Source organism: Elephas maximus, chromosome 22, assembly GCF_024166365.1.
Source record: "Elephas maximus indicus isolate mEleMax1 chromosome 22, mEleMax1 primary haplotype, whole genome shotgun sequence".
Taxonomy (NCBI): Eukaryota; Metazoa; Chordata; class Mammalia; order Proboscidea; family Elephantidae; genus Elephas; species Elephas maximus.
Window position 1 is genome coordinate 55,852,873 of NC_064840.1, and position 955,558 is coordinate 56,808,430.

The 955,558-nt window shown below is 40.6% G+C and overlaps 2 protein-coding genes, 1 non-coding gene and 1 pseudogene across 19 annotated transcripts; 3 read left to right on the forward strand and 1 right to left on the reverse strand.

The window, feature by feature from the left end:
• Nucleotides 1-75,337: 75,337 nt before the first annotated feature.
• Nucleotides 75,338-814,584, reverse strand: PSD3 (pleckstrin and Sec7 domain containing 3). 14 transcript variants are annotated; one of them, XM_049866068.1, is made up of 23 exons: nucleotides 814,438-814,584; nucleotides 809,189-809,458; nucleotides 787,952-788,106; nucleotides 784,739-787,804; nucleotides 777,899-777,959; nucleotides 757,944-758,166; nucleotides 684,205-684,479; nucleotides 657,718-658,601; nucleotides 490,365-490,473; nucleotides 426,067-427,165; nucleotides 423,368-423,763; nucleotides 350,281-350,475; nucleotides 350,093-350,173; nucleotides 348,138-348,250; nucleotides 344,164-344,222; nucleotides 309,573-309,662; nucleotides 199,352-199,395; nucleotides 178,165-178,358; nucleotides 139,504-139,574; nucleotides 120,865-121,022; nucleotides 115,704-115,848; nucleotides 102,312-102,455; nucleotides 75,338-80,237 (listed from the first exon to the last, which is right to left on the reverse strand). In XM_049866068.1, the coding sequence occupies exons 8-23, from the start codon at nucleotides 658,480-658,482 to the stop codon at nucleotides 80,022-80,024; spliced, it is 3,879 nt and encodes a 1,292-aa protein (XP_049722025.1). In that variant the 5' UTR covers nucleotides 658,483-658,601; nucleotides 684,205-684,479; nucleotides 757,944-758,166; nucleotides 777,899-777,959; nucleotides 784,739-787,804; nucleotides 787,952-788,106; nucleotides 809,189-809,458; nucleotides 814,438-814,584; the 3' UTR covers nucleotides 75,338-80,021. The 14 variants fall into 14 exon arrangements, with proteins under 14 accessions (XP_049722025.1, XP_049722023.1, XP_049722026.1 ...); XM_049866066.1 differs by lacking the exon at nucleotides 777,899-777,959; XM_049866069.1 differs by lacking the exon at nucleotides 757,944-758,166.
• On the forward strand, nucleotides 100,325-101,442 carry LOC126066054 (protein-L-histidine N-pros-methyltransferase-like; annotated as a pseudogene).
• Nucleotides 193,926-194,033, forward strand: LOC126066167 (U6 spliceosomal RNA). Its single transcript, XR_007515022.1, has one exon. It is a non-coding gene; the product is annotated as a U6 spliceosomal RNA (small nuclear RNA).
• Nucleotides 814,585-864,732: 50,148 nt separating the features above from the next.
• SH2D4A (SH2 domain containing 4A) lies at nucleotides 864,733-949,873 on the forward strand. 4 transcript variants are annotated; one of them, XM_049866032.1, is made up of 10 exons: nucleotides 864,733-865,153; nucleotides 874,263-874,651; nucleotides 883,543-883,702; nucleotides 885,340-885,511; nucleotides 915,005-915,085; nucleotides 920,572-920,683; nucleotides 928,269-928,479; nucleotides 931,565-931,695; nucleotides 946,015-946,235; nucleotides 946,733-949,873. In XM_049866032.1, the coding sequence occupies exons 2-10, from the start codon at nucleotides 874,474-874,476 to the stop codon at nucleotides 946,823-946,825; spliced, it is 1,359 nt and encodes a 452-aa protein (XP_049721989.1). In that variant the 5' UTR covers nucleotides 864,733-865,153; nucleotides 874,263-874,473; the 3' UTR covers nucleotides 946,826-949,873. The 4 variants fall into 4 exon arrangements, with proteins under 4 accessions (XP_049721989.1, XP_049721987.1, XP_049721990.1 ...); XM_049866030.1 differs by lacking the exon at nucleotides 864,733-865,153 and adding an exon at nucleotides 865,324-865,492; XM_049866031.1 differs by lacking the exon at nucleotides 864,733-865,153 and adding an exon at nucleotides 865,717-865,803.
• The last annotated feature ends 5,685 nt before the right edge of the window (nucleotides 949,874-955,558 follow it).

A 955,558-nucleotide genomic window follows, 5' to 3' on the forward strand; every position in this document is an offset into this window, starting at 1 on the left:
GTGGACTCTATCCCAAGAGTGAGGTGACACCCAAAACTTCCAGGAGGGGAGTAACATGATCCAATTTGTGTTTAAGATCACTCTGGCTACTGTGGAGAGAATGACTGAAGGGGCATGTCCCATTAGAAGGTAACTATGGTAAGAGACTGCAGAGGCCTGGATGAGGATAGAGACCAGAGCAATGAAGGGACATGACCAGATGTGAGACATATTTAGGAGGTTAACTTAACAGGACTTACCTGAGTATCTACATTGCCTAGGTGCCTTTCACTAACATAAGGAATATAGATGGACAAATAGGTTAATGGCTTCTGTTTTGGACACATCTAAATTTTTTTTTTTTTTTTTAATATTGAGAGTACCTGGAGGGAATTCATAAGAAGTATATGACTTCTGCAACTGAGGATGTCGTGGGTGGAAGCAGAAGCAGAAAGTAACTATAGCAATAAGAAGTCATTTATACAAAAGATTAACTTACACAGCTGCTAATGGAAAGGTTCAAGTCAAACCAGAGATGCATTTAAAGAAAGACCTGGTGATCTAATAAAAAAAAAAAAAAATCAGCCACTGAAAGCCCTGTGGAGCATAGTTCTAGTCTGACACATATGGGGTCACCTTGAGTTGGAATTGACTCCACGGTAACTGTTTTTTCTTTGTTTTAATAGAATAAGAAGAGAAAAGTGCTAAAGATAATAATAAAAACTTTTAAGAAATGGAAAAATAGAGTTGCTTACAAAAAACTGAACAGGGAGAGAGGTGGGAAGAAAAGTATCACTGAAGGAGGGAATGGGCCACGGTGTCCAGTTCTACTGAGAAATAATGATTGAGAATTGGTAGTCAGTTTAGAGACAAGAAGGTCACTGGTGGCCTCACTGAGAGTATTTTCACAAATTGGAGGGGGTGGGATCCATTTTACACTCATCTGAAGAGTGAACATGGGGTGAGGAAATGGGAAATAACAAGTTAAAATGTTTCTTTCCAAATGTTTCTTCCTGTGAAAGGAAGCAGGGGGTAGATGAAGGCAGACTCAGATTTGAAGGGGAGTTCTTTTTTAAAGATAAATGTTAAGGGTGTTTAAAAGTTAACAGGAAGGAGCCAGTACAAAGGGGGAGTTTGAATTTATAAGAGAAAAAGGAGACAATCAATTGATAAGATCCCTAAGTAGAGGGTCGAATGGGATCCAGAGCATAGGTAGAGGACTAACCTGGAGCAGGAGATAGGCCATCTCCTCTGTTATAGAAAGAGGGAAAGAGGAAAAAAATGAGTAGGGAAGGAAATGAGTTTGTGATTTGGGGGCAGGAGGTTGAGGACATCTGACGTCTTCTATTTTCTCTGTAAAAATGGAGGCAAACTTGTCTGCTAAGAGTGAAAGGTGATGGATTGGAAGATTTGAGGCACGGTGGAAATGGCCTGAAATCATCTCTGTGCAAAAAGAGCAAGAACTGAGCAGGGAAACATAGAAGGGGCCGAGTTGAGGGTTCCATTGATGTTAGGACTGTGATTTGTCGAGATGCACACAAGCCTTAAGTTTTGTAATTTTCACCAACAGCCCTCTCCAGCTTGTGTGCAAGTGTGGAGAAAACAGAGTATGTTTCTGCTTTTTTTAGATTTTCTACTTTTTGTCAATGCAATCATTTACATTTTTCTAAAAATTCAATCATTCATCTCAGGGAGATTTTTTAACCTAATTAGCATATAATTCTCCATACTTATTCTTAGGAATCCATAATGTTATCTTTTGCAGCATTTTCATTTTCTTTTTCTAATTTTCCTTGACTAACATTCCTGACTACTGAGATACCCTATGTATTAATTTGCCATTGCTCCCATAACAAATTCCCTCAACTTTGTGGCTTCAAACAAGACACAGTCATTCTCTTACAGTTCCGGAGATCAGAAGTCTGAAATCAGTTCCAAAGGACCAAAATCAAGATGTCGGCAGGGCCTCACTCCCTCCAGAGGCTCTAGGGAAGAATCTGTTTCCTTATCTTTTCCAGTTTCTAAAGCTACAGGGTAGCATCTTGCTTGAGTAATCACATGGCCTTCTTCTGTCAAATCTTCTGGCCCCTCTTAGAAGAGCACTTGTGATTACATTTAAGGCCCACCTGGATATTCCAGGATATTCTCTCCATCTCAAGATCCTTAATTACATCTGCAAAGCTCTTTTGCTGCATTAGTATAATATTCATGAGTTCTAGGAATTGGGACCTGAATGCCTTTGGAGCCCACTATTCAGCCTACCCCCTCCTGTTTTCTCTGTTGGAATCACCTATCTTTCATAGCACTCAAGGATATTTGGAAATGCTAGAGGCCAGAGGAGACAGTACTGACGTCAATGCCTCTCTCTGACGTTCATGTGCAGGTCTCGAGGGGCAGTTCAGTCAGACTAGAATGCAGACTCTGAGAGACTAGGTATAAAGCTGGACTCTCATAACTCAGTTTGAGACAGTGAACAGAAATTACGATGTATCATGTACAGGTCGGAGATTAAGCTTGAGAGACTGAGACACAAGAAAATAGTCACCTACATCCAGTACGAAAACTATAACCTAGCATTCTACTCTCAGGTACCTCTAAACACAGTCATGGTTTATCTGCCCTGTACTTACGGAGGCTTTGCTCATTACTATCTCAAGCATGCTTAAGGGCCTCATTAACTTTAACAAAAAAAAAAAAAGATTTTTGTCTTTCTCTCAAGAAACTAGCAATTTTCTGGGACAAAGACGTTCCTTGACCAGCATTACCACACAGTGCCTCTAAACCAGTTTCTGCTTCTCTTTCATGTCACAGTGCCCTTAATGTTTCCCGGTTCAGTTCTGTGTAGTAGTCATCACGGGGCACCATGACAGTGCAGCACAAGCCCACGGCATTACAAGAAAGCCATTCTGGGCCCCGGAAGGATGGGAAATGAACATTATTTTGATTTAGGAATTGTGAAATCATACTTGTAAAAGTATCTGCTTTCCAGAAAATGATTTATGCAGCAGAAAAGATTGGAGAATTACGAAGATTGGTAATTCTCCCTATTGTTCCCATTCCTTGACACAAGAGACTCCAATATCTTGAGTTTTTGTCCAAAAATTTAGATGGAATAATCCAGGGGCATCATTGTAAATAAAAAAACTTTCTTACCTCACTTAGTAGTTTTCCAGTAAATTATGAATATCATATTCTTATCATCTTAGTTTCCAAGGGCTTCCATAACGAAATACCACAGAGTGGGTGGCTTTAAAGAAAAGAAATTTATTGTCTCACAGTATGGGAAGCTGAAAGTCCAAATTAGGGTCTCAGCTGTGTCACTTTCTTCTGAAGGTTTGAGAGGGGAACTGTTCCATACTTCCAACTTTGTTTCTGGTAGCTGCTGTCAATCTATGGTGTTCCTTTGCTACTTGTAGATATATCTTCACGTGGTGTCTTCCCCCTGGGTGTTGCTCTGTTTCTATGTCTGTTATCTCCTTTTACAAAACACCACTGAGAAGGGATTAGGGCTAGGACCCACCCTGCTCCAGTATGACTTAACTGATATATCTTCAAAGAAAGACCCTATTTCCCCAAACAAGGTTACAGTCACAGGTACGGGGTTTAGGGTTTCAATATGTCTTTTTAGGTACACAATTTAGTCTACAACACTTTTGTTTTTATATAAACATAAATGAATAATGATATAGATATTGACATAGGAGCCAGGAGACCTGGGTTCTAGCCTGATTCTTGCCCTGGCCCTAGCACTCTACTTGCAATTTTGATTAACTTACTTTCTCCACCAGGACTTCACTTCTCTCTGCTGTAAAATGAATGAGTTGCACTAAATGATTTCAGTTGTTCTTCTCTCATAGCCCAGTATTGTATGATCTTATTCACATTGCAAAAGGCATTAGATTAAGGATAGTGTCTTAGCTATCTACTGCTGGTATAACAGAAATATCACAAGTGGATGGCTTTTTATTCTCTCACAGTCTAAGAGACTAGAAGTCTGAATTCAGGGTGCCAGTTCCAGGTGAAGCCTTTCTCTCTCTATCAGCTCTGAGGGAAGGTCCTTGTCATCAATCTTCTCCTGGTCTAGGACCTTCTCAGCACAGGGAACGTGGGTCCAAAGGACACACTTTCAGTCCTGGCTCTTCTTGCTTAGTGGTAATGAGGTCCTTATCTCTTTGCTAGCTTCTCTCTCCTTTTATCTCTTTGCAAGATAAAAGATGATGCAGGCCACACCCCAGGGAAACTCCCCCTACGTTGGATCAGGGATGTGACCTGAGTAAGGATGTTGCCTCCCACTCTAGTCCTCCTTAACATAACCTAATCTTTCCTCATTAACCACAGGTAGGGATTAGGATTTATACCACATAGGAAAATTACATCAAATCACAAAAATGGAGTACACCACACAACACAGGGAATCAGGACCCAGCCAAGTCAACACATATTTTAGGGGTTCACGGTTCAATCCATGATAGATAGTTATTTAAGGGCCTATAAAATTTATAACTGGAATTATCATAGAAAAGATAACTATCACTCAGATACCTCTACAGAGACATCTAATACACTTATTTAATTTGCATTAGTCAATTTGAGCAAAATGATCATTCTGGGGGCTCTGCAGTGGTAACCTAAGGATATTCCTCTTTTACATGCACTTTTATGTTGCAAGTTTCTAATTCTTTACTAGGTTTACTACCCAGGGTGTTTATATGTGAGACCACACCCTTTTGAAAATGCTTAAAACATAGGGTAACAACCTGTTAAAGTAAAGGCAACGTTGTTTCTATAAAAGAAAATGTCATCTCTTTAGAATTTTAATAGTTATCTTGAGGACAATGGCAAAGAGTATGCATAATATATTTAGCCTTGAAAAATATCTTACAAGATTTCATGCCAAAGGCTATTTAAACTTTTAAATTATGACAGGATTTGCAAGTTTGGCCAAGGATAAGGAGATAGCTAAAATCAGAGGTTGGAAACTGCAGGTCAGATCTGCTAGGGTTATTTTAGTTTAACCTACATAGAATCTTAAATTTTTTTTTTAATTTCACACGTGCATACACACACATACATACACACACATGCACACAAATCTGAATTGGGGTTGTTCTTCAAAGATGGGAAGATTAGGACACGAATGACTTGTTTTCCCACTTACATCAATCAGTGGAATCTTGGTATCAGGAGTCCCCTTCGTTAGCTGCAGGCCAGAGCCAGATTCCACAGTCCCCACCACTCCCTATTGCTCACCCAGTACATTTCTTTCATTCACATTACTGCCTGCCTTTGTAAGCTTTTAAGTTTGCTATTCATGGTGTGAACAGATGAACAAAGAATATAAATAAGCACTTAATTTTTGTGATATAGAGTAGCAAATACAATCAGAACACAGTAATTTCTCTTCTTCACCACTATGGCTAGCTCTTTTATTACAAAAAGTGACAGAGACGAACTTTAGCAAAACCTCCCAGCAGCGTAAGTAGGAAGGGAAATGCAGAAGGGCGTCAGTGTAGGCAAGTGTAAAGCACTACATTTAAGAGAAAGGCTTCTCACCAGGATCATAACATGCATTATAATTCAGCAGTGAGTCTCATTCCTTTGACTGTCTCCAGTTATAAGGGGCCATGCTTGTGATGAAGCATATTGATATCAGTTCCTCTTTCTTGAAAACTATTCAGGTGTGTGCTACACGGTCTACAAAGTAGGTCTGGGAAAGGCTACCATTCTTAAGTAGAGGTTAAAATAATTCTCGAAAGATAGACTCTCATGTGTCTGAAAATACATAGTTTAAAATGAGATTTGCCCAAAATGCAAATGCAAGTGCAAGGACAAATTACATTTACACATTTTCCTTATAACTTTGGCTCCTCTTGGCATAGATATTTTCATCTTGTGAATAGGTAATACATTCACATGATTCAAACATCAGAAAGTATAAAAATAGGTACAGTGATATCTCCCTACCACTCTCCGACATACGCCCCAACTCCCTCCTGCCTCCAACACACACGCTGAGGTTCCTGCTTTTGTTATTGTTGCTCTTTCAGATAAACTTTATGCACATAGGAGCAAACAGAGGCATAGATATTCTTTCTTCTTCCTCCTTTTTAAAATGGTGCCATACGCCTCACATCCTCCTGTACCATCAATACAAAAAGATCCTACTTATGCCATTTTACAATATAAAGTAAGCCATTATATAAACCTAACCTAACCCGTTGCTGTTGAGTCAATTCTGGCTCATAGTGACCCTATAGGAAAGAGTAGAACTGCCCTATAGGGTTTCCAAGGAGAGCCTGGTAGATTCGAACTGCTGACCTTCTGGTTAGCAGCTCTTAACCACTGTACTACCAAGCCATTGTATAGATATACCATAGTTTATTTAACCTGTCTCTACTGATGGACATTAAGGTTGCTTCCGACCTTACACTACTACAAACAACGCTGCAGCGAAAAGCAATGAACACACGTCATTTCACATACCGACAAGTATTACTGTAGAATGAATTTCTGGAATTGGAATTGTTGAAGGACTGCATATACACATTTGTAACTTTGATAGCACTGCCAGATGATCCTCCATGTCCACGCTGTAACTACCAGAAACTCTGAGGTGGCCTTATTTGGAAAAAGGGTCTTTGCAGATGTAAGTGAGCTAAGGATCTCAAGATAAGATTATTCTACGCTTTTTTTTTTTTTTATCCAGGGGGGACCTGAATTGAATGACAAATGTCCTTATAAAAGACACACAGAGGAGAGACAAAGAGGAGAAGGACATGTGAAAATGGAGGCAGAGACTGGCATTATGCAGCCACAAGCCAAGGAACACTTGGATTCATCAGAAACTGGAAGAGGCAAGGAAAAATCCTCCCCTAGACCTTCAGAGGGACTGTAGTCCTGCCAACACCTTGATTTTGGACTCCTGGCCTCCAGAACTGTGGGAGAATACATTTTTGTTGTTTTAAGCCACCCAGTTTGTGGTAATTTGTTTCAATGCCCACAATAAAGGAATATGCCCTCAAGATCATAAAGTTACCAAATTGTAGAACTGGGGACTAGAACCCCAAAATCTCCCTTTCAGTGCCCTTCTCACTAAATCACTTTGGAATCCTACACCTCAGCCCCCGTGGGACTATGCTCATACATATTTAAGTAAGCTATAGAATGTGTTTTCCCTGGAGACTCCTTACAGCCCAAGTTTATTATCAGTCAAGAAGCTGTATCTTGTTGGAATTTCAACAGAAGAAAGTAAAGATGGCAGAATGAGTGCACTGAATATAGAATTTTTTTTAAACCAGTTATTCTTTGAAATAAATCCAGGATTCATCCAAGAGACTTACATGATGGGCTACCCAAAATTAGAAAATGAAGAGAAGCTCAGAAAGCACTGACTTGAAAATGGTACTATTATGAAGCCATTCTCTTTGAAAAGAAACACGAGAACTCTTTCTATTACATTGGTTTAAGCATATGAATGTATAGCTAATTTAATAAACAACTAACTATAAATTATGGTTTAAAAAAATTCCATCCCCAGGGAATCCTCAAGAAGATGAAGACAATGGTTAGTGTTATTGCTCTCAGCATCACTAGAAAATAATGAATCTGCATAAAGGTCTTAATGTAGGTTTGGGAGGGGAAAAAGACCTTCTGGGAAAAAGGATGCTTTCTAATTAAATTCAGTTTAAAAAAAAAAATTTGTCTTGGCCTAGCGCAAAGCACTCTGTTGGCACTGAAGGGATTAGAAAGATGAATGAATTATGCTTTCTGGCCTCAAAGAGCTTGCAGTTTATAGAGAAGAAGGGCATGGATCTGACTAACTTTAATAAATGGCAGACCATGCTAAGTGCAAAGCACTGTGGGAGTGTGAGAAGGGACAGATGGAGCCCTAATGGGAGTTCAGGGGGACACTGAACAGGAGGAGATAGCATCTGAACTGGGCACTAAAGAAAGGTTTTTTTTTTTAGACAGTTAGATATGAAAAGGAGAAAAAAAAACACCATTGCCGTCGAGTGGATTCCGATTCATAGTGACCCTATAGGACAGGGTAGAACTGCCCAACAGAGCTTCCAAGGAGCTCTTGGTGGAGTCGAACTGCCGACCTTTTGGTTAGGAGCCGTAGCACTTAACCACTACAACACCAGGGTTTCCATGAGAAGGAGGGATCATTCCAAACGGAATTAACATTAAAAAACATCCATCACCACTATAAACACCACCACCGCCGCTTACAAGGGACAAATTACTCAGTTTGGCAGCAGTGCGGGGAGTAACCGACATAGTAGTGGTAGAATAAGCTGAACACTTACCGTAGAAAAGCCTGAAGGCAATGCTAAGACATTTGGATTTTATTCTGAAGACAATGGGGACCACTGACAATAACTTGGTGCTTTTTTTCTCATTATAAAGATAATACATGTTCATTATTTAAATTAATCGGCCATAATCTCATCACCTCTAGAAAACCATTGTTAACATTTTGGTCTTAGTCATTTTCATAAATAGATGCATGTATGTATTTGTGTGTGTATTTGGACCCAACAGTAGCTATCTCTCTAGTTTGGTTTCACTGACACTACTTCCTCATGCATTTATTAATTATACATGTGGTTTTTTGAAATATAGATGATAAAAAATGAAAGAAAAACACCCATAACCTCACCACGTAGAGATACCCCTTGGGCAGCCTTTTGATTTAATTATAATTATTTCAGGCCTTCCATATAATTTCAAATATTTTAGATCATAATGTACACACAATTTTATTGGCCTTATCAATCCCTGAGCATGCTCAACGTAAGAGTCTTTTATATGATAAACTAGCCTCTGTCTCACCTTGCTCCCACCCAACACACACAGGCACAAACACATGCAGTAATATATAATAACATCCCGCACATCACAACCAACTCGTTGCTTCAGTCTTGATGATGAGCAGGCCTAGTCCTGAAGACAGATGCATGCTGATCCCTGGAGTGTTTTGACTCCACTGTGGATGCAAAATATTAGCAGTCAGTGCACCATCCCAGTGGCTGTCTCGCCCCAGCTGCTCTCTTTTTCTTTTTTTTCTTGCTTTAAGTGAAAGTTTCTAATTCAAGTCAGTTTCTCATACAAAAACTTATACACACATTGTTATGTGACCCTAGTTGCTCTCCCTACAAATACAGGGTGAAGAGAAAGTGAGACAGCGCACACTTTCTCTTCACCCTGTATTTCCAGTGTCCATTCAACCATCTCCTGTCCTCCTCTGCCTTCTCATCTCGCCTCCAGACAGGAGCTGCCCACATAGTCTCATGTGTCTACTTGAGCTAAGAAGCACATTCCTTTCCAGTATTATTTTATGTCTTCTAGTCCAGTCTAATCTTTGTCTGAAGAATTGGCTTTGGGAATGGTTTCAGTTTTGGGTTAACAGAGAGTCCGGGAGCCATGACTTCTGGGGTCCCTCCAGGCTCAGTCAGACCATTAAGTCTGATCTTTTTACTAGAATTTGAGGTCTGCATCCCACTTTTCTCCTGCTCCATCAGGGGTTCTTTGTTGTGTTCCCTGTCAGGGCAGTCATTGGTGGTAGCCAGACACCATCTAGTTCTTCCGGCCTCAGGCCGATGGAGTCTCTGGCTCACGTGGCCCTTTCTGCTGTCTTTTTCTTAGCCCAACGTTGTCAGCTCTTGGTATACGCCTCTGCTGGTCTCCTTCTTTCTCTTTTTCCCTTCCCTCACAGTTGAACAAAAAGAATAAAAATAAAGTAAGCTGGCTGAAAAAAAAAAGTAGACAAAAAAGTATACCGATTGATAAATCCATCATTGTAAAATGTAAAAGAAAAAAAACCGATGCCAGTGAATTTCAGTAAGCAAAAAAAAAATGAATTAAAAATATTGGGATACTGATTGTGATACATAAAAAATGTGCTAAATACTTCAGTGGTTTAATGGAGTTTGTTTCAGAGAACACTTCATTGATCAAAATTTATCAATACTACTAGTAATAAAAGAAAAAAATTTTTTTTTTCTTTTTTACTAGTAATAGTATTTATGTTTTGGTATTCAAAGCAATCTCAGGGTTAAAAAGTGGGGACAAAGAATTCACCAAGTAAAAATTATGGGGTCAAAACAGGGAACTACACCCTGATTACCAAAAAAAAAAAAACCAAACCCATTGCCATCATGTCGATTCTGACTCATAGCGACCCTGTAGAATGGAGTAGAACTGCCCCGCAGGAGTTCCAAGGAGCAGCTGGTGGATTCGAACTGCCGACCTTTTGGTTAGCAGCTGAGTTCTTAACCACTACACCACCAGGGCCCCCACACCCTTTCTAGAATAGCTAAAACAAATAAGACTGACTATAATAAATATTGTCAAGGAGTGGAAGAACTGGAACTCTCATACAGTGCCAGTGGGAATGTCAAATGGTACAAACACTTTGGAAGAGGTTTAAAAACTTAAACATGTGCCTACTATATGGCCTGGTTATTCCACTCCTAGGTACTTATTTTTTTTTAAATGAAAGTATATGTCCATATAAAGATTTGTATATGAATGTCCAGAGCTACTTAATTTGTAATAGCCAAAAAAAAAAAAAAATTAAACAACCCAAATATCCATCAAGAGGTAAGTAGAGAAGCAAACTCTTGCTGTATCGCATACAATGGAACATTATTCAACAATAAAAAGAAATGAACTCTTGATATATGCAACCATATAGATGAATCTCAAAATAAATTTGCTGAGTGAAAGAAGTCAGAAAATAGCACTGTCATGGGTTGAATTGTGTCCTCCAAAAATATGTGTATCAATTTGGCTATGCCATGATTCCCACTATTGTGTGATTGTCCTCCATTCTGTGATTGTAATTTTCCTAGGTGTTGTAAATCCTAAACTCTGCCTGTGGTTAATGAGGCAAGATTAGATTATGTTAAAGAGGATTAGAGTGGGATTGTAACACCCTTACTCAGGTCACAACCTTGATTCAATGTAAAGGGAGTTTCCCCAGGTGTGGCCTGCACCGCCTTTGATCTTACAAGAGACCAAAGGAAAGGTAAGTGAGTAGAGAGTAGGGGACCTCGTACCACCAAGAAAGCCGCACTAGGAGCAGAGCAAGTCCTTTTGGCCTGAGGTTGCTGCTCAGAGAAGCTCTTAGGCCACAGGAGATTAATGATAAGGACCTCCTTCCAGAACTGACAAAGAAGGAAAGCCTTCCCTTGGAGCTGAATGCCCTGAATTTGGACTTTTAGACCTCTAGACTGTGAGAAAATAAATTTCTCTTTGTTAAAGCCATCCACTTGTGATATTCCTGTTATAGCAGCTCTAGATAACTAAGACAAGTATGTAATGTTTGATTCCATTTGCTTAAAATTCCAGAAAATGTAAACTATTAAGTTGTGACCAAAAGTGATCTGTGGTTAGTATAAGAACTGGAGAAACAGTTTAAACAGAGAAGAAAATATTCTTTGATGGTTACCAGAGGGGGGCGAGAGGGAGGGAGGGAGAAAAAGAGGGAGGGAGGGAAAGAGGGAGGGAAAGGAGTATTGACTAATTAGGTAGTAGATAAGTTTTATTTTAGGTGAAGGGAAAGACAATTCACAATACAGGAGAGGTCAACACAACTGATCTAAACCAAAAGCAAAGTAGTTTCCTGAATAAACTGAATGCTTCAAAGGCCATCATAGTAGGGACGGGGGTTTGAAGACCATGGTTTCAGGGGACATCTAAGTCAATTGGTATAATAAAATCTATTAAGAAGACATTCTGCATCCCACTTTGGAGAGTGGCGTCTGGGGTCTTAAATGCTAGCAAGTGGCCATCTAAGATGCATCAGTTGGTCTCAACCCACCTGGAGCAAGGAAGAATGAAGAACACCAAAGACACGAGGTAATTATGAGCCTAAGAGACAGAAAAGACCACATAAACCAGAGACTACATCAGCCTGAGACCAGAAGAGCTAGACGGTGCCCAGCTACAACCGATGACTGCCCTGACAGGGAACTCAACAGAAAAACCCTGAGGGAGCAGGAGAGGAGTGGGATGCAGACCCCAAATTCTCATAAAAAGGCCAGACTTAACAGTCTGACTGGGACTGGAGGGACCCTGGAGGCCATGCCCCCAGACCTTCTGTTAGCCCAGGACAGGAACCATTCCCAAAGCCAACTCTTCAGACAGAGATTAGACTGGAATAGGGGATGGAAAATGATACTGGTGAAGAACGACCTTCGTGGATCAAGTAGACACATGAGACTATGTTGGCATCTCCTGTCTGGAGGGGGGATGAGAAGGCAGAGGGGGCTAGAAGCTACCCGAATGGACATGAGGAGAGAGAGTGGAAGGAAGAACTGTGCTGTCTCATTGGAGGAAGAGCAATTAGGAACGTATGGCAAGGTGTATGTAAATTTTTGTACGAGAGACTGACCTGATTTATAAACTTTCACTTAAAGCACAATAAAAATTAATTAAAAAAAAAAGTGATCTGTGGTTGACTGTCCATGAGATGGAGATGGGAAACCGAAGAATGAGAAGGAGTGATTACAAAGGTGCACAAAGAAACTTTTGGAGGTGATGAAAATGTTCATTATCTTGAATGTGGTGATGTTTTCAAATTGTATAGTTTAAATATGTACAGTTTATTTCATGTAAATTACACCTCAATAAATCTGTAGAAAAAAAGTAAAACATTTAATTTTTTTTTTTAATTACAGAAGGCATTCTTTTGGGGGAAAAAAAAAAAAGAACATTACAATTCCGATACACACAGTGGTAATGGGTTTATCAATGGATATGTACCCCAATCCAGCATGGTCAGAATCAGGCCTGGAACTTTTGATGGTATCACTGAGAAGGAGGCTCTGTAAGTCCCCTGGGATGGATAAACTAGTAGAATAAAAGCCTGATGTTGCTGGTGGATATTTTGTCACTAGTTGGTATAAGGATGCCAGGGAGAAAATCAGAGTTACAAAGTGGAGAGAGCAATATTCCTGATAACATCATTTGAGCACCTGGTTCTACCTGTGTCTGAAGTCAGTGTACACCTAGCCTTGTTAGTTACACGAGCCAGCAAATCCATTTCTTTTTTGCTTGACCTATTAATCTTGGTTTCTGTCATTTGTTAGGAATCCTGACGTTTATATGCAGGGAAAGAATGGCTTTCTCCACATAAGGAGGGTAATCCCAGGGTACAAGGAGCTAGTCTTACTGGCAACGCCTACTTCATGCTGTTTTTTGTTTTTGTTTTTGTTTTTTTGTTCCTTACAGTCTGAGCCTTCTCTTCGTGCACTTTAGGGTAAAAATCTAGGTGGTTGTTTCAGGCTTCAAAAAAAAAAAAACCAGTTGCCATCAAGTCAATTTCAATTCATAACGACTCTATAGGATAGAGTAGAACTGCCCCATAGGGTTTCCAAGGAGCAGATGGGAGATCCAAACTGCCAACCTTTTGTTTAGCAGCCAAATTCATATTCCAAGAGCGTATCACTACAGCTATTGGCACCAGGTATTAACATTTGAGAAGTGGAAAACGAAGCCGATGAGGAAGGTATGAGAAGACGTGAAAATAGGAAGCCAGGATAAATAAGGAGTAGGGGAAAAGCCCCACTGTATTGATGATTACGAGAGTGTTTGGAAACTTTGAGGGAATATTTTCACCAAAGTGGTATGTAGTCTTTAGCAAGAAGCAAGGGGTGAAGAAGGAAACCATGGATGAGGAAAAGTGGTTTTGCTTCAGAGAGTTTGTAGACTGAAGGAATAAGGATGGGAGAGCTAGGATAATGGACGGACCAAGGTCCACCATTAGGTGAGGTCCAGGAAAAGAGTGAAAGGGGTCTCCTCAGACAAGTGTTCTCAACCCTGGCTGCACATAGAATCATCAGGGGAGGTTGAAAGAAATATTAATGTCCAACCTCATTGTAGCCAACATAATCAGACTGTCTGTTGGGGTGGAAGCCAGGCATTGGGACATTTTCATGTGTAGCCAGGGCTAAGAACCACTGCCTTAGACAGACTCGTTGTTAGCTGGATCAATAGGAATGGGTGAAGCTGGAGGCATTTAGAAACAAGGAGATTTCAAGACGGATGGCATTGATCTCCTCAATAAAGAAGATAAGGTCATCTGTTAAGAACAAGTGGGGTGATGGCCAGCATGGGGCCAAAAAAGAAAGTGCAAAAGGTTTAGAACAGCCATTAGGTTAAAAACAAATGTCCAAGAAAACAAATGTCTCTGTGGTGTTTCTGCTTTTGTGTGATTAGGTCATGTGATACACAGTGCCTGAAATGAAATAAAGCTGCTGCAATTGGAAAACAATGCAATAACTCATCAAGCCTGCAAATTTCAAAACTTAAAAGCAAGAAAAGGAAAATGGTTAAAACAACTTTGGAAAATAAATTACACAGAGGGTGACATCGTGAGTATTAAACAGCAGGAACATGTAATGTCTGCTTAAGTGGTCATTTAGATATAATGCCTTTTGTTTTTTTTCTTTTAAGGAGCTAGGTGAATGAAACTACATTTCTGTGTTACAACCTAATGAGAAGGCTTTAATGATATCTCTTTTTCCTTTTATGAAGAGGCTTGGAGTGAGGTGATAAGTGCAGAAAATATTTGTCCAGGCTCAAAAGAAATAAAGACATAATTCTATAAATGCAATTCAAAAATTTTCAGGGCTTAGAATAAAAGAGATGGAGAGGCGGAAGAGTTAAAGAAGGAGAAGGAAGGGGAAGAGATGGAGGAGGAGATGGAGAAGGAATAGGAAGAGGAGATGGAAGAGGAAGAAGAGTTGAAGAAGGACAAGGAAGAGGAGGAGATGGAGAGGGAAGAGGAAGAGAAGGAGAGTTGAAGAGGAGGAAGAGTTGAAGAAGGAGAAGGAAGAGGGAGAGGAGATGGAGATGGATAAGGAAGAGATGGAGGAGGAGAGAAGAAGGCAGCGCAGCCCCTGAGCATAAAAACATTTAATCTGGTGGAGGATTTAAGATGTAATTACAGGACACGAAGAAAACTACGAAACAGATAAAAAAATCTATGAAAACACAAAAACAAACAAAAAAACTCAAAAGATAGTGTATGTATCTACCTGGCTTATCACAGAAAAATTCATGTGAATGATGATAATTAAGCTGGGCCTTGGGTAAGCATTCATAAAGAGATTTTAGGGAAGATGAGGAGTGTGGGTGGAGGAGGAAGAGGGAGATAAGATTACAAAGTATTTCATTGTGGGGTCAATTTAAAAAGGAAGTACAATGCCATGCCAAGGACTCCATGAGCAACGGGGAGTCACTGAAGACAGATTTGAAGTGAAGCAATGAGATCAGAATTGCACCTCACAAAGCTGACTCTTACGGGAATACTAATCAATGCAATGCAAAATACTAATATTGCAAATATATTGCAATGTTTGGGTGAGAGGTAAAGAAGAGCTAAATCAGAGCAGTGGAGTGGGAATGGAATTCTTGCAGAGGACTGAAGATGTAGAATAACTGGATAGAATGATTGAATTAGAATGAAAAAGAAAGTGGACTCATGGGTGACTCTGTTGTTTGGAATGGTGGTTTATTTTTTTTTTAATTTTTACTTTTGAAGTAGTATTTTCTCACTTTAGAAAAGTTGGAAAATATAGGAAAGTACATTTAAAAACAAAGAAAAGAAAAATCAACCAGAATCCTATTATCCAGAGATAGCCACCATAGTTATTTTGGTATATTTTCTTAGTATTTTTTTTTGACTTACTTGTAAAATTTATTAGCTTTTTTATTGAAGTATGATTGATATGCACAAATCATAAGTGAAGAGATCAATGAATTATCAGAATAAACACTCCTGTATAGCTATATCAGATTAAAAAATAGAATTATTAACAGCATTATAGAAGTTGCTCCAACACCCTCAAAGCACTCCGCCAATCAGTACACCCTTTTTGTCCTATCTGAGCTTCTAATACTGTAGATTAGTTTTGCCTGTGTTTGAACTTTATATAAATGGAATCATAGAATGTTATTCTTAAGTGTTTGGCTTTTTTCACCCAATACTATTAATATGAAATTTATCAATGGTTTTGTGCGTAATTGTAGTTTCTTCATTTTTCTCGCTACATAGTATTCTATTATATGACTACCACACAATTTACTTCTCCATTCTATTGTTGATGCACATTTGAGTTGCTTCCAATCTTTGGCTATTACAAAAACCAGAAACCAAACACGAAACCCATTGCCATCAAGTCAATTCTGACTCATAGTGACCCTATAGCACAGAGTAAAAAGTTCTTGATTTTAAATGCTGCCCAATGTATTGATCTTTTTCTTTATGCTAGCACTCTTTGGGTCCTCTTTAAGAAAACTTTGCCTTTCTCCAAGGTCACAGAAGGTCCATAGACACATGCAAACTTCCTGAAGGACTGAATTACTGGGCTGAGGGCTGTAGGGACCATGGTCTTCAGGAACATCTAGCTCAATTGGCATAACATAGTTTATAAAGAAAATGTTCTACATTCTACTTTGGTGAGTAGTGCCTGGGATCTTAAAATCTTGTGAGTGGCCATCTAAGATACTCCACTGGTCTCACTTCATCTGGAGCAAGGGAGAATGAAGAAAACCAAGGACACAAGGAAAAGATTATTCCAAAGGACTAATGGACCACAACTACCACAGCCTCCACCAGACTGAGTCCAGTACAGCTAGATGGTACCTGGCTCCCACCAACTGCTCTGACATGGATCACAATAGAGGTTCCCAGACAGAGCTGGAGAAAAATGTAGATCAAAATTCTAACTTACACACACAAAAAAGAAAAGACCAGACTTACTAATTCCTAGATTATGGCCCCTGGACACCCTTTTAGCTCAGTAATGGTCTCTTCTGAGGTTCACTCTTTAGCCAAAGATTAGACAGGCCCATAAAACAAAACAAGACTAAAGAGGCACACCAGCCCAAGGGCAAGGACTAGAAGGCAGAAGGGGACTGGAAAGCTGGTAATAGGGAACCTAAGGTCTCAAAGGGAAGAGTGCTGACATGTTAAGGGGTTGGTAACAAATGTCACAAAACAATATGTGTACTAATTGTTTAATGAGAAGCTAGTTTGTTCTGTAAACCTTCATCTAAAGTACAATAGTGAAAAAAAAAAAAAGAAGAAATCTTTGCCTACCTCAAGGTTATGAAGACATTCTCTTATCTTTTAAGGGCTTTAATGTTTTACCTGTTGCATTTAGAATTACAAACCACCTGGAAGTGATTTTTGTGGATAATGTGAGGTAAGGATTAAATTTCTTTTTCTATTATTTTTTCTTGATGGATATCTAATTGACCCACCACTATTTATTTAAAAGACAGTCTCTCTTTCAGATTCTTGCATGTTCTCCTTTGCCATAAATCAGTTCTCCATGTGTGTATGCATGGGTCTGTTTCTACACAGATTTTTGAAGTTTTGATCTTATTTTACAATAAATTCTCCCACTTTGATGTTCATCAAGATTGTTTGACTATTATTTCTCCTCTGTATTTTCTAAAATAAATTTTATAATCAGCTTGTCACTTTTCACAAAATTGAGATTCTGATGGGCATTTTGATGAATGTATAGATCAATTTGAATAGAACTAATATTCCTGCAATTTTGATTCTCCTCATAAATGGATGTAGTATATCTCACCACTTATTTAGCTCTTTAATTTCTCTTAATAATATTTTATAATTCATTTTATAGAGGCTTTGCTTATCTTTAGTTATGTTTACACTGGGTTTTTTTTTTAATAAAATAACACAAAATGTCATGAAATAACATTTTAAAATTCTCCTTTCTTTCACCTTGTTGAGGATATCTCTAAATAGACTTCATTTTTATATACTGAAATTATATTAAATAAAAGCTCCTTTAAGTAATTCTAATATTATTTATCTGTAGAATTGCTAACTTTTCCATGCAAATCTTAGAACAACAATAGTAGAGGGGGCTTATGTGTAAAATAATTTACGTGCTTATATGTAATAAAATCTCTGTATCACAGTTTAATACTAATTCTTGCCTAAGACCTTGCAACTGAATAAACTTCTTTAACATATTTTATTTAATTGCATCTTCAACAAGTCTGTGATATAGATACTTGCATTAGAATTTGACGAATAAGAGAACAAGCTAAAGAAAATGTGATTTTCTCAAGATCACATAGCCAGCAAGTCATAGAATCAGGATTCAGATCCATCTCTTGAGACTTCCCAAAACCTATCCTTTCTCAGATGATGCTGATATTGCTTTATAGATAATATTTGAAAAATTTATTTTAATAAAAAGGGTTTATTTCTGAAGATAACAACTGGGAGGAAAGCCAGGTAGTTCAGGTCCTGGCCCATAGTCAAGGCACCTCCTGGTGGCAGTTTCTCAACGGTAGTCCCAGTACCATAGGGCTGTCATTGGCTGATTTTTGGAAGCAGATTGCCAATCCTTTCTTCCTAATCTGTCAGTCTGGGAGCTCAGCTGAAACCAGACAGCACTCCCTTCTATTGTGCATTGGGTCTATTGTGCATTGGATCAATTGTGCATTGCATCACCATGAGTCAGGGCCAACTCAAATGACAGCTAACAATAAAGTCCCAGGGCCAGCGAGGCAGCTCCCAGGGCACCACCAGTCCTGCGAATGCAAATATCACAAAAACACTAACTGCTGTCATGGAAATCAACCATCTAAATGGATTAAGTTAAGACATTATGTTAATAAAACATGCTCACCTTCCACCCCTAACACAATCTCCCAAAAGATCTGATCAAGAAGAACTAAAATAGAGAGCAAAGGGATTTACAGTCCTGGAGACGATGCTTGCCAGAAATGGTGAGAAGGCAGGAAGATAAGGCTCGCTATTTCCTAACAGTCCTCATGGATTCTGCCCAGAGGCCTTGCACTTGCTGTCTCTGTCTCCATTCCAGGCTCCTTGGAAATGCTCCCTCAAAGTGCTCCCAAACCAGGCAAACCCGAGGCACCTGGGTAAGCGGGTGCACCAATGACAGCAATCCTCTCATTACGCAGTAGTCCTGGCCCAGCTGGTCCCTTGCTGAGCTTCTTCTCATGCCTTCTTTACCATCTTCCCCAGCCACTTCCTGCCTTTCTGATTTGGAAAGCAAAGTGCTGAGTGGTGGAAAAAAATAATGAAATTGATTATAAGAAATAATAACCACTTACATTTGTACAGTGCTTCGCAGTTTACAAATTGCTTTTCATACACTTAGAGGACATAGGTAAGTTCCTTTGGACATTTAAAAAAAAAAACTGCAATGGAAAATTGCATCTTTAGAAAAAATGTCAGTCTTTGACAGTGGTCAAATATTTCTGGAAACAAACAAAAAAGACACCTCCTTAGCCCTAACCTTGTCAATCCCAGAGCTGTTTGTACAGCACTTATCTACCTTCCCAGGAGACAAAGTTTGCTTTTAACAACAACAATCAATTAAAAAAAAAAAAAAAAAGCTGAGATGATTATTTGAAAATCCTTCTGGCACAAAGCCTAGAAGATGAAAAAGCTTAATTTACACCTGAATTTTCTTTCTTTTTTTTTCTAGAGGCCCGATATGTATTTGTTGGGGAAATCTGCAATATTCTGCTTACCCTCATAGGATACACTTTTTGGCATGAACTGATTTCTGAAATGGAAATACCCAAAAATTAATCAGATCTCCCTTTCGCACATATTAAAAAAAAAAATCCAAAGGATCACAATGTCTAAAGTGATGCTTGTCTTCCCATTGGATACAAACTCTTCATTTCTATAGTCATTGGCAGCATTAAAATTTTTTGAGGTTAGTTTTACCATATCACAAATAGAACAGAATATTTAATGTATGTCATTACTGGTAAACACAGTAAAAATATTGGGGTGATGAAAATTATCAGTACTCCATGCTTACAAGGAACTATATTGCCAATTTCTATGCTACTGATAGGAGACCTGGTGCTACAGCGGTTAAAGCACTCGACTGCTAACAGAAAAGCCAGCAGTTCAAAACCACCAGTGGCTCCATGGGAGAAACATCTGCTGTCTGCTTCCATAAAGATTTACAGCCTTGGAAGCCCTGTGGAGTCGTTATGAGTGGAAAGTGACTCCTGGCAGTGAGTTTGGGGTTTTTTTAGTTTATGCTTCTGATTATTTTTCTGTAAATTCGTGTCCAGCTGACTCCCAATCTCCCCTATCCCTTATGCATGAAAAGCATCTGATACCATGTTGAAAGATTTGTAGCTTCCCACATGTTCAAATGGTTGTATATGAAAACAGGACCTTTACACCAGGTGGGGTAGCAACAAATGCCCTCTGATTCCGTTTGAAACTAATTTCCACCAACAGAATTTCAAGGCATAAATGGGTTGGTTCTGACGTCATAGTAGAAGTTTCGTTTCCAGGCAGCATGGCGGCTGGCCATATTATTTCAAACACAGTCACAGCAGTAATGGTGTGGAGCATGGGGAGCCTGGCTGAGGGAGATGGTCACTCACTAGAGGTGGCTGTAAAGGGGGTTTAAGCACTGGCAAGGGGTTGGACTAGCCAACATCTATAACTTACAGTTCTGAAATTGTACGATACCAAAGATTGGCAAAGTTTAACTGCCCCTACTACGTATAGGGTGCATCCTGGCTTCATTAGCCCTATATACTGCCCTTCTTTCCTCTCAGGAGTTCCCTGGAATTGAAGTAGAGGATGCAGGTGGAGAGCTGAGCACACCTTAGTGCTTTGTCTGGGCTTCTCGCTGGGCAGAGGTTAGAACAAAATAGGATTTCCATCTGTGTTTCTGTAGTGTGGCATCCCTGGGTTGTACAAACAACACGCTTGGCTGCTAACTAAAAGGCTGGAGGTTGGAGTCCACCTAGAGGCACCTCAGAAAAAAGGCATGGTGATCTGCTTCCAAAAAAATCAGCCATTGAAAACACTATGGAGCACAGTTCTATTTTTTGCATGGGGTCACCTGGAGTCAACTTGACAGCAACTGGGTTTTCTATAGGATATTGAATATATCATGGACTGTCAAAAGAATGAACAAATCTGCCTTGGAAGAGGTACGGCCAGAATACTCCTTAGAAGCGAAGAGGATGGTGAGACTTTGTCTCACAAAAGTCTCACATACTTTGGACATGTTATCAGGAGACATCAGTCCCTGGAGGACATCATGCCTGATAAAGTAGAGGGTCAGTGAAAGAGAGGAAGACCCTCAACAAGGTGGATTGACACAGTGGCTGCAACAATGGGCTCAAGCACAATGATTGTGAGGACGGTGCAGGACTGGGCATTATTTTGTTTTGTTGTACACGGGGCTGCTATGAGTCGGAACTGACTCAACGCCACCTAATGACAACATTGATGTCTCTCTAGAGTGCTGAGACCCCCGAGCAGTTTGTTCCCTTGGAACAGGCACAGGAGAATGAGTGGTGGGGCAGATCGGGAAATTGTGAAGTGGAAAAGTGAAGAACTGGGTCTTATACAATAAGAAACCAAAATCACGTGAAACAGAAGCATTTTATGTCTCTGGGAGCATCTCGCAGGCATTGTTACCAAGTGCGGTGCTATCCCTTTACTAGATCCCTGCGTGGTGCAAATAGTTAAGCACTTGACTACTAGCCGAAAGGTTGGCAATCTGAACCCACCCAGAGGTGCCTCAGAAGAAAGGCCTGGCAATCTGCCTCTGAAAGGTTACAGCCTTGAAAACCCCATGGAGCACAGATCTACTCTGCACACTTGGGGTCACCACGAGTTGGAATCCACTCACTTGACTAATCCCTTCCCATTACGATTTCAGTGTTCCTCACAATAACCATAAATAATGCTATGTCACTTGCCCGAGGTCACACAGGAAGTGGTGGAGCAGGAATTTAAGCACAAGCGTGTGTAATTCCAGAGCCAGTGCTCTTATAAGCACTGGCTGTACTCAGTCACGCTTGTCCTTGTCCTGGGTAATGCCCTTCCGTCAGTCCTAGGTTACATGCTAGCCCTTCCTGCAGCTCATGCAGGACAGAGCTGTCCCTTATACGCTGGCCCACAGCACTGAACACATACTTCTCTCATGGCATGTACCACACTTACTAGAGCACTGGCTGTCTTCTCAGTCACCTCTGTATCCCCTCTGACAAGACAAGCCCAAGAAGTGCTCAGTAAATATGTGCACTGAGTTCAATAGAGAGGAGGAGTCAATAGAGCCTGGAAGAGGCCAGAATTAGGGCATAGAACGGAGAGGAAAGAATAGACTTCAGAAGGAGGAAGCAAGGCCCCTAAACATATGAACAAGCAAGTAAATTCAGTGATTAAAAAAAAAATAAAACAAGGTCTCACAACAGACTGAAGCAAACAAACAAAAAATCTTGTTACCAAAGAAGGGACATTGTCTCCTCTGCACCCTGCATATCCATTTCTCAGAGAGCCACTTTGGAAGATCATATTCACAGCTGCACATGCTTATTCAAGGATATCCTCATTAACAGCACATTTCAAGGTCTCTTGCAAATTGATATTGGAATTGCATAGTTCTAAAAGACAGATTAGTAATAAGATTAATTTTAAATCTGCCCAGCTGTTTAAGATTCTCCAATATCTTGGAAGGCAAAAAAAACTACCTCTTACTAACAGTGATAGTGACAATCATTGACTGCCAGTATATCTCTCTAACTTTGCATCCAGGATCATGGTGTTTTTGCTTTGACAATTTTCCAATATCTCTCTTGTAAAAGCTACATGTTCTTGGGTGAGTTATTTAATTACTCTAAGCTTCATTGAAGGAGCTCTGGTGGCCCAATGGTTAAGCATTCAGCTGCTAGCCAATAGGTTGGCTGTTCAAACCCACTCAGTGACTCTACAAGGGAAAGACTTGCAATCTGCCTCTGTAAAGATTACAGCCAAGAAAACCCTATAGGGCAGTTCTTCTCTGTCACACGCGATTGCTATGAGTTGGAATCGACTCAACAGCACCCAACAAAAACAAGTTTTATTATCCACTATTTATAATTGCAGAAAATATAGTACTCACATCATGGGGTTGTCGGAGAGATTAAACATAATAATATATGTAAAAGCATCTAGCACAAAGCTTTTACAAATAAATTTTAATCAAAATTAGTGTTAGAACTTTTTACCGTGGAATAGCCCTAGATAAAATTGCCTTATCACAATAGCTTTCGGAATGTAAGCAAGAAACAAAAACCCTTTAATGGATACAAGATTGATTCCCCCTGTTCTTGATTTTACTGATAGCACCATAACGAGATTTCCAGTTTAAAGTGGTACCTGGCTAGCATGAAATACCCCTAACATGTATGTGCAGGAAAAAAGAAACATTGCAACACTGAAAATTAAGATTCTAGAAAGAGATTCTACTAATTATAAATTAGCTAGAGATTGGAAATTTCCCACAGGGTTTGCATCATAGAATATTGGTTGCTGGGTGGGGGAGAGGGTATAGCTGGGAGAGCAGGAAGTAAACAAAGTTAACTGTCTCTCTACCACTTGGTGGGGGGGTGGGGTCCCTAGGTGGTACAAATGGTTAACCCACTCTGCTGCTAACCACAAGGTTGGAAGTTTGAGTCCACCCAGAGGTGCCTCGGAAAAAAGGCCTGGTGATCTGCTTCTGAAAAATCAGCCATTGAAAACCCTATGGGGCATAATTTTACTGTGACACGTATGGGGTCTCCATGAGTCGGAACAGACTCAACAGCAACGGGTAAAACTACTTGGGCGCTACTTTCTGAGGCAGCGAAAACACGGTACCCCATGCCGCGCCCAACTCCATCTAGATCTTACAGATAGACGTAGAGACTCCAAAAACGCATTGGGGTGAGAAGAGAGGGAATGGGTAGCAACATACTGTGTCCTCAGAAGTTTGGTCCCAATGAACAAGGAGCCGCAGACCTGGAGAGGCAGGAAGAGCAGAGTGGAGGGGCCTGCAGGAAACTGGTGTCAGAGAAGCAAACAGACGGACGGGGAGAATGGCCAGCATTGGCACAGCAGTGTCCAAGATGAGTGCCACTGGAAAGGAGGACATCACAGGCATTTATGAAAGACAATTGATATAAAACCATCACTTTGATTTGGGAAGGACAAAATACATTTACATATTCAAAATCTTCAGAAACATTGCTGTGTTATCAGAGGTGGCAAAGCTGTTGGAACAGAAGCATTTGGCTAGCAGACAATCTCACCACATAGTAGCTGAAACATTTGGTCTACTAACACCAAAACTCAAGGACTGAAAGGTGGTCTAAGGTTATAAATGTGTAGAGCATAAAACAGTATAAATTGGTAAAAGAAAAACAGTATGCAATATGATGACTTCCTGTGCATTTCTTGAAAATATAATTCGAACGCATGTGCCAACCAATGAAAAGATGAAGCAAAACGAATGAACGAATCATGCTATGAACACACTGGTCGTGAGAATTGATGGGGCAGTAGTGGTTCAGTGGGAGAATTCCCACCTCCCATGCTAGGTATCCAGGTTCCATTCCCAGCCAATTCACCTCAAGCATAGCCAATCATCCATATGTCAGTGGAAGCTTATGTGTTGCTATGATGCTGAAGAGATTTCCACAGAACTTCCAGACTGTGATAGACTAGGAAGAAAGGCCTGGCAATCTACTTCCAAAGATCAGTCTAAGAAAACCCAGTGGTTCAATTCTGTTATGCATGACATTATGAGTCAGAGGCCTACCTGACAGCAGCTAACAACAACAGTGAGAACTGACAGCAATTGTTTATGGAATTGTTTAAATAATTACAAGGAATATGAAAAGAAATGTCAAAAAAGGTCCTTTGAATGAGTGATATAAATGTATAAAATTTATTGTTAATATCTGGGACTTTAATCCCACAGTCAAGGAATTAATGATAAGGGCTGCTGAGCTCCACATTTTTAAAAAGGGTGACTAAATATGTTTCAGTCTTTACTTGGCTAATTACAGAAATACGTTTTAAATGAACTTGAAAGTAGAGGTATCCTCTGAAAACAACTTTTAACCAGGATTCATACTTTCCAAAACCCTGGAGAAAAGAAAACATTAGCTATTCAAAGTGGAGAAAGACAGAGAGAGAAGAGACGAACAAATCAGCAAGGAAAATTAATCATAACAAATCAATAAGATGACCTAAGTAAGAGCACCCAGGACAATCTTAGAATTGGATGAAATGTCTCTATTAAAAAGACAAAGACCCTCTGATTGGGAGAAAAACAAATTCCAAGAACCACTATAAACCACAGTGCTGCAGATTAAACATAAAAGCATTGACAAATACAAACTGAATAAGACCAAGAAGAAAGCAGAAGTGCAACATGCATTAATGAATTCATTTGTTCAGAAATATTTACTGTGAGCTTACTATGTGCTCAAGGTGCTGAAGATACAGAATTCCACCTCTGGACGGTACATGTAAACATATTAATAATACAATCTCAAATAGAGACTAGCATTACAAAGAAAATACTTGATGTGGGATTCAAGGAAAATATCAGCTAGGAAAGGTCATTTTATATTGACTTTAAAAATACCATACATTCTTACGAATACCTATGTACCAAATGATATTACATTGCAATATTTAAAGAAAGACCTGTTATAAAAATATATATACATATTTTTTATATATGAAAATTATTATAATTTGGAGAGTAAGTGGACAAAAAATATATAGAATATGTTAACGATAAAACTAATAATTTAAATAAAAAATATGTAATGAAGTTTGAACCTTACAAACTGAAAATATATCTGCTTTTTGAATGCCTGGAATATTTAAATTGTTAATGGGTCAGACCACAAGAAAATCTCTAAGAGTCTTAGAAAGCAGAAATGGTACAGGTCATATTCCCAGACCATGATGCTATTGAAAAAAAAGAAAAACCCTACATGATGCTATAAAACTCCAAATTTCTAATGAAAGCTTAAATCATAAAATCCCAACAATTTTTAATTTTATAACACTGTTTGACATGATATTAATTTTTTTAAAAGAATAATAAGGAATAAGGAAGACCAAAGAAAAATTGATGCCTTTGAGTTGTAGTGTTGGCAAAGAATATTGAATATATCATGGGCTGCCAAAAGAGCAAATAGATTTGTCTTGGAAGAAGTACAGGCAGAATGCTCCTTAGAAGCGAGGATGACGACACTCTGTCTCATGTACTTCAGACATGTTACCAGGAGCGACCAATCCTTAGAGAAAGACATCATGCTTGGTAACGCGGAGGGTCAGTGAAAAAGAGGAAGACCCTTAACAGATGGATTGGCACAGTGGTTGCAACAATGGACTCAAGCATAACAACAATCATGAGGATGGCGCAGGACTAGGCAGTGTTTCGTTCTGTTGTACATAGTGTCACTGTGAGTTGGAACTGAGTCAACAACACCTAACAACAACAGCAATTCCATGTAGACTTATTTCGAAAATGTCAATCATGATACTGTATAACAAAGCATAAGGCATGTGTTTAAAGTTATACACATGAAGCAAATTAATAATATTAAAAATGAAAATAAACTATTAACTCATACTTTGCTGGTTGGAAGGAAAAATAGTATAGTCACTTTGGAAAACAGTTTGGCAGCTTCTTTTGTTAAAGTTAAAGACACACTTACCATAAAAAAAAAATATGACCTAGCAATTTCAATCCAAGGTACACGAATACCTGTGTTCACACAAAACCTGTACACAAAAGTTCATAGCAGCTTTATTCACAATAGCTCAAAATGAAAAACAACCCAAATACCCATCAACTGGTAAATGGGTAAACAAATTGTGGTACGTCCCTACAACGGAATACTATTCGGCCATAGAAAGGAATAACGTGCTGATACAGACAGCAACATGAATGAACCTCAAAAGCCTGATGGTAATTGAAAGGAGCCCGACTCGAAGGCTTATACTGTACAGGTCCATTTATACGGTGTTCTGGAAAAGAAAATTCTATAGGAACAGAAATTAGAAGAGTTGCTTGCCAGGACCAGGGGAACTTTATACGACACTGGAAATATTTTATCTTAATCACAGTGGTAGTTACATAGTTGAACATACATTTTTTTGTGTGTATGTGGTAAAAGTATAACAAAATATTTGTCAATTCAACAATTTTTACATGTATAAATTGGTGACATTGATTACCTTCATCATCTTGTGCAACCATTGTCCTTTTCCCAATTAGTCCACCACCATTAACATAAACTTGGCCCCTTAAGCAATAACTCCCCTTACCATCTCCCTCTACCCACCTGCAACTACAATAAGCTTTGGTTTCTACACTTTTGCTTATTTCGTATAAATGACATCATACAGCATTTTTTCTTTCATGACTTATTTCACTCAGCATAGTGTTTTCAAGATTCATCCATGTTGTGGTGTGTTTCAGGATTTCATTTCTCTTTATGGCTGAGTATGACTGAATACCTTTTTAAGAGCTCATAGACCTTCCCGCCAAAAAGGGGGACCTTTAATAAACCTTAATTAAAAATAATTTTAAAAAATTTGAAAAATAAATTACCTGAATAAAACTAAAAAGACTGAGAATGAACAAAATAATATGAATGCAGGAGAAAGGACTAATGATAAAACGGACATTGTTCATCTTCATCTTTCTTGACACGTAGCAGCAGTCGGCAGGCTGGAATCACCTTTCTCTTGTGACCCACTTCTCTTAGCTTAAGCAATGCTGGCTTCTCCTGGCCTCTGCTCCATGGCAGCGCTTACCGTCCTGCCCCAGGATACATCCAGCAGGGGTGCTTGGGTAGGGCCTGGGAGTTCAGGCTTTGCATGTCACGTGTTTCCCCCCATGGTATTTTCCACTTTCTTGCCATTGAGCGTACAAAGCTTATCTTGGCCAGAGAATTGGCCTTTCCAGTTCCAGAAGGTACATGATTGACACTAAGAAGAAATAGATAGTTGGCTTCATGTGTAAAAGTTCTCTCCCTAAACCCTCGATCCAGCTTTGCTTTTACAGTCTTCTTTTGCTAAATCTACTGAATCTAGAAATTACCAGTATGGCTTATATGTCTCCCCATCGCTTTCTTCAACAAGAGATTTTTATATTTTAAGAGGGAAGAAAAACATAAGCTAAAAGAGTAGAAAACTGGCCATAAATTATTATATGTCACTTAGCAGTGAAAGGGAAGAACCAGTGTCGTGAGAGCCTCCCCATGCCACCCCATTTGGGTAACAGCAGAGGTGATACCCAAAATATATACAGGCACTTTGTGGACACCAACAAACCAGAACAAGTGCGGCTCATAAACCCTGGGGCAGCCATATCAGCGCCTACATGTGCTGGCTCCATACACCCTCCAGACAGCTAAGCTCAGGCAGGTTACAGCAGCACCACACCGTCTGCTCACTCTTACCGCAAGTGCTCTGCTCTCAGTAACGGGTTAAGGCTGATAATATAGCATCCCACTTTTAAAACCACAAGCAAAAGACTCCAAAATTTACAAGTTGTCAGCTCCCTCAAATCACAAAAACCAAATTTCATCACATTTTTCTATCCAAAGTCTAAGATGCTCTAGGAAGAAGCACAGAGCATAAAGGGGCCCAAGTGGCTACAAGCTGCCATGTTGTTATCCACCCATGACGGCAGAGAGGAGATCACAGGGGGTAGAGTGTGAATACTTCCGTAGACGGGAGGGGCTGGGTGTACAAGGGGAGGCAAGGTCAGACCACTTCACGACTCAGAGCAGAGGGGTTGAAAGGCACCCTTGATTGTATGACCTCTGCACGGCAGGAAGGGGGTAAAAGGGAGAGGACCCCAGACCCGCAAGCATATTTCTCATCCCTATCGAAGCCCAAGAAAAAGGAAAATGCCAGCTCATAGTGCGAAAGCCATCACGGTTCACTGTGCTCCCAGGCAAAGACGAAGGTCTGTGTGAGCAAAGCAGTTTAATTAGCCCTATTTTTTTTTTAATAAGCTCTGATGAAGTTTACTGACATTCTGGGAGTAGCAATTTAAACTATCTCTAATTACAGAGCATGGAAACAGTAATGATGCTGCTGAGAATATTGCCTGCACAGCCATCTGGGATGGTTTCCTCCAGACCTCAGAGGGTCAGGGCGCAAGCTGGGACCCAGTCGGGCTCTGGTGAAGTAGCAAAGTTATAAGGGCTGAGGTCCAAAGGGCAGAACTGTGGCCTTGTCACCAGGCAGGCGGGTTGGAGTTGGGATCCCACGGCTGGGATATTAGCTCAGAAGTCAGGGTGATTAGAGGGGCTGTGAGCCAAAATCAAAGGCGGGGCTTATGGGCTTGGGGGAAATTCAGAGGTTACAAGACCAGCAGCAAGAGGTGTGACTGAAGACACTGGGTAGGCAGTGGGGGCACAGTTAAGGCTGCTGAGAGGAGGAGGCTATGGAAGGAAATACGTGAGGACAGGGAGACCCGTTAGGAGTTACTAGAAGATCCTAAGTAAAAAAATGCCTCAAAGAAGGGGTGTCAGTAAAGAAAGTAAAGAAAGAATGTGTTTGAGAGATTTTAGAAAGTAGAATTGACAGGACTATGAGTGGGAATTGACTCGACAGCAGTGGGTTTGGTTTTTTTTTTTTTTTTGAATGTGGTAGGGAGTGGAAGAGAAAGAAAAATTGAAAAAGACTCAAAATTTCCATCCTGGATGAATTACTGCTACTACTCAGTAATAAAAGAGAATGAACCACCGATACGACATGGAGAAATCTCAGGTGCACTATGTTATGTGACAGACTCCAGATTCCAAGGGCTAAATAGTCCGCCATTTCATTTTTACGGCATTCTGGAGAGGACAAAACTGTTGTTGTTGTTAGGTGCCGTTGAGTCAATTCCGACTTATAGTGACCCTATAGGATAGAGTGGAACTGCCCCATAGGATGTCCAAGGATTGGTTGGTGGATTTGAACTGCTAACCTTTTGGTTAGTAGCCTGAGTTCTTAACCACTGTGCCACCAGGGCTCCAGGATAAAACTCTAGGGACAGAAACAGGTTAGTGTTTGCCAGAGTGGGGGATTGGGAGGGTGAGGGGGTTTGGCTATAAACGGGTTTGAGGGGAGCTTCCGGAGTGAGTGATGGAGCTGTTCTGCAGTTGATCATAACAGTGATTACATGACAGTTAGCTTGTATCAAAAAAAAAAAAGAAAAAAAACTAAAACTGTGTTAAAAAGGTGAATTTTACTGTACAGAAATTATACCTCAACAAATCTGACCTACAAATAAATTTCTGCCTTAAGCATCTGGGTGGAAAATGAGGTCATCCACTGAGGTAGAGAACACCGTGGGATAAGCAGGTTCAGCTGTGCATGGGGACTTCTCTGTGGACATGTTGAAACCCAGAGAAGGGTCCAGTAAACAGCAGGACACATGAGTGAGAAAGGGCTTGTGAGAAGGTCAGGAGCCCAAACACAGCGTGGGCAGCCACCGTCTCACTGGCAGTAGGTAGAGCTGTGAGACTGGAAGAGTTGGCCCTAGAAAAGGGTGGTGCTTGGGTAGACTGGGTGGCTCTGCAAGCCTTGGTTTTAGGGGTTTTCTCTCCAATTTCTTCCTCCAAATGCCTCCATGCAATGCCTGTGTATCTTTAAAATGATCGAACTTTAATTTGTCCATTAGCATCTTCAAAAACTAATATGCCTGGGAGAGGTAACACAATGAAACAAGAAAAGCTGAGTTATAAATGGTTGAGGCTGGATCCTCGTTTTGAGAGCTGAGTTGGAATTCAGGGTGGTACTCTTAAACAGTTCAAAACGTAGAGCCTATTTCTCAGATGTGCCCATACTGCTAACACAGTATTTATCATGATATATTATCTTTATTCAACATATTTGCAGTTAGATCCCTTTTCCTCCATAAAATATCTATTAGCCTTCTATGGGGGTCTCTTCCAAACAGTAGCTTGGATTTCTTTTTTTCATTAACTCAAAGGATAAGAATTGTGACTTGAGAACATTCCCAGTGGAAGAAATGAGTACTGTGAAAAGTAAGAAAACACCTAGGACCTGGAGGCCCTTCCTGCTGCCTCTCAAACTGCCTCTAACAGAACAAGGTTGCAAAGTGGAGAGGAGAACCATCCTTCTACCAAGGCCTGGGCTTAGGCTCTGACGGAAGAGGACACAGCTTTCCCAGGCAATCCCAGCTCAGCCACATTCTAACCAATAGGTTAGTTAACCTTGACCACTGACTCTGGAATTCAAGCACCAACATCAAAAGACTACGGTGAAAATTAAATAAAGTAGCAAAAGAGAAAGTGCCCACAGTTTCCTTTCCTCCTTTCTTAGTGGACAAAGCTGGTGGATGTTGGTATGAAAAAGTGGTCACGGTGCCAATCAAGCAATTTGAAAAAGTGAGGAAGCCTGCACATACTTAATCATAATTGTATGAAATAAAAATTAACAATGCCAGTTGTTTTTACTTTGTCTTTCAAAATAATTGTAGACTCACAAGAAGTTGCAAAAGTATAAGAAAGGTCCTGGGTGCCCTTCACCCAGCTTCCCCCAATGGTAACATCTTATCCAACTATCGTACAAGATCGAGACCAGGAAATTGATACCAGCAGAACACTGGGAACAAGACCAGGCCTTGCTCAGCTTTCACCAGTTTTTGTATGTACTCATTTGTATGTGTGTGCACAATTTTATCACATGTGTAGATTGTGTAACCACCGCCTCAATCAAGATATAAAACTATTCCATCACCACACAGGAACTCCTTCCTACTACTCCTTTACAGCTGCATCCTGTCCCCATCCCTACCCCCTAGCCATTACTTACACCAGTTGTTCTTAAAAAATATAAATTTAATAATAATCTTCAACATTTGGATTTTGGGGATTTTTCTCCCCAAGAATTAGTGTCAAAAGAAACTAAGTCAATAATAAAATTAATCTATTAGATGAAGTTTATTTGGGCAGAAGTTTCACTAATTGGGTAGTGCCAAACCACAGGTAGAAAGGCACTCCACCAAGTATCAGTAGTGACTGCCTTTTCATTGAAAAAGAAAAGAAAAAAACACAGAAGAAAAGAAGCTTATTTCAATTCACGGTTGAAACATTGTCAGAATCTCACTGGTCAGTGAGGATGGCCTGATTTACAGGAAAGCTGTGCTTAAGTTTGGGAAAAGACAAGTCTTAAGGGCATTGTCCACTAGACTACCGACGCCATTTTGTCAACTACACAACTCTATTTTTATTTCATTTAATGCTAGTATTCAGAAAAATACAGTTGAAGTAGAATGGCCTGGCTAGGTCTGTCTAAGAAGGTGTTCCTCTTTAAAACCCCGTGTTGTACAGACTCTTTGCTGAACTAGGAAAAGCACAGGTAATTGTCTTCTATCTCTGCTTCCCAGAAAACTGCTCTTTCTTGCTCTCCTCCCTTCTTTACTCAACAGCAGTGCCCCCAATGCTCTGCATCAGCCTGGGACTCAGTCTTGGCCTTGCAGGCAATCTGAGAGACAAGTTGGCAATGAGGGTGTCTCAGGCTGGGTTCTCTAGAGAAGCAAAACCAGTGCAGTGTATAAATAAACATGGAGAGATTTGTATCAAGGAAATGGCTCTCATGGTTGTAAAGCCTGGAAAGTCTCAAGTCCATGGGTCAGGCTGGAGCCTTCTTCTGACTCATGTAGTCACAGGGTCTGGCAAATCTAAGATTGGAAGGTCAGACAGCAGGCCTCTGGCTCACAGGCTGAAGAGGTCAACAAATCCCAAGATCGGCAAGTAAGCTGCTAGCTCAAGTCCCAAGAACTGGAGGTCAGATGAACAGGAGCCAGCTGCAGGACCCAGAGTGAAGAAAAGCCAGCAAGCTTTGCCAGAAAGTCCACCTATTTTGGATGTAGGCCATGTCCCCAAGGAAATTCTCTTTCAACTGAATGCTGCTCATAACAGATCTCATCATGGAGGTGATTGCATTATATTGTTTCGCCGTTTGGAGGTGATTACATCATTACGTAGCTGCCAAACTATATCATAACTGCCAAACCACTGAGAATTCATGCCCAGCCAAGTTGACACACAACCTTAACCATCACAGAAGGGCAGCACAATTTCCCCAACACATCCTTGCCTAGTGTTATGGATTGAACTGTATCCCCCCCTAAATATGTGTTAGAATCTAACCCTTATACCTGTAGATATAATCCCATCTGGGAATACGGTTCTCTTTCTTATGTTGACAAGACCATATCAGTGTCGGGTGTATCCTAAACCTACTCACTTGTGAGCTATAACAAGAGCAGATTAGGCACATAGAAGCAAGCACAAAAGGGAGAAAGATAGATGCCAAAGAGATTGCCAAGGAATCAGGGAATGCCGGGCCTGCAGAAACTGAAAGAGATCCTCCTCCAGAGCCAAAGAAGAGTGAGCCTTCTGCTAGAGTCAGTGCCCTGAATGTGGGCTTATAGCCTCCTGACCTCAGAGAAAATAAATTTCTGTTCTTTAAAACCATCCACTTGTGGTATTTCTGTTATAGCAGCACTAAGAAACTAAGACACCTCCATATTTTAGTACCAGTTTTAAGAAGAGGCAAAATCTCAAAACCATCAAGGGAAGATTTAGTCAAACTGACTGCAGGATATCAGGGGAGAGGTTTGAGGAAGGGAAGGGCTTCAAGTTATAACCCATGATGGTAAGATCTTTCTGCTACACCCCTGCTGCATCTGGGAATTAAATATATATAAAAACTAACTCAGTGCCATAGATACATATTTCTTAAATATTATTATGAATTGTCCACCATCTATTTAATGACCATATACTAAGTGCAAGGAACTTAACATATTTTATTTCTAACCCCTACAAATAACCCTGTAAGGTAAGTATGGGGTAGTTATCTCCATTTTACAGAAAACTATAATTAGAGAGGACTCTGGGTGGCTCAAACGGTTTGTGCTCATCTAATAATGTAAAGATTGATGGTTCAAACCCACTCAGTGGCACTGTGGAAGAAAGGCCTGGTGATCTTCTGTAAAGACTACAGCCAAGAAAACCCCAAGGAATAGTTCTACTCTGTAACACATGGGGTTGCCATGACTCGGAACTAACTTGACAGCAGCAGGTTTCTATAGTTAGGGAAGTATTTTATGTTGGACCATCCAATTAGAGATTGAAAAAGCTGGGATTCTATCCCAGGCCTGCAGCTCCCCTCTCCCCCAGGCTGTATCTCTGGCATAGAGGGGGAAGTCTTTCCTGGTACCCAGTCATGGTCTGGCTCCTGCTCCCCTTGCTCCTCTTATCTGTGGGCTTTCGGTGCTTGGAGTCCAGTAGCTAAATATTCTCTCCATTCCTCAACTCAAGAATCAGCGGGAGCAAAGACATCATGTGGTCAGAGTCCTAGGGACCCTTCTTTTCCAAAATAAAGTTAGAAAAAGCCAAGGCCTAATCCAGGGCACCAGATGCCCTCCTCAGAGGCCAAGGGCTAACCAGTGCACTGGCACCTTTAAAGGGAGTGAAATGCCCTTTGGGGGCAAGGGTGATGAAGAAGGCAAATGTTACCAGGGGTTCCCCTTGCCCTCTGGTGAATTCTGCCACCACAAAGCCCTAACCTCCTATCTCTAGCTGAGGTGTAAGAGGATCTTGGGGCACACTAAACCTTATGTGTTGCATGTTGCATCATCTTAAAACATTGATTTCACTTGGAAATCTTGACAGAGTGTAGTTGAGTAATAAAAACGCCTATTTTATATTAAAGCATTTTTTTTTATATATTATAACAAATAGCTAGATTATTTGATAGATGCTAGTTTTTTTTTTTTTAATAAATTCAGATTATCAGGGGTGCAGATTCACTCCTATTATTGAGATGCTTCAGTGGACTCAAAAGGGACCAATCGTAACCTGCAGGAATTGTCGGAGACCGATTAAAAAAATAAAAATAAGGTATTTTTTATTTAGTACAGGGTGGTTCTAGAAGAGATGTTGCCTCCTGGGTTATTTACCAAAGGATGTGTTTTGGTAATAGTTTAGGGTCTGAGTTATTTTTATTACCTACATCTGAGCAGCCACCCATAAAGGGAAACTGGAGTTATTCTTGTTTCAATTTGTTTTGTTTTGTTATGCTTACTCTTTAGGAAAATGCACATCAGGGACTACAGGTAAAATGCCAGGGCAGAGATACTAAATGGCATTGCTTCCTAAATTCTAGTCTCGCGTACATTCTGTCTTGGGGACAGAAGCCAGCAAAGCCCAACCCACACTCAGCTCCAGCCTCATTTGTATCTAAATGCCTTTGAAAGGTTCAGAGTTTTCCTGAGACAGAACGAGGCTAATTGTGATGATTCAGATGGTTGAGATAATTGTGATGAGTGGGCTTTTAAGGAGGCTTCCTTGTGTGTGCGGAGGTGTGAAAGACTGAAGGCCAAATGTCTCCACTCTTCATCCTTCCCTGAATCATGCCCTTTGCAATGTGGCTTAACAGCTTCTCCCATCAAGGGGTGGAGTAGGCTTCCCCACCTCTTGAATCTGAGTTGGTCCTGTGAATGCGGCAGAACTGACCATGTGCCAGCCAGTTCTGAGCCTAGACCTCAAGAGGCCTTACAAGTTTTGCTCTTTCTCTCGAATCCCTGTGAGGCCATGTGAAAAAACCCAGGCCAGCCTACTGGAGAGGAGACCCTGTGGAGCAGAGCTGGAGAGGAGACCCTGTGGAGCAGAGCTGCTAGTTTTTTTTTTTTTTTTTTTTAAATAAATTCAGATTGTCAGGGGTGCAGATAGGCCACCTGTCTTAGTTATCCAGTGTTGCTAAAACAGAAATACCACAAATATGTTTAACAAACAGAAATTTATTCTCTCACAGTCTAGGAGGCTAGAAGTCTGAATTCAGGGCACCAGCTTTAGGGGCAGGCTTTCTTCCTCTGTCAGCTCTAGAGGAGGGTCTTTGTCATGAATCTTTCCCTGGTCTAGGAATGTCTCAGCACAGGGACCCTGGGTCCAAAGAAGGCACTCTGCTCCTGGAGCTACTTTTTTGGTGGTATGAGGTCCTCCTATCTCTGCTCGCTTCTCTCTTTTATATTGCAAAAGAGATGGACTCAAGATACAGTGTAATCTTGTAGGTTGAGTCCTGCCTCATTTGCATAAGTGCCCCTAATCCTGCTTCATTAACGTCATAGAGGTAGGCTTTACAACACATAGGAAAATCACGTCAGATGACAAAATGGTAGACAATCACACAATACTGGAAATTCTAGCCTTGCCAAGTTGATACACATTTTGGGGGGACACAATTCAATCCATAACATCACCCTAATGGAGCCCTGGGTGGCACAAACAGGTAAGCCTTTGACTACTAGCCAAAAGTTGGTAGTTCAAACCCACCCAGTGGCACCTTGGAAGACAAGCCTGGCAATCTGTTTCTGAAAGTTTACAACCTTGAAAACCCTATGGCGCAGTACTACTCTGATACATGGAGCCTCCTTGAGTTGGAATCCACTCAGCAGCAGCTAAGAATGACCGACCACCCTGGATGACCCAGCCCCCAGCTGATCTGCCAGGTGGTTGCAGGTGTAGGGGTGAGCCCAACTAAAACCAGCCAAGCCCAGCCCAGAAAAGAAGCACTCAGCCAACCCACAGATTCCTCAGCTAAACAAATGCACTTTGTTGTAAGTCACTTAGTCTGTGGTCATTTGCTATGCCACATTATTGAGTGGGTCATAGAAAGGTCCAGAAGAGAGAAGAAGGAGCTTTTAGCTAAGACCTGGAGTAGTAGGTCATTCTCTAGGGTTCAGTCAACTCAGAGCAGCAAATCAGTTGTCAACTAAATGTGTTCTGCAGATTGGAAGCCAGAAAGGAGGGGGAGGACCCTATAGAGTGTTGGCTGTTTTCTCCAGGAAGGAAATAAAGTTCCATTCAGGGTCTTTTACACTTATCTGAGAGCCAAGAAGAAAAGAGCGAGGAGGAGAGTGCTAAACTGTGAGCATGGTGAAGTTACACAGACACTTAGGCTAGAGAAGTTTTCCTAGGATAGGGGGATTTGGAGCCTAGAACCAGTAAAGCTCTTTACCGTCCCTGTTTTGTTGCTACCTTCATTCATTCAATCACAAATATTTGCTGAATCTCACTTGTGTCCCTTGTAGTCACCATTGTATCCTCCACAGCTGGTATAGTGTCTGACAAACAATTCCTGCCAGTGGAACTTACAGTCTAGCAAGGGGTCCCCAGAAGTGCAAAAGAGGAGTCAGCCCGGGGGTGAGGCCACAGGAGGGGAGAATGCAAAGAAGAGGCAGAGCCCTTGATCATGCTGTTTGGAGTTTCATCCTCTGACTAGTGATGTTTAGGTGCCAGCTGAACAGAGGAAGCAAAATGTCCTATCCTCACGGTCATGCTGATCATTATGTCAATATTGGTATTAGTTGCCATCGAGTGGATTTTGACTCATGGGGTTGTTTGTGTCAATATAATATCTCCAAACATTTGTAAAAAGGCAAAGCTTCTGTAGAATGAGTCAGATAGAGGGACTGGTATGTCCCCCAGCTCAGGACACCTTGTGGGAAAGGCAAGCAATTCAATACTGACATGGATCCATAAACACAGTTGGGAGAATGCTTCCAAGGGAAAGTAAAGTTGCTCCAAGCAATATAGCAGCAGAAGGACCTGGTCAGGTGAAGCTTCCATGTAGAACTGGCATTTGAACAAATGTCTGGAGACAGAGAAACTCAATGATGAGAGGGGAATCTCTAAGAAGGGTGTCTGGAGGGCAGAGAGTGAGCAAGATTGAGAGGCAGGAGGGTTTCAAAACCTGAGGGCAGGTTTTGAAAGTATACAAGGACTGTGAGACATGAGACTGGACAGCAGGCCAGAGGAATCGTGGTGGGCTGAGTCAAGAATTTGGGTCTTTCTTTATTCTAAGTGCGGTGGGAAGCCATTCAAGGGGAATCATCGTATTAGATTGAACCATACGAAACTGCCAATTTTGTAGGTCAAAAGACAGGCAAGTTTTGGCAATTTCATGTAGTACAAACTAATACATCAAAAGGAATCTTTAACCTGAACTTTTCAAGTTTGACTATTTGTTATGTGTCTTTTAATTTCAAGGTGATTTCCTCTTCCAGGCAAACAAGAGTTATGTCTGTGCCAAAGCCCTTATAGACAGCTGTGTGCTTGGGCCCAGAGAGTGAGAATGTGGGGGCCGAGGCCAGATGAGATCAGCATCCCAATTTCTGGAGCAACGGCATCGCTGTCATCTTGCTCACCTTCCTTCACAGCCTTCAAAGCACTGGGTGGAGGTGTGGGGTCATCAGGGAAAACAGCCGCTTCAGACCAGCTACTCCTGCCCTAGGTGTCCGGGGGTATAGACCAGGGTTGGGAGTATAGCGCCGGGGGGAGCTTTCTTCCTGCCTGGAGGCGATAAGTTCACAGGGAAGATGACCAGACTCCTGAGATTCTCACAGAATGGACTCAAGTAACAGACAATCCCCTCAGCCCAGCCATCTGCAACCTTTCACCCTCAGCTGTTAGATGCCTCTGTGTATGAGAGCCCAGAATCCAGGCCACAACTTAACTGGACACTGCTGCACTGGGATTTCTCATTTTGCCAGTACACTTCGAACTGTTAAAAGGCAAGTCACAGGAAGATCATATAAACCAAATCCAGCCATTTGGAGATAGCCAGACTTATGTTATACACGTCTGATAAGGAAAACCAGTATTTCACAAAGCACCCTTTAATGGAGATTTTTAGAAACACTGGAGATGGCAGCTGTCCAACCCCACAGGGCTCTCAGGCTTAGGGGGCCGGATAGCTCTCTACCCTCCTTACGTGGCCCAGACCCTGGGTAGATGATGGTAGTGTCTAGGCATACTCCTCTTTGACCTCAATAACCCAGGGCACTTTGTACTTCCTGATCACATGATGGGAAAGGCAGTTTAACTTAACTGGATGGGCAGAAGAGGGACATGGTTGACCTTGGCCCACCTTGAAGTCATACCTACAACCAAACCATTTCCCTCCCAAAGGTGTCCAACTCTACCACACATTAGTCATGAAAAAGAAACTAAAGATTTGTTTAGAAAGCATTGAGTTTCTGTTTACGGCGATGGAAAAATTGGCAACAGGTATTGGTGATGGTCGCACAACATGATTAACGTAATTAGTGTCACCAAATTGTACATGTAAAAAATCTTGAGTTGAAAACTGTTGCATTTTATATAGACCTTTATAACAGTAATAAATATATGTATATATATATTCAAAGAGACATATACTGTTGCCTGAAATGTTGTTGTTAGTTGCCATTAAGTCTATTCTGACTCATGGTGACCCCATGTGTGCAGGGTAGAACTGTTTTCAAGGCTGTGATCTTTCAGAAGTAGATCACCTGGTGTGTCTTTTGAGGAGCCTCTGGGTGAGTTTGAACCGCCAACCTTTTGGCTTGTAGCTAAGCACTTAACTGTTTGCACCACCTGGGGACTCCTTTGCCTAAAGCAGCCCCTGAAAACAAAAATTCAAGGGGAAATCAGGATGAGGTTCACATCATACACCATACACAAAAATCTCACACAATTTTCCTTCCAACATCTCTCTTTGTACCCCAAAGACCCTTTTACTCAAAACCCACCCCGTCTCTTTTCCTCTCTCCTCCACCTAGTTTCTCAGGTCAGTTCTATTGCCCCAAAGCAGCACAGCTCTTCCTAGGACTGACATACCTTATTTAGCAGAGCAAAAGCCAAGCATTTGTCTTGCCTAACTCCCATCTGCCTCCTTGGAAGGCCCTGGTGAGGAATCAAAAGGAATGGAGTGCGGGAGAGAGTTCTCTTATCAAGTATTCACTCAACAAAATCCGTTTCTTCCCACAGAAGAAAATAAACCTTCCTCACATTACGTTATTGATATTATCCCAAAGAGAGCAGAATCAGGGAGACAAAGCTACTATATCAGTAACAAAAATCAAGGTGTGCAAACAGAATCATCTGACAATCATGTGGGAATTATTCAAGGCTCAGGGTGACTTTGAGAATGGCCTCTTCAATGATTGAGGGAGATGAAGTTATCACGAAAGCATAGCGTGTCTCAGACCAATACTCTGTGTCTGTTGAATTTTAATATGTTCAGCACAAGGAAAATTGAATTTTTAAAGATGAAAAGAAGCCAAAGGACAAACAGAAGAGAAATAAAATTAAAGGCTCTGAAAGTGAAGGGACGGGGGGTGAAGGGCTGCATTGGGACCCCCAGCCTCATGCCCGCTTTTGGGTAATGAATATGCTCAGAAGAGAGAACTACTCTCAATCACCCTTGGCCTGAATGAGGCTTATACCTTTGAAAAATGACAAAGCTAAGGGGAAAGAAAATACAGAGGTGAGGAAGTTTTCCTTAACTATCCAGGAGCTAATGCTGATGGCCAAACTCGTGAATTATTTAGACTGTGTTTTCCTCCTCGTTCTTCTGTATTTTCCTGAATTCGTTTCTCATGAGCACTTTATCCTGAGAGTAAACAACCCTGCCCAGAGCACATCAGTCAAATTATTGCAGTTGTTGTTATCTACCATTGAGTTGGCCCCGGAACAAAACGATGCCCAGTACTGTGCCATTTTCATGGTTGGTAGTGAACTAAGCCATGTAATCCGTAGGGTTTTCATTGGCTGATTTTCAGAAGTAGATCAACAGGCCTTTCTTCCTAGTCTGCCTGTAAGTTCCAGCGAAACCAGTTCAGCATCATAGCAAAGCACAAGATGGGTGGTAGCTATGCTTGAGGTGCATTGGCCAGGAATTGAACCCAGGTCTCCCACATGAAAGTTACGAATTCTACCACTGAACCACCACTGCCCCCATGTCAGATCATTAGCATCTTTGATTAAAGTTTTAGAGAGCTGGCGAAGAGGGTTTACGTTTTTAACCTACGTATCAATTTTGATAGTTTCGTGAATTGTTTCCTTGTGGAGTAAGTGTGTTGTTCCCTAGAACCCGCACAGCAAGAGTTGAACATCTGCAAAGCAGCTATTTAATTCTGCTTTAATGACTTCTACTCATCAACATGGAAGACGGTGTCCAGAGAAATGAGGGAAGAGAAGGAATCAGAATTGTGTCAACAGTGATGGGGAAAATGCAGGTAACATTTAACTCAGTGTAGAAGCCCTTCCTCCCAATGCTACACCAGATTCCCCAATACCCAAAGAAAAAGATTATATTAGAATAAAACACAAAAGTCAGCAGTGCATATACACACGTGATCCTACCAAAAGGGACAGATACTAAAGTGGCTAAATGTTTTCCCTCTTAGGGTGGAGAGCACAATTGAAACAGCTAATCAGACTAGGTGCTGAGCACCTAATCTCTGACCTATATAGATGTATGGTTGACAAAAAAGGAGTGTGTGGGAGTTCTGTTTGCCCCACATCTTCGTAGTACTTGATGTATATATATTTTTTTCCACTTTAACCATTCTGGTGAATGTGTAATGATACGACATATGGTTTCAAATTTAATTTCCCTGGTTGCAATGGTTTTTATACATGGATGAGACATGACAGTCCTCAAAGAGTTTATAATATCATCATAGACTGTAGAAAAGACAAACACCCAGGTAATAAAGCGTAGCCTATTCAAGTAAGATCTTGGGAGTTAAATTATTTGGTCTAAATTGTAAGTGCTGTAGTTCAGGAAAAGAGGTGGTCTATGAGGGCTTTGGAGCTCTGGTGATGCAGCGGTTAGGTATTTGGCTGCTAACCAAAAGGTCGGCAGTTCAAATCCACCAGCCACTCTTTGGAAACCCTGTAGGGCAGTTCTACTTGGTCCTATAGGGTCGCTATGAGTCAGAATTCCCTCGACAAAATGGGTTTTTTGGTTTATGAGGGCTTTAGACTCAATAAAGAAGTGAGACTTGAGCTCAGCTTTGACAGGTAAACAGAACTGGGGCAGGCCAAGAAAAGAAAGGAGGTAATTTAAAGGAGGACAAAACAACTGAGTAGATGCTGAGGTAGGTAATATAGCTTCTCTACTTCCAGACAACAACACCATAGCTTGAATGAATCAACTCTTCTTTTGTCTTCCTTTTTTGATGACTGGTAAAGTAGAGGGTCAGCAAAAACTAGGGAAACCTTCAGTGAGATGGTTTGACACTATAGCTGCAAAAAAGGACTCAAACATACCAACAATCATGAAGGTGGCACAGGACGAGGCAATGTTTTGTTCTGTTGTACATAAGGCCACTGTGAGCCACAGCTGACTTGATGGCAACTAACAACAACTTTTAGACAAAGAGTCATTACAGAGTAAGGGGAAGTTGATGCTTTTCTCATGAACACACACAAATTAAATGTTCAAATGACAGTCACCCTTCAGAGCATTCTTCTTGGAAACTGAGGTGGAAAGTGAAAAAAGGAAGGACTGTTCTTTCTTTTATGGCCTATCCAAGAAAAACAACCTCAGTACTTTAGGATTTCTCTTAGAAATACTGGTTTCCAGTTTATTCATTCATCTTCCAATGAGAATTTAGAACACAGTTCTGAGCAATGGCAGCCTTACTGGAATGATAAAGAATTCCTGTTGTTGAACATTTCCCTCCAGGTATTTATGATGCTATAACCTGCTACATAGGGTTATGGAGAGGACTCAAGGAAGTAATTTCTCTGAGTTTCATTTCTTCCTCTGCAAATTGAGGAAGAATGTCAGATAACTTATATGATGCCACATAACAGGAAACTCTTATGGATGAAAGTTAAATGATAGGTTCTTGTCTTTCCAAAGAGGTAGAAAATACATTTCTAATTCTTTCAATTAGGAGCTGACTATGTCCGTCCAAAGAACTCTCCTGGATAAGAAGCTTTAGAGGGAAGCTGCCTTGTAGTCCACCACCTGTCAGTTTGTCGTACTGTGATGGCTTACATGTTGTTATGATGTTGAAAGCTATGTCACCAGTATTTCAAATACCAGCAGGGTCACCCATACTGCACAGGTTTCAGTGGGGATTTCAGACTAAGACAGACTACGAAGAAAGTTTTGGCAATCTACTTCTAAAAATTAGCCAGTGAAAGCCCTATGGATCACAGCCGAATATTGTCTGATACAGCACTGGAAGATGAGCCAAGCCCCATAGGTTGCAAAGCATTTGAAATACACACTGGCCACAACAATAGACTCAAGTACACCAATGATTGTGAAGATGGTGCAGGACCACACAGTGTTTTGTTCTCTTGTACATGGGATTGCCATGAGTCAAAACTGATGATGGCAACTAAAAACAGTACTGTAGCAGCCAATTCCTTTCTGAAATATGTCTTCTGGTCTTGAATCCTGTCTTCCATGGGCCTGCTGCCCCTATCGAAGGGATGGTGGCTGATCATGAAGGATTTTAAGATTCAGGGGCTATAGGAGGTGTGTTAGGTTCCTAGAGTAGGAGTGGGTATAAGTTTCCCTCCAACCACAGCCTAAGCCTTGCTGGCCAGCCCCTGCACTCACCTGAGACTTCCTACGTGAGCAGTCCCCACACAGAGAACAGGCAAGTGGCAGACTTCCATGGCTGCCTCTCTGGGGTTCTGTAGGACCCCTTATAGCACTGAGTTGTAGACTTACAAGACCCAATTCTTTCAACTTCATTCATCACCAGGGAAGTTAAAATTATAACCACAATGTGATATCATTACACATCCACCAGAATGGTTAAAATGAAAAAGATAGAAAATACCAAGTGCTAATGAGGATGTGGAGTGAACAGAACTCTCACACACTGCTTCTGGGAGTGTAAATTAAATTGGTACAACCACCCTGGAAAACTGTTAGGTGATTTCAACTAAAACTGAATATGCCCAGACCAAACGGCCCAGAAATTCCACTTTTAGGTGTTTAGTCAACAGAAACGTATACATATGTTCACCAAAGTCATGTGTAAGAATGTTCACAGGAGCACTATTCATAACCCCAAATTGGGAATGCCCATCAATCTTAAAACTGATAAATACGTTGTGGTATATTTACACAAAGGACTATTAGAAAGCAAAAAAAATGAACAATCCACAACCACACACAATATAGCTGAGTCTGATAAATATAATATTGAGCAAAAGAAACCAGACATAAAAGAGTACATATTGTATGATTTCCTATTACAAAGTTCAAAAACAGACAAAAATACTCTGTGGCACTTGACTTCAGGACCAAAACACAAAAAAACCAAACCCATTGCCATTGAGTTGATTTCAACTCTTAGAGACCCCATAGGACAGACAGCAGTCACCAGTGGGGGTGAGAAACTGGAAGAAAAGATGACGGGGCATCAGAGATACCTATAATGTCCTGTTTCTTGATCTGGGTGTTGGTTATATGTGTGTGTTCAGTTTACAAAAATTCATTGAGCTGTACTCTTGTGATGTGTGCACTTTTTGTATGTAGAATAAACTTTAAAGAGTGTAAAAACAAGAGTTCAGGGAAGTGGGGAGAGACAACCCTGCTTTAGTTTGGCAGAAAAAGGCTGCGGTGGGGTAGAGAGTAAGGGTAGGATGGAGGGTAAAGGGAAAGTAATGAGTCAAAAATGGAATTAAGGGGAGGCATACATTTGGGATGCTTAGGACATGTTTTAAGAGCCCTGGTGGTACAACGGTTAAACGCTCAGCTTACCCAAAGATCAGCAATTTGAGCCCATCAGTGGCTCCATGGGGAAAAAATCTGGCAATCTGCTCCTGTAAAGATTAAATTACAACCTAAAAAATCCTGTCAAGAAGTTCTATTCTGTCACATGAGTTCACTACTAGTCAGAGTAGACTCTTCGGCACCCAACAACAATAACAACAGTACGTGTATTAGTTTCTCAGGGCAGCCATAACTAAGTACCAAAAACTGGTGGCTTAAAACGACAGAAATTTATTCTCTAACAGTTAGCTAGGCTGGAAGTCTGAAATCAAGGTGTCGGCAGAGTGTCCTAAGGCACTAGGGAAAAATCCTTTCTTGCCTATTCAAGCTTCTGTGGTTACTGACAATCCTTATTCCCTGTGTATCTCTCCATGTCCAAATTTCCCTCTTCTTATAAGGACGATAGTCATACTGAATTTAGAGCCCATCCTAATACAGTATGACCTCATCTTAGTTTGATTACAACTGCAAAGACCCTATTTCCAAATATAAGGTCACCTTCACAGGTTCCAGGTGAACATGAATTATTTTCAGGACACAATCCAATCCGGTACAGTGAACAATCCAATAAAGGATGGTTGGGCAAAATTGAGATCCTCCTTTACTACACAGCAGTATGTGAAGACACACAGGTGGGCTGCTTACCACCACCCCACCTACTAATGGTTTGGCAGTGGTCTTTCTACCAGTAAACCAGCTGCCTTTGAGTCATCTCTGACTCATGGCGACCCTACACGTATCAGGGTAGAACTGTGCCCCATAAGGTTTTCAATGCCTGATTTTTAAAAAGTAGATTGCCGGGTCTTTCTCCCAAGGTGCCTCTGGGTAGACTTGAACCTTCAACCTTTCAGTTAGTAGGTGAGCGGGCTAATTGTTTGAACCACCCAGGAACTCTGTGGCCTCTGTAATCGCTGTTATTTATACTCTTCTCTGTTTTCCAACAACAGAGGGGCAAAGTGTTTCTCTGGAACACCATCTGCAGAGAAAAGTAAGAAAATCAACCTGATTGGCTGGTAGATTACGTGTCTCAGAGCTTCAAGGAATAAAGCTTGACATGTAGGTCAAGGGCACGGTTATAGATGGATTGTAAATCCAAGCAGAGGCTTCTAGACTTAACCAGGTGGGAAATTGGCTGCTATATAAAGATTTGATCTAAGAATATTAAGATGGAAGTGGTAGAACCAGACAAATCAGCTACTCTCAGGTGAATGGTCTCTCCAAGAATAGGGAAAATACCTAGTGGACATGCTGGGAGATTATTAAAAGCCACCAAACATAAATGAAGGTTTTTAGGTTTTTGAAAAAATCCCTAAATGCCCCAGCTCATGACTTCATATCATACTACAAAAGTTTCTAAGGTTGATGGAGAAATTCTGTTTCAAAAATACTTTATCTGAAGGAAAAGAAAAAATAGAGCTTTTTATAAACTAAGCCATAAAATAATCTTTTGAGGTAAGCTTTTGGAAGGCTTGGCAGGATTAGAAAAGGAGGCCAGATTTCCTATGGCTCAGGTCAGCAGAAGTCTATGACAAGGTCGAAAGTCACAAAGTTGAGCCTTACACATACACACTTGCAGGAAAAGTTTCAGTTGGGAACTCTAGAAATTTTCACTTTCTAAAAAAGAATTTATGTACATAGAATTCTATAAATATAAATGAATTTATGTATTTATAGAATTTATGTTCACATAACACATACACATTATGAACAACTAGAACTAAGAGTCAAATTTACAGCAGCAATTATCTTTATTGATGATGCTTTGATGGCCATTTAGATATACAAGAAGTCCCAGGAAAAGGTTTTTAAGAAGACCCTTGAGTTATAGACAGAAATGGGAAAACAACGTCTTTATTGGTATTTACCTAAAGATATTATCAGTTACATTAACTTGAGCTCATACTGGAGTAAGGTGGGCGCTAATCCAGTATGAATGATATAAAAGAGGAGAAGAGACACAGAGGAAAGATGGCCATGTGAAGATGGAGGTAGAGGTTGGAGTGATCTACAAGACAAGGAAAGCCAAAGATCTTTGGCCATCATTAGAAGCTAGGAGAGAGGCATGGCACCAATCCCCTCTTAGAGCCCTCAGAAGGAATCAACGCAACTGATACCTGATTTTGGATTCCCATCCTCCAGAACTGTGAGGCAATAAATATCTGTTCATATAAGCTATCCAGTTTGTGGTACTTAGTTTGCCACCCATAGGAAATTACTACAACCCGCATACCAGGAATATCATCCCTAATATTCTTTGATTTGGACTCGGATTTGAGATCAGTCCTTGTGTTTCTGTAGCTTCCTTCCAGTGCCATAAAAGCAACATCATAACTCAGTAAACCAAAAACCTATTACCTGTTTCGACTCAGGGTGATCTCATGTGTTACAGAGTAGAACTGCTCCATATGGTTTTCTTGGTGGTAATCTTTATGGAAGTCGGCTGCCAGGCCTTTCTTCTGCAGCACAGCTGGGTAGATTCGAACTGCCAATCTTTAGGTTAGTAGATGAGTGCAAACCATTTGAGTCACCGGCCATCCATAATTCAGTGTGGGGAAGTAAAAAGAGTTTTGGGCTGGAAGTCAGGAGATATGGGTCTTATAAGGAGATTATATGTCTCAGTCTTCCTGGGACAAATCTGTTCTCTTGATGTAATTCTTATAAGCATCCCTTTTTACTCTGAAAAGTGTCCCAGTTTAAAATGTAGATTATATGAAATACTTTGCAAAAATAACCACTCCTCCCTATACCCACATCCTTTACAATGTGACTTTGCAGCTCCTTCACAGAGAGGTGGAATCTTTTTCTCTCTCCTTGAATCTGGACTCATCTATGACTTGCTTTGGCCAATAAAACACAGTGGAATTGGCGTTCCAGTTCCAAGTCCAGGTGTGTTAGTCATCTAGTGCTGCTATAACAGAAATACCACAAGTAGATGATTTTAACAAGAAATTTATTTCTTCACAGTAAAGCAGGCTAAAAGCCCAAATTCAAGGTGTCAGCTCCAGGAGAGGGCTTTCTCTCTCTGTTGGCCTTCTCATCAATCTTCCCCCGGACTAGCTTCTCTGCGCAGGAACCCTGGGTCCAAAGAACACACTCTGCTTCTGGCACTGCTTTTTTGGTGGTATGGGGTCCCCCTGTCTCTCTGTTTGCTTCTTTCTTTTATACCTCAAGAGACTGCCTCAAGATACAACCCAATCTTGTAGGCTGAGTCCTGCCTCACTAACATTAATGTCACCCATCCTCCCTCATTAATATCATAAAGACAGGATTTACAACATATGGGAAAATCACACAATACCGAGAGTCATGGTCCAGGCCAATCGATACACACATTTTGGGGGGGACATAATTCAATCCATGACACCAGACTTCAATGTACCTTGCATGTTTGCACTCTTTCTTTGGAACTGTGCCCAGCTGCTGTATGAACATGCCTGAGCTAGGCTGCTGGAGGCTGAAAGATCAGGTGGAGCTGAGACAACCCCTACCAGCTGAGACCATCACAGACCAGCCAGCCCCCAAATGACCTGGAAGCTGCCTGCAGGTGATGGATGAGCTCAGTCAATACCAGAAAAATCACCAAGTTGGGCCTAGCCTAAATCTATGACCTGCAAAATTGTTAGTTAAATAAATGCTTGTTGTTTTAAACCACTAAGTTTTGGGTTATTTGTTAAGCCTCAAAAGCTAACTGACACATAGTTACCCCAGTTCTAATCGACGTTTTGCCTATAACCAACCCTGTGTACTTGGACTCTGTTGGACCCAAGCTAAGTAATGAGTAAATAAATTTTGTAAAGAGGAAACTAACAAAGCCTGACTTAGTTTCCTATTGCTGCTATAACAAATTACCACAAAATTAGTGGCTTAAGACAACACAAATTTATTATTTTACAATTCTGGAAGCCACAAGTGCCAGATCAGTTCCAATGGGCTAAAGTCATGGTACTAGCAGGGCTGGTTCCTTCTGGAGGCTCTAGGAGATGATCTGCCACTGACTTTTCCTTCTTCTGGAGGCCACCTGCATTCCTTGGTTTGTGACTCCTTCCTCACATCACTACCATCTCTTGCTTCTCTCATCACATTTCCTACTTTCTTTCTGATCTCCTGCCTCCTTCTTATAAGGACCCCTGTGATTACACCGGGTCCTCCTGGATAATACAGGGTTATATCTTCATCTCAAGATTCTTCATCACATAAGCCAAGTTCCTTTTGACAAATTAGGTAACATTCACAGTTCCAGGGATTAGGACCTGGATGTCTTTGGGGGTCATTTTTCAGCCTACCACATTGCCCAAGAACTATACATGTTAGGAACTCTCTTGAGCACTGGGGAAATAGAGATGACAAAGAACAATTCCTCTTCTAAAGTCAGGGGGTTGGACTGGAGTGATATTCATGGATTCTTAAGCAGTAATATTTGCATATTCTCTATTTCTGTGCTGCCATAATTGCCCTTTAGGTAGTATATGTCATTGCGTTGGGGGTGATAGAAGCACCAGCATGTTCATTAAAGGCTTGGAGTCCAAAAAGAAACTTCTTCCCGAGTGTGTTGTTTAGCCAGAATGCATTACCTTTTACATAGGGTATACCTGAGACAACTATGGTTTAGTAAGGAGAGTTGGAAAAAGAAGTGGAAGTTGAATAAGAAGACATATGTTAATTCTAACCTGGGAGTTCTAAATGGAAGCTATCAGTTCAAGTGACACATTGTAGAGAAAACCCATTTGTGGTCTAGGTTGCAAGAGAGGGAAGAGGGTAACAAAAGGAAGAGAGGGAGCAAAAAAAGGATGAAGAGTTAGGAGAAGGGAAGAATGGAAGAAAGGAGAAGCAGCACAGTTCAGAAGAGTATATCTCATAAAAGACCAAACGGCACAGTGGCTACTTGCAGGCAGCTGAGGCTGAGTGAGAGGTGGAGCCACCATCCCAACCCTCCTGCTGGAACTCTCCAGGCATCTGTGTCCATTACCACGGGATCTGCTTTTAAGATTAATTGACGTTGAAGAAGCAATCATCTTCAGTGAAAAACTATCAGAATATATTTTTTAAAAGATTTCTAGAAATTGTAAGAATGACTGCCTGTCAAACTCAAATTAAATTGGAAAGGAAAACAGAGATAGTACATATGTTACCTAGAGAGAATCTAGAACTAATACTCAGATCAGGGGCAGATTATCCAATAGACAAGGTAAGCACAGTGCTTACCTTGCTTACCAGACCATCTGCAGTGAAATTGTTCACTACAGATTAGTAAGCACAAGCAAGTCTGTGCTTACCTTGTTTTCTGGGTTGTCTGCCCCGTCAGGGACTGTAAATTGGAAAAGAAGCTTTGAATCTATAAGAAATTCCTGTGGGGTTGGGAGAAAGACAGATGCCAGCCATACCTAGAAGCAGAGTCTTTGACGTGGTGAAAAAATGTGAAATTGTTCACTATAGGTGATAATCCACCCTTGACTCAGATTCTCCCTCCCTGGGGATTCTTGATACATGAGGATCCTGTGACAACATCCAACGTAGGGAAGATTCACAATGTGAGTCAGAATAACAACAACAACAATAAATACTAAAATTAGTTGAGCATTTAATATGTGCTAGGCACTGCAGTGGAAAGCCTGGTGGCATAGCGGTTAAAAGCTACGGCTGCTGACTAAAAGGTCGGCAGTTCAAATCCACCAGGCGCTTCTTGGAAACTGTATGGGGCAGTTCTACTCTGTCCTATAGAGTTGCTATGAGTCGGAATCAACCTGACGGCAACAGGTAGACACTGTGCTAGGAGTTCTGTACACATTATCTCTTTTAATCCTGAAAATAAAATTGGGAGGTAGGTTATATACATTTTTCTTATAGACAAAGGAAATGAGGCACAGAGACTTCCTCATTCTCATAGGATAATGGCAGCAGTCTAAATTAGAAATCTCTACACATCCTACAAAAACCATGCAAGTCACTAAGGAATGCAAGCAAAACTACCCTTAGAACATACCTATGACTTAACTAAGAGAAAAAGAGTACTAAAACTTTAATTAGCATATACATGGAATAATAAACATCTGAAACAAGCAGAAACAGCTCTAGATTCTATGCAAGAACAGAGAATCAGAGAGAAACTACACAGAAAAGAAGAAAGGATAGTGGGGGACTAGTTGTGGAAGAACACAGACAAAATTATCCCCAGAGATATGGAGTCCCAACCTGAATGAATAAATACTGAGAATAGGTCTGAGACCTGATGGAGCAGATCACTGACTAATGGGAACCTTGAAGGAAAGGACGTGAAAATGCTCTGAATTTGAAATAGCAATTTTGGGAAAGCACAATTTCCGAGGGAGGGGGAGGCAACTTGTAACTGAAAGGTGTGGTTGTGAAGGGAAAGCAGGGAGCAAGTAGTATAATTAAGGTCCTACGGAAACAAAAGTAAATCACAAAATCATATAACATCCCTATTCCCCAGAAGATACCATTTATTAAAGAAATTGTACCATACTATATCAAGAGAAGAAAGTATATAACGCATTTTAAAATGAACAGAAAATGGCTATAGACACACATACATAACATATAAAGTTATTACAAGAGCAAAGCAGAGCAAGAGAACAGAAACATTTCATCTAATGAAAAGTGTCTAGTCACTTTCACTGCCCCTCTGTAAAGAAAAAAAAAAAGGAAAACTCAACTTCTCAATCAATATTAAATATCATAAATATCCTTGAACAGACATTTTCAGATATTAAAAATACCTCAAATAATAAATGCATAATTTCACAAATAAAAACAGACAAATAACAGGAAGATGTGAAATAAGAGCTGACCAAACTCAGGAAAAAAATTGAAAATCATTTCAAAAATTAAGATTAAATTACAAGGAACATAAGGGAAAAGGTTGGTTGAAAATATATTATGGAGTACTGGACTAAATACAAACAAAACAATAAAAATGAAATAAAGAAGAAGAAAAGGGGGTCAGACAGAAAGTGAGAGACAGAAGGTAGACTGTGAAGACCCAACATACATATAATTTAAGTCCCTGAAAAATGGAAAAAAGGAAACAGCACTAATATTTAAAACTATAATCCAAAGAAACCTTTTTGAAATATTTATATCAGAAGGGCTCACTGTGTGCCTGGAAATATTGAACCAGAATAGACAACTCTGAGACATATCCTAGTACAATGATCAAACTTTAATGATAAAGGAAAAAATCCTTTAGCTCTCAAGGCTAAAGATCAAGCTGTTTAAAAAGGATAGGACATTCAGCTTGACATTAGAATTCTTGCCAGCAGCATACAAAGCAAACAAAAGTGAAGCAGTATTTTAAAATGGTCAAAGTGTGAGCCAAGGATTTTTATATTCAGCCAAAATGCCCTTCAAATGTCAAATGTACAGTAGTCCTCAACTTACAGTGGGGTTCCATTCCAAGGATGCCACAGTAAGTTGGTAAGTCGGATACCTCTTTTTCTTTTTTTTAAGTTTTCATTATTACCGCCTTTTATTAACAGTATCTTTATAAATCTGATCTTTTTTATCTTTGGGGTTGGAAACATTACACATAAACTTACAGATATATTTTAATAGATACACACATAAAAAATACACAAACCATAGAAGTTTACTCCAACAATGAAGAAGAGCTGAATGACATCAGCATTTTGTCAGTTTCGATGATAAGTCCACTTGTGGAAGGTTCTGGATCATCTGGATTATCCCTGGAAATGAGGATGGTATTTCTATTCAGAAAATTAGTGGGAATTTGCTGTATGATCCTTTTCTTTTTTCCTTCATGTATTTTATGGTAACATCTCACTGCTTCCCAAATCTACCTATTGACTTTAGCAAAGCGATCAGCATTTGGGTCCACATTTTCAAGCAGTTGGAGCCCTTAATTTCATTTAGAAAAACCTTCAGCTAATACTGTCATTGTAAAATTTTTTGACAACTTCTCTCCTCCCTCTTCCTCATTATTTCTTTCTTCTTCAGCATTTCTTTCCTCTTCAAAAATCCATTAAATACTGATCTGTCAATTCCCCTTTTTGTGATCTATGAACTGTTCCATATCAGTGATATCAAGTTCTGAATTCAGCTTTCTTGCCATATGGATGATATTTTCACAGATCTCTTCCATCGTATTATCGTTATCAAACATTTGGAGCATGTTCACATAACAGCAATTTTTTCCCAATCTCATGCCTGCCATATTCCTGACACTTCTTCCCAGAAAGATGCAATGTTCCACATACACTGAAGAATATTATAATTCTTCCAGAAATCACGTAATGTTACCATTCCTCCGTCTGCTGTAGCTATTGCCTGAGCAAACGTAGTCCGTAGGTAGTCTGCCTTGAAAGTGGCGACGGCACCTTGATCCATAGGCTGAATCATAGCTGTCATATTGGGAGACAGACGTATCACTTTCACATCTTGATTTAGATCATCTACGTGAGGAGGGTGTCCTGGGGCAGCATCAGGTAGCAGCAGAACCTTGTAAGGAATGTTGTTTTCAAGGCAGTAGGTGCACACTTATGGACTGAAACAATTTAAAAAAACAGTCTCGGAATTAAAAAAAAAAATGGTCATAAGTGTGGTTCATTGTAACCCACAGAAACCTGGCACAAAATCTGGGTGAGCAACAAATTTATTTATAGTCAAAGACTAAGACAAACTTGAGGACAAGGGTGGAGGAATAACATGAGATATATATTCTGTCATGGTAAAAATAACGAGTCTGAGAAGAGGGAGAGAGCAAAGGAAATGTAAAATGAGTTTAGTAATTGCCACACAGGTAACGGAATAAAAAGCTACCACACGAAACTGACAAATCAAATAGAATATGCCCAAGTAAGGAAAGGAAAAGGAAAGAGGATTAAAGGCATTATTAACAACAAAAAAAGTTTTTATAAAGGAAACTGTTAGAATAAAACGTGTTGTTGTTAGTCGCTGTCGAGTTGATTCTGACTCATGGGGATCTCATGTGTCACAGAGTAGAGCTGATCCATAGGGCTTTCTTGACTGTAATCCTAACGGAAGCAGATTGTCAGTCCTTTTCTTCCACTGTGCTGATGGATGGGTTTGAACCCCCGATCTTTAGGTTAGCAGTTGAGTGCAAACCGTTTGCCCGACCTAGGGATCTTAGAATAAAATATAAAACATTATAAATTTATTAGAAACAGTAAATACATAACATCAAACACACAGTAAATAGAACATAAAATAATATGACAGAGTTGAAATCATAGATAACAGTTGAAATATAGATACCAATCACATCAATAAATATAAATGGAATTGGATCACCTGTTAAAAGAAAAAAAGTATTGAGTGGCTTAGAAAACAAATCCAATTCTGTGCTTCATATAAGAGACATATCTACAACAAAGTGATTTAGAAAGGTTAAAAATAAAGGTGTAGGCAAAGATATACCAGGCAAATGCAAGCAAGAAGGAAGTAGCAGTTATGATTTCAAAAGACAGTGAATTCATAGAAAAACTATTAAAAACTGAAAAATGCTAATGTAGATTTAGTGGCTATTAACTTTTATACACCAATTAAAATAGTAACTACCTTCATAAAGTAGAAACTACATTAAAAACAAAGACGCACACAAATAAAAGAAGATTTTAACATGCTACTCAGAGTCCTGGAACCTTGTTTTTCACAAAAACAAACACAAGAAAGGACCTCAGGAAGTGACAGAATATCAATTGAGATGCTTCAACAAATGGATGAAACGCTGGATGTGCTTAGTCATCTATGTCAAGTAATCTGGAAAAGAGCTACCTGGCCAACTGACTAGAAGAGATACCTGTGCCCATTCCAAAGAAAGATAACGAAATGGAATGTGGAAATTATCAAACAATATCATTACTATCTGCCAGCAAAATTTTGCTGAAGATAATTCAAAAATGACTGCAACTGTCAGGGAGGTGCCAGAAGTTCAAACTGGATTCAGAAGAGGGCATGGGTCAAGGGGTATCATTTGCTGTTGTCAAATGGATTTTGGCCAAAGCAGAGAATACCAGAAAGACGTTTACCTGCGTTTTATCTACTATGCAAAGGCATTCCACTATGTAGAACACAACAAAATTTTGATAACATTACAAAGCATGGGAATTCCAGAACACTTAATTGTGCTCATGCAGAATCTGTACTTGAATCAAGAGGCAGTTAGATAACAACAAAGGAATACTGTGTGGTTCAAAATTGGCCCAGTCATGTTGGCGGGGTTGTATCCTTTCACATTATTTATTCAATCTGTGTGCTATACAAATGATTCAAGAAGCCGGACTATATGAGAAGAATGTGCATCAGGAATGGAGGAAGACTCATTCACAACCTGTGGTATGCAGAAGAAGCCCTGGTAGCATGGTGGTTAAAGTGCTCAGATGCTAACCAAAAGATCGGCGGCTCGAACCCACCAGCCACTCTGCAGGAGAAAGATGTGATAGTCTGCTTCCAAAGATCTAAGCCTTGGAAACTCTAGAGGGCAGTTCTACTCTGTCCTATAGGGTCACTAAGAGTCAGAATTGACTCAAAAGCAATGGGTTTGATTGAGTTTGGTGGGTATGCAGATGACACAACTTGCTTGTTCAAAATGAAGACAACTTGCAGCACTTACTGATGAAGGTAAAAGACTGCAGCTTTTGGTATGGGTTACACTTGAATGTGAAGAAAATGAAAATCCTTGCAACTAGACCATAAACAACATCGCTATAAATGGAGAAAAAACTGAAGTTATCAACAATTTCATTCTATTTCAATCAATCAATACCCATGGAAGCAGCGGTTAAGAAAACAAATGATATATTACATTGGGCAAATCTGCTGCAAAAGACCTTTTAAAGTTATAAAAAGCAAAGTTGTCATTTTGATGACTAAGGTGCATCTGACCCAATTCACGATCTTTTCAGTAACCTCATATGCATGTGGAGATTCGACAGTGAAAAGGGAGAGAGAAGAATTGATGCATGTGTTGCTGAAAAACACTGAATATACCATGACCTGCCCAAAGGATGAACAAATCAGTCTTACAAGAAATATAACCAGGATCCTTAGAAGCGAGGATGGTGAGACTTTGTCATGCTTGCTTTGGACACATCACATCAGGAAAGACCAGTCGCTAAAAAAAGAACACAGTGTTTGGTGAAATAGAGGGTCAGAAAAAATGAGGACAAAAACCCTCGATGAGATGGATGAACACAATAGCCTCAACAATATTATATCAAACATATCAAAGATAATAGAGATGGCACAGGACTGGCCAACACTTCATTCTGTTATACGTAAGGTCTCCATGAGTTGTATCCTACTTGATGGCAACTAACAACAACAAAAATTTTCAGTCCAAGATTGGTTAAATGAGTGGAAAATACCTAAAGGTTTAGAAGATCTAAAACAAAACAAAACCCACAATCAATATGGTAGAATATATGGGTATAGATCAGACTTTAAACTCTGGTAACATAGAACATACCTTCTTCTGAGAAGCACACAAATCATTCATAAAAATTGTTCATGCTATGTTACAAAGGAAAACCCATAAAAAAAAGCTTCAGTAACTCGTGAAATAGATATAATATGAACAACATTCTCTGATCACAATGCAATCAAATCAGACAAGAATAACAACATTTTAAAAATACCCTTCAATGTGGAAATTAAAAATTATCTCTAATAAAGGAGTCTTGGGTGAAAACAGAAGCAAAAATCTTAATTACAACTTTTCTTTAAAATTGTGTAATGAAAACACTGTATTTCATGATTAAAGTGGTAATCAAAGGAAAAATGATAATATTAAATCCTTAATAAGACTATACCTGAGAATAAAAGTAAAGGAATTAAATTCCCATCCCAAAAAACTAGAAAAAGAAAAATCTATTAATAAAGGGAAAGCAGAAGGAATAAAATAATGAAAATAAAAGCAAAAGTTAATAAACAGAAGAACATATCAAAATACAAATCCTTTAGGGGGAAAAAAAAAAAACACACATCAATGGGCTATACAAACCAGTAGCTAACCTAAACAAGGAAAAGTAGGAAAAACACAAATACAGAAAATAATAAATGACAAGGGGCTAACAACCACCGAAGCATAAGAACTTATTTTACACAGGCTTACACAAATACATTTCAAAACAACAGTGAAATATATAATTTCCTACCACACTACACTATATCAAAATTGACCCCAGCAGACACGGAAGAGCAATTAGGCCAATTTTCATGTAAGAAATAGAGCAAGCTATCAAGATCTACTTCACAAGGAAGAGCTGGATGCAGTAGTTCCATGAGGGACTTCTTCAAAGTCCAGATACTTCTAACTTTCTAAAGTATAGAAAAATAAGAACCTTCTGAATTTCTCTTATGAAGCATGGATAATACTCATGAATAAACACAAAATAAAGATTCAAGCCTGTTTTGGTCATGAATATTGATGCAAAAATCCTTAAAATATTAGCCAGCAGAATCTCACAGTGTATTTCAAATTAGTACATCAAGACCAAGCAGGTTATTTATTCTAGGTTTGACCTAGGCTAGGGATATATAAGGGGTTAAAAATTAGGAATTCATCTATATGATAGACCATATAAAGCTAAGGAGAAAAATAATATGATTATCTTCGTAGATGTATAATGCAGGCTTTTACAGAATTTAATAGCTCTTTATTGATTAAAAAAACACTCAATAAAATTAATTCCTCATAAAATAGGAATTGCAGGTACATTTTTAATATGACAAAAAGTATACATATCTGTCTTAAAGCCAGTATCTAAGTTAACGTGGAAACACTGAAGGCATTGCATCCAAGTCAAGAAAAAGGCAAAGATGGCCACTATTCCACTGGTATGTAATATTTTATTGAAGGTATTAGTAGGTTGCCAGATAAAATATAAGCCCCCCACTCCAGACCTTCTGTTGGCCCAGGACAGGAACCATTCCCGAAGCCAACTCTTCAGACATGGACTGGAGTGGACAATAGGTTGGAGAGGGATGCTGGTGAGGAGTGAGCTTCTTGGAGCAGGTGGACACTTGAGACTGTGTTGGCCATCTCCTTCCTGGAGGGGAGATGAGAGGGTAGGGGGGTTAGAAGCTGGCAAAATGGACACGAAAAGAGAGAGTGGAGGGAGAGAGTGGGCTGTCTCATTAGGGGGAGAGTAATTGGGAGTGTGTAGCAAGGTGTATATAAGTTTTCATGTGAGAGACTGACTTGATTTGTGAACTTTTACTTAAAGCACAATAAAAATTATTAAAAAAAAAAAAAGCCCCCCAGTTAAATCTGCATTTCCCAAATATTGCCTGGGACATACTGAAAAACTATTTGTTGTTTTATCTGAAACTCAAACTTAACTGGGCATCCTTTTTTTTTTTTTCCTTTCTTTTTTTAATAATCTTCAGTGCTAGGTATTAATCAATGAAATAAGGCAAAAGAAAACCAATTTGAAGAATGTAATTGGAGAAGTAAGTTTGTGGGTCATATGCTAGTATACTAAAAAAAAAAAAAAAAACCAAGAGAATTAGTGATAAGAATTATATAATTCAGTCAAGTAGCAAGATATGAAATTTAGAATATAAAATTATCATGTAAAAATCAACAAGCTTTTAGACTTTTGGCTTCTGCTTGGGATGTAGGAATTTGGAAAAAGCATTGCTCCCATCATCACAATAAGAAAAGCCAGACAATCTGCAGATTCGCAGTTTTTCTTGAATCCATCAGAGAGCTGAGGTTGCATGGCAACCACCTAACCTGAAAATCTAAGAAAAGACAAATGCCTTCAAGGTGGGCCAGGCAGGAGTGCTCACTACCATGGTAGATGCTGCAGGACACTGGTTCGGAGCATTTGGATAACACTGTCCAATGTTTAAATATAGCAAATTTGAATTCGTTAAATCAGAATTTAATGAATTGGTGAAGGCTGTGTGTAGGCTACTGAGAGAATAAAGAACTCCTGGGGGCTGCAAATAAAAGTGGAATTTGCAACATTTGCAGGCTTCTCTCCACAGACCCCACTGGGCCCTGAAAAAAAGAAAGAAAAAGATTAAAATGTCTTAGCAAAGTGCCTGGCACATAAGTGCTCAAAAAGTATTTTTAATAATAATATCATTTATCATCATTATAAGGAGCCCTGGTGGTGCAGTGGTTAAGCACTGGGCTGCTAACCAAAAGATCAGCAGTTCAAACCCACCAGCCTCTCTGTGGGAGAAAGATGTGGCAGTCTGCTCCTGTAAAGATTTACAGCCTTGGAAACTGTATAGGGCAGTTCTACTTTGTCCTATAGAGTTGCTATGAGTCTATGGGTGAGTCTATGAGTCTATGGGCGAGTTACCATCATTGTGACACATCTAACGGCCCACCTGATGCCTCATTTGCTTCACAGAACTCCCAGCTCGTGGTGCCCAGGGTGCCTCTGAGTGCTTCTGTTACCGGAGAAATGGCCTCGGTTCTTGTCTTTGGTGTAGGAAAGAATTCACACTTAGACAAATAGTGCCAAGGGAGCAGCGGTTTATTAGGAAGCAGAAGGTTAGTAGTAAAAGTACACCTGACTAGGAAGCGTCAAGCAGGCTACTCAGGTAGAGAAAGAATCTGAGTGCCCCGATGGTTGTTTTTTTAGGGTTTTATACCCTTTTTGTCTCTTTATCTGTCTCTGTTAACATTTAAAAGCCAGGACAAGACCCTCCTATGAAGACTATTTCCTTGGCTTAAGGTTTAATTACCAAGTTAGGGATCTTACCAAGTTAGGGACTTTATCAAGTTGAGGACCTTATCAAATCAAAGACCCCTGTCAAGATCATTTCCTTGGCTTAAAGTCTAACTATATAGGGATCATCTTATTGAGGAATGTCACCACCCCCTGCCTCTTCCTCTTCCTGAGTGCAAGCTCTCCCCCTCCCCCTTATATCTGTCCCCCCTCAAGTACCATTCTCCCAAATCTTTGGGGTTGTTGAAGAGGGGTGGTCTTTCTTCTGTAGCTACTTCTTGCTGTCATTGGGGCGTAGAGCCAGCCCTAGGAGAGGCACTTGTTCCCTAATGGGGGGTTTGCTTGACTCCAGGAGCCGAGGATGGAAGCACTGGGCAGCTTGATCCAAAGGGCTTTCAGGGTTTGTGTTGTCTGACGATGTCTGGATTACAGCCATTCGTAATTGAAACTTTTGTAATCTGGAGGATACAAAACGAGTTAGTATTTTAAGGAGGCAGGGTCCAAACAGTAAAAGAAGAATCACAGACATTAAGGGGCCAAGGAACGGTATTAGCCAAGACCCTCATGACCAGACGGATGACCAAGAGTTCCATCCTTGTTCAGCTTGTGTTTGGAGTTGTCTGGCCTTATGTTCTTGGACTTGGCCAGTTTGGTTCACCCAAAAACAGCATTGTTCACCTAGCATGGCACATATACCCCCATGGCTAGCCACCAACGTGTCTAACCCTCTTCGATTTTGAAGTACTATAGCTGCCAAAGAATTTATTTGGGTTTGTAGAGTAGCTACAGAGGCTGCTACCTGGGTATTGAGCTGGGCTAGTTCAAGTTCAAGTGTAAGGTTTCCATAAACCTGAGCAGTTCCAAGTGCCCTGGTGGTTCTGGCTGCGAGGCCAGCTGTTCCTATAAGACTGCTAAGTCTTATGAATATGGGAATTAGGGGCCCTGCTCTTTTTGTCACCTCATGAGTGGTGCTTAAAGGTAAAGGGATAGGAGCTCCTGCTTCAGCTAAAGACACAGGAGGGAAGACATATCCTACTGGGCATAATCCCATCAAATTTGTGGGTAGGTATATATAAGCTGCAGTTCCACACACATAATATAAGCCTGAAGATACTGGAAGATAACCTGAGACATGGTATACACCTGATGAAATGTAATTGTATGGAGTTGGTTTTTTGAAGGTGGAGGTATATTTCCAATTGTACGTGGCAGCTAGGGCAGCCGCTGTTAGTGGACTAACGCAGGGGGTAATGTTATGGCTGGCATTGTTTTCTAGGTTTTCCCAGAAAATCATTCTGTGGGTAGATTCTATGAAAACCTTTTCTTTGGCAGTTTCATGTACCAAGGTGCAATTATTTCTATTGTTATCGGATATCCATGTGGAAGTGGCCAGAAGGGCCAAATGGTTGCAACCCAGTGGTCTCCCCTGGCAAAACCCTCCAGTGTAGTCTAACTGTGTGTCTGAGGAATTTTTGGAAGGGAAGGTTATCCAGCTAGATGAGGGTGGAGGATCAGGGAGAGATGTAGTTAGGTTTCTGACAATTACACTGCAGCAGGAGCAGCTTAGAGACCCTACCTGATAAGAGTATCTTTGGGGGCCCGGTGAGTAGATGCACAACGGGCTTTGCCCCCATCTTATTTGTACTCCTCGGTACACAGCCCCCCTGATAGGGTGTACAGTTTGGTTATTGTGACTTTTGAATACCCCCTGTGCTCCGGTAGAGAGGGTATAGTGAAGAAACCTGACATTTGAGCCTAGACCCGCCAAGAGGCGGGCCAGCCTTCTGCAGACGGCCCCCAAGTCTGTAGACAAATCCATTTGTATTTGGTATGTGTAAGTGCCTTTATGACTCCCTGCAATGGTTTAATAAAGGGGGAGATAGGCTTGGGCTGTGTTAGTTGGACAAGTGAAAGTGTTATGGCACAGAAAAGGACACAATGCATTTTGACTTATCTGTTGTTATTGTCTTGTTTTCTTTTGAACAGATACTTCAAGTCTTCTATGGGTTCACTCAACCACTCTTGATGTTGGTTCGGGGTTTCTTCAAATGTGTCTTTAGTGTGGTAGAGTTTCACCCTGGAATAATGTATCCAGCTAGAAATTCCGGTCACCTTTACAGCTGTGGGGGTATAAAGCATAACAGTAAACGGTCCCTTGGCTAAAATTCTTTTTAGTGTCTGATTTGCTTTTTCTACCTTTCCTGAGGATTGAGGCCTCCAGGCCAAGTGTTAAGTTCCACTTGATTCCAAGTGCTGTACCTACTCTTTGACTTATGGTTGAAATGAATGCTGGGCCATTATCACTCTGTAGAGACCTAGGAAGTCCATACCTGGGGATGATTTCTTTTAGTAGTTTATTTACAACTTCTTGGGCTCATTCTGTTTTTGTGGGAAATGTCTCTATCCATCCTGTGAAGGTGTCTATGAAGACTAATAAATATTTGTAGCCTATGCATTTTGGTACCTGGGTGAAATCTAAATGCCAATCTTCTCCTGGATATGACCCAGTTCTTTGGACAGGTTTTACTAGCACAGGTGGTGGGTGGGCACCTTGAGGGGTGTTTATTGTACAAAGGGGGCACCCTTGGATAATTTGTTTAATAGTTTTCTGAAGCCCTTTACCTGAAAACAGGAGGGAGCAAAGCTGAGTTGTTTCATCTCAGCCAAGGTGGCATGAATCCTGCAGACCTTTTAGGACTTTCCATTGAATATTTTGGGGCAGATGAATGACTCCTTCTCTATAATACCACCCATCTTTATCTTGGGAATACCCGTTTTTCTTGGTCCACTGGTTTTCTTCTTTGCTGTACTGTGGTGTAAGGCATTTTAAGTTGGCTGAAGGAAGTAGGGCACCAATTAATGGGTCCTTATTTTTTTTTAGATACTGCAGCTGTCTTTGCTGCCTGATCAGCTAGTTGGTTACCTAGGGCTGTTTTATTATCTCCTTTTTGTGTCCTTTGCAATGTATTATGGCTACTTGTAGAGGCAGGTGGACTGCTTCCAGGAGCCGTAAAATATGGGGCCCAAATTTTATGGGACTATTCTTAGTGTTTAGATACCCTCTTTCTTTCCATAAGGCTGCAAGGGCATGAAGTATAAGGAAGGCATATTTAGAATCCGTAAAAATGTTTACCTTCTTTTTCTTTCCCAGCTCAAGGGCCCAGGTCAATGCAATTAGTTCTGCCAACTGTGCTGAGGTTACTGTGGGTAAAGATTTAGCCTCTATTACCTGGTGTGGAGATACGATCACATACCCTGCATGTCGTTTCCCTTCTTTGACAAAACTGCTGCCATCAGTAAACCATTCCTCACCAGGGTTTATGAGAAGTTGGTCAGTAAGATCTTGTCGACTGGCATAGATCTGACTATTGACTTCACAGCAGTTGTGAAGGTTTGGGTCCTTAGGATTGGGGGTAGGTAACAGGGAAGTGGGGTTTAGAGTGGAGCATTCTTTTACTGTGACTTGTGGATTTTCTATTAAAACTACTTGGTATCTTAGGATTTTGGTATTTGTTAGCCATTGAGGGCCCTTGTTGTTTAACAAGGGGCTGATTTGGTGTGGAGTATATAAATCAATTTTCTGCCCTAGAGTTAATTTTAGAGCCTCTTTTCTACAAGAGCTGCGGTGGCTGCCATCACTCGGAGACAGTGAGGCCACCCCTGAGCCACTGTATCAAGTTCTTTAGATAGATAACCTACTGGTCTCTTATTGGGCCCTAAGGTTTGAGTGAGGATTCCTAGGGTTGCTCCTTTTCTCTCTGTTACACATAGTTGGAAGGGTTTTTCTGGGTTGGGTAATCCCAAGGCAGGAGCTTGTAGGAGGGCCTTTTTAAGGTTTGTGAAGGCATGTTTCTGCTCTTCAGTCCACATTAACTCATTAGTTCCCTGTTGGTTGTTTATTTTGAGGGCATTATATAGTGGCCTGGCTTTTTCACCATATCCAAGAATCCATAGCCTGCAAAAGCCTATTAAACCTAAGAATGATCTGAGTTGTTTTGTCGTGGTGGGCTCAGGGCTGTTGCTATGGCTAAAATTCATTGAAGAGATAATCATTTTTCTCCTGGGGCCAGCCTTAGTCCTAGATATTCTACTTCTTGTTGTAGAAGTTGGGCTTTTTCCTTTGAGACTTTGTACCCCTTTTCAGCCAGGTGATTTAGAGTTTGAATAACATGTTGGCATCCCAATTGTTCTGTGGGGGAGCAGATGAACAGGTCATCAACATATTGAACAACTTGCCCGCTCCCTTCAAGTATCAGGTCTTCTAAGTCCTGTGCCAAAGTTTGGCCAAAAAGGTGGGGGCTGTCCCTGAACCCTTGGGGTAAAGCTATCTATGCAAACTGTTGTTTGTGACCAGCAGGGTCATACCATTCGAAGGCAAAAAGAAACTGACAAACTAGGTCTAAAAAAAAAAGGGATGCAAAAAAAAATGCATCCTTCAAGTCTAAAACAGAAAACTGTTGGGTGTTAGGTGGCATTTCTCCCAAGATGGTGTAAGGGTTAGGGACCACAGGGTGGAGAGGAATTACAGCCTCATTAATGATCCTAAGGTCTTGAACTAGCCTATATTTCCCATCTTTCTTTTTAACAGGGAGAATTGGGGTATTGCAGGGGAAGTTGCAGGGAATTAATATTCCGTGTTTTAAAAAGGTAATAATTATGTTTTGCAATCGCTGTCTAGCTTCTAAGTTAATGGGGTATTGTTTTTTTCTTGGAAATTTGTTGGGGTCTTTTAACCTTACCATTACCGGGGTGGCATTATGTGCCCGTCCTGGTATCTCAGTAGCCCATTCCTGGGGGTTTAACTCTTGTTGTTCATCTACATCTATGTAAGTTCCATTTTGGTCAGTTTGTAAGGTCATTTTTTGGTTAAGAGTTAGATCTTCTGTTGAGAAGATCACTTGAGTTTTTACCTTACTTAATATGTCCCTCCTTAGAAGTGGGACAGGACATTCTGGGAGGATTAAAAATTGGTGTGAGAAGCTTGTTGCACTCCACAGACAGTGTAATGATGGAGTAAAATATTTTACTGTGGGGTTTCCCTTCTACTCCCTGAACCGTGCTTTTGTTAGAAGAAAGGGGTCCTCAATAGGAAGTTAGTACGGAACAGGTGGCTCCCGTGTCCAAAAGTTACTGACCTTTCCGCTACATCTAGGGTGACCCTTGGCTCCTCTGCACTGATGTTGATGCTCTCAGTGTTCTTGCCGGGAGCCTTTTGGAGCCCAGGGTCCCCTCAGCTTAAGGCCATTTCCATTGAGGGATCGGGCCTGGGAGTCCTTTGACCCTCAGAGCCGTCTCACCTCCAATGGCTGTGCTGTTGGCAACTGGGACAGGGCTTCTGGGGCAGTTTGTTCCGGGGGCAATCCCTTTTCCAGTGGCCAAGTTGACCACATTTGTGACATGCACCGGCTGGAGTATCCTTGAGTCTTCCTGCCTGCAGCAAGTGGCTCCTACCCTGTAGGGTGGCTAGGAGATGGGCTTGTCTCTTCTCATCCCTTTTCTCCTTTTCTCAGAGCCTTTCTTCTTCTTACTGGTCTCTATTATAGAAGACTGAGGAAGAGAACTTTAACAGCTCATTTAAGGGAGTTTGAGGTCCTAGCACTTGTTTTTGAAGTTTACGCCTAACGTCTGGAGCAGTTTGAGTTAGAAACCCATCTTTTAAGACTAGTTCTCCTTCTGGTGATTCTGGGTCTAAACTAGTATATTTTAAGAGGACTTCTTTTAGTCTTTCTAGGAAGGCCACGGGGTTTTCTTGGGCCCTTGGTCTATGGTGGCCAGTTTATTAAAATTGGTAGGTTTTATCCCACGAGCTTTCATTCCCTCAACCAGGCACACTAACATGTGGTCTCTTGCCTGTCTCCTTCTTTGGGTATTATAATCCCATCCCAGGTCTATGCCTGGGACTGTGGCAGTGCCCGTGGGGTAGGGCTGTTGGTTTTGTATATATAGCCCATCTGCAAATCGTCTGGCTGCCTCGGTGAGGTTTAATCTTTCTCCCTGGGTGAGTGTTTGGTTGCAGATTATCATTCTGTCTTTCCAACCCAAATCAAAGGCGAGTGTTGACTTCTTAAATTTTTCCATATAATTGTTAGGGTCATCAGAGAAACCTCCTAGCTCTGTTTTTAGTTTTCCTAAATCCTGCATTGAAAAGGGAACCTGTACCCTGACAGGACCATTAGGGCCAGCCACCTCTTGAAGGGGGCACAGGTAAGATGGTGAAGGTGGTGTGGGCCAGGAGTTGGAGTAGGGAGGAGTAGGAGGGACAGACATTTCTTTAGTATTTAAGGATGGGGTTGTAGGGTTGGTAGGGTTTGGGTCTAAGGTGTCTATTTTTTGGTTTGTATCGATGGCGAGAACTGTGGGGTCTACCTTACACTTTTTACACAATTCCGGATTTTCCCTTAAGGCCATAAAAACCTGGACATAAGGGACCTCTGTCCATTTGCCTTGTGTCTGGCAAAACAGATCTAGCTGAAGGACTGTGTGATAATTCAAACTTCCCTGTTGTGGCCAAATCTGTCCATTCCCAATTTATATTGAGGCCACGTGGTGTTACAACAGAAGACTAATCTCTTTCTCTTCAGGGTTTGAGGGTCAAACCTGTCCCATTTTTTGAGGATACATCCCAGAGGTAAGGCTGGTGGTACTGAGTTTTGGTTTCCCACCTGGAAAGGAACAGAGTGAGTCATAGCGGGTAGGACGTCTCCTGTGCCCCCTATGTTAAATCCCTGCCCGGAGAAGGCATCCCTTCTCAGGCCTGGGCTTCCAGAATTAACTAGTGCCCCGCACCTGAAGTTTCTTGCCTAGAAACTTCCTATTGCCTCTGTCTCAGGGGTCCTTGTTCTTGTCTATGTCTGCAGTCTTGGTGGGACATGAACCTGTATATTTGTTGATGTCCTTGTTCTGCCAAGAAACTAATTATCGCATACCCCACTGGCCATTTTAGGATGGAGGTCCTTTGTGCCTCTGTCTGGGAAGCCTTCATTTTATTGGCAAACTTTACTATCCATTGGAGCTGACACCTTGATTGCCTCGCCCCCTGACACACCGCATAATCTTGGGGGTCCCTTGGAATTGGGCATAGGAGATGATTTAGCATTTGTGGGAGCCCCTCTTCTATCCATACCCAAGAGAGGGGTAATCTTATTATTTTCTGGGCCCCTCCCTTCCTTTTCTCTGCGGAACCAGCAAACCTGTTCCTCATGTCTGCCCCTCTCTGTACTTTATGAATTGTTCCTGTACACTGAAGGAGGGAATAAGGGTGCGGAGGGCTGTCATAAAGTAGACTCCTGTAGCCCACTTCTTTGTATACTCTCGGACATTCAAATTCTTTGTAAGGGGGGTAACATATAACTTTAGTTACTCTAATGAATAACCTTAAGATTCTTGATTCAGTGAGGCAGACCAGAGTGTCCCTATTCATTCTTTTGCAGGATGAAAGCACGAGGAGCTGATCAAGGAAAGGCTGCCTGTGTTTAGCTTCACAATGGTGGTATAAACAGGAAAGGGAGAGAGGTCCTTCGCCAGAACAGTTATCCCTTTAAAAAAAAAAAAATTTTTTTTTTTTTTAGCTTGTCACAAATACAGCACTGATCCATTTGCAAAGCCTACACAGAGGATATAGATGTAAGTAGGTTAGCCAGAAATTGGATGGGGCTGAGAGGTGCAAAAGGTAAATGGGTGACTGGTCCCTTAAAGAGACTTACCGACTTGGCATGACTATTGCTGAGGTTAGCGGGGGGGGGGGGAGGCGGTGTCAGGTGTTCTGGGTGGAAAATGTGCTGCTTTGTGAGTGGGACTCCTAGAGGGTGTGACCCCTCCGGTTGGCTGGTGCTTCTTACTTGTCTCGGTTTCTCTCCTGACTGAGACAGTCGGGGGGTCAGAGCACTGGATGACCAATCCTGATCTGTGCTCCCCAGACGAGCCTGACTGTTAATTAAGTGAAGGTGGAAGTCCCTATGAGGCGTCTGCACGTCTGGAGTTTGACCCAGACACCTCCGCAAAGCCGGGGGAGGAAGTGCCTCTTCTCTCTGGAGTCTGAAAGAATCAGATACTCATTATTCTAGGTCACTATATCCTTATGAGGCCCCTGCACGTCTCGGGATTGACCCAGACACCTCCGCAAAGCGGAGGGAGGAAGTGCCTCTTTTCTTCGGAGTCTGAAAGAATCAGACACTCGTTGTTACCGTATGCTTGTTAATAGTCAGACCAAGTACATACAAATCTTTCTAGCACCTCTCAGATCTCTCTCTCAAGAAGAAACAAAATACACACAGACACACACACACAGACGCACACACGCACAGACACACACACAGACACACACACAGACACACACAGACACACACAGACACACACAGACACACACACACACACAGGTAGGGATACCTCGGAGCTGGAGTGGAAATAAAGAGAGCCCGCTCTGAGCTGGGCTCACCACTTTCCAGACAAAGGAGGAGGAAGCTTGTTATCTGAGTCACGGCACCAGAATATGTTACCGGCGAATGGCCTCGGTTCTTGTCTTTGGTGTAGGAAAGAATTCAAACACTGAAACAAATAGTGCCAAGCGAGCAGAGTTTTATTAGCAAGCAGAGGGTGAGTAGTAAAAGTACACTGGACTAGGAAGCGTCAAGCAGGCTACTCAGGTGGAGAAAGAATCTTTATCTGTCTCTGTTAACATTTAAAAGCCTGGACAAGACCCTCCTTTGAAGGCTATTTCCTTGGCTTAAGGTTTAATTACCAAGTTAGGGATCTTATTAAGTTAGGGACTTTATCAAGTTAAGGACTTTATCAAATCAAAGACCCCTGTAAAGATCATTTCCTTGGTTTAAAGTTTAATTATGTAGGGACCATCTTATTGAGGAATGTCACCACCCCCTGCCTCTTCCTCTTCCGGAGTGCAAGTTCTCCCCCTCGCACTTACACTTCCACTGGCAAGGATGTTGCCATTGTGGGCAGCTTTGAAATTTGGAGAACTCTCACCCTTCTATTGAGCTGTGGTCTTCGTATAGCTTCCAATAACCAATCCTAGCTAAACTCTTTAGATCTCTATGGGACAGAGGAGCATTTAAATGTTTAGAACCAGTCTTTCCTAGTCCTGTCAGGGGCTAAACTTCCCCCAGTGCATGCATTCCCCATAGTCCTCTCACTTCTTTGTTTACGTGTTTTTGCATCCTGGCTACTGCTATTGGTTTGCCTCCATCCCAATTCTCAGGGCAGTGTCTTCAGGGCAGTCTCGGCAGTATACAGAGCAATGAGGTGCACCCTTCCTGGTTTTAGCAACTATACTTACATTAACATAGCTTGAGGTGGCCCCCAAATTTTTGATGGCTGCATCACCCCATTAACTTCATTGAGTTTGCTGCAGATTAAAGTTGGAGACCTTTTTTCCTACATCCTTATTATCCTATGCAACACAAGGTCCTATCTTTTTTTTTTTTTTTGCTGAGCAGAAATCCTTCCAGTTTGTATTCTTTTTCTTTCTTGTACACACATTGTTGTATGACATTATTTAACAACCCCATGACATGTCAGCACTCTCCCTTCTTGACCCTGGCTTCCCTATTATCAGCTCTCCTGTTCCCTCCTACTTTCCAGTCCCTGCCCCAGGGCTGGTGCGCCCCTTTAGTCTTTTTGTTCCATGGGCCTGTTCAATCTTTGGCTGAAGGGTGAACTTCAGGAGTGGCCTCATTCCTGAACGGAAAGGGTGTCCAGGGCCCATACTCCCGGGGTTTCTCCAGTCTCTGTCAGGCCAGCAAGTCTGGTCTCTCTTTTTAAGTTAGAATATTGTTCTACATTTTTCTCCAGCTCTGTCCAGGACCCTCTATTGTGATCCCTGTCAGAGCAGTCAGTGGTGGTAGCCGGGAACCATCTAGTTGTACTGGACTCAGTATGGTGGAGGCCGTGGTAGATGTGGTCCATTAGTCCTTTGGGCTAATCTTTCCCCACAAGGTCCTATCCTGAGCTTGTAAGATCTTTTTTTTTTCTTTTGAGCTTAAGTCTAAGATTTGAGTAACCCTCTTACATTTCACATTGTTAATATGCCGCCTTTCTCCTCTTGATGAGATTGGTTTGAATCCTCATTCTGTCATTTAGCATAATCATTCTCTCCCAGCTTCATGACATACCTGTTTTTCATAAACTCACCTTCTGTAGCTTCAGCCAAGTTATTAATTGGAATGTTGAACAGATGGGGCCAAAAGGCACACTCTGCAGCAGGACACTAGAAGTGCTTTTCCAGGTTGATATCTATCCATTAATTAGCACCATTCAAGTGGTTACGCCTCCACCAGCTGTACTACCATCCAGACAGATCATGTTTCTCCATTTTGCCCAGACACATATAATTAAAAAAAATTAAAGAACATTTAAATTCCTTGTTACGGCCCAGATATTGTCTGCTGCATTTTCCTAATCTACCAGTTAGTTAGTCTTATAAAATAGGAAATGAAAGTAGTCTGAAATGGTTTGTTCTTACCTACCCATGCTGGAGGAAACCCTTGTGGTGTAGTGGTTAAGTGCTATGGCTGCTAACCAAAAGGTTGGCAGTTCAAATCCACCAGGCGCTCCTTGGAAACTCTATGGGGCAGTTCTACCCTGTCTTACAGGGTCGCTATGAGTCGGAATCGACTCGACAGCACTGGGTTTGGTTTGGTTTTCTGGTACCCATGCTGGTTTCTACTTATTGCTGCTTCCCTTCCTACTCACTCTACAAATATGCCCAGAATTAACATCAAGTTCACTGGTCTACAGCATACACAACTCACACTCTTCTCTAATGTTAGAATGATATATGCCTGTCTCCAATACTTCCTGTTGCTTACAATTTTTCATTCCAAGCTGGCAGTAATTCAGCAGTCTCATTGGTAAAGCCTCATAGTGGTCTGGAACAGAATCCATCAAGAGGTGAGGCATTACTTAAAGAGTTGCTAGCTGCTCCCTTATCTAAATTTGCCCTGGGTTGTAGTGTCCTCTGGTGAGTGTTCGTCCTTTAAAAACAATTTCTGTAGCCTCCTTGGTTCTAATATTATTAATTGTGCAGCACAGAAAATATGACAAGATACTTGAAACTCCTAGATCCTGAGATCAGGCAACTGGGCAATGAGGGATTCCCGTTTGAAATTCATGTTCCAAATAGAGAGTGTTAGTGGAAGCCAAGGTGTGCTGAAGGTCCCAGCTCCTTGCCTCCTGCCAACCCCCAAAGCCATTTCTTTCTTTGAGATCCACGCATCGTAGATTTAGTCTCCTCCACGCAGCAGTTTCATTTATGTTTAAGAGGATGCAATTAATGACCTTGGCTTCAAAAAGCCCAAATCTAAAACATGATAAATCCTCTCTTCAATATCCAGAAGTGACTTGGATGGGATTTTATTTTTTATTTTCCAGGCCAACAGATCTTATTTTTAACATTAGGTTTCATTATGAGAACACAAATGTATACACGAGGTACAATAAAGCCATGATTTGGAGGTTAGCATTTGCATTTTAGTTCAAGAATTAACTCCATGGCCCCTCTGCCCTGAGAAGTGTTAAGAGTAAATGGAATTTCTTGAAATTCCTTCAAAAAGTTCACTTGCTCCAACTACTGCTCAAAGCCGCAGATGAAGCCAATAGGCCTCTCAAGTCTTTAATAGTGTCTAGGCATGGATCAGTAACATGAAACTTGCCTCTAAAAATGGACAGCACCAAGAGACTGAGAATAGTCAGGCAATTCCAGGGTGGTGTTTATTAGGGAGACTTACATATGAGGCAGTCATGGGTGACTGCAGGGCCAAGACAGGTCTCTGCATCCCACAGTGGGAGGGCAGAGATTTTATAGAGGTAGTGGACAATAGTGGCTACATGTCAGAGACATAACGATGACTTAGCAGCCTGCAGTGAACTAGTGGACCCCGTGAGGATGCCCATGTTTGGCCTTGCAAAGCCTGTTTCCCCTTCAGGCCACCCCTCGAGGCCAGCTCTTACCATCTGGTACACTTCTCCTCTTGTGCCATGGTACAAGAGACCCCATACCCTCCCTGCCAGGAAGACAGAAGTGGATTGGCCAGGTGCCATATGGTGCCCGTGCAAGAGACAAAGTTACTGTGTTCCCAGAACAGGGGGAAGGCTTCTCCGATAAGAAGGAACTGGGGGAAGGTGACCCAATTCCCAGCCTCTTTATCGGAGAATGTTCTGGGACCCAGGCCTTTACTTAGGCAGCCTGAATGGGAGACGTAGAGGCAGACCATTCCCCCAACAAACAGTATCCATTTTTACACAAACATGCATTTTCAAAATCAATGGAGGTGAATTAGTATTTACAATTTGACCTTCTCACCACCACCTCAATTAACTATCCGGGCCAAATCTCTCATGGAAGGGCCTTTTTTTTTTTTTTTTTTAATGGAGTGCAGGTGTAGGGGGTTGAATTGTGTCCCCCCAAAACTATGTTCAAGTCTTAAGCCTTGGCACCTGTGAATGTGACCTTATTTGAGAAATAGGGTCTTTACAGATGGAATCAGGTCTTTGTAAGAAAACGAGAGGGGGGTGTGAATACAGAGATACAGGGCCCTGTGACGATGAAGGCAGAGATTGGAGTTATATTGCCACATGTCAAAGCGCTACAGGAGCCACCAGAACCTCAAAGAGTCAAGGAAAATCTCTTCCCGAGAGCCTTTAAAGGGAGTGTAGCTCTGCTGAAACCTCGATGTTGGACGTTCAGCCTCCAGAGCTGCGAGAGAATAAATTTCTGTTGCTTTGAGCCAGTTAGTCTGAGGTACTTTGATAGCCCCAGTAAACGAATATAGAGGGTTGTGTTACTTGTTCTGATTTTTAAATGTTATTATTCTAGTTGCTTAAATAATAAAAAATTGCTTAAAATAAGCAAATAAAAACAGTCCCCCAAATGACTGAAATTGGTTGGATTTATTTCTTTCTGAAGTTTGTACATTTACATATATCATATACATATTTTAAATCCTTCACTATTTTGCATGACTTCTATGCCATAAAAACCATTTGAATGCAATAAAGTTTGTTGTTGTAAAACAACAAATTATCCCCAACTTATAAAAACACAGGAACAGTTATATTCGTGAACATTTACACAATAGAGAAATGTACTATATATACCACAGCTTCTATACATACCAGGTGACTCACTGGTCTACAAGGCTTAGGTTTACTTTAACAACAGTGAACTCGAGGGTAGTATTTATATACAACTTTTTTAATAAAAATAAAGCAACTGTAAAATGTAAACTGAATTTTCAAAAGTCTTTAAACACTTTAACAATATCCACATAAATTACTGTTCCGTTCAAGAGACAACCACCATAAATGCCACGCTCTTCTAGGAGATGGCATCTCTTGAGTCTGGTGGGTAATAACGAGGAACAGGTTTCCAGTACATGATATGGTACCACTAGCTTACCCAAGTCTGCTAATGCTGACAGTTTGGCCACCGAAAAGAGTAGGCTGCTATTTTGTCACTAATTACTTTCACAATTTGCAGGGGAAATATGGTACCAGGACTGCAATGAAACTGAAATGATTGGCGGAGAGAAGTCTGAAGGTAAAGGAATGTCTCAGGCTGCCAATTCATTTCAGCCACAGTGAATATAACCTAGTTAATAGGTTGGAAAAGTCAGAAGTTCGTCTTATATTAAAAGATATAAACTACTGCCTTCTTGCTTGGTCTAATCAAGGCTGACAATATGGGTTCTCCTCGTGTGTTCACTTCTGTTCTAGAAATGGGCTCCTAACACTCAAGGTAGAAGAGAATGCAGGCAGGCATTTAGACCTTTACCCAACAGCTCTCATTTGGACTGAGCAGAACTGCTAAGCAATTAATTGTTTAGCATTCTTTGACCCTTCCCACAGAAATGAAATTTTATCTGTTTCTGGAAAAAGGCAAAGATATCACCCATCTCTGGTTAGAGTTCAATGTGCCAGTTTTTTTTTCTTGCACAGGTAAAATATGTGGTCTTGGCTTCAGTCAGAAGATATTTTCATTACTACTGTCATGTGCCACCCTCAGTGATCAGTCACTCTGAGTTGATATCTTGCCTCAGTAGGGTCAACCCATTGGAACAGCTGGATTTCAAAAGCAGAAGTAGCATTTGAAACCCAGGATATGGTTGCTGCTCAGTGTAGAAGCCTGAGTGGAGTGGAAGGACAGGAGAGGAGGCTACATTATCTTCCTCTGCTAGACCCCGGTATTCATGGGCTGAAGCCAAGAGCATATGCTCTGTTCTTAACCGAGGCTTGTGGCTAGAGCTCTCCTGGGTGTATCTGAAGACTCACCTATGTAGGTTGATGGGACAAATATTTAAGTAGATCTTCAAAATTCTCTCCATTAACCAACATTTTCAGGAATTGAAGTAAAGGTGTTTATTTTTTATCACTATTAGTGAGTGCTTAGTTTGACCCTGCAAAGAGAAATGCATCTTAGCTAGATTCCTTCCCTCTTCCATCTTCACTGTTGTTGCTGATGGACAAGTGTTGTCAGCACTGCTCAATCTGAGCTCTCTCACTAGTACCGCTCAGAGGGGAGCGTGGCCAATTCATATCAGTCCTCCGTAGTAAGTGCTATGTTGCTTACTCCATCTGCACTGCCTTCTCAAAGGAAAGATGAGGTGTGAAAACGGTGCACACCAGCCTTCTGGAACTTCCCCAGGCTACTGTGGGATGTTGGAGAGCAGCAACACAGCAAGGAGGCCTTCAGTGTGGTGGTCCACCGGAAAGGATGTAATATGTATCCCCCTTGGTCACTTGTTAAAAATGCAATGCATCTCAAAGTTAGACACTAGAGTTCAAATTGCTCCCTGGCCCTTGGAAAACCATCTCTGTGGTGTAGTTCCCACCTCCATTGTTCATCACCTCGTCAGAACACCACAGCCATTTGTGCCTTCTTTGCCTAACTTAAAATACTCACTACATGTGGAAGTGTGTGAGCATGTGGACACATGTGAGAGGCCTCTGACCTGTGAACCTTTCCTCTCACACACCCGAGGGGACAGAAAACTGGCTCTCAATCTCTTGGGAGCAGAGGGCTGACCACGTGCATGGTGACCCCAATGGAAGGCACCCGGCTCACCTCCCCACCATCCTTGGCTGTTCAATTTGGTCTAATTACTCTTGTTCCTATAGCTTAAAAAATTATCCTAACTGCACTAAAAATCAATGTGCATATATAATCTCTTTATAGTTGATATTATTATACACGCCAAGTGGTTACCTGGCTTTGTAACCTTCATGGCTTTATATTAAAGTCATAACATTTCAAGGATTAAGGTCCAAAATGAAACTTATTTCTGTTACTCCTTTTCTCTATAATTTCTGAATCAAAGGGATTTTTTTTTTTTTTTTTTTGTAAATCATTACAATTCTGAGAAGGAAACACATTCTTGCAGAACCAAGACTCTGCTGATCAGTCACAGAGCCAGTCCACTGCACGTCAAGAACAAATTAAGAAATACAATATATTTGCAAAAATAGTTTGAGACTGTAAATTAAAAAATAAAATAATTAAAAACAAAACAAAACACCTCAAGTGTAACTACCAACACACTACTACAGCCTGGAGTGGAGAGATCAGTCTTCCACCCCTCAAACCTCCAATCCTCTGAATCAGATACAAAGACCACCAGGCACTGGGTTTACACAAGACAGTACATTCAACCACTCACTCACACACACTCAGTCGCTGCTTTAAATACACCAAACATGCTGGTTAACAAAATTTTAGTCCTAGTTATCTATTTACACACTGTAAGATAAGCAGGAAGCTCAAACAACTAAGGCCAGTGGCTCTTCTTTGGGGAAAGGCAGGAAAAAAGAGACCTAACTATAAAAATATTAAATAAAGTTTTGATCTGGTCCATAGCCTGTCCTAAAATTCTTTTATCTGTGACACTAGCTGTTGATTTGTGCAACTGTGAACCTAAGAATACGGTACCCAATCTTGGGATGCCCTGATATACTTGAGTATTTGTGGTATTTTTTAAATGCCAAAGGGTAAGGAATTGACACTAGGAGCATGGTTTGATCTACTGTTAAACATACACGGATATTTAAATTATATGACGGGTATTTATTTAATTCTTCTGAAAGCTGTATTTTTCCTGGACGAATTACAACAATAAAGAACGTGCACTTTGAAGCAACACATTTTGTAATAAGCCCAAAAACGTCAGTTTTACCTTATATTTAAGTGCTCTTTTATTAAGACTGCACAGGCTGCCCTTTTTTTTTTTCTCCTTTTTCTGTTTTTTGTCTTTTTTTCTGTATTTCCTAAATTACAATGAGCTATACACCCTTGGTACCGGTAGATAGTACACTGCAATAGTTTCACAAAGTTAGTTCAAAGTCATTTTTTTGCCCTGGTGATCCAAAACTCAAAGACTGAATTTTTGATGGTAAAATCTTATTAAAAAGAACCTTAATCAAAATATCATCTGGATTTAAGTTTAATAAAACAATACCATTATATATATATCTCATTAACTCTCATAAAACTGCATTAAGAATCAGTCCTATGAGGTTTTTACTTGCTTTTCATATCACACTGGTTATTAAAGACAAAAATAATTTTGAGGTACATGTACCATATACTGATATACAATCTACACACGGATGCATCTACATACATACAACTATAAATACCCACAAATACGACATTGACAGGTGACAGAAAGCATTTTCCTTATATCTGACATACCACCTGCATGAACACTCTCCAAGAGCCTGCACTACTACAAATATACACAGAAATTACAAACGGTACGTCAAAGAGACTTTAGGAAACCTACTGTATATACAATTACTTGCAATATTTTCTTGCTGCTGCATTCAAGTCAACAAACTGTCATGCAGATTCAAGTATTTACTGACATTCTCTCTATGAAGACACTTTCTCTGCATGCAATGGGCCAATTATTGTCCTAAGCAGAAGGCTGCCCACTTGGGTTTTGGATATTTGTAGGTACAAAAGGAGATTGACCTTGGACTTTAGTTTTCCTTTTAGAGTGAGAGAATAAAAAGGAATCTGAGGAGAAGCAGTAACAAAGCACCTCTCTGTCCTTTGTCAGGGATTATTTTGTGGTAAACCATTGGTCTCTAAAGTCCTCTGGATGACTTGATGATGTAAGTTGTTAAAAGGCCGGTGGAAAGACATCTGCTGACCTGGGGCAGATCAGCAGTCTGGTCTTGGAGAAGAGATGGCCAGAAAGCTTTGGAGCAAGGTAGGCCCAGAGCCTCATCTGTCTACCTTGCTGACTCACCTCTGTCTGCCAGAGTCACTTTAGAATGCTCTGTAAGAAAAGCTGATGCTATTAAACCCAACATAGCACTATTATTCATAAGCTAGACTACACTTTTAACAAGTTCTAGAACTCCACTTTGTGCTAGTTTTACAACTGGAAAAAAATTCTGGCATTTAAAAAGGGGTTAGCTCCGTGCTAAAGTTAAGGTTGCCTACCAACTTGTTGAAAACTCAACTGGTTCACAATAGCAAAATCACAGAGATTTGGACTACATGGTTAAGAAATTTCCTGTGAATTCAGACTGAAAAAAGCTTACCTGATGACTCTAAGGAAAAATGCCAAAGAAATTCAAATTCCACCAGCAACTAACCAAACCCAAGAAGGTCTTGACGATAAGACAACGGAGAAACTTTGTTAAGGTCAATTTTCTTCCAATTGTCTGACAAGGTACATAGGCAGAGAAAAGGTGTAGCCAAAGCGGGCCCTGCCTTACCTAGAACATCTTGCCCAGCTGTTTATGTGACAAAGGGGCAATGGGCAAAGGCAGCAGAAAACTGTGTTCATTGTGCTTAGGCAGCAAAGGGTGAATGGAAATTCTTCCCCAACCTCAGAAGTTCTGTGGTTTGGTCACAAAGTAAAACACAAACCTAAGAGACTAGCCCTAGCTTGGCCTTAGAAAGTAGCCAGATTTTCCTCATCCAGAATTAGTTCTCTAATGCCACTTCTGACTAGGAAACAGTCCTTATCTTCTGCGTTAGAATAACAGTCTGAGAAGCACAGAAGGTCTGGCAAATGGCCCAGCTGCTTTCCAGCCTCTCTACCTAAGAGCAACAGAAAAGATTACATATAACCTAGGAACTACATTTATACCAGAGAACTCTCTCATATGTTGGGGTTTTACTGAGATTACTTAAAAGAGATTAATTCAAATATACAGAAATATTGCTTCATTTAATTAGCAAAACGATGTTTAAAAAAAAACAAAAAAAAGCCCACCTGAAATAATGCCTATGACCTAGCAATAAAATAAGGACCGTGAACACTAGCAAGGAAGCTTGATAGCTAACAAGGCATTCCTGACACCTCTGTAAAAGGCAGCATGCGAGGTAGGGGAACACATTCTAGAACATTCAAACATTTTATATACGGGCCACTTCTATGGTCAATTTTGCAAAAAGACTACTGCCAAGGTAATGTGATGAATATCAAGATTTCTATAATAAAAATTAAGTGTATTTATGTCAAGAGGAATAACGTTTTACCACATGGCGAGAAATCCCAAGGCTCCTGGGCACTGAGGTAGGGGTGAGGAATGGCTCAGGGGTAAAGGGTTTGTGGGGTGGAGTACTTTCAGAAGGAAAGGAGGAGGAGAACTCCCCTGTACTGTGGATTAGGCAGCAGGCTTGGAGCAGCTGTGAGTGGAAATGTCTTCAGTTTCTCCGACTAGATACTACAGAAAAGAAATTGTCACAGAAGAAAATGTGGCTGGCTATGGGCCAGACTCTCAGAATCTAGTCAAATGAGAGAAGGCCATTTCCTCACATAGGATAAACTCGTGGCTGCCAAGTGCACTAACATTAGACAGTAACCTTCCAGAGGCATCATGGGAAAACCGATCTTAGCCCAAGCCCTAAAGGTAAAACAACATCATGCCAGGGCGATCTGGGATCCTGACTCACTAAAAAACCTTTGAAGTTGTTTTTAAAGATAAACTATGCCAACAAAGTTTACAACAGCTTCAAAAGTGCCTTTCTCTTCAAATTATCTATTAGCATATCCAGAAGTTCATGGAGATTACGTTAGTGAGTAATATGACAGGAACAACGCTGTAGTGCAGCTGATGCTAACCAAGTATTTCAGGATTATTCTAAATGTCAGAAATACTGTAGCAAAGTACCGTTTAATGTATATTATATACTATAAGTGAAATGTACATAAATATTCTATATACAGAGACACACGCACACATTATGGGCAAATACATTCAAGCCAGTCAAGGATGGATATAACTATATATATATATTTTGTCAATTATTGAAGCTCATAGATGACATAGCCTAGGTACCTCTCTCCCCTCTGCTTAGGATAAATATGTAGGCAGAAAACAAACAGGCTGATAATTCAGATTCTAGGAAGAAAGATGACTTTCTATGGAAACTGTAGACAGAACCTTCTGACCTTAGTCAGAAGTTATAAAAATGAATCAGGTACTTGGGACATACTGGTAACAACCTTGTTTGTTTCCTGGTTTTGAAACATGAGTTTACTCATTGCCTCTACCTAAATAAGACAGAGGGCTAGAGTGGATTTTTCAAAGTTCTGGCAAAATGCCTATCGCAAAGCAAGCAGCTACAACCTTCTTGAGAAGAGTTACTCTTCTCTGGGCACCAAGCAAACAGGGGCATATCTATACGTGAAGGAAGTAAATATTAATAAATAATCCTATAACTAATTGCTGCTACATCCTAACAATATACTCTACCACTTTAGCAACTACCATGGTTTTACAGCAAATCTTCTCTAATTCACTGGGAACCATGCTATTCATGAAGAGCAGCTGATTCTTTGGTCAGAGTAACTCCCACTAAGAAACTGATTAGAATTGGAGCAAATTTCTGTAGGAGGGGAAAGAATATTCGCAGTGATTCCATTAGTTCTGAAGTTGTACCATTTTGGAGATGACAGCTTTAGGATCATAGAATTTCAAGGTTTGAATATCAGGAAATTCTAAGTCACAGTGGGCTGATACTCTCACTCCCTTCTTTTCCAGGATGGAAGGGTATGGAGGAGAGAGATGATTCCAGATTTCTAGTTTCGACACCGTGGGAACGAGGTAACAATTTCCTGTAAACCATACACGTGCCTACTGCTGCAGGTCCCTAACTGCCGACTATTGCCACGGTCCTTGAGAAAACAAAAGTAACTTGGTGCCAATCTCTCCTCAACTTTCAGTGGCAAAATGACTCCACTTCCTCTTTCCCTTGCTTGGCCAAAATGGAATCCGCGCTTCAAGCAAGCTACTGACCTTTCCCAAGTTCTCCAGCCCTGCAATCTTCACGCCCCTTTCCCTCCTTCCAGCAGGGTCAGAACTAGATGGTAAGTGCTAAGATGCACCCACAGCCGCGTCACACTGGGAAATCTTGGTTCCCAGGCTTTTAATTCTTAGTTGAACTTCTGTGAGTGCTCAATTCCACGTCTGTGACTGGGCACGATGTCACACACAAAGGCTTATATTAACTCTGGCTAGAATTTACTATGCTACAAAATTTGTCCAGTTATGTCTTCCACAATGGATTAAATTTTTTTACTTAAAAAAAAAAAAAGTGTAACAGCTGATTTGAGAACACGTAAAACAACTGAGCAGAGTGCAAACAAAAGAAAACCAAAGGAGAAGGAATAAGGAATTCATTCTGAAACCATGAATGCCCTCCACCTCACAAAAAGGTGCATTAGTTATCAAGTAGCAAAAATCATCAAAGCAAGGAAATCAAGAGCAGAGAGAGACAATCTGTACAGAAACTAACAGAAATATACAATAGAAAATGTTGCTAATGCACCATTTAGTCACAGACTTTTTTTTTAAATGTATCCACAGATTACCAGAAAGATCTTGAAAAACCCTATTTTGCTCCATGACCAGCACTTCCTGGCCTCAGGTAGATTCTAAGTAACTTTCTGCTTAATGCTTGGTGTTTCCGGTCGGTGATCCTTCCTCTCTGACACGTTACGCTTGATCTTGGCAGTAACTGGCGATGAATCCGGGTTCAGCGAAGGACTCGAATGCGACTTCTTCAGTCCAGCTCCCTCACTTTCACTGTTACTCAGGAGCTCCTGGCCTCCTTCTTTTAGGATGCTAACATAAATATCGTAACGAGTTTTCTGGAGAGAGAAAGAGAAGAATGGGAGTCAATGAGGCTTCATAAATGCAAGCTTGTAACATACCTCCTTGTGTTAACAACCTGGAGAGTGTGATGGGCTGCTGAAGATTCAACTTCATTCCCCAAAGTGACAAATTACTTGGGTGCTTGCTGAGCACATGAGAGGTAAGAGCTACGAGAGATTGACTGGTTTACTGATTAAGCCATTCACTTAAATAAGCAATTATGTTAGAATTTAATTCTCATTTATTCTGCATTCCAAAGGAATATCAACAAGGAGTTATTGGCCAAGAAGGGCCTAAACTGGAGGAGCTGTAATCCCTGGTTTTGGGCATCTGGATGGCTCCTTTGGCTCTCCTACTTCATCTAGACCTCACTTGAGCCCGGCTAGGATATTATTTACTCTTTTCTCCCCCTGTAGCTTTACAAAGTCTTAGTTTGAGAGATAGTTCCATGATGAAATTACTCTCCAGTCCTCTACAAGACCACAACACATCCTAGAAACTGCCCTGGGTTTCTCTCCATCGTTTTTCTGCTAGGATTGCCGAGTTCTCAAGCTGCTTACTGCAGTTTCTTACAGAAACTCAAATTAGTTTCCAATGCCTTTCTCATTCAACAAAGTCAGTTTCATCATCAAATATTTACTGAACACTTACTGTGTTTCAAACATCTCCTTGATTCTCTGTCTCTTGTTGTGTCTGGGTATCTTTTTATAAGAATAACTGAGAAGAATACTGCAGAGGTTTTTTTTCCCTCTCTAGCCCTAATTGGTGCTGGTTGATTTTCTTAGTTCATATCACTTAAAGTCAATATATAGAACCATTGTATACATATGGAAAATTACAGAAGGATGTCAGGTTCTTGATAGATTCTAGTAAAAAAAAATCTTTCACTATACTGTCTCAACACATGAAGGATTTATAGAAGGTCTAAAGTGTTTTATTTCTAAACAAAAGAACATGTCAGTTATAAACAATCCCAATAAATGCAGGCAGATTTTGTTATGGCTATAAATCTATTAAGGATTTTTCTAGTCAGACTGGAGTTCTGTATATCTCAGTTTTAAGTCAGTAATTGTGAAGTGCTACTCTTTCAAGTTGTTTTGTTCGAAACAGGAAAAAAAAAATCATTAAGTTGGTTCTGGGTTTGGTCAGTATTAAAGTGGGGGTGCCAGGCTTTGGTTGTTGATAACATTGTCATTTACTTAGTGTCCACAGGCTTGCTCCAGGTAAATTCTTACAACAATAATATGCAATTGGTACCTATTATGCTTGGTTTACAGTTAAGGAAATAGAAGCAGAGAGAAGTTCAAAGTCAGAGAATTAGCAAGAAGTAAAGCTCGAATCTGAACCCAGGCAATCTGACTCAAGAACCCATGCCCTTAAACTATATTTCTAGATATGAAAAAATAAATATATTTCTATATTTTCTCTCTCTATAATTTTTCTCTATATATGAAAATACAGACATATGAATGAACATATATTTTATGATACCTACAATGGCAATAAACAACACAAATTCTCACAGACACTGATGGGTGGCACCCAGAAACTATTGTCAACCCCCCCTTCTCCTATGTCACCTCCTACCACAAAGGCTGATAAAACCCCAGACCTTTTCTTTCCCAATCCCTCTTGCAGCTAGGATGGGTCATGTGACGTTCTGGCCTGTCTTCTTGGGGGCTTCTTGGATACAGAATGTGCTTTCTATCAAAAGGGACAGATTTTAGAGGGAGATCATTGGTGTTAGCCCCTCACTCTTATTCCTCCCTTGACATGGGTGTTATGCCTAAAGCTGCCATCCTGTGACAAGGAGCAGCGAACATGAACACAAAAGGACAATATGGTAGACTTGAGGAAAAGACAATATGGCAAGACAGAAAGAGCCTAGGTCTTGGATAACACAATGAGCTGGACCCATCCCTAAGACTCCCCATAAAAAATAAATATCCATACCAGTCAAGCCACTGTTCATCAGGTACTGTTATTTGCAACTTAAAGTATTACAATGTATTAGAAACAATACATTTTAATTGATAAAAATTCCAAGTTTAATAAAGAAGTAACAAAGTAAAGCAAAGAACAGCATGCTCAACATTATCTCAGAAAGCTATGTAAGGGTCCAACAAGGACATTTACTAATAAAAAATATATGGTCAGTATTACACATTGGTTTACGAATCAGTGAAACCAGGGGATTCAACTAGAAGATATGCGAACGGCATGCTGGTTCTTGTCTTACTCATTCTAGGAGTTTATTACTTATTCTGTCTCTAAACTGGTGGCAAGATTAAGTCCGATGAAGGAAAGAACTACTCGTCACAGGAACATGGCTTAGTAAAATGATCTAAAGACAATTTAAAAACAGATTCACAAAGTTGAGGCATTCATACAATGAAGGGGTTTGGGAGACAATTTTTTGGGGGGCGGGGGGAGAAATGACCTAAAAAGAGACAGAAGTAGGGAAGGTAATAGGGCCAGCCTTCTCCCAGTCTTTGAAGAAACTGATTGTCACCGGGGGAACTCACCTGAAAAATACATGGAGGAAATCATCTTAACCACTCAGTTCTATAGCTCCAGCTGCAAAGCTGTTGCCTCAAATAAATTACATCAATGTGTCAATCATTAAACAAAAGGCAGAGCACAGAAGAGTAGCAAGGCATGAGTCATCGGATTAGAAGCAAAGACAAAGCAAGAAAAGGGAGGAAGGGGGGCCAGAAAACAAGGTTGTTGTAAAGAGGAAGAAGGAAACGGAAGCATGTGAGTTTGTGAACTTCCAAATGGCTATATTCCACTTCTGAATTACAAAGGTACAGGGACAGAGGCCTCAGAAGGCACTAATACAGCTTTTCCCAATCTCTGAGTCCAGCTGTCACTGAATCCAAACCAAATGCCTCTTTAAAATGTCTTAGGAAAAGCTATCTTTAGTCTTCTCAGGACTATGCAGAGGGTTTGGCTCATTAATGTCCTTCACAGGATTAGAGATTCAGCCGTATCCAAAGGCCAGGAAAGACTGCCCTGAATGATGCTGTGAAGATCAACAGGAATGAATGTCATTTGAAAAGTCCCCTCTCATTGATTCCTCCTTGTCTTCTCCTTTTTGGGGGATGGGGAGGAGATAAGAGTGAAAATTTCATATTCTTCCCAACTATCTACCATGTGATATCTTTGGGAGTATCTTTCCTTTTTTCCTTTCAGAGTGTCCATGAGTTTTATTTTTTCCAAGACCAATAGTAAAGTTTAGGTTTTAAGTTAAAGCTGGTATAAAAGGAAAGGTAAAGAGGAAGCTGGAGGTGGATATGTAAATCACTTTTTAAAGATCTGAGGTACCAGCTCAGAGAGCAACAACCTGATGACCAATGTCAAGTGGCCAACCTCAACCAAAGAAGGCCGTATGATATTATGGCAGTTGCTGTTTGCTGCTTCCCTAACAGTCTCTTCATTCATGATAATGGAATTGACTTTTACTGAGGATGTCAATGTGCCCACCCTCAGGTGAGGAATCATTATTGGTTTAAACCAAACATGACTGGTTGGTTTCTCTTTACCAGCCTCCCTTGGGATGGCCATGTGGCCTAGATTTGGCCAATGGCATGTAAGAAGAAATCGGCTAGGGTACTTTTAGGAAAGCAGCTTTTGCTATTCTGATAAAAGGTGGTAGATCAAATATCTGGGGTTATGGCAGCCATTTTGAGACCATGAAACAATAAGCATGAAAACAAAAAAGCCAATGTACTAAGGGTTGCAGATTAGAAATATAGAAAGATTGTAGGCCCTTGATGGTAACATTAAGCAGCCAGTAACTACCCACTTCCAGTCTTAAGTGAGATAATGTTTATACTGTTTTCAACAGTCAAGTTTTTGTTATTTGTAGTCAAAATCTTTCTTAACTGATAAAATGATCAGCACCCAGCCTGATTAATCACAGTTGGGTTGAACATGCACCTCCTGTCTTAATTTTATTTAAAAAGGTACTTGATTAATCAGCTTTGGTATAATGTAGCTTTGCTAGGGTTCTCTCTCAATAGTCATCAAATTATTGATGGACATTACCCCACTATAAGCCACACTGTGGTCACATAATAAATACTAAGTCAATGGCTATTTTATTATTTCCATTGGTAGTTTTATATCATTAGCTTAATCTCAGTGGGCACTGGAGACCATTCTCTCAGTCCTTCCAGTTACATGATTTCCTTCCCCATATGCCTATAACATGCAGGATCTTCTTTTCTAACAGTTAAACACAATGTTGAGTTTTATACCAGTTTCCACTTGCAGGCAGTAACAGGTATTCTAGTATACAGGGAACAAAAATAAATAAATAAATATATATATTTTTAAAAACTAAAAGATAATTCTTAAATCTTGAAGAAGGAAATTTGACAATGAACACTTGGCTCCTTGACTCTTCCCTTTCTCTAATATCCTATGTCCATTCTGTCAGCAACTCCTGTGCCTCTATTTTCAAAACATATTCAGAATCGGACCATTTCTCACTGCCTACACCACTTCCAGTCTGGACCAAGCAGCATCATCTTGTGCCTGGACTATTACAGTGGCCTCCTAACTGATACCTCTGCTTCCCTCTTTGCCCCCCACTCAAACTCCACTCTCAAAACAGGGTGATCTGTTAAAACGAAGTCACAGCATGTCACCTCTGCTTAAAATGCTCCAATGGCTTCTCATCCTTAACAGTCTTTCTCAACCCTAAATCCTTAAAATGGCCCTACACAACCTGTGCTACCATCCCCCTCTCCTCACTTTTCTGGTCTAACCTTTTAAAGCCCTCCCCCCAGGTCACTGAACCACCAGCTCGGCTTCCTGGCTGTCCTTGGGCACTTAGGCACACTCTTCCCCTAGGACCTTTGTGACTCACTGTTGCCTCTACCTGAAACACTGTTACCCCATAATCCACATGGCTTACTCCCTCCTCTCTTTAGGACTGTACTCTAATGTCACATTCTCACGGAGGACTTCCCTTCCCTTCTGTCTAAAATGGTAACCACCTCCATTCCCCCTTTACTGCTTTATTTTTCTCCTTAGCACATCTCACCGTCTAACAGGCTTATATTTTACTTTTTGAAAAGTCTTTTTTATGACCCCACGTCGCATACTAGAAGAAACTGCATGGTGGTGAGGACATTGTTCTTGTTCACTGATGTATTTCAAGGACCTAGAACGGCGCCTCACCCATAGCACAAACTGAACGTGTGTTGAATGTATGAATGAAAACAAAAAAGAAGTACAATTTCACATATCCAGTAGCAAAGTTACTCATATTTTGAATTCTCAGTATGGCAAATTCTAGGAAAATAAAAATATCATGGAGATAGCTGTGGACAGTAGATGCCTGATGAGTTCCCAACGACACACTTTAATCTCTGTCATTCCACCATTTTCATGTTTTTCCCACAAAATGACACTAAGGCCTGACCCTGTGTGGTTCACCGAGGCTCATGAGCTACCACTTAGCAAAGGCTGGTCCACATCGACTGATAGCAACTGTCCAGACTCTACATAAGGCAAACCCTGCACAATCCACTTTGACGCAGGCTGCCTTGCTTAGGTCTGAGACTCTGCTTCTACAGAGGAAAAACATGTAGTTCATGCCATATTTTTGAGGTTCAAAACCAGAGACTTCTATTTCTGGGCATCTCTTATGTCTCAGTAAAGGAAGACCAGTTTTTATTACCCACTCCGAGCTTAAAAATAAAGTGAGACATTGGGGGACCACGATGTGTGGACTCTGGTGCCTCCTCATTTGAATAGTTAATAGGTCTCATTGTGACATGGGGCACTGCCTTCAAATTTATCTTCCAACAAAAAGAAAAAAAAAAAACCATCCATTAAAAAGATAAGGACTTATTAAGTTTTATTTATATTTGGAATCCAGGGTTACCTAATCATTCTTACATTTAATTTAAACAAAATGTATGGGGACCACAACTACCCTTGGTTAAACACCAGACTTGAAGCTCCCTGGGTCAGAGAACATTAGCTTCATCAATATTAACAAAGGAGGGAATCTGTTGGCACTAAACACATAAATAATAACAATGATACTGAAAATTATTGGCAATAATTTTCAAAACCAGATGGTAAGAAGGGAGGAAGAAACAACAATGCAAGAGATATATTAATATAATTTCATGTCCCAAAGTAATTTCTATGCAAGAATAAACACAGTACTATAAAAAAGCACCTTAAAAATGAAATAGGATGTTAGAAAACGAGTCGGTGAAAAGCAGCGTGGCAATAAAAGAACAGTCTTGGGGTCAGGTCACCAGGTGTTGGCACTGCCACTAAATGCAGACTTAATCCATTCTCCCAAACCATTCCTCAGTCTCCATCTAGCCCTTTCAGATATGTGTCTTTTATTAAGAAAAGCAAAGAGAGTTTGAGCAAAAAGGTGTATCTCAGGGGCAGCTTTACTACTTTGGGTCATTTAATAAAAGGCACTATTTGGAATATAATTTTGTCTTAGTCTCTGCTGATTCATTCTTAGATCAGTTCTATATAATTCCAGAGCTGTATGCTCAGCTTCCTTCCTTAGGAACTCTCCACCACTGTGAACAGATTTCTAGGAGTGTAACTACATATCATGCCACTATCAGAAAAACAACTCAGAATGGGATTTTACCAAATCCAAGTTCAGTGGCTACTCTTTACAGACAATTATTTGAGTATTGTTTGCCTGGATTTTGTCCATTTAGCAAGCTGTCTGCCTTAATTGCCTTATGTCTATTATTTTTATGAAGGCTTCTATGACCATCAAGAGCCAAAGACAGCTCAAATGCTTAACAGCTTCTCTTTCTACTAAAATAAAGTTTGTCCTTCAGTCTGTTAACCCCATGCCACATACTCTGCTATATTTATTAAGTTGGTTTTCAATTTCCTGTAGAAATACTTCTCAAATCTGTAGGAAAAATATCCCTTTTCACTAGGAGCAATACTACCGGGGATGAATGAAAAAATGCTATGTCTAAGGCCACGTAAGCTGCTGCTTGTGTTGAATGTGAACTGCCTGCTGAAAGAACCCCACTGATGACTGATACTCTTTGCAAAGAAGTTAAATCAGATCCGCCTATACATTTACGTGCATCTGACTGAGCAGCTTCTTTCCTCCTGAGCCCTGCACACCATTTTTTATTTCACTTAATGGAATACTATCTCCTTTTCACCTCTGATACATGAGCACGATAGCAACAACCTGAATGAAAAGAAAACTGAGCTGGCAATTTACATTTACTACTCCATCTGCATTCAGACCTCACTCCACCAGCAATCAAACCTGAATATATTTCCCTCTGACATTTTGCTTTCTCAGGCAGGCAAGGTAAAAGGCCACCTTAAAATAAAATGAGAATGTCAATAATGTCATGGAGAGCAAAACACTTTTTGCTCCTAGGTATTTCCACTGGAAAACAAAGAAGCAGACCAAAACAACAATCCCCCGCCTCAGAAAAAAAAAACCAAACCAGCAGCTTTTGAAGTGACCGCTTATTTAAGTAAAGACCATGTTCATCTCCATTTTACATTCTACGGGATGATGCGGCGGAATTGACTGGGGAGCCCTTCTCTTTGACTGGATGGTTTACTGCTACTGCTAACTTAAGAAAGCAACTCTCCCCAAAACAGAACTTTCGATGAAGTTCTTATCTGGAAACTATGCTGGGACTTACATTTAAAAAAATTTTGAGGGGGAAGTTATTTTCCCTACACTACTTTTTTTACTCCCTTCTCAGGGTTCAGTACCCAGTAGTAACCCTCTGCCTCAATACAGCAAACACCACACATTTTCAGTTTGAATAGTTTGCATGCGTGGCTCCCTAGGAAAAACCTAAAAAAGTACAGATTCCTCTCTTTTGATTCTGTCTCTCTTTCTGCTCTATTGCTCTCTAAGTAAAACTTGTGACTTCGATCACAACAAAAATTTTTTAAAAAGTTTACTTTTATATAATAGCAGCAGAAGAGGTCAAAAGCTAGACGTTAATACAGACAAAACGGACTGGATGTGTAGAAAGTGTTTCTTCATTTGTCTCTGCCCTGGTGACCCTGCCTCCCACCTGGGGTGCTCCTATGGCATCCTGCCTTGGGCTCTTTGCAGACTGAGCCCCACTTCACAGGCCCTAAGAGCCCTCCCATGCAGGCCTGTCAGACAGGAACAGAGAGCTGATGGCCCTCAGTGGACCCTCCCCCACCTTACAGCCCTGCTACTGGTTGCCATGACTACAAGAAGCAGGCAAATCTCTGGGTGGTGCCTCCGCCTGTGTGTAACACCATCCTCATCTCTGTGGACAAGCAGAATGAGACTTGGGTTGTTAACGTGAATATTCTGAAGCCTACTGAGAGCTAATTTTTAAAACACTGCTGTTTCTTGCATTCTTTACACTTTGTTTATTTCTCTGGCTCTCCAAACCCTTTCTATAAATCTAGTATGTATTAGTATCCAGCTTTTCACCTCTTTTAAAAAATTAAACTCAAAATTCTTAATGTAAAAATCCACAAAATTCATTTAGACAATATTAGCCATTTTGTTTTCTAGGCAGAACACCCAAGAAATGAATTGTCCACTTCCAACCCACAAACGGGGCAACCCTACACAACCTGTCATCCACAAGGCTCTGGTTCTGGGCTGCTGGTTATGCCTATTCCCAATGGCTCCACCAAGCTCAGCCTTGTCTGAGGATTTTGGCAATCGCTGAGTATATAATTAACTAAAAAAGAAAGCCCACCCTGATTGGGTTAATAGGGGAAAAAAAAAAACTGTCCTCTGAAACACAGGGATATGAAGTTAAACGTGTACTTACCCAAGGCAGGAAATATGAGCTACAGAAAAACATAAGAGGCCAAACTTGGCTCTTGTGGGATCAAGGTTTACCTCTCGCTAAATCTTTATGTAGCTGACATCCTCTAAAACAAAATTTAGCTTGCTATGACAACGTTTCTAATTAAACAGCACATGGTCTTAATCTTTTGGTTTATATTTCAATTATGTTTCTGACTGTATTGGAATCACCTAAGTTCATAAAAGGTATTTCTCAGAAGCTTGTTTCTGGAGTTCTTCACTACAGCTTGTCCTGTCACAGTTCCAAAAAGGTTAATGCCAGTCATAAAGGGATAGGGTCGGTTCTTGCTAGAAAATCTTTGAAACAGGATTTGAAGAAGCTTGGAAGGCTTTGCTTTAACTACATGACCTTCCCCACTGCTGTCCCATGACATTTCACCTCGAAGATTTATTTACTGCTTTGTGGCTTAAAGCTGTTTTGGACCTTCTGAATTCCTGGTGCAAATGTCCCTTTAAGTGGGAAGCACTAGACGGTACCATCGTACCAGCTCTGTGTCCAGTTTTGAGCCTCTCTTGGTAAAGAAGCTTCCAACCCATGGAGTCAGGAACACTGAACAACAAGACCTTAGCTAAATCCCTGGCTCGTTCTAGGTCTCAGGTTCCACAGGGGTCAGATGAGGGGGTGGGGATGCCTTCCAGCTTTAAACCTTCCAGCGTTTCTCTAAGTGAGAGCTACTCAGGAGTAAGATATTTCAAAGAGGGCACAATACTGATCCCTGGGAGGGAAATGTGAACCAGAATGTAGGGAAAAGGGCACTGAAAGGAAATGGGGACACCAGCCATAATGCATTTCACTTATTTCACAATTTTGACCAAGGCCAGGGAGGAAACGTACTCTGAGAGTATGCTCAGTATTCTTTAAAAGACTGGGAACCTAGTGTGAAAGAGCACTCTAAAACTGAGACGCAGGACATAACTAAAATGGCTGACACAGGCCTGAGTTGGACTCCATTTTGTCCTTGGCCGCCTCTCTGCTTTTTGAGTATGTGACCCACAATAACACTCTTGACTAAGATAACTTGAGTTGGCCCACCCAGATTGTTGTAGGAACCAGCTCTGGAGTGCAGGAAACTGAGGCCAAGGTTGAGTACCCCAGCCAACAGAAACTCTTGGTAAATAAGTCTTACAGAGCATGCTGAATACTAACTAATCAAATGTACTCCTGTACTCATTCCCAACTCTGTATACAGAATTCTGCAAAACGTTTAGAAAGGGCCACGTAAACCAGAGAATGCCTCAGCCCGAGACCAGAAGAACTCGGTGGTGCCCGGCTACCACCGATGACTGCCCTGACAGGGAACACAACAGAGAATCCCTGATGGAGCAGGGACACCATTTCGAACTTTGATTTTAGTGCTTCCCAATTTGCAAATCTTTGTATTTGAATAAAACTGTTATTTTACAGAAACTCTGTTTTGATTTTAACACTAGCCTCAAGGAGAATACCACATCTGTGCTGTTGAAGGTTCCTAGGGAAAGTCTATGACGGGGTGAAGCCAATTTCTAGCCTTATAACGAATGCTGTACTAAGAGTTCTTAGAGTAAAACAACTCTTGGCTTGCTTATGTGTTTCTTTCTCTCTTTTTCCATAATATTTCTAGAAAAAAAATTTTTTTTGAAAATATCTTATACTTCTGTTACAATTCTGTTCAGTAATTTTGGACGAGATACACATAATTATAGAGAACCTCAATATCCTGCTGCCAAAAAAGAGTCTGCATCTCAGATCAAGTTCTTAAGCAAACAGATTTTTAAAACCCTCACATCAAAAGCATATAGATTGGTCTAGAAAATAATAGGAAGGAAGCTAATGTAGTAGACAAAGAAAGTACTCTAGGTAAAAACAAACAAAAAAAGAAGAAATGCTCCTTCCATTTATTTGATTCCAGAGTTAGCCCAGGAAAGGATTCAGTCAGCTAACTTGCCGATGGTGGAGGGTTATTTACCAAAAAGTCTCAGGGAACAACGATGGGGGCAATTCAGTTTTTAAATTTTTTAAACAATTTTTTGTGTTTTAAGTGAAAGTTTATAATTCAAGTCAGTCTCTCATACAAAACTTACAGATACCTTGCTATGTTAACCTTAGCTGCTCTCCCCAGTATGCTCTCCCCAGCCTATATTCCCCGTGTCCACTCAACTAGCTCCTATCCCCCTCTTCCTTCTCATCTTACCTCCAGACAGGAGTTTCCCACATAGTCTCATGTGTCTACTTGAGCCAAGAAGCTCACTCCTCACCAGTATCATTTTCTGTCTTATAGTCCAGTCCAATCCCTGTCTGAAGAGTTGGCTTCAGGAATGGTTCCAGTCTTGGGCTATCAGAGGGTCCTGGGGCCATGACCTCTGGGGTCCCTCCAGTCTCAGACCACTAAGTCTGGTCTTTTTATGAGAATTTGAGGTCTGCATCCCACTGTTTTCCTGCTCCATCAGGGATTCTCTGTTGTGTTCCCTGCCAGGGCAGTCATTGGTGGTAGCCAGGCACCACCAAGTTCTTCTGGTCTCAGACTGAGGCATTCTCTGGTTTACGTGGCCCTTTCTGCCTCTTGGGCTCATATTTACCCTGTGTCTTTGGTGTTCTTCAATTGACAGTTTTTTGATGAAAACTTTCTTCTTGAGGGAAACACATGTGGCTGGCTCCTAGCTCACAAGTTATTGATATTAAAAAACACACTATAGGACTCTAGTAGACACTACTCCAACTAGGTGGGCCTTTTCTTTATTGCTTCCCCACAGAGGTAATAATCAAAATATTAAACAAGTCATACACTATAGGCACAGATCAATCAGAATGAACACCATCTGTAAACCAGCAGAGTCCTATCATTGGACAACAGCTGCATCCATCTCTTGAAATACAAAACCTGTACCAAGCCCTCTTCTCAGGCCACTCAATCCTTGCCTGATTCTTAAGTAGATCGTATGGTCTATACCTGCACTGTCCAACATAGCAGCCACTAGCCACATGCAGCAATGGATCATGTGAAATGCGGCTGGTCTGAATCGAGATGTTCCATAAGTCTAAAATACACACCAGATTTGGAAGACTTAATCAACTTGGTGGCAATGGGTTTTAGTTTGGGGTTTAGCATGAAAAAAAGAACGCATACTATCTTATTCATATATATATATTTTAATGTTATTGGTTACATGTTTGAAATGATAGTATTTTGGATGTCTTGGGTTACATATAATAATATTTTTACAATTAATTTCACCTATTTCTCTTAAAATTTTAAATGTAGCTGATACAAAATTTAAATTACCTATGTGGCTCACATTGTCTTTCTACTGAACAGTGCTGATCTAAAAAAAAAAAAAAAAAATTTTTTTTTTTTTTGAGATCTCCAAAACAAAAATATTCTTGTTCTGTGTTTGACACCCTTCAGATCTTGGTAAAGATCTTGGTAGAAGTGAGTTATTCTAAAAAACTAATTGGTGTTAATGTGTCATTCTCCTCAAATATAGAGTTGGAAAGGGCTTTATAGGTTATTTCACCCAATTCCATTTCAACTTTAAAGCCAGGAAACTGAGGCCCAGAGAGAATAACTGTGTGTCACCAAGTAGTCTAAGACTAAAAAAGCCTCTTTGCTCACAGTACTTCTTATTTTACTATTTTGTCTCTCTGAGCCTATGTGCCATTTTTCTACAGATAATTCCTTAACCTAAAAGAAGGACCTTCACCAGGGCAGGCATTTCAGGCATATGGTAATTAACTGATGAAGGAGGGCTTTAGGGATAGGAAGCCATTTCATGTCACATGATTGGGTGTCTATTCTGCCTCCTCAGGTATGGCCCTGCTTCTTTTTAATTATCATTTTAAAATGTGGTTCAAAGAATCCTGTTGTTAGGCTTTTCTTCCCTTCAAAAGCACATGCCATCATTCACAGACTAAAATTCAGAGCTTCTTAGCCCTCTTTCAACATGTAATACAAAATGCAATTCCAAATGACAATGGGAGAACTATGTGTCTCTATTATTAGCTGGACTTGAGTACCCAGACAACTGCTGATCTTGGGTCTTTATCTTTTGACTCATAATTATGGCACTTAGCATCCTATTAAAAACAAACAACAAACTAACAAAAACCTCCAAAGTTTCCCCTAAGAATTCTATTAACCTGCAACATCTCAACTCCTCAGACCCAGACGTATAATCACCTTTGCGACATCTTCTGAAAGGACAGGGCGTTGGAGTCTAGGCTTGACTTGGTTACTAAAACATTCTTGCTACCACTCCTTTTTAAACAGGTTAATGGAATTTCTCCTTTGCTTTCACTAGAGGAAAAGGGAATCACTAGAGGAAAAGGGAAACATCTGCTATCATCGTACTTTTATAATCAAGGCCACTTCTAACTTAATAGCTAAATAATTTTGCTTCAGAAGGTGGGTCTGCTTCGTGACAGCTGGCATTTTATTCACATGTACCCCTATACTACTCCTGTAAGAGGAAACAAATGCTCTGTGATATGGTCCCTACTGTGCAAATTAGTTTTTCTAGGTTGACAAAAGATGAGCAGCCTGAGGAAATAGGGCTAGGATCACAACCAAACAGAGAATTTGTTCAAAATGAAATATACCCACCCACTACCCAGCAACAACCTAATGATAAAACTGGAGTTTGAAACGGAACAATAGTTCAGCTTGGCTAGTAAGGAATGTCTGCCTTGAGCGCATGCTCCTTTAAGAACTACCTATGTGGGATCAAATTGGTAACAGCAACTCAAAAGATTAGATAGGAACCTTAGGGGGCAGTGAGCTTATGTTATTGTGGGAGGAACAACTCAGAAAAGGAGGGTGAGAATGGCTGCGCAACTGGAGACGGTAATCAATGTCACTAAATTATACACATAAAAAAGAAACCATTGAATTGGGGTATGTTTTGTTGTGCATATTAACAACAACAACAGATCAAATAAAATTTAGGAGAAAAAAAGATAGAAGGAATGCATTACATCATAATTTATCACAAAACAAATTGCATTTGAATAGCACCCTTCATTATTCCCCCAAATATAATCTTATTATGGATGGAGGTAAATCCTTAGCTACAGATGAGTACCTAAGGGACAAAAAAGGCATAAGTGACTTGTGCAAAGTCACAGTATGCTTGTAGTGAATAAGATCCCAGGTTGCCAGAGTGCTGGCCTGGGGTCTTTTCCAAGGGAGCCTGGGGCACACTAAGCCCTGAGCACAGTGATGGCTACAGTCCTGCCTGAAGCACTTGGCACTGGGGCTGAGCACACAAGTGGATTTAATTCAACATATTCCAAGGTAATGATATGTTTGCATTTAGTATTTTCTTCCTTCCAGGTTTATTTACTGGTTCAAAGATAACGTAATGATTCCTACTTTATTATAAATGGAGCACATTGGAGTCAATTCTACCTGTAGTCACCATCCTTGGGAAACTTATCTTTGTGGCCATTTTTTCAGGAAACTGTGAACCTTCTGCATATGAAAAACAAAAAACAAAAAAACTGAGGATTTACAAATCAAAGTTTATATTATGCATGCTTCTAGATATGAGCTGTGTGGGGTTTCCCTTTGACTCTGTATGGAACGTACTCTTATTCTCAAATTCAATTTCAAAAAGAATCATGCCATTTTATGTGCCACCAAAACTTGGAAATGTAGATAAAGATGCTTCGTGCGTCAAGAAAGTCCCAGATTTTTTAGATTTAAAATATTCTGTCCCAAGCAATATATGTGTATTGTTACAGTGGGTATTTGCCGTTTCTAAAATGTCATTTCCTAGCCATATGGTTGGGTAGGACAGTAAGCATACCCTATTCCAGATCATATTTTAGGAGTGGGCACTTGGCTTAAGTCAAGCCATTAAGTCAAGGGGACTTTATTCTTAGTCCTTGGTTTGAGTCATCAGGCTGGTGGGCTTTTCTTTTATTCCTGCTGGGTTTCAACCTGGTAATACACGGACCTAAGAGTATCTGTCTTCAACCATGAAGAAAGAGTCAATTCCAAAGCCCTTGCTCAAAGATCTAATACCCAAAACATGCACAACAGGCTAGTCTCCACATTAGGGATTGCGATCTCAAATGCCTTTAGGGGCCAAGCCAATAACACAAACGGGAAAAGCTACCAGATAGGATATAAGAAGGAATGGTAGGAAGAAGACTGCTGTCTTTTCTGAATGCATTCAAATTATAATGAAAACAAGAACAACACTACGCTGGCTAAAGAAAACATGTGGACTTCAGGTCTGCTGGCCACATGAAATTCAGAGCATTATAAGGCTGGCCACCAGTTTTCTACCTGTTCTACAATGAACCTCAGAAACCTCTATTAACCTGATCCTCAGTAATCCTTCAGTAAATCTTTCACAACTCTGTCATGATTTTAGTAGGTTTGGGCTTCTCCCTCTCCTTAACCCTTGGCTGTCGAGTCAATTTCGACTCATAGCGACCCTATAGGACAGAGTAGAACTGCTCCATATGGTTTCCAAGGAGCGCCTGGTGGATTCGAACTGCAGACCTTTTGGTTAGCAGCCGTAGCTCTTAACCACTATGCTACCAGGGTTTCCTCCCTCTCCTTAGTCAGGTCTAACTCATACTAGCAAACATTTAAAAGCTGCATGAAATACATCCTGTAGCAAAATGCATCTTCACTTTCTAACCACTATTGTTTTTAAAGCTGAAGAAGCATAAAGCCAAAGTTAGGGGGGCCAGCCATAGGGCTGTCAAGCGAGTATCTGTAATGGGGCTTTTTCTTAGAGGGCCCAGGTACCTGCACGTACCATGATTTAATGGGCCGTAGCCTTATTTCTACACAAACCTCCCTCTGTCCCAGAAAGTGATAAATTTCTGGATGTACCAGAAGCCTGGGGATCACATAGAACACTTTTAAGTAAAATGGGAACTGAATAAAGTAGAAACAAGTCAATTTGTAAGGAAGCGAGGCTCTTTCTAGTATTTCTTTTATGAAATAGAGAAATGATGGTGAGTCTCTGAATGTAATAGTCTTGTGATGTCTAACAACCCTTTCAGAAGATTAGATTCCGAGTGGAATCAATTTAAAAAATAATGGCCACAGCTTGGGAGTATTAAAAACGAAACAAACCACCTGGCATTATTAACAGTCAATGAAGACAGAGTCATTAGTTTAGACAATAACAGCCCATTAGGAGTAATGTTTGGGGCTTTAAATAAAAATGATTCTTTTCCTACAGACTAAGATGGAAGTTTCCTTGTTCTCTGTAGCTTTTTTTTTTTTTTTTTGGTTTGCTTTTGCTTTTGCAACCCTGAATCTACTTATTTACCAGAATTTCTACTTCTCTTTTGTCAGTCAGGGTTTGGAGACTTTCTAAGGCAGAGAAAGAGCTGTGAATTTGGTTTTGTACTCAAAGTAGTTTGGGATATAAACAACTGAAATGTGTAATGTTAGGGACACCCCTGGGATTATTACTAAGAGCTTAATATTCTGCCAAATTAAAGCCTTTTTCCTTCCTTATCAAGACTTGAGAAAATGATAAGAACTGCTCTGAAACCACAGGGAAGCCCTCTTTTTGACAGCCAAATAGAGGAAGAGACAAGAGAGCTAATTCAGGCCTGTGATTCTTCCTTGATGACAAGAACACAGACAGGATTACAGCTCTCCTTCCTGCCACTGCCCATCAGAGGTCTCCCTCTGAACTCAGACACTGCTGTCAGCTCTCACTTGCCTGTCAGATCTGTTTGCAAGGCAGTTGCTGGCTCTGTAAAAAGAATACAATTTAGCTTTCTGGAGAAGCACCTCCTCTGATGTTATCTTTTATATACAATAGTAATATTTCATCTATTCATTCATTCAACAAATGATTTATCGAGTGAGCACTCAGTGAATAGAAGGGAGGAATAGGGCACTAAACAAAATATACTAAATGGTCAATAGCTTCTACTCAGAGAATTAAGTGGTTTGCTTAGGGAATGTTGCTTATAAAGCAAAGTAGTTAATTCTGTGCAAAGGATTCTACACACATACACAAGTTCTGGTGGATGAAATAATAGCAAAGTAAACTCTCGAAGATACGCTACTTCAAATTTAAGAGAGTGAATAACAGTGATTCACTTTTCAAAAACACTGTTGTTCGGTGCCATCGAGTCAGTTCTGATTCTTATATACCTACATACAACAGAACAAAACACTGCCTGGTCCTGCGTCATCCTCAGAGTCATTGCTATGCTTCAGCCCATTATTGCTGCCATTGTGTCAAACCATCTCGTTGAGGGTCTTCCTCTTTTTTGCTCACCCTCCACTTTACCAAGCATGATGTCCTTCTCCACGGACTGGTCCCTCCTCATAACATGTCCAAAGTGCATGAGATGAAGTCTCACCACCCTCGCTTCCAAGGAGTGTTCTGGCTGTTCTTCCAGGACAGATTTGTTCGTTCTTCTGATAGTCCGCGGTATATTCAATATTTTTCACCAACACCATAATTCAAGGGTGTCAATTCTTCTTTGGTCTTCCTTATTCATTGTCCAGCTTTCACATGCATAGAAGGCGATTGAAAATACCATGGCTTGGGTCAGGTGCACCTTAGGTCTCAAAGTGACATCTTTGCTTTTTTACACTTTAAAGAGGTCTTTTGCAACAGATTTGCCTAATGTAATATGTCATTTGACTTCCTGACTGCTGCTCCCATGGGTGTTGATTGTGGATCCAAGTAAAATGAAATCCTTGACAACTTCAATATTTTCTATCTACCATGATGTTGCTTATTAGTCCAGTTGTGAAGATTTTTGTTTTCTTCATGTTGAAGTGCAATCCGTACTGAAGGCTGTAGTCTCTGATCTTTATCAATAAGTGCTTCAAGTCCTCTTCACTTTCAGCAAACAAGGTGGTGTCATTTGCATATCATGGGTTGTTCACGAGTCTTCCTCCCATCCTGATGCCTCATTCTTCTTTATATAGTCTAGCTCCTTGGATTATTTGCTCAGCATACAGATACCAACAACAAAAAAAACCTTTTTAGATGACATCTACACAAAGTAAGGTACCTTTCTACTTTACTGGCAGACACAGGTTAATGCAGTGTGACAGCTAATTCACCATGCTTGACATATTAGCATATGAGGCTGATTTTAATGAGTCCAGGGTCCTGGAATGCAATCTTCATGTTCCTTGAGGTGAAAATTTGATGAAAGCAAGGTGTAATGCCAATAATTTGGTCTAAGTTCATGTCAGGAAATGAAAATGCTGGCACTTGCTGGGTTACATTTCAGAGAAGGAGCACCAGAATAGATTCAAAAGCAGGGAACACTTCTGGCAGTGGCAACCCTTCTGTGGTCTTGCAGCCACCCCCGGGGGACAGGCTCTTAGCCTTCAGAGTCAATGGCTCAATACAAGGTGCTGAGTACTGAAAGCAGGGGACTGAGGTGTTGGGAAATTTAATTAGCATGTGTGAAACCAAACGGGTCTATGGCTGAAAGCCACTCCAAAAGTGTGAAGAATTCTGATTGCTTTTTGAGAACTCCCATATGCCCAAATGAACAAGCCTGGGGAAGGATGAACTACTTTATACGCATACACACACAAAGGCACACACACTTTTTTTTTTTTTTTTTTTCTCCAAGTCTTTTGCTGGTCAGGCAGAGTTTTCTCTAACAAACTTTTACCTTTCCCAAAAGTAAGATTTCTCTTGGTACAGTCATCAGTCCATCTACCACGGATCTAGGTGACCATGAAGAAAGCCAGTATATGGATCTGCAATGGAAGCATCATCTTTTTGACCAAATGCCACATTTTATAACAGAAAGACACTTTCTGAAGCTTCCAAAAAAATCTTGCTTACTTCAACAGGCATGTGTAGAGCAAAGGTTAGAACTGAGCTCAGTGAAGAGCCTGCCCTCCGAGGGCTCACAATCTTGTTTGGGGAGGGATGCTATAGAATCTACTAAAGGTTCAAAGACATACTGAAATAATTTTAACCTAAAGCACATTGTGGCAAGTACTGTAACAGGGTAATCCCAGCCAACAGGTTTACAGCAAGCTTTCATGGCTGCACCTTGAAATATGAATAGGATTTTCAGAAATGAAGATGAGGGGAAAAGCATTTGAAGCAGAACAATGAAGATGGGCAAAGGTGTAAAAGTGTGCTTGGGAAGAGTGAGCAGAAACGTGACTGAAGTACATGGAGATTGGCTAGAAAGACAGATGAAAGCCAGGTGCTCTTAGATTAAGGACTGGGACTTTATTCTGAAGGTAGACGGAGGGGCTCGGGGGCGGGAGGCAGGAGAAAACCAAGGATAGCTCTTGAACAGAGAAATGCCACAATCTGGGTTGAGCTTTAGAAAAATAATAGGCAGATTTCTGTAGGGTGGTTTGAAGAAAGGAGGGACAGTTAGGAGCCAACTGCCAGGTTCAGGTGAGAGGTGAGATCAGGACTCAGCAGAGAAGTGGCAAAAGGAATGCCCGCGGTAAGGAAGGGACAGGCCTGAGACACACTGCAGAGGCCCATGGCTGGGATTTGGCCTGCAATTAGATCTTGGGGAACAAGTATCTCAGATGATTCTCAGTTGTGAAGCCTGAGGAAGAAACAGGATGGTAAGATGGGAATAAAGGAGAAGAATAACGGGAAGTAAAAAGGACTAGAGCTACGATGAGAAAGAACAGCAAAGAATGGATTCCACATGCCCATCAGAAAGAGAAATTATGTGAAAAATTAACAAATAATTCCTTCAGCTTTGGGCTACATGCTGCCTATTTAAAAAAAAAAGACTTTGAATGCTTGAAAGGGGGAAGAATCAGAGGATCCTGCACCACGCTGATGGCGTCTATTTGGGAGAAAACATAGCCCGAAGTAACGTTTGTTTTTATTAGTTGCCATCAGGTTGGTTCCCACTCATGGGGACCCTACGTGTACAGAGTTGAACTCCTCCACAGGGTTTTCAAGTCTATGACCTTTGGGAAGCAGGTCGCCAGGCCTGTCTCCCGAAGCACCTCTGGGTGAGTTCGAACCACCACCTCTCAGGTAGTAGTAGAGCGTTTAACTGCTGGCATCATGAAGGGACTCTTACTAGATATATAATTTTCAACTTGCTTTTAAATTTTCTACCTTTCTATGCCAGAACTATAGATCCTCTTCAGTATTTTAAGCAGCCACACTTTCTGTAGTATATGGACGTGGCACAATTTTTCAATCCCCTTCCGATGGGCACCAGCGGTCGAGAATGCATCACTGTCACCTAACAGCAAGAATGCTCAGAACAAAGCTGATGCTTGGGGGCTGGATGGCAAGTTGGGCACGATGGCTCAAGCCCCGGTGACACCTCCTTCTAGACCCACTGGTGATCGGAGCCAGGGGCCACGGCCCCCGTTGAGACGCTCCGCGTGCTGGCTGTGCCTGAGTCTGGCATCTGTGTGGCTGGCGCGGAGAGCGTGGATGCTGTTCGCCCGTTCCCTGTACATGAACACGGTGAGCGGCCCAGGTGGCCCGCGATGGCTGTGGGTGGCAGGAAGGAGAACCACCAGTGGTACGTGTGCAACAGGGAGAAGTGATGTGAATCGCTCCAGGCCGTCACGGAACACAGGTCTTAAACAACAACACTGAGAAGCTGGGCCGGGTATTTATTCATGTACACCATCCTCTCGTCTCATCCGTTTTTGGCGTGTTTACGTCTAGAACATCTATCAGTGGGTTGCTAGGCAGTGAATCAATGTCTCTGTTTTCACCAGATCAATTTCAGAGACTGCTTAAAATTAATCCATAGACTTCTTGATTTAGGCGCTGGAGACGTCTCACTTTGAAGAATTTATGCCACTGAGCTGTACAGAACTATGATGTGGCAGCTTCAGAAAAGGCAACGCAGAGTTCTTGGTAAAACCGAATGGCAGGATACAGGGTATCAGTATGATGTCATCAAAACCTTTTGCCATCAAGTTGATTCCTACTCATAGCAACCCTATACGACAGAGGAGAACTGCCCCACAGGGTTTCCAAGAGGCAGCTGGTGGATTTGAACTGCCAGTCTTTAGGTTAGCAGCCATAGCTCTTAACCACTGTGCCACCAGGGCTCCATGATGTCATCAGCTGCCTGAATTTGCTGGACTGCTGTGATCAGCCCCTGACTTTGTTAAAAGACACAGAAGCATCTTGGTGCCAACTACAGGCAGAGTCATCCTTGCCCTGGTCCTGCCTTTTCCTCCCTAGGTAGAAAACATAGGTGGCAAGTGGAAGAAACCATCAGAAATTTTGGAAACCAAGAGACAGAACTGGGAAAAACAAGTGAATAATCTGTCGAAAGTTTTCAGAAAAGCTGGCTTTGTTACAAAGCTTTCACTAGACTGCTGCACCTGTGTGAAGGTGACGTGTATGACGACTACTATGTTCTGGATGGTGCTGTCTTTGTTCTCAAACGAGTATAAACATATGGAATTTAAGGTCTTCAGAATCCACCCCAAGAATGCACCCTCCAGAAGGTGGTCTGTGTTCACAATTATGTGAAGGGAGGGCCTCTGGGGACTGCCATTCTAAGTTATCACGTAGGACTTTAAAAATCTAGAATATTAACTATTTCTTTGCAGTGTGTAAAAGGAATGTTTTTAAAAAAAAACAAAAACCCAGGTCTTTGAGGTTCCACTCCAAATTATGACGGAAGATATTTTTTATTGTTAATTGCAGTACAGGGACTCATTCCCAGACAAAGCAATAGTCATGACTTCACATGGAACCAATACGTGAACTGTTTTCAATAAAACGAAGACTGGCAATAAAGCTGTCCATTCAGTTCCAAACGCTGGTGATGAGGTATTACCACTGATAGTCTTCCATGTTTGGAAATTCTTTCTCTCTGTTATTATTCAAGAAAATGTTTTTAATCATGCTAATAAACTTTTTTTTGAGATTAAAAAAAAGTCGATGCTTCACAATCACTTTACAGCTAATTTCTTCCTGGAAAGGGGACACAAGGACATAGAAAGTAGTTGCCCAATCTCATATGTCCCTCTAGCCCCACCAAGCCCCAGCAAACATATACTCTTCCTACCAGGCAAAGTATGTGCTACTAAGTCCATAAAGTGACAGGTACTTTTTGATGCTTGTTTGGCACTTCAGTAGAAGTATGAACATGATGGGCCACCATGGTCTAGACATGCTAGGAGTTCCCAAGTTACAGCCGGGGCCAAGACCTGCTTTCCAGTTACCGTAACCACAGTAAATAAATAAAAATAAAGACTGCCTCATGGGCAAAGCATAATTCAGTTCTAGGCATTTATCACTATTCGGCTCAACATACCTCAAACTCCAGATAGTGGTCTTTCAGTTTGTATTCATCGATCTCCTTGGCTTTAACTTTCTTGTCAGGGGGATATGAGCGATGCTCAGCCAGCTCGGTGGTGATCTGCTTCAGCTTGCTTTCATGGGATTTCAGCTGTTCCTCCTACAAGAAATTGTTAAGCCATTTAATGTCTGGGAAATAAATCAATAAAAAAATGTAGAGTACTTAAAAAAAATCCCTTATGATGAATGACTTTAATTCATCCAAATAGCCCACTGTGCTTATGGTGCCACATCTTATCAACTTTCTCATTCCAGCATTCACAAATTTCTTCCCAGGATAGCAATCAAGGTCAGCCTCCCTACCGGACCCCTTTTCATAATACCAAATGCCTTCAGAGTCTTTTTTCAGGTGGAACTGTCACCAAGCTTGGGACCGACCTCCTAAGAGGTACCCTAACAGGGAAGGCACCAGATGAATAGTTAAGCTCCTCGCTTAAGAACCATATAACCTGGGTTCTCCATTTCATGTCCACCCAGAAATACTAGCGCTTTCCCCCGTTCCATCACAACAAACGCAGAATCTATTTGTCTATTTGTTCTTTTTGAGACAAGCAATGCTACTAAGAAATAATTCTTCTCTGAAACCCATCAGATAATACTCTTAAAAAATGAGTGTATCCTTGCTTTCCCCCTCCAAAGTAGCAGAGGTTCTTACTTCCTTCAGCTTTATTGACCCAAAGCAGTTATTCAGTTAAAATATACCACAAAATCCAAAACCAAACCCATTGCTGTCGAGTTGATTCCAACTCATAGCAACCCCATAGAACAAGGCAGAAGCCCTCCCCCAGAGGGTTTTGAAGGCTGTAATCTTTACGGAAGCAAGCTGCCATATCTTTCTCCCACAGAATGACTGGTGGTTCCAACCATCGACTTTTCAATTAGCAATCAAGTGTTTTAACCACTGTGCCACCAGAGCTCCTCCAGTTAAAATATACCGAGTGACTGTTGCCTGAGCAGAGTTATCAGCCATGGTGCACCAATGGAACGTGGTTGATTCTATGTCAAAGGGTTACCATTATGGTGGTACCATAGTAATCAGTTACCTAAACAGATACATAATCAAACCTCCTGGCAGCTTTCTTAAAACATTCTTGAAACAAAGAAATTAGAATTCTCTTGCATTCCTATAATTATATGACTGCTTACTATTCTGCTTTCACATGCAAATTATCCCCATTTTAACTGACCATGAATTTTATACATACAATAAGAAATAAATGGAGGGAAGGCAAATGAAGATGAACTTATTAAACCAGGTGAGCTACACGTTTTGTATAACACCAATGTAATTTCAGAATACAAAAATTATACTGTAGAGTGAGAGGAAGAGTTAAAAAGACAACCAGAAAATAAATAATTATGGACACTAAATTAAGATTATATAACATCAGCCCCAGTGGTTCAGTAGTTCAGTGGTTAAGAGCTCTGCTGCTAACCAAAAGGTCAGCAGTTCGAATCCACCCAGTGTTCCCTGGAAACCTTATGGGGCAGTTCTACTCTGTCCTATGGGGTTGTTGTGAGTTCAAACTGACTCGACGGTAATGAGTTTGGTTTGGTTTGATTTTTAACATCAGCTTAATCAAAAACAAGATACCCAGAAATCATGAGTAACATAAGCTATCTTAGGGACTTCTGCTATAACTCACACATCTTAAAAGTTAAACAAGGAAAAAGAAACTCTAAGTTTAAAGCCATCAAAATAGAAGAGAACAATGAACAGTACAAAGCATAGTATAAAAAAAAAATATATGAGTCGAAAAATGAACAAGAGGTAGAAGGAACATCTGGAATGAATGAATGATAGGATTTTTTTAAAAATATCAACTAACTAAAGCAAAACAAAACAAAAACCCAAAGAACTCCCAGAAAAAGTATGGAAAAAAAATGAAAATTATTTTGAGATTTTAGAAAGGGGTCTACATCTCTAAGCATCTTCGTACACTAATAATCTGAAACTCAATGAAAAATGCTTCCTGTAGCTTTTATTTACAACTTCTTATTCATATTTCTGTTCCCTTCCCCCCTGACAAGGAGCCTATAGATTATCCCAGTAGTTTTTATGCCTTTCAAAGTAATTTTCCTTTGTGTTTTTACTGGAACTTTAGGCATGTTGGGGTATTTTTGGGAGAAGATGTATGGTGACTAGACAATTTGGAAAAACATAAACATGGGTAATTTTTTTTTTAAATAAAACGTTTCAGGTATCCAAAATAAGTTACACTGAATGACATATAAAACACTCATACACCAAAGTGTTTAAGAAATGTCATAAATAACCACGCGTACACACTAAATCTCATTCCTTTTCTGTTATCCCCATACAAATATATGTATCCATAAAACTATAGAGCATGTTCTGTAGGTTTTTATATCTTATATTAAAACTGTACAACTATAGGTTTTCTATTGTAACTTGTTTTTCCACTCAACATGTTTGTAAGATTTATCCACAAATATCCTCTAGTTCCTTCCTTTTAACCATATGATAGCATCCCATTATTGGACACGCTACAATTCTAGTGAAGAATATTTAGGTCATTTCCAGGTTTTTTTGGCTGTTAAAAATGATGCTGCAAAGAACATTCCTATTCAGGTCTCTTAGTGAATATGCACAAACATTTTTCTACAGTACCTTATCTAGAAGTGGAATTTCTGTGTTTAAGAATATGCACATTTTTTAAAAACGATACTAAATTATTTTCCAAAGTGGTTGTAAACCCAGTGCTTTCGAGTCGATTCCGACTCATAGCGACCCTATAGGACAGACTAGAACTGCCCCATAGAGTTTCCAAGGAGCGCCTGGCGGATTCAAACGGCTGACCCTTTGGTTAGCAGCCGTAGCACTTAACCACTACGCCACCAGGGTTTCCAAAGTGGTTGTACCAGTTAACAATTCCATAGGAGGTTTGAAAGTTCTCCTTGTTCTACACCCTTGCTGAAATTTAGTATTATCACACCTGTATATTTTTGCTAATTTCATGAGTATGAATTGATATACCACAGTGATTTCAATTTGGATTTCCACAATTATGAGTGAGGATGAGTGCATTATTTTCACATTTACTGAGCTTCCTCATCTGTGAATTGGGTGTTGAAAATACTGGACCCATATTTCTCTTGGGTTGTTTGTCTTTTTAAAATAGATTTGTAGCAGTTACTCATGTGCATTTTAAGGAACTGAATTTTCTTTTGTAGTTAATAAAATGATTATAATAGAAATGTGACCTTTTTTCTAATATGATTTTAGATAATTTGGTTACAGAAATTACGAATGTCTCTGAGGTCTTGACTTTGGCTTTGTGTAAATCTTCTTTTAGGCTTTTGCTTATTTCAAAAGCTTTAGATTTAGGCTTTCCAAACTTGAATATTTAAATGTCATTTTATTTTTTAAACAAATTCCAACTTCTATTTATTTTAATGAGAAAAACAGACCAGAACAACAATATAAACAGCATATTGTATTTGTGGCTTTCCTCCCAATATAGAAATGTATATTATTATGTTATACACTCTACCAGCATTTACTCGGTGTTATTAGACTATGTTTTATAAGCCTATTTCTATAGTAGCATTGAGGGTTAGTCATTTAGGTTATATTTTTATGAAGAAACCAGTCAAAGAAGTGCTGTGGCTCAATGTGCGATGCTTCATTTCTATTCCACTGCCTTCATGAAGCAAGGATTAAGGAAGTAAACTCAAAGTAAAAGCATTTTTACATCACATCTTCTAAAATCTGTCCATTTTAGCTAGCAAAATAAAAATGACACCAGGTGGCTCTTATGGGCACAGATAAGGAGAGCACAAATTATTACAATGCAAGAATCCCAGGGTAAAGGAAATACACAGACTTTCCTGGCACAAACTGATGGCAAAAATGGAGCCAGAGAGGCAGCTGCCATGGAGACATGTGGCATTCTCAAATCAGGACAATTAAATTTGTGGTAGGCATAATAAAGAACGTCAAAGTAGGAATCCTGCTGTTTTTCTCCTTTTTATCTTTGCTCTGACAACTCTTTAGAGGAAGCATACATACTGCTCTTACGAGACAATAGTAACATAAGGGATTCAGAGAAGGCAGAGAAATACATCTGACAATGTTTACAGAAAGAAAGGAAACAAAGGTAGGGAGTGGTATAAATTCATTAAAGCTGTTATAAGTTAGGAAGTGACAATTTAAAAAGAGGCATTAAAATATGAGGTGCAAGAAAAATTGTGGTCGTATGTCAACAGATGTACGTTGGTAAAACCTTTGATAATGTGTACAATGAAATTTAATTTTAAAAGCAAGCTGTAGATGCCACTGAAGATTTAAGCTGCTAACCATAAGGTCTACAGTTCAAATCCACCAGCCATTCCTTAGAAACCCTATGGGGTAGAGTTCTACGCTGTCCTACAGAGTTGCTGTGAGTTGGAATCAACTCAACAACAGATTTGGTTTGGTTTGTACTATACTTCAACTTGGAGGAAAATTTCATATTTTCCTTTAAAATACCAAATCCTAATGTCCTAAGAAGAAAGTTTACCTAACTGATGAGGCAATGAGAACAGGCAACTTGGTTGACCAAGATCTTGCAGTGCACCAAGAGTGAGCTAGAATTCAAGCTTCCCACCCTGGCGCAGAGTCCACTGCCTCAGCCACTGCCAGTGTCCAGAAATCAGCTCTTTAGCCTTTTATATCAAGCATAAAAGTTAGTTATTACTTAAAGGGAGAGAAGGATGAAAGAAAAACTTTTGGAAATAAATGAGGATGAACACACAGAAAAGCAGAAATCTGAGAGAGGGAAAGGAGGAAAAGCAAAGCCTAGAGAAAGATGGCAGAAAACCAGGGGGAGGGCATATCCTTCCATCCACAGACCCTCATTGAGCACCTACTTTGCATCAGGCACTCTGTTGGGTGCTGGGAACACAGACACGGAAAGCCCTGGTTCCTGCCAAATATCTCTCCTTTTTAACTTTGGAACATAGAATCCTAGGAATTCTAAGGTGAAAGAGAATCTAAATCACTCCTAGCCTCTTCATTTAAAGGGAATGAAGATGCAGAAAGTTCAAGTGACTTGCTCTAAGCCACAGAGATAAAGATGGAGTGGGGCAAAATAATAAACGTTGGAGAGGTTGTGGAGAGACTGGAACACTTATGCACTGCTGGTGGGAACATAAAACGGTATAACCACTTTGGAAAATGATTTGGCACTTCCTTAAAATGCTAGAAATAGAGGTACCATAACGATCCACCAATCCCACTCCTTGGAATATATCCTAGAGAAATAACAGCTGTCACACAAATAGATACATGCACAGCCATGTTCACTGCAGCACTGTTCAGAAGAGCAAAAAGATGGAAACAACCTAGGAGTCCATCAACAGATGAATGAATAAACATATATTATGTACGTACACAATGGAATACTACACAACGATAAAGAACAGTGATGAATCCAAGAAACATCTCACAACATGGATGAATCTGGAAGGCATTATGCTGAGTGAAACTAGTCAGTCTCAAAGCGACAAATATTGTATGAGGCCACTACTGTAAGAACTCCAGAAAAGGTTTAAGCACAGAAGAAAAGATTCTTTGATGGTTACAAAGGTGGGGAGGGAGGGATAGGGGAATTCACTAACTAGATAGTAGACAAGAAACATCTTAGGTGAAGGGAAGGACAACACACAATATAGACAGAGTCAGCACAACTGGACCAAAGCAAAAGCTAAGAAGTTTCCTGAACACAACCAAACCCTTCGAGGAACAGAATAGCTGGGGCTGGGGCCTGGGGACCATGGTTTCCGGGGACATCTAGGTCAACTGGCATAACAAAGTTTATTAAGAAAATGTTCTGCATCCCACTTTGGTGAGTGGCGTCTGGGGTCTTAAAAGCTGGCGAGTGGCCATCTAAGATGCATCAATTGGTCCCAACCCACTTGGAGCAAAGGAGAATGAAGAACACAAAAGACACAGGAAAATATTAGCCCAAGAGACAAAAGGGCCAAATAAACCAGAGACTCCATCAGCCTGAGACCAGAAGAACTAGGTGGTGCCCAGCTACCACCAATGACTGCCCTGACAGGGAATGCAACAGAGAGTTCTGGACAGAGAGGGAGAAAAGCATGGAGCAGAACTTAAATTCACGTAAAAAGACCAGACTTAATGGTCTGACTGACATTGTAGGAACTCCTGAAGCCATGGCCCCCGGACACTCTGTTAACCCAGAACTAAAACCATTCCCAAAGCCCACTCTTCAGACAAAGATTGGACTGGACTATAAAATGTAAAGTGGTGCTCATGAAGAGTGTGCTTCAATCAGATACATGAGACCAGGTGGGCGGCTCCTGTCAGGAGGCAGGATGAGAAGACAGGAAGGGACAGGAATTGGCTGACAGCTGGGGTGGAAGTGGGGAGTGTGCTGTCACATTGTAGGGATTGCAACTAATGTCACATAACAAGGTGTGTATAAATTTTTGTATGAGAAATTAACTTGAGCTGTAAACTTCCACCTAAAGCACAATTTAAAAAAAAAAAAAAAGACGAAGTGGGGCAACAACCTTATACTCCCAACTCCTAGTCATAAACTCAAGGACAACCTTCTCAAGACCAAGGGATCACTGAAAAAATAAGCTTGAAAACATTCTATTTATTAATGTATAAGTGCTGAAGTCAGCTTTCAAAGCTCTTCCTAAACTGGGTATATCCATCCTAACATACCTTAGCTCCCATAGCTCTCAAACATGCAGGCTTACTCCAAATCCCATTTACATCCAACGTTACTCCAAGTCTCACAATCTCGTTCTCTTCTGCAACACTGCAGCAACTACGTGTCTACACAACACAATTACTACAAAGTACATTGTCTTGTGTGGGAATTTTACTTTTTTCACTAGATTATAAGCTTTTTGAAGGCAAAAATGTCTCATCTCTACCCCCAAAATCATTCAGTGTCTGGTACAGTGCTGAGGAGAGAGGACAGCATGAGGCATGGTAGTTCATGGTTTGTAGACATGACCTACTGATAAGGTGAGCGATCATGAAAGTTAGGAGACCAGTCATCTAGGTAAAACCCAAAAAAGATAGTAAAAACCTGAATCAAGAAGTGTGTGTAGAATATAAAGGATATTCAGGAGGTAAAAATGACAAGATTTTGTGACTGCAAGTGTGCGATCGGTGGGTTGAGAAGGTGTGGTTCTGGCTAGTGAGGGAGGCAACTACAAGAATGACTTCCTCCTCTGGAACCCCACGGCTCCAAATGTCTGACCCCCATCTGGCCCTTAGCAGTACTGCTTTTTGGTCACATCTCAGGATCAAGTGTGAAGAAGGGGTTACTTCTATGTGAGAAGCAGGCACAGGACTTTCCTTTGTTTCAGATCAGTGTCTATCACAAGGCCTGGCCCTTAATACTTAGCATTTAGTGCTTACCCATTGAGTGAAACTTTTACAAGAGAATGGCTGGGATCAAAGAAGGGGGCAGGACTAGATATTAGGAAATGGTGACATCCCTCAGGTGCAGGTCTTCAGAGAGGTGGTGAAATACCTAAGGGAGGTTGCTGTTGTCAGCTGCTGTTCAGTCAGTTCTGACTCACGGTGACCTTGTGTGTGAAGAGTAGAACTGTGCTCCACGGGGATTTCAAGGCTGTGGCCTTGGAGGAGCAGATCACCAAGCCTTTCCTCTGAGGCACCTGTGACTGGGTTTGAACTCCCAATCTTTTGGCTAGCAGTTGAGTGCTTAACTGTTTGCACCACCCAGGGATTCCATTCCAGGGAGGTAGACTGTTCAAGTAGAGTATCTCCAGGTCGGATCTGCTACCATCTGCATGCCAGTCACCTAGGTGTATCAGGAACGTATATTCCTGAGCCCCCGCCTGGACCGGATCCACCTGCTGGGGCTGCAAAATGTGTACTTTTCCCCAGATGGTTTTTGTATACATCAAAGTATGAAAATGGCTACATTGGGTTAGAAAGGAAGGTCCTGCATAGATCTTGAAGGGGACCAAATGTGAAATTGCTAGAAATTTCCTTCTAGGGTACTTAGTCACACTAGAAGGAAAAACAAAACTTTTATTTTCAAACTAGCCTCTCCACTGCCAACAGAAGGAAAAAATGTGCTCTGGCAACACTGCCGGGGAAAACAACCCAGGAAGGTCACTCCTACACAGCAGAGTTGTTCAGAAAAAAACCCTCTGCACTGACAATAATCAACTTTAATAATTCAGGCTAATATGTTTTGCATAGAAGACAAGAACAAATTAAAGGTAGCAAAATGACAGTGATGAAAAATGTGTTTTTAAAAGTACCCAACAGTCTTTTAATTGAAAGTTTAATTTTTTACCTAACATTGTTTAACTTTTTTTCCAGCAGGGCACTTGCATTGTTATACAGTTATTTTGTAAACTGAAATTATCCATGTGGCTCTGGCCTTCAGGGGAGTCATAGCCAGGTTTTAGGGCTATAGAGGAAGGAAAATTGGTGAGTCTCAGAGATTCAGAAACACTGTGATAAAATGGTTGAGCATTCGACTACTAACTGAAACGTAGGCGGTTCAAACCTACCCACAGACGCCTTGGAAGTAAGGCCTGGCAATCTGGTTCCAAAAGGTCATGACCTTGAAAACCCTATGAAGCAGTTCTCCTCTGCACACATGGGGTCATCTTGAGTCAGAATCCACTTGACAACAACCAGCAATAATAATTTCAAAAGGAGGGGGCTGGATTTTGATCCTAGAGGACATCTGACAATGTCTGCAGATATCAGGTAACTGGTGGGCTGTTACTGGCACCTAACGGATAGAAGCTGGAGATGATGCTACACATCCAACAATTCACAGGACAGCCTCACACAACAAAGAATTAAAAAAACAAACAAACAAAAAAAAAAACCCAGTGCCGTCGAATCGATTCTGACTCATAGTGACCCTATAGGACAGAGTAGAACTGCCCCCATAGAGTTTCCAAGGAGCACCTGGCGGATTCAAACCGCTGTCCCTTTGGTTAGCAGCCGTAGCACTTAACTACTACGCCACCAGGGTTTCCAACAAAGAATTATCCAGCCCAAAATGTCAATAGTGCCGAGGCTGAGAAATCCTGGGCTAAATAATTAGGACTAGTCTGTGAGGTATGGAGAACTCATGGGCAAATTCAGACACATAGTCCAGGCTTCACAAGAGATGCACTATGATTCCAGCATAGACCCCCCTCAACCCCATACAAGAGTCTCTGTATGAAGGAGGTGGTACCACAAATATCTGCACCAGGCTGTATGAACCAGCTCTCTCCTCCCTCTTCTTAACCATCCTTTATCATATATGCTTGAGTTGACATGTTTGCTCCTGAATTCTCACTATTACTCTCAAAGACAAAACATCCTTTTCATTTTTAGTAAACAAACGTGAAGATTATGACCTGGGCAAAGAAACAGTACAGAGTTAGTGCTAGAAAGAAGCTTAAAGACATTCTAAATGATCTTCTTATTCTCCAGATGGAAAACTGAGACTCACAAAAGCTAGATGACTTTTTTGAAGAGTTCTTCTTATGCCTTTGCAAAGAAATTAAATTCCTGAAAGAGCTTGGCCATCTTGTCTTCTGTGTCACTTGAGGATGCTTCTTTTTGGTTACTGCTTTCTTAGTTAAAATCTTGAATTCATCACTTTGATCGCGCTACATATGCAGTTTTTGGATTTCTATGGATTTATGTCCAAGATGAGGAAAAAATGCAAGCATTCTGTTTTTGGTTCCAGTTTAAGACATTTGTTTATAATAAAAGCTTCTGTCTCGATATAAGTGCTTGCCTGCCTGGCCTCCTAGCAAATGCACACATAGAGATGTACACATTCATGTTCATGTGCTAATGACTTATTAGTTCATTAGTTCATTACAGCACACATAAATACATCAGCAGTATACTTTTTAAATCAGAAGGTAAATAGAACTATAAATCCTATAGTGAGGGAAGGACAAGAAAAAACTCTTATGTTGCCCTAAGCCACATAAAGCTTTCAAGAATGTTCCTCTTAGCTTCAGCTTATCTTCTCTCCTGGTCAGAGGGGTGACTGTGAGGAAGGCTAATCTAGTGAGAAATAACAACGGGAAAACTAATGAAACTAATAGGGGGAAAAAGCTACGGAAAGGTAATTTCTGTCTCCATTTATTTTCCCCCCTTACTTTATGTAATATGGTTTACTGTTTATGTTAAGTACCCAAATTTAAAACAGGGAAATGCATCTGTTTAAGAATTCATATTTAATTGAGTAGATGGAGAAGTCTGCCAAAATATTTTCTGGTCATCAAAAAAAAAAAAGGTAAAGCCTTCCCTTGTGCTTAGAATATTTATAATCCTTGAGAATCAATGCCATTTTGCCCTGGAAATTGAGCTAGCCTGGTCCTTTCTATTTTACGACTATATAGCAATAGTATATGAACTACATAGCAGTAGTAATGCTTATATAGTAAGCATTCAATACGTTGTTGTTAGGTGCCGTTGAGTAGGCTCTGACTCATAGTGACACTATGTAAAACAGAACGAAACACGGCCCGGTCCTGTGCCATCCTCATGACCATTGTTATGCTTGACCCCACTGTTGAAGCCACGGTGTCAGTCCATCTCATTGAGGATCCCCTCTTTTTCGCTGACCCTCTACTTTACCAAGCATGATGTTCTTCTCCAGGGATTCATCCCTTCTGATAACATGTCCATCCTCGTTTCCAAGGAGCATTTTGGCTGTACTTCTTCCAAGCCAGATTTGTTCCTTCTTCTTGGTCCATGGTATATTCAATACTCTTCACCAACACCTAATTCAAAGGCATCAACTCTTCAGTTTTCCCTATTCACTGTCGTTTTCACATGCATATGAGGCCATTGAAAACACCACAGCTTAAGTCAGTGCATCTTTGTTTCTGAACACTTTAAAGAGGTCTTCTGCAGCAGATCTGCCCAATGTGATGTGTCCTCTGATTTCCTGACTGCTGCTTCTATAGGAATGGCTTGTGGACCCAAGTAAAATGAAATCCTTGACAACTTCAATCTTTTCTCCATTTATCATGAGGTTGTTTATTGGTCCAGTTGTGCGCGTTTTTGTTTTCTTTATGATGAGGTGTAATCCGTACTGAAGGTTGTAGTATTCGATTTTCATCAGTTTAAGTGCTTCAAGTCCTCTTCACTTTCACTATTTTTAATAATAATTAAAACTTAAATCTTTCCTCATACCATGTCTCCTCCTGTCTAACTACTAGTCTTTCTCTTTTTTATAAACTCATGGCAGGAGTTGTCCACATTTCCTTCCTCCACTTCCTCACAACCTTTCTTTCCTTTACTTGGCAAAGAAGCCCAACATGTCTTCTGCTCCTAACACTCCATCAAAACTGCTCTCACCAAGGCTACTTAATGGCCTTCCTGCTACTTCAAATGACAGATTTTTTTTTTTTTTTTGGTCAGAATTTTACCTGAATTTTCTGCCCTCTTCTTGGCACAATGTTCTCCCTGTTTTTGTTTTTTTCCCTTACCTAACTAATTTTTTTAAATGAGTGTTTCAAATGTTAGTGTTTCTCAGATGTCTGTCTTGGTTCTCTTCTGAGCCCTGGATACTGCAACATTTTGAGGGGGAAAAGAGGAAAAGGACCCAGGAAAGGATTCTAAGAAGAAGCAGTAGGAGAGAAACCAAGAGGCAATGAGGTCCTAAAAGCTGGATCAGAGAGCACGGTCCCCAGCTGCCCAATCCTTGAAGACACCCCTAATTCTTCCACTTCAATCAGCTACTAAAACTATTCATTCTATACCCTCAAGATCTCTCAAATACTGCCACTTCTATCCACTTCTAAAACTAACTTAGTTGTTTCTCCTCTGGATTACTAAAAGAGCCTCTAAAATTGGCCCTTCCGCTTCTTGTGTTACCCTCTTCCAATACTTTCTTCTCATTTCACCGAAACTAATTTTTAAAGCCCAAACTTGATCACATTACGTTCCTGATTAAACTATATCCTAAGAATGCTGGGGAACAATGAAGCATGACAAGCACACTTTTCCTGATTTGGCACTTGCTTACCTCCACACGGGAACATTTTTTGGCTTTTCTCAACACTTTGAGCTCAAGTCACATCAGATACCTCTGGGTGGTTCCTGCATACCCGTGCTCCCTCCTCTGGGCCTTTGTTCCTCTGCTAGTTCCTTCTAGTCTCTCTTCCCACACCTCACCTAATCCTGTTCCTCCTTTAAGTTTCACACTAGATATCACGATTCCTCCTGCACCTCCAAGACCAGGTTAGACGGCCCTTCCCTGTACCCCCACACCATTCAGAACTTATCCTTTCTATATCTCTAATCAAATTGCATTACGGTTACTTGCTTATTTGCATTTGACACTCCTTCAGGTGAGTGTCTGGGTTCCACTTGCCTTTGTATCCCCGGAACTTAAAATAGTCTCTGATGCACAGCAGGAAGACAATGCATATTTGTCATATACATGTGTCACTAATAATCATGATACCAGAGATGTGTAGAGGGGCCAGTTAATACCAAGACCTGGTTATCACTGTCAGATGATCTATTTTCATTGTTGCATCAATAAGAAATTCAAACAGTAAAGTAGCTTCCAAAATACTTGAGCTAGTCAATGGCAATAGAGGCACTGAGGCAGGTTTAAACCTGCCTGTGTGTCATGTTATGGACTCTGGCCCCTCCAGACATTCTAATGTCCTCAGAATAGAGTTTTAAGTAGGACAGGGACGTGGAATTTGGGCTTTGGAACAATCAAACATGGAACATCAGGAGAGAAGCTGGACAAAGTTCTGGTATACTTTGTCTTGATTAGCTTAGAAAACCCCAATGGTCCACTTGGCTCTACACTGAGGGGTGGGGAAGACTCTTTCCCACTGCACTGTCAGCAGTGGATACCTGGGGATATATTTATATTCCCAGCACCAAATATAGCCTGGGGCATAGTAAATGTTCAATAAAACAAATAAATGAATGAATGAATAGCTTGTAACCAAGCCAGGATTTCTCCCTAACATTAGGCAGTCATTTAAAAATATGAGCTGATAGTAAAAAAAAAAAAAAAAAGAATCAGGTAACTATGACTAATTGATTAGTAAACTGATGAAACTTTTAGAAAGCAAATCCAGTGAATGTCAATGAATGTGCCCTACCACTCCTGAGTCAGCTACCACGTCCTACCAATCCTGCCAGCTTCCCATAAGAATTGTAAAACTCAGTGCACAGCATTTTGCTCCATTTAGCCAACACGCCCAACCAGGGTAGGGTTTCTCTCTGCTCTAAATGTAGGAAGTATTATTCAAATATGTATCTTAGTAACAAGATTATTTTATAAAGCACTTTTTCTGAGGTCAAAGCACTGACACAACGACTTACCTGAGACAATTTTGTCGTAGTGGCAGGTAGAAGTGGGCGGCTAAACTTCTTCTGAGAGCCAATGGCTGCTGGGAATGGTGGCGCAGAAAATACAGCTGCTACGCAATTAATTTTGTTTATCCATCCTTGCATCTCCTCCGGACTCCTAGGAAAAACAGACATATTTCTGTTAGGCTATTTCTACATCTCAGTACATCACACCTTGCTTATTTCTCATTACTGATTAAAAATGGCACATAAAAACTTTGTGTGTGTGTGTTGGGGACAACTGATCCCTGATGAAACTTCAACTGAGATTAACATCCTAAATAGCTATTGCCATGGTAGTGAAAGGCACCATGATCACTATCCTGGAACTATGATCATTATAACGTTGGGATTCTCCCTCTATGACACAGAAGGAAAAAAGAGAATTCACCTGACAATAAATATTTATTAGATACCTACTTTCTGTTTGATACCAGGCTGTTGTTGTTATTAGGTGCTGTTGAGTTGATTCTGGCTCATACAGAACTGCCCCACAGGGTTTCCTAGGCTGTAATCTTTATAGGAGCAGATCACCAGGTCCTCCTCCTGCAGAGCTACTGGAGGGGTTCGAACTACCAACCTTTCAGTTAGCAGCCGACTGCTTAAATGTTGTGCTACCAGGGCTCCTTTTGATACTAGGCTAGGTAAAAAATTAACTCATCTCTTCTAATCACATAATTTGATTTTAAAATCCAACACTGGCATCCATTGCTGGAAGTTATGTAAAAGAATACACCCGTTTTGGAAAATGGTCTGTCAGTTTCTTAAAAAGTTAACTATAAATTTACCAAAGAAGCCAACAATTCTGCTCCAAGGTATCTACTGAAGAGAAATGAAAACATATGTCCACTCAAAGATTTGAATATGAATGGTCACAGAGGTTTTCTTCATAATAGCCAAAAAGGGTAAACACTTCAAACATCCATCAGATAGTGACTGGGTAAACAAAATGTGGCAGAGCCATACAATGGGATAGTCTTCACCAATAAGGTATGGACTACTGATAACATGCTACGTTACGGATGAATTCCAGAAACGCTAAGTGAAAGGAGCCACGTGTATGTATGTTTCCATTTATGCGAAATGCCCACAAATGACAAATTTATAGACACAGAAGATAAGCAGTTGTCTGGTGCTGTGGATGAGAATGGGGAGTGACTGATAATGGGCACGAGGGATCTGTTTGGAGTGACAGAAGTGTTCTAAAACTGGATTATGCTGATGGTTGTACAACCCTGTAAGTTTACTAAAAATCACTGAATTGTACACTCAAAACAGGTGCATCCTATGGTATGTAAAACATGCCTCATTAACTCAAAAACCCTGGCGCCATTGAGTCGATCCCAATTCATAGTGACCCTGTTGGACGGAACAGAATTGCCTCATAGGGTTTCCAAGGCTATAATCTTCATGGAAGCAGAAAGCCACATCTTTCTCCCTTGGAACAATTGGTGAGTTTAAACCACCAACCTTTCAGTTTGAAGCTGAGCACTTTAACCACTGCACCACCAGGGCTCGCTTATACCTCAATAAAGCTGTTTAAAAAAATTCACCTGAAAGGAGGGGGAAATCACCTGATGTTGTGATCATACTTTTATATGCCATTGGATTCAAGAGTCCAACACTGAGAGCACTTAATACGTGTTTGTGAATTCATGAACGAATGCTAGAAACCGTCGTACCCACCAAGCATACAATCAGTAAAAAGATGGCAAAATGTCAGCCAAATCTAAAATCATTTTCATTTCCACTCACTCTGAGGGAAACCTAACTAACCTGAGAGCCACACTAGATATCAACCCATTACACCCCCATGTTGTTGCTGTTAGGTGTTGTTGAGTAGATTCCCACTCATAGTGACCCTATGCACAAAAGAATGAAGCACTGCCCAGTCCTGTGCCATTCTCACAATTGTTGCTATGTTTGAGCCCACTGTTGCATCCACTGTGACAGTCCATCTCATTGAAGGTCTTCCTCTTTTTTGCTGACCCTCTACTTTATCAAGCATGGTGTCCTTCTCCAGGGACTGGTCCCTCCTGATAACGTGTCTGAGGTACGTGAGACAAAGTCTCACTATCTTCACTTCTAAGAAGCATCTGGCTGTACTTCCAAGACAGATTTGTTCATTCTTCTGGCAGTCCAAGCTATATTCAACATTCTTGGCCAACAGCATAATTTAAACGCGTCAATTCTTCTTCGGTCTTCCTTATTCACAGTCCAGCTTTCCCATGCATGTGAGGTGACTGAATATATCATGGTGGTGCAGTGGTTGAGAGCTATGGCTGCTAGCCAAAAGGTCAGTAGTTTGAATCTACCAGCGCTCCTTGAAAACCCCATGGGGCAGTTCTACTCTATCCTATGGGATGGCTATAAGTTGGAATCGACTCGACAGCAATGGGTTTAGTTTTTGGTTTAGGGTCAGGTACACCTCAGTCTTCAAGATGACATCTTTTAAACATTTTAAAGAGGTCTTTGGCAGCAGATTTGTCAAATGCAATACCTCATTTGATTTCTTGACTGTTGCTTCCATAGGTATGGATTGTGGACCCAAGTAAAATGAAATCCTTGACAACTTTGATATTTTCTTTGTATATCATGATGTTGCTCATTGGTCTAGCTGTGGGGATTTTTGTTTTCTTTACGTTAGGGTGTAATCGATACTGAAGGCTGTAGTCTTTGCTCTTCATCAGTAGGTGCTTCAAGTCCTCTTCACATTAAGCAAGCAAGGTTGTGTCATTTTCATATTGCAGGTTGTTAATGAGTCTTTCTGCAATCCTGATGCTGCATTCTTCGTATAGGCCAGTTTTTCGGATTATTTGCTCAGCATAGATTGAACAGGGGTGGTGAAAGGATACAACCCTGATGTACACCTTGCCTGATTTTAAACCATGCAGTATCCCCTTGTTCTGTTCAAATGTCTGCCTCATGGTCTGTGTACACGTTCCACATGAGCACAATTAAGAGTTCTGGAATTGCCATTCTTTGCAATGCAATCCATAATTTGTTATAATCCACACAGTGGAATGCCTTTGCATATTCAGTAAAACAGCTTTCTGGTATTCTCTGCTTTCAGCCAAGATACATCTGACATCAGCAATGAGATCCCTTGTTCCATGTCTTCTTCAGAATCTGACTTGAAATTCCAGCAGTTCCCTGTTGATGTACTGCTGCAACAATTTTTGAATTATTTTCAGCATAATTTTACTTGCATGTGATATTATTAATACTGTTAGGTAATTCCTGCATTCTGCTGGATCACCTTTCTTTGAAATGGCCACCAATTTGTGCCCATTTGTACACCCCTATATGGAAACCCTGAAGGCATAGTGGTTAAGAGCTATGGCTGCTAACCAAAAGGCTGGCAGTTTGAATCCACCAGGCGCTCCTTGGAAACCCTATGGGGCAGTTCTACTCTGTTGTATAGGCTCTCTATGAGTTGGAATCGACTCGACAGTAATGGTTTTTTTGTTTTGTTTTGTTCTGGTATATGTCTCTCTAAAGGAGCCCTGCTGGCACTGAGGTTAAGCACTTGGATGCTAGCCAAAAGGCTAGTGGTTAGAACCCACCAGCCACTCCATTTAAAACTTCTATAAAGATTTATAGCCTTGGAGACCCAATGGGGCAGTTCTACTCTGTCCTACAGGGTTACCATGAGTCGGAATCGACTTGATGGCAATGCGTTTGGTTTTTTTTGGTTATGCCTCTCTAATCTGATTCCTCTAGCTCCATTATTTCAATCGACTGATTTCTGTACCACTTCTATCTGAAGTAATTATATCACCTTAGTTATATCCAGTCTGTTGGATTAAAAAAAAAAAGAAAAAGCTGGGAAATAGAATAATTTGAAGGACTTTGATGCCTAATAGTTGTCATTATACATCTGACTATGGCTCCGTTTATGGCGTTAAAACCGTGCTACTCCTGCACACATAAAATTCTATTTAACTGGTTTTCTTATGACTCTCTCCTTGCCTGATGTCAGCAATTTTATACCTTTGCTAGTTCAAATTCCACAAATCACCAGAGTACCTTCTCTTTTTTGATCCTACAATCGCTCTGATCAAGAAGTGTGCAGATACGTGTGTTCATTACCTTGATTTCAAATAATTTTAACTCCAATGTCAACTGAGGTCAGTTGGTAGTGCTGTGTTGAGGATGATTTTGAAGTCAAGTGCATGCTAGTGAAAAGCCATGCCATGAATGATTAACACTGTCTGCCAAGGGCACCAGTGCTATGCCTGCCCCTTATTTATTAGCCCTGTTCTAGGGGCTCAGTTCTGAAAAGCCAAAGTTTCTCCCAGAATTCTCCACATGGAATGTTGCACTAGCAGCTTATAGTGTGTCACTGAATCCCCTGCTAAACTGGCAATTCATGCCATTTCTTTGGCTACAGTATGGTTTATCTTTTCCTTCTAGTATTATGGGCTATTAGAGCCTAAAAGGAGAGGAAAAAGAGAGTAAGATGAAAATTTACATTTAGTGGTGATCTTTTATTACGTACCAGACACTGTGTGAGGTACTTCATATACTATCTCATTTAATCCGTACAAGAACCCTATGAGGTAAACATCATTATCTACACTAGTGACAAGGTGAGGTTCAAAGAGGTTAAACTACATCCTAGGACAAAGGGTTAGGAAATGGTAATCTGAATCGAGGCCTATTTTAGTCATTGTGTGATAGAATTTGTCTATTAAAGCCCTTATGTTTTATTGATGAGGATATCGAGATCTTCAGATTGCGCTTGGCTAACTAAAAGCTACAGGGCTATTTTTTTAATAGACAAAAAATTAGACCCTAAAGTTCATATGTCTTATTCCAGCCTTCTTGGGCACTTGTCTCAAATGTAACTCATTAGCAATTTTGACTCCAGCTCAAAAATTTCCCCTGCAGAGCCTAATTCTGTTGCTTGGAATATGGTGGTGTTATATAAACTAAGGAAACCCTGGTGGCGTAGTGGTTAAATGCTATGGCTGCTGACCAAAAGGTCGGCAGTTCGAATCCTCTAGGCGTTCCTTGGAAACTCTATGGGGCAGTTCTACTCTGTCCTATAGAGTAGCTATGAGTTGGAATCGATTCGACGGCAGTCGGTTTTTTGTTAGTCAGTTATATAAACTAAAAAAAGAAAACATACTGGGCTTGAAAAAGCAGGACCCTCCAGTCAGCAGTTTTGAGTTTGAGCACATTCGGCTTCTTCTCGTAGTCTGTAGCTTTGGATGCCAGTGCGTGGTGTACGCTGACAGCGTTTTTCAAGTCCTCCTCAGACAGGGCCTTTTCCGGTTTATATTCATCCTATAGACAGATACAACAAAAACAAAGATAAGATCATGTTCATATTTCAACTTCTCTTTTTACATCTTAAAAGTACAAGAAAAAAAAATTTAAATCTGTGAAGATGCATGAAAAAGGCAAAATGAATGGTAGAAATAACTCTTCGCTCCTTCAGGAATGTCACAGAACATTCTGTTGTTTGGAAAAATTGCTGAGAACGAGAAAACACACCCACTTCAAGGAAATTTTTTTAAAAAGCTGATATACAAAACTTAAGGTAAATTGCTAAGGAAGGCCAAAGACAAAAATACCTATTTGATACTTTTTACAGTGATTTAAAATGAAACTAGGTCCGACGGAATAATTTGGTTTCAAGATTAAATAGATGAATGCCAAAGTGTCCAGATATCCATCAACAGAATCACACTGATGGTGAAAACAATGCCGTCATGGTCTTTGCTCTAAAGAGCTAACATTTTCCTGCTACTTCCCTTTTAGGCTACCATTATCAAAAGAAAAATGAACAGTCAAATAAAATGATTTTGCCAGCTCTTCTGCTGAAAGAGGGAAAAAAAAATCAGTTTAATAATCACGAGAAAGCTCAGCGCTATTATAAATTTGAAAAATAGGCAAAATTACTTAAAAAAGGTGCCATGTATAGATGCAATTTTATCTTTGGACATCATCTACACAATTCAGAGAGTTCAGAAATGTTCTTCTGTATGGCAACCCTCCAAAGAGAATTAAACCCCCCCCCCCCTTTTTTTTAACAAGTAGAATTTAAAGCAAGTTTGATTCTATTATTCCTAGTAGTTTCTGGGTCCGTTAGACTCCAAAAGGCCTCAAAACCAATATAAATATAATAGGCACATGCTACAAATTGTTATAGAAGATGTTATCTAATATTTATCTTATATTTTACCGAAACCAGAAAGACGGAACCCCATTGCCATAGATTCAATTCTGATTCATAGGGACCCTATTAGGACAAGGTAGAACTGCTCCATAGGGTTTCCAGGGCTGAAATCTTTACGGAACCTGACTGCCAACTTCTCGGTTTGCAGCCAAGCGCTTAACCACTGTGCCTCCTCACCAAACACACACCCTTTTGATTAATTAGTAGCAAAAGCCTAAACTGTATACGCTCTTATCATAATTTAGTTCTACAAAATTCCAAAAGAAAAATTACAATCCCACTGTCTCCTCTTCCTTCCTTCCACAAATCAAATAATTCAAATGTACTACTGCCACCAATACAAACTGTCAGGAAGGGAAAAAAAAACAACAAAAACCAAAACAGGAGGCTGTTGATTCTTAATGACCACTGTCCTGCAAATGCTGAGAGGCAAAGGTTTTCCCTCTAAAATAGGCAATAAATAACAACAGAAACTCAAAGATTACTCAAACATAAATGATAAAATATCCACCTTGGGGTTGTAACCAGGAGTCTTATTTTTTATTAAGACTCAGAAGCTAAGAACTGATATTGACAACAACGGTTTTCTAGTGAGGTATGATGAATAAGGGGGGAGAATGGAAAGAAAATCTTAAAGTAAATACAATATATTAATACATATCTGTTCTTCTATAATACCTATTAATGCATAAAACTATAATCTACTTATGTTTTGGGGGTCTTACCGTTTTTTAATGAGATTTTTCTCAGTCATTTAGCATTCAAAAGATTCAGATTTCCCTCCAGGGACATTTTTATTAGAGCATGAGTTTCAACTGGACTAGCATGACTACAAAATTCCCCAGAGCCTTAGGCTATCTGTAACCGAACCAAGCATATCCAATTTAACCACTTAGTTTGCAGAATGGAATTTGAGCTAGAAGAGAATAAATGAAGTAGATGGGAATATTTAATAATAAATAAAATGAGGTAGATGGAAATAAATGAACAGGGCCAAAATTACCTCCAAGGAATGTATATGCTACCTCCATTTCCACATATAAAACCCAGACAGCCCATTGCCATCAAGTCGATTCTGACTCACAGCAACCCTATAGGATAGAGTAAGACTGTCCCATAGGGTTTCTAGGGCTGTAATCTTTATGGAAGCGGGCTGCTGCAACTTTCTCCTACAGAGTGACTGGTTGGCTCAAATCGCTGACCGTTCAGTTAGCTGCCGAGCACTTAACCACTGTGCCACTAGGGTTCCTATTTCCACATAATGATCCCTAACACATCTGATACTTGAACTTGCATAGAGACTAGACTAGAAATTTGCAGTGTTTTTCTTTTTTTTTTTATTTGCTAGGTCTGTGATTTTGGCTTTTATCTTAATTCCTTCTCCCTAGTTTATTTCATAAAGAAAACAAAAATCCTCACAATTGGACCGATAAGCAACCTCATGATAAATGGAGAAAAGACTGAAGTTGTCAAGGATTTTATTTTACTTGGATCCACAATTAACACCCATGGAAGCAGCAGCCAAGAAATCAAATGATGTATCGCATTGGGCAAATCTGCTGCAAAAGGCCTCTTTAAAATAATGAAAAGCAAGGATGTCACTTTGAAGACTAAGGTGCACCTGGCCCAAGCCATGGTATTTTCAGTTGCCTCATATGCATGCGAAAGCTAGACTATCAATAAGGAAGCCCAAAGAAGAACTGATGTCTTTGAATTATGGTGTTGGTGAAGAATATTGAATATACCATGGACTGCAAGAAGAATGAACAAGTCTGTCTTGGAAGAAGTACAGTCAAGAGTGCTCCTTGGATGCCAGGATGGTGAGACTTCTGTCTCAGGAACCTTGGACATGTTATCATGAGGGACCAATCCCTGGAGAAGGACATCATGCTTGGTAAAGTAGAGGGCCATCAAAAAAAAAAAAAGAGGAACCTCAATGAGATAGACTGACACAGTGGCTACAACAACGGGCTCAAACACAGCAGCAACTGTGAGGATGGCACAGGACTGGGTAGTGCTCGTTCTGTTGAACACAGGTCGCTATGAGTCAGAACCAATTTGATGGCACCTAACAACAACATGTTTCTCCCACTTTTGTTTGTTTCTCCTATATTTCTAACTCTTCCCTATCTACTGGCTTCTTCCCCAAAGTCTATAAAATACAATCGAGGTCTCTCTTTTAAGTCCTTCCTGAATATTGCCTTCTCCACTAGCTGTCACCTCTCTCTTTTCTTTCACATCCATTGAATTAATAGTCTACATTAGCTGCTTTTACTTCGGATTTACTCTTTGTCCCACTGCTGGAGCCCATTTCCACACATCATTAAAACTGCTCTGACAAAGGTCATTAATGACCTCTCAACTGCAAAATTCATTCGATTCTTTTTAGTTTTGTGGCACCTGAAGAAGTTGAAAATATTCCTCCTGAAATTCTTTGGCTTCTTGTTACTTACTCCCCTGATTTCTCTCCACCTCTCTGACCATTACTTGGCTACCACCTCTTCAGCCTGCCCTTCAAACATGAGTTCTGTTCTTGGCCTTCTTCCTTTTTCATTCCACAAGTATCCCTTGGGAATAATCACGACTACTCCTACAGTTTCGACTCCCACCTATATCATGTCTAACAAACTACTATAGGTGAATAAGAAACACAAGGCCAACTCGCAGCTATTAATACCAGAAAACTTAGACCTTCGCACTTGGAGCCTTTATAAATATTCCTGATGCATATTCTCACTGCTGATGTTTTGGTTTAAAACCAAACTTTAATGTTGACATTCTTAGACCAACCTAAAAGTACAGAGAATTTTAAAATACAGTAATTATAGCCCTAAGTGAAAGCTAACAAGAGTCACTTGGGATAACTGCATCAGTTTTCAGAAGAGAAGTCTCGCCCAAGGCAGCTTCCAAAACTTGAAGGCGCACTGTTAGTTTAACTTACACTGGAAAGAAAATACTCTTAGGGCAGAAACAGAAAAAAAGCAGGGTCTATTTTACGAGAACTAAAGTCTAGAAATTTTAAGTCTAATAAGCCTCCTGTTTTCTAGTTGATGGTGAGACCATTTTACCGTTAAATAAAGGGGTAAAATAAAAACTTTAAAATACTGTCAGCATTCTGAACTCCTACTGGAAACTGAAGTTCTAAGTCCACAAAAATGAGCAAAGCCAAGGGGAGAATGGAAACACTAGGACTGCAAACTGAATAAAAAGAATTGACTTTATCCTTTGGAGGTTATCCTGACATCTTTATTTCTTCACTACTGATGGTAGAAGACGATACTTACGTGGTAGAATTGGGGAAAAAGAAATAAGGGATCAATTATCGTAATCAAATCATTTCAGACCTCAGACTATATGCGGTAGCAAGCTAAATACAAAACAGAGCAAGACGAATTCGACCTAGGCATTTTCCTTAAGAAAATACTCCACGACATCTAATTACTACCCATTTTCTCAAACAAATGAAGGGTGCAAATGACACCTAAAAAATGTTACTCTTTCCTATGTCCACTGTAACCTACATCTTTTACCTAGTATGATTCATTAGAGCACTCTGCTACCCTTACAAGCACCAAGCGTGATTTACAATGCTATTTATCTTAAATTCAGTTACACCATGAAATGAAAAGCTTTCTCTTATTTTTAATAAGCTTGCTAATTAAACCTCTCCACTATGAAGTTGAATCGTAATGCACTAGTACAAAAATCACCTACATATGCATATATAATCGAGAATTTGTACTCACAGGTGAATACCAAGTATGTTTGGAAAGAGACCAAATCTCAAAGTTCATCAACATCATTTATAAACATACTCATATTCCAGCTTTCAAAGTGTTTGACTTCATGTCTTACTGAAGAGGTAAAACTGTTATATCTCATCAAAATAATTTAAAACAAATAGGAAATGGTCTTAATTTTCTCTGAAAGAATACAGATAGAATGGAGAACGGAAGGCAGGCTCTTGCTTGCAGCTATAAGGATGTTAATAAAAATGTCAGCAATTAGAGTACACTGGGTTCGAAACTGTCTATGATTATGTCTTAAATGTCCCTTACAAAACGGTCACATTTCTTTGATGGGCTCAGACAGTCATCTAAATTGCAACTAGTGAAAACCTGGGTGTGACCAACATTCTCCCAAGGGAACACTTGCTTTTCCCTTTTTTTTTAAAAATAATTTTTACTGTGCTTTAAGTGAAAGTTTACAAATCAAGTCAGTCGGTCACATATAAGCTTATATACACCTTACTACATACTCCCATTTACTCTCCCCCTAATGAGACAGCCCGCTCCCCCCTTCCAGTCTCTCCTTTCGTGAGTGTTTTGCCAGTTTCTAACCCTCTCTACCCTCCTATCTCCCCTCCAGACAGGAGATGCCAACACAGTCTCAAGTGTCCACCTGATACAAGTAGCTCACTCTTCATCACCATCTCTCCCCAACCCATTGTCCAGTCCCTTCCATGTCTGATGAGTTGTCTTCGGGAATGGTTCCTGTCCTGGGCCAACTGAAGGTTTGGGGACCATGACCGCCAGGATTCCTCTAGTATCAGTCAGACCATTAATATGGTCTTTTTATGAAAATTTGGGGTCTGCATCCCACTGATCTGCTCCCTCAGGGGTTCTCTGTTGTGCTCCCTGTCAGGGCAGTCGTCGGTTGTGGCCGGGCACCATCTAGTTCTTCTGGTCTCAGGATGATGTAAGTCTCCAGTTCATGTGGCCCTTTCTGTCTCTTGGGCTCATAGTTATCGTGTGACCTTGGTGTTCATTCTCCTTTGATCCAGGTGGGTTGAGACCAATTGATGCATCTTAGATGACCGCTTGTTAGCATTTAAGACCCCAGACGCCACACTTCAAAGTGGGATGCAGCATGTTTTCTTAATAGAATTTATTTTGCCAATTGACTTAGATGTCCCCTGAAGCCATAGTCCCCAAACCCCTGCCCTTGCTCTGCTGACCTTTAAAGCTTTCAGGTTATCCCGGAAACTTCTTTGCTTTTGGTCCAGTCCAGTTGAGCTGACCTTCCCTGTATTGAGTATTGTCCTTCCCCTCACCTAAAGTAGTTCTTACCTACTATCTAATCAGTAAATAATCCTCTCCCACCCTCCCTCCCTCCCTCCCCGCTCTCGTAACCACAAAAGAATGTGTTCTCAGTTTATATTATTTCTCAAGATCTTATAATAGTGGTCTTATACAATATTTGTCCTTTTGCATCTGACTAATTTCACTCAGCATAATGCCTTCCAGGTTCCTCCATGTTATGAAATGTTTCACAGGTTTGTCACTGTTCTTTATCGATGCGTAGTATTCCATTGTGTGAATATACCATAATTTATTTAACCATTCATCCATTGATGGACACCTTGGTTGCTTCTAGCTTTTTGCTATTGTAAACAGGGCTGCAATAAACATGGGTGTGCATATATCTGTTCGTGTAAAGGCTCTTATTTCTCTAGGGTATATTCTGAGGAGTGGGATTTCTGGGTTGTATGGTAGTTCTATTTCTAACTTTTTAAGAAAACGCCAGATAGATTTGTACCATTTTACATTCCCACCAGCAGTGTATAAGAGTTCCAATCTCTCCACAGCCTCTCCAATATTTATCATTTTGTGTTTTTTGGATTAATGCCAGCCTTGTTGAAGTGAGATGGAATCTCATCGTAGTTTTAATTTGCATTTCACTAATAGCTAATGATCGAGAGCATTTTCTCATGTATCTGTTAGCTGCCTGAATGTCTTCTTTAGTGAAGTGCGTGTTCATATCCTTTGCCCACTTCTTGATTGGGTTGTTTGTCTTTTTGTGGTTGAGTTTTAACAGAATCATATAGATTTTAGAGATCAGGCGCTGGTTGGAGATGTCATAGCTGCAAATTCTTTCCCAATCTGTAGGTGGTCTTTTTACTGTCTTGGTGAAGTCTTTAGATGAGCATAGGTGTTTGATTTTTAGGAGCTCCCAGTTATCTGGTTCCTCTTCGTCATTTTTAGTAATGTTTTGTATTCTGTTTATGCCTTGTATTAGGGCTCCAAGGGAACACTTTTAAGCATTTTCTGTTTTTTAATAGAATGACATGAGAGGGTCCACATGGCTTTTCAAAGTGTGAAAGGGCACAGAGGGAAGCACGCACGACTCCTGACGCCTGTGGCACCTCTCTCTCCCCCTCTGTTTTCTTCCTACCTCTGTCACTGCTCAGCCTCCTCTTTTCAGGGCACATATGAAGTGTCTGCATCCCACTCTTCTACCCTCCAGCTTCTCCCCAATCTGCAAACTTTCTCTACGTGACATCACCTACTTAAATTATCAACTGTTTTGATGACTCTCCAGATCTGTATTTCTAGACTCTCTGCCGCGCCAGATCTGATTATCTAATTGCCTACTGGATGTTTCCCTGAATTGTTCCCTAGACACCTTGAACTCAACACTTCAAACAGTACTCTCCCTCCCTGCTGCCTGTCCCCTAGAGCAAGCCCATCTGGTTTCTCTGCCTCCAACCTTTCCTCCCTCCAATCCATTCTTATCCTGCAGCCAGACTGATCTTTGTAAAATCTGATCACGTCACTCTCCAGTTTAAAACCCTTCAACAGTTCCACACTGCTCTAAGTTCCAACTCCTTAACATGGCTTTCAAGGCTCTTCATAACCTGCCTCGGATACCCTTCCTGCTCCACCAACCCTACGCTACCTGGATGTGCTTTACTTTCTCACATCTAGGCATCCAAGCATGTTTCTCACTCTCTGAATCCTCCATTATGACTAACTTCAATTTGTCTTTTAAGTCTAGGCTTCGATATCAGTTTCTTCATCACTTTCCACCATCTTGCCTCCTCTTTCTGAGGCTCAGTGAGGTTCCCGTTCGAATGTACTCCTTTAGCATGCTTTGTAACATTTATCAAATGCATGGAAACGGTTTTTCATCTGGTGATCTCTTCAGATAGATACAGGGACTACACATTGCTCACAATCACATCCATGGTGTAGAGCATTCTGAAAAACTGGCAGAGTTCTAATCTTACAGGTACGTTCATGACTGATTTGCTTCCTACCTAAAATTAGGGTCCCCTGTATCAGGATGGTAGTTTGTTTCCTGCCAGAAACATGGATGGTAACCAATCCTTTGGAACAGAAAGGAGTAGCCAGTGCTCAGCTGGTAAAGGATGCTTGGATCACTTCAGGGTGGCAATCTGGGAGCCAGAAAATGGTTGGGATATTGACATTTCTATGATATTTCATGATTTCTGAGAATAAGGAAGAATACCTGAGAATAGGCCTGTGTTAGAAAAATCTCAGGTTACTTACTGTGATTATAGGAGATGACTAGAGACACTGCCACTTTCCAATAAAAGAGTGTGTGAAGTCAGCAAAGTATGATGAGACAAGAGATAGTGCCCATCCATCCTTATTAAAGCAGGAGGTTGAAGTAAAGGAGTAAGTTATTGCACTCTTGCTATGTATTAACCTGGTTGATGAGGTAAAAGTTAGTGAAATCCTCTATCCTCAAAATAGCTTGTTTTAAAACTTCTAGTAATTGTAAAGGTTACACACTACAGCATTAGTATTTATCCAAGAATAACCTAATGTAAAAAATGCTAGCTTGCCCACACTACCTTTGCAATCCTACGTAGGTTAACCAATCGCCACGCCTTAGCTTCTCAACTAAAAAAAAAAAACGTGTACAGTATCATCCTATGATGTTGTGAGGACCCTAAAACTTAGATACTAACACACAATCTCATTTCTAGCTGAATGATCACTAAAGCGGGGTGGCCCAGGGAGTCTGGCAACCCATTTCCTACATCTGCAATGTGTAATGCTCTGATCTGGGAATTTAAAATTATTCTTTTACATATTAGATATATAACAATGCTGAGCAGGATTTGTGGGCTTTTTTTTTTTTTAAAATACAAGAATACTGCTTTTAAATTTCCCTTCAACAGGGTGACTCCTATTACTTTTTTTTTGGTTATGTGGAATGAGTGTGTAAATTTTACAACTTGTATAGAATTCTATACAAGTTCTATAACAGAGAGAATTCAGGTCAGGGTTATCGCTAAATCTCCATGGTTAAGAGGAACTGGGCAAGTAAGAAGAGGCATGGGTCTGGTCTCTGGTCAAATATCTGTAAATGGAAGCCAATTATGGAAACTAACATAAACTATATTTATAATAAAATGTGCAAAGACCTAGAGTAAGAAAACTAAAAGAGAAAGGTATGTGTGGCATTTCTCAAGCTGCAAGAATTGAAGAGAAAATTCAAGCCTCAAATTGCAATACTGAAGGATTCTATGGGAAAAATACTAAACGATGCAGGAAGCATCAAAAGAAGATGGAAGGAATACAGAGTCAGTGTAGCAAAAAGAATTAGTTGACATTCAACCATTTCAGGAGTTAGCATATGATCAAGAACCGATCATGCTGAAGGAAAAAGTCCAAGCTGCACTGAAGGCACTGGTGAAAAAAAAGGGTCTAGGGATTGATGGCATACCAACTGAAACGTTTCAACAAACATGAAGTGCTCGTTCGTCCATGTCAAGAAACTTGGAAGACAGCTACTTGGCCAACCAACTGGAAGAGATCCATATTTGTGCCCATTTCAAAGAAAAGTGGCCCAATAGATTGTGGAAATTATTGAACAATATATTTAATATTATACACAAGCAAAATTTTGCTGAAGATCATTCAAAAGTGGTTACAGCAGTGCATTGACAGGGGACTGCCAGAAATTCAAGTCTGATTCAGAAGAGGTTGTGGAATGAGGAATATCATTGCTGATGTCAGATGGATCCTGGCTAAAGCAGAGAATACCAGAAAGATGTTTACCTGTGTAGTACTGACTATGCAAAGGCATTTGACTGTGTGGATCATACCAAATTATGGATAGCATTATGAAGAATGGGAATTCCAGAACACTTAATTGTGCTCATGTGGAACCTATACATAGACCACGAGATCAGTCCTTCGAATAGAACAAGGGGATACCGTGTGGTTTAAAGTTAGGAAAGGTGTGTGTCAGGGTTGTATCATTTTACCATACTTATTTAATCTGTATGCTGCGCAAATAACCTGAGAAGCTGGACTATATGAAGTAGAACAGGGCATCAGGATTAGAAGAAGACTCATTAACAACCTGTGATATGCAGATGACCCAACTTTGCTTGCTGAAAGTGAAGAGGACTTGAAGCACTTACTGATGAAGATCAAAGACTACAGCATTCAGTGTGGATTACGTCTTAACATAAAGAAAACAAAAATCCTCACAACTGGACTGATAAGCAACATTATGATAAACAGAGAAAAGACAGAAGTTGTTAAGGATTTCATTTTACTTGGATCCACAATCAACACCCATGGAAGCAGCAGCCAAGAAATTGAAGGTTGCACTGCACTGAACAAATCTGTTGCAAAAGATCTCTTTGAAGTGTTAAAAAGCAAAGATGTCACTTTAAAGACTAAGGTGTGCCTGACCCTGGGTCAGGCCATGGTGTTTTCAATGGCCTCATAAGCACGTGGAAGCTGGACAATGAATAAGTAAGATGGAAGAATTGATGCCTTTGGATTATGCTGCTGGTGAAGAATACTAAATATACCACAGACTGCCAGAATAATGAACAAACCTGTCTTGGAAAAAGTACAGCCAAGAGTGCTCCTTGGAAGTGAGGATGGCGAGACTTTGTCTTACTTCTGGACATGTTATCAGGAGGGATGAGTCCCTGGAGGATATCATGCTTGATAAGGTAGAAGGCCAGTGTCATGGATTCAATTGTGTCCCCTCCAAATATGTGTCAACTTGGTTAGACCATAATTCCCAGTACTGTGTGGCTGTCCTCCATTTTGTGACTGTAATTTTATGTTGAAGTAGATTAGAGTGGGATTGTAACACCATTACTAAGGTCACATCCCCGATTCAATGCAAAGGGAGTTTCCCTGGGATGTGGCCTGCACCACCTTTTATCTTACAAGAGATAAAAGGAAAGGGACTCTAGAAGAGAGTTGAGGGACCTCAGACCACCAAGAAAGGAGCACTGGGAGCAGAGCGCCTCCTTTGGACCTGGGGTTCCTGTGTGGAGCTCCTAGTCCAGTGGAAAACTGATGACAAGGACCTTCCTCCAGAGCCGACAGAGAAAGCCTTCCCCTGGAGCTGACACCCTGAATTTGGACTTCTAGCCTACTAGACTGTGAGGAAATAAATTTCTCTTTGTTAAAGCCATCTACTTGTATTTCTGGTATAGCAGCACTAGATGACTAAGACAGCCAGTGAAAAAGACGACGACCCTCAATGAGACAGACTGACACAATGGCTTCAACAATGGGCTCAAGCGTAACAACTGTGAGGATGGCACAGGACCAGGCAGTGTTTCATTCTGCTGTACATAAGGTCGATATGAATCAGAACCGACTCGACAGTACCTAACAACAACGTCATATATGTAACTAATGTCTACGGGAGTGAGAACTAGGGTTGTGGCAGTGTCTGTAGTTAGTGACTATGTCATATCAGTAACTTGAGAACTTGAAGCTCTGTGCCTTGCCTATTACTCCTTAAACCAGTCCTCAGAGGGCTTATTGGGACATTTGACTGTTTCAAATCTGAAGTGGAGGGAAAGGGTGAAAAGAATCATTAATTCTTCATTAAAGTTATCAGGGAAGGAAAGGGGCTGTATTTGGATGGTTGAGGTGACTGACTTACTCTCAATCATTTTATTCCATACACTGCTGTTGTAGGATTGTAAAAAGTTAGGAAAAAGTCTGCCTGAGCCGTTAGCTTTATTTCTCACAAGACTGGTAAGAATCAGGAAATGACCAAAAGGGAAAAAACTCTCCCATCTTAATAAGTCATCAGAAAAGGAACCAATATTCACTATTTACCTACTGTATGCCAAGTGCTTTTTCATATATTTAAAAAAATCTTTACATTAACCACACAAGTTTGACACGATTTCCCCCCATTTTAGAGATGAACAAGCTGAGGCTTGAGAAGATAATCAACTGCTCCAAATCAGAAAATCAGTTAAGTGATAGAGTTTGACTAGGTGTGTCTACTTTTAAGTCCTACACTTTTAATGTTCTTCCAAGGGGCATATTTTCCTGGGAGGATCTAGGGAAGCAGAAGAGAAAGATTCCCAATTTAACAAAGCTCTCTCTGTGACATCTAAGAAGCTGTTGGAATGGTGTGCATTTGGGGATGTGGTAGAGTAGACATTAAACAGAGAGGGCTATAAACACATAGGGAGTGTTATAACCTTGAGAGGCATGAGAAATTTATTAACTCAAGTTCCTACAGGAGTGGCCAAAGGCCTTTGTGACAAACCTCGCTGGCTGGTTGTGATTGGGGTAGGGAAGGAGGTTGACTGGATGGAGATTAAAAGGGCTGAGAGCTCTTTTCCAGTGTAACTTCAGCTATGCCTGGTTTTCCTTCTGAGAACTAAGTGGTTCTCTTTAGGGAGAGAGGGCCTTTTACTTTTACCCTTTACTTTTAATGAGGAAATACAGACTGAATTGTTCTATGTGGGTAAAAAACATTAGGCTATTTCATAGCTGAAAAGCCTTGACGAAAGGTTTAAGAGTAATTGATGAGCAACTGATAATGGAATGAGGACCCAGCTAGATTCTATTCCAGTGGGGCGCAGGTTTTGTGTATTGTGTGTGGTGTGTATGTGTTTACAGTCATGGGAAGGCGGGCTTTGAAGGAGTTACCAGCCATTATAACCACTTTAGAAGTCCTACTTAATTCATTCCGTCAAGGGGGAGGGGGCACTGCCTCCTTCCATCTTGGGCAATACTATCCCGCTATTCCACTTTTTAAGGAGCCAGCACACTGGGGGCTGTGGCAGTGTGGAGAGCACCTGCCGTCTGGGTAGAAAGGAGGGGATTCGGGAGGGACAGGTTACTTAGGAGACTTCACATGGGAATTTTTGATGCTGGGGAAGTTATAGGGGGTAGAAAGGCACGAGAAAAACCAGAATGGCTGCAGAACTGGGTGTGCCAGCTAGATCCTAAAGGGCAGGTGCTAGGTCCTGTAGGTTATGTTACCTTCATACCTCACACCTGGCACAGATGATCACAGCATAGGGCTGAATAAGCAAGTCTTCGAGAAACTGAATTAGTCTTGGCGACTAGGGGAAAGATGGACCCTTATTCATTACCAATCATCCAAATGACAGAGAGTGGGCTGAAGGAGGGCAGAAGGAGGGATGACTACTTGTCTTCTCAGCCTTAACTGAACCCCAGCAGCATTAATACTGGCATTCTAGGAGCACAAGGGGAAAACCAGAGAGGGATCTGTCATTTCTAGGGCACATGCCCTACCCAGCAGGTCCTGTCAGACAGGCTGCCTGGCATGCCATCTACATCCTTTTGAAATAGATAGGGTTAACTGTGCTGGCAAAACAAAAGAGCTGGTAAAAGATTACCATCTAGGAGCTGGGAAGCAGGAACCACACCCTGTCAACATGAGGTAAGACTGAAACAATCCGTGAATTACTATCTCCTTCTTAGTGTTTTTCTAGTTCCTTTCCCCTTTACGGGCTCCCGCATGCACAGAAGAACAAAGCGTGACTGCTGTTTAGCCTGCCTTAGCCCTCTGAAGATGTAGTGATGTAGTGCCAAAGATCAGTGTGCCTGCACTGTATCCCATAATAAGTGATGCCAAGGGCTGCTGAGAGGACTCCATCTTGAATATTGGCAGGTTCCATCTTGGATTCCAGATGCGGTGCGCAACTAATTAACATACACCGCCATTCTGAGAAGCAGCACCTGCCTTTTGAAAGAAGCCCACTAAATATTCATTGCTCTATTGTCTCCACCGAACCCATATAAGCCCTAGCCCTGCTTCCCTTTTTGAATCAGTCTTTTGGACAGGCTTAGATCCCTGACTCCTTTTGCTTGACTCAACCAAAATAAAGCTTGCTGAAGATAAAGTTTGTCTTTTGTGTGTGTTCTTACTCGGGAAAAGACAAGGACCCTTTGTGTCAGATTAGCAACTGGTAACATCTGGAGCACCTGGATGTTGGTGGGAACAGCAGTGAACTCAAGAGTTTGAAAATCCTCTGAGAAAAGAAAACTGCTTCCTTTGTAGTACGGGATAGTTTGTGACATTGTGACGCCACCTCATTTTCCTGTGATACATTTCATTGTTTGAAACATTGTAATTTTTCATCATCTTTCTATTGCTTGCTAACCCCAGCCATTCTTTGAGCAGTCACATTCTCTCAAATTGTTCACTCACCACCTTCCTACCCCCTGGGCTAAAACACCATTTCTTGCCCTTGGCTTCCTGGCAAATGCCTGCTCATCCTTCAGTTGAAGGTGTGTTAATTCCTCAGGAACGCACTCTCTGATCTTCGCAGGCTGCCCTCTTCAGTATGCCTTTTCTTTGCCCCTGTAAGTAATACTATGGTCCAGTGAATTCGCAATTTACCTGCTTCTCCCCTTAGTTTGTGGGCTCTTTTTTTTTTTTTATGTAAGCAGGGACTGTCCTAGTCATTTCAGGAAGCCCAGTATTTGTATTTAGTATAGTAGCTAACATGGGATGGACTCTAAATAACTATGTGAGGATATAAATCCTAAACTGTAAAAGTATCACCTTGCAATCATGTAACTTGCTTTTTGTAGTGTTTGTCATCATGTACTGGTAAATGAGGACTCCGAAGTGGTTAAGGACTAGCAGCACTGGGATATTAGTTGGACATCGGGATACATCTATCACCAGTACTGAGCCTCCAACATACTCTGTGTTGTTGTTAACTGCTGTTGAGTTGGCCCCTGACTCATGGGGATACCATACACAATGGAAGAAAACGCTGCCCAGTCCTGCACCACTGCCATGGCTGGTTACAGATCTGTTAACTGAAACCATAGGGTTTTCACTGGCTGATTGCAGGAAGTAGGTTGCCAGGCCTTTTTTCCTAGTCCATCTTAATCTGGAAGCTCTGCAGAAACCTATTCATTGCCATAGCAACACGCAAGCCTCCACCGACAGTCAGGTGGCAGCTGCACTTGATGTACATTGGCCAGAAACTGAACGGGGGTCTCCTGCATGGAAGGCAAGAACTCCAGTAGTGAATCTCCAGTGCCTCTGCTGATGTAACCTGGACGTAATCCAAGAAGGAAGAAGGCTAAATACCTATTCCTGCTGTTTTGGGGCAGCACAATATTCCAGAGGTCATTCTGAAGGCCTCTTAGTAGCTGCAGCAGACGGCACCACTGTTAACTCACTTGACAGTGCTTGGGATTTTCAGAGGGAGATGCCTGTAACTTTGCTGACCTGTTGCCCTCGAGTAGATTCTGACCCGTAGCAATCCTACAGGACAGGGTAGTACTGCCCCATAGGGTTTCCAGAGCTGTAATCTTTATGGAGGCAGGTCATCAATCTCCCGCAGAGCAGCTGGTGGGTTTAAACTGCTGAGTTTTCAGTTGGCAGCCGAGCACTTAACCACTGCACCACCAGGGCTCCTCAGACGCCCATTGGGTGTTTATATTTGTATGGTCTATCAGTCTTTTAAATATTTTTTTTCACAGATCAGGAGGAAACTAATTAAACAATTGGCATAGATACATTCATAATGAGGCTGGTGAACTGAGATAAAGCTTCCACCTCACTTGCCCCTGGAGGTGGAAGCTCCAAGGACCACCTTTCAAAGGGTTAGAACCTATAAACTGGATCTTAAACTAAAAGGAGCTAGTCTCACGCATCTGTGTGAGGCTTCTGTGAACAGAGAGTGGTTGATACCATGTTGAGATTTTATGCATTTGTCACATTCTTTCAGCCTCTTTCTAACTTAAGAGCATTACCAACTGTAAGAACAGACAATACATATGTTACAAAAACATGGCGGCCTCTTCCTGGTTTATGCTCATCCTAAGCAGATACTTTGCAGCCATGCTGGCATCTTTATTGACTTAAATATCAACCTGATATATAACCTACAGCTCTACTTTGCACTCTCCCACTCAAATGCATAATTTCCTCAGTGCCAGGTTTTTCTCTTTAAAGGAGGAATTTCACTCAGCTTTTCCCGAAGTGCACATTTGCCATGCTCCAGAGGTACTACAAATCCGGAGATGTAATCTAATTTTGGAGCTCCAATCCAAATGGATGCTGATGCTTCGAACTGTACAAAGACATTATCTTGTCAATGTTTAGTCCCTTCTCTTCTGTATCTGGTTAAGTCAAACTCACACCAGTACACCCATGTGAGTGAGAGAACAATGAGACAGACAAAGCTGCTGACTTGGAAACAGCATCTCCCTTTGCATTCACTATCAAATATTGAAAGCAAGAGCATTTTTCTTCTCTTCCCAGGCCCACCCTGGGATGGAGTGGGTGGAAATCCTGTGGTTAGGTATTCAGTGCTTTTGCCAAAGACAGCTGCACCCCTTAGAGAGATTTCAGAGAAAATGAAAAAGCTAAGAGAATGGGGTTTATGCTGGGAAAACCACTGTGCTAGGTGAAGTTTAATTTCAAAGAGTTGTTCCCGGCAGAGACAAAGCTAGCTGAAAGGACCGGTGTGGGCCCAGCATGGCCACACATGCTGCTTTAATGGGGGCCAATGCAGCTGACTTATCAGTTAGAAGCTGGGCTGACTCCAAAGGCAAATAAAGTCAATACAAGATATCTGATCACCTAGAAGCACGAAGAGTCTCCAAATAGCAACAGTCTCCATTTCCCCCTTTGTCTTTAAAAAGTAATGTGCAAGTTTTAGAAGAATATCATGAATCATCTTCTTTGGGCTCTCTTGGTTTCAGTCAAATCTAGAATTCTCTCTGTGAAGGCTATTTACCCATATAAGACAGCTCTGGCCCAAGATGAAGTGTCCCATGTTCTAATATTCCTTGCCTGATCTATTACAAAAGGGCGACAACAAAAGGATCTTGTATTAGATATGGTTTTCCCCAGTCTAGACAGCTGAAAAAAGTTCTGATAAAGAATTCTCGCAAAAGGCCAGACTTAATGGTCTGACTAAGACTAGAAGGACCCCAGAGGTCATGGTCCCTACACCTTCTGTTAGCCCAAGACTGGAACCATTCCCAAAGCCAACTCTTCAGACAGGGATTGGACTGGACTACAAAAAAATGATACTGGTGAGCTTCTTGACTCAAGTAGACACATGAGACTATGCGGGCAGCTCCTGTCTGAAGGTGAAGTGAGAAGGCAGAAGGGGACAGAGGCTGGCTGAATGGACACGGAGAATATAGGGTGGAGAGAAGGACTGTGCTGTCTCATTGCGGGAAGCAACTAGGAGTACATAGCTGAGCGTATATAAATTTTTGTATGAGAGACTGACTGCATTTGTAAACTTTCACTTAAAGCATAATAAAATAAAGTTCTAATAAAGGGAAAAAAGAATTATAAAAATATTACTTACAAATCTTCCTTAAATTCCCCTACATGGGTAATTAAAATGTGAGGAGAAGTTGTGGTGAGAAAAATATAATCACCAAAAGGTTGTAGGGAATGAAAACTGGTATGAAGTTTCTAAAAGCAATTTAGAAATATGCTTCAAGAATTTTAGTCAGTTGCTACTCAGTAACCGATGACACTCCCAGAAATTTATCTTAAGGAGATAAAAAGAAATGTGCACAAATATGTAAGTACTGTTATTTGTAACTGTGAATAGCCAGAAAGAGAATATGTCTAAAAATGATGAAAAGGTTATAGTAAATCTACTTAATGGAATGTACTCCAAGCATTTAATACTAATGCTTTTATAAATTTTATAAGGCAATAAGAAGAAATAAAACATAATGTCATACCATTTTAGTGTGTGACCAGACACCAGACTGACACACACAAAAAAACCTTCTGAAAAATTTTTTATTTATATGAGAAAGTATTTACGATAATAAGCAGAGTGAAAAGAGTAAGATGCCAAAACTTTATTACAGAATGATTCCAAATATATTAAAAAATCATTTCCTATTAGTCACTACTGAGGACGATGTTACATTATCAGCCCAAATTCCGTGCCCTTCCTTCATAGCGGGAGCTAGAATTCTGCTGGGCTCTGCAAAGTAGTATACTTCGTTCTAGTCACGAAAGCTCCAGATACCACCTCTCAAAGGGTCCGAACTTACGAACTGGATCCTAAACAGATTTCCAGGTTCTAGGATTGGAAGAAAGTCTCCTGACAGGGAACGATCTGGTCAAAACCTTATTTAGGTAACTCAGAATTAATTTATATTTTTAAGTACAAACACTTTAGAACTTGAATGAAAACACATGAGTCTAGTTTTAGGTAAGACTTAATGAAAACAGGTAAGTAATATAAATGAAGAATATAACTAACTTATACAAGATCAACTGAAAGCAGGAATTGCCACAGGTCTGTATCTGTACAAACCACACAATGTCTAACTCGCCAATTTACATTCAACATTCAACCTAATTAGAACAAAACCGTTTCTCTGATCATATACACCCGAAGATAATTTTTTTCACCAAAGAAGAAAAAAAATCTAAAAAACAATTTAAACATCAATAAAACAGTCCCTTGGGTGTTTGATGTAGCCTCTGTATATAATAAATGCTTCTCTGGGTACCTTGTTTAATTATTGTTTCATAAAGTTCTGTGGGTTTTATTTTTATTTATTTTACCTTTTGCAAGTAAAGAACTGTTCCCTTCAGCACGGCATAAAAGGTTTTCCACCCTCGCTTTCCTCTTGGAGCTAGAAAGGGGGAAAAAAAAAAGGAAAATTTTATTTGAGAGCAATTAGTATTTTAGAAAGAGAATCTACATGTCTGACATAGTGGTTGTGTTTCAATGTGCCTGGTTTATTAGACACCAAAACTAACAATTATAACTACTTTTTGAGAGCTTTAGTGTGTGCCAGACGGTATTCTAAAATGTTTTCCATGTATTATCTCATTTAATCCTCACGATAGTTCTGTGAGGTAGAAGCTACTACCTCCTTTTTGTATAAAACAGAAGCACAGAGAAGTTAAGTATCCTGCTTATGGTCACAAAACTAGTAAGAGGAAAAGCTGGGATTGTGCCCAGATAACATGACTCTAGACCCTGCTCTCTAGAAGAGATGACTTAATGACTAGGAAAGCAAAAAGGTATACTGAAAATACATAGTGATTCCAGAGAAAGCTTAAGAGGCTCATGTACCAGAGTCGAGAAATGATAAAAAGTCTCAGGATATGAAAGGATTTCACCTTAATAGTTCATCTGACCACTTGCAGCCATTTCTCCCACAATCCCCCCCAAACAGATTCTACCTGTAATTACCATCACTTCCGTGGAAACCTGTGCACACCTCTGGTGCAGATCTTGCTGCATTGTAATGTTATTTTTTTTTTTTTTTGGTTTAAATGCCTCTTTCACTAGACTGTGAATCACCTGAGGGCACGTATCTCTCACCTTTCTACTTCACAGAACCTAGCAGTCAAGGCACACAATAGGCACTTTCATAAAAACTCTTTCAATAAATTAATTCTTTCAGAAGCCCTAATATTCTCCTTCAGTATAAAGTAGAATTTTTCCATTGATTTATATAAGCTTTTACAGATTGTCCTAAACCACAAGCACAGATTAAGAAAACAGTTTATTATTTATTCTTACTCTGTGAACAAATTTAAAATCTGTAATTGGAATACGTGACTTCCTGAATGCAATTTTTCTAAACATGTTTACCCAAATAGCTAGGGAGGGCTATACATTTTTATTCCGTTATCAAAAATTTGGCTGTTTTTAACTTGGGCACCTGGTTAAATTAGGAAGTATATTATTCTTAAGCGAATTCTTTAAATCTCCTTTGACTAAAGACAACAATAACTCCTGGGCTTGGGAAACTCTGTAAATATCCACCTTAGGGAACACAGGTGCTCCTGCCAACATCATACTGAGATATTCACCTGGCCAAAAACAAACAAACAAAAAAAGATTTAAAACATCCGCTCTGCAGGTTTTCAGGCACATAAAAAAATCAGCCCTTCTGTCTCTCCTAGGTAAAGTTTAAAAGTGTGTACTCAAAAATAAATGACCAAAAGTGTATACCATAGTCCCCTTTATTAAAAAAAAAAAAAAAAAAAAGATTAACATAGGTAACCACATATAAGATATATAATAAAAGTTCACTGGATTGTTCCATAGATGCCGAATTACGACACGTTCCTCATGAGAACCATCACACTGAAAGTGACTGATGCCCAGGCTGTCCAGAGCTGTTGCAGACCAGGATCAGAAGCAGGGTGGTGTGGTACAGCCTCACCGAAAAGCACACCAGCTGGTTTCTAGCCCCTTCTAGATCATGCCTTGTCTCAAAAACATCCTCTCATCCACTGGCCCCTAACTGGGTAAAAAAAAAACTGGGTAATTCCTGAAAATTCATTCGACCTCTCAGGACTTCAGCTGCTTCACTTTACAATCTGGATAATCTACATAACTTTCAGGAAAGGAAAAAGAACTCATTGCCGTTGAGTTGATTCTGACTCATAGCGATCCTATAGGACAGAGTAGAACTGCCCCACAGGGTTTCCAAGGAGTGACTGGTGAATTCGAACTGTGGACCTTCTAGCTAGCAGCCAAGCTCCTAACCAGTATGCCACCAGGGCTCCACTTTAAAGCTGGAAGGGAACTTACAAAACCTCTTTTGCTTTAACAAAGGCCCTGGAGTTTAAAAACATTCCTAAAGCTACTTTAGTGGCATCCTGAGATCCCTTCAGTTTGAAGAACTGCAAATCTATTTTTCCAATTTTGAAGGTTCTCATTACCTATGGATTCATGTGGTTGCTCACAACTTTTTAAAATAGTTCTTGATCATTACCACACCAAGCCTAGTAGAAACAGATTCCAAACATCTGCCCACCTGAACTGTGATCTTCAAAGTCACCTATTCTCCCTAAGTGAATGAGAATTAACCTATCACACAGTCGACTTTTCTAACTCCCACAGAAGCGTAAAACTTAATCTTGCCTTTGGGTTGAATACAATTTAGTTGGTTGAGACTTGAATGGAACAACCTGTAATCCAAGTGCTAAGCAGTATACAGCTAGTGCGCTATAAAGTGCTGCTCCAAGTGCTTGTACATGTATTAACATATTTAATCTGTACATAATGCCAAAAGTAAGGTACTATTATTATCTCCATTTTCCAGGTGAGACAGTGTGGGTACAAACAAATGGAATCCAGGGAAGAACAGGAGCACTGTGGACTAGAGTAGGCTGGAAAGGCTCTACTGAGGCAAGCTTCAACAGCGCTAATTCTAAAACCACACACACACACACAGTGCAGTGAGGCTCACTGCGTGAACCACAATGGGCTAAACACCAACTACCGAAGTGCATTATTCTTCATAATGATGACTGTAGAATGAGTTAAAACTGGTACCATAGCTCAGGTGTTACTAAGTACCTTAATACTGAGGAAAGAGTCGCAATGGCAGTTATATAAAGAATACGACGTGAAGGAATGAGTGAAAAGATTTTTGGTTAGAAATTCAATGTATCCAAATGAAAGGTTTTAGTTACAATACCAAATCAAGCCCAGTGCCGTCGAGTCGATTCCAACTCATAGCGACCCTACAGGACAGGGTGGAACTGCCCCACACAGTTTCCAAGGAGCACCTGACAGATTCAAACTGCCTACTCTCTGGTTAGCAGCTGTAGCACTTAACCACTATGCCACCAGGGTTTCCTTAGTTACAATAGTGATAGGGAAATGGTGGGCAGATGTACCTTAACAAATATATAGGTATTTACTGTAAGAATATGTTTACTGAACTCAACCAAAAGGTATTTTATATGCTAGATCATGCTTTCATGGCAGGTTTTAACATGCATACTGAAAATCCAAAGATAATCAATAGCTTTCACTTTTTTTTTTTTTTTTAAAAATACAAGGACCTCGGAATGTTTTAAAATCAATCATCTGCCTCTAACCTTATATGACATTGGTGTCTGTTGCTTTAGCTTTCCTTTCTACTGCTGAGATTAAAACACATCAGTATTTTTCTAAAAGCCATTATTGTCTGTTAAGATTTCCCCTCATATTTATTATCACCTTTATTTGTCACTTCTTCTTCTACCTCAGATCATTCCTTGGGGGCCATTTTCAACTACTTCTTGAAGTCCATCCTGAGAAGTTCCTTTAATGCAGGTTTTTTAGTGGTAAATCTTTTTCTATTCTTCTTTATATAAAAATATTTCATTTCATAAAATAACTATAGGTTGATAACTACTTTTCTCTGAAACTATTACAGGTAGTCCCTGACTTACACTGGGGTTCCATTTCAAAGATGCCATCGTTTAAGTCAGTTCTGACGTAAGTTAAATACTTTTTTTTTCCATTACTATTGCCTTTTATTATCAGTATCTTTATAAATCTGATCTTTGTCTTTGGAGGCTGGAAACATTACATATAAACTTACAGATATATTTTAATACATACATACATGCATATTACTAACGATAAGATGTACACACGCACACAAAAAGATGATCATAAGTATAGTTCGTGGTAACCTGAATACGTCATGAACCGAGGACTATCTGTATTTCCTCATCATTTTGGCTTCCAGTGTTGTTGGGATGTCTACCCTCAGTCTAAATGTTATGTCTAAGTGTGGGTTTCTTTTGATTTAACCAGCCTGGTTTTCTCTGGGCTGTGTATCCTTTCTAAAAACTCAGCCATTATGTCTTTGAATACTGTCTTTTCTCTATCATCTCCACTATTATAATCTTCCGGCACTCCTTTCTGACTTCCCACATACACCTTAACCTCTTCACGATGTCCATCTCTTTGTCCTTCTGTGCTAAAAGCGATGGAATTTTATCTCCAGTACTCCTTGGACACCCAGACCCAGTGATTCCCTGAGGGTCTGGCAGTCACAGGGTTAGCTTAACCAGAGGTCCCTGAGCAGACCCTGACTTACGGCAACCCCACGTGTGTCAGTGTAGAGCTGTGCCCCGCCCACGTGTGTCGGTGCAGGGCTGTGCCCCGCCCCCGTGTGTCGGTGCAGGGCTGTGCCCCGCCCCCGTGTGTCGGTGTAGGGCTGTGCCCCGCCCTCGTGTGTCGGTGTAGGGCTGTGCCCCGCCCACGTGTGTCGGTGTAGAGCTGTGCTCCAAGGGTTCTCAATGGCCAACTCTCCAGAAGCAGGTCACCAGGACTTTCCTCTGCGGTGCCTCTGGGTGGACTAGAATCTCTGACCTTTCTGTTAGCAGCAAATACATCAACTGTTTGCACCACCTGGGGACTCCAAGGTTAGCTTTCCTCCCTAGATTTGTAGTCATGCTTTATTTTTGGCCTCACATAATTTCTCTTTTATTTTTACAGGCTCAACCAGTCACTAACAGGTGTTTAAAAATATTTTATCTATCATTTTTAGATGTTTTATAATGCGAGAGTTTCAGAATCTGTAGCCTATCAAACCGCCAAAAATAGACTCTGTAGCTGTCTTTTTTTTTTTTTGTAAGTAATATATCCACGAGCTTTGTAATCTAGGAAGAATTCATTTGGAGCAGGATACAGGAAATACTGGGGGTGCGGCAGGGAGAGAAACTGGAACAAGGGCAACCAGAAAGAAGGCAATTACAATAGCCCAGATGAGAGAAAAAAAGCCAGTACAAAGATAAGAGTGAACAAGAAAGAAACAGAACGGAAACTAAGACATAACTATTAGACTCTTCCTGTCTGGAGCAAAGGAGAATGAGGGAAGCCAAATTAGTCCACAGGACTAATGGTCCACATGAACCACTGCTTCTTCTAGCCTGAGATCAGAACAGCTAGATGGTACCCAGCTACCACTACTGACTGTTCTGACCAGGGACACAAAAGAAGGTCCCAGTTAGAATGGGAGAAAAGTATCGAACAAAACTCAAATTCCTAAAAAAGACCAGACTTAACTGGACTGATAGAGATTAGAGCAACCCTGGAGACTACCGCCCTAAGGTATCTTTTTAACCTGGAACTCAAGCTACTCCAGGAGGTCACTTTTCAGCCAAATAATAGATTGGCCTATAAAATAAACAGTAACATCCGTTAGGAGTGTGCTCCTTTAAACTATCAACTACACAAGACCAAAGGTCAACATTTACACAAAAGCAAAGACGAGAAGGCAAGGAGGGGCAGGGAAACTGGATGGACGGAAATGGGCAGGCAGGGTGGAGACCCTGAGAGTGTTGACACATTATGGGGATTATAACCAATGTTACAGAACAATCTGTATATGAATTGAATGGGAATCTAATTTGCTGTGTAAACTTTCACTGATAACACAATCAAATATTCCAAAGATAAAAGAAGGAAATAGAAGGGGCAGGAAAAGACAGTAACATTAACTGTACACCCATGCTACAGAGTATTGGATTAGCACTATAGGTTCTCTGTGATCTAAACAACCCTTTTGGGTATGACTGCCTCTATTTCACGTTAATGTCTCCATTATTAATTACATTTGCAGTTCTGAGAGGTAAACAGCTCAAGAGCTACTCAATGAAGGGTTTCGAAACTTCCGTACAGGGCCATTCAGATGAGAAAACACGTTCTCAGGGTACTACGAGGAGGGGAAACTGTCCAGGTGACAACCTTTGCAATGGTCAGTTCTGCTACTCGAGTAAGGTGAGAATGGGGCAGAGGGGTAAAGAAAGGAGGAGATGAGACAGGAGGAGAATACAAGTCAGGTACTTTCTCTAATCTTACTTAACTCTAGGCATCTCTGCTCACAGCTACAGATCTCAGTCAGTGCTCTCAAGTGCTGCTAACCCAGCATTTCTGCAGAATAATAGGCATTTAATAATAATAATAACAGCAGTAGCTAACATTTACTGAGCACATACTGTTTTAAGCACTGTCCCAAGGCTTGGCACCTATTAACTGAAGACCCTCAGCTCCATATGATTATGTCCATTTTACAGATAAGAAAACTGAGACACCCACTTGACCTGTAGCACTCAATTTCCCATAGTATTGGCCACTTGTACTCTGGTTTGTACACACGGAAAGGTGGCCAGTTAAACAACACTCAGGATATAATGTCTTGGATAACTCTCAGATAGCATGGGATCTGAACTACCTAGAAAAAGCGCTGACCAAAGCACAGGGGACACAGTTGTAAACAATCTGTACCTGCTGGACCAGCTCGCTTGCTGAATATCAGTCCTGGTTCTGGGGTTGCTTCATACCTACTGTAGGTTAAAATAAATGAAAAGGCCCACAAGCCTCTGTGATTGTTATTCTACCTTAAATATTATCTAAGCACCCCTTTTCCTACCAGGTTAAAAGTTTCCATGATTGCAAATAAACTCTGCTTTCAGGCTTAGAACATGTAAACGCACAAAATATACATTTCCACAAAACTGGCAATTGCTCCAAAGATGGGTGATATCTGAACTACCGCTAAACCTTCACTGTTAAAAGCCAGGTGTTATTTTGTCATTCCACCTTTATTACACATTTGAAGAAAGCTATTTAGAAATATTATATAGCATGATATACAATATTTTGGAAACCCTGGTGGCATAGTGGTTAAGTACTACAGCTGCTAACCAAAGGGTTGGTAGTTCAAATCCACCAGGTGCTCCTTGGAAACTCTATGGGGCAGCTCTACTCTGGCCTATAGGGTCACTATGAGTTGGAATTGACTCGACAGCATTGGGCTTATACAATATTTTGGCTTCGGCTATTACCACTGATAGTTATAATGCAGACCTGGGAATAAAAAGACACGTTGCCTCCCTTCTTTTATAAAGGGGAAGGTAAAAAATATTTCTAAGCAATAAAGTATTCAGTCAAGAGCAATGGTAAGAACTACTTTAGGTGAAGGGAAGGACAATACTCAATACAGGGAAGGTCAGCTCAACTGGATTAGACCAAAAGCAAAGAAGTTTCCAGGATAAACTGAAAGCTTTAAAGGTCAGCAGAGCAAGGGCGGGGGTTTGGGAACTATGGCTTAAGGGGACTTCTAAGTCAATTGGCAAAATAATTCTATTATGAAAACATTCTGCATCCCACTTTGAAACGTGGCGTCTGTGGTCTTAAATGCTAACAAGGAGCCATCTAAGATGCATCAATTGGTCTCAACCCACCTGGATCAAAGGAGAATGAAGAATACCAAGGTCACACGATAACTATGAGCCCAAGAGACAGAAAGGGCCACACGAACCAGAGACTTACATCATCCTGAGACCAGAAGAACTAGATGGTGCCTGGCCACAACTGATGACTGCCCTGACAGGGAGCACAACAGAGAACCCCTGAGGGAGCAGGAGATCAGTGGGATGCAGATCCCAAATTCTCATAAACTATAAGACCAGACTTAATGGTCTGACTGAGACTAGAGGAATCCTGGTGGTCATGGTCCCCAAACCTTCTGTTGGCCCAGGACAGGAACCATTCCCGAAGACAACTCATCAGACATGGAAGGGACTGGACAGTGGGTTGGAGAGAGATGCTGACGAAGAGTGAGCTACTTGTATCAGGGGGACACTTGAGACTGTGTTGGCATCTCCTGTCTGGAGGGGAGATAGGAGGGTAGAGAGGGTTAGAAACTGGCAAAATTGTCACGAAAGGAGAGACTGGAAGGAGGGAGCGGGCTGACTCATTAGGGGGAGAGTAAGTGGGAGTATGTAGTAAGGTGTATATAAGCTTATATGTGACCGACTGACTTGATTTGTAAACTTTCACTTAAAGCACAATAAAAATTATTAAAAAAAAGAGTAATGGTAGGTCTATGCCGGAAAATAAGGTTATTTTTTAATCCACACACACACAAAAATACATGCTTCATGTAAAAGTCTGTATTTGCATTCTATACTCTGCAACTTGATTTCTTTTCAACTGAACAGGAAACAGACTGTGTTTAAGATCTTAGTCTCCTAATGTTTCTATTTTCTTCAAAGAGCAGAGTGCTTTTTCTACAGGGAAAATCCCATTTCTGACTACTCCTTACCCTAGGTTCTCTGATCATCTACTTTTCCCTTTCTCCAAGTCTAAGATCAGAAAGATGTAGTAACAGAAAGACAGAGAGGGCACACTGCCCATTTCTTTTTTTTTTAATTTATTTAATATATTAACCTTTCTTTCCTGTGTGTTGGTTTGAAAACATTCTTTTACTGCCCCATGTAAAATGACAAAAATATCGCCTTTCCCCCGAGAGTGGAGAAATGGCAGTAAGCCACATCCTCAGGGAAGCATCTAATGAGAAAGAATTCTTACGTCATGGCCTGAAGGCTAACGAGCCAGGTTCTGCCAGGCCAAGAAACTTAGCAAAACATGGAGATGTGATAGTTCTATGCAAAGCATCTTCAATTTCCTTCTACTAATGGAGAAAGATATTTAAAATATAAGGTAGTTCTGACGAGGGCATTCCAGAATAAACCCAACACCTTGCTGAACTTGGAAACAAAGATGTGCTAAGCCAAAGCTATTCTGTACTAGCATATTTGGGACACATCTATATTAGATTTGTAAAATGCATTAGACATTTTAAACACTGACTTATTTCGCAGGTGACAGTACCTCAACACTGGGAAAAATCCTGAAACATCTATCCTGCAATATGTAAAGATAGGCTACCTTGGTAAGAAGCAAGCCTACATTATCAAGGCCATTGTAGATACAATGCAGGCAGGGGAGTTTGCTTTCTGTTATTGGTTTGAAATTATCTAGATAAATTCATCCCACAGGCTATTAAGTGAAATTAAGGGTACTCCTGGTATATTTATCCCTAACTTTCTTTCACAAAATATCCTCAGGCATCGCCATAAGAAATACTATAAAATCTTAATTAATATAGCAGCTTAAGCACTTTTAGATTACTATTGCAGCAACAGAGTCCAAGCTGTGCGTACCAGAAGTTACCATGGGAGATGAGTCACACAATACCGAGCAGCTGATGGCATCAATTAGCTCCAACTTCATAACAGGTGGCAGAAATAAAATAGTATTGTTACTATCCCACATCTCTTAATCATTCATCTTTGAAACACTTAAGGTAATTTACACATTACAAGAACAGTTAATCCTTACAATATTTCGCTTTAAGACAGAGAGAGCTGTTAAATATTGTCAGCTCTGTTTTAGAAAAGGAAAAGCAGTACAGTAGCCTTAAAGGTACCAGGAGTACAACCTACACCCACTGTTGTTTTCCCAGAAGAACATGTCCTTCCTTGATATGACAGGAATTACTGTTGTTAACTGCCTCCTGACTAATAACTGACCTATGGTGACCCCAAGCGTGCCAAGTAGAAACTGTGCTCCATAAGGTTTTCATGACTGACCTTTCAGAAATGGATCACCAGACTTGTCTTCCAGGGCACCTCTGGGTGAGTTACCTTTCAGAAATGGATCACCAGACTTGTCTTCCAGGGCACCTCTGGGTGAGTTACCTTTCAGAAATGGATCACCAGACTTGTCTTCCAGGGCACCTCTGGGTGAGTTTGAGTCACCAACCTTTCAGCTAGTAGTTGAGCACTTAACTGTCTGCGCCACCCAGGGACCATGAAAAGAATAAACCAAAAACCAAACCAGTTGCTGTGGAGTCGATTCGGACTCACAGCGACCCTCCAGGACAGAGCAGAACTGCCCCATAGGGCTTCCAAGGAGCGCCTCGTGGACTAAAACTACCGACCTTTTGGTTAGCAGCTGTAGCTCTTAACCACTATGCCACCACGGTTTCCATAATAGGAATAGGTTTATACTACTGACAAGGAATAGAAGATTAAACAAAATAGAGAACTGGAAGAATAACCTATCCAGTGTCCCTTGGAGGACTCAGGCTCACTCTGGATATGGCTCTATTCCTTTATGTTGTCTTTAAGATGCTCAACCTAAAACAATCTTCCCGGAATGGTAAAGAAGAGCCCTAGACAAAGAGCCAGGCAACTTGGATTTTATTCATGCCCTATTGCTCTCTGTTCCCCTGATTTGAGGATAAGTCATCTGACCTCCCTGGTTGCAAATCTGTAAATTGAAAATGCCACAAGCCAATATTTCAGTGATATTCAGTTATCTAGGCACATACAAGAGTGTTAGGACACAGATCGTATGCCCATCATGTTCTCACATAGAGACAGTCACATTAACAATGAAACATGTTAAGTGCTATACTACCTCCGTACACCAAATGGAAGCGTGACACCAACTTAAGACAATCACAACGTCATTGTAAGAAAGCAAAGAAGGAGGAAGTGACTAAATCTGCTAATGGGTAGGATTTAGAAGTTGGAAAAGACTCTAAGTGAAAATTTAGTTTTAAGCATAACTTGAAGGGGGAAAAAAAAAACCTTTACTTTGACCTTTACTTTCTCTACCGTATATTGGACTAACACACTGAATAAAAACGTGGATTCTAATTACGGACATCTCATACATCGGGAATTACCATCACCCTTAACCAAGACTATTTGTGGACAAAAGTCAACGTAGTTTTTTGTTCTTTTTAAGTGCATACACTTTGGAGCAAACAAGCCTGGTTTTAAGAGTCCATAGGCAAATTAAATTACTTAAGCCTCTCCTGCTTCAATCTCTTCCTCTGTAAAATGGGAATAATAGAGTTCCTGTACCTTATAGGGTTATATTGAAAGTTGGATGTGAAATCTTTAGAATTTTGTTTAAAGGATACAGTGTCTGCTAAACGAAAATACATCCAACTTCCATGCTAAAACACAGACATTTTTTCATTCCATTCATGTATTCAGAATTTTTTTAAGTCAATTATTTTAAGAGGAAAAAAGCCCAGACATTATTGATGCATTTTTAAAAGGGGGTACTTAGCACACACCATTTACCCTTAATTTAATTGAGTGGTAGAGTGCAGCACATTTATTAACTTACATATTTTTTCCACTTTATCCCAGGCCGTTTGACACTGGCGACATCAAACATGAACTCAAACAATTAAACAATGACAGAAGGGACAAAACGGATAAGCTACAAAGAAAGATCTTTGCCTTAGTTATCTAGTGCTGCTCTAACAGAAATACCACAAGTGGATAGCTTTAACAAACAGAAATTTATTCTCTCACAGTCTAGGAGGCTAGAAGTCAGAATTCAGGGGGCCAGCTCCACGGGAAGGCTTTCTCTCTCTGTCGGCTCTGGATGAAGCTCCTTGTTATCAATCTTTCCTGGTCAAGGAGCTTCTCAGCGCAAGGACCCCAGGTTCAAAGGATGCGCTCTTCTCCTGGCTTTTGTTTCTTGGTGGTATGAGGTCCTCGTGTCTCTCTTCTTGCTTCTCTCTTTTACATCTCAAAAGAGATTGGCTTAAAACACAACCTAATCTTGCAGATTGAGTCCTTCCTCTTTATCATAACTGCCTCTCATCCTGTCTCATTAACATCACACAGGTACAATTTACAACATACAGGAAAATCACATCAGAGGACAAAATGGTGGACAATCACTCAATACTGAGAATCATGGCCTAGCGAACTTGACATACATTTTAGGGGGACACAATCCAATCCACAGCAATACTCAAATCTCACAAACGTATTTTTCTCCACTGAGCTGGGAAATTAGCTTCACTGGTAGCCATTACTAGAAGCACAAGATTTTAAATGGCTTGTGCTAAGGCTGGAAAGAGGACAGAATTTAAGAATGTGCATCATTAGCTAAGGGTAACAGACAAGGTGTACAGGCAACAACAAATAAAAATGACTCTGAACATGTTAATTACTATTTTTAGGAAAAACGCAAAAATTAGAGTCATTATGTAATTTTTTTCCTTTAATCTCAATAAATGAACTATACCTATCTTAGTCATCTAGTGCTGCTGTAACAGAAATACCATAAGCAGATGGCTTCACCAAAGAGTAATTTATTTTCTCCCCCCCCACCCCATGTCTGTCAGTTTGTCATACTGTGGGGGCTTGCGTGTTGCTGTGATGCTGGAAGCTATGCCACCGGTATTCAGATACCAGCAGAGTCACCCATGGAGGACAGGTTTCAGCTGAGCTTCCAGACTAAGGAAGACTAGGAAGAAGGACCTGGCAGTCTACTTCTGAAAAGCATTAGCCAGTGAAAACCTTATGAATAGCAGCAGAACATTGTCTGATATAGTGCTGGAAGATGAGCCCCCCAGGTGAGAAGGCACTCAAAAGATGACTGGGGAAGAGCTGCCTCCTCAAAGTAGAGTCGACCTTAGTGACATGGATGGAGTAAAGCTTTTGGGACCTTCATTTGCTGATGTGGTACAACTCAAAATGAGAAGAAACAGCTGCAAACATCCATTAATAATCAGAACCTGGAATGTATGAAGTATGAACCTAGGAAAATTGGAAATAGTCAAAAGTGAAATGGAACGCGTAAACATCGATATCCTAGGCATTAGTGAGCTAAAATGGACTGGTATTGGCCATTTTGAATTTGACAATCATAGTCTACTATGCTAGGAATGACAACTTGAAGAGGAATGGTGTTGCATTCATTGTCAAAAAGAACGTTTCAAGATCTATCCTGAAGTACAACACTGTCAGTGACAGGACAATATCCGTACGCCTACAAGGAAGACCAGTTGATACGACTATTATTCAAATTTACGCACCAACCACTAGGGTCAAAGATGAAGAAATAGAAGATTTTCATCAGCTGCTGCAGTCTGAAATTGATCGAACATGCAATCAAGATGCATTGATAGTTACTGGAGGTTGGAATGCGAAAGTTGGAAACAAAGAAGAAAGATCAGTAGTTGGAAAACATGGCCTTGGTGATAGATACAATGCCGGAAATTGAATGATAGAATTTTGCAAGACCTATGACTTCTTCATTGCAAATACCTTCTTTCACCAACATAAATGGCGACTATGCACATGGACCTCGCCAGATGGAACACACAGAAATCAAACTGACTACACCTGTGGAAAGAGACGATGGAAAAGCTCAATATCATCGGTCAGAACAAGGCCAGGGGCCGACTGTGGAACAGACCATCAACTGCTTATACACAAGTTCAAGCTGAAACTTAAGAAAATCAGAGCAGGCCCACGAGAGCCAAAATATGATCTTGAGTACATCCCACCTGAATTTAGAGACCATTTGAAGAATAGATTTGACGTATTGAACACTAGTGACTGAAGACCAGATGAGTTGTGGAATGACATCAAGGACATCATCCATGAAGAAAGCAAGAGATCACTGAAAAGATAGGAAAGAAAGAAAAGACCAAGATGGATGTCAGAGGAGACTCTGAAACTTGCTCTCGAATGTCGAGCAGCTGAAGCAAAAGGAAGAATTGATGAAGTAAAAGAACTGAACAGAAGATTTCAAAGGGCGTCTCGAGAAGACAAAGTAAAGTATTATAATGACATATGCAAAGAGCTGGAGATGGAAAACCAAAAGGGAAGAACACGCTCAGCGTTTCTCATGCTCAAAGAACTGAAGGTAAAATTCAAGCCTCGAGTTGCAACAGCGAAGGATTCTATGGGGAAAATACTAAATGACGCAGGAAGCATCAAAAGAAGATGGAAGGTATATGCAGAGTCATTATACCAAAAAGAATTAGTCGATGTTCAACCATTTCAAGAGGTGGCATATGATCAGGAACCGATGGTACTGAAGGAAGAAGTCCAAGCTGCTCTGAAGGCATTGGTGAAAAACGAGGCTCCAGAAATTGATGGAATATCAATTGAGATGTTTCAACAAACAGATGCAGTGCTGGAGGTGCTCACTCATCTAGGCCAAGAAATATGGAAGACAGCTTCCTGGCCAACTGACTGGAAGAGATCCATATTTATGCCTATTCCCAAGAAAGGTGATCCAACCGAATTTGGAAATTATAGAACAATATCATTAATATCACACGCAAGCAAAATTTTGCTGAAGATCATTGAAAAATGGCTGCAGCAGTATATTGACAGGGAACTGCCAGAAATTCAGGCCAGTTTCAGAAGAGGATGTAAAACCAGGGATATTACTGCTGATGTCAGATGGATCCTGGCTGAAAGCAGAGAATACCAGAAGGATGTTTACCTGTGTTTTATTGACTATGCAAAGGCATTCGACTCTGTGGATCATAACAAATTATGGATAACACTGAGAAGAATGAGAATTCCAGAACGCTTAATTGTGCTCATGAGGAACCTTTACATAGATCAAGAGGCAGTTGTTTAGACAGAACAAGGGGATACTGATTGCTTTAAAGTGAGGAAAGGTGTGCATCAGGGTTGTATTCTTTCACCATACCTATTCAAATCTATATGCTGAGCAAATAATATGAGAAGTTCAACTATATGAAGAAGAACGGGGCATCAGGATTGGAGGAAGACTCATTAACAACCTGCGTTACGCAGATGACACAACCTTGCTTGCTGAAAGTGAAGAGGACTTGAGGCACTTACTGATGAAGATCAAAGACCAGTCTTCAGTATAGATTACACCTTAACATAAAGAAACCAAAAATCCTCACAACTGGACCAATGAGCAACATCCTGATAAACAGAGAAAAGATTGAAGTTGTCAAGGATTTCATTTTACTTGGATCCACAATCAACAGCCATGGAAGCAGCAGTCAAGAAATCAAAAGACGCATTGCATTGGGTAAATCTGCTGCAAAGGACCTCTTTAAAGTGTTGAAGAACAAAGATGTCACCTTGAAGACTAAGGTGCGCCTGACCCAAGCCATGATATTTTCAATTGCATCATATGCATGTGAAAGCTGGACAATGAATAAGAAAGTCCAAAGAAGAACTCACGCCTTTGAATTGTGGTGCTGTGAAGAATATTGAATATACCACGGACTACCAAAAACACGAACAAATGTGTCTTAGAAGTACAACTAGAATGCTTCTTAAAAGCAAGGATGGCGAGACTGTGTCTTACATACTTTGGACAAGTTGTCAGGAAGGATCAATCCCTGGAGAAGGACATCATGCTTGGCAGAGTACAGGGTCAGCGGAAAAGAGGAAGACCCTCAACGAGGTGGATTGACACAGTGGCTGCAACAATGGGTTCAAGCATAACAACGATTGTAAGGATGGCTCAGGACTGGGCAGTGTTTTGTTCTGTTCTGCACAGGGTCACTATGAGTCAGAACTGACTTGACGGCACCTAACAGCAACAACAATTAATTTTCTCACAGTCTAGAAGGCTAGAAGTCCAAATTCAGGGTGTCAGCTCCAAAGGAAGGTTTTCTCTCTGCTGACTCTAGAGGAAGGTCCTTGTCATCAATCTTCCCCTAGAGTAGGAGCTTCTCTATGCAGGAACCCCGGATCCAAAGGACACACTTTTCTCCTGGCTCTGCTTTCTTGGTAGTATGAGATCCCCAACTCTCTGCTTGATTCTCTTTCCTTTTATTTCTTCTAAGATAAAAGGTGGTACAGGCCACACCCCAGGAAAAGTCCCGTTACACTGGATCAGGGATGTGACCTTATTAAGGGTGTTGCAATCCCAGCGTAACCCTCTTTAACATAAAATTACAATCACAAAATGAAGGACAACCACACAATACTGGGAATCAAAGCCTAACCAAATTAACACATATTTTGGGGGGACACAATTCAATCCATAGCAATACCTCATATCTTCTTCAGCTAAAACTAAACCAAAAAAAATCCCCAACCTGCTGCCATCGAATTGATTCTAACTCATGGTGACCCTGTGCTAACGGCCCCCCAAAAATGACTGAAAGAAGTCAGATGTCTTAAAAAGATGTGTAGACAATACATGGGAAGTCAGCACAAATGTACTAAACCAAAAGCTAAGAAGTTTCCTGAACATGAGCAAACACTTTGAGGGACAGAGTACTGGGGGCGGGGGTATGGGGACCATGGTTTCAGGGGAAATCTAGGTCAACTGACATAACAAAGTTTAAGAATATGTTCTGCATCCCACTTTGGTGAGTGGAGTCTGGAGTCTTAAAAGGTTTCAAGTAGCCATCTAAGATGCATCAACCGGTCTCAACCCACCTGGAGCAAAGAAGAATGAAGAACACCAAAAAACACAAGGAAAATATTAGCCCAAGAGACAAAAGGGCCATATAAACCAGAGATTCCATCAGCCCGAGACTAGAACTAGATGGTGCCCGGCTACCACGAATGACTACCCTGACAGGGAACACAACTGAGAGTCCCTGACGGAGCAAAAAGTGGGGTGCAGAACTCAAATTCAAGTAAAAAGACCAGACTTAATGGTCTGGTTGAGACTAGAGGAACCCCAGAAGACATGGCCCCTGGACTCTCTGATAACCCAGAATTTAAACCATTCCCCAAGCCAGCTTTTCAGACAAAGATTAGACTACACTATAAAATATAAAATAATACTCATGAAGAGTATGCTTCTTAGTTCAGGTAGATACATGAGTCTAAATGGGCAGCTCCTAACCAGAGGTAGGATGAGAAGGCAGAATGGGACAGGAGCTGGTTGAACGGACATGGGAAACCTGAGGTGGAAAGGAGGAGTGTGCTGTCATATACAGAGAGGGCAACTAGGGTCACATAACAATGTGTGTACAAATTTTTGTATGACAGATTAACTTGAGCTGCAAACTTTCACCTAAAGCACAATTAAAAAAAAAAAGATGTATAGATGAAGTGACATAAAAAACATTAAAGAGAATTCTTAAAAAGTGGGTTGTTTGAAGAGAAAAGCGGAAAAGCAGGATACAATTTTGGTAGAAATCATTGCATTAAGATGTTGGATAGGAAAATAATATATTAGTAAACACCCAGGCTTACAAGGAAAAAATATAACTTGACAAATTACTATGGGCTTCCAGGGGTTAATGAAACAATGAATAACCGGTGTTAAGTGGCTTCAAAATTCTAAGATCTAACTGAAGGAAGATGCTGGAGAAGTTGCTGTTTTTTAACAACCAACTTAAAAAGCTGGCCATAGCAAAGGTTGCTAAAGTTCAGTAACTTCATCGTACGTAAAAGGTATGAATGCTGAACTCCAAGAAAATCAAGCATAGTAGCTCAAGTTAAGGAGAAATCTCTATTTAAAACATGCAATGAATTCTGACGATGTTTTCATAATTTCTTGAGCAATTTATAAAGAGCTCTTTATTAAACTTATAAAGAACAATGTGCTAAAAAAATAAATACTAAGGTTAAGTAATTTCAGTCTATCTGAGAAGTGCAAGTAACTGCTGAATCAGACAAACTGGCTAATCAAGTGAGACCGAATCAGGTTTCTTGAACTTTATGAGCACCATATGACTGAGGCCACATCAGAGTCAAAGACCCTGCTGAGCACACATTTCTACAAATAGCAATTCAAATAAGCTATTGTAATTGTAAAACAGCCCGAGGCCCACTGGCACCTATAAAATGCCCCTGAGCAAAAGCTGCTACAGTCAATAAAAATAATTCAGAGCAGCAAGGATGAGCAGCCCCGGACAGACTCTGTCCTCCAGCGAATACGGCAGACAGCCTGACTGCACCCGACCTTTCTGGAATTCAGGAGCTCCAGCAGAGACTTCTAGCATCTCCTGGAAGGTGGTTATTTCCTGAAACAGGGTCACTGACCCTCCCTATACAGCCAGGGTTCTGCCCTGCTGATCACACCTACGCCCTAGAAAACAGCTGTGCTGCCCTGGACTGCATCATAAGTGGTAACGCTTGTTTAACCCCTAGCTTTTTCCACCTCAGGTCAAACACGCTCCATTTATTAGCTGTCCAGTGCTTTCCACCTTTTCACAAAAGGCAGCCAAAAGTGCACCTTCCAACAGCATTCCTTTCCACAAATGACTAAGTGCTGCTAAAACAACATAAAACCGTGTTTGTCAACTAACCCAGCTACCCCCTCCCTAATTTATTGTAAGAATAGTATTACAACTACCATTAATGGAATTTTTTACAGAAAGAAAAAATACCCACAATCTTACTGTATGTTATGATTGTTTTTGTATCGGTAATCATGCTATGATAAATGCTTACACTTGTTAATTTGTAAATATAATTTCTGTATTTCTAGACTTAATTCTATTTCATGAATGCCTTAAAATATTCCACTGTATCAATGTTAGTACCATATTTTAAATGACATAAAATATTGACTTTTCCCGATAATATAACTTGCATGTGTGTCCAATGACAATGGTAAAAATATATAATAATAATAATAAAACCCGAAAGAAAACACAAACAAAAATGGAAACCCATCAATCTAACCACCAGAGACAATCGCGATCAACACTTTTTCTAATCGTTTTACTATGTATCCATACAAATCTGGATATTGTATTTGTTGCTTTAAAACTTTCCTACTTATTGTATCAAGGGTATAAATAGATATTTCGCAGTTTTAAAAAATGACTGTAAAGAATGACACTGTATTGCTCTACTCCTATTTCATTTAAGGAATCTTTTAGTGGCCTTTAACCTGTTTCGCAGATGATGATGATGACATGCAGAAGATACAGTAACACTTGGATTTCTTCTCTGTGCCAGGCACCTCACGGGCAGTAGCCTCATTTGATTATTTATTCTCATGCTAAGACTCTTCTACATGAGCTGCTCGCTATGCTGAGATACTGTTTATCCATGGTCTTTGTGTCTAAAGGTTTGGTGAACTTCCTTTTGCAATTCAGCTCTCAGCTTAAATGACACCAACTCAGGCCTATCTACTCCCTTCCACTCCCCCACAACCAGGAGTGAGAGCACTGCCACAATGTCGTTGTTTGAAAATACTTTTAAAAATGAATCAACCACCTATTTAATTTCAAAGCCCAAATTCTTAAGCCTGAACTATCCAGTGATAAAGGAGCCCTGGTGCTGTACCTGCTAACTACTTGGCTGCTAACCTAAAGGTTGGCAGTTAGAACCCACCAAGGGGTTCCACTGGAGAAAGACCTGGCCATCTGCTTCCATGCAGATGACAGCCAAGAAAACCCTATGGGGCAGTTCTACTCTGTCACATGGGGTTGCCATGAGTTGGAATTGACTTGACAGCACCTGGCAACAATTCAGTGATAAAATTTTTATAGATACATTGCCATAATCCTGATTGTTTCCTTTAGGTAACTTCCTAGAATCAGTACTGTATTTTAAATTTTCATCAGATTACTAGAGAAGAATTGAATACACTGTATCAAATTACCATAAAAGAGGTACCAAAATTATTTTATTCTTTCTCCTAAATGTTAACTAAATCTAAAATGTAAACTGACTGGATCAACAGCACAAAAGGAATACTTTCTAAAAAAAAAAAAAAACAAACCAAACCCATTGCCGTGGAGTCAATTCTGAGTTTTAGCAACCCTATAGGATGGAGTAGAACTGCCCCACAGGGCTTCCAAGGAGCACCTGGTGGATTCGAACTGCCGATCTTTTGGTTAGCAGCCGAGCTCTTAACCATTACACCACCAGGGTTTCCTTTTAAAAATCAGTTACAGTGAAAATGTGCATTTTTATCTCACAAAGAAGTCAGTCAGAGATCCTGAGCACAGATTTTTTTAGATGTTAAAAGATTGAGAGTTTATATTCTATGGTTCCTTGTCAAAACTACTGCTTCTGAGGAGAATGGTGGGCGGCCTCTTTTAACCAACTTTATTCCACTGTGGGAATGGTTAGATTTTAAAGTCACATGAACCAACTTAAGTAGAATTTAAAATCTAAAACTTATTCCTTTAGTCTAAATGTCAAATTATGAAGGTGCATTCTTTACCTAAAACAGATAAAGTGACACCAAACTAGACTATCATGTCACAAACTACTACTTGAGGACTCCAATGGCTCTTTGACCTTGCATTAACAGCTCAAACTGCTTCACTATATACATCACTGCCACAGAACTGCAAGGTGGAAGCGGGGAGGGCCTCAGCCTAGTTTTAAAATAATTGCTTTGCCTCCACTTAAAGAGTCTTTCTGTAACAGAAGGAGACAACTGTCTTGTGGGGAAAAAAAGTTCTGCTTTATTATCTCTTAATTATAGTGTCGCAGTTCCCAATGTCACACAATAGCAAAGAATTCTGCCTGCACTGCCATTATAAACTCTATTTTCAGTATGTGTGACTCAGAATAACATCTACTCTCTCAAATTTGACAAGTGGGGCTAAATTTTCAAAACTTTCTATGGCAGACAAGTGTGTAAAACCTTCTAAGGTGAGTGAACCTTCATAATCAGCTTAAGATGCCACCAAGTCTTCCTATTCAAACTCAAGTGTATTTAAAAGGAAATTGAAAATACAAACTAAGTAAGATTTTTACATCCCTAAAAAGCAATGACTACTTCAATATTTCAAACTGGAAATGAACCTCAGGTGGGTAAAATGACTGCTGAACCTATACTGGAAATTCAATAATGTGATTAAAAAATAAAAAAATTCCTGAAGTGACATGTCCATACCATTAACCTCTTAGACTCACCCCTCTCCAACTCCTCCAGGCCCATTCTCCAAAGAAACCACTTTTTACTGTTTGAGTTGTTCTTTCTGGTAGTTAATTACCATCATATGCCTAAATCATGAGCTTCTAACCACTACATCTAAGGTCCCTGGTGGTGCAAATGGTTTGCTTTTGGCTACTAACTGAAAGGCTGGCAGTTCGAACCCACCCAACAGCAAAAAAAAAAAAAAAAAGACTTGGCAATATGCTTCTGTAAAGATTATAGCCAAGAAAACCCTATGAAGCAGTTCTACTCTGTAACACATGGAGTCGCCATGAGTCGGAATTCAGTTGATGCCCATGGGTTTCCTTTTTTCGACCACTGTCTTAATAGGAGCCCTTGTGGCATACTGGTTAAGAGCTTGGCTGCTAACTAAAAGGCCGGCAGTTTGAATCCACTGGCTGCTCCTTGGAAACCCTACGGGGCAGTTCTACTCCATCCTATAGGGTTGCTACGAGTCACAATCGACTTGATGGCAAGAGGTTTTTTTTTTTTTTTTTTTAATGTTTTAATAGGAACCCTGGTGGTGAAGTGGTTAATAGCTTGGCTGCTAACCAAAAGGATGGCAGTTTGAATCTACCAGCCGCTCCTTAGAAGCCCTATGGGCCAGTTCTACTCTGTCCTATAGGGTCCCTATGAGTTGGAATCAACTTGATGGCAATGGGTTTGTTTTTCTGGTTTCGTATGTCTTAATAGGAGCTCTGCTGGCACAGCGGATTGTAAGTATTATCTACTCATTTTTGCTGCAATAGGTGAGGTTTTGGCAAACTTAACTACCCCATTCCATCTTCTCAGTATATTCATTTGGCTTTTTACTTGTATCTCTATTGGCCGCCTCTGTAATTTTAAAAAGCAAGCTGACAGCATTGTTTTTTGTCCCTTCAGTACAGCAGTATCTTTTGACTTTCTCTTTGTAAGAGGAGCACAGTGCCTCCCCCTGCTTCCCTTGAGCTCTCCACTTTTACCTCCCAACTTCTGTGATCTGAACTCTGTCAGAGTCAAGTTAGACAATATTTACATCGTTCTGTGCAACCATACTTAAGTGAATAAGGAAGACCAAAGAAGAACTGATGCCTTTGAATTACAGTGTTGGCGAAAAATATTGAATATACCATGAACTGGCAAAAGAACGAACAAATCTGTCTTAGAAGAAGTACAGCCAAAATACTCCTTAGAAGCAAGGTTGGCAAGACTTTGTCTCACATACTTTGGACTAGTTATCAGGCGGGACCAGTCCCTGGAGAAGAACATTATGCTTGGTAAAGTAGAGGGTCAGCGAGAAAAAAGAAGACCCTCAATGAGATGGACTGACAAGTGGCCGCAACAATAGGATCAAGCATAACAAGGATTGTGAGAATGGTGTAGGACTGGGCAGTGTTTCATCCTGTTATACCGAAGGCTGCTATGAGTAGGAACTGACTCAAGCACCTGGACAACAACAATGTGAAAAACAATAAACCACAATCCTATTTATTGCGGTAAGGTTTTTAAATATTACATTGTAGTGATGGTGAGCACAAAGACATTTTTGTTCCTGGTACTAATTTTTCTTTTTCAGGTTTTCTAATTGTTATTTTTTTCTTGCACAATTAAAAAAAAAAAAATCCCCAAATGTTTCTAAATTTTCCCATCAGGAATTCTATCGAGTTTAAAATTTTTTATTATGAAACACTAAGATACTAAAAGGTTATAAAGAGTAATACAGCTAGCATACACTTACCACCACCTAGCTTAAAATAAGTTACTAACATGGTTGAACCCAGTAATTCTTCACTGATTACATGTTCTTCTGCCTGCCAGAAATAGCCACCATCCCATAGTTATGATTTCTACATATAAACGTATCCGTACTAAAAACCACAGTTTCGCATTTAGAAACACACACACACACACACATGCCATTATACTACATGTCCTTCTATAAGTTGTTTTTTTTTTCATTCAACATTACTTTTGTGAAATTCATCCATGTTGATACATGAACCTCCAGTTCCTTGCTTTTCGCTATTTTATAAGAATATACAAAACCCATCCAAATTTTATTCTGAGCTATTACAATGTTACTATGGACATGCCTCTTAAAAACCTGCAGGAGTTTCTCCAGGTGTACGTCCATGACTGGATATACGGAGACATGGGTGTAACCACCTTCAACTTCACTAAGTGTTGCAGACTATTTTCCAAAGTGGTCGTTTCCACTGATACCCAAATACACAGAGTATAAGAGTGCTCCTTGTTCTACATCCTTGTCAACATTTGATATTATCATTCTTTCAAATTTTGGCCAATGTGACTTACGTGAAATATTTCATGGTACAGTTTACTTAAACATCCTTGATTACTGGTGAGGTTGAGAATCTTCATTTTTTCATCATCTGATTTTCCTTTCCTGTGAATGGCCTGTTCATATTTTCTGTCTTTCTATTGGGCTGTCTTCATTTAATTTAAGATTTACTTATAAATTATAGATATTAAGAAGCTCTGGAGGAGCCTTGGTGGCACAGAGGTTAGGCACTTGGCTGCTAACCAAAAGGTGGGCAGTTTGAACCCACAGCCACTCCACGGGAGAAAGATGTGGCAGTATGCTTCCATAAAAATTACAGCCTTGGAAACCCCATGGGGCAGTTTTACTCTGTACTACAGGGTCACTGTGAGTTGAAACCAACTCCATTGCAACAGGCTAAGGGGCCCTGGTGGCACAATAGTAAGTGCTTGGTTTATAACCGAAAGGTCAGCGGTTCGAATCCAGCAGCCAACTCCTTGGGAGAAAAGACCTGGCATTCAGCTCCTGTAAAGACTGCCGCCTATGAAAATCTATGGGGCAGTTCTACTGTTTCCTACAGGGTCACTATGAGTCAAAATTGACTTGATGGCACACAACAATAACAAAAATCTTTTATTAGTAATATGCTACAAGTATCTTCTCCCAATCTGTAGAATGATTTTTTTTTTTAAAGAGCCTTCTGATGCCAGAAGTCTTTACTTTTAATGTAATCATATGCATCAATATTTTACTGTTTATGTTTTTACAAATCTCAAGAAATCAATCCCTAACCAAAGGTCACAAAGATACTGTTCCATGTTTTCTTCCAAACATTTTAGAGTTTTTTAAATTGAATTTTAGATGAAGGTTTACAGAACAAACTAGATTCTCATCCAACAGTACACACATTGTTGTATGACATTGGTTAACAACCCCACGACATGTCAACACTCTCCCTTCTCAACCCTGGGTTCCCTATTACCGGCTGTCTTGTTCCCTCCTACCTTCCAGTCCCTGCCCCAGGGCTGGTGTGCCCCTTTAGTCTTGTTTTGTTCCATGGGACTGTTCAATCTCTGGCTGAAGGGTGAACCTCAGGAGGGGCCTCATTACTGAGCTGAAAGGGTGTCTGGCGTCCATTCTCTCAGGGTTTTTCCAGTCTCTGACAGGCCAGCAAGTCTGGTCTTTCTTTTTGAGTTACAATTTTGTTCTATATTTTTCTCCAGCTCTGTCTGGGACCCTCTATTGTGATCCCAGTCAGAGCAGTCCGTGGTAGTAGCCAGGCACCATCTGGTTTTACTGGACTCAGTCTGGAGGCCGTGGTAGATGTAGTCCACTAGTCCTTTGGGCTAATCTCTCCCTTGTGTCTTTAGTTTTCTTCATCCTTCCTTGCTCCCGAAGGGGTGAAACCAGAGGAGTATCCTAGATGGCTGCTCACAGGCTTTTAAGACCCCAGACGCTACTCACCAAAGTAGAATGTAGAACATAATCTTTATAAACTCTGTATGCCAACAGCTAGAGGTTGCCTGAGACTATGTTCCCCACAGCTCTCAGCCCAGCAATTCTGTCCCTCAGCTACCATGGACTTGCTTTGTACAGGTTGTGCTGGCTTCCCCAGTATTGTGTACTGTCTTACCCTTCACCAAAGTTACCACTTATCTATTGCCTATTGTTTTTCCATCCCCACCCCTCTCCTCCTTCGTAGTCATCAAATAGTTTCTTTTTGTATGTAAACATTTTCATAAGTTTTTACAGTAGTGGTCTCGTACAATATTTGTCCTTTTGTGATTGACTTATTTCACTAATTTCGCTCAGCATAACGTCCTCCAGATGCATCCATGTTATGAGATGCTTCACAGATTCATTGTGGTTCTTTAGCGATGCGTAATACTCCACTGTGTGCACGCACCACAGTTTATCCACTCCTCTGTTGATGGGCATCTAGGTTGTTTCCATCTTTTTGCTATTGTGAATAATGTTGCAATGAACATGGGTATACATATATCTATTCGTGTGATGACTCTTCTCTAGGATATATTTCTAGGAATGGGATTGCTGGATCAAATGGTTTTTCTATTTCTAGCTTTCTAAGGAAGCGTCACATCATTTTCCAAAAAGGTTGTATCATTTTGCATTCCCACCAGCAGTGCATAAGAGTTCCGATCTCCCTGCAGCCTCTCCAACGTTTTTTTCTGTTTTACTGATTTGTGCCAGTAATGCTGAGGTGAGATGGTATATCATTGTGGTTTTGATTTGTATTTCTCTGACGGCTAGAGATTGTGAGCATCCTCCTCCTGTGTCTCTTAGCTGCTTGAATGTCTTCTTTGGTGAAGTGTCTGTTCATTTCCTTTACCCATTTTTTAATTGGATTATTTGTATTTTTGTTGTGGAGGTGGTGGACTTTCTTGTAGATTTTAGAGATTAGACCTTTGTCTGATTTGTAATAGCCAATTTTTTTTTCCCCAGTCTGTAGGTTCTCCTTTTACTCTTTTGGTGAAGTCTTTTCACGAGCATAGGTGTTTAATTTTTAGAAGACCCCAGTTATCTAGCTTATCCTCTGGAGCTTGTGTGTTGTCGGTTGTGATTCATATCCTAACGCTGTGTATTAGGGCCTCTAGTGTTGATCCTATTTTTTCTTCTAGGAACTTCGTGGTTTTTGGTTTTATATTTAGGTCTTTGATCCACTTCGAGTTAGTTTTTGTATATGGTGTGAGGTATGGGTCCTGTTTCTTTTATTTGCAGATGGAAATCGAGTTTTGGCAGCACCGTTTGCTAAAAAGACTGTCTTTTCCCCATTTGATGGACTTTGGGCCCTTGTCAAATATCAGCTGACCATTGGTGGAAGGATTTACATCTGGGTTTTCAATTCTGTTTCGCTGGTCAATGTATCTGTTGTTGTACCAGTACCAGGCTGTTCTAACTACCATAGATGTATAGTAGGTTCTGAGGTCAGGTAGTGTGAGTCCTCATACTTTATTCTTCTTCAGTATAGTGCTTTACTTACCTGGGACTTCTTCCCTTTCCATATAAAGTTAATGATAAGTTTTTCCATCTCTTTAAAGAATGTTGTTGGTATTTGGATTGGGATTGCACTGTATTTGTAAATTGCTTTGGGTAGAATTGTCATTTTCACAATGTTGAGTCTACCTATCCATGAATATGGTATGTTTTTCCATTAACATAGATCTCTTTTGGTTTCTTGCAGTAGTGTTTTGCAGTTTTCTTTGTATAGGTCTTTTACATCCCTAGTTAGATTTATTCCCAAGTATTTATTTTATTTTTTTAGGGGGTATTATAAATGGTATTGTTTTCCTGATTTCCTTTTAATTATTCTCTTTATTGGTATATATGAATCCTACTGATTTTTGTATGTTTATCTTGTATCCTGCAACTCTGCTGAATGTTTCTATTAGTTCCAGTAGCTTTCTTATGAAGTCTTTTGGATTTTCTTAGTATCACATCATTTGCAAATAGGAACAGTTTAACTTCTTCATTACTGATTTGCATGCCTTTTATTTCCGTTTCTTGCCTTACTGCTCTAGCCAAGACTTCCAACACAATGTTAAATAGGAGTGGTGATAAAGGGCATCCTTGCCTTGTTTCTGTTCTCAAGGGGAATGTTTTCAGCACCTCTCCATTGAGAATGATGTTGGCTGTTGGTTTTGCATAGATGCCCCTTATTATGTTGAGAAATTTCCCTTCTATATCTATGTTATTGAGAGTTTTTATCAGGAATGGGTGTTGGGCTTTGTTGAATGCCTTTTTCTGCATCGTTTAAGATGATCATGTGATTCTTTTATTTATGTGGTGGATGACATTCATTGATTTTCTCATGTTGAACCATCCTTGCGTACCTGGTATGAATCCTACTTGGTCGTGGTGTATTATTTTTTTGATATGATGCTGAATTCTATCGGCTAGAATTTTTGCATCTATACTCATGAGAGATATTGTTCTGTAATTTCCTTTTTCTGTGCTGTCTTTGCCTGGTTTTGGTATCAGTGTTATACTGACTTTACAGAATGAATTTGGAAGTATCGTCTCCTTTTCTATGTTCTAAAATAGTTTAAGCAGTACTGGTGTAAGCTGTTCTCTGAATGTTTGGTAGAATTCTCCAGTGAAGCCATCTGGGTCAGGGCTATTTTTTGTTGGTTTTTTTTTTTTTTTTTTACCTTGTCAATCTCTTCTCTCGTTATGGGTCTGTTCAGATTTTCTGCATCATTTTATGTTAGTTTGGGTAGGTCATGTGTCTCTGAAAATTTGTCCATTTCCTCTGTGTTTTCAAATTTGTTGGAGTATAGTTTTTCATAATATTGTTATGATCCTTTATATTTCAGTTGGGTCTGTTGTAATGTCTCCCATTTCATTTCTTATTTGGGTTATTTGTGTTCTCTCCTGTTTTTCTGTTGTCATTTTGGCCAGTGGTTTGTCGAATTTGTTGATCCTTTCAAAGAACCAACTTTTGGTTTTGTTGATTCTTTGTATTGTTTTTCTATTCTCTATTTCATTTATTTCTCCTCTGATCTTTTATTTCCTTTCTTCTGGTGGCTGTGGGCTTCTTTTGCTGTTCTCTTTGTTCAAGTTGTATAACTAAAGTTTTGATTCTGTCCCTTTCTTCTTTTTTTATGTGTGCATCTAGTGCTGTAATTTGACCTCTCAGCACTGCCTTTGCTGTGTCCCAAAGATTTTGGTATGATGTGTTTTCATTCTCATTTGATTCTAGGAGCTTTTTGATTCCATCTTTGATTTCTTCTATTACCCAGTGGTTTTTTAAAAAAAGTGGTTTTTAAGCAGGGTGTTATTCAGTTTCCATGTAACTGGTATTTTTCCTTACTCTTCCTGTTGTTAATTTCTACTTTGATGGCACTGTGGTCAGAGAAGATACTCTGTATTATCTCAATGTTTTGGATTTTGTTGAGGGTTGCTCTGTGGCCTAAGATGTGGTCTATTCTGGAGAATTTTCCATGTGTGTTGGAAAAGACTGTGTACTTTGCAGCTGTTGGGTGGAGTGTTCTGTATACGTCTATGAGATCAAGTTGGCTGACTGTACTCTTTAGCTCTTCTGTATCTTTGTTCAGTTTCTTTCTAGATGTTCTGTCCTTTACTGAGAGTGGTGTGTTGAAAAAAAAAAAAGAAGTCTCCTACTATTACTGTGGAACTGTCAATTTCTGTTTTCAGTGCTGTTAGAGTTTGTTTTCTGTATTTTGGAGCCCTTTCACTGGGTGTGTAGATGTTTATTATGGTTAAGTCTTCATGATGGATCATCCCTTTAATCATTATATAGTCCCTTCTTTGTCTTTTATGGTGGATTTTGTTTTAAAGTCTATTTTATCTGAGATTAGTATTGCCACTCCTGCTCTTATCCAGTAGTTATTTGCTTATTTTTTTCCCATCCTTTTGATTTTTAATAAATTTACATCTTTGTTTCTAAAATATATCTCTTGTAGACAGCATATTGATGGATCCTGTTTTTTTAAATCCATTCTGTCTCTCTGTGTCTCTTTATGGGTGCATTTAGGCCATTTACATTCAGCTTAATTATTGATAGGTGTGAGTTTACTGCTGTCATTTTGTAAGTTTTTTTGTGTGTGTGCTGCTAGCATTCTCTGTGTTCCTCTTACTTTCCTGTTCTGAGTTTCTTTTGTTTGTGGATTTCTTTTGTTTTTGTAGATTTTGTTTTTATTGGGACTTTATGTTTTTCTTGTATATTTTGATGAGTACATTTGTTAACTTTCTTTGTGGTCACCTTAAAATTTACCCTTATCTTCCTACATTTGAACCAGTCTATTATTACTTGGTATCGCCTTGCCTTCCTCTCCATTAGAAAGTTCTATACCTGCACCATTTATTCCCTCTTTTATTGTTCTGATGTTGCTGTCACTTACAGATTAATCTCTCTGGTTCCCTGTGCAATTGTTTTGGTTTTGAACAATCCTTGGGAGTTCATTTCGTAGGTTGGTATCTGGCTAGTACAATCTTATGTCCTAGATTCAGGCTGTGGTCTGATGTTGTTTGTTCTCAGACCAAAGGTCTCCCTCCCTTTCATAATTTTTATAAGTTTGGTTTGGTTTTTACATATTCCCTTAATTTCTGTTTATCTGGAAATGTCCTCATTTCACCATCATATTTGAACAAAAGTTTTGCGGGGTATATTATTCTTGGTTGGCAATTTTTTTCTTTCAAGGTTTTACATATGCCATCCTACTGCATGGTTTCTGCCGAATAATCAGAGCTTAGTCTCATTGTTTCTCCTCTGTATGTGACTTTTTGTTTTTCTTGAGCTGCTTGCAGGATTTTTTCTTTGTCGTTGGTTTTAGCAAGTGTGGTTATGCTATGCCTTGGTGCTTTTCTTTTGGGGTCTATCCTACATGGAGCTTCTTGGATGGTCAGCTTTTCATCATTCATGATACTAGGGAAGTTTCTGTCAGCAATTCTTCAATGATCTTCTCTGTGTTTTTCGTTTTCTCTCCCTGTTCTGGAACTTTGATCACTCACAAATTTTTGCTTTTGATCGTATCCACACATAATTCTCAGGGTTTCTTAATTTTTCTTTGTTCTTTTTTTCTGATTTTTCCTCAGAGTTGTATCCAAGTGTTTGTCTTCAATTTCACTGATTCTGTCTTCCATCATTTCAAACTTGCTCCTCAGCCCTTCTATGACATTTCCGAAATCTTGTTGTTTATCTTTTGGATTGCTAATTGTTGTTTTTGAATGATTTCTAGTTGTGAGTTTATTTTGGCACTTTGTTCCTGTATTATTTTCCTGAATTGTTTCAGTTTTTTGTCAATATTTTCCATGAATTTGTCTGCCTTTTCCATAAATTTGTCTATTTTTCCCTCATTTTTGTCTTTTTGCTTCAATTCTTGGATTGCTCTGAATATTAGAGATTTGAATTCCCTGTCAGGTAGTTCTAGTGCTTTTTCTTCTACCAGAAAGTCATCTGCTATTTTTTTTTTTAGATGCCTACTGGAGCCATACTTCCTGTTTTTTAATATGTTTTAATATTGTCTGCTGTCTTTGGGACATTCAGTAGTTATTTTCCTCATTTCTTGATTGTAGACTTGTTTGTTTCATCCTGCTTGTTTCATTTCGTTATGTCTGAGCAGGCAGGCTGTGCGTTCTTTGTTGTTAGCTCAATTGTAGTCACAGTACTTTGCACCTGCTTGTCCAGTGGGCATGGCCAGTCATTCACCTATGGTGCAGCAGGGCAGATCCTGCTGAAAGGGAGGAGCTGGATGGGTTATTTGTGGTACATACTGGGGCCAACAGGGAGGGCCAGGAATCAGTGCTGGGCAGGTTCCAGTAGGCTGTGCCTGTGCTTCTTGGGGGTGTGATGCTCAGTGCATGGTGCAGGTAGGCAAGAAAGAGGGGGGATGTTGCGATGTGTGGAGCTAATGGCGATATGGGAAAGAGAACAGGAGAAACAGGAGCCAAAAACAAAGAAGGAAAAAAGTAAAGGAAAAAAAAAAATACTAAGGGACCTTGCTGTCAGAGTGAATAAATGAGAAACCAAAAAATGGAGAAAAGTAAAAAAAGAAAAAGGGAAAAAGAAAGAAAAAATAACTAGATAAAAATTTAAAAAAAGAGAAAAGACAAACCCCCAGTAGTCCCAGAGTCCCACCGGGCGTGGGGGCTGTTAAGACTGGGGACATTGCTCTCAGGCTGTGCAGTACACCCTGGCTGTATGTCACACAGCACCAGGTATTTCAGGAGACAGGAAAAGAAATGTAGAGAGACAAGAACTGAGAAATGGAGAAAGACAGAAGGGGAAAGAGAGAGAAAAAAGAAAGAGAAAAAAAATAAACGCCCCCAGGGATCCTACCTACACGGCTGCGCAGATTGAGGGAGTGTCTCCTAAGCCGTGTAGCACATCCCGGCTAGAAGGGGCTCCCAAGAGGCAAAAAGAAAAACAAAGCAAAACAAAACAGAACAAAGCAAAACAAGGGGGGAAAAAAGCCCCAGGGCTCCCACTGGCATGGTCTCCTTGGCCAGCGGAGTGGTTCCGCAGTTGAGCGTGACTTCACAGCCCTTCAAGAAGAAGCAAAGATGGCACACAGAGTCAGGTGTTCCAGAGAAAGGAGGGGTAGGTGGTAGGAGGCACAGAAGAAACCAAAAGAGACGGAAAAAACCAATACCAGCTTAGGGGCCCAGCCAGTGTGGGCAGGGCGAATCCAAGCAGCCTGAGGCCAAAGCAGTTGCCAAGAGACTGTAGTTGGTGGGAAGCAGAGGAGGTGGGCGGGGGTGGGGGAAGCGGGGTAGTAAGGGCGGGTTAGGAAAGCGTATATCGCTCATTACCAGGTGGTCTGTCTCCTGCTAGGAACTTTGGGAAGCTGCTTTCTCATACTCCCTGTCTGGTGATCTCCGACGTGGGTGGGACAAATCCAAATGGCACAGATACCACACTTCCCAGCTGGCAGAGCCACTGCAGCCAGGAAGCTCTGAGATAGGGCAGCAGGGAGAGAATGGGGGGTGGGAAAGCGTGTATCGCTGGTTACTGGGTGCTCTGTCTCCTGTTGGGAATTCTGCGAAGCTGCTTTCCTGTGCTCCCTGTCTTCTAATCTGCGTTAGCTGATGGGGCCTCCGGCACGTATCTCTCTTTGCTCTCTGTCCTCTGTCAGTTTCTTATTCCATTTGGTGCTTGGCTGAGTTCTTTATCTCTTCATTTGACACTTCAGGTTCCAGGAATGATGTTTGTCTTACTTAGTTTTTTGGGTCTTTGCTGTGGAGGGACGGCGTGGTGCTTCTGTCTGTGGCGCCATGTTGGCCAGAAGTCCCCAAACATTTGAGTTTTGCTTCTCAAATGTTTACCTTTGATATACCTGAAACTGATTTTTGTGTTAGGACTCAGGTGGAGAACACACACACACACACACACACACACAAACCCTCACCACCATTTACTGAAGCATTTTTGTTGTAATTATTTGCATTACTTCCTATGTCATATTATAAAGTTTAATAAACACCGGCGACTGCTGCTTCTGTGCCATCTCTTCCATTCTCCTGTCCTATCTATTTGTGTCTTGTTATCTGGGAGAATGTTAGCATGACCCTAATTGCACCTCTTCAGCTCAGTAGGGAACATTTCATTTTATGTGAAGCCTTGGCTTATAGTATATGTACTTAAAAATCTGTACTGTGAATTCTAAATTGTAATCACTCTGTACATAACACTTACACCTAACATGTAAGTTCCTTGGAAAAAGAGGTTATGTTTAATTAAATCTTTGCACACAGGGAGTCTTAGGTACTTGAGGAGTGCTTAATCCACGTAGAAAAAATATTCATTACTTGGACCTCTGCTTATGTAGGCTGTGGTAATAAAAAATAAACAGTCACTTTATTTCTTGCCACATTGCTACCATTCAAATACAAATACAGCAGTATATATGTCCTGCCTCTTGCATACCATACCAATCAAAACGGCAGGTCATGATCTCAAATGACTCTGGGGCCAGACAAGTAACAATTATGCGTGAGGGGGCCTGGCATGAGATGATAGGGAACGGTGGAAACTAGGGTCAACTAGAAAATGAGTAACCAAATTCATGCAAATTTAGTTTTTCAAAACCCTTGTGATGGCTATGTAAAAGAAACGCTAGCATCCCATTGCTCCTAAATTGAGATATCTTCTCATCTAAATACATGTTACACAGTGGTAGAATGCCCAAGGCCACCAAAAAAAAAGAACGTAAGGGTTCCCTAACCATATTTTCTCGCGGGCAGTGCTTTTCACAACGGGCTACAATGAGTTCACTATAATTAGATTTTAATCCCACCAGATGTACTGTTATACTACAACTTGGCTAAAATGCTTAAGATCAGTTTCCTCATCTGTAAAATGGGGATGACAATAATCATACACACATACTTCACAGGGTGAAGTTCAATGACTGAAGGCACAAAAACACTAAAGATGAAAACTTCATATACAGAGATCATTTAATGGCCACCAATATTACTATCATTTAGAACATTCATATTCTGAGTAGATTATTTCTAGTCATTGCCTTGATTTCCACAAGTGTTTTACATAGGCCTGATAAAACTATATTGATTTTGTTTTTCATTCTACCTGACAAAATCCAACAAGATATATTCTGTTTTCCATATTTGACATTTTAAAGGTTTTCCTTAATGTCAGATTTAATGGGTCTGGTAAACATGTATACTTCTATGGGAGATACAACATTTGCTTTTGCTTTTAGTCATGATTTGTCTCTTAGAGGTAGAATTTCTGAGCTAGGAATGTCTTCAAAAGGCAAAGCAAGCAAGCAAGCAAGCCTCCAAGGTCTACTAAAACGTTTATGTGAACAATTAGGGATGCAATCTGATAAACTGAAACCTTGGAGTTAATTAAAAACCATGAAAGATGCCAAAGTTTTAGTCAGACGAGTGGTCCCTTAGATAAGCTAATCAGGGCTTTATGAAAAAAGAATCTCTCCACAGAGCTGTGATCCAAATCTTCATTTATGATTAGTAATTTTTAGTAATACCTGTCACCAGAGCACCTGGCTCTGTTTACACGTATGTACAAATGCAGTATAGCTCTAGCTATAGTGAATATGACAAATCCAAATAAATCTCTACGGACTTAGCAGGGTAAATATGAAACATGTGCTTCTCCAATATTATTTGGAATTACTACATAAAAAGTAAAGTTCCTATTCCAGGACAGCACCACTGCTTTTGATTTCTTTTTAAGGTACCAGAAATGAAAAGTAACATATTATACACAATGCTAAACATGAGTACTGAATATAAAACCATCTTAAAATTAGGTTATAGTGGCTACTTCTCCAAAGAGAAAGGCAGAAGGAAGCATTTAGATAGGGTTCAGGGACTCCAGTGCATTTTCGAGAAGCTGTAGCACCCTGAAACTTAGACAAACCAGTTAAATTCAGATATGACTGAATGCCCAAAAAATGGGGGGCGGGGGGAAGAGAATTAGAGGGAAAGAAAACAAACCTCTTTCTGGATCTGCAAATGGATACCTAAACAGTTAGCTTGTACTCAAATGTTCAACGTTTCTTATTATGTTTATAGTTCAGTAAGTCTTCAGGTGTGAGGCAATTAGAGAGAATGTGCTTAACAAAAGACACTGACTGGCATTTGGTTAGGTTCTGTTTACTCCGGGATGGATCAGTTGCTTTTTTGTTGTTGTTAAATGTCTCCATTGCTTAAACCTGTGGTTCCCAATCTTAGAAGCAGCTGCGGAGATTTAAAAAATGCCCACACCCAGGCTACACCCCATACCAACTAAATCAGAATTTCTGAGGATGGGATGCAGGCATTGGTGGTTTTTAAATCTCCCCAGGTGATTTTCTTTTTTTTTTTTTTTGCAGCACAAACCATATGGCTTGCAAAGCATAAAATAATGTACTATCTGGCCCCTTACAAAATAAATAAATAAATAAATCTGGCTTCTGGTCTAGGCTATCTTCAGATTATGCTGTAATGGAAAGAAGAGAGTTACTAGAGTCCTGTGGCATCGTCACTTTTCCTGTGAACTCATATCACTATCATGAAAACCAGAGAGATAATAATCTTAGATAATCGCTCTCTGACCCTAGTTTTCTTCCAGTCCTCTCATTTCTTTACATTTACTCAGCCTACTCTTATTTATTTTTTTATTATTGTACTCCAGATGAAGGTTTACAGAACAAACTAGCTTCAAGAAGAAAACCTTTTTGATCTTAGATTAGGCAAAAATTTCCCACATAAGGGGAAAAAAAAAAGCAAGGGCCATAAAGAAAAATATTGATACATTGGCCTATATCATAACTAAAAACATTTTCCTTTGACACAAACTACTAATACAAAGGCAAGTCACACATTAGGAGAGACATTTGTAAATGTATATCTGATAGAAGACATAAAAGAATGTGCAAAGAATTCTTTCAATTCAATCACAAAAAGCTTTTTTTTTTTTTAAATGAGCGACAGTTTGAACAGGCACTTCACCAGAGATGAAGTGTCTATTCAAAGCACACACGGAAAGCTGTACATCATTAGTTCAGGGAAAATGCAAATTAAAACCACAGTGAGATACCCAGGTAAGACAGCTAATATCAAAAAAGACTGATAATACTAAACGATGGTAAGGACGTGGAGTAACCGACATTCTCATACATTGTTAGCAAGGACGCAAAATGGTACAGATACTTTGCAAAACAATTTGGAAGCTTCCTATAAAGTCAAACATATCATTAGCATACATCCAAGCAATCTCATTACTAGGGCGACTTCTGAAGGGACACGAAAACATACACCTAAACAAAACATATGTGAACGTCTATAGCAGCTTTATGTATAATAGCCAAAAATTGTAACCAACTCAAACGCCCACTTGCTGAACAGATAAACTATGGAATATCCAAACAAGAATACTATCCAGCAATAAAAACAACCAAATTGCTAATGCACACAGCAACACTGATGAATGTGCAAAGGAAAATACTAAGTGAAAAAAGCCAGGCACAAAACAGTACATATGATTCTATTTATTGAAATTCTAGAAAAGGCAAAAAGCATAGTGCCAGAACACAGATCAGTGGTTGCCATGGACTGGGATTGGAAGAAAGGGATTAATTACAAAAGATATTATGAAACTTTTTCAGGTAATGGAAATGTTATGTATCTTGATTGAAAGTGGTTATACAACCGTATACCTTTATCCACCAAATTTAAAATTGATGAATTTTAGTGTGTGTAAATATTATCAGAAAGTCATATGCTTTCTGTATTGGAAAAGTTAAATTATCTAAACACACTAAACCAATAAAAAAAAAAACAACAACCCATTGCTGTCGAATCAATTCCAACTCATAGTGACCCTACAGTGCAGAGCAGAACTGCCCCATAGTTTCCAAAGAGCAGCTGGTGGATTCGAACTGCTGACCTTTTGGTTAGCAGCTGTAGCACTTAACCAGTATACCACCAGGGTTTCCACCCACACTAAAGTGATCTGAAAACCATGAAATGCATAAGAAATCCTATAATTTGAAATGCATAGAAAATTGGGGTGGGATATTCAGGAAGAGCCTGATGAATTAAAGAAGGCTAAAAGCTCCCAAGAAGCTCCCTTAAAGGAGAGGTGAAAATGTGCTAAATGATAAAGCAATTGAGAGGAATGAAGCCTGGGGATTGGAGCCAAATTGGTCTGCCTTATCCCATTCATCTATTTTTTACCTCTATTCTGACGCAGTCGCAGAGACAGAGGCAAGTTCCTTTGGAATACAGGCAGAACTTCTTAAGTTGCTAAAAAGACAGAACACTCAGGATTTTTAAAATAATCCTAGCTAAACAGAAGTTCTCAAAGTAGTTAACTTTAAAGGAGTTATACTGGCAGGAAACCTTCTAGGCTGGTAAAAGGGGTCTGTGCTGTCTCAACTGCTAAGAAATCCTCAGGTTTTATACCTATACTCATAGCAGTGGGCTGCTAAAGAAGTGAAGCTTCCAGCAGGGGACTCCTCTGCAATGATTCTCAGAGGTGACTCAGGAAAACAACGGACAAAAATATCCCATGAGTAGGCAGAACCTCGGGACCTCAAATAAGTGAACGAAGCAAGTCAATCCAATGCTACAGGAGCGAAATCAATTAAGAGATGCTCAAGTGGGTTAACTTTACCGTCCTTGTCCAGTAGGATGTAGAACATATTTTGAATCAATGGCAGCTACTTTTGCTTCCTTTTTTTTTTTTTAAGCTGATCTTTTATGGCACTTTATATGCAGTATGCCAAGTATTTTTATATTTTTCATTTAAGCTATACATTGAAGCTACATTCACACCTGACTTAGGGGAACTGACATCACCAACGTAACTTAGTTTGGAGGTGGAAGCAGCAGCTAGACATGACATCTTGGAGAGAGATGAGTTTATTTTTGGCAGCAGAAGTAAAACCATATTATGTTCAGCAAAAGCATTTTTTGAACGAAATGTATAAAGGGTGTGTGTGTTTGCAGTAACAACAAGAGAGACGGATAGTTATCGTTTGTCTGTCCAGAACAACTCTGAGAACTGCATCTTATTCCTTTTTTAGGGGAATTTACTGCAACCAAGTGGGTTCTGTCAATCACAGTATTCCATCCCCCAGTCATACAACTGAGAGTCCTGCGCTAGGGTATACTAAACTTGAAGTTAGGGAAGAAGGAGAACCTCTCTGGCAGCAAAATTGAAAACATGATTTGTAGTGCTAATAAACATGCCTTCAGTCATTTAAAAGGTTCTTGTTTGAAAGGACAAAACTGACTTGCAAAATAATATAGAGACAGAAGCAAAGAGTATTCCGGCGGTAATTAATCCGCCGTTCTCAGGTGTGCCCTTTTTCCCCAAGCTAGTTTGACTTGCTATCACTTGCACCCACAAAAGTCTTGACACAATGCTGTTAGAAAATTATACGTTTAGTGCATAGGTTGCACAGAAAACATGGTGAGAGGACGTCTAAAGAACTTGGAAAGATTAAGAAACATGCTCACAGTCACGAGTGCCAAAGCCACTTCACTACAATGCTTCTCTTGACTATAATCTAAGTAAAATAGGTTAACACATTAAAAAAAATGTTCAGCCACACAAACAGCGGTATTGTCCACAGTACCACGGTGTGTCTGTAGGTGGGTGGGGACACCCTAGACATACAGCCTACTGATTCTGAGCACACATATCAGCTTTTCTTAGCCTGTCCCACTATATGAAATTGAAATTGTTATTTAATCCTTTGCAAAGATTATTCTACATATATTCTACTCCTTTCAAATGTCAAACACCACTGTCTCTCACAGATAATCATGTCTCACACTTCAGAGAAGTTCCAAGTTATCAGATGGGACTCCTTCAGTTTTCCAACACTAGCTATGCCATCTTCTCCTGTATCTCACCTCTCTATCTTCCTACAAAAGGCCAATACTTTCCCATGTGCTTTGGATCTGTTTCCCCCCACTCCCAACACTCTAGAATATTACACTATTTATTATTCTCTTTAGTACACCACTTACTAGCAATGTAAACTGCACAGAGACAGGAAGCTTGTCCATCTTATTCACTGTTCTACTTCTTGTTTCTAGCATATAAGTGTTGTTACGTGCCGTGTAGTTGGTTCCAACTCATAGAGACCCCATTTGACAGAGTAAAACTGCCCCACACAGTTTCCAAGGAGTGGCTGGTAGATTTGAACTGCTGATCTTTTGGTTAGCAGTGGAGCTCTTAACCACTATACCAGCAGGGCTCCTCTAGCACATAACAAAAAAATAGGAGCCCTATATTATTTTTGAATGAATAAATAAACGAAGAAAAGGCTGGTAACTAAAAGATGTCTTCCTTTTCTAAAATTCTGTAATCCTACTTGAGGAAGATCAGGTGCCACCATGGATTTATACTTCAGAGTTACAGGCAGAGGTGGATTAACCAGTAAGCAAGGTATGAATGGCTTACTGTGTGTACTTACTAATCTGTAGCAAACAATTTCACATGGGTTTCACCACATCTGTGAAATGGTGAAAAAGAGGTGAAATTATTCACTGCAGATTAGTAAAGATGCACAAATAAACCTGAGCATGTCTTGCTTACTGGGTAATCCTGCTCTGGTTAGAGACTTCGTCAAACTTTAGAATACTTCTCTAACTAAACATTTATCATTTCTCTTCATCCTTGACTCCACTTAAAATAAATTCACTTTAAATTTTGGGTCTAAAGATGAAATAAAACAGAAAATGACAAAAAAAAAAAAAAGATCCTTACTCTTCTTTCCATCCATGTCTGCGTGGATTTTCCGAGCCAAGAACCCGCTTTTATACACAGTAGCATTTGGGTCGTGAGGAATGTCCAAGAATGGATTGGTAGTACTCCCAATGCGACTGAGGGTCTTTGGGTGTGTTCCATTAGCCTTCTCGTCAGTACCTTCTGAGGGAGATTTTTTTTTTTCTTCATCGTCTCTAAAAAAGGGAGAAACCAAGAAATTGAGCCAAGTACCCACCACAATGTTATGAACAAAGTCATTTAGCATGACAAACTACCTTGTTTTCTAATGGTCTATTAGTATGGGCTCATACAGTGGGTTTTTGGCTATCAGTATGGCGAACCACCACGTTTACTAAATGTGCCAGGTATTGATTTTGATAACAATCTTAAAAGACTGGCATTAGTATCCTCTATTACAGGCAAAGACACCGATTCAGAGAGTTTAAATACATACCCAAGGTCACAGAGATAATAAATAATGGAAGAGATAATGAGGATATAACAACAAAATCTATCATATACTAAAGTCTCTGCTTTTCCTCCCACTGCAATGCCTTTATATTTGTCTTTTTTCAAACAAGTGGGAATTTTTAGGCAGTGAACATGATTTTGATTTTTGTTATTTCTGCAGGGCCTGGCACTGGGCAAGGCACACAGAAAATAAATAATTACAGATTGGTTCAATGAATGGAATTCGACTATATTTGCCAAACAGCCAGGTTAATCCCTAATGTCAGGATCCCAGGTAAAGCTCCCAATGGATTAGGATGATGGCGCCACAAGATGCTCTGGTATCTTATAGTTGCTATTTTCTATCGCCATAGAAGTGTGGGCAACCTATCAGGCACTGAGAAAGCCCCTACTTGTCCAGCTGCCTTTTCTTCAACCCCTGTTGTTTCAGGCAGGGCAAATCTAACTCAGGTCATAATGTACGGTTAATATGGAGGAGGCACAAAATGGATGGTCTCTTTTAGTTAATAAAGACAAACCTAACGTTAATAAGCTCCAATATATTGCTAGAAAGCGTAACACTATAATAAGAAGAGTGGTCTAGGCTCAGCTGTTTGATTATGGAACCTTTTAATTAGAACTTCAACCAAAATAACCACCATTAAAATATATTTCAAATAAGTCACAAAATTAACAATCATCAAAAATGTTTCTTTGGTCAGCAGAGAAAAGCAGCCTTTTTCTTCCGTAAGTACTTTGTAAGTAATTGCAAGATATATGACAATAACACTGGACTCTTAGACATCTGTTTTACTTTTAACTTTATTTTACAATATTTTTGGACTCATACTACAGACCTTATTCAAATTTCACCAGTTGTTTTTCATTACTGTTGTTTTTCTATTCTAGGATTTCCATACTTCGTTTAGTTGTTACGTCTCCTTGTTTTCCTCCAATATGACATAACTCCTCAGTGTTCTCTTGGCTTTTAAGTCCTTGACATTTCTTAAGAGTACTGTTCGGTTATTCTTTAGAATATTCTTCAACTTAGGTTTACCTGATGTTTTCTCATGTCTACACTGAAGTTACGCATTTGGGGGAAGGATATCACATAGCTAGTGCACTCTTCTCAGTGCATCAGATCAGGAGTACATAATGTCAATGTATTTTATTACTGGTGATATGAACCTCTATCCCTTGCTTAGGGTGGTGTCTGGCAGATTTCTTTGCTTACTACACAGACACTATTTTGTGACTATGTAAATATGCTGTGTCTTCCTAAACTTCCGTGCACTAATTTGAGCATACATCAGTGGATCTTGCTTACCATAGTTATTATTGTGTTGCTTTAGTAGTGATTTTCTATTTCTCTCACTTCTTTTACACTTATTAATTGGAATTCTTCTGTAAGTATGGACCTATGGATATTTATTTTATTCTTTGGGTTATAATCAAATACTGTTGTTATTTAATTTGTTGCTCAAATTGTTCCATCTTTGGCCATTGGGGTTCTTTCGGGTAGGCTCCTGTATCCTTTCAACATGTTCATATATATATATATATATTTTTTTTTTTTTAAACGCATCACAAGATGTCTCAAGCTTATCTTGTATTTTCCCTCTCCCAACCCTGGAATCAACCACTTCTCCAAGGCGCCAAGGTTGCTTTTATCAGTGAATGGTATTTAGAAACCAAATCTGGGTACTACGGGTGTTCACTGCTACCGGAATGTCAATGTTTCTAGATGCTCTCAGTGGATAATGCTAAGGAAATATATGTATGTATGCTGACCCATATACGTATACACATTCTATATTTATTTCTGTATCCATCCATTCATCCATCACCATGAGGTCATACTGAGACCTCCCAACTCAATCCAGCATCACGGGGTACATTCTAGCCTTTCCCCTTTGCTTATGTGGACTTCTTCAACTGTGAGAAACCTGAATCTCATTATCTACAATATACTATTTGTTCAACTCTGGTAAACATAAAGTTTCAGAACTCCTACCCATAATTCTGTGAGAAACAAATTTATCTACAAGAATACAGTTGTTTGTGCACAGTTCTTCTGACTTTAGCCCTTACAGTATTCAGTTAAAACACTGTTTTCCAAAGTTACTTGGCTTCTTTCTTCTTCACCCTCTTCACTATGGTATGTCATTCACTTATAATAGAGTTAGGTTCACTTGTCAGTGTCTAAATTTCATCTTGCATTCCTCCATTTGCTGATTATTTAAAGTTCTGCATACAGAAACATGTATTCCTTGTGGTACAGAGTTCTGTGGGTTTAGATAAACACGTAGTAATGTATTCACCATCACATTACCAGACAAATGCTCCATCACCTCCAAATTTCCCTTAGGCTGCCCTCTTTTAGTAATCTTCTGTTCCCTCCCAATCTCTGCCAGCTACTGATCTGTTTTTTTTTTTCTATCCTTATAGGTTTCCCTTTTCCAAAATGGCATATGAAAGGTCTGGCTTCTTTCACTGGGCAGATTGCATCTAGGATTAATCTATATTGTTGTGTGAATCAACAGTTTTCTTTTATTGCTGAATACTGTCTCATTTTATGGACATATCAGATTGTTTATCTAATAACCAACTGAAAGACACCCAGGCTGTTGCCAGTTTCAACATTTTAGTTTTATAACGAACCACCACCATAATGATACAAAAATACTGTAGCATGGATTTTTCACAGACTAGAATCAATCCAGAAGGAAATTTTGTCTTTCAAAGAGATTACTCTACTGTTATCATTAAGATTCAGTACTACAACGACAAAAATCCGGATTTATTTGAAAAATAAAAAATTCCTTGCATTAAAAAAATGAATCGCAGGCCAACCTTTTGGTTAGCAGCCATAGCTCTTAACTACTGCACCACCAGAGCTCTGCAGGTTCACATTTAAATATTGTTTACATCATTTTTTATATCTGGGAAATTAGTTATATAAAGTAACTTTTGATACGAGGAACCTAAAATTTATTTCTCTCTGAATAATTGTAACACCTCCTTAAATTCACTTACTGTATTTCTACGCAAATAACCCATGCCTTCTACATTTGTTTGCCAACTGCTCCCTCCTACCTCGAGGTATTTTTGTATTGCTGTTAAAAAAAATGAGCATAGCATGCTTATAAAAATATTTCATATTTTAATATATAGATTTATTGTAATAGTTTTTATTATTATACTTGATATTCATAAGAAATGTATATTTTGACAATCTTTTAATTTAATCAAATATTTTTATGTGAATGAGCTACATTTCTCAAAGAGGGCACTGAAATGCATGGTTGTTTCTAAAATAATTCTGATCGCTTTAAAATTAGTAAGTCTAGAGCAAAAATAATTCTAAATCTCATGAATTAAAAAAAAAAATTTCCGTACATTGGTATTTTAAGACAATCACACTAAAATGATTATTTCCTATTTTGAAGGAGAAAACAGGACACAGATCAAACAAGAGTTAAGTAACTGTGAAGTGCTCGGCTTCAAGACTTACTCATCTCATGGGGAGGGGGTTGAGTTGTAAGTGAAAACTAGAACGATTATTCTGGGTATCAGGTTAATTGTTTTAGGCATCAGGAGTCAAAAGAAATTATTACTATAGTCATACTTTTAAGCAGATTATCCTATTTCTTTGCAAATAATGCATGTGATATACATTTTTTTGCCAACCATGCGACCCCCCAGCGTTATTTTTTTAAGCATGCTATGCCAATTTTTTTACACATGGCTGACATCAATTGACACTAAGGATACGTGTTAAACTACGAAATAAGTAGACCTAATATAACCTAACAGTTTCAATTAAGATGATCTGATCAGCTTTTTGCTTTCAGTTGTTGAGCTAATGTGTTAAAATTATCAACTTTAACAGACATAAACACAGTTTATTTTCTCATTACCAGAGGACTACCAAACTTGATGGTCCCTGACTTCTTGTTGACCATGGCTTAGTACTTTATTATACAATTATGATCAAAAGATGATGAAGCATAGCTTTGTTTTATAAATTCTTAGTGATATTTATTTCTTATAAAGCATATGAATTAGAGGAAACAATTTTTATAAACACACAACTTAGAAATCATTCACTATACAGAACAGGGATACCCTCATCATCCTGTTTATTTTGTATTTTGGATGGTTACACACTGTCTTAGTCATCCAGTGCTGCTATAACAGAAGCACCACAAGTGGATAGCTTTAACAAAGAAAAATTTATTTCTTCAAGGTAAGTAGGCTAAAAGTCCAAATTCAGGGTGTTAGCTCCATGGAAAGGCTTTCTCTCTGTCAGCCTTCTCATCAGTCTTCCCCGGACTAGGAGCTTCTCTGCGCAGACTCTGGGTCCAAAGGATGCGCTCTGCTCCTGGCACTGCTTTCTAGGTGGTATGAGGTCCCCGTCTATCTGTTCCCTTCTCTCTTTTATATCTCAAGAGATTGCCTTAAGACACAATCCAATTTCCTAGACTGTGTTCTGCCTCACTACCACGACTCCCTCATTAACATCATAAGAGCAGGATTTACAACATATAGGAAAATCACACAATACTGGGAATCATGGCCAAGCCAAACTGATACACACATTCTTGGGGGAACATAATTCAATCCATGACACACAGTGTTGTGGAAAATACTGATTCATACAAAAAAGTAGCTGCCAATGATAAAAATTTTTGTGTTTGTATGTTTGTTTTAAATAACACACTTTGTAAACTCAGGTACTTTTCAATAGAAAAGTGGGATGGCAGGGGAAACTATTCTGAGGTCTATATCAAAAATACATGCAAGTGTCTCCAATGTGTAAAAAATTAGTATATGTAACATATTAAAAATTTTGGTTCAAAAAGTTTAAAACACATATGCCAAAATGAAGGAAGAATCAAATGTCTATAAAATCCTGAAGCACTATGAACTCTAGGATTCCAGAAAACACAAACACAATTTGAAAAGCACTTGGCATCAGAGGCTTTTCCCACTTAGTGAGAGTAATCTACGTTACATGGTAAAAACCCAACAGGGAACTATTTCATGGTTATGTTAAAGGGGGAAAATATGTTACACTGTATTACATCAACCCCAACTCATTTCCTACAAAATAGCTAACACACAGTAAAAATGTCTATACACAAATGATAGCCACATAAGATATAAAATGCTTCAGATATTGCTTCCTTATCCCCAAATAATTATCGTGGTTTTTAACAAATGCTTTGTATGCAATAACAAAGCCTCTCCATGCATCAGCAACATCTTAGTCCGACAACATTCTCTATCGACACAAGGCAAGCTTTTCAAAACGATACGTGTGACTGACATCCTACCAATTGTATTTACAGTATCTCCAATGACACTCCCCATACACTGTTTTGTTTAAAACGTTGCACAGGGTTTAGGAGATGAAAATATAAAATTTCTCTATATAAACATCAGCCAAAAGAAGTATATAGAATTGTATTTTCCAAAATGGTAGCCACTAGCCCCATTTAGGAGCCCTGGTGGTGCAGTGGTTGTGATCTATGACTGCTAACCAAAAGGTCAGCAGTTCACATCCACCAGCTGCTCCTTGGAAACGCTATAGGGCAGTTCTACCCTGTCGTATGGGGTCTCTATGAGTCAGAATTGACTCGATGGCAACAGGTAGCCACGTGTGGCTATTGAACACTTGAAATGTGGCTAGTCTGAATTTAGATGTGCTGCAAGTGAAAAATATACATCATTTTTCAAGACAGCATGAAGAAAACGTAAAATATCTCCATAATTTTTATACTGATTACTTATAGAAATGATATTTTGGATACAATAGGTTAAACAAATAAAATACATTAAAATTAATTTTTCCTGTTTCCTTTTACTCTTATAATGGGGTTATCATAAAATTTAAAATCACATATGTGGCAGGCATTACACTTCTCTTGGACAGGGCTGTTTTTAGAGAAGCATGTATGTTCCACGACATGTTTAAGTATTAAAAGCCAAAAAACACATTCTACTGGGAAAATAATTGAAGAGATATTCAACACAGTATGCCTCAGTGAAATCATGAAAGTAAGAGCCCAAAATAGTCTAGCTTACAAAATAAGTATTCTTGTTACTGAGAGGTTAATAAAATGACCTTGTCAGGCTCTGAGACCAAAAATCTATACCGGTCTCAGATGCAAGGTGGCGCCACCTGGTGGTAGTCGTCCATTCGGGCTTAAATATAGATGGCTCTGTGCTCTCTGGGACCACACCAAGACAGAAGTGATACCAGAAATAACACTGGAGATGTGAGGACCTAACCTGTATGATTCCTGCTCTTCTTCCCACAATATCTCCCTAACTCCCTGAAGATTAGAACTTGCACTAGCCCTCATTTGAGATTAACCTTTTTTCTGTATTCATGCTGTGTACCTTATTGCATTATCACAAAATACAGGATTTTATTGTTTTTATAAACAAAAAAAAATCATAAATGCAGTACCTCTGCACAAGGGGGCTGGTTCAACTTTATACAGGAGCAGACATAAAGTGAATAGAGTACTGATAGACTGTTAAACCAAAGGGGGGAAAAATAAACAAACCCAAACTCGTTTCTGTGGAGTTGATTTCGACTCATAGCGACCCTATAGGACAGAGTACAACTGCCCCACAGGGTTTCCAAGGAGCTGCTTATGGATTCAAACTGCCGACCTTTTGGTTAGCAGCTGAGTTCTTAACCACGGTGCTGCCAGGGCTCCAGATTGTTAAAAGAACTCTGTAAGTACAGTGAACTCATTTCTACAGACTGACAGCTAACTTAAGGCTTTTGTGAGTTCTCTGAAACCACTCAGGCATTTTCAGGACGATGAGACAAATGATTTGGTTAAACTAAAATGGTGGAGACATGATAGGGCTCTCTGCCTTGACTGGGAAAGAATGGTTCATACATGAGTACTCTCTACACATTATTAAAGAATTCCTAGGAGAGAATTTTCTACTGAGATTTCAGTCATCTTAACACCTTACAATCTACAGAATTTCCCCAGAACATTCTTCACACCCACCTCTTCTATCAGCAGTGAAGTGTATGATTCAGCGGACACTCTAGCCCATGACTACTCAGTGATGCTTCTCTTCAAGTATGATACAATCTCAAGTGTTGGCAGCTGATAGCCCTTTTACTTTTCTGTTCCTTTTAAAGGGCAACCGTACACTGCAAATTTCCTAAGTTCTGCACTACTTATGACAGGTGCTTTTATATTTAAACAGAAAAATCAAGAAAGAGACCAAACAAATCTACTGGCATCTTACTTTTCATTGGAATCCCGCAAAGAATGAAAAGCAGCGTCTCCGTCAAAGTTACTAATCGGAACACTTCTAAAGTGGCCCAGCAACTGAGCACAGTTCCCACAGACTGCGTTTTGCTAAGTCTCATCATAGTGGGTGTTGGGCTCTTCACAGGTTGTTACGCTCACACTATACTCAAAAGATTCCTCTTGAATGGCCTCAGTTATTTGGAATTGAAATACTGAAATTACAAATACTATAATTTGTGGGGCTTTTTTTTTTGGGGGGGGGATATGGTTAAAAAGTAAACAAAATATTTCCCAGAACAGAATGGGGGTATCACCCAACCTGCACTCAATATGAAATCATCAGTGAGAATGTGACACGTGACATCAGTGTTGGACGACAAAGCGTAACCTGAAGTTCACCAGGCTTAAGAGGGAAGGAGGGCGTTTCCAGCACTGCGTTTATCCGTGCATTGCCCTTCTTCCATCCCAGCCTTTCCCAGAGGCTGCTACTTCACCACTGCTTCTCACTGATTTGGTCGTTTGTGCAGGTGGCTGTGGCCTAGAGCAGAGAAACCTGGGATCAAGACACGTGGGTCTGAGTACCTGCCTTTCCACAAACTCCAATGTGGCCCTAGGCGAGATGCCACAGCTCTCTGGGCCTCACTATTCCCACCTACAAAATTCGAGGCTTGCTCTAGGTCAGCAGATATAAACCACACAAAACCTTTCAGGGGAATGGGAGCCGAAAATTAGCAGAAAGGTCTCTGGAGCCCAACTCAGTTCACCAAAACTGCTCTCATTCATCTGTTTTACATACAGAGCTTTAGAAGGTTTTCATTTGAAGAACATGCTCTGTAACACTAAAAAAAAAAAAACTTGGTAACTGGTCTTTTGGATCCATCGTAGCTCTAGTATTCCATGATTGCTCTGTAGATATAGATGAGGGCATAAATACTAGGTTTCCCAGGTTTCACACACATCCATAGCATTTGACCCTAAATGGAACACCACACACACACACACACGCGCACACACACACACACACACACACACACAGCTCTTCCCTCTGATACCGGGTACCAATCCTAAGGCTTACCACATGCCAGTTCTCCTCAACAACAAAACTAACTATATTTTTAAGATTGGATGAAGGGCTGGAGTAGCTCCTCCCTACATAGGGAGTAGAAGTCATCAATCCCTCTGACCAGCCTTTGAGTGGCTCAAAAGCAAGGTGAACCTACCCTTGCTCCCACTTCTTTGCCAGCATCCAGAAAGGACCGTCTCCCCTCTGCTTCATCATGTGGCAAACTCAAAGGGCAGGGCTCACGTCTGCTTCTTTAGTCCCAGTTAGGTGGCCTGGGCTTGTAACAGGCCTAGCAGGCTCTCAGGTCCCCAACACATTCTCCAATCTAGCTTACCTTGGGCACCTTGCACTTTGGGTTACAGAGCTGATGCCTGACTTCTCAGTACTTTGTGTATATACTCCTCTAGCCAGAGTATCAAAGAAGGTAGTGGGGTATGAATCAGTACCAAACCCTACCATGAACTTCCAATCGTTACTTGAGAATGTCGTTTAACTTCATTTCTTCACCTCAGAACCACTTTAAAAGCCAGATATTATCATCCTAGTGAAAAACCAAGGTTCAGGGAGGTGAAAGAACCCACTGAGGTAGAACCCAAGATAAGTGGCTACTTACCATCCTCCTTGGCGGGGGGCGGGGGGGGCTCCCTGATTCATGATTTGAGAGGCACTGCATCACCCGCTAGGAGGCCTGGGGAGCACAGCAGGCAGCAACCAGCTAAGCCCCTGCCCTCCTCCAGGAGGAAAATGCCTGGAAAATAATGCCCCTCAGTGGGTCAGTACCAGTTCATTATTAGTTGTTAGGAGCCATTAGTTGCCAGGCAGTTGCTAGGCACCTGGGATAAAAAAATGAGTAAGACCCCGTGGGGGACTCACAGTCCGGCAGGGGAAACAGACACACATAATAATGGGCAATACATTTTTCATAAAATAAATTACTGTAATACATGCCCAGATGAAGTTGTGCACCAGGCAGTGTGAAGTCAGAGAGAAGAAAGAATCTATACCAAAAATGCTAAATTACGACCACAAGAAATCTTTTTGGGGTGACAGAAATGGGGTAAAGATTTATGGTGATTGCTACAAAACTCTCAATTTGCTAGAAATTATTACATTTTATACTTAAATGGGGGCAGTTGAGGGTATGTAAATTCTACATCAATGAAGTTGCTAAAAAAAAAAATGAACAAACTCTGATGTCTGAATGTTGGAACTGAAAATTAACTTGAAAACCACCCCAATATGGTGACTGGATCATTTGTTATAAAACAGTGAAGGATACAATTTCAAAAAAAATGTGCTGACGTGTCATGGGGTTTTCTACGATACCATGTCATATTATGTCACAAGGCAGGATGAGTTTAAAATGGATCTGTGTTTGTCATTTACCAAAAATAAAAATTAAAAGAGCATGTAGTTAAATTTAAAATTCTGCTGAAATAGGAAATACATTTTATTCTCTTGAAATAAGTTGTTGCGATGCAGAGTCTTAACTGTAAAAAAAAAGGAAAATTAAGATTGGCTGCGAGCCCTTTGAGACCAGGAAGACTGTTGCCAGACATGAGGGGGAGGCAGGCTGGTACACTGGCTTTATGAAACAAAGGATTCAGCTGGATGACAGGGGCTGTAGGATGCTTTCCAAACTAAGAAAAACTAACTGTGGATGTTAAGATGGTTAAAAAAAAGTTGCTGGAACTAGGCTGGGTCAAGCCAGATGTAAGGATGTTACTCAAAGATCTACTGAGGACATTTTAATGGGTCACTATCGATTTCCCAGGTGCCCTTGAGTCGATTCTGACTCATGGTGATCCCCTGTGTGCCACAGTAACACTGTGTTTCCATAGAGTTTTCAGTGGCTGGTTTTTTGGAAGCAGATCATCAGGCCTGTCTTCTAAGAAGCCTCTGGGTGGACTTGAACCCCTAATGTTGCAATCAGCAGCTGAGCATGTTAACCATTTGTGCCACCCAGGGACTCCACTATTGATGTGGTTGGTTGATTTTTTTCTCACCTCAAAATGGATGTATGGGTATGTATCACAAGGTACATGTACACAAATGCTCGATGAAACCCAAATAAATATTGCCTAAAATATGCAAGGCACTAGATTGAACAATGCATGTCCACTGTGTACCTTGTATTTCCTTCTTGCATTATCCTTTAAAACAATCAAAGGTTTAGCAATTGATATAAAATTCTAAGTGATCAGCATATTAGGAAAGACATTTTCCTTATATCCCAACCCCCATAATTCTCTTTACCTCAGTGATTCTAAAATTACTTTAGAACAAGTAGGCTACTAACAATCACATTCCATCTGCTCACCAACCTGCCTGCTCCACATATTCTGAAGCTAATGATAGCGTGAAGCAAAGATAACAATATTTGTAAATGACGTCACTGTCAGCATCATCATTACAGATAAACCCGGTGACATCGAGTCCATTCCGACTCACAGCGACCCTATAGGACAGAGTGGAACTGCCCCACAGAGTTTCCAAGGAGCGCCTGGCGGATTTCAACTGCTGACCCTTTGGTTAGCAGCCGAAGCACTCAGCCACTACGCCACAGGGTTTCCCTGAAACTTCTGAGTATCCACTTCAATCTCAGCATCAGGAGAGATGCCATTGTCCCCATAAAGCAGACAACTTGTCAAGTTACAAAAACAAACAAACAAAAAAAACCCTGCTCTTTTAAGGCTAAGAGCTGGATGGCTAATCTTTGGAGATTTCTAAACTCCTGAGTTCAGCATGCTGGATGTGACTGAGAACAGGTGCTTACGGATTAAATATTAAATGTGAGCTACGGTTCAGGTTCTTAATAAAATTAGATTTTACACAGTATGTGAGAGACTTCCTTAACCTCAAACCCTGAAAATCTTTCTCCCTTTATACCACCAAAACCTGGGAGACCAATCCATGTTCAATGTTAGTTTTAGCTGATTTTTAAATGCCGTCTACAGGTTATCGATTCTTCAGTTTAAAATCTCCTTCAAGTTAATAGAAAATTTTAATATCTATGGCATTTTTTTTTCCTTTTGTTATAGTCAATGTACCTTTACTGAGTTTTTGGATAGAACAATCAAACAATATTCTTTATGCAACCCCTGAATATATAGATTTAAACCTTGTTAGTTCTTCATATAGATTACTAAATTTGTGATGGCAATGTTAACATTAGAATGATTTTACCAAGAGTCTAGCATGACGTAGCATTCTCCACGTTAGGGACATGAGCGTAATTTTCCAACAGACGGTGGGAAAGTTAAATCCTATTCTAGCACTTCAAAGAGGCACAATACATACCTAGAAAGTATGTTTAATGGTATCAACAACCTAAATGGGGAACTGGATTTTACTCCTTCTTTATAGTCAAATAACTCATCACAGTTTTATTAATTTTCCCACGGTAGTTCTCGCTACCAACAACTCCTAATTGCCAACCCCCCTACCTCTCCCTACACCTTCAAATTACTTTTTGATTTATATAAATATTGTATCTCTAACATCCACAAACATCATCTAATTTATAGCAACTTCTATTTATGTTAGTTTTCTCATCAGTAATTATTACCAATCTACAGGTGGCTGTTCTGAAGTTTCAAATGATAATTGCTTTTGGACGTCTTAGATTCAAGTGTCTACATAAATACACGGTCTTGACCCAAAATAACCTGTGTGAGCAAGACAGCTGTCCTTCCTTTACCTGTATCTACTGCTAAAAACACTACTCTGATTAACAATCTCCCCTATCTAGATTCCCTGGGCATTAAGATAATAAACATAATGAGGCATTTAGCAGAAAAACTTACCACTAAAATGAATTAGCATGAAATAAATAAAAAATAATTTAACCTCCAGGAAAAATACCGTTTCCTGGAGGTAAAATTACTCATTACTTATTAAAATAAGGCTAGGAGGCACCCTTTTCTTTAAGATACAAATTCAAATCTAAAAAGTAAACACAGGGAATTTCAATTTTTCTCCCTGGGGGGTTCTAATGTTAGCAAATAAAAAGATCAGGGAGTATCATGACAAACGGAGAAAATGATAAAACTTAAGTGCAAGTCAATTACATTTAGAAAGTGAAGGTGAGGCTCACTCAAATCTGTGTAAATTAAAAGATAATCTCTCTTGGGTAAAAAGTAAACTATTTGTCCTTTTGAGATGGTCATTTCCTACAGAGGAACGATTGAGACCACATTTTAAATAATGTGTTATTAACTAAAATATAATTAGAATCAACACTGACAAGTAAAATATGAAAAGAGAACCAAGTGATGAAAATAAAACAGTTCTAGAACAGCTGTTATCAGGGGGAAAAAAAGGACTTTTCAGAGACCACACAGCAAAAAGACTGTGGAAGGAGTTGCTAATTTCAGGTTTAGGTCCTTGGACTGGATAAAGAAAGCGTCCTCATAAAAGACCTAGTAATAGTTATCCCATTGCCTCTCTCTCTCATTCCCCCACAAGACACAGAGATGCAAATACAGGCACACTCACGTTCACAGACAGCATTACGTAAGAACGGTAAAGAAAAGGGAGGAAACCTCTGGAGAGCCTTGTCTCCTTGCCTAATTCAGCAAATCACCCAGTAAACTGGCAGCACCGGTTTCCTGTAAAGACCAACCTTGACTATAGTTCATCAAACAAGAAATGCCAGTGCTTAAAGTCACGCTTTTTATATATGATCAGAACACATGATCTGCGAGGCAGGAAGAGTCCAATGTACCCCCTCCCACCCCCGCAGACCAGACAATGTGATATTGGAGGGCAGACAGAAAACAATTTAATTTAGAAGCAAAGATAAGACAGGTTTTAAACTGCACTTGTTGTAAAACGAGCTACATGGCAATACGAAATAGCAAAGATTATTCCATGATGCAGGGTTGTACAAATGCTTATTCATATTTAAAAAAAAAAAAAACCCAGGACAAAATGAGATGGTAGTCTAATGCTGCTGCAACCCAGACATGGAAAAGAAGGGGGAGCAGAATAGAGAACTCAGTAGTACACTATTTAAAACTATTTTTACTGTGTCTTAATTAAAGTGAGCCTGGGCACGAAATTGAAAAAGAAAAATTTTTTTTTTTTGAAACCACAGTAAGGGAGAATTCTTTTTATCTTGAGTTTATATATCTTTTTTTAATTGAACTTTAGATGAAGGTTTACGGAACAAACTAGTTTCTCATCAAACAGTACACACATTGCTGTATGACGCTGGTTAACAACCCCATGACATGTCAACACTCTCCCTTCTCAACACTGGGTTCCCTATTACCAGCTGTCCTGTTCCCTCCTGCCTTCCAGTCCCTGCCCCAGGGCTGGTATGCCCCTTTAATCTTGTTTTGTTGCATGGTACTCTTCAATCTTCGGCTGAAGGGTAAGCCCCAGGAGTGACCTCATTACTGGGCCAAAAGGGTGTCCGGGGTCCATACTCTCAGGGTTTCTCCAGTCTCTGTCAGACCAGCAAGTCTGGTCTTGCTGAGTTAGAATTTTGTTCTACGTTCTTCTCCAGGTGTATCACGGACACTCTGTTGTGATCCCTGTCAGAGCAGGGGGGTTAGCCAGGCACCATCTGGTTGTACTGGACTCAGTCTGGTGGAGGCTGTGGTAGATGTGGTCCATTAGTCCTTTAGACTAATCTTTAAGGGCGAATTCTTGCAATTCTTAATAACTACTGTTGTACAATGACAGCAATAAACACATAAGTGAAAAGGTAAAAAGATGATGAATTTTTCTAATGTATATTTTTAACAAATAATTATTGTACTTTATTTTCCCATTGCTGTTAATTACTGTATTCTTTGAAGGTCCCTGTGTAGCTAAAGTTTAAACGACTCTAAATAAGTTAAAAAGAGTCCCTGTGTGGCACATACGGTTAAGGGCTCAACTACTAGCTGAAAAGTTGGTGACTGGAACTCACTCAGAGGTGCCTCTGAAGACAGGCCTGGCAATCTGTTTCCGAAAAGTCACAGCCTAGGAAACCCTGAGGAGCACAGTTTTACTCTGCACACACGGGTCGCCATGAGTTAGAATGGGCTGGATGGCAACAAACAACAATATAAGTTATAAGCTCCCTTATCGGCTTCAACTCCCCTTACCTCATCCCATCTCAGACAGAGTAACTACTCCTCAGCTTTTTATCATTTCTATTAGACAGCAAAGTTTCTTAAGACTGGGGAAAATGCCATGATGCCTCATTTGTTTTTGAACTCCCCATATTCTCAGCATACTTAATGCCTAGCACAAAGGAGTTCAATAAATAGATGCTTTATAAAATAATGAACCATTGAGGAAATGAAATGGGGAAGAAAATGGTAGCTGTCCTGTGTGACAGAGCCAGGCCTTCCACAAGATGGCTTTGGCCCATTGTACTCTTAACTATGTATACTTTTATTATTTTTATCTTTGTGCAGCCTTCCCGCTCCCCTGCTTACTTGTGTTCTCATTAGGCACATGTGTCTTATTCATGTTCATATCTAGTGCACAGCACTGGGCCAGGCACAGAAGAGGCTGCTTAGAGACTGTCTGTGTGATAGATGAATGAATGATCTAGCTACTGAACTTGCTTGGGGCAAAAACACTAATTCTATGAACATTTAACGAGACTATAAATTCAGTATAAACCTTTGTTATCAGAGGTTGTAGAGAGACATTCAGACATGATCTGTGCCCTCCAAAGACTTCACGATGACTATCGTACTACGTCACTACAGGGAAGAGAGGCAGCAAGGTGCTGTCACAGGAGCCTAGACACCAGGAAACAAATCCTGGTGGATGCTACACTAGTTGTGTGACTTTACATTTGTAATAAATGACTATTGCATTTTCTTCACACGACAGGATTGGGCTGGATCACTAATTTTCCAAAAAAAAGAAATTCTTTTTTTAAGAACAGATACCTGAAAATAATATTAAGTGGAACTCCAAATACTTATCTAAAAAAGGTTAACAGAGGAGCGCTTGCTTGGGCAGCACATATATTAAAAACTGGACTGATACAGAGAAGATCAGCATGGCCCCTGAGCAAGGATGACACAAAAATTGGTGAAGTGTTCCATATTTTTTGGAACTAACTTGAGCTGTGAACTTCACCTAAAGCACAACTTAAAAAAAAAAAAAAAAGGTAATAGTGGAGCTGCTTTCATTAGTCTGAAATAGGCATGAGGCTTTGGGAGATAGAACTTGGCCCCCACCATCCTCCCTTTTGCCTCTCCTCACTCACACCACTTAGGGAGGCTCCTGAGATATCTCCCTGGAACCCTAGGACTCCATGGAGCGCAATTAGAAAGCCAGTGAATTAAAACTTGTAAGTCCCTTCCGGAAACCCTGGCGGCACAGTGGTTAAGTGCTGTGGCTGCTAACCAAAATGTCAGCAGTTCGAATCAACCATATGCTCCTTGGAAACTCTATAGGGTAGTTCTACTCTGTCCTATAGGGTTGCTATGAGTCGGAATCGACTTGACGGCAACGGGTTTGGTTTGGTTTCGAAGGTCCCTTCCAGTCATAACATTTCATGATTCTATAACCTGACTTCTAAGGTTCAATGAGATACCTCTTATGCACGTATGCATTATCCCACAAATTCTGCAGCATCAACATCTTTCCTATAACTGTTTTCTAAACTACACAATTGTAGACTAGATCTTTGGAGAAACGTGATTCCTTGTACTATCGTGATTATTCTTTGTACAGCCTCTTACGGAGTCTTCATAACACTATGCTCGGCAAAGGCAGAGATAAAGGGGCATATCCAGATGTGTATTATTTCCTCAAAGAGCTTCTGACCTAACGGTGCATTCTTGCGTGTAACTACGGCAAGGAGGGGAAACTGATGGTATCATCAGATACAGTAAAACAGAGGTTTAAGAGCTGAGATTATTTCTGGTTGGTTAAGATCAGGAAAGACGATGGGATAGGTGTAATCTGAGTTGGGCTTTAAAGGAGAGTTAAGCTTTGGACACAAAGGAATGGTGGGGACATATATTCCAAGCAGAGGTCACTTCATAGACACTGACAAAAAGGCAGGAAGCCATGGGGCATGCGCACAGAACTGTCCACAGTGGCAGCCTGGTGGAAATGGAGGCTATGTGAAGACAAATAACAAAGAACAAAACAGATTACTGGCAGAAAATGCAGAGCCTAACTGAAAAACATCAGAGCTGTACGTTTCTATCTGGAAGCATCTTTTACAGAGGTAGCAGTTGAAAGCTTTAAGAATGAATAAGACTGCTAAGAGAGAGACTACAGTGGAAAAAGGCAATTCGAAGTGTTGATTTTGGGGAGGTACCAACATTAATGAGATCACAGGAATCAGCAAAAGGCTGGTAAGGGGCGCACACCATCACATGGAATAATACACACAGATCTGCATATTTACCAAGAACAAAGCTTAGTCCCTGACCTGCCAGATCACATAAAGATGATACATGGCAGTGTCTCCTAAAGTGTGTTCCAGAGAACACTAGTTTCAGTTAATGTTGAAAGGTGCTTTATGATCAAAAAAGGATGCATTGATTAAGAAAGTTTGGGATACTGGCCCTTTATCTTCCACAGAAATTCAAAACGTACATTCGATTTTTAAAAGATTACAATCCTGCAGTAGAATAGAGGAATCTATTTAAACTTTGTTTCACCAGAATTTATTCAAAAACTCATCCAACCCATAAACCCTTTTTGTTTAACAGACTTTGGATACAGTGGTGGTTTTTCCACAGGAAGTCAGCTTGAGCAAACACTGATATACAGTAAAATTCAGACACTGAGTACATTTAGACTAGAAAGGATATTAGGTGATCATGTCATCCACTCTTCGATATTTTATAGGTGAAAAAAGTAAGTTAATTGTATGATAAGCTATCATAGCACCTTATCCTTGGTAGGTGATGAGGAGTAAATGTAGATATGTAAGCATATAAATGAGAGGGAAATAAAAAGGAAAAAGACAAGTAGGGTATTAATTAGAGCTTTAAAAGCTGCCATCAGGGATAACCGGCTTTATGCTAAGTGTTTTAGAACACTTCACAGTGTTATGTGAGGCTTAATAATTGATCTCCTACAGAAGAGGAAAACGTGGCCCTGAGACTAATTTTGCCCTAGTGAACCTGCTAGGAAATGGCAGAGTTGGAATTCAAACCCAAATCTGTATGACTCTAGAGTTGGGCTCCTAAGCACCATGCTCCCTTAACTTGGCAAGAATCTGCTTCTTGTGTAAACTCCCACAGCCCACCTCTAGACAAGGACCCAAATAAAGCTTTCTTGCACAAATTCTCACTACACAATGATTATAAAGGAAACCTACTGTACGAATCCAACGCATCAAAAATTTAGATTTACAAAACAGGTTCTCAGGAATGTATTTATGTCCTTTGTAAAATAACTTTTCCTCGAAAGTTCCTCTCCCCTAGTGTGAATGTTTATAATTATTTCATTTTTATTAATTTTCTCTAGAATGCATAGTCTGCAAAGATCAGGCTATGCCTTTAATATTTCAGCAAGACTCTATATCATTTACAAAATTTTTCCAGGACATTCACATTTATTCATGAGAGATGAATCCAAAGAAAAATTATTACTTTGGAATTTAAACCAAGAATTCTCAATAATATCATGAGTTTTCTTTGAAATGGTGCTTTGTCTTTAAATGTCTCATCATGTCTACACAAAGACATACAAGGTACCCATGCCCCCTCCCCCCGCAAAAAAAACAAAACCCCAATCCAGACCCTCTGCTATGGAGTTGATTTTGACTCACAGTGACCCTATGGGACATAGCAGAACTGCCCCCATAGGGCTTCCAAGGCTGTAAATTTTTATGGAAGCAGATTGCCACATCTTCCTCCTGTGGAGTGGCTAATGGGTTCAAACTGCCAACTTTTCGGTTAGCAGCTGAGTGCTTAACCACCACACCATCAGGGCTTCTTAAGGTACTATGTTTTATGCAAATAACATGATCTTCTATGTTCGTTTGCCAGCCATGCCTTACCAACACCATGTAATAAGAAAACTAGCACAGCAGAGCTTACAAAAATACCCTGTGAGGGGAGGGTGCTTTCGGCAAACAAATGTAGAAGGCCTGCCTTATAGGCATAGAAACACGGTGCTACATATGCACACAAATATCAAAGGCTTAATTCAAAACTGTGAATCCCTAATTTAAAACAGTACCATATGCCCATACAATAAATGAAAACAATTCAAGTAGTATTGGTATTTTTCATTCATTGCAGCATATTATATGTGAAAAGTAGTTAATTGTTGAGCTACTTTTTCCCAACTCGCATATGAAAGAACAAGATAGGTCTCAGCTTATGACTCTGTAAACCTTAGTTCATTACAGGTTGCTATGTTAGATCACATGGTAGAGAAATATCATGAGTCCTTAATATCAGTGAAAATCATAAATAAAACTCAGATGCAGTTCTAACATGCATTTTAATCTAGTTCCTTGACAACTTGATTTAAAATGTAATAAAGATTCTTACCTAACAACAAGAACAAAAAATTAAATCCTTAACTTCTAAGCTTATTAGCTAAAATTTAACAAGGATGGTATCGTTGGTTTATCAAAACCAAAATTCAAACCCGTCGCCGTTTCTGACTCATACTGATCCTCTAGGGCAGAGCAGAACTGCTCCACAGGGTTTCCAAGGAGTGGCTGGTGGATTCAAAGGGCCGACCTTTTTGTTAGCAGCTGAGTTCTTAACCACTGTGCCACCGGGGCTTCTTTATCTGCGATAAAGGGACTTGACATGAGCAAGGCTTCTAGCTCGGTACTGGGCCTGACTCCATTTTGCAGGTTTATTTCTCAGAAGTTACTTCTACTTTACAATTGTCAGAAAGGTTGCTAACTAGGTCAAGGGTTGCTAACACATCTTGGTTGCTCAGGTGTCCCAGGAAACATGTGACTTTAGCGGTTAAGCCGATTATCAGAAAAATGTTTTAATTACCCCGCACTTTTCCATGGAAACTCTGGTGGCGTAGTGGTTAAGAGCACCGGCTGCTAACCAAAAGGTCAGCAGTTTGAATCCACCAGGTGCTCCTTGGATACACTATGGGGCAGTTCTACTCTGCCCTATAGGGTTGCTATGAGTCGGAATCAACTTGACAGCAACAGGTTTCGGTTTAGTTTGCACTTTTCCATAGCTTTGTATACAAAGTAGAGCACCTACTTAAAAAATTATTTTCTTTTTGTTTACGGTTTTTCCAGTAACTGCCTAGGAAATCCTGGTGGTGCAGTGGTTAAGTGCTACAGCTGCTAACTAAAAGGTCGGCAGTTCAAATGTACCAGGTGTTCCTTGGAAACTCTATGGGGTGGTTCTACTCTGTCCGATAGGGTTGCTATGAGTCGGAATCGACTTGACGACAACAGGTTTTTGGCCTAGCCACCAGCCTCACCTGTATACCCTCCTTAAGCCTTGTATGCAACCCAGTTAATGTCAACCAAACAAAAGTGTTTTATTGCTGTGGTTGTGGTTTTTGCATTTATAAGCGCTTGTCAGAGTGAGCGATGCTAAACTCTGTGGGTATCACTTTGTGCTTCCCAGTTCAAGCTGTCTCCAGTCCTCAATAAAGCTCTTTACTTTTTAAAAATTTCAACAGAGGCCAAGTTTTACTCTTTCACATCTATAACAGTATTTCCCAAAGTATTTACCTTAAAACACTACATTCTACTATCAAATAGGTTCAGAAAAAATTTACAAACTCTATTCCTCTTTTGGAGATTGATGATATACGCTGGCATTGTTTATACAAGTTCCTGGAAGTTCTGCAGTTAAAAAGAATTTTTTTTTTTAACTTTATTTAATCAATAATTTCTCAAAGCTTATCTTCCACAACCACCCCCCTTTTTGCATAATATCTACCAATATCCTTGCATGGCTAGTGTTACAGGAAATAGGATCAGAAAGTAATCTATGCAGATGGGAAGGAAAAGCAAAAAACCCAGTGCCATCGAGTCGATTCCGACTCATAGCGACTCTATAGGACAGAGTAGAACTGCCCAATAGAGTTTCCAAGGAGCACCTGGCAGATTCAAACTGCTGACCCTATGGGAAGGAGATAATTAAAATAAAGAGTGCCAAAATCATTAGTTTTGGATTTGGGAATATTATGGAATTTTATCAGCAAATTTTCTTTTAGGATGCTTTTTTTTTTTAAGGATACATTAAAAAAGATAACTGTTTATAACGTAACGATCAGATTAAAAGCAGAGAAGGAGCATACTGGGTACCAAAGAAAAGACACAGGCTACTCAGGAATAAAGACATATTTTAGGTTTTATACAAGGTAGGTAAGAATCTCTAAGATCACTCCCAAGGCATAAAGACTATGAGAAAAGACCAAGTAGTTCATTTTTTAAAAAGCTGGCATTCAGCATACTTACGCTGCCCATTCAAGCTTCTCGTTCTTGATTGAGTTGTACAGAGCCTGCAAAGAAAGAAAATAAGATGGAATTATTCTTTCCATTCTGTTCCACATTTTGAATTCAGCCAATGACCACAGCCAAATGGCTCGAGTGAGTCAGCAAGCAACTCCTCCACAATCTGCCCATCTAGCCAGAGTGAGCAGGAGGCTCCTTTTCAGGCGTCCTGTTGGCTCTGCAGAAGTGAGGAAATATAGGTGAGGCAAAATGATTGTAGGGTAAGCAGTGTTTTATGAAACTAAGAGACTTAACACAAAGTTAAAAATGTCTGTCATAAATAAGACACATGACACTGTATTACATTAAAATCTCAGGATATGATTAAAATTAGACCATGCACTCTATTTCCTTAAACAAAATCTGATCCTATAGTTAGACTAGTTTGGGCATCGGGGAATTAAAAACTTTTTCGTTAACGTGGTAAATATAACTTCATGGCAACTTAAAGAGCAAGATACACGGAAGGGAGATATTATGGACTTAATTGTGTTCCTCGAAAAGATACCACTGAAGTCCAAACATTCCGCACCTGTGAATTGACCTCATTTGGAAATAGGGTCTTTGCAGAAGTTAAGATGAGGTCATTTGGGTGGGCACTAATTCATTATAACTGGTGTCCTTAAAAGAAGAGAACAGACAGATACTGACACGCGGGGAGACCACCATCTGACGACAGGGGCCGTCTCCAAGCTAAGGAACACCAAGGACTGCTGCCAACATTAGAAGCCAAGAGGAAAGGCATGGGACGGATTCTCCCCTAAAGCCTTCAGAAAGAGCATAGCCCTAAGGACATCTTGATTTTGAACCGCAAGCCTCCAGAACTGAGAGAAAATAAATTTCCTTTGTTTTAAGCCACCAAGTTTGTGGTAATTTGTTATGGCAGCCACAGGGAACTAATACAGGAGACAGAGACTGAAGCCAGATACAGAAAACAATCTTAGAATAGAGATTCTATGCCAATCGAGTTAAGCCTGTATCATTATACCCTTATAATTCTACTTTATAATTAAGTGTTACACTGGTGTTTGTGTGGTGGTGGCGGTAGGGGAGACAGACTGCTTCTTTAGAACCTTGGTAACAAAACTGACACAGTGGCGTCAGCATGAGGCTGGCTCCCTGGTCCCTCCCAGCTCTGGCATCATTACCTACAAGCTCCTTGTAATCAGCTTTCTCCTCTGTAACAATTACCCAATAAAATGCTACTCTGCAGCTCTAATTTTGAGTCAAATGTTATAAAGAAAACACAAATGCATCTCTAAGATATAAAACCCCAAAAGCCAATTATACTGAAGAACGGGATAACTATGTGCACAATAATACAGTGACGATTTTGGACCACTTTTTTTCAAAAAAGTGCTTGGACCTATTAGAACTCAAAGGCTTACTTTGAGAGAAGAAAAAAGACAGTCAGATGATATGTCCAACCCTTGATACTACAAATAAAGAAACGGTGGGTCCAGAATGTTGCCCAAGTACCACAACAGAACAAAGGTAGAAAGACTACCTCTCCTACCTCGTACTCCTTTCTTGTCCACACGTATTCATGTGTGTGAACAGTAAGGCTGCACACCAACTGTGAATTTCCTTTTTCAACCAAACGCTTCCAAATTCAGTAAGACATATTTGAGTCACAGATTTATATTACTTAAGATTTCATATCCTTAGCCAGTATCTTCACAAACTCAATGGAAGTTCTCCATGTGACTATAACAGTTAATTTAACTATTGAATGATTATGGCAGCTAATAAAAATTAAGGCACGTTTTATCACCGTCAGGATGGTAAAGCATGCGTCCCCAAATACGAAAATTAGGAAACATTAAATTAAAATAAAAATAGAGGATAAATCCAGGCACAAAGTCTATGCTGTAAATTGGGTATCCTTTTTTAAAAAACTCAAATTTACTGAAGAACTCTAACAACCTATGATTTAGCTAACATCTGATGAAGTTCAACACTTATAAGAGTGCAAAGAGAGTGAAAATCTTAACTCAAGCCTCAGGAGACTCCTGCTGGATAAAAGACTTTTAAATGGATTCTATTACTTGTCTGAGCCATTTTGAACCCACAAGTAATAGTGGGCTGAGAAACTGCAATTGAAAAGAGGCAGATCATTAAAGGTTCTTTATATACTATAATACTCAATACTATCTAGAGTAATTTAACAATATGGTAAAGATTAAAAAAAATCATAAAGGTAGACAGTTGAAAATGAAATCTGAGTATCAAATTTTTCTAATACATTCAATTCTGCCATAGAACAAAATTTTGTCACACTTTATTTTTTGCCCTTGAGAATATTTTGCTTAAAGAGATGCTGAGTTCTAAACTAGAAAATTCTTGCTACTCAATAGGCCAGTACTATCGTACCACCAAAATCCTTAAAGTAAAATTCATTAGGCTTGCCACAGAGGTCAACTCCTTTCTCTGTATATATGATATATAATAGGTCTTTTATTCTAACATGAAAAACCTAGATATTTTTTAGTGCTTTATGATGAGCCATTATTTTTCTTAATAAGATGAAGATGCTTTGCAAATACACCCAACATTCACAACATCCTTTTTATCTACTTAGCCCAGTTAAGAACTGAATTCTCTTGATTCCTCATTATTTCTAGCCCAACAGTCATTACTTCCTTTCTTTCCAGGCCTAGGCCCCATGGTCCATCATTTCAACCAGTCTTGTCAATGTCTTCAACTTCTTTGTTCCACTGCCTTTCTGGTGTAACTGATGAGAAATTATGTAACTCCTGACCAAGCCTACTCTCTGACTTCTCCACACTTATATTCCATATATCAGTTAAGGTTTCCTAGTTTCATACCTCAAACACTCAACTACAAAGAGGGGCAGATTTATTGGTTCATGGAACCACATCATTAAAAAAAAAAGATATGGATAGAGCTGGCCTCGGGGACAACTGGATATAGGGATTCACAACTCTCCCTGTCTCTTCTCAACTCTTTTCTTTCCATTCCCAGACATCTCCATCCTTGCTTCTCTCTAATGTGGGCCTTCTCTGCTACAAAAAACACGTCCACAGCAAGTAACACTTACGCACATTCTGTATCTCTCAACAAGAGGAAAAAGCCAACAGTTCTTCCACCCAGCTCCACAGGTTGTTAGAAATATTTCAACTGTCAGTCCCTACCCTTAGTGGTCTCAACTGAAGGAATGGGGGTATACACCAGAATCAGTCAAGAATTAAAAAAAAAAAAAAATGATTCTTGGGCCTTATCCCACATTACTGAATCAGAATCCCTGGATGAGGAAGCGATACGTGAATATTTTCCAAATGCTCTGCAGATGACTCTGATAGGAATCCTTGGTTAAAAGTCACCACTTTGCAAGTTTTCTCTAATTAAAGTTCCTGCAAATTGACCCAGGATCTACATAACAATCAAATACTTCCATTGAGACTAAGCAGGAGTGAATGATTCTTCAAATCTGAAGTTCATTTTTAAGAATGAGAAAGCAAATTGCTGAAATTACAGAAATCAAGGTATCTTAGTCTAAATTTACTTTTAAGCCTTTGTTCCTCACTTTTAATTGCTTCTCATCTAGATGATGAAATGCAATTTTATTCAAGGTTTAGCATTCTCATTGACAGCCCACACACAGTTCTCTGAAGTTTTTCCCCATTACCATTTATTGTATAACCATGAATATCTCTCGCCAGGAGCACATTGTGCACAGTCTATGAAATTTGTATATTTAGGTCAATCATCTCTAACCTCCAAAGAATTTTTTCCCCTCTGTGCTCCTTGAATCATCATGAAGAATTTGGAGGATAACATACACAGTTTCCACCTTCCCTTAGTAAAACCGACAGCGACCACAGTGAAGTTATACCCAGGAAGGGTTCTGACACCAACACCACCATGGCTGTCTTTTTCAAATGCAAGGCTGGTTCATGCAGAATTTTAAGTATAGAATTAAATATGCACCACTCTGCCATGTTATCAGAGAAACACTGTTTGAAGATGACACTGGTTAAAAGTAATGATAAAACTAGTTATCAAATGAGTTTCAAATCAGTTAGGAAAACTCAAAATACCAAACATTAGCAGTCATCAACTTTCATTTCCTTCTTTATGCCCTATGATACTGAAAAACTACATTGTTGTTGCTGTAGGGAGCCATGGAGTCTGTTCCTACTCACAGTGACACTATGTACAATGGAATGAAACACTACCCCATCCTGTGCCATCCTCACAATCATTGCTATGCGTGAGCCTATCACTGCAGCCACTGAGTCAATTCATCTTGTTAAGGGTCTTCCTCTTTTTCACTGACCCTCTACTCTACCAAGCACGATGTCCTTTTCCAGGGACTGGTCCCTCCTGATAACATGTCCAAAGTATGCGAGATGAAGTCTCGCCATCCTCACTTCTCATTAGCACTCTGGCTGTACTTCTTCCAAGAAGAATCTGTTTGTTCTTCTGGCGGTCCATGATATATTCAATATTCCTCATCAACACCACAATTCCATAGCATCAATTCTTCTTTGGTCTTCTTTTTATTCATTGTCCAACTTTTGCGTACATATGAGGCGAAGGAAAATATCATGGCTTGGATTATGCATGTCTTAGTCCTTAAAGTCACATTTTTGCTTTTTAACACTTTAAAGAGATCTTTTCCAGTAGATTTGCCCAATGACATGCGTCGTTTGATTTCTCGACTGCCACTTCCATGGGCATAGAAAAACTACATTATCCCTCATTAAATAAGGCTTCCCCCAAACCCAAATATTTTAAATTGACTCTGATTATCTCCTCCTCCAACCCATGAAGGTTTTTACAACTGTGCAACGTACCAAGTTGGGTTATGAATAAGGGGTATGCCTTTCTTTTGTAAAGTGACAAAAAGCAACAACGCAATGCTTTGACCACAACGGTATTCACACTTTAGGAAGAAGTACCCGCTAAAGTGGAGTTTCTGGAAATTGATTCCTTTTAAGCTGCCTGTGCTCCCATACCCCCTGGAAGCTTTTCACGTACCCAGTTTGAAGACCACCAAGTTTAAGAATATGTATGCATAAACAACCTCATAGACATGCTTATCTCTAATTCAGGGTGCCAATCAAACTCAGTATAAAGTAACCTATTTTGAATTTGGTTTGTTTCTTTTCTACATCTAGATAATGTAACCCTGGTGGGACAGTAGTTAAAGAATTCGGCTGCTAACCCAAGGGTCAGCAGTTCGAATCCACCAGCTGCTCCTTGGAAACCCTATGGGGCCATTCTACTCAATCCTATAGGGTTGACTATGAGTCAAATTGAGTTTACAGCAACTTTTTTTTTTTTTTTTTTATAGTTGGATATATTAGTTTTTTGGATCCAGCCATCATGTAAATGGAGTCAAGATCTATGTTCTGGACAATGAACCTTGTGTTGTGGTGCGGAAACCCTGGTGATGTAGTGGTTAAGTGCAACAGCTGCTAACCAAAAGGTCAGCAGTTCGAATCCACCAGGAGCTCCTTGGAAACTCTATGGGGCAGTTCTACACTGTCCTATAGGGTTGCTATGAGTCAGAATCAACTTGTTGGCAATGGATTGTGTTGTGGTGCACTTACAAACTCAGCAAGTGATTGCAAAAACATCTAACCATTAAGTAAATGTTTGACTCAACTGAGTGGAAGTCTGAACTTCAAATCGGTTTGCTCTGGTTGGAACCTCTGCTGAGAATCTGCATTTCTAACAAGTCCCAGGAAGTCATACATAAGAATCACCTGAGGATCTTGTTAAACTATAGATTCTGATTCAGTGTATTTGGGGTGGAAATGCAAATTTCTCAACAGGAAACTTGTTGGAAATGCAAATGCTCAGCAGAGCTTCTAACCTGAATGAATACGAAGCCCTGGTAGATGAACATAAACAAATCCACTATGGACACTAGAAAATTCATTTAAAAGCTCTTACCCTCACTGAAGGAGACCTGGTGGTACAGTGGTTAAGAGCTATGGCTGCTAACCAAAGATCAGCAGTTCAAATCCACCGGCCACTCCTTGGAAACCCTATGGGGCAGTTCCACACTGTTCTATCCTATAGAGTCATTGTGAGTTGGTATCAACTCAGTGGCAATGTTTTTTTTCCTTATTGAAAGGGAATCTGAAGTATAGTATGTATTATTCATTCATGTAATATACATGTGGAGCACATTCTGTAGACTAGGGCGGCATTATGCTAGGTGCAGGTGAATCTCCTTCAGAGGCCTCTTACTTAATGGAGACAAAATGTGCTGTTCACCCTGACTGAACTTTACCTAGTACAGAATTAGTCAGCAGAATCATATTTTTTACTCTTTTTTTGGGTAGTTACAAAGTGGAAACCCTGGTGGTGTGTGGTTAAGGGCTACGGCTGCTAACCAAAAGGCTGGCAGTTCAAATCTATCAGCCACTCCTTGGAAACTCTATGGGGCAGTTCTACTCTGTTCTATAGAGTTGTTATGAGTTGGAATCAACTCCACTGCAAGAGATTTGGTTTCATTTTGGTTTTAGTTACAATGTGCAATATACTTTTCTGCCTGGTATCTAATATGTTAGATATTTTCTCTAGAGACAAATTAAACAGAGAAGAGAACAGATCCAATCTTAAGACTGAAGAATTTGTGGGAGGCAAGGGGGGGTGTACCTGGCTCTGTCACTAAATTGTCAATTGAAGACAAATCATTTCACTTAGTTGGCTTCATTTTCTTCATAGGTAATATGAAAAGGTTCCATAAGGTTATTTTCTGCACCCCCCCCCCCCTCCGCCCCATCTACCATTCTATGAGTCTACTTGAAAAGACCTTAGAAACCACTGGGCCAAACTTCCAAACTATTTCTTTTCCTTGTCCCTGTTCTTTATCCTCCACACTAAATTTTCTGCGAAGGCGATTCATTCACAGTATTGTTCCCTGCTTCCAAATCCCAAGCATGGCTCTTATAAGTGAATGAATGAATTCATATTTTTAAACTGAGTATAAACAAGCATGTGAGAGAGAGAGAGAGAGGGAAAAGCAGGGGAAGGGGAGCAGATGAGGGAGAGAGAGAGATTGATTCTCCTGGGGGGAAAAGGTTTTGGGCTTGCCTGATTTCTTTTGGTCACATGTACTTTTGTGAGCTGAAATAGCCTGAATCACCATTTCTTTATTAGTATTGCAAAAAAAAAAAAAAGGCCCTAACACTAGAAAATAATGGGTAACAGTTAAGACAATACTGAATAAGCACAACTCCCAAAGGATTTGGTAAGCAGCTCTGGGGGCACACTGAACCAAACTTGAAAGTGAATAAAAACTAACTGCTAATTACCATTTCCACTAACTCAGTACTCCAAGCCTTTATATTCCTCTCCTGAAACCTTAAAGCATACTTTTCAGTGTGTTTTTGGTTTTGGGGTGACTTGGTCCATAAGGTCATGAACATTTGTACAGAACATGTTCCTAGTGCCTTTCTTCACCTTAAAATTGTCTTCTATTTGATTGGCTGCTAGGCCTTAAGGAAAGTTTCTTAAATGTACAGGAACGAATTACACTATTCCAAATGTAAACAATTTTTTAAATACGAAGATAAATAGAAAATAATTTTCTCCTTGTCAAAACTATAAACATCGAATGAATCACCTTGAATATCAAGTCCAAATGCTGGTCCAACAACAAAAAATAGGACACGGGTCATAAACTCAAATGTCTAGAGGAGCAGGTAGATACCAGAAATACGTCAGCCGAAGAGAGACTCCAGGCTGTCGGAGAATGCCCCATCTTTGGGGCAGCTAATACTCAGCTGTAGCCTGATTTCAGCCAGGAGGAAAGGGTAAATTCACTACTGCCAGGTCTTCTTGTTTTTTAGAAGTTGCTAGAAGTACAAAGCTGGCAAGTTTTCAAGTCTGGCAACAAAACAACAAAATCCACCATGGCCAGACAAAACACATCTGTTGTCCAACAGCACACCAGTTCTGGGCCTCTGACTAGACTGATGTGACTAAAAAAGCTGCAAAAAAGCAGTAAGAAACACTAAATAGATACAATAAAACTCCTTCGCGGTTTATGATTCAGAGATTTCTACTTCTGAATATTTGATGTTTCACCTGATGGGATTTCTATGACCTCGGGATGATGCAGCCATTCATCAGCGGAACCAGAGAATATTCCATACGATCATAGCATAGCTATTAAGGAGGCTCCACTATTTTTTTTTTTTTACTATGTGAGGCATTAAGTGTTTTACTTTCATTTAATGTCATTTAACCAACACGGCAACTATAAGATAGAGGTATAGTATCCCCACTTTAGCAACGACATAATTAACACTCATAAAGGCTAATAACCTGCCAAAGGTCATACAGCTAAACAAGCACACGGCTGAGGCATACGGATGTAGATCCATCTGATGCCATGGTCTGTGCTTTCAAACGCACAAATCACAACACAGTGCTGACTGTAACTATATGTACACACATAAGCACACACACATATATATTTATTTTAAATTAATATAAAGATTGTCAGTGATAAATTTTACAACTTCGATAAAAGTGGCTTAAGAAAAAACTATTACAGAAAATTAGAGTTTCAGAAGTCAAGAACAAATAACAGTGTTATTCATATTCTGCCTTCATTTCTTAGCTTTTTACTTTCTGTTATATCAGCTCAGGACCTGTTATTTAGTTTAATTAAAAACAATGTTTTCATAGGAAAATATATTCATAACCCTAAGTTCATAGCTAAGAAAACTTGAATTGATCAATTCAAATTCTCCCTTAATACATTACTCAGTCTTTATGTCTGCTCCAACTGTCTGCATAGCATACCTTACTTAATTCCCCTTTATTGTATTTCTCCACTGTACAAATACTTTATTGTAACACATTTTGATACATCAGAGATAAATATTTTTATAACTATGAAATAATGATCAGAAAGCACATTTTTCATATAATGTTGTTGTTAGGTGTTGTCAAGTCAGTTCTGACTCATAGTGACCCCATACAGCAGAGCAGAACTGCCCTGTTGGCTTCTATATTGTAATCTTTATGGGAGCAGATCGCCAGGTCTTTCTCCCTCAGAGTCTCTGGGTGAGTTAGAACTGCCAGCTTTTGGTTAGCAGCCAAGCACTTAACAATTGCATCATCAGGGCTCTGTTTTTTTTTATAATAGCTATTTTTTTCTTATTACAATATAGTATAAATAAAGTATATCATACTATAACTCTTTATACGGTATAGTATAAAATATTTTTTATTAACTACCCCCCCCCCCAAAAAAAACCCCATTGCCGTTGAGTCAATTCTGGCTCAAAACGAACCTATAGGACAGAGCAGAACTGCGCCCATAGACTTTCCAAGGTTGTAAACCTTTAGAAAAGCAGACTGCTACATCCTTCTCCCATGAAGCGGCTGGTGGGTTCAAAGTGCTGACCTTTTTGGTTAGCAGCCAAGCACTTAACCACTGTGCCACAATGGCTTCCTTTTTATAACTACTAAAAAAAAAAAAAAAAAGTGACAATAATTCACTTTTTTTTTCTTGTTGTCGTTAGGTGCCGTTGAGTCGGTCCCGACTCATAGCGACCCTATGCACAACAGAACGAAACACTGCCTGGTCCTGAGCCATCCTCAAAACCGTTGCTATGCCCGAGCCCACCGTTGCAGCCACTGTGTCAATCCACCTCGTTGAGGGTCTTCCTCTTTTCCGCTGACCAGGTACTCTGCCAAGCATGATGTCCTTCTCCAGGGACTGATCCCTTCTGACAACATGTCCAAAGTATGTAAGATGCAGTCTCGCCACCCTTGCTTCTAAGGAACATTCTGGTTGTACTTCTTCTAAGACAGATTTGTTCATTCTTTTGGCAGCCCGTGGTATATTTAATATTCTTCGCCAACACCACAATTCAAAGGTGTAAACTCTTCTTCTGTCTTCCTTATTCATTGTCCAGCTTTCACACACGTATGAGGCGATTGAAAATACCATGGCTTGGGTCAGGCGTACCTTAGCTTTCAAGGTGACATCTTTGCTCTTCAACACTTTGAAGAGGTCCTTTGCAGCAGATTTGCCCAATGCAAGGTGTCTTTTGATTTCTTGAGTGCTGTTACCATGGCTGTTGATTGTGGATCCAAGGAAAATGAAATCCTTGACAACTTCAATCTCTTCTCCATTTATCATAATGTTGCTCATTGGTCCATTTGTGAGGGTTTTTGTTTTCTTTATGTTGAGGTGCAATCCACACTGAAGGCTGCGGTCTTTGATCTTCATTAGTAAGTGCTTCAAGTCCTTTTACTTTCAGCAAGCAAGGCTGTGTCATCTGTATAACGCAGGTTGTTAATGAGTCTTCCTCCAATCCTGATGCCCCTTCTTCTTCATATAGTCCAGCTTCTCGTATTATTTGCTCAGCATACAGATTGAATAGGTATGATGAAAGCCTACAACCCTGATGCACACCTTTCCTGACTTTGTAACAGTATAATATAAACAAATCTTCCCTTAAAGCCATTCATTTTATTCATTCATACATTCAGCCAAAGAACACTTACTGAGTCCCTACTACCTGATAGGTATTATTACAGACACTGGAAATCCAGTGTTGGATATACCCAAGCCAAAGAAAGCCGAACCCACTGCCATCAAGTCCATGCCAACTCATAGCAACCCTATAGGACAGAGTAGAACTTCTCCATAGGGTTTCCAAGGAGCAGCTGGTGGATTCGAACTGCTGCAGCAGAGCTCTTAACCACTATGCCACTAGGGCTCCCTTGAATACACAGACATAGAATTTAGATTTTAGTGAGGTGGAAACAGGCAAGAAATGAATAAAAATAAAAAGATAATGCCAAATTCTATCATTATCTGGCAGAATAACAGACTATTATAAGGTAATTAAAATAATTCAGAAGAGTAGCCTTAGACTGGATGGTGAGAGAGAGCCGCTGAGAAGACATATGAAGACAAGGAAGACAAGTAGTCAGCCTCAAAAATTTAGGGGAGGAAGCACTGAGTAGCTCCTAGGTAAGAATGAGGTTGGTGCCACCTGAGAAACAGCAACAAGGCCAGCAAGACTGGAGTACGATGGGCACAGGGGTGTGGTGTGCAAGAAAGTCAACTACGTACACAGACCACAGACAGCTTTTGGACTAGAAAACAGGATCTTATTCATATGTGTTGAGCAACCACTGCAGGATTCTAAGCAGGAGAGAGAACTGCTCTGATTCAGGTTTTTAAAGGCTGCCCTGCCTTCTGTGTGGAGAAAAGACCAGAAGAGAGCAAGAGCAAGAGAAGCCGTCATAAGACTGGTGGAATGGAAGTGAGAGAGGACATGGCTTGGACTGGGTGACGGCAGAGGGTTTGGGTTTGGAATGTACCAGGCAATCTTTCTAAATTACGGGAGAAAGGTGGCCCATTTTCACACACTTCAAGCACAAAGAAAAAAACTGGGTTAAAATAGTTTCAACAACAGCAGCAGGAATATATTGCTACACATCAACATTTAAAGTCATTTAAGCTGAGAATGAGGTAGATATGTTAGGATATATTGTTAAAGAAAAAAAATAAGATGCAGAAAAGAGTATGTATGCTCCCGTTTGTGGAAAAAATGTACAGTGCACATATTATATATATAACATACATATTATATATGTACACATACACATTTATATGCATACATATATAACATGTATGTGATTATGCATAGAACATTTCTGAAAGGATACACATTGACAGTGATTGCCTCTGGTGAGGGCAACTGTACTGTTTGAATGTTTAAACCACATCATGCATGCATTTCTCTTCCAAATAAACAAGTCACTTTACTTCATGACACTAGATTTTAAACTCCGTGAAGATGTGATCAAGGCATATGCCTCTCTTTAGTGCCCAAAATGCCTTCTATCTTGACTACAGCAAATGTTTAAAAATAAAAAAAAAAAAAGAAGATAAAGGTCCCAACGATAATGATGCTAAACACCACGACTGTGATGGGAGGGATCCCACAGAGAGAAAAAGAAAACTGGAGTAGAAATTTAGAAATTAGCTGATCTGGATTCAAATCCTGCCTCTTTATCAGCTGTGTGACTTTAGACTACTGGTCCAGGTCTAAACCTGTTGCCGTTGAGTCAATTCCAACTCACAGAGACCCTATATAACAGAGTAGAACTGCCCCATAGGGTTTCCAAGGAGTGGCTGGTAGATTCAAACTGCCCGTCTTTTTGGTTAGCAGCCAGAGTTCTTAACCACAGTCAAGGTCTAAGCTTCGATTTCTTCATCCATAAAGACAGGATAACAACACCTACCTCACAGAATTATGAAGAAGAAATGAAACAACTGACTTGAAAACATTTATATTCTGTAAAATGACACATAAATAAAAAATACCATTGTTATAAGTGAATGATACCTGTCCTCCTTAGACTTTACGGAATGCTTGAATTCTCCATGTTTCAATTCATCCATTCCACTCTCCTCAGCCAATCAATACGCAATGTACGACATATGCTGGGGGTGGTGGAGAATCACTACTTTGAATTAAATTGGCTGTCTGGCATCATGGGCAAAATTATGGTGCCAAGAACAACAAACAACTACTACTACTATTAACATTTACTGACTACTACTGGTTAAGAGCTTGGCTGCTAACGAAAAGGGGAGCAGTTCAAATCCACCAGCTGCTCCTTGGAAACCCTATGGAGCACTTCTACTCTGTCTTACAGGGTTGCTGTAGGTTGGAATTGACTTGGTGGCAACGGGTTTTTTGGGGGGTTTTGATCATGTGCCAGGAGTTCACATCAGTTGTTTCATCTTCACAATTTTGTGAGGTAGGTGTTGTGCATGCATTACCTCACTTACTCTTTACCACTGCCCGTGAGGTATTATTCCCATTTTACAGACGAGGAAAATGAAGTGCAAAGAGGTTAACTTGCTATTAAGTGGCAGATCTGGAAAAGGAACACTAGGCAGTCTGATTCCAAAGCCTTTTTTCAATTTTGGTGGTGACTTTTTTTTTCCCCATTAAAAAAATCCAGGCTTTCTTTAGGCTCTGACTTACTGCTTCTCCTTCTGACACATGAGCTTACCACTGATATAAAATTCTCCCTTTAAAAACCCAAGGAGAAGCGAACACATTCTCTGAACACAGCAGACCAGTCTACTGTCCTCTCAGGGATCCCAGAATTTGGCTCAGAACTCTAATCCAAATGTGGTAACAATCATTCCTTCTCTAACACTGTTCAGAGTTAGGGTTCTTTCTACCTTAGAGGCTGCTGCCATTACCTGGAATAAGTACAGCAAGGGCCGGATTAAGGAATGTGAGGGCCCTACACACTGATAATCTGTGGTGGCCCCTCCTCTGCTTACTCATGCATTTGAATGGGATATGTGAGTTATGGATGCATGTATATGCATATGTGTGTGTGTGTGTCTTAGCTATCCATGATGTAACTTCTTGTCAAATGTGACGATCGATAATATTAGTGATGGAATGCAGAAGTCACATATTTCAGCAGAATGGGAGGAACTGGACTTTAAGATCTTAATAGGGTACTAAGATTTTTACTATATACCACATTTTCTACAAAAAGAACATTCCACATATTCTACAACAAAGAAAATGAGTCAGTAAATTTGGTTGTTGCAACAATTTATGCAAAATTTTGTTGATCTCCCACAATGAAAAACTGACTTTCAACAATTTTGCTTTAAATGGTTCATACTTCAATTCTGATGATATTTCATAATAAGTGCTATAATTATAAATGTACATATGGAACGATGTCGTAAAATAGAATTTAATCATCAGAAAACAAATATTACAAGCTACTGTTTTATTTTTAGACAGATTTTTCATCTCTAACACATTATGATTAAAAATCTTCCTTTCTATTCTTTTCTCTTACAAATTCTTTAGTGATTTCATCACAATTAATCTGCCAAATAATATCTACTTCAATACACGGTAAGGATAATGAATCGAGACTTTCTTGAGCCATTACTGCATGCTTAGCGTTTCTGAATCTCTCTAGAGACAAAAATGAGCATTCTGTTGCATACTCTGTGATTATTAAAGTTAGAAATATGCATAAGCAATTTCAACGTCGGGAAATATGTGCTATATTTTATCTTCTATTATGGAATTATACATGTCTACATGAATAAAGTTTGTCTTTCATGAATCTGTAAACTGAGTTCTCATGTAAGAATGACACTGTTGCATCTCTCTATAAAGATGAGTATTTAAATCAGCAGGAGAAGCCTGCACTAATTTCTTGGATGCTTTCATGCAAAAAAAAAAAAAAAAAAATTTTTTTTTTTTCTTCATGTAGTCTTCATCAGGTATATTCACACTGTTTAAGAAGGAAAATCTATTTGAAAGAGCTGCATACACTTTTGCCTTTCTTTTCACACAAGATCAAGTGTGTCAATGATGGTGTAATATTTCATTATGCAAAACTGATATCTAGCACTTAACGATACTTCTGGAGCACTTCTGTCATTTACTTGTTTCTTTTTAATGCTCTGTGATGGTGAACTGCTTGATAATCAGTATTTGGCAATATCTGTTTTGTTATGTTTTCAAAATCTCTTAAATTATATAAACACCTTGTTAATAACTGGTAGAGATCTGTGCATGTTTCTAGTTTTACTTCTGAATCTTGGAGAACTTGATTTGTCTGATAAAAATGCTACATTATTCCAAATAACCAACAAATACATACTCTAGTGTTTGCATTTTGCTGGTGATGTTTTCAGCTTCTCTTTTGGATCTCCTTTCTGTGACTGGTCTTCAGCAATATTTTCTAAGACATCTAGAATCTGTACGACTCCAGGATTATACTTGTTGCTACAGCATGTGCTTCCCAACGTGTATTAGGAAAGGCATTTTAATACTAGATCATTGCCTAAACATGTTTTAGGAATTGCCCATTGGTGAGTATGCTGTTATTAAGTGCCACTGAGTCAGTTGGGACTCATAGCGATCCTATGCACAACAGAATGAAGCACTGTCTGATCCTGCGCCATCCTCACAACTGTCGTTATGCTTGAACCCATTCTTGCAGCCAACGTGTCAATCTATCTCACTGAGTGTCTTCCTCTTTTTTGCTGACCCTATACTTTTTTTTTTTTTTTAGGAAACCCTGGTGGCGTAGTGGTTAAGTGCTATGGCTGCTAACTAAAGGGTAAGCAGTTCGAATCTGCCAGGCGCTCCTTGGAAACTCTATGGGGCAAGTTCTACTCTGTCCTGTAGGGTCACTTTGAGTCGGAATTGACTCGACGGCACTGGGTTTTATACTTTACCAAGGATGATGCCCTTCTTCAGGGACTGATTGCTCTTGATAACATGTCCAAAGTTTGTGAGACGAAGTCTCACCCTCCTCGCTTTTAAGGAGCATTCTGGCTGTACTTCCAAGATAGATTTTGTTCCTTCTTCTAGCAGTCTATGATATATTCAACATTCTCCACCAACACCATAATTCAAACGCTTCAATTCTTCGGTCTTAATTCATTGTCCAGCTTTTGCATGCATATAAGGCAACTGAAAATACCCATGGACTGGGTCAGGTGTCCTTAAAGTGACATCTTTGCTTCTTAACACTTTTAAAGAGGTCTTCTGCAGCAGATGTGCCCAATGCAATGCATTGTTTGAATTTTTGACTGCTGCTTCCATAGGCGTTGGTTGTGGGTCCAAGTAAAATGACATCTCTAACCACTTCAATATTTTCTCCATTTATCATGACATTGCTTATTGGTTCAGTTGTGAGGGTTTCTGTTTTGTTAGGATGCAATCCATACTGAAGGCTATAGTCTTTGATCTTCATCAATAAGTGCTTCAAGTCCTTTTCACTTTTAGCAAGCAAGGTTGTGTAGGTAGCAAAAAAAAATGTATAGAGTAACTGAATAGTAGAAAAAATAATCAACTGCTCCTGGATCACAATCTACTGTGCTACATCCTACAAGTGAATGTACAGCACATGGTGTGAAAATGGCATTTCATTAAGTTCTAAAATTTTCTGTGGCACGCCTTTAAAATGCCCTGACACATGGGCAGCATTGTCATAGGGCTGGCCTCTGCACTTAGAAAAATCAACTTTGCAAACTTCACATAAATAGTGAAATACTTGATTTGCAGTTTCTTCACCAGTATGACTTTTTAAGCTAGTAAATGTGATAAGCTGTTCGAGAAGTTTTCCATCTGTTGGAGATGTGTATCTTAAAACTTCTGAGGAAGATTAGGAGTGGAATCTATAGACAAACTGAAATACCAAGCTATATTTATTTTACTGAAAAGGGTTGATCGAACTTTATAAAGTTTATTAATTCTTCACATGTAGTTTTAGGCATCGCGATGGGTTGCCCTTTCCTGTATTACCATATTTTGAGATGTGGCCTCCTAAAAATGGATCAAACTAAGCAACAAGTTCAAGTAAATCAAAAAAATTTCCACAAAATAGAACTTGGTTTCTTCCTCGAAAAGGTGGTCCACATTTAGCAATTGTTATAATGACAGCAATAGCAATAAGGTGTTGCAAAACGGCTTTCCAATATGGACATTTTTCATTAATTTGTGTTTCCAGTTCCAAGAATAAGCCAAAACCATGTCTTCGGTTTAAACATGACAACATACAATCTCTGTGAATTGAACTGTTTTCGTGTTTATCATATATTCGAGTTGTGCCAACAGCTAAAGCCATCTGTAGCAAATTGAGAATTAAATGATTTAGGACAACCGTTTGCAAACAATATACAGAGCTGCCTGATGAAGAAAACAGTAGCCACTCCCTCTTATAATTTTCACCATTAGTTTTGTACCCTAGAAATATATTCTGGCTATAGAACCTTGATTGTTTACCATCTAGAAATTTTCGGTACAAATTTTCAAATGACCCACTGTGATGCTGACAATCAATCGGCCCTCTTTTGTTTCAATAATTTACGTCATTAGAAAAAAATTATTCCTCAAAGCTGGATTTGTATTTGTTATTCATGGGGTCTGCACATGTGACAATTTCAGATTCTAAAACAGTTTCACTTCCTACACCAAAATTAATTTTTTTCTTTTACTATATAGCAAGGAATGGATGCAGAATTTGGAACTAGTTGTTATATTTGTATTGCTATTAGTAATTTGGCACTAGCGGTATTAGTACAACGATCTGCACCCATTAAACTGGAGCATTCAATGAGCAATGTCTCTTCTGATTCATTACATTTTAAAAAGGAAGTTAATTTTGGGTTGTCTTTAGGGATTCGCCAATCCTTTTCTTTTTATCTACTTCAAGCTTTCATTTTTGTGTTCCACTTAGCTGCTGTTTCATTTTACTTGGATATAAAATTACATCACTTTTTAAATTTGGTTCTACTGAGCAAATAAATTTGAATAATTGAAAGTAAAATTTGTAAAACAAGTAAAATTTATAAAATAAATTTACATTCAAATTTGGACATTAACACAAAAATTTATATTTGGACCTCAGCAGGTAAAAAAAATGGGTTTGGAACATGTAATTTTGATCTTCAGATCTGAGAGACTCAAAAGAAATAGTACTTAGAAGAAAGCTGAAAATAATTTTATTTGTTGTACGATGTTTGTTGGCAGGCCCTTCACAGAGTGTTTTTCGCTTGAAATAAGACTTAAAAACTTGCGTGCTCACTTTCTGTCTTTTGATGCTGCCTCTTCAGAGTTTATTGGACTACTGCTGATACCCAACAGGGGCGAGAGTGATTGCTAAGAGCATGACAGAAACACACGAGTATGATCAATTTCAAAACATGTTTTGGTTCTCTCTGAGCAGGCCAGACACGTCACAAGTCACGTGATTATAGCGCCAATGGCATGTTCTATGTGGTTGACGAGACAGAGCTGAATGTGAGGTTATGCACGTTTAGTTCAAAATGAAAAGGAAAGTATAATTGTTATCATACACAAAATTTATTAGGTACCAATTTCTGTTAGTGCCCTGCCAGCTCCCTGGCACCGCACCGGTGTTTTTTCCTTGTGTCCTGTCTGCTTGGCATCTTTGCGTTTTTGCTTTAGACAACTGGTGCCCCTGTTTTGTTGATGCACTAAGCACGTGCTTACCTTGCCTATTGGGTAGTCTGTCCCTGAATGTAGCCAAATGTGTATGCTAGAAAGATCATTTAAACTCTGAGACTACTTTCCCCTCCTTAAAAAAGAGAAGTCTAACTTCAAAAGCTCTGTGGGCTGGAGAAGAGTGGGAAAAGGTTTGCAGGCTTTCAGTTCTCTGATGAAAATTTTTTTCATTTGTGTAACAGCCTGCTCTATCATCCTTTATCAACTTCTTTTTTTGTCCCTAATATAATCACTGCAATTTCTGTCTCTAATGCTTTTACTCATAGCGACCTTACAGGACAGAGTAGAACTGCCCCATAGGGTTTCCAAGGGGTAGCCGGTAGATTTGAACTGCCAACCTTTGGCTTAGCAGCCGAGTTCTTAAACATTGTACCACCAGGGTTTCCATGAGTCAAAGTTGACTCAACAGCAATGGGTTTGGTTTGGTTTTTTGGTTTTAATGCTTTCACTGAGCTTTTTTTTTATTCCATGAGGCTAGGCTAGATGCATAAGGTCCCTGTGAGGTGGAGCCAACTCAGCAGCAACTGACCACAAGGCTAGACATCTGGCAAGTGTGTGAACACTTTTTACATAGCTGACATTTATTGAGTGTGTGCTACTACATGTCAAACTCTGAACGAACATTTACATGTCTTATTTCATTTGATCCTCACAGCCATCTATGAAGTTACTATAATTACTCCTGACAAAATCATTTTGATTCTCCTGGAATCCAGATTTCTGGGTTCATGGAATTGGGGTGACCCACCCAGTCCAACTGCCCTTAAGTGTCCTTTTGAACCTTAAAGGAATGGGTTCCCTGAAGTCATCTTCAGGTCAAACAATAACTTTGTAAGCAGCTTAGTGGAGAGCGTTTGGCACTGGGTTCTTTTGGAAAATCATTTGTGCAGCCAGCTTCTAGAACACAGGAACTTTAGGGTTTGACTAGAAGCTGTGTTTTAGGATGTATGGCGTGTCCTTGGAGACTGTTTCTGTCACTGGATGGGCCCTGAAACCCTGCTTGTGCTTGGACAGTCTCTTCTTAGTAATTAACATAACAATGATCTATATAACATGCTTTTACCGTGTCCCCTCTTCCTGACGTGTTCAGCTGACGCTGCCTGATTCTAATCGTGTCCACTCACAATAAATACATTCCATTACTCTTATTTTTGGTGTTTCTCTAGGCAATTTAGATTTTTGACACTCCACTTTACTGATCTGGAAACTGGGGGTTAGGCAGATGGTTACTTGTCATGGTTGTATGTTACCACATGAAATACACCAATGTGAACTTGAGATAAACAATAAATAACTTTTGTAGTATATGCCAAATATTTCATGAGATAAATGAGAATATTACATGTTGTTTACCTAAGATTCAAATTTAACTTGGTATCCTCTATTTTTATTTGCTCAATCTGGCAATCGTATCCAGGCAAAAGAGTAAGTGGCAGGACTATGTGACCCCAGAGCCCATATTTTCATCTACTACTTTACACAGTCTTCGTAATTAAAACCTTCCCAAATGAACCTACCATTACTCTGTCAAAACTCTTCCTGGAAGAGTATATGTATCCCAGATATAAGAGGTAGTTTTACTGAAGTATAGCAGGAAAGACAGCAATATATAATCTGAAAAGGTTCTTTTCTTTAACCCAAAGTAGACTTTAAAAACAAGTATAAAAAAATACATTGTAGATGTGGTTTAATATAGCAATTCTTAGAGCCTGGTAGCTTGGAAAAATTGATGCAATTATAATCTTAGTGAATCACCTTCTTCCATACGTGAATATATGAGTTAAGGTTAACTTCCAAACTACCTCTCAGCATAGAGTTACTATTCCCTGACCTATGTAAATACCGTGATTCCTGTGTGGGACAAAGAACTTGGTTTGGTCCTTGTCTCTGGCTGCTAAAGAGAGTCCTTGGAATTCTCCAGCAAACAAGGTACCTTTGTTTTCTAAAACAGCCAGGCAACACTTAAACTTGAGTAGGGGCTACACAGGTCCCACCCTGCAGAAAACCTCAGGAAGGAAGCGGACATGATGCAGTTAATCATGCATATTCATTAGCTATACATATGTCTTGAAGACCCAATGACTAGGGGATCCTGGACCTTGGAGTTTCTGGATTGGTGAGAACATCCGTACACAGGAGAGTGTGGCATATCTCTGGGGACAATGCAGGCCCAGTGCTGGGCACTCTCCTAGACCTTGCTTGATGCGTCTCTTTGACCGTATTCTTCCTGATGATGATAAATGGGTAACTGTGACAGTCTGCGTGAATTTCATGAGCCATTTTAGAGAGTTAAGGAACTTACAAGGAATAATGAGTCTCTGACTTAGCTTAGAATGGCTAATTCAGAGGAAAGATCACAGACAGTCATATGGACAGAGTCCTATCTCAGGAGGAACCAGCTTTGGGTAGCTAGTGCACAGAAGACGGCTCTACAGGCAGTCAATTTGTGGAGAGCCAACTCTGGGTAGCTGGGTGACACAGAAAGGCTGCATGGTCAGTCAGTGAAGAAGGACTTCTGGCTTGTGTCCTATCCCCAGGTGGCTGGAGGCAGGTGGGAGTAGGGCTGGTCTGAAGGACAAGGAGTTGTGCAGACTCCTGACTCTATTGTTGGTCCCAATGACCTAGCTCCAGGTAGCTGAAGAAAAAGTCTGACCTAACACTGGGTAGTTAGGGTTAAGAGAGGAGATGCCATGACAAGTGACTGGCAATGAGAAATGGAAATGTGTGAAGGTGAAGCCTGGGTCTCCTTCCAGATGGCAACTGGGTTCATGGTGATTCTTACCTCAAAATGAGCAGTGAATGTAGAGTCTTGCCCACTTTGCCTTTTTTTGTAGTGCAGTTAGTAGCACTGCAATTCCCAAATTTATTAAGTTCATAGTCACCTTCTGATTTTGTTTTTAATTCTTATACTCTGATCTGATCCTGTAGAACTGTGATTTATTTATCAAAACCTTGTGTGGATTTGGATAGTTGAGCTGCATCTTTGAAAAATATAACCACAACCAGTATTTTCAAAGACTCTGGATTGTACTTGCTATAATCTGTTAGGTCCCTCTTGTTGGTTAAGATTTGATTGCTGGGAAGCAGCCGGCATACCATAATAAAGAATGCTTCATAATTTCAGAACATATGGAAAAGATAATTCTAAGTAGCCTCATAAAATACATGCAGTACTTTTTAAATATCTGAGAAAAATGGTCAATTATATTTAATGATTGTGGACCTGACAATGAAGTTAATGTACAGAGCTAAAACACGACCCGGTAACACGTGGAGTCGTTTTTATAAGTGGCTTGTAAAAAGCGATCACTGGGGGAACTTTGACATTTACAGAGAACACCAGGCATGGTATTTGTTCTCGTTCATTTCCATGCATTAGACAAAGCGATGAAGACAAACCAAATGGAAATGGATTTTATCCAAAACAATCAATACAGCCAAACTGAATAATCTCATGCAATGCCATCAGGCTTTTGGATGTTATGAACAAGAAATCTTTCAAAAGAAGTTTGGAGGACTCACAAAGAACTGTTTTTCATTTTGCCAAGTGAGGAAATAAGTGAAAACAAAAACAAAACACCATTATCACCAGGAATCCATAAAAAATAAGCAGCAAAGACCATCTCAGAATAAAGAACTGTGTTTCCCTAGAAGGGGCCAGACAGTCTTTCACTAACATTTTCACTGAAGAAACCAAAAAACCCAAACCCATTGCCGACAAGTCGATTCAACTCATAGTGACCATACAGGACAGAGCAGAAGGGTCCCAAAGGGTTTCCAAGAAGCAGCTGGTAGACTTGAACCGCCAACTTTTTGGTTAGCAGCTGGGCTCTTAACCACTGAGCCACCTAGGGCTCCTCATTTTCACTACAGGCAGAAAATTTTGACAGCAACCAGCAGCATGGTTTAGTCCTATACTGCTAAGATAATGAAGTTTTAGAAAAGATATAATTTTTTTAACAAGTTTTTTTCTTTTTTTTAGTATTTGCTAAACAAAAAGTAAATGAAGATACACAAACCATTCTCGTCACTGGAGGAAGTAGCCCAGACTCCATTTTTGCTGTTTACTGTTCATTCTGAGCTGACTCTCAAAACTCAGCTAGCCAGAATACCTCATCAAGCCTTCGAGCTCCTCTCCCTTCCCTTCCTCTCACAGCATGCTCCCAGGAAGGACAGTCACTTAGTCTAGTCCCCCAAATATCCACAGGTTAACAAGATATTAACTGAGTCAAAATTTAGGATTAGCAAAACAACATTTAAGGGATCTCATGATTGTCTTGTGTCTGTTAAAGCATGAATTTTTAAATGTCAAAGAATCAGAAACTTTTTCTTGTAAGTTTCTGGATTTTCTGTAAACTCTAAAAAAATTCCTTTCATGGGAGCGATTTTGTGAATGCTTGCAAAGTGCTACCCAACCCAGATCACTCTATTCCTTCAATAAAACTCTTTGTTTTAATTTCAACAGAGACTCGAGTTCACTTTTCGCCAGCCATAAATGGATCCATCCTCCTGTTTTGACCCACTGCCATCAGAGGTGCCCACCCCTCCAATTCCTGAGCCCTTCCTGTGTACTCTGGGGCAAATCTGCCTGCTTCTTTCTTTGGCTCCCTGGTCTGCAGGCACTTAGTTTTAGCTTTCTCTGCTATGCTAAATTAACCAGTCTCTATGCTTTCCTATCTTTTAAATTTTGTTGACATCTTGAGAGTACTGTTGAATAGCAAAATTAATAACAGACATCTTACTTTGATTTTAAGGTTTTTCTTATCCATGTAACCAAATATTAACCATAAAAAGCCTGACCCAAATTGCATAAGCCTACCAGAAACTGCTCTACAGCAACGTAAATTTGTCTTATCCTGATAGAAAAGGGTAGTTGTCAAACCATTACCTCCTAATTTAAATCTCAAGAAGCCTCACGGCTGCAGGTAGGTGGAGGGCCAAAGCATTAGCTGCCAGATAAGAAGTAACCATTTATCAGTTAATCTTAGGAACGGGAGGAGGGCAGGGTTCCATCAAACACATTAAGATCAGCCAACGGTTGATCTACACTTCTCCCTCCTCTTCTTTTTATAAGCCTCATTGTACCTAGCTTCTTTGAGTCATGTGTTGTTTCTGGAATCAAAATGGTCTCCCTATATGCATACAGAGTAAATCCTCAGAATAAACCTTACGTTCAAATTTCAGTGAGTTTTGATTATTTTTAACAATCGTCATCGCCTCTCTTGTTCCCTGTGTCCTTGAAGATCTATGAGTTTTACTGTCATTTTAGTGCGGTTTATGTGGGAGTAAAGAAAAAAGCATATGGCTACCTTAAACTTCATTTTAAAAGGTTTTGCAACATATAAAAAAAAAAAATCACTTAATCATGGCCTCAGAGATCATAGCAGGGGGTTGATAAGGCATTAAAAAAAAAAAAAACAAACCTCAAAACACTTCCCAATCATCAGAAAAGTATTCTGGAGAGCCTTTCTTTCTATTTTACCTGTTTTTAAGGAAGTGTTCTAAGGAAGAGAACTGTCATAAATCAGCATGCTGCTGGGATTTTATCCGACCTGCTAAATGGTATTAAAGAGCTTTTCCTCTCAAAGCACCTTCCTGTATCTTTATGCCTACTGTTATTGCTGCTGGTGATGTTATTGGCTGCCATCAGGTTGGCCCTGGATTCATGGTCACCCCATGCAAAACAAAACAAAGCGCCACCTGGTCCTGCGCCATGCCCACGATCAGTTGCTTACTGGACCGTTGTAGACCTAGCCTGTACAGTTTTCACTGGCTGATTTCTGGAAGCAGATCATCAGGCCTTTTCTCCTTGCCTGTCTTAGTCTGGAAGCTCTGCTGGAACCTGTTCAGCATCATAGCAACACATAAGCCCCCACTGACAGGAGGTGGGGGTGGCTGCATATTAAAAAAAACAGTTGCCATTGAGTACATTCTGACTCGTGGTGACCCATGTGTGTCGGTGTAGAATGGTGCTCCATGAGGTTCTCATGGCTGATTTTTTGGAAGTAGACCTTCAGGCTTTCTTCTGAGGCTCTTCTGCATGGACTCAAACCTCCATCCTTTGGGTTGGCAGCCAAACATGTTAACCGTTTGTGCCACCCAAGGACTCTTTTAGGTCTAGTAAAATAGAATCCCAACTGTTTGAGTTTACTTATGTTGGGAACTCTTAGAAGAAGACTTAGTGGGAATCAATTCCCTTGTCAAGAGATGAAGCTATGGGGTCTAGAAAAAGTCCCACTGCTTGCTAGAAACATCTTGGCATGCCCCAGTGGATTTCTAGTTGTAGAATTGCAGCTGGTCTCACTAAACTGCATCTGAATGCGAGAAGAAAATTAGACTGCCTGAGACCTCTGTATAATCTTATACTTGACTTACTGGAATCAAACAAAAACTTGGCTCACCAAATTTGAACCTGGTGATAATGAATATACTAATGCCTCCAGCAGTCCTTGGTGGTGTTTTACATCCTAGCACTTAACTGCAGGCTATAGTCAGCTTCATGGCATGAGAGGCGATAATCACAAAGGTATTGTAGAGAAAAACTTGAATGCTGTTTCAAGTTAAAACAGAGAGGTTCATTAAGGGTTTAAAACTATTGCAACTGGGAAACTACACAGCCCATTGAAAATGGGGCCATTTGTCCCGGGGCAGTTTCGTTATACAAGTATTCTTATGGGGTAAAAAGAGGAACCAAACCACAGGGACGGCAATTACAGGAAAATCACGGAATACTGTAATAATCACACTCTGATTGGTTATACAGACAGTTTCAAGTCATGGTCACAAGATGCTTACATGTAATTTCTTTATCTATCTTGCAGAAATATCTTGTTGGCAGCAGCACCAAGTCAGCACTCTTCCTGAGTATGTGTATTTTGAGGATGTAGATGGTCACTTGCGTAAAACCCCCCTGGGGCATATGGTTTCACATCCTGGTTTTGAAGACTGAGGGAAAACATGTTTTTCTCAAAAAAAAAAAAAAAATAGCTTTTAGTCTAGAAATCCAGGTTAAAACTAGATAGCATGGTCAGCATGTTATGCCTGGGTCCCATTGACTGCACTGAAACCTGTCTTTGCCTGAAACAAAGGAAAGGCCTAAGCCATTACTTTCATAAAAAATTTAACATAAAGCAGTCCAAAGAATCTACCGAGAAAAAACACGTTTCACTGATATCAGATGATCTGTGTGTACAAATGGGTACACTACACGTTGTACCATCAACACGGTAGATGAGATTTTTAAAAAGTAATGAAAAAGTGACCTGCTTGAAGGGTAAGGCAAGGTTCAAAGATCTGAATTAAAATCACAGATAGAAGAATAACTCCCATGATAACTTACTGAAAAGGAAGTCACCTTCCTCAACTACTCGTGTTTCTGTATCACTATGAATAAGTAAAAAACAACATTCTCTAAGTCTCCTATTAGACCCTAAGATGAATGCAATCCCTGAAGCTAAACCAGATATGAGCCAACACCAGGATACAATAAAGTAAAGGCATCATACTGGAAAACCAAACCACCTGGTTACCATACATATTACCGTATTTGCACAGGAGCCTGATGGTTAATCAATAAACCAAACAAACCATCTGCCATTGAGTCAATACATAGTGGCCCTATAGGATGGGGCAGAACTACCTCATAGCATTGCCAAGGCTGTCACCTTTATGGACGCAGACTGCCATACCTTTCTCCCACAGAGCAGCTGGAGAGTTCAAATCACCGACCTCTCCGTTAGCAGCCAAGCACTTAACCACTGTGCCACCAGGGCTCCTCTTCCTGATGGTTAGCTTCAGGTTATATGGCACTATTAGTTTCCCTGGTCTTCAAAAACTATCTTTAAAATTCAAATTTTTTTTCCCTCTCTTTTATCTTTTCAGTATTTCACAGATGTTTCCTTTTTCCCTTCCCTTGATTCCAACAAGAATATTATATCCTAGCTTGCCAGGAATAACAGTTTGGACCAGCATTTTCTTTATAATGTCCAACCACTGCATAAAGTTCTAAAACTCCTGCTTTGGGCCATGATTACCAGAAGAATGCTTTCAACTAGAAAACAGTGTACTCATCAGTCTAGCAGAGCAAAACTGCAGTATGACGTTGGGAGTTGTTTTAGAGATACTCAAACCAAGCACACCCTTTGCTCAAGGGAAAATGGGTGAAGGGTGTGAACGTAAAGATCTGCTTTTAATTACATCTAAGGGTTGAGTTTTACATCGGGAGCATAGTTTGTTTAGCACTTTCTCTTAAATAACAATTTGTATATCCTAAAAAAGGCATTGATTTACATGAAAGTCTCCAGAGCCGTGAGAAATTCACAACAAGCTACTAGGAGTGAGGGGGGAGCCCAAGCAAAAGGACCAACAACAAAATCCACATTACTTTGCCAGCTTTTATAACTTAAAAAAAAAAAAACCAATGGTAGTGAAAACCTGTATTTCACAAAGGCCGACTCCAGTCTTAAGTGGATCAACAGCTATAGATAATAATATGACCTGCGGTATTACCTTCCAGAAAGGGCCAGACAGTTTCCTAAGGCCTTCTCTGGGTAAGGATCACATTAAAATATCAGGAAGTGTTAGATCAGAGTCACACCTGAGGGGAAAGCAGTTTCCTGGAACACAAGAAATGGAACGGGAAGATAGTAGAGCCAATATTTATAAAAAAAAAAAAGGCTCTGCAGATAAAACGTTTTTATCTTTGCACTACCAGGTTTACTTTGTGAAAGGCAACCCCTCCCTGGCTCTCTCATGTGCCATGGATTACAACCAGTGCATGGAGATGTTCTCGATACTAGTTTAAGCTTACTGTCACTCTCAAAGGAAACCCTGGAGGCGTACTGGTAAAGTGCTACGGTTGCTAACCAAAAGGTCAGCAGTTTGAATCCACCAGGCACGGGCTCATTGGAAACTCTATGGGGCAGTTCTACCCTGTCCTATAGGGTTGCTATGAGTCGGAACATACTTGACGGCAATGGGTTACGGGTCACTCTGAAAAGATCCAGCTATAATTAAGAACCAGGGCAGAAGTGATCACTTTAACCTCTTTTATGGGGTTAAAAGATGTTCTGATTCAATTTAAGGATAAAAAAATATATAGACATTTCAAGGAAAATTTTCAAATTATGACTAGGATTTTCCCCATATGGTATGAGATAGAACATGTACTATGAAAAAGCAGAAATGAATGACCCATTAAGCCAGGATCCCCCTCCTGGGTTCTAGCCTTAATCCAATGAACAAAAATGATCTAGTAAAGAAAGACAACAATCTGTAAAAATCTGTAAACCTTCCAATAAAACTTCAGGTTGCAAGAAGACATTGTAATGATTTTTTCAGGCTCCTTTTGTACTTCGATTTGACTCACAGAGGGAGAAATGATTAACATTTACCTAACAATGCTAAAGAAACAGTAAGCAAATCCTATACAGAATGGAGAGAACAGAGCTGATAATACCTTTCAACATCCTTGCAACATGCTTTACAAAGCAACGAATTAGGAACTCCCAAAGCAGTGTTCTGGAGCAAAGCACTTCCATTTTTTCTTTAACATGTTTATGGTTAGCATCTTCCAGTACTGGAACAGGTTTATTCAAAAGACACATAAAACTCACCTTACCTGAACCTAGCTCAGGCTTTAGGTTCCTTTTATAGAGGAAATAACCCCCACCAACCCCCGCGAGACTTCTAAAATTAACACTGCTCAGAACAAAGATACTGTACCCAATCCCTGCACTCTGCGGATCACTCCCAGGGAAGAGAAGTGACTTGTCTAGGTGCATTTTCCTAATTAGTAAGCAAAGCCCACTGGTACGCAGCACCCTGGCCGAGACAGCAAATGGCCAATACTGCCACTAAGCTCCATCCTACATACCAGGGCTTTACTGGAGGTTCCTGAAATTTCACTGCCAGGGAAATTTATTTCTTTGCCATATTTCTGTATAAGAGCTTTAAGCAGTTCTTTTGAATCCACACTATTATGAACTATAAAACTCTTGGTTTAATCTCCAGCCACATAAAATTAAGAAACAAAAACAAAAAAACCCTCAGGATTCAACCACGCTTTAAGCACATCACAATCATCCACAACAACATAAACAAACAAAAGCGCTGGGCTAGGATTTCCCCCCATCTGAATGCCTGACGTAGTCTGGCAAGAGATGGGAAAGAAAAAAAAAATGATATGATTAACAAGAACTTTTACAGATTTATGTTTTAAGCCTACAGTTGACTGACTCAGAGTTAAAAACTACAAAATGCCAAAATAATTTATATTTGAGGTATAACTAGATTCAGAGAAGGAATGTGGAAATGTTTGGCAGAAGTGAGGCTTAATCAACATCTTATACTGCACACTTCAAATTCGGGAGTATATTCCCTTTCAAGAAATTAAATATAAAATGTTACTTATGCTAAAGGAGAGCTACCAGTGGGGCCTGATGGCAGGAAGGCCTGCACTGCCCCCTCCTGGCCAGGAGACTCGCTGGTAAGTGCTCCAGGATCAGACACAACTCATCAAACCAACTCAGTCAGACTTAATATATGTGAATAATAATGCCTTTCTCTACAAAAGGCATAATTAGTCTTCCAAAATGCATTCACATGTGTGTCCTTCCATTTTTTCTGCTTCAGAATTTGATGTGAGCACTGTTATCTGGAAGAGGACAAAGCTACATTCTTAACTAGAAGAGAAGTATTTGAGATCACCTTAAAAAGAAAAAATAGTCCACAAAGAGGACTGAGTTTTAAAGAAAACGACTCACAGAAGTTGTGTCTTAGTAGGCTAAATAGTATTCTTCAAACTCAACCAATATGAAGCACAAAGATCAGAAAATTCAATTTTCTCAATTTAAAATGGTTCGATCAAGGAGAGTTTTAAAAATATCTCACTAAAATTGAAGGCAAGAATATTTAATTCTTTCAGAAGTCCTTTAGCACTTGCTCAGGTGAAGAAAAAATGAGTAAACCAGCAAAAAAGGGATGACTACCAATGACTTGATATTTAAATAAACTATTATGTATTAAGTGGCCAACAAAAAAGAAGCTAGCATAGTCAGAAATGAAAGTTTTCAAGGAACACAAACCATGTTTTGACTCCAACTGTCTGAGAAGGGAGGAAACTATTATCACATCTATTCTAGAGTTTCAGAGATATAAAATATATGCTCCTAGGATTTTCTGACCTTTTTTGTTATGAGTTGGAACCCATCCTAGGAGCATATAATGAATTAATGGTACTTTATCTTTTTTTGGAAATGGGGAGGTTAGAGAGGTAGAATTCCTTCCAATTATCAGATTAGACATCCTGCTCTTTGGATGAAGAACGAGATGATCAAAATGTGTTGTTTACATAAATAGCAGGAAGAAACCCTGATCTGATTTTAAGTGCTAAAAAACTACTACTAGATATAATGTGAATGAGATTTCTGATTATGACACCTGGAGTAAAAACATATGCACTGTGGCTAAGAATATATGTTGACAGGTATTTACAGAAGTCTATAGTTTAATTCAGTTTACTTCATGGAGGGAACAAGAACGGCCAGAAAAATGTTCAATCTGTCTCATTTCTCATTCTAATGATTTTCTATTAGCTACTTCTGGTGTTCAATTTAAAAAGACTGGATAATCCTATAAAAATATCTCTGGTGAGATATTGGGAGTTTGGATATATTCTTGAATATGTTATACAATCCAGAACTTAAGAGACCACATGTTTCAAAAAATATAAATAAATAATTGAGTATAATCTCCAAGAGTATCATGCGATGGCCTGATTACAATTTTATAAGGGGCTTTTTAAACTGTTCACCCCTTGGAATATTTGCAGTAGTCCAAAGGAGAGTTGTTTGGCCTTCTCTTGCATAGATATGTATCAGATAAAAGCACCTGTACTATGTAAAAAACAGAGAAGGTAGCAGGTAGCCTTTTATTTGGCAGCTGTGCTAGATTTCACCATTACAGCATACAACCATGCTTCTGGGTGAACACACTAATATCACAATGCTTAAGTCATCACCGGGATAGGGGCAAAGCTAACGATGACGATCAGTTAATTTCCCATAGCCTTTCGCTGCGTACTGTGCGTATAATCCACATTCAAAAGATATAAAACAAAAATCCTTAGTACTTCTTAGTACTCCTTATAGAAGCGAATTTTAATAGCCATTTTGAAAAATACATATATGCCTACATACATTTATTTAACAATATTATAAGCCATGCGGGTATATCTCAGCAGGAGATAGAAATCATCACACCACAGGGGGTCTCATAACAGTTTCACTAGAAAGAGAGACATCCCCATCCAGGTCACAGTACAGGGCTGTGAAGACACACGTTTCTCCCGAAAGCCACAGTTTTTCAAAAATACTGAGGAGGAAAGAGACACATTTGAAAACGTACTCTAGCTAGACAATCTGCTAATGACTGATGGGGTCAGACCCCGCTATGACATAATCTAGGGAGATGGGTAACTTCCCTGAAGGCCAACATGTTCCTTAAAGTCACACTAAATTTGTTTGCTTTATTTCCCCCCTGCCCTGTCATTTCTTGAGGGAAACATGTTATTACCAAAGTTTCTCCGTAATGTAAATGTCATATAAGGGGACTGCGAGGGAGGGGCAGGGGGCGGGAGCCTAACGTCATTCTCTGTGGGTCTGGATATACAGCCCCTGAGGAGGCTGAAATAACACGGAGACCCACCTCCTGAAGCTTTTCCTGCACATTATCAAGCCTCTGAGTCTCCACCATAATCATCCACATCTCCAGCCCTGGAGTTCTGTGATCCTATGATGCCATTATTCCATTTTTAAACCTGTGGAGTGGGAGTACTTCTGAGTGCCCTGCTCACACAGATGGTGGTGGGAAGACTCTCAAGAATATGTTGCATGTAGTAAATGCCCATTTCACTACGTAATCACACCCTTCACATTCCACAGGAGTAGAGATTATATCATCCTAAAGGCAGTCACAGAAAAGACAAGCGGTTTAATAGCAGCACAGCACAGAACATACATGTACAGGAAACATGGAAGAGGGAATGTCTCCTAATTAAATATATCTGGGGCTAATGCCTCTGAACCCAGCAAGAATGTAATATAACAGAAACAGGTCACCCACTGTACATCAACTCCACGTTTTGATGTGGGGAAAGGATGGAGGGGAAGGCAAGAGGAACCAACTGGAAGATAAAATCAGACACAGTATCTCTATATTCCTGATGTTCTAAAAATACATTGCACTGAAAAATCATTTGTCAAGGCAACCTTTCTGAGACTAAAACCCAGATCAATGTGCCAACCAACAGTTTCCCACAATCATCTCCTCTTGAGCATGGCTTCACCCTTCTCATCCACAAACTAGCTCTTTACAAAACTGACCCATGCCACAGCAAGGGCTGTATCTGGAGTTCAGGTAGCATCCCTTTTACCTGTTCTCACCTGATTTTCTTAGAGCCATTTTATACATCTTGTTACTTTCTCACGGTCTGTCATTGCACGTGAGGCACTGGCAAAGACTACCAATTTTTTTTTTTAATCCTACCATACAATTGTCAATAGGTTTAACACAGTATTTATTTACCTTGGTCTCCTTAGCAGAAAACTCTGAGGAGTTGGAAATTTTCATAGACTTTGACCGGTGGGACTGCCTCCGGATAGAATCCTCTCGGGAGTATTTCACGGAACCTGAGGTCCTCACCCGTACCTTGCTGGTACTCTGAACGCTATTCACGCCAATCATTTCGAGGGTCAACTGGGGAAGGGGTTTGGAGAAATAAAAAGGCACTTTCCAACCGCTGCAAGGCTCTAATGCTGGAGGAACTCTGCAGGGTTGTGCCTGAGCAGCTCCGGAGCGCCGGTGAATTAGCTTTCGCTTAAGAAGCACCAGGCTGCCTCCCCCAGCATCTTTAACTACCCCGTTTGCAGCGAGTCTGATTGTTCCAGGCACAGCTCACGTCACCGGCTGCAAAGAGGGGAAAAAAATGCAATCCCACCCCTGCCACTCGTCTCTCTTTTACACACACACACACACACACACACACACAATATTCACGCGCTGAAACAAATGGCAATTGGCCAGGCAAGCAATTCATTAACATTCCAAATTGCAACACTATTTCTCTTGTGATATCGTGCAGCCAGCTCATTAATGTCACCAACAAAATAGAGACACCACAAATGAAAGTCTCGAGTAATCTGCAAGGCACCATATGGGGTGGGAACTGAACTAAATTTCCAAAAGGGGGGGGTGGAAAGAGACCCAGAAAAACAAACAACTGATGGGCATGAAAGGTTCAATCACGTACAGGCTAGTGAAAGGATGGGTAGGCACAAAGGCATCTCAGTGACTGTTTATTTTCCGCTCTTTCTTCTTCCAAACCATACACTGCCTACTAACAGCAATTCAAATTGTTTGGTCATTCTGAAAATTAAATGTTTATGACCTTCGACTGCTGAAACCAGAGAGTTAAACAGGAACTGTGTCAGCTATATGGCAAACCCAGAATGAAGATGTTTGGTTATCTCCCTGTCACACTGAAAAGTTAAAAAAAAAAAAAAAAAAAACTGGTGGTTTTTAGTTCAGGTTAACTTTAAGTACAGCTTAGAGTGGGACCAATAAAGCCAACTCAGATCAATAAGGAGCAAGAAGTTTTTCCAAGACCTATAAATGCTATGTCAGGGTATAAAGGAATAAGCAACCTCCTGTATTAAAATTACAAATTGGTGATTACTAGAAGACAAGATAATTTCGGTTCCTGTTACATGAAGTTGGCAGCAGAATTCTCAAGACTGCACTGCCTCACTTATCTGGCATTCCAGGCATAGAGGGTCAACCACATACACATATTTTCCAGATAAAGGGAGTTTTAGTCATCATATAAATAAGAAAACTTAAAAAGAGTTTGTAAAAACCAATCTAGGAGGAAAGTGCTGCCTCATCCCACACACACCCCAAATCTGAACTTTTCCTTGATGACTGAGGATCACAGATTTTGTATAGTACATGATATGGCCAGGTACCCATGTTCCTGAGCACTATTCAGGTATGGAGGCTATTCTCCTTTACCGTCAAGAGACCCAGCCGGACAGGATTTCTGTTTTTAACTGTGCTTTAGGTGAAAGTGTACACAGGAAATTAGTTCCTCATTACACAATTAATATACGTATTGTTTTCAACATTGGTTGTCAACCCAGCAACCTGTCAACATCCTCCCCTTCTTGACCTTGGGTTTCCCATTTCCATTCGTCCAGCTTTCCTATCCCCTCCTGTCTTTTCATCCCTGCCCCTGGGCTGGTGTGTCCATCTATTCTTGTATACACGACTCAGCTATGCGTGTTGTATAGGCCTGGCCAACAGAATTTTTGAGTTTTGTGGGTTTTGTTTCCATCCCATGTTATGTACTCTCTGGCTCCCTCTGCCAGGTGCCTTCATGTTGCATCTCCTATCCTTGAAGCACCTGGTGCTTCAACTCTGCCATAAGCAAGACAAGAGACATTAATTCTGGTAGAGTTCTGCCTGAAATAATAATGGATCATAGTTTTTGGAAGATCGTGGGGCTCTCCCTTCCTTTAAGAATGCATGGAGATTAGAGTCTATGACATTGTTTTTGGCTACTTTGAGGTAAATTGTTTTCTTTTCCCAGGTAATTGAAAATATGGAAAAAGTGTCCTTTAGAATGATAATAATAATAAATGGAAGTTGGTAGTGACTTTATACTTTACAAAGCATGTTCTAAAGACATAAAAATGATGGCACTATAACAATATGATAAAGCTGATCATTTAAAATATACATAATTCTAACTTAAGCTTATCATGATCCTAAAGGCAAATATTATCTCCATATGATACAAGTAAGCCTGAGGTGGAACCCATAAAGGAACTCACAGCAGAGCCAAGATAAAAAATTCAAAAGATACAGTATAAAACACACAAAACCGTATCTCAGTAAGGTTTTAAATACAGAGCACTGCTTTAAAAGAAACGCATCTTTTGGCTATTTGCCAGTCACTAAAATGAGGAGTTTGACTATGTCTCCTGATGAACTTAATTTTCTTTTCTCCACTAGGAAAGTAAAATAAAAGAGAATGGAAACCATGTGCTAGCATATACAGAAATGGAATCTGTTATACAACTTCATTTCTGGAGGTTTAGCAGAAATATGCTGTTAAAAGCTTTTATCTTCACCCAAAGACTGTCCAACTGGCATTATTACTCCTGTGCCGTCACTAGTAATAACAACTTTCATCTGTTTAGTGCCTTTTACTTTACAGTAGTAACATACATTATCTCATTTTGATTCTCAACTTGACGATTCTGTGAGGTGGGTTGTGAGGTGTTATTACAATCCCCACTTTACAGAGGAGAAAAGTCAGCTCAGCAGCACATGACAGAGCCAGCATTCAAATTCTCATTTTAAACCATACAACCAACCACACTGCCTCTCGCATTCTACAACCAAAGACCAAACCTGTTCTTGCCAAGTTGATTCCAACTCATGGTGACCCCGCATGACAGTTTAGAACTGCGTAATAGGGTTTTCTAGGCTGTAATACTTACAGGAGCAGATTGCCAGGTCTTTCTCTTACAAGCAACTGGGTGGGTTTGAACTGCCAACCTTTAGGTTAGCAGCTGAGCACTATTGCGCTACCAGGGCTCCTCATGGCAAGTAGGCCAAAAAAACACCAAACCCACTGCCGTCAAGTTGACTCTGAGGCCTCTTTATTCCATGTAAGTGCAGTAGGCTGTCGCTTCTCCTTATCACACATGTAGGACATGAGCTTGCCTCCTTTCTGAAGCTTTCCTGCATTATGCCTCATTTGCTGTCCTTCCGCCTGGAACTCTGCTGTCCCCACCCCAGACATACACATTTCCCCCACTAAACTTAGACATGGCTGGTTTCTCGTCATTCACGGTTTGGCTTAAAAGCTACCTTTCTAAAGAGATCTTTTCTGACCACTAAAATAGCCTCCACATCCCAGTCGCTCTCCATCATAACCCCTATCTCCTCATTGTCACGGCACTTTTCGCTGTCTGAAACCATCTGCATCTCAGAGCATACAATAGTACCTGGTAGACAAGAGTTCAATGATAACTTGTCCAGTAAACTACTTAAATACACAGTAAGTTCCTCTTCTCTACTGTGTTTCATGTCAGTAAACTTTCCCTTAAAAGAAAATTTAGCATAATTTCTATGAAAAATGAATACAGTAAATACATACATAATTTCTTTTCTAACTGTACAAAAAAAAAATGCAATGAAATTTACATTTGCCTCCTACAACAGTGGTCCAGCCCATCTGCCCAGAAATAAGCACTGATCCTCCCAGAGGTAAATCAACCACATACACTGTGTGTGTGTGTGTGTGTGTGTGTGTGTGTGTGTGTGTGTGTGTGTGTGTGCGCTCCTTTTATCATGAGCTACAAATGAAGGCATGATATACATTCCTTCTGTTTCTGATTTTTTCCTTAATAATATATCAGAAAAGATTCTACATCAGCACACATAAAGTCACCTCACTCTTGTTCACTGCTGCATAAGATTCCAGTGAATGGATAGATCATATTTTGTTAAGGTCTTATTATTACATGGAGTCCCTGAGTGGCACAAACAGTTCTCAGTTGCTAATCGAAAGGCTGGCAGTTCGAGTTCACCCAGAGGCACATGAGAAGAAAGGTCTGGCTATCTACTTCTGAAAAAGCAGCCATTGAAATCTTATGGACTCACCCTTGAGGTCATCTTTTAGCTAAATAGCACATTGGTTCACAAAATAAAAGAAAAAACACCCATGAGTACTCTGCTCCTTTAAAATATCATCTATATGAGACTAAAGGGTCAACAATTAAAGCAAAGGTAAGACTGTAAGGTGGGGGGATGGCTAGATTAATGGTAACAAAGCAATCAGAGCGGAAATATTGAGAATGTTCACAAATTATGAAGAATGTTACCGATGTCACTGAAAAATGTGTGTAGAAGTTGTTGAACGGGGACCTAAACTGCTGTGTAAGCCTTCACTGAAAACAAAATAAAATATTTAAAGAAAAGAAATCCTATGGAGCACACTCCTACTCTGACACATGGAGTTGCCATGAGTGGGAATTACCTTGATGGCAACTGGTTTGTTTTTATCCTACCCATTTACCTTGTTTACTCTCTTTTGCCATGACAAATGATGCAGTAAATACACCTGTAATATATCATACTTTAAACGACATTTAAACAACATGGTTTTCCAATGTTTTCTGAAGAAGCCTTATTTTCCTCCTACATTATTTCATATCGCCCACAGTCGTAGTGTTAGGTACACATGGGTTCACAACTAGATTCGATCTGCAATGTTCACTTCACAGACATATTGGAGGGCCACGTCCCACCCCATCCTGCTCTGAGGCCTTGACCATTTTCAGACGTCAGCCAGCCTGTGCCTACAGAGCCTGCTTGCTATGAAACAAAAGCAGGCCTCCTGGAGAGCAGCAGCTGTTTAAAAAGTACAAAATAACTTTCCATAAAAGCTTTAACAGAAAATGAAAGCAACTTCCATATCAAATGGAAATTGTAGGAGAAATTTAAACTAGGCAAAGTAATTAACTGGAAGGCTGGGAATCTGAACTTCATCTTCTAATATTTCCTCTGACTGAGAACGGTATTGAGTGCATAACCCTAAAAGGCTTCTAGAAAGTGTTCCAGGTAATAGTCAACAGAAATGGTCTCTTAACCTCTTTAAGAGGTACCTTTTAAGAGAACTTAACTCAATTTAATAAATCTGTATTTTCTGCCCACCAGGTAGCAGGTGCTGAGGAAAACGACACTGATAAGATAGGGCCCCTAACCTTGAGCAGCTCACCATTCAGTTTGAGGGGGTGTGGTATGAAGAGAACAGGGAATTCTGTTGCCACAATTATAATGATATCAATGATATGAAAGACTTGCAGACCCCAAATGAGATAGACAGGAGAATATCAATGGTGCCCAGGCAGATGCTTCCTTCCTCTCTAATAAACTACCATGAAACCATTAGCAGAAAAAGCTCAATATTGAGTTATGGACTCTGGAGAGAAGCCAAAGAAGTAATGAATTACAAATACGACTTGTCCAGAGGTAGAATTAACACAATACATAGAATGTCTGGGGGAAGACGGGGTAGAGGGATGATGTGGTGAGAGAAACCCATCTTCCATTTATTTTCAGAACACTACAATGGTATTAACCTTCACTTTATTTAAAAGAATTGCAAGTCTTCACACCTCAGTTCCTTAGATTACATTTGCTTGTACGGAAATGTGTAACATAATAGAATGCCAAACTAGGAACTGGAAGCTAGGTGCTCCTGAGGCTTTCTGGCTGTGACTGTCACATGGCCCCAAATTTTCAAGACTGGTGTCATAAAGGTGCTAACGAATGGTTTCTTTTCTAGTCCATTCGGTTGAATTTAACCTCCTTGATAGAGCTGGAAGGGGCTTGAGAAACATTCGCCTTCAATCTCATATTACAAAGACTCTTGAGGCCCAGAGACATGAAGTGACTTGTCTAGGATCTTATAACTAATAAGTGACAGAACTGAGAACTGTGCTGAGGTTTCCTAATTTCTATCCAAAGTTGTTTGTTTGTCTCCAGTCCCATGCTATTTGCTTCTTCTTGAATGCTGAACACTCAATAGTCCCACATCTTTTCAAACGATGTTTTGCTTACAATGGTTAGCTTGAAAAGGAAAATTAAAAAACGATACCGAAAACCAAAACCCATTGCTGTCGAGTTGATTCTGACTCATAGTGACCCTACAGGACAGAGTAGAACTGCCCCCATAGGGTGTCCAAGGAGTGCCTGGTGAATTTGAACCGCTGACCTTTTGGTTAGCAGCTGAGCTCTTAACCGCTGTGCCACCAGGGCTCCGCAAAAACAATGCAGACAGACAAACTCTAGAAGTGAAATGGAGGCCAGCCACTCATAGGAACTGCAGAAGAGAGACTGGAAGAACCCCCTCTTCCAATAGTTTAGGAACTAGTCCACAAAAATATGTGACAGTTTCCTGTGCCCGATGTGGCAGGAGTGAGTTATGTATCCATCCTTCCGCTCTCTAGAGTGCTATTCCTTTCCATACAATAACATGACAGCAATACACCCTAAAGTTAATAGTTAACCTTCTAGAGAACAATATCTACTTTACTACAGTCATTGAGAATAGACGGCTACGAGAAATTTTAAGTAAGAAAAACAGGTACAATGGATAAAGATCTACCCTCTGCTTATTTTCCGTGTCTTCACGGTTTGCACAGTTGTTACTTCTCTAGTCTGGGGATTGATTTTGCATCCCAGCACACGGTTGCAGCCTAACTTCTAGCCATGCAGGATCCTGATCCCTGGGTGGTCCAGCCACAGAGGGTCTGATGCAAACTCCTCTGCCTGACACGTGTGCTAAGAGACTCTGAACTGCATTCCCATGCTGCCACGTGCCACCCATCTGCCACTTTGATGGATTGGACACTCTTCCATAGTACTTTCCAAAACAGGTCTAATTTCTCCCAAATTAGATACTGGCTATAGTACCCGAGAAGCCCTGGTGGCATAGTGGTTAAGAGCTCAGGCTACTAACCAAAAAGCCGGCAGTTCAAATCCACCAGCCACTCCTTGGAAACCCTATGGGGCAGTTCTACTCTCTCCTATAGGGTCGCTATGAGTTGGAACCGACTCAACAGCAATGGGTTTTGGGCTTATAGTACTACCTTTCACCTGCTATTTGGTCCCTTATCCTTCAATACCAACCTACTGAACAAGTTTCACACCTCTTGCCTTTGTCTTCTGAGCCCTGGTAATGCTGCTAATGGTAGTGCTGTCTTTCCCATCTCTGTCAGACACAAAAGTGGAAGGTTTTTCCTAGCTGTGAAGCTATAGATTTTCTTGGCTCGTAAGTCACCGTCTAGAATGTACACTAGGTCCAACGTTAAGGAGCAATCACCATCTTTAGTAATCTGCAGTTGGAAGTAAAAAAACCTATGACTTGTTGAACCTATGAAGACACATCTCCTCACTCTAGCAGCCCTCAATCCTGCTTGTAGCATCACTTGCTTTTAGTTCCATCTGTTCCTCAAACATACAAAGCAACAGAATTGGGGGGGGGGATCGTAAAATAGAACCTTCTTATGTATAAAAGTAAATAACAATCTTGATGGGGGAAAACACCCTTGGTAAGCATGAAATAGTTCCAAAACCTGAAAAAAGATATTTCTTTCATGAACCACACTAGTAGAGTAAGATGTTTTAGACAAAGGTCACATATTAGATTTGCTATTTGAAAGTACATGAAAATACAGGAGGAAGGCTGCATCTGTGTGTTCATAACACACATCTCTGCGTAACTGACACTGTCAGTTTCAGCTCAGACCTTTTTAGGCTATTACATGGAGAAGAAACACAAAACCTGGTCTTGAAGCTAAGCAAAATCTGGTCTGGAGAAATAGAAAACCTAGCACAGATACTAAAGTCTTCTTTCTGCACCGTAAGGCAGTACTCAACTTTTTACTCCTAATACAACCATGCAAATACAGGAACGGTATAAGTAAAGAGCCCCAAAAGCTGTTGTTCCAGATGAGTAAACCAATAATCATACAGTGAAATTTGAGAAAGATGGAGCCTGTGTAAGGCGGAAACCCGGGAAAGAAGGAAAACCCAAACATCTTCCACTCACAGAGCGCGACAGAAAAGTGTTAAGATTGTACCATGTCAAAGGCGGGAAACTGCAAGACCTGGAAAAACAAGGCAGTCCCACTGAGTTTCAGCTCTCACAAGTTTCACTGTGTATAAGATGGTTAAGTGCTGCGAAAAGTATTCTGCTCCTAACACTAAACCAATAAGCCCATTCATAATAATCTTTATAGCCACTTAGTGTCAATTCAACAAATATTCACTAAGTGCCTACTACATGCCAGGCATTGTTCTAAGAACACCAGTATAGCAGGTAGTAAAACAGTTAAAGATTTCCAGAGCAGCAGAGCTTCATACAAAACAAACTATTCTCCAGGTAAGAAACAACGCCTCCCAAAGTACATGATTCTACTTGCATTTTTTCCTGCCCAAAAATGACTTGTACAGAGAGAGCTAATTCTTGCTGCCTCTATTTCATTTATCAGTTCATCTGAGAATCCTCTCAAACTACCAACGTTTTATAATTTTCATTTCTTTGATTGATTAGTTCATCTGGTACTTTGGGTCACTTATTTGTCAGTTTCTACCCACCAAACAAACCCACTGCCATGAAGTTGATTCCAACTCACAGTGACCCTATCGGACACAGTAGAACTGCCCCATAGGGTTTCCAAGGCTGTGAATCTTTACGGAAGCAGACGGCTACATCTTTCTTCTTAGAAGCAGCTGGTGGGTTGGAACCTTCCAGATAGCAGCCAAGTGCTTTAACCACCACACACCAGGGCTCTTCAGTTTCTGTGAGCTCTTAATAATTTCAAACCATATATTTAATTTCATTCAAATGGTCACCATTTGATAATACAGAATAGTAACCGTAAGTTCTGGCGTGCAAATGACAAAACACCTGTTTAATTCTGTTCAAAGTTTTGATTTCCCTCATTCACTCTGCCAGGCACTAGAATTTGAATTTTAAGCAAAACAGTTTCCTGCTCCTAGTAAATTTATAGATACTAATCAAATAATCATTAATTAATTACATAATCAAATAATTCCAAAAGGAAATGTAAAACAGCAACTGTACTACTATGACAGAGAGTTTGGTGAAATGAGTTGTCTTCTATGTGTCCTTTCCGGCCCTAGGTTTGTAATTCTCCCTAAAACGACTGGTCAGGCTGCAATCTGCTAAAGGACTGGTTGATTTGCTATTCATATCAATCTGAATCCACCCCACGGTAACAGGTTTGGTGTTTTTTTCTTTGTTTTACATGGACTGGCTGGGAGGCTCCTGCCCAGTCTGACCTTCACCAGGATTGGCTCCACTTATCCAGTAATGGATAAAAATCCTAGAATAAGGAGGCTCACTGGGGCTTCCTGATCAACGAGAGCCAGGAGGGGAGCTCGTCTTTTGGACATGGGGCCCTGCACTGAGAACCTCCTAGAAGATCTGTAATATAGGTCAAGGGCTGTAACACCAAGCTGATAACACTCACTGAGCAGATAAAATAGAAGACTGAGAGAAGTATGGCAGAGAAATGGAATGGCAGCAGCAGTGCTGCCAGTGGTAACCATGAGACCAGGAAATTGCAGAGGTGGAAAGAGTTGGCCCATGGAGAAGATGGTGGTGGTGGATGAGCTGGCTGACAAAGCGCAGGTGGGCACTTCCTGGCAGGAGGTTGCAGAAAAAGCTGGGTACCTTCAGGCAGGAGGTCACTGACACTGCCTGGCACCTCTGGGTAGGAGGTCGCTAATGGAGAAGAGGCTCGGTCATACACCGTACACAGGCTGCCTGCAGAAGTTTTGCCTCAAGAGACAGCTGCCGTAATACTGGCCTAAGCCTGGCACTGGCCCAAGGCTGTCCGAAAGCTGCTGGTTGAGAGCTGGGTCAGCATGTACAGGGGCCCAAACCCAGCCAAGAAAAGCCATGGAGAAAGACATAGAAAGAGAAAGCAAACACAGCCAGGTACCTGATTTCAGGCACACTTGCTGTGTGAGAGAGAGAGAGAGAGAGACCTGCTGATACCTACCTGTTTCACAGCATGCCTGCCCAGTGACACAGAAATGGGTATGTATAATTTGGGAAGGGTGAGTGGGTCCCCTTTTAGACATAAGTAAGTTTCTTCCCTACGATGCTAAGTGGGGTACTTGTAGGGTGGAGGTGACAGGTTCACCTCAAATCAGTTCCTGTTGTTTACTGTTTGCTTTCTATAAATAATCTGCTCTAGTTGTTTATTGTTTCCCTTCTATAAATAATAATAACGCCTTTCATCTGCCAACACTATGTAAGTCTCTTGTGTGTATGACCCAATCAGATAGAATAGTAGAGTCCTCATCTCAGCAGTCCTACAGCTGCTGGTAATTTCAAGGCAACTGGCATGTGTTTATGCACACAGTTCAGGGAGGTGACCTGGCATTAAAGAAGTCTGGGAAGGCTTCCCTGAGGAAACTGGGAAATAATGCTTGAGATGTGAACAGAAAGATAAAGAGGAGGAGAGAAGGAACAACAGTATATGCAAAGGCCCTGTAGGTGAAGCGGGAGCAGAAAGAAGACCAGTGAGGCTGAACGGGGAAAGGGGCCATGAGATACAAGCTTTATTAAGGACAATGAGAAGCCATTAAAGGGATCTAAGCACCAACACAATCCATTTTGATTTTTGCAGATTATAAATTTTTCCTCCCAATAATTGATGTTGATTGGTATACCACAATAATAGTCTTTCTTCAATGTACTATAACATTGCTGCTAATACAATATAGCTAAATGAAAAGCTAAAATGGTGTAACACTGATCTACCATTAAGGTTAGGGTTAACTTATTATGGCTAGCTAACTAGCGGCAATACCTACAGCAGGAAGTAGTTATAGAAGTAGTTATCAGTGGCAGCAGGTGTATAAATCACAAAACCCAAACCAAACCAAACCCATTGCTGTCTAGTCCATTCCGACTCATATAAGACAGAGTAGAACTATGAACACAGTAGAACTGCCCCAGAGGGTTTCCAAGGAGCAGTTGGTATATTTGAACTGCTGACCGTTTGGTTAGCAGAAGTCACAAAAGGAGCTGCAAACATTAAGTTAATACAGGGGCATTTTCTGTATCCAAACTTGTGCTTCCTCCTCAAAAGGACAGCAATCCAAACTGCCTATACTTCGTAGGTTTTATTTTAGCTTCTCAAGCAGTAAGGTCTACCAAAAATTCCAGTCAAAAAAAGATGGGGAACAGAAAGTTAAAGAACAATTTAAATCCCTGCAATACCAACGCTTTGTTCTGGAGCTTCAAAAGTTCATTTCCAGGGGTAGAAAGGGACTTCAGACTGGTACCAATTCACCCTCAAGTAAATTACTAAAGGGTTTAGAAAAATCATAAGCAAAATTCTGGAAGTCTAGTCCATTCTGAAATATGAGAAGGCCATCTCGTATATATTATAGGTCATCAAGTACTAGATGATCAACATCTCAAACTGAGCCAGACTTTCAGAAGACACAGAGTTACTGCAAACACATCCCTCTAACCTGCTCGTTATGTTATTGCTATCCCCCAGGTGAGTTCCCGCCAAGTTACTGCAAACACATCCCTCTAACCTGCTCCTTATGTTATTGCTATCCCCCAGGTGAGTTCCCACCAAGTTACTGCAAACACATCCCTCTAACCTGCTCGTTATGTTATCGCTATCCCCCAGGTGGGTTCCCACCAAGTTACTGCAAACACATCGCTCTAACCTGCTCGTTATGTTATTGCTATCCCCCAGGTGAGTTCACACCAAGTTACTGCAAACACATTCCTCTAACCTGCTCGTTATGTTATTGCTATCCCCCAGGTGAGTTCCGGCCAAGTTACTGCAAACACATCCCTCTAACCTACTCGTTATGTTATTGCTATCCCCCAGGTGAGTTCACACCAAGTTACTGCAAACACATCCCTCTAACCTGCTCGTTATGTTATTGCTATCCCCCAGGTGAGTTCACACCAAGTTACTGCAAACACATCCCTCTAACCTGCTCGTTATGTTATTGCTATCCCCCAGGTGGGTTCCCACCAAGTTACTGCAAACACATCCCTCTAACCTGCTCGTTATGTTATTGCTATCCCCCAGGTGAGTTCACACCAAGTTACTGCAAACACATCCCTCTAACCTGCTCGTTATGTTATTGCTATCCCCCAGGTGGGTCCCCACCAAGTTACTGCAAACACATCCCTCTAACCTGCTCGTTATGTTATTGCTATCCCCCAGGTGAGTTCACACCAACATTTAAACAATGCTTACGAGCTGCGGAGTCCCTGAGTGGTACAAATAGTTACCTCACTCAGCTGCTAACCCACAGGTTGGAGGTTCAATCCCACCTAGAGATGGCTGACAAGAAAGGCCTGGTGATCTACTGCTGACGAACCAGTCACTGAAAACCCTGTGGGACACGGCTCTACTCCGCACATGGGGTCATCGCGAGTCACAGCTGACGCAACAGCCACTGGGTTTTTGTTTTTGTTTTTTAATTTTATTTTGTTGTTGTTGGGGATATACACAGCAAAACAAACACCAACGCAACCATTTCTACACGTACAATTCAATGACACTGATTATATCTTCGAGCTGTGCGACCATTCTCACTGTCCTTTTCTGAGTTGTTCCTCCCCCGTGAACACAAACTCACTGCCCCCCTAAGGTTTCTATCTAATCTTGTGAGTTGCTGTTGTCACTCGGATTCCATAAAAAAAGGTCTTGAAAGAGCACAATGCTCAAGGCAGAGACAGTTTTTACTAGTTAAGCTAAATGACTGTCTGGTTTTAAGAGGACTTCAGGGGATATTTTTGGTTTAAGATTTTGTTTTGTTTTGTTTTTGTTTTTATGAGCCAAACAGGCTCAAGTTCAAATCTTGACCTTGTCATTGACTGGTTGTATGACTTTGGTAAGTTCTTACATTCTCTGAATGTCACTGGAAAACGAGAGGAAACGTGTTGCAGTGGACATTTGTTGCCATTAGGCTACTTACCGAGACCGACGCTCTACTTTAGGGGAAGCCACTGTGAGTCAGAGGTGAGCTGGAAGCTGGCAGCAAAGGTGAAGGCATGTGACCTATGCTTGGCCACGTGATGCTCCCGAGTGAGTGACAAAGACACAGTGACACAGCACTCCTGTTACAGCCGTGGTGGCAGCTACAAGAGCCTAATGACACCTTTCCTTCGGAAGGAACTTAGCTTTTTTCTCTGCTGAGAGCCTTTCTTGGTTGAGCCTCTTTCCAAGTACGATTCTCAACAGCCTTCCTTGTCATTTTGTGAGCTACCTGATGACCGTCCAATAAATTGCTTTATTTCTTTTCCACTTAAATAATCAAAGTGTCATTTTTCATTGTTTGTAGCCAAGAACCCTGGCTATTAAGAATGACATCATCGGACGGTGGAGTAGAAACACTGACGAAGGAAGCCCTTAGCATAGCATCTGATATGTAAGTGGGATAGCTGTGACAGGTGGGCAGTAACACTGGACCCTGATGCTCTGAACGGTTTGTAAATTTCAGATCTGAAACTACCACTGTCAAAGTTACATGAGCCAATAAAGTACGCACCAGGGTTCATTCAAGTAACAAAGATTAAAAAGATGGTAAAAAGCCAAAGCCAAATCCATTGTCATCAAGTCGATTTTGGCTCATAGTGACCCTATAAGGCAGAATAGAACTGCTGCATAGGGTTTCCAAGGAGTGGCTGGTGAATACAAACTGCTGGCCTTTTTGATTAGCAGCTGAGCTCTTAACCACTGTGCCACCAGGGCTCCGAAGATGACAGTGGTACCCTCCAAATACTGAATCATCATCGATGAAACTTTCCTGCTTCTGTGCCTGAAACACCTATCTCCCTGCCCCTACCCCATCCCCACTAACCAACTGTCCTCATCTGTTACCACCACAACGCCACCAAAACCCAAACTCACTACCATCGTGTCGATTCTGACTCATTGTGACGCTAGAGGACAGAGTATAACCACCCCATGGGTTTCCAATGCTGTAAACCTTTATGGAAGCAGACTGCCACATCTTTCTCCTGTGGAGTGGCTGGTGGGTACAAACCACCAAAGTTGTGGTTAGCATCTGAGTGCTTTAACCACTGCACCACCAGGGCGCCCTACCTTCACCACAGAATTCCCTTCCCTAAGTCTTTGGAGAAAACACTCTACAGAATTCAAAATAAATAATAAAAACAGGTTATTACTTCAGATGAAAGTTTCTTTCACTTTTTACCTTGATAAAAAATGAAAAGTATTCCGAAAAATGAAATGGCTTTTAAGTAGCTATGTCCATTCAAGGGATCCTTGTAGTTGGCCACCATGTGTGTGGAAATTTATAGCATCCAAAAAACACAACACTTTTAGATAGGGGTCCCTAGGTGGTGAACAACTAAGCACTCAACTACTAGCCAAAAGACTGCTGGTTCAAACCCACCCAGTGGCACCTCAGAAGTCAGGCTTGGCAATCTGCTTCTGGAAGGTCACAGCCTTGAAAACCATATGGAGCAGTTCTACTCTGATACGCGTGGGGTCACCGTGAGTTGAAATCGACTCAATGGCAACTCAAAACAACAGTAACTTTTAGATATTAAACAAACAAAAAAACCCAATACAACATTTAAAAAAAAAGTAGAAATGAATACACAGAAAGGAAAAGCACAGAACATAAGATAAATAGTATTAAATAGAGAACAGGGGTAGGCTGTGCAATTCTCAAGTTCTATAGTTTTAAAACAAGCCCTAAGAAGACTAAAGATCTCTAGCACAAGGAAAAAGCTTCTTCACAAAGAACAGCAAGAACAAAAGGCTGATGAGAGCTACTATTACCGTGATATTGAGATCTCAACTCGGGCTGACAAGGTGAAGGTTGACAATCTGAATTAAATTTTAATATCTCTTGGAAGAAGCTACACACATAACCGTCATTGATACCTGACAGCCCAAAATGAGCACAAGCATGAGGTAAAAAGAGTAACAAGATAACAACATCTTTCTTGTCTTCTGTCATGTGTTATAAACAAAACGGGGTAATAGATCAAAGTACCTTAGAAACAATTAGGCCTCTTTCACATACTTGAGAAGACCCCTGAGAGATTCCACAGGCTGCTAACCAAAAGAGTTGATAGTGGGAACCCACCAGCTGCTCCGTGGGATAAAGCGTGGCAGTATGCTTCCATAAAGATTTATAGCCTTGGAAACCCTATGGGGCGGTTCTATTCTGTCCTACAGGGTTGCTATGAGTGGGAATTGACTCAATGGCAAGGGAGATAGATAATTTTTATCTATTTCCTTTTAGAGGCATTCTTAGTATACAATAACTGATACACATAGAATAATAAATGGCATGCTTATGTAAGCTATTAAACATAACCATAAAATGAAGATCTTACAACTTCTCCCACCCAATATGTGAAGCAGATCATAACCATCACTATTGAAACCGCCTAGGGTCAAATCCCAATTGCCATTATCTTTCCTATCTGTAAATCAAGCTTTGTAAGAAGTAATAAGCATTTCTGGGGTGAAACACTGTGCTGGGCTTCCTAGGTGCTCCTTCAGAAAGGAAGGGCACCCTCTACCCCCAGGGTAGCGCTGCTGGCTGATAGCTCTCAACTGTCAGCCCTCTGTGAGAATTGTCCTGAGCTGAAGAGAGCTGCCTGGTTTAAGTGCCCTGCCCCCCTGGGAGTGATGCCTGCATCCAATGACCAGTCAATGACAGCCTGCCCACCCTCCCAAATCAGGACAATTCTGAGGGACCACCCCAGCTTCAGAGGCCCACGAGGGATCAGCTGAGGCCTCTGTTGAGCCTGCATCATACTCCAACTTCTCTCTCTGCCCAACCCTGCGCCCTTCCTTTGAATCCTCATCCAGTTTTGTTCCTGAGACTATTCTCTAATGAACTTCATACAAGCTAATTTTTAACTCAGAGTCTGCTTCTCAGAGACCTTACATATGCCAGGAACTCTACTAACATTATTTCATTAATCCTTATGACAAACTCTACTAACATTATTTCATTAATCCTTATGACAAACTCTATTATTAGGTAGATATTATTAATCCCATTTTACGAATGAGTTTCAGAGAAGTTATCTAACTCGCCTAAAGTCATTTCAGCTGAAATAGGGATTCAAAATTCAATCTACTAGGATCCTAAAGGCTATGCTCTTTCTATTACACTGTGTGGCCTAGTTTACTAAGCAACATTTCGATTAACCCTCCAAAAACGATTTTGGTTAGCTTGGGTTAATATACATTCCTCGAAGCAGATAAAAGTACACTTCCTTTAAAATATTCTTTAGTTCAGATATTATATATTTTAATTTTTTGTGTGAGGATTATCAAGCCTTCACTATATTACAATTATCACAATCACTCATCAAGTCAAAATGAGCTTATTAACTTGTGACTACAATTTTAAATAAGAAATACTTAATTTTTATTGAGTTAGTTACAAGACATCTGGTTACACCGCTTTCATTCATTCTCACTAGGATGAGGGAGAGGTAGTGAGCCTCAAAAAGACCATCAGTAGTTTGGGGACATGGTTTAGGACAGCGCTGTCCAATAGAAATATAAGGAAAGCCACATGGGTATTTTAAAATTTTCTAATAGTTTCTAAATCCAATACATACAAAACATTACCATTTCAACATGAAATCAATATGAAAAATTATTAAAGAGATATTTTACAGCCTGTCTTCTGTAGTCTTTCAAATCCAGTGTCTATTTTGCACTCCCAGCACATCTCAATTAAGACTCACCACATTTCAAGTGGTCAATAGTCACATGGGGCCAGTGGCTACCAGATGGCAAAGCACAGGCAAAGAAGGAAGAGACAGAAACAAATGGCTAAGAAAGAGGTTTTCCAGCATTTCTACCATCCATTCTCTCTCTAAAACCCAGTGCCATCGAGTCGATTCTCTCTCTAGGCAATATTAAAAATATTTGGCAATTGATAAAAAGTCATCACAACACAATTTCTCTCCAATATGGAGCCTATTTCCTTGATATTCTATTTGAACAAGAGCAGCTTGCATAACACTGCAGTGTTTTGTTGTTTTTTCTTCCTCCTTTTTAATAGTTAATTGAGATATGAAGTCCATGATGGTCCATAATAACAAAAACATTATTTCTTTGCTATCAAGACTAGGCTTGGGAACATTTTATCTTCTAGAGTATTAGTATAATTAAAAAGAAAAGGCTTTTATAGTGTTCTTAAGGAACAAAGTACCTTCTCTCCTCCTTTGTCTTAGAATTCCCAGGAGGCCACAAAGCTCTGAAACTGCCTAGCTGAGTGACCTCAGTCTCTCAACTTTCGAGGGGCCTTGGTTTCTTCATCTATAAAAGGTGAGGGCTGAACAGAGATCATCTCTATGGTTCCTTTCCAGGATCAACATTTTTTAACTATGTGACAGAGTCTGACCAGCAAATGGTAAAAAGTAACTAAAATTCTCATTTCATTGCCACACTGTGTTTTCCCTGAGAAAGTTTGCTGAGTTTGACTATTGAGGTAAACTGAATAACACCCCTCCCCCCACGAAAAAAAAAAAAAAGATTTCTACCTCCTAATCTCCCAAACCTATGAATATGTTACCTGGAAAAGGGGGCTTTGCAGATGTGATTAAGGCTTGAGGTGGGGAGATAATCCTGGATTACACAGGTGGGTCCAATGTAAAGGTCCTTTTTAGAACAAGGCAGGAGGGTCAGAGTCAGAGGAGGAGACATGATGACAGAAACAGATGTCAGACAGATGAGAGAGACAGAGACAGCGTCAGAGACAGAAACATGGACTGATCTGAAGATATTACATTGCTGGCCCTGGTGGCGTAGTGGTTAAGTGCTACGGCTGCTAACCAAAGGGTTGGCAGTTTGAATCTGCCAGGTGCTCCTTGGAAACTCTGTGGGGCAGTTCTACTCTGTCCTATAAGGTCGCTATGAGTCGGAATCAACTCAACGGCACTGGGTTACTGGGTGGGCATTAAAAATGGAGTAAGGGGCCGTGGACCAAGAATGCAGGTGGCCTCAAGAAGCTACAAAAGGTAAGGAAGCATATTCTTTCCTAGAGCTTCCCAAAGTAACATAGCTCTGCCAAGCCATTTTGGACTTACGACTTCCAGGACTGTAAGAGAACGCATTTGTATTGTTTTAAGCCATTAAATATGTGGTAATTTGTTACAGCAACAACAGGAAAGTAGTATGCCTCCATATCATACAAATGTCACCTAAGATGCTTACGTCGTCTATATGGCTTCTTTATCAGATGTAAATGTACTAATTTCCAACTAACCACATGAGTTTCAATAAAAAGTAGCATTCACTTTTTCTAGAAAATATGTCCATATATTGAAATTTTTAATTAATTAATAAGGAATGGCAAGTCTACATTAAAATCAATATATCTGGAAGCAACTGAAGACTCAAGGAAGAAATCCCACTCAACCAAGGCTCAAGGCAATGGATGGAAAGATTACCTGGTAGGGAAAGACAACCGTGTGCCAACCAAAATTCATTCTCTGTTTCAATGGCATATGGTTGTTGCTGAGAACATTCAGAGACTATGATTCCTATAGCCCTTTTGCAGCTAAGTTCCTGCCAATGGAATGCGAGTAGAGGAATGTGTGCCACCTCCTGCCAACCTTTTTAAGAAGCAGGTGTTTTCCGTCGAAACTCTTTCCTCTTTCACAGGTTAGATACAGAGAAACTAAGAAGTCCTAGGGGATGGTGAAGCCAAAAAATGGAAAGAAGCTGCTATGTTTCTGCAAGGAGGAAAGCAGCCTGCCCACCAGAAGAAGTGGGTATTCAAGAACTAAACCCTAGCTGTGTTTGAGCCATTAAACAATTGGGGATCCAGTTACTGTAGCAGTTTAGCCTACCCAGATGATGTACCTAGCTACAATTTGTAAAGAGAACTCAACATCGGGTTCTTGAGTTTACTTTTGTGATGACAATATAAGCAAGGTAGTAAAAACTGCAGATTTATTATTTCACGACTTGACTAATCCTCTACTCCCTTGTTCAAATACCCCAGATTAAAGAGAGTTTCATCAGAAAATGTTTCTGGACATTTTGGTAAAGATTTTGGGTAGCTTAAGGACTGCTAAACAAAACAGAATATGAAAAAATAAAAGGAATTCAGATGGTATAAAAAATCAATCAGAAGAAATGTTTGGATAAGCATGCTGGGATGTGGAATGGTTAGGGGGTAAGGCTGGGAAAAGAGCAATGTGTAGTGTTTTAATTATTTCCATTTTTAAACCAATGGTTCTTCCTAATACCACTAATGGTTCTTCCTAGTACTACCTTGGAGCCCTGGTGGTGAAGTGGTTAAGACCTCAGGCTGCCAATCAAAGGTCACCAGCCACTCCTTGGAAACCCTATGGGACAGTTCTACCCTGTCCCGTAGGGTTGCTGTGAGTCGGAATCAACTCGACAGCACACAACAGTACCACACTGCACAAATCACAATGAGGCCCCTAAAAAAAAAATCAAGTCATAGATTGTGCTTTTATTTCTTCCTTTCTTATTAAGCCCAGGATGCACTGGCAAATGGTTAACTTTTTTTTTTTTTTACTTATTCCCAACAATAAAATTTTTCCCACAGGCAGTTAAGCATGAAAAAATTCCTAGAAAAATCTGGTAACATGAGGCTTCCTCATTTGCAAAGGCATTTGAAAGAACCTTATTTCAGTCAGAGCTTGTATCATTTCCCTAGGCCAAGAATTAGGGAAATGGGACTTGAAATTAGCAATCATCTTTTGAGGTTTTTAAATTAACATTTAATGTAATATACCTCTTAAAAACCAAAATCAGACAATAATGCAGCAACTCTCACTGTTTCCCTTTAAAAATGGATTTCTTAATTTAATAATTTCATTAGACATAGTTCACAAGGTATATAAAGTCCAATAATTTATTATATAGGTTACAATGACATGTGAATATTTATAGATTCTCAAGCATGAGTCATCAAAAGAGTATGTATTTCTATTAATAATAGGAAATATGATATACTTTCTAGAATATAGTTGCCTTCTTTTGGACCAAGTTCTTAAAGAAGGTACAAAACACTTCATCAGTGTGAACACTGGTTAGAGGCTATATTCCATGCCTATCACCTTAAACCTTTCTGCTACACATCTAATAACCTGAAAACTATGTTTGAGAAAAAAGAACAATTTGCTTTGGGAGCTAAGGGTAAGCAGATGCACACCTTGGTCATTTGGCACGCCCCGTACAGGTGCCTGAATTTTATCATGAAAGAGAATTACCTACTTAAGAATCAGATGAACTCTAGAGAAAAAGACTTAAAGAAACTTCGGTTTCTAAAATAAGAACATTTAAAAGGCCCCTCCGCCTCCCAAAACAAAACAAAAAACCCAAGTCAGATACATAAAACAATGCAGAAAAGGCAATTTTGTTTTTATTTCAAAGAAAAATAAGGCAAAAAAGTTAAGTAATTTGCCCAGAGCCTCCAAGTAAGATAAAGGCAAAACCAGGAGCAGAGGTCAAGCCTTTAGTCTGGCTCCAAGATCAACGTGTTTTCACATCGCACTCTTGTTTTCCTCTGGCATTTCCTTTCTTAGCTCTAAGAAAACCGTAGAACAGAAAAGGTGCTGGAAGGCTCAGAACACCGAAGTCAAGCTGAAGTGATGACATCACCCGGCTACACAACCTTGGAAAAGTCACTTAACATCTCTAGGCCTCAGTGTACTCATCTGTACAAAAAGTATGATCTCTAAGATCCCTGTAGAATTAAAATTCTAAAATTTCATAAAATATTTTTCTCTTAAAAGCTATACCAAAATTTTTTTGGGGTCACAGGAAATTATACATATTTTGAATTGGCATAAATGATTTCATTTAAAAAACACCTTGTTCAGCCTGCTACAAATTTTAAACTCATATACAGTAGCCTATTTTAACAAGCCCTTTGTGAAGCCCGCACAATTTAAAACCTAGCATGAACAAGTAACCTCTTATACAAAATGAAAGAATGATTAACAGAGTATAGTTGATTATTTACATCACTTACATTACAGCCCAGTTAAATCTAATGTATGTGTACTAATCTCATCCTTTGTTGTAGAAACAAACAAAAAATAGCTTCCAAGTAGCTCACAACAAACATATTATCCTAAGATACTGAGAAAGGGCATTCCAAAACTAAGGCTCTCGACATGACTAGGACTTCTGACTAAGGTCTAGGCCAACTCCCTCCTTGTCATAAGTGACTCCGTGTTGTATTTTTAAAGACAACTTCTGTCACACAATCAGACTGCCACTGCTGTAAAAAAAAATCCACTGTACCTTTGACCTAGATACAAGTAGTTCCACAGGAAAATCCAGTTTTACCTACCCTACTCTGCTGAAGAAAGAGCCTGAGGTTGGAAATAGCTGATGTTAAGAAGAGATTATTACAGGTGTTTAGAGGTAGTGTTAAACATGTGACTTAACTAATTAAGCCATCCCCTTAAACCCCCTAAAGAAAAAAATTTTTTTTTTCCTAACCCCTTTTCAATGTTCTGTATAACTATATTTTAAATATCTCAGGAAACCTATGGTCAGCCAAATTCTTTCATCTGCAGCCACCCTTGCAAAGGAGGCCAACTCCTGCAAAGGTTGTCAACCAAGACCCTGGCACCTACAACTTTGTGAACATTAACCAATCAGAAATGCCCCAGCTGTACCCCCCCCTACTTTTTCCTTCATAAACTTTTTTAAAGTTATATAAAGATGCTTACAGACTTTTATGAAGTTGGAAAAAAATTTTTACCTAAATTCTTCCAAGTATTTGGACTCTGAGGGGGAGCAAGCTTTTACTTTTCAAAGAAAAGTTTAAGTCAAACTTCAAAGAACACAAGTAAAATGTTGTCATTTTTGTTGGTATACATTATCACCCACAGAAAAAAAACAGAACCCCCCCCCGCCAAGAATTCTCTTGAAGTAGAATCCTTAGTTAAAATAAAAAATACACAACTGACTTCCACAGAAGACTGGGTGATGACAGCAATGGATGCTATTTCCACATGGGCAGTTGCTTTTCTAAGTAAAACAACATCAGTGTGTTTCGAATCAGACTACATAACACTCAGAAGCCTGAAAATCAGTTAGGAAATCTGGCATTTAAAAATTGTGAATAGAAATGAATGCAGCTGGATCTCAAAGCAATCATTTTCAAAATTTGGCCTGAAGTATATTGACAACTGCTTTCACGTTAATCAGAGTGGTTTTTTTTAACCCTGAAAAGACTGCAACGTCACTGATTTGCTCTAAAAACTGTGGCACTGATTTTAAAAAAAGAGCTGACTCAACAAAAAGAAAAAAGAAACTTCCTGGCAGATAAAAGCTTAAAATATAAAATAAGGTGCCAAAAAGATGAAAAAGCAAAAAAAAAAAAAAAACAAAGCAAAGCATAGTGTACCAAATGTTGCTTCCTAATTAAAAGCAGATGAATTTTTCTCTTCAAACATTAGTGCTTCTGAGACTGATAGCTAGAAAGTAAGAAAAAAGTAGCACAGTTTCACAGAACACGTGCTTTACTGCCGCTGATATAAAGATTCTCTGCTTTATTCTGGACATTTAATTCTCTAACAACAATTTCCCTTTACCTCAAAAGGGCCAGTGCTGGAAAGATGAATTTGGATAAAGGGAGAACCTTACGCAGGCAGTGTAAAGAAGAATAAGGAACCCTCAGTGCTTCCTCTTCCTTCTTTGAATTTCTCGGTCCTGTCTGGTTACTGAGAAACCTCCTATCTAGTCCGATTGCTTCCATTCTCTTCATTGTACACCACACAACTAAAATATCTTTGTACAACATACTAGTCATAACGTCTCTGTCTTGCTTAGAATTTAAAAACTGAAAGTAAAAATATACCATACATAAAATCAAAAGATAAACTAGAAGGAATACAAGCAGCATATATGGTAGACAAAGGTAAAATTTCTTTAAAAATATAAATTTTAGAGATCAATTAGAAAAAAAAATAGCATCTCAATTTTTAAAAACTGGGAAGTAGTAGTAAAAAGGCAATTAAAAAATGAAGAAATACCAATGTCCAATAAATATGAAAAAAGTCCATTAAAAATGCAAAATGAGACAATGAGATACTATTTTCATCTGTCAGACTAGCTCAGAAATAGTAAAGAATAAATAGCCTTTTGGGGGGCAATTTTGTAATACAAATAAAAAAACAGTAAAAACATGCATCCATTTTTTGATTCAGTACTCCCTCTAGAAATTTATCCTACGGAAATAACTAAAGAAATGGCAAAACATTTAGTTTATTACACAGCTGTTGAAAATTACCAAAAAGGTGAAACAATGTAAGCATCTAGAAATAGTGGACTAGTTAAATAAATTATAGTGTATATGATAAAACAGAGTATAAGCATTAAAATTATGTTGAAATACATATTGATATATAAAGATGTTTTTAAATATCTTAAGAGAAAAAGAAAGTACAAACATTTAAATATGTGTGTATCCACATTTACACTGAAAACATCTTAAATGTCTGGATGACCTTCTTTGAGAAGGGATGAGTATATCTTGCCTGTGGACGGAAATGACAACGTGGTCACTCTATTACTGTACGTAAGTGTAATCTGTGTGTGGAGAAAGGGAACGAATACTTGTGATCACGATTCATAGACAGTAGAATTTTTCACAAATATCCATCACCATCCCTACACCCGAGATTTTCCAGGGAAATCGTTCTACTCCACCATGTTGACCACTGACACGCAACTTGCTTTGGCCAATGGAATGTAAGAGGATACAACCCACACTACATTCCAGCATTTCAGTGAAAGGTTTAGATGCATTATATGATCTGGCCCAGCCTCTCCTGTTTTTCCCCTCCGCCATGAATGAGCCTGTCCCCCAGAGGACTACTCCTTGAGGCTGAATGAATGAGAAGCTGCCTGGAGCAGAGCACAGCTCTAACCACCACAGCCACCAACATGTAATGGGAGAAAGAAATAAATACTTGTCTTAAGCCACTGAGATCTTTGGGGTTGTATATTATACAACAGACCTTTTCAATAAATATTTACAACATAATGCTATTCTGTATAATGTCATTATGGAAGACAGTTTTTCTCATTTTTCTTATCTACATTTCCGAATTTTTCTACTTCAACCCTGTATTATATAAACACAAACTGGTTCAACATAACAAACAGGGTAGGCTCCACAAGCCAGAAGAAAATGACTTTTAACTTGACTGAAAATGTTACTATATTCCAAGGAACAGTCGTCGTCAGCCATTTTTCAGCCAAGGAAGAAGAGCAAAAGAGTCATACAGAAGAGCACTGGCAGTGTCCAACCACGCACAGTCCAGGGAAAAAGGGCTTTAGTTAATGGGCTTTGATGTATTTGTGGTCCAACTGGCAATTTCCTGGTGTGGAGATGGATACAGAAGCTGTAGCTGAAGAACTCAGATACGTGGTCCACTGGTAAACTCCTAGAAGCCCTAGTGGTGCAGTGGTTACAGCACCACTAATAGGCTGGCGGTTCAAACTCACCAGCCGCTCCATGGTAGAAGATGTGACAGTCTGCTTCTGTAAAGATTACAGCCTTGGAAGCCCTATGGGGCAGTTTTACTCTTTCCTGTAGGGTCCCTATGAGTCAGAATCAATGGGATGGCAGCAGGTTTGGTGTTTTTGGGGGGGCAAACTCCTCCCCGTTAGAAATAGCTACATCAAGCTGCCTTATCTCAGTGACGTTAACTATTCAATTCACCTAACTCCCTCTGTTCTGATGCCATGCCAGCTGAGTAACCTTTTGAATATTATGCAATTTCTTATGGTTTTACCTATTGGGAAAGATAGTGCTGGTTAAAGGAGCTTAGATAAAATTTACTTAAGTTAATAAATTGACATCTAGATTTTATTTTTAGAAGGGACAGAGGGAAACAAGAATGTACAAGATTCCTGACTGATTTTAAGTCCCAAGTTCTTATTCAGGAATTCAGTATTTTCCATGTTGCATTCTATCCAGCCCAATCTTTGACTATCCTCATTTTCAATTCTATACTCCAGTTATGCTTATCTTCTTTTAGTTGTCATTCCACACGAATGTACACATCACATATTCAGTTTTTCATTTTGCTGCTATTTTACCCCTATATTCTCTGCTTATCCAAATCCTATCCCATCATTCAAAATGAACCTCAAAGTTCACCCTCCTTACCCTTCCAAGAGCCCAGTCTTCCTTTCTAATTTACTATTTAAAAAAACAAACAAACAAACCCATTGCCATCCAGTTGATTCCGACTCATAGCAACCTTATAGGACAGAGTAGAACTTCCCCAGAGGGTTTCCAAGGAGTGCCTGGTGCATTCGAACTGCCGACCGTTTGGTTAGCAGCCTGAGCTCTTAGCCACTGTGCCACTTGGGCTACAACTCACTGTAGTACCATACATTTATATTACTTCGCTTATCTCTCAAGAAGTCCCTCGGTGGCACAAACGGTTAGGGGCTTGGCTACTAACTGAAAGGTGGGCTGTCCAAATTCATCCAGAGATGCCTCAGAAGAAAGTCCTGGCAATCTGCTTCCAAAAGATCACAGCCATTAAACAGCCTATGAAGCCGAGTTATAGTCTGAAACACATGGGGTTGCCATGAGTCAGAATCGACTGGATGGCAACTGGTTTGGTTTGGTTCTCATTTCAAGTGTGTGTGACTCTTCCCCTCCAAATGAATACACGCTCCTTAAAGGCTTCTATATTCCCCGCAACAACAGGTGGGTAATAAATCCTCAAAAAATATTTTTTTGGAATTGATCTGACCAAATATGGCAGTTTTAGGGCAGGGTTCATCCCTGCTTATCTCGACAGACTGAAGGTTTAGGATTTATAGTTGGCAAGACAGCAGCAAACATACTACTACTGCTAGGTAGAGTGCAGAGCAGGTTTTATAAATTATCTCATGAAAACAAAAAGTACAAAATTATGAGATAAAAAGCTATTATCACCTTCACATTCCAGATGAGAAAACAAGGTTCAGGAGATTAAAAACACTGCCATGGTTATAAGAGCTGGGATCCAGAGCTCATGTACTTAAAATCCACTGCCACTGAGTCGATTCCGACTCATAGCGACCCTGCAGGACAGAGTAGAACTGCCCTATAGAGTTTCCAAGGAGCGCCTGGGGGATCTGAGCTGCCAACCTCTTGGTTAACAGCTGTAGCACTTAACCACTAAAGCCACCAGGGTTTCCTCATGTACTTAGTGTTATGCTATTGCGTCCTGTTAATTTTGTTTCGTTAAACTAATGTAAGACTCACTGGGAATGTAATAAGATAGGGAAAAATTATACTCCTCACTGAAAAAGTACTGCATGAAATTGGAGAGTTTGAGACGGAAAATAAGAGACCCTAAAAAGGTATGTTTGAACAAAATCAGGTAGATACCAACCTGTCTTCTAAGGAGGGTCACAGTGACGGCAGTTTTGTTTGGTCAAGTAGGACATGAAAGGTTGGGGCCGGAGCTAAATTGCTCAGGACAACAAAGGGAACACTGGGCATTAACACCTACGTTCTCTTTAACTACTCTTGTCCCAAGGAGTGAACAACTTTTCTTCTAAAGAAATGCTGGGCAAATACGTAAAGAATATTTACATTTTTATTAGTTTGGCAGGTTGTCCAGCATGGGTCTGGAGGCAGCGTGAAAGTGGAAAGAGAGAGCCAAAAACTCGTCACTGTCAAGTCAATCCGACTCATAGCGACCCTGTAGGACAGAGGAGAACTGCCACATTGGGTTTCCAAGGAGCTCCTGGTGGATTCAAACCGGCGACCTTTTGGTTAGCAGCCATAGCTCTTAACCATTACGCCACCAGGGTTTCCAGAGTCAGAGCAAGTGTGTCTAATTTACAGTTTGGATGGGACTCACTTTAATCCTCAGGTTTATTTTTCCTTCCTTCTCTGCATGTAAGGCAAACAGAAAAGAACATATAGGACATATTTAGTAAAACCCTTTTTTTTCCTATTTGTAAAATAGGGATGGTAATATCCTTAACATTGTACTGAAAGGCTTAAATAGGAGACTGCAATAAAGCAGCTAGCATAAGCTCAATACAAGAGTGACCCATTTCTCTGTCCCCACCTTCTACCTCCGTGGGTATGGAGCATGTCTTCAGATGTCAGATCCAAGCCCAGGGCTTTAAAAACTAATATAAGTTTCTCTACAGATACATTTCTAACATTTGCTCTTAGAACCATCTATGGGCGGAGCCATTACTGATGAGTCATATACCATCCAGTTATTCTCCATGTTTTTCAGTAAGTTTTAACCTCAACCTTCAGTAATAAAATTTTCACCATGATCCAAGACATAAAAAAGATAAACACATATATATGAAACAAAAGTTTCTATGTATCATATACTCTATTTTCTATTCTACTTAGATAAATAAATGCTAATCACATAGCACTAGATTAATTTCATGATCCATTAATGGGTCACATTCTGAAATCTGAAAAACACTGGATTAGATTTCCAAAACCCACTGGATTAGCAGATCTAAAAAAGCCAATTCTAGAACATTTTATTAATGTATTTACATATATATTTGTTTATTCTTCATCTGCAAATTCTTACATTTACAGGACAAGCAATATTTTGCTATTCTTTGAACTACCCCAATTCAGATATTCAAGAAAGGTAAACGCTCTACAAACTCTAAACTACCTGGCTATAAACTGACAGCATTTTGAAAATGTAATTTACTTTTAGAGACCATAACTGTTTAAAGGTAGTCTCACAGGGTAAATATAATTTTTTTTTTTTTTCCTTAAAGACAATCACTTGATAGTGTCCTCCAAGCACAGATACCAAAGGTCTGCCTCGGTTGTTATGACCTATGGCAGGCATGGCTACTCCAGAGCCCTTGGCAAATACCACTCATTAATCATACACTGCTCTTTCACTGGGCCCCATTACTGTCTTCCATTTTCTTCTTATCTCAACCCTCCAATTAGCTATCAAAAAACTAGAATTAGAGCATAAGTTCATTCAATAAACTTCTCCTGAGACCTTACTATGTGCCAGGCATTGTTCTAGGTAGGAATGGTCACAACAGTGAGCCTGCAAAGCATCCACCTTCATACAGCATACACTTTAGTGAGGAGGCAACCAATGAATGAAGAAACAAATGTGTTCATTGTTGTGGGCTGGCTTAAGGGCTATGATGAACATGAAATAAAGACAAAGCGTAATGGAGTGGGTGGGTAAGTGCTGTTTTAGAGGGTAGGCACGGCAGGAGTATTGGTCAGGTTGCAAGTGCAGAGAAGCTACTACAGCTAGTCTAAGAACATGATTTATTAGGTATTAAATAGTTTACAGATACTGGAAAGGCTGAAGAAAAAGTCGAGTTTCCAGGAAATACCCCCAAATCTTACTGTAGAACTGGACTGCCCTTACCTAGGACGTTGCTGTACCAGAACCGCCTTGCCTCTAACATAATTGGCACCAGCAAGTTAGATACCCTACATTTTGTCTCTGGATATCCATAAAAGCTAGAGAACAGACATTTGGACTCCTGCCACAGAAGCCTAGAGAAGATTAAATGCCTCCACATTACTTGCCAGTAGTAACACCAGTGTTACTACAAGCAAAGTTTCTGCCTCTTGACCGTCACCTTATAAATGTCACATGATGGTGGAATTTAAATTATAATTGGAACCCTAGCAGCAAGAGAATATGCAAAATATAGTTTTTACCTTTCTAGCCTCTGCAATGGAATAGATGCCTCTAGTGAGAATGTAATATTTAAGAAAAAGTTAACCAGGCATGTGTAACAACAAAAGGCCGAAAGTGGGCATGAGCTGATATATTCACACAGGAGCAAGCAGGCCAGTGTGGCTAAAGCTTGGACAGCAAAGTGGAAACAGTTAAGCAATGAGGCCAGAGCGGATGTCAGAAACCAGATCATGTGAGCCCTGTAGGCCTTGATAAGGAGTCTAAATTTATTTTTCTAGGTACCAAGGAAAGTTATAGGATGAAGAGTTTTAAGCAAGGGACTAACAGGATCTGTTTAACATTTTTCATAGACCATTCTAGTGATATAACGTATTCTTTGTGCCTCATGTAAGTCAATGACTTAAAAATATGGACACAGTTTTAAAATCGCAGTTTAAATCTGATCTTGTACAGAATGAGATTATTTTTTAAGAAATTAAAAGGAAGGTCTACAGGATAAGAATCTGTCTGTCACAGAGACAGAGTGTGTGTGAGCAAGACTGTCTCCACCTTCCCTAGGACCAAGAGGGCTCGCACAATGGCGGCCGGCCCAACTCTGCACTGAACAAGGACGCAACTTTTTCTTTTAAAAGTTCAGATCCTTGGACTTAAAAAAACTGAGATTCTCCAAATGTAAAAAAAAAAAAAAAATTATTAGTTAGAAATATAATTTCACCAGCAGGCCCTGCAATCAACCATTTGAAAGGATTTACAGTATCAAGGAAGGTATTTTGTTTCTTTTCCCAATATATAATTCAGAACCAAGACAATAAGATAGTGCAAAAATAAACGAATCACCAAAGTAAACTACGTCTCTCCTTCCATTCTTCCTTCCACCCTCCTTCCCCTCCCTTCCTTAGTAACCATTTCACCTTGAGCATTCCATTTGCAATGGGCCTACTTTTTTGTTAGGAGTGAAGTCATTTAAAAGAAACTATCAATTTAAAAATTGTTCCAGGGTTGGGGTGAGGGGAACTTGCCATAAGTATATGGCTGGTTTAGCAACTGCCATGTTTCTGCCAGGAGTATCTATTATTGCTTTGAGGTTTCCATTAAAATTGTGGTCTGAATGTTCTAATTTGCTTTCTCTTTTACAGTAGTAGTATTTTAGGCTATTGAGCCTAAACATCATTTACTCCATTTTTAAAAGAAAACATGAAGTAATGCTGCAGAAAAAGAATTTGTTTTCAATGCATTTGTTATATTATCTATCTTATATATCTGTACACTAGTAACATATTTATATAGCTTCTTTTACCCTTTTCTCCAAAGCAGCCACAATACTGGCTTTGATGAAGAGTCAAAATAAAAACCCTTGAGTTAATCCTGACAGAGCAAGAAAGATTTTAAAAACCATTATTTCCTTTGCACTGTCTCCACAGAGTATGCTTTGGAGCTTTTTTTCTCACACATACATTAAATCTAAGCCAATCATTCCCTTTCCATTTCACAAACTTTCACCTGCTCCAGCTCCCCCATGTATATTAAATTCGATGAGATGAGACCTGGTAAATCAAAAGGACACAAAAGATGTTCTACCAGGTCAGGTTACATGCTTTTAAGTGTTCCTGGTAGTCAGCCTCCAAGATGGCCCCCAGTGAGCCCTGCCTCTGAGATACACACTCCTGTGTATTCCTCTCCCTTCTGTACCAGGGTTTAACATACCCACTACCCATTGCCATCGAGTCGATTCCGGCTCATAGCGACTCTACAGGGCAGAGCAGAACTGCCCCACGGGGTTTCCAAGGCTGTAAATCTTTAAAAAAAACTGACTGCCACATCTTTTTCCTGTGGAGCAGCTGGTGGGTTCAAACAGTAGACCTTTTTAGTCAGCAGCCAACCACTGTGCCACCAGGGCTCCTTGAGGTTTAACATACTTTCTTCAAATACATTTGGTAGAAAAGGGATTTGCTTCACAACTGCCCCAGTAGGCCCTTGATGCGAGTTCCCTTCTTTATTGTGAGCTGGTTTTGACTGTATCTTGTCTCCTGCTGCTCTTTGCTGGACACAGCCTCTACCAGGTCCATCTCCTAAAACAACACCCTCACAAGGCTACGTTATATGTAACAGTTTTTTACACTCATGTTCTTTATTTTAATCATTCATTCATTCTTTTCTCTATTCACTCATGTTCCTTTTTCCAGAATCACTCTGTAGCAATATTTACCTCCTTACCACGTTACCCATTACATGCTCCTATTACCTTTTCCCCCTCTGTGGGAATTAAGAAAGATTCCTAGCTTTAGCATACTGTTTGTGTGTGTGTTTTGTTTTTTGCTTGTTTTTGTGAAGGAGTGAGCAGAGTCAAGAATTAAGAAGAGGCTAGATCACTTAACTTCATAAATATATGCAGATAAAAAAGACTAGAAGGCAATCCTCAAAAACATTATTTTGGGCTACAGAAATACTGATACTTGCTTTAATACTTTAAAAGTTTTCTATGACAAATGTAAAATAAATTTTATGATAAGAAATATGAACATAAAGCAAGTATGATTAGCTGTGTTCTTGAATATACGCTCCTCCAAGATGTCGAATGTATACAATCTGAAGGAAAATTTTAAAAGCCCTAAGGAAATGGAATATAGGTAAGAGAAAAACAGGAAATGCTGGCAGAAGCAAGTGGGTAATCAGAGAAATTTTCTTAATTACGGATATTGAGAGTTTAAAAGTAGAGGGGTTTGGTACAGAACAACAGAATTCACCACCACCACGACAAAAACTGCAACAGGAGAAGTAAGTTTTAAAAAAGGGGGGTGGGGAGGGAGTGCGGAGATTAGAGATTAGCACTAACGCCTCGACAATGCATAAAAACAGACATCATAGAGCTTCAGATTCCACCCAGTTGTCACAAATGTCTGTAAAACCGTCAGACAGTTAATGTTGAGATCTTGCAAGAAAAAAGGACTAAAGAATGTAAGTGGTAACAGGGTTATCCTAGGTGGAGAAAAGAGGCTAAGAGCTGAAGACAGAAATTGAAAATTAGGTGCCTGTAACCTCAGAAAGTCAAGCAGCCTGCTTCAGAAGCAACCCCCACCCCCCGTTCTAGCTGATAAACGAGTTTCTAGAAGACACCTTGTAAGAGGGATAAAAGTGGATTCCACTGAGTCTGTCAAACTAAAAATTTGACATGCAAAATGTATGAGGTGAAACTCAAAGTTCCTCTTATCCAGACTGTATTGTGATACTTGTTAAAAGACAAAATCCTCACAAAATTTAAAAAATCTGAAATTGAGTTTCTGACTTGCAGGAACTACCAAACCCAGGTTTTTTGCTTTATTCCATGTATTATAGGGCTCTAGAGAAAACAATTTTCTTAAGACACAGAAGGAACACTGGCAGAAAAGAAAGACTGGCTAAGTCATTTTCTTTATCATGTGATACTAGTTGTCTTATTTTAAAACAATATTTATATCCATATAAAGTTATAATAAAATACATACCATAGACTCTCAGTTGGGCAAGACTTTAAAAGTCATTTAGCCCAAGTATTCTTTTAGCTGAACCCCCTCCCCCTGTTCAGTATCTGCACTGATTAGCTGCCCAATCTATGGTTGAACATCTTCAAGTCAAGGAACCCACTATTTACCAAGGTACTGTATTATATCTATGGTCACCTTCAACTCTGAGAAAGCCTGACATGCTTGTCCAACTATTTTAGGATCATGTAATTTCACTCTATTCAAGTAGCTTTTTAGGGACTCGGCATACACGTATACAGCAAAACTGCTTTGCAAAAGAATTTAGAGATACAGGTAAGCAATTATTTTCGTATACTATATATGGTGCTCTGGCGGTGCAGTGGTTAAGAGCTTGGCTGCTAACCAAAAGGTCAGCAGTTTGAATCCACCAGCTTGCTCCTTGGAAACCCAATGGAGCAGTACTACTCTGTCCTACAGGGTCATTATGAATTGGAATTGACTTGACAGCAACGGGTTTGGTTTGCTTTTTTTTTTTTTTAAAATAAACTATATACTAAGATAGAGGCTTAAATAATACAAATATCTAGTGTGTTTGTCAGTGATATACGTATTATATTTCTCTCATGGAAACACAGCAAAGTAAAAATGTGTAAATTTCTTGTCCTCAACACCCGGAAGTGCAAATTAGAAACATACAGGCAATTCTGACTGCCCTATTCTGACCTACACAATTAGGAACTACTGCCATTCCCAATACACGGAGAACTCATATACGCAGAGAACAACATGCAGAAATAATCCCTGCAAAGAGAAGGGTAGGCTGGGAAGCTGAATAAACCTCGAAACTCACATGTAACGATGTTTTGTTGAACTGGGCATTAGAGCACATAGCACATTCCAATCACTCACACCTAAGTGAACCACCAGATGTTCAGTGGATCGTGCATTTCAGCACAACTGTATTCTGTGAGCCTCCAAGAAGACCCTTTGGATCGACAATATATCTTAACAAAACAACTGGGAAAAGAGCATAATTCGGTTGAATAAAGGACAATATAGGAAATAAAAAAAAGAGAACAAACAGAAACAAAAAACCTTTTATCCATTTTCTCACCATGTGCCACTGAGTCAATTCTGGCTCACAGCTACCCTATATGACAGAATAGAACTGCCTCAAGGGTTTTCTAGGCTGAAATATCTACGGGAGCAGATCGCCAGGTCTTTTCTCCCACTGACGGGCTGGGGGGTTTGCACCACTGACCTTTCGGTTAGCAGTCAAGCACTTAACCATTGCACCACCAGGGCTCTTTTCCATATCCTCAAAACCCAAATCAACTCAAACCCATCGCCAGAAAGTTGTTCCCGACTCAAACTGACCCCACAGGACAGAGCAGAACTGTCCCATCGAGCTTCCAAGGCTGTAATCTTTATGGAAGCAGACCGCCACGTCTTTCTTCTGCAGAACATCTGGTGGTTCCGAACCACTGAACTTTTGGTTAACAGCTGGGCTCTTAACCACTGTGCCACCAGGTCCCCTTCCATATTCTCAAGCCACCTGGAATTATATGTTTAGGGTGCTAGTGGCACAACAGTTAAGCACTCAACTGCTAACAGAAAGGTCGGCAGTTTGAACCTAACCAGTGGCTCCTTGGGAGAAAGACCTGGCGTCATGGACTGAACTGTGCCCCCCAAGAACACGTGTTGTCAGTTTGGCTGGGCCATGGTCTCCAGCGGTGTGGGACTACCCACCGTTGGCATCTGACGCAATCTTCCTGGGTGTTATAAATCCCACCTCTATGATGCTAATGAGGGGGGATAAAAAAAAACCCAGGGCTGTCAAGTTGATTTCGATAGGCAGCAGTTATGTTGGTGAGGCAAGACTCAATCTACAAGACTGGATTGTGTCTGGAGCTAATCTCTTTTGACATATAAAAGATAGAAGTGAGCAGAGAGACAGGAGGACCTCACACCACCAAGAACGCAGCGCTGGGAGCGGAGTGTGTCCTTGGACCGGAGGTTCCTGTGCTGAGAAGGCCCCAGACTTCCTCCAGAGCCAACACAAAAAGTCTTCCCTTGGAGCTGACACCCTGAATTTGAACTTTTAGCCTACTAGACTGTGAGAGAATAAACTTCAGTTTGTTAAAGCCATCTCCGTGTGGCATTTCTGTTACAGCAACACTAGATGACTAAGACACCTGGCAATCTGCTCCCATGAAAATGACAACCTAGAAAACCCTATGAGGCAGTTCTACTCTGTCACGTAATGGACTCAGTGGCACCTGACCTAGGGCAGTTTACATTTGGAGGAAAAAAAAGAAAAACAGCAAGAATAAGAAGATCTCGATTCCACTGGGATAGAAATATAAAATATCTACGCAAAATGACCTAAAAATAAAATGAAAAGTGAAAGATTCTTAAAGAAGTACATCCTGCATCTGCCAGTAAAGTTAAAAGAAAAACCCAGTCTTTAGTACAAAATCCTCCTTGCTGCCTGGCCAGCCTCACAGAGCTCTGCAGACGGCAGACAATACCCATACGTGTGCTCTCCTAACACATTTAAAACACACATGTAATTACAACCATCCAAGTCTTCAAGAAAAAATGAGGTTAAAAGGTAACATTCAAAAACAGTGATTTATTATTAGTGGTGATGTTTTAAACGCTTTAGTTTTTCCTATTCTACATCTCTCTTCCCCAGATACCAGAATTTTAGGAAGTGAAACTAAGCCTTTATTTAAAAAGACTGCATGAAGACAGACATATTCACACTGAGGTAAAAGCTTCATCAGCCAAGGTGAACAAGGAGTGTAAATTACGAACGTGCTACTGGTTTTCTTGCGGGGGAAGAAGCCTTGGTAGGAGAGCCTACCGTCCACGTCCCACTGGGAGAAAATGCCCTCTGACACACAGGATGTCTCCTCAAAACTCTTACTTCAGGCTAGCAAAGGAAGGTGTATGCATTTTCTGACATGGTTACATCAAGTAATCTTAACAAATTCTCTTTAAGGATCAATTAATTCTGAAGAAAAGCTGACAACACTGTAATAGAGGCTCCAAAGGGGACAGGGAGGAGGCATTGGGGTTATTTAAAATTCATTTTTTGAGAATGCCTGCAAATGTCTATCTGATTGATCCACTGTGCACTAAGTAACTAGGATCAAGTACTTCATAAGCCACTTGAGAGCTGGGGCCGCCATATTTATGTTTTGAATTGCCCCAGGGTTCTGTGGGACAACAGAAATTTCAGCAAATTTAGAAACACTGAATCCTAGTGAGATGATAATGTCATGTCTCACGTTACACAGGAGGAGAGCGAAGCTGTGCAAAGCCGGGTGCCTTGCCCAAGGCCAATGAGCTGTTTACTAGCAGGACCAGGGAAAGCCTGAGTCTCTTCTTAACTTTTGCTCCTGTAATCTATCCTTCTCATTTTACCCTTTCCACAGAAGAGTCACTCTGCATAAACAGTTGATCACTCAGGAAATGTGTCCTTATTACAAAGCAAGAGAGAACCCTTTAAATTACTATAACAAAAATTTACTAAAAGATTCCTTAGACAAAGACTCACACTGCTCCACCCAATAAGATCTAGGCCCTCAGCCTGTCATTTATTTAACCTGCTGATGTTCAAAATATGGCTGCAATGAAGACAGCTTTAAAAACAAGCCCACAAGTCAACCAATGGCTGCAAGACATATTGTTCCCACTGAAGGGACAACCATTTTAAAGTAGGTCACAAATAGTAACACTCTGTAATTTAAAGTGTGATGACTAACAACACAGTCTAAAACGGAACCCAATTTATTGTTATAATTTCTAAACTAGTGCAGACATCAAGACTGCAGTTGTGAGGTCTTGGGTTTGTTTTTTTTTTAAACAGTATACAGTGTATTTCAATTCTCCTTTCTCCCAGCTGTGGTATTGAACTTAAATGTCTACTAGATCAGTGGGTGGAAGATTAAAGAACATTTTTAAAATTTTAACTTTACTACCCACAAGGGTGTGGGAGTAATATGTCAGTGGGACGAAAATGTATGTGACAGAGCCTTAGAGATTCCCTAACTCAACGAGGAGTAAGTTGTTGCCTCTTTTAAAGAAGCAGCAATCACCCTCCCTTTGCTGGCTCTACTTCATAGAGTGGACAAATACAATAAAAGAGTTAAATTAGAATCTAAAAATGAACATGTTCTGTTTCCAGCACAGTGGAAATCACTAATTGCAGCTGATAATCTGAGATTTCTCTTACCTAGATGGCCTCGGAAGATTCCCCTTGAGCTGGGTAGTACATGATCAACACTTAAAAGGATACACTTGTTCTTTAAAAAAAAAAAAAAGGACAAATAATAACTATTTTTCTCTCTACATTTCTTCCCCCTTCAGTCATACCCCAAGGGAGGATAGATGTGAATACACGTTTCTAAATATAATTAGGAACGTTAAATGCCAATCTCATTTCCACAGGCTGGAAGCCAAGAAGGAAGAAGAGGAAAGCAATGATGGATGATGGGGCAAGGTAAGCACACTGACCTCCTGAGTCCCAGGGGTTGCTCTTACACTGTCTCAGAGCAGTGCCACCTCCTCTGAGTAACCAGCATACTTGTGCAACCTGAACTCAGGTCTGCCATTTTTACTACCATCGATCACTAAGACCATACTTCCCACCTACCTCCCAATTCCTGCTGTCCTCTAAACCTAGAAAATGCCCTGTCCTCCTCGTCACAAGCACCTCTTCCATCTGTCTAAATCCCATTTATCTGGAAAGCTCATTTCAAGTTCCATCACCCCCACAGAACCTTCCTGGATGACTATCTGCCCACCGAGCTCTCATTTTCTAAACTCTTGCAGCACTTATTATATAAACCCCATAATTAGCACCAATCACAGAATGGCTTGTCTTTGTCTTAGCTTTGTTTCCTTGTTTCAACAGTAAGATTAAGGTCAGGAGCCAAAACTTATAATTTAAAAATATTTCCCAAAGCACTATTATGGTGATGGACAAATAGGTGCTTGGGGAAAAACATTCTGCTGCACTGAACTAAGAAAAGTCAGACTTATGCCTCTCAGGAATGACCTACAGTATTTCTTCCTTTGGCTGTTGATTGTGCATGAACTTGGACAACAGGTATAGGGCCGTAAATCATACCGGTGCTCCTGCTCCTGAAAGAACACTAGCTATTACCGTTGCTGTTAACTCATCTTTACAAAAAGCAAAATGCTACAAGGATCACTTCGACATGAGCTATCATGCAAATTCCTCAAATTCCTTTGCGCATATGTGAATGTAATTTTTCTTTCATTTTTGGATTTCATCATCCAATGTACTTTCTTATTTTAAAAGCAAGTCATTAAAATGATCCTTCAGTCAGCTACTTTAATGCAGTCCAAGTTGGTTCCACAGCCATTTCTCTACTAAGATCTACCAAATGCTCAACACTGAGCAACATCCTGAGAGCAATACTAAAACAATTACATGACAGAGTTCCGTTTCTATTTTGTTAAGTCTCAAAAACAAATGTAAAAATACCAAGCGCGCGCGCGCACACACGCACGCACGCACTCCACCACTGAAGAAAGGGATAAAACCCTGTTCCTTCTGCATTTCCAACACCATCTCTCCAGTACTGGGCATAAGGTAGCACCTCAAAAAAATGAGCCAGTGGCAATGAATTGTTTATGAAATAATGAAATTTGTAAGTATAACCAAAGCAAAAAGTGAAGTGGCCCTTTGTAAGTTTAATCTTATGAAAATCAATGACATAAAAATAAATGTATCTTAAGAACACATCTGCTTTGGATTGTGAGTTTCTAGAGAAAACTGAATTTCCCCCATATGCTGTCATTGAACAACCATTTATTGACTTGAAATTTCCTCTTATCTTCTCTGAGGCAGAAATACAGTTTGAAAGACAACTTATACATTTATTTAAAAAAGCAAACAGAAACAAAAAACCAAACCCACTGCTGTTGAGTCGATTCTGACTCATAGTGACCCTATAGGACAGAGTAGAATGGCTCCACAGGATTTCTAAGGCTGTAAATCTTAACAGAAGCAGACCGCCACATCTTCGTCCCGCAGAGCAGATGGTGGGTATGAATCACTGACCTTTCAGTTAGCAGCCGAGCACTTTAACCAGTGCCCCACCAGGGATTCATTCTGATGTATAAATATTTATACACATCAGAATAACTATGGAAGCCCACTATCACAACCATGTAAGCATAAGTAAAACCGAACCATTGCTGCCAAGTCAATTCTGACTCATGGCGACTTCGTGTGTTACAGAGTAGAACTGCTCCATAGGGTTTTCTTGGCTGTAATCTTAATGGAAGCCAATCACCAGGTCTTTCTTCCCCAGTACTGCAGGGTGAGTTCCAACCACCAACCTTCAGGTTATCAATCGAGGGCAAAACTGTTTGCGCCACCTAGGGACCTAAGTAAAGAACTCTAAATTTACATGTACAAAGAAAGTTACGCAAAAAGTATTCTTTTGAGAGTTCATAATAATAGACATAAAACGAATGGATATACTGAAAAGAAGATAAAAATATGAACCTAGTGGCAGGTGAGGGTTGAAGCATCATGTGGAGTAGAGACTTTGGTACCAGGACAAGCAGACAGGTCATGCCTATGACCAAGGCCTACTTCAGGGGCCTATTACCAAAAGAAGAAAAACAAGGCAAAAGCGTATTGGGTAGTCAGAACATTAACAATAAGTTAAAGCTAGAAATCTTTTTATAACCCTTTATTTTTTTTTATAGGGAAAGAATGTGGGGGCATGTAATGGTTAACATGATCAAGCTGCTAAATATTGCTCAACAAATAATTTCAGAATAAATTCACATATAAGCAAACGAATGCATAGATGAAAGAAATAAACAAGCAGAGGATAACTGATTAGTAACAGGAGCCCCTGGTCACAAGGGGCAGTAAATGAAGAGGACAATCCTATCAACTAGACAGGAATACCAGGATATCCGGGGCAGGCAGGCAGGACCTAGGCAAAGTTATCAATCAGTTCAGGAAAAGAAAACTCATGTAAGTAAATAAGAGACATAGATAAACGGAACTGAATTGGACCACCCTGGATATCAATCAGAGAAGCCCCGCTGGCGCAGTGACTAAAATGCTCAGCTGCTAACCAAAAGGTTGGCGGTTCAAACCCACTCACTGCTCCTTGGGAGAAGGTGGGGCAGTCTGCTTCTGTGAAGATTTACAGCATTGGAAACTCTATGGGGCAGTTCTACTCTGTCCTACAGGGTCACTATGAGTTGGAATCAACTCGACGGCAGTGGGTTTGGGTTGGAGAAAAAGGGGGAAATCCTAGTTTCCTACTTCTGTTCTGCCAAATAATTTTCCACTAAGCTTTCACTGCAGCAAGCTTATTCTATTTATTATCTTTCAATCATGATATTTACATTCTTGCTTTGTGATCCATGCCTGTAAAACCTCCTTCTGCCTCAAATTCTGTTCTTCAAGGTCTAACTCAACACAAGCTTAAAAAACTCTTTCTTCTTCAGGAAACTCAGGTGATAGTGACCTTTCTTTCTCTTACAGTCAGTTTTGAGAAGAGGGGCTACAAACAGAAACGGGCAGAAATGTATAAAGGAGGAGGTTTAAGTGGGATCAGAGCTTTCAAGAAACTGATATTACAGGTTTCCTTGGCAGGGGTCAGAAAAAAGATGAGGTCTTTCACTCATGTTTTGTCCTTGTTGCATACCACTGCATTGGTTCTGACTCATAGCCACCCTGTGTTATAGAGTAGAACTGCCCCATAGGGTTTTCTAGGCTGGAAGTCTTTATGGGAGCAGACTGCCAGGTCTTTTTCCTGTGGAGCCACGGGGTGTGTTCAAACCACCAACTTTTTGCTTAGCAGCTGCACGCTTAACCACTGTACCAACAAGGCTCCTCAAGAGGACAAAATCCCTATACTTTCTTCAAGGAGGCTAATTTTGATTTCCGGAATCACTGAAGGCAATGGAGTTAGTACCCTTTTCCATCATCCTCCTACCTCATGTTCTGATTCCGCCTCCTGCTTGGGGAGTAGGGTATCCTATGTGTATTCATTCAACAAATGTCCCAAACTAAAAGACAACCAGAGACAGAGTGGAAGTAGAAGATCCACTGAGACTTCTTTTCTTCTTTTAACTAATTCTTCTGGCACTAACTCTGTACGATGGGTTAGATAACCTCTCTAAGGTTCTTGCCCAAGCCCGCTGCCACAATTCCAATGAAAATGTAATGCTGAGACACCGAGCCACTCCTAAAGAAACAAGTTACAAAAGGGGGGAGGGAGAAAGTAAAATTAGTGGCACCAGCGGCAATGACGCAAAGAAAAAGAAAAAAGAAAGAAATGCCAAGCTGTAGCCAGGCAATGCAGCCTGAACCATTGCTTCATGTCCCGCCCACTTCCACACCCACTGAAAGTGCTGTTCTTGGGGACGAAAAAACAGCTTGAGATAGCAACAGAAGAATCGATGCCAAGTCATCCTTATCTCTGAGCCCAGATGCTAACCTGACAGTTCATGGCCAATACTGAAAGACAGAAACAAAGACAATAATCAGGAGAAGTTAGGATTTTGGGTCTCTCCTTACTTGTCTTCCACTTCCCTAGACACAGGAGAGGGGCTCGTGTGCCAAATTCTGTGTAAAAATCATCTAACTCACTGGCCTCTATGTCTTCGGTGCACTTGCTGGAGACCAGCCTACTGTGACATCGATGGGCGAGTGAGACAGTGCCAAGCGAGAGGAGACGGTAAGTTACTGAACTTTAATAAAATGACAGCTTAAAATTTAAAGACAAAGGAAAGTCTTTTTTCTTCCACACATGGAAAAGGGTACTGCTGGTTAAAAAGGTCACTGAAATTTCATGATTTTACCTCTTATCTCTTTATTTTGATATCAACTGCTATCCAGATGATTATAATATCATAACCTTTTTGTAACAAACCTTAGATATAAAAATTTAAATGAACTACAGGATTGTCAGCCTAGATCTAGGCCAAAACCCCCACTGAATCCATGACTTCAATTAATGCTTGTCACAGAAGACTTTCAAGCAGTCTTTCATCTGGGTCTCAATTAGATTGTAAAAACCGAATGACAGCAGAGACTTCATGTGTCTTGGGCACCTTTCTAACCGCCCCCCAGATCCTAATACAGAAAAAAAAAAAAAAAAACCACTGCCGTCAAGTCGATTCCGATGCATAGCAACCCTATTGGGTGGGTGGGGGGGAGCTTAATAAACATCAACTGGATTCAATCTAGGTAAAACGTCCTCATTTCATCCATGTCAAACTACTGCCTTGGACTTTGTTAGTGTTCCCACTGCTCTCCTGAGCTCTAAAAGTTGGTAGTGTTGATTCATCTCCTTCGTCTTTTCTCTCTAGCCTTTGCATACCAAGGACAGACTAAACACTCTTGCTCAAAAGCTGTTTGTACTTCCCCATCACCCACCTAGTCTGCTCCCGAAGTAAAATTATGCTCTTAAGGTGAATCGTGAAAAGGCTGACTTTTAACACCCCTCTACCCACAAAGTTCACCTCCTCACTGCCCCACTAGCCTGTTAAGCTAATTTCTATATTCATATCTAACCGACTTTTATTTATTTCATTAGAATGAAAGTTCCATGAGAACAGGGGCTTTCTTACTGCTGCATAGTTAGTATTTAGAACAATGTCTGATAGATATTAGGCCCTCAAAAAATATCTGCTGGATGGATGAATGAATGAACAAATGAGAAAAACAGAAGTAAAGGAGGAAGGGAAGTAGGAGAAAGTATCAAAGAAGCTTATCTTTCAGGTTCAAGCCAAGTTCCTGCTTTCACTAACTGCTCTTATCCTAACTGACTTCCTTCTTCCTCTGATTTTCTCTGGCATTTCAATTAAGCACTTAAATACTCATTTCAAGTATTTGACTGTTATTTCGAGCCTTTTATGTGCTAGGCTCTGTGTTAGGTGCTGGTGATACATCAATGAACAAAACAGTCTTTGTCTTCTCCAAACAGACAGCAGTCAAGTACAAACTAGATGCTACAGATGCACATACAAAGGACACTTAACTTGAACTTTGACAACTAGAAGCTTCTCAGAAGAAGGGACACCAAAGGGAGGAACTGAAGGAACTGATGAAGGGGAGAGATCAATCAATTCATTATGAATCAGCCAGATAAACATTAGAGAGGAGTACTCTAGGCACAGGGAACAGCACGAATGAAGATGCAGAGGCAAGGGAGAGCAGGAAAGTGCTTAAAACTAAAACCCACTGCCGTCGAGTCGATTCCGTCTCATAGCGACCCTATAGGACAGAGTAGAACTGCCCTGTAGAATTTCCAAGGAGCACCTGGAGGATTCAAACTGCTGACCTTTTTGGTTAGCAGCTGTAGCACTTAACCACTATGCCACCAGGGTTTCCGGAAAGTGCTTAGGAACTGAAAAAAGTTTAGTAGGTCTGGAGTTCAGAACGCAAAGAGGTCACAAAAGAGTTGAAGCTGCTGGGGTTGGCAGGGACTGTGGGAGTTTGAAGGACTTTGAAATCCCTTTAAGAAGCTTGAACTATTAAAATGAATATGAAAAGGGAACTGGAAAGGGGCAAAGGAAAGGGAAGGGAGCCTAGGACTTACATGTCGGTTCTTATGAATAAAGCCCTTGTGGGAATACCAGAGCCCTGGGTTTCATACTTTCTCTATATTCTAAATACCTAACAGTTCAGTGCTTGACAATTAACTGTCGATGGAAAACTTTGATTCTTTCTGCCCTTTTCCCATCCAAAAGAAAAAAGAACCTTAAAATGTAACAATTGAATAAAGAGGCTAATAAACAATTTTAAATGCAAGAGATTTCATCAATTATTATGAATCTTAAGTGTCTATTTCTTTTTCCCCTTGAAAGCTCTCGACTTCCTCTGTTAACCAGCAGAGGCTTCTCCCAAATCCACTATCCTCTAAATGTATAAAATTTGAAGGAGCCAGGTGGCACAGTGGTTAATGCACACAGCTACTAACAAAAAGGTCGGCGGTGGAACCCACCAGCAGCTCCATGGGAGAAAAGATGTGGCAGTCCGCTTCCGTAAAGATTACAGCCTTGCAAACCCTACCGGCCAGTACTACTCTGTCCTATAGGGTCGCTATGAATTGGAATTGACTCGAAGGCAATGGGTCTGGTTTGGTTTTGGGTGTAAAAGTTTAAGCAGGGAGCAAAGGAAATCAATCTGATTCTGATTTCCCTTTTTCTTTCGCACCAAATTAACTGGTCCATTTAATTCAAAGCAATCCTTAACACTAGTCCATATTCGGTACTGCATTCCATCCAAATGTGGTACCCTGAGTGGGACTGTCTCCTTCCACATTATTAAAGATGAAGAAGCTTGTATCCAAATTCAAGAGGGTTCATAAGAATGTGCCATCATGGTAAAGAAGTGTATAAAAAAAGAAAAACAGATAAAAAGTCCAAAAACCCAAGACAAGGAAGGATGCAGTTTTCTAAATAAGGTATGGATTTTAGTTGGACAATTTTTAGCAACTGTGGATCAAGAAAAGCTCCCCAGTAATTGTCTTATAAGTTACCATCGAAAAGTTTTTCCTCATGATAGCTAGCACTTACTCTGGGTCATGAATGAAATGAGGCCACTATGAAAAACTATAAATGCCATCCTATGTACACTAGGGGAAAATTATTCATATCCCTATCTCTAACTCACTAAAAAGGAGCCCTGGGGGCACAATGGCTAAATGCTTGGCTGCTATCTGAAAGGTAGGTGGTTCAAACCCACTCAGTGCCCCCGCAGGAGAAAAGAGCTGGCGATGTGCTTCCGTGAAGGCTGTTCTGCTGCTGTTGGTGCCGCTGAGTCAGTTCCAATTCACAGCCACCCTATGTACAACACAACGAAGCACTGCCCAGTCCTGCACCCTCCTCATAATCGTTGCAGCCGTTGCAGTCACTGCATCATTCCATTTCATTGACAATCTTCTTTTCTGGTGACCCTCTACTTTACCAAGCATGATGTCCTTCTCCAGGGACTGGTCCTTCCTGATAACATGCCCAAAGTATGTAAGATGAAGTCTAACCATCCTCACTTCTAAGGGGCATTCTGGCTGTACTTCTTTCAAGACAGATTTGTTTGTTCTTCTGGCAGTCCATGGCATATCTGACATTCTTCACCAGCAGCATAATTCAAAGGTATCAATTCTTCGGTCTTCCTTATTCACTGTTCAGCTTAAGGCAATTGAAAACACCATGGCTTGGGTCAGGTGCTCCTTAGTCCTCAAAGTGACAACTTTGCTTTTCAACACTTTAAAGAGGTCTTTTGCAGCAGATTTGCCCATTGCAATATGTTGTTTTATTTCTCAACTGCTGCATCCTTGGGCGTTGATTGTGGATCCAAGGAAAATGAAATTCTTGACAACTTGGTTATTTTCTGTAAAGGTTACAGCGTAGGAAACCCTATAGGGCAGTTCTAGTCTGTCCTAGAGGGTCACTATGAGTTGGAACTGACTCGAGGGGACACAACAACAACAATAATCTACTACACACAGTAGGAAATAAATCCCCACCTAAACTTTCCCACTGGGGAAGCTACCGATTTTTCTCAGTAATGTTGCTATAATATATTAAAATAATGTTTCCATTCAGTAAAAACAACTCATGTTAGTTATCAAGTTCATTTATTTCCCCTCTCATTAAAATAGCAAAGCTTGAATACCATTGAGACTGGAAAAGAAAGCATCATAAAGCAAAAATCTCCCTCTTTTCAAAAATACGGGCATCATCTGGAAGCCTTGCTAGTGCTTGACTTTCAAAAGTAAGAAGTAATCAATTGAAGTATTAGTTTTTCCTAATTACAAGTAGTATGTTGTGCTTTTCCCAAATGTACCACTATTCACTGGAACGTTCTTAATGCAGAATATTAGGGATGTTTGGAACAGCTCTAAAAACCTGCATCGTTCCACAACGACAACCACCTGATAGTCAGGAGTGAAGATAACCCACGATGGTCAACCTCATCACCATTGCTCTTCTGTTAAGATGTCTCTCTCTCCAGCTGACAAGTGGCAAGTACTCTCCAATGTAAACATACACACACACACACACACACACACACACAAATTATAACTAAAAAATGATCAAGCTCTGATCTGTCACTGTGTGAAAGAATGAGAAAAGCCTTTATATATGTGTATCGATAAGAACGAAAAAAAATCAAACCTGCTGCCGTCGAGTTGATTCTGACTCACAGCAACCTTACAGTACAGAATAGAACTGCCCCATTGGGTTTCCAAGGCTGTAATTTCTATGGAAGCAGACCACCACAGCTCTCTCCTGTGGAGCCACTGGTGGGTTCCAACCACCAACCTTTCAGTTAGCAGCCAGGCACTTAACCACTGTGCCACCAGGGCTCCTTTTATCAACAAAAACACCATGCGTTATATCCGAACTGATATCCTGATCTCTCACAAACAAGTACCTAAGCACCTTTGAGGAAAGAGAGAGAGGATTCATTATATCTACTGTTACATTCATTGACCTTTCACCTATCTACTCAATAAGCATTTACTGATCGTCTTCTGTGTACCAAATACTGGCACTTCAGAATGTTTAGAAGCATCTTTGGCCTTTACCCACTGAATACCAATAGTGTCACCCCACCTCCAATGTTAACAAGCAAAAATGTCTCCTGACATTGCGAAATGTCCCTTGGCAACCACAGCCTTAGAGGTTAAAAGTCTATAGCTACCATCTTTCAGAAATGTAAAATATAACTGAAACAATACATGCATACCTGACATACATAAAAACAAAGAATACATACAAATACATAAATAGCCTGTAGTAGCATCTTAGGGTTGAAGAGATGATGACCAAGTATAAATCCACATGTAACTGTAAGGTTTGAATCATGTTTACTTTTAGATGAAACTAAGGAAAAGAGAATTCCCCCTCCAAAAACCACTCCCTCCATCTTCTAGAAATCTCACACCTCCTCCCCCAACTCAAAAAAAAAAAAAAAAGTTCCTTAATCACACAGCAAAGGATTTACCCTTACTACTGAACTCACTGAGTCACTGTCAGTAAATAAATAATGACTGGAAATATGAGAAAGAGAAAACAAACATTCGCGTGGGGGGGGGGTGCGGACCGTTGCTGTCAAGTCGATTCCAACTCATAGCGACCCTATAAGACAGAAGAACTGCCCCATAGGGTTTCTAAGGAGCGCCTGGTGGATTCAAACTTGTTTGGGATCCTTTTGGTTAGCAGCGATAGCTCTTAACCACTATGTCACCAAGGTTTCCAAACAAACATTAGGGTGAACTTAATGGGATTCGGTCAATTAAGAAAGACAACTGAGTTCCTCTACATCCTGCCACTTCCATCCATTTGATGCTTGAAACTACTGCACTAGATCAAACATGATCCTGATAATTTTTTTTAATCAATTGTTTGTTTAGGAGAGTTTGGGGAAAGGAATTGCTCGGCAGAAAGACAAGAAGAAAAAGATAAATCCTTAATTAAAGTACCAAAAACTGACAACAAAATGAGAAAAATACTACCTTGAGCTTTCAAAGGAAATTGCCGGTAGAAGCTGATACAAGGACCTCAGAACAAGCATTCATCCTGCTCAGGAAATTAAAAGTCTTACTCTTCAAACTGGTTTGAGATCCTACCAGAATTTTTAAAATAAAACTAAATAACCACCTTCTAAGTTTTTCTCTGGGAACAGTTACAATTTGAAGAGAAATTTACAGTGCAATACTCTGGGTTGTCTCAGTCTTTGCTTTTTTGTTTTTTAACCGAGAGCTTTCTGGTTTGTTCTTTGTCCATCAACAAGTAGGATGAACAGCTATTCAAGGAGTCTGACAGGTGGGTGTGATCTGATCAGGTAGCAGAAAATCCTCTTTAGGGAAATAAGTCTCCCCCCCCCCACCCCCCATTGTTTTTCTTTGAGAAGAGGAGTAATTGTTTGTCTCCAATATAGAACCACAAGGCACTGGTGCTATGGTGACCCCTTTGGATTAGCAGGCAAACTCTTAACCACTGCACCACCACCGAATGATCTATTAGCAGGTCTCTAACAAATACAGGAAGCCCTGGTGGCTTAGTGGTTAAGAGCTATGGCTGCTAACCAAAAGGTCAACAGTTTGAATCTACCAGCTGCTTTTTGGAAACCCTGTGGGGCAGTTCCACTCTGTCCTATATGGTCTCTCTGAGATGGCAAACAGGTTTGGTTTTTTGTTATTGTTTAAGCAATATAGAAGGAGCCCTGGTGGCACAGTGGTTAAGCACTCGGCTGCTAACTGGAACGTCGGCCCTTAGAACCCACCATCTGCTCTGTGGGAGAAAGATGTGACAGTCTGCTTCTGTAAAGATTCCAGCCTCGGAAACCCTATGGGGCAGTTCTACTCTGTCCTATAGGGTCGTCATGAATCAAAATCAACTCGACAGCAACGGGTTTGGTTTTTTGGAAGCAATACAGGGCAATGAAACTACTTCGAAAAATAGTAACCAGATATGAGAACGTAATGAGCATTTGGAAGATATCAATCCTGTGTTGGTTATTATTGCTCTGTAACAAGTTACTCCAAGCCAGTGGCTTAAAACCACCACCATTTTATTTGCTCATAATTCTGTGGATATGAAGTTTGGGGCAAAGCTCAAAGAGGTCATCCTGTATCTGCTCTACACAGTGTTGGCTGGGCTCATCTGGGGCTGGAGGATCCAAGATGGCCTCAGTCACATGGCTGCCTTGGTGCTGCCTGTATGCTGGGGCGCCTCAGTGCTCCTACACACAGCGGTTTCTTCTCCAGGAGGGTAACTTGCCTTTCCTTCTTTACATAGTGGCTCAGGGCTTCAAGACTATGAAAAAGAAACTGCCAGGCCTCTTAAGGCCTGAAATTGGCACAGCATCACTTCTGCCGCACTCCATCACAAAAGGCTGGCCAGTCTAGATTTCAAAGGTAGGAGTGAGAGAATCCACCTTCTTGATGGGCAGGACAACGTGCATACAGAGATGGGGAGTATTACTGATGGCCATCTTTACAATCGATGACAAGTTCCTTTACTAGGAATCATAGTAAAAGAAATAAAGGAGAAAAAATGACCAGGATTCAATGCTTTCCCTGCTAATATACTCATCTTCTATCCTCGACATTTCAGCCAATGAAGAAAATAAAGAACATAACAGAAGATGTAGTACAGACTACAGTTTTACAGACAGCAATTTAGATTACAACATCTAATTAAAATTCTTTTAAAATACATAGAAGAAAAGAATAAGACTATAGATCCACCAATGAGTTTCTTACTACATGTCACTAAATGTATACTTTACACTAAAATATGTATGACAAGGATCTAGTACCAAGTTTGGAAACCCTGGCGGTACAGTGGTTAAGAGTCCGGCTTCTAACCAAAAGGCCAGCAGTTCCATTCCACCAGCCACTCCTTGAAAACCCTATAGGGCAGTTCTACTCTGTCCTATAGGGTCGCCATGAGTCAGAATTGACTCAGCGGCAGTGGGCTTGGGGTTTTTTTTTTTTTGGTTTTAGTACCAAGTAATACATAAATTGTTAGGAAAAATATTTTAAAAAAAAATTTTTTTTTTTTTTTTAGTTAAATGTTCTACTTTTTAGGGTCATCATTTTAGAAGGTCAATCTTTCTAATATATCTTCATAGAAGAAATAAACATCAAAAAAGCCACAGCCGAAAGATAAAACTGGTACAAGAGAGGTAGTAGACTCTGTAGAAAGCCCACTGCCTCTTTCCTGTACCTACACGCACCGGTGCAGACTATCATTCCCCTCCAAAAATCCCCGATTTTTGGAAACAGGAAATGGTGCTATTATTCACGCATAACCTTTACCAAAACGTGGTTGGCAGATGGGTTGACACATCAAAGTGTGGATGTGATGAGATTACTCTAAATCCCAAGAAACTAGTCCAACTGAGCCTAGACAAAAATCCCATTGGCTAAGAGGCTTATTACTTTCAGAGAATGTAGACAAATGTACTATGTTATAGCAGTTTCCACTTGCTTCCTGGTTTTTCCATCACTCTGCCCCATTCACCTTAGTAAAACAAAAAAGGCTATTAGATGTTAATCCTCAACTAAGGTTAAAATACCACTGCATACCAGCAGTACCTACATAATGTAGGAGAAAAGCTTTGAAGTCTGCAAATCATTTAGGATCAAAATAAGGAAATTCAAGTCCAATTACAGGAAAATGAGAAAAAGGTACAGGAGCAGAAAAGCTCTTCAAATCAGACCATGTAGGAGACCATGGGTGAATAAGAGATGAAAAGAATCAGCGAAGTCATACTTTCTTTGCTGACTTTAAAAATATGACCCCCAGGCTAAGCCAGCAGGTATTAAGGCTTGTAACATATAAGGCACTGGCTAAAAAATTCAGTTACGTTACTTATGGGTCTGGATAATTCTTCATATTGACAAACACTGATCCCCACGTAAAAGACAAAAGCGGAAAGCCACTGAACCTGGGAGGCAAAAGAAATGGATTTGAATCCTGGCTTCGACACTGTGTACCCCTTAGTAAATAATCTTTCAAAGCCCAAGTTTCATCATCTATAAAAACAGGGCTAAAAATACCTTTAATCAAAGAGTTGTACTGCAGGATTCAACGAAATAAGCATATGCCTGAAAAATGGTACCCAATAAATGTAAACCGTTCATGATTCTGATCTTTTATACCCACTAAGGCCTCCAAGACAAAAGACGTCTTTAAAGTGTTAAAAAGCGAAGATGTTACTTTGAGGACTACGGTACACCTGACCCAAGTTATAATATTTTCAACTGCCTCATATGCATGCAAAAGCTACGTAATGAATAAAGAAGACCAAAGAAGAATTGATGCCTCTGAATCACGGTGTTGGCAAAGAATACTGAATATACTCAAGACTGCCAGAAGAACAAACAAATCTGTCTTGGAAGAAGTACAGCCAGAATGCTCCTTAGAAGCGAGGATGGTGAGACTTCATCTCACGTACTTTGGACATGTTATCAGGAAGGACCAGTCCCTGGAGAAAGACATCATGCTTGGTAAAATGGAGGGACAGTGAAAAAGAGGAAGACCCTCGATGAGATGAACTGATGCAGTGGATGCAACAAAGGACTCAAAGGTAGCAACAATTGTGAGGATGGCATGGGACTCGGCAGTGTTTTGTTCTGTTGTACACAGGGTTGCTGTACTCAGAAACCAACTCAACGGTACCTAAAAACAACAACAAGGCCTCCAAGTAATATTCTATCTGCTATCTTGGAAAGGGCATAGAATCTGTAGTTGTAAAATGAAGATTGAAGGTCAGATTTTACTACTTACTAGTTGGGCAATCTTAGGTATGTCTTTTCTCTTCCCAAGTCCTTGATTCTACATGTGATTCATTTACTCAGTAATCACAACTGAGCACCTATTGGGGATATTAATAGTGAACATGGTAAATCAAGTGCCTGCCCTCATAGAGCTTAATATGTCCAGGGGAGATAGAAAAGAAAAACAAATCAACGCATAATGCCTACCAGTGTCATGTATAAAAGGAAGTAATTGGTTAGAATACCTTCAAGGCTCTCTCAAGATTTAAGTCTATGAAAGTCCACAGAAAGAAAAGAAGACACAATTTCTAATTCTGATATCATTTAAGGTGTTAAATCACTCTTTATACAGCTGAAATCAAACTTCCAAAGAATAGCAGCATCATCACAAAGCCTTTCTGCACTACAGAAGTATAAGTCCTCATCGAAGATAAAAACTTAAAATTCTGGAAACCACTACTTTCAAAGGGAAAGTCAGATCTTTATATCAAAGACTGAGTTCTTCTTTACGCCCCTGAAACCAATAATTTAGAAAGTAATACTGACACTCATGCACAGGACCACTCAAGTCTTAGCATACACATCCACAATCAGAACTGGAAGCTCTGATGCTCACCAAGACTAGTTCAGAAAAATGTGCTGAACTGACAAATGGGCTGCAAACGAACACAAGTAGACACACTACCCCCTAGGCTAAGGTTACAGTGAATAGAAAAGTTTTTCTTGAAGCCTTTCTACTTTATATTCTGTTATCAGTCATACAAATCTATCTGAAGCTAAAGTAATCAGACTGAGGGTAGGTTCCACAAGGTCAATTCTTCTCTGAAACACTTCTATCCCCACGCTGCACGGTTTTTATCGGCAACCTAGAGTGGGTAAGTCTTACACAGAAAGCTTACACTTTCAAATTGGATGAAACAAAGACTAAGAAATAATACTCATAAAAGAGTTAGAATCGATATAAATGTTTCAGGCTGGTGAAACTGTGAAGACACAAACGGTTACTGAAAATATCAACAAGGATCCTTTAAACGATTTGTCAATGATATCATCAAACTTTCTGTCTGAGTTAAGTGAAGAAACAGTCATGTAAATAATAAAATTATGTTTCAGGAAATTCACTTGACAAGTTGAACGAAGACTGAGTAGAAGAATTCATCAAAAATCTGATTTAAAGAATAAATAAAAATAACTAATAATTAGCATATAAATTGTTTTACATAAAGTAGCTTCTGAAGTAAGTTGTGGTTTCTTAAAATAGCGTGTGTAATTATAACAAATTTAAGCTTTTCGCCTATAATCTAGTTTACCTATTTAGGTATAAGCATAAATCTTACCATCAACACTCATGGAAGCAACAGTCAAGAAATCAAACAATGTACTGTGTTGGGCAAATCTCCTGCAAAAGACCTCTTTAAAGTGTTAAAAAGCAAAGATGCCACCTCGAGAACCAAGGTGTCCCTGGCCCAAGTCATGGTATTTTCAATCACCTCATATGTATGTGAAAGCTGGACATCATATAAGGAAGATCAAAGAAGAACTGATCCATCTGAATTATGCTGTTTGCAAAGAACACTGAATACACCATGGGCTGCTAGAACAAATCTGTCTTTTTGAAGAAGTACAGCCAGAATGCTCCTTAGAAGAAAGGCTGGCGAGACTTTGTCTCAAGTACTTTGGACATACTCTCAGGAGGGAGCAGTTCCTAGAGAAGGACATCATGCTTAGTAAGGCAGAGGGTCACTGAAAAAGAGGAAAATTCTCAACGAGATGGATTGACACAGTGGCTGCAACAATGGGCTCAACATAGCAAGGATTGTGAGGATGGCACAGGACCAGGCAGCAATTCCTCCTGTTGTACACTGTGAGTCGGAAATGACTCGATGGCACATAACAACAACATAAATCTTATACCCTCCATAATACTCCTATAACCCCTAACTTCCATACTCAAAAACTGAGGGTAATGGATTTCACGAGTCACAAGATTGCTTAAAACTCTAGAGTTCTAGAATTCTATGAAATACTTAAAGGTTCAGACTAGGTGTTCTCCAAACTTTCAAATGACAAATGAGTAGAATCTAATTTTTTTTACTATAATTTTAAATAAAAAACCTACTAAAAAGCACAAACTTGGCAATAGTATTTGTGATTTAGAATAAGATAAAAACTCTTTGCTTGGTTGTTAGAAATGGGCCTACAACGTTCAAGTTTTATTTGAATATGATATATTACACTTATTGGTATAAAAGTACTATTATCTAGTAGTCTTGGTGGTACAAGAGTTAAGTGCTTGGCTGCTAACCAAAAGGTTGGCAGCTGGAACCCACCTCGTGGCTCTGTGGGATAAAGACCTGGCAATTTGTTCCCATAAATATTACAGCCTAGAAAACCCTATAGAGTAGTTATACTCTGTCACATGGGGTTGCTACGAGTCGAAAATTGACATGGAGGCAAACAACAACAGAGAATCATAAGAATTTGGAGCTGGCAAGGTCCTTGGAAAAGAATCCCTTATTTTACAGATGAAAAGACCTCCACTGAAGGCTAAGGGATTACAGGCTCTGCAGTAAGATGCTCTGCATTCACTCACCTGCCAGCTCTACCACTTACTGTGAAATCAGAGGCAAGAGTCTTTAGTTTGTTTCCTCTTTTCATCTAAAGAATGAAGATAATAATGGTACCTACCTGTCATGGATTGAATTATGTCCCCCCAAAATGTGTGTATTAACTTAGTTAGGCCATGATTTCCAGTACTGTGTGGTTATCCTCCATTTTGTGATTATAATTTTATGTCAAAGAGGATTAGGGTGGGTCACATCCCTGAGCCAATGTAAAGGGAGTTTCCCTGGGGTGTGGCCTGTACCACCTTTTATCTTACAAGAGATAAAATGAAAGGGAAGCAAGCAGAGTTGGGGACCTCATACCACCAAGAAAGCAGCGCCAGGAGCAGAGCGCGTCCTTTGGGCCTGAGTTTCCTAAGCTGAGATGCTCCCAGGCCAAGGGAAGATTGATGACAAGGACCTTCCTCCAGAGCCGACAGAGACAGAAGGCCTTCCCCTGGAGCTGGCACCCTGAATTTGGACTGTAGCCTACTAGGCAGTGAGAGAATAAATTTCTCTTTGTTAAAGCCATCCACTTGTGGTACTTCTATTATAGCAGCACTAGATGACAAAGATACTATCTCAGAGGGTTTTTGCAAGAATCAAATGTTAATGTATCTAAACACTAGAACCATGTGTGGTACCTAATAAGAACGAAAAAATGTCAGAAATTAAATAATCTATTATGTTTATTAGATGTATCTGCAGACTAGTGTCAGTAAATAAGTGACTACTGCTAAAACTAGGGGATTTTATTAACCCCAGGCTCAATAAGAGCTTGAGAGGATGACAATAGGAAAAAATCTGTATGTTCCCTTTTCTAATAACCCTTTCAAGGTCCAATTATTTTCTGCTTTGAATTTTTTTTTTTTTTTTATATCATGTGTTTTCATTGATGGAAGCACGCTATTCATGGAGTATGTTTAAAATCCTGGTGGCGTAGTAGTTAAGTGCTACAGCTGATAACCAAAAGGTCGGCAGTTTGAATCCGCCAGGCACTCCTTGGAAACTCTACTGGGCAGTTCTACTCTGTCCTATAGGGTTGCTATGAGTCAGAATCGACTCGACAGCAGTGGTTTTTTTTTTTTTTTAATATGGATTTTGGGAAATATTATCTGGTACTACATGGTTACCAGAGAACTTTTAAGGTTCTTGAAGTCATAATTAGCAGTCAACCATGTTTACCAGAGGACCTTGGTTGCTGATGTTTTTCATGGCACCTTCCATTAGGTTATATGGGGAACCTCTGGTTTTCCAAACAGGACACAGAAAAACAAAATCAAACCCACCAGGACTCCCTAACATCCCACAGGAAACCAAAAATACGCTTACAAGCCTTATCAAGATGTACAAAAGGTGAAAGAAACAAAATTTTTACCCAATCACACTTCCTGGTTGCACTACCTTACTTGCAAAGCTCATACCCCAGCTACTTTGCTTCAACTAACATTTCTTTCACTTTTTGCCATTATGCAAGTCCCTACTGCAGGGCAGTGTATACTTTCACTGGTACAAGTATACTACCAAACAACCTGAGAGCGGGAAAAAGTAGGCAGTATACCATATATTCCAGGGACCATGAAAGGGTATAATCAAAGAGAATATGTTCAACTCTAGGGCACACTTTTCAGAAATGATGGCAACCTAGATTATGCCCATTGCTGGGCAAACAAGATGTCTAGATATGGAAATAATAACATATGAGCAAGAGATGAAAAAGTTGGGAGTGTTCCACCTTAAAAAGAGGTATGTTTGCTGAATAGTAAGTGATCTTTAAATATCAGAAAGGCCATCACATAAGTAAGGAATTAGATATATTATGTTTCTCCAAGGCAAATTTAGCTGATTATAAAAAAATATATATGTATTTTTTTAAGAATAAAAATTTGTAATGGTAATGAGTATTCTTTTCAATGTGAATGCTAACATAAAAGCAAGATGCTGCTTTTCAAGTACAGAGGGATGATTATGCTGAGTGACTGGCTGGAATAGATGACTTGAAAAAAAAAAATCTCAGAATTGCAGAGTATTACAACTTACAAGTGCCTCTGATATCTTCAAGATCATCTAGTCTAGTATGTTAGCTGTCCAATGGAATCACCTAGGGAGCTTTTAAGAAATATCAATTCTATCCCAGATCAATTAAAGTTAAAACTCTCTTGGGGTGGAGCCTGAGCACTGTTTTTATTTGCTTTGTTTTGTTGTTGTTGTTTTTAATTCTTCCTAGTGATTATAACATATAGCCATGGTTGAGAAATACTGGTCTAATCCAATGCATTTAATTCACAAATTAGGAAATTAGGGGCCACTATTAGTAAATGATGGGGCTATGATTTGAACCTAGGTCTTACACCATGTTATTATAAATACAGAACATGGTACTGAAAGTCTTATGACTTTATATGTGTAAGACTATAAAACGGTCTTGCAGATACAAAACCAAAAATGTAAAACCAGTCAATTCCAACTCATGGTAACCCCATGTGTGAAGAGTAGAACTGTGCTCCACAGGCTTGTCAAGGCTACGACCTTTGGAAAGCAGATCACCAGACCTTTCTTCCAAGAAGCTCTGGGTGGGTTTGACCTGCCAACCTTTCAGTTAGTAGTTGAGCACTTAACTGTCTGCACCACCCAGGGACTCCTTGCAGATAAGCTTTGGGGCGGGGGGGGGGGGAGAGCAGGCTTTTAATTTTTTTCCCATGATACAAATTGTTTTCTAGGCCATTATTCACTTCCCAATTTTATAGCCATGACATTATTAAACTATACTAGAAAAGAGACAAAACTAATTTTGTACCATGGGGTTCACTTTTAATTATAATTTTGACCTACTTGAACCTGATTTCATATTGTTTGGACAAGTCTTCTCTTGCATAAACACTTATCACACACGTTTTAGGTACAGGCTTTTACTTAATTTGTGACCAAGACAAATCGTGTATAATTCTTTTCTACTCAGAAGGAAGAAATATTAGAAAGCTTTCAACTTTTAGACAAAGTTTAAAATCAAAACTTTGATTGATTTTGAAAGTTTTAATCAGTGTGAGAGTGGGAGAAGGGCAATGGAGTGGGAGTCACGATGTCTGAATCCCTGAAACATGGTCACTGAAAGAACAGCAAACTCAGAAGACCTGGGTGCTAATACCGCAGCATCTAGACCACAAACTGTTATCATGACTTTCTGGTAACTAGTTTTGCATGTCATTTCAAATTAGGTGGCAGTTTGGGAATACCACGGCAGTGAGAAAGAATTAGCTTAACTCCTTCTTATTCTATCACTAGCCACACCAGATAGAATACTGAACAAGTCACTCCCTCTCTGGAAAACTCTGTTCTCACTTGTAAAATGAGGGTGGTCTGTCAAGATTATCTCAAAAGTCACCTCCAACTCTAATACCCTATGGTTAGATAAGACAATCCCCATTGTCAAGATCAACAGCACTGATCTATTGTATTTTTACTGTATATAGTTGCTTTTTCTAGACACATAATACACCAGATGGTATATTCACATCCACCTAATCATATCATAAACAGGTCTACTGTACACACTGCACATTAAGTTCTGAATACACTAATCACTCTCAGGAACATGAATTTCATCCCTGGTTAAACCATAACCTGAGTAGGTGTGAATGCCTCAGTGGCATCTCATCCACCGCATCAAAACGAGGGCTCGTATTAGCCAGCAGAACGACAGTTCCATGAGAGAGAGAGAGAGAGACATCATACCGGCTGAAGGGCTGACGGTACCTGTAACGGCCTGGTCATTTTTCTGAGAGGCTATTTTTGGTCTTTTTTCTGGATTGCTAAAAAAGCAGATCAAATTAAGCTATACTCATTGACAGGGAACTCCCACCTCCCCAAAAACGCATTCTGTAAAAATGGCTAGTCATTTTTTGCCTCTAAAATTTTGTCTAAATAAAGTTGTGTATAAATATATTTATAAGACAAAAACCACACGAAGGATTTCTTTTTCCTTTTAAGAAGAATCTGAAGCACCTAGATATCACAGATTACTTAGAATAACTCAAACTAAAGACTCATTTCACCCAGTGATTTAATTAATAAACAAGAGTCACTCAAAAATCATCCTGGAAGGCACTTACGGAAAACAAGAACAAATTCTAGGGGATGAAAATTTAGCAATGACTTTAAGAAAGACGAATTGTTTAAACAACTACGAATCCATTTAGATTGAAAATTATTTTCAGTTACAATCGGTAACGTGGAGACATTTGATTCTCCCAGCAGAAATAATGACTTTAAGGAATAAACAAATCTTTGTGGAAGGAAGGAGACCGGGATATATAAGGGAAAAAATGGGTGTGCCTACATTTAATTACTAGCTGCAGGCTCGGTATTAAAATATCACGAGTATTTTAAAGAAACAAAGGGCTGGGCAAACCTGGAAGACATCGAATGCATATACAGCGCATTTGTTTGAAATATATGCGAACCATAAAAGTGTCCTAAAACATCTGCGTTTTATTATTGGATTGGAAATAAAGGCGAGGATAATATACTCAGAATCTGTTTTTTAAATTTCCATTTTTCTTGTGTCCAAAAGTCTATGTTGAGAGGTCCATTCTGTAAATACAGTGCCTTTCACTATTAATAAATATGGTCACAGGACTCTAGTTTTTCCTATTTTCGAAGAGCAAAAAATATAGTCTACATTTTTTAAAGAATATAAGCAAATAGATGAAATGAACATTATTGGCTATTTTTAGAATAGAAGTCCTTTCCAAAAAAAATTTCAAGATATCACCAATAAAGTAACACCTAGTCTGGGATTACAGCCTGGTTGCTAACTTTCCTGTTCCTGAAAAATCTCACAGAAGCAAAACTGCCAGATGTTAGACATCAGCCGAACGTTGAGAAGTGGAGGCAGGCCAGCTTGAAGGAGAAGTCCTCAGTCCCACCTCAACTGCTGCTATCCATGGGATTGCTCTGGACCAACTCCACAGCCACGTAGCATAGCTTTGCTTCCTATTTTCTGCTCCCAGCTCTGATCTCAGACTGGTCCACAGGACAGAACGCTGACACTGGCTCCAAGCTGACAGCTCCTGCTGCGTTAACGCAGTCTGGATCACCCACCCCACAATGCTTTTACTAGCGCTAGGTTTTGGGAACCTACTCACTCTCCCCCCAAGAATCTGACCTCGGCTCTACTCTTGTTTTTCTGCTTCACTAAACTCCTGTCTCAATTCTGACAGATTGTGGAGACTTGTGGCAACCTTCTCTTGCCACAAAGACAGAAATGCCTTCATGTTCATGTGCAAAATTCTCAAGTAGAATACATCAGTCCTTCAGCCCATTCTGTAGAGCCTCTTCTAAAAACCAATCAACCACTGCCATTGAGTCAATTCCAACTCATACTGATAAGGAGAGTAACTGTGTGACCTTGAATAAGTCTCAACTTCTCTTTGAGCCTACCCTTGGTATTTTTCCAGTTTTCTCCTCTAAAAGTGTAGGGCAGCAGACTGGATAATCTTTCAAGATTGCCTCCAGCTCTAATACTGCTGCTTCTGCTCCTGCTCCTGTATTCCTAATCTCAGCGAAATGGCACCACCAGGCACCTAAATTAGAGCCCAGGAGTCATTTGGAAATCCTGTCTCACTCACCCTATAACCAAATGAACAAATTATTCCCTTTATCCCTACCACTTTGTCTCCTATTCCTCCTCACTTCACTTAAACTCACCTCCTTTGTGAAGCCAACCTCAATCCTCCCACACCTCCCAGCTGGGCAGGGTTCAGCACTTCCTCTCCAAACTCATCACAGTGCCTCCTGGCATTCCCACTGAGTGGAAATTAACTTGGGAGCCTCTCCGAGGGCAGTGGATTTATCTTATCCTCCAGAAAGTTATGCAATCAATGATGAATGAAGAAACAAAAGGAAGAAAAAACTTAAAACGATTTTCAGATCCAAATATGTAAAGGGACCTAAATAATGTTTTCTGTAATCTGTGTTTTAAATCTTAGAAAATAAAACACTAAGCAAGAGATTAAAAAAAAAAAAAAAACCCCGTTGCCACTGAGTTGATTCCAACCCACAGCAACCCTATAGGACAGTGTAGAACTGCCCTACAGGGTTCCCAAGGAGCACCTGGTGGATTCAAACTGCCGACCTTTTGGTTAACAGCCATATAGCTCTTAACCACTGCGCCACCAGGGCTCTACGCGATAGACAGAACAAATCGGGAGGAAAGGTTGGGGGAAGGACATTTATAAGGACAGCTATTATCCAGAAGAGCGTAACTAAACATCCTGATATATGTGATCTCATTTAATACATATAACAACTCTTTGAAAGAAGTGGTGTTATCTCCATTTTACAGGTTGGAAAAGAGGTAGAAAGCTTAAATAATTGACCAACATCATAAAGCCAGTAAGCGGCAGGGTCAGAATTTTAACCAAGATGATGTGATTCCAAGAGCCCATTGCTCTTTCAACTACAGCTCATTACTATCACGATCTTCACTTACACACCAGCATCTTTCATGTAAGCAGCACCCATTAAGCCAAACAAATTTATCTGATATTAAAATCCTATAATTTAAGAAACCAAAGTACATGGAAAGATGCAGGAAAAGTCCACACACATTGCAGCTATGCTATTCATCTACAGACTCAAGCCTTACATGTTGGCACTAGCTACACATACCAGTGGCTTTAAGACCTAATATTCTAATACCCAATCTTATGCTAAGATTATCTCTAGCATCAGTGGCACTTGTACTTTGGGACACCCTCTCCCATCTCCTTCACATCTCTAGAGACTGAAATACCACAACCTAGGCTTCAATACATCAGATCTAATTTTAGCATAAAAGAAAAATGCTCTGCCATTCAGTTACCATCATATGAAACAGTGATGGCTGTAAAGAATAAAGCAGGCGAGAAAAAGTAGAACTTAAATGAGATCTAGATGATTTTAAAGTAGGCCAATCAGCATCGTATATTTAAACAAAAGCATTCAAGAAAACCAGGATGAAAGACTTGTAAAAAAAAAAAATTACCAAGAATCAAATAAAAATACTGCTTTCAACATTTTCACTTTTTTCCTTGGAAAGCTTATGGCGATTCGAATTGCAAGGACTCTAACAGGGAAGATATAAAAAGGAATCACTAATGGGAGAGACCAGAAGAGCATTCTTTTATTCTAATTTCTTGGACTGGTCTTCCTATTTTCCTGCAATACATTACTCTTTGATATTTCATTCTAGTTCCACCCTGTGGTTCTTTTAGAAATCTCATACATCCCAAAGCCACAAAGAGAGAAGGGGCTTACATTTGTTATATAGACCTGCATACACTTAAATCAGAGTGGTCAATTCCCAGGCCCCTGTGCTATGTGGAAACCCTGGTGGCATAGTGGTTCAGGGCTACAGCTGCGAACCAAAAGGTCTGCAGTTCGAATCTACCAGGCACCCCTTGGAAACCCTGTGGGGCAGTTCTACTCTGTGCTGTACAGTCACTATCACTTGGAATTGACTCGACAGCATTGGGTTTGGTTTGGTTTTGGTTTGTACTACGTAGAACTTCAAAACTTCACAGGCACTGAAGTAAGCACAAAGGGGGAAAAATCACTAAATAAAGCCAAACCACCCATAAAAGTTTCTAATTGCAAAAAACTGATCATTCATATCCAAAATATGAATCTAAGCATATTCTTTGAAAATCTGCACTGTATATTTATACTTCCATGTATATTCTATCTACAACGTATGTAAATGTAGATGGCTTTTATTAAAGATATTAGTTAATTCTGGCTTTTATAGTAACTCAGGTGGGCTACCATTCCTGGTGATCAAAATCGACTGACATCTACCCTATCTTTAACTATAGACCTGGAGATTATATCACCATTTTGATGTGCTACTCCAGGGTTGAATTATTCTACTGAAAATTACAAGAACTACTTTATTTCTGGCTAAACTCTATAATTTAGGCATTTTGGTTTATTTCCCATGAAGACAAAGGGTTGGTCACACCCATCTTCACAATAACCTTTCCACAGTCTAGAATCATGCTACAGCCATGCCGTCTCATTAAGGTCTTCCCTTGCCAAGTTAAGAACCGTGGCCCAGTTAAATGGTGGATACCTGATTAACTTTACATGGCTGAACTTAGAGTTAGGCCTCTTGTACTTTCCACTATGACATGACTTTTCTAGAATGACTACCCAATTCTGTTAGCTTAGAGACAAAGTTTTAAGTTGCTCAATTTTTATTTAATAACTATTAACAGTAGGCTTCTTTTAAAAGCTGTATCTTTTCTAACTATGTACTTTATTAAAAAGAAACATATAGCTCAGAAAGCAGAGATTTTCTATAATTTGTTGCCTACCCCACCCCCAGCACCACCACTACTAATATTTTAATCTTTAAGATTCATATATATAATTTTTTTTTTATCAGAGATGGTATCATTCAACACTTAACATTATATTGTTTTCCCCATTTATTCCTGGAAAATAAAAACTAGAGAACTAATATTTTACCAAGTTCTAGTATTCTATGCATTATTATTTCATGATACTGTTACTACTCCAAAATTACAGATGAGGAAACTGATAACAGAGAAAAGAGGAATAATTTGTCCAATGTCACCTATCTAGTTCTAATTACTGGAGATTAGAATCGAGGCACCTGAAGGAAGAGTGCACACATTCAACCCTTCCTCTTCACTATGGTACACATCAGTATATATGACTCTATTGGTTCTTTTTAAAGAATTATATTATTTAATTGTATAAAAATACAGTATAATTTATCTAATCCCTGCTATGGACATTGTGCGTTTTCAATTTTTGTAAACAATGCTGTAATTAATGTCCACGTATACAATCTTTGTACATTAAACTACTCCAGATCTTCTAAAAAAATAACTTTAGACTTACAAAAAGTTGTATGAATAGTACAGAGTCCCTGTATACCCCTCACCCACGTTCCCCTAATGCTAACATCTTACATAACCATAGTACCATTATCAAAACCATGAAATTAACATTGGTACAGTATCATTAACCAGACTACAGATCTTACTAGAATTTTACCTGTTTTTCCATTACTGTTACTTTTCTACTCCAAGATCCTATCCAGAATCTCACAGTGCATTTAGATGTCATGTCTCCTTGGTGGTACACCTGTATTAGTTCCCTGTCTTACATGACTTTGACACTTCTGAAGAGTTCTACTGGTCAGTTATTCTGTAGAACATCTCTTTATTTGAGTTTCTCTGATGTTCTTTCAGGTTTACATTGACGCTATGCATTTTTGGGAAGGATATCACATAGGAGATGCACCCATCTCAGGGCATCAGGTCAGGGATACATAATGACAATATGTTTTCTTATTGGTGATATTAACCTTCATCACTTGGTTAGGGAGGTATCTGCCAGGTTTCTACAATGTAAAGTTATTATTTTCCCTGTGTAATTAACAAACATATTAATAATGATATTTTGAGACTATGCAAATAGTCTGCTTCTCCTCAAACTTTCACCAAATAAATTTTAGCATCCATCAGTGTACCTTGTAAGCAGCGATTGTTACTGGGGTATTTGCATAACAGTAATTTTCTATATTCTTCTGCATTTATTAATTGGAATTCTTTTTTGTAAAAATAAACTTGTCCCTTCCACATTTATTGTTCCAATGGATATTTATTTCATTCTATGTAAAAAAAAAAAAAAAAAAATTTTTTTTTTTTTTTTTTTATGGGGTATAATTGTATTCCATCATTATTTACTTTCTTGCTCAAACCGTTCCAGCTTTGGCCACTAGGAACTCCTCCAGTTTGGAGCCTATGCCCTTTGGCATGCCTCTTCTCCTTTTCTGGGTATATCCCTCCTTTCTGGCACCACAAGATGTTCCAGGCTTATCTTCTATTTTCCCTGCCCCGGGCCTAGAACCAACCGCTTCTTCAAGGAGACCTGCTTTCTTGGTTTAGAAGCTAGATTGATCATGGCTTCTAGGCCCTCTCAGCAGGCAGAGCTAGGAAATATACATAGGGATACTAACCTAGGCACATACACTCATCTATGTCTGTCTATACATTAAAAACTATGAGTTCATACTGGCAACTCCAATTCCAATCCAACACCACAGAGTTCATTTTAGCCTTCGCCCTTTTCCTGATTTGTGACTTCTTTCTCCCATCTATAGTACAGTTCTCATCATCTGTAGTACAGTTAAGTATTTGTTCAATCCTAGTATATACAAAAAGCAATAGAATTGCTAGCCCACACCCTTGTGAGAAACAAATTTACTAACTGGAGTACAGTGTTTGTGCACTGTTCTTTTTGTCTTCAGCCTTATAATATCCACTCAAAACACTGTCTCCCAAAGCTACTTTGATTAGTACCGTCCTTCCCTACCCCCTTCAGTACAATTGTTATTCACTTGTAATACAGTTAGGCTCATTTATTATTGCTTATATTTCATTTTGAGCCTCCCTGACCCAGTCTTGGTTTATGTCGCTAACCAGCCAGTCAACAGGGCTGTGTGTTTCTCTGGATAGACATCTTGCAGATGAGTCAGAAGGACACATTTAGTCAGAGGCTGATGGGAACATCCTTACCTGAGCGAGGGCACTGCCCTCAGCTCTCTCTAGAATGATGTAGAGTTTCAGTTTTTACTTAAATGGAGGTGCTCCTTTGCAGCCCTGGTGGCGTAAGTTTGAATCCACCAGCTGCTCCTTGGAAATCCTGTCAGGCAGTTCCTCTCTGTCCTATAGGGTCGCTATGAGTCAGAACTGACTCGACGGGAACAGGTGTTTTTTTTGTTTTTTTTGTTTTTTTTAATGTCTCCTTTAGGAGCCCTGATGGTGCAGTGGTTAAGCGCTCAGATGTGCAGTTGGTGGTTCAAACCCACCAGTCGCTCTGGGGGAAAAAGTGGCAGTCTGCTTCCTTAAAGGCTGCACCCTTGGAAGCCCAATGGGGCACTTCTGTTCTGTCCTTCAGGGTTGCTAGGAGTTGGAATCCACTTGATGGCAATGGGTTTACATTTTACGTCTCTTTTTTATGGGTTGCTTGTAAGAAATAATGTGACGCTTTGATATCTATTAAATTTTCAAGGTTGAAAAGGGCTTCTCAAATGCAAATATTGCCAAATCTGTATTTCTTAATAATCAGAATTGTTGTTCTTGCGTGCAGTCAAGTCGATTGCAACTTACAGCAACTCCATATGACAGAGTAGAACTGCCCCAAACGGTTTCCTAGGCTGTAATCTTCATGGAAGCAGATCGTCAGGTCTTTCTTCTATGAAGCTGCTGGATGGGTTTGAAACTCCAACCTTGTAGTTAGCAGTCGAGTGCTTCATCACTGCACCACCAGGGCTCCTTACACACCATAAATTGGAGTCTGGCCTTTTCATAAAAGTATATTTGGGAATACCGACACCACTTCCTGGGGGTCAACATCGTTATTGAAGGATCCCTGCAATAAGCTTTCAGTCTAAGAATTACAAAAAAGGAAAAGATGAGAACATAAGAATTGAATTACCTAAGGAAGTTTCTGAGGGTTTAGTTTCACATTTTAAAAATTCATCTTCCTTATGGAAAAGGAACTGGAAACACATGTAATGAATCTGGTGGGTGGGCAAAAAATATATTCTCAAAGTCAGGAGCACTGTGGAAATATGAGGAGCAGAAGTAAGTGATGCAAGAGCATCAGAGATACCAGAAAATACACCATAATATGTTAAATTGGGAAAATGAACGAAAAAGGACAAAGTCAGAAACACTTTCTGGTGCCTTTGAAAGTGAAAGCACAAAGCTTTAATGAAAAATACCATCGGAGATCAGGGCAGGGTGGTAACAGGAAGGAGACCGCAACATGGTGGAAACTCAGCGCTGCCTTTGGAGGTGCCGAATGACGCTGCGTGGCAGAAAAAACTACCATATGAAGTGATTGTGTACTGTTTACCCAGAATGCAGTGGTCTAAACAAAAGTGACCTCCCTTTTCAAAGTGACACAGAAGAATAAAAGAACGGGTTTTGTTTAGCAGGCCTCTCATCATCATGACCAACACTTGAGGTTTGGGTGAAAGGTTGGGGCAAAGAAGGAAAAGAAACATGGGCAAGAGACAGGAAGAAAGGTTTGCAAATGCTTAGCATGCACTAGAAGTTTAAAAAGCAAAATGTGGATTAGCAAAGGAAAGTGAAGTTTGTTGATCCACGTTAAAAGACCCCTTGGCTCTTTGCAAGCAAACCTTCTCTTTTGAATCCTGTTTCTCATGTCTAGCTTTGGCAAAGAATACCAGCTAGCTGTGCTAGTTTCGTTATTTTAGCCCTTACGTATACAACCTTTAGAAGGCTGAACAAAAATGTCCATGGGCAGTTAAATCCTTTGTACTTCTAAAAGGCTGGCAGGAAGTACTCTATGACATTTTTGTGTAGATTCGTGCTTTTCAAAATAAAAAGATAGATACAATCCTTTTTAAAAGCTTATAAATAAACTAGGTTAAAAGGAAGATAAATAGTAGAGAGTGATACTAGTAAAAAGGATGTTCCCTGTATGTGGAATTATTGTTAAAGAATCAGTTGATATGGTTCCAATTTTTGGATTGATGCCCCTGAGAATCCACACTGCCACAGAACCCATCCATAGAAGCCGTCTGTACTGATGTTATGATCTGCCTAAAGCAGAGTACAAAGAACTACTTGGTCCATTAAAAATGGACAGAAAGGCAAGCGCTGCAGGGCAACATAAAGGGAACGTGGCCTTACAGAAGGCCACATTCCCTGGTTTACACCAACAGAGTTGAGATTTTTTAAAAGTATAAAAATGTAGAAATAACTGCTTAGGCTTTCACATGTAATTCTACTGGGTTACAACGGTCAAAGAGAACATGGTACAAAAGGCAAACTCTAAGAAGGCCCTAGTCCTTTTAAAAATAGTATTTATATACACACTAAATGTTCATAAACTTTTTGATCTGACTTCATACAAAAGCAGCCTCAGTTGCTCAGTGTAAATACTAACACGTATGAGGTGCTTCTCACGGGACAGGAGTTGTTCTGAATGCATCCCACATCGTCACCCTTCCCTTCTCCACACCTGCACTTAAGCTATTCCCTCCACCTGGCGTCCCATCTTCTACTCTGGTTCCATAAGCGTCCATCAGAGTTACCTTTCAAACTGGAACTATATGATACCTCCTTAAGGGTTTCCCAGCTCTCCTCTAGCTGGAAGTGATTTCTCTTTCTTCTTTAAAGTCCACAACATCTTACATGTAGCTCTCTATGGTAGACAGATTCCTAAAGATACTTCCCCATCTCCACCCAAAATTCTCATCTCCTAGTCATTAAATTTAACACTAAGCTAGGCACTGCTGGGAAGGGACTTTGCAGATGCAATTAAGGCGAGGGAGTTTAGTACAGGGAGTTTATTCTGCATTATCTGTTTGGGTCCACTATAACCTCATGAGCCCTTAAAAGCTAAGAGGAAGGCAGAACAGTCAGTCAAGACAGATGCGGTAGAAGAAGAGTAGAGAAATGAGGAAGAAGGGCAGGTCAGAGAGAGTCGAAGCATGAGGAGAACTTGACTTGCTGTTGCTGTACTGAAGATGGAGAAAGGGGACCTGAGCCAAGGATTGCAGGCAATCTCCAGAAGCTGAGAACAACCCCTGGCCAACAGCCAGCAAGGAAACATGGGCCTCAGCCCTTCAACCACATAGAACTAAATTCTGCCAACAATCTGAATGAGTTTGGAAATGGATCCATCCTTAGGCCCTCCAGAAACGAACAGCTCTGCTGACTTTGCGATTCTGGTCTTGTGAGATCTGGAGCAGAAAAACCAGCCGAGCCAACCCAAACTTCTGATCTACAGAACAGTGAGTGTTGTTAGCCACTTAGTTTCTAGTAATTTGTTACAGAAGAAATAGAAAACTAATACACTCTCTTTTGTATTTTATCCTATCTAATAGTTCAAATCTCATTAGGCAGCACAATCAGCTGGGAATCTTTTAAAAAATACCCATGAGCCCCGCCCCCAGTGATGTGAAATTAATGGGGGGAAGAGAGCAGAGACAGGCATCGGTTCTTGGTTTTTTTTTTAAGCTCCCAAGTGATATTTTTCCCCAACACTTTATTACTACTACTATCACCCCAGAAAGCTCCTGCATGTCCATTGCCAGGTAATCCACATCCTCACATGCTCAGTTGTTGTTATCATTGTTAGGTGCCATCGAGTCAGTTCTGTACTTCTTCCAAGACAGATTTGTTCATTCTTCTGGCAGTCCATGGTATATTCAATATTCTTTGTCAACACCACATGCCCACATGAAACCACTACTCTCATTTTCTTTATCCCCAACATAGATTAGTTGTGCCTATCTTAGAGCTTCTTTCACTTACGATGCTGTGCGTGGCAGTAGTATGTTCCTTTTTATTGCTGAGTAGTATTCCATTGTATGAATACTCCAATTTGTTTATCCATTCACCTATTCATGGGCAATTGGGTTGTTCCTATTTTTAGGCTATTCTGAACAAAGCTGCTATGAATCTTCTTGTGACATATGCTTTCGTTTATCTTGAACTGATGGATCATAGGGCAAAGGTATGTTTAGTTTTATAAGAAAGTGCCACACCATTTTCCAAAGTGGCTGTACCATTTTAATAGTTTTCCATCCGAGTGAGTACATGTCAGCCTTCTACTACTTCTTCCCTGACCTCAAGTGATTTTAAATGTGTAGACAGGATTGAGAACAACTATCCTACATTATCTGTCCACAAAGAAGAAGAAAACCCTCACAACTGAACTGATAAACAACATCATGATAAATGGAGAAAAAATTGAAGTTGCCAATGATTTCATTCTATTGGAATAACAATCAACGTTCATGGAAGCAGCAGTCAAGAAATCAAATGACATATCTCATTGAGCAAATCTGCTGCACAAGTACTCTTTAAAGTTCTAAAAAGCAAAAGTTTCACTTTGATGACAAAGGTGCACCTGACCCAAGCCATGGTCTTTTCAATCACACATGAAGGCTGGGCAATGAAAAAGACGGAAGGTGAACTGATGCATTTGAACTGTGGTGCTAAGAGAATACTGAGTATCTATGGACTCCCAAAAGAATGAACAAATCTGTCTTGGAGAGAGTACAGCCAGAATGCTCCTTAGAAGCGAAGATGGTGAGCCTCTGACTTGCTTACTTTGGACGTGTTATCAAGAGGTACCGATCCCTGAAGAAGGACATCATGCTTGGTAAGGCAGAGGGTCAGCAAAAATGAGGGAGACCTTCAGTGAGATGGATTGACACAGTAGCCACAACAACAGACTCAAGTACACCAGTCATCATGAAGATGACACAGGACCGGCCTCGCTTTGTACTGTTAGACATGTGGTTGCCATGAGTTGGAGATGACTCGACAGCAACTAACGAGAACAGGCTAGATTAACATTTCCTTCAGGGCAGGATTCATGTCTTACTTACCTTTGCTCCTCCAAAAATATTCAGCACAGCCCTTACCCAGAGCAGGGATGCTTGACTCCTGTTTAATTTCATCTTGACTCAGTCTCTGACTTTCATTATACATGGCAAGTCTATTAAGCATGCCTCCAATACTTAAACAAATTCAGTGTACAATTTTGAGTAAAGTATTTCATAACTTGTATAATCATGGGCCCAGTGCCTCTCCTCCCTACTGAACTCATGAGGGCATGGCCTGTGTCTATCTTGTTAAGGGGTGCACCTCTGAGCCCAGCACAGTGCTTGGCACATAGCAGGACCTCAATGAACAAACAACATGCTTTGGGGAAAAAAGTCCCCTCTCTCCTAAGGTTTTTTTCCCCCCCCTCTTTTAATTAAAACAATAGTATATAAGTGTGTACACTCTGGAAAGGTCCTAGATCTTTCGTTCCTAATATTCTGGAGAACAAAGGTCTCTCTGAAAATCTGATGAAAGCTATGAATCCCCTCTCTCTTAAAAAAAAGAAAAAATCCTATGTATATACTTACACACATATACAATCCTGCGTATAATTTTGAGTTGTTCACGTGGCCCTCTGAAAGAGGTTGGGTTGGAATCCCAGTCACCGTGTTTCATGTAACGCTACAATCCATCCATTTCTTTAATAAATATTTGTTGCATATCTGATTTGCGCCAGGGATTACATTAGGCGCTAGGGGCAGTGTAATCAGTAAGACAGTTCTGCTCTTTAGAATCAGGGAAGTGAAGGGGTCACACAGCAGTGATAAGCAATTATAATTTATCATCTAATCAAAATTAAGATGTTCTCAAAATTCTTTTCAAAGATGTCTTTTTTGAGTAAGTCTATAACGTGACTAACAACCCAAAATGCAAATAACCCTTTGAGGTAATATTTTACATTTCTGGGAAAGAAGCAAAAAGAAAAGGAGGGAAAGAAGAGTAACAACTTATCTATCCTGCATTCTCAAGAATAACTACTTTCTGATTACTTCTAGACTTGAGTAATCTCATGGTGGAATGACTTGCCCCAGGAGTATGTGTTTGCATTCCTTTGTGGTCTTCTCCAAACGGCCGTGGTCCAAGTGAATATGGTGGTTCATTCCTCTGGGAAAAAGTGTGAAAGTATCAATACCCTTCTCAACAAACAGTCTGGAGAGAGAATGAGGGAGAACAAAAGAATGTGATGTCTCCATGTGACAAAACGGTATATTGTCAAAAGGAAGGTTCATGTACCTACATCACCCAGCAAACACCTCCTTAGAAGGCCTTGGAAAAGGCGGCTCTTGAGAAAGCAACAATCACAACTCAAAAACTATGGGACGTTTGAGGGAAGAGTAAATGTTAAAAACAACATAAAAATAGCAAAGGAGAGTGAAAAAAAACTAAAGACTCTAGGGAGCAATTAGTCCAAAAGACTAATGGACCACATGAAGCTCAGCCTACCCAACCCTGAGATCAGAAGAAGTAGATGGTGCCTGGTCACCATTACAGACCACTCTGACTGGGACTACAACAGAGGATCCTGGACAGAATGGGAGAAAAATGAATAACAAATGATCAAACTCACAAAAAAGGAAAGACTTACTAGTCTGACACACTGGAGGAATCCCCAAGACTATGGCCTCTGAATTCCCTTCTAACTCAAAACTAAAGCCGCTCCCGAAGCTCACCTTTCAGCCAAAGATCAGGCAGGCCTATAAAACCAACAGTAACACACGTGAGGAACATGCTTCTTAGATCAATCAAGTATACAAGATCAGATGGACTATACCTGCCCCCGCAAAAAGATAGGATGGCTGGAAGGGGCAGGAGAACGGGACAAATGGAACCAGGGAACCCAGGGTGGAAAGGGAATGGAAAGGGGGACAGTGCTGATACAATGCAGGATGGCAACCAATGCCATGAACCAATTTGTGAATAAATTTTTTAATGAGAACTAATTTGCTCTGTAAACTTTCACCTGAAGCACAATTTAAAAAAAAAAAAAAAAGAGCCTTAAAATAACAACAGTAAAAACCCAACAGACAGGGAATGGAGTTCCAGAATGGTTTGAGGTAAATAAATGAATTATTCTACATAAACGGATTTTGTGATTGAAGCTCATTTCTTTAAATGCCCAAATCTTTATAAAATAGTTTTGTTGGCAATCTTTCCAAATCTATTTCACACTCCCCATCTCCTTAATCAAACTAAGTAAACATAATGTAATATTTTTGATGACTCATTAAGTACATCCATTACTCTGCTCTGCTGTTATAACACAGTCATTCCCTAAGAAGCTACTGACTACACAGATTCGCTTGCCCCTCCTCAGAGCAACTCCAGCTGTTCCATTTGCAGACCCAGTGTCAGCTTTTTAAGGTTTGTTTTTTTTCTTCTTCATCTCATTATCAACTCACTCCTTGCTACTGTCCAGTCCATATATATGTAGGGCAGCATTCCCTTCGTCATCCTTCTCATTCATAGCCAACTGGAAAAACATGCTTTTCTTCAACATAATTGAAACTTAACATTTTAAATAACAACCTAAATACTTGTGCTTTACTAAATTTGTTTTAGAAAAGTTAACTGGATGCAGAGATTACCTTAGTGTTGAAGAGATGGCTCCGAGATGGTCAGTGGTGGGTGGCCAGCATGGTCTGTAGTCTTAAGGAGTCCTGTCTGCATACTGGTATCCACCTGTGTCTACACGGTCATTTGCTTATGATATACCAGGGAAGGAGACTGGGGGTTGGAAATGTTCAAGTAAAAGGTGTGGTTTTTATTAGAAAAATAGGCCTTAAATGAGGGTCTGAGTAAATCAATCAGAGGTACATTACACAGACTCTACACCTATTCATTCTGGCTGTTCAGTTAAATTTTCAGTTTATTTTTGGTTGTTTTAAACTTTTCGAATCTTTCTCAGGCAACTGACCTTGACTATCACATCAACTACAGACTGTTTTCTTTTATGAGATGCTTTCACTGTACAGCTACAAAAGCCTTTAAATTACAATGAGTTTCTCTGAGTCCTCAACGAATAGGTAAACACCATGTACAGGACAGAATATTTGCTATGTAGTTCATTTACCCTTGGATTACAGGCCTATTAAAAGAAGGGCAGTACTCCCTAAAAATCCCCCAGGCCCCTTACTGGTGTATCAAAAACAAATGGCCATGTAGACATAGGTGGACATCAATATACACACAGGACTGCTCAGGTCAGGGAACTGTGCTGGGGACTTACCACTGAGCCTCTCTAAGCCAGCTCTGCATTAACAAGATATCTACATCCAACTAAGTTTTCTAAACTAAATGTATTAAAACACAGAGCATAGGTTGTTGTTTAACTTTTGAAGTCAAAATTATCCAAGTTCTTTAATGACATTAGAGTTAGATGCTAAACACTACACTCAGTGTATCAAGTGTTCTTCAGAGTACTTGGGCATCTCCCTCACAGAAAGCACAAAAGCTTACTGCCATGGGTTATAAGGAAAAAAAGACCACTGTTCAGTCTAAAGGCACATACAAACTCATTCAATACACAACACATCTCTGTTCCTTCTTACAAGAAGTGGAGTTGAAGATGACGGGAGGATGTGTGGAGAATGAGGAAGATGCGGATTTCTCCCCTTCAGTGATAAAATTCCAAGATAGTTACAAATGGAGCTAATGATAATACTATTGAATACACAGGTTATTGAACTCAGAGATTTAGACCAAGCCAAAAAAAAAAAAAATTTTTTTTTTTTTTTTCCTCCACGCAACCTCAGAAGGCGCCAAGGTTTCCAAGAGCTGGTTAGGAAGTCAAACCACCCGATTACCAAGCAGGTTCACAGACAACTGGTGAACAAAAATGGCCATGGATTGTTTTGCTTTCATACAGAATTGAAAGAGATTTTAGTCATCATGCAGTTCAACACCCTTACTTAACTGAGGAGGAAACCGAGACCCAGAAAGGCTGAGTGACTCGCCCAGAGTCTACAGCTAGTTAATGGCTAGACTATAGCTTTTGACTCTAGTTTTCCACTCTACTATAATCCATTGTGTGGGGGGAGGGGGAGAGCTACTCAGAAGACGTCTGTTTTCTTAAGTAAGGTAAGTGCTGTTACAGGGAGTGCTGCGATATCCTTTGATCATGCAAGGGTACGTGTGCATGTACACATACGTACATCTATGTATGTGTATGCATATTAAAAATGTATATACAGACACATACACCAAAGAAAACTGATTAATATCTACAAAAACTTTATGGTTTGAAAAAAAGTCTAATTATTACATGGTATTATCTAGCTTTACTTGTCTCCACTTTTATCCAGCATCTACTAGTAAGAATCTCAGACTTTACAAACCACAATCTGTGTGCCAATCTAAATCAATCAAAGCAATGACTATAAATGTATAAATCACACACACAAGTGCGTAAGGGCCCTTAACCATAACATACAGACTGACCTATTTTAACAGATACAAAGGAAAAGGGCTTAAATTCACAATGTGACCCATCAAATTAATATCAATAATACATGTTCACGCTGGAGAGACATGAACAGCAACCTTGATGGACTGTGTTATTACATTTTAAAAATGCTCCAAACAAACATTCTAAACTCTATGGCTACATCTGAATATGAAGTTCTGTAGCACTTCTTCACGATGAAATTAAAAATAGAATCTCTCTGGGAATCATTAATATTCCATTACAGTACCCTTAACGATTACTACCACCCCCACTCAAACTTTTTTCTTTTTTTTTCTCCTGGTTAAAAATCTGTTTGTACTCTTTAAGCAGCATCTGTTCTGTCAAAACATTCTAACAGACTTCTTTTTAATACAGATTAAAACACACGCACACACATGCATGAACAAGATTTATGGCTCTTCAGCTACTTCAGAGCCTTATCCTCATTACCGTCATCATTTTTCATTCAAGGTCTAAACCACACCAAAGACGGCATCATCACTCTCCCCATGATGAGCACGTGACTAGACACAAGAGCGTGTTTACAGACTTTCATGGGGAAAGCAGATGCAGAAACACACCAGGATCCTTTTACTTCATAACTCAGCTTGATTCATTTTACTAAAAAAAAAAAAAAAAACAGCAATATTCCATATTTTAAGCCAGAACCTTTAAAGATTTTCTCCTATAAAGGTTGTTAGCTTAGCTTGTCTCCTAGAAGGCTCTCTTGGTTATACCAATAACCATTTAAGCCCCTTCCCTCCATAGATACTGTTGCTACCAGGTTTCCATGACCTTCTCTCAGAGATAACTCACCTACTCTCTAGTCAACAGTTGATGTTCTTTTTATAGCTACACTTAAATACCACCCAGAAGTTCCTATTTTCAACTACATACTTCAAATATAACTCAGATCAAGATTTTTGAGAATTCACTTTAGGCTTTTCATTTATAAAAAGTTTCTCGTGCATTTCTTTGAGAGTAATCCTTTGAGAATGCTGCCGCAATAAAATAAGTTTTCTTGGATGTAAATGTGAACATTCACTAGTTTCACTATCAGAAGTATACTTCGTTGTCTAAATCAATAAACAACCAAAAAACCAAACCAAACCCACTGCCATGGAGTCAATTCCAACTTATGGCAGCCCTACAGGACAGAGGCGAATTGCCCCACAGGGTTTTCTAAGGAGCAGCTGGTGGATTTGAACTGCGAACTTTTTGGTTAGCAGCCAACCTCATAACCACCGTGCTACCGGGCTCCAAGCCAATAAATATAGTATAGAAACTGAAGAGAGATGTGAGTGAAATTTACAAAGAAAACAAAAAAGACTTTTAAGAACACTCTGGCACTTAGATTGAAAGTATCCTTAAAGATCGCCTATACAGTTTTTTCAACTTCTTTTTGCCATGGAGCATTTTGTTCAAAAGACATCTCATAAGAACTCTAGGCAAAGCAAAAAGAGAGCAAGCAGTTCTGTTTGGGATGGGGAGTGGTAACAGGGTAGGGCTGGGTTCTATGAGCCTGAACCAAACACCTGAAAACTACAGACATAGCCCAAAATCTTATTTCATGAATGAAGAGACTAAGGGCAGAAAGAGAAGAGATGATCAAACTGAGGCTTATCACTAGTCACCAGTAACACTAAGACAGGTTTAGAGCTAGTGATTTCCGGGATCCACTCACAAAAACTGGGGCAGTGTAGAAAGCAAAGAAGCTAACATTTACGAACACTTGAACGTACTCTAGACGGGCACAACGTTAGCCACTTAAGTCACATCATCTAACTTATTCTTCATAGCCTCTCAAGGATGATACTATTATCCCATGTTATACATGAGAAAACTGAAAGTTAAAGTTGCCAGCTCGAAGTAAAATATTGGGTTTCCTTTCCAGGTCTGTCTGACAGTACTCATTTCAAACCACCACAAGGCCTTCCATTACATTCAGCCTAATAGATCAAAAAACATTAACTTTGAAGAAAGAACTAGGGCTTTTCCATTTTTTGGTGTTGAATTAAAAAATACTAAAGATGATAAAATTTATTCCATGATTTTTACAAGTAAGTTAACAGACACTAAGCTCTCAAGGTTCCTCAAATCGGACTTAAAAAAGGTAACTCACAAATGTGTGTAATGGAACAATCAGGACTTTCTGGCTTTTAAGTACTAAACGCCATAGTAACTCTTAGGAAAGGTGGCTGTTATGTCTTCAAATACTCCCCAGTCAGAAACAGAGAACAATGAAGAAGCATTAACAGGACAGCTAGGCTCACTTGGAGAAACACTGCCTGGGGCTCCAAAGCTGTGAGGCTAGAAATTAGACAATACCATGGGCTAGATATAGTCTTCATGGCTTGTGATAACACTGGAAGGGAAGAGAAAAGAGAACAAAAATGAAAAACAAAAAAAGAGAGGGAGAGAAGATCTCACGTTGCTTAAGATTACCCTTTTGGTAGAAATAGTATAAATATATGGCAATTGTCAGTGTTAAATTTTCAACCTTCTCCCTGGCTGAAAGGATCAAATTAGAGGGGCAGATGGGCCTTTGAAAGTGAGCTGGCCTGGCATTGTTCTCTCTTTTTAAGAAGACTCCTTGTAGTTCTGATTGTTACTCTGTTTAAACAGGGCCTTTTCAGAGTTTGAACCTAGAAAAAATTGCCTACCTCTAAACTTTAATGGGCGATTGATTTTGTTGTTGTTGTCGTTTACCCTTATATACAGCTGTGATGATTACAAAGTCTAATGGTTCTGAGCCTGCACTGAATAATTTTGTTTCCTAATTGTTTCTTCCTTGTCAGACAAGATGCATTAATCTTTATTTAAAATTTTGTTGCCTTTTTGAGCCTACTGTTTGTTTAAATGCCACCCTCCTGGCTAATTTCTCTATCATTTTCACAAATTACTTTTCCCCAATAATACCACATGAGAAAATTCCACTTAAAACAAAATACAGAGAGCTTTCTGTCAACTGGATTTGTTAAGGAATGGATGCAGGCAACCTACATATTCTTGGAAACGTCTTCTAAAAGAATCTCATCCAAATTCTGTCTTTTGAGAAAGCAAGAGAAAAACAAATTTGAGTAAGAACTTTTAATGGAATTCTGACCAATAGAAACGAGGATGGCGAGACTTCATCTCACTCACTTTGGATGTGTTATCAGGAGGGACCAGTCCCTGGAGAAGGACATCATACTTGGTAGAGTAGAGGGTCAGAGAAAGAGGGAACACCTCCAACGACATGGACTGACACAATGGCTGCAACAATGGTCTCAAGCATAACAATGAGCATGAGGATGGAGCAGGACCCTGTTTCCTATTGTACATAGGGTTCTATGAGTCAGAACCAGCTCAATGACACCTGACAACAACAACTTGACCCCTTTGAACAACAGACATAAGTCCAACTGTTACCTGTGATCCAGCAAAGGAATTGAAAAGTAATAAGGTCAATCAATATATTACAATAAAAATTTCAGTTCAACCCATGTAACAGTAAGCATTTTTTTATATTAAATCTAGCAATTTCTCTGTATTTTTATGAATAAACATAATAAAGGTCATAATCTTTCCTGTTGCCTCATAATTAAACTGAATGCCATACATGCTTTCAATGTTTCAGGTTGGGGAGGGAGGAGGGAAAAGAGAGCAGGATTCATCAGAAACCTGTAAGGTGGTCCCAAACTTCTTTTGTATTTATCTGTTATGTTCGCACCTACCAGTATGACATGTGTATAATTCTATTTTCCCTCCAAATGTAAATATTCCCTAAGAATTTAACTCACCTAGGAATCCAGAGATAGCTGTCATTAGGAAAAGCCAGCAAGCAAGAAAGAAAAAGACAAACTGAATGAAAGGAAAAGAGGGAAATGAAGAGAAAACGGGAGCGAGAGAGACAAGGGAACGGAAAAATGAATAACGTAACACAGTGAAACGAAAGATATTCACTTCAAGTTGTCCTTGTTGAAATTTCCAGGAAAATTCCGATTCCTACTGAAGTGAAAGGCTCTCGTCTCGGGTGGGTTTCTTATGAAGAGTAGTCTAATACATATTTGCCCCCTAGGGTTTGTAAACAGGATCTCAATTGCACAACAGATCATCCAGCAGACTCTTGGCAGGGTAAATCAAAGGAGGACGTATGCTTACCGGAGGTGAATAACAGCCACTAGGTTGTACATTAACTACAATTAGTTTTGGACAGATCTATCAAAAAAAAAAAAATCTGCCTAATAATTTACTCACAGTCATGCAGGTTACCATGAGCCTACCACTAAAATCTAAAAACTTCACTGTGACAATTTTCCTGTCTGACATAACTTGATAAAAGCCTCACAAATCCTCTCCAGGAGAATCTATTATTTTCCACGCTGATACCACCGGACTGAAAACAGACTTGTCAACACGCAGCTACTGTATAGCTTCACGGAAATGCTAGAACATACTTAGCATGTCACAGTCCCGCACCCGCCCTTTCCCACCTGCAACTGTAGTTTCAGAAATGGCAGCATCTGCACTATAAAGAAACAAATTAAAAAATACCTGCCTTTTTTTAGCAAACTTAAGCTACTTTCCTTCCTGCATTTTTCATAATCTAATTTTTTTAATGAGCCATGATTGAAGTCAGTAAGACTTAGGATCTGGTAGTTCCATACTTTTATTCATTCTTTCATTTTCTGTAGTAGATACGTCTTTCCAAATCTGGCAGAATTCCATTATATATAGTTGAAAAACTGCATAAATCATAATAAAGTATTAATCTTTCAACTGGTACATTACCATATCACAGTATGATTCAAATATCTTAGCAAGTTCACACAAACTGATTTTAAAAGAAATCCATGTGAGTAATAAGTTTCAGAAAAGAAGTCCAGAATCAAATGGAAATTTGTAAAAATCACACTCTCTTGTACACATCTTACTCTCAACTTCTAAAACAGTCACGCCCATCATCAGTAATTATTTTGCATTTGGTCAAATTCACATCTTATTTATACCACTGTAGTATGTTATGAATTCCAAAGCTGACTCTGCTGTCTCCTGGAAAATCATCTAAGGATAGGGAGGAACACGCTGACTGTTACCAACAAAAAAGATCAAGTACAAATAATTCATGCATTGTACAATTGCTTGGGTTTAATTTAATCTATTTCCAGAGACAACCTGAGTGCCTCTGTGAGTAGCGACTAAATCAGTCAGATCTGCTGCCACCATGATTTGCAAATACTTTTTTGTTCCCACAGTGAATATACACTTATAACCTTTCCCAAGTTTTGACAGTCTGCTTACAAATAAAAGTTCAATGCTGCCACTAATTATTTGTATCACGAACTACTGCAAACTTACATATCACCTCAGTATTATGGATTACAATGTAGACTTTTAGAAATTATTCGTTTAAGGTCACTTTGAAGTCAGAAGCATCAAGCACTATTCCCAATAGAAATATCAACAATAGAACCAAAATAAAACCAAAGAAGTAATGAACACTAACAAAAGCCTACATTAAAACCAGTATTTCAATGCTTACCTTCAGCAGGTCCTTGGAAAAATCACCACCCTCATTTACTCCTTGGAGATTTGCAATGAACTCTTGGCAGGTCATCTTCTTGCCAATGTTCTATAATAGAGGCAAAGAACACATCATAATGACATTTTTCGGACTAAGATTAATTCTTACACACATGATTAGACAATGCAAGAACTGATCTGGTTTTTGAAGACATGAATACATATGCATACATATATATAAAATACAATATGCATACCAAAAACAGATGGTTTATTATACTTTTAAAACTGTCATTAAATATAAATTGCAAAATTATGCCAAACCCTTATTTTAACCTAAGAAATCTGAAAAATCTATGCTACACTTATGTATATAATATATAATGAAGTTTTTGATGAAAAATGGTGTAAAAACATTTAGAACTGACGTCTGCTAGCTATTTATTTGCATTTCCTATGGATTGTCAAGAACTGTGAAGAATCTGAGATTTCACCTTCCTTTCAAGCTAACAGGTAAGCCTGCCACAATCTCACAGCTGCTGGCAGAAGACATAAAAGTCCTGGGTAAGAGACAGAGTAATTTATTACTCACAAGAACAGTAGTAGCCAGAACGTCGGCATATTCTTTCGCCAGTTTCCTGAGCCCCAATTCCCATGGAGCAACCCAAACAGGGACAGGTGACACTTGTATATACAGTGGTTGTGTTACAGGACAGAAAACCAAACCTTCACGAACCTGAGTCTTTTATAAAGAGCAGTAAGCATGCCTAACTAACCAGGTGCTCTAGAGGGAGATACTACCTCCATCTTCCAAGACTATTAAGTAAGCCTACCGTTACTCTGGAATCGTTCTGTCTTCCAAAGCTGCCTACTCTAGAAATATCCTTGAAAGGACAGTTCAGAACAAAGGTAACCCATGCTTCTACTCACAAAAATATTAAAAGGAAGAGACCCATGGAAAACTGCCCCCCAATACATTTCCAAAGATAATTTAGGGATAATAAAGTTTAACCAAAGAAAATCACATTGATAAACAATAAATAACTGGAAAATCTAAAGCAAAAAAATGACTAAAGATACAAAACTGCTGACCGTGAAAATGAATATAAACCAAACCCACTGCCGATGAGTCTATCCTGACTCACAGCGACCCTACAGGTCAACGTAGAACCGCCCTGTAGGGTATCCAAGGAGCAGTTCGTGGTATCAAACTGGCGACCTTTTCATTAGTAGCCAAGCACTTAACAACTGCACCACCAGGTATACTTGCTATATCAGCAAATTACATTTGTTCCTCAGCTTACTGAGAATCTGCTAAAAAAAAATATGATGATACAAATATAGAGATGAAGAAGTTACCAGATCCTGTAGGGAAAAAAGGTTTTCCTAGCCCTAAATTAAAAATTTAAAAACAGGGCTGACAATGCATTTAGGGGAATGTCCGTAGTGTAAAAGAAACACACACACATATATGTACATTCACACATACATAAACACACATGTGCACACACACACATTCAAGAAAAATAGAAGTAAAAAATTTTATCCAGAATATGCCTCTGTCCAACCCTAGAGATAAGCCAAGTGTGACACATTAAAGAAAATAAGACCCCCTATGCATCTGTCAGTTTGTCGTACTGTGGGAGCCTGCATGTTGCTGTGATACTGGACGCTATGCCACCGGTATTCAAATACCAGCAGGGTTACCCATGGAGGACGGGTTTCCGCTGAGCTTCCAGACTAACACAGACTAGGAAGAAGGACCCAGTGATCTGCTTCTGAAAAGAATTTGCCAGGGAAATCCTTATGAAAAGCAGCAGAATATTGTCTGATATAGTGCCAGAAGATGAGCCCCTCAGGATGGAAGGTACTCAAAAGACAACTGGGGAACAGCTGCCTCCTCAAAGTAGAGTCGATCTTAACCATATGGATGAGGTCAAGCATTCGGGACTTCATTTGCTGATGTGGCACGACTCAAAATGAGAAGAAACATTAATGACAGGACCATGAAATGTATGAAGCACGAATCTGGGGAAATCAGAAATTCTCAAAAATTAAACGGAACACACAAAAATCGATATCCTAGGTCAGGGCCAAGATGGCTGACTAGGTAGACGCTACCTCGGATCCCTCTTGCAACAAAGACTCGGAAAAACAAGTGAATCGATCACATACATGACAATCTACGAACCCTGAACAACAAACACAGATTTAAAGAGTTGACCTGAGTGACAGAGACGGAGAACGAACAACTACGGGGAAGCAGCGACTGTTTTCGGAGCCTGAAGCCAGCGTCCCAGTCAGTGATGGCTCGGAGACAGCAGTTGATATCAAACCACATAAAGAAGCAGACCATGACAGCTTCTACAACCCCCCAAACAAAAGAATCAAAATCTTTCCCAAATGAAGATACAATCCTGGAATTGCCAGATACAGAATATAAAAAACTAATTTACAGAATGCTTCAAGACATCAGGGATGACCTCAGAAATGAAATAAGGCAAACTGCAGAAAAAGCCAAGGAACACACTGATAAAACAGTTGAAGAACTCAAAAAGATTATTCAAGAACATAGTGGAAAAATTAATAAGTTGCAAGAATCCATAGAGAGACAGCATGCAGAAATCCAAAAGATTAACAATCAAATTGCAGAATTAGACAACGCAATAGGAAGTCAGAGCAGCAGACTCAAGCAATTAGAAAGCAGAGTGGGAAATCTGGAGAACCAGGGAATTAACACCAACATAGCTGAAAAAAAATCAGATAAAAGAATTTAAAAAAATGAAGAAACCCTAAGAATCATGTGGGACTCTATCAAGAAGGATAACTTGCGAGTGATTGGAGTCCCAGAACAGGGAGGGAGGACAGAAAACACAGAGAAAATAGTTGAAGATCTGCTGACAGAAAACTTCCCTGACATCATGAAAGACGAAAGAATATCTATCCAAGATGCTCATCGAACCCCATTTAAGATTGATCCAAAAAGAAAAAGACCTAGACATATTATCATCAAACTTGCCAAAACCAAAGATATAGAGAAAATTTTAAAAGCAGCCAGGGAGAAAAGAAAGGTCTCCTTCAAGGGAGAATCAGTAACAATAAGTTCAGACTACTCAGCAGAAACCATGCAGGCAAGAAGGCAATGGGATGACATATACAGAGCACTGAAGGAGAAAAACTGCCAGCCAAGGATCATATATCCAGCAAAACTCTCTCTGAAATATGAAGGCGAAATTAAGACATTTACAGATAAACACAAGCTTAGAGAATTTGCAAAAACCAAACCAAAGCTACAAGAAATACTAAAGGAAATTGGTCAGAAAACCAATAATATCAGATACCAGCACAACACAAGGTCACAGAACAGAACATCCTGACATTAACTCAAATAGGGAAATCACAAAAACAAATTAGGATTAAAAAAAAAAAAATGCTCAAAACAGGGAATCATTGAAGTCAATATGTAAAAGATGACAATAATCAAAAAGAGGGACCAAACACAGGTGGCACAGAACTGCCATATGGAGAGGGATACAAGGGGATATAGCACAACACAAGTTAGGTTTTTATTTAGAAAAATAGGGGTAAATATTAAGGTAACCACAAAGAGGTATAACAACTCCGTAACTCAAAATAAAAGCCAAGAAAAACGTAATGACTCAACAAACGTAAAGTCAAATACTATGAAAATGAGGATCTTGCAATTTACAAAGAAAAACATCTCAGCACAAAAAAGTAAGTGAAAAAATGAAATTGTCAACAACACACATAAAAAGGCATCAAAATGACAACACTAAACACTTACTTATCTATAATTACCCTGAATGTAAATGGACTAAATGCACCAATAAAGAGACAGAGAGTCTCGGACTGGATAAAGAAACACGATCCGTCTATATGCTGCCTACAAGAGACAACACCTTAGACTTAGAGACACAAACAAACTAAAACTCAAAGCATGGAAAAAAATATATCAAGCAAACAATAAGCAAAAAAGAAGAGGAGTAGCAATATTAATTTCTGACAAAATAGACTTTAAACTTAAATCCACCACAAAGGATAAAGAAGGACACTACATAATGATAAAAGGGACAATTGATCAGGAAGATATAACCATATTAAATATTTATGCACCCAATGACAGGGCTGCAAGATACATAAATCAAATTTTAACAGAATTGAAAACTGAGCTAAACACCTCCACAATTATAGTAGGAGACTTCAACACACCACTTTCGGAGGAGGACAGGACATCCAGTAAGAAGCTCAACAGAGACACAGAAGACCTAATTACAACAATCAACCAACTTGACCTCATTGACTTATACAGAACTCTCCACCCAACTGCTGCAAAGTATACTTTTTTTTCTAGTGCACATGGAACATTCTCTAGAATAGACCACATATTAGGTCATAAAACAAACCTTTGCAGAATCCAAAACATCGAAATATTAAAAAACATCTTCTCAGACCACAAGGTCATAAAATTAGAAATCAATAACAGAAAAACTAGGGAAAAGAAATCAAATACTTGGAACAATACCCTCCTGAAAAAAGACTGGGTTACAGAAGACATTAAGGAGGGAATAAGGAAATTCATAGAATGCAACGAGAATAAAAATACTTCCTAACAAAACCTCTGGGACACAGCAAAAGCAGTGCTCAGAGGCCAATTTATATCAATAAATGCACACATACAAATAGAAGAAAGAGCCAAAATCAGAGAACTGTCCCGACAACTTGAACAAATAGAAAGTGAGCAACAAAAGAATCCATCAGGCACCAGAAGAAAACAAATAATAAAAATTAGAGCTCAACTAAATGAATTAGAGAACAGAAAAACAATTGAAAGAATTAACAAAGCCAAAAGCTGGTTCTTTGAAAAAATTAACAAACTCTATAAACCATTGGCTAGACTGACTAAAGAAATACAGGAAAGGAAACAAATAACCCGAATAAGAAACGAGAAGAGTCACATCACAACAGACCCAACTGAAATTAAAAGAATCATATCAGATTATTACGAAAAATTGTACTCTAACAAATTTGAAAACCTAGAAGAAATGGATGAATTCCTGGAAAAACACTACCTACCTAAACTAACACAATCAGAAGTACAACAACTAAATAGACCCGTAACAAAAAAAGAGATTGAAACAGTAATCAAAAAACTTCCAACAACAAAAAAAAAAAGCCCTGGCCTGGGTGGTTATACTGCAGAGTTCTACCAAACTTTCAGAGAAGAGATAACACCAGTACTACTAAAGGTATTTCAAAACATAGAAAATGACGGTATACTACCCAACTCATTCTATGAAGCCACCATCTCCCTGATACCAAAACCAGGTAAACACATCACAAAAAAAGAAAATTAGAGACCTATATCCCTCATGAACATAGATGCAAAAATCCTCAACAAAATTCTAGCCAATACAATTCAACAACATATCAAAAAAATAATTCACCACAACCAAGTGGGATTTATACTAGGTATGCAAGGCTGGTTTAATATTAGAAAAACCACTAATGTAATCCACCATATAAATAAAACAAAAGACAAAAACCACATGATCTTATCAATTGATGCAGAAAAGGCATCTGACAAAGTCCAACACCCATTTATGATGAAAACTCTCACCAAAATAGGAATTGAAGGAAAATTCCTCAACATAATAAAGGGCATCTATGCAAAGCCAACAGCCAACAGCACTCTAAATGGAGAGAGCCTGAAAGCATTTCCCTTGAGAACGGGAACCAGACAAGGATGCCCTTTATCACCGCTCTTATTCAACATTGTGCTAGAAGTCCTAGCCAGAGCAATTAGGCTAGGCAAAGAAATAAAGGGCATCCGGACTGGCAAAGAGGAAGTAAAATTATCTCTATTTGCAGATGACATGATCTTATACACAGAAAACCACAAGGAATCCTCCAGAAAACTACTGAAACTAATAGAAGAGTTTGGCAGAGCCTCAGGTTATGAGATAAACATACAAAAATCACTTGGATTCCTCCACATCAACAAAAAGAACATCGAAGAGGAAATAACCAAATCAATACCATTCACAGTAGTCCCCAAGAAGATAAAATACTGAGGAATAAATCTTACCAAGGATGTAAAAGACCTATACAAAGAAAACTACAAAGCTCTACTACAAGAAATTCAAAAGGACATACTTAAGTGGAAAAACATACCTTGCTCATGGATAGGAAGACTTAACATAGTAAAAATGTCTATTCTACCAAAAGCCATCTATACATACAATGCACTTCCGATCCAAATTCCAATGTTATTTTTTAAGGTGACAGAGAAACAAATCACCAACTTCATATGGAAGGGAAAGAAGCCTTGGATAAGCAAAGCATTACTGAAAAAGAAGAAGAAAGTGGGAGGCCTCACTCTACCTGATTTCAGAACCTATTATACAGCCACAGTAGTCAAAACAGCCTGCTACTGGTACAACAACAGACACATAGACCAGTGGAACAGAATTGAGAACCCAGATATAAATGCATCCACATATGAGCAGCGGATACTTGACAAAGGCCCAGTGTCAGTTAATTGGGGAAAAGATAGTCTTTTTAACAAATGGTGCTGGCATAACTGGATATCCATTTACAAAAAAATGAAACAGGACCCATACCTCACACCATGCACAAAAACTAACTCCAAGTGGATCAAAGACCTAAACATAAAGACTAAAATGATAAAGATCATGAAAGAAAAAATAGGGACAACCTTAGGAGCCCTAATACAAGGCATAAACAGAATACAAAACATTACCAAAAATGACGAAGAGAAACCCGATAACTGGAGTTCCTAAAAATCAAACACCTATGCTCATCTAAAGACTTCACCAAAAGAGTAAAAAGACCACCTACAGACTGGGAAAGAATTTTCAGCTATGACATCTCAGACCAGCGCCTGATCTCTAAAATCTATATGATTCTGTCAAAACCCAACCACAAAAAGACAAACAACCCAATCAAGAAGTAGGCAAAGGATATGAACACACACTTCACTAAAGAAGATATTCAGGCAGCTAACAGATACATGAGAAAATGCTCTCGATCATTAGCCATTAGAGAAATGCAAATTAAAACTACGATGAGATTCCATCTCACTCCAACAAGGCTGGCATTGATCCAAAAAACACAAAATAATAAATGTTGGAGAGCCTGCAGAGAGATTGGAACTCTTATACACTGCTGGTGGGAATGTAAAATGGTACAACCGCTTTGGAAATCTATCTGGCGTTATCTTAAACAGTTAGAAATAGAACTACCATACAACCCAGAAATCCCACTCCTCGGAATATACCCTAGAGAAATAAGAGCCTTCACACAAACAGATATATGCACACCCATGTTTACTGCAGCTCTGTTTACAATAGCAAAAAGCTGGAAGCAACCAAGGTGTCCATCAACGGATGAATGGGTAAATAAATTGTGGTATATTCACACAATGGAATACTACGCATCGGTAAAGAACAGTGACGAATCTCTGAAACATTTCATAACATGGAGGAACCTGGAAGGCATTATGATGAGCGAAATCAGTCAGAGGCAAAAGGACAAATATTGTATAAGACCACTATTATAAGATCTTGAGAAATAGTATAAACTGAGAACACATACTTTTGTGGTTACAAGGCGGGGAGGGAGGGAGGGTGGGAGAGGGTTTTTTACTGATTAATTAGTAGATAAGAACTGCTTTAGGTGAAGGGAAGGACAATATTCATTACATGGAAGGTCAGCTCAACTGGACTGGACCAAAAACAAAGAAGTTTCTGGGATAAACTGAATGCTTCAAAGGTCAGCGGAGCAAGGGCAGGGGTTTGGGGACCATGGTTTAAGGGGACTTCTAAGTCAACTGGCAAAATAATTCTATCATGAAAACATTCTGCATCCCACTTTGAAATGTGGCGTCTGGGGTCTTAAATGCTGATAAGCGGCCATCTAAGATGCATCAATTGGTCTCAACCCACCTGGATCAAAGGAGAATGAAGAACACCAAGGTCACACGATAACTAAGAGCCCAAGAGACAGAAAGGGCCACATGAACCAGAGACCTACATCATCCTGAGACCAGAAGAACTAGTTGGTGCCCGGCCACAATCGATGACTGCCCTGACAGGGAGCACAACAGAGAACTCCTGAGGGAGCAGGAGATCAGTGGGATGCAGATCCCAAATTCTCATAAAAAGACCATACTTAATGGTCTGACTGAGACTAGAGGAATCCTGGCAGTCATGGTCCCCAAACCTTCTGTTGGCACAGGACAGGAACCATTCCCGAAGACAACTCATCAGACATGAAAGGGACTGGACAGTGGGTAGGAGAGAGATGCTGATGAAGAGTGAGCTAATTATATCAGGTGGACACTTGAGGCTGTGTTGGCATCTCCTTTCTGGAGGGGGGATGGGAGGATACAGAGAGTTGGAAGCTGGGAAAATTGTCATGAAAGGAGAGACTGGAAGGGCTTACTCATTCGGGGGAGAGCAAGTGGGAGTACGGAGTAAGGTGTACATAAACTTATATGTGACAGTCTGACTTGATTTGTAAACGTTCACTTGAAGCTCAATAAAAGTTAATAAAAAAAATCGATATCGTAGGCATTAGTGAGCTGAGGTGGACTGGTATTGGTCATTTTTATTGGACAATCATATGGTCCGCTATGCGGGGAATGACAAATTGAAGAGGAATGGCATTTTATTAACTGTCAAAAAGAACATTTCAAGATCTATCATGAAGTACAACCCTGTCAGTGATAGGATAACATCCATACACCTACAAGGAAGACCAGTTAGTATGATTAGTATTCAAATTTTCGCACCAACCAGTAAGGCCAAAGATGAAGAAATGGAAGATTTTTACCAAATTCTGCAGTCTGAAATTGATCAAATATGCAATCAGGATGTATTAATATACTGATGATTGGAATGTGAAAGTTGGAAGCAAGAAGCAGGATGAGTAGTTGGAAGTATGGCCTTTGTGATGGAAACAATGCTGGGGATCACGTGACAGAATTTTGCAAGACCAATGACTTCTTCATAGCAAATACCTTTTTTTCACCAACGTAAACAGCGACTATAGATGTGGACCTCACCAGATGGAATACACAGGAATCAAGTCGACTACATCTGTAGAAAGAGACGATGGAAAAGCTCAATATTATCAGTCAGAACAAGGCCAGGGGCTGACTGTGGAACAGACCATTAATTGCTCGTATGCAAGTTGAAGTTGAAGCTGAAGAAAATTAAAGCAAATCCATGAGAGCCAAAGAATGACCTTGAGTATATCCCATCTGAATTAAGAGACCATCTCAAGAATAGATTTAACACATTGAACACTAATGACTGAAGACCCGACAGCTGTGGATTGACAGCAATAACACCATACAAGAAGAAAGCAAGAGGTCATTAAGTAAACAGGAAAGAAATAAAAGACCAAAACATATGTCAGAAGAAACTCTGAAATTTGCTCTTGAATGTCAAGTAGCTAAAACTAAAGGAAAAAATGAGGAAGTAAAAGAACTGAACAAAAGCTTTCAAAGGGCAGCTTGAGAAGACAAAGTAAAGTATTATAATGACATGTGCAAAGATCTGGAAACAGAAAACCAAAAGGGAAGAACATGCCTGGCATTTCTCAGGCTGAAAGGATTGAAGAAAAAAATTAAGCCTCAAGTTGCAATACTGAAGGACTCTATGAAATATGAAAATATGGGAAAATATGAAACAACGCAGGAAGCATCAAAAGAAGGTGGAAGGAATACACAGAGTCACTATATCAAAAAGAACTGGTCAATGTTGAATCATTTTAGGAGGCAGCATATGATCAGGAACCCACAGTACTGAACGAAGAAGTCCAAGTTGTGCTGAAAAATTTTTCGAAAAACAAGGCTCCAGGAATTGATGGAATACCAACTGCAATGTTTCAACAAGTGGATGCAAGGCTGGAAGTGCTCACTTGTCCACACCAAGAAATTTGGAAGGCAACTACCTGGCCAACTGACTGGAAGAGAACCATATTTATGCCTATTCCCAAGAAAGATGATTCAACCAAATGCAGAAATTATCAAACAATATCATTAATATTACACAAAAGTAAAATTTTGCTGAAGATCATTCAAAAGCGGGTGCAGCAGTATATCAACAGGGAACTAACTGCCAGAAATTCAAGCCAGATTCAGAAGAGGTCATGGAACCAAGACTATCATAGCTGATGTCAGATGGATCCTGGCTGAAACAGAGAATAACAGAAAGTTGTTTACCTGTGTTTTATTGACTATGCAAAGGCATTCGACTGTGCAGATAATAACAAATTATGGACAACACTGCAAAAAATGGGAATTTCAGCACACTTAATTGTGCTCAAGAGGAACCTGTACATATACCAAAAGGCAGTCGTTTGAACAGAACAAGGGGATACTGTGTGCTTTAATGTCAGGAAAGGTGTGTGTCACGGTTGAAGCTTTTCACCATGCCTATTCAGTCTGTATGCTGAGTAAATAATCAGAGAAGCTGGACTATATAAAGAAGAACGGGGCATCAGGGTTGAAGGGAGACTCATTAACAACCTATGTTATGCAGATAACATAATCTAGCTTGCTGAAAGTGAAGAGGACTTGAAGCACTTTCTGATGAAGATCAAAGCCCACAGCCTTCAGTATGGGCTACACCTCAACATAAAGAAAACAAAAATCCTCACAACTGGACCAATAAGGAACTTTATGATAAACAGGGAAAAGACTGAAGTTGTCAAGGGTTTCATTTTACTTGGACCCACAATCAATGCCCATGGAAACAGTAGTCAAATTTGCACTGGGCAAATCTGCTGCAAAAGACCTCTTTAAAGTGTTGAAAAGCAAAGATGTCACCTTGAAGACCAAGGCATGAGTAACCCAAGCCATGGTGTTTTCAAACACCTCATATGCATGAGAAACCTGGACAAAGAATAAGGTGTTGGTGAAGAACACTGAGTAGACCATGGACTGCCAAAAGAACAAACAAATCTGTCTTTGGAAGAAGTACAACCAAAATGCTCCTTAGAAGTGAGTATGGCAAGACTTTGTCTCACATACTTTAGACATGTTAACAGGAGGGACCAGCCCCTGGAGAAGGACATCATCCTCGGTAAAGCAGAGGGTCAGCAATAAAGAGGAAGACCTTTAAAGAGATGGGCTGGCACAGTGGCTGTAACAATCTGCTCAAGCGCAACAATGATTTGTGGATGGCGAAAGACCAGGCGGTATTTCGTTCTGTTGTACAGGGTCACTATGAGTCAGAACCGACTCGATGGCACCTAACAACAGCACAGCAGAGAAGGCACACAGACTTCACCTTCTATGCCAGCTCCAGTCAACTAGAAGCTGCCAGTCGTGAAGGATTCTGAGGCTTAATCTGGACACCAGGAGAAATGTCTCACGAGTGAACGAGAGGGATGTAAAACAGAAACACGTGGCACCAGCATGTTATCTTTGGCAAAGTGTAGTCCAAATTAATACAAAGTGTATAAACATTAATATACCCTTATACAATAGCCTTACAAATAAAAACATACACTATTTCAAGCAATTTTCTTTTTCATAAAAGACTAAGAAGAGTAAGGTAGAATAGCAGTGTCCTAACTGGGAGAGCAACAAGACAAGTTTACTGACCATTTTTCTATATCACAGACACACACACACACACTCTCTCTCTGTCTCCTCTTTAAATACGTACATTTTCCTCAAACAGGCCTGCCTGGGAACATACACCTATGTATCTTAAATCGTTTCCCACTTCCCCTTTCACAGCTGCCCTTCTCTGAACAAAAGGAAACAATTTGTCTCACCCGTACTAAATCTAAACAACTATAGTGAAAATGTTAAATAGTTTTTGTTAAAAACCGGTGCCTCCTCCACCTGCAAATATGTCAAAGAGGGATAGTCAGGTTTTGTAAGAAAAAAGGTCTGATTTAGCTGAATGTTTTGACAATGAAAACAGGCTTTGCCAAATAGCTGATTTGGTGGGTATTTTCCATACTGTGAGTAAGTTAAATCTGCAGCTCCAAAGTTCTGACAAGATTTTATTTAAAGCACATAAAACTTTTTTTTTTAACAAAAAACACTATTTTCCAAATATATATGTAAAATGACAATATTTCAATTTTCCCAATCTTTTTCAATTATATCAGGTCTTTTTTTTTTTTTTTTTTTTTTAACAAGGTACCTCAATAAAAAATATACCATAAACAACAGCCATTTTAATATGACTTGGCAAGGCATTTTTGGGTATCTGCTGAGAATTTGAGAAAATGAGTTGAATAATGACTAGGTAACAAGTTCTTTTAAAAGAACTTGTTAAAAAAAAATTTTTTTTAACAAGTTCTTTTACAAGTCAAGTGGTTTCCAATTAACTTAATCAGCAATTGAAAACTAAAAATATTTTTGATAGACCATTTTGGGAATTCAAATATTTGAAGCATATCTGTCGCTTTCGGTCAATTGCATGTTATTAATAACCATTAAAAAAAATTAGGTATAAGTAATTCTGGAAGAATTTTTTTTAACACTTGAATCTTAAAGTGAAAACACTTTTACTTCAATTCATATAGTTTCTGTTGCAAGTATCAAATAATAAACATAATACACTAGGATACAACTATGAAAAAGACTTATAAACACAAGAAGAATTAGAAATGGAATAAAATTTCTCAAGAATGCGTTGATTTTTTTATATGATTATGGAAGAAGTGTCAGTTCACTACAGGCTTTTCAAAACATCAATTTTATGGAAATATAATTCACATACCATACCGCTCACTCTTTTTGAGCTGTACAATTTAGTGATATGGACAAATTTGTGCAGCCATCACCAATATTTAATTTCAGAACATTATCAACAACCCCAAAAGAAACCCCATACCCATTAGCAATCACTCCTAAAATCTCACTCCACTCCCGCTACCCAGCCCCTGGCAATTACTAACCTACTTTTTATTTATATAGATTTGCCTGTCCAGGAAATTCATATAAATGGAATCAGGTCACCTTTCATGACAGTGTCTTTCACTTAGTGTAATATTTTAAAGATGTCTACGTACTCTAACATGAATCACATTTCATTTCTTTTCATTTGTCAAGTAAAATTCCATTATATGGATAGACTACATTTTGCTAATTCATTTATCAGCTGATGGACATTTGGGCCCTTTCTACTTGGTTATTATAAATAATCTTGCTATAAATATTCATGTACATCTATTGTGTGGCATGTTTTCAACTCTCTTAGTTTATACCCAAGAGTGGAAATGATGGGTCATATGGTTGATTTTATATTTAACACACTGAGGAACTGTCAAGCTTTTCCAAGGCAACTGCAACACTTTACAATTCAACCAGAAACGTATGACGGTGCCAATTTCTCCATTATATTCAACAACACTCATCTTTTTTGTATTTTGCCATAACGCTTAGTGGGTATGAAGTGGTACCTTCACTGTGGTTTTCATTTGCCTTTCCCTAATGATGAATAATGATGAACATCTTTTCACTTGCTTAATGGTCATTTCTGTATCTTTCTGGAGAAATGACTTATTCAAATTCTTTGCCCATTTTCAAATTCAGTTATTGGTCTTTCTATTGGTGAGTTGTAAGACTTCTTTATGTATTCAGGATACAAATCCCTTCTCAGATATGTGATTTGCAAACATTTTCTTCTACCCTTTCCACTTTTTGGTGGTATCCCTTGAAGTACAAAAGTTTTCAATTTTGATGAAAGCCAGTTTATCTTTTTTTTAATATGTGTGTGTTTAGAGTCATATCCAAAAAACCATTGCCTAATCCAAGGTCACGAATGTTTACTTAACTCATATTTAGATCTTGATCAATTCTGAGTTAATTTTTATACATGGAGTGAAGTTGAGATCCAACTTTATTATGTTCGATATTATCCAGTTTTCCTAGCACCATCTGTTGAAAAGACTGCCTCCCCTCCCCGGCCCCCCAAATTAAATTGTCTTGGTGCTTCGTATAAAATAAATTTACCATAAATGTAAATGTTTATTTCTGGTCTGTCAATTCTATCACATTGTTCTGTATATCCAGCTTTATGCCTGTATAACACTGTCTTCGAAAGCAGCTGCAACAGTTTATCGACAGGAAGCTGCCATAAATTCAAGCCGAATTCAGAAGAGGTTGTGGAATCACAGGTATCATAGCTGATATCAGATGGATCCTGGCAAAAAGCAGAGAATGCCAGAAAGATGTTTACCTGTGTTTTACTGACTATGCAAAGGCATTCGACTGTGTGGATCATAACAAATTAAGGATAACACTGGGAAGAATGGGAATTCCAGATCACTTAATTGTGCCCATGAGGAACCCATACATAGATCAAGAGGCAGCCATTCAAACAGAACAAGGGGCTACTGTGTGGTTTAAAGTCAGGAAAGGTGTGTGTCAGTGTTGTAGCCTATCACTATACCTATTCAATCTGTATGCTGAGCAAATAATCCAAGCAGCTGGACTATATGAAGAAGAACAGGGCATCAGCGCTGGAGAAAGACTCATTAAAAATCTGCATTATACAAATGACACAACCTTGCTTGCTGAAAGTGAAGAGGACTTGAAGCACTTACTCATGAAGATCAAAGACCACAGTCTTCAGTATGGGCTGCTCCTCAACGTAAAGAAACAAAAATCCTCACAACTGGACCAATATGCAACATCATGATAAACAGAAAAGACTGAAGTTGTCAAGGATTTCATCTTACTTGGATCCCCAACCACCACCCATGCAAGCAGCAGTCAAGAAATCAAAAGACGCATTGCTTCGGGCAAGTCTGCTGCAAAAGATCTCTTTAAAGTGTTGAAAAGCAAAGATGTCACCTTGAAGACTAAGGTGCACCTGACCCAATTCATAGAATTTTCAATCTCATCACATGCATGCGAAAGCTGGACAATGAATAAGGAAGACCAAAGAAGAACTGACATCTTTGGATTGTGGTATTGTCAAATAATGAGAAAATCTGTCTAGGAAGAAGTACAACCAGAATGCTGCTTAGAAGCAAGGATGGCAAGACTAGTATCACATACTTTGGACATGCTATCAGAAGGGACCAGTCCTTGGAGAATGCCATCATGCTTGGTAAAGCAGAGGGTTAGCAAAAAAGAGGAAGACCCTCCACGAGATGGACTGGCACAGTGGCTGCAACAATGGGCTCATGCATAACAATGATTTATGAGGCTGGCACAGGACCAGGGAGCATTTCATTCTGTTGTACACAGGGTTATCATGAGTTGGAATCGACTTGACAGTGTCTAACAACAACACCATCTTGATTAGTGTAGATCTGTAATAAGTTGGAAACTGAGAGGTATGAGTCCTCCAACTTTTTCTTTCTCAAGATTGTCCCCTGCATCTCCACATGGATTTCAGGGTCAGCTTGTCAATTTCTCAAAAAAAAAAAAAAAAAAACAAAGCCAGATGGGATTTTGATAGGGATTGCATTGAATTTGAAAATCATTTTGGGAATATTGGCCTCTAACTAGTATTATTTGCTCTAATCCGGGAACACAGGAGGGTCTGCCATTTATGTAGGCCTTCTTTATTTCTATTGACAATGTTCAATATTTCTATCGACAATGTTCAATAGTTTTCAGTGTAGTGGTCATGAATTTCTTTTATTGAATTGATTCCTAAGTATTTTACTTATTTGCATGCTATTGTAAAAGAAATTTTCCTTAATTTCAATTTCAGTGTTCACTGCTAGTGCATAGAAACACAACTGATTTATGTATTTTGAACTTGTATTCTGAAACGCTGCTGAACTTCATTAGTTTTAATAGTGTGTATTCCTAACAACTTTCTATACACAAGTCATATCATCTGCAGAGACAGTTTTCTTTTCTTCCAGATTCATCCATGTTATATTTTTGAGAACTCCTCATTATTTTTTATAGTTATGTAGTATTCTATTGTATGTATGTACCACAATTTGTTTATCTATTCATTCGCTCATGGGCACTAAGGCTGTTTCCATCTTTTTGCTATTGTGAATAATGCTGCAACGAATATGGGTGTGTATGTATATATGCATGCCACTGCTCTTGTATCTCTATGAAACGTACCTACGAGTGGGACTGCGGGATCATAAGGTATTTCTATTTCAGCCTTTTTGAATAAGGGCCATACTGTTTTCCATAGTGATTGTGCCATTTTACAATCCCACCAGCAGTGGATAAGGGTTCCAATCTTCTTATAACCTGCCCAGCATTTGTTTTCTACTTTTTTTATTTTTGCCACTTTTGCTTAGGTGAGATGGTATCTCATTGTAGATTTATTTCCCTATAATATCGCTATGAGTCGGAATCGACTTGACAGCACTGGGTTGGGTTTGTTTTAATGGCTAATGGAAACCCTGATGGCATAGTGGTTAAGAGTTCAGCTGCTAACCAAAAGGTCAGCAGTTTGAATCCACCAGGTACTCCTTGGAAACCTTATGGGGCAGTTCCACCCTGTTCTACAGGGTCACTATGAGTCAGAATTGACTCAACGGCAACTTTTTTTTTTTTTTTTTCAGTTTAATGGCTAATGGGAGCCCTAGTGATGCAGTGCTTAACAGCTCGGCTGCTAACCAGCAAACGTCAGCAGTTCGAATCCACCAGCCACTCCTTGGGAACCATATGGGGTAGCTCTACTTGATAGCAATGGGTATGGTATGGTAATGGCTAGTGATCTCGAGCATCTGTTCATGTGTTTGTTAGCTGATTAAATGTTCAAGTTTTCTATACATTTTAGAGATTAGACCGTTGTCAGATATGTCATTGCCAAAGATTTTTTTCCCAGTCTGTAGGTTCTCTGTTTACTCTTTTGGGAACCCCGGTGGCACAACAGTTTAAAGCTCGACTGCTAACCAAAAAGTTGGCAGTTTGAATCCACCAGATGTTCCTTGGAAACCCTATGGGGCAGTTCTACTCTGTCCTATAGGGTCATTGTGAGGTGGAATTAACTTGACGGCAACGGGTTTGGGTTTTTTTGTTTGGTTGTTTGTTTTTGATGGGCCTAAGTGCTTAATTTTTAGGTGGTCTCAGTTATCGACTTTACCTTCTGTTGTTTGTGCATTTTTGGTTGTGTTTAAAAGTCTATTTATGCCAAAAATTAGCACTCCTTTTTACAGTTTTAGCTTTAACATTTAGGTCTTTAGTCCATTTTGAGTTTGCTTTTGTATATGGTGTGAGTTGTGTCCTTTTTCATTTTTTGCAAATGGATACCCAGTTTTGCCAGCGTCATCTATTAAAGAGACAGTTTCTTCCCCATTGAACAGACCTTGACCCTTTGTTAAAAATCAGCTGCCCACAGGTGAGCGTATTTACTTCCAAGTTCTCAGTTCTATTCCATAGGTCTATGTTTCTGTTGTTGAACCAGTATCAGGTTGTTTTGATTACTATGGCTAGCTATATAAGAAGTTTTGAGATCTGGAATTGTGAGGCCTCCTACTTTGCTCTTCTTCAATATTGCTTTAGCTATTTAAGGCCTGAAAACCCTGGTAGCATAGCAGTTACGAGCTATGGCTGCTAACCAAAAGGTCAGCAGTTCGAATCCACCAGGTGTTCCTTGGAAACCATATGGGGCACTTCTACTTCGTCCTGTAGGGTCGCTATGAGTTGGAATTGACTCGGCAGCAGCGGGTTTAGTTTTTTTGGTATTTAAGGCCTCTTTGCTTTCTATATGAAGTTAGAGATAAGTTTTTCCATCTCATTAAAGAATGTCATAAGGATCTGGATCAGCACTGCATTGTATCTATAGATAGCTTTGACATTTTTACAATAAGTCTTGCAATCATGGAATGTTTTTCCGTTTATGCAGGTCTCTTTTGGTTTCCTGCAGTAGTGTTTTGTAGTTTTCCTTATCTATGTCTTTTATGTCATTGGTTAGATTTATTCCTAGGTTTTTTCTCTTTTGGCGCGCTACTGCAAATGGTATTGTTTTCTTGATTTCCTTCTTGAGTTTTTCTTTTTTCTTTTTGAGTGTTGATCTTGAACCCTGCCACTTTGCTGAACCTTATATTAGTTCCAGGAATATTCTTACAGAGTCTCTGGGATTTCTATGTATAGAATCATGTAGTCTGTGAATAGGGATAGTTTTACTTCTTCCTTTCCAAACTGGATGCCCTTTACTTGCCTTTCTTGCCTTGTTGCTCTGGCTAGGACTGCCAGTACAGTTGGATGCCATTAGGGCATCCTTGTCTCACTCCCCTTCTCAATGGGAATGCTTTCAACCTCTCTTCGTTGAGGATAATGGTGACCTCTGGTTTTGCATATATGCCCTTAATTCTGTTGAGGAACTTCCCTTCTATTCATATTTTTCTGAGAGTTTTTATCAGGAAAGGTTGTTGGGCTTTATCAAATGCCTTTTCAGCATCAATTGAAATGATCACATACTTTTTGTCCTTTTTTTAATTTACAGAGTGAATTACATTGATTTTCTAATGTTGAACCACCGTTGCATCCCTGGTATGAATCCCATATTTTTTGATATGTTGAATTCTGTTGGCTAGAATTTTGTTGAGAATTTCTGTATCTATATTCATGAGGGATACTGGTCTGTAATTTTTTTTTTTGTGGTATCTTTGCCTGGCTTTGATATCAGGGTTATGCTGGCTTCATAGAATGAATTAGGGAAGCATTTCTCCTTTTTCTACGTACTGGAATATTTTGAGTACAATTGGTAACAACCTTCTCTGAATGTTCGGTAGTATTCTCGACTAAAGTTATCTGAGATAGGGCTTTTTTTTTTTTTTTTGCAACTCATTGGTTATTTAGGGGTATGATGTTATTTATAGATTTACTTCTGCTTTTTTATTGTACTTTAGATGAAGGTTTACAGAGCAAACAATTCTCTCATTAAACAATTAATACACTGACATTGGTTACCAACCCCACAGCATGTCAACACTCCTCCCTTCTTGACCCTGGGTTCCGTATTATCAGCTTTCCTGTCTCATCCTGCCTTCTCATCCTTGCCCTGGGCTGGTGTGCCCATTTAGTCTCATTTTGTTTTATGGGCCTGTCTAATCTTTGCCTGAAGGGTGAAACTCAGGAATGACTACATTACTGAGCTAAAAGGATGTCCAGGGGCCATAATCTCAAGGTTTCTCCAGTCTTTGTCAGACCGGTAAGTCTGGTCTTTTATTTATTTGTGAGTTAGAATTTTATTCTACATTTTTCTCTAGCTCTGTCCAGGACCCTCTATTGTGATCCTTGTCAGAGCAGTTGGTGGCCGTAGCTAGGCACCATCTAGTTGTGCTGGACTCAGTCTGATGGAGGCTATAGTGCTTGTGGTCCATTAGGCCTTTGAGCTAATCTTTCCCTTGTGTCTTTGGTTTTCCTCTTTCTTGCTTGCTCCAGATGGGGTGAGACCAGTAGAGTATCTTAGACGGCCGCTCACAAGCTTTTATGACCCCAGATGCTACTCACCAAAGTAGAATGTAGAACATTTTCTCTATAAATTATGTTATGCCAATTGAGCTAGACGTTCCCTAAGGCCATGGTCCCCACAGCCCTCAGTCAAATCATTTGGTCCCTCAGGGAGTTTGGATGTATCTATGGAGCGTGCATGACTTTGCCTTGGACAAGCTGCGCTGGCTTCCCCAGTACTGTATGCTGTCTTACCCTTCACCAAAGTTATCACTTATCTATCATCTATTTAGTGTTTTTCCCTCCTAACCATCAAAGATTGTTTCTTTTTGTATGTAAACCTTTTCATGAGTTTTTACAGTAGTGGTCTCACACAATATTTGTCCTTTTTGACTGACTTATTTCACTCAGCAATACGCCCTCCACGTTCATCTATGTTGTAAGATGCTTCACAAATTCATCATTCTTTATCACTGCTTAGTATTCTACTGTGTATATGTACCATAGTTTGTTTATCTATTCATCTGTTGATGGGCATCTGGGTTGTTTCCATCTTTTTGCTATGGTGAACAACGCTGCAATGAACATGGGTGTGCATGTATCTATTCCTGTGGCGGCTCTTATTTTTCTAGGATATATTCCTAGAATTGATGGATCATATGGTATTTCTATGTCTAGCCTTCTAAGAAAGCGCCGTATCGTTTTCTGAAACGGTTGTACCGTTTTGCGTCCCTATCAGCAGTCCATAAGAGCTCCAATCTCCCTGCAGCCTCCCCAACATTTGTTATTTTCTGGTTTTTTAATTCATGCCTGTAATGCAGGGGTGAGATGGTATTTCATTGTGGTTTTGATTTGCATTTTTTTTTTTTTTTAATGGCTAGTAATCTTGAGCATTTCTTCATCTGTTAGCTGTCTGAATGTCTTCTTTGGTGAAGTGTCTGCTCATATGCTTTGCCCATTTTTTAATTGCATTATTTGTCTTTTTGTTGTAGAGGTGTTGGATTTTCTTGTAGATTTTAGAGATTAGACCTTTGTCAGATTTGTCATAGCCAAAATTTTTTTTTCCCCAATATGTAGTTTCTTTTTTTTACTCTTTTGGCAAAGTCTTTTAAGGAGCATAAGTGCTTCATTTTTAGAAGATTCCAGTTACCTAGCGTATTTTCTGATGTTTGTGTATCATTAGTTACGGTTTATATTCCATTAATGCTCTGTATTAGAGCCTCTAGCACTGACCCTATTTTTTCTTCTATGACACTTATAGTTTTGCTTTATATTTAGGTCTTTGATGCATTTTGAATTAGTTTTTGTGTGTGGTGTGAGCCATTGGCCCTGTTTTTTTGCAGATGGACATCCAGCTTTGCCAGCACCATTTGTTAAAAAAACTGCCTCTTCCCCAACTGATGGACTTTGGGCCCTTGTCGAAGATCAGGTTACTGTAGGTGGATGGATTTACATATGGCTTCTCAATTTTGTTCCAGGGGTCAACATGTCTGTCACTGTACCAGTACCTGGCTGTTTTTACTGCCGTACCTGTATAGTAGGTTCTGAGGTCAGAAAGTGGGAGTCCTCCTACTTCATTCTTTTTCTTCAATCGTGCTTTATTTATCTGGGGCCTCTTCCTTTTCCATATAAAGTTAATGATTAGTTTTTCCATCTCGTTAAAGAATGGTATCGGTATTTGGATAGGGATTGTATCGTATTTGTAGGTTACTTTGGGTAGAACTGACATTTTCACAACACTAAATCTACTTACCCATGAGCAGGGCATGTTTTTCCATTTATGTAGGTCTCTTTTGGTTTTTTGCAGTAGTGTTTTGTAGTTTTCTTTATATAGATTGTTACTGACTTCTAATTTCATTCCATTATGGATGGAGAACATATTTTGTATGTTTTCAATTCTTTTAAATTTCTTGACACTTGTTGATCTAATATTCGGTTTATTCTAAAGAATGCTCTTAGTACACTTGCAAAAATAAATATTTTGCTGTTGTTGGGTGGAGTGTTGAAAAGATTTAAGATTTAGTTTACAGAGCTTTTAAGTCTTCTATATCCTTGTTGATATTCTGTCTGCTTGTTCTAACCATTATTGAAAGTGGGGTGTTAAATTTTTCAGCTTTTCTTGTTAGACTGTCTATTTCTATCTGGACTTGTCAATTTTTCCTTTATTTAGCAGCTCTTGTTAGGTGCCTATATTTTTATAACTAGTACATATTCTTGATGAACTGACACTTTTATTATTATAAAATGTCTTTTTCTCTAGCAACAATTTTTGTCTTTAAGTCCACTTTGTTGATATTAACACAGCCACCCCAGCTCTCTTTTCATTACTGTTTGCATGGTACAACTTTTTCCATCCTATTACTTTCAATCTATTTGTATCTTTGAATCTAAGATGTGTCTGTTGTGGACAACACAAAGTTGGATGTTTTTATTTATCCATTCTGTCAATCTCTGCCTTTGAGTGTTCAATCACTGTTAAATAACATTTAATGTAATTACTGATAAGGTAGGACTTCCATCTGCCATTTTGCTATTTGTTTTCTATATTTCTTATGCCTTTTTAGCTCCTCTATTCCTCCATTATGGCCTACTTTTGTGTATTTTCTAACGTTGCATGTTAGTTCTTTTGTTTCTTTAACATATATTTTTTAGTTTTCTTACTTGTTGCTCTTGGATTACAATTAAAAAAACATTCCAGTTCAGATTAATACCAACTTAATGTTAATAGCATACAACATCTATGCACCTATATAGTTTTATTCCCTTCCCTCTCCCTTGTTCTATTATTGTTATATAAACAGTATTATAAGCCCATTAATAATTTTATATATTGCTTTATACAGCTGTCTTTTAAATCAGAGTTTTTTTGTTTGTTTGTTTGTTTTTTCGTAATTCTTTATTTACTGATATACTTACCTTAACCAGTACTCTTCATTTCTTTGTGTAGATTCAAATTACTGTCTACTGTCTCTTTATGTCAGTCTTAAGGACTCCCTTTAGTATTGCCTGTACAGCAGATCTTCTAAAACTGTTTTTGTTTACCTGGGAATGTCTTAATTTCTCCCTCATTTTTGAAGGGAAATTATGCTGGTTATAGAATTCTTGGTTTACAGGCTTTTACTTCAGCACCTTCAATATGCCATCCCACTGCCTTCTGGCCTCCATGGTTTCTGATGACAATCAGCTATTAATCTTATTGAGGATTCCCTTGTACGTGATGAATCACTTCTCTCTTACTGCTTGCAAGATTGTCTGTGTCTTCTGACAGTTTGACTATGATGCGCCTATGTGTGGTTCTCTTCAAGTTTATCTTACTTGAAGTATATTAATGTTTTATATCAAATTTGAGAAGATACTGGCCAATTCTTCAAATGTTATTTCTGCCCCATTCTCTCTCCTCTGAGAGTCTATTACATATAAGTAGGTATGCTTCATGGTTTTCCATGGGTTTCTTAGAATCTACTAATTTTCTTCAGTTTTCTTTTTGTGTTTCTGACTAATCTCAACTGACCTATCTTCAAGTTCACCAATTTTCCTTTTCTCTGTTGTTGAGCTCCTCTGGTGAAGTTTTCATTTCAGTTAATTATACTTTTCCACTCCAGAATTTCTATTTGATTTTTACTAATTTCTATCTCTTTATTGGTATTTGCTATTTGGTGAGACACTATTCTCATATTTCCTTTAGTTTCTTTAGAAATAACTTCTTTTCATTCTTTGAACATACTTACGATAACTTACGAAGTTCAAAGTCTGGGGTTTCCGGGACAGTTTCTATTGGCTGCTTTCCTTCCCTGTGCATGGGCTGTACTTTTTTGTTTCTTTGCATCTCTCAATTTTTGTTGCTGTTGAATACTGAATATTTTAAATAATACAATGTGGCAACTTTGGGAATCAGATTCCTCATACCCCGACCCCCAAGTTGGTTTGGTTTTGCTCAGTTAGCTAATGACTGGACAAAGATTTCCTCACATGCCTTGACCGACTAAGCCTCCCAGCCTTCGCCAAGAGGCTCCATGTGCATCTTGGGGCATACCTTCAAGGATCCAGCAGACATTTGACAACTATGTCTTAGCCTTTACTACGAAGTCTTCCTGTTTGCGCAGAGCCTCAATTTCAGCCAAAGGGAAGAACTATGAGACTTCTTAGGTCTTTCCTGGGCATGTGCATAGCCCTGGACATGTATATACCTTCTAGAGTCCCAGAAATAGGCCAAATTTTACCCAAAGCCCCCTATGAATGTCTCATTTCCCAACTTTTCCTTTTATCACTGCCTCAGAAAGCTGTGACATTACTCCTGGTTGTTTTAGACAAACATCCTAAGCAAAAGTTCATTTGCACTGAATCTGAATCAAGTAAAATAAAGATAAGACTTGAGATTGAGAGACTTAAGGGAGCTGCCAGGAAGGCAAATAATGATAATTCTCTGAAAATGGGGCTTTCCAGGAACTCCAAACTGCTTCTTCCAGTGATTGTTATGAAAAAGGCTGCTGGTTTTCATACGTATGGGGTTGTGAGGCTGCTAGTTTTCTAGGTCATTGCAGAGCCGGAGAGAAAGGAAAGGTAACAGATCAAGTTAGAATGCCATAAAGCTTGTTCTTACTGAGATGCAATCATTTTTCTTGAATAAACACTCTTCAGATAGCTGCAAGCCTTTGGTTCATTTCCAGAGCTCTTTAAAAAGTTGATTTTGATTTTGAGTCGTGCCACATCAGCAAATAAAGGTTCCAAAAGCTTGACTCCATCCACATAATTTAGGTCATCTCTACCTTGAGGAGGCAGCTCTTCCCCAGTTGTATTTTGAGTGCCTTCCAGGGTGAGGGGCTCATCTTCCAATACTATATCAGACAGTGTTCTGCTGTTATTCATTTAAGGTTTTCACTAGCTAATTCTTTTCAGAAGTAGACCACTGGGCCCTTCTTCCTAGTCTGCCATAGTCTGGAAGCTCAGCTGAAATCTGTCCACCAAGGGTGACCCTGCTGGTATTTGAAAACCGGGGGCATAGCTTCCAGCATCACGGCAACATACAAGCCCCCAAAGTACAACAAACTGACAGTCATTAGGGAAATGCAAATCAAACCATAATGAAATATCACTTCATACCCATTAAAATGGCTATGATTACAAAAAAGGGAAAAATGTAAGTGTTAGCAAGGATGTAGAGAAATTGGAACCCTCACCCATTGCTGAGATGGGACTGTAAAATAGTACAGCCCCTGTGGAAAAGTTTGACAGTTCCTCAAAAAGTTAAACACAAAATTACCATACAATCCAGCAATTCCACTCCTAGGTAATTGAAACAACACAGATACCTGAACACCAACATCCACTGCAACAATATTCACAATAGTCAAAAGGTAGAAACAGCCAAAATGTCCATCAACATATGAATGGATGAAAAATATATATATGTGGTATATGCATACAATGGAATATTATTCAGCCATAAAGAGAAACAAAGCTCTGATACATGCTACAACATGGATAAACCTTAAAAACATTATGCTGAGTAAAATAAGTCAGTTGCAAAAAGACAATTATATAATCCCACTTATATGAAATATCTAGAATAGTCAAGTGTATAGAGACCAAAGTTTGTTAGTGGTTACCAGGGACACGGGACGGGGAGGGAGAGGGGGAAGGCAGCGTGAAGGAGGACTCAGTGGTTAGGGGACACTGAGCTTCTGTTAAGGGTGATGGGAAAATTAGGAAACAGATAATGATGACGGTTGAAGAACATGATAAGTATAATTAATGCCACTGAAATGTACACGGGCAGAATGTTGAAATGGCAAATGTTTTATTACATACATTTTACCTCAATTAAAAGAGAGCGAGCAGACATGTTTAAACAAACCCAGACTATTAAAGCATTTTATCATGGAGTAGGGATAAAATGGAGCCCCTATAGCGCAGTGGTTAAGAGCTTTGGCTGCAAATCAAAAGGTGGGCAGTTGTACTCTGTCTTATAGGGTAGCTATGAATCAGTATCAACTTGATGGCAATGGGAAAAGCAAGGCAAAAGATAAAATGAAGTGAAATCTTTGTCATCCAGAAAACAACACTATGTCTGAATTTTTTGCCCTTGTTATACCAAGTTGTATCAGTTACCTTAAAATGCTGGTATTCAAACACTGTACATTGAAGAAATCTAACTCTAATCATTAACTCTGTATCTCAAAGATTCATAGCTATTACAGCGAAACGCACAAGCTGTCATGGTTCTATACTCATTTCTTCTCAAATTGACTCATAACTTTAGAAAAAAAGTAGGCCCACTCTGAAACAAATGTTAGCCAGTTTCATGCCAAGCAAGGAAGTACTTTCATAGTACTTTCCCTTATTCTGAATTCCTTCCAATTAAATCAATAAGGCATGAAGATTTGAAAAGGTCCCCTAATGCATCAAGAGACACAGCAACGGTCCCTTAAAATCAATGCAGCATTCAAATCTGAGACGCTGAGGGCTACCAGCATATTCTAGGTCATCACCTTTGAAGTCAGGAGGAGTTTTTAATCAAACCTAAAAAAAAAAAAAAAAAAACCCTGTTGCCACCAAGTTGATTCTGATTCATAGCAACCCTACAGGACAGAGAGAACTGCCCCATAGGGTTTCCAAAAAGCAGCTGGTAGATTTGAACTGCTGACCTTTAGGTTAGCAACTGAGCTCTTAACAACTGCACCACCAGGGCTCCAAAAAAATATGTGTGTGTGTGTGTGTATATATGTATATACATATATATATATAAAGCCAATATAAAAAAAACCAAAAATGCATTGCCATCAAGTCAATTCCGGCTCATAGCAACCCTGTAGGACAGGGCAGAGCTGTCCCATAGAGTTTCCAAGGAGTGCCTGGTAGATTCGAACTGCCATCCTTTTGGTTAGCAGCTATAGCACTTAACTACCAGGGATTCCATAGCCAATACAGAAAGTGGAAAATCTGTACTAAGTAAGTAATCTATGTCAAATTCAAAATACCGAGCAGGCCAAAATCATCAATATTTAGCCAATTAACATACCATTCTTAATGAGATAAAATATTAATTATACAATTTTAAACCCTATACAAGGGATTCATATGCCTAGTCAAATTTAAGGTCATTCCCTAAAATGATTATATTGCCTTTTTCCAATATACTCTGTTACGGGAAAAAAAGAGCTGTTTTCTTTTAAAGATACATTAGTGCCTCTTAGAGAAAAAGTCTTCGATGGATCATTTGTGAAATAATCTGGACATGTTTGTAACACACTTCCACGATCCCATAAGTAAAGGGATCAACCTCAATCTTACCCTACTATGTTTGGGAGAAGTGAAGTCAAAAGTGCACAGAAGGTGTCGTGGACTAAGGGCAACAGTATAAAACAGGCAAATTCTGTAAATTTCAGTAAATTACCAGATAGTAAATATTTTAGGCTTTGCAGGCTATATGGACTCTGTGGCAACTACTCAACACTACCACTGTGGCATGACAATGTAAACAAATGGGTAGGGCTACGGCCCAATAAAACTTTATTTACAAAAACAAACAGCGAACTGGATTTTGCCAATGCATCATACTTTGTCAATCCCTGGTGTAAAAGAAAACTGGAAGGAAGTGGCACTGGTATGGAGGACAACTTCTTCAATAAGCAGGCATGCAAACAAAATTAGACATTCTGATGTATTCTGTCCTTTAACTTCAGGCTTTCTCTTTGTTAAAGTTAATGCATTTTTCACATTCTAGGAGGGAACTAGTTTTCAATTTCATTGGTAACAATGACAGCAAAGGGGGAAATTAAATTGAAAGTCTACATTCCTAGTAAAGCCAAACCAAACCCGTTGCCACTGAGTCAATTCTGACTCATAACATTCCCAGTAGAGGCACCTAAAACCATGCAAACTCCAGTCTAAGACTCAGCTAGCGTAAGTGTAACCAACTCTTTGCTCTGAGCATGTCTACCCTGACAATCAGGAGGAACAGAACTTTCTACAAGCTTCCAGACAAGCCTTAATCTCAACTCGGCCCTAAGGGCCAGCTGTCTTAATTATTCACTAGGGAAAGCAGACCAAAGCATATATCCTGATCTAGAGGCTAATTTTGGCAAAACAATCCTAAAATTTTTCATTTTTAATTGTGTAAGGTCTGTAAGCTTTGTGGAAAACATGCTTTCGGAGAAACAAAAGCTCTCATCAGCCATTGGTAAAATCTGGCTTCATAAGTCATGGGATATTAAAAACACAGCAGACGTACCCTCCCACATGACAATTCGACCTCCCCCAACATGTTACAATAAATGATGAAAAAGCATACTACTGATTTGATAATTACTTCAGTTCTGTAGCTCTGCTGAAAGATCCTGTTTTGATTTCGTTTTGTATGCTTTTCTATCAAATAAGTTTGATTGTGTTATGCTGCCCTCAGGTGCCCATTTTTTTAGATGCACATATTAGTGGGCAAAGCAGGACCCTCTGTAAATTCCCAAACTGATCAGGATTAAGACCAAATTACAAAGATACAACTCTAATGAGAGTGCTCTTTCATAAACACCAATGACAGAGCTAATTTAAGCGTGAAAAGTGAAGCCTTTGAGAATATCTGAAATATTGCTGAAACTTTTTCCTACCTCCAGTGTAATACATTGCCATTGAAAAAGGAACAGGGAGGGACATAAAAAACAAGATCATAAATGGAAGTTGAAAATAATAGGGCAACACAACTGTTCTCAAAGTCAGTCCAGGGATTCCATTAAGGGTTTCCATGAGTCAAACCTACTTTACAGTAGTTCTACAAACTTTCATCTCTCACAAGCATGCGGTGGAAGTTTCTAGAGCTACACAACCTGTGATATATGGCAACAGACTAAATGCAGAAGCAGATATGAGAATCTAGCTGCCTTCTGTTAAGCCAGATAGTAGAGATCTACAGAACATTATGCTATTCGTTTCACTAAATTAGTGTCAGAAAGTGTAATTATTTATAAAAAGTATATTATGTATACAATGAGTTTATGAATGCTATTTTGAAATGTTTTAACAAATACCTTATAATTTCTAAGTTTTAAGTTCTAATATGATAACTATAAATAGATATAATCCATATAAACAAAAGTTGTTGAGGGTCCTCAAATTTTTTTACGACTACAAATGAACCTTGAGACCAAAAAGTCTGAGAACTATTATTAGCAACACTGCATTAGTACTTCATAGAATGCATTTCTTCTAAAATTTGAGAAAAGATAAAAGACACAGACCTCATTATCAAATTACAAAGACTTATGATAATCTACTGAGAACATGATCACTAGAGAAGGAGAGGCACTAAATTAAGAAATGAGATTAGAGGTAGAAGTACTAGGTCTCAATAGCCCTCTTCTTTGTAACTCCTCCCTCCTCCCCAAACCATTAGCAGGAACTAAGAGCAAAACGGATTTAACAGAGTTTCATCTGCTCTCCTTTATCACCTTCTACTAATAAGCTGTGCAAATGTAAAGGCTCATAGTGGTAGAAGAAAGAATGTAAGTGAATGACTAATGTATAAATTAGGTGATCTGAGGTACCTAAATGAGCCCCATTGACTCAACTGATAAAAGCTAGCTATAACCTGTTTTTCATGTATGAGCCCTATTCTAAGGAAACCAGAACTACAAAAAGTAAATGGATGGAAGTAAAGGAAGGAGATAAACAGAGAGTGTGGAAAGGAGGATTTCATTGTCAAGGGTCATGGAATTCTGTTAGGTAACAAAATCTACCAGTGCCTGATGAAATTCTGGAGATACTTAGATAGAATTCATCCACTGTACATAAGGAGTCTATTAAAATCTAGACAGGTGCCAATTCAATAATGAATTGTATCTTAAGGTCATTTTGAAACGGAAAAATTTGAAATTGTGAGATTTTTCTATAAAAACATTTCCACAGCTGATGGTTAGGTTCCCAGGCTATTCCATAAATGCTTGTTCTAAGGACATAAACAGTAAATCTGGACCCCATGCCCTACTACAAACGCTTAGAACTCTGAAATCTAGATCTGATGTTCTTTGAACTCTTCCAGTATCACTGAGTCCCTCAACTCTAAGCAAGTTGGGAGTAGCATCAAGGGAGGAGAGGTTAGTGCAAGTCACTGTGGCCGAGGAGCTCCCAATTAGGAAGGAAAAAAAAAAAAAAAAAAGACTTGGTACCAAAGAGGTAGAGAAGAGGACTCCAACAGGAAGAAGCAGTGATGGCTTAATAGAACTTAAGACCAAGGCCAGGCTCTACGGCAGGGTAAAGCTTAGGTAGAAAAACAAATAAATGCCAGGAATAGCCTTCATGGGAGGTGGCATTGAGGATGTGGGGGCAGAGAGAAAGGTATCCACAGAGAAGACAGTATATGAAGAAGGGAGGACAACAGGCAAAATATATTTAAAGACAGCTGCTAGGTAGAATAATGGCAATCACAGATACTCACAGTGCTTTACTGAGGTTATTACATTATGGGTACTCAACTTCATAGAGGTTTATGGTGTTTTTTGGAGTAGAAACATAAAATTACACAATATGAAGAAATAAAAGCATTCAAATTGTTTACTAAAAAATTCTGTAAGTTATTTCTACTTCTGAAAATAAACCAAATATTTTACCCACCATTTAAAATCCTAGATTCCTAGACAGCCAATCCAAGAATGAGAAATCCACAATTATCAACATAGTTTATGGATTAAAAAAGAAATAATGAATTACTGTGTCCCATTCTCAAACTAAACTGCATATACATTTTAACATTATCCTATTAGAAAATCTATACTTTATTCCTTAATCTCTTCCATCTGCCTACCAGGCCTTGATTTTAACCCTCATCAAACTTATAACCCAATATAAAAAAAGTAAGTAAATAACGTCCTGCCTGAGACCTCTGATCCCAGAGGATGAACTCATTCTATGTATCCTGAGGACAAGGTAACTGCAGAAGGGCCGGTCTAGGGTAGATATGGCCACTGCTCCAGCAGAAGCACACCCCTGCTCCCTAGACCCACTGCACGTGGTAGGCTCGATCCCACCAACACTGGACAGCACAGAGACCCCAGGTAGAACTGGTAAGTGAAAACCCCAAACCATGATATTAAAACGTGGCTTTTAGTACAACACTGATCAAAACGAATGCTCTGGCTACCACCTCTGACCATGGCCTGAACCTGGCCTGTCACTGTCTTGCCTATCTCTCATGACTTTACAGTTGTGAATTGGCCAACTGACCATGCTCCTATCTACCTAACTCTTCACTGCAACTCAATTTTATATCTAAAACTGGCTACTACTTCCAGGTGCCAGTCCTGGTGAGAAGCTCCTGTGTGCTCCTGTCCCTGCCAACTGTCTTCAGGCTAGAATGCCAGAATCCTAACAATGATCAAAGCACAAGAGAGAGGGTTGTAGTCAACTGCACGTTTGAACGTTAGTCCAGAATAGGAATGTGCCTGAATTTATTTTAACATGCCAAATTCATGCCATTTCCAACAAAACACAAAGTTTAAAAAAAAGGGTTTTCAGCTCTTTCCTTATTGATAGCATACAACTTAGTTTCAACATAACAAAGGGATTTAGATAAATTCTAGGGTTTGTTTTAATGGAAATTTATCTGTATGTGTATAAGTTTAATTTGCATACGTATTTCATACATAAACAGGCACTTTATAAATGAAAGGGTTTATGTAGCAGATAGTCATACGGCCACAATTATATTTATTTAATGTAAGAGAATAGACCACTTGCAGACAAGTAAAAGAAAACTGATACTATTAATAAGTATTAATAATCATTCATATATTTTTTAAGCAGGTACTAAAGGATATCACCATTCTTAACACAAAATATAATGTCTGAATTAATTTCTCCAAAAAATACTGTATGTAATTCAAGATTTGTTTTTTTCTAGTCTCATTAGTGAGGTTTAACTATACTCCAGTGCGTAACTAAAATACCTCCCCAGTCCACATCAGCACCTCAGTTACCTGCTACCATTTCTTCAGTTAAACCTAACTAATGAAGGTCAGCCAACACTACCAAAGATGAAATCTGACTTCCAGGAACATGTCTCATTCATTTCTGATCCTTTCAAAGTGGCACTGAACTTGGAATGGAGTAGGTACACCATGAGTGTTTACTGAATGAGAGAATAAATCAGGAAAAGTACTCCAACTGGTGACACTGAGCTGTGTATTAGAAATGCTTATTAGTACACATTCCATCATTTTATTAGTAAAAAAGTTAGCAGGCCAAAGGCCCATACCAAGACACTTTCAAAACATCATTCCAGAGAGAAAGAAAAAAAAAACCCACATGAACGATTCACAAAGAAGTTATTTCTCCCAAGTTCTCCCTCCCCCATAAAAGCATGAGGAAAAGCTGGTATCAGCACTTCTGAGACAGGTCATGCTGTTGTATCGCTATTGACACAATGGTTAGGAAGGAAAGGAAAATGGTTTATTAGTTCACTCCCCAAGAGGATTTTTCTGGCAATACACCAAGTAATGGGAGGCGATGGACTATGAGAAGGTGAAAAGGAGCCAACAATTAAAAACAATTATTTTCCGAACAATTCAACTTCATAGGGGCCATGCTAATAAGTCAAAGCAGACACTGTAACAATATACCAGGCAATCATGATGCAAGAGAAGCATCCAGAATTCTGGATAAAAACTTACCACCTAGGAGGAAAATTTATTGTAAAAATGAATCCAGAGGAAGAAAATAAGAGAAGCACATTTTCATATGGTTAGTTTTTATCGTGGCTACTTTTTTTTTTTTTTTTTTTTTACTATACAGTCAACATACTTCTAAAAGCACGCATTGTAAATAAGGATAAAGAAAACTCTAACACAGTCAACCTGAACATACAGACTTCTAGGTCTTTAGTACAGGTTTTAAAAAACAAAACCAAGATCTAATAGTCACCAAACGCATGCTCTTCAAGATGGCACACAGATTTTACTACTATTTACCATTTTCTTCCTCTTACATCAGTAATTTTGCTAATACAGCCAATTGTTAACTATCTACAATTAGCATAACTCAAGATAATATTAAAATGTTCATTTAGTCTCTTCCATCCTAGTTACCAAAAAGAAGTGGGATACTTCTTCTAATCTCCTTACAATTCCTCAAAAGCCATCTGAAGAAGAGACAAGGGCAAACGGCTGAGATCTGTGGCTCTAAACCTGTGGGCAAAAGACTGGGCATCGAGTATGCCAAGTTATCTGAACAAATAAGATAACTCATACTTTTATTTACTACTATGAGGTTTAAAATTATCATGATTACTAAAGCATTATTAAAGCAATGGTAGCTTCATAAAAAGTATTTCTCGGTTTAATAGAAACAAAAAATCTAACAACCTCTACAGAAGGCCAATGTGATCTCCCCATCCTCCACTCTGTCATTGTGCATTTTCTCAATTAACAGGCGCTAAATGCACAACTATTATACATGGAGGTACCCTCAAAATAGCTGATGTGAAAAGGCTTCTTCATACCCAAAAGTGCTAGAAATCTCTAGCTTGGGTCGGTGTTATACGTAAACAAACATGTTCAAAATTCTCTCTTTCAGCCTGAAAGTTAAAAAACTGGGGAGAAGAGGAGTGAGGAAAAGGAGGGGGCACAGTTGCAACTGTTATCACAAGATGGCAAAGACGAAAATGGTGACAGACGCGCAGGTCAGGACAATCCACTGCTAGGTCATCCCCTTAGAAGCTGGACGAATACAAGGTTCTGATACTTAACACAAGGGTCGGGCTGTGGGGATCCCAACACCCTCATTTCCATACAACAACCCTATTATCCAAGAATGGTCCCTGAAAATTATCTAGATTTTTAGTCTGTGTGAACTCTGGATACAAGCCATATATGTCTGCAAACTACAAAGTTATTCTAAATTCATCCTTGCTGATTACACAAAGGAACTTCCTAGTAGAGTATGTGAAGACAAAGTTAAAATTGACTCTATCACTGTATCTCCTCTTCACGTTTCTGATGGTGCAGCCCTTTTCTCCTCCAGTGCTCTTATAGCAGACACTGCCCACCTTAATGGTCTTAAACAGCTCCATTTTGCCTTTCTTAAAAAGGGAACAATTTCAAATAAGCAAATTACATGGCCTTTGGACTTTCAGAACAAATTTGGATCAATATCTAATTAGTTCTTTTAACAGAATGTTTTAAATCGTAAGGTAAATTGTATCATAGCAAATCAAGGGATGATCTAAGCTTTTCATGTATACAGACGACTTGATTTTTTTCTCTTCAAAATAAATAGACTTGGGACTATGAAACCATTTTTGTTCTAAGTAAGTATCTATAGTAAACTAAAACATTCTCAATTTCTCTGCTATGAACAGTTTAAATAAATCTTAAGGTTCTACTTTTGTAAAAGGTGAGAATTCATATACAATTATAAATTTAAGAATTCCATCATCTATTTTAAATAGAAAAAGAGAAGGCAATTAGATTAGTTTGATATTTCAACTAATAAAAGGCCAGGTGAGCTGAGCAGTATAGAAAAGACTGAGTTCTTAGACTTATTACTGTATTTAGTCAAAGTACAGTTGACATTCTCAGGTCTAACTTCTATCTTCTTTCATCATTGTGTATCAGTCGTGATACATAACCAACAAACAAAACAAAAGCAAAAGCTGTCTCTGCCATCTAGTGGAGAAAGAAGATATAAAACACACAACACAAAATCAGGCATCTATACGGTATCCAATTATAATTATGCTCTATGTCTTGAGGAAGTACAGCCAGAATGCTCCTTAGAAGCAAGGATGGCCAGACTTCCTCTTATGTACTTTGGCTCCGCTATCACGAGAGACCAGTCCCTGGAGAAAGATATCATGCTTGGTAAAATACAGGGTCAGCGAGAAAAAAGGCAGACCCTCAATTACATGGACTGACACAATGGCTGCAACAATGGGCTCAAACATAGAAACGATGGTGAGGATGGGGCACGTGTTTTGTTCTGCTGTGCCTAGGGTCATTATGAGTCAGAACCAACTCAGTGACACCTAACAACAACCACAACATGACAGCATTAAAATAAAATGTTATTTCTTTTTCCAAAAGACTTAGGTCAATGTGCCCCCCATGGGAACCATGCAGAGAATGAGAGGGAGGAAGGCAGAGAATAAACATGTGTGGGCACAAAAGCAAAGATAATTTCAAGACATGTTTGGATTTCTGTAAGACAGCTTCACAAAACCTACACTTACATGGCCATGTAGATCGGTGTTAAGAAGCATCATTGCGCAGGTGAGACAATGGACTCCATCTAAAAAAAGAGAAAGGGACAGAGAGCTTTAATTCACTATTTCCTACTGGACTAACAGATATTTTTATGATCATTAAAAATTATACATTAAGAACCAATGACAACAAGATACTGGGCTAGATACAATCATGCTCATTCGGGAGGGAATGAAAATGGGTAATGGTAAATTATTAAAAGGACTTCATTACACAAAACTGGGCCCTACCGGTGATAAAGTTGCTCCTACCTCTCTGGAGGACAAGTGGACAGTACATATCTAACACCCTGAGACAGTGTCCTTGGACACAGCAAACCCACTTCTAGGGCTTTACACTAAGGAAATAATTAAGGATCTACACAAAGGACAAGAATATCCAGAGAAGCACTGCTTACGATGGGGGACAGGTAAATGACCTTTCCAAAACACAATTTTGTTATGTGACGTCACTAGAAACTTTGTTCAAGTATTTGTGTTGACATGAAAAAGACATTTCGAAAAAACTTATTATATGGAAAACCATTATGTATAGTTCTATTTAAATGTACATATGCACTAAAAGAGTATACACCAAAATATTAAGAGATCTTTGGGTAGTGATACTATAATTTTTATGTATTTATATATAACACAGGATGTGGGAATGAATGTGAATTATTTAATACTGTAACTTTTTTTTTTTAATTTTCTGGGAGGAAAGTGGTTTGGGAAAGAAGTGAAAGTTAAAGAAAACCAAAATTAGAGTCTTCCACTAAATAATACTTTAGTATTATTTCTCTGACTAAAAATAATACACATGGAAATAGTTCTCTTCTTTCTAGGATACCATGAATCAGACAAAGGTAAAACACTGAAATATTCTATAAAGATTAAAAGTTAAATATTCAGGGGAAAATAAGGTTACCCCAACCAGAAGAACTGTCTCACACTTAAACGGAAACATCAACTTTTACTTCATAAAGATATGAAAAAGCAGAAGAGTTAAGTTTGTTGTTTCCAAACCTACGAATTGGTTCTTCTTACTCGTTCTCTGCCAATCATCGATCCATGTATAGTTGACAATATCAGCTCCACAGATGCAGTAAAAGTCTTATTAACTTAAGCTAAATGGATAGAAAGGCCTGTCAAAATCACTAAGTTTATAAAGATAGCTAACTTTCTCAAGTACGTAAAGGAACTACGGCTATGTTACAGTTTTAGTATAACAGGTGATTTCCATTATCAAAGTCTATAAATGGATGCTACTAAATGCCTAAAAGCATATTCCAGTCCCGTCTTAATTATCACAAATTCTCAAATAATTTAAAATGAATTCCTCAAAGTATTTGGAAAAATCATCATGGACTCTCAAATATCCTTATGAACAGCCAATTATATGCACAAGTCCATTTCCTTATTGTATTCAGGATCATCAACGACTTCCTTAGATATGAAGAAGTCTTCTAATAAAAACAACCCTCTTCTACCCTTTCTATATCTAGTCAATGCTGAAGGTAAAAGATATAGTGAATAACTGGTGCATATGCAGTTATTTTTTTAAAAAAGGAACCAAGAAAGACAAGTTACCAGTTTAGAGACAGGAATGTGACCTTAATAATCAGAAGGTTAGTTAACTATACCTGTAGCAGGGTACACAGGGTTGCTGTGAGTCCAGATGGACTTGAGAGCACCTAACGACAACAACATAGCCTTGGCGCAGGGGAGCAATCACTTTAGTCAACGTCAATACAATTGTTCCAGTTAATTAGCAATACTTACGCTAAGAGATAATTACTATTTCTTACATATCTAGTCTCCGTGATTTATTTCAAAATTTGTAAGTTCATGAAAGATTCTCTAATAGTAACAGAGTGCGCTTAACTTTAAACAGTGAGTGAAAACTTTATTGTTGGAAATGAAATCAACGGAGAAAAGACTTCTCTGGGTAGGTAAAAGCTTGTTTTGTAATGGAAGAAAGGCCCAGCAATCTGCTTCCATAAAGATTACAGCCAAGAAAACCCTATGGAGCAGTGCTCTCTAACAGACGGGGTCACCATGAGTTAGGGGCCAATTCAACAGCAGCTAACAACAACGATAATGAATAAGGTGTTCTTACAGCATTTGAGCCCATGTGGAATAAGGCTTTAGGCAATTTTGCTATTGGTTCTACCTTGTATTTAGTAAATTTAAATTTACAGAATACGTGCCTAGAGATAAGATTAGTTCATTAGTTACTGTTTGTCTCTGAACCAAGCTTAGCTCAAGAGCCAGTTGGTATTTGTCACAAATGAATGGTGACACCTCGCTATATGCTGTGCTAAGGGGAGGCAAGTCTGATCTCTAGATAATCATATTAAGGTTAATGTTTCTCTAACCAAAATACCGTTTGTAAACCCTGACTCCAAATCTGCCATCTGAACCTTGTTGGCCAGGGCTTCAGGTTGGTTTTATAGATCACAAATCGGAATTTTTTTATGATGCTGGTAACCAAAAACCCATTGCCGTGGAGTTGATTCCAACTCATAGCAACCCTATGGGACACGTTAGAACTGCCCCATATGGTTTCCAAGGAGCGGCTGGTGAATTCGAACTGCCGACATTTTGGTTAGCAGCTGTAGCTCTTAACTACTACACCACCAGGGTTTCTATGATGTCGGTAAGGGTTTCTATGATGTTGGTAAGGGTAGGAGCATGAAAATCGGAAAGAAAAAATTGTGTGGGGTTTCCTCAGTATTATATGCGAGCCCTCAGGCCAGCCGCTCTCTGAATTCTTGCTTACAAAGTCTTTAACCTGCTCTTCCCATCATATTGGAAGACCAACAAATATTTTCTGATTTTTTATAAGATTGAAGGCATTTATGGAGACTTTCCAGTTAAATCTATGAGAGCGTCAATTTAAACAATGCAATTAAATATATTCTGAAATAAGTGTAAAAAAAAATTGAAATGTGTTAGTATGTCAGCTTTGCACCTGGGAAATAAACGTATATTTGGAAACCTTATGCTTCTCTGAATAAAGAAGCTATATTTTTATATCACTAGTTAATAAATTGTATATCGTTTTCCATATGCCCCTTCAGAAACCAGGTATTTTGTATATAATTGACTTTAGAAAAATTTTGAAGCTGGGGTTTGTCCGTGTAATTTAAGATCAAAGGATAGTATACGTACTGTATTTGCAATTTTCAAGTTGTAATTTCCTATATGTTTATTAAATAAAACATTTTCCCACATGGTTTATTAAAAGCTGAAAAGATTTTTTTTTAAAGTTGCTTTTTTAAAACAGTACCATTAACAAACTCATAAATTAAAAAAAAATTATTATTATTATTATTATTATTATTTTTTACTCATAGTTCATTAAAATCATACATGAAAGTCAGTGGTCAGAGGTGCTGTAATTAATACCAAACAGAAGCATGAGAGACACACCACAACCTCCAGTGAGATTTGTACATCTTTCTAAAACTAACCACAAAGCTTAAGCATACATATATTTTTATCAAGAAGTTTAGAGATCAGAGGTGTAGCAAAGAAGAAATAAGAAACTGGGAATTTGCTGATTATAATATACCTTGCACATAATATCTCAGAGTGACAAATTAAGGAAAATATTGTCATACTATGAAATTAAAAGATAAAGACAATTAAAAGAAGAGTAAAGATCATGCAGTCATAGAGTATGTTTTCAAAGAACAGTGATATGAGAAAACGCTCACATGAAAGAAGGAAGGAAATAAAACTCTGTAACGATTCCAGTTTGACATCAAATATTGTATAAATAGACTAGAAGGAAGTACATCAAACTGTTAACAGCTACCTTGATGTAATTAGAACTACACTGATGATTCTCATGTCCTTCTTTAAAATTTTCTACATTTTCCACAATAAACATGTAACATTTATAAAAGAGAAAATAACATTATAAGGAAGGAACCCAAGTATTTCCATCAGATTACCTTGTGAAGTAATGGTATCTGGGTTACAATAAAAATATCTATTGGAGAAGTGAACTAAAACTCTCTCTCGTTCTTGAGTTTCTCCCACAAGAGAAAATGCTTTAAAGAAGTACCTAAAAAAAAAAAAAAAAATGGAGAAAAAAGTAATAATTATTCAAAGGGTTATCAAACTCCTTATGTTTGACACTTAAAGTTCATTTATCTAAACACCAGAAACTGATTAATATATTCTACCATTACTTTTTTTTTAAATCATGATACTCAGAAATTCAATTAAAATTTATATTAACATTTAAATTCAATAAAAATGTAAATATAAAAGATAGGGTAATAATGCTGTGGCCAGTATGTCACGAAAGCCTTGAGAAGGTAAGCTGATTTCTCCATTATGACTAAGTGTCAAGTAGCCAATTTTAAAGGTCACACCCAGGGAGGAAAACCAAAGAATACTTCAGATTGAGCCCACAATCCCACAGGCTATGTTTTAAAGCTCTGCATGCATCAGGGTTCTTTTGCCGTGGTTACTTGATTGTAATCTCCACTGGCTCACTGTTACACTTGTATTATAACAACAGATTTTTCTTAACTTCATTTTGCCTATCATCACCACACTACGTTACTAATTTGTTATATGGACAGGAAATTGGGAGATAAAACTCCAATTTATTCCTGATGTCATGGAATAAATTAATTTATGTATTAAACTTCTTGGAACAGAAAATATACCCAGAACCACATATCAATTTAATTTCCCCAGCAATCAGCTTCCGTAAAGATTACAGCTTAGAAAGCCCTATGGTGCAGTTCTATTCTGTCACAGGGGGTCGCTATGAGTTGGAATCGACACATCGGCACCCAACAACAAGAGGGTCTTCTACTATAAATAAATCCAGATAACCTTCACTTTACAAAGTAGATTCAGTTGAGATGGGAAAAATAATTTAAGATGTTTTAAGAATTCTTACTACTGAAAGAAACCTCCAATAAATCTTATTTCTACACTGAAAAACTACTCTTCTTCCTTATTATAGTTTTATAGTTCGTCAGTTTAAATTACAGTTGTCAAACTTTTATTTTTCATGTCTTTTTTAAATAAACCATCTCAGAAAGCAAAGCAAAAATGTGATGCTTTCTCTGCCCATTAGAAAACCTATAACATATGGGTTTTCCTTTATTTATGGAAAGGGCCACATGGAAAGTAAGTCACTTTTGTACATTCCAATCCAAATATCCTCAATTTCACCTCCTCAGGCCTCAGTTTCCTGATTTGCAAAATAAGAAAGTTATACAGAAATCCTCCAGGCTCTGACATTTTATGAACAGTTTATAAGATCCAGTGCTTAACCTTGGGCTAGTCTCAAAAACTGCAGTACAAAAAAAACGTGGGGTAAAAACTGAGCATCAGTGTGTTTACAACACCTTCATTTGAATAGATCGGCCAAAAGCGGATGTGCCCTGAATCAGTTTCACAGACCCTTTCTGCTGATTACTGTATCAATACGCACTTTCACCCCATTTTAGAGTTAAATCCAAAGTGTCATCTTAAAAGGCAATTTTGCAATTGTAGGCAAATGCTTAGGGAAAAAAGGAAAAAAAAAAAAAACTTACAATTCTGCAGTATGTAAACTATGCCTTTTTTTTTTTTTTCAAACTGTTCATTCAAAAACCAAATTTCCACGTTCTCTTTTTCCTCAAGACTTACTTTGCCATCATTCTTTACATCATTTAGATTTAGGCTTATCAGTAGATGCAGAATAGGGGCTCATGTGTAATTTCATGAAAACAATACATTTTTTAATTTTCTGCTGTGTTGAACATCTATAATGCAAAGTTCACACAAAGTAACTGTGAGTTTTAAAAATTAATAAAATCTGATTCTAACTTCAGCATGTCATTTTCTCTTCCAAGAATTAATTATTTGGAAGCCAAAGAATAGAAGTAGTGTTTAATCAGACCTGAGAGACTGATCCAGCGTCATTCCTGTAAAGTCAAAAAACTTCAGATATTCTTCTGCGACTAGTTTGCTAAATTCGTTGCTGTAAGAATAGAGAATAGATGTGGTTATTAAAATCAAAATGACTAAAACATACACACACGCCAACAAAAGGATAAACTCAGACACCAGCCTTGGGACAGAACGTACTTTTTGCCTAGGTGCTTCGCAACATCCGACCGTTTGAATCTGTCTAGTTGATAAAGGCGTTTGGCCAACCTTTTGGCTGCTTCCACGTTGCTGCTGGTACCATTACTGAGACTTTCTGGGGTCTCCTTTTCCAGAATTTCAGTGCTCCCCATTTCAGAACGAGCATCTAGCAGTGTCTTTTTCACCCCAGCATTGCTGTTAAAATTGATAAATAAGAGAGAAAAAAAAGTTTTTCTTGTGTGGCAAAAAGGCAGACACTTACATAATAATCATGATATTTATAGAATCAGCTAAATGAAAACTATTTTTTTTTTCATTTTTTTTGTGCTTTAAGTGAAAGTCTACAAATCAAGTCAGTCTCTCACACAAAAATTTATGTACACCTTGCTATATACTCCTAATTGCTCTCCCCCTAATGAGACAGCACACTTCTTCCCTCCACTCTCTCTTTTCATGTCCATTCGGCCAGCTTCTGACCCCCTCTGCCCTCTCATCTCCCCTCCAGACAGGAGATGCCAACATAGTCTCATGTGTCTACTTGATCCAAGAAGCTCATTCTTCACCAGTATCATTTTCTATCCCACAGTCCAGTCCAATCCCTGTCTGAAGAATTGCCTTTGGGAATGGTTCCTGTCCTGGGCTAACAGAAAGTCTGGGGGCCATGACCACCAGGGGACTTCCAGTCTCAGTCAGACCATTAAGTCTGGTCTTCTTATGACAATTTGGGGTCTGCATCCCACTGCTTTCCTGCTCCCTCAGGGGTTCTGAAAACTATTTTAAATAAGATAATTTTATGCTATTTATTCATTAAAATATTTCCAGTTACTATATTTCAAAGTGGAAACTCTGGTGGCGTAGTGGTTAAATGCTACGGCTGCTAACCAAAGGGTCGGCAGTTCAAATCCGCCAGGCGCTCCTTGGAAACTCTATGGGGCAGTTCTGCTCTGTCCTATAGGGTTGCTATGAGTCGGAATAGACTCGACGGCACTGGGTTTGGTTTTTTTTTTTTTGGTTTATAATTCAAAGTACTAGAGCTAAAAAGAAGTGACCTGTATGTTCACCTAAACATCAGACAAGCAGTTCTCAAACGTTTTGGTTCCAGGATCCCTATCAAACTTTGGATGGCATATACAAGTTTTCCAAAGTTTGAATTTTTGATTAAAAGCTCAAATTTTATCATTAGCAACAAATACTGTCCTTTGTTTTCCTTAAAGTGATACCCTTATTTGCCAAAATAATAAGTCTAAGTAATCACAGTTTGTCAGTCAGTCATGCCTTCAAGGAAAGATGGTGTTCCGTGAAAAAAAGTGGCTAGTTTAGCTCACAACTCAAATAAACTGTGCTTCCCCTAGAGACAGTCATCGTTCTTCAAAAGGAGCAGATGCGCTTTATGTATCTCGCTTCCCATTTCATCACACAGGAAACATGTACGCAAAGGCTGAGTGAGGTGTAATAAAATTCATCATTTTTATGGCTCCATCAAACACATTTTTAGGTAAAATTGGCCTTTGTTTTTACTTTGAGTGCATGGCAGTGGAGGATACTATGATTCCTAGGGCAGTCTGGTGCCACTGCCTTGATTTGTGCTAAAGTGCCAGTAGTTTTAGCCATGATTGCTTTTGTACCATCAGCACAAATATCAACACAGTAAAAAAGAAAAAAAAAGTCTTAGTATCATTATAAAATAATTTTGACCTCACAAACCTCCTAAAGGGTACTCTGAAATATTTGGCGGTTCACAAGACCACACGCTGAGAACCTCTAAGGGGTCAAAAACTACAGCCTGTGGCATGTTCTACAGTATTAGATCATTGGCTTGCAACACTGAAACCAATTAAGGCACAATAATTGCCAAATCTTCATTTGAACTTGGTCACAAAACAAAGACCTGTTCGTGATAAAACACTGTACATAAATGGCCTGCTAACATACCACAGACTCCACGCCAGAGGTGGTCAACATTTTTCTGAAAATGTCCAAATAGTAAATAATTGAACCTTGCAGGTCACATAAAGTCTGTCACATAGTCTTTGTTTCTTTGTTCGTTACAACACTTTAAAAATGTAAAAACCATTCTAGGCTAGGCAGAGTTTGGCCCATGAATGACAGGCTGCATGCCCTTGCTCTGTCTTATTAATACTTTAATTTGACCTGAATTTTAAGGACAGTAACCATTTATTACCCAAACCAAGACACTCTTAAGAGGAAAGAGAGATGATAAAATCATTAAATATATAATTGTAATTGTTACAAAGCAAAACAGCATTACCAATGCAAGAAGAAAAAATGTAGATTTACACATGTAATAAATGACAAAAACCACTGTATCAAGAACAAATACATTTTTAAGTGGAACTGCTGGACCTGGATTTAGCTACTTCCATCACATATACTGAACTTTAATTCCCCATTTCCTGCTGATACATCAACTAAGCAGTAGCTTCATTATCACCCAGAATATGGCTTGCATTCTCACATAAGCAGCTAGTACACCAAGGAGCCCAGAGAGGCTGCTGATCTAATACTTCTCTAACCACCAACAGACTTGGAAGAGTTAGTTGGCACTATCAGCTCCTCTCCAGGCATAATTTCTCAGCAAGTACATGGCACAACAGGGAGGTAGAAGGGTAGGAGAAAGAAGCTGGTTATCCCAGACTGTCTTTTATATTCACCTTCATGAGAACTCTGCTCACTGTACTTGTGGACTCACCCACTCCCACATTCCCAGATTAAACCATGGAAAAAGCTGGAAACACAAAGTGAGAGCCTATCAAATTCATGCTAGCTGATTGTTCTACTCTGTCCTCTAGGGTCGCTATGAGTCGGAATCAACTCGACAGCAGTGGGTTGGGTTTGGATTTTAACAACTAGTAGTACTTCATAAAAAAAGAAAACAAGTCTGAGTCAAATGCTAAACCAAAGGACAACAGTCATAAACTGACACTGACCCAAGCAAATCAGGATGTAAGGTAACCCTGATTATAAGCCACCTTAAACAATTTCCCAACAGAAATATCTACCCATTAAAATAGCTTCATTATGATGAAATATTCATGCTAATGCATTTGATTTTTTGTCACCCTAAGCTTTCCTTTATATAGTTCACATTATCAGCCAGTTTTGTGAAATACAAACATCCTATTAAAAAACTGAGTAACTATTACACCAAGCAAACCTATAAACTCACAGAAGAAATTTAAAGGGTAACTCAGAGTTCCTTTGTGTTTTCCCACATAAGAGGTAAAAGTGTAAAATCTTCACTCCAAGAACTATGTCATTTACAATCAAGTAATTATCATAATTACCAAAAAAAATACCTCAGATTGTATTCCTTTGCATTCTCTTCCTCTATATAACAGCTGTCATGTAGAAAAAACAAACGTCAAAGAAAGATTTTCTTCTCATTTAAACTGCTACTATTCTCAGGGCAAATCCACGGCATATATTTAATCACTCCACACAAACAATGCAATTACACCACATAAATTGTGCTGCAATGATTTTATTTAAATACAAGAGGTTTATCTTAAGCATATATTAAAAATTTTCAGTGGTTAGACACATTCCTCTCTCTCATGTTTCAAATGTTTTTTGTCTCTTCTTTCTACTGTCTTACCCAGTCCTGCCTATTTCACCTAATACCCTCACATTCACTAGAAGGAGGTAATTTTAAAATTTGTATGTATCAGTCATTTGTGGGTCTTCTTGGAAGAAAACCTCCAGTAACAGGAGAAAATAAAGAAGTAAGAAAAGAGAAACACTTCCATTCCTAGATGGCTCATTCTGCCCAGTTTCATGGCTTAAGAGATGACCTGAACACGTCCACAGATTGCTCCCTTTAAGTGGGAAAGCCTGGCAATACAAAAAAAAAATAATACAAAGGCAGTATAAACTCACCAGCACCAACACAGACACAGGCGGCAGTAAGAACCCATCATGGAGTCTGGGGTGCACCTGGGCCATACTGCCTCCTGTAACCTCCCCTTCACAGCATTCTTCGCCGCCAAACTGAAGGGTCTGCTGATCTACTCCGGCTTCCAAAGATCCGACTCCCTCTGAGGTCATATTATTATGACCTCACATTCTCTGCAGAGTGTTTACTGTTGGGGTTTTTGTAATGCTTTTACAGCCCCAATAAAAACAGGAGGCAGAACACAGGGGCCACTGTATATCAAGGGCATAAAAAACAATGGCAGCCCAGCTCTGCTCACGCTTGATAACGCAGACTGGATGACCCCTGACAGTGGGGATAACACCCCATTTTGTTTCCTTGAATACACAAGACATTGTCCATCTAGTCCTCTGAGTATCAGACGCTTTCCACAACATCAGCAGTGGTCTGGATTTTCCCTTCTTTTCTACAGTTCAACTTTATTTTCCCTACTTTTCTTTACCAAATAACTTGACAATCTCATAAGGCGAAATCCCTATTAGTCACTTAAATGTAGAAAAGACTTCTCTGAACGTTTTCCCCGTGCTCTATAAAATGTTTCAGTAGGGCCTATACCTCACACCTCCAAGAAAACGTGGTTATACTCTATCATCTAAAGAGGGACCAGATCATACAGTCTGATCACCAGACCTTTTCATAACCTTTCTATCATACTCGCATTTAGCAAATAAAAAAAATAGGATGCTTGGTTAAATTTGAATTTCAGGTAAACAATGAATAATTTTTTGATGTATGTTTCAAGAAATATTTGGGACGTACGTACATTAAAAATTATCTGTTATCTGAAATTAAATTTAACTGGACATCCTATGCTTTATCTGGCAGCCCTATCTTCTGAAATGTCTGTCCCCAAACTTTAAAGAATCCTAATAATGGTAGTTCCCTGACTTTTTGGGGGAGGGAGGGGGAGCTTAAGTTTCATTTATTTATGTATTTTTTAATTGTGCTTTAGATGAAGGTTTACAGACAAAGTCAGTTTCTTATTAAATAATTAATACACACATAGTTTTGCCACACTGGCTGCCAATCCCACATGTCAACACTCTCCCCTTTCTCAATCTTGGGTTCCCCGTTACCAGCTTTCCTGCCCCCTTCTGTCTTCTTGTCCTTGCCCCTGAACCAGGGGCATTTAGCCTTGTTTTATGTGCTTGTCTAATCTTTGGCTCAAGGGTGAACCTCAGGAATGACTTGAGTACTGAGTTAAAATGGTGTCCAGGGGCCGTACTCTCGGGGTTTCTCCAGTCTCTGTCAGACCAGTAAGCCTGGTCTTTTTTGTGTGTGTGAGTTAGAATTTTGTTCTACATTTTTCCCCAGCTCTGACCAGGGCCTTCTATTACAATCCCTCCCTGTCAGAGCAGTCGGTGGTGGTAGCCAGGCATCATCTAGTTGTGCTAGACGCAGTCTGGTGGAGGCTGTGGTAGTTGTTATCCGTTAGTCCTTTGGACTCTCTTTCCCTCGTGCCTTTCTTTGGTTTCCTTCATTCTCCCTTGCTCCAGGCAGGGTGGGAACAGTGGAGTATCTTGGATGGCCGCTCACAAGCTTTGAAGACCTCAGACACTACTCACCAAAATAGAATGTAGAACACTTTCTTTATAAACTATGTTATGTCAACTGAGCTAGATGCTCCCCGAGACCATGGCCCCCAGCCCCGAGCCCAGTGATTCGTTCCCTCAGGGAGTTTGGATATGAATAGGTAGCTGCCATGACCTTGCCTTGGTCAAGCTGTGCTGACTTCCTCAGTATTGATACTGTTTTACCCTTCACCAAAGTTGCCACTTATCTATTATCTAGTTAGTGTTTAATCTGTAGCCTCATTCACAATCAGAGTCCTTCTGGTTTTCTTTTTACTTACCTCTGTGATTTTTGTTTTATTCCTGCTATTTTTCTATTGTTTTATTAAGACCTCCTCAGTTAATTATGATTTACCAATTCTTCTCTAATGTCCTCTAAATACAAAAGGGAAACCTTTTTTTCTTCTTCTGTATTTTCACCCTTTATCTCAACCTGCATACTACTATCACAGATGTGATCATATGTCTATGTTGTAAAAAACCCTACACAGGCTCAAAATCCATATTCTCTGGCATGTCATACATCTAAGGCCCTTCCCAAGCCGACCCCAATTTCTCCTCTAGACTTATCCCCACCTATCATTTCCCTAATGCTTAAGTCACACAGAAATATCAGCTGTGATCCCTTCTCTTTCACATTTCCCTTTGACACTCTTATCACCCCCCTCTCAGAGTTCTGCAAACTCCTACTGATCCTACAGAGCCCAGGTGAAATTACAACTTCTCTAAGATCATGCCTCAGCTCCTCTGTGGCACTCTCAGGGTATTTCATACACACCTTTATCAGAGCACTGACTTTCAAAAACCTCATGTCTCACCTACCAAGGTCTTGAATTCTACTGCGTATCCACATCAAGAGTAGGCTGAAGGTACTCAATAGCCAGCTGTTGAAAGAATGTAAAACCTTAGCAATCAGCTGTATCCATTCCTATCATCTTTTAAATAATGACATGTGGCACTAACTTTCTAATTCATTATGACTAGTCCTGGACAGGTCTGGAAAGACTGGTATCTATCAAAGGGTAATATGCCTTATTTCATATTTACTTTGAATCTTAATTGTGGCCATAAAACTAGGATAAAAAATAAAGTAGGCTGAGGTGTCAACGTCTTTTCCCCTGCATTTATAAAGTGGACACTGGGAGTTGGGCAGAGAAAACAAAACCAACAGCAACAACTAGCCACCTAGCTAATCTTACACATAAGCTAGGCAAAGGCAAGTCATGAGAATCTCAAAAGGTGGGAAGAAACAAGTCCACCTGCAAGTAGACTAAAAGGAACGGAGACCAGAGGGATCACTATCACCCCTTAGCCATCCTTCAGGCTGAAGACAGAGAAACAGAGGCCTGGAACCAAGAGTCTTGTAAAATCAAGTATAAATGCACTGCTTTCGTTGCCTGAATTAAATTCAGTCAAAAAGTGTTCTCAACACACCAAAAGTAAGAAACACTTAAAATTTTGAAGTATTAACCGCCTCCGAGAAAGGAAAGGAAATCGTGCTGGTCATTATTACCTATGGCATTTATTTCCCAGGCACTGCAAAGATGGTACATAATCTAATCTCGAAGGAACATAAATGAGAAATTATTTGGAATAGCCACAGCACCTACCATTTATCTAATAATATCTAACACTGGTTAAGCACTTATGAAGTCCCAGCCACTGGGCTAAATGCTTCATAGGGATTGTCTCATTTAATCCTCAACAATCTTATGAAGTAAGTAATGGTACACCCATTTTACAGATGAAGAAACTGAGGTGCCGAGCTATGACATGGACACTGGCACTCCAGTACCCAAACACTTTATATGCTCTACTGCTACTCATTTTGGAAACACTAATGGCGTAGCGTTTAAGTGCTATAGCTGTTAACCAAAAGGTCGGCAGTTCGAATCCATGAAGCGCTCCTTGGAAACTCTACAGGACAGTTCTACTCTGTCCTATAGGAGCGCTATAATAGAGTTGGAATCGACTTGACGGCAGTGGGTACCAGGCTATTCATTTTACTACTGCTCGTCACCAAGCAGCTCCACGGGGGAAAACACCTGGCGATTTGCTTCTGTAGAGATTATAGCCTAGAAAACCCTAAGGGGCAGTTCTTTCTACTCTGTCACATGGGGTCGCTAGGAGTAGAAATTGATTCAACAGCACTTAACAACAACAATCATCTTCCAATATATATGTTTTCACTGGTTCAAGAAATATTTACCAAGTCCCCTACCACATGCCAGGCAATGCTTAAGGTGCTTAGGATACTTTGGAAAATAAAACAGTCACAAAAAAAAAATTTTTTAATTCTACCCCAGAGGAGCTACAAACACACAATAAACATAATAAATGAGTAAACTATATAGTATGTTAGAAGGTGGTAAGTGCTATAACAAAAATAAAGGAGCAGAAAAAGACCAGGAGTGCCAGGTTGGGGTGGAGGTGGATATATTTTTTATATAAAGTAATCACAGTAGGCCTCTTGAGAAGGCAGCATGCAGGCAAGGCTTCAAGGAGGTCAAAGAGTTAGCCATGCAAATATGACAGAGAAAGGCATTCTGGGCAGAGAGGGCAGCCAGTGAGAAGACCCAGAGGCAGGGGCATGCCTGATGTGTGAGAAAAAGGAGGCCAGTGTGGTCTGGGCAAGGTCAGCACAGGGGAGAACGTTCAGAGAGCAAAACAGATGGGGGGAGAGTATTGTGTAGGGCAGAGGTTCCCAAACTTTGTCAGTTCACGCAGCCCTTAATGTTTAAGTTTTTTCACAGCACCCTTAAGTCAAAAGAAATATCCAACAGTTCCTTTTTTTAATAGAATAACAGTTCCAACAACTTAAGAACTTAAATCCTAATAATTTATAGCATTTGAAAAAAAAAATAATACATACAAATTTAAAGAAAAGTGTTTTTATTTTATCTTTAAATAAAGACAATTACTAACGGATGTGTGAGCTCACCAGGCACCACACAACTCCTTAAACCATGGCAGCAGACTGGACGCCGCCACCCTCACTGATTTTCTCACAGCACTTGCTTTTTATCACAGCAGCTGCCAAAAACCCAGCTCCATAAAGTCACGTCATCACAAAGGCTGAAGCACAATCTAATGGTGAAGCTGTGAACTACACTGAGCTTATAACATTCTGCGCAGTGTTAGACAGCTGTCTAGCACAGCTGTGCCTCCGTTGAAAGTTTAAAATGCCACACCAAACTAAAAAAATCTGTTGCTGTTGAGTCAATTCAGGTTCATAGCAACCCTACAGGACAGAGTAGAACTGCCCCATAGGGCTTCCAAGGAGCACCTGGTGGATTCAAACTGCTGACCTTTTGGTTAGCAGCCGACCTCTTAACCACCACACCACCAGGGTTCCGTAATTACTGCAGTTTCCCATCACCTCGGTGCAGTTCTGAAGCCACCAATTCGAGGCCTTTAGGTCACCCTGAAGACTCTGGATTTTACTCTGAATGAGACGGTTAACAGTGAAGGGTGCTGAACAGAGATACAATAGGATTTAATTTATGTTTTAAAAGGGTAGCTCTGGCTACTGTTGTTGATAGGTGCCATCTAGTGGATTCCGACTCATAGTGACCCTGTGTGACAGGAGTAGAACTGCCCCATAAGGTTTTCTTGGCTGCAATCTTTCTGAGAGCAGATGTCCAGATCTTTTTTCCATGGAGCCACTGGGTGGGTTCAAACCACCAACCTTTGGGCTAGGAGCTGAGCACTAGACCACTGCACCACCAGGGCTCCTCTACTTCTGACTAAAACTAAACAACACTGCAAGAGAGCAAGCAGGGAGGCCAGTTGGGGCTACTGTAACACATCAGGGATGATGGGCTCGGTCGATGTGGTGAGAAGGGTGGGGTTTGGATATAGTTTCCAGGATGATTCTTAACTGACAGGTTATGAGGTGCGAGAGACCACAATAAGTTAACATTTTAGGCCTAAGCAAATGGAAAGATAAGAGTTGTCATTAGCTACAATGGAAAGATCAAAATCGGCACAGGTTTTTGGGCAAAGATAAGAAGTTCTGTTTTAGACATGTTAACTTTGAGATGTCCATCAGATATCTAACTAGATAAATGGACAGGAGGATATATGAAGCTTTCAGAAAAGGCTTGTGCCAGGTTTTCACTCCACAGAATCCTCATTCTGTCCATCTAAAGTAAGCCTCGACAGTTTTATGTTTTTTAATTGAACTTTAGAGGAAGGTTTACAGGACAAACTAGCTTCTCATTAAACAGTCAGTACACATATTGTTTTACGACATTGGTTAACAATTCCATGACACGTCAACACTCTCCCTTCTCGACTTTGGGTTCCCTATTACCAGCTTTCCTGTCCCCTCCTGCCTTCTAATCCTTGCCCCGGGCTGCTGTGCCCTTTTATTCTCCTTTTGTTTTATGGGCCTCAACAGTCTTCTTTTTAAGGTCCACCGGTGATTCTGATGTGACGTCAGGATTTGGAGCCACCACTGTTAAGCCACGAATAACTGCTGGGCCTCATGTGGGGAAAAGGCCATGATCAGACATGTGTTTTGGTAAGATCATTCTGCTAGCAGAACGGCGGAAGAATTCAACAAAATTGAAGGCAGAGAAACCAGTTAGGGAAGTTACTGAAATAGTCCAGCCAAGAGAACCTAAATTGAAGAAGAGTCTACGCAAATATAAAGGAAAAGCCTGTTCTGAAAGGTATTTAGAAGGCAAAATAAAACATGATGAGTGATTCGGGATGAGCGTGGAGTTGTGTTCCCAGGGAGGGCAGATGGTTAACTCTGACTGGGGCGGGAGGAGGGGGTGATGCCACCCATTAAGATAATGAATGCAAGAGGAAGGAGAAGGAGTGTATGTGTGCCTGCGAGTATGTGTGTGTGTGTATGTGTGTTCGTGCATGCACATATGAAGGGAAACACGAGGTAGGAAAGAAAAAGGAACATGAGTTCGGTTCAAGGAAATAATGAGTATAAAGAGGTGATCACAGGATGTCCTGGCAGAGCCATACGACCTGCGAGAATTTAGTTGAGGCAAAGCAGTCAACCTGCACTGGTAGATTAGATCATCTGGCAAGAGGCTACAGTGTGCAATATGGCCAAGGAGACCTGAAAGTGCCAACACAGAAATATGTCTGGTATATTCATTTGAACCACCATCCATCTGTCAGTTTGTAGTACTGTGATGGCTTGCATATTTCTATGATGCTGGAAGCTATGCCATCAGTATTTCAAATACCAGCAGGGTCACCTATACTGGGCAGGTTTCAGGGGAGCTTCCAGGCTAAGACAGGCTAAGGAAGAAAGGCTGGTGATCTACTTCTAGAAGTTGGCCAGTGAAAACTATATGGATCACAACACAAAATTGTCCGAAAGAGTGCTAGAAGATGAGCCCCCCAGATTGGAGAGTACTCAAAACACACAGCGGGCTGCGACAATGGACTCAAGTATACCAACATCGTGAAGATCGTGCGGGCCTGGGCGAAGTTTCATTCTGTCGTCATGCGGTTGCCAAGAGTCAGAGCCAACTCAATGGCAACTAATAACAACAACAAAATCATCTGGACACAATTCCATTACAGCGAAAGAATTAGGAGTCATTGCCCCCTGCCCCGTCCCTGTATTTGTAAAGAGATACTACATACAAGCTCTCGGCTTTCCAGGAAGTGAAATTCTTCATACAGAATATGTTAAAATCAACTATCTGCTGACGAGCTCCTCTCAGACTGCCCGTGTCCAAACACTGGCTCCGTGGTCACCAGTTCTGGGACCTTGGGTAAGTTCAGTATTCTCTGAGCTTTGGTTTCTTCAGCTATAGAATGGAGCTAACAATACAACTTGACAAGGTATGCAGATTGGATGAGAGGAGCCACATAAAACGCGGAGAAGAGTGTCTGGCACACAGTAAACAAATGGCAGCAGCCATCATCGGATCTATCTCCATCACTACTACTATCAGCATCAGTAAGACTATGCCTTGGTTATTCTGATCCCATGAGATAATACCTCTGACGGCACTGTCTTTAAGTGTATACCAGATATAAGTGTTAGTTAGCAACCAACAGGAATTAATATTTGACTTTTATAAGGGCGACTCCCTGAATGGAATCAATTTTCAACATTTATATAGAATATATTTCTCTAGAAAAAAACCTGCATCTTCCTTATACGTGATTTAAGAGTCTTTATGAGAACCATAAACAAAACCTAATTATTGAAACTCCTAGCTATTTCTCTGTTTAGCACAGAGGTTAAAATTCAGTCTTTTCCAATGAAGAATTATAATAAATGTCACCTAGAGGCTCTGTTCCCCAGAATACCTTTTAAACTGTACTCATTTTATTCCATCCTGTAAAAAAAAAAAAAAAAAAACCTTTTTTTTTTTTGTATTTAGTAGTCCAGAAGAGGGCACCAATGAGCAAGGAACGGTAGGTGCAGATAAGGATCAAACCCACCAAGTGGATCAAAGAGGCTACACTTGCCTCTGAGGCATTTATTTCCAATAAATAGTTGGATTTTTCACCCTTCTAGGGACTCATACCCCTCTGGGGGCATAATCCAGATGATACAAATTTTTACTTTTTTCTTCCCCCACCCCGCCACCCCCGTAATAACCTGCAGCTCCTCTGAGCCAGCTTCACAATGTAATATCCACAATATTATCAAATAACTTTAACACAGCCACACCATAAAACTTTGAGATGAATCATTTGCAGAGCAGCTATTACCGGATGCCCAGATTGATAGATACAGCAAAGAAAACGACGCAGAAACATTTCAATGTTCCTTATTTGCACAGAAGCTTCTTTGTGCAAACTGGCATCAGTAAAAACCCAATTTCAGTGAACAAGAAAGAGAAGAGTGACCCATGTGCAGACTGACTAGCTAGTTTTCTTGGAATGTCCTTAAAATGTCACTGGATATTCTGAGCTCACATCTTCTGTGAGTAACAGCTTTTGCTGTTACTTCACTGTCCTGATATGGCATTAAAAACCTCTAATGACACTGTATCATTCTCCGCCCTGGCCAAAAGGAAATAAAGCAAGGGTGTGACTGCATTCTACTTCCTTATAAATAAAAAAGTACAAGGGCTGAAACTGACCATGACCTCTAATAACTGTTATTAAAGATACGTGGCAGACTGCGCTGGAGACAGAAAAAACACTTTCTTGTCCCAGCCATGACGTCCCACCCTCTCCTGTTTCTCCAAAATCAAACTCATTGAAAAGAAAAAAAAAAAAAAATTGAAAGGAAGGTACTAACGGCCTAAATAAATTAATACAGCATACAATCTGGCAGACGTGTAAAGGGTACTTACTATCTAGGCCCCAGTAAGCTGCCAGACCCAAGTAACGTCCCTCATGGGATTTATGATGGATGCTCTCAGTGGCTAGTGCAATATAAGGTTAGCACTCGTAGGAAGAAAATTTTCTAAAACATAGAAAGAGATCAAGTCTATCCTTCCAAAGAAAATTTGTAAAAAGAAACGACAAACTTTAAAAAGTCAAAAACTGCCTGAGCTAACGTCTTTGCTTTTTTTTCTCTCTCTCTGTAACCCTTACCCACTTGACAGAAACAGGAAGAGAGGTAAGAAAAAAAAAAGTCACCTAAAATTCCTATGTAGCAAGGAAAACAACGTAATGGCAATGGCCGCTTTTGTGTAGTGCTTACAACAACACAATTCCTTAGTTCTTCCCTCTATAGAGAACCATTTGATTATACAATCTATCAGGTTTTTTAAGTAAGTTCAAAAGCAATGAATTTTTGAACCATCGAAAACTCAATCTATGATTTAATATTACCAACTCTTAAATTTTTTCATACGTATTATCTGATACTTGACAATGATCAGTTTTCTATTACTATGGCTACACTATTATTTGAGAGAAAGTTCTGGCTAAAAATAATGGTTTTAAAGTGCCATGTTCTACCTCAGCAGTGTACAGTGGTTAAGAGCTCCACTGTTAACCAAAAGGTCAGCAGTTCAAACCCATCAGCTGCTCCACAGGAAATATACATGGCAGTCTGCTTCTGTAAAGATTTACATCCTTAGACACCCTACGGTGCAGTTGTACAGGATCGCTGAGTCAGAGTCTACTCAACTGCGGAGGTTTGTTTTTAAGACGAAAAAAAGGAGCCCTGGTGGTACAGTGGTTAAGAGCCTGGCTGCTAACCAGGAGGTCAGCAGTTCAAATCCACCAGCTGCTCCTCGGAAACCATGTTTAAAAAAAAAAAAAATATTGCTATCCAGCTGATTCTGACTCATAGTGACCCTACAGGACAGAGTAGAACTGCCCCTTAGCGTTTCCAAGAAGTGGCTGGCGGATTCCAACCGCCAACCTTTTGGTTAGTGGCCAACCTCTTAACCACTATACCACCAGGGCTCCATGCACAATCACATTTGCAAAAAACTCTTTCGGTACAAAAAAAACCAAACCCATTGCTGTCCAGCTGATTTTAACTCATAACAGCCAGCCCCACAGGACAGAGTGGAACTGCCCCACAGGGTTTCCAAGGAGTGCCTGGTGGATTGGACCTGCTGACCTCTTGCTCAATGGCTAACCTCTTCACCACTGTGTCTCCAGGGTTCCAGTTCTTTCATTATTATTAAATCGTCTACTGTGTCCCAGACACCCTTCAAGGTGCTAGAGGTATAGCAATGAACGGAACAAAGCCCTGCCTTTGTGGAATTTTACCTTCCAGTAAAAGCAGACAGAAAACAAACCAAGTGAAGATTCCCTCACCCTCCTTCCCTCCCATAAGTATTTGCTGCATATCTGTTACAAGCCAGACACTGTTCTGGTAAATACCAGGTGCTTAAGAGAGCAATGAGCAGAAAAAATCCTTGCTTTCACGGACCTTACATTCAGACAGTAATAGAGATAAGTGCCTTGAAGATTAATACTGATGGATTAGGGAATAGACAAGGGTTGCAGTTTTGCTCATGGCACAGAGAAGATACTATTTGAGCAGAAAATGGAAGCAAGTGAGGGATTTGCCTTGCAGGTATCTTTAGGAAGAGCAGTCCAGATAAATACAAAGGGCAGGACTATGTGTGGAATGTTCGTGAGACAACACAGAGACCACCATGAATGGACAAGAGTGAGCAAGGGGAAGAGATGGACTAAAAAGGTCAGGAAGGAGGGAGGCGCTGGATGCACTGACATCTCCAAAGTGGTCACTCACTCGGAAGCCCCAGAATCAACGGCCAATTCTCAAACATCTACTGTCAGAAAAGGTACAAGAATTTAAAAGAGGTTGCTAGTATCATATATACCTTAGGCACACCTTACCTTCCGAAGTTAAACACCAGTTGTCAGTCACTCAACTCCAACTCATGGGGACCCCATGTGTGTCAGAGTAGAACTGTGATCCTTAGGGTTTTCAAGGGCTGACGTTTTGGAAGTGGATCACTAGGCCTTTCTTCTGAGGTGCCTCTGGGTAGACTCGAACCCTCAACCTTTCGGTTAGCAGCCGAATGCATTCATCAACTGCACCATCTAGGGATTCTCCCTTCCAAAGTTCGTAGGCTATTTTTGAGCTCCTCCCCTAATTCTGCAGAACTTGTCCATGACCCTCACATCATGTAAGGGCCCATACTCCAGCAACCACCTAATTTTTCTGCATCAAGGACCCACCCCACACTCTCCAGCTCTGTCCCCAGAGGGCTGGTCTGTGACTTTCCAAAGGCAGAATCCCTATCTTACTCACACTTCTATCCCAGTGTCTAAGACAATGGCTGACACATAACCTGTGCTCACTGAAAGCAGCCTAAATCAAACTGCAAGAAACTGACAAGGAAAAAGTCACATGATCAGGTTCCTCTCCCCACGGCATACAGTAACTTTGTGTGATAATCTCAACACACCAATTAACTGGAGTGGAAGATGCCTGGAAATCACAATTAGAATGCTTCCTCTCAACCAACCAGCCAACCCTCTCAAGAACCTTTACATAAAGCTAAATACCTCAGCTGTGAGCTTTGGCTGCCTGTATTCATCCCATTAGAATTATTTCAGTAATCTGAAGTATTTTCCTCATTATGGAATCTAGAAGCTCCAACCCATGGGAAACATTTGCAGATGAGTCCTCCCTAGATTCTTCCCCTGGGTTTTTCCTTGTTTAATATTACCTTCTTTTTAATATCACCCAATGGGGAATAAATGTGAAAAAGTGGAGTGAAGGCAGGAGTGGGAGGAGCCTCAATTCCTAACACCTGAAGTTAGAAAAGTAAATCCATGATTACTAAATAAAAAGATTGTGTACATTAGCTTGAAAAAAGAAAGAAAAAACTATCACTGCCAGTTTCTAAGCTATGTGTGTTCTTAGGCATTATTTTTAAATTAGCTTCTTCCTATCTTTATCTATCGATTTATACTTTAGTTACCAAATTTTAGGGAGCTGTGAATCAACTTCATTTGCCCTTTGATTTTGCGCCTTTTTTTTAAAATCAGTTGTCAAGGAGTTGACTGACTCATGACAACCCTATGTGTGTCCAAGTAGATCGGTGATCCACAGGGTTTTCAATGGATGATCTTTCAGAAGTAGACAGACAGGCCTTTCTTCCGAGGTACCGGTGGATCCACTTGAACCACCAACCTTTCAGTTAACAGCCGAGCGTATCAACCATTTGCACTGATTTCACACTAACAAAACCAACCCAGTGTCGTCGAGTCGATTTCTAAAATCAAACTACCTGCATTGGGGAGGGAGGGGCCTTGTGTTCTCTTAATACAAGTTAGATCTGCCACCTAACTCTGTTTTAAAATCTTTTCATTTTTTAAAATTGTAATAGTAGGATTCTGGAGATAGAGTTTACTGACATGAGGTAGGGCAGACTCTGCTATTGGACACAAAAAAGGACAATCTGCTCTACAAATAAGCTGAGAACTAAAGGCATCTAGTAAACAACAAATTCAGTGCATGTCCAAAAAAGAAATTAATCGCCTTTAAAATCAGGTGGGGAAGAAAAGGAGAGAATTCATTTTCTGACTTTCTAACATGTGGCAGGCCCTTTCCATATATCATCTTATTTGAATGACAATAAGGATTTCTGAGTACAGTTTCTCCAAGTGAATTTTAAAAAGATGTTGCTCTGGACAGATGAATTACCAAAAGGCATCCCCTTTGTTAGAGAAAGGAGCCTGCTGCCAGGGCTCACAGCTGAGCCAGTGGGATTTAGGGTGTGTGTGTCTACTTCTTACATCAGTGACCCCATGAGGTAGTCCAAAGGAATTAAGGAGTAATAAGAACCACCGCCAATCTTTAGACCAAACTACAGACCTTCTGACCAACGAAACAACTAACAACTCAGAGTTCACATGAAAAACACTGAGGCCCAGAGATAGGATTTTCTCAAAGAATCAAGACTTCTGATTCAAGTCCAACAATTTTTGCCCACTACACCACTGTCTAGGGCAGAGATGACAATGTCAATAACTAGTGACAAAGTCTGCCTTCCCAAAGGATATGATCAGTCTCAACAAGTACTGTAGCAAATATTTTGGAAGCAAAGTAAAAACGACAGAAGGATTCTGGTCAAAGGAAAGGGAGACACTTCCAGAGGTCCCAAAAACTGGTATGGTAAAGGGTGGGGTGATGGCAGAGACAGGGCAAACCCTTTAGAAGCCCAGAAAGAGATGCTACCTTCAGACTCAGAGATGCTACTGAGCAAGAACAGACAAACCCCCTGTTGTTTCCACTGAACATCTCCAGAGAGATGACACAAAAAAAGTTACTGCTTTTGGCAAAACTATACAAATACATATCAGATTTCATTAGTTCCTAGACACATTTTTTTAGTTGTTGGAAAAATACAGATAACGGATCATTTGCCATTTCAACATTTTTCATGCGTACAATTCAGTGAAACCAATCAATTACATCAACCACGCTGTGCAACAATCACCCACACTTGTTGCCAAACTTTCCACCACCATGAACAAAAACTCAGTGCTACCTACACAATGACGCCGCCCCAGGAACCACTATTATACTCTGATCTCTACACATTTGCTCATTCTAGGTATTTCACATTAGTCAAATCATATATTTTGCTTTTGTGATTTATTTATTTTGCTTTGCACGATTTCAAGGTTCATTCGTGTTGTGGCATATGTTGGGACTTCGTTTCTCTTTATGGCAGAGTAGTATTTCACCGTTATTTAAGTAGCGCATTTTGTTTATCCATTCATCTGTAGATGGACATTTCAGTTGTTTCCACCTTTTGGCTGTTGTGAATAGTGCTCTGTGAATTGTGCTACAATGAACATTGGTGTACATGTTCCTGTTTGCTTGGCTGCTTTCAAGTCTCTTGGGGATATACCGAAGAGTGGGACTGCTGGGTCATATGGTAGCGCTATGTTTAACTTTTTGAGGAACCACAAAACCCCACAAACACTTTTTTTAAATCCACATTTTAGTCTCTGAAATTGGGACAATTTCTTAGGCAGCAGCCAGTACCAGCCCTGTCAGTCAGGCAGCCATCAAGTAGTGTAATTACTTGGGGGCCATGAACCTGGTCATTTTCTGGTCATTGAGGGAAATTATAAATTGTTGGTTTCATTGTGATCTAACTGATGTTTATAATGTCTTCCAAAAGATATGCCAGGGAGTTGGTATTAAAACAAAAGTATTGTGGCTGAAGAAAGGCATAGGAAACAAAGTAATTTTTATTTTTCTGTAAAAATCTGTAAGCTTAGGAATTATTACCATTAGTATAAAATAAAAATTCTAAACGTTAAAAAGGCATGTGTGATAGTTCATTGGTGGCATTTTTTCCTTAGTGGTACTTAAAATAATAATACCTTCTCTTCCAAACAAAGGCATCTTAGAGTCAAAATTCTTGCCTATTTGTTTTTACCAGTATACAGTTGCTTTAAATTCCACTAATCTTCAATTTTTAAATAGAAAATTGTACTCTTTTCCTTGATTTATTCATTTATAGTTCACAACAGTAAAAATAATGACGATGACAAAAAATTACTTTTTGTCCCCTTTGTTTTGGGTAAGACTTGAGCTATTTTTGGAATCTTAGTTTTTACACTGAATTCTAGAAGTATAGCCAATTCCTCAAACATCACCATTTAAGGTCACAGAAATACTCTCTAATCAATGCCTTTTAAAATATTTTTTCCTTCAGTGTAGCAAAGTGCGAACAGCATTTTTAAAGCATTGCTATTGTACTTAGTGTGCCAAGAACACATTTGAGATCTCTGCTTTATTAGTATTAAAAATCTTGCTTCTCCAATTTAAAAAAATATACTCTTTTCAGGTTACAAAATAAGCTTAAGGGTTACTATTCCTCATGAGAAGAACGTCAGAGTGAACGGAATAATGAATTAGTTAAGACCAATATTTACAACCAATTTCTAACAAAACCCAATTAAAATTCTTGGGGTTTTTTTCCCCCCTAACAAAATGAAAATATTTTCTCTCATTCTTTGACCAGTTCCTTTGGAAGCAAAGAATATTTCATCAGCTAATTTAAACACAGTTGCAGATTAACACTAAATCACTGAGTGGCTTTAATACCAAAGGTTTGGTCTTTACACACACACACACTCTCTCTCTCTCTCACAAAATAACAAAGCTGCAACCCCAGACACTTTTAAATTTTCATACCCATGGCTTCAAATATATCTTATTGTGTTCAAGTATAGTCTATTCCAACACTTTAAACTGTTTATTTCAAGGAGAGGACAACCAAAAAAAGTTTCATAGGTAAGTAATAAACTCCACACTAAAAAACTGGAATGGCAGGTGAGCTGAACAGTCTGTAACTTCTAACCCACCCACTGGAGGTTCCAATGATCATGAGCAAAGACTCTCTGTAAACACCTTAGACTAAGCACTCTTAGAAGTCCCTCAAAATGAAACTGGTTTTACTCTGTTTAACCTAGAAAACCCCCTCCCCTATTTTCCTCGTTTACTATCCATTTACTTCCTAGCTATTCCACATGGGTCACAGCCTTGGTCATACAGGTTCTCAAACTTCTGCTAAGTTATCAGGTGCATAAGATGCTTTTCGTACCACAGAAACTTTGGTTTAGGAGAGGCCATGAGAGGGTTCCCAGCAGATGGCCTCGATGGAGCACTAGGCTTCAGAAGAGAAAGGCAAAGAGGAGATCTGATCACACATTTGCTTTCCTAAAAAGGAAGCACCATGCAGAGACTGAGACAGCATCTGTCATCCATTCACCCCAGTTCCTCGAAGGGTGTCACTCAGGTATCACATGGGGACAAACCTGTGTTCCTTCTTCAATACTATAGCTGGAGTGTGTTCCCAGTGCCCCTTCCACTCCACCCCAAGCCTGACATAAACACTCTTAAGAGCAATACCCCACCATACTTCAAGAATAAAGTGGAAAAGTCATAAAACACAACTTTAAAAAATGACAAGAACCAATGACTTGACCATGTGGTCAAGTCCTGTGAAGATATTTCTATCCCTGTGCCAATATTTCTCTAGTGACAGTGACTCTGCTTCCTGACCTAAATGTCATAAACCACGGAGCAACTCCCAACTATCTGCAGCAAGGAAACTGCGTGATCAGACCTGAACCCAGAAAAGAGCCTGTACTCATACTCTGTGACTTTCAGGGAAACTCTAACACTTCAGAATGAAACTAACCACAGAAGTATAAAATATACTAACTTCACTAGTATACAAACTCATATATAGCTCATCTTTATTTTATTTTTGTTTGTTCTCATTGTTTCAATTACTCATACATTTCCTATTTAATCCAACACATAATAGAGAAATGGCACATCTTTTTCTTTCAATTTGCATACAATGAAAAAATAATGGAAAAAACTATATATATAAAAAGCTTAATAGATGCCTGCATGTTGACAGTCTGAGTCTCTAGGTGAGAAATTATTTAATAAAAAAATCAGAATTTATTCAGCTCAGTCACTTCCATTACCAAGCAGTATTCTGATTAGCTCAACTTTCTTAAAATACACATCAGATGACCAGGTTCAGATATTTTTAAGTTCTCAGCACAAAAATATTTGTTTGCCCACCCTTCTAGATTTTGGCACCACTTAACTCCTATCTGGCATGTATCTTCAAAAATGATAAATCAATCCAATCAACTTCCTGAAGTTTATATTTAAGATTTATTTCTCAATTTTATTTATAGGGTATATGATCACTATGGTTTTACTTTAAAAAAAAAAAAAAAGTGAAAGGAAGGAAGAGAAAGAGAAAGAGAAAGGGAAGGCGGCGGGGGGTGGAAAAACACCTTACCAGGCCAATAACTAGAGAAATACCTAAGCAGCCAAAACAAACCTACCAGTCTGGGGCTTCCACTCGGAGAATATAGTTCTTCCTTTGGTGTCTGCAGAAAACAGAATTTGCTTTGGTACTATCCTTAAAATTCATTTTTAAGTTTGTCCTTCAATTGTAGTCAAATCACCTAGACAGTCTTGCTTTCACATTCTTAACACTAACCTTAGAACTGATAACCTAAAATCTAAGCGTATTATATTTCAAGTTGATTCTCGCTAGTCCTACCAAAAGATCTTTACACCCACCACTTAAGAAGAAGAAAGTACAACAAGACAAGTGGCAATAACAGCAATCATGTGAATTCTCCCCTCCCCTTTATCCAGCAGAAGGTGTCAAAAGTCCTGTCCTACTGGGAATCAGGCTGGCTTTTTGGTCCTGCCACGGGAGATCCTAAATTCTATAATTCGCTGCAATGCTACCAGCTCTAAGTCACCTAGGGGATGACGTTTCTGCACCTTGTCACAGTGTTGTCACATGCTAGTCACTGTATAGCAACCAAAATGCTTGTAGAAGTAACTTCCACTGATACCATTTAAAAGTTGCCAAAGTTTGGGAAAAACTCATTATCAGCAAAAGGAGGATACCACTCCCTTCCTCCTCTCTCCCCTGACAATTATAGGTGGTACTTTATACTAAACGCACACACACACACAAGCATGTTCACAAATGTTTTCTAATTGAACAATTCCAGAAAGTAGGTCCAGAAAAGTGCTGTAAACTTAACAGAGGAAAAGCTGAGGCTCAGAGAAGTTATGTAACTTTCCCAAAGACACAAAGCTCTTTAGATACAAACTGATTTAGGAAATAATATTGGAATCATTATTCCCTGTCCTTGAGCATAGAGAATGTGACCTAGCTGGAGCTGGGCTCACAAGGACTCACAAGGACTCACAAGGACACATCAATTGGGCCCTGACAGAAAGACAACAGATGGAATAATCTTGGAAAATATCTTTTAGCAAACCTTTCCCATAAGCCAGAACACAAAAGACTGTCCACTCTTTTTCTACTAAAAAACAGTGAATAGAAATTTGTTGGACCAATGAAGACCCTCCTGACTGTTGTTACTGAAACCTGTACCAATGATCCTTAAACCCAAAAAAATGAAAGACAATTCAAAATGTAGGATGACAGTTTCTAGCCAATCTATGAAAAGGTGAAGCTTCCAATGGCTTTGCCCATTTGTAATGTTAATATGTACTGATGGCTCCGTAACCTTCCTTGGACGTGGACAGACATGGCTGTGGCAGCACGCTTGTCCGTTTTCCCATCCTTGTTTATTCTGTAATATTCTCTGGACTTGGGCAGACATGTCTCTGGCAGCATGCTTTTGTTTTCCCATTCCTGTTTATTCCGTAATGTTCCTTGGACTCGGGCAGACAGTAGCATGCTTGTCCGCTTCCCACTTTTGTCTTTTTGAATATATGCCGAATAAAACTTTCTTTTTGCTTTACCAAACTTTGTGATGTTTTTCCCCTACAGCCAAACCTAGAATTGAACACTTCTTGGGGGCAAGTGAAGGCACAGCTGCACCCTCAGGTCAGCTCCAACTCATGGCGGCCCCGTACGGAACTGTGCTCCATAGGGTTTTCAATGGTTGTGATTTTTCTGAAATAGATCACCAGGCCTTTCTTCCAAGGTGCCTCTGGGTGGACTCAAACTTGCAACCTTCCAATTAGCAGCCAAGAGTGTTAACTTTTACACCATCCAAGGACTCCACACAACTATCTTTTTTTAATCCTTGTGTGCCTTCCAGAGCAAACAATCCACTCCCTAATATAGACCTTAAACAAAACTTACAGAAAAGCAAGATGACTTAGAGAAAAAAACAAGAATTTAGAGGGTCAAACAGTGGGTGATTTCAGGCCAGCACCCCTGAGCTTTTTTCCTCATCTGTAAATTATGAGACTCATAAACCTGCCTTTAGGGATTACAGTAATGATTAAATAAAATTAGGCACTCAGAAATAGTCATTACAGCTAAAAAGATACATTTTAAAGACTTTAATTGTTCTTGTTTTCCAGAATTCTTAAATTTTACAGACTAGAAATTGGGGGGAAAAAAAACACTTCCCCACAACTCCCCAAAATAGCCCCAGGGGCCATCTAACAATACCTAAAAAAAAAAAAAAAGCCCACAATAAATGCTACAAAAAATTGTAGCATTTGGCCAAGCAGTTTTGGCACAATATTTGACTGGAAACATAGATACCTCAAGGGACAAGCTAAACTGCAAATCAGAGCACCAATAACACATAGTCCTTCAGCCCAGTGCCCCCGGCATACGCAACTCCAGCATCTCCCCTGTAGCCAAGGTTCTGAACAAACAGAGACAAGAATCACACTCTTGCCATCTGTCCCAAACAGTATTCCATGAAACCCTAGCATTCTAAAACCAAACCCACTGCCGTCGAGTAGATTCCGACCCATAACGACCCTATAGGACAGAGTAGAACTGCCCCATAGAGTTTCCAAGGAGCACCCGGCAGATTCAAACTGCCAACCTCTTGGTTAGTTAGCAGCCATAGCACTTAACCACTACACCACCAGGGTTTCCCCTAGCACTCCAGGCTCTGAAAATTACATCTATCCAAAACAAAACTTTTTTTTTTAACTTTTCAGCATTTCTCAAACTTATGTGACCATCTATTTTTTTTTTGGTACCGAGAACATCTATTAACATCTAGAGAAATACAATTTGGAAATTCTGCCTTATTGCAATGCTGTCATATTCTAGTGTAGTTTCTCAAACTTCTGTCTGCATTAGAATCACCTGGGAACTTGTTATAAAGGAAACATCTCCTGCTGCACCCCAGCATCAACATCACCCAGGACCTTGTTACAAACGCAAAGTCTCAGGCCCCCCCCAGGGACCTAAAGCTTGAGAACCAATGGGTTAGTTGTATTTTAAATAAACACCCCAAGTTAAAACAAAGTTAAAAAATCACCACACCAGTGGGTTTAGAGTTGTCGGCTGTCTTTCACTGTAACGACCAATTAAAAAAAAAAAAAAAAAAAAAAAACCATTACGTCAGGTCAATTCCAACTCATAGCGGCCCTACAGGACAAGTAGAACTGCCCCCGTAGGGTTTCCAAAGGCCGATCATAGCTCTCAAACTTAAATGTCTATTAGGAGTGGTCTGGGAGCCTGTTAAAATATGCACATGCCTGGTGCAGTATTTTAGAAAAGCATAGCAATAATGGTGGCACGCAGAAAATAGGTAATCAGTACCACTGAATTGTCAATGTGGAAGTTATTGTATTCATGAATGTTTGCTGTGTATATTTTCAGCACAATTTTTAAAAAAGCAAATTCCTAAATCCACAGAGATTCAGAATCACAGGCTCTAGGGTATAGCCCAGTTTTAAGAATCAAATAACTGAAAGTCCATGTTGACTGGCTATGAGATATTTATCCTCAAAGAGTTGCCATCGAGCTGATTATGACTCATGGCGACCCCATATGTATCAGGGTAAAACTGTGTTCCACAGGGTATTCAATGCCTGATATTTCAGAAGTAGACTGCTAGGCCTCCTCAGAAGCCCCTCAGAGTGGACTCGAACCTCCACCTTTCCCTTAGCAGCTGACGTGTTAACCGTCTGCACCAATCCAGGGACTCCATTCTCATCTTGTTATTTACTGTTAGCTGCTTTCAAGTCAGCCCCCGACTCACGTAACCCCACGTACAGTGGAACAAAATGCTGCCCAATCCAGTGCCATTCCCGTGATCAGTTGTGGATCAAACTGTTGTGATCCACAGGGTTTGTGTTAGCTGATTTTTCAGAAGTAGATTGCCAGGTATTTCTTCCTGGTCTTAGTCAGGAAGTTTCCCTAAAAACTGTTCAGCATCATAGCAACACACAAGCCTCCGCTGACAGACAAGTGGTGGCTACACTTAAAGTTCACTGACGGGGAATGGAACCCAGGGCTGCTGTACAGAAGGTAAGATTTCTACCACAATTAGACAATAACAATTAGGAACATGAGTGTTGAGAAAAGAGCCACATTCATTGGTAAAAAGTGATACAAAGAGCTTCAGTGTTATTTTGAAGAGAGAGGATTTCAACATCTATTTTAAGGTAAGAAATAATGAATCAAACTTAGAACATTACTGCTTTAACTGATCGATGTTGCTGAGGGACTGAGATTAACCTGTAAAGATCTCATCTCCTCCCTAACCTCACCTCATCACTGGCTTTAAAAGTATTGGCAAAATCGGAGTATCTGAAAGGATCTATGCAGTTCGTTCACAGCCATTTCAGCATTTGCTCAGATGGTAAGCTCTTCTATATTTCCCCCTTTACAGCAAAAGGTACACTGTGCCCTATATAAACTGGTGCAATTGTTAGGTCCAACCAGAATAATATCACCAGTTCTTCTAAGCTCCGAAATCCAACTTCCACTCATCAAATGTCATAATGGAACTTCTTCCAAAAGATCTCTGTACCTTTATCTTAGGAAAATAAATAGCAATATTGCTGTAAAGGAGGACTGAGTTATATTACATACAACAGATTGTAGCAACATCTACTGCATTATCTTTGAAGTCTGCAAAGAATGCATGTCAGCTTCCATGACCTTGGCAATGGCCATTTGGAAAATTCTTTTTAAGGTTTTGTTTTAGAATTTCAGAAAATCTTATTACGGCCACACACACTACGGGTCAACATCCATTATGTACTCACAATGCCAGTGTGAATATTTCTATAGCCAGAAACAGCTTGCCTTCCATGTTTGAAATGTACTGTAAGCTCTTGGCCTTAAGTGCAATAATATAATTAACATCAGCTCGTACCAAAGTGCTACAAATAATATGATGGTTTTGACCTTGTTTTATAGAAGGTTAACATCATTAAGAGAAAAGGCTTAAGTAGAAGACAGAGCTGCCTAACCATCTATAAGCTCCCTGACTCAATCAGTTACTGAGAATCTAGGCTTCGCCCTAGGCATGGTGTATTCGAAGATGAATAAAGAGCAAAATACAGCTCCCAACATCAAGGATTTCAATGTCTAGGGAGCGAAGACAAAACTTTGTACAAATAACTGCAAACAAGTGCATCAACTGGGAGAGGTTACATCCTGAACAACCTGAGCCCAAAGGAGGCATTTGCTCGGTGGACAGAGGGAAGGAAGGTTCCAGAGGTATCAAGCCACATGTTCAGAGCACTGGGAGAGGTCAGTGTAACTGGATTACAGGGTAAGGACGAAGGGTAGTAGGAGATGAACATGGAATGCTAAGGGAGCCCGTGAAAGACTTGAAGTGCGCAAAAAAAATGAACAGATTTGAGAGAGATCACTAGATGGCATTACGGAAGCCGAATGGATTAAATGAGTTAGAATTTGTAAAGCATTTAAACAGTGCCTGGCATATAATAAGTGCTATAAGCGTATTTGTTCAGAGGGTGAGACTGAAGAGAGGAGGTCCACACAGTAGGTTACTGCAAAGGTCTAGATGATGGATGATGAAAAGGACTTGATACAAGGCAATGAATACAGAGCTGATAGAGCAGAACTGTGAGGAAAGAAGTAAAATCGAGTTCTACAGCCAATTAAATATGGGAAATAAAGGAAACAGAAAAAATGAAATATAGACTTTGAAGCCTCTGACTTGGACAACTGGGCGAATCACAGTGCCTTTAATGCAGCCTTAACCAAGATAACAAATATGTCAAAGATTGTTTTAGGAAGGAGGACATAGATAATGCAAAATCAAATCTGATGTTTCTCATACTTAAATCACTTGGGTCTCATAAACTCCTGATGAGGTGGGTAGTTTAACCTTATTTTACCAAAAAAGACTCAAAGAGGTTCAAGATTTTCCCTGAGTTGCATAATTAAAAACTGCAGGCAGCAAAACAAGCCAAATCTTCTGGCTCCTGGTTCAGGGTTACTTCTGCTTCACAGATTTGGCCAGAGGAAACGTATCATCCTGACCCTAGATTCCTATTTCTCCCTAAACCAATTGTGGACAGCAGCCAAAATCCATCCCAAAAAACTAAAACTAAAAAATGACTCTAGCCTCATAGTTGCTGATTTTCCCGTTGAAAGCTTTGTGATATCCAATTAGTGATAAGAAATGCCCAAACACTAATATTAAAGACTAAGATTTAAAATCTATTTTACATATCACAGCAACAACCATGTGACCACATGCAAGCTCCGATAACAGAAGAAAGCCATCTTACTATTAAAAACGTATGCTCTGTTGACAAAGGTATTTTTCTTCACAGTGAAAAGACAAAATAACATTCGAAGAAAAATATTAGCAGCTTCCCTAAACTAGAGAAAAACTAAAAGTTTACTCAAAAATGCAGAAGCAAAAAAGTTTTATGGTTACACAGTAACCCAGGAATTTTTAGATATATTCGATCATCAGTGGACCTTACTACTCTTTCCAACCCAACCTCCATTCTTCTAGAGTTCTCGTACAATTAAGATGGATGTCATTCTTTGTCAATGAACATTCTACTGCCTACAGAAGAATCAAGTCCAAGCTCCCTCACATGGCGTTCATAACACTATTTCTAGCGTGTTGTTCTTAATACTGCTCCATCTGGCTGACCTCAATGCTCTAGCTTCACGTCCAACTACAACTTTCGATGTCCATTACACAGCACCTTTGCTCATGCTTTTGCTTCCTTAGCCTCAATTGCCCTTCCTCCTTTCAAGAGTGTGGAAATTTATTCTTCAAGACTCAATTCAAATGGCTCCATGAAATCTACCCAAACCCCTGAGTCAAAACTGACTTTACAATCCCACAGCACTTTTGTTATGCCTGTTAAAAGGGCCCTTCTTTAACTCTGACTCGAAATAATGTGACATCAGTTAAAAACACTCTAGAGTTTGAGAGAAATTTGTATTATTTTTTAAGGGAAATTTTTAAAAGGCTAGCATCTTCCAGTATCTGGGGGGAGAATGCAACCATGTGTCCCCTAGAAAGTACTGGGAACGCTCAACTTTAGTAATTCTCTATTGAATGAATGAGCTCCAGATGCCATGGTCTCTTCAAGACCATGGACCTTGCTACCTTGTGGCCTTTGGGTTCCACAAATGCTGCTGGTTAAATGCGTTCAAGTTCTACTTGGCTTTCCCAGTTATAAATTCTATTGGTCCATATCTAAAACATTCATTTGAGGACAAATTTTGCCTTGCAGCAAGTTTTATGCCAAAGTTCCTGGACATCTCTCTGAGCTACGTCCCAGGAGAAGACAGAGCTAATGCATAACCCCAGAGTATTATGCAACTCATTTAAAACCGTAACACAGTAGAAATTATCCTCTGTGATCTACTGCAGACAAGCAGATATTTAACAGGTATCAGAGTGCACTTTGGCTATCAACCAACTTTGAACTAACTCTGAAGATTTCACTTGTTAGCTTTTGAGCCAACTAAAACAAAACAGGTTAACTAAACAACTCCATGGATGAGAAACAAGACAGAAACCAAACCATATTCCCACATCCCTTCACGAATTGTAGATGTCCTTTGGGGGACTACTCTTACTGCCCGTAGGCATCAGTCTCCCTGTTTCGGGTTCCTTAATCACAGACCAGACTTTTTCAACCTGAACCACCTCTGATGACACAGCAAGATCTTGGGGGAACGCTACTATCATTTTCAGTTACGGTAAACACCTATAAAAGCCATCTACCGAGGAAGCAGCTAGGCAGAAACAAATTCTAGGGGACAACATGGTAAAGAGCAGAGAACACTAGATTGCTGGTCAGAGAACTGAGTGGAGAGACAGTATAACTCAGTGGTTAAAAACAAGGACTTGGGACCTAGCCCACCTTGGTTCAAATCTCAACTCTGACACTTGCCAGTTGTGTGAAGTTAGACAAGTTAACATCTCTGTGCCTCAATTTCCTCATCTGTAAAATGCGATAAGAGTGGTACCACAGTCAAGTACACACAATAGTACAGCTATTATTATCGGTCTGAGTCTGAAGCTTAAAAACTACATGACTCAGCCAAGTCACTTAACCATCACAGCTTCCTAATCTATAAAGCTGAAGAGTTAAATTCTAGCCCCTCACAAGTCTAGAACTGTTTCAAACTTAAATACATAACAGCATCATAAATACCCAATATGTCAAAATGAGCCATCTCAATTTGCTTAATTTTATCAGTCATATAGTAATTTCACATAAATTCTCCCCAAACGCCATGTAGTTATTTGTTTTTAGTTCACCAAGTTCAGTCCTCACAGTTCAACATCACACCAAACACCAGGTTTCCTCATGAAGACATAACATGAACAAATGAGATTTGAAAATAACCACCACAAGGGTATTTGGTCTTCCTGTTTATATTCACTTCTGAGTTCATAGTTTATAATAACAATTAACATAATAACAAAAAATAAAAGTGTTATGAGAAGAAAGATAAATTTACACACACTTGAGGCACATTAAAATCACATGATCGTTTTTCATCCACCCCTGAAAATATTTTCAAAATGTGCTCTCATCCAGGCTCATAAAAGCAACCCTGTCTTTCTTTTGCCAGCTGAACAGCCTTGAGTCCTGAATTTTTATACATAACGCCTCCTCCCTGCTTTTTTCCCTTACCGTCTTTTTTCATTTTAGCTTTTTTAAATATGGACTTTATTGTAGGAGGTTCCCTGAACTTTATAAGCAAGCCTGCCATTTCAGATGTTATAAAAGCCTAGTGGCTGAACTACTACAACCCTGGAGCGAAAAAATTAAAGGATAAAAGCATGAATTATAGGGTCAGGTTTTTCTTCATTTCCAAGGATACACAAAACTTGTCCATGTATGAAATGGCCTTGCAAACCCCACAAAACTCTGTGCTCAACTCCTGTTAAAAGACAGGCCTTCTGTTCACTTTCCCATAGGTTCAGATCGAGGTAAACAAATGCTTCTGGCGCAAGCAAGCACTGTTCCTCCCCTTTTCAATTCCTCCAACTTTCTTCTCGCTCCTACTTTGCTAATCATAATCAAGGCTGCTCCCTGCAATCTCTCACTCAAGTTCACTGACAACATGCTGAGTAGCATCCTCCATCCCCTTGGAGAATCATTAATTCAAGAACATTTACTGAGTAACTACTTAGGTGTCAGACACTGTGATACAATGGTCACGAGGCAGATGCACTCGCTGGCATTACACTTCGAGGTTAGAACTGAATGGCCATGAAAAATGATTTTGCAAGCAAGTATAATGTCATCTTAAACAAAACCCCAGGTGCATTACGAGTGAATAGTAAGACACAAAAGGAGTCCCTGGGTAGCAAAAACAGTTAAGTGCTTGACTATTAGCCGAAAGGCTGGCGGTTCTACTCCACCCAGAGGTATCTTGAGAGACAAGCCTGCGATCTGCTTCCAAAAGGTCACAGCCTTGAAAATCCTATGTAGCAGTTCTACTCTGCACACATGGGGTTGCCATGAGTCAGAATCGACTCGAGACTGCAACTAACAAGTAAGACACATAACCTAGTCTAAGGGAATCAGCCTTCTGGGAGAAAGTGACATTTAAGCTGAAACTGAGGACAAGGATGTGAAGAATTGGGGCAAAAGGGAACCAAGAATAGGAAAGCCCAAGGCAAGACAGTATGACATATTTGAGAGAAAGAAAAAGGTCACTATGTTGAATCTTCTGGGAAGGGGATGGGGGTGTATAGAACATAGGGCAGACAAGAGATGAGGCTAGAGGAAAACAGTTGTCACATCATGAAGGCTCCATGGACATTACCATCAAAATATGTTCCATTTCTCAATTTTTCAAAATAATGGACCACCACCCACCTAACAGTTTATTGTACTGTGGAGGCTTGTGTGTTGCTATGATGCTGGAAGCTATACCACTGGTATTTCAAATACCAGCAGTATAATCAAGATTTCAGCAGCACTTCCAGACTAAGACTAAAAACGAGACTGCTGATCTACTTCCTAAAATTAGCCAATGAAAACTCTATGGGTCACCACAGAATACTGTCCAGTATAGTACTGGAAGACAAGCCCCCTAGGTTGGAAAGCACTCAAAATACACAGTGGCCGTAACAACGGACTCAAACATACCAACGACCCTGAAGATGGTGAAGAAGTGGGCAATATTTCACTCTGTTGTATATGGGGTTGTCGTGAGTTGGAGCCAACTCAATAGCAACTAACAACAACGTCAATTATCAGGTTATCAGCTAACTAAATCCAGGTGACATGCTATAAAGCAAATCTAATATGTTAACAGAAAGGAATCACATGCATTTTAACAGGGTCTTCTAGAGGCAGTGCTGTGATCAAGACAAGTGACTAACAAGTGAAATTTTTAGGCTCCAAGAAAAGCCAGTGGAGAAAGTCTTGGATTCATAAGGGTTTCCTAGTAGGAGTGCCTGGGTGGAGAAAACAATGTGCTCCAAGTGAAATGTTTAGGCTCCAAGAAAAGCCAGTGGAGAAAAAGTCTTGGATCTGTAAGGGTTTTCTAATAGGAGTCCCTGGGTGGAGAAAACAACTAATGTGCTTGACTACCAACCAAAAGTTGAAGTTCTGAATCCACCCCGAGATGCCTCAGAAGAAAGGCCTGGCAATATACTTCTGAAAAATCAGCCATTGAAAACCCTACGGAGCACAGTTCTACTTTGACACACATGGGATTGCCAGGAGTAGGGATCAACTCAACAGCAACTGGTTGTTTACATTTGCTGCATGTTTTCCCAAAGCATTCCAATTATTTAGTCTGAATAGTTATCCCTACCACATACAACAGTATTGAGACCTGTACTACGTTCCATCACAATTACTATTAATCCCCATTCCAAAAGAGCCAGCATAATAAATTTTAAAAATAAATAAAAGGAAGAGATAGGGAAAGTAGAAAGAAAATGATGATTACTTGTAGATGATATAGCCATCTACATGAAAAGCCCAGAAGTATGAAGTAAAAAGTTATTAGAACTAATAAGGTGGTCAATTATAAAAATAAAAATACCAAAACAATAGCTTTAAGAAATCATGAAGAACCAGTTAAAAAAGGTAATTGAAAAAAAAAAAATCCATTTTTAATAATAAAATCTATAAAGCAGCTAGAAATAAACTTAAGTACAGAACCAAAACTAGAAAAGCTTTTGTTGTGAGACATAAATCAGTACTCAATAAACATTATGATCCTGAACTGGGGCTAATAAATATTGCAAAGATATTTTCTCCCAAATTCCTCTAAAATTTAACATAATTCCAGAGGAACATAAAAAAATAAAACTATGAAGAACTAGAAGAAAATATAATTGAGTATATAATTTCCTAATAGTGAAGATATTTCCAACCTTTACAGTAGCAAAAATCATTAATGATTTAAATGACAGACTTAATTACACGGCAAAAACACCAAGCAAAATTAAAATGATAAATGGGGAGCAAACCCCCATGAGACAAAGACTACACTATCCTTCATATATAAGGGAGTTTTATGTACCCGTAAGAAAAAAATGAACAAGCCAAACTGAACCGTGTAGTCACAATGCCCTTGCTACGGAAGCTTCATAGCCATTGGAAGTAAGAGGTCCCAAGTACCTCAACTGATACCCTGATCTTAGTTGACTGGACCAGGAGTGAATACCTGCTGAAGTGGATCCAGTCCATTGTCCTCTCCTAGAAATCTGGGACACAAAAAGGATGTCATGTGTACTTGAACTGAAAGGTCATGTACAGTAGTGGCTGGAATGCATGGCACGCAAGCCAAAGCCAGGAGGAATAAAGTGTGAGTAAACTGAGAAATCCAGAGCGCAAAGAAAAGCAGGAGAGCGGAGAGGTACTGAGAAAAGCAGAAACGGACCTGGAGGGCAGGGATTGCAGCCTTACTCCAGACCTTCCAGTTCTAGTCTCTAGGAGGTCTGACTGTACTTTGTGTTCTGTTCTTGGATATAAGCCAGAGTCTCTGTGACATCCAACCAATTAAACTAGTTCAAGCAGGTTTTCAGCACACTGCAACCACCAGAGCCTGGACCAAGAGGGACATGAGCAAGCCATTCACAAAAAAGGAAAAACAGGTAAGAACTACACATGTGCAAAAAATGATCACCCATACCAGTTATCAGAGAAGAACAAATCAAGGCACTCAAATAGCTTTTTTACTTACCAAACTGGCAAAGATAAAAAGACATTTAGATAACGCACAGCGAAGTATGGGATGAAGTAGGCACCCATAAACTGGAGATTGGCGTATAAGCTGGTAAACATTTCCTAGCTTTAATTAACCTTAAAAATGTGTACCTTCTCAAAACCAGCAATTACATTTCTACGTATTTACTCTAAGGGAATAATTATAAATATGCAGAAAAATCACCTGAGGATATTTTACTGTAGTGTTATTTATAAGAACATAAACTTAAGATGACTTTTATCAGCGTTTCTCAAACATCATTTACTGCTCACCTTCATGAGTTTTACATATCCCTGAACCACAGGCACTAACTTACCCTTTTACGTAATCTACTCTTCCAACAACTATGTACTGAAAGCCTACTATGTTCCAAGAACTGTTCTAGGTGGAGATTTAGAAGTGACCAAAACAGACAGAAGTCCCTGCCCTTGTGGAGTTTACATTCTAGTGGGGTGACAGATAATAAGCAAGATGACTGAAACACAGGCTATGGCCTGTTACAGAGTGCTGTGTATGGTTAATAGAAAAAATAAAGCAGGCAAGGGGAATGGGAGGCTTGGGAGTTACAAGTTTAGATAGGGTAGTGAGCAAGTCCTTACTGAAAAGAAAACTTTAAAGACCAAAGTAGGGAAAGTGACCATAAGACTACTGGCAGGCTAAGAATTACGGAAGAAAGGAACAGCAAAGGCCGAGGACCTGAGGTGGGTGTGTGCCCAACGTGCTCAAAGAAGGCCAAGAGGTGAATGTGACCAAACCAGAGCAAGCAAGAAGAGTGGGTGGAGATGAAGTCATAGAGGTATGGGGTGTGAAATGGGGCCAGATCCTGTATGGGCTTGTAGGTCATGATAAAGACTTGGGCTTTTACTCTGAGTGCGATGGAAGCCAACAGAAGTTTCTGTAGTGCTTCTAAAGACTGAAGGAGCAAGACTAGTTAAAAGGATACTGTAGTAATCTAGGACAGGGATGACAGTGGCTTGGATTAAGGTGGCATTTTGTTGTTGTGTGCTGTCAAATCAATTCCAACTCATAGCAAACCTGTAGGACAGAGCAGAAAGCACAGAGCTTCCTAGGCTGTAATCTTTATAGGAACAATCTCCAGGACTTTTCTCCCATGGAGCCACTGATGGGGTCAGACTGCCCACCTTTCACTTAGCAACCATTATGCCACTAGGGCTCCTTATGGTGGCATTAGAAGTGGTAAAGACAGTTTGAATTACGGATATATTTGGAAGTTAGTGCTGACCAGATTGCCATTCCACTAGATGTACAGACCTGATGAAATCACCCAAACAGTGAGGTCCTGGAGCCACCAAACATTTAAAGGTCTTCCAAAATCACCAAAACTGAAATCATAGGCTTAAAAGTGCTAGTTGTATTTTTATGACACCCATTAGAAGAAATGTATAACTATCAAAATAAAGCATGATCATTCCTATGCTCCCTACAATAACCACCAATGGGTTTGCTGCCAGACTTTGGGCAGCATTTATTTAAATAAACGTGGAACATTTATACAGAAGAATACCAGGCAGACATTAAATAACTGTAGATTTTATCTGTGCGCTCAAACACAAAGGTTGGAAATGCATTTACCAAAACAGCAATAGTACTTATTTATTTCTTGCTTGTGGAATAATATTTTTCTTCTTTGTTTTTCAAATTGATCATCTTCAATGAATATACACTTACATAATTAGATTCCTTTTTTTTCTGATTAATTTCTTTGTTGTTTTTTTTTTTTTAATTTTTTGGTGAAAATATTTTTTAAGTTGAGTTTCTTTTTTTAATATTTTTATATGTCTTGATGTTATTTGCTGTTTCTGGCTTGATCTGATGGCAAGGATTTACCCATACATCTGGAAGGGGAGAAAGGAATTGGAATAGAGAGCTATAAAGCAGGAGTAGGAAATTATATCCAGAGACTAGAATTAGAATCCCAGGTAGCAGTGACACAGGTAGCATATATAACTTTAAAAAGCCAGGAGATGGCATACCACATCCAAACGGTGTTCTTAAAGCAGTCACGTTAGAGCTATTGGTCCACTTCTTGGGCCAGCATATCCACACTTTCCACTGAAATTTCGCTGCTTTGTGGTGGTACTCTAGTTTTTTCAGCACATGCCAATACTATGATACCATTTTATAAGCTCCTTAAATGCCTCTATATAAATGTCATCTAAAAAAACATCCAGGTAAAATAAACATTAGTATGCATACACAGAGCTCAAGAGGAGTAAGAGCAAGTTCAAGAAAAATCAGAATGGAGCCTAAAAGAAACTGATGTAGAGGTAATTCTCCTTTCCATTCTAATGGGGTAATTTTTACAGGTAACTAGGATTAAGTGGAGGTTTTTAGATCAAACCATTTAGTCAGGTTATCAAGATGCATTGTCTTGAGGCTTTATTACTGTAAAAGTGCACAGTGAATGAAATGAGACTAACCTCTAAAAGTACTATGGTCAGCTCCATGGTTTTCAGGACAGTGAATAATGCACCGCCTTTTTTTTTAGTTAACAACTAGCATGGCTTTCTTCTAACCTCAATCCGATCAACACTTGTTTTATCTTCAAGACATCATGTTGTACACCTGGCAGACAGCTAAAGGGTAAGGAGAGCTTCACTCTGGGGATGAAATGATAGAGCGCTGTTCTAAACAGCTGCTGTGTAAAGACACAGCTCTCCAGTTTCTCTAGTGAAGAGCAGAGTTATGAATGGTTTTAAACTGTCTCATTTATCAGATGAATCACACAGCTTAACTACTTAATAACGGAGTGAAATCATGAAAATATCATCTAACAAATCTCACACCTGAATTCACTTTGCAGCCCTAAGTAGGCCTTTTAATTCCTAAAACAATCTTCTGCCAGTAATTGAAAAATCTTAGTTCTTATTTCCCATAGAGTTATGGCTTCATGATGTTACCACCAAGAAACATTAAATACAAAAATTATTCTAAAGGTCAGTATTGCCTTGCCAGTTTTGATAAGAATGTGGATGTCCTTGGCAAAAAAAAAAAAAAGTCTGGATCACCCTTCCTTGTCGCTTCTACTCTCCAGAACATTCTTACAATTACCAAGTTTAAATATCATTATTCAATAAATACCCAAAAAACACCCAAATGTCATAAATAAATATCACTATTCAATAAATGTATCCTCAATAAATGTATCCTCTTCTCTATTTAATGAAAGCAAGTTAGGAGAACTTTTTAAATGCTTGCTAATCAAAGCTCCTCTTCCTTATTTAACTAAACCAAGTTAGGAAAACTTTTTAAATACGTGCAAATCAAAGTTCAACTTACTATATTAGTATTGTTACTAAACAATACTACCAGTGTTCAATGAAACAAATGTGAAGCCTTCAGTGGCAGGCAACCTTGTTCAGTCAACTGCATTTCAAAAGGGTTTTGTAGCTAAACCTTGTTTGTTTCTCCATAATCTCAATCAGCCTCCGAATATTCCACAAGTGATCCAGAGGAAATGGACCTCACATTATCAAGCAAGTGGAAACAGCGGACAATTCAAAACTAACATTAAAACAAGCAGGAAGGCGAGGCTCTTGAAAACGAAATCTCAAAGCACTACTTCCTGCACTCTCTTTCCAAGCAGCCAGCCACCCTTCTAAAAAAAAAAAAAAAAAATTTTTTTTTTTTTTTTTCCTAGGGAAGGAGAAATCCCAGGTAAATACGCCCTGCTGCTGCTCTTCATTGTAACCAGAATGACAGCAAAAGATTCCCTGCATCCCTGAAAGTATGCCACTTGAAAGTGTTCTAATGGGTTGGTTCATCACTTTCTGGCATTATTAATTCATCACAGTAAGGACAGAAAAGATGCTCCTAGTCCAAACACATTTTCTCCATTTAGACACAAACCTCACTAAATTCTTCTGTATTTTTAAAGAAAAATATTTTCTTAAGCATAAAGGAAGAAAAAGACCAGACAGTAACTATAGGGCAATGCTTTCCTTTCGAAAAATCCATTGTCAAAAGACAAATCTCCTCTGGCTACATCCTCACTGTATTATCATCTCTCTTTATCCCCTCCCTCTGCTTTTCTTCATCCAACTCCTCTGGCCCTTTAATGGTGGAGCCTCTGTCCCCAGCAGCAAGTGAAGGGGAGTGGCAGGCTCAGGGCAGCAGAGAGTTGGCCCACTCTGAGGAGGAACATTTCTGCAAATGTAAGCAGTAACCAGGTTTACTCACCCAGAGAAAACAACAGTTTCCCAAGAAGGTTTCGTAGTTCCAAGAGTTCAACAACACACCACTTACACAGCTACCAGCCACGGGAAGTCAACTCAAAAAGAAACTCAAGTACGAAGAAGGTTATCCTCCAAGCACCTTACTCATCACTCAAAGCAAGGCTTGAGCTTGGCTGGAGCTTTCCCATGACAAGTGATGACACTAATTAGATCCACGGTCTATCTTCTCTGCCTCCCACACAGTCAATGACACTGGGCTGACAGATGTGGTAGTTACTTAGCAATATGTTGTGGTTAGCTCACCCACATCATTCACAGACAATGCAGTGCCATCATTCCATAAAAACTTCTCTCTATACCTCCCACATACTGTTAAAACTCCGTAATAGCTTATTTTACATGAAGGACCACCAATACTGGCTTCTGCTTCATAGAAAGAGCCATTCCATGGGCCTTGAAGGATCCCACTGCTGATCTCTTCGTCCTCTGGGTCTTGGAGGAAGCTACTCTGCATTATTCCAAACGAATGTGACTGCCAAGTGCATAAGCCTGAAAGCTGAGAAGTACTGTCCAGCTGGGAACTCCACCACACCATGCTAAGCCTCATGCCCTCAACCTTGGAGGCAGTTCTCATACTGAAAGGAATTTTATCACCAGTTGTCCCCAGGGGGGTTGGCATCACTCTGGGACAACTCCCAGGTCCTAAACCAAAATGTCTCAAAATACCTGTGACAAATACTTTCGACCCCTCCCCCCCGAGATAACCTTAGGATTGGTGTTAAAAAAACCAAACCCATTGCCATCAAGTCGATTCCTGGAGGACAGAGTAGAACTGCCCCATAGGGTTTCCAAGGAGCGGCTGGTGGATTCAAAGAGCTGACCTTTTGGTTAGCAATCATCTCTTACCCACTACACCACCAGAGCTCCAGGGTTGGTGTATCTTCTGCTAAACATAAATAAACCCTAGTTGGTCTTCCCAGTCTGGGACAAACATTTAAATAATGGATCCATAATAGACTCTAAACTTCTATTGCCATTCAAAGTAATCGAGACAAAAATGATAGTTAACATATATTAAGCACTTTCTCTCAGTGGTTAAGAGATCAGCTGCTAACCAAAAGGTCCACTGTTCGAACCTACCAGCTGCTCCTTGGAAACCCTATGGGGCAGTTCTACTCTGTCCTATAGGGTCGCTATGAGTCAGAATTGACTAAATGGCAATGGGTTTAGTTTTTTTTTTTTAAGTATCTGCCAGACACTGTTCTAAGACTTTTACAGTTGTTAGCGCATTTAACCTTCACAGCAACCTTATGAGGTAGGTATTAACAGCATGTCCATTTGACAGATGAGTAAACTGAGGCACGAATGTTGTTTCCCAAGATCACATTGCAGCAGTGTGCAGAGCTGGGATGTGTATCCAGGCAGTCTGACTTCTGAGACCACACTCTGAACTACTCCTTATATTGCCTCTCTGGGACAGGTCTGTGGTGCCAGTGTGCTGTGGCAGGCTGACCTCCTGTGGTCAGATCAAGGAGGCACATGGTGATGATAGCAGGGGGCATATGGAAGTCAAGAGATTTGAGTTCTGGTGCCAATTTCATCATTAGTTGTGTGACTTTGGGCAAGGACACTTGGCCTCAGTATACTCATCTGCCCAAGTGTGTATGTATGTGCAGGGGAACTAGAATGTCTGTTCTACTGTAAAATTCTACAGTAGTCTAATATGCCTGATAAGGTCCTGAGAGTGCTATGTGCTATTTTTAAAGTACTAGAAGAACCTCAATAGACTATAGAAAGCAAAAGAAAGTCCCGTAAAAATCAAGTTTACAACCACAACTGCCTGGTGCAGCACTCCTGACCAGCAGTGACACAACTCAGGCCTAACACAGTTAGACAGTACCCACACTACCTGCACGGCTTAACAGACCTGGTAGACTGCCCTACTTGTTAAGACTTGCTGGTGTGCATGGGCCTGTGTGGTGCTGTTGTGAGGTGCCGTTGAGTCGGTTCCAACTCTTAAGAACCCTATGTACAACGGAATGAAACATTGCCTGGTCCTGTGCCATCATCACAATCATTGCTACGTTTGAGCCCACTGCCTACATGAAGCATGGAAAAGGGAGAAATACGTTGTGTGTTCTTAGTGAGAACAACTCACTATGAGGCAACCCTGGGAATACTGGTGAGGCCCAGAGGATGGAGCACAGCATCTCCCAGTCAAGCTCTGACAAAGCAGCTCCACTTCCGACCACCTGATAAAACTGGCGGTTTTTTGTAGTATTTCGTATTTAAAAAATGTCTGCTGCTAAAAAGTGAATATAATAGTTTTATAACCCACTCTCCTGGTGTAATCTCCCTTACTTGCCATGAGGCTCTCACGTGGAAACAGAAAGAGGAAATACAGGCCTTGTTGGAACTGGGCTAGAGGAAGGATGCCTGTGAGTAGCTGGGCTTGCCTAGGCTGCAGCCAGCCAGCTAGTATCAGCAAGTCACACCTGAGTGACTTATCTATGAAGAAGATGCCCAAAATTCTTTGAAAGAGTTTTGAGAGATTCTCACGTGCCGCCAACAGGAGTGAACGATGTTCAACAAGTCTCAGCAGGAGGCAATGGGAACAGTCTACTACACTGGGCCGGTCCACCTGCTACAAAAACCCTGCCTGAGTAAACAAGGGGAGCAGAATGAGCTTAAAAACCTGGAGAAAGGATCCCTTGCTTTGTTTTCTTAGAGCCTACCACATTCCTACAGAGGCAGTGGTGGTTCAGTGGCAGAATTCTGGCCTTCTGTGCAGGAGACCTGGGTTCGATTCTCAGGCAATGCACCTCACTTACAGCCACCACCCATCTGTCAGTGGGGACCTGCATGTTGCTACGAGGCTGAACAGGTCTCAGCAGAGCTTCCAGGCTAAGGCTAGGAGAAAGCAGGGCTTTGAACTGGCTCGGATTGGTTCAGTCACGGCCGATGAAGCAAAGCTGGGACAGACCCGCATTTTTACAATTTGGGTGATCCAGAACAACAACGAGAATGGGAAAAACTGTAAGTCAAAGCCCTGGAATAGGACACTCAGAAGGGGGGTAATAAGGCGTAGGAGCCTGATGTGTGAGAACGGTTTATCGTGGAGAGCGACACACATTCACAGGGATGCGGCTGGCCGCCATTTTTGAGCTGGGCACCGCTGTTTTCCACTCTGCTCAAAATCCAATGGGCAAGAGAATTGATTGCTATGCAACACATACACCACCCTTGTCTTCTAAGATGGAGTTCGGGTTTTTAGCAGGGCTATGACCTATAATTTTTGCCATTCCAGTTATTGCGGCAGTTCACAGAAATTTTTAAAAATTGGATCTGTTCCGGTTTCGCTTCTTCGGCCATGGCTGAACCGGGAAGAACTGGTTCGAAGCCCTGGAAGAAAGGCCTGGCAATTACTTCTAAAAAATTAGACAGTGAAAACCTTATGGATCACAAAAGCCCAATCCCATTGTATATGAGGTCACCATGAGTCAGGGGCCAACTTGACAGCAGCTAACAACAACTACATTTCTAAGCAGAATACTCATAATCAATGCAGAAGTAGGGAAGCTAGAGGTGATGGAGAAAGCCTACCCACAAGTCACAAGGAGCAGAAGGCCCCTGACCTCCACTGCCATTTTGCAAGGCCAACAATCTGGTGGTCTTCACTTTCTCCCCATTTCTGTATTTCAAAGGTCCTGCAATTTCAGGTAGGAAAAAGTACCTAGAACCTACTGCTGGGTAATGGGACTTGAATCTGCTAGTTGAGGACATACCAACTAGTATTTCACCCACAAAGAGAGGAGCAGCACGGACCCTAGCCCCAGCTATTTTCCGCAGCACAGCTGTGTGAATACCCACAAGGCCCAGGCAGCTCAAGACCGGGCAGTTCCAAAGTCTGCAGCCTTTTTCTCTGTGTGTAGAGGCTACTTAGAGATAGCTTGACATAAAAATTCTCTCAGCAGGGGCTTAAGTGGAAAAACTCTTTTGGTTTTCTTTCAGGGCAATTTAGATGGATTTGTTTTAAGATGAGAAGTTCTCCCAAAAACTGTATGGTTTTACTAACACACAGAATTTATTAAAATTCAGTCAATGAGAGCTCTTCAAAGGATTTAGACATAAATGTGTATCAGGGAATGTGTGCAAAGACCTAAGTCTCACACAATGTGAAGGCTCGGAGGCCTTCCTCAGATGTTCCTTCATGCCAGAATGTGTGTGTCATGAATTGAATTGTGTTCCCCAAAAAGACATGTTCAAGTCCTAATATCCGGTACCTACGAATGTGATCTTGCATGGAAACAGGGTCTCCGAAGATGTTATCAGTTAACATGAGCTCATACTGGAATAGAGTCAGCCCTAATCCAATATGACGGGTTGTCCTTATAAAAGGAGAAGAGACGTAGAGACAGACCCAGAGGGAAGCTGGCCATGTGACAATGAAGGCAGAGATCAGAGTTACGCTCCTACAAGCCAAGGAACACCTGGGGCCACCAGAAGCAAGACAAGGCAAGGAATGATCCTTCCCTAGAGACCCCAGAGAGAGTATGGCCCTTCCAACACCTTGACTTAGGACTTCTAGCCTCCAGGATTATAAGAGAATAAATTTCCATTGTTTTAAACCACCTAATTTGTGGTAATGTGTTATGGGAGTCCTAGAAAACAAAGGCATTTTGGTAAGAGGCCTGGCTTTTTCTTAAGCAGAGACCCATAAACATTCTTATTATTCTAACTTTTAGAGGGAGGTCTTCAGTTTCCATGTTGCATTTTCCACTGTCAGCGTAAGCGTACCACTCAAGAAGACCATGGCTGTTAGAAGAAAGTAAATAAAATCATCAGAAGGGCCCTGGGACCATCACCACTGAAGGATTGTTCTAGCTAGGGAAGCTACAGTATGACGAATCACCACACCTAAAATTTCAGCAAAAGAGTCAAATGTTATTTGAATTTCTTCATTTTCTTTCATACAGTAGTGTAAGAGGTTTTGGAAAAATTCCTCTCCCCTAGAAAGATATTGCAGAAAACTCTGTATTCTCGGTTTGCAGTGGTTTCTCTGTCTCTAACAGCTTTGAGATAACAATTTCAATCCTCTCCTACTACGCCTGACTCAAGGGCACCAAAAAAAACAACTAAAGTTGCCATTCAGTCGATTCTAATTCATGGTGATCTCAAACGTGTCACAGTAAAATCGTGCTCCCTAGGGTGCTCAACATCTGATTTTTTTGTAAGCAGATCCTCAGGGCTTTCTTCCAAGGCACTCTGGGTGGACTCAAACCTCCAACCTTTCAGTTAACAGCTGAGCACATTAACTGTCTGCACCACCCAGGGACTCAAAACAAAGTACAAACTGTAGAAGAGAAGTAGAAAAGGAATGAGTATTCAATACTGTCCCTTGTTGCTATCTGAGCATTGTTAATGGAAATAATATAAAAAGCACAATGAAAGTAGAGACATTACTCAAGTATATGGAATTACTTGTTAATGATGATGGCACTGAGGATAGTAATGTTACTGTCCACTTACTAGCTCCAGGCACTGTTAAGCACTTTATACATATTATCTCAATTGATTCTGATAACCCCAAGAAGTATTACTATAACCATTTTAGAAAGGAATAGATTCAGTTGTTTTTTGGTACTTGTTTTTGCCCAAAGTAATACTGTCAGGAAATGGCAAAGTTGTTTAGGAAGACAAATCTTCTGGTAAAGAATCAGATTCCTAACTTACACACAATTGTGTTGCTGCATAGAGTCTGGCTCTACAAGATGTCCAGCAGTTAGCGTCATGGAATTCCAAATTTTCAAATAATTATGGGATGACTTCCATTAATACCCTTCAAATCATATAAATCATCTAAGAGCCGTATCTTCTAGGGAAAAACCACTACAGTTCTGGTAATTTTTCTTTAAATACGAAGATGTCATAGAAAGAGAGGAAGTGAATGGAGTTCTCTCTTCAGTTTCCTGAGAATTCCTAAGACAGTGAAATTTTCTCCAAGTATTTATTGCTCAAATTGATTTCTTCCCCATTCTTTCTACTGTGCATATAAATAATTTGAGGTAGACACACTTACGTCTATTAGTAGAACCTTGTAAACTCTGTTAATGCCTCCAAGGGGACCTAATGCCTTTTCTCTCTCTAGTTTAGGACCCTATGTGTAAACAACTTAAAGTATACTTTAACTTGGCTAAATCATGACCTTCCTCCCACCCAATGTATTTATAGCTCTTATTGTTTTGTACTCTTGAACCAAATGAGACTGAATTGCTTCCAATGAAAAGACACTCCGAAGCTAGAAAAATCAAAATAGTACTGGACTTGTTTGCAATTTTAACCCCAAGCCCGATTCCACCTTGAAAAGGATGGACTGCTTTCTTGGGAAAAAAAAAACAAAATTCATTACTAGAAAAGTTAGAAGTATAAAAACAATAACTTATAATGGAAACTGTCTACTATCAAAGCTCCACTGCTTCAGAAGACTTTAATTAAGAGAAAAATAGTATAACCCGATTCCAGAATAAACTGGTCTGCACAGCATTTACTTTGAGTATAAAGAAAATGGCATCGTTAAAGGATTGGGACGTGAAACAACCATTCCATGCAAAGCTGATGACAATGAACAGTTCATTCCGAATTGGTGGGAAAAGCTTTGTACTCTGTCTAGAAATGGACAGCATGGATGGCTCAAAGCATGTCACAGGAGTTCAAAAACTGGCCTAGACCTTCTAAAACCTTGTTATCTATATAGAACAAAGTTTTATGAGTAAGTGTATTCTAAGGGAAAATAACCATGAGGTGAAAATATGATATTTAGTAAAAATTGGGAAATTTCTTCATAAGTAAATAGCCTTGTTACCATTCTGATTTGAGATTGTATTTATCCTAGAAACTTGAAGTATCTACACAGCTATTATCTTGAAGAGGACAAGAAAGGAGGGGCTGTCATATTAGTGAAGAGAGGAATTTTACACAGACGGGCTCCCCCAGGGCCTTAGGCATCTGTGGCACTATCCCACTGACACAGTCCTTTTCATGTTCCCAAAGGAAGAGTGACACAGCAGGGTAGCAATTCTCCCTCAGTCATGACTTCAGAAGGCGGAGTCGGAAGGCAGGTACTTCCAGGCTGACGATGCCCTGGTACCACCACATCAGCACCCTGTTGGACAGTGTTTCTGTTGGACACGTTGTGGCTACTTAAGCCCTTTTACTCCCTACCTCCCCCACCCCTGCTGACCGCATTTCAAGTTTCATCAGTCTCATCACTACCTCAATTAGGAAATGGAACAAGAGTGAAACTCAAAGGAATCAAACTAGCCATCTAGTCTTGATAGGAAAGAATATGGAAACGATAGTTTTAATTAAAATAAACATACGTAAATGAAACCCTTTCCATCTGTTGATCAAATAGCACAGATAACTGAATCCACCTGCACTGACGCTGTTCGCTGAAGTCAGTGGTATGAGACAAAAGGAAAACATGGTGTCACGCTTCTTCTCTGCATTGAGATGAGATGTATTTTAAACTCAGGCATTTTGCCAACTCTCAAGTTGCCCCACGGTACCCATAAAGATAAGAAAAGGAGACATTCAGATCCTCTCATGGCCGGAAAATATTCTCAACAAGCCATTCAATGCATGTGCTCAACCTTATCAATCGGAATAAAAACCTCTGATTGGCACTACCATCATCAAGGAGGCAAAGACAAATAATTCCCTGGGGAAACACTGTTGCTCCCTGCTGAGCCTCACTCCAAGGTTCAAGAGCCCAAGCAGTCCCTTCAACCTGGATGCCAACAAGCAGTTAGTTATAGGCTGTGGAGCAAGCAAATGTCCTTGAAGTTTTTGTTGAAGAAAAATCAAAAAGATTGATAGAAATTTCTACAACCCCCTGGAGGGAGGCATTTTCCTTGGGAAGGCAGAGATAGTTCAAAAACTCTACTGGCATGCTATGGGGAAAACTCAGACTTGGAAGTCACTTAGCACCTCCGCATGGTTACACTCCTAACAGAGAGCGCCCCAGGCTGCTGATACCTTGATAAATATATGCCAAAATTAGTACACTGACCCAAAGGAAGAATCAATTTAAAAACATCATGTATAACCCTGGACTTACTAAAACGTAAAAACAGCCTCTGCCTTCAAGATGGTTCCGGGCTACCTATGAGCAATCAGCAAAACTGATGGGTCTTCCTGTTATTTCCCCTCACTGCTACGCCTCCAGCGGTTGTGCTAATGAAGAGGGAAAGCACAGGCTTGTTGACTCTGGAAAAAACCCTAAATATCAACTAACCCAACCCTCATTGTATAGATGAGACCAGCTCAGAAATGGGTAAGGACATGCCCAGAGTCACAGAGCTAATATGAAAACCCAGTCTCTACATTGTTGACTCCACACTTTCCCAGAAAATTCTTCTCCTAAACATAAGGCCTACAATATCCATACAATGAAGAACTAAGAATTAACAGAGAATGACAGAGCCTTTTGCCTCCTACGTCCTGGTTTCATTTCAGCTACTGTGGCTTACACTTCTGCTTTCATGTTTAAAATGCAAGGACCCTCTGAAAAGGGATGGAAAAGATGGCGCCATCAGTCAGTCACACCAGCCAAGAAAAAAGAGCTATGATTTCCTGCACTCACCTTCTGGAAGAGATGGATTGCAGGTCTTAAAATAAATATTTCATCTCAAGCATCTCAGAATGAGGAAGGATAACTGGTAGACACAGCTTCCACAGAAGAGTAATACGAAGCTGTGTGGGCAATCCAAGAAAGAGGGAAGAAGAAAGGAAGATGCTCCTGCCCTCCACTGGCTCTCTCCATCTTAATTTGTAGGCAAGCTATGAGTGCTGTTACCAACTTTTTGGTGTCTTTCTACCTGCTGTAATTTTACAGTCTCCTTTACTGTTTTTTTATTTGTTCTGTATAATTGGTCCCAGGCAGCTTATCTAAGGAGCAAGAATTAGAACGATTTCAGAGTAATGGATTTTTTAATTTGGAATATACCTTGGGAATTGTTTAATCTCGTTTTGTGGACAAGTAAATGAAGCCTTCATAGGTGAAGGACTTGGGACAGAACTATAGCCAGAGCCTACGTCTTCTGACAACCAGCACAACGCTCTCCATATGACCACTTCCTTCCAGGCTGACACAGGGCTCCTGTAGAGGTCTAGCTCCCCTGAAGGCAACCCCTGAAATCATCAAAGCCACGATGGCCTTGGATGTGCAATGGCCACAGTACATAGCAACTTAAATGCCTTGTCCGTCAGTGGTTAGAGGAGCCCCGGTAGCGCAGTGGTTAAATCACCCAGCTGCTAACCAAAAAGTCAGTGGGTGGAATCCACCAGCCACTCCAGGGGAGAAAAACATGGGAGTCTGCTTCCTTAAAGATTACAGTCTTGGAAACCCCATGGGGCAGGTCTACTCTGTCCTAAAGGGTCGCTATGAGTCAGAATGAACTCGACGGCAGTGAGTTCCTCAGTGGCTAAATAAGCTCAGCAATGCAGACCGTGGGCTGGAAAGAAACAAGAGAAGAGACATAATCATCGTTAAAAGTTCAATGAGAGGGAAAGATTCACAACAACCCAAAAAACTCTGATGACAGAGCAGACAGGAAAGGCAGGGGAAGGAAAAGAAGGAGGAAAAAACATGCTGTCAAGAGAGTGGGTGAAAATAACGACATCCGAGCACAGAAAAGACAGCTACTGGTCATTTAATATCTAGTATTTTGAGAAGAAAAAAACCCCTAAATACTGTTACTTCTTTTAAAATGATACTCTCTCTCAAAGAAGTTACGAAGGCACACTTAACTCAATTTTTAATCAAGTTGGTGTACAATTACCTCAGGCTGCCGCCTTCAGATGTGTTTTCACAAAACTGAGTGCAACACTAGATAAATATTACTTCTACACTAGCCAACTCAGTGATTTTTAACACACACTGGGTAGGGCCACCCCACTCTTGGCGTGCAGCCTACCTTCTCCAGATGGATCTCTCAGCTACTGGCCAGAGATGACCCCATGGTTGTGTGGCCCTGAGACCTCCCAAGAAGACCTGGGTACCACCGGAAGAGATCCTGCTGGCTCAGGAGAGAGCCAGCTCCCACTCTGGAGCAGGTAAACCAAGCCAGGCAGGAACTGAGCAGCAGCACGTAGCAGTGCTGACGTTGCCAGCACTTAATAAAAGGCGAGCTCATGTGTAAGTGCTGCAAGTTCTCTCTCTTGTTGGGATGGAAATAGCCATGGCGGGGCGGGGGGGGGGGGGGGTCTGTTTTTGTTCAACCAAAATGTCCCTGAAAAAAAACTGTTAGTGAAAATGTTTTTCTCCTTTAAAAAAAAAAAAAGCAAACTACTTTCAAAGGATTGGGATATAAAAGCCACATTACTTACCAACTGAGGAGACTCAGAATCACCAGTAAATCCATTCTGGGATAAGGCAACATGCACAGAGTTCAGGCCCCTGGGAGGGAGAAGGCGGGGCCTGTACATGAGGCAGCTTATTGTTATATCAGTGGCAAATGCCAATCTTTGGCTGTGTTTCAGCTGGATACTTTTTATTCCCTCATTTTAAGTTTTAGAAAATGCTCAGCTATGCAATTTCCACGGTGAATTGAAACTCATAGCCGATGGGGCACACTAGCTTCGCAAGGTCAAGATGCCAGAAAATACTAGACCAAACCCATCAGCTCACTCTTTATGTTTACTCTTCATCACTTCCTAAACCTGCTGGCCATACTCCCACCACCAATTCTGAAGCACGTATATACTTAGCCCTGAAATAGGTACTGATCTGTTATGCAAGGTTAATATCTGAGAATGTACCCTTTGAAATTAGCACAAAGGGTCAAACTCTGATTAACAAGATCCCCCCTTAGACACAAGTGACAGTGTCAGAGGTATCACACCAGCTGCAGATGATCATACACTGGGCTATTCAGATAAAAAAAAAATTAGCCACACGGAAATCTACATTCCTCTTACCAACCACTCCCATTTTGAGCCAAGTATCCTGCAATTCTTCAGGTCAACTGTTTCAACTAGAAGGACATCTTCCAAGGGTCTCTAAGACTTGGGCCAGCTGATAAGTCCCCCAAGGGACTCATTAAACAAGTTCTAGCAGCCAGTAACTTCCTCCCACTAATAGGACCAGTCCTGAGCCTTCCTATAAGCAAGCTCCACAGAAAGTTTTTAATTTTTTTTTTTTTAATCTTTCAGCAGCAAAATATTGAGGAAATATTTTCCATATCATTCTGTCACCTAGGAATGGAGTCTTATCCTGGGAAAGTTGGACTGAAATACCCACACACAATAAAGGTGCTCCTTTATTCAACAACATTTAGATAAAGAGCTTGAGAAAGATGCCTGGATGGATGAAGGTACTGAGAAAGGAAACCAAAGCAATGCAAATATCTCCCACAGAGTAGAGCGATGGACTCTCTTCTGCCCCAAAAGGACTACTGCCCCAAAAGGACTATTGCCTGAAGCTAAAGGAATACTCATTCTCCTTTTCTTCTTAAGGTGACCTCTCCATTTCAGCTGCCAGCTACCACGTTGTTTCTGTTGTTAGTTGCCATCAAGTTAATTCCAACTCATGATGACCCCATGTATGAGGAGAAATGCCATAATATCCTTTTTCCCTCTCCCCGCTTAGGCAGTCACAGCTCCCATAACAACAGGTCTGGGCCACCAAAGCCCTGGCCAAAGACGATCAACTCTGGGAAACTATAGAACAAAGCCAACACCAAGGCCAGTGAGTTATAAGCAAGATGATTTGATACCCACGCTTAACACCCTGCCACCCTTACAAGGTTTTAATATGCTTAGGTCTCTGAAGTCATTACAGCATCCCTCAACTTGATGTTTAACCTCATTCCTTACCTGTCACATCTTTTCAAAGATAAATGTCCTGCGTTCTTTAAAAGGGGAAGTGGAAATTAGTCAATAGGATGACAGATATAGCAAGGTAGAAAAAAGAAAGGGGAAGATAATCGCCTCCACCACCACCACCCTAAACACACACACAAAGGCCTTCTAGGCCCACCCCTGGTTTTACAGACGAGGAAACCGAGGGATCGAGAAAGAAGTGACTGTTCCTAGGTCTCACAAATCATCTGTAGCAAAGTAGGGAAAACCTAGGTTCTCAGTGCTTTCACTGCTGAAAAGCAGGGCCTCAGTAAAGGACCAGCTGAATCAACAAATGGGAGTAACTGATTTGAGAACATTCTGGACACAGAAATTATACTGCTCCCACCCCATCTGAATACAGACTCCTGGGCATGCCAGGAGCATTCAAGAACAGATAAGAGGAGGAAGAGCCAAGACGGCAGCTTAGTCAGATGCACCATACCGTCCTTCTTACAGCAAAGACCAGAGAAACCAAGTGAAACAGGTACAGATAACAATCCTGGAACCCTGGGCATCAAAAAGGAAGGATAAAGAACTGAACATACTAATTAATAGAAAAAATTGAACAAACACAGCAAAAGAGGAGTAACACAAAGCAGAGGGGCTCTGCCAGCAGTCCCGGCTCAATATGGCCATCTTGAGACAAAGCCAGAAGTGATCCCGGGTGAGGAGCACAGGAAAGCAACTTCACAGCAATCCCATAAGGGATAAAGAAAAACTGTATAAATATAGTTGGACAGAAACAAGGTAAGCAGATCACACTCAGGATATAAGGAAGGAAAACACAGAAAGGAGGGTGAGAATTCCAGGTATCCTGCTGTCCACAGGGCAGGAGGGAGCCAGGATCCAGAGCCAAGCTGAGGTCCCCGACCTCTAGGGTGGGTAGTGCACACGAGATGATGATTCAGCGGAGTATGGGTGGGAGGTCCCCCACCCAACCAGACTCCAGGTGCCCACCCCCTCTTCAACTTAGTCAGGGGCAGATCCCAACTACTGGCTACAGCAGACAGGAAGTGCCTAAGCACCCATGTCTGATAGCCAAAGGGACACACTTCCCCTTTCCCCATCCACCTGATCAGAAGCAGGGGAGGGTCTCATACCCTGGCCACCCCACCCAACCAGAGACCACAACACAAACCGCCCCCCACTCCAGAAGAGCGGCAATAAGTGCACTCCCACAGGCTCACCCACTTGCCACCCACCCCTCCAACTGACTACATGACCACACTCACGCCCACCTGCCACCCAACCCCTGCCCCAACATGGACAGCAACATCGTGCAAGTACGTGTGAGCTCACCTGCCACCCACTCCCCCTACCGCCGAACTAGCAAGCTATGATGACTATGCTAGCGCACAAGCACCCGTCACCCACCCTCAAGCCAGCAACTGGCAGCAATCACGTACACACACACGGACCGACCCACCCCAGACCCAAATAGTGGTGGTAACCAAGTGAGTGGACGTACACCTGTCCACCACCCACTCCCACCCCCATACTGGCAAGCAGCAATAACTGCACGCATGCACATGCCAGCTACTCACTCCCCCTCATTCCACTCAGTGAGCGGCGGCAGCTACATGTACATGCCTGCTCACCACCCACCCCAGACCTGGCGAGCAGTGGCACCCACAAGAGCATGCGTGCACACGTCCACTACCTACTCCTCCCAATCCAGAAAGCAGCAAAAACCACACATTCATATGTGTGCATGTCAACCACTCACCCCCTCAACCTGGTGAGTGGCGTGGCAACTGTGCACCTGCACACACACTCACCCACAACCCGCCCCCGACCCAGCAAGCAGTGGTGACCACATAAGCACAAGTTTGCCTGCCTCCCACTTCCCCCCTAAACCAGCAAATGGAAATGACCACACATCCAAGCGTCTCATGCCAGTCACTTACCCCCCCCAACCCCAATGTGGTAGCAACCATGTGCACTTGCCTGCCACCCACCACCCCAAAGCATGGTGATGACTGCGCCCCCTGCTCATCCACCACACCTACCACACCTGCCACCCCACCAACTCGGTGAGGAATACTAACAACTCCTGCACCACTGGATTGATGAAAGATGGTGGCCAGTGCTCACCCAGCCCGCCCTAAGCTGCCATACACCATCAGTGAATAGAAACCCACACTCACACTCTTAGCCGCTTCTTCACCTGCCTAAGAACAGGTGGTGAGTGCTCCAATGTTACCCGACTAGTGGCCAGAGGAGCATGCCCACTCAGCCTGCCTGTAGACATCAAAATAAAACAAAACAAAAAATTAGGATGAAGCAAACAAACATACAATCAACAAATAAATATAAAAGCACCTTAATGCCTCAAAGACAAGAAAAATATCAAATCACGTAAGAGGCAGGTCAAGACGGCTCAAGCCAATGACCAAAATAAAGCCCAAGAAAACCTTCCTGAGTAAGAAGTCGTAATGGACTGACTGGTGAGGAACTCAGGAGACATACACAGGGTCCTCCCTGAGATCAGGATAACACAGACAAAACCAAGGAAAACACAGACAGAGCTCTAGAAGAATTCCGGAAAATAACATGAGGACTAATAAATAAAAAAGATAATTAGAAACCATATAAAAACAGCAACCAGAAATCCAGAAGGTTAACAATAAAATTTCAGAAATAGATAACTCAGTGGAGGGACACAGAAGTAGAACTGAATCAAGGAAGACAGAATCACTACAATAGAGGACAAATTACTTGACACTAATGTGTTTGAGGAACATTCAGAATAAAGAATGAAGAAAGCCTAAGAGATATATGGCACATTATCAAGAGGAGTCATTTACACATGACAGGAATCCAGAACAGGAAGAAACAACAACAAAAAAAGAAAGCACAGAGAAAATTTTTGAAGATTCTTCAGCAGAAAACTTTCCTAATGTTGTGAAAGATGACAAGATATCCATCCAAGAAGCTCACTGAACCCGACAGGATAGACCCCAAAAGAAAGTCACCAAGATACATCATCATCAAACTTTCCAAAACCAAAGACAAAAAAATCCTAGGAGCAACTCAGGAAAAATGAACTGTCACCTACAAAGGGGAACCAATAAGACTAAGCTCTGGTTTATTGGTATAAACCATGTTGGAAAGAAGGCAATAGGATAACATATGTAAAACCTTGAAAGAAAAAAAATGCCAACCAAAACTGCCTCTCATATGGCAAAACTAGAACATTTCCACATAAACAGAAATTGAAGTAATTTGTAAAAACCAGACCAATCTTACAAGAAATTATTAAAGGGAGTCCTTTAGACAGAGAAACATCATCATCAGACAACGACCTGAGACTAAGACATATGACATCATCATCCAGATACCAACCAATACAAAGAATTCACAAAAATTAAATAAAGCTACAAGACTGAAAACAGGGAATCAGAGACATCAATCTGTAAAAGATGATTTCAAAATAAAAAGATGGAATAACTGTTGTAGCTACAGAACTATATGGAGAGGAAGTCAAAGCAATATCAAGATATAACAGACTGTCTTAAACTTAGGAAAATAAAGGTAAATTTCAAGGTAACCACAAAGAAAATAAACCTACTCACCAAAATAAAAAAAGAAAATCACAAAGACTCAGTACACAAAATCAATAACGATGAAGGAAATGAAAAGAAAATCCATAAACAAGTCAGTACAGAAAAGTAAGTAGAACAAAGGAACTGTCAACACAAGAAAAAGCACAACAAAATGACAGCAGTAAATTTATCCTATAGATGATCACACTGAATGTAAATGAGTTAAATGCACCAGTCAAGAGATAGAGAGTAACAGAATGGATAAAAAAAGTCCCATCAATATGTTGCCTACGAAAGACACACCTCAGACAACGACAAAAATAAGCTAAAAATCAAAGGTTGGGAAAAAAATGTATCAAGCAAACAACAACCAGAAAAGAACAGGAATGGCAATATTAATCTCTGATAAAACAGACTTTGAGCCAAAACCCAATGTAAGAGACAAGAAAGGGCACTATATAATGAATAAAGGGTCAATCCACCCAGGGGACATAACCATAACAAACCACACCCAACGTCAGAGCTCCAAAATACATTAAAAAAAAAAAAAATTCTAACCACTGAAAGAGAAATACAATTCCACAATAACAGGAGGCTTCTAACACACTATTTTCAATGAAGGACAGAACAACTAGAAAGAAACTCAAAGATACAGAAGATCTAAACAACACAATTAAGCAACTTGACCTCATAGACATACACAGAACACTGCACCCAACAGCAGCACGGTACGTATTTTTCTCCAATGCACATGGATCATTTGTTCTTCAGAAAGACCATATTTTAGGTCACAAAGCAAGCCTCAACAAATTCAAAAATATTGATAACACAAAAGATCTTCTCAGGTCACAACACTATATAAAATTAGAACTCAGTAACAGGAGGAGCAAGGAAAAAAATCAAATACATGTAAACTGAGTAACATCTTTCTTAAAAATCACTGGGTAGTAAATGAAATTAAAAGACTCCTAGAACGAAACAACAACGAAAATACAACAAAAGCAGCACTCAGAGGTCAATTTATAGCAATAAACTCACACATCAAAAAAAAAAAAAAAAAAAAAAAAAAAGGCCAAAATCAGTATCTTAACCCTACAACTAGAATAGAAAAAGAGCAGCAAAAGAAGCCCACAGCCTCAAACTCCACAATCTCAGAACCTACTGTACAGCCATGGTAGTCAAAACAACCTGATACTGGTACAACGACAGATACACAGACCAACAGAACAGAATTGAGAACCCAGGAGTGAATCCATCCACCTGTGGACAGCTGATCTTCAACAAGAGTCCAAGTTCATTAAATGGGGGAGAGAAAGTCTCTTTAACAAACAGTGCTGGCAAAACTGGATATCCATTTGCAGAAAAGTGAAACAAGATCCATACCCCACATCTTACACAAAAACTAACTCAAAATGGACCAAAGACCTAAATGTAAAACCTAAAACTATAAAGATCATGGAAGAAAAAATATGGACAACACTAAGGGCCCTAACAGCATAAGTAGAATACCAACCATAACTAAAAATGTACAAACAGCAGAAGGCAAACTAGATAACTGGGATGTCCTAAAAATTAAATACTTATGTTCATCAAAAGACTCCACCAAAAGAATAAAAAAGAGAACCTACAGGCTGGGAAAAAAATTGGAGCTACAACATACCCGACAAGGGTCTAATCTCTAAAATTTATAGAAAATTTCAACACCTCAACAACAAAAACAACCCAATTAAAAAATGGGCAAAGGACATGAACAGACATGTCACCAAAGAAGACATTCAGGCGCTAACAAACACATGAAGAAATGTTCACTATCATTAGCCATTTATCTGCTGCTATCGAGTCAATTCCAACTCACAGCAACCCTATAGGATAGGGTAGAATTGCCCCATAGGGTTTCCAAGGAGCACCTGGTAGACCCGAACTGCTGACCTTCTGGTTAGTAGCTGTAGCTCTTAACCACTACACCACCAGGGTTCCCATCAGCCATCAGACAGATATAAATCAAAACTACAATGAGGTATCATCCCACCCCAGCAGTAATGACACTGATCCAAAAAAAAAAAAAAATTCTGGAGAAGTTGTGAGGAAATTGGAACTCTTGTACACTGTTGCTAGGAATGTGAAATGGTACAACCACTATGGAAAACAATATGGCACTTCCTTAAAAAACTAGAAATACAAGTACCATATGATCCAGCAATATCACTCGTAGGTATATATCCCAGAGAAATAAGAACTGTGAAAAGAATAAACATACACACACTCATGTTCATTGCAGCTTTATTCATAATATAGCAAAAAGATGGAAGCAACCTAAGTGCTCATCAACGGATGAATGACTAAACAAACTGTGGTATATACACACAATGGAATACTATGCAAAAATAATGATGAATCCATGAAACATCTCACAACATGGATGAATCTGGATGACATTATGCTGAGTGAAATAATTCCATCACAAAAGGACAAATACTGCATGAAACCACTATTATAAACTGTCATGAAAGACCACTATTATAAATAGTCATGAAAAGGCTCATACTAAGAAGAACACTTTTTGATGGTTACCAGGCATGGCAGGGGGAGGGGGGGGAATCACTAAGCAGAGAGTAAACCAAACCTGTTGCAGTCGATTCTGACTCATAGTGACACTACAGGACAGAGTAAAACGGTGCCACAGGGTTTCCAAGGAGCAGCTGGTGGATTCAAACTGTTGACCTTTTAGTTAGCAGCCAAAGTTCTTAACCACTGTACCACCAGGGCTCCGACTAGAGATTAGGCACATGTTAACTCGGGTGAAGGGAAAGGCAGCACACCATATGGGGGAGGTCAGCACAACATGGCCAAGGAAAGGGAAGACACTGATAGGCACAGAAGAATAAAAGGCAACAACAGTAAATATTATTAACATATATAATGCTGTAACAACAGTAAGAACAAGAAATTATGAGTGGATATATAGGTAAATAAGTATGCTGCAAGGTGTGATACAGGAGGTATGGGAGCACACCCATGTGCATACGTAGGTTTGGCTGTGAATATTTCTATGCATGTATTTGTACGTGCTGCATGTACATTCATACATAGAACACACAGGGGGCACAGTCATGGAAACATTTTAGACACAACCAAACACCTCACAAGATGGAGTTACTGGGCTTAAAGGCTAAGGTCCATAGGCTTGGGGGACATCTAGGTCAACTGGCACAACGTAGCTCATAAAGGCAACAATCTACAACCTGCTTTGGTGAGTAGCATACGGGGTCTTCAAAGCTTGTCTGCAGCCATCTATGATACAACTATTGATCTCTCTGTCCGGAGCAAAGGGAAGTGCAGAAAATCAAAGTCTCAAGGAAACAATTAGTCCAAAGGACTAATGGACCACAGGAACCACAGCCTTCACTATGCCTGAGACCGGAAGAACTAGATGGTGTCTGGCTACCACTACTGACAGCTCTGACCAGGATCACAATAGACGGTCCAGTTAGAGTGGAGAAAAAATGTAGAACAAAATTCAAATTCATAAAAAAGACCAGATTTATTGGTCCAAGACTATGGCCCTCAGACATCCTTCTAACTTGGAACTGAAACCATTCCTGGAGATCACCTTTCAGCCAAATAATAGATAGGCCTATAAAACAAACACTAACACCCATGAGGGAAGCGATTCTTAGAACAACTGTCTATGGAGACCAAAAGGGCAACATCATCCCAAAAGTAAAAGGAGAAGGCACAAAGAGGTAGGAAAACCTGACAAATGGAAATGGGGAACTCAGGGTGATAAGGAGCAGTATGCTGATGAATTGCAGGGATCGCAACCAACGCCAGGGAACAATTTATGTATACACTATTGGATGAGAAACTAATCTGCTCTGTAAACCTTCATGTAAAGCACAATTAAAAAAAAAAAAAAAGACACACACACACAGGACAAGTGATCTCCCAGAAAGAGGTGGCACAAAGTTCTATGACACCATAAGACTAGATGGCTACAACTGACCCCACCTTTTTCAAAGCACAAATAGTTCTATTTACCTAAACCAGTAAAAAGGAATATGCCACTGTCCTTCAAATAATCTAATAAAGAACAATTCTTAAAAATTCATAGAGGACTCTGTAGTTTATCTACATTTCACATATCAAAAACCCACTACTGTCCAGTCAATCCTGACTCAGAGCAGCCTTGTGGGACAGAGCAGAACTGCCCCATAGGGTTCCCAAGGCCGTAAATCTTCATGGAAGCAGACTGTCCCATCTTCCTCCCACAGAGTGCCTGGTGGGTTCTCGAACTGCTGAACTTCCAGTTAGTAGCCATGCACTTAATCACTTTGCCACCAGGATTCCTATATTTCACATACGTTATTTCACCCTCACAAAGGTCCCATTTTGCAAGTGAAAAAACTGAGGACCAAAGAAGCCTTGCCCAAAATCACAGATGTTAAGCAGGAACTCTAGAAACTGAGCCCAGGTGTTTCAACTCCAAGGAGCCCTGGTGGCACAGTGGTTAAAGCACTCGGCTGCTTCCTGAATGGTCTGTAGTTTGAACCCACCAGCCACTCTGTGGGAGAAAGATGTGGGTGTCTGCATCCATAAAGATTTACAGCCCTGGAAACCCGATGGGGCAGTTCTACTCTGCCTTACAGGGTCGCTCTAAGTTGGAATCAACTCGACAGCAGTGGGTTTGGTTTGGGTTTTGATCTTCCAACTCCACATTCAGGGCACCTGCTTCTAAACTACCTCCACCCAGTGTTATTAATGACAAAAAGCCAAACATAACAGTAGGCCCAAGGACTGACTGTACCACACCCTCAGGCCAGCTAAAAAATGACTAAAATCCCTGCTGGAACCCAACACAGGCTCTGCCTCCTCAAAACTTCAGGACTGAGGATTTTCCCAGTAGGTTCTGGCCCCACTGGCCTGCATAAATTCTGGCCTGATCACATGACCCACAATGGGATAGCTAGAATTGGGCCTGTCAAACGCCTTGGGCTCCTGGTGACACAACCCAGGTGTGCAGGGGGGTTCCCTTCAAGGGGGCTCTCAAATATACCACATACTGCACTGCAGAACCGAGGGGGGAAACAAGCTGCACAGGGAGCTGGCAAACCTGACAGAACTTTCTGCACTATGCTGGTACTTTCACACCAGTGAGGCAGTTCAAGATCAGGTCCTACAGAGCTAGGCAGACCCTGCCTTGCAAGGATACACAGAAACCATCCAAGAGGTTCCTTCAGGGGAGTGGGGCCAAGGAGGCTTTGATGTGAATTTTTACCATTGGGATGTATTCTTTTCATAATATTTCTGAAAACTAGACTAAAATTAAATTTAGTCATGGTGGCAAAAAGAGAAACTGCCACTAGATAAGTAAACTAGTAACACCAGAAAATTATTTTAAACAAAACCTTCACCAACACTGATGTGGCCTTTATAAAGCATAGCAGAGGTAAAGAGGCTTATTTGCAAATTGTCTGAAACATGCCCCTGATTGTAACAGAATAAATGGAGCAATCTTTGGAGGTGCGAAACATTGCTGAGCGCCTACTCTGTTGGCACTTCCATGTATTTTAACTTGTTGAATCTCTTTAACAGCCATGGGAAAAAACATATTGTCATGATACTCAGAGAAGCCGAGTAGCTTTCACACAGCTGCACAGCTCCCAACTCCTAGGACATAAAAAGGGCCACACCAGAAATCCAGATAAGGTCTATAAACAGCTGCCTCCATCACACAGCAAAAGGCAATCTTCACTTGTGGAAAGAACACAGACAGAATGGCCAGCTTCTGGCAATTTTTCCACGTCATTCTTCACGTGGGTCACATGCTGCCTGTGAGGTCCATGTGCATACAACGCTGTTCTCCATATTCCAAGATGATGGAGCTAACACACCATCAACAGGAAATGAGCTTTGTGATGATTTCACAACACTGTTGATGGGTCTGCAGTAACCTGCAGTAACCTACCTATTTTTCTATTAGCCCTTCCTGCCACCACAGACTGGAGAGATGGCTGACAGACTGGGAGGGCAAAAGAAGTGCTGCCTGGAACCTTGCCACAAAGAAGTACAAGACGTTTACATAGTGTAAGCATAGCCACAACCCCAAATGCATTCCCACCATTCTCAAAGGTCTAATTCACGTGTGTGATGTAAGGAAGAACCATTTAAACAGTAATAGAACAGCCAATGTTTGCTAATGCTTATGAAGCCTTTATTAAAGCAGAAGAAACCGCTTACTGCTTCCCATGTGTTACACCTCAGCTAATTCTCACCACAACTCAAATTAGGTACTATTACCATCCCAGTTTTACACAGGAAGAAACTGAGGCTCAGGAGTAGTTAAGTAGTAGTAGTAAGAAGCAGAGGTAAACTTAAACCTATGGACCTACGACTCTTAAGTCCAGGCTCATAACCCCAATGCGTTATACCTCCCACAAAATGGTTCATGTACTTTTTAAGTATTCTCTTTGTCATTTATTATTAAAGCTATGAAATAAAATGCCCAAGTAGAAGAAACAAATATTTTATATTTGTGGACTATGTAAGATGAATGCCATTATAAAACACTAAAAACATGAACTTAAAATTAATGAACTTAGAATCTGTAACCAACACAAGAAATGCTAACTTACCCTACACATACACACAAACACACGCATTATAAAAGCTGACTACCCTGCACGCTCCAGTACTAGTGTTCTCAGGGGTTCGTGGGTACTGGTGAAATGAACGTAGTACCAATGCACCAGGCTAGCCCCCTTCTTTAACATCACTGACCTCCCTTATGCCGGGCACTTATTTGTGCCTGTTGAAGCTGGTGTCGGAATAAGATCTTCTCAGAGAGAAATTGAGCTAAAATTCCCTCAGCTCCAGATAAAACTTCCAATGCTTTTTTTTCCTTTAGATAAATGGCTAGCCTTTGAAGTTCCAAAGGCAAGGCTGAACTGTAAGATAAAACACCTTTCCATACTAACGGCACAGGCAACTTTCCTTGCAGGGGAGTGATACACCGAAATAAGAACGATAGTCTCGTGCAGTTGCCAGAACAAACCCCACTAAACGACCAAGCTCAAATTGATGACCTTCCAATGCCTGGATGAAGTTTCACAAAAGATAGCTGGAAGCACACACACAATCCAGGGCACCAAGCTCTGTCTACCCAGCAGCTCCTCGGAACAGCAAACTCCATCAGGGGAAAAATCTCATCTTGCCTAAGTATTTCAGACTCTCCAATTCTCATCATCCTTATTTAGAATACACATAAATTATCATTTTCCTAAATCTAGCCCTATGGCTTTCTTACAATGGTTCTCATTTGAAATAAAGTATTTTCCAATTTTCTGTAACTATACCACCATGCATAATCCAGCACTGCCTAGAATCAGACAAAGAAAATAAACCAAACTCCAGTTACCTCTGTCAGCAACGGTCTGCCCATAACTTTGCTACGAAAACGAAGAGCATTCTCCCATTCCATCAGCTCAGCAAACTTTCATCTTCTGCAAGCACTCTTGTAATGTACTTCTGAAACTGCTTCTGTGGCCAGTACAAACCACTACGCGCTGACTGTACAGTGACATTCTCCCAGAATGCCACTGTATCCCTCGGGGGCTGAGGGATGAGAACTTGAAAGAAGTTGAAGGAGTACTTCCCCCTCTACCCAGCCTCCCCTCTAAATCGGCAGCTTCCCTCCAAGTGACCTGTTTCAAAAGTCCAGATGCAATGAAGTCACACATGACCTCATAAACCTCTGGGTTAACTCTTTAGAAGCCAGACCACAAGCTGACAATAGGTTTAAGGAGATAAAATCAGGGAGGGACCAAGGACAACTGCTTTTTGTTTATCTGGAGACAAACTAAATGTTGCTGATTACAGGAGAAAGAAAGCTGGTTCAACATCTTTCAAAAAAAGAAAGTCATTTCAGTATTGTTTTTCTTTAACAGTACTAAGGTTTATAAAGCATTATTTGAAAGGCTATGATTTCCTGGAGCACACAAATTCTGGCCCTAAAAGAAAAGATTGAAAAAGCTAACAGAACAGATTTAATTCATTTATCTTATTGTAAAATTCAGCTGTGTTAAATTCATCCTTAATTTTATGTGAATTGTGTTTCTATTTTGATTTCTAGTTGCTTTTTTTTTTTCCTGTTTTTCTGCCATCTTTAATCTGAAACAATTCATTTGTCCTGTTGTTCAAATTTTGCCTCACTCAGAGGTGGACAAAAAGCCTTCACAGCTGTCAAACACAGGCAACAACTGCCACTACCGCATCTGCGAAAACTGCTAGCAGGAGTTGGGCGAGCTGATACAAATGACAGCCACCAGACCTAACCAATGGATAACAGAGTCTGCATCAGTATCCCTAAAGGGAAAGGAGGCTGGTTTTACTCTAATCCTTTTCTTTGGGCTCTTGCTATCTTTGTTGGGATATTACAAGGATCAGGAGGTAAGACAACTAAAGATTACTTTATAAACACAAGGCAGATAAAATGACATACACTCAAAGAAAATGTACCCTTTCAAGAATGTCCTGATTCACCCAGAAAATTATACTCTATCTTCCACCCAGCAATTTTATCCCTAAGTATATATGTAGCCTAGAGAAACTCTCCCATATTGGCACAAGTAGCCATGTATAAAAAGGTTCACCACCACAGTGAGATAACAAAAATACAAAACATAGCCAAAATGTCCATCAATTGAAAATAGAATAAGTTATTGCACATTCACATAATATTTACTACACACACAAAAAAAAAAACCAAACCCAGTGCCGTCGAGTCAATTCCGACTCACAGCGACCCTACAGGACAGAGTAGAACTGCCCCACAGAGTTTCCAAGGAGCGCCTGGTAGATTCGAACTGCCGACCCTTTGGTTAGCAGCCATAGCACTTAACCACTACGCCACCAGGGTTTCCTAATATTTACTATACAGAAATATAATTAAATGAATAAACTGGGGCTTTATGAATCAAAAATGAATTTCACTTTTGAACAAAAAAAGTCAAGTTTCAAAAGGAAACAAGAAGACAGCATTTATATACAATTCAAAAACGTGAAACAATACACTGTTCACAGACGCACACCTAAATGGGCATGAAGAACAACAGGACAGTTACCTTTAGGGAGGGAAACACAGAAAGCGGACCAAGGAGGCATTCACAGGAGACTGTGATTAGTCTGTAATGTTTTAGTTCTTAAACTGGATGATGAATTTATAGTATCTATTATTTTATTATTATTATTATTACACACACATTATTTTCCATACTTTTTTGTATGCCCAAAATGTTCTGGAAGTTTTTAAAAGTCAACTACATAATGGCTACCTATATGTATAACTGCACCTGTTCAGTCTGGAAAATGAAGCATACAGGTTAATAATATCCTTAACTCCCTCTGTCCAACTCACCAAATCCAAGCAAACCAAACCTGTTGCCATTGATTCCGACTCATAGCGACCCTATAAGACAGAGTAAAGCACTGCCCCATAGAGCTTCCAAGGAGTGCCTGGTCGATTCAAACTACCGACGTTTTTGGTTAGCAGCTGTAGCACTTAACCACTAGCCACCAGGGTTTCCAAATCCAACCAGCTGCTACTAATTCTGCCTGTTTGGCTCCCTCTATCTGGAAAGCCTCCCGCTCCCGGGCAACAATTTACACATATCCACCTCATCCTTCAAAGCCCATCTCAAAAAGCAACACTTCCACAAGGGCCTCCATGACACCCCAGCTGGAAGCAGCCCCGACCTCTGACCCTCACCAGTCTTGCTCTCTAGGGTCTGTACTAGAGTTATCTGCGAAGTTATCGTATTTTCCCCTTGTTTGGGAGACACCTTAGTACCTAGACTAGAACAGCTGCTCAATATGTAAGTTCTCCATTCAGCAAATACCAAGTGCCCAGTAGTGCTGGTGACTGTATCAGAGGCTCTCTGAATCCTAAAACTAAGACTTGAGAACTCCACAGCCTAACAGGAAGGACCAGTCTGTACTTGACTATAGTATTATACGATGGATCCTGAAATAGACGTTAAATGAGTGTTGAGTGTGAATAATGAACTTTTATGATTTTGTTTCACAACAGTACTGTTCAATCCCTCTTATTTTCCCAGGCTGAAGAGCTTATATTACTACTTTTGACGAGAAAATGTTAGCTTGTTTGTGCTGAGGTGGTGCTGCTAAGTAATTATAAATAAAACAAACTATCATTAAAATTCCTCGCCTTCAAGTAATCTAAGGCTTTTAGAATTCTTACAGATTTACAACATCCTAGGTCAATCTCACCACAGTCCATTCATACCAAGTTGACTCTGAAGAAGTTTTAAAGACAGTAATTCAAGCAGTGTTATTATAATAACTGCTAACATTTATTGAGTACTTATCAGTGCCAGTAAATTATTGTCCCTTCTTCTAGATGAGGAAGTTGAGGCTTAGAAAGCTAATTCACCAAAAGCTAATCCAAAAAAGTCTGGCTCAAGAACCCACACTTAACCACTAAACCATACTGCTTCCTAGCAGGGAAATCAACCAACCGCTGTATTTCTAGAGTAGGGGTGGACAAAGATGTTACAAGAAATCATTCTGAGGTTCACAGCCAGGGTCACTCACTTTTTCAAATCTACTGAGAGAGTTCTCTCTCCTCCTTCCATCACAATTACCATCAACCGGCCTGCTCCATCAAAAACAGTTACCGTGTCTTGTCTGCCTCTAATCAGTTTCCATTTCCAAAGCTTATCAAACACTAAAGGGCTTGTGAGTCACCTGGGAATCTGTTAAAATTCAGGTTCTGATTAAGTAAGTCTGGGGTAAGGACTGATATTCACGTTTCTAACGAGCTGACAGATGGCGCCTATGATGCCGGTCAGAGGACCACACTTGGAGTAGCAAGGGGTCTGACAACCAAGGTTGCACATTAGAATCACCTGGGAAGCTTTTCAACCTATCAGTGTCCAGGTTCCACCCGAGACCAATAGAATCAGAATCCCTGGTGGTGAAGCCTGGGGAATCAGAGTTTTAAAAAGCTCCTCACATAATTCTACTCTGCCGTCAAGTCTGAGAACCAACGTTTCAGAGCCTTAAACACTGACCTTCCCTGTCAGCAGTTCTCAAACATCTATATATATATATATATGTCTCATATATATATATATATATATATATATATATATATATATATATATATATATATATATATATGAAATCCTGGCGGCATAGTGGTTAAGAGCTACGGCTGATAACCAGAAGGCACTCCTTAGAAACTGCATGGGGCAGTTCTACTCTGTCCTATAGGGTCACTATTAGTCAGAATCGACTCCACGGCAATGAGTTTCAGTTTTTTATAGTAGAGAGAGAGACCGCCTTGGGCATCTCATTAAAACTCTAATTCTAATTTATTAGGTCAGGTGTGGGGCTTGTGATTCTGCAGTTCTAACAAGCTCCCAGGTGAATGCTGTTGGGCGGCAAGATGGCTGGGTAGAGAGACTACCAAATCTCAGAAGTTCAACGTGTGTGATTTATAAAGCTTCCCTGTCATAATTTTAGACCCAGAGACCAGTAGAGATGGTTCAGGCAAAGACATCTGAAATAAAGGTATGGATGGGGATTATGAAGCCAAAGCATTTATTTAGTATCTAGCATTGCTTTAGATGGAGTTTAATATTAATCCTCATTAGCATTCCTGAAAGAGATTATAACCAACTTCCCTTGGATCACGACTACTGTGTGTCTTAGGACTGAATAATGGGAGCCAATTCAATATAGGCTCGTAGTTGTACAGGAAGCATATGAAATCATAGAAGAAAATAATTAGAAAAGAAAAATGAGATTCAAGTATTGAAAATGTGCCCATTAGAGCTTCAGGTGAATTCATATTCCTATTTAAAATACATTGACAATATTATTTAGAGATGATCATTTTTTTTTCCTCCCCAAACTTCAGTAGTCACTGAGTAACATTTATCCAGTGTTACAAATCTGGTGTTGAGACCTCTGCTGAGAGGAAATGTGACTGCTGTCTTTAAAAATTAAATACTGCCCTGATACATAGTAAAAACGTTGTCGTATTTTCACAACCAATTAAAATATTAACCGCCATTTCAGTTTTTATTTAGATCCATGATTCTCCTTATAAGAATTTATACCTCCTTTATCTTTTGAAGTCTCCAGTCTTTGATAAAATATCATCCATCCATATCACCAATTCTATCATACCACAGCGGTCCTTCACACTATATCTACCCAAGGACACTGCTTTCGTTTTATGGCTCTTGTAAAGCCACATAAACCAAAGAATTAGAACTTCTCTGGGAAACTTCTCTGGGAAACCTTATTTCCAAGCCAGAGCATTTCCTGAAGTCATCCCTAGTTTACACAAGAGGCCCCCAAGAGGGAGGGCCTAAGGCGAGCATAGCCAGAGCCACTCAGACCTATCTGGGTCCTGAAAGTAAAAATGATGACAAGAGCATGTAGTTTCCACACTGGGCTCTCTGACAATTCACTGCCGGAGAAGTGAGGGAAGCACAGAAGAGCTACCAGGAAACTCATCTTAAAAGGCACGTTCTCTACAAAGACAGAAAAATACACAGAGATGCTGTGTGAGCATCTCTCAAGCCCCTTCTCAGTCCAGTCCTCATCCTGAGAGCCTTCTCCCTCCCACAGCTGCAAGCCTCACCTCTAAATCCTGGTGCCATAGAGTTATTCAGGCTCATAGTGACCCTGTAAGACAGAGTGAACTGCCCCATAGAGTTACCAAGGAGGGCCTGGTGGATTTGAACTGCCGACCTTTTGGTTAGCAGCCATAGCTCTTGATCACTATACCACCAGGGTTTCCCACCTCTAAATGGATGACTCCAAAGTCTCTTCAGGGGATCCTCAATCCCACAGACCACCAGCCCCCTCGCTCTCCTACAATTTAACCTGTTTAAAACTGACCCCACTACAGGGTACCCTACAAACCTTGCTTCCCTCCCCAATTCCTGTTGATTTTTTCTTGATTCAGTAAATCATCCGTGCTTGAAATTTCACAGTCATTTTTCACTTGGCCCCTCACACCCTATATTCAAACACTCACCGAGCACTGCATCTTTTTCCCTTTACCAAGCTGCTTCTTATTTATCCCTTAGACTACTGTAAGACCCACGGTAAGTTTAAAATGAATGTCCACAGCTACAACTTGGTAAACTCTTAAAACTAAACTGTAAATTTGGTGGAAAGGTTTTATTTCAATTTTACCAGGCTTTATTTCCATTTTACCAATAAGGAATCAGAGGTTTCATGAAGTGAAACATGTCCCATGATCCCCAGTAAAGAGGATGACTTAAACTCCTTTCTCCTGAGCCGAAGTCCCCATATTTATTCCACCACACTGCAGTACACTGCACTTTTCAAAAAAAAAAGAGAGGTTTCCGGGAGACCCACATTAAGTGTTTTGGGTAGCTCCAAGCTGGGAGGATTGGGTGCTAGCAGCTCAGAGGCTGATACAGGGTTTGGGCACATGGCTGGGTGGCAGGAGGACTTTTCTTCAGGTTATGACTGTTGCTGGTATGATTATTAATTTTCATTTAATTATTTCCTGTATGTGCCAAATATTGTTAGGCCACTTTATTTTCTCTTTTTGATTTTTTTACTTGATTAATCTCACTTACTCATCCCTCCTTTAAAGTTAAAAATCCATTGCCATTGAGTCGATTCTGAGTCACAGCGACCTACAGGACAGAGTAGAACTGCCCCAGAGGGTTTCCAAGGCTGTAAATCTTTATGGAAGCAGGCTGCCAGATCTTTCTCCCCTGGAGCGCCTGGTGGGTTCAAGCTGCCAACCTTTTGGTTAGCAGCCAAGCACTTAACCACTGTGCCACCAGGGCTCCTTACCCTTTAAAATTAAAAAAAAAAAAAAAAACCAAACCCGTTGTCATCAAATCGATTCCAACGCAGAGCAAACCCATAGGACAGGATAGAACTGCCCCATAGGGTTTCCAAGGAGCGTCTGGTAGATTCTAACTGCTGACCTTTTGGTTAGCAGCTGAGCTCTTAACCACTGTACCACCAGCGCTCCAAGTTAAACCATTAATTCCATGTTATACTGGGAAAGGTTTCCAGATTTTGTGCAACTCACATGAGATTAGAGACCCAGTAAGTAACCGAGGCAGGATTTGAGTCCACCCTGACTGACTCCGAGACCCGGTTGAGCCCTGAGCCCTCCTCGTGCAGCAATAACTCTTTGAGAACAAAATCCACCATTACAACGACTTTGGGAACATGAAAAAGAGAAACGAGAACCTCTTCTTCTGTAAAACAAATTTTAAAACATAAAAGAAAAGGATCAGAGAGATTACTGAAGCAAAAGCAACCCAATGATGGACCTGTGGGGCAGCAGAGCTTCCCGCTCCTTACAACTTTAAGTTGGCAGCTCCATGGTTAGCCAATCTTTTAAGACGGTTTTACAAGATTAAAGTTTTCTCCTCTGTCACCAGCTTAACTAATATCACATTATTTTAATTTATTTCAAGACTTATATGCTATATTAAAATGCCTACAGATTTTATTGAAATTAGGATACTGAAAGAATTCTTGAAGTCACACTTCAACAAATCTCTGTATTAATCTCGTTTGATGTGAATCTTGTTTCTCCCTAGACAGAAAGCTGCTAAGGAAAGAGAAAACTGAAGAAAAAAGAGGAGAGTTCGGAGTACCAGTATTTCATTTGAGGAAGGGGGCGAGGGGAGACAAAAGGAAAGCAGAAAACCACAAATATCAAATTCAGAGTGGACTGAGGGCAGACTGAAGCACTCAGGCATATTAGTCGCACACAGATGCGATTCATCTCTTCTGCCGTGTTCTTCTGCATCCTGAACAATATCTGACAGAAAACTAGGAAGCTGAGACACCAAATACATCTATTACACTGAGAGGACCATTTTAAGAAGCATTTTTTTATATTTCAAAGAATCAGAAGAGAAGCTCCTGCCATGTCACTGGATTCACTGTCTCTCTTTTCTTCTTTGGCCCAACCCAAGCTCAAGAGAAATGGACAATATCCTGCTCTGTTAGTGGTCACAATGACAACATTTGTGCCCTGGAAGCTTCAGGTCAGAACTTACTGATTGGAGTCGTGGTCATCAGCTGATAGACCGGCGAGGGAGAAGCACCCAGACACAAAGGATCCCATTGGAACATGTATAACTGTAAGTCTCTAATTATCCTTTCTAATTTTGGATCCATGTGACTGGACTTTACACAGCACCGCTGACCCCCCGTCAGCCTGAGTGCTATGTAGCTGGACCACAAAGGGAGATGATGCTACTCTTTGCTCCTTCATTAAAATATTGTATTACATTCGTATGGTGAGGTATTTCCGCGCCGGCATGTGGTTCCCTGGTTAATATTTAGTGTTCAGATCAGTCAAAGCACTTGCGATAATTTAATTGCTATTGTCCATATTTGTTCCAGGGCTTTTAAGGGGCTTGTTCACCTTGCAGAGAGCGATGGACTTATTATCACAAAGGTATTTTATCATTTAAAAGGCAGGTAGTGGGCACAAGTACTCTAAAAGAGAAGTCCTCCCTAACCTGCTACCTGAATATTATAAATTTGAGATATTTTCTTCTTCGGAATTAAGTGGGGAGAGTAACGGGGCAGAATAATCTGCCTCTGGCCACCAAACCACGGCTAAATCCAAGATCAGGAGGTGTTCCTGACAAAGGGACCTGAAATCTGCTAAAGTGCTACAACATCCTAATTATCTTCCCCAACCATTTCTGCCTTCTTTCAGTAAGCAACACAACAGAGAACAAGTACAATGTCATCCTGCGTTCAAAAGAAATCACTGTCAAATACTGCCACTGAAATAATTTTAAGGGCAAAGTAAAGGCACAATTTAAAACAGAAAAGTATTTTAAAATATACCTAGGGGATGCCAAAATAAATACATATTTGTTTTGAAACCCAAAAGAAAATACTTGGCTCTGTTTAGGCTCTACCATGAAATCATGAGCACTTGTGCAGATTATTTCATGTTTCAGTTCAGCAAAAAACAGAGCATGGGCTCTGGAGCCTGACTGCCTGGGTTCAAATTCTGGGTCTGCCACTTACCACCTGTGTGATCTTGAACAAGTTACTTAGCCTCTCTGTACCTCAGGTTCCTTATTAGGCAAATGAGAATACTAATATTTCCTTCTTCCCAGCTTGTTATTAAGCACCATGTATTTGCTAAATAAACAAAGCCTATGGGATGTGCATGATACGAAGTTTTGTTTAGAGACTAGCTTAAGTAATCTTACAGTATTTTCTACTGGCTGACAGCTAACACTTTAAGGTTTTAAGACCAAAACTTAGTAGACATGAGCTTAATATTTTTTTTTTTTTTTTGGTTAATTTCCGGCTACCATCACGGAATCATTATCAGGGTACGTCTAATTGGTCTCATCATTCCCTGTCCTTGGCCCCATCCTTAGAGTTCAATAGCCAGACCCCTCGTCTATTACTGAGGCAACAGGCAAGACAAGCGAATAGAAATAACTCCAGACATACGTGCTTGTTTTATTTCTCACTTTTCTTTTGTAAAAATCTTCTTGATATCACAACATTTATTCACAAAGTTAGAAAAACTCATTTTTTCCCCACATTCTAACACTTTGCCCCGGGTGCTGGGCTGAGGGGAGTCCATTGTGTTGACTATTGCGCAATCAGCAGTCTAGTCTGGATCTCCTTACAGGCTCAATACCTGTCTGCTCCTTTACCTCTGCACAGGGATGTTTTAATGCAGAAGAAATCAAAAATCCCGTGCATTGATTACTTTAAAATTTTATGGACAGAGGTTTATAAATGATTTGGTAAACATTTTCTCCAAATGAACACACACAAAACAACCACCAGCTCTACATTTAGAGCTTAGTTTCCTGAAAACAGACTAACTCCAAGACTTTTGGTATAACTTTATAGGCATATGGCAGGAGAGAAAAGAGATCAAAAGAAAGAATAAAGATGTTAAAGGCCAGACAGCCTAGAACAGCGGAAGTACCTAATCCTACGAGTCGGGCAACTGGAATTCTGGTTCCGGATCTGTCCCTAGAAAGCCACGTGACCACGGGTAATTCACCCCCACCAAGCTGGGACTCAAATTCTCCACTATTAAATGAGGTTATCTAAGGTCTTGTTCAAGCTCTAAAACGTCATGATTCTTCAACGCACCATGCTAACACAATTCTTCTGGTGCTGCAACTTGTCCAACACGCACCAAAACAGGGCAGAAAATACATGAAGAAAAACAAGAAGGCTATTCTAGTTTCCCTACAGTTTCTTAGGATCATTAAGTCCTGCTCTATATTTTTCGCTATGGGTCAGCATTGACTCGATGGCAATGGGTTTAATGGGTTTCTATGGTTTTTTACCCCAGAACATAGACATATATCACAAAACAAAGCTTCCTTCACCCATAACTGCTTATTATATTTTCATGCCAACTCAAAGAACACAAAACGGGGTGCCCTACTAAGTTGTTCAGTCCCAGTTAGGAGTGCTCCAAGCAGGGTTGAATGACCACCCGCTCGGAATGACGGAGGAAGAATTCCTGAGCTGGATGGGAAGCTGTGCTGGCTAACCTCTAAGACACTTCCCATTCAGTAGGAGAATTTGGTCATTTATCACCAGGCAAGGTCTTTCTGACAACGCAGATGACACAGCCGAAACTTCATCTGGAGACAGCCTGCAGTACACCACTGTCAAAATCTGAGATGCTGAAATACTATAACCTAAGCCAACACACTGTCTTAACTGTATTTAACTCTAATCATACTAATGACAAGGATTCCCCGGGTGGCGAAAAAGGTTAAGTGCTCAGCTACTAACCAACAGATCGGTGGTTTGAATCTATCCAGAAGTGCCTCGGAAGAAAATTCTGGCGATGCGCTTGCAAAAGGTCACAGCCATTAAAAACCTCTGGAGCACAATCCCCTGACACACATGGGGTCCCCATGAGTCAGAATACACTCGAAGCCAACTGGTTTGGGTTTCTTCTTGTTTTTGAATATACTAACGACGGGCACCTACGCTGTCTTACACGATGGCTGCTTCCTACTCTAAGCACGCAAACCATACATTTAACAAACTTTTCACCCAATTCCTTCCTGACCGGACTCTCAGATGGACATCTCTTGTCTTCATTTACCTCCCCTCCCTGGGGTTCCTGCAGTAAAGCAGCTCAGCCCCAAACACCTCGGCACCTCAATTCATTTTTGGTCTGTAATACAAACACCTTCTACTCACCCCAGAAAGCTGCATAGGAATTTCAACAAAACCATCTGCTTATCTGTCCTACAGCATTTTATAATCATGTACAGTTATCAGAGAAAATGATGAAACAGGACCAAAGTGGCACCTTTCTCTCAGAGTGACAGGAATTCTAAATGTGGGCTTATAAGCCAGTCAATTCAGATTCCAACACTGATTCAAGCTCCTATCTTGTACCAGTCACTATGCTAGGTGCTTTAATCTATATTAACCTTTTAACTTTAACAGTCACACAGGGCACTGAATATCATTAACCCCATTTTGCAAATAAATTGGGTTTCAGAGAAAATCAGTGGCTTGGCCAAATTCTTCTGCTTTCGAGCCTTGTGTTCTTTTCATTAGCTCACTGTGACCCAGTAAGACAGCCAACATCCACGGTCCATTTCACACGGAAATGCTCAGCTAACATGTTATGACGTGCCAGTCTTGAATTTGCTCATCCAACGAACATAAATCTTTAACACAGGAAGGACTGCTAAAGAAACGTTCACGGAAAGCCTGTAATATGAATACTGACTTTAAAAAAAGAAGTGGATCTTTTTTTTTCATACAGCATTAAAATAGTTTATCCCCATTTAACACATACATACTTTAATTCATGAAAAACAGATCAAAACTAAATACACTTCATCTTTATGTTTAGCATCCTCTGTCTACTGATGGAGGTGCAAAGTACAGGCACGTGACCTAAGGATGACAAGCAAAAAGAAATGAAATGCTGGATAATCCATAAGCAGACAGGGAACCCCTAAATGACAGGTCTGGCTTGTGTAGCCTGTATAATTTGTGATTTTATCTCCCAGGCAGACTTAAATACTAAATTAGAGACACAGAATATTTATAGCTTTGACCAAGGTACCAATTCATTTAAGCACCAGTATAATCAGATCCTTCCTCCACAGTCTCAGAAACAGGAAGACATCCCAACATAACAGGACATCACAGAGCAAAGGGCTGGATGTGACTTTGGTGACCCTGTAATCCAATAAACTCAATTTATAATTAAGCAAGCTCTAGCCTAATCAAACAAGCTGCTCCAAGTCATCAACCAATATCAATGCCAGAATTAAAGCCAAGATCTCCCAATGTTCTTTTCACAGCACCATGCCACTGTCATCAAAACTACATCGGATGCACAACCAAAAACCTCATGGGATTTGGTTTCTTGGTTTGGAAGTTTACGGTCATGGTTTCATGAGCTATCCTGGTCAATCTGCCTAATAACATGTTTAGTGCTTCTGTTCTACCTCTTAGTTCAATGCATAGTGCCTGGGGTCTTAAAAGCTTGCAAGCAGCCATCCAAAGCATAACAATTGGCCTCTATTCACCTGGAGCAATGCAAGAAGAAGGAGAGTCAGAAACAGGAAGAGGACATGGAATGTGTGGCTAATTTCCTCTAAGAACAACTGCCTCCTTTGCCATGAGACCAGGACTAGATGGAGCCCAGCTACCATTACTGAACATTGTGATCAAAGATTCCACAGAAGAATCCTGATTCAAAGGGGGAAATGTAGAACAGAATTTCAAATTCTCATGGACTCCAGACTTCAGGGAGCCATGAAGGTTAGATAAACCCCTGAAACTATTTCCCTGAGGTAATCTTTACACCTTAAACAAAAAATATTCCCTAAAGTCTTCTTAAAACCAAACAATAGTTTAGCTTAACTAGTGAAAAATGTCTACCCTGAGCATTATGCTCTTTTAAGAACTATCTACATGGGATCAAATTGACAACAGCAACTCAAAAGATTAGGTAAGAACCTTAGGGAGCTATGAATTTATGTTAATGGGGAAGGAACAACTCATAAAAAGAAGGTGAGAATGGTTACACAACTCAAAAAATGTAATCAATGTCACTAAAAGGTACATGCAGAAACTGCTGAATTGGTGTAGGCTCTGCTGTATATATTCATAACAAAATAAATAAAATTACGTATTAAAAAAACTACATCGAAGCAGATTTGTCAGAGTTGACACTTACTCATCACCCACAAATATTTGTTCAATATCCAATTTATATATGGTAATCCAGGAAATAACACCAAATAGAATGACTATAGTCTGCCAAGTTGGCAAACATTTAAAACATATATTGCCTGCCCCTAAATTTCAAATTGTTTTACTCACATCATTCGTTTACATCCACAGAAGCTGGCCAAATGCCTTTAAAATATATTCCCTACTCAGATTTTCCAAAAAGAGAACGCTACAAAAACAAACACTGTGAGATTAATGAGAATGTAACCAGTACCTTCCCCAGAAAGCAATCTCAGGGGTGCCTTTCATGTAGATGGAGTCAGTGGAGTCATTCAGGCCATTGGTGATCCCACTAGAATAGCCCATCACTATTCTGCCATCTGCTGAGACACTCAGGACATCTTGCTGTCCTCCCCCTGATGTCCTCTCCAAGAACTGTCCGCCCTCTTTAATACGCTGCTGTATCATTGGCGTGAGGGGCATTTCAAAACTAAAATAGCTATCAGGCTCCGAGTACAATGTCTCCAACGACTCTGCGCTGTAGTATAAAGAAGTGTTGTCCAAAATGGTTTCAAACTGGGAGCTGTACACATCAGTGGAGTCTTCTGTATACCCGGGCCCCAGGATGTCATCGTCCCCTTCTCTGATGTGCTCCTCCTGCTCAGGAATCCTGGAAAGGAAATAAAAGTCATGAATTTCAGTATTAGGTCAACTAAAAAGGTAATATTCTGTAGAGCTAACACTTGCATTTACTGGGTTTATGCCTTAACATATCCGGGAGGAAGATACCACAGAAACATATTGAAGTTGAAAAAACTCTTAGCATTCAAGTGCTACACTACCCTATAAATGATTTAATATAGTTTCATACTAACTGCTTAGTATGTGAGTACATCTGGTCCAATGAATATCTGAATAAAATTTAAAATTCTCATTTTAACCAACTAAACTCCACAAATTCAGATCAACAACCACAATCACTCTTAGTTATAACAGAACAAATAAATACGTCACGTAAATTTAATGGAGTAAAAATACACTAAACTTTCATCATTCCATTAATACTCTCTGATTAAACAAAACCAATCGCCCTCAGGAGCCCTGGTGGCGCAGTGGTTAAGAGCTAAGGTGAGCTACGGCTGCTGACCAAAAGGTCTGCAGTTCAGTCAGAAGCCAAGGCTGCTCCCTGCTGACAAGAGGCAACACTGCAGAAATTTCAAGTATAAAATTAGCCAGTGAACTCAAAAAAAAAAAAAAAAAAAAAAAACTCAGTTCCAATGAGGGACCTAAAAAAAAAAAAGCCAACAGATATGTTTAAATTTAACCCAAAGACTGAAAAACTAGAGACAACCTGCAAGTTAATATACAGGGATGGGACATTAATTTTGGTGCATCAATTTGAGAAACCAAAAAGAAACCAAAAGGTCAGCAGTTCGAATCCACCAGGCACTCCTTGGAAACTCTATGGAGCAGTTCTATCCTGTCCTGTAGGGTCGCTATGAGTCCAAAATCAACTCAACAGCCAATTTTTTTTTTTAATACCTATATTAATGTGTTTATGTGGTCGATGTCTATCTTCAGCAGTAAAGTCCATGAAGACAGTGACCACATCTGCTTGAACCATTACGTTATGTCCAGCATCTAACAGTTTCAAGGACATAGTAGACAACCAAAACATATTTGTGGAAGAAAAGAACGGGAAGGAGGAAAGAAGGAAAGGTGGAATGAGCCAATATCTCACAGCAGCAAACATGCATATTCCAGTGGAAATATAAGTGCTGAGCCATGTGCCGCACATCAAGGTTACTTTGGGGGGAAGTCTGGAGATTTTATGGGTGGGGAGGTGAGGTCCTGGGAGCCATCCTAAAGGAGCACCACTCACAGTGGATATGCTAATTAACTATAGAAGAAAGGCATTTCCCTGTACCCAAAACAAAACCTTCAGACGTGACACAGATGTTCTTCCACAGAAACAGCCATAAAGACTAACAGAAAAAAAGGATGGTACAAATGCAAAATGACAATGCACAACAAATGTCTTTGCCACGGGAGCACTCCTTTGTCAGACTATGGGCAAAGAGAGCCCTGGGAGTGAAACATGTGTTAGGTATTAAATTCAAACAGAATTTTAAGCTGGTCTGTGGATCCATTTAAACAGAGCTCTAAGCTGGTCTGGAGATCTGGTGGCTCAGTGATTAAGAGCTCAGGCTGCTAACCAAAACGGTCAGCAGTTCAAATCCACCAGCTGCTCCTTGGAAACCCTATGGGGCAGTTCTACTCTGTCCTGTAGGGACACTGTGAGTAGAAATCGACTTGACGGTAACAGGTTTAATTTTTTTGGCTTTTAAGCTGGTTGGATGCCAGAAATGTAGGGAAAGACCAGAAAATGCCATATGATGCCAAGTTTACATCTCAAGACATAAATAAAAACATACTATTGGTGAGAAGGCATTCCCACGTGAATGCCCCGCGGCATATGAATGATAGAATCTGCTTCTGACCTTCTGCGATATCTTTCTAAAGTGGGCTCACGTGTGCCGGCTGCGAAGAGACTGCAGGCATCGGCGCTGCACTCAAAAGAAACGCCGAAGTTAGGGTGCAGTGGCCATGGGGCCATCTTTTCATATTATTAAAGATAAATATGGGGTGTTTTTAGTGTTTTGATTTTGGAAAGCATTAAATCTGTCAAATATAACAAAATATCAGAAACAGATTCACATAATTTCGTGTTCACAGTTTCTCTATAACTCTATTTCCCTGGTCCACGGCAAATGGACAACTTCTGAAATTTCGAGGAAATCAGCTGAGGACCCGACTTACAGTGACTTCTCTTCCATTCTCCAATGACAAGGATCCAGTTTATCGTGAACTGAGCTCTCCTATCAAACCTTTATGGTTTCCTATTATACGTACCAGTTAGCAGGACATGACAGACAGAGGCATTATGCTGTGAGGATTATGCTGTGAGCTCACCTTTCCTTGTCTCTCTCTAGCTCCGGTTTCGTCTCAGGATGTTGTTTGTTTTCCTTCAGGAAGACTTCATCCTCTCCGCTCTCAACAAGAGGCGCAGGGGAAAATGTTCCCCCTGAGCTGGTACCAGGCCTCTCTGAAGCTTTCCAGGTTTCATCCCAACCACTCTCAGATAAACCAACTGAATTACACAAACCAGCAGATGAAATGAGATGGCTTGGCCCTTTGGAGAACTCTTTGCTTTCAGGAGAAGCTGTCCTTTCCACTGATGTTGCCAAATCGACAGGGTACCTTGTCTCTCTCTTCTCCCCTCCTGTCCATAGTATCTCCACACCTTGAAATTCCACATGTTTGATTCTGCCTGGGCGTCCTGTGGAGCTGCCTTGATCACATTCCCCTGGATGCTCTAGCCCCAGATCAGACCTCCTCTCTCTCAAATAACCAACACTGCCCGCAGAGTTATGGGTCACTGATGGACTCTCCACAGTGGATAACGACTCCTGCACACACAGAGTACCTTTTCTCCCATTACTAGTTATCTGAGAAAGCTCCGACTGAGTTTCTCCAGTTAACAGTGCAGTGAGATCCTTCTGGATGCTCAAATAAAAATTCTCCTCAGTCGTGACTTCAGCTGAAAGAGGTATAGCTGGTGGTTTTCCTTGGCTTGCAGGGATTCGTTTGTTGGCTCCCTGTGTTTTCTGACTGGCAGTGTCCAGCTCTTTTTCTACCTGCTGAACAGAAAAACTAGAAATGGCATCTTTGTCCAGTACCTTTGTAGCCTGTAAAGTTCCTAAAGCTATTCTGGTTTCTGTGGCTTTCAGAGCTGAAATCAATGAGTCAAGGGGCTGTAAACTTTGTTCCTTGAGGTGACTTTGAAAGGGGGCTTCTCTGGCATCTTTTGGTCCTTCTGTAACACTGTCAAGCTCAGAGTGGTGGCCGGCAAGAAGCTGGGCCCCCTGCTGCCCTTGTGGGCAGCGTGGCAGAAGCTCTGCATCAAATTCAAGTGAAGCTCTTAGGCCTTCTCCACTTTCCTCCATGGTCCCATATTCTGGAAATTCATTTGTGACATTCGGTGGGAGTAAACTGCTTCCTCCATGATCACCTATGAAGAGAGCAGAATGGGTGCATGACTAGTTTGGAAAAACAGGTTCCACACTACAGTAATAAAATATCCACACCATATTAGGCACTCGATAATTCTTTTTTCTAGGAAGAAAGGCCTGGAGATCTACTTCCAAAAAAATCAGCCAATGAATACCCTGTGGATCACAATGGTCCAATCTGCAATCAATCATGGCAACGGTGCAAGGCCGGGCAGCGTTTTATTTTGTTGTATGTAGAGTTGCCATGAGTTGGGGGCTAACTCAACGGCAGCTAACAAAAACAAAAATATTTATTTCTTTGATTCTTTTACTATCTCCTTCTCGTCTGCCACTCTGCAACAAACACATATCATAACCTTGACAATGGTCCATTACACTCTTGTTTGCATAAGTGTAGCCATAAAGGTTTTGGCACAGAAGGAGACAATCTATGATACATGTCGTATTTCCCCCTGCTTCTGATAAACTCTCATCCAGGAGAATTCAGTAACTCAATTGCATCATATGATTACGGGAGAAAAAAACCTAAAATAAGGCTACCTATCACCTTCCAAATACCACCTGTGAAACAGGAAATATTTTTACTGGGCATACTACCAGATAGCCCTATGACCCAGCCAACAACATTTGTTCAGGGAAATCTTAGAGTCTTGGAAAAAGGATACAATCTATGTAAAGTCAGTAAATACTGTTTCTGACAAAAGTCTCTCCTTCACTGTTAGATTTCTGCAAGGGGAAAAAAAAAACTGCTTTCAAAATATCCTTGGAGAATTAGAGTCAAGCCAAGATGGAATAGGACACAATGTGTTGGGAACGATTTCTAGGACCCCAACTGCATAAAATCTAAATATCTTACACATGGCCCTAATATATGAAGCAGATAGAGTGATACTTAAGTGTATTTACTATATTGAATCAAATTTATGACATTTTCTTATTAAACAGAAACTCCATACCTATTGCAGTCATTCCCCATCCCTCCCTTTCCCCAGCCCCTGGTGACCACTAATCTACTTTCTGTTTCTATGGGTTTGCCTATTCTGGACACGTTATATACGTGGGATCATACCACATGTGGCCTTTTGTGCCTGATTTCTTTGACTTAGCATAAGATTTTCAAGACTCACCTATGTTGTAGTATGTGTCAAGACTAAATTCATTTTATGGCTAAAAAATATTTCATTTTATGGACATGCGATATTTTATGGACATACCGTATTTTATCTATTCATTACTTGATAGGCATTTGGGTTGTTTCTACTTTCTGGCTATTGTGAATAATGCTACTATAAACATTCGTGTACAAGTTTATTCATGGATGTATGCACTCAGTTCTTTTGGCATATACCTAGGAGAGAAGTTCTGGGTCATATGCTAACCCTCTATTTAACATTGTGAGGTTTCCAAAGCAAATGTACCATTTTACTTTCCGACCAGCAATGTATGAGGGTTCCATTTTTACTACTTGCTCATCAGTACTTGCTGTTGTCTGTTCTTTTGATTACAGCCACTCTAATGGGTATGAACTGGTATCTCATTGTGGTGTGCCTGACCCAAGCCATGGTGTTTTCAATCACTTCTTATGCATGCAAAAGCTGGACAATGAATAAGGAAGACCAGAAAAGAATTAATGCCTTTGAATTATGGTGTTGGCAAAGTATAATGAATACACCATAGACTGCCAAAATAAGGAACAAATCTGGTTGGAAAAAGTACAGCCAGAATGCTCCTTAGATGCAAGGATGGCGAGACTTCATCTTACATACTTTGGGCACGTTATTGGGAGGGACCAGTCCCTGAAGAAGGACAGCACGCTTGGTAAAGTAGAGGGCTGGCAAAAGAGAAGAAGAAGTCCATCAACAAGATGGACTGACACAGTGGCTACAATGATAGGTTCAAGTATAGCAACGACTGTGAGGATGGCACAGGACCACTATGAGTTGGAATCAACTGGAAGGCATCTAGCAACAACACAGCCAGTTGTCACAGAACCATTTGTTGAAAAAACTATTCTTTCCTCATGAAACATGAAACTGTTTAGCTATTCTGATGCCCCTGAAATTCCCATATAAATTTTAGGATCAGCATGTCTGTTTCTGTTTTAAAAAAAAAAAAAAGGCAGCTGGAATTTTGATATTGCAGTGAACGTGTAGATCAATTTAGGGAGTAATGCCGTCTTAACAATATTAAGTCTTCCGCCCCATGACCAAGGGCTATCTTTCCATTTATTTTAATCTTCTTTAACAATGTTTTATAGTTTCAGTATACAGTTCTTATACTACTTTTGTTAAATTTCTTCCAAATTATTTTATTCTTTACGATACTATTTTAAATGGAACTGTTTTCTTAATTTCAATTCCAGATTGTTCACTACTAGTATACAGAAATACAATTGATTGCTGTATATTGAACTCATATCCTGCAACCTTGCTGAACTCACTTATTAGTTCTAGTAGCTTTAAACCACGTAGTATCCTCTTGTTCTTTTCAATAACTGTCTCTTGATCTATGTATAGGTTCCTCATGAGCGCAATTAAGCGTTCTGAGATTCCCATTCTTCGCAATGTTATCCATAATTTATTACAATCCACAGAGTCAAATGCCTTTGCATAGTCAATAAAACAGGTAAACATCCTTCTGGTGTTCTCTGCTTTCAGCCAGGATCCATCTGACATCAGCAATGGTATCTCTGGTTCCACGTCCTCTTCTGAATCCAGCTTGAATTTCTGGCAGTTCCTTGTTGATATACTGCTGCAGCTGCTTTTGAATGATCTCAGCAAAATTTTATTTTATTCTATCATGTATTGTATTAATTGATTTTCGTATAAACCAGCCTTGCATTCCTGGGATAAATCCCACTTGGTCATGGTGTATAATCTTTTTGATGTTACTAGATTCAGTTTGGAAACCCTGGTGGCAGAGTAGTTAAGTGCTATGGCTGCTAACCAGAAGGTCAGCAGTTCAAATCCACCAGGCACTCCTCGGAAGCTCTATGGGGCAGTTCTACTCTGTCCTGTAGGGTCGCTATGAGTCAGAATCAGCTCGATGGCAGTGGATTTGGTTGTTGGTAGACTTGGTCTGATAGAACTTTGTTGAGGATTTCCGCATCTATATCCATAAGGGACACTGGTCTGTAGTTTTCTTTGTCGGCTTTTGGTATTAGGGTAATGCTGGTCTCAGGCAATACATTGGGACAAATTCCATGTTGACTTTGAGTTTAAAAAAAGAACTTTATATACCATCTTTACACTTTTTAAAACATTTTTTTCACATTTTATACTTTCTTTTTAGACTTTTAACAGGTTTCACTCCTTTGTAACCCAGGAGGCTTTAGTTTCCTCAGCAGTTTAAAGCTATAATTTCATAGATGAAATGCAATGAAAGAAAAAATGAAACAACCCAAAGAAATATTCTTTTTTTCTTCAACGTAACAGAAGAACCCAAAAAGGGGAAGAGAAATGCTAAGTACACAGTGGGAAACATTTCCTCTAAATTTTATAAATTTTTTTTATTGTTTCTCTAAACTAGGCTATTTTACCAAAATAATCTAGCATCATAGAATGTAAAATTTCAGTGGTCAAGAGAGTCTAAGAATTAACTGATCCACCTATCATGAGAGTTGAAAAGAGAGGCTCAAAGGAATAATACACTTATCTAACAACACCAGAGATCCAAATCAGAGCTTTTCAATCCTGCCTGTGCTACGTTTTACATCCCTGCCCTCCTCTCTGTCTTTACTGCCAGTGCAGTACCCTAGTACTGTCTTCTCAATCCTTTCCCTGAGATTTTGAAAAAGCCTCTGAAATCATTATCCAGTGTCCAGCCTCATCTTCCTCCTTCATCTTTTAGACAATTTTCCTAGAACATAAATCTATGTTGCTCTCAGTAGCTTCACGCTGCCTACAAAATAAAGTCTGAAGTCCAAACTACAGAATAAAGTCCAGTTAGGTTCCATAATTCAACCCCAATCTAATAAATTCTCTCTCTTTCTCTCTCTCTTCCTCCCTCCCTCCCTCCCTCCCTCCTTCCTTCCCTTGCTCCCTTTTCAAATATGTAATACCATCGCTTATCCAGCTGGAGGAGGGTAGCAGAACATACACTCTGAACTTTCAAACTTCTTTGCCTTTGCTCAACCTCCTTCTCCGCCAAGCATACTTTTCTTCCCAACTCTGTATGATGAGATTATTTGCACCCTTTAAGACTTAACTCAAAGCCTCTTCCCTTAATTAGGCCTGCCCTTAATCACCAACCCTTGTAAAAAGTTACCTCTCCATGTCAAGAGAATTTTAACTCTTGTTATATATGTTATATATGTACATATACATATATATTTCATGTATATGTTGTATATTTTACATATACGTATGTTTAATGTTTATGTACAATATTTTACATACAGTACATCAAAACATACTACAGTGAAATCCATCCAAGGATAAGCTTTATCACTTGGGAGCCCACTTTGTTCTAACAGCTGAAACTGCCAATACAACAACCATGAAAATAAACACTAGCCCAAAAATAAGTGACCATAAAGAAATCAAGGAAAGGGGCTTCAAAGAAATGCAGTAATTTCTCCACTCCATTTTTATTACTTTTGATTGAAATGTACCTCAGAAAACTGACAGCAAATTTATCTATCGTGGGCAAATGTTTGCGATGTCTTGACATAACAATTTGGGAACCAATCAAAGAAAGTAGGATCAGAGAAAAGGCTGCATGGCAAGAAGCTTGCTTTACCATTCTAATAAGTTCTACTGTTCTAAGGTTATGGTTCTAATAAGTACCATTCTGTTGTTGTTGTTGCTATTGTTGTGTGCCACTGAGTCAATTCCAACTCATAGTGACCCTACAGGACAAAGAAGAACTACTCCATAGGGCTTCCCAGGCTGTAATCTTTATGGGAGCATATTGACACATCTTTCTCCTGCGAAGCAGCTGGTGGGTTTGAACTGCTGACCTTTCGATTAACAGCCGAGTGCTTAACCACTGTGCCACCAGGGCTCCTTAGTACCATTCTAGTTAAGTTTTATTCATTTTTTCAACTAATTAAGGACTTGTCTAGACCAGGAGAAATAAAGGTTTTCAGAGGCTATATGACCTGAGAAGGTAAATAAAATGATGATCAGTTAAGTATTTCATCAGAATTAACAGTCATAACACCAGATTCCTGGTCTTTTGGCCCTCAGGAGGAAATTTCTAGGAAAAACTCAAAGCCTGCTACATTGTGAGGCCTTCATTACTACTAGCAGTAATGTTAACAAACACAATCACAAAAAAACCCGGTAGTTGAAGCTTCTAATTCAAATCAGCCTTAGAGATCGCAGGGCTCTTGGTCTGAGCATTTGTCACAGGCTCCTGCGTAACAGCAGGTCTTTCCTTTCAAATAAGGTCCCTTCTACGGCAAGCTACGGCTACTAAACAAAAGGTCAGCAGTTTGAATCTACCAGCAGCTCCTTGGAAACCCTATGGGGCAGTTCTACTTGGTCCTAGAGGGTCACTATGAGTCAGAATCGACTCACGGCAATGGGTTAGGTTGATAAACTGTAAGTTTATTTTTGCTGTTTCTATTTCTTGCTCACCACTTGGACTGTCTCTATAGTTAAAAACAAAACTTTGCTAATTTATTAATCCTGATTTTTTATTTTGTATTTCTGATTTGTTCCTTATGTTTAAAGATTAGAAATACTTATGCTAGAGAGATTAAATTTTAAACAGCCAAATTCTTTTACTTTACAGTATTTTTTTTTTTTTTTCCTATTCTTTTCTAAAACAAGGTCATGGACAAACCACGGCCATCCAGGTGATTCTGACTCAGAGCTAGCCTACAGGACAGAGTAGAACTGCCCCACAGAGTTTCCAAAGAGTGCCTGGTGGATTCAAACTGCTGACCCTTTGGTTAGCAGCCATAGCTCTTAACCACTACGCCACCAGGGTTTCCCGTTTATAGATACTTCCAATTAAATTTTCATCATTTCCAAAATTCATACACTTATTCAGCAACATACATTTATTGATTACCTGTGATGTACTGAATACAGGAAATTAAAAAATGAGTATCACCAGAGCATGAAAAAGTCTGTCGGTATGCTAAAAAGATCACCCAGGCGGCTGGTGAAAGATGTAGAGGGCGCAGGCACTGAAAGACTCAGGATTAACACAGGCTGCTGGCAATAGCCTGGGTGAGAGATGCTGAGTGCCTGGACCAGAGCAGTGGCAGAACGAATGAGAACAAAGGTGCAAGGATCGCTACATCACCCATGATGCTCTACTTCAGCCAGTACCACACCCTGTATCACCTCATCCCTTCTGCTCCAACCCTGCCCCCTCACTTCAACACAGTAAAATCTGCAAAAGCCTGAATCTATGTAAGGCGGAAACCTCTCAGAGAAGGAAAACTCAAATATTTTCCACTTGAACAAGTGATAGAAAAGTGGTAAGACTGCACACCGTCAAACGCGGAAAACTTGCAAGACCCGGAAAAACAAGGTGGTCCCGTCAAGTTCCGGCTCTCACAGGTTTCGCCGTCACGAAAATCACTGCTGTGGCCTCAGCCAACTGCTTCTGGGCTCTTACATCTAACTTATTAAAGTTTCCTCTCTGCCTTTCTGTCAGTCTACATCTAATATTTAAGTAAGAATCCAACTCGAACACTTCTCCTTCAGCAAGTCTTACAGAATTAAAAAAAAAAAAAAACCCGTTGCCTTCAAGTCGATTCCGACTCATAGCAACTCTATTATTAGACCTGCCTAAATTTAGTATTTTAACTGTGACAAGTGAATTTACTAAGCATAAAAAAAGAATTTCAACACTTACCTAAATATAAACCACATGATAGTAGAATCTGAATTAATAAGAGTTTACAGCTGTACTGGACTTATTTTTTCCCCTAAGGGAATAAATACGTGGTCTAAAGTGTGTAGGAAGAAGGGAAGAGAAGGGCAGCAGAAAACCTTTTGCTCCATTTTTCTTCAAATCATGGGAAAATACACCTGCTCCATAAAATAGGCTGTGGAAAGACCATGGCCCTTCCGGAAATGACATTGTTTGAGGACCAGTAAATCAAATGGATCTTCTCCCACTCTGACCAGCCAACTCCTTAAGAGAAAATGGTTCCCAAAAACGTAAAGTAACAAGAAGTATTTGGCAAGATACTGCCAACTTGGTCACCAGAAGCTGAAATTTAAAACAAAAAAGGCCGCTATCATGAAGGATTCTGAGAGTAGGATGTGGGTTTCCCAAGAGAACACGACTGCCCTGTTTATGGCTAGAGAACTCCCAGGCTTCAGAAGAACAACTATGCATTCTATACACAATTTCTGGAACCAGGGCCCAGCCATTTTAGGAAAGAGCTTTTTGTTTGTATATTTGTTTGTTTTATCTTGTTTTCATTAGAATATAAACTCTAAAAGGCAAGAATTTGGTTTTCTTTACAATTGCATTCCCAGTGCTTGGAACAGCAACTAGTAAAAGGAAATATTGATTCAATGAATGAATGAATGAATGAATAAAGAGTATCCTAAAGCCAACAGGATACCATTAAACCAAAAAAACCAAACCTGCTGCCGTCGAGTCGATTCTGACTCATAGGCGACCCTAAAGGACAGGCCAGAACTGCCCCATAGGAGCGCCTGGTGGATTTGAACTGCCAATCTTTTGGTTAGCAGCCGTAGCTCTTAACTACTATGCCACAAGGGTTTCCAGGATACCATTCAAAAACCAAAACCAAGCCCACTGCTGTCAAGTTGATTCTGACTCATAAAAAAAATAGGGCCCTCAAAATAGGTAAAAATGAAGAGCATCCTTAAACACAAATTATTACATATCAGAGCCACACAAATTCTATCTCAAACTCCCAAGAATAGGCTTGAACAGAATCCTAAAAAATTGGGGGGGGGGGGTGCTGTTTCCTAACTTCAAAGCCAGATCATTCTTTCATTTATCCATTCATTCACTCGGCCAACATGTATTGTACAGCAACTATGAGTGAAGCACTGGCAAACAGAGCAATGAGCGTGCCAACAGGGCTCCTGCCGTCAGGCAGCTTACAATTCGGCAACTTCATCTGTATATCCTCGCCTGCTTCCGGACAAAGTTCAGGGAATGCTAAAGTTCTAGAACTCAATATGATCCTACATGGGCTATTACCATTAAGCTAAATCATTCAATTAATTACTTTCGTCTCTAAATACTGGACTATCAGATATAGCAGTCATAAGCCCCGCATGGCTATTTAAATTTAAATTAGTTAAAATTAAGTAAAATTGAAAATTCAGTTTCTCAGCACTCAATACCCATTAGGTAGATGTAGAATATTTCCATTATCACAGAAAGTTCTATTCAAAAGTGCTGCTCTAGAGCCTCCCTACTCGAAGTGTGGCTTTGAGACAGTGGCACAGGTATTACCCAGAAGCTTGTTAGAATTCAGACTCTCAGGTACCACCCCAAACCTCTGAATTTGAATCTGCATCTTTAACAAGAACTTCAGATGATTCATATATTCATTAAAGTATGAGAAGCACTGCTCTGTTGTTGCTGTTGTTGTTAGGTGCTGTTGAGTCAGTTCCAACTCATAGCAACCCAATGCACAATATAACAAAATACTGCCTGGTCCTGAGCCATCCTCACAATCATTGCTATATTTGAAACCATTGTTGTAGCCACTGTGTCAGTCTATCATGTTGAGGGTCGTCTTCTTTTCCACTGAATCTCTACTTTACCAAGCATAATGTTCTTCTCCAGAACTGCTTGCTCCTGATAACATGTCCAAAGTACATGAGACGAAGTCTCACTATCCTTGCTTCTATGGAACATCTGGCAGTCCGTGTATATTCGATATTCTTTACCAACACCGTAATTCAAGTGCATCAATTCTTCTTTGGTCTGCCTTGCCCATTGTTGCATGGTATATGCAATATTCTTCGCCAACACCATAATTCAAGTGCATCAATTCTTCTTCAGTCTTCCTTGCCCATTGTTGCATGGTATATGCAATATTCTTCACCAACACCATAATTCAAGTGCATCAATTCTTTTTCAGTCTTCCTTGCCCATTGTTCCGTGGTATATGCAATATTCTTCACCAACACCATAATTCAAGTGCACCAATTCTTTGGTCTTCCTTACTCACAGTCCAGCTTTTGCAGGCATACAAGGCCACTGAAAATACCATGGCTTGGGTCAGGCACATCTTAGTCCTCAACCCTGGTGCACCCTTTTCTGATTTTAAAACATGCAGTATCCTCTTGTTCTGCTCGAACAACTGCCTCTTGGTCTATGTACGAGCTCTGCATGAGCACAATTAAGTGTTCTGGAATTCCCATTCTTCACAATGTTATCCATAATTTGTTATGTTCCACACAGTCAAATGCATTTGTATAGTCACTAAAACACAGGTAAACATCCTTCTGGTATTCTCTGCTGTTAACCAAGATCCACCTGACATCAGCAATGATATCCCCTAGAACACTGCTCTAGAGAACTACAATATCTAGAAGTTTTCTGGCTACATGTAAATGGCTACTTCTTATTTTCAAAGATAATCACAAATTCCTACCTTCTAACTGAAAGGCCCTGCTGTTCCATCAACTGGACAACTAAAGAAAGCTACTAGGAAGCATTAGTCTCTTATTCCTACCAAGAGAAAGGCTTGATCAGTGAGGTCTGAGTTTGCTTTCCAATTAGGGATCTTTTTCAAGAGGAAGAGAATCACCTCTACTGTGCTATAGACTCTTCTTTATTTTATAAATCACAGTAAAATTTCTCTCACAATGAATGGCCTGTGACTCTCAATTTACATAAAAAGACCATACATAAAATGCTAAAATAACTGCAAATGGAAACTTGACCATTAGTAAAAGCACATACATTAACATCTATTCATAGCCTTAAAGAAATTACATTGGAGCTTAAAGGAAAAGGGCTAGGGAAGAGGTAAGCTTTTTCCCATTTTTAAAAAGCAGGATATTTTCCTACGCTTTTAATGTTCATGTCATTACATATGTTACTGTAAATAAAAATACATGGGCAAATTCACTCTGATGAGGCACTATCTAGAGTGCACTAAAGGTCTATATCAATTTTCTGTATTAGTAGTTCATCAGATTTCCAATTCTTTATTAATTACGGCTAACCTAGCCACTAACAATTGGTATCCTCTCCTTTCCATGCAGGTTGTTCATAAATGCAGTAACTTTCTTGGTGTTCTCTCTCACCTAAGGCAGATCAGTTAGCAAACTCTTACAACTTATATTACCGGTTTGGTGAAAGTGAAGAGGACCTGAAACACTTACTGATAAAGATCAAAGACTGCAGTCTTTTTTATGGATTACACTTCAACATAAAAATAAAAAAAACTCACAACTGGACCAATAAGCAACATCACGATAAATGGAGAAAAGACTGACGTTGTCATGGATTTCATCTGACCTGGATGCACCATCGGTGCCCATGGAAGCAGCAGCCAAGAAATCAAACAACGCATTGCATTGGGCAAGTCTGCTGCAAAAGATCTTTTTCAAGTGTTAAAAAGCGAAGACCTCACTTTAAGGACTAAGGTGTGCCTGACCCAAGCCATGGTGTTTTCAGTCGCCTCATACGGATGCAAAAGCTGGACAATAAATAAGGACGACCAAAGACAAATTGATGTCTTTGAAATATGGTGCTGACAAAGAATACTGCCAGAAGAACAAACAGATCTGTCTTGGACGAAGTACAGCCAGAATATACCTTAGAAGCAAGGATGGCAACACTGTGTCTCAAGTACTTTGGACACATTATCAGGAGGGACCAGTCCCTGGAGAAGGACATCATGGTTAGTAAAGTCGAGGGTCAGCAAAAAAGAGGAAGACCCTCAACAAGATGGACTGACACAGTGGCTGCAATAATGGGCTCAAGCATAGCAAGGATTATGAGGATGGCATAGGACTGCACAGCGTTTGATTCTGTTGTACATAGGGTTGCTATGAGTCTACAGCACCTTGTAACAACAACATCATAAGGAGAGCCGTAAGTTCTAAAATTATTTTAATATTTCAAGACATGCTCCTCTTAACTTGTCAGGAAGGAATTTAGTCTCAAAGGCAGGAGGGAAGAGTAACTGTTTTGTCCCCTTTAGTCAGAAATTTCATAAATCAATACAAAATTCGGAGACGAAAGTCCAAGTTACAAATCAAATACAGAAATCCTTGCAGAGCTAAAAATCTCAAATGCATTACACTATAATAAATAACTATAATCCTGAACTGTGAATAATAATCATTAATGTTTTTATGACCAATAATATATAAACCTCTCCAGCAATACAGTGATGCATGGCTCAGACACACAATGCAATAGAAAAAATTGTATTAAAAAAAAAAGCAGTAGATTTGTCTGATGTATTCTTAACTTAAAAAAAAAAAAAAAAACCTCATTGCCATCGAGTCGAACTTAAGCAACAGAAAATGTATTTGGCATGATAAAAATAACAGACAACTAGTATGAGTAATGAGAATTTATCAAATGAGTAATCTAAGTACATGGTATTTTGGGACATACTCTTCACCCTAATAAAAATCACATTTTGTAGAAGATTATAACACGTATTAGACGATGATGGACATTATCTGGACACTGATTACTCTCTACGGGCACAAATAGTTAAGGTATTTACATGCTGCAAAAACCAGGAAAAGGCCTGCCAACCATCGCATAAGCTTTTAACATGTGCAGGAGAATAGAGAATGTTCCATTAACTAGACACTCTTCCCCTGAGTGATTAATAGTTACAGCTGTGCTTACCTCAAACTAAATTTCACATACTAATGATTCGGAAGTCAATTTTTCTCTTTCAGTTCTAATCCCTGGGGAAATGGTACTAGTTTACCATTACAGGCAATTTCAGGGGAAGCTCTGCATGCTAAGGAGCTTACTACACACAGAAGGTAAAAGGAGTGAGGTGAGAACCAGCCCATTAACTTTAACCCAATGACTCTGCAAGTGCACAGAGCACTGTGTCTTGTCATGGAGGAGTACTAAGCTGTAACAGTTGAATTTGAGCCTATCTTTAAAAGTGGTGTTTTTTAAAGCTGATTTCCTTTTTTTCAACCAGTAGGTTTCTCCACTTTTGTCCGTCTCTCATCCACCTCTCATAATTTTTGTTTCTTTTTACTTCCACACTTGTGCTTCTCCTTTCAGCCCTCTCTCTTCTGATCACAGCTGCTCCTCTGATTTCATCTATTTTGTTCTTTTTCCACTTCTGTCCTGTCTAGGACAGAATCTACTTGTAAAATCTAGTTTTAAGCTTTCTTTCTTTACTGAATTTCTGGCTTTTATTTTTAAATTCAGAAAAACAAAAGTTTAAACTAAACTTAAATAACTCCACAATCTTATTTACCATAGTCTGCTAAAGTTAACGTGGATGTGACAGCATCAATGTAAATTTTTCTTATGTTTTATGACATTTTTAATATTTAAGAAAATGAAATTGATGTTTCAAAATCCTTTGCAATTAAAAAAAAAAAACATGAATACGAAGCAGCTGGAGTTCCTAGCAGTGATGATCAACTACAGCTGTGGACTTCGCCCAACTGCTGTCTGTCAAGACAGGTGCTAGGTACAGCGACATACAAGCAATCTCCCTCAGCTGATCCCCATTTGCATTCAGTAGCTTTCGTTCTCAACAAGAGACCCACAGTTTTGCTAAGGATTCAAGCTGCAAACTGGCATGAAGCAATCATTCCAAGGCTAGCAGAAAATGCAGGTTTTACAGAAACTTTAAAGTCAATTGCCCTGGTGAGAGCAAAACAAATCTTGAATTGCTATCAAGTTGACACTTTCCACCGGACAGGAAAAAAAAAAACCCCTGTGTGTAAAATTAAAATACATATTATGAATTTCCGGAGAGATGCAACCTCTACCTCATCTACGGTGTTTACGGAACATTTCCAGGGCTACCCATGTAGACACCGTGTTCTCTCCTAGGCTGTTCAGACACTGAGCCATGCTTCAGGGATGCAGATGTAAAGGAGTTTGAGCTCTTTAAGAGAAACTCCTCCCCAATTCCCATCCAGCATCACAATATCATGTCTCTCTAGAACTATAGGGGTAGCTTGTTTTACCTCTTTCTTTCTATATAATACATCACAAACCGGGAGCACAAACAGGGTGACAGGGTTCTGGTTGCACAAAAAAGGCAACGAAGGAAGTAAGATTACAGGTAAGAAGGACATTCCATTTTCTACTTAAAAATTTTGGAAATTCCCACATGAAATAAACATGCCAGATTCAAGCCAAGGAGAGACTGGGCAAAGCTTTCGGAGGGCAGGCGGTACCTCTCTGACTGAGAAATTAAAGAGTGGCTGGCGTGGGCACCCCTGAATAAATGCTCCCCCGTATGTCAGGATTCAGCAAAATCTGGTCTAGCCCCAGGAGTCTCCTACCGGGACAGTCAAAAGACAAGACTAGTAAGCAAAAGCAGTCAATAATACAGACGGATAATTTCACAGCAGCATTTTACAAGAGATAGAGAAAAATATAGTTGCCTGCAGAGACCTACAAAGAGAGGTTACTCACAGAGATTACTGTAGCTCCAGCAGTTACCCATTGATCATAGAATATGCCCAGCTCATCAGTTTATGCTTGAGAAAAGTTAGCTAGAAAAGAAGAGGCAAGCTAATTCAAAATCTGCTGTTCTAGTCAACTGGAAGCAAATTAGTTGCCAATCTCCTGGCAGCCCCTTTTGCCCTGCACTGCACACGGTGATGTAAATGGAAGCACTTTGAGCGTTAGGAACCCGAGCCGAGAGGAGCTGCTGCTTCGGTCCCTCTCTCACAAAGGCTAAGCAGCCTGGTCTCACGCTCGCTCTCCCTGTCTCTGTCGCTCTCTACCTTGGTAGCTTACTGAAAACAGCCACCTTAGGGCTTTTCTATATTTGTGAAAAACTACTTCCAAGGAGATAATTGAGATGACGGGAGTTAGCTTTAATGTAACCATTTCCCCAGTGCAGCCGCAGGAAAGCCCAGCAAGGGCTCCAGGAGGATCGTACCATCCTCGGTGACATCAGAGGTAGGGATGTCATGTTAGTATTATGCAGCATTTTCTTTGATTCAGGAATGACACGTATGAAAGGAGATGGGTGGATTCCTTTGAAAAGGGTTTAAACCTCCTATTATTTAAACAGAAAAAGCAAATGCAAATATAGTGCCGGGAAGCTGCTGCTGCAGGATATAAATCCTGCTCTGCGTGTCCTTATCACACTGCTAACTGACGATGCCATCTAAAGTCATGTTACCGATGACTACACTCCTGTTCCTGTGATTAAATTAATGTTTAATGGGTAATTGACATCACGTGGGAAAGTGACATGAAAAGACATAAGCATTCATTTTTAAAATACTGTGGCATAAACTTTAATATCACCGGTAGTTCCCTGGGTACATACACCACCTTTCCACACCATCACAATAATAAAACTAAATGCAAAAACTAAGATTTTTGCAGGTGGGAAAACTCAGGTGAAAAGCAGCACAAGGTGAGTGGCCATAATGTAGTACTGGTCATGAGCCTTGGTAATGGAGGTTAATATAAACATTAAAAGTAACTCACCTTCCATATATCACCTTAATATTTCAGCCAGGATAAAAAGCAGAGGCCACAAAAAAAGCAATTCATGGCCATTTTCATTCTTTTCGTGTACATTTACTGAGTGCCTAATAGGTGCTAGAAAATGCATTAGGTTTAACATGGAACATACTTTCTGATAAATAATAACATAATCAGAATAGAAGATATTTATATAATAGAAAAAAAAAAAAAAGTATCTGCCAGGCATTGCACTAAGCAGTTTTGTGTGTATTAACTCATGTATCCCTCCCAGAGCCCCATGGGATAGGTACTATTCTCAGCCCATTTTACAGATGAGACTACTGAAATACAAGAGATATATGTCACTCACCCAAGATTACGTGGCTAAGAACTGCACAACCAGGATTCAAACATAGGCAGTGCTGCTCCAAAGTCCACCCTCATAACCACTAAACTATATTGCCTCCTAAGGGCATGACTGCCAAGTAAACAATTCCAAAGGAAGCATATAATTTTCAGGATTTAGAACCACCAAACCTGTTACCTTCAAAGTCTGTTCTGACTTATGGCAACCCCATGTGTTACAGAGTAGAACTGCTCCATAGGATTTTCTTGGCTGTAATCCTTATGGAAGCAGACCACCAGGCCTTTCTCCTGTGGCACAGCTGGATGGGTCCAAACCTCTCAGCTTTAGGTTAGTAACCCCCTCCCCCCCAAAAAAACCCAGTGCCCTCAAGTCAAGTGTAAACTGTTTGCAATACCCAGGGACCACAAACCAAAACCCACTGCCATCGAGTCAATTCCAACTCATAGAAGCCCTATAGGACAGAGTAGAACTGCCCCATAGAGCTTCCAAGGAGCGCCTGGTGGATTCGAACTGCTGACCTCTTGGTTAGCAGCCATAGCACTTAATCACTACGCCACCAGGGTTTCCCCAGGGACCAGAGCAACCCAAAAATATGCACCTCTCAAGAAAACTGACCCAAATATAAGTAGATAAAAGCTAAGACAGTACACTTACAGAAAGCATCAGGAAATAGTGGACACAGGCCCCAAGAACAGAATTTTTGTGTTGATTCTTGTGTGATACTGGGCCAATGGCTTAAAACCTTTCCACTTTAGTTTCCTTATTTCTGAACTTCAGTTTTTTCAATTGTAAGCAGTATAAAAAGGCAGTAGAGCACACGTTTAATCACTTGTAATCTGGGCTCCGTCATGTTCCAAGTATGTCACTCTGAGCCAGCTATTTAACCACTCTGGGCCTCGATTTCCTCATCTGGAAAAACAGGGATAATAATAGGGTTGTTCTGAGGACTACATGAGCTGATACAAATATATAAAGCTCTCACACTAGCAACTAGTATTACTATAAACCAAACCCAAAACCAAACCCGTTGCCGTCACATCGATTCCAACTCATAGCGACCCTACAGGACAGAGTAGAACTGCCCCGCAAAGTTTCCAAGGAGTACCTGGCCACCAGGGTTTCCATTAATATAAACCCTCAAGGTTAATTATTACCTTTGTTACTATTATCATGATTACTTTTAGTATTTCTAATTTTTTTAAACTGAAACTGTAAACTTCCTCCTTTTTCAAGTATCTCCTCCAAGAAGAACCATTATTTTTTTTAAGAGTTGACTGGAAAAGCAGAAAGGACAACCTTTGTTGACTTCATACAAACATTAACCAGTCCATGAGTCACCAATTTCCAATGAGATGTAAGCTGAAGTTGTTGGACATACCTTATAAGAAAGCTCCTTCCAAGGGAAAGAGACAGGGACATGTACCCTTCTGCCCTCCCTGACTTCTTTCTTCCTTCTTCCTAGAACACACAAGGGGGCTGGAACCGAAGTGACCACCTTGAATAGTGAGAACACCAGCAGAAAAGGAGGTGGAACAGAAAGAGTCCCTATACTTACCACAGCTTTCCTCCGACCCCCATCTTCTTTTACATTAGAAATAAACATACCTCTAGTTCAGGTTATTTAATTCAGGTTTTCTGTTATATGTAGCTCTACACAATCCTAACTGATAGACAGTTAAAGGTTACAATTCCCCTATAGTTTCAAAAGTTAACTTGAAGGCTGAGCTACTTATGATACCACTTTTCTATTGTTGTATCGTCTGAGCTGGCATCCTCTCCAAGGCCAAGTAAAAGTCCATGGATGTTCCTCTAGGAAACAAGAAAAAGCAAACTACACTGCTTCTCAAGGCTTAGTAGCTATGTTGTCCTATTAAAAACAGAACAACAAAGGGTGGAATGGCCAGTCCATGTGATGACTCATGAAATGCAGCTCCATCTCATTTTCCTCCCATCTCTGAACGGATTCCTATTTCTAATCTGCATGCTACTAAGCTAATGCCAAAAGGAGAAACAAGCAGAACTGAAGTACATGAAATAAGAATGCTCAATATAGTAACTGAAATTATTGAATTAGGATGGTCTCCTTAACTGCAACTACTTGTGAACATGAGAAAATAAAAATGTATCAACTATACAAATGTCTCATTGCTCAAAGTCTAACACTGCGTGTTGTTGTTGGTTGTTGCTGAGTCAATTCCAACTCATGGAACCCCATGTGTTATAGAGTAGAACTACTTCATAGGGTTTTGTTGGTTGTAATCTTAACAGAAACACATCGTCAGGCCTTTTCTTCTGAGCTACCACTGGGTAGATCTGAACTGCCAGCCTTTAGGTTAGCAGTCAAGTGCAAACCATTTGCACGACCTAGGAAATAGTCTTAGTTAACACTTTCTTTGACTGACACCCTGAAACTCGCCATTTTTTAAAGTTAAAATCCAGAAATGAATTTATCGTATATTCTCTAGTCCCTCACGAGCACTATCTCTAAAAATATGTGCACAGAAACCGCATTTGAGTCTCTAACTTAGTCATCAATGCCATTCTGAAATCCTCAATTTTATTTTATTATCCTTGAAGGGTAGATAATACCACTCAGAATACATTCAGAGGAGAGAACCATCAGAAAATTTACAAATATTCTGTCTATACCTCTTCTGTGAAAGATAATAAATTGTTTTTCTTGAAGCATCTGACAGGTGAACCAATCAAAATGGCTAGATTTATAAAATTCATTTTTTATTAAAATTTAAAGAGCAATAAATGTATATTTGCCCACACCTATGTTCACTGCAAAATTATTCACAATAGCAAAAAGATGGAAACAACCTAAGTGCCAATCAATGGATGAGTGGGTAAACAAGTTGTGGTACATAGATACAATGGAATACTACACAACTCCGTAGAATAATGATGAGTCTGCAAAATATCTTATTTAACATGGATGAATCTGGAGGACGTTATGCTGAGTGAATTAAATCAATCACAAAAGGACAAATATTGTATGGTCTCACTTTTATAAAGTCAAGAATAGGTATACATACAGAAAACAATGTTCTTTGATGGTTACCAGGGGTGGGAGAGGGGAGAGGGGAAACCACTTTCTAGATAGTAGACACTTCTTATTTTTGGTGATGGGAAAGGTAACATCCAATATGGGTGCAGTCTGCACAACTTGATCAAGGTAAACAAAGACGCTAAAAAGTATGCAAGAAAAAGTGACAATTTTGGTAAATGCTATAACGTACAATATTACAACAGTAATACCAACCAAAAAATGTGTGTATGGTTACACAGGTATATATGTATGTATGTATGTGTACAGGAAGGCATATATGAGCACATTCGCATGTATATGTATGTACCTGTAGGCATATGTATATAGACGTTCGTATGTGCTACATATATATATATTTATATGCATAGGAAAGCACATAGGGAGCACAGTTACGGAGACTTCCTAGACATATTCAAACACCTTAAAGGATTGGTTTACTGAGTTAAAAGACATATTAGGACCACTGTCTCGTAGGACAACTCAGTCAATTGGTGTAATACAGTTCATAAAGCTTACATGCTACATCTTGGTTTGGTGAGTGGCGTCCAGGGTCTTAAAAGCTTGTAAGCAGCCATCTAAGATACAATTATTGATCCCTACTCGTCTGGAACAAAAGAGAATGAAGGAAACCAAAATCTCAAAGAAGAAACTAGTCCACAGGAGTAAAAGCCCACACGAACCATGGCCTCATCGAGCCTGAGACCAGGAGAATTAGATGGTGCCTGTCTACCATTACTGACCATTCTGACCATGGATACAACAGAAGATCCTAGATAGAATGGGAAAAAAAATGCAGAACAAAACTCAAATTCATAAAAAAGGCCAGACCTACTGGACCAATAGAGGCTAGAGAAACCCCGAGACTATCACCCTAAAATACCCTTTGAACTTGGAACTGAAGCCACTCCCAGAGGTCATCTTTTGGCCAAATAATAGATTGGCTTATAAAATAAATAATATCAGCTGTGAGTACTGTGCTCCTTTAAAAAATTAATTATATGAAACCAAACGTTCAACATTTACCCCAAAGCAAAGATGAGAAGGTAAGGAGGGGCAGGGAAGCTACATTAATGGAAAAATAACAAACAAAGGAAATAATGAGAATGCTAACACACAGTGAAAAATGTAACCAATGTTAGGGAACAATCTGTATGAAGGTTGTTAAATAGGAACCTAATTTGCTGTAAACTTTCACCTAAAACACAATAAAATATTATTTTTAAAAAAAAGTACACCTGTCAATTGCAACCAGTGTTTTTCAATGAAATTTGAATTCTAAAATATTATTAAAACTAACACATAAAGTTCTAAGGTAAACAGATAATTATTTATTGATTAGGAATAAATATTTCACAGCCATAAAGTATTTTCATACTTTAATGCCATTAGCACTTTATCAATTTAGTTAGGAAATGGTAAGCTGTAGGCAGTACTATTTCAAATACTATTTCTCCAAAATTTCAAACAAAGTAATACAAACAGGCATGCAGGCCAACTGTTATCCAATTTAGTAATGAATTTTGGAATTACAACTTTTCCACCCATCAAGACCCTGATTGTAAGATGCCATTTTATATCACCAGGACCTCCGACACTTCATCGGTTAGCTTTTTCTATTACTAGCCAAGCCATGTAGAAGACAGTAAGATCAGTAGAACTGATAACCATAACGCCTTCATTTGAAATAACTTTCTTTCAATGAGCAGAATCTGATAAATAAGAAACCAGTTTTCCTATTTCAGATTTATTTACATATTTTTTGAAGTCTTGCTCTTAGATTTAAGAAAAATATTCAATACCAGCTTCCATTATTTCCTATAGCCCTCTGTAGAATTTGGTCTTAAGAAGTATAAAAATCAAGTTTTATATTTTACTCTACTGTCTCCATTATAGGAAACCCTGGTGGTGTAGTGGTTAAGTGCTACAGCTGCCAACTAGAAGGTTAGCAGTTCAAATCCACCAGGAGCTCCTGGGAAACTCGATGCGGCAGTTCTACTCTGACCTAGAGGGTCGCTATGGGTCGGAATCGACTAGGTGGCAAAGGTTTTTTTTTTTTTGGTCTCCATTATAAGATACACCTGACTGTTAAAGCTTAAGGTAGACAAATAAACAGAACTCCAGGGATGTATACCATGAAATAAATTCAAGCCAGAGAGGAGCAGGTATGAGATACCAAGAACATGATAACAATGAAACTCATGCTGGAGGTTTATACTCTGAAACATTTAAAAAAAAAAAAAAAAGAACTCACTCTACCGTGAAAATTGACTTAAAAGGAATAAACATATAGTTCTCCCAGTAAGCCTACTGTTTGTATGTTTGAAACAACACATACCATAAAAATGTAATAAAGTCACCTGCAAAACTCGGTAATTGTCCTAGGTCAGCTGACCTAATAACCTGAGTTGGTATGAGCAATCTATGAGCACCGAAGAGATTTGTCCTCTCTGCTTTACACACTGTATACGGGACTGGGGGTCTAACACAGGGAGTCACACATAATACTTAAGGATCCCCACATTCCAGGGCCTGGGCCAGATGCATTTCACCTCTCATAGAGTCTCCCCGTTACCTTCTAAGTAACTCCCAACTCAGTTTCTGCCCCTACATCCCAGCCTATGATCAGAAAGAAGCCTCCAAAAAGCAGAGGGCAAATCTCTTAGCAGGTCTCTTTGTTAATCCCTGTGGACCCGGCGCTTAGCAAACACCTAATTAATTGTTTCATTTAGTCCTTAAGACATCCCTAAAAAGTAGATTTCATGCATAGCTAAATATAAGGCAACCTGAATAAATATTAGACAATCCTTAAGTTACAAATGGACAAAAAATTGTTGGCCGAACTGAATACCTGAACTTTTACGACGTGGGTGAAGTAAATAGCTTCTTAGAATATTTCCTTGCTTATTTTAATTTTGTACGTATTTAAAATCACATACTGTGTTGAACAATAAGGGAATTGTTGCCTTTACTCACCGCCATTTTAGGGAATGATGTGTCTCCAGTTTTCCACATGCAGCTTTGTCACGAGGACCTTTGCTATCACTTGCGTCTTACACCCTCAGTTATTTTTCTGAGCTACCTTACTTCTCCAGTAAGTAGATACAGCTTGAGGTCCAGCGTTTTTTTCTTTTTTAATCTGTGTGATGCTGTAATGGGAAATTCTATCCTCGTCTGCAGTGTCCATTCACTACTTGTGATCTCCACAGTGTAGCCACTTACTGTATTAGTAAAATTAAGTGTAAAATTCTCACTTTAATAGTAGAGTAGATATTGTTTTAACCCTTTTTTTACAGACGTTGTATATACAGAGTTTAAGCAACCTGGCCAACACACAATTAGAAGACAAGGAGAGCAAGAAGCATCCCTCAGACCAAACCAAAACAAAACAAATAATTTAAAGGGGGGGGGGGCAATTTAGTTGGCACATAGGAAACATTATTACTGCTCTTAGGAATCAGCCTTCACTCCTTCCCTTCATTACTTAACATGGGATTTCAGAAAGTGGTTTTGCTGCTCTGAGCCTCAGCTTTTGATTATTACTTTTTAAAATCTCATTAAAAATCAGCTTTATTTTCCAGCCATCTAGGCACAGTGGTAAAGCACTTAGCTGCTAACCGAAAGGTTGGCAGTTCGAACCCACTAGCCCTTGGCGGGAGAAAGATGTGGCAGTCTGCCTCTGTAAAGATTTACAGTCTTGGAAACCCTATGGGGCAGTTCTACTTGTCCTATAGGGTCACTTTAAGTTGGAACTGACTCAACAGCAGCAGGTAAAATAAAAGTTTACAATTAATTTTAAACATAATTCAAACAATTAACTATAGGCAAACAACAAGCTTACTACATAAGGTTACTGTAAAATTAAAATGAGATAGGTCACATGAAAAAGTACCAAATGGCATTCAAATGCAAGGTATCTTTACATGGTTCTACATTAACAATTACAGATGTCCAGACCTAACTTCTCTTTTGAGCTTCAATCCAACTCACACTTCTGTTGAGTGGGAAGTACTCACCAGATGGAGATTCTATGATATAGGAAGTGAGAAAGATATCAATAATTAACTTAGACAATTCAGAAGAAGCTATGCAAATTGGCCAGACGAGACCTTGGGAATAGGGGTCTAGACTTGGCTGGAGAGGAAGGACTGAGATAATAGAACAAGGAGAGAAAACAAAACAACTCTAGAACAGCTTGTATTCTTTTAAGTACAAGAGTGAAGAAAGCCAAACACACAAAAAATCCTACCAAGTAACTCAACAACAAAAAGACAAACAACCCAATTTAAAATGGGGCAAAGGACATGAATAAACCACTTTACCAAATAGGACACTCAAGCGGCGGCAAACACATGAAAAGATGCTTGCAATCTTTAGCCATTAGAGAAATGCAAATAAAAACTACAATGAGATGTCATCTCACTCCTGCTAAAATGGCACTGATAAGAAAACAGAAAACAAGAAATGCTGGTGAGGATGTGGGGAGACTAAAACCCTTATACACTGCTGGTGGGATTGTAAAATGGTACAACCACGATGGAAAATAGTACGGTACTTCCTCAAAAAACTAGAAATAGAAATACCTTATGATTCAGCAATCCCACTCCTAGGTACAGACCCTGGAGATCTTACAGAAGAGACAGGGACAGACAAATGCACACCTATGTTCACTGAGGCACCATTCCCAATAGCGAAAAGACAGAAACAACCCAAGTGTCCATCAATAGATTGATCTGAATGGATAAACAAAATGTGATGCATATATACAATGGAATACTGCACAGCCATAAAAAATAATGATGAGTCCTCAAAACACCTTATAACGTGGATGAATCTGGAGGACATTATGCTGTGTGAAATAAGTCAATCACAAAAGGAAAAATGTATGATTTTACTTTTATAAAAAGACAAGAATAAGTATACATACAGAAACCAATGTTCCTTGGTGGCTACCAGGGCTGGATGGGAGGGGGAGGGTAAATCACTCTCTAGATAGTAGACACTGGTTATTTTTGATGATGGGAAAGGTAACACTGAATGCGGGTGAAGTACGCACAGATTGACCAAGGTGAATTATGTCACTAAGAAATACTCAAGAAAAAAGGACATTTCTGGTAAATGCTATAACTTATAATTTTGCAACAACCACCACCAAAAAATATATGTGTTTATATATGTATTATGCATATAGGTATGTATACGTATTTGTGCAGAGGAATCTATATGTGTATGTATACGGGCATGTGAGTACATACGTACATATTCATATATATAATAAAACACATAGGGAACACAGTTACAAATACTTCTTAGACATCACCAACCAATCACCTCACAGGATTGGTTTTCTGGGTTTGAAGACTTAGGACCATAGTCATGTGGTACAACTCGGTCAACTCGCATAATATAGTTCATAAAGTTTATGTTCTATACCCTAGCTTGGTGAGTAGTGTTTGGGGTCTTAAAAGCTTGCAAGCAGCTATCTAAGATACAACTACTGGTCTCTATTCCGCCAGAGTAAAAAAGAAAGAAGGAAACCAAAGACTCAGAGGAGAAACTAGTTTACAGGACTAATGGTCTACATGAACCACGGCCTCATCTAGTCTCAGACCAGAATAACTAGATGGTGCCCAGATCCACTGCCTTCCATCCTGATCAGGGCCACAAAACAGATGATCCTGATAGAATGGGAGAAAAATGTTGAACAGAGCTCAAATTCTTCAAGTCCAGACTTACTGGACTATCTGAGACTAGAAGATTCCCTGAGACTGTTGCCCTGAGATACTCTTTAAACCTTGAACTGAAACTATTCCCTGAGGTCACCGTTTATCTAAATAACAGATTGGCTCATAAAATAAAGAATATCGCCCATGAGTACTGCACTCCTTTAGGAATCAACTATCTGAGACCAAACGGTCAACAACTACTCTAAACCAAAGATGAGAAAGTAAGGGGGCAGGGAAACTAGATTACTGGAAACAGAACAACGAGAACAGAAATAACATTGACACATTGTGAAAAAGGTAACCAACATCACTGAACAATTTGTGTAGAGATTGTTAAGTGGGAAACTAATTTTCTGTGTACGTTTTCACCAAAAACACACTAAAATATTATTTTTAAAAAAATCTTACTAAGTAGAGTTAATGCTCACAAAGTTTCAACTGCCTTGGCATTAGGGTCCCTCCCCTATTTTATGATAATGATAAGAAAAAAATAGACAAAGTAAACCACACCACATAGTCTAGTTTAGATCTCCTTGGGCAAGGTCTGAGGAAAAGTCAATAAGGGATTTGTTCATCACACTAAGAATGGAAGGGAAGAATCAAAGTTTTATATGAAGGGTTAACGAGCCTGTATGCTCAAGAGAGCTTTTGGGTACTCTGACCTATGCTTTTCCTACAGATAGTGGTCAAGTCATTACCAGTAATAAATCATGTCATACATATCCACGTTCTCTCACCAGGCCAACCCATTACCTTTACTTTTTAAAAGGCATCACCAGAATGGAGGAAACCAAGACAGAGAAGAGGTTCTCACTTTCCTGGGATCCTGCATGGGTTCTGAGCAATTAGAAGAGCCTACACTCCAACGGTGCCTCCTGCTTCTACCACCCCCTGAAAAGTTGGGTCTGCCCAGAGGAGCAGTGAGGCAAAAAGTCAATAATTCCTGTCTGGCAGATATCCCACATCACATACTCAACATGTTGAAAGCACAGTGATCACCTTTCCTGAGAAACAAGCTCCTAGGGGAGAGTTCTTGTTTCAGATGCACCATTAACCTCTCCTGACACTTTAATGCCATACTTTTGAGTCATCACATCTCCTTCCCCTCCCCATAGCTTTAGTTACCAAGACTATCATTATTTTCTTTCGTAAATCTTCTGCAGCTACTCCTTTAATTTCTACTACTACCTCTTAGTAGTACTCAGGTACTGTTGCTTTAGGAATTAACTACTGGTCCTAACCAATCTAACTACCTTGAACACTAATTCATATCATCCAATCCACTATAAGCAATTTTGCTAGGTTAATCCTCCTAAAACACTTTTCTGATGACACTATTGTCGCCATCATTCATTATGTGCCTCTCTTCCTCCAAAACAAAACAAAATAGAAATTTTAAATGATCTTCAATGCAACTAAGTTAAAGTTGTAATTCTTCAACTCAGGGGCCAACAAACTTTTTCTGTAAAGAAACTCTACACAACTACAGAACTCTGCTGTTGTAGCACAAAAGGAGACACGGATGATAGTAAATGAACGGACATGGTTGTGTTTTGATAAAACTTTTCTTACTTAAACAATGTTGTTGTTGTTAGGTGCCATCAAGTCACTTCTGACTCACTGCGATCCTATGTACAACAGAACAAAACACTCCCTGGTCCTGTGCCATCCTCACAATCACTGCTATGTTTGAGCCCACTGTTGCAGCCACTGTGCCAATCTATCTCATAGAGGGTCTTCCACTCTTTTGCTGACCCTCTACTTTAGCGAGCATGAAGTCCTTCTCTGGGACTGATCCCTTCTGATATCACTTCCAAATACGTGACATGAAGTTTGGCCACCCTCACTTCTAAGGAGCATTCTAGCTGCACTTCTTCTAAGAAAGATTTGCTTGTTCTTCTAGTAGTCCATGGTATATTCAATATTCTTCACCAACATCATAATTCAAAGCCATCAATTCTCCTTTGGTGTTCCTTACTCGTTGTCCAATTTTCATGCGCATATGAGGCAGCTGAAAACGCCATGGCTTGGGTCAGGCTCACCTTAGTCCTAAAAGTGATATCTTTGCTTTTCAACACTTTAAAGAGGTCTTTTGCAGCAGATCTACCAATGCAATACGTACATCATTTGATTTCCTGCTGCTCCTTCCATGGATGTTGGCTGTGGACCCAAGTAAAATGAAATTCTTGACAACTTCAATATTTTCTCCACTTATCAGGATGTTGCCTATTGGTCCAGTTATGAAGATTAAACAATGGACAGTAGGATTTGGCCCGAGGGCTGTAGTTTACCAACCTTTGCTTTACCTTGTCACTCAGGGCCCTTAGCAATCTGGCCACTCTCTCTCCGGCTTATTCCCTTACTGCTATCTTAATCACTGTCTAAATTGGCAATGTTATGAGAAAGAAGGTCCCTGGGTGGCACAAATGGCTTGTACTCAACTACTAACTTAAAGGTTGATGGTTCTAACCCACCCAGCAGTGCCATGGAAGAAAGGCCTGGCGACCTGCTTCCATAAAGATTACAGCCAAGAAAACCATATGGAGCAGTTCTACTCTACAGTACTTGGGGCCTCCATGAGTCAGAATCAACTCCACAGCAACAGTTTTGACGGGGTGGGCGATTTTATGAGCAAGGTACAAATTTTACAAATGAGAAAACTGAAGCACAGAGAGGTTTTAAATAGGTTATAATCGGACTGGAAACCAGAGTTAAGAGCCCACACTATTAACCACTACCTAATTTTTTTTTAATGCTGACTTTCCATTGGCCTACTTAGTTCTCCCTACGTTACATCATCATCTCTGGATCCTTGCTCATTTCTCGTGTCCAAGTTCAAGTCCTACTTCTCACTGATGCCTTCCATGCCTGCCCAAGTGACTGTGACATCTCCCTCCTTTTTTACTCTTGAAACATACATTCACTGTACTTTTATTTTGGCCCTTATTTTTTCATGACTACATACCATCTTCCCTATGTATATTTTATCTCACATATTTTCTATATCCTAAACAACTCCTATAGTGTTTTGAAGTTAAAAGGTATTCATTAGTTGTTTTTTTTTTTTTTTTAACTAGGATGATAATGTTAACAACCCTACCACAAGGGAGTCTCACCTACAAGACAATCCATGAATACAGGGGCCTAAAATAATTCCAACCACTCCCCATATCTATACTGATTAGAGCAAATGTACAGTAGTATATTTTTTAAATTTTATTTTAATGTGATAAAGTATATATAACAAAAAATTGTCATTTTAACAATTTTAAGTAAAAGTCATTGACATAAATTGCACTGACATTAATTACATTCGCCATGTTGTACAACCATTACCACTGTCTCCAAAAGTTGTTCACCAGACCAAAAAGAAACTCATAACACTTTAAGTAATAACTCCCCATTTCCCCATCCCTCAGCCCCCAGTAACCACTAATAAGCTTTTGTCTCTATACATTTGCCTATTCTACACATTTCATATAACTGAAATCACTCAATATTTATCCTTTTGTATCTGACGTATATTACTTAGTATAATGTTTTTGAAGTTCATCTAAGTCATCACATCTATCAGAACTTCATTTCTCTTTATGGTTGAATAACATTCCATTGTATGGATATATAACATTTTGTTTATCCATTGAGCTGTTGATGGGACACTTAGGTTGTCTGCAGCTTTTGGCTATCGTGAATAACGGCTGCTAAGAACACTGGTATATAAGCATCTGTCTGAGTCCCTACTTTGAGTGTTAGGAGTGAAACTGCTGAGTCATAAGGTAATTATTCTGTTTAAATGTTTGAGGAGCCAGCAAACTGTTTTCCATAATGGCTGCACCATTTTACATTCCCACCAGCAGTGTACAACGGAGGGTTCCAGTTGCTCCACAGCCTCACCAACATTTGTTATTTCTCCATTTTTCTGATAATAGCCATCCTGGTGTGTACGAAGTAGTGTCTCATTGTGGTTTTCATTTGTACTTCCCTAATGATTAATGACATTGAGCATCTTTTCAGGTGCTTAGTGGTCATTTGTAAACCTCCTTTGGAGAAAAGTCTTTTTGAATCCTGTGCCCATTTTTAAACTGGTTTGTTTGTCTTTTGTTAATGAGTTGTGTTGTTGTTGTCAGGTGCCGTCAAGTCAGTTCTGACTCATAGTGACCCTATATACAACAGAACAAAACACTGCCCAGTCCTGCACCATGCTCATGATCATTGTCATGCTTGAGCCCATTGTTGCAACTGTATCAATCCATTTTGCTGAGGGTCTTCCTCTTTTTTGCTAACCCTCTACTTTACCAAGCATGATGTCCTCCTCCAGGGACTGATCCCTCCTGATAATATGTCCAAAGTACGTGAGATAAGTTGTAGGAGTTCTTTATATATCCTGAATATTAAACCCTTATCAGATATATGGTTACCAAATATTTTCTCCCATTCTGTAGATTTTCTCTTTATGTTCTTCATAAAGCCTTTTGAGGCACAAAAACGATTAATTTTGATGAAGTCCAACTTATCTATTTTGCCTTTTGTTGCTCTTGCTTTTGGTGTCATTACCTACAAATGCACTGTCAAAAACAAAGTCTTGAAGCTTTAGCCTTATGTTTTCCTGTAAGAGTTTCATGATTTTAGTTCCAATACTTAGGTTATTGATCTGTTTTGAGTTAATTTTCATATAGGGTGTGCGGTATTGATCCAGCTTCATTCTTTTGCATGTGGAGGTCCAGTTGTCCGAGCACCATGCTTTGAAGAGACTGTTCTTTTCCCAGTGAATGGACTTGGCACCCCTGTCAAAAATCAACTGGCCATATATTTCTGGGCTCTCAATTCTATTCCACTGATAAAATGTCAATCCTAATACAATATATCATTTTTGAAAAATGGGAAAAAGAAGCAAAGTACAAATTGATCCCTTTGATTTGTATAAGGTACGTCTTATAAGAGCTACAGTCTGTCTCTAGGCAGGATCTTTAGGATGAAATTAGTCTTCTATTCATGAGATTTGTACCATCCATTTGGCACTTAATTACATACCATCTTCTATTCAATAGTGTCCAATATGAATGTTGTCTTGCTTGTAAATTTATTAGCTCTTTGTAAGCAGTAGTTAGCAATACTGGGTACATAGAAAATACTCAATAAATGCTTGTAGAAATTAATTAAATGTATTAAGCAAGACAAACTTATTTCCTGCCCCCTTTTTTTTAAAAAAAAAATACCACGAAGGGTCTTTAGCCATTTTTCCTTTAAACAGAAAATTGAAACAGGGCCTAAATCTTCTTTTTTAAAAATCTATTTGCTTTAGTTAAGACTAACTCAAACCTCACCATGACAATTGTTCCAAGAATAACCAAAAGAGTCATATTTCAGGTACTTAACAATCTATCATCAATAGGTTTTGCATTGGGTCATCCCTACTCATTTGCTAGGACCAACTAAAACATTTGTGTAAAATAGATGCTAAAGTTCCTGAAGTACATAAATAAAAATTGTCCACACCTCACTGGATGCTACAGTATATGGATGGCATAAGCACAGTAAGAAAAAAAAATTTGTTGGGGAAGGCACAGATAGCTGTGAATGAAAGGGTGCTCAGACTTCCTTGTTATTTTCTATCTTGCCAAGAAATCTTGAAAGGAAATAGAAATTGTGATTTATGCTTCAGGGTTTTTATGTATTTTTTCACTTCTACAGAGCCCGGGTGGCACAGTGATGAAGAACTATGGCTGCTAAGCAGAAGGTCGGCAGTTCAAATCCAGCAACCGCTCCTTAGAAACCCTATGGGGCGTTCTACTCTATCTTATATGGTCACTTTGAGTTGGAATTGACTCAAGGGCAATGGTTTTCTTTTTTCTTTAAATTCTATTCCTGGCCTTACAATTTCCCTCTGCTAGGATATGGGGGCTTTAACCTGGATAGGGGGCTTTAACCTGGGTTGTTGGAAGCTACTACTGCAAGAAAAAAATGGGCAGGCTAGTGCTCCCCTTATAATAAATAATACAGACATTTCACAATCCTGACACACAGAGGACTGTCCAATCGACAGTTTGCTTTCTTCCTTTAATAACCCTGTCATCAGTACCCACATGCTACAAATGGAAAGGAATATGTACTGAATAATTGGATGTGTCAGCCCATACCTTCTTTCCCTGTCAAAGGAAAAACACAAGTAGCCATTGTGCTATGTCAACATCCTTAAAGAAATAATTAGCTCAATGTGACCATGGAAATCACTTGGTCCAGTAAGTTTTTTTTTTTTTTCCTCTTCCAAGCAGAGAAATTGTGTCTTTAAATAATATGACACACAAGTCCAATATATAAAACAGGTAAAAGAGGATCTGGTTTTGGTTGGTCCAGGTAAAGGCATGGACTCATACCAGCCATCTCATTCCCCAACCCTCAGAAAGACACAAAGATCACAGTTTAAAGATAAAGAAAGTAAAGCTCAAAAAAACCCAAAACCAAAACTGTTACCTTTGAGTCAATTCACAGTGAAAATTAATGATCAAGTCAGGATAACAACCTACTTTCATGTGAAGTGTGCTGTCTGGCATTTGGCATACAGCGGCACCTCACTCTAAATCTTTGAAAGGCTGGGTGATATGGTGGAAAAAGGCTCTGAAGTCACAGCCGAGTTGGCATGCCAGCTCTGTCACTTATTTGCTGTGTCATCTGAGGCTAAGTTGTTTAACCTCAGTGACCTCTTCCATGAAAAAGAAAACAAACTAATATCATAGGATTTCTCTGAGCTTTCAGGAGAAACTGATATATAAAGTGCCTAGCACAGTATCCGTTACGTAGTAAGTAAAAATGTTCACTTCTGCTCGCATTATCTGATAAAATAGAAAATGGAGGCTTTATCTTTGCCTTCCTAATTGCATTTTAATTTTTTTTTTTACATTTCACATCTCAGTACATTTTTGTACATATAGACATATATGTGTATATGGATAAAATATATCTCACATTATCACAACAGAGAGAGCTCAGGATCAAACCAAAAAAATTAAGAAAAATATCTAACTCACCTTTTAAGACACCATAATTTAATATAAAGACAAAGGCAGCAACTAAAAAACTATCAGTTAAGAAACAGGCACTTTACAACCTACAAAGTTAGACTTTTAACTATTAAGTATTTTAATAACTATAATGATGACTTCAGAAGTTTTTGCAAAATTTTCATATGAAAAAAGCAACACTCCAGAGTAGGTTTCATATATTATTTTAACTCATCTTATAATTCAAGTACTTAATTCTCAGAGGCCTGCCAAAGTCTCCGCCTGAGAGTATAGTTGGTAAACATTTCTATTTCAACAACTTATGTGCTTTAGCCATGAAAATTCCAAAGCTTTATTTTATAACATCTTGATAATGAGATTAAGATACAATAGATTTACAGCATATTTACGTATCACTGGAACTTTGATAATCCTCCAGATTAGATTAAACAGAAAGGACAAAAGAATGTTAACTGACCTCAACAACAAATCTGAAAGAAAACTGCTACCAGGAAAAAAAATACACGAGTTTCCATCAAGTCGATTATGACTCTTGGCAACCCCACGTGTGTCAACTAGAACTGTGCTCTACAGGGTTTCCAAGAGCTGATTTTTTAGAAGCAGGTCATCAGGTCTTTCCTCCAAGGTTCTTCTAGGTGGACTCCAACCTCAAACCTTTCCTTTAGCAGCGAAGTGTACTGACCCTTTGCACTTGATACATAGGGTTGCTGTAAGTCCGAATCCACTTGATGGCAAGGAGTGATTTTTTTTTGAGAACTGCTACTAAAAAGACATTATAAACTCTGTCCACCAGGGGGAAGTGTTGTTTAACTATTACAGAACTCAGCATACTATAAACCTTTCTAACTTTTGATAAAAATAAATTATACTCTGATGAAAAACCTAGAAATCTGCCATTGGGTAGCTGCCGTTAGGCTAACACGACATCATAGAAGATAGTTGACTTTACAAAATTATTTTGTGCCTATGAAATTATCATACCTCTAAATTGGGGACTGGAAACTCTGGTGGCATACTGGTTAAGAGCTATGGCTACCAACCAAAAGGTCAGCAGTTCAAATTCACCAGGCACTCCTTAGAAACTCTATGAAGTAGTTCTACTCTGTCCTACAGGGTCACTATAAGTCAGAACCAGCTCAACAGCAATGGGGTTGTTTTTTTGGTTTGGTTTAAATTTGGGATTATCATAAAGGACACTCACCGTGCCCAGTCACACAAGCTGACGAGGCCCTCGTCCTTACTGGCGGCCTGGTGCTGAAGCTCTAAAGAAGGAGCAGGGGCAGTGGGGACCTAATACTTCATCACAAACTTCCAACCATTTCATGGTGCTTATGGCATGCTAGTCCTTGTAATAAATATCTACCCAATATCCCCATAAACACACTCTCACTTAGCAGAATTTCAGCTTCGGAGACGTATCTGCTGTCAGGTCACAGTGATAAAGGCCCAAATCTGGCTGCCAAGTAGAGAGGAGTTATGTGATTAATTTTAACAGCCAAAAATATGCTTTAAACCTAAAGAACTTTTTTATAATATATATATATATATATGCATGCACATGTAGACTTTAAATACATACAAATATATGCACATATATACGTTAAGAATGTATGTAACTATGTACTTATACATATACATGGACCCCTGGTGGCACAGTGGTTAAGAGCTAGGGCTGCTAACCAAAAGGTCAGCAGTTGGAATCCACCAGGCGCTCCTTGGAAACCATATGGGGCAGTTCTACTCTGTCCTATAGGGTCGCTATGAATCGGAATCGACTCAACGACAATGGGTGGGTGGGTGGGTTGGTTGGTTGGTTTATAAACCAAACCATACCCACTGCCATCGAGTGAATTTCAACTCACGGCAACCCTATAGGTCAGGGTAGGACTGCCCCATAGGGTTTCCAAGGCTGTAAATCTTTACAGGAGCAGGCTGCCACATCTTGCTCCCATACAGCTACTGGTGGATTAGAACCGCCCACCTTTTGGTTAGCAGCCGAGCACTTAACCACTGTGCCACCAGGGCTCTTTTTAATTTCTACCAAATGTTCTTAAATTACAGCTAGCACATGCCCTTTTCCCCTTCTGATTCTCCTCTTCCTCCTACCTGCTGTTGAGAATGTGACCAGAGCTCAAGTTAACCATCTCAGAAAAAGAAATGCTCAAAGGGTGGCAGATAACTAGTTCAAAGAAGCCAAGATCCAACACTGTAAAACTAGCATGTAAGCTCTGAATCATCTACCTAAATTTCTTTTATGAAAATGTAAACTTTTGTTTAAGCCACTGGAGTGTGTATGTACGTGTTTGTACCTGTAGCCAAACTTAATCCAAGCGTATACACCGCCCTGGTGGCACAATGATTAAGCACTCCACTGCTAAGTGAAAGGTTGGTGGTTCAAACCTACCCAGCCACTCCATGGAAGAAAGACCTGGTAGGCTCCTCCCATAAAGATTACAGCCTAGGAAACCGTATAGGATAGTTGTACTCTGTCACATGGGGTCACTATGAGACAAAAATCAACTTGAAGGTACCGAACAACGACAACAGCAGGGCACTTTCCCTGCCATCTCACATCTCCGTAACACAGTCCAATCTCTACAATGCTTCCAGACTCAGTTTCTAAATCCCAAATGTGAAGAATCAACCCACTACTTGAAACCATCAATAAAATCTGCACTCCTTCAACAGGGCATATAAGAAAGTTTATGATCTGGTCCTTGCCTTCTCTCTCCTTCCTCCCCTATTGATGCCAGCTGCTCTGAAAGTGCCATGGTTTTTCACAGCACCATGTTTTACTATCCTTTTTCTCCACTCTCTGAAAAATCTTCCTTTCCAGCACCCCATTCCAACTCGAGCCTCAAAAACTCTGCTCAGATAACCACCTCTTCTAGGAACCTTTCCCTCCAGTCTAACTTAGGAGCGCATCCAATAGTCTCCCAAAGCACCCTCTTCTTACCTCTAGTGTAGCGGTTACCATATTCTGTCAGAATCATATTACTCGTCTGTTTCCCCACCCAGACCTCAGGGTCACTGTATGCTTTTTCTTGACATCCCCAGCCTAGCCACTGTAGGCATTCATTGTATGTCGAGAAAGTAAATACCCTCAGGAGTACCTTTACTTGTCTGGAAGGATGTTTCTGGCATTTGATACATGACTTAAACGAAAACCCAGGCCTCTAGATTCCTCGCCCGGTGCTGTTACCAAGTACATCAGCATTTCCCCAGCTGTATTCCAGTAACAGCAGTTAGGGAACGTTAATAATGTTAATAACATGTGGGTTTTCCAGCCACCTCAGACAGCTTTCAGTTTCACTAACCAGTTAAACTCCCTCCGCCCTCAAAGTCTCCCTGCCTACCCCCGTGGCTCCTTCCCCCTGGAAGGCATTCTACCTCAGCCTGCCCCCACCACTCAGCCTCAGAACCCAGTCCCTGCACCGGCCTGGTGAAGACTCCCTACTTCCTCAATACTTTATGTGGGGGTGTGTGTGGTGCAAATACATGGAACAAAACATTAGCCAATTCCACAATTTTTACACACATAATTCAGTGACACTGATTACATTCTTCATGTAGCACAACCATTCTCACAATCCCTGATACTCTGAATTATTCCACCACCGTTAACATAACGTACCTCAGTGCACCTAAACAATAACTCCCCCCTTCCCTCTCCCTCTCATTCTGGTAATCATTAATAATCTCTGGTTTCTATATATTTCCCTATTTCATATATTTGTCCCTTTGTGACTAACTTATTTCACTCAGCATAATGTTTTCAAGGTTTATCCAAGTTGTGGCATGTATCAGAAATGTTTCATTTCTATTTACAAAAAAAAAAAAACTCATTGCCGTTAAGTTGATTCCGACTCATAGCGACCCTACAGGACAGAGTAGAACCACCCCATAGAGTTTCCAAAGAGCGCCTGGTGGATCTGAACCGCCGACCTTTTGGTTAGTAGCTGTAGCTCTTAACCACTACGGCACCAGGGTTTCCATTTCTATTTATAGTTGAGTAATACTCCATTGTATGCATATAGCACATTTTGTTTATTCCACTCATCTGTTGATGGGTATTTAAATTGCTTCCACTCTCTTGGTATTTTTAATAATCCTCTAAAATTTGGCTGACGATTAACCTTAACCTCACTAGGCTCTACAATCTGCTTTATAAAAACTGAGGTTTTGCCCCCAAATTTTTTTTAGCACTCGTCCCTTTCTTCAGGATTTTCAGAGAAAACCTAGGATGGATCTATACTGTATCCACAAATGTTCTCTGCTTTTTAGGACATAATCCCTCAGAGTTTAAATTCATGTAAAAGGAGCCAGGGGATCTCTTCTTGGCTTCTGCTTCTCGTCAGCAGTGTTTGTTCCACATTTCCTATAAGGAGGCTGCTCTCCTTGATTGAGAAAGCCCAACCAAGCAGGAGTTGAGTATCTCTGCCTTATCTCAGGAATCTCTTCACAGGATCTCACACGCCCTTAGAAAGGAACCTAACCTTTCCTTATTCTCTTTCTTCACACAGCAAATATTAGTGCACCTGACTCTTTAGAGCAGGATTGCTCAAAATGTCTTCCAAGAACTACATAGAACAGAATCACCTAGGGGGCCCTTTAAAATACGAGATTTCTGGGTCACAGGCCAGAATCAGAATCACTGTGGTAAGATTCAAGAATCTGAACTTTTAACAAGCATCCCAAGCATCCAAGGTGCCAAGCATCCAGAGGTCCTCTGATGCCCAGGAGGGCATGACTGGGGCAGCCAGAGTCCCCAGAAACAGTCACCTGGAGGATGCAGTAGCTTTCTTCATTCGTCCCAGTGTACAAAACAAACAGCATCATTTTCGAAGCATGCTGTTAAGTAAAAAAAGGTTCACAGCGTTCCTAGAATTTCACAGAGGCCTATTACATTTTTTTTTATTACATTAGCATCTCCAAGGGGAGGGTCACAATGATCATCTTCCAAACTTTCACAGGCAAAGCAGATGCATGCTCCTAGTTAAGAGCCATCACTTTGAAACAGTAGTTCTCAACTCTCTAACAGAAAAATCCCTCTTTATGACACTTATTATGCAATGCCTCCTTTATTATCCTGGAATGATATTCACAAATAATATAACCTACCCTGGTGGCATAGCGGTTACGAGCTCAGGCTGCTAACCAAAAGGTCGGCAGTTCGAATCCACTAGCTGCTACCTGGAAACCCTATGGGGCAGTTCTAAAGGGTCACTGTGAGAGGGAACTCACTCAACAGCAACGGTTTTTTTGTTTAAACTATGCAAGAAACACTTTGTTTATATATCCTAAGTCCAGATAATTATAAGCATGGTTTTCCCCTACATTAACGTCCAAAAAGTCATACAGCATGTGGAACGATCTCTCCTGGTGCAGCACTAAACTACGCGCTGTAAGACACCTACCAACCCTGGCCCCTGCCCTCTAAAGGCCAGTAGCCCACTCCCCGCCACCAATCACTGTGACAACCAAAACAACCCCACACATTTCTAAAAACACTGCTGGAAAACAACCATTCAACATCCCATATTATACTGGACCACGATTTTACCACATGCTGCTATCTTAAAAAAAAAAAATTTTTTTTTTAACATTATAATAATTCCACAATCTCCGCCCGATTCCATCTACAATTCCAAGAATGTTCTTTTCAAAAGCAAGTATCTACATGAATTCTCACATAGTAGAAACTGCTGGTGAAATTCCCTATGAATGGACAACGATCACAGATACAAGAAATTTTCTTCATAAAGTGCTGAAAAAAACAGTGCAAGCTATTTTTTTTAATCAAATCACGTGTTCCTGTTGCTATTACATTTTAATTTCAGAAATGTCCTCTCACTCATCTGACTGATACTGAACTGACAGTGCTTCCTAAGCACATCTGCTCGAGCGTCAGTAAAATATAGCAAATTTATAAACCAAAGACCAAACCAAGCCCGATTCCAACTCACAGCGACCCGATAGGACAGAGGAGAACTGCCCCTTAGAGTTTCCACAGCAAACTTAGGGTCCACAGTTAATTCTTTGAATGTTAAAATCATTTTAAAATAGTTCAAATATTAACATTCTATACTAACAGGAACCCTGGTGGCACAGTGGTTAAGAGCTTGGCTGCTAACCAAATGGTCAGCAGTTTGAATCCACAGCCGCTCGGTGGAAATCCTATGGGCCAGTTCTACTCTGTCCTGTGGGGTCACTGTGAGTCAGAATGGACTCAAAGGCAATGGGATTATGCTAGAGTGGTTCTCAAGCCTGTTGGTGCATTACAATCAACACCTGGGGAGTCGCTTTAACACGTAGAGAGGTACTGGAGTCCTTTGCCCAGAGATTCTAGTGTCCTAGGCCTGGGGTATGTGAGACCCAGGAATCCTTATTCCTTTCAAATTTCTACAGGTGGTTCTCATGCTGGCAGAGGCAGATCCAATTCTGTGAGTCCTAAAACTCATACAATTTGGGCTGCTCTCTTTCAGAAAAAGAAGAAAAATTGCTAGGCCCCCCATGGCCTTGAAAGAGCCCAAGGAAAGTGAGGAGTCCTAAAGCTTAAGCTGCATCACCTTTGTGGTAAATCCACCTCTGGATGCTAGGTAGGGTCGTAAATTGTGACATAAAGGAAATCACAACTGCAAAACATGAATACAGTGTAAAGTAAGTCAAAGACTATACATGAGATGACTTTAAAGCCGATGTCATAAGCCCAAATATCTACAGCGCTAGGGAAAAAAAAACCAGACCCATTGCCGACGAGTCGATTCCAACTCATGGCAACCCTACAGGACAGAGTACAACTGCCCCACAGGGTTTCCAAGGAGCACAAGGCTACTCGGAAACCTTGGAAACAAGCACCAGGAGTAACCTAAAGGAGGGAAGCAGACAAGGCATGAGGTCATGCGGGAAGGAGTGCCGACTGGCAACCCAAGGAGCACAAGGAGCACCTGAGAGATAAAGGCACCAGCTGCTATGTGGCCCCAGTGACGATGCACATGCAGTGTTGCCACAGCCTCAAGTTTTTCAACAAAATTCTAGACTTTTATATAAAATCTCTATTTTTAAAAGCTACCTCATTTTTTTAATAAAACCTTGGCTAGGGTCACTACGAGACAATCAACTCAATAGCAGTAAGTTTTTTTTTTTTTTTAGGTCAAATAAAACATGAATGGAGGATGCCAGTATGTAAACTATATGAAACAGAAGGGAAAAGACATCTCCTACCTAAAAATAAAAGGAAACTTAGAGTGAAACACTTTATTCAAAAAATGACAGGAGACACTGCTAAAAACACACTTTATGGTACAGTTCATACAAAACTTTTGCTCAAGATTCTGTAACATCTCAAGGGCCCAAATTTGTTCTAAAACATCCTAACAGCACCTAAAGAGTTCTATAATTCGTAAAAGACTAACACTCTAAGATAAACAAATGAACAGGAAAGTCTTAAAAAAATAAATCATAAATGCCTCATACCACCTACCCTGTTTCCGTCAGGTTGATTCCGACTCACAGCGACCCTACAGGATAGAGTAGAACTGCCCCATAGGGTTGCAGGAAGCGGCTGGTGGATTCAGACTGCTGACCTTTTGGTTACTGGTCGAGCTCTTAACCACTGCGCCCTAGGGCTCCATAAATGGCTAAATAGCATATGAAAAAAAGTTTGACTTCAATTACATTTGATGCAGCAAGTTTCTAAAGAAAAATGCTCCTGACTCTGAGATATATTTTTACAAAGCTTTTCAAAGTGGATCTGATCCTACTCTCAAAGTCAAATCTTCAGCTTTTCAATAGCTGCTTTTTAAAAAATGCAATAATGAATACGAGTTTGGGGGGGGAAAAATGGATCTCCTAGGCAAAATGAAAATACTGTACCTGATTTTGGCAGTACGCCTCAGTATATGAAACACTAAGCTTTTCAGTTCTGATGAGTTACTTGAGGGTACCAGTATATAGCTCAGCATGCAGATATGTGAGTCAGTGTAGAATAAGTTGGAAACACTGACTTAACCATTACTTCAAAACCCCTAGCCAAAAAGAAAGTTTATAATCACTTTCTACCCCACTTTGCCAAGCCAAAGCAGATCACTAAAAACTGCTACCTATGAAGCAGGGTCTAAAATGATAGAGAACATCTGAACGATATAATAAGGGCCACACAATGGTCATACTGTAAAATCATTTTTCTGCTTTCCTTAATGGATGGAAAGGAGACTAGGGAGTGGAAAGAACAAAAATAAAAAGTGCAGAGGTAACGGCCAAGATGGTGGAGTAGTCAGACACTTCCTGTGGTCCCTCTTACAAAAAAGACCCCAAAAAACAAGTGAATCAATTATATATGACAGTCTAGAACCCTGAACATCAAAGGCAAAGTTGAGGAATCAGACTGAGTGGCAGGGGGAGGGAGAAACAGTACAGAAGCAGCAAGGAGTTGCCAGACCTGATGCAGCAGGCACCGGCACCCTGCAGACCGGATGCCCTGGCACAAGCACGGTGACGCAAGCAGTGGTACTCGGGACACATTTTCCAGATCGGGAGAGACCAAGTGGAGTAGAGTCCACTCACACCTCCAGAATTGGTGAAAAGAGGCACACAATAGGCAAAAGATAAGTACTTACATTTAATTTACCGTACAGAGGAAAAAACACCTCTTTGGGAAAAAATTCTCTCCCATTTACCTGACTCCTCCCCACTCTGCACCAGGTCCCAATTCAGCTTCTGTGACAGCCGCTTTCCCTGGGCTGGAAGTAGGACCTGTCACATGCCCTGAGCCATTCTCCTGGCCTTGGAGAAGGAACAAATTGACAAACAGGAAAAAAATAATCTGCTGGCTCCCCTAAACCGGGAACTCAGGACAGAAACAGCTCCTTTGCCTAGGCACAGGCAAAAGGGGCCCATAGACTTTGAACACCTTTTACGCCTGCATAGACCTGTGAGGGCCCATTTCAACAGGGTAGGCTCCTATTAGCACAGTAAAACAGGGTATATACCTCAAGTCTAACTTCAACTGTTTCAGCTATATGGTGGAGAGGCAGGTTTGTGACATTTGACACCGCTATGCCTACTAAGCAGGGTCCTCACCTACCCACATCACAGGACTGAGAACTGGTGACTCCATCCACACTACCTAGCCACCCGTGACAGGGGTCCAGGGATAAGCGGCGCCTCCCAGCCCTTACAGCCAACAGCACTGGGTAACCACAGTTCGGCTCCAAAACCCACCTACCTACATGCTCTAAAGAACAGTGACACACCTTCCTCACACACTCTCGGGGGTAGTTATCAGCCCCCTACATTGCTCAGGGAGTGATCCCCTACCGCAACCAGATACCTGTGCCTACACCAATCACCCCTGCTTGTCTAAGATGAGAGCCTCCACCACACACTTGGTGACCTGGACACCTGAGCTAAATCCATACAAGAAAAGTAAACGGACTCCTGGGCTCATATACCTAGTAACAGCTCTAGCCACCTGGTGACAGGACATCAGAGCTTCAAACGTGCCAATAATCAACGTAGGTCACTCGAGCACCTGTTTGGGCATATCAAAATAAGAAGCTAGGACAAAGTAAGTAAAGATAAAACAAATAAATACAATAACTTATTGATGGCTCAGAGTCAACAGCTAATATCAAATCACATAAACAGGCAGACCATGATGGCTTTAGCAAGCCCCCAAAACAAAGAATCGAGAAATCTTCCAGATGAAGAGAACTTCCTGGAATTACCGGACATAGAATACAGAAGATTAATATAGGGAACTCTTCAAGAAATCAGGCAAAATGCAGAACAAGCCAAGCAACAGAGACAAAACATTAGAGGAACTTAAGAACACTGGAGAAGAACATAATCACAAATTTAATACGCTGCTGGAATCCATAAAGAGACAGCAAACAGAAATCCAGAAGATTAACACTAAATTTCAGAATTAGACAACTCAATAGTCAGAGGAGCAGAATTGAGACAATGGAAGTCAGAATTACTGACATTGAAGATAAAGCACTTGACATTAACATATTTGAGGAAAAATCAGATAAAAGAATCTAAAAAAAAAAATGAAGAAATGCTAAGAATTACCTGGGACACTATTAAGAGAAATAACCTACGAATGGCTGGATACCAGAATGGGAGTTAGGGGGTGGGGGCGTCATAACAGAAAATACAGAATTATTGAAGATTTTTTGGCAAAAAACTTCCCTGACATCATGTAAGATGAGAAGGTATCTATCCAAGATGCTCATTAAGCCCCACACAAGGTAGATCCCAAAAGAAAGTCACCAAAACATTATAATCGAACTTGCCAAAACTAAAGATAAAAAGAGAATTTTAAGAGCGGCTACGGATAAGTGAAAATCCACCCACACAGAAGGGTCAATAAGACTAAGCTTGGACTACTCAGCAGAAAACATGCAAGCAAGAAGTCGATGGGTTGACATACATAAAGCCTTGAAGAAAAAAAACTGCCAGCCACAAATTATATATCCAGCAAACCTGTCTCCCAAATATGAAGGTGAAATTAGGACATTTCCAGATAAACAAGTTTAGGGAATTTGTAAAAACCAAACCAAAATTACAAGGAATACTAAAAAGAGTCCTCTGGTAAGAAAATCAGTGACATCAGATAAGAACCCAAAACTGGAACACACGACACAGCAACCAGATATCAACCCAGATAGGGAAATCACAAAAATAATGCAAAGCAAACACGCAACACAGGGAAACAGAGATATCATTATGTAAAAGATGACAGCATTAAAACAAATCTAGGTCAACTGGCATAACAAAGTGTATGAAGAAAACATTCTGCACCCCACTGTGGTGAGTGGCATCTGGGGTCTTAAAAACTAGCATGTGGCCATCTAAGACACATCCATTGGTCTCCACCCACCTGGTGCAAAGGAGAATGAAGAACATCAAAGCCACAAGAAAAAAATGAGCCCAAGAGAAAGAAAGGGCCACATAAACCAGCGACTCCATCAGCCTGAGACTGGAAGAACTAGATGGTGCCTGGCTATCACCAACAACTGCCCTGACGGGGAACACAACAGAGAATCCCTGATAGAGCAGGAGAAAAGTGGGATGCAGATCTCAAATTCTAATAAGAAGTCCAGCCTTAATGGTCTGAATGAGACTGGAGGGACCCTCAGACTTTCTGGTAGCCCAAAAACAGAGCCATTCCCAAAGACAACTCTTCAGACAAAGATTGGACTAGGCTATAAGACATAAAATCATACCGGTGAGGAGTGTGCTTCTTAGCTCAAGTAGACGCACAAGACTATGTAGCAGCTCCTGTCCAGAGATGAGATGATGCAGAGGGGGGAAGGAGCTGGTTGAATGGACACAGGAAATGCAGGGTAGAGAGGACGAGTGTGCTGTCACATTACATGGAGAGCAACTAGGATCACACAACAATGTGTAAGTTTTTGTATGAGAAGCTGACTTGGATTGTAAACTTTCACTTAAAGCACAATAAAAAAAAGAAAGAAAGAAAAAGTGCAAACATACAGAATTTACTGAAATACTAGCCATAAAGTTATAAGCCAACATGTATCTGTGGCAAAGAAAAGAAACTAACTCGACAAATGACCCTGGAGTTAGTGGATTTGTGATTTGCTGCTTTGTATATCTGTGGATTCCTATGCCAACTCACGTTTTTCCTAAAGCAACAACTCCTAGTTTTACTGGATCTGCAGCCAGATTAAAAGATTAGGATGGAGCCTGGGTAGGGATAGGCTGCAATGCTACATGTTTTGCATTTTACTCCTCAGGAATCCTGTGTGTACAGAAAGGTGTCAACCCGAATCAGAAAGATGCTCCACATTTACACAATCCATTCTATCACTAAGAATTATTCAACCCATTCCTCACACCATATGCAAATTTCAAAAAGAATCATTGACCTAAACGTAAGAGTTAGAACTATAAAGCTCTTAGAATAAATATAAATATACAACTAAGTCTTCTTGAATTGGAGGTAAGCAAGGGTTTCTTAGATATGATACCTAAAGCACAAGCACCAAATAAAAAAATAGATTTACTGAATTCCATCAAAATTAAAAACTTTTGTGCATCAAAGGCAAAAACAAAACAAAAAAAAACACCCGGAGAAAATATTCGCAAAACCATGTATCTGGTAAGAAACTTGTATTCAGAATATATAAAGAACTCTTACAAGCAATAATAAAAAGACAAATAACTCAATTTAAAAATAAGCAAAAGATCTGAATATACATTTCTCAAAAGAAGACATACGAATGGCCGATAAGCACATGAAAAAACATTCGACATCTTTAGTCATTAAGAAAATGCAAATCAGGGGGAGCCAAGATGGCGGAATAGAAAGACACTTCCAGCAAACCCCCTTACAACAAAGATCTGAAAAAAACAAGTGAAACGAGTTATATTTATGACAAGCTAGGAGCCCTGAACATCAAAGGCAAGCTTAAAAACTGAACTGAAGGAAAAGACAGTACAGAAGCGGAAAGGAATTACCAAACCTGAATCGCGTGGAGTACTCAGGCAACATTTCCTGGATCGGCATCATCATGCTGGTACTATCGTTTCGCTGCAGTTTCCTCAGGGAAAAGCTGCAAGCCACACACCCTACTCATACCTCCGGAACCAGAGAAGAACGACACTCTAGGAAAAAGCTAAGTACTTGCGTATATTTTACCACGCCCCCCACTCCCAAGCTGGCTTCAGCGGCTGATTTCCCTGGGCCTGAGATAGGCCCTCTTGAACGCCTAGAGTCACCCTCCCGGCCTTGGAAAAGGAATAAATTTACAATTGGGGGAAAAGATAATTTGCTAGCTCCACTAACCAGGGGACCTCAGGACAGAAACGGCTCTTGTCCAGGCATAAACGGTCCATGGACTCTGAGTACCTTTCCCCTCTGCATGGACCTGCACAGGCCTATTTTGGGAGAATAGGCCCTTGTTGGCAGACTCCAATAGTTTCAGCTGTGCAACGAAGAGGTAGGAGTTTCGTGTTTGAAACTGCTTCGCCTATTAAACAGGGTCCTCACTTACCAACATCAGGGGCCTAAGGACTGGTGGCTCCACTCAGGTTACCCAGCCACCCGTGACAGGGGTCCAAGGATAACTGGTACCTCCCACTCCTTACAACCCAAAACTTTGGGTGCCCATGGTCAGCTGCAAAACCCACCCACCTGAATGCTCTAGGGAACAAGGACATGCTTTACTCAGAGACATGTGAGAGACAATTCTCAGCCCCCTGGCTTGTTCAGAGTGTGACCCCCTGCTGCAACCAGACACTGGTACCTACACCAATCACCTCTGCCCCCTAAGACTGTAAGACAGAGCCTGTACCACACACTTGATGACTAGCTACCTAGACACCTGAGCTGAATTCATACAAGAAAAGTGAAGAGACTCCTAGACTGACATACCTGATAATAGCTCTAGCCATCTGGGGACAGGACCTCAGAGCTCCAAAGGCGAAAATAACCAAGCTAGCTCACTCAAGCAACCCACCTGGGCATATTAAAATAAAACAAAGCAAGAAACTATGACACAGTAAGCAAACATAAAATAAATTAATACAATAACTTATAGATGGCTCAGAGACAACAGTCAATATCAAGTCACATAAAGAAACAGACCATGATCACCTCAGCAAGCTCTCAAAACAAAGAATCAAGGGATCGTCTACATGAAAGTGTCTTCCTGGAATTACAAGAGGCAGAATACAAAAGATTAATATACAGAACCCTTCAAGGCTTCAGGAAGGAAATGAGGCAATATGCAGAACAAGCTAAGGAACACACAAATAAAGCAACTAAAGAAATTAAAAAGATTATTTAGGAAGATAATGAAAAATTTAATAAGCTGGAAAAATCCATAAACAGACAGCAATCAGAAATTCAGAAGATTAACAATAAAATTACAGAAGTAGACAACTCAACAGAAAGTCACAGGAGCATAAGTGTACAAGTAGAAGGTAGAATTTCTGAACTTGAAGGTAAAGCACCTGGCAGTAATATATTTGAAGAAAAATCAGATAAAAGAATTAAGAAAAAAAAAATGAAGAAAACTTAACAATCATGTGGGACTCTGTCAAGAGAGATAACCTACAAGTGATTGCAGTAAGAGAATAGGGAGGGATAACAGAAAATACAGAGAGAACCGTTGAAGATTTGTTGGCAGAAAACTTCCCTGAAATCGCAAAAGATGAGAAGATATCTATCCAAGATGCTCATCGAACTCCACATGACGTAGATTTTAAAAGAAAGTCACCAAGACATATTATAATCAAACTTGCCAAAACCAAAGTGAGAATTTTAAGAGCAGCTAGGGATAAACGAGAAGTCACCTACAAAGGAGAGTTAATAAGAATAAACTCAGACTACTCGGCAGAAACGATTCGGGCAACAAGTCAATGGGATGACTTATATAAAAAATTGAAGTAAAAAAAATTACCAGCCAAGAATCTTATATCCAGCAAAACTGTCACTCAAACACTCAAATATGAAGGTGAAATTAGGACATTTCCAGATAAACAGAAGGGTAGGGAATTTGTAAAAACCAAACCAACACTACAAGAAATAATAAAGGGAGTTCTTTGGTTAGAAAATCAACAATATCAGTTGTCAACCCAAGACTAGAACACTGGGCACAGCACTCAGAAGTCAACCCAGACAGGGAAATCACAAAAACAAATCTAGATAAAAAAACACTTGAAACAGGGAAACAGCAATGTAATTATATAAAAAAAGACAACAATCAAACAATAAAGAGGGAATAAGAAATGTAGTCATAGATTTTCCATATGGAAAGGAATACAAGGCAATACAAAGAAATAAAATATATGTTTAAATTTAGAAAAATAGAGGTAAATAATGAGGTAACTACAAAGGAGACAAACTACCCCAGTAATCAAAATAAAATACAAGAAAAAAAATACAGACTCAGCAGAAACAAAATCAACAACAACGAATATGAGGAAAGGGCAATATATAATCTACTCAGCACATAAAGTTAAGTGGGAAAAAGAAACTGTCAACGACACACACAAAAAGATATCAAAATGATAGCACTAAATTCATTCCTATCCATAATTACACTGACTGTAAATGGACTAAATGTACTAATAAAGAGACAGAGCGGCAGAATGGATTAAAAAACACGATCAGTCTACACACTGCCTACAAGAGACACACCTTAGACTTAGAGACACAAACAAACAAAAACTCAAAGGTTGGGAAAAAAATATATCAAGCAAACAACAATCAAAAGAGCAGGAGTGGCAATATTAACGTCTGACAAGATAGACTTTAAAGTTAAATCCATCACAAAGGATAAGGAAGGACACTACATAATGATTACTGTGACGATACACTAAGAAGATATAACCATATTAAGTATTTACACACCCAATGACAGGGCTGCAAGATACATAAAACAAACTCTATCTATATTGAAAAGTTAGATAGACAGCTACAAAATAATAGTAGGACACTTCAACACACCACTTTTGGAGAAGGACAGGACATCCAGAAAGAAGCTCAATAAAGACATGGAAGACCTAATTGCCACAATCAACCAACTTGACCTCATAGACATATACAGAACACTCCACCCAACAGCAGCCAAGTATATTTTCTTTTCTAGTACACATGGAACATTCTCTAGAATAGACCACATATTAGGTCATAAAGAAAGCCTTAGCAGAATCCAAAACACTGAAATACTACAAAGCATCTTCTCTGACCGTAAGACCAAAAAAGTAAAACTCAATAACGGGAAAAGAAATCAAATACTTGGAAACTGAGCAATAGCCTGCTCAAAAAAGACTGGATTATAGAATACATTGAGGATGGAATACAGAAATTCATAGAATCCAATGAGAATGAAAACACTTCCTATCAGAACCTTTGGAACACAGCGAAAGCAGTTCTCAGAGGTCAATTTATATCAATAAATGCACACATACAAAAAGAACAAAGGGCCAAAATCAAAGAATTATCCCTACAACTTGAACAAATACAAAGAGAGCAACAAAAGAAACCCTCAGGCACCAGAAGAAAACAAATTATAAAAATTAGAGCAGAACTAAATAAAACAGAAAAACAATTGAAAGAATTAAGAAGACCAAAAGCTGGTTCTTTGGAAAAAAATCAACATAACTGATAAACCATTGGCCAAACTGACAAAAGAAAAACTGGGGAGGAAGCTAATAACCCAAATAAGAAATGAGATGGGCGATATTACAACAGACCCAACTGAAACTAAAAGAATCATATCAGATTACTATGAAAAATTGTACTCTAACAAATTTGAAAACCTAGAAAAATGTATGAATTCCTAGAAACACACTACCTTCCTAAACTAACACAAACAAAGGTAGAACAACTAAATAGACCCTTAACAAAAGAAGAGATTGAGAAGGTAATCAAAAAACTCCCAACAAAAAAAAAAAAGCCCTAGCCCGGATGGCTTCACTGCAGAGCTCTACCAAACTTTCAGAGAAGAGTTAACACCACTACTACTAAAGGTATTTCAGAGCAGAGCAAAGGAGAGAATACTCCCAAACTCATTCTATGAAGCCAGCATATCCCTGATACAAAAACCAGGTAAAGACATCACAGAAAAAGAAAATTACAGACCTATATCCCTCAAGAACTTAGATGCAAAAATCTTCAACAAAATTCTAGCCAATAGAATTCAACAACATATCAAAAAAAATAATTCACCATCACCAAGTGGGATTCATACCAGGTATGCAGGGATGGTTCAATATTAAAAAAACAATTAATGTAATCCATCATATAAATAAAACAAAAGACAAGAATTACATGATTTTATCAATTGATGCAGAAAAGGCATTTGACAAAGTTTAACACCCATTCATGATAAAAACTCTCAGCAAAACAGGAATAGAAGCAAAATTCCTCAACATAATAAAGGGCATTTATACAAAGCCAACAGCCAACATCACCCTAAATGGAGACGGCCTAAAAGCATTCCCCTTGAGATTGGGAACCGGACAAGGATGCCCTTTATCACCGCTCTATTTGTAGATGACATGATCTTATACACAGAAAACCCTAAGGAATCCTCCGGAAAACTACTGAAACTAATAGAAGAGTTCAGCAGAGGTATGGGATACAAGATAAAAATACAAAAATCAGTTGGATTCCTCTACACCAACAAAAAGAACATCGAAGAAGACATCACCAAATCAATACCATTTACAGTAGCCCCCAAGAAGATGAAATACTTAGGAATAAATCGTACCAGAGATTTAAAAGACTTACACAAAGAAAACTACAAAATACTTCTGCAAGAAACCAAAAAAGACCTACATAAGTAGAAAAACATACCCTGCTCATGGATAGGAAGACTTAAGATTATAAAAATGTCTACCAAAAGCGATCTACAGATTTAATGCAATTCCGATCCAAATTCCAATGACATTTTTTAATGAGATGGAGAAACAAATCACCAACTTCATATGGAAGGGAAAGAGGCCCCAGATAAGTAAAGCATTATTGAAAATGAAGAACTCTACCTGATTTTAGAACCTATCATACCACCACAGTAGTCAAAACATCCTGGTACTGGTACAACAACAAATACATAGATGAATGGAACAGAATTGAGAATCCAGACATAAATCCATCCACATATGAGCAGCTGATACTTGACAAAGTCCCAAAGTCAGTTAAATGGAGAAAAAACAGTCTTTTTAACAAATGGTGCTGCCATAACTGGATATCCATCTGCAAAAAAATGAAACAAGACCCCTACTTTACACGATGCACAAAAACTAACTCAAAATGGATCAAAGACCTAAACATAAAATCTAAAACAAAAAAGATCATGGAAGAAAAAATAGGGGCAACGTTAGGAGCCCTAATACATGGCATAAACAGTATACAAAACATTACTAACGATGCACAAAAACCAGAAGAGAAACTAGATAGCTGGGAGCTCCTAAAAATCAAAACAACTATGCTCATCTAAAGACTTCACCAAAAGAGTAAAAAGATTACCTACAGACTGGGAAAAAGGTTTTAGCTATGAGATTTCCGATCAGCACCTGATCTCTAAAATCTACATGATACTGCAAAAACTCAACTACAAGAAGACAAATAACCCAATTAAAAAATGGGCAAAAAAAAATATGAACAGACACTTCACTAAAGGAGACATTCAGGTAGCTAACAGATACATGAGGAAATGCTCATGATCGTTAGCCATTAGAGAAATGCAAATCAAAACTTCAATGAGATTCCATCTCATTCCAACAAGGCTGGCGTTAATCTGAAAGACACAAAATAATAAATGTTGGAGAGGCTGTAGAGAGATTGGAACACTTATACACTGCTGGTGGGAATGTAAAATGGTACAACCACTTTGGAAATCATTTTGGCGCTTCCTTAAAAAGCTAGAAATAGAACTACCATACGATCCAGCAATCCCACTCCTTGGAACATATCCTAGAGAAATAAGAGCCTTTACACAAACAGATATATGCACATCCATGTTCACTGCAGCACTGTTTACAATAGCAAGAAGATGGAAGCAACCACGGTGCCCATCAACGGATGAGTGGGTAAATAAATTGTGGTATATTCACACAATGGAATACACTATGCATCCATAAAGAGCAGTGATGAATCTGTGAAATATTTCATCACATGGAGGAATCCGGAAGGCACTATTATAAGAACTCGAGAAATACTTTAAACAGAGAAGAAAATATTCTCTGATGGTTATGAGAAGAGAGAGGGAGAGGAGGTGGGAGGGGGTATTCACTAATTAGGTAGTAGATAAGAACTACTTTAGGTGACGGGAAAGACAACACACAATGCAGGAGTGGTCAGCACAACTGGACTAAACCAAAAGCAGTTTCCTGAATAAACTGAATGCTCTGAAGACCAACGTAGCAGGGGAGCAGTTTGGGGACCATGGTTTCAGGGGACATCTAAGTCAACTGGCATAATAAAATCTATTAAGACAACATTCTGCATCACACTTTGGAGAGTGGCGTCTGGGGTCTTAAATGCTAGCAAGCGGCTATCCAAGATGCATCAATCCATCTCAACCCACCTAGACCAAAGGAGAATGAAGAGCACCAAGGACACAAGGTAATTACGAACCCAAGAGACAGAAAGGGCCACATAATCCAGAGACTACATCAGCCTGAGACCAGATGAACTAGATGGTACCCGGCTACAGCCGATGACTGTCCTGACAGGGAACACAATAGAGAACCCCTGAGGGAGCAGGAGAGCAGTGGGATGCAGACCTCAAATTCTCACAAAAAGACCAGACTTAATGGTCTGGCTGAGACTAGAAGGACCCCGGTGGTCACGGCCCCCAGACCTTCTGTTTGCCTAGGACAGGAACCATTCCCAAAACCAGCTCCTCAGACAGGGATTGGACTGGACAATGGGATGGAGACGGATGCTGGTGAGGAGTGAGCTTCTTGGATCAGGTGGACACTTGAGACTATGTTGGCATCTCCTGCCTGGAGGGGAGATGAGAGGGTAGACAGGGTTAGAAGCTGGCGAAATGGACAAGAAAAGACAGAGTGGAGGGAGGGAGCGGGCTGTCTCATTAGGGGGAGAGCAATTGTGAGTAAGTAGCAAGGTGTATTTAAGTTTTTGTGTGAGAGACTGACTCGATTTGTAAACTTTCACTTAAAGCACAATTAAAAAAAAACCATAGATAAAGAAAATGCAAATCAAACAGAATTTCAAATTCTCATGGGCTCCAGACTTTCTGCAGCCATGGAGGCTGGATGAACCCCTGAAACTACTGCCCTGAGATAATGTTTAAACCTTAAACCAAAAAGATCCCATGAAATATTCTTAAAACCAAACCACGGTTTAGCTTAACCAATAAAGAATGTCTACCTTGAGCATTGTGATCTTTTAAGGTCCATCTATATGGGATCATATTGACAAGAACAACTCGAATAATTACATAGGAAACTTAGGGACCAGTGAGCTTATGTTAAGGAGGAACAACTTGGAAAATGAGAGTGAGAATGGTTGCACAACTCGAACAATGGAATCAATGTTGCTGAACTGAACATGAAGAAATTGATGAACTAGTACATGTTCCAGTGTATATTCTCAACAACAAAAATAATTAAAAATGCAAATCAAAACCACAATGAGCTACCACATTACATCTATTAGGATGGCTATATTTTTTTTTTGATTCATAATAGCCAAAAAGTGTTAACACACAAAGGTCCATCAATAGATAAATGGATAAGTAAAACATGGCCTATTCCTACCACGGAATATCATTCTGCAATAAAAAATAACATGGATAAACCATGAAAACATTATAAGGGAAAAAAAAAATAATAAAGCCAAGCACAGAAGACCACATATTGTGTGATTCCACTTATATGAAATGTCCAGAATACACAAATTTATAGAGACAGAAAGTAGACTAGTGGGTGCCTAGTGTTGAGGTGAGGAGCCCTGGTGGCGTGCTGGTGAAAGTGCTCAGCTGCTAAACAAAAAGGTCAGCAGTTGGAATCCAGCAGCCACCCCACGAAGAAAGATGTGGTAGTCTGCTTCCATAAAGATTTACAGCCTTGGAAACCCAATGGGACAGTTTTACTTTGTCCTACAGGGTCACTGAGTCGAAATCAGCTTGACAGCAATGGTTTTAGTGTTGTGGTAGTGGGCTAGAAGTTAAATGGGAGTAACTGCTAATGGGTGTGTTTTCGGGAGGGTGGTGATAAAAATGTTGTAGAACTAGTCAGAAGTAATAGTTGTACAACTTTGTGAATATACCTAAAAACCAATGAGTTATATACTTTATATGGGTGTATGGTATGTGAATTACCTCATTTTTATGCAAATAATGCTTGCCTTCTATGTTCGTTTGCCAACTGTGCCCTCCCTACACCAGGTATTTTTGAAAGTGCACTATGCTATTTTTTTTTACAGCAACGTTTTTTAAAAATTGGCATAGTGGACTTATGAAAATACCTTACAAGGGGGAGGGTGCAGTTGGCAAACAAACACAGAAGGCATGCTGTATTTGTGTAAAAATGTAATGTATCTCAATAAAACTTTTTTAAAAAAGAAATTATTCAAGCTTCTGGGTCACTATGGCAGAAAGAGTCAGAAGTTTGCCTCCTCTCCTTCTCTAAGTCCTATTAAAATGACGACAAATTTCAAAAGAAACCGAATTTATAGCAGTGCAGAGGACATTATTAAGCCAAATATTTTTATGAATTTCTGTTAGACTAAAGTGAGGCAGGGAGTTTAGTTTTGTTCAAAGCTTATACTCTGAAGACCGAGAAAAACGTGTGCGTGTATGTATATAGAACATATGGAGAGAAAAAATTCAGACGTAAATGCTACCAAAATGAGAACAAACTGCTTAGATTATGGACACTCTTTTTTTGCCCCTTCTTTTCACTTTTCAAAAAAAAAAAAACTTTTTTTTAATAGATAATATTTGGTAAACAGAAAAAATAGAGGGATCAAAAAGATTTTATCAGTTCTTGCTCTAAATATCAAATAATGAACCCAAAAGTGTGCACTCAACCCTTCAATTTTTTTTTCTCTCGTTTCGCTATCTACATTTTTCATTGCTGTATGATAGAAACCTACTTGGTTCTTTTTCAAATAAGCATGTTCCTTCTTCATACTCACCTGTTTTATCATAATGGTTTCTTTTCCCTTTTTAATCTTTTAAGTTCATTTTATAGTTTGACAATATTTTATTATTTCTAGGTTTTGGGGTATTGAGGTCCCTGTTTGTTGTATATGCTGATCCTACCATTCATGGAAGTTCTTTTTTTTTTTTTTCCCCAGTTTGTAATAATGTATCGTGAGCTCATCATTTGTAGGGATAATTTACTTGTTAACATAGGGGTCTTCCAAGTGTTTCTAAGGGCGGCTTTGCATTTACTTTAGTAGAAGTGTACAGAACTCTACCAGTCGAGGGCAGTTTTATGTCAATTTCTAGACATCACATGAAAGGGTAAACATGGACCTCTAACCCATCCACGCTGCAGGTCTGAGTTTCAATTTAACATAAGTGATTTTTTTCCCCACTCAGAGCTTTAGAAAACCACCATATAAACTCCCAGACTCCTCATCTCCTCCGCATCCCTACCCACCTCCAAGCAAATACACAGTTTTTCTAATCCTCTTTTTCATAGATGATCCCCAGTTTTACACAAAGACTCAATTCCCTCTTCCTGCCTTGTGAGGGTGGAGGCCACATGGACTGTTCCCGTTTGAGTAAAAACACATGCCCCTTGGCCTGCTAATGATGTGTCTCTCCAGTTTCATGCCTTAGGCTTGTAAGTTCCTTATTTGTTTTTGGCATCTGGCAAAATTTTCACTTTCTTTCAAGCTCATCTATATACTTAAGGTTTTCTCTACAACTCAACCCGCCATGTTGCAAGAAGTCTCTGAAGGCATTCAACACTCCCATTTAGAGCAAATGACCTTAACAGGAACCACCTTATTTTAAAAAATTTAATCAGTTTGACCTTTAAACATAATTCGTAAGCCTGAGAGAATTATAAATTTGGACACAGTCGCCAGAAACCGTAAGTTCCTAAAACAAGAGGGCAGGACAAGGTGAAAGACCTAGAAATAAAAAAAAAAAAATTTTTTAACAGCATTTAATAAACCAAAAAAAACAAACCTGTTGCTGATGAGTTAATTCGTCACAGTGATGAGCACAACAGTAAATCTTGGCTGTTATTATTTGTATGATATTTGCTAAATAAAAAAGAAACCTGACAAATGGATAGTCAGAAAACAGAAGGAAAAAAAATCCCCCGTTTTCACATAAGGCCAACGTTTACGTAACAACCTGGTCTTTGGAACCTAACCGTGTCACTAAGTAAGGAGTAGGTGTATAGGATAGTACCATGGAGTGCCTTCTTTTAAATGAGACGATCTTTGAGGTCTGACGTTGTAAACAACATACCAAAGTGTGTGAAAAGAAAGTTAAAGAACATACGCCATACGTTCTCAGCCCAGAATCATGTTTTATTTATTGCTTTTTCATATTGTCATAGTTAAAAGGTTTTCATGAAGGTTATGTTAGTACCATGTGAAGAACCAAAAAAAAAAAAACCAACTGCCATCGAGTCGATTCCGACTCATACAGGACAGAGCAGAACTGCCCCATAGAGTTTCCAAGGAGCGCCTGGTGGATTCGAACTGCTGACCTTTTGGTCAGCAGCTGTAGCCCTTAACCACTATGCCACCAGGGTTTCCATATGAAGAACATGAATGAAAATTTAAATCCGAATTGTAGGACCGAGAATAAAAAGGTGAAATTCCACATTCTTAAAGACTGCCTTAGTCCAAGGCTAGTGTTTTATAAGTCCTTTAAAGCCATTTAGATAATTTAAAAAGACATTGTATATAGTCAAAAATAACAGAATTTTAGAAATGCAGTTCTCTACCATACTGATGATAAAAATATGAAGCTCTTTCCTGTTTTTTAATTCCTATTAAGTATTTAACTGTTTTTCAAAATGTTGAACCATTTACGTTCTCACCAGCAGTGCGTGAGGCTCCCAGGTGCTTCACATTCTTGCCAGCGCTTCGTATGGCCAGTCATCGTAGTTTTTAATTTTAGCAATTCCAACTGATGTGTGGTAGTTATCTTTTTTGTGGTTTTAATTTCCACTTCCCTAATGACTAATAACTTTGAGCATCTTCTCATGTGCTTATCTGCCATCCCTATTATCTTCTTTGGTGAAGCTTCTGTTCAATCTTTTGTCCATTTTTTTTTAATGAGTTATTGTCTTCTTTTCATTGAGGTGTAAGAATTCTCTAACCTGTTCTACATACAAGTCCTTTGTATGACTTCCAATTCAAAATGTGTCACTGCAGAGAAAACCTGACCAAATTAATTTTGCTAGAAAGAACCACACTATATTACAAGAGAGTAATTTATCTACACGAGTCACCCTACCTTTAAAAAGAATAAAGTTAATTTGAAAAAAAAAAACAAAAACCTGGCATGAAATACCTTTCAAAAATCATATACCTCACAATTCATTTTTATCTAAGTCCAAAAAGCACTTTATTAAATTATTCACACTGATGACCATAAATCATTATAAGGGAAAAATTTTCTTACGTATATAACTTTAAAAGGACTTCATTTTAAAAGAATTAGAATTTTTAAAGTTTTAGTACTTCAGTTATCTGGAAAACCAGCTAAAGGCTTCAAGCTGGCTAAGTTCTCACTACATAATCACCAAAGAACCTTAAAATGGTGGCACGTTTTCTATGGCTTCCCCTTACTGGGCTCCCACCCTTTGTTGCCCCTCATCTAGCCTTACAGTGATGGATCCTAACAGTTCAGGTGAAGGCAGGAAGGCGACAATGTGAGAACAGTTCTCTTCCTCCTTCCTTTAGTAATCAGGTGTCTCACTCACAGAAGAGTCCCTGAAGGCCTCCCTCAGAGCCTATTTGTTCTGATTTTAGACAACACTCCAACAACACAACCATTTATAACCAGTATCTCAAGGGGTGAGATCAGATGACTTTTAAGCCTTCCCAATCCTGAGAGTCTATTTTTCTAAGGGAGCAGGTAGTATAAAATATCAAACACAAGATTTAGAACCAGGAAACCTAGATGATAGTCTCAAGCCTGCCAGAAGAGTTTGGGCAAGTTAATTCATTCTCTAGGCCTTAATTTCCTCATCCATAACATGCAGAGAGTAGATAAGATGATTTCTAATATTTCTTCCAACACAAATGTTCTGCTAGCTTGATTATATAAGCTTGTTTTCTAACAGCTAAACACTGACTGGGCACCATGTGTCAAACATTGAGTTATGTATTTAAAATCTCATTTGATTTCCACTACACCTCTGAGGAGTTATTATCATTAGTTCTAGTGTACAGACGAAGAAACTGAGGCAAAGAGCAATTAAGTAACTTATCCGTAGGGACCCACCTTACACTGGGACCCATGCTCTGTGACTGCCTCTTGGCACTATGCCTTCAGTAAACCAGAAGGAATAAGGGGTTGCTTTATGCCATACCACAGGCACCAGTAAGGAGTTAACTACTGGCAGTTCACACACTTCAAAAACACACACAAGCTCTAAAAGGAAAATTAGGACCATTTATGAAGGTCTAAAACACTCTACACAGCTCAGTAACTCCTAAGGACACCTACTGTACCTCAGTATACAATTACGTGAATTCTGTAATAAGAGGACTGCATTAAAGCCTATAGGTCTTTTCACCAGGACTTTGAACCCACACTTCTCAGTTCAGTCACGGCTGAGGACAAAACCAGAACAGACTCAAGTTTTTAAAATTTGGGTGAACCAGAACGATAACCAGAATGGGAAAAATTACACGCTGAAGCCCTGCTAGAAACCTAATCTCCCTATTAGAAAAGGAGCAGTGTACGAACCGCATAGCAACCAAATCTCTTGCCCATTAGATTTTGAGCAGAGTTGGAAACAGCGGTACTCCGCTCAAAGATGGCACCTGACCACCCTGCCCTGAGTGTGTGTCACTTTCCACAGATCTGCTAACAATCCAATCTTACGTATCAGGCTCCCAAAAGGGTTCACTACATCTCTCCTGAGTTTCTCATTCCAGGGCTCCAACCTGTAATTTTTCCCATTCTTGTTATCATTCCGGATCACCCAAATTGTAAAAATTTGGGTCTGTTCTGATTTCACTGCATCAACCATGACTAAACTGGTTTGAATTGGTTCAAAGCCCTGCTTTTCATACAGTCCACAGAATTGTCTAAAGGCAGTATACAGAATTGTCTAAATTTATACAGGATTAAGAATCAGGGTCAGGACAAAGCTGGTTCCTAAGAGGTGGAGGTCAAACATACTTCAGCTCTCCAACTTCTCCATCATTTCTGACACCAGCTGTTCCCCTTGCAACATTCTCTACTTCTCTGCAACAGCCACACAGAGCTCAAAGACTGTATTCACAGTTATGTGGTTTATTAGGCAAAAGTAACAGGCTACAACTTGGGATCACAATCAACTTGGAAGTAATAAGAAAAACTCGAGATCAGGAACAAGAAGCACTAAGGCAAGGTCTGGAAAGGTCCCTAGATGGAGGGCACATCCCTCCCTTCTTCAGTGCAGTGTCCTTCTAATCAGGACAGCTCCTGCAGCTGCTCTCCACTATCAGGCCTTTCCACCTTCAGCTTTCTCTGGCGTCAGCCTCTCTGCCACTAACTGGCCCAGCTCATAATCACTCTCAGCTGCTTTCTGTGGTCAGGCCTCTCCACTGCTAACTGGCCCAGCTCACAGCCTGTATAGCTGCTTGCTTAGCTCTCCCAGCTACTCTCAGCCATCAGGCTTCTCTGTCATCAGCCTCTCCAACACTAACTGGCCCAGCTCATAACCAGTGTAGCAGCTTCAGCACCACTCAGCTCCCACGTGGCTCTGCTTCTCTGCCAGACAAGCTCTTAACCAGCATTTCTCTCTCAACCAAGCCTCCAAAACTTCTGTGTTTCTGCCATTTATATATCCCAATCCTCATCAAGTACAAGGCAGGCCTCTCTCACCAGACCAGAGTTCAACCAATCCTCAATTACCCATAAGTGTCAATCAACTCAGGTCTAGTTAATTATCAGACCAAAGTATTAAACCATCAAGTTGCTTACAACCTACCCAGGAAATGTCAATCTTCCCAGGGAATCCCCTAGGCAAAAAAGTAACAAATACTCTGGGGTAGGAAAAAACCTGGAAGCCCTGCCCCCCATGCTTCTCCAAAGAACTCAAGATAAGGTAACAACTCTTCAGGGCTTAGGGGGGAAAATCTCCCAAGCTGTTTGTCCAAAGCGCAAAGGCAAAATGCTACATACAGGAATTCAATGCACCACACCACCAGAGAAACCAGATTTCTAACCTGATTCTAAAGCATCTAAACTATGTGTGCCCTTAGGCAAGTAGTTTAATATCTGAGGCTCATTTCTTCACCACCTACTCATCTCCAAAAGTTCATAAATCAAGAGAGAATGTAGGAGAGACATTTTGTTAACGGCTAAGAGTTATTATAAAAGGCCGACTCCCCGTCTTTACACCCGGTAGGCCCTTTCGTTTTCTCACATACTTTAATAGGCCACTGTTCTTCCTACAAAATGAGGGATAGAGTCTTACTCCTCTTCAAAGGCTTCCTTAAATATTTCTTCCTTCTAAATTTTGACCAAAGAGAAAGACAGACAAACAGACAGGCACATACACACATACAGCGTCATCTGATGACCCGAAACTCTTCAAAAAATGTACTTGCCTAAAATAAAGCCACTCTCCTGCTGCAGTGTACTTCCTCTGATTAGTTTAGAAAAGCCATGCCATCAGCTAAAGCACAGCAACCCAGAGGAATGCTGTGCTGAGCGGGAAGTCTTGAGTGGAGCTGTCAAATACAGGCCCTTGGTTTTGCCCCAGCTGAGGCTCCGACTGTACCTCTTTTTTACCTCTCTGCAGTTCCAAGCTGCTCCAGGACAGCTGACTGGAACAGAAGGAACCTACCTGTAGTGATTTGTTGCCTCACCAGAGACACAGCACAACTGATGACACACCTGTACATTCAAGCCTAGAGTCTCACAACAATTACTAGCACCTGCTCTAGCCCTTGAAAAGCTCCTACAAGTTGAAACAGCTCCCAGAAGGTAGAAGGGAATGGAGAAACCGGAGAAGCACGGTCACCTCTTTCATTATACTGATGAACAGATAATGAGAACCCAGAGCTCTTAACTCCCAGCCAAGGGCTTCTTCCCATTGACCACATGTACTCCCTTACCCCATTCAACACTCTATGTTGTGTCACTGATTCAAAAGTCCTACATAAAGCCCAGGGTTGACAAGCAACAGCCTGCAAATGATCTTTAATTGTTTTCCCTAGACCAACCCAGCCTCCTCTCCCTATAGCAGTAAGACTTCCCTTGGGTTTACCTGGGAATCGTAATCCAGTTGAGCTGATCTGACCTGGCTATACCATTACTGAGCTACCACACCTGAGACATTGCCACCTAAATATTTCTGGGGATGCATTCAAAAGTTACTGTCAGCATTTCCATTCTCCACCAGGCTGCTTAGACAGTTTAAGTCACTGTGTCAAGAAAGAGCATGGGAGACTCGAGAAGAGGATAACACCTACCACAGAAACAGTAAACAGACTGATGACAGTTCCCGGTATTATCTGACCCTCACTTTTTTTCAAAACCTGTGTAGGAAAACGTATGTCTATCCATCTCATTCAAATAGAAACATTAGCCTATTCTCTCTACTACCTTTCCCAATGGTCTTCTGAATTTCGGCAGTGTTTTGATGACAGATGACTGTTTTATAGGAACAAACTTCAGAGTCTTTTTGAAATGATAAAAATATGCCATCATTTCTTTGTAAACATACAAAAAGAGCCGTTTCCAAATGTCAGTTATCTTGTACCTTACACCCCTCCTGGAGTAAGCAACAGCTTTTACTGTCCCTGTTCCAATTTCCCGATCAATCCCTCTTGATTCATCTATGTAAAACAGTACTTCAGTCAGCTCCTGTCTGCCTACCTAGACAAAATGCAAATTATCTACCTGCTTTGGAAGGTCCTACATGATCTGGCCCCTTTCTAAATGGTTATTCTTCTAAACCTATCTCCCACTAATATGCTTTGCAAAGGAATCATTCTAGTTTTTCTGTTCTTCAAACAATTTCTATTTTCTGCCACCACATCCTTTATTCATCAGAATCTTAGTCATCCTTTAAGACCAAGGTTCAACTTCTACGTCTTCCATGAAGCCAGCGCCAGCCCAGCAGGAAGCAATCATTCCCTCCTATGTTGCATCCTAGTAAATGTATTCCCTGTACCAATCATATGATTGCAGTCATTCAGAGACATGTCATTTCTCCCAGATCAAAAAATAAGCTCCTAGTGGGCAAGGACCACGTCCTCTACTTCTGTGAACCCTCATACTGCCCAGCACAGGTAACCAGCACATAATACAGCCCCCCAAAAGAACACTGTCATCAAGTCGATTCCAACTCATAGTGACCCTAAAGGTAGAGTAGAACTGCCCCATAGGGTTTTCAAGCCTGTAAATCTTTATAGAAGCAGACTACTACATCTTTCTTCTGGAGCAGATGGTGGGTTAGACCTGCCGAACTTTCAGTTAGCAGTGGAGCACTTAACTACTGGGCCACTAGGGCTCCTTAAAAAAAAATTAAAAAAAAAAGTGCTTATTAAATATTATTTGCTCAATAAATGCATGCATACTTTTACACCTACAAAACAATCACACTAGAAACAGAAAAACACTACCAATGATTTTACCAAGGCAAATAAAAAAGTGCAAATTTAAAATGTCATTTTGGTTTGATTCAGGACATATCAGAGCTGGTAACACAGAGAAAACTACACAAAATCCAGGAGTAAGGAAGAACTAAATTGGTCCACAAATTAGGCAGAGGATATGCAGACATTTGGCAGCATCTCTAACTACACAAAAATTATGTTTTATCAACGTCAAAGGAAGCTCAATCGGCACAAAATTGCATGTGGCATTCAAAGCCAAGGCTATGCGGGAAAGGCATTTTCAACAGTCTTGGGTGGCCTAGGAAACGCTGGTGGCGTAGTGGTTGAGTACTATAACTGCTAACCAAGAGGCTGGCAGTTTGAATCCACCAGCGCTCCTTGGAAACGCTATGGGGCGGTTCTACTCTGTCCTATAGGGTCGCTGTGAGTCAGAATTGACTTGACGGCAGTGTGTTTGTTTTTTTTTTTTTTTTTTTTTGGTTTTGGTTGGCCTATAATCCATATTCTCTATGAAATAGTGAATAGATGATTTAATGTCCTAAACCTCAAACCCACAAGAGATAGATATTTATGCTACATAATAAGTAGCATTAATGGCTACAATGTGTGACAAGTGAAATGTTATGAAACATATTTATCTCAAAACTGGGACACTGTGCTAAAAGCAGAATGATTTTTTTTTTAATAAACTAGCTGTTTTGTACTGCACTTAAGAATTCCCACCTATTTACATATATAATAAATACTCATTATTAAGTTAAAAGGAATTATAGAATGGTTGCATATACATTGCCCTCTTGGTGGTATTCCCAAATATTATGGGACTGATTATATAATCCCATCTAACATCTAAATCATAAATCTAGAGTTGCCATTTATAGTTACCAGTTACCCCTGATTGCACAGTGGTTAAGTGATTGGCTCTTAACTGAAAGGTTGGCAGTTTGAACCTACAAGCTACTCTTTGGAAATCCTACAGCAGTTCTACTCTGTCCTATAGGGTCACTACAAGTCAGAGTGAATGCAATGGCAATGGGTAGTTAACGTTACAGTTACCAGACCCTGGAAACGAACATCATGCTTGGCGTCTTAGTCATGTAGTGCTGCTGTAACAGAAATACTATAAGTGGGTAGTTTCAACAAAGAGAAATTTATTGTCTCGCCGTCTAGTAGGTTTCAAGTCCAAATTCGGAGCATCAACTCCAGAGGACGGCTTTCCCTTCTCTGTCAGCTCTGGAGGAAGGACCTTGTCATCAATCTTCCCCTAGACTGGAGTTTCTCAGCACAGGGACCCTGGGTTCAAAGGACATGCTATGCTCCAGGTGCTTCTTTCTGGGTGGTATGAGGTCCCCCTGTCTCTCTGCTTGCACCTCTCTTTTATATCCTCGAAGAGACTGACAAGGCAAAATCTCATCTTGTAGATCTCATCAACGTAGCTGCCGATAATCCATCTCATTAACATCATGATGATAGGGTCTATGACACATAGGAAAATCACAGCAGATGACAAAAAGGTGGACAACCCCACAATACTAGGAATCATAACCTAGCCAGGTTGACAGATACTTCTGGAGGACACGATTCAACCCACAACACTTGCTAAAGTATAGGGTTACCGAAAGAGAGGAAGACCTTCAACAAGATGGATTGACACAGTAGGTGCAACAATAGGCTCAAACATAGCAACAACTGTGGGGATGGCGCAGGACCAGGCAGTGTTTCGTTCTTTTGTGCAAAGGGTCTCTACGAGTCGGAACTGACTCCATGGCACCTAACAACAACAACAGCATAGTTACCATTTGGCTTTTTCAACTGAACAGAAGCTACTTAAGGTTAGATTTCTTGTCCATTCAAAACAGAAATCGGTATCAGACAATGATGAAGTTGAGCAAAGTCAGGAATATACTTCTAAATGTCAACCTCAAAAGTCAGGGATGTGATGATGATCGTTACCATACATGCACAGTATACACAGTAACAGCACAGCAAACACTTTCATAGTGCTTATTATGTGCCAAGCATGATTCTGAGATCTCTACCCATGGCTACTTATTTAATCCTCAAAGGAATTCTAAGGCATGCAGTATCATTATAATCCCATTTTACAGATGAGGAGACTGAGGCACACAAAGGTTAAATAACTTACTCAAGGTCACACAGCTGCTAAGTTACAACGTCAGGATTCAAATTCAGGAAGTATAACTTCAGAGCCCAGGCTCTTAACCACCCGCAATATCCCTTTCTTAACTTCCAAAACATGCTAATACCCCCTTTATCATCAGTTTTCCACAAATACATCTAAATGTTTTTGAAAATGCAATAAAACTATTTGTATTTTTATCTTGCATCTCCTTTTGAAAAAATTCATTAAAAATTTTTTCAAAACATTTACTGCCTCAAGAGGTTGCAAGTATGAGCGCCGGGGTGAGGCAGACCTGAGTTAAAGTTCTGGCTCATCTGGGTGAGTGATTTTTGATCTTGAAGAAGTTATTTAACTTCTTAGTACTTCAGTTTCTTCATCTGGAAAATGAGGATTAGAGAACCAATTTAGAACGGTGTTGTGAGTACTAAATGAGATACTGCATGCAGACACTTAGCATGCCTCCTGGAACACAGTAATTAGTCAATAAATGTTATTTAATATCATTACTATTATTACTACTAGAAATAGTTCTATTTGTTTTAAATTTACCTGTATCAAACTTCAGGTAAATTGCTTCTAATCCCACAATACTAGACTCTGATAAATAGATTTGATCAATGCTTGCTTACACAAGAAAAAAAAAAAATATACGGTAATCTCCAAAACTAAGACTGCAATGCCTAAAAATCACTGTAGAAATGTTTCCTAATAGTATCTGTTGGTAGCTGTATGTTTGGCGGCTCCAAAACTAAGGCAGTCAATATATGCAGCAACAGTAAATGTGGAAAAGAAAACCTTATGAGAATTAATTCATGAAGTGTCAAATATCAGAAGCTGAGAGTTCTTCAAGCCAATAGTGAAAGTACCTACAACAGGCTACAAAAACCACATCCTGTATTTCTGAATTCTCTATCTTGAGAAGACTGTTTTATTGAGTAACTGGGGTGAAGAAGTTTCACAGAGATAAGAATGCAGGCAGAGAAAAAGTACTCAGAAATCAGTAGTAATTTGTATCTTTTACCTGACGGGAGGGTAGTGGCAAAACACTTACTAGTATCGGGAGTTTTCTCTCCAGCACTGCCAAATAAAAATTTGTATTTGGCCTTGGCAACACTCTGGGAATGTGCCGATGCATCGTTAACCCAAACAAATGTCTCCGCCTGCAAAATCAGAACAAAACGAAGACATGGTTAAAAAGACATCATAAAAAAAAACACACACACACACTGAAAAACACAAACTATCCAACAAGGGAATAATTATGCAATCCTGATTTATCAACTTGATGGAATGCTATACAGATACTAAAAATGAAAATTGTTATAACCTGAAAAAAATCATAATACAAAATTATCACTTCATGATTACAACCAAATGAAAAAGATTTAGTATGAATACCTACAGGGGAATAAGGAAAAAAGTTTGGCTTGATTTTGATAGGATTATGGTAGGTTTTTTAAAATTAAAATCACATTACATTTCTCCCATAAGAATATTACATTTATTTTTAAACACATCATTTCCCATGAGGTTATCATAACCCATAACTCATAGCAAGAGTACTTCCAATGTGTAGGGTCTGTCAAAGTACACCAATAAAAAGTAGTCTATCCCCCAAAACAGACCACTATTTTATATAATCGGGAACACCATTCAGTCAAACAGGGCACGAAACAGAACTGCCCAATATTCTATTTATACTGTTTGTCCCAAATTTGAGCATCTGCCCCTGTGTCCTTTGAAATTCATGAAAGTCTCTTATTTGAAAGAAAAACTACAAAGATGACGGTGAACATGGTTCACATCATGATTCTGAATTCCTAAGACTTTCTTCCTGGCTGCTTTAGGCACTTGTCAACTCTCAGGAGGGCTCCCTTCTCTGGTCCAGGACTAATTCAAAATTAAGCAACAAGATGGAAATTTCAAAACACAAAGAAATTTGACCTGGCCAGTCAAGAAGACATTTTTCTGCCTCTTCACTCTGAACGCAAACATTAACCAGCATACAGACATTACCACACTGGTTAGGGGACATCTTCTAACTGGACTAAACCAAAAGCAAAGCAGTTTCCTGAATAAACTGAACACTTCGAAGGCTAGCGTAGCAGAGGCAGGGTTTGGGGACCACGGTTTCAGGGGACATCCAAGTCAGTTGGCATAATAAAATCTATTAGGAAAACATTCTGCATCACACTTTGGAGAGTGGCGTCTGGGGTCTAAAACGCTAGCAAGTGGCCATCTAAGATGCATCAATTGGTCTCAACCCACATGCAGCAAAGGAGAATGAAGAAAACCAAAGACACAACGTAATTACGAGCCTAAAAGACAGAAAGGACCACATAAACCAGAGACTACCATCAGCCAGAGACCAGAACTCAAGGTGCCTGGCCACAACCGATGACTGCCCTGACAGGGAACACAACAGAGAACCCCTGAGGGAGCAGGAGAGCAGCGGGATGCAGACCTCAAATTCTCGTAAAAAGACCAGACTTAATGGTCTGACTGAGGCTAGAAGGACCCTGGTGGTCATGGCCCCTAGACCTTCTGTTGGCCCAGGACAGGAACCATTCCCAAAGCCAGCTCTTCAGATAGGGATTGGACTGGACTATGGGATAGAAAACGATACTGGCGAAGAGTGAGCTTCTTGGATCAAGTAGACACATGAGACTATGTGGGCAGCTCCTGTCTGGAGAGGAGATGAGAGGGCAGAGAGGGTCAGAAGCTGGCCGAATGGACACGAAAAGAGAAAGTGGGGGATAAAGTGTGTGTCTCATTAAAGGCAGAGCAACTAGGAGTATACAGCAAGGTGTATGTAAATTTTTGTATGAGAGGCTGACTTCATTTGTAAACTTTCACTTAAAGCACAATAAAAATTAAAAAAGAGAGACATCTTCTTTTCACATGTCTGAGCAGCAACAGACCATTAACTTTGAGGAAGAAAGACAGGAAGGGTTTTAGCAGCAATCAGGTAACTAAAGCAGGAAGATTTTATGACTACTACTATATCTCTATAGAGATCTAGTAGCTCAGGCTGCTAACCAAAAAGTCGGCAGTTCGAATTCACCAGCCACTCCTGGGAAACCCTATGGGGCAGTTCTACTCTGTCCCTTGGGGTGACTATGGGTCAGAATTGACTCAAAGTCAACGGGTTTCCCTGGAGCCCTGGTGGTGCAGTGGCTAAGAGCTCAGCTGCTAACCAAAAGACTGGCAGTTCAAATTCACCAGCAGCTCCTTGGAAACCACATGGGGCAGTTCAACTCTGTCCTATAGGGTCGCTATGAGTGGGAATCGACTCAGCAGCAATGGGTTTGGTTTGGGTTTTATTATATCCCTGGAGCAGAAATGACTGGCAGTGGTGAGAAGGCCCAGTCATAACTCCATCACCCTCATTTCACACAGGTTCAGTGAGCAGGCCCCTCTTTGTTCTTCAATACCAATATCAAAGGGCTAGCTTGTACAACTTTTTCAATCTATTCATGCCAGTTTATGTTTTCACATTCGAATTTATATCAGTTAATCAATTAAGAAAATTAGACTATTTTGATGAGCTTAAAACAAAATCAAACCATGGATTGCAGATGACAGCTGTAGTCCTGTTATCAGTCTCAGCAACCCCTCTATTTCTGTACTTTTTCTGGTTAGATACTATTCATAAAATCAGAATTACTAATCTGAAAACGATGATCAGGGCCTCTACACAGAATTGTGGGCACCGTGCACTGCACAACCCCAGGAGACACCATTCACATCACAGCCTGTCACACAGCACCAGCGTTTCTCCTGAAGTCTTCCTCGTCTCTTAAAAAGCAACTCCATACATTGTTAAGATCAAAGACATTCTTTTGATTTTTTTTTTAAACTTTTGTTTTTATTTTGGTAAAAGTATACACAGCCAAAGACACCATTTTAACAATTTCTACATGGACAATTCAGTGACACTATATTCTTCAAGTTTTGCTACCATTCTCACTATCCTTTTTTCCAAATTATCCCACCACCATTATCTTAAACTCACCGCTCCCTAAGCTTCCCATCCCACCTTTTGAGTTGCCATTGTCAATTTGATCGCACAGAGATAATTCTTTAAGAGAGTTCAATGCTCAAAGTAGACATACTTTACTAATTCAGATAAGCTAATTTTTGGTTCAAAAAAAACTTCAAGGGATAGTTTTGGTTTAAGGTTTAAAGTTCGTATCAGGGTAGTTGTTTGGAGGGTTCATCCAGCCTCGATAGCTCTAAAAATCTGGATTCCATAAGAACTTGTATTCTGTTTCACAATTTACCCCCTTTTGATCAGGATTCTTATACAGAATCTTTGACCAAAATGTTCAGTAATGGTATCCAAGCACCATTCAGTTCTGGTCTCACGGCAAAGGAAGTAGTTGTTCACGGAGACAAGCTGACATACATTTGATTTCCTCCTCCGATTCCTGACCCTCCTTCTTCCTCTCTTTTTTCAGGTGAATGGAGACCAACTGTTGTACCTTGGATGGTCACTTACTAGCTTTTAAGACCCAGTCACTTCACAACAAACTAGGAGGCAGAATAGAAGTACTGGGAAACAATATTAGGCCAAATGATTGGAATATCTCTTAAAACCATGACCTTAAACCTCCAAACCAAGAAAACATTCTCTGAGGTGTTTGGTTGTACATAAGGTGTTTGGTTGGTTTTTTTTTTTTTTTTCCTGCTAACAAAATAAATAACATTTGCTAATGCAACATTTTTCAGGTGTACATAGATCAAAGCCACTTTTAACTTTTCTTTTTTATTTTTCTTGTTGTTAATGTGTGTATAGAAACTATGAGTCTACAATTTTACAAGAGCAATGCCTTATCCTAATTCCCCACTTAATGAGAAAAAATTCATAGTGTTGAATACCTCTGCACACTGGAACGTTTAAACAAATCTCTCTGCAGCTTGCCCGATGCTCGCCTGCTGGGTACATATTCCATGTGACTGACTTAAAAACCTTCATCTGCATTGATGAGGAAAAAAATTTCACAATCTTGGGGAATTTCCTATTTCTTTCTTTATAAGGTATACAAATCAACTTTTTTTTCCCGTTGTTCTTCAGATGAAGGTTTACAGAGCAAATTAGTTCCTCATTAAACAATTACTACACTTTTTTTTTGTGACATTTGTTGTTAACCCCATAACATATCAACACTCTCCCCTTCTGGACCCTGAGTTCCCCATCATCAGCTTTCCTGTTCCCTCCTGCCTTCTCATCCTTGCCCTTGTTTTGTTTTATGGGCCTGTCTAATCTTTGGATGAAGGATGAACCTCAGGAGTGACTTCTTCAGTACTGAGTTAAAAGGGTGTCCAGGGGCCATACTCTTGGGGTTTCTCCAGTCTCTGTCAACCGGTAAGTCTGGCTTTGTTTTTTTTGTGTGTGAGTTAGAATTTTGTTCTACATTTTTCTCCAGCTCTGTCTGGGGTCCTCTATTGCGATCCTTGTCAGAGCAGTTGGTGGTGGTAGCTGGAACCATCTAGTTGTGCTAGATTCAGTCTGGTGCAGGCTGTGAAAATTATGGTCCATTAATCCTTTGGACAAATCTTTCCCTTGTATCTTTGGCTTTCTTCATTCTCCCTCGCTCCAGATGGGTGAGACCAGTGAACTACCTTAGATGGCTGCTCAGAAGCTTTTAAGACCCCAGATGCTACTCACCAAAGTAGAATGTAGAACATTTTCTTTATCAACTACGTTATGCCAATTGAGCTAGATATTCCCCGAAATCATGGTCCCCAGCCCTCAACCCAGTAATTCGGTCCCTCAGGGAGTTTGGATATGTCTATGGAGCTTCCATGACCTTGCCTTGGTTAAGCTGTGCTGGCTTCCCCAGGATTGTGTACTGTCTTACCCTTCAGCAAAGCTACCACTTCTCTATTGTCTATTAAGTGTTTTCCCTCCCTATCTTTCCCCTCCCTCGTAACCATCAAAGATTATTTCTTTTTGTATGTAAACCTTTTCATGAGTTTTTATAATAGTGGTTTCATACAATATTTGGCCTTTTGTGATTGACTTATTTCACTCAGTATAATGCCCCACCCCCCCGATTCATCTATGTTGTGAGATGTTTTGCAGATTCATCATGTCTTTTATCATTGCATAGTATTCCATTGTGTGTATGTCTCACAGTTTGGTCATCCATTCATCTGCTGATGGGCATCTAGGTTGGTTCCATCTTTTTGCTATTGTGAAAAATGCTGCAATGAACTTGAGTGTGCATATGATTTTGACTATTTTTTAAAGAGTTGTTTCTTTTTCTTTTCTTTTCATATCATTTTTGGTTTTACAGACTTGGAATAGTTTCTAACAGTTTTGCATAAATTATGCAAATCAAAAACTACAGAACCATTCAATATGGTGAGAATTTTCTTTCTATAACTTGAACAATTCTGAGATAGTAATTTCTTAAAATGGCTCTGCAATCACTTAATGCTCATATTGTATTAAATTTACCTTTCTGAGAAACGTGCGTACTCATCTTGGTGTTACATGCTTGATAAGTACAGTTTGCTAATTATCCACCTCCTCAAAAGAGAGGAAATACTAATCTTTTATGTTTCAGGAACTTCAGGCTGGTAAATGTGGAACTTTGCCAAGGGGATCCCATAATAGATGTCCTAGTTTAGGTACAGTGGTTAGAGAGGGTTCTTTAAGGAACTGATACTTATAGAGCTAAAAAAGATGAGAAGATTTGGAAGGACAGGACATCCATCTAAACAGAGAGAGGGCCATATGCAATGGCTTTAAGCTATGAAAGGACTGTTGTTGTTGCTGCTGTGTGCCATCAATCCTATATGACAGAGGAGAACTGACCTATAGGGTTTCATCTTTACAGGAACAGGTTTCCAGGTCTTTCTCCTGTGTAGATATTGAGTGGGTTCAAACCACCAACCTTTCAGCTGGCAGCCAGACTAGCCTACTCAAGAAACTGACAGAAGGCCACATAATAGTAGGTGAGTGGGCAAGTTTAAAGACTCATAGGGAGAATCACACAGCAGGAACTAAGACTGGAAAGTAGATAGGAGCCAAAAACACAGGTGTACAGGTCAAGGCCACTACCCATCTGTTAGTTTGTCGTACTGTGGTGGCTTACATGTCACTACGATGCTGGAAGCTATGGCACCAATATTTCAAATACTAGCAGGATCACCCATGGTGGACAGGTTTCAGTGGAGCTTCCAGATGAAGGAAGACTAGGAAATGCGGCTCAGAGATCTACTTCCAAAAATCAGCCAGTGTAAGCACTATGGATCGTAACAGGATATGGTCCCACTTGCTTGCTTTGTACACATCATCAGGAGGAATCAATCACTAGAGGAAAACATCATGTTTGGTGAAGTAGAGGGCCAACAGGGGCCCTCTCAGGGACATGGATTGCCACAACAGCCACAAGGATAAAGGAGAGAACATACTGGCAATTGTGAGAATGACACCAGACCAGGCAATGTTTCGTTCTGTTATACTGATGGTCATGACTCAGAGTCAACTCAACAGCAGATAACAACATAGGTCAAGGTAGCATTTTATTTCTCACTGTGGGTTATGATGAAAACTCCTTGAAAAATATTCCTCTAGATTGCTTCTTAAACTTTAGCATGCATGCATCATAATCACCTGGAGGGCTTGTTAAAGCACGTACTGCTGGGCCCCACTCAAGAGGCTTTCTGATTCAGTAGGTCTGGGTAAGGTCCACGAATTTGCATTTTTTAACACTCTCCCAGGTGATGTTGATGCTGCTGGTCCATGGACCACATTTTGGGAACCACTGTTATTAGATCAATGTTTTTCATACTTTAATGTATGTAAGAACCACCTGGGAATCTTGTTAAAACATAAATTCCACAGGTCTGGGATGGGGCCAGAGATTCTGCATTCCTAAGAAATTCTCAAGTTACACTGATGCTGGTCTACAGACCACACTTTGGGTAGCAAGGCTTGAAGTGCTAAAGTTTGAGAGAGAAGCAGTGGTTTGAAGTATATTCACACTCTCAGAGAAGAGAAGCATTTTGAAAGGACTGAAGATCCAGGAGTGAAACACAATAAAGGGTTCAACCCTAATAAAAAAGCACTCTGAAAATTGACAAATGTGGGGGACCCCAAAACCCAACATTCAGGCTAGAATCAGAGCATTAACATCCCCCCAGCCTTGCCAAGGGAAATAAAACCGACTCTGTATACATTAGCTATTCTGGGAGAGGCCAGCCTCAATGGTACATGCTCTTTCCATGCTGAGGACTCTAAATCTTCACCCATCTTTACAATAATTTTTGTAGGTCACTGAAAAATTGCATCTGGAAAAATCAGCTTGATGGAAGACCCACCTAATTCAGTACTACTTTTTTCTCCTGTATTACTACTTGAATAAAATATATTCTTTGGTTTTATTACAGTCATTTTAGAAACATAAATCTCAATAACCAGCATGGGACATAAAGGTAGTAAGTACCAAATGAAAATAAATTAGCAAACAGACTGACTGGCAGGTGATCTAGATGTTAATCTCAACTCTGAAATAAGAGTCTCATATTAAAATTTAGTCTCTGGACTTCAGCTTCCCTAATGGTAAAAAGAACAGGGTTACTTAAATGTATGTCCAAGGTTCCTCCTAATCCCCAAGCTCAATTATTCATCATATTTCTGAACCAACCACCTTAACAGATATTTCATTAAGGAGGAATAACATAACTCTTTTCCTTGTGACAAAATTACAATGACACAATCACCGAAACATGCCCCATATTTAAAGATGTAAGCTGACCACTAATTGGATGGGACAAATAAAATCTCAACTGCGTTTTATATTGGATTTCAAATTTGCAAAGAATTTTCACTTACATTATCCAACTAGTAATATGTTACTAACTAAAATGACCAATTGTAAACACAAGAGAAATACTACTAATTTGAAATGATATTTTTACTTGTTTAACTACAGAAAATAAAAAGGGCAAAGCAGAAACTACAAGCAAATTTTAGAAGTAAAAGTGATTTTCAAAAGTTGGTTTGGGAAGGCAAGATAGAGCCAGAGGAGTGGAGACAGGTTGAGAGCAGAGTATGAAGAAGGCGGAATGATCTTTCATATACATATATAGAAACCCTGATGGCCTAGCAGTTAAGAGCTAAGGCTACTAACCGTTCGAATCCACCAGGTGCTCCTTGGGAACCCTATGGGGCAGCTCTATTCTGTCCTATGGGGTCGCTATGAGTCAGAATCTACTCGATGGCAACAGTTGATGGGTATATATATCTATCTATATATATAATAATTACTCTACCCCAGTGGTTTTCCAACTCTGTACTTCAGAACCCTAAGATTCAAAAGAATTGATTGGGTTTACAGATGGAGTGGCTGGTCAGATCAACTGGCAGAGCAGAAAGGACTCTTGTTCTCCAACCTCACACCTACCTTTTCATCTACAATAGCTTCACTTCTGTTTTATATATTCCGGTCTATATCTGGCTTATTTAGGGAATGAGGAAAGATTCCAAAGCAAATTTTTTTTTTTTTTAAATACAGTTTCAAAAATCACCATTGCTTATTTCTGGGTAAGATGGTGAATTGAATATACGCATCTACATTTGTTTTCTTTCAAAATCCAATGAAAAGCACAGCAAAGAGATGTTTCCTAAAAAGCATGAACCCATACATGAAGTATAATAATAAATCAATACTATTGAGCACATAACATATAAAGATATAATCTTTATAACAACTACATAAAGGGAAGAGCACTGTTATAAGAATAGAGTTTTGTATGTCAATGAAGTTAAGTTGGTCACAATTTCAACTAAGTTGTTATAGATTTAAAGTTGTTAAATGTAATACTTATGGTAACAACAAAGAAAATATCTAAAAAACATACACGAAAGGAGAGAAGGGAATCAACAATTCAATATAAAAAACTAACTAAACACAGATAATGGCAGTGTTGGAGTAAATGAGGGACAAAGAAGGTATAAGACACACAAAAAACAATAACAAAATGTCAGAAGTTAAGCCCTCCTTTATCAAAAATTGCTGTGAATGTAAATGTATTAAACTTTCCAAACAAAAAAACAGAGAATGGCAGAATGTATTTAAAAAACATGGTCTATCTATACACTGACTAAAAGAGATACATCTTAGACCAGAAGACATAAATGGGTTAGAAGCAGAGGCATGGGAAAAAAAAAAAAAATATTCCATGCCCATAGTAACCAAGGGAGAGCTGGGCTAGGTATACTGATGCCAGAGAAAATAGGCTTTAAGTCAACATCTGTTATAAGAGACAAAAAGGGCATTATATAACAATAAAAAACCCTATAGAACATATATAACAATAGAAGGGTCAATTCATAAAGAAGTTATAACAATTATAAATATACATACACTTAGCATCAAAACCAAAAACAAACCCATTGCCATTGCTGTTGAGTAGATTCGAACTCATAGCAACCCTACAGGACAGAGAGTAGAACTGCCCTACAGAGTTTCCAAGGAGTGCCTGGTGGATTCAAACTGCCAACTTTTTGGTTAGCAGCTGTAGCACTTAACCGCTACGCCTCCAGGGTTTCCCACCTAGCATAAAAAGAGAGCCCCAAAATATATGGGGGGAAAAAACTGACAGAAATGAAGGGCAAAGTAGTTTCATAATATACATAATAATAGGTATATACCCACTCCTAGGTATATACCCAAAAGACTTGAAAGCAGGGACATAAACAGATACTTGCAGGCCAGTGTTCACTGAACCATTATTCACGACAGCCAAAAGGTGGAAACAACCCAAGCGTCCATCAACAGATGAATGGATAAACAAAATGCGGCATGTACGTAACAATAAAATACTACTCAGCCATAGAGAGAAATGAAGTTCTGACACATGCTATGATACGGATGAACGTTGAAAACATTATGCTTAGTGAAATACACTTGACTCAAAAAGGACGAATATTGTATGAGCCCACTTACACGAAATACCTAGAGGAAGCAAATGCATCAAGGTCAGGTTTATTACTGGTTCCCAGGGATGGATGAGAAGGGGAAATGTGGGAGTTATTACTTAAGGGGCACTGAGTTTCTGTGAAGGTTGATGAAAAAAAAATTGGAAAAGAATAGTGGTGATGGTTGAACAACAGGTTAATGTAATTAACACCACTGAGTTGCACACATAAAAATGGGTGAAATGGCAAAAGGTTTTTTTTTTCACATATAGTTCATACAATAAAATAAAGTCAAAAATAAAAATAATTTTAAAAAGGATAAACCTACAGGCAAGGGGAAAATAAAAGACAATACTTTTGAAGGAAACGTCCAATGATAACTGAGAGAGGAGGCCCCAGGAATACCCAGAGAAAGCAAAGAATCAATGCAATTTATAGCACAGATCAGTCAACACTAAAAGGAATAAGGTCCCCAGGCAAAGTCTTGTAGTCAGGAGACATGGAGCAGGTAAAGGAAGTAGAACTGGTTACAAGGAATGGTTACAAGGCTGTTAGATCCCCAGATCCTTACCTCCACTTCACTGAGCAGCTGCTGTTTCTTCACCCAGGCAAAAGAGTGAAGTTTCATTCACAGGAGAAATTTTTAAAAGAGCATCTCTGGCCTGAGGACACCAGGCACAAGTGAAGAAAAAAACAAAAAACCAAACCCACTGCTGTCAAGTCGATTTCGGCTCATAGCAACCTTATACCATGATGGAAACGGGGATTCAGTGAATATGTGTACATTGGGTGCTGGGATGCCTAGACTTCTCCTACCCAGCTCCTATGTCTGTAGTCTAAACTCTACCCTGCAGGCATGCAACCAGCCCAAGAAGAAAGGCCTAAATAATTGAATCACAGGTCTGCTAATAAGCAGCCTGCCCAGATTCTTGTATGGTGAAGTCAGAACTTCCAACTGGCTATTTAGGCTCCATTTGTACCATCTAATCCTCAACCCCCATTCAAATTTCACCATTATCCCAATAATGTTCTTCACTACAAAGGTGTCCGGTTCAGAATCACATGTTCCATGTACCATATTTCTTTAGTCTCCTTCAATCAGGAACACAACAGTCCTTCAGTCTTTCCTTAACTTACATGACTATGACCTTTTTTGAAAATTGCAGGCCAGTTATTTTGTAGAACACAAATGAGGTTTGTCTTTATCATTCCTCGTGATTAAACTCAGAATATGCATCTCTGACAGGAATATCACAGAAGTGAAGCTGTTCTCTTTGCAGCCTATCAAGTGGCGAACAATTTTGATTGGCCTCATTGCTCATCGTATTCACTATGATTAATGGGTTAAGGTGGTATCCGCCATGCTTCTCCACTGTCGACTTAAACTTTCCCCTTTGTAATTAATTAGTATGCTACAGAAAGGTTTTCAGAAACTGTAAATATCCTACATATCATCATACTTTCAATTTACAAATTTATTTTTATCAGTAATGGTGAATTTTCTACTTCATTCAATGGGTTATAATCTAATATTTCCATAATTTAGTTCAGTGCTCAGGCTGCCCAGTTTTGAACACTGGAAGTCTGTTCAAGCTCGCTCCTGGATCTTTTTGACATGTCCCCATTATTCTTTGAGTATTTCCTTCCTTTCTGATACAATAGGATATTCCCGCCTTATCTTGTAATTTTTCATGCCCTAGATGTGAAATCAGCCACCTCTCTAAAAGAATTAAAAAAAAGGAGAATGGTATTTACAATCCAAGACCTGGATGTCAGGTATGTTCACTGCTACTGGAATATAGCTGCTTACAAACCATGTCAGTAGACAAAGCTAAGAAATTTTAAATATACAGACAAACAAAGGTGATAGACACACGCACACACACACACACACACACACACACTGTGGTAAACCAAATAATTCCCCCCCCCCCACCATGGTGTACCCATCCTTATCCTTGAAACCTGTGAATATCACCTCATATGGCAAAGAGTTTGCAGATGTGCTTAAGGATTTTGAAATTGGGAGATGACCCTAGATTATCCAAACCAAACCCATTGCTGTCCAGTCAATTCCGATGCATAGCGAACCTATAGGACACAGGAGAACTGCCCCATAGGGTTTCCAAGGAGCATCTGCCAGATTCATACTGCCGACCTTTTGGTTAGCAGCCATAGCTTTTAACCACTACACCACCTGGGTTTCCCCTGGATTATCCAGAAGGGCCTTAAATGCAATCACAACTGTCCTTATAAGAGAGAGAAAGAGGTCAATTTAAGACAAAAGAGAAGGCTGTGTGATGGCAGCAGAGGGAAACAGAGTCAAAGGAAAGATGCTACGCTGCTGGCTTTGAAGATGAAGGAAGGGGCCATAAGCCAAGGAACACAGCTCTAGACACTGAAAAACACAAGAAGGTAGAATCGCCCCGAGAGTTTCCAGAGGGACATGGCCCTGCCAACTCGATTTTTTTTTTTTAGCCCATAAGACTCATCTCACACTTCTGGCCTCCAGAACTGTAAGAGAATAAATTTCTGTTGTTTTAAGCTACCAAGCGTGTGGTAATTTGTTAAGGCAGCCATAGGAAAATAGTAAGACACATGGAAAAATATCTGTATATTTCTATATCCATCTATATTTATTTCTACATCTATCTATAAAAAACCCATTGCCGTTAAGTCGATTCCAACTCATAGTGGCCCTATAGGACAGAACAGAACTGCCCCTTAGGGTTCCCAAGGAGCTGCTGGTGGATTCAAACTGCTGATCTTTTGGTTAGCAGCCAAGCTCTTAATCACTGTGCCACCAGGACTCCAAAATCAATGCCCACGGAAGCAGCGGTCAAGAAATCTGCATTGGGCAAATCTGCTGCAAAAGACCTCTTTAAAGTTTCCAAAAGCAAAGATGTCACTTTAAGGACTAAGGTGCAAGTGACCCAAAAAAAAATTTTTTTTTTTTTTCAATTGCCTCGTATGCATGCGAAAGTTGGACAATAAATAAGGAAGACCAAAAAGGAACTGATGCCTCGGAAGTATGGTGCTGGAGAAGGATACTGAATGTGTTGGGGACTGCCAGAAGAATAACCAAATCTGTCTTGGATGAAGTACGGCCAGAATGCTCTTTAGAAGCAAGGATGGCAAGACTTCGTCTCATGTATTTTGGACATGTTATCAAGAGGGACCAGTCCCTGGAGAAGGACGTCATGCTTGGTAGAGGGTCAGCGAAAAAAAGGAAGACCTTCAACAACATGGCTTGACACAGCGGCTACAACAGTGGGCTCAAGCATAGCAAGGACTGTGAGGATGGCGCAGGACAGGGCAGTGTTTCTTTCTGTTGTACACAGGGTCGCTCCCAGTCAGAACCGACGTTACAGCACCTATCAACAACTGTGAAAAAAAAAAAAAAACCTTAAGTTCACACCCATATTTTTTCCATAAGTCTATTACTACTGCTTTAAAGTACAAATGAGTTATCAGTGAAATAATCAGAAGAATTAACACGTGTAATTTTTTTAATTTCTATATCCACCTGTATTACTCCTTGTAATTGAATTTCATCCAAATTGACTTTGCTTTCCCAGTATGATTAAGAAATTTCCATTGCTGAAAATAAAACACAAAAAAAATCCATTTCTTCAATATAGAGGTACATTCAAGTCCTAGCATAAGCAGTCTTTTCCCTGTTTAAAATATATACATATGTATGTATGTATGTATGTAAACAAGCAGCAAAAACAATGGTGCTTGGGAAGAAGCAGATGGTGCATGTAATTTACAATTCCCCTACAACAAGTCGCTATTCTCCTGACAGGCTAATTGGATAGATACTCCAAAAGCCAATGACAACACCAAGTAAAATCGGGACAGAAAGTGTCTCAAGAGTATAGAGAGGCCAAAAACAACCAGGAAACAAATACCCATTGCCATTGAGTCAATTCTGACTCATAGCGACCCTATAGGACAGAGCAGAACTGCCTCACAGGGTTTCCAAGAAGCACCTGGTGGATTTAAACTGCCAACCTTTTGGTTAGCAGCCAAACTCTTAACCACTATGCCACCAGGGTTTCCAGGACACAAATGGGATAACTGAAAGGCCAAATTTTTAACTTCTAAAGGTTAGAGGAACAACCTCAAATCCAAAGGGCAAAGCAGGAAATGGACCACAGGCTAAGGAGAAGACAGCAGCAAAAAGCAAGACTCAGCTCCTCACTGAGTCATTATCCAACCCTGCTGCCAGCATGTGTTTCATTGTGTGAGCATAAGAGACAAGAGCTGAATTCATGGCCTTTTTAAAAGCCCCTGGAGGTCCATTCTCATTTTCCCACCAGCTGCTGTCTATTCACCCTGCCCATTTCCTGAAAGTACACTCTCCTGGGACAAGGGCAAATGGGGTTTTTGCTGTTCCTCCATGCATGCAGTCACGGAAGAAGCCTAATGGGGATGGCAGGGAGATCCAGGGCCTGGCCACAGGGTCTAAATGTAAACTAAGAAGAAAGAACATGAAAGCAAGCCTTTAACAGGGACTAAGGAATCTTCCCTTGATAACCTTCATCTTAGACCCATTTTAGTTGTCTTCTGACAAATGGAAGGGCTATATCCCTTCTGGAGACTATGCCTGCCCTGGGGCAAAGCTGTGAATTCATAATACCTCAAGTTTTGTCACAAATGGTGACAGCTGCTTTATCTTTTATTTCATTTTTGAAGTGTGAGGTAGGAAGTTGGGAACTAGAAAACAAGGATGATGTAACTATAAAGAATAGCAAGGAGTTCATGAAACAACATGGATGAATCTGGAAGACGCTACATTGAGTGAATTAAGTCAATCACAAAAGGACAAATACTGTACAGTCCCACTATTATAAAAAGCTGAGAACAGATATACACACAGAAAGCAATGTTCTTTGATGGTTACCAGGAATGGGAGGGGGAGGGAGGGGGGAATCACTTTCTAGGTAGTAGACACTAGTTATTTTTGGTGATAGGAAAAGCAATACCAAACATGGGTGAAGTCTGCACAACCTGACCAAGGTAAACAAAGACACTAAGAAGTACATAACAAAAAAGAACAACTTCAGTAAATGCTGTAACATACACAATTTGCAATAACAGTAATAACCAAAAAATATGTGTGTGGATATACAGGTAGATACATATGTATATTTGTGTATGAACAAAAACCAAACTCATTGCCACTGAGTCAATTTTGACTCACAGCAACCCTACAGGACAGAGTAGAACTGTCCCACAGGGTTTCCAAAGAGCAGCTGGTGGATTCAACCTGTTGGCCTTTTGGGTGGCAGCCAAGCCTTTAACCACTGTGCCACAAAGGTTCTGTATATGTGTACAGGAAGACATACATGAATGCATGTACATGCATGTATAGTTGTTATGTATATGTAAATGTATATACATGTTTGTGCATGCCACATACATATATCCATATATATCATAAAGCACATGGGGGCACAGTTACGGAGACTTCCTAAACATATCCTAACAACTCAGGAGATTGGCTTACTGGGTTAAAAGGCTTTGCACCATAGTATCATGGGATAACTTAGTCAGTTGGCATATAGTTTATAAAGTTAATATTCTATACCCTAGCTTGGTGAGTAGCATCTGGGGTCTTAAAAGCTTGCAAGCAGCCATCTAAGATACTATGGTCTCTACTCGTATGGGGCAAAAGAGAATGAAGGAAGCCAAAGACTCAAAGAAACTAGTCCACAGGAGTAACAGCCCATAACAAGAACCATGACCTCTTTTAACGTAAGACCAGAAGAACCAGACGGTACACAACTACCACTATCGGCCATTCTGACCAGGGACACGATACAAGGTCCCAGGCAGAACGAGAGAAAAATGTAGAACAAAACTAAAATCCAAAAAAAAGCCAGATCTACTGGACCAATAGAGAGTAGAGGAACCCTCAAGACTATCACCCTAAGATACCCTTTGAATTTGGCACTGAAGCTACTCCTGGGGGTCACCTTTCAGCCAAAAAATAGATACAGAACAAACAGAAGAGAAATAATGAGAATGCTGACACATTGTGAAAACTGTAATCAATGTCACAGAACAATCCGTATAAATATTGTTAAGTGGGAACCGAATTTGCTGTATAAACCTTCACCTAAAACACTATACAATACGAAAAACAAAAGAAGGTAGGCATACAAGTTATTAGAGAAATTGACCTGTGGTTAACAAAGTTTTTCTTTTTCAGATCTTGGAAGATCCATGCTTTTTTTTTTTTTCAATGAATATTTCAAAGAATTCATTAAAGAAATACATGGAATTTTATTGTGGGAAGTCATTTAACCACATATTCAATTTCTTCAATAAGTAAAAGATTAAACAAAAGAAAGAAAGAAAACAAGGATGATAAACACTCGTTTGTAATAAAGTCTCCCATAAAATAAATGTAAGACATAGGAATCAGGTTATCCATATAGTTCCTTCACTAAGATGCCAAGTAACTAAAGGCTGGGAGGGCTTCAAAGGAAGAATTCAAAAGAAAATTAGTAAAATTAGTAACAAAATATTATTAGTTCACAATATATCCTCTACCTTTCCCACCATTCCACATTCATGACAGGTGGGTGAGGCCCATCTATAGAGACCCAGTGACTAAGTTTTTCATTTTGCCTTTCTTTTTCCCCTATCTACCACCTATTTTTTATTTTTACCACCTATCTTTGCCTTCCTTAGACTCTGGACCCATGTGCTCCTGTTAATGTTTAAAACTCCCAAATGAAACAGACAATACAAAGGCCCAGAGTTTTAAAAACAAACAAACAAAAACCCAAAACATACAAACCTCTTTAAGCCTTTGAACATATCTCCTTACTTGCTACACACTCCAGGTTCTCAAGGAGTAGGCGGTAGTTTCCTATACTTGGAGAGCACTTGAGAATTTGTTAGGTCATATGAGGGAAGACTGAAAAGCCACAGAGAACTTTAAAAGCCCGCCCAGCAGAACGAGGAACTCAATCACACTTTGAGTAAATAACATTCACAAATACTCCTCTAAGTACTCTTAAAAAAAGGAGGGGGGCCAGGTGCTGAGAGCAATAAGAACAAGTATTCATGGAAAGCACACAATGACCCTTTGCTTACAGCTGGTGTTTGTCTTAGTTATCTAGTGCTGCTATAACACAAATACCACAAGTGGATGACCTTAACAAAGAGAAATTTACTCTCTCACATTATATAGTAGGCTAGAAGTCCAAGTTCAGGGTGCCAGCTCCAAGAAAAGCTATCTCTGTCGATTCTAGGAGAAGGTCTCTGTCATCAGCCTTCCCTTGGTCTAGGGGCTTCTCCGCACAAGAACCTCGGGTCAAAGGACATGCTCTGTTCCCAGCACTGATTTTTGGTGGTAAGAGGTCCCCGTGTCTCTCTGCTCGCTTCTCTCTTTTGTATCTCAAAAAAGACTACCTTAAATTGTAGATTAATCTTGTAGATTGAGTTTGCATAACTGCTACTAATCCCACCTCATCAACTTCATAGAGGTAGGAGGTACAACGCATAGGGAAATCACATCAGATGACAAAATGGTGGACGATCATACAATACAAGGAATCGTGACCTAGCCAAGTTGACAGATATTTTGGGGAGAACACAATTCAATCCATGACAGTGTTCAATAAATATTTTTGATGATTCCTTATAAACTCAAAAACCTAAAAATAAAAATTCTTGAAATTTTGGCAGAACTCCATAAACAAATGAAAACTACCCGTCAGCTTTATTCACTTAAGCCTACGTTATGCAAAGGATAAAGGTATCTTTGGCCATTTCAAAGGTTCCACTAACTTCTGAAACAAAGTTAAACCCACTCAAAATTTAAAAAAAAAAAAAGCCATTTCACACTTTGACAAGAAAAGAAAAATAGATGTTAAAGTGAACTCAGAGTGGTAATCATGCAATATGCCTGAAGTGTCTCCTCACCTTAGTTTGTTACATCTACTTTACCCTTGGAGCCCTGGGGGCTTGGTGGTTAATTTGAAAGTCACCTCTAGGTGATGGCTCTGTAGTTTAGTGAAACCTATAATACCTAGGGTTGAACCTTACAAAGAAGACATGCTAAAAGTTGTTCTTCATTAAGGTAAGAAAATCAGCCATCAATGTCTTTTCTTCCAAGGAGGTATGTGAGTGGTCAAATAAATTAAACTAACATTCCTTCCTGCTTACACAGTAAAGCCATTCACCCAACCTGCACACATGGAGAAGAAAGTGTTTCTAGGTATATATAACCATTCTGAAAGTCATCAAATCCACATTGTAATTTAGGCTAGTGGAGTCCCTGAGTGGCACAAACAATTAAGTGCTCGACTACTAGCAGAAAAGTTGGCAGTTTGAACCCACCCAGAGGCGCTTAGGAAGACAGGGCTAGCAATGTACTTTCGAAAGGTCACGGCCTTAAAAACCCTATGGAGCAGTTCTACTCTGCACACATGGGGTCAACATGAGTCAGAACCAACTCAACGGCAACTACCAACAAAAACGATTTAGCCTAAAGACAGCGTATGATGAGGTATAAAACTGGATTAATATTGGATTGATTTCTGAAAATACATATGGTTCGACTAAATTTTATCAACCCAAAATATCTCCAAGCTGTGTGCCCTCTTGAAAAACACCAAATGATCATGAGTCTGGTGCCATAAAGAGAATAATAAGAGTGAAATCACCCCCCTGGGAGGCATTTGTTCCTGCCTGCAGGACATAAATTTTGACCAGACTATACCAAGCATCTCATCCCTGGCTAACAGATGCCCACCATCAGGAAATGTGTATGCGCTGAGCTGAGAGGATCTATAAAATATCCATCTGTAAAGTCAAGGTAGAGGGACATAGAAGAGAACATAAGGTGATAAAAACATAAACTTAACAAAGAATTCCTAATCAATCCCCCCCGCAAAATGCAAATTACCCATGGTCTTCATGAGATAATTCGTTCATCTACTTTTTAATTTTAATTTAAAATCATATATAAAAATGAGATACACATGAGTATTTAATATCCCTGTTAACCCACTGTTATAAGCAGTAAAATCATGTCTTTGACATGACAAAGCAGGTAATTGGCCAATTTTCCACTAATAAATTCTTTCCATTCCAGCGTCATGAAAGGTCTGATGGGCAGTCAGTAGGTAAAAGAGAAGAAAGAAACTAGACAAATTAAGTTACCGGGATTTTGATTTTTTATTTCAGAAATCTCCGCTATGTCAACAGAAACATTGTGAGGGTGCTCACACTACCTGCAATACTGAAAAGATCCCATTATACGTTTGTAGCTTTCAGAAACACACAAACTACTGGTTAGCAAGCCAAAATGGGTGAACTTCTTGGAAATAAACTGCTTACGGAAGCATGTTAAAGTAAATAATTTTTCAGGACTTTGAGATCCCATTTCCTCAATTATCTTTTCAGGGACATCTAATTGTACCCTGGTGCCCTGATGGAGTTCATCAGCTTCACCCACGGAAGCAGGCAGTTGAGAACAGTCTTATTCTGTTGCATACTTGAGAGACTGATAACACACAGGAGAAATCATGCAGTCAAGATCAGCATTTCTGCGGGTCCACAGACAACCTGCGACAGAATTACCTGGAGTGCCTGGGGATAAACTGCACGTAACTGAGCTACTCAGGTCCCCTGAGTCAGAAATCCTGGGAGCGGAGCTGGAGAATCTGCATTTTTAACTCCCACAGCTGATTCGTAGGCATGGTGAAATTTAAGGATGACTATTCTCGAGCTATATGAGGTCTAAAACTCAGCCCTCAAAAAGTACTAAGGCACAGCAGGAGCTGAGAGCAAGGAACAGATCCATTCCTCTCATGCTACCTCAACCATCCCTACAATACAAACTATAACCACAAAATACCTGGGGAAACAGCCTGACAAGTGAGCATTTCTGGCTTATTGTTGGTATTTTACAACTGATGGTGAAGTTGTAAGCCGTTTTTATCTATGGCTCTAAGTTTGTGCGGTGAGTAAGAACAATGTTATTAGCCATAAAGACAGACAATGCATGAGCTAAAGAATAATGACTGAATGCAAATTATCTTTGCTTTTAAATACAGAACACTGGAGAGTAAGTGACTCAACAAGAGATGTCTTCACTGTTATAAAAAAGTTTCATACGCTATGCCCCACACACACACACAAACACATCCCATAGTCTCTGATCTCTAGAGTTTTTGAGAATTAGAGGCTTTTTCTTTACATTTTTAATTAGAACTTAAATAACTGTTGCTCTTAGGTGCCGTCGAGTCTGTTCTGACTTGTGACGACCCTACGTACAACAGAACGAAACACTGTCCAGTCCTGCGCCACCCTCACAATCGTTACTATAGTTTATTACATGATTTTACTCCCAATAATGTAATAAACTGTATTTCCAAGTCTAGTCCCAATAATACTGAGTACTTTACTTAGTATTATTAAGGATTAAAAATGCTTATTTGAGCTTGATGAAAACCTAGAATTTGCTTCTGTGGAAAAATTAAAGCAGAGTTTCAAATAATTAAGCTGGAAATAAATTTCTGGGACTTAAATTTGGAAGTTAGATTGCCTGTAACATTTTAAATATACATATAAAAAGATTCTAGTTAACTTTGGGTGCTGTTATTGTTTGCTGCTGAGTTGGCCCTGACTCAGGACGACCCATGTGTAACAGAGCAAAACCTTGCCCAGGCTTGCGCCACCCTCACGGTGACTGTTGGGAACCACGGGGTTTTCAATGCCTACTTTTCAGAAGTAGATCGCCAGGCCTTTCTTTATAGTCTGTGTAAGTCTGGAAGCTGCACTAAAACCTGTTCATGGTCAAAGCAACACACGAGCCTCCACTGACAGGCGATGGCTGCACATGAACTGCACTGGCCAGGAATCGAACCTGGGTCTCCTGCATGCAAGGTTAAGATTTCTACTACTGAACTACAGCCTCGTAACTCAGGGTGACGGCTTATATCGATTTATGAACAGATTAGCTGGTGTGAGTGTGATTACAGATCTCTAATTTTGCTCGGGGGAGCTGACGACGTATCATTTTCTGTTGCTGGGGGCTGCAGAGTCAATCTGAACTCATAGCAACCCCATGTGACAGAGCAAAACTGCCCCACAGGGTTTTCTTGGCTGTAATCTTTACGGAGGCCAATTACCAGGTCTTTCTCCCAGGTAGGTGCTGGGTTTTGAACCACAACCTTTCAGTTAGCAGCAAAGCACTTAACTGTTGCACCACCAGCGTACAACAATTAAAGGTGAAGGATGCTGTTGTGTGTCATCAAATCAATTTTTGACTCGCAGTGACCCATGTGACAGAGCAGATCTGCCCATAGGGTCTTCTAGGCTATAATCTTTAGGAGAGCAGATTGCCAGGATTTCTGTACAAGAGCAAATTAAGCAAAAAGGTAAGGAGACTGTGGTAATATTAGTATAAGACTTCCCTTACCTGGAGGGCAATAATCCAGCAAACATATATTCAGAACACAGAAAATAGATTTTCTTTAAAGTTCAGCGTCCAAAGCATGTTTAAAAGTACATGCAATAAAATATAGAGACTTCGTTCAGGAGAGCTCCTTGGGACCTATATTCGTTCCTACACATAGGCAATTTTGGAAAATTTAGTTATTTCCTTTAAGAGTCCAAACAGTTTATTAGGGGCATTATCAAAAATCAAAAATGACAACCACAAGTCTGATAGTAACGACAGATGTCAAAAGACAACAAAAATAAAGTTAAAAGATAAACACAGACTGGTAGTAAAGGGAGCCTGGTGGCGTAGCAGTTAAGAGCTCAGCTGTTACCCAAAAGGTCAGCACCAGCCACTCCTTGGAAGCCTATGGGGCAGTTCTACTCTGTACCATAGGGTCGCTATGAGCTGGAATCAATTCAATGGCAACATGCTGGTTTTGGTTTTGGTAGTAAATATTTGCAACGTAAAAATCAAATATTTGGGATGTAGCAAATTCCAACAGATGTATAAGAAAAAGACAAATCCAACAAAAGATAAACACAGACATTTTGAGAAACAGAAATACAAATAGTCAATACACATTAAATGATCTTCAACCTTGTCAATTATCAGTTTCTTAGGCTGGGTTCTCTAGAGAAACAAAACCAGTAAAGCATATAAATATAGAGAGAGAGCTTTTTATCAAGGGAACAGCTCATGCAATTGTAGGAGTTGGAATGTCGCAAGTCCTTAGATCAGGATAGAAGCCATTCTCAATTCACGGAGCCGCAGAAGCTGGTGAACCCAAGATGAGCAGGTGGGACAGCAGGACTTCCACTCACAGGCTGTGAAGGTCAAGGAATCCCCCAAGGTCAGCAGGCAAGACCTCAAGGTTTCTCCTGAGTCACTTAGCTGCAGGGGCTGGCGAACCCAAGGTAGGCCAGTTGGGGAGGAGGACTCTTGCTCGCAGGCTGTGAAGATCAACAAATCCCAAGATGGACAGGTAAGCTGCTATCTTAAGTCCCAAGAACCAGAGGTCAGATAAGAGACAGCTGCTAGATCCAGAACAAGCGAACAACCTTTGCAAGGCCAGCAGGAAGGAAGTAGGTAGCAGAAGGTGGAGAGATAAAGGCTGAGGGGGTGGTGAGCCGCCATAGGCCCCACCCCACCAGTACCACTCAGCAGATTCCATCACTAGGGTGATCATATATCAAATTTCAACAAGGAACTGATCACAACATTATACAACTGCCAAAACCCTGAGGATCATGGCCCAGCCAAGCTGACACACAATCTTAACCATCACAATCAGTGAACTAAAAGTTAAACAAAAATCACCATTTTTTACCCATCAGGTTGGTAGAGATTAATACATCTGACAGCAATAAATTATAGAAAGGCTGAGAGGAAACCAATAAAAGTACTGATTTGAGTATAAACAACCTCTGTGCTGATGAGTTGGGCAGCATCTAAATACACTCCCTTTGACCTAGCATGTTCACTCCTCCACATGTAAAATGGAGAATTTCTAAAAGCTTGCACAGGCACTCAAGGCACTATGTACAAGTATGTCCATGGCAGCACCGTCTGCAATACCACAAAATCACACTACATGTCCATCAATAAAGAAATGGCTACATAAACTGTAGGATGGGATATAATGCAGCAATTTTAAAAGTGAGGAAAACTTAGATATATTGGCATAGATACATGCTGAAACGCAGGGATGAGAAAAAAATTGAAAAAATATGTACAATGTGACACTTAAGAAACACACACAAGAACAATATATATTCATTACAGGTACAAAGGTAGGTTTAATATTCAAACTATTTTAATACTTAATAACTAATGACACAGGGCACTGAGCTATTTCAATGGACACTGGCCCAATCAGAATGGATACCAAAAAAAAAAAAAAAAAAAACTAAACCAGGCGTCATTGGATCAATTCTGACTCATGACGACCCCACGTGTCAAAGTAGAACTGAGCTCCACAGGGTTTTCAATTGACTGATTTTTCCAAGAAGATTGCTAGATCCTTCTTCTGAGGTGCCTATGGGTGAACTCGAGCATCCAACCTTTTAGTTAACAGCTGAGTGTAATATCAGTTTACACTACCCAGGGACTCCACATGGGTACATACCAGCTGAATATTTGCAATGTACATAAACACACGTAAAGAAAATGCATCGAGAAGGATAAACCAAAAAATAACTGTGGTAGGGTGGACGGACAGGAAGAAACCAAGATTTGGGGAGGGGTGTAAAAGGTAATTTGACCTTATTGGTAATGTTTAAAATTTTTATGAGAATGTACTCATGTATTAACTTTGAGGGAAAGGGAAAGGGGAGGGGTTTTGCTTATGGAGCACTGAGTTCTGGATTATGGTGATTGGAAAATCACGTTGATTAAGGATAAGAGTTGCACAGCCGAGTAATGTCAGTAAGTTGTATACCTGTAAATAGTTGAACTGGCAAAAGTTGTGTGATAGATGTATTCACAAAAAAAACAGAGCAGCTGCTGAGGCTGCTTATGTTACAACCAAACACCTCATAGGGCTTAGTTTCTTAGTTTGGAGGTTTAGGGTTATGGTTTCAGGGATATCCCAATTAATTGGCCTAATAACCTGTTTAGTGCTTTTGTTCTACCTCTTAGTTCACTGCATAGTGACTAGGGCCTTAAAAGCCTATATGCGGCCATCCAAGGTACAACTGGAGCTACAGAGAAAGAAGGAAAGTCAGGAATAGAAGGAAGAAAAAGCATGTGTGGCTAATTGCCTCCATGAACAACTGCCTCCTTTGCCATGATATCAGAAAAACAGGATGGTACCCGGGTACCATTACTGAACATTTTGATCAAAGATTCTATAGAAGAATTCTAATCAAAATGGGGAAAATACAGAGCAGAATTTTAAATTCTCGTGGACTCCAGACTTGCCACAGCCACTGAAGCTGGATGAGCACCCAAAACTATTGCCCAGAGATCATCTTTAAACCTAAAATATCCCCTGAAGCTTTCTTTAAACCAAACAACAGTTTAGCTTAACTACTAAAGAATGTCTCCCTTGAGCACTGTGTTCTTTTAAAAACTATCTATATGGGATCATACTGACAATAGCAACTTTAAAGAGCAGATAGGAAACTCAGGAGGCAGTGAGTTGATGCTAATGCAGAAGGAACAATTCAGAGAAGGAAGGTGAGAATGTAACCAATGTGGCTAAATTGTACATGCAGGAACTGTTCAAGTGGTATATGTTCTGCTGTGTACATTCTCAACAGCAAAAAAATAAATAAATTTCAAACAATTAATTTTTTTTTATATTAACTTTTATTAAGCTTCAAGTAAACGTTTACAAATTCAATCAGTCTGTCACATATAAGTTTACATACATCTCACTCCCTACTCCCACTTGCTCTCACCCTCTTGAGTCAGCCCTTTCAGTCTCTCCTTTCATGACAATTTTGCCAGCTTCCCTCTCTCTCTATCCTCCCATCCCCCCTGCAGACAAGAGTTGCCAACACAATCTCAAGTGTCCACCTGATAGAATTAGCTCACTCTTCATCAGCGTATCTCTCCCATCCGCTGACCAGTCCCTTTCATGTCTGATGAGTTGTCTTCGGGGATGGCTCCTGTCCTGTGCCAACAGAAGGTCTGGGGAGCATGGCCGCCGGGATTCCTCTAGTCTCAGTCAGGCCATTAAGTTTGGTCTTTTTATGAGAATTTGGGGTCTGTATCCCACTGATCTCCTGCTCCCTCAGGGGTCCTCTGCTATGCTCCCTGTCAGGGCAGTCATCGATTGTGGCAGGGCACCAACTAGTTCTTCTGGTCTCAGGATGATGTAGGTCTCTGGTTCATGTGGCCCTTTCTGTCTCTTGGGCTCTTAGTTGTCGTGTGGCCTTGGTGTTCTTCATTTTCCTTTGCTCCAGGTGGGTTGAGACCAATTGATGCATCTTAGATGGCCGCTTGTTAGCATTTAAGACCCCAGACGCCACATTTCAAAGCGGGATGCAGAATGTTTTCATAATAGAATTATATTGCCAATTGACTTAGAAGTCCCCTCAAACCATGTTCCCCAGACCCCCGCCCTTGCTCCGCTGACCTTTGAAGCATTCATTTTATCCCGGAAACTTCTTTGCTTTTGGTCCAGTCCAATTGAGCTGACCTTCCATGTATTGAGTGTTGTCTTTCCCTTCACCTAAAGCAGTTCTTATCTACTGATTAATCAATAAAAAACCCTCTCCCACCCTCCCTCCCTCCCCCCCTCGTAACCACAAAAGTATGTGTTCTTCTCAGGTTTACTATTTCTCAAGATCTTATAATAGTGGTCTTATACAATATTTGTCCTTTTGCCTCTAATTTCACTCAGCATAATGCCTTCCAGGTTCCTCCATGTTATGAAATGTTTCACAGATTCGTCACTGTTCTTTATCGATGCGTAGTATTCCATTGTGTGAATATACCACAATTTACTTACCCATTCATCCGTTGATGGACACCTTGGTTGCTTCCAGCTTTTTGCTATTGTAAACAGCGCTGCAATAAACATGGGTGTGCATATATCTGTTTGTGTGAAGGGTCTTGTATCTCTAGGGTATATTCCCAGGAGTGGGATTTCTGGGTTGTATGGTAGTTCTATTTCTAACTGTTTAAGATAACGCCAGATAGATTTCCAAAGTGGTTGTACCATTTTACATTCCCACCAGCAGTGTATGAGAGTTCCAATCTCTCCACAGCCTCTCCAACATTTATTATTTTGTGTTTTTTGGATTAATGCCAGCCTTGCTGGTGTGAGATGGAATCTCATCGTAGTTTTAATTTGCATTTCTCTAATGGCTAATGATCGAGAGCATTTTCTCATGTATCTGTTGGCTGCCTGAATATCTTCTTTAGTGAAATGTGTGTTCATATCCTTTGCCCACTTTTTGATTGGGTTGTTTGTCTTTTTGTGGTTGAGTTTTGACAGAATCATGTAGATTTTAGAGATCAGGCACTGGTCGGAGATGTCATAGCTGAAAATTCTTTCCCAGTCTGTAGGTGGTCTTTTTACTCTTTTGGAGAAGTCTTTAGATGAGCATAGGTGTTTGATTTTTACGAGCTCCCAGTTATCGGGTTTCTCTTCAACATTTTTGGTAATGTTTTGTATTCTGTTTATGCCTTGTACTAGGGCTCCTAGGGTTGTCCCAATTTTTTCTTCCATGATCTTTATCGTTTTAGTCTTTATGTTTAGGTCTTTGATCCACTTGGAGTTAGTTTTTGTGCATGGTGTGAGGTATGGGTCCTGTTTCATTTTTTTGCAAATGGATATCCAGTTATGCCAGCACCATTTGTTAAAAAGGCTATCTTTTCCCCAATTAATTGACACTGGGCCTTTGTCAAATATCAGCTGCTCATACGTGGATGGATCTATGTCTGGGTTCTCAATTCTGTTCCATTGGTCTATGTGCCTCTTGTTGTACCAGTACCAGGCTGTTTTGACTACTGTGGCTGTATAATAGGTTCTGAAGTCAGGTAAAGTGAGGCCTCCCACTTTCTTCTTCTTTTTCAGTAGTGCTTTGCTTATCCGGGGCTTCTTTCCCTTCCATATGAAATTGGTGATTTGTTTCTCTATCCCCTTAAAATATGACATTGGAATTTGGATCGGAAGTGCGTTAAATGTATAGATGGCTTTTGGTAGAATAGACATTTTTACTATGTTAAGTCTTCCTATCCATGAGCAAGGTATGTTTTTCCACTTAAGTATGTCCTTTTGAATTTCTTGTAGTAGAGCTCTGTAGTTTTCTTTGTATAGGTCTTTTACATCCTTGCTAAGATTTATTCCTAAGTATCTTATCTTCTTGGGGGCTACTGTGAATGGTATTGATTTGGTTATTTCCTCTTCGGTGTTCTTTTTGTTGATGTAGAGGAATCCAAGTGATTTTTGTATGTTTATTTTATAACCTGAGACTCTGCCAAACTCTTCTATTAGTTTCAGTAGTTTTCTGGAGGATTCCTTAGGGTTTTCTGTGTATATAATCATGTCATCTGCAAACAGTGATAACTTTACTTCTTCCTTGCCAATCCGGATACAAATTAATTTTTTTAAGAACAAAAAACCTCACTTTTTATGAAACACACAGCTGTATGGACAAAGTACAGCAGTTGAGGCACTAATCCTTCTTGCCTGCCAACTCAGTCTCAAACAATTCTTGAATCAAGCCTGACTAAAATTTTTCAGAAGTAAATTACCGATACCTGATCCCAAGCCCAGAAGTAATCAGGGCAGGCCATTCAACCATCCATCAAGTTATATCACACAAGAGTGCTCTGGTCTGGGAAGGACTACAAGGGAGACTGTCTACTATGTACCAACAGTACTTCTGGAGGAAGTACTCATAAAGTAATACCCTGATGAAATATTTGGCTTGTTTCTAGTCCAGTACTTCCCAAACTTGAATGCACCTAAGAATTGCTGAGGCCTCACTCCCAATTATTCTGTTTTAGCAGGTCTACAGTGGGGCTCAAGAATCTGTATTTTTGGCAAGTTGTGCAATGATTCTGACAAGGATGGTTCAAGGACCATGCGTTGAGAAATACTGCTCTAACCCAGGGGAATTACAACACTACCCATACTGCACTAACCCAAATTCAACAACAAACATTGAGGTGTCAGCTTTCTAAATGACATCAGTCTAGGGTAGACAGGTGCCACAAAGAAAGTAACAGGTCCTCAAAGAGCTTGCAGTCAGTGAGGGAGTCAAATAAATAGGGTATTAATCAGCTTTCCTAGATTTTATGCTGCAGCAGTGACAAAATAACCTTCACGCCTTAGTGGTTTACAACACAGGTTTGTTTCTTGTTCAGGTTATGTGCGCTGTGGGTCAACTATGGCTCTGCACCAGGTTGCAGTTGGTTCTAAGTCTACTTCCATGTGTCTTCTTCATTCTGGAACCTAGGCTGAAGGAGCAGAGCCTGTTTTGGACATGTGATCTCATAGCAAAAGAAAAAGAGTCACAGCCAAACCACACAATATATCTATCACTTCCACTAATAACCCTGATTTACATAGCTAAGCTGCTGAGTTAACCAATCGTGAGGCCCAAACCCCTGGACTTCTTTTAGCTACGTTATTCACCTATCCTTAGCGTAGGATTACTTTGGGTAATCTTACCTCAGAGCATCTTAACTGCTGCTCCTGCTTGAGAAGCATTGCTTTGTTTTTCTCCTTATAGCTATACACTTTTTCCACCCCAATCGCTTACCTATCTATTCCACTATACCTTCTGGGTCCCCAACTGCTATTCCACTATACCTTCTGGGGCCCCAACTGCTATTCCACTATACCTTCTGGGGCCCCAACTGCTTTGTAAATAAAGCCCCTATATCCTCAATCTTCTAACAAACAACTCGTTCCTTCCCCCACCCTCTCCACAGTTGCTCTTTCTTCTACATCCCTCATACCACCAGGCATCTCCAAATTAACCACGAGCCGTGACCGACCATTTCTTTTTATCATTTATACAAAATCCTCTCCTCTGTGGCTCACACCAGCTACCTATACCTCTGTACCCAGCCCCTCGCACCTTCTGTCTTACACGGCCATAATTTTGGCACTTAGCTGAGAGTCTTTGGTTCTAATAACAACTATTATCATTCCCTGTGATTTCAGAGTTCACTTGGGTAACTCACACAGCTCCCAAGCCCTCAGTTCCTTGAGCTTTTCATCTCCAATGACCTTCTCATCTACTGCACTTCATTATTCAGTCCCATGTTGCAATATCCCACTCTCTAACTTCAATTTCTATCCCTTTGGTCCTCTTGCTTCATCATTCTCACTAGACTCGCACTTTGACCTCATGATGATTTTCATAGCCTTTAACTCTCCTTTTTCTCAAACTTCTAGCATACTACATACTTCCTCTTTGGTCTCCTTCCCTGGACACTCCTTCTCCAGCCTCTTTACCTTACTCTAATGTTGTTGCTCCCAAGCTTGATCCTCCTCTCTTCTCACTATATATACATTTCCACAGTTTCCACTATAACCTACACAATGACGATGGTCCAAATCTTTACTTTCAACCCAAATCTGCTTCATCTTATCTATTTAACTGCTTACTATTCTACCTCCTCAGGTATCTACAAACTCAACATATCTAAAATGAAATTCATTAGTTTCCTCTCAAAATCAGCACTTCCTTCTATACTCCTTACCCTAGAAAATTTCCCTAACGTCAACACAGCCACGTAAGGCAAAGCCTGAAGGTCCTTCTGGATACCTTCTTCTTTCTCACTTCCACTTCCAACTGATGTTCTGAGTCATATAAATCTACTTCTATCATCTCTCTCAAACCCAGGAACAGTATCTTATGCCTCTATCAGTCATCATTATCCTGCACAGATTCTCAGCACATTATAAGAGCTCAGTTAATTTTCGTATTGATTATTACTCCCTCCCCACTGCTCTTACCATAGCTCATGGCTCATCATTTCTCACCTGAACCACTGCTATAACCTTCTAATTGGTCTTTTCCCTAGGCTTGTCCCAAATTAAGGCATAAATTTAACTCAGCCATTTTCTCCTTAAAAGTCTCCAATGGCTCCCTAACTACAGTACAAGTCCCCCAAATCATTAGCACAAAATGCAACCACTTCTAATCCCCATTCATTCCTTTGAATCCTTATGTCTCACCGATACCTGTCCATCTATTCCAACTGTTCACAGCTTCCCAAACTCTGCTATCTCTTGCCCCTGTGCTTTTGTTATTTACTGCTTCTTTGGCCCAGAATGCTCTTCCTCACTTTCTTATCCACATGGAAAAATCTTCTTATTCTTCAAGATCACTCTCTGTTTTAGTTATCTAGTGCTGCTGTAACAGAAACACAAATGGATGGCTCTAACAAGCAGAAACTTATTCTCTCACAGTCTAGGAGGCTAGAAGTCCAAATTCAGGGTGCCAACTCCTGGGGAAGGTTTTCTCTCTCCATTACTTCTAGGGGAAGGTCTTTGTCCTCAATCTTCCCCTGGTCTAGGAAGCTTCTCAGCGCAGGGTCCCCAGGTCCAAAGAACGCACTCTGCTCCCGGTGCTTCTTTCTTGGTGGTAATGTGGTCCCTTTCCTCTCTGTTCAATTCCTTCTTTTATATCTCAAAAGACATTGACTCAAAACACAACCTAATCCTGTAGGCTGGGTCCTGACTCATCACCATAACTGCCTCCAATCCTGCCTCATCAACATCACTGAGGTTACGATTTCCAACACAAAGGATAAATACATCAGGTCACCAAATGCAGGACAACCACACAATACTGGAAATCGTGGCCTGCCCAAGTTGACACACACTTTTGGGGGACACAATTCAATCCATAACATTCTCTGTCGAGACTTCATTGATTATAACCCAAAGCTGGACTGATTTCATTTCTACTTTTCTGCTTCTACTCTACCTTAAATGTGTCTATCATGTCCTGACTTTACCACTTGCTAGCTATACAACTTGGTACAAGATAATTAACCCTTCTGTTCTTCAGTTTCCTCATTTGGAAGTAGTAAGTCTGACTTCACAGGGTTGTTGTAAGGATAAAGGAAATAACACATGACTTAGAACAGAGCCCAGAACCTTATATAAAAGTGCCCAATAAATGTTAGTAGTTGCTGTAATCGTTATCATTATTGCTACATTCACATTTATGTATTATTTGGTTTACAAATCCCTCTTTACTTACTCAACTATAAGCCCTTGGAGGAAAGGAAATACGTTTTTTTTTAATAACATGGTTTTTTATTCAATAATGTATCATTTATACATTATTTCAGTAATACATAGACTACTTTCTTGACTTTATAATAGTCTACTATATGACTACAACACAATTTAATCTATGGACTTTTACTATTATAAACAATGTTTCAATGATCATTTGCCCACATATTTCTTTACATTCTTTCCTAATTATTACTTTAGAAAAATCTTCTACAAGTGGAATTTTGGAGTCAAAGAAAAGGCGCATTTAAGACTCTTGATACATGCTGTCAATCTGTCCTCCAGAGAGCCAGGGCCAGCAGTGGGCAGGAACTATGTTTTGAATCATGTTTGAATCCCTATCCGTATCACAATTCTTAGTGCATACTAGGCACCTAATAAACTGGGTGCATGGAAGAAAAGGCAGAAGGAAGGTGGAAGGAAAAGGAAATCTCTGGGAAAATGCTATCACTTGAGGAAAGGCATGGCAGTGGGGAAGTGCAGATCGTGTTCAGAAAATGACCTCTTGGCCAGTCCATCTGGATGTAGGATGTGGAGGGAGGCTGACAAGAGAGAAGTCGATCAGTGCTTCTCAAACTGTACCAGGCATACAAAACATTCAAAGATCTTATGAAAATGCACATGCCAATTCCATAGGTCTAGGGTGGGGCCTGAGAATCTGCATTTCTAACAAGCTCCCAGGTGATGCTGAGGCTTTTGGATCCTATTTCAAATAGCAAGGAAGCAGATGATTACATCGAAGAGGCAGAGTAGCACTAAAGGGTTCAAATGCCAGGCAAAAGAGCTTGGATTTTGTTTGGTAGGCAATTTAAGGGAGGGGTGTATACTGGAGGTTTCTGAGCAAGGGAGACCTGATCACTTAAGAAAACTCAGATAAGAAAAATCCCCACGTCTCATTACCAGCCAAGAGTTTCTCAGAGGATCATTTGTTTTGTTTGTCACCTTACGACTTTCTCAGTTTTGGTTAATACTGCATACAAACTCCAGGCTATTTTGGCAAAGTATTAGTCCTTTACAGGGATCTCGCTCTAGCACTAAAAACTACTGTTACAAATGGGAGAGATAATTAGATTGAAAAAAAAAAATGATTAAGGGTTTTGCTTTTCCCTCCACCCCCTCTCCCTCAATGTGCTCTGTCTTATTCAGTGGGGGCTTCTGGTTGTTCCTTTACCACTGTTTCTGGGGTCCCCAGGGGCTCAGCTGGAGGTCCTGCTCATAACTCCCGCATGACTAAACCTCAACACTTCAAATTCTGGAAAAGATGGTGCGAGCTGCTGCATCATGTATCACCTCAACACATAAACAGTCAGGAAAGAAAGGTTACTGCGTACAACGTAAGAAATGGTTCCAACTCAGGGAAACGTAAGCAAAGGCACAGAGGCCAAATCCTCAAGGGCTAATTCAATGTCATCCCATCCATCTCTCTCCTCTCCACTCGTCACTGGTGTTGGAATGCTGACAGAGACAGAAGCCAGCATTTGCTGAATTTTTTCAGCTATTTAATCACAGCATGAAAAGGGAAGGACATCAAAAAGAGATTGGAATAACTTCAAAAAGCCTAACTCAATACCTGGTCTCTGGATATTTTACTAACATCCTCTCATTCCCACCACTGTACTTTAGACCACAGCAGTCTCCAAGGCCCTCTACCAGGAAATCACTGCTTGCCAAAGCTCATGAGATCACCAAGTTGATAACACATGAGGGGCTAAAAGTGGGTGTAGCTGGCATAACCAAGAAACCAAGAGACCTAATCTGTGGTAGATTCATGTTAGGCCTAAAACTTCAGAAGTTTGCCATGGCACACTCATACTCTGTAGGAGTGTAAGGAGTTATGTACCACATGGATGATAATTTAGCTATTTCTATCAAAATGTGAAATGTACATATTCTTTACACAGCAGCTCCTCTTGTACAAATTTACTCCACAGAAAACATACGTGCCAAAGAAGAAGGTAAAATGATGATTGTTTCAGCAGAACACCAGAAACACAGACTCAACATTGTGAAAATGACAATTCTACCCAAAGCAATTTACAAATACAATGCAATCCTGACCCAAATACCAACAACACTCTTTAAAGAGATGGAAAAACTTATCACTAACTTTATATGGAAACGGAAAAAGTCCCGATAAGTAAAGCAATACTGAAGAAGAAGAATAAAGTAGGAGGACTCGCACTACCTAACCTCAGAACCTACTATACAGCTACAGTAGTCAAAACAGCCTGGTACTGGTACAACGACAGATACACTGGCCAACGGAACAGAATTGAGAACACTGATGTAAATCCATCCACCTATGGTCACTTGATCTTCTACAAGGACCCAAAGTCCATCAAATGGGGAAAAGACAGTCTTTTTAACAAATGGTGCTGGCAAAACTGGATGTCCATCTGCAAAAAAAAAAAATGAAACGAACCATACCTTATACTGTATACAAAAACTAATTCAAAATGGATCAAAGACCTAAATATAAAGCCCCAAACTATGAAATTCATAGAAGAAAAATAGGATCAATGCTAGAGGCCCTAATACACAGCATTAGCAGGGTACAAACCACAACCAACAACACATAAGCTCCAGAAGACAGGCTAGATAACTGGGATCTTCCAAAAATTAAACACTTAATGCTCATTAAAAGACTCCACCAAAAAAGTAAAAAGAGAACCTACAGACTAAGGAAAAAAATTGGCTATTACAAATCAAAGGACTAATCTCTAAAATCTACAAGAAAATCCAACACCTCTACAACGAAAAGACAAATTATCCAACTAAAAAACGGGCAAAGGAAAGGAACAGAAACTTTACCAAAGAAGACATTCAAGCGGCCAACAGACATATGAGGAAACACTCGTGATCTCAAAGCCATGAGAGAAATGCAAATTAAAACCACAATGAGATATCATCTCACCCCAGCATTACTGGCACGAATCAATAAAACAGGAAATAACAAATGTTGGAGAGGCTGCAGGAGGATCAGAACTCTTACGCACTGCTGGTGGGAATGCAAAATGATACAACCATTTTGGAAAACGATATAGTGCTTCATTAGAAAGCTAGAAATAGAAATACCATATGATCCAGCAATCCCACTCCTAGGAATATATCCTAGAGAAATAAGAGTCATCACATGAATAGACATATGCACACCCATGTTCACTGCAGAGCTATTCACAATAGCAAAAAGATGGTAACAACCTAGACGCCCATCAACAGGTGAATGGATAAACAAACTGTGGTACATACACACAATGGAATATTACACAACGATAAAGAACCATGATGGATCTTTGAAGCATCTCATAACATGGATGAATCTGAAGGACATTATGCTGAGTGAAATAAGTCAATCACAAAAGGACAAATATTGCATGAGACCACTACTGTAAAAACTTATAAAAAGGTTTACATACAAAAAGATACAATCTTTGATGGTTACGAGGGAGGGAAGGGATGAGGATGGAAAAACACTTAAGATACAAGTGGAAACTCTGGTGAAAGGTAAGACAGTACACAACACTGGGGAAGCCAGCACAACCTATACAAGGCAAGGTCATGGTACCTCCACAAACATGTTCAAACTCCCTGAGGAACCGAATTGCTGGGCTGAGGGCTGTGGGGACCATAATCTCAGGGAACACCTAGCTCAACTGGCATAACATAGATCCTAAAGCAAATGTTCTACATTCTACTTTGGTGAGTAGTGTCTGGGGTCTTAAAAGCCTGTGAAAAGGTCTACTGGTCTCACCCCTTCAGGAGCAAGGAAGAATGAAGAAAACTAAATATACAAGAGAAAGATTAGTTCGAAGACTAATGGACCACATCTACCACGGCCTCCACCAGACTGAGTCCAGTACAATGAGATGGTGCCCAACTACCACCACTGATGGCTCTGACAGGGATCATAACAGAGGGCCCCAGACAGAGCTGGAGAAAAATGTAGACCAAAATTCTAACTCAAAAAGAAAGACCAAACTTGCTGGCCTCACAGAGACTGAAGAAACTGAGAGTATGGCCCCTGGACACGCTTTCAGCTCAGTAATGAGGTCACTCCTGAGGACCACCCCTTAGCCAAAGATTGAATAGGCCTATGGAACAAAACAAGACTAAAGCAGCGCACCAGCCCTGGGGCAGGGGCTGGAAGACAGGAAGGAACAGAAAAGCTGGTAATAGGGAACCCAGGGTCGAGAAGGGAGAGTGTTAACATATCATGGGTTTGTTAACCAATGTCATAGACAAATGTGTATACTAACTGTTTGATGAGAAACTAGTTTGTTCTGTAAACCTTCATCTAAAGTGCAATAAAAAAGAAAATAATTTTTGCAACTTAAAAAAAAAACCCAGAAACAACTTAAATGTCCATCAATAGGGGCTGATTAACTATATTGAGATATAATGAAATACCATATAGCTATTCAGAGAAGAGATCCCTGGGTGGTGCAAATGGTTAGTGCGCTCAGCTGCTTACTGACAGGTTAGAGGTTGGAGTCCACCAAGAAGGACCTAAGAAGAAAAGCCTGGTGATCTACTTCTGAAAAATCAGCCACTGAAAACCCTACGGAGCACAGTTCTGCTAAAACACACGTAAGAACTGACTCAATGGCAAATGGTATTTAAGAACAGGGAAGATACACGTTACACTAGAACTGTCTCCAAGATAGTACAAAGAATTAAGCGCACAATGTTATGTAGACTATGCTACCATTTATGGGAAAAAGGGTGTGTGTGTGTGTGTGTGTGTGTGCGCGCGCGCACACGCGCACGCGCGCGCCGTGTATAGTTGTACACACAATATATGGTAAAAGAGACTGCCTCATGGAAACTGGGCTCTTAAGGCTGGAGAAAAATTTTTATCCTTTTGTATTATCTTGCTTGTCTGTTTGCCAAATATATATATTAATGTTTCCTTTTTTTTTTTTTTTTTTCCTTAGCTTTTCTTCCTTAAGGTTTCCAAGTGCTTGGATTCCACCTGAGCACTCAAGGAATTATAGAAAACATTTACACATCTGCCCATGATGGAATCCTGCAGGTCAATTTCACAAAAATAAATGCAGAAATTCCAAGCAAGATATGGACAAACTGAATTCAACAATATATAAAAAAGATAATCCATAATGACCATGTTGGCTTTATCCTAAGAATGCAAAGCTATTTTAATTTTAGAACTTGATTCATGTAATTTACCAGATTGACAGATGAAAAGAGAAAGGTCCATATGATGATCCAAATACACGTTAAAAAATATTTGATAAAACTCAACATCAATTTATTTCCTTTTTTAAAAGGTCTTAGCAAACTGGGTATAGAAAGAAATGTCTGTAACCTCATGAAAGCTTTAAAGCAAATCCAGAGTAAACATTACACTTAATGGTGAAATTCTGAACATATTTCTTAGATGCAAAGAAAATACAAAGGTGTTCAGTAGTGGTTCTTAATTCCTTTTTTGGAAGATGACCCCTTTAAAAGTTATCTTGCATATGATTTCAGGGTACATCTCCCTTCCAAAGTCGTAAGTTCAGTGAATCTCTACTGAAGAAACCCTCAAGTAAAGACTTAAAAAAAGTATATAAAAACAGGAATCCATTCTGTAGCACTATCAGATTCACAGTACTACAACACCACTTTATACACTTAAATTGTTCAAAAAAAAAAACAAAACAATGAAGTCCACACTCTTCAGCCCTGCACAATCTGGCTCCAAATTCCTATTCAAGCTTTTCTCCCTCCTTGTTCCAACAAAGCTCATCTCAAACATCCCAAAACAAACCCAAGGAGTAGATTTCAACTCTACAGGACTTCTAAGGCTGCAATCTTTCGAGAAGCAGACTGCCACATCCTTCTCCTGCAGAGCGGCTGGTGGGTTGTAACCACAGACCTTTTAGTTAGCAGCCGAGGGCTTAGCCACTGTGCCTCCAGGGCTCCTAAAACTGATCTACTCAGTGTTTAATGCCTTATGACTCTACCAATCTTGCCCTTTCAACCCCTCCAACTAAGTGGTTGAAATGTCCAACTGAGAAACTGGTATCAAGACATGCCCTTTACTACTGACAAAGCTGACTAGAGAAAACAGCTTTAGTTTTGTGAACAAGAATTTGACAGATACCCCCAGCCAGTCACTGGCCTAGCTAGACAACTGCAGGCCTTCCCAGCAGAGCCAGGTCCTTTATTACAAGGCAGAAAAAGCTATGCACAGGCCACTCTGAACAGAAAGGCCCAGCAGGGGCTGAGCTGAAGGTCTCCATTCCTTCTTCCAAATTCACCTATCAGATAAGTCATTCTGCCTCTTAGGGAGGTCCTCCATCTGGAATCACGAAGCCAGAGAAACAGAGGATTCCTCACTAACATTCAACTCTTTTTCTGAAGGCACAGTACAAGTCCCACATCCCTGACTTGAAAACCATTCCATCCCAGACCTCGTTTTTTGTATTATCCTTTCTCCTTAGAATTCTTACAGCACTTAATGGCTGTGCTACTCTTCTGATTTAACATTTATAATAATATCTCTGGTACTGATGAGCAGTCTCCCTACCAAGATAAAGTCGACAGTAGTGCCCTGATCCTTGGACTAGGCTTTATCTCTCCTTGAGTTCTCATCACTTAGATGCCTGCCATGAAGATAATGCCCAACTATCTACTGATAATGAAAAATTATGAATATCATAATGTGTGGCGTGGCCTTGGAGAGGTAAGAAGGAATCCCGATTAAGGGGTAAACATGATCAAAGAGGTGTTTCCTGAAGAGTAATAATCAATGACATGTCTGGTTTAAATACACCACACAAAGAAATAAGAGGATAAAAGAGAAGCAATGAGAGAGAGAAAAGCACATAATTATTTAGATGTGATCTCAAAGAAAGTTCTCTGAATACCAGAGTAATAAATTAAAGCACAAATCATAAAGTAATGGAAAGCTATCCAACAAAAGAATAATTAAATAAAAATAAATCACAAAAACAGGTTAGGAAATGTATAAATTACACTATGGGTCACTATGGGTCACTAGTTGATATTAAACTGCTGCTTCATGATGTTGCCCACAAAACAGGTTGTTCAAAATAGGATGTAATAAGTTAGTTAAAATGCTCTTTTCATGTATAACCAACAGATCCCAATTAGATCCTTATTAGAGTTCCATTCCACCTGAGAAGAATAATAAAGAGGATTTAAGGATCTGAAAATGAGACTTCTGGAGGGAGAGACAATTCCTAGGACAAATATAAAAATTTTTTTGAAGAGTAATCATACTCTTGAAGATTAGAGGCTTAAGAGAAATTGCAATGAGACATTTTACAACTTCACCAAAATATGGACAATTCAGCAATGCAGAAGTTTTAGCTAAATATGAAAGAGAAACTTCTAAGCACAAGGATCGTTAATGAAACTGTGGTAGGCATGATATCCTTTTGAATTAGTCAACTCAATATTTAAGAGTCCACACAGTGTCAACAACATGGGACAACAGCATCGAATGCAGAGAAGGTTATAATTTAAGCTTCCTAAAGACAAAGGACTCATAGCGACCCTAGAAGACAGAGCACAACTGCCCCATAGGGTTTCTAAAGCAGTAATCTTTACAGAAGCAGACTACCACATCTTTCTCCCATTGGTAGGTTCAAATCACCCACCTTTAGGTTAGTAGCAAGCACTATGAGTCAGAACTGACTCAAAGGCAATGGGTTTGGGTTTTAAAGATAATGGAAGACAAAAACTACAAAAGGAGAGCCAGAAAAATTAAAATATATACAGAAGGTATGTGTAGATAAAAATACTATGATTTGAGAGCAGCCCTCTAGAGAGATCTTCAAAATTGCCATGCTATTGTTGTTAGTTGCTGTCGAGTCAATTCAGGTTCATAACAACCCCACGTACAGAGCGGAACTGTTGTATAGGGTTTCCTTGGCTGTAATCTTTACGGAAACAGATCACCAGGTCTTTTCTCCCACAGAGCGGTTAGTGGATCTGAACCACCGACTTTTCAATTAGCAGCCAAGTGCTTAACCACTGTGCCACCAGGGCTCCTTAAAATTGCCATCAAGGTATTTTATTTGTCTTGGAGTCAAACATCATGATAAATGAGATATCCACCTAATAAAAATATTTCTAACTCTTGGTTAACTCTGCGTGTGTTTCCCCCTCCACTTCCCAGCCCTCACTTCCTCTAGCCCATAAGAGACCTTGCTAATAGATACTGGCCTTCTGGCTGTAACCATGTAAAATCTGTGATGCTGACTTTCATTTTGAAAAAAATTTGTATTAGTCTTAAAATGAAGATAGGCCAACTGTAACTCTTTAAAACCTTGCCATACTGCAGTGTGATGGATGGCTTTTGTGAGGCCTTTCTAGTCATGGTCTTGTAATTCCCACCCAAGTGACTGGGCGAGAGTGTGCAGATATGGTGATTGTAGCCCGCCAAAGGGGTTGGTTGATTCTGCCATCCCACTGAGCTTGAAATGAGCCACTCGGGAGGTGGAAGAGAGAGAATGCCACCACCACCAAAAAAGAACAGCCAGGAGCCAGCATGGCCTTTAGACCTGGGATCCCTGTGTTAAGAAACTCTTGGACCCAGAAGACAGAGAGCTAGCTATAACCCTGAAGGTGGCAGAGAAGCAATGGTAGAGGAGACCAGCAGGAGAGACTGCAGTGGGCTTCCTGGCCCACGCAGCAAAAAAGCTGAATGCCTTTTCATAGAGGCTTAGGGCCAGAGAGAGGCATGCCTGCAAGGAAGGCTGTAAAGACGGCAACCTGATGGAAGAACTGTATCCTGAGTGTTCCTGAGCCTGAAGTATAACCTGTTACTTCCCTAATAAACCTCATAATCTTAGGTATGGTCTGTGAGCTCTGTGTAGCCACTGCAGTGAATTATCAAAGCCAGCAGAGAAGTAGAGAGTGCTGTGGGAGGGACAGTTGGTGTCAGAGTTGGCAAAGATGGTGGGAAGAAGAGGCTTGTCTGACCTCCGTCCCAGAGTAATCAGCCTTAGGCTATTAATCTTGATTCTCCTTCCCCCTTGTGAAGTTAGAGAAGGTCAGACACGACCCCCATGCCGTTTTTACACATGCCTATTGGAAATTCCCTAAAAAAAATTTCTCCAACATTAAGAAACTTAGAAATCTTTGGTTTTAACCATTATATGACAATATGGACACACAGCAAAAGGGACTTTTTTTTTTTTTTAAGGCGAGCATATGTTGTTTTGAAAAGATGGCAAACCATAGCATCCCTAGTGAGATGTCTTTTTTATAGCGTAAAAATGCCAGTCTCAGGTTGAGAAGGAACCTTGGAGTTATTGCAATCTGACAACCAACTGATGTTTGAATCCCCTCCATAGCATTCTGCCCAGAAGTTTTAATACCTCCAACTGCTGAAGAACTTAGTCTACCTAGACAACTCTTGCTTGGTTTAAAAGAAAACAAATTCTTAAGAAAATGTTCTTATGCAGGATTACATCCTAAGAGCCAGGCACTATGCTGGGAACCTTATATATCTTATCTCATTAATCCTTACAACCACCTGATGATCTAAGTCCTATTATCACTCCTAGCTGACAGATAAGGAGGCAGAGAAAGGTTAAGGGTCATTCATGCAAAAGGTAGAGGAAAGACTTGTTGTGATCTTTGGAAGAATTCTGCTTAGACACTCCTATATATTCCCATGTGCTACAAAACACAGGGCCTTGGCCCCTCTCATTTCTGCTCTTAAAACTAAAAATTTCCTTCAAAACCTCTTTCACGCACATTCCACGGTCTCTAAGGTTTCTGTGTGCTATAGATTCTGTTTTATAAATCTTACAGCTTTTTTGTTTTATGCATACCTGACTAGGAGGAAAAGCAAAACAAAAACACAAAGCATCAACAAGACAAACTGAATGCTCCTTTACCAAAATTACTCAGAGGGGTAAGTAGAGGCCATCAAAATGTTTAAAATTTAGAAATTAGGGCCACCGATTAGTTTCTTACATGTATCGTGCCCAGGAATCTCCGCCACAACATAGCTGGGAGACAATCTCTGGCTAGCTTCAGCAGCACATATATTAAAATTGGTACAATACAGAGATGATTAGCGATAGTACTCCATATCTAAAGAAAGAGCAGTATTTTAAGGTTTTGCTTACAGTGAAAATATACAGACCACTTTAATGGAACATGAAGTAAATACGTCACTAGAAAAAACACAAGGTATAAAGCTGACCCCTCTGGGATAGATCAGTTCATCCCAGATATTCCACACTTGCACAACCTGCTTGCTGCCTCTCTGTGAATGGGGGTGCCTGCTTCAGGTAATTTAACCTGAATAGATAGGCCTTCTTCATGTACAGAAGATATATACATATACACACATATATATATATTTTATATATATAGTACCCCGTAAGGAAGACAGCATATATATTCGTAGTTTACAGACAAAACAGCTCAATTGAGTTTTAAGAAATACAATTCTCTAATTCTACTTAATAACTCTTGTTACACTCACCAAAGCCAACACTATACTCCTTAAAACCTGGAACACTTAGTTTTTTTTACTTCGAGGATTGAGTTGCCTCAGAATCAGTTCACAATATAGGCAACGATTACCTCCTCAAAGTGCTACCTTGAAAGCAAAGGACTAGTCTTAACTTCTCTGTGACAGGCCTTCCTTGATCTCCAAAGTTGCTGGACTGTCCTGAGTGGCTCTGAACTGGCTGTTTTTTCTCAACGAGAGGCACAAAAGCCTCTTGTGTCTGTAACTATTCCCAACTCATTCAGACTCAGTGGTCTCACAGTGAATGTATGTTTTTGTTTTTCACCCAAGTCATCCCTTTTGCACATGGATATTCTGAAACTCAAAGATAACAAAACATTGTAAACAATGGGCTATATGTCAGGAACTATTATTATCATTATTTTTAGGTCAGACTTTCTGCTTTTACAATCCTAAAATGTTTTTGAAAATCCCAGCCCTAAAATGTTTAAAGCGGAACCATTAGAACACAATTTGCATGGCCAACTTAGTCTTCATTGAAGCTCAGCTTATTAAAAGGTTCATTCATGCTAAAAAGTTATTTTTAAATGAGCCCAATTCATTGCTTAGAACATGCTAACAATTAAGCATTATACTTGAATGGAATTAAAGAAGTTTAAAATTATATTTCTCCCATCTCATTTCCACCTCCCCCGATTCAGCCCTCCTGAATATCAACATTATTTTAAACTTTGCTGTGTTCTATGACAGTGGCCTCATTCATTGGTCATTCAGAAATCATGCCTTTCTGAACATGTTGACATCTGACTTTTAAACTCTGCTATACAAGTCAGGTTTTGGCAACCTAAAGATGTATGAGCACATCCTGCCAAAGCCTAAGGGAAGTTTCTGCAAGGAAATCAGGAGATCTACATACAGAGGGCAGACTATGACCTTCAGGAACCAGTACAGCTATAGGGCCATTCACAAAAGGATCAAGGCTTTGCTGGCCAGGCCTTGATCTTTCTTCTCCCCTCACCCTCCTCAGGGGGTGGCAACACGGCATCACGTGCCCTGTTTAGAAGGCTCATCAGGTTGCCGGGATGACCATTTACCACCCAAGCAGGCCACAAGGCTTCAACTAATGCTCTAAAAAATGACAGCCTGAAGTTATTCAAGAAGCTGAGTCCCCACAAACAGACTGCAAGCTGCCAAATGGCAATAAGTAGTCTAGGGAAAAAGCACCTAATCCAACATGCAGTTGTCAAGTTTGCAAGATTCTTGAGATGGATGGCAAGTTAAAACGTGTAAAGTTGGCAGGCCCACTCTTCCTTTTGACACATGGATGTTATCACACCCACCAGATGGGCAACAAACTTAATATAGCACTTTACTTTATTGTTTAAAGCAACATGTGAACAAAATAAATGGAAGCTTAATGGCAGAGTAAAGGCTATGCCTGAGTTAAACCCCTTGTAATATAATACTCAGTGTTTTCCATGCCCATTTCTTCCAGCGAGTTTAGGAACATTACTAGCATAATGTCATTAATCCTTACGACACCTGATGAGGGAAGTAGGCAGCAAGTATTTTAATCTCCCTTTATAAGATTTTAAGATGGAAAAAAAAAAAAGGGCTACATAACTTTTCCCAAGATCACAGCTGGCCCTCAGTTCTAGAGTGAGGGCAACTACTGACTTCAATCTCAGTAAACGGTTGAATATACTTAAATGTTTTAAAGGAAAGGCTTCTCACTGAGATAAAATGGATTTCTTAATTAGGCAGCTAAACACAGTGTACTTTCCAAATGGAATGCTATTCCATTTCTCACAAAGTTTTTACACTCTATACTAAACTGTCAAGTAATGCAATGTTTAAAAATGCGTATCTCCCCAGAAGCTCTACAACTGTGCTTCTCAAACTAAGAGTATCCTTAGACTCTCAGGAATACCCAGCAGTGTGCCAACGGGTACACAAAATCTCAGGATCAAAGCTGGCACATCTTCTTGGAACTCAGTTTGACTACATGGTCACTTAAAATCTGATTTTTATATTAAAAGAAATGTATCTTTGAAATGGAATGCAAAGTTGACATAAATTTTTTAAATTAGTCATAAAAGGAATGATGTGCCCTTCATGAAAGAGCACTCTAAACCTGAGGTGCTTCAGGCAAAGTCATAGAAGCGTCACAGACACATCCAAACTCCCTGAGGGACCAAGTTACTGGGCTACAAGTGGGGGACACCGGTCTAGGGGGACATCTAGTGCAACTGGCATAACATAGCTCATAAAGAAAATGTTCTACATCCAACTGTGGTGAGTAGCATCTGGGTCCTTAAAAGCCTGCCAGTGGCCACCTAAGGTGCATCTACTGGTCAGTCCCATCACAGCTGGAGCAAAGGAGAATGAAGAAAACAAAGATACAAGTGAAAGATTAGTCCAAAGGACTAATCTACCACAACTACCACAACGTCCACCAGAATGAGCCCAGAACAACTAGATGGTGCCCGGCTATCACCACCAACTACGCTGACAAGGATTACAAGACAGACAAACAGAGCTGGAGAAAAACGTACAACAAAATTCAAATTCACAAAAAAAAGACCAGACCTGCTGGTCTGACAGAGAGTGGAAAACCCCAAGAGTATGGCCCCAGGCACTCTTTTAACTCAGTAGTGAAGTCACTCCCAAAGGTCTCCCTTAAGTCAACGATTAGACAAATCTATAAGGAAAACAATGACACCCATGAAGAACGTACTTTGTAGTTCAATCATGTATAAGAGAATAAATGGGCACACCAGCTGAAAATCAAAGACGAAAAGGCAGGAAAGGACAGGAAAACTGGATAAATAGAAACAGGGAAGCTGGGGTAGAAAAGGAGAGTATTGACATATGTGCTGGGTTGGCAACCAGTATCATGAAACAATTTGTGTATTAATTGTCTAATAAGAAACGAATTTGCTCTGTAAACTTTCATCTAAAGCACAATAAAAATATATATATATAAAACTGAAGCACTTGACATAACTAAAACTGTTTCATTTTTAAAACCTTGTGGCATGCCCTTGTAGCAAGTAGAGGGTAGAGGCAGAAGGGATGTTAGTTGTTCTCTACGATCGGGAGAAATATTTGAGAAGTTCCGGAAAAACAGAATTAAAAGAGTTAAGAGGAAAAACTATTCAAATCTACTTGCCTGGCCCAAACCATTCCGGGCAGATGGAAATTCATCTTTCTGTAAAGGCTTTTTGTTGGCTTTCATTTCACACAGGCGCCTAAGACCTATCAGAATGGGATTCTGCTTCACAGCTTCTATAAAAGTCTTCTAAGATTACTGGCAGTAAAATGCCACATCTACATTAAACCTCGACAACATCAAAAGCTACTTATTTTATTCATCCAACTATTTTCAGAATGCCTAACATACCTGCTATGTTCCCTTAACTATAAACTGGTTGATAAGGTACCTTAGCTTCTCTCTCTCAGCAGAGTGTTCTCTTTGCTACTTCAACCAGAAAACTGAAAATAAAGGATGGCCAAATGACCATATTTGTTGGTAGGAGTAATTTCTTTACCTTCGCTAAAAATATCCACAACCTGACAAACTAATCATGTGATCAAGTTAGTAACATTACATGGAAGCACGCTGTTAACCTTAGATGAGGACCACAAAAGCATGGAGTTAGGATTAGGAATCAAGGGCCCATTCAAATATTTCTAGAAATATGAAGGAATTGCTTCCAACCTCCAATAAGTCCAACAAAAGAGCAGTGAAAGATCAAATCTAAACTACGAAGACTAAACTGTTAAAACCTTTGAGGAACTCACTGAGCATCTCTGACATGGAAAGCATTCATTGTCAAGCTCCTTAGGACAGTTTGAGATTTATAAAGGACCCAGGGTACAGAAGCGGACGTCATGTTTCTAGAGTTCTTCAAACTGACAGAGAAGGAAGATCTTGGTTCTCAACTGTTATAGATCACAGGCCATTTGAAGAAAGTGGTGAACACTTGTACCCTTCCCCCAGAGGAGAGACGAAAACACATATGCACACCCACACAAGACTCTACAGTCTCAGGGCAGCCATTGACCCCACATTACATTTCTACTCAATAACTAAGATTCCCCACCTAAGAAAAACTGCTCACGGTTCTTACTCCGCAGGATACTCAGACACTGAAGAAAATTCTATAAAATCATTAAAGTATATTAAACCTGATTTTAAAAATGGAACTTACATAGCTAAATAAATTGTCTTTATTCAAATAGTAACTCTACGAAACCAAACATGTACGTCAACCAACCCTGAGCAAAACATTTGAAATTCCTATTCCGAAATTTCCTTCAAAGCCAGTGTTCACATCCCACAAGGCCTTTCTTTACAGGCTCACCTCATTTCCAACTAAAAGTTTTTCTACTGTTTCCCAGCTTGCTGTCACCTAACCTACACAGCAAACTGAAAAAGGTTATGGTCTGACTCAAAAATAAAATCCACCCACAAAACAAAAAGGCCTACCACCACTGAGGATATTTTTTAAATATGCAAAGAAGGCTACAAATGCAATTTCAAAGAAAAAAATCCAACAATGTGTTGAGTTATTGCAATATCATAGAAATAAGTGTATAGCCTCCAAAGTGACTATTCTGAAAAATATTACATTCTTTTATGTCTTTAAGTTCCTGTATAAATTGTATTCATTTACTTAATAAACATTTCTTCAGAGAAAAAAGCTAACTAATATTCAGCAATATTCCCTCCCACCCCCACCCCAGAATGGCTTTGTGGGATCTATTTTAAAACAGCTCTAAGGTGCCAAGCAAAGTCCTATCACAGTTATACATTCTTTTTAAAATCTTTCTCCCACAAATGCCCTTGACTCTTCAAGTGTCCCATAAAGTACGCTGTCTTAATTAAATCCCGAAAAGAGAACAGCTAAATTTAAGTGCAAGAAGCAGCCAGCAATAAAATTACTACAATATTATCTTGGCTTTGAGTCGCACAGAAATCTATAATACAATGTGAATTTGTGGAAATAACCAGAAAACACTACAAACTTATGAGGGGAAAAATTCAGTAATTAAACACAAATTATTTATGTTTTAGGACTTATTAAAAATTATTTTAAACCAATACCTTTTTATTAGTAGCCAGTTCTAATTATTTTTTCAATGTATAGTATTTACAGAACTGGACTAGTAAGCAAGGAAAAATCTTCCCAAGATTTTTCAACAAGATATTAAGATTAAATGTAACATCATATTAACCAAATTCCCTTGATCTTTTGAACGTTCATCTTAAGGGAAATTCAATATTCAAAGTGTTAGATGGGATCTCTCATTACTGTTGATCTTGGCTATCATACCGTACAGACCTGAATTCCTATGAACTTAGCTGTAATTTAAAGTAAAAAGTATGGAAAAGTAAATGGGCCTGACTTACACAAGCTAGAAAAAAGGGAAAAATAAACTTACTTTACCTAATATATCCATTCACTAATAAGCCAACATTCCTCATTTTCTTGTATTTGCAGTTAGAGCTTCCATGGAGTTCTATAAGAACTCCAACGTTCCTAATTAGATTGTAACATTTCTCCCAGCCAACCAGACACAGCTTTACCTGTTTTTAACACTTTCCATGTCTTAAATTCCAAGATGCTGATACAACCCCTGTCTGCCCTCCTTCTCTTAACGGTACCTGCTTTCAAACAGTAAAAAAGAAAAAAAACCTTTCCTAGTACTCTGAAAAAATAATCAGTTAGGGATGAAAAGAAATAATTCCTAACTGCCACATAAATAGCGATTATACCCCCTAGGGAGTGCATTCCTTAACTAGCACATGCAAAGCTCAGGTATGCTTAGACAGGAATGATTAAATACCACAATTCTACACGGGTACTTGAAAACAGTAAAATAAGGATGTACCAGACCAGGTTCCTGGTTAAGAACAAGAAAGTGACTTAGATTAGTTTAAGCAGAAATGGTATTTACTGACAGGTTTTGAGTACCTCATTTTGTTCAGGAGAGCTAGAGATCCAGGCTCAGGCTAGAACCAAGTGGGACAAAGCTCCACCACAGAACAGCCACGGCTGCTGCCAGTGACTCATTACAGTGGACAGTCAATTCCTTGTAGTTGGGCTCTAAACCCACGATACCGTCAGCAGGACACTGACCTCTCAACTGGTACACATGCCTCCAACAGTCTCAACAGACCTGTACCTCAGAACCACTTTCCTGAGAGCTCAATGCCAGAGAGCACTGGATTGGCCATGCTCAGATCATATGCCCCGATGTGGTGGCCAAGGTGGCCTAGGGAAGGTCTGAGACTGAGCCCTGTCTCCCATCTGCCTTTGATCCCCCCGCAAAGAGGAAGGGAAGCAGGCACCAAAAATATCACTGTCTGCCAAAGAAGGGTCTGGAAGAAATGACTTATAGGGCCCCTTCCAGTTCTAAAATACTATAAACAATTCAGATAACGATTTAACGCTTATCACACTGGACAGAGACGAAAGGTTTAAATCATACTGATTCAAATGATAAGGAATCAATAGCCTATTTCCTCAATCACCTATTTCTTAATTTTTAGAGAACGATCTGAATAAAGCCATTAAACATACCAAATATAGTACCCCTCTGACAATTCAGCTCGTATTTTATTTATGTATTTATAGATTCATTCATCTACCTAATTTGGCTTGTGAAAATAAATAGAGTTGATTTTCCCCAAGACACTAATTAAAATATTGCTACAATGTTTACAGCAAATAACAGGAATGGGCAGGGGAATCTTCCACTGTCATGAGGAAGAAGAGACATTTTCTGTTTAGAAAGCACAGGTGCGATCAAAGAGTAGATGTTACAGAGTCAGACTCTGAGTCAATATACTTCGTATCTCTGAACACTTGCAAGAATCCAACAATGGAACAAGATGCACTGGAGGGGAGTGCACTCCCCACCACCAGAGGTGCAGGAGCGGGTCAGAGAGTCACTGATAGGAACAGAGCATGGAACACATCAGCATTGGTAAAGTGGGTGGGCTGACTGGTCCCGTCCGAATAGAATTCTACAAAAAAATCATTTCTAAAGTTGGAAAAGAGTTGAAATTAACAGGATGAAATTTTACATTTGGACTAAAATAGCTGACCAGTTCTCGGAGAGAGTAGGCCTGAGTTTGGAGGGTTTGTTCAGTCTACTACCTGACACAATCTTAGATTTCATCAGATGGGGAGTGTTCAGTAAACTGTGAGTACTGTGTTCATTTGGGGTTTCCCACTTATAAACGACACTGACACACTTGAAAGTATCTAGACAATGGTGACTAGGATGGTGGGGCATCTAAAAACTCTCTAAAAGATAATATTGGGATGTTGACAAAAGAAAAGAAAAAGGATCCAATCTTAGGTATGTGAAAGACTGTGAATAAAAACGATACTGGCTTGTTCTTTATTGCTCTAGAAGGCACAATTAGACAGAGAGGAGGAATACTAGAATTGGACTAGATGAAGTCTAAGCTTTTTTCAACTCTAACCAAAAAACCAAACCCACTGCCATCGAGTCAATTCCAACTCATAGCAACCTTATAGGACAGAACAGAACTGCCTCCATAGAGTTTCCAAGGAGTGCCTGGACCTCTTGGTTAGCAGGTGTAATAGCACTTAACCACTACGCCACCAGAGTTTCCTTTTCAACTCTACTAGCTATTATTTTAAGTATTATAAAGGAATCACCTTGACAGCAACTAGGTTGGGGTTTTTGGTTTTTTTTAAACCATTATTAGTGAACTATAAGATATGAGCTATTGTGTACTTCCTATGGACCAAGCTTTGTGCTAAGCACTATCTTACTGGATCTCCACATCTACTCTGAGGCAGTCATTATTATCACAGCCATTTTTGTTGTTGTTAAAAATTGATGTTCAGACTCACCCAACATCATAGTGCTGTTAGGTGGTAGAAGTAGGCTTGGGTCTCAAGCAATCAGATTTCAAAGCTACCCATCCAAGCTTCAAAACATTACACTGTACCAAATCAAAAAACCAAACCCAGTGCCATCAAGTCAATTCCAACTCATAGCGACCCCACAGGACAGAGCAGAACTGCCCCATAGAGTTTCCAAGGAGCGCCTGGCGGACTCAAACTGCTGACCCTTTGGTTAGCAGCTGTAGCACTTAACCACTATGCCACCAGGGTTTCCATTACAGCGTACAGCCTCCCTAAATTAGTAAAAACAATAAGTGACAGTACAATTGAAGAAATAACTCCAGCTATCATTAGAAAATCACAGAAGAAAACTAAAATACTAGCACCCACTATTACCACTGTCATTATCTTTCCACATGTTGTCTCAGTTCATCTTCACCGCAAGCTTGGGAGGGAGGTAGTATTTGGCATGTTACAAATGAGGAAAGAAGCTCAAGTGGTTAAATAACTCTCTGAACCATATACAGTGACTGAAAACATCTAGGAGTCAGGATTCAAATCGATGTCTGAAGCATTCCAAATACAAATCTTTTAAGTCAACTATAATTCATTCCTACTGGGCTCAACTCTCACTTGGACTTGCAAATCCCCTGGAGCTACCTAACTTCCTGGAAAGGGTCAAATATAATCCAAACCCTACTTTCAAGAGAGACAAGAGATCCAAGTCGAGCAAATGCTATGAAAATAAGTCAAGCTTTCCACCACCAAGTCCTATGATCCAGTCAACAAACACTTATGGAGCCCTGCTCTGGCCCTGGAAACATGTACAGCAGAGAACAAAAGGCAATCCTGCTCTCCTAAACCCTACATTCTAGTGCAGGAAGACTAACCAAACAAATAAATTTCTAATATATCAAGTTTAAAACACCAACAACAAAAAGCAGAGTAGAAGGACAGAGAGTGAAGGGGAGGAGTAACAGGAATGGGTGCTATTTCACAACCGGTAGTCAGGATAGGCTCAGGTTTAAAGGGCTTCCACCTACTACAAAAGACAGCAGCAGAACTAGCCTCCTACTGCTAGCTATTAAGTGCAGCAGGTCCTGTAGTCTTGACTACAGTTCAGCACTTTTGTTTCTCACTGGAGGGAAGGGAAGATCACAACACTAATTGCAAACAACAGTTCAAACAGAGAAAAATACTAAGTCTTTTTCCTTGACCACAACGAAAGCAGTTACCATGTCCTGCTGCCATGGCCTTGGGGAAACAGGGAAAGAAGCATTCCAAGTAGCAGAGTACGAAAAGAAACACACCAGTGAGAAGTGGACAATGAGGCGAGTAGAAACCTCACTCCTGGGGAGTGCCTAGGCCAGCTGGGGGCAGGCAGGCAGGCAAGCTGCCAAAGTGGAAAGGGCTAGAAGGTAGGAAAGTGTGCCCTGGGAATATGAGGAAGGGGATGAGGTCAGAGCTATTAAGGAAAGGGTCTTTGCCTAATCCCCCTATTTTCTATGCCCCAATCAGGGTTCTTAGTAAAATATTTAGCAGAAAAATTTTTTTAAAAAAGCACAAGTTTTTTTAATTACTCTGTAACATATTAGAATGTTTCTAAATACATGAATTCCATCTAGACATTCTCTAAGATGTTTTTATTTTTTGTCAACGTGTACTTTAGATCTCAACGGCCTAAATTTTTCTTCTTAAACAAGGTATGGAGTCCTGGTGGTGCAGTGGTTAAGAGTTCGGCTGCTAACCAAAAAAGTCAGCAGCTGAATCCACCAGCTGGTCCTTGGAAACCCGATGGAGCAGTTCTACTCTCTCCTATAGGGCCACTATGAGTTAGAATCAACTCAAGGACAAATGGTTTGGGTTTTTTTGTTTGTTTGTTTTAAACAAGTTATGGCCTAGGAGTGGCAGGCTATGTGGTGGAGCGGAAGTAGCATATAGCATAAGGTAAGGCAGAACAAGATTTATATGCTATTTCTACCATTTACTACTATGGGCCCCACAAAAGTTAATTAGCCTACTAAGCCTCTTGTTCCTTATCTGTAAGATTAAAATCAAAAGATTTAAGAGATACATGTGTAAAAAATGATGTATAATAATAGATTAATAAGCATTCATTCCCTTAACACTTCCAATATCTAAGTTCTGCTCTGATACCATCAGTGCTGATAGAAAGGTGAAGCAGCTCATTCCATTGTCTAGAATTACAGAATTTAAAAAACTGTATGTACATAAAGCCAGTCTTCCTTAAGGCATGAACAGGCAACTTCAAATAAACATATGAAAAACATCTCACTTTAACTCATAATCAAAGAAGTACATATCAGCCAAGATTTTTCTTTTACTAATACCAAGTAATATCATTGAGTATCAAGATACGGGCACACTATCATTCACTGCCAGCCAACATGCACATGACTCTTCTAGAGAGATATGCAGTAACATAAATCAAAGCTGTAATAACTTGTATTCCCTTCCACCTACCAATTACACTTCTAAAAAATTTCCTAAGAAAATAACAAGGAATGGTGTCATGGATTGAACTGTGTCCCCCAAAAATATCTGTCAACTTGGCTAGGCCATGATTCCCAGTACTGTATGACTGTCTACCATTTTGTCATCTGATGTGATTTCCCTATGTGTTGTAAATCCTAACACTATGATATAATGAGATGGATTAGTGGCAGTTATATTGATGAGATCTACCAGATTAGATAGTGTCTTAAGCCAATCTCTTTTGAAATATAAAACAGAGAAGCAAGCAGAGAGACAGGGGGACCTCGTACCACCAAGAAAACAACGCTGAGAGCAGAGCGTGTCCTTTGGACCTGAGGTTCCTGCGTGGAGAAACTCCTAGACCAAGGGAGGACTGATGACATGGACCTTCCTCCAGAGCCAACAGAGAAAGCCTTCCCCTTGAGCTGATGCCCTGAATTTGGACCCGTAGCCTACTAGACCGTGTGAGAATAAATTCTCTCTGTTAAAGCCATCCACTTGGAGTATTTCTGTTATAGCAGCACTAGGTAACTAAGACAAATGGAAATGGATGCTCCTTCACAGTATTGCAGTGAAAAACTGGAACAGAAGTTCCGCCATTAAATTACAATACATCCGTATAACTGAAAATACACAGTCATTAAAAATTCTGATATTAGAAAAATATTTGCAATTCATGTAACATTTCAAGGGCTAGTTTCTTTATTTTACACAAACCTGATAAAAACCATTTTATCTGTTGCTGTTGCTAGCTGCCGTAGAGTCCACTCCAGCTGTTACTGTTGCTGTTGTTAGTTGCTGAAGAGTCCACTCCAACTCATGGGGGACTTTATGTAAGTACAACAGAACGAAACGTTGCCCAGTCCTCCACCATCTCCATGATCACTGGTATGTTTGAGTCTATTGTTGCAGCTACTGTGTAGTGCCTTCCAACCTAGGGGGCTCATCTTCTAGCACTATATCAGATAATATTCTGTTGTGAGCCATAAAGATTTTGCTGGCTAATTTTCTGAAGCAGATCATCAGGCCTTTAATCCTAGTCTGGAAGCTCCACAGAAACCTTTCTACCACGGGTGACCCTGCTGGTATTTGAAATACCAGTGGCATAGCGTCCAGCCTCATAACAACACATAAGCCACCACAGTATGACAAAATGAGTGCTGACCCTTATTCTTTATTAAATAAATGTATATCAAACTGCTGTTGTATGCCATCTAGTCGATTATGACTCACAGCGACCCTATAGGGCAGAGCAGAATTGCCCCATAGGGTTTCCCAGGTTGTAATCTTTACAGGAACAGATCACCAGGTCTTTTTACCCCACAGAGCCACTGGTGGGTTCGAACCACCAACCTTTTGGTTAACAGTAGCGTGCTTAACCATTACACCACCAAGGCTCCTTGGAAATGAGTCTAAGATATTATACTTCATCTATTAAAAACCGTACATCTGTGAAACCCAGGGCTAGCAGAGGTATTTTGAAATAGGCAGTCTCATAACTCTTGGTAGAAATCTATGTAGACATTACTAATCTTTACCATCTTCACTGGGCATATCTGCTAAAAAGACCTCTTTAAAGTGTTCAAAAGCAGATGTCACCTTAAGAGCTAAAGTGTGCCTGACCCAAGCCATAGCATTTTCAACCATTTCATATACATGTGAAAGCTGGACAATGAATAGGAAAGACCAAAGAAGAATTGATGCATCTGAATTATGTTGTTGGCCAATAATACTGAATATACCAGTATATTCAGCACGATTTATCATTAAATCTTTAAAAACTGTGGTAAAGGAAACTTGGACAATCCCTTTTGTGTATGCAGAGATGGATCAATGAATGCTAAAACTGCCATAAAAACTTTTTTACATTGTAAAATTGGCATAGGGTGGAGTCTGACCTCCTCTCTTTACAGTGGGAAAGGAGAATCAAGATTAACAGCGCAAGGCTGATTCCTATGAGGCAGAAGGCAGACATGCCCTCTTTCTCCACCATCTTTACCAATTCTGACACTAATCGTCCCTCCCACAGAGCTCTCTACCTCTCTGCTGGGTTTGATAATTCACTGCAATGGCCACAGAGACTTATAGACAATAGTCACGATGACGGGGTTTATTAGGGAAATAACAGTTAAAATTCAGGCTCAGGAACACTCACGACGCAGTTCTTCTACCAGGACAGACTCTTTTAAGCTGTGCTTCCAGGCACACCTCTCTGTGGCCCTAGCCCTCTGCCCTGCTCAGGCAAGTATTAAAAATCTCTTTTAGTCCCTGCCAATAATTACCCAGAGGCACCCCACTCCGCCAGTAAGCCTTGGCCCAAAGGCACTCAGCTTTCTTGCTCCATGGGCCAGGAAGCCCACTGCCGATCTCTCCTGCCACTACTTCTCACCATCCTCAGCGTTACAGCTTGCCTCTCTGTCTCCTGGGTCCAGGAGCTTCTCAACACAGGGACCTCGGGATCCTCTCTTTCCTGTCTCTGGGGTGGCTCATTTCGAGCCCAGCAGAATGGTAAAAACTGACCAGTCCCCTGGGTGGGCCACAATTACCCTATCTACACAGTCCAACCAATCATCTGGGAGGGAGTTACAAGACCATGGCAAGAAAGGCCACACAAAAGTGATTTATCGCACCACATGTATGTCTGTCTTTAAGGCTCACAGTATGGTGGTATGGTTAAGAACATAGGCTGTGGAGCCAGACTGCCTGGGTTCTAATCCTCACTCATTACTCACTAGCTATATGGCTTTGGGAAGTTGCTTAAACACTTGGCCTCAGTTTCCTCACCTTTAAAACACGGTCAGTAATAGTACTCATATGCATGGGAAAGTGGGATGATGAATAAGGAGGAATGAAGAAGACTTGATTCCTTTGAACTGTAGTGTTGGTGAAGAATACTGACTATACCATGGGCTGACAAAAGAATGAACAAATCTATCTTGGAAGAAGTACAGCCAGGATGTTCCTTAGAAGCAAGGATGGTGAGACTATGTCTCACATACTTTAGACATGTTATCAGGAGGGACCAGTCCCTGGAGGACATTATGCTTGGTAAAGTATAGGGCCAGAGGAAAACCCTAAACAAGATGGATTGACACAGTGGCTGCAACAACAGGCTCGAGCATAACAATGATTGTGAGGATGGCACAGGACCAGGCAGTGTTTTATTCTGTAGCACACAGATCGCTATGAGTCGGAGCCGACTCAATGGCACCTAACAACAACTTACAGATTTTGTGAAGATTAAAGGAGCTAATACATCAAAGAGCACCTGGCATATAGTAAGCAACCAATCAATGTCAGCTGTTTTATTACTTACCACCATGCTTTTTTGTATGTCAACATAAGTTAAAAGAGAGGGAAATTTTTTGGTTTTCTTTATGTTGTTGTTGCATGCTGTCAAGACAATTCCAATTCATAGCAGCTCCATATTACAGAGCAGAACTGCCCCTAGGCTGTAATCTTTATGGAAGCGGACTGCCTGGTCTTTTCTCCTACGGAGCGGCTGGTGAGTTTGAACCACCAACCTTTCAGTTCGCAGCCAGGTGCTTAACCATTTTGCCACCAGGACTTATCTGTATTTAAATGGGTTTCTGGGTGGAGCAAATAGTTCAGTGCTCGACTACTAACTGAAAACTTGATGGTTCAAATCCACCCAGAGGTGCATCAGAAGAAAGGCCTGGCAATCTGCTTCCGATACGTCACAGCCTTGAAAACCCCATGGAACACAGTTCTGCTCTGCACATGCGGGGTCAAAGGACTCGGAACTGACTGGACAGTGACAGTTTGGTTTTCTGGTATATCTGCGTTTAAAAAAATAGTAACAGATTAATCTTCAGATTCTTTAAAATTACATTACTGATATGAAAGATGTACAGAATATGTCAAATGAGAAAAGCTAGTACAGAACATAGCCTGAACTCATTCTTATTAAAATAAATGTAATGTTATATAAAAAAACATCTAGATATGCCCTAAAATGTTGGCAGTGGTTTCTTGGGGGGCGGGGGGAGGTAAATTATAGATTATTTTTAATTTATTCTTTTTGCTTATCTTTATTTTCTGAGTTTCCTAACATGAACATATATTACTTGTGTAATAAAAAATCTTAACTTTCTTCTGATTTATTTTCAATTACATAGGAAGAGGTTAAATGGAGAACTCCCCATGACCCAACTGGAGATGGACTGAGAGTTAATACAAGCAGGCAGTACTCTTTTATCTGAGAACCCATAAATTAGATCTCATGTTCCTAACAAGGAAAACAACAGTTGATAATCAGTAGCTAAGACTGTCACCCTCCACTGAGCTAGGCTCCCACCTGACTTCAGGTAGGTGTGCTGGGATTTAAGAACCAGAATCTGGCCCAGGGAAAAAGCCATTCACCAGAGGAGCCAGAGCAGGCACCACTGCTCGGAGCTGAGGCTTCTGGGAAGCCTGGAGAGCACTGCTGGCCGCATTAAAAAGAATGGTCAACAGTGGCTCAGCACACCCACACACTGGGGTTTCAACACTTGTTTCCCAGCAGCAAATCCATAACAGACCATAAACGAACTGAGAAAGGATAAGTACAATATTCAAAAGTACCTTTAGAAAATTATTCTGCATTATGTTGCCGTCATTATGATGCCTCTTAAAAAAACTCAAGCTCACAATAAGCAAAAAGGATCAAAGCACTTTGCCCAGATTTGAAAAGTAAAACAGGAAATGCAAGGTTCTATCGTTACATTTTTACTAAGATTTGAAAAATGTGAAAACTGGCAAAGCATCAGCCATGCAAATTTCAGCCTGCCTCTTCCCTGCTTAACGTCTACGTAACCTGAGACAGCTAGGTCTTCTTGTAGCACTGCACTGTAGCCCGCACACCTACAGACACAGTGGCACTGAGGCAGGGTTTATACTGCAGGGACAGGGAGCAATCAGCGGTAGGTAAGGAGGGTTTCTAGATCTCCACCACTGCCAGTCCCCCCTTTCCTCATTTATGTACTGGACACTGCTTTAGATCATTGCTTCATTGGTTCCACTGATGGGAAAGCACATACCTTTGTTTCCCTTGCTCTCTCAGTCTCTGCCATTGGCCTCTCCTAGTGTGTCTCCCTCCTTCTTCTCCCCCTGCCATCTCTCCCCTGCCCATCTCCTATTCCCCTCCATCTCCTTCCCCTCCTTTCCCAAGCCCTCTCTCTCTCATCACAATACTGGGGCCAGCAAAAGGCCACAACCACACAGAACTACCAGGCCACAGCAATTCAGTCTAGAAGAAAACAAGTCAGACTGGGAGTCTGAACATCTGAGTTCTTTCTGTTGTTGTTGTTGTTGTTACATGCTGTGAAGTCAATACCAACTCACTGTGACCCCATGCAACAGAACAGAACTGCCCCACAGAGTTTCCTTGGCTATAATCTTTATAGGAGCAGATCGCAGGTCTTTCTGGGTGGGTTTGAACCACCAACCTTTCATTTAGCAGTCAAGCACTTCACTGGTATGCCACCACATTCCTTCTAGAGTTAGCTATATGATCTCAGACTGGTCCCTTCACCACCATGAGCCTAGCTGAGGATGAGAGGGTCGAGATTTCTGAGATCCTTTACCTACTTGAAAATTCTATGATTCTACACTAGCTCAATAAAGTCACTAAAGAGGAGAATCACCAGGACACTGGGGGAGAGCCAGTATTTAGCCATCTTTGTTTTATTTCTGTCTAAACGCTTCCATGTCTATTGCCAAGAAGTATATACCTTGGCTCTGTGTTTTAATATTTATACATTTTAATGAAAAGCAGAATGTCTTGCTTTTACATTGGATTGTGTAATTCTTTCCATTTATAATTAGAAGCTCTTACAGTGGAGTCAACCAAGTTTTATCTTAGGCAGCACATTCTTACTCAACAAGAGAACTTTCAGTGTTTGGATTAGGAAAATCAATAATAGTATCTTTGACGTTAAAAAAAGAAATTGCTGTTGTGGTACGCTCTTCCCAGCATTTCTCCCAAGAAAAACATTTTTATTAGTTTACTACTAATATTTTATTATAGCTTTTATGTGCATGAAGCATTTATTCTGATACTAAATAATGCTTTCAAAGTACAGAATACTCTTCTACTTTTAAAGTGTACTTATGGAAAAGCAGGTGACTGGGTCTTTTATTGCATAAAGAAGTGTCTTCTTTTGTTTTCGTTAGTTCTCTGCTGTGGAAACCTCCAAGAGGTAACGGCGTCCGTATGCAGAAATCAAATTTAACCTTGACTGAAATAACTAAACAAGAAATACTTTCCATTTACCAGCCTATGACTCTATACCAGATACTATAGGAAAGTCAAAAGTATAATAGAGTTTACAATTTCATACAGAAATCATAAGTAAACACACTATAAATACTCATTAAGAGCCTACTACATGGAAAGATGTGAGAGTCTGTTTCCGTAAAGACTTACAGGCTTGGAAACACGAGGTTCCTACGAGCCAGAATTGACACGACAGCAATGAGTTTTTTTTTTTTTTTTTTTTTTACTTACCAAATACTATGTAAGGCACAAGAGGTACGAAGAAGACTCCACCTCTGCCATACAGGTGCTCACAAGCTGGTTGGGGAGACAGTACTGTGTAACCCAGCTATAGCTAACCTGTGGGCTCCTAGTACTACCCTCACTGCACTTACAGTGACAAATCCAGTGCCCTTCCCAAAAATGTGGTAGACTCCAGGGCACTGGGAGAGGTGAGGAGATGAGAGTATATACTCTCATGGTTACCTCCCATTCCACTTCTGGTTTGTCTTAAGTATTCTCTGTCCAGTGAAAGCAGGGTCTTGGCTGGTTGGCTGGTTTTTATCAGTCTGATAATCTTTGTCTTTCAATTGGAATATTTAATCCATACACACGTAATATAATTACTAATATATTAGCTTTATATCTACTATTTTATTTGGGGGGCCCTGGTGGCTATGAGTCAGAATCGACTCAACAGCAACGGGTTTGGTTTTGGTTTGGGGTGGGACAGTGGTTAAGTGTTTGGCTGGTAACCAAAAAGCTGGGAGTTTGAATCCACCAGGCGATACTCCTTGGAAACCATATGGGGCAGTTTTACTCTGTTCTATAGGGTTCGCTAGGAGTCAGAATTGACTCGGCAGCAATATGTTTGTTTTTTTTAAAAAAAAAAATCTTATTTTGTGCTCCTTGGGAACTCTACGGGGCAGTTCTACTCTGTCCTATAGGGTCGCTGTAAGTCGGAATCGACTTGATGGCTGTGGGGTTTTTTTCGGTTTTTTGTCCAACTTATTATATGTTTCGTTCCTCTCCTTCCTTTCTTCCTTCTGGATTCATTGTTTTATTATTCCATTCCCCCTCAAAAGTTTAGAAGCTATATCATCTGTTTTCTATGTTTTTGCTGTTTATTGTAGAAATTACAATAAGTATGCTCAACTTCAGTATGGATTACGTCTGACCGTGAAGAAAACAAAAATCCTCACAACTGCACCAATAAACAACACACTGATAAATGGAGGAAAAACTGAACATGTTAATGATTTCATTCTACTTGGATCAGCAACGTCCATGGAAGCAGCAGTCAAGAAATAAAACGACGTACTGCATCGGGCAGATCTGCTACAAAAGACCTCCTTTAAGGAAAAGAATTCCATAAAAAATTATTTTAAAAAATTATGTGAGCATTTAAAGGAGATTTCCATTTTTTAAATGAGGTAATAATATAATTTTGTGAATTCTGTAGGCTTATTGCATTTACTGAAAACCCACTGCCATGAAATTTATGTCAATTCAAAGCAACCCTATAGGACAGAACAGAACTGACCCACAGGGTTTCTCAAGCTGTAAATCTTCATCAAAGCGGACTGCCACATCTTCCTCCCCAGGGGCGGCATTCGGGTTTGAACCACTGACCTTTCAATCAGCAGCTACGCACCTGACCACTGCACCACCAGGGGTCCTTCACTGCATTTATTACAATTCCTTACATCTTTTACATATAGAAATAACAAATGGAGAATTTTTTAATTTTCCACATTGTTCAAAAATAATATAAAATGAATTATTTGAATATTATTATCCCATAAGGACAGATAAAAAAGTTTATAAAAAGCTGAAAGCTGATTTGGAGTTCTTTTCTCTAAATATGAAGATGTTGTTGTTGTTGGGTGCCGTCCAGTTGATTTTCTACTAACAGTGACCCCATGCGACAGAGTGTAACTGCCGTACAGTGTTTTCGAGGTTGTAATCTTTACAGGAGCAGATCACCAGGTCTCTCTCCCGCAGAGCCAATGGGTAGGCTCAAACTGCCAATCTTTCAGTTAACATCCAAGCACTTAACCACTGTACCATCAGTATTCCTTATTGAAATATTAGAATGATATATTTCTGTAGAATGAAAAGACCTCCAAATCAATTCTAATTCTCTCTTCTTGATTTTCAGTGGTAATTCCTAAATAAAATATTCTATTTTTTCCTAGAAGCCAGTTAAATATTTCCCAATTAGTTTGATATTAATGGACACTTTTGTGACTTGGAATTAATAACACTATGTCATAATCATATATCATCAAGCTTTACTGTTTAATAATCTACCTCATTTTATTACCAGAAGTTCAATATAAAAACTAAGATTCCAGTTATGTCTAAAATGCCTAAGCCACGAGGTACAGAGTACCACAGCAACTGTTGTTGCTAAGTGCCGTTGAGTCAGTTCTGATTCACAGCAACCCTGCCCAGTTCCTACGCCATCCTCACTATTGTTGCTATGTTCAAGGCCACTGTTGCAGCCACGGTGTCAATCCATCGTATTGAGAGTTTTTCTCTTTTTGCTGACCCTCTACTTTACCAAGCTTGGTATCCTTCTCCAGGGGCTGGTCCTTCCTGATAACATGTCCAAAGTACAAGAGACAAAGTCTCACCATTCTCGCTTCTAAGGAGCATTCTGGCTATTAAAATACTATAATAAAACCTCATTAATTTAGATTAACTGGGGGAAGGTCATAGTGAATTATGGAGTTTTTATTTTAAAAAGAAATGATTTAGATGCTTTTATACGCACAAAATGACTGAAATTAGGTTAACAGTAGAGGTCCCTGGAGAAGCTGCATTAATGAATAGATTTTAAAAATATAGTAATTAGAATTTCAATTACAAAGTATTAAAAGGCATCTGAAAATAGTTCCCCCCACCCTTTGGTTTTAGTTTTTTACTTTTTTATCTTGCTTTTCGCTTTTGCTATCAAATATTGGGTACCTCATATGAACAGCACTGTGTTTCCATCATCATCTCATTTAATTCTGAGAATACTCTTTTGCAAGGTTAATATCATTACCCCATTTTATATTAGAAAGTACATTTGGGGAGTGGCGGTATTCAAATAGGTCTTTCTGGCTCCTTCTATCACCTCACACATTCTCCTCAGGCACATCTGATTTCAGGTAAAAAGGGTAATCAAATAGACACAAAATATTCAACGTTAAAAAAACACACAAGTACTTTTTAATAACCCTATATTTTGTTTATCTGATTATCATATTCATTACCAATGCTGTTTCTGAAGAGCTTGACACTTCACTTATCTCTGAATATCCCTAAATGTTCCAGAGATATTTAAACTGAGGTGGCCTAATACAGTCTTTTGCAAACAGGGTATACAAGAGATTATTCCACTGAGAAGAACAGAATGTAACATCTACATGCAGATCCAAGAGTGAGATGAGGTACTTGCCCTGGCTCTGTTATATATTAGATATGAAGACTTGGGAGCCCTGATGGCATAGTTGTTAAGAGCTCAGCTATTAACCAAAAGGTCGGCAGTTTGAATCCACCAGCAGCTCCTTGGAAACCCTATGTGGCAATTCTATACTATTCTATAGGGTCATTATTAGTCAGAATTGACTGGATGGCAAGGGGCTTGGTATGAACACATGAGGAAAATCAACTAACTTTTCTTAGCTTCGTACAGCATGCCCACTGTAATGGTGATATCACATGGATGGTAAGGCTTGCCTACCTACCTCACAGGGTTGTTGGCAGAGTCAAACAACACAGTACGCATAAAAGTATTTTGTAAATTATACCTTGGGCCATATTATAATTTAGCAAAACCACTTCTCTATATGTATTTTTTTATTTTTAAAAGATCTGTGGCACTCCTAATACTGTTTATATTTTAGAAGCAAATTATTTGAAGTTTAACTTAAATCATAAAAATTTTAAAGCTGCTAGGAAATTAATGAGATTAGGTTTATAGAAATTTGCTTTCTTAAAAAAAAAAAGTTTTGCAAAATAAGTTACAACTGCATGAGCTACCTCTGAGTGTACACACAAAAAATAAAACAAAGGCCTAGTCTTTTATCTCATTCATTGTTTCAACAAATATTTACATAGTACCTACCGTGTACGTGTACCAATAGGTGTCCTGGTGGCACAGTGGTTAAGTGCTTGGCTGCTAACTTAAAGGTTGGCGGTTTGAACCCCTGCCAGCAGCTCAGCAGGAGAAAGATGTGGCAGTCTGCTTCCGTAAAGAGGTACAGCCTTGGAAACCCTATGGGGCAGTTCTCTCTGTCCTGTAAGTCACCATGAGTCAGAATCGAACTGATAGCAACAGGTTTATTTTGGTTTTTACCAAGTGCCAAACGCCAATCAAGCAGTTGGGGCAATAACAGTGAACACGAAGTCCTTAACTGCTAAATATTTTTGTATTCCTTGCATCTAACAGTTTGTGACACACAGTGGGGACCAAGGAATGTTTGAGAAATAAATGGGTCCCTGAAGAAGCTGTGTATAAAAATGACCAGGAAGAGGCCTGTCACTATGAAAGTTGTTTGTATACTGACTAAATAAAACACTACGTTTCTTTGCAAAGCCTCGAAAATACCATTAACCTGCATCCCTGGATCAGTGTGATGAAGGGGATGGAAACAAAAATCAGGATAGCACTATCCCAAAACTCCGAAATGCGATGTGCCTGCCTCTCTGTTATCAGGGAAATAAAACTGAAACAGATGAAAAGTGGGCAAGTGACTCTCTAATTTAAAAAATAAACCTCCCAGTGTAAAACCTTCTTTTCATCAATCAAATAAATCAGGAAAGGCAGGATTTTCTAGGCCATTACCCTCGGGTCTATTATGGCACTTAACAAAATGGCTTAACTAATTAGTCTAATCATCGCTTCTGCTCCACATGGTTGTAGCCGCCTAATTACCCAACTCAAAAACGTTCAACACACCCGGGTGCCCAGCCCCTCCCTCTCCCATTCTATTTCCAATTACACTACTTCCCACAAAAACGTTAAAAGCATTTACTACAAGTAAAAACAAGCACTGACTGCCGGATGTAGAGAGGCCCTCAAGTTTGGGGGCATTTTTTCCTCAGAAATTTTTAAGGAACAGAACTATATCCCTTCAGAAGTGTGCAAGAAAAAAAGAATAGGGAAAATAACTCTGGTTTTTTAAATCTTCTTAATCATCATTTAAAACTCTGTGGCAAATGGAGAAACTGACACAGTACAAAAAGCATGTCTTTGCCCAGAATGATAATGTGAATACTTGTTGGAGTGAAGCCCGCCATTTTGGTAGAGGAGCTTCAAGAATGAGTGCAGTCCTGGACCAAGCATCCCTGAGACTGCTACTGTGTTACAAACAGTAGCCAGTTCTATAAGGACACCAGTTAAGGGTAGTTTGGGTTCTATAAGCGGTCTTTTTTTCAGGGTACCATTACTCAATTCTTCCTGCTTTAAAAATTTGGAGGTATAAAAAGCATGTCAAAGACAGCAACAGCCATGAATGGAAAAAAAAACGAAGTAGTGGGCTGAGTTCAACTAATCAGAATTTGTTGAGTATCTCCTATACACTAGCTAGGCTCTGTACTTAGGTTTAAGAAGCAATTCCTTAAAAATGTTTGACCCATCGCTATTGAGTCAATTATGACTCACAGAGACCCTATAGGACACCGGAGAACTGCCCCATAGGATTTCCAAGGCTGTAACATTTATGGAAGCAGAGTGCCACATCTTTCTCCTGAAAAGTGGCTGGTAGGTTCGAACCGTCTACCTTTCAGTTAGCAGCCAAGCACTTAACCACTCTGCCACCAGGGCTCCTTAAAAGAAGACATAGTTTCTTAGTTATTTGGTGTTTTGTTTTGCTTTTACCATGTAGAACAGCATCAAAGAAAATATATTTTAGGCAGAAAAAAAAATGACCCGAAAGAACAAGAACAGGTCAGTTGATTTAATGAAAATAATTACGGATTACAAAATATTCAAGTTGTAGCAATAAATTATTTTACACAAATTTATTCAGCTCTGAGGTATGATTTTATTTTTTTACTATAAAATGTAGCTCATGGTACCTTCTTCCTACAAAACTTATAACATCTTAAACAAATTTTAAGCAACAACAAATACCCAACCAAAGGATTTGATTTTGTTCTTTTAAGCCAGGCTAACCCTGTGAATGAGATTTAGAGTCAACCCCCTACCTAGCGTATGTCAAGCCAAGTGCCTGTCATAGGCCTCAGCACTGTGCTAGAATCAATGGTAAAGAAAGGATGAGACGCTGCCAAATCTTTGTTGTCAAGATGGTTAAGATCTAGGTGGAAATAACTGAGTAACACATACAAAACAACAATCCCCAGCAGTGGCAACTCTATCCATTCTCTTAATCAAACCAAAACATGGTCATTCCTCTCCTTACATTCCATGGAACATCAGGTTCTGCTGATCTACACAAAATGCGGCTCCCATCTCTTTTCACCTCTCCTGATCTCGACAGCCACCGCGTGACCCATGAAACCTTCATCTTTCACCTTCCTACAAAAGCTTCCTATCTGATCCCTCTGCTTCCTCTCTTGCCCTCTCCAATCCATTCTCCACGCTGCACCCATGGTGGTCTTTGTAAAAGGCTAAACTACTTAAAGCTTTTAATGGCCTCTCATTTTACACAGGATATAATCCAAACACACTACTTTAACCAGCAGGTCCTGCATGATCTGGCCTCTGCTTACCTTTCCAACTCCACTCCCTCTACAAAGTCCCCTTACTCATCTGAATCGGTCTCCCGGTCTTCCTTCAACTCTTCATTTGCTAAGCTTTTACCTGCCTTATGGCCTTTGTGCTTGCTGTCCCCTCTATCTGGCATACGCTTCCTCTGGCCAGCCCCATATTTCATCTGTCACAGACATCTGTTGTTTCCACCTGGCCAGCACTTTTTCTTCCGGTTAAAAGAACATCTCTTTTCTTTTTTAAACCATCTCTCCCCTATTCTCACTCCATATGGTGTGGTGTAAACTGGAAACTTTCCCTTGCTTCCACCCGGGGCCATGCATGGGGGCATGTAACTCAGGCCTAGCCAAGTTATCTGGCCAAAGTAACTGTTTCAAGGATAACTCAAGCCAGGCCTATCAGAGTTAATTTAAGGGATTTTGCTAGAAATATTGAGAAAGAGGCATGTTGTGAGGCCAGAAGATGGGTTAGGCCCATGAACACCAAGCAGAGGCTGGGCCACGACCAAAAAGAAAAAAAAGATTTGCCCACAGGCTTTGTTGTTGTTGTTAACTGCCTTCAAGTTGGCCCCAACTCAGAGTGACCCCATGCTCAAAGGGATGGCCACAGGCTTGACTCCCCTCTAATTCAGTCCTGGGGGTCAACGTCTCTAGTACATCAGGGTGAATAAGAAAATATGCAGGACAAGGAGCCAAGTCTCTAACCCTGGCTCAACCAATTACTAGCTATTTGATCTTGGTAAATCATAATTACCTGCAGTAAGTTCTCAGTTTCCTCATCTGTAAAGTGTCACTTCTAAGGACCTTTTTAGCTCTGTGATTCCAGAGCCTCCTTATGAAGGTGGACATAGCTTTACAAAGATCACAACAAAGCCAGCCCTAACCAGTATCATTTAAAAGCTACCAAAAGCTTCTTTCTATCCTTCTCTGTACTGTGAAAGGAGCCCTGGTAGCACAGTGATTTAAGTGATTGACTGTTAACCAAAAGGTTGGCGGTTCAAAACTACCAGCGGCTCCTTGGGAGAAAAGATGTGGCAATCGGCTTCCATAGTAATTTACAGCCTTTGACACCCTATGGGGTCACTAGGAGTCAGAACCAACTCAGTGATAGTGAGTTTGTTTTGGTTTGGTTTTTCGTTCTATACTATGATGGAAATATAAAATGGTGCCACCTTTCCAAAAAGGAATATAGGTTTAGGGGCATTTGAAAATTTGCACCTTTTAGGAAAACATTCCATGACAATAATTGGAGATACTGACAAAAGTTTACATGTAAAGCTTGGTCATCACAGTATTTTATATAATAGTAAAAAGTCAGAAAAGGCCACATAAACCAGAGACTCCATCAGCCTGAAGACTCTATAAACCAGAAGAACTAGATGGTACCCAGCTACAACCAATCACTGCCCTGACAGGGAACACAACAGAGAACCCTGAGAGAACAGGAGACCAGTGGGATGCAGACCTAAAATTCTCGTAAAGAGACCAGACTTAATGGTCTGACTGAGACTAGAAGGACTCCGGAGGTCATCGTCCCCAGACCTTCTGTGAGCCCAAGACAGGGACCGTTCCCAAAGCCAACTCTTCAGACAGAGACTGGACTGGACTATAAGGCAGAAAATGATACTGGTGAGGAGTGAGCTTCTTGGATCAAGTAGACACATGAGACTATGTGGATAGCTCCTGGCTAGAGGGGAGATGAGAGGGCAGAGGGGGATAGGAGCTGGCTGAATGGACACAAAAATAGAGGGTGCAGAGAAGGAGTGTGCTGTCTCTTTAGGGGGAGAGCAAGTAGGAGTACAGCAAAAAAAAAAAAAAAAAATTCAAGGTGCATATAAATTTTTATATGAGAGACTGACTTGATTTGTAAACTTTCACTTAAAGCACAATAAAAAAATTTTTTTAATATAAAATTTTAAAAAAGCATTCAACAATAGCAGATTGTTGAAGTGAGTATGGAAGACCCTGAAGCTTAAATAGTATCTAGATATTAAAAACCATATTTACAGTAGCTTTTAATGACATGAGGAAATGTTCATAATACCAAGCAAAGTACAACAATCTATAAAACTTAGGCTACTATACGAACACATACATGCTGAGAACAAGAGGAAAAAAACGGAAAAGCCTCAACAAGGTTAACAGCATTTTAGCTTTACAGTTGTTTTTTTTTTTTTCTAATTTAAATATTTCTGTATATCACAAACTTTCTAAACTTACCAGGCTTTTTTTTTTTTTTAATAATCAAGAAAGAGTTTAAAATTAAAAATTGTATTTCAAATCTGAATTTTAATAATTAATTCTACAACCCACAAAAGGATGCACATGCCCGTGAATACCTTTGCTAGCGGCCTGCCATGCACCTACCTTTTCTGTAATCTACAATTCATGTGATGATAATTCCCTAACGGATCAACGAAAATGCTGCTGAAATGTTATATTAATACACTGTTCTTAATTTTGTCAAAGTGCTTTCAAACAGTTGGGGAGGGAGAGTAGAATACTGCCTCCAAAGATAGTTAAAATGTTCACATTATCCTCTAACCTTTTCCTATAAACCCAAAAGAATTTACCAGCTCAGTTAGTTGACACCTAAAGCATAGGGAAGTGAGATACAGAACTGGGGTGGAAGAAGCTGACAGTCACAGGCCAAAAAACATAGGACACTACATAAAAACAGGTTTTATATAGGTCCAATTCAGTTCTACAAGGTCTTTCCCTAGGTATCACTTAGAGATTGCCAAGTCAAATCTGTAATGCTTTTGGCCAAACACTGCTACAGGTACAATACTGAACTAAAAGTCAGACTGAATTCCAGGTGTAAAACTTTGCAAATGAAATCAATTACAGAAGAGACTTCACCTACCATATAATAATTATAAGGGGCTATGTTTTCTGAAAGGACAAATATGCTGAGTCACAGAGTATACACACACACACACACACACACAGACACCCAGGGAGGCTTCACAGTTCCTTGGGTGTCACTCCGGTTACCCAGGTGTCCTCTGACTAGAGGTCAACTATGACCTACCACGCAAGACCTTCTCTGCCTGCTTTAATCTGCAGCCAAACCTCCAGAATTGGTCCAAAACTGATAATGCCTTCAGAATGACCATGAGGGCTCTAGAACTTGCCAAGTTATTATACCACAAAAACAGCTAGTGACATTCAAAAGGATTAATTCATACCCACGCAAAACAAACAGTGTCAAGATAAAGGTGTCATTTCCAGCATCTTTCAATGTCAGGACTTTTAGGCAAATGCATTTAAGGCATTTTGTCTGAGCTCTAAACTAAAAATAAATTAACCACCAACCTTTCAGTTAGCAGCTGAGCACTTAACCATTGTGACACCAGAGCTCACTGCATAAGGATAAGTTATATTTAATGGAATGTTTACAATGTATCAGGAATGAGGCCAAGCATTTCATAAGCGTGCTCTCCTTTTAACCATTTAATCCTCAAAAAAGTCTCATAAAATAGGTTTTACCCATTTTACCAATGTGGAAACAGAGGCACAGAGAAGTTAATACATTCTCCAAAAAAAAATCACAAGGAAAAAGGTGGGATTCAAACCCAGGTCTGTGAGACTCCAAACCAAAGTCCCAATGTACTTCCAACTAGTGTATGACAGAAATGTGGCGTCAACAGTTTGCACTCACAGGAACGGTTAAAGGCTTGACTACTAGCCGAAAGGCTGGCAGTTCAAACTCACCTAAAGGTGCCTCAGAAGACAGGCCTGGTGATCTGCTTTCTGAAAGGCCACAGCCTGGGAAACCCTATGGAGCAGGTCTACTCTGCACACGTGGCGTCACCACGAGTCAGAATCAACTCAACAGCAGTAACAACAGCATTAACCAAAAGGCAGACAGTTCAAACCCACCCAGAGGTGCCTCTGAAGAAGGCCCCGACAAGCCGCTTCCGAGAAGTCACGGCCACGAACACTCTGCTCTGTACCACACGGGCTCACCGTGAGTGAGAATCGACTTGACTGCACTGGAACTGGACACCTGCAGAGTAAGCTTCATTTTTATTGCAAACTTAGGTCACTAACAAGGATCAAACCCCAAACTGCAATTCCAGCTGCGTGCCAAGTGGCCTGAAGGCAGGTCTCACTAAATCAAGGTATTCCGGTAATCGGCAAGCTATAGCTTGCTGAAATGCCTAGGGAATCCTTTCAAATTCTTAGTGATATTTTCTAAAAATGAGGGGAAAAAGAGAAGGGACACCGATCATCTTCTGCCAACACTATTTGATGGCTTCCCATCTCAGAGTAAAAGCCAACGATCCTATAATTGTGCTTGAAAAAGTAACTGGCACACAGGAGGCCCTCAATACATATCTGTTGAATGAACAGATGAATTCTCAGAGCCAGTATAACCTTTATTTCTGCTTCTGATACAAAGATGCATATGTTCCCCGGAAAATAAACTACCATGACAGTAAATAAACAAATAGAAAATTTGTCTTTAGGAGAATCACTGAGCTCTGAGTTCAGGTAAGATAACAAAAAGGACTCAAGTGTGCCCTAAACAGAGCCAGACACACGTAAGGCTGCATCCTTCTGTTAGATCTGAAGAAGATTCAAGAGAACTTTAAATATATGTGCTAAAGGTGATTTAGTCTGTTTCATGTACGGATCTTCGCCAAAGGCAGAGAATACCAAAAAGATGTTTACCTGCATTTTACTGACTATACAAAGGCATTCGACTGTGTAGATCATAACAACTTATGGGTAACACTGCAAAGAATGGGAATTCCAGGACACTTAATTGTGCTCATGCAGAACCTGTACACAGGCCAACATAAGCAGTCAATTCCAATAGTGGATGTTGTCTGGCTTAAAATCCAGAAAGGTACGCGTCAGGGTTGTATCCTTTCACCATACTTACTGCATCTGTATGTTGAACAATCTGAGAAACTGGACTACATGAAAAAGAATGCACCATCAGGATTAGAGGAAGACTCATTAACAACCTGCAATATACAGATGACACAACCTTACTTGCTGGAAGAGAAAAGAACTTGAAGCACTTTTGATGAAGATCAAAGACTACAGCCTTCCGTATGGATTACACCTCAAAATAAAGAAAACAAAATCCTCACAACTAGAGCAATAAGCCACACCATGATAATGGAGAAAATATGGAAGTTTTCAAGGATTTCACTTTACTTGGTTCCACAATCAATGCCCATGGAAGCAAGAGTCAGGAAATCAAACGACGTATTACACTGGGCAAATCTGCTGCAAAAGACCTCTTTAAAGTGTTAAAAAGCAAAGATGTCACCTTGAGGACAAAGATGCACCCAACCCAAGCCATGGTATTTTCAATTGCCTCACATGTGAAAGCTAGACAATGGATAAGGAAGACCAAAGAAGAATTTATGCATTTGAATTATGCTGTTGGCAAAGAATACTGAATACACCGCTGACTGCCAGAAGAATAAACAATTCTGTCTCAGATGAAGTACAGCCAGAATGCTCCCTAGAATCGAGAATGGCAAGACTACAATTCTCATACTTTGGACATGTTACCAAGAGGGACCAGTTCCTGGAGAAGGACATCAAGCTTACTAAAGTAGAGGGTCAACGAAAAAGGGGAAGACTCTCAATGAGATGGACTGACATGGTGGTTGCAACAATGGGCCCAAACGTATCAACAATTGTAAGCATGGTACAGGACCAGGCAGTGTTTAATTCTGTTACACATGGGGTCTCTAAAAGTCAAAACCAACTCAAAAACACCTAACACCACCACCTATGGATTAATATTTGTAATGAAAAAAAGCAGTAGACTGGAAGGCAATACTTGAGTACTTGTTCAATTGTGTCCTTAATTTATTTTCTCTAAGTTTCTCTTTGATTCCTCATCTGCAAAATGGGGAGGTTACACTACATCATTTCTAAGGTCCTTTTTAGCTCTGACATTCTATTATCAAAGGACCCCTGGTGGTGCAGTGCTTACACACTCGGCTGCTAACCAAAAGATAAGGCAGTGTGCTTCGGTAAAGATCACACAGCCTTGGAAACACTATGGGCAGTTCTACTCTGTCCTATAGAGTCTCTATGACTTGGAATTGACTGGAGAACCACACGCAACTTAATTTACAAAACAATTTAGAGAATAATCATTTACATTACAAAAAGAATCCTGATTTTTTAACACAATTTACTGGAAAATCAGAAACCGCCAAGACTCGAAAGAACCTCCCTCAAGGGCCTTTTCCATTTGGAGAACTGTACAATTCACCCAGTGGTCAATTTCTCTATCCTTCCATAACCCAAATCTTCCAAAGGCACAAGTATTTAATCTAGAATACTCAGACAGGGATCTAGTTTCTGTCCAAACACTTCTAGACAGATTAGTTTGGACAGATTAGTTTCCACCAATCTCTCCGAATGATATCACATGATTCGGATCACTCGCCTATCTAAGTCCCCTTTCCCTGTTCATGTCTCCCTTAAAATGTGACACCCAGAACTGAATAAAATAATTCTGACAGCCTGATTAGATCATTAATGATTTTTGATGTCTGATTATATGATTGACGATTATTTCAGACTACAATTGTATGTTCTGTTATTGCTGAAGATAAAAACCAACCATACAGGGTCACTGTAACTGTTAAATGAGGGGAAGGTAAAGTCTTATCACAAGGCTTGGCACATAGCAATTAATCAATGGTATTTGCTCTTGCTCTTTATAATAATAAGTTACAGTAATATTTCATTAGTATTAGAGTCTTCTCTCTCCAATCAAGTTATAAACTCCAGTTCTCTATTACACTGAAGGTTTGCCTTACACATTATCAACTGTTTTTCTCCCAAAGTCAGGGCTGGGGAGAGAAATGAAGTGTTGAGGCTCGATTTAAAATGAAGGTCAATCAGAAATCAAGATAGAGAAACTGAAATTAAGATTTAAATCAATGCAAACAGGATAAGATTTATTTAAAGTGTTAATTTACAGTCAAGTTACTAAAACATATGGATTTCATGTCAAACAATCCCACTTTACACAATCAAGGAGCACTAAACAACAGACACCCTTCAATCAATGTAAAGAGGTAGCGAAGGTAAGCATCCCGGAGACATGCTGAGGAAGCTCAGAGGTTACCGAACGGGAGTTGAAGAGAGTGAGTTCTGGAATCTCTAGCTATTAAGCCACCAGGTACCTCCCTGGCACATCTGTAAATGTAAGGCAGGACAGTACCTATCTACTTTAGGGGCTTGCAGGAATTAAATGATAACGGATATGAAATGCCTCTCACATAGAAGTGCTCAAAAACTGAATGATGTTGCTCCTGCAATACTACTCACAGAAGTTCCCTGAAAAAGCAAATTCACCTAAACAGTGTTGCTAAAACACAGACCTTTAGTAGCCACTGCTGACGTCCATCAGCAGCTTACAGTGTTCTTGCATATTTTAATTATCTATTTTCTATATAATCATTCATTTTAGCATAGATTTTAAGACTAATGTAAAACATTAAACACTAATTTTAATATTTACCAAACGCTTTGCCGTTGAGTCGCTTCTGACTTACAGCAACCCCACAGGACAGAATAGACCTGCCCCATAGGGTTTCCAAGGAGCGGCTGGTAGATTCGAACTGCTGACCTTTTGGTTAACAGCCAAGCTCTCGAGCAAATTATGTTTTGATACTCACACAAAGGATGATGAAATAAAGGAACAAACAAAACTGTGCTTGTTATACCTTCAAGTGATCTCCATATAGACCTGCGTTGCCCACAAGGAAAGACAAGGCAGCCACATGTGGCCATTTAAGCCCTGAAATATGGCGAGTACCAATTAAGGTGTGCTGTGAGTGTAAAATACACACCAGGCTGTTTAGTAACAAAAAAAAAAAAAGCGAACAATCTCATTAACAGTTTTTTAACTGATTACATGCTGAAATGGTAATATTTTGGAAATATTAGGTTAAATAAAATGTATTACTAACATTAATTTTACCTGTTTACCTTTTTTAATGAGACAACTAGAAAAGTTTAAATTACATATGTAGCTCATATTATATTTCTACTGGACATCACTGACACAGATGATACTGAAAAATCCGCCTCTTGAAAATAAAGCTCAGGACAAGATCGAAATTACAGCAAAAACTCTTCCCCAAGCAAAATTTTAAAAACTACCTTTGCTCATAACTCTTCAATTCTAGTCACCTGAAAAGCTTTTATCAATACGCAGTGAATTGAAAAGATTTGCTCTATTGTCCACAAACTGGCCAAATTTACTTAGATAACAAAGCCAAACGACTGACCTCCAGCAAGGGAGCTGTCTACTATACAAAGAGAGAGAGCCTTACCCTAGGTGTCTAGAGTATCCGAAAGCGGACAACTCTTGAATTAGCAAATTAGCCCCAGTACTGGGACTTTGACTCTGGTCCCCAAAGCACACCTGGCATGCTCAGAAGCCTAGGAGGAAACGGGTTGGGGATTTAAATGAGAGCCACACGTCTGATCTTCTCTACATAATACAAATGAAACTTGCCTCAGGTCTCCTCAGCTACCAAATTTCTAGGCAGAACACCCAGAAGCCAGTAGCCCTTTTACAGAGATCAACAAAAAATGCCAAGGATTTGAAGGCTGTATTGTAGTTCTTACAGGATGTTCTTGCTAAAGAGGACACAGTATGAAAATAATAAAGCAGGAGGAGAGCAGAAGCAAAACCTAAGGGGAAAAAAATGAAACTCAGAAGCAGCACCCTCTGATCCCTTTCTACTCAAAATGTAGTCTACCAGCACAACTGGTGTCAACCCTGACCCCAGGAGTCAGAATCTGCATTTCAGTAGTATCCTCAAGTGACTGCACAGTAACATCTGAGCTCTGCTAACACACAAGAAGATCCAGGGACACCTGGATCTTTAAATTCTTACAGTTTCTTATTACCCATCTGTTGTCCTATGGTTGCTGACTGCAAAAACAGGACCTTGTACATTTATACGGCATGCAACAGATATTCTGCCTGCTAAATAAATTCTCAGAAAAGCCAAGAGGATTCCATACTTGCTTAAAGGATGGTCAAGAATCTGTGGCTCAGGTACCAGATGAGCTAAGGAAGTTACCAGTTACTGAAAGCTGTGGACACGTGTGCCTCAAGCCCACGCATATTGGTACAGAGCTGGCGACCACTCTAGGTTAAATAAGATGGGCAGAAACCATCCATAACAAAAAATTATTAACTTAGGGGCTCAGACAAAAGAAAAGGTTTTGGGTTTTGATGAAAATAGGAAGAAAAGAACTTTATTTGTCCAATGAATTGAATGCATTAACAAAAATAATTTTTTACAATTGTAAGCTAGAGGACTTTAGCTGTTTTAAACTATACCAAAGTTCTTCTTTATGAGAAAAGTGCTACTACGTAAAGGATCATTAATTTTTCTCCTCTTTATTTACTGTCTTTTCCATTAGTATTCACACATGCTGTTATTTCCACCATTTTTAAACCTCTCTTGATCCCCGATCTCGTGGAACAGCTCAGCCAATTGGTCTAATATACTGTTTTTCAGGGCTTCTGTTCTACCTCCTCATTCACTGCATAATGCCTGGGGCCTTAAAACGTGCAAGCTGCCATCTGAACTATGACAATAGGTCTCCATTCCCCTGAAGTGACAGGGGAAGGAGAGTCAGGAACCAGAAGAGAAAATGTTGCCACCACGAGCATCCGCATCCTCTGCCATGAGATCAGAAGAACTGGATGGTGCCCGGCTACAATTACTGAACATTTTGATCTAAGACTCTATAGACAAATCCTGAGCAAAAGAGGGGGTAAAATGGAAAAGAATTTCAAATTCTCAATGGAATCCAGATCTTCTGGAGTCATTAAGGCCAAATGAACACCTGAAATTACTGCCCTGAGATAACCTATAAACCTTAAATCTCAAATCAGAACTTTCCCCAGGAGTCTGCTCTGAACCAAACAATACTTAAGCTTAGTTATTAAAGTATGCCTTCCTTGAGCTTTGTGCTCTCTCAAAGTAGCAACAGCATCTCAAAAGGCTGGATGAGAAGTTTAGGGGGCAGCGACTTTACATGAATGATGGTAGAATAATTTGGAAAAGCACAGCGAAAATGGTTACACAACTTGAAGGATGTAAACAATGTCACTGAATTATACATGTGGAATTCATATGAAATCCCGTATTCTTTGCTGTGCATATTTTCACCAAAATAAATAAATAAACCACTCTTGACTCCATTTTTCCCTTCAGCTACTATCCCATTTCTCTCCTCCTTTTTATAGAAAAGCCCTCAAAATATTTGTTCACATTTGATGTCTCTGTTCTCTACACTCTCTCTTCAATCCTCAATTTTTAGTCCCTACTTCTTCACCAATATTGCTGTTGTCAAAGTCACTAATAACCCGTCTAATGCTAAATCCCTAGGCCAATTCTCGACCCTCATTTTACTTGACCACTAGGGAGCATCTGACACCACTGATCACTCATCCTCCTTGACAGTTTCTTCACCAAGACACCGCACTCTCCTGATTTTCCTCCTGCCTCATTAGCTGCTTGTTCTCAGTATCCTTTATTGGTTCCTCCTCATCTCCCCAACCTCAGCAGCCCAAGTGCTCAGTCCTCAATGTCTTTTCATTTCTAAAGAAACCCACTCCCTTGTGGATTTCATCCAGCCTCATGGCTTTGAATGTCACTCATATGCTGACAACTCCCAAATGTTTATCTCCAGCCAGCCTCTCCTCTGAAGTCCAGACTAATATATCCAACTGCCTACTAGACGTCTCCACTCGGATAAAGAATGGACATCTCCAAATCTGAGCGCCTACTCTTTCCTCAAAAATCAGCTTCTCCCTATCACAGTTAATGCAACTCCATCCTTCAAGTTACACAGGCCCAAAACCCTGCAAGTCACCTATGACTTCTCTCACTCACACCCAATATCCAGTCAATCATTGTCTTTTCCATGCTACCACTGAAACATACCATTCTGGTCCAAGCCACCACCATCAATCAACTTCTTCTTCCCATTGCCATCAAGTCAATTCCAACTGATAACGACCCTGTAGGACAGAAGAGAACTGCCCCATATGGTTTCCAAGGCTGTAAATCTTTACAGAAGCTGACTGCCACATCTTTCCCCCATGGACCAGTAATCAACTAGGTTACTGCAACAGTCCCCTAACTGGTTTCCCTTTTTTTGCCCTTCCCCACTACAGTCTATTGTCATGACATACAACATCACTGTGTCCTCTATAAAACATAAGTCAGATCATGTCATATTAAAACTCTCTAATTTGCTTCTCTACTCACTCTAAGTACAAGTCAAAGCCCTTGCAATGGCATACAGGCCCTATAGAAACTGATGCTGGTGTCTGCTCACCCTACTGTGGTCATGATGGCCTTGCAGTTGCTGGCAAGAGGAGATATGGCTCTGCCTCAAGGCTTCACACTTGCTGCCCCCTCTTCCTGGAGCTCTCTTTGCCCAAAAGAGCCTTTCCCTTCTTCAGGTCTTTTATTACGTCACCTAAATGAGATCATCCTTGACCCCTGAAAGAGACCCCTTCCCCTCCCAGTGAAGCCAATATCCTATTTGAAAATGCAAGCCCCTCCCCTACTCCCAACCTCCCTCCTCTGCTGCATTTTTCTCCGAAGTACTTAACAACATCAATATACTACAACATACACACTCTCCCCCACAGGTACACACAGTCTGTCTCACGTTACAAGAGCAAGAATTTTCATCTGTTTTCTCGACCACTGTATCCCTAGCACCTAAAATAATGCCTGGTACATAAGAAGCACCCTGTAACTGCTGGATGTTTGAATGAATGAATGATGACAACAGACATATACAGCTGCATATGATCTGTGAGGAGTCTCTAGGTGGCACAAACAGTCATGCACTCAGCCACTAGCAGAAAGGTTGGCAGTTCGAACCCACCCAGAGCTATCTAAAAAGACAGGTTTGGCAATATGATCCCTAAGGTTACAGCCTGAAAAACCTAGAGCAGCTGCACAAGCAGGGTTCCTGTGAATCAGAATCCACTGGAAGGCAACTAACAACAACAACATGATCGGTGAAATTTTATAACTTTGTAGCCTTTTAAAAGGGTCATATTTTAAATACGCCATTTTATAGACATGTTATTGTTAGGTGCCATCTAGTCAATTTCAATTTACAGCAACCCCATGTAACAGAGAACTGCTCTCTGGGGCTTTGTTGGCTGTAATCTTTATGGAAGCAGATCTCCAGTCTTTCTTCCACCAAGCCAGTGGGTGGGTCTGAACCACCAACCTTTTGATTAGCAGCCAACCACTGAACAGTTGCACCACCAGGGCTTCTCTGTAAACACATACATACTCAGATACTGTGCAAAAAGCGAAACTGCTACAATTTGATATTAACTTAATACAAAATCTGAACAAACGTAAAGAAATTTTTCTCTAAACCATGACAGGCTCTAAAACATTCCATAGATGCTAGGATTTCTCAAAACCCTGGTGTCATGGATTGAATTACATCCCCCCAAAAATGTGTCTATCAACTTGGTTAGGCCATGATTCCCAATATTGTATGGCTGTCCTCCATTTTGTGACTGTAATTTTTTGCAAAGAGGAGTCACCTCCCTAATTCAAGATAAAGGGGGTTTCGCTGGGGTGTGGCCCGTACCACCTTTTCTCTCTCAAGAGATAAAAGGAAAGAGAAACATGCAGAGAGTTGGGGACCTCATACCACCAAGAAAGCAGCACCAGGAGCAGAGCTCATCCTTTGGATCCAGGGTCCCTGCGTCTGACAAGCTCCTCAACCAGGGGAAGATTGAGGACAAGGACCTTCTTCCAGAGCCAACAGAGAGAGAAAGCCTTTCCCTGGAGCCAATGTCCTGAATTTGGACTTGTAACCTACTAGACTGTGAGAAAATAAATTTCTCTTTGTTAAAGCCATCCACTTGTGGTATTTCTGTTATGGCAGCACTAGATGACTAAGACACCTGGATCTTTAGATGTGCTTCACCAGAACACATTTAAAAGATGGGTCCCAAAATGCACACCTTACCCACAAGCAGGTGAAAGTAGACAGATCTTTACAATGGACTTAGATTTCTTCAGATGAAAGAGAAATTACGACACAAAGTACAAGGCTCTTAATGTTTTAATGTTGTTTAAGATCTGGGTGTAACCCATTTTCTGTAAACGTCTGGACTCAAGTACGATTTTATTGTGTCACACTTTAGTAATGAACTCATTCAGTGGGTGGACATGGGTGGGTCCTATTGTTATAAACCGCATTTTAAAAGAACTTTTGGTTAGCAGCCAAGCTGTTACTGTGACACCAGGGCCAAAAGGGGAGGTTAAATGTCAGAATATCTATTCTGTCCACATTACTCTGGGGAGGGTGTAATTAGTTGTTTTATAGCCTGTGGTGTTTAACTCACACATTGAACAAATATTTGCTGAATGACTGCTGTGATGGTTAAGGTTGTATGTCAACTTGGCTAGGTCATGATTCTCAGTGGTTGAGTAGGTATTATAGAATCATCCTCCATTTTGTGACCTGATGTGAGCGTTCAATCAGCTGAATGGGGAGTTTCCTTGGGGGTGCAGCCTGCATCTAATACACACAGATGTTCTGGCAAAGAGCACTCTCTCTGGATCTTGCTTCTGACTTGTCATCCTCTGACCTCCAGTTCTTGGGACATTTGTCAGAAGCCTGCCATCTGACCCGCCGCTTTGGGGATCTGCCAGCCCCTACAGCCCCATGAGCCAGCGGCCTCCATCACATCTGCCGATTTTGGATTCATCAGCATCCAGCCTGATGCCTGACCCACAGATTTGGGACTTGCTAGCCTCCACATCTACAGTGGATCCAGTGGGTATGTGAACCCATCCTATAGTGATTTCCCATTCCAGAATACATAATTGGAATAGACATACTCAGCAACTGGCAGAACCTCCACATCAGACCCCTGACATGTGGAATAAGGGCTATTATGTCAGCAAAGCCCAAGTGGAAGCCATTAGAACTGCCCCTACCTAGGAAAACAGTAAACCAAAAGCAGTACTGTATTCCTGGAGGGACTGCAGAGATCACTGACACCATCAAGGACTTAAAAAGGATACAGGGGCGGTAATTCCCATCACACCTCCATTCAACTTGCCTACATGGCCTGTGCAAAAAAAACAGATGTATCTTGGAGAATGACAATGGATTATCGCAAACGTAACCAGGTGGCCACTCCAACTGCAGCTGCGGTTCCAGATGTGGTTTCACTGCCTGAGAAGATTAACACATCTTCTGGTACCTGGTGTGCACCTATTGATCCGGCCAATGGCTTTTTCTCGATTTCGGTTTTGAAGGAACTCCAGCAGTCTGTCTTCAGCTGGCAAGGCCAGCAATACACCTTTACCATCCCACCTCAGAGGTATATCAACTCTCCAGCCCTATGTTATGATTTAGTCCACAAGGACCTTGATCACTTTTCTCTTTCACAAGACATCACACTGGTCCATTACATTAATGACATTATGCTGACTGGACCCAGTAAGGAAGAAAAATCAATGACTCTAGACTTAATGGTAAGACATTTGTGTGCTACAGTGCAGGAAATTAATCCCACAAAAATTCAGGTGCCTTCTACCTCAGTGACATTTCTAGGGGTCCAGTGATGTGAGGCATGTCAAGCTATTCCTTCTCAAGTGAAGTATAAGGTGTTACACCCGGGTCCTCCTACAACTAAAAAGAATGCACAACACCTGGTAGGCCTCTTTGATTTTGGATGCAACATATCCCTCATTTGGGTGTGCCACTCCAGCCTATTTATCAAGTACCTTGAAAAGCTGCTAATTTTTGAGTGGGGCCCAGAACAAGAGAAGGCTCTGTAACAGGTTCAGGTTGCCATGCGAGCCACTCTGCCACTTGGGCCATATGATCCAGCTGATACAATGGTCCTGGCATGCCAGTGGCAGAAAGAGATGCTGTTTAGAGCCTTCAGCAAGCCCCATTGGTGAATCACAGTGAAGGCCCTTAGGATTTTGGAGCAAAGCTCTATCATCCTCTGCAGGTAACTATTTTCCTTTAGAGAAACAGCTTTTGGCTTGTTTCTGGGCCTTAATAGAGACTGAACACTAAACTATGTGCCACCAAGCCACTATGTGGCCTGAGCTGCCTGTCATGAACTGGGTATTGTCTGACCCACAGAGTCATAAAGTCTGACGTGCAAAGCAGCACTCCAAATTAAAGTGGTATGTATGAGTTTGGGCCCCAGCAGCACCTGAAGGTAAAATAAGTTATATGAGGGAGAAGTCCAAATGCCCACAGTCCCCACTCCTGTCACATTATGTTCCTCCTCCCAGTCTGCACCTATAGCCTCATGGAAAGTTCCTTACAATCAATTGACTGAGGAAGAGAAAACTCGTGCCTGGTTTTACAGACGGTTTTGCCTGATATGCAGGCACCACTCAAAGTGGACAGCAGCAGTACTGCCACCCTTTTCTGAGACCTCTCTGAAGGACAGTGGTAAAGAGAAATGTGCCCAGCGGGTAGAACTTTGAGCAACATGTTTGTTCCTGTTGCTTGGAAGGAGAGATAGCCAGATGTGAGAATGTATACTGATTCATGGTCTGTGGCTGATGGTTTGGCTGGACGGTCAGGGATTTGCAAGGAACATGACTGCAAAATTGGAGAGAAGGAGGTATGGGTAAGAGGTGTATGGACAGACCTCTATGAATAGGACAAAGAAGTGAAAATATACAAGTGTCTCATGTGAATGCTCACTAAAGGGTGATCTCAGCAGAGGAGGATTTTAACAAGCGGATAGCATGACGGGTTCTTTGGATACTAGCCAGCCTCTTTCACCAACCACTCCAATCACTGCCCAGTGGGCTCATGAACAAAGCAGCCATACGTGGCAGAATGGAAGTTATGCATGGGCTCAGCAACACGGACTTACACTCACAAAGGCTGACCTGGCTACAGCCACTGCTGAATGCCCAACCTGCCAGCAGCAGAGACGAACACCGAGTCCCCGAAATGGCACCACCCCAAGAGGTGATCAGTCAGCAACCTGGTGGCAAGTTGATTACATCGGACCACTTCCACATAGAAATGGCACCGTTTTGTTCTTGCTGGAATAGACACTTACTCTGGATATGGATTTGCATTCCCTCCATGCACCGCTTCTGCCAAAACTACCGTTGTATACTTACAGTATGCCTTATTCATTGACATGGTATCCCACACAACATTACCTCGGATCAAGGGACTCACCTGACAGCAAATGAAGTGTGGCAATGGGCCCGTGCTCATGGAATTCACTGGTCTTGCCTTGTTCCCCATCATCCTAAAGCAGCTGGCTTGACAGAATGATGGAGTGGCCTTCTAAAGGCACAATTACGATGCCAGCTAGGCAGCAATACCTTGCAGGGCTGGGGCAATGTTCTCCAGAAGGCTGCATATGCTCTAAACCAGCATGCAATATATGGTGCTGTTTCTCCCACAGCCAGGATTCATGGGTTCAGGAATCAAGGGGTGGGAATGGCAGTGGCACCACTCACCATTACTCCTAGTGATCCACTTGCAAAATTTTTGCTTCCTGTCTCCACAACCCTCAGATCTGTCTGCGGGCTTAGGGGTCTAAGTTCCAAAGGAAGGGATATTCCCACCTGGAGACACAACACTCATTCCACTGAACTGGAAGTTAAGAATGCCATCTGGCCACTTTGGGCTCTCATGTCTCTCGATCAACAGGCAGTGGAGAGAGTTACCATTACTGGCTGGTGTGATTTTTCCTGATTATCAAGGGGAAATAGAATTGATATTACACAATGGAGGGAAAGCAAAGTATGTCAGGAGATGTCTTAGGACATCTCTTAATACTACTATGTCGTGTGATTAAAGTCATTGGAAACTGCTGTTGTTGTTTGGTGCTGTTCAGTCAGATCTGGCTTATACTGACCCTGTGTACAAAAGAACGAAATATTGCCCGGTCATGTGCCATCTTCACAATCATTGTTACGCTTGAGCCCACTGTGGCAACCACTATGTCAATCCATCTCCTTCAGGGTGTTCCTCTCTTTTGCTGGCTCTCTACTTTACTAATCATGATGTACTTCTCCAGTGATTGGTCCCTCCTGATAACATGTCCAAAGTACGTGAGACAGAGTCGCACCATCCTTACTTCTAAGGAGCATTCTGGCTATATACTCCTTCCAAGACACATTTGCTCTTCTTCTGGCAGTCCATGGTATATTCAATATTCTTCCCCAGCACCATAACCCAAACGCATCAATTCTTCTTTGGTCTTCCTTATTCCTTTTTCAACTTTTGCATGCATATGAGGCAACTGAAAATACCATGGCTTGATTGAGGCGTATCTTAATCCCCAAAGTGACATCTTTGCTTTTTAATGCTTTAAAACGCTCTTTTGCAGCAGATTTGCCCAATGTAATGTGTCATTTTTTTGACTGCTACTTCCACAGGCATTGATTATGGATTCATGTAAAATGAAATCTTTGACAACTTCAGTCTTTCTCCATTTATAACGATGTTGTTTATTGGTCCAGTTGTGAGGATTTTTGTTTTCTTTATGTTGAGGTGTAATCCATACTGAAGGCTGTAGTCTTTGATCTTCATCAGTATTTGCTTCAGGTCCTCTTCAGTTTCAGCAAGCAAGGTTGTATCATCTGCATAAAGCAGGCTGTTAATGAGTCTTCCTCCAATCCTGATGCCCCTTCTTCTTCATATAGTCCAGTTTCTCAGATTATCTGCTCAGCATACAGATTGAAAAAAAAAAAAACCCCAGTGCTGTCGAGTTGATTTCGACTCATAGCAACCCTAGAGGACAGAGCAGAACTGCCCCATAGAGCTTCCAAGGAGCACCTGGCAGATTCGAACTGCTACAGATTGAATAGGTATAGTGAAAAGATGCAACCTAGACACGCACCTCCGGATTTTAAACCATGCAGTATCCCCTTGTTCTGTTCCAACAACTGCAGCTTGGTCTATGCACAGGTGTACATTATGAGCACAATTAAGTGCTCTGGAACTCCCATTCTTCACAATGTTATCCATAATTTGTCACAATCTGAACAGTCGAATGTCTTTGCATTGGAATCTACTCCAACCAATGTAAAGTAAAATGGGAGAATTTTCTCAAGGTTTCTCACATGCTACACTCAAGGCTGCTCCTACATGGCTGTCCCTGGAGAAACCTTGGACTTGCCTCACCCAGACTTTTCACTAAAAGATATTTGGGGTCTCCCTGGGTGGCGCAAACAGTTAAGCACTCAACTACTAGCTGAAAGGTTGGTGGTTCGAACTCACCTGGAGCCACCTGGGAAGAGAGGCCTGGCAATTTGCTTCTTAAAAGTCACAGCCTTGAAAACACTATGGAGCAGTTCTATTCCACGTACATGGGGTCGCCATGAGACAGAATCGACTCGATGGCAACTGACAACAACCCCCTAGACCTTGCACTAAAAAATATTTGGGAATAAAGAACAAGTTTTTTGTTTTTTGTTCGTTTGTTTTTTGCCACTCCACTGTCCCATTTTAGTTTTCTCTTTCTCTAACCATGGTACAGAAGCACCTGTATTTAAACACAGTTTTAAAATCAGGCATACTCCTACCAAGATTTATACAACCCAGGCATCTTTCCTAATCAGCTTCACATACATTGAAAATAATGGACCTCTAAGACAGCTCTGCTGGTGTCCTCGGAAAGACCTTAAGCCACTCTGATATTCTACACTACCCACGTGGATACTCATTGTGATGCTAAGCAAATTCAAAGGGAGTTTGACGCTATGAAACCATCCAGGGCTTGCAACAAAAAGAAAAAAATTACTACAGCATTTTCACCATCTCTATAACTTCTCCGACAATTCCTGGCCATCTCTTGAATTAATACCAGCCAACAGCAGACTCTGATGCTGCTCCTCTAGCCAGACACTTGAAAGTTTTTCCAATTTATCAAAAGCTTTCCTCCATCTTCCTGAGTGTTGTCAATTGTTCTTTTCAGAATAGTTTCTACTGTCAAATACATTTTTCTTCTTCACATCATCCTCAATGATTTTATCTCTACTTTCATTTTCATTAATATCTCCTGCCTCCCATACACTCTTGTGGCTTTTGCACTTAGGCGACATGGTGCGGTAAATATGTACATACTCAAAACTTAGCAACGCCAGTGGGTAAACACAACCTGAGCATGCAGATGGGCAAGGGGAAAATGCCAGCCCAGGGCAGTGAACATCATCTACCAAAGCCCTGGTGCTCCAGAACTGCGCTAACCAAAACAATAGTCACTATATGAGGCTACTTCAATTTAAACTAATTGAAATTAAATAAAATTTAAAATTCAGTTTCTAAATCTCACAAGCCACATTTCAAGTGTCCAGTAGCCATACGCTGCTACTGAGCACCCTCCTAAACGGCGCATATGTAAGGCATTTCCATCACAGCAGAAAGTTCCATTGGACAATGCTGATTTAAAGAATAACTTCACTGATTCTATCGAAGTTTGCAAATCCCAAGTTTTCAGGTACAGGATTTTCAGTATTGACCGATTGTATGACCCAAGAGCCTATGAATGTTCTTGGTAGATACTCTTAGTGGTCAGTGGGCAAGTTTCTTGCTGCCTACCTAAGACAAGGCTGAGCACATGGTAAACAGTTAATCAATATTTGTTGAATGACTGAATGAATAAAAATCACAAAAACATCTGTATTTTAGTTCCTGTTCTGATTTACTTACAGACATTAGCTCACCAAAGCAATGAGGTTTTTTCTACACAGGAGATTTATTAACCGAGAGAAGCAAGCATCACCAGGTGGGGTAGGCAGTGCATGGAATCTCTGGAGTCACTAGAAATGGATCTGCAGAACATAAACATTTACCGAAAAGGAACTCTGATATTTAATTGGAAAGTTTCAGACCCAAGAAAACATCTTGCTTCTTCCAACACCCAGTACTGGCAGCTGTTAGAGATGTGAAGGGAAGTCAGGGAGGATGGTCTGGAAGATCACACAGCCTGTTGCCAATTTCTCAGCATTTTTCCAATATAACGTAACTTGAAAAGAATATAATGACAAAATCAGCAATCATCTCATTGCATTGACTGTACTGCTCACTCTCAAGCCTAGATTTCCCCTTCCCTCAGAGTCTTATGACTCAATACACACTGTGCTTATCAAATGACTTTTTGGAAAATAAAAGTTTTTACATCAAAATCCAGAAAAGCATGTAAGTTTTCATGTATGGAGAAAAGCAGTTCCATTGGCCCTTAACCAATAATCTCCTGGAGGCCAAACAAAAGAAGCTACAGCTGCTTCTATTTAAAAATTTCTACTTCCCTTGCCCACAGACCAAATAGCCATGGGACGAACCAAGCTGCTCCATTTCTATAATTCACTTTTTCTTAGCAAGTGTCTCGGAACAGAAGGCAGAGAAACAGGGAGCAGCTGCCGCCTGATCTTCTTATTAATGCCCTTGCTCATTCCCCATCCTCCTCCTCATTGTTGCAGACTCCTTTGCTCAACAACCTCTTAAGCCCCAGTTCATGGGAAGAAATAACAAGGAAAAGCAGCCTTCCCTGTGTCAATACCTGCTGGTTGTAGAAAAGTCTAGATCATTTCTCTGAGATGATGTAATTAGAAGTTAAATTAGGTAAACCTTATATTCAGTATAAAGTAATAACTAAATTATTAATCTCCTTTATTTTGAATTCCAATCAATTACTTATTTCTATGGTCCTACAGTAATCCCTTTAGACACTACATGTGTTTTTGAAAGAAAAATAAACAATTTCCATCTCCTGAGCCAAACAACAATTCTAGCTCCCACGACTTAAGCCAACAGATACATAAAGCCATGGTTGTTGGTGAGTTTGTCATCCAATTTTCAGATTCAAAGACCCAAAGAATCTAAATATTAGTACCAAAAAGCTCAGTTTCTGCAACAGACAATGCCAACTTTGAGTACATAAAAGCAGACTGGTGGTAAAGAGCATTGGACTACCTCAGTTTAAATCTCAGCTCTGCCTCTTATAAACTGTGGGGTCTTGTGCAAATTACTGAACCTCGACAGCAGTGGGTTGCTCCATACTTCAGTTTCCTCACTGAAAGAATGAAGGGCAGTACCGACCTCATGGGGTTGCCATGGGGACCAGAGGAGCTAATCCATGTTACAGCTCACAGTAAGACCTGAATAAATATTCCCGGTAATAATGGCAATGCACCATGCCTGAAAAACATCACTTAAAAGTAAGCACTCTCCAAAACTTAAGACGTAAGATGAAACTTAAAAGGAAAATGCTGTTTGTCAGAAGACCCAGAGCCCACATAAAAACCCTATTAAGAGCCTCAGGCTCAGATCAAAATGTTAATTTTGTCACTTACCCTAGGTCCCTAATTCCAAAGATAAACTTTAAAAAATATCCATTGACATGTATAAATTATTCTGATTCCTGTGCTTGAGTTGTGCTCAGAGAAAAGGGAGCTTCAAACCTGATGGCCATTCACTCGTAGGCAAGCGCGGAGGACTGAGTGGCTTGCCCTGGCTAGGGCGTGACTCTCACATGGAGGAAGAAACTGGTGCTCCCTTGCACCACGTGTGTCCCAGGAGAGAAAATGCCCGAGTGTCAACAAAGTCCGGGCCCACCCTGCACCAACTGGGCTCTCGTTTGTTGACCTTCTGGGCACAGTGAAAAATCTTTACTTAGTATTGCAAACAAGAACCACAAGGACATGTGCTATTTTTGTATAAATAAAACAGCATATGCAAAGGGTCATTATTAATGTTATGAGTTATACTTCATTTTCCAATGAGATGTGAAGATCTGGTCATTTGGATTTGAGAATAACTTGATAACTACATGTTGCAAATTATCCTTTTTCTTCACTACAAACTGTGACAGTAGTTGCCACTGCCCATGTGGTTATACAACTAACACTGCTAAATTTGAAGCTTTTGAAAAATATCTTTGAAAGATGGTCCTGGGACTCTGAAACAAAGGAAAGGTCCTAAGGGACACACTCTTTCAAAAAACACTGCCACTCTTCAAACTCTTTCCAGAAAACCTCTGGGTCTGCATAGAATATCACAAATAACACAAGCTACTGAGACACTGACACTGTGAACAAACGCTCTGAGAATCTCACCTGGATCTTGCACTCCCCTAAAATAAGGCGAGGCTACTTCAACCGTAAAAGAACTCAAGAACTGAGAGGCAATATTCAAATGGAAATACCTTCACTTTTAGCAAAGGGAAGCTAAGGACCCCAGTACTTGGCCCAGATGGTCTGGGAATGACACCAGTATGTTGAAAACTCTTCCACCAATAGTGATTCAAGGTGAGACCAGAGCCCCAGCTTTCTGTAAGCGTGATGCACATCCTAAAGTATGCGGACTTTGGTCACCAGCTGTCATGAAATGAATTGTATCCCCCCAAAATATCTGTCAGCTTGGCTAGGTCATGATTCCCTTGTATGACTGTATGATTGTAAGACTGTCTACCATTTTATCATCTGATGTAATTTCTCCATGTGTTATAAATCCCATCACCGTGATGTAATAGGATGGATTAGCTGCAGTGAAACTGATGAGGTCTGCAAGATTAGGTAGTGTCATAAGCCAATGTCTTTTGAGACAAAGAAGAGGGAAGTGAGCAGAGACATGGGGACCCCATACCACCAAGAAAGCAGTGCTAGGAGCAGAGCTCGTCCTTTGGACCTGAGGTTCCTGTGCTGAGATGCTCCCAGACCAGGGGAAGACTGTTGCATCACAAGGACCTTCCTCCAGAGCCAACAGAGAGAGAAAGCCTTCCCCTGGAGCTGATGCCCTGATTTTGGACTTGTAGCCTACTAGACTGTGAGAGAATATATTTCTCTTTGTTAAAGCCATCCACTTGTGGTATTTCTGTTATAGCAGAACTAGGTGACCAGGACACCAACTGATCGCCAGATTATTTTTCACACACTGCCTAAACCTCAATCATGTCTATATTAAGTTCTAAAAATTACGAAGGATCACCACCCATTACTCACTTCCTAATCCAACCCAAGCCCAAAGAAATGCTCTTTTTATAATTGCTAGATCACACCATTACCTCAGGTGAGCCTCAAACATGCCAGTCTTGAGGCCAAAGCACACACATTTTATTGTTCACACAGTTTTTGCACCAGTACCAAGGCTGAAATTAACCCATTACTGTCTAGGTATCTTAGCTTGAGAATAATGCATGAAAAATCAATCCAGAGTTTCTTCAGAAAAAGAAAATCACCTCTGAAGTAGTAATGCCTTAGACTCCCCCCTCCCCCCGCAATATAATGCCAAACTAAATCCTACCCTAATAGTTTCTATTGGGTTGACAAAGAAATACACTAATACCAAGGATTTGGAAAAGCAGCAAGATTTACTAGCCTATAAGAATTGCCAAGGTTTCCCTTCTTTTTTTTTTAATTTTTATTGCTAGTTATTTAATTAAAAGCAAAACTGAACCTCCTAACAGCAATGTACATAAAGTATTTATTATTCTTTGATCAGAAAAGAACAGTGTCAACAAAACTTTTTAAAAGCCAACACATGTTGAGGTTTGCAAATCAAGCTTCTTGTGCTTGCATTTTCAAAAATGGCATTCGACTGCAGAATTTCACCTGAATAAAGTTATTTTAGCTCTGCAGTTTTATCACTCCCGCATTCTACGGCCAAGATAAGAATGCTGATCATACACAACACAGAGAAATATTCAGAATGTGAAGTTAAGGGTCCATCATTGAATAAATCACGTGTACGCAAGTCTACACATGGAACCATAAAATACTAGGGCTAGTGGTTAAGTACTATGACTGCTAACCAAGAGGTCAGCAGTTCGAATCCGCCAGGTGCTTGTTGGAAACTCTATGGGGGCAGTTCTACTCTGTCCTATAGGGTCGCTATGAGTCAGAATTGACTCAACAGCAGTGGGTTTGGTTTTGGGTTTTTTAAAAAGCCCTTAAAAAAGAAACTTCTTCATCCTATAGAGGAAACGTGAGCCACAGACAGTGGTGAAAACTCATCCATTCAGTGGCAAAACCAATAATCCAGATGTCCTAACTACTAGTCCAAATGCTTTCCATTGTACCACTCCGCCGCTTCTGGTACAAAACCGTTTACATTAACGAACTATCTGACAAGACAAAATAATGTATTTCTAGTATGCTTTGTGGATTGATAAAAGAAAGCTGTGGAAAGATACACAGCAAGTCACTGATATTGGTTGGGAAAGTGTTAATTTATTCTGTATTGTTTACTGGTCTGGTTCAGCATATTGCATTTTTAACTACTGAAAAGGAATCCAGTGACTTTTCAAAACACAACTTCTAGATTTGTAAATATTCTAAGAAAAGGAAGGATGGGAAAGTATTTCTTCAAAAAGGATAAAAAGTACATTTCCTTTCCTTCAGCAGGGAATATCCTTTCCCTCACATCTCACAAAAAGCCAACCAACGCCTCCCCTTTAAGGTCTACTTCAACCACCAGCTCCTCTCTGAGGACTTCCAAGCCTTTGGGCCAGGGCCTCTCCTTCCTCTGCCATTCTCCATGGTTACCTAGGCAGAAATCTCTCCTGGAGCACAGACATCCTGCCTTACCTGTCTATTGTGCTTGGCAAGATCCTTCAGGCATACTCAAACGTAATTAATGAATTGAAGTATTTGTTCCCAGAATCTCACTTAGGGTCATCTTCCAGCTCTCCCTCTTTCCTACACCAACACCTGGACCCACTCAAGAGTTATTCTGGGGCGGAAATCCTGGTTCTCATTATCAGGCGAATCAGGTCTTTGGTAAATGACAATATAAAGCCCATTACACCTCTGCCTATTGGGTGTTTCACCCCCTTTAACACTGAGGTGAATAGCAAAACTAAACATTTATCACTTAAGGTCACCGACAACATTCTAAACTCACGTTCTATGTCAAGTGGTTTTAAAAAAAATCTCAGGACATCATTTGCCAAAACTTACGGCTGAAAACAGCCGATAAATGTAAATGCATGTAAAACAAAATGATTGAAATGTCTTTAAAAACTACATGGAACATTACACCATATAATCTTTCCTTGTCTGTTTGCTCGCCCAATGCCAAGTTTGTTTTTTATTTTCCTTTCTGACAGAGAAACGTGATGGTCCCTAAATACAAGAGCTGACTGGGCAGAGTCGTCAGAATCGGCACGTTGGGTCCTCTTTAATGCTTTCCTGCATTTGATCAGTAAGCAAGAATGAGTTACTTGGACATTTCTTCCGACTCTTGCGCTTTCAAAGCGGGAGGCTGAATTAAAACCCCTAAATCTGAACACCACAAAGTTGGCGCTTCTGGGATCTTAACAAGCACAAAGGAAAAAACGGCAAAAGGAAAACAGTTACCAGAACCTGACGACAGGGCAACCACGATTGGCCCCGGGATCCCGGAGGGCAGGGGGCGAAAAAGCAACACAAACGTCCAGCGGAAGGTGGAAACCCGAGTCCGATCCCACACACCCCCTTCCACCCAGTCAGCCCTGGCCTCGAGCCTCACCGCAGCACTGCTTTCTTCCATCTTCCATCTCCCGCGCCGGCCGCCGCGCCGAAACCGCCGCCGGGGCTGCCGGGCTCCGGGGCCGGGCCCGCGCTCAGGACTCGACTGCCGCCGGCCGGCGCATCGCCACTCTTTGTTGGGCTCCCGGGACTGCCGACGGCTGCGGCTGAGGGGCCCCGCGGCAGCGCCCGGCGCGCACCCTGGCGGAGGCGGCAGAGGCTGCGGATCCCACGCCGCGGCCGCCGGCCCGGCCCCCAGCGGCGTCAAAGCGAAAGCGGCGGGGCCGCGGGGGGCGGGGCCGGAGCCCCGGAGCGGCGGGGGCGGGGCCGAAGCCCTGGGCGCGGGGGGCGGGGCCGGGCCCCGGATCGGGGGGCGGGGTCGAAGCCCTGGGGGCGCTGCCTTGGCTGCCGGACCCCGCCGCAGCCTTCGCGCGCCACGCGCTCGCGCAGCCTGAGAACGGAAACCTGCCTGTTGCTTTGTCTTCTCCCGTCACAGTTTTGCCACCCTAAGAAAAGTGAGAGGCGCTTGCGACGGTGTTTCCGCTCGGGAAGGGCCGCGTGAGGGAAGCCGCGAGTTGGGAGGTGGGCGGCGGGGAGATGTAAGCGCCGTCCGGCTGGGTCCCGGGGCGCGTCGCGGAGCGCCAGGTCGCGCGCTGGCCCGGGACACACGCCCAGGCCTCCCCTCGGGATCCGGGGCAGGGACGGACCGCGCCAAGCGGAGAGTCACTTGGGGTCGTGTTGACTCTCTGAGGGGGCTCCTCGGACGGCCCGCCGCCGGAGCCTTTAGCCGCGGTTGCCCGTCCGTCCATTTATGCACCATTAAGGCGGCACGCACCTGGGGCAGGCAAACAAAAAAAAAAATTTTTTTGGTTTTTTTTTTTTTTGGTTTGCCTGCCCCAAGTGCGTGCCGCCTTTCGGAAAACAGGCGCTCACGTCCACGCCGCACTCTTCTCTGGGGACTAATGTCATACCGAAAGGGCATTTGAGGGGTAGGTCATTAAAAACTACGTTTTAAGTCAGAAAACCACATGGTGCCTTTTTTATCTTTTCCCCTTTATTACGTGCCGCAGAAGCAGGGGCTGAAAACCAGCCCTCCCCTGGGAAAGAGAAAACCAAAAACCAAGCCCGCTGCCGTGGAGTCGATTGCAACTCATAGTTACCCTAGAAGACAGAGTAGAACTGTCCTACGGGGTTTCCCAGGAGCGGCTGGTAGATTCGAACTGCCCACCCTTTGCTTAGCGGCCATAGCTCTTAACCACTGCACAACCAGAGACGACAGACCTAAAAACTACCCTCTTTCAGCAAAGGGTTTTTCCTATCTGTAAGATCTGTTGCAAGTAAAGAGCACTACACCTTAAAATTCAACACCTGTCTGATCTAACCACCTCTAACCAGCTGCTCGATGTTCACTGTATATTTCTATTAGAGCTTTAATGTCACACAGACTAGTCTTGTTTCGTGTGTTCAGTAGAAGATATCCAAATAAAGGAAAACAACTAAATGACCAAGCTTAGAGTTGGGGGTCAAGGTCAGGTGGCTCAAGGAACCAGTCCAGCTGCTCTTCGTCCTCAGCTGTTGGTTGAGTTTAACGTAGGTCCACTGAGTTAGAGCTCAGCCAGGCTGCCGTGAAGCCACAGCAGCCATGTGATCCCCTACTTCTGCTTTGACTGGCCCATCTCCCATCTCAGTGTCAGCCAGTGTCACCCACCAGAGAAGCCAGAATGAGGGAGCGGATGCACTTAAATAAATCCATTCCTACCTGGTTTTTTACCTTTGAAAAATGACTGGTGGTCCATGCTTCCCCTGCCTGAGTAGCAGTATAGGCAGATGTGTAGATTTTAAAGCACCCCAGCTATTTGCATCTAGTTCCCTTTTATAAGTCCTCCTTTTACGGAAGTAACCCATGAAGACCATCTCTGTGTGCTTATTCCCAGTAAATTTCTGCCTTCATTGAAATGTAGGGTTTGAAGAATTTCTTAGCAAAAAGTCAGGAGTAGGATGAAGTACAAAATGTAGTTGCTGCCCTGGAACTTAACCACAGGCCTAGTGGCCTTTACCTGGAAAATCAACCAGCAACTAATAAGAAGGTCAGTGATTTGCAGCTGAATCTAACACTGTACTTACTACACCTAAACTTATGGGGAGCCCCGGTGATGCAATGGCATAAGAGCTTGGCTGTTAAACAAAAGGTTAGCAGTTCAAATCCACCAGTCGCTCCTTGGAAACCCCATGGGGCAGCTCTACTCTGTCCTATAGGGTCACAACACAATGGCAACAGGTAGATTGGATGGAAGAGTCCTTGAGTGAGGCAAACGGTTAATGCGAACTGAAAGGTTGGACGTTCATGTCCACTCAGAAGCACTTTAAAAAAAAACGCCTGGTGATCTGTTTTTGTTAGGTGCCTTCGAGTCCATTCCAACTCACAGCAACCCTGTACATAACAACAAAACAGTCCAGTCGGGCACTGTCCTGTGTTTGACCAATCATTACTGTGTCTGAGCCTGTTTTTGCAGCCATTGTGTCAATCCATCTCATTCAGGGTCTTCCTCTTTTTCACTGACCCTCTACTTTACGAAGTATGATATCCTTCTCCAGGAACTGGTCCCTCCTGATAATATGTCCAAAGTATGCAAGACGAAGTCTCTCCATTTTGCTTCCAAGGAGCACCCTGGCTGAACTTTTTCCAAGACAGACTTGTTCATTCTCCTGGCAGCCCATGGTATAATCAATATTCTTTGCCAACACCATAGTTCAAAGGCATCAATTTTCTTTGGTCTTCTTTATTCGTTGTCCAGCCTTCGTGTGTGATTGAGGCAATTGAAAATATCATGGCTTGAGTCAGGTGCACTTTAGTCCTCTAAGTGACATCTTTGCTTTTCAACCTTTAAAGAGGTCTTTTACAGGAGATTTGCCCAGTGCAATACATTGTTTGGTTTCTTGACTACTGTTTCCATGGGGGAGCCCTCCATGGGCGTTGATTGTGAATACAAATAAAATGAAATCCTTGACGTCATTCTTTTCTCTGTTTACAATGATGTTGCTTATTGGTGCAGTTGTGAGGATATTTATTTTCTTTATGTTGAGGTGTAACCCATACTGAAGGCTGTAGTCTTTGATCTTGATCAGTAAGTGCTTCAAGTCCTCTTCACTTTGAGCAGGCAAGGTTGCTGCATATCACATGTTGCTCATGAGGCTTCCTCCAATCATGATGCCATGTTGTTCTTCGTATAGTCCAGCTTCTCAGATTATTTGCTCAGCATACAGATTGAATAAGTATGGCGAAAGGATACAACCCTGACGCGTGCACTTTCCTGATTTTAAACCACTCAGTATCCCCTTGTTCTTTTTGAAAGACTGCCTTTTGTTCTATGTACAGGTTCTGCATGAGCATAATTAAGTGTTCTGGAATTCCCATTCTTCACAGTGTTACCCATAATTTGTTATGATCCACATAGTCGAATGCCCTTGCATAGTCAATAAAACACAGGTAAACATCTTTCAGGTATTCTCTGCTCTCAGCCAAGATCCATCTGACATCAACTATGATATCCCTCGTTCCACACACTGTGCTGAATCTGGCTTGAATTTCTGGTAGTTCTCTGTCAATGCACTGCTGCAACCATTTTTTAATGATCTTCAGCAATATTTTACTTGTGTGTGATATTAATGATATTGTTCAATAATTTCCACATTCTGTTGGATCACCTTTCTTTGGAATGGGCACAAATATGGATCTCTTCCAGTTAGTTGGCCAGGTAGCTGTCTTCCAAATTTCTTGGCATAGACAAGTGAGCACCTCCAGCACTGCATCCATTTGTTGAAACATCTCAATTGGTATTCTGTCAATTTCTGGAGCCTTGTTTCTCACCAATGCCTTCAGTGAAGCTTGGACTGCTTCCCTCAATACCACCCATTCTTAATCATATGCTACCTCCTAAAATGGTTAAATGTCAACCAGTTCTTTTTGGTACAGTGACTCTGTGTATTCCTTCCATCTTCTTTTGATAACTTTCTATGTCACTCAATATTTTGCTCATACCCAAACCATCAAACCCACTGCTGTCAAGTTTATTCCAACTCATAACGACCCCATTGGGTTTCTAAGGCTGTAAATCTCTAGGGAAGCACACTGCTATATCTTTCTTCTGTGTAGCCACTGATGGTTTTGAAATGCTGCCCTTTGGTTAGCAGTCGATCACTTTAACCGCTGCACCTCCAGTGGTTATTTTGCTCATAAAATCCTTCAAAATTGCAACATGAGGCTTGAATTTTTTCTTCAGTTCTTTCAGCTTGAGAAATGGTGGGCATATTCTTCCCTTCTGGTGTTCTAACTCCAGGTCTTTGCACATTTCATTATAATACTTTACTTTGTAATAAGCCTCCTTTGAAATCTTCTGTTCAGCTCTTTTACTTCATCATTTCTTCCATTAGATTTAGCTACTCGACTTTAAGAGCAAGTTTCAGAGTCTCTTCTGACATCCATTTAGGTATTTTCGTTCTCTCCCACCTGTTTACACCCACCTGTTTAATGACCTTTTGCTTTGTTGTCATCCAACAACTTGTTTGGTCTTTAGTCTTAAGTGTTCAATGAGTTAAATCTATTCTTGAGATGGTTTCTAAGTTCAGATGGAATACACTCAAGGTCATACTTTGGCTCTCATGGACTTGTTTTAATTTTCTTCTTCTTCAGCTTGAACTTGCAGTATGAGCAGTTGATGTCTGTTTTACACGCGGCACCTGGCCTTGTTCTGATGCTACTGAGCTTTTCCATCGTTCCTTTCCACAGCTATAGTCGATTTGATTCCTGTATTTTCTATCCAGTGAGGTCCACGTGTATAGTCATTAAAAAAAAAAAAGGTATTTGCAATGGATAAGTTGTTGTTAGGTGCCGGTGATTCTGCTGACTCACAGAAGGAAACACTGCCTGGTCCTGCACTATCCTTGAAGTCATTGTTATGCTTAAGCCCATTGTTCCAGCCACTGTGTCAATCCATCTCATCGAGGGTCTTCCTCTTTCTTGCTGACCCTTTACTTTACCAAGCGTGACATCCTTCTCCAGGGACTAGTCCCCTCCTAATAACATGTCCAAAGTACGTGAGACAAAGTCTCGCCATCGTTGCTTCTAAGGAGCATTCTGGTTGTACTTCTTCCAAGACAGATTTGTTCATTCTTTTGGAAGTCCGTGGTATATTCAGTATTCTTCGCCAACACCATAAGTCATTGGTCTTGCAGAATTCTGTCATGCAATCACCACAGTCATTTCTATCATCAAGGCCATATTTTCCAACTACCAATCCTCCTTGTTTTTTCCAACTTTTGCATTCCAGTCGCCAGTAATTATCAATGCATCTTGACTACATGTTTGATCTATTTCAGACTGCAGAAGTTGGTAAAAATCTTCAATTTCCTTATCTTTGGCATTAGTGGTTGATGTGTAAATTTGAGTAATAATTATATTAGCTGATCTTCTTTGTAGGTGTATAGATATTATCCCATCATTGACAGCACTGTACTTCAGGATAGATCTTGAAATGTTCTCTTTGATGATGAATGGGACAACATTCCTCTTCAATCTGTCATTCCTGGCATAGTAGATCATATGATTGTCTGATTCAGAATGGCCAATGCCAGTCCCTTTCAGCTCAGTAATGCCTAGGATATCAATCTTTATGCATTCCATTTCATCTTTGACAACTTCCAATTTTCCTAGATTCATACTTGTACATTCCGCGTTCCTGTTACCCATGGATGTTGGCAGCTGTTTCTTTTCCTTTTGAGTTATGCCGCATGGGTAAATGAAGATTGTGAAAGCGTGACTCCATCCACGTCATTCAGGTTGACTCTACTTTGAGGAGGCAGTTCTTCCCCAGTTGTATTTTGAGTGCCTTCCAACCTGAGGGGCTCCTCTTCTGGCACTATACCAGACGATGTTCTGCTGCTATTTATAAGGTTTTAACTAACCACTTTTTTCAGAAGAAGACCGCCAGGTCCTTCTTCCTAGTCTGTCTTAGTCTGGAAGCTCTGCTGAAACCTGTCCACTTATGGGTGATCCTGCTGGGATCTGAAATACCGGTGGCCTAGCTTCCTGCATCACAGCAACATGCAAACCACCATAGTATCATAAACTGACAGATGTGTGGTGATCTAATTCTGAAAAATCAGCCATTGAAAACCCTATGGAGCGCAGTTTTACTCTGACACGCGTGATGTCGCCATGAGTCGGAACTGATTCTACCTCAACGGTTTAGATAGGGTGGACCTCAATTTACATTAGATTACTAGTTAGGGGACCTCAATCATAAAATGAGTATAATAATATCTTGCAAAATTGTTATCAGAATGACAATTTATGTAAAGTTCCTGGAACATATAGCAAATGTTCAATAAAGGTAATTTCAAAGGATACATTTCCTATTTTTAGCACCAAGGAAAGTTTTTATTATTTTTTTCTCCCTGAACCCCAAATGTTTTAAAATTACACTTTGACGCTGATCACATATACTAAATACTCATTCAATTTTTTTTTCGTTTTAAATAATTGAAGTTATAATTGTTGGGGATTGTGATCAGCATAAAATAACCAGGGCTACCACTACTGAGATGATAAAGCCCCAAACAAATCAAATCAATGTTAACATTTCATTTTGCCAGCATGTATTTTATCATGGCTTAAATATATTATTTTGTTAGGATTTTTGAAATATTGAAAATAGGGCAAGGATATGCATTTCTGCTATTCTAGCCCCTAGAGATTCTAGGAACCCAGCTTGAATGATCACAAACCCAAGTTCAATATCAGAGGACACAATCAACAATGGTAACAGGAGGGGGGAGGAGAACTCGCCAGTGAGGGGCAGTAGTCCATAAGAGAGCTGGTCTCTGCTTATCTAATACTGTAACCTTTCCCCAGCTCTCCCCATGCACCCTCCTGTTTGTGGTGTGGAAGCAGAGAAACTCTAAAGTAGGCAAGACATTAGATAATTAGATACTGGAGCTCAAAAGAAGTGGAAAGGTGGTTGAAATTCTGTCATGTATTATTTCTGCATACAGTTCATCCTCACTATTTACGAAGGCCAGTCTGAAGTACTGAAAACCCTGAATTGTGGAATATTTACTTAGTTTTTGGTACAAAAGTGAATAGTTTTTTAATATAAGAAATCTCAACAAATACAAATTTTTTTAAATTGACAAATTCCACAAATACCACCAATCAGGAAAAATGACATATTTTCATTAACTGCCTACATAATATTTTTACTAATTAACTTTCGAAAATACCTTAATCATACTTTTTTCTGACATTTTTTCATTGCCTACTCTTGACCACCTCTTTGAAATGATTTTTTCACAGCTTTATTGAGCTATCACTCATACACCCTACAGCTCACCCATTTAAAGTGTACAATTCTTGATTTCAGTATGCCCACAAAGTTGTGCGTTTATCACCACGATCAATTTTAGAACATTTCATCACCTCACAAAGAAATCCTATACCCATTAGCTGTCTCATTCCCCCAGTCATCTCATTCCCCCATATCCCGGTACCTGGCAACCACTATTCTACTCTCTGGCTCTAGAGATTGGCCTGGTCTCCACATGCCATATAAATGGAATCACACAATATGTGGCTTTTTTGTGACTAGTTTCTTTCACTTAACATAATGTTTTCAAGGTTCATCTATCCATGTTGTAGCATGTATTAGAACTTCATTCCTTTTTTTTTCTTTGCAGAATAATATTCCATTGTATGTATAAGCTACATTTTACTGATCCATGCAAGAGTTGATGGAAATTGGTGATGTTTCCACTTTTTAGCTATGAACATTGGTGTACAAGTTTTGGTTCCAACACTTGTTTTCAGTTCTCTTTGTTACATACATAAGAGTGAAATTGGTGGGTCATACGATAACTCTATGTTTAACTTTTTGAGGAAATGCTTTACATTTCTACCAGCAGCAAATGAGGGCTCCAATTCTCCACATCCTTACCAACACTTACCTGCCTTTTTGATTACACCCAGCCTAGTGTGTGTGAGGAAATCTGGTGGCATAGTGGTTAAGTGCTATGGCTGCTAACCAAAGGGTCCCCAGTTCAAATCTGCCAGGTGCTCCTTGGAAACTCTTTGGGGCAGTTCTACTCTGTCCTATAGGGTTGCTAGGAGTCGGAATCGACTCGACGGCACTGGGTTTGGTTTGGTTTTTTTTAGTGTGTGTGAAGCAATGGAATGATTTTATAACATCACTTTTTACAGGTAGAATAGAAACACAGCCTAGTCTTTTCTCTAGCATGGTTGATCAAAATTTATTTTTTTGTTATTAACATTTTAGAAATGTTCCTGCCTCACAATTCATTACTGACAGTAACAGATACAATTTTAGTTTGTTGTCAAATTTGCGAAGACCCCTCAAGTTTCTTTCATATATATGCACTGTAGGATTTCAGAGCATTTCAGGTTTTCTTAGGAAGTGACTAAATGTTCACATTAAACTGGAACTCATTAACTCATTTTTGTTGATACTTATTATAAGTTTTGTCATTTCATAGATGTCAGTTATTTAATGTCAAAAAAGGAAGAAATTTAAATATTTTTCCATTTTGTTCTACAGTTCACTTCTCCTTATTAATTAGATTCTCAAACATACAAGTCCTAGAATATACCTTTAAAGAAAAGGTTTTATTTTAAATACCTAAACAACTGTACCTTCTATAGTATTTTTCATTAGAAGTTCTTCTCTGCATGCCTCAGCGCACAGATAGGATGCTACATAAATCATAAACCAGCTACACTGATATATTAGAGTAGAGAAAATAAGTGTCTGGTTTTTTTATTGTCGTATTCCTAGCTCTTAGCACCATGCCTGGGCCATAGTAGAAAAAAAAAAAAAAAAAAATTTTTTTTTTTTTTTGTAGAGGCTCAGTAAATTCTTATTGAATTGAAATTTGCCATTATCCAAGGAAGATATATTCACTTTACCTAAAATCTTGTTGAATTTGAATTTCAGAACCCCAAGGAGGGATCAGTCCCCTGAGAAGGACATCATGCTTGGTAAAGTACAGGGTCAGCGGAAAAGAGGAAGACCCTCAACAAGATGGATTGACACAGTGGCTGCAACAATGGCCTCAAGCATAAAAGTGATTGTGAGGATGGCACAGGACCAGGCAGTGTTTCATTCTGTTGTACACAGGGTTGCTATGAGTCGGAACTGACTCGACAGCACCTAACAACCACAGATGTGAGGTTGAGAGAATATATTTGAGACAAAACTCACCATAGCGTTTGCCTCATGGGACTCTCCTGAATACTGAGTGGATGCTGGATGGATAAGAGGATCCGGAGACAAGAAGCAAAGCTGTGGTTAGGGTGCTTAGGTGACCGAGAGAGCAGAGGGGTGGCAAAAGAGAGGGAAGAAGTAGCTACTCACTGCCTTGTGGTAAGTGCGTAAGAAATGTTAGGTCAGAGTATGGGCTGAGGCATAGGTTGGGCTCAACTGACCTTTTCCCTATGACCCAAATTAAATTAAGCTGGGTCTGATAAGAAAAATGATAATATACATGGATAATAAAAGTCTAAGCCAATTTTTTATTACCCTTTTATGAAGAATCCGGAGTCCCTCAGTGGTGCAAATGGTTAAGCACTCCATTGCCAGCGAAAAAATTGGCTGTTGAAATCCATCCAGAGACGCCTCAAGAAGACAGATCTGGAAGTCTGCTTCTGAAAGGTCACAGCCTTGAAAACCCTATGGAGGAGTAGTTTAACTCGGCACACACACAGCTGCCCTGAGTTGGAACTGACTCAATGGCCACTAACAACATGAAAAATTTAGCTAGTCTTTTCGTTTTCTTTTTTAAATTGTGCTAAACATATAGGTAACTAAACATTTCAACAATCTTCACATTCCGCTATTCTTTTATTCATTTATTTGACAGGTATTTATTGAACACCTACCATGCTTAACCATTTCACCACCAGGGCTCCTGACTGACTATAGCAGTAAACAAAACACCCTTGCTCTCAAGGAGCTTACAGTTTAATGAACTTGAAGAGATAGAAAATAAACAAGATAAATAAACATATATAGGATGCTATATGGTGGTAAATGTTATTGAGTAAAATAAAATAGGAGCCCTGGCTGCTTACCAAAAGATTGGCAGTTGGAAACCACCAACTATTCCTTAGAAACCCTGTGGGGCAGTTCTGCTCTGTATTATAGGGTCTCTATGAGTGAGTAGGAATCCATTCCATTGCAACTTTTTTTTTTTTAAATAGGGAAGGAGATAAGGGAACATGGGAGCATGGAAGGGATGTTTATAAAGGATAATCAGAGAGTTTCCTGAGAAGCTGAGATTTGAGTAAAGTCCTAAAGGAGGTAAATGGGCAAGCCCTGCAGATCTGTGAGGAACTGTAAGTGCAAAGGCCCTGCAGCCTGGCCAGGTGTTTTCTTAGCAAGGAAGCCAGTGTTCCCAGGGCAAGGGAGTTAAAGGAAAGGTAGTAGAAGACAGGATGTATGAATGGAGGCGTAATACGTGGGCCCTCAGAGGCCATGGCAAGAATCTGGGCTTTTAACTACTCTTGGAGGATTTTCAGCAGAAGTCTGATATGAGCTATGTTTTACCAGAATCACTTTGTATGATGCATTGGAAGCAGGGGCTGAATTAGGAGGCTATTTCAACAATCCAGACAAGAAATAATGGTGCTTGGGTCACGGTGGTAATAAAGATGGTGATAAGAAGTGTTCAAATTCTGGTCATAGTTTGAAGGTCAAGCTAACAGGATTTGCTGGTGGATATATGTAGGGTTTAAGTGAAAGAGAGTCAAGATTGACTCCAAAGGTTTTGGCCTGAACTATTAAAAAGATGGAGTTGTCATTAACTGAGCTGGGAAAGACCATGGGAGGAGTGGGATTGGTATGGAAATATCAGGCCCTCGATTTTGGACATGTTAAATTGGAGGTACCTTCTAAACATCCAGCAGAAGTATTGATCAAGCTTTTGGATATATGAGCCTAGTGTTCAGGAGAGAGAATAGTGCTGGAGCTATAAATTTGGGAGTTAGAGTAGAGGTAGTGTTTACAGCCAGGAAACTGAGAATACCAAAGGTGTGAAAGGTGAAGAGAAAAGAGGAGAATCCAAAGGCCAAGCCCTAGGCCACTCCAAAGCTCAGATGTCAGGGAGATGAGTAAGAGCCAGCAAAGGAGCTGGAAAAAGAATGACCAATGAAGTAAGAGGAAAACAAACAGGTGTTCCTTCATGGAATAATTTTGGGGTAATTTTTATGTAAATCATTTTCCTCTCTAAAGTGTTTAATTAGCAGTTTCTCTGTTCTTCTTTCTCTCCGCATCCTGCAATCATCACTTCTCTTTTTATCAACTCTGTTCTATTATTTTCAGGAAGAATGGAAGAGAGAGCATTGTATGACTGTAATTCTAGCAATTTCTCACTTTGTTTCGAGCTATTTTTTATGTCTAACTGAATATGACTAATTTTTCTCCACTAAAATTTTGCAAAAATACTTCTAGAACTAACTAAAAGCACAGATTGAATTAACATGTAAGTTTCCAGGCCAATATAAATTAATTGGTATTTTGTTTATTGGTTGCTGTTGTTGCTATGAAAGAAAGTCACTAATAACCACAGCTTTTTGGAACTGTATGAAGAGAAAAAAATCTAATGAAATTTACATATGTATTATAACCAGAATGCTCAATAAGTTCCATTGCTGATGTAACCAAAATTGTTTTCTACTATCCCTTTATTGAGTGGGAGAAACTTTCCCCTGGCATTGGATGGAAACTTGGCAAGCCTAGAAGATGTTTAGCTCACTCTTAGGTCCTCTAAGGAAACCCTTGTGGCATAGTGATTGTGTGCTACGGGCTGCTAACCAAAAGGTCGGCAGCTTCAATCTACCAGGTGCTCCTTGGAAACTCTATGAGGCAGTTCCACCCTGTCCTTTAGGGTCGCTGTGAGTCGGAATCGACTTGATGGCAGTGGTCAACGGGTTTAGGTCCTCTAAACACAGTGTCAATTCAGTAATTAAACTATCCAGTCTTGTGTAATACCAAAATTCAAACTGACATAGCATTAAATTTCCTCTCCTATTTCAGCTGGATGTGAGCTGTGGGAAGGAAGGAAAGGTGAGGTTCTCTGTTCCCTGTTCCTCAGCCCTGGGTACCAGAGGGACACCTCCAGCTTCTTTCTGCTCAAGTCTCTCCTTCTCCAGCTTATCCTATTGTATAGACCCAGAGAAGATAGACTCCATACCAATTTTCTTGCATATGGCCAACATTTGACCCTCACACACCCCTTGTCTCGCAGGCACTCTCCTGGCCTCACCCACAAAGCAGTTGGTAAACCTTGTCTCTAGGTTTCCTGGGAGGAAGCCAGGCCCATCTACAGTCTCCATTACCTTTCTAGGGTATGACTGAAGCCACCATCCTTAGTGTCTTCAAGCTGCAGGGAAGACATTTTAAATTTCTCTAAGGGGTCTCTTTGAAGTCCCCTCACTAGGCTTGGCCATAGAGAATAACATCTCCCCACTCATCTCTCCCACTAATGGGGCGTAGAGCAAGCAACAGCTCTGTCACCACCTCCTCCATTCTCACACTTTCATGCCTTTATGCTTAGATCTGACCGACGGTTCAGGATTGTGGAACAGGGTCTCCAGACCAGTGCCTTTGAAAGCTACACCTGGCGGTCTGTCTCATATTCACTTTGTAGAACCTGAGGCAGAAAGAGCCCCATTCTCCCATCCTTTTACACTACGTAGCTTGAGCCAGTCATAGTACTTTGTTTTCTCCCTATAAATATACATGTGTACATACAGTTACAGAGACACTTAAGTACATGTGTTATATATTGTATGTCTGGATATACACATGCAATATATAACATATATTTAAGTGTTAACCTCTATAGTAGATTCATACGTTTAAAGGTAATGATACTGAAAGATTGAGACCCTTGTAGGCAGATGTCATTGATTAGAAAAAAAAAAATTATCTATATCTAGCCCAAGCCACAACAACTACATTGTGAATATTGAGACATTTCCTATGACCTATTGCTCACACCTGTGCTGTCCAATACAATAGCTAAGAGCCACATGTGGCTATTTAAATGAATTAAAATTAAATTAAATAAAAAATTCCATTTCACAGTCTCACTAGCTGCATTTCAAGTGTTCAATAACCACATGTGGCTAATGGCTCCTATATTATACAGTACAGACAAAGAACATTTCCATCATCACAGAGAGCTCTATTGAACAGCGCTGCCTTGCATAGTATGTAGCACATAGGAGGCAATGAATACATGACAAAGGAAAGTTTGGTCCAAAGGTACCAGATAATTATGATAGTTTATTTTTATAAGAATGCATGCTTTTTAGTACAGTATTATGTACTGACTCAACCATTCATTTTTTTTTTTCTTTTAAACAAAGGTACGTCATACCAGTAGTTGCTTTTCTGTTTCACTTTTGAAAATCTATCTGCATCCTCCTACTCCACCCAAAAAAGGCTTTACCATCAAAATAATTGCTGAAAATATTTGGGAAAAAAAAGACCCTATTTCCCTGAAACTCAGAAACATTTTTTTTTTTTTGAGAATTATTCAGGAAATGAAAGGGAATGATTTCAAAAGTAATATTTATATTGAAAGGGAATTTCATATAAAACTTTTTTTTTTTTTTTTTTTTTGCTGAAATAAGCATTTCAATTGAATTATTTTTTCCCCAGGATTGAAATAATTTGTGGAAAAGAAAAGACTTCTTGTGTGCCTGTGTGTGTTCAAATTGTAAAAGTACTCTGAGATTTCTCCAGGAGGACAGTGTAGCACAGCAACACAAGAAGTGATGAGGGGAAACGGTGAGGACAATCCCAGGGGCCTCCGGAATGCTGAAGAGTGAGTCAGGACACAGGAAGAGTCCCAGCTTGCTCACCATGAGACCTTCACGTTCCCAGGTCTCCAATTCCGTATCTATGAACAGGGAAAACTGGCCTTCCTGCTTGCAAAATCCCAGCATTCTTGGATTTAAACAGCTTTCATTTAATATCTTTAAAAAAAAAAGATTTTTATTTTTACAATCTTCACAACCTGTTGGCAAGCCTTCAGTGACAATAGCAAATCCCCAGAAGCTGAATCTCTAAATGTTCAGAACCATGACCCCAAGAATATCAGACAAGACAGATCTCTCCAGAGGACAGAGACCACACCTTATTTACTTATTTACTTTTTATCTCCAACACTGGACATATTGCTTAGCACATAGGAGATGCTCAACAAATGTTCACTGAATGAATGAATGATCTCATTATTTGAGGTGGGAAAAAGCATGTTGTTTAAGAATTCCTTTGATTTCTGTGACTCTAATGAGCAAAAATTTGGTAAAGATTGTCAACAAAGTAGATGGGGGGACTTTGTGTAGAACTCCCATAACAAAATATGTGTGTTACGAACCCTTATACTTGGAAATCTCTGTAAATTTAAGTGTTTCTGAAGGAGAAAGACCTATCAGTTCTCTCTCTACTTTCCACTGGAGACAATCTAGAGAGTTAACCTGCAAGAGGTAAGCTGCAAGGTCTTAGGGCTGAATTCTGACAGAGTGGCTCCTTTTAAATCACTTCAACTCTAAGTTCTGTGAGCTTAACTATTTGGTCTACTAGAGAAATCTTTTTTTTTTAATAGCCCAAAATCTATGGGGAAAATATTAAATGACGCAGGAAGCATCAAAAGAAGATGGAAGGAATACACAGAGTCGTTACACCAAAAAGAATTAGTCAATGTTCAACCATTTCAAGAGGTGGCATATGATCAGGAACCAATGGTACTGAAGGAAGAAGTCCAAACTGCTCTGAAGGCATTGGCAAAAAACAAGGCTCCAGGAATTGATGGAATATCAATTGAGATGTTTCAACAAACAGATGTAGCGCTGGAGGTGCTCACTCGTCTATGCCAAGAAATATGGAAGACAACTTCCTGGCCAACTGACTAGAAGAGATCCATATTTATGCCTATTCCCAAGAAAGGTGATCCAACCGAATGTGGAAATTATAGAACAATATCATTAATATCACACGCAACCAAAATTTTGCTGAAGATCATTCAAAAACTGCTGCAGCAGTGTATCGACATGGAACTGCCAGAAATTCAGGCCAGTTTCAGAAGAGGACGTGGAACCAGGGATATCATTGCTGATGTCAGATGGGTCCTGGCTGAAAGCAGAGAATACCAGAAGGATGTTTACCTGTGTTTTATCGACTATGCAAAGGCATTCAACTGTGTGGATCATAACAAATTATGGATAACATTGCAAAGAATGGGAATTCCAGAACACTTAATTGTGCTCATGAGGAACCTTTGCATAGATCAAGAGGTAGTTGTTCAGACAGAACAAGGGGATACTGATTGGTTTAAAGTCAGGAAAGGTGTGTGTCAGGGTTGTATTCTTTCACCATACCTATTCAATCTGTATGCTGAGCAAATAATCCGAGAAGATGGACTATATGAAGTAGAATGGGGCAACAGGATTGAAGGAAGACTCATTAACAATCCACGTTATACAGATGACACAACTTTGCTTGCTGCAAGTGAAGAGGACCTGAAGCACTTACTAATGAAGATCAAAGTCCACAGCCTTCAGTATGGATTATACCTCAACATAAAGATAACAAAAATCCTCACAACTGGACCAATGAGCAACATCATGATGGACAGAGAAAAGATTGAAGTTTTCAAGGATTTCATTTTCCTTGGATCCACAATCAATAGCCACGGAAGCAGCAGTCGAGGAATCAAAAGATGCATTGCATTGGGTAAATCTGCTGCAAAGGACCTCTTTAAAGCATTGAAGAGCAAAGATGTCACCTTGAAGGCTAAGGCGTGCCTGACCCAAGCCATGGTATTTTCAATCGCCTCATATGCATGTGAAAGCTGGACAGTGAATAAGGAAGACCAGAGAAAAACTGACGGCTTTGAATTGTGGTGTTGGCGAAGAGTACTGAATATACCATGGACTGCCAAAAGAGCGAACAAATATGTCTTAGAAGTGTACAGCCAGATTGCTCCTTAGAGGCAAGGATGGCCAGACTGTATCTTACATACTTTGGACATGTTGTCAGGAGGGATCAGTCCCTGGAGGAGGACATCATGCTTGGCAGAGTACAGGGTCAGTGGAAAAGAGGAAGACCCTCAAGGAGGTAGATTGACACAGTGGCTGCAACAATGAGCTCAAGCATAACAAGGATTGTAAGGATGGCTCAGGACCGGGCAGTGTTTTGTTCTGTTGTGCATAGGGTTGCTATGAGTAGGAACCAACTCGACGGCACCTAACAACACCACCACCACCACAATAGCCCAAAATACACAGAATTAAGTACCAATAATAAGCTTATTATTACGTATTTTAAAAGCTATAAGAAAATTCTCTTGTTTAATGACATATGAATCAAGTATCCTGCAAACAGCGGGAGACTCAGACTAACAGAGACAATGCAGATGGTCTCAGTCTTTTTTATTTTACAGATGAGCAAACCCTTTTAAAGACTCCTGGCACAGGTGGCAAGACAATTGTTTGGGTAGAACTATCATAATATTTTACTTTAACACTGTCCTGATTGGACATGCCCCATAATCTGGTCTGTTTTGGAGAAATGGTCACCTTCTAAGGGAGTCGTTCCTGTGTACTTATCACAAATGAGGAATGGGATGCTTGGGCCACTGGACACCTGGAAGGAAAGGTCTAAGGGGGAATGTCAGTCCGATCATTTTACTCCATTTGCTGTCTTCATTGGTCAAGTGAGTTACAAATAAAATGCTTTCCCTTATAAAAAAGACATAATTAAGTTTTACTGAACACTTTTTATTTAAAATCAACATTTCATCCCGATACTACACACACACACAATAAGTGAGATGCAGTTTATCTATCCCTTATGTTCGTATGTTAAATATGTAATATTTAGAAACAAAACTGAAAGCCAAGTTGATTTATGTTGTCATATAAGCTATACCACTCTCTTCTACTGAATTTTTTTAGATAAGAAAATATTAATAACTTGTAGCTGAAGGATTTTCAACATTAATATTACACTGTCAAATATGCCCAAGCCATTGTTAAAGAACTTGTGAAGCTGTTGGCATTAAGAAAGAGAGCTTATTTAACGCTGTAAAATTTGTCCCCTGGTAAAAATGCCTCACAGATATCATCACTATAAAAAAAACAAAACAGGGATCTATCTTCATACCCACTTTGTTCAGAAAAAGATTTTTGTGATTTTTTTAATTATTTACTAGAGAGACGTAGATTAAAAAAAAAAAAAACCTGGTATTTTTTGGTATAAAATTGTTTTATCTTTTATTTTTATCTCAGTTTGTGGTTCACTAGGGAAAGTGCCCATACTGGACATACTAGTTTATACTGTTGACACTGTTAGACTGTTTCTAGTAAATGATTCTAGAATCTTACATGCAAAAGGGCATTTTTCTTTTCTCTTTTACTACCTGTTTTTCTTAAAAGCTTAGTTTTTATTCTCTCTGAATAATAGTGCTTCTCTCGCATTTGCAAAACCTTGCAAGGTAAAGATCAGGACAGATTTAAACCTCTCGTCTTCCCGTCTCTGCTCTGTGCTCTCCTTTTTCTTATCTGTTTCCTTTCTCCCTGCCTGCTATTTACATCCAGCCATCTTACCCTGGCTGTAATTACCTCCCTAGGATTCATTTTCTCGTTTCCTTTTCCCTTGGCTCCCTCTCAGACTTGCTTTAAGGTTCTTAGTCAATTCTCTATTCTTCTCAGCCATTCTCATAGTGGCAGCAGCACGCCCAGGCGTCACAGACTCACGAGTGACTGGGATGTACCTGACACCACAGTCTTATAACCATGGACTTCAGCAGCTTCCGGGCAGACATTTAGCAGTTGGGCCAAAGTGAGCTATCATAAAGTGCCACTAGAGAGCAAGAAGGAAAAATCAGGAAAGTGATGATAAAGAATGCCATGTTGTTCAGAACCTAGACTGCTTCATCGCCTGCTCGCTGATGGGTTAAATGACAGAAATATTTAGGAAAATAGGACTATAGACAGAGGGCACTCTAGATATGAAAGGAAATACATTTATGATTTCAGAACACAGTGAGCCAGAGACTTAGGAAAACTAGTTGAAAAATCTCCAATGGAAAAGATCTGAGGGATCTTGGAGAAAAATCTGGCAGAGATTGAATAATATAAAAATTGGGGGATATTCTCCCCAAAGTTAAGCCTAGTTGAGAGCAAAAGTCTGAAGCGAGAAAAGTTGGCTTCATTTAATACCATTTAACTAATAATATTGTATCATAACAGGTCCCCCAAGTATCACATTACAGCAAGAATCCAGTGTGAAAAAAAAAAGTTGAAGGATTAAAATAGAAGTCCTCTCCTACCCCCCCGCCACACCACCTCCCCACCCCACCAATAATGGAATCATCTCACTGCCGTCAAGCCAATTCTGACTCATAGCGACCCTACAGGACAGAGTAGAACTGCCCCATAGGGTTTCCAAGGCTGTAATCTGTACGGAAGCAGACTGCCACATCTTGGAAATCATCTATTTCAACCTCACCCTTGAAGTAGGAAGCCCTTATACAATAAGTTTGACAGGTGGTCATCAGTTTCTGCTTCATTGTTTCCGGTGACAGAGAAGTGAGTCATTGCTTTGCAAATCTGTCCATTCCGTTTTTAACAGTCTTTTAAAGAAAAATCCTCCACTAGTAAAGAGCTAACACTCATTCACTGCTTACTTTAGACTAGGCATAGACCTGAGTGCTTCCCTTGGTGCATGCAGTATTTCCGTAATCCCCACACAACCATGCTGCAGCCCCATGGCTTAGAGTGGTTAGGTAGTCTAGCCTACACAAGTGACAGAGCCTGAGCCTTCAGGCCTAGTGGGCTTGGCTCCAGAGCACTTGCTTCTAACCTGTGTGTGTGAGACCTTCATATCACACTGAATCAAACTTGTCTCCCTGTGGCTTCAACCCATTCATCCTGTCTGGACCCCAGGAGACAAACAATACTCAATTTCTCTTCCACATAATAGCTCTTGAGACACTTGAAGACAGCGACTGTGTCATACCACCGCCGTTCCTCCACAACTCCTCTCCTGACTGGCAAACATTAACAGGTCCTTCAGCTGTCCCTTTAATGACAAATTTTTGAGGCTTCTTCCATTCTCTTGATTCTCTTCTTGGTACAAGTGCCAAGGAGCAGATACCATAGGTAAGATATAAACAAAGTAACAATTACAGATAAAGTTTTCATCTTTGGCTATCATATTCAGTAAAGAAAAACATTTTAAGGATAACATAAAAATTATCATTATAAATATTTAATATTGCCTTAAAAAAAAATTTTTTTTTTTTATGTCTATGGAGGAGCCCTAGCGGCGCAGTGATGAACAACTTGGCTGCTAACCAAAAGGCTGGCAGTTCGAATCCACCAGTTGCTCATTGGAAACCCTGTGGGGCAGTTCTACTCTCTTGTATAAGGTCACTATGAGTCGGAATCAACTTGATGGCAAGGGGTTTGGCTTTTTTTTTAACATCTAAGAAGCCCTGGTGGTGCAATGGTTAAGCACTCAGCTGCTAACCAAAATGTTGGCAGTTCGAACCCAGGAGCTGCTCCAAAGGAGAAAAGACCTGGCGATCTGCTCCCTTCAAGATTACAGCCTAGAAAACCTTATGGGGCAATTCCACTCTGTCCTATAGGACCACTGTGAGTCGGAATTGGCTCGATGGCACCTAACAACAACAACAACATATCTATGTGTACCTGGAGATTTTTTTATTACTAACCCATAAACTAATTACCATTCTAAATACATTATAGCTGTAATGAACAATGATTTATTGCCTGAACTAAATTATGTTTCAGAAGCTAAGAACAAATTTGATGGATGCAACCATTTCTGTGTATCTCTATTTACTGGCATGGCAACCAATTAAAATTAAAAAAAATTTTTTATAAATAGGCTTGTTTAATTAATTAGCTGTTGGTAAAGCACTATGAAGACAAAAATTGCTATTAATAAATGCTTAATGTTTTATATTAGTGCTAGTGCTATTGTCATGGATGATAAAGCATTTATGGTCCGATTTGGTTGGTTCATTTTCCATCAACAGTAATAATCTCATTGTTGAATTAGGAAGGGGATTTAAAAAGATTTTAAATCCTCTTCCTAAAATAGTAAAATTACAATCACAAAATGGAGGACAACCCCACAATACTGGGCATCATGGCCTAAGCTGACACAAATTTTGGGGGGACACAATTCAAGCCATGACATGAATATAGTGATAAAGTGTCCTGATGAAAAAGGAATGTCTACTGATGATGGTTGTAACGCTCAAATACCACTCCTGAGCCTTTTCGCTCCCAAAGATGAAGGAAGGATATGGAAATGTCCAGGTGTATAGAGCTGAAGGAATTAATCACACTACCCACCATGCACTATTTCCAGAAATGGCATCAAAAGGTAGTTTGTGGAAAGCTTTAGAATCCCAAAATCTTATCAGCCTCCCCAAAACTCCCCAAACCCCTCTAAAACCCAAGTAAAAACAGCAGTTTCCCACGCAGATATAGCTATGACAAGCTCTCTAGCTGTCCCCTCCGAAGAGATTACCCAAGTCTGTCCTAGGTAGAAATTCTGGAGCTGCCACTGCTGCTTTCCTATCTATCTCCTGCCATGACCTCTTGAGTCTCAAGGAAGATCCTGTAGCTGAGCTGATCCCATGGAATTTAGAGAAAAACCACCAGAGATCATCTAATCCAAATTCCTGTATTCTAACAGGTAAGCTATTTTACAAATGAGGCAACACAAAGTAGAGAGTGGTTAGGTGAACTCAGAGAACTGTAGGCTAGACTGGAAGGGGCTGGGCTCCATCTAGATTACGGCTTACGTGGATGGAGTTGGAATTCTTATCCGCAGGTAGACTGTGAATGCCTTCGCTATTCTGCTTAGCTGCTGGAAAAAGACATCATGGTTGGTAAAGGGTAAGCGAAAATGAGGGAAACACTCAATGAGATGGATTGACACGATAGCCAAAGCAACGGACTCAGACATACCAGAGATCACGAAGATGGCAAAGGACCAAGCAACATTTCCTTCTGTTACTCATAAGGTCGCCAGGAGTTGCAGCCAACTTAAAGGCACCTAACAACTATATCCTGCTTAGCCCATATCCATGAACCTTGGGCCGGGACTTGCCTGTAATTGAAACGTCCTCTTTTAGATGACAAAGATGAGTGAGTGCTAATAATTACAGGCTTGGGCTTCTCAGTATTAGATGGTAGCTCCCCACAACACATACATGGGTCCAGAATAGGCCAAAGATGTGAAAAAAGATGAATCTGACTTCAATGTTTCTCTTCTTCTGAATACACCATGCTTTCCTATTACAACTATGCAGGACTGACCTTTTTAGCATTGTCTTATGCTCTTTAACATCTCCTTTGGCCGCATCCTACTTACCTCATATTAGAATTTGCCTATCCCCAGGGTTCTGCTCTGTGACTACCAAAGGCATTAATAGTGTCTCCGTTTCCAGGTTATATACTGGTGTTTTAAAAGGGTCTTATAGTCCCTTAAGCCTAAGGACACATTATAATTGGCAATTTTAAGGCCTATGCAGATCAATGGGAGAGGTCCCAGTGTTGGAGAGTCTTATCTCAGGAAGAAAGGGCTGGCTTAGGAGGTAGAAAATGCCCCCAAATGGGGTGTTGTTTAAACACAGATTGTATGAAACTGGAGTCCTTTGGTGGTATGAACAGTTAATGCACTAAGCTGCAAACCAAAAGGTTGGAGGTTCAAGTTCACCCAGAGGTACCTCAGAAGAAAACTCTAGCAATCTACTTCTGAAAAATCAGCCATTGAAAACTCTATGGAAAACAATTCTACTGTGACACATAGGAGGTCGCTATGAGTCAGAATCAACTTGACAGCAACTGGTTTTTGTATGAAACTGCTTGCTGGGGATACTATACAGGGAATTCATTAGAGATTGCGTCAGATGGCCTTTCAGATGCCTCCCAACCCTGAGATTCTAAAAAGAATGTGTTCAATGACAGATTGACAGCAACTTGGAGGGACTCTCTCATGGTATGCTGTAGGGCTCTCTCCTTAGTCCTGTGCAGCACTTACCAAACTCTACAGACCTCAGAATGCTGGAATTATCAGGCAACATGCAGCATGTCAGAGGAGGAACTCAGAAGCTCTCAACAAGCTGGGACCATGGTCTAACCTAGCAAGGCAACACTGGAATTCATTTCCCTTTTTTAAAAATTTCCATCTCTTTCCTCATCTTTGTAATCCGATTTGTGCTCCTCTCTCAGAGTCTATCTTCCCTTCCTAAAGCTAACCCATGTGCCTGAATTCTTGATCTTTTCCCTTTCTCTACAGGACTTTGTTCACTTAAGAGGAATCTTCCCTTGACTTTGTTAATTTCCCAAATGTAAATCTTATCTTTCTTCTTTTTTTCTATCCCAAACTTCTACCAAGAGAATTAAGAGCTCAATTTATGGAGCAGTTACTATGTGCCAGGCACTGGGATAGGCCATTTAAATGGATTATCTTATTTATTTCTCATAACACTTTTCTGTGATAGATAAATTAATCCCCATTTAATATATGAATCAATAAGGCTTAGAGAGATTAAAAACACTGAATGCTGAAGTCTGGATCCAAATCCAGGCAGTTCACTCCAGAGCTCTTAACCACCAAGGCCTCTCATTGTCATTATCTTAATCCCCAGCAATCTGACCTTCAGTGCTACACTATTGAAACTGCCTTTCCTCCTTCTTAGTCCTTGTCCTACTTGACCTTCCTTCTCTGGACGTTTTTTCTTCCTTGACTGCGTGAGACCATGTGGATCCTTTTCTCATCTCCAAACTTCTTCCATACACATGGGTCTGGCCTTTATCTTCTTTATTTTCTCTTCTCTCCCTTTTCTTATGTTTTGCTCTATCCTGGGCAATCTCATCCTTTAATTCTTTAATTACAGAATTTAATTACAAAATCAATGCAGGAATCCAAGCTCATTTCTGAGCTTCAGTTTTTACTCTTAACCACACATTACATATGAATCTGAATGTCATGGGGACACCTCAAATGCAGCATGCCCAAAGCTGAATTTATTATCTTCTCTTTACCATTTCGTCTATCCCCCAACCTCAACGCCTTCTCTTAAATCAGATGAGGTGGTTTAATTTTGTGGAAAGAACACTGGTTATTAAGCTAGGAAGTCAGAAGACATGGATTCTAGTCCCTGATAGACTGGCTCTGTGAACTTGAGTGAGTCATTAAACCCTATCTGTAGAGTAAGGGGGTAGAATGGATGATGCTAGATGCCTTCTAACCCTGCAGTCAGAACTCCTGATTTCCCACACCTACCGTTCTTTCAATTACCCATGCATGAAATCTTAAGAGTTGTCTTTCACTCTGCATAAATTCTGTTTTGAAATGGAAAGAAAAACTTTCTAATAATCAATTTAGTCACTCAATCAATAAATATTTATGGAATACCTACTATGTCAAAACACTAGGATACATAAAAAAGAAAAACAAAAAAACAAAGCCAGTTGCCCTCAAGTCAACGCCAACTCATGGTGACTCCGTGTCTGCAGAGCAGAACTGCTCATAGGGTTTTCAAGGATATGACCTTTCAGAAGCAGATTGCCAGGCTTTTCTTCTGAGGCACCTCTGGGTAGGTCTGTAGTTAGTAGTTGAGTACTTAATTGTCTGCACCACCCAGGGACTTATAGTGGAGAATAAAATAGACAAATTCCTACCTCATGGATCTTACAGTCTAATGGGGGAGGCAAACAAAAAAACTTTTGCACAAATAAATATATTACCTAGTATCAAAGAACTATAAGAGGTACAAAGAACTATAAGAGGTACAAAGGAAAATAAAGCAGGTCAACAGTCTGAGAGTGACTCCATGTACGTGGGGTGAGGGGCAGGATTTATTTTAGTTAGACTGGTCTGGGAAGATGATATTTGAGCATTGATCTGAGTGAAACATCACACAACAATACGTGGTAAAAGCCTTTCAGGCAGGGGGAGCAGAGTGCAAAGGTCCTGAAATGAGAAAAACCCTGCTGCATTGGAAGGACAGCAAGAAGGCTGTGGAGTCAGAGCAGAACGCTTAAGGAGATGGGCAGGAGATAGAGGCAGAGAGCCAGGCCACTTGAACCTTAGAGGCCATGGTGAGAAGTTTGGATTTAGATTTTATTATAAGTATGGAGGAAATACATTGGAGGATTTTAAATCTGAGAATAACTTCATATGATTTACATTTTTAAAAGATTATGGGCGTTAGGGTAGGACAAAAGTGAAAGCAGGAAGACCTGCTAAGATTTAAAATCTATTGTAATCAGCCAAGAAAGAGTATAGCGGCTTGGACCAGAATAGTATCTATAAGGTGATACGCCCCTTATCATTGGAAGTGTTCCTGAACTAGGCGGATAATCAAAGATGTTATACATGAGTATTGTTTGGACCACATGGGGTCTGAGGTCCCTTTAACTCCAAGATTCTACACATTATGAGCATTTATCCAGTTTTATGCAGAACCTACCTTACCGACTTTTCACATGTCCCACTACCTTGTGGGAGCCAGAAGCAAAATGGCAAATGCATCAGCTCACAGAAGGGCAAAGCTAACTGGAACTGGTCTAACTAATTATTCTACCTCTAGTAACTCGGGTGCCCTGGCGGCGCAGTGGTTAAGAGCTCGGCTGATAACCAAAAAGTTGGCAGTTCAAATCCACCAGCTGCTCCTTGGAAACCTAATGGGGCAGTTCTACTCTGTCCTATAGGGTCACTATGAGTCAGAATTGACTCCATGACAATGGATTTGGTTTTTTTGGTATTGTAGCTCAAGTGACTCTAATATAGTAGGATGTGCTACTGTAGGGAAGGTGTCCTATTATACAACACTCACTTTAGCTACTTATGTGGAGTCAGAATTCCAGTCTCAGATCCATGGTAAAGAGGTACAAATTTGTAAAGATTAAATGAGAGAATATATGTAAAAACCATAAAGCTGTAAAGTTCTATGCTAAGTTATTTATTTAAATGAAATTCGGCACAAAAGATACAATCAAGTATTTTCTAGTGTATTATGTCACCTTGGGAAGCTGTAACTGCTGCAAATGCAATACCTCTTGAATTTACCTGGGTTTTACACGAAGACAGCTAAAAGCTGTAAGTCAGTATGTGTCGGATAAACCCATTGGACTAAGCCCAGGTGATTATCCACCGATTTCAAGAACATTTCTAATGATAAAGGACATCAGCTTGCATGGTAGCTCTAAATTTAATTATCAACATCATCGTTTAAACAGATGAGACAAGACTAAGGACACGTCCCAACATGTGCTGAACAACCAGAATTCCTGTTTGGATTTGTCAGCGAAAATTTTCTGATGTTTATCTTTTCTTATTTAAAAACAAATGCTTTCATTGTTAAAATTTTAAAAACATGGTTTCACTACGTGGTCTTATAGAGGATTCAAAGAATGGAAGAACATATCTGAAAAAGGGAGAAAAGACAAAAGAGACAATCAGAACTGCCTTTTGTTTTAAATTCTCTTTTGAATTCTTTAGCTTGCACATTTTCATACTTCAGAGCTTGATGTGAATTCCATCAGCAAAGAAACTTTGAAGGAAAAAAAATCATTTCTCTTTTCATTAAAACTTGTTTTTTTGTGTATGTGTTTATATGGGAACAAAACAAAACTGATGAGAAACAGATGAAAGAACATGGGGTTTGAAAAACATGATGTAATAAGAGATGGAAAGATTCAGATTCCCACCTCGAACCTAACATATGGTATTTTGTCCCTGTAGGCTTTTTTTTTTTTTAAAGAATATCAAATTCCAAAGTGATTTTACAGGTGACCTAGCTTCTAGGATTACATTCTGCAATATTATTTCCCTTTCATATGCTTAGTAAAATACAGGGTGATGAATCCCATATGAGTCTTAGTCCCCAACATGTTTTCCAAGCAAACCCAGGCACACACTTAAAACCAAAGTGCCAGGTATGATAAATTTAGTTCTATAGTATGAAAAGGGAGGAAAGTCATATATAATAGTAGACCACCAGTGATAGAAATATCAAAAACCTTTATATTAAAAACCTTAAATTCTATGTAAGCAAAACAGGTGGTCTATAAAGTTGACCAAGTCTAGACACCAATGAAATTTCTGCAGTTATCTTTTTAAAAACCAACAATCTGGGACAAAAGAACAAAAAGCACCTCAGGAAAGAGCTTTTCTCCTGGCTCACTGGAACTCAAAACAAGGGAATTCATTAAGAGCTCGAAGGACTATCATAAATCCACATGATGCTCTTGGGCACAGGCTGGAGCATTTTAATTTCATTCATAATGCTTGTGCTTGTTCCCAAAAGTTCAACTCCCTCTTTTTTCAATTGAACTAAGTGCCTATGAAAGAATCATACTTCCTAAAAAGAAAGCACAGCTTTACAAGAGAAGAAGAATTGCCCTCGTCTTCCGCTAAAAATAACTTTCATCTTGGTAAGATCAAAAAAAGAACTATATCAGTGAGCTTGTCACTAAGGCAAATGGGAGTGTGGTACAGACAAAAAAAAAAAAAAAAGGTCTTCTTCCTCCCTCTCCCCCCACCCGCAATAATCTGATTCTTATCCATAACCTATTTTGACCTTATAGGAATAAAAAGTCTACTAATAATGGGCAGAACAGAAAAGACTAGAATTCATGTAAAGATCCAAGACTTGAAGCATATTAACCAAGAAGCCAATCCTGTGATCAGCATCAGCCCACACATTTTGCTAAGCCTCATAGACTGGTAAAATGGCATATTTTGCATAACTACCCATACGTGTGGAATCGTGTTATATAGAAAGATATCCACAACAGCTATAGTGGTAGTTCAAGGTCAAACACCTTTCCGTATACTGTGATATTCAACCAGAGTTCACAAACAACCCTGTCATCTGTTAGTACTTTTGTGGGGCTGAGGCACTCAACTTTCTGCACAGCTGTGGCTATCCCCTATGGACCTGATGAATCGTGTGGCTGGGAAACCGGATCCAACCTATTACGTTTGCAGGCCACCTTTAGGTTCATAGCTGGAGGGCAAAATACCATGACCACATATTGTGTCAAATCCCAAGTTCCACAGAGACATTATCCACATTATAATTTTTCCGTAGGACAGGAGTCTTTTTTGTTTCCTGTACAACATACTGCTGGGTAACAACCCAAGCCCCAATACATGGAGAGTCTGCCTCTAGGGAACCAGGCTCAGGACTGGGCTGTACCCTGCTGCCTATGCTCAGAGCTGCCCCCAACCTCCCCCGCCACACACCACGCCTAATCAAGCACAGCTGTAAGCAAGTAGATGTTGCACTGCGTTGATGATCTCCATGAATCTGCTTTTCATTTGCATGGCTTTTAGTTTGACTTCTTGTCAATGTCTGTCACGTTCCTTGATAACTCTCCGTTACCCATTTATTACTCTTATCCAGACCCTTACTACCTCACAATTGAATTACTGCACCAATCTCCTAGCTGCTTTTCCTTCCCTCTCAAATCCATACTGCTTATACTGCCAGCCTGTATCTTTGATTTTTATCATTTCCCTTCTCTGAGCCAGCCTGTGTAGTGCAAAGAGCCTGGGCTTTGGAGCATCAGACGGGATTCATATCAAGGCTCCAACCTAAACGAGGCACTTTATCCTTAAACCCATTTACTAATCTGTAAATGTGGAATAGGTTAAATAAAACTGTATCATTATATCCAGGAAAGCACCTAGCACAGTGCCTAGCAGGTAGAAGGTATTAACCAAACCAACCAAACCCACTGCCGTCAAGTTGATTCCGACTCATAGCAACCCTACAGGACAGAGTAGAACTGCCCCATAGAGTTTCCAAGGAGCGCCTGCTGGATTTGAACTGCAGGCCTTTTGGTTAGCAGCTGTAGCTCTTAACCACTACGCCACTACACCACCAGGGTTCCCAGAAGATATTCAAGGAATGTAAATTATCTTCTGTTCTTTTAACTATATTTACCATTTTTTATCACTCATTTCATACTTCTTAGTCTAGTCTCTATGACTTACCATGCCCATTTCTTGGTCTCCAGAAGCTTGCAGTCTAGTGGAGATAAAGACATAAAAATAGCTACAATAAAATGTGATATTGGAAGAACTATGCAAGCACTATGGCAACTTTCATCTGGGGTGTACCATTAAGCTTCACAGAAGAGATTCTAGTTGAGTCTTCAAGGATGAATAGGAGAAGCTTGGTGGAGAGATGGGAAGGCTATATAGAAAAATGTGGAGACTTCGCATAAAGGATAAAGGAAGGAGATAAATCTTTTAAGGAAGGTAAGATATGAATTGTGTTCTGCCTTAAATGCCATACTAAGGAGTTTGGACTATATTTCGTATAGGCAATGGGGAGAAGATTTTAAGGAGAAGAGCGATATGAAGCCAAGAGATTCATAGTACAATGGAAAAAGTTAAACTGAGGACCTGTATGTTTCTCTGATACAGCTTTTGTTTTTAATTCATTAGAAGTGTTAAGGAAATTGAGACTGACAGTAGCCAAATTCCCTTGAACTCAGCCAAACTTCTTTCCTGGACAAATAAGCATTTCTGTGCAAAAGCATGGAGCTCTCAAAACTAGCAGTTCTCGGTAGCTGTTTTCTAGGAGTGATTCTACAGAAGTGATCCAAGTGATTAGAAAACTCTCAGCTCTAGCAAAGATAAGGCCTCTTTAAAGAATGAGAGAAAGCTAATAATTCCTTCCTTAGTAACCACTTCTCTATAATAGAGGAAATGAAATTCTAGAAGTGGAAGGAAGTAGAAGAACCCAGCCATCCAACTCAGCTAACAAATCAGCTTTTATTGAAACTGTTGAGAGTGGTAGTCCAAGAATGAAAATTGGTCAATGTTAAAACGATGATCTCAAATTCCACATGGGATCCAGTGAGATCCAGTTATTCATTCATGCACTACGTAATCTTCTGTTCTCTCCTATAGGTCAATCCCAATTAGAGTTTGCTTACAAAAACCATGAGTTGGAATCGACTCCACGGCATTGGATTTGTTTGTCTGCCCTCTTTTTTATTATTATTATTGTGCTGTAGGTGAAAACTGAAGAAAAAAATCAAGCCTTGAGTTGCAATAGTGAAGGGCTCTATGGGGTAAGTATTAAATTATGCAGGAAGCATCAAAAGAAAATGGAAGGTATACACAGAGTCATTATACAAAAACAAATTAGTCGATGTTCAACCATTTCGAGAGGTGGCATATGATCAGGAACCGATGGTACTGAAGGAAGAAGTCCAAGCTGCTCTGAAGGCATTGGTGAAAAACAAGGCTCCAGGAATTGATGGAATATCAATTGAGATGTTTCAACAAACAGATGCAGTGCTGGAGGTGCTCACTCGTCTATGCCAAGAAATATGGAAGACAGCTTCCTGGCCAACTGACTGGAAGAGATCCATATTTATGCCTATTCCCAAGAAAGGTGATCCAACCAAATGTGGAAATTATAGAACAATATCATTAATATCACACGCAACCAAAATTTTGCTGAAGATCATTCAAAAACTGCTGCAGCAGTGTATCGACATGGAACTGCCAGAAATTCAGGCCAGTTTCAGAAGAGGACGTGGAACCAGAGATATCATTGCTGATGTCAGATGGATCCTGGCTGAAAGCAGAGAATACCAGAAGGATGTTTACCTGTGTTTTATTGACTATGCAAAGGCATTTGACTGTGTCGATCGTAACAAATTATGGATAACATTGAGAAGAATGGGAATTCCAGAACACTTAATTGTGCTCATGAGGAACCTTTACATACATCAAGAGGCAGTTGTTCAGACAGAACAAGGGGATACTGATTGGTTTAAAGTCAGGAAAGGTGTGCGTCAGGGTTGTATTCTTTCACCGTACCTATTCAATCTGTATGCTACGCAAATAATCAGAGAAGCTGGACTATATGAAGAAGAATGGGGCATCAGGATTGGAGGAAAACTCATTAACAACCTGCATTATGCAGATGACACAACCTTGCTTGCTGAAAGTGAAGAGGACTTGAAGCACTTACTGATGAAGATCAAAGACCACAGCCTTCAGTATGGATTGTGCCTCAACATAAAGATAACAAAAATCCTCACAACTGGACCAATAAGCAACATCATGATGGACAGAGAAAAGATTGAAGTTCTCAAGGATTTCATTTCCCTTGGATCCACAATCAACAGCCACGGAAGCAGCAGCCAAGAAATCAAAAGACGCATTGCATTGGGTAAATCTGCTGCAAAGGACCTCTTTAGAGTGTCGAAGAGCAAAGATGTCACCTTGAAGACTAAGGTGTGCCTGACCTAAAAAAAAAAAAAAGCCATGGTATTTTCAATCGCCTCAAATGCATGTGAAAGCTGGACAATGAATAAGGCAGACCGAAGAAGAGTTGACGCCTTTGAATTGTGGTGTTGGTGAAGAGTAGTGAATATACCATGGACTGCCAAAAGAACGAACAAGTCTGCCTTGGAAGAAGTACAACCAGAATGCTCCTTAGAGGCAAGGATGGAGAGACTGCATCTTACATACTTTGGACATGTTGTCAGGAGGGATCAGTCCCTGGAGAAGGACATCATGCTTGGCAGAGTACAGGATCAGTGGAAAAGAGGAAGACCCTCAACGAGGTGGATTGACACAGTGGCTGCAACAGTGAGCTCAAGCGTAACAACAATTGTAAGGATGGCTCAGGACCGGGCAGTGTTTCGTTCTGTTGTGCACAGGGTCACTATGAGTCAGAACCAAGTCAACAGCACCTAAGAACAACAACAACAACAGGTGAAAATTTACAGCTGAAGTTAATCTCTCATACAAAAATTTATATACACATTGTTATTAGACACTAGTTGCAATCCCTACAATGTGACAGCACACTCCCCCTTTGCACCCTGGTTTCTTGTGTCCATTCAATGAGTTCCTGTCCCTTCCTGCCTTCTCATCCTGTCTCCAGACAGGAGCTGCCCATTTGGTCTCGTGTCGCTGATTGAACTAAGAAGCACACGCCTTATGAGTGCTATTTTTTGTTTTATAGTCCAGTCTAATCTTCGTCTGAAGAGTGGGCTTCAGAAATGGTTTTAGTTCCAGGTTAACAGAGTACCCAGGGCCATAGTTTTGGGGGTTTCTCCAGGCTCTGTCAGACCATTAAGTCTGCTCTTTTTACATGAATTTGAGTTCTGTTCTGCACTTTTCTCTCACTCAATCAGGGCTCTCTGTTGTGTTCCCTGTCAGGGTGGCCAATGGTGGTAGCCAGTAACCATCTAGTTCAGGCTGGTTTATGCGGCCCCTTTTGTCTCTTGGGCTAATACTTTCCTTGTGTCTCTGGTGTTCTTCATTCTTTTTTGCTCCAGGTAAGTTGTGACCAGTTGATGCATCTTAGATGGTCACTTGCTAGCTTTTAAGACCCTAGACGCCACTCACCAAAGTGGGATGCAGAATGTTTTCTTAATAAACTTTACGTTACGCCAGTTGACCTAGGTGTCCCCCAAAGGGTTTGGTTTTTTTTTTTGGTTTACCAAAACTAAGCTTGAAATTAATGTTAAGCACATTCTAGGTGGCAGCGCCGTGCTACATGTTTTATACACATTATCTCATTTAATCCTCACAATAATCAGGCAGATAGGTTGCTTCTACCAAAAACCCAGTGCCGTTGAGTCAAATCTGACTCATGGCGACCGTATAGGACAGAGTAGAACTGCCTCATAGAGTTTCCAAAGGACTGCCCGGCGGATTTGAACTGCCGACCCTTTGGTTAGCAGCCGGTTGTTTCTAGTCACTGTCTAATCATTACTAGCTTCTTAGAGTTTCCTTTAAATCTTCTTTCTGACCCTAACCATCATTCCATATGCTCTGTCCTTAATACGTAGTTTTGAAGGACAGTTGAAATCCATTTCAAGCTTACCTCGGAAAAGCGAACTCCAGCTGGGATCACCCACTAGAAGGCAAAAGAACATTGTCTAGAACAAGGATGAAGTAATAGGCCTCACACTCTCAGACATGATGGGAATCCTGACTTAGTTATCATTTTAACACTGACCAAATTTCTTTCTTGGGCCATTAGTTATTCACTCAAAAAGGTCCCAGCACCATACATCTGGCTGAGGTCAGATTTAACACACAGCCAAGCCTACTCCTTCTTCCTCAGTCCTGACACTGCACCCCTCATCTTCTCCTTCTGCCTCTGGAATTTCTAAGGCAAGCTCAAACTCTTCTTTCTTCCAAGTTTGATGCCATGTCGGGTTACACAAATAAACCTCCAGATGCTAAACCTTTTAGTAAGATCTGCTGAGGTTTTGTTGAAGCTGACAAAACGGATTCCAAAAAAACACTGTTGACCCTTCTAAACAGTATTTAATACTGAAGTTTCCTATCACTCAAGTCTTGACAAGTGAAATGGTTAGTTTGTCCTACACTAAAAGAAAAGACGTTTCACTGGATGGTGACAGAGACAACGTCCTCAGGTGTGGATCGAGAGTGGTCTCTACTCTTCCTTAACTCACATAATACCTGGAGATTCAGGGGTTAAATCTCATGGCTGGCAGCTCTGGGACCAGCAGCTGCCAGCAATTACATTTGTCAGCTATGCTCAAAAACTCCACTACTTCTCTAGGGCTCACTGCCAGCAGGCCTCTTATTCCTGTGTGCGTAGGGACATAAATCTCACAGGCATTAAGCTAGGGGCTTGAGTAGACAAGGTAATTCAGAGCCTTGGCAGAGAGATGTAGTGCCAGTCAGTTGTTTATTTGCTAATGACAAAATGCACTGCTGATCTGCAGTCCTGGAAGGTGCCCCTGCGGTCGTCAGTCTCTGGAGTAGCCATCAGAAGGCTCTAGCTTACCTGCTAAGCCTCCAGGCTACAGCAATACACGCTCATTCTGCAGGTTTCATCTCAAGCAAGGGATTCAAGAGAGTGTAATTTGAGGGATGGCCACAAAATGCTTATTTCTCATAAAATATCTGCTGGCCAGATGACAAAATGCCACCATTAGGGATTCATACCTTACAGCCTTCTTTCTTGGACCCAAACTTTGGGAGGTAGGAGTGTGCCAGAGACAGATAAATGGAGAAAAGAACAAAAAAGAGGGAGATACAGAGCACGGGTGGGGGAAGGGAACACAGACTGTTTCCTTTACAACTAGACTGTTGGGTCCAAAGGGCAAGGACCATATCTGTGTTGTGTACTGCTGTTTTCCCATACCTTACATAATACCTGGCACAAGGTAGGCATTCAGTAGGGATGTGTTCCCTAACAAAGAGAACACTTTAGCACAAGGATCCCAAGGTCCCTGTGTTCCAGGCAGAAGCTGGCGTATCACACTTTCCTGGGCCAGATGTGTCCAAATGGGCTTCCTGGTCTGAAGCTTCTGCTGTTAGGTGACTTCTACTCACAGGCTAGCTTAGCCAGTGAGTGTCTTAGGTTACATTAAAAAATGTCGCTGCATGCAAATTCACCTACTATCCTTGCTTAGGCAGAAGCTCCACTGTATGGCCTGTCAACATTTCCCGCTTGCCCAAACCTAGAAACAAGCAATATGTGCATATCCAAGGACTTCAAAGAACTGAGGCAGACAGCTTCTAATTCATTCTCACGAAGCCTCTGCCAGAAGCAGCAGCCAGGGTGAGGTCAAGCTTGATGGCTGCCCTCCGGGACTGAAATAAAGTAGAATGCTGATGAGCCTGGCAGAACAATGGAGCCAACCTCTTTGGCTGTTCAGAGAGAGGCGGCCCTACCCTTTGCTATTGGCCTGAGTGCTGGCAGACCTATTACCTAGGAGGCAAAAGCAGCAGAGAGTTGTTTTTATGGGCTCCTTTTCCGAGGCAGGGTGTACTTTGTCTCCCCATTTAAAGCCCACACCTTTCAAAGTCAGATTCCTGGGGAAATGGTTTACAGCCCTGCACACGGTGAGTGCCATTTAGCTTGCAAAGCTATGTGGATAAAGTAGTAAAAGGTACTCAGCTGCTGAATTAACAGTTTATGTCCTCCAAGCAATTTCACCGCAGTAAGTGCTAGCTTATACATCCTTGTGAGAGAGAAGAGAGGGAGAAGGAGAAGGAAGTTCCGTTGACAAGGCCAATGAACATGAGACCTGTGAAAGGACCAGCTGTAAGATACAGACATACAATTTGCACATGAATCAGCAAGCAACCTCATTTACCTAACAGAGAAAACTCCTACTGTGAGAGCCAGGTTTATTTTATAGGAGCAGGGAATCAAGACACCCAACCAAGTTTTCTCATCTTATATAGACTCGATAGAGCTGCTTTAGACTCTAAAAAAGAGGTAATATTCTCCAGAGAGGGGAGAGACTATCTCCCCTCACTGTATACCTTACACAAAAGCAGGAAGTCAGGAACCCCTTGAACCTAAGCTATATGTGTGGGCCTTGCTGTGCCTCCAGGATCTAGGAGAAACGATGATTGTAAGGCTGGCTTTCTTTTCACGTCTAATGAAAAGGAAACTCAGGCTTTCACTTTCCTCGGTCTCTTACTGTATTGCTTAATAAGACAGAGTGTCATGGCAAAATCCAATCTGAGGCCAAACTCTCTGGGTTTGAATCCTATCTCTGTGACATATTAGCTTAAACTGTTACTTGACTAAAAAAAAAAAAAAAATATATATATATATATACATAAAAACCTATATATATATACCCATTGCCGTCAAGTTGATTCCGACTCATGGTGACCCCCTGTGTTTCAGAGTAGAACTGCACTCCATAGAGTTTTCAAAGGCTGTGATCTTTCAGAAGTTTATCACCAGGCCTTTCTTCAAAGGTGCCTCTGGGTAGATTCCAACCACCAACCTTTTTGTTAGTAGCTGAGTGCAAACTGTTCACACCACCCACGAACCCCTATTATGTGACTAATTCCCTAATAAAAATCAATCATGACACGGAAAAGAAGGAAACAATTTAAATTCCTACTTCCAGCCAGTACCTAACAGAAAGTTGAAAGTCTTGAATAACAAGCCAGGACTTTGAAAACATAACACTTTAGTTCAAACCAACCAATCCACTCATGATGGAGATTACATTACTTCTTATATCAAGAGCTCACAATTTATAGCATAGATCAAGGAGGTCATACCAGCTCTGCTAAGTTAGTCTCTGAGGACTGTAATTTGCAAATGAAAAAAAAAAAGACAGTATTCTAATTTAACTGCCTCTGCCTCTCCTGGGCTTTTGAATTATGCCTGAATGTTTTTATTAAGACTCGGGATTAGAACTTACGGCTCCCAATTTCAAGCCCAGTGCTTTTTCTAGTTCGCTAGATTTTACCCCCTCACCAGTCTGTACTATAGCGGTTTGCATGCTACTGTGATGCTGGAAACTATGCCACTGCTATTTCAACTACCAGCCATGTCACCTATGGTGGACAGGTTTCAGTGGAGCTTCCAGACTAAGACTAGGAAGAAAGGCCTGGCAATCTACTTCCAAAAATCAGCCAATGAAAACCCTATGGAGCACAACAGAATATTGTCCAATACAGGGCTGGAAGATGAGCCCCCTAGGTTGGAAGGCACTCAAAATACACAGTGCACCTAACAATGAACTCAAGCATACCGATGATCATGAAGATGGTGCTGGACTGAGTAACGTCTCCTTCTGTTGTGTATGGGGTCACTATGAGTCGGTGTCAGCTTAACGGTAACTAACAACAGTTAACCCCAAACCTCTCCACACTCTTTACCTTGCAGCTAGAGAGTTCATTCACAAATCTAATCACTGCATCTCTCTGCTTAAGGAGCTTCAAGGCTCCCATGGAATGCCACACAGCTTCTTAATGCAACCTGTGAAACCCTGCCTTTCAGGTGTCTGTCCACCTCACACGCACACACCCTAGCCTTACATGGCACGTGCTGCTCCTCACTCGTGGGCTGTAGTAAAGCTGGCCTCCCACCATGCCCTCGTCCTCCTCATGCTCCCTACCCCCATAAGAGCTCTTCACAGGCCGGCCCTCCTCCTGGAATGCTCTTCCTTCCTGTCTCAGTTTCCCAGGGCTGCCGTAACACAGCACCATAAACTGAGTGCCTTATAAGAACAGAGGAAACCCTGGTGGCGTAGTGGTTAAGTGCTACAGCTGCTAACCAAAACGTTGGCTGTTCAAATCCACCAGGCGCTCCTTGGAAACTCTATGGCGCAGTTCTACTCTGTCCTATAGGGTTGCTATGAGTCGGAATTGACTTAACGCCATTGGGTTTGGGTTTTTTTGGTTATAAGAACAGAAGTTCATTGTCTCACAGTTCTGGGGGTGAAGAGTCTCAAATTGGGGTGTCATCAGGGCCATGATCTCTCCAAAAGCTCTTGGGGAGGATCCTTCCTTGTCTGGTCTAGCTTCTGGTAATCCTAGGTGTTCCTTGGCTTGCAGCCACAGCATAACTCCATCTCTGCCTCTAACTTCACGTGGCCATCTTCTTCCTGTGTTTCTGTGTTCCTCCTCTTTTATAAGGACATCACCCATATTAGATTAGGACCTACCCTACTCCAGTATGACTTCAAGTTAATTCAACTGATAACATCTTCAAAAAATCCTATTTCCAAACAAGGTCACATTCCAGGGTACCAGGTATTAGGATTTCAGCGTATCTTTTAAGGGGATGCAATTCAGTTTGCAACACTTTGCCTCTTTTCCTCCATAACCAATACACATCCTTCATGTCTCAGTTCCATTGTCCCAGCTCTTGGGAAGATTTTTCTGCTTTCTGGGATTAGGCCACATGCCCTGTTATACACACTCATATAGCCCCGTATTGCCCTAGCACTTATCACAGCTTACACTTATTCGTGTGATTAAAATTTGTCCTCTTCAATTATCTACGAATTCCATGAATGCAGGGACCATGTCTGTTTTTGTTCGTTAGACTGCCTCTAACACCCCCATATAGTGCTGGTACATAGTAGCCACTTGATAAAGATTCTTCTGAGTGGATGAATGGATTAACATGCATGCATGTGGCATGCATTTTGTTCTTTTCTGTTTATTCTGTTGCTACACTGGGGGATTTGGCTCAGGGGCTGTAGAAGGCCCTGAGGAAATAAAAATCTCCAAACAGAATAATTGTTCCTTCCTGTAAACACCTGCAGAACTATCTGTCATTTGTGTCATGCTAACTTATAGTCGGAACCCTGGTGGTACAGTGGTTAAGAGCTTGGCTGCTAACCAAAAGGTTGGCAGTTCGAGTCTAACATCTGCCCTTGGAAACCCTATGGGGCAGTTCTACTCTGTCCTATAGGGTCAGGTGAATGGCATGTTATCATCTTCCCCAACTAGACTGAGGGCAGGGACTACATTTTATTCATCGTTATATCTACTGCGCCCAACACATGGCAGGCACTCAAATCGGTTGGTGAAAAAACCCGAGATAATGACAAACTACAAAATGGAGGGATGAGATGATGCTGGAATAAGATCTCTCAGCTCAGATGTAAAGAAACACAGAGCATACGTAGATGGATTAACTCTAGAATAGGAAAATGTCTTCCCCTGACACTGAAACAAAGGAAGAGAGTAGAGATTAAAAAAAAAAAAAATAGATAAAAGTGATGGGGGTGAGGATGAGGGCATTTATGCCAGGTGCACACAATTTGCCCTGGTTTCATACTTTCCATGATGAGTCCTGAGGTAAGAGGAAGGGTGGGAGAAAAGATGGCAGTTGGAGAGAGCAGAGATGGTCTGGAAAAACCACTGTGGTGAGAATGCCAGAAAGCTCATTAAATACATGTAGGAAGTCATAAAAGCAAGTGTCAAGAGCTGAGAGTTTGACTGGCATAAATATATATATAGTTTATTGGAATTTCTCCAGTTATGCTTTGCTACCTAAATTCAGAGCCTGAGGGATGGAGTGGAGGCTCAGTGTTAACAGAGCTAATCAAAATGCCCAAGTTGGGGCAGGGGTCCAGCGACACCAGGAGGGGAAAAATTTCCACACAATGTGGGAGGAGCTTAGCCACCGGGAATCTTAATGCTGGCTCAAGGTCAGAACCTGAGCTCAAAAAAGCAATGGGATTGGTCTGTGAAGTGTGCTGGGACTTAAAAATCATATGGACTGAGGAAGGAGCAAGTGCTTGGGTACAGACCTCAGTGTAGGTAGTTTGAGGAAGTCTTGCCAAGACTCCATGGCTTACCTGTGGAAGGCCTGCTCATGTCAGTTCTTTCTGGGGATTACACATTCACTGACCACCAGAGAAGGTCAGCCAGGAAATGGCAGAGCTCCAGCCACTGAGGTGAATTTAAGTTCAGTCCCTAAGAGAATGAGTGGTCAGCCAGGCTTCAATCTTGAAGTGACCAGACTACTGAGCAGACTCTTAACATGGATGTCAGTTACTAAAATTCAAGCAGAAAGGAGTCACGGGCCAAGTGTTAAAGACACGTTAGGAAGGTGAAAGTAGGTCTAAGGAGCGTGGTAGATAATTGGAACAACACGTTAAAGGCAGGTAAGAACAAATGAGGATGCATGGCAGTTCTGGAACTGGAGCTAAGAACATAGAATCATTCCTCTCACTCCACCTCCAACACACACACACACACTCTCTCTCTCTCTCTCCTCTTGAAAGACAGAAAAGGAGAACATGAGGTCTCCAAGGGAGAAGATAAGACAGAAAAGGAGAACATGAAGTCTCCAAGGGGCAGAGTGGTTTAGAGAAATCCAAGTTTAGTATAAGATGAGGAATGAAAGGAGGAAATAAATGGATTTACAATGAAATGGAAAATACCCAAAGCACAATGGAGAGAGGACAGAACCCGTGACAAGGCCATGTTGCTGGGAAGCACTGTGCACCAAAGATCACCTTGGCCTTGTGTCTACATGCTTGGAGCTGGAGCTGGGCCTGGTAAATTGATGTTTGCCTTTGCCTCAGGTCACCTAGCTTTACGCTTGTGTTGTGCCAGGTTCAAGGAGGAGATTTAGCTCCAGCTGTGAGCATAGTTATATGATAGAGATCAGGGAGCCAAGGCTGTGCAGTTAAAATCATTTGGCTAAATTAACCTGCTCAGTCAAGGTGACTCCCAGGAGCTGGCATGTGTACAAAGAAAAAAGGTCTGTTACAAGGGGAATAGTTTGGTTCAAACGTCCTAGAACAATGAATTACTATCCTTTAAGTCACAAAAGTTTGACTTTGTGAAATTCTCTTGAAAATAATAAAATTAATGGGGTCTCTCCACGTTGGAAGAGCTGTAGAAGGGTCTATGGAGCTGGATTCCAGATGACAAATGCTCTGAGGCATGGCTGGGGAACAGCCTTTGCTAAGACAGACAGGCGAGGTAAGCTGTCCTGAGCCTGTGCTTCCTGACCGCTCCCTCCCCATTTGGAAGCCTGTGCTTTGCCTTCCTTCCTGCTAGTAGCCTTTGTTCACTGCCTCAAATGCATCCCCTGGGGGCTAAGAAGGAAAATTGTTTCCCCTTGTCAGGACCAGTGGCTGAGGTATTAGGGAATACATAGGATATGTGTCAGGGTGGATAGGGGTAGGGGTGGGAATGATGGTATGGGAAGAGGATAGGAGGAAAATCAGTCTGGTTAAAACAAACAAACCCAATGCCATAGAGTTGATTCTGACCATAGTGACCCTGTAACACAGAGTAGAACTGCCCCACAGGGTTTCCAAGGAGTGGCTGGTGGATTCGAACTGCTGACCTTTTGCTTAGCAGCAGGGCTCTTAATCACTGTGCCACCAGGGCTCCAGTCCGGTTAAGGAAGATACCAAAAATCTTTCATATGTAAGGAAAAAATAGAAAATAATATGTTGAACTCCTATATACTCACTTCCTAGCTTTTATTTAGGCTAAGCATTATGCCGTATTTGCTTCAAAATTTTCTAAGAGAAATTATACTTTGTGGACACACCTGTGGCCCCTGTAACCCTTTCTGATCCATTTCCCTCTATCACTTCCACCCTGGAGATGATACCCACTCTCCTGAATTTTATGTTCATCATTCCCATGCATGCTCTTAACTTTTAATATATATTTTTGTCTCTAAAGAGTATACAGTATTATTTACCAGGGCTCTGGAACTTACTTAAATGTAGCCCTGGCCTAGCAGTAATAATTCTGCAATTTGCTTTTTTTCACTCAATATTGTGCTTCTGAGATTTATTCATGTTCATAGTTGTAGTTTGAGGTTATTCACTTCACCAGCTTTATAGTGCTCTGTTGAATGCATATACTATAATTTATCCATTCATTTTCCTGTTGATGAACGTTTGCTTCCAATTTTTCACTTTGACAAACAGTAATAATGTAAGAAACATCCTGTACACGGTCCCTATAGACATGTGCAAAATTTTCTCAAGGGTAGAGACTTAAGGTAGAATTTGCAACTTTAGAAGAAGTCCAGCTCCCCAGATGCTCTGTTAACCCAGAACTGAAACCATTCCCAAAGCCCACTCTTTTTTTTTCTCTTAAAACTGTGCTTTAAGTGAAAGTTTACAGCTCAAGTTAGTTTCTCATACAAAAATTTATACACACATTGTTCTGTGACCCCAGTTGCTCTCTCTATAATGTGACAGCACACTCCTCCTTTCCACCCCGGATTTCCCGTCCATTCAACCAGCTCCTGTCCCTTTCTGCCTTCTCATCAAGCCTCCAGACAGGAGCTGCATATTTAGTCTCATGTATCTACTTGACCTAAGAAGCACATTCTTCAGGAGAGTCATTTTATGTCTTACAGTACAGTCCAATCTTTGTTTGAAGAGTTGGCCGAAGCCTAATCTTCAGACAAAGATTAGACAGGTTTATGAAACAAAAAATAATACATGTGAGGAATGTGTTTCTTAGCTCAATCAGATAAACAAGACCAAATTGGCAGCTGCTGTCCAAAAGCAGAATGAGAAGGCAGGAAGGGACGGGAACTGGTCAAATGGACACAGGGAACTCGGGGTGGAAAGAGGGAGTGTGCTGTCACATGGTGGAGATTGTAACCAATATCATAAAACAATATATGCATAAATTTTTTAATGAGAAATCAACTTGAGCTGTAAACTTCCACCTAAAACACAATTTTAAAAAAATGAATCAAAAAAAAAATAATAATGACTGTAAAGTATCACATATAACAAACATTTTAAAAGTAAATGTAAATTTAGGATGTAAAAAATATAAAATGTAAGAAGAATATGAACTAGTAAACCACTCTGGAAAGCAATATAACAATTTCTTAAAGATTTCAATTCTTATCTACCATACCACCCAATCATTCCGTTCCTAGGTATTTACTGAAGAGAAATAAAAGCACCTGACAGCACGAAAACTTCTGTATGAATGTACATAGCAGCATTACTCACAATAGCCAAAAACTAGAAACAACCCAAATGCCCATCAACAGGTGACAGATAAATTCTGGAATCTCTATACAATAGTAGACTACTCAGCGATAAAAGGAACAATTAATATTAACAACATGGATGACTCTCACAATAATTATGCTGAATGAAAGAAGCCAGACCAAAAGAGTTTATACTGTATGATTCTATTTGCAAGCAATTCTAGAAAATGCAAACTAATTTATAGTGACCAAAAGCAAAGCAGTGATTACCTGGGGATGGGCAGAAGCAGGAAGCAGAAGGAGAGAGGAAGGAATCACAAGAAAGCTTTTGGGACCAATGGATATATTCATGATCTTGATTGTGTTGATAATTTTATGAGTTTATGCATCTGTCAAACTCATCATATTATATACTTTATATATGTGCACTTTATTTTATGTTCATTATACCTCAATAAAGCTGTTAAAAAAAAAAAAGAAGGTCCATGATGGAAAAGTTCTGCCTGTTTTGCTCACTGCTTTATCCCCTGTACCTAGAATAGTGCCTGGGAGAGAAAAAAAAAAAAAAAAAAGGCACTCGCTAATTATTTGTTAAACAGATGAGTGGATGAAATTTTTGATTCGTGTTTCCCTAAACCAGAAGAGGGCTCCTTTGGCTTGTTTCTCTCTGGTCCAGTAAGTCTCTTCTATTTGACTGACCCTGACCTGGGTCATGGCCATGGAAACGATATATGTTACTGCTAGGCCAGGCCTATAAAAATCTCCTCCGTGGGATCTTCTCTGTGCCGTCCCCTTCTGCTGGCTTGTTGCAGGCAAGCACTTTGGAAGCTTCATGTTGAATTGGTGGAACCATATACGCGAAGCATCCTGGTACCTGAATCACTATTGAAAACAATCCCCCACTGCTCAGGAGCACCAATTTTGGAGTGTACATAAATGAAAAGTAAACTGTTGTTGTGTTAAGTCACCGAGATTTTGAGGTTTATCTGTTATAGCAGCCACTGACTGCTATCCTAACTAATATAGGGAAAATGACGACCTTGTTTATAATTGTGTCCTTGGTGCCTAGCAGAGTTTGTGGCACATGTTAAAGACTGAATAATTTTTGTTGAAGGAAAGAAGGAAGGGAGGGATGGAGGAAGCGGGGAAGCAGAGAGGAAGGAAATGGTATTCCTGGGGCTCTATAACCACCCTGCCATGGACCCAACTTCTCTGCCCCATACCATCTCCTTTTTCTTCCTCCCATCTCCTCTACTTCTTTGTATGCTCAAAAATGCAGTAAGGAGTCTTCATTTGGATTTTTGCCAAATGTAGTCCAGGGACTTCATAGTTTTAATAAAGGTAGTTTTGATAATACCTGTATGCACACTGAAATGAATCTGAAACCATTTTATAAATATGGGATTTTGAAAAAGCCTATTCTTCTGGAAACAACCCAACAGTTCATCAACAGATGAATGGATAAACAAAATGTGGTATATGCGTAATAATGGAGTATTTTTTCTGCCATGAAAAGGAATGAAGTTCTGATACATGCTACAACACAGATGAACCTAGGAAACATTAAGCTAAGTGAAATAAGTCAGACACAAAAGCAGAACTACTGTATGACTCCACTTATATGAAATATCTAAGACCGGCAAACGCATAGAGACCGAGGTAGATTAGCGGTTGAGGAGAGGGAAATGAAGAATTACTGCTTAATGGCTATGGAGTTTCTGTTTAGGGTGATGAAAAAGTTCTGGAAATAAGTAGTGCTGGTGGTTGCAAAGGAACAAAATCCTGTTCTCAAACAGAAATCATGATAATAATTTTCCCCCTTAATAACATGATATTTAAGCCTGGTACACCTGAAATTCTAGGCGTGGAGGATTTTTGAACTGAGTCATTTGGAAAATAGGGATGTTATATACATTACAGACATATATGATATTACATATATACAGTACAGACATATGTGATATTACATATATAGTCAGCAGAAAGAAAAATCTGTGGTAGGAACTTCTGGCATTCACCCTATCCTGTTTGCTTCTCCTTCCTGGATACGTGGAGGAGTGTAGTAGGCCCAGCCTCCTTGCAGGCCCGGTCAGCAGGGCACCGTGCCCAGTGCAGGTCAATGTGAGTGGAAGGGATGCATGCCACTTCCGGGCTGAGGCAGTGCAAAGCCTCTGCGTGACCTCTGGACCTCTCTTCTCTTTACGCAATTTTGCGTGAGCAGGAAATAAACCTTTGTTGTGTTAAGCCACTGAGATTAGTGGTTGCTATGTTGCCTCAACATATTTTAGCCCAGCCTAACTAATACAACGGCTGAAGAGGGTTACTGAGGAGGCAGTTCAGACTAACTAATGGTGCACTGACTTTCCAGATGACTTGTAAACATTTTCACTGATCTATTTTTTTTTTTATATCACCAGTGTCATGGAGTGAAAGGACTGACCTATATTTCAATCTCAAGATACCAAGCAAAGGTAAAAGGTTCCGAGAGGGTAAATGTACTTAGTGCTCAGGATAAAGGGTGTTGACAAAGCAAAGTTACACAATTAGGGCCAGTATGTTGAAATCCTAGACCGAAATTAACCCATGCCTCCTTCTGTAACCTGTGGACCTCACAGATTTAATCTTCTCAGTGGTGCCCTTTCCTGTATTCAGGTTACCTTAAACCTGACTGAAAACCCATTACACCCAACAACGGTAGACAACAGAATTCAATAGAACTCAGCACTCAGTCTCTAGGCTGATGCATATGGCAAGACAACACAGTGCTTCCCAAAATTACTCATTCTGGTAATGAAAATGCCGTTGCATGCCTTATTAAAGATGCATTCTACCGTAATGTAATTCTATCCTCTTGAAAATCTGTGTTTGTCTGATTTTTTCCCTTCCTTGATGTTACATACTGTGTCCTTGTTGCTGTTCTTTGTTTGATTTTTAACCTCATTTAAATGCAATCATTTACAGAAACATTCTCACGGGCTAACTTCCTTTCCTTTCATCTTTTTCAAATATAGGCAGACAAGAGATATTATTCCAACGTAAAATCTAAAACTCAGAAGCTACAAAGGATACCTGCTGTGGCCTCTGGACAGCTGACCTTCTTCTACTCTAATTGATCAGGCCAGGTAGAATATGGATGTCTGAATATTTGGATTAAACCTAAAATATGTCTTGGAACTGTTCTTCTCGGTGAAAGAGAAGCCAGAGTTTTGACACATTGTATTACGAGGTAAAGGGAGGGCTCCTGATGGAAAGATTGGACAAAGTCCGTGTATGTAATTTAACTAGCATATAAATATGCATGGACAAACCAAGATGTGGCTAAGTAGAAGCCATGCTAGCAAGGCAGTACTATTATTTTCAGATTTCACCAGGCAGCATTCCATTCAGACCCTGAAATACATATCGTGTTTATCCTCTTTTCCTGTTACTAGTCTGGCTCCCTCATCAGCTATTCTAAACCCCATCCCTGGTTTTCTAGTTTCCATATCCTGAAACTAAGTCAACACTGATACCTGACTGCTGTGAATATACTCGAATATCCCTCATTAACCCCTTCCACAGTTGTGGAAATAAATGATCAGTGACCCCTTCCCCTCCCCCAAAATAAAAAGAAATAGAAAGATATGAAATAATATAATTTAAAAAATTCCCTCTGAAAATTCACAAAAAAGAGGCTGGATAGAGGCTTCTTTGCTCTACAGATCCCACCTCATCTCTAAGGTAATGACCTCAGCTTGCACTTCATTAAGAAGAGAAAGCTCCCAGGCAAGGCTATGGTCTTTCGTCTTTTTATCACCAAACCTACAAACCAGCCTATCTCTGCATTCACCTCCTGTGGTTAAGCATGTAGTCCACAGGAGCTCTTGATACTACTTCCTCTCTCTCCTCCTCAAAGCAGTGCTCCCGTGGTCATCCTCTGATCCAAGGTCACCAACACTCATTCCCCCTGTATAACTCTCATCACCATACAAACAGGTTTTATCCTCTTTTCACACATCCCTCCATCTACCGCCTCATTACTTTCTTTCAGAGCCAAATTTCTCAAGGAGTGGCCTGTGCTCTTCAATTACGCCACAACCCACTGGAAACCGACCCACCACCATCTTTCCACTGAAGTTTTTCTTAACTAGGTCTCCTTGTTGCCTCATCTCAGCAGCATTAGAACAATTAACCCTTCAGGCTTTTATGACACCAAAACCTCAGCTATTACTCTGGCAGCTCTTTTTGTGTTCTTTTGCAAAATCCAGGATTGATAGTCAACTGGCCTGCACCAGTTTGGCTATAAAAAAAAAAAATTAGGCATTGTTAAAATATTAAGATGCTTCATACTGGTTGTAAATAGCTACTGTCCTCAGCCACCTCAGCCCCAGCCCCAGGCCCAGCCCTCCTGTTGTCTTAGACCCTCCCCTGACCCTGCTAAACATCTGCTTTGACTATGCCTAGCAGAGAAGAGGGCTTTAGAGACCCTGTTTCAGGGCTGCTACTGGCATCTGTTCTAACTGATCAGTGTCTGTGCCTGACCTTTGCGAACACTTATGCTAGGCTTCTCTGCTGCCTGATGTCTAACCATCCTAGAGGTCCAGTGCTCTGTCCTTCCGTCCTGCCCTTCTGCCCTTTTCTGTCTATATTCTCTCCCTGGCTGATCTCACCCTTTCTACTGATTACTAAAGAGCTCCAAAGTGCTGGTGATTCCTAAATTTTAAACTCCAGCCTCAACCTCTCCCCAGAGCACTAGACTTTATACCAACTACCTCTCTGACGTTTCCACTTGAAAACCTCAGAAACATCAGACTTAACACATCCTAAATAGAACTCTAATCCTCCTCCCTCTCCACTAATCCCAAATTATTTGTTCTAAGTCTTTGCCAAAGTCCAGATGCTCAAGAAAGAAATTGGGCAGTTATCCCTGATTCCTCCTATTCCTCCCTCAACTCACACATCCCCTTTCCATGTCCTGCTGATCTTGCCTCCACAATCTATCTCATAGCCATTCTCATGCCACCTTTCTCCTGAACCACTACCTAGCCCCCAAACTGTGCTCCTTGCCTCCATTTTTGCCTATGCCCAGTCCATTTTCCACAGAGCAGGCAGAGTGATCAAAAAATAATATCCTACTATTGCATTCCCTTGTCCCAAACTCTTCAAAGATTTCCCACAGCATTTGGGATAAACCACAGTGTGTAAGTAGTAATATGCCCCTGCACACTGCTCTCCTGTTTTCTTTCTGAGATTCCATCACATTGGCCTTCTTTCAATTCCTTGAACTCACCAAGTATTTTACCACCTCAAGGCCTTTGCACCTTCACCTGAGATTCTTTTCCTTTCTACTTGTCATCTGGATGAAATCCTCCCTGACATTCAGGTCATAGCTTCAACATTATCACTGCAGAGAGGTCTTTCCTAGACACCCAATGTTTTCTCATTATTTTCATTCAATCATCCATTCGTTTCCTTTTGTAGTTCTTTTCTCAATTTGTACTTCTATTTTTTGTTTGTCTTTTATTTGCAGTCTTTTGCCCTCATTAAATCATAAACTACAAGAGGGTAGGAACTGTGTCTCTTTTATTCATCATTATGTTCCTAATGCTTAGAGCCACCATAAAGAAGAAAAACTTTCCTTAGATTTCCTGGCCAACTAACTCCTCCACAAATCATCCAGCCACACAACGATTTGTCTGATGGTGATACTTCTTTTCTACAGAAAATGTGTCAAGTGACTACCCAGGACAAATAGAAGCCCTTGATCTTCAATATGTTAAAACTGAATTTATCTGGATTTGACAGGCAGAAGTCAATGAAAGCACATAAAATGAAATGAAAGCTAAAAAATACCACCTTGTTAAATGGCATTTACTGGCAATCTGAGAATTTTAAGCTGCTGGTCTATGGAAGGGCAAGGAAGTAATCATTTATGTTTGCATAAGGATAAGAAAGTCAACATTTACGTGCCAGCCAATGGGCCAGGCGTTCACATGCAACATCTCATTTATTTTCATAACAATGCTCTAAAGCAGAGGGTCTCAACACTTACCAGATATTGTTATCATTTGGGAAGCTTTACAATACTGGTGCGTGGATCCCACCCTCACAGATTCTGATTTTGTTTCAATAGTTATATATTATTTTTAATGCGTATTAGAAAAGATGTAATTAGAACATCAAATCTTGACTTCTAGGATATTCACTTAAGGAAAAAAAAATCATGAAAGCAGTATAATGATTTAAGTCTCCTGAAAACTCTATTAGGCAATGTAATCTCCCTATGGAGGTCAGAAAACTTGTTATTTAAGAAAGTGTCTATGGTGGTGAAATGAGAAGGAAGAGGGGGACAGGAGCTGGTTGAATAGACACTGGGAATACAGGGTGGAGAGGAGAAATGTGCTGTCTCATTACGGGGAGAGCACCTAAGAGTACATAGCAAGGTGTGTACAACTTTTTGTATGAGAGACTGACTTGATTTGTAAATGTTCACCTAAAGCACAAGAAAAAAGCAAATAAAAGTGTCTAATCAAATCTGTAAGGATTCTGAAAGTCTTCACCAAAGGAGTGCTATGCATTGATGGATACTTTGAACAGAAAGATCTCCAGCAGTAGGGAAGTCAAAACCTGGGCTCTTAGAACATTCAGTGAGAATCCATCTTCCCTTAAAAGGCCACCTTCCCATTGGTTATCCCTCTCTCATTCCCTAGCAACTAAAGTGCCCTATCTCCTTCCTCACACTCATAAGTTGCAAAGAGAGAAAATTAAAGTTGAGGAGCAGGCAAGCTGACTTTAAGAGCTGGATGGAAGGGAGAGCTAGGGACTCGAGACCACAGTCTTGGAAGTAATCCCTGAAAGCCTGGACCACATCGTAGTCTTCACTGCACCCTGCAGATCAGAAGATAAAGGATACACTCTGTCCTCTTATGCTATTTGGATCCACAGTCAATGCCCATGGAAACAGCAGTCAAGAAATCAAACAACATATCGCACTGGGCAAATCTGCTGCAAAAGACCTCTTTAAAGTATTAAAAATCAAGAATGTCAGTTTGAGAATAAGGTGCACCTGACCCAAGCCATGGTATTTCCAATAGCCTCATATGCATGCAAAAGCTGGACAATGAATAAGGAAGACCAAAGAAGAATTGATGCTGTTGAATTATGGTTTTGGCAAAGAATATTGATATACCATGAATTGCCAGAAGAATGAACAAATCTGTCCCGGAAGTACAGTCAGAGTGCTTCTCGGAGACTTCGTCTCACATACTTTGGACATGTTATCAGGAGGAACCAGTGCCTGGAGAAGGACATCATGCTTGGAAAAGTAGAGGGTCAGCAAAAGAGAGGAAGGTGCTCAACAAGATGGAATGATGCAGTGGCTGCAATGACGGGCTCAGGATTAGCAATGACTGTGAGGATGATGCAGGGCCAGGCAGTGTTTCGTTCTGTTGTGCACAGGGTCACTATGAGTTGGAACCGACTCAATAGTACCTAACAACAACAACAACTATCCTCTCTACTCCCTATGAGGGAAGATGGACTCCAATTTGCAAAGAGACCACCCTGCTCTCTGTGGCACCCCGTCTCTTCTCTCAATGTTGCGCCACTGGCATAAGGGAAGAGTGGCAGAAGACAGGAGATATGAAAGGTCCCATCTTCCTATGGTGATGGTGCAGGTTAGAGGATAAATACTGAGGGTTGGAACAGGACCTCAGGTAACACACAGTATGGAAGTAGAAGGGTTTAGTGAGATGGCCTCTCAGAGACGGACAGGAAGTACACGAAGCTGTTCCCACTTTTTTTTTTTTCCACTAAGATGTCCTGCATGTACTTGCACAGGCCAAGTAGGCACAATTTAGACACTTACTGGTTAATTTTCTTTGTCTTAAAAAAGTAATTTCAAGGAGAAACAGGGTTGGAATATACTGGCATTTCGGAGATATGAACTAAGTTATAGAATGCTGCCGGTTGTTCAAGCTAAAATGGTCATCAGTGCTCCTTTGAGAAACTACAAATGCGTGCTCTGTCCTGGACTTGCAGGGCTAAGGCCCGTGGATGTCTGCAGGCAACCAACAACCCGACAAAAGATATACAACTGTTATTGTGTAAAATGGATACCAAAGTGGAAAGGATGGAAGGGATACTCCTCAGAACTTTTAACATGGCACCTTTAGCATAACTCAATTAAGCCAATATACCCTATAATTACTTTGAAAATAAGAACTAGTTACTGCTTTCCCAAGTCAAGGGAGCTGCCTTAGTAGGGATTTCTAGATTTTTCAGCATGTTAATATTGAATGATTTTAGGATACTTGTTAAATTGTTTTTCAGACAAACTACGAGAAATTTTATAATCATCTAATGACAAAAGCTCACATTGGTAGAACGTTTTGGGGAAAAACGTGGTTTATTTTTGTGTAACGGTATCTAAATGGTATCAAACTTTCCATGGAGTTTTAATTGCTTAAATTTCATTGTATTTTACTCACTTAGCTTTCATGTGTAAGTACAAAATAAATGTTTTGTTTACTTTAAATTTCTCCTACATTATATATTGTTGTTGTTAGCTGCCATTAAGTCAGTCCCGGCTCATGGTGACCCACGCACAATGGGATCAGATCGTTGTGATCCGTAGGGTTTTCACGGGCTGATCTTCAGAAGTAGACCAGGTCTCCCTAGTCTGTTTCAGTCTAGAAGCTCTGCTGAAACCTGTTCAGCATCATAGCAACACCCAAGCCCCCACTGACAGACAGGTGGCTGTGCATGTTGGCTGTACAGGAGTTACGCTGGCTGGGAATCGAACCTGGGCTTCTTGCATGGAAGGCAAGAATTCTACCACTGAACCACCACTGCCCTCTACATTATATATAATTGCTTAAAATTTTTGATTGTCTTCTTATCCCTCCTGGCATTCATATCTGAAATACCAAAAATAGATCTCAATTACAAAATGATTAGTATCTTTCTGATTAATGCTGTAATGACAGCAGATGCTTACATAACACTATGTTCAAGGCACAGTGCTAAGTGCTACACATATATTATCTCATTTAAGCCTCATAATAACTCCAGAGAGTAGGAATTGTTAGTGTTCCCATTTTACAGAAGATAACACCAAGGTATGGAGAAGTTCTCAATTTAGTAATCTTTTATTTTTATTCTGTATAATGATGACTTTAGTTAATAATAAATTAATATTTTTTAAAAACAATCAATTGGGTTAAAAAAAAAACTGTTGTTTTATGCCATCGACTTGATTAGGACTCATAGCAACCCTATAAGACAGACTAGAACTGCCCTATAGGGTTTCCAAGGAGCGGCTGGTGGATTTTGAATTGCTGACCTTGTGGTTAGGGGCCTGAGCTCTTAACCACTTTGGCACGTGCAAAACAGAGTTGCCAGAAGTTGTAGTTCCAGGTAAGGTGGAGAAAACACACACCACCCTTCCTCCCCCACTGAATGCAGCTATGAAACTTAGACTGCATGGCTCAGCTATTCGAGAACTCCTAAAAAGGCAACAGCAGCAGGCAAATCAGGCAAAAACACCAGATTTTGAGGTAACACTGAAACGATGGTTTCTTTTCTTCAGTATTCCCAAACCTGAACTCAAGGTAGCCAGAAACCAGAGCATAAGCAGTGTGATAGTAGAAACACTCTAGTTCTGGCTCGAGATGCAGGAAAGAAAACTCCTAAACTTCTGAAGGAGCCCTGGTGGCACAAAGGTTAAGCCAAAAGGTTGGCCATTTGAACCCATGCAGTGGTTCCACGGGAGAAAGACCTGGCAATCTGCTCCCATAAAGATTATAGTCAAGAAAATCCTATGGGGTAGCTCTACTCTGTCACTTGGGGTTGCTATGAATAGGAAAGTGACTTGATGCTACCTAACAACAAACTTCAGAGAGAATGGAGGAAATCCCAGTTCTCCATGGTTTGGGGATCAAGGGGAGAACCCAGCTGGGTTCTGTGACCTGTGAGGTTAACTGAGGAATGGGAGCCAATAGCCCACTCTTGTAGTCATCCTGCTAGGCAGAGTTACCCAGCCTGAAGCGGGTACAGCACATACTGCTGGCAAGAGCCACAGGAAAGTTTGACTTTCCCTGCAAGGATCTTCTGGGCTAGTGAGTTGGGTTGGGCCTGAATGTTGCCCAGGAAAATTCCTTATGTGACCGACACCAAGATCTCCATTTTAGCAGAGAACATGAAAACCAGAATGCTTAAGGTCAAAGTCACGGATACTTCCTTCCACCCAAATAGCAACCAGCTGTGGCTGAGCCCGCATCACAGGCCAGGAACCAGACCAGGGGATGCCACCACAGCAGGAGCCAGCAGGGCGGTGACAACAACCCAGGCTTCTTGATTCCATAGACTGCCTCATACCCTTAGAAGAAAATGGTCCCCCTTCCCTCCAGCTCTAACTGTTGTTTTCACAGAGGGGACAGGTCAAAGGAGAAAAAAATGGAAAGAACATGAGAAGAACAAGAAAAGCAGGCCATACCAAGCTCTGCAACCAGCTGCTTCCAGCAGCAGCAGTAGCTGCTGATGCTCAAAACTACCTGAGCAGGAGGGTAGGAGATTTAAACTATGAGAAAAAAAAACTAAAACTAAACCTGTTGCCATCAAGTCGATTCCGACTCAGAGCAACCCTATGGCACAGAGTAGAACTTCCCTACAGTGTTTCCAAGGAGTGGCTGGTAGATATATTTAGTGCGATCAAATAGTTTCCTCTTCCTCCCACCCAAATGCCTAGTGGGAGGATTAGGAAAGCAAAGTTATCAGTTATAACAAAAATAAATACAAACTTTGCATATGGGTGCTGAGTTGGGATCTTCAATCACTCCCACAACAAAAGCAGAAAGGTTAGGAAGTGAATTATGAAGATTAAAAAAAAGAAGGGAGATAGGAAAGAAACCAGAATTTACAGCGAGTTCAAGGTTTCACTCTCTCGGACCTCTTCGTTTTCCCAGCTCGCCAAAGGCCTCTCAGCATGCTGCGGGCAGCCTCCTCTCCAGGGCACTGGCCAGGCAGACTTCCATGTCCTGTAACCATGGGGACTTCTGGCTTTGCATAGTGTGCCCAGCACTGCATCCTGAGCCACAGGGCCAGACCTGGGAACCAATGAGATTAGCAAGTCTTCATTTCTGCTTTCAAATCTAAGTGCTAGAGATAAGTGCTTTTTGACCAAATGTCCCTGACCTTTCAAATGACAGCCTTTATTTTGCATTATGATGCTTGAGAAGTAAGGTTGCTATGAGTCGGAATTGACGCAATGGCAATGGGTTGGGTAGTTAAATGGTTCATGCACTCGGCTGCTAACTGAAAGGTTGGAGGTTTGAGTCCACCCAGAGGCAACTTGGAAGAAAAGCCTGACAATCTACTTCCAAAAAATCAGCCATCGAAAACCCTATAAAGCACAGCTCTACTCTGACACACACGGGGCTGCCGTCAGTCAGAATTGACTGAACGGCAACTGGTTGATGATTTTTGGTGGGTTCTAACTCTCTAAATTCCCAGGGTTTTTTCAAGGTGAAATTTGTTTTCCTCCTCGTTTGCTGAAGAAAGTGAATACGTTCTGAAGTTTTGGAGATTTACAGGAATATGTGGTTTCACGCATCTAGCTGAGAATTGTCATCGTCATCATCATCACCATCATCATCATCATCTCCACTCTAAAACTGAACTGAGTTCCCAAGAAGCAGCTTTAGGGGTATATATTTTTTTTTATGCAGAGGTATTGCTATCAATACCTTTTCTTTAGCAATATATATAGATATCTATGGAAACTCTGGTGGTGTAATGCTTAGGGACTACAACAGCTAACCAAAAGGTCAGCAGTTCAAATCCACCAGGCACACCTTGGAAACCCTATAGGGCAGCTCTACTCTGTCCTACAGGGTTTCTATAAGTCAAAATCAACTGGATGACAATGGGGTTTTGCTACAGACATCTATAGCTTCACTAAGGAGCCCTGGCAGCGCAGAGGTTAAGTGCTCAGCTGCTCACTGGAAGGTCAGTAGTTGTAATCCACCAGCCACTCTGAGGGAGAATGATGTTTCAGTCTGCTTCCATAAAGATTTACAACTGTGGAAACATTATGGGACAGTTCTACTCTGTCCTATAGGGTCACTATGAGTCGCAATTGAATCAATGGCAACGGGTTTGGTTTTTTTTTTTATATGTATAGTCACATAGATCTCTAGATCTTATCTATAGCTCAACACTAACATATTAATATATATCAGTAGGTCTTGTCAGTGTCAAATAGGCTTCCATAATGATGCCTAATCAATAATAATTCTTCCATGATTATACCTACGTTCCACTGTCTTCTTTATGATTTCCTCCATTAGAAAGCTAACAGGAGAAGAAAAAAGGGAAATGAAAACTGAAACATGGAAGTATTCAGTCATGAGACTGAAGAATGGCGAGTGGTTCAGAAGGTGCCCGTCCCCGGTTATCTAAATCTCTTCATTGGCAAGGTAACAACAGCCGCCTTGTTGAAATCTCTTGGCTTCTACCTACTTTGACTGGTCCTTTCTTTGGCGTCTTTCAATCCGTGACAAAACACACTGGGCCACATTCATTAGCCAGGGTTTCCTTCCCAGCATTGGCACACTCTTTAAGGCTCAGCCAAGAGCCAGCCTCCACCAGTAACTTATGACCATGCATCATTTATCCTCCCCTTTTTTTTCCTGGGAATTTCTAAAAAGAAATAAGTGGAACCATAGTTGGCAGTTCTTAAAAATACACACACACATTCACACACACAAGACCACACCACACTTTCAAAACAAGCAGAAGAGATAAAGGAATCCAGTTGATCAAGGTCCTTATAGTTAGAGGATATTTTGGGAAATAGAAGAACATGGTTAATAATTTAATCATTGGCCACAAGGCAAAACACACTATTATTAACAAAATGACTCAGCCCGCAAGTATGTTAGATTGCAAATACTGTGCTTGAATCAAGAGCAGAAAGGTATTACTATTTTGCGTGATTGCTCGTGAACTTACTAAATTGTACATTAAAAAACAAAATCACTTCCCAGATCTTACACATGCTAACCCAGTTTAGGATGTCCTCCTTCCTCTTCTGATCCTTTACTTTAACTCCGCTCCCCTCAAGGTCACACCCCATCTTCTTCCTAAACCCTCCTCTGACGACTTTGACTCTCTCCCTCCTGGGTAAAATTCACCACACCCATTTGTATTTGATTACCTAAATGCCCAACTTGCCTTTTAACTGTCTTGCCAAGAAAACTGTAGCCCCCTTTGAGGAGTTTCTGTTTCCTATACATTTCTTGTTTCCTTCATTGCACCTATTATGTCCAGGGCACAAATCAACTCAGTAAATTGTTTAAATATTCAAGTTTAAATATTAAAATAGCTACAAGAGTAAGCAACTGAAAAGGGCATAAAAATGCTAATTAACAGTACAGACTTGGAGGGACCTTAGAATGGCAGAATTGGAGGGATCCAATTAATTTCTGAGCCCTGGTAGAGCAGTGATTAACCAGTCACATATTGAGCTATCCTGGAAGAAGTACAACCAGAATGTTCCTTAGAAACAAGGATGGTGAGACTGCGTCTTACATACTTTGGACATGTTGTCAGGAGGGATCAGTCCCTGGAGAAGGACATCATGCTTGGCAAAGTACAGGGTCAGCAGAAAAGATGAAGACCCTCAATGAGGTGGATTGACACAGTGGCTGCAACAATGAGCTCAAGCATAACAATGATCGTAAGGGCGCAGGACCGGGGGGTGTTTCGTTCTGATGTGCATAGGGTCGCAATGAGTCGGAACCAACTCGACGGCATCTAACAACAACAACAAATATTGAGCTATGCTACGAGTATTGTTATCACCCTGTTTGGTACTTTGGATACAAAGATATGTAAAATGCAGTCTCCCCCCACAGGGTGCTTTCAGTTAATAGAACAATCATCAGATCCAACCTTCATTTTACACAGGAGGAAACTGAAGCTTTGAGAAGTATCTTGCCCAAGTCACTCAGGACCAGCCCAAGTCACTCAGGACCAGCTACAAACCGCTGTGTCCACAGCTTCACTCATCACACACATCTGCACAATTTTCGTCACGTAAGAATAGCACCTGTTCAATTCCCAATACTTTTCTTACTTATTAAACCATTTAAAAAGAAGTCTTTAGAATTATATACGACAAATGGAAAATCCGTGTAATTTTCTATAAGTAGAATGTACACCAGGCAATATTTCATTTTGTGGCACATGGGGTCACCATGAGTCAGAGCTGACCCCAGGGCAGCTAACAGCAAAAACATTACATCAAAATCCATACTGACCAACCAGGTGGATCAGCACACATTTCACATAGATGTTACTGTATACATATATCATCACTCACAGTTGGAAAGCCAATCTTTTTGCAGAAGTCCTATTTAACTGATTTTATCTGTTTTGCCCCAAAAGAAAAGAAATTTCAGAGCCATTCAAAGTGGTCAAGAAAAAAAGTCTATTAGCCCTTCAAAAGTGAAGGTGCTAATTGGTATTCAGTAATAAACAAAACTAAGAAAGGAATTAGAAGGCACATGTGAGACATTTAGACTTGCAGAATTCAGAATTAATTCATTTTAAAAGGCAGAGAAAGACAGCACTAGTTCCTTCTGGCAGTTTATTTAAATTTCTTTGCTAAAATCAGAGTTGACAAATCTACTGACTCTGAAAGACAAGACACATAAAACCAAAAAAACCAAACCCTTTGCCTTTGAGGCAATTCCAACTCATAGCGACCCTAAAGGACCGAGTAGAACTGCCCCATAGGGTTTCCAAGGAGCACTAGGTGGATTCAAACTGCTGACCTCTTGGTTAGCAGCCATAGCTTTTAACCACTACACCACCCGGGTTTCCTGTCAGATAAAAGACAAGATAAAACTACATTGTAGTTTCTGAATAAATGAAAATCGGGGTATATGAATATTTTCTAAATTGGGTATTCTAGCTAGCTAATTTTTATTATAGTTTACTGAGTTATTTGTAATATCGTGGTAGCTTAGGCTAAATCATGATTGAAAACCATTTCCATTTAGTAAGCATCTATTGGAGCCCTGGTGGCACAGTGGTTAAGAGCTTGGCTGCTGTCATGGATTGAATTGTGTCCTCCAAAAATATCTGTCAGCTTGGCTAGGTCATGATTCCCTTGTCTACCATTTTATATTCTGATGTGATTTCCTTATGTGCTATAAATCCTATCACTATGATGTAATAGGATGGATTAGTGGCAGTTACGAGGTCTAGGAGATTAGGTATTGTCTTAAGCTGATCTCTTTTGAGATATGAAAGAGAGAGGCAAGCAGAGAGACATGGAAACCTCATACCACCAAGAATCCAGCACCGTGGGCAGAGCGTGTCCTTTGGACCTGAGGTTCCTGTGCTGAGATGCTCCCAGGCCAAGGGAAAACTGATGACAAGGACCTTCCTCCAGAGCCGACAGAGAGAAAGCCTTCTCTGGGAGCTGATGCCCTGAATTTGGACTTGTAGCCTATTAGACAGTGAAAGAATAAATTTCTCTTTGTTAAAGTCACCCACTTGTGATATTTCTGTTATAGCAGCACTTAGATGACTAGAACAGCTGCTAATCAAACGCTCAGTAGTTTGAATCCACCAGCCGCTCCTTGGAAACCCTATGGGGCAGTTCTACTCTGTCCTATAGGGTCACTATGAGTCAGAATCGACTTAACAGCAACAGGTTTGGTTTTGGTTTTAACCAGCCATCATGAGCTGGCCCTCTGCTTCACTTATACAGTTCCATTGAAACCTACCACATTACAAAGAGACAGGTATTTTTGCCCCCATTATGCAGATGAATAAACTGAGCTATCAAGAAATAAGTAACTTGCCTAGGGGCAAATTGCAAGTGTAATGAGGATCCTAATCCAGGTCTAATCCAGATTACCAAATTCACGTTCTTAATCCCTAGGAACACAGTAGTATAGCAGAATTGAAGGCACAGGGTCCTGGGCTGAAGGCACGTAGTTAGCATGGTATTTCTTAGTCTATATATATATATATACATGTATGTATGTATGTATATGTATATATATGTATGCATGTATATGTGTATATACACACATATACATATATAATTATTATATATCAATAATAATAATTATTATTTAAAATCTGGCAATTTCTCTTAAGATTTAGTATAGTACAAAAAGAAACTCAAATTAATTGAGAACTGCAGTTGGCTGAATTCTAGTTACTCAAGCTTTAATTGCATGTAATTCCTAATAGTTAAAGATGCCTTTGTGTGCACCTAAATAAGTAATGTTGGACAGAGGCATGCTTAAAATACTTTGGAAGTTTGGGCTAAAACATTCTAATAACACTGAGGGCATCTAAATGCCACTCATCAAATCCACTTCCTGAATGTTACGAGGTCATCTCTAGCCAAGAAATGTTCAAGATAAAACTTTTAGAGCTATGCCAAAAATGTCAGGAATACAATTCCTTCCTCCCATCATTCCATAACTTCTTCCTTATTCATGCATCTGCCTTAACCATGTAATTCCAAGAACTGAGAGAAACAATTTGCTAAAATCAATACCTTTGTGATTTTTTAATCATTCTATTCAGGGACAGGGGCAGATCATCCAACAGACAAGGAAAGCATGGTGCTTACCTTGCTTACCAGATCATTGGTAGTGAACAATATCACATTTTTTCACCACATCAAAAATTCTGCTTCTAGGTATACCTGGTGTCTTTGTCCCAGCCCCACAGCACCTTCCTACAGAATCAAAGCCTCTTTTCAAATTTACAATCCTTGCCAGGGCCAGGTGACTCAGTAAGCAAAGTAAACACTGGCAGACTTGTGTTTATTTAGTAATCTGATGATAATCTGGTAAGCAAGGTAAGCACTGTGCTTACCTTGTCTATTGGATGATCCTCCCCGATTCTATTACCAAAACAGTGAACATCTGGGCCAGTGCCTCTGTCACTGCTTCCCGTGGATATCGGGTATAATTTCATTTGAGTCATTATTGTATAGGGTTTTATTAGTCAAGGTTTACTAAAAAATTAGATTACACAATCCATCTCAGTTCTGAGAAAATTTTACTTTAAGGAAATTTGACTTCTAGCCAACTCTTATCCTTCGCACTATTTATAAACCATTTGTCTTCCTCTTTCCTGAATTGGAAAGCCACCTGTTTTTCTTTCACCAACACATCGCTATTGGCTCACACAACCACCTGATGCTTTCTCTCAGCGTAACTTCACATGGTCCCTCAAATCCTGCAGGATTATACCCTGGCCTTTCTCTCCAGATGCATCCAGCTTCCCCTCTCTCTCATTTTCTACCCTGTAGTTTTGTTTTGTTTTGTTTTAGTCAGGAGACGGCCTGACAAGCAACTACCTGCATTCCTATCCAGGTTTTCTCTCTCCCTAGCTGTGAATCTTGGGCATGATTTTTCACCTCTTTTTGTGCCTTGATTTCTTTACGTGCAAAGTAGAAATAATGAAGTCCTTACCTGATGGGATTTTTGTGAAGATTAAACGAAATAATTTATATAAAGCGTTGGCACCTAGTAAATCCTCAGTAAGTGTTAGCTCTTATTTATTTATTTATTATTAACCTGGATAGTTACTCCTGAACAGGAAGCTTTCCCTGACCATTCAAACCAGGCTGAGAGTCCCCATTATACATCCCTATAGCATCAGGACATTCATTGTAGTACTCACCACACTTTTAATTACTTATTCAGTGCCTCTTTTCTCAGTTAGATTAGAAACACTTCAAGGATAGGTCTATCTTTTTTTAGTATTTATTACCTAGTATCTAGCACAAAGCCTAAAAATGAGTATTTGTTAAATGGGTGAAAGTTAATTGCTGAAACTGTAAGACCGATCAGTTCTTAGGGGAAGCATTCAATCCTCATTGAAAAAGAAAAAAAATCGGTCAATTGAACTATGGATTGAGAAAAATCAGGATAGTGCCACACTTTAATATGTGATATAATTCCAGAGAAAACATAATATAATAACTGTGGTGGTCATGGGACAATTTAGTCAATTGGCATAACACAGTTCACGATGTTGCATGTATTGGTTTGGCGAGATGCATCTGGGGTCTTAAAAGCTTGCGAGCGGCCATTTTAGATACAACTATTGGTGTCTACTCATCTAGAGCAAAAGAAAATGAAGGAAACCAAAGACTCAAAGAATAAATTAGTCCACAGGGTTAATAACCCACACGAACCACGGCCTCTTCTAACCTGAGACCAGAAGAATTAGATGGCGTCCGGCTACTACTACTGACCATTTTGACCAAGGACACAATAGGAAGTCCTAGATAGAATGGAAGAAAAATGTAGAACAAGATTCAAATTCTTAAAAAAGGCCAGACCTACTGGACCAATATGGACTAGGGGAACCTCCATGACTACTGCCCTAAGATACCCTTTGAACTTGAAACTAATACTATTTCCAGAGATCACCTTTCATCCAAATAATAGATTGGCTTATAAAATAAACAATATCATCTTCAAAATAATAGGCTCCATTAAACAATCAACTATATGAGACCAAATGGTCAACATCTACCCAATAGCAAATATAAGAAGGCAAGGAGGGGAGGGGAAGCCAGATCAATGGAAACAGAGTAAACAGAATGGAAATAATGAGAAAGCTGACACATTTTGAAAACTGTAACAAATGCCACAGAACAAAGTGTATAAAAATTGTTATATAGGAACCTAATTTGTGGTATAAACTTTCACCCAAAACACAATAAAATAGTAAAAAAAAAAAAAAAACCATGGTGGTACCTGAGGTTCCCATACGCCCTTGTGCTTATCTGTTATCTCGTTGATATCTATTATGCCGTCTCAGAGGTTCACAGAATGTGAGAGTTGGAAGAAACTCCAGAGTCATCCCCTCTGAAACTCCATTTGAGAGAGAAGGAAATGGGAAGATGTTGCCTCCAGCGTGATAACCAGGCCCTGCATTCTCTAAAATCCCTTCCACAGAATAGGCACCTGAAAAGCCCCTAGACTCTGGCCATGTGTCTATGAGCTCAAAAGTCTTAATCATAACTCTCTCTGAGCATCACTCAGCTTGTGCATAGATAGGAAATCTGATACAAATAGGCAGATAGAACTAGAAGGTGGAATCACAATTTGGTGGTCTAGATTCAGAGCCTTTCCCAGGATGTCAAGAGTCAGCAGCAAGGGATGAGAAACTGAAGGCTCAGAATGGGAGCTAATGTCAAATGAACTGAAGTGAACTGCCCCAGGGTTAGGGGATGTAGGCAGGAGCAACTCCCAAGAGACTCATATCAGTTACTTCTATGTGACTCATTTCCCTCCATTTGAGCCAACTGGCTGACTGCTAGGCTGGCTTATCAAACACAGCTCGGAGTCTCCAAAGTGCTCCTGGCATCCACTGAGGCACGCTGTCTTTTCTGCTGACTGCAAGTACCTCCCTAGAGCTTTCCCAAATGGAACACCTGGGGGGTCGGAAGGAGAATCCCTCCATGAGTTAGGCATTCAGAAATGGTTCCTGATAAAGACAAGCACAAACGTGACCTTCCACACATCCAAAAGTTTTATCCAGTTCATCAGTTCATGGGCCAGGGCCACATGCTAGGACGCAGAGCTGACTGCTCAGGTCCCCGTCTTTGACTCATCTGCAGCCTGCGTGTGGGGCATGATACCTGCCAGAGTCCTAAGAACACCTGAGCAGAATGGGTTGTCAGATGGGACAGTTAATAATAAACCAAACAAACAAAAAACAAACCCGTTCCATCAAGTCTGACTCATAGTGGCCCTCAAGGACAGAGCAGAATTGCCCCATAGGGTTTTCAAAGACTAGCTGGTGGATTTGAACTGTCAACCTTCTGGTTAGAAGCTGAGTTTTTAAACACTGTGATACCAGGGCTCCAGAGTTAATCATAATGGAGTTGAAATGAGAAAGACTAAGGTTAGGGATTTTTTTTTTTTTTTTTTAATAAAGGCATACTCAGATTGCCTTCGATTCTCACTTTAATCTTCCCTCTTAAGAGTATGTGGGAGGACAAAGAGCTGACATAGTAAAAAAAAAAAAAACCAGAGAAAGTCATATGTGCCTCAGGGGCAGTGCCATACAGACTATCTGGAATTGAGCTCCCTGTGACTGTGAGAACAGTGGCCGTGTTCTCTGATGGGCCCTTCAGGTTCCTCTCAAGGGGTAGCAGAAAGTGGCCAGAAAGGTGAGCATTCCAGCAAGTTCTTCCACCTTCCTCTGTCACTGCCCCAGGTCTCCTCCCCAGATCCTGTTATGCTTCATAATTCTATAGAACTGTCTAAGTTTCTATCACTCCCATCTCACAGCTGTGAAGGAGGCTGTCAGGATCCTCTGACTTAGTGTCAAGCTAACATAGGGCAAGTGGTTTTAAACTGTCCAAACTCAGCAGAAGAACAACCACCCGATGTCATAATTATTTACCTCCAGCACGACTCAAATGCAAATGTCATGAAATCTTTACAATGGTTCCAGGGACAGCCATTCCTTTTCATCTGTAGTTCTAAAGGATTATACAGAGGAGCTTTTCAATTTATTATGAATGATAAGTCTTACACGTGTTGTGGGATCTGCTGGCCTATAAAAGCTGAGTGAAGCAGCTTCCACAGGGCTTAGCTGGCTTCAAGTAACTTAAGAACAAAGCTTTGTTCTTCCAATAGGGGAAGGGAAAGGAAAAGGAACAGAAGTGGAAGAGGAGGCAGTCAAGTAGACTCAACAAAAGTGCTTGGGAAGAAGCTGTACTCATGCAAAATTCAACAATTTAACACTCATTACGTGCAAGTTCATGCAGGTGTGGATCCCACCTTGTTGTACAGGAGATGTGTGTTATCGTTCTTGTTAGTTACTGATCAGTGGATTCCATGACGGTGACCTTAAGTGTAACAGAACAAAACGTTGCCTGGTCCTGTGCCATCTTCATGATCGTTGGTATGTTTGAATCTATTATTTGTGCATAAATGCCTATACTTGTGTTGAAAGTAATAGAGCCCTCACCACGATAGTACTTGAAACTTATTGAGGCCTTTATTATACACAAGAACTGTGCTAAGTGATTAATATACATAATAAACCAAACAAAAAAAAAACAAACCCAGTGCCGTCGAGTCGATTCTGACTGATAGCGACCCTACAGGACAGAGGAGAACTGCCCCATACACTTTCCAAGGAGCACATGGTGGATTTGAACTGCCAACCCTTCGATTAGCATCTATAGCACTTAACCACTACACCACCAGGGTTTCCATATACATAATAAGGATGCTCTTAACAACTGACGGGTTATAAAGAAAATGAGGCTCAGAGAAGTTAAATAATTTGTTCAAGATCACAGGCTGGATTTCAACATCAGAACTTGAAACTAGGTTAGAATTAGGGTTTCCTGGTCAATTATAAGACACCCAGTAAAATCTGAATTTCAGATAAACAACAAATACTTTTTTAGTATAAACCAAAACCAAATCAGTTGCCGACCCTGTAGGACAGAGTAGAACTGCCTCATAGGGCTTCCAAGGAGCAGCTGGTGGGTCCAAACTGCTGACATTTTGATTAGCAGCTGAGCTCTTAACTAGTGCCACTAGGACTCCTTTTTAGTATATGGATGTCCTAAATATTGTTATTTTTTATTTACTAAATCTGGCAACCCTACACTAAGTCTCATGCTAAAAAGCTATTCTTAAGTAGTGTGAGAATTCAGGACTAGCAAAGATTCCGCCGGTTAGGAGGATCACAAAACAGCCTGTTGCCCATAGTTCTGGGTGCTCAAGTCTTATTTCAGAAGAATCATTACAGCTACAAGAGGCATACGACTTAGACAAAATTATCATTTAGATAGTATTTGTTTTTAGCATGAAAAACGTACCAATCTTTAAGCCTTTTTTCCCTCTACGCCACCAGCATCTTCCCCACTCCCACTCCCATGGTCTTCATGATTAAGAAAGGCTGAAGAAGTCTTAATAATTGTCTTGGCTGAGAGGGAATGAGGCAGTAAAACCAATCTTTATATGTTGTTGTCGTCAACAGACATACTGTTAGAGCCCTCACAAACTTCTAAATCTCATATATGGTTCAGGGTCACAGTTGGCTTACTCTCCACCTGGATCACCTGCTTTGGTTTGCTGTAGAAGTACCCTAATTGTTCACATGGTATGGCAATTGGCAGTTGTTACACAAGTAGCCTCGTTCAAAGAAGCACGCCAAGCCCAGCCCCATCTCCCTGCATGCTCTGATGACTAAAGGCTGACTGGGAAACAGCCTTGGACTCACTGACTTGGATCAAGTTTACAGGACCCATTCCTGTGTTTCCCTTGTCTCCTAGCAACATCTTGCGGGGTGGCCTTTGTCGGTGGTCATCACAGACTGCCACCTGGGGAAGGAAATCTTCCAGAAAGAGGGAATCTTCCAGGTCCAGTGGGATGTTACCACTCTCTAGTGTATAGATATGACGGCCTATGTCCAGATTTTCTGGTCCTAATTTCAAATTCTTCCATGTTGCAGTAAGTGATGAATTTTTTTTTTAAATGCAGAATACGCAATTCCTTTCATGACATTTTATCCTTTTCAATAAATGTGATCCACTTCTTTTAATTTATTTGTTATAACTTTGAATGAAAGGTATAAATTCACAAGCCGGAAATCTAAATTTTCAACTTGGAAAACCAATTTGCTTTACGTACATATAGTCACATTGGTGTTACATTGCTTCATAATGAAAAATGAAATTCACACGTGAACTCAAGAGTAGCCCAAAACTAAAAACCTCTTTACATTCTACCAATGCATTAAGCTCCCCTTCCTTCACTCAGATGGCCCCTGGAGTTCATCTCCATTTAGAATCTTCCTCTAACTCAGTGGAATAGACATACTGACTTTTCTTCTCAAATTATGGTGTGCAAATAGTATGTTACACAACTTTCCTGTTCAGCCATCGCCCCTGTAAGCTCACACTCATTGTTACGTGAAGTAGTAAGTCTTTTTTTACTTATTCTACTGATGTTCTATTTTGTGTATGTCTTAAAATACCCCTTTAGCATATGTTTGTCTGCCTTAGACTTCAAGTTTATAGAAAGCATGGAATCTCTTTGTCTCTATTTTAAAGCTTTATAAAGGACCTACAGAAACATTATTGAAAAATTCTTTTTAACAATGCAGAAGGTAACTTACAAGCAGTCAAAAATATAATTTTTGCATTTAGTTTTAATACATAGCTTCTCATTGGATTTATGCAACGCCTCTTTTTTTTTCCTCATACAAAAATGTATACACGTATTATTATGTGACATTAGTAGCAGCCCCTATAATGTGACAGCACACTCCGCCTTTTCATCCCAGGTTGCAATGCCTTTTACAGAAAGGACTTCTGAGGCTATAAACAAGACAGCCCAGTGAACTGAGTAAAAACCAGCCAGCCACAAGTGGCTCCCCAAACAGCAAACAAATAAACAAAAAGATGGTGGAAAGTCAGTTTGCAAAGAACTTTAAGAAAAAGTTACCTTATTAAAAAGAGACTGGGGATGAGAAAGGAAATTTACCATGAGCTTTCTAAAACAGTATGAAAAGAAAAGTAGGAATGATTTATTTAAATTGAAAATATTTGCTTTATAAATTGCTTAAGGTTTGAAGTAAAGCTGGCTTTCCATGAGAGAACAGTTATCGCTGCTGGGGGGCAGATTATTCAGAAAGATTATTTGCAAAGTAGATCCAGAAAACTAGGTCAACACACTCTGCCAAAAAGAAATATTACTGTAATTCTTTCACCACGGGCCCACCCAAGGATGTCTTAAAAATTAGCCTAAGCCATAAGAGTAATACATTTTCATAAAAATCACTACCATGCTAAATTTATGAACCCAAAACAGTTTGAAATGTTATTCAACTTTGGACTGACTCTCCAGCACTGCCCTTACTTGACGAGGCCCCACCCTGGACAGCCTCACAGTTTAACACCTTAGGAATGTGAAATGGACCAAAGGAAAGAACTGAAGGGATTAGTAACAGAAGGTCACTTAAAATGGCTTTGCCCCAGCTGATCTAATAGTTGAGAAATATTTATAAAGCATCTATTATGTGCACCGAATTCTGTAACGATCCAAAGACTATAAGAACAATTTTCTATTTAGATCCTAAACATATGCACTGAAGCAAAGTAAACTTATCATGGTTGCAAAAGTCGAAAGGATCTGCTCTTGTCTATCATCAGAGTGCATTTTCGCTCAGGAAGATTTGAAAACCTTGAGTAACTGGAATTTTCTCCCCACTTTACCCATCTGGGAAACCCTGGTGGTATAGTGGTTAAGTGCTACAGCTGCTAATCAAAACGTCGGCCGTTTGAATCCACCAGGTACTCCTTGGAAACCCCATAGGGCAGTTCTACTCTGTCCTATAAGGTCGCTATGACTCAGAATCGACTCAACGGCAGCAATGTTTTTTTTGTTGTTGTTTTACCCATCTAAGGTCCCTGGGTGGCTCAAACAGTTTGCACTCAACCACTATCCAAAATGTTGACAGTTTGAGCCTACCCAGTGGCACCATGGTGATCTGCTTTGGTCAAGATTACAGCCAAGAAAACCCTATGGAGCTCCGTTCTGCCATAAAACACACAGGGGCACCATGAATCAGAATCAACTCAATAGCAGTGGGGGTTACCCCATCTTAATCCTTCATCATGTCCCTACAGTACAGACCTAAAGACTTTTGGGGAAAAAAATTATCACCACTTAGAAGTCCAGTTTAAAAAATAGAGCTTCCTATTGCACAGAGGGAGTTTAGTTGTATGCTTCAAGGATTCTACAAGGTTAGAGGCAGAAATATTAAATCCTGTAATACGGTGGGTGTGCTGGTTAAGACTGTGGTCAACTTGGCTGGGCCACGATTTTCAGTGTTTATATGTGATCACCCCCATGATGGGATCTGCTGTGAGTAGCCAATCAGTTGAAAGGGAGTTTCCTTGGGCTTGTAGCCTGCATCTGAATATTAGTGGACATCCTGGCTTTTGCTCTCTCTGGACCCTGCAGCTGCCTCTTGTTCATCTGACCTCTGGGACTTGAGCTAGCAGCTTACCTGCTAATCTTGGGATTAGTCGATATTCACAGCCTGCAAGCAAGAGTTCTGCTCTCCAACCTACTGATCTTGGATTCGCCAGCCCCTGTGGCTACATGAATCAGGAGAAGCCTCTATCCTAATCCACAGACTTGGGATATTTCAGCCTCTACAATCACACGAGCTGTTTCCTTGATACTAATCTCTCCATATACATATTTATATGCTTTACTGGTTTTGCTTCTCTAGAGAACCCAGCCTAAGACAGTGGGTAACTAACTGTAAGGAAGCCAGTTCATAAATGTATCCGCTCTTCCCTTAATTTCTGTTTTTCTCCTGCTTAAAACTCTTCAGTGGCTCCCTATTGTACTTAAGATAAAATCCAAACTCCTTATCTGAGCCTGGCTATCTGCTTCCATAAAGACTGCAGCCAAGGTAATTCTGTGGAGCAGCTCTACTCTGTCACATGGAGTCATTATGAGTCGGAATTGCGTCAATGGCACCCAACAACAACAGATGTAGAAAGTCTTACAAATCTAAACGTACCTCCCCTGCTATGACAGTGATTACTTATGTTATCAACAAAAGTTATGTTGTATATATATATATATATAATGTCTAAGGAAACAGAGCAACAGTAAATATTAAATTCTCTTTAGAATTTCTTTTTTTTATATTTTGAAACATTCTATTTTGGAATTGCTGTCTAAAGAGCAAAACTCTCTGATTTTCTAAGACAGTTTCTGTGGAATATATTAAAAGAACTCCTCCCTTCTCTCCCTTCCTTTTTTCTTTCTCCCTCCCTCCTTCCTTCTTTCCTTCATTCCTTCCTTCTTTCCTACCTACCTGCCTACCTACTTTCTACCTTCCCGTCTCATAATTAGACTTATGTAGCTAACCGTGTCTCTCTTTTAGCTTGGGCAGCTATTAAACACAGAGCCAAATCTGATCTCAAACATATCAGGTCTGTAGGTCTTTATCATGTGCACTTTTTTCTTTTCCTGATATTGACCTGATCTTTTCTTGATTTTCACTCTATTTATATTTTCCTAGACTTGATTCTTTATTACTATTTGCCTTTTACTATTATTTATTTATTTAGTGTTACTGTTGTAGGACATTTGAAATCCTGTATGGAAGAAGATTGAGCGTATATAAACAAACTCTCCCAAGACCCCTCTGCTTTTGACATGGGATAAATGAGGTGACATTTTGTTACTTCGTCATAGACTTGCATTGAGAACTCAATGAAGAGTAACAACGTTCCTTGAGGATGAAATGGGATTTTCAAATGATAAAACATAGTAAGTGCTTGAATAATGCCCTGGGGATTTTTAGCTCAAGATCTGTTGGACATGGTAACTGAAAGGTTAATACAAAATCACACTGCCTGAAAATTGAAAGTTAGATTCCAAAAAGTTAAAATTGACTTAAGTATAATGACAGGAAATATGCACAACACTAAGGGCAGCCAAAAAAGAGTCACAGCTGCTGATTACTTTAGAATGAAGGAAAGCGAACGTCCTAAAAACGCAGCCCTGTAGTAGCCCAGCAGTGTTAAACTACGCGTAGCCGCCATTCTTTCTCTCGCCTACCTTTTGTTTTTCATTGTTATGGTTCAGCTCAAGGAATCAGTATAATCCAGTTCCAGAATGTGGCATATCTTCACTTTTCTTTTTTGGTTCTGACTGAGAGCTGAGTCTTCTCAAATGCTGGGACAGAGTTCCAGTGAGCCCAGTGAGTTACTGTTGAGAGGAAGCCATCTCCTGCAGATGCATCATGGTGATCTGCCTACACTAGAACACCACTTTCACCTAAGGACTTACACCTGTGTAAACCTTGTACCATTCTGTAGTCTCTCAAAATCTATGAGGAAAAAAAAAATCTGTGGTGCAGTGTTTAAGAGTTTAGCTGCCAACCAAAAGGTCAGCAGTTTGAATCCACCAGTCACTCCTTGGAAACCCTATAGGCAGTTCTACTCTGTCCTATAGGGTTGCTATGAGTCAGAATCGACTCGATGGCTATGGGCAATGCGACTAAAAAGAAAATCTTACCTTATCATAACCAATAGTAGCTACTGGAAGCAAATATTTTTATAAACCACATTGAGCAATTGTTTGATTATATCATTAGTTCAGGGACACTATTTTAAAAAATCTTCCCAAGGATTATATAAAATAAAAATCTGGCTTCCTTAAAATCTCCAAGGGTCAGATAGAACATTTATACAAAGCAAACACTTTATAAATTTTAGTTGACAACTCTCTGTGTCTTTAGCATTCATTGGTATTAAAGATTGAAACGTGTCCTTCCAAAAATCTGTGCGGAAATCCTAACCCCTGTGCTTATAAATATGATTCCATTTGGAAATAGGTTTTCTTTTGTTATGTAAATGAGATCGTATCAGTATAGAGTGGATCCTAAGCCTAATCATTTCTGACTTATAAAAAGAGTAGAACAGACACGGAGAGATACACACAGGGGTAAGACATAAGCTAAAGAACACCAAGGAATGCCAAAGAATGCCAAGGATCATAGGCAGATACTAGAAACTAGGAGAAAGGTTTACAGAGGGAACGGATACAGCCCAGACCCTGCTTTGGACTTTTGGCTTCCAGAACAGTGAGAAAATAAATTTATGTCTTTAAGGCCACCTACTTGTAGTATTTCTGTCATGGAAGCACTAGGTAACTAAGACACTTGGGTTGGCTCTCCAAATTTGTTCCTCACCTCTCTACTTTGTAACAGGTTCTGTGAACTGCCTTTAAAAAAATTTTTTTTAATTTTTTATTGTACTTTAGGTGAAGGTTTAGTTTCTCATAAAATAGCACACATAAAACAATACACATATTGTTTTGTGACATTGGTTGCCAACCCCGTGATGTGTCAACACTCTCCATTCTCGACTTTGGGTACACTATTTCCATTTGTCCAGCTTTTCTTTCCCCTCCTGCCTTCTCGTCCTTGCCCTTGGGCTGGTGTGCCCATTTAGTCTTATATACACGGTTGAGCTGTGTGTATTATTGTTTGTTTTATGGGCCTGCCTAATCTTTGGCTTAAGGGTGAACCTCAGGAGTGACTTCAGTACTGAGTTAAAAGGGTGTCCAAGGGCCAGACTCTAGGGGTTTCTCCAGTCTCTGTCAGACCAGTAAGTCTGTCTTTTTTTGTGAATTTGAATTTAGTTCTACATTTCTCCTCCAGCTCTGTCCAGGACCCTTTATTGTGATCCCTGTCAGAGCAGTCAGTGGTGGCAGCCGGGCACCATCTAGTTGTGCTTGACTCAGCCTGGTGGAGGCTGTGGTAGTTGTGTTCTAAAAAAGGAAAAAAAAACCCATTGCCGTTGAATTGATTCCAACTCAAAGCGGCCCTATAGGACAGTGTAGGACTTTCCCATAGAGTTTCCAAGGAGCAGCTGGTGGATTCAAACTACCGACCTTTTGGTTAGCGGCCGAGCTTTTAACCACTGCTCCACCAGGAACTGCCTTTTCTCCAGATACATGGTTATAATCTTAGGGCTTTCAGAAGACCTGATAATACAATGTGAGCTGCATCTACCCTCTCCACAGTTGATTGGGTGAACATCCAACCCACACTAGATCAAGAAAACCCTTCACAGGGGGATTCGGAATTAGAGCAAAGAGATTCCAGTCTTAGTCTAAATTGTCTTCTAAAGAGAGGAGATGTAAACCTGGGGACTGTGGCTAGTCATATTCCCCTCTGTGGGGAAGAAAAAACACATGTGCTGAAAGAGAGAAAAGTGATCCAGAAAAGAGTGAGAGGTAAGCAGAGGGCTGCAGAGAGAAGAGAGAAAGAAAGACCTGAAGGCACTGGAGTCCGCGGTTCCAGTTTGCCCTGAGACCCACCTACATATCTGTCCTTGGATTCTGCAAGACCTTTCACATATACACATATGCCCTCCTTATAATGACTTGCCCTCTTTTGAGGTTAAGGTAGCTTTAAGGGTTTCTCCAAGTGATCGAAGACTTTTGTTCAAGGGCACAAAACTTAAGAGGTAAAATTGAGCCAATCTGTTGGAACTGCTTTAAATTTGCTCAGTAAGGGCAAGTCTCTTCCTCATTCTAGGTCTTCACTCTTGGCTGGAACTGACCATCAACGTTCCCTTTGCTGAATATTTCATTCAAAAGACTGAAAACAAAAACCAACGCCTTTGAGTAAATTTGTTTATTTTCTTTTAATACAACAGAGAAATAAAGATCCCACAGACCCTTAATGTATTGTTTTGAAAACTAAAACCAGTTGCCATTGAGCCCATTCTGACTCAAGAGGACCCCCTGTGTTATCAGAGTAGAACTGTACTCCCTAGGGTTTTCAATGGCTGGTTTTCCAGAAGTAGATCACCAGGCCTTTCTTCTGAGGTGCCTCTGTGTGGACTCAAATCTCCAACTTTTTGATTAGCAGCCAACTGCATAAACCATTTGTACCACCCAGAGAGTCCATAAAAACTACATTTTAGTCTTTCTGTCCAAATCTCAGGCCAAACCTAGTACTTACTATGCTGTCAATCTTTTGTAAAAAATTCAGCGCTCAAGATTAGAAAAATGGGCATATATTGGCATAAAATTTTTTAAAATGTATTTTAGTTTGTATTTCTGAAAACTGGGGAGATACCTTATTTTATGAATAAAAGAGTTTTCCAACATATAGAGACTTCTCTATCTGCTGGACTTTTTAAAATAGAGATTTACCATTAAAAGTTGTACCTTTTGGTTGACTTTTTACAACTATAGGCACACATGGATTGACAAGAACTGACTTAGAGTCATGGAAATAGAATGGAGGAAACCAAAAAGTTTCATCTTTTCATGTGGCAGGTAAGGCATTAGGACTCAGCATGATGAAAAGACTTGTCCTTATTCAGCAAGCTTGAATCAGAGTGAGAGCTAGAATGCCTCTCCCCCAACCCCCAGCCCAGTTCCTTTTCTACATGTCACAGGGGCATTCAACAGTAAAGTCGTCTGTGCGCTTGCTGCCCCCTTCTTCTAACAGGTAGATTGAGATGCTGGGATCAATGTAATTCAATGAGGGCAGCACCTAAACAATGATCCATAGGGTCTCTGTGTGGGAGAGTGTGGGACGGGTAGAGAGAGAGACGGATTGAGAGAACGTTGTCATGGGAACACAAAGGCAAATCACAAGCTGAAAAAGAATTGAAACCCATCCGCCATCTCAGGCTTTATTTATTCGAGTAATAAATCAAGACATCTGTGTGAAAACCAGTGCAGCGTAAAATAGACTAAAGACAAGATTTTCAACCAAATCAATACTGTCCTCTAAATACCAAGATGTTTGAAAAGGGGATGCCTCACTGTGCATTTATCTACACGCTGTTACAATTACTGTGAGAGCATTTATGCATGCTCTCTCTTTGTTCTATTTCATTTTAACAATTCCAAGGTACTAAAAATTCTGAGAATTTAAAAATTCTAAGGATTAATAAAAAGACAGAATTATCTGGAGCACCATCATATAAATGAGCAGTACAGATTCTAAATCATGACAAGCCAGGAAAGTCCAACAGGCTTGGGTAATTAAGGATTTACCCAGTTGAGGTAAATGACCTGTCTTAGGGGTTAAGTAGACCAGAAGGTCAGTGCTCAACTCCCAGAAGGGGATAGCATTCAAGCAGAAACTGGTCAGAGGAGGGAATACAAATCATTAGAGGCCAGCTTACAATTCTGGCCCCTGACATTCTGTGGTAGAAATCTGTGTTACTGCTCAAAGAAAAGACTCTCTTATATCCCTGGATACTGGTATTAAGCAGCCTTTCAAAGGTTCATTCATTCATTCATCTGACAAATTTTTAAGTGCCTACTTGGAAACCCAGTGGAGAAGTTCTACTCTATCCTATAAGGTCGCTAGGAGTTGGAATCAACTTGACAGCAACGGGTTGGTTTTTGGGGTTTTTTTTTTTTGGACTACATGCCAGGCACTGTGTTACTCACATCCATAACCATCCTGGCCCCCCACTGAAACTCCAGTTCTGCCTTGAAGGCAAGCCTGCTGGGTGTAATTTTCCTGCAGTGGTTAGACAAAATAATTAATCTTTAGAAATAAGCTGAAGTTTTAGATGATATTCAATCTAGTTTTAAAACTTTTATTTTGTTAAACAGTTTAATTCCATACCATAGATTTGTAGTTATCATAAAATGTAAGACTTAGCTTTGTTTAATGAGTTGTCTGAAGCCACACAGCTAGTAAGTTGGTAGAACCAGTGTTTATTTTCATCTCTTGAATCACACTTCTGGTGAACTTTACTCTAAATAAGAACTTTCTACCAAAGAACTTACAGACTTACATTTCACACATGGGTTTTATTATGAGGAGTAATCATCTAAAACACAGAGAGTTAAAAGTCTTTTTCCCTAGTTTAGGGCCCCATCTAGGCCTATACTGCTTTTCCATTCATTAGATCAGTGAATAATGTACCGCTCACTGCCCCTCTTTCACACAAGCTTCCCCAGTGGAGGCTTGCTCATTCTCATCCTTGCTCATTCTCACCTATCCTCTACACCCTGAAGACGGCTACAAGATGGTGAGCAGAACTCAAAGAGTTGATTGCTTTTGAGGATCTGTGGTGAGAGGAGAAGGAAAAATGGGAGATCAAAACAGAGAATCTAAACATTTAAAGCCATGGATAAGAATTTTATAGAAGTGTTTATAAAAGAGTTTTTATAAAAGGGTTTATAAAAGTGGTATTTTGGGGAAATTCAAAAAATATATTCATCACTAGTTTTCTAATGCCATTTACATAGTAAAAGTCACTGTTATTTGAAACATAAAATATATAAGATACGAAGACCTAATTTAAAAAAATATTAAAAAGATTTGTAGAAATTTCCCAAAACTACTGTAGAGAAAGCTGTTTTTTCTTCTCTTTTGGCTTGTGCCTATTTTCCATGTCTTCGTACCTTTAGTCCCCAACTCAAGTCAAACATCAACAGTTCCTCAGGTTCCCACAGAGGGGCAGCAGAACATGGGGTCCAAGAGATCATCAGAGAAGCCTCTGGCCCCAGAGCATGGAACATTTTCTGATTCACACTAACAAACAACAGGAATGTTAACAGCTCTCAGCTGGCATCACCCAGAGCTGGAACTCTACGTCCTCCAAGCCCAGGCCCTCGCTGCTTCTAGAAGGCTGGCTGTGCACATTCACACAAGACCAGCTAAATCACTAGACCTGGTACTCCTGAGGTTCATTCTCCTGCATTCTCTACCAGAGAAATTAGGAGTACAGTACAGACCACCAAACCAAAACCTAACCCAATGCCATCGAGTCGATTCCAACTCATAGCGACCCTATAGGACAGAGTAGAATTGCGCCATAGAGTTTCCAAGGAGCACCTGGTGGATTCGAACTGCCAACCCTTTGGTTAGCAGCCGTAGCATACAGACCACCAGCCACCAGGAAATGCCAGCTGTCCTCCAAGGAAATCTCACCAGCTGGAAAGACTGTGAGAAGCCTGAAAGAGCCCTAGCCTAAGAGCAGAAGGCTTGAGCTCCAGTGCTGAGTTGCCACCTCCTAGACTTTAGCCTCAGGGAGTTGCTAATCATCCTCAAGCAACTATCTCCTCATCATTGAAACGGGGATGGTGATAACTTATATTCTCACACAGTTTTGGGGTTCTAAAAAGAGGAAATACTGTCTATGGAAGCCCTCTGTTGATCATAGAGTGCTATAAGTATTTTTACTAAAGCCCTGTCACAGAACAAACAAGAGAGCTAACCAATGTGATTACGTGCAATCACTCTTCGTGATACGGGAAGAATGCAAGGCAACAATTTTCACTCTGGAACCCATGAAGTTTCAACAATGAGAGAATAAATTTCACCATATGGAGTAATGCAATAAAGAAAGTTTATTCTTAAGATCTAGATTTTTCGGCTTGGAAAGTTGACACAGGTTGACCTCATCCCGCAATGCATCCTACAAAGTGTAAGAATAGATTTTGCTTCTATGTAACCAATATTTCACTTTAATAAATATAATTAATCACATTTTTTCATGAGCATATCAACTGAAAGGTCCCACTGTGGATAATCAAAGGTCTCAGCATTCATAGTTGACAAGAGGACGTTTTGAATCAGCCTTCTGCCACTTTGCTGTGATTCATACAGCTAAATTCCAAAGCATAAAAGGAGCATGTAATTCTCATACACAAATCTCACAAAGCCAGAAGGCACTGCAGTCTTCCTAGGGCTAGACAGATGCAACACTATCTCTGTCTATTTTTCTCCTTTCTCTAACACTCAACACTGGGCTGGGGTCTCTTGGCTAATAGCTGTAAGGACTGAGAGAACGTGGCTTCTCTCAAAAGCCTTCAAGATCCGTAGGCATCAATTTCCCAAATGCCCCTCTCCACATGGAAGAAGGAATCACAAAGTCTGACCAGCAAAATCAAGAAATCTGTTTTTGCGGCCATGCTTCTTTCTGGGTGGCCTCCTGGCCAGACCAGCACTGATAACAGGGACCTTCAGGTGGAAATCACTAGATGCTCAAGATCCACCCTATGGTGACACCTCTAACTCCCTGGTTTCCTGGCCCTATCTGCTGTCTGACTAATTTTGTTTCTCCTCTCCCTTAAAATAGGGCTACTGCCTGCCCCTTTCACTGGTACAACACTTTTAGTGGGGAAATCTCCATTGCAAATGTCAGCCAGACGGCATCATCAGTGTTTTCAAAATGAGAAAACCAAAACTCAGAGAGGTCTGGAGGCTTCCTAGAGGTTAGGACTTGAACCTGGGGCTTTTAACTTTTTAGCCAGTATGTGAGGCCGGTGGTGGCTGAGTAGGCCGACAAGACAGAGAACCACACACTTGGACCAATGCCCAAAGCACCTCTTCTCAGAGAAACGGTAACAGCTCTGAGGCTTTGGTCAATGCCAGAAAGGGGAGAGAAAGAGTGGAGAAACACGGGTTTTTCAAGTCACCAGAACAGCATTAAAGTACACAAATAATTACCGTATGACCCCAAATACAGCGACTGGACTCTGACGCACTGGTATGTCATTCCTCTTAAATCCTCGTAGGAAATGAGAGATACTGGAACTAGGATGGAATGTAAACTATTTCTTGAGGAAGCACGCTAGCATCTCTATTCTTACAAGAATTCTCCTTGAAAAAGAACTTGAACTTATCCTTTCTTTCCGGTTCTTAGCTATAGCTACCCGTGTCCACTATATGAAAAGAGAAAAGGAAAACAAATGGTGGGTTGGGACACTGTAGAAGACATAGGAGAGAGGCACAGAATCTTGATGAAACGTCATCACTTCCAAGCCCATGGAAGGCACCTTTCCCATGTTGTGAATCTCATCATTTCTCCTGTGACTTCCTGGACAGTCTCCTCCACGTTGCCCACCCCCATACACACACTCCAAGAGCCCCCCACCCCGATTCTGTCCCACCCTTCCAATCCCAACACACACACTCTTTTCTCACCTCTGCCCCCATGACCCACAGAAATGTAAAATTTAGCAAGATAACCATGCTGCTGGGACAGGGAGAATGATAGTATAATTTTTAATTTTGTCCATAGTTTCAGGAGTTGTGCACCTGAGCTGGGTAGAGAGAGCAGGGTGGGCCTTGGGCACAGCACAGTGGGGAGGTTGGGTCCGAGATGCAGAGAATAACATGCTAACAATAAGGCATGGCTGTGATCAGAGGCAGAGCCCATAAGAGCTAGAAGAGACCCTGGAGACCATAGAGGCCTACCCTTCACCTTTCCAATGGGGAGATGGAGGCTAGGGGTTGATGCCCAAGGCTACATGCCAGTTAGTAGGGGGTACAGGAAGAAGACGTGGGGACCTAGAAATTTAAGTATGCAAGGATGACTGTAGGATGTTGATAATTTTCAAAGCTGTAGCTCCAGTCTGGGAACTTCTACAAAACACGCTGAAGCTTTCATCAAATTTTCCAGTGCCCATTCTGAACACAGGTTTTGCTCCTGCCCTTGTCTTTTTGGAAGGAAGGAAAGGATTTTTACCTAGCCACCTCTCATTGCCCTCACCTGAAATCGGGGAAATGAAACTATTTCACAGGGTGGTTACAAGGATTAACGAGATGTGAGAAAGCACCCAGCATAATGGCTGGTACATCACAGGGTCTCCATAAATGTGGTATTTCCATTTCCCTCCCCTCCTGTCTGCCCCTATAAGCTATAGACTTCTGTAATGGACTTTTCTTCTCCCATCTTTGGCAGAAATACTGGGAAGGAGTCATTCATTGTCTCCCTCCAAACGAAACATTGCCAGGGGACTGGGGAGGTGGCAGAAAACAGAGGAAAGAGCCAGGACCAGGCCTGGGGGACAGTGCCCAGTGGATTTCTCTATTATCGGAGGCATAGCCCATTCACAGCTGAGAGGAGACCTAGGTGTGAGGAACAGTGAGCCACAGGGAGCATCCCTGTCCCCTCTCTCCATTCTCTCTTCTGCTGGTGGTCATGGGAACAGCTGAGAGCTGGGGCCTAGAAGTTTTAGCCACGTGCAAGTTCTTACCTTGAGACGCAGAGCAGCAGGTGGGGCCGGGTAGATCTTGCTGGTCTGAACAGGTGGGCAGTATCTGCAGAGCTGAGCCCTCCTTGCCCACACTGCGGAGCCTGTGCCCTCTTCACAGCTTTTCGGAAGTACCCTGAAGGACGCGCCACCTCTCCGCAGCACTGCCCTTTCATTCCTGTGAGCAGCATTGGCCAAAGTGGCCTGTGGAATCGAGCAAACTAAGGCATCCCTGGATGAGTGGTCCATGCTCCACAGGCCCTGAGGGGCAGAGGTGACCGGCCAGTGCTCACAGCTCACGAAGGGGCTGCTGCTTCCACGGCTCATGATCAGAGCTGGCCTAGGACGCCTGCATGGCAGGGGTAGCTGTCCAAGTTTCCCAGAGGCAGGGGCCAGGCAACGCCTGTGATGTGGGGATCCACAAACACCACCCCTCCTCAGGTCCAGATCCTGGGGCTTTTCCACCCCCTCTTTCTTCTCCTTCAGCACAGAGCAACTGAAAGCAGCTGGTGTCTCTGTCTCATGGCCCTCCCCATGCAGCGGGCGCGAGGGCGGAGCAGCCAACCCCTGTGTGCGCCTGAGGTCTTGGCCTGCCAAGAAGCCTGTCCTGGGACTCCGGAAAATGTGTCCCTCCTCCGGCCCCCCTAGGGCTGCTTTCCAGGCTGCTGCGGCTGGATGCAGGGCGGGGAGAGCTGCAGCGGGGGGGGCCTGCAGCTGGATGAAGAGGAAGGAAGTTTTCATCTGCAGTTGCTGAGGCTGCTCAGCCATTTCCTCCAAGGGGGCAGGGCTGGTCCTTGCCAGGGTTGAGTTTCAGACCTCAGTGCCCAGGGATGCAAACATCGGCAGCTGTGGGCAGACGTGACTCAGCCCCATGGTTCACCGACACCCTGAGGAGGCAAAATGACACACCTTCAGCACCAAGGGGGGGCTTCCACAGACGGGGATCAGGGGCTAGTTTTGGCTATGGACCTGGACTCACTGCACTCTTCATAGAATCACAAAAACCGACAGATTGAGGGAGAATGCCCAATGTGGAGGCGTGATAATCTGGAAGCAAGGGGTGAGAGGGGACAGTCAAGATTTCATCTTTCACCTTTGTGTGTCTGAGTAGAATTACTTTTGTTTTTTAACCGTCCCCCTCATATTTGAACTAAAAACAGTACAGTTATTGATTTCACTGCTTAATCCTGGACTCTGTATTAGCTATACTGGCTGTTTGATGTCTGAACTATGAGACATCATGTGGTTTATACATGAAGCCTCTAATAAACTTCCATGTGTATGTTTAATCTACCAAGTTTGTATTGATTTCCACTAAATACTTTTAAGGTCTTTATGATAAAAGGTATGACAAATGGTCGTACGCAAATTTAATGCTTTAATAAATTTTCACTTCAAATCTTGTGGCTATTTGGGGCTTCACCAGGGATCGTCCTAGCATCCCACATCAAAATAGTTGCTATGATTAAATAATAATAATTTAAAAAAGGAGAAAAACAGAAAGTAAAGATAAAAAAAAAAAAAATCTATGAGAAAAAAAAATCCAGGTAACATATCAGGGTAGTGAAGAATTTTCTGATGCTTTAGCCTCCTTAACATGAGAACAATAGTCCTGTTTTTTAATTTAAGAAGATGTTCATACCTGACAGACATTATAAAGAAATCATCTGAAAATTCAGTTGAGTGATTCACATTTAGAGTGGTTACTACAGGCACAGTACACCTCATAATGGAAAAGAACCTTTGCCAAGTCATGCTGACCTTGTTCCTGTAGAGAGAAGGTCAGGGGGTAGGAAAGCTCTGTTCTTTATCAATTTGAAATAATCTGACTAAAAACGAACCAGGAAATCACCCTCTGAGGTAAAGTGAGTTTACGGCCCAGAAAATTTGCTGCTCTGTGGCACATCTAGCCTGAGTTGTCTTTTCCTCCCCAGCTTCTCGCCATTGCCTCACGTTGGCAGCAACTCTGGAATAATCAAGGGCCACAGCACTGGCTGATGACCAGTGGCCAGCATGAATGTTTGGAAATTATCAGGATGGGTGGTTGGGATCCTATGTTGGTTCTCCTTGTTAACATTTTCACACTGCTTTTTCACCCAAGGTTATGGTGGGCTCTGCCCACATTTCCAGACAACTGACAAACGACTCGGTCTACATCTTTTCAGAAATGTGTCCAAAGCTGTCTGGGCCAGCTATCCCTTTATAGCAAACACCACTATAGAGAAAAATTCTGCAAAACAATATTTTGTTCCGGACTTAGACTCATCATTGCAATAATAATATGCTAGTTATATCAGCTACACTAATTTTCAGCAAAATCCTAGGTGAGGGATTTTCTAATCCTCTGTATGCAATTTTCATACCCTTCTATGAAAGAACTTTAGTACTTGAAAATTGTAAATCACTCAAGAAATACTAGTTTGTTAACGTAACACACTTCTGTGAAGCAGGTGGCATTATTTCCATTGTACAGTTGAGGAATGTGAAGCTCAGGAAAGTGAAATAATTGCCCAAAGCCTTTTTACCACAACAGCCCCCACGTCAGCAGGGGCCTGAACGGTCTATCAGATGAGAAGTTTCACTTCAGTCCCCTTATTCCTTTCCACCTCAAGCACACAACTTCTGAATAAAATAATATACCAAAGAAACTGTGGTGGTTGTGTGTCCAGACACTTCTCTCTGCTTTATTAGCAAACTCACCACAGAGATGACTACTACCAAATATTTCATTCCTAGGTTGTGGGGGCTGGAATAGGAGAAAAGTGAAGGAATAACAGATGCTACATTACAGCTGACAGGAAGATTGTTAGGACTTAATTGGAGGGCACACGTAAAACACCTCCTTAAATATTTCGGACACCCTTACTTTTTGGAGGACACTTTTAGTGGGCTGGGGTTTTGCATGAGAGGTAGGAGCTAGCGTCAGAGAAACTTGAGTTACTGCTGCTGACGAAAATAACACAGTGACTGACAGCATGTGCTTTGGTGGCAGGGAGACTTTTGTCTGAACTCTGCTTCCACTGTGTGGCTGTGTGACCTTGGGCAAGTTATTTAAACTCTCTGACGGTCAGTTTCTTCTACTCTAAGATGACGATAATACTACCAACTTTATAGGGTGTAGTGAAAATTAAATGGGAGTGTATATAAAGGACTTACTTAGCATTTTTTTTTTAGTTAGCATACTTCCTGGCTCATAATAGATTTCCAATAAATATTAGCTACTCTCAGAATTTATACCTACATACTGTTGAGGTCTGGAGAAACTTAGTTTATCCAACATAACAATTTAAGCTGCCTCATGAAATGTATCTTTTTTTTTTTTCTACCTGCAGTGGGCAATCACATACATGTTTTTATACTTCCTGTCTGAGAGGTAAGCATCTAAGAGCCCAGGAATTAATTGGGATGAGGGAAGAGTCAGCAATGGATTTGGGGTTAAAAGACATGGATTTGAGCCCTGATGTAACCATTTCGTAGCTGTGAATCATAATACATCTCTGAGCCTCAGTGGACTTACCTGTGACACAGCAAAATAAATTTCTGCCCTGCCTACCTTACAAGATTGCTCTGCAGGTCAAATGTGATAATCTATGTGATAATCAAGAGCACTTTGTAAACACAAAACTGGTACAGATTAGGTCACATCAAAAGTTGCAATGGCTGTTATAATAATGATGGTAAAAATAATTTTAACCTAAATCATTGTCTTTAGTATCTCAGAAAACTCAAGTTTTCTTGCTTTGAAAGGATTCTAAGTTGACTTCCTATTTCTCTGCCACCACTGACCTTCAAGTTTCATAAACTGTGAATGCAAACAAATAATTTAAATTGTAGCCTATTTTTGCTAATAATTTCTCTCATACTGTAGAGAGAAAGAACATTCTAGAATTTTAACAAGGATGGAATAGAAAGTGGGCACTTGAGAGGGCACTCACTTCTCTCACTTAAACCTTATGAAGTAGGCATATTTTGGATATGAAGAAGGATAAGATAGGGGAGTTAAGTAACTCGTTTAAAGCAGCATAGAGAGGACAGCAGTAGTTTAGATTTGCATCTAGGTCTGGCTCTTTCCAAATCTCTCTACTATTGGTGGACCTCATCCACACAGATTGTCTAGCTTGTCTGTATTCCTATTTCCAAAGCCCGGATTCCATGGAAGTATCCACCAGCCCCACATGAGTTGCCCTTGTTGAACAAGGAGCTGTACCCTCCCTAGAGGTATTTATTTCCCTGGTGTTCTTGAAAGCTTAAATAATTCAATACTTTACAAAAAACTTTACCTTATCAAGATCTGCTGTCTAAATTGAAGAAAATGAATTCTTCCCAAAAAGCAGTAGTTCCACAGAGTGTCAGAGATCCATGTTTTAGGAAGTCCCAAGGATTTCTGGAAATGTTCCATTCAGAATTTATATCGAACTTAGCAGTCAGTCACAGCCTGCCTTCCAACTCTCCTTCATTCTCTCAGGAGGTAGAATTCACAGTTGTCTGTACTTGACAATTAAATCAGGAGCTCTCTAGAGGCACTGTCCTCAATTCTGTTGTTACATGTTGGGCATTCCCAGCTGATAGGAAGGAGAGTAGTAACTTATAAGGATGTATTTGGAAAATGAGTTAGCGGCATTCTTGAGTCAAGAAAGAATGCGAGAGAAGGCAGATGGTAAGGTAAAATGTAGGACTGGGGGAGAGCTTGGCAGAAATGAAACCTAATGGCTGGAGAGGCATACAGAGGCTAGGTAAGAGAGGACATGGATGTTGGGAATTAACTGAAAGAAGAGACCTAGGGGAGTCAAAGCGATGCCAAGAATAATCACTGACCATTCCTACTCATGCCATATCGAATAAGACTTCAAGGTCTTCCAGGATATTCCATCTACTGGTTAAAAATATACATTCAAAATTGTACCTTAGTTTCCTCCATTATTATAAGGAAATTTGTATAATATTGAGCTTGATGTTATATTGATGATGATGATGATAATGGTGAAGAAGATGATGAAAGAGTAGAATAAGATAGATGCCATCTAATGAATGTATCTACTATATATGCCGGACACTTCCCTAGGCATTCTACATACGTTAAACTAAGTTTTGGAATCTCTCTCTCAAAGGCATGGACACTGAAGCCTGCAGAAGTTAGATTATTTGCCCAAAGTGACATGGCAAGTAAGTGGGGTGGAGGCCCAGGTCTTTTAGTCTCTAAAGTCTTGGCTGTTTCCATGATGCCACACTGCTTCCCAATTCATATATTTAGGAACCAACTTCATCTTCTGTTTTTTAGGTAAAGACCTAAAATTCGGAGAGGTTAAAAAAAAAAGACAACTTCTCTCACATCCTCTCCAATTAACAGGGCACAGCACCGCCTCATCCCCTCAACCTCTTACTCTTTCCAAACTGACTCTCCTGCCGCCATTTTTCACCTCTCCCCAAAAGCAAGCACAACTAATTTCTTCAGAAGGAGAAGATGCCATGTCAGATATTCCCCCTTGTGATTATTATTTATGGAATAACCACATGGAAAAGCTTGGGAAAAAGTCTAATTAGACAGAATCTTTCACTTCCATCCTGCTTCTATTTCTTTCCCTGTCCCCCACCTCTCTTCATGCACACACTGGCATACTGTAAGCGATTCTTCATTTTTTTCAAGTCAATATCTGCCCACCCTGGCATCTGATCACACAGGTGGACTGCTTTTGAAGTAAATGGAAAAAGTGCTTAAGCAGACTAGAGCACCAGGCCATGAGGACTTTAAACGTTCTGTTCTGTGTCATGCTCCAGATGGCCATTCCTCTCATGCATGGGTTCTAAAGCTCTTTGCACTAAGAAAGTGCTGGGCGGTTAGAGGCAGGCTCCTTGCAGCCAGGCAGGAAGCGGGCTCCATTTTACAGACAGGGTGGGGATAGGGATGGGGATGCGATGGTGGTGGTTTGAGGTGTGAGGTGTTTGTGCTCTGAGCAGCCCAGGCTCCGTGCCAGAGGCTGTGCCTCCTTCTCCTAATCTCTAATTGCTTCAGGTTGTTTCTCAGTGAAGTCATCCTCACAGGGTTATAAGTTTACTGTGAACAGCTTTCAAACAAGCTTGATTAGATGAACAGAAATTACTTTTAAGTGCACATTTTATAAGTAGTCAGAGGAGACAATAGCCCATTTCTGCCAAACTTGGTAATAGCTGCAATTTTTGTAGTGCCTTCATGACCCAAACACTTTTCATTTGTTATCCAATTTAATCCTCACAACGCTATGAGGTAGGTCATGAAGATGAAGAAACTGAGGCCCAGAGAGATTAAACAACTTGCCCAAGGTCACTAACAAGTGACATAGCCAGCACTCAAACCCTTTTTGTCATCATTCCAAACTGGGGCTCCGAAGTGCTTCCGCTCCATTCGAACGTTTCCCTTTTTTATATTTCCGCTGCTGCCCCCCCAACCTGGCCTTATTAAGCCCTTCCAGTGCTTTTTTTTTTTTAGTGCTTAGCCCACACCATCCAATCTATGTTACTAACTGCCGCTCCATCAGTCTTCTAAGGGCCCAACGTTATCATGTCATGTTCTGGGGGTTACCAATGTCTTCAGGAGAAAGATCAACTCCGCAGCTGATGATTTGCTTTTTCAGATGTTTCTCTCGCTGCTCCCCTATGTTATACTCTCTGAGACAAGCCGTGTTCCCCAAACCCACTGTGCCAAGTCTCTACTCAGACCATTGCTCAAGCTATTTCCTCCTCTACCCCTCTGAAACGTTACTTGTCTTCTGGGGTCTTGTCTAGATCCCACTACCTCTAAGAGATATTCACCAGCTACTACAGCCCTTATTAGTCTTCCCCTTTCTAGGACTTTCTACCAGTAACATTCATTTTGATGCCAACTATATATTATTCCCTGTGGTGAAACTAAGAAAGGGAGAAAGTGAAAAGACAGGAAGGAAACAAAAAAGTTTTTAAAGGTTTTGGTTTTCTCTTTTCTAACTCCCAATTCAGCCTCAAAGCCACCCAAAGTACTTCAATATTGCAACTCTTTTCAAGTAAAACATTTGGCTAATTTATAACCTTAGGTCAGAACAGCATATTGGTAATATTTTTATATTACCAGACAATAAAATTCACTGAAACGCTATCAAAATATGATTAATTCAGTAGTGTGATTGGAAAGCTAAGTATCTGATATACTAAATTATCTCCATTAAGGGTTGTTTAAATGGAGATGAAGAGGTTCTACTGGATTTTAATAAAAATCTTAATTGAACACGTATTGATTAAACACTCACTTTTCACCCTGTGGTAACATTATCCTCTGATAATAGGCCTGTATGAACGCTTTGAAGAGAGGACACAGTGGTTCTCAATCTCTCTTGGGGATTTTGACCTTATGTTTATTTCCTACTTCCTGCAAGGGCAGGATGATCTAGGAGTCAAGAACCAGTTACCTGGGTCAGTGTTAAACACAATTTCCTTTCTAAGAAAGGCATGATGTAGTAGTACCTTAAGCAACAGGGAAGGAAAAATCTGGCATCTAACAATGCCTAATAATATCTGGGATCCTTATTTATCCCAAATGGATTTGCTCCAATTTTAGATCACATTGTTCCTGGTGTGGGTTTTTAGATAAGGCAAATCAATTGTACTTCTTGATTGGTGCTTCAGGCCAAAGAAATGCCACCCACTGGACAAAAGTCTAGGTTTTGGTTTGGAGAGGAGTGATGAAAAGAAAAAAGCCCTAAACTTATTAGAGTCCTGGCCCTATGCTTCATCAGCAGCACACATGTGAAAAATTCAACTGCTGGGTGTAAAATTAAAAACTACCTGCTGTAACTCAGTGTTACTAAATAATTACCATGTTAAGGCTACAGAGAAAAATTTAAGTCCTGCTGCCCTTTTTAAAAGGGTTCCTGGGTGGGACAAGTGCTTTGTTCTTGGCTACTCACCTAAAGGGTGGCTGTTCGAACCCACCCAGCAGCACCACAGAAGAAAGGCCTGGCAATCTGCCCCTGTAAAGATAACAACCAAGAAAACCCAGTGGAGCAGTTCTGCTCTGCAACCCATGGGGTTGCCATGAGTCAGAATTGACTTGAGGGCAATGAGCTTGGGTTTTTTGGTTTCTGTCCTCTTTTAAAATAAGGCAAATCAATTGAACGACTGATATGTCTAACATCAGTGGGACATATCTCATCGCCGTGAAGTGGCACAAATTTACTATTTCAACAATTGCTGTTGGGTATCTACTGTGTGCCAGGCAACTGTGTGTTCTGTACTTCAGGGGCTACAGATGTGAGTATGGACCAGTCTGTGCCCAGAAGCAGCTTGGAGTCCAATGGGATGCTGACTACACAGATAACTGAATCAAGACACCATCAAGTTAATGCCATTAGAAGCAACAAAGCCAAAGGGACTCAGAAGATGGGAGATTACACCAGAATGGGGAGGGGCAGTAGAAGATCACCCTGCAAGAATCAGAATTTTTTTGTGATGGACTTTTGAAGATCCAGCAGAGATGAGAGAGGAGGGAGGTCAATTTAGCAAACATTTACTAAACTGAGTCTCCTTAATAGAAGGTTTCATAGTAAATATCACAATGCATCATTACAGAGTTAGTTATTTGCTTGCATAATTGTTTGAGGTCTGTTTCTCCTAACAGCAGGGTAAGCACCACGTGATTTTGTTCTCCATAGTACACCTAGTCCCTAACGCTGAGCTTAACACAAAGTACGTGCTCAGTAAATGTTTGTTAAATGAACAAGCGGTATATAAACAAACTCTTGTCTTTAATAAGCTTATAATCTAATGGGGGAGACAAAAAAATATACATCTTTAATGCAAGACCCATGTGTTACAGAGTAGAACTGCTCCCTAGAGTTGTTTTTTTTTTTTTTTTTTTTGGCTGTAATCTTTATGGAAAGCAGATCCCCAGGCCTTTCTTCTGTGGTGTCACTGGATGGGTTCAAACTGCCAACCTTCAGCTTAGCAGTCAAGTGGCAAACTGTTTTTGCTACACAGGGACCTCTAATGCAAGACAGAATGTAATAAATATTGAATAGAGGTACAAGAAGAGAAAGAAATTAATCCTGCCTCAGCTGTCAGGGAAGTGCCATTTGAGGTGGGCCATCAGGGTAGGCATTTCATCAGGTAAAGATTGGAGAGCCACATATTCAAACCTGAGGGAAACCAGAGCAAAGGCACAAAAATGCCTAATTGTACAGCAAGCTTAGGGAACAATAAGTGGTTCAGGGTGATGGAATGTAAAGCATATGGGTTTGCAATGGGAATTAAGGCTGGAGGGTTTTGTTCCAAATCACAAGGGCCTTGAAAACCAAGTTAATGAAATCTGTTGAAGGTTGTTAACGAGGGGATGACAATAAGTCTGTGAAAGACAGTTAAGTTTGTTAGTGTATTCAGTTCAGCCCTTCAGCCCAACAAACCTTTCAGTATCTGGCAGAAGCTAATTCTCACTGTGCGAGGCCTGAGGGAAGAATGGTGGCTACATGCTCACTGTGTGTCCGGTGCTCTAGACAGACAGCATTTCACTAATTCCTACACAGATGCCGCCTTCCCATGATTTAGATAAGTGAAGAGAGGCCCTGAGGCCTGAAATAACTTGACCAAGGTAGCACTCTTAATAAGGTGTGGGGCTGAGATTTGAACCCATATCTCCCAGACTTCAAAGTCATTCTCTGCAGCACTCAAGCTATGTTCCTGTCAGGAAGCAAACCATGAGATGCCTGTGAAACACGGTGTATCCTTTATGCTGGAAGAAGAGCAAAGTCAGTATGGAGCACTAAGGCTTGGTAGGGACTGGCCCTTCTATGCCAGCAGATGCAGACACTGGTGTGCAGTTCCGGGTCACTTTTACCTGACAGTCCGGGCAATATCGACAGCCCGAGACCGAGATATGAGTGCGTATGCTTATCACACATGCTCCATGCCTTTCAGAAGGAAATCGTGCAATAACAGAAACAAAGGCTTTGTTTTTCTTGAAAAGGCACTTAAAGAAAAAGAAGAGTGGGGGCCCAGAGGGCAGAAAATAACACTTAATAGTAAAATTGCTTGAAAACAAAATCCTTTTGATTAGCTCTGTGTAGCTGTTTAAATATGGACAATGTTTATTCCATTTAATACACATAAGCATCAAGCCAAAAACCCATTGCTGTTGAGTCAATTCCGACTCCTACAGGACAGAGCAGAACTGCCCCGTGGGGTTTCCAAGGAGCAGCTGGTGGATTCAAACCGCAGACCTTTTTGGTTAGCAGCCAAGCTCTTAACCACTGCACCACCAGGGCTCTATGTATGTATTAGGATCTCTTTTTCAACTTAGCATTACTTATCATCCCCCGCAGTCAGGCTAGAAGAGGAAAAGGTCCTTCCATATGATGCAGCTTGAAAGATGCTAAGAAGATCTTCTTGCCTTAAAAGATACATCCATCAAGGCTCCATAAATCAAAAAGTTCTATCCTTACAGGTTTGTTTCTCTGGGTTAAACATTACCTTGGGATGGGGGTGGATCCTCTTAAAATACTAATAACTCTGGGAGTAGAAAACCTACTGCACTTCTAAAATCTTGAGGCAAGTGGTTTTTCTCAGGTGGCTTTCTTAGGGACCATCCAAGTTCAGCAACTCTTAGAGATCAGAGCGGGGTAGGTGGGAAAAAATGGGGTCATAGGCAGGCCAGGGACTAGCCCATTCAACATTCGCAGCGAAATCATCAAAGTCAAGAATGTGGGACAGCTAATAAAGTCCTAAAACAGCACAGTGCTTACCATTAGTTGGACATTTTCCCTTTAATCACTTTCTACTTTTGAAATATGGCAAACAATGTCAAAACATTTCAGAAGATAAGCTTCATCCTTGCCTGCTCCTTATTATTACAAATAATTGCATCTAAAAGAAATACACTAGTGTGTGCGCACGCACGTGACTGTGCTTTTTATTTTGCATTTAGCAACAGGATAAAACCAGTTAACGCTCTTAAAAAAAAAACCAACCAGGCAGAAAATTGGGAACAGCAGCAGCTGTGAGCAGAGACCACATGCACGAGGTACAAATGTATTCTCTATCCACCTCCGACACTTCTGTCCTTCTCGGTCACCAGAGGTCCATCTGAGAGGCAAAGGCAATGGTGCTGACGGTGATGATGTTAGAGAAAGAGACGGGAGGGAGAAGTAGATTGTTTAAAAGAAGTTCCTCACATGTTTTGACTCTCTATTCCTAGTGAGTCATTTGCCTTCTGTAAGGGCGGGTCCCAGGCTTTGAAAGGAGAACTCCCAGGCTCTGCCCACTTCCGGACTGGGAGATTTTAGGCAAGTCGCTTAGGCTCTCTGATTCTCCTCAGTTTTCTCCATCTATAAAATGACAATAATACCAGCAACTGCCTTGCAGAATTGAAAAAAAAAAAAAAAAAAGATGTATGGAGTGGAAACTGTTACGCACAGGCGAGTTATTTCTCCAAATACATGGCTTCCCTCAAGGTTACCAAATACCAATAACAAAACATGTCCTCTTGGGTGAGTCTGACTAACAGGCATCTTAAAGGATAAATAGGCATTAGCTGGTCAAAGAGGAAGGGAGAGAGCATTTGGGCTTTGCGTGAGTGAAACGAACACACAAAGAAAGTATGAGGCATGAGGGCTGCAGGGCAGGCTGGGGTGTGCAGGCTGGGTTTGGGGGTGAGGGGTAGGGGTAAGGTAGGTGGATTAGGGATGAACCACAGGTGGTTCGGCTCAGTAGTACTAAATACTACTTGAGGCAAGCCTTGGCAGGAGCTGAATCCTGGAATCCATTATATGTTTAAGCAGCTTGGATTTTAGAGCAAAGAACAGTGTTTTATGAATTGCATTTGGAAGAAGTACAGCCAGGCTGCTCATTAGAAGCGAGACTTCATCTTACACAATTTGGACATGTTATCGGGAAGGACTAGTCCTTGGAAAAGGACATCATGCTTAGTAGAGTAGAGGGTCAGTGAAAAAGAGGAAGGCCCTCAACAAGATAGGTTGACACAGTGCCTGCAACAATGGGATCAAACACAGCAATGATTTTGAGGATGGCACAGGACCGGTCAGTGTTTCGTTCTGCTGTACACAGGGTCACTATGAGTCAGAATTGACTTGATGGCACCTAACAACAACAACAACAGAATTTTAACAAATATGTTTGGGTTTTTTTTTTCTTTGGTTTTTTTTGCATTAAAATGTTTCCATAGTCAAGTTCTAGAAGTGGTGAGTTAAACAACTAATCCTGTTTGTTTACCACAAGCTGTCTGAGTCTCTAATGTGCTAATGTGTCTCTAATGTGCTAATGTGTATCCTGAATCTTCAAGAAGAGAATGCACTTGGCAGGGTTTTTTCAAGACATTTGCCCACTGTCATGGATTGAATTATGTCCACCAAAAATGTGTGTATTAACTTGGTTAGGCCATGTGTGGTGTTGTTGTCCTCCATTTTGTCATTTTCCTGTGTGTTATAAAGCATAGTCTCTGCCTGTGGTTAAAAGGATTAGGGTGGGATGTAACACTCTTGCTCAGGTCACCTCCCTGATCCAGTATAAAGGGAGTCTCCCTGGGGTATGGCCCGTACTACCTTTGTCTTACAAGAGATGAAAGGAAAGTGTAGCAAGCAGAGAGTTGGCGACCTCATACCACCAAGAAGGCGGTGCCAGGAGCAGGGTGTGTCCTTTGGACCTGAGGTTCCTGCGCTGAGATGCTCCCAGACCAACGGAAGACTGATGCATCACAAGGAACTTCCTCCAGAGCTGACAGAGAGAGAAAGCCTTCCTCTGGAGCTGACACCCTAAATTTGGGCTTCTAGCCTACTAGACTGTGAGAAAATAAATTTTGCTTTGTTAAAGCCATCCACTTGTGGTATTTCTGTAACAGCAGCACTAGATGACTAAGACACCCACAGAACCATTTTCTGACCCCCACTCCTTTTATCACACTCCCATTACTCAGGAATTTCCAATTGCTCGATACGCATGTTAGGAAATGCTGCAGCCATGAGCAATCATCAGTTAGACTTACTACATGCCTGTGCTTGAAAACTTCACAGTGGTTTGCCAACATTTCCTTCTCTCCAGACACCCCTCAAAACTTGTCCCTGCTTCTACCCCTTCAGTGGATGGGCTTACTTCCTACTCTGCAAAAAGGTTGAAGTCCAATCTGGGAGGTGGGCCTTCTGTTGCGCTCATTAGCACAACTACATCTACAGATTCTGTCATTTCTAGTGCTAGAGGAAGAGATAACGTCATTTTTTAGTCTAAGATGAAGATACGATTATCAGAGACATGAAGCTGCCTGTTCAAGATCAGAGAGTTAGAAAGAGGCAGAAGTTGGCTACAGCCCAAGTCTCCTGAGTCCCAGGTCAGGGCTCTTTCCCCTGGCCAGGCTGCTATCCCAGTCCTAGTTCAAGGTTTTCAGCTACATGACAGACGCATGTCATTAACAAATTTTTCTATACTGACGTAAAATCATTCAGCACATTGTGAATACCGATTGGCATGAATCTGCCTAGTTTCTTTTATTAGAATTATTTTGTTTCTTTTCCTTTCACTTCACTCTCTTCAAGGTAAACCACTTCTGTCCTAGAACTATCCAGGGATTAATATAATGCTTTCTTCTGGTCTTTAACAATTAAAACTAATTTATTCAGCTGCTTTTCACAGGAGCTCCATCTTTTATTTTTCATTTGTTTATTATTTTTTCTTCATTTTCTCTGTTCTGACTGTGTCAGGAATGTTTCAGTAGTTGAAAATCGAGGAGGACCCACATCTGCAGAGCCCATGAAGTGGGGACGCTTGACACACGCCTTCACTTACAGCAGACAAACGAACCTTCTCTCATTGCCATATCCCCTCCTATGTCACCACCGTAGAACCAAACCCGTCTTTAAGGGTTTGCCTGACTTGAAATGTTTGGATGTAGGGATAACATATGAATAAATTATCCATTTAAAATCTTTCCCTAACAGTGAATTCCACACCGTTCTTTCCCCACTGCTCATTTCTCCTGGTATTTAGAAGTACAGCTATTCCTGGGTTTCCCTCCTCTTCATCCTCCTCTTCCTCCTCCCACTTCTTTTTTCTAGGTACTTACTTGAGATAGAATTGGTCTTTTTATTTTAAATCAATCTTTAAAATCTCTTTGGCTATTTTTGCGTTTTTAAACGGAAGAGCTACTTTCATCATTTTTTCCAGGCACTATTTCAATGCAGATAATTTGAAGGAGCTGGGCCTTAGAATGTCAAACCTGGCACACACATGTCCTGGACATGAGCACTTGCTCACCAAGTTTCAAGCAATCTGATTTGGGAGGAGTGAGTGGCCGCTTGTGTTTAAAAATAGCTGGTTGAGTATGGAAGGCTTTTTCCAGTTCCTGTGGAAAGATACTTTGGGGCCTGATTAGCCCCCCATACCACAAACTATAAATGTTTTACAGCCTGCAGGCATAAATCTATTCTGAGATAATCTTGGACATTCATCCAAAAACAATGACAAATCTGAACATGACAAATCCAATGAGGCCGAACTACTTGATTAAGTCAATTAATTCTTAAAGAAGAAAATAATTACTATCTGTAAGTTAGTGCACACATACATTTATATAGTCCATTTACCTTCGCAAAGAACCCAAAAACCAAACCCATTGCCATCAAGTCAACCTGTAGAAAACCGATAAGGTTTTCAAGGCTGTAAATCTTTACGGAAGCAGACTGCCACATGTTTCTCCTGCGGAGAGGCTGGTGGGTTCAAACCCTCTCCTTTCGGTTAGCAGTCAAGCACTTAACCACTGTGCCACCAGGGCTTCTCTACCTTCTCAAATAATATACTTACATCTAGTGAATGATTTTATCCCCCCAGCAGCTTTGCCTCTAATTTCTTTGTAATCTAACTCATCCCTCAATACTGCTAGGGATATTTCTCCATGATGCGGATATGAGCAACTTCATTTATTTTGCTGAAAATAGATCATATTTCCCTATTACCTATAGAGTGAAATCTGAACTCTTTAACATGACATTTAGTATACCCACAAGCTAGTCTCTCGCTTTCTAGCATTCTGAGCTTCTACTAATACTTTATGAGTCCTTGGATGGTGCAAATGGTTAACACGCTTAGCTGCTTACCGAAAGGTTGGAGGCTTGAGTTCACCCACAGACATCTCGGAAGAAAGACCTGGTGATCTGCTTCTGAAAAACCAGCCATTGACAACCCTATGGAGCACGGTTCTACTCTGACACACATGGGGTCACCATGAGTTGGGGTCAACTCAACAACTGGTTACTAATACTTTACCACTTTAATTCTTTTAGCCACCGTCCTCCCCCATCAGTGAGTAAGGCAGACAGTAACATAATTTAAAAACCAATCAATTCATACTTACAAATTGTGGTAAGTGCCAAAAGGAAACAAACAGGCTCGATGGCAGAGAATAACAGAGGAAAACCACTTCACCAGGGGCCAGGGAGGACTTCCCTTAGGACGCCAATGCAGAACATGGATATGGCATTCTAGGCATTCTGAGGTGGAACTGTGTGAAAGCTGGGCCATGTAAGGTAACATACTCACAGGTGTGGGGATTAAGGGGTGGACATCTGTGGGGGCCATTATTCAGCCAACCACAGTCACTAACTAGAAAAACGATCATTAGACTGGGCAAAATGGAGTACACTGGGGGGAGAAATACAATATTGTCAGGAGAAGACATTTTGGAGTTGGTTGAAGAGTGAATGAGAGACAAAGAAGAGGGATGTAGCCCTTTAGAGCCACTCTGCTTTGATGAGTGGTAGCGTGAGGGGGACCTGGGGAGGGAGATACTAGAGCAAGTGTATATGCTTAGACTGGTCCCGTAGAGAACAAAAGATTGATTCTGCAAAAAAAAAAAAAAAATGAGAAATTGTTCTCATAAAAAGACCATACTTAATGGTCTGACTGCGACTAGAGGAATCCCGGCGGCAAAGCTCCCCAGACCTTCTGTTGGCACAGGACAGGAACCATCCCCGAAGACAACTCATCAGACATGAAAGGGACTGGTCAGCGGGTGGGAGAGAGACGCTGATGAAGAGTGAGCTAATTAAATCAGGTGGACACTGGAGAGTGTGTTGGCAACTCTTGACTGGAGGGGAGATGGGAAGATAGAGAGAGAGGGTAGACGGCAAAATTGGCACGAAAAGAGAGACTGAAAGGGCTGACTCAATGGGGGAGAGCAAGTGGCAGAAGGGAGTAAGATGTATGTAAACTTACATGTGACAGACTGATTGGAATTGTAAATGTTCACTTGAAGCTTAATAAAAGTTAATTTAAAAAAATGAGAAATTGAACTTACTAGAGAAATCAGGCAACATCTATAAGCAGCGGGGAGTTTACTTCATGTCTGCTATCCGGGTAGCTGCTCCCCCTCAGACACCCCACCAGGACGTGCTCCTGCTGTATCAGAGTCCAAATATGCTCTAGACTCTGCCACCACTAAACTTTTGCCCTCAGTGCACTTCCGTGAAGGAGCCCTGGTGGCAACATGGTTAAATGCTAGGCTTAACTGAAAGGTAGGCAGTTCGATTCCACATCAGTGGCTACACAGGAGGAAAGACCTGGCAATGTGCTCCCGTAAAGATTACAGCCTTAGAAACCCCATGGGGGCAGTTCTACTCTGTCCTTCAGGGTCTCTATGAGTCGGAATCAACTTGACGTCACAACCCAAGAACAACTCTTCTGGGTGAGACACTCTTTCTTTCTCATTCTGTTTTATTACCATCTGTGTTTTCATGCCTGACACAAATGCCAGCGTCTCTGGAAAATTCTGCAAGATCCTTCCAGTCAGAAACAACCACTCCTGCTTCCAAATTTATGTAAGTGAAACAGGATATGGAATTTGAAATGGAATGTTTTAAAATATTTTTTCCCTCCTGAGCAGAAAACTTCTTTCCCGTGCATTCTTGAAGGAGGACGATATGCCCTGAAGCGAGGCTGCTGGGCTCTAAGGCTCCTACATGTCTTTCTTTCCTGGGAGGATGGACAAGTTTTGTGTTGCTGAGGGTTGGGGCCTCTAGTTAGGTGGACCACTAAGGCCCCCGCCTAGAAAAGCAGCAGAGAGTGAGGCTTTGGTGAAGGAGGGCTAGGGAGGGTGGGTGGAAGCTGGGGAAGATACTGAGGCACCCAGGTGAAAAGGACAAGTCTGATCTCAGAGAGTTCAGATCCCTCATTCCTATACTGGGGTGACTCCTGAGTCTGCCCTTAGAAATGCTAGGATAAGGATGACAAGAATAGGAACTGTACAGGACTGAAGAGCTAACCCAAGGCCTGACTCTAGGCCTTTCCTGAGTGGAAGAATCACCCCACCTGTACCCACACCCCTTACCTGTCTATTGCTCAGTCACTGTGTGAGACAGCACCTTACAATAACTACAGTCATTGGCTGTGCCACTTTCCCCAATACCTAGCAAAGGGCCTTTATGTGTATCGTTAGTTGCCATCGATTTGCCTCTGACTCATGGATTCATGGATATACATGGTGACATTATATACAGCCGAATAAAACACTGCCCAGTCCTGCACCACCTTCTTGATAGTTGCTATGTTTGAGTCCACTGGTGTGGCTATTACGTCAATGCACCACCTATCTGTCCGTTTCTCGTATTATGGTGGCTTGCACGTTGTTATAACGATAGAAGTCACGGCACTGGTATTTCAGGTATTTCAAATATCAGCAGGGTCACTCATGGTAGATAACTTTCAGTGGAGCTTCCAGATTAAGACAGACTAGGAAGAAAGGCCTGGCAATCTACTTCTGAAAATTAGCTAATGGAAACCCTATGGATCACAATAGAATTGCACATATATGGTAGGTTCTTAATGTAAGTTTATTGTGTTAAAAAAAAATCCTTTGAAGTAGGTATGATACATAATATCCTCTGTACTTTATGCCTAAAGATTGTGAAGCAAAACAAGGTTTAGGTGATTTCCATGTGTTTACGTAGTTACTGACAGAGTAGCAGCAAGAATCCAGGCTTCTCCTACACTGGCATCATTGCTATTTCTTTTAGCTCAGCTCTAAAGCTCTCCTGTATGAACAGAACTAGGGTATGTCACTAAAGCCACACCTTGCAGAAAAGAAAGCTGGTTTTGTTTTTTTTTTTTTTTTATGATTCTGTATTAAAATTCTTCCCCTTGGAAAAAGGTTGTCTACATAAAAGCACACTTAAAAATAGTTTTCTGACATGAACGTTGACAAAACTGGAATGAATGTAGACAACCCCTAGGACTTAATATGTAAAATTTAAATTGTTGTAGAGTTAGGGTTGGATTATAAGCAATCCTCCCCTTCGACTTTACTTCAATATTTCATTGACTATATTTATGTCTATATAGAAAGGTTTCAGGAAATCTCAACTTTACAAAGCAAAGACTAATGGTGTTCATTTAATTGCCGTTAAAAAAAATCACAGATAAAAATATTTTGTAATCACTTCTGGCATGCAGGAAGAAGGCTCCAGAGGTTGCAGCAGCACCAGAGGGCCCTTTGGAGGCTGGGGACATTCCCCTTGGGACACAAATGGCTCTGGGGACTCCACGGGTTGAATGCCACAGCTGGAGGTGCCTTGTCTGACTTCTTTCATCAAAATGAGATTGAGTAGGAAGCAGAAAGGATGACTAAGAAGCAGAGCTGAGGAAAATGGGAGGAAGGGTTGGTGAAGTTGCATATAATATTAGCTTCACATCATCACCAAGGACTAACCATTGGCAGTCCCTCCCTGCCCAGCTCTCATCAGCTGTCACTGTGACACCTCGGGCTGGCAGTTCCTGAGTGGTCTGATTAAGGCGGATGGTATCTCAGGATACTCAGATCCATCAGCTATAGGGACTTGAATTAGACTTGCTGCCATAGGCCCAGTATCTGGCATGCCTGAGAGGCCCAAGGCATTTTCTCGTCCCCCCACATCAGCCCCTGAGTTCTGCATGTAGGAGAAGGTTAGTAAAAGTAAAGCCTGAGCAAATTAATTTCTGTTCTTAGAAGGCAGGATAGTGGGAGCAAGAAAGAATTTCTGGGGTGCTGGTAATGTTCTCGTTCTCCACCTAGGTGGTGGTTACATGAGTGTGCTCAGTTTGTGAAAATTCATTGAGTTATTGTACACTTATGACATGGGCACATCTCTGAATGTGTATTATAATTCAATGAAAAGTCAAAACGAAGGAAGGAGAGAAGGAAGAAGTGAAAGAAGGGAGGAAAAGAAGGCAGGAAGAAAGGCAAACCTGATTATAAAGCTAGGGAGTGGAGCTTGAATTTGATTCACTAGCCAAGCGTGTGCAGCACTAGGTCGTTTAGTCAGGTCTGACATGATGTAATCGTTACTATAGGAACATTAATTTGACCATGAAGAACAGTCTACATGAAACGAAGCTGAAGACAAAAGTACCAGGAAATAGTTACAGTGACCTAAGTCTGGGAGGTGAGGGCTCACACTAGAACGGCGTGGACAGTGGTGATATTTAAGAGGCAGTAGGAGCGAATCACTATATAGAAAACCACCTGCCTTTGAGTGGATGCTGATTCACGGCAACCCCATCTGTGTCAGAGTAGAACTGTGCTCCGTAGGGTTTTCAGCAGTTCATTTTTCAGAAGTAGATCACCAGGTCTTTTTTCTGAGGTGCTTCTGGGTGGACTCAAACCTCCAACGTCCAGCCCAGCACATTAACTGTTTGCACTGCCCAGGGACTCCTCATCACTATGAGGAGTCTCTGGGTGGTGCAAATGGTTAAGTGCTCAACCACTAGCCATGAGGTTGGTTGTTCGAACTCACCCAGAGGCACCTCAGAAGACAGGCCTGACGACCTTCCAAAAGGTCACAGCCTTGAACACCAAATTCACAGAGCAGTTCTATTATGCACACTTACGGTCACCATGAGTCAAATTCGACAGCAACTAACAACAGCATTACACAAATGAACCAATATTCAGCACATGGTATAGGCTCTTTTACACTTTGTTTTGTTTAAATTGTGATTATAATTCTCACTGATATCAGTTGGAGCCCTGGTGGTGCAGTGGTTAAAGCAGTCGGCTGCTAACCGAAAGGTTGGCGGTTTGAAACCACCAGTGACTCCTCAGGAGAACGATGTGGCAATCTGCTTCCATAGAAAGCAGAAACCTTATGGGGTCCCTGTGAGTCAGAATCGACTTGACAGCAGTGGGTTTGGTTATTTTGGTTTTATCAGTTGGACAGGGCCCAGGACAGCCCACTTATATGTGCTCAGTTCCAAGGCTGAGCACCGCAGCTCTGGACTTGACCATCCTCTCTTCCCAGATATGTACCACTTGTCACCAGGGACGAATGGACAGCCTACACGTGAATCTAGTACAGTCGGACCACCTCAACTAATAGACACCATGTGCCTTCTTGTTTTGTTTGTGTTTTTTAATACATTAATAAACAAATGTTGGTGTCAAATGGTTAGCCTGCCAGAAGAAACTATATTTTTTTAAGACTCATTTGAAAGATTAATTTAATGGCTGAATGTTTGAGGTTGAAGAGAATACTGCTTTCCAAAGCATATGATGGAGATTTTAAAAGTTGTGTTGAACAGATTGAAGCTTGTCCTCAAAGAAAAAAAAAAAAAGAAAGAAATATTAGCACAGGGCCCTTAACAGAATTTAGATTTATGCAAAACTTCCATTTTTTGCAGACCAAAATTAACAAACGAGAATGACACAAGTTTGTTGAAATTCAATGCAAACTAAACACTTGTGTGCAGCTTCCTAGAGTTCAGCAGAATGTTGATATTTAAATTCATATTATGCACCTCATTTAATTTCTGCGTGAAAATGAGCCAACAGACAGAAGTAGATAAATCACTGACACACTGACTTTCTTCAGCTCCGAGGAAGAAAACAAAGGTTCTCAGTCTGAGATCAGGGAGGTGTTCACCCGATTTGTTAGTCTGCATAAATCCATAATTATGTTCACCAGTCATCCGTATGCATGGCGCTAACCGTATTATTGCTATTTAGCTTCACTGTGATGCCAACCCCTGAAACATAATCTAATTTTATTAAGTTCCCCAGAGCCTTGAAGAGTCTTACTTACAAGCCAATTCTCTGCTCATTAGCATTGACCTTTATGGTTTATTTGGGGTTTTTTTTTTTTTTTTGGCCTCCTGCCCCAAATTACAGCCCTTTGTTTAATAATACACACTGTCATTGTGCCCTCTTGACCCAGAAAAAAGGCAGCTGAATGGGAGCATTGATGCCAACCTCACAGCTTCTGCAAAGAGGCGCGGGGCCTGAATTTCTAGTCACTAGGCTGATTTCTTTGGAAACAAAGAAGAGAGAAGAGAAAGAGAAGTGTGGAATTGGTATTTGATAATTTTATGGACTCATCATTGTTATGGTTGTGGTTAGCTGCCAAAGAGTTGATTCCCACTCCTGGTGACCCCATATGTTACACAGAGTAGAACTGCTGCATAGAGGTTCCTTGGCTGTAATCTTTATGGAAGCAGATCACCAGGACTTTTCTTCTGTGGTACTGCTGAGTGGGTTTGAACTCCCAACCTTTGGGTTAGCAGGGGAATGCAAGCCATCTGTCCACGTAGGGACCTCAACAACTCATCATGGAACACAGTAAGTCCTACGTAAGCATCACTTATTATTATTTGTTGTTGTTGCCTCTTATTGGTGCTTTTGAGCACCTCCGTGTCAGCCTTGTATTCCATTTTGAGGCTTTGATCCAACATGCTGTACTCCACACTATTTTCCAACCACAAGCAGCTGGCCGCATTCTACCCTCTTCAAGAAATAAGAGTTAGATAAAATGTGAGCAAAATGGGTGGTACTATATAAAGACATGCGAAAAGCTGAGAGCACTTTAGCCTGCAAAAAAGATCAAGCAGGATTATGTTCAAAATCTATAAAATCTGAATGGAATGTATAAGATGAACATAGACATTCTTTAAATCTAAGAAGTATTTGAATAAGAAAAGGACTCTGAAGTTTAATGATGATCAGTTTAGGATAAATAAAGGAAACTTTTCCTTCCTGCAGCTGGTGATAAGCTTACAAAATTCACTGATGGAAAGGTCATGTAGGAAACACAATTGAATTTTAAAGAGGTCAAACTTATTTGTTAATAATAACTCTCAAAATTGCTATTATGAAATTATACTATGCAAATTATCTAAAAAATTCAGAAATGTTCATATTATAATTTTGAAATTAAAAAAAAGCAGAATTAAAATTAAATGTGTGTACATAAACCATGACCTCATGTACCCTGAGACCAGAAGAACTAGATGGTGCCCAGCTACAACTACTGACACTTCTAATCGGGACCACAATGGATGGGGTCCTTATAGAATGGGAGGAAAATGTGGAGCAGCACCTTAAATTCCTAAAAAGAAAACCAGATTTACTAGACTGGTTGAGGCTGGAGAACTTTCCAAGACTATTGCCCTGAGATGCTCTTTAAACTTTGAACTGAAACTAGCCCCTGAGGTCACCTTTTAGCTAAATAACAGATTACCTCACAAAATAAAGAATATCCCCCATGAGTACTATGCTCTTTTAAAAAGTCATCTATATGCATCCAAATGGTCAACAATTAACTTTAAAACAAAGATGAGAATGTAAGGGGGCAGGGAAACTAGATTAATGGAAATGGAACAACCAGCACTGAAATACTGAGAATGCTCGTACTTGTGAAGAATGTAACCAATGTCACCGAACAATTTGTGTAGAAATTGTTGAATGGGAACCTAAATTGTTACGCAAACCTTCACTGAAAACACATTAAATATGTATTTTAAAAAAATCAAATGTGTGTCACAAATACAGTAATATAAATCATATAAATCCATATAAAAATACCAAACAAACCAAAAAACCCAAAGCATGGGACAAAAGGAAAGGAATTTATAAAGACAAAAATAATTGTGATAAGGATTTTGGGTTCGTTTCCTTTTTAAAAAGTTCTTTAATATAATATTGATTTAAATTAGTATTTATCTGTTACATCTTTTCCTATTTTTTTACTTAAACTTTATAGTGTTCTTATGTTTTAAGCATATCTTATAAATAGCATAAAGCTGTAAATTTTTTCCCTTCTATATGACAATCTCTCTCTTCTTGGTTTATTTTGTTCTTATCTTGTAAGACGAGAACATTCATATTTGTTGTGATTATTGATACGTTTAGACTTTATATCTTCTTACTTTATTATTTTTGTTTGTCTTACTTTTTCTATATCTTTTTTTCCCTTTCTTGCATTTTCTTTTTTTAAATTTAATAATTTACTGAAACTTTTATTCATTTATTTTCTTATCCACTTACTTTCTCTTTTTCTGGTTTGAAAGCTAAACATTCCGTTACTATTTTTTCAACGGTTTTCCTTGAAATCTGTCTAAACAAAGACTAAATGTAATCAGTATCTTAATTTCCCCCAAAATACACCTTGGATTGCTTTATTCCACAAATTAGAGATCATCACTTTTATTAGAAGCTACACATTTTCCAATTGGTTTGTTTACCATTCGTTCTTCTATCTCAGACATTCCTTCTGAAATAATTTTCCTTCATCTTAAAGTAGATCCTTTAGAAGCTACTTTAGTAAAGGTTTGCTGGTAGAAAATCTCCTAGTCTTTGATTATCTAAATGGTCATTATTTCACTCTGATTTTTGAAACATAGTTTTTCTGAGTTCTCACTCAGCTATTGATGGTATTATTCCATAGTTTTTGGCTTCCTTTTTTGGTGTTGAGAAGTCTGCTGCAAATTTAATTGGGTGCTTTTAAGATCTTCTCAAAGCTTTTTTTTTATTATTGTTTTTTGCAGTTTCATTGTGGTGTATCTAAGTTTAGCTTTATTTTGCCTTATCCTGCTCGATAAATTTTCTGTACATAATGTGTCTCATCAAAAGCCCTTTTTTTCTCTTCAGTTATCACCTCTCCTCCATTCTTTGTACTCCCTGTTTCCAGAACTCTGATTATACGTACGGTGGGCCTTGTAATTCTATCCTCCATGTCTCTTCATCTCTCTCCTATATTTTCTATGTCTGTTGTGGTTGTTGGGTGCCATTGAGTCGGAACCAACAGTACTGAAGGAAGAAGGCATTGGCAAAAAACAAGGCTCCGGGAATTGATGGCATACCAATTGAGATGTTTCAACAAATGGTTGCAATGCTGGAAGCACTCACTTATATATGCCAAGAGATTTGGAAGACAGTTTACCTGGCTAACCAACTGGAAGTGATCCATATTCGTGCCCTTTCCAAAGAAAGATGATCCAACAAAATGTGCAAATTATCAAACAATATCATAAAAAAAAAATATCATAGGCAAGTAAAATTCTGATGAACATAACTAAAAAACTGTTGCAGCAGTACATTATCTGGGAACTGCCAGAAAGTCAACCCTGATTCAGAAGAGAATGTGGAATGATGTCAGATGGATCTTGGCCGGAAGCAGAGAGTACCAGTAAGATGTTTACCTGTGTTTTATTGACTGTGCAAAAGCATTCAACTGTGTGGATCATAATCAGCTACTGATAACATCTCTATGTCTGGGCTTATATACTCTCTTCAGCTGTCATTAGTCTACCATTTAATCTATCCACTGAGTTTTTAATTTAAATAATTATATGTTTCACTTTAAAAAGTTCTATCAGGCTCTTTTCTAAATCTTGTCATTTATTTCATGATAAAATTTATGATTTCATTCTTTATTTCTGTAGACAATTTATATTTAATTATATTACTTATTTAGTAATTTAAAAATCTAAATCTTTGTGAGTCAAAATCTGTTATTTCCTTTTTCTCTGTTGTCATTTTTCTTCTTTGTGTTTTTGATGAACTTTGTGATTTTAATGGGACTAAAATAGAGTGTCTCTCTCACATGGTTATTGTGAGAATTAAACAAATCAATACATGTAATACACTGAATAGAATGCCTATTAATAATTGCTCATTTTATGGTTGCTAAAATCTAGATGTAGCTGACTACTGGAAAACAAGACTGTAAAATCTATATTCCCTGGTTCCAGAGGAGAAGAAACCTATTTGAGTTCAAGGTTGAGCTCTAATTTTGAATTTCAGCATTAACTTATTAGCATCTAACCATGTTCACATGCTACGCATTTCTTTAAAAAATTTAAGTTGCTACCAACAGAAAGGAGTCCCTTGGTGGTGAAATGGTTAATGCACTTGGCTTCTAACCCAAAGGTCAGAGGTTCCAGTCCACACAGAGGCACTTTGGAAGAAAGATCTGGTGATCTATTTCCAAAATATCAGCCACTGAAAATCCTACAAAGCATAGTTCTACTCTGACACTCTTGGGGTCACCATGAGTTGGGATTGACCCAACGGCCACTGTTTTACTGGTTATCAACAGAAATTCAGTGTTAAAGTCAATGTCAACTGAGATCTATGGGTCTGCAAATGTCTTTGCAAAAAGTTAGATCGTCAAAACCTTTCCAATTGCACTGTTTCTTCTAATTTTGGATTCAAATTGTTACTTCCACTTAGCTAAGGAATAACATACAATTGTCAGCATAAATCCACTGTATTTCATTGGTTTACTGAAAACTAGAAATAAAATTGTATTCTCTAGTTGATGGTCTTTATTTATGTTTATAATACATAGAATTAATGTGAAAGAAAAGTCAAAGTAGGAGCCGTTTGTTTTCCAGGATCTTCTCAAATTGCTGAGAATTTGGGTGCCATCTCTTCCTTTCTAACCTTCACAGTACCTACCCTGTCCAATATGGTAACTAGTAGCCATATGTGGCTATTAAACACTTCAAATCGTGGCTAGTATAAATTGATATACTCTCTAAGTGTAAAATACACACTGAATTTCAAAAAATTTATAAGAAAAAATAAAATATCCTATTAATATTTTTATATTGATTACATTAATGTTCTAGACATAGTGGTTTAAGTAACATATATTATTAAATTTCACATTTTTTTTTAAGTTCTAAAGGCAGCTATTAGAAAAATTTAAATGACAAAGCTGGCTCACATTATATTTCTATTGGGTAGTACTAGCCTACGCAGCTACCATAAATCCTTTTTGACACAGCCATTAGTTTTCCCAACCAAGGACCAGTCACCACTTTTCTTCATTGAGTGAGTATGAGGACCAAGACAATAGCATTTTCAGTTCCTAAACCAACAGCTCTGCCAGTTCAAGCTTAAACAGTAGTTCACAGCCAAAACAATGATTTCACTTCACTTTGATTGCACTGGCTCTGCTTCTGGACAAGGTGTTAGTTATCTCAATACCCAAAATAAAGCTTTTCAGAATTCACTCATATCTTTAATCCAATTTAACTTGGATTGAGGGCAGAGGGTTCAGGGGGAGAGAAGAGAGAAGTTAGGAGGAGAAAGGACAGAGCTACCACATCCATTTAAATTTACTAGGAAACAAATTTTTTTTTTCTCATCAGATCATCTAGCATTAGGTAGACAGATACGCATAATGTAGGTAAAGGTGAATGATGGGGAGAACCATTTCCCAGGATAATGGTCTATATACTCACATGCTCACCAGGAGTCACCAAATCCACCAGTAATTACAAAATCCCTCTCTTGGGAGTGTTCCTAACAAGGCTCTTTCTTGTATTGTACATCCACACCTCTCCCGAGGGCACACTGACCAGTCAGAGCCAGGGTCACAGAGAGAAGGGCCTCTCTTTCAGCACTGCTGTCTCCTGTTCAAGCTGCTTGTTTGAAGGCTTAGAGGGACACAGAGGGCAAACAAGGCATCGGAGAGGATTTTTCACCGACAGCTCAGGAAGGGATGTTTCCCTCAGCACTAGAAGAGGAAGGAATAGCCAAATTAAATTACAATACGATTTAATGTACTCAGTGTCACTGAATTGTACCGATAAAAATTGTTGAATTGAAAAAGGATTTGTTATACATATTTTCAGCACATGCGCGTGCGTGCACACACTCACACACAACAAAACATAGCTTAAAAAAATTAACTACAGGTTCAAACTCCTTTATCCACAATTCCAAAATCTAGGAAGCTCTGAAAACAAAAACCTTTTTCAGGATTCATTTGGGGGCACATGAGGCTATTTTCAGTCTTTCTTTGTCCCACTTAGGATACGTTTCACTTGGGTTAGGGGTAGCGGGTTTAGTGGGAGAGAAGGGAGCAGGTCCATTTCACTGCAGACACAGTGATGTGTTTGGCTATAAGCTACTGCTCAGAATCCCCTGGGTATGTCTCATCATGTTCAAAATAGACTACCTTCACAAGGCCCAAAACATTTGGATTTCTGAGAGGAAACTGGCCCCTCAGATTTCAGATAACAGATTTCAGCCTGCCTGGGGGACGCTACAGCTCAGAAGACAAGGCCGGTAACTGAGCTCTCCAGCTTAGTTATTCTCTTCGGTCAGTGGCCCAAAGTTCCTTTGCCCTTCTGTACTTTAGTTCCTTATTCTCACAATCCTGCTTTAACTTGAAGGGAACTCAGTGGATGATTTTTTTTTTTTATGTGGTATGGGTTGAATTGTGTCCCCCCAAAAGACATTGCATCAAGTCAATTCTGATTCATAGCAATCCCACATGACAGAGTAGAACTGCCCCATAGGCTGTAATCTTTATGGGAGCAGATAGCCAGGTCTTTTCTACTGTGTAGCAGCTCATGGGTTTAAACTGCTGACCTTTTGGTTAGCAGTTGAATGCTTAACCATTGCGCCACCATGGCTCCTTCCCCAAAAGATTCTTGTTGTTGTTAGGTGCCGTTACGTTGGTTCCGACTCATAGCAACCCTACAGAACAGAGTTGAACTGCTCCCAAAGAGCTTCCAAGGAGAATCTGGTGGCTTTGAACTACCTATCTTTTGGTTAGCAGCCAAACTCTTAATCAGAGACACCAGGGCTCCTCCCCAAAAGATAGGGGGTTCTAATTCCCAGTACCTGTGAATGTGACCTTATTTGGAAATAGGATCATAGCAGGTATAATCAGTGAAGTTAAGATGAGGTCATTTAGGTGGGTCCTATGAACCAAACAGTTGGCAGTTGAAATACACCAGCTGCTCCGCAGGAGAAAGCTGTGGCAGTTTGCTTCCATAAAGATTACAGCCTTGGAAACCCTAAGGGGCAATTCTTCTCTGTCCTATAGATAGGGTCACGATGAGTCAGAATCGACTAGAACGCAACTGGTTTGGTTTGAATTTAATCTCTTTATGATTGGTGTCCTTACAAGAAGGGGAGAAGAGACACCAAGAGAAGACAGCTGCAATAGGCAGAAACTGGAGTAATTGGCCACAAACCAAAGAACACCTGAGTCTGCCAGAAGGGGGAAGAAACAAAAAAGGATTCTCTGCTAGAGCCTCTTGGGAGAGCATGGCTCTGCTGACAGCCTGAATTTGGACTTTCCAGAACTGCAATACTTCCCCCACGTGTCTGTCAGTTTGTCAAACTATGGGGGCTTGCGTGTTGCTGTGATGCTGGAAGCTATGCCACCGGTATTCAGATACCAGCAGGGTCACCAATGGAGGACAGGTTTCAGCTGAGCTTCCAGACTAAGACAGGCCAGGAAGAAGGACCCAGCGTCTACTCCTGAGAAGTATTAGCCAGTGAAAACCCTATGAGTAGCAGCAGACCATCGTCTGATATTGTGCTGGAAAATGAGCCCCCCAGGTTATATTATACTGACATGTGCAAAGAGCTGGAAATGGAAAACCAAAAGGGAAGAACATGCTCGGTGTTTCTCAAGCTGATAGAATTGAAGAAAAAATTCAATCCTCAAGTTGCATAGTGAAGGATTCTATGGGGAAAATATTAAACAACTCAGGAAGCATCAAAAGAAGATGGAAGGAATACACAGAGTAATTATACAAAAAAGAATTAGTCGATGTTCAACCATTTCAAGAGGTGGCATATGATCAGGAACTGATGGTGCTGAAGGAAGAAGTCCAAGCTGCTCTGAAGGCATTGGTGAAAAACAAGGCTCCAGGAATTGATGGAATATCAATTGAGATGTTTCAACAAACAGATGCATCACTGGAGGTGCTCACTCGTCTATGCCAAGAAATATGGAAGACAACTTCCTGGCCAAGTGACTAGAAGAGATCCATATTTATGCCTAGTCCCAAGGAAGGTGATCCAACCGAATGTGGAAATTATAGAACGATATCATTAATATCACACGCAAGCAAAATTTTGCTGAAAATCATTCAAAAACGGCTGCAGCAGTATATTGACAGGAAGCTGCCAGAAATTCAGGCTGGTTTCAGAAGAGGACGTGGAAACAGGGATATCATTGCTGATGTCAGATGGGTCCTGGCTAAAAGCAGAGAATACCAGAAGGATGTTTACCTGTGTTTTATTGACTATGCAAAGGCATTTGACTATGTGGATCATAACAAATTATGGATAACATTGTGAAGAATGGGAATTCCAGAACACTTAATTGTGCTCATGAGGAACCTTTAAATAGATCAAGAGGCAGTTGTTTGGACAGAACAAGGGGATACTGACTGGTTTAAGGTCAGGAAAGGTGTACACCAGGGTTGTATTCTTTCACCATACCTATTCAATCTGTATGCTGAGCAAATAATCCGAGAAGCTGGACTATATGAAGAAGAATGGTCCATCAGGATTGGAGGAAGACTCATTAACAGCCTGCGTTACGCAGATGACACAACGTTGCTTGCTGAAAGTGAAGAGGACTTGAAGCACTTACTAATGAACATCAAGGACCACAGCCTTCAGTATGGATTGCACCTCAACATAAAGAAAACAAAAATCCTCACAACTGGACCAATGAGCAACATCATGATAAACGGAGAAAAGATTGATGTTGTCAAGGATTTCATTTTCCTTGGATCCCCAATCAATAGCCATGGAAGCAGCAGTCAAGAAATCAAAAGACACATTGCATTGGGAAAATCTGCTGCAAAAGACCTCTTTAAAGTGTTGAAGAGCAAAGATGTCACCTTGAAGACTAAGGTGCGCCTGACCCAAGCATCATATGCATGTGAAAGCTGGACAGTAAATAAGGAAGACCAAAGAAGAATTGACGCCTTTGAATTGTGGTGTTGGCAAAGAATATTGAATATACCATGGACTGCCACAAGAAATCTGTCCTGGAAGAAGTACAACCAGAGTGCTCCTTAGAAGCAAGGGAGACTGCGTCTTACATACTTTGGACATGTTGTCAGGAGGGATCAGTCCCTGGAGAAGGACATCATGCTTGGCAGAGTACAGGGTCAGCGGAAAAGAGGAAGACCCTCAATGAGGTGGATTGACACAGCAGCTGCAACAATGGGGTCAAGCTTAACAATGATTGTAAGGATGGCGCAGGACCGGGCAGTGTTTCCTTCTGTTGTGCATAGGGTCACTATGAGTTGGAACGAACTCAACGGCACCTAACAACAATAACAAGAACAAAACTGCAAACCAATTTATTTCTCTTGTTTTAAACCACAGAGTTTATGGTGATTTGTTATGCCAACCCGAAGAAACTCATACAGATATACTGGAATAATATATGCTGTTCCTTTAAGATATGGACAAGTCTTCTTTATTTGGGAATCCCACTGCCCTCAAGTCAATTCCAACTCATAGTGATCCTATAGGACAGAGTAGAGCTGCCCCGTAGGATTTCAAGGAAGGGCTGATGGATTAGAACTGCCAACCTTTTGGTTAGTAGTTGAACACTTAAATGCTACACCAGCAGGGCTCCATCAGTTAATTACAGTAATTAAATTAGTCATCTCTAAATTTATTAAAATGGAAAATGAATATGTAGAAATAGTTTTAGAATAACTATAAAAAGAATCCCAGGAATCTTGAGAGGCGACTAGTCTGTAAAGATGTAATCTTGTTACAATTATAAATTACTCTGAGAAGCTATGCAACATTCTAATCTTTTGAGAAAGCTTGATTGTTCTGTTAAGAATTATGGTTTTACTATATTTTCAATTAAAGACTTCAAGGATTTGGTAGAAATTGACAACTAAAAATACCATTAGACATCTGGTGCCCAGCTCTTGGTTTCTAATACCATTCTCTACTAAAATAAACCAGGGTTACTTGGGGAAATGGCTGATTCTAAGAATGGGATAGGCAATACAGAAGGTGCTCAAAACAAACAACAACAAAATAGAAGCACCCCACACCGATGGGGATGTGCCAAAGGAGCACAGAAGCCAACTAAAAGAACTTCCAACGGTCAAAGCTGGACCAATATAAGTAACAAAATAAAGTAATACTGGAATATAAGCCGAAGTATACAATGAATATCCATGATGCTATCCTGATATAATGAACAAATTAGTAAATGGGGGTAAGAAATAAATCTCCCGTGCAGAAGAATTCCAAGTAATTTATATAGCCACTCTATCCTCAAGGAGAGGGAGCGTAACTCCCTAGACATAGCATGGATCGTGCACAGTGATGTCCTTCCAGAAGAGTGGAGAATGGTAAAGGGAGAAAAAAGAGTCACTTTACAGTGGAGAAACTTGACAAACCCTATATCAGATAGCTGATCAAGGCCAGCATCAACATCATAAGTCATGTTTCATGTATGTGTTCTTGACATGATGTGCACAGATGAATATTGGTTCATTAATTTTAACAACAGTACCATACTAATACGAGATGTTTGTAATAGGTAAACTGGGTGCAGGGTATATGGGAGCCCTTTGTACACTCTTCTCAATTTTTGGTAATTTTAAAATTGTTCTAAAAAATAAAGTCAATTAAAATCTATGTAATTACAATTCGCTCCCAGATTTCAGCGCCGAATATATATATAATTAGATCCGATGTGCCTTAATCAGGAAGTTAAAGAAAAACCTACACTGTTTCTTTAACAACACTTCTAATTATCTGGCTTTGGCAAGAGCATATACGATTTCTTTCTTGGAAATGTTTCCTTAGTAACTATTCATATAGCACACCAGATGGATGCTGCATATTTGTTAGTGCTTACTGCCCTTTGGACCTCAATTTCATTTTGTATGATGGCCCAAGATGAGAAAACTAATCAAAAGTATAGCAATAAACACATACTTTGTCTCAATGAAAAAAAAAAAACCCATGTTACCGTTTCTCTCTCCCTGAGAGCGAGTTAAATATGTAATTCTATATATAGTCTAGAATACGAAGTGATTATATTCAAATACTGTCAAACTGCCATTTGTGCGCTTTCGAGTACACTGCTCTAGTTTAGAAACTCCGAATACTAGCGTAGGGTGTCTACACGATACACAAGCCATAATGTACCTTTCATACCTGTGCACCACATAGAATCTCTACACGCCAGTCTATTTGGGTTTCCCTGACCCCTTCTACTTGCATGGAATCATCTTAATCCTGACTTGAAAATCCAGGCAAGTTCACCTCATCACAAGGGTCCCTCTGCAATCTCAGGTTCCTCCAGAAAGTCAATACCTGAAGCTACTGCTCCACTTATACCACCTTAGACCACTTATACCAAATATTGCTTGGTATGTTAAGAACTATACTTGCAGTTCTTTTCTAACAGTTCCTCTCTGTTACAGTCAGTTTATCTCATTTTCCCCTTTGAGCTGCCACCTAGAGCCTGTCTTCCACTAACTCTTATGGTTCTTCACCCGGCACATCTGGGTAACGACTTCAGGAAAAGGTCTACCAGTCATTTCTTCCCTAGACATATGCCATCTCACACAATCTGAAGTAATACAAGCTGCGTTTTACAAAGGGTTCAGAAAGTTAGTTTCTTGGTAAAGATCTTTTAATTGGCTCATATTTAATTTTTTTTTCCTTTTGGCCATTAAACTCATTTCCATTATCTTTGTTGTCATCTTTTGGGAATGAATTCAAGTAAATTCTGTTCTGAGTCACCTCCACAGATAAACAGAGAAAGATACTCCATACAAAAATATTTACCTATGATGTATGAGACCCAAGGGATTCTTTGTGATGGTGGTGGGTTCCCCCCCTCCACCTTTTCCAGCAGGTAGTTTCATTTCTGCCTGAATTTCACAAGAACAGATGAAAATTCTGCCCAAACTCAGGCTAAGGTTCTTGATGTTAGGTCATTGGTAAAGAAAGGCACCCCTTAAACTGGCCCCAAAAGCATTGTGTTCACTCATCTTGAACAGTTGCTTGTCCAAACATCGAGTGTAACAGCCTTTGCCTGGTGAATACAGGAGCTGGACTCATTCAACCTGGCTACAAGAATTCTCCACGCATTTCTCCCTCATAGAAATCTACAGTGCAGTCTCCTTTATCCGTTTGGTTATTTTCAGGATAAAAAAGTTGTATTCAAAGCTCCAACCAATTTCCTTGAGGACCTTGTCTCAGTTATCTAGTGCTTCCATAACAAAATTACTACAAATGAGTTGCTTTAAAGAACAGAAATTTATTGTCTTGCAGTTTTGGAAGCCAGAAGTCTTAATCATGGCATCAGCTCTAGGGGAGGATATCTCTTTGTCAGCATCCCTAGGCATTCCCTGGCTCATAGATGGTTCTCGCACGGTTTTTTACCCCTGTTAGTATGTCTTTGTGTCTACTCTGCTCTTTTTATAAGACATCATTCAGAAGTGCTTGGGTTTGGGACCCACTGGACTCTGGTATGACCTCATTAACATAAAAAAGAAAAACTCTGTTTCCAAACTGGGTCATATTTACAGGGAAAGTTTAGGACTTCCACTTAAATTTGGGGGGGGACATAATTCAATCCATAACAGATTCTTTGTACAATTTTTTTATTGAGATATAATTTATATAACATTAAATTCACTGTTTTAAAGTGTACATTTCTCTAGTTTTTAATATAGTCACAGTGTTGTGTCCCCAGCACCATTATCCAATTCCAGAACATTTGTATCACTCCAAAAGAAACTCTGTATCTGTTAACAGTCACTCCCAGGGCTCCCCTTCCTCCATCTCCTTGCAATCACTAATATACTATCTGTCTCTACGGATTTTCCTATTCTGGATATTTTATATGAATGCAATCACACAACATGTAGCCTTTATATCTGGCTTCTTTCACTTAACATATTGTTCTCAAGGTTCATCCATGTTGTAGCATAAATCAGTGCTTTATTCTTTTTATGGCTGAATATTATTCCATTGTATGGATATACCACATTTTGTTTATTGATTCATCAGCTGATGAACATCTGGGTGGCTTCTACTTTGGAGGCATTATGAATAATGCTGCCATAAACATTTGTGTATAAATTTTTGTGTGACCATGTTTTCAGTTCTCTCAGGTATGTATATCTAAGAATGAAACTGCTGGGTCATATGATAATTTTACATTTATCTTATCGAGGGACTGACAAATAGTTTTCCACAGGAGCTGCAGCATTTTACATGCCCACCAGCGATGTATGAATGTTCCAATTTCTCAACACCCTCCATATCACTTGTTATTAACTGTCTTTTTTAGTAAAGCCATCCTATCGGGTATGAAGTGATATCTCACTGTGATTTTGATTTGCATTTCTCTTATGACTAATGATGTTCAAAATCTTTTCGTGTGCTTTTGGACATTTGCATATTTTTTTTTGGAGGATCCATTTTTAAAATTGGGTTATTGGTCTTTTAATTATTCCAGTTATAAGTTTTTTATATATTCTGGATTCTAGATATATGATTTGCAAATATTTTCTCCCATTCTGTGGGTTGTCTTTCCACTTTCTTGATGGTGTCTTTTGATGCACAAATGTTTTTAATTTTGATGGTGTCCAATTTACCTATTTTTTCTTTGGTTGCTTTTGAAAAATGAAATCTCTGTAGAACCTCAGTATATAAAATAAACAAAAAGTGAAAGTGCTCTAATGAAGCAAGAACAGGGATGTGATAACCATGATCATAACAGGAACCCTCCCAAGGCAACAAGTAGCCCCTATGACATCTCATGAGGTTATGGAAGGCTTTAGGGCTGGTCTCTCAATGTAAGTTTTTCCACTCATCACCTTTCCTGATGCTTTACTCTGATGTCTGACAGGTTTAAGAAATACATATGGTAAGATTATATTTTGGGATTTTAAGTAACTTGTCCCGTTCTCCTCTCCTAAACTTACTTGAGTTATGTGATACCAACTAACACTTGCACTCAGAGGAGTAGTTGTTAGAAAGGAACAAATTTTTAAGTGCAAGTATGGAAAATCTGAGGGCAAGGAGATGGTGATTAAGTAGAACAGGCCCCTTCCTATCCCTCTAACTGGTTAAAGCGCTCTCAGATTGGGAGAGAGATAGAAAGTTGAGAGGAGGAATACACTTAGAAGGAGTGCAAGGGCCATATTCTCTGCCCTAATCTCAACTCCCCAAAATGAACTGGGGGGTACCAAGTAGAACTTTTTTTTTAAGCTTGGAAGGCTGCTTCCCCTCCACCCCCCACTCCATGCCATCCTGGTGACACAAAGTAGAAATGGTGACATGGTGTATGAACCTCAAGAGGCAATCTCATCAAACCTCATAGCTTCAGTTGTGTTTTATATGCCAGCAACTTCCAAATAATACCTCCAAGCTAGATTTTCTCTTCTGACCTCCGGACTTAGACATCCATCTTGCCTACTGAACACATCCATTCAGATATCCCAATGGCGTCTAAAATCAAACATGCTGAAACTGAATTTATAAACTTTCACCATGCAAACTGCTCCCTTGCCCATAGTTCTGGTAAAAACATTCCTTAGCTCAGTCAAATTGACTTCTCCACATGGATATTTACTAGTTATGTCAGACTTAAGAAGGACAAAAATAACTCTTGACTTTTTCTACTTAGTCTTTACCATCATAGTAAATGGTACCACTAGACATGCAGTTGTGTAGACAAAAGCTTTGAATGTGATACTTGATTCTTCTCCTTTAGGCAATTTACACTCCCGATCCAAACTCAAAACTCTGCTGTGCTGGTCCCCAGTTTGGAGACCTGTGTACTATACTCCACCTCCACTGCCACCACCTCAGTCCAAGGCGTTGTCATCTCTTACCTGGGCTAAAACAATAAGCTTGTAAATGTCTCCTGGATTCCACTGCGGGAACCATCCATTTTCCATGCAGAAGCCAGAAAGAACATTTTAAAATACAATTCTTTCCAGAGGCATCCCATTACACACAAAATTGATATTCCTTCCTCTGGATTGAAAAGCTGTTCATGATCTGGCCCATATCTTCCTCTTTAACCTCACCCCAAGCCACTCTCGGCCTCATTCACCACATCAAGCCACAGTGGCCTTCTGTCTGTTCGTAGGGTTGTTAAATGACACAGGGGACACCTGGTTAAATTTGAATTTTAGATGTTGTTAGGTGCCGTCGAGTCAGTTCCAACTCATAGCCACTCTAAGTGCAACAGAATGGAACACTGCCCAGTCCTGCATCATCCTCACAATCGTTGCTATATTTGAGCCCATTGCTGCAGCTACTCTGTCAATCCATCTCATTGACAGTTGCCCAGTTAAATTTCAATTTTAGATAATTTCTTTTTTTGTATAAGTATGTCCCAAATATCACATAGGACATACTTATATGTTTTAAAAAAAGTTGTTTATCTGATATTCAAATTTAACTAGATGTCCTCTATTCTTATTTGCTAAATCTGGCAATCCTATCTGTTCCTCTTCTCACAACACTCATTTCTGCCTTAGAGAACTTCACTAATTATTTTCTTTTCCTTAACGCTCTTCCTCCTATTTCTTTTTTATTGTGGTAAATACAGATATAAACAAACTGTTTGCCTGTTCAATGTTCTTCACATGTGCAATTTAAATTCTGTGACATTCGGTACCTTTATCATGTTGTTCAACCATTATTATTATCCATTTCCAAATTTTCCCATCACCCGTAACAGAAGCTCAGTGTTTCTTAAACATTCAGTCCCCCTCTTCCCTGGCCTTCCATCCACCCTTGGTAACCACTAATAAACCTTGGTCTCTACACATCTGCCTATCCTAGATATTTCATTTAAGCGGAGTCATGCAATATTTGTCCCTTTCTGACTGACTTTTTTCACTCAGTATAATGTTGTTAAAGTTCAGCTATTTCCCTCCTATTTTTGCATGATTGGCTTGCTCTTGTTCTTCAGAACTCAGTTTAAATGTCATCTCCTCAGACAGGCCCCCTAGCCCAGTTCATAGTGATCTTCTCTATCACATCATTCTCTGTTCATGCTTTGCATACTGTCATTTGAGAGAGAGATATTGACAACTTGACTTATTCTTGATTATCTATACCACATCCTACCCCACTAAAATGCTTTTTCTTCTCAGCGCTGTACCCTAAATACCTAGTATGGGGCTTGGCACATAGTAGGTATTCAATAAATATTTGCTGACTGGATGACTGAATGAAAGTGTTTAAGTCACAAAGTTGAGTCATCTTTTAATCCTTCCTCTTTTTCCCTGGGTGCCCACATCTTATCAATCACTAAATCATATCTCAAAATCCCGCTACATGTATCTATCCTCTTCTCCTTATGCCCACAAACACTGTCCAAGATGCCTTTCCTTACACCCCCAGACCTGATAGGAACCCATCACACTCTCTAGTATCCTGAACCCTCTGGCTGTTGCTCATACTCCCACAAACTGAATTCTCATGGAGTGTCTATCTTCCCTGTTAGACTAAGCTGCACAAACAAGGAACTGAGTCAGTTTACATGCTGCTGTATCCTCCACACCAAAGATGAAGCCTGACACATGTAAATATTCAATATGTCTTAGCTATTGTTATTTTAGTGCAGCTACAATTTCATTTCAGTGAAAGATGCCTGCTAATTAGAATTAAAATAAATATACTTGTACCAGTGACAACAGCACTATCGATATTTCTGATATCCTGCGTTTCCTGCCAAACTCAGTTAACTTAGATTAACAGTTCTCAAATGTTTTGATGTCAGGAACCCTTTACACTCTTAAAACTTATTAAGGACTCCAAAGAACATTTTTTATGTAGATTTTAACTATTGACATCTGCTGTATTAGAAATTAAAACAGAGACAGTTTTAGAATATCTATTAATTCATTTAAAATCTACAGTAAAAAACGTACTATATGTTAACATAAATAACATATTTTATTAAAAAATAACTTTTCTAGAACAAAAGTGTTTCATGAGAAGAGTTGCATTATTTTACATTTTTGCACATTTCTTTAGGGTCTGGCTTAATAGAAAATAGCTGGGTTCTCATATCTGATATATTGTTTTGGTTGAAATATATGAAGAAAATTCAGTTTCATACACATATGAATAGCATTTTCAGTTAACTGTGGATATTCTTCTGATGTTGTTGTTGTTATTAGGTGCTGTCAAGTCAGTTCCAAATCATAGCGACCCTATGCACAACAGAACAAAACACCGCCCGGTCCTGAGCCATCCTTACAATCATTGTCATGCTTGAGCTCATTGTTGCGGCCACTGTGTCAATCCACCTTATTGAGGGTCTTCCTCTTTTCCACTGACCCTGTACTCTGCCAAGCATGATGTTCTTCTCCAGGGACTGATCCCTCCTGACAACATGTCCAAAGTATGTAAGACGCAGTTTCGCCATCCCTGCTTCTAAGGAGCATTCTAGCTGTCTTCTAAGACAGATTTGTTCATTCTTTTCGCAGTCCATGGTATATTCAGTATTCTTCGCCAACACCACAATTCAAAGGTGTCAATTCTTCTTCAGTCTTCCTTATTCATTGTCCAGCTTTCACATGCATATAATGCGCCTGAAAATACATATGGCTTGGGTCAGATGCACCTTAGTCTTCAAGATGACATCTTTGCTCTTCAACACTTTAAAGAGGTCTTTTGCAGCAGATTTACCCAATGCAATGCGTCTTTTGATTTCTTGACTGCTGCTTCCATGGCTGTTGATTGGGGATCCAAGGAAAATGAAATCCTTGACAACTTTAAACTTTTCTCCATTTATCATGATGTTGCTCATTGGTCCAGTTGTGAGGATTTTTGTTTTCTTTATGTTGAGGTGTAATCCATACTGAAGGCTGTGGTTTTGATGTTCATTAGTAAGTGCTTCAAGTCCTCTTCACTTTCAGCAAGCAAGGTTGTGTCATCTGCATAATGCAGGTTGTTAATGAGTCTTCCTCCAATCCTGATGCCCCGTATAGTCCAGCTTCTCGTATTATTTGCTCAGCATACAGATTGAGTAGATATGGTGAAAGAATACAACCCTGACACACGCCTTTCCTGACTTTAAACCAATCAATATCCTCTTGTTCTGTCCAAACAACTGCCTCTTGATCTATGTAAAGGTTCCTCATGAGCATAATTAAGTGTTCTGGAATGCCCATTCTTCACTATGTTATCCATATTTGTTATGATCCACACAGTCGAATGCCTTTGCATAGTCAATAAAACACGGGTAAACACCCTTCTGGTATTCTCTGCTTTCAGCCAGTAGGACTGAGTAGAACTATCCATAGGGTTTCCAAGGAGCGGCTGCTGGATTCGAACTGCCGACTTTTGGTTAGCAGCCAAGCTCTTAACCATTGGTAGCACAGTGGTTAAGAGCTACGTCTGCTAACCAAAGGGTCAGCAGTTCGAGTCTACCAGGTGCTCCTTGAAACCCCTCTAAGGCAGTGTCTAGGGCTCTGTCCTATAGGATAGCTATGAGTGGGAATCAACTCAGTGGCGATGGGTTTGGATTTTTCTTTTTTTTTCACCCAAGTGTTATAATTGGCAACTAATACAGTCAATTTTTTCCTTTAAGTGCTTTGATTTGTTCATTTTCAAAGAAGTATCTGCCAAATACCAAATATGTGTCTAAATAACCATAATTTGGATGTGAGTCATTTTTTCAAGTAAAAATGGTGTTCGGTGAAAAAAGTGGCCTGTTTCTCTCACAACTCAAATAATCACAGGTGCTTTCCTTGAGTCACCTGTCATGCTTCAGGACACGGAGGAAGAGCTGTGTCCTTCTCGTTTTGCTCACAGGATACTAAGAATACGTGTATTCAAGACACTAGATTTAATAAATTTAGTAATTTTGACTGTTTTGTTAAGGATGTTCTTAAGTAAGAGTGTGCGTGGCGATGAAGAATACAATGACCACTAACAGAATATGGCGTTATGTGTTGTTCATGTCAAGGTGCTGGCAGTTTGGTGGACTCGAACTGCTGACCCTTTGGTTAGCAGATGTAGCTCTTAACCACTGTGCTACCAATGGTTAAGAGCTTGGCTGCTAACCAAAAGTCGGCAGTTCGAATCCAGCAGCCGCTCCTTGGAAACCCTATGGATAGTTCTACTCAGTCCTACTGGCTGAAAGCAGAGAATACCAGAAGGGTGTTTACCCGTGTTTTATTGACTATGCAAAGGCATTCGACTGTGTGGATCATAACAAATATGGATAACATAGCGAAGAATGGGAATTCCAGAACACTTAATTATGCTCATGAGGAACCTTTATATAAATCAAGAGGCAGTTGTTTGGACAGAACAAGAGGATATTGATTGGTTTAAAGTCAGGAAAGGTGTATGTCAGGGTTGTATTCTTCCACCATACCTACTCAATTAGTACAAAAGGCAAAAAATGTCTTAGTATCATTGTGAAAATAGTTTTGACTGTATGGTGCCTCTGAAAGACCTGAGGTTCCATGAATAACACTTTAATGGTGAACCACTGACTTAGGTTAACTGTATGTTGAAGCTCTTCAGAGGCTTTGGACAATTCCATTATGCTGGAGAAGAAAGAGATCAGCTTTGCCTATTCTACTCTCTGTGACCAAAAACTGTAGTCTAGTGTTTAGCACAGTGTTTAAACCTTACCACAGTGATTAATGCATTAAAGATTTTACGGTCCATTCTGATCAAACTTGAGTATTGGATTGAGCTCTGGAAACATACGCTGAAAGGGATCTTGACAAAATCAAAGAGTTACCACAACAGGAAGGGATCCAGAAACCATGATACACAGGGCGTGATTCAAGACATTAGGAATGTTTGTCCTAAGCATGAGAATAGTGACAGCTATTTTCAACCAGTGCATGAGCTGCCATATGTAAGACATTGACCTCAGTCTGGGTTGATTCAGAAGACAAGATATACATAACATTCAATGGATAGACATTTTAGGGTGGTAGACTCTTACTAATATAAGGACTTCCAAATGACTAGAGTTATTTTTAAAAAATGGAATGGGCTACTCATGAGATCACCAGTTCCTGTCATTACAAGGGCTTAGGCAGAGCCTGAATGACCACCAAAGCAGGGTGTTGTAGAATAGGGATCAGAGACCTGCACTCCAAATACAATTTAATACATGCTATTTAAAAAATAAAAAAAAAAAATTTTTTTTTTTTTTTTATGGAGAGTGGTTAAGTGCGACGGCTGCTAACCAAAAGGTTGGCAGTTTGAATCTACCAGATGCTCCTTAGAAACTCTATGGGGCAGTTATATTCTGTCCTATAGGGTCGCTATGAGTCGGAATCGACTTGACAGCAGTGGGTTTGGTTTTGGTTTTATGGAGACTGGGCTCCCACACAGCAGTTATAAACAAGGCTGTTAAAGTGAAGTGTTGACTGCCAGGGTCACTGGTACTCTTAGGCCAAAACTCGTAAGCTGAAACAGGATATGTATGCAATTATTGAAATAAATTGAGTACCACACTGTTAGCACTGGTCTCCATTCATAAACAATATGATTCTGAGCAAACAAATCATTCAGTGTCTCTGAGCCTCAATTTCCTCATCGGCCATAAATGGATAATAATACCTTCCCCATATATGTCTCAAAAACACTTGTGGAACTAGGAAAGAGAAGAAGCAGACCAGAATCAAAACTGTGGCTCAGTCTTCTGAACATTTAGAACAATGATATGGTCTAGAGGAAAGAGCACAAGATTTGGATTCAGAGGCTTAGACTTGAGAAGGCTTGGATTTATGGAATTTGGGCAAGCTTTTCAACCCTCTGAGGTCACTACCATATCAGAAAAGGAAACTGATGAGGAAGGCACCTCATCAGATTGTCATGAAGTACAGAATGTAACTGCAAGAGCTTTGTAAACTCTGAAGTGGAGCTCCAACTCCTATCCAAGCCAACAGATGTGTTCAATACTTGTATATACTGTTGGCTCACACAGTGCTTTAACATTTTTTACTTACTTGCCAATATTTTTAAAAGAGATTTTATGTGAAAATCTAAATTTCTGGCTTTTCTTGGTCTGACATTCTCAGGGAATACAATCACCAGGACTGTCCCCCAGGCTGACATGACCGAAGACCAGGTGAAGGTAGTCCTTTATCACTGTGCCTGCTTCTTGTTTGCATTGTACCCAAATTTTTCTTGTAACACAGTGATGAAGAAAATGAAACATTTCTTAGATTAATGTCTCTAATAAAAGTTAGAAAATGAAAGCTAGGCTGAATCGCACGGTTCAAGAAAAATGGGAGAAAGTGTATTTCTTTGCAGAAACTAAGACTATTCTAATGTGTTCAGTATGCAAATCAAGTGTATCTGTGTTCAAAACATATGCCCTAAGATGCATGTATAAAATAAACCTTTCTGAAAAATTGTGATCCCTACTCTAACATGTTATATACAATGTTAGCAAGGATTATGTCAGCATCCGTTTATCTACTATATATCTTTCTTCCTCTCTCCTATTTAGCAGTATGAGAATTGCCATTATGTTCATTACTCTGTGATCCTGAAAGTATTATGAAGTTTTGTAGTACTGGCTAGTGAGATTACAAGTGTCTCCAACCTAAGTATGAATTACATATTTTTCTCTTTCCATCAGCCTCTCCTCCAATTTCCAGCCCAGGATTTTAATCCATGTTATAATGCTTATCACTTTTAATGATTTTTCATTTTTTTAAGTGGGTCCTCATCCATGAGCGCAAGGCAACATTTCCAAACTATCGAACACTTTGATGGTAAGTAAAAGATGTGGTTGATCTCAGGATGTGTGATGTCATTTAGCATGAACACATGGAAGAGGAACTGAATTCATTTTTATCCAGATGTTTTAGCATCAGGCCAACAGATCCTTTAATGAATTGAATGACAGATCACAACTAGTATGTCCGCCATCTGTGGCAGGAAATCGTTCAAGCAAGATTTCAAAGTTAATTCACGGCAGAAGACAGATTATAAAGTTTAGAAGCCAGCCAGTTGGCATTTCCTTCTCGAAAATACACTGTTCACTCTTACTACCTTCCTCTGAGGTAATAAATTCTAACTTTATTTCATGTCATCAACACACATCCAAATACCCAGACTAAAAACTCAGAATTATCTTTGTTTTTCTTGACTTTCCACATTATATATACATGTATATATATATATGGTAAAAAAAAAAAAAAAAAAAAAGAAAATTTCACTAAATTATGGAAAGATAAGGACACCATGGAAGGAGCCCTGGTGGCGCAGTGGTTAAAGCGCTAGGCTGCTAACCAGCAGAAAGATGTGACGATCTGCTTCCAAAAAAACTTACAGCCTTGGAAGCCCTATGGGGGAGTTCTGCTCTGTCCTATAGGGTTGCTATGAATAGAACTAACTCGGCAACAGGATGGGTACCCAAATCTCCTATGTTCAGTTGTTAGACTTCCTGGTATATGTTGCTATGTCTTGTCTCCCACAAAAGAGAGCTATTTGGCACATATTATTTTAATCAATGTGAATTAAATTTTATTTTTGTTGATGTGGTTTTTGTTCATATTCCCTCGGGCTTGCAATTTATCAAGCAACAGTAATATCTGGCACACAGAGTCTCTAACAGCTTCCTTTTATTATTAGATCAATGATGGTCTGAATTATTGAGAGAGGAAATGTCTAGGAAGAGAATGCCCCAACTCCTTGAAAATGGCACTGAAAGGAAGATGCGGGAGTATAAAAATATAAACATTAAAATTGTTATTTCATTTTAGGGCACATGAACCCTTATTTATGGCAACTTGGAACCATTTTCAAAGTATATTCTCAGCAGCCAGTGACTTAATAATGGTAGTTTGGCCTCTGAATATTAGATCCATGGATTGTATCTTTCTTTAACTTTTGACATATTTAAAAAGATATATTGAGAATATAAAAAGCTCATGTTAATAAACCAATTTTTATTACAAAAGTAAGTGGAAAATAATAAAAGTAAACATAGGTGTGCTTTAGAAAAAGTTAAAGGCGACAGAGAGGCATAAAATTTAAAGTTTTCCTCACACTGCCCACCTCCACCAGCCCACCAGTCCTTCTCCTAAACCTAACCCACTTTGTAACTATCTTCCCAGAGATTGTCTCAGCCTTAATATGTCTATCCTCCCTTTTTTTTTTTTACATAAAAGAGCCCCACTACATAATGTACTTTACTATATAGTTTTATTCCAACTTAACATCTTAAGTATCTTTAAAAAATAATAGCATTATCTGCACTCAAATATATATAAATCTATTTTTTCTTTTCAACAATTACATAACGTTCCACTGTAGAGATATGCCATAATCTAATGAAACAATACCCTGTTATTCAACATTTGTTGTTGGACATTTATTGTTGCAGCAAAAATGCTACAATGAGCATGTTTGTGTGTGCAGACATGTGTATGTATGTTTATATACGTATACATACACTCAATGCTGATGTATCTGTAAGACATGTTTTAAAAGGGCATTTGCCATTAAGATCTTTGATTTAAAATTGACAACTATGAGAAACCCAGCAAGATACACCGATGTCCATAAACACATGCTATACAACACTTAATCAGGACCCCAGATTTCTGTTATCAAAGCCACATTAACAAATCTCTCCACACTCATTCTCAAGATCACTGGTTGGCCAATAAGCAAGAAGCCGATGTTGACCTTGCAAAGGTTAACATAACAGAGCTTGAGTTAGATTCAGATTCAGTCACAGCCTCCACAGCCATTCTTTGGGCCAAATAGTATACTGCAAAGGTGATGTCATGGTGTTGCATTCCATAAGTCAGCGTTTCAGTGTGACTCATACCTTTTTTCTGAAAGACTCCATTGTCGTTTTGCTCCTGGGTGGAGTGGGGATTTGACTCACTCCCTGACACAGTCCACCAGCACAACCTCAAATCTGCGGATGGAACTTCCATGTGGTAACATTAACTCCATGACACCCTACTCTCTAGCAAGTAGGTCAAGGTACACAGGGATCCCCCCACCCTCCTACCCCCAACTCTGGGATGGTCTGTCACTGTATGAGCCCCATCACAGGATCAAGCTTATCCTTTGTGTCTCCACCCCTTCAACCTCTTATCTTCCCTTCACCCCTCCCAATCCTGTTGGGACTCAGGCATGTTTGTTACCCAGAGAGGGCTCCCTAATGGGACTTTAAATACAAAGAAGCCATTTAAGAATAAGTCAACAAGCTTGATAAGGTCACTGTCATGACTAAACGTTGCAGTTAAACCTATGTGCTTAATTATGGATATATAATTCAACTGCAAATAAATCAGGCTGGGTGAGCGCAGTTGGAGCCCCAGCCCCTCTTCACCCAGTAGATGGTAGTTTCATAGCCTGGGTGGCCAGGCTTCCTGCTTAGATTGGTTTCTTTATCCTCTGCTCAAGAAGCCCTGGTGGCACAGTGGTTAAAGCGCTGGGCTACTAGCCAAAAGGTCAGTGGATGAAAAATGTGGCACTTCTACTCTGTCCTACAGGGTCATTGTGAGTCAGAATCAACTCGATGGCAGTGGGTTTGGTTGGCTTTTTATCCTATGCTCAAGTTCTGGAGCCCTGGTTGCACAGTTCTCAAGAGCTTGGCTGCTAACCAAAAGGCTGGCAGTTTGAATCCACCAGCTGCTCCTTGGAAACCCTGCTGGGTAGTTCTACTCTGTCCTACAGGGTCACTATGAGGCAGAGTCAACTCAATGGCAGTGGGTTTGGTTGGTTGGTTTTTTATCCTATACTCAAGTTCTCAGGAGCTTGGCTGCTAACCAAAAGGCTGGTAGTTTGAATCTACCAGCCACTCCTTGGAAACCCTACCGGGCAGTTCTGCTCTGTGGGGTTGCTATGCGTTGGAATTGATGGCAATGGATTGTTTTTTGTTTTTGTATTCAAGTTCTACTTTTCCGTGTCTGCTTCCAGGGTCATTTCTTTACATGTTGCAGTTGACATGGCTGTGTGTGTTGCAAGATAAATTCCTTGTAATTTTTGGTTTTTGAAAATGCTTCTTTGCTTTCTCCTTCCTTTCAAGAGATACAGCCACATCTCCCCAAGCATTTCCTTCTCCTCCTCATTTCCTTTGCGGTGCCAGCATCTGTACAAAGTCAGTGTTTACTGAGGTCCTTCTGCTTCACTAGAGATCGTTCTGAAACTGCCTCTCTTTGTGGGAAGAGGGGCTATTTTTCTCCCCTTCGGGAAACCTCATTACTGGACAAGGAAAGACCGGCTTTCAGGTTTAGGCACCAGGAAAAGAGCACTGACCTCTCCGTCAACACACAATAAAACGAACCCTCTCGGTGGTAATGATCATATCTTCATTTTTATAACCACTTGAGACAGGCAAGAAATGTCCCTTCAGCACCTTTCCTCTTTAATTCTGTACTGCACACTCTGGCGTGTTCTGAGGTTTGGGATGTCAGCAGATGGAAGGCATGGAGCAGATATGCTTGAGTAGCAGAGGTGAAGTAGATGGAGGCCTGTTTGATTCATCATCTGGCTAGAATGTTGTTACAGGTGGGGCTGGGATAAGAAGGCTATTGTCCCATTCTTTGGGATGGTGCTTATTCTGAGCCACAGCTTTTAGTTTTAGCTGTCCTTCTTGAAATTTTTAGAAACGGGCCAGTTCCACACATCATATACCATTTGCAGGAACCACTTTTTGATCCACCCTCACCCCTTCCCCATGTTCTGTGCTTTGAAAGTGCAGCTGGTCAAGGACCAATGGCAGAGATGTGCTATATTTCCATACATCTCAACCTTGATCCACCCTGAAGCTCAATGGAGGGGAAGGAGAACATAAAAAGAGGCAGTAGACCTGGACTCTGGCTTTGCCTCTGCCATTTTCTATCCATGTGGCCTGGAACAGGTGACTGAACTTCTCCCGCCCTCCTGCGTATAAAAGGCAGAGGGCAGGCCCAGGCTCCTTAAGGTCCCTTCCGTCTCTAATATCTATGAACCAAGCAGTTAGTTTAGTTAACTTAGTTATAACCCCTATTCTACAAAAAAAAAAAAAAAAATGGAAGTACAAATCCTTGATTACCCAAGTCCCATGAGGTAAAGATTACATTAATGGAAAAGCTGCACCAAGCCAAATGATGTAAGTCAGACCAGATGACCCTCCAAACCCTGGGAGTTTTTGAGTACATTACTTTTACTTAGAATCAATGACCTAATAGAGGGGAAATGAGATAATGTAAAATGTGCTCAGCACAGTGCCTAGAACACAGTATAACAAAAAGCATCAAGAAATAAGAGCTTCTAATAAAAATAATGATGGTTTCGTTGTGAACGTCTATAGAAAGTACCCCATAAACCGTATGTAGTTAGGTATATTATCTACCTATGGGTTTCAACTCAGCAAACATAGGCTTTTACTTAATATTATATAGATCACTCTATGAAATACGACTTTTGTTTTAATTCTTCGTATTTATGGTCTAGTTTTACTACAACAAATGAAAATGTTTTGAAACATGTTTACTCCAGAGGTAGGATGGTCTAGGAAAAGCAACATGGGCTTTGGGGCCATATGGAGTTTCCTTGTGGCAAAAATTAGAGACCACGTAGTTAAACATGTTGCCACCTTCGAAGCAGAGACACTTTTTGCTTTCCTGAGCATTCATCTTACCTGGCAGATAAAGGCTTCCACCTACACCTGACTTAATCCAGGCCTTTAGAATGTATCCAGTTTCCACCGACGAGTCGCACCTGACTCATGGCAACCCACGTGTGTCAGAGTAGAACTGTGCTCCATAGAGTTTTCAATGGCTGATTCTTCTGGAAGTAGATCACCAGGCCTTTCTTCCAAGGCACCTCTAAGTGAACTCGAACCTCCAACCCTTTGGTTAGCAGCCAATCATTAACCGGTTGTACCACCCAGGACTGCTTTAGAGCGCATAGCCAAGTCTTATTCACAATGAACTTTCACCTTTGTTTCTTTACAAAGGTTGCTTTATCATGTCAAAAAAATGTGAAGGGTTTGACTTGAGTCGTACCCCAAATCAAAGGCTCAAAGACCTGAATTTGATCCCACGTTTTCGAAAGCAAGATTCTTTCTTTCTTGCTGGTCATGCTCAGTCGGCTCCAGTTCTGTATAGCTGCCCCCTCAAAATGACCTGCCAAATTTAGGTTCATCCCTGGTGAGGATTTTTACTGTAGTGAATATACATATATATATATATATATATATGTATAAGCCCTGGTGGTGCAGGGGTTAGGAGCTACGGCTGCTAACCGAAAGGTCAGCAGTTCAAATCCACTAGTTGCTCCTTGGAAACCCTATGGGGCAGTTCTACTCTGTCGTATAGGGTTGCTATAAATACAAATATATTCGTGTATATATTTTTTGTGGTAAATATATTTATATTTTGTTATATATGTTTTGTTTTATATATATAACACTTGCTACTTCAACATTTTTTACATGTACAATTCCATGACATTAATTATGTTTATCATGTTGCAGAACCTTCACCACCTTCCTTTTCCAAATGTTTCCACCTGGTGAGATTTCATGCCAGCGAAAGTCAGTCCTTGCAGTACAGGTGGAGTGCCCCACACACAAGTGAGTGGGTGCTGGGGCTGGTTTGGTATGGAAGGCCAGGGGCTGAGCTGAGTCCCTGTGTGAATGAAGGCATGTAGTTTCCCTACTCTATCTTCACCTGGAGTCTCTCTACCTTGTTATGAGGTTTCTCTGTAGTCTGCATAGACCCTCACCAGCTCATCCAGTAACTGCTAGTCTGTTCCTCCAGGGTTACTGGAATGGCGCCCACCTCCCTAATGTCTGTGCTCTACCCCCAAAGACTGGTCCTTGAGTCCACCCAGATAAACTCCTTGGCTCCAACAATTACCTGATTCTCAGAACCATGACTTCCTCAGTACCCCATGTACTCCTCAGGCTGGACCCCTTTCTGGACTAAAGTCCCTAGACATGTGCCCCCTGGACATGTGGTTTCGGCTCCCGACCCTGCCTGAGAGCCCTGCCACGACCTGGCCCCGGCTGACCTCTCCACATGCACCTCCTCAGCCTTGGCCCCTCACCTGGCCCCCTTGAGGCCCACTGGCCTTTCCCCTAGGCCCCCTGGGATATGTTAAGTGTGGTCCTATCTTTGATCCTTTGCACTAGCCGTTCCCCCTGCCCAGTGTCCACATCCCCTACATCTTTACATGGTCCACTCCTTCTTATCATTCAGCTCTCAGCTTATCTGTCACTTTTCCAGACGACCCAAGTCATTTTCACATCATATTTTCTAAGTCTTTACACAGCATTTTCCATTAACTAGCATGTTTATATTGCCTAATTATCATCTGTCTCTTGCCCCATAACCTCCTCCTGCCCTACACCCCACTGTGAGCTCCATGAGAGCAGGGCCTCACACACGTCAGCCTCTGCTGTAACCTAGCACCCAGGATGTTTCTTGACATACAGGAGTTGCTCAATCAATACTTCTTAAATGAATGAATGTTAACTCTATCCTGGGGAACCAACCAAACGGGTTGCCGTTCTGACTCATGGCAACTCCATGTGTTTTAGATTAGAACTGAGCTCCACGGGGTTTCTTTCAGAAGCAGATCACCAGGCCTTCTCTTCAAAGCACCTCTGGGTGGGTTTGAACAGCTAACCCGCTGGTTAGTAGTCTGGTGCTTAACTGTTTGTGTCACTCAGGGACACTTAAAAAAAACAAACCCGTTGCCGTCGAGTGGATTCTGACTCATAGCGACCCTAAAAGACAGAATAGAACTATCCCATAAGGTTTCCAAGCGGTGGCTGGTGGATTTGAACAGCCCACACTTTGGTTGCCGCCGAGTTCATAACCACTGTGGCACCAAGGCTCCCGACTTGCCTAATTCCATGGTCAAGACATTCGATCGATGCCACCAGCCTTGTTGGAAATGCGTCTTCCTGACACCGGGAGGACATGGGCAAGAGGGTGCAACCTTTCAATTGGTAACCCAGTGCTTAGCTGCTAGTGCCACCCAGGGACTAACTCCCTGCCTTGGCCACCAGGCGGTCACATCAGCCCATCTCCTCTTCCCCATGGGCATTCCCAACACAAGCAAGTTTGCACTACTCGGCATTAAATATTGTCCTGAATTTTGGCACAAAAACACCACCATTCTCATTTTTACAACTAAACCCAAGTATCAAAATGAAAGGAGGCTTCCCTGTATTCTCTTTAAAGGATTCACTTCCTCAACACATTTTAAAAATCCTCCTTTCTGTATTTTCAAGGGTCGTTTTTATCACTAAAAACCAGAAACCAGTTGCCGTAGTGCCAGTTCTCACTCACGACCACCCACGTGTTTCAGAGCAGAACTGTGCTCCACGGGGTTTTCACGGAAGCAGATCGTTAGGCCTTTCTTCAAAGGAGGCTCTGAGTGAGTTCAAACTTCCTACCTTTCGGGATCAACCATTTGGACCACCCAGGGACTCTCAGTTTATCACTAATATAGCAAAAATCACATTTCAGGGCATTCTTAGTGTTTCTCTCACTCTCCTTCTCCTTGGGCAAACCTGAGGACCCTGATGACGGCCAGTGCCAGAGCAGAGATGCCAGGGAGAGGAGCCCACGGATCGGGCTGAGGCAGTGAGCGACCGCTTACGTTCCTCCCACCTACCTGTGCTGCCGGCTTTAACCGTGACAGGCTGGATGCAACAAATTGCAGGAAACTGAGAACCGCCTGTAGTGAAGGCAGCAATGGCTGACAAGCAGGGCTGGCCAGAAGCAGTGATAGAGAGAAGCTCTGAGGCACAATTTGAAGTGATGTGGCTTAGCTGAGAACTGCTTAAAAACAGGCTGGGAAACCAGCCTCCTAGGTTGCCATCAGGAACGAAGAAGCTCAGAATAAAAGGTGACTCTCAGGGATAAGTTCGACTGACATAGATGCGGCTAGACATGTGGCTTTTATTCCAGCCACACCTACACACACACAAATGGTCGTGACTGCCAAAAGCCAGATCCTGAGAATGCAATATCCGTACCCCTGTGTATGGTATATACAGCATGTCAACTGAGCTGGAAACAAGGCTTATGACACTTCAAATGAAATCCAGTCATGCTGCTGAAGTCCTGTTTGTGATTTTAATTCCTAGCAATGAAGAAAACTTTCTGTTTCATAGACTGTTTTCTTTACACTGTTTTGCTTAATCCTTATAAAATCTAACTATGTAGGCGGAGCAAATAATATCATCCTTGTAAAAATAAAAAAAAGCCAAACCTGTTGCCACTGGGTGGATTCTGACTTATAGCCACCCTTGAGGACAGAGCAGAACTGCCCCATAGAGTTTCCAAGGAGTGAATGGTGGATTTTAACTGCCAACCTTTTGGTTTTGCAGCCGAATTCTTAACCACTACTCCAAGTTGAGAAAATTGAAACTCAGAGAGGTCAAGAAAGTTATCACAGTCATATAAATGATCAGATCCTCTTAGGGGTTAAATCGGTTCAGTTGTATCTAAGACGCCAGATTTTTCTAAATTACAACTTTGAGTAAATTATATTAGCCCAAAGAACTTGCCATAAAACTATGATTTTTAAAAAGCCAATATAATGTATGCCTCTCTCATTTTGAGCCCTGGTGGCACAATGGTTAAAGTGCTCAGCTACTAACCAAAAGGTCGGTGGTTCAAACCCACCAGCCGCTCCAGGGGAGAAAGATATGGCAGTCAGCTTCCATAAAGATTACGGCCTTGAAAACCCTATGGGGCAGTTCCACTCTATCTATAGGGTCTCTATGAGTTGGAATCAGCTTGACAGCAATGGGTTTTGTGGGTTTGGTTTTGGTTCTCTCATTTTAAATAAGCTAAGTAGCTGATACTCCATATTTCCAGAATAGTGAAAATTGGGATGGGTGGTAATTCTTCATTTTACAAAAGGATTCTTAATTTATCAAAAGACTATGAGATGGCTTGTTTAAATAACAAATTTCTTTAAAAGTACATTGGTATATTTTAACAGCTGTATTGACATGGATACAGTGGTGCATTTTAAATGATCAAATTTATTGCACAAATTAAATACGTAGAAAATGGGCATCCCCACAATCTATTTCACTTCTAGATATAGTAACTTTACATACTGAGAAACATTGACAGGGCCATTGCAATACCAATTGTATTAGCAGAAGATTGGAAATAACCAGGACAATCATTAATTGGAGAATGGATAAATAAATTGTGATATTTTCATATGATTGAGTACAATCAGCAGCTAAAATGGATGAACTGCATGTATTTGTACCAACATGAATAAATCTCAAAAACATAATACCAAAGGGAAGGGGGTAAGTTGAAGAATATGTACAATATGATAGCATTATGTAAATTTCGGAAGTACAAAGCATACTATGCATCATTTTGAATACATAAGTATCTAGTAAAAGCATACAAACATGGTCCATAAGAGTCATATCAGGTTCTTAACAGTGATTGTCTCTGGGGAAGGAAGGTAAGGAAATGAATCCAGGGAAAGAAACAAAGAGGACTTCAGCTATTCATGACATTCTATCACGTTAATGAAAAATATTATGTGAAAATGTTAAATTGTTGGTTACGACTATTGGTGCAGTCGGTGGTGAACTGGAGCTGTTTCACACAGGAGAGTGCTGACTGTACCTATCTCCTGCCAATGCTGTATTCAGTGGCATCTTCATAGTAGCTTAAAGTCAGCCATGGTGAAAGAATCTGCACCAGAGAAATCACCAAAGGCTACAAATTAAGGATGCTTTCCCTCTGGGGAGTCATCTGTTGACAGTGACCAACATGACACTGAGTACAAAGTGTCTATTAAATTAGTCTTGGTATTTTAAAATGATTTTTAAATTTTTCAACAAATTAAAATAAAAATTTACCTAATTTTTCATAAAACATGCTGCATGAGTGCCTTGCTAGTGATGAAAAAAGTTAAAGCATCTCTCAAAAGAATCTTACTGAAGTTCAGGCTTTATTTGTCTTTTTGAGGAAACCTGGCTTATTTGGGATGGGGAAAATTTTGGACTTTTTACTTATTGTACAATTTTAACAAAAAAGCATCTTCAAATTTTATGACATCCCTTACATGATGCGAGGCTTTCTGCCTCTTCTCAAAGGAGGTGATATCTTTCGTAACTGCCACAATACCTTACCAATTCTCATTGTTATGTCATAAATTTGGTATTGTTACTTGCATAAAAATAAATCTAAATTAAAGTGCCTCTTCATTCACAACCTATGGTCGCAGTGACCATATTTTCTAAACCCCAAATCGGGACCCGTGGCCATATAAGTATGGAGGACTATAGAGTAGAATATCTAACTTCAGCTCTATCATTAGCATTCTGAGCTTTGAATCCTTCTAACTATAGCACCAGACCCACTGCTGTCCAGACAGTTCCCACTCATGGTGATCCCGTAGGGTTGCTGTGTGTCGGTACTGACTCGACAGGCAACGCGTTTGGTTTCAGTTTTATAATACCACATAACAAAGATGGCTTATTCTTCTTTAACCACACAGGTACTCTGTTAACCTCAATCCCTGGAATGAATACTTTAAAATAACTTGCAGTTTTTGTTATTAAAAGTAATACATGTTAACTACAGAAAATACATTAAAAAAGAGAAGAAAATAAAATCATCCATCCGCCATTTCATGACCCAGAAATCACAACCACTAACAATTCAGTAAGCAACGTTTCAGCTTATTTTGTGTATATTTATGTATTTTTCGAAACTAAGGTTAAATACGTGCATTGTTTAAACCAGCCTTTTCCACTTAATTCTATCACTAATTCAGCTCCATGGCATTCAATATGCTTCAAAAGGATTTTTTTTTATAGCTAGATACCGCTCTATTATATAACTGCAACCAATGTATCTCACCCATTCTCCCACCGTTAAACATTTAGGTTGTCTGCAATTTTTCCGTATAATAAAGAACAATGTGGTCATCATCTGGTCAATCTTTTCAGACAGCTGTTCCTTTCCTTAGGGCAAATTTCAGTGAGTCTATTTCCTCAGTCCAAAAGTATGAATACACTCAAAATTTTTTTGCTGATTATCTTTTTGGAAATTGGTTATTCATGTGGCAAACTTCAGGCAATACATACACCAAAAAAAAAAATATTTCAAGTATACTAAAGATTTAAATGTGAAAAGCAACACTTCTAAATTTTAGAATAAAGTGCATGAAAACATCTCTTATGATGACATCATGCTGGAGTACAAAGGCCCCGCTCCCTTGTCTCATTTAGGACAACTCTGTAGGGCCCTCCCAACGATCCATGCTCCCTGGGGGACCGGTTGAGCCTTCTCCTGCAACTTCATCACTGCTCGACTTCTCCCTCCGCCCAGTCCTGTCCCTTACTCCCTTACAGGTTCAGTTCCTGAGAAAAACCCAATTGCTGTTGAACTGATTCCAACTCATGGCGACCCCATGTGTGTCAGGGTAGAACTGTGTTCCACAGAGTGTTAGCGGCTGATTTTTCAGACCTGGATCACCAGGCCTTGCTTCAGAGGAGCCTCTGGGTGGACTCGAACCTCCAACCTTTCAGTTAGCAGCTGATTGTCTTAACCTTTTGTATACCCAGGTACTCCATGGCTGCTGAGAGCACCTCCTCCCAATAACTCCTGGGGCAATTCTGTATCCCAACCCCCAGGAACCCCTACCACCTAAGACAGTAAATATTGTCATAGTCCAAAGGAGTCTGGTGTTTGCATCCGATTTCATTTTAAAATAAATTTCCATTATTTAAAAGGAAATTGAGAAGCAAGGTTGATAAAACCAGTATCTGTAAATCTGCCCATGGCAGGCACCAACAGCTCTGGGAGTTCTATGAATAGCTCCTAAATTCTCTGTGCTTTGGATCAGTTTTATTAGTGAATTTCAGAACATCCAACCTTTAGTAGCTTCATTCACGTTTATAATTTGCTAATTGAAAGACCATCTGGAATGAAAACAAGCTGTGCGTACCAAAGCCCTCTTGCTTAGCAGAAACAAGGGGCTCTCAAGAGATTTTAGGTTTACAGAGGCATATTCATGCTTGGAAATGTACAGGTTTAGCATTTTCAATTAGGTCACTTCATCATATATTTAGGATGTAGGTCCGAGGATTAAAAACAGCCAAGTATGGCCACAGAACGTTAATTAGAAGTAATGACGCTTTATCTGGCGCCTCATAAGCCACTTTAAGTAAGACACTTGGTTTTAAGTCCATGCAGTGTGCACCGCGCTTGCTAACCTTCCCTAATTAAATTATCAAGGACTAAATGTGAAGAGTTAAATAATTTCTTGACACGATGGAAAACAAATTATCAAGGTGCATTGACCCAGGGGAGAACTGCCAGTCATGTTTCTACTTTAAGCTGAATGGGCTTGGCAACCTTGAACTCCAAGTAAGGTAGAAAGTGGTACAAATGGTTAACAACACACTTGAGTGCTAACCGAAAGTTAGAGATTCGAGTCCACCCAGAGGTGCCTTAGGAGAAAGGCCTGGTGAACTACTTTCAAAACAATCAACTGTTGAAAACCACATGGAGCACAGTTTTACTCTGACATCAACGGGGGTCACCATGAGTCAGAGTCAATGTGAGGGCAACTGGTTTAAGGGAGAGCAGATACTGCCCCAAGGTCAAGTCACAGCTGAGTTAGCTCGTTGTCTAATGACTCGTCCAGTGTGGCTGGTGCACAAACAGAAGAAACGTGATTTTTATTGTTGCTTATGGAGGTCCAGTGATAAATTTTTTTTTTTTTTTAGTGATAAAATAGCCGGGACTAATTTAACTTCTTTTGACAAATGGAACAGAAAAGTCAAGATTTGGGATAAGGGCATGTGAGACCCTAGCTTTCAGCAACCACCCCAGTGCCAGCAGCTTACTACAATTGAGGCAGTAGAGGCAGTGGTATGAAAAAGTAAAGCTTAAGATCTATTGCAAAAGGACATTCCATTATACCCAAAAGAAAGTGACAAGACAACTCACAGAATAGGAGACAATATTTGCAAATCACATTGCTGATGAGGGACTGGTACCCAGAATATACAAAGAGTTCTTCAACTCAATAATAAAAAGACAAATAACCCAATTTTAAAAATGGGCAAAGGGTTCAAATAAACATTTCTCCAAGAAGATACACAAACAGCCAATAAGCATATGAAAAAATACCCCACGTCATCAAAATCCCCATTGCCACCGAGTTGATTCCAACTCATGTGCCAATTAAAATCACAATGACATACTACTTCACACACTGTAATTAAAAAGACACACACACACAAAAAAAAAAAAAAAAAAAAAACAGTGCCGTGACAGATAATACCAAATGTTGGCAGGATGTGGAGAAATTGCTGGTGAGAAATGTAAAATGGTCCAGCTGCTTTGGAAAACATTTTGGTGGTTCCTCAAGAAGTTAAACATAGAGTTACCATATGAGCTAGCAATTCCATTCCTAAATATACACCCAACAATTAAAAGCATAAGTCACATAAAAACTTGTACACAAATGTTCCTAGAGGCATTACTCAGAATAGCCAAAAAGTGGAGAAAACCTAAATGTCTACCGACTGATGAATGGATAAATAAAACATGGCATATCCATATAAAGAAATCGAAAAAACCAAACCTGTTGCCATCAAGTCAATCCTGACTCTTAACAACCCTATAGGACAGAGTAGAGCTGCCCCACAGGGTTTCCAAGGAGCGACTGGTGGATTGGAACTGCCAGTGTCATGGTTAGCAGCCAAGCTCTTAACCACTGCACCACCAGGGCTCCTATAGTGAAATATTATTTGGCAATAAAAAATAATTAAGTTCCGATACACGCTACAACATAGATGAACCTTGAAAATATATGCTAAAGGAAAGAAACCCACAGCAAAAGACCATATATTGTGTAAGTTCATTGATATAAAATGTCCAGAGTAGACAAACCTACAGACACAGAAAGTATATTAGTGGCTGGGGACAGGGGGAGGAGAAGGAGGATGGAGGGTGACTGCTAGTGGATACAGGGTTCTTTTTGAGATGATGACAATGTTTTCAACTTATTCTGTGGTGACTGGTTGCGTAACTCTGTGAATATACCAAAACCATTGAATTGTACACTTTAAATGGGTGGATTTTATGGTATGTGAATTATATCTCAAAAATGTTTTTAAAAAAATTTTTTAAGTCTGTTCCATTAAGATTATCCCCTCCATATCTTCCACAGGAGCCCTGGTGGCACAGTGGTTAAGAGCTCGGCTGCTAACCAAAAGTTTGGCAGTTCAAATCCACCAGCTGCTCCTTGGAAACCCTGTGGGGCAGTTCTACTCTGGCCTATAGGGCCGCTATATGGAATCCAAATATTTCCCTCTCTCCTCTGAGCCTGGAGTCCCTTGCCCTGCTCCCACTGAGACCCCCTCCAGTTACCACTACTACCAAACCCCAGAAACCAAACCCACTGCCATTGAGTTGATTCCGACTCACAGCAACCCTACAGGACAGAGTAGGACCACACCATAGAGTTTCCAAGGAGTGCCTGGTGGATTCAAATTGCCGACTTCTTGGTTAGCAGCCGTAGCACTTAACCACTATGCCACCAGGGTTTCCACAGGAGCAGTATATTTCCCAGTGAAGTTGGGTTTGGTCATGTGACTTGCTTTGGCTAATGAAATGAGAGAAGTAGTGACTCCTGCTAGTTCTAAGTGGAGGCTTTCAGAAGCTTTCAAAGTTCCCACCAGCCTTCTCGCACTCCAGTAACCCTGGTGAGAAGTACACCAGAGACAGAAGTGCTTCCTTCAGCCTGGGTCCCAGAAAAAAAGACATATAGGGCAAACCTGAAGCCCACCTCAGCCTGGAGCAGAGCTACCTCAGACTGCCCAAGATCCCCAAAAGAGAAATAAATGTTTGTTGCTGTAAGCTCCTGAGTTGCTTTTTAACACAGCACTATCATAGTGAAAGGTCCCTGGGTAGTGCAAAGAAAGGGTTTTCAGTCCACAACTAACCAAACCCACCCCTCTGCACAATGGAAGAAAGTCCTGGCCATTTGCTTCCATAAAGCTTCAAACCAAAAACCAAACCCAGTGCCGTCAAGTCTGGGCAGTTCTGACTCATAGCGACCCTATAGGACAGAGTAGAACTGCCCCATAGAGCTTCCAAGGAACACACGGCGGATTCAAACTGCTGACCCTTCGGTTAGTGGCGGTAGCACTTAACCACTACGCCACCAGGGTTTCCTCAATAAAGCTTACAGCCAAAAAAATCCTATGGAGCAGCTCTACTCTGTAACACATGGGGTTGCCATGAATGGGAATCGACGTGATAGCAATGGATTTTATCATGGTCAGAGATGATTAATACAACCATTGCTTTATTCACTCAGAAAACATACTCTGAGGACCTACCAAGCATTAGATTCTGTGGAAATTATTTAATGTGTAAGACTTAATCTCTCTTCTCAAGGACTTTACAGTCTAAACGGTAAGAGAGAAAAGGACACAAATAACCAAAATATAAAATGTATGCAGTGTGATGTCAGAGATATGAAGTTTAGAAAGAGTTTCCGAACAGGAAGACATTATTTCTGGCTTGGGAGGATCCCAGAAGCTTCTTGGAAAAAGTAACATTTGAGGTGAGGTTTTGAGTAATGTTTTGAGACAAGATTACTGAGGTCTGGAAGATCTTTCCAAACAGAGGGAATAGTGTGAATAAAGAAATGGGAATATGTACTTGGGGAAAAGCCAGTGGTCTGATTTGGGGCATATAAGTGGGTTTTTTGGAGAAGGTAAGGGTTGTCTCCTGCCATCACTGGGGAAACAGAGGGATGAACTCACCCCTACAGATGGTGCCATGGAAGAGGTCCATACCCAAGAGCCGGGTGGGATTGTGCACCTCCCTGGATACCACTGCAGAACAGAGACCAGCTAGTGCTTTCTCAGGTGCTACCCCTGCCAGCCTGCTCTGGCCGTAATGCTGGACAAGCCCCTGGAATTTAATCACCCATCAGGGAGAGAGAACAACCGGGCAAAGAAAATCCTAAAATGACTGAAAAATTCCTGCAGTGATGGTTTTATCTGGAACTGACTAGAGCAAGTTTCCTATCTTCAGGAAGAATGAGGGCTTAAGGCTGACTTTGGGTTTAGTTACAGGGAGTTAAAGAATGATACATTTTGGTATATCTAAGTTTGCGCCTATGAAATTCATACTCACCACATACGCTGGAAGGAAGCGGCTATTCCAAAAGAAGCTATATATCTTAGAAAACCAGGTGCGTGGGTTCTTCCCCAGATGTTTTGTTTCTTTATATAACTGTTCTATTTCACTCCCTTTGCTAAAATAAACTCCTATGAGTTTTCCACATATTGTGCTAGGACTAAGACCTAAGCAGAAATACCAAAACCCAAAAGAAAAATCAACACACTCGCTTTTTTATATGCCAAAGGTATCCCTTTGGAAATGTGGAATTTCCTCCCAAATGTCTCTATTATATAGCATTCCTACCCACAAACTCCATCTTGTTTAAAAAATACACTTAAAATAAGGGAAACCTGAACGTGCCTCTACTACACTTTCTGGAAAACAGATCACAGATGCACTGAAAAGAGTCAAGTCAATGGTGAAATTATATGGGCATTTGTGACAGTCTGAATTTTAACTTTTGCTTAAGCCTATTTTTTTCAAATCAAAACAATGGGAGAAGATATACCTCAAATTTCTTTGCGTTTAATTTTAGGCTAGTCACGAGGTCTCTAGAAGGTTACAGAAAATTCTATTGAAGCAATGGGTTTAGAGAGACTGATTTGGGCACCTAAACAAACTCCAGTGAGGATGCTGCAGGTGACCGCGCTCTACTCCTGGCTCTGTCAGTATTTCCCGTGAGGGCCCTTCCTGCCATGGGACCTCATTTCCTTATGCTTAAAATGAGGGGGTTCCTACACGATCTCTAGGCCTTTTCACCTGACATACTCTTTGATTCTACTTTTTATTTCCTGAAACTTTTATTAGATTCACAACTTGACAATTAAATTCTTTACAATTTTCAAAATTTTCTAATAGCACGTTTTGATCAAAGTCCATCGGAGTTCATTTCACTCATCTTCCTCAAAGTTGATTCAAAAATTATCTTTATACCTACACACACCAACACCAAGGGAGTGTTAACGCTGGAAGAACTGTAACATCCCATGCAGCCTTTTGTCTCAGCTCATTTATCTCTGTCTGACTAACTGGAAGAGGCTGCGTGCATCACAGTACGACTGTGTGCCACTGGGTTTTCAGTGGCTCATTTTTTGGAAGGAGACCACTAGGCTTTCCTTCAGAAGCACCTCCGAGTAGACCTTTCATTTAGCAACTGAGTGCGTTAACCATTAGCACCACCCAGGGACTCCAATTCTGTGTGTGTGTCACTCAGTAAAGAAAAGTGTTATTCTAGTGAAGGAGAAAGCCAGTATGATTTTCCCTTTGGAAGAAAACCAGTAGTATTCCAGCAGAGAGTACTGTATTTTTGTGCAAATAATGCACGCCTCCAACGTTTGTTTGCCAACCACTCCAGCCTTCCATGAGGTATTTTTGTAAGCACTTTATGCTAATTTTCTTACAGCAGCATGTAAAAAAAAAAAAAAATTGGCATCAAGGCACTTACGCAAATACCTTGTTGCTTATGAAAATACCTTGTGGGGGGAGGGAGCAGTTGGCAAACAAACACAGAAGGCGCATGTTATTTGCATAAAAATATGGTGCTCAGTACAAACCATGCCCTAATCCCTTTCTATACAGCTTCATTGTCAGATTCATCAAGATATTCGTCAAGATCGTGTTTGAGGGTGGCTAACAGTATTGGTTGCTTGCTTTGAAACAAATTTTTGCTAAATATATTGTTGTTGGGTGACACTGAGTCGGTGCTAACTTTTGGCAACCCTATGTGCAACAGAACGAAACACTGCTTGGATCTGTGCCATTCTCACAAATGTTGCTATGTTTGAGCCCTTTGTTGCAACCACCATGTCAATCCATCTTGTCGAGAGTCTTCCTCTTTTTTACTGACCCTCTACTTTTCCGAGCATGATGTCCTTCTCCAGGGACTGTTCCCTCCTGATAACATGTCCAAAGTATGTGAGATGAAGTCTCACCACCCTCGCTTTGCTAGATATAAAAAACCAAAACCCATTGATCGATTCCGACTCATAGTGACCCTATGGGACAGAGTAGAACTGTCCCATAGGGTTTCCAAGAAATGGCTGGTGGATTTGATCTGCCGACATTTTTTTGGTTAACAAATAATTTGTAAATATGAGTAGCTGTTCTTCTGTTTGCTCTTCTTTATTCAGGCCTCCCTCCCACTTTTCTGTGTGTCAAATAAATTCTTGAATGGCAGACAGTTAAATAAACAAGCAAATAGTCATTAGACAACATCCACATATGTAAGTTCATTAACAGAAGGTTAAGATAATACGAGATACAACTAAAGACAGTAATTTTTCTTCAAAATATTATTTTTCTTGGGTCCATTCAAAAAGAATATTCAAATTATATACAAATGAATTCTTATGAATACAACATCAAAGATTATCAGTATTTATAGTTAAAAAAAATTTTTTTAATGATAGGCAATTATGCCAGGATTCAGAAAACTCATATAATGCTGACTATAGCATTAAAGGAGCCCTGGTAGCACAGTGGTTAAGAACTCAGTTGTTAACCCAAAGGTCAGCAGTTTGAATCCACTAATAGCTCCTTGGAAACCCTCTGGGGCAGTTCTACTCTGTCCTGTAGGGTTGCTATGAGTCATATGAGTCGATATCAACTCTATGGCAGTGTTTTGTTTTTGTTTTTGTTTTTCTTCCCCCACAGATTGTAGCATTAAAACTCAGGCCACACTGAATATTTTGTGTAAAAATTGAGAAGCATGATTAGAAAAATCTTCCTGATAAAAGGTAAAAAGTGTAAAAGAAATAAATTTAAAGTTTAATTTTTTTTAGGACTTTTTTCTTGAAGAATGCTTAAATTTTCACTATTGGTTTATTCACAAAGACTTCACATTTAAATTCAATAGTGTCCTTAAATACATAAAGCAATTAGAGATAAGTGACACAAAGTATATGAATTGAGACCAATTTAATTTCTCTTGTAGTACAAGCAATCCATTTAAGGCAGAACTCCTGTAATCATAGATAATTTGGGGTGGATAGTTCTGAAATACCTTACTTTGCAAGCAGGCTTCTTCTGAGATCTCTACCCAAACTAAAGTGCTACATAAGTACAGTCAGCATCACAAATCTAGGCCATAATGCTGTAAGTATTGTGTTTCTTTGGAGAAATAAGGAATATCAGCTTTCACTGGGAGGAACTTAGAAAGCCAGTGCAGAATTTAGACTAGAAAGGTGACATTTCCCAGGGACATGTGGGTCATAAGAAAGAGAGCTGTAAGAGGTGTCCACGTCTTCTGATTCTCAGGACTAGGCTGTTTTCGGTTCCCTATGCTATTGCTGTAAACCCTGATGGCATAGTGGTTAAGACCTATGACTGTTAACCAAAAGGCTGGCAGTTCAAATCCACCAGGTACTCCTTGGAAACTCCATGAGGCAGTTCTACTCTGTCCTATAGGGTCGCTATGAGTCGGAGTTGACTCGACAGCAACGAGTTGTCCTATTGTTACTGCACTTTCACTTTGTCTTAGTTTAATATCTTAGAAAGTCGCTCTGGGAGGAGTGCTAAATATCTTAAATGTTATGACATTAGGTGACAGAAAGACTACTCTTAGGTTCCACGTAAGTGGGTGTATGATTGCAAAAGATAGGCACTATCGTACTTACCTTATAGATTGCTTCTTCTTTAGGAAACAATGCAATTAAACTCATGTTTCTGTACTGATAATCAGAACTCCTGGTCTACACCCCAAGTTTTATTACTACTGTACCACATGACCTTTCAACTAAGATGTATTGGCCAAACGACTTTGGTCCAGTGTTGAGCTGATAGTAGCAATGGTTATCATTCATTGAGCACTTAGCATCTACAAGCACATTCTGAACACTTTTCACATACTAAGTCACTTAACCCTGAAAACACTTCACAGGTGATATTTGTATCTGTGTTTTATACATGAAAAACAGGCACAGACGGGTAAAATAACTTGTCCAAGGTCCCAGGGTAAGCAGTAGATTAGGATTCAAATCTAGGCAGTTTGGCTCCAGAGCCTCAGCAAAATGAATGGGGCAAAGTCCCTGCCCCATGGAGCTCAAGGTCTAAGTGGGAGAACAAACTCAAATAATAGGCATCGTGCTTTGCATCTTGTGTGTATGGGTGTTTACTGTGGTTAACCTTTTCCCTTCATTTGCTTGAAGGAATTAAAATTGTTGTAGCATGAATGGCAAAGAAAAAGAAAACATTAATACTCAGTGTCTGACATTCAAAATAGAATTTTTCAGTTACAAAATAGGTTTGAAAGTCAGGTATCACTAAGATATCATCTAAACGGAAAAGAAAGACTAATCAAGCACCAGGCTTGGTTGCCCAAAGCATAGTTCTATGTAAGGAAGAGGCCACACCCAATCAGGAAGTGGAGGAAAACCACCTTTCCAACTCCTAAGGACTATGGGAAAACCACCCTTTCCGACTCCTAAGGACTATGGGAATAAAATGGTCAACATACGTACTTGTATGTTTGATAAATGATAGAAATATTTGGGGTAAAAAAGTTTTGAAGTCTGATAAGGAGTTCTGTGATGATCTGGATGTCCCAGCATAAATAAAGAGGCAGAGTAGTATGCTCAGGCAGAGAATGGTTCTAGTTTGCACCTCTGAGATCCCATACATCTCATTTGGCATGGATGCTTAGTTGAGAGCCAGAATCACAGTCGCAGAGACTGGCAGTGGACCACCTGCATGAAGGGGGCAGATGGAAGATACAACAGAGACTTAGAGGATCTGGACCTGGGGAGTCCAAGCAGCAGGAAGGGCCACTAGCTTCTTCTTTACGTGTGAGTTCAGAAGCAGCTGCCCCAGCAGAATGCTAAGACAGCCTGTCTCAGCGGAGCTAACAGGGATCAGCGAGCAATGCATGGATCTGAGGACTCTGCACTGCCCCCTCCTCCATCTCACCATAAACCCAGAGGCCAACCCGGGGCAGCCAGTGGGGTTTGGAGGCATGCAAATAAGAGAAAGTTAATTATCTCTAAGTCTGAGCATTATCAATAAAAAAAAAAAAAGAATTAAAGGATCTTACTAAGCTTACAAGGAGTGATGCGAATGGTTAAGCCCTTGGCTGCTAGCCAGAAGGTTGAAAGTTCGAGACCACACAGAGGTGCCTTGGAAGAAAGGCTTAGCGATTTACTTCTGAAAACTCAGCCACTGAAAATCCTGTGGAGCACAGTTCTACTCTGACGCACATGAGGTCACCATGGGCAACTGCTTTTTATTTTTACCAAGTTGACAGAGTTAGAGTAAATTTGGTGGCTTTTTTTCCTGGAGTGAGAGTAGGAAAGATGGATGTTGTCAGCTCATGAGGAAGTCCACAACAGCTACAGACAAATTAAAGAAACTACACTTTCTTTCTGTACAATAACTTATGGTAGCATTTTTTTTTTTTTAATCCTGATCTACTTATAAAGAGTTAACTACAATGAAAAGTGGAAAATTTTGTAGTGGAATAATAAAACACTGCTTACAATGTGCCAGACACTGTCCTAGCACTTCACAACTATTAATTATTTAATGCTTACAGCATCCCCATCATGTGGTGCTATTACGACCCCACTTTGCAAACCAGGACACTGAGGCACAGAGAGGTTAAGTAACTAGGTCATGATCACACAGCTGATTAGTGGTAGAGCTGGGAATGAGCCTAGGCAGTCTGGCTCTGTGGCCCATGCTCTTAACCTCCAAGTTACACTTTGCATATACACAGTGTGAAGGCAATACAAAGATGGTGCAATCCACTCTACACACTTGCAGAACAGGCTTCTCAGGGGAGGTGCTGTTGCGGCTTGGACTGAGAGGTAGAGAATGGAAGCAAGGGCAGTAAAAAACAGGAACAAAGGTACCAAGGCCTAAAGGAACATGCATTCAGGGAAGGGCAATGCAGCAGACTCCTTAATATGTAACAAGGACAAGTCCCAAGGCCTTCCAGTATGTTCTATCTCTGAATATTACTACAGTTGGTATAGAAGGCCACTGTTCCTACCCAAAATTTCTTTTTTCTGGCCAAGAACTAAAACTTTCTAAGACTTTGCAACTTTGACTTAACTTCCATCACCATGCCATTTTCTTTCTTTCATGGCCACTTTGCACAAAGAAACAATTTCTGTTGCTTTATGAGAATGTCTTAGCAATAAATATGGAACAATAAACCACAATTAATTGGGAGTGCTCAGCAGTTAGGCTCACTCCCTAGTAAATGACTCATAGAGCATCAGCCTCACATGACTGTGCTTCAGATTCAAGCCTTAGCAGAGTAACTCACAGATGGTCAATACCAGGGAAGTTAAATCTGGGAATGCTGTGAGTCTACTGTGCCCTGCAGTTTGGACTAGCCAGTCTGGAAGAGAGGGCTGGGAGAGGATGCTGGGAGGTCGGCAGAGGCTAGATCCTGAAAGGCGCATGTGCCTAGCTCAGGAAGAGCTTGGAGTCTGAGCAAAAAGGAGAACCAAGGAAGAACCTTTGGAATACTAACATTCTCTTAGTCTATAAATGCTTTTGAATAATTTTTCTTTCTTAAAATATTTTCCAATATCTTTATTGACCATTTTATTTCTTATTTTGTGAATTTCCAATGCATGTATTTTGAATTTTTTCCACTGAATAGTCATGTTTTTAAACCATTTTGAGACTTTGTATATTCTTGGAATATTAACCAATATACGCTGTGAATGACTTACTCAAGTTTGTTAATTATCTTTTAAATTTACTTTGTTTTTTATATAAAAGCAAAAAAAATTGTACATGGTCAAATCTACACATTTTCCTTTATGATTTTCTCATTTGCTTATATTATTTTAAAACTTCTTCCTCATACTAGCTCAGAAAAGTAGTTTCTATATTTTCTTACATGCAATCAAGATGCACTGATAATAACCAGTGATTGGAAGACCAAAGCTGGAAACAGAGAAGGATTGGTAGTTGGAAACTGTGGCCTTGGTGATAGAAACCACACTGGAGATGGTATGATAGGATTTTGCAAGACCAGTGACTTTTTCAACAACATAAACGACAGCTGTGGACCTTGCCAGATGGAATACACAGGAATCAAATCAACTACATCTGTGGAAAGAGATGATGGAGAAGCTCAATATCATCAGTCAGAAAAAGCCCAAAGGCCAATACAGGAACAGCCCATCAATTGCTCATACGCAAGTTTAAGTTGAAGCTGAAGAAAATTAAAACAAGTCCACAAGAATATGACCTTGAGTATATCCCACTTGAATCTAAAGACCATCTCAAGAATATATTTGACCTAATGAACACTAAGGACCAAAAACCAGAAGCGTTGTGGGATGATATCACGGATGACATACATGAAGAAAGCGTAAGGTCATGAAAAAGATTGGAAAGAAAGAAAAAAAAATGAATGTCAGAAGAGACTCTAAAACTTCTCTTAAACACAGAGTAGCTAAAGCAAACAGAGGAAATGATGAAGTAAAACAGCTGAACAGAAAATTTCAAAAAGCAGCTAGAGAAGACAAAGTAAAATATTATAATGAAATATGCAAAGACTTGGAGTTAGGAAACCAAAAGGGAAGAAAATGTTCGGCGCTACTCAAGCTGAAAAAACTGAAGAAAAAATTCAAGCCTCAAGTTGCAATAGTGAAGGCAATATATTGAACGCAACAGGGAGCATCAAGGGAAGACGGAAAGAATACACAGAGTCACTGTACCAAAAAGAACTGGAAGACATTAACCATTTCAGGAGGTAGCATATGATGAAGAATAGATGATACTGAAAGAAGAAGATACTGCGTGGTTTAAAGTCAGGAAAGGTGTGCATCAAGGTTGTATCCTTTCACTGTACTTGTTCGATCTGTATGCTGAGCAAATAACCCAAGAAGCCGGACTATACAAAGAAGAATGTGACTTCAGGATTGTAGGAAAATTAGCTACCTTGAATGCGCAGATGACACAATCTTGCTTGCTCAAAGTGAAGACAACTTGAAGCACTTACTGATGAAGATCAAAGGTTCCAGCCTTCAGTATGGATTACACCTCGACATAAAGGATACAAAAATTCTCACAACTGGACCAACAAGCAACCTCATGATAAATGGAGAAAAGATTGAAGTTGACAATGATTTCATCTTATTGGATCCACAATCAACACCCATGGAAGTAGCAGTCAAGAAATCAAAAGACGCATTGTATTGAGCAGATCTGCTGCAAAAGACCTCTTTAAGATGTTAAAAAGCAAAGATGTCATTTGAGGACTAAGGCACCTGACCCAAGCTATGATATTTTCAATCGCCTCACGTGTATGTGGAAGCTGGACAATGAATAGGGAAGACTGAAGAATTATTTATGCCTTTGTATTTTTTTTTTTTTTTTTTGTATTATGGCATTGGTGAAGAATATTGAACATACCATAGACTGCCAGAAGAACAAACCAATCTGTCTTGGAAGAAATGCAGCCAGAATGCTCCTTAGAAGCCAAGATGGTGAAACTTCATCTCATGTACTTTGAACATGTTTTCAGGAGGGAGCAGTCCCTGGAGAAGGACATCATGCTTGGTAAAGCACAGGGTCAACAAAAAAGAAGACTCTCAATGAGATGGAATGACACGGTGGCTTCAACAATGGGCTCAAGCATAACAACAATTGTGAGGGTGGTGTAGCACCAGGCAGTGTTTCATTCCATTGTACATAGGGTCACTATCAGTTGGAACTGACTCAATGGCAGATACCATCAACAATATTTTCTTACAGCTGCTTCATAGGTCTATTATAGCTTAGGGGTTAATCGCTCCGGTTCTGAGCCCAGAAGGGTGGCACTGAATCCCAGTTCTGCCCTTCTCTGGCTATGGGAACTTGTTCTGTTTCTTCAGTTTATTATGAGCCAGGCACTTAACAATTCAGTGACAGAAGTGTTCTCCCCATTTTTCAGATGGGAAGACTGATATTTACAGGGGTGAAATTACTTTTCCAGAATCACCCAGTGAGTAGGAGCTGGAATTGGACACTGGTTCACCTGTTTTTAGAGCCTGCACTCTTACCAATTACACTATAGTGACTTACATGGTACGTTATCTTTTTATTCTTTTGCTATATTATTGACCGACCAAGATTTGCTAGTCTTTTACTTGGAATGTTTGGATCTATAGTCAAGAGTGTGAATGTACCGCAGTTTCCCGCAGAGAAAAGTTTTCTGGCAATTTTTGGTGCTTGAACCACCTCTTGGCTCTGGCTAGTATTCAGAGAGACTCTGGTGTCATCTGAGGCCTTAGGTCTATTTTATTGGCTCACTTTAAACACATCACTGGACTGTATGCCAGGGCTTGGCACATAATTCCTCTAACAGAACCTACAAAGAACAGGCCTGGAGAGAGAATAAAGCAGACCTCCATTTAATTAACAGCATTTGTTATTTTCTCCTCCGTGTCAGGAATGAAATAAATGCTTTGCAAACAGGTGATAAGAAGATTTCACTCCCCTAACCTGCTTGAAGCAGGAACCGCGACCATCAGGAGATGGGGGGGGTTCAGTGTGAAATATGTTTTTAAGTTTTTATTGAACTTGATTAGAAACAGCTGGAAAATTAGAACGATTGAGTAACGTCTCTGATGATGCAGAAGGAAAGAATTTTCACAGTGACATAATCAAAAGTTACCATCCTGGCTTGCTTCAGACAGAGAAATAATTGGAAATCATTAAACTGCAAGCCCCAAACTCAGTTCTTTCAGCGTTCATCTGTACGTCTGTTCAGATTAATATAGTCTCTGTGCTGCTAACTGCTGTCAGAGTGCTAAATATTACATAGTTAATGATCGTTTCATTTTTACTAAAGTTTTTTTTTTTTTTTTTTAAGCATTCCTGTCAATATAAGATTCTTAACAATCCAAAAACAGTTTTGGTCATTATTCAGTCATGTGGCAGAGGGCAAGGGCAGGTCCTCTGGGTAGATGAACGAGTCAGATGCTGCTCATCACTGAAGATACGGGAAGAAATGAGTGCCTGGGAGAATAGGGCCACTTCCTGGTTCTGTCTCGTCCTGTTCAGATTCAGCCCCCGTCTCCCCACAGGGGAGTGAGGTGGGTGCCCACGTGCCCCCACCAGGGATGAGGCTCTACCCCATTTCTCCGGACCCTTCTCTCCCCACCCCACCCCACCCCAGGCTGCATAAGGACAGTGGTACTAACTCTATCCTCAAATCCTTGATCGAGTCTACTACTGATTTCACAAAGAAGTTGAGAGAATTATTTGCTAATGTTTTCTGTCACACACTTGTACGGTGTAGAAAATTAAGGTAAGTGAAATTCTAGATGTCAGCTTCACAGAATCATTGTCATAACAAATGAAACTTCTCTATTGTTTTTAAATAAAACAAGTTGCCTTCCAATGATACAAACTAATAATGCATAATTTTAAAAAATGAAAATACAGAAAAGAAAAGAGAAAAAAGGAGAGAGAAAAGGGTAGTCATAATCTTTCTACCCAAAAGCAACTACTATTAACACATTGGGATGCTTTTCCTCACATTTCTCAGTGTTTTACCACCCACCTGTCAGTTTGCCTTACTGCAGTGGCTTGTGTGTTGCTTTGACGTTGGAAGCTACCCACTGCCGTCGAGTCGATTCCAACTCGTAACAACCCTATAGCTATGCCACTCGTATTTTGAATACCAGCAGGGTTACCCATGATAGGTAAGTTTCAGCAGAGCTTCCACACTAAGACTAGAAAGAAAGGCCTAGTGATTTACTTCCAAAAATTAGCCACTGAAACCCTATGGATCACAACAGAATACTGTCAGTACAGTGCTGAAAGATGAGCCCCCTATGTTGGAAGGTGCTCAAAATACACAAATGGCCACAACAACGGATTCAAACATGCCATGAAGACAGTGCAGGACCAGGCAATGTTTTGTTATGTTGTACATGGGGTCACGATGAATCAGAGCCAATCTGACAACAACTAATAGCAATAATATTGGATATGCCATGGACTGCCAAAAGAACAAACAAATCTGTCTTGGAAGAAGTACAGCCAGAATGCTCCTTCGAAGAAAGGATGGTGAGACTACAGCATACTTGAGACATGTTATCAAGAGGGACCAGTCCCTGGAGAAGAACATCATGCTTGGTAAAGTAGAGGGTCAGTGAAAAAGAGAAAGACCCTCAACGAGACGGATTGACACAGTGGCTTCAACAATGGGCTCAAGCGTAACGACGACTGTGAGGATGGCGCAGGACCCGGCAGTGTTTCACTCTGTTGTACACAGGGTCGCTGTGAGTCAGCACTGACTCAATGGCACCTAACAACAATAGCAACAATTGTTTTTCCCAGTATACAGTATGGTGGCAATCTCTCTCCCCCTTCTCTTTTTCGCTCTCATCCAGAGGTCACCTAGTTTATTTTCCCTCACAAATTAGCTGAAAGTGAAAAGGAAAGTGGGGACAGTGGGAAAAGGGAAGTGGGGACAGTCGTGTCCCCACTCTTGAAAAGCTATTGTGGTCAGTAACTCGCCATGGCCTTGGATCTCAGCAAACCATGCCCTCCTAGTCCCCGACTAGACCTAAAATCTTTATCGATTTACTTTTTAATTATCCACAACTGTGTAATTAGAGGTTCCTTGACAACCATCTGTGAGCAGTAATGGGATAAATGCAAGTGAGGCCAGAATAGAGAAGAACCATGTGGGCACACATTCTACAAACAGCATCAATTTTTCCATGGCCCTGGCTGAGCTCTACAAATTCTAGGTGCTGCATCAACCCCCACCCATGCCACCACATGCCAATGTCTAGGTAGTTTTTAAATTCTTCTTCTACTGGTGTGGCAGAGACAGGACTCACTAAATATTCCATTTGCTTACCAACAACCCCAGTTCTTCTGCAAGTAGGCAAGGTTGTGTGACTAATTCTTTCCTCCCTTGCTGATGAGGAAGCCCTGGGATCCATTCAAATGGTGCAGCTACAAGACGAGTTGTTGAGAAAAAGTTAAACATACAACTACCATATGACCTACCAATTCCATTCCTAGGTATATTACCCACGAGACTTGAAAGCAGTGATGCAAACATATATGTGTGTACCAGTATTTCTTGCAGCATTAATCACAATTGCCAAAAATGAATGGATACACAAAATGTGGTACATAATACCATGGAATATTTGCTCAACCTTAAAGAGAAATGAAGTCCTGATACATGCTATGACATGGATAAACCTTAAAAACATACTGAGCGAAGTAAATCAATCACAAAAGGACAAATATTGAATGAGCTCACTCATATAAAATATCCAGAAGAGGCAAATGTATAGAGACCAAAGTTTATTAGCAGTTACCAGGCACGGGAGCTAGAGGGAAAAATGGGCAGTCACTGTTTAGGAAGCACTGATTTTTTGTTTACGGTGCTGGAAAATTTGGCAACAGATATTGGTGATGGCTGTACAACCTGATGATGGAACTGATGTGAAACACCGACAGGAAGGGATCCATATTTGTGCCCATTCCAAAGAAAGGTGATCCAACAGAATGCAGGAATTATTGAACAATATCATTAATATCACATGCAAGTAAAATTTTGTTGAAGATCATTCAAAAATGGTTGCAGCAGTATATCAGCAGGCAACTGCCAGAAATTCAGGCCAGATTCAGAAGAGGACGTGGAACCAAGGATATCATTGCTAACGTCAGATGAATCTTGGCTGAAAGTAGAGAATACAGGAAAGATGTTTACCGGTGTTTTACTGACTATTCAAAGGCATCTGACTGCGTGGATCATAAAGAATTATGGATAACATTGAGAAGAATGGGAATTCCCAAACACTTAATTGTGTTCATGCAGAACCTGTACTTAGACGAAGAGGCAGTCATTCGAACAGAACAAGGAGATACCGCATGGTTTAAAATCAGGTAAGTTGTGCATCAAGGGTTATATCTTTTCTGAATACCTATCGGTTTTTTATTCAGTCTTTATGCTGAGCACTCTGAGAAGCTGGACTACATGAAGAAGAGTGCGGCATCAAGACTGGAGGAAGACTCATTAACAACCTGCAATACACAGATGACACAACCTTACTTGCTGAAGGTGAAGAGGACTTGAAGCTCTTACTGAAGATCAAAGACTACGGCCTTCCATATGGATTGCACCTTGACGTAAAGGAGAAACAACCCTCATTACCAAACCGATAAGCAACATCGTGATAAATGAAGAAAAGACTGAAGTTGTCAAGAATTTCATTTTACTTGGCTCTACAATCAATAGCCATGGAAGCAACAATCAAGAAATCAAATGACATAGTACACTGGGAAAATTTGCTCCAAAAGACCTCTTTGAAGTGTTCAAAAGCAAAGATGTCACTTTGAGGACTAAGGTGAGCCTGACCCAAGCCATGGTATTTTCAATCACCTTATATGCATGCGAAAGCTGGACAATGAATAAGGAATACCAAAGAAGAATTGATGCCTTTTAATTATGGTGTTGGAGAAAAATATTGAATATACCATGGACTGCCAGAAGAGCGAACAATTCTGTCTTGGAAGAAGTACAGCCAAATTACTACTTAGAAACGAGGATGTACTTTGGACATGTTATCGGGAGAGACCAGTCCTTGCAGAAGGACATCATGCTTGGTAGAGGGTCATTGAAAAAGAGAAAGGCCATCAATTAGGTGAATTGACACACTGGCTGCCATAATGAGCTCAAACATAGCAACGATTTGTGAGGATGGCATTTTGTTCTCTTGTACATAGGTTTACAATGAGTCGGAACTGACTTGATGGCTTTTTTTTTTAACCCTGGTGGCATAGTGGGTAAGTGTTACAGCTGCTAACCAAAAGGTGAGCAGTTCAAATCTACCAGGTGCTCCTTAGAAACTCTACGGGGCAATTCTACCCTGACCTATAGGGTCACTATGAGTCGGAATCGACTCGATGGCAACAGATTTTTTTTGGTTTTTAACAAAAATAACAAGCAAGAGGGTTCCTCAGTGTTATTCAAGCCTCCCTTTAGAGTCATATAGTCAATAAGTGGAAAACCCAATCAACAGATAATTATCCAGGTTAACCTTCAAGCCCCTTAGATCTCTTAATTCATGACTAAACCGAGTGCTCCTTAGATAGAAACCAGAGGTTGAAGCAGACAGTCAGCTTTTAATTCCTGGGAGGCTGGTCTTCCAGACTGGGAATTCTTCTCAGTTGCTTTTACTCCTCCTTCCTTTAGAAGTGCCTTCCTGCTTCAAAAACATATTCAATGGAGAGACAGAAGATAAGAAGGAGGAGTAAACTCCATCATTTTCATTTTTCAGAATAGCTCTAGGCAACAAAACGTCTGAGAGAAATACGAGTTGTACTAGTTCAAATGGAATTTAGAAACACTGAAGGACGTAGGAGGGCCCTGCTTATATGATATACTGCGTTTGTAGTAAACATAATATAAAATGAATCTTTATAAAGCCATCTAAGCAGGTGATGTTGCATTTGTTTGCATTCTGGCCTGTGAGTAATCCTTCTTTTCCTAGGATAACCTTGAGAAAAGGCTTAATGGTAACACTAAGAAAACCCTTGATTTTTCAGGCAATGCCAGAATTGGGGATGTGGTCATCAAAAAGTAATTTTTGAGTTTTTGATTCCTAAGATCCCACCCAGTAAAATCCCTGGGATAGCATTTTCCCTAAAAAGGAACAGGGCAGAACACTGTGGGTTTGAAGCAGCACATACCAATGCTCAAATTCTAATTCTTTACCTTACTCTGTGATGTCACACACGGTGCTCACCTATCCAAGTTCTACTGGTATTATCTCTGAATTTCGAATAATAGTACCTAAACTGCAGCTTGTTCTGATGCTCAGTGCTTTGTCTATCTGTACAAAGCTGCAAGCCTAGGCCCTGGCACACCTTTGTTGACATTCAGTAAAGTTAATCCTTTATTATTCCTTCCAGGAGTCCCTTCCTTTCCCCTTAAAGCTTTGCTCAGAATGCTCCCTTTCAAATCTTTGTGGCTCGGCTACTTGGTCATCGACTTTCCTTGGGGCTCCCACTGTGGCTGCTCTTGCCAAGGCCACTCCTCCTGTTTTGTTTTCATCATTTGTGGCTCCTCAAACAACATGGGAGAGGTTCAGTCCCCAGAAGTCAGAATTTGAGCATTGGTATGTGCTGCTTCAAACCCACGGTGTTCTGCCCTGTTCCTTTGTAGGGAAAATGCTATCCCAGGGATTTTACTGGGTGGGATCTTAGGAATCAAAAACTCAAAAATTACTTTTTGATGACCACATCCCCAATTCTGGCATTGCCTGAAAAATCAAGGGTTTTCTTAGTTTGCACAATCAGGCCCTGCAGTGAGTTAGTTTGCTATTAGATTATACATCTGTTCAAAGCTTGAACAACTTTATAATGGCCAAACTGCCTCATTACATTTATTTAGACCCTTGAAAGAAAAATTCAAGTTGGTGTACGTGTTTAAAACACACTGGTATACCTGCACTGTCCAACATGGTGACCATTAGCCACTTATGGCTATTGAACACTAGAAATGTGGCTGGTCAGAACTGAGACATGCTGTGAAGTAAAATGTGGCATAGTGGTTAAGAGCTATGGCTGCTAACCAAAAGGTGGACAGTTTGAATCCACCAGGTGCTCCTTGGAAACTCTATGGGGCAGTTCTGCTCTGTCCTATAGGGTCGCTATGAGTCAGAATCGACTCGACGGCAATGGGCTTTTGGTTTGGGGAAGTAAAATACACCCCAGATTTCAAAGACTGAGTACAAAAAGAGGAATTTAAAATATTAACCAGTGAGCAAGGTACACATGGGCTTAGCTGTGTTTACTTACTAATCTGTAGTGCCTAATTTCATGTGGTATCACCACACATTTGTGCATACCTTGCTTACTGGGTAATCCATTCCTGGTCTGAGTCCACTGTTGCATCCACTGTGTTAATCCTTCTCATTGAGAGTCTTCCTCTTTGTCACTGACCCTCTACTTTACCAAGCCTAATGTAATTACTAAACCCACTGCTGTCAAGTTGATTCTGCTTTATAGAGACCCTATAGTACAGAGTAGAATTGCTCCATAGGGTTTCCAAGGCTATAAATCTTTAAGGAAGCAGAGTGCCACATCTTTCTCCTGCAGAATAGCTGTTGAGTTTAGATCACCAACCTTTTGGTTAGCAGCAGAACGCTTAACGCAGAACACTGAACCACTAATTTTAATGTGGCTCATATTATATTTCTACTGGCTAGCACTGTACTATCGATGATTGGGTTCAGGCGTTTTGTTACAGGATTACTACATCAGTGACTATTTTCAACATTGCTTCATCTGGAACCACCCTACTTTGTTAGTATAAAATGGGGTTAAGATACTCTGAAAAACAATTGGTGTGTTCAGATGTATAAAGCACAAAACTTCACTCATAGACATACTCCGTTTGTAGGACCAGTATAGGTTTGTGCTCTACACGCATAAGAAAGCTGATTAATTTCATTTCGCTGATTTTCATCAACAAAGAAAAAATATTGCATGAGGTTTCTCTTATTTATATACTGGATTATTCAGTCTATTCCTGACAGAAAACAACTTCCATTTTGACAAGGTGTTATTGAACATAGAATCCTCTGCCTGTAATTTTACATGTCTGATAATTGGCAGGATTTTCCACAGGCCAGATTCTATCATCACACATTTGAACCCTTGCTTCTTCTCCACTATCTAGCTACTGCTGGTTCTGGATGTGGCTAGACTTTTTCATATCTCACTCCAGCCTCTGGCCCTGCACCATCATGTCACAGCAAGGGTGAGTCAGCAACAGGGAAGGGGACGTAGGAGTGTCTTAATCATCTAGTACTGCTGTAACAGAAATACCAGAAGTGGATGGCTTTAACAAAGAGAAATTTATTTCTTCACAGTAAAGTAGGTTAAAGGTCCAAATTCGGGGTGTTAGCTCCAGGGGAAGCTTCCTCTTCCTGTCGGCCTTCTCATCAGTCTTCCCCTGGACTTCTCTGCACAGGGACTCTGGGTCCAAAGGATGAGCTCTGGGGGGTTGTTTCAGTCTTATGAATCACCAGGTGGGTTCGTGTTTACCCAACTTCTAGATGGTAATCTTTTAACAGTCCTTTTGTTCCACAAGCACTGTTAACCCTATCTGTCTCACAACAGAGTATGGTTCCTGTTTACCCAACTTCTACATGGTAATCTTTCAACAGGTCCCAGCACTGCTTTCTTGGTGGTATGAGGTCCCCAACTCTCTGCTTGCTTCTCTTTCCTTTTTATCCCTTTACATTGAATCGGGAATGTGACCTGAGTAACGGTGTTACAATACCACCCTAAACATCTTTAACATAACATTATAATCACAAAATGGAGGACAACCATACAATATTAGAAATCATCATCCAGCCAAATTGATACAGTTTTTGGGGGGACATAATTGAATCCATGACAAGGAATATTCTTGGGATCCATCTCCATACTAGGATGGCTAGCAATAATTCAACTCAACACAAAAGTTACTGTGCACCTTGTAACTATATCCCACTAAGGCCAAACTGGGAACACTGGTGGCTCAGTAGTTAAGAGCTAGGCTGCTAACCTATTCATTATTCCATTTTCTCTCCCAAACCCATATAAGCCTTAGCCTTGCTTCCCTTTTCAAGTCGGTGTTCTGGAGAGGCTTAGATCCTCGCTGACTCCTTTTGCTTGACTCAAGCAAAATAAAGCTTGCTGAGGATAAAGTCTGTCTTTCACGTGTATTCTTACTCGGGAAAAGACAAGGACCCTTTGTGTCAGATCGGCAATTCGTAATAAATATTGGCGAGCCAGCCAGGAGACTAGGGGCTCAAATTACCCCCAGTTAGGGGATGCAGACAGAGCCTCCAGAACAGACTTCTACTCAGAGACAAGTGGCCGCCTGGACCTTCCTGTCTGGTGTCTCTTTGAAGTGATAAGTCCAGGTGACTCTCCCCCTCAGTCCTCCTTCCCCCTTCAGCAACTTTTATTATTCTCTTTTTTCTGTGTACCCTGTCTCCTTTCTCTCTTCTCTCTTCTCCTTCTTGCCTCTTTCCACCAAACAGGTTGCAAGCCCCAACAAAGGGGGGCTTGCAGAGAGCATTCCGGTCATTTGGCTTTCACGAGAGTTTGGGGACAAGGCGTGAGTCCTTGTTAGGGGCTTATCACCCCATATTCCAAGGGTGAGTCGCGGACTTCAGACAAAGCCGCGGAGAGTGCCCACTAAGTGGGTCATGAAGCCAACCAGAAGGTTACAGAGAGCACTCAGTAAATTGAGCGGGTCACAAGCCTCCAACAGGAGGCGGCTGCATAGAGCACTCTGGAGTGGGTTGCATACGCCTAGTGGGAGGTCACGAAGAGCGCTCCAATAGTCTACTTGCTTGACTTTTTTTTCTTTTCTTTCCTTTGGTTTTTAAAGTGTTCTCTCAGGAGGCCCTTCTATTGGTCTCTGGTACTCCAATTTTTTCCTCTCTTCTTTTCTCTTTCCACTGAACAGGTCCTGAGCCCTAAAGTGGGGGGTTTGCGGAAAGTGTTCCGGCCGTTTGGCTTTCATGAAAGAGAGTTTGGAGACAAGGATTAAGTCCTTGTTAGGGGCTGATTACCGCATATCCCAAGGGTGGGTCGTGGACCCCACCAGAGGGTCGTGGAGAGCACTCAGTAAATTGAGCGGGTCGTGAGCCTCTGATAAGAAGAGGCCACAGGGAGCGCTCTGGAGCAGGTTGCATACCTCCAGCAGGAAGTCGCGGAGAGCGCTCTGATAGTCTGCTTCTTTGACTTTTTTTTTTCTTTCTCCTTTCTTTTCGTATTTAAAGTATTCTTGGTATTGGTGACTCCAGAGTTTTGGCAGGCTTATGAATGTGTGGCAGCCATTGTTTTGTGTGTCTGGATGTTGTCTGTCTCTGGTTGGTGTGCCCTGCTTCTGGGGAATGGATGCAGACATCTCTATTTCGATTTAAAGAGTAAAGCCCTTCCATCTGCTAATCGAGATAAGAAGTATCTGGAAGATTGAAGTGGAGGTTCAGATATTCCTAGTAATGTGTTAGACCTCACTAAAATCATCCTTGTTCCCACTTTCCCTTTCTGGCTTGTCTGGTCCGAGCGCTCTCTGTTTGTCTGTTCATCTTATGTGTAAATCTTATGTGTGATCGGGGCTGTCTGAGAGGTTGAGACTGCAAGATTATCTGAGTCACCTCTGTCTGAGCCTTATGTATAATTTGTGTGCAATGCATAGAAATTAATTGGCGAAAAGAAATTCAGGTTGAATTGGAACATACTTTATAGAGACTCCTGAGAGTTTACTGATTGGGCTGAAGAAAAAGATGCACAGGGAGAGTGCATTTCCAGTTTAGATGGGGATTCAAATCAAAATACAGAGAACACTCTGGGCAGAGTGTGAAGATTAAAAAAAAGAGAGAGAAAAAAAGGTTCAAACCCAGGGGCCCACCCATCTCCAGGGCCTTTAATAATTGGCTATAAGGTATATAAACATGGAAGCCGGTCCTAGCATCCCTAAAGATTCCCCTCTGGGATGCCTGCTTCGGAACTGGTCAAAGTTCAAACTAGATGAGCCAAAGAAAAAGAAACTAATCTTCTACAACATTGCTTGGCCCCAATACAAACTCGAAAGCAGAGAACAATGGCCAAAGGATGGGTCACCCTCATATGACACCATTCTGCAATTTGATTTGTTTTGCAAGAGACAGAAGTGGGGGGAAATTCCCTATGTGCTAGCATTTATGTCTCTCTACCAAGACCCAGATTTAAGGAAAAAGTGTAGGGTGTATGCGTTGGGGGAAAACACTGGGAGTAACTCCAAGAGATTCAGATCCTGACATACTAACTGACCCACTGCTACAGCCTCCACCTAAGCCAACAGCCCCTCGGTACCCAGCTGTCCCAAGGACCGATGACCTGGGCAAGAGGGCCTGGAGGCAGAGCCCCAGAATCCACCTCCACATCATTCACCACAGGCCACCTCTTCAGAAGTTCAGGCAGAACCCAAACCTGATCCCTTGCCCATGGGGTTAAGGTCTGGAGTGAAGCTGTATCCTCCCTTACCAACCTCACCACCCTCTCCTACTCCACACCCAGGCTCCACTGCTTCTCTGGGTAAAACTCCCGTCAGGACCTCAGATCCTTAGTTCTCCACATGGGGCTCCACAAGCCCCAACTTTTCCCTTATGGCAAGTAGTGGATGAGAGTGTGGGACAACAAGAATACATGTTGTCTTTTCAATAGCAGACATCGTACAATGCAATGAGAAATTTGGGAATTTTTCTGAAAACCCTGATAAGTTTAGAGAAGAGTTTGTAAAGCTTAGTCTGACTTTTGATCTAACTGGAGAGATATGGTTGTGGTTCTAACAAATTGTTGTACACCAGATTAGACGACTAGGATTTTTGCTAAGGCCAGAGAACATGCAGACAGCCTCACATTAGCTAACCCACAACACGATATTCTCAGGGTAGGAGGGGAGGCTGTCCTTGATCAGGACCCAAAACGGAGTTATGAGGATAGGACAGATCGGGAGAGGAGGAGATATTTTATTACTTGCATTTCAGAAGGGATGAAGATATGCATGTCTAAGCCTGTGAACTATAACAGAATAAGGGAGGTGACCAAAGACAAGGAAGAGAACCCAGCAGTGTTCCTCAAGAGGTTGACTGAGGCGTTTAGGAAATACACTAACACCAACCCTGAGTCTGCTGAAGGAAGGCCCTTAGTAGCAAGGCATTTTATAACTCAGTCCTCAGCAGATATAAGGAGGAAATTGCAGAAGTCAGAGGCAGGCCCACAGACCCCAACCTTGCAACTAGTACCCAAAAAGAGGCATTTAAAGTGTTTAACAATACGGACACTGCAGAGAAAGCAGAAAAGAAGGATAGAACAGAAAGCTCAGTTGTTAGCTGCCATCATCCTTCCCCCACCTCGAGGCAACCCCTGGGGAGCTCAAAAATGACCCACACCTGGACCATCAAGAAGACCAAACCTGCAGCTGGGCCTGAACCAGTGTGCTAACTGCAGGGAAGAAGGGCTTTGGGCAAAGGAATGTCCCAAGCATCCCAAAACTGGGTGTGTGGTTGACCCCTACCCCAGAGGCCGAACCCTGGCAGCAGCACTGTCAGACTGACAGGACCCGGGGGAACACCTGCCTCCAGGACAACAATCTATGTTGATCATCTCCACTGCGGAGCCTCAGGTTGCCATCAACTGGCAGGAAGGAACATTGAATTCTTATTAGACACTGGAGCCGCCTACTCTGTCCCAACTCACCATAAAGGGCCCCGCTCTACCCGCAGCTGAGTTGTTACGGCCCAGAAAGGAATTCTTCCAGTCCTGCAGAAACTCCTAGAACAAGGATTTATATGTCTTTGCCAATCCCCTTGCAATACTCCTATTTTACCGGTGAAGAAACCAAATGGAGAATACCGGTTCGTCTAAGATCTGCAAGCAGTGAATGAAGCAATAGTCTCTATCCACCCAATAGTTCCAAATTCATACACCCCCTGACGTTAGTGCCAGGGGATGCACAGTTCTTCACTGTTTTAGATTTAAAAGATTCTTTCTTCTGCATTCCCTTACACCCAGACTCCCAGTACCTATTTGCTTTTGAGTGGAGAGATACAAAATCCCAGGAAGCTACCCAGTATACATGGACAGTGCTTCCTTAAGAGTTTAGAGACAGCCCTCATTTGTTTGGAAATGCTTTAGCCCAAGATTTGAGGGAATTAACACTCCAAAATGGAGTCATCCTCCAATATGTTGATGATCTCCCACAGCTAGGAAAACTGAAGAAAGCTTAGATACTAAGTCAGTTACTGTGCTCAACTTCTTCGGTGAAAAAGGCTACAACACTGTCAAGCCAGATGGCCCAAATATCACAACACCAGGTTCGGTATCTGGGCTTCATGCTAGTTCCAGGGGCCAGAATACTGGGCCCTGACAGAAAAAGAGTAATCAAGACCCTCTCCACCCCCACCAACCAGAAACAGCTTAGAGGCGGGGTTTTGGGCATGGCTGGATTCTGCCAGCTATGGATACCCAATTTTGGCCTTATAGCCAGGCCCTTGTATGAGGCTCTAAAGGGAGAGGAGAAAGGGCCCCTGGAATGGAGGTCGGAATACCAACAGGCATTCCAGGCCCTTAAAACTGAATCGTGCCGAGCCCCTGCATTAGGGTTCCCTGATCTAGTCAAACCTTTCAAATTGTATCTCCATGAAAGATGAGGTCTTGCACTGGGAGTCCTAACCCAACAGGTGGGCCCTGCAACTCGACCCATTGCATACTTTTCAAAACAGCTGGATTCAGTTGCCCAAGGGTGGCCCAGCTGCCTTAGGGCTGTGGCAGCTACCACCCTATTGGTAAAAGAAGCCTCTAAGCTTATATTAGGCCAACCCCTAGAAGTTCTTACCCCCGTCAGGTTCACACAGTACTAGAAATAAAAGGAATCCAATGGCTGTCTGGGGGGTTCAGATTACTCAATACCAGGCCATTTTGTTAGATACCCCCAAAGTCACCCTGAAAATGTCAGGCTCTAAACCCCACTTCCCTACTTCCCGACACCAAAATGTCGGAATTAGAACATAGCTGTGTAGAAACAATAGAGCAGGTCTATTCTAGTCAAGAAGACTTACAAGAAACACCACTAGAAAACCCAGACGTAGAATGGTTCACTGATGGGAGTAGTCTTATAGAAGAAGGAAAATGGAAAGAAGGGTATGCAATTGTTAGTACTTGTGAAATCACAGAAGTGAAGGATTGCTACCTGGTACTTCAGCCCAAAAGGCAGAGCTTATAGCTCTGATTCGGGCCTTACAGCTAGGACAAAATAAGGTCCTCAATCTATATACAGATTCAAGATATGGATTCCTTGTCCTCCATGCCCATGCAGCAATTTAGAGAGAAAGGGAGTTGTTGACAGCTCAAAATTCGCCTATCAAACACAACAAACTTATACTAGAACTATTGGAGGCAGTACAGCTACCTAAGAGAGTGGCAGTGATGCACTTTAAGGGACACCAAAAAAAGATACTTGGATAGCCCAAGGAAACAGCAAGGCAGGCAGCCATAACCATGACACCCGAACCTGTGTTAGGGCTGTTTCCAAGCCAAGTTGTGACCAAGGGTCCAAAGTATGAGGCAGAGGAACACAGTTGGGCAAAGGCCTAGGGCTACAAGACAAATTCTGAAGAATAGTTTGAAAATGAGGAAGGGAAAATATGAATCCCTAGCTCAATGGTTTGGAAAGTTGTCAAGGGCCTACATGACTCCATCCACTATGGACAGGAACCCCTAACTAATCTACTAAAAAGAGTAGCCAAGGGAAGAGGCCTACAAAGAACAGTCAAATGAGTGATAAAGGCCTGCAAAACTTGCCTACATAACAATCCACAAAATCACCCCATTCTTTCTCCTTTGGCCCGACCAATCCAGCATCAAAGCTCATACCCGGGAGAAGACTGGCAAATAGACTTCACTGTGATGCCTCCTAAACAAAGATATAAGTATCTGCTTGTCTTCATAGATATGTTCACAGGGTGGATCGAAGCCTTCCCCACCATGTCAGAAAAAGCCACTAAGGTATGTAACGCCCTCTTCAAAGAACTTATTCCCTGTTTCGGTCTGCCAAAATCGCTCCAAAGTAAAAACGGCCCTGCCTTTATACCAAAGATTACCCAGGGCCTAGCATCATCTTTAAATATTAGATATAAATTACACACTGCCTGGCATCCTGAATCATCTGGAAATGTAGAAAGAATGAACCAAACCCTTTAAAGGCACCTGGCAAATATCTGCCAGGGAACTCAAGAGACCTGACTACAGTTGCTGCCTGTGGCACTATTAAGAATCAGAATGGTCCCCAAGAGTAAGTTAAAGCTCAGTCCTTTTGAAATGTTGTATGGAAGACCTTTCCTTTGATGCTGAGACAACTAATGCCCTGCAGTATGTTATAAATCTAGGCCAGGTGCAGAAAGCCCTCAGAGAATATGGAAACTAAATATTGCCCGCCCCCCACTAGAGGTGAAGATACCACCCTTCAATCCAGGGATTGGGTCTTGCTAAAATCCTGGAAGGAAGAGTCCTGGCAGACCAACTTCAAGAAAAAAGGGAAAGACCTCACCAGGTCATATTAGCTACTCCAATGGACGTAAAACTGAAGGGAGTAAAACCATGGGTTCATAACTCTCGACTTAAACCTTATCTTCCTTAGGAAATCGGGGAGCCAGAAGAGGCCCTGCCTGGATATACCTGCAGCCCCATCGAAGTCCTCCAGTTCTTGTTCAGAAGGACAGATAACGAACTCTAAATGGCCAAGAAACTGATACTCTCCCTCCTGCTACTTCTCCTCTTGCACGGAGTAGCAGGACACTGGGAAGACAACTCATTAGTCATACTAGTCCAGGCTTACAACTCAGCATCAAACTTAACTAACTGCTGGATGTGTTTTCACAAACAACACTCCACCACAACCAGTCACTCCTCTTTTGAGGTTTTTCCAGTTACAAATTTTTCTGACACTCCCAATGCATGTATCTCTACTACCCTAACTTACACACAGGTGCCAGTCCTACTGGTAGAGAGGATATTTTCCAACCATGACTTATGGTTCAACCCAATGAACCTTTCCCTACACTATGACCAAAACAATAGAACCTTTAAACTAAGACCCACTACCCCAAAAAAAATAAAAACCTTTTTTTTTTAAGACCCACTAAAAAAAAAAAAAGAATTTTTTTTTTTAGACACTGCAAAATTCTAATTTTCTTTAATTACACTCAAGAACAGAGCTGTGTTCTAGCTGATGGATCGCAGGAAGGTGACCCACACCAATAGCTCTGCACAAAGCTCACTTTTAATGTAGGCATCCAATTAAGCTGTTACCATCTCCACCACATTCCAAGTACTGTACCTTAATGGAACAAGTTCTACCACTGACTGTACTCCACACAAGACCATCTATACCTTCCCTTTAACTACTTCCCAGGTCTGGCTCTTACAACCCCTTAAGAGCCCCAGAATATGGAAACCTTTCAATGGAAACCCAACTACTTATGCTGTAGTCCACACTCAACATCTAACAGCTCCCTATTTTCTTGGCTGCTTAATGCCAATACCTCTATAAACCTATACAACACTGACCACAGCCCACTCCTATGCATCCCTAAAGGGTTCTGGTTTGCCTGCCTAGACAAAAATAATTATACCTGGGCATTGGGATGTCTTGACCTGGCGTTGGTGAATGCTAGCTGCTTCCTGGGCATTGTAACACCTAACAACAAAAGTTACAATCTTCCAAGCCTGTTCAACCCCAAACGCAGGTTCTTCAAGAATCCTTACTTGAAGAAAAAGGGAGCCTATTACCCCTATAGCCCTAGGGATCACTTCATTAGTTGGTGCCCTCACTGGACTCATGGTAGGTGTTGTTTATAGTAATGCCCAGGTCCAAAATGTGTCTAGGATCCTTCAAGAAGTCAGTACTGACTCCGGGCAGGGTCTGTTGGCCCTGCAGAAGTCCCTGGATTCACTCGCCAACATGGGCATGGACCACTGGGTTGCCTTAGATTTCCTCCTGGCCGAACAAGGGAGTGTCTGCGCAGTTGCAAACACCTCTTGCTATATGTATGTTAATACTTCTGGGGAGGTGGAGCTTCGGGCTTAGAGAATCCTCCAACGTGCTGAATGGTTAAAGACAGCCCATACCCAAATGAGTAACAATATCTGGAACCAGGTTAAGGAATACCTGCCTTTCCTGACTTAGTACCTTCCCCTTCTGGGACTCACAGTAACAATCCTCCTGTTGCTTTTTTTTTGGCCCGTGTTTGTTCAAACTACTAGTCAAATTTGTGACTTCCAGGCTTAAGCAATTCCAAATAAAGCTCATGATGCTAGAGGGATACCAACCAGTCTCGGCTATCGATAACCCTAGTTCCTATATATCTCTAGAACAGGCAGAGAGAGATTTCTATTCTATTAGGCAGGACAGCACCCATTTGCCAGCATGAAGAAGTTACAGAAGAGACCTTCACCCACGTTCCCTTTAAGAATAAAGAGTATGAAAATCTCTCAGGGTAGATTGAGACAGACAGAGTTAACTGTGTCTGCCTTCGGCTGAACAAAAGACCTGTTAAAAGATTACCATGTAGAAGTTGGGTAAACATACCCTGTCAACATGAGATAAGATTGTAACAACCCATGAATTACTATCCCTTTCTGTTTTTCTAGTCCCCTCCTCCTTTACAGGCTCTGCATGCGCAGAAGAACAAAGCGTGACCGCCCTTTAACCTTCCTTAGCCCTCCGAAGACGGTGATGTGGTGCCCAAGATCATGTGCTTGTGCCATATCCCGTAATAAGTGATGCCAAGGGCTGCCAAGAGGACTCCATCTTGAATATCAGCGGGTTTCACCTTGGATTCCAGATACATGCACAACCTAATTAGCATACACCGCCATTCTGAAAAGTACCTGCCCCCTGAAAGAAGCCCACTAAGTATTCATTACTCTATTGTCTCCACCGAACCCATATAAGCCCTAGCCTTGCTTCCCTTTTCAAGTCAGTCTTTTGGAGAGGCTTAGATCCTTGCTGACTCCTTTTACTTGACTCAAGCAAAATAAATCTTGCTGAAGATAAAGTTTGTCTTTCACATGTATTCTTACTCAGGAAAAGACAAGGACCCTTTGTGTCAGATTGGCGATTGGTAACAATTCAGTGGTAGAATTCTCGCCTTCCATGCAGGAGACTGGGTTCAATGCCTGGCCTATGCACCTCAGGTGCAACCGCCACCCATCTGTCAGTGGAGGCTCGTGTGTTGCTATGATGCTGAACAGGTTCAGCAGAGCTTCCACACTAAGAAAGACTAGGAAGAAAGGTCTGGCGATCTACTTCCGAAAATTAAAATAAAAACAATATGAATCACAACAGTGCAGGCAGCATTTCAGTCTGTTGTGCATGGGGTTGCCATGAATCTGGGGCCAACACGATGGCACTAACAACAAGAAGTACAAATTAAATGTGTTCTCAGTTCAGTTTCCTCATAGGTGGATGCTCAAAACGCCTCTGGGTACTCTAACACACCCAACTTGAGAGAAGGCAGGAAAGTATGGAAAGAGACAGGGGTCTTAACTAATACTGCTTAAAATGTCTTTTTTTTTTTTCCTTTCAAATTTTGCAAAAACACATGACTATATGAACACGTTGCTAAGGCCCTTGCCAGGGTCTTGGAAGGGGTCTCTGTGAGCGAGTGGCCCTAAAGCATAAGCTTTATTAGCTTCACGTAAGTCAGCCTTCCTCTCATGTCCATCCTGAACCAGTGTTCCAGGACATGACTGATACCTCAATTCTCTCCAATGTCAAGGCGAGTTCTAGGCCTACCCACTGTGCTTTTTACCCAGGTATGGGCATCTTTTGCCTCTCCTGTTTTTCAGAAATATTAATCAGAGCCCAGAAGTCCTATTATCAAGTCCTTCCAGAAATTCCCGGTCTGTCTCCTGCATCTTCATGGAAACATGTCTCCCTCTGGCTTGCTCTGATAAGCCAGGCTTTGGCCACTGGGCTCCCTACTCCTGGCCTCCTCCTATCCTTGAGTTATGAAGAAACTATCTTTGAGTGAGTAAAGATTATGAAAAGTCAGATGCAAGTTTTATTAGGCAGAATTCCAGGTGGCAAAGAATGAGAATAAAGAACCTATGCAAACTTTGTATGTTGACAATGAGTCCACACGTACTTATGCCATTTATCGTAATGTAGAAAAACTGAAAATGATTCTGGGAAGAGTATCAAAACATCAGAGTAGATGATGTAACGCAAGTCCAGATGAATCTGTAACCCAGTTGTAACATTTAAGAAGGATGTGATAGCTGCCTGCCAATAATTGCTATGTGTATTTACAAGGAAAGGGGTGAATAAGTTAGCTTTGTGTAGAACAGTCTAAATTAAACCAAATGCATTAAATTAAGTAAAAGATAATCAGGGCCAAATGGTGTGAAACTCCATTAGGTCATGGAAATCTCCCAAAGGAGATGCAAGTAACACCATTACTCAGAAATGAGAAAACAGTATTATCACTGAATGTGTTATGAGCACATGTACTGTCTCTTCCAGGCGACTAAAGGGACATCTAGACACATTGGTGTGTATGTGTTTTTTTCTCTTCTCCTCTCCAAAAGCCGTAATTCTGTGCTTACTGCATCTTTGCTTACCCAGTGTTGAATTATGACAACTAATTTCTCTATTAATATAAATACTTAAATACAAAGGCTGTCCCCTAAAGAGTACAAATTCTTAAAGCCCTAATTAAAATGTAGGCACTCTCACAATAGCTGAATTTCCTGTGAAGACTAATTAATTTTAACACTACCGATGAAGAATGTCAAACTAGAAAGCCAGAGATGAGAACAGGGATGACAAAGAAGCTTGGTCTTGCAAGCCTAATCTACTTTGTGAGCAGTATTTGATTGGAGCTCTGGACTGAGAAGGGATTTAAGGAAAACAACATCATGATCCATTAGGGATGTTTGCCATGTCATGGGCTAAGCCAGTGGCAGCTTGTCTGCTATTTGCACAGCTCTCTAAGACCACAGCTAGGGGTCAACTAGACACAGCCTCATCAGAACCCAGGATGCCCCAGGGAGTATGAACACTCTGTGTTGGGCTCTGACGCTGAGGTGCTCTGCTCCTCCCTTAAAGGATGCAAGCAGGAGTAAAGGGATTGGGAACCCATGTTTCAGGTACTTCTACCTTAGTTTCTGGGACTAACGGCCCCAGGTTCAGAAGAAAGTTCTTAGAGGCTCCCTTGTACACCTGTATCGTTTTAATCTTGAGGAAGCTAAGCTCAGGGAAGCTATCTGACCCAGCTATTTGTCCACAAAGCAACTTAGAGACACAGTTGGGAGTAGAACGCAGGCCCTGTGGCTCTCAAACTTATGCTCAGAAGCTCTGTGGGAACTGAAGATATCTCTCCTGCCCCCGCCCTGTGGCACTGGTCCCAGTCCCTGGGTAACCATATAAGATTATTCTTAAAGCTGTGCCCACCAGTTGTTGTCCAGTTGACGCCAACTCATGGCAACTCCATATGTGCCAGAGTAGAACTGTTCTCCAAAGGGTTCTCAATGGCTGCTTTCTCAGAAGTAATTGCTAGTCCTTTTTTTTTTTTTTTTTTTGTTCAATAATTTTTATTGAGCTTTAAGTGAACATTTACAAATCAAGTCAGTCTGTCACATGTAAGCTTATATACACCTTACTCCATACTCCCACTTATTCTCCACCTAATGAGTCAGACCGCTCCCTTCTTCCAGTTTCTCCTTTCGTGACAATTTTGCCAGTTTCTAACCCTCTCTACCCTCCTATCTCCCCTCCAGACAGGAGATGCCAACACAGTCTCAAGTGTCCACCTGATACAAGTAGCTCACTCTTCATCAGCATCTCTCTCCAAACCATTGTCCAGTCCCTTCCATGTCTGATGAGTTGTCTTCAGGAATGGTTCCTGTCCTGGGCCAAGAGAAGGTTTGGGGACCATGACTGCCAGGATTCCTCTAGTCTCAGTCAGACCATTAAGTCTGGTCTCTTTATGAGAATTTGGGGTCTGCATCCCACTGATCTCCTGCTCCCTCAGGGGTTCTCTGTTGTGCTCCCTGTGAGGGCAGTCATCAGTTGTAGCCGGGCACCATCTAGTTCTTCTGGTCTCAGGATGATGTAAGTCTCTAGTTCATGTGGCCCTGTCTGTCTCTTGGGCTCATAGTTATCGTGTGACCTTGGTGTTCTTCATTCTCCTTTGATCCAGGTGGGTTGAGACCAATTGATGCATCTTAGATGGCCACTTGTTAGCATTTAAGACCCCAGATGCCACATTTCGAAGTGGAAGTCCTTTCTTTTGAGGTGTCACTGGTTGGACTTGAACCTCCAACCTTTCAGTTAGCAACTTAACACTTTAACCATTTACACCACCCAGGAACTCCTAAAGCTGTGTATGGACTTGTCAATCTCTCAACTGTGAGCCATGTGAACGAAGCAGCTTCTGTACCTGTCTCATTTTGGTGTCACAGAGGGGTCTTCTATAGTTGTGCAGGATACAGTGGTTGGTACATTAGTCCCTTTAATGCATGGAGAGCTAAGAGAGTTTCTGAAATTGCCCAGTCAGTTTCGCACAGGCTGGAAGACAGCTTCCTTCCTAATGTAAGCCGTGAAACGGGCCATTCTTGACCTGTGTCTGGAGAACTTTAAACAAGTCCCAGCATTCCTCCCTGGTCTGTGAGCAGAGTGAGCCAGCTGAGTGGCAGATATGAGTCACTCTAGTGCCAGGCTCCACCTCAGGCTGACCTTGAGTGCTGCCATGCAGAACGGAGGCCCAGTGATAGTAAGGAGAAGCTTCACCTGCCTTGCCGCGTGCTTTATCATTTTGCTGTGGAAAATCTAATGCACTTCAGCTCGGTTTCTTTTGTGTTTTTTTCTTTTTCTATCAAGGGACCTAAGAGTATCTAAAAGCATGACAAAAACCATTTTCTTTCCTCCAAAGGCTTGCAACAGACAAAACAGGTAAAAATATAAGTTCATATAAGCAGAAAGCTGAGCATATCCCATATCCTTCCCAGGGACTGACGTATGTTTAGTCAGATGCTTTCTGAGCTTTCCTTTTTGTTTTACTGATTTCCTAGGCTTGGCCACCTGCCAGGCCAGGAGAGCTAATCAGGGAGCACCTGCTGAGTGGGAAAAAGCCGGCATGACCAGGCTTTCCTCCTGCTTCAGGGACATCAACCATTCCTGGCGTAGAGCTCAGCATTTGTTTTCTTTATCCATGAAGCGTCTCTGACTTGGCCCCAAGACCTGTGTTGCTCTGGCAGCAACTGGTATTGTATCAAATGAACATGAAACCTAACCCAGCAGCTCTGTCTCCTCGATCCTCACAGCTTCTTCTTTGCAGAGTGCCAAGCCAACTTGCACAAGTCTTCCGACTGTCTGTTGATTTGCACATATAAACCTGGGTCTCTGTGAATGGGGTCTGTGTTACCAAGTCATTATCTAATATTCAAAGAGGAGATATTCATTTTCTCATACAAAGCATTTAGCATAGTGCCTGGCACACGGTAAGTGCTTAGAACAGTTAACTATTAAAATCATTGTCATTTTATAGTGTAAATAGCACCGTTTATAGTGTGTAGCACTTACCATATATATCAATTGAGATGTTTCAACAAGCAGATGCAGCGCTGGAGGTGCTCACTTGTCTATGCCAAGAAATATGGAAGACAGCTTCCTGGCCAACTGACTGGAAGAGATCCATATTTATGCCTATTCCCAAGAAAGGTGATCCAACTGAATATGGAAATTATAGAACAATATCATTAATATCACACGCAAGCAAAATTTTGCTGAAGATCATTAAAAACGGCTGCAGCAGTGTATCGACAGGGAACTGCCAGAAATTCAGGCCGGTTTCAGAAGGGGATGTGGAACCAGGAATATCATTGCTGATGCCAAATGGATCCTGGCTGAAAGCAGAGAATACCAGAAGGATGTTTCCCTGAGTGGCATTCGACTGTGTGGATCATAACAAACTATGGATAACACCGTGAAGAATGGGAATTCCAGAACACTTAATTGTGCTCACGAGGAACCTGTACGTAGATCAAGAGGCAGTTGTTTGGACAGAACAAGGGGATACTGATTGGTTTAAAGTCAGGAAAGGTGTGCATCAGTGTTGTATTCTTTCACCATACCTATTTAATATGTATGCTGAGCAAATAATATGAGAAGCTGGACTATATGAAGAAGAACGGGGCATCAGGATTGGAGGAAAACTCATTAACAAACTGCATTATGCAGATGATACAACCTTGCTTGCTCAAAGTGAAGAGGACCTGAAGCACTTACTGATGAAGATCAAAGGTCACAGCCTTCAGTATGGATTACACCTCAACATAAGGAAAACAAAAATCCTCACAACTGGACCAATGAGCAACATCATGATAAATGGAGAAAAGACTGAAGTTGTCAAGGATTTCATTTTACTTGGATCCACAATCAACACCCATGGTAACAGCAGTCAAGAAATCAAAAGACACCTTGCATTGGGCAAATCTGCTGCAAAGGACCTCTTCAAAGTGTTGAAGAGCAATGATGTCACCCTGAAGACTAAGGTGCACCTGACCCAAGCCATGGTATTTTTAATCGCTTCATATGCATGTGAAAGCTGGACAATGAATAAGGAAGACCAAAGAAGAACTGACGCTTTTGAATTGTGGTGTTAGCAAAGAATACTGAATATACCATGGACTGCCAAAAGAACGAACAAATCTGTCTTGGAAGAAGCGCAGCCAGAATGCTCCTTAGAGGCAAAGATGGCGAAACTGCATCTTACATACTTTGGACATGTTCTCAGGAGGGATCAGTCTCTGGAGAAGGACATCATGCTTGGCAGAGTAAAGGGTCAGTGGAAAAGAGGAAGACCCTCAACAAGGTGGATTGACACAGTGGCTGCAAGCATAACAACAATTTTAAGGATGACGCAAGACCAGGCAGTGTTTCGTTCTGTTGTGAATAGAGTCGCTATGAGTTGGAACCGACTCGGCGGCACCTAAGAACAACAACAACTGAACCACTACAGCACTTTACATGTCTCTGATTGCCACCCCCTTCTCAGCATTCACTACTCTGGATCCTCTCTGTCCTCCTCTACACGCTCTGCTCCCAGGGAGCGCATCACCCAGGCTCCTCTGCTGCTGGATTTGGCCAATGGGAGGAAGCAGCAGGAGATCAGAAGGGAAAGGAGAGAAAGGTCAGAGTATTTCTTCCTAAGGTCTCCCTGCTTTGGCATGGAGTCTGGCTGTGCTTCTGTTTCTCCAGTAGGATGGAATGGTCCCTCCTCCAAGCTCCAGCTCTATTCATTTTCTCCCCTTGGCCCTCCTTCCATTTTTTAAATGTCTGTGGGTTTCTCAACAACCTTTGCTGATTCAACATAGCCCACACCTCTGTAGATAAACCCATCATTCAAGTCTCCTCATCTCAACCATCTGGGGTAAATGCTGTTTCCTCTTGGGACCCCGAGAGGTACACCAATATTCATCTTTCTCTCCATTTTATAATTATAATAGAAACATGTTTATTACAGAAACTTTGGGAAATAAAGAAAATAAAAACCAACGAAAATCCAACTGCTCTGACAGGGATCACACTAGAGGGTCCAAGACAGAGTGGGAGAAAAATATAGAACAAAATTCTAACTCACAGAAAAAGACCAGACCTACTGGTCTGACAGAGACTGGAGAAACCCTGAGAGTATGGCCCCCCGGATACTCTTTTAGCTCAGTAATGAAGTCACTCCTAAGGTTCACCCTTCAGTCAAAGGTTCACCCTTCATAAAGGTCCATAAAACAAAACTAGACTTAATGAGCACACCAGCTCAAGGGCAAGGACGAGAAGGCAGGAGAGGACAGGAAAGCTGGTAACAGGGAACCCAAGGTCAAGAGTGCTGACATATTGTGGGGTTGGCAACCAATGTCACAAAACAATATGTGTATTAATTGTTTAATGAGAAACTAATTTGCTCTGTAAACCTTCATCTAAAGTACAATAAAAAAAAAAAAAATAGGTGAATGGTTGTGCCCAGCTACCCATACTTACCATTCTGATCAGGGCCACAAACAGATGAACCCTGATAGAATGGGAAAAATACGCAGAAAAGAAAGATTCTTAAAAAGATTAGACTTCCTTTTGAGACCAGAAGACTCCCTGAAACTACTGCCCTGGGATACTCTTTAAACCCTGAACCAGAACTATCCCCTAAGACCACCTCTTAGCGAAATAACAGAGTGGCACACAAAACAAAGGGTATTACCTGTGAGTACGGTCCTCTCTAGGGAAAAAAAAAAATTTACATGAGACCAAAAGGTCAACAATTACTCTAAAGCAAAAATGAGACAAGAGGGCAGGGAAACTAGAGTATAGGGAATGGAATAGAGAACACAAGAAAGAGAACGTTGACTCATTATGAAAAATGTAACTAATGTCACTGAACAAATTTTATAAAAATTGTCAAATGGAAACCTAATTTACTATGTAAACTTTCTCCAAAAACACAATAAACTATCATTAAAAAACAACAACAACCAAAATCCTGCTACAAGGAGAGAAACATTATTGACCTATTGTTGTGTATCTCCTGTTGGTGGATGTCACAAGGGAAGCATTACATAAATTTGTTGCTTTGTTCTCTGTGTCTTTTTTTCTTTAAATATTCTTCAAGAATGTGATATTTAATGGATTCTTAGCATTCTGTAGTATTTATAACTCTTGTGGCACTTGAGTTATACTTGGATTCTACCTCTCTGCCACTGGAAGAAGCTCATCCAGGTCAATGTTCTGTGTCATTCTACTAGCCCAGCACCTTGCACAGTAATGTTATTCATTCATAATTTGCATCATTCACCCCACCCTGCATGCCAAGAAATCCTATACTCCTTATTACAAGTCAGCCAGCCACACATTCGGCTCTAAGCTTTCTACCAGCCCATTCAAAAAGGAAAACACTAATAGTCAGTTCAGAGTTTCCATAAAATATAAACAATCCAGTTACTCCGGAGAAGAGCTGGCAGAAAGGCATGATGTAGTCTTCAACAATATTCCTACATTAAGGCAGAGAGGGATTTCACAGGGTTGTTTCTTATAAAATCTGCCTGTGTTAGCTGAGGGGTATCGTGCCAAACAGCAAGTTAGAAAAAACAGTTCTATAAGGGGCCAGTGAGATGTTGTCCAGGTAGACAGCTCTTGATTGGACTTAACCCCGAATAGAGTTCAGAGGATCTGAAGAAAAGGACGGTCTGCCTATTCTTCAGAAAAGCCTCCATTAACGGGCCTCTTTGTAATACCCATTTTCATGTGATATCCACTTAACCATGATCTGGTTCCCGCAATGTGGTCACCTGAATGAAAACAGATTCTATCCTTTCCACAAACACATAAAAATACTGGATAAAATATAGCCAAAAAAAAAAAATATATATATATATACACACACATATATACACGCAGCCAAGTCTGAAAGAACTTACGGACGATCTCCAGGTACCAGCAACATGGAGGGCAGTCACAGGCAGAGTGACAGATTTGCCCAGTGGTGGCCCAGGAGGACATCAAACCTGAATACATGCCCTAAAGGATGAGATTTTAATGCATAAACAAGGACATTAAGTATGGTTTTAGGCTTCTGCAAAAGAGCTGAAACCAGGAAATGTTGTATACAGCTAAGTTCCTGGAAAGAAGGGGCAGAAAAACTCTACTACTAGTTTGTCTCTGGCTAGGACTCTGGTTTAAAAAAAGAAGTCAAATAAACGTTACAAAAATCTTCCCATGAGAAATTGGAACCTTAATCCTGAGCCATTTGCAAATGTGGAATACTAATTTATAGAGTCGTTTATTGTTGTTATTGTTGTTAGGTGCCATGGAGTTGATTTCAACTCATAGCAACCCCATGTGACAGAGTAGAACTGCCCCATAGGGTTTTCTAGGCTGGAATCTTTACAAAAGCAGATTGCCACATGTTTCCCCTGAAGAGCTGCTGGGTGAGTTCGAACCGTCAACCTTTCGGTTAGCAGCGAGTATTTAATCATTTGTACCACTAAACCCAAAAAACCAAACCCACTGTCGTCGAGTCGAGACTCATAGCGACCCTATAGGACAGAGTAGAACTGCCCCACAGAGTTTTCAAGAAGCACCTGGCGGATTTGAACTGCCAACCTCTTGGTTAGCAGCCTTAGCACTTAACCACTACACCACCAGGGTTTCTGCTAAGGGAGCCCTATAATAGCTATAGCCTTAAAAAAAAAAAAAAAAAAAATAGCCTTAGGAGCTTGTAAAAAAAAAAATAGTTTATCCTCTGGTCAAGCTCAAGTAATTTTGTTATAATGCTGTCTACAAAGGGTGCTCACAACTAAATAAATCATTAGGCTGAGAACAAGCCTGAAAACACACTCATAACCTTTCACCGTCTGCATCGTTAAACTAGTAGGAGAAAGGGATAGTCAATCAGCAATTGAATGTCTACTAAAAATACTAGGCAATATACTGTATTATCTATCATCATGGAAAACAGGCACTCATAATCCAAGTCTACAGACAGTATTAAAAATCATATATATTTATTGGCTTTTGCATGCAATGTTTGCAAATCATTTGTTTTTGGAGATGCTAATATTAAGATCTATATTACTTGCCATAGTTGAGCAATAAAGAAAATAACCTAAGATTTGTCGAAAAACCAGAGGAGAGTCAGTTTGAGACTGAAGAAAAACAGAAACAAAAGAAAGACAGGAGGCTAAGAGACACATGAAGAAATGCTCATGGTCGCTAGCCATTGGAGAAGTGCAAATCAAAACTACAATGAGATGCCATCTCACCCCCGTCAGTGTTGGCACTAACCCAAAAAATGCAAAATAACAAATGTTCAAGAGGCTGTGGGGAGACTTGACGTACTGGTGGGAACGTAAAATGGTACAACCACTTTGGAAGATGATATGGTGCTTCCTTAAAAAGCTAGAAATAGAAATACCATCCAATATAGCAATCCTACTCCTAGGAATACACCCGAGAGAATTAAGAGCCGTCACACATATGCACACCCATGTTCACTGCAGCTCTGTTCACAACATCAAAAAGATGGAAACAACCTAAATGCCCATCAACAGATGAATGGATAAACAAATTATGGTACACACAATGGAATACTATTCAACAATAAGGAACAATGATGAATCTTCAAGACATCTCACATCATGGATAAATCTGGAGGACATTATGCTGAGTGAAATAAGTCAGTCACAAAAGGACAAATACTGTATGAGACCACTATTATAAGAACTCAAGAAAAAGTTTACACAAAGAAAAAAGCATTCTTTGATGGTTACTAGGGTGGGGAGGTAGGGAGGCAGGAAATCACTAACTAGATGGTAGACAAGGGTCAACTTCAGTGAAGGGAAGACAATACACATTACAGGGGAAGTCAGCATAACTGGACCAAAGAAAAAGCAAAGAAGTTTCCTAGACACATCCAAACACTTTGAGAGACAGAGTAGATGGGGCTGGAGTCTGGGAACCATAGTTTAATTAACATAACATAGTTTATAAAGAAGATGCTCTACATCTCACTTTGGTGAATAGCATCTGGGGTCTTATAAGCTTGAGAGCAGCCATCTAAGATACATCAATTGGTCCCATCCCAAAGGAGAGTGAAGAAAACCAAAGATACAAGGAGAATATCAGTCCAAAGGACTAATGGACAAATATTAGACTGGACTATAAGACATAAAATGATACTCGTGAAGAGTCTACTTCTTAGTTTGAATAGATACACAAGACTAAATGGGCAGTTCTTGTCTGGAGGCAAGATGAGAAGGCACAAAGGGACAGGAGCTGGTTGAGTGGACACTGGAAATCCAAGGCAGAAGGAGAAATGTGCCGTCACATTATAAAGAGAGCAACTAGGATAACATAACAATGTATGTATAAATTTTTGTATGAAAAACTAACTTGAGCTGTAAATTTTCATTTAAAGCACAATTAAAAAAACAAACTTCAACTTAACAACAAAAAGGCAAACAACCCAATCAAAAAATGGACGAAGGATTGGAACAGACAATTCCCCAAAGAGGATATTCAAATGGCCAATAAGCACATGAAAAGATGATCAGCATCATTAACCATTACCAAAAAATCCAACAAAAGCCATTGCCATCCAGCCAAATCTAACTCATAGTGACCCTATAGGACAGAATAGAGCTGCTCCATAAGGCTTCCAAGGCTATAAATTTTTATGGAAGCAGACTGCCACATCTTTCTCGCAAATTGACTGGTGGGTTTAAAACACTGACCTCTCATTTAGCAGACAAGCTCTTAACCACTGCGTGACCAGGGCTCCTTCCATTAACCATTAAAGATGCAAATCAAAACCACAATGAGGTATCTCTTACCCCCATTTAGAATGGCAATGATCAAAAAACTGGAAAACAGTAAGTGTTGACAAGGTTGTAGAGTAACTGAAACATTTATCCATTGCTGGTGGGAATATAAAATGGTGCAGTTTGGCTGTTCCTCAAAAAGTTGAAAACAGAAGTATCATACAACCCAGCCATCCCAATCCTAGGTATACACCCTGAAGAAGTAAAGGCAGGGGTGCAAACAGAAACCTTTATACCAATATTCACTGCAGCACTTTTTACAATAGCCAAAGGCGGAAACAACCAAAATGTCCATCAAAAGATGAATGAATGAACAAATTGTGGTACATACAAACAATGGAATATCATGCAGCCATGAAGGGAAATGAAGTCTTGATGCGTGCCACAACATGGAGGAACCTTGAAAACATTATGCTGAAGGAAATAAGTCAGTCACAAAAGGCCAAATACTGTATGATCTCCCTTACATGGAATAAGTAAATATATACAAACTGAAGATTATTAATGGTGACCAAAAAGTGGGAGGGAGGGGGAAAGGGAGAGTTTTTGATTGAGGGGCACTAAGTTTGTGTTAATGGTGGTGAAATGTTTTGGATGAGGCTAACAATAATGATGGCACAACACGAAAAATGTAATCAATGCCAATGAGTCACAGATGTGGAAGCTGTATTGATGGATGTCTTGGCATATACATTTCCACTACAATAAAAGAAAGAAAAGAAAAGCCATAAATACAAAAAACTATTGAAAAGAAAAAACTGAAGCCAAAACTAAGAAAAATATATTCTGAGAGACTTGCACAAACTTCTTTAAATAGTGAAACAAGGAATCTGAATTGCATTTGGATTTTAAAGGTAAGATCCTCAAAGAAGGATACTTCCTGTCGTGAGACTTGGGTAGAGGAGGATGGGGTGACTCAATTCTCTCATCTGGTAGGGTGACAGATAATTAGTATTGTGATGTTAAACAGACTAACTAAAGGCAAGACGGAACTGGACTATTGATTGGACTTGTTTCCTACATCAACAGCCACATGACACCAAATCCTATGGTCCGTTTGCAAAGGTGAACCACAGAGACATGTCCAACAGCTGCATATCACCGAACAAAAGATAATTTGGCTTCTCAGCCCCAGGTGCTTTATATGCCCTGTGCTATTCTTTTGAGAAAGGAGCCCTGCTGGTACCGCGTCAGCAGTTCGAACACATTCCATGGCTCCGCAGAACAAAGACTTGGTGATCTGCTTTCATAAAGATTAGAGCCAAGAAGACCCTATGGGGCAGTTCTGCGCTGTCTCATTGGGCTGCTATGGGTTGGAATCGACTCAATGAGAATCATGGGAGATCACAGTTTTGTTTTTTTAAGTATAATTTTCTCAGTACATGTTCTTCACCAGAATTTTCAATTCCCACATTCGTCTTTCAGTTTCTCTTGCATGAGCAGAGAGTAAAAACAGAAACTCTGATTTAAATCACTCTGTATAATTAGCATGCTGGAACACTGTAATTAGAGCAGTGGTTCTCCGTGTGGTCTCTGTACTAGGAGCATCAGCGACACGTGGAAACCTGTTGGAAACACAGACTCTCAGGCTTCCCCAGAGCCTCTGAATCAGAAATGCTGGGGACTGGGCTCAGCCACATGTTTCTTTTATTCATTTTTCTTTTTACTGAGATTGACTTTTTTTTTTTTTATTGTGGTAAATATATATGTAAGAAAACATCTGTCAACATTTCTTACATGTACCATTCAGTGACATTAATCACATTCATCTTGTTCTTCAACCATCCTCACTATGCGTTTTCAAATTTTTCCATCACCCTTAACAGACGCTCAGTGTATTCTGAGCATTGAGTCTTCCTTTCTCTTCCTGTCTGCCCACCTTGGTAGTTACTAATAAACTTGAAGGGTAATGGGTTTCTCTTTATATGTGACCTTTCTGGCTCTGGGTGTGTAGCTCTGACAAGATAATTTGCAAGGCCACAATCTTGCAGAGGGATTGGACAGTTTACTATGCAAATAAAGTGTGTAAAACCCTTGCTGGGGTTGGTCCATTACTATGCAAGCTAGGTGACTGTGGCCTAGCTAGGGAATTGGTCAGTTTCTGGCCCTGCTGGGGGGGGGGGGGGGGAGGAGGCACAGCTTGAAATTGATAAGGATCTTGTTATAAGATAATCTGTGCTTATCTTGCAGAGATTTTTAGAGAGACATGAAGAGAGAGAGAAGGAGCTACAACATGGAAGACGGCAAAAAATGGCACTAGATGGTGAGAAGCGGCTGAGAGATGCAGAGCCCAATGGCAGTAGGCCCCAGCAGGGCCCAGGGGCAATAGACCCAAGGAGGGCCTGGACGCAGTAGGCCAGAGCAAAGGGCCTGCCTATGGGCATAGCCAAGAAGGAACTGAGAGCTGTCTTGGATGGAAGCTGTCCTGACTGATGAACTGTATCCTGTCTCCTGAGTTGTTCCTGTTACTTCTAAGTTGATTCTGATCCTGAGTTGTAAGGTGTTACTTTCCCAATAAACTACTTAACTGTTAAGTACAGTTCATGAGTTCTACAAGACATGGCAGCAAATTAATGAATCCCAAAACCACAGGAGGAAGAATACTGAGGGGAGGGGAAGTAGTTGGTGTTAGAGATGATGGAGGGGTACAGCAGCTTGGAGAAGCTGGACATCTGGTCCATCTTTAACTTCCGCCTCATAGGAAGCAGCTTTAGGTTGATGGTGATTCTCATTATCCCTCTGAAATTAGATGGTTTCTGACGCCGCTACTAGATTACAGACCTCTATACACCATATAAGTGCTACAGCTGCTAACCGAAGGGTTGGCAGTTCAAATCCACCAGGTGCTCCTTGGAAACCCTATGGGGCAGTTCTACTCTGTCCTGTAGAGTCACTATGAGTTGTAATCAACTCGATGGCAATGGTTTGGGTTTTTTGTTTTGTTTTATTTTGGTAAATACTTGCCAGTATAGATATTTCATGTAACTGGGATCATATGACATTTGTCCATTTGTGACTGACTTATTTCACTCAGCATGATGAGCAATGTGTGTTTTAACAAGTCCTCCAGTATCTTAGGCTGGATTCTCTACAGGAGCAAAACCAGTAGAGCTTATGAATATATACAGAGAGAGATTTATATCAAGGAAATGACTCACTCGGTTGTAGAGGCTGGGATGTCCCAACTCCATGGGTCAAGCTGGAGGCTTCTCTTGATTCATGTAGCTGCAGGGGCTGACAAACCCAAGATCAGCAGGTCTAACAACAGGGCTCTTGCTCACAGGCTGCAAAGACTGACGAATCCCAAGATCGGCAGGCAAGACAGCAGGTAAGCTGCTAGCTCAAATCCCAAGAACAGCAGGTCACACAAACAGGAGCCAGCTGTAGGATCCAGAGCAAGCAAAAGCCCATGAGCCTTGCCCAAAAGTTCACCTATATTGGATGCAGGCTACACCCCCAAGGAAACTCCCTTTCAACTGACTGGCTACTCACAACAGATCCCATCATGGAGGTGATCACATTATATCAAATCTCATCATGGAGGTGACTGCAACATTATACAACTGCCAAACTACATCGTAACTGCCAAACCACAGAGAATCATGCCCCAGCCAAGTTGACACACAACCTTAACAACCACACCCAGTGATTCTGATACAGGGTGAATTCTGAGAAAAACAGTTATTCTTTTTTCTGATTACAGGAGCAACATTATAAATTAAGCAATAGAAAACTACTAAATTTTTGTTTGTCCTGGGATCTGTTTTTCAGCAAGATAGGAAATTTTGGAATTTCTGTGTTCACAGACATCTAAAACACAAATCCTAAACTCACTCAACTGAAAACGAAATTCTGAAAGGGTGGGTTTCCTGCTGTTTGTGATTTAACTTCTGAGGACTTTGCATCTGCACTGTTGACATTGTAGATTATTCTAAACGATGAATGTTCTGTCATTTCAAACTGGATGAAATTTGATTAGACTGGGGGACTTAAACTCCCACAGTAATTGGTAAGTGCTCTGTCTAGAAAAAGAAAGTGAAGCAAAACTAAACACAAAGGAATAAACAAGAACTTTTATTTGGATAGAAATGGATGGAAATATTTGAGAAACTGAAGGAAAAAATAAACAATACAGTATCATGAACATGACCGACCCTTCCCCACCCAAGGCGTTTCCATTTTAAATTAGGGCCATGTTTAATTACAGGGAAGACCCATGAAACTGTAAAATACACAAAAGCAGAAAACAAAATAAAATAAGGGGAGAGTCTTTGGATAAATCTTTTACAACCTAAAAGCATGACTGTAAATGAATGTTCCTCAGAAAATTATCAAGAGTATTAACATTCCCTAAAAATTAGTCTCAGAAAAGTAAAAACAAAAGGACCACTTGAGCCTGACATAGTATCTTTACTTTTCCCCAAAAAACAGCACATGGTTTTTTATTATTTTATTTTGTTGTTGAAAATATACACAGCAATACACACTCCAATTCGACAGTTTCTATGTGTAAAATTCAGCCACACTGATTACAGTCTTTGAGTTGTACAAGCATTCTCAGCCTCTTTTCTGAATTGTTCCTCCCCCATTAACATAAACTCATTGCCCCCTAAGACCAAAAACAAAAACCAAACCCATTGCGGTCCAGTCAATTCCAACCCGTTGTGACCCTATAGGGCAGCGCAGAACAGCCCCATAGGGTTTCCAAGCAGCAGCTGGTGGGTTCAAACTGCCAAGCTTTTGGTTAGCAGCCGTAGTCCATAACCACTAAGCCACCAGGGCTCCAAAGGTTCCTATGTAATCTTTTGAGTTGTTGTCAATTCGATTCCATATAGATAGATCTTAAAAGAGTGTAATGCTCAAGCAGACATTCTTTACTAGTTGAGCGAAACTACTGTTTGGTCTTAAGAAGGTTTCAGGGAAAACTTTTGGATTATGTTTTAAAAATTTTCTCAGGGCAGTAATTTGGGGGGTTCATCCAGCCTTCATGACTCCAAAAAGTCTGGATTCCCTGAGGATTTGAAAGTATGTTCTGCATCTTCCCCCTTTTGATCAGGGTTCTTCTATAGAATCTTTGATCAAAATATTCAGTGATGGTAGCTGGGCACCATCCAGCTCTTCTGGTGCAGAGATTTAGTGAGTCCCAGAAATAAACTTTACTAACACATGTGATCATTACAACACCAAACAAATTTTAAAATGCCAAAGCTTTCAGCCACCTATCTGGGATTGCCGGGTTTCTTTCTTTATGGATATCATGGCGGCTGGAAGGGCCTTAGGAGTCCCTGGGTAGTTCAAGTGGTTAAGGGCTTGGCTACTAAAGAAAATGTTAGTGGTTCAAACTCACCCAGAGGTACCTCTGAAGAAAGGCCTGCCGATCTGCTTCCAAAAGGTCACAACCATGAACACCCTGTGGAGAAATTCAACTCTGCAACACATGGGGTCTCCGTGAGCTGGAATTGACTCAACAGCAATGGATTAAAAAAAAAAATTTTTTTTGAGAGTCTGTTTTTTGGTGTTGTTTTGTTTTTTGTTCTGGAAGGGCCATTGGAATTACTAGAGCTTCCTTGACAGGTTTTCTGCTCTCCTCCCGCCTCAGGGTCTTGAGATGTACATAAGCCTTGCAGTGTATTTCAGGGTTTGCTTCTTTTCAAGAAGTTTTGCCCTTTAGTATTTGCAAAACTGTCATTTTTCTTTGGAAGAAAGATGAAAGTGCAATTTTTCAGGAATTATTAACTGTTTCCAGTAAATGGTCCCATGAGCAAGAAGGAAGGGAAGAAAATAAAAAAATAAAGGAAAAGAAGGAACACTGTGCTTAAATGAGAAGTAGGGAAATAACCATGGTTTCCCCCACATAAATCTGTAGCATAAATGAATCATCTAACTTTGGCAACGGCCTTTAGGGGAATGTACTTGGAGACTACAGGAAGGCTTACTGGGTGATTTCCTGGACATTTCTCAATGACGTGGCAAAGTGGTACTGTCTACCTGATAATAAACGCCAGAGATTTCTAAATAGAACACATGGTGCTTGTACCTTGAGGATATTTTATGAGACCCTCCACTACAATGAAATATGCTTCCATGTCTTCTGTTGAGAGCCTGGACACACAGAATCATCTAGAATCAATGTAGCTCAAATTTCGTTTTTAGTTCATCCCAGGGGCCCAGAAACAAGGGCGGCTCCAAGTTTTCACACCCCATAAAAGCCTTCTTTTGTTCTGACCTATTTCAAAGACAATGACCAAATGACCAAGGCCTCTTGTCACCAAATGTAACAAAAAAAGGCTACTTCTGAATTTCAGTGCCAGATAATTTGAAGCATTCTAATTTCTATAGGGTAGCAATGCCCTAGGGAAGATGGGAAAATGGAGAACAAGGATGACCTATGCCTAAAAATGTCAGTTGAGAGAATATAGTAAGAATCACAGTCAAATCTCTCTCTTCAGCCCCAATTAAAATCAACCCAAGGAAAGAACCTTGGGTGATATTTAAGGGGTGAGACTACGAAGACAGGGAGGAAAAGAAAGAGAAGAGAACTGCTTCACAAAACCATGGAAGGAATTTCCAGAAGGAAGGACTGTAATGAGGTCCAGTAAAGTGACCACTCTGAAGTTAGGAGTTCAGGACCACGGATGACCTTTGCTATAACAATTTCAGTCGAGAAGTGAGGACCGAAAGCAGATTTCAAGGGACTGAAGAGAAAAAAATGACGGATGTGAAAGCAGCGACTGTAGAAATCACTTTCAAGAAGCTTGGCAGTGAGACGAAGGAGAGGCAAAAGAAAGTAAACTGAGGGAGAGTGTGACATGAGAGAAGGCTTTCGTACCAAAGAAAAGACTTGTGCACATTTATAGGGAGACGAAAGGAGTAAACTGAAGAAACAAACAGAGTAGAAAAATTAATAAAATAAATCCCTATGTAGTGTTGCTGTTAGGGATATCAAGTCGGTCCCCACTCACAGTGACCCCATGTACAACAGAACCAAACAGTGCCTGGTCCTGTGCCATCCTCACAATCTAAGCTATGCTTGAGCCCATTGTTGCAACCACTGTGTCAATCTATTTTGTTCAGGGTCACCCTCTCTTTCACTGACCCTCTACCTTACGAAGCATGAAGTCCTTCTCCAGGAACTGGTCCTTCCTGATAACATGTCCAAAGTACGCTGAGGAGAAGTCTCACCACCCTCACCTCTAAAGAGTATTCTGGCTATACTTCTTCCAAGATAGATTCATTCATTCTTCCGGCAGTCCATGGTACAGTCAATATTCTTCACCAACACCATAATTCAAAGACGTCAATTCTTCTCTGGTCTTCCTTATTCACTGTCCAGTTTTCGCATGCATTTAAGAGGCCTGAAAATCTCATGGCGTGGGTCGAGTGTACTTTAGTCCTCAAAATGACATTTCTTGCTTTTTAACACTTGAAAAAGGTCTCTTGCAGCAGATTTGCCCAATGCAGTTTGCCATTTGACTTCCTGACTACTGCTTCCATGGGTGTTGATTGTGGGTCCAAGTTAAATGAAATCTTTGACAATACTAATATCCTGTTTATCATGATGTTGCTTACTGGTTCATAGCAGGTGGAGAAGGAAGCAGATCATTAGCCAAGATGAAAAAAATTGGCTTTGGAGAGAAACGAAGTATACCTTTTCTCTAAAATGTGATGGCAGAAAGAAAGGATGGGTAAAAATATGGTACCTTTGGAAGCGGGCAAGAGGGAAATTGAGGCATGATGATTCTCTTAACATTACTCTGAAAAATCTAGGAAGCCATGATTTCTGCTGAGAGAAAATATGGTTAGTGGAGTTGGCAATGGAAATAAACTGAGTTTACATGGAAAGCTCAAGAGATGTTATGGAAACTGGCTTCTAAGAATGGAAACTTAGAAAAGAAAAAAAAAAACCTGACTTTTTTTTTATTTATTTAAAGCTTCTTCCTCCATCCAATACATTTCCTGGTAAAACAACACTTTCAAATGAGGAAAAAAGAACTGACGCTCAGGCAGGTCCAGAGTAACATTCACTAAGGTGTCAAATTTGTCTGAAAGAGAACCCACCGCTGATGGCGACCTTAGTGGACATGGGACGCAGTTGTCTCAGTTGCTCTCATAGGGGGCACGGATACCATCAGCCCGAGGTAAGGTGATTACGACCTTTATCTTGGACTCTTTCAGTCATAACTGTGGAGGAACACATAACTTCACCTCAGGTGTCTCTGATCTGCTTCCTTAGTTCAAAAGGGGGCAGCAGAGCGCTACCTCAAGTGCTGCATTTATGTCCCTTTTCAGCTTCTGCCAACGAGGGAGGGAAAGGACACCAAACTAAATCGAGAGCTTACAAAAATAAACAAGTCTCACCAAAGTACCAGGTAATGCACACTTCCGTCTGGCTGCTTCCTACAAAGCTCAGCAAACCGTAAGCTCTGAGAAAACCGCCAGTTGCCATCAAGGCGACTCTGACTCATGGCGACCCCGTGTGTGTCAGGGCAGAACTGTGCTCCACAGGGTTTTCAGTGGCTGATTTTCAGATGTAGATGACCACGCCTTTCTTCTGGGGCACCTCTGGGTGGACTCAAACATCCATCCTTTTAGTTGGCAGCCAAGCACATTATCCACTTCTACCATCCAATGACTACAGGGTTTATTAGAAATGGGAAAATATCAGTTTACCATATAGACACTGACCTAATACGAGTCCAATCCTTTATGAAATATTAAGCCTATAATGTGTGCTATCACAAAAGATCTGAATATACCGTTACTGGCCTAAAGGGCTGATTATGTTTCTAATAAAGTACCTGCCACCAGGTAGAGCGATACCTTGAGGTTTGGATACACAAGAGAACTGTGTCTATTTTCCAAGGAAGAATAGCCAAGAAGTAATATCAAGCCCATTGCCGTCGAGTCAATTCTGACTCATAGCGACCCTACAGACAGAACAGAACTACCCAATAGTTTCTAAGGAGCACCTGGTGGATTTGAACTACCGACCTTTTGGTTAGCAGCCGCAGCACTTAGCCACTATGCCACCGGGGTTTCTAAGTAGTACACCTAGTCACAACTGAACCAATTATTCTTTTCTAAATCTATATTAAGACAGGAAAAATATTTACTAAAGCTCGCATAACCAATGTTAGCTAATAGAGAGCAAGATTTAAAGAAACTCAAACACTCAGGTATATTTTAGTAATGGCTAAACTAGAATTTAACACTTCTTATTTTAAGGAAAGACTAACTCTGAACCTTTTCTTAAAATAAAAAATCTCCTACAGCGTGTAGACAATGCTCTTCTCTGCAGTTCACACATTACTCCCAAATTTCAGAAAAATTTGACTTGACAAGAAAGCTTATTGCGTTAGCTGTCAGGAGCCTTTAATTACCTCCTTCCTCTAGTTATTAGGACTTTATCTATCTTGTAATTATCCCCGGAATCTAAATTCGCTGAATCTTTTTTTCTAGGACAAAGCTACCTTTCGTCTTCTCTGCTCCAAGACTCTGAGTGCTCTCTTCCTTAAGGCCCGCAGGAAAAATGAAAAGAAAAAAATATATATACCATTCATTATATTTTCCTGTGTCTCCTGTCTGACTGATCATGAAAGAGTTGCCCTGGCAGTAAAGTTACTAACTTCCTTGAACACCATCCCTCCTTATTTTTAATTTTTATGTCACCTCAAGAAATTTCTTTCCTGAACCTTCCAAGTATTAGTCTTAAGCAATTCTTGAATGGGTCAACGTCTTAACGCTAAACATCTGAAGATTAATTAGCACCCAAAAAGTGTTTTTAGCTAAACTGTATAGTAGTTTCTTAAAATATTTGTTAAAAAAAAATTTAAGCCATTTTGTTTACCTTCCATTATTTTCTCAAGATCAAAAAATTACTGAATGTATCCATTCTACACGAGTATACTAAGGCAATTTTATTTCTCAGCATTTTTTTATTTATTTAGAAAAGTTTGTTTTTATCTCCATTGTTAAAAGTTCCTACTTCAGGAGGTAGCTTGCTGTAAAAACGTTAGCTTCTATTATTATTTACGAGTGATTAAGAAAAAATTGTTCTGACACCTGACCTGTATTTTCCACCTAAAGAGGTCTATAGGATTTTTTTTTCCACGGAAGTCATTTCAAAGTTCAAAATTTTTAACCATTAAACTTCTTTATTAAAAGTTGGAAGGGGGAGGCGGAGCCAAGATGGCGGACTAGGCAGACGCTACCTCGGATCCCTCTTACAACAAAGACACGGAAAAACAAGTGAATCGATCACATACATAACAATCTACGAACCCTGAACAACAAACACAGATTTAGAGACGGAGAACGAACTAATACGGGGAAGCAGCGATTGTTTCCAGAGCCTGGAGCCAGCGTACCAGTCAGGTACGGCACAAGCACAGAGACCTGCTCCACCCCCCTGAACTAACCCCGGGAGGGGGACTAGCCGGTTCCACGGGCGGCGTGGGACGCAGCCGTTAGGAGAAGTCCCCGGGAGGCAGTGACTGATCTTGGAGCAGAAAGAGCAGCATCCGAGCCGGGGAACCGTCCCGCAGGGATTTGGACTGCACGCAGGTACGCCATAAACACGGAGAGTTGCTCCACCCCCTGAACTAACCCCGGGAAGGTGACCATCCGGGTCGCGCGGGCGGTGTGGGACGCAGCCGGTAGGAGAAGTCCCCGGGAGGCAGCGACTGGTATTGGAGCGGGGAGAACAGCGTTCCAGCCGGGACACTCGGTCGCGGCACAAGCACGGGGAGCTACTCCACCCATCTGAACTAACCCCGGGAGGGGGCCCACCTGGTTCACGGGGGCGGCACGGCCACGCGGCTGGAGGGACGAGAAGTCCCCGGGAGGCAGCGACTGATTTTGGAGTCGAGAGTGCACCGTCCCAGTAGGGGAGCCTTGACGCTGGGCGTGGGGCTGGAAGTGGAGGATCTGACCGTGACTCCAGCGGGCCAGACCCCCCGGGGGCAATCTCCACACAGACAGCACACATAGGCGACGCGCCTGCGGGAATCTCAGATATAATAGTCATTCCAAGCAAGACAAGCAACTCTGGCTATATTCTGAGGTGCTACTCTCCTATCTCTCTGTTCCCTCCCCCACCCTCCCCAGGCGGCTTCATTAACATCTGAATAGCCTGAGCCAGAGGGAGAACTCTGATAGGGATCTGACTGCAGTTTTTTTTTAGCGGATTTTCTGGAAAAACTAGTTTCCCAGTGATGGCTCGGAGACAACAATCCATATCAAACCACTTAAAGAAGCAGACCGTGACAGCTTCTCCAACTCCCCAAACAAAAGAATCAAAATCTTTCCCAAATGAAGATACAATTTTGGAATTATCAGATACAGAATATAAAAAACTAATTTACAGAATGCTTAATGATATCACAAATGAAATTAGGATATCTGCAGAAAAAGCCAAGGAACACACTGATAAAACTGTTGAAGAACTCAAAAAGATTATTCAAGAACATACTGGAAAAATTAATAAGTTGCAAGAATCCATAGAGAGACAACATGTAGAAATCCAAAAGATTAACAATAAAATAACAGAATTAGACAACACACTAGGAAGTCAGAGGAGCAGACTCGAGCAATTAGAATGCAGACTGGGACATCTGGAGGACCAGGGAATCAACACCAACATAGCTGAAAAAAAATCAGATAAAAGAATTAAAAAAAATGAAGAAACCCTAAGAATTATGTGGGACTCTATCAAGAAGGATAACCTGCGGGTGATTGGAGTCCCAGAACAGGGAGGGGGGACAGAAAACACAGAGAAAATAGTTGAAGAACTTCTGACAGAAAACTTCCCTGACATCATGAAAGACGAAAGGATATCTATCCAAGATGCTCATCGAACCCCATTTAAGATTGATCCAAAAAGAAAAACACCAAGACATATTATCATCAAACTCACCAAAACCAAAGATAAACAGAAAATTTTAAAAGCAGCCAGGAGAAAAGAAAGGTTTCCTTCAAGGGAGAATCAATAAGAATATGTTCTGACTACTCAGCAGAAACCATGCAGGCAAGAAGGGAATGGGACGACATATACAGAACACTGAAGGAGAAAAACTGCCAACCAAGGATCATATATCCAGCAAAACTCTCTCTGAAATATGAAGGCGAAATTAAGATATTTACAGACAAACACAAGTTTGGAGAATTTGCAAAAACCAAACCAAAGCTACAAGAAATACTAAAGGATATTGTTTGGTCAGAGAACCAATAATATCAGATATCAGCACAACACAAGGTCACAAAACAGAACGTCCTGATATCAACTCAAATAGGGAAATCACAAAAACAAACAAATTAAGATTAATTAAAAAAAAAAATACACATAACAGGGAATCATGGAAGTCAATAGGTAAAAGATCACAATAATCAAAAAGAGGGACTAAATACAGGAGGCATTGAACTGCCATATGGAGAGTGATACAAGGCGATATAGAACAATACAAGTTAGGTTTTTACTTAGAAAAATAGGGGTATATAATGAGGTAACCACAAAAAGGTATAACAACTCTATAACTCAAGAAAAAAACCAAGAAAAACGTAACGACTCAACTAACATAAAGTCAAACACTATGAAAGTGAGGATCTCACAATTTACTAAGAAAAACGCCTCAGCACAAAAAAGTATGTGGAAAAATGAAATTGTCAACAACACACATAAAAAGGCATCAAAATGACAGCACTAAAAACTTATTTATCTATAATTACCCTGAATGTAAATGGACTAAATGCACCAATAAAGAGACAGAGAGTCACAGACTGGATAAAGAAACACGATCCATCTATATGCTGCCTACAAGAGACACACCTTAGACTTAGAGACACAAACAAACTAAAACTCAAAGGATGGAAAAAAGTATATCAAGCAAACAATAAGCAAAAAAGAAGAGGAGTAGCAATATTAATTTCTGACAAAATAGACTTTAGACTTAAATCCACCACAAAGGATAAAGAAGGACACTATATAATGATAAAAGGGACAATTGATCAGGAAGACATAACCATATTAAATATTTACGCACCCAATGACAGGGCTGCAAGATATATAAATCAAATTTTAACAGAACTGAAAAGCGAGATAGATACCTCCACAATTATAGTAGGAGACTTCAACACACCCCTTTCGGAGAAGGACAGGACATCCAGTAAGAAGCTCAACAGAGACACGGAAGATCTAATTACAACAATCAACCAACTTGACCTCATTGACTTATACAGAACTCTCCACCCAACTGCTGCAAAATATACTTTTTTTTCTAGCGCACATGGAACATTCTCTAGAATAGACCACATATTAGGTCATAAAACAAACCTTTGCAGAGTCCAAAACATCGAAATATTACAAAGCATCTTCTCAGACCACAAGGCAATAAAACTAGAGATCAATAACAGAAGAACGAGGGAAAAGAAATCAAATACTTGGAAAATGAACAATACCCTCCTGAAAAAAGACTGGGTTATAGAAGACATCAAGGAGGGAATAAGGAAATTCATAGAAAGCAACGAGAATGAAAATACTTCCTATCAAAACCTCTGGGACACAGCAAAAGCAGTGCTCAGAGGTCAATTTATATCAATAAATGCACACATACAAAAAGAAGAAAGAGCCAAAATCAGAGAACTGTCCCTACAACTTGAACAAATAGAAACTGAGCAACAAAAGAATCCATCAGGCACCAGAAGAAAACAAATAATAAAAATTAGAGCTGAACTAAATGAATTAGAGAACAGAAAAACAATTGAAAGAATTAACAAAGCCAAAAGCTGGTTCTTTGAAAAAATTAACAAAATTGATAAACCATTGGCTAGACTGACTAAAGAAATACAGGAAAGGAAACAAATAACCCGAATAAGAAATGAGAAGGACCACATCACAACAGAACCAAATGAAATTAAAAGAATCATTTCAGATTATTATGAAAAATTGTACTCTAACAAATTTGAAAACCTAGAAGAAATGGATGAATTCCTTGAAAAACACTACCTACCTAAACTAACACATTCAGAAGCAGAACAACTAAATAGACCCATAACAAAAAAAGAGATTGAAACGGTAATCAAAAAACTCCCAACAAAAAAAAGTCCTGGCCCGGACGGCTTCACTGCAGAGTTCTACCAAATTTTCAGAGAAGAGTTAACACCACTACTACTAAAGGTATTCCAAAGCATAGAAAATGACGGAATACTACCCAACTCATTCTATGAAGCCACCATCTCCCTGATACCAAAACCAGGTAAAGACATTACAAAAAAAGAAAATTATAGACCTATATCCCTCATGAACATTGATGCAAAAATCCTCAACAAAATTCTAGCCAATAGAATCCAACAACACATCAAAAAAATAATTCACCCTGATCAAGTGGGATTTATACCAGGTATGCAAGGCTGGTTTAATATCAGAAAAACCATTAATGTAATCCATCACATAAATAAAACAAAAGACAAAAACCACATGATCTTATCAATTGATGCAGAAAAGGCATTTGACAAAGTCCAACACCCATTTATGATAAAAACTCTTACCAAAATAGGAATTGAAGGAAAATTCCTTAACATAATAAAGGGCATCTATGCAAAGCCAACAGCCAATATCATTCTAAATGGAGAGAACCTGAAAGCATTTCCCTTGAGAACGGGAACCAGACAAGGATGCCCTTTATCACCGCTCTTATTCAACATCGTGTTGGAAGTCTTAGCCAGGGCAATCAGGCTAGACAAAGAAATAAAAGGTATCCGGATTGGCAAGGAAGAAGTAAAGTTATCACTATTTGCAGATGACATGATTATATACACAGAAAACCCTAAGGAATCCTCCAGAAAACTACTGAAACTAATAGAAGAGTTTGGCAGAGTCTCAGGTTATAAAATAAACATACAAAAATCACTTGGATTCCTCTACATCAACAAAAAGAACACCGAAGAGGAAATAACCAAATCAATACCATTCACAGTAGCCCCCAAGAAGATAAGATACTTAGGAATAAATCTTACCAAGGATGTAAAAGACCTATACAAAGAAAACTACAAAGCTCTACTACAAGAAATTCAAAAGGACATACTTAAGTGGAAAAACATACCTTGCTCATGGATAGGAAGACTTAACATAGTAAAAATGTCTATTCTACCAAAAGCCATCTATACATTTAACGCACTTCCGATCCAAATTCCAATGTCATATTTTAAGGGGATAGAGAAACAAATCACCAATTTCATATGGAAGGGAAAGAAGCCCCGGATAAGCAAAGCACTACTGAAAAAGAAGAAGAAAGTGGGAGGCCTCACCTTACCTGACTTCAGAACCTATTATACAGCCACAGTAGTCAAAACAGCCTGGTATTGGTACAACAACAGACACATAGACCAATGGAACAGAATTGAGAACCCAGACATAGATCCATCCACGTATGAGCAGCTGATATTTGACAAAGGACCAGTGTCAATTAACTGGGGAAAAGACAGCCTTTTTAACAAATGGTGCTGGCATAACTGGATATCCATTTGCAAAAAAATGAAACAGGACCCATACCTCACACCATGCACAAAAACTAACTCCAAGTGGATCAAAGACCTAAACATAAAGACTAAAACGATAAAGATCATGGAAGAAAAAATTGGGACAACCCTAGGAGCCCTAATACAAGGTATAAACAGAATACAAAACATTACCAAAAATGATGAAGAGAAACCCGATAACTGGGAGCTCCTAAAAATCAAACACCTATGCTCATCTAAAGACTTCACCAAAAGAGTAAAAAGACCACCTACAGATTGGGAAAGAATTTTCAGCTATGACATCTCCGACCAGCGCCTGATCTCTAAAATCTACATGATTCTGTCAAAACTCAACCACAAAAAGACAAACAACCCAATCAAGAAGTGGGCAAAGGATATGAACACACATTTCTCTAAAGAAGATATTCAGGCAGCCAACAGATACATGAGAAAATGCTCTCGATCATTAGCCATTAGAGAAATGCAAATTAAAACTACGATGAGATTCCATCTCACACCAGCAAGGCTGGCATTAATCCAAAAAACACAAAATAATAAATGTTGGAGAGGCTGCGGAGAGATTGGAACTCTCATACACTGCTGGTGGGAATGTAAAATGGTACAACCACTTTGGAAATCTATCTGGCGTTATCTTAAACAGTTAGAAATAGAACTACCATACAACCCAGAAATCCCACTCCTCGGAATATACCCTAGAGATACAAGAGCCTTCATACAAACAGATATATGCACACCCATGTTTATTGCAGCTCTGTTTACAATAGCAAAAAGTTGGAAGCAACCAAGGTGTCCATCAACGGATGAATGGGTAAATAAATTGTGGTATATTCACACAATGGAATACTACGCATCGATAAAGAACAGTGACGAATCTCTGAAACATTTCATAACATGGAGGAACCTGGAAGGCATTATGCTGAGCGAAATGAGTCAGAGGCAAAAGGACAAATATTGTATAAGACCACTATTATAAGATCTTGAGAAATAGTAAACCTGAGAAGAACACATACTTTTGTGGTTACGAGGGGGGGAGGGAGGGAGGGTGGGAGAGGGTTTTTTTATTGATTAATCAGTAGATAAGAACTGCTTTAGGTGAAGGGAAAGACAACACTCAATACATGGAAGGTCAGCTCAATTGGACTGGACCAAAAGCAAAGAAGTTTCCGGGATAAAATGAATGCTTCAAAGCTCAGCGGAGCAAGCGCGGGGGTCTGGGGAACATGGTTTGCGGGGACTTCTAAGTCAATTGGCAAAATAATTCTATTATGAAATCATTCTGCATCCCACTTTGAAATGTGGCGTCTGGGGTCTTAAATGCTAACAAGCAGCCATCTAAGATGCAGCAATTGGTCTCAACCCACCTGGAGCAAAGGAAAATGAAGAACACCAAGCCCACATGACAACTAAGAGCCCAAGAGACAGAAAGGGCCACATGAACCAGAGACCTACATCATCCTGAGACCAGAAGAACTAGTTGGTGCCCGGCCACAATCGATGACTGCCCTGACAGGGAGCTCAGCAGAGGACCCCTGAGGGAGCAGGAGAGCAGTGGGATGCAGACCCCAAATTCTCATAAGAAGACCAAACTTAATGGTCTGACTGAGACTGGAGGAATCCCGGCGGTCATGCTCTCCAGACCTTCTGTTGACACAGGACAGGAACCACCCCTGAAGACAACTCATCAGACATGAAAGGGACTGGTCAGCGGGTGGGAGAGAGACGCTGATGAAGAGTGAGCTAATTATATCAGGTGTACACTTGAGATTGTGTTGGCAACTCTTGTCTGGAGGGGGGATGGGAGGATAGAGAGAGAGGGAAGCCGGCAAAATTGTCAAGAAAGGAGAGACTGAAAGGGCTGACTCAAGACGGGGAGAGTAAGTGGGAGTAGGGAGTGAGATGTATGTAAACTTATATGTGACAGACTGATTGGATTTGTAAACGTTCACTTGAAGCTTAATAAAAGTTATAAAAAAAAAAAAAAAAAAAAAAAAGTTGGAAGGGACTGCAGCCATCCAAAACATTTCACATCAAAATTTCAGACATGCATGTGCGTACAGACTAGAACAGACTGGAAGGCGAAACATGAGATCGAATCTATAGAGGAACTGTATGTTCGTTGTCATTTCCTAAAGAGATGACTCAAATTCTACATTATTAGCACCCGCTGCTGTGGTTAAGCGCTCAGCTGCTAACCAAATCTGGAGTTTGAATCCACCAGGTGCTCCTTGAAACCCTATGAGGTCGTTCTACTCTGTCCTACAGGGTTGCTATGAGTCAGAATCGACTCAATGGCAATGGATTGGTTTTTTTTTTTTTTGGAGGGGAGGGTTTGCTACTGTTTTATCAGGTAAAACATTGTGGAGGTTTTATTACTTATGAACTCGCCTGAAGCCTGGGTCCAATTAAGCCATGTAAGTCAAATTCCCTCTTTTGTAACTGTCACAAAACATTGTAAAATTGTGTCAAAAATATAAAATATTGCAGCATTTTACCACACTATGCTAGATTATATGGTCTGCAGAATTGGAGGTGGGTTTTCATGAATAGAGATTGCACGGTTTAAGAGTTTAGATTCACGTTTCCGTCAGAGACAAACTAGAGACTATCTTGAGGAGTATGTCTAGGAAGAAACCAGACACCCTACAAAAGCTCAAATATATGGTCTGTCACTTTAATGGTGGTTTTTTTTTTTTTTCTTTCTATGAAGGTCTACTGACTATACGCAGGGGTTTAAAAAGAAGCCGGCTAAAGACTTTCCATAAATTCAGAACAAACCAGTCTTTCAGAGAAGAAATACAAATATTCCAATCACTTCGCAAATTAAGAACAGATAATACGGAACTTTACTCAGAAACAAACAAATAGAGGAAACGGAAAGGAATTAGAAAAGGGAGTGGGAATCAAGAAAAGTGAAAGGAAAAGAGGACGGAAGAAGTGGTAAATAGGGACAGAAATTGCACAGAAAAGAGAAGAGAAAACCTTTAGGAAAGTGCTAACGGGCAAAGTGATACAGGGAAACAATTGAAAGAGTTCCTCTACATTAAATTACTGAGCCAGTAAGGTATTCCTGTTGCTATAATTCAGTTATTAAAAAAAAAAAAAGTTAGTGTTTGACTAACTTTTCAGATGGTTTATGGGGTTCCCTCTGAAAGCTTTTGGAATCTCAGCACATTTTATCATATTTTACGGGTGTTTCCTCTTTCTCGTTAGTGGTTTTTATCTTTTATCCTAACAGGATAATAGGATGCGTCTTGCTTTGTCTCAGTTTTGTCTTAAGTCGCCAAAGGCTGCAAAATAAGAGGTGCCAAGCACTGCCAAATTTCAAAGACCACCTAGACAAGGCACGTAAGAGCTGAAAACTGGTCTTATAAAGCTTAATCACTCAACTGAAAGGATTGAACGTAAAGAGGTAGAAAGGAGATTTCTTTGGAACAAATTCTTCAGAGAACAAGTGGGCTGCTGTGCTTCCCCACCACCACCCTCACCCCTCTGAGAGGGGGGAGGAGGAGGAGGGCGTGCCTCACCCTCACCATAAGCCAAATGGAAGAGAAGCTTCCGTAGAGCCATAAGCACAACCATAAAGACTGTTTTGGGATGGTGTTGCCAATCGGCCTGACAGGGCAAAGCAGAAAGGAAAAGAGCCGCTTTGGGAGTGCCCTCTCCTTCCACCAACGGCTGGGCCCAGGGGCACTTCCTACCCATGAGTCCAGGGGCAGCCGGCTGATGGGAGCTGGACAATCATTTACCAAAGGGAATGTTTCTGAAACACCTCTGCCAGGGCCAAGCCTACCTCATCTCAACGGAAAGAGGCTAGAGTCGGGCCTTAGTCAAAGGGGCTGAGGGTTGGAAGAGGCTGAAAATGGCCAGGCAAGCAAGTCAAGATCCACATCACTGGAATTCATTTAGAGGCACCCAGATGGGGTTCTTCAGAAACCTACAAAAAATCCTTCCAGCCCTCCTCTTCCCCCAGCTGTGGAAAGCCACTACACTCAGAGAGCACTCCTAACAACTTACATCCGGCTTGACCATCAAGGGCTTTCCTGTGCCTCAGCTCTCCTTCCTGGGAGCAATCAGTCTAGCTGTCCATGGGTGGTAGGAAGTTAGGAATGTGGATGGAGATCAAGCAGGAAAGCAAGACAGAAACAGAGGATTGAAATGACTCGCATGTCGACCTCCATGTCCTCCCCCCACTATACACTGCCCACATCAATCAGCCATGTCCTCCCCCCACTATAAACTGCCCACATCAATCAGCCATGTCCTCCCCCCACTATACACTGCCCACATCAATCAGACCTATGAGAGGGAGAAGCTTTCCTTTGAATGAGTCTTGCCATTTAATTTCACTCAATTGGACGTTAAAATACTGAAACAAGGCTCTGCTTGTAACTAAGAGTGATCAGAATACTCTTTCTCCTCTGAGAATGAGAGGGACTAGAAAAGCTATGGGATCCACCTGAGATTCTGTGCAAGGTTCAGGAAAGAAAGAGAGTTTGAAGGGACAGTAGTTGGAAAAAATCAAGCTGTTTTTGGCTTGAGTCCTACTGAGTTCAGCTCATTTAATATTCTGGTTATACAACAAAAATGCACACATCCATCACCATCAAGTTACTTGAGAAAGAGAATGACTCTTACCGATAATGCAATGCTTTAAGTAAAAGTGCATTTCAGAACATCCCAGACAAAAGACATCTTGAGAAGTGTTTATTTGCAGTGACTTTTACAGTCTCACACTAATAATGAATTTATTAACCCTAATTTTATGAATCGGACCTCTGATGGCTCAGTGGTTAAAGAGATATGCCTGCTAACTCAAAGGTCGGTAGTTCAAATCCATCAGCCTACTAATGCAGCTCTACGCTGTCCTACAGGGTCGCTATGAGTCAAAATGGACTCAAAGGCAAGGGGCTTTTGGTTTTCATGTGGAAAAAACACCTTCTCTCTCCTCTAGGTTTGTGTATCACTTGAGTTGGAAATCTCTCTGGAAGTCGCCTGGCAACTCCTCTTGTAAGAATTGCTCTTAACGAAATAATTAAAGACGCACAAAACATTAGCTGCAAGGATGTTCACTGCAGCACTGTTTATAGCACTAAATATTGAGAACATTCTATGCCAGTTAATTATATGTTTATACAGGGGAATACAGTTCCATTATGTAAAATGGTTTTGTAGCTCAACCTTTCTTTCATTGTTGCCCTGATAAGGAGCCTTTTTTAGACATGTTTTTTTTTCCCCTAACTACTCACCCCCATGAAATTTTAATACCATAGACATACCGTACTCTGCTTATGTACTGTGGCCCTTTGGAGGCCCACAAACAATCGTAATAATTAGGTTTTTTTTGCCCCCAAAACCAATTTTCACAGACTTGGGGGCCACATCACCATCACCGATAACGCATGCGGTTGGTCGTTATTGATACCGAAGGATGTTCATATTTCAGAAAGCAAAAAAGTATATAATCTCTGTATATAATTACTTAAAGAGATACAGAAAAACTTCTGGAAGATTCTATATAAAAGTATTAATACTGGTTATCTACAGGTGCACACCAGGCTTCATATTTATTAAAGCCCTAATATGTGTGGAGAAGTCCCTGGGTGGCGCAAACAGTGAAGTGCTTGACTACTAGTCAAAAAGTTGGCAGTGGAACCCACCCAGAGGCGTTTCTGGAGACAGGCTGAAAGTCATAGCCTTGGGAACCCTATGGAGCGTGGTTCTACTCACATACGCTGGCTGACCTGTATTTGTTTACAAAGGGCAGGAAGCCTTTTATCCTGTCTTTCTCTCCATATAAACAACAGCCTTCACAAAGCACAAGCAGAGAGGTCTTGAATTGGGCCTATTTTCATGAATACCCTAGATATGCAGCAAAAGCCAGCCTTGTCTCTTTTGAGTGCTTTTCCCTCTAATGTTCTATGTTTGCAAAGGAGTGACTCTTTGTCTATGGGGGAGCATCAGGCACCCCTGTTGGAATCCAGTGAAAGCTCTCAAGCCTCACCCCACAACAGCATACATACACCCAGAATTTGGCAGATAACCGCAGGAGTTCACAGGCCCCCTTAGGCCTATTCAGTGAGGGACCCTCTAGAATTTCATAGACTCTTGTAGGATTTCTCTAACTTGGCCAGGATTCATTCTAGGAGGAGTGCTGACTCATTTCTCCCTTTTCAGAGAGAAAAAGGGAACGTCCAGAAAAGAAGCTCAAGTTCTATTTCTTCTCTTATTTTGGGGAAATGAAATTCCCCGGGGACATGGGGGGAGGGGGAGATGTGGGGCGGGGGATCACATCTCATGACTGGAACAGTTCTTCCTTGAAGCTTGTCTTTTCAGGCTCATATCCACAAAAGAACATCAAGTACTTCCTAGAATTTCTAGGTCACACTGTCATGGACAGTACACCCCCATCCCACTCCTCCGTAGTTGCCACCTCACTCCTGCGTTTGCGAACTGCCCACTTACCTAATTGTGATTGTGGAGTTAGGCTGAAGTTTAATCTGTATTCCAAACAGTTTCTAACACACTGACACTTCATCTTTGTCATTTGCGACACTAATTCTCAAATCTAATCTCTTCAGGAACACAGAGCATAAAGTGAAGCAGAGCTTCCTAACTGTTTCTGTTTTTCTAATTATTTATAAACGCATGCTTTTTGCGTAGTCATCAGCTGTCTTTAAAGAGAACACAGCTATTTCCTGTTAGCAACCGCCCTGCGTGGCAATTGGGTATCAGATATCTCTTTAGTTCACAAGTCACCCTTTGACATTTAATAAACTGCAATGATTTCACATTTAGGTATTTCCCCCACTCATTTCATTAGGGCAAAGGAGAATATAAAAACCAACTTATTAGGTCAATTGCAAAAATAAAAGTAATTTTTTATGGGTAAGCAAAAAGTGAAAAGGTTTTCTTTCCTTTTTTTCTACCTATGTTTTTTGAAGTATAGATGTCTAACTTTCTTTTGGAAATACATGGTGTCTCATAATATTTTTATAGTTTGTGGGTTTTCTTTATAATTCACTTGTCAGCCACTCAATGCTTCTGTTATGATTTCATCCCTTTAACACTAAAAAAAAAAAAAAAATACTATTAATTAAAGGGCAAGAATCAAAGTTTCTACTCCCTTTTTAAAAATGAAACTAGGCTGAATCAGGATAGACTTGTTTTCTTATTAAAAAAAAAAAAAATCATCCTTCCATGTACATTCATGAAAACCCTATATAATCAACCAGTCAATATTTCAAGACAGTACTGAAAGAAAATTAAAATGCATAGGTCATTAACCTGTCTAAATCATCCAATATCAAGCCACTGGCAAGTTGATTTTATGCTAGAGTAGATTTTAGATGGTAAAACCAAGATTTCTCTGATTCTCCTGCCTTCAGAGGAAAAAAAAAATCTGCCAAAGCAGACTTGAACAATACCCCCAAATCACCTCTCCTACCATATGTAATTTTTATTTTTATACAAAGTCATGGTTATAAAAAGGATAGAACTTTTAAGGATCCGAACATTTCTTCCTAAAATATATTCTCGCTCATGTTCCACTTGGGATGAAAGTTTCAATCCTGAACAGACTTACCAGGCTTGCATCTGTCAGCTCCTTGAAGAAGCTCCTCTTTAGTTTCAAGCTGTGGCTGAAACTTAAAGTACAAAATGTATTCAATTAAGCTGCCTGGCATTAGTGACTTTGTTTGTTCCAGTGACTCCACAACACAGTGACAATCCCACTCCCTTCCTTCTGCAAAATCTTCAGTTTATGACTTTGCTGTGTGATCAGCTTTCATTCTCCTACACTTCAAGCCAAGGACGAAAAATACACAACCCTGGCTTACCTGTCAAGGAAAAGGGGTCAAATGCACATGTCATCAAGCAAATTAGCAATTATGAATTGCAAAATGATTTAATAAAGTTTTCTTCAAATAGATATAGCTAACCCTGTTAGCTTTCTCCTCGTACATACTTGGTAAGACAGTAAGTTTTTAAAAAGCAGGAATGATGTAAGTACACTAAGGGACACTTTGGCAAGCCAGAGAGAAAGGGAGAGTGATTCTAAAAGGAGCCGGGAGAGTAATAGGACCCTTTGGCTCTGACGGTGAATCTGAAGCGCTCTACAGGAAGTACATTGGTTAGCTAAAGTTAGAGAAACAGTGGCCTCTTAGGGAGCCCCAGACACCACATTGATTATACGTGGTGTGGTAACTTGTCGTTTATTCTGACAGTTGTGAGAGTTAGAACACAGGATGAGAAGGCTACAATCGAGAAGCCATCTTGGGCACAATGATTTCATTTTTATGAATAAGGTCCAACAGGTTTCATTCTGTTACTATCTATCCTCTGTCCTTCCCAGCAGCGTTTACCTCCATCCCTCTAGATGTTCTAAGGATGCAGACATAGTCCACTGAGGTTCAACTTAAATAAAAAAAAAAAAAAATGAGGTAACAACATGTGAATTTTCGTCTTTCTAATATCTCTGGCTTCCTCCACAATGATATCATAAGCAAACAATCTTTCAGTGTTTATTTTGTCAACCTACATTAAAAGAAAAAAAAAACCTTAACACTGGGAAAAATACTTTTCTCTAGATGGCACAGTTTTACCCAGTTGGCACATCAAATACAGGCAAGAATCAAAGGCACTGGGGAGTCTGGAGAGACAGTCAGAAATTCAAATATTTCTGCTAATAGCTATGTTCATTTTATTTTCTTTTATCTCATTTTCTTAAATGTGAGCACAGCCAGGAAAATTAGCACAAAGTCTAATAACAAGCTGACCATAAAGAAAACAAGGAGGCTACACCCTGGTTCTTTCTGGATTTGGTTTTAATGGCGGTTCGGGGAGCTTTCGTATTTGGAGAATTCTCAACCTGTAGCAGGCAGACACCTGTGTGCTTCACAAGGTGATGTGGTAGGGTGACATTCGAAACAGGCAGTGATGGTAACACAGGCCAAGTAAACACAAATTGTGGGAGGCGAAAAATATTTCTGCCGAGTTCCGTGATCTTTGAGTAGCACATATTAGGTAGAAAGCACCACCACACAGGTGAAAGTAAAATAAATTCAAAGATAAATCAAACGGAAGGCTCCGTTTGTTGGAAACTCACCTGTTAAAGATAATTCCCTTGGGTCTCATCTTGGGTGATAATACAAAAAAAAAAAAAATCGTGTGAAATAACACAGTTGGCAGAAAACCAAGACCATTTTATCATTCCACATTCCCTCACATGAGGTAGCCCTGCCATTTTACATTATTTGTTTACTAAGCACAGAAACAGGAATTACGAAGGATAAATATTAAAATTCTAATTATTCTATGAATAATTATTCTCCTGAATGGCACATTTGTGGTCTGATTCCCTAGATATATTTTGTTTTGTTACAAAAGAATTCATTAAAAAAATTCTCAGAACATAAATATTCCATCACATAGGCTTCTCTGTCACCTGATGGTCCCTTTTCCTTTATACCTGAATGCCCACTCATTGAAAACCATTCTGAAGTTACAGTGGATAACCAAGAGGAATCCTGGCCAACGTCCTAATGAAAAACTTTGTACAAGGAAGCATTGATGGCGATTGGGACATAACTGGGTTCTTATCTGCTTCCGGAGTTGCTTTGGTATTTATCTGAGCTATAAACAGCTCCCAAAGGTCAGACTACCTCAGAGTAGTAGTCTGATTTCCTTTCAGCTAAGGCATGTATGGCTGCTCTGTTACTGCAGTAGTTTATCTTCTTCAGCTCTATTTCCTTTTCCTTTGAAAGTCACCTTTCCCTCTTTGCCATGTCTCAGAATCTATTCCACTCCACTGAGATTTTCTAAGTCAGATAGAAAAGGATGCTATCTTCCCTATCCATAATGTCCTATTTTATTTCAAAACTGTTATAAGGGACACAACACTTGTAAAGGTTTTAAACAGTGAGAATTGATTTCATTTTTTTCCTATACATTGTTTTCTCATCACCAAAGTAATAAAGGCTCATTGTACAAAATTTGAATATTCCAGAAAAATACAAAGTACAAAAATGATAATAAAAATCAACCATATTACAATCAACCAAAAACTTAAGGTTTTCTTCCAGTCCTTTCTTCTATTTGTATATTAATTTTTGATAATACTGGGATAGTATGGTATCCTGTCTTCCCCCCACTTTTACATAATAAGTATATTTCTTCATGTTCTTCAAATATGATTTTAATTTTTACATATTATTCATTATTTAATTCTTTCCCCATTATACAGCATTTAAATATTTTCTAGTTTTTCCATTCTTTAAAGTAATATTATAGACTATATTTTTCTCACCATTTTAAAATTGCCCTTCTCTATTAAAAGCAGTGAATTAACCCAATAGTCTATGGACATAAAAAGTGTTAGTCATCTGTGAGGAAAAGGTTTGCCATCACATTCTGACCTGATGTAGAGATGTCCCAGAGATCACAAACATGTCCTGTTCTAGATATGTGCAAACATTTTCCAAGGACTTTGGTTCTAGTCAGGCCTCAATACCTACCACCAACTGCTTGATGAACTCTTCTATTTGGATGTCTTCTCTTTTTGCTTCAAACTCGGCTTGTCTAAAATCGGGCTCCCCCAGCATGCTTCCCTGAACCTGTCCCCACCACCACCACTCTGCGACTAGACTGAGAACACGGAGGAGCCCTGAGAGAGGAGTTAGTTCAATTCCCTCTTTTTCTAAGATGGAGAGGCCCAGGACACTCTATGACTAGCCTGAGGTCACCTAGGCAGTTACTTTGAAATCTGGAATTCTAAGACTGTTTTACTTTCTTAGTCTCTCATGCTTAATCAAACATTAAGATCTATCCTTTTGAATTGCCCTCCCCCCCCCCTTTTTAGCTCATTTATTTCCATTTTATACCAATTCCTGTCACCCCATTCCAGGCCCTTCCTTGTCACCATACCCAAAAGCCATCTAGCTGACCTCCTCCTCTCTAAGACCTCCTATTTTAATCCTCCCTGCACACCACTCTCAGATGGATTTTTCTTAATGTTGTTATCCTGCTCAAAACCCTCACTGATTTCTTATTTAGCCCTACATAATATATAAACACCTTTGCCTGGCTCTCAAAACCCCATGTTCCCATCCAATCTTACCTTGTCCAGTCTCTACCTCCCAGTCTGGTCACTTCCCCCTTCCCAACTTCCTGCCTTCTCCATACATTGTTTACCCCATTCAGAAACTCTTTTGTTTCCCCTCAGGTCTTCAAATTTTACTCAAATCTTTAAGGCTAAATTCAAGTCTGTCTTGAAGGGCAGAGGGTTATTGACCATCCCGTAATAGTTGTTTCTCAGAAAAGTCTACTCTTGTTACATTTTTGTTACAACTTTTACAACACCTCACCATGACTGGTTGATTTCCCAGGTTTCCTCTCATCTCCTGGCGGAAGGCTGAGTTGCACGTGCACCAACTCCAAATTTACTCACTATAGGACCTTCCTGGGGTGGCAGTAGGAAGTGGTCGCCATTTTTTTTTTTAGGGCTGTGCGCGGTATTTTTAGAGCCATGAGCAAAAACTGGTTCACAAAAACTATGCAGCCTGCGCAGGCATCCCAGTACTGAAGATCCGCCCCTCTCTATTCATGAATATGTATATCACTCCCTATATAAGGAGCCAATCTGGTTTCATTTAGTGAGGTGGTAGCCTTAGGTCATGAGGCCGTTCCAAAAAAACCTTTCTGTTCTTCCAACCCTGTCTCTGGCTGACTTCAATTTGCCAGCCTGCTGGGCAAGACCCTATCAGTTGTCAGCTTCAGTCTCGTCTACTCTCTGAAATAGAATGAGTTTCACATAGGATTTGAAGTTGGCTGACGAGTTCGGAGCCCTGGTGGTGCAGTGATTAAGAGCTTGGCTGTGAAGGAAAAGGTCGGCAGTTTGAATCCACCAGCTGCTCCTTGGAAACCCTATGGGCAGTTCTACTCTGTCCTATAGAATTGCTATGCGTCAAAATCTACTCGATGGTAATGGGGTTTTTTTGTTTGTTTGTTTTTGACTTCAAGTCTCTGCTCTGCCACTTTTGCTGGGAGACTTGGGAAAAATAATTAACTCCCATGAGCTTATTTTTGTATTTGCAAATAAGAATAATTATACTAATACCTGCTCTATCATCCTCCCAGGATCCTAGGAAGGATTGAATGTATTACAATGTTTTCGTAAGCTACTAAATGCTATACCAATGAGAGAAAATACCATCCACTGATATTTGTCACTCTCAACAATTTCCGAATCCAAGTCTATACTACATACATAACATGGCACTGAATAACATTCTGTCCCGTCGTATTCTCTCAGTGTTTCATTTGCATTAGTCCTTCTACCTCAACTTGACTCTCAAGTCCTAAATGAAATACAGAATCTTGTATTTTATAAATCCTTAGAGTTCAACACTGTACATTGTTTTAATGACTGTTAGGCTGCAACAATACACTCAAGCATAACGATTGTAAGGATGGCGCAGGACCAGGCAGTGTTTTGTTCTGTTGTGCGTAGCGTTGCTATGAGTCAGAACCAACTCAACGGCACCTAACAGTCTAATCTAGATGAGTGTTAGAATGTCTGGATTGGGGTCACACTGGGATTTAGATAGAAATGAAAGAGCTGATGGAAAAGTCTTAATCTACAAGGCTGGGATCAAGGTTAGCATACACCTTTGTGAAGTCTATCCAAATGTGCTCTCAGTTTGGATCTTGATTCTCAGAGATACTGTAATTGTCACAGTAACCCTTACTGGGCACATTTACTGAAGCCAGAGGGCAGAGGTCAGAACATGAGGAGTAAAACCCGGGTCTTTGGATATGTTTATCAGAAAGGCGTTGTCCCTAATGATGACGTGTTGCTAAAGACGGTCTGCTGATGATCTACTTATAAGTTGCACGTTTCTGTGAAATCCATTTCTCAGTTTAGATTATCTAGAACATATACTCCAATAGGGTGTAGCCCTAATGAGCCCTGGTGTTGCCAGTCGAAAGGGTGGTGGTTCGAATCCACCATTCTCTCCTTGAGAGGAAGATGAGGCAATCTGCTTCCATAAAGATTACAGCCTCGGAAACCCTATGGGGCAGTTATACTCTGTCCTATGGAGTTGCTATGAGTCAGAATGGACTCAACAGCACATAACAACAGGGTCTACCCCTAAAAGAGTTCATTCTAGGGTTAGGACTTCAGGGCTACGTTTAGGTTTAGGGTTACATTTAGATTTGCAGTTAGTGTTGGGATTAAGGTTCTGTTTAGATGAGGTTTAGATTTAGGTTTAGTATTCACGCTAGAGTTAGTGCACAGTTTATTGTTACAGCCAAAGTCAAGGTTAAGGCTACAGTTTAGTGTTAGGGTTAAGATTAGGGTTACGTTAGAATCATAGACACAAAGAACTGTTTTACAAAAAGGTATTCTTCAAAAATTCTCTTTAAAAGAAGACATGTCTTTTACATTCTTGCCCAGCCTCCTTGAAGCTAGTAAAAGTACTATTGGGGAAGAACCCTCATTTTACAATATGCTACGATTAAATACAACTATACTGTGTTCCATAGTTTCAGGGTATTTTCTTTTTTTTGGTAATACCTGGTACCGAAAAGGCAAGTAACACCTTTAATGTCAACATTAACACCCTAAATGTCAATTCGCTGCCATATTCAGTTAGAACTGCCCTCCCTTGACATCCCCAACCTCTACAATAAAAGCTGATACTATTAAAGAAAAAAAGCCACGATCTGGAATCCGCTTACATTTTGCTTGGAAAAAAAAATTTTTTAATGAAACCTCTGCATACTTCTGAAGTACCAGTTCCTTGTCAAGCACCATAAACAGAATACACAAGCTATTTTTAATAGAATCATGCTTTCAAGTTGTTAGCTGTCGCACAAATCTCTATTTCCAGCCAAGACCTCTTTCTCAAACTACACGCTTGGATTTCCAGTGAATGGCTGTCTCCACCAGGCCCTTTAATTTCAGTCATTCAAAAGTGAACCCACTGTCTCCACAACGCTCATCTTCCATACCAACCTCTTTGTTTTTCCCATTCTAATTGAATGCCAACACCATTTACCAAGTGCTCAACTTCTTCTCTCACCTACCACTGTTCTGTTGTAAAAAATTTCTACTATTTCTCCGATCCCTCGCTTCCGCCTTCAGTTAGTCCCTTATCACCTTTTGCCTAAACCACTGCAACAGCCACTTAAATAACTTTTGAATATCTTTTCTGCCTTCAAGCTCTTTCATTGTCCAATTTGTCCCCCTACACTGTCACCAGAATGTGAGATCTTTGTTATGTCATCCCCCAGCTGAAAGTCTTTCCTAGTTTCCCTTCTATAGTCTCTTCTATGAAGACATTATCACTCTTCTATTCCCCTTCAGTTTTCCAGTTCCTCCTTTTTATTCCACCATAACCTCTACACTGATGATTGCACTTACCACGCTCTATTACACTTGTTCTCTTTGAATAGATGGTAAGCTTCTCAAAATTGAAATCTTCATTTCTGCACCACCAGTACACTGAACAGTGCCTGGCACATTGTGAATGCTCACAAAATTTTGCTGAATGAGAGTATCTTAGAGGACTAAATAACTCCCAAAGATCCTCTTCATATATTAGTGTGGCCAGTTCAAAAATAAAATTTATGCTGCGTAAGGTTTCTTTAAAAAGCACACCCCACACTTTACCAGGAAGTTACAGATTGAAAAACAGCTGATGGAACAAGTTAGCATACAGCAAATAAAGAGTAGACCATTCAATTGCTGCTAACTGGAACTGAGGGACAGATGGAAGATGGGCATAAAACATTATTCCTCATCGATGGAAGAATTTGCAAAGATTCCTGAAGTCTCTGGGTATTGGCACTTTGGATATTTCCCTAAAATGTAGTGAAAATTCAGGTGCAGAAAAAGGTAACAATAAAAATGAATGGGGGGGGCTATGTGAACACAGAAAGGGAGCCCTGGTGGTACAGTGGTTAAGTGCTTAGCTGTTAACCAAAACGTTGGCACCAGCCACTCAACAGGAGAAAGTTGGGGCAGTCTGCTTCAGTAAAGATATACAGCCTTGGAAACCTATGGGCAGTTCTTCTCTGTCCTATACGGTTGCTGAGTTGAAATCGACTCAACAGCAGTGGGTCTGGGCGTGGATTTTTTGTCTGTTATGTGAATACAGAAACTGGATTAATGCCAAATTTGTGGAACCAGAATGCCCCCCATATCCTACTTCACCCCCTAGTGTAACATGGTGCCTTGTGTGGGGTATACACTCAGTTTTTTAGTTACAATTCATGAAAACATCCTGTAAGTTTTCAGTAACGCTGGCTGCCCTGCAGATGAACTAAAGGGGTGGTGGGGGATGGGGGAGCTGGTTCTGCAATATTAGTGTGTCTGCTGCGGAAATAAGCACTGCTTTTGCAATTTTAAAATTAAAAAAACTCAGCTACCTGCCTTCATCACAGAGCTAAAGACCTGAAAGGCACAGCCTTGGGCACTGTCTAGTTGCAACAGTGCTTCCCACTTGAAGCATTTCTCTCTTGTAAAAAATGCTAAAATCAGCAACCTTGGAAGATCCTGGGTCCTGCTAGGGAAGCCCCAATTGCCAGCTTTCACTTGGGTGTGTTGTGTGTAGCCAGAGGAAACGGAAGGAGATGACTGGGGAGAAACTTAATATCCATAGGGACAATGGCCAGACTATCTATGAAAACACAACTCTGACCCACAACCTCTGCAGCAAGCAGCCTGGGAAGCCAAACCACAACCTCTTCAGAAAGAGCCCAAATGAATAGCTCTTGGTCAACGACGACTGCCACCTTCCCTAATTCTGGCCCCACTTCCAATTTCGGACCAACCAGGTTAAGCCAAATACGCTCCCCAAACCAATCACAAAGGTTGCCCTTCTTCTAGTTGGCAGCCTCCAGCTTCCGCCCAGCCTCTATACCCACTACTTCCAATTAGAATTGAAGCCTTCCCCTTTTTTCAGTGTAAAGCTTTCCCTCTCCTCTGCCTGCCTTTGAGTCTGCCAAACACAAGAGATGGTGGCTGGTAGCTGACTCCCTTCCTATAACAAAAAAAAAACAAGCTCTGAATAAATAAACCAAACCAAAGCCCTTGCCCTCAAGTCCATTCCGACTCACGGCGACCCTACAGGGCAGAGAACTGCCTCCCAGAGTTTCCAAGGAGCGCCTGGTGGATTCGAACTACCAACCTTTTGGTTAACAGCTGTAGCACTTAACCGCTACACTACCAGGTGTGTTTTTTCCTTTGAATAAACAGCCGCTGCTTATTCTCATTCGGGTGGTCTTGGGTTATTGCCGCACTAGGTGTCTCGAAGCATCCCAGGAGCCGGCCTGCGTGTCACGGAAGGAGGAATTGGCTTTGCGGGGAGAGGTCGGAACTGGAATTGGAAAGGGGGGCTCTTTCGAGTACGCTGAGAGTAGTGCTGGCGCAGGTAAAGGGCATGGGATGACCCAGGGGGCAGGTGGAAAAGGGGGGAAAGAGACAAAGAAACCTGTAGCCAGTCGCTGGAAGAGGGGGAGGAATAAAGGGGCGCGGCGGCTATTGTGGGCCGCTGGGCGCGGGGGCGGCGGGCCTGGGTCTCCGGCCTCGGAGAGGGAAAGCACAGCAGACGGGGGTCGGGCCTGGGACGCGGACCAGGCCCCGAGATCGAGGCCGGCTGGGAGGAGCCGAGGGAGCTCGGGGAGACCTGCAGGCCCTCGCTCGCGGGCCGGGCCGGGGCGATGGTGGTGGCCGTGAGGCCGCAGAAGCCGCGGGCGTGGTGGGGCGGTGCGGCGAGGGGGCGCTGGGGAAGCCTCGGTGCCTGCGGGCCTGCGCCTGGGCCTGGAGGCCGACCCCCGAGCGCGGGCCGGGGGGGACCAGCCGGGCCGGAGCCGCAGGAGGGGGCCGTGGAGGCTTTCCTGGAGCTGTGGGGGGCGGGAGGGGGAGCGTGGCAGGACACGCCGCTCGCCATCCTGGAGGTGGCTGCTGTCATCTCGCTGGTCCTATTCTTCTAGGAGCCCAAGGACGGCTCGCAAGCTCAGGGCTGCCGGGTGGTCCAAAGTGTGGACCATGTTCGAGAGAAGGAGCAGCCGCCCTGACTGGAGGGTGTCTTCCTGCTGCTCTTTGTGGCGGGCCTTGTGCTGGTGACCACCGTCCACGACTGGAGCAAGGAGGAGCAATTCCATGGCCTGGAGAAGTGGATCCTCAAGGACCAGAAGACGCCGTCCTGCGGGGCGTCCAAGTGGAGGAGAGCCCCGTGGTGGACCTCATGGTGGACGCAGACCGCCCATGGCAACTTGCTGCCGGTGGAGGGGCTGCTGATCTTCGGGGAGAACTGAAAACGGACGAGAGTGTCCTCACGGGAGAGTCAGCGGTGGTGATGAAAGCGCTAACCTGCATCTGCACCCTGCTGACAGCAGTCACCACATGTTGGAGGGCCCAGCACGATGTTGGTGACTGCTGTCAGTCTTAACTCGCAGGCAGACCTTGTGGTGTCACTACTGACCTCTGAAACAAAGAACAAAGAGAGCGTAAAGAAAACATTATCATAGGACAAGCGCGGGAACAAAACAGCCCAAGAGGGTGAAGGCAAAAATGCAGCCAATTCGAACATCACTGGCTACAAAGAAAAGCCCCTCTACAAGACACACTTACGGAGTTATCCATAATGATTGGCAAGTGGGATTTGCTAATGGCTATCGCACTGCACATTATACAGAATACATTGTTCGGTTTTTCATTATTGGAGTAACAGCCTTGGCGATAGCTGTCTCAGGAAGCCTTCCCTTTGGAGTTACTCTTTCCTTATTCTGTAAAGAACGATGAAAGATAAAAATGTAGTGAGACATTTGGATGCTTGTCAAACTAGGGGAAATGCAACAATCATTAGCTGAGATAAAATGGGAACTTTGAACAGGGATCACAAGAGAGGGTCCCAGACAGAGCTGGAGAAGAATGTAGAACAAAATCCTAACTCACACACACACAAAAGGCCAGACTTACTGGTCTGGCAGAGACTGGTGAAACCCTGAGAATATCACCCCCGGACACCCTTTTAACTCACTACTGAAGTCACTCCTGAGGTTCACCCTTCAGCCAAAGATGAGACAGACCCATAAAATGAAATGAGCCTAAATGGGCACACCAGCCCAGAGGTAAGGACAAGAAGGCAGGAGGGGACAGGAAAGCTGATAGTGGGGAACCCAGAGAGCATTGACATGTTGTGGGGTTGGAAACCAATGTCACAAAACAATATACATATTAATTGTTTAATAAGAAACTAATTTGCTCTGTAAACCTTCATCTAAAACACAATTTTAAAAAATGGGGACTTTCACTATTACAAAATAACAGCAGTTCAGGCTTACATTGGTGAGACTCATCATAAAACAATTCCTAGACCTAAGTGTATTCCAGAATCGTTCTTACAATTCTGCCGTAATTTTTTCAGATGTTGAGTCCACCCCAACAGATTGGCAATAAAACAGAATGTGCTTTGTTGGCGTAACTTCTGCATTTAAAAACCATGAAAAAAAAAAAAGCACATTTATGCAAAAATATGCCTTCAACTCAGAGAAGAAATTCATGATGAGTGTCTTAAAACTGCCTGATAGAGGTTTTCAAGTTGTTTACTAAGGGAGTCTCAGAAATATTATTTAACAGGCATTGCCAAATCCTGAATGAAAAGGGTAAAGAGCTGACAGAAACAGATGAAGAAGGTATTTCCTAAAGGGATATTAAACCAGTGGTTTAATAACTTAGAACCATGTGCCTGATGTTCAGAAATTTTCTAGATACTGAGACAAACCTGAGTAGGATAATGAAGAAGACACAATTAAAGATCTTCCGTGCATTGCTCTTATAGACATTGAAGATTTTATGTCAAAACTTTGAGTGCCTGCAAGATCCAAAAAAAAAAAAAATTTTTTTTTTTTTTTGCAAGCTCTAGCCCCTGACAAATACAACCCAGTTAAAGGTATAGTTAAGAGTAATGTTTTGGGGCAGAAGAAGATTGTAGCAGTCACTGATGATGGTGCTAATGAGTGTCTAAGAGAGCAGATGTGGAATTTGTAATGGGGTTAACAGGAACAGATACAGCTAAAGAAGCTCCTGATATCATTCCTACCGATAACAACTTCTCAAGTATTGTTAAAGCTATCTTGTGGGATAGCAGTGTTTATGACCGCACGTCCAAATTCCTTCCATTTCAATTGATTGTCGATGTTGTAGCCACAACTGTGAACTTCATAGGAGCATGTGTTGTCCAGGATTCTCCTCTAAGCTGTGCAGAGGCTTTGGATGAAATCTTAGAATAGATGCCTTTGCTTCCCTTGCTCTGGCGAACCTGCAGAGTCATTTTTGCTTTGCAAACCTTATGGTCCAACTCAGTGCCGTTTAGTCGATTCCAACTCATAGCGAACCTTATGGTAGGGGAAAAAATATCTCTTGTCCATTTAATGATAAAATTTATTTCAGGCCATACATAATATCAGTTTATAGTTACTTTTAATCTTACGTTAGTGAAACTCTTTTTAATTTGGACCATGGAAGAAACACTCTCCTACATGCTCCTCCTTCTACAATGATACTTAATACTTTTATTATGATGCAATTTTTCCAATGAAATTAATACCCAGAAGCTTCATGGTAAAAGAAATATATTTGAGAGACTCTTCAGTAATAATATCATGTAACTGTTGGGGGCACATTTATTCTACAGTTTGGTACTGTGCAATGTGGGTGATGGGTATTCAACTGTACAAACCTGTGATAATGGTGCATTTTCCTAAGAGTATCAGAATGTTTTACGAATAAGGGTGTTTATGAATAAGGAAGACCGAAGAAGAATTGATGCCTTTTAATTATGGCGCTGGCGAAGAATATGGAATATACCATGGACTGCCAGAAGAATGAACAAATCTGTCTTGGAGGAAGTACAGCCAGAGTGCTCCCTGGAAGTGAGGATGGTGAGACTTTGTCTCACGTACTTTGGACATGTTACCAGGAAAGACCAGTCCCCAGAAAAGAACATCATGCTTGGTGAAGTAAAAGATCAGCAAAAAAGAGGAAGACTCTCAATGAGATGGACTGGCACAGCGGCTACAACAATGGGCTCAAGCATAACAATGATTGTGAGGATGGTGAAGGACCAGGCAGTGTTTCGTTCTGTTGTACATAGGGACACTATGAATCGGAACCAACTCAATGACACCTAACAACAACAACAACATAAGGGTGTTACTGTGGGGTAAGTTCTTAACTATAATGCCAAATGGCTGTGTGAAGGCCACTTTAAGACTTTTTTGTTAGAGGACAAGTAAACTTACTAAAGATGTGTAAGAGTCAGAAACAGGAGAAAACCGCAAAGATGCATTTTGGGTTCTGTACTCAGGTAGACTCAAAGATCAGAAATGAATGATGGAGACATAATTCTTCCATCTGGTCACTTGCCTTATCAGGTCATCCAGTGTAACAAAAGGAGTCCTTTAAAATTTATGCATTTTCTACCTTGAACACTTAAAATATAGTAATAATCAAAAAACAACTTCACTTTATCCTTTTCCTCACATTTTAGATTTTAGTTTTTAAAATAAATGGCTGGTCTGTGTTATCTTCATTGTTACATTTAAAGGTTGTTCTTTGGAAGTAGAGAAATGAACACAAAGTTACATTTTAGACAGAAAAGTAATGGGAGAATTATGACTAAAACATGGCTCAAGAGAAGAGTAGCCTATTATATTTTGATCTTTTTAAAATAGAGGTTTGGGTGCCAAATTACTAATAAATAAATAACATTTGTTATTAATAAAAACCAGTTACCATACATCAGCAATAAGGAATCTGAAAAGGAAATTAAGGAAACAATTCCATTTACAATAGCATCTAGAAGAATAAAATACCTAGGAATCAACTTAACCAGACAGGTGAAAGACCTGTACATGGAAAACTATAAAATACTACTGAAAGAAATTAAGATGACCTGAACAAATGGAAAGACATTCCATATTCATGGATCAAAGGACTTCATATTGTCAAGATGTCACTACCACCGAAAGCCACCTGTAAATTCAATGTAATCCCCATCAAAATTATAACAATCTTCTTTGAAGTATAGGGAAAGCCAATCCTTATTTTTATACGGAATTGCAAAGGGCCCCAAATAGCCAAAGCAATCTTGAAAAAGAACAGAGTAGAAGGACTCTCACTTCCTGCTCTCAAAACATATTATAAACCTGCAATAATCAAAACAATCTGATACTGGAATAACGATAGATATATAGACCTATGGAATGGAATTGACAACCCAAAGTTAAGTGTACATATCTATGGTTAATTAATCTTCAACAAGGGTGCTAAATCCATCAAAAGGGGAAAAGAATAGTCTGTTTAATAAATGGTGCTAAAACAACTGTATTTTCACATGCCAAAGATTGAAGTTAGACCCATACCTAACACCATATAAAAAACTAACTAAAAATGGATCAAAGACCTAAATATACTACCTAAAACCACAAAACTCTTAGAAGAAAACATAGAGGCAGTGCTCTGGGACTTAAGCCCTCAACAACAGCTTCTTAGATATGACAACGAAAGCACAAGCACCAAAGGTAAAACAGATAAATGGGATCTCATAAAACTCAAAAAACTTCTGTACATCAAAGGACTTTATCAACAAAATAGACAACTTACAGACTGGGAAAAAAATTCAGGAAACTACATATCAGACAAGGGTTTAATATCCAGAATATATAAAGAACTCCTAAAACTTAACAAGAAAAAGGCAAACAACCCAATTGAAAAATGGGCAACGGACCTGAACAGATGTTTTACCAAAGAGGATATACAAATGGCCAACAAGCACATGAAAAGATGCTCAAAGTCATTATTCATTGTTGTTGCTAGGGGACACCGAGTAGGTTCCAACTCATAGCAACCCTACGCACAACAGAATGAAACACTGCCTGGTCCTGCACCCTCCTCACAATTGTTGCCAGACTTGAACCTATTGTTGAACCCACTGTATCATTCCATTTAGTTGAGGGTATTCCTCTTTTTGGCTGACCCTCTACTTTACCAAGCATGATGTCCTTCTCCAGGGACTGATTCCTCCTGATAACCTGTCCAAAGTATGTGAGATGTAATTTCGCCATCCATACTTCTATGGAGCATTCTGGTTGTACTTCTTCCAAGATAGATTTGTTCCTTCTTTTGGCAGCTCATGGTATATTCAATATTTTTCGCCAACATCACAATTCAAAGGTGTCAATTCTTCTTCAGTCTTCCTTATTCATTGTCCAGATTTTGCATCTATATGAGGCAATTGAAAGCACCATGGCTTGGGTCAGGCACACCTTTGTCCTCAAGGTGACGTCCTTGCTTTTCAACACTTTAAAGAGGTCTTTTGCAGCAGATTTGCCCAATGCAATGAGTCTTTTGATTTCTTCACTGCTGCTTCCATGGCTGTGGATTGTGGATCCAAGTAAAATGAAATCCTTGACAACCTCAAACTCCTGTCTGTTTATCACGATGTTGCTTATTGGTCGAGTTGTGAGAATTTTTGTTTTTTTCATGTTGAGGTGTAATCCATACCGAAGGCTGTGGTCTTTGATCTTCATCAGTAAGTGCTTCAAGTCCTCTTCACTGCGGCAAGCAAGGTTTTGTCATCTGCATAAGGCAGGTTGTTAACGAGTCTTCTTCCAATCCTGATGCCCCGTTCTTCTTCATACAGTCCAGCTTCTCAGATTATTTGCTCAGCATACAGGTTGAATAGTTATGGTGAAAGGATACAACCCTAGCATACACCTTTCCTGACTTTAGACTATGCAGTATCCCCTTGTTCTGTTTGAACAACTGCCTCTTCATCTATGTAGAGATTCCTCATGAGCACAATTAAGTGTTCTGGAATTCCCATTCTTCACGATGTTATCCATAATTTGTTATGATCCACACAGTCAAATGCCTTAGCATAGTCAATAAAACACAGGTAAACATCTTTCAGGTATTCTCTGCTTTCAGGTAGGATCCATCTAACATTAGCAATGATATCCCTGGTTCCATATCCTCTTCTAAATCCAGCTTGAATTTCTGGCAGATCTCTGTCAATATACTGCTGTAGCTGCTTTTGAATGATCTTCAGCAAAATTTTGCTTACATGTGATATTAATGATATTGTTCGATAATTTCTGCCTTCAGTTGGAACACCTTTCTTGGGAATAGGCATAAATATGAATCTCTTCCAGTCAATTGGCCAGGTAACTGTCTTCCAAATTTCTTGACATAGATGAGTGAGCACTTCCAGGGCTGCATCTGTTTGTTGAAACATCTCAATCGGTATCCCATCAATTCCTGGAGCCTTGTTTTTAGCCAATGCCTTCAGTGCAGCTTGTATCTCTTCCTTCAGTACCATCAGTTCCTGATCGTATGTTACCTCCTGAAATGGTTGAACGTCGACCAATTCTTTTTGGTATAGTGACTCTGTATTCCTTCCATTTCTTTTGATGCTTCCTACATTGCTTAATGTTTTCCCCATAGAATTTCTTCTTCAGTTCTTTCAGCTTGAGAAATGCTGAGCATGTTCTTCTCTTTTAGTTTTCTATCTCCAGCTCTTTGCACATGTCATCATAATACTTTAGTTTGTCTTCTCGAGCCACCCTTTGAAATCTTCTGTTCAACTTTTTTACTTCATCATTTTTTCCTTTTGCTTTAGCTACTTGACATTCAAGAGCAAGTTTCAGAGTCTTTCCTGACATCCATTTAGGTCTTCTCTTTCTCTTCTGTCTTATTAATGACCTCTTGCTTTCTTCATGTCTGATGTCCTTGATGTCAGTCCTCAACTCATCTGCTCTTCAGTCATTAGTGTTCAATGCATCAAATCTATTCTTCAGATAGTCTCTAAATTCAGGTGGGATATACTCAAGGTCATACTTTGTCTCTCGTGGACTTGTTCTAATTTTCTTCAGTTTCAACTTGAACTTGCATATGAGTAATTGACGGTCTGTTCTGCAGTCGGCTCCTGGCCTTGTTCTGACTGATGATATTGAGCTTTTCCATCATCTCTTTCCACAAATGCAGTCAATTTGATTTCTGTGTGTTCCATCTGGCGAGGTCCACGTGTACAGTCACCGTTTATGTTGGTGAAAAAAAGTATTTGCAATGAAGAAGTTGTTGGTCTTGCAAAATTCAATCATGCAGATCTCCAGCATCATTTCTATCACCAAGACCATATTTCCCAACTACCAACCCTTCTTCTTGGTTTCCAACTTTCCAGTAATTATCAGTCCATCCTGATTGCATGTTTGATCAATTTCAGACTGCAGAAGTTGGTAAAAATCTTCAATTTCTTCATCTTTGGCCTTAGTGGTTGGTGCATAAATTTGCATAATAGTTATATTTACTGGCCTTCCATGTAGGCATATGGATATTATCCTATCACTGACAGCATTATACTTCAGGATAGATCTTGAAAGGTTCTTTTTGACGATGGATACAACGCCTTTCTTCTTCAAACTGTCATTCCCAGCATAGTAGACCATATGATTGTCCAATTCAGAATGGCCAATGCCAGTCCATTTCAGCTCACTAATGCCTCGGATACTGATCTTTATGTGTCCCATTTCATTTTTGACGATTTCCAATTTTCCTAGTTTCATACTTCGTACATTCCAGGTTCCAATTATTAATGCATGCTCGCAGATGTTTCTTCTCATTTTGAGTCGTACCACATCAGCAAATGAAGGTCCGAAAAGCTTGACTCCATCCATGTCATTAAGATCGACTTTATTTTGAGGAGGCAGCTCTTCCCCAGTCGTATTTTGAATGCCTTTCAACCTGAGGGATTCATCTTCCAGCACTATATCAGACAGTGTTCCACTGCTATTCATAAGGTTTTCTCTGGCTAATTCTTTTTGGAAGTAGACTGCCAGGTCCTTCTTCCTAGTCTGTCATAGTCTGGAAGCTCAGCTGAAACCTCTCTGCCATGGGTGACCCTGCTGGTGTTTGAATATTGGTGGCATAGCTTCCAGCTTCATAGCAACACACAAGCCCCTACGGTAAGACAAACTGACAGACGTATGGGGAAATTAGCCGTTAGGCACATGTACATCAAAACAACAAGATACCACTTCACTCTCACTAAACAAAAACCAAACCAAACAAAACCCACTGCCGTCGAGTCAATTCCGATTCATAGCAACCCTATAGGACAGAGTAGAACTGCCCCATAGAGTTTCTAAGGAGTGCCTTGTGGATTTGAACTGCCGACCTCTTGGTTAGCAGCCGTAGCACTTAACCACTACGTCACCAGGGTTTCCTCACTCTCAGTAGGACGGCTAATATTAAAAAAGAAAATAACAAATGTTGGCAAGGTTGCGGAAAAATCGGAACCCTCATCCATTGCTGGTGAGAATGCAAAATGGTTCCTCAAAAGATTAAACAGAGCTACTATGTGACCCAGCAATTTCACTCTTAGGTATCTACCCAAGAGACTTGAAGCAGAAACAGACACACGTACACTGACGTTCATTGCAGCACTGTTCACAATAGCCAAAAGGTAGGAATAAGCCAAATGTCATCAACAGATGGAGGTATAAACAAAATGTGGTACATACATACAATGGAATATTACTCTGTCATGAAGAGAAATGAAGTCCGGATACCTACCACACCATGAATGAACCTTGAAAACATTATGCTGAGTGAAATTAGTGAATTCCAAAGGACAAATATTGTATGATTTCACTAATAGGAAATTCTTACAATAGGCAAATGTATAGAGATTAGAGTTGAACAATAGTACCAGGGGCAGGAGGGCTGGGGCATGGGGGGGGAATCACTGTGTAGGTAGAATTGAGTTTCAATTTATGAGGATAGAAAATCTGGCAACAGAAATTGGTAAGGGTGGACAACATTATTGATGTAATTGATTTTATTGATTTGTACACATGAAAAATATTGAATTGGCAAATTGTTCTCTGTATTTTTACAACAATAAAAAGTTACTTAGAAAACTTACCTATATTATACAAGATAAAGACATGGTTACAAGACCAAGTAACTTCTTTGAAACTATTGATTTCTTGTCACATATTGAAGATAAATAATAAAAACAGTAGGCAACCTGAGTGCTTTCTAAAAATACAGGCAACCATAGTCTACAGTCATGGTCTTTGAATTAATTTATTCATTAAGTACAGTTACTCTTTATGGTTATTAAAAAGTAGAAGAACTCAAAATGCCAGCAATATTTGCTCTGTTATCTGACCCAATGTACAGACTTTTTGCCTGTGTGATAAATGCAATTATCACAGTGGGCTTCAGATTTTAGTTTAGATGCCTTGCCTGAGTTTAAGGTTGGCGAGTTTCATGTTCTGCTTTGTTGCCAAGCCCCAGAAACTTTGCTCCTAATTATCCAACATCTGTGAACAGTGGGAGCCCTGGTAGTGCTGTGGTTAAGCGTCTGGATCCTAACCAAAAGGTAGGCAGTTTGAGTCCACCAGCTGCTCTTTGGAAGCCCTGTGGGGCAGTTCTGCTCTGTCCTCTAGGGTCACTATGAGTCAGAATCCACCCATGTCTGAACCAGGAAAATGACTGGCCAGTTTGGGTCAAGTGCTCATCCCTGAACCCAGAGGGTAGGATGGGAAGTGGGACATATGACTGACCAAACCAAACCAAACCAAACCAAACCCAACCCAACCCATTGCTGTCAAGTTAATCACAACTCTTAGCATATGTGATTGACAGCCAGGTGAAAAAGGGGCATTTCCTGACAGAAAATATGCTCAAAAAACAAAAAGTAATAGATGTACACTACATATACTTCTTGTTTCCTTAAGTGTTATATCCACAAAGCTATCTTTCTCTTTACCATATTTTTAGCCTCTTCTATTGACAAAAAAAAAAAACACATTCCCTTAAACACAATAATAACAAAAGCACGCAACACAAATGACCAGCACATAGTAAAAAAAAAAATTTTTTTTTAAGTGTTCAATAAATGTCAATAGTAGGGTAGTTGTAGTTAGGTGCCACTGACTCGATTTTCAACTCAGTGGCCCCATGTGACGGAGCAGAACTGCCCATAGTGTTTCCTAGGCTGTACTCTTTATGGGAGCAGACAGATCGGTCTTTCTTCCACAGAGCTACTGGTGGGTTTGCACTGCCAACCTTTCAGTCAGCAGGCAAGTGCTTAACTGTCATGCCACTGTAGTAATAGGAATAACAATAATAATAACAACTCACTATTGTTATCTCTGACCTATCTTAAACCAATGTCTCAGCATCCTCCTCTGGCTTCCCTTTCCCTCTTCCCTCCTTTCTAAGCCTCATTTCTCAGCTAACCATCATTCTCTCTACTTCCTCACTCACCCACGTCCTCAGCTTACTACAATCTCTCTTACATCTGTACCACTCAGATGATTGATCACCAATAGTCTTCACAGTGCCAAATATGATGGTTACTTTCTAATTTTATTTCACTCAATGTCCTCAACATCTGATGCTGTTGACCATTTCATTCTTCTTGCACCTCTCCCCCCTTCATTTTGTCCTTTTTTTCTAAGTCCTTAGCCTTATTCTCCTTTTCCTTGATGGGTACTATCTGACTTCCAGTACTGACCGAACCCTAATGATCCCCAAGACCAGCTCTGACTTTGTATCGAGATGCAGATCTCTGTAACACTACTTCCTATCGCAGCGTTCCACTCAGATGTTCCACAGCCACCTGAAACGAAGCATTCAAAAAGCTGAATTAACTATTCCCCACATACCACGCCAAAAAACACGTTCTCCCCATTACATTTCCGTATTTCAGTGAATGGCTCTTTCATATACCTACATGCTGAAGCCAAATCACTGGGGAGCTTCCTGGATTTCTCCTTGATCACTCCCAGCATCCAGACTCAAGCTTAGTAAATTTTTTCTTCTCAACATCAAATGCCCCTACTTCAAATTCAGCCCACGTCATCTCTTGCCTGGAGTATTGCCAAAGATCCACAGTGATTCCCAACCTCCCCTGCAAACTATCCTGCATATCTTTGCTAAAGTAATTTTTTTTTTTTTTTTCTGAAGAGCAAACCTGATCATATTGTTCTTTGATGGCTCCCATGGCTTTCAACACTGCTCTGGCCACATTTCTAGATGAAATAGGAGATCAGAAGTTGTATCTGATAAAATTCCAGGAACTGCTTATTTGCCTCGAGCCACTAGAGCAAAGACTGCTATGTCTTCAACCCCTTCACTTTTGCCAATGCCCAAGTGACCCTCATGAGCCTGACATGAACAATCACATTCATGAAGAGGCAGGGAAAGCTACAGTTTTTAAAGAAGGCATCAGTCATCGGGAAGGCGCTAGACCAGGCAGCCTTTCACGTACCGACTCAACGGCAGCTAATGACAACAGTAACCTGAGGCAGGAAGACTGTGATCCCCATCTCCTGTTACACCCCACCATCCTTGTGTAATCCCCTCCCCTTGCGCATGGGTTGGACTTACTGGCCTATTTCTAATGAATAACATATGGCAAATGTAATGGAAGGCCATTTCTGAGATTAGGTTATAAATAGACTGTGTTCTCAGTTTTGGGTCTTCTTTCTTACATTTTCTTGGATCACTCCTTCTGGGGGAAGTCAGCTACCAGGTCATGAGGCAGCGCTGTGGAAGGGGTCATGTGAGTGGGCTTGGAAGCAGGTCCTTCCAGAGTCAAGCTTGGAGATGACTGCAGCTCTGGTCAGCACCTTGACTGCAGTCTTGTGAGAGAACCTGAACCAGAACCACTCAGCTACACAGCTCCCAGATTCCTGACCTGGAGATAACAAGTGTTTGTTTCCAAGCACTACAGTTTGGGGGAATTTGTGATACAACAATAGTTAATTAATGCAAAGAACAAGGAAGCTCTTACTGAGGCAAAACTACTAAAAAAAGAGACAAAAGAAAATTTAATAAAAATTAATGAGAATATCAAATAGACTCAATTAGATAATTTAAAAAATACTGACTGTAAGTGTAAAACATGACTTTGTATTTAAATGTTCAAGCGAAACTGAAAAATATTAAGATTGTGGATGAGAATTAAGCTAATGGGTTAGAAAACTAAAAGGACAAATAACTGACAATTCACAGCATAGAACAACAATAACAAAATAAAAGAAATAAAAACAAATAATTACAAATCATGAGGGAAGCAATAAGACATTTGCAAGGCAAACCTAAGAAACCTACCACACAAATAACAGGATTTTCAGGAGAAAATAGAACAAGCAGAGAACTAATGATTATGAAAAAATAGAAAAAACTTTTCTAAAGTGATAAAATACTTGAATCTTTATATTGAAAGGGAGCAGACTCCCAAGCAAAATTGGTATAAAAAAGAAGAGTTACGCACCTAAACATATTCTAGCAATATATCTGAACTTCAGTGATAGAGAAAAAATTTTGGTAAGCTTCCAGCCAGAAAGAACAGGTTATCTATAAAGAAAAGAGAATTCAACTTCTTAGCTGCACCATCTGAAGCTAAAAGGCAGTAGTAGATAATCATTTTAAACAATTGAGGGAACAGGATTAAGTCCCTAAAATCTTATACACAGTGAAGATATCATTCTTGACATTTGCACACTTGCAAGCTTCAGAAAACATACCACCCACATATCTTATCCAAGGAAAATACTCAAGGAAGTAACCCAGCCAAAGGGAAAATCAGAACTAAGATCTTAAGAGGAAACCCTGGTGATGCAGTGGTTAAGAGCTACGAGTACTAACCAAGAGGTTGGCAGTTCAAATCCACCAGTCGCTCCTTAGAAATGCTATGGGGGCAGTTCTACTCCGTCCTATAGGGTCGCTGTGAGTTGGAATCAACTCAACGGCAACAGGTTAATATCTTAAGATAGGGAAGCTAGAGAATACAACGAACAGTGGCAAGCAGTGAGTTTCATAATATATGTGGTTAAGTCTAAACGGATGACTGTGACATTTCTTTTTATTTTACTTTCTTTATTTTGTTGTTGATAATATACACTGCCAGACTCTGATACTTCTTGACACTAGATACATGCATTAAGTGAGTAAGAAGAGTGTCAAACTAATAAAACAGAAAAAATCCTGCAAGGGAGCAGGGAGGGAGGCAGTGGAGAGAGATGGGAGTTGAGAAATAAGAACCATCAAAGGTCCCTTATGGAGGTGGAAATGTAGCAGTAGATCAGCAAACCTTTTTGGCGAGGAGGTACAGTTAATATTCATCATCATTTTTTAGAAACAATAGGTTTTAGGTTTAAACACATATTAAGATGGGATTTTAACTGCTGTGGGATGGAAAAATAGGATAGCATTTAAAATTAGCAGGAGAAAGAAAGGAATAAAAAACTAATCAATTTAGCAAAAGTAAGGAAAAAGGAAAAGAGTAAACAACCACAAATTATAACTAATAAACATGAAATGTAACCCAATTTACCTAGTTTCTCCAAAAAATATGGACAGGGTAAATTTTTCTATTAAAACATGGAGTCTCAGATTAAGAGGGAAAAGAAACAAAATCCAGCCATTTGCTGTTTATAAGAAACATTAAAAAAAAAAACTAAGAAAAGGATTGGTGAGACTTCTGGCATTTTGATGGAACTGGATTCTCAGAAAACCCTTCTAATGAAAATGAAATAAAAATCTATTTTAAAATGAAATTCAGAGTGTGAAAGTAAAGACTCCGGAGAGGCTCCAAAGTGGAAACAGGAGCCCTGGAAAGGACAGCTGCACCCTGGAGATCATAAACTGCCATGTGAGTGCAGCTTAGGGCCCCCCAAGATCACAGTCCTAAAGGAGACTACTGCATAAAGGTGGACCAGGGACCCCAAAGTCCTGGGGCCTCAGTGTAAAGGCGAAAGAGGAATAAAACTCTTGTGCAGAAGGGGAGAACAAGGAACTTGCCTGTCTTGATCTTAGTACTTGTTGGAGGGAAATAATTTTTTCCTGGTAATTCCTAATCGCAAGCCACCTATCACATGGATTTGAGACCTGAGTTCATGATGGTCTTCAATATACTAAGACAAGAATCATAGTCAACCTAGAATCTTATTCCCAGTGATGGCTGCCAGGTAAGGTTCCACAGAGAACCACATCCAATGACATGGACTTCCAGAACTTAGACTACCCTAGGAAAAAACCAAAACCAAACCAGCTGCCGATTCCAACTCATGGTGATCTCCTGTGTGCAGAGTAGAACTGTTCCATAGGGTTTTCAAAGCTGTGACCTTTCGAAAGCAGATCACCAGGCCTTTTTCCAAGGCATCTTTGGATGGGGTTGAAGCCCCAACCTTTCAGTTAGTAGTCAGGGTCTTAATAGATTGCAACACCCAAAGACTCCCTCCTGGGAAAAGAAAAGTCCCAAGCTAACTGAGAATTAAAATTCTGCTTCCCTAACTCAGCAGCCATAGGTTTAGGTTTTTTTTTTAGTGGAAATGGAGCTTGATATGGGAATTAAGCTGACTTATTTTAAAGACAGTTATATTTCTTCCATGTCTGAGTTGTGGACTCAGATTTATATGAGTTATTTGAAAAGGAAGGCTAAAAATAAATTATTAAGAATGCTCCTTGAGAAACCTGAAAAAAGGAAACTGAAAATAAACACTGAAGAAAGTAGGTAGGAAATTAAAAGGATGAAATCTGAAATTAATTAAAAACAAAGAAAACAAAAATAGCAGAAGGGGAAAACAGAATCAAAATCTCCTTTATAAAAAGATGGGTAAATTGGATAACTCCCATTAGGTCTGACCAATGAATAAAGAGAGAGAAAAAATACAAACATACCAACATCAAGGATGAGAAAAGAGATAGGCCCGAAGATACAAATAAATTGAGAAAAATTATGAAAAATGATTACCTACAACTCTCTGGCAATATAAACAGAAACCTAGAGGAAACGGAAGATCTCAGAGGAAAGGACAAACTAATAAAATTGATTCAAGAAGATATAAAAACTCACACAAACCAATAATCAGAAAAATTAGAGGTTCCAGATTCAGTTAGTTTTGCAATAAGAATTCCAACATTGCTCAGACTATTTCAGTTCATAAGAAAGAAACCTCCTGCAATTCATTTTAAAAGCCAGCAATTAATCTTAATATTCAAAACCTAACAAAAAGAACAAAAATAGGAAAACCATAACCTAAATTCACTTAAGAAGGTAGATGCAAAAATTATAAATATTAGAAAAACAAATCCAATAGTATATTAAAATAATAATAAATCATGGTCAGGAAGGGTTTATTTTGGAATACTAATATTAGAAGTTCACGTCCATGAAAAACCTAAGGGGCAGTTCTCCTAAAACACTATTAAAATTAATACAAGAATTAGGTAAGATTTTAAGGAGAGTTGTATTGGCCCCCAACTAATGGTAACCCCATACACAACGGAGCTGGGCCATTGGTCTTACTCCATATAAATAAACTGAATGTTTGTGAGTCTCTCATGCCTCATCTTTCTGCTTGGTTGTTATTGCAGCATGGGAAGAAAGCTCAGGACTAGAGGATACAATCTACACCTAGTGTGGCTGGTTTTCCTAATAGGCTTGAGTTACTAGCGCTAGCAGCAGCCAGATGCCTTATGTATCTGTGTTGACCCTTGTATTGCCAGAGGGTTGAGCCCACCTTAAGGGTAAGGATAAATTTGGGGAGGGAGGTGTTCAGTGTACATTTTCTCTTTTCTTTTTGATGTGTCATTGTAAATAAATTTTCCTGAAATTAAATTACATCTACAGGTAGTCCCTGGCTTACAACAGGGTTCTGTTCTGATGAGTCTGTCATAAATCAGTTCTGACATAAGGCGAACTTCTCTCTCTTTTTTTCAGTTTTCGTTATTATTGCCTTTTTTTTATCAGTATCTTTATAAACCTGATCTTTATTTGTCTTTGGGGGTTGGAAACATTAAGTATAAACATCAGCAAAAGCTGCAACACTGTGTGTAGTACGTATCACCAATGATAAGATGTACCAAAAAAGAAAACAGATGGCTGTAAGTGCAGTTGGTCATAACTCGAATATGTCGTAAACTGGGGACTATCTATACTGAAAACACCTCTTCTTTTTCTAAATGATGAGAGTAAAATTATTATAAAATACAAAAGAAAAACGTTTGCTGAATAAGACAAATTTCACTTCCAAGTTAGATGGGCAAAATAATAAAGTGAAATAAATTTTTTATTTGACTCAAATGACTGTAAAATTTGTAAATTTATAAGTTTAATGAAATAATGTTCGATGAACAGAGTGTTCTGGAAGCTTTTGTAAGAGAAATACACAGTATTTTATTCACTTCATTGTCTATAGTGGTTTGTGTCGGCGTTGGCAGCTTAAGCTTGAACAACAGCAACAATGAACTGCATGTGATGGTTAATTTTATGTGTCAAATTGGCTAGGCTATGACTCTCAGTGGTTTGGTCAGATACTGGACAGGATTGGTAGCTGTTCCGTAATGCAATGTGATACAATGTAATGGAATCACCTACCTTGATGTGATCAACCAACCAGTTGAAAGGAGAGTTTGCTTAGGGTTTGGTCTCCCTCCAGAATATAAATGGATACTCTGGCCTATCTTTCTCCCTCTCCCTCTCCCTCTCCCTCTCCCTCTCCCTTTTAATCCTATATTTTTCTCGTCACTTGACCTCCAGTTCCTGGGATGTAAGCCTGCAGATGTGTGTCAGGGTTGTATCCTTTCACCACACCTATCCAATCTGTATGCTGAGCAAATAATTGGAGAAGCTCGACTATATAAAGAACAGGGCATCAGGATTGGAGGAAGACTCATTAACAACCTGCAATATGCAGATGACACATTCTTGCTTGCTGAAAGTGAAGAAGACTTGAAGCACTTACTGATGAAGACCAAAGACCACAGCCTTCAGTATGGATCATACCTTAACATAAAGAAAACAAAAATCCTCACAAATGGACCAATAAGCAACATCATGATAAATGCAGAAAAGATTGAAGTTGTCAGGGATTTCATTCTAACTTGGATCCACAATCAACAGCCATGGAAGCAGAAGTCGAGAAATCAAATGATGCACTGAGTTGGACAAACCTGCTGTAAAAGATCTCTTTAAAGTGTTAAAAAGTGAAGATATCACTTTAAGGACTAAGGCATGCCTGACCCAAGCCATGGTGTTTTCAATTGTCTCATATGCCTGTGAAAGCTGGACAATGAATAAGGAAGACTGAAGAAGAGACCGATGCCTTTGAATTGAGGTGTTGGCGAAGAATGTTGAATATACCATGGACTGCCAGAAGAACAAACAAATCTGTCTTAGATGAAGTATAGCCAGAATACTCATTGGAGGCAAGGATGGTGAGACTTTGTCTCACATACTTTGGACATATTATCAGGAGGGACCAGTCCCTGGAGAAGGACATCATGCTTGATAAAGTAGAGGGTCATCAGGAAAGAGGAAGAACCTCAACGAGATGGACTGACACAGTCGCTGCAACGATGGGCTCAAACATAGCAATGATTGTGAGGATGGTGCAGGACTGGGCAATGTTTCGTTCTGTTGTACATAGGGTCGCTATGAGTTGGAACTGACTTGACAGCACCTGATAACAACAACAACAACAACATGTAGGGTATATAAAGAACTACTACAAATCAAAGGAGCCCTGGTGGCACAATGGTACTTGGTTGCTGACTGAAAGGTTCAAACCCACCGGCACCTCCACAGGAGAATAGACCTGGCACTCTGCTCCTGTAAAGATTACAGCCTAGGAAACTCTTTGGGAAAGTTCCATTCTGTCATATATGGTCATTGTGAGTCAGAATCAACTCTACGGCACACAACAACGGCAAATAAATCAACAATAAAAAGAAAGAGAACCTAATTTTAAAACATGGGGAAAGGTTTGAACATAATTTCACATAAGAAGATGTGTGAATGGCAAATAAGCACATGAAAAGATGCTAAATATCATTAGTTATCAAGGAAATGCAAATTATAACCACAACGAGATACCACTTCATAGCCACTGTAATCGATACAATTTAAAACACTGACAACACCAATTGTTGACAGGGTTGCAGAACAACACAACTTTCATACTTTACTGGTAGGAGTAAAATGACTTAACCATTTTGGTAAACCAGCAGATTTGGTGGTTGTTGATGATGATGGCTGCTGTCAAGTTGGCCCCCTATTCACGGCAACCTCGCACACAACAGAGCAACATGCTGCCTGGCCCTGTACCATCCCCATGATCAGCTGGGAATCAGAAAGTTGTAATCCACAGGTTTTCACTGGTCTATTTTTTGGAAGTAGATTTCCAGGCCTTTCTTTCTAGTCTGTCCTAGTTTGGAAGTTCCACTGAAACCTGTTCAGCATCATAGCAGCATACAAGGGCTCCAATGACAGACAAGTGCGTGAGGTGTTTGGCTGGGAATCAAACCCACGTCTCTCACATGGAAGGTGAGAATTCTACCACTGAATCACTAATGCCCTCAGTGGCAGTTTTGGTGATTTCTTATAAAGTTAAATAGACCCCTACCCTATAGCCAGCAATTCCACTCCTAGGAGTTTATCCAAGAGAAATGAAAGCATATGACTACAAAAAGACTTATACAAGAATGTTACAATATCTTGATTCATAATAACCAAAATACAGAAACAATGCAAACGTCCATCAAAAGGCAATTGGATACCCTCATCCATTGCTGGTGGAAATGCAAAATGGTATAGCTGCTGTGGAAAACAGTTTGACGGTTCCTCAAAAAGTTAAACATGGAGCTACCATATGATCCAGGAATCCCAATCCTAGGTATATATCCAAAAGAACTGAAAGCAGGAACACAAACAGAAAGTTGTACACCAATGTTCACGGCAGCACTATTCACAATAGCCAAAAGGTAGAAACAACAGATGAATGGATAAACAAAATGTTTTATCCTGGAATACTACTCAGCCATTAAGAGAAACAAAGTCCTAATACATGCTATAACATGGATGAACCCTGGAAACATCGTGCTGCATAAACTAAGTCAGTAAGCAAACAAAAACCAAAATCAATTGCCCTTGGGTTGATTCTGACTCATAGCGATTCTCTAGGACAGAGTAGAACTGCCCCATAGGGTTTCCAAGGAGTGGCTGGTGGATCTGAACTGTTGACCTTTTGGTTAACAGCCGTAGTACACAATTACTGTGCCACCAGGGCTCCAAGTCAGTCACATAAGGACAAATATTGTATGATTTCCACTTATGAAACAGGCAAATGTGTAGAGATCAAAGCTTATTCATGGTTATTGGGGTAGGAGGGAGGGGAAAGAGGGAGTCATTGCTTAAGGGAAATTGAGTTTATATTAATGAGGGTGGAATAATTTGGAAAAGGCTAGTGGTAATGTTAGTACACATGATGAACATAATGTCACTGAACTGTACATGTAAAAACTGTAGAATTGGCCAACTATATATATATGAGAAACCTTGGCGGTGTAGTGGTTAAGAGCTACAGCTGCTAACCAAAAGGTCAGCAGTTCAAATCCACCAGGCAGTCCTTGGAAACCATACGGGGCAGTTCTACTCTGGGTCACTATGAGTTGCATTCTACTCAAAGGCAATGGGTTTTGGTTTAATATATACATATACACATATATTTAACCACAACTAACACAAAAGGCAATTGACTAAACAGATTGTTTGGAATATAAAAATTAAAAACAATGAACTACTTATACATGCAACAACATGGCTTAATCTCAAAAATATTAGGTTGAGCAAAATAAGCCAGGCACAAAAGTATACATGATTGTATGACTCCATTTCTATGAAGAACAACCAAAAATAACCTATGGTGACAGAAATGAGAATAGTGATTTCCTATGAGAAGTGGGGATTGACTGGAAGGAGGCACAAGAGAACCTTCTGGAATAATGGAAATGATTTTTCTTGATCAGGGTATTGGTTACACAGGCATAGACATTTCTCAATAGAGTTGTCCCTTGGTATTCGAACAGGATTGTATCCAAGGGCCCCCACGGATACCAAAATTCGAGGATGCTCAAGTCCATTATACACAATGGCATAGAATTTGTATATAACCTACCCAAATCCTCTTATATACTTTAAGTCATCTCTAGATTACTTACAATACCTAATACAATGCACCTGCTATGTAAATGCTTACACTTAACATTAACTGCTTCCTCAGTCTTTGCAAGCTTTTTGGAACTTCTTTTTTTTTTTTTTACTATTTGCTATCTGCGGTTCATTTAGTCCATGGATGTGGAAACTTCGGACTTGGAGGGCTCACTGTACTCATCCAATTGTACTCTTAAGATCTGTGCATGTCAGTATTAAATTTTATCATCATCATCATCATCATCACAAAATGAGTTGGACAGCTTTCACTATTTCTATTTTTTGAACAATTTTCAGAAGATAGAAAATAAATAATTAAATGATATGGTGCTTCCTAAAAGCTAGACTTAGAAATACCATATGATCCAGCAATCCCACTCCTAGGATTATATCCTAGAGAAATAAGACTTGTCAAACGAACAGACATATGCACACCCACATTCATCACAGCGTTATTCACAATAGCAAAAAGATGGAAACTACCTAAGTGCCCACCAACAGATGATGGATAAACAAACTATGGTACATACACACAACAGAATATTACGCAATGTTAAAGAACGGTGATGAATCTGCGAAATATTTCACAACATGGATGAATCTGGAGGACATTATGCTGAGTGAAATATGTCAATCACAAAAGGACAAATACTGTATAAGACCACTATTATAAAAACTCATGAAAAGTTTACACACAGAGAGAAACAATCTTTGATGGTTATGAGGGAGGGGAGGGGTGGGAAGAGAAAAACACCAACTGGACAATAAATAAGCAGTAACTTTGGTGAAGGGTAAGACAGTACACAATACTGGGGAAGCCAGCACAACTTGGCCAAGGCAAAGTTATAGAAGCCTCACAGACACATCCCTGAGGGACCAAGTTACTGGACTGAGGGCTGGGGACCATGGTCTCGGGGGAACTTCCAGCTCAACTGGCATAACACAGTTCGTAAAGAAAATGTTCTACATCCTGCTTTGGTGAGTAGAGTCTGGTATCTTAAAAGCTTGTAAGCAGACATCTAAGATACTCCACTGGTCTCACCCCATCCGGAACAAGGGAGAATGAAGAAAACCAAAGACACAAGGGAAAGATTAGTCCAAAGGACTAAGGGGCCATAAGTACCACAGCCTCCACCAGGCTGAGTCCAGAACAACTAGACGGTTCCTGGCTACCACCACTGATTGCTCTGGCAGGAATCACAATACAGGGTCCTGGACAGAGTGGAAGAAAAATGTAGAACAAAATTCAAACTCACAAAAAAAGACCAGGCTTACTGGTCTGACAGAGACTGGAGAAACCCCAAGAGTATGCCCCCCTTTAACTCAGTACTGAAGTCACTCCTGAAGTTCACCCTTCAGCCAAAGAATAGGCAGGCCTATAAAACAAACAACACATGTAGTTCACCAAGTATACAAGACTGAATGCGAACTCCAGCCCCAAAGAAAAGACGAGAATGCAGGAAGGGACAGGAAAACTGGATGAATGAAAATGGGGAAACTGCGGTCAAGAAGGGGAGAGTGTTGACACATCACAGGGTTGGCAACCAGTGTCACAAAATAATTTGTGTATTAATTGTTTAGTGAGAAACCAATTTGCTCTGTAAACTTTCCCCTGAAGTGCAATTAAAAAATATTACAAAAAAAGAAATATTTATTGAAAGTTGGTTGACTTCACAAGCAAAGCCAATTGAGTATGTTGTGTGTGTGTGTGTGTGTGTGTGTGTGTGTGTATCAGTTATCCATTGCCATGTAACAAACTAGTCCTGAATTGAGTGACTTAAAGCAACATTTGTTACCTCACAGTTTCTGTGGGTCAGGAATCTGCACATGGCTTAGTTGGGTGCCTCTGACTCAGGGCCTCTTACAAGGCAGCCATCAAGGTGTCGGTGAAGGCTCCAGTAATATCAAGACTTTACCAAGGGAGAATTTGCTTCCAAGCTCAATCACATGGCTGTTGGCAGACCTCAGGTCTTCAGTGACCGTTGGCCAGAGGTATCAGCTAACTTCCTATCAATCTCTCCACAGGGTATTCACAATGGCATCTTGCTTCCCCCAGGGGGAGGGCTCTGAGAAAAAAAGAAAAAAGAAGGTGAGAGAGAGCAAGATGGAAGTCAGTCTTTTTGTAACCTAATTTCGGAAATGATATCCCATCATTTTTGCCATATTCTATTTGTTAGAGGTCACTAGGCCCAGCTCATACTCAACGGGAAAGGAGCCCACAAGAATATGAACACCAGGAGGCAGACATTTTAGAGGCTGCCTACCACATTGTGTGTGTGTGTGCATGTCAGTTTGAGAGGGACAGTTTGTTACTTCCATTAAAAATCTTGTTACATAATGGTCTGTTTGATTTTTAAATTCCTCTTGCTGTCAATTTTTAAACACTTTATATTTCCCAGGAATTTATCTAATTCGTATAGGTTTCCAAATTCATAAGTATATTCATTGTTGTTATTTGCTGTTGAGTCGGCTCCAACACATGAGGGTCTTGTGTATAACGAAGAGAAATGCTGTACGATCATTGGATAGTCATTCATAATAACCCTGTCTCAGTCATCGAGTGCTGCTGTAACAGAAATAGCAAAACAAAGAGAAGTTTATTCTCTCACAGTCCAGTAGGCTAGAAGTCTGAATTCAGGGCACCAGCTCCAGGGGAAGGCTTTCTCTCTGTCGGCTCTGGAGGAAGGTCAGTCTTCCCTTGGTCTGAGAGGATCTCAGCGCAGGAACCTCAGGCCCAAAGGATGGGCTCTGCTCCCGGCTCGGCTTTCTTGGTGGTATGAGGTTCCCATGTCTCTCTGTTCGTTTGTCTCTTTTACATCTCAAAAGAGATTGGCTTAAGACACTGCTTAATCTTGTAGACTTCATTAGTATAATTGCTACTAATGCATCTTATTATATCATAGCAATAGGATTTATAAAATATAGGGAAATCACACCAGAAGATAAAATGGTAGACAATCGTACAATCATACAAGGGAATCATGACCCAGCCAAGTTGACCGACATCTTTGGGGGATACAATTCAATACCATGATAAACCCTTAAAATTTTTTTAAATGGCATTGTCTGTAGCTACTTCTCCTTTTCATCGTGCTTTTTGTATACCTGCATCTTCTCTCTTTTTTCCCTTAATATGCCCCCTTTAGTAACCTTTTACACAAACCACTGTCGGTTTGTTAAGCTCTGTTGGTATTTTTCCTCCTTTGTGTTATTAACTTCTCTCCTCATTTTTGGTTTCCTTCCACTTTGTTCTTTTGTGTTTGTTCCATTGCTCTATTTCCAAACTCTTGAATTGACTAGTTAGCTTGTAGTTCTTCAGCTTTTCTTACTTCCTGTTATTTTCTTATTTAAAATTATAAAAGTACTTCTTTAGCTGTTCCATGCATTTTGACAGGCAGTTATTTTTATTATTATATAATTATAAGCATTTATTAATTTTCTTTATTTCTTCTTAAAACCACGGCTTCCTTAAAAACCCACTGCCGTGGAGTTGATTCCGACTCATAGCGACCCTGTAAGACGGAGTAGAACTGCCCCACAGAGTTTCCAAGGAGCACCTGGTAGACTCAAACTGCTCACCTTTTGGTTGGTAGCTGTAGCACTTAACCACTAAGCCACCAGGGCTTCCAAGGCTTCTTTAGTAATATGTTACTTAATTTCCAAACATAGGAGATCTTTTAAAAGTTACACTTTTCCTACTACTTTCTAATTTTACTGAATAAGCTACAATTTCTACTTGAATAAATTGCAAGTTCTCAGGGAAACTGTTTTCCTATCTGAAGCCTCAGCAAAAACGGGACTTTCCTCGTTTTCTTCTTGTGTGCACTTAGCCTGGCCTGAGCTCCCCCTTCTGTGAGGGATCTCATTTACTCCTCTGCACCTCGTGGGGTCTGAAGCTTCGCCTCCTGTCTCAGGCCCACAGCCCAGGACAGCCACAGCAACAGGCGGAACCACTCTGGCTTTCAGCTCCTCTTTCCTTCTTAGCACCTCAGCATTTTCTTTTCATTTCTTTTCTGCAAGCTCAGCTCTGCATTAAAAGGGGGTGTTTATGACATATAACATAGAATTGTGAAGTGTTTGAAGTGGTAGGATTTTCAGATAATCTAGTAGGTCTAGGTTAGTACTCCATGTTGCATGTAACCGGAACAAAATTAAACAATATAAACCAAAAAATCTAACCCATTGCTGTGGAGTCAATTCTAACTCATGGCAACCCCATGTGTTACAGAGTAGAACCCCATAGGGTTTTCTTGGCTGTAATCTACATAGAAGCAGATCGCCAGGCCTTTCTTCTGTGGTACTGCTGGGTGGGTTCAAACTGTCCACCTTGAGATTAGCAGTCTAGCGCAAACCATTTGACCACCGAGGGACGGCCCTATCAGACAATATAGACGCGTATGAAATGAAAGTCCAAATTCCTTCCCATGTCGTTAGACTCATCTCTGGAGGTGACCACTGAGAACACTTTGGTATCTTTTCCACCTGACTTTTTCCTAAGCTTATCCAGACCTAGGTGTTTGGGGGAAGTAGCAAAAAAAAAGGTCTGTGTTCGGTCCCAGCTCTGTCACAAACTATCTGTGTGACTTTGAGAAAAATCATTAACTTCTGCGGGGCTAGTTTTCTCCTTTGGGAAACAAAGGGGTCTGGCAAACATTAATAATAGTAAGCTTACTGTTTCTCTGACTTCTTATTTAGTCTGTCCTTTTTTGGTTTCTGTATTTGTGTCAGGAAGTAGACTGCAGCTAGTTACGTATAACTTTGCTTTAATTAAAAAAGGGAAAAAACAAGATAATTCAGATATCTCCTGTCCTTTTCAGCGCTAAAAAAAACTCTATGCTTATCTGTATGAACAGTCCTGAGAACCTAGACAGGTAGTTCCCAAACCTGCCTGTACGTTAGAATTACCCGGGAGCACTTGTTTAAAATGCAGATTCAGGCTAAAAACACAGACTGTTTCGTTTTGCAAAAGAGCCTCGGAGGCTTCAGATGTGCAGCCAGGCAAGTGCTGACCAAAGTTCTGGCATTTGGGAATGTGGCCTCACCAATTGCCCAAGGTCACTGTTCACGTCACTATTTAGAACGTTTTGCATTGTGGATTGTGAAGTCTCCAAGCTGACCTTGGGCAAGATTCTTCACCTCCCTGGGCCTCTGCACCTTCTTCTATGAAATAAAGGTTTGGATTCCCATCCAACTGGGACAGTCTACTTGTTTATAATACAATACAGCGCACCACTGTTCCAAAACCTGCCCTCCTTAGTAGGCAGTCCCTTTGCCCAGGGCCAGCACGCTGCAGAGCAGTGAGGTAGACATTTTATCCTTCATGCCTTCGTCCCCTCAGTGTGGTTCCATGAGTGTCCTAAACCCTTCCTCCTGCTTTGGAAGTAAAGATTTTGGAAGAAAAGTAATTAATCATACTCATTTCACCGGGATGGTCCATCCTAGGAATGTGTATATTTTCAAAGAGGCCCTTAGGCATGGGCAATGTTTAACCCCCGGAAATAAATTATTGGTAAAATCAAATCCCTGCTTGGCTGATACATGAGATGTGGGGAGGGGGTATGTTTTTTTAAGACACACCCCCTTAAACGATCACCCATGTTTCTTGTGGATAAGGAAAACCTTATGTGCATATTAATCTTGCATCATTAATTAATCAGATATTCAAACAAGTTTGAATAAATCAAAATTCCTACCCTTGAGGAGTTCAGTCTGATGTGAAGGAGCCACAGGTATTTACAACATAAAGGGCCATAAGAGGTAGGGACAGAATGCTGGCGGGACTAACCTCCTGAAGAGTGTGGATGAGGTGGCCAGGGGATGGAGCCGGGAAGGGCAGGGAACTAGCCGAGTTTACAAATGTAGCGTGTTCACAGAGGGCTGGCGGTTCTGTTTTCGCAGGTGTCTGCTGGAAGGTGCCTGAGGGAGACTGTCTCCCCGAAGTGTTCAGATACTTTATGCCTTTTGAGGAATTCTTTCTTCAAGTCTCTTCTTTTAATAAAAGTGAACAAAATTACTGATGTCCATATATTACTTGGAAACCCTGGTAGCATAGTGGTTAAGAACTACCACTGCTAACCCAAAGATTGGCAGTTCAAATCCAGCAGGTGCTCCTTGGAAACCCTATGGGGCAGTTCTACTCTGTCCTATAGGGTCGTATGAGTCGTAATCGACTCGACGGCAGCCGGTTTGGTTTTGCTTTTTATATATTACTTTTTTCCTTCTACTGTGAACAGATTTAATTATCCCTTTGAGGAATCTCCAATTCCCAAGTCATTGAATAGTTAGTGACCTGAATAGTCAGTAGCACTATTTTAAGACTCATTCGCTATTTCTTAAACAAGAAAATGAACAAGGCTCAATATCCTAATACGTACAAACCTTAGGGAAAGGACCAAGTTAATCTCATTAAGGACATCACTATATTACAATTGATTACTGAAGGACCTCGAGAGTGACATCTCAGCAAAATCATGATGCTGTTTTTTTTAAGGGGTGGGGGTGAGGTCTGGGCATCTGATCATAGCGGAAGTCTGGGCTCTGGGTTTTTTGAGGAACTTGTCCATCTCTCAACTCGGCCCATTTTACAGATGAGCAAATTGACTCAGAAAAGTGAAAGTTCACACAGCCGTGGCCTGTTCTTTCTACTTTATCACACTCATTGGAGGGTAAAGAATAATACAAATGGTCTCTGAAGCATCATCGTACTAGACGCTAGGGGTATGCAACAAAATAATTCATGGAATTAAAAAAAATAGTGATGCCCAGATTAACACTCCTCGCCTCCCCCACCACGTATCCAATCAGAGTGTTTAAATTGTTTGGATTACTTGTTTTGTTTGCCCCTCCTCTCCCCCCCCCCCCCCCCCGTTTAGTCAGCCCAGTTGCTGTTAACACAGTATATCTGAAGCCAGCATCCCATACTTCACCAGGATTATTCTCAATGTATACATTTGGCTCACTCACCCTTCTGCTTCTTTAAAAAAAAAAAAAAAAAAATTTTTTTTTTTTTTTTTAGGATTGCAGTATTTAAGAAGGCTGTACGCACCCGTTGCCCGCATCGCCTCAGTTGATAGCCTTATCTGTAATAGGATCGCATGACAACGTAGTCTGATTCCAGGATGAAACTCTGGGCCTGCGTCTCTGTCCTTGAACAAACCCGGAAAGCAGCGGTTCCTTTCTGACTGTAGCCTTCCTCAAGGTGTGCGCGTGGTCCTGGAGCCGGCGGCTTCCAGCGCCTCTTGGAGCCTACAGTGCCCCCTGCTGGAAGGAACATTTTACTTCTTTCATCTGTACTGAGTCGAACGCAGTGAACCCTGAAAAGCTAGAAGTATACAGTTTCTGTAAGGCTCACACAAAAATGCAGAAGCCGCCAGCCATTCCATTCAGGCTCACATATTGGAGGGAAATAAAGGGCCAGTTCCTAAAGAGAAATTAGGAGAAAACGAGGGTGGAGTGGGAAGAGTGGAGACGGGAGGGAGGGAAGAAGGAAAATCGATTATTGCACTTTGGTTAGGCGCAGTCCCCGTTAGGTGTTCTACCCTTACTATCTCTAAAGTCAGTGCCCAGCTAGGCAGCTTTATGGAATGACTAGAAAGAAAAAATACCAACATTATATAGGAAACAAATGTTCATTAAACAAAAACTGCAAAAGCAAAGTATTAGGATCTACGGACTTGCTCCACAACGAACGGATATTACATACACACAAGAGGCTCTCTGCCAATCCAAACAGCTCTCTACTCAAAAAATCTTGCTTAAATAACTCTAAGGGAGTTACACAGCCCTAGAACTACTCGGGCTAGAAGGGAGAAAAAAAGGCGTTGTTTCAAAGGGGATGATCTGGCAGGCAATAACCCAGCTATTTTCCACGTAAGAAAAATTTTATATTGGGATAAGCCAGGAACATTTAATAAAACGCAAATGAAAACTCTGTAAGAACTTACACCTTGGATTTTCGGTTCTATGAATATAATGAGTTCTCGGTGCAGTCCCTGGGTGGGGTCTTGGGCTACTAAGCACCACCATCATCACCATTGTCACTGGCAACAATGACTTTCTTTTACAGTGATGATGCTGAGTGTAAAACCTAGCTTTAAGAAGTGAAAATGTGTAACTTTCTCATTCCACATCTAGGAAAGCCACTCATCCTGTTTATTCTTTTCTATAGTATTTTTTTTTAATAGTATAGATTTCCAAAGTACAAAAACCAAACCAAACCAAATTCATTGCCATTGAGTCGCTTCCAACTCACAGTGACCCTATAGGACAGAGTAGAACTGCCCCACAGAGTTTTCAAGCGGCAGCTGGTGGATTCAAACTGTTGACCTTTTGATTAGCAGCCGAACCCTTAACCACTGCACCACCAAGGCCCCTCCTAAGGATAAGAATAACAGAATTACCTCTTAAATTCAAGGCTGATAATACTATCAAGAACAGAGTGAGTTGGAGAGGGGGAAAATATTAGAAACTTTCAAAATAAAGCATTTTTGGTTCTCAATGCACACCAAACAACAACAACAGTTATGACTCATACTGCCTCATGCTTCATAGAGTGGAATTGCTCCATAGCGTTTTCTTGGCTGTAATCTTTATGGAAGTAGATCACCAGGCCTTTGTTCCGCAGTACCACTGGGTGTGTTTGAACTGCTAACGTTTAGTTTAGTTTAGTAGTCAAGCACAAATCATTTGCACCACCCAGTGACCTCAGTGTACACCAGAAAAGCCTAATGACCATCAGTGGTTATTTAGGGCTTCCACAGAAAAAGTATTACGTAGACAAAGAGTCAAAGACTGTGTGATTCATTTATAGCACCTATCATCCCTACTGAAAACCCTGGTGGCGTAGTGGTTAAGCTGTATGGCTACTAACCAAGGGGTCGGCGGTTCGAATCCGCCAGGCGCTCCTTGGAAACTCTGTGGGGCAGTTCTACTCTGTCCTACAGGGTCGCCATGAGTCGGAATTGACTCGATGGCACTGGGTTTGGTTTTTATTGTCCCTATTGCCTCCCTGCCTCACAGACTGGGCCACCTCATTTGTTTAGAAGGATCTGAAACCCTTGTAAGGTTCTTCAGCATTATGTAACTTGGTACATGTCAGTCCTATTGCCGGTAGCTTACCAATTCCACCCGTGAGAGAAAAACGCAAGGACAGACTGCTAAAGCAACTTTAAAGGCTGAATCAAAGCAAAATTGAATTTTTTTTTTTTGTCTTCTACCGCTTACAGCCTAAATGGTTCTGAAAGTCAGTGTGTGGTGATATAAAGGACTTGAGCTTTGAAGTCAGATAGACTTGGTTAGAATCCCAGCTCTGTTATTTATCAGCTGAATGACAGAATAGTCTCTTCAACAGTGATGCTGGCATGAATGGGTCTCCAAATGCAAAAGAGTGAAATTGGACCTATATCCCACACCATATGTGAAAATTAACTCAAAAAGAATCAATGACCTAAATATAAGAGTTTGAACCATAAAACTCTTAGAAGAAAACATAGGGATAATGCTTCAAGTCCTTGTTTTTGACAATGGCTTCTTAGGTATGACACCAAAAGCATGAACAACAAAAGAAAAAAAAAAAAACAAATAAATTGGACATCATCAAAAGAATTTTTGTGCATCAAAGGGCTTTACCAAGAAAGTGAAGAGACAACCTACAGAATGACAGAAAATATTTGGAAATAGTATGTCTAATAAAGATTTAATATCCAGAATATAAGAAGAACTCCTACCACTCAACAATAAAAAGACAAATAACCCAATTAAAAAATGGGCAAAGGACTTTAACAGACATTTCTACAAATACGCAAATGGCCAGTAAGTACGTGAAAAGATGGTCAATGTCATTAGTCATTAGGGAAATGCAAATCAAAACCACAATGAGGTACCACTTCACATCCACTAAAACTCATTGCCATCGAGTGGATTCCAACTCATAGCAACCCTATAGGACAGAGTCGAACTCCTCCAAAGGATTTCCAAGGAGCAGCTGGTGGATTCGAACAGCTGGTCTTTCGGTTAGCAGCCGAGTTCTTAACCACCATGCCACCAGGACTCCTCACACCCACTAAATAGGATGGTTATTATGTCATGCATTGCTGGTGGGATGTAAAATGGTGCAGGTGCTGTGGAAAACAGTTTGGCAGTTCCTCCAAAAGCTAAGCATAGAATTACCATAAGGAATTGTATTCGACCATCCTCAGAAATAAAGTGTTGATACATGTTACGACATGGATGAGCCTTGAAAACATTCTGCTAAGGAAAATAAGTCAGACACAAAAGAACAAATATTATATGATCCCACTTACATCAAATACCTAGAATAGGTAAATGCGTAGAGACAAAAGTTTATTAGTGGCTACCAGGTACTGGGGAAACCCTGGTGGTGTAGTAGCTAAGAGCTACGGCTGCTAACCAAAAGGTTGGCAGTTCGAATCCACCAGGTGCTTCTCGGAAACCCTATGGGACAGTTCTACTCTGTCCTATAGGGTTGCTATGAGTCGGAATTGACTCAACAGCAGTGGGTTTGTTTTGTTTTGTTTGTTTTTCTAACCAGGTACCAGGGAAAGGGCGAGGAATAGGGAGTTATTGCATAAGGGGTACTGAGTTTCTGTTTGGGGTGATGAAAAACTTTTGGAAAATAGTGGTGATGGTTGCATAATGCAGTGAATATAATTAATATCACCAAATTGTACACTTAAAGGTTATTAAAATGGCAATTTTTTGTTCTATATAGTTTACCACAATATCATGTTTATTGAAAGTCTCTTCTTCCTGTTGGTCCATCTGTAGTATGTATCTTGGACCATCTGGGGCATTAAAGACTGAAATAGTACTGAAATGACTATACATATAATCAGGGCTGGCTTAAAAGGTGCTGGGATTTAAATATGTCTTCCAGAAAGTGTCTCCCTTGAGTAGAAATTTTCTATCACACTTAAATTCAGAACGCAGAGAGTATTCCTTCCGAATTTTGAGGACTTGGTCTTCAAGAACTTACTGGTGCAGAGCAATAGATAAATCAGACCTTTGGCCATTAAAGTAGCAGCAGTGTGATAAGAGTTTAAAAAAAAAAAAAAAGTAGTTTACATTATTTGCTCTCTTCTTCTCTGCCGTGACAGCGCTGAGCCTTTTATGTGCGTTTTCTCATTTCACTCTAACAACTTTTCAGGTGGGCATTTATTAGCCCCATTGTATACATAAGGAAACTGGGCTTTGGAAGATTTAGAAACTTGACCAAGGTCACACAATTAGTAAATGGTGGAAGTAGGCATAGTGGTATCCCGAGGGTATTTGACCCTCAGAGTGGGTCACTTTTAAACACCCACCACCTCTATATGACAAAATTATGTTCACTATATATAATGAAATGAAACAATGATAATGGCAAGAAAATAAATACAGAAAGTGAAAATCTTCTTCTATTAAGCCATATGTATATGGGAATTCCAGAACACTTAATTGTGCTCATGAGGAACGTTTACATAGATCAAGAGGCAGTTGTTCGGACAGAACAAGGGGATACTAATTGGTTTAAAGTCAAGAAAGGTGTGCGTTAGGGTTGTATTCTTTCACCATACCTATTCAATCTGTATGCTGAGCAAATAATCCGAGAAGCTGGACTATATGAAGAAGAACGGGGCATCAGGATTGGAGGAAGACTCATTAACAACCTGCGTTATGCAGATGACACAACCTTGCTTGCTGAAAGTGAAGAGGACCTGAAGCACTTACTGATGAAGATCAAAGACCACAGCCTTCAGTATGGATTGCACCTCAACACAAAGAAAACAAAAATCCTCACAACTGGACCAATAAGCAACATCATGATAAATGGAGAAAAGGTTGAAGTTGTCAAGGATTTCATTTTCCTTGGATCCACGATCAACAGCCATGGAAGCAGCAGTCAAGAAATCAAGACGCATTGCATTGGGTAAATCTGCTGCAAAGGACCTCTTTAAAGTGTTGAAGAGCAAAGATGTCACCCTGAAGACTAAGGTGTGCCTGACCCAAGCCATGGTATTTTCAATTGCATCATATGCATGTGAAAGCTGGACAATGAATAAGGAAGACCAAAGAAAAATTGACGCTTTTGAATTGTGGTGTTGGCCAAGAATACTGAATATACCATGGACTGCCAAAAGAACGAACAAATCTGTCTTGGAAGAAGCGCAGCCAGAATGCTCCTTAGAAGCAAGGATGGAGAGACTGTATCTTACATACTTTGGACATGTTGTCAGGAGGGATCAGTCCCTGGAGAAGGACATCATGCTTGGCAGAGTACAGGGTCGGGGAAAAGAGGAAGACCCTCAACGAGGTGGATTGACACAGTGGCTGCAACAATGAGCTCAAGCATAACAACGATTGTAAGGATGGCGCAGGACCGGGCAGTGTTTCATTCTGTTGTGCATAGGGTTGCTACGAGTTGGAACCGACTGGACGGCACCTAACAACAACAACATGTATATCTATATCTATCTATCCATTTGGGGTCCTGGTGGCAGAGTGGTTAAACGTTTGGTTGTTAACCAAAAGGTCGGCAGTTCAAGCCCACCAGCCTCTCCTTAGAAACCCTATAAGGCAGTTCTACTCTGTCCTATATAGGATAACTATGAGTCACCATTGACTCGACAGCAAAAAGTTGTTTTGTTTTGTTTTTTTAATGTATCTATTTATCTATCTATCTACTTATATGTATGATATACGTATATTTTGTTGTTGCTAGAGACCATCGAGTTGGCCCCTGACTCAGGGTGACCCCATGCACAACAGGATCAGACCACTGTGAGCCATAGGGTTTTCCTTAGCTGCTTTTAAAAGTGGATCGCCAGGCCTGTCTTTCTAGTCCGTCTCAGTCTGGAGGCTTTGCTGAAACGTGTTCAGCATCACAGTAACGTATAAGCCTCCACTGACAGGCGGATGGTGGCTGCGTTTGAGTGGGTAACCAGCCGCTCCATGGGAGAAAGATGTGACAGTTTGCTTCCATAAAGATTACAATCTAGGAAACCATATGGGGTAGTTCTACCCTGTCCTATAGGGTCACTATAAGTCAGAATCAACTAGAAAGCAATGGGGGTGTGAATGAAATAAATATTACAGTATAAAAAAAGAAAAAAAATGGATTAATACTAATTTTTAATGAAAGGTTTTTGAAGAAAGGAAACATCTACATAATAAATAATAACACTGAAATCTAATAACAAGTGAGAAAAATACTTTTTAAAATGAAGATTAAATTTTTAAAGAGTTTATTCGAATTCAGTACAATATTTCATGTGTCATGTGAACTAAAATTTGCTCTTACCAAACCAGATAGTACAACCTGTAATTTGCACTGTTTCACTATTTTAAATTTTAAAAAACATATAAAAATTTCAAGTGGTCACATAGAATGGTAATTAAAGGACTCATGTTCTATTTTTTTGTCTTTACAATCGCTACTTTGTTTCTTTTCAGGTATGTTTATTGCCAAGGAAACCCTGGTGGCATAGTGGGTAAGTGCTACGGCTGCTAATCAAAGGGTCCGCAGTTCGAATCCGCCAGGCTCTCCTTGGAAACTCTAATGGGGCAGTTCTACTCTGTCCTATACAGTCGCTATGAGTCGGAATCGACTCAACGGCACTGGGTTTGGTTTGGTTTTTATATTTATTGCCACCAAGGTTGGAGACTCAAACTTATGCCCCAGGGGAGCTCAAATAATCCTGAGTTGTATGAACTGGGTGTCCAAGCAAAAGCACGCAGCTGGATTCTCATGTATTGGAAGCTGACTGTAAATCATTAGGGTTGCCAGATAAAATAGAGAACACACAGTTAAATTCGAAATTCAGACAAACAACAAATAAATTTTTTTTAGTATAAGTATAGCCGATGCTTCTTTGGGACATACTTACACTAAAAAATTATCCATTTACCTGAAGCTCAAATTTAACTGGGTGCCCTGTATTTTTATTTGCTCAATCTGAAAACCCTACCTGAGAGATTTCTGAATTAACTTTCATGTACAATACCAGGTTTCTTAAAGGATAAGAAACAAAAATATGCTAAGTTGAAGCTTACATGTGTATTATTAAAATTCAATAGTAACCACAGCAATTGTTTGAAATTTAGACCTACGAAAGAATTTTTCAGGAAAGTATATTTTAATGCTGAAATTATTTAGAATTGCTGAGCACAATGACTGGTTGGTTTTATAACTGTTTCTAAATCCTCTACAGAAATGCTCCCTCTCAATGCCTGCACACAAGACTGACCTATCCCACTGCCCTGTCCTTGGTACACCACTTTTTTTTTTTTTTTTTTGCCTGAGCATGTTAAAAATCTTATGTTAATATAATCCTTTGCAATTCCTAAAGCCCCATCCCGCGTCTATTATTTCATTTGATCCTTTGGCTAGGCAGATGTTGTTCAAAGAATTATATAAATGAGCAACTTTATGTGACTGACTTACCCTAAGCCATGCACTTAGTATGCGGCAGAGCTAGGACCAGTATCCTTATCTTTTCACCCTTTATCCTGAGCTCTTTGTCCTTGGAGACCTTGGTTTTAGTGCTGCTTTGCCACTAACTCATCTGAGTCACATTACTTCCTTGGCCTCGGTTTTCTCCTCTGTGCAGAAAGAAAGCGTTAAGTTAGGTGCTTTTCAAGATGCCTTCTAGCTCTGAGGTCTACAACTCAGCCTCTGGGATGGAGGCAGGTGAAGGGATTCCTTTATCATCGGCCAGGCAAGAGAGGAGAATCAAAGGGACAGTGAAGGGAGGTGTTGGAGCATCGAGGACAGACTTCTCCTTTATCACTACTTGGTCCTGGAGCAGCAAAGTACCATCCTGCAAACAGTACGGAGCTTGCCCCTAAGAGTGGAGACTGGTGCTGTGGAACTGTCCTGGGAACTTGCCTCTTATCAGCTCTGGGCTTTGAAGTAGCCTGCCTGATCAACACACACACATACACACATACACTCAAGGAGGACAGAGACCCTTTTTCAGGCACTATGTCCTTCCCTGGAGCCCTGATGGTGCAGGGGTTAAGTGCTCAGCTGTTAACCGAAAGATCAGAGGTTTGAATCCACCAGCTACTCCTTGGAAATCCAATGGCGTAGTTCTACTCTGTCCTATAGGATCACTATGAGTTGGATTCGAATCAATGGTAACTGTTTTTTTTGTTTGTTTGTTTAAGTCCTTCCCTAAGCTGCCCCCCTCCCCTCCCCGCACCTCAGTGTTGCCCTTGAGCCCCTCCTGAGGACACTGGTTGTTCTCACCACCCGCCAGCAGACTGCAACTCTGAAGCCCTGTCCTTCTCACTCTAGAGTTGGTGTGGCCTAATCAATAAACACGTGAATCCAGTTACTTGGGCTCCAGTTTTATTCATGCCTGGATGCACTTGCTGTCTCTGCCACTTGGTTATTGTTTTAATTATTACCTTTGTGAAGAGTTAAGATGTTATGCGGGTGTGCGTGCAGTTGAGGCGTGGAGGGTGTGGAGGGAGTGCTGTGCTGGGAAGAAGACAGAAAGTGGATGAGGAAGGAAACAGAATGCAAGAAGAAAGCAAAGGGAATCTGACTAAGAGAGCCATGGGCCAAGGCACCTCCTTATCACCTGAACCTGAAACAAATCTAAATAAATGAACGAATGACTAAACATACATACATGTGGGTATACGTATGTATATATTTATATACACATACATATATGTAACCCACCCACTGCCGTCTTATAGCAAAATAACAGCTGTAGCAATAACAAATGGAGCAAGAGATAATATTTCTTAATTGCAAGACTGAATGTTGTTGTTGATGTTAAGTGCTGTTAGGTCGGTTTTGACTCATAGCAACCCTATGTACAATAGAACAAAACACTGCCCAGTCCTGTGCCACTCTCACAATCGTTGCTGTTTGAGCCCATTGTTGCAGCCACTGTGTCAATCCATCTCATTGAAGGTCTTCCTCTTTTTCACTAATCCTCTACCAAGCCTGATGTCCTTCTCCAGGGACTGGTCCCTCCTGATAACATGTTCAAAGTACATGAAACAAGGTCTCGCCATTCTTGCTTCCAAGGAGCACTCTGGCTGTATTTCTTCCAAGACAGATTTTGTTCTTCTGGCAGCCCATGGTATATTCAATATTCGCCAACACCAAAATTCAAAGGCATCAATTCTCTGGTCTTCCTTATTCCTTGTCCAGCTTTCAAATGCATATGGGACGATTGAAAACTCTATGACTTGAATCAACTGCACCATAGTCCTCGAAGTGACATCTTTGTTTTTTCCAATTTAAAGAGGTGTTTTGCAGTTGATTAGCCCAGTGCAATGCGTCGTTTGATTTCCTGACTGCCGCTTCCATGGGTGTTGATTGTGGATCCAAGTAAAATAAAATCCTTGACAACTTCAGCCTTTTCTCCATTTATCAGGCTGTTGCTTATTGGTCCGGTTGTGAGGATTTTTGTTACACCTTTATGTTAAGGTGTAATCCATACTGAGGGCTGTGGCCTTTGATATTCGTCGGTAAGTGCCTTAAGTCCTCTTCACTTTCAGCAAGCAAGGTTGTGTCATCTGCATATCGAAGGCTGTTAATGAGTCTTCCACCAATCCTGATGCCCCGTTCTTCATACAGTCCAGTTTCTCGGATTATTTGCTCATTATACAGTTTGAATAGGTACGATGAAAGAATACAACCCTGACACACACCTTTCTTGACTTTAAACCATGCAGTAACTCCTTGTTCTATTCAAATGACTGCCTCTTGGCCTATGTAGAGGTTCCACATGAGTACAATTAAGTGTTCTGGAATTCCCATTCTTCTGCAATGTTACCATAATTGGTTAGACAATGGAAAAGCAAGACTGATAGAGTAACGAATAGTTTTTATCCCCAAGTTAATTCACAGATGTAATACAATTCCTGAGGTGGCAGGAGTACTGGGAAGCTGACTACCTCCTGCATTAATGGTGGCTTTGTAAATTGGTACAACCCTTCAGATCAGTGATTTCAATCCCTCACTACAATTTCCCTATTTAAAAAGTCCCATTGTTCTATGTGTACTTCTATACCAAAAACTCAACTCGTTGTTGTTAGATTTGTAATAAATTTGTGTATGACAAGTTCTCAACAGAAAGTGTCTCTAATATTCTAATAAAATACTCCAGACCTTAATCTGAAAGCTTTCCTTTATGATTTAAAATCTCTGCAGTGCTATTGAGAGTGCCAAAACCAAACCTGTTGCCGTTGAATCAATTCCAACTCATAGCGACCTTACAGGATGGAGTAGAACTGCCCTACAGGGTTTCCAAGGAGCACCTGGTAGATTCCAACTGCTGACCTTTTGGTTAGCAGCTGAAATCTTAATCACTACCCCACCAGGGCTTTCCATACTGCTATAAGTCATCTCACATTCCCTTTGGATTAAGAAAGTTATCTATATTAATACGTGGCAATAAGTGTAAAGAAACATAAAAATATTAAAGCCCTTTGACCCATAATTGTACCTCTGGGAGTCTATCCTAAAGAAATAAAGCAAAATAAAAGAAAAACCATACACTTTTATAGACACTAACTGCAGTATTTACAATGATGAAACCTTAGAAGCAATTTAAACGCTAGTTAATGGGGAATGGTTATGGTACATCATAGATGGAATATTATGCTGACATTAAAATTACTGCACAATACCAGACTCTGTTGTCACAACTAGATAAAAAGCTTAGAGGCAAATGTTTAAAAAATTGCTCTTTATGAGTAAGGGTACCCATTTTATCTAAATGTATGAAATTTTCCTGCTGTAGTAAAAGTTAAAAAGCATAATGTAATTGAGTACAAAAGGGTACCTTAATCTTTGTGTCACACTGAACCACATCAAAATGAAAGGCATGGTCTCACCACATCTGGAGCAAGGGATAAAGAAGACAACCAAAGACACAAGGGAAAGATTAGTCCAAAGGACTAATGGATGACCACTACCATGGCCTCTACCAGACTGAGTCCAGCACAACTAGATGGTGCCCAGCTACCACCACTGACTGCCCTGACAGGGATCACAATGGAGGTTCCTGGACAGAGCTGGAGAAAAACGTAGAACAAAATTCTAACTCACACACACACATACACACAAAGACCAGACTTACTGGTCTGACAGAGACTGAAGAAACCCTGAGGGTACAGCCCCCAGATACACTTGTAGCTCAGTAATCAAGTCACTCCTGAGGTTCACCGTTCAGTCAAAGATTAGACAGGCCCATAAAACAAAAGAAGACTAAAGGGACCCACCAGCCCAGGGGCAAGGACGAGAAGGCAGGAGGAGACAGGAAAGCTGGTAATGGGGAACCCAAGGTCAAGAAGGGAGGAGTGTTGACATGCTATGGGGTTAGCAACCAATGTCACAAAACAATGTGTGTATTAATTGTTTAATGAGAAACTTGTTTGCTCTGTAAACCTTCATCTAAAGTACAATTAAAAAAAGGGAAAAAAAAGAAAGGCATGCAGTTTTAGCCTGATAACCGGCACGTTATCACTATTTACCTAGTAGTGTTTTTGCTTAATTGCAGGCACAGTGTCTAAAAAAAAAATCTCTAGAATATTAGTCTTGAAAACCCAAACCAATAAATGATAGCAATCATTATATCTCAAAGCTGCCACCACTTAGAGCAGGCCAGGACACCCACCCACTTGGCATTAATTCAAACCTCAGGACCTGCACTGGTGCCCCACCTGGGGTGAATTTGACAGAGGGCAGTATTCACAGGAGAACTGTGTCATAGAATCTGAGGCTTGGTTGTATCGCGAGAGGACACGGTAAGGGAAGGACCCTGTGATGGTTAATTTTATGTTAACTTGACAAGTTGTGGTGGCCAGTATTTTGGCCAAATGCTAGTGCAGATGTTGCTGTGAGGTACTTTGTAGATGTGATTGATATATTTATAATCAATTGACTCTAAGTAAAGTAGATGGCCCTTGATAATGTAGGTGGGCCCGATCCAATCAGTTGAAGGCTTTCAGAGCAAAAAATCCTCAGTTTCCAGGAGAAGAAGGAATCCTGCTTTAAGACTGTTACATAGAAATTCTACCTGAGTTGCCAGCCTGCTGACCTGCCCTGCAGATACTGGACTCAAAACTGCAATTTCAATTTTTCTTTCCTGGGTTACCAGCTTGCTGGCCTAACCTACAGATTTCAGATTGGCCAGCTCCCACGACTGCATGCCTAGCATATCCATGTTTATGTGTTCCATTCCATTTTTGACGATTTCCAGTTTTTCTAGATTCATGCTTCGTACATTCCAAGTTCTGATTATTAATGGATGTTTGCAGCTGTTTCTTCTCGTTTTGAGTCATGCTGCATCAGCAAATGACGGTCCCAGAAGCTTGATTCCATCCACGTCTTTAAGGTCGACTTTACTTAGAGGAGGCAGCTCTTCCCCAGTCATATTTTGAGTGCCTTCCAACCTGGGGGGCTCATCTTCTGGCACTATATCAGACAGTGTTCCACTGCTATTTATAAGGTTTTCACTGGCTAATTCTTTTCAGAAGTGGACTGCCAGGTCCTTCTTCCTAGTCTGTCTTAGTCTGGAAGCTCAGCTGAAATCTGTGCACCAAGGGGTGACTTTGCTGGTATCTAAATACCAGTGGCATACCTTCCAGCATTGCAGCAACACACCAGCCCCCACAATATGACAAACTGACAGATAGACCAATGTATGACCTTGAGTATCTACTCATCTGAATTTAGAGACCATCTCGAGAATAGATTTGACACCTTGAATACTAATGATCAACAAGTTATGGAATGACAGCAAGCACATCATACATTAAGAAAGCAAGAGGTCACTAAAAAGACAGGAAAGAAAGAAAAGACCAAAGTGGATGTCAGAAGAGACTGTGAAATTTGCTCGTGAAAGTCGAGTAGCTAAAGCAAATGGAAAAAATAATGAAGTAAAAGAACTGAAAAGAAGATTTCAAAGAGTGACCTAAGAAGCCAAAGTAAAATATTATAATGACATGTGCAAAGAGCTGGAGATAGAAAACCAAAAGAGAAGAACACACTTGGCATTTCTCAAGCTGAAAGAACTGGAAAAAAAAAAAATTCAAGCCTCAAGTTGCAATAGTGAAGGAGTCTACGGGGAAAATATTAAACATTGTGGAAGCACCAAAAGAAGATGGAAAGAATACACAGAGTCATACGAAAAAGAATTAGTTGACATTCAACCATTTCAAGAGGCAGCATATGGTCAGGAATCCACAGTACTGAAGCAAGAGGTCCAAGCTGCACTGAAGGCACTGGCAAAAAGTAAGGGCCCAGGAATTGATGAAATATCAATTGAAATATTTCAACAAACGGATGTGGTGCTAGAAGTGCTCACTCATCTATGCCATGAAATTTGGAATACAGCTACCTGGCCAACTAACTGGAAGAGATCCATATTTATGCCTATTCTCAAGAAAGCTGGTCCAACAGAATGTGGAAATTATCCAACAATATCATTAATATCACATGCAAGTAAAATTTTGCTGAAGATCATTGGAAAGTGGCTGCAGCAGTATACTGACAGGGAACTGCTAGAAATTCAGGCTGGATTCAGAAGAGGACATGGAACCAGGGATATCATTGCTGATGTCAGATGGATCTTGGCCGAAAGCAGAGAATACCAGAAAGATGTTTACCTGTGTTTTATTGACTATGCAAAGGCATTCAGTTGTGTGGATCATAACAAATTATGGATAACATTGCAAAGAATGGGAATTCCAGAACACTTAATTGTGCTCATGAAGTATTTGTACATAGATCCAGAGGCAGTTGTTCAGACAGAGCAAGGGGATACTGCGTGGTTTAAAATCAGGAAAGGTGTGCATCAGAGTTGTATTCTTTCACCATGTCTATTCAATCTGTATGCTGAGCAAATAATCCGAGAAGCCGGACTATATGAAGAAGAACGGGCCATTCAGGATTGGAGGAAGACTCATTAACAAGTTGAATTATGTAGATGACACAACCTTGCCTGCTGAAAGTGAAGAGGACTTTCATCGCTTACTATTGAAGATCAAAGCACAGCCTTCAATATGGATTGCACCTCAACATAAAGAAAACAAAAATCTCATAACTGGACCAATAAGCAACATCATGATAAATGAAGAAAAGATTGAATTTGTCAAGGATTTCATTTTACTTGGATCCACAATCAACACCCATGGAAGCAGCAGTCAGGAAATCAAAAGACACATTGCTTTGGGCAAATTGGCTGCAAAAGACCTCTTTAAAGTGTTGAAAAGCAAAGATGTCACCTTGAAGAAAGACTAAGGTGCACCTGACCCAAGCCATGGTATTTTCAATCACATCATATGCATGCAAAAGCTGGACAATGAATGAGGAAGACTGAAGAAGAATTGACACCTTTGAATTGTGGTGTTGGTGGAGAATATTGAATATACATACCATGGACTGCCAAAAGAACAAACAAATCTGTCTTGAAGAAGTACAACCAGAATGCTCCTTAGAAGCAAGGGTGGTGAAATTACATCTCACATACTTTGGACATGTTGTCAGGAGAGATGGGTCCCTGGAGAAGGACATCATGCATGGTAAAGTACAGGGTCAACGAAAAAGAGGAAGACCCTTAACGAGGTGAATTGACATGGTGTCTGCAACGATGGGCTCAAGCATAACAACGATTGTGGGCATATGTCAACAGCACCTAACAACAACAATTGCATGAGCCAATTTTTTTAAATACATACATACATGTATAATATTGGTTCTGTTTCCCTGGAGAACTCTGATACAGACTCAAAGAAGGTTCATAAATGGGATACAGATCAGTGATTTCCATCCCTCACCACAATTTCTGTGTTTAAAAAGTCCTATTGTACTATGTGTACTTCTATAAACCATCTCGAATTCCCTTTGGAATAAGATAGTTATCTACATTAACAAAAAGCAGCCAGATTAAAAACAACAGCAAGAATTTACTCTACGTACAGCACCGTCAAAGACCTTATAGGGTATGTGGAGCAATGTAAGAACTTTTAAACATGGTGCCTGCCCCCATGGAGCTTAACATCTGCTAGGTGACAGGAGGGCAAAGAGACGTATGAGGATGGGGATGTGGAGGTGTATCAAGAGATGAACAAATGAAGTCCAGAGTTTTACTAGCTGAAGGAGAAGAAAATGTTAAAAGAAGAGAAAGGACAGGTATTCGAAGGCTGGAAAAGATACCAAAATAAAAAAGACGTGCTGAGAAGACAGGCTGTGGTGTAGACCACAGAACACAGACGACGTAATACTGCCACAATAAAATAAATTGAATTTGGGTTCAGCTTCATATTTGTGCTTTCTAGTTGAGGTTCCTAGAAACCCCATTTCAATTCAAGTGCAAACACATCTTGTTCAACTTGATTTACTGAGAAATTTCAATCAAGTCTCTGGGCAAAGCACAGTACTCAGGCTGACATTTCATTGAAAGAGACGGTGATATATGAGCACAGCTGACTCAGGGTCTTTTGCAGGCTGAATGTCTCGGCTGCCCTGCCAGCGCCAGAGACCATCAATCTTGGCCCTTGGTTGGCACACTCAGCCTCTATTGCCAAGTTGCTGAATACGGCTTTGGTCCTGGTCAAAAGATCACTTGAAAGCTTAAATGGATACTGAAATTATTCTGCTTTTCATTGCTTGAATGATGCTCGAAGACATTATTCCTGAAGGGTATGGCCTGGCTTTTTATTACTACGCAAGTAAGTGAAGGTTACTTCACTCTGTTGTCAAATGAAAAAGCTGTGTTATCTTTTGCACCAGGTCACATGACACTGGGACAGGAATGTCACTGAAAATTTTTGGAGCAAATTGAAGACCAAATGGGAATTTCTCCATCAATCAATTAGCATCCATCATGTACCAGCTTAAGGCAACAAGACAAGATTAAAAAATGGATAGACAGAGACATACATATACGTATATAGGCATGTTAAAATGTATATCTATATATAGGAAACCCTGGTGACATAGTGGTTAAGTGCTACAGCTACTAACCAAAATGTCGGCAGTTCGAATCCACCAGGCTCTCCTTGGAAACTCTCTGGGTCAGTTCTATTCTGTCCTGTCGGGCCGCCATGAGTCGGAATAAACTTGACCACAATGTACTTTTTTTTTAATAGAAATATATAGATATACTTTTTCTAACTTGCCTTCTTTATATATATAAACTTGTAGATATATATACATATCCTGCTTTCAGAATGCTCAGATTGAACTTCTTAAAAGAAACCAGAAAGAACATTTATGTAAGAGCAGAAGAGTTAAATAACCATGTGAGCATAATGTGAACAACTTAAGTCTATAGAATAGGGAAGGTCATTACTACAGATTGATTACAAGCCCTATATAATGTTTCACCCAACACCCACCATCACCTCTCTGACCCCATCTCCAATCCACTCTTTCCCTCCCTCTGTTCCAGTCATTCGGCCTGTTCCCTGTCCCCTGAGCTTGTCAGGCAGGCTCCCACCTCAGGGCCTTTGCACTGGCTCTTCTCTCTATCTGATATGCCCTTCTCTAGATGTGCACCTGGTTGCTCCCCCATTTCCTTTAGGTTTCACCCACATTTCACCCTCTGACAGAGGCCTTCCCTGGCCACTCTATATTTGCAACCCCTCTTCCTATCAACATTCCCTGTTTTATTTTTATCCTTAACACTACTAACATTCCATAGGGTTTACTTATACATGTTGCTTATTATCTTTCTCCCCTAGTAGAATATTAGCTCCATGAGGTCTGGAATTTTTATCTCTTTTGCTACAGCTATGTCTTGAGAATCCACACAGTTGAATGTCTTTGCATAGTCAATAAAACACAGGTAAACATCTTTCTGGTATTCTCTGCTTTTAGCCAAGATCCACCTGACATCAGCAATGATATCCCTCATTCCATGCCCTCTTCTGAATCCGGCTTGAATTTCTGGCAGTTTCCTGTAGATGAACTACTACAACTGCATTTGAATTATCTGCAACATAATTTTACTTGCATGTGATATTAATGATATTGTTGGGTAATTTCTGCATTCCACGGGATCACCTTTCTTTGGAATATATATCTCATACAGTCAGTTGGCCAGGTAGCAGTTTTCCAAATTTCTTGGCATAGGCAAGTAAGTGCTGCCAGCGTTGCATCTGTTTGTTGAAACATCTCAGTGGGTATTACATCAATTCCTAGAACCTCATTTTTCACCAATGCCTCCAGTGCAGCTTGGACTTCTTCCTTCAGTACCATTAGTTCTTGATCATATGCTCCCTCTTGGAATGGTTGAACATTGAATTGACTGATTCTTCTTGTTACAGTGACCCTGTGTATTCTTTCCATCTTCTTTTGACTCTTCCTGTGTCATTCAATTTTTTTGCCCATAGAAAACTTCAATATTGCAACTCAAGGCTTGAATTTTTCTTCAGTTCTTTCAGCTTCAGAAATGCTGATTGTGTTCTTCCCTTTTGGTTTTCTAACTCCAGGTTTGCACATTTCATTATAAGACTGTACTTTGTCTTCTCCAGCCACCATTTGAAATCTTCTGTTCAGCTTTTTTACTTCATCATTTCTTTCTCTCACTTTAGCTACTCTACATTCAAGAGCAAGTTTCAGAGTCTTGTCTGACATCCATTTTGGTCTTTTTTGTCTTTTTAATGACCTGGACATAGACCAAGAGGCAGTTGTTTGAACAGAAAAAGGGAATACTATATGGTTTAAAATCAGAAAGGTGTGCATCAGGGTTGTATCTTTTTACTACACTTATTAAATCTGTATGCAGAGCAAATAATCTCAGAAGCTGGACTATATGAAGAAGAACAAGGCATTGGGATTGGTGGAAGACTCATTAACAGCCTGCGTTATGCAGATGACACAACCTTCCTTACTGAAAGTGAAGGGGACTTGAAGCACTTACTGATGAAGATCAAAGACCACAGCCTTCAATGTGGATTACACCTCAACATAAAGAAAACAAAAATCCTTGTAACAGGACCAATAAGCAACGTCATGACAAATGTAGAAAATATTGAAGTTGTAAAGGACTTCATTTTACTTGGATCTACAATCAATGCCCATGGGAGCAGCAGTCAAGAAATCAAACGACGTATTGCATTGGGCAAATCTGCTGCAAAAGACCTCTTTCAAGTGTTAAAAAACAAAGATGTCAGTTTGAGAACTAAGGTGAGCCTGACTCAAGCCATGGCCTTTTCATTCACCTCATATGCCTGTGAAAATTAGACAATGAGTAAGGAAGATGGAAGAATTATGAATTATGGTGTTGGTGAAAAATATTGAATATACTATAGACTGCCAGAAGAATGAACAAATCTCTTTTGGAAGAAGCACAGCCAGAATGCTACTTAAAAGCGAAGATGGTTGAGATTTTATCTCAAGCACTTTGGACATATTATCAGGAGAGACCAATCCCTGAAGAAGGACATCATGCTTGGGAAAGTAGAGGGTCAGTGAAAAAGAGGAAGACCCTCAAAGAGATAGATTGACATAGTGGCTGCAACAATGAGCTCCAACATGGCAACAAATGTGAGGATGGCATAGGACTGGGCAGTGTTTCATTCTGTTGTACATAGGGTTGCTACAAGTCAGAAACAACTTGATGTCACCTAAGAACAACAACATATCCTCAGAACCTACAACAGTGCCTAATACATTTATCAAATGAATGAACAAATTGCCTACTCTGTTCTTTGCACTGTGCTAGGTGCTCATGTAAGTCGTGTATTGGAAAACTCTCAGCAACTGCATGAGGCAGATGTTTTTCATAGGAATTAAAATGTTTGTCCTTAGCCTATCATCTTAGTTATCTAGTGCTGTCATAACAGAAATACCACAAGTGGATGGCTTTAACAAAGAGAAGTTTATTTTCTCACAGTAAAGTATGCTAAAAGTCCAAATTCAGGGTGTTAGCTCCAGGGGAAGGCTTTCTCTCTCTGTAGGCCTTCTCATCAGTCTTCCCCTGGTCAAGGAGATTCTCAGGCACAGAGACCCCAGGTCCAAAGGACGTGCTCTACTCCTGATGCTGCTTTCTTGGTGGTATGAGGTCCCCAACTCTCTGCTTGCTTCCCTTTCATCTCTTAAGCTATAAAAGGTGGTGCAGGCCATACCCCAGGGAAACTCCCTTTACTTTGGATCAGGAAGGTGACCTGAATAAGGGTGCTGGTACAATCCCACCCTAATCCTCTTAACATAAACTTACAACCCCAAATGGAGGACAACCACATAATACTGGGGATCATGGCCTAACAAAGTTGACAGATATTTTGGGGGAACTCAATTCAATCCATGACACCCCGATCACGTTTTGGAATCCTCATTAGGGCAAGGCCAGTTGGACATTTCCCACAAGGCCTCACAAGGTAGCGTTCATCACTTTGGTACTTCTACTGTAGTCCAAGATGTGGCTTTTGGCCTTGCAGTCTCAGAAACAGCTGGCCAATTTTCTCGAACTGCCAATGTATTAATTTATAGTGACATAGAAAACTGTCTCATGAACAGGAATGAACATCACATGATGAGCGTATTCTTTTCTATGCAGCCAGATTCACACGGAAAGCCAATTGGTGGAATCACTACAAGCCTCCTGCACCCATCCCTAGATTACGCAGCTGATCTACTGAAAGTTTGGAGTCTCTGGGTGGTGGTGCAAATAGTTAATATGCTCAGCTGCTAATCAGAAGCTTGGAGGTTCTAGTTCACCCAGAGGCACCTTGAAAGAAAACCTGTTGCTGTTGAGTCAATTCTGATTCATAGTGACCCTATAGGAAACAGTAGAACCGCCCCATAGGGTTTCCAAGGAGAGGCTGGTGGACTCAAACTGCTGACCTTTTGGTTAGCAGCCAAGCTCTTAATCATTGCACCACAAGGGCTCTTTGGAAGAAAGGCCTGGCAATTTACTTCCAAAGAATCACTCCTTAAAAACCCTGTGGAGCACAGTTCTACTACGACACACACAGGGTTGCCAGGAGTTGAAATCTCCTCCACAGCAACTGGCTGCCTAAAGCTCAAACCACGCTCATCCCAGGCCAAGTCTCTGTCTCCCCTGGGCAGTGCTTGGAGGGAGGGATGATCACTCTCCTTTGTCCTTCTGGACCCATACCCTGCCCTTCTCTGCTCTGCTCTGTGACCCTGCCCTCTGGCCTCCAGTCAGAGGCCAGTAGGGGGACCAGCAGTACCTTTGAAGGGCAAGAGGAAAAAGAGTCAGGGCATTTCTCCAAACTGCCCACTGCAAGGCCATTGATTAGGCAGTGGCTACTCTCCTCTATAGCCACAGCTCTTGCCGGGGTCCAGTGGTATCATCCTTCCCTTCACGTCTAGGAGGGGTGATAGCTTCCCACTCTGCACAGTCCCTGGATGTTTCGCCATCTCTCGTTGGTTCTCTTAACCTTATCCACGCCTTTGTAAATAATCTTTTTTTTAAATTATTGTACAAATACAGATAACACAACATTTGCCAATTCAACGTCTTGCTCATGTACAAGTCAGTGACACCAATTACATCAATCATGTACAACCATCACCAATAATCTATTAAACACTTTAAGTGGGCCATCTCTTTTCTTCCAAGACCCTGACTCATGCAGACATCTCTGTAAGGTTTGGCTTGAGGACTCTCCATGGTCTTTACTTCAAAGGTCAATCAATTGACCAACTCTTCTGTCAATTAACTGGAGCTTTTCTAGATCAACAGTGTCAAATAGAGCTTGCTGTGAAGATGGAAATGTTCTTTGACTGTCCAATATGGTAGCCACTAGCCACGGAGTTCTATTGAGCCTTCGAAATCTGGCTAGTGAGACCGAGGAAATGAATTTTTAATGTTATTTACTTTTAACTATTTTAAGTTGCATAGCTACGCATGGCTAGGGGCTACCATATTGGACAGCACAGCTTTAGCCATTTAATCAGTCAAGCACTGCTGGCCTGTAAGTTAGCTATTCCTTCTTCCTTCAAAGGGCAGATCTGTGTCTTATTTCTTATGGGAGCAAAATTCCTAGTTTTCAAGTTCTTAGGGGGGAAACTCCCCATAGCCCCAGGACTTAGAACAATATGATCTCAGGTAAGTTAAACAACTTGACAAAGTGGACTATGTGAGAAGGATTATGAGAGTGTTAATCAAGGAAGCGGTGGTGTTTCTCCAGTCAAGAGAGATGCTTAACCATGTTACACAGTAAACTGTTTTGGGCCCATTTCTGCCCTGTTTCAGTAGGGGAAGTGGAATAAAACTTATCCCCTTTATCTAGACAGAAAAGAATCCATTAAATAAGTAATAATATGACAATAATGAGTAACCTCAGGGAGGGGGGAAAAAAAACCCACTGCTGTCGAGCCAATTCTAACTCATAGCAAACCTGTAGGACAGAGTTGAACTGCTCCATAGAGTTTCCAAGGAGTGCCTGGTGAATTCAAACTGCTGACCTTTTGGTTAGCAGCCATAGCACTTAACCACTACACCACCAGGATTTCCATCTTAGGGAGGAGGAGTGACTTATTGATTATGAATTGGGGAGAGGAACTGGACATGCATAAGGCAGACTTTCTGCTCCTCATTGGAGCCAGCTGCCTGTACGTAGAAAGCAAGTGCTCTGCCCTGCACCTCCATCAGTAAATGGTACAGGTCAGGCTGCCAAGTGAAGAGCCTGAATAGAACCGATGGGTATGGGTGCGTGAGTCTAGCTCTGGGGTTCAATATCAGCAAGTCTTCTTATCAGCAGGTATATTCTCTGTGTCATAGCATTTATTACTGTGTCATAGCGGTAATAAAGACGTTTAAGTCTCCCATCTGCTTACCCTTTAATCTTATTTCTTGATTGATTCAGAACTTGGAGAAGAGAGAGTGGCACTCTTCATTGGGACTCTCCACATATTCCAACTTGAGGGTTTGGTAAATGTTTCGTGATGAAGACAATGCCATCTCATATGGCAGGGAGAGCTAGCTAAGGAATAATGTAGTCCCAAGAGAGGGCTCTGTGTACTATAAAGTGTATGCAGAAAATGCAGCAGCAAAACAAACAAAACAAGCCAAGACTTATCATCACCATGTGTCTGATTCAAACATTGTTTTGATTGTTACTGTATCGATTAGGTATGTAAGCTCCATGAGGGCAGGCACTTTGTTTTGTTTATAGCTGAATCTTCAGCACTTAGATCTTTAGCCCGCACATAGCAGTTGCTCAATAAATATTTTTTGAATGCATAAATGAAATGCAATCGTCAGTGGTAGAGTCATAGAATTCGTCTACAGGACACTAAGGACAAGTGAGTTAGATTACCCAAGGAGAAACTGTGCATCAGTGGCAGAATCCAGGTTCCTGACTCCCACCCACTACAATGCCCTTCATGTGACAACATGCTGCCTCCTTCTACTTCAGGCTGCCTCCTAGTCCTAAGTCCTTGACCAATTATCCAGCCTTTAATCTAATTTACCTGTCTTTAATCTCTGACGTTATTATTATTTGGACTAGCTAAATAGAGGAGTTGTTCTCCCCGATACATTGCTTGTTCACTCTTGTCTCTGAGCCTTTGCACATGCTGTCCCCAGTAACTGAATAGGCAGCTCCTCACCCAACCAAGTTCCTTTAAAACCCCATTCATACCTTCTTGCCTCTATGAGCCCCTTCCTGATCAATCTTATCCAGCTTTAATTGTACTGTTAAAGCATTTCTTTTACCTACTCATGCAAATATTCCTGTGAACTACAGTAATTTAAGTAGAACTTTAGGTAGAACTTAAAGACATTGGCATGGTTGCCCAGTTCTCACTGATTTGCCTTTACCTCCCTTTCCCACGCAAGACACAGAGTAAGTTTCAACAGCTATATTTTTACTCTAAGATCTTGTCTACCTGGTCATAGATGATTAACCCAAATGTGGAAAGCTGACCCAACCTGAGCTAATCAGATGGTCTCTCCCAGAAATTGGAAATTCTGAGTTGAGAGGCACAGAACCTGAGGGAGCAGGAAGGAGTCCTTGGAGCTGAACGTTGTGCATGGTAACTTTCTAGAGAGAAATCCACAAAGCCAGCTCCTGAGCTTCTGGTACTTTCTTAGCCTCTTTCGCTTCTGAGGCCTGGTTTTTCAACCCTTCTTTAGATTCTATATATCCCAGCATCCTTCTAATACATTCTTGTTTTGGCATTAGCCAGCTAGACTTAGTTTCTATGCACTGCTATTGAACTAAGATAGAATGTCCTCATTTTGAAGACAAGAAAACTGAGGTCTGGAGTTGATTTGCCCAAAGTAGCCTTCTTTAGACCATTTTGATGTGACTGTCCTTTCTCTTCCATTGGATAAGCATTTGTCTCTTTTCAGTCTCCTTCCACACCCTTGTCCTTGGCCATTTGCTCCGTACACAGGAGCGCACTGCCTGCAGCCAAGGTGGGATTCCCCTTTAGCACAGTGTGAACCATGTCCGTCCCCTCCCACCTGTGTAATCCTGTTCCATGGGAGTGGCTTTATAGACCACTCATTTCCTTTCTGCCCTTCCTGTTCTTGTTCTTCCCGCAGCCACCCATCACTGGGCATTCAGCAAGGCCATTTGTTCTTTAGCTTCCAAGCTTAGGTCCTGTATAGGGTCGCTATGAGTCGGAATTGACTCGATGGCACTGGGTTTGGTTTGGTTTGGTTTGGTTTTTGGTGAATGTGGAAAGCAAAATTGAAGAACAGGACACCACTGATATCACATTAAAGCCCAAGAATGAACACCCAAGTCCTGGGTTCAATGACAGTAGAAACTGATACAGCTGATGTTTCTGGTTTCAGGATTTAGATTTTATTGGCAGTTCTGCCTCTCTGTGGACTGTGGACAACAAACTGAATGGTGGTTAGACAGCCCTCTTTTAAATGTTACTCTGAAAACTTCCAACTCAACCAAAGTCAACAAATGAGGGTGCAACATTGATGAGGGTAGAAACTGCCCTCTTGGTGTAAATAAAAAAATAGATAAAGATAAATGTAAAACCCTCACTGTTTTGTTTTAAATTCTACTATGAGGAAAGCTATAATATTTGTTTATTGGATTTCATGTGTTTCAGAAACTCATGTTATTCTTTGTTGTTTTTTTTAAAGACGCTTTTAAAAGTAATGACTATATTATATTCAGAAACACATGCCACTTAATTCTAACTTTAATGCAGAGATTTTAAAAAATTGCATTCTCATGGGGCTCAACGGAGAATTTTTTTGTCAAAATCAATTCTGAACTTATTATTTAAGACTTCATTTTTAGTACCTAGTGATAATTTCATACCTGTATATTTTCTATTCGTTTTAGCAATGATGTTTATCAGGCGTTGGACTTGCTGTGTGCCCAGCTGTCTGGTTATGGCCTTCAAGAGTTTACAATCTAGATGTAGAGACAAGATTTACACACATGAAACAATGGAAGAACAACTTAAAACAGAAAGAATTACACTCCGGGGAGGTGAACATGTGGGAGATGATTATGTAAGCCTACTTAGTCTTTTCAGCAAATGGTTTCCCTCTCAGAGGCATTATCCTCATTGACTATTCAACAGTCCAAATTACAAAGCACACTTAATGAAGCTAAGACATTATGTAATGACCCTAAAAACTAACATACTTCATTAATTACAACTTTAAGCATTTAAATCAAAGAGGAATAATTTCAAGCCACATTTCATAAGCACTTAACGAACACCATTATTCAAGGAAGTTGGAAAAGTACAGAGATCCCTTTAAAAAATTTGTTCCTTGTGTGATGTCAGTTGAAAAGCCAGTTAGACACCTTCACCTACAGACAGGCGTGATGGTTAGAAGTCAGTAAGCTCTAGCCAGATGCTCACACTATGAGTGACCCAGGGACATACTTGCTGATTCATGGCAGGGGAGGCCAGCACTGCAGATTAACTAACGTTCTATGGATGCTGAGTATACTTGAAAGATTGCAACTTAATTGACACAAATGCAGGAGGAATGTGCAATGTAACAAAGAAGAGTCCCAATATATTTTTCACCCCAGGAAACAGAATGTGTGAATGGCTAAGGAAGGAAGCTTGGGAATCCAACCACCTAGATTGGTATCCTAGCTCCACTACTTAATCTTGGGCAAGTAACTTCTCTGCCTCAATTTCCTCATCTGTAACATGGAGATAACAAAAGGTTTACTATGATGGTTAAATGAATTGAAACATGTAAGACGCTTGTGCCTGGCTCACAGTAAAGGCTCAATCATTGTAAATACTGTTTTGTTTTGTTTTCTTGAAGGATACAAAAATCCACATAGGGCAATGGTTTCTGGACCCTTTTTCTCAGGACCACGTCCGGTTATATAAGCCAGCTGGAGAGAAAAAAGCATGAGGAATGCGAAGTCCACGTGAATATGTTCTACGTTGATTTTATATATCATTTTGTTCTGCATATATATCTATATTCTATTGTATATTCATTCTGCGTGATCTAGAAGCAGACAAATTTTAAGGTAAATAGCCTTCAAGATGGAAGTAATGAAGTATGGTTATTTTATTCACTTTCCCAATTTCGAAGTGTACAGTAGGCAGAGGACAAAAACAGAGCAAAGCAAAGAGAAAAAAGGAGGACATAGGAGACTTTCAGGGACATGAGAAAAGATACTGCCTGTATTGAACATCAACTCTGTGACAATTGTGTGGCCACAGGACTTTTTAGGAATCCACTTTTGGGAAAGCAGAGTGTGACCAGGACATTTAAAGTTTGAGGGATTTTTTTTTGCCCAAATGATCCTGGTCTTCTGCTACGGAAGCCTGGTGGAATATACCAAAATCTTTGGTAGGGTTATCTGGAGAATTCTCCCCTCTCTCACTGGACTACAAGCTTCAGGGCAGAGCCTTGCCTATCTTGTTTTCTTACATACCCCCTACCTAGCATTGTGCTTAGGATAGGGGCCAGATTACCCAATAAGTAAAGTATGCACAGGCCCGATTGTGCCTTCCCACCAATCTGCAGTGCACAATTTCACCTGCTCCCCACAACATCAAAGATGTGAAGCCCAAGTGAAATTGCCCAGCACAGATTAGCAAGTAAATACAATTAAGCCCGTGTCTACCTTGCTCAACGCAAGCTGATGCATACCATGTTTACTGGTGAATCTTCCCCTGTTTGGAACACACTGGTACCCCATACATATGTTTAAACTGCTGGATTAGGTCTTGAAAACTTGTATTTGATAATAATTCAAAGAATTCAGCCCCACGTGGGTGCCTATGCATTGGTACCATTCATTTTTGAAGTGTTAGAGGACAGACAAGCTGGTAAGATGGGCAGTGGATTTGGAAATCCTGTCCAGGTGCCCAATTGCCATCACGGGCTCTAGTTTCAATGCCAGAAAACATATTTAACACACTGTGCTATTCTACTCCCCACTTCACCAGCCTCTCCTAATCACCACTGTCCAATGGGAACTGGGCCTGGCATCTTTTAACCTTGGGCAGAGAGCAGAATAGTTTTGAAATTCATCTGAGTGAATCATCATGAGAAATACCAGGAGGACTTTTGCTATCTCTCAGAACCTTGTTTTGACTGAATCTCCAGTAAACTGCCGCCCCAATAAATGTTTATTTGACACACCAGTACTAAATATAACTGGCCTGCCTTTGGATTTCAGGTTGATCTTTAAGAATGGAAGAAAAATGCTAAATGAATACAGGAACACACCTCTAGTCCTACTGACACAGCCAGAATTTCTAGTCTCAAATCATTCCACAACCAAACCCCAAATCAAATCATTAGGTGCCGGATTTTTGAGAGGAAAAAGATACAGACTGACAACTGGATAAATCTTGTCATGGGCTGGAAAAACCAGACTGATGACATTTTCAAAATCTTCCCCATTTATTCTTTAATACATGTATGTATATAAGAGTTATTGGAAGGAGGGGAAAGGCATTGCGTATGCCCTTAATTGCATTTAACTCAGATTCATTCTCAGGCTAAGCTATTGTCTGTCTCTCAAGATTCATGGCACCGCAGACCTTTGGAGCTGGAAAGGATTTTTAGACGCTTTTCCTTCTAAGTCTCTCATTATGTCGATGAGAAAACTGGGACTGGAGAGAGGGTTGGCTGAGCCAAGGTCCCCCGTTAATTGTGTTAGAGCCAGATAAGCCTGCAGGAATCTCCACCCATTGTGCTGTTCTCTCCTCATTGTTTTGCTCCAAACTGTCATCTCTCTTTCAATTAGAAGTCATCTCTACAAGAGAATGGAGTTCAGCCTATATGGTTCATTTTCAGATGCATGGATATTTTAATTCATGAATAACAAATTCCCTACTTGTAAAAGTACAGCTGCAGAAGTTTTTTTCTTTTTTTTTTGTCCTTTAATGAAGCTAGTTTCCTGCCAAAAAACACAGCCACACCAGATGTAGAAAAACAGAAGCCAGTTCCAATGCTACCTATTGCCACATTTAGACCCACTAGGAGAAGAAGGGAGGCTCTCTACCTGGGAATGAGCACAGCGTTGCTGCTCATGCCATGTTGGGCAGGGTGTGGCACATGCTGATAGTGCAGGAAGGAGAAGATGGCATCAGGCCAACAGCTGGCACGTCCCCAGGCAGGAGCAGGACAGCAGTTCTATCAGGGGTTCCAACGAATTAACAAAACAGCATGAACCAAAATGTACGTCATTGCACAGGCTGCCCTAGAAAGAGGACTAAAAGACCCTCTCTATCATGGGGCTGGTGGTGCCCTGGTGGCACAGTGGTTAAGAGCTTGGCTTGCCAACCAAAGAGTCAGCAGTTCTAATCTACCAGCCACTCCATATGAAGCCTATGGAGCACCTCTACTCTGTCCTATAGAGTTGCTATAAGTTGAAATCAACTCTATGGCAATGGGTTATTATAGGGTTAATAGATGCAGCTGCTTTGTTGTTGGGCGCCATCCAGTCAGCTCTGACTCATAGTGAGAGGTCACGATAGTAGGTATATTTGAGCCCATTTTTGCAGCCACTGTGTCAATACAATTAATCATGAGCTACATGAGTCATAGCAACCCTTTCAAATTTCCTTAGCAAAAGCCAATTATGTGCTCGCACTTCAAACATTTCATGCCTAAATATTTTATACTACTGTACTGTAACAAAGCTTTTCTTCATTATTCTGTAATAAATATCTATAGGCTGTAGCCTATAGAAGGGGACAGTTTATTAAGTACAGAGAAAAAGTATTTTTACCTGGTGACATTTGCTTGGAGAGCTGAGATTCCACCAGTAGGGGGATTTCTCCCAGGGACCCACACTAATACAGACGGTTAATGAAAATACATGTCTTAATTAAAATAAATAAGCAAATAGCTTTCTAAAATTTCTCTTTCCAGCTATCTGGCCATTCCAAGAGTCCATCAATATTTTGCCTCGTGGCAAGTGAAGTGGTCTTCATCGTTACCTTTTCACAGAGAAGGATGGAACACTGTGGATCCTACTTGGTGGACTGTCATTTTGGAAAGTTTTGTAGTGGTCTTTAGCTCTGCTTAGAGATTGCTTCAAGAGGATTTCAAAATAACGTCCAACTAGGGGCTTTTTTTTTTTTTTTTAGGGGCTAAAACCATTTACGATTTGAGCATGTCAGTTCAAGGAACCTAAAACCATTTAAAAGTTAAGCCATTGTCATTGCCTGCAATAAGAACTCCTTTGCTCTTTGGGTGTCTGAAGAAAACATATTTAACACACTGTACTATTCTACTCCTCACTCTGTAATGATTCATCTGCCTTGCAATTTAAACAACTGATTTTTTCAATTCTCATCCATTCTAATTTGAGCCCAGAGATTACAACATGTTGGATATTTGACTTTATCTTGGCATAGTCTTCCTTCTTATTTTGCCTTCCAACCATGGACCTCTCTGTTATCTGATGAGGCCCATGGTCAGTGACAGAGTTCCTTCTTAATTTCAGACAACAGGTAGTGTTTACTCCGTCGTGCTACTGATATCAACGATGCATTGTGTAAACAGTTTTTAGAGTGCTGTTAGCAATGGCTTTTGTGGCCTTGCAAGTCTTAACCATAAGATCATAAAGTGGCAGAGCCAGTATTCGCATGCTGTCAGGGGGTGGTAGGGGATGGTGAGAGGGTTAGCATCTTGGCACCACAACTTGATTCCAGGGTTGTAAAGGTAATCTGTTGTTTCATTCATTTGTCAGGCATTAATATCTACTAACTGCTAGGGACCTTATCAGGTACTGAGGTTACCATGAGTTAGAATCGGCTCAATGGCAATTTTTTTTTTTTTTTCTGGAGGTTACAACAAGAAATGAGACAAACTTTGCACTTAAGAAATTTACAGTCTTAGAGGGTGTGCTGTTGTTGTTGTGTACCATGGAGTCAACTTTGATTCCTAGTGACCTTGTGTGAGAGGGTAGAACAGCCCCACTGGGATTTGTTGGTTGTAAACTTTATGGAGGAGCCCTGGTGGTACAGTGGTTAAGCCCTTGGCTGGTAACTGAAGGTCAGCAGTTTGAACCCACCATCTGCTCCGTAGGAGAAAAAATGTGACGATCTGCTCCTATAAAGATTTACAGCTTAGGAAACCCTACGGAGCAGTCTTACTCTGTCTTATATGTTGCTATGAGTCAGAATTGACTCAACGTGATGGCACACAACAATCTTCTTGGGAGCAGATCACCAGGTCTTTTCTCCCTCTGAATGTCTGATGGGTTTGAACCCCTGGCCGTCATGCACTGAACCATTGCACCACCAGGGCTCCTTAACAGGGCATACCCACTACCGTCGAGTCCATTCCAACTCATAGCGGCCCTACAGGACAGAGTAGAAATGCCCTATAGGATTTCCAAGGAGCAGCTGGTGAATTTGAACTGCCGACCTTTTGGTTAATAGCTGTAGCTCTTAACTACTGCAGGGCTCCTAATAGTGTATAGACACTTATTATAACTTAATGTTATAAAACATTGAGTAAGTGCTTCAAAGAGTACGTAACAGGCATTATGGGAATACTCAGAAGGGGTACCTAATTCTGTAGTGGAGGGAAAAGGAGGTCATGAAACGCTTTGTGGAAGAGCAGATGCCTGAACTGAGGATTAAAGAGTGAGAAAGAGTTAGCCAGGGTTTGTTTGTTTGTTGTTACTGAGTGGGGAGGGGGTGGTGAGGAGTGTAGAAAAGACAAAGGGAAGAGCATTTCAGGCAGAAGAGATGGCTTATGCAAAGACAGAGAAGCCAAAAATAACACAGAGGTGCAAGAAACTAGATACGTTATATAGTGTGTGGCAGCCTAAAGTATGAGACAGACAGTGTAATGAAAGAAGCTGGAGAGGGAGCGGAAGCAAGCCTTTGGTTTTTTAACCTGGAAATGCAATAATGGAATTGGTTGAAAATTTTTAATATTAGCCTTTTTTGTGGCTATGTAGAACTGGATTTGGAGAGGGTGGGATGGGAAGAAGGGAGACTGGTTAGGCAGATATAGTAGAAATTCAGAAAAAGATGACGAGAATCTGGATCAAAGACCAGAATCTGGACCAAATCTGGAGAGACTGTGATGAATCTGAAATACTTAGGCATTAGAATTGACAAGACCTGATTAGAACTGGTATGGGATGAGGGGTAGCAAAGAAGAGAGAGAAGTCAAAGAAAACTTGAGAGACTGGTTGATAACACCAATTAAAAATATTAGAATAAAATATTGTGTTGAATTGACATTCAAGTGGGACGTTCAAGTGGAAATGTCCATCGGGCAGATTATTATCCAAGTCTAAATTTCAGGGAAGAGGTCTGGACGAGAGGCACAGATTTAGGAGACATCAACATAGCAGTGGGTATGAAACATGCTAGTAGATGAAGTCACCTATGCAGAGTCACTAGTGTCATTGCAATCAGAGGGGTCATGGACCGAAGGGTAGTGCTCTCAGAAACCCCAATATTTAAAGGGAAAGTATAAGATGAACAGCCCATGAAGAAGGCAGAAAAGGACTGATCAGAAAGTCAAGGAAAACCAGGAGAATGGAGTATTGACAGACACTAAAGGAGTAGCAAGTTTTAAGAAGGAAGAAACATCTCCAGGGTGAAAAGCATCAAATATGCACTGTGAGTTAGGAATTAACCCATGTTCAGTAGATTTGACAAATTGATGGTCATTTATTTACCCTGTGCTGGGTTATTTACCACAGTAAGAACAGTTTCAGTGAGAAACAGGGTGGGGAGAATGAGTTGTGGGTTAGAGCTGAACAGCAATAGCTTGGGGGTGAATAGTAGATAAAGAAATGGAAATAATTAGCTTAACTTATTATTGTGAGGAAGTGAGGACACAAAATCGAAAGAGCCTAGGGAGGGATTTAGGGAGGAATTTGGTGGATGGGAAAGGCTTGCATATACTCATAGACCGAGGAGAATTGTCAAAATAGAGATTCAGAACACAAAAAAAGAGAAGATATGATCAGGACATGAAGGAAGCAGAAAGGGGCAGAGTTAAGTATAGAAATGGACAAGATGATCTTCAAAAGGAGAAGGCGCTGTGATTGGAGGTAAGAAGGTATGGATGCATTTTTTTTTTTTTTTTGTGCTTTAAGTGAAAGTTTATAAATCAAGTCAGTTTCTCATACAAAAGCTTATACACACCTTGCTATGTACTCCTAGCAGCTCTCCCCTTAATGGGAATGCACACTCCTCCTCTCCACCCCGTATTCCCCGTGTCCATTCAACCAGCTCCTATCCCCGTCATCTCACCTCCAGACAGGAGCTGCCCACATAGTCTCACATGTTTGCTTGAGCCAAGAAGCTCACTCCTCACCAGTATCATTTTCTGTCTTATCATCCAGACCTATCCCTGTCTAAAAAGTTGGCTTCCGGAATGGTTCCAGACTTGGCTAACAAAGGGTCCGGGGACCATGACCTCTGGGATCCCTCTAGTCTCAGTCAGACCATTAAGTCTGGTCTTTTTATGAGAATTTGAGGTCTGCATCCCACTGTTCTGCTCCATTACAGATTCTCTGTTGTGTTCCCTGTCATGGCAGTCACTGGTGGTAGCTGGGCACCATCTAGTTCTTCTGGTCTCAGGCTGATGCAGTCTCTGGTTTATGTGGCCTCTTCTGTCTCTTGGGCTCATCTTTACCTTATGTCTTTGTTGTTCTTCATTCTTCTTTGCGCCAGGTAGGTTGAGACCAATTGATGCATCTTAGATGGCCACTTGCTAGCGTTTAAGACCCCAGGCGCCACTCGCCAACGTGGGATGCAGAATGTTTTCTTAATACATTTTTGCTATGCCGGTTGACCTAGATGTCCCCTGAAACCATGGTCCCCAAGCCCCCGTTCCTGCTGTGAATGGATTTTAATGTAGAAAAAATTTTAGGTAGAAGGATGGGAAGCAGAAACAGATAATAGAAGATGTTTATCATGTTTGTAGCTGCCAAACATCTTTTGAAAATCGCTTCCATGTTTGGAGGGTTTCCCACATTATGAATCCTGCCTCCCCAAAGTAGAAAGCAGAACTCATTCTCCTGCATCCCTTGCTGCTAAGATGCAGGCATATGACCTAGCTTCCACCAACCAGATGCATCTGCATGAGATTTTGACTTGGAAGGAAGCAAAGTGAGGATGTAGGCACATGAAGACTTCATAGTTTGGCAACCGAGGTGAGGACGTGCTTATCTCTTCAGAGGCAATAGGGCTAGAACTTTGAGTTTCCGGTTCTGACCATTGTGAGTGCATGGGGCAAGCTAGGGTTTGGGTTTCCACAGTGCTGTCTATTACAATAGTTCCCATGGCATGTTGGGGCTGGGTTGTTTCCACGCTGGCTCTCTGTTCCTTCTGGAGTTTCTCTTGAGTTACAAAATATCCTTTAACAAGTGTGGCATTCACTCCGTAGATTGGATTCTGTTGTTCGTAACACAGAATCCTGACTGATACAGCGCTAGCCTAAAAGCATCAATTGTCTCAAGAGTGAAGACAAGGCCATCTGCTAAAATTGAGGGCCAAGGGGCTGGAAGAGGGTGATAATGGTTAGAGTCCTTGGTGAGAACACTGAGAGCGAAGCTGACCCAAGCCAAGCAGAATTAACGGAAAGCCTCAGAGCCCAGGTGAAGTTAAAGCCATGAAGTCATAGTAGACTTTTTTTTTTTTTTTAATGATTGTGTAATTTTCTTTCTCCAGCAGAATAATATAGGGGACAAAGGGAATTGAAAGTGGTGGTAAGAAATCAACTAAGAAGGTCTATGCTAAGAACAGAAGAAAGAAAGTCCACAAAGTGGTTGATAAGCCAATAAACTTGGAGGAATCAAGGGATCAAAATTTCTTCAAAATAAAACAGGCTGATAGTGTGAGTGAGTGCATGAAAAAACAGGTAGAATAGGGGATGGTGGCCAGAAATTGGAATGTTCAAATATTAAATTTTAGAGGTAGAGAGAATATAGGTCATGGAGAGACCCAGGAGAATAAAGAAGGTTCTGGAATTAAAGAGTCTCAGGAATGTGCAAGCTGTGCTGTAAGATGCGTAATCCATCGACATAGATGGAGAAATTTCCTAGAATGATGACAGGAATCGGAACGCAGAGGAAGACTGTACCAGCTCCCAAAATCTTCATGAATGAGGGGCAGTGCTTAGGAGCTGAGTAGATGACAGTGGTGAAAAGAGATGAATGATGTAGCCCAGTGGTCTGGAACACAATGTGGAATGAGCTTTAATACAAGAGTTGAAGAGTAATAGAATAGAAGCAGCAGTGAGGGAGAGTGAAAAGATTTAGGATAAGTACAGCTGGGACTAAGCATAATAAAACCTACTTCAGTAATATAATGAGGAAACGAGCCAGGAGAGGGTGAAGGTGCTGGTAGCAATGCGCCAATTGTCCTTTATTTGGTTAAGTGATGATTACCAGGAGAAACGATGAGAGGCCCAGTTAGCAATAACTAGTCTCCAATCTCAAAGGTCCTAACTTTGTCCAAGGGATTTCTAGTGCCAGAACTAACTAAACCACACTTGAGACCACATAAGACTCCTTCAGATGTTTGAAGATGCTCCCACATGCTCACAAGCCTTCTTTTATTCAGACTAAACATTCCCAGTACCTTTAACTATACCTTCCTTAATGTATTCATTCTTCTCTGGAAAGACGCCACTTGGCTCTAGTTGATGTCATCTTAAAATGTGGCCCTCAAAATCAAATATAATTCTCCAAAAGCAATCTGATCTCAGGAGAATAGGGTGGGTCTCTCTATCACCAGTCTTTCCTATAACCTAAAATTGTCTCAGCAAGGCCAAGGAAAGACCTGAACATCACTCTCTGTGTTGCCCTCCTTCCTCTCTCCATTCCTTTCAAATGATTTGTGTCTAAGCAAAAATTTGCTTATCGATGACAAGGAGGATGAGAAAAATATGGATAAGGATGATGATACTCAAAGCAAACTGCAGGTGACAGGTGTCTCGTGAACACTCATGAGACAGGTAATGAGTAGGTAGTTTTTAACCTGCACCTTACGTATAACCAAGAATATGTGACTTGCCTCAGGAAAGTTATCCTAGTGCCAAAGTTACTTCCTGGTTTAAATCATGTAGTTCCATCTGAAAGTGCTAATGTGGCTTCCGGAGATGCCTAACATTCCCACATAATGGCTGACTCACACGAAAAGCACAGCAGAAAGAAGTACTCAGCATCCTTTTCCTATGCAGCACTCTACTGTATATTAAATTATACCCTTAGGCTTAATGAAAAGTAAAATCTACAAACATATACTTCGAATTCACTTATCGTTATAAGTTGAGGTTGGTTTGATGCAGACTGTCATAGAATGAAATTATGTCCCCCCCCAAAAATGTGTGTATTAACTTGTTTAGGCCATGATTCCCAGTATTCTGTGGTTGTCCTCCATTTTGTGATTGTAATTTTATGTTAAAGGGGATTAGGGTGGGATTGTAACACCCTTACCAGGTCACATCCCTGATCCAGTCAATATAAAGGGAGTTCCCCTGGGGGTAGGCTTGCACCACCTTTTATCTCTTAAGAGAGAAAAGGAAAGGGAAGGTAGCAGAGAGTTGGGGACCTCATACCACCAAGAAATCAGTGCCAGGAGCAGAGCGCATCCTTTGGACCTGAGGTTCCTGCGCTGAGATGCTCCCAGACCAAGGGAAGACTGACGCATCATCACAAGGGCCTTCCTTCAGAACCGACAGAGAGAAAGCCTTCCCCTGGAGCCGGTGCCCTGAATTCAGACTTCTAGCCTACTGGACTGTGAGAGAATAAACTTCTCTTTGTTAAAGCCATCCACTTGTGGTATTTCTGTTATAGCAGCACTAGACAACTAAGACACAGACCAATCACCTCTTTTCTGAAAAAAAAAAAAAAAAAAACTCAAGTTGTCATATAGCATACATAGTCTCATAGTCAGAATACCAGCTAAACGTGGTAAAGGGAAGTTAGTAATAAACAGGAAGGTGCATAGTTTTGGGAATGTGACTGATTCATTGTGGCAAGACCTGGTTTGGGGGCCATTGCTCTGTAGTGTCTCTACTAGCTCATTTAATATTAACCATGATAGAAATAAAAGTATTAAGACATGATGGAGTAATCAGGGGTCTTTCATAGCATTGAAAAGTAGAAGACATACCAAAGAAAATAATTATAAACATGGAAAACCACATAAAATATTAGACAAAGGTCCTCAAATACACACACAGTTTAAAGTTAAGTGAAACTAGAGATAATAATATCCATGTGGGATGAACGAGAGGTAATTTGTTAAAAGATCTCTGTTTTGAGACTTGGGAATTTTGAATTCTACTCGTGAATGTTTCCTAAGGTAACATGGGCAAGTCGTTGCCCCTCTTGGTCCTCAGTTTCTACATCTGTCAAATGAAGGGTTTGGAGGGACTAATCCTAATAACTTGACTCAAATATCCAAATGATCCCATTAAAAAAAAAAAAAAAAAACCAGCAGAAAGGAAGGAAAGACAGAGGGAAGGAGAAAAATCTTTATGAACTGCAGCCATTCCATGTCAGCCATCTGCACAAACAAGTCATCCCAGGACACAGGTAAATACATTTCTACAAAACCCTGGGCTCACCTCAGCATGCTGATTACATTCCGGAGAGTTCTGTGTTGAGTTGTGCGGAAGATTGTTACACTAATTGCCCTCTATGAATCATACCACCCAGTATCCGTGCCCTTGCTAGTTCCCTCCTACACTGACTCTGGGCTTGGCCATGTGCCTTGCTTTAGCCAACAGACCACAGTACAGATGCTGCCAGTAGAAGCTTGAGAAGTACTTGCACGTTGGGGCTTGTCCTCATGGAACATTTCCACTACCCTGAGAACAAGCCAATCTAGCTTCCTTTATAATGACAGACCACATGAAGAGAGAAGCCCAGGGGTTCCAGCCCGAAATCAGATTCCAGCTAACCCATATGAGTAAGCCCAGGCAAGACCAGCAGAAAAGCCACCCAGCCAACCCACAGACTAATGAGAAATATTAAAGAGTTGTTGTTTTAAGCCACTAAGTTTTGCTGTGGTTTGTTATGTAGCAAAAGATAACCGATACGAGCTAAGAAGATCAGACCAGCTGACTAAACATTTCTATTTGGGAGAATGCTCCTAAAATCCAAGAGCCTTAAAATATTATGTACTTTGCTTCACAGACAACCCCAGGTGCCTCTGTGTCTCTTCCTCCATGAATTTCCAACATTCCCTTACCAATAAGCTGTAAGATTAAGGAGATTATAAAATAAATTTTATGATAACCATTGGGATTTACCATATATAGGAAGAAGAAGCAATAAAACACAATGTTAAGGCAAATTTTGGTGCTCAGATTAGAGTTCCTACCAGGATATTCCTTGATTGGAGTCATAGACTCCCGATACAGCTTCTACTTGCGGACCAAGAATTACTGAGTCTCCATACTTCTCTTTGGCCTCTCATCACAACAATCTCTGTAATGTTTGACTCCAGTAAGCCTGAGATTTTCTTAAAGTTAAAGGCCTGGTTTCTAGGAATTATGAGGGTGTTCTGTGCTTGGGCGAGTAGAATGCCTGAGTTGAAAGGCTGTGTACAATGACTGAGTTGGATGGCTGCGTATCACACAACAGAGTCAGACAACTACACAACAAATTTAGCAGTAACATCTACACAGGCTCATTCGGCTTGGTAACATTCTGGAGAGAAGTGATCCCACAAGCCAACGAAGAAGTCAGAAATTAAAAAAAAGAGAGAAATAGCTGTGGTTGGTCACAGCCCATTTCATCTTCAGTGGTTCTCTTAGGTCCAAATGATAAGATAATGCAATGGTTTTATGATGTTCAGCCTTCCCACCATTTTAACTTAAAACCCATGTACTGTAACTGTTTCTCTCTTCTTTCTTACACTGGCCCTCCCACCTTACTTCTAAGTAGTACTGAAATGTAGCAGTTCTACTCATTAATAACTTTTGCGTTTTTCCTCTCCTCTCCATTCTAGCTATCCTAACTTAAGGTCTTATTAACACTTTCTTTTAACCTTTCACCCTGCCCATAGCCTCTCTCCTTGTCCATATACTGTTCAGTTAATCTTCTTAAAACATACTACTCTCTATTAAAAAGTCTTCCATAGTTAATGGAAAAAGGATAAGATTTTGGTCTTGTATTGCTGGTTGACCTTTGGCCATATCATTTCTAACTTCCCTTCATCATGCTCTGACAGAGCTTTCATGGAGGACATGATATTTGAGATGGGCCTTGAAGGAGGCATCAGACTCAGAAATGCAGAAATAACAGCCAAGGGCATTCTAGGCAAAGAGATTCTAGGAGGAAAGTCTTAGAGGTGGGAAAGACCACTTTGTATAAAGAACCGTGATTCTAGTCTGATTAGTTAGGGATGATATACTCACTTAAAAAATTAACTGTTGAGGCGTGGCCAAGATGTAGGAGTAGTCAGACATTTCCTCTAGTCCCCCTTACAACAAAGACCTGAAAAAACAAGTGAACCAATTAAATATGACAATCTAGGAACCCTGAACATCAAAGACAAAGTTGAGGAGTTGGACTGAGCAGCAGGGGAGGGAGAGATGGTTCAGAAGCAGCAAGAATTTGCCAGACCTGACCTGGCCGGCAACCTACAGGCTGGATCGGCTGGCATGCATGGGCTGAGGCAAGCAGTACCGCTCAGGACACGTTTTCCACAGCAGGAGAAACTGATGGGTGAAGAGTCTGTTCAAGCCTCCAAAACCAGGGAGAAGTGGTGCTGAATTGGTGAAAGTTAAGTACAAACGTCTAACCTACCACTCAGGATCAAAAAAAAAACTTCTCCCTTCTGGAAAGTACTTCTCTCCCATTTATCTGCCCCCTGCCCTCTCTGCTCTAGGTCTCGGTCTGGTTTCAGCAATTGCTGCACTCCCTGGGCGAGAAGTAGGACCTGCTGCGAGTTCCGAGCCATTCTCCAGCTTTGGAGAGGGAACTAGCTAACAAACAGGAAAAAAAATAATCTGCCAGCTCCCCTAAACTGGGAACTCAGGCCAGGCGCTCCTTTGCCTAGGCACAGGATAACAGGTCCATGCACTTCGAGTGCCTTTCACCCTTACCTATCCCCGTATGGGCCCATTTCAACAGCGTAGGCCCTCATTAGAAAAACAATCAATGTAATCCATCACAGAAATGAAACAAAAGATAAGAACCGCATGATCTTATCAACTGATGCCAAAAAGGCATTCGACAAAGTCCAACACCTGTTCATGATAAAAATTCTCAGCAAAAAGGGAGTAGGAGGGAAATTCCTCAACATGATAAAGGGCATTTACAAAGCCGACAGCCAACATCATCCTAAATGGAGAGAGTCTGACAGCATTCCACTTGAGAACAGGAACAAGACAAGAATGCCGTTTATCACCACTCTTATTCAACACTGTGCTGGAGGTCCTAGCCAGAGCAATTACGCAAGAAAAAGAAATAAAGGGAATCCAAATTGGTAAGGAAGAGGTAAAAGTATCCCTCATTGCAGATGATATGATCTTATACACTAGAAACCCCGAAGAATCCACAAGAAAACTAATGGAATTGAGAGAAGATTTCAGCAAAGAATCAGGATATAAACATACAAAAATCAGTTGGATTCCTCTACACGAACCAAGAGAACTTTGAAGAGGAAATCACCAAATCAATACCATTTACAGTAGCCCCAAGAAGATAAAATATTTAGGAATAAATCTAACCAGAGACGCAAAAGACCTATACAAAGAGAACTACAAGACACTACTGCAAGAAACCAAAAGAAACCTACATAAGTGGAAAAACATACCTTCCTCATGGTTAGGAAGACTCAACATTGGGAAAATGTCAATTCTACCCAAAGTGATCTACAGATACAAAACAATCTTGATCCAAATTCCAATGACATTTTTTAATGAGATGGAGAAACAAATCATCAACTTCATAAGGAAAGGGAAGGGGCCCCAGATAAGTAAAGCATTACTGAAGAAGAGGAACAAAATGGGAGGCCTCACACTAACTGATTTTAGAACCTATTATACCACCACGGTAGTCAAAACAGCCTGGTACTGGTACAACAGATACATAGACCAATGGAACAGAGTTGAGAATCCAGAAATAAATTCATCCACCTATGAGCTGCCGATATTTGACCAAGTCCCAAAAGTCCGTTAAATGGGGAAAAGATAGTCTCTTTAACAAACGGTGCTGGCATAACTGGATATCCTTCTGCAAAAAAAATGAAACAAGGCCCATACCTCACACCATGCACAAAAACTAACTTGAAATGGATCAAAGACCTAAATATGAAATCTAAAACAATAAAGACCATGGAAGAAAAAGTAGGCACAGCATTAGGAGCCCTAATGCATGGCATATACAGAATACAAACCATAACTAACAATGCACAAACACCAGAAGAGAAACTACATAACTGGGAGCTCCTAAAAATCAAAACACTTATACTCTTCAAAAGACTTCACCAAAAAAGTAAAAAGACAACCTACAGCCTTAAAAAGCTAGAAATAGAAGTACCACACGGTTTGGCAATCCCACTACTTGGAATATACACACAAAAAAACCAAACCCATTGCTGTCAAGTCAATTCTGACTCACAACAACCCTACAGGACAGAGTAGAACTGCCCCATAGAGTTTCCAAGGAGCACCTGGTGGATTTGAACTGCCGACCCTTTGGTTAGCAGCCACAGCGCTTAGCCACTGGGCCACTTGGAATATAGCCTAGAGAAGTAAGAGCTGTCACACAAATAGAAAAGTGCACACCCATGTTCACTGCAGCACTGTTCACTATAGCAAAAAGATGGAAATGACCTAGATGCCCATTGATGGACGAACAGATAAACCAATTATGGTATAACTGCACAATGGAATACTATGCAACTGTAACAATAAAGAACAGTGATGAATCAGGGAAACATCTCGCAACATGGATGAATCTGGAAGGCATTATGCTGAGTGAAATTAGTCAGTCACGAAAGGACAAATATGAGCCCACTGTTATAAGAACTCAAGAAAAGGTTTAAACACAGAAGAAAACAGTCTCTCTGGTTACAAGCGTGGGGAGGGAGGAAGAGGGGAATTCATAACTAGATAGTAGACAAGAATTATCTTAGGTGAAGGGAAGTCAGCACAAGTGGACTAAACCAAAAGCTAAGAAGTTTCCTGAACACAACCAAACACTTCGAGGGACAGAGTAGCAGGGGCAGGGGTCTGGGACCACAGTTTCAGGGGACATCTAGGTCAGCTGGCATAACAAAGTTTATTAAGAAAATATTCTGCATCCCACTTTGGTGTGTTGCATCTGGGGTCTTAAAAGCTTACTAGCAGCCACATAAGATGTGTCAATTGGTCTCAACCTACCTAGAGCAAAAGAGAATGAAGAACACCAAAGACGCAAGGAAAACATTAGCCCAAGAGACAAAAGGGCCAAGTAAACCAGAGACTTCATCAGCCTGAGACCAGTAGAACTAGATGGTGCCTGGCTACCACCAATAACCGCCCTGACAGGGAACACAACAGAGAGCTCCTGGCAGTGCACAATTCAAATTCAGGTAAAAAGACCAGACTTAATAGTCTGATTGAGACTAGAGGAACCCCAGAAGACATGGTCCCTGGACTCTCTATTAAGCCAGAACTAAAACCATTCCTGGAGCCAACTCTTCAGACAAAGATTAGACTGGACTATAAAACGCAAAATAATACTTATGAAGAGTGTGCTTCTTAGTTCACTGTCCGGAGGGGGATGAGAAAGCAGAAAGGGATAGGAGTTGGTTGAATGGACATGGGAAACTCGGGGTGCAAAGGGAGTGTGTTGTTCACATTATAGGGGACTGCAGCTAGGGCCACATAACAATATGTGTATCAATTTTTGTTTGAGAAACTACTTGACCTTTAAACCTTCACCTAAAGCAAAATAAAAAATCAACTGTATGTATTCATTTTTAAAAATTCTCTCTATCCTCTTCATTCTTTTGGTGTTTATCATGGATTGAATTGTGTCCCCCCAAAATATCTGTCTACTTGAATAAGTCATGATTCCCAGTATTGCATGATTGTGTACCATTCTGTCATCGGATGTGATTTCCCTGTGTTGTAAATCCTAACACTGTGATGTTAATGAGATAGATAAGTGGCAGTTATGTTGATGAGATCTACAAGGTTAGGTTGTGTCTTAAGCCAATCTCTTTTGAGACATAAAAGAAAGAAACCAGCAGAGAGATAGGGGGACCTCATATCACCAAGAAAGCAGCGCTGGGAGCAGAGCATGTTCTTTGGACCCGAAGTTCCTGCACAGGGGAGCAACTAGTCCAGGGGAGGATTGATTAGAATGGCTTTCCTCTAGAGTGGACAGAAAGAAAAAGCCTTTGCCTGGAACCGATGTCCTGAATTTGGACTTCTAGCCTATTAGGCTGTGAGAAAATAAATTTCTCTTTGTTAAAGCCATCTGCTTGTCGTATTTCTGTTGTAGCAGCACTAGATGACAGAGACAGTGTTGTTTCCTCTGTCCCTTCTCATTTTCCCCTTTCTTCTCCTTCTCCTTATGCTTCTTCCCTCAGTCAGAATTTGACCTAAAGAGATGTTCAGAATCAATTGGTTGCTATACCAATACCTGCTTATTACACTGAAGATGAGGCACAGCCTGGGCTTTGTTTTTCTCAGAAAGAGCTAAAAAGCTTGATGTGTGACCTGCAGGCCTTCTATTGTACATCCGGTGTGGTGAACAGAGGCCCAGCGTGGAGTCCAGTACATAATACAGCAGCCTTTAACAGGCCCAGCCCTGAAGGTAGCTCTCGTTTAGAAGAGAGATACAGATGGTAGCTTCTTTTCTCTTCATTCCTGAATTCAGCAAGGGAAATGAGCTGGTTAATTTAACGTAGGGTAAAAACTATGTAAGACTGTGAGTCAGGAACTCTTTGTTTTAATTCCAGATGTGCTGCTAACCAGCTCTGAGACATTTAACTAGTCAGTGAAACTTCCTTTTCCTCCATTTTTTTTTTCAGCTAGAAAACGAGGGTCAAATAATGTCTAGATTCTTTCTTGCCCTAAATATTACATGGTTCTACTGACTTTTAATGAGGATTTATAAAGATCTAGTACTCATTCCCAATGAGTGCTGGCGAGTGTGATGGTGTAATTCTATGTAGATATAGAATTCTTTCACGAAAGGGTTCAGGGAGCCTACCATCTTTCATATTTCTCTATTGGTATAGCATAATCTGTAAAAATTTCCTTGCCCTTAAAATACTCGCATGTAAGGGAGAATGAAGAAAACTAAAGACATGAGGGAAAGATTAGTCCAAAGGACTAATGGACCACATCTACCACAGCCTCTACCAGGCTGAGTCCAGTACAACCAGATGGTGCCTGGCTACCACCACCAACAGCCCTGACAGGGATCACAGTAGAGGGTCCTGGACAGAGCTGGAGAAAAATGTAGAACAAAATTCTAACTGACAAAAAAAGACCAGACTTACTGACAGAGACTGGAGAAACCCCCCAGACACACTTTTAGCTCAGCAGTGAAGTCACTCCTGAGGTTCACCCTTCAGCCAAAGATTAGACAGGCCCATAAAACAAAAAGAGACTAAAGGGGTGCACCAATCCAGGGGTAAGGACTAGAAGGCAGGAGGGGACAGGAAAGCTGGTAATAGGGAACTTAAGGTCAAGAAGGGTGAGTGTTGACATCTCGTGGGGTTGTTAAGCAATGTCATAAAACAGTATGTGTACTGTTTAATGAGAAGCTAATTTGTTCTGTAAACCTTCATCTAAAGTATAAAAAAAAAAAATCCTGAATCGGAAGACTCCATCATGTAGAGGTAGAGTAAAGGAATATAAGAAACATTGAAAAAAAAAAAAAAGAAAAACTCCCATGCCAGTAAAAGTCAATTCTCTGTTTCAAACTTTAACTTAACAGTTTAAACACTCACAGTTGAGGCCATAAGCTGGTTCTTACTCAGGCATATGCTTAACATGGAGAGGCAAAGTGGTTCAGCTTCACCCAAGGGTAGAATGAACTTCAACTTGCAGTTAAGAGAAGAGGCTTTGGGCACAGTGAGCATAAATGAAGGAAATGGGTCCTTGGCAAGGGCAGGAGCTCTGGAGGCAGAGCTAGAGTTATCCTCCAGGAAAGACAAAGGAAGTTACTGAGAACACTTAGGCCCGTGAGGTGTTTTGGTCCATGGAGGATGTCATCATCTAAAGAGCCGCAGGGAACATTTGGATTTCTTAAGCAGCAAGCAGTGAAAAGAAGGATGCAAGCAAAATTTATGTGTATTGGGCCTCCGTATTAAACCAGACACTGTGGTCCTAGACGTCTCACTGAATTCTCACCATATTAAACAATAGGCTGGTCAGTTAGGCAACGAGCCCAAGGTCATCAGCTACGCAAAGAACTGAAAACCCAGCCAAAGATCATAATGGTGCCAACACACATTTATTTTGGGCTAAATTTGGAAGGTTTGGTAGAACATCTATCCCAGACTGGGTAGGGGGACTTATTTAAAGACCAGTACCAAGAAGATGAACGTCTAGCCTCATTTACATTTTAGTAAAGAGCAGGGCGTCCATTACTTCTCCTTCAAAATTTCTCATAACCAGTTGGCTTTGTTTTTGGATATACAATTCTTTCTCCAAAGGGTTTAGGGAGTCTGCCATTTTGCATATTGCCCTGTTGGTATAGCATGATCTGTTGATTGGCCATGACCTTCTACTAGAAGCTATATTGCATACCATTGTTGTTTTTGTTGGGTGCCTTCGAGTCAGTTATTGCATACTGTACAAATATATAAGCATATGTATTTGTTGGTGGTTCAGTGATAGAATTTTTGCCTTTCATGTGAGAGACCTGAATGCAACACCCAGCCAATGCACTTCCTTGCACAGCCACCACCCACCTGTCACTGGAGACTTGTGTGTTGCTATGATGCTGTACAGGTTGCAGCAGCACTTCCAGACTAAAGTAGACTAGTGAGAAAGGCCTGGCAGTGTACTTTTTTTTTTTTTTTTTTGTATTTTATTGTGTTTTTGGTGAAAATTTACTCAGAAAATTAGGTTCTTATTTAACAATTTCTATACATACTGTTCAGTGACACTGCTTACGTTCTTCACAATATATCAGCAGTCTCATTATTTTCATTTTGGTTGTCCTGATCCCATTAATCTAGCTTCCTTGCCCACCTCTTGTCTTATCATCTTTGGTCTAGGGTAAGTCTTAACCACCTGGTTTCATCTAGACGATTATTTTGAGAAGCACGGTACTCATGAGTGATATTTATTTTATGGGCCAATCTGTCATTTGGCTGAAAGGTGAGCTCTGGGAGTGGTTTCAGTTCCCAGTATAAAGAGTATCTCGGGCCAATAGTCTCAGCGGTTCGTGTAGTCTCAATGTATTTTTGAAAATCAGCCAATGAAAACCCTACAGATCACAATGGTCTGATCTGCAACTGATCATGGGGGTGGTGCAGGACCAGGCAGTGTTTCATTCGGTTGTGTGTGGGGTCACCACGAGTTGGGTGTGACTTGATGACACCTAATAACAGATATGTGTGTGTGTGTGTGTGTGTGTGTTTTAAGTGGTTCTCAACCTTAGCCACATACTAGGATGTTCTGGAATGCTTTGGGAGAAAATGCTAATGTCTATGATCCATTCCATGCCAATCAAATAAGAATCTTTTGGGTAAGGGGACAAAGGAGCAAATGTGCTTGAGATTTTAACATGTGCTTGAGAACTATTGCTGTAGTCACTTGCTGTAAAACCCCTTACAAAACAAAAAATGAATTTGTGTGGTTTTTGCAAAGATTGGAAGGAAGACAGATATTAGGAAATTGAAATCCACTTCTGAATCTGGTCCAAGGAAGAGATGAGACTCTGGTTTTATTAATATTAGGAGACCTACTCAATGCTGCCTTGGAAAATCCAAGGAGGCCAAAACACTAGAAAGAGCTCGTTTCTGCTCCTTTCTCAAAATTCTGATCAGTAAAAACGTACTGGCTATCACAGGCTATTCACAGATGTTCCCATATCACTTGGGGTAGAGGGTTATCCAATTCCACCCACAAACGTGAGGTCAGTAATTCCTCTGGGCCACAGGCTGCTTATCCCTGCATTCCAGAAACACAAGAAATGGGTGCTGTCTTATTAGTGACCAAGAGCATGGATTTTGAGGAAATAATTCCAGGAAGGTAACTCATGGAAAAACATCAAAAATGAGAGTAATTTAATTAATTCAAAGATGAATGTAAAGACCAATAATTTATCCTGGTATTTATAAACATGAAGAAATAAAGGCCAGTATAGAGTCAAAAAGAAATAACAAACATTCAAAATCAACTCTAGCTGCTGGCAGAAAGCTGATAACATAGTAGACCTTGAATACACTGTTTATGATTGATGACCCAACTGAGGTCTATTTTGAGATTTGGTTAGTTTTTGTAAAGTTTAAATGTTTTCATTCCTTTTCCTTCACATTTGCCTCATATCACAGTTGGACGAATCTATAACTTACTTCTGTGAGTTAAGGGTTAAAAGAAGTAGTTGAGATTTCTGATACTCATAATAAAAGACGACTGGAGAAATGTTATTGGTGCTTATTCTACCTTCTCTTATAAAGGAAAAATCTGAAGGTGACTTTTATTTTCTGTAGAACATAAACACAAATTGACCTTTCATTTATAAAAAGTGGAAAGTTGCACCTCTGGTCTTTCTGGCAATATTAAGGCTGCTGTGTGACAACTCCAGGGGTCACCTTATACATCATAGTCTCTGTGTTTAGCACCTCCATAGAGCTGGTATTAGGAAGACAATAAGGCTGAGGGACATTCAAGTCAGATGGTCCTGGCCTTGAAAGCTGGCAAGCAGTTTAGTCTTAACTCTTTGTGCAAGAAAAAGGGTGGGCACCAGAGGTTTTTAACAACCAGATGATGGATCTGAGTCAACGCTGAAAAGATGAATTTGACAAGTCTATCCAGAAATGTCTGACCTGGAGAGCCTAGAGCAGAGTTTCTGAGTGTGTTATCTGCAACCCCATCTCTGACCCAGTCACCTGGAGTGGTTGTTCAAAATGCAGATCCCGGGCCCCATGGATATTGTATTTCTTAGGTTTGAAGTGTTTAAATAAGCCACCTAGGTGTTCCTGTACGCTAAAGCTAGCTAAAACTGTCTCAGAAACAAGACCAGTTAGGAGCTATATTACTTGTACAGGGCCATGCCATGTGACTGTACACGACAGCCCTAGGAAGCAGCATTCCTAAGCACCATTCTCAAAGGAATGCCTGGGAACACGTCATTAATTTTTTTCTTTTATGGTGTTCATAACTACAAATAAATGGCAAATAAAAATTAGTAAATAGATATTTAGCTTTCCTCTTTATGTACTGGCAGCGGGTGGAGGAAACGCTTCCACCTGAACAACGTGCTGGTGGCACCCATCTTACAGGGCTGAACTGCCAATACCCAGCATGCAGTGCCTGCCCTGGCTAAGGCCTGGTTGCCTAGATACCACATTGTATCCAGAGTGTTGCCAGTAGGTGAGTCAGCAAATCTCCCTACGTTCCTGTGACAACACATTGTAGATCATGGAGTAAGGAAATGTTTTCTACTGAGTGCTACCAGCCCAAAAGGAGAGAAAAAGTAGTTGAAGGTCACATAAATAGGTAACAGGGTCCCTTGCTTGCTTTCTTTAGAGCCATATAAACCATTCTAATTGCCTATTTTGGAAATTAAGGAAGCAATGTATGTTTTCCATTCCACATTATGTCAGTTGAAAAAGAAAATACTGGGAGGCAGGAGGGAGGGAACAAAAGGGAAAGGTGGTAGAGGAGAGAGGAGACAAAGAGAAGAGATTGGAGAAAAAACTACTGAAATAAGAGAAGAAGAGGAGAGACAGTTATAAGTACACGAGAGAGGCACATGACAAAATGGATAGAAAGGAGACAATGAAAGTGAGACTGGGTCCCAAGCTGAGAGAATGGCTGCACTATTTTTGTCCAGTCTACATTCATTTGGGCTGTTAACATTCATTCAACCAACATTCATTGAATACCTACTGTATGCCTTTAGGTATTAAGTATATTTAGTCTTGTATAGGACATGTTCCTTGCTATTGGGGGTCTGCGGCTTCAAGGGAGCATAAAATATACACACTGTTATTCTCCGTGGCAGCCATGCTGCACTGCAGATGGTAGCAGGGACCCTGGCTGTCTACTTTCTGCCATCCCCCAGTATCAGTACTGGGCCTGGCACCTAGTAGGAGTCCCGTAAATGTTTCTAGGGTGTGTTAAGTGCTAAACTGTGATACACTTATGGCTGAGGAGAGGATAGGTTTCCTAAAGATTGAATTTTGAAGGACAGTTGGGCTTTTCATAAGCAATGTTTGAGACATTTTGGACAAAGGGCATGGTGTGAAGCTGTAGTGTTTGTGTAGGTTTAGGACCTGGAAAATGCCAAAATATCTGAATGTAGGGTTAAGCACTTGACTACTAGCTGCAAGTCTGGTGGTTTGAATGCACGCGGAGACCCCTTGGGAGAAAGGCCTGGTAATCCGCTTTGGAAAGATCCCAGCCTTGAAAACCCTACAGAGCGGTTCTACTCTGCACACGTGGGGTTGCCATGAGTTGGAATTAATATGATCCCAAGTAACAGGAACAACAGGTTAGTATTAGGAAGACAATAAGGCCGAGAGACATTCGTGTCAGATGGTATTGGTCCTTGACAGCTGGCAAGCACTTTAGCCTTAATTCTTTGTGCAGGAAGAAGTGTGGGCACCAAAGGTTTTTAGCAACTGGGTGATGGATCTGAGTCAGTGTTTGAAAAGATGAATTTGACAAGTCTATTCAGAAATGTCTGACCTGGATTGCCTAGAGCAGAGTGTCTAAGCACGTGATCTGTATGTAACCCCACCTCTGACCCAGTCACCTGGAGTGCTTGTTCAAAACACAGATCCCTGGGCCCCTCTGCTACTGTATTTCTTAGGTTTGAAGTGTTTTAAGTAAGCTACTTGGGTAAATTTCCTGTACACTAAAGCTAACTAAAACTGTCTCAGAAAGAAGACCAGTTAGGAGGTATATTAGTCCTCTATTGCTGTGTAGCAACTCACCCAAAAATGTAGTGGCTTAATTAAAAAAAAAAAAACAAACAACTTTATTATCTCGAAGTTTGTAGGTCAGGAATTCAAGAGTGGCTTTGTTGGGAGGTTCTAGCTTGGAGTCTCTCATGAGTTTCCTTTCTGGCTGTAGGCCAATGCTGCAGTTATCTGAAGACTTGAGTGGGGCTGAAGGCCCCTCTTCCGAGCTTACTCATGTGGCTGTTGGCAGAAACCCTTAGTTCCTCTCTGTGTGGGCCTCTCCATAGGGTTGCTCATGACGTGGCAGCTGTCTTCTCTCATAGCAAATTCACAGAGAGAGAGAGGGACACAGAGACAGAGAGGGACATGGGGGGAGGGGGGAGAGAAGTGACATACCATGTTCTATTGGTTACACAGACCAGCCCTGGTACAATGTGGGAGGGAACTATACAACGGTGTGAATAAGGGTGTGAATACCAGGAGACAGGGATCATTTCTGAAGCTAACTTGGAATCTGGCTATCACTGGAGGCATAGCCTATGGGTGAGGTGATAAGAACCTGAAATTGTAGTATGTAGTGTGTGATAGAAGCCCTGGTGGTGCAGTGGTTAAGAAGCTCAGCTGCTAACCAAAAGGTCAGTAGTTTGAGTCCACCAGCTGCTCCTTAGAAACCCTATGGGGAAGTTCTACTCTGTTCTATACGGTCACTTTGAGTTGGAATCAACTCGATGGCAATGAGTTTGGTTTTTGGTAGTGTGTAATAAAGGAGCCCTGGTGGTACAGTGGTTAAGTACTTGGTTGCTAACCGAAAGGTTGGCAGTTCAAACCCACTAGCCTCTCCTCAGAAGAAAGATGTGGCAGTCTGCTTCTGTAAAGATTACAGCCTTGGAAACTCTATGGGCAGTTCTACACTGTCCTGTAGGGTTGCTATGAGTTGGAATCGACTCCATGGCAACGGGTTTGGTTTTTTTTTTTTTCGGTTTAGTGTGGAATAATATGATTTAACATGCTTGAACACTTATCACTTGCCAGGATCTGTTGTAAGCTCTTTACATGTATTATTGCTGTCACAGCAATTCAATACAATAGGTGCTGCTATTATCCCAATGGGTAAACTGAGGTAAAATTGGTAGCAAAGGGAGACAGTTATTATAAAGAGAGACTTGTCAGGCCATGGAGAAAAACTTAGTGTGGAGGAAGGTAATTGGTTTTAACCAGTGTCCTACTGTCTGATAAACCACCCTTTAAAAAACTTCAAAATCCTTAAGTTTTAGGATTCATTTTGAGCTGGCCACATCAGCTAAGCATTGGCAAATCACACTCCAGCCTAAAGCCCCCCCCCCCGCCCCCCGCCAGGGCATTTATTTAATAAGCAGTGGGAACAGAACCAAATCAGGCCAGAAATTCTCCCCAAATAGGATTCCTAGAATGGGCTCCTAAACAGCTGGGTCATGTTTTCCATACAATACCCAGGATTTGCTCTCTGCCCATCTGCCCCTGCCCAAGACTCTAACTTTGAGAATCTTCTTCAGTCCGGAGACACTAGAAATGAGAAACAGTTTTATTTTTGAACCAGGCAAGCCTGGCTCCTGAATGTATCAGGTAGGCTGTGCAGGGGAGGAGAAACTGAGTGTTCACTGTTTATCTCTTCCCAACACACCTGCAATTAGGGTTCATCAAAGCAGGCGGTTTTTCTCCACACACTTTGAATGTTCCTGTGCCATGCCAAAATGCCCTATAATCTTTCCACTGTGCTTCTGCTGAACTTCCCTCCAAAATTCCCTTTTCCAGTCGTCTGTCAGCTCCTCCCTAGTGTCCTCACGCACCACCCTGACCTGTTCTTGCTGCATTCACAAGATTCCTTTACTTCCTTTCCTTTTCTCCAGTTTGCTTTCATTTCGTCTCCATTTCTCTCTTTTTCAGGCTCCATCCTCCCAGCTTTTCTGTTTTGGGAGCCTGTTCTACAAAGCCATACCTGTACTTACTTACAAGTGCCTGAGAGTTTGGTAATTTACTTACTGTCAACAAAACAAAGGAAGAAAGAAAGGAAAAAAAGCTCCATAGACGCAAGAACAGAACCCGGGAGGGTGAGCCAACTTGGCCTGCGGGACCCGGTCAGTGTAACTGAGAAGGGCCTATTGGGCCTCTGCAGACTCCTCCTTGCAAGAAACCCTGAACTTCGGAGTGAAGAAGAGGCTGGACCTGCTGATATTAATAAGTTCTGCAGGACCGGAGAGATGGCGTGGCAAGCCATCACAGACTACACACGACACCTCCAATTAACTGGGAGTGGAAGTGTGAAGGGACCCCACAGCAGGTAGGGGTCAGCGCGCAGGACAAGCCCTGCCTGGGATGCAGTAGGCAGCCAAGTCTCGCTGACAGCTTCCACTGGAGCCTCTCCTGGCGCACGGGTGGGGCCCCAAGTGCCCAGTCAGTCAGCCGGGCATGTGGGCCGCGGGTGGGGCAGCGCGGGCGGGCCAGGGCTGAGGGACGCTGTTTGCCAACATCACCGCCTGAGTGTTTGTCCAGCCAGTCTGTAAAGCTCGCGGGCGCCTTTGCTTTTCCCTGCCTCCCTTCCCGACAACTTCTGGAGGCCCAACTAGACGTGGCAGGTGCTGGGGTCCTCCTGCCCACGCGATCCCAGTGCCCTGAACAGGTAGATGCTGGGGGGGGGGGGGAGCAGACCAGAAAGGGGAGGCCTGGGAGAAGTGTGTGTGCGTGTGCGTGTGCGTGTGTCCGGAGTGTTCTCGAGCCAGACAGTGAAGGCCCGGGGACCGAGGGGAGGTGGGGCTGTGAGCGGAGGAAGGTCGGGGCGAGGCCTCGGTCCCGGCCGCGCGCCCTCCTCCTCCGCCCCCTTCCGTCCCGCCCCGGGCGCGCTCAGGTGTAGGGCCGAGCGGCTAGCGCAGCGGCGGCGGCTGGTGGACGGTGTCAGATGTCAGGTGTCGGGTGTCCGAAGCCGCCGGCTGGGTGAGCAGCGGCCCCGGAGGGCCGGGGGCTTGTGGTTCTAGGGGTGAAGCTAGAGGGGGAGGCCTTCGGGGAAGTTCTGGGGATCCCGGCGGGTGATACGTGTATTCGAGGGGTGTGTGAGCACACAACGCATGATTACGCACCGGGCGCAGGCGGGGCGCCTCGGGGTGGCCGGCGTGGGAGGATCTGGCGCTCCCTAGCTTTTGGACTCCAGCAGTAGAACGGTGCTGGGGAGCCACGTCTCTCTCGCTCTTCGCTCTGGTTCTGGGTCACCCGTCCACCTTATGACGTCCACCGCCACATTTGTGCGAACAAACACCCCGCGTCTATAGCACCATATTGACTTTCTCCTCGAGGAGATTTCTTGAGGGCTGGGAAAACTGTTTCTGCCGGCGCCCTACTCGGCAGTGGTTCCCGGGCGCGGCCACGTGGGATCGGTGCGCGCCACCTCCCTGGCCTAGGTGGGCCACAGGCTGCCGGCTTGGAAGGCAGAGCCAGGCACGGTGCCAGTGTGCTCCGGGTGGCCTTCCTCAAACAGGTGGGCACCCCTGCCCGCTCCAGCCGCGCTCCTTTCCTCGGGGTCCACGCACAAGTCTGAATAGAGGTGGGAGGGGAATTGGGAGACGCAGTGAGAAACCACGGTTTGTAGGTTTTCTGCTCGGCGTTGTGTCTCCTTGATCAAGGGTCTCGAGGCGGAAGCAACCCTTGCACCTGTCTCTAAACTTAGATTCTCCTCACCTCATAAAAGCCTGTTACAATTATTGGATACAAGTATTTTAAAAGTGAATAAGTATGTGGAAGGCATAATGTGGCCATAGATTTGTCATGAGTGGAATTCTCTAGGTAAACCCTTGTGTTGCAGTAAATTCAAATTTCCGAAGGCTGATATATGCTTATAAAACAACTTCCCAAATTGCTGTCCTCTCTGGTAATTCATTTTGTCCTCAAAAGCAGCCCCTTTACAGATTGAACAAGATAAGGGAATTTTGAAAATGGAAGTGGCTATTTTCAAAGAATTAGAAGTTAAAGCTCTATTATAACGTTAAAATTGTATTGCTCATACCACAATATTTTTATAATTTAGGCTGTTTCAGCCTTTTGGGGGGGAATCTTTGAGGGGTTCAGCGGCTGTGGCAGATGGGAGAATCAGATGAAATCTATGGACTTTATGGAAGACTGAATTGATCCTATGACTCTTTGGAAATTGGTTTTTGAAATGCATAGTAGGTGTGAGCTTATTGCTTATCTTTTCTGTCTTTTAGGACAAGTGCTGTACAAGAAAAAAACCAAGTTAGTTGAACTTTTTATTAGTCTTGAATAACTAGGAGTTGTTTGAATCATATCAGGGAATGAAAGTGGGAAAAACCCTGGTTAGTTAATTTCCTCATTTTTATTTCCTCTACCTTGGCTCCACTTGTGTCCATGGCGTCATACTAGATTATATCACATGTGGTTGTTGTTGGGTGCCACTCAGTCCATTCCGACTCATAGCGACCCTGTGTATAACAAAATGAAACACTGCCTGGCTCTAAGCCATTCTCACAATCCTTGTTATGCTTGAGCCCATTGTGGCAACCACTGTATCAGTCCATCTCATTGAGTGTCTTCCTCTATTTCACTGACCCTCTACTTCACCAAGCATGATGTCCTTCTTCGGGGACTGGTCCCTCCTCATAACATACCCAAAGTATGTGAGATGAAGTCTCGCCATCTTCACTTTCAAGGAGCACTCTGGCTGTTTTCTTCCAAAACAGACTTGTTCATTCTTCTGCAATCCATGGTATATTCAGTGTTCTTTGTCAGCACCGTAATTCAAAGGCATCAATTCTTCTTTGGTCTTCCTTATTCATTGCCCAGCTTTCGCAGGCATACGACGTAATTGAAAAATATCATGGCTTGGGTCAGGTGCCCCTTAGTCCTTAAAGTGACATCTTTACTTTTTAATTCTTCAAAGAGTTTTTTGTAGCAGATTTGCCCAATGCAATATGTCTTTTGATTTCCTGACTGCTGCTTCCATGGGCGTTGATGATGGATCCAAGTAAAACGAAATCCTTGACAATGTCAATCTTTCCTCCATTTATCATGATGTTGCTTATTGGTTCAGCTGTGAGGATCTTTGTTTTCTGTATGTTGATGTGTAATCCATACTGAAGGCTGTAGTCTTTGATCTTTGCTTTCAGCAAGCAAGGTTGTGTCATCTGCATATCACAAGTTGTTAATAAGTCTTCCTCCAATCCTGATACCACATTCTTCTTCATATAGTCCAGCTTCTCGGATTATTTGCTCAGCGTACAGATTGGATAAATATGGTAAAAGGGTACAACCCTGATGCACACCTTTCATTTCTTTTAAATTGTACTTTAGATAAAGGTTTACAGAACAAACTAGTTTCTCATTAAACAGTATAAGTATTGTTTTATGACACTGGTTAACAACCCCATGACAAGTCAACACTCTCCCTTCTCAACCTTGGGTTCCCCATTACCATCTTTCCTGTCCCCTTCTGCCTTCTAGTCCTTGCCCCAGGGCTCGTGTACCCCTTTAGTCTCATTTTGTTTTATGGGCCTGTCCACTCTTTGGCTGAAGCGTGAACCTCAGGAGTGATGCCATTACTGAGCTGAAAGGGCATCTGGGGGCCATACTCTCAGGATTTCTTCAGCCTCTGTCAGGCCAGCAAGTCTGGCCTTTCTTTCTGAGTTAGAATTTTATTCTACATTTTTCTCCAGTTCTGTCTGGGACCCTCTGTTGTGATCCCTGTCAGAGCAGTCAGTGCTGGTAGCCGGGCACCATCTAGTTGTACTGGACTTAGCCTGGTGGAGGCCGTGGTAGATGTGGTCCATTAGTCCTTTGGACTAATTTTTCCCTTGTATCTTTAGTTTTCTTCATTCTTCCTTGCTCCCAAAGGGGTGAGACCAGTGGCGTACCCTAGATGGCTGCTCACAGGCTTTAAGACCCCAGAGTAGAATGTAGAACATTTTCTTTATAAACTATGTTATGCCAGTTGAGCTAGATGTTCCCTGAGACCATGGTCCCCACAGCCCTCAGCCCAGCAATTCATTCCCTCAGGGAGTTTGGATGTATCTATGGAGCTTCCGTGACTTTGCCTTGTACAAGTTGTGCTGGGTTCCCCAGGACTGTGTACTGTCTTACCCTTCACCAAAGTTACCACTTACCTATTGTCTATTTAGTGTTTTTCCATCCCCACCACTCCCCTCCCTCGTAACCATCGAAGATTGTTTCTTTTTGTGGGTAAACATTTTCATGAGTTTTTACAGTGGTGGTCTTATACAATATTTGTCCTTTTGTGACTGACTTATTTCACTCAGCATAATGCCCTCCAGATTCATCCATGTTATGAGATGCTTCACAGATTCATAGTTTTTATTGTTGCATAATACTCCTTTGTGTGTATGTACCACAGTTTATCCATTCACCTGTTGATGGGCATCTAGATTGTTTCCATCTTTTTGCTATTGTGAACACTGCTGGAATGAACATGGGTGTGCATATGGTCTATTCATGTGACAACTCTTATTTCTCTAGGATATATTCCTAGGAGTGGGATTGCTGGATCATATGGTACTTCTATTTCTGGCTTTTTAAGGAAGTGCTATATCGTTTTCCATATCATTTTGCATTACAGTGCATAAGAGTTCCTATCTCCCTACAGCCTCTCCAGGGTAAGATGGTATCTCATTGTGGTTTTGATTTGAGTTTTTGTAATGGCGAGTGATTGAGAGCATTTCCTCGTGTGTCTGTTGGCAGCTTGAATGTCTTCTTTAGTGAAGTGTCTGTTCATTTCCTTTGCCCATTTTTTAATTGGATTATTTGTCTTTTTGTTGTAGACATGTTGGATTTTCTTGTAAATTTTAGAGATTAGACCTTTGTCTGATTTGTAATAGCCAAAAATTTTTTCCCAATCTGTAGGTTCTCTTTTTACTCTTTCGGTGAAGTCTTTTGATGAGCATTAAGTGTTTAATTTTTAGAAGATCCCAGTTATCTAGCTTATCTTCTGGAGTTTTTGTGTTGTTGGTCATAGTTTGTATCCTGTTAATGCCGTGTATTAGGGCCTCTAGCGTTGATCCTATTTTTTCTTCTGTGAACGTAATAGTGTTTTGCTTTGTATTTAGGTCTTTGATCCATTTTGAATTAGTTTTTATATGTTGACGCACATCTTTCTTGATTTTAAACCACGCAGTATCCCCTTGCTTTGTTCGAATGAGGCCTCTAGGGGTAAGTACAGGTTCCGCATGAGCACAATTAAGTATTCTGGAATTCCCATTCTTTGCAGTGTTATCCATAATTTGTTATGATTCACATAGTCAGATGCCTTTGCATAGTCAATAAAACACAGGTAAACATCATTCTGGTATTCTCTGCTGTCAGCCAGGATCCATCTGACATCTGTAATGATATCCCTGGTTCCACGTCCTCTTCTGAATCCGGCTGGAATTTCTGGCAGTTCCTGTTGATGCACTGCTGCAACCACTTTTGAGTGATCTTCAGCAAAAATATCAATAACCACTAATGAACTTTAATGCTAGAGATATGCGTTTGCTACAAAAGGCAACAGAGAACAAAATAAAAGCTCCGTAAAGGAGCTTAAGCATCTCATCACAAGGGCGTGGTGGAACTCTCCTCACATGTGAGTGGTTGTGCCGTGTGTGCTGCTCCTAATGGTTATCTGGGAGGAGAAAAAGAGGAAAGTCTAAGTGCCCAGAGAATTAAGTGGGCAAACAGCATCCACACGTGGGCTAGCATCGTAGTTCTCTGCTCTCTGTTCTGGGGTGCAGTGTTTTCAATACCTGGCCATCCTGAAGCTATGTACAGTTGACCATGATGAGGCTTCTCTGCCCCTGAGAGGCACTTGGGGTCACGTATCTTTAGTTTAACATTTCTGTTGCTATAGGAATTTCTGGTCTTCATTTTGAAATTTCAGATGTGGTTCCACGTTATGATATTTTGATTCTGGACTCAGAAACTCACAAAAAGGCTTCTGTACGGTAGAGTACTTTAGAACAGACTCTAGGGCAAGACGTTCCAGTTCCTCCACTTTGCAGCTACTAACCTTCTGTGCCTCTCTCCGGCATCTCTGAAACGGGAATAGTGATGGACCTAATGCAGAGAATGTTGTGAAAATTAAATGAGTTGATACATGCAAAGTGCTTAAGATAGTGCCTGGTACAATAATGTTATTACCAGGAGTACTCTGGGTGGTGGGGGATGGAGGGTGGTGAGGATGAAGTTGGCACATTCAGGGTTTTAGTTTTAGGGTTTGCCCACTCCGTCACTGTTGCTAGGATTCACCCTGTTAAAAATGGGGAGCAGAGCAGAAACCTCAAGCCTTGCTGGGCAGCTCATTTTTTACTTCTGTGAAAGTCAACCACTGGAGTCATAGAATGTGCCTGCGAACGTAAGGACATTTACTGGAATGTCAAGGAGTCATTGGCTTTGGTTACTTACCACTTCATCTTGGAGAACTGGAGTCAAGTGGTTGAGGAACCAAATTCTTCCTGTGGTTAAGGACCATCACCTACAGGTAATGAATAGCTCAGCCTCTGGAAGCCTCTCCTTTAGTAGGGATTTTTTCCTGGTAGCGTAGTGGTTAAGTGCTACGGCTGCTAACCAAAGGGTTGGCAGTTCAAATCCGCCAGGCGCTGCTTGGAAACCCTGTGGGGCAGTTCTGCTCTATCCTGTAGGGTCACTATGAGTCGGAAGTGACTCTACAGCATTGGGTGTGGCTTATTGGGTTTTACCTTTTGAGAAGGTGTTAGAACCAAAAAATAAATAAAGCATCAGTTCTGTGTCTGTTGCAGCCTTTGAGGGCACCACAAAGTAAATTACAAAATTAGCAAGGGACACTGGGAGGGAGTTGTTTGGCTAGGCTAGGAATCAGTGACACTGCTTTAATCCTTTTTTTTTTTTTAGTTTTTTTCTATTAGTATTTTATTTCCGCTTAAGTCTCTTGATGTGGGAGATTAAAGGTTGGAGTTAGCAAGAATAGTTTTAGCCTTCATGAAGGTCTCTGCTACCCAATGAATCCTTAGTGAATCTGCCTCCTCCGTTTGCAAAGCGCTCTCTCTTACCAGAGCTATTTCAGCGTGCTTATATAGGTTCCGGAAACCCTGGTGGCTACTGGTTAAGTGGTACCGCCAGGCGCTCCTTGGAAACTCTGTGGGGCAGTTGTACTCTGTCCTATAGGGTCGCTATGAGTCGAGATCGACTCGACGGCACTGGGTTTTTTTTTTTTTTAATCTCAAAAGATTGGGTGTAAGTGAACGAATAGCTTTGCAAAGAAAAGGAGGACTAGGGGAAGCCGCAGGGGACTCCCAGATGGTGAGAACTGCGCTACAATCTAGCCGTATGGAGTAACGGAAATAAGAGGAGCCAAAACTACAGTCATGCCTCCTTTAACATCCACAATAAACCAAAAAAAAACCCACCCAAACCTGTTGATTTTGACTTACAACATCCGCAATACATTCTGTGAAATACGCGGTTATGTGATTTGGATGTTGTGGGAGCACCAGGGTCTGCCGGGCACGCGGGGCTCCTGGCGCACGCAGCGGTGGGGGTGTGTGGCGTGGGCAGCTCCCCCTGCGGACACCTCAGGTGAGTGCTCAGCTCCCGCAGGCCCCTAAAGGTCGTACGAAGGTCACGGTGGGGGGGCACCGACGGGGCGGGGCAGCAGGGGGTGGTCTCGGTGACCCTGTGCCCCCAGCTGGTCCCGTGATGCCTGTAGACCCTGGGCGCTTAGGAGCAGGAACTGGCGCCCACTCGTCCCAGCAGCAGGGGCGTCTGTTCCCGCGGGTGTAGGGCGGTGGGGATCCTCCAGGGGGCGCGCGTCGGACCGCTGGCTTATGTGGGTCGGACGTTTCCCAAATGGATGTTACGTGGCGCGTGTCCGTGTTGTGGCCACGGTGTGGCTGAGTGACTAGTCTGAAATTTAGGAGTGTCTGAAGTTACTGTGGAGAAACAAGATATTTGAGAGGGGCACGGCTACATGGTGAGATTATTGAAGCATTGGAAACACCAAATTATTTGCCCACTTATTAGAAGTGAGTGATCCTGCACAGTCACAGCAACTTTTTTCGGGTGTCCTACTGTATGTGAGGAAACCCTGGTGGCGTAGTGGTTAAGGTCTACGGCTGTTAACCAAAAGATCAGCAGTTCGAACCCACCAAGTGCTTCTTGGAAATCCTGTGGGGCAGTTCTCCTCTGTCCTGTAGGGTCGCTATGAGTCAGAATCAACTCCCTGGCAGCGGGTTTGGTTTGGTTTTGGTTATTGTATGTGAAAAAAATTATTTTATGTTCCAAATGGAAATATATATATAATTTCTTTCTGATTACAAAAATATGTAGTTATAGTGTTAAAAAAAAATCAGCCAAATAGAAATGTATGAAACATCAGTGGAGTTGTCCTCTTCCCCCTTCATAGAACCACTGTTAAATGACTTGTGCGTACACAAGTCCATGGTTTCTTTTGAAAGGAGCCCTCTGCTAAACTTTTTTTAAAGCAAGTCTCCTTTGTAATGAACCTGCTCACCTCTTTGTTTCTCCAGTTTATCTGGTCTGTAAATTTAGATTTTATTAAATCGGGTTATCTGGAAGAGGTACACCTAAAACCTGGTGACCTTCCAGAATGTACATAGGTGTTCTGCCCTGCACCTGCATTGTTTTCATGGCCCTGGTAGGTTATCTGGAAATGACACTGTCCTTTGTGAAGATGTACATAAACCAGAACTGAACCCGTTGCCACCAAGTCGATTCTGACTGAGCGATCCTATAGAACAAACTACAACTGCCCCACAGGGTTCCCGAGGTACAGCTGTCAGATTTGAACTGCGAAACTTTTGGTTAGCAGCCCAGCTCTTTAACTGCTGTGCCACCAGGGCTCTGAAGATGTACATAATTGTGTTTATTTTATGCTACTTTTAAGGGAAAATACAAAATTTATATTGTGGTCTAATTTTTATTCCTTCTCTTTCCCTTCTTTGACCATGGTTTTGGTTTGGGGTGGGTAACCGTGAAATCTCAAAAACAGTAGTTTCTTTTGAAATAGATTGTTTGGACAGAGCCTTTTAACTTCTCCTTTGACTGTTTTTTTTTTTTTCCATTCTTTTCTCAGCCATATAGTTGGTGGTTTGTTAGACTCTAAGGTAATAATAAAGTTTGCATAGCTGGGAGAAGGCCAAACCTCAGTTAATTGTTTTGTTTCCCTGAGACTGACTATATAAAGTTAGGCTTGGTTTTGTTTTGTTTGATAAAGTATCTTTGGAAATTACGGGATAGAGGTTACACAGACTCTTAATAAAGTGTGCCTCAGCCTTGCTTTTCTTTTCCCCTGGAATGAAAAGGGATACTCTGTTTCCTCTAAGCTTTATTCTCTTTATAAACCCGCTCTTACCCAGCTCTTACACATTTTAATATCCCTGTTTTCTGGCTTTTGCTCTTTGCAGGATCAATGGATGGCACCTTGGACAGGATATTTGGTGCCAGGTCCCAGAAGCCAGTTTGCTGAATTATTGTCTCAGTCAGTCAGGATCACTGGGCTGTGAGTCTCTTTGAAGGTCTGTGGTCACTCCCAGGTGCCAGCTCAGGTGGAGGCACACCTGGAAGCCACTTTCAAGTACTTTTGCCACAGGTGTAAAAGACTCCCGAACTGCAAAGATGCTGAAACAGATACTCTCAGAGATGTACATAGATCCTGATCTACTGGCAGAGCTCAACGAAGAACAGAAACAGATCTTGTTCTTCAAGATGAGGGAAGAGCAGATCCGACGATGGAAAGAAAGAGAAGCAGCAATGGAAAAGGAGTCCTTGCCAGTGAAACCCAGACCTAAGAAAGGTAAACTTAGCTTCGTCTCTCCTCTGGATATGCTAGGAGAATAGCTCCTGGCTGATTTTAACATTTCTCACAAGCAAGCCAGGTGCAGTTCCAATTTGGTAGACTGATCTTAAATGTTACTGAGGTTCTAATAGTGCAATTTGTCAACTTGAAGTCTATATACACACAGCATTTAGATGGCGTTATTATAGCCTTATGCAGATCTCTTCCTTGAAACCAGACTGACCTTAAGCTGAAATAAAAAATCATTTATGGGGTTTAATTTGAGGGGCATTTAGGAAGGATTTTACCTCCTTTGTTGTCACAAATGCCTGCTATTCTGCCAGCATAGCAGTTCTTAGATTAGCGTCTTTACAGCAGTTGTGTCAGCGTTTCTTAGACCTTGTGAGATTTTTCTGTGAGTTACCGTTTTTTAAGAAAACCCTCTCTTAAAATGCAAATATGGCTGTATAACCAAAAAAACCAAACCCACTGCTGTTGAATCTACTCCGACTCATAGCGACCCTGTAGGACAGAGTAGAACTGCCCCGTGGAGTTTCCAAGGCTGTAAATCTTTATGGAAGCAGACTGCCACATCTTTCCCTGGGCTTCTTTGTTTGCTGAATTGATCTCCTTGTGATGATTTAGACAAGACTTTAATATCAGTTTTCTTTTCTTTTTTTGCTTAAATCCTTCCTTTGCAGAGATTTATTTGAATCTACTTCTCAGAAAACCTGTATTACTTTGAAGTTATATAATCATGAAAAAAGTATGTTAATTTACAAGGCAAAAGTCCTATCATGCCAAAGGGCTATTATTACTCCTTAAATTTAACACTTGGAAAAATGTATTTTGCACTAGATTACATAGTTCCTCTTTTGAGGAAAAGGTTTGAGAGTCTTTCTCTCACTCCCCTAAAAAGATAATACTTCTCTATCTTTTATCTTGATCTGTCTTTGAGGATAAAGCCACATATTGTACAAGGTGTTGGTTATAATGACTGGTCCTAACCAGAGGTGCTGCTGTGCTGCAGAACTACTAAGCCTGCACCTATTATTTATTAAGACCTCACTGCAGTCCTTGCCCTTCCCCCTCTCTGCCCCCCTGGCTAGTACCAGCCTGATTTAAATGCTGCTATTCTCAGCCATTCATGGGGCCCTGGTGGCGCAGTGATTAAGAACTTGGCTGCTAAGCAAAAGGTCGGCAGTTCAGATCCACCAGCTACTCCTTGGAAACCCTATGGGACAGTTCTACTCTGTTCTATAGGGTCGCTATGAGTCAGAATAGACTTGATGGCAACGGGCTTGAGTTTTGTTTTTTTTTTTAATTCTTAGCAGTTCTTATCCAGGCCATGCCTTTGGAGATCAACCTTCTCTTGGCTCATTAAATATGTCTTGTTTAATCTTATTTATACCTTCACACCATTCTAGCTCACCACTTAGCAATTATTTCATTGTCATCTGGTAATTTGTTTCTATAAATATATGGACCACTGTGGGTCTCCTGGGCAGCGCAAATAGTTTGTGCTTGACTACTAACCTAAAGGTTGGCAGTTTAAACCCACCCGGCAGCACCCCAGAAGAAGGGCCTGGCAATCTGCTTCTGTAAAGATCACAGCCAAGAAAACCCTATGGAGCAGTTCTACTCTAACCATGGGGTCACCGACTCAGCATCGACTGGATGGCAGTGGGTTGGGTTTTGGTGGTGAGCTTTCAGAGAGCATCCCTAGTGTTTGTGCATGGGGTATCCCAGGAACCGTTGTCTGCCTTTTAGCTATCTTCAGGTTAAAATAGGAGGGGCTGGAAAACAGCAAGAAGTATGGATTTAGTCCAGTAATAGATCCAAAAAGCATTTCCAAGTGTGATGGGGAAACGTGTTCCTCTACAGGCAGAGAATTATGACTCTACTCTGTGCAATGGGGGATGAGTAGATGTCTAGACTCCCACTATCCTATATAATACAGTAACCACTGGCCGTGTATGGCTGTTATGCACATGAAATATGGCCAGTCCAACTTGAGGTGTGCTCTAAGTGGAAATTACCAGATTCCCGAGACTGAATAGGAAGAAAACAATGTAAAATATCACATTCATAAGGTTACATTGACCAGGTAGTGAAAGGATAATATTTTTGATTTCTTGAGTAAAATAAAATGTATTATTAGAATTAGTTTCACGAGTTTCTTTTTAGTTTTTATTGTGGCTACTAGGAAATTTATAATTATAGTAGTGGCTCACCTTTGGCGAGTACTGCTCTAGAGTGTGATAGTGACACCAGTCAGCATTATCGGAGCTTACCGGATGTTGGAGCCTAGCTAACTGCTTAAGTATATGGTCTCATTAAATAATCACAACCACGCCCTGAGGCATGAACTACTATTCACATTTTACAATTGGGGAAACCAAGATTCAGAGATATTAACTAGTTTGCCCAGGGCGTACAACTAGGAAGCGATGAAGCTGGGATGTATTCTGGGTCTGATGCTCTCAAGGCTTGTACTGTTAACAAATATGCTATATACCAAGCTTAATTGGAGCTTAATAACAATTACTGTCATCTGAGAGTGCCTTGCATTTCAGTATGCTTGCATTGAGCCTTCGTTCTGCATGATTTTATCCGTAACACAAACAGAGGAGACCTTCCCTTAGTAAGGGTTGCCCAGCCCTTGTTTCATTGGTTCTCTGTCAAATCGTGGGAAGCCTAATGTCCAAAGCCTGGATCTGGTCACTGTGTGTGGCGCAGGAGGAGCTGGCTTTGCTTTGTCCCCTTGAAACGGGCTTGGCCTGGTGACATTTCAATTGCTGGGTTCTCATTGTTAGCAGCCAAGTGGGCAAGTTCCTTTCCTCAGAGCCTTTCCTTTTCATGAAATAACGATAAAGCCATTGGCTTGTGCCCCTGCAGACTCTCCTTCCTCCCATCTCTTCAGTCTTCAACCCCACTGCTTGCAGTAAGACCGGCAGAGACTCTGGATTCAGAGTTCTCGTCTGAATTGGCTCCTTAGCCACATCTGGCTCCATGGAGAGCTGCCCCTCCGAGTCTCTCTCTGTCTTGGCATCGGTTCTCTTGCGCGCTCCCTGACCTTCTCTTTTGTCTCTCATCTCTGCCTGCCCCTTAAATGTCCGTCTTCTCCAGAGGGTGCCTCACTTTCCACTGGTGCTTTGTAATCTTGGCACAGGGTTAGGGGGCTCATAGACTCCTTTGAAAATTTACTTACAGCCTAGACCTAGAAAGATGCCCACAGCTTTTTGTGTGTAATTTCACCATGCTCATAGACACCCTAAAGCTCATTCACAGGCTCCCTGGGAATTCATAGACCCTACGTTGAGGTTAAGGAGACCGGTGGTGCAATGGTTAAGCCCTCAGCCGCTAACTGAAAGATGAGTAGTTCAGGCTCACCTAGTGACTCTGCAGGAGGAAGACTTAGCAATCTGCTTCCGTAAAGATTACAGCCTAGAAAACCCTGTGGAGCCGTTCTACTCTGTCACATGGGTTGCTCTGAGTTGAAATCCACTCAACGGCACCCAACAACAGCAGGTTAAAGATCTCTGCCTGTATTATCTCCCTGAGGCAGCTTTCTATCTTTAAAGATTAAACACTCCCTCTAGACCAGTGACTCACAAACCTATGTTGCCAAACCAGGTCTCTTGCCTAAGCTTCAGAATTAATGTCGGTTACCTAACGAATGTCTCCTTTCAGAAGGCCCACGAGCACTGCACGCTCGACGCAAAGCTGAATTCGTCAGCATCATCACCTCCCCCCAGGTGACCCTGCTTCTCATTCTGTCAGGATCATTGGCACTAGTCTCTCCCTGGTCACCGAGATTGGAAACCCAGAAGCCACCCTCATTACTCCCTGTCTCTCACCCACTCATGTACTCACCGAATCCCATAGATTTTAATTCTTTGCCTCCATTCCATAGAGCTTTTGTCCCACCAAAGTAAAAATAGTCACAACCATCAGCATATTGGTCTATGAGTGTGTGGCGGGCATAAGCATTGTATTTGTTATTTAATTTAAATCCTCACAAGAGTCAGGTGAGGAGTAAATCCGGTAACATTATCCCTATTTTACAAACAAGGAAACATACATTTAGATGGAGGTTGTATGAGTCAGTGGTATAGGCAGAATTTGAACTCGGGTCCAGCCCAACTCTAAGGCTATGGTCTGAATCACTGGTCTTTACCTCCCTTTTCTCCTGCTTGAAAGTCTGTGTCCCTGACTCTGTGCCTCGTAATTTAACTGGATTTGGCTTCTTAGATACATGGTGGGTGTCTGTTTATGGATAATAACTGAGCTCTTCTTTCCTTTACCTTCCCTGGGCCCCATGGATTCATCTAGTCTCCCCTGTCTATTCCAGTCCATCAGTCTACTTTTCTGACTGAGTTTCTCTCTTTCCGATACTACCACCCCCTTCCCAGGACTATAGTGTGCTGCAGGTTCCCCAACTTCCTTTCTGTCCTTTTGTCTCTAGAAGAAGCATAAAAATCTACCAAACATTAAAAAAAAAAAAAAAAAAACTACCAAACATTTTTTTTAAAAACAGATGTTAGTGGTAGTAAGTACAAGATTATTACCTAGGTTAACAAAAATAGCAAACAATGAAGAAAGCCACAGTTATAATTTCAGGAAGTCCTGATAGGAATTGGCCTTGGTCATTATGAAACTGAACATGGGGCTTGTGGTGGTGGTTGTTAGTTGCCATCGATTCGGCTGCAACTCCTGATGACCCTGTATATGAAAGAATGAAACATTGCCCGGTGCCATCTTTGTGATCCTCGGTATGTTGGGGTTCGTTGTTGTAGCCCTTGTGCCAATCCATCTCATTGAGGGTTTCCCTTGTTTTTGTTGACTCTGCTTTAGCAAACGTGATGTCATTTTCTCGAGATTGGTCTTTCCTAATGATGTGTCTAAAGTAAGCCAGCTGAAGTCTCACTATCCTTGCTTCTAAGGAGCATTCAGGTTGTATTTTCTCAAAGACTCTTCTGTTTGTTCTTCTGACAGTGGTCGGTGTATCTGATATTCTTTGCCACAATCACAGTTAAAATGCATCAGTTGCTCTTCTGTTTGTCTTTTTCATGGTCCAGCTTTCACATGCGTATGAGGCGATTGAAAAGACCATAGCTAGGGTCAGGTGCATCTTAGTCATCAAAGTGACATCTTTGCTTTTTCAAAACTTTTAAGAGGTCTCTTGCAGCAAATTTGCCCAGTGCAGATGTCATTTGATTTCCTGACTGATGTTTCTGTGGGTGTTGATTATTGATCCAAGTAGAATGAAATCCTTGACAACGTCACTTTCTTCTCCATTTATCGTGGTGCTGTTTATCAGTCCAGTTGTGAGGAATCTAGTTTTCTTCATGTTCAGGCATTATCTATACTGAAAGCTGTAGCCCCCATCCTGCTTCTCTAGGGGCAGGAAAGAACATGGTGGTGATGATACTTCCAAGAGAGCTCTGGTTTATGCTTGCTCTCCTGGCATTCCTTTTTGTTGTTATATTTTCACTCTCAAAATGTGTTTCAGCGTGGACACGTTATAAGGCTGGCCTAAAGATAGGTCTTGGAGCCAAGCAGATCAGTTTTAAGTTCTGGTTCTAACTGTATGATCTTGGATAAGTTCCTTAATACCCCTGACCCTCAACTTCCACATTGTAAAATAGGGTGAGTAGTAACCTAGGGTCTAATGACAGGTATGGCATGGGTATCAACCAATTAGAAAGGACATGGCCATGGCACTAGTGCCTTGGAGGTCCCTTCCATGCGTTCATCTCTTACGGTTTCTGGATCGGGGGCATAGTATATTATAGGAGGGGCCAGAGTGGTGGGAGATGCTTGGGGCATTGGGGCAGCAGTTTATGAAAGTATTCCAGTATTTTAACAATCTTGGTATTGGTGGATCGCTGCTTACATCAGCCCTGATGATACCCCTGTTGTATTTAATGTGAAAATTCTTTACTCAGTCCCTGGGACACCATAGAAGGCTCCTGGCATTGATTCTCTTCTGGCTTCTATTCACTCAGTTGTGGGTCTTCTGTTAGTGAGGGTAGAGTGATGATGCCTTTTTTTCCTCTCTTTCACACTCTCTGATACACATATCTTTTCTTTTACTGTGGTTGTTTTTCTGAGTTGGATACAAGTGGGGTGGCAAACAGGTGCTGACTCTTGGAAGTGCAGTGTCTTCACCCTGGGAGGGTCCTTGGAGTTGGCATTCACCTTTACCTGAGCAGATAATCCACATTGATGCTTCAAGTTCCTATGCCCTCCCCCGCTGCTCTAACCTACCATGGGGGCTACATCAGGCACAAAGGTGTGGTGAGCAGGTTCAAACTACAATGTAAGAATGGAATACACCTGGCCATTTCCTTGCCAGGGATGTGTGTCACCCCATCTTCTGTGTGACCTTTTTCAACACTGCCTGATTGTTTTTGTTGCGTGCCGTTGAGTCGATTTCAACTCACAGTGACCCCATGTGACAGAGTAGACTGCCCCCTAGCACTTCTTTGCCTGTAATCTTTATGGAAGCAGATAGCCAGGTCTTTCTCCCATGGGTAGGTTTGAACCACCAGTCTTTTGGGTAACAGCTGAGCACTTAATCGTTTGTGCCACCAGGGCTCCTTAGTGCCTGGTTAGAGGTTTTCTCAGTGGCCCCTGTGGAATGAGGTGTGGATCTGTGTCTCTGTCCTAGCGATTCTTTGTGGTCTAGTACTTGAGCCAGACTGACCCACTTTTTCTAGCTTGTTTTAGAAAAGCTGGTTTCAGAAGAAGGTTTCAAGAATGAAGCACTTCTCCAGAAGAACAAGCAGTATATAAACATGATTGAAGGTTGGGTGGGGGGGGGCAGGGGGGCACAGGAAAGAAGGGGATGTATAATTAAATGGAAGTGCTATAAAAAGATCCCCCCTTCACTGCCTTCTGATTAAAGAGTGCACGTAATTTCAAGGTGAAGTAGACAGGAAGCCCGGAATGCCTGCATGGTATTAATTATGACAGTGCATGCCCTCTTAGAATCCCTTTACTTTAAGGAGGTACATTGGGGGCAGAATGTAGTTCTACGTATAGATTTTCACCTTTCCTCTTACCGGACAAGATCTTTTCTCTCCTTGTCAACGATTTCTGTCTTCATCTCTTCTCTGCCCCTCCCTAGGGACCATCATTCCCCTGTCCTGGTCCCTGGCATCCTTTTGCTCTTCTCTTCCAATAATCCAGGTCTAAAACCTACCCATGTGTCCCTATTTAAGGAAACCATTGAACTGTCTATGCTCTTAAGCTCGTTTTCCCTCTCATGTAGACCTGTAGAGCAGCTCCAGAACATAGCAGATGTTCGGTAAATATTGTGGGGCAAATGACTGAATTCCCTTTTTCCTCTTCACTAAGAAACTTCTGCAGAGCATGTACTTGCTGCCTCCACTGGTTCTTATCATCTTTTCTGCTCTCTGCCTTTGTAGTCTGTCTCCCGCCTGTCTCCCTAAAATTACTCAGAGACTGCTTAAGACTTTTCTCAGTCTTTATCCTTTTTCCTCCATCTCAGAAGCATTTAACTGTGTCGTGTCTCCCTTTTCCTGTCTTGGCATTCTCCGTAGTCTCCTTCTGTGTTGTTTAGTTATTTAGTAATCAGAATCCTTTAGAGAGTTGTGTCTAACCACTTAAAGCCCCTCCAATCTCTCTGCTTTCTGACCCCATTTAAGAGCTCTTGAGGGAGAGGAGGGGGAGTCCTTGGGTGGTGGAAACCATTAATGTGCTTGGCTGCTAACTGAAAGGTTGAAGGTTCAAGTTCACCCAGAAGCACCTCAGAAGAAAGGCCTGGAGATTACTTTTGAAAAGTCAGCACAATTCTACTTTCTCACACATGGGATTGCCAGGAATTGGAATCGACTTGACAACAAGTGTTTTTTTTTTGTTGTTGTTGCGGGGGTTGGGGGGGGGTGAGGAGGAAGAGTCAGAACAGAAACACTGTAAGTGCCACTCTGCCAAGTGCCCTTTTTTTTTTTTTTTTTTTGACATCTGGCTAAATCTGACATTTTGCATGTAATTCTTTTTCTTCTTTGCCGAGAGTTCCAATTTCTCTGTCTTCACCATTACTCCCATCTCTCCCCTCTTTTTCAAGTTTCTAGACTTTCTTGTCATTGTTAGGTGGTGTTGAGTCGATTCCAACTCATAGCCACCCTATATAAGCAGAGTAGAGCTGCTCCATAGGGTTTTCTTGGCTGTAATCTTTACGGAAGCAGATCTCCAGTTCTTTCCCCCATAGAGCTGCTGGGTGGGTTCGAACCCCAAACCTTCTGGTTAGCAGCCCAGCGCTTAACCACTTGCACCACCAGGGCCCTTTACTCCTATAGAGTAGATAAGCATTACCCATTTTTCAAATGAGCAAATGGAGGCTTAGAGAGGTTAAATAATTTGTCCAGTCACACACCTAGTAAGTGGCAGAGCTAGAATTTGAACTCTGGCCAGTCTGACTCTAAAATGCGTGTTTTACCCCCCAGTGAAGCCTGTAAAGATAGTGGAAAGGCCAAGCCCTTGAGCAGCTATGGAACTATGGGTTACAGGGAGGTTCTTAGACGTAGACTTAAGTGGTTATGGGGTCTGGTATTAGCTCTGTTACCCCAAAGGACAGTGCAAACAACCCGTGCTTTTCTCTCGTCTTATCTTCTTCGTTTACCAAATGGGCATGTGTAAGAACCAAGTCGGTAATATTTTGAAAACAAGTATTACTCCTGCAGCCACTGCCCCCGATACTGCTACCACTGCTGCCTGTTAATGGTGCTTGCTCCTGAGCAGGTTGGAAGTGAGACAAATGACGCAATGCTTTGCCTCATTTAATTTTTTTTCCCCAAAGACCTTAAATACTTCCATGATGGGAAAGATAGCAACCCATGGCTAAAGATATCAGTTCAATCTGAGCTTTATTTTGTTTGCAGAGAATGGCAAATCTGTTCATTGGAAACTGGGAGCCGATAAGGAAGTCTGGGTCTGGGTGATGGGTGAACACCATCTCGATAAACCCTACGATGTGCTCTGCAATGAAATTATTGCCGAGAGGGCCCAGCTGAAAACAGAGCAGGAAGCAGAAGAGCTCAGGTATGAGACCCGCGGACCTAGGAGAAAACAGAAAACAAAAAAAAAAAGGAAAGATGCTTCTTGTACATGGTATCTGGTTGGGGAGTGAGGTGGGATCTGAGGTCACAAGCATCATTTTAGATCTGTTTAGAAAGTTTTCTGTATTTTTGGTGATCCCCTTCCTTCCCACAGTGCTACCAAATCAGCTGTCTCATTTTCTAATGTCATCCATTTCTAATCGGTGTGTGGATGCCAGTTCCCCAGCGGTCTTCATTGGCTTCAATGGAGTCATTGCAGAGCAATGCAGGCTAGCACAGTTGCTCATGAGGAATATAAGTCAGAGCTGTTAAAATGCTCTGCTTCAGGTCTTCATAGAAGATTGCTTAGATATAGAGAGAAGAACAAGCAGGCCCTTTGCTTGGTGTTCGAGTCTTACCCAGAGGTGCCTTGGAAGAAAATCCTGGTGATCTACCTCCAAAAAATCAGCCATTGAAAACTCTGTGGAGTACAGTACTCCTCTGACACACATGAGGTCACCAGGAGTTGAAATTGACTCGATGGCAACCAAGCACCACCACCACCACACCGTGGTAGGCACTGGCAGTTTAAAGATGAACAGGGAACTTACAGTCCAGGAGCAGAGACAGGCAGATACACAACTACCTGCAGCCAATACAGGCTGTGCCAAGTGCTAGTATTCAGGTATAAGCAGAGCATTAACTGAGAGCAGGTAGGATCCAAACGTTTTGATTCACAAGAGTGAAATTTGAGCCAAACCTTGAAAGATAAGTACAGTTTTCCAGCTACAGAAGGTCAGGAAGGAAATGGCAGGCAGAAGGCCCGGCATAATTAAGACCTCTAGACTTGAACAGGCAAGGTTGTTTGGGGAATGACGAGTTGTTCTCAGTGTTTGGGGCTTGCATGGGTGAGCAGGGGGAGGCAAGGAACCACACTGTGAAATGCCCTGAAGGCCAGATACAGGAGTTTGGACCTTATTCTTTGGACAGTAAGGAAGATTGTGAATAGGGAAGTGACATGATCAGTTAGAGATATAGGAAGGTAACTACTCAAGGCAGGTGATAGATTTCCTCTGCCAAGTGCCCATGGTGGCCTCTGAAAAGCCTGCTTTCTCTTGGGCATCCTCCTCTGGCTTTGGGCAGTGGTGCTCACAGCCCTACTTTGAGCTAGTGGTCTGTGCTGGGACAGAGACTGAAGAGACATGTGGATCTCAGCTCCGTTCCTGAGGGTTGGTGATGCTGCCCACCAGCTTCTGTACTTGTGACACTATGAACAGGCATAGAGATAGAAAGCCATCATTTCTGACTCTGATCATAGGCAATTTACTGTAACAGTTTAGCAGCAGAGTCTGGAGTTGGATAAACCTGGCTTCAAATCCTGACTGTGCCACTATATGGTCTTGGAAAAATTATATAATGTTTTCAAGCCTCTTAAAAATAACAATGCCTTCCTCGTAGGGTTGTTATGAGGAGTACGTTAATGTCTTTAGAGTGCTTAACAAAGGGACTGGTATAGTACAAGCACTTGGTAAATGGTATCTATTATTATTTTTCACGTATTTTGAATGTAGACATCTGCTTTGGAAAAGCTGTCAGTGTTGAAGAATTTTTTTTGATAATTTCACTTTTGTTTCTCTTCAGAAAAACTCAAGCCAAAGAACTCACCAATTGCTTGGAAACAAAATCACAGCACTGTGATCTACAAGCACCAAATAACTGGGAGACTGAGCACAGCTCAAAGAAAGTGACCGAGGAGAAGGAACTGGGGCAGGGATCTAGACCAGCACCAACCCCTGAAGATGAGAAAATCCAGGTGAGTCTCTCAGGTCTGTAAATGCCCAAGATTGCAGAACTGGGTGTCTTGTTTCCTAGGGCTGCTTCACAAATTACTACAAGTGAAGTGGCTTACAACAACAGAAACTTATTTTCTCACAGTTCCCAGTGCTGTACCCCATTGCCGGCACATTGATTCCAACTCATAGAGACCCTATAGGACAGAGTAGAACTTCCCCAAAGAGTTTCCAAGGTTGAAATCTTTATGGAAGCAGATTGCCACATCTTTCTCCTGCAAAGTGGTTGTTGAGTTCCAACCACCGACCTTTGGGTTAGCAGCTGAGCGCTTGACTGCTGCACTACCAGGGCTGCTTTCTCAGGATGCTGTTGTTGTTGTTAGGTGCCATCAAGCCAGTTCTGATTCATAGCGACTGTATGTACCACAGAACCAAACATTGCCTGGTCCTGCACCATGCTCACAATCATTGTTATGCTTGATGCCACTGTTGCAGCCACTGTGTCAATCCATCTTGTTAAGGGTCTTCCTATTTTTTGCTGACCCTGTACGTTAGCAAGTATGAAGTCCTTCTCCAGGGACTGATCTCTCCTCATAACATGTCCAAAGTAGTATCGCCATCCTTGCTTCTAAGGAACATTCTGGTTGTACTTCTTCCAAGACAGACTTGTTCGTTCTTTTGGCAGTCCATGGTGTATTCAATATTCTTCACCAGCACCACAATTCAAAGGCGTCAGTTCTTCTTTGGTCTTCCTTATTCATTGTCCAGCTTTTGCATGCATATGATGCAATTGAAAATACCATGGCTTGGGTCAGGTGCACCTTAGTCTTCAGGGTGACATCTTTGCTTTTCAACACTTTCAAGAGGTCTTTTGCAGCAGATTTGCCCAGTGCAATGTGTGTTTTGGTTTCTTGACTGCTGCAACCATGGGTGTTGATTGTGGATCCAAATAAAATGAAATCCTTGACAACTTCAACCTTTTCTCCGTTTATCATGATGTTGTTCATTGGTCCAGTTGTGAGGATTTTTGTTTTTTTTATGTTGAGGCATAATCTGTACTGAAAGCTGTGGTCTTTGATCTTCATCAGTAGGTGCCTCAAGTCCTTTTCACTTTCAGCAAGTAAAGGTTGTGTTCTCTGTGTATCTCAGGTTGTTAATGAGTCTTCCTCCAATCCTGATGCCCCATTCTTCTTCATACAGTCCAGCTTCTTGAATTACTTACTCAGCATACAGATTGAATAGGTATGGTGAAAGGATACAACCCTGATGCACAACTTTCCTGGCTTTAAAGCATGAAATATCCCCTTGTTCTGTTCAAACAACTGCCTCTTGATGTATGTACAGGTTTCTCATAAGCACAATTAAATGTTCTGGAATTCCCATTCTCCACAATGTGATGCATAATTTGTTATGATCTACACAGTCGAATGCCTTTGCATAGTCAGTAAAACACAGGCATCTCTGGATGCTAGAAGTCCAAAATTAAGGTGTTGGCAGGGCTGTGCTTCCTCCAGAGGCTCCAGGGGAAGAACCTTCCTTGCCTCATCCACCTTCTGGTAGCTCCAGTTATTCCTTGGCTTGTAGGTGGTCCACTCCAGTCTTTGGCCCTGTCTTCACGTGGCCTTCTCCCCTGTGTCAGTATCTCTTCTCTTCTAAGGACCCCAAGTCATTCGATTAGGGCCCACCCTAATCCCAAACGACCTCATCTTAATTTGATTACATCTGCAAAGACCTTATTTCCAAGTAAGGTCACATTCACAGGTACAGGGGTTAGGACTTCAACATACCTTTCTGGGGACACAGTTCAATCCATAACACTATTCCACCCAACCCATATTGGGGCCATTGAGATGAAGGTAGCCAAGCATCAGCATATTAAGCTGGCTTTCCTGGGGAACATTCCTCCCATTGTTAAGGTCCTGCTGTTCATTTCATGTTGGAAGGTTTGGCTCATCTGCTACTTCTTGAAAAAGAGAAAGCACCCCTTTTTCCTGGGTCTGAATGTGCTAAGAGCTTGAGGAACAAAACTTAGCATTTTACAGCTGTCTTTGTTGTTTTTCCCCTGTATCTTCTATAACAGAAGTTGGCAAACTTTTTCTACAAAGGACCGGATAGAAAATATCAGGCTTTGTAGGCCATACCATCTCTGTCACAACCATACATAAACAAATGAACTTGGCTGGGTCCAGTGTGGCTTCACCGGGTTTGCTGACCCCTGCTGTACAGTATCTGCTGGTGCTATCTATAATATTCTGCTGGAATATCTATAATCCTCATGGCTTAGATTATGTTCTATTAAGTCTTCCCCTTTATACTGAGGACTTCAAACATCAGTGCCTATTTGGTTTCACAGATTATGGGGACTGTTATTGTTCATACACGATAAAATTTTATCCTTGACATTGGTATAAATTCTCTTCTGTTTCAGGTTATTTGAAAAAGCTCAGATTTGCTACTCAGGTTATAGTTTGGAAATACAATCAAACTGTATTACGAAGTAACCAGTTCTTCCAGGAATGTAATTACACTGGGTTTTGTAGTTGTTTGACTTCTCTTCCAGTCCCACGGCTGCATGTGCACTGGCCTCTTTGACATTGTCAGGGGGATACAGTCATCTGTCCTATTTGCTTCAGGGGCGTGGTAATATTACAATAACTAACGGGTTAAAGGTTACTATACGGCCAGGCACACTGCTGAGTATCTCACTTAATCCTCACAAGAGCTTTGTAAGTGAGGGACTATTCGTATTTATTCATTTTACGGGTGAGGAAATGAGGCTGAACTGGGATTCAAACCCAGGTCTGCAGGACTCCCAAGGTCCCTCTCTTAACTGTTGTCCTCTGCTGCCTCACTAATATGAGGATAAGTAGAATAACGTGAAAAGGATTTACAAAGGACAACAAATATGCGGTACAAAATATTTAGGAGTACAAAAATTTTAAAAACTTGGTTTTCATTCCAGAGCAGCCTTGGGTGCTTTTCCCTGTGTGGCCAGTGAGGCACCCAAGCAGCTCAGGCCTGCCTTGTGCTCAACATGTTTAACACCAAGCTCTTTCCAAACAGTTCCCTCTGTAACGCCCATAAAATGAAGACGAAAAACAACAAAATACCTCCCTTGAGAGTGTTAAGTATGCGTACTTGTTTTTGTGTTTGAATTACAATACTTTTCTAGAAAAAAATTTTTTTTAAGTAGGACTAGAGAGTGAAATGGGAATTAAAATAGACACCATAGTTATTATTCTTTGACCCTAGGATAAATATCATAGTCAGAATGGCACAGTTCCATTCCTTAGATTTCTGTTAAGCTGTCATGTGGAGATGAGGAGAGAAGAAAGCGTTTAAGTACAAGCAGTGTAGAAATAAATGGGTGAAGGGCTTTAAATTCTGCTTCTCATCTTCCCCTGCCTCAAAGGAAAGGCTTTCAGAGACTCCCGTGATGTTTGATGAAGTTCACTCTGAAAGCAGGGTGCACAGCAAGGCAGATGAGAGCATTTAAATTGAAGAGCATCATCAACCACCTCTATAGTCTACTTAATGGTACCCAGCAAAACCCAACCCATTGCCGTTGATTTGATTCCAATTCATAATGACCCCATACCGTAGTGTAGAACTGTCCCATTGGGTTTCCACAGCCGTGATCTTTATGGAAGTAGACTGCCACATTTTTCTCCCTCGGAGTGGGTGGTGGGCTTAAACTACTGACCTTTTGGTTCGCAGCCGAGCACTTAACCACTGTGTCACCAGGGCACCTTTACATAATGGTAAATTTATATTATTCTTGTAAACCCCATATATGTTACTCCTAGTACACTCAGAAATATTTCATCATGCTATCTTAATTGTACAAAGTATTCCATAAAACGGAGAGGGTTATCATTTTAGAGAAAAACATATACTTTTCAGATGACCAGAAATAATTTGCATCTTGCCTCCCCCATTTACCAGTGCTATAGTACTTAACCCTTGAGTTTCCCCATTTATAAAAGGGATAAATAATCTGTTTGGCAGGCAGAATAATGGTCCCCACGGACATCCATGTCCTAATCCCTGGCATCTGTGAATACCTTACATGGAAAAAGGAAGTTGGCAGATGTGATTGAGGTTAAGGACGTGGAGATGAGATTATCCTGGATTATCCAGGTGGGCCCAGCTTAATTGCATGAACCCTTAAAGGCGGAGAACCTTTCCCAGCTGAGGTCAAGGTCAGAAGAAGATGTGACTATAGAAGAATGGTCAGAGGGATATCACATTGCTGACTTTGAAGATGGAGGAAGAGGGCCACACACAAGCCAAGGAATGCAGATGACCTCTAGAAGCTTGAAAAGACAAGGAAACACTTTTTCTCCTAGAACCTCCAGAAGGGAATTCAGCCCTATTTACACCTTGATTGTAGTCCAGTAAAACCCACATCAGACCTCTGACCTGCAGAACTGCAAGATAGTAAATTTGTATGGCTTTAAGCCACTAATTTTGTTACAGCTGCTGTAGAAAATTAGTTCAGTCTGGTAGGATTTTAAGGTGAGTAAATGAGATAAATACGAAGAAGCACCTATTTTCAGTGTTTAACACACGGCAGACATTTGATTAAGCTCCCTTTCCTCTTCCCCTATAAAATTTATTTAATTAAAAAAAACTGTATGTAGACACTGAGGAGAGGATCCCAAGATTCATTGATTTACTTGTTCATTTTAAAAGTATATTTGAGGACCCACGGAGCCTTGGTGGCGTAGTGCTTAAGAGCTTGGCTGCTAAACGAAAGAAGTTCAAATCCGCCAGGCGCTCCTTGGAAACCCTACGGGGCAGTTCTACTCTGCTCTATAGGGTCACTATGAGTCAGAATTGACTTGATGGCTGCGGGTTTGGTTTTTTGGTTTGGTACTATGTGCTAGGCATTGAGATTACAGCATTGGAGTAAAAACAGACCGGATCACTGGTCTCATAAATTTAATGATTTAGGGGGAGTAGAAACTTTGCATAACTTAACATATAATTTCAAATGATAATAAGTGCTCCAAGGGGGGAAAAAAAAAGAGAGGTTATGTTTCTATGCACTCCCATTACATTGGAACTCAGGCAATGCCCAGGAGTCTGAGATGGCCTTGCTGAGGACATGGAACTTGAGGTAACAACTAGAGGACGACCAAGGTGGCAGTTTTAGCAAAGGGAATGGCATGTGCAAAACTGTAGCTGGAGGGAACAGGGCTTTTGGAGGAACGGGCAGAAGCCAGTGTGGCTGGAGCATAGAGCGCAGAGGGGGAGAAAGCCTATGGAGTAAGGCTGGGGAGGTGGCGAAGGGCCAGACTGTGCAGAGCTGAGGGGATGACTTACATGTTGTGATCTTTTTCCCAAGAGCAGTTGGAAATTGTCAGTGAGCCTTAAGCAAGGAGTTGACCTGAACATACTCATATTTTGAAAAAAAAAAAATTGAAAGGAACCGATAATTCTTGGATCAGGAAGGGTAGATGAGCAAGGTTTCTACTACAACCCAAGTTTCTAAGCTTGGATGCCTGGGAGAATGGGGGTGCCATCAGCATAAACAGGAACCTCTGAAGGAGGAGCTGGTTTTAAAGGAGAAGATGAGCCTAGTTTAGACACATCACGAATTTCTCATGCTACTCACGATGGTTAAAACCGAACCCATTGCCAACGAGTAGATTCTGGCTCAGGGTGACCCTGTAGGACAGACTAGAACTGCCCCAGAGAGTTTCCAAGGCTGTAATCTGTATGCAAGCAGAGTGCCACACCTTTCTTCCGCAGGTTGGGTGGTGGTTTTGAACTGTTGGCCTTTCAGTGAGCAGCTGAGCGCTTTACCCACTGTACCACCAGGGCTCCTTACTCCCAATTATAGTGGTAGATATAAGCTGACTTTATACATGCTAATAAAATACATACGTTTTGATTTGAGTTCACAAAGCATTTTCACATATAGCCGTTGCATTGCGTATTCACAGTGCTCCCGTGAAGTAGACGAAGCATTATCATTTCTGTTGTACAGATGAAGAAATTAATCCTCAAAGAGTAACTTGGCCCCAGATCACAGTTAGAATGTCCTCATTTTTTTTAAATTGTGCTTTAGATGCAAGTTTACAGCTCAAGTTAATTTCTCATTCAAAAATTTGTACACAGTGTTTTGTAACATTGGTTGAATCCCTACAATGTGACAGCGTGCTTCCCCTGTCCATCCTGGATTCCCTGTGTCCATTCATCCAGTTCCTGTCCGTTCCTGCTTTCTCATCCTGCCTTTGGGCGGGAGCTGCTCAGTGGGTCTTGTATACTTGATTGAACTAAGAAGCACATTCCTCATGTGTATTTTTTTTTTTTTTTTTTGTTATATAATCCTGTCTAATCTTTGAAGAGCAGGCTTAGGGAATGGTTTCATTTCTGGGTTAACAGAGCATCTGGGGGGCCATACTTTGGGGGCTCTTCTAGTCTGTCAGACCATTCAGCCTGGCCTTTTTACATGAATTTGAATTCTGTTCTACATTCTTCTCCTCTTCTGCCCAGGACTCTCTGTTGTGTTCCCTGTCAGGGTGGTCATTGGTGGTAGCTGGACACTGTCCAGCTCTTCTGGCCTCAAGCTGGTGGAGTCTCTGGTTCCTTGGGTCCTTTAGTCTTTTGGGCTAGTATTTTCCGTGTGTCTTTGGTTTTCTTCATTTTCCTTTGCTCCAGATGGAATGGGACCAATAGATCTATCTTAGATGGCTGCTTACAGGCTTTTGAGACACCAGATATTACTCACCTAAGTGGGATGTAGAACATTTCTTTATAAACTATGTTATGCCACTTGACCTAGATGTCCCCCGAAACTGTGGTCCGCAGGTCCCGGCCGTAGCTATTCTGTCCCTCAAAGTGTTTGGATATGTCTAGGAAACTTCTTTGCTTTTGCTTTGGTCCAGTTATGCTGACTTCTCCTATAATGTGTGTCCTTCCCTTCACCGAAGTTGACACTTGTCTACTATCAAGTTAGTGATTTCTCCTCCTCCTCCCTCCCCGCCCTAGTAGCCATCAAAGAATGCTTTTTTCTGTGTGTAGACCTTTTCTTTAGTTCTTATAATAGCAGTCTCCTACAATATTTGTCCTTTTGTGACTGACCTGTTTCACTCAGCATAATGTCCTCCGTACTCATCCATGTTGTGAGATGTTTTGTGGGTTCATCATTGCATAGTATTCCACTGTATGTTCCATGATTTGTTTATACATTCATCTGTTGATGAGCATTTGAGTTGTTTCCATCTTTTTGTTATTGTGAGCAGTGCTGCAGTGAAATGGGTGTGCATATGTCTATTCATGTGCCAGCTCTTATTTATCTAGGGTATATTGCTAGGAATGGGATGGCTGGATCATATGATATTTCAATTTTAGCTTTTAAGGAAACATTATATTGTTTTCCAAAGTTGTACCATTTTACATTCCCACCAGCAGCACGTAAGAGTTCCAGTCTCCCCACAACCTCTCCAACATTTGTTATTTTGTGTTTTTTCTATTAGTGCCAGCATTGTCTGGAGGAGATTGTATCTTGGTGTAGTTTTGATTTTTGTTTCTCTAGATTTTTTTAATGTTTTAATGGCTAGTGATCGCAAGCATTTCCTCACGTGTCTGTTAGCCACCTGAATGTCTTCTTTGGTCAAGTGTTCATATCCTTTGACCATTTTTTAATTGGATTATTTGTCTTTTTCTTGCAGAGGTGTTGGATTTCCCTACAGATTTTAGAGATTGGACCCTTATTGGATATGTCATAGCCAAAAACTTTTTCCCAGTCTTTAGGTTTTTCTGTGTTCCAAAATACCTTTAGTAGTACTGGTGTTGACTCTGCTTTGAAAGTTTGGTAGAACTCTTCAGTGAAGCTGTCAGGCTCAAGGCTTTTTTTGTTATTGTTGGGAGTTTTTCTACTTAGGGTAGTTTAGGTAGGTAATGTGTTTCTAAAAATTTGTCCATTTCCTCTAGGTTTTCCAATGTGTTGTACAAGTACCATGCTGTTTTGACTATTGTGGCAGTCTGATAGGTTCTAAAATCAGGTAGTGTGAAGCCTCCCACTTTGTTCTTCTTCTTCAGTAGTGCTTTACTTATCCCAGACCTTTTCCCTTTCCATATAAAGTTGATGGTTTGTTTCTCCATCTAGTTAAAAAGTGCTGTTGGAATTTGGATCGAGATTACATTGTATCTATAGATCACTTTGGGTAGAATTGACATTTTCATCATGTTGAGTCTTCCTATCCATGAACATGGTATGCTTTTACAATTATATAGGTTTCTTGCAGTAGTGTTTTGTAGCTTTCTTTGTATAAGTCTTTAATGTCCCTGGTTAGATTTATTCCCAAGTACTTTATCTTCTTGGGGGCTATTGTAAATAGTATTGATTTGCTGATTTCCTTTTCAAAGTTCTCTTTGTTGGTTTAGAGGAATCCTGCTGATTTTTTATGTTAACCTTTTATCCTACTACTTTGCTGAACTCCTCTATTAGTTCTGATAGCTTTCTTGTGGATTCTTTGGGGTTTTCTGTGTATGAGATCAAATCTGCAAATAGGGATAATTTTACTTCTTCCATACCAGCTTGGATGCCCTTTATTTCTTTTTCTTGCCTTAACTGCACTGGCTAGAATCTCCAGCACAGTGTTGAATAAGACTGGTGATAAAGGGCATCCTTGTCTGGTTCCTGTTCTCAAGGAAAATGCTATTTGTCTCTCTGTTTAGAATAATGTTGACTGTCTTTTTTGTTGGCTTTGTATAAATGCCCTTTATATGTCAAGGAATTTCCCTTCTATTCCTGTTTTGCTGAGACTTTTCATCAGGAATGGGTGTTGGACTTTGTTAGATGCCTTTTCTGCATTGATTGATAAGATCATGTGGTTCTTTTGTTTTATTTATGTGATGGATTATGTTGATTGATTTTCTAGTCTTGAACCATCCCTTCATACTGATATGAATCCCAGTTGGTCATGATGTATTATTTTTTTGATATGCTGTTGAATTCTATTGGCTAGAATTTTGTTGAGAATTTTTGCATCTATGTTCATGAGGGATAATTGGTCTGTAATTTTCTTTTCTTGTGGTATTTTTGCCTGGCTTTGGTATCAGGGTTATGCCAGCTTCATAGAATGAGTTCCAGAGTATTCCCTCCATTTCTGTGCTCTGAAATAGCTTTAGTAGTACTCGTATTAACTCTTCTCTGAAAGTTTGGTAGAAATCTCCAGTGAAGCTATCCGCGTCAATGCTTTTTTTTTGGTGGGAGTTTTTTTAATCAAACCTTCAGTCTCTTGTTATGGGTTTATTTAGTTTTTCTACCTCAGTTTGTATTAGTTTAGGTAGGCAGTGTGTTTCCAGAAATTTATCCATTTCCTCCAGGTTCTCACATTTGTTTCAGTGGTAGGTTAGAAGCCTCAGTTAACTTTTGCAGGTCTGGTGTCGCTCCTACTTGGTTCTAGAGGTGCATGCAGATTTGCTACTGCTTAGCTGTACCTGATGTGGTAGGGCTCGTCTTTAGATGTTGCTGCTTGTCTCAGCCCGTGTATGCTGTGCAGACTCAGCTGGGTGCTGGCGATCTCGCAATCTGTACTTCTCTGCTGCTTTTGAATTGTCCCTCCTTTCACCTGCCGCTCGGTCCAGTTCTCCAGCTTTGTGTTTGATGATTAGGGTTCCTAGATTGTCATGTAATTGATTCACTTGTTTTTTCTGGTCTCTGTTGAAAGAGGGATGACAGGAAGTGTCTGATGATTCTACCATCTTGGCCCCGCCTCCCTCCTCATTTTTGTATACAGGTAGTCTCTGACTTACAACAAGGTTCCATTCCAGTGAATGTTGTAACTTGGTTCTGATGTAAGTCAAATAACTTTTTTTTTCCCAATTATTATCCGTGTCTTTATAAATCCAATCCATATTTGTCTTTGGGGGTTGGAAACATTACATATAAACTTATATATGTATCTTAATACATACATACAAAAAATGCACAAATCATAAAAATTTACTCTGATGATAAAGAAGAGTTGGGTAACGTTGGCATTTGTCAGCTGCAGTAGTAGCTCCACTCATGGAAGGTTCTAGTCATTTGGATTATCCCTAGGAATGAGGATGGCATTTCTAATCAGAAACTAACAATAAGATGTACAAGAAGAAAAAAACAACAGTCATAAGTGTGGTTCATGGTAATTTGAATACATCATAAGTCGGGGATTACCTGTATCTGCTCTGACTCCCATAACTTTGACGTGTTGAAGCCAGACTTCACCACCTTCCCCCAGTTCTGCTTCTTTGGGTGAGAACTGCTGAGAAGCAGGGCTGGAGCTTTAGGAGTCATCCAGTGTGTTTCCAAAATGCAGTTCTGGTCTGCACAGTCAAGATTTCCAAGTTCCAGCTCTAATTTATTTAAACTATAATGTCTGTGAAGATATTTCCATGTCGTTAAAATGTCATTGTCTGTACAAGACCTAAAATCTGTTAGAAAAATCTCCAAGAAGTTCTTACTGAAGTTAGTGATCACAGGCTTGTCTGATTCACCGTGAAAGGATTTAAAGAGCAGTCTTTTCAGGATTATAAATAATATTCAAGGAAAATCAGCTGTAAACTTACTAAAGTAAAATATTGTTGTTAGATTTGTAATAAATTTCTGTGTGACAAGTCCTCACCAGAAAGTGTGTCTAATATTCTGATAAAGTACTCCAGACCTTAATCTGAAATTTCTTTATAATTTAAAATCTTTGGAGTGCTGTAAGAGAGTACCAAAACCAAACCCATTGCCCTTGAGTCGATTCTGACTCATAGTGACCCCACAGGACAGAGTAGAGCTGCCCCATGGGGTTTCCAAGGGAAGCTGGTGGATTGGAACTGCCGACCTTTTGGTTAGCAGCCGGGCTTAACCACTGTGCACCAGGGCGCCTATAAAGAGTAAGTGACAGTTGAATCTAACCTAAATACTTGATGAACAGTCACCATTGTAGAAAGTTCTTATATAAGAGTCAGTAACTTACAGGACGTAGTCTTTCTAGTTAGTAATGACCTGTTGTATTTGTACTGAAGCATAAAAGCAGACCAAATTTCTGCATGTGTGTCAGCCAGTGTTTTTTGGCTTTGCTCTGATTATCTTATGAATGAACTGAAGCAAACATGTGGCCAGGGTTCCTGCCTTGGGCTAAGGCAGGTGTGGGGTAAATCCCACAGTTACTCCTTCATAACTCTAACCAGTAATATTTTGAATAAGGTGAAATCATTAAAAAGCCAAGGCCAGCCTCATGGAAGGAAAACACACATCACAGGAGCACACCCAGGAGCCTGGAATATTTGGTGGGAGGGGAAGATTTGCCTTAGTGCTGGTGATGAGCTGGTTGGGGCGATGGTGACTGGGATGAGGAATTTGACATTTTACATACATGTAGCCCTGTACAGTTTTCAGAAGACTAGGATTCCTTGTTTTACTTCATCGTCACAACAGCCGTAGGAGGTGTGAAGCGGGCATTTTCATTCCTGTTCTCCAGGTGGGGGAATCAAGGGCAATGGTTTGTGCAAAGCATTGTTGTTGTTAGGTGCTGTTGAATGGGTTCCGACTCGTAGTGACCCCATGTACAAACAGAACGAAACACTGCCCAGTCCTGTGCCATACTCACAATTGTTGCTATGTGTGAACTCATTATTGCAGCCACTGTGTCAGTCCATCTCATTGAGGGTCTTCTTCTCCTTCACTGACCCTCTGCTTTAACAAGCATGATGTCCGTCTCCAGGAATGGATCCCTCCTGATAACATGTCCAAAGTATGTTAGACGTAGTCTCGCCATCGTTGCTTCTAAGGAGCATTCTGTTTGTAATTCTTTCCAAGACAGATTTGTTCGTTCTTTTAGCAGTCCATGGTAGATTCAATACTCTTTGCCAACACCACAATTCAAAGGCATCAGTTCTTCTGTCTTCCTTATTCATTGTCCAGCTTTCGCGTGCATATGAGGCGATTGAAAATACCATGGTTTAGGTCAGGTGCGCCCTAGTCTTCAAGGTGACATCTTTGCTTTTGAACACTTTAAAGAGGTCTTCAGCAGCAGATTTGCCTAATGCAATGCGTCTTTTGACTTCTTGACTGCTGCTACCATGGCTGTTGATTGTGGAGCCAAGTAAAATGAAATCCTTGGCAACATCGATCATTTCTCCATTTATCATGATGTTGCTTATTGGTCCAGTTGTGAGGATTTTTATTTTCTTTATGTTGAGTTGTAATCCATACTGAAGGCTGTGGTCTTTGATCTTCATCAGTAAGTGCTTCAAGTCCTCTTCACTTTCAGCAAGCAAGGTTGTGTCATCAGCATAAGACAGGTTGTTAATGAGTCTTCCTCCAATCTTGATGCCCCATTCTTCGTAGAGTCCAGATTCTGAGATTATTTGCTCAATATACAGATTGAGCAGATATGGTGAAAGGATACAACCATGACGCACACCTTTCCTGACTTTAAACCATGCAGTATCCTCTTGTTCTGTTCGAACGACTGCCTGTTGATCTATATACAGGTTCCTCATGAGCACAATTAAGTGCCCTGGAATTCCCATTCTTTGCAGTGTTATCCATAATTTGTTATGATCCACACAGTTAAATGCCTTTGCATAGTCAGTAGTTTTTTTTTTTTTTTTTAAGGTGGTAAATTTTTAATGTGCTAAGTCTTTTAACTTCAGGTTCAGAGCTTTTGCTATCTTATCTACCCCAGGAGAGGTTTTATGAATGTATCTTAATAATCACACTGTTGGGATTAGAATTTTGCTGCCCTCCCTTAGCAGAAATGCCCTATTTATCAGTTTTAAGATTAGAAAGAAGAACTTCCTAGGCAAGAAAACATGGAGAAAGGGAAAGAGAATGAGCACAAGTTTGAAGAAACAGACGGGATTAAATCTGACTTCCTGGAAACCCTGAGACCGTGTCTTCACACTGGTGGTGGTTTTCCAGTGCTTGCACACTGGCATGCTGCTTCTCCCTCAGCTGTTTTTCACATTGCCAGGGTGGTGCCTCTGCCTTTGTCTCTGGGGCATGGTTTATCAGCTGGGCTATCTGGCAAGTCTTGTAACCTTTTGGAGCCGCTGTTTTCTCATCTCTAAAAACTGGGAATTAAAAATGCTGCCATCCTTATCTCATGGGTTTTTGTGAAAATTGCATGAGATAATGTATTTGGAAATGCACTGAGAACTGCAAATCCCGATACAAATCTGAGGGCTTGCTTTAACAGGAAACACCAGAAGCTTTGCCTCCTCGGTGTGACTATCTCCCACACAAAGGCTGCTCATTTCAACCCCTTGCACTGTCAGACTCATTTGGCTGAGTCAGTCACTCCCTGAGCAAGTATTTATCAAGGGTTCAATACCTAACTGGTACAGTGATCAGTGTTATGGAACCACGGGAAAGCATAAGACAAGGTCTTCATCTTTCAGGAGTTTTAATCCCACTGGAAAGAAAATAAGCAGTTAGAAAGCACTGAATTAAAAGTAGCATATGACCCTGTACCAGGTGAAGAGTAGCCGGCTCTGCTTGTTTGTAGAAGGCAGGGATGGAGAGGGCCATGGTAGAAAAGAAGAGAAGTGGGGCAAAAAGGAATCAGCAGTCCCGGTGAGCAAAATGTCAGTGGTAAGCAAGTGAGAAGCATGATGTATGTGGGCATACAGGGAGGAGAACAGCCTGACTGGAATAATATAGTGTGTTTTGGACTCAGTGAAGGTAAGTTTGAGTAGGTGTTGAGAGGCCAGGTTACGGAAGAGGCATCAGTCTTGTCTTATGTATTAGTTTTCTATTGCTGCTGTAACCAATTACTGCAAATTTAGCACCTTAAAACAACCATTTATTTTCTCATAGTTCTTTGTGTCAAAAGTCTAGCATGGTGCGGCTGGGTCCTCTGGTTATTAGGGTCTCAAGGCTGAAATCAAGGTGTGGGCCAAACTGGATGCTTATCTGGAGGCCTTGGGGAAGAATTCACTTCCAAGCTGATTCGGGTTGTTGGCCAAGTGAGCCAACACTCCCTGTTGAATGTCAGCCAGGGCTTGTCTTTGCTCCTAGAGGTGCCTGCATTCCTTCTCATGCTTTTCACGTGGCCACCTCCAGCAGTGGTGGGTGGACCCCCTCGCGAAAGGGCTTTGAGCAGGTTCATTATGGTTCCAACCCCTACTGAGAATTTGCATTTCTAACAGGTTCCCAGGAAGTAATATGTAAGAATCACCTGGGGGCTCTTGTTAAAATGTAGATCCTGATTCAGTGTATTTGGGGTGGAGATGCCCATTCTCAGCAGGAAGCTTGTTAGAAATACAAATCTCAGTAGAGATTTGAACAGGAATGAACTGGTTGGAAGCCCAGCTCTCATAATTAGAATCTCTTTGCCTCCAGCTGGAGAAAGTTCTCTGCTCTTAAAGGCTCCTGTGATTAGATTGGACCCACTGCGTAATCCAGGATAGTCTCCCTATCTTAAGGTCCATAAACTTAATTACATCTGCCAAGTTCCTTTAGCCTCGTAAGGTAACATATTTACAAATTCTAGGGATTACGGCATGGACATCTTTAGGGGCCATGCTGCCTGCCACACTCTGGTGGGCAATGGGCTTATAGTGCAGCCCTGCCATTCCTTACCCGAAACCCCCTGGGCCCAGATATGTTTCAGATTTCTTCAGATTTTAGAAAGGTAATGCTGTGCATATACCATATATTATATGATGCTCCCAGCAAGGTTTGGGGCAGCATTCTGTAATCAGATATTATAAATACTGTGAATAGCCTCATGCGAGTTCTGGCCAAGTTTTGCCTTCAATATGAGTTATATATTTTCAGAGATTTTTGGATTTTGGAATTGCGGGTAAGGGACTGTGGACCTGTGGTCGGTTTTGAGCTATGGTAATATGAGAGCAAGTGTGGTAAAATACAGCACAGAACTGACAGGAAACCAGAACTGGATTTTCATTTCGACTGTCTCTGCAGGACTTGATTTTCCTTATTTATAAAATGAGAGAATTTTTAATGTTTACTAACACTAGAGCACAAGTGTCATTACTTCACAGACCTACACCAGGGCAGACTTCACTACTAGATCATATCAGTGATGAGCCAGGGCACGACCTCACATCCATGTCTACAGAGTGCTCTAGCCAGCTGGTACTACTACGTCACAGGAGTTAACTGTAGAGATGGAGTCTGTTTTCTCAGATGATTCCTCATATGTTTCCGTCCAGCTCTAATCATTTGTGATCTCAAAGCAACACTCATGTGTGTGACCTGAAGTAGAATATTTCCTTATATGCCTACTGGCTGTTAAAGAGAATGTCCATACAGTTTCAGTGGACAAGTCACATAATGAGGTTTAGGGTTTCATTTCAAGCAGCAGTTAGGCGGAGCAGTGATGTACAAGCCCAGTTATACATGGTCAAGGTTGGCTCTGCCTCATTTCTGTAAATAAAGCAAAATAATGCATTCTTCAGTTAAGTAATAGTACATGGCAATCCTATCCTGGGCTTGTTTCACCAGAGTCCTCCACTCTCCAGACTCAAAACTATCTTCTTGGTGAAAATGTCAGTTTTACCCAAAGCAATCTATAGGTATAATGCTATCCCAATCCAAATACCAACAGAATTCTTTAATGAGATGGAAAAACTAATCACCAACTTTGTATGGAAAGGAAAGAGGTCCTGGATAAGATAAGCAAAGCATTATTGAAGAAAAATAACAAAATAGGAGGCCTCACAGTACCTGATCTCAGAACCTACTATACAGCCATGGTAGTCAGAACAGCCTGTTATTGGTACAACAGACACATAGACCAGTGGTACATTATCAAGAACCCAAACATAAATCCATCCACCTATGGTCAGCTCACCTTTGACAAAGGACCAAAGTCCATTAAATGGAAAAAAGATAGTCTTTTTAATAAACAGTGCTGGCAAACCTGTTGTCCATCTGTTAAAAAAAAAAAAAGGAACAGAACCCATACCTCACTTCATATAAAAAAACTAACTCAAAATGGATCAAATACCTAAATATAAAACCTAAAACAATAAAGATCATGGAAGAAAAAATAGGGACAATGCTAAAGGCCCTAATACATGGCATAAATAACTAACAATGCACAAACACCAGAAGAGAAACTAGATTAACTGGGAGCTCCTAAAAATTAAACACTTATGCTCATCAAAAGACTTCACCAAAAGATGAAAAGAGAACCTATGGACTGGGGAAAAAAAAATTGGCTATGACATATACGACAAGGGTCTCATTTCTAAAATTTATACTTTCAGCATCTCAATAACCAAAAGGCAAATAATCCAGTTAAAAAATGGGTAAAGGATATGAACAAGACTTCACCAAAGAAGACATTCAGATGGCTAACAGACACATGAGGAAATGCTTGTGATCATTAGCCATTAGAGAAATGCAGATCAAAACTACAATGAGATACCATCTTATCCCAACATTACTGGCACAAGTCAAAAAAACAGAAAATAACAAATGTTGGAGAGGCTGTGGGGAGATTGGAACTCTTATGCACTGCTGGTAGGAATGTAAAATGGTACAACCACTGTGGAAAATGATATGGCACCTCCTTAAAAAGCTAGAAATAGAAGTACCATACCATCCAGCAATCCTACTCTTAGGAATATATCCTAGAGAAATAAGAGCTGTCACGTGAATAGGCACATGCACACCCAGGTTCATTGCAGCATTATTCACAAGAGCAAAAAGATGAAAACAACTTAAGTGGTCATCAACAGAGGAATGGATAAACAAGTTATGGCACATACACACAGTGGAATACTATGCAGTGATAAAGATCAATGATGAACCCTAGAAGCATCTCACAACGTGGATAAATCTGGAGAGCATTTTGCTGAGTAAATTAAGTCAATTACAAAAGGACAAATATTATATGAGATCACTATTATAAAAACCCAAGAAAAGGTTTACACACACGCACACAAAACAATCTTTGATAATTATGAGGGAGGGAAAGGGTGGAGAGGGGAAGCCACTAACCAGATAGTAGACAAGTGTTAACTTTGATGAAGGGAAAGCCAACAGCCAATATAGGGGAAGTTAATACAGCTTGACCAAGACAAAGTCATAGAAGCTTCCTAGACATATCCAAACACCTGAGGGACTGAGTTACTGGGGCTGAGAACTGGGGACCATGATCTCGGGGGACATCTAGGTCATTGGCATAGAATAGTTCATAAAGAAAATTTCCTACATCCTACTTTGGTGAGTAGCATCTGGGGCCCTTAAAGCTTGGGAATAGCCATCTAAAATGCATCTCTCGGTCCCGTCATTTTCGGAGCAAAGGAGAATGAAGAAAACCAAAGACATAAGGAAATTATCAGTCCAAGGGACTAATGGGCCACATGATCCGTAGCCTCCCCCAGCCTAAGCCCAGAACTAGATGGTGCCTGGCTACCACGCCACGAATTGCTGTAACAGGGATCACAACAGAGAGTCCCAGACAGAGCGGGAGAAAAATATATAACAAAATTCAAATTCACACAGAAAAACCAGACTTACATGTCTAACAGAGTCTGGAGGAGCCCCAAGACTATGGCCCCTGGACAACCTAACTCAGAACCGAAGCTACTCCTGAAGTCCACCTTTCACCCAAAGATTAGACAGGACGATTTTTTTTTTACAAAGCAAACAGTAACACATGTGAGGAACATGCTTCTTAGTTCAGTCAAGTATGAGAGTCCAAATGGGCCACACCTGCCCGAAAACAAAGACAAGAAGGCAAAAAGGGGTAGGAAATCTAGACGAATGGACATGTGGAACCCGAAGTGTAAAGGGAAAGGGGGAAAATGCTGACACATTGTGGAGATTGCAACCAAGGTCACAAAACAATTTGTGTATAAATTTTTGAATAAGAAACTAATTTGCACTGTAAAGTTTCACCTAAAATACAATTAAAAACAAAATAAAACAAAAACACTTTTTCTTGGCCCACCTGGGAAATAACTAGTCTCCTTACATAGGAAGAATACATGTTACCAGGTAGAATCCCCGGGTTCCTGCTCGGCATGACTTGTATTGGCCAATAAATGGGAGAACAGGAAAGACACCTTTATTTCATTGTACAAGGAAAAGGAGTCAGTTGAAGCTGTTGCTGCCAAGACTACTTGCCAAAGGTGGGCAGACAAGTTACTTTTAAAGGGGTTTACAAGTAAGGGGTTCATACAAGTTATGCCAGCAGCATTCTTAATCGTACTAAGCAGGCACAATGGGGTTTACATATAGCCTCCAAACAAAAAAAGCAGGATTCAAATGCAAAGCTGGGGTAGGGGACAGAAGCCCAGCAAAGGAAACAGGGTTTTTAATACAACACTATGGGGCTCTGTCTCATATAGAGAGCTGTACCCTTGTGTCTGTGCAGCCATTTTTTTCAGTGGTTAAAAGCTCATGTGCTAACCAAAAGGTCAGCAGTTCGAATCCACCAGCCGCTCCTTGGAAACCCTAGGGGGCAGTTCTACTCTGTCCTATAGGGTCGCTATGAGTCGGAACGACTCAAACACAACAGGTTTGGTTTTTCTGGGTTAAGCAGAATACTGAACAGCCCAATCTGAAATATTTGCATTTGGATTGTTTTACCAAGTGTACCTTAAGGACAGTAAAGAGATAACCAGTTTATAATTTAATTAGCAAATGGCTTCACGCAAGGTGATCCTTTCAAGAACAATGGAAGATTTGCCCCACTTCTAAGAGGAAAGAATTTCTGCTTCATCCTTAACCACAAGAAGCCAATCTGGGGTTATTTTAGATGAGTTGTTTGATCCCTGCTTCAGGGGTGTAGAAACGTTAAGGTTAAGTCTTAGAATACTTTCCTAATAATCAAGATAATTTTTATAAAAAAAATTTTTAAGGATATATTTATGGTTGGTTTAAAATTTTTGGTTTTACCAAATGGATACCTGATTAAATACCAGATTCCTAGAAATTGTCCTGCTAACACGATAGAAGAGCTCTAGTCTGGGGTTAGGAGTCCTGGTAGCACGGTGGTTAAAGTGCTTGGCTGCTAACTGAAAGGTCTGCAGTTCAAACTCACCAGCAGCTCTGCAGGAGAAAAGATCTGGCAGTCTGCACCTGTAAAGATTACAGCCTAGCTTTAGAGGGTAGTGGAGAATCCCAGAAACCCTATAGGGCAGTTCTACCCTGTCCTATAGGGTTGCTGTGAATCGGAGCCAACTTGATGGCTTACAGCAACAATGGTCTGGGAATGGAGGCTTCGTTAGAGGCAACTCTGTGGCTTTGGACAGTATCCTGAAACGGATCAAATCGCTGTATAAAATAGGGATTAAATTTAGCAGCACTGATATTTTATAAAGGAAGCTGAAAAAATTTATGAATGTGGGGATTTTTGCCCAATATCATCTGATGGAAGCAGCAAGAATTGTCCCCTGGAGTTCTTTGGTCATAAGATGCTATTTTTATCGTGAACCCAGCCTCAGTGCATCCATTTTGGAGATGAAGAGTTGGAGGCACAGGGAAGCTGGGGGGTTTGTCCAAGCTGAGGAGGAGGCTGAAATAATCTGTAGCTTAGAGCTGAGTATGTAGTTTTGATTCTGCAAAGCCCTGGTACCCTCTATGCACTATCTGCCCTGTCCTTGGTTTTGGCTGATACGGCTTGGGAAGCTCAGTGGATGATGCTGTTCTTAATACTTAGTGAGAGTGTTGTCGTCCTCGGTGGATCACAGTGAGCACTCGGTGTTGCTGGGGGCCTGTCACTGAACTGGCAGTGATGGTACATGCCCGAATTCAGCTGTCCTTCAGCCAGGCTTTGAGGCATGCAGGTTGAGAAGCAGATGTCATTCTCAGGAAAGAAGACAAGTATTATGGAGAGTTAATAGGACCCAGAGACAGGGACAGATGACGTGCCCTGTGAACAGCATCGCCCTCCTGGGGGGAGTTTCGGTGAGCACTGGGAGTCCCCTGGGCTGAGTGGAAATCCTTCGGGACCTGCAGTATGGACAGCCCTCTGAATGCAGTCAGTGTCTCACCTCAACCTCCTTTCCTGCAATAGAATTTAGGAGGGAGCAGAGCATTTCCGAGCATGGTTGGGAGAACGGCAGAGTAGGCTAATGCAAAGATAAACCTCTTTGTGTGTCTGTGCTTATATATAATTTGTAGGCTGGGAACTTATTAATCAGTGGTCTGTCCTTGCCCCTGAAGAGACCTTGAATAAAACTGTATCTGCTGACTTTTAGATTTTATCTCCAAAGAATTATTCTTTGTTTTTATAGAAATGGCCTTCAGAGTGGACCACACTGTAAAACAGGAGGTTAAAAAAAATTAGAACATAAACATCTGGGATTCAAAGCATTAAAAAAAAAAAAAGAGGAAAACCTTGCAGCTAGCAGATTAAAAAACCTTGAGCAGAATTCTTACCCTTCAAATCTTCTTTAACCAAATGGAGTTAGAGATTCTGGACTTTTAACCCTCCACCCCCACTGTACACACGCGCATCACACACCACATACCACACCCCCCACACTCAGCCTTCCTCACACACATACCACACATTCCCTACGTACACACTACACGCATGCCCATACACCCCTCACACCCCCACGTGCACGTACACCACACCGTCCCAAGGCCTTAAGCTTTAGAAGGTAATGGAGAATCCCAGAAAAAGACTGATACAAAACTTGTCATCTGTCACTTTAAAAACTGATAATAAGAAAAATACTCTACTAAAATATACATCCTGATTATAAACTTGACATTGAAACCATGGTGGTTTCAGAGAGATATATAAAAAAAAATATGTGTATATATATATCAACAAAACTCGCTGCCATTGAGTTGATTCCAACTCATAGAAACCCTATAGGGCAGAGCAGGACTGCCTCATAGAGTTTCCAGGGAGCGCCTGGTGGATTTGAACTGCTGACCTTTTGGTTAGCAGGCGTAGCACTTAACCATTACACCACCAGGGTTTCCTGGGTGGTATCGTGGTTAGGTGCTACGGCTGCTAATCACAAGGTCGGCAGTTCGAATCCACCAGGTGCTCCTTGAAAACTGTCAGTTCTACTCTGTCCTGTTGGGTCGCTATGAGTTGGAATCAACTCAACGGCGATAGGTTTTTATATGTGTATATATATATTATATCTTATTTTTGTTGCTGAGACTATACACAGTAGAAAAAAAAACATATACCAATTCAGTAATTTCTGCATGTACAATTCAGGGACATTGATCACATTCTTCAAATTGAACAACCATTCTCACCTTTTCCAAGTTGTTCCTCCCCCATTAACATAAACTCACCTCCCCCTGAATTTCTTATCTGATCTTCTGAGTTACTGTTGCCAGTTTGATCCTATATGCATATGGATCTTAGAAGAGCACAGTGCTCAAGACAGACGTTTCTTTACTAGCTAAGCTAAACTATTTGATTGCACAGCTACTTAATGTAATTGCCGTCAATAAGTTGTATACCTGTAAAAAGTTGAATTGGCCGAAGTTGGGCGATAGATAATATTTACAGCAGCAGCTGCTGAGGCTGTTTGTGTACAGCCAAACCTCAAGGGAATTCCTTTCTTGGTTTAGAGATTTAGAGTCATGATTTCATGGAACATCCCGGTTAATTGGCCTAGTAATGTGTTTAGTGCTTCTGCTCTACCTCCTAGTTGATTGCATAGTGCCTGGGGTCTTAAAAGCTTGCAAACTGCCACCATTCAAAGTACAGCCATTGTTTTCTATTTGCCTGGAGCAACAGAGGAAGGAGAGTCAGGAATAGGAGGAGGAAATGGAATATGTGGATAGTTGCTCCCATGAACAACTGCCTTCTTTGCCCTGAGACTAGAATTTTTATTTAAAATGGCACAACTCCTTTTGATGATTTAAAGTATAGGAGAATACTGAAGCTTGGTGAGGAGGCAGGGTTGAGGAGCCTGGACCCCAGAGTAGATGCACTGTGCCTGGGCTTGGGGAACCCTCTTGATGTTGCCTGGCACCTCTCTGCAGATAGTATTATTGCCCATTCCTGAAAGGGAGTTGGGGTCACACTTAAAATAAAGGACTCCAGTGTAAACAGAATGGTAAAATGTATTCCGGAAATGCAAGCTAGAATTTTGAAGTTTTGAGTTGGTTGTGAAGAAAAAAAAAAAGAGATGAACCTATCCAAAACCAGAAATTGTTTCCCTTGTTGTATATTCCCTTCTAGCACACATGAAGGAAGTATTTCATTATTATTTCTGTGACAAGCCAAGTATGGGGCGGGGTGGCGGGGGGGAAGTATGGGGTGTACCAGGTAAAAACGACAAGGAATTAATTGTTCTTATTTATTCGAGTGGAGTCATAATCAGAGACTTACACAATTACCAAGTAGTTCCGTGTAACCGTAATGGGATTTCATGGTAGTTTGTAGAATATAATTTTATGTAAGATAGAATCATTAAATTCTACAGCCTTAAAGGGCATTTAAGCCATTGTGTGTGTGTGTGTGTGTGTGTGTGTTTTAACAGTATCTTATATAAAAAGCTTAAATACAAAGTAAATTATGGAAGAGAAAAAACAGAATTCGTTCTAGTCTTGAGATTTGTACTTTCTGAAGTTGGTAATACAGCATTATTTTATATGATTGCTAATTATATTCGCAGTGATTCACTTCTCCAGCTTCCTAGGAAATGCTTAGTAGGCAACTCCCTGGGTGAGAATGTAAGAGCAGCCATTGAGACAGTCATATCTGAGATTCTCTGTCCCAAGAACCCTCACCGGCTCTGCATTATTGCGTTTCCCGAGGATGTTGCTGCCCAGTTCTGCCATTTACACAGCGCTTTGTGGTGTGGCAGGGAGAAGGTGCAGTAGGAGGAGACGGTTCTTTATCAAATATGACAGTTTAATGCTCTAATATGTTCAAAATAAATTCAGACACTAAAGAAAATCCCTTCAGTAAAGATGTGCCCTGAAATCACACATCGCATTAGAGTCTGCCATACGTTTAAGTCAGGGTCTCCAGAAATCTCTGGGCATAGATTTTGGTAGGAACAATGTTAGAGAAACGAGGAAAAGAGTCCCCAGTGTCTTCCTTGTCCTAGTTCATGTTGTGGTAAAATCACTGTACAGGGAGCGTGTACCATATTTTCAGGAGTAAAATTTATGGTCCCGTTCTTCCATCTTGACAGTCCAGTTGGCCTTAGGAAAATGTCTCCATCCTTTATGTGTTAACTATTCTTTGCAACTTTATCAAAGCAGAGTTCTGTTATTCTGCCCTCTTGCTACTTTGAGAACAGCAAACTAAATCCTGGTATGCTCAAAAGCTTAACATTACAGTCATTACTAGGAAATTCCCTTTTTATTTAAAATGGTTAGAAATAGATGACCTGGTTCTTTCAGTGACCTAGTTAGCAAAATCTGGGTATGTTATACCCATACCCATACCCATGCCCATGCCCATGCCCATGCCCATGCCCATACCCATACCCATACCCATACCCATACCGATACCCATACCCATACCCATACCCATACCCATACCCATACCCATACCCATACCCATACCCATACCCATACCCATACCTGTCGAGTCGATTCCGACTCATAGCGATTCTATAGGACAGAGTAGAACTGCCCCAGAGGGTTTCCAAGGAGCGCCTGGTGGATTCCAACGGCTGACCGTTTGGTTAGCAGCCATCTTAACCACTGCGTCACCAGGGTTTCCGGGTAGGTTATAGACCATCAATTTTCAGAGAATTGGAATTGAGTTTATCTTGATCAATATTAAAACCACACCAAATGTCTTTTAATGATTGAGAAAGCATTTAATGGATTTACAGTGCCTTCATTCTGTCAACGAATACCTGTTGAGGCCCTGTTAAGTGCCAGGCACAGTTCTGTCTGTTGGGGATCCAGATGGCAGTGAGTTCAGTTGACATGGTCTTTGCTCTCACGGAGGTTATTACCCGACCAACTGTTCTGAGAAGAAATGCCATGAGTTTAAGAGATGGAAGAGAACAGGATGGTAAATATTTAATCTGGTAGTTTGCTTTAAAAAATATACCCTCAATTTTAGCCTGTTAATTCATCATTTTAATTTTTACCATAAAAATCATGTGCTAGTGATAACAACTCAAGTGTCCATCAGTATATGAATAGATACACAAAAGTGGTGTATACACACAATGGAGTGTAGTTCAGCCATAGAGAGAAATGATGTTCTCGTACGTACTATGATACAGATGAACCTTGAAAACTTTATGCTGAGTGAAATAAGTCAGACACAAAAGAACAAACGCTGTATGATCTACTTAGATGAAATAGCTAGGGTAGGCAAATGCACAGTGACAAAAGCTTACTAAGGGCTGGGGCGGGAGGTAGGAGATTATTAACGAATACTGGATTTTTCTTTGCGGTGATGAAAACCTTATGGAAATAGACAGTGGTAGCATTGTGCCACACGGTGAATGTAATTAATGTCACTGAATTGTACACTTAAAAATGGTAAAAAAAAAAAAAAAAAATGACGATTTTTTTTACCTTTCTAATTTTTTTTAATAGTTTTTATTGTGCTTTAAGTGAAAGTTTACAAATCAAGTCAGTCTTTCGCACAAAAACCCATATACACCTGGCTACACACTCCCAGTTACTCTCCCCCTAATGAGACAGCCTGCTCTCTCCCTCCACTCTCCCTTTTCATGTCCATTTCACCAGCTTCTAACCCCCTCCACCCTCTCATCTCCCCTCCAGGCAGGAGATGCCAACATAGAATAATGACAATTTTTTGTTCTCTATATTTTACCACAAGAAAATTTAAAAAATCAAGTGCTAAAAATGTTTGGTTTATTGGGACTTTCTGGCCTGTTTGGAAGTAAAAGGCACTTGGCATTTGTATAATTGCATAGTTCTACTTTTAAGCAAGTGAATGTTAACTTGTTAAGTTAGAAGCCAGAAAAAAACTGGTTTTCAAACCAGTTTTAAAAATGAATGTAATTAGAATAATCCTTCTCATGTGGCATGCAGTCTCTGGGGAAATATAATTGCTAACCATGTAATATTGATGTTGCTAGCTTCTGCTTACAACCCAGTTGCTCATGTAGATTTGAACTGCTGTTTTTTGGAGTTTAGCAGCAATTATTTTTTGTAAGCTCTCATTTCACCAGTCTGGATGGGCTAGACTCCCAGAATCGCGCTGGGATCTGCACCAAGTTGGAGAGAATCATTTTCACATGGTGTCTGCAGGAAGTAGACTAGCTTTTTGGATGTTATTAGCTGTTCGGTTTTCTTTTTATTTCTTTTGGAGCTTTGGCATAAATATTCCATGACAGTTTTCATGTTTAGGTGAAGCAGCCATGAAGCAGAATGAAACATGAAACACATGTGAAACGTTGCCCCTGGAGTTTCGGGAGCTGCAGAAGTCTCTGTGATGTAGAAATGGAAGATCACTGTGGAGGCTTCTATGCATGAGAGCTTACATATGTTCTCTGTGGAAGGCCCTGTGGCAGGAGCAAGCTCTAGACATGGAGGTGTCACAAGTTTGAGTCCCTGCTCTCCTGCCCCTTAGCAGTTTACGTTAGGTCTTTGGTAAGGGGATGATACTGACTCTGACATTCTCACGAGGCTGACATGAAGGTGAAATGATGTACTTGAAAGTGCTTTGTAAGCAATCTTTATCCAAATAGGTGGGTAGTTTTCCTCTGTTTCTTTTGCCCCTAGGAGTAAATAAAGAGTCCATTCCTGGGAACACAGCATCACATAGGATGCTTCAGAGGACATGGTACCTTCTCTAAGAAGCCCCTTCATCTTCATTCTGGAATGCTCAGAGGCAGCTCTATTTCTGAGGTTGTCTCCTCTGATATTGGCATCGTAAATCATCACTGTCAAGTCCATTAATCTGGCTCTTTTTTAATAAAGGGAGCCCTTTTGTATTGAACTGTTTTCAGTCCCTTACATAGTACTTGGTGTTTGTCCTGGATTTGTAGAACATGCCAGTGTATCCGAATGAACCTGCTTTATGAAAGGCTTGATTAAGTTCTTCATATTATCCTAACACTTTGGAATGATGGCAAATCCTGGTTCACCTTGAAAAGTAGAATTTTTATAAGTGTGGACCTGGTTCTTAGTATGTGTGAATAGCTTCAGAGTTTACAATCTATTTTAGACGATATATTTGAATAGAAGTATTAATCTCAAGGGTGGTAGTTAAACTAATCAGTTATTTATATTAAGACTCTATTCAAGAATGTTCAGCTTTTAAACTTTCGTTTACTAAGAAACAAATAGAAACCCTCCAAAGCCAAAGAAAGCATGTCAGCTCTGACCACCATCAGTAGATGGTGTCAGCAGTCACAATGGCCACTAGAGTCCTTGGCTTCATGTGCTTTACACTGTCTGGTGCATGTGTCCTCTGCTTCGAGTTATTTAAAAAAATATTAACAACCCCATCATATCTGATAAGTGCAAAAGCAGTAAGCATACCAAAAGTGCCGATAAGAAAAAGGCATTGATGAAAGGAAAAAACTAATTTAAAAAATCCAAGTGCTGAAGAAGCAATAAATATTGCAGGCATGCACTGAATGAATCGTTCAATAGCAGGAGTAATTCTGAGAGATAAAGAATAACTCGTACAATATGTTTAAGGTGTTGTACCCTTGCAGATGTCAGCAGTTGGCAAGGAGATAAAGAAAAAGTTTGATAAAGCAGAAAACACTTGAGTATATGGGTTAGAAGATTAGTGTTGGATGCCTGATAGACTAATACTAATTTGGGAAACAAACTAAGAGATCGTTTAAGAGCTTAAAGGCTGAGCAGGGTGAAGGTGCCAGCGACAAAACCTTGGTGCAAAGCTCTGCCAGTTGTCATGGATCCAGGTCCTTCTGGAATGAATGAGTGGTGAGGCTGGGTATGCAGATAACATCAGGAGAGCAGTGTCTACAATACTTCAAGGCAGTATCAAGGGAAAGTGGCTACCTGCCTCCTAATTTTCAACACAGAAGAAACTGTCTTCTTTGCAAAATGATGCCCCAGAGATCTTGCATTTGTTCAGGAAAGAAGAATGAGCCTGGTTTTAAAGCTAGCATCCCTTACGGTGGAAATGCATTCAGGAACTGTAAACTCAATCCCTTCAGAGTCATCTTTGACTTTTGCTATACACAACTTGGGACATTTCTGACCTGTTCATAAATAGAGGAACTAACTGGTTACTGTACTTTACTATTTTAGAGGCTGAGTGGATAAGCATCTGTAGTGGATTGAATTGTGTCCCCCCAAAGTATGTGTCAGCTTGGTTAGGCCATGTGTGGTTGTCCTCCATTTTGTGATTTTCCTATATGTTATAAATCATAATCTCTGCCTGTGGTTAAAGAGGATTAGGGTGGGAGGTAACTCCCTTGGTCAGGCCACATCCCTGATCCAGTGTGAAAGGATTTTCCCTGGGGTGTGGCCTGCACCATCTTTTATCTCTCAAGAGATAAAAGGAAAAGGAAGCAAACAGAGAGTTGGGAACCCCTTACCACCAAGAAAGCAGCACCAGGAGCAGAGCACGTCCTTTGGACACAGGGTCCCTGAGCCTTGGAAGCTCCTAGTCCAGGGGAAAATTGAGAACAAGGACCTTTCTCCAGAGCCGACAGAGAGAGAAAGCCTTCCCCTGGAGTTGACACCTTGAATTTGGACTTTACTTTCCCACTTTACTGTGAGGAAATAAATTTCTCTTTGTTAAAGCCATCCACTTGTGGTATTTCTGTCCTGGCAGCACTGGATAACTAAGAGGGTATCCTTTCTAATATTAAAATGTGACAAATTTGAGACAGAACGTGCTGAGTGACAGTTGCAAAACCTATAGGATTCATTACTTTGCCAAGTAATAAGCATAAAGAGTTCTTTTGACCTGCCACTCGTTTTCTAAGCGCTATAATGATGATACAATGGAAAAGTATTTAAGCTCTTGGACAAAACAGCGGTGTAATCCTGAGTGAGCGGCGCAACTTCTCTGAGATCCAGTTTCTTTTCAAATATGGGCATTGTATTATCTATCTCTCGGAGCTGTTGTGAGGAGTAAAAATAATATATGTTAAGTAACTAACACAGTTCCTGATCGTAAAAGGCATTCAGTGACTAGACACCATAAGTGGAATTAGTATTAATAGCACTCCCCATGGTTAGTAAAAAATCTCAGCAGACAGCTTGAAAGCTTCCACCAGCAATGATTGTGACCAGTTTTGTTAGTTAAGGTAGACTAAACTTTTGTAACAAAAAGACCCAAATGCCAATGGCCTCTCTTCTTTCTTGTAACAGTCCAGGACGGATGTTGGTTCATATGGGCTCCGATCCACAGAGTCATTCAGGGACTTAGGCTTTTGATGGCCTTGCTGTCTTCAATAGTAATGTGGCTATTAGCACCATTCCAGCGCAAAGGAGGGGGGAAGTGGCTTTCAGGAGTGTGTGAAGGAGCTTTTAAAGGCTGCACTGGAAGTGGCAAGTGCCAGTAATCACCTGCATTATGTTGGAATACCTGCTAGGGCTGCTGGGAAATGCAGTGTTCCTGGGTAGCCCTATGCACAGCTACTGTGAAAGAAGGAAGAACTGAGGTAGCTGGCAGTTTCTGCCACAGTGGTTTATTGCATGGCATTGTAACGACCCTATAGTATCTTCTGTGGACCACGGTGAATATTGGTACCAACTTTTCACTGACAGTTTCTGATTAATTTCAACATTCAAAAATGAATCCTCAGGCACAAGGCAGATAGTGCACGGAAATTTGGGTCGTGTGTGGATATTTGGGCTAGGAGAGAAGAAGAGGATGCTGGGACTTGGCTCAGGCTCTGCACCCAGGTCTGGGAAAGGGTGACAGGAGCCTGTGTAATTGACCTGATCTTAAGAGGCACCTGGTGTGATAACACCAGCTCAGTCACAGTGCCAGAGGGGTTGGCAAGTGACAGGTATGGATGACACCAGAGAATCCAGGCAATGGATCTGGGAAGCCTCCTTGGCAGGAGTTTCCCACTGGGAAATCCATCTGGAGCTGTAGAAGCTTAGACGCTGGGCTGGGTAATAGGAGCAGGGGGAGAAGAAGGAGGGGAAGAGTACAACCCAAGCAGGAAAGGTGGTCAGGGCTCCCAGGCACCAAACTGACATTACAGGCATGTCTCCAGTCCTAGGGGAAAGCAAGACATTATGCAGAGTTAAATGTCAGAGACTAAGGCACTGCTCTGGTCTAAGTGAACACTGGGTGGGCCAGAGCAAGGGTTAAGAGAGGAAGGAGAGAATTTAAACTAGAGAGTAATGTCATCCCAGAGGCCCAGGGACCAGATGGCAGCAAGACACACGAACCTATTTATCACAACCAAACCACCAGCTCCTGGCTCTTGGTGATAATTTCTAAACCGTATTGAGGCAGGAGGTGTAGGCTTCACAGACCTGCTGCCTCAGGCAGAATTTGCTCAGGAACTCAGGTGCTGGTGGGAAACGCTGGTGGATCCAGCTGTGAGAAGCATGTGGGGGTACATTAGGGAACGTTGAGCTAGGGGAGGCATTGACAGATTATCTTCTGAAATTGCTTTGCCTCTCTAAATGGTAATTTAAAAAATGTGTTTCATTTAATTTTTAGTCACCCTCCAGTTCTCCAAGAAGTATTCAACAAATGTTGGCAGATTCTATCAGTCGTATGAAGGCATGTGGATTTCATCAGGTAAAATACTTAGATTCTGTCTTCAGGGGGATTAATGCATCACCATGTTCTCTAATATTTCACAAATTGGTAAATTAGTCTCAGGCAGAAATGAAACTAGGCAACAGAATGAGAAATCTGTCTTAAAAGCTGCAAACTCAGTGATTCATCTTTACCCATTTATCCAAAGTTGGGACAGTATCAGGAGCAGATGCAGAGACATGTCTGCTAAGCTCCTCATTGAAGATATAAAATAGAGCCGATACCCCGGACTGCTGAGCTGCGAGGGAAGAGTGGTTTCAGAGAGCATTTAGTTTGGCAGGAAATGGTGAATTAAGATTTTGTTATTTATGTGTTCCTTGTTTTTGTGAGCATGCGCTTTTACAAGGAGGACTTCTTGTGCCATCCATGTCCACTGTGCCAGTAACTCCTTTAGGGCACTGATAGACAGTGAGGTTCTCCGTACAGGCCAAGTTCCACTTCCTCTTTTATGCTAAAATGTTATCTTATCAGACATTGCTTGAAATAAATGAGGCAAAAGCTAGGCCTTGGAAACTGTAGTAGGATTTGACCCTTAGGAAGACTTAAAGAGACAAGACTTAAAGAGATACTAGACTGTGAAGAGAACGGTTCTAGTGGCCAGAGGCCTGAGATTGGATTGTGGTGGAGGCTGGCTCGAAGGCCTGAGATTGTGCTGTGGTGGAGGCTGGCCCCGAGGCCTGAGACTGGGCTGTGGTGGAGGCTGGCCCCGAGGCCTGAGACTGGGCTGTGGTAGAGGCTGGTCCCGAGGCCTGAGACTGGGCTGTGGTGGAGGCTGGCCCCGAGGCCTGAGACTGGGCTGTGGTGGAGGCTGGCCCCGAGGCCTGAGACTGGGCTGTGGTGGAGGGTGGCCCAAAGGCCTGAGACTGGGCTGTGGTGGAGGCTGGCCCCGAGGCCTGAATTCCTGTGGACAGTGCAGTTGATTCCCTGACTGCTCTGTAGGGACAGGTATGAACTTGGGTCACTTGCATTTTGGAGATTTTCAGAAATCATGATGACGTTTTGGATTGTGGTTCCCCTGTGGATACCACTGGTATAAACGTATTTCTTTCTAGTATAGCAGCAATAGCAAGTCTGAAAGAAATTTTCAGCAGTGTTGCACAGATCACATTATATCATTTTAATGCGATGACACTTGAGAAACACAAAGGGTCCCTTTAGTCATTCAGCGAACATTTATTGAGTATTTCTATGTACTAGGCACATATGTGCTAGGCTCTCTTACAGCCATTGGAGATACATTTGTGAACAAAATAGATTAAAACCTCTGCCGTCAGGAAAATTTTATTCTGGATGGGGGTGACAAATGAACATATATCTGAAGTCAGGTGATAATAAGAACCATGGAGGAAAATAAAGTACAGGATGAGGGAGCTGAGGAATGCTAGGATGAAGGTGGGAATTGATATTTCATGTAGTTGGAAACCCTAGTGGCTTAGTGGTTAAGTGTTATGGCTGCTAACCAAAGGGTCGGCAGTTCGAGTCCACCGGGCACTCCTTGGAAACTCTATGGGGCAGTTCTACTCCGTCCTTAGGGTCGCTGAGTCAGAATCGACTTGACGGCAGTGGGTTTGGGTTTTTTTGGTTATAGTTGGTTAGAGAGAGCCTCCCGAGGAAGATAGTATTTGAACTGAGACCTGAAGGATCTGAATGGAGGTGGAAGCCATGTGGATCTCTGGGGAAAGAATGTTCCAGGCAGCGAAAATAGCCAGTATAAAGTTATAGAGTCAGGAGCTTACTTGACGGGGTCAAGGAACAGCAGAGTGGTCAGTATGGCTGTAACGAATAAATGAGAAGGGAGAGGACAGCAGAGAAATAATGTAGGCATTGTAAGGGATTTGGAATACAAATGTTATTTAAAGCCATGAGCCTGGATGAGATCATCTAGAGAGTAAGGCTGGAAAACAGAAGACATATGAGCTCTGAGGCACGTCAGTGTTTAGACTGGGCCTTGACTTTGAAATAAGGGGAGTTGGACTAGATCAGTGGTTCTCAAATATTTTAGATGTGACTCAAGTCAAACTTTCAGCTTTCACACCCTTTTATGATAATACCCAGGGCCATGCACCATTCTGTCTCCTTTCCTCTAACTTAAGAAATTTTATCTACATTTGAGAGAGTGAATGAGAAAATGACTTGCCAAGCTTCTCTGTAAAATAAAGGTAATAGCATGGAGCCTTCTTTCTCAGTGGGGAATTGTGAGGATCAAAGGAGGCAACTCCTTTAGAAGCAAGGATGACATCTCACGTACTTTGGATGTGGTATCAAGTGGGACCAGTCCCTGGAGGAAGACAGCATGCTTGGTAAATTACAGGGTCAGTGAAAAAGAAGACCCCTAACAAGATGGATTGACACAGTGGCTGCAACCATGGGCTCAAGCATAGCAGTGATTGTGAGGATGACGGAGGACTGGGCAGTGTTTCGTTCTGTTGTACACAGATAGGGTGGCCATGAGTCAGAACCGAATGGATGGACCTAACGACAACAATGAGGCAGCTGGGGGCAGTGGTAGTTCAGTGTTAGAATTACCACCTTGCATGAGGAAGACCCAGGTTCAATTCCCAGCCAGTGCACCTCTGTGCAGCCACCACCCACCTGTCAGTGGAGGCTTGCAGTGTTGCTGTGATGCTGAGCAGGTTTCAGTGAAGCTTTGAGACTAAGATGGGCTAGGAAGAAAAGCCTGGTCATGTACTGCTGAAAATCAGCCAATGAAAATCCCATGGATCACAACGGTTAGTTGTGTATGGGGTTGCCATGAGTCGGGGGTGACTCGATGGCAGCTAACAACAATAATAAGGAAGCTGGCGGGAAGGCATTCTGTAAAGTATTTCCATCAATTGGTGGGGACAAGAGGCTTTCTGTATGACATACATGGACTTGGCCTCATTTTCTGGTCCTCCTGGATCACACTGACCTCTGCCTCCACACCTTGAACTCTGTGCACCTGAAGCAGTCTCTAGCCTCAGCTTTCCTGCCCCTTCAGTTCTTAGCCTTCACCTTGATGTGCCATGCTTGGCTACAGTCCCAAGTCCTTGATCCACATGTTTCTAGCAAAACACTTCTAAAAAGGACATGATGGTTTTCTAGACAGAGAAAAGAAAGGCAAGCTTTTAAGGATTTTGCTTAAAGTACATTTTCTGGAGGAATTCTTGGACAGTGAAACTCAGGACAGGTTCTAAGTTTCCTGCGTTTTGAACAAATACAGTGGTCAGGGCCAGATCTCCTCTCGTTACTCTGTGAAACTCATTAATTTTGTCTCCCTTCCCACTGTGCCCATACCTAATTACACTGCAGATTAGAAAGGAATATGATTTACTAAATATTCCTTTCTAATCAGACACTTGAGTATTGTCTTCTCAACCAAATACCAGCTGTATTATTATTTTTTTCCTTAAGTAAACTCACTTTTTAAAACTTTTTGCTTATCCTAAGCAATAATAGCCATGATGTCATAGTTCATTGCCATAATTATGTTTTTATAATTATATTAAAATAAATACATATGCATGTGGAAGACGAACAAAGCTCTGCTTTTAAGGGTTTTTTTTTTTCCCTGTTTAAATTTAGACACTACTAACAGTAATTTTTCGACTCAAGGGCACTGTGTTTTGGGTTTTAGCAGTAATTTGGGGCCCAGGCAGCACAGCTGTTAAGTGTTCAGCTGCTAACCAAAAGGTTGGCAGTTCAAATTCACCAGCTGCTCCTTGGAAACCCTATGGGGCAGTCCTACTCTATCCTATAGGGTTGCTCTGAGTCAGAATCGACTTGATGGCTGCGGGTTTGTGTTTTTTTTTTTTAAGCAGCACTTTTATTTTTGTAGGCTTGTAAACAGCTTCAGCGAGATGGCAAATCATAAGAGTTGTTTCAACTACCAGAAGCTGCTCTGTGGTTTTTATAATATTGACAAACAAAGGGGCTTAGCTTTAGGAAGGAAAATAATGTAAGAAAAGAATGCAACAGTAATTGCTTCAAAAGTTTAGTTCCATTTGAAGTACAGTTTATGAAGTATCACTGTCAATTACATTAACTGAGATTTATGACTTTCCACAATGAGCCAAAACAAGTTTCACAGTATCAGCATTTATGTTTTAATTACACAGAAATAATTTGACAGCAAGAAAATTTTTAACTTTTCTGGGAAAACACAACAGAAAAAACAAACAAACAAAAAACCTGTCATTTCTGACAGAGGACAAAGCATGGTCAGGCTGGCTTGACTCTTTGAGTTGTTCCATCAGTTAGCTAACCAAGGCTTTTATTTAGTTCAGTGAGTTGTAAATTCAGTTTTCTTACAAGCACTCAGAAGGCCGTGTCTAAATAAACCAAGTACTTTTTAGGGCTGAATGATCGGGTTTGTGCCTTGGTTATCTAGTGCTTCTACAACAGAAATACCACAAGTGGGTGGCTTTAACAAACAAATTTATTTTCTCACAGTTTAGGAGGCCAAATTTAGGGTGCCAGCTCTAGGGGAAGGCTTTCTGTCTCTGTCAGCTCTAGAGGAAGGTCCTTGTCTCTTTGAGATTCTGCTCCTGGGCTGTCTTCATGTGGCTTGCTGTGTGTCTTTCCTTATCTGCTCTGCTGGTTTGTTTAATCTCCTTTATATCTCAAAAAGAGATGGACTCAAAACACACCCTACACTAATCTTGTCTCATTAACATAACAGAGACAGCCCATTCTCAAATGGGATTATGACCACAGGCATAGAAACAAACAAACAAAACCAAACTCACTGCCATTGAGTTGATTCCGACTCACAGGAACCCTGTAGGACAGAGTAGGACTGCCCCATAGGGTTTCCAAGGAGTGCTTGGTGGATTCGAACTGCTGACCTTTTTGTTGCAGCCATAGCTCTTAACCACTATGCCCCCAGGGTTTCCAACTAGAGACACAGAAGTTAGGATTTATAACACATGTTTTGGGGGGAGATAATTCAATCCATAACAGTTGATTATTGTCTCTTTAGTTAAAAATGAATTCCCTTTTTAAAGGAAGACTCATATTTCTTATTTTATGTTTTCCCTTCACAAAGAGGTGCTTTGTTATATTTTCTGTTTTATTAAGGAAAAACATTTTTGAGTCACCTAAAATCATATGTTTGTGCTGCATTTTCAGACTCATTGTTCAAGGACACGTAGAGGTACAGTTGAGATTGCCATGTATTACAGACACACTGTGCTAGGCACTTATCGAATACGCACTATAACCCTCTGAAATAGTTTTTAATTTTCTAATTTTACATGTGGGGAGACATCCTGAGAGAGGCTTAGTAAACCTCCCACCCCGGGTTCTGCAGCTAGGGTAGTATGAGAGCCGGCTTCGGGTATTGCTGATTCCAGAGTCCATGCTTTTCCCACAACGCAAGTCCCTCTCTAATGGGCCAGAGAGTTAAATAGTAACCAGTGTGCCCTTGTCCTCCTGGAAAACTGCCTGATTCACTCACTCGTGTTTGTTTCTGGTTTTTTAAATAGAAGAAAGAATCCATGAAGAAAAAGGAAGATGAAGAAATAAAACAAATTGATGAAGAGAAAGCCAAGCAGATTTATAAGAACTGGAAAGAAGACTCGGAGTGGCAGGCATCTCGTGAGTACACGGAGCCCTCAGTCACACCTGCCTCTCCCTGAGCTAATTCCTTCACTGCATTAAACCATCAGTCTAGGAAGCACTTGGTGGGGTGTCGAGAGAGGTTTTAGCACTAAATTCCAATCACATGCTTATAAGCTAACCTGTTGACTAACAGAATGGTTCTCAATTCGTCTTTGTACCATCAAATTTATATCTATATGATGGGATGGTATAAAGCTATGAAAAACTATGTTTTGGAAGAGCGTTTAATGACTTGGGAATATGTTCATGGCATCTTTTCAGCTTGGAGGGAAAAAAAAATTATAGCATGAAAACTATCCTAATGTTACTGTGATTAAGTATATGAAGAAGAAAGGAATAGAAGGCTATATAACTCATTGCTGTAGCGTTGATTCCAACTCATAGTGACCCTTATAGGACAGAGTACAGCTGCCCCATAGAGTTTTCAAGGCTGTAATCTTTACAGAAGCAGACCGCCACATCTTTCTCCTACAGAGTGGCTGGTGGGTTCAAACCACTGACCTTTTGGTTAGCAGCTGAGTGTTTAAACACTGTGCCAACAGGGCTCCTTAGAAGGCTATATACCAACATGTTGCATTAGCTTCCTTAGAGGGTTGGGATTGGGGATTTTCTATTTTTCTTCTTTTGGTTAGTCTGTATTTTCTAAATTTTCAACACCGAACACATTTTAACTTTGGAATCAGAAAAACAGAATAACAACAGGCTGGATATATTAACATTCATCCCATTCTTGTGACCCAAACCCTAACTCACTTGGGTTAGCAGGGCCAGAAATAAACCTCGTAGGAGAAGAATAAGTCAATACAGATGAAGGCAGACTAGAGAATGCTCAAGGATGCTAGAAGAATTGGGGTTTGAGGTAGGGTTAGAAGTTCTGTGCTCAGGACACTGAAGCCTTAACCTCCAGACCATCTCTCAGGGTAGCCTGGGGCAAGAGACCAGCAGTGGCAATATTTGCAGGATGTTGAGAACCCTAAACTGATGTACAATCCCATTACAATAAATATTAAAATGACAGCTTCTGTGAAATGAAAATATTTGCAATATCCAATCGGTGGTCTTCCTATTCTTGCAGTGAAATTCTAGTATAATGAAAAAAATTTTTTTATTGTTCTTTAGTTGAAAGTTTATATCTCAAGTTAATTTCTCATACAAAAATTTATACACATATTGTTGTGTGACCCTAGTTGCAATCCCTATAATGTGACAGCACACTCCCCTTTTCTACCCCAGGTTGCCTGTGTCCATACAACCAGCTCCTGTCCCTTTCTGCCTTCTTGTCTCATCTCCGGATGGGAGCTGCCCGTTTAGTCTCATATATCTGCTTGAAGTAAGAAGCACCCCCTTCACGAGTATTATTTTGTTTTATAGTCCAGTCTAATCTTTGCTGAAGAGTTGGCTTCAGGAATGGTTTTAGTTCTGAGTTAACAGAGAGCCTGGGGGCCATGCCTTCGGGGGTTTCTCTAGTCTTAGACCATTCAGTCTGGCCTTTTTATGTGAATTCGAGTTCTCTACCACTTTTCTCCTGCTCTGTCAGGGAGTGTCTTGTGTTCCCTGTCAGGGTGGTCATTGGTGGTAGCCCAGCACTATCTAGTATGTCTGGTCTCAGGCTAATGGAGTCTCTGGTTTATCTGGCCCTTTTGTCTCTTGGGCTTATATTTTCCTTGTGTCTTTGGTGTTCTTCATTCTCCTTTGCTCCGGGTAGGTTGGGACCAACTGATGCATCTTAGATGGCCTGGCGAGCTTTTAAGACCCCAGATGCCACTCACCAAAGTGGGATGCAGAACATTTTCTTAATAAACTTTATTATGCTAGTTGGCCTACGTGTCCCCCAAAACCATGGTCCTCAGACCCCCACCGCTGCTACTTTGTCTCTTGAAGTGTTTGGTTATGTTCAGGAAACTTCTTAGCTTTTGGTTTAGTCCAGTTGTGCTGACTTCCCCTGTATTGTGTGCTGTCCTTTCCTTTACCTAAGATAATTCTTGTCTAATCTAGTTAGTGAATTCCTCTCTCCCTCCCTCTCTACCCTCTTAACCATCAAAGAATGTTTTCTTCTGTGTTTAAACCTTTTCTTGAGTTCTTTTAATGGAGTTCTCATACAATATTTGTCCATTTGCGACTGACTAATTTCACTCAGCATAATGCCTTCCAGATTCATCCATGTTGTGAGATGTTTCATGGATTCATCATTGTTCTTTATTGTTTCATAGTATTCCATTGTGTGTATGTACCATAATTTGCTTATCCGTTTGTCTGTTGATGGGCACCTAGGTTGTTTCCATCTTTTTGCTGTTGTCAGCAGTGCTGCAGTGAACATGGGTGTGCATATATCTATTTGTGTGACTGCTCTTATTTCTCTAGGATATAGTCCAAGGAGTAGAATTTCTGGAGCTATGGTACTTCTACTTCTAGCTTTTTAAGGAAGCGCCAAATTGATTTCCAAAGTGATTGTACCATTTTACATTCCCACCAGCAGTGTATAAGTGTTCCAGTCTCTCTATAACCTCTCCAACATTTATTTTTTTGTGTTTTTTGGATTAATGCTAGCCTTGTTGGAGTGAGATGGTATCTCATTTTAGTTTTGATTTGCATTGCTGTAATGACTAATGATCATGAGCATTTCCTCATGTATCTGTTAGCTGCCCGAGTGTCTTCTTTGGTGAAGTGCCTGTTCATATCCTTTGCCCATTTTTAAAATGGGTTATTTGTCTTTTTGTGATTGATGTTTTGCAGTATCTTATAGATTTTAGAGATTAAACCCTGGTTGGATATGTTGTAGCCAAAATTTTTTTCCCAGTCTGTAGGTTGTCTTTTTACTCTTTTGATGAAGTCTTTTGATGAGCATAAGTGTTTGATTTTTAGGAGCTCCCAGTTATCTAGTTGCTCTTCTGGTGTTTGTGCATTGTTAGCTATGGTTTGCATTCTGTATATGCCATGCATTAGGGCTTCTAGCATTGTCCCTATTTTTTCTTCCATAATCTTTATCATTTTAGAGTTTATATTTAGGTCTTTGATCCATTTTGAGTTGGTTTTTGTGTATGGTGTGAGGTATGGGTCTTGTTTCATCTTTTTGCAGATGGATATCCAGTTATGCCAGCACCATTTGTTAAAGAGACTGCCTTTTCCCCATTTAAGTGACTTTGGGCCTTTGTCACTTATCAGCTGCTCATAGGTGATGACTTTATGTCTGGATTCTCAATTCTGTTCCATTGGTCTATGTATCTGTTGCTGTACCAGTACCAGGCTGTTTTGCCTACCATGGTGGTATAATAGGGTCTAAAATCAGGTAGTGTGAGCCTCCCACTTTGTTCTTCTTCAGTAGTGCTTTACTTACCTGGGGCCTCTTCCCTTTTCCTATGAACCTGGTGATTTGTTTCTCCATCTCCTTAAAAATGTCATTGGAATTTGGGTCAGTATTGCATTGTATCTCTAGGTCGTTTTGTATTGACATTTTCACAATGTTGAGTCTTCCTATTCATGAGCAAGATATGTTTTTCTACTTTTGTAGGTCTCTTTTAGTTTATTGCAGTAGTGTCTTGTAATTTTCTTTGTAGAGGTCTTTTATGTCTCTGTTTAGATTTTGTGTCCTTGGGGGCTATTGTAAATGGTATTGATTTGGTGATTTCCTCTTGGAAGTTCTTTGTGTTGGTGTAGAGGAATCCAACTGATTTTTGTATGTTTATCTTGTATCCTGATTCTTTGCTGAAATCTTAGTTCCAGTAGTTTTCTTGTGGATTCTTTGGGGTTTTCTATGTATAAGATGATACCATCAGTGAATGGGGTACTTTTACTTCTTCCTTACCAGTTGGGATGCCCGTTTTTTCTTTTTCTTGACTAGCTAGCACAATGTTGAATGAGAGTATATAAAGAGTATATAAAGGGCATCCTTCTCTGGTTCCCATTCTCAAGGGGAATGCTTTCAGACTTTCCATTTAGGATGATGTTGGCTGTTGGCTTTGTATAAATGCCCTTTATTATTTGAGGAATTTCAGCTCAATTCCTATTTTGCTGAGAGTTTTTATCATGAATGGTTTTTGGACTTTGTCAAATGCCTCTTCTGCATCAGTTGATAAGATCATGTAGTTCTTATGTGATGGATTACATTGATATTGTTCTAATGTTGAACCATCCCTGCATACCTGGTATGAATCCCATTTGATCATGGTTAATTATTTTTTTGATATGTTGTTGGATTCTATTGGCTAGAATTTTGTTGAGGATATTTGCATCTATGTTCATGAGAGATATAGGCCTGTAATTTTCTTTTTTTGTGGTATCTTTACCTGGTTTTGGTATCAGGGTTATGTGGTTTCATAGAATGAGTTCGGGAGCAGCATTCCATCCTTTTCTATGCTCTGAAATTCCTTCAGTAGTACTGGTGTTAACTCTCTGAGAGTTTGGTAGAATTCTCCAGTAAAGCCATCAGGGCCAGGGCTTTATTTTGTTGAGAGTTTTTAAATTACCTTTTCAATCTCTTGTTATAGGTTTATTTAGTTGTTCTACCTCTGTTTGTGTTAGTTTAGGTAGGTAGTGTGTTTCTAGAAATGTGTCCGTTTCCTCCAGGATTTCAAATTTGTTGGAGTATAATTTTTCATAGTATTCTGTTATGATTCTTTTAATTTCAGTTGGGTCTGTTGTGATATCACTCATCTCATTTCTTATTCGGATTATTTGCCTCCTCTCCTGTTTTTCTTTTGTCAGTATGGCCAATGATTTATCAATTTTGTTGATTTTTTTCAAAGAACCAGCTTTTGTTTTTGTTAACTCTTTCAATTGTTTTTCTATTCACTTTTCATTTATTTCTGCTCTAATTTTTATTATTTCCTTTTTTCTGGTGCCCGTGGGCTTCTTTTGCTATTCTCTATTTGTTCGAGTTGTAGGGTTAAAGTTTTGATTTTGGCACTTTCTTCTTTTTGGATGTGTGCATTTATTGCTATAAATTGAACTCTGAGCGCTGCTTTTCCTGTGTCCCAAAGGTTCTGGTAGGATGTATTTTCATTCTCATTTGATTCTGTGAATTTCTTTATTCTATCCTTGATTTTTCCTATAACCCAGTGGTTTTAGAGCAAGGTGTTGTTCAGTTTCCATGTATTTGATTTTTTTTTTCCCTTGCTTTTTCTGTTATTTCTACTTCTATGGCTTTATGGTCAGAAAAGATGCTTTGTAATATTTCTATGTTTTGGATTCTGTTAAGGCTTGCTTTATGACCTAATATATGGTCTATTCTGAAGAATGTTCCATGTGTGTTGGAAAAAAGTATACTTGGCTGCTGTTGGGTGGAGTGTTCTGTGTATGTCTATAAGATCAAGTTGGTTGATTGTGGCATTTATATCTTACGTGTGTTTATTGACCTTTTTTCTGGATGTTCTGTTCTTCGCCAAAAGTGGTGTACTGAAGCCTCCTACTATTACTGTGGAGCTGTCTATTGCTCTTTTCAGTGCTGTTAGAGTTTGTTTTACGTATCTTGGAGCCCCGTCATTGGGTGTGTAAATATAAAAAAAAAAAATTTTTTTTTTAATTTTTTTATTTTTTATCTTGGAGTCCTGTCATCGGGTGCGTAAATATTTATTACAGTTTTGTCCTCCTGGTATATCGACCCTTTAATCATTATATTGTGTCCTTCCATATCCTCTGTGGTGGATTTTGCTTTAAAGTCTGTTTTGTCAGAGATTAATATTGCTACTCCTGCTCTTTTTTGATTGATATATTTTTTCCATCCTTTGAGTTTTAGTTTGTGTCTTTGAGTCTAAGGTGTGTCTCCAGTAGGCAGCATATAGACGGATTGTGTTTTCTTATCCATTCGGCCACTCTCTGTCTCTTTATTGGTGCATTTAGTCCATTTACATTCAGTGTAATTATTCATAGGTATGAGTTTAGTGCTGTCATTTTGATGTCTTTTTGTGTATGTGCTGTTGACAGTTTCTTTTTTTCCACTTAATTTTCTTTGCTGAGTTGTTTTTCTTTATTTTCTTTTCATCTTTTTCATTGTTGATTTTGTATTTGCTCAATCTTTATGCTTTTCTTCTTTTTTATTTTGATGTGTAGGAATGTTAGTTTCCTTTGTGGTTACCTTAAATTTTACTTATATTTTTCTAAGTTTAAACCAATCTTTTATTTCTTGATATTGCTTTGACTTCCTCTCCATATGAAAGATCTATGACTTCATTATTTAGTCCATCTTTTTTGTTTAAATGTTGTCATCTTTTACATATTGATGTCTCCATTTCCCTATTTTCAGTGTTTTAGCTTTGATTTATTTCTGTAACTTTGTCTGGGTTGATACCTGGTTGTTCTGTCCTTTGCCCTAGTCTTAGGTTGTTATCTGATATATAATTGATTCTCTAACCAGAGGACTCCCTTTTATATTTCATGTAATTTTGGTTTGGTTTTTACACATTCCCTAAACTTCTGTTTATCTGGAAGTGCCCTAATTTTGCCATTGTATTTTTATTTGAGAGAGTTTTGCTGAATATATAATTCTTGGCTGGCAATTTTTTTCTTTCAAGGCTTTATATATGTCATTCCATTGCCTTCTTGCTTAAATGGTTTCTGCTGAGTAGTCAGAGTTTAGTCTTATTGACTCTCCTTTGTAGATGACTTTTTGTTTATCCCTAAAACTCTCTCTTTATCTTGGGCTTTGGGAAGTTTGATTATAATATGTCTTGGTGACTTTCTTTTGAAATCTACCCTGTGTGGGGTTCAATGAGCTTCTTGGATAGATATCTTCTGGTCTTTCACAATATCAGGGAAGTTTTCTGTTTGACATCTTTTTGAAGTCAAACATAACAGGATTTGACCAATAATACCTTCGGTAAATACACTTGGTAAAAATGATTCTAATATCTTGCATTAGAGCTCTTTGACACTATCTTGCTACAACAAAAACACCTTTATTTTACAAAGCAGTATTAAAAGGCAGCCTTAGGTACTTTTATCTGTGCCACAGTGTTCTACAATTATCTGTGGTTAAAGATCACTTTTTTTTTTGGTCTGGCAGGCTGGTTCACATTTGGTTCAGTTCATAGTAGGACCCGACCAAGCGTAACCTCTGGAGAGCCTCACTGCTCTTTCGCCTTATCCACAGCCATGAACCACTGATTAGTACTTGATGTTTGCTAGTGACTCAGGGCATATGGCATCCTGAGCACCAGTGCGTGAGGGATGTGACGATACCTTTTATGAAAATGTGCCTGCCAACTTGAATCCTCACACTCAAGCTGACGCATCACTTATTTTGACAATTGCAAAAAATTCTTCCACACGTTGTTCTCTACTTCTGTCTCACCCTTCCTCCTCCTCCTCCTTCTCCCCCTCCTGCTTCCTTCTCCCTTTTAGGAAAACCCCAAACTCCCATAGAGACAGGAATTCTACAGTGAAGTCTGGGCTGTTACAAATGGGCAAACCCTAACTATCTGAATAATAGGTATTGATCATGATTGGTCATGATTAAAAGCAGACGATTAATCTACTGAGAGTGCACTCTGTTCACCACTGTGCAGTGCTGATCCTTCTAACCGTCTCTGTGGACTGACAAGGGCCTTTTCTCCCATTGTTTTTCCAGTGCGAAAATCCAAAGCAGCAGATGAGAGGAGACGCTCCTTGGCTAAACAAGCTCGGGAAGATTACAAGAGGTTATCCCTATCGGCCCAAAAAGGAAGAAACAACGAGGGACTGCAGAGTCCGCCGAATGCTGCGCAGAAACCAAAAAGACCCCCTCTATTGCCCAAGCCTCAATTCTTAAGCCCAGCGAGATACCCTAGACAACCTCTTAGGTAAGAAGCCACACAGGTGGCTTTCAGCATAAACGTCAAAATGGGCTGATTAAAGACAAATTGCATGACCAGCCATGGGGAATGGAGGGCTGGCTGGCAGCCTGTGTAATTAAATTCAGCCTCACCTCTAATCTCGTCTTCCTGAGATACCTGGTTAGGAATTTATTCCTTCTAACCTGTAAAATTCCACAGTTGTTATAATTAGTATACCCAATAATTTCATGAACATGAGCATGGAGTTATGTGCTTTGCACAATGGCAGTGGACTTGGATGCTGTCTCTTCTCTGTCCGCCCTCTCTCCTCATAAGCTGGTTCACTGATTATTGATAACTGCCTGTGCCTCTCCCCGACCCCAGCCCCTCAATGGCAATAGGCAAGCTGATGTGCGAAGAAGAGGAAACCACTCGGGTTCCATCAATGCTCAATATTGTTCTCAGTAGTGAAAGAATATCTAAGTAGGAACCTAAGGGCTTTTTGACTTTTATGTGACAAGTAGAAACTACATTTCCATTAGGATTAAAGGTTTAATGGCAATTCTCATTCTGGGATAACTTGCCAAGTGAATAATTTAAGAATGTGGAAATGCTTCTTTTTTTAATGGACTCTCTATTTGGTGATAGTGGTACCTTTGCCTCCTCTGCTGTCAGGAGATAAGAAGAAGAGTTTGTTTTTGGCAAATCCCTATGAAAAAATAACAGTGATAGGATAGCAGAAACCCCTATCTCTGATGTTTACTGATTATAAAATTATATATATTTTTTTCATGTTTTCATATAAAAAAGATATAGGGATCTATTTAGAAAGAAAATATTTAAAATCAATTATTGATTGAATGAAATAGAACAGTCTAAAGCATTGCCTTCTGAAATGAAAACTTTTAAAAACATTCCTTTGTTAAGACTATGGAGAAATGAAAAACAAAAGTCTCCTTTTTCTTGGAGTCAGTAGTTATCTTCAGGGTGTTTTTGTAACAGGGATTATGATCTCAGAGGAAATAGGAAGGTAGAACTTTTTCTCTACTATAATTATTTCTACTTACCAGAAACCAAACCAAACCCAAATTCCAACTCATAGCAACCCTATAGGATAAAGTAGAACTGTCCCATAGAGTTACCAAGGAGTGGCTGATGGATTTGAACTGCCAGCGTTTTGTTTAGCAGCTGAGCTCTTAACAATTTCTCCACCAGGGCTCCAATTCCTATTTACTCAGTTGAAAATATCCATTTTGGGACTTGGGGACCAACACTAAATGACTATGTTTTACAAAGTGACAGTTTAGGAAGTAATTTTTTTTTTTAATGGGCAACAAAATGAGAAAGGTAATCAGGAGATGCATGTTTCCTGCAGTTTTGTGAACAGGTCATAAGGAGGTGCATGAGCCTTTTGAACCTGTCTCTTTCCAGCACTGACCCTTGTCTGTCTGCACATTGGCCGCAGAACCTCAGCATGGCTGTCTGCTGGTAACTCACTCCTATTCTCCAGGCTCTCCCAAAATACAGAAGGAATACAGCTTGCAATAGGACCCTTACCCACAATATTTTTCAAGCACAGTGTATTTGATTGACAGCAATAAAGGCAGCCCTTAAAAAGGGCAATTCTTATGTTAAGCTGTGCCGTTAGCTCATTTTTTCCAATTTAAGACACTGCATGAAGTGCTTCTCATGAGCCCAGCCCAGGGACGAAGGTTGGCTCCTCCATTCTCTTTGGAGTTTTGCTCAATTGCCAAGGAATTCCCAAAGAAAAGAACCTAATATGAAAGCCAGTATGAGAACTTCCCATGTAATCACATGTATATGCGTCGTCTGTTTCCCAGGAAAGTCATAGAAGATTGCCTCCAAAATTGCTCTGCAAATCATAAAGAAAAAGTTACCATTGAGTCTATTCCAACTCATAGGGGACCCTAAAGGACAGAGTAGAACTGCTCATACGGTTTCCAAGGCTGTAATTTTTACGGAAGCAGACTGCTGCACTATCACTGCCACCACTAGGGTACACAAACACACATACATATATACACTCATATGGGTATACACATATTTGCCTGGTGGTACAATGGTTAAGCACTCAGCTGCTAACCGAAAGCTGCTCCATGGGAGAAAGATGTGGGAGACTGCTTCTGTAAAGATTACAGCCTTGGAAACCCTATGGGGTAGTTCTACACTGTCCTATAGGGTCACTAGGGGTCGGAATCAACTCGACCACAACAGATTACACATAATATACATACACGTATATAATACATATACGTAACTCATGGTGCCATATGCCCATAAAAAGCATAAAGAGCCGTAAGTTAACTTACATTATGGGAAATCGCAGTAAATCGTCCAGACTCTTTGTTGTTGTTGTTTTTTTAATTTGAACTCTACTCAAAATTAGTGGGCTGTTGAGTAAGACTTAGAAATGTTTGTTTCATTGCTGTATTACTTTTTGCAGTGGAAATTGACTCACATCCCAGAACTTAAATTCTGCTACTGAATTTATTTCAAAGCTATTCTGCTGGCTGTGTCTGTTTCGTACCGGTCTTCAAACAGTCTTCTTTCTGGTACTTGGTCTTTTTGAGACATGTCTTTCAGTAGCACTAAACCTCTTCAAAGGGGGAGAGAGAAGAGAGCAAGTCTGGAGATTAGTAGAAACAGAAAATCAAATAATGAAAATAATGGGAAAGAAATAAGTTTATTATCTTGGATTTCTTTCATTTTGCAAGTCTCTGCTGTCCAGGAAAATAGTGCTGGGATGTTTCTGGGGTGTATTCCACCTTCTAATGCTTATTTTCTATAAATTTTAATTGGGAGTTAATGGAGCTTCTAATTTGTACTAAAAATGAATTAAAATCTATGTATTAACACAGCAGTGGCTCAGACTCACGACTAGCCCAGGAGGACTTGAAGGACAAGTAACATATTTAAGTTCCTTTTAATTTCCTACCCTTGAGGAGTTGTAATAGTGTTTTGTAGGGGTTTAACCTCCCATCAGCTCAGCCCATGTGATTAGATCTTGAAGTGTATGATAGACAGAATACAATTTTTGAAGGCATTATTTTCAAATTAGTTAAATCTAACTTAAAAACTTTGCCAATAACAGAAACCAGGGGAAGACAAGGACAGCCTCCAGCTTTGCCCAGGAGGACATCATCCGATGGTTTAAAGAGGACCAGCTACCCCTGCGAGCCGGCTACCAGAAAACCTCAGACACCATTGCTCCCTGGTTCCATGGTGAGTGCAGAGGTTTCATCGAAGGAACCTCTTCTGATAGCAGATGAAAGTCTGCTATTCCACCAAGAAGGCAGGAAAAATAAAAGCTTCCTTTTCTTTGCTGCCTCAAAGAGCCTTTCAAATTATGTTCACCAAGCAGTCTTTTTAAAGGCTACTCAGGAAAAAAAAAAGAAAAGAAACCGTTGCAGTTGAGTTGATTCCAACTCATATCGACCCTGTAGGACAGAGTAGAACTGCCGCATAGGGTTTCCAAGGAGTGGCTGGTGGATTTGAACTGCAGACATCTTGGTTAGCAGCCAAGCTCTTAACCACTGCACCACCAGGGCTCTGCAGTGAGCTGCATTCTCGTGACGTAGTTAGAAAGCAGTTAGCATTCATGGCAGCTGGTCACTTTGGATTAATTTATTACCACCAATACAGCACCTCAGGGTAGGTAGGAAGAGCAATACTTCCTATCGACCTACACCAAGGTAGGGCACTTGGTTGTGACTTCCATAAAATGGTAACTTCTTCATTCCGCAGAGGAAGGGTCATTTGTGGTTGTTTGGGTGGGGTACAAATGACACTGCATTAGCAGTCAAAAGGTTAGATTTTACCGATACCCTGTTTAGTGCTTCTGTACCCATACCCATTGCCTTTGAGTGGATTCTGACTCATAGTAACCCTATAGCATGGAGTAGAGCTGCCTCATATGGTTTCCAAGGAGCTGCTGGTGGATTTGAACTGCTGACCTTTTGGTAAGCCGTCTGAGTTCTTAACCACTCCACTGCCAGTGCTTTTGTACTACTTCCTATTTCATTGTGTAGTGCCTGGGGTCATAAAAGCTTGTAAGTGGCCATCCAAGGTACAATAATCGGTCTCTATCTGTCTGGAGCAACAGAGAAAGGAGAGTCAGGAACAGGAGGAGGAATGAAATGCATAGTTAATTGCCTCCATGAACAACTGCCTCCATTGCCAGAAGAGCCAGAAGAACTGGATGGTGGCCGGCTACCATTATGAAATGTTCAGATCAAAGATTCTATAGAAGAATCCTTATCAAAAGGGGAGAAGTGAAGAACAGAATTGCAAATTCTTATGGAATCCAGATTTTCTGGAGCTATTGAGGCTGGATAGACCCTCAAACTGTTGAACTGAGATCATCTTTAAACCTGAATCTTTAAACCAAAACCGTTCCCTGAAGTCTTTTTTTGAATTAAGTATGTCTGCCTTCAGTATTGTGCTCTTTTAAGATCTATCCATATGCGATCAAATTGACAACAGCAACTCGAAAGGTTAGAGAGGAAGCTTAGGGGGCAATGAGTTAAAGTTAATGGGGGAGAAACAGTTCAGAAAAGGAGGATGAGAATGGTTACACAACTAGAACAATGTAATCAATGCCACTGAATTATACATGTAGAAATTGTTGAGTTGGTTTGTGTTCTGCTGTGCATATTTTCAACAATAACAAAAATAAAATAAATTAATAAAAGTGAAAAAAAAAAAAAAGTCAGGCTTTAGACCCAGACCTCCATTAACCAGTTGAATAACCCTGAGCAAGTTGTTTTCTTTCTCTGTAGCAAATCGCTTAATTTATCTGAAGCTCATTTTCTTCATCTGTTAAATGAAAGCCTTGAACTTCGTGATCTTTAGTTTAAAAATTCTATGGTTTTGATTCCTTATACCTAAGACTGCAGTGTGAATTTGTCGTATCCTGAGCAGATATTATCCAGTGAACCATTTCTGTATTTGACCCAAGAAACGTGATTAATTCAGGCCCTTCTGTCTACCTAGCTCATACTTCACCAAGCTCTCAGTTTCTTGGATTTTAAGAGTAGGGAGTTTCATCTTGCCTCAATTGGCTTCCACAGGTCTGTGGTTGAATTGGATTCATTTGCTATATGGACAACAAAGGCTCTTTAAAACTAAAATAAATTTCTCTCCAAGGGTATGCTTGTCCTAAGAGTGCCTTGGTTTGAATTATGTTTAAGGCTTCTCTCTTTTACATAGTATGATCTCACACATAAATATGCCCATAAAAAATAAGCTCCCAAGCATGTTGCATGACAAACTCTTCTTAAAAAGGATAATTATTTGCGATAGGCTTCTGCAAAAGCACTGCGTTTGCCGTCAAAACATTTCAGCAGAGCTGTCTGTTTTCCCTTGAAAACACTGGTTCTTTGGTGATTCCTGTAACCAAATCCATTGCCATGGAATCGATTCTGACTCACAGCTGAGCTCTTTTGTCCATTCCCAGAGGAGTCCCCTCCTGCTTCTAGGACCGAGTCGTAAGCTTCCTTCATTTCTGTTCTGCTCTGACACATTTGGAGAAAGAGCGACTACAGTATCAAAAGGTGAACAGAAGGGACTTGGCCCGATAACGCGTTAGTCATTGGTCTCTCTGCTGTCTGATACTGCCTTTTGTTTTCCAAGATGAGTACTGAGAAAATGGCCACTTAGTAGTTTCTGTCATTGAGCAGAAGATGCTGTCATTTGTGATTACAGGGCTGGTAGATTTTTTTTAACAGGGTATGAGGAATTGAAAATGTTGGTTGATGTTATTAAAAGTCCTTCTAACCTTTAACAGGCAGTTCTATTTGAAATTGTTGCTGAAAGTTAGGAAGATGTAGTTGGACTAAAAACCCACTTGGAGCTTTGGTTAACAAGTAAGACTCTAGAGTTTTAAGTATAGCAATTTATCAGTGTGCCATTGTTATTGATTTCTTGTCATTTATCTAAACATTTGTCATACTCATAAGCAAAATAAATACATAAAAGAACACAGCCATTTAGATGATATAAACCGTATCTTCAGTTTTAGGAAGATAATAAAATTCCACGTTTCCATGACAAAGAGAAGATGGTCACATCTTATCTCCTTGCACTATAACTCTTTATTCATCAGGAACCCTGTTTTGACATATTGGGATGGTAGCTTTTCTTCACAGGTGCCTCCTACAGTTTCTTCCAGGCTAAGATCTTAACCAGCCTGTGAGTTAGTGCCCATAAGTGATAGTTCATCCTTTAACTATTTTTCTGAGGGGCGGAGATTTCTTAATTGTGGACCCATCAAAATTCTGCCTCCTCTCAGAAAGGGGTTTTCAAGCCTCTGTCTTCACGAAGCACAGATTACTGATTTGTGTGGCTTCTCAAAGCCTTTCTGTTCCTAAGCCTCAGATGGATGTGTAAACCCTGCCTTGTTGACATACCCCGTTCATACATTTCGTGGAGCAGGATGGGCTGTGGCCAGCAGTAAAGGTGTGTCACTGCTTGTGTGTGGCAGTGAAAAGAGGCTGGGAGTCCACTTCCTGGTGGTCATTGCCCTGGACTTGAGAAGAACCGGCAAGGCTCCTTTTAGCATGAAGACTTCACCTACGTTAATGGCATCAAAGCCCTTTGAATTATCCTCCATAGCTCTCCTGTGTGTCTGCCTAAGAGCAGTTCATATTTCTGAAATAACAGGAGAAGATGGAACATAAAGAGGTTAAAGCTGCCCTCATTTTTTCAGATTTGAGAAGAGCAAGCTTTTCTGCAGAAAATACAGTTCATTGCTGGTTTTTTTTTTTCTGGAAGACTCTGACTTTTCTCATAAATTATTCCGTGTGTCAGACTTCTTGCACAAATGTTAGTATGTTTTTCCATTCATTCTGAGAATAATCCATTAACCCCAAAGTCCTCTTTTATGTAGAGTTTTTGCAAATGATGAGCTGGCTGCTCGCCCTGACTCTGACGCCACGGGTGACCGCGGCCTGCCTGCGCTGGGGAGCCCCGAGCTGCTCGTTGCAAATGCCCAGGGCTGCCGTCTCATAGGTTTTACACTAAGTTCTGGGGGTCCAGAGCTTACCCAGAGACACCTCAGAGGCAAGGAGCAGGAGTAGTGGGTAGGTGAGGGAGCAAAGGAGAGTGACTCTGTTTTGTGGATTCTGCTTAAGATTTTGTATGGAAAAGGGGATTCTACTATGTAGAGAAGCATCTTTAAAACCATGCTTTTGTCCTCCAAATTTTCTTTGTTGTCGCTTGCTTTCTTTACCGGCTTTCTACTGGCACAGCCAGAATATGGTGGAGATTATTTCTTTATGCCAACGAAAGGGAGGTGGTAGAGTGTAGTGACGCAGGGCGCATCTCTGTGACTACACTGTTGTTATGGGTGCCAACAAGTCGATTCCGACTCATAGCGACACTGTGTGACAGAGTAGAACTGCCCCGTAGGGTTTTTAGGCTCTAATCTTTACAGAAACAGATCGCCAGGTCTTTCTCCCATGGCAGTTGCTGCGTGGGTTTGAACCCCCAACCTTACAGTTAGCAGCCAAGCGCTTAACCATCGTGCCACCAGGGTACACTGCCTTGTTTCAAATCCCAGCTCCATGCCTACGAGCTGGGTGTCCTTAGGCAGTCATGTAACTTCCATAATTCTGTTTCCTCATCTGTACAATGAACGTAAGGATATTACCGACCTTGAAGGGTTGTTCTGGGGATTAAATGAATTAATACATGTACAGCACTTAGAACTGTATGTAGCACATGGTAACCACTAGTTGACAAGTGCTAGCTATTAAGGGGAGCCCTGGTTGCACAATAGTTAAGTGCTATGGCTGCTAACCAAAAGGTCAGCAGTTCAAATCCTTCAGCCGCTCCTTGGAAACCCTGTGGGGCAGTTCTGCTCTGTCCTATAGGGTCGCTATGAGTCAGATTTAACTAGACAGCAGTGGGTTTGGTTTTAGTTTAGCTATTAAAGTAACAAAATGAGATGCAATTCTTGAGTTGTTTAAGAAAACTTTTTTTTTAATAATTTTTATTGTGCTTTAAGTTAAGAAAACATTTTGAATAATATTTTAAGAGCTCTGACCATTTTTTCTCATCCCTGAAGTGACCAAGGCCCAAGGGCTCAGGGGTGAGAGCCTGCCATCACAGTGTGTCTCCCTCTGTATCGGGGACCTAAACAGGAGCCATTTGGAAAATACTTCCGTTAAATACTGAAGGGGTTAAAGCATCAAATAGAAGGGAGCTCAGGTGTGAACATACAAAGCTGTTCTCCAGGTTGATGACTCTCAATGAATAGTGTGTATACATTGCGCCTGGCAGGGCTGATATTTGGAAATAAGATCTTTTAAAAGTCACTTTTTCTTGTATTCACTCTCATCTCCAGGCAGGTTATAGTGTGGGACTTGGAGGCCACGTCAACAGCAGAGATACATTCCTTAACGAATGTTGTCTTTGTATCACCCCCCTTGCCTCGTCTATCCTGGGCAGCCCAAAAGGCAGAGAAAATAGATGGAAAAGAAGGAATGAGAGATGCCACGATAAAGATATGGAAGGGCAGCTCACAGGCACAGCAGCCTCTCGGGCAGCCCTGACAACGCGGTTAAAGAGCAAAGTACTCTGAGGCTCCTTAGTCCTCGGCAACACACATCCTCAGCTTAGGAGAGGTTGCCGAAGTCGTTTATGCATCATTCCTACCTCCAGGCACCCTGCACCTAAGTAACCAAAGTAGTTACTGGGAAATAAATCTATATGTTTTTCAGGTGAGAAATGAACACCTCTTTGGGAAATAAACACTCATTTCTCTTACTGTGGTAAAATACAACAAAACAGTTGCCTATTCAACAGTTTTTATGTCTGTAACTCAGGGACATTGACTACAGTTATCACGTTGTGCAACCATTGTTGTTGTTCTTAGCTGCCGCTGAGTCAGCCCCTGATTCATTGCAACCCCACGCACAATGGGACGGAGCGTTGCGATTCACGAGGTTTTCATTGGCTGATTTTTGGAAGTAGATTGCCAGGCCTTTTTCCTAGCCTTTTTTTAATCTGGAAGCTCAGCTGGAACCTGTTCAGCATCATAGCAACATACAAGCCTCCATTAACGGGTGGCTTGTAGTTGTGCTTGAGGTCCACTGGCCATTGATTGAACCCTTGTCTCCTGCATGGAAGGTGAGGCTTCTGCCACTGTGTCACCACTGCCCTTGTGAAACCATTACCACTACCTGTTTAAAGATTATTCCCCCATCATTAACAGAAACGCAGTGACTCCTAAACAGTGACTCCCCTTTTTCCCCTTCCTCCTACTGCTGGTAACCACTAAAAGGCTATAGTCTTTATACATTTGCCCTATTTCCTATGAGGAAATGAATGGGAAATCATATGGGATCATACAGTATTCGTTCTTTCATGACTGACTTATTTCACTCAGGATACTTTTAAGATTCATCCGTGTTGTAGCGTATATCAGGACTTTGTCTTTATGGCTGAGTAATATTCCATTATATGAATATATCACATTTTGTTTATCCGTTCATCTGTTAGTGGACATCTAGGCTGATTCCACCTTTTGGCTGTTGTGAAAAGTGCTGCAGTGAACATTGGGGTACAGATTGCTGTTTGTATTCCTGCCTTTGTTTCTTCTGGGTATATAGCTAGGATTGGGATTGCTGGGTCATATGGTAGTTGGGGCAGTTCTACTCTGTCCTATAGGGTCGCTATGAGTCAGAATTGACTGGACGGCACTGGGTATGGTAGTTCTATGTCCAGTTTTTTGAGGAGCTGCTTCTTCCACAGCCGCTGTAACCATTTTGGATTCCCGCCAGTCATGGATGAAGGTTCCGTTTTCTCCATGTCCTCACCAACATCTGTTATTTTCCGTTTTCTTTCTCATAGCATTCTAATGGAGATGAGGTGCTATCTCATTGTGGTTTGGATTTCTGCTTCCCTAATGAATAATGAAACCCTGGTGGCATAGTGGCTACGGGGGCTAACCAAAGGTTCCGCGGTTTGAATCCACCAGATGCTCCTTGGAAACTCAATGGGGCAGTTCTGCTCTGTCCTGTAGGGTCACTATGAGTCAGAATTGACTTGACAGCAACAGGTTTGGTTTTTTGTTTTTTTTTTTTCCTAATGAATGATGATATTGAGCATCTTTTTATGTGCTTGTTGGCACATGAATCTTCACATGAAATGTCTATTCAAGTCCTTTGCCCATTTTGCAATTGGGCTGTTTGTCTTTTTGTTTTCAAGTTGTAGGAGTTCTTTGTATACTATGGGTATTAAACCCTTAGCAGATATATGCTGCCCCCAAATTTTCTCCCAATATGTAGGTTATCTCTTTGTTGATAAAGTCCTTTGATTAATGAAAGTTTTTAATTATTATGAAGCCCCGTTTATCTATTTTCTTTTGTTGCTCATGCTTTTGGTATCATATATAAGAATTCATTGTTAAAACTAGCTCCTTAAGCAATATTCCTTCGTTGTCTTCTAACAGTTATATGGTTTTAGTTCTCACATTTAGGTTCTTGATCCATTTTGAATTAGTTTTTGTATATGGTGTGGGTATGGACCCTGCTTCATCATTTTGCATGTGGAAATCCAGTTTCCCAGCAGGAGCTGTTAAATACTCATATTTTATTTTCAACCAATTCCAGGAGAATTTTATGAGCCCAGTGGGATTAAAAAAACAGAACAAACCAAACAAAAAACCACTAGAGTGGGAGACGAGGTGTTCTTCTGTAGTCTCATCTATAAACTATAATAATACCAGGTCTGCTTATTTTAGAATTATTTGAGGATTAAATGGAAGAAAAAATGGAATCATGTTGAAGAGTGTGATGTTCTGTTGCAGGGGGGCAGGTGAGTTCCTGGGCTCTGGGGCTAACCGCCAGGGTTGAATCCCAGGGCTTCTCCTGACCTAGCTGAGTGACACTTAGCAAGTAATGCAAAACTCTTGCTGCATATTTTCTCATCTGTCATGTGAGGGTAGTAATGGCACCTTTTTATAGGTCGCTGTGAGGATTAAATGAGGTAATGTACACTTTGAGGAATGCCAGGCGGATGTTAAGAACACTGAGTCCTGTTATTATTTGGTTATCTTTCATTGGGTTTTTAAAGACATATTTTCCAAATGCAAGAAGTAGGTCATAAAATGTACACATTAACAGGATTGGGCCAGGTGGTGCTTTCAAGAAGAATAAAGAATATACCTTAAAAAAAAAATTTTTTTTTCTTTTTCCCCATGATAGCTGTTCTCAGACTGGAGGCAGTGGATGCATAGAAGTGTCCTAGAGAAGAAAGTTTCTGACTTGATTGTAAGACAGAGTCATTCATTGTTAGGCCTTTTCTAGGCATCTTCTAAGTGGCAGGTGCTGATGGTGCAAAAATAAATAAGATATGGTAGTTATCCTCTAGGAGCTCACACGGAAGTCGGGGAGAGAGAAAGTCATTGCATAATGTGCTGTGAGTACGCCGAGAGACTGAATTAGGTGAGCTGGGAGTGCTCAGTGGATCGGTGAATCAGATGAGTGCGGAGCAGACTGTGAATCAGGCGAGTGGTAAGTAGATCTGTGAAACAGATGAGTGCTGAGTAGATGTGTGAACCAGGTGAGTGCTGGGTAGATTTGTGAATCAGGTGAGTGCTTAGTAGCTCTGGGAACCAGGTGAGTGCTCAGTAGATCTGTAGATCTGTGGACCAGGTGAGTGCTGGGTAGATTTGTGAATCAGGTGAATGAATGCTCAGTAGCTCTGGGAACCAGGTGAGTGCTGAGTAGATCTGTGAATCAGGTGAGTGCTGGGTAGATTTGTGAATCAGGTGAATGAATGCTCAGTAGCTCTGGGAACCAGGTGAGTGCTCGGTAGATCTGTAGATCTGTGAATCAGGTGAGTGCTGGGTAGATTTGTGATTCAGGTGAGTGCTCAGTAGCTCTGGGAACCAGGTGAGTGCTCGGTAGATCTGTAGATCTGTAAATCAGGTGAGTGCTGGGTAGATTTGTGATTCAGGTGAGTGCTCAGTAGCTCTGGGAACCAGGTGAGTGCTCAGTAGATCTGTAGATCTGTGAATCAGGTGAGTGCTGGGTAGATTCGTGAATCAGGTGAATGAATGCTCAGTAGCTCTGGGAACCAGGTGAGTGCTTAGTAGATCTGTAGATCTGTGAATCAGGTGAGTGCTGGGTAGATTTGTGAATCAGGTGAGTGCTTAGTAGCTCTGGGAACCAGGTGAGTGCTCAGTAGATCTGTAGATCTGTGAACCAGGTGAGTGCTGGGTAGATTTGTGAATCAGGTGAGTGCTCAGTAGGTCTGTGAACCAGGTGAGTGCTCAGTAGATCTGTGAACCAGCTGAGTGCTCAGTAGATCTGTGAATCAGTGAGTGCTCAGTAGATCTGTGAATCAGTGAGTGCTCAGTAGATCCATGAACCAGGTGAGTGCTCAGTAGATCTGTGAACCAGGTGAGTGCTCGGTAGATCTGTGAATCAGTGAGTGCTTCGGTAGATCTGTGAACCAGGTGAGTGCCCAGTAGATCCGTGAACCTGGCGAGTGCTTAAATGGAGGTGGGAACCTAGTGCTCAGCAGACCCAGGGAACCTGAGACTTTACTGCTGAGAGATAAATCAGAAAACTTCATGCTCTTGAGTTGAATCTTGGAGAATGGCAGTTGTCCCTTGCACTGAACTGCCCTTGTAATGTGGAGCAAGAATCCCTGCCATTTGGATTTCCAGGTGGGGTTCTGCTAGGGTTTCTGAGTTATTTCAGGTCCCTTTAGTGCTGATTACCCTCTCCTGTGCAAAAAATGGTTCTCCGAGGCCTGTCTTGGACCAAATACTCACTCCAGGGAGGCTCAGAGTGCACTGTCCAATACAGTAGCTATTAGGCATATGTGTCCATTTAAATTCATTAAAATTAAATAAAATTAAAGATCAAGCTCATCAGTCACACTAGCCATATTCAAGCGCTCATCAGCCACATGTGACTCGTGGCTGTCATATGGATGTATCTCCTCCATCACAGAAAGTTCTATTGAACAGCATTGTTGGGTGGGGACCCTTGGAGTCATGCAGAGAGAGGAGTAGGACATTTTTTTCTGCTCAGCCTCAACTACAGCTGTTATTAACCTCTGTGCCTGGGTGTTCAGGCCTCCAGAGTTTTAGCCCATATCTGTCCCAGGTTTTGCAGCGCCAGGTGCCGTCCAGTAAGACTTGGCTCAGCGACATCTGCTTTCTCCTGGACCGCCATTACTCTGCTACTCCTGCCAACCCTTGTGGATTACAATGTAAAACAGGCATACCAATATCCAGGTGGAGACCTGGTTCATTTTAAAAAATTGATGAAAGAATTATTTATCCTTTTTCACTAGCACGGAAATCTTCCTCTGACCCGTAATACATATGTTTGGTTCTTGTAATATATGTGAAGAGAGCTGGTCAGAGGGAGGCAGCATGGATGTGCCTGGCCTTTAGAGGGGTTGGGATGAAGACCAACACCTCAGAATTCTTAGAGTTGTGCAAGTGGCAAATCAGGGAATGAGAAATATTGTAGGGAGATTCCCCAACTCCAGCAGTGATTAATATCTGCCATTGGATTTTGGTTTAGCGCTCTAGAATGCCCTACCCAGGTAGGCCAAGTTTGCTGTTTGGCGATGATCACAGCCAAGCCACCCTGAATGCATCCACTGCCCTTGACGGATTTATGACAAATTGAACCTCTATCTGTATTAGATGTACCAAGAGAGTGTGCTCTTCAGGAATGATAACTCGTAAGGCCAAAAGAACAAAGACAGAAAAACCACCCTCAGGCATCATTCAAAGCCTAATCTTCACAGCACTTACTTTCTCAACCTGCCCTCATTATCGTTGTGTCCAAGGAATCTCCATTCTGACCTGTGATTTGCCACAAAATCATTTTATTATGTTATGTGTTTAAGGAGATTAGTGCCAAGATCTGCGTGTAATCGGTAATGATTTCAGAGGTTAAGAGGCTCTCAGGCACTTTGATTACAGCTATTATATGATCTGATTTTAGGAGTAATTGACCTTAACCTAGCTTTGGTTATAATTTCCCAGAATAGCCTTCATTTTCAGACTCCACATCCATCTGGAAAACATCCAGATGTTATAAATTGTAACACCTGGCCCATTTGTTGAAGTGACTTGGAATTTCAGAGTTAGGATGCCATTAAGTCTGGGATGAGAGAGAAATCTTTCCAGAATGCTTTTTCTCCTTCAGTCATGGTTGGTCAGCCTCATGGTTCTGAAGGGGACCTCCGGGGTCAGTGAAAAATATCCCTGGTTTCATAGACAATGTAATATAGTGGCTTTGAACCTCTGTCATTTGTAGTCCCTGAGTACACCGGTTACCTGTTGCCTTGCTTCCAACTTCTGGCCGTCAACTGTAATTTATCAATGGGACCAGGTATGTTTAGAAAGTAAAATAGGCAGTGAAAAGCAGCAGGCCATATCTCTTGGAGCTTACATGGGTGTCTTGGTCATCTAGTGCTGCTACAACAGAATACCACAAGTGGATGCCTTTAACAAAGAGAAATTTATTCACTCACAGTCGAGTAGGCTAGGAGTCGAAATTCAGGGCATCAGCTCCAGGAGAAGGCTTTCTCTTTCTGTTGGCTCTGGAGGAAGGTCCTTGTCATCAATCTTCCCCAACTGAGGAGCTTCTCAGCATAGAGACCGCAGGTACAAAGGATGTGCCATTCTCCTGGCTCTTGTTTCTTGGCAGTATGAGGTCCCCCAACTCTCTGCCTGATTCTCTTTCACTTTATCTCTTGTAAGATAAAAGGTGGCGCAGGCCACACCCCAGGAAAACGCCCTTTACATTGGATCAGGGATGTGACCTGAGCAAGGGTGTTACATCTCACCCTAATCCGCTTTAACCACAGGCAGAGATAATGATTTATAGCACTTAGGAAAATCACAAAATGGGGGACAACCACACGATACGAGAAATCATGGCCTAACTAAGTTGACACATATTTTGGGGGACATAATTTATTACAATGGGCATCACATAAAGTAGACAGGGCACCATCTGAGCCAGGGGGTCACTCAGTATCAGTGGCGCCTACAGTTTCCAGTGGATCAGTCGTATCAGGGAAGGGGCCAAAAGGCAACAGAATATGACAGACGGGGGTGTACATCTGTATTGGAGCCCCAGCAGAGAGCCCAAGGGCTTGTTCCATTCAGGGGTCTTTCCTATCTGTGAGTGGGGGGACCTGCCAGAATTTCTCACCCACGCCCAGAGTCTTACTGTGCAGCACATCACAGTTCACCCTCATATGCACTGGGACTCAGCTTCAGGGTAGGTGTGAGAGGAGAAGGCATGAGAAGGGTCGGTTGGTTGATCTTGGGCTGCGGAGAAGAGCTTTTTAACCTGTCCCTTGTTAAAGGTCTATTTACAGAAAATAAAATAAAAAGTTTTATGTTATGTTTTATCCAAGATAATTAGGATTTGATTATCAATTAACTGTACCGAGAACAAGGCTGTTCTGGATTGAATTATTTTCCCTCCAAAATATGTGTTGTAAACCCTAACTTCTATGCCTGTTCTTGTACTCCCATTTGGGAATGAGTTGTCTTTGCTGTGTTAATGAGACAGGATTACTGTAGGGTATATTTTAAGACAATCTCTTTTGAGATATAAAAGAGATTAAATAAGCAAGTAAGAGAAGCTTAGATGGGAGAAGACTGATGCCAAGCCACATCAAGATCTCCAGGGAGCCAGGAAACAGAAACTGAAGAGACAAGGACCTTCCACCAGAGCTGACAGAGAGAAAAAGTCTTCCCCTAGAGCTGACAACCTGAATTTGGACTTACTAGCCTCCTAAATTGTGAGAAAATAAAGTTCTGTTTGTTAAAGCCACCCACTTCTGGTATTTCTGTTATGGCAGCACTAGATAACTAAGACAAAGACTTAAGAGCTATGATAACCTAAGGCCTTTTTACCCGGAGGAACATTTTCTTCTAATAAAATGGTACTGAGTATCAAAAGGGAGGTAATTGTGGAACAGGAAATGACAAGAGCTTAGGTCTGCTGAAATGAGGAAGGACACGAGGAGACTGCTGCTCCTCCTTCCAACATCAGAGCTTGCTGAGGAATTCAGCAACTTGGCCATCTTTCCAAGATGTGTTTGTGTACTTTCTGTACCTTTTACCATATTATCTACTCATCTGAAGGATTGTAACAGGTCTAAGAAGGGAAATTTGGAACATGGATCAACCCTCATTACTTTTCCCCAATTGGGGAGAAGAGTAGCCAGAATTGAGATGCGAATTCATGAGACATTTAAATTATTCATACACACACACATATAACCAAAACCAAACCCGTTGCCATCGATTCTGACTCATAGCGACCCTGTAGAACAGAGTAGAACTGCCCATAGAGTTTCTAAGGAGCGGCTGGTGGATTTGAACTGCCAACCTTTTGGTTAGCAGCCAAGCTGTTAACCACTGCACATATATATACATATTCATGTAGCTGTGACTGTACGTATACATATATACACACATACTACATTTACATGCCCATGTGAGAAATGAATACCTCTTTGTGAGATAAATACTCGTATTTTATTTTCAGCCAATTTCAGAAAAATTTCATGAGCCCAAGGAGATAAAAACCAAAACAAACAACTAGAATGGGAGACATGAGACCTGAAATCATCACTAATTCTAACCTTAGTCGCTTACCTTTTCTGTCTTAGTTTTCTCATCTATAAAATATAATGTCAGCTCTTATTTTACAGTTGGGGATTAAATGAAAAAAATGAAATCCTGTTGAAAAGTCTGTTACACATGCATGTGTATGTGTGTATACATGTGTGTACGTACGTGTGTGTACGTGTGTGTGTGCGTATGTGTGTGTACGTGGTGTGTGTGTGTGTATTCCTTTAAATGTCAATGGAGCATTGTTTGGAGTAGCTAGAGTGGAAGGCACTTTGGAGCCCTGATTCTATTACTAACTTGCTGAACCACCTAGACCAGGATTTCTCAACCTCAGAACCATTTACATTTTAGGCCGGATGCTTCTTTGTTGTAGGGGCCTGTCTTGTACACTGTAGAATGTTTAGCATCCTTGGCCTCTACCCACTAGATGCCAACAGTACGCCCATCCATGACAACCAAAACCTCCAGACATTGCTCTGGTTGAGAACCTCTATTCTAAAATAAATCATCCCCCAGGCCTTAGAGCCCTCAGCAGTAAATTGAGTTGGCCTGAGGGAGGGTCTTTAATTCTCCTTCCAGATCTAACAGTCCCTGTGTGACTGCCAAGGGGTCCTGCCAGACCCACTGAAGCCTTATAACACCTGTGTTGTTATGAACAGGTGTGTACATGGAGATTTATTCTTTTTAAGAAGGTTAAACATTTAAGCTCTTATATATAAATATTCATTGGCTTATGTAACCTACCCACGTCCAAGAACCAAATGTCAGAAAATGGATGGTATTTTACTAAGACCCCAAGACGGACTTAACCTAGCTCTCATTTTTTTGCTAAACTTTATTCACGTAACTATATTCACTGCGGAGATTTTTTAACATGATTTGGCTGAAATACCTGCCTTTCTTTCCCACAGGAATTCTCACACTAAAGAGAGCAAATGAACTTCTGAGCACAGGCGTGCCAGGCAGTTTTCTGATCCGAGTCAGTGAAAGGATCAGAGGCTACGTCCTGTCCTATGCGTCCAAGGACGGCTGTAAACATTTCATCATAGATGCCTCTGCGGACTCTTACAGCTTCTTGGGTGTGGACCAGCTGCAGCATGCCACCCTGGCGGATTTGGTGGACTATCACAAGGTAAAACGATTTACAAAATTAATTTGCTTTGTGAACTAATCGCCCTGTTAGCAGCTCTAACTATGAAAGGCAATTAGAACAAAAAGATTGAGACAAGTAATGGTGGGATTGGTTTTTGATAATTCCTCTCGATCTTCAGAATTCTTAAGTGCGTTTCTTTTATCCCAGAACCTAGTTCCTCCTCAAGTATGTAGGGAGACCCCACAGAGACAGAGAATACAGGAGAAACTAAAAAATCTATGCACACATCAGTCATTTTTGAAAGCAGCCTTAAGACAGAACTTGAGCCCAGGAGGGTCCAAGTGTACATGGGAGCTTGGGAGTGAGAACAATCTCTTTTAAGATTGTCAGACACCAGCAAAGTTTAGTGTAAATCAAGGGTATGCAGGGAGTAACGTCCTCCAAGGAGGGAGGACAGGCACGTTATTGTTATTTATACTATTTCAATTTCCTGCCCACCCCACACCCAGCCTGACCCTGTGCCTTGTGATTTACAGGTGGAACCCATAACTTCCCTGGGGAAAGAGCTCCTTCTTTACCCCTGTGGGCAGCAGGACCAGCCACCCGACTACCTGGAGCTCTTTGAGTGACAGACTCCATCTCTGTCATCCTGTACCTTCCAGCTGGGCTTTCCTGGACAAACTCCCCTGAAAGGGACATTTCTGTGTGAAGCCAGAGTCACCCTGCAGCAGAGCTGGAGCCAGTACTGATCAACTGAAAGTATCCTTGGAGTCCTTACTGAGAGCTCTCTTCTGCACGAACTGGGGAGTTTAATGTTAAGTGAAAATTACCTCTGCATCACGTGTACTCCAAAAGCAGAGGGAGAAGATTCCCAATTTCAGCAGCTAGCTAACATGAAGGATGCAACTGTAATGATGTATATAAGATAAAATGAACAAAGAGAGAAAATTGAAGCCTTTTTAGGAATGAGGAACCCTGGTGGCGTAGTGGTTAAGTACTACCGCTACTAACCAAAAGGCCGACAGTTTGAATCCACCAGGCGCTCCTTGGAAACTCTATGGGGCAATTCTCTTCTGTCCTGTAGGGTCACTATGAGTCAGAATTGACTCGACGGCAATGGGTTTTTTTTTTTTTTTTTAAGAATGAAGATACTTCAAGTACCTCAATTAAGTAGCTTGTGCGAACCGTTTTCTGACCTCTACATTCACTCTTTGCATCACCCCAAAGGTCTCAGGGTCCTGTTTATATAAAGGCATTAGACTGGTGGCACAAGAGCCTTTTCTAATGGCCGAGGTGATCCACAAAGCATACGCCAGTTATTGTGCACGTTGGAGCCAGGATGTAAGAGAAACAGAAAAATGAAGTTGGAAATGTAAATTGAACAAGAAGTTTTAAAATGTGGGTGGGAGACGTAAATACGTATGGCTTGTGGGAATGTCAGCAAGCATCCATGAGTTGATTTCCTCATTCTGGAGAAGGGGGCAACCCTCGCCCTGCCTACTTCCTGCTCTGTCCAGGAGTGCGGCTGACGGGCAGGGCCACGCACACGTAAGGTGTTCCTTATTAGTGCTGCAGAATGAAGAAGAGACTCATCAAGCTGTTTGGATACTATTTTATGTAATTAGGGAACCCGACGTGCATTTCTTGACATACCTCCACCGTACTCAAAATGAAGTAAAAAAGGAAGATGAGAGTAACCTCCCAACACCATTTAGCTCTAAACTGGTTGCCATCGAGTTGATTGCGACTCACAGCGACTCTATAGGACAGAGCAGAACTGCCCACTAGGGTTTCCAAGGAGTGGCTGGTGGATTCAAACTGCCAACCTTTTGGTTAGCAGCCAAACTCTTAACTACTGCGCCATGAGGGGTCCAGTTTAGCTCTAGGACATATTTATGTTCAGTCAGGGGTCTTTGTCCTACTGCACACATGGCCCTTTCCATCAACTCTCAGGCCAGTCACACCCAGGGGGATGGTCTTGGGCAGTGACCCAGGAGGCCCTGAGCCGCTCGAGATCGTCTTTTCTGGGAAGATGGAGATTTATGTGCACTTCAGACCTAACTCTTCCTGTCAGCATTCTTTTAAAGTGCCTCTTAAAGACAGAAGAATGACATTGGTTTGTTCATGAGGTTGTTGGTTGTGTAAACTACTCATTGGCCATGTAAAATGTAATCAGAGAAGGAGGATGCTATGCGTGTTTTAATGAGAAAGCTTTTAAATATAGATCATTGTTAAGTGCAGTCTTGAAATTTTCCATGTGGCTTGAATTGTTAAACTATGACAATAAGAATCTATTTCTTAACTTCTGTTTCTAACTGTGATTCAGCGATCATGGTATTATAGAATAGCAGAAATAGCACAGGGCTGGAAGTCAGAAAGTTGGATTTTCTTCCCAAGTCTTCCCACCTTTAGCTGTGTGATCTCAGACAGGTCACTTTACCTCTCTGAGCCTCAATTTTCTGTTCTGCAAAAATAAGGCATTTTAACCAGGTGACCTTTATTAACGTCTCTTACTGCTCTGAAAGCATATGATTTTGGTTCTATTACTTACTGGAATGAATAGAGAAGTACCCTACCAACCCTACAGTCACTAATAATTTTGAATACATGTTAGATTCAGGCATCCCTCTCTGCCTAGTTTATTTTGGAAGAAATAAGTATGGTCATATTCAAATATAAATACACTAAGAGACATCCTACAGAAGAAAAATCTAGAAAACAGAAAATAATACTGAACTAAATATGACAAAGAGGGGACCATATTTGAATTCTTTACTATTTTGACCTGTTAGTTATTGATACTCAGAGGAATACACTGTTTAGTATTCAGTGAAATGATGGCCAGGAATAATACCTGAAGTTCTTAAGAACAGAGAATGGTTTACAGAATTCAGAAGTTGATTCTGACTAATCAGGGTTGTTGGGATCCAGATTCTTACCCCAGCTATGCTTTCATCTGGGTCTTGCCTATGTCCGACCCTAGTTCTGGCCGAAAGTGAGGATGTCCAAGCCCTGGCCTTGTTCCCTTTTTCTTCTGTTGTCTCAACAAGCCCAGCTCCCTTCCTGCTCAAGGTTTCTTGTTCTGGGATGTTGCCCTCTGTTTCCGTGCTGAGTAGGCTCCCAGCACCAGGAACTCGCATTGCCTACCTCGTAGGGACTGTGCCCAACTGTCACTCCCCACCCATGGCGATTCTTCTCTGTCTTTCAGGTCCCCTTGGTGATCTCCCCTTCACAGCCATCCCAGATTTTCTGGCTGCTACCTCTATATTGGCAGACCCTCACATACCCACCCAACCCCGTCAGGCTACCTGTGAGCCTCCTGGTTCTGTGCTCCGGCCCTGCACTGCTGCAGTAGGATCACAGGAATGTTCTTGTGGCACCCTTAGTGCCTCCAGCAGTACTAAACAATGTCAAAAAGTGTTACTGAGAGGCTCAAACCTCACACTAAGAAGAGGAAAAACATTGGAGCAGTTAAGAAGAAAAGGGATTAGAAAAAGGGGGGGATAGTGAAGATGGGGTATGGGCAGGCCACCAAAAATATCTCAGGGGCATTTGTACCAAAAGTTGCCTCTCCAAGCTAGAGCTTTGGAATTAACCATCTTTTTAGTGTAGTGATGTGTTAATATGGCAGGAAATCTACTATGAGATTTAAAAAAATTCATGGTCTAAATTTTTGCAATTGCCACCTTATAAAAAACCAAAAAAAAAAAAAAAAAATTGGTTTTGGTTTTTTTATGAGTCCAAACACAAGTTTTCTTCATTTATATCTTTGAATGATACTTCTGTTTGAATTGTGATTTTCTCTTCCTCAGGAGTAGCTTTAATAATTCTCACTTCAATTTCTGTTCTTTGCCTTCCATTTTTGTAATCTCATGATTTTTTTCATCTCTCCATCTTTTTCCTTTACATTTTAGGAAATCTTCACTCTGCCCTTTCACACACAGATTAAATTTTTCACAGTTTGGATTCTGCTCTTCACTGCCTCCACTGGGGGATTTAAATCCTATTATTACATTTCCTATTTACTTCCTTGTCTCCCTTAGTTATCTAGTGCTGCTGTAACAGAAATACCACAAGTGAATGGATTTAACAAAGAGAAATTTATTTCCTCACAGTAAAGTAGGCTAAAAGTCCAAATTCAGGGTGTTGGCTCCAGGGAAAGTCTTTCTCTCTCTGTTGGCTCTGGAGGAAGGTCCTTCTCATCAATCGTTCCCTGGACCAGAAGCTTCTCTGCACAGGAACCCCGAGCCCAAAGGACTCACTCTGCTCCTGGCACTGCTCTCTCGGTGGTATGAGATCCCCTTGTGTCTCCATCTCTCTTATATCCCAAAAGAAACCAGGTCAAGACAATCCAATCCTGTAGATTGAGTCCTGCCTCATCAACACAACTGCTGCCCATCACCCCTCATTAACATCATAGGTAAGATTTACAACACATTAGGAAAACCACATCAGATGACAAAATGGTGGACAATCACGCAATACTGGGAATCCATGGCCCGGCCAAATTGACACACACATTCCTGGGAGAGACAGTTCAATCCATGACATGCCCTGTGCAAAGGTTTTAGACTGCCTATTGCTGTCCCAGATTGAAAACTAACAGGAGGCTTACATGATAAAAGTGCCCTCTTTTTAACATGTGGTAAAATTAATATTATTTGTTAATGACGTTACTTGATATACTAGAAAGCCCAGCAGGCTTGGGTTTGAATCCTAGCCATACCATTAACCAGCTGCATGTAAACTTAAATTACTAAACTCTGAGCTTCAGCTTCTTCATCTTTAAAACAGGAGCTAGTAACAGTCATCTCATTGGGTTCTGAGGACTAGGAGAGAAATGTTAAGTGCCTGGTATATGAAAATCTCTCCATAAATGGTAATGATTCCTTGTGAATCAAGGGTCCAATGAAGCCAGAAACCTTGAGCTCCGCGTTCCCCCTTTACTAACTCAGTTTCTGTAACCAATGAACTGTGTATCCTAATGAACCATTTCCTAAAGTTTCTGGGATGAATTTTAAGGGGAGAAGGGAAAGTTTTAAAGAGTAAGAGATACAACGATGAATTCACAATATATTAGCAAGCTTTCAGCCGCAGAGAAACACTCACTTGGTTTCAATTCGGAATGACACAGAGGGGCCATTTTCTAATGCCTGACTTTGACAACCCTCAAGTTAGCAATAATCAGTCTTTTCCCCAAAATTGGCCTTTGACACATTGATTCAGGTCCTCTGGGATTTCTGATTATAAATTCCGAACTATTTGCCTCCCTTTTTGACCAGAAGACTTGTTACGAACCCAGCTCCCTTTGGGATTAACCCCGCCTCTCTCCTGGACAGATCAGGCGTGCCAATGCTGGCCAGGTGCTGGGGAGGGGGCAATCCCCTGCTGCCCTTGTCAATCCAAATCAGCTTTTATTTGTATTCAACTGAAAGGAGCTCATTTATGGAGTCTTCCCACCAGTTGAGTCAAAATCCCCATAACCCGCCACAGTACTTTGCCTCTACAACCAAACAAAATGGTGAGCACCACATTTTTGGGGGGTTCTCTCTCAGTGGTGTGGCAGAGTTCTAGAGAAAACTTACCAACCAGTCCATTCCCTACCACTCCTGTCAGCCTCACACAGTGTGTGATTTTTTTAAGTGACTCTGTTCAAGGCTAGTAAATAGAAGAATGAGTTAAATCAATGTCTCCTTCTGCCTTTCTTTGAATTTAAGGGTTGGTTTTTGTGCGTGTGTTTAAATTTTTAAATGGGCTTTAGCATTCTAGCAGGCCGGGTGATGTTTATTGTGCATTTCTAAACATTGGAGATGATGGAGGGTGGTGTGGTAGTGGGCTGGCAGGAGTTAGAGGCTGTGGAGGGGATAATGACTGAGGTAGAGTTGCCTGACAGTACTGTACTTACCTAATTTCAAGTTAAAGTGAGTCCCAGGTGATGAAGAATAAATCCAGTTCACCACCTGGGTGTTTGCCTGTAGAAGGCAGGCTGTTTGCATTGAAGCTGGCAGGCTGAGGGCACCATTTGGCACGTCCTGGGCAGAGGTCGCTCAAGTGGCTCACCTTCTCCATGGCGGCCCTCACCTGCCCCTCCGTCCTTACAGTCTCCATTCACCTCTTTGCTAGGTTATTAGACAAGCCACTACAACTGAGGGGACACTGGGGCTGACGACTCGGGAGGGCACATTCAAAGGGTCACTAATGTGAAGCAGTTTTGAAACGTACTTCTGCTGACCCAAAACCCATTACCATCGAGTTGATTCCAACTCATAACGATCCTGTAGAACCAAGTAGAACTGCCCAATACGGTTTCCAAGGAGTGGCTGGTGGATTCGAACTGCTGCCTTTTTGGTTAGCAACCAAACACTTAACCGCTGTGCCAGCCAGGGCTGTTGTGCTGGCAGGAGGGAACATAGTCTTTGGGTTGAAAAAAACAAGCATCAAAACCTCCAATAAACTGGCACAGCCCCCCAACGTTTTTGTCAGTGATGGCAAAGCCAGTGAGCCCTGCCAGGAGAAACAGCTTTGAATTCAAATATAAAGCTAATCAGAATATGGATCAAGCAAAGCTGCCAGTTATTTGATACGTGCTGGGAGTAGAACACACCCACCCTTCTAAGGAACTGCCCAGGGTCGTTATCTCTAATCAACAATTCTCAGACACAATGTCAAATCTTTTTAAAAAAGCAACTATTCCCACCTGCTCTCACCTCCTACTCAAGGCAGTCTTTAAGCGTGACACCTTAGAATCCTGCGTGAGAGCTGGTTTGAGCCAAACGGAGCTGTAACACAGCAGCTGCACGGAGGCTTCAGGAAGGCTGCAGGTGGCTGGTCGCTTAACTGTTCATGGATCACTGTGTTAACAAGTTTTCATTCCTAGTTGAGAGACTTCTCAAGTGGGGCAGGAGGGCAGAAAAACAGCGGGAAAACGAAGCCAAAGGGCAGGCTAGGGACTTGGCCCAGGCCAAAACCTTTTCCCCCAGACCTCCCAGCTCGTCTGGAACTCGTGATAAGGGGATGAAGAAGTCAAAGCATGAGAACTGGCCCAGCTGCACAGCAAGTTCCTCAGCATTTCTGAGCCTTTGTTTTCCTCACTTGAAAAATGGAAGTATTGATGTTACCTGAGGAGTCGCGGGCTGGGCAAATGGTTAACGTGTTAGGCTGCTAACCAAAAGGTAGGAAGTTCAAGTCCACCCAGAGGTACTTCAAAAGAAAGACCTGGTATCTACTTCTGAAAAATCAGCCATTGAAGACAGTATGGAGCACAGTTCGACTTTGACACACGTGGGGTTGTCGTGAGTTGAAGTTGACTCAGTAGCAGTTGGTTTTTTTGGGTGTTACCTACTGGCTCTGTCCCCTACTTCAAAACCCACTAATGGCTCCGAACAACCTAGGGGGTCATCAACTCCAAATTACTGAACATGTGTTTAAGGTAGGAATTATCCATTAAAGTTGACACTTCTAGTAACCTTTTCCTCCAGATGGACTGAGATTGTTTTCAGAATGACAGAAATAAAGGACAACAGGGTACATGATGGTTTCATAATCTCTACTGTGTGGCCACTGCTGGTCATCTGATAATGTCCACAAGGTGCTGGGGACACTGGGAGGCATAACAGACACTGACAGTCACAAGTGAGGAATTTCGTGTTAGATAAAATAGGTAGTCAAATACCTACTATATGCCCGAAATGTCCAAAGGACTTCACACATGTTAACTCATTTAATCTTAACCAGAATCGTATAACATAGATGCTGTTCCCTTCATAACCCTGAAGAGGTCACCGAGATACTCAGATGCTGGGTGAACGATTTAAGATCACATAGGGGGCAAGTTAAAGAACTGGGATTTGAGCCCAGCGGTCTAAACAGGAGAAGCCATGATATTTATGACCACCTTGTACTAAATCTTGGTAAGATAAGATTAGAAGATCTTCCTTGAAAAAAAAACATTGTTAAATTTGTTTTGCTATTTTCTTACTTTTCAGGATTATATATTATATATACTTCGTTCAGGCAAAATTTCGAAAATAGAGCTGTGTGAAGTTCTGTTTAACTGTTGAAATTCCTAGGCCTGATTCTCTCCCATCACTGACTTATAGAGAAAAGCAAGTAGGCCACATTTACAAATACAAAGAGGGGCATAAAGTAAGATTGGAGGGAAAATTGAGCCCAAGAAGGAGAGGCTATGTGACTTGGAGACAGTGGTGTGCTGCTGAATACTTAACTCTGGGTGGGGGAAAACCCTGATTGATAGCATTCGCCCGTTTCTGATTTTCATGGTGTAAATACTCCCACCATGGTTGATTTCAAGCTACCAACCTACCATCACTGAATGAGGAACTACGAAAAGATGCTAATAATCGGCTCTCATGAGCCTCCTCCAGCACACTGCTGCTTGAAAGAGACCCCAAGTTTTATACTAGAGGGCCAAGTTCCAGTGAGATGCCTGGGCTGGTCACTGGGCAATGCACGTAGTGGAGAATACAGAAAGTATGTGGAGAGTTGGAAGGGGCCTTAGACAAGCCCAAGACTCAGTGATTCCTCCACAGGAGTTGTCCTCCTTTGCTGTCTAAGTTTAAATTCCAGGCACCTAATTATAATTTTTCAGTGGGGCCTGTGCCAACCCTTGTGTATGTCTTTGGCAGGAGATTAGGACAGATCCCTTCTTGCTGAGTTTCCTTATGTGGGTGCCATGGCTACCCTTTGATAAAACCATTTTACCTAAGCATTGAAAATAGATAAATATCGTGCTATTTCCTCTTTTCTTCAGGCGTCTCGGGTGATTTTTAAAATTCAGTTTCTATTTTTTAACCACTGTGTCAGGCACCTGCTATGTGCAATTTAAACAAACACATGATTAGCCCGTCAAATGCAGTCTAGGAATGCACCAAGTATGGGACACTTGTTGGCTGCCATCGAGTTGGCCCCTGACTTTTGGCAACACTATGCACGACGGAATGAAATGCTGCCTGGTCCTGCACCATCCTCGTGATCAGTTGTGGATCAGACCATTGTGATTCATCAGGTTTTCATTGGCTGATTTGTGGAAGTATATCACCAGGCCTGGAAACCCTGGTGGCATAGTGGTTAAGTACTATGGCTGCTAACCAAAAGGTCGGCAGTTTGAATCTACCAGGTGCTCTTTGGAAACTCTGTGGGGCAGTTCTACTCTGTCCTATAGGGTCACTATGAGTCGGAATCTACTCAATGGCAATGAGTATATCACGAGGGCTTTCTTCTAGTGCATCTTAGTCTGGAAGCTCCGCTGAAACCTGTTTACATCGTAGCAACACACAGCCTCCACTGACAGACAGGTGGACTTTGCACGAGGTGCACTGGGTAGGAATCAAACCTGGATCTCC

Bases quoted from the DNA above. Each gene is read 5' to 3' on its own strand.
- PSD3 (XM_049866071.1), bottom strand. From the start codon at position 658,482: ATGGCTGAGCAGCCTCAGCAACTGCAGATGAAAACTTCCTTCCTCTTC. The intron at 178,359-199,351 runs GTAAGTATGCTG...TCCCTTTTTTAG, and splicing joins GAGAAGCTTGAATGGGCAGC to AGACGATGAAGAAAAAAAAA. The intron at 139,575-178,164 runs GTAAGGATCTTT...CCCCCTTTCTAG, and splicing joins AGACATGGATGGAAAGAAGA to CTCCAAGAGGAAAGCGAGGG.
- SH2D4A (XM_049866032.1), top strand. From the start codon at position 874,474: ATGCTGAAACAGATACTCTCAGAGATGTACATAGATCCTGATCTACTG. The intron at 874,652-883,542 runs GTAAACTTAGCT...TTTTGTTTGCAG, and splicing joins GAAACCCAGACCTAAGAAAG to AGAATGGCAAATCTGTTCAT. The intron at 931,696-946,014 runs GTGAGTGCAGAG...TCTTTCCCACAG, and splicing joins CATTGCTCCCTGGTTCCATG to GAATTCTCACACTAAAGAGA.